A 1153433-nucleotide genomic window follows, 5' to 3' on the forward strand; every position below is an offset into this window, starting at 1 on the left:
TACAATGGAACACTTTCAACAGGAGAGAATGAGAGAGCCCTGCCTCAGAAAATCCCATAGCTCAGTGGGCAGCACACTCTCATGGCAGATTTACATTAAAATCCCTGCTACAAATTAGGTAGATGAGGGAACTGAATGCAGGTTTCCCATATCCTGGGCGAGTGCTCTAACCTCTGGGATAAAAATAATGTAGGAGTTTCCAGATTTTTCTTGAAAAATAACTGACCTGGCTTAGAGCCAAAACCCAAGAAAGGGTTCAAGGTTGTGAATTCCAAGTGGAGATAGGTATCTAAATCCCAAAGGGCTTAGACCACACCTTTTCCTCAGCATTTCCCACTGGCTACTTAAAGCAGATCCTCTCTCAGGTTGCTAGGTTTTGTGAATTCCATTCTCAGGCACCTACCTCTCTCCATGCATTTTATATGGAGTCTGGGTGCCTTACTCAGGGCTACAAAGTAGGTGAGGTAGTACCTTTTATTGGAGAGAGACAAGCTTTCAAGCTTACATGGAGCTCTTCTTCAGGGCTGTAAATTCTACCAGTGGAAGAGTGCACAAAAGTTAGATGCTGCAACACTCAGCATTGCAACACTTAAGTGTCTTTCATGAATCTTGCCCTAAGGCTTTTTAGGCCATAATTTTATTTTGGAAAACTGCAGCAAACCAAATGATTGCTACTATATACCTCTGAGTATGTTGTGTCCAGAGCTCTCCGACTGCATTCTATCAGCAATGTAATAAATGAAGAGATGTGGGAATATGCATACTATACAAAAGTAGATATAAAAGTAGTGGGGAAAGATATTCAGCAGTTGTGATGAACCCATAGGACTTGGTCAAAGTGCCTGATACCCTTAGATCCTCATAACCTTCAATGCCAACCTGTTTGTTTTTATAATAAAAGTTGAACCAATCTCTTTTTAAGGTTATGAAAAGTTCTAATAGCTCTTTGGCAGCCCTGATATACATCAGACCAGCGGACCATTTAGTCCAGCCAAGAACTGATCTCTGCTGAACTACTAGAAATACAGCCTTTCAGAGATGATTCCCTATTTACTATTACATTTTGAAACCTATCACTAGGCCATTTTTAAATCCATTTAATGTGTGCCATGTTAATTTTATGTCTTCCTAGATGCTTCAGAGAAAGGTACTAGGTTCTCGGTGATAGCACAATAACTGAATATTGTGCCTCCAGAAGAAGTTTCTTCTGAGCCTCCATCAGATAGTGTATGATTTATGCCGCAAAGCATCCCTTATTTTTTTTTAATCCAATCTAATGCATCCTATTTAACTCTTGACCTCACTGGTGTCCTGCGACAATGAGCTCAATGGGTTTATTATGCATTGTGTATAAATTATTTCCCTTTCTCAATTTTAAATTTGTGAAATAGAAAAAAATATTGTATGACTCCTCACAAACTGAGACTTAGTGAGATTTACACAGATCTGGTTGGTACCAAACTGTGCATCACTAAATTCTCTGTCCCTAACTACAAATCTCTGAATACTGCAGTGCTAGAACTCTATCTAATGAAAAATGCAATATTTGTTTCTAATAGATATAGCACAGTTAAATTGTCCAGATACTGTAAAACAAGGGTTACCAGATAGTTCAGGAGAACAAGATTAACTTTCATCACCAGACTAGGTCTACATTTAAGCTGTAAAGTGTAATTTCCAGCTAGAGAAGACATTCTGACCCTACCTCTAATCTATGCTAAAATAGAGCATAGTTGCAGGAGGGCTACCTCCCCCAAATACAATTGCCAACCTAGACCCATGGAATTTAGGGAAACTAGTCCTTTTTGCAGCTCACAGTACTGGGGCTACATGCTTATGTTTAGTGCACTACCTCGATAAGAGTTAGCATGGGCATATCTATTTGAGTGGGAAATCATACCTTCCAGCTCAAACGCGGACATACTCTCAATCTCATGAGTATTCTAAAATCAAAGACAATAGGCAGTAAGTAGTATTCAGTCCTTTTCTGGATCACTTTTTCAGAGAACCATTAGGAACTACTAGTGTCTCTTCATAGTTAAGGTTGCAACCACATTCCATTATAAGCCCTATGTTTAGCTTTGCTATAACTCTGGACTCCAAATTTGAAAATTATCACTCTTATGATTATAGCTAAGGAGATTTCTTTTTTGTGTTTCAGGGAAAAATTGGTCAAATTGTTTGAATTACAGATTATTCAAAAATACCGCTGATCTGAACTACTTGTGTGTACTGATTTTTCATTTCTCTCCAGTTTAGAAATGACTTGCTAATACCCCTTGAAACTTTCCATATAGTTTCTACTGAAAAACTCATACATGGGTTATACTTCAGCACCCACTTAAACCACTTCCACCTGCCCCAGATCCTCTAGTCCAGTCCAAAATAATAAGCAGCCTGGGCATCCTCAGATACTCTAGGAACCAAACCCAAGCTGGCTGTCATCAGAGCTGGTGCTATACCCCAGGAACAATGCTGAACCTTATTTGACGTATCCCCTCCTGTGGTTAGGTCTTGTTATAGGCAAAGCTGGTAGCATTATCTATACTTATGGTCTTATAGTGGAAATTGTTGGGTAACCTTATTTTCAGTAGTTTAGAAATTTGCAAAACTTTAACCTAGAGGTTGGCAACCTTTCAGAAGTGCTGTGCCAAGTCTTCATTTATTTACTCTGATTTAAGGTTTCTTGTGCCAGTAATACATGTTAACGTTTTTAGAAGATTTGTTTCTATGAGTCTATAATATATAACTAAACTATTGTTGTATATAAAGTAAATAAGGTTTTTAAAATGTTTAGGAAGCTTCATTTAAAAATAAATTAAAATGCAGAGCCTCCACAGAATGGTGGCCAGGACCTGGGCAGTGTGAGTGCCACTGAAAATCAGCTTGCTTGCCGCCTTTGGCACACATGCCATAGGTTGCCTTCCCCTGCTTTAACCATTCAGGCTAATTTTTTCCAAGCTGGGTAATGACCTCAGGCTGCGTTTTGTTTGTTTGTTAATTTTTTAGGTTTCAGCAAAAAATGATGCAGTCATTTCTTAGAATTAAATTAGGGGAAATTATGTGGGTTTGCCCCTTATAAAAATACATATTTTTCCACTGAGCATCTGTAGCATCCCCATGCTTGGGAACAGACATTTGAAATTTAGTGGAGGTGGCCTTTGTGTCAGGGATGAAAAGACAAGACTGGGACTAGTACCTTGACTATCACCTCTTTCACTTCAGTGTAATAAAAGAACTATTGCATATAGACATGTAAACACTTGAATTTGGCCTGTGGTATGTAAAATATATACAGTAGGCTATTAAGTATCAATGATTACTGAATACATAAGGTACTTATCTTAGATCAAAATAAAAAAAATGTGTTTTATACAACCTACTGACTGGGAGAAATGCTGAATGTTGAATAATTGATTAAAATGTCTAACACGCCCATGGCACTCAAATTCCACCCTGAGTTCAGTGAAAGCTTAATTATTCCATAGCTTCTGTCCAGTACTCACAGCCAGTATTGGTTATACTCCTACACTCATTAATTTTCTTCCTCAGTGTATTGTTTTCCTCTTCTCTCATCTATAGTATTAAATCTCTATAATGCACCACAGATATATTACAACAGAAATCATCTTTTGCAAGAGTGTGGATACTATTTGGCAAAGAATTTTTTTGAGCTGTGTGATATTGGCAGACCAGCCAACCTACGTATGACCCATAACAACTTAACAGGAGGCATTACAACTATAATCAAAACAATTTCAAATATATGTACTAGACCAGCAATCATTAACCCATTCATTTGCAGTAATAGAAACCAAGGGTAGATGCTAAGTGTATTTGTCTGTGTTTACTTATATCTTGTTAAAAGTTTAACAATGTAACCAGATTAGATTGTAGATGCTAATTCCCTTTCATGTCTTAATTCCCTTACATTATGTATGTGAATGGTTCAGTAATCCTTAACATCAAAGATGTAAGATACTGCAGGAAACTAGTAATATTATCTAAATTGTCTGCAGCTTAACTATCTATGCTATAATAGAGGATTGGCTAATTGCCTTATGTGAATGAGTGTAACTAGTTTACCTGTGTATGAATAGCAAATAGAAGATCAGCTTCAAAGCAATGGTCCACAGGTGATCTGCATTGCCTATTCTTCCTCTGGGGAAGGCCCTACTGCAGGGCTGCCTGCGGGGGAAGAGGGAGGCAAGTGGGGCAATTTGCCTCAGGCCCCGGGCTCTGCAGGGGCCCCACAAGCCCTGGCCTGGCGACAGTCTGGGTCTTCAGTTGCATTTCGGTGGCGGGGGGCCCTTCAGTGCTGCCGAAGACACGGAGCGACTGAAGGGCCCCCCGCTGCCGAAATGCTGCTGAAGACCCAGACCGTCGCCGGATGAGTGCAAGCGCCACAGCTCCACTGCTTTGCCCCAGGTCCCCTGAATCCTCTGGGCAGCCCTGCCCTACTGTGACAATTTCTGTGAGGAGGCATGTCAGCTTGCTAGGGAGCTATAAAAAGAAGTCTCGGGCCTGATCCTGTCTTCTCTAGTCAGCTGAAATTTGGAACAGGGAAAGTGTAAGCAATAGGACAGAGATCTTCCAAATAATTATATGGAATACCTGGAAAATGCATGGAAAGGCTAACAGACTTTACATCTAAGCTGCCTTTGGATTCTGACCTGTTTCCCGAGAGACCTTCAGAAGCCAGCAGTTTATTCCAGCACTGCTGTTAAATCTTTCTTTTTCCTTTTAACAATAAATCTTAGATTTATTAAGGATTGTCTGACAGCATGATATTTGGGTAAGATCTGAGATTCATATTGAGCTGGGATTAAGCATTTGGTCCTTTGGGACTGGTGAAACTCACATATGGTGAATGAGGTTTTCAGTAACCCCTGACTATATTAGCTTTGGCTGTGTAGATATGAGCCAAGGGCTGGAATGCCTAAAAGGGACTGTGTTTGGCTTCTTGTTAACCAGTGTGTGCTACAGAAGCTCTTTTGTTCCTGGCTTGGTGAATCTAAGTATAGAATAAACCACCAGTCATGAGGATTATCTGCCCTGATTCTTGCAGTCTTCCCTAAGTGTGGCATTCGCTGTGTGGTCCATCCAGATAATCCTGATCACAAGCTGGAAACTCTCAAGACAGCAGACAGACACAGAAGAGGTCCCAGAAGGTACTGCAGCACTGAGGAGAGAGGAGAAGACAGGGCCCAGAGACGAGCACGTCTCTCTTCCCCTTGTGTCCCACAAACTCAGATCTATGCAGGGATGACCTCCCTTCCCATCAACTCCCTTCTGAGGGCATGAGGACTCACTCCACCCTTCTTCTCTAAGTTATGTGCCTAGGAGTAAGAAAAATATTCCAGGGAGGAAACACCAGTATCACCCCCACCACCTGCAGGCCTTAGAAACTCTTGAACCAGCTGCAACAAATATAGAAGCAGCTCTATGTGGTTCTGCAGCAGGGACCAATGGACCCTGATGATATCATCAGAGAGTTTCCCACAGTCTTCACTCTGGACATTCTCTCCTCCATGCTGATTTGCTGGTTCATTAAACTCCTTCTGCTCACTTCCCACAGTCTTTACACCTCACTCTACTTGGCCTTCATACCATTCTGCTTCCTTCCCTGTCTTCCCCCCATGCTCTGTCCCTTCCTCTGTCTTTCCATATAGCTAATCCCCTCCGAACAAAACCTCACACAAAAAATTAAAAACCAAACAAACAAAACCAGTGGCACTAACCTGAACATTGCTGTTCACTCTGCTTGCGTGTTCTGCCCTTCCTGTCTCTGTCTTTTCTGTTTAAAATGGTAAGCTCCTCAGGGCTGAGGCTGTCTATTACTCTATGTTTGTACATTCTCTAGTATAATTTGCAGAAATTATGTTGGGTGATTTGGAGTTAATTAAAATAAGGAACTGATTTTATTGTTTAGATACAGATGTTACAGAGCAAGCCCCCTCTCCATTAAGCTTTGTCATTTCTCATCAGATTTGACATAGAACACCTGTCTGTTCCTCGGATTTCTCAGGCATGCGGTCTTGTTGGTAAGGTTTCATAATATATTCAAATCTATAACCTGAATTTGGTTTCAGAACTTTGGGCCTGATCCAAAGCCACTGAAGAGAATAGAGTGAGGTATCTGATCTTAAATCTATGGTTTTGATTTTGGTTCAAAATATTCTTCATCCTCTAAGGGTTTGTCTACACAAACACTTAGCTTGAGACAAGCTGGGGTGTAAATCTTCCCCAAACTAGCTTGCCTTGCATTAAGTGTCTGGGTGAAACCTGCTGCCACACATTAAAAATTTCCTAGTGTGCTTTAATCTATTCAAAGCAGAGTACATCAAAGTGCACTAAGCACTCAGGCAGCCAAGCCCTGAGTCTTTTCAACATGCAAGTTGCTCCCCTAACCTAAGGTAGGGTTTTCTAAGACCTGTCTGATGATCATCTTGCCTCTGTCTGTTGAATTAATAGACACATCAAATGACCCTGTCCTGTGACCTTGTCACAAGCCCTCCGGGGTCTGCAGTTCTCTAAATCTGCTTCCATTTCTACAGCCCATTTTAGAGCATAATACATCTTGCCTGGAATTCCTATAGACCATGATTCAGCAGAGTACTTCAGCCCCACATCTGAGAAAAGGGAGGAAGGACAGGGACAACTGTACTGGGGTTCTGAGTTCAGCCTCTCCACCCCTTAAAAAAATCTCTATAAATAAAGTGAAATGGAAGGGGATGAGGCCTCAGCAAACTTGATGTATCAGACCCCCACATTTCTCTACATGGAACTGCCTGTATCTAATTTTAAGCCTGTGGATAGCTCCCATTGACTCAGAATCCTTAATATTCCTTTAATATAGTTTTTGTATGCATTAATATAGAGACTGTCTTGTAGGCACCCTTCTCTCCCACTCAAACAGGCCACCTCACCTCAGAATTGGCCTTCAGCTGTGATATCATAATTGCTTTCCTAGAAGAGTAATATTAGAGACATATTAAATGCCTCTTTAGCCATCTATCTAGGCTGTTTATCAGCTGGAAGTGAGATTGCCCCACACCGTAACCAGCTTAGTCTCCACAGACCATACTTTGAGAACCTGTGCCTCAAATAATATTCTGTTACTAAATAAGATGACTTCTACATAAAGAGTGGGATTACTTACATATTTAAGATTAGGCATGTGCTTAATAGCCTTGGTGAATGGGGCAAAAAAGAGTTAATAGGATAATGGAAATCATAGATGGAAGTTACTTTTTAGACCATATAATCTTTCCCCTTGCCAATGCAAGAATGCTCCCTACAGCATATTATCTACTACATTCTCCAGACAAGTTTTATATTTTTCTAAAGAACTAGGGCTTTGGCTTTGGTCTTCGCTTAATTTTGCCAAATTATTTGAACGTTCACCATGGTATCAGTATGCAGGCTCCAGCTCAGAGATAGACACATTGCTGCTAAACACCACTATATTTGGAGGTGCAGTCTCCCTATTTCACTGAACAAATTCAGTCCAACTCTAATCCCACTTTCTGTGAAACTTAGTTGTGCATAGAGGAATAACATATGACTTTAGGCCTATCCAAAGTTATCTACTCACTGCGACTGTGACAGGGACAAGGTGTCATTTTCCACGCTTGCCTGGATGCTTCATCTCAGTGTCCATTTGTGTTAGGATTGATGGCTTTGTAAGTGACTGGAAAGATCAAACTGTTTTACAATGCTGTGTCAGTCAATTCTCAAATGTTAGTAACATTGTAATATGGGGATTTGCCCTTGGTTGAGCGTCCCTTATCAAATAAAAGCCAAATATAAGAATACAGAGTTCCACATTATGCTCTTCAACATTCTCAGGGAAAAGAAGAAATGAGTAGTCTTAAAATACATTCTGAATTCATTACTTATCAATAGAACAACTAAAGCATTTAAGGATGACATAACTCCTGAAACATTAGATTAGAAGAAAGGATTTGTTTCATTAATTCTTAGACAGTTAACATTTCATATAGGAAATGGTAATTAGTACCAAGATTGTCTTTAGTCCCCTGAGAAGATGTTGACCTTAACACAGCCGATAGCTGTGCAAAGCAAAGGTTACAATTATTTATTATACTGCCTTCCATCTTTAGTAAGGTTTTATTCAATAAAAATTACCAAGACCATTCTTCTGGTGCAGATTTTGCATCTTGGAATCAATGAAATGAAATATATGGTACCCTATCTGCTAAAGACTACAAAGAGTGTTTTACCTTGAAGCATATGTTCTCTGGTTGTAATGTGCCATGCTTTCTTGAAGCAAGAAATATATTGGTTAGTGCTACAATACTTCTGAAGTTAGAATCGCTTGAGAGAGAAGGGTAGGAGAAAGGGCTAATTATTTAGATCCCTATAAACCAAAATAATTCAGCAATTATTGGAGGTTTAATTTACTAAAATGACCTAAATAGTTCAGCTGTAACAGGTTTATATAATGGCTTTCTCAGAAAACATCTGTATTGTGTGATAGCACCAAAGTGTAAATAAATTGATGTAGTTGAAGCTAATTACCTGGCAGTCCAATCTAACCAGAATATAACCTTACTTGGTTTTGGCAAGTCATTCTCAGAATATATCTACACTGCACAGTTGCTTTAAGCCCCCAATTGTCCACACAGAAAAGTCTGTGACCTGAATTTGAAAGTGTCTTAAGTGCATATTAATGTACTCATCTGGAGAGGGGTTAGAGCCCATGTTATACTTGAATTCAGGTTGGAACCTGCCTACTTTGCAGTGAGGACACAATCTAAATCACTTAAGTGCTAAAAGGCCTCCAATGCCTTTCTATAAATCCTCACAAAGAAAAGGCAAGTTCTCCCACAATTGACTGTGGAAAAATGTTAGAGCATTTTAGCACCAAGACACATGGCATATGCCTCCAGACCAAAAAGGGTGAGTGCATAAACAGTGAGGATATTGTTACACAGGTAGGATTTTGCTATGGGAATGCTCACACTCAGGTGAGGCTAACCCAGGCGCCAATCACTCAGATTAACTGTGCAGTGAAGATGTAGCTTTAGTTAGGGGACTGTACAGACTCTGGAACTCACTTCCTGTCTTAGCCTAATGAAGGCAAAGGGCAAAGATTATCTCTTCTCCTCAGCTTCTGAGAGGAACAACAGTCTTAGTTCCTAGGACAGGGCACTTATAATCCAGATAGCATATCATTAATCCTGTTAAATTAGTTAAGTAAATAAAGATCAGAGTCTCTTTTCTAATTTGCCTTTTCAAAACTGATGAATTTTAGTGCCTTATCCCAACCAATCATGGATATAGTTGGGAATTTACCATCAGCATCTTCAATTTTGTCCCATCCACCTAAACCATAAAATTAAATAAATTGAACATAAAAACATGTGAAATGACAGATGAAGTTTGAATATTTTAAATGCATGTCAGTCACAATGTAGTTGGGAATGATTTAATTATTTATACATCCATTTCGCTGTCACTTTGACAAATCATGGAAAGATTCATTATACTGCGTTTTGTTTCTTTACTGTGAACCTTTTTTTTTAAGTCATTTATTTTTTAGGGCTGAGATTTTTCAAAGGAGCCTAATGGAGTTAGGTAGCCCCAATCCCAACTGCCTAATTGAAAGAAAAGATTTTCCTCTGAAAATCCCATTCTAGACTGGAAAATTTGTAACAAAAAAAAGGATTACAACAAAGTGATTCAAAGTTCCAGAAACGATATTTTGTAGAACCCTTCATGCTGCAAATTTGATGCCTTGCCTGTGTCTCAAATCATATGCCCAATTTTAAGCACATGAGTTAGTTTTAATGGGATTTGCTTACATGCTTAAAGTTAAACAAGTGTTAAAATTGGGCCTTGGATCTGAACTATCCTAAAATGTCGGAGTCATTCAGACCCACCTCAAAGGTCTCTGCTATCTCTCAGGATCATCACATTATAATTCAACATTGAAACTTTACAATAGCTCATTATGGTTAAATTTCAAAATTATCAGAATTATCAAAATTATTACCCGAATCACTTGGGTTTGATATCAGACAACAACAGACTTCCTAGGGAGACTGTTGTCACTTTCTATTTTGGGTCTTTTTGGAACAGATTTGGGGCAGGAGGTTGTGGTGGCTTAACACTTGCTTCTAGTAAGCCCAAAGACATGCAAAGGTGAACACAAATGACCCTCCCAACACACACACATTACTGAGCACTTTTCATCTTCTTTACAAAGCTAGCAAATTGATATAGAAATATATGCAACAACATTGAAATAAAGTTAATTCTGGAGTGAAATTCCCCAGTAGCTTAGGTATGCACAGCAATATTTCCCATCTTGAATTATATTGTAATTGGTTGTTATAAGTACAGTAATAGCTCACAATAGCCAACTAATAAGAGTCATCAATCAGCTGTTCCTTTAAGAGGCAGGGGATAAAATATGATTCATTCTTGGAAGTAACACTAAACTTTAAACTAGTTTGCTGTAATTAGAAGATAAATCATGATCTAACCCAATGTATAAAATTCGAAATATCAGTCTTCATCTGTTACTTCTTCTAATGTGCTACAGCATTTATATCTGAATTACATCCTCCTAAAAGCACTTTATTTTTCCAAAAAAGCATGACCTTTAGATTTTTAATCCACAGCTTTGTTCTCAAATAAAGCAATCTAGAAACAATCAAAAACTTTCAGAATATAGATGGTAATTCCTTACTAATCCGCACTATTTTTTAAAATAATAACATCTGCATATTAAAAATGTATTTATACAACTCATTTATATGTGAGTATACTAACATCTGAACTTCAGTTCTGAAACACCGTTCTGAACCTAGAGGACATCCTATTTCATGCCATCTCTTTAACAACTTGTCTCCATTTGCTGTCAAGCCAACAAAGCACACTATACTGCATGCACATAGGGATTACGTCACTGAAGGGGTTTTTTTTAAGTAAAAAGCCATAAAATCAGTTTCCAAATAGGACAACAAATGCTGACTTAATCCAAAGATGTGTGGGCAGCAAAATAAATATTCATTTTAAATTAGCCAGTAATTGTAAATATTACCTGCATCTCACAGATATCTGGATCACTAATCTGTAAACTAATTAAGCAATATCATCTACATATAAATTGAGATGCATCCAGTGGGGAGCAAAAAAACCAAGGTGATGGACAATTCCAGCAGTGCACAATGAAATTAATAATGAATTATAAAGGTGTTTTCTGTTTTAGTATATATTGCACAGTTACACACACACACACACACACACACGTATATACACATAGATCCATGAAAATAAATTAAAATATTTAAAAAATATATTTAATGTCTCATATCCCATGTTTTGTAAAGGGACCACTCGTTGCAACAAAAATAAGTCAACTCACAGTACAACATCCCAGGTAACATGTTGGTTAAATCTACTGCATCACAACAGAGTGGTGGGGAAGGGGAAATGCTCACTGACTGAACAGCAAGTAAAGAGGGGGGAGGAAGGGGTCATCTCATAATACTCAGGGTAATTCAGTTTAACCTGTGATGACTGCTTTACTACACTATGATTCACTAAGATGTCCAACTGGATCAGATGTTCCTCATTTTGTGGATTAGAGTTCTAAAGTAGTCAGGACCCAGAGGAGGCCAAGTTGTTGAACTCACCAAGAAGATGAAACCTTACTGTCATGCACACTGGTGATCTGACAGACATGGAGGATTACACACCTCAGGGTTGGGGAGGGGGTATTAGGATTTCCTCAGTTTTGTTTATGACTGAATTGCAAGAGAGCAAGTTGCAAAGCGGAGATTCCATGACATACCTTTGCTGCTCATACCTATGCCTGCTCCTAAAACCCTCTTCTTGGATAAACAGGGTAATGAGAAACAATGGACTGAAACTCTGACTCATGCTGACTAAGGAAAGGCCATCAATAAATCCACCATCCCTGCTTCTTTGATTTTAGATGAAAAACCTAACCTGGACCAGACAGGGTTATGCATATGGCTTTGTGTTGGCAGCTAGTAACCTAGAGAAGCAGGCTAGAGAGAAGGTGCAACTGTGCTCTCTACTCAACCAACCTGCAACATGTGAATGATCCTATTAGGAGAATTGACTCATACAAGTGCGTCCATGTCTCATGTTGAAACAAATATAGACTTTTGGTGGAATACAAGCCATCTTGCAAACCTACCACCTTCCTTTCAGAGGTAATTGCACTATTGCTTCTGTTGGTACTGGGATCCCACAGATCCATCTTCTTAAGGGATTTCAGTGTTCATGCAAATGATGTTTCTAGCCTGCTGGCTCATGATATTATGACCTTCATAAAAATATGGGATTCGTCTAGTGTGGGGGTGGTGGCGGGGGGGGGGGTCAATGGATCCTCTCCTACAGTGTGATATAAACTGGACCTGATCTTTGGCATAGGTGGGGGCATTGCAAACATAGGTATGGGAACTAGGGATGCTGCAGGACCCACAAGTTTCACAGTGAAAAGTTTGCTGCTGCTGTTAGAACAAAACTAGCATTATTTTGCAATTCTTGAGAATCCCAGAGGTGTGGTGGACCCGGATGGTGTGAGCGGGAATTGTGCTTTTTCACATTGCTTTTGAAAATGCATGGTTTACACTTTCGTTAGCTGGCTTTTACCACCCCCACTATAAAAAGTGTTGCAGTGCCCCTGAATGGAAATGAAGTAAACAGGCCCAGTCATCAACTTTTTTCAAGAAAAGGTCTGTGTAGTGATCTTGGGATTCATTAAATAACAAATGAGTTAAAGAGAAAGGAATACAACTTAAATTAAACAATGTTCCCAACCCCCGCCTCCAACATATCTTTACAGTGCTCACAACTCCTTTAAGACACTCTCCCACATCTCCCTCAGCCTTATTAAATGGCCATACAGCTGCATCTTGCATCTTCTCTTCAGCCTTGCAAAGGCCCATTTATGATTGCTTATGCTAGTCTTTACAGAGAGCTTTTATTAGCCCTACTTCTCCCATTCTCTACCTGCTGAAGATGATCTGGGCTAACCTCCCATCTGCAGCCAGTTCTCAGACAGCTGCTAACATCCTCTTCCCTCTTGTTGCTTCCATTTCCTGATCATCCGTCCCCTGTGTGTCATTTCTCAATACAAGATGCTGTAGATTACACAGCATTCTATATTTCACACTGACCTGGGGCGGGTCCTCTACTGTTCCCTGTATGATTTGTAATCTTGCTGTCATGTTCATCCTAAAAGGGCTGAGCAGTGATCCCTGAAGTTCATTTCATAATGTACATCCAGGTGTTAAAATCACAAGAACCTTAGAACTTCATATAAACAGTATCAACAGTCAATAATAGCTTTAAATTTAAAGATTGAATCAGTATGAAAATGTTTACAAGACTAGAGGTATATATCAATCCATGAAATTGTGCAGAAACTAAAGAAATGAAATGTAGCACAAATAATTTATTCATTTAAAATAAAACCATAGAGAATATAACCTAGGACACTTGAGTTCTGATGCCAGCTCTCCCCTTGAGACTTGCTGTGTGCTCTTGGGAATGTCACTGAAAAAGACATTTTCAAACTCAGGTGTCTAAAGTTAGGCACTGAAAACCATATTTAAGATAAAACATTTTTGCTGTAGCCCTTTTTTGGTACATCTTTAAGAGGGCTGATATTTACCTGATACATATGTTGTGAGGATATATGTTTGAAAAAAAATTACTTTGATACCCTTAAACCAAAAAGCTTTTTATAAATGCATATTATTTCTTTAATCTATTTTCAGTAAATGGAAAATGACAGTTTTAGTTACTTCCATTTTTATTCCAGTCTGCTCTGGGCAAAAGTATTTATTTTATATATTGCCATCTTCTCTGTCGAGATTTACAATATGCATTTACTTTTTCATCCTAAATCTATTTTTGACTTTCTGTTCACTCATGATTTTGCTTTCCAATATTTACCTTGCTTTCTTTGCTGTTTCCTCCTTTCATTTTGTTTTGTTTTCTTTCCATCTGTGACTCAAACTATGTTTGTTTTTTTTTAATTCCTTCTTTCATCTCATCCATCCATCAATCTTCAATATGGCCACCACTTGGCACCTGCATGAAGAACAAATTTAAATAAAGCAAACAATCAGTTTTTAGGACTTTACTCTCCTCCTTTTCCCTCTTGTAATACCATGAGAGTGTGCTTTGTAGATTATTTTCACTCAAATAAAAGTAGTTGTTGGGGAAAGTCTAGCTTAAAGAAACAGATACTGTTGGGTCCACCATAATAGATAAAAGTCATGACTCTGGTATAGCAAACATAAAGGAGAATCTTTATTTAAAAGATGCTGGTCACACAGACTGTATAGCTGTCGTTAAACTCTCTAGTTCACAAAAGTGATTTCAACATGGGTGGCTACATAAGGGTGAGGGTTGACCGGTGTCATAAATGTCATTTTTTCCCTCTGAAAGATTAGTAGGGTATCCCCAATGTCACTATGAATTGGTAATGTTGAATGTTGTTGATTAATGGACTGTTCCATTTTAACTTCATCGGAATGATCAGTGTTACAAAGTGCAGTACGTTTTGACTGAGGTATAACCTTTGCAGTTTCATGTAATGAGCATCCAAATAGGAGTTTGTTCTGTAGTCCATGACACTCTCCCATATAGCCCAGACAGTAGTATTAGTTTCTAGCAATGCAATGTGGCACTCTGCCTGTCTGCTCAGTAATGCAGGTCACTTTGATAATATTACCCCAGGTTCTACTCTTCATTGATTCCCACGTAACTACAGAGTCCAGTTCAGGGTCTCCAGGTTACTTTTCAAAGCCCTGTGTGGGCTTAGCCCTAGCTAAGAGAGATTGCTTCACCTGCCACACTCATGACCTCCACGGATAGTTACGTTCCAATGGAACCCCAAAATTATGGACAGATTTAAGAATACAGAAGACAGGACTTTCATGGAGCTCAGATTCAGAACATGACACTCATTAACAACAACAAGGTACTTTGAATCAGTAACCACAAAGAAATGGGTTATGCATTTAGTTGATTTAGATTTTCCACAATAAACTCTTTGCACAGGCTTATGCATAATATTGTGATTATTTTCTACCTTGCAAACTACCATTACAGAAGGAAAAGGGAGGAAGAGTTCTGCTATTGTCATTACTCTTTTTCCATTTAGGAACCATCAGTGCCTGGATGCACAGAAGGAGTTAGGCATCAAAGTCCATGTTTCAGATGTCTAAATTCCAATTTTGGCTTCACTATGATACACAGCACACCTGCCTAACCCTTGTAGGAGCCTAAACTCACTCAGTGTCTATGTTTTCAGAGAAAAGTTCTCTTAGAGTCTATCTTTCTGCCTCTAGGCACACACACTGCTGCCTCCCTCTATGGACATCTGAGCACCCGTCTCATGCCTAAGCCCCAGAGCAATTCACAAATCAGGGAAATATATGCATTTGGCTAGCTAATTCGTGTGCAAGGCCTGATTCAGTAGACATGCTCAGAGTCTGCGTACCAGACCGAGTCCCCTTTAAAATTCAGTTGGAGTACGCAAGGTTTACTTTCTAACTTTTGGCCTAGGGGTTAGAGCACTTGCCTGTGATGTGGGACACCCAGGTTCAATTCCCCCTTCTCTGCCAGAGATGGAGAAATGATTTAAACAGGGATCTCTGTCCTCTCAGAGAGTGCTTCAACCACTGAGCTATGGAATATTCTGATGTGAGGTTCCCTCAGTCTCTCTTCTTGAACCTGTTTCATTGTGGATAAATAATGAAAAAGAGCAATTGGAATAGGGGGCCTGGACCCAGGCAGGTGCCCTAACCACTAGACTACAGAGTCATTCTTACATACTCTCTCTCTCTTTGGCCCAATGATTATTTAAGAATTTATCCATAGTGGAACAGTTTGGGAGAGGGAATATACAGTGGTTAGGGAACCCACCTAGGAAGTAAGATACCATTCAGTTATGCATGCCATGTGAAAAATTTCTAGGGGAGCTCCTTGATACTAACAGTGGTTGTGAAAAAGTTCCTTCTCTCTCTCATTCAATTTGGAGATCAAGAGTGAGCAGCAGAATAAGTGATGGCTAAATTAACATTAATGAGCCAAATATTGCTAATACTGTTGCTATTTAGCTAAACTGCTATTCAGTTTTCCCATCTCTGATTAACAGGTGGTATAATGTATTGTGGTTCTTAGCAGGATATTACTTTTATCATGCAGAAGAATATGTTATTTCCATGGGGCTTCAAGTATGGGAGTACATCTTCTCACTCAGTCATAAACCAGCAAGGATAAAAAGATTATTCTGAACAGCAGAAAGTCTTTGGAATGGTAGCCAGCAGTGTTCTAATTGCTTCCAGATTGTCATAGGTGCTCCATAGGAGACCAGTGAAAACCTTACTGCTTTCAAAACTTCCGCAAGGATTTTGAGTTTGTAGGTGGAGATTGAGTAAAGAGGGTGAATTGAGGATGAGGGTAGAGGCAGGGTTTGATTCTTGTTTTGATCAGCTCTAAAGAGATTCTTATTCTCATGACAACTCCCTGCAGCTTTTCTGGTGTGAAAAGCCAGTTGAAGCTTGATGCTCCTTGGCATTTTTTTCTTCTCTATTTCTTTCTCTTTCCAGGGAGACTCATCAGAATTGGGGAAAGAATTAGCACAAGCTTACAAATACCTGCTCAATAACTTAAAATAACTGCTACTGCCTGTGTACCAACAAATACCATGATGTAAGAAATTGTCTCTTTAATACTACAGGAATAATTATTTTGCAATGATATTAATATAAATTCTACCTGGGCAAGGCTGGGGGCTCCAACCTATAAAAATGTAAACATACACTTAACTTTAAACACATGAGTATGCCTCTGAAGTCATTGGACTTCAGTGACACTACTTTTGTGCTTAGAGTTTAACACATGCATAATTACTTACTATACCCAAGTAAAGGCTTCAGGATTGGACAACAGGAAAACTTTCCCTATCAGCTTTCGGTGTATTTGCATTTATATTTTGCCCAATAGAGTGCTTTGCTTCTTGTGTAAAATTCAAACAAACAAAATTAATTAAGCCTTGGAGTTTCATTTAAATGGGAGAGATGATATTGTTCAACTATGTCTTTACTTACTTTGTTATTCAAAAATGCGGTTACCGTAAAGAGATAATTTGTCATTATGTTTTTAGAAGGAAAGAGTTAAAATAAATCAAGTCTGCCATTCCCTAATAGCAGGGATTAGCATAAAATCATTCAGCAGTGATAAATACAACTCTGACAGTTTAACCAATGATACATCCACAGTCGCTTAGCATTTAGAAACATTATAAATGTAAGTTCCAGATCTGTTCTTTCAAAAGCAAGATTAGCTCCTGATAAACGGTCTGTTTAACGCACTGACTATCTGGAGGGTAATTTGAAGTTCATCAGCTACTATACTACTGGCAATTGACGTTCCCCCACAGACTAGTTATGAAAACTGTTATTTAGAATGCTTAAGAGTTTCCAGTGGCCTTTCTTGTCGTTTTTAATTGCTGTTGAGTTTTGGAACTACAGTTGTCAGCCAACCTTATTTTCCTTAAGACAGATGATTTTCTTCCTTTGCTTTTCAAAATTAGCTTTTATTTCAGAATTCAGGTTCTGTTTTCTCTACAATATTCTAATTGCTCTTCCAGTTTTATAGAGGAATCAAATAGAATGGAATAAGAACTTTCTCTCAACTAAACATTCCTCTTTGTGAGAATGTTGTGGTTACTGTAGTCGCTTAACAAATGTATAGCCCATATTTCTGAGCAATTGGAGATGGACCTGACTTCATATTAAAGTCAATGGAAAGAATCTCATGGACTTTAGTGAACATTGGATCAGAATGTTAGGGGCAGTCTGTCAGCTGGTATAAATTGTCATACTTCTATTATCTGCCACTGAGCGAGTTAGGTTACCATTCCATAGCAAACAGTGCATATTTCCTTTGCCGTAAGGAAGAATATTTCTAAAAATCCAACTGTTCACTAACAATTATGGTGCCGATTGTCTCAGTTAAGAAAGATGTAGGAATAGAAGCACTCTGCTCCAGTCAGAGTTTCCACATACACTGAATCTCAGAAAGAACAGTTCCTCCAAGAATACATTCAAGGACACCACGGCTGCTTTGGTGAGTCTAGCAAGACCATCAGAGCCAGACTATCAGGATCTGATTTTGGCACTTGTACCAGTGTAAAGCTGGAGGAACACAACTAAAGCCAGTGGAGTTAAACTAGTGTGCAATTAGTGTAAGTGGGGACAAATGGGTCCTCCAAATGCTAGCACTCCATGAGTATAGGACTGCAATTATTTCTGAGGCCCAAGCAGAGAAAAGCCCCATGCATCATGTTCCCTTCACCTTGTCCACTTATACAGGTTTAACCACAATCTGGAGTAGTGGTTTGGCAATTCTAAATTCCTACTATTGGTTCCCTTCAATTTTGCTCTATGTTGTTAATAAAAGAAACAAAAATAAGCAGATACATACAGTGGAATAATATATCAAATCAATTTTCATGGCTCAAACTCAAACCTTAGTCTTTGTTTGCTATGAATATACTGGTACAAGAACAAAATGAATGATCATTGTGTTACTATTTCCTCCATTGCTATGTTTACAATCTTTTTACCTATTAATATGAAGCTTAGATCTAATAACTCTTTTTGAAATATGCATGTAAATTCCAAATCTTAGGTAAATACAGCCTTCCCTAATGAGATTAGTGATTACCAATAGTACTAAATATTCCTATGCATTTTGTACTTTAGCCAACACAACTTGGAAGAAATATCCTGAAATATTTTGTATATCAGTCGGATATTATAACATGACATGAAACATGCACATCACTTGGAGCAATACAGGACTCCATGTAGGTGTGATGAAAATTTCAGATATTCAATGGCAAGGAATCCACAAAAGGAATGAGACAAAACATAGAGCTCTATCTCTGTTTGATATGTGTTCGGTAGGCTAGCAGTCAGTGCTATTTCAGCTCAGAGAAAATGTGGGGACAAAACATGCAATGCAAAGAAAAGTTTGCAAGGGCAATTTAACTGAAGGACAGCATCAGGGGTTAAGGATGACCAAAGACATTTCCAGAATGACTATGAACACCTGACATCTGATTTTGGTAGACTCAGTGTCAGTGAAACACAAAATTAACTTCACAATTTGTTGTAGAATCAGTTTTGTAAAGTTACTATAACATTTACGGGCCAGGTACAAAATCAGCTTACCCATACTTATTCTAATGATGATGTAGAAAAGAAAGATACATTACATGTCCTTTCAAGTAAGTGTTAAACCTGCTGTAAGGACTGTTGTGGATAGCCAAGAAAAGAAAACAACATTTGTAGAGCATAGTAAGTTCAGTGGAAACTATACATAAGGGCTCTTCAAACAAGAACATTTAACATTGTGCTATGATACTACTGTTTTCCTTTTGTTCCCGCTTGAGACATTAAAATGGTTAACATTTCATGAAAAGTTAAATAAGATAGAAAGTCAGGACAAAAGAAAGCAACACCAATTGCTAGAATAGTTTCAAAGTGGCTGCAAAGAGCATACCAAATAAAAGATACCTTGACTGGACAGAAATGCAATTATTCTCTAGAAATTTTGCTGAAAGTTTCACTCTCTCCTACCTGTGGTCCCCAGAGACATGTGAGGGATATGTTTGTTCTTGCTCTGTTTAATCTTTTAGTTTCTGTTTAAATTGGGTTATTCACAAGTCTGATCTGTCAACAATCCTCCATTATTCCGATGATTTTCTTTCTCTGTTTACAGAGACCTAGAAAACACTTCCATAAATCAAGACTGGTTTCAAGCCTATGAGTGAAGTTAAAGAATTTAGGATCTACTTGACAGGAAGAATGTTGTTGAGGTTAGTGCACAAGGCTTGAAAATCAGGAGAGCTGGTTCCTTTTTATGGTCATGCATGTACTTTCTGTTTGATGTTGGGCAAATCATGCAATCCTTTTGGTCTTCAGTTTCCTCCTAAGTATGACAGAGATATTGGGAGGTCAAATTCATGTGTATTGAATTGTTGTTATGAGATTAGACTGGTAAATGAGTTAGAGAGATGGAGAGAAATGAAGGAAGTGAAAAAATAAACAATTGATCCACATATCTTAAAGGGGTCCAGTTCTGACATTCTTAATCAGCAGCTAATGGGAATAATGCCTCAGAAAGGACTTCAGGAATTCCAGTGTAATCTGAGTACCTAACTCCCGCATGCTTCTTTGAAATTTCCAGCTGAAATATTCTGCTTTTTCAAAAACTGCATGAGAAGTGGAGAGATGAAAAGAACCAGAGGCAAGATATATGGAGTAATAAAATGTTAAATAAATATTTGTACATAAATATTGTTATGAGCATTAATATATTGTGGCTTCTCTCCTTTGTTATTGACATTACCCTCTCCTATGCTTCCTTATTTGTTGGAAAAATACCTGCTCACCTGGTTAATTTCCTACCGTATGTTAGTTCAATGCAGTTCTATACATTGTTTATGGTGCATTGCCTTGGCTGCATGTGCCATTAAACATGCTGTTGAGATGTGACACAGGTAATCTAACAGTCACCTGTCTTGGTTCCTGAATCATCCTTCCAACTCAAATTTCCATTTTACCTCCTCTTCGAAAGTATTTATTATTTAATTTTCCCATTTTGCACTCACCATTGTCATATAGCGGATACAAGGGCCAGATCTGTCTATGAAATGGGTACAATAGATTGCCTATAGGATAAAACTGTTTGTTTTATGATTGTTGAGCTGTAAGGCACTGTAGTGTACAGTACTTGGCTAAGTCATGAATGAAAAAAGTATGATAGAGAATAACGCTGAAAATTTTATCCTGTTATTTTATGAATCAATAGTCTGTAATAGTCTCGCTTGTAATATTTTGCTCTGTTCTCCTCACCCCATCTCAAAATAAATCAATACATAAATAAACAAACGGCATCTAAAGAAAGGAAATGTAAATAGTTATAAGCATGGAGATACTTCTGCACTGAGAAAAGGTTGAAAATACCAGGAACATTTAATTTGGAGAGGAGATGAAGGGAGTAATAGTTATATGAAGCAAAGAATGATAGAAAGAAAGTTCATACTATGAGAACAAACAAGCATTCAGTCAAACTAAAAGGTAACAAATGTAGGACTGATATGATCTTAATGTTATGGACTGGGACTTTGGAGATCGGGATTAAAATTCTTGCTCTGTCACTGACATCCTGTGTCACTGTCAAGCTGTCTGGAGCGGCTCGTGAACATGCGTACCAGCCTCAGGGCAGACTATGAAGAAGCAGGGCACAAACCTCAAACTGATTGTGAGTTCTACACTTAGATTTCACTAACCAAGTATCAAATGTGAACTCCTCACACACTATAACAGTCTTACTATGGAGTCACAGACAGTCCCATGGGGCATTTTGGACGATCTTCCCTACTTGTCTCTGTGACAGATGGCATCTTAGACCAAAAATCACAACAATATTCAGGTTGCTCCCAGTCGCAAAGGAGGAGTCATTTACTTCAGGTCAATTGCCCTTTAGGTCCCACATTAAAGACAATCCTTGTAGCAATCCTCAAATAAATTAACTAAAGCTTTATTAACTAAGAAAAAGAAACAAAAATCATTTACAAGGTTAAAGCAGGCAAACATACACACACACGAGTTACAGTCTTAGTTTCTAAAAGGTAATAGAAGCTACTGTAATATGTGAGCTCTACAGGTCCTCTAGAGTTAATCTAGGCCAAATAGCTCGGGATCCCTTGCTTATGCTTATAAATCTTCAACTCTCATAGTTCAAAAAGCATACAGAGATAGTTCCTTCTTGTCAGGGATGTTTATTTCCTTTCCCCAGAGTTCAAGCTGATGGAACAAGTCTGCTTGCACATCTCCTCTTCATGGGTGTCAGGGAAGCAATCAATATAGGATTTTGTCCACCGATGTTCCACAGTGGCTTGTCAGGCGTCTATGGGACTTCTTTTGTTGGAGAGAAGACAACACTTCTTGTGGTCAACTAGTATTTCATGCTTGGTAATGCTTCTCTCCTAACTAGGGGTTTACAGTTTTAGAGCAAACACTTATAGAGCAACCACTCAAATATTACCTTATAAATATGGGATATAGATATCATTAGTGAGATTAATGCATGCAACAAGTCACAAGCATTTCACAAAGTCTAAACACTTAACACCTTTTTAGAAATCTAATATCTATTTAACAATACTAACACATAGTAAGCCAGACTAGTTTCCAGCTATGCATTTGTCAATGTTCAGTGAGGCCTAGGGGACTTGGGCATGAGCTTGCACCTGGTCTACTAGCATCTACTAGTGACCTTCACCAAGTCACTTGGGACTAGATCCACACGGGAGACTTAGACTCAGCATTGCAGTACCTAATTTTGGGGGCCCTGCCTGACAGTGGAATCCCCCACTGCAAGTTAGGCCCGCAGGCTCCTTATACAATCCCTCAGGAAAGTTAGGTGCCTAAAACAGGGATTCACAGAAGCTAACACACTGAGCAGGGAGCCACCTAAGATTGGCGGTAGAAAATGTCAATGAGAGGAGTGTGACCAAAGATCTGCCCCTCAAAGGAATTAGGCACCTAACCCTGGGCTGGAGGGAGACGTCTATCTCTTCTTGGGATTCACAACCATGAACCCTCCCTTGGTGACAGGACTGACCTGGATTATATTCACAAACAAACAAACAAAACTCCAAAACAACAACAAGACACTACCTCCCTCATACCCAATAGCTCAAGGGAGGCGGGAGACCTGAGTTCAAATCCTGACTCTGCCTGATTCAGAACAAGGACCTGAACTGCAGGTAAGTGTCTTAACCACTGGGTTATAGAGTATTCTAAGGTCACTCTCTCTCAGTCCCTCCTCTTGAAGTGGTTCCACTTATAGTCATTGCACATGGGTCTCCCATTTCCCAGGAAATACCCTAATCACCAGGCTACAAAGTCATGCTTTTTTTCTCTACACCTCAATGAATATTTAATTGTTTCATAAGAAGTGGAATAGACTTACTAGGAGAGACACCCATCCCAGCAAGCCCAGGGCGCTCACTTATGAGGTGAGACATCCAGGTTGAACTTCCTGCTCTGAATCAGACAGAGTAGGGATTTGAACCTGTGTCCTTCATGTTCCAGGGATCATTCTTACTGCTGAACTATTGTGTATAGGTGCCTTTGGGCAGGGCTTAATCCAAGACTGCCTACAGGATTGGGCTCCGCAGGTGAGCTAGACATGTAAATGCCTCGTGTGTGACTCCTGCTAGGGCTTAGGTGCTGAGCTGCTTGTTGGTGTCAGGATTTAGGCAGTAGTTTGGTGCTAGAAGTATTAAGTAGGCAGCTGAGCAGGGGTTGTGAAAAATCTAAATGTTGGACATAGCTACCTAAAATGGCAGTTAGGTGCCTAAATCCCTTTCTGGGTTTAGCTCTTTAGTTTCTCAGTTCCCTGTCTGCAAAACAGGGATGATAGCCCTTCCCTAACTCGCTCAGTGTTGTGAGGATAAATACTTTAATAATGGTTAGGCATTCAAATACCTAACATGGACATAATTTACTAATTACTACAATATATCATTCAGACCAAGAGTTCAATATGATTTTTAGAAGGTTGGTATTTTTGTGGTCAATGAAAACATCCCGAGTTACATTAGAGAGGATTTCTTAAGTAAGCGATACAAATCTTCACATCTCAGGCTGTAAGAAACCACTGATGGAGGTTAGGAACTAACTTCCCCTTAGAGCAGGTTATTCCACAGTTGTCCTTTGTGGGATCTCCTGCATTTTCCTTTGAAACATCTGGCCCTATTCATTCTCAGAGTCAGGCTATTGGTCTAGCTTTACCACTGGGCTCTCTCCCCACTGAGGTTTTAGTGAAATTCTCACATCATTGCAATGGCACAGCTTCACTGGTGCGGGTAACAATGTAGAGCAGATCAAGCTGATTTTAACCTTTGTAGGTAGACCTGCTAATCATGAAATCAAAGAAAGCAACAACAGTTGTCATCCAATTAGTTTATTTCAGTGAGGCATAGAGGGATGTGCTCCATTTCAAATTTGGGTTAACGCTTACCAATAGTGTATGGGTGAGCTTCTGTGGCCTGCAATGTGCAGGAGGTCAAACTAGGATCAGTGTTTCTCAGCAACTGTTCCATGGACCGACACTGATTCTTGAGGTCTCCTTGACACCATTTAGGAAGGCAGCAAGCCGGTTCCTGATGTCCAAAAGGTTGAGAGACACTGAACAAGAAATTTATGATGGTCCCTTCTGCCCTTAACGGTCTATAAGTAGTTCACAAATTCAGAAAGAAACAAGCTTAACAGCAGGTGAGCTATTCCACTATAAAAAGTCCCTGTGCACGGATCAATAACCAGTTTTAAACACTGCTTGGCAAGTATTCAGAAGACAATTACATAATTGCAGCAAGGTAGGAGATTACTGCAGACAACTTGACATGAATGTTTTTCAGTTGAAGAATCTGGAGATTTTCAAGTAATGTAAAATAGTCAGCAGACTCAGTGCCAGTAATTAAATTGCTAAAGAGTTCTCTTGTTCTTAAGAGTTTGTTTTTTACTGAAGCAAGGTCTACAGCAAGTCATGACCCTTCTTATTATGGCACAGATTTATTGAGGACTGTGATGGATACCACGTTAGTGCAGTTTGGTTTGCTAAAATAATAACATGTTAAAAAGATATTCTGGTTCTTGCAAGAGTCATAATGAACAACAAAAATAAACCAATGTAATAGTTTTGTATTTTCACAAAAACAGATGCCATAAACAAACTAAGTATAATTATGGACCCATACAGATTTACTCTGGGTGGAAAAACAAGTCCTAACCAAGGCTAAAGTACTGACTCCTAGAAAATATTGGGGTTTTACAAATGTCAAAATAAAATGTCTCTTCTCCAGTCCTAGGTGTGTCCAATTCATTTCAGCTGGAAATCCAGAGCAGTTGTGATATTTCATTTAAAAATAAGCAAATAAAGAAACAAACTTCTTCTGAATCCTATAAGACCTCTTAACTTTTCAGCAGCTGGACTTGTAATTAAGAGCTGAACTTTTTTGCTGAAAAATTAGCTGCACTTATCGGATAAGAGAATAATGTGAGATATTCGTCAAATCCAATCAAAATAGAACCAAGCCATATTTTTACTCAAACTTTGTCCAAAATGAAACTTTTGGAGTTCTGAAAAAGTTCCCCATTAAGCTTCATGTTACCTGTTTAGATCACCTGAAAGTGTCTGTGATACTCCTATGTTGGCAAACAAATTGGGTCAGGGCCACCCAGAGGGGGGGCGCAATTTGCCCCAGGCCCCAGGCCCCGCAGGAGCCCCCACAAGAATTTTTAGGGGCCCCTGGAGCAGGGTCCTTCACTTGCTTTGGGAGCCCTGGAAAACTCTCGCGGGGCCCAGGCCCCCGGAGCTTCTTCTGCTCCGAGTCTTCGGCAGCAATTCGGTGGTGGTGGGTCCTTCCATTCCAGGGCCCACTGCCGAAGTGCCATGTCTTTGGCGACAATTCGGCAGTGGGGGCCCCCCACTGCCGAAGACCCCAGGCCCCCTAAATCCTCTGGGTGGCTCTGAATGAGGTAGAATTATATACCTCAAAGTAAGCAACTAACAGAATTCATGGTGTTTTGATGTAATCTTGATTTAGAGACGTATGATGACCCACTTCCTCATTCGTATTAAATTCAAATGAATGATAATGGTAATAGTGTTTTGGTTGACTCTGAGCAGATTTTGGAATGGGATGGTATCCACAAGTGGCATAGTCAAATGAGTTACTTTGAACATTTTGGTCATGTAATATATTTTTTTTTAATTTGTTTTGTGTAGATTAAGCAATGTCCTTTACTTTTCATGAGTTTTATAGGTTTGAGCTAACAGCTCCATAACTTTCATATAATGGGTGCAGAATTTTAAATAAACGGTTTAGATGCTTCACTATACTTGAAGTTCAGTGTTTATTTAACAAAATTTCAACATTCAACAAAAATATCTGAACATCTGATTTTTCAGTTTTTGTTTTCTGAGGCAGCTAGCATAACACCATGAAGCCTTTCTTAATACTTACAGTTCTCTCCCATCAGTTGCCATGGGAATGATAGGAATGTAGAGGACAGTACCATGGTCCAGGCTCTGTTTTCTAAAAGTCTTTGTAAAGTAAAACTTGTGGCTAATAAATAATCTCAGGGGCTGATTTTCTAAAATGGACGTGTACAGTTGCTATGAGTGAATTCACAAGTGAGATATTGGTTTTGTATGCCCAGATTGATAGAAGTTGGGAAGCTTAGACAAATGCTCATGTAAATAAGTAATTTGCCCATGCAATGCTGTATACAAGTTAGGCATATAACTGTATGCATATTTTTGAAAATCAGGCCCTAATTTGTAAATGATGAAAATACAGCCATCTCACTTGTTGTTATATCATTTCGGTTCAGATTCTGCCACCTTATTCCCATTGAGTAGTCCATGGTTACTTCTATTGAAATGGACAATTTAAAGAAAATCCACATTCTAGCTGTAGTAATACTGGTCTTACGACTGATAACATTAGCCCAAAGTTATATAATTACTTAATCTGAAAAACGAATATAAAGGGCTTAAAAAAACCCTAAACCCTTAGACTTGTGGAACATCTTCGGTCTGCCTTCTGATGCAAACAGCATCCTCTCTGAACTTTTATGCTCCCTTCCAGGACACAAAGCTTATATTATCCAATAATTTTTGAGGGATCCCACAAGTAGTTGTATTTAAATCTGGATCTTTACTAAAACAGTATTCAACTAGGATTTGAAAACTCTGGGAATACTGTTAAATTATTTCTCACCTTGACTCTCAAGGTAAGGATTTATTCAAAGCCCACTGCTGCTCTGAGAGCAAAAACAAAACAAAACAGAGCACAAACCCAGACAGTCCATGTTAATTAATATTTATTACAGGAAGCCATACATTTTCTTAATTATAAATATTGCAAGTGATTCAGTGTGAGGACCAAAAAGGATATCTGTGATTCCCCCCTTAGAACTAAGCGTGGACTGCTCCTTCAGCACAATTTTTGATAGGTGACAAAGACTCTGGCAGCAATCACTGAACTTCAGGCATACTGACTAGCAGGAAAGGTCTCTCGCCATTGCATAATAGCTAAAAAGAGACCTTTTCCCACAAATAAATATTACTTTGACTTGACTTTGGCAGATGCAAAGGTAATTGATAATGTTGTTATCTCAGATGTAATTGTTGCCACTTACTAAGGACAAGGTTGTGGCTTTACTACAAGCTCTGAATAAGGGGCAATACATAGCTGCACTATGCCAAGAGCAGACAAAGAGGACTCTTGGACAGGGATGCTGGAACCATTTGTATAGAGAGGGTGCTGAGATCCATTGAACCAAACTGTAAACACTATATCTGATGGAAACCACTTCAAGCCAGGGGGTACTGATACATCCCCAGTTCCAGCACCTATGCTCTTGGGGGTCAGTAATCTGTGCCAGCTCTATGCCTGGTGCTGCTAGACTTTGATGGTCAGCACAGGGAGGAGGTATAACTAAGGCTTCCCCTACTCCCCACCCACATATGTGGGAGGGGGAAGTGTGGTCCTGTTGAGGCCATGCTTCAACTTGCACTATGGGTAGCCTGTGCATGGAGAAGGAGGCACCCTATGCTCCTGGGACATACTAGGGGTGACAGTTGTGTCCCAAAGCATTTAAAACAGTAGAAGAAATAGAGCACATTCTTTCATAATTCAGTGGTGGTTGCTCCATAAGAAAGGTTCAAACAGTTTCTAAAACCCAATTTTGCCTGCAGCCCCTCTAAAAACCTTCAGAAATGAAACTCCACAATGACTTTCTAAGGTTCACCGTGTGGACTTTCCTTTCCCACAGAATTCTTTTCTAAGGTCCTCTCCCCCACCACAAGACAAACCCTTAATTATTAGTTCTCAGTATTTGCAGAACATTTCTTTCCCTATTACAATAAAGGGAATGGCTTCAATAATAAAGAAATACTTTCAGGGGAGATAGACGACAATATATGTCAGAAATGGAGGGCTTGAGCAACACTTTTGTTAAATGTAAGATAATTATTGTAACTAATTAGTTCTTAGACATACAATTTACATTATTAAAACACAGCATGTAGTGTAGAAAGCTGCAGCCTGGATTCTTGACTATTAGAATCTTGATAGTTAATCGTATCATCTTTGTTCTGAACTATTTCACTGGCACCTTCTAAAACTCTGCATAGATTTTGAAGCCCTTCTAATTTACAAAGCCTTTAATGATGGTGACCCAGAACATGTTTTGCTTTTACTTTTGCTACTGAGGTCTGAGCCTGCTCAGTTTTGGTTCACTCACAACATAATTTGGGAGCAGCCTGAGCCAGAAATTTTAGTACAGTTACTGAATCAGGTTAATAAAGACTATGCATTCTTAGGTTCCACGTCATAAAGAAGCAGAGCAATAAAATCAGTTTGCTTTCTGTTGCAGTCTAACATTGACACAAGGTTAAAATATGTTTCCGTGAATAGGCACTCTTCTCTTGCACATACAGATTTCCACTCTTGTGACTATCACTTTATCCTCACATCTGGGGTCCACCCACCTGTTAGAGCTTGGCCTGAAGAAAAATAAAGCTTCCATGACCGCTAGGTGTTTGTGCATCTACCAATAAGGCCACAAGGGTCATATTCACAGGGCTGATGCTGGGGATTAGGAAGCCTAGCTAGGGTTCTGAAAGACAGGGTAACATTTTATTTGATAATCAGATTTTTATTTGCTTTATTGGAAATTCCCCTTTCCTTCCTATGAAAGGAGTAGAGTTAGGAGAAAGAGTTCAAACACAGATTAAGGTTAAAAATAATGTTGTCTGTGGAGCCTAATTTGTTACTTGGCCCGCATCCCCAAAGTTCCCCTACCACAGCTTCTGATTAATAAACCCTCAACTCTCCCTCACTAGAGATTAGCTCAGTCAGGAAGCCCCTTTAAAAGTTCACAGGCTACCTAGGCTCAGCTGCTTTATATTGTTTCAGCTCACTGAAGCATTCCCAGCTGAGACTAAGAAAAATATCTGCTGAGATTTAACCCAAAAAACCCCTGCCTGGCTCTCTGATAAAATAAAGCTATTGCTACAGTTGTCCATATAAAGAACTCTGGTTCTGAGTCTTGCTGCTTATGGGAGGCTGTTAGAAAATAAAGGCAATAACACACGATTTTGTGGGACAAGTAAGAGGTGAGCAGTGATATTGTTAGTCTGGACCACAGCATTCCCTATATTGGCTTTTTGGGATGATATGCTATGTATGAGCAGCATTACTTGATGAGAGTGACAATGTTATGCTCAGTATTTGGTGGGGGCCCACTGTAAAAATGGAAGATCATTTAAGCTATGTCTATGCACACCTGAGACAAACATTCTAACCACCTATTTAGTTCTCTGAGTAACCTCTCAAACTTACCTTTTCTGCTGAGGGAATCTGCCATAGTATAATGTAGAAATGTTGTCACAGGTAGGACTCAGCTAGCTAATTAATATAAATACATGGGTTTTCTTTTGAAAATTTAGTAGAAAGAGAGTCTGCTATTGGGACAATCCCAAGTTATGTTATTACCTGCATCTCTACTACTCTTTCAAAACTTTTTTCATAATATTTTTTCTCTTCTCTCAGAAAAGACTCTGTGGGACTGACACTTTGATTTGGGCTTGAATAATAATGTGTCAGAATAGGGGATACTATGCCAGAAGCTGGTCCCACCTGAAATGCTGAAGGCCAATAGCTGGAGCTGGTTAACATGTGTATCACTATTCTTCTGTTTCTTCCTTGATAACTTTGGTTTTGGTTTATGCTATTAGCCTGGGTAATAAAGAAGTTTTACCTCTTTCCCAGGAGGGTCACATTGTGTTGTTTTTTTTTCTTTTTTCTCCATTTAGGTTATCTTGATTTAGGTTACTCCTGACAGGAATATTTCTATCTCCTTTTTGTTTGCCCCTGCAAGGGTATCATTCTTTTATTTCTGTATTTAATCATATTATATGAGAAGAGCCTGGGCATCTAGATTCTGGCTTCATTGGGATCTGTAGTTCACCCTTAGTGGTTGTTGCCTAAGGTGCTTACTGCTGCTGGATTCCAGCACTGCTTATTTAATTGCACTTCCTTGGTGTGCTGCCAGCACTTCATGCAGCCTGTGTTTGATTTTACCCATGCACCTTCTATCTCACTACTAAAAAGAGAGACAGAGAAAAGCTTTAAAACTTTCAATTAAGAATGGGTGAAATTATTCCCCCTGCAAGGGGGTGGGGCAGCACAAAATCTATGCATCATAATAAGAGATATGCCAATTTCCTAGAACAGACCTTGAGTCCAGCCCTCTGCCTTCACTAGCAGGACTAAGTACTGATTTTTGCCCCAGATCCCTAAGTGGCCCCCTCAAGGATTGAGCTCACAACCCTGGGTTTAGCAAGCCAATGCTCAAGCCACTGAGCTATCCCTTCCCACTATGTAAGTAAGTCCCAATTAACCCCTTAAGTAAGACTTCAATGATATATAGGCCTAGTGTGACTCTCTTTATAAGGGTGAATTTTTCACCATGCAAAGTTTCAATTAGCAGTGCTCAAAAATTGCCACACTATAGTCCACACTTTCAGTAAATATCTTTTCCTTATTGCATGTTTTACAAGGCCAAAAAATGAGTATTTCATTTGCACTTATGGCTACATTCATAAAGGTATTTAGGTACCTAACTGCCATTTTATGTGACTCAACTGCTGCCTAATTCTGTAGATACCTAAATTCCCTATATGCCTAAGTTTCTGTGGTAGACATGCATAAAGCCCCCTAAATTTTAACAGTACCAAACTTAATGGGATCCTCAAACTAGGCATTTACCTAGCTACCTAGTCTGTGACCTAACAAATCAGTCCCTGCACAAACACAGCTGTGGCAGTAATCCTCCATCTCACACCCTCTAGATCAGTGATTAGAGGACTCAACCGGGATGTGGGAATTCTGGATTCTAAAACCCCACTCTGTCTGATCCAGACTAGGGACTGTAACCCAGGTTGCCTATCTCTCAGAGGAGTGCCCAGACCACTATGGTATTGTGAAGTGCGCATCTCTCAATCCCTTCCGTTGAAGCTCTTCCACTTTGTACAAAATACCTAAACATTCCTAAAGCAGAGACTGGAACCTAGATCTCCATGAGACTATAGAGTCATTCTCACTCGTTCTAGTCCAATTAATATTCAATTATTTATGCAAAGTGGAATGATTTCAACAGTAGTGATTGAGACACCCCCAGATCCTGTGTGATTGGTCTAACCACTGGCCCTCAGGGGCTAAGGGCGGAATCTCTCCCCTCTCCCCCAAGAAAAGAGTGACCTGGCTTCAGCTATGTCTACACTCGGAACTAGGGGTGTGATTCCCAGCTCACATAGACATACTTGCACTAGTTCTCATTGAGCTAGCATGCTAAAAATAGTAGCATAACTGCAACAGCCTGAACTAGACAGCCTGACTACAAACCTGTCTGAACCACGTCAGTACAAAGTCGGGGTGACTAACCTGTGCTGCTGCTGCCATTGTTATTATGGCTACTATTTTTAGCATGCTAGCTCAGAGAAGAGCTAGCACGAGTATGTGGCCTTGAGCTGGGAATACATACTTAGCTCTATGAGTAGACATACCTGAAATGCCTAACTCCAGGATAGGGTAAGCAGCCATGAATCCCAACTGGAGGGAGGCACCTCCCTCCATGTTGGAGTTAGTCACCTAATTCCTTTGAGGGGTGGAGCTTACACCACATCACTCTCCTTGGCATTTCCTAGTGGTTACCTTAGGCAACTCCCTGTTCAGCTTCCTAGCTTTTGTGAATCTTATTATTAGGTACCTGATGCCTCCCATGCATTGTATAGGCTCACAGATTTTAAGTTCAGAAGAGACCATCATGATCATTGAGTCTGACCTCCTGCACATTGCAGGCCACAAAATCTCACCCACCCACTCCTGTAAAATAGATCCCTAAACTCTGGCTGAGTTATTGAAGTCCTCAAATCATGATTTAAGGACTTCAAGTTGCAGAAAATACACCATTTACACTCGTTTAAACCTGCAGGTGACCCATGCTCCATGCTGCAGAGGAATGCAACAATTCAACAACAGGGTATCCACTAATCTGACTCGGGGAAAATTCCTTCCCGACTCCAAATATGGTCATCAATTAGACCCTGAGCATGTGAACAAGACCCACCAGCCAGACACCTAGGAAAGAATTATCTGTAGTAACTCAGAGCCCTTCTCATCTAGTGTCCCATCATGGACCATTGGAGATATTGCTGCTTGCGGTTGCAGATCAGCTACATGCCATTATAGACAGTCTCATTATACCATCCCCTCCATAAATATATCAAGCTCAGCCTTGAAGCCAGTTAGGTCAGAGCCCCAGACATGCCACTTCTATGATGAGCTGCATGCAATTCTAGGGAGGGCGGGTCCTACCACTACCCCACCCCTGTCCACGGACACCTGCAAGGGGAGAGCCTATGCAACAGGGCTGAGGATTTTCGGGATGAGGAAGATGAGGAGGTGGAGAAGGATAAGGACAGCACACATGCAGAGAAACCATTTTCCCTGACAGCCAGGAACTGTTTGTCACCCTGGAACCAATACCCTCCCAACTCTCCCAAGAAGGCACCTCTGGTGAGTGTACCTTTGTAAATATAATGCATGGTTTAAAAGCAGGCATGTTTAATGATTAATTTTCCCTGAAGACTTCGGATGCATTCGTGGCCAGTACAGCCCCTCCTTTTAAATGGCCAATCCAACGGTGCTTGGTATGGGAAAGGAGGGCGCTGTTGTTTGAAACCATTCCCACATGTTATGAAGGTTGAAGAAGTTGAAAGACTGTGTGTTACCATGGCTGCCTGGAAGCTGAATTCTGTTGCCCGGCCCTGTGTGTGTGATGAATTAATAAAGAATGCATGATTTTGAAACAATAATGACTTCATTGCCTCTGCAAGCAGTGATTGAAGAGGGGAGGATGATTGGCTTATAGGGAGGTAGAGTGAACCAAGAGGGTGGGTTTTCATCAAGATGAAACAAACAGAACTGTCACACTGTACCCTGGCCACTCAGGAAACTGGTTTTCAAAGCTTCTCTGATGTGCAACGCACCCTGCTGTGCTCTTCTAATCGCCCTGGTGTCTGGCTGCGTGTAATCAGCAGCCAAGCAATTTACCTCAATCTCCCACCCTGCCATAAACATCTCCCCATTACTCTCACTCTATCGAATCAGTAAACTGCACCAGTGCACTTTTAAATGTCAAAATACATATTCTACCACCATTCTGCATTTGCTCAGCCTATAGTTGAACAGCTCCTTACTATTGTTCAGGCTGCCTGTGTATGACTTCATGATCCATGGCATTAAGGGGTAGGCTGGGTCCCCAAGGATAACTATAGGCATTTCAATGTCCCCAACAGTTATTTTCTTGTCTGGGAAGTAAGTCCCTTCCTGCAACTGTTCAAACAGACCAGAGTTCCTGAAGATGCGAGCGTCATGTACCTTTCCCGGCCATCCCATGTTGATGTTGGTGAAATGTCCCTTGTGATCCACCAGTGCTTGTAGCATCATTGAAAAATACCCCTTGCAGTTTATGTACTGGCTGCCAAGGTGGTCCGGTCCCAAGATAGGGATATGTGTTCCGTCTATCGCCCCACCACAGTTAGGGAATCCCATTGCAGCAAAGCCATCCACTATGACCTGCACATTTCCCAGAGTCACTATCCTTTATAGCAGCAGCTCAGTGATTGTGTTGGCTACTTGGATCACAGCAGTCCCCACAGTAGATTTACCTACTCCAAATTGATTCCTGACTGACTAGTAGCTGTCTGGCGTTGCAAGCTTCCAGAGGGCTATCGCCACTCACTTGTGAACTATGAGGGCTGCTCTCATCTTGGTATTCTTGCACTTCATGGCAGAGGAAAGCAAGTCATAAAGTTCCATGAAAGTGCCCTTACACATGCAAAAGTTTTGCAATCACTGGGAATCATCCCAGACCTCCAATACTATGTGGTCCCACCAGTCTGTGCTTGTTTCCTAGGCCCAGAATCAGCATTCCATGGCATGAACCTGCCCCATTACCACCATGATGTCCAAATTGCCAGGGCCTGTGCTTTGAGAGAAGTCTATGTCCATGTCCTCATCACTATCATGATCGCACTGTTCTTGCCTCCTCACCTGCTTTTACAGGTTCTGGTTCTGCACATACTGCAGGATAATGCACGAGGTGTTTACAATGCTCACAACAGTAGCAGTGAGCTGAGCGGGCTCCATGCTTGCTGTAGTATGGCATCTGCAGGAGAGCAGGAGAGCAGAGTTGCAGCAGAAGCAATGAGACTAGATATTTATACTGAATAACGAGAGGATCCGTGACGTGGATTCATGGCACCAGGAGAGCAGGAGAGCAGAGTTGCAGTGGAAGAGGTAGAGGATGACAGTTAGCACTGTGCACATTTCCCAAGGAAGAACATATTCCCAGGAGCCCATGACAGACAACATGGAGAAATTCGCTATCGAGACACAAGCAGGAGAGCAGAGTTGCAGCGGAAGCAGTGGATGATGATGGGATGCCATGAGAATAGATATTTATAAAGAACGATGAGAGGCACTGCGAGGTCAGTTCATGGCACCAGGAAAGCGGTGGTTGGATGAGGCCGGTTAGCAGTCCTACAATACTGTCTGCTGAAAGCAGTATGGTATCTGCACAGAAAGAAGGCGCAAAATGATTGTCTGCCTTTGCATTCACGGAGGGAGGGGTGACTGACGACATGTACCCAAAACCACCCGATACAATGTTTTTGCCCCATCAGTCATTGGGATCTCAACCCAGAATTCCAATGGGCAACGGAGACTGCAGGAACTGTGGGATAGCTATCCACAGTGCAATGCTCTGAAATTTGACGATAGCCACAGTACTGCAGACACACTCCACCTACTTAATACAATTAATGGGGACAAACACACAATTGACTGTATAAAATCACTTCCTAAAAATCGACTTCTACAAATTCGACCTAATTTTATAGTGTAGACCTGGGGTAGGCAACCTGTGGCACGCGTGCCAAAGGTGGCACGTGAGCTGATTTTCAGTGGCACTCACACTGCCCAGATCCTGGCTACCAGTTTGGGGAACTCTGCATTTTAATTTAATTTTAAATGAAGCTTCTTAAACATTTAAAAAATCTTATTTACTTTACATACAACAATAGTTCAGTTACATGTTATAGAAAGAGACCTTCTAAAAACGTTAATATGTATTACTGGCATGCGAAACCTTAAATCAGAGTGAATAAATGAAGACTTGGCACACCGCTTCTGAAAGGTTGCCAACCCCTGGTGTAGACATACCCTTTCAATTACACTTGAGGGTCTAAAAACCGGATTTGTAAAGGTATTTAGGCACCTAAAGAAGCAGATGGGCACCCAGTGGGATTTTCAGAAGCAACTATGCACCTAATTCCCATGGGAGTTATGGCCCAGAGGATCAGATCTACAAAGGTATTTAGCACCCAAGTCCACCATTTAGGCACCATTGACATTCTCAAAACCACTGCACAGCTGCCACCTAACCCCATACATGCTGACATCTCCTAGGTGCCTAAGTTTCTGCCTGTGGCTATGCACAAAGCTACCTAAGTACTGACCCCAAAGCTAACGAGCTACTGGGAGCCCTTGCTGATGCAGGAGCTGGATTCTCAAACTAGGTGAGGAATGTCTATCTCACCAGTGAATCAAATCCCATAGGCATGCTCTGAGAACACCAAAGATCTGATCTCTGTCAGAAAAGACAGCTGGGCAAGCAGATCAGGATTTTTGCATGTGTGTCCCCCATAACACCTAGCAGGGAAGTTTGGGAATTACTGCTACTGCCAATATTAGCTTACCTAACTGTAAAAAAAAAGGCAATAGGAATCATTTTAAGAGTACTCATTGTATACATATATACAACACAGCTTTTCCAGGCTTCTGCATCAACCCTCTTGCACTTTTTAGTTAGTATTAAATGACCATAACTCATCCCCTAAAGGAAAATCTCTCATACAACTACCCCTAAGCCATGCTTTGATATTAAGGCAGCATAAATCAAATGTGTTAAGCATCAGTGTCAACTTAGTATCTTTTCATAAATTGTGTTACTGTATTAGGGTAAATTTCTTTCCTCTCATCCACAATGCAGGTGTGTTATTATTTTGTCCTTCATGTAAACCCCACATTGCCGTTAAAGAAAATCCTAAAGAAAGTCCTGTGCAGGGATCTAGTGAAGAATATGCAACAGAGAACTGTACTGCTGAAAAGAGACTTGCAGTGTGTGTCCAGGTGTTAGATCTTGCCTGTAATATTACTGTTTAATTTTGTACAATAGGGCTGCATTAATGTTTGTAGGGTTTTTGTTGTGTTTTTTTAAAGTTTTCTGTCGTCATTATCTTCAATATGCTTAAAACAGTAGTGGTCTAATCCTGTTCCCAGTAAAGCTGATAGAGTTTTGCCAATGATTTCATGCGAGCAGCAGCAGGCCCTGAAATTAAAACAGAGTTTGCCAAGATCTATACTGATTCATTTCCCTGTGTGACATTGAATTCAATGGAGTTGTCCAGGTTTAACTGTAGGGAAATGTTTGTGTAATGTATACTATCCTGGAGACACTCAATTAGCTACCCTAAATGAATACCAAAGTATTTGTGGTGATTTACCGTCACAGAACTGAAGGCTGTTATTTAGCTCTTTGAAGAAATCTAATTGTTTCTTTTTAATAATACTGAGCCAAATCAAGCAGGTTATTCTTTTTATCAAGTTTACAGTTCCCCTTAGAGTACCCTAGACACTGCTGTACTGCGACCGATTAAACATGTGTGGCACTAATTGGCAGAAAGCTCTTAATTAAAATAAATGTTTGCCATGCATATACAAACACAAAGGTCAGAATGTCCTGCCGGTTGTGAAGTTTTAATCAACGATAACAGCAAATGTGCCACACATAGGAATGAAAGGGCACAGAGCAGATGTGCAGACAGCTATGGCGATGTCTCAGAACATGATTTATATGTCTGAGAAGGAGGGGCTGATCATCATGACAATGCAGGAAATGCAGATGTCATGCTTAAGGAAAAGTGACAATAAAATACCAGGAAGACTGGATCAGACATGTCAGTGTCAACATCTGTTACTACTAATGAGGTCTAAGTACTTATAATGACGGGGTTTCTCAAAAGTAAGTTACACAACCTTGTAATTGGTTATTTTCAATGTTAAACCATATTTTCTTGTGTCCTTTCCATCTCTTTGTGATTTGCACAAGTTCACTATTTTGTGAGCATAAGAAATGCATTGTCTTTGAGAGCTAAGAACCTCGCTAAGGGCCTGTTCTTGTGAAGTGCTGTGTATCCCCAACTTGTACTGACAACAAACACTTTTCTTCTAAGAGGTTCAATTAATCTCCAGTGAAGAATTAGCTAAATTTCTAGCATTTGATTTATAATGAGTGATATAAAGTACATGTCAAAAAAGAGGGAAAAAGTAAGATAATCAGGGTAGTGTGGAGGGGGTAGATATGTACTCCTGCTACAGCCCAGTGGTAAATTACTTCCTCATGAAAGCAAGTGGGTAGACCCTGAAGGGAATTGTGGCTCAAGGAGTGTGTTCTGGTGAGCTCTTGCTGTGGCACAGTTTACACACTGACCCTTAATGTGAGCTATGTCCTTATGACAAAATTTATACCCAGAGATTTAGACTGGAATTTCAACAGAGAACTAAGGGAGATAAGCCACTGCTTTGAAGGTGAATGAAAGTTGGCCACCTAACTCCCTTACAGCTTATGAAATTCCAGTTTTACTTCAGGTTATTCAACAAATTTAGTTTCAACTGCAATAAAATTGTTACAACATATTTTCTAAATATTTGTTTATTATAAATGTAAAAAGTACATCAAGTTCACTAAGGGCCAGACTCTGATTCCCTTATTATCACTTTAAACCATGAGTATACCCAATGAAATCCATTGGACTGCTCAGATTGCAATGTATTACAATCTGAGCACAACCCTTAGGGTTAGATTGTGCTATTTGACATGGTTCTGATGTGTGGTTGCACCAATAAAGGCTGGTTGAAATTTTTCCATTAAATTTTTTTTGCTGGAAAATTGGATTTTCAACTAAAGGAAAATGTTCATGAAATGGGTCTGCTTTTTGACTTTTGTCAAAAAAGAGATTGCCCCCACATCAAAACAAGTAATATAGCTATGCTGCAATGCCACTGTTCACTCTCATGGGAGTTGTAAGATGGATGCTGCATGCTCCCATTCTCCTTTCTTGGGCAGGCTCCCAAGTCAAATTTCATGTTGTGTGATAAGCCACAGTCATGCAACTGTCTTGGGCATGGCTTCGCTCACCAAGAGGAGAGCCTGTGGTGCCTAACAGGAGATGTAATCCAACCAGGAAATATGGCCTACAGAAAAAAATGGGAGCATGAGAAACCTGAATTTCAACTCCCATGAGACACCATGACAGTATTTCACAATAGATTTTTTTTTTGCGGGGGGGAGGAAGAGGGTTGGCCAAACTATTTCAGATTTTGACTCTGCCAAAAACCTGAAAATTTCCAAGACAGAATAAGATGTTTTATTTGTTCAAAATTTTCCATGACAAAAATATTTTCCTACCAACTCTAGCACCAACCCACTTTCCCTCAAAGACACTACCTTTAGGCAAATCATCCTTCCTGCTTTCTATTGTTCTGTGAGGTTAGGGAGGATAGAGCTATTAATTTGCTGCAGGCCTAAGTCATAAAAATTTACAATCCCTGTTTCTACCCCCATACCAGATCAGCTTTGTTGACTGGTGTTCTCGAGGGGAAGAGCAAAGGCTCTGTCTAATCCTCATCATTTCACACCAACTGCTCCAGAAATAAGTGGGTGCTATGTTTGGACCCAGGGTCTAGGTTGCTTATGCAGGGGTATAAGAGGGTTCATATTTCCCTTTATTCCATTGCATGGGTACATACTTAACTTAGATCTTTAGGGATCAGTCTGAAAAATGCAAAGTAGTATGCAGTTGTTCAGCCATAATGAGAAGATCATCTGAGAAACAACAAAATTATCTGGAGTATTTGATCAGAGGTAAGTGCATCATGGGAATTATTTATTTAGTTACCAGTTGGACGAAGGCTGATGATGCCCATGTATCTTTGATTATATATATATAGCATCATCTGGAAGAAGCAGCATTCATTTGCCATCCTGAAGCCCATGTTGCTAATCTACCCCTATATAAATATGGTATTTAATATATTTGGCATCTCTACAATATTATATCAATTTAATTCCCCTTAAACGTTAATGGCATTTTTTTTCTTTTCTACAACTGCAATTACAGGAAATTGCCCTGGTAGAGAGATTTTTGGCAACTATACTAAGGCAGATCAATAGTACCTCAGGCTCATTGTGATGTAAACTCTAATGGAAGGCGTGAACATACTTTTTGCAAATGCTTCCCACCAGAAAGCTTGGCAATCAGACAAAATATGGACGGCTCAGATCTCAGCTAAGTGTTAATTGGGTCAGATGATTAAAAAGCCAGTGCAACACTTGCTAATTCTAGCCTTGTATTTTTCATTAGCGAAGCAGACATTTTATGACAACAAAACACATTGTGACCAAAATAAACATGTTAAAAAGGGGGAGACTTATTTCTTTAAAGACATCAAAAGGTCCAGTCTTGTAAAGTTGACAAAGTCCTCCCCGGAGTTTGGACTCCAGGGGGGGATTTCACCCCTGTGCAGAATGCCAGTTCAAAGCCTGTGCACCATTTAAGTCCTTTATAAGCCCCACTTTGAACCTTAGTGGGGCTTAACCGGTGTGTACGTGCCTTTTATTGGCCTTCTGCAAAGGAATGTATAAAGTCTAAACAATATTGTGTAATGGCCAGGGGAGAGGCGGCCAGGGGAGAGGCAGCCAGGCCAGACTTAAGGTAGGAGTCAGGACTAGTTACTAAACCAAGTCAGGAGACAGATATCAAGGTCAAGCTGGGCTAGGATCAAAGGCAGAAGTCCTAGTTATCATGCCTAGTCAGGGGACAAATACCAAGATCAAGTCAGGCTGGAGTTGAAGGCAGGAGTCAGGAGCAAGATGGGGCAAAAGACAACATCTGTAACAGTAGCACAGTGGTTTTCAAACTGCAGGTTGCAACCCAGTACTGGGTCGTGGAATGTAAGGCACTGGGTCACGGTTGCGGGGCAGTGCCTGCGGGCGAGTGCTGCATGGAGCCGCTTGCACAGCTTTGCCTAGGAGCCAGACCTGCTGCTGGCCGCTTCCGGGGTGCAGCGAGGTCCACAACGCCAAGACAAGTAGGAAGCCTGCCTTAGCACCCTCGCTGTGCTGCTGACCAGGAGCCACCCAAGGTAAGCTCACATCCCAGCCCCGCATCCCAATCCCTTGTCTCAGTCCTGAGCCCCCCCAAACCTAGAGTCCCTTCCTGCATCCCAAACCCCTCATACCTGGCTCCACCCCAGAGCCTGTACCCTCAAGCCCAGAGCCCTGACCCCCTCCTACATCTCTGCCCCAATCCAGAGCCCCCTCACACGCCCTCATTCCTGGCCCCATGCCACAGCCCTCATCCCTGCATCCCAATCTTCTGCCCCAGCCCTGAGCCCCTCCCATGCCCTTCATTCCCAGCTCCATTTGATCATGGGCATCAACAATTTTCTTCAACTAGATCGCCAGAAAAAAAAAGTTTGAAAACCACTGCAATAGCGATCCAGAATCTGCATTATTGCTCAGACAGATCCCTAGGGCAACTTCCTGATTTAAAGAGTTTTTGTGGAACAATCAGGTAGCTGCAGGATTCTCTCTCTTTGGCCTCTTTGAACAGTACTTCCTGCAGTGCTTAACCCTCTAGTAATAGTTGGGTGCTGTTTCACCTGGCTCACCAGTGATGACACGGAGGCATCAGTCACCCCACAGCCCAGGTTCTAGACCAGCAGATTCTTACATATTATCTAAAATGTCCATCATTGCAGTTGAGTGTAAAGATAAACTCACTGAATTTTTGTGTATACTACTAGAGAACAGGAACTAAATTTTCATCCAGGCCTTAAGAGGGCCTCAGTTGTGCACCTCCAAATTGTAGGCCTAAATAATTGTAGGTGAAATTTGTCCTCCATATTTTGACACCTTGAACACCTAGATACAGGAGGAGAGCAGGGCAGAAAAGTGGTTCTGTGCTACCTCTCTGCTCCTCCAAACATGGGCCAAATGTGGGCTGAAAAGAGACTCACATAATTTAGGACAGGCAAAGTGTTTCTTTAATTTCTGCAGGCTGCATCAGCTCCATTCTCTCCTCTGCCATCTCCATGTACTCCCTTGCAGCCACTTCCCAGCCCAATCTACCACCTATGTGAAAAGGAAGTGGATGTGTCTGAATTTCTGTCTTCTGCAGATTCCCCTCTGTAACGGAGAATCCTTGGCTGCCATTAGGGCTGTTTTTCTGACTGCTCTAGGCCACTAGTTTCTACTTATATTTAGGTGTCTCCTATTTCAAAAGAAGAGGTTGCTGTAGCTACTGATTAAACATTATAATTAGGGACCTACCAAATTTATGGCTATGAAAAATTTGTTACGGATCGTGAAATCTGGTCTTTTGTGTGCTTTTACCCTATATTATACTGATTTCACCAGGAAGACCAGCGTTTCCCAAATTGGGGGTCCTGACTCAAAAGGGAGTTGCAGGGGGGGTCACAAGGTTATTTTGGGGGCGGTGTGGTATTTCCACCCTTACATATGTGCTGATTTCAGAGCTGGATGGCCAGAGAGCAGCGTCTCTTGGCTGGGTGACCATCTCTGAAGGCAGAGTCCCACTAGCAGAAGCGCAAAAATAAGGGTGGCAATATCATACCATGCCACCCTTTCTTCTACGCTGCTGCTGCTGGCGGTGGATCTGCCTTCCGAGCTGGCCTCCTGGCCAGCAGCCACCACTGTCCAGCTGCCCAGCTCTGAAAGCAGTGGCGCTGCCAGCAGCAGCACAGAAGGAAAGGTAGCAATACAACAACCGTCCCTATAATAACCTTGCGGACCCCCTCCCCCCTCCACAACTCATTTTTAGGTCAGGACCCTACAATTATAACACCATGAAATTCATGAAATTTATGATTTTTAAAATCTCATGACTGTGAAATTGACCAAAATGGACTGTGAATTTGCTAGTGCCCTAATCATAATTACGAAAATAAGAAAAATATTGTATTCATCATGAGTTTTAAAAGAATGACTTGCAATAAGAATGTGACAGTTGAAAAATATTTTTAAAAGCTTTTTTGTAACAGTACTGTAGGATCCTGGAAAACCACTTTTCCTGTATATTGCATTATATAAAAAGATAGTTGATTCATTTGTCTTGATTTATTTTCCCCCTCTCTTTATATATGCATTGTGACTTCAAGTGACTTTTTGTTAAGAATATGGTGCCCTGCAGTTTTTCCTCCCCCTACTAGTGCTTCTAATGTATCTTTTAGGAAATAATAAGTACAGTAACATACGGAAAATGTTTCAATGGAATTCATCACTAAATAAGCAGAGCAATTGTTTAGATTCGTCTAAAGGTGTCAAGTGAATGAATTTAGAAAAGGAAAAATATAGGTTCCATATTTGAAAGAAAACACAAAAATATTGCCTGACAGCAAATTCTACTCAATTTTAGTTGAGTCTCTCAAGGTAAGTGTTGGAAGTGCAAACATTATGTAATTTCAAGCTAGATTTGATAAGCACTTAAAAGAATACTGTAAAGAACAAGTCTTCAATAACAGAAGGATGGAGTAGAAGACCTAATGAGGACAGAATTATGCAATCTTTATATTACTGATACCTTAGTCACCCAATGAAGTCAGGACTACTCTCCCTTTTGAAAAAGAACTAGGAATATGCACAAAAGTTGAAGGTTCAAGCACCATGTCTTTTCTCAGCTCCATTTTCCTTCAGAGGTGATATAAGGAGCAATAATAGAATTTAAATTTGCAAAGCCAATCCCTTGGAAGTTAGGAAATGCCAGAATTAAGGCTGACAATTCAGGATCCACATGCAAAAAGCAGAAGAAATTAATTAACAGGCCCTAATATTCAGTTATTGCACGAAAAATGAGCCTTTTTTTTTTAAAGCAATGGGTAGAAAACGCTTTCCTCAGTTACACATTGCAACAATACAATGAAGTTTCAGGGTGTAACTGAGGGCAAATTTTTGGCCCCTTTTCATTTGAACATGTAGTTGCATGTTTAATAGTTAGTTTCCAGGCACAATTTAGGTGCCTTTATCTGTAAATTTGAAACTTCGACGCCATACTCTGGATTGTATTGGTACCATGATAACAAGAGGGGTCAAGCACTAAAATGAGACCAAAAAAAGACTATGTTAAATTCAACTCTCTCAGAAGCATAGAAAAAACTGATCAGTGCTTACCAAAAATACTAAATCAGAGAAATGTCACTGTTCTTTCAAAGTGGGAAGGAAAAACAAATAATTGAAAATCATTCTTTGTGAGATAACCACAGACTAACATATTTCACACAATACCCGTGTTTCTTGTAATAGTCAGCAATAAGCTTAGCAACGCTCATCACTCCCTGACATTCTAACGGGAGCTATTCATAGCCATCTCCCTGGAAAACATCTTTGTGACTTAGAGGACATCAAGTACACACTGGAGATATGAAACTCTTCCTCTAGCTGTACTCTCAAACATAAGTATAGCTGCAGTTGCAAATCTGGGGTTAGAGTCTGATTACACTTCAGCAAAGTGAGGCAGTGACACTGAAGTAACCTCCTGTTATCTGGCTTATGGCTGAGAATAGCAAAATTGTGTTATTTCCTCCCAGGAAATTATTGTTCCTCATTTTAGACAGTGCTTTTTGAGTACTATTTGATACGTCTTAAACAAAATATGTTTCAAAGTGTTTTATATACAACACTTTGCTGTTGCATATTTTTTTCCCTCAAAATAGTGACATATCTGCATCCATGAAATTGCAACTTTTCTCAAAATTAAGAGTTTGTTATTTCAGAGTGATCTATTAAGTTCCACAAATGTAATAAAGACCGTGTCATTCCACTTGCATCCATGGTGTTAACTGTATTGTTAGTAATGCAGTAGAAAACAGTAAGTGCATTTACAGCTCATGCAAAATTCATGCCATGATGAGGATAAGATCCTCCAAGGGAATAATTGTCTCACTACAGGGAGCTCAAATTGCTCAGCACCTGGTTTTCTTGCTCTTGATTGACACCAGTACAGTCTGATTGCTAAACTGATCCACTAAAAAAACAATGTTTTCATATTCATCCATTGTGTCATTAAGGATGTGAATACCCACAGTAACTCGATGGCTTAAAGTACGGGCAATGGGATATGAAGCCTTTACATTTATATAACCAGTGCAAACCCAGGCTAAGTTCTTGGGTGAGATACCTGAAGTACTCACAACAAAGTCTGAGCATTTTTATGAAAATGCTTGTACTGGGAAGGTCTATTTTTGTAGAAATGCAGAAAAATGCATTATTTTGCTTTCTATGCATTTTGGCAGCCAAAATGCTTACTGTACCCCAGCCATGAAATGTAGTGAAAATGTGCAATTGGGGAAATCAAAGCACCTTAAAAAAAGGTCTCTGTTATTGACTGAAAATTGTTACTGTCTGTGATAGTGGTTTAGTGCCCATTGTGGCCAAAGTCTCACTGCCAGGCTTCAGAAACACAAATATGTACACTAGTAGCTAGCGTTGTTCTATCCTATGTTAAAATATTATGCTTCAACATGCTTCAAACTCTTTTAAGTCTTTTACGACACCTGTGTCATTTGTTGCTGAAGTTGGGAAGATGTGTAATCTCATTATATATAGGTTTTCTTCAGTTATATGTAGGTATATTGGGTATTCTTGCTGGCAAATTAAAGAAGTATGGGCTGGATGAATGGACTATAAGATGGATAGAAAGCTGGCGAAATCGTCAGGCTCAATGGGTACTGATCAATGGCTCCATGTCTAGTTGGCAGCCGGTATCAAGCAGAGTCCCCAAGGGTCGGTCCTGGGGTTGTTTTTGTTCCATATTTTCATTAATGATCTGGAGGATGGCGTGGACTGCACCCTTAGCAAGTTTGCAGATGACACTAAACTGAGAGGAGTGGTAGATACACTGGAGGATAGGGGTAGGATACAGATGGTCCTAGACAAATTAGAGGATTGGGACAAAAGAAATCTGATGAGGTTCAACAATGACAAGGGCGGAGTCTCGCACTTAGGACGGAAGAATCCCATACACTGCTACGGACTAGGAACCGAATGGCTAGGCAGCAGTTCTGAAGAAAAGGACTATGGGTTACAGTGGACAAGAAGCTGGACATGAGTCGACAGTGTGCCCTTGTTGCCAAGAAGGCTAATGGCATTTTGGGTTGTATAAGTAGGGGCATTGCCAGAAGATAGAGGGACATGATCATTCCCCTATATTCAACATTGGTGAGGCCTCATCGGGAGTGCTGTGTCCAGTTTTGGGCCCCACAGTACAAGAAGGATGTGGAAAAATTGGAAAAAGTCCAGTAGAGGGCAGCAAAAATGATTAGAGGGCTGGAGCACATGACTTCTGAAGAGAGGCTGAGGGAACTGGGATTGTTTAGTCTACAGATGAGAAGAATGAGCGGGGATTTGATAGCTGCTTTCAACTACCTGAAAGGGAGTTCCAAAGAGGATGGATTTAGATCAGTGTTTCCCAAACTTGTTCCACCGCTTGTGCAGGGAAATCCCCTGGCGGGCTGCGCCGGTTTATTTACCTGCCCGGTCTGGAGGTTCAGCCTCTTGCGGCTCCCACTGGCCACGGTTTGCTGCTCCAGGCCAATGGGAGCTGCTGGAAGCAGCGTGGACAGAGGGACGTACTGGCTGCAGCGTCCAGCAGTTCCCATTGGCCTGGAGCAGCGAACTGTGGCCAGTGGGAGCTGCAAGGGGCCAAACCTGCGGTCAGGGCAGATAAACAAACCGGCCTGGCCCACCAGGGGCTTTCCCTGCACAAGCAGTGGAACAAGTTTGGGAAACACTGATCTAGACTGTTCTTAGTGGTACCAGATGAAAGAACAAGGAGTAATGGTCTCAAGTTGCAGTGGGGGAGGTTTAGGTTGGATATTAGGAAAAACTTTTTCACTAGGAGGGTGGTGAAGCACTGGAATGGGTTACCTAGGGAGGTGGTGGAATCTCCTTCCTTAGAGGTTTTTAAGGTCAGGCTTGACAAAGCCCTGGCTGGGATGATTTAGTTGGAGATTGGTCCTGCTTTGAGCAGGGGGTTGGACTAGATGGTCCCTTCCAACCCTGATATTCTATGATTCTATGATATAGAATGACTGCAATAAAGCAAACTCTCTTCCAATAGTCAAAAACAAATCACACCAAAATGGTTCTTTCTGCTCTCCTGTATGCAATAATATTAAAACATATAAAAATACAAAATATATGTGGGAAAATCTTAGTGTATAGATAATTTATTCAACTGTAATACATGCTTGGACAAATGTATCCTGGATGTAATCATACAGACTTCAATAGAGTTACTCTAGGAATGAATTTAACAGCCAGAGTGAGTGTACTGCATAAAATATTCTCCCACTTTGAAAGATTCTGCTGAATGGATAGAAGTTTCCTTTTTTAAAATGGGGGAGATCACCACAACTGATAGAATCTTTTAAAATAGTGGAACCATGATCTATGCAGGTGAAGTGCAGTTGGTTTAGTAAGTTAAAATCCAATCCTATGAACTGAAGGGTCTAGCACTGAAATGCAGCACAGATTACTTCTGTTGACCTAGCTACCACCTCTCAGGGAAGTGGATTATCTCTGGAAGTGGGAGAATCCCTCATGTTGGCATAGGGAGTGTCTACGCTGAAGAGCTACAGTTGTGCCACTGTAGCATTTTAAATGTAGGCATACCTTTAGACACATACAATCTAACCTGAATCATTTCCTGTTGGATGTGTAAACTAATTTCAAGGTTATAAAGGCATGGATCCCAGAAGTTTATACACAAAAGAAATGGCCACAACATCCTGGCCTGACATATGTAGAAAAAGACATCTTGGTCAATGTTGCTGTATTATTGTCCAACAGCAACTGGTGAATAAACAGTACTTCTCGATGGTCAACTCAAGTAACAAGTTGTAGGCACACACCTTCTGTTAAGTAAGGGAGGAGGAGTGTGATACAATTGTTGCTAAATTTTTACTAATCTTCATATGAGGATCTTGATTTACATTTACAGATATTAATTAAGCCTCAAATTCCCATGGGAGAGCAATAAATATTATAATACCCATTTAATAAAATGTTAAACTAAAGCACATTGGAGTTGCATAACTTGCTAAAGATCAGAAAATAAGTCATTCTCAAGACAGGGAACAAAAGACCTGAATCCTAATCCCCCTCTCTAACCTCCCAACCACATAATTATCATGTCAGATATTACAGATCCAGGTTGTACTACAGAATTGTTTGGAGAATTTCGGGAATAGTTATATTTCTTTTGGTATAACAGATTGTGGAGGCAAGATAGTTAAGGTTGTCCAATAATTCCCATTATAGACCCTGCTTTCTGTTGCTCATAACTTTGTCAAACTTAAACCATTTAGGCTCAAATTCTCTTTGCTGGGGGCTGCTCATGGAAAAAATGGCATGTGATCATGTAATTAAAGGATGTCACATTGTCACAAGGGGGCCAAATTTAGGTTTCATGGGCAACCTTATTCCAGGCATTTCCTAAATTCTGATTGCTCGATTCTGCAACCTTAACATTGTTTTAATGTCATGTTTTGTAATGTGATTTTATGTAAAGGGGTAACATAAAGTAAACCTTGTACAAGTAAAAACTTGTATAAGGTCATCTCTGTCAAATAAAAATCTAAAGCAAAGAAGCCTACCAGGATTTATTTATTGTGAGTGGTTAAAATGTATAAAAGTGAAAGAATAATCCCAAATCAATGATGTATTCAATATTATAACTGATTTCTTTTTTCTTTCTTTTTTCTTTTTTAGAAAGACATGTTTCAAAATGCTTATTTTAAAGTGATACTGATTAATGAGTTTCAAAGAGTGAACCTATTTGCACACTTTTTTGGTATTTAGTAATGTACAGGATTTACAGCACATTTCCATCATAGGACTGATATAACATATCCGTTACTTCAAAAGTATTTATTTTGAGGATTCTGTAATTTATTATGGATAGCCTTACAACAATTTTTAGTAAGCCAATTAAAATTAAACTGGTGGCCCTTGCTAATGAAGACTACGTTTGCTGTAGTTCTTGATGTACTATAGTTCTCTGCTGGAAATACATTGTGAGCTCTAAATGATTTGTAAACAGTCTTTAAATTTAAAAAGTACAGTCCAAGGGTATATCAGTACATATACCCTTGTACATATACCAGTACATAGGTATAATACATAGGTATAATAGTACATCAATTTATAATTGCTTTAAGGTTGTTGTTGCTAATTAATTTATTTCACTCATAAGTTCTGAAATATGCTTATTTAACTTAAATGAGATTTTTCTCAATATTTTAAAGGTTTTTTGGTTTTTTTTTAAATAAATCTTACTAATAGTTTGTGTGCACTGGGCACATATTTTTTTTAAATGTTGCTGTAGTATTCAACAGGTGTAGCAAAACAATCTTGAGAGAAAAAAAGAAAAAATACTGGAAAAAATAAAGATCTAGGGTAAAGTACTGGCCCTACTGAAGTCAATGAGAGTTTGATTCACCTTTAAAAAAAATGATTATGTAAAAACTGCATCTATTTCCTCCAGAGAGCTTTTAATTTTCTTCATTCAAAGTTATAGCCACTGATCTTTCAGCAAACACTGCAGCTTCCCTGAGATACATAGTGGCCGGCTTGTATGTAGACCTGGAAATATAGCCCCAATGATACTCAGATAGAGACTCGCAAGCCACAAATAGCTCTTTAATGCATCTCCTTCAGCTCTTTCCAGCACATGATATTAAAAAACTGTGTGATTTAATTATTAACCAGTCTAAGTTACTAACCAATCAGCATGCTTTTACTATGTTGTTAACCAATTAAATTATCAACTTGCACCAAGTTATTAACTTATTTGCTGTGACAACTTATAATATATGACCACATATAATATATAAACTAAATATAATAATGAATTCACACTACTGTGGCTCCTTTGCATAATGCTGATCGCTAATTTGGCTCCTGAACCACTGACGTGTGAATATCACTGCTCTAGTGTATATAGTTCCTTAAAACTAGGAGTTCAATGTGTAACTGTAGAAGGGTTTTTAGACTCAACATTAACATTAAAATCCAAGTCCATTGTGACTATTTTAAACACCCAAAATCCTTTTGGCTCCAAAGATTCCAATCCTAGCTATAATAAAGCTGACTAGTAATTTTAACTAGCCTTGAAAAACGGAGGCTCCTACACATTAATCAAGCCACAATCTTCACTTAGACCTTGAGGTTTCTGAACAGTTACAAAACATGCAAGACATGAAAGAAGCTACTTTTTAATGACATAAAACACAACAGAATATTTGAGCTTACATTTCTATCTCACAGCCTCAACTTTATTATAGCCTCACAAATTAACCTAAGAGCTCTTCTAAAGCCTAAGGCATGCACCGATTCTTCATTCAAAGAAATATTTCTCAATTGAACTGCTCTTGTATCAATAATGCACAGGTTCAGCAAACTGTCAAGGCTTGTAATGCTATAAGCTCAATGCCATTTCACTTTATTGGCTGATACAGCTTCGTACATAAAGTATTTTGTCTTTCAAATATGAACTGATTAAATTCATCATGTTCTGCGGTGCTAGGCATTAATATAATAAGAAGGATAAGAGCTTTTTAATCATTTTCAAGAATTTAGAAACAAAAGTGTTAGCCTGATATTACCACTGAGGAAAAAAAGGATGAAACTTTTGGTAGGAAGGAGCAGGTTTTATGATACTAATGTAACCGTTTGAACACAACCCTGCCTCTGAACTGCTGTAAAATGACTGACACCACCATTTTGATGTTATTCCAACACTATTATTCCTATATGTATTCTTTCATTCTCAGATGAAGAGGTTCAGCTTTAACTATAATTTGGTCATAACAATATATATTATTAAACTTTTCTTAGCTACCAGCTTTTGAAGGTACCTTTGTAGGACACATCTGTTTTGATCATGCATGCATTACTGGCTAAATGAAACATATACTGTATTCCACAGAAGTTAGCTATACCAAGAATGCCCCCAAACTACCATCTATCTATTCTATTTATCACGGTGTTGCTATGTTCATTGCTGGCATGTCTAGGTGTCACCACTGGGACACCAATCAGAAGAGCAAGTTCTGAGCCATATAATCCTAATTATTAAAAAGGTATGTATCTGAAAAAGGGAATTGTTTTATAATGAAAATATCAATGGGCAAGAAGTTGTGTTGGGAGACTCATGGGATAATCAAACATTCTTGTGTTTCCAATGGTACTTTAATATGTTTGTTGAAAGCAGTTAATCGTTAAATTTTCCTGCATTTTTCTCATCACTGTTAGGTATCAATATCTCAGGAACAAATGCAGATATGACTTAAATTTTATTCTATGTAGCTGGAGTTTTCTGCAAAACAGAACAAAGATAGGAAATCACATCTATGTCCTTTCTGGGATCAAATAAATGAAGGTAAAATTTTAAAATTGTAAAAAGGACATACAATCAGAAAAAGTTCAGTAGTGAGATACCAGGTTATATAGTTAATAGAAACATATATAAATTGTCACCTTCTAAAGACATTAACAAATAAAAAATGGATTAAAATAAACATTACATGTTTCTTCAAATGTCCTTTAAAGAGGAAAACTTAATTTTACTCATTATACTTTTTTGCATTTTTCTCCGGTGGCACAAGAGAAATAGACTGCTTGGTGTCATTTTTGCTTTTATAGTCCTTTACTCTTTCCGGTGCATATGCTTAATAATGTGGCGATGTTTAGGTTTATTCTTATTGTTCTCATTATTATACATTTTTATTGTCAATAACTGTAAAAACTGTGTCAAAGTTCTTTCCCCCACCCTAACATCAGAAATGTGAGCTAGTTCTTACTTGACAGTATCTCATTATAATGCACTTGTCCAGTGGGCTACCATACACAAAAATACAGTATAACATCTATAACTTTGATACTGGAAATTGTAGGCGAATAATCAAGTTACTCCAAGACATTTGGAACGCTGATACACGCTTCACACTCTCTCACCTTGCAATCTCAAGTTTTCAGGTGCCAGTAGTTGTAGAAAGAAATTGATTTGAATTGTTCTATGCATAAGCACTTTCCATTTAGCACCAGCAGCAGTGTGAAATTGACTAGGACCCTGATCTTCATGGCAGTCAGTTTCACACTACTTACAACAACATGGGAAATAGTTGTTTTTATTCACATTGGGGGTGGGGTGGGGGAATATAATCTGACACCTAATCAAGGTGCTTCATAAGTGCAATGACTAAGACGTTTTCATTCCCGGAAGACATTTTCTGAAGTCACAAGACACACAGAATTGCTGCAAACCCAGTAAACTTTAAAATACTTGTTTAGGCATGAGAATGAAGCCTAACTTTGGAAAGAAGTTGTACTCAACGTGAGTAAGAGTTGTGGAATAGAACCCTCATTCAAAAAATAATCCTCTGAAACTAATTGTTGTTAAATATATATTATGCATTTAATTTACCCCTTCAGTTATTTTTATACAGGAGGTAAGACTAGATGAACATAATGTTCCCCTCTGGCCTTGGCATCTGTGAATGCAGTTACTATAGGCAATAGATAAAAGTACAGACACTGTTAAGATGAATATATTTTAAAATAATATAAAATACAATGTGGTCAAGTACTTTATCTCGTAGCATATTGATGCTGCAATCAAAAATCAAGATAAAAACTAAATTCAATCACAAGCTAATATAAAATAGGAATCTTTAAATCTGAATGAGAAAATTTACTATCATTAGGAGCTTTTTTGACAAACTGTAAGATAGAAGGGCCAATAGCAGGGGCTTAGAGCAAAAGAAAACTATATATACACATTTTAAGAAATATTCAGAAACCTCAAAATCACTGAAACTCTGACAAACTTAAAGGATCTCTCTCTTACACATGGATTCTGTCTTAGGTCTCCTGTACAATGATCTGCTTAAGTCCAGTTTTGCTACAGTTGTAGCATAGTTCCACTAGTGGTTGCAACACTGGTAGTGCTACTGTAAATAAGTGAATGTGAGCCAGATTTTCAGGCCCTCTATGTCCAAGTTTGAGATACTTCCAATTTTTCATATCATGTTCTGGAGTTAAAAAAACTTCTTTCAGGAACCCTGCAATATCCTAGTTTTACATTCCATTCTTCAAAATTATATATCGCACAAAAACTACATTAAAAAGACATTATTAAGGCTGCAAAAGTCAAAGAATTCAAAAGTTAGGAAATGCCAGGGAGTAGAATTGAGGTTGTATTGCAACCTTAATTCTGGTATGTCTACATTATGTTACAGTGTTTAATGTCAAGATCATATACTATTTTTCTACAGGACAAGAAGTTGATACAGTTCCAACACATTTGGTGAATATAATGTAATGTAGATGCCCTCTTTAATAATTTATTCTGGCTAAAATTAAGTGAAAACAAACTAAGAATGAATAGAAGGCAATCACTGTGTAACTGCTAAAATAAACTGAAAATTATATGAAATTAAAATTAAAATGAAATCAAATAAATCAAAACTGAATTCAATAAGAATATATAAGGAGAGAATATATTTTATAATACATTTACTATTAGCAGCCAAGTACATATTAGAGGGGTTTTTTTGGAAAAAGGACAGATCCCCCAACATTAGTGGCATAGATTATGGAAAATTCTTTCAAGGAAAATAATGACAGACAGCCTTCTATAAGTTCAAGTAAGTGGTATCATGTATAGTTACCATTTTTTGAATGTGAACAAAATAAAGGTGTTGATGATAAAATATTAAGAAAACAGAAATGAGTCTTTTAAATGTAATACAGGTTATGAATACAGTTTGTTAACACTTGTATGGAAAGTTTAAATATATATTAATAATTTTAAAATAAACATTTTTTTAAATGTATATTACATTATTATTTGAATGTTGTTAGTGTTCAGCCATTCCTAGCCAGATCTTCCATGCTCAATATAGTGTTGTAGTTTGCTCCATTGTTTATCTGCTATAACATTAGATATATGCTCAAAAGTTGTTTAACTTGTAATAACTATGAAAACTCAGCTAGATTATCACCCTGAGGCTACTGACATTATAGTGATTCCCATTCATATAGAGATTATCTTGACAGACTCTCCATTGTTCTTTTTTGTTGGGGGTAGGAGTGAGGTGTGGCTGTTTTTCCATAATGTTGTGGTCCATAATACATCATTTGGGGCATCAAGATTCTTCTCTGTGTGTTCCAGATATAAAATATATAAACCCTAAGTAGAGAATGAGAAAGTTTTTTGTCCTGTCCTTCATGGCAAGAATCATATTTTCTGTGGTCAATGTGCCAAGATTTGCAACGCTGATCAAGAACGCAATAACCTTTCCAAAAATAAAAGTATATTCCCATTTGTTATCATCTGTCATGGGATTAAGTGAATTCACTGAGTCATTTCATGCAGAGGATAAAGCACCTTTGAAAATTATCTGTGCAATCAGAAGAATATTTCTTATCAAGATGGACTTTAGTAAACATGTAATTTCTGGTTCTTTCTTTACTAATTCTGTATAAACACCATGAAAAGTTTTCCTGACATCCACACATTTATTACCAATAGGTTATTTATAATAGTTTGTACCAGTCAGCAGTTTATAAGTCAATGTTTGTGGTTTTCATTATTTTAAAATGTTGGATCATATGTCAAATTAGCAGCCCTGGATAATGAAAACCACAGTGTTTTCAATAGAGCAGATGACAATGGACAGGAACAGGGAAAGTTTCTCCACATTTTCCTCAACTCTGTTCTGAAGATGCCAGCTCTTAGGGTCAGAAGATAGTTTAAGTTCTTATGCTTAGTCAATACTCAGCATCGACACTGACACATCCATAAAGGATGATTGAAAATCACTCAGTGGAGAATTTCAGATCTACATAAAATGTTGATACTTTTGATATTTGCTTTCATACTGAATTGGGATAAGTAAGTCAACACACTAGTTTGTTTTTGTTTTTGTTCTGGCTTGTTTGTTTGTTTTTCAGAATGGAAAGTTCTCAAAAAATAAGTTCAGAAATGTTACATTTTTGACATTTGCAATGGATATTAAACATGTTGATATTCCTGAACTGAAATATTTTGCTGTGGTTTGTTGAACTGAATCAAAACATTATTTTTTAGCTCATTTGGACATTAATGTTTATTTTCCTGAGGTGCTACAGTGCTTTATAGAAATTATAGTTCAGATAATTCATGCTCCCTGCTCCCGTGCAACTCTATAGGATAGGCTTCATGTCTAGACTAGATCCCCTATAATTCATCATGGTCACATGAACTTCCATTGGTTAGCCAGCACGGAGATCTCAGTTCATTATGGGAGATGTAGTTCAACTAGGAAGCTTGGCCTTAAGTTCTAAGGGAGAACTGAAAAGTTTAGGCAAAACTGAAAGATAAGAGCTTAATCCTTCATTAGGCTCTATGGGCCTAATTTGAAAAGAGACCTTAACCCAACTTTTATGATGGTACCTTTTGGACTACTCATATATTTTTACTAATGTGCAAAATCTTGGATTTGCTTGAGCAAACTGCCTTGATATATGAATATTGGATAATGTCCACCTGAGCTGTGCATGCAAATTTGAAATAATATGTAATTATTGAATGAAAGTCAAATTTTCTTAATAGTAGTTAAATTCATTAGTATGGTGTATGGACAAGAGTTTGAGCTGTCCCTTGCTTCAGACGTAGAGGATCGGCGGAGGCTGAAAAAAGGGGCTTGAAAAGGGGTCAGAGGGTTAAAATTACTAATTAATTGCTACTCATCTTCATTATTAGTTAATCCCCTCCAGAATAATTATAATCTCAGTCCATCATAGGGCCTTATGCACTGCGTGGGAGTTCCTCTGTACTTAATATTATCAAGAAAATAACCAGAGGATCCTCTCTGTGGGTATTCATTTGTTGTAAGTGGTTTATAACTCTTTGACCAGCTCCAGTGTTGTAAAGACGTAACTATTTCTTCTTTACTCCTGCTAGGTAGAAATTGCTGCAAAATAGAATTCACAGGAATCTATGATCATAATATTTCTTTCCTTGAGGCATATTATCACCTAGCAGCCCTCCCATATCTGTGTTCTCTGTTGTCACCTAGTATATTGACGTTCAAGTAATTCTGCAAATCCTCTCTGGAATCTCTATTTATACCCTCAGGCAACAAAGTGATTGTCTAAGTGCCTGGATAATGATGGCTAACTTGAAATATCCCCTCTGATTGTTAGCAGCAGCGCATGTGAAGTTGTATTCTCACTGCTAAAGGACCCCTTAACTGCTGTCAAGAGGCAACATTCAATACTTATAAAAATCTACTTCTTAGATTTCTTGTTTTCTAAACAAAACCTAAAAATAATGATGTACCTTAGCACAGTACTCTGCATTGCTTATATATTTTGATGAATAGGTTTAAGGCACAAATTTGGCATTTTCCCATCAATTTAGTCACTTAGAAAAGGATACCTATTTAATATGCACTGTATGAGATTGTTTAATTACTTAGCTTGTACTGCACTTTGAAAATCTAAAGCACTACTGAACTAAATATTATTATTAGTTATTTTTAAAAGTATAGGAGACCTTTTCTGCATAAGGAATGAAGGAATAGTCCCTGTATAATCTTCGTGAGATATGTAGTAATTTTATGCAAGTGAAAACATCATTTTTTATAAAGAGAGGTGCAGGGCCGGCTCTAGCCATTTCGCGGCCCCAAGCATGGCGGCGTGCCGCGGGGGGCACTCTGCCGCTCGCCGGTCCTGCGGCTCAGGTGGACCTCCCACGAGAGCCACAGGACCAGCGGACCCTCCGCAGGAACGCCTGCGGGAGGTCCACTGGAGCCGCCTGCCGCCCTCCTGGCAACCAGCAGAGCGCCCCCCCACGGCATGCCACCCCAAGCACGCGCTTGACACACTAGGGCCTGGAGCCGGCCCTGGAGAGGTGTGAAACTTTGTGAGGAAACCAACAATGTTCTTGAAGTATGTGCTGCTAAAACTGCCTACACTCAACATGTATTTCAGACTTTCATAGTGAGCAGAATTCCCAAGCCTCTACACAAAAGTTTAGGTTTTGTTGCCATAACATTGTTTTAATTTGTGGTTTCCAGGAAATTTTTGTTGTTTTTTTTTTTCCCCAGGTCCTTTTTTCCCGTTTAAAGTGAGAAGATTTCACCTTTAGTTATGAAGAGGCTGCTCTGTCTCTTAATAATATTATATTAATAAAATATTGGCTGTAGTTGTTTCCAGTGGAAAACTATTGCTCCAGAACTTGAAAACGTTGATTGATAGTGGAGTTTAATTTGGGCTCAGCAAATATGTAATAATTATTTTGATGGTTTTGGATCTAATTTCCTAACTTTCATTCCATTCCATCATGTGTAACCATATCGACACCTAACAGGGGTCAACAGCAGAGTCTGGAGTGTTAGGTGCACAGCACAGCCTCTGACACTTGAGCTAATGGAGTAGCTGATATCAGTAGTAGTCTGTTAACCTCTGTGTGGATCAGGTATCAGAAAGGGGTGAAAAACACACTTTGCCAGTGGATTTCACCAGTGGATTTGCTGGCTACAAAAGAATATAGAGGTTAAGGATTCCTGGGTTCAGTTCCAGATTCTGTAGGGCAGCAGTTCTCAAACTTCATTGCACTGTGACCCTTCTGACAAAAAAAATTACTACATAACCCCAGGAGTGGGGACTGAAGACCGAGCCCACCCCAGCCCTGCTGCCCTGGGCAGAGGACGGGGAGAAGCTGAAGCCCAATGGCTCTGGGTGGGGGCCTGTAACCTTAGCCCTGGGCAGTGGGGCTTGGGCCTCAGACTTGCTGGGGCTCAGGGCCAACACCAGCCTTGGTTACTCCATTAAAATGGAGTCACAACCCATTTTGGGGTCCCAACCTAAAGTTTGAGAATCCCTGCTGTAGGGGAATGTTCTCTAGCAGTTAGACACTTGTCCCTATCCCCCCAAGCCTGCCTCTTTTCCCCACCAGTTCTATCAATATAACCCCCCCCTCACAAAAATACTTCTACTCCCTGCTTCTATCCATCCCTCCACTTTGTGCCTATATATCCCCCAGGCTTCATTTATCCATTCCCTCTACTGGCTCCTGTCCCCTTCTCCTTTCTGTATCTGCTTCCCTCAACACCCACAGCAGATTCTCTCTCCCACTGCTTTCCCTCTCCCCCTTCCAACTACTTCCACTCTCTTCATCCACTTTCTCCCATCCTTCTGTCTCCTGCAACCCCTTGCCCCAACACAACCCTCCTTTCCAAGTCAAGACCTTTCCTCGTGCTCCTCACCTGGTGCTTGGGTGCCAGTAGGCAGAGCACTTGAAAGTGAACAAGATATATGTTCACTGCTCTCGGTTCTAGGACCCAGCACCACAGTGGTCTGAACATCAGCTGCAGCAGAGAAAAGTTCAGCTCAGCTCCTGCAGTCCTCCATGCTGCAGCATGCTCATTTGCTCTGTGTGGATGGCGTACATGCAAACATGGCAACTGGAAGGGGCTACAGCATGTTTAGTGCACTCAGAATTTTCAGATAATTTAGCAGTGAAACTCTAACAAGTCTCTACTGAGTATGTGCAAAGTGAGATTTTCCAAAGGTTCACAAATTGACCAAATTTGAGCTTCCTTTTAGAAATAAGGACAGCAAAAAAGCAAACCTCTGGCACAAAAGAAGAAATTGTCAAATTTCCAGTCTCTGATCCAAAGCATGGAATTGCTAGAGCTTCTTTAAATAAATAAATCAAGTCAATCTCGTGAGCAAAACAACATATTTTCTCCTAATATCAGTATCAGGAACAGATAAACCACTTTTGCTGAAACTGTCCAAAATGTTTCACCCTGAGGCAGACATTCAGCATGTAAAATATTGGCCCAGTAGGATAAAGTTAGGCAAAGTAATAAGCAACTGAAAACAGTCTTATAATGGGATACATCAGAATCTTTCCTGTAGGCACCACTAATTATAGTACAAAATGTACAGCATATTCATATCAGTCATTCAAATATAAGTGCCTAGATAGATTTTTTATGTTCAATGTATCTATAGTTTATCCCTTACATATACACACACAAATATGTTGTTTCTCTCTATTTTGGACATTCCAATATTTACTAGGGCCAAAAACATTTTAAGGAAAATCATTCAAAATATCAAATGTCTGTCTACAACATTCTGTTAAAGGATTTGGTTAGAAAAGAATTATTTGGATGTAACTCACTGCTTGGATTTTATTTTTTTAATTGTTAGCTAAATTCATAGGCCCCACAAGTATTGTGACACATGCCAGAGGTAATGATCTAGTAAAATTGAAAAGTGTGATACTGATTAGGCAAATAAAGAAAGAAAGATATTTCTTCTCTGCATGAGTCATTACCAAAATGTTTGATAATGTACTCAAGCTTTATGCAGTGACAGACTTTTAGCAAAGGACAATTATGGGAATACAAATAGTGGAACAAACAGAGCTCATAATGGATAAAAACAGTGATAGTTTCATTTCTGAAGCACAGTAATGGAAATAAATCTGTCACTTTGTAATTTCACTACAGTGGATAAGACTTTAATTTGGAAGGATGATACGTATAGAAATTAAATTTATTCTAAAGGTACTCTGTGTTCCAAAGATTGAAATGAAAAATTGACTTAACCTCTCCTCACAATTCTCACTGATTTATTTGCTTAGTTTTGTTTTTCACAGCTCCTTCCCAAAAGCTGTCTTGTATTTTCTCACTAGCTACCAAATGAGCTGAGAGGGGAATTCAAATTGTCCCCTGAGACTCGGGTAATCAGCTGCCAATATGAAGAGCAAAGAACTGTCCATATGAAGTAATCAGCTTCTCCAGTTGTAGAGTGAGTGGGTCCTAATAACATTGATTAATTATTGAGGGGAAAACAAGAAGTATATGGAAGATAACTTTGTTAAACTGGAGTTAAAGATGGAAAATATCTATCAGTTGGGGTCGGGGGAGTGTTTTCTATTTACTGAAAAAAATGTAAATGCTAGAAACACTGGAAATTCATGTTTAAGATTCCTCTAAACAATCTATCAACAATTGTAAAATATGGAATAATTGAGTGAACAAAAGAACCAAGGGTCACCCAATGCAATTAATAGGCAGCAGGTTTAAAACAAACAAAAGGAAGTTCTTCTTCACACAATGCTCAGTTAACCTGTGAAACTTGTTGCCAGGGAATGTTGTGGAGGCCAAAAGAATAACTGGATTCAAAAAATAACTAGCCATTGATGGACTTATCTCCATGAATGTATCTATTTGCTAAACTGGTCAGGAACCCTGTGTTCTGGGTGTCCCTAAGCCTCTGACTGCCAGACGCTGGGACTAGATGACCTTGCCACACTCAAGTGCATTTAGGCCTGCAGTGACTCTTTAAGGTACATGGTTTCCTCCACATTATTGAGCCCACTAGTGTGGAATAATCTGGATTTGTGAATCCTGGGGAACCCATCCTGGGCTAATATTACTTGTGGCTTGTATGGTGTTACTAATGTACTCCCCAAAAATCAATCTTCCTCTTTCCTTTATATGCTTTCTCTATATTTTACTTTGTAAATAAAGTGTACTTTGATTGTTGGTTCATCCATTATGTGGGGGTCAGAGAAGTGTGTATATCTATCTATCTATCTATCTATCTATCTATCTATCTAGGCCCCAGAAGTAGATAGATAGATAGATAGATAGATAGATAGATAGATAGATATGACATTGCACTCTATATGATTTTATGAATACTGATAAGGTGTAACTGGAATATGCTTCATGCAAAAAGTCTCTTGTAAGGTATCATTACAAAGTTTATAATCTACTGAGTGTGGTCATCCTATATGTATAAGTGTATCACTCTTGTATCTGAAACTAGAAATATGAAATATAACTCTGAGGGCCTAGTGTAATTATGCAAAGTGTAGGCCATTAATGGTGGTTTGGAATCTTGATGGCTTCCATTAACCAGGACAATTGACTGCAGATGACTTTGTTTTACTTGTAAGTCTTCCTGTATATGTGTGTGCTGGCAAGTGGGTAATGAAGTCTTACAGTGACATGTGATCATGTCACCTGAACTGGAATCCATCTTTAGCCTGGTGCTTTTCCATTGAGAAGGAGGTAGGAACCCAGAGAGGACACAGGATTCCCACCTTATGCAAAAGATATATAAGTGGGTGGAACAGAACAAAAGAGTCTGCACTCATGAGAAATCCCGTAGCTACCACCTGAGCTGGACCAAGGACTATACCAGGGGAAAGGATTGTGCCCAGACTAGGAAGGCATCCAGTCTGTGGTAGAAGCTTACTGAAACATCTCTGAGGGTGAGATTTTATCTATTTTCAGTTTTCTTACTGTATTAGGTTTGGAGTTGCGTGTTTTATTTTATCATGTTTAGTAATTCACTTTGTTCTGTCTGCTATTACTTGGAACCAATTAAATCCTACTTTCTGTATTTAATAAAATCACTTTTTACTTATTAATTAACCCAGAGTATGTATTAATACCTGAGCTTATCTCTCTATCAGTGTTATAGAGGGTGAACAATTTATGAGTTTACCCTGTATAAGCTTCATACACGGTAAAACAGATGTATTTGGGGTTTGGACCCCATTGGGAATTGGGCATCTGAGTGTTAAAGACAGGAACACTTCTTAAGTTGCCTTCAGTTAAGTCAGCAGCTTTGAGACATGTGGTTCAGACTCTAGGCCTGTGTTGGAGCAGACTAGTGTGTCTGGCTCAAGACAGGGTGCTGGAGTCCCAAGCTGGCAGAGAAAGCAGGGGCAGAAGTAGTCTTAGGACATCAGTTGGCAGCCCCAAGGGGGGTTTTGTGATCCAACCCATCACTACATATATATACCAACTGAAAATAGTCAAAACCACATAGGAAGGTAAGGGAGGGTTCCTGACAACTGTAAACAGTCGGGTGGAGGCACCACCAGTTAGTGGCTAAGAACCCTGGCCCTTGAAACCCGCTGCATCCAAAGCAGAGGGACACCAGGCAAAGGCTCCTATTGATGATTAAAATAAAATTCTAATGTCTAATTTAAGATGGTCTACCTGGGCCACAGAATAAATCAAAAGTCTCTCACTGACTTAAATGAAAAGTGCAGTCAAAATCAGACTTTAATCAGGACTGGCTTCTTGGGCTAAGGAAGAGGGAGAATCCATCCTCTTCTCTCCTGACATTTCCAGAACTGAAATTTGATAGAAGCAGACAGTCCTTTTATCTGGCCTATTGGGCCCTGATTGGCCTCTGTCTAGTCCCAGGCCTTCTAGCAGCTGAAGGGCTATGTCTCTCTCATTACACCAACAGCTGGCCCTGGAAGGCCTTATAGGCAACCCCACAGGTCCAAACTCACTGCCCTTCTTTTCTTAATGGTCCACTTCCTAGGGCATGATGAGTTAATGCAGCATGGTCTCCATTTTGTGGGTGGGGGAGACAGTGAATGCCTGGTACACTCTGTCAAAATGAGATTCAGAATGAACCTGTGTTCCACAATCAACTTTACTACCCACTTGTAGGGTATATTTTATTACTTTGTCTCGCCCTTGAACATGCAAATTACTGTTACATCTCTGTGGAAGAGGTGTTACTTCTATTCCTAGTTTTATCTCCATGAATATCTTCTGTGGTGCGCATTCCTTGCATAGTATTATTGGAAATTTTATTGCTGAGTCAGAAATGTTTGTTTGGGGGATGCTTCCAGAAATAATGTTTCAATGTCATAGATTAAACCATCAGTTTAAAACACATGGGGGGGAGGGTCCAGAATCTAAGTTTCCCCACCCTTCATTATCTTGCAATACATGGATTACTGCAGTGAAGAAGGAGCAACTGCATTCAAGAACACCCAACAAATGTTTGTGTGAATAGTTACTGTGAGAGTCAGGAAGTTGAAAGAAAACTTTGCACAGCTTAAAGAGTTATTCAGTCATGGTGGGCAGAAATTCCATCTCTCCAGTTTAATAAACTGGTTCACTGTTAACTAAGCAATAAGATATGGCAGAACATAAACTGCATTGCATTAATTCATGCCTAATGTATTGCTGCAAGCCAGGAGGCTGAAGGATAAGTCACCATCAATATGACTATGTGTGAATTAGGACCACAGAATGCTCATACGGAGTGTCTCATTGCCATTGTACAATGTACTTTTGAAAATATTTATATTGTTATTTAAAGGTGTGCAGCACTGCATCTCACCTTTAAACTATACTCAGTGTATTTGTAATGTTTAAGTCTATATGTGGATTCAGCATGGGTGGAGTTCAACTCTTCCTGCACAAAGCCCATTTGCAAGGAATTATGTGGAAGTGGGGGAATGGAATTAATCCCCACAGCCCCTAGGCAGTCCCTCATAACCCTTCTCACTGCTACTTTTCCCATTGCCCTTCCTGTGGGGATAGGGGTGAGCAACTGTAGTCACATATGTGTAGAATCTAAGGTACTACATTTAAAAAAAAGTCATTGCTAGTAGTCTTTAAAAAAGAAGGTTCAGAGTTTTGAACAATGGCCAGATTCTTCTCCCTGTTGTGCAGCTGTAATTGTGGAGTGGAACAAAAAAACTAATTTCCCATGGAAAGGAGATTTTTCCCCCCTCCTCCCTGGTAAAACTATCATTTTGGAAAATCCAATGGAAACATTTTTAAATGAAACAGAGCAGTGGCTGTCCCAACTCCAAGGGTTCCCCAGGCTGCATCCAGATCTTGGGGGAACAGCTTAAGGAGTCCTTCAGAGTCAGGAGACTCTCCAGCAGCGGAGCTAGGAGCCTGGACTATGTGAGATTCCCAGATCCCAGGAACTCAGCATGATAGGGGTCCCCAGAGCTACAGGGTCTCCAGCAGCCCACCAGGTGATCTGGTAGGAAATCAGATGGAAATCTGCCTCTGTGATGGTGGAAGTTCATCAATAGTGGAATATTTCCACAAAAAATGCAGCTTCAACAAAGAGGCATTTTGCAACAAAAACCTGTATTGTTGGAAAATTCCCAGCTCTCTCTAGTAAAGAGTGACTGGTTTGTGGCCCCTTACAAAGTCAGTGTGTCTGTTTGCTTCACTATCCCATGTCCCTGAAGAGGTAACTGTGAATGTAGATACTCACAAGATTGGAGCTCTGGAAAAGACTGTGCTTAAATACTTGACAAATTGTGGGGGTGAGGTGGGGTTGTCAGCACTGGTCCTAGGGCCTCAGCCCTGAGGCTGCATGGTCCCATTTTCATTAAAGGGTAAGAAACAGTGTGTCTGTGCCTAGAAAGTGTGCTAGAGAGGCTGAGGAAAGAGACAGTGCTGCCACCTATTCAGATTAAAGAAACTCTAAGGGACCTGAAGGAGTACAAAGGACCTTAACACAGCACTCTGGCAGTGTCCAGTTAGAGGAGCTCTACTATGGCTCCCATAAAAGAATAAGCTAGGAATTTGTGACAGTCTTCATTCTGGAATGTTCACTCTAAGCAACAGGTACTGGTAAAAATTTACTGGCAACAGGTTCTGTGTTTAATATATTCAATAGTGAATTTCTGCAATTAAATCAGGCAAAATGTATGGAAATATACTGCACTCAGAGAACATTGTATGATTAGATTCCTTTTTACTAGTGAAAACTAATTCACAACACAATACGATATGATACAATGCAATCTCCTCACCCCATATCAAAGTAATTACTGTATCTCTTCTGTACATTAATTCAGAGGTTTTTTTTCCCCATACGGTACATGCAAGAGAGTTTTTGGCAGGGTTTAATTGCTAAGTCTGCCAAAAGTACTCTTTGGAAAGCTGTAATTCAAGTGGCAAATAAGTTTTTATGGATAATTAGCTGATTGAATGACCGCTTGAAGTAGGTATTTTTTAATATTCATGGATAATTCATATCTATGAATATCTGATTACTTGTAGGTTTGTTTAAAGTAATCATTTTCAGATGGTTAAAAAGTTTGACTCTTTATATTAATAACACCAAAGAGTACAAACTGGGATTTAAAGTGTAGCAAATGATATAGGCAGTGTAGTTGTGCAGTGTGGAATGAAAATTGCACACGATGCTGTGCAGTCACAGGGGTTAAGTAATCCATTATTTCCATGAGAGATAACAGGAACTAGAAGTATGAACTTTATTAATGTAAGAGCACTTACACCGTCTCTCTCATGGGACTGAAAGAGTGTCACTCGCCACTAGAGTTCTCCTTCATAGTGTGAGTTTGATCTGTTGACCTAGATTTAAATAGACACTGGTTTTTCAACTAAGCTACAAGTATGCTGTACTTTTAAATGATTAAATCTCCTTGCAGGGAGCCAAGGAAGGAGGACTTTGAAGACTTTCTCTTCTAAGAAAACTTCAAAAGAATCAACAAAATATTCCAATGTAGTTCAGAAAAGTTCTAAAGCTAAACTGAGGTTATGTGATTCTTAAATTCTCTAGTCATCATTTGTTTTTACATAGTCATAACTGCTTTTTAAATAATCAGTAGAAATTTTTTTTCTTCTGGCCATTTTTATTTTTGATTAAACGAATTTTGGTAATCTGTAACTACCAGGAATAGTCCATTAATTTATGGCCCCTATTTTCCAAATCATTAATGTAGAGTGGAATTCTACACTTTGAGGTGTCCCATTTGAAAGGTACTACTCTATATGAGTAAATATGGCAAAGTTACGCCCTTAGCTATTATTAAGCTGTCTGATCTATTCAATATTTGTATCTGAAATCTTAGTCAACAACTCAAGACATTATGTCATTGCTACATTAGACAATATGATTGCACTAGGAACTTTTTTTTTTATTACTAATGTGCATGTTCGTAACGCAATAGAAGGCTGACATCATAAGAGGTGGCTGGAAATTTTCCATCTGAATGATTTTACAGTGGAAAGTGCAGTTTCCACAAAAAAATAATTTTATTTAGGAAAATTTCAATTTTTCAATTTTTTAAATTTTGCATTGGGAAAAATCAAAGTGACATATTTTGTTTTAGGCCAGTTTGACTCAAATTAGAATATTCTGTCTTATTGAGTTGACCATTCAAATAAATTAAATTGCATTTCCCTAGAGCATTGCCTTTTAGGATTTTTAGTTTGGGCTACTATTGTCTCTGATAGGCCAGCATCCAAAACAGATTACCTTTTCCATAATGCCATGCAGACCCATCTGACCAAACTGTGTGGTATATTAGTAGACTCCTATAACTCTGGATGCATCATGGAGGATATCCTCCAGTAATGGCCGGCCTCCTTAGATAGAGTACACCTCCTATGATGTGCCTAGAGCCATATGACTCCCTGATGTGCCACACAGCTCAGTCAGCTGGGTGTGCATTGCACTGTGGGAGATGAAGTCTTCCAGAGAGCCCATAGAAGACAATAGGGTCCAATCTACAGCTTGCATAAGGCAAAATAAATGCAGTTTAATGTTGATCAAATTTGAAAGGAAGTGTTTCAAGTCAGTTCAACAAAATCAAAAGAAATAGAGTTTCTTCCTCTAGATGTGATTCTATACATCTTTCAGCTAACCCAGACAGTATAAAACAAATTGCCACCCGAGGGGATCATGTGGATCTGCCAACTTCTTTGCAATATTTTGGGTCCATACACCTTAAGAAGGGTGTGCGTGCGTGTGTCTGTGTGTGTGTGCGTGCATAGAGCTTACTGAAGGAAAGCCAAGGTAAGGATTGTGTGAACTTGCAGAAAGGTGGAATGAAGAACATGGAAAAGCTATTCATTTGTTTTCCCATTCAGACAAAAGTTTTCATATAAGCCAAGCCAAAAAGGGAAACAAACCACTCGTTAAATAAACCTATTAAACAATACTTCACTAATAAAATTGAAATAGTTTTTAAATGAGGCTGGAGAGAGAAATAGTGGACTTTATAAAAGAAAACAAACTACAAAGCCCATTTTTGAGGGCTTAGGTCAGTAGAACTCTTTTAGTTCAATTCTGACATCAGTTACACTCATGTAAATCAAGAATAGCTCCAGTGCCATCAATGGTTTTACTCCATATTTACGTCAGTAAATATAGTACAGATATCTATTCCCATAGCTCTATGAACCTTTAATGATTCCAGTTAGCACACATAGAATTACATTTGTATAATTATAACTGGGGGCTGACTTAGTTTCTTTGTTTGAGATAATGCTATATAGAAAACAAATGACCATTATCATCAAAAAATTAGCAATCAATGATCAAATGGACCCAAACTCTAGCCTGAGCCTCTATTATCTATATCCATTTTACATTCAACACTCAATGAAGTTGTGTATAAATGAAAATTAGATTAATAACTCATAAATAACAGGAAGAAAAAAGTAAAGGGAAGAAGATCATATATGAAGGAAAAATTAGAGCTTCAAAATTCAGAAGCAATCATCTGAATTTCAATAAAGATGAGAACAATCTAACGTAGCAAAGATTCTTCACAGACTTTTTAGCTTTCAAATTAGAGGATGCAAGCAGCATGGTGCACTTTTTCAAGGCTGTAAAATAGTCACATTAATGGCCAATATCTTTAAAATCAAAAGTCTGCAAAATTATTCACTTGCCATGCCACTGAATATTAATGACATCTAATACTGTAGTTTATTAACCTTGTACATTAGTGGTCAGAAATGAAACATGCTGGGAACAAATGCATGACAGAAGGGAAAAATGTTTCTGACGGCTATTGGGCTTCATTTGACAGTTAATAAAAACCATCAAGTACATATTAAGTTAGATTAACCAAGATCCGGATTCCACATGACAAGTCATTATTATTAAAGGCAAGTGGAGGGTATTTTCAAATACACCCTGGAGTGATGCATGCTAAAATATGTATGGCAAACTCTTGAATGTCAAGGACATTTTGTGCAGTGTGTAATGAAAAACTGCATGTAATGTGCAATTTGGGAACTATTTTATGTACCTCTGAAGACCTCAAAGCATCACAATGAATGCTTTATTGTAAGCTGTCACACTTGGCTGTAGGTCCAAGTGCAGAGCAAATATTTATGGACAATCACAGTTTGGTGACACAGAGATTGTGTTAAAGCAAAATCTGACATAAAGGAAAGGATAGGACTAAATGCAAAATTTCCTCCCATTTTTTTCTTTTTATTTATTTCATTTTCTTGTGTGATGATAACACAGGAACTTACACTGCAAGATTCATCTTATTGTTGTTTTTTGCTTCTAAATACAGTAGTGTCTCACTAGTCTTGACTTCATTATTCCACAAACCTAATATTTTTCACAAGGCCTACTGGTCTTACCCAACTTTTTGGCCAAGATTGAACAGAGTGTTGTAGTGAAGTTTTGTATTGTTTTCATTATTTTTTTTTGTTCAGTCACAGTCCCTTACATGACCACCTAACCCAGACCAGGATGTACAAAGACTCTATGCAGTGAGTCTGGCATTAGGCAGCTCTGGCTGTGTCCACATATTTTGGGAGCTTGAGTGCCAGGTAGAACTATAGACTCCTCTTTCTGTCCGGTGTCTTTAAAGAGAATAATCTTCTTTAGGCTCATTACAACCAAATCTTATCTCTTCTCTCCTATGAGAGCCACTACAACCTTGACAAAACTCTGTATTTTAACTACATTGAATGTGAGTTCCAAGGGCCGGGAACACATTGTGATGGGTTCAACACCCTTCCGGGGTGCCATCTGATGTGCTGGGGTCCCACTGAGCCTGCCTGTCCCACCAGCATGGGTACCCCCAACTCAGTGCTACTGTGTCAAGCTCTCAAGCCCCTTTCCAGCACACACACACATAGGTAGGGACACACCCAGACTTAGAATCACACAGAATCTGCAATCAGCTCTGCATGGGAGGGCTCAGCTCGGGGGATTGCCCAGCACTCTGGTGCACACACCCTCTGGAGTGTAAATGCAAAATTATATTGTCTTGTCATATATTGTATAGAGATTTATACAGTGTAAACTCATGAAATTAGCCCCCTTCCTCAATGTGTAGGAAGATATGCACAGCTTTCTCCTCCTTCCCGCCCTACCCCGCATTATGAATGGCACAAACTAGGTTTTGGAATAAACAAAAAACAACTTTATTAACTACAAAAGGTAAATTTTAAGTTATTATAAGGGATAGCAAACAGAATAAAGCAGATTACTGAGCAAATAAAACAAAACACAAAAACTAAGTTTAATACACTAAGGAATACTGGCTACAAATAATCATTTCTCACACTAAATGTTGTTTCAAGTAGGTTGCAGAGTTTCTTGAAGGTAAACTGCACTGCTTGCAGCTTAAATTCCTAGGGATTCCTTTTACAGGCTTATATGTCTCATTTGGGCTCACCCCCTTCCTTCTCCAGCTTCGTTCTTTTGTTTCTTCAGGTATTTTCAGCAGTTTTCCTTCTTGGGTGGGGAGGCAGTAGAGAAGAGCCCGAATTAACTCACTCCCAAGCCTTAAATAGGATTTGCATATGGCAGGAATATTTTGTTTACCAGTTTTGACCCCCACCTCCTTCCCATGGAAAAGTACCAGCATTTCAAGATGTATTCTGTAACAGGTGACACAATCTCGTGACCCTGCCATGTCAAATCAGCTTCCCAGGAAACTTCTCAGGAAGCAGGATGATTAGTATCTTCAAAGTCCTACTGTCCTTACTCAGGGCCAGCTCTAGGCACCAACACAGCAAGCAGGGGCTTGGGGGGGCCAACAGAAAGGGGTAGCACGTCCTGCTCTTCAGTGGCAATTCAATGGCGAGTCCCTCAGTTCCCCTCGGAGGGAAGGGCCTGCTGCCGAATTGCCACCAAAGAATGAAGCGGAGGCAGTACAGCTGCCGCTGAAGTGCTGCCGATCACAACTTTTTTTTTTTCAATGCTTGGGGCAGCAAAAATGCTGGAGCCAGCTCTGTTCTTACTAATGGCCCATCCAGGCTGATTGTATACTTTCTGGTGGGTGTTCCCCAAGTATACACACAGTTGTAATTATTACAACTAGTCAATATTTCTAACTTCAGATACAGAAATGATACAAGCATACAAAGTGGATATTCACAGTCGGTAAATCAAAACCTTTCCAATGATACCTCACATGACCCATCTTGCATAAACATCTTAAATATGCCATATTCATATCATAAGCACATTTCTATGAAGATTATGGGGCATAGGATCACACACATCTTTTATGTTCTGTCCAGCACACAATTAATCCACAAATAATAATTTTGTATCATTTCATGAAGTTAAAACAAAACTTGTGAAAATACATACACAAAGAGTGTTTTACACCACAGCATCCTTGATTGTTGTTAATGTATTTTTGCCACATTTGATTGCTTAGTATGTCCCCATTGGTGTCCTAGTCAGTGTGAATAACCAACGTTCTTCAGTAGGAGTACGTTCTTCTTCGTCTTCTTTTTTTCCTGTATAGTCCCCTGAAACGATAATCGTGTGCACTTCAGGGACAGAGTGTCATCCATATAACCCTTAACCAAGGTCTAGGGAGACTTTTTAAATGATGAACAGGACAAAGAATATAGGTGACACTGGCCATGCATCCTTGTATCCAACTGTTATGTTCACATAAGAATACTCTTGCTTTAAGGTTGCAGTGTAACACTATTTATTTATTGGCATTCATAACAATAATGCACATGAAACCAAAACAGGGAAAGAAAAAGCATGCTCATCCCAACATCAGGGAGGAACAACTCAATTCACTTTACAGTAGGCTGTCTCTCTGGAGAAATGAATGTGGTAAACCCAGATCATATGCTTCCTTACAGAGGCTCCTAGCCTGCAAGCAGGACCAGGAAAAAATCCATATCATTTAAATTGTACTTTACAAGTTTAAAACAGTTTTCCATATAGCATACCAACCTAATAACCAAATTTAACTAATGATGTTCTATTAGTCTTTAAGGTGCCCTGAGCTATCATTTAGACCTCAAGGACTCCCTTGAAACATCAGCACTATTGCTATCTGGAGATGTCAAGTCCACTTAATGTGGTTGTTATATATCCTGGGGCTCTATTGTCTTGACCTGCTGTGGTTGTTGCCTGGTTGTTTCCCCATATCTCAGTCCCTGCTTGGTGTTAGAGAAGTTATCACTTATTCCTCCTCAGTATGACTCTATCTGGTGTGACAACTTCATATGACTCTAAGGCAACATCTTGTGACACTACTGTTTATGACCAATTTTTTCACCCATCATCAGAATGCACAACCTCATTTTTTCAAAAGGTGGCGGCTTCCAGAATCTTAAAACATGTTGTTTTTATATTTGTCTTTTTACCTGTTTTATGGTTCCACAAATCCCCAGTAACTCTAACATTAGTTTCCAACAGTGAAGACATTTTTTTTTCATTTTTTTTGTTCAAATAAATGCCAGAAGATTCAACCATGCTTCATTGGTGCCATTCTGTAATTTAACAGGGTTGAATACGGATCAGAGCCAGACTCTGCAGCCTTTTTCTGAAGGTGCTTTATTATTTTGACAGTTTTCCACCAAGCTGTTGGACTGGAGATAATGCGGACTAGTGATCACATGACTGAATCCGAACTTCACTGCAAACTGCTTAAACTCACGCCCATTAAACTGTATCCCTTTGTCAGACATTACTATGGCAGGAATGCCATGTCTAGCAAAAAATAGATTTGACATGCACAATCACGTTTAGCTGTAATATGTTCAAGTAAAACTCTCAGGGAGTGAGAATAATGATCTAAGACAAGTATGTATTTTTTTTTCCAGCCAATGTAAATAAAACTACCCCTGTTTTGCTCTAGTAGGCCATTTTTTCCTGTGCCTCCAACATGGGTTCTTTCACTTGACTAGGATTGCAGTTTTGGCATATATGACAAGCCTCAACAGCTTCTTCAATGCCATTGTTCATTTAAGGCCAGTGTAAAAGGCCTCTGGTCTTTCTCAGAGAGTTTTCAATCCCTAGATGACCTTTATGTATATTTTTCTGTAATGCCTTAGGGATCATCATCCTGGTGCCTTTAAACAAAATCCCATCCAGTCCTGAAAGCACCCCTTAAATTGACAATAGAGGCTGGGAACATGCTGCCCCAGCCACCCTTCCCATGAGCCTTAATTATTTTCTGCACCATATCATCCTCAGCAATAGCTCTGGCAATCACATATTATCTGACACTGGATAGAATTTTTAAATCAGTTTGACCTGTACAAAAATCAAACACTTGATTTTGTTCCAATGCATTTTGTCAAATGCTCTATAATGCATGTCTGCAACCACTAAATCTCTCCCAGGTTTGTATTCCATTTGCAAATCACACATTTGTAGATCAAAAATGAATTCTGTATTCTCATAAGGTTGCTGCAAAGCCCCTTTTCAGCAATGGCAGTATATGGGTTATGGTCAGTTTCAGTTAACATCAGCCTCCCATAAATAAAGACATGAAACATTTTATACTAATAGACTAAAGCCACAGCCTCTCTCTCTATTTGAGCATACTGACAGTTTTTGTTAGCACCCATGACTCATACACCATGGGTCTACAATTTTGTCCCACCACAACTCTTGATAAGTTGTTCTAATGATTAATAATTAACATGCTACAGGGAGTCATTCATTTACTATGATTCTGAGTGTTGTAAACATCACCATGTTTCAGTGGGTCACAGCTGAGGATGCCAAGTTCAGGACAAACTGCTGAGAAATGGGGCAGACCCACTCCAAACTGGTGGTTATTTTTCCATTAGATATACCAAACCAGTAACAAACGTAAACTTCTGTCTCACTAAACTGGTTAACAACAAGTCAGAAATGCAGTCTCCTTAGGCATTCCAGCTCTTATTTCACTACCCAGACACTAGACTTTGTGATGAGTGGTTTTTTAAAACCAATTTAATCAAACAAAGAATCCTTCTACTCCCAAGAGATCAGCCAAACAGCTAGGTCAAGATATAACTCAGATCTTACCCAATGATTGCGCTATTGCCAATCCTTACATATCTAATATGGAAAGGTTTATTTAAAAGAGAAAAGAAAGAAGAGAGAGTTAAAATGGTCAAGAAAAACAAATACATGCACTTCTTGCAAAGTTCTTGTGTCAAGTTTGAAGCAATGATGTTACAGACTGCTGGCTTGTAAAGTCTCTGGTAAATTTCAAAAGATTGGAAGGTTCTCGGTCTATTGGTTGAAATGCTCCTTTTAGTGTAAATCCATAGTCAGGAGATCAGAGCACGAAAAAGGCAAAGTGGAGACACTTCCAGATTTTTTTTTATACCTTCTCCTATGTGGAGGGAATGCTCTGGGTCTTAGTTTGTGGGAAATTACAGGCACAAGATGGAGTCAGGGTCACATGATCAAGTCATATGTCCTTACATGCTTTGATGACCCAAGGAGGAGCCCTTACCCATGTTTTGGCTAATGTATCCACAGGAAGGCTCACCAGGTGGGACAAGCTTCTTCTATAGGCACTGTGAGAGTTAAATGTTCTTTGATGAGCTATAAGTGTGAACAGTTCATTCACAATGTGCTGGCCAATCTGAATGTAAATTATCTGGTGGGTGTTACCACAGGACAGAAACATTTGAAATATTAGTACTTACTCAATATTCATAACTTTAGACACAAAGATGATACATGCATACAAACAGGATAATCATATTCAGCAAATCACAACTTTTCTATTGATACCTTACATGACATACTTTGTATAAGATTTGTAGCAATTGTCTAGCAATGGCAATATTAATGATATAAATGATTATGTTTCAATCATAAATCATAACAGTATATGAACCTGAATAAAACAGAAAGTTCGGATTTCAGAATAACTACTTAAAAAAATCACGATACTGTAGGAACTTTATGGGAAAATAATGTAGCCTCAAAATTTCAGCAAATATCACATAACATTGTAACATATTTTAAAGGCTGATCTGACAGTAGTATCTCAAAGTCTGCCTAGGAAGCAATGTGATAGTTACTATAATTAGAAAGGCAGACAGACAAAATGACAGGCTAGCTGATAAATTTAGTTCCAGGTAATTCCAGCCCATCACTGTAAAATGGTCTAATAGAATATTTAACTATACCAAACACAGCAAACCACTTTATGTTAATTATTAGAAGCAGTATATGTTTGTATGCATTGCACTGGACTTAAAACATATTTTGTGGTGCTATACATGAAAGACACTATAGGAAAAGCTGTGTTATCCAGCACTTTACAAACTGGAAAGCTCTATAAACTGGCATTTTGGGAGGGGGTGTAGGGTGTGGGCTCTGGGTGGGAGTTTGGGTGTGGGAGGGAGGTTGGGGCGAGGGGTTGGAGTGTGGAAGGGGAAGCCAATGGGATATGCAGGGGCGGTGCTTGCAGTTCCTGGCCAATAAGAGCTGTGGAGCCAGCACTTGGGGTGGGGTGGAGGTAGCAAATGGAGCCCCCGTGGCCATTATTCCGCCTAGGGGCATTGACCTCGGCCAATGGGAGCTGAGGGGTGGGGTCGCCTGCAGGCGGAGGCAGTGCACAGAGCCATCTGGCCACAACTCTCCGGACATGTGCCCGCTTGCAGGGAGTCGCCCGAGAGGAGTGTCTCCCAGATCCGGCACCCTGAAACTCCCACACCCAAACCTAGTCCTGCACCCAAACTCCTTCCTAGAGCCCATGTCCTGGACTCTCCCATGCCCCAACCACCAGCCCTAAGCCCCGTCCTGCACCCAAACTCCCTCCCTCTTTGTTATCCAGCACGTTGAGGGATTAGGTGGTGCCAGTAAGTAAAAAATTCCACTTAACTAAGGTTTTACTGTATAAGGTATAAAACATGGGTTATCGCTTTAAAATAGGGAAAGATTTGCTGATATATTCTTGGTGCTTTGTGCCATTCCAATAATGTAAAGCAGCCATAGCATACGAGTGAACCTCTTTAGCTCATACTGAGGTCATAGCCTGATCTGGGCTTACTCCAGGGACTGAGATGGAGGTTACCCTAGTGGTCAGCAAAGTTAATATGGGTTCTTTTCTTCTTCTTTTTCTTCTTCTTCTTTTTCTTGTAAAATTATCTTAGCACTTCTACTGCTTTCTCCACCAATACTCTCCTTTGTATCTTTTGGCAACCGGCAATACTTGAACTAATGCACTATTTGAAAAGTCTGGAATTCAGAGATGAAAAATTGTGGTCTGTCATCAGTAACTATTTCTTCAAAATGAAAATATGTGCTTTTGACTCTTATATGACCTGATGACTTGTGGGCCTAATGAGAATTTCTACAAATCTAGAGGAATCGCTGGCTACCAAAAAAACTATTTCCCTTTTCTTCACACAGATCTAGGATTATTCTTCTTGAAGACCTATCAAGTAATTCTGTGGGTAAGAGATTCTTTGTATTGCGACTTTGTGGCCATTCTGCAAAGCTGTCATAATTCCACTTTTGTATGTAGTGTTGTTGTAGCCATGTCAATCCCAGGATATTAGAGACACAAAGTGGATGAGGTAAGCTTGTCTCTCTCACCAGCTAGAAGCTGGTTCAATAAAAGATATTACTTCACCCACCTTATGTCTGTAATTCCACTTTGTGTGTTAAGTCCTACCTTACACTAAGATATCACATCCACTTTTTGGCTCCCTTCCTCTCTCCATTTTGTGAAGTTTCCCTCATGCATCCTTTCCAATATATTATCCTTTAAGAACTGTGGGATTGCAATATACCTGTCGTAGCTACTCGGACATTTAACTTCTGAATGTTCTGCTCTTATTGCACAGACATTAGGGGCTGGATATGAGAACCCTGGTAAATAACTAAGCCAAATGTGTCATAAATTTGGATATAGTGTACAGCTGTGTATCAACACTAGTGGTTATTTTCATCCATTCCAAGTGTGGCAGAAGAGGCTGGCATCCTACTAAAAAAAATGCACTCCTATAGTGCTTTGAAATTATCCTAAGCTGCTGGAAAATATGAGCAATCAAAATAACTTAACAATAAAGTGTCAGCTACTACTAAGGAATTTATTGGTACATATTCTGCAATAGGCTTAAATCTCATCAAGTACTTGAGCAATTTAAAGGAATCTACTGGGCAAATGTTCTATGTCTTCATGTTTATTACTGATATGACTTCTTTGTGGTCTATCACTAGATTGAAAGTATGAAGATCTACAAGTATCTTGTAAATCACAAACATACTCACCAAGTCTCCTCTCTGTTTGCTCCCAAACTTTATCATTCCAAGATAACACATGCACTTATGTATGTGAGATAAGTGCGATGTTACATATATATAAGTCATGTTATGGAATAACCAGTTTAGACATATGGACATGTATCTCTTACTGTGATGGGAAATGGATAGCATTTCAGTTTATGGGAATTTAGAAGACTCTTTCACATCATTACAGCAAGTTGTTAAAGTCGCTGAGGCTGATGTAATAAAAATTAAATAGGAAATAAAACCCTATACCATGGTAAAGGAAAACACTATAATTCTTAGGACATGTGATTGTCAGACAAGTTGAGAGCAGATACAGGAAAAAAATCAAATCTACAGTTGTACCACCACCTAAAAATGTTCTGGAACTCATGCTTATAGTGCTCTCTCTCTCTCTCTCTCTCTCTCTTCTATTAAGTTGTGATTATTACTACAGGTATATAGATTCCAAGGCAGAAGGGAACATTCTGATCATCTAGTCTTATCTCCTATATAACACAGGGAACAGAACCTCTCCAAAATAATTCCTAGAGCATATATTTTAGAAAAAAAAAGTTCAATCTTGATATACAAATGGCTGTGATGGAGAATCCAGCACAATCTTTGGTAAGTTGTTCAATGGTTAATTACTCTTACTGTTAAATTTTACACTTTGTTTCCAGTCTGAGTTTGTTTAGCTTCAAGTTCCAGCCATTGGATCTTGTTATATCTTTGTCTGCTAGACTGAAGAGCCCATTATAAAGAATTTGCTTCCTGTGTAGACATTTACAGACTGTAATCAAGTCACCCCATAACCTTCTGTTTGTTAAGGTAAATAGATCTATCACTATAAGGCATGTGATCTATGAAGCAATGCCATCTTGTGGCTCTTCTATGAATCCTCTTCAATTTATCCATATCCTCCTTGAATTGTGGATATCAGAACTAGACACAGTATTCTAAGCCTTCTTTTTTGTATCCAAAGTATCTCATTTCTACTACCTGCATTTTCCATTCAAGTTCTGCTGTAAAGGTCCATGTCTCGCACACAAACAGAAAAATGGAAATGACCAATGCATGCAGCAGTTTCAGTCTGGATTCCAGGGAGATGTTCTTATTCCTCCAAATTGGCTTTACCTTTGCCACTGCTGCTGTTTGCACAGTTCTTGACAGAATTTCTGCTTTTGATCCTTCAATGATGATTGCTCCCAAATACTTGAACTGTTTCACTGTCTCCAACTCTTGTCCACTGACAGTGATATGTGAGCTGATCCTGTCATCTTTGTTTGTCATCAGCTTGGTTTTCTCTGCACTGATTTCCATGACATATTTTGCAGAGGTTTCTTCCAATTGTTTCACAAGATTGGCAAGTTCCTCTTCGCTGCGTGCCGGCCCGTCAAATGTCATCAGCAAACCAAATATTTAAGATTGTTCACTCCCCAATGCTGACTGTGCATATGTGATCTTCTTGGGCATCAGTCATTATGCTTTCCAAGTAGATGTTGAACAGCATGGGCAAAAGAAGACAGGCTTGCCAGACTGAAGCCGTGATGCAAAACCACTCTCCTATTGTGCCATGAGAACTGCACTGATAGCCTTGGCATATAGTTGTTTAATGGTAAGAGTAAGCTTAGGACCAACACTGAACTTTTTTCATGGTTTCCCAGAGAACTTTATGCCATACTCTGTCAAATGATTTCTTGAAGTCAAAAAAGACGTGGTAGATGTCCTGTTGGTGTTTTAAGTACTTCTCACATAGAACAAGAAGGTTGAAGATCTGTTCTGTGATACTTCTTCCAGCACGAAAGCCAGCCTGTTCTTCAGCAATTATATTCTCTGCTTGTGGCTTCAATCTCTCCAACATGACTTTCAACATCACTTTGCTTGGATGGCTAATTAAGCTTATGGTCTGGTAATTTTAACACAATTGCAGGTTGCCTTTCTTTGGCAGAGTGATGATTAGTGTCCACCTGGAGGGCTACTCACCAAACTGCCAGATCTTGTTGCAGACCTTGAAGAGTACATCTATTACTATTTCTCCTCCAAATTTCATCAGTTAGGCTGACATGTTGTCAATACCTTTAGCCTTTCTGTTCTTTAGTGATTTCAATGCTGTATTGGAAAGTCATCCTCCTCTGTTGAATCTGGGAGGTCTAGGACACTAGGATCTCCATTTGTCTGGTGGTTATATAGATCAGAGCAGTAGTTTGTCCATCTATTGATGATGCCCCTTTCTTCTGTAAGACTGTTCTCTTCTTTGTCGTGAATTGAATTAGCTTTGGTCCATCTTTCCTTTATCAGATTTTTTACAGCATGGAAGGCTCATTTGCTATTTTTATTATTGATACACTCTTCAGTTTTAGAGTATTGTTTTTCAATCCATGTCTCCTTGGCCACCTTCTTTCCTTTCTTGATCTTTATGCCAATCGCTCTGTATTTATCAGCTCCCTCAGTGCTGTTTTTGTCTCTCAAGTTCTTTTCTGATGTCACACATTTGTAGTATTTCCTTTAGGACCCATAGTTTTGTCTTCTTACAGTGTTTCCCAAGGATGTCCATTGCTGCCTCATTCATTACAGCATTTAAATTGTTGGTCAGTTAGCCATATTGAAACACATTGTTTGCTTGAGCCCAGTTTACTAAGTGATCCAGATAGCTCCAAATCAGTGATCTGTGCTCCCCAACATTTGTGCCATCTATAAAGTGTATCAGAAATTATTTCAACAGCAAATACAGAAACTATGCTTTCAATCCTTTTCATATTCTTTTTCTTACAACTTTCAAAACTTTTCATTCTTCAGCCATGATTTTGTTGTTTTAATAAGCACTTAATACTTTCTGGGGGCACTTCAATGTCTATTCATCATATATTTTAGTCAGAAACACACACAATAAATACTTCATCATGCCCTCCCTTGCCACTTCATAATCACAAGCATTGTTATAGCTATTTTGTTTGTCTTTGTGTTAGCCAGAAGATATTGCTTCATAGATCACTTGCTGATTCATTACTTACTGGAAGGCTGAAATGTAGGCATTCAAAATCCATGGTCCAGAATGAGGGCTCTGACTTATCTGTGCAAATATCCACCTTTCTGCAGCATCAAATCACTTATCTACCCATCTCCTGTGCTTACCAAATAGTTGTACCCATTTTCTTCAGTTGTATCTTTTATATGTGGCTTTATAATGATACAAAGATCTGTGCTCATACCAGTAAAGATACATTTGCACTAGTGACTGTACATATGACCATGCACTTAGTTGTGCCATAGTCCTTCTGCCCCCATATCTAAACCCCAGATCAATCACAGCCAGTCATTGCAACTAATGCAAAGCCAGATAACCAAGTTATTATTCATTTGGGTCATGTAATTAGAAAACTAGTACAATTCAGAGACACTTAACAGATGTATCTGTACTGAACTTCAAAGATAGCATGATGGTGTGATTGTATATTTTGTAAATGGTAGGAATGTAACACTTAGTGGGCAATATAATTGAATGCTAAGTTGTATTATACTGTTCAGCAACTGAGTGAATATATGTGTAAAATACCTCATTTAAAGCTAACCTTAGCCATACCCAGCAGAGCATTAAAGGATCTTATAATGAACATGTCGGTGTGTAGAAGTTCCTTAGTCAGTACATATCTGGTACAGATGTACATTACACAGAGTGAGCAAGTTAGCACACCTGAAGTGTCTGGGTAAATACATTACTCAGCCTGTGGCATGGCCCTGTACCCATGGCAGTGTGCAGTGGGGATGGGAGCAAGGGGAACATACCAGGTCTTGAGTTTCAGTAGTGTTCCACCTGCATGGTACCTTTTTCTACCTGACCCTTACCCAATCTGTAAAAGGTCCCTGTCCCTCCTCACATTTTCTCCTATAGTAGCAGGCTGTGTTGACCACATCAGAACAGTTTTTTGTTGCACTCTTGATCAGTACAAGTGAACATGGACCCTGCTCTGAGAGGGGCCACCTGACCACACTTTCCTTGATGACTTCTTCCAGAGCAACAAGTACATTTACCTGTACAGAGAAATTTCACAGAGGCTGGACCAGGCAGACATTGAGCAGACTCTGGCCTAGTGCCAGGAATGCATCAAGCTTCTGAGGCTTCTGTGCTGGAGGGCAAAAGACTCCAACGGTCACTCTGGGAGGGCTCATTGTATGTGCCCCTTCTGCAACAAACTTGACTTGGTACTGCCAGCGGTCTTCCAGTACAGAGTTTGAAAAGGCTAACTATCCCCTCCTCAGATCTGTCAGTCTTGTCACCTGATAGGATACCAATTAGGACCAGGACAAGGGGGGCAACAAGGACTGTGAAGGATACCCTAGAACACCTGGAAAATGAGGAAAATGGCATTTTGCACCTTTACCCAGAGAAGTCTGTTGAGAAGCCTCCCCGACAAGTCTGAGGTGGACCCCATGCCGCAGCAGGAATCAGAAACTGAATCGGGTCCCCCCTTCCCACCCCCCGCCCAAAGCTCGTCTTGCTCTGGTGCTACATTCCTGATTTTAAGCCCAACCTCCACTCCACCCTGAAATGGTCCCAGAGCAATACACAGTTATAAATCCATTATTTTATTGACTTCCCATTAACCACTATTATGCATTTGGCAGAAGCTCTAAAAACAAGTTATTAAAGAACTGTTAGCCTGTATCTATGCAATTCTCAGCCAGCAATCAGGCTGCCATAATCCTGGGGATCCACAGACTAGGGTAACTAAGGGGCTGGTTTAGATGGGACAGTTGTAGCTGACCCTGCCAGCAGGTAGGGGATCCTGGGGGACAACTACTGCACTGGTGGGGTGCAAAATAAACTTTATTAAGAAAATGCAAAACAGGGAAAATTCAATAGTGAGGGGTATGGGGTTTGTAAAGGTAGACAATTGGGGAGGGGTTTCTTTTAGTAAATAGTATAGGGGGTTTCAATAGTGGGATACAATACAGTAGGGTACAATACAGTTGGTAACCAATTAACACTGAAGTATAAATGTAACAGGTAGCTAACAATTTCTATGTAAAGGGTGTGTCACAGCAGCATATAACCAACTAACAGTTATGGGTAAAATGTGTTAAATAACCAACAACTCTAGGTAAAAATGTGTCACAGTGGTGTAAATGTAAAATGTGAGGTGTATCAGAGAGAAAAAGGATAACCAATGGGGTTTTATGCTAGACTTCAGTAATACAATTGAGGTTTGGCAGCAATAGGAGTGGGGTGAACAGGTGGGGGAAGGGATTAAAAGAGAGAGAGAGAGAGAAAGGCAGTGGTAGAGGAATGAGGTTGAGGGATGGGGGAAGAGGAGCACGTGGTGGAGCACAGACCAAAGGCAGAGGCGCTGCAGAGGGAGATTTAAATTCAGGGAGACACAGAGAGCAGACAGGCTGCAAGTTTAAACAGCAGAGAGATTGCAACGAGTGACTGGGGAGCTCGGGGGAGACACGGGCAAGCTTGGGGAGTGGGGTTTAGGGCAGCGAGAAGACAGACTTAACCACAATTATACACAACACAGCAAAATCTTATTCATGATCTAACTTAACCAAGACTACACAAATTAGCAAGTAACAGAACACAATGCAACAATTCTTTTTTAAATCTAACTTACAGAGCACAATACAAACAATTCTTTAAACCTAACTTAACCACAGCTATGCAAAATGAAATTACAACTTATCTAGACTAAGAACCTGATTCTAATAGGTGCACCTTACACTATGCCGATTCTTTGATCGAGAGGAGGAGCAGTTCCAGAGGGCAGAGTGGTGTGTGCCCAGGGTACAGCCCCCGGGGGGGGTGTCTCTGCAGCAGTGGGGTGGCTGCAAGCCGGCGGGCCAGGATACAGTCCAGGAAGGCACAGCTTAGCAGCGGCACAGGCTTATTTTTAGCAGCAAAGGCGCTGCGGAGCAAGAAACAGATTACAGATACAGACCAAGGAGTTAGCTTGGGTCTGTCTGCTGGGGGAACAAGGCCAGCAGCTAGGACAGGGAGAGTCTGCAAGAGGGAGTCCTTACCAATCCCCAGGACAGCAGCAAGCACAGAGGCAGGAACAGCAGTAGCATCGGAGGATGGAGAGAGGACTCGATTCGCTTACAATAATCAGGAGATCTCCAGGCACAAATTCATTGTTCGTGGGAGGGGAGTTTAAAAACGGGGGTACGCTCAAAAACAAACGAGGGCAGGGAGAGGGCCTCCCAAAGACCCCTAGCTGATCAGACCAGGTGGCAAAGCAAGGACCTTCTCCGAGGTCTGATCAGAAAATGTCCGGCTTTAAAGGCAAACTCAGGCAGTTTCCCACCAGTACTTTTGATTGGATCCTCTTGATACAGGGGAGGAGAGAAGGCAGGGAAAGGCTGCAGGTAAGCATAGGCATGCCTGGGCATGTTCTGAGCCACAGGTATGACTCATATGCTTAATTAGTTGGCCACTTCAGGTCTTGCATTTCTGGGCAGCACCCCCCACATCAAGCCCGGGTCTGAACAAAGGAGCCAAACAAAGAAGCAAGAAGCCCCCTCCCTAAGCAGAGCAATGGCTCCAGTTAGTCTGTACAAGCCATTCCTATGAATAGGGCTGTGACTTTAGTTAGCACAATGGCCGGGAGGGGCTGCCACACAGGACAAACAGAAAGGAGAGGGGAAAAAGGAATGCAGCAGGGGGACAGCTGTAACAGACAGTAGCAAACTTATAACTGGTTGTCTAACGTGAGTACCAGCTGCCTTTAGTTCCGTGAAAGTTTACAGTTTCAGTTTTTCTACCCCAGCCCCCATATCCCTCCAGCTCTGACTGTCTCCTTATCACAAGCAACTCAGCATGGTTTTGAGTGGTGGTGGGGGGTTAAGCCTGGGGATGGGAATTGCACAGAACACAGTTGTAGAACAATTTCGCTGTCTGAGGAAAAGTTAGTAAGACCTTTCTGCCTTGGAAAACTATATATTTTTTTACTGTCCCTGTCCCTTTCCCTGGTGTCTGGCCTCTCCCCATTCTGAGCCATGCTGCACAAGCTGTGCCATGACCAGGGTGTGGGCTGTCAGGTCTACTGGAGCAGAAGTCATGCCTAGGGGTTGGAACTAGAGTCAGGAGCCAGGAACTGGCATCAAGGGTCAGAACCAGAGCCAGGAGTCAAACAGAGAGTCAGAACCAGAAGCAGGTGCAAGCAGGGAAGGAGCAAACAGGAATAAGGCTGGGGCAGGTCTGGGAACAAGGCAGGTACAGAAGTAATCACAGCTATAGGCATAATACAAAATAAAAAGGCATCATATAAAAAATGGAAACTAGGTCAGATTACAAAGGATGAATATAGGCAAATAACACAGGAATGCAGAGGCAAGATTAGAAAGGCAAAGGCACAAAATGAACTCAAACTAGCTATGGGAATAAAGGGAAACAAGAAGACTTTTTATCAATACATTAGAAGCAAGAGGAAGACCAAGGACAGGGTAGGCCCACTGCTCAGTGAGGAGGGGGAAACAGTAACGGGAGACTTGGAAATGGCAGAGATGCTAAATGACTTCTTTGTTTCGGTCTTCACTGAGAAGTCTGAAGGAATGTCTAATATAGTGAATGCTTACGGGAAGAGGGTAGGTTTAGAAGATAAAATAAAAAAAGAGCAAGTAAAAAATCACTTAGAAAAGTTAGATGCCTGCAAGTCACCCGGGCCTGATGAAATGCATCCTAGAATACTCAAGGAGTTAATAGAAGAGGTATCTGAGCCTCTAGCTATTATCTTTGGGAAATCATGGGAGATGGGGGATATTCCAGAAGACTGGAAGGGGGCAAATATAGTGCCCATCTATAAAAAGGGAAATAAAAACAACCCAGGAAACTACAGACCAGTTAGTTTAACTTCTGTGCCAGGGAAGATAATGGAGCAGGTAATGAAAGAAATCATCTGCAAACACTTGGAAGGTGGTAAGGTGATAGGGAATAGCCAGCATGGATTTGTAAAGAACAAATCGTGTCAAACCAATCTGATAGCGTTCTTTGATAGGATAACGAGCCTTGTGGATAAGGGAGAAGCGGTGGATGTGATATACCTAGACTTTAGTAAGGCATTTGATACGGTCTCGCATGATATTCTTATAGATAAACTAGGAAAGTACAATTTAGATGGGGCTACTATAAGGTGGGTGCATAACTGGCTGGATAACCGTACTCAGAGAGAAGTTGTTAATGGCTCCCAATCCTGCTGGAAAGGTATAACAAGTGGGGTTCTGCAGGGGTCTGTTTTGGGACCGGTTCTGTTCAATATCTTCATCAACGATTTAGATGTTGGCATAGAAAGTACGCTTATTAAGTTTGCGGACGATACCAAACTGGGAGGGATTGCAACTGCTTTGGAGGACAGGGTCAAAATTCAAAATGATCTGGACAAATTGGAGAAATGGTCTGAAGTAAACAGGATGAAGTTCAATAAAGATAAATACAAAGTGCTCCACTTAGGAAGGAACAATCAGTTTCACACATACAGAATGGGAAGAGACTGTCTAGGAAGGAGTATGGCAGAAAGAGATCTAGGAGTCATAGTAGACCACAAGCTTAATATGAGTCAACAGTGTGATACTGTTGCAAAAAAAGCAAACGTGATTCTGGGATGCATTAACAGGTGTGTTGTCAACAAGACACGAGAAGTCATTCTTCCGCTCTACTCTGTGCTGGTTAGGCCTCAGCTGGAGTATTGTGTCCAGTTCTGGGCACCACATTTCAAGAAAGATGTGGAGAAATTGGAGAGGGTCCAGAGAAGAGCAACAAGAATGATTAAAGGTCTTGAGAACATGACCTATGAAGGAAGGCTGAAGGAATTGGGTTTGTTTAGTTTGGAAAAGAGAAGATTGAGAGGGGACATGATAGCAGTTTTCAGGTATCTAAAAGGATGTCATCAGGAGGAGGGAGAAAACTTGTTCACCCTAGCCTCCAATGATAGAACAAGAAGCAATGGGCTTAAACTGCAGCAAGGGAGATTTAGGTTGGACATTAGGAAAAAGTTCCTAACTGTCAGGGTAGTTAAACACTGGAATAGATTGCCTAGGGAAGTTGTGGAATCTCCATCTCTGGAGATATTTAAGAGTAGGTTAGATAAATGTCTATTAGGGATGGTCTAGACAATATTTGGTCCTGCCATGAGGGCGGGGACTGGACTCGATGACCTCTCGAGGTCCCTTCCAGTCCTTGAGTCTATGAGTCTATGAGTCTATAAGTCCTGAGCAGCCAGAAAGCTTCTGCTGCTACTGAGGTTAAAAGCAGGCCTGCTGGCATCCTTGGGTCCTACTGGAACCAAGCTGAACTCATTACTCTGCCTACAGGCTGTGTTGGCTAATCTCAGGCTCAGCTAAAGGAGCTCACTCCTGACAAGCTGGGGGAATCAGGAGTGGGAGAAGATCTGGTCTGGTACTAGGATAAACTCAGTGCGGTGGTGTCCCTTTGTAGTGGAGACGTGAGGGCCTTGTGGTCTGAAGTGAAACTTCAGGAAACCAAATAAAGTTGGGGTGCCTCCCTTTCTTCTCCTGTCCATTTCACTGTTGTTAGGCAGGCACAGGGTTGGACTCCACAATTCACAGCACACAAATTGTAATAGTGTCAGTCGGGTGCCTTCATACTGCAAATACTTTCCTGCCCATCCCACACCCACAATCCACCCTCCAGGAAAGAAATATCCAAAGTCCCAAGGATGCAGGGGAGGGATGGGAAAGCGTATTGTTATGTGCTTAATAAAAGTACTAGCAGTTTTAAAAGCAGCAGAACGCACAACACAAAATATGAGAGACACAAGGTGGATAAGGCAATGTCTTTTATTGGACAAGCTTCTGTTGGTGAGAGACAAACTTCCACAGAGCTCTTCTGTGTAAGTTCAAAAGCTTGTCTCACTCACCAACAGAAGCTAGTCCAATAAAATATATTACCTCCCCCATCCTGTCTCTCTCATATTCCTGGGACCAGCACAACCATGACAAAGCTGTATAACATAAAATATAGGTAGATAAACATTTTTATGGCTTGGTTCAAATACAGAACAACACAACACAATAACAATGTAGGCATCTGCTACTACCACTGATTAAACAGTCTCTCTTCCCCTGCCCTCTCCCCAAACCTGCCTTATTTCAGTCTTGGACTCAGTGCTCCATAGCAGCCAGTAAGTGCTGTTAGCACCACCACCGAGTGGTTAAAAACAAAAGAAAAGAAAAGAGAACAGATGAATTCCCTGTCCCCTCCAAACCAAATGTTGATCAGGTCGTTAAGAGAGACAGTGTTCCCAATAACAGAGGTTTGTAAAGAAGCGTGAACAGTTAAGTCAAAAGCATTGCACAATGACCACATTACACTGGCTGCCACCCTTCACAATACAAACCCAGCCCCTAAAGTGTTCAGCCCATAGAGGCGCCCTGTTATAATAGTCTGTAATGGGTAAATAGTCACAGGAACGAATGAAGGTCACATATGCATATACTTGTGGGACTATGTACTATGAGGGAACACTGACTTTTCCAGCAGGTGCACAGGATATGAAGGTGTCCATTGGCATAGTCAGGTGTCAGTTATGTGAACATATGGCATCCCTGATTTCCCTTGCCTTCTGGGAACCAGGACCACTGTGCCCATGGGCAGAATCCAGCTGCCTGTACAGTTTGTAAACCAGACCTGTCCTGCGTCCATTCTATTCTCTCCTTTACGCTTATAAATGTTATGCAGAATGCAGCAGGCAAAAGTATGCAAATGATGATGGCCACACTGGCATCCAGAAAGGTGCATAGGCAGCATCAGCCAACCTAATGCACAACCCACAACCATTCCGCAGCTACAGGCTTTGTAACTTAATTCCCTTTTTCCAGGATCATTGATATTGGTTTCATGAGCCAAATTAGGAGTGGGAATGAGGGGGTCCCTCAAAGTAAGTGTTGGAATAGCCACAATGTAGAGAACCAAATAGTTTCTGGGGAATAAAGTCCTGCCTCCCCCCATCAAGTACAACCCTGATATCCTCAGCATCCTGGCAGTATGAACCTTTCCCATATCTGTATTCATGAATCTGCCTCGGTAGTCCATTAGGCTCTGCAGAATGAGTGGACAGTACCTTTTTTGTTTACATATTCACTCACTTCTGTTGGGCAAAGTATTGGGATATGGGTGCTATCAGTGGTCCCTGCATAGTTTGGAAACCCCATCCTCTGAAATTTATCTGTTCTTACCATAATGTTGCTTATGGCAACCAGCTGCAGGTAGATCACAGTGCTGTTTGCCTGCACATGACATTGACAGTGGACTTTGCAACCTCAAAGTGATTTGCATCTTACCGATAGATATCTGCACTCGTATGGCTTCCCTCAATCGAGTTTTCTGGCACTAGAGGTTTGAAGCAAGGTTGTCACACAGCTCCATGAAGATTTGTTACTTGATTCAGAAGTTTTGGAGCCAATTCTGCTCATCCCAGGTTTCCAGAACAATGTGATACCTCCAAAGTATGTTGATTATTTTGCACCAGAAGCAACAGTCCACCTATGGGTGTATCATGGCAATACTGGCATTCACCATATCTGTTCCAAGTGACCAGAATGGATCATCATTCACGTTCAGCTATCTTCAGCATGTCAGAAAGTTCTGTCCAGATTCCCTCCTGCATTTCGTCAATTGTCTGCTCCACCTCATAAATATTTTGTACCACAATAAGGAGCAGGAACAGAACTGTATTATCATCTAGTTACTCCATGTCTTCCACTCAGCTTGGCAGAAATGAGAGGAGAGCAGGAACTGCCTTCAGCAAATGTGTGAAAGCAAGAGACTGTACCAACAACACAAAGCTGTTCCTAGAGTTTCTTTTATGATGTGCAGAACCCAGGGTTCAACCACCAAAGTGATAGCACTAAAGTCATGTAACAAAAGTGTCAGTGTGGACATGGGTATACGTGTGCACACAGGGTGATATTTGTGTGATAAACAGATAAGTAAGAGTTAATAGAACAGAAGCACTTCATATCTCTTTCGCCTGTAAAGGGTTAACAAGATCAGTGAGCCTGGCTGTCACCTGACCAGAGGACCAATCAGGGGACAGGATACTTTCAAATCTTGAGGGTGGGAAATTTTTATGTGTGCTGTTAGTTTTTGGTTGTTGTTCTCTTGGGATCTGAGAGTGACCAGATGTGCAACCAGGTTTCTCTCCAGTCTCTCTGATACAGTCTCTTATATGTCCAGAATAGTAAGTACTAGGTAGATAAAGCGAGTTAGGTTTATGTTTGTTTTCTTTATTTGCAAATGTGCATTTGACTGGAAGGAGTTCAAATTTGTATTTTGCTGAAAGGATTTTAATTTGTACTTGAATACTTAGGCTGGGAGGGTATTCCCAGTATCTATAGCTGAAAGACCCTGTACCTATTCCATTTTAAATTTACAAAGATATTTTTTACTGTTTTTCCCTCTTTAATTAAAAGCTTTTCTTGTTTAAGAATCTGATTGTTTTTTTATTCTGGTGAGACCCCAGGGAACTGGGTCTGGATCCACCAGGGAATTAGTGGTGAGAAAGGAGGGAAGGGGGAGAGAAAGGTTATTTTCTCTTTGTGTTAGGATTACTTTCTGTCTCAGGGAGAATCTGGGAGGGGGAAAGAGAAGGAGGGGGAAGGTGCATTTTCCTCTCTGTTTAAGATTCAAGGAGTTTGAATCACAGTGATCTTCCAGGGTAACCTAGGGAGGGCAAGCCTGGGAGAGGCAACGGTGGGGGGAAAGGGTTTACTTTCCTTGTGTTAAGATCCAGAAGGTCTGGGTCTTGGGGGTCCCCGGGGAAAGTTTTGGGGGGACCAGAGTGTACCAGGCACTAGAATTCCTGGTTGGTGGCAGCGCTACAAGTACTAAGCTGGTAATTGAGCTTAGAGGAGTTCATGCTGGTACCCCATCTTTTGGACGTTTAGGTTCAGAGTGGGGAATTATACCATGACAACCTGTGTCCAACACAGCATATGTGGTCACTCAGTGTGGATATAGCATGTACATGATCAAGTATCCCATGGGCACCAGGATAGATGAGGCCTTAGTCTCTGAAGTTAGGCTGATTTTTCTCCTCTTTATCTAACAATTTCTACAAGGAATGTCACATAAAAACAACATCTCTCATGTCTGTCCTTCAAATGATCCTAGCTGCCTCCTTGTTCTTAGATTTTACAGAGCTGTTGCAGTTCTGTGCACTTCTATTAAATATCTTTCTTTCACATATTATTCATTCAGTAGTGACCTTTGTAATAAACCTCTTAAGATGAGGCTTTTATCTCATATTGAAATTACAGAGCTGTTATTCGTAACACTTCATTTCTTGTATTTAGCGGCATAACATTGCTCAGATAGTCCAGCATTATTAGTTATTGAACAATACAAGGAGTGAAAGAGTATCAAAAGAGTTAAGGGTGGACTCTCCCTAGGGGAAAGTAAAACAATATTTTATCTCCATTCCACATAAGTGCAAATTTGGAAATTTCTGTGATCCTGGGACTTCACAGACATTATAAATAAGATAATCATCAAAAGTCACCCTGCAAATACAAAGAAATAACATGAGCTAGAGTGCTGAATTTCATACAACCTTTATTGTCATTACGTAAGAAAAGAAAAAGTGATGAGCTGACTCAGTAGTGTAAATAAACTGTGATTAATTTAGCACACTTAGTGTCCTCTTCTAGATGTTGAATAATGACTTAATCTAAACACCATGAAATTGTTTGAATGAAGGGAAGGTGCTCTCTTCTTTCCTTTTTAAAGCATTTCATTTAGAGTACTTTAAAAACATACCACAAATATTTTTCTTTGTCATTACAAAGAATTACTTTTGTTAGCTGCCTGTGTGTCAATATCCAAGACTTTTAGAACGAAAGATTAAACTGGCTCACTGTAGGAATGTAGGCCCATGTTAGACCAGGGTGAATTATGCTTTTCAGTTAAGTCTGGATATTAGTGTGAGCAACAAGCCTAAAACATATGACCAAAAAGATTAAGGTCATGAGAAAGAAAAGAGTTTCTGTTAAACTTGTAGTGACTCTTGAAATGTCAGCATTCTTATTTAACGTTCAGATTGAGGTAATGAAAATAACGGAAACAAGGTTAATTTGGAACCAAATGCAGTGAATAATTGGTTTAAAAGGCTTAGTTCTATAGTTGGGAAGAAACATGGGAAAATAAGATGAAGAAGACGTAGAGAAAGAGGCCCAGCCATTAATCTTGTCTTGACCAGGTGAAAAAATAGGGTTCATCTCTAATTGCCCTTCTGGCCTTAGCAAAGGTCTGATAACCAGCAATGACATCACTTGTTTGTTATAACACTACAAAGACAAGGTTTTAGAACAGTAGTGAGCAACTTGACTATTCGCAGGCACTGCCCTCGCAGCTCCCAATGGCCACAGTTCACTGTTCCCGGCCAATGGAAGCTGTGGGAAGCGGCATCCAGCACAACCCTTGGAGGACAATTCCATTTTGTGGCAACTTCTGAGGAATCAAAGTCTGTTTTTGTTCTTCATTGGAACTGACCTTGAAAGAGAAGGATACTGGAAAGTAAAAATGATCATTTTAAAAAATGTCAGATTACACATATCTTTATAACTATACATATTGATATTTTATACATTTATACACAGATTGAGCTTCATTCTCTCCTCTGTTGCCATACACTGAAGTAAATCGGATTATCCTCTCTGAAGTCAATGGAAATATATTTGTGTAAAACCAATGTAAGTGACACACAAACCAGGGACTTTTAAAACACAAGATGGGGTTGGTGAAGGGCTTTTAATTTTTATTCCTCAGTTGAAACTAGCTAAGCATTTGTAAAATTACAGCCAATGTAAGCAATTTATGCTGATCTCTGAACCATTGAAATTGCGGTTGTTTGGCTTTATTTTCCAACCACTTGTCCATATGGGATTGTTCTAGTTGAAATGTTTGCAGTGGAAGTGCATTTATGCATAATAGGCAAAAAACAAGAAAGAAAAAAATAGTAGTGATTGATGACCATTGTTGATGGCTAATTGCATAAATTCTAGTTAAGACCATTAGTCAAGAAAAATAGCTCTTTCTACAGTTATGGCAAATATCAGTCAAAGCTTTACTATTTCTCTATATAAATTAGGAAAAACCTTTCGTTTTTTTTTCTTATATGATACCGCAAGTACTTGTAAAATAGTTGGTATTGTTTGGGCTCATAATGAAAAACCTATGGGTCACATGAAAGCATGAAAGATCTAATACACATACAAAGACACTGAATACTTAGAATTCACTATCTTTTATACAAAACATGTGAAATTAATATTTTATTTGAAACATCGATGTTACCCTGGATTTGAGGGGTCTGTGTATCCCAGAATGTGGTCAAGCCAATTGCAACCATATTATGTGCATTCAGCCACTATGAATTAATGAAACTGCACACCAGATAGTATAAGGTTAATTGGAAGGCAGGTTTTTAGATCCATGGTCAAAACTTGCTGGCAGTTTCTGCTAATCAGAATGGGAGCAGGAGAAAGAGAAGTCAACAACTGAGGCCAAAAGAAGATAAGTGGATGGAGGACCTTGAGTCTAGAAGTCTCTGAAATTAAAAGTTTATTAAAGTAAGAAAAAGCGATGATTTATTAGGGGTCATTATGAGCTATGCATTTTCTAGAAATTAGTTATAAAAGATTTGCAAATACAGTGTACTTTGGAGCAGATCTCTGAAGCCATCATGAGAGACGTTTTTCCTGACACCTTTTCTCTCCAGTGAGTGAGCAACTGGCCACTGTGAACCTGCTGTTAATTACTCAATATCATTCCAGATGTTAGGTAAGTATCTGGGATGTTCTAAACCAATTGATTATGTTTCCATGTACTTAAATCTAATAAACTGCAGTGTTAGACAAGAGCACACTTACTTGCATTTAATCTTTAATCAGACAGAATTGCTGTGTTCCTATTGATTTATTCCTGACACTGCTCGGAGTGAAATAGTTAAGTTCCTCCTGCTTTGGGCTCTGAAAATCTGGGTAACAATATCTCATCAATACAACCCCTTTCTCCTCCCTTTTTATAAGAAGAAGCGCTATTTTTACAGGATCAGTGAAATAAGTCATGGCCATGAGTCAGAGTATTTCCTTTTCACTATTCTAATTTTAAGAATATTCAGGGACAATTTTAACCACAAGCAACTTCTTGAGGCTCAGGGTAGAAAGGGCTCATCTCTGAATTTTTAGCTAGATATTAAATGCTTTCAGCTCCCTGTTCATATCCTCAGTCTTTATGTTCTGCCACCAGAATTCTTTTTAGTTTTTATCCCCCTTCTGCTTACACAAAGCACACCTATAGATATGGCTGGACAGGAAGGAGGCCAGAGTGTGGCTAAGACTATTACCTCTTTAAGTCAATCTCTGTCTTCCAGGTTAATCTTCCTGGCTTGTCTCTGCTCGCAGTGTCTCATTACAATGTTTTTAAATAACTCATATGTTTTTAAATAACTCACTTTCAACTACCTGAAAGGGGGTTCCAAAGAGGATGAATCTAGACTGTTCTCAGTGGTACCTGCTGACAGAACAAGGAGTAATGGCCTCAAGTTGCAGTGGAGGAGGTTTAGGTTGGATATTAGGAAAAAACTTTTTCACTAGGAGGGTGGTGAAGCACTGGAATGGGTTACCTAGGGAGGTGGTGGAATCTCCTTCCTTAGAGGTTTTTAAGGTCAGGCTTGACAAAGACCTGGCTGGGATGATTTAGTTGGGAATCGGTCCTGCTTTGAGCAGGGGGTTGGACTAGATGACCTCCTGAGGTCCCTTCCAACCCTGATATTCTGTGATTCTATGATTCTATGATATGGCCATATTTAACAAAAGGTCCTCATACATAATAACATTACTTACAAATGATGAATATTTATGGTATTATGTAAATACTTTTAGAAGCTTTTATTTTTTTAAACAGAATTTAAAACTGTCCTTTCTTCAGAAAAAAAATTAAAGAACTATTTCCTGTGCCTCACATACTTCAGAAGGATTCTTTCTCCATCTCCACCTCAAATATTCTTTCACAATAATGATGACACCATCAACAACTGCCACTTTAGACACAACAAATCCTGCATCCTGGCAGGGGGTTAGACTAGATGTCCCTTGTTTCCCCTTAAAGCCCTACGGTTCTATGATTCTAAACAGGGCCGGCTCCAGGCGCCAGTGCAGCTAGCAGGAGTTTGGGGGGGCCAACGGAAAGGGGCAGCACGTCCGACTCTTCAGCGGCAATTCGGTGGCGGGTCCTTCAGTCTCTCCTGGAGGGAAGGACCTGCTGCTGATTTGCTGCTGAAGAATGAAGCGGCGACAGTAGAGCTGCCACCGATAGCGACTTTTTTTTCTTGAGCCAGCCCTGATTCCAAGTATGTGATCACTTCACACAAGAAGTGATCACATACTCCCACAATTAGAAGAAAAAAATCAGTAAAGCTACATGGAGATCATACAAGAAAACCAAAACAACAACAAAAACACCCACAATCACCCACAAGTAGAACCAACTACAGTAACTCCACAACCACAAAATATCACCTCTGGGAGATACCATGACATCAGGATTCACCATGTGGATACTACATGACACCCACACATCAATTTATCAAGACAATCCCTATCCAGACCTGAAATATCTGTACTAGCAAATAGATTGAACTTCTGCCCCACCTCAGAACCTGATACCATACTTACACATGGAGAATTAAAAGAATTCTTTCTCTGACTCCACCTCAAATAAATCTTTCACAACAATGATGAAACCACCCACAACTACCATGTCCCCACTGGCAGTCATAAGTAAAAAGAATCATCTGACTGAACACCTCACAGTGGATGAAACCATGGGGAATGAAACCAGATTGCTTTTGAAAAAAAATTGACTATGAAATGCTTAACAAACATCACATCCACCACAATTTCTCCAGTGCTGAGAGAACAACGATGCAGTCTCTGAAATCCAACCACCAGTTAATGATCAAACTAGCAGACAAAGGGAATGTCATCATACCTCTTAACTGTGATAATCATGTCAATGAGACCAACAAACAACTCACTGATTCCACCTGCTGTAAAAGACAACCCACACCACAGTTCACCCAGGAATTTAAGGATATCATCAAATCCTTCCCCAAACAACTCCAAGATAAACTTTACAACTGGATCCCCCACCAATCCACATGGGGAACCCTCTATATGTTTCTCAGATACACAAAAAAGGGAACCTAGGAAGACCCACAATATCTGGCCATGACATTCTTACTAAAGGAATATCAGGACTCATAGAAATCATCCTCAAACAACTCACCACGCAAAGGGCCAACTTCTTCCAAGACACAACCAACTTCCTCCAGAAACTCCGCAATATGAACAACTTCCCTTAGAACACTATCCTTGGCACTATAGATGTCACCTCCCTGTACACGAATATCCCTCGCAAAAAGGGCATTATGCCTGTCTCAGATATCTACAAGACAATGGACAACACAAATATCAACCCCAAACACATTGCCAGACTCAACCATTTCATCCTCACCCATAACAATTTTACATTCAACAACTTTGTCTGAACAGCGTGAATAGCCATGGGTACTAGGATGGCTCCCCAATATGTCATGAGCCACTTGGAGAAAGAATTTATGGACAAACATCCCACATAACTGATGATATATCTGAGATACACCAATGATAATATCATCCACTGAACAGAAAACCTACTCCCTCAGATTTCCATCACTCTTTCTAGAATACTTCTGCAATCAGCATGAACTTCCTGGACACAAGCTTCAGCAGTGGTACCTGCAACGGTTTTTCCCAGAGTGCAGCCTGAACTGTGGGACCACTGAGCCTTCTGTCCCACCAACCTGACCTCTCTCTCACTCTGTGATGCTGTTGCTGAGCCACAACCTCTGTCAGGTACTGAACTTACACAGACAGCCACAGGCAGGGATACACCTAGCTGAGTTATATGAATGCTTCTCCCAGTCACTTACGAACTTACAATAGATTCCCCCCAGCTCCCCAGCCTTACACCCCACAACCGGAGACAACATGTCGTGGGGGGGGCACGCAGGTTCAAGTACGCCCCCCCTCCCAGCAGCTGCCCAGATGCAGAGCAAAAGGGGCAGGGCCAGAGCTGGAGTGGAAGGGGCAGAGCCAGAGCCTCTTCCAGCCTCATGGCCCAGGACACTGCCCAGTGCAGTGCAACTGTTACCTACTCAGTTTAGGACACCCCACCTATACCCTTCCAAGGGCTCAAGGCATGACTCAAACAATTTAGGAACCCCTACCCTTTCCTTTCTTTGAGCTCAGGGTGCAAGGCACCTAACTTTACCCATAGATTCAGAAAGAAACCAGGTCAATTTAAGGACCCACCATTTCTCTCAGGGCTCTACGGATCTGTGGGAGCTTTTCCCAGTGAAAGAACCTTACACAGTTGTGCTCTAAACATTTATTTATTAGCAATACACAGAGAATATGTATACAAAGCAAATCTCTTATGCTCACCACTCCTAATACACAGACAAATGGCCAGTCAGGATTCATTAATCTGGGTGTTACTGGTGATGTGCCTGCATGTCATAGTCACGCAGAGGGGTCAGAATTCCAGGAGCTTGATGCAGTCTGGAAATGGTTCCCAAAGAGCATTGTTTTTCATTTACATTATATAGGTAAAACAATCTACCTCCTTCAAATTTACTAAACCTATCACATTATCCCTCTCCTAAATAATAAAAAATTAACCAGTTTGCTCACTGGCACCTATGTGTACTCCTTCCTTCCCAATCTTTTTACATCTTATCTTTCATGCCCAAATTGTAACTTAGTTGTGATCCTCTCTGCTTATGTAGATGATCAGCATTAAAACACTGGTCAGAGCTTATCTTACCATTTATTGAGTCTCTTTCTGTATCCTCCCTACTGACTCAGTGCCTAGGTGTCTCTGCTTTACAACTTTGGTGGTTATGACTCTCATGAGGGACATTCTGGAAGTGAGAGTGCTTTATCAGCAGCAGAAAATTCTTTTTTTCAATTTCAGTGGTGAACTCCCTGAGTTTCACCCAAGGCTGGTTTAATGTGGGGGAGGGGGTGCGGGGAGGGGAAATAAGTTAATCAGGTCTCAGGCCTACACAGCAGCTGCCTGGGAGAGTGTCTGGATCTGGAGCTGGCAACAGGCTGTTCCTACCCAGATGTGGCTTCCAGGGACAGTGGCTGAGTGAGCTGGAGTTGGCTCCTGTTCCCAGAAGCCGAGACTGGACAGGGAGTGGGCTGCTGCCCCTCTCCAGTCAGGCTTTCTCAAAGGCAGCTGGCTATGCTGCATGGAGAACCATCTGGAAGCAGCTCTGTCCCACTCCCCATCCAGGCCTAGCTGCTAGGGAGGGTGGCTGAATATGCTAGAGTGGGAGCCTGCACAGCTGGAGGACAGAGCCCCTCCCCCATGCAGGTAACGTGAGGGAAGGGGAGAGCATAGCCATCCCAGGCTGAGTGCAGGACAGGGAGGGTAGACATTGGGAGGCCACTTGTCTTCCTCATTTCACTGGGACCCTCCATTATGGGTAGCCATCAGTCATTTATGCCCAGAATTGTACCATCCTGCACTGGATAGAAGCCTGACCAGTGTAAGTTTATTAAGTTTGTCACTTCTATAAAGGAAAGTGGACATGCACCAGCCTTTGTAACCTGAGCTGAGATTTCCCAAGCACTTCAACCAAAACACACTGTTTTAGATAAAATATAAAATAGGCTTATTAACTACAGAAAGATGGATTTTAAGTGGTTATAAGTAGTGAGCATAGAGATCCAAATTGGTTACCTAAAAAAAAAAAAAAAGTGCTCTAAGTTCTATAAACTAATCAGGATTTGACTCAAGCAATGTCTCACCCTGATAGATATTGCAAGCAGATTACAGATCTTCAATATACAGGCTGGAACCCTCCATCAACCCGGGACCACCCTCCCCAGTTCAAAGTCTTTGTGCTGACTTGTTTCCAGGTGTTGAGTTGTGGGGAGTGGGAGGCCAAATGATGATGTCACTTTCCCTCTTTTATAGTTTATTCCAGTTTTCTGGAAAGGTCTTTTGCTATGATGTTGGTCAGCAATCTAAGCTGTCTACATGTTATCTCTGAGAAGTCTCCATTGTTCCTTGGAAGTCTTTGGGAGTGTGGATTCTCTTTAATGGGCCATCTGTCTCCTTCATTGTTGCATCTGAAAGGCTGGTTGTGGGCGTTCCCAACCTCACAACATATTTCCATAACACACATATAGCAAACATTCATATATTCCCATACAATGATAGCATATACAATCCAACAAGATATTAATGTTTAAACAGATCAAGACTTTTGAAATGATATCTTACAAGGCATACTTCGTACAAAACACATCATAATTATATGGCAGTGTTGAATATGAGGGTTCCAAGGTGCTGTTTTGAGGCACAGAGTGCCACAATACCGTACTGTATACAAAGAAACCCACAGATGATCACTGTTGTCTTAACAAATCCAGTAACCATCCCAAACACACCAAATAATTGGTTATCTACAGACAGACACTCAATACTACAGAATGAGCTCTAAAGACAAAGTCTGGGATACATACTATCCCGGACACATACCAAAAGAACCTGCTTCAGTACAAGAACAATAACAAAATGCCTTTGACTGCACACCCTTCATTGGCTCCTATCACCCCACAGTGGATCTCATACAGGGTATCATTAAGCAGTTACAAGCCATAGTTAATGGTGACCACATCCTGAAATAAATCTTTCCCTAACCCCCTCTCCTGCCCTTCAAACAATGCCCTAGCCTCGTCATGTTCACCAGAAGAAGAAAGCTCCCAACAGACCAGGAAACACCAACTGAAAGTGGCACCAGAGCCTGCCAGAGCAGCAGATGCCACATATGCAGATATATCTCCACTGCTATGATGGTCAATACTCCCCAAAACACACCTTTCAAGATTCATGGGTTCTACACATGCCTATCACAACATGTGGTGTATCACATGCAGTTCACTAAATGGCGCAACAACTATGTGGGTGAAACCAGACAATCACTATGCTCCTGAATGAACTCACATAGAAAAATGATGAAAGACAAAGACACCACATTACGTAAGGGTGAACACTTTTCACCAAACAATCACACCATATCTGATCTTCAGACCTCATCCCCCCGAAAAACCTCCATAGCATCTTCAAATAGTGATCTTAAAATCATAAAAAAAAATCCAGACACTAAAAATCATGGTCTTAATAAAGATGCTGGATTTATGGCTTATTACAACAGTCTGTAACCCACTAACCTCCCTCCCCACCTTTTTTGTCCTATGACTGCAGAGGTGTTTATGGGTCATTTCACCTCGAATGGTCCTTTAGAATGTGTGGTAACTACTTATGATAAACAGTCTCTTCCATCTTGTATTTAGCTGTGACACTCTGAGCACCATTCCCAGACCCAAAGAAAAACTCTCAAATACTTGTCCCTTTTATAAACAGACATTGGTACAATTAAAGATATTGCCTTACATATCTTGTCTCTTTGATCTTTTCAGAAAGAAGAAATAAACTGCAGCATGAGAGGATGCCAAACACTGAGTAATGATTTTGGAAAGGAAGAGCTGAGTTTCAACATTTCTCTCCTTCCCACTTGACATTCTGGAGGTAGCTTTAACAAGAGTTTCTGCAACCAGCTTCTCTTTGGCTCTTTGTCATAGAACGAAAACTGCTCATCACAAAGGCTCCTTGAAACTCAATTGGATATAATATTACTACGGTTTTGACTCAATGCTTGGTTAATCCTTAATAATGCTTATCCTTCCTGCTGTGTGATGGGAGTAACACTGGGGGAAAGAAATCCAGAACTCTGCATGCGGCTTGCCATGTGTTAGAATCCTACCTTCATCATGAACCTCTAGTTAATATGCAATATAAAAATCATATTGCTCCTACTGCTATTGTGCCTTTGGGTGTTTGCATATGATACTGAACCTTGGTAACGTACAAAGAATCATTCATCAGCTTTAAGCACAGAACAGTTTCCAAAAGTTATTATAAAAGAAATAGGGTCATTGCCATAAACTCTTGGACCTTACTTGATTTTTCAATAGCTCCATATATAATTTTACTACTAAAAATTTCTTGCTCACACTTTCCAATTATTATAAAGGATAAACGCCTGGCCCTCTTGAGATAGTATATTTTATTATCAATTGTCACAATTCTCCTTTTCCAGCATGGACATCTGAGTTCTTAAAGCAGTGAACAGAATATCACATTTTCAAGCCTGCTTTCCATGGATCTGAGGCTCTTTTCTACTGCAATGAACGAGAACTTCAAATTATCTATTGGCACTAAAAACCTCCAAAAGCCTCAGAATAGTTTTATTCTCAGTAACACTTACCTCATATTCTCATCACTAGGAAACCCACTAGGGGATCACCCAACGGGCAAGCTCAGTGAGAAAATGTCATTTTTCTATCATTTTTAAAGTGAGCTCTTCTCATTTTATTTATGAACATTTCCTTCAGAAGTCAATCGCAAAAATATATTGTCTGTAGGACATATTGGATTGTTGGTTTAGAGTTACTCTGTAAAACTGGCATGGGGGTTCCATTTTGCTATCTCTCAGCAATTTCCAAATATGCTCAGTTTGCCTGCAGAAAGATATTTAATTTGACTATCAAGCCTACAAACTCAACCTGGGCTCTGAAAGTCATGTTGGGGAGGGAAGGGTTTCTCTTTCTTGTCTGTCATCACTAGTGATAGCAATTCTGTATGACCAATTAGGTACCCATTCAATTCTATTATCCTAATCTTCTTATTTATTAAAGCAGCAAAGAATCCTGTGGCACCTTATAGACTAACAGATGTTTTGGAGTATGAGCTTTCGTGGGTGAATACCCACTTCATCAGATGCATGTGACGAAGTGGGTATTCACCACATGCATCTGACGAAGTGGGTATTCACCCACGAAAGCTCATGCTCCAAAATGTCTGTTAGTCTATAAGGTGCCACAGGATTCTTTGCTGCTTTTACAGATCCAGACTAACACGGCTACCCCTCTGATACTTCTTATTTATTGTTGTTACAGTAGTGCCCAGAGTCCCATTGTGCTGGCAGCTGTACAGACACATAGTAAGATCTGTTTTCTTACATGGACAACTTACATTCTAATTCTGAGACATGTCATGGTAAGTGGGTTTAACAAATAGGAGGAGGAAAAAGGGAGGGAGAATGAGAAGGAGAGGAGTAGGGTCACACAGGCCCCCATCCAGCAAACTCTTAGGCACTTTCTTAACTTTAGGCATGTGTGCAGTGCCATCAACTTCAAAGCTAAGTATGCAGAGGCGCCGTCTTTCTGAGTTTCCGCGGGCCAGGGGGTCCTTGAACCTTGCTCTGCCCCAAGCCCTGCCCCCACATCACACCTTCCCCCAACCCCCCACCTCCACCTCCACCTCTTCCCATGCTGTTGCACCTGTTTCCCCGCCCCAAGCATGCCCAGCCCTCGCTCCTCCCCTTCCCTTCCAGTGCCTCCTACATGCTGCTGAACAGCTGATTACCAGCGGGAAGGAAGCACTGGCAGGGAAAGGAGGGGAGCTTAATTAAAAAGGAGTTTAATTAAAAGTAGTTTTTTAAAAATGTGTGTATCTACCTATTCCAGTTTCTTTGAACCTGTCTAATTCCACTTAAAAACCCTAAAAAGAAAAAAAGACCTGGGCAAATAAAGAACTAAATTAAATCAAAATGTTTTTGTTTTTGTTTTTGTTTTTAAATTACTGTCTTTTCTAGTTTTCATGTTTACATATAGAACTTATTCTAAATATACATATATGTGGAACTTGGTAAACAATTCTGTTGACAATGCATGGGACAGATTATAATGTAGCTGTGAAGCTGAAGATAAAAAATCAACTTTCCAGGGGTCTCAGTTCTAAATAGGGAAAAATACAACCAAACAAAACAGTTTGGAGTATCAGGGTCTGTTTGTTTTTGTTTATTTGGTTGACCTGGCTCTGTTTACACCTGGGGTTAGGTTGGTTTAAATGTGTTGCTCGGAGATGTAGTGATACTGATGTAGTTTCCCAGTGCAGATGAGTCCTAAGGCTTGGTCTACATTAGGAAACGAGGTCGGTATAATTATGTCACTCAGGGGCGTGAAAAATCAGCACCCTTGAGTGACACAGTTAAACCAACCTAACCCTTGGTGTAAACCATGGGTCAGCAACCTACGGCACACCTAAACTCTGGGGTTTCCACCGCTGGCTCCTGCCAGCTGGGGTCCCACCGCCATTCCCACTCAGCGCCTGCTGCTGGCCTGGTGAAGGAACCCCAGACTGGCAGTGGACTGAGACCTCAGCTGGCAGGAGCTGGTGGCTGAAATCCCAGAGCAGGGTGGGCTGAGCCACTCAGCCCACTACTGAAACCTCAGAGTTGGGCAGACTGACCCACTCAGCCTGCCACTGCTCTGGGGTTCTGGCTGCTGGCCCCTTTTCAGCCAGGGTCCCCACCACAGCCCCACTCACCTTGCTTCCAGTTGGAGTTCCAGCGCAGGCCCCCTGCCAGACAGGGTCCAGGCCTCCGGCCCTGCTCAGCCGTACCAGCCGCTAGCTCCACTCACCTCAGCTGCCAATCTGGGGTTCCAGCCAGTTAACAACTGATCACTCAGAAGCCTGTGTGCAGCTTAAAGTATCCAAATACATGCCAGACATTGGAAAACTCAGCAAGGAAAAGCAAGGGCAAGGATCACACTAAACCAGGGGTCTCAAACACACGGCCCAGGGGCCACAGGGTCATGGTTCCAGCTACTTCCCGGAGCGGAGTGGGGCTGCGGTTGGCAGCCTGCCCTGGCCCCTGTGTGTACCGCTGCTACCCCAGATCCCAAAGCTCTCCTTCACCCCGGCCCCCAACTCCCTGCCCTGAGTCCCCTGCCTGAACCTCAACCCCCTGCCCTGAGCCCCCTTCTTCACCCTACACCCCAACCATGTTCCCTGAGCCCCCTGCTGCATCCCAAATCCCTTCTGCACCCCAACCCCCTGCCTTGAGCCCCCTGCTGCATCCCAAATCCCTTCTACACCCCAACCCCCTGCCCTGAGCCCCCTGCTGCACCCCACACTCCAACCCCCTTCCCTGAGCCCCCTGCTGAATCCCACACCCCTTCTGCACCCTGAGCTCCTGCCTGTACCCCAACCCCCTGCTGCACCTCAACTCCCTGCCCCGAGTCCCCGCCACACCCCTCATGCACCCTCTGGGGGCAGAGAGGGGGTGGAGTTGGGGTGGGGACTTCAGAAAAGGGGTTGGAATGGGGGCTGTGGGCAGGAAAGGGGTGGGAAGAGGTAGAGCCTCATGGAAGGGGTGGATTGGGGCAGGCCAGGGAGCAGCGAGAGGGTGTGTGTCAGTGATGTGGCCCTTGGGCCAGTGAACTAGCCCTCATGTGTCCCTCGTGGTCATTTCAGTTTGAGACCCCTGCACTAAACTGATAAGATCTATATTTTAATTTAATTTTAAATATAGCTTCTGAAACATTTTGAAAACCTTGTTTACTTCACATATAATAGAAGATTGGTTATATATTATAGACTTATAGAGAGACCTTCTAAAAAACGTTAAAATGTATTACCGGCACGCAAAGCCTTAAATTAGAGTGTGTACATGAAGACTTAGTACACTACTGCTGAAAGATTGCTGACCCCTGGTGTAAACAGTGCTGGGGTCGACTTAGCTACCACCTATTGGGAAGTGGTTTAGCTATGCAAACAAGAGAAGCCTTTCTATTGGAATAGGTAGCATCTTCACGCTGCTGTGCTGCTGCAGTTTTCTAAATATAGACAGGTCCTAAGTGCTCTGCAGCTAAATCTGTAAAGCACAACACCTGAAACAATCTCTAACCAAAGCAATCTCATCAGGGCAGCTCCTCTGTCCCTAGACCAGAGCACCTTGCCTAGCTTCTAGGTAGCAACAATTTTCTCTCCATTGAATTTGGAGGTTCTGAGCCTCAGGGTGGTCAACATTGGCATAGCTGCATCTCTCAGGTATGTGAAAAATGGAGCCTGGAGTATTCTGTTATGTAGTCAGAAAGAGAATACCAAACATCTAGCAGGACTTATAAAATTAAGGATGTCTATATGGACACTTAATAATAATGCCATACATATTATTTGCATATATCTTTACAATGTTTTGCATATATAAACTTATTCAAAGAATGGTGTTTAATATTATTTTATTACTAGCAATTAAACAAAACAATCCCTTCTAGACAGAATTCAATATAAAATATGATAGACTTAATTAAGCAGTTAGAGAACCACTGTGCTGTTTTATGAGACCATAATTTTGTTCCTGAGTGGATAAGCTATGAAGCTGAAGGACAAGTAGACCATCCCGATGAGAGATAAAAATGATTTCCTCATAAAACAGTGCAGAGGAAGCATTCTCACTATTATGCTGTAGAGGTTGTGCCTTTTAATACTGCAGACTATAAAGATTGAGTCCATTGTTTAGGCTCAGTCATGAGCTTAGCTACATACACCCCACAGGAGAGTAAGGGCCATAAGCAGGGCCATAGTCCCCTGTTGGACTGTCCACATTATGGGTCACAACACAGCACTGGGAGAGCAGCCATCACTGGGTGGCTACTCTTCATCCTAGACAGATAGGAAAGGGGTGGGGGAGTCAAGGCTCTGGTCCCACTAAATGTATGGGCCAATGCAACTGTGATAGTACAGGGGGCAGGAAAGGGGAGTAAGCACATCCAGGAAAATAGTTAACTTAGCTTACTTCCTCAAGGATGGTCATGTGGCTGAGGTGCTGAAGTGAGACTTGTTCTGTTCCTGCCACTGCTACAGACTTCCCTTGTGATCCCGGGCAAGTCAGTTAATCTCTCTGTCCATCAGTTCCCCATTTTATAGATAATTTAACTTCCATGTCTTGAGAAGTGTACAGATGTTGTGAGGAGAAACACATTATAGTATAGTATAGTATAGTATAGTATAGTATAGTATAGTATAGTATAGTATAAGAGCAATAGCACTAAGCTGCCAATCAGAGAAAGGAAACTGGGTCTAGATGTTAAGTATCAGTTGCACAAATTGGGGAAAAGGGTGGACCAGACTGTAAGGCTTGGTCTACACGACAGCGCTAGGTCAACATAAGGCAGCTTATGTTGAGCTAATTATGTCAGTGTATACACTACAGCCTTGCTCCCACTGATGTAAGTGCTCTACTACACCGATATAAAAACTCCACCTCCTCAAGTGTCTATGTCTGTGGGTTACTTACACTGGCTGTTGGCTAGAGCTGTGAAATTGACAATAAAGCCACTCACAGCTCAGGCTGTCACCCCGGGGATGGAAGGGGGCTACAGCTAGAACTCAGCTGCTTCTCCCCCGCTGCCCGCGGCTCCTGGCTCCCACTCCCAGCTAGGCTGAAGCCTATTAGGGTTGCCACCTTTCTAATTACTGTTAACTGGACCCCAGAGGCCCCTCCCCTTCTTTTCTTCACCTGTGACCCCACCTCCTTGTTCATTCCACTCTCTCATCTCCTCTCCCCACCATCACTGGCTGGATCATCTCCAGCTCCCTCCTCTCACCCCATCCCCCAGCTGAGCTCCCTCTGCTCCAGGAATGGAATGGGAAATGCTGCAGCTTGACTAGGAGCCTGCTTGCAGGTAGGAGGTGGCCCCAGCTCATCAGAGGCTGGCATGGGTTAATGACCCAGCACCTATCCCTGCCCCATAGTAACTGGACTTTTGGTGTCTGGTCAGGTGTACTGACTAGACACTGACAAGTATCCTTTTCAACCAGACTTTCCAGTCAGAAACCAGGCACCTGGACACAGTGGCCAAAAACTGGACTATCCAGGTAAAACCTAGATTAGTGGCAAACCTACTGCCATGGCTCTGCACTCACAGTTCCCTGCTCCCAGCCAGAGTGCTGACCAGGCTCCCCACTCACAGCCAAGCTTCCCCAAGGTCCCAGCTCCCAGTAGAGCTGTTGCCTGGGTTCCCTGTGCCTGGCTCCCCACCTTGGAATCAGGCTGCCCCTGAGGTCCCGGCTCCCAGCTGCACCCTCCCAGCTTCCAATTCTCCACCAGTATCCCAGGTGTTGCCCAGGCTCCCAGCTCCTTACTCCGCATTGGGAGCCCAGCTGCAATGAGGCTCCCCGCTATGCTCTCAGTCTCCCCACACTGCCCCTCTTAAATTGGTGGAAGCGCTCATGTTGAGGACACTCACTCCCAGTAGAAGGGCAGTGTGGACAGCAGACACTGTAAGTCACCCTAACATAGGTTGCTTTAAGTTTGTAGTATACACTGTGACTACTGTCACATTGATCTCATTGTGCAGGGCTGAACCAGCAGCCTAATCTTTATTGCCTGATTTTTTAATCTACCAATTTAATCTGTGGCAGTAGTTTCACGCAGGTTCAACTTTTTATTTTCAAACTTTTTTAATCCTTTACTCTTTCTATTTTTAAAATCAGTGATACATCAGTTCACACATACATTCTGGCAGTTATTCACCTTGCTGGTGCACTTTTGCATTCTTGAAAATGTAGCCTAATAGTCGTATGGTTTACTATATTCTTTCTTTTAACTGAGTTTTACGGACTTTCACAGAGAAAGATGGGGGGCGGGGCTGAGGTAATATCTTTTATTGGACCAGCTTCTGTTGATGTTAGAGATCAGCTTTCAAGCTACACAGAGCTCCTCTTCAGCTCTGGGGAAGGAAACAGAGAGTGTCTGAGCAGAATGGATAACATCTCAGAGGCAGTCACTTGAAATGAAGTGGGCAATTGTGGGTTATGTTGTTATGCATAAGGGGTTTGAAGTGTGCAATTAAGGGTAGCAGGCAGCATGGTGAGTTTCAACTTTGTAATGAGCCATAAAAGCACTGTCCCTGTTAAGTCCATGGTTTTTGGTGTCTATCATAGTTATGAATTTAAGTTTCCAGACTCGCCTTTTGAAGGTGCTGTGCATGGTTCCTTTGAGGACACGCACTGAAAGATCAGATCGCTGTGTGAAAAGTGTTCACCACAGGGGATACAGTGTTTTTGTTATATTTTTCAGTGCGAGTTCATTTGAAAATAGGGTTGCCAGCTTTCTAATTGCACAAAACCAAACACCCTTGTCCCACCCCTTCCCTGCCCCTCCCCTGAGGCCCTGCCCTTTCCCTGCCCTGTCTCTGTGCCCCCTTCCACTCACTCCACCTGTCCTCCCTCAGACACTTGTTCTCCCCCACTCTCATTTACTTTCACTGGGCTGGGGCAGGAGTTTGGGGTGAGGGAGGGGGTGAAGACTCCAGCTGGAGGGTGCAGGCTCCAGGATAGGGCCAAGAGCTCCAGGCTGGAGCAGAGGTTTGGGGTGCAGGCTCTGGGGTGGGGCTAGTGTTGAGGGGATGGAGGTGTGGGAGGGGGCTCTGGGCTGGGGCAAGGGTTTGGGGTCCAGGAGAGGTGTGGGCTCCAGGAGGGAGTTTGGGTGCGGGAGGGGGCTTAGGGCTGGGGTAGGGGGTTGAGGTGCGGGAGAGAGTGCAGGGTGCAGGCTCCAGGAGAGGGCTCAGGGCTGGGCAGATGGTTGGAGTGCAGGAGGAGGTGCAGGGTGTGGGGCTCTGGGAAGGAGTTTGGGTGCGCGAGGGGGGTCAGGGCTGGTGTGTGGGATGGGTTGCAGCTTGCAGGCTCTGAGAGGGAGTTAAGGTGCAGGAAAGGGTTCTGATCTGGGGCTAGTGGTTCGGGGCTTGGGCTCCAGCCAGATGGTGCTTACCTCAGGTGGCTCCCAGCATAGCTAAGGCTGCAATTCCAGGCCAATGGGAACTGCGTAGCCAGCACTCGAGGCAGGGGCATCATGTGGAGCTTCCCTGGCCACACCTGAGCCTAGGAGCTGGACATGCCAGCTGCTTCCAGGGGCCGCGTGGTGACAAGGCAGGCAGGAAGCCTACCTTAGCCCTGCTGCGCTGCCAACCAGACTTTTAATGGCCTGGCCAGGGTTCCTTTTTGACTGGGTGTTCCAGTCGAAAACTGGATTCCTGGCAACCCTATTTGAAAACATAGAGATTATCTGGTTTCACCTACATAATTTTAATCAGAGCATTATAGCATTCTGAGGTACACCACATGGCTTAGTTTTTTATTTTTCCTCTGATCTGTTATGATCAGGGGGCTGGACTAGATGACCTCCCAAGGTCCCTTCCAGTCCTATGAATCTATTATCTGGGAGTAATTGAAAGAGTCTGTTAATTAAATATATGCTCTTAAAGGTATGGTGAGGGTACCCAGATCCTGGGATGGGCACATTTTGTTTGTTACTATTGATGTGTTTTGCATCTAAAATAAACAAACTGCCTCAAACTTCTCCCAGTGTAAATTTGGAGTCACATCTACTTATAATGGCCCTCTGAACAAAGAAGGAGTAGTAGGGAGATAGTTAGTTAAAGAGTTTTAACAAATGATGTTTTTAAAAACAGTTTCCCACAATTTTTATTTTTCAAAATGTTTGTATTTCAGAGAAAACCCCAATACCGTAAAAATCTGGTTTTACATTTTTCATTAAACTGTACAAAATTACAATCAGAACTGCTTCTCAAACGTTCATCATTTCATTTATGGGACATCTGGAATAAAAATGGAGTACTGTCTTTTAAGAAGAGGAGAAGAGAGAACAATAAAGAGTACAGCCAACAGTCAGTGAATCTTGTTAGCATCAGGTTTTAAGATTCCTGATATTTCCTACTTTCACTATGTCTGAAAGTTCAAGAGGAAGAGTCATTTGCTTTTATCCTGGTGCTTCGGATCCTGACCAGAACTTAGAAATGCAGAAGTACATGGATGTACATATACAGACAAAATCAACTGGGCAAGGGGTGGGGGAGAGTGAGAAAAAAAACCCTGTAAATTAACTTACTAAACAACTATCTAAACTCTATCAAACCTCTAAAGTTTGTTTTGGGTCTAAGCCAGAAGTTCAATGACTTATAAGCAAAACAATATTTTTATGGTTTAAACAAAAAACAAAACAAGGCACACGTTAGGATGGATCTAATCCTTGATTCACCACAGACTTCAGTATGACCTTTGGTAAATCGCTTAACTTCTTTTTGTATCTTGATCAGTGGAACTAGAGTCAGAGGCCTGTGTTCCCTGCAGGACTGTGATTGAAGAGAACAACAGGAAATGTGTGGAGTTAGACTGGAGGCAATGCAGACAGGTGGCCAGACTGATCCACTTGTTCAACTTAATTTGCAAATGAAACTGTACTTTAGCCTCTCCATTTGCAAAGTGGAGATGATCACACTTAGCTACCTCCCAGGGTTGTTGTGGGTCAGTTTAACAACATTTGTAAAGCACCTTGCCCTTACTGGAAAGATTATTTTAGGAACATATTGTGGTGTTTAGATGTTGCTTCTGATTATTAGAAGTGGCAGCACTGGCTATTGGGAGTCTGAAAGGACAGGAAACGGGAAGGAAGTGGGAGGAGCTGAGGAGGCAGAGTGAGAGTTACAGAGAGTGCAGCAGCAGCTTGGTAAAGAGGTTTCCACTTTAAAAATAAAGTCCTGTTGAAGTCTGTTAGTACCTTGCCTGGTTGATACAACACTTATGAAATTCTGAGCTTGTACTACAGTCTTTTACTGCATATTTTTGTGACATTATTTCCAAGAGAAAAAGCAAAGTGCTTGACTTCTTTACACATATCTTTTAATAAGACCAACAGCTAGATATTGGTAAATCCCACCTAAAGTATGCTCTGATTTTATGATATGAGATTTGACATGTTAAATAGCTCAAGACAAAGGGTATCTTGATATTTATGAATAATGGCATTTTCAGTGAACACAATTGAAATAACTGTTACTCTATTTTCTGTGATTTTAGATGCTCTAATAATAAAAATATTAACCCAGGAGAGCTAGAAAGCCAAAACTGAGGTTTTAAAATGCTTAAACTTTCTGAAAACATTCTCCATCCCAGACTGTATACAAAGGGAGAAAAAATGGAGTTCTAAATAGAAGCAACATCTATCCAATGGACATGCTCAAATAGTTTAATTTGTGCTAATTTTCAGCATATGTTCACTAGTATTGTCTTATTCTAAATGTCATTCAGATAGAAGTCTGCGGGCCTGATCTGTAATGGTTTGCATTATTGTTCTTAACATCGATATTTTGGGCACTTGTGCAGAAATCAGGCAAATTATAAATCCAAATATGGGCGAAACATGTTCAAACTTCATTGATCACCTGAAGTGAACCAGATGTAGACTGGTTGAGGTAAGAATCCTTCACTTCTCCTGTCCCTAGTCAACAAGAGTAAGGTTTTCCCACCTGCAATAGGTCTACAATTTCAGTCTTTGTCTTGCTTGTTTATGTTTGTTTTCCCTCCCCACCAATATTTGCTCTGCCAGAAGGTCTATACATCTGACTCTTCATTATTTCATCACTCAACCTTCCCTTTCACTTTTAGAAATGCTTTGGTGAAGTCAACCATCTCTAGTGGAATTTCTGCTGGGTCTGGCTTCAATTAAAGATTGTATTCAAATCTGATGTGCTCTGCTCCATGGTGAGCAACTCCTTTGCTAAATACCTTAGAACATGTGGGATGTCCATGTCCTAGAAACCAGGCCTGGCTACAATTAACTATTTTATTCAAATCTGATGTGCTCTGCTCTATGGTGAGCAACTGCCCTGCCAACATACCTCAGAACACATGGGATGTCCATGTCCTAGAAACTGAGACTCAGAAAAGAAGCTTTCCAAGAGGTGCTGGACTCTTCAGTGGGATGTTCAAAGGTTTCCAGTTATTATTTTTTTTTTTGAAAGCCCATTGGAAGGAATATGTGTTTGTTTAGGAGGCTACCTCAAGAAGAGAATAGGCTGGGATCCTTTTGGGGTGTTGAGAAAAGAATGAGCATGCAAATCCTAAAGGTTACTATATGAGGAAGATAAAGGAAAGAAAGGAAATTTAGTTAATATTATTGAAAGATACTGCCATTTTGTTTCTTATTAATTGAGGTGTGTATATAGGACTAAATATAAAGAAATCTGGACATACACAGAGTGCCTAAAATCCCTGTAATAAATAAAGCCCCAAATCCTACAAATATGCATACGCTTAAATTGTTTTACACACATGAAGAGTCCCATTGATTTTACTGGGCCTCCTCTCATGCTTAAATTAAGCATGTAAGCAAATGTTTCCTGTATTGGGGGCTATAAATAACTATGTATTATAAATGTATTTGTATCAGGGAACTTTAAAATTAAGATACAGGAAATACATATATATCTGTATCTTAATTTTAAAATTCCCTGATACAAATATATTTATAATACATAGTTATATTATATATATAGTTATAGTTGTTAGTTATAGTTATAGTTACATTTATACATAGTTATATATATATAATATAAGAAAAGGACATTTGATGTATTTGTGAAATATTTTTTGCTGCAGATGTTATTTCTAAAATACATCTTTACATTTGAGAAAAAGTATTGTGTGTTTATATGTGCTTTCATAATGAAAATAGGAAAGGAATCCGGATTTGATCTTCATGTTTGAGCAAAATCCTTCATGAAGGATATGAAGGTCAGTAGGCAGCACAAATAGATTGTACGAATTTAGTACTGTACGATTATTTAAGAAAGGGAAAGATTCAATGAACTTCAAGGGACACTGACAACCCAACAAACTGAAATTTAGACTTTTTCTTTTAAGTGTTAAAAATAAATCAGGTATTGTACTTGCTAAAGAGCTCCTCTGACAGTTTTTTTTTCCTGGTTTTACAATCACATTTTCCAGTTTAAAAAAAAATGTTTTTCTCTTCTCTGTTCTTCTATGAAAGAATCAAATGAACAACAGGGCAATCTGACTGTCTACAGATGGAAAACTGAAGTTAACTGTAGACAGTTTTTTCACATGCACAAAGTATTGAAACAAAAGGATTCTTCTTCCCTGTCCCTCTAATCTTCCCTTCATAATAATTGTAGGTGCTATTTCTCAACTGTAAGAATAGCTAGCACAAAATGTTCCAGACAGAAGTGAGTTGGAGGAGATGGTGTTCCTTTAAGACAGTGATCTATTTGAATCTAGTTCTTTGTATTACACAACACAGATAAGCAGGCTTCAGAATTGCAAATGAGTAATATCAGCACTAAGAAGGACCTGGTCCAGGAGAAAAAAAAATCCAGCTGCTTTCCATATCATGAACACCTTTTTGCAACAGAAGACATATGGATTTGTATTTCCTTTCAGAATCATCCCCAAAGTGAACAATGCAACCAACCTGCTATTTTTTACTAAAGGAATTAGCTAGGATATATTGGTGCAAACATAGGGGTGGAGCAGAGACTAAGGCTAGGCCAATGGTTCATAAAAAACGAACTACAATGCTTTCTTTCAAGCACTAGAGTTTCTGAAGCCAGAACATAATTGTGTCAATGTTCCCAATTAGTTGTGCAGAAAAAGAGTCAGACGTATCAGTTCTTTTAATGGCAGTGATGTCAGCTTCAGTTGTTGTCATGACCCAGAATGACCAGAAAAAAAAAAGTCAACAGCTGAAAACAAGTTCGCTTTTAATACTGCGCTGAATCTTTAGGTGCTGGATCAATGTCTGAGCACAATCAGAAAAATGAGGCAATTCTCATTTGAAGAACAAAGACTCAATCATTTGGAAACTCAGGGAGCAGGAGGAACTTTGGCAGAACAATTCTATGCAAAAGGTTAATAATTCATGGAACGGTTTGCCGCAAAAGGCCACCGAAGCAACAATTATGAATGAGTTTGTGACTCCTATAGTAGAGACCCCCTGAAACAGTGTACTCAGTACTCATGGAGCATATATAACCAGGAGTAGGCCAACCCTATAAATTTACTGAGAGATGATTTCCTCAGTAGACTTCCTGTGTAAACTGCTTTTTTGAGGAGGCGGTACTTGAGGTGTGCTTGTGGTAAGGAAGCAGCAGGAAAATGGAATTCAGATAAAATAAAAGGGCATTGTGTTCAAGAAGTGTTTTGGGTTCTTTTAAAAAGAACAGCTTAAAACAGTGAGGGCAAAAGCCAGTGTTTTTCAAAGTTTGGGTCACAACCCAGTACTGGGTCGTGGCATATCAGCACTGGGACGCTCTGGTCAGCGCTGCCAAATGAGATGTTTAAAGTCCTGTCAGCAGTGCTGCCCAGCTAAGGCAGACTAGTGCCTATCTGCTCCTGTAATAACCTTAGTCCCAGATTTGGACCTTAGCGTCCAAAATATGGGGGTTAGCATGAAAACCTCCAAGCTTAGTTACCAGCTTGGACCTGGTACCTGCTGCCACCACCCAAAAAATTAGAGTGTTTTGGGGCACTCTGGTCCCTCTGAAAAACCTTCCCTGGGGACCCCAAGACCCAAATCCCTTGAGTCTCACAACAAAGGGAAATAATCCTTTTTCCCTTCCCCCCTCCAGGTGCTCCTGGAGAGATACACAGACACAAGCTCTGTGAATCCAAACAGAGTGAATCTCCCTCTCTGTTCCCAATCCTGGAAACAAAAAGTACTTTCCTATTCCCCCAGAGGGAATGCAAAGTCAGGCTAGCAATCCAACACACAAATCTCCCCTTGATTTCTTCCTCCCACCAATTCCCTGGTGAGTACAGACTCAATTTCCCTGAAGTAAAGAAAAACTCCAACAGGTCTTAAAAGAAAGCTTTATATAAAAAGAAAGAAAAATAAGTACAAATGTTCTCTCTGTATTAGATGGTACAACACAGGGTCAATTGCTTAAAAGAATATTGAATAAACAGCCTTATTCCAAAAGAATACAAATCAAAGCACTCCAGCACTTATATTCATGCAAATACCAAAGAAAAGAAACCATAGAACTTACTATCTGATCTCTTTGTCCTTACACTTGGAAACAGAAGACTAGAAAATAGAAACTACTTCTCCAAAGCTCAGAGCAAGCAGGCAGCCAGAAACAAAGACAAAAACACTCAGTTCCCTCCACCCAAAGTTGAAAATATCCAGTTTCCTGATTGGTCCTCTGGTCAGGTGCTTCAGGTGAAAGAGACATTAACCCTTAGCTATCTGTTTATGACACGCCCCCCAAATTGCAGACAGTGGGGAAGCTCACTGGCGGCGATTTCCTTCTAGAACTTGAAAATAAACAGATTAATACAACACATACACCTTTACATATACTCCTAAGTATATAACTAACAGACTTCTACATTTTAAGAACACTTTTTAACTACTGAATTATGGGAAACTCTCACGGGAGAGTGCATCAGCAACTTTATTAGAAGCTCCTGTGATGTGTTGAATTTCAAAATCAAAATCTTGGAGAGCTAAACTCCAACGAAGAAGTTTCTTGTTGTTCCCCTTGGCAGTATGAAGCCACTTTAGTGCAGCATGGTCAGTTTGTAGTTGGAACCGCCGTCCCCAAACATATGGGCGTAGCTTTTCCAGGGCGTACACAATGGCATAGCATTCCTTTTCACTGACTGACCAGTGACTTTCCCTCTCAGACAGTTTCTTACTGAGAAACACGACAGGATGGAAGTTGTGATCTGTTGCTTCCTGCATGAGCACTGCTCCTATACCACGCTCAGATGCATCTGTGGTTACTAGGAATGGCTTGTCAAAGTCCGGGGCCCTGAGCACAGGGTCAGACATGAGCGTTGCCTTAAGTTGGGTAAAGGCCTTTTGACACTCATCAGTCCACTTAACTGCATTTGGCTGGGTCTTTTTGGTCAGGTCGGTCAGTGGGGCAGCGATTTGGCTGTAGTGGGGTACAAATCTCCTGTAGTATCCGGCCAAGCCTAAGAAGGATTGGACCTGCTTCTTGGACCGTGGGACAGGCCACTTTTGGATAGCATCCACCTTGGCCTGTAGGGGGTTTATGGTTCCTCGACCCACCTGGTGCCCCAGGTAAGTCACTCTGTTTTGGCCTATTTGACACTTTTTGGCCTTAACAGTTAGTCCTGCCTGCCTGATGCGCTCAAAGACCTTTTCCAGGTGTATTAGGTGTTCGGGCCAGGAGTCTGAAAAAATGGCCACATCATCGAGGTAGGCAACTGCAAATTCTCCCAGTCCAGCTAGTAGACCATCTACCAGCCTCTGGAAGGTGGCGGGTGCATTTCGAAGGCCGAAAGGAAGGACATTGAATTCATACACCCCCGCATGGGTGACGAATGCTGACCTCTCCTTGGCAGGTTCATCTAGTGGTACTTGCCAGTACCCCTTGGTTAAGTCTATTGTAGAGATGAACTGGGCACGTCCCAACTTCTGCAATAGCTCATCGGTACGTGGCATTGGATAGTTGTCCGGACGAGTTACAGCATTTAGCTTACGGTAGTCCACGCAAAAGCGTATTTCCCCATCTGGTTTGGGTACCAGAACCACTGGAGATGCCCATGCACTGGTAGATGAGCGGATTATACCCATCTGTAGCATGTTCTGGATCTCCCGCTCTATAGCGGCTTGGGCATGAGGAGACACTCGGTAGGGTGGGGTTCTGATTGGGTGAGAACTACTTCTCCAAAGCTCAGAGCAAGCAGGCAGCCAGAAACAAAGACAAAAACACTCAGTTCCCTCCACCCAAAGTTGAAAATATCCAGTTTCCTGATTGGTCCTCTGGTCAGGTGCTTCAGGTGAAAGAGACATTAACCCTTAGCTATCTGTTTATGACAGCTCCTACACTGTGCTACGCCCTGGAAGTGGCCAGCAGTGGGTCCAGCTTCTAGGCAGGGGGGCCAAGGGGATTCTGTGCAGTGACCCTGCCCCGAGCACTGGCTCTGCACTCCACCAATGGGAACTGGGGTGGGGGGTAGTGCCTGCGGGAGAGAGATGTGCACCTTTGCCTAAGAGCTGGACCTGCTGTTGGCTGCTTCTGGGGTGCAGCATGATCTGCAGTGCCAGAACAGGAGGTAAGCTTGCCTCTGCATCCCAGCTGCGATGCTGACTGGGAACTGCCCGAGGTAAGTCCATGCACCAACCCTCTGCCCCAGCCCCACCAAACCTGGAACCCCTTCCTGCACCCTGAACCCCTCATCACTGGCCCCACACCAAAGCCTGCACCCCCACCCCAGAGCTGTGACCCGCCCCCTTGCACACCAACCCCCTGCCCCAGCTCTGAGCCCCCTCTCATATCTGGAACCCCTCATTCCTGGTCCCACCCCACAGCCCTCATCCCCATACCCCAACTCTCTGCGCCAGCCCTGAGCCCCTCCCACACACCAAACCCCTTATCCCCAGCTCTGTTGGGTTGTGGGCAGCAACAATTTCCTTCAGCTGGGTCCCCAGAAAAAAAGTTTTAAAACCACTGTTCTAAGCCACACTCCAGATCTATTATCTACTCTATTGCACATCTAGTTGTGTCCCATGCATGCAACCTCATTGATAATAATGATAGCTCTTTATGAAGAATTAATGAAGAGGGTATTGATAACCTCACTAAAAGGAGAAGAATTTTACCTCAAGAATTGTTAAACTTTTATTAACAAAGTATTAGAGACAAGTTGCGTAGGCAGCCAAGTTATCGACACTGGGATTCAAGAAACTAGATTCTATTCCTGGCTTTCTCTCAGTGCTTTGTCAACTCAGGCAAATCATTTCACCCAGCTATGATTCATCTTCCTCATCTGTAAAGTGGGGGAAATGGTATTTACCGAACTCATTTACTGGTAGATGATTTCCTGGGAGGTTTGTAAGCAATCTGTAGTAGTTCAGAGAAGTTTTAAAGCTTTTCTACCCAATACCATGTTTTTGTTCTGTGACCATCTTTTTGTTGCGTGTTTGTACAGTGTAGAGCACAATGGAGTCCTTGTCCATGACTGGGGATCCTAGGCACCACTGCAATACAAGAATACTAATCATAATTAATACTAGAGTAAGATCTGTTCGCAACAAATGATGGCCGAGAATTGATCCCAACCCCAAAGAAACATAAAAGAAAGGAGAAAATCAGTCACCAGAGGAAGACTGCAAAGATTTACACAGAAATCAATGCACTGACAATGATGATGAGAAATTAAACCCATTAGTGACTGAAAATTAACAAACTCATGGCTTTGATAAGGATCTCTAAAAAAAAAACAGGGAGACTCATAATGAGTGCACAAGAGCAGTCCTTAAGGCTTAATTGTGTTCAAAACAAAATTTTGACTAACAGAACTGCTCCCCAAACTGCAGAATGTGTTCCATAAAAGGAGAGGCATGGAGCATGTGTTGAGTGCCTGCAGGAGCCTGGCTGGGAGAGTATATATGAACAGACACAATGAGGTCACCAAGCATCTGCATTGCAGCCTCTGTGGCAAGTATGGATTTAAGCAAACCGTGCAATATTACAACCACAGAAACGAATGAAAATTTTATGAGACCTGGCAATTGTCAAGAGACTAAACCCTGCAGGCAAACAGGCTGGATGTAGTTGTGGAAAGGAAGACAAAGACCATGTTAATTGATATCACTAGCAGACAGCAACATAAAAGAGAAACAAGAAGAAAAGATGGCAAAGTATGAAGAATTCTGCCATGAAGTGAAATGATTATGGAAGACTAGAACAAAGATGATTCCAGTGATCATTCGTCCCTAAGAATGTGAATGAGTAACTCAGGAAGCTGTTAGGAGTGCAAGACATCACAACTGGTGACCTCAGCAAGACAGCTCTCTTACACACTGAGAATTGAAAGGAAATTCAAAGGAGAATGAGTGCATTTGAGCACCTAAGCTTCTGACTGCCCAAACCTAGGAAATCAGTTTGTGGGGAAATTTTAGTGGTGGCTCAGGGGAAAAACAATTTAGACAGTAGCTTTCTCCTTTTCATAGTTAAAGATCTTATAAAGAAATAGCCTTTGCAATATACAGTAACAACCAAACAATGCAATAATACTGAATGATAACAACCAACATCTGGCCCCAGGATTGGGGAAGTCACAAACAGCTCCTTTGCACATCCACACCTTCAACTGCTTTTAGTGGATATTAAGCAAACAAAAATTGAGCACAGTGGAATTTCATCAGTATAAAGCCATTGTGCGTGAAAGGCTGTCAGAATAAGGAACAAGGAAGAGAGCTGTGGAAGGCAAGTACATTTCAATGAAATTAAAGATGTTCATACTATAGGTTTATGAAACCACAGCATAAAGTTATGTACCGTGGTTATTTTCTCTAAAATCTTTCTGGTTATTGATTTTTCCATGCAAGACAATTACAAACTCAGAGCCACACTTTGTACACACACATATAGTCTGCAAAGCTTTAAAATATATCGAGTCTTTTTAATTTCTTCTGTTCCTAGCAACAATGTCCTTCAGGGTTCTTTATCACAACAGCTCAGTATGTTTTCCTCAAGAGACCACATCCCGTGTCAAATTCATGCTGCAAAAAAGAAGCCCAAACACAAAAGTAATATTTTGTTAAAGCAATAAATTTCTTAAATAAGAACAATATCAACAAAATATTGCCCAGAGTTGTCACTATTGGTTAGTGTGTCTGCTCAAAGTTTTCAGAGAATATGACAGAATCTGTATAACAAATAGTTTTCCATTATACTAAATCCTTAATATGGGGATAAAAAAAGAATGGCTTCTGTGACAACTTTGGGTGAGAATGCTTGCTTTATTACGGTCATATCTTTCCCTCTGGCTACAAATATGGAGCCTGAGTTGAGGTAACAATATATTGTTACCTTGGGAAGAGGATTTTTAAATATGTGTTCTGGTGGAATGGGAAGAAGTGTTCGAGAATTTTTATTATTGGTTTCAAGGACTAGTAGAGACAGAGTGATATGGAGTCTGACAATAGTACTGAATTAATTCCTGATGAAACAGAGGGGATACAGTATCTTCCCTTTGATTGGTGAATATGTCCCATGCAATTTATCCTGATCACATTTTACATGCTTTTAATTTGTTCCTGTCGTCTGAATATGTCAAAACATTTGACAAACATTGCTGAATGAAACCTCATCACTCTCTTGAGGAGAGCACAAATCCTCATTTTACAAATCACTCAGCCAAGGAACACAGGTAATAGAGAAACATTTTCTGATTTGGGTGACTAAAGTGTTGTAACCTTGTTGATTCCAGGAGATGAAGGATAAGAACTTTTAATAAGAACCAGCATTTGTTGGTGGAAAGGGCACACTTTTATGCTTCACAGAGCTCTTACTCATGTCTGGAGAAGGTAACGGCAGTCTCTGAGCTAAATAAAAGATGAGAACCTACTAGGCTTAACTAGCTGTCCCACCTTGTATTTAGTTCAGATGCTCCAGTTACCTTCTCCAGATCTGAGAAAGACTCTATGAAGTGAAAAAGCTTATCCCTCCCACCCACAGAAGTCAGTCCAATAAAAGAATGTTAGCCATCCAAGAGAGACAAGGTAGGTAATACTAGGCAGTTAGCCACTGAAATAAGTGGCCTTATTTTCAGATTACTAAGAACCCACAGTTTAAGTGTCTACCTATAGATAAGGAATCACATATGTTTTTTGTTGTTGTTGTTGGGTTTGGTTTTTTTTAACCAAAGTAATTTTCAAGGTTACTCAAGAAAATGGTGACATAGTTGGGAATAAAATCTCATAGTACTGACTTTTAGTCCCTGGATTTACCATTGCCTCAAAACACAACATGCCTAATTCTGCTCTTGGTGCTTCAGTGCAATATTCTTGTCTCTCATAATGTGAACAGGAAAGAAAACAAAACCTTCATAATGAGAGTTTTTTTATTTTCTATAAGAAAAAAACCAAAACCCAAGGGCTTGATCCTGCATGCAAAACTCTCGGTGATGTTAATGGGAGTGTAAGATTTGCAGATTTGGGTATTTAAGTAATTAGGTTAAAATTACAAGTTAATTTCATTCAATTAAAAAAAGAGATACCTAAAAGAGGCCAAAACCAAATAAAGAATATTTTAAACTCCGTGTATTTTTTTGAGTGAGAGATCTGGTGGAGTACTGGACTGGGAATCAGGAGGCCTAGTTTCTAATGCCAGCTTGATAAGTTGAACTCTGTCCCTGTTTCTCTTCCCACTGGCACTGTCAAACTCTTTGGAACTCGGGCTGACTCTTCTGATATGTATATACGGCATCTAGCCTGATGGGTTCCTAATCATGGTTAGTGCCTCAAAGTACTACCATAATATAAATATTTCAGATACCACTGTGCAGTAATGGTTGGCGAATGACTTGATAAATGGTGGTCACTATTTGTTTACAATCTATAAAACAAGTGCAAACTAAAAAAACCCTGAATCTCAAATATATAAGTCTGCATAACATGTCCCCTATTCTATACAATGTCCTAAAGGAATAAAATAGTCTTGAGATGAAAGGAAGATACATAAGAACTGATACATGAGCAGGTTGACAAACAATTTCCCTTGTTTCACAGCTCACCTTTTGTTATTTCTGATAATGGTCTTAGCCAAGAGCAGTAACTTTTAAAAAAGCAAGCTGCACTTTGAGTCTGTTGGTTGAACTAAAATTACCTCTCAATGTTTTTTTTCTTCCTAGCTGTTAGCATGGGCAGTGATACTAACATAGTAAGAGCAATGTAATGTGGTGTGTGTGTGTGTAGGTGTATATATAAATCACATGTGGACCATATCCGACTCCATCTCAAGTTACTAGGACATGTTTTTATATTTTTAGAAAGAAGATAGTTTCAAATTTTTTTTTAGCAGATGTTCACAATATCTGCACCCATTTTAGTCACTATAAAAAGCCCATAAACTCATGCGAGAACTGCTGGAGATAAACTATCTTTCTTCATTCAAATTAAAACCAGAAGTTCCAACTTAACATTTTTTTCCCACTTGGAGAAAGGGCTGGTGGAACAACAAATACGCCAATAAACTAATACTCCAGATACAACGGGTGTACAAAGTACAGGAAAATAAATATATTGTTCTAATCTCTGGTCAGTGGAAAAGGTCAGATATTGAAATATTTGGATGGAAACATTTAAAATCATATTGATATCTACCACAAAGAACCATCTTAGAAGACATACTAGGCCTAGAAATAATGGAATTCCTGGGTCCTCCAGTTAGGGACCATTTCTTTAACTTGTCTGTGAATCCTCATCAACACTTACGTTGCTTTATAAGTAATCACCACAGAGTGTCACCACCTGATAGCATTAAATGGTAGACTTACTGACAGTGTCAGACAAGTCAAAAGTTGAATGGAGACTTTTTGAGACGTCTGGAGACGTCTGGGTAGTTTAAGAAAGAAGGCCACCAGTGAGGTAGCATGGGAAGCTTTCTGTCCTATGGACAAATGAAGGAATTGGGTCTGTACAGCTGTTAGTCTGGCACTTTTCAGGAGTACTAACTTCACTTAAGGGCAGAGAGGCAGGGCCGCCGAGAGGATTCCGGGGGCCTGGGGTCTTCGACGGCGGGGGGCCCCCGCTTCGGCGATAATTCAGCAGTGGGGGGCCCTTCCATTCTGGGACCCACCGCCGAAGTGCTCCGGAGACCCACGGTGGGCCTCCCCCGCCGCCGAAGTGCAGCCAATTGTTTGGTGGTAATTCGGTGGTGAGTCCTGGAGCGGAAGGACCCCCCGCCAGCGAAGACTAGGAGCGGAGGAAGCTCCGAGGGCCTGGACCCCGCAAGAGTTTTCCAGGGCCCCTGGAGCGAGTGAAGGACCCTGCTCCAGGGGCCCCGAAAAATTCTAGTGGGGACCCCTGCGGGGCCCGGGGTAAATTGCCCCTCTTCCCCCCCCCCCGGGTGGCCCTGCAGAGGGGAATAAATGATCACAAAAAGCAGCTAATAAGAGGTAAGCTCCAGCAAACATGACATGCATTGACACAGAGTGTAAGCTACTATAGGAGCCAGTCATTTGCCTTCTGTCTCTTCTAACTCATACCATATCAACTACTGTAAATTGGGCTACAAACAAATATGGAACAATTGTTTGATGCCATAGATTTACACCAGCTGAGGAGCTGGCCCATGGAATTTAAATTGTGAAAGATATCTAGCAGAAATAGTTCACTGCCATTCATTGCCAGATTAATCTCTGATGGAGGCCTATTTTCATGACTATACAATAGTAGAAGTCTAGCAAGAGGAAGACTACCACAATATACTCTTATATTGGTTTCAGATTAAAAAAGTATGGTCCTCATGGACTATAAATGCCACTGAGTTTTTGGCCGCCTGGCCAGTTTTTATTCGAAACTCATTCCAGGCACAGCTGGGAATGTTGTCTCTAACTACTAAAGGCCAACTCTGAACACTGAGATTGTGGAACAATTGACATTGTTAGCAGGAAACAGGGAGATCTTTCATCCAAAGCACATTGCAGCTGCTACAGATGCTAGCATAGCTTCCATCTGTGATAGAGATGAATGGTGTACAAGTGAGTTACTGCTGAGATACTGAAACACACAGAGAAGGAATCCTCCAAACAGGGGAGAATTGACTTTACAGGGAGACCAGGTATGGAATTCATTTTTTTACTTTCTTGTCTGTTTTTGTTCCCTCTAAAACAGAGGGCAATCTAAAGTAGTAGATTCTACCCCCAGCCACTCATTTGAGGCTGTATATTTTCAATGGAGGGAGTTATGATTTTGGAAGAGGCACAGGAAGCAGTAAAATTTTACCTGCTCTATGAGTTTAGTAGGGCTAGTCACATCACTATTATACTGCTGTATACAGTATTTAGGAGAGGGGATGATTCAAATAATCTATAGATTTTTACAGAAATTGAGTTTAGAAAGCAATTGGGAGAGAACACTAGAATATATGATCACCTATTTGGGGCATTTCTGCCATGGATATTGATCAACTAAGGCATAATTCTACAAGGAACTGAGTGCTTTCTATGAGATGTTATACATATTTAACTGGTTATAGCGGGAATTGAGGCACACAGTAGCTCATTGAACCATTCTCCAAGTCTCCATCATGCTCTAGATCTAGTTTTTATGCCCTCTGCTCTTTCCCTCACCATTTACCTGAAATTCTGCCACACTGCAGCTTTAATAATGTATTAAATTCCCTCTTCTTGATGCGTCCTATCCCTTGCATCAATCATGCCTTGAATTCCACCCCAGTAGCCTCCTGGTTTCAAGACCCAGCATTGTTTCATTATATATTTCTGCCTTACTTTATTCTAGCTTTTCATTTCCATCACTTCTCCCTCTCATCATCTCTCTAGGGCCACAAGCTGGCTGGCTGTGTTTATTTTAAGAGTGTTTGGGTCTACTCTTGTACTGAGCTATATTAAAGCATATTTATAAGTAAATAAGATAAACAAATAGTATAGTGTTTCACATCTGAATACCTCAGTCAGTCACTATCTTTTAATTATGCATCTTGGCATCTTTAATTCTTCAGCATCTAATTTTCAAACTCTTCAAAAGATGGCTTAGAAGTCAGCAGCATATATAGTCCCCTAATCCTGATATTGATGTAATGTAGCAACAGTATCATATGTCTATGCTGTACATATAGATTTGGCAGAATTCAGTTTTTGTTTATAATTTACACATCTACCAGTGTTGGAGCTCTTATTTTTATCTGTATAAAATCAGTTGTGCAAACAAATAGGTTTTAAGCATTTTTTAAATTTTATCAATTTAATGTGTTTAGTTGCAGGAAATTATGGCAGTGTCATGACACTACAGGTTGAGATTCAAGAAGTTAAAGCTTTATAACCATTAAAACAAAAGTGTCTACATCACATGTCAAAAGATACAAAGTAAAAATCATTAGGTCAAATTAATAAGTTCTCAAGCAGCCTTTTTCTTATCTCTATGGATTTTGATTATTAATGGAAACATTTGTCAGTGTGCGTTTATGCAGATGTCTACATGTACTGATATTTACCAATAAAAACCCCTAATCTTTCCAAGCCTGCATGTATAGCAGGTAGAGTGTGGGTATTACCAACATCAGAAGCAGCAAAGGGTTGAGTCGTGGGCCATAGGTCTTCTTTGACTTGTGCCAGGAGCTGAACTGCCTTTTGGGAAAAAGGGGAAGGGTCATAACATTGGCTGCTGTTCCCTTGGGTCTTGTATAAAGTGGAATTGAACTCAACTTGAGAACTGAGCCTACTGAGCCTGATCCAATGCTCACTGAAGAAGCCTTTCCATTGATTTAGGTGGACATCAGATCAGACTCGTTGATTTCATTAGGATTGGAAGGTGCTCAGAACCAGTCAATATACATTAAGATAAAGAATTTTAAAGGATTCAGTTTTATGTTTCTGTGTCCATTAGTAGTGAAGTATAAGTTTGACAGGAGGTATTTTCTAGTTCAGGAGCAAGGAACTGAGTGACAATGTTTTTAAAATTCATTTTCATACTGATCTTATATTTTCCAAGTTTTTCATTCTTGCAGTTTCATGGACACAGGAAAAAATCCTGGGGCAAACTTTGTTCACTTTAGTCACCAGGATTAATTTCATTGGCATAGGTAAGGATCCAATTCCTGTTTTCATTATTATCGATCTGCTTAATTCCCACCCAAAATTATAACTCTTTGTGACAGACTAGTTTCCTCTTGACCAATTATGATGTCACAAAGAGTAGGAAATAAAAATAGGGATTAAGCACAAAGTATAGATGAAATCCTACACAGAGTTCCTGTTTTAATGCCCATCTTCTTAATCACAAAGAACATAGAGAAAAGAAAGCTAGAAATAGTTGACTTACTGTGGCATAGGAATGACATTCTTTCTATGGACCATATTGTTCAATGTTTTCCTGTGGTCAGTGGCTTTTTTTAGGACTAGAATACAGAAATACCACAAGCACTGAGTAAGAGGCAGCACATAGTTGTAAAAGTCACAGTTTGGTCCCTAGTTAATCTCTCAATCTTCGTCCTTGCTCCAGGGAGATGTAATATGTCAACCCTTTTCCTGATGCAAGTTGCTTCTCCCACCATGTCTTAGCTATGCTGACCAAAAAACTAAGCTGTGGAGTCACTCTTCCTGCCACTCTCTGCCTGTTGCCCCTACCATGCAGATGAGCAAGAAGTTGCCACCTTGAATCATAACCACCACTGATGCAGCTCTGTCATAGTTCTCAGGCTGCTGACAGGCACCTCCTACCAGACAGGTGCTTAGAAGTCCTTAGGGTGCCTCCATTTGCCTAAGTAGGAGCCCCAATGGCAGAATGATAATCTTTTTGGATTGATGGGGGATGGGCCTTTTGGCTCCCATTGTCCTAGTCCCACTCAATTCTCAGATTGTTTAACCCCAACAGAAGCAGAAGGGAATGACACCAACCATCTAATAAGCTTGTCTTGGGGTTTACCCAATTTGTCTTTACTGCCAGTATCCCGGAGTCAGTTTCCCTGTATCCAGGGTGGGCGGGGGGCAGCAGTGGCACAGGGAGAGAGGAATGACACAAAGAGCCTTCCCGAGGGCAGTTCCCTAAAGGCTTCCAGGAATCCCCTTTGGGAGCTATAGCACTGCCATCTGGTCTCTCCCACCACTGCTCAGCAACTGCTGGGAACTTCATGTTTCTAAATCTTATTCCACCCTTGACATGATTGATAGGGCTGGAAGGGCAGGGTTTATACACCACACCATAGGCTGTTTATATGCCTCTTAACTCCCTTTTGTTAGTGTACAGGAAAAGCCATGTACTCTTCTTTAGATACCTATTGAAACAGAGGATGTCTCCACTGCACTACTCTGTAGTGTATTCTGACAAGAGGTCGGAGTATCTACATTATAGCTACAGATCAGGTGCTAAAAGATGCATACATACAGTAATAATGATTTTTATCTAAGGCTCTCAAAGCACTTTAGAAACAGCTGGCCAAATCCTCTGGTGATGCAAATTAGCCAATGGAGCTGTGCCAGTTTACACCAGCACAGAATGTAGTCCAATTAATTAAGCCTTGAAACACCTCTTTGAAATAGGGGGAAATGGGGCAAAGTGGTAAAGGACACTTTCTAAACTTGTTTCTCAGATTTTAGGTTATTTTTGCATCTTCCAGGTACCCTTTCCACATAAAACATGTCAGAGGCACTAAAGAATCCCACTTCCTCATCAGCTTTCTTGCGGAAGGTTTTGACCCACTGCTGAAGTGATATATTTATACAAATTACTTATCTGGGTTGATGTGGTGGAGAGGCAGTTATTGATGAGTCAAACATTCAGCCATTGGATAGTGTTGGACTCTAATGTAAGATTTTAAATAATTTTGTTAGATACTATTTGTGTCTAAATACAGAGAGTAACCATCCAGCTAGATAAACATGGCACAGTCATTTGTATGGTTGTCAGATTTTATTATGCAGTATATCTTCCTGTTCTATTATGCAAGATAGCAAACCTTCATAATAAGTGTGAATTTAAGGAATGAACAGGCCACATGAGGAAATCCCAAATGAAGAAAAAATGAAAATTAATGCTCATGGTGGTCACTGTAAGAACTTCAAAGGGCAAAAATCCTATCAAACCAATAGCGTGCTAGAAATCAATGAGCTTATTGCAGAGTCAGTCCTCAATGCTATGCTGCAATGTAGATAATCTCCATTATAAGTGGTTTTCTGTTATATTAGACCACAGAAATTTCAATTTCTTTAAAAATGTTATTGACCCATTGAAACATTTTTATGATCTCAGCACAGGAGAAAAAAAAATAAGGCAAATTTTGAAGTGTTATATCAATTTGATCATTGTTAAATGTAGTTTTGTTTTGATTTTGCTTAACCCCTCCGCACAAAAGAACATTTTTTTTTCTGCTGGTGTAAGTTGGGGACACTCTAAAGGAATCAAAGGAGCTGTGTCAGTTTAGACCAGAAGTCAATTTGGTCCTAACATTTACCAGGTTTAGTTGTTGTTTTGTGCTGCCAGATTCAATATTTAAAAAAAAAAACAGAAAACCCCCAAACACAAACATGTACTTGTATTCAGCTATTATTGGTATATAATAGTTTCTGGATCTGCTCCCTGCTGTTTTAACTATTGGACATACAGACAGGAAGACAATAGCTGCTTTTGTTGACTCTTGAAAGAATGTTGCAGCCTAAACCCCAATATTTTTTCCCCTAAAGCAGAATCAAGCTAACCCTGTACGTGTAAAAAAAGGTGATCATTTACTTCACATAATGAAGTTTGCCCAAGTAAGAGTAAAAATCAGTGTGATCCATTGGCTAATGTACTGAACTGGGAATCAAGGGACCTTAGTTTCATTCCTGGTTCTGCTACTGATCTGCTGTGTAATCTAGGAGTCATTTCCTGTTTCCACTCACACGTTTTGTGTGTCTTGCCTATTTATACTGCAAGTTCTTCAGAGCATCGGCCATGTCCTACTGTGTATTTGTATAGTACCTAGAACAATGGGGCCAGCTGATCCCACCTGAACTTTTAATAATCCTATACACTGTTGATGTCAGGCTTAATCCTGCACTCTTATTCAGGCAAAAACATTGACTTAAATTGAGCATTTTTTCCTGATTTGTGGGTAAACAAAATAGCATTTGGTTCATGCGCATCACAACCAGGTTGATGTGACAGATCATAAGTAGCAAGAGCCCATTGCCCTTTCAGTTGACCAGGTCAATGATCCACAAATGAAGAAAGGTTTCATGCGAAGTATTGGAATATCTTAGAACTTTCTACTTTAAGAGTGCATGTGGCTAGTTCATTGGGTAAACCTGTGTTTTCAAAATTTGGACACAAACACTGTTACTTAGTATACCACAACAGCTATAAAGCGAATATCGAGGCCTGTCAAATATATAACAGATTTGAAAGTGTTAAATATATATTTAGCTAATACTATATACATATTTATATAAAAAGACAAACTATTTATTTTTTTTCAAATCAGCTCTCACAGTTGCACATATTTTTTGTTTTATTTAAATTAGGGATAGTCAACTGTGATAAAAGATCATACTTCAGCTGAACTCACTGTTCACATTATCATTGTTTAAATTATGTTAAAGATGGTTTGAACAAATTAAATTATGTTCATATCAAGTTTAAATATTGTTGCTTCTCAACTGATCAGTGGCAGATATCCAATTTCTTCTCCAATAAGAAATTGACCTGCAAGGCTCCAGTGATGTTGGGTCTGTGCATATTTTTAGTACAACTTAATTTACAAATATACACCATTTTTGGAATAGAGGAGGTGTCAGACAGCACACCGGCAATTCTCTTTTTCCAGGCATCTTAGCCCAGCCACTAATGCCCAGTTTGCTGGGTGCAACTCTACCTGGAGAATTGACTCTAGTCTGAAAGATTAAGACAGAGAGCAGAATCCTTTGCTCCTTGCCATAGCTTCCCAAGAAAAGCTACAATACCACCACTAAAAACAATACACTATTTCTTCCAAGTTTAAATCCTGGCTCACATACTAAGAAGAACTTGTAACACTATGTGTAACAGCACCACTTGGTGAACCCTGGGTATAACAATATATTTATTTTGTTGTAATATTACTTGAGGGTTGCTGCCACCCCTATTGTGACTATTGATTTGCACTATTATGTTTGTGAAAACTTTTAACATCTAGTCAGATGTCTATATACGACAACCCTATCTGAAAAATCCATTATATTTAATAATGTGCTATGTTGCCTCCACGTTGAAGAAAAGGCATTGTTATGCTACAGCTGCTAGAACTCAATTACCATAAGCTTACCGTGAAATATAATTTTATGAAGTCTGTATTTCTACATTAGAAGAGACGTCTTTAGTTGCAAGGAGAAGGTTTTAATTGCTTTCCTTCTGCTGACCAGGATCAGCTGATTAGTATTCAGACTAAACCTTAGCCATCTCATTGTTAGGCACTGGAAAAGTAAGGAAAATGCATCATCCAGATGTCACAGTAAGTGGAGGAAGAGCTAAGGGTCATTGGGCCTGATTCACATCATCTGAGAATCAAGCCTATTCACATTCCAAATTACACAAATTGCCCCCTATACTGTTACATACACATGAAAAGGAGGAGAGGTGGTAGAACAGCATCCAGGAATTCATCGGGGTACATGGACAGTCACATCAGGCAAATAAAGAAAACCCTAAATGTATTATTATTAAAAATCTCCTAAATGTGGTTAGCAATGTTATATTCTCCTCAGTACAATTGCAAAAAGAAAGGAACAGAGCCACTGAGGAGCAAGTCCTAACCTATCCTATCCCTGTCAGATCTGTCAGATGAGTTAGCAATATCTTGTCATCAGCAGTATCAATAGGCCACTGGCAGAGCTATTAAAGTCAATAGGAACATCTGACCAAATTAGTGAAGCTTTTAAAACCAAAACTAAACTTCAAACCATTAAACTGATAGATACACAGAAATTTAGAATAATTCACATGAAGATGAAGCTACCCAATGATGGACTGTCCCGTAACATTCCTCAGAAAGGGAAGGCTGAGGCAGGGTGATAATTAATAAAGTCATTAACATTAAGTATTGGCTTATTAAGTAAGGCCATAACCCCTATTTGTTTGAGAACAGCCTGTGTTCTGCCTTCCCGAGGGAAACGTAGCAGGATGCCAACCACTTGCCTCTGTTTCCCTTCACCAAGGCACCTTCCACTCAGTTTCCAGTTGCCTTCTCAGCCCAAAGTTCATATTTAAATAGTATGGCAGGGGAAATAATTAGTTTATATAAATATAATTATATACATACAATTTATGTATATATTATTCTCACAGCAAATCAGTTAATAACTTAATGAAGTTGATAACATAAATTATTAACAACATAGTAAAAAAATCCTGATTGGTTAATAACTTAGACTAGTTGATATTAAAATGTTATGTGATTTAAGTATTATATGCTGCAAAGAGCCACAGGAGATGCATTGAAGAGCCATTAGCCATTTGTGAGCCGCAGTCTGACTATCACTGGTCTAGAGTCAGTAGGCCATTCACTAGAATAATTAATTCTAGTGATCTGGACTTTAGAGAAGTGTAGGGGACACTTACTTTTTGTCTCTACCACATCAGTGATCTAGAAAACATAGAGAGTCTCTCTCTGTTTTGCAATCAGTCAGATTTGGAATGAGTGTTTTTGTTTGTTTGTTTGTTTTTTGTTTTGTTTTGTGTTTTTCGCCACCAGTGAAGTAGTCTCCTTCCTTTCCTCTTTATTTGTCAGAGGTGGCAAAAAACACAAAAAGGCTTTGTGAAGACAAAAATACATATAATCTATTTCAAAAGTGAGAATTTGGCCCTCATGTACCTCCAATGTCTCTTCAATATTATCCCTGAATATCAGATGAGGAAAACTAGTGATGGATGTTCTCAAAGCAGTCATTGAAATTTCTGTAAAAGGTGATCTTAACCAGGTGCTGAAAAACCCAGTCACCATTTCCTTTCAATCATCACAATCAAAAGGGTTTGGCCTTCCTTTGATGAAGGTTCTATTTGAAAATTTGGCTCATTTGTTTAAAAGCTTAAGCATTCAAGCAGTTGATGTAGCATAGAATAAGTTAGTCTAGGTACCCAAAGATACTACAGAAAACGAACAACAGCTAGGGAAAGGATTGATTGTCAATATAGTTTTATGTGCGTGAAATGTGGTGATCTTTATTAGCATGGCACAAGGAACATCAGGTTGCAGTAAAATAATCTTGATGACATGGCTTGGAAATTGTAGGCCATTTATTTTCTTATTCCCAAGGTTGTTGTGGTAGACTCATGGGGAACTTAAAATTAATTACTCCCATTTCAGATTTAACACGGATTAAAAAAAAAAAAGGACTAGAAATAACAAAAATACGCTAAAGGAATATAAACGCGCAGATAGTTATTATATAAGAGATGTTTCCTTAACACTGTAGAATACAATGCAAATGTTCTGAATCCTATGCATTTGATAACAGAACGAGTGATTCAAACTTTTTCTGTATTGTTTTTTGCATACAAAAGAAAAATAATAAAAAACAATATGCTTAGTTTATTTCATGCTATGGAACTAAATACCAAATGTGTGAACAGTAAAGACAACCAAGCTAAACTGGATAGCATAGATTGAACACTCTACTTAGATTAATACATATTTTTTTAACAATGAAGTAACAAAAAAGTTATAGAAATATTTTAAATATAACCTTTTTTAAGGGAAACTTTATGGGCGCGTCTCTCTCTTGCCCATGAACCCTGCTTGAACCTTTGCTTCGTGCATGCCATATCCCATATGCAAAGTCACTCAAGAAGAGAATGAACAAGTACCATTTTTATCTCTGATGTTGTATGAACACAGCCTAAGGTGGTATGCTTTTTTAACACATGTTTTTACTAGTAGCCTGTGCTCTCTAAAAAGGGTTGACTTTTTGCTTTGTTTTGGGCTTGTTTGGTTTGGTTTGGTTTGGTTTAATGTTTCTAGTCCTCTCAGATTACTTTTTTGTTATTCACATTTGCTCTCACTCTTGAAGAAAAGTACTGTAGTTGCAAATATTTTACAGTATATTACAATTAGATGTTCACAACAACATTTATCTTGTGAATGAAACTCACCAAAGTATGGACCTTCATTTAAGATAGAAACTCCTTCCTCAGCTTGTGTGTGGCAGAAGTGAGGTAGGTAAAAGAATCTCAATCTCAATCTGCTGTTTGAGGGATCCTAACAAAGAATCACTCCAGATCTTCCTTACGCTTTTGTTCACAGTAATGCAAGCTACATTAAGAAGACACAATAAAACTAACATAGACATACTGCTTACAGATTCCCTAGATAATGAAGACCTCCCAGAGCATTTGATAACATTTCTGACTCATTTATGGTGTCCACAGGACAAGTGTCTTAGTTAACTTTAATATCCATGTGGGCAACACCTCAGACACAGTAGACCAAATCTTCTTGTCCCCTCAATCCAGTGATAGATTTCCAACATGTGACTTCATGTGCAACTCACATAGCTGATCAGACTCAAGACTGGATCCTTAGCCTAGAAGCAGATATCAGAAAAGGTAGGAGCAAACCTTTCTCCTGATAGAGCACTACCTCCTCAAAGCTGAGATCACAATAAAACAAGGAAATATAAGATTCTGCCTTTTATGGCTCACCCCCATGGAGCCAGATAAAAAACATGCCCATCTGAAGAGCTAAGAAGTGGACAATCTAGTCAGATTCTACGAGGTGGCACTGGCAGCTGCTACTGACACTCTCATGCCTACCTGTATGATTCACTTCCATCATTTCCACAGAATTCTATAATTACCAGTGCCTGACAGATCTGAATAAAACACGATTGGCTGAAAATGAATCCCAGTAAGACAGGGCATAGGGATGATATGGGGAGGGGCGAGGAAAACACGTTGATAAAGAGTGATGTGATGTTGCCATTCTAGTCTTCACCAGAGTTGTAAAATTACTCTTCACCCTTGGAGTCCTTTTGGACTTCTCGCAGTTGCTGGAGTCTTAATTACCTCCAGCTGTGAAAAACATCTCATTCTCCTTGAGACTGGATAAAAGACTGAGCCCCATTCTCTCAGATAATCGTTTTGTCACTGTGATCCAAACTTTTTGACCACCAAGCTGATTACTGCACCGTATTATCCAATGGAATATGCACTTCAACTTTACAAAAGCCTCAGTCAGTCCAGAATGCAGCAGCCTCCCTCTCAAAAAAATTCTAGCAGTTCATAGAATCTCATTCTGGTAATCTGCTCATACCGTGTGTCCACAGAAAATAAAGTCAGTTTCAAAATTGTGATCCTAATTATCAGGGCTCCATAGAACTGGTTATGGGCATTTCAGACAACACATCTCTCTAGGTGACTATAAGCTCTCTCTCAACAGCCCTGTTCCTCAGGAATTAAGACATTAACAACCTCAAGAGTGAAGCTTGGGAGAGTGGGATACAGGGCTTTCTCATCCACTGGAGATTATGATGACATGAATTAGAATTAAGAGGAAGAGGAGCATAAAGCAATAGAGACAAGAAGGGAGAGAGAAGAAGGAAATATAACTAAAAAAATAAATAAGCAATAAAAATTAGAACCAAAAATTAGTCTGACTGTCTCAGCTCAAGTGAGAAGGAAAATCAGACCATGGGCTAATTGCAAATGTTTGGCTTCCAACTCTTTAGGAAGTGCTCAAATTTTACAGTGATTGGTGCCATTTCAAAAATGCATGTGGAAGACAGAGAGAGAGAAACAGAGAGATTTGAGTTTAGAACCAAATCTATATTTTATACTAAACTAATAGAATCAGGTTCAGTGTTTCAAAAGCACTTACAGTTATAATCTGCAAACAATTATTTTTATGAACTCAGGACTGACCTGATAAGAGAGAGATGTTCTTAGTCATAGAACAACGAAATGTTACTTACAAGACTTTAAACAAAAGTAAATTAAATGTGATAAATTTAACAAATAGAGAGAGACATTTTCCTCACTCAAAACTTTCCCCGACAATTGAAATAGATTTCAGTTCACATTATGGTAAAAACAAAATAAATTAACAATCTGCTGTGTTTTACATTTAGTGTCATTTTGTTCATTCATTGTCAGTTTTCCTTTACACTGTGTTGTAGAGAAAATCTTGAAATATTCCTATATAACAAGTATGTGTCTAGAGACATATAGCTATGTCATGTAAGTGAAAGAAATACAAAACAACCAACTGCCATAGATAATACTCCTATGTTTTTTGGATCATAATTTCAGTTAAGCAAAAAGGCACATTTTGTTTATAAGTTTGCTTTGACATTTGAGTTCAGTCATCACCATGGTAGAATACTAACCTATTAGGTCATTTACATCATCTAAATGGGTGTCTGAATAATACAACATTCAAAGGGTAATTGAGAACAGAATAGGGATTGTGTCCCATCAAACCAGGCTTTATAATCAAGTAAATAATACTTGGAATGTATCAATAGGCCATGCAGATAGAATGTCTGATTGGCTGATATTTAGACAAGGAATTTGGATTGAAATTTGACAAGAACACTGGAGAAAAGAAAATTAAAAATATATATATAAAGATTTCTTTCAAAAAGAATTGTATTAATAGCTAAATTTACTCAAATCGGGCTAGTTTGAGTCTGAAAAGGTATTCTCTGTGAAACTAATGGTTGAAGACTGAAGTCTAGAGATCTGACAATTCAAGTGTGGTAGAGCATCGGCATCTAGCACAGCAATTATCTGCATATCTTCCACTTACAAATACTGTATTTATTTATTCAGATTCAGTCTTATATCAAATCCACTGCTCTGGGATCCCCTGCCATGCAGATACAAAATATCAAAATAGAAAGTAAAACTTGACCGAAGCAGAAGCACTTCTTTCTCCCATACTACTGAATGTGATTTGATCCAGGCATATGACTAATATAGTTTAAAACAACACAAACTTTCCAACAAGATTCAAATTCCACTTCAGTTGCCTCAGTCCTTTGCCGATGACCATTCAAACAGCCGGTCTTAGCAATGTGCCTGAAAAGTCAACAAATTGGGTCTATTTCTGACTTTGTGAGAGGTAAGAGGCCATTACAGAGAATGTTCTGTCAGCAGCGCCCTCATCTGTGTAGTGAAGAAGAAGCTCAAGAGTCTCTGCTCCTTGAATACCCAACTCAAGTTCACAAGTTTCACATTGTCACAATATACCACAGCAGGCCATGTAATACCGTCACAAACTTAACACTGCTGTTCGTTTGGATTTCCTTACTAGAATCATGTATATACTTCAAGAGCTTTCTATGGTTTATTAGCCACCTATTCATATGAAAATGGCTCAGACAGTCCAATCTGTAAAATATGCATTCACTTAATGCGGATCCAGGCATTGGAGTTATGTGGAATCTGTTACATACAAAGCTAGGCTTTGTTATTGGAATATTGCAGAGAGCAGAATGTGTGTTGGCAAATTATTTTTATTCACAACACCAACTTTAATCTCCATCTCATGAGTTATAAAATACCAGATGATCAAATAAGAAAGAAGAATCACAGACAGGTTGGATAAGATGCTTCTGGAGTTTTAATGTCCTGACTTTCAATACAGCTGGGAAGTTTCTTAAAAATGATAAATCCATGTTTTTGTAAATGAAATAGGCCATGAAGTAAACCTCAGAGTAGAACTGTACTTAATTTTTGTAACTATACAAAACAGAAGCCTTTGGAAGAAGAAACAAAAGTATTCTGCTGTTCAGGTGATTCAAGATGGTTTAAATAAGTGTTCATACAAGACTTTACTCAGAACTCATACCAGAGCTGCACCAATTTGTGGGGTTGGACTTGTTAAGAAGAGGGTGAAAAACCTTTTAATTAAATTATGCCCATATCTCTGTACTTCTTGCATTAGGTCAATATCATAAAGAGAAAGAGAACTCAAGTACTCTGGCCCCGATCCAGCAAAGCACTCTGGCATGAGTTTAACTTTAAGCACGTAAATAGTGCCATTGACTTTAATCACATACATAATACCATTGAAGGTAAATTCATGCTAAAATACCTTGTTGGATCAGGGCCAGACCACTGAACACCTAATAAGTTCATGCATGTGCTGAGAGGGACGTTTTTCTCCCCCTGTTCTAGACAGACAGAATAAAAAACATTCCGTTTCCTTTCAGGAAGCTCTGATATCCTGATCAAATAGGTTGAGATGCTCAGATAAACGACCATTAAAATGTTGGGATGACTACTCAAAATAAGCCTGTGAGATTTTCCCATCCTTTTAGACAGTGGCCATGCTGAGCTGGTACAACTGGCACTGAAATATTTAGTAAATCTATGACAGCCTAGAGAGACAGGGTGACAGTGTTTCCTACCTTTTCCAAGTGTCCCTCTTCATTGTAGTTTTGGCCTCTGTGAACAACTCCTTTAACTTAAAGGGCCAAGAAGCCCAGAGGGTTAAGTGAGCATGAAAACTCTCTAATGAACTACAACCAAATGGCAACCAGACAATTCAGCTTATATAACTGGATCTGACTAATATATGTTTGTTCTTCTGGGTCTGCTCTGACCCTCACTGAAATCAACACTAAAACTCACAGTAGATAAATTACAGTAGGCTCAATAAGGGGACCATATTTTCAAAAGCAAACTCACAGAGTTTTATTGGCAACATGTTTAAAGTTTATAAGATACTCAAACACTGAACATTCTGGTCAGCTCCAATTGGGATGGAAAAGCTGCATGTGGATCAGTGGAAAAGAAATGAAGAAAGACTGAGCTGTGTTTCTTTCCCCCATGGCCCTCAAAGAGGGAAGACAAGGAGAGACAGAGAGAGCACAAGTGCCCACTCCCTCTATTCACACCCCTCAAGCACCTCAGGAGGACAGAGTGGAAGTCTCGCACAAGTTTTTGCATTAGCTAGACTGGTTTGCCAACAAATAAACCTCATATAAAACCTGACAAGCTTCATCCTCAAACTATGGTTAGAAAAAAACGCACACCCAGTACACAGTGACAGTGAAGTGAGGTCGTACAAAGCACTTTGTATCAGGATACTAATATGACTTGCACAGATATTTTGTCATTATAGAACTCTTTATATCTTGACTGATGAATTATAAGCCAGGACACTTTAGGCATCCTGCAAATAAATATTTTTGGAACATCAAATGAAGACCCATGAGTCTCCCAGTAAAACTGGGACATATGTTTTCTTTAAGGCTCAAACTCTGGTTTAAACATAATATACAATCCATAGGATAAGATATCATATTTTATAGGAAATAAAAACACCAATGGACTTATCAGCTAATAGGCATCACTGAAGCAATGGGCAATAGTGGCAAAAAGCTGCTACAGAGCACCCTGCAGAAAGATCAAACTAAACTGATAAATTCCAGTGGAGGTTAGTGAACATAAGACATTTTTGAAGCATAAAATGCCCATTCAGCTCATCATGCATACTTTGTTATGGTTTACCTTATTCCCGTGGTTCAACTTCTCACCTTTTCATCATATCCATCAGTCACTTCCTTGTTTAGAAATAATTCTATGCTAGTAGTCTCTTGAACTCATTTATATTCTTTTCTTTATTGACATGTACTTGTATCTTACTCTATGGATTTATTACCCTTTGTATGAACCATTCTGCTCCAGTTCTCTATTTGTTCCTAGTGTAGAAAATTAGAAAATGTTCCCTACTTGCTGCATCTTTCACCAATGCATATCAGTTTTATCAGTGCCATTCATAAATTGGAAACCTAGATTTGAATCCATCTCTTGGGACCTGAAGACATATCTTTAGCTATGCTGACAGAGCTCCTATGTTCTCTTCCAAAAATTCATAACATAGGAATATTTCAAAGCAGGAAAATGTTGTTTTTTTTCCATCTGTATCCACATTTCTAAACCCATATGCAGATTAATAATAAACCCAAATATGTTCTACTTGAGCTTGATATGAAGAGGTATTGATATGATCTCAAAACCACATAGGTCTAGATTTTCTGCTCTTACTGTCTGCAGACTTTCCATTTCAGCTGGGTGCAGCAGAGAGAGATGATAACCAGAACAACACTTATAGTTCCCAGATTCCATATCTGGTACTATGCCAACAGTGGTCTCTTTGGACTTTAAGCAGCCTGGGCACTGCCCTAAGCTTTCCAGTTGGTAGTAGTCATCAGTAGCACACTTTAGTTACACTTCCTTTATGCTACCCACACTGGGGGTGCAATTAGTGGTGGTGGTGGTGATGGTTGCATGCATTCCGACTGAGCGCTGCAGTGTACAATGGGAATCCCCATTTAGGGAGATGAAGCCAGTTTCTGTTCTCCGTGCACCACGCTGGTGGTAAAAGAGAGAGGAGAGTGTAAGAGACTATCCCCATATATTGTATATTAAAATATGATTATAGCTGTATTTCAAAGTAATTTTTTTTTGGTTTGGTTTTTTTTAATTTCAAATAAGACACTGCTCTGTAAACACTTAAATGGGTTTAACTTTTTGACCATAAGCAGTCTTATTTTAATCAGACATATGCACAAATGTTTGCAGGATTGGGACCTAACTAGCTTGTTTCTTAAACTGTCAAAGAAATGCAGGGTTGGGTTTATTTTGAAAATGGATTTTATTTTATTCAGTTGATTGCTAACAATGGGCTGAGTAGGCTTTACTTGTTGGAAAGATTTTTATGTGTAAGACTTTGGTTTGTATTTGACTCAGGTAGGCATAGTCTGAAATTTGCTTAAATCTGGTGGCTGTTTAGTAGGATATAAAAAAATTAGATGGTGGTGACAGTACATTTCCTGGGAGACAAGGTTCTCATCAACAAAGCCACCTTCAAAACAAGCACACTTTGGCCTCTTCATAAAAGAGACCAAGGATTAAATGGGCTTAGAATAAGAACTATTCTCTCTCTCTTTTTCCTAGAGATGGATAGAGGTCAGGTTTGAGGCATATTGGTGAAGTGCTCCGGTGATAGCTTGGCTGTTGTAACAGTCCTTTGAGGCCCACTGCATCTGGTAGAATTTAACACAGCCTTGAGGTTTGTCCCTGGGCCAGCCCCAAGATCAGAGAGACATCTTTGCTCCAGCTCTTCAATTGCACAAAGAAGACCTGAGGTGCAACCACTGGTTTGTCTTCACTGTAATGTGAGCTTGTATTATCTACACTCAGGGTAACTCTTTGTGAGTTAGCCTAGCTCAAGAGTGACTGTCAAACAACTAAGCTTGCCAAGCTTCCAGGATTGTCCTGGAGTCTCCAGGATTTAAAGACTACTATTTAATTGAAGATAATGTCATGTGATGAAATCTCCAGGAATTCATTCAACAAAAGTTGGCACCCCTACAAACAACACTCAAGATGCACAGAGTGATTTGATTAGCAGCACAGAATAGCTGAGTCCTCACAGTATTACTAGCTGCAGCATCAGCCGCACTCATGCTTTAATGCACACCTTCTAATAGGCTGGCTAGCTCGAGTAACTCAAGCTACAGATATGCATGTAAGGATAGGTGTTGGGATGGAGACAACACTCGAGTTATACCTAGAGCTAATAATATGAAGACAAGTGAAGACAAGCCCTAAGAATGGATCCCTGAGTGTTTTTGAGAGTCTAGAGAGATGTGGACAAAATAAAACTGTGACAGGTGTGAAAACTGTGTCCCAATTTAAAAGAAACTGAAAGGTTTTACCTCTCATTAGTTGTTTCATTACAGAAAAGGAGCTTTTTTTTTTTGCCACAGGCTCCTAACTCAGTCTCTGTCTTTCTGGGTTTGGTATTGGTGTTAGCAATGCTCTAAGCTCAATGGAACAACTAAAATAACAAGTTTTATAGAAAACTAAAGGGTGTCAATAGTTCATCTTTAATTTGGGGGTACAGTGCAGTCTGCATACATAGTGTTGGATTCAGAGATTAAATGTAAGAAAAACTTGGACCTTCCCTTTCCGGTATGTATGGATTTAAAAAACGTAGGAACCAATATTTCAGAACCCATCACTTCTCTAACTAGTCTGTTATGCAGGAGTAACCTATACAGGGAGCAGGAAAGAAAGGGAAAAAAGAGCCAGTGATGTATGTTGACAAGTTTCAGAGTGGTAGCCGTGTTAGTCTGTATCAGCAAAAAGAACGAGGAGTACTCGTGGCACCTTAGAGACTAACAAATTTATTTAAGCATAAGCTTTCGTGGGCTACAGCCCACTTCATCAGATGCATGCAGTGGAAAATACAGTAGGAAGACATATATATACCCAGAGAATGTGAAAAAAATGGGTGTTACCATACCAACCATAATGAGTGTAATTAGTTAAGGTGGACTATTGTCATCTTCAGCCCCCAACTAAAACCTCTCCAGCGCATCCTCAAGGATCTACAACCTATCCTGAAGGATGATCCCTCACTCTCACTGATCTTGGGAGACAGGCCATTCCTTGCTTACAGATTGCTTCAGGTTTGGGGGCTAATACTCACCAGCAACCACAAACCACACAACAAAAACACTAACTCAGGAACCTATCCTTGCAACAAACCCGTTGTCAACTCTGTCCGCATATCTATTCAGGGGACACCATCATAAGATCTAATCACATCAGCCACACTATCAGAGGTTCGTTCACCTGCACATCTACCAATGTGATATATGCCATCATTTGCCAGTAATGCTCCTCTGCCATGTACATTGGCCAAACTAGATAGTCTCTATGCAAAAGAATAAATGGACACAAATCAGATATCAAAAATTATAACATTAGAAAACCAGTCAGAGAACCCTTCAGTCTCCCTGGTCACTCAATTACAGACCTAAAAGTGGCAATACTACAACAAAAAAACTTCAAAAACATCCTCCAACAAGAAACTGCTGAATTGAAATTAATTTGCAGACTAGATACCATTAAATTAGGCTTGAATAAAGACTGGGAGTGGATGGGTCATTACACAAAGTAGAACTATTCCTCCTATTGTTACTCACACCTTCTTGTCAATTGTTGGAAATGGGCCATCCTGATTATCATTACAAAAGGTTTTTTCTCCTGCTGACAATAGCCCACCTTAACGGATTACACTCATTATAGATGGTATGGCAACACACATTTTTTAATGTTCTCTGTGTACATAAATATATATCTTCCTACTGTATTTTCCACTGCATGCATCCAATGAAGTGGATTTTAGCCCACAAAAGCTTATGCTTAAATAAATGTTAGTCTCTAAGGTACCACAAGTACTCCTTGTTCTTTTTAGTGATGTGACATCCGAAAAGAATTAAGCAGCTCCTAAGAATGGAGTGGAGTTTCTGAATCTACCCCTCAGAAAGGGAAACGTCAAGCTTGATGGCTGTACCACCTACGTATTTTATCACCATGTGAGGGAGCTTCCCTTCCTAAACTTTCATGCTGTGGCTGTGGATGCTGCTGTAGCTGCAGGACCTAGCTGGGCAACAGGGATCCTAAAGCTCCTCACCATACACAAGCCTGGAAGGTCAAGGGGCAGAGAATCTCCAAGTGGAGAGGTTGCTGTAGAGAATGCTCTGCCAGCAGCCAAGTCAATATGCTTCTGTTGAGAAATGAACTCTGCAAACAAAATACTGTGCACCTGGTTGTCTGGACACTATGCGAGTGCAGGGTTTTAGTGGAATTACACTGGCACAATGCAATGCAATTATGAATCAGGCCCAGTACTCACAAAATGAGAAGTGACTTATCTAATAAACTTACATTTTCTCATATTATTCTCTATCTCCTCCCAATGCAGTAGAAATGTTATGCGCTTTTTTGATCACTTCTGTGCAGTAAGCAGATGTACACACTGATGCATGGCTCTTTTTTTCTACCAGGTTAGAAACTAAAGGTATGACTCCACAGCAGCTGGGGATCGTGCTTTACAGACTAGGTAGACAGATATGCGCTAGCTCTGTTTGAGGTAGCAGGCAAAAAATGGCAGGGTGGCCACATCACCCCGGGCAGCAGCTCAGGATATCCATCTGAGTATATAGCTAAGGGTTCAGGCAGATTTGCACTTGGTGGCCAGCCCAGGCTGCTGCCTGTGCTATCACAGCCAAACTGCTATTCTTAGTGCACTAGCTTGAGCAGACCTAGTGCATGTCTGTTTACCAGTGCTGTGAAGCACACTACCAGCTGCTGTGAAGACATATCATAATTCTTAGACAATCCATTTGTGGGAGTAGCTTATTTTTTTCCCTTTCCTAGGCATAATGCTTTACATCTGATGACAATGAATATCATCTACTATAATGTTTCTTAGGTACCTGTTTTAGACAGGTACTTTAGCAGTACCATACAGTTACCCTTGTGTGGACATTCTGAACATTTTTCTGTTATCAGAAGATGTTGCATTTTACTCTTCACTCTGTGCTGTGTTCCTTCTCTCTCCTCTTACCCCTATATGTGACAACCTTCTGACATCCTAATGACCTCCTTCTGTTTGAACCTCCCCAGCTAGAATCCCAGAATATCCTGACCTTCATCCTTCCCATTGATTTTGTCCTTGACAGGTTCATAGAACTCTTCCAACTTTCATCTTCACCCTGTAGTACCAACAGACTCTTCTCCATTCTCTTTGTTCTTATTAATATACTTCCTAGGCAGAGCAACTGTAGCTGCCTCTTGGCTACATTCTTTGAATTTATGTTTCTCACATACTTGAGTTTTCCACGTTAGAAGTTTCCCATTGTGCATTGTGTGTCAGAGCACTACCTTTACATTGTGTAGCACTTTGGGCCCAGTAGCAAGTATTCATAGATATTGAATCTTTCAATTTTACCAACAAAGATAGGTGGCTCGGGAGATGCTAGCATTATGTAATCTGACTCTAAAAAGGTTTAGTTCTGATTGGGAACTTGACTGGGTTTCAGACTAGTTCTTAGTAAAAGCCAATTGTTTTGCTCATTCCTCAGTAAAGCCATAGATTTTATGCTGAGAAGACATAGTAACGCACAGTGCTTCCCTAGGGCTTGATGGAAGTCAGTGGAAAGACTCCAAGTGACATCCACGAGTTTTGGATCAAGCCTTTAGTGTGTCCCTGCCTGCAGGTATATGGGATCTTGGGGAGCAATTACCACACAGGTGGGGTGCAAAATAAACTTTATTAAGAAAATGCAAAAACAGGGAAAATTTAATAGTGAGGGGTATGGGGTTTGTTAAGGTAGGCAATTGGGGAGGGAGTTCTTTTAGTATAGTATAGGGGGTTTCAATAGTGGGGTACAATACAGTGGGGTACAATACAGCTGGTAACCAACTAACACTGAAGTATAAATGTAACAGGTAGCTAACAATTTCTAGGTAAAGGGTGTGTCACAGCAGCATATAACCAACTAACAGTTATGGGTAAAATGTGTTAAATAACCAACAACTCTAGGTAAAAATGTGTCACAGTGGTGTAAATATAAAATGTGAGGTGTGTGAGAGAGAAAAAGGGTAACCAATGGGGTTTTATGCTAGACTTCAGTAATACAATTGAGGTTTGGCAGCAGTAGGAGTGGGGTGAACACGTGGGGGAAGGGATTAAAAGAGAGAGATAGAGAGAGAAAGGCAGTGGTAGAGGAATGAGGTTAGGGGATGGGGCAAGAGGAGCACGTGGTGGAGCAGAAACCAAAGATAGAGGCACTACAGAGGGAGATTTAAACTCAGGGAGACACAGAGAGCAGACAGGCTGCAAGTTTAAACAGCAGAGAGACTGCAATGAGTGACTGGGGAGCTCGGGGGGGGGATTGGGGCAGTGGGAAGACAAATTCAAATAGTAAAAACCTTATCTATCCCCTAACTTAATCAAACTTATATAAAATGACAAGCAGCTACAGAATACAACCAGGCAATGATTTTCTAAACTTATCTAAACCAACAATTAGGCAACACAACAAATATCACAGAAACTTACAAGCTCTACAATCTTAACAAACTATGACTTATTAAATTAAAAAAAAACAAGACCTATGGTGCACCTTATGCTATGGGGAGGTTACAGAGGGCAGAGTGGTATGTATCCAGGACCCAGCTCCCAAGGAAGCCAAGGGATGGTGGCTACAGCGGTGGATACAGCTGAAAGCAGAGAGCCCCAAGGCAAAGCCCACAGGAGCAGAGCTTAGCAGTGGCAAAGAGCCCTGTAGTTTAAGAGAGGTTTTAAGACACAGACCAAGGTTTAGCTTGAGTCTGTGTGCTGGGGAAACAGAGCTAGCAGCTAAAATAATAAAATAAAAGTATAGAAAGTTTTACAGAGGGATTCTTACCAGTCCCCAAGGCAGCAGAAAAGGCAGAAGCAGCAGCAACATCAGAAGAGGCAAGGAGGGTTCGGTACAGTCTCAATAATCAGGAGATCTCTCAGGTAGCAATTCGTTCTTCGTGGGGGGGGGGCATTCAAAAAACGGGGGTACGCTCAAAAAGAAAACGAGAGCGGAGAAAGGACCCCCCAGAACCCCTGGCTGATCAGACCAGGCAGCAATGCAGGAACCTTTCTGAGGTGTGTTTCAAAAATGTCTGGTTTTAAAGGCAAACTTGGGCAGTTTCCCACCAGTAATCCTGATAGGCTCCCTCTGTCACAGGGGAGGGGGCACAGGGGAAAAACTGAAGGTAAGCCCAGAGACATGCCTGGACATAGTCCTGTGCAATAGGTGACTCAAGAGCACATGAGACTATGACTCATGCCCAGGATCTTAAAACCACAATAGGCCTTGCAGCTCTGGACATTGCCTACCCTACACCAAGCCCAGGTTCAACGAGGTGATAACAGGACTAACCCTTTGAAAAGGGCAGTGGTCCCACTTAGCATGCAGCACAAGTGGCCATCCCTTTGAGAAGGGCAATGGCTCTTGTTAAACAACTTAAGGGGCCCTCCCTTTGAGAAGGGCAGTGGCCCTGGTAAACAACTTAACAGCCAGGGAAGGGCGGCCACAGGAGAACAGAAAACAAAATGGAGTCTGGGGAAACAAAATGGAATAGGGGAATAGCTGTAACGGACATAGTGCAGTATCCTTCCACCAGTAATACCTCTTGTGTTTTCAGCAAAAAAGAGGAAAAACACTCCCTTTCTTAATTGCCGCTGTAGGATGTTTCAGTGGCATCTGTTATAATTCATGAAGAAGTATAGCTGAAAAAAGTTACAAAATTACACTTCAGCACAGGATGCAAAGGTATTTAAAAGAAGTGAGAGTGAAACCAGGGACCCTTACAATTAATTTATCAAAGTGTTTGCCATTTCCATTTCAAGGCAAATGAAATAATATTGAGCAAAAGAAAGTTAATCTGTATCTAGAACATTTTAATAAATAGTTTTAAAAAATAAGCACAGATTACTTGGCTCTAGCCAACCCTTATTTATCTTCCATCTCTGTTTGTCTTTGATGGATGTTGTTCATGCTCTTTTGTTTATGGTAATAAAGAGGTTTTTAATTTCCGTATCTTCTACCTCTCTAGCACCAATCTATGATGGATGATGTGACAAAAGATTCCTCAGTAAATTCTGAATACTAAATAAGTTAGTAATGTAAGAAGTGGTGCTGCATTCACCTTTGACAGCATTATAATTGCTGCAGCTCTCCAGCTTGTTCCCATCACTTGCTCAATCTGTGTCAATAATATTAATTCAGCACAGGACTGATTTACAAAAGATACATAGTTCTCTAGAGTAATGATACAAAATATTACATAATATTATCTAAGCTGCAGCGTTTGGGTTTATTATTGTAGAAAAATGACTAGTGAGCAACCAATACTCAGTACCACCAGCTGTTTCTAAATGCCTGCCCATCTCAGTGTATGCATCTTCCATGACTCCCTCTATATGCTTTCACTTTCCCACCGGGTGGCATGTCCTACACTTTGGCAAATGTTGCCCTAAGGTTTATGGGTGCTTAGATTCAGGGATTGATTGTTTTGGTTTAATGTTTAGTTTGGATTCTTTGTCTGTTTTAATACAGAGGAGCCAAGATTCACTTGTTACATGTTCTTTGAATGTTGCAAAAGTGCTCGTATCAGAAATGGAGGTGATAAGACTCACACTTTTCAGTGTGAAAAGTGTTTTCTTTTAGAAGTAATGCTTATTTGAGAAAGGACAATTAAACCTTTTATACTGTAAACTGAAGAGCTGATTTGCCTCTCATCATCACTAGCTTAATGTCTAGTTTCACCTGAACCAGAGCTGTGTTTGGCACAAAAGAACAGGAAGAGAGAACCACTTCTGCCTTCCCAGTTCTTAGGGATAGCTTCAGCACAGATGCTATTTAGTGCAAAAGTCACAGTCTGTTCTTAAAGAGCTGAAAAGGTTATATGCACTGAATATATCTTTCACTTCAAGTAGTTCAAGCAGGTCAAGTAATGAACATCCACGTCTTTTTCCTCTTTCCCTTGGAGCCCCAGTTTATCACTCTTGCAACACATCATGGGCCTGAACCTAAATCTCAGAGTGCTGCTTACCAAACCACAAGGCCAATCATCACAGCTGGATATTTCTGCTCTGTTTAGTCATTGCTGGTCCCACATGATGGTTTTCAGTACTAGTAAGGAAATTAGAAACGCTGTGTCCCTGAGCACTTTTACATGTTCCAGATTCAATAGAAAATAATAATAATAATAATAATAGATAATAAGAACCTTTGTTCCACTATAATTCTAGGGAGACGGTGTAGTTTATTTCTCAGAGATTCAAAATGCAGCACCATATTGCTGGCATAGCAGGTGGCATCTTTAAAACTGCTAAACTAGAATAACTATCCAGCACATGAAGGAAGATAAGTGTAAAAGTACTATGTTAGGACAATATAAACTGTGAGGTACATGGTAGGCAGTAAACCAAGTTATCATCAGTACCTCACACCCATATTTTAGCTGAGATGTCTGCATCACAAAATTAAAGTCTAACTTGAAAGTCAGTGTAAATACCAAAAAAAACTCAGAGTGAAGAAAAATGAAAACCAGGCAATAAAGTAACAGGGGAAAACTTACAAGGTAAAAATAGGTAGCTTACCATTCCTTTTCTGTACCAGAGAGAATAATGAAGGGTATTTGGGGAATGAGGGTGAAGTATTCAAAATGCATCTGCACCATTCTAGGCTTTGTAATATAGTTCTGAAAATGAAAGGAGATAAAACTTATCCACTTATTAAGATGACTCTCAGCTCTAACTGTGTTAGGAATACATTTCTGATATCTAATCGTGCTTCTAGGCTTCTTTATCTCAGCACCAAGACTGGGAGGAAACAAGTTAGATGTGACAAACCACAGTACAGTTCACTCCTTACTGTTCCTTGTTTTTATAGATTTAATCAATGAAAACAAGTTGTGAAAATCTGTAAAACATTATTATAAAAATGATGCTCTTATCTTCTAAAAACAGAATTCCTACAGGAGGCTCAAGTCTGTGAAAAATGTTCCCTTAAAGGGACAATGTTATTGATGTGAAACAACCTTTCTCAACTAAGACATGTCAGATTGCTAGCACTGGACGTCAGTGGGACTACGACTGCATGAAAAGTTTAAACTAACTGCAGGAAAACAGTTCGACTTCAGATGTCCCCAGCTTTATTTGAACAAGTAGATTTGAGAAGAGGGACGAAAAGCTTTGAAGAAAAGATTTGCCAGATTCCTTTGAACCTGAAAGGGTTTTGCTTGTTATTGTTTTAAAGTGCTTGAATTGTTCACACCACAGTTGCCTGTGCAGCATGCTTCCTCTCCAGTATGCTTCCAGCTAGCTAAAATTATGATATGCAAAACTGATATCAGTAATTGTGTTTACAGATGAACAAAGTGCAAAAGAGTTCTTCTTTTAGTCTAAGAAGCGTGGGCATACTGCTGCACCAGTGTACAGCCTCACTGAGATTCTTAAAGGGCTCATTAGTCCATCTGTGCACTGCTCCATTGTAGACTGATGCCTAACTTTGGACAGTATCAGTTTAATTGAAGCACAGGTTCATAGTAAGGAGAAACAGCTACTACATGTGAGGTATTTGGCAATTTCTAATAAATGTGTTAGTCTCAGCTCAGTTCATTTCACAAAACAAATCTTAATTTGCATGATTTTTAGTTGTGGCTGTTAAATGTAATGTAGCTTTTGCAATATTCCCTGATAGTCCCCATTATTATTAATATAATCTCAGTAGCACTTAGAAGCCCAAACAAGATCTAACTTCATTGCACTAGGCACTGTACAAATATAGTAAGTGACAGTCCCTGCCCTTAAGAGCTTGCAATCTAAATAGACAAGAAAGACAAAGGGTAGGAGATAGAAAGCATTATTATCCTCATGTTACTGATGGGGAACTGAAGGACAGAGAGACTAAGTGACATGCCACAGAGAAAGTCTGTAACAGAAATGCTAACTGAATCCAAATCTCGTGAGTCTAAATCCACTGCATTTTCTTTGTTCCAGTCCAGTGCCTTAACTATAGGACTTTGATCTCATACTGGTTTTCTCAGTATAGGGTATGCTCCAAATAAGGCATCACAATCAAATACTATGCTGTGGTACAAGCTGGTTTTATTTTATTTTTAATGGCAATCGCTTTAGTCACGGCAGAAGCTCAAATGCCACAGAAAATGAACTACCCTTGCAGTGCTAGAAGTTAGCCCTACAGGTTAGGATTAAGGCATGTTGGCAGTGCAGTATGTGATTCATCTCTGCTGCTCACTTTGTCCTTGCTTTGTGGATAAATAGAGAACTGAAGTTTACATGGTTTTCAATATGGCATCTGCCACGAGCACCAAAATCGCTTACAAACACAGAATCAAGTCATATTCACAAGTAACACATAATAGATTATAGAAGCACATTCATCTGCTTTGAAAAATCTACCTCATCTTTGTCTCATTAGACGAACTGTACACAATGGAACTTAGGGTACCTGGACACCTTACTGAGAATGTTGAAAGGGGTCTCAAATGTCCAATCCTAAGCACTCAATGGCGCTGTAGCTGTTACTTAAAAATATGTAGGAACTGTCAGTTAACGGGGGGGGGGGGCGAGCTTGAAACAAATACAGAATTCAGTCAAGACAGTTAGTGTTCTGAATTTAGATAAAAGGGAACAAGTGGGAAAGGACAAGTGGGACTGGGAGATAGAGTCATTCATCCTAAGCCTCTGGATGGACTCAGGGTGGGACCCCATGTCTATGAAATCATTTGCTATTGTTAGCCTGAATAAAACATTTGTCTGTAAGCTTGCAATAGAGCTAGGCTATTTTTGTGCCAGACTCCTGAGAGAAGGACAGTGTGTGACTGTCACTTTGCAGATGCAAAACAAAGAACTACAGATTTTATTTTCTTTGTTAAAATAGTTTGGTACAAATACATAGACAAGTGCATCTCTTACACCAAAGAGAAGAACATCCTGCAAGATGAGTTTAAAACCATTAGAGAAAAGTATCACTCCATACTTGGAATGTTGTATATGTTCACCCAATGAACAGCTCCTCTAATATTTGCAGTTATGATGATCATCTCTTTCCACAACCTTTTCCCCGAGCTGCAAAATGGCCTTGACAGAGAAATAGAAATATTTGTTGTTTTTTATTCTGTAAGCATAGACTCATAGACTCTAGGACTGGAAGGGATCTCGAGAGGTCATCGAGTCCAGTCCCCTGCCCTCATGGCAGGACCAAATACTGTCTAGATCATCCCTGATAGACATTTATCTAACCTACTCTTAAATATCTCCAGAGATGGAGATTCCACAACCTCCCTAGGCAATTTATTCCAGTGTTTAACTACCCTGACAGTTAGGAACTTTTTCCTGATGTCCAACCTAAATCTCCCTTGCTGCAGTTTAAGCCCATTGCTTCTTGTTCTATCATTAGAGGCTAAGGTGAACAAGTTTTCTCCCTCCTTCTGATGACATCCTTTTAGATACCTGAAAACTGCTATCATGTCCCCTCTCAGTCTTCTCTTTTCCAAACTAAATAAACCCAATTCTTTTAGCCTTCCTTCATAGGTCATGTTCTCAAGATCTGTGATCATTCTTGTTGCTCTTCTCTGGACCCTCTCCAATTTCTCCACATCTTTCTTGAAATGCAGTGCCCAGAACTGGACACAATACTCCAGCTGAGGCCTAAACAGCACAGAGTAGAGCGGAAGAATGACTTCTCGTGTCTTGTTTACAACACATCTAGCATGTAGCTTTGGTCTTCTCTGAGAGAACTGATGTGCTTCAAATGGGCCATGGCATGGTATAATGGTATAATGGGCCATGGCATGCAGACACTGAGGGTATTTGCCTTAGAAATACAAAAAACAACAACAACAATAGTAATAATATACTTAAATGTATGTCAAAGTTCCTTCCCCACTCTGAACTTTAGGGTACAGATGTGGGGACCTGCATGGACACTTCTAAGCTTAATTACTAGCTTAGATCTGGTATCGCTGCCACCACCCCCAAGAACCCCCTTTTTCCCTGGTAGTCCTGAGGGACTTCACCAATTCCCTGGTGAACACAGATCCAAACCCCTTGGATCTTAAAACAAGGAGAAATTAACCATCCCCCTCCTTTTCCCCACCAATCCCTGGTGAGTCCAGATCCAATCCCTTTGGATCTAAAAAACAAGGAAAAATCAATCAGGTATTAAGAAAAAAGGCTTTTAATTAAAGAAAAGAAAGGTAAAAGAAAACCCTCTGGGAGAGATGAGCATACCAGCTACTCTCACAGACAACAGATTCAAAACACAGAGGATGTTCCCCTGGGCACAAATTTAGTTACTCAAATACCCAATTTGATTCTACCTCAATTTGCATAAGACAGGCTACAAAGAAATAAACATAAACCTATTTATTCCTTTCTCAAACTTACTACTCTGATCAGAGGCTGGTTCCTTGATCTTTTTCACTCCAGCTGAAACTGAAACTCTCAACAAAGGAAAACCTTCCCTCCTTCCTTTTGAAACATCTTGTTCCCCCATTGGTTCCTCTGGTCAGGTGTTAGCTAGGCTAGGTGAACTTTTTAACCCTTTACAGGTAAAAGAGGCATTAACCCTTAACCATCTGTTTATGACAATGTGTCTGACATTCCTGTGCCTCACTAAGCCCCCTATTGCAGTCCTTCAATGAAAATGAGTAGAACACTAATGGAAAAGTTCATTCTGACTGTTGTTACTTTGGCATTAGTATCTCAGTGTCTCCCAGCTGCACCATTGCACATCTGTTTCACTAGTTGCAATATTTATCCAGGATAGAGTGGCATCATCAGTTCTGAAGACACAGATGACCATATTTTGCTGCCCTTTACACTCTGCATGCCACCTGGCAAGGAAAATCACCTTTCATAGATCACTTCCTCTTCCAATACTCCAGTCACCCCATAAACCGTTCTCAAACTATTTAATTCTACAACGACTATGAAAACCACTGGTGCTCTGTTGACCATGATGTGAACATTTCTGATCTAACATGAATCAATGCTACATAAATGTCTACTATTCAAGAAGGCTTCTCTAACACTAATTTGTTAGAGAAAAAAATTTCCATTACTTTCAGTTTCCCTTTCAGTCTGTTCTAATTTACTCCAGTAACCAGACTGGGCTCTGGCTGGCCCTCAGATTGCAGGAAAATAAAGGCACCTTAAAGTTGCCTCTGTTCTTTTTTACCTCACCCTCCCATGACCAAATATTATCACCAAACACTAATTGGCTTGACCAGAGAATCCGGCCCATCATAGCTTCCATATTGTGACAACTTGATCCTTGGGAGGTCACTAATGTGTTTTTCTTGCTGGAAGCAAGAAGAATTATAGAGGTAGAGAAAAATAAAGAGGTACAGTATTTACTTCATTTTAAAGTGAAAACGGTTATAAAGGTGGTGCTCTCTAAATTGTGAAAGAAGAAGAAGAATATTCAAACAATCCAGCAAAGAATGGAGAACATGCGTTTTGCTTCTATTCAAAGGCAACTAGACTAAAGGAAAGACAGATCCTGAGCAGTTCTCCAATCACTATGTATCATTCAGAGAATACAAACAGCTGGAAACCCAGTGGATCCAACCTCCTAAGGATTCCTCCTCAGGTTGTAAATAGCTACTGAAGCAGCTCCTTTGGTACAGCCCTCACCCACAAAATCTGGATAATCTTGCACCATGGTGCTCCTCAACTAAATTCAGGATTCCTCACCTGTAAAATACAGATAATATGTACTTACATCAAGGGATGTTGTGGGAATAAAATAATTGAAAGTCTTAAAGTGTACTGAGCTCTTCAGATGAAAAGCATTACATACAGCGAGTGTAAAGTACCAACACTTTTTCACATCAGTTTACTCAACACTGGAAAATGCACTATTATGAAATAGGTCTTCTCAGAGTCTCATGTTCTGCCCGAGTCACATCAGTTTAACATTAATAGCAGTTTAACATTAATAGCAGAGGCTTTAAAGGGGACGGTTTGAAAGAGAGACCATGGGGAGTGAAGGCTATTTAAAAATGTTTAATATAGCACAAATCTAATCAACATATTTTTTCAATATATATTATCAAACTTGGATATAATTCACATAGCTGTTAATAGGGTCAAGTGATCAAAAGAGTGTTACTAGCAAAAGTATGCACACACAAACACACACACACCACCTCACCTTGTTCTTTTTTCAAATGAAGTCAATAATATCCAAAAACAAATATATTGTAATACCCAACACACACACACACACAAGTTATAATCTGTCAAATTCATAAAACAATTTCTCATAAAAAGACCTTGGGTATATTTCTAGTCTACCCTCATCACACAAAGAGTTTAAATTATTCCCTGTTGATACTGATGAAGGATGAGGATGATAAGGATGAGGATAACAAATGTTTCCATTAAACCATTGATTGTACGTAAAAAATATGCTCTATGAAATACAACTTCCTTAAAGCCCTATACTATACCTGTGCTCAATAGATTACAAAACATCTGCTAGTGGTAATCCTAAGGTGAAGTCAAATAAATGCTTCCATTCAGGTGAAAGGTATGTGCTAACCAAGGGCTGTGATTTTATTAGAATATGGACTCCACTCTGTGAGGTTCTTTATAGAACTAGCGGAAAGAGCAGCAATTAATCTGTAAATAAAGTCACATAAGTTAGCAAAGAATCTAGCCCAGGACTTTTTCTAGTCCTTTTTACAGGCAAGACATTTACTCAAGAGCCCACCATATCTATACAGTATTGATACTTTCAGCTGAACAATCTATAAACTAAAAGAAGCCTTTCAATGGACTTTAAAAGTCCAGTTACCCAAATACTATACTCATATTTTCAATGGGCCAAATAAAATCACACCCCTGAAGAACACCAGCATAATACCAATGAATCAATAACATCTTTCAAAATAGGGCCTCTGGAAAGGGGTGAAAATGATAATAGAAATGTAGCAGTAGGGTAGGATTTTAACAGAGGGCTTTATAAGGCACACCAAAGTAAGAAAAACATTTTCTTTGTTAAAATACTAAGGATTTTGCAAATCAGAATTATTATTGAATATAATTATTCATCTTCTGTATCATGTCTATGATTTTCTTCTCTTCATCAAGACCTGATTTTGCTGGTCAAGTGAAGGGTCACCAACAGAATATGTTTTCCAAAGCAAGTAGACTGGACTGAAAAGTAAATCTCATCCATTGAGAAAAGAGTTTAACAGCAAAAAGCTTCAGTGAATACGTTTATCTCCCATAGTGAGGATCCAGACCAATTTGACACAATAAATTGCCTTGCTGCTCAATGAGTCCCTGTAACAAGTACAGATTACATGTTTAAGACCTGTTGTTGCCTCCAGCCAATGTACCCAGAAAGAGTGTTAACTGTCCGTGTCTCTGCTTCCCAGCTAGTAAAAGGAATTTGGCTCTGTAGACTGACTTCTAAGAGGAAGCGAAGTGGAATGCTGAAAAACACAATTAAAAGAGGGATAAACATGAAAATGTTTACCACCACCAATTGGCATAACATTCCAGACATATTAAGTAAAGCTACGCTTTCAACTAAGAGTATAATACTTTTGTTATTTACTGGAATGTGGAAGAAAACGCAATTTCACAAGCCACACATATTAATGTGCTAGATGGGGGGAAGGGGAACCATGTTATAGATTCTACTAATGTGACTCCTTGAAACAGTTACAGCTTCATGCTGTAACAGGCTGAAAATTAAGTGCAAATTCATCAGTTTAATTATTTCTTCTTTTCCTTTTGTGGGGGACATATTGAAGACCGGACATCTTTTACTTAATCACTGATTACATTTGTTGCAGTATATGTCTGTAAAACAAGTGTAGCAAATCTATTGCTACGCCGTATTGTTAGCAGCCCTAGTTCCCCTTCCTGAGTTTGTAGCTATGCTGTATGAAAACAGAAAACTCTCTTTCCCCTGCTGGTGGTTTGAATTGCTCTAATTTGTTCTGGTAATAGGCCCCAGATGTCAGAGTATAAAAGGAAGCCGGACCCAGAAAAAAGATTGCCATTCTGACCTTCTATTGAATTCTAGAGCTCTTGCCCTTTTTTGTCTTCTGAGCAAATCAAGCATTCACAAACATGCTGAATGGAGTGGAAAAAGTAGCTTGACTCTTGTGAAAAAAGTCACAAACAGAACTGAGATGGCTGCTTGCCACTTTCCCTGTCAGGGTGACATCTGCCACTGTTTGTTGAGCTGCCTTTTGTGGGGGGAAAAAAGAACCTTAACCTCAGCAGGGCTGTCTCTTCTTCCTCCTTCCCCTCCGCCCCTTCCACCATTGTAGCTGTTTCTTTTTCTTCAGAAAGGCTTTCATTTTTAATTCAGTCTTTGGAGTCTATCTTTTAGGAAAGATGAAGGCTGTATCTTACGGGCTTTTTTCTTCTGCAACTAGAGTCCTGACAATTCCTTTTTCTCCTTCTATGAGCATTTAGTTTATTATATTTACCACTCCATTTGTCTTGGCAAAACAGGTTTACATCTGTAAAAATGCTCAGTAGAGTAAATGCTCAGTAGAGTAAATCAAAGTGAATACAGCCAGATGCCTGCTAGCATTGATAAGAGTCCACATTCATGATAAAGTCAATCAACTTCTACACAATTTATGTGTCTTAGCCTCTAAACTACATTTTTGGTTAGCTGATCTTTGGCATGTTGTAGGAAATCTATGCAGGGCTATATTTTTCCATTTGTGGAAAAAGATAAGGTTCAGAAGTAATTTTTTTAAAACATATATACTTCAACTATTAATTTAGTTTACATGATTCTTGCTCATATAGGACTAGACTGCAGCTTGTTCACGAGAACTGAATAAGGAGCAGCATGCAGCTGCGCTGCACCAGGAGCAAACTAAGCATTATAGAGTGACTCAGGAAAAGCTCTAAATCACAGTATGGTCCTTGGTTCCCTTCTTGTTCCAGTGAGAAAGTATTCTGGATCATCACAGTATTGGCATAGATTATTTCTCCCTTCAAGTTGGTTCAAAGGCACTGGCCAACACACTGTGGGGCAGAGAGAAGAAGCCCCACTGAAGGCACTATCTGCACAATCCCATATGGTCTTATGTGTATTCTGAGTAGCCTGTGCAGAAAAGTTAGGTGCTGGCTACCTAGAAGAATATAGAGTGAGTGATCATTTTGCCCATAGCACAGAAATCAATATTGAGGGTTTTCACCTTTTTGGGGTCAGATTTTGCAGCCTTTACTGACATCGTGTAGCATTTACTCATTTAAGTAATCCCATCCAGGGTGTGTCATGGTTCCAGCACAGTGCTCTTTGGTAGTTAGGAAAGCAGAATTGTAGAAAAGACTGTTTTGTTTAATGTGCAGAGCTCAAATGAGAAGAAAGTCTATCCCTCTTTTTGATTTTATGCCTCAGGTTCAAGAGAGTGAAAAACAAGAAATGGATTTAGGAAAAAAGTAAGGCGTCTCTCATCTTGTTCATTCTTTATTATACAAATAGTACATCTTGGGAAGCTAGGAAAAGGCCCCAAAAGGTTTGTGAAACTGTTAAATTATAATTATTTGCTCATTGCATTAGAGGAAGCATTTCACTATTCAGGAGAAAGCCTGGGGCTCATTCTAAGCTAATGGCTGTAGAGCACTGTCTGCAGTCATAGCATTCTCCATTATTACTAGAGAAAGCTTTCAGTTGTTGCTTGAGATTGATTCAGCATGACAGAAAAACGAGTTAGCTACTCATATGCCTTGAAGTTTTTTAAAAGCTGTGGGTACACAGGTTCTACCTTTTGTAACAGGTATGCCATCACCTAGCCAGGCTTTGTTTAGAACTGATAACCACAATATTCATGGATTGGGCATCCATGGAGTTTGAGACAAGGCCAGCCAGCAACCCAAGCCTATCTCTGAAAATGTCCAGCAAAAGAACTGTAGCTTATCAGGCTCAACACCTAGAAAATGGAAAAGTACATCAAATAGATAGATAGAGAGTCATAGGGGTCCAGAGCCTGTTGGAATTTGGTGTCCTAGAAGTGAATTAAACTGTGTCCAGGATAACTGAAATTTTAACAAACATCACTGACTCTTTTTCTAAACAAAGGTTGGCTTGGGTGTTTTGTGACAAATGCTTTGCACGTTCCTTACTGCATTTAATATTACCTCAGAACACTAGCAATTAGCTGAAGCAAGTCTGTCTGTTGTAATATAGTGTTGCTGTGCACTGCTCAGTTGTTGCTTTGTTTCACTCCAGAGCTAGTGGAGCGTCAGTGTTGGATTCAGTGATTCTTATATTATTAATATCATCGTTACAGTTTACAAAGCATGGAAGGTTGTATATAAATGTAAGATATTATTTTCAGCAGCAAAATCAGATAACATGTAACCAAGTAAAAATCAAATATAATGCCTGCTAGACTAACACTCTTCTTCTGAGATTTCTATTTAACTCTTCCCCCTGCCCATTAATCTGCAGTCCATCTTCTCTTTTTACATTCTACATTACTAGCTGACACCCACTAGCAACAGCAAGACTAGCTCACTAAGGCAGCTGCTTATACTCTGCTAACATTGGCCACTGATAGCAGCAGGGTGCCACCTAACAGACAAAGGTCACTCAACTTCTGTCCCTTGGTTTTTCATTTCTACACAGGTGACTGCACTTCAAGATTCCTCCTCCTAGGCTGTCATGCTGCTTCACAGCAGTATGAAAAATAAGGACAACTCTAACCTCGCTAAGGTCTTATTAAATGTTGCTTTACTAACAGTTCAAAAATATATACTCCGTTGCAACTGTTAGCCAAACTCAAATGAGGAGCAGTAGAAAAAAAGATTGTATCCATTAACAATTACCACAACAGAAAAATTCCAGGAAAGAAAAAAAAAGCTTAATCGTTAAAGATAACCTATTAAATCTAAATGGAAATATGTAGTGGAGGAATTATATATCTTCAGGGCTTCCATAAAAATAACCTAATGTGATGCACAAATTCACTCAGAAACCTGTGATAGTGATTTTTGTTGATGCCGAGCACTTTAGGATATATTGCATAACTGGCACCAGACTATTTATCTTCAAGCAAAAGATCTTTCAGCAGTTATGCAAGGTCTTTTATTTAACCAGGATAAACTTGTATAGCACAAATAAGCGTAGGATTTAGGTATTCCTTTTTGTCTCAAAAGTATTTAATACAATATATATATGAGCATGTGAAACATACTTCACATTCTCAGCATTCTCTTTCCTCTCATAAATCTGCCATAGCTAACTTTGTGTAAGAGTGAACAGCACATTCGCTAATAGGTTGCTACAGCCATAATTTCTGTCTGACAACAGTATAAGCCTCAAAAACACTTCTAAAATATTCAAGTTCTGTAGTGAAATAACTTGTTCTGAAGAAAGGAATACTGTTGATTGTTCTAATTCCCTAGGAAATAAAGGTGTGAGGCTGTGAAATCCTCAGAAGTCATGAGCCCTTCACATGATCTAGAAAAAACAGTAAATATTCCTGATGTTATAAAACTGTGAGTTAGAATATAATGAGTCAGATTTTCAAATGAGATCCAGCCCCTATAGTGGCTACCATGATTAAAATGGGAGGAAGATATCACCAATTTTAGTGGTTGTCCTCTATTTAGACAGCTAAATAAACTAAACTTTCTGACTCTGACCCAGCAAATCACTTAAGCACATGCCTAATTTCATTGTCACAAAATACAATTGAGGCCAAGAGCATCACAAAATTAAAAAAAAAGATTAGGCATTTATATGGACAATAAGAACATTCACAGTTTCATTAGATAGTTTAAAAATATTGGAAGGGTTGTAAGCCTTCATCCCTTGGGTCTAAGTCAACATCTAACTGACAGCAAGTTAGGCAGAAACCTCTGTGGACAATTTGCTCCATAGTAGACCAATATGGAGTATTTTGTACCTTCTGTCAGATACTGAATATTAGAGTAGATGCGCCACTGGACTGATCTCGTATGACCATTCCCATTTTCCTAACTAGGTATAAGCTTTCAAAAAGTCCTATGAAGTCATAGAATCATAGAAATGTCAGGCTGGAAGGGAACTGAAGAGGTCATTTAGTCCTAGGGTGACCAGATGTCCTGATTTTATAGGGACAGTCCCAATTTTGGGGTCTTTTTCTTATATAGGCTCCTATTAACCCCCACCCCATCCTGATTTTTCAGATTTGCTGTCTGGTCACCATATTTAGTCTATCCCTTTGTGCTAAAACAGGATTAAGTCTAGTTAATCTATCCCCAACAGATGATCATCTATCCAGTTCTTAAAAATCTCCAGTGACCGGGACTCTACAACAGGTAACCTGTTTTCAAAGTTTAACTATCCTTATTGTTCAGGGGTTGGCAACCTCTGGCACGCAGCTCACTAGGGTAAGCACTCTGGCAGGCCAGGCCACTTTGTTTATCTGCCACATCCGCAGGTTCAACCAATCACGGCTCCCACTGGCCGTGGTTTGCCGCTCCAGGCCAATGGGGGCTGCAGGAAGCGGTGCAGGTCGAGGGATGTACTGGCTGCAGCTTCCCGTCACCCCATTGGCCTGGAGCAGTGAACCGTGGCCTGTGGCAGCCACAATCGGCCGAATCTACGGACGCAGCCAGTAAACAAAGTGTCCCGGTCCCCCAGGGTGCTTACCCTGAAGAGTCATGTGCCCGAGGTTTCCGACACCTGTTATAGTTAGACAGTTATTCCTAATACCCAGCCTATATTTCCCTAGCTTCAAAGTCAAGTATTTCAGTCTATTGCCCTGCCACTGTTGGGTTGTTCCTTATTAAATGTTGCTTTTGTTTGGGTCAGTCTATTTTTAAAGGTCCCAAGCAGTAAATCTTCCACCAATTCTTTGGGAAGACTGTCCTAGAGTCTAACATAATCCTGTTGTCTGGATGTTTTTCTGGCATTCAACTTGAATATTCTATATTTTATTTTCAATCTATTACTCATATTTATATATCTTGTATTAGCCAAAAACCTTCTTGTTTCCTTTGTATTAAAACTCTTCATATAGTTTTAGATTGTTATCTTGTCCCTTCCCTTTATCAGCACTTAAGCAGGTTGTATAGACTTAACCCTTTTAGTCCCAGGTTCTAGTTTATAAGGTTGCTTTACATCAGTCTCTCAATGTAAAGAGGTTCAGAGTGGTATAAAGCATCCTTAATTGGAATGACAATCTGTCCCATAATCTTTTCTTGCGAATTATTTCTCAAAGCTCCCTAATAATTTATTTTGTCTTTCTCTGAACTGCTTCCCCTTTGTGAATATCCCCCTATTAAAGCAGTTCCCACCATACTCCAGGTATGATTGCACTCTCTCCCAGTTCAGAACAATATGTAGGTAGCCCAAAATTGCGTTAGCATTGTTTGCTGTCATGTCATATTGTAAATATATGTCTAATTTGTTGCCCAGAATATAACAGTACCAGAAACCAGCATAGAGTAAAGGTTGTCACTGAAATACCAAGTATATAACTGTACTCGTGCATAAGCCCCACAAATGCTCAAATATCTCAAGGTTTATCCTGAGTGACTTCATTATTGGAAGTGCTGCTTCAGGTAGGTGACACTTCCAGGAATATCAGTACAACACTAATATTTCCTGTGTCTGTCCCCAAACTGTAAGCCAACTCCAGTATTACTACAGGGGTGTACTTCTAAGAGAATGACACCATCATTTTAAAGCAGTGGCAAAGTTCACTGTAGCTGGGTAACTGTAGTTAGAAAATGAATAGAGGTGATTGGAATGTTTTAGACCAAATGGAATTTCACTGAAATGTGCTGTTTTGAGAAGAGGTACCAGTTATGATGAATATTTAATCAGGAAGGTTTTTGAGATCCAGGGCATTCTGATCACTTCTGAACACAGAGAGATAGAGGTAAAGAGAGGCCTGAATCAAAAACCTGAGCTATATGACCAGAAAACAGCTCTGCTGAGATAATTCCATTTCATGAAAACATCAAAAATATTTTGGTTTTGCACTATGCAGAACAAAAACAAATTTCTATACCTCAAAAGTTGTCATGAAATGGAATTATCATCCTCTAGACAGGTATAAAAATAACCATACTGGATCCCTTTGAGCCACAAAAAACATCCCCCAAAATGGGATGGGTGCTTCCCATTTTCTAAAGGTCATAGCAATAGATCTCTTTTGACTGATATCAGTGCTGCAGCTGCTCCTTCATTCGCCTCCCTCCAAGCAGTCACAAATGAGCAGATCACCATATTATACGCTCATGTCTCAGGCTAGAATCCAGGACTGTGAGGCTGCACTATTATGTAGCAACTAAAGTCTTCCTCTGCCCCAGTAGGATTCTGCCACTACTTCTGTCAGGATGATAGAGCTTCAGACCAATACGGTTCCTCTGGAGTCCCAGGTAGGGTAGACTGAGACTTACTTAGCCTCCCCTGACCCTCTAGAACTGCAGTTTCTGGCCCCTGGGATTTCAGTAGATGGGCCGTGCAGAGAAGAGCAATGGAAGAAGAATTCAAGGAAGAAATGTGATTTAAGGAGAAGACTAGGTGAAGAGAAGGCCCTTGATAGGCAAGAAATGAGACCCTTCTTCAGCCATAGAAAGCAGCATTACAGAGAGTGACACATAGAGCAATAAGGGAAGAGGGTTGTGAGGTCCTTAGGGAGCAGGAGGAAATAAGAGCAGAAATATAGGTGGGGTGAGGTTTTAAAGATTAGGATATTGACTTTGATGCAATAAAATCTAAGAAGCCATGTCAGGATTCAAGGTTGAGGGTGATGAAGTGTTGAGTGTAGAGTTTTGGATAAATTGGAGGGGAAAAACTGAGATAGACCCAGAAGATATCACAAATATCGTGATGAGAGATTAATAAAGTGCACAAAAATATTCCAGACAAGTGGATAGAAAGGAAAGGACAGTTAAATGAAATATATTGCAATTTTATATTGTATAAATTTGTGTCAGTCCAATAAAATTAGTAGTGTGTGTTGGCTTTATGAGTCACTAAAACGGTACTTGATTATTTAAAAAAAGGGAGTTAGCTGCTATCACATCTGGAGGACTGAGCGTCTCCCACCAGCCAGTAAAATTGTTGGTTTGGGGTGATAATGCTAAATCATGATTCACAACAGTGAGATTAACAATCCACCACTATTTTTTTTCCTTCTTAAATGTCAAGTAAAATCACTGAAGCATGAAGTGGATTATTTAACAGTGCTGCACATTATCATTTTGAGTTAAAACTTACAGGCAGGAAATGAAACCTGAAGTTGTAGTAATCTTACTGTGGTTAAACAGATAATTATGTAATTTCCTACCTTGTGATTAAGAGCCCCCACACCATGGGAAAAAGGCAACAAATTGTCAAATTGCCGTTGTTTGATTTCTGACAGAGGCCAGGCCCTTCCCCGCCTCATTGTGGCCTTCATCACCCCACCTTCTCAACTGTCTGCTTTGCATTGCCTGCGAACCGCAGAACAGACTGCTCTTGCAGGAGCTGGAAATTGAGAGGCAGTCAGTCTTTATAACAAGAGAGGGCAAAAGCCAACTCTACACATTGAAGATTTCAGAGCAGCCTGATGAATGGCTACTTGCACTTCAGAGAGAGGGAGGAAAGGAGGAAAGGAGGCCTGCAATGGTGGGACTGAAAGCATTAACGTTCTCCACACACTGTTCTGATGTATGTCTGAGTTGGCAATTTAAAAGCTTTTTTTTAATTTGTCCCCAGTACACTGAACAGTCATTGTTTTCACCCTGGTGGCTTCAGCAAGTACAAAAAACAAACAAACAAAAAATCCAACCCCACAACTTGAGGTATAATCATGTTTTGTTTTGTTTTGTTTTCTGATCAATGTTGTGGTTTGGAGGACATGATAGTGAGCTACAGGGGTCACTATGTATTAATTTTAGTGGTTTATTTTAGCAAGCAATTTATGTCTTTTTCCAGAATCTTTTATATTTTCTGCTCATTAATCGAGTTCCCATTTATGCTGCTCCTTTTGCATTAAAAGATGTATTGCACTATTCAGAGCCTTAATTTAGCCCATATGTCAAAACTATATCTAAATGAGCCACTTACAGTACTTCAGTGTGAAATACATTATATAAGTCTCTTCTCCCTTCCACAGCCATATTTTTCCCTTTACAGATTTGGCTTCTTCAGCAAAAGTAAAGTATTGTCCTTCCACCAAAAGTGAAATTAAAAAAAAAACTGTATTACCAAGACTAATTAAAAATTATGGGAAGAAATACAAATATTGGCCTATCACACCAAATCATGAGCATATAATATGCCGAAGGTTTTCAGAGATATTTAATCATTGGAAAAATAGGTCAGATCCTCAGATGGTGTAAATTGGCTAAACTGCACTGAAGTAAATGGGGCTGATTTACATTGGATACATTGTGCTCCAAACAATGGACTATAGTCCTACAATAAATTTGAATATCATGCATTTTTTTAAGCCTTCTTTATAAAGTAACGACAGTAAGTTGTTTTTCTTGTCATCTTATCATTTTTACCAAAATATATTATTACCCTGCATGTTCCCTAAAACAATTTCTTCCTGTAAAATATTCTCCTTTGTTGCCAATGTTGTTATACTAGCAGAACAGGTCACTGCAGCGTATGTAAGAATAATGAATATCTGGCTGAAGAATCAAGACAAAAATTTTTGTACGTTCTTTCTCAAGGTTTGTGTGGAGTCCCGCCTGTTTTGTCAATTTTTCTACTGTAGAATTGCCAGATTGAGAGGTTGGATGAAATCCTAGCCCTATTGAAGTCACTGGAAAAAATATAATTGACTTCAATAGGATATCACTCCTTCTGTTCCGAGTTTTTACTGAGAAAATTTCTTTTTTTGGGGGGAGGGGGGGTTACTGTTAGTCCTGCACTGGGTCAGATCCTCAGCTAATGTAAACTGGCATAGCTCCTATGAAGTCTCTATTAAATTGGCCATTGAATTCAAAACAATACATTTACAGTTGAATATGAGAAATGTAGCTCTTTACCCCTGCTTGGCAAACAGAAGAGTGTTAGAATGTGTATATAACTTTCATGATGATACTGATGTTCCCAATAATGATGTTTGTCATCTACTCCATTGCAAATGGGATCTGCTCTCTCCCATTTAGCACTATGCAATAACTCTTCATTCTCACAGCTCTTAATTCTACATTCTGAGGGTTCAGTGGACTTTTGCACTGATTTATGTACATAAGGCTCCTTCTCTGTTCTAAGGGTACCAATCTCTACTTTTCCTTTTAACGAGGAAAGTCTGGGTGGGTCTTTTAATGATTTATGGGCACATATTCTTTAAAAAAAATCAGAATTAGTATTAATCTAGAACTTTTTTTTCCTCTGTCCTTAAGAATCACAACATTTTCTGCACCGATATTCTCTTACTCTGGCACTTTATTGATATATTGCTTATTACAAGATACAACATTACCATGGTTATAATAATGATATTTAACATCTGTTCATTTTATTTACTGTTTCCTAATTCATTATAAAATTAAAAAAGAAGTCTATTGTCAACACTTCAATTGAGTAACAGGTTATATTTAACATCAGAGCAATTCAACAGGTTAGGACCAACCAGTTGACTTTGTTTTTTAGTATTGTATAGTTGGTTCTTTAACCCCTTATACAGACCTTTTCAAGCCTTGCAAAATAAGAAAAATTCTATGTGGAGTTGGGTTCTAATGAAATTTGGGGTATCAGTACTGCATTTAGTCATATTATAGCCACACTGATGTCTCTGTTTCTTGTAAATAACCCTCTGGCACCCAGTGCTGAGCAAAAGTAATTAATTTCCTAGCTATGGGGTCTTGTTATGGATTTGACACAGACATGCTCTCATTTTTTGTAATTGTGTAAGTAAGTTAAATTTCAGCAGCACCTCTGCTCTCGTTTCTAGTTGCAGAGAGCTTAAAGATCAGGGTAATGGACCTTTTCAGTACTTTACGTACATTGGACTTGACAACTTTTCAGTCCCCTGGGATTAATGTGGCACCTGATCCATCAACGTGGAGTAGAATAATTTTGAACCCAAATCTTGAAGGTTATGGTTGAAGGTCAGTAGCTGCTAAGAGTACTGCATAGCACGTCCTTGTGCCCATACAGAATCCCATTGACATTAGTATGGTTCTTCATGGTTCTCCTTGCATAAATCACTAATGTATTTTTATTGATTCTCCATTTATCTAGCTATCCAGGAGTCTGAAACAAATAAAAAGCCTCCCATTAATCTTGTGCATCAGATATTTGGGGTTGGGAAGGTTATTTTGCTGCCAGAAATCCAGTCTTTAGCCAGAGTTCCAGACCTAGGGTATCCCTTGAGAACTGGAAGCACAACAAAAGGCAGGGGAAAATCACTATGTAGAGGGTAGATGGGCTGGAGACTCAGGTGCAGTAACAGGACAAGCAGTCAGAAGCCACAAGGAAAAGAGATGGTACTGGAGCAGAGCTTCCTCTCCCACTTCTGATTCCAAGTATCTTGACATGCACTATTCAGTCTGCTGAAGAGCCTTAACCACAATCACCTACTCAGTGTACCATGTTGTCAAAGTTTGAGAAACCTACTTTTGGTGGCTGGCGATGGATGCCCCAATATGGCTCAAAGAAAAAAAAAGGAAGTGAACATTCAACAAATGTAAAGTTTTTTCAGTATGTCCATCCTGTCTTAGAGGCAGTTCCCAAGTGATGAGATTCTTAATGCCCACTTCAGTCTTGGACTTTCTCTTGAGGCCACAAACAAAGATAACAACTGTGGTGTTAATCTTTATGAACTGACCATCTATTCACTAAGACATGGTTCAGATCACCAACTCATTTCAGAGGCCATCAGACTGTAACAATGACTTTAGGACACTACTGATTTACTGTAGGTGGGATTTGAACTGACATCTTAATCATTATTGGAAGGGGTCCATTATTAATCAGTTGATCTATCCCACTCCCTATGAAGAGTTTCTGTCTTTGCATTCTGTTCAGGACCAGTCCTATGAAACCTGGAAGGGCTTTGTGCTTCAGCCAAACTCTAACTATTGAGGATTAGGAAGAAACAGAGGCCAGGTTATCCCACAACTACCTACTAAAGGGTTTCTTGTACCTTCCTCTGCAGCACCTGATACTGGCCACTGTTAGAGACCAAGGACTGTATTAAATGGACCACTCACCTCATCCAATATGGCCGTTTCTGTGTTCTTGTAAATGACCGTAATGCTGTCAGTTTATCACAATATCCTATCAAGCAGAAATTCCATGAGCTTAAGCATCCTGAGTGCAAAGTTTTTTTTTCAGAATAAGCTATGACCCCCCTACGTAGGACCCAGACCTGCTGGCTGATTCTGGGATGCACACAGCACGGTGCCAAGACAGGCAGGAAGCCTGCCTTAGCTCCCCTGCTGCGTCACTGACTGGGAGCTGCCTGAGGTAAGCCCATGCACGCCCCAACCACCAACCCCTTGCCCCAGCCCTGAGCCCCCCCCAAAACCCAGAGCACACTCCTGCACCCCAAACCCCTCATCCCCAGCCCAGAGCCCGCACTGCCAGCTCAGAACCCTCACCCCCTGCAGTCTAACCCCCTGCCCCAGCCCAGAGCCCCCTCCCACACTCTGAACCCCTCATCCCTGGCCCCACCCCAGAGCCCTCACGCCAATCCCTTGCCTCAACCTGCAGCCCCCTCCCACACTCCAAATCCCTCAGCCCCACCCCCCAGCATGGAGCCCCCTCCTGAACCCCAAACCCTCATTCCCAGCCCCACCCCAGAGCCAGTACCCCCAGGCCAGAGCCCTCACCCCCACCCAGTGAAAGTGAGTAAGGGTGGCGGAGAGCAAGCCACCAAAGGAAGGGGAATGTAGTGAGCAGAGGCCAGGGCCTCTGGGAAGGGGTGGGGCTAGGGTGTTTAGTTTTGTGCAACTAGAAAGTTGGCAACTCTAGATAACGGGCTGGACATTACAGGAAATATTCTGAGTGTTTAGGAGTTAGAAGCCTGTTACTGCCTATACAGAAAGAGTGCAAGGTCAACAAAGTCTTGTAAGAGTGCTGTGCTGCAATAGGCTCATAGTTTTGGTGAGCTGATCTGCAGCAGACACAAACAAGACTACTTCACTCCAAGGGCCAGTAGTTGTGAGGTGACTCTGTGTACCCCTGGGAAACAGCACACAAACCCTTACAGGTTTTTTAGAAATGGTTTTACTGAAGTAAAATTCTTTACATAGGCACAGTAGATTTTTAAATGAGCCAAGTTATTTGTGCATTCATTTGCTACATTGCTGCAGAGATTCTTTAACATGAATATACAGAGACAAAAGTAGTCTAATTTTCATTGGAGATGTCAGTTTAACAATGAAAGCTGCCTTCATTGATTGACTGATTGATTAGGTTAAAGCAGAAATTCTTAAAGGCTGTTAATGTTCCTTTAGGGATGTGAAGAAAAGCTTCATGAATCAGGGAGGAAAAAAAACACTTTATACTTCAATTAGTTGACATGAGCAAAAATGTTTGTGTTCTATATTTCAGAGAATTTAGTTTGTAATCCAGGTATTAAAATTACCAAAGAAATTACACTTTTTCTCACTGAAGATGTGGCCTGTATGATTTAATGTAACAAGTATTTACAGCACTGTGCCTATAAATACCTCCAACTTTTCCTGTTGAATATCTTAACTGAACAGAAATTAGAGACTAATCATCTCTTTTGAAACTGGGGCAGTGGGCAGGAAGGGGAGTGTATGCATGTGTATATAATTTTAGCAACCCTGCTAGAGTACCAAACAAACAAAATTTAAGCACTTGTATAACACTTCTCATCCATATATCTCACAATGCTTCACAAAAGAGGGACATATTGTCTTCATTTTGTAGACTGGGATACTGAAGCACAGAGGCAAAGCACTTAAACTAAAACTTGCTCAAATACTTTCCTAAATAGGGATGGCCTTGAGCATATGCTTAAAGTTAAGCAATTGCTTAGCCAAATCAAGACAAGACAGATTCATTTGTCCAACTTGCCATTCAGCAAGTCAGTGGGAGAGGAACAGAATCCAGGTTGCCGGTCTTCCAGGCCAGACCCTATCCAGTAAACCACAGTACCTTTGAACAAGCAAATAGACCAGGGGTCGGCAACCTTTCAGAAGTGCTGTGCCGAGTCTTCATTTATTCACTCTAATTTAAGGTTTCACATGCCGGTAATACATTTTAATGTTTTTTAGAAGGTCTCTCTCTACAAGTCTATATATTATATAACTAAACTAGTGTTGTATTGTAAAATAAACAAGGTTTTCAAAATGTTTAAGAAGCTTCATTTAAAATGAAATTAAAATGTTGATCTTATGCCACTAGCCTGCTGCTGGTCTGGAGTTCTGTTCACCTAGGCCAGCAGTGGGCTGAGCGGGGCCTGCAGCCAGGACCCCAGCTGGCATGGCAGCCAGAACCCCAGACCAGCAGCGGGCTGTGCGGGGCTGGCAGCCAGGACCCCAGATCGGCAGTGGGCTGAGCGGCTCAGCCCACTGCTGCTCAGGGGTTCCATCCGCCAGCTCCTGCCAGCCGGGATCCACTCACCCCGCTGCCAGTCTGGGGTCCCAACCCTTCCCACATACAGGGGGTACCTACCTTCTCCCTGGTTCTGGCCCATTCTCTTCCTCTCTCTGCACTGAGCGAAGGGTGGGAGTGCACTGAGCACAGGGCTGGGGGTGAAGGGTCTGGCTGGGAACTAGAATGAGGGAGGGGGCTCAGGGTTGAGGCAGGAGGTTTGGGTGTGGGGCACTTACCTGGGTAGCTCCCATTTGATGTGAGGAGTGCAAGTGGAAATGTGTGTGGTGGGAGGGGGTGCAGGAGCTCAGATTTGGTGCTCTGGGTGGGAGTGGGGGTGTGGGGTGCATGGGATGTGGGGGGGCTGGGGGATGTAGGGGTGCAGGGCTCAGGGAAGAGGGCTGTGAGGGGAGTCAGGGCTCAGGGCAGAGGGCTGGATGACTGCCCCCCTCAGAACCTCCAACCCCCACACTTCTTGTCCCCTGACTACTCCCTCTTGGGACCCCTTCCCCTAAGTGCTCCCCCAGGACCCTATCCTCTATCTAAGCCTCCCCGCTCCTTGTCCTCTGAGTGCCCCTCTAGGACCCTACCCCCTACCTGTCCCCTGACTTCCCCAACCCTTATCCACACCCCCACACAGAACCCCCTAGACCCTCATGCCTATCTAACCACTCTCCACCCCCTGACAGGACCCCCAGAACTCTGGACCCATACAACCCACCCCCCGCCTGCCCCAACCCCTCTCCACACCCCTACCTCCTAACAGCTGCCCCCAGAACTCCTGACTTATCCAAGCCCCCCAGCTCCTTGTCCCCTGACCACCCCCTCCAGAGACCCCTGCACCTTAACTGCCCACCCCCCAGGACCCTCCTTGCTCCCTGTCCCCTATCCACTCCCCACCCCCAGCAGACCCCGGGATTCCCATGCCCCATCCACTCCCCCTGTCCCTGACTGCCCCCTCCATAGACCCCCACCTCTAACCATCCCTCCCGGGATTCCAACCCACCTTGCTCCCTGTCCCCAGACTGCCCCCACCCCTTATCCAACTCGCCCCAGCCCCCTTACCATGAGGCCACGCGCGCAGCATTCTGAGGGCCAGGGCTGCTCGAGCGGCGGGCAGGGCTCCGCATAACCAGGGAGCGTCTTTCCCTTTCTAGGGAGCCAAACCCTGCCCCGCGGGAGCGCGCAGCCCCGGCCCCCAGAGCGCTCCGCGTGCGCGCAACAGCAGCGTTCAATGGGAAGGCGGGAGAGGGGCTGGCGGCTTGCTGCGCTCGCCTGGACGCTCCGACCCCAGAGCGCAGAGCCTGTAGCTTGCCATTCCAGCAGGATTTTTAATGGCACACTGGAGTCCCGGCAGCCCCTAGCGTGCCATTAAAAATCGGCTCCGGTGCCGTCTTTGGCACACGTGCCATAGGTTGCTGACCCCTCAAATAGACTGACATTAGAGCAGTGTTTTCTCCAGGTCAGGCTTAAGGTACATTTGTAAGGCAGAGTATAGACTGGCACCTGCCACTCCATTTTGTTCTCTGTGTTAGGCAACGTAACTGAGGCTTTAAATCTGTAAACCACTACCTCCCTCATAAGAGTGTGTGTGTGTGTAAGCTATTAAATAGAAAGAGAGAACACTGTTCCTCTAGGAAGAAAATGTGAAGTTTTCTATTTTTAGAGCTATTTTTTCAGGCTTATTCTGCTCTGTTGCACTGGTGTAAAACAACAACAGCAACTCCACGGCATTATCTTGATATATAACAAGTGAGAGCAGAATCAGACCCTTTTGTCTTTAAGGAAACACTGATATAAATTCTTATACTAATCTGTGCTTTCTAGTGAAGTCCAGACTCTCTTTATTAGAATAGCAAAGAATATCTCAACAACAATAATACTTTGCATTTATACAGGGCTGACTTCCACTGAGTTCAGGCTTTGGATTGAGCCCACAAAGAATTTTATCTGAGAATCTCAAAGTACTTTACAGAATGAGTAAATATAATTGCCCTTATTTTACAGTTCAGGAGTCATAAGTCAGAGAAGTAACCTGAAAAGGGCCAAACAGTAAATCATTGGAAGAATAAGCAATAGAGCCCAGGACTCCTGATATTCAATTTCCTGCTCTAACCAACACACTCCTCATACCTCTCTAGCATCATACTGTACTTAGCTAACTGGATCTTTATGCCCTTTCAGACATCTTGGGGTAGACCTGCTTAATAACAATAATAGCCATCTTTTCATTTCAGGCTTCTCCGCTATTTGAAATCCCTTGACCTTGCTGTTTGCAAAGTAGACTGACTGACTGTGGAACTGAGTAGGCTGAGCTGCTGCATTAGTTGGTTCTCCATCTGGCTGGTGGTTAGTTGGCTGTCTCCCAAAACAGGAGTGACCTTGCTGCTGGGCTAGCTAGCTCTTAATCTGATTGGGACTTTGCTGTCTTGCTTCTAGCATGGTTTCCTTCACTCCTGGCTGCCACGCTAGCTGGTTCTCCATCTGGCTGATGGCCAAGATGACCCAGTTGCAACTTCTCCATCTGGTTTATTCTTGGAATGATTCGCCATCTGTTGCTAATTTAATATAGTCACCCCACACACTCTTCCTACAGCCTTGCTACTATATATCCTCACTCATTTTTGGCTTGATTTCTGCCTAATGCAGAGACTGAATCTATTTTTCTGTGCCTCTTCTTCTGTTTCTTTACTGTTCTGCACTAGCTGGCAGAAAGCCTTCTAACAATATCCCGTCTTCACTGTCAGTTTCCTCACTTATGCAGTGTTCCATTAACAGTCTGCTGTAGTCCTTTGCAAACCAGCTACAGAATCTGTCTTATATTGTAATTGCATCTTCATGGTCTTTTCCAAAACATCCATATCAGCCTTATACACCTGTTTTATTTGTTCATTTGTTTGTTTTCCCACTCTGTGGGCAAAATACTGCCTATTATAACAACACATTCACTTTGTAAGCATTACAAGAGAACAGACTCCAGCCATTCAAACTCCAGAAAAGAGAATACCTTTAAAACCAAAGTCTTGTCTCCTTTGGATTGACAATAAATAGTTCATGATATGTAATGTTTTGTAATATAAGTGATGTAGATGATTATTTTATTACTACAGATCCCATCTGACCTGGGTTTGCCACAGAGTGTTCCCTCCCTACTCCTATTGTACAGTATTGTATTGTTGGACATCTCTTTCTGGAACTTTTAAGGTTGTTACATCTCAAATGTACTATATACATATTTATTTCAAAGAGCTGGTGGGGATCTTTGCCCGAGTGGGGCTTCCAAAGGAGATATTAACGGACCAAGGTACCCCATTTATATCAAAGCTAATGAAGGACCTCTGTACGCTGCTCCGTATACATACCCTGAGAACTTCAGTCTATTATCCGCAGACCGATGGGCTGGTAGAAAGGTTTAACTGAACCCTCAAGGCTATGATAAGGAAGGTGGTAAGTCAGGACGGGAAGGATTGGGACACCCTATTACCTTACCTTATGTTCGCCATCCGAGAGGTACCTCAGATCTTAATTGTGTTTTTCTGCTTTGAATTAGTATATGGGCCCCACCCCCAGGGCATATTAGATATTGGCAAAGAGATCTGGGAAGAGGAACCCAATGAGAGGAGAAGTATAATTGAACATGTATTGCAGATGCGAGACCGGATTGCCTGTGTCACCCCTTGTAGTGGGGTGGTCACCTGCTCCTGCCCTGAAAGGGCTTGAAGCCAGCCCTGGGAGAGGGCTGGGGCTATGAACGAAAGGCTTGCTGACTAGAGAGGCACCTGCAGCTGGGCCACGCCCCAATCAGACTGCAGCTGGCCCTATAAAAGCCAGTGAAACCAGGAGCTGAGAGGACTCTCCCTGTAGCTCTTGAGGGAGAAAGGCCTGGCTTCCTGGGAGCTTAGAAAGAGTACCTAAAGTGAAGCAGGGCTGGGAGAAGGCTAGAGGAGCTGGGGGAGCTCCAGCCTGGAAACCCTCTGGGTTACAGGCATGGTTAAAGGCCAGAAAGAATATTGAGGTTGCAGAGGGCAGCCCAAGAGTAGGTAGAGGCAGCAGGTCTAAACTCTCCTTGCCGGTGATGAGTGGCATTTAAACTGCAGTCTGCCCCAGGGAATGGGGGCTAGACCGAGACTGGTAGTAGCCATAGACTGAGGCGAGGTGGGGGATAGAGGGTTGGGGGTACCCCCAGGAGGGGAGACCCAGAATTGTGGGGGTACTGCCAGGGGCAGAACCCCTAGGCAAAGGGGCATCGGGGTCTGGGAGGGACACGGAAGCCAGTGGCAAGCGAGGCATCAGCCTGTAGAGGGTGCTCAGGAGGCTGGAAAAGCTAATTCCCTGAAAGACCAGTGACCCTGCCAGCAGGTAGGGGATCTTGGGGGACAACTACTGCACTGGTGAGGTGCAAAATAAACTTTATTGAGAAAATGCAAAAACAGGGAAAATTCAATAGTGAGGGGTATGGGGTTTGTTAAGGTAGACAATTGGGGAGGGGTTTCTTTTAGTAAATAGTATAGGGGGTTTCAGTAGTGGGGTACAATACAGTTGGTAACCAATTAACACTGAAGTATAAATGTAACAGGTAGCTAACAATTTCTGTGTAAAGGGTGTGTCACAGCAGCATATAACCAACTAACAGTTATGGGTAAAATGTGTTAAATAACCAACAACTCTAGGTAAAAATGTGTCACACTGGTGTAAATGTAAAATGTGAAGTGTGTCAGAGAGAAAAAGGGTAACCAATGGAGTTTTATGCTAGACTTCAGTAATACAATTGAGGTTTGGCAGCAGTAGAACACGTGGGGGAAGGGATTAAAAGAGAGAGAGAGAGAGAGAAAGGCAGTGGTAGAGGACTGAGGTTGGGGAATGGGGGAAGAAGAGCATGTGGTGGAGCAGAGACCAAAGGCAGAGGCGCTACGGAGGGAGATTTAAACTCAGGGAGACACAGAGAGCAGACAGGCTGCAAGTTTAAATAGCAGAGAGACTGCAACGAGTGACTGGGGAGCTCGGGGGGAGACACGGGCAAGCTTGGTGGGGGGGGCGTTAGGGCAGCGGGAAGACAAACTTAACCACAATTATACAGAACACAGCAAAATCTTATTCATGATCTAACTTAACCAAGACTACACAAATTAGCAAGTAACAGAACACAATGCAACAATTCTTTTTTAAACCTAACTTACAGAGCACAATACAAACAATTCTTTAAACCTAACTTAACCACAGCTATGCAAAATGAAATTACAACTTATCTAGACTAAGAACCTGATTCTAATAGGTGCACCTTACACTATACCGATTCTTTGATCGGGCGGGGGAGCAGTTCCAGAGGGCAGAGTGGTGTGTGCCCAGGGTACAGCCGGCGGGGGTGGCTGCAGCAGTGGGGCGGCTGCAAGCCGGCGGCCCAGGATACAGTCCAGGAAGGCACAGCTTAGCAGCGGCACAGGCTTATTTTTAGCAGCAAAGGCGCTGCAGAGCAAGAAACAGATTACAGATACAGACCAAGGAGTTAGCTTGGGTCTGTCTGCTGGGGTAAGAAGGTCAGCAGCTAGGACAGGGGGAGTCAGCAAGAGGGAGTTTTTACCAATCCCCAGGACAGCAGCAAGCACAAAGGCAGGAACAGCATTAGCCTCGGAGGGTGGAGAGAGGACTCGATTCGCTTACAATAACCAGGAGATCTCCAGGCACAAATTCATTGTTCGTGGGAGGGGAGTGTTGCAGGGGGGGCAACAGTTGGGGTTCGTTTGCCCGGTGTGCGTATCCCCAATGACCACACCGGAGTGGAGAAGCAAGTTTATTTGAAATCAAATAAGGCACAGGGAGAAATCAATCTCAAATCCTGCATGAATCACTATCCGTTGCCATGTCTTATATACCTTACTTGTTTACAGAGATGTTCACAGGTGCTACAATTCATCATTTACAATTCATTAACTACCGGATCTTTTATTTAACTATATCCTTAACCCATACTACTGACCTCCCCCTTTGATCGATTACATCTTGTACCATAAACAAAAGAACAAAAGAAAATGATAAATGATTACATATACTCATGCTAGGTAGCAGGCCTGAGAATGTAAACTTCTGACCCCACGCCATATTGCCAGTCACTTGGAGCTTTTCTCTCCCCCTGAACAGGAGTTTAAAAACGAGGGTATGTTCAAAAACAAACGAGAGCGGGGAGAGGGCCCCCCAAAGACCCCTAGCTGATCAGACCAGGTGGCAAAGCAAGGACCTTCTCCAAGGTCTGATCAGAAAATGTCCGGCTTTAAAGGCAAACTCAGGCAGTTTCCCACCAGTACTTCTGATTGGCTCCTCTTGATACAGGGAAGGAGAGAAGGCAGGGAAAGGCTGCAGGTAAGCATAGGCATGCCTGGGCATGTTCTGAGCCACAGGTATGACTCATATGCTTAATTAGTTGGCCACTTCAGGTCTTGCATTTCTGGGCAGCGCCCCCCACACCGAGCCCGGGTCTGAACAAAGGAGCCAAACAAAGAAGCAAGAAGCCCCCTCCCTAGGCAGAGCAATGGCTCCAGTTAGTCTGTACAAGCCATTCCTATGAATAGGGCTGTGACTTTAGTTAGCACAATGGCTGGGAGGGACGGCCACACAGGACAAACAGAAAGGAGAGGGGAAAAAGGAATGCAGCAGGGGGACAGCTGTAACAGACAACCAACAGGAGGCACGTCTCTACAATCCTATTGTACGGGAACATTTGAAAAAGGCGCAGGAGGCCCAGCTAACCCATTACAATTGCCAGGCAAAAGTCTGACAATTCCAACCAGGGGATTGGGTGATGGTATTGGTACCAATGACAGAGGCCCTATAGGGTGGTTGAACGCATGGGGAAAGTAACCTACACGGTGCGGCAACCAGGACATCAGAAACAAGAATGGATTTATCACATTAACCTCTTAAAGCCTTGGCACCAGTGAGAGGCATGTGTAGTGGCCCAAGAGAACCCAATCCAGGGAAATTACCTGCAGGAGCAGATCAGGATATCCACTAATCTGACACTGAACCAGAAGAAGGCGGTAACTAAGATGATCAGCCGATACCAGGATGTGTTTTCAACCAAACCAGGTTGGACCAACGAAGCATATCACCACATTAGTACAGACCCTGGGGAAAAGGTAACTTTAAGGCCCTACTGGGTCCCAGCGCCAAAAAGGGAGGAGATCAAGAGAGAGGTAAAAAGGATGTTGGAGCTGGGAGTCATCGAAGAGTCCCACAGTCAATGGTTGAGCCCGATTGTGCCAATGGCACCACTAAGTTTTGTAATGACTTTTGCTGGCAGAACAAGATATCCAAATTCGATGCATACCCCATACACCATTTTGAGGAGTTAGTTGACCGCCTGGGCAATGCCCAATTTTGACCACCCTTGATTTAACAAAGGGATACTGGCAGATTCCCCTTGCCAAAGATGCAAAAGAAAAGATGGCATTCTCTACTCCAGAGGGTCTGTTTCAAAATACTGTTCTTCCTTTTCGACTGCATGGGGCATCTACCACCTTCCAGTGTCTTATGGACAAGCTCCTGCGACCCCATACCAGTTATGCAGCAGTGTACCTGGATGACGGGGTTATTCACACCCCCAACTGGGAGACCCACTTGGAAAACGTGGAAGCGGTACTGGACATGCTAAGACAGGCCAGCCTTACAGCCAACCCAGCCAAGTGTGCTATAGGGTTAGCTGAGGCTAAATGCCTTGGCTACATTGTAGGAAGGGACATAGTCAAGGCCCAACTAAACAAACTGGAGGCTATCCAAAATTGGCCCCAGCTGAATTGAAAAAAGCAAGTCTGGGCATTCCTGGGTGTGGTGGGATAGTACCGGCAATTTATTCCCCATTTCGCCCGGGATCCAGACATGGTGAAGTGGACAGATACCTCAGAGAAAGCATTCACGGATCTATGGACAGCCTTGTGCAGTAACCCCGTGCTTATAGCCCTGGACTTCAACAAAAGTTCATTTTACAAACAGATGCATCTGAAGTAGGATTGAGAACTGTCCTGTCACAGATGGTTGGAGACGAAGAACACCCGATCCTCTACCTCAGAAGGAAACCCCTCCCAAGAGAGCAGAAGTATGCAGTGGTTGAGAGAGAGTGCCTTGTTGTGAAATGGGCCATGGAAACACTATGTTATTACCTGCTGGGATGATGGTTTATCCTTGTGACTGACCATGCACCCTTCCAGTGGATGCTGCGAAATAAAGAGAAGAACACAAGGGTGACCAGATGGTTCCTGTCCCCACAACCTTTTCAGTTCACCATACAACACTGGGCTGGAAGTCACCATGGCAATGCAGATGGCTTGTCACAGGTACGCCGCCTGACGTCCCAAGTTGCCCAACCCTGTGGTGTTGAGAAGAGGGTGGGGGATATGTGACAGGGTCAGGCCAGATGGCTACGGGAGAGTGATAGAAGGCAGATATATTAGCCTCAGATTAAGAAAGTCCCTTTTCCCTGGGTAAGGTAACAAGGGCAGTTCCAGAACAATCAGGAACTTGCTGGAACCAATTAAGGCAGGCAGGCTAATTAGGACACCTGGAGCCAATTAAGAAGCTGCTAGAATCCATTAAGACAGGCAGACTAATCAGGGCACTTGATTGAAAAAGGACCTCACTGCAGTCAAGGGGAGCAAGAGGTGCACAAGAAGCTGAGAGTAGTAGGCGTACTGCTGGAGGACTGAGAAGTACAAGCGTTATCAGACATCAGGAGGAAGGTCCGGTGGTGAGGACAAAGAAGTTGTTGGGAGGAGGCCATGGGGAAGTAGCCCAGGGAGTTCTAGCTGTCACACAGCTGTTACAGGAGACACTAAAGACAGCTGCAATCCACAGGGCCCTGGGCTGGAACCTGAACTGGAGGGCGGACCTGGGTTCCCTCCATCCCCCCAACTTCCTATTTGTATATAAAAGGAGTTGATCTGGTCTGTGGGTCCCACCGGAGGGGAAAGTCTCTGTCCTGTCCCTTGACCCATTAAGTCGGCCAGCAGAGGCTGCGAGGATTATTCTTCTCCTTTTCCCCATGCTGACCAGTGATGAGGTTAGCCAAGTGAACAGCAGATTTGTGCCACTAACAAAAGGAGCCAAACTGAGGACTGCTGTGAACCTCTGAGTCGAGCAAATCTGCCAGAAAGCGCAGAACCCACCAAGGCAGAGGAGGAACTTTGTCACATACTATTAATTGTCATTACAAAGGTGAAACCAGGATTCTAAAGCTCAAATCCATTTGGTCATGGGAGGCTAGATCCACAAAGGGAACTTAATCTCAGAGTTGCAACCCTTAGCATCTATGTGCTGTGATCCCAATGGAATCCACAGTCATGGATTAGTGGTTCAGGTTCCCTCTACAGTGCATACAGAAAATAAGGCACCTTAAAATGTCATTCACAAAAGTCACTTCACTGAATAGGGAGTTGCATAAACTAGCCAGTAGTTGATATTGAGGAGAAGGATGTGGCCTAAGCCCCACATCTTAAAGGGAGTTAGGTGCCTAATTCTGATGTGGAGAGAGGTGCCTTAAATTACTCAGGATTCACAGCTGTGATCCCTCATCTAGAGGTAGGTGCCCAAGCCAGCTCTGCCCTTTCTTGCAAAATACCAACGAGGAAGAGGTGGTAGAGGTGCTGGCACATTACATTGCGAAAGACAGAAAATGAAATCTAAGATAATGATCTCTCTGTAAACTCTATTTTCAGTGCTTACACAACTTCTGTTGGGCACTTCTTACTCCCACCTCTGCTAATTATCTTGGCTGTAAGTGTTAGTCTACACTTAGAGCTGGGGGTGTGATTCCCAGCTGGTGTAGACATGCTCACGATAGCCCTCACTGAGCTAGAGTGATAAGATGGTACTGTAACAAGTGTAGTACAGGCAGCCGTAAGCAGCGGCATAGTATAGTCATGCTGAGTACAAGTCCACCTGAACCTCATGAGTGTGTACTTCTCACAGGTAGCCTGTGCCATCACTTACTGCTCCCATGCTACCCCAGCTATGCTACTATTTTTAGCACACTAGTTCAATGAAAGCTAATGTGAAGATGTCTACACAAGGTGGGAATCAACCTCCTAGCTCCAAGTGTAGGAGGTAGCTTAAGGCAAAAAGGGTGTGAGAGAGTTAACTCTTTCCTTTGCAATAATCCCACTTAGCCTGTTTCCCCTATTGCAAACAGGCATACTTCAACCTTTATTTTCTTTGCTTTCAACTAGTAACTTTCAGTTTGAACGAGGTATGAAGAATGCAGCAACTTAAAGATGTACCTTCTGAGTAAAAACAAAATGAAACCCCAGCTTTCAAGTGTGACTGGGATTAATCACACACAAACTACCGTAATTACTATACTATACTAATTCTTGTAAAATCAAATAAATCCAGTTTCAGTTAACTCATTGTGGTAAACTTTGTGAAGAAAATAAAACTACAATTGGTCCAACTTAGTAAACAACTCAGCTGTAGGAATCCCTGTTTAAGGAGGGACCTGGTTGCAGGTGCAGAGGCAGCCAGAGGGAGTTCATGGCAGCGTGGCTCAATTCTACCAGGAAGTAGAGCAACAATCAGGGGTCAGAACTTTTGTGGTGGAGTAGAATTACTCTAATCACTCGTGCCTCTCTTGGGATATACAAGGTCCTGAATGGGATCTGTGACATATTCCATGGAGGGGTAGGGTCAATCCCTGGCAGAAAAAATGTGGAAGGGGATCCCCTCTGAAAGGGGATTCTTCAGGAGATTCCCTCGTCCTGAGCCTATTCCCCTGGCTTTTCGCCTGTGGAATGAATTGAAAAAGTGATGGAGTTTGCGTATGGTCTCTTTCTGACACAATGCTCTCCATAACAGGAATACTGAGTGCACTATTTAGAAAAAAGAAAGAGTCATCTTTGGAAAGGCATGACTACACTATAATGTTCAGATTCTTTTTTCATTATGAAGGTTATTCACCATTTCCACAAAATTTTCACACATTTACTAAGTCTACACTTTTCCCAAAGCAATTATGTTTTGTTATGATTCATTGAACTCCTATCCTCATTCAAAAAGGATTCCACAATATGGCAATGCAGAGTCAAAGATGGAGGAGGAAAAGCATGAATAGTACATGAATGCACAAAATCCATCATTAAAGAACAATATTAAAAAAAAAACAGATAATGAAATTGATTGTCAAGATTACCAAGGGAAGGGGTCTTATCTGTCACAAGGGAAGTTACAGCATGTGGTGGCTACTTAAAACAATTATCCTATATATAAGGAAATGAGACTGTTGTGTTATTCATCCATTGATATTGCATATTGTATGCACACCTTTGGCTAAAGATAATTGACCAGCTTATGGTTTCTGGATTAATTTTAATACTTGTTGCTTATAATAATTTTAATGGGGGAGGTAGGATTTGGCTGTGTGGATGTCATTACCAACAGAAAGGCAAAATGGGAAATATTTATATTCAACACAAGAGCTGAGAGATTGCACTAGGATGGTGTATCTCAGATAAGCACAATGGCCATAATCCAAAACACAATCGCTAAACAAACTAAAAGAGGTGGTTAGAGGCAAAAAAGGCATCCTTCAAAATTGGAAGTCAAATCCTACTGAGGAAACTAGAAAGGAACATAAACTCTGGCAAGTCAAGTTTACAAGTATAATTAGGTAGGTCAAAAAAGAATTTCAAGAACAACTAGCAAAAGACACAAAAACTTAGAGCAAACATTTTAAGTATATCAGAAGTAGGAAGACTGCTAAACAGTCAGTGGGGCCACTGAATGATCAAGGTGCAAAAGGAATACTCAGGAAAGACAAAGCTGTTGAGGAGAAACTCAATGAATTCTTTGCCTCGATCTGCACTGCAAAGTATATGAGGAGATTCTCACATCTGAGCCATTCTTTTTAGGTGACAAATCTGAGGAATTGTCACAGATTGAAGTGTCACTAGAGGAGGTTTTGGAATTAATTGATAAACTTAACAGTCACAAGTCACCAGGACCAGATGGCATTCATCCAAGAGTTCTGAAAGAACTCAGATTTGAAATTGAAGAACAACTAACTATGTTATATAACTTATCGCTTAAATTAGCCTCTGTATAAGATAACTGGATGATAGTTAATGTAACAGCAATTTTTGAAAAAAGCTCTAGAGGCAATCCTGGCAATTACAGACCAATAAGCCAAACTTCAGTATTAGACAAATTTGTTGAAACTATAGTAAAGAATGAAATTATCAGACACACTGATGAAGATAAAATGTTGGTGAAGAGTCACAGCTTTTGTGAAAGGAAATCATGCTTCATCAATCTATTAGAATTCTTTTAGGTGTCAACAAACATACTGGCAAGGGTGATCCAGTGGATATAGTGTGCTTGAACTTTCAGAAAACCTTTGACAAGGTCCCTCATCAAAGGCTCTTAAGCAAAAGAAGCAGTCATGGGATAAGAGGAAAGATCCTTTCAAGGATCAGTGACTGGGTAAAAGACAGAAAACAAAGGGTAGAAATAAATGGTCTATTTTCAGAATAGAGAGAGGCAAATAGTGCCCCAAGGATCTGTATTGGGACCAGTGATATTTAACCTACTCAGACAATCTGGAAAAAGAGTAAACAGTGAGATTACCAAATTTGCAGACAACACAAAATTACTCAAGATAGTTATGTCCAAAGCTGACTGAGAAGAGTTACAAAGGGATCTCACAAAACTGGGTGACTGGACTACAAAATGGCAGATGAAATTCAATGTTGATAAATGCAAAATATGCACATTGGAAAACAAATCCCAAGTATACATACAAAATGATAGGATCTATATTAACTGTTACCACTCAAGAGATCTTGGAGTCATCATGAGTAAATCTCTAAAAACATCTGGTCAGTGTTCATTGGCAGTCAAAAAAGCTAACAAATGTTAGGAATGAATAGGAAAGGTATAAATAATAAGATAGAAAATATCATAATGCCACTATATAAGTCCATGGCATGTCCACACCTTGAACACTGTGTGCAGTTTTGATCAAACCATCTCAAAAAAATGTATTAGAACTGGAAAAAGTACAAGGAAGGAAAACAAAAATGATTAAAGGATGGAACCCTGGGTGTCCCTAAGTCTCTGACTACGGAAGCTGCGACTGGATGATTGGATGGATCACTCAGTAATTGTCCTGTTCTGTTCATTCCGTCTGAAGCTTCTGGCACGAGCCACTGTCAGAGGACAGGCTACTGGGCTAGACAGATCACTGGTCTCACCCAATATGGCCATTCTCACGTACACCAGGAAATGAGAGAGATTCTCGTTGACTTAGAGTCAGGCCCAACATCTACCAGAATCCAGGGGAAAGCAGCCACTACACAACCCTTAGAGAGGTTTTAATGCACCCTCCCACTACTTCTGCTAGGACCCATTGGCTGGTATGAATGTACGGACCTCTCCCTATGTACCCTTTGGAAGCATGGGCTGCTTCTCTAGCCTGAAGTGGGGTTTATAGACTGCCACTTTGTCCACTGCTTGCAATACATGAAACAGGAATGTGTGTGTGTATTACCTTTCATTCTGCCTCCATCTGGGACTGAAAAAAGTATTTAAAAAGTATTTAAACATCCTTCAATTTCTTATACTATTTCTATAAACTGTAGGTTAAATAAATATGTAGGTTTATATATAGATATATTGTAGGTTAGCACTGATGAGCTGAGAATTCATCAGATTAAGGACCTTTCATAAGAATGAAACTCCTGGGGATAACCTTCCCTAATACTGCTCAACAGCACTGTACAATTTTGAAAAGTTATAAACTGCACATTGATAAAAGCACCATGTAAAGAGATACACACAAGAAGCCAATTCCAGTGCATACCACCTTCCCATTCTGTAGGTCCTGTTCAAAATCCAGAAAAGATGCTAATATATTCAGTAGCACCATCTATTGGCAATGTATCTATTAGCTGACTGTTTGCATTGCTAGAGACAGATCTCATTTATACAGCACTCCCATAAAACACATCAATCTGCCAGCAATGTGGAAACTTGATAGCCATTTCACTGGTTTCCATTAACCTCTTGCCAAAATGTTCAGTTGTTTTACAAAGTGATTATTTTCTTTCCCTCTCTTTCTCTCTCTCTCTAGTCTAATGACCATGCTGCACTTGTGATTTATTTTTTCACCTTCTCTAAGATCCATAAATCTTTCTACAATAAAAAGGGGGAGCTTTGTCTCTGGTGCAATACTCATTCTTTTTCTTACTCAGCTCTAGTTTCAGGGTTCTTATGCTCAGTGTGTAAAATTCAACTCTGTGCAGAGGCCCAGCACAAAGCTTATCCATCACTGAAATCCCATTTAAGCCTCTTTCTGTATTGTCAGCCTATTCTGTACTTTAGAAGGATAATTTTAAACAAACAAGGCAAGAAGAAAAATTATAAGGCTTGAATCACATTTTTTGCCCTGAAGGGAAAAAAGGTTTATCTGACTCCCACCTTGGGATGCCAAGAACTCCCATATTTTCCCTTGGTTTGATCACTCCAAGACATCCTTCACTATGGTGAAACCTCCACATAATGGGAGTGTCGGTGTTGCCTAGTTGTCAGGCGAGGGTGCATCAAGTTGTCTCCCTCCTTCATGAACTCCCCTTTACAGTTATATCCTATCTTCTGGGGTCTCACTCTTTTTGTGGCTCAACCCCCACCCCCTAACTGGCTGGGTCATACATCCCTGTCCACTCCTTTCTGGGAATATATACCAAAAGAAAACTGATCACAGAGAAGCATTTCAGCAGCTACAAGACCTTCACGGCTTGCACACTTAGTTTGTGGACTTCGGGTCTAGGCCCTTGCACATTCAGGGTTTGTATAAACAATAATGTAAGCCTAAAGTTAGTGGGACTTGAGTCAGCTGACCCACGTCAGGGAACCCTATGCTTGAGCGTCCACACTGCATTTTAAGCCTATGTTAAGGATTGATTGTCTGACCTATGCTCTAAACTGGGGCTCTGGCATCTACACTGCAGTGCAGTCATAGATCTGAGTCAAAGTAACCCCATCTCAGAGCACCACCCCACCCAGTGTCAAGTCCTACAAAGGTGTTGCACTGTGGGAAAACTCTACTGCCCACCCTGTGTCCTAACTGTGACAGTTCCCATAAGGAGCACATGAGCACATAAACTGCATAACTAGCTCCTTTGGTGGCTGTCTCAGTAGAATGAGTGCAGTTTGAGAAGGCTTTATACTGAACTACCATCTAATCTGGGAATTGGGCTCTCCACCTCTAGGCTGAGTCCCGTGGCAGGAAGATGCTCATGTGCACCCGTTCTGAGGATAATGGGGACATCAGTCTCCAGGGCTGTCAGACTATTACAATGAAACTTTGCAGTTCTTCATTCTGAAAATAGAGTGTTGGATGAAGGTTGTTTTGTTTGCTTGTTTTTTTTTAATTTGTTTTTTCTGTTTGTTTTGAAATTTGGCAAAAATGTAGATTTCAGAGGATAAACACACACACCCCAGCCTGGCTACTGCTGGCTGAGGAGAGGTGAAGTGCATCCTTAGGGCTTGGGGTACAGCGCACCCCAAAGCCCGCTGGGGATCCCAGCTCTCGGCCTCTGCCATACCCCAGAAGGCAAGGATAAAAATCTCTGTGTGGCTGCAGGGAAGTTTTAGGGCCAACTCCTGCAGAGTATGGACTAAGTGGCAGCCCTGCAGGAAGGAGAAATGGCAGAGCTCCCAGCTCAGCACAGCCAGAGGAGGGATGAACCCCAACACCCTCTTTGCTTCTCCTCCCTACAGGGCAGCTGCTTGGTCCACACTATGCTCTCTCGCTCCCTCCACCCTCCCTGGGGGTGTGTGTTCAGGGTTACCCAGGCTGCGTGTACTGTCAGGGTGGCAAGTGGGAACAAGCCCCAAAACTGGGGCTGATTCCCATTTACTGTCCTGACAGCCCAAATGCTTCTGCGCATGCAGCCCCAAGAGGGGCAGGGGAAAGCCGGGAGCAAGGGTCAGAGAGCAGAGTGGGCGCCAAGCAGCTGCCTTGCAGGAAAGAGGAGTGGCAGGACTCCTGGCTCAGCACAACTGGGGGCTACCTCCCACCTGTCAGTATTGCTCCCTGCCCTGGGCAAGCTCTGCACAGCAGTGGGGAGGGGATGAAACTGGAACTGCTGCTACCACAAGAAGAGCAGGAATGGGGAGCATGCTCAGCTAGGTAGTAACGGCGTTTCCGGCCAACTGTGCTGGCTGCCTGCAGTGCTGCTCCTCTGCCACCGAGAACATCCAGAAGACTTTCAGAACCTTAGTCAAGCTGGGGCCCTGGGCACACAGGAAAGCAGTTGGGCTCAGAGCCCTAGGTCCCAGCTTAACACGGGCTCAGACCCTCCAGACCTGCAGAATAACTTTCTCCCATAGCAAATTAAAGAACCACAAAGAAAGTTTCTGACCTTCACAATCAGTCTCACTAGTCTCTCCTCTGCAAGCTATATCAGGTTTGTGTTGCCAGGTCTCAGGCAATGAGAGTTCCAGGCTGTACTTCTCCAGAGCTCAGAGGAGAGATCTGCTTCCTTTCACTGCCTGCCTTCTCCGAGTGGCTCTGCTTCTCTTTTTGAACCTCACCTCCAGCTTGTGCGGTCTCTGCAGGTGTGGCAGGGCAGCACTGCCTGAACCAGAACTCCTCCTTAGCCCCTTGTTCTCCAGTGTGGGGAATACAAACATCGCAACCACTAACACATCTGGATGAATCCACTGGAGTGGTAGCATTAGAAAGCAACTTTCAGTGATGCTTGCCCTCTGTTGTGCTAAATTGAGAGCTTGCCCTGCTCTAATTTGTTTTATTTTAAAATCTTTTTTTTTTTTAAGGTAGCCAGTTGTCATTTTCTTTCACTAAAAGAAAGTGTTATAGCCAACGTTTGTTTAACCGGAGGAAAAACAATTTGAGTTCTTCATACAGAGTAATTAATTATTATTTTCTGGATATTTAAACAAACTTCTGCTGCAATTCTTTTCCACTAAGCCATCACAATAAAAACATTTAAAAAGTCTTATTTCATTATATTTAAACAGTAATGTAAGACTAAATTCCTGGGGAAAGGGTGAAATGAGGTTGAATTGCAGTTCATTTAGAAGGATTGGTTAATGGGCAAATCCTCAAAATTATTTAGTGATTTTATTCAGTACCCATTTTTGGCACCTTATTTTAACTATCCAGATAAGGACCTATTGGAAGTATCCAGTGCTCTTGGCTATACAAAATTTCTTCTTTTGGCCAAGTAAACGTAATATGAAAAAAAAAATCAGCTGCAATTCTAGCATTCCTTCTCCCACCAAAAAAAATATAAAATAATAAATAATAATAATAAATAATAATAACTCCCCAGGTAATAGTCACTAGTATGAAAATTAAATTTTCATTTTTTTTAAACTCAGCTTCTTCCAACCTTCAAAAAAGTTTCTTTTAAAAGTGATGGACAAGTCTTCAGGTTGTTGCTTAACTGTAGCTGAACTGGTTTGCCTATTCCTTTTGATTGTGATACAGATTTTACTGTCTGCAAGTAGAGGTTCTCCCCTGTAGAGATAGCTGATGTTAGGCCTTTCACGTGTCTTGGAGGGAAGCTGTGATAACATAACAGTCAAGATGATAGTGGCTGCTGAAATGTACCATCTTTCTGTCAGATACCTCTCTGTTGGAAGTAATTTGGACTGTGACCTGTGAGATTCAGGGAAGAAATACCAGGGTATTTTTATTTGTCAATATATGTCAGTCCTAATTATTTACTTTGAATGTTAATAACAAAAAGTTCTGGTGATAATTAGTACATGTATTAAAAATCATTGTTTTATCTATCTACATATCAGTAAAACACATTGGGATGTGCACCACTAGCCATATAACACACACCCAGGGTGTTTTTATGTGATTCTTATCTTTTATTGCCAAGAACTTACTTAAATGTTCCATTTATTTTCTCATATAATTGATCATCTCCCAATCTGGTTGTCACCTCTGAGGTAATTCGCTATGACCACAGTCTGAGAGCTGATGTTCTGTTCTCCTCAGAAGAAATTAGTTGGGAGAATTTCCTCTCATAGTCACTGGAAGCCCTCCCCCCTCAATATGGCCATTTTAATGCAGCAAAAAAATCTTGCTTAATGTTTTCATAGCTTTGAAAGGTGTGTGTGCACAGTGCAGCCCACCCTAGCCCACCTTTCAGTGCCATTTATTGCTGTAAGCTCATCTGCTTCTAGCCAATGGTTTCCCATTTTACATGATGGGTGTGCTTAGCATAGCTGGCCAGTCCATTTAGTCAGTTCTACTGTCCTTCTTGTCAACCTCTAACGTCCAGTAGCCTCCTATTCTCTTCTGTATGAACTTAGCATGCCCTACTTAGGGCTTATCTACATAGCCCCACAGTGGACTATGGGAGTGTGAATTGCAGCATGCAGTAAAGTGTGTTGTAACTGCCCCATGTAGACCCTGCTAGAGCAAACTTAAAGATACCTAGTTCGCATTAACATAGTCCTAGCAGTTTAACAAAGCAGCACTACAGCAGCAGGGTTTACACAGGGCAGATACAACTTTGATGCAAATGTAACAGATATGACAATATTCTGCAGTGTCCTGGACAAATATTAGGGAATTAAGGTAAACCTTATTTAATTAAGCTTAATACTTTGGGGTCTATTGTATTAAAAACACAATTGTGTGTATTTTATTGTGAAAGTGTATGTAACTTCTCCTGGAGATTGAGTATTACTGTCTCTGGGAAGGATTAGGAACCTCAAAGGATTTTGTAATGGTATTTGTTAAGTGGATTTCCTAAGAAATATTTGGGTTGAAGTCAGTGCAAATGATCCACGTCCAAATTTTGAAGCTGCACATTGAGAAAAACTCATTGCCTGCTGTTTACATACTCCTGAACACTCCAGATAAAGGATCCCTGAACTGTGTAAATGATGGGCTAAATTTTTCATGAGTATTGTAGTTCTGATCTGAGGGTGTTATATACTTGTGACAATAGAAAAGATCTCTTGGAGGGGCGTGGGGTCAAAGAACCTATGTTGGAGACAATTGCAGGGAACTCTGGTAAACTTATTAGCAGGTGTGTACATTCTTTTATTATTTTTAATATATTTTCCTCTGTAATGCTTTTACCCTAAGAGTAAATATGCATGCATAGGAAGTACCTTGTGATAACTGTTGACAATTATTCTATAATTAGTCTGTTTAGACTCCCAATCTTGAGCTCAGAGTAACACAGTGAAGGCAAGGAACCATTCATCCTGAAAATACTCTGGTCAGAAGTTTCAGAGTGGTAGCCGTGTTAGTCTGTATCAGCAAAAACAATGAGTCCTTGTGGCACCTTAGAGACTTAACAAATTTATTTGGGCATAAGCTGTTGTGGACTAGAGCCCACTTCATCAGATGCATGAAGTGAAAAATATAGGAGGAGGTATAAATACATGAAAGGATGGGGTTGCTTTACCAAGTGTGAGGTCAGTCTAATCAGATAAATCAATTAACAGCAGGATACCAAGGGAGGAAAAATAACTTTTGAAGTGGTAAGATAGTGGCCTATTACAGACAGTTGACAAAAAGATGTGAGTAACAGTAGGGATAAATTTGTAATGGGGAAATTAAGTTTAGGTTTTGTAATGACCCAACCACTCCCAGGCTTTATTCAGGCTTAATCTGATGGTATCCAGTTTGCAAATTAATTCCAGTTCTTCAGTTTCATGTTGGAGTCTGTTTCTGAAGTTTTTTGTTGATGAATTGCCACTTTTAGGTCTGTTATTCAATGATCAGAAAGACTAAAGTGTTCTCCTAGTGGTTTTTGAATGTTATGATTCCTGATGTCAGATTTGTGTCCATTTATTCTTTTGCATAGAGACTGTCTGGTTTGCCCAATGCACATGGCAGAGGGGCATTATTGGCAAATGATGGCATATATCATAGTGGTAGATGTGCAGGTGAATGAGCCCCAGATGCTGTGGCTGATATGGTTAGGTCCTATGATGGTGTCCCTTGAATAGATATGTGAAGAGAGTTGGCATCAGGGTTTGTAGCAGGGTTTGGTTCCTGGGCTGGTGTTTTTGTTGTGTGGTGTGTAGTTGCTGGTGAGTATTTGTTTCAGGTTTGGGGGCTGTCTGTAGGCGAGGACTGGCCTGTCTCCCAAGGTCTGTGAGAGTGTGGGATCATCCTTCAGGATAGGTTGTAGATCCTTGATGATGCACTGGAGCGGTTTTAGTTGGGGGCTGTAGATGATGGCTAGTGGAGTTCTGTTACTTTCTTTGTTGGGCCTGTCTTGTAGTAGGTGACTTCTCAGTACCCTTCTGGCTCTGTCAATCTGTTTCTTCACTTTACCAGGTGGGTATTGCAGTTTTAAGAATGCTTGATAGAGATTCGGTAGGTGTTTGTCTCTGTCTGAGGGGTTGGAGCAAATGCGGTTGTATCTTAGAGCTTGGCAGTAGACAATGGATTGTGTGATGTGGTCTGGATGAAACCTGGAGGCATGTCGGTAAGTATAGTGGTCAGTAGGTTTTTGGTATAGGGTGGTGGCTATGTGACCATCACTTGATAGCACTGTAGTGTCTAGGAAGACACACATGGGTGTCTACCCAAGAAAGGCAATGACTGGGGAGCTGGAAGCCTGAGACTGGTGCCCTTGCTGATCCATAGAGGGGAAATACAGATATAGTTGCCCTGAACTGTGACAGTGCATGGCATCTTAGGCTTCTAGCTGCAGGTCTATGAAGATAGCTTAGGTAATTTCCCATCACCAGATTCTGCCCACAGCCTTTTCCCATCTCCTCAGTGACTGAGCATATTGCTGTATTCTCCCTACTTCCTTGTTGTTATTGCTGGTTCTGTCCTGTTGAATTAACCTTCATCTCCATTCGAAAAATAATGAAGGATGACCAAATAATAAGAGCAAAAGTATTTCTAATGCAGCAAATCTAATCATCCCACTGTAGTGCCATCCGTGTATCTCCACTCTTCGCAGATACAGAAAGAGAGCTTTCACTACATAGTCTTACATGTGTTGCCCTTCAGGTCCTCTGCTAGAGACTAGACCTCTCACTTTATTCTTTAAGGAAGTGCTGTGATGTGACAGATAGTTCTGAAGACAGAGACCTTAATTTGCCAAAAGTCTGTATTGTCAGATGGTATTTAGCACCTATTCGCATGCTCTGAATCTGACACAGATTCATATTTCTTAGGAAGTTACAACTTCTTCCGAGAACTACCACATCAGAGGTAAGAAGGAAAATCTGACTTTAAAGCTTAGGCGAGATCAGGATTTAAAGATGTGATGTTAGATCATGTTAGTTAACTTACTCTAACATGCTCTGTTTCAGAGTAGCAGCTGTATTAGTCTGTATCCGCAAAAAGAACAGGAGTACTTGTGGCACCTTAGAGACTAACAAATTTATTTGAGCATTGGGCAGCCCACGAAAGCTTATGCTCAAATAAATTTGTTAGTCTCTAAGGTGCCACAAGTACTCCTGTTTTTCTAACGTGCTTTGAATTCTAGTCAGGACAAAGCAAGTTGTATTTTAGCATGTGCTCAATGGGTCAAATCAAAGGCTAGAGGGGAACCTAAGCATATCAACAGAAAACCTTTCACCTCCTGATCATCTTCAAGTAAGACATCTGTCAAAAGTAACTTTTCTGAGCTAAATGGTGAAGAAGAAATCTTATGCCAAGTCCAGCATAGGCATCATGTAATCTCATTTTCTAATGAGGAACCTGCAAAATATGGCATTGCCAAATTCAAGAAGAAATCTATTAAATCCAGAGCAACATCTTGGTCCTCAGATGAAGAGTTAGCCATTAACTAGTTCATGTAAAAAACCCACAGACATGAATCTACCTTTTTTTTCAAGGAGGATATGTAAAGGTCAGGTCTTTTGACCAGGAAATAAAAACAGTCCCATGTGATTTAAGTGAGTAATCTCACAGTGCAAATATCAGATTATCAGTCCCTTCATGCTTCAACCACCATTCCAGAGGACATGCTGATGTCAGGTTCAGCTCGATAATGATTCAAAGCAGAGCGGACCAATGCATGTTCATTTTCATCATCGGAGTCAGATGTCACCAGCAGAAGGTTGATTTTCCTTTTTGATCATTAGGGTTCTATAGTTTCCATATCTCTGTGTTGCTCTCTTAAGTCTTCTGAAATTATGCTCCACACCTTGTCCCTCTGAGATTTTGAACCGCACTTCAGATTCTTAAACCTTGGGTGGAGTGCTATTGCTATTTTTAGAAATCTCACATTGGTACCTTCTTTATGTTTTGTCAAATCTGCTGTGAAAGTGTTCTTAAAATGAACATGTGCTGGTCATCATCTGAGACTTCTATGACATGAAATATATGGCAGAATGCAGGTAAAACAGAACAGGAGACATACCATTCTCCCCCAAGGAGTTCAGTCACAAGTGTAATTAACACATTATTTTTTTAATGATTATCATCAGCACAGAAGCATGTCCTCTGGAATGGTGGCCGAAGAATGAAGAGGTATATGAATGTTAGCATATCTGACATGTAAATACCTTACAACGCTGGCTACAAAAGCACCATTAAAAGTTTGTTCTCTCATTCAGGTGACATTGTAAACATGAAGTGGGCAGCATTATCTCCTTCAAATTTTAACCAAACTTGTTTTACTGAGTGATTGGTTGAAGTAGGATTGAGTAGACTTGTAGACTCTAAAGTTTACCACTGTTTTACTTTTGAATGCAGAGGGATTTTTGGGGGAGTTTTTTTGTACATAATTCTACATTTTTAAGTTCAACTTTCATGGTAAAGAGATTGTGCTACAGTAACGGTACTTGTATTAGGTGAATTGAAAAAATACTATTTCTTTTGTTTTTTACAGTGCAAATATTTGTAATCGAAAATAAATATAAATTGAGCACTGTATACTTTGTATTCTGTATTGTAATTGAAATCAATATATTTGAAAATGTAGAAAACATCCAAAAATATTTAATACATTTCAGTTGGTATTCTATTGTTTAACAGTATGATTAATCGGGATTAATTTTTTAATCACAATTATTTTTTTGAATTAATGGTGTGAGTTAACTGCAATTAATTGACAGTCCTAATCTCCACTGCTACGATGATCTGTACACCCTACCACACACCTTTCAAGATTTATGCATCTGACACATGCCAGTCACATTTGGTGTACCTCATCCAGTGCATCAAATGCCCAAATAACTACATGGGTCAAATTAGACAATCATAGAAACTACAGAAATGTAGGACAGCAAGGGACCTTGATAGGTCATATAGTCCAGTCTCCTGCACTGAGACAGGACTAAGTATTATCTAGACCAGTGTTTCCCAACCTTGGGACACCTCTTGTGTAGGGAAAGCCCCTGGCGGGCCGGGCCAGTTTGTTTACCTGCCCCATCCGCAGGTTCAGCTGATCACGGCTCCCTCTGGCTGCGGTTTGCTGCTTCTGGCCAATGGGGGCTGTGGGAAGTTGCACGGGCCAAGGGATGTACTGTTTGCCACGTCCAGCAGCTCCCATTGGCCTGGATCAGTAAACGGTGGCCAGTGGGAGTCACAATTGGCCGAACCTGCAGATGGGGCAGGTAAACAAACCGTCTTGGCTCGCCAAAGGCTTTCCCTACACAGGCAGCATCTCAAGTTTGGGAAACACTGATCTAGACCATCCATGAAAGCTGTTTGTCTAACCTGTCCTTAAAAAAGTAATACTAATGACATTCCACAATATCTTTCTGTATTTGGTTCCAATGATTAACAATAAGGAAGTTTTGCCTAATGTCTAAACTTTATCTCCCTTGCTGCAGTTTAGGAACATTACTTCTTGTCCTGTCATCAGTGGTTAAGAAGTACAATTTATCACGCTCCTCTTTATAACATACTTGAAGACTGTTATATTCCCCTCTTGGTCTTCTCTTATTCAGACTAAACAAATCTAATATTTTCAATCCTTCCTTTGTTGGTCATGTTTTCTAGACCTCTAATTATTTTTGTTGATCTCCTCTGGACTTTCTTCAATTTGCCCACATCCTTCCAGAAGTGTAGGGCCCAGAACGCGACACAGGACTCCAGTTGAGGCCTTGTCTGTGCTTATAGCATTCCTGTTATAACATCTTAGAATGATGTTCGCCCTTTTTTTTTTTTGGCAAGTGTGACATTGTTGACTCATGTTTAGTTTAGTTTGTTGTACATTATAACCCCAGATATGGTGACCAGATAGTACATGTGAAAAATTTGGACAGGGTGTGGGGGATAATAAGCACCTATACAAGACAAAGCTCCAAATATCGGGACTGCCCTATAAAATTGGGACATCTGGTCACCCGACCTCCATATCCTTTTCTGCAGTACTCCTTCCTAGGCATCATTTCCTATTTTATATTGGTGCAACTGATTATTCCTTCCTAAGTATAGTACTTTGTACTTATCCTTACTGAATTTCATATTATTTATTTCAGACATGCATCTGACAAAGTGGGTATTCACCCACGAAAGCTCATGCTCCAAAACGTCTGTTAGTCTATAAGGTGCCACAGGATTCTTTGCTGCTCTTACAGATCCAGACTAATACGGCTACCCCTCTGATACTATTTCAGACCATTTCTTAAGTTTAAGATCATTTTGAATTCTAATGCCGTCCTCCAAAGCACTTGCAACCCTTTCAAACTTGGCATTATCCACAGGATCTATGAGTGTACTCTGTCATTATCCAAATCATTGATACAGGTATTGAATTAAACTAGACACAATCACCTTGACTGTGAATCATTGATAACTACTCTGAGTACAGTTTTCCAACCAACTGTGCATCCACATTATTGTAGGTTCATCTAGGCTGTATTTCCCTAGTTTGTTTATGAGAAATTCAAGTGACACTATCAAAAACCTTTCTAAAGTTGAGATATCACATCTACTGTTTCCCCTCGCCCCACATCCACAAGGCTTGTTACCCTTTTCAAAGAAGGATATTAGGTTGGTTTGACATGATTTATTCTTGACAAAACCATGTTGACTGTTACTTATCACCTTATCTTCTAGTTGATTAGAAATTGATCTATTATTTGCTCCATTATGCTTATGGGTACTGTGACAGTCCACGCCCCTAGGGTCAGGGGAGCGTTGACTATCGGTCATAGTCCGTAAAGCAGCCCTTCAGTGCAAGGTAGCGTGGTTTAGCGGCCAGAGTTTATGGCACCTCCCTTCGGTGCAGGGCAGCGCGGCCTAGCGACCAGTGTCTATGGCACTACTCTTAGGTGCAGGGCAGCATGGCCTAACGGCCAGAGTCTATAGTGCCACTCTTTTGTGCAGTGCAGTGGGGCCTAACAGCCCGAATCTATAAAGCAGCCCTTTGGCACAGGGGAGTGAGGCCCAGTGGCCAGAGTCTATGGTGTTGGGGCTCCCCTTATGGGGTGTGGCAGCCCCAGTAGCCCCAACTCCACCAAGCTCTGACCCAGGGCCCTAACAGTGGGGTAGTGGCTTGCTACTGACTCAGCGGGGGAGTCCTACTGAAACAAGCTGAGTTTCCCCAGGTGGGAGGTACCATTCCGTCACCCTCTCTGGGTCACTTCCTACCAGAGTCTGTGTTGGGGTTTCCCATGAGACGTCACTGGGATACAGGAGGGCCATGGACTGCTTCAGTTTCCAGCATAGTCAGAGGCTGTGGCTGTGGCTGTGGCTGTGGCTGTGGCTGTGGCTGTGGCTGTGGCTGTGGCTGTGGCTGTGGCTGTGGCTGTGGCTGTGGCTGTGGCTGTGGCTGTGCAAGAGCTTCTTGGGCAGGTCCTTTCCTTGTGGCCTTTCTCCCAGAATGAGCTGTTCTCCCTCCCTTTATACTACTAGAGCACTTGGAGCATGCCTAGTCTTGCCAGGGGGGCGGGACTTCCGCTGTCAATACCTGGGGCTTAACTCTGTCTGGGCTAGTGCGGGGTAAGCAGACCCTGTCACAGGTACCAATAATTCCCTGGGTTGTCCTTATTCCCTTTTCTATAGATAGGGTATGAAATTTGCCCTTTTTCAGTTCTGTGGGATCTCTCCTGTCCTCCACAATTTCTCAAAGATAATCAGTAAAGGCTCAGAGATCTCTTCAGTCAGCTAATTAAGTAGTCTAGGAAATATTTAATCAGGCCCTGCCAAGTTGAACACATCTAACTTGTCTAAGTAATTCTTAAATTGCTCCTTCCCTATTTCAGCTTCAGATTCTACTCCTTTTACACTGATATTCACTGCATTATCATCTGATCACTGCAAAGGTTTTTGATGAAAACTGAAACAAAAAAAGGCATTTAACACTTTGGTCATTGCTATGTTTTCTGTTATCGTCTTTCTCTCCTCATACTAATGGCCTACTCTGCCCTTGGTCTTCTTCTTGCTTCTAATGTATTTGAAAAATGTTTTCATGTTACCTTTTATGTCCCTAGTTAATTTAATCTCATTTTGTGCCTAGACCTTTCTAATTTTGTCCCTACATGGTAGTGGTGGTGGGCTTCTTTATATTCATCCTTCATAATTTGACCTAGTTTCAATTTTTTGTATACCTCTTTTTTTTGTATTTCAGGTGGTTGAAGATCTCCTGTTGAAGCCAAGCTGGTCTTTTACCATATAACCTATCTTTCTTACACATTGGGATAATTTGTTCTTATTCCCTTACTAATATGTCTCTTTAAAATATACCAACTCTCCTGAATGTTTTTCTTTAGCCTTGTTTCACGCAGGAACTTACCAATTCTCTGAGTTTTCTAAAGTCTGCATCTATTGTCTGTATTCTGTGGTTTTCCCTCTTACCATAGCTTAGCATCAATACTATCATTTCATGATCACTTTCACCCAAGCTGCCTTCCACTCTCAAATTCTCAACTAGTTCCTCCTATTTGTCAGAATCAAATCTAGAAGAGCCTCATCCATAGTCACTTTCTCCATCATTTGTAATAAAAAAAGTTATCTCCAATGCATTCCAAGAGCTAGTTTGGATAATCTACCCTTCCATATCAGCTGTCTGTGCAGAGCTACCCAGAGGATTCAGGGGGGCTGGGGCAAAGCAATTTCAGGGGCCTCTTCCATAAAAAAAAGCTGCAATACTATACCATACTATATTCTCGTGGGAGCACCTGCGGGCCCAGGGCAAATTATCCCACTTGTCTCTCTCCTTTCCCCACTCACCCACCCCCGGTTGGCCCTGGGAGAAATAAACATTTAAAAAACCTTCCGCATCTCGGCACAAATCCAGTTTTGAGAAAACTTCTTTTCAAGTCACCTTTACAAGGTATCACTGGTTCTCAGCATCAGCTAGTGCTAAAAGACACTAAAGCTCATTAAAAGGATTGGACAAATATTTTCCATTAAAACTTTTTTTGGATCAAAAACTAGGGGCTTTTAAAAAGCAGACAAAATCATGGACAATGTCTGCTTTCCTTCAAAATTTGTTGTGGTTTTTTTAATTGAAAAGCTGAAATTAGTCTGCCAAAACCTGAACATGGTTTGGGATTTCAGAAGTGTGTGGCCAAATATTTGCTGTTTGCTGTGTTTGATTGTTTAAAGAAGCAATAAAAAAATTTTGCTTAAAAAAAAATCCAAAACTTTTGAACCACCTCAGCTTGTGACCAAATGCCTGAGCCCATCCAGTCAGAGATTTTTCCAGGTTTCTGATACCCTGCTGGCTTTCTTAACTCATATCTGTCTCCATAACTTTGGGTTCATTTAGCTTAGAATGTAAGAATGGCCATACTGGGTCAGATCAAAGGTCCATCCAGCCCATTATACTGTCTACCAACAGTGGCCAATGCCAAGTGCCCCAGAGGAAGTGAACCTAACAGGTAATGACCAAGTGATCTCTCTCCTGCCATCCATCTCCACCCTCTGACAAACAGAGGCTAGGGATACCATTCCTTACCCATCCTGGCTAATAGCCATTAATGGACTTAACCTCCGTGAATGTACCTGTTTCCTAGAGACTGGCTCCATGGGGTCCCTCACAAACTGGAGACGGTTACTGTGGGTTTGTCTTTAGTATAAACCATGTACATACTCCACGAATTGAGCATTTAAGCTTATTCCAGAATCTGGGATGAGTCTATGTTGTGAAAACTGAAATGCTCAAAATAGCACTTGCATGTGAACGGACAAAGGGTGCTAAAATTAAATTAACCCAGAAGTTCTCAAACTGGGGGTTGGGACCCCTCATGGGGTCATGAGATTATTACTGGGGGTTGTGAGCTGTCAGCCTCCACCTCAAACCCGGCTTTGTCTCCAGCATTTATAATAGTGTTAAATATATAAAAAAGTATTTTTAATTTATAAGTGGAGTTGGGGGTTGCACTCAGAGGTTTGCTATGTGAAAGGGGTCACGAGTACAAAAGTTTTAGAACCACTGAATTAACCCCTCTGGAGCCTTGGGGAAAGCAGGGAAGGGGGGGTCTCCCTGGTAGGGTTAGGAAGGAGGTAGGTGGTGTAGGATATTGCTCTTCTCATGTGATCCCTCCCCCATGGCTCCCTTGGCTCTATCACTGTTAATCTAAAGTGGCTAATTTTAATGAAGCTACCCTCCCCTGACATGAATCTCCCTATGGCACTGAAATTAAATGTAGACTATAATTTGGCATTTGAGAAATGAAAGGGATGGTAGCCCTAACAGAAAAGATAACAGCGTAGCTCTTTGTGTTAAATTGCTGTCTGCAAGCCTCAAATTGCTGAATGAGATTTAGGGTAGGGAAGGCTGTGCCTCCCCAAACAGCCTGGCCCTGCCACCTATCTGATCCCCACCCACTTCCTGCCCCCGACTGCCCCCCTCAGTATCCCCAAACCATCCTGCTCCTTGTCCCCTCACTGCCCCCTCGATACTCCCCCCAACCACCACTCCGGGACCCCACCCCCCATCAACCTCCCCTGCTCCCTGTCCCCTAACTGCCCCAACCCCTACCCACCCCACCCTCTGAGTCCTGACAGACCCCCGGCATGCCCATGATCCAACCCCCCATTCCCGATCCCCTGACTGCCCCCCCTGAACCTCTGCCCCCTCCCTGTCCCCTGACTGTCCCCGGGACTCCCTGCCCCTTATCCAGCCCCCCTGGCCTCAGCCCCCTTACCATACCACTTACCCTTGCCTCCCTCATCTCCCAGAGCCTCAGCACGCTGAGTCCAGGAAGCCATAGACAGCGCTGCAGCAGCCTGGCTCCACGGGACCTGAGCCCCTGCCGATCTTCCTGAAGCTCACAGCCACACCCCCTTGCCATGCGGCTCTGAGCGGGAGGAGCTCAGGCTCTGCCTGAGCCACACCCCTTTATCTCTGTCCAGGGCCACTCCTGGACGCAGCGCACTGAGGCACTGGAGGATGAGGGAAAGCGGAGGCAGAGCTGGGGAGTAGCCTCAGACTTTCTCGTAGGAGCCCCCATGGGGCCTGGAGCCTGGGATAAATTGCACCACTTGCCCTCACCTTTGGGCAGCCCTGTGTCTGTGTAGTTAAAATACCCCATCAACACCAAGTCCCATGCTTTGGATGATTTTGTTAGTTGATTTAAGAAAAGCCTCATGCTCTTCATCTTCCTGGTTAGGAACTTTACAGTAGACCCCTACCATGACATCAATATATTTGAAAATATAGAAAACATCCAAAAACATGCATAATAAATTGAAATTGGTATTACCGTTTAATAGCACAATTAAAACTGATTAATCACTACTATATTTTTAATCTCACAATTCAGTTCAATTATTTTTTGTAATCATTTGACATCCCAAATTATATTATCTTATATTCTCTTTTATGGTAGTCTAGGGTTTATTGGAGGGAGGTGGCAGGTTATGAAAACTAAGAGTCAAAATTAGCTTTATTAGTCAGTTATAAGGAGGATAAAATGAGACAGCTCATAAAGTGTCAGAAAACATCTGACAAGATATAAAACTATACTATGGATATGGTTTTCTCACCATACCATTTCTGTTCAGAAATAAGGAAAAGATTCAGTAAAGTCATTGCTGGAGAGCAAAACACAGACTGCTGAAACCCTCTCCTCTTTTATGTAATTTTTGTGACTGCTGTAAATTTATCATTTGCTTCCTGATTACTCTCTAAATAGACAGCATGTCCCTTCTACTTGTGAAATACTCTCATGCAAGATGAATTACCTTCTTACCACTTCGGTTACATGCCAAGAAGTATTTTATTTTTCCACTAGAAAATAGAAAATAATAAACTTGTATTTTACTTGCTGGATCCTTCTGCATTTTAATTCTGGACTCTCGGTGAACTTCTGAGGGGCCTTATGATGTTTAGCACAAAAGTGCCTGTGTTCATAGTTTTACTCCCAGCACTGAAAATAGCACGCAGTAAGCAGTGACATACTGTGAGTTTTCAAAACTAAAAGCACAAGTGTCTTTTACTGGCAGGAAGCTGTAACTTCTCAAATTTTCTGAGGAGGAGGCTGAGAAGTTAAAAAAGAACTCCTTCCTTTTCTCCATCAGATATTTAAACTGATTTTATACTACCCATTTCTTTAAGACTAGGACAGCCCGGAGGACTCACAGGTAAGTTTGTGATTTTTTTTCTTCATTATCTGTAGCAATCAAATGCAAAATTTTAAACTGGGTGCCTCTAGTATACATTTGAAAGACCTATAAAGGCAAAACCAGAAGCCACTCAAAAACCCTTCAGTAGCAGGGCTCTGCTTCTGTACTGTTTTCTCAAAACATACTCAAAATCTTGTAATTCTTGGAAACTTGGCTTTATTTACTCTGATTCACCTGATGGATTCATTTACTACACTTGTTTTGTATACCTTGAATGTTAGAATTCTCCTGCTGATTATCAATCTGTGTTCCTGCAAGGCATCCTCTCCTGACAATTTATGAAAACATCATCTATTCCATAGTCATCCAGGAGATTTTCATTTAATGTGTTCACAATTTTTGTGACCCTATAGAGATGAGAGAAACGCTTCCTGTTGTCTTGCAGAAAGACTTAGATGTGTTATTGGTTCCACAATTCAGCATCCTACTGCAGCAATAAGAAACTTTTTAGTCTTCTATGCTGTACATACACATATCTGATCCTATTTCACTTTATAATCCTCTATCTGACCATCAGAATGCCTTTCAGGCTGCAGAAAGTTACTCCTGGGCTTTTATTAGATCTCACATGTAAAATGGTGCTTGTCAGAAAAATAAGATTTTTCAAACATTAGTGCAGTATACCATAAATATATTCTAACTGAGCTTTCCTTTGCAAATCTGCTATTAGCCAGAAGAAGTAAAATTTCCAAGAATATTGATGGAGTATTTTGTTTTTCTTTCATGTACATTTCTGAGATTAGACTGGACTAAAGAAAACAATCGAAAAAAAAAAGAGGCATTTAATAGTTGAAAATACATCATTTCAATGCAAAATGTATACCAATGTGTTGAACTTTAAACATCATTGTTCTATGAAACAGCTATGGGTGATTATTTCACTACTGTAATATATGGTAACTTAAAGACAAATTCTGCTCTCATATGCAAAAATTCACTTAGTTTTAGTGAAATCGTTTAAGATGCACACTAGTATAATTAAATACAGACTTCAGTCTGTGGACTCAACCATGGTTGCAGAGATGTATTTTAAAAAGTTTGGCATATCTCTGTTGTACACGATTGAACCAGACAGATAATGTGGTGTATCTGTGCCTATACAGCTCTGTTTTTATTGCCTTTTCTGACATTAATTAATTCATCAGAATTATGACCAACCAATGGACAATATAATCCATGTGTGGAGACATTTTTAATTAAGAGAGGAGTGGAAAGAGTTTAATATCACTTGGAGTATCAAAATACACTGAGGAGAGCCATACATAATAGAATAGGATATAACAAATCAGTACATTTGGATTACTATTAGAACCGCAATTTAAACTATTTTTAGCTATGTCAGATATTCTATGAAATTCTAGTATTGATTTCACATCTACACAGAGCAGTGTTTAGAGTTTTCAGAAATAATCTCACAATAATGACTTCTTATTTCAGTGACTACCACTCAGATCTATAACTTCTCAGTAAATATTAACCGAGATCAATAAACCTTGATATTCACTTATATTCAATAAAAAGTCAGTATATGGTATGTTTAATAGTTGGAGCTGGATTGATGCCTATAGTTAAGGTTGCTGATCACTTTTCATTTTAATGCTGTGCTCTCAGTTGCTTGTAACTTTAATAAAATTTAACAATTTGGGCTGACATTTTCCGTGTGTAGTCTCTGTCTCAAGTTCAATTTTACTTTATTATATTAGGTTTAATCAAAAAATGTTTGGCCATTACCAAGAATGTGATTAGTGCAATATAAGGTGTTTTGCAAACCTCTTTAGAGCCTATGTGGTTTGAAGCAGGAATATGAAATTTACAAAGGGGCAACGCTGAGACTGGAGAGATTCATTCTGTCCCCAAGAAAGATCATGGAGATCTGGTTATATGCCACAGAAAATCTCATTTCCACATGTGCAGAAGAGCTTGTTCCAAATCTGTCCCTTCATTTAGTAAATGTTACAACTGCACTGCACCTTGTTCCCAGACCCCACGGAGCCTCCCTTAGTGAATACCTACACTACACAGAGCTAGAGCTCTAGCCAGGAAGGCGATTCAACCAAATATTACCTCCTTCTCCACTTACTTCTATTCCCTCAACACTTTTATCCCAAGAAAATACTCTTTGGCCTAGAAGAAGATGCACTGGACTTGGAGTCAAGACCCCAGGTTACTAACATTAATCACAGCCCTTATTACTGGATAGGGCCTCATGCCCCTATATTAGGAATAAGGCAAACATCATATTCCCCATTTTACAGAGAAACTAACTGAGGATTAGAGAGCTTGCAGAAGATCTTACACTGGGCAGAATTGGAAATGCAATCCAACTTTCTAATATGGCAGACTTATATGTCATTCCTTTAAACATATTGCCTTTAGGAATGAATATGACAAATATATGCAACTAGCTATGGTGTCTTTAAAATGGGGTTACTCCTACATACTTCCTTGAAAAAAAACACAAATGAATAAGGCCTCAGTAAATTAATGCTTTTTTTAAATGAAGCTTATAAGGCCCATAACTCTCACTCTAAGCTCTTACCACTGCATTACTCTTTAGGCACCAGGAATAGAATCCAGGAATCCAGATTCTCAGCATTGTGCTGGTGTCTAGAGAACTGTGTGACCAACTGGCAAAATATGTGTCATTTCCCCTTCAAATGACTGATGTACACAGAGCATAACATCCTATTCCTTTCAGTTGATTGAGTTATTACCTATTTAGGTCAAGGGGTAAATCAAACCCTGCTAATGATTCATGTGGGAAGTTGTTACCCAACTGATTTTTTTCTTTTCTTTTTAAATCGCGTAAGAAATTTTAAAAATCTGCATTTTTTTGGTTTGTCTTTAAGGATGCAAAATCAAGTTAAGAAATGCCAGAATTAAGGGTGCTCAGACAACCTCAATTCTGTCCCCTTGTGCATTATGATACAATCTTTAATTATTTGCTCACAAACTCTTTTTGCAAAGGCAACTTTAATTTTTGCATTTTCTCACTTTTGAGTGTTTGACGTAACTTAAAAATGTTTTTGTGTTTGAGTTTTTTTGTTTGGTATGGAATTATTGCATGCTATGAATCAAATCCAATTCCCATTAAAGTCAATAGAAACACAATATTTGACTTTGGTGTGAAGAAGCATTGGCCTTCTGTATTTATTATTAGGATAATTCAGTTCTAGCAAGGCTAAAATTCCTCTGCTAAATCAACTTTGTTCTATTGTTTCCTAATTCCCTTAAGGAGCAGCTCACTCCCTGCTGCTCTGGATAAATAAGATAAGAACATAAGAACAGCCCATCCTGACTAATAGCTATAGATAGACTTATCCTCCATGAATTTATTTAGCTCTTTTTTAACCCTGTTATAGTCTTGACCTTTACATCATCATCTGACAAGGAGTTCCACAGGTTGGCTGTGTGCTGTGTGAAAAATTACTTCCTTTTGTTTGTTTTAAACCAGCTGACTATTAATTTCATTTAGTGATCTCTAGTTCTTATGTTATAAGAAGGAATAAATAACACTTCCTTATTTACTTTCTCCATACCAGTCGTGATTTTATAGACCTCTATCATATCCCCTCTTAGTCATCTTTTTTCCAAGCTGAAAAGTCTCAGTCTTATTAATCTCTCCTCATATGGAAGATGCTCCATACCCCTGGTAATTTTTGTTGCCCTTTTCTGAACCTTTTCCAAGTCCAATATTTTTTTTTTGAGATGGGGTCACGATATCTGCACACAGTATTCAAGATGGGGGCATAACAGGTATTTATATAGAGGCAATATTATATTTTCTGTCTCATCTATCCTTTTCTTAATAATTCCCAACATGCTGTTCATTTTTTTGACTGCTGCTGCATATTGAATGGATGTTTTCAGAGAACTATCCATAGTGACTCCAAGATCTCTTTCTTGAGTGGTAACAACTAATTTAGACCCCTCATTTTATATGTATAGTTGGGATTATGTTTTCCAATGTGCATTACTTTGCATTTATCAACACTGAATTTCATCTGTCATTTTGTTGCCCAGTCACCCAGTTTTGAGAGATCTTTTTTTTTGAGAGATCTTTTTTGTGGCTCTTCGCAGTCTGCCTGGGACGTAACTATCTTGAGTAGTTTTGTATCATCTGCAAATTTTGCCACTTTACTGTTCACCTGTTTTTTCCAGGGAATTTATGAATATGTTGAATAGGACTGGTCCCAGTACAGAGCCGTGGGGGACAACTCTCTCCATTCTGAAAACTGACCATTTATTCCTACCCTTTGTTTCCCATCTTTTAACCAGTTACCAATCCATGAAGGGACCTTCCCTCTTATCCCATGACAGTTTACTTTGCTTAAGAGCCTTTGGTGAGGGACCTTCTCAAAGGCTTTCTGAAAATCTAAGTACACTATATCCACTGGATACCCCTTTTCCACATGCTTGTTGACCCCCTCTAGAATTCTAGTAGATTGGTGAGGCATGATTTCCCTTTACAAAAACCATGTTGACTATTCCCTAACAAATTATGTTCCTCTATGTGTGTGACAATTTTGTTCTTTACTATAGAGTCAACCAGTTTGCCTAGTACTGAAGTCAGGTTTACCAGCCTGTAATTGTCTGAGTCACCTCTGGAGCCCTTTTTAAAAACTGGCATCACATTAGCTATCCTCCAGTCATTTGGTTCAGAAGCTGATTTAAATGATGGATTACAGACTACAGTTTGTAGTCCTGCAATTTCACATTTGAGTTCCTTCAGAACGCTTGGATGAATACCATCTGGTCCTGTCAGTAGCGTAGCTAGTGGGGTGCAGGGGAAGCAACTGCTTCCCCTCAGCACGTTTTCAAAAAAGCTGTGCCTTAGGCGGGGTTACCATGACGCCGGGGTGGGGTCCACGCTCTGCTCTGAAGCTTGGCCTGCCCAGCTTCTCCCAGCTTACTGCATACCCCACCCGCTGATCAGCTGTGTCTCCCAGCAGGAGGGAGACAGCTGATCCCACGGCAGGGAGGAGAAGGGAAGAACTGAGCTCCAGCAAGCTGGGCTCTTGCAGGCAGGCTTTGCCGGCTTCCCCTAGTGTGCTGCATAAACCTTGCCCCCTTCCTGCCTTACCGATTAACTGTCTTCCAGCAGGAGGGAGGGAGATAGACAGCTAATCAGTGAGGCAGTGAGGGGAGAGGGAAAGAACTAAACTCCAGCAAGCTGGGCTTCTGGGGAGGAGGAGAGCTGGGGCCTTGGGGAAGAAGGGGATTGGTTGGAGCATGCCCTTATAGGGCTCAGGGGCACCCACCCACCAGTCAACTGTTTATGGGGCCCATGGGGGTCCAAGAGCCATCAGCTGTTCTGCAGGGGCAGGGGCAGGGGCAGGGGCAGGGGCAGGGGCAGTAGAAGTAGAGTAGCTAGCTCACTAGAGAAGTGCGAGTGCTCACTGTTTAGCTGGATTTTGGCCACCAGCCAATCAGCGAGGTGAACTGCTCCTGGAAGAAGGGGCTGAGCAACTGAGAGACCCCACCTCTTTCTCTTACCTGCTTCTTGTGGCACTGTGGCAGGTGTGCTTTCTCTGGCTCTGCTGCAGCAGCTCCTAACCTCTCACCCAACTAAAGGCAGCCAGTAGCAGCAGCTGGTAAGTGTATTTCAAAGGGGGTCTTTCTTGTGGTGACGGTGGCTTAGGGGGGGATTGGAAACCCTCCAGGTGGCTGTGAGAGCCAGCACCTGGCTGCTGGTGGGATGGCTGTCTGCATGGTGGGGGGTAGGGGGTAGGGGGCTCAGCCAGAGGCATCTCCAAAAACATCCCCTGCACCCGGGCAGCTGGACCAGGACAGGCATTGGTGGGGGGTGAGGCGCATCTCCTGGTCTCCTGTGGGATGTGGTGTCCCTGCTTGCCCTCCCTGCCCAGGCAGAGATGCCTGCCTCTCAGAGACAGTGGCCATGTAGTATGCTTGGTTCCCCCTCCCTGGCATCTGGGTGACTACCTCTTAGGGGGTGAGAGGTGAAAGGAAAGAGGCAGTGGGGAAAGGATAGGGGTCGGGGAGTAGGAGAGGAAAACTGAGACTATCAGGGGAAATCTTCATAGCAGTGCAGTCTCTGCCTTGGGGGTGTGGATGGAATTGTCTCCCAAGGGAAGGCTGGAACAAACTATCTGCTGTTATAGTATGTTTAGTTTAGTCCAGGAGCTCTGGCAAACACACGTCCAGACACCATGTTGGGGGGCAAGCAGTGGTAGCCTGATTTTTCCCTCTCCTATCAGGGGAAACCTGACCTCCTAAGGGAAGGGCTTGTGATCATGTTGGGAGGAGGGGGAGGCATTGCTGAGTCCCAGGTTTGAGTAATTTTCTGGTGATGGTGATCATTAAGTTACTAATTGTCATTCACTTGCTGCACACGATGGCTGATGATGGTTGGTTTCTTGGGAGTTGCCTTCTATAACTTCTCTAATTTAATCCCACTCTCCTGTGAGTACAAATTCTGGTTCTAAGGACCTGGTGCCTGGATCCCATATTGCCTTGCACTGGGATGGGGAATTAGTGCCCTGATGTGCAACTCCTCCTATTGTGACAGTGTAGATCCTGCTGTTAGTACAACTATTTGCAGGTGCCCTTGTGTTTAGCTGAAACTTTGGACTTAGTTTAGTGGGGATGAACTCAGTGACTGAGAGCTAAACTGACACTACTGTCCTGCTGTGTGAATCCCAGTGTGCTTATACTGTGAATTTTTGGATGCACATGTGGCTATATTTATCTCATTGTGCTGATAGTACTACTTCCTTGGTGTGATGATGACATTATGCAAAGATGAATTGTGAAAATAGTGTCCTGGTGTGATGGTGGTCACTCTGTGCTGTTCATGTGAATCTTGCATTTTTGTATGCTGGGTTGGTGTAGCCCTGTTGTTCCCAGGAAATTAGAGCCACAAGGTTGGTGAGGTAATATCTTTTATTGGAACAACTCTTGTTGATGGGAGAGAGAGGGCTGGTCCACACTAGGGGGGGGAAATCGATCTTAGATACGCAACTTCAGCTACGTGAATAACGTAGCTGAAATTGAATATCTAAGGTCGGATTACTCACCCGTCCACACCGCACGGGATCGATGTTCGCGGCTCTCCGTGTCGATTCCAGAACTCCGTTGGGATTGATGGAGTTCCGGAATCGATATAAGCGCCCTCGGGGATCGATATATCGCGTCTAGATTAGACGCGATATATCGATCCCCGAGCAATCGATTTTAACCCGCCGATACGGCGGGTAGTCTGGACGTGGCCAGAGAGAGAGAGAGAGAGAGAGAAGCTTTGGAGCTTTCATGGAATTCTTTCTTCTTCCTGAAGAAGAGTTCTGTGAAAGCTCAAAAGCTTGTCTCTCTGACTAACAGAAGCTGGTCCCATAAAATATATTACCTCACCCACCTTTATACATATTATCCCCCCCACCCACCCATATTACCTCACCCAGCTTTCCAGGAGTGAGTTTTCATGATGACATGGGAAGTGCTCTGACTGGTCCTGACTTCTCTGTATCAGCCCCTCTAGCTTGAACTGCAACCCAATACCTGGGGGCTGGGTACCTGCAGCTCTGAGACTCTGTGAGATCAGGGACTCACAGACCCAGCTGGGAGGGGAAGGGCACTCCTCCTCAGCCTCTCTCTCTTGCTGCCTCCTTTTCCCGAGTGCCTCATGATGCACACAGCCAGTGTGGCTAGGTGCTGCATTGGAGAGTCTCTCAGTGCAGCCCACCAGCCCCTTTCCCCCATGTGAAACCCCAACAGACCCTGCCCACCTTTGCCTGATTGTCTCTCTTATGCAGGGGACTGTGCCCCCTCCCCCCAGCTGCTCCTGTGTGCTGCCTGCTTCCAGGGGCTACAGATTGCAGAGCAGCCCCCTCAGGAGAGATGAGAGGGGCTGTCCCACTGGGTGTGTGCACAGCCCCCTCCAAGCACTGTTTTGACCCATTATATCTGAATTCTTGTTATGTCGGGTCACGTTATATCAAAGTTGAGGTGTAATTTGATATGTCGGGTGGTGCCTTTTTTTATGTGTTCACTCCTCCTGATGTTAGAACCTGGCGACGCCACTGGTCCTGGTGACTTACTGTTTTGTTTATTAATTCGTTCCAAAACCTCCTCTAATGACACCTCAATCTGGGACAGTTCCTCAGATTTGTCACCTAAAAAGAGTGGCTCAGGCTTGGGAATATCCCTCACATCCTCAACTGAAAAGACTGATGCAAGGAATTCATTTATTTTCTCTGCCTTATCATCCTTATCATCCTTGAGTGTTCCTTTAGCATCTCGATTGTCCAGTGATCCCACTAATTGTTTAGCAGGCTTTCTGTTTCTGATGTACTTAAAAAAAAAACTGGCTATTACTTTCTGAGTCTTTGGATAGCTGTTCTTCAAATTCTTTTTTGGCCTTCCTAATGATATTTTTACACTTCATTTGTCAGAGCCCATGCTCCTTTCTATTTTCCCCACTAGGATTTAACTTCCACTTTTTAAAGGATGTGTTTTTGCCTCTCACTGCTTCTTTCACTTTGTTGTTTAGCCATGGTGGCTCTTTTGTGGTTCTCTTACTATGTTTTTTTTAATTTGGGGTATACATTTAAGTTAAGCCTCTATTATGTGTCTTTAAAAAGTTTCCGTGCAGCTTGCAGGGATTTTACTTTTGGTGTGGATAACAATTGTAGGTCCTTTTAACTTGAAGTTAGTTTCCTCATGGTCATTTCAACTGAACATTTTATTCCTACAAATGTATTAAAAATGAGTAACAACCCTAAATGTAAAATGGCACTGTAACCATTTTCCCCTCAGTCATATAGATTGTATAGGCCATATTTCATTTATTTATTCATTGCAGGATTTACATAGCACCTACCATACAATCTGCAGTCTTTAAATCCTCTAGACTGCAAGGAACAAAACTGCACAAGTATAGAATAGAGTGCCAGTGCACCTTTCCAACACAGCCACTTTACAGAATGGAGACTGGAAAATGTGAAGGTAATTAATCATTGGAACAGCTTAGCTAAGGATGTGGTGGATTCTCCATCACTTACTGTGTTTAAGTCAAGGCTGAAGACTATATTTGAAACAAAAGTTATGGATTTGATGGGGAAATTATTGAGTGATATTCTTTGATCTTTGTTCTGCAGATTAGATCATCATACTGGTCCCTTCTGGCCTTAAAAAAAACAAAAAAAAACAAATAAAAAAACCCTGAGTCTATGGAAATCCTGCCAATAAATACACTGAATTCCAGGGATACTAGTAGAAGTTTGCATTGAAGTCAGTAGCAAAACTGAGTTCAGTAGTAACAGGATTGATCCTTAAAAAATACCACTAGAAACTTTAACATGGTTATTCACAAAACACAAAAAAGAGTTCCTTTTGAATGTTGAAAGATAAAGAGTTTTCATTTTCCTCTTCTGACACTATGAAATTGATTCAGCTACAATATGTCTTCTAGGCCTGTGGAAAATTGAACTCTTTTCCCAGAGTGTTAGAACACTAGGAATGGCCACAATCTCTTTATACAAAATGACTCTTTAGCTGGGGGAGATAGAAAACATTATCAATTAAAGTACCAACATTTTTTCAATGACTGGATTTCTGTTGGTGCTTCTGCTGCTTTTAAGTTCTTATACTTTCTTGCTGTTGAATTCTGAATAATGCTTTAAAATAAGGCTCCCAAAATTTCTTATTAAGGCCCATTTGTAGCATACATAATTTCATGTTTTCAAAAATTCCATAGTAGTGATTGAGGGCTAAACTGTGGCTTTGTCCCCAAGCTCCACGAGAAGCAGTCCAGGAACCAACTTGTGACATAGTCTAGTTCCAATCCCCACCCCAGCATGCACGAGGTGTGGGGAAGTAATCTGTACTAGTCCTAGTGCAGATTATATTCCCATAATACCATCATGTTGGAGTCAGTGCTGAAGGTTCCATCCACTTTCTTTCCAGCAGCAGAGGTTACACTAAGAATCATAGAATGTCAGGGTTGGAAGGAACCTGAGGAGGTCATGTAGTCCAATCCCCTACTCAAAGCAGGACCAATCCCCTACTCAAAGCGGGACAGATTTTTGCCTCTGATCCCTAAATGCCCCCTCAAGGATTGAGCTCACACCCTTTGGTTTAGCAGGCCAATGCTCAAATCACTGAGGTCTCCCTCCCTTCCTTCTATCTTCCTTAAACTCTTGACACTCACCAGTGAAACAATGTTAGCTAGGCCATATTTTGGCCCTAACGGTAACCCCCTAAGGTGAGCAAGCTAGCATTGCTTATCTCATTCATGGTTTTTCATGGTATAGCTCTAGAAAATAAAAAAGAGTTCCAAACCAATTAAGAAGACGATAACCAGTCTCCATAAAGAAAATATGGCGAGTATCTGTTTTTTCCCCCAACAACAAATGTAACATATAAATTGAATTGGTTTCAAAAGACCAGATCATTAGAAAGCTGATGTGCAGGGTTACTTTGATAAAGAAACTGACCCATGAAATATATAAAAAGCATTTGGAAATGTAACATAGAGATAGACTGTGATGTTGGTTCAACTTTTCATGTGTGCATTTGAGAAATATGCTAATGTTATAAAATAAGGCCTTTTTGAAGAGCATATGATAAGTAGTGCTTTGTGTATAAAATATTGTGCTTTTCAGTTCCTTAGCTCAGTCTTTAATCGTTCAGTTTTCCTTTTGTGAAAAGCTTTTCTCCTTTGAAAGCTTAAGGGAAAACGAGACATGAGCTGAAGTACAGCCATATAAAAATAGGGACTATTGTAAGAAAGATATATAAAAATATGATAATAGATAGTGGTGTTCTAAGCTGCATGTAACCATATCTTTAATGGAAACTCAGTGAACCCTGAGGTGCTTATCCAGGGGGTCAGTTTGCGAGCCCTTTTTTCACATTCATGAGCAGTTACTTACCTAAGTTGTTCTGTTACTGTCAATGGGACTATCTTTGAAAGAAACTGCTCACTGTTAAGAATAATGCTGTGGCAGTTTGATCGCAGTTAGCAAACTTTTTACACTTGGACAATACTAGAGGTCTCATAATTTATAGAAAACCACTCCACATGTTTCCCCCAAGTGTTCCAGGTACATTGCATATATTTTTGATCTGAATTATATTACTTATACCAAAATATATGACTGGAACAACTAAGCAATAATGTGAATAACACAGTTGTAACATCAGCTATGTAAACTGAGGCAAGAAGTGTTTTTACAGCAACTCTTATATCTCCATGAAAAATTTCCAGTGCTCTCTAGCAATAGTAGGAGTTCCCTGAACCAGCAATTTCCCATTCAGACACAAGAATATAATGGAATTTTAAAGAACGTCACTGCACCGAGGGATTTTAAGTGACATTTCCAATTACATTTGTGTCCTTGGTTTAATCCCACAGTTTGAAATTAAGCTGAAGGTAATATGTTTTTCCCTCAGCAAATAAAACAGTTCATTCTGTAGATAAGAGAGAATGTAAAGTGAGGTCTCACACCAAGTGATATGGAGCATTTGCAAGTATTGGGCTTGCAGGGTATATGAAGTGTCCAAGGAATCTTTAAAATAATATCTCAATACACATGATACAAACTGGACACGAAAATAATGTGAAGTGTGAATAACTGTCAAGTTGCCATAAACTATGGGTTCTTGCTTTTCTTTTCAGCTATAGTTTGAATCAGATAGTCTCTCAAAATGACAGCAAGTTTTCAACCAAAGAAACAGTGTCTCTTACCTGTTTTGGTTTGGAACAAAATGGACTTAAACAAGGCAGCACAAAGTGTTGCATCAAAAAAAAAGTCTATATCGCTATGGGGTCCAATTTAGTTAATCATAAATGTTTAAATACAAACGTCAAAGTACCAAGTATACACTTTACATAGAGATAGTTGTGACTAAATTATCTGCTGGCCCAACTCCAGTAACTTCATGAAGAGAATTTGATAACTGAATTTTGGAAAGCAAGAATTTTTATGTGAGGAACTTTGTGTTGAGGACACGTGAATTTTTTGGATATTTCCATATATACCTCTGCAAAAGGAAGGATGTACTTCCTTTCACATACTCCTGATTTTGGGGACTGCTGGGGCAGGGGGTTGAACTAACCATCAGCATAAGTCTGAGCAGCAAGTTCCCAAAGCATTACAATCTGCTGTGATTCACTGGAAATATTGCACTAAACAGGCATGAGACTCTAACATAATAAACTCTTTCACACACTCAAAAATAAGAACATGAAAAGACAGAGACTTAAGGGATTTTTAGTCTTGTCCAAAAAGACATTTTTCAATTCTTGGGATACATGAGAAAAGCGAAGCATTTGATTTTTTTTAGAGTTTCAATTCAGGAAAAACATCCAAGAGATCAGCTGTTTATCCAAATCTTATCTGAACATCTTCAGTTTTAAAACTGAGCTAGAAATCTTCTGAGAAAGGCTTCATAGAGGAATTTCCATTGGCTTCAGCCAAATGGAAATGCTGAGATTCTTCCATTTGGGTAACATTTTTTTGTACTGTTCTTATTTGTCTGAGCAGATATATATCATGAAAGAACTACACAGGCTTAAACTTTAATTTAACAGTAACATTCTTTAAAAATATGGTCTTTAATATTATTGTAAACACTGAGGTAAGTGGGACTGCTTAAAAGAGTAAAAAGATATGCAGTTTGAGGGAGGAGATCGGAATCACATGCTAAAAAAATAGTTATTTAAAGTAGGACTGGATAAAGCACTAGGTATTATAATGGAGGAAATCTTTCACTAGCATGGGGATAGACTAGATGATATAAGTATTTATCCGGAGATGAACAATCATGCGGAGCGGGTGGGGGTGGAGAGAAAATATGACTCTGCAGTCCAATGGTTAGAGTATCCTCCCCTGGGCCCAGTTCCCCTGTTCCTGTCACTTTTTCATTATTTATACACAGTGGAACACCTTCTGCAGGGGAACCCCAGCTCAGAATATCCCATAACTCAATGCTTAGAGTACCCCTTGGAGAGGTGGTTCAATTCTTTTTTCCCCTTCTGGCAGAGAGAGGGGAATTGAACCTAGATCTCATTTCCACCATCCATAAAATTATTTGATATCTGATCTTTAGGCATCAGTTATTTGATTGCCAGTATTTTGGGAGTAATTAGCCTAAATATTGGCAACAAGGGAAAGTGGAGGTGCAAAGTTGGCATAAAGCTCATATTTTTGCTTGACTGATCTTGGGCTGGGCTAGGCCCTTATGTAGAGGTTGGCAGATGACAAACATAAGATTTTTTCCTGAAGAATGAACTCAGACTAAGTAAATATAATATATAATTTTCCTTTCCAAGATTGTGCATTTCAGTCATCACATCTGTGTATCTCTATTCACATTTCCTCTTCCCTTCATATGTTAATTTATATCAGACTTTGTTTTGTTTTATGTCAGATAAACAATTAAATTCCTTACCCCTCAAATCCTTAACGAACAGGACAACGTTAACAAAACAGTATTAGCAAACTCTTATTTTCATGTACCTACTCCATATTGCATACCTATTACAGCCAGTAGCACAGTAGCCTATTACTGAGCACCTCCTCATGGCCAAGCGTACCTCTGCAGTGCCCTGCCTTCCTGGGGCTCCTTAAACAAATTCTACGCACTCCAAAGGAAAACTAAAACTTTCCCTATCTGGGTTCAATTTATTCTGTTCTCAGGTACACACTGCCCTTCAGGCTCCAGTCCCATGTCTTTCTGCATTAGGCAGGGTTGTGAATAAAGCTGTTCCAAGCTGTCTTTCCCAAAGGTGGGTCACGGCTCAATGTCTTGTTCCCTGAAGCTCCTTCTTCAAACCAGCTACAGCCTCTCAGGCTTGTTTCCTGAGCTTTCCCAGCTTCCTGCCTCCTCCAGTCTCAGCTACTCTCTCACCCACACCCTTCCCTGCAACTGCCTTTTATACAATCATGTTATACCTTTCAGGTTGGGCTCATCTTGTAATAAGGGCTGGTTTAGCCTGAGGCTCTCCAGTCCACTGGCAAGCCACATTGTTATAGAACCCACTTAACAGATTGTCCATTCCCAGCGTCTTTCTGTTCTCCTGATAAATATGTACTGTAAATGGTATCTCACTGTTCCTTTCCACTGAAACAATTTAAGAGTGTCTCAGCAATCAGTATGCCTCTGTTTTCCATATTTAGAAAGTCCATTTTAATCTGTTTTAAAGGCATGGCAAAAAAAGCATGACATGAGAGAAGAACAATGATCTCTTGGGTAGTGCACTAGCCTGGATTTGGGACACCTGGGTTCAAGTCCCTGATCCATCACAGATTCCCTGTGCATGGGCACCAGGTTTGTATAATTTTTGATGGTGCCCAAGCAGAGCCATTCTGTCCATAGGACAAACCGGGGCAACTGCCCCAGGTGTTGTGCTTTGGTGAGCGCCGCACTACAGGGAGATGTGGGGTCCAGGGCAGTCTCAGGCGTTAGCAGAGGGCCTGGCACCAGTAGCAGTGAGCAACCCGGTCCCAACCCACTCCATCCTGCCTCCACTCCACTCCTCCCCCCACCTCCCATTCCTGAGCAACGCCAGGAGCTGGTGGGGTGGAGTGGAGAGGGCTGGGGCTGGGTCACTCGCTGTTGCTGGCACCAGGCCCCTCTGCTAGCCCCCGAGGCCACCCTGGAGCCTTTATCCCCTTGAAGTGCAGGGCAGGGGTAGGCACTATCATGTTGCGCAACAGACACCTGACAAAATTACCAGACCTAGTGACAGACATTGTGTGTGTGTGTGGGGGGGTTGGGATATTATGTCATTCAGTCATTCAAACTGTAAAATAGCAGTCAATTTTCCACACTAGAAAAAACAGTAACCTATCTAATAATAATAATAATAATTAGTAATAAATTCAACTCATATAATTAATGAAAAATGTGTGTATACTGTATATAGATTATTACATGAGAAATGAAAATGAGCTTACGCTGGGATTTTACAAGGCACTTATATCATTTAAACACATTTGGTACCCTGAGTAATCATAACACTTCTTGCAAATCAGATAAATAAGAGTGGCAGGTTTGTAGAAATTTTGGTGGTGCCAGGAACCTGCCCCCCACCTGCCTAAAGCTCTGGGAGGGAGTTTGCGTGGGGGGAGGCTGTCCGGGGTGCAGGCCTTTGGCTGGGGCAGGGGATTGGAGTGCAGGGGGCAGGCTCTGGGATGGAGTTTGGGTGCTGGTGCAGGCTCTGGGGATGAAGGAGGGGGTGAGCAGGGCCGGTGCAAGGAAGTTTCACGCCCTAGGCGAAACTTCCACCTTGCACCTCCCACCCAGCTAACCCTGACCCACCTCACAGCAGCTAACTCAGCCCCCCCACCCGGGGACCCCCCCCGCAGCAGCTACCCTCCCCACCGCGACATCTAAACCCTCCCCCCGTTTCCCCACAGCAACTATCCCCACCTAGGGAGACTCTCCCTGTTCCCCCACAGCAGCTAACCCTGCCTGGGGAGACTTCCCCTCTCTTCCCCCCGCCACGGCAGCTAACCCTGCCTGGGTAGCCCGCCCTAGCTCACCTCGGCTCCACCTCCCCCACTGAGCACGCCAGCGCTGCTTTAATTCTCCTCCCCGCCCAGGCTTGCAACGCTGATTGGAGGAGACTTAGAGCTGGGCTGTGTGCTCAGCGGAGGAGGCAGAGTGGAGGTGACCTGGGGCAGGGAGCTCTTCCCCTGTGCGCCTCCCCCCTCCCTGTTACTGCGGTCAGCCCTCCCCGCATGCCCCCCCCACCCAGCTCACCTCCACTCCACCTCCTAACCTGAGGGGACTTTTAGGCACCCCCAACCACTAGGCGCCCTAGGCGGCTGCCTAGTTTGCCTAAATGGTTGCAATGGCCCTGGGGGTGAGAGGTGCTGAAGGACGTAAATCCACACCGTGTAGAGGTCAAGCATAGGAGTTTATTACACACAGTGCTGGCAGAGTGTCACCTTGCTTAGAGAGACTGTCAATCGATTACAGTAGAATATATGGATTTTCCATGGGCGGGGGAAAGTGATGAGGTAGGCAGTTCCACACACCGGGACAGGTTTTGCAGCAAGACAAGATAGCACAGTAGCCAATAGTTAACAGGTTACATAATGTCTCTTCCCATGGTCTCAAGTTAGCAAGTTAACATTTAATTAATACTTTGATAAAATGTTATTAGTATAAAATATATATGTTGAATTCTGATTGGGGTCCATAGGAGTGGAGTAGATCCTCTGATTGTCCAGTAGATACATTCCTAGGGGTTAAAGCAAAGAAACAGTGAAAGTATATGGCAATAAAGATTGTCTCCTTTGTGTCTTAAGGCAGGCATTGGTCCCTTGGAAGGGGAGGTGGGAAGTTGCCATATCATATACTGATGTGACAACTTTTCATAAACTCAGGGTTAGATCTGCGGGAAGAATGTCTTCCTACAGAAGAAACTAACACAATAGGAACAGGGATTCTTTGTTCAGTCTGCAACTCTGAATAAGACACAATTATTTAGTTATCAGAAGGGTAGCCATGTTAGTCTGGATCTGTAAAAGCAGCAAAGAGTCTTGTGGCACCTTATAGACTAACAGATGTATTGGAGCATGAGCTTTCGTGGGTGAATACCCACTTTGTCAGATGCCCCAGACGAAGTGAGTATTCACTCATGAAAGCTCATACTCCAATACGTCTGTTAGTCTATAAGGTGCCACAGGACTCTTTGCTGCTTTTACAATTATTTAGTTATTAGCTCCAACACCTGGCAATTTGCTGACTAGTCTTATTTTAGCAAAACAAGATTATCTGTTTACCCCAGCTTTCTCTCAGCTGATCACTATTTGCTAGGCCTCTGGTCTCTTGACCATACTCTGGACTTTGGGTCTGGAAAAGGGTTGGCACAATCTATATACCAGGTTGTTATATAAAATGCACATGGATTTGAACCCTTCAGGTGCAGGATCTGGGACGGAGTTTGGGTGCGGGCTCTGGGAGGGAGTTTGGGTGCTGAGTGTAGGCTCCAGGCTGAGCAGGGGGTGGGGATGTAGGACGGGGTGAGGTGTGCAGGCTCTGGGAGGGAATTACAGGGTGGGAGAGGGGTGGGAAAGGGTGAGGGGGTGCAGGCTCTGGGAGGGAGTTTGGGAGTGGAGCTTGGAAAAGAGGAGACTAAGTGGGGATATGATAGAGGTACATAAAATCATGAGTGGTGTGGAGAAAGTGAATAAGGAAAAGTTATTTACTTGTTCCCATAATATAAGAACTAGGGGCCACCAAATGAAATTAATGGGCAGCAGGTTTAAAACAAATAAAAGGAAGTTCTTCTTCATACAGCACACAGTCAACTTGTGGAACTCCTTGCCTGAGAAGGTTGTGAAGGCTAGGACTATAACAGGGTTTAAAAGAGAACTGCATACATTCATGAAGGTTAAGTCCATTAATGGCTATTAGCCAGGATGGGTAAGAAATGGTGCCCCTAGCCTCTATATATTAGAGAGCGGAGATGGATGGTAGCAGAGAGATCACTTAATCACTGCCTGTTAGGTTCACTCCCTCTGGGGCACCTGGCATTGGCCACTGTTGGTAGACAGGATACTGGGCTAGATGGACCTTTGATCTAACCCAGTATGTCCATTCCTATGTTCTTATAATGGAGGCACAGGGACCTGTGGGGGTCTTTTGGGGCAGGTTGTGGGGGGGGAGTGATGGACAGAGGAGCCAGCTGCAGCGTTGGTCTGCTCTGTGGGGGGGAGGGTGTTGCTGTAGCCTCCCCAGGAAGCCCCTTCTGTACTCTGTATTTTATGCCAGCCTCAGGGTGCCCATCAATGCTCTTTTTCCCTGCCCCCCCGGCTCTATCTGTCTGTCCCCACAAACCTCCTGCTGTGTCTGTGTGTCTCTGTCTGACAGTGAAAGACTCCTGCTGCTCTCTCTGCCCGGGGCTGAAAGCTGCTGCTTATGGCTCCCTCCCATTCCCTGCTATGGAGGCATGACCAGGCATCTCTGGCACTGCCCCCCGCAGCTTCCATTGATTGGGAGCCAGGTCAGCGCTGGGGGAGGAGAGAGGACAGACAGATGGAGCCAGATACTCACCGCTACTGAGACTCTATGCAACACGCAGGGATGCTGTGGATGGGGGGAGCTTAGGGTGACGAGACAGCAAGTGTGAAAAATCGGGACAGGGGTGGGGGGTAATAGGAGCCTATATAAGAAAAAGAGCCAAAAAAATCAGTACTGTCCCTATAAAATCGGGACATCTGGTCACCCTATCGGGAGCTGCTTGTGGGAAGGTGAGGCAGCCGTTCCCAAGGTGAGAGCACCCCATGTTGTCAATGCATGGCACGGGCCCCCCAAAGTATGGGTCCTGGGGCCCAAACATTGGTGGAGCCAGGCCCACCTTCATGAATATTGATGGATCATAGGCACCACGAGCCCATATAACTCACCGCCTATGCCTGTGTGACTTAGGCAAGACAACTTGGTCTCTGTGTCTCAGTTCCCCGTCTTTAAAGTGGTAATAATAGCACTTTCCTATCTCACGGGAGTGCTAGGAGCATAACTATATTGGTGATTGTGTGACACACAGGACAATAATGGAGCCATCTAGGTGCCCAAGATAGAACAATAGAGTATTGGTAACATCCAGAATGGAGGCTAAACCCAAAATATATTTAATTCTCTCTCGGGACCCTGTGTTTTTTGGTGGCAAAACACACTAGGACCAACAATTGACCTAAATCTCAAGTTGGCCCATGACATAACATTTATTCCAGAATAGTCATTTAAAATTTCCTCTCCTCAGTCTGCTTCAGCAAAGCATCAGTATAATGTTTGATGTACTGTGGAAGTGTGGTTAACTGCTCCTTTTGGCCTTTATGAGCATGAAGTCTACATTGTTTACTGAGAGCACTTGCACATCTCCTAACACTTTGGGTGGGATTTTCAAAAACTTTGCAACCATTCATGTCAGTAATTCATGGAATTACCATGATGTCAGTAGGAGTGGCCAGACCAATGCCGCATGGTTGGGAAAATCCCTGTCAAAATTTTCAAAAGTGCCCTCTAATTTTGAGCATCCAACTGTAGACCCCCTGGGCCAGACTCTTCCTTTGAGATCAACTCTGATGGTAAAACAGGATGAGAAATATAGAAGGACCAATAGCACATCTCTAAGAGATCTTCCCAGATAGGAATTCCTACACAACGGTGTAGCCTTGAGTGGGAACAGAGCCAGTATAAGGAGCACACCATCTCCTGCAGTTTCCAGCATAGAACTCATGCAGTGGATGAGAGGGAATGAGGAAGGAGTATAGAACAGAATCTAATCCTTAGGACCTTCCCTAGGAGGTGCTGACTTGAGTTGGATTTATGGGAGCTCACAAAATCATCTGTACATACCTAAGGTTAGGCACCCAAAATCAGAGGCACCCAAAACTGGAAGACAACAACTGGTCCATATAAACTGTGCTAGGGGTAAGGTGGCTGTACATCACCTTCGTTGCCCCTTGGTTCTCAGGGTGGCTGGTGTACATTAAATCATAGTAAGGTCCATTCCAGCAGTTGAGGATTGCCATAAGGCAATCCTCCCTTTTCTCTAATCATGCTTCCTAAATCATGGCAGCAGAGAGCTGGTGTCTTTATGCCACCCAAAAACTCTTCTTATGAAAAGAGAATTCCCAGGTAGTTACTTAAACTGGCTTGCCACCTGCTTTGCATCAAACAGCCTGACTTTGTCTTAATTCTTGAGTCTACTGACACTTTGAGGCTGTTTTAAATATTCTGATGATAAAAATCAAAGATGGGCATGCTTCTGAGAGTAACAAATTTATTCAGAGGAAAGCTGAGTGTTATCACTATTTTTTATCATTAGCATTACAGCAGTGACTAAGCTCCAATCAAAGACCAGGGCTGTATTATGCTAGGGACAGTAAAAATGTAGTGAAAGAAACAAACTTTGCTCTAGTCATCTTATAATCTAGCATTATGATACATGCAGCAGGAGGATGCAATAGACAGCCTACAGCAGTAAGGGGAAGGAACAGTGTGAAGAATGTGGGAGGTATCTGATTTCGTTTTTATGTATATTCTATCTCTCTGTGTTTGGAGGTTATTGCATTGCTGGCTAAAATGTAGTTAAGGGTTAAATCCAGCAGGAACCCAACATAATGGCTGTAGTCAGAGGCCTATTGCTGGTGCTCAAAAGGACAATATTGGGAATCCACTGTTGGAAGACTACCGCCAGTCCCTCTGGAGAAATGCATAAGCCAGGTCTAATCAAGAGCTCAAAACCTCAGGAGATTTTTTCATGGGAACTTTCATACAAAGGACCTTGAAATGGATAAAAGACATCCGATGTCCTGAAGAAGACACACTAACTCGGGGTTGGTGGGAGTTCAGACTGTTAGAGATACAGACTAAGTGGAACCTTCTTAAACTTGCAAGGAAAGGTTAAGTTTAGGTGAGACAATTTATGTTTTGGCTTGTGGTATTTTTAATCCTTTTCTCTCTGCTTATCAGATTCACAGGGGTAAATGAATTATACTTTGTTTTGAACAAGCTGTTTTCTATTATTGCATTTACTGGTTGGTCACAGCTCCCAAAGAGGATTCTGTAGCAGGGGTTAAACCCAGTCATGCCTGCTGGAGGGAATATGTTTGGAAAACAGAGGGTGCTGTCACCTTGTGATCCAGCCTTAAACTGGGGTGAATCATGGGATTCCACTCTAAGAGTATATTATAGGTGTTGGTCTGTCTACTGTAAGAAGTTCCCATGAGGAGGGGATGGAGAGAGAGGTCACAAGTACAGCTCACCTCTGAACTGTAAACACAAGATGACAGCAAGGTTAGAATATTTCAAATAACGAAAGCATTAGTCTCAGGTTCCCACCTGTGCTACCCATATCAAGCATGCCATATTAATGTAAGTGTAGTCCTCAGGAACCCCAAGAGAAAGTGATGTAGCTCCATGGGAGAACCTAGTGGTCCCATGAAATGATATATCTAGGCTATTAGATTTTATAGTATGGGTTATATAAAATGATGAAAGCAAGAGATAGGAAAAGACTTAATAGATCATCTAGTCCATCTCCCTGTCAGTGTAGGGTTTGTTCCAATCGAACATTTATTAATCTTATGTACAAGGATTATGGATAGTTAGAACAAGTTAGGGCAATTAAAACACAGGGACCTATATTTTCCACTGCTTTTGCACCTAGTGTAATCATTTACACTCATGGTTTTCAACCTGTGATTCGCAGATCCCTGGGGTCCACAGATTATGTCTAAGATTTCCAAAGGGGTTCACACCTCCCTTTGAAAGTTTTTAGGGGTTGGCAAATGAAAAAAAGGTTGAAAACCACCAATTTACACTATAGGAAATAGGTTTTACATGCTAGCCAATCAGAATGGTAGCATTTTAAGCATATCATAGTTATAAATAACAGCAGAGAAGTAAGCTCAGTTCTCACTTATGAAATTATGCACTGATTGAAGAACACATTCGTAAGTGATAAGTGATCAGAGCTAGTGTGTGATCTTCATACAATTAATAGTCAAAGATCTGGTGTTAGAGACTGTAACAGGCTGCTTGGAAGGCCAGGATGCCTAGCAATTGGCATGCCTGACCTCTGGCCCCTTGTTTTCCTCCTTGAGTTGCCTAACTTTTTTAGGTGGTGGGGTAGAGGACCTGGGCCCACCCTCTCCTCCGGGTCCCTGCCCAGGGCCCCGTATGAGTGAACCCTTGAACAGGTAGCCCTCTCAGCAAGGAGTCTAAATCCACTGCCCTGGGCTACTTCCTTCCAATGTCTCTTCATCCTGGGGCATGGCCTGTATAGTCCAATTTTCTGGGGTGCATTGCATCCTGTAGCGCTCTCTCATGGATCTTGGGTGGCACCTGCCATGGTGTTATGGATTGGGAGGGAGGTTGTCTGGTCTAATAATCAAAGCAGAAGTCCTATGTAGTGGGAAGAGCCGGCATTCAGGTTGAAGAATGAAGCCAAGAGTCAACTGCCAGTTACCAGAGCTAGGGGTCAAGCCAGAGTCAGAACCAGGAATCGATAATGAGGGTCAGAGCTGAGGTCAGATACCAAATGTCAGAGCCAAGGGTCAAGACAGAGTCAAGGTCATAACTCAGAGTCGGAGCCAAGACTGGTCACTGAAGATTGGATGTGAGTCATAAAAACAGGAGGAGAGGCAAGGATCAACTATGGAGCAGGAGCACAATGGAAACAGGAGCACAGGAGGGAGTAAGGCAGGAGCAGAGTAGGTTGAGTGCAAGAGGCAAGTACAAGCAAAGTCCAATGCAGCCACAACAGGAAACCACTTCGTTGCTCAAATTTCCTCTTCCTCCTTCTGGTATAAGTAGCATAGTTGGACTGATCAGTGGAGCAGGGTGATCCTCCAATCAAAGCTCCTGTGGGTGGTGTCTTAGCTGGGACTATAGCCTTAGTTGCTTCCCAGCCACATGGTTTCATCAGCCATTGGGTGGAGGCTAGGATGTGGCAACTGTCTGAGGACCCAGGCCTGTGTTCCAGATGCGGGATAGACTCCTTTGGACATGGCAGCTGCAAGTTTAGTGAAGCCAAACCCCACAATGTCTCTGAGCTTCAGTTACAGAGGCTCCTAGGTATTCTCCTCAGTCACCCTTGGTTAGGGGGATAGTATGTGCTCAGACAGCTAGCTCCTACCTCTTTACCAGTCAGCTGTGAACTAAGACAGGCTGTCTCCTTTTCTCCCCCTCCAGACCTGGCATTGGCTGCATGTATAACAGAGCGGGCTAGCAGAGACTCTCTTTAACTCCTGCCATGCTGGTGGGCAGTTTCTCTGCTTCATGACAGAGACAAATACATAGAGAAGCAGGCAACCTCTCTGAACTAATGGTAATGTGTCATTTTTTATTACTTAATTTTGACACATTCCATCCTGACATCACAGAACATAACAGATGACTGCATCGCATCACACATATTCCAACATAACAGAATTCAATACATCAAAATAAATGCCACATCTCATGACATACTGATGTAATGGATCAAATATTTTCCAAAAGCCTTTTCCCCTGCCCGGTTGCACTGCTTGCTCATTATTTGGGCAAACAGTGCTCTTCACAAATTATATTTGTGAAATGGAGCAGGCAGGACAGAGGACTGGCTCACCAATTTTCGTTAGCTTACGAAACCAGAAGCACTTTGCCCCCTGCTACTGCATTGTCCATGCTATTTTTACAGAGCTTAGCTGTTGCACTTTGAGATATTTTTTGCTATGCTTATCAAAATAAATGTCTAATAAATTAATGATACATATCACATTTTGTATCTTAACATGAAAAGAATTAGTGTTACTGAATTGTGTTCTCCTGTTCCTATTCATCCACCTTGACTTCCTGACTGCCTGAATATCAAACACAAAGTGCTTTTGTGCAGTATGGGTCAATCAAAGCACATCTCTTACTATTAAGGAACTGGCACCTATTTATTAAATATATATACACATTTAATTGGCAGTTTACTTTATAGATAATACATAAATAATTTAAAACCTTTACTGTCTACTGAATCTGGTTCTGGCTCAGCCAGACCACTGAATTAACTCTTTGTCTAATCAGTTACTATGGCAACATTATGGCCTACCCAATTTTTTCCGGCTCAAGATGAATTGTATTCAATGGTCAGTATCCTTGATTTCTGAAAGGAGAATTATGTGGGGAAAACCAACTTTAAAGGAGAAAGATTATATGGAGAAATTGATGTCATTTGTTGTTGTTGTAAGGATTTACTTTTTGTAGGCAATTGTAAGCAATTCTAAAAGGCAATGGAAATTAAAACTGTGTTTGTGTGTTTTATACATATATATTTACATACACCTTTGTGTGTGTCAAAGATTTTTGGATGACATTCAGCCATCAGTGTAGCAGCCAGAGAATGTCCCAGTGCAGCAGGGTAGCTGAAAGGGGACAGAAATAGCTACAAGGCAGGAGCACAGGGAGATGTTACACTTTGAGCCTGACCCAAGGCCTTTGAAGTTGATCAAAAATCCCCATTTGCTTCAACGGACTTTGGAGCTGTAAGGCCCAGAAGGTCTCAAACCCAGGCCTGTAGAGTATCAGGGCAAACACTGCCACCCAGTGGCAGATATAACCTGCTCACAGTTCCCTACCCATGCCCCACTGCAGTCGCTGACCACAGACAGTCCTGCCTCCAGGGGTTCAATAGACAGCAGCCTCATGGTGCCTAAATGGCTTTCCAAACAACGCCCAATTAACCTGATACCTGGTACAGACCCTTGGCCTGATCCTCAACCTGTCTCCAGTCCTGCTCTTCTGTCTGAACCTAGGCTTGATCATGGGCCTGACTATTGGCCCTGATACTGACTTCAAATCCCAATGGTTGTTCCTGCCACTAGTCGTGCCTACCTTTACCCGAGATCCTGACAGGAGCAGGGTCTCCTTCAATGCAACTTTGCATAGGTCAGTGTGGCAGGTATAGTGGTGGAGTTTGGAGAAGTGTGACCACTGAGTCCACAATTAAACAAATCCAGTTGTCAGAAAAATATAGAGGGCTGCCAAACTTCATGCCACCATTCTAGTCAGCTCAGGGTGCAGTTGTAGACATAGCAGGGCTGAAGAATTACCTTCTACAATCCTGCCTAACACTGGGAAACAATTTCTATTCATCTAGTTCTCCATAGCTCCTTAAACAAAGTCCACTTTGAGCTTTGTGCAGAGTGTGGAAGAAGTGAATGTACAAGAGAGAGGGAATTTAAGGACTCCTTATGTAACAGATCCCATTTTTATAATATAAATATATAAAATTATTATTATTTATTATTATTATCAGCATGCAAATAGCATTTTTCATAATCACCAGTAATATCAAACCATTTAGTGGACATAAATATTTTTCATACTTGTGAAAACATTTTCTTCCAATTATTGCTTATAACAACTCCTTTGAAAATTAAATCAGTTTCCTCCTGCAGGATTTACCTACCTCCTCAAAAGACCAGTGTGTTTTCATAGGGTTGCTCATAAACACTGTAAAAGCAACAAAGAGTCCTGTGGCTGTATAGAATAACAAACGTATTGGAGCATGAGTTTTCATGGGTGAATACCCACTTCGTCGGATGCATGGGCGAAAGGAGGCTTCCAGATCGCCGCAGAACTGTATCATGTTTTTGGGGGTGGCAGGGCAGAAAGAGAGTCCCCGAATTAGGATAGACTTTTCTGCTGGGCTAAGTGTGTAGTTGGATAGATTGACGATATTGCTGGGTGGGTTAGGGGTACCACTGTTGTGGCCCCATGAGGCAGGCAGGAGTTTAGACAGCTTACAGTCCTTTTTCCTTTGTAGAGAGGTGGAGTGAGTAATGTAGATCTCCTGTCTTATTTTAATGAAGTCCGTTTGTATGGAAGTTTGGTTGTTTATGAGAGTTTAACAGACGTATTGGAGCATGAGCTTTCATGGGTGAATACCCACTTCGTCAGATGCATGTCATTTACCCACGAAAGCTCATGCTTCAATATGTCTGTTAGTCTATAAGGTGTCGCAGGACTCTTTGCTGCTTTTTCAGATCCAGACTAACACGGCTACCCCTCTGATCATAAACACTGTATCTCTGATAGGATATTTTTTAAGAGTTCTAAATATTTTCCGGAGCAAAGCCCTGCACATGCATGATTTATGGGAGGCAGAGTCCTTTTCTAAATGATTGAACTCTCTGGTATTATATAAATATGTTATTAATAATTATAGTAATTAAATAGACTTTACAAATTGGTATGGGAGAAAGCAAGCCAGGTCATAGCTAGTCAGAGTCTCCTTAGTTATTTTCTGACAAAGTTACCAAAACCATGTATTGATTTAGGTTCTCTCAAACACATGATACAATAGCTCAGGGGTGGGCGAACTATGGCCCTGTGGGCTGGATTTGGCCCATGAGCCATTTTAATCTGGCCCTCGAGCCCCTACTGGGGAGTGGGATCTGGGGCTCTCCCCAATCTGGCACTCCAGCTAGGGAGCAGTGTCAGGGGCTGCTCTACGCAGCTCCCAGAAGCAGCAGCATCACCCCTCTCCAGCATCACCCCTCTCCATCACCCCTCCAGGGACAGCCAGGGGGCTTCGCTCTGCATGCTGCTCCTGCCTCAATCACTGCCCCTGCAGCTCCCATTGGAACCGCAGCCAATGGGAGTTGCAGGGGCGGTGCCTATGGATGGGGCAGAGTGGAGGGCCACCTGGCCACGCCTCCGCTTAGGAGCTGGAGAAAGGACATGCCACTGCTTCCAGGAGCTGCTTGAGGTAAGCCCTACCCGGAGCCTGCACCCCTGAACTCCTCATTTCTGGCATCACCCCAGAGCCCTCAGCCCTAACCAGAGCCCTCACCTCGTCCCGCACCCGAACCCCAATTTTGTGAGCATTCATGGCCTGTCATACAATTTCTATTCCCAGATGTGGCCCTCAGGCCAAAAAGTTTGCCCACCCCTGCAATAGCTTCTATTCAGTAACCTAGATAATGTGAAAAATCCAGATACACAAACTCTGCTTTAGCAATAATATATTTACAAGATTCACATAATTCTTTTAAATTTTGCCTTGTTACTTTGATTATTTATGTATCCACACATCTCCATTGCACATTTTGAGCAACTATTTAAAGAAACAACCCTCCCCCATCCCAGGACATAGTCTTAAGAATAGTTATAAATTGTCTAATTGTTTATTAGCTGCCTAAACTTCCTACATCCCAGGACAATCCTACCATCTTCCAGAGCCTCATGTTATTTTCCCAACTTGATAACCTGGTGTCCACATCTCTCCTGTCCCAGTGATATTCCTGGTCTTTGAAGGAAGGCTGTGACTCCCTTTGCATCCCATGAACTCGGCTTGTTGTTCAGCTACATGATTTATTTCAGAACTACAGAATAGTCTCCCTTTTTAACAAGGTCTGATCACACAGCGTCTATAACACTCTTATCTCCTGCTCCAATCTCTTACTCACTTAGGTCTGGAAGGTAGATCTCAACTCAGACACTGCAATGTTATACACTAACCACACAGCACCAAGGCCAGCCCTATTATATAGTGTTTTGCTTATTAATTTGAGACAATTGTGACGGCCTTCAAATTTAAAATACAATTCTGCCATCTACAAAATAAGGGACTCTTCTAGTAGAGCTTGCACGGTTTCTGCAAAGTTTAACCGAGCAACAGAAGATTACTTTAACAATAGTATTTTTGAATTACGCTACCAGAGCCAAAAACTAAATGGAAACTCCTTGCAGAGTTTGTCTAAAATCTCCAAAGAGTCATAAATAGGGAAGAAAACTGCAGCTTTTGACAACATTCCATCCTGATTTCTGGTAACCTAGTGTATGACTATGGGCACAGGACACTGCTCTATGTGGAATAAACTGTTGGAGACCCGTTATTGCTATTATTTCCCTCTAACTCCGTCTAGGTTCTAACTCAGTGCCTGGCTATTTTCCCAACCACTGCAGGAGAATTAAACAAACTTTATTTTGTTTTGCATTCTGAACGACAGCCTCTACCAGTTACCCACTTTCCTTTCTCATTTGCCTCTAATTCAGATTCCTGCTCCATTAATCCTGGCCAGTCTGAGAGAGCACAAGAGGATTTATTTTCTAATGTGGACTCATTCTGTTTCTATCTTTTCCCTCTGTGGCTTCTCAGCTTGAGTTGTATCTCTTTGGGGAAAGACAAAAGTATGTAATAAAATTTAAAAATCTATAGTTTGATCATGCATTTTAACACTACAGTAACACAGAAAGCACTGAAGATATCAAACACTATTCAGTTTGAGATATGAAAAATGAGACTACAAAGTTGTAGTAGCTCTTGAGGTTGACCAAATTACCTTCTGAATGAGTCACAGAGACTTTGGTTTAACAATATAATACAGCACAGTTTATTTTTTTACAATAGTGTTCTATGAAGTAAAATATCAAAAACACTGTACAGAGAGCTATTATTGAGAGATAACATTTAACAGAGTTAGCTACAGAGACTCATGTAGGTAAAGAGGGAATAATGACATACAAAGATTGAAGAGAGTTAGGAAACTTGGACCAAGATGCAATAAAGTATTCTGGCAGATAAGTTACAGTACTGGTGATAGAACTGACAGGTGCTTTAGTGAGCAGGTAGAGGATCAATCTTAGGCTCAAACAAACAGGCAGGTTTTAAATTAAGATTGGAAGAAATAAATTGATTTAATATCTTTATGAGAGGGGAGGGAGAACTCTGTGTAGGCTGGGGAAAGCAAGTAAAAAAGCAATTCAGCATTGCAGTGAGTCAAGGAAGATAAATTGGACAGACAGAGAAAGTGGTCAGGGAATTTATTGGATGTGAAGTCAAAGAAGAAGGGTAGAGAGCACATCATAGAGATGAGGATGGGGTTCATATAGTCCTTTTTCTTTTAGATACACAGTACTCTGCCAGCATCAAAGATACCATGACGTTTAGAGAGTAGGGATTTAGAAGGATTAAACCTGCCTCCAGAAAAACACAGTAACCCAGAAGGAAATTGATTATTTTACTAATAACAATCGTAATAACAATAGTCTTTAATTTCTGAGGCATATGTGCCATGAGGCCTTTGGCTGTACTGATTTTTTGGATCTGATTCTCCCATTTCATACAAATGCAGAGTAAGTGCAAATGGGAAATATAAAATGCTACCATACAAGTGACTGTGCAGAGCAGTGGAAAAGAGATGACTAAGGGATAGTCCCTGCAGCCCACGCCACTTTCCACAGTTCCCATTGGCCAGGAAGGGCAAACTGCAGCCACTGGGAGCTGTGGGTGGCCGTGCAAATGTAAACAAACTGGTGCCCTGCCAGTGGATTACCCTGATGGGCCATGTGCGGCCTGCAGCCAGCAGGTTGCCCACCACGGACATAGCCAGTTATTCCCCAGTTTGCAGTTGTGCATTTGAATTTTCCATCCTTTGAGACGTATTTTGCACTTCTCTTTATTGAATTTCATCTTGTTGATTTCAGACAAATTCTCCAATTTGTCAAGATCCTTCTGAATACTAATCCTGTCTTCCAAAGTGCTTGCAGCACCTCCCATCTTAATGCCATCAGCAGATTTTGTACACGCACTCTCCACTTCATTATCCAAGTCATTAGCAAAAGTATTGAATAGTACCCATCCCAGGATTGAAGACTTCATTAGCTATTCCTTCCCAGTTTGACAGTGAAAAAATGATAACTGCTATTTGGGTGTACTCTTTCAACTAGATATGCACCCAATTTAATTTCATCTAATTTTCCTAATTTACTTATGAGAATGTTATGTGGGACTGTGTCAAAAGCCTTACTAAAATCAAGATGGATCACATATACAGCTTTCCCCCTAGCCACTAGGCCAGTAACCCAGTCAAAAAATGAAATTAGGTTGGTTTGGCATGATTTCCTCTTGACAAATCAAGTCTGGATATTATTTAACCACATTATCCTCTAAGTGTTTACAAACTGTTTGTTTAATAACTTGCTGCAGTGTTTTTCCATGTATTAAAGTAAGCCTGACTGGTCTATAATTCCCCAAGTCCTCTTTGTTCCCCTTTTTAAAGATAGGAACTATGATTGCTCTTCTCTGTTATTCCAGGACCTCACCTATCCATGAATTCATGCAGATTACTAATGCTTCTGAGATTGCTTCAGCTAGTTCCTTAAGTACCTTAGTTTGAATTTCGTAAGGCCCTGTCAATTTATCTAAACAATTAACCAGTTCTTTCCCGATTAATATTAATTGTGCTGAGTATCTAGTCACCATTATCTTTTTTAGTGAAGATTGAAGCAAAACATATGTGAAACACTACAGCCTTCTTGATGTCATCAGTTATCAGTTCTCTTAAATAGAAGACCTACACTTTCTTTCCTCAAGTATCAGAGGGGTAGCTGTGTTAGTCTGGATCTGTAAAAGCAGCAAAGAATCCTGTGGCACCTTATAGACTAACAGACATTTTGGAGCATGAGCTTTCGTGGGTGAATACCCACTTCGTCAGATGCATGTAGTGGAAATTTCCAGGGGCAGGTATATATATGCAGGCAAGCTAGAGATAATGAGGTAGTTCAATAAGGGAGGAAGAGGCCCTGTTCTAGCAGTTAAGGTATGAAAACCAAGGGAGGAGAAACTGGTTTTGTAATTGGCAAACCATTCACAGTCTTTGTTTAATCCTGAGCTGATGGTGTCAAATTTGCAGATGAACTGAAGCTCAGCAGTTTCTCTTTGAAGTCTGGTCCTGAAGTTTTTTTGCTGCAGGATGGCCACCTTAAGGTCTGCTATAGTGTGGCCAGGGAGGTTGAAGTGTTCTTCTACAGGTTTTTGTATATTGCCATTCCTAATATCTGATTTGTGTCCGTTTATCCTTTTCCGTAGCGACTGTCCAGTTTGGCCGATGTACATAGCAGAGGGGCATGGCTGGCATATGATGGTGTATATTACATTGGTGGACGTGCAGGTGAATGAACCGGTGATGGTGTGGCTGACCTGGTTAGGTCCTGTGATGATGTCGCTGGTGTAGATATGTGGGCAGAGTTGGCATCGAGGTTTGTTGCATGGATTGGTACCTGAGCTAGAGTTACTATGGTGCGGTGTGCAGTTACTGGTGAGAATATGTTTCAGGTTGGCAGGTTGCCTGTGGGCGAGGACTGGCCTGCCACCCAAGGCCTGTGAAAGTGTTGGGTCATTGTCCAGGATGGGTTGTAGATCCCTGATGATGCGTTGGAGAGGTTTTAGCTGGGGACTGTATGTGATGCCCAGTGGAGTCCGGATGGTTTCTTTCTTGGGTTTGTCTTGCAGTAGGAGGCTTCTGGGTACACGTCTGGCTCTGTTGATCTGCTTCCTTATTTCCTTGTGCGGGTATTGTAGTTTTGAGAATGCTTGGTGGAGATTTTGTAGGTGTTGGTCTCTGTCTGAGGGGTTAGAGCAGATGCGGTTGTACCTCAGTGCTTGGCTGTAGATAATGGATTGTGTGATGTGCCTGGGATGGAAGCTGGAGGCATGAAGGTAGGCATAGCGGTCGGTAGCTTTTCGGTATAGGGTGGTGTTAATGTGACCATCACTTATTTGCACCGTGGTGTCTAGGAAGTGGACCTCCCGTGTAGATTGGTCCAGGCTGAGGTTGATGGTGGGGTGGAAGCTGTTGAAATTGTGGTGAAATTTTTCCAGAGACTCCTTCCCATGGGTCCATATGATGATGTCATCAGTGTAGCGTAGGTAGAGAAGGGGCGTGAGTGGATGAGAGGTGAGGAAGCGTTGTTCCAGGTCGGCCATAAAAATATTGGCATATTGTGGGGCTATGCGGGTGCCCATAGTGGTGCCACTGATCTGGAGATATATATAGTCATCAAATTTGAAATAGTTGTGTGTGAGGATAAAGGCACAGAGCTCAGCAGCCAGTTATGCTGTGGCATCATCAGGGATACTGTTCCTGACAGCTTGTATTGTATTGTATTGAATACAAGCTGTCAGGAACAGTATCCTTGATGATGCCACAGCACAACTGGCTGCTGAGCTCTGTGCCTTTATCTTCACACACAACTATTTTAAATTGCAGTTGTATCTTTAATATTGTCTCCTTTGAAGCTACTATCTCCTTTGAACTCCTTTTTCTCCTTAGATTTTCTTCCCACGAGTCTTTACCTACCAGATATATGAGTTTGTTAATCTGCTTTTTTGAATTCCATTGCCCTTATTCTCTTGTTCTTACTCCTTCTTTTCCTTATAGTCATGAAGTCTATCATGTCATGATCATTTCCATGTAAATTGTCTGATTCACTACAATTCTTCCCTGTTGGTCAGAATCAAGTCTAAAATGGCTGTTCTCCTGGTTACTTCCTCCACTTTCTGAAACAAAATGGTGTCCCAATATATTCCAAGAACTTATTGGAAATTTTGTGTTTTGCCCTATTACTTTTCCAACATATGTCTGGCTAGTTAAACTCCTCCATGATTACCAGGACTTGATTTTTTGATAGTTTTTATTTGTTCTAAAAGTGACTCATCCACCTGCTCTTCCTGATTCCGTGACATAAACCCCATATTTTTTACCCCTTTTATCTTTACAGAGACTCAACAGTTCTGCCTCTCATCTCCTCTGGACCTGAGAAAAAGTTTGTATATTCTTGATTTATAATGCACCGCCACCTCTCTTCCTGAACAAGCTATATCCATCTACACTAATGTTCCAATCATGAGAGTTATCCCAAGTTTCTGTGATGCCAATTAAGTCATAGTTTATTTTATGTACTAACACTTTCAGTTCTTCCTGTCTATTTCCCATACTCCTTGGATTTATATAATAGGCATCTAAGGTGTTCAACAGATTCTGCCACTGATTTCCCTCTTGTTGCACCTATTATCCTAACAGCATTTTCCAAAATCTCACCCTCTGTTATGGTTGCTTTTTATGTTTACCTGAGAGATTTTGTTACATGACTATGGAATGTAATATTACTCACATACAAGTGCCTAGATGTGATCTCATATTGGTTTCCCATTGGTAACTCCATCAGTTATTCCTAATTTACACCAATGTAAGTGAGAGAAAAATCATCCCATCATGACTCATCAGATAAGGCAGAAGAGATAGACCAAGCTGAGAATACTAAAGCTTTGCACATCTTTGAGCCTCTCTCATTGATTTCAATGTGAGCAAGAGTCAGGCATTTATGTTGTTGTTTTTACATGAGAAGACAAATTTGAATGAAGATAAAAAGGAACCAAACCCTAAAAAAAAAATGGTGGAACATCTCCGGAAGTGCTTTCCTGAAAATCATCTGACAAACAGATTCAAGTGTGTTAAGTCACAGAATGTGGCCCTTTACAAAGTTATGCTGACAAGTGGTGTTACAGTACTAAGTCATATCCTGAAGAGTTGACACTGTTCCTGCAGAATTTGCCCAGTGAGTCAAATATTTTGTAATTAGATTTGCCATTTCTCAACAATGAAATTAGGTACCGAAGGGAGTGATTTTTGATGTTGCCACTGTGTTTTTTTATTTTTTTTACTTTTTTAAAGCACCAAAACATTTATGTTAAGGACATGGTGTCAGTTTTTTTTTAAATACACAATGCACAAACTATCTTCAGAAATATCTAGTTAACAGAATACTTAGAAGAAGCTACAATTCAGATATAACATTTTCTTACTTTAGTTTGTAGATTGTATTTCGAGCATTGACATAATTGAATCTTTAGAGTCCAAGCATTTGTTTGCTAAATTGATTTCTTGATTTGAGATCTCTAAATAAAATTGCTGTAGTTACTGAATGACTGTAAAAGTGAATTTAATTTGTCATAATATTCAATTTGCAGGTAAAGATTTCAATTTTTCTTCAGCTTGGTAGCATCCAGCTGCAATTTGATTTAAATAGGATTTGGTTTTATACTAGTGTAATCTGTGAAGGAGAGCAGGAGATAATTATTTATTAGTCAGTGTTAGAGATAAACACTATTTTTAATCAGAAGTTTAATCAGATGCATTAAACTTCTTATCCATTTTTTAATATCTGATGGCAAATGCTAAGTAATCCAAGCGGATTTGGGATTGAGCTCTTCTACAGGTATATCATAAACTCTGTGCATAATCTCCTTTGTGTAACTGCTATGATGTATTGCTCTGATCATGGTGATGGCTTGGAACAACCTTTTAGTTTTCAAGCTTAAACTCCTTAAAACAAGTCTTTGAAATCATTGGAGGAACAGTTCTTTAATTATAGTATAAAAATACTGCTGATAATGGGCCAAAATAGTATTATTCCTTCTTTTATTAAAATCAGACAGCATATTGTCATAAACAGATAGCTAAGGGTTAATGTCTCTTACACCTGGAAAGAGGTAACCTGAAGCACCTGACCAGAGGACCAATCAGGAAACCAGACTTTTTCAGGTCTGGGTGGAGGAAAGTTTGTGTCTGAGTTCTTTGTCTTGTGCCTATCTCCCTCTCGGCTATGGGAAGGATTTCTCTATTTCCTGCTTTCTAATCTTCTGTTTCCCAGTTGTAAGTACAAAAGATCAAATAGTGATTTATATGTTTTTTTGTATTTTACATGTGTGTAGTTGCTGGAGTGCTTTGAATTGTATTCTTTTTGAATAAGGCTGTTTATTCATATTTCTTTTAAGCAATTGACCCTGTATTTGTCACCTTAATACAGAGAGACCATTTTTATGTATTTTTCTTTCTTTTTACATAAAGCTTTCTTTTTAAGACCTGTTGGAGTTTTTCTTTAGTGGGGAACTCCAGGGAATTGAGTCTGTGCTCACCAGGGAATTGGTGGGAGGAAGAAGTCAGGGGGAAATCTGTGTGTGTTAGATTTACTAGCCTGACTTTGCATTCCCTCTGGGTGAGGGGGGAAGAGAGATTAGCTCTCGGTACTTCTGTTTTCCAAGGCTGGAAACGGGGAGGGTGGAATCCCTCTGTTTAGATTCACAGAGCTTGCTTCTGTGTGTCTCTCCAGGAACACCTGGAGGGGGGAAGGGAAAAGGTTTATTTCCCTTTGTTGTGAGACTCAAGGAATTTGGGTCTTGGGGTCCCCAGGGAAGGTTTTTGGGGGGACCAGAGTGCCCCAAAACACTCTAATTTTTTGGGTGGTGGCAGCTTTACCAGGTCCAAGCTGGTAACTAAGCTTGGAGGTTTTCATGCTAACCCCCATATTTTGGACGCTAAGATCCAAATCTGGGACTAGGTTTATGACATGGTGTGCAGTGGTGAGATAGATAGAATCCAGAAGCCAGTAGGAATATTATCTTTTTCTTTTCTCTGCTAGGGGCTTTTAAGCAGAGAGAAACAGTTTGGTTTTAAAAGGGAACCAGAGAGAATTTTTTTTTCTCTGCTCTCTCTTGCAGTTTCTGGCTTGCATATTAAGCAAGGAACCATTAAGCTGTGACAAACAGGTCTTTTGTCAGACAATAGCACTCCCATTAGGAGGCAAATACCAGCACTATACACATGCAAATAAAGTGGTTTTTCTGGTTTACTTTACATTGAAAAGATTAGCTAGAGGAAGAAAGGGAAAAAGGCACTGTTGCTAGGCAGACCCCAGGAGGCAACAGAGAACCTGCAGTTCAGAAGTTAAACACCGGAGGGCACCCCAACACAAGAAAACAGGAACCATGCCTCCCAAGACAAAAATGGAGGCCGAAGAACAAATCAAAGACGCCGAGCACAGGCGAGAGATGGAAAAAAACAAACAGGAACTAGAAATAAAACAAAGAGAGAGTATAAAAATACTGCTGATAATGAGCCAAAATAGTATTATTCCTTTTTTTATTAAAATCAGACAGCATATATTAAACAATTATATATATATAAACATATTATGATACATATAGTATTGTTGTTTGATATAAGCAACCTCATTCAAATTAGATTATTCAAATTGCTTATTTCAGTCTGAGGACCCAGGCTCTTCTCTGGTGCTGCAAGCAGACAGTATGACACGGGCATTGTTTGGGCTAGGGAAATGCAGGAGTGGTGCAGCCTCCACAGCACCTCCCTAGAATCTGTGTAAGCTCCTTCCTCACACTCATTCAACTGTCCTCTATTAATGTCTTCTGATCTCTATTCATTTTTTTAAAATAATCTCTGTTCGTTTCAGTTGAAAGACCAATAGTTCTAGGAACTAACAGGGAAGGATTATAGCAATGTTGGACCCTATTTGGCCTGACCCAAATATAAGCCTGCTTTCAGCCTCACCCCCCTGCAACTCCCTCTATATCTACTCTATATGCAACCAGGATGCATAGGAACTACTGCTAAGGTAGAGGAGCCATTATTGCCTCAGAGCCCACTGTCTGCGGGGGAAGGACAGTACCCTCACAGAGCCCTTGGATTTGGGGATAGTCCTTTCAATGTCCTTTGCCCACATATAGAGCCCTCTACTCATGTGGTGGGTGTGTTATGGATGACATGTCTGCCCCATTACTGTCTGTCTGTCAGGGGGAGGCAGTCTTCATAGAGCTGTCTGAAAAGCTAGAGGCTGAAAAGAATGGCAGTGGTGGGCAAGGAAGACTGTGGCTCAAACTGTGAGTGACAGGCCAATCTGTAGAGAAGTCCTACCCTTCCACAACACCCAGGATCTTCATCCTTACTTGCCCTCCCCAGAGCCACAGCAATGGCAGTAGAGGCAGTGGCCTTGGCTCGGTGGAAGACAAACATCAGAGATAGGCTAATGCTTCCATACTTTAGGTGTGAAGCTGATACTGCTTCTGTGCCTAACAACTCTAAGCCTAGGACTTAATCCAGTCTCAGGAACATATAGCCCCAGGAACCAGAAGACCAACAGAACAGTTGCTCTATTCCAAAAAAATACATTGGCCAAAAAAAATTGGTAGGAACATGTTGGAAAATATCATTTGGAATTTGGGTTGGAGGGAATGGACACAAGGGGCCAGCTACTTTATGCAGCATATTACCATATAGACCAACACCATCGCAAATGACTGAAGCCTGAGAGTAAATGTTTCCAAAGTAGTTAAAGAATCAGAAGTTTAACTCATTGAAAGTCAATGGGACTTAGGAACCTAACTGCTTACGTCAATGTTGAAAACAGGGCATAAGTACTTCTGAAAATTTCTCTCCAACCCCCACCCCTGCCCCCCACCCCTTCCTGAGCACTGTGGAATCTCCCTCTTGCAGGAGATACCAGGGAATGAGGGAGAGGTACTGGGCAGTAGTTTGGAGTGAAGGAGACTCTGGATGCGTAGTCCTTGCCTGAGGAGGATCTTAGGGACTTGAGCATTTATTGAGTTAAATTGAAGTGTTAACACACCTGGCTATGTGATAGAAATGACAACAAGAGTAATAAAATATAAATGGTTGCACTAAAAGGCAATTGCATTTGATAGTGATTTGCTCCCTGACAATATTAGTCTCCCTGAGTCCTGATTTTTGTCCCAAGAAGTGTCCTATGCCTTTCTTTATGTTACAACACCACACCATATTGTCTTTTAGTAGTTGTCCAAATTTGCTTTTCATTCTCAGTGCTTCAACGTGTAGGATTCAGTAGGAAATGCAGCTTGACAACAAAGATGCTGATTCTTCTATATCTAACATTTAAATCAGGTCCTTTAGCTTTTGCTATTGTGACCAATTCCTTGTGTATTGTTAATGATCTGTTCAGGGAGGTGTAGGTAAGAAGTAATTATCAATAGGTTGCCCTGCAAAAATACATTTTTGGACATGGTTAGAAGGGACTAGTAACCCCTTTGCAGGGTTATGTTGTGCCTAGCCTCTTTCTCCCACTCCTCCCCCTCATCATGCACTGTGATCCTGTCCCATGGCTGCTATACATGTTCTTGCAGCAGAGTGAAAGAGATGGAAGTCCTGGGCTCCAGCACACTGTAGTTGTTTGCACTGTTCTAAGCTGTAGGGCAATGATTGAGTACTAGACCTCAGGAATGATCTAGGTTTTGTTATCACATACTCAGATGCAAATCCAGACAGCTGGAATCAAAGGAGCTACTTCAGATTTGTGCCTATTTAAATAAGGGTTGATTTGGACTCAGATACATTAGTTACAGACCAACATAAATATTATGTGTAGGCCAGGCCAGTGTATATTGTGACATTTGAAATAAAACACATGTTGCAGCTAACTAAGATCTCAGAAATGAGATTTATTGGTAGGAAACAAAACATGATAGCAGTTAATGATCGCTGTAGGTATACAGAGATTGTGACACAGTTGTCAGACAATCATTCAGATATAGAGGCGTGCATAGAAAACAAATTACATGAATACAAACATCAACATTAGTCATTCTCAGGTTGGCGAAAGCCTTATCCATACCGGTATACCTCTCCGTAGAAGTGGCAGGATTCATTCTGTTGAGGAAAAGATGCATAAAAGTTATCCATACAATAATTTATTTTTAAAAAAAAAAGAGAATGTCAAAGTAGAAAACAGGAGAAATGATGTGAATCTAGAAATATTGTGCAAACATTTCATAAGCTAAATGAGATAGGCCTCCTAAGCTTTATTACAGAAAAAAAAGGGGGAAGATACCTTACATCTTTCAAAAACAATGCTCCTCTCTGACAACTCACAAGTCATCCTGGTAGCACCCTTTGAATGATGCCCGAATCCACCCATGACAGACATTGTATCACCCTATATTATCCCAGATGATATCAAGCACTGCAAGGACACAGCACCTGAGTAGAGTAAAAGAAACTGTGTCCTCACTGAAGCAAAAGTTGCATTTTGGGAGGGTTAAGTAAACTCCATCTGGCTACACCTAGCTTTTACTCAGCCATTTCAGCTGGTCATAACACAGCAAAGGGAGGACTAAGTGCATGCAAATAAATGAGAAAATACAATGAGACCCAACAATATGCCATACAAAATGGCACATTTACCTACTCATTCCTTATGTCTGCTTATCATAGGGCAGCCCTGGTTGAAAAGTATCTCCATTAGTTCTTGCCAGCTCCAGAGAGCAGAATTAAGGTTGTGGGGCAGGCTGGTGTGTAACTTGATTCTGTATTTCCTGGTTTTCAGAGGTTTAAATATATTGATATTCTGACAGGTACAAGGCAAGGCTGGTCAACCTTAACTATGTATTAACAAAGTTTTTGGCAATGAATAATACAATTCACTTGCTCAAACCACCTTACAAATATTAACTAATTAATCCACACAACACTCTTGGAAGGTAGATATTAGAGCTGTTTGGGAAGTTTAGTCAAAAATTAAATTTCAGTAAAAAAAGTTGTAAACTTCTGCAAAATTTCTAATGCATTCCCCCACCCCTGTTTTTTGGTTTTTTTTTTTTGGAGGAGGGGAGGGTAGCTCTAATAAGCGTATTAATCACTGAAGTGACTTAACCTGAGGCCAAAAAGAAAGTTCAGTGGAGCCAAGATTAGAATTAACAAATTCCTTATTCCCAATGTCATACTCATTCCACTAGATCTACTGTATTCCTTTTTCTAATGTAGTATTCACAGTATTATTAAAAGAACTAAAGAGTAAAAAAGTTACATCGGACTGTCCTTCACATAGGTTCCAAAAATATAAAGGTATAATTAAAAAGCAGTGAATAATAATAAAGAGGTTCTATCACACGAAGCCTGCAGTAATTGGTCTTTATTTACCATCTCAGTGGAATTCAACAACAGAAGTAGAAAGAATGGGATTACTCATAGACTCCAAGTAACACGCCTGCTCTCTGATGATTCTGCATTTACAATTGCATTTAGACCTGCCCGTTAGACATTTTTTAATCCATTTAATATGTGCTGTGTTCATTTTCTCTCTTTCTAGTTCTTCATCAAAATATTATGTGGTACCAAGTCAAACACCATAAAGAAGTCTAAAAATATTACATAAACATTACTACCTTTATCAGCCAAACTTGTAATCCCATAAAAAAGGTATCGAGTTAGTTTGAAAAATCTATTTTCCAAAAACCCTTGTTAATTTGTGTAGTTAGGTTACCCTCTTAATTCTTGATTAATCAAGTCCCATATCAGCTGCTCAATTATCTTGCAGGAATCAGTGTCAGGCTGGCATGCCTTTAATTACCTAGGACATCACATTTACCCTTTTTAAAAATTGTCATAACATTAGCTTTCTTCCAGTCTTCTGGAACTTCCCTCGTGTTGCAAGATATACTGAAAATCAACATTCATGGTCCAGCAAGTTCCTAAACTAGCTCTTTTAAAACTCGTAGATGCAAGTCATCTGGACCACTGATTTAAAAGTGTCTAACTTGAGTAACTTCTGTTTAATATTCTTCAGCAATACCAGTGGAATGGAAAGAGTGTTATCATCATATAATGAGAGTATATCATCCATCGAAAATACAGTACACAACTATTGAACACTTTTGCTTTTTCTGAATTATTATTGACAACTCTACCAACTCCATTTAGTAATGAAGCTATATCTATCTATCTATCTATGCCATAGATTGCCCATTGTGTCACTTTGCTTCACTTATCAATTTTCTATTATTCCTAACTTGTGATTTACATTCATTTTCATCAACTTCTCCTTTCTCCCATCTGTGGAGAAAGAGAGAGAGAGAGAGAGAGAGAGAGAGAGAGAGAGAGAGAATGCACTGTCTTCATTTTTCCACTAAACCAGGTCAGTTTTTAACCAGTATGAGCGTTTATGGGATTGTGGCTTTTTAGCCATCTAGTAGGGTGCCCACCACTTGGCACACAGGAGGAGAATTAATAATTTCACACCTATAATTGCATAAATGTATTTTTTTTCTTCAAAAGAAAAACAACAAACCAAACACATTAATTATATAGTTTGATCTAAATATGAGTCCTCCCTTGAGAATTACAGAAATAATGAAGATAACATTTCAAATAAATTCCATCCTTACTGGTTGAATCCTAAGTGGTTGGTGGTATACAGCAGCACATTTGCAGAGATAATCTTCTTTCAAAGAAACATATAACAGCTTTCATTTTAATATAGTAAAATTATCAGTAGCTTATCATATAAAATAGTGTTTCCCAAACTTGGGACACCGCTTGTATAGGGAAAGCCTCTGGTGGGCCAGGCCGGTTTGTTTAATTGCTGCGTCCACAGGTCCAGGCAATTGCGGCTCCGACTGGCTGCGGTTCACTGCTCCAGGCCAATGGGAGCTGCTGGAAGCGGCGGCCAGCACATGTCTCAGCCCATGCCGCTTTCAGCAGCTCCCATTTGCCTGGATCAGCGAACTGCAGCCAGTGAGAGCTGCGATCGGCTGGACCTGCAGACGCGGTAGATAAACAAACTGGCCCGGCCCGCTGAGGGCTTTCCCAGAACAAGCAGCATCCAAAGTTTGGGAAACACTGCCTTAGTGAATAGATCCAGAGGTCCTTTCCCTTCTCTGTGTTTTACTGAAACAGTCTTTTGTTCCTATTTATAGACAGAGCAATACCTGTCTTGTAAAAATTCCTTTTTTTTAACTTTAAGTGGTTTTGATTGTTTGCAGTTGCCTCTGATGGTTTTCCATTTGAAAGTTTTAGTATTGTGCAAGGTGAAATAAATGAGCCTTGCAATGCATCACCAGCTACCATAGTGAGTAACAACTCTCTTCTGCCTGAATGGGTCAACACTGAGACACTTTATGCCCTGGTGACTATTTTTTTACTCCAAGTCCTTTCAATATAAATACTTAAATAATACCCATATATGTATTTGTTAGGAATCTTGACAAGTTACGAGCTTTCTGTATATACATTACATTGAGGTTCCCAAACTGTGGTATGTGTACCCTTAGGAATAAGCAAGTCATCTCTGGTGGCATGTGGGATAAAGTGTGTAATGGTGGATTCTATGTATTAATTTCTTTATTTATTGAATATTTATAATTTTCATAAGCTTTATAACACGTTGGGCATTTGTTATATAAAATACAGTAGTTTATTTACTTCAAGATATACCAGTGAGAACAGTTACACAGAGATGCTGGCATACAGAGCCCTCACCTCCAATCACTGTACAGCATGGGTTCAGTTGCCCAGCAACTGTTCAATGTAACTGAGCTCAGAACTTAGGGTTTTCTTTTTGGTTGTATATGTTGCACAATGACTATATCTGTACGTAACAGTGAAATATGGGCAGTTGGCTAAAGACAGTTAATGTTAAGAAGAACACACAAAGTATCAGTCATGAGAAGGGTAAGGGTATTCGGCAGCTGCTAGCTCTGGAAGGGTGTATGCAATAAGAATAGTTAGGGAACCTCTGCATTACTCTATATAATAAATATCCTGTAAAATGTGTTTAGTGTAGTAAGTTTGTCAGATCTGACATAAGAGTTGTTTCCAAAGAAGGCAGACCCTTTGCGAAGGAGTGTCTGTGTCACAAACCCCAGGAATATGACTACTGTGCAATATGATGTTCGTGGGACAAATTTCTTCCTAATCCATAGCAAGTTAATCATCATAGGCCCCTAAATTTTTTTAGCCTATCTAGTATCATTGCGGTTGATATTCCTATTATTGTTGTCAATGTAACAGTGCAATCCAACCCAAGTATGGAACAACATGTAGCCGCATTGTCTGAAGAGTAGAGCGGAGACCAGACTATTAAGTTGAGATGTACAATCTGGTCCCTGTTTCTCTCTTGCTGCATGTGGCTCCATGTGCCAGCCCTTTTGCTTATTCATCCAACCCCTTCCCAACTACAACCCCCACTTGACAATACATTGGCTTTTGTTTCTTTTTTTCTCATAAAAGAGGATCACTTATGAGATTAAAAACTACAACCACTCACCCTCAAAAATTCACAATAATTTTTTTTCATTTCCTTATTTTTTTTTAACTGGATTAATATTTTTTACATATTTAGTGGACAGTATGCAACACCTGAAGCCAAGAACAATTTGCAACCCCCTTAAATTGGAGGTTTTCAATGAAAGTAACTGCAGCATACATTAGATATGATACTATGCCATGAGTATTATAGCCATCATCACAAATAAGAAATACAGGAGAAATGTATTAATTATGTTCTTTCAATTGTCTGTCATTGATGGCTAGCTGTTGAGTGCATTCTTAATGGGTGAGCAATAGCAGAGCAACATATGTATGTGTATACATACAGTGTGTGTCAGGTGAGTTTACTAACAAGCTTCTGTTTCCTTCTGCTTGAAATACTAGTTTATAACATGCTTGAAGGAATCTATTAAACTGGATGGGTAAGGTGGGTAGCATCAGAATGGATGGTTGAAACACAAGCTAATGTGTAGCCAGAAGCAGGCTAAGCCAGAAGTAGCCTAAGCCCAAGCTGAACACCTGTCAGTTGATTTAAATCATGTCTGAAATAATTTTATTTATGAATTATCTGAAAAGGCCACTTGGTTTTGATTTTGTTCAGCATGTTTTCCCTTTGCTATGAAATACAATACAATGAACGTGTTACCAAAATATCGGGTTTGCCTAGCTGAGAGCCAATTAACAGCCTGACAGGGATAAGGAAAAATGCTTTATTTTGCAGAAAAAGGAGAGCCTGTAGCTTGGTACAAAGTTTACACAAATTTTACAAACCTTTTATACACATTTAGACAAAGACCCTTGCGTGTTAATACTTGATTGGTAAGTGTAAAATCTTATGTTCCCCTTATCTAAGTAGAACTAACTGGTTTGGAGCAGGATTTTTTTGCCTTGAGGCAGAGGAAAAGAGATAGTGCAAAAATGCAAGCTACTGTGTCCATTTTCCCTTTGCTATGAAATACAATACAATGAACGGTATGTGTCAGATTCCAATGGCTTCTTTGCCCAAATTGAGAGAGATTGTAAGTCACACCACTGAGGGTGAAATTCACCCTCTGTGAAGAAGAACAACCCAAGGCCTATGCACTACTTAATTCCTCTGTAGCTTAATTTTCAGAGCTAAAGTGTACCTTTTTCTGGCCTTCTCACATGCCAGGAAATTAATCCTTAGTGAGTGTTAAGGAATATAAGGGGGAGATTTTCAAAGGTACAAAGTGGGTAGGCATCCAGCTCCCACTGAAAGTTGAGGCAACGGAGCACCTAACTCCAATTCCTTCCTTTCAAAATCTCCCCTATGATACTACGGCTTTAATATGGAAGAAACAGAAGAATGTGTACAAATTTAAAAACTGAAACATATAACTCTTTAGACCTTCCTATTAGCACTTTTTCTTTTCTTCCTGTCCCTCAGCATGTAAATTTCTTCAACTTAAATTCCTTTACACCCACCTAAAAATGAGTAAATGACACTTTGCATTATAAGTAAGAGACCTTATAGTTTCTCTCCAAGTAATGCAGCTTTGTGAGATTCCATTCCTCCAGGGCAAGCATGTGTCCCCCAACCCCAGGCCAGGCCAAGTGTCTTTAGTTTGTGTTGGTATTCATTACTATTGTTATTAATATCAGCATGGTTAAGGGTAGATGAATAGATGTTGTGCCTGGGTAGGTAAGGATACATGACAGTTGTTCATGGTTAAATGGATGTATAACCAGATATGTCTTCAGTGCTGGCAACCTTCCTTATATTCTAAGAGCAGACTGACATGAAGTCAACTCATAAAACATTTTTTTTCTCATACCTAGATAATCCCATCACCCCCAGAGATTGGATTTCCGAGAAAGGCTTTAACAAGTGTGTGTGGGCAAGTATTACAGAATCCTTTATTTCGCTTCATAGAGGATGGCCATTTTCAGTCAAGCACTGCACTTTATTTCAAACTGACAGTTCTGTTAATTCTGTCAGTGCAGGAACCACTCACAACAAATGATAATACATACATCTTGTGCAAAGACTTGACTTACCTAAAGAATATTTTGTGTGATCAGTTAAACTGACTGGTAGAACCCAAGGGCTTCCAGGCTGTATTTTCCTTTTGTCTGTTTAATTGAAAACATGAAATGTCAGAGGAGGTGGAATCAGATGAGACAGTTAATTTCTATTGATCAGGAAAGAAGAGCTGTGCACATTTTAGCTGCTTCTTCTTACCTTGCTAGCTCCTTTGGCATTTTCAGCAGGGTGATTTTGTTGTGATAGGAGAGAGGGAATGAGGAGGTTAAAAACAATTGTATGCACTCCTCCATTTTAGCTGTCAGTCATTAGGATCACGGAGACTACTTATTTACCCTTCAGGCAGTTCTGTGACTGCAGCTCAAAATGAGCCCTGTCTAAGCAGAAATGTACAATTATTCCAATCAAATGATTGCTGGCCTACACAATACAATTATCCAGCTTAATTTGGAGCAGGAATTAATTGAAGGATGATTTTCTATTTTGCATAGAAGATCCCTCTGAAGGGATTTCATAAAAAGAAAATTGAATGCTTGACTTTTATACCTTTGAATCCCTAATAAAATACCTCTCTTATTTAATCAGAAGTTGACTGTTCTGGTTCTTCTCTTTTAGGAATAGGAGGAATTTTTAATAGTAAAAATGATCTGTTAAATTAACATAGAATCAATATTTGTAAGGGGTTGGAGAAGTGCTACTTTGTAAAAGCTTTTCTTTTTTTTCCCTTCTACAGATGAATATTGATTGAAAGGAGGTTTCAATATGAATTGTTATGCTTGGCTATCTCTTCTGCTAACACTTAGTCATCTATGGTCTTGCCTTCCAAGTATGCAGAACCATAACACCCACAAAATGAACCACCCTTTTGCAACACTTCAGAGAGTGAAACGTGGCTGGGTATGGAGACAATTTTTTGTGTTGGAAGAACAGATTTTAACAGAGCCTTTGTGTGTTGGTCAGGTACGTTCTGTGGGAGATACAGTAACATAGAGTGCAATGCTTTGACTTAAGTTGATTAACAACTGTTAGCATCACATAAATCTGGCCATGGACAGAGCAATCACCTCCAGAGATTTGGAAGTCTGTGCTCAGAAGCAGGAGGGAAAGTACATTGGCAGAAAGGTTTGTCAGATGTCTGCACATTTGCCCTTATTATGGTCCTAATCTTACAAACAGGAAGATAATTGGAGGGTCAGAGCCCTACATATGCCACGCTTTTACCAGTGCTACAATATAAGTCCTTCACCTTCCTCAACACCAAATTCAGTACGCAATTAAAAATAAAGTCACACACAGTAGATGTTGACATCAGACTTTAAATTTCCCTTTTATCTTCTGAATGAAAGCTAAGGACTCATTTATCAACATCTGGCAATTTGCTTATGCTATTTTTGGCACTGTATGGAAGCAGCCATACTGAGTTCAGTGCAGTTTACAAACAGTATTTAGCATGATTTTCTATTACACTAAGTAGCTGCTGATTTACCCCTCATTAATTTTTAATGAAACAGATTAATACTAAATCCTTTTACCATGGAGAAGCTATAGGAACCTGCATGGTTCATTAGATTAATGTAGCTTTAGCACAGTGAGCAATTATTTTTCAACCTCTTTTAAAATTATGCATTAAGATAATTTTCTTAATGAGATCTCCCTCTCTGCTTATTTATTTTTATTAATTATTATTATTACTATTAATTTATTTGCCTTTTTAAAAAAAAACAGAAATAATTGTAATCTCTAGATCTGGTGTCCTTTTCTGTAAAGCACTTTCTAGATGAATGAACTGAAATAAGTTTAACCACTAATTAACTAGCACTAAAATTTAATTGAGCCCAAAGGGTGTAGTGCTCAAAATTCATTAATTACTTTTTTACAGCTCTTTCAAAGTAACTACTGTGGAAGTATGATGTCTCATTTCTAAAGGAGCAAGTGTAGATACAGCATATGCTTTTGTGGCTAGGAATTTAATTTCATGCCAAAGAAATGCTATGATTTCCCTGACCCTTAACATAATTCTTATATTCTTTCTTTTTTGTTCTTCACAGTGCTACAGGTAAATTGATATAGAATTGTAATTGAGGATTCTGATTAACTTATTGCTGTTTAAATCAGCCACGTTTACTTGTGATTTTCCACTAAGAAGCATATGCTGTGTTGTCAGTAAGGAAGTGATCAATCTACGATCAGCCAGTGACTTTTTAGTAAATAAGGCCCTGCAGGGAACTGCATCAACAAGAGTCCAAAGACAGACTGTCTCTGTTATTAACTGTCACTTGTTCGAGCTCACAACTCCCCTACACACTCTGATTGTACAATCCGAGCTTATGTTTCTGTAACTTCAGTTTTGAATCAGTCCCTCCTAGATTTCCAAATGTAAACGAATCTTATGAATCTCTTTGCAGTGATCACATTTTTGAAAAGATATGTGTCCATCAACATCACATTTGGAAATATTTTGGGGATGTTCTATGGCTGTTTTATGCAGAGGTCAGACTAGATGATCACTATGGTCCCTTCTGGCCTTGGAGTCTATGTATTTATAACCCCAGATACATTCTTAAACCAAGTACATAAAACCTTTTGGGCTTAATTCTCATTTGTAATACAGGACCATTTACTCTATTGTTATGCCCCTCTGACTTAATATAATTTACATGTACTCTAAAGTCCTTTTACATCACCACGGTAGTGCAAAGAGATCTTAGTATAAATAATAATTAGGTCCTTTTATGTATCCGCAATAAATGTTCAATATAAGAAGTCTCCTATTTTTATGTAATATGGTCATGTCACCTAACACAATCTTTTGGTTACAAGAATGGTAGTACAACATTGGTCAAGGTTGAGACCAGTTGATTGTTTTACAGATGATTTTTCTAAATGGTATAAATCCACCTGCTTACATGGTTTGTCTTGAAAATCAGTGAATCCCAATGGGCATCTGGGGGTAAGGTTAGTGGTAGAGCTGGTTGGAACATTTTCACTGAAATTTAATTTCATGAAAGCTGAAGAATATCATAGCGATATTCTGGTTTTGATTAGGTATTTGTTGGAAATGAGAGAGGAGAAGAGAGAGAAAGAGTCTCTCACACTCTATAGCTTGGTGGTTACAGTACTAGCCTAGGATGTAAGAAATCTAGGTCCAAGTCTCTATAAGGCTCATTCTGATCTGGGATGAAGGATTCTGCTCAGAAACAGACAGAACAGGCACTTAAAACTGAGTCTCCCATATCTCAAAGCATTATCAACAAGATCTGGTTGTGATCCAAACCCAGACATTTTGAACCAATTACATTTCATAAAAATATTTTAAAAGTTTGAGTTTTGTTCCAAGGTGGAATGAAAACAAATTATGAAACCTTAAAAGTTGCTACAAAACAACTTTTTCATCCTCTGATCATGTCTAGTTAATGGTCTAAATGTGAGGTTATTTAAGCAAGATACAGACCCTGCTAAAATAATCATGTGACATCAAAATGTTTTGGTTCTTATAACACTTTTTTTTGCATACACCTGGAGCTCAAACTATTTTGCTGACCTACTTCACAATTATATCAACTACCTAGGACTTATCTCAGTTAATATCTGGCACCTACTCTCCTTGTGAGGAAGCAATATTTTAAAAAGTCATTCCAGGTAAAAGTTGGGTCTACATTGTGGCTAGATCCAAAGTGGTGCTCCAGAGTTATTTGTACATGTGCAGCAGTGTGTTATTCTGTTGCAAGTTAGTGTTTGTAGGTAACCTGATCTCAGAGTAAGTGTGTGGATCAAGGTGACCTGCTGTAGTCATTGAACCTGAGCAACTACCTTGAAACCTATTCCATATGCAAGGCCAGTTAAACCAGCAGAACAGCAGGGTCATAATGTGTGGATGACATGGCGGTGTTCAGAGAAGGGATTTGTGTTTATTAGGAACTGGGGAACCTTTGGGGAAAAGAGGATCCTGTACAGGAAGGATGGGCTCCACCTACACCAAAATGAAACCGGAGTCCTTGAATGTAAATTATAAAAAGGTCATAATGGAGTTTTTAAAGTAATGGCTGGAGGAAAGCCAGCAGGTACACACAAGCACACATTTTGGACAGAGACATCTGTTAGGGGTTGGCTTATTAAGGGGATACTCTATAGCCAAGTAAAGAGAAAGGACAGAAGCTGATAAAGTACAGGAAGGAACCTGAAGAGAAACAGTCAAATGAAAAAGAGTCCCACTCAGTTATATCACATGAAGGCAGACCACTAGATATTGACTTTTTTTTTTTAAGTGCTGGTATGCAAATAGTGGAAGTCTAAATACTAAACTTGAATGCCTGATATTAAATGAATATATTGATATAAAAGGCAGAATAGAAACTTAGTGGAACAATTGTAATCAATGGGTCACAGTAATTTTAGGATACAAAATATATAGGAATGACAGAGTAGGGTCATGGTGGTGGGGGAGTGACACTATGTGAAAGAAAGCATTGAGTTAAAAGTTGTAAAACCTTAAATGAATCAATTGCTATGGATGGAAATCACATGCTGATGTAATGAGAGTATAGCAGTAGGAATATATCTACCATCTGACCAGGATGGTTATGGTGATTGTGAAATTCTCAGGTTGATTAGAGAAGCTATAAAAGCAGAAACCCAGTAATAATAGAGGATTTCAACTATTCCCATATTGATTGTGTATATGTCATCAAAGGACAATAGAAGTAGTTTTGTTTCAATTTGATTCATTAACAATAATATGTCACCAGAGACAGATGGTATTCACAAAAAAGTTGTGAGAGAACTCAAATAGAAAATTGCAGAACTAGTAACTGCGGTATGTAACATATCACTCAAATTAACCTCAGTAGGTCATGGGATAATAGGGAAGGTCCTCTCATGGATCAGTAACTGGTTAACAGATAGGGAGAAAAGAGTATGAATGAAGAGTCAAGTTTCAGAGTAGCAGCTGTGTTAGTCTGTATCCACAAAAAGAACAGGAGTACTTTCGGCACCTTAGAGACTAACAAATTTATTTGAGCATAAGCTTTTATGGGCTACAGCCCACTTCATCGGATGCATGGAAAAGAACATATAGTAAGGAGAGATATATACACATACAGAGAACATGAAAAGGTGGGAGTTCCCCTACCAATTCTAAGAGGCTAAGTAATTAAAATAAGCAATTATCAGCAGGAGAAAAAAAAACTTTTGTAGTGATAATGACAAGAAGGTGTGAGGATACTTAACATAGGGAAATAGATTCAATGTGTGTAATGGCTCAGCCATTCCCAGTCTCTATTCAAGCCTAAATTGATGGTATCTAGTTTGCATATTAATTCAAGTTCAGCAGTTTCTCATTGGAGTCTGTTTTTGAAGCTTTTCTGTTGCAAGATTGCCACCTTTAAGTCTGTTACTGAGTAACCACAGAGGTTGAAGTGTTCTCCTACTGGTTTTTGAATGTTATGATTCAGTTAAGAGTCAGTTTTCACAGTGGAGAGAGGTAAATAGCAGGGTCCCCTACGGATCCGCACTGGGATCAGTGCACTTCAACATATTCATAAATGCCCTGGAAAAAGGGGTAAACAGTGAAGTAGCAAAGTTAGCAGACAATACAAAATTACTCAAGATAGTAAAGTCCAAAGCTGATTGAGAAGAGTTACAAAGAGAACTCATAAAACTGGGTAACTGGATAACAAAATGGCAAATGAAATTCAGTGTTGATAAATGCAAAGTAGTGCACACTGGAAAACATAATCCTAACTATACATATGAAATGATGTGGTCTAAATGATCTGTTACCACACAAGAAAGAAATCTTGGAATCATTGTGAATAGTTCTCTTAAAACATCTGCTCAATGTGTAGCAGCAATCAAAAAAGCTAGCAAAATGTTAGGAACCATTAAGAAAAGGATAGATACTAGGACACAAAATACCATAACACCATTATATAATTCCATGGTACCCCCACACCTTGAATACTGAATGCAGTTTTGGTCACCCTATCTCAAAAAAGATAATTAGAATTGGAAAATGTACAGAGAAAGGCAACAAAAATTATTAGGGGTTTGGAACAGCATATGAGGAGAGATTAAAAAGATGGAGACAGTTCATTTTAGCAAAGAGATGATTAAGGGGGAATATGACAGATTTATAAAGTCATGAATGGTGTGGGAGAAGTGTTATTTACCCCTTCACATAACACAAGAACCAGGGTTCAATTAAATTAATAGGAAGCAGCTTTAAAACAAACATAAGGAAGTACTTCTTCACACAATGCACAGCCATCCTGTGGAACTTGTTCTTAGGGGATTTAGTGAAGGTTAAAAGTATGACTGAGTTAAAAAAAGAATGAGAAGTTCATAGAAGTTAGGGCTTGCATCGTTGATGGACCTTGATCTTGATCTCCCTAAACCTCTGACTGCCAGAATCTGGGAGTGGATGACGGGATGGATCAATTGATAATTATCCTGTTCTGTTCAGTCCTGCTGAAGCATCTGGCATTGGTAACTGTCAGAAGACAGGATACTGGGCTAGATGGACCACTGATATGATTCGTTATAGTCATTCTTATATACTGTGAGGCTGAATCCTACGCTTGGCAGCTTTCTGAGAAGGTGTATTGTGTGCATACCTACAATCTGCAGGGTTCCTTCTGGACCTGAGAGCAAAGCCTCCAGTTTAACAACTGATATTCTAAATACTCTGAAATCCACATGCACACTCAGATTTTACTTTAGAAGTATTGTCAAGAAAAGTACCATTATGTAAATAGATAGAAAATGAAAGACACTAGTGAGAGCAGCATTAAGGTAATGTAATCATGGTGTGTGCTCCTCAGTCATTTTCTGAACAAAGGGACTGAGTGTGATCAAAGGAAAGCAAATGGCTGCAACTTTCATCAATGTCAGCATGATCAAAGAGGTTATGAGAATCAGGAAAAGTATTTATAATCATGTGAAAATGCAGAAAAAATTGGAATTTGCACTTTTAGAGAGAATGTTTAATTTTTATATTTTGTGAAAAAAAATAAAAAAATACAATAGAATCTCATTTATCTGAGCCTCCATTAACCATTTTTCCATATTAACTGAACTGGGGCTGACAGCAGGAGCCTGGTTGCCCAGGTCTGAAGCTCTCCAGATTACCTGAATTTTTGATGATCTGATCTGGCCCCAATCCCACTTAGATTATATAAACAGGGTTCCCCCATATCAGTAAAACATTGCATTAAACTGATACCAGTATATATTGTGGGTAGGAAAACTAAAGTTCAGTGTTTAATTTTAATCACGGAAAAATTATGGTTTTATGCTTGTGTTTTTTTTTATTGGAAAACTTTGGGGTTTTTTTAATAATGTAAAACTAGGATCCTTGTTCATAATAGAGATCCATAGTCTAAGGACTGGAGTAAGCTTGACAGTGACAGGTCACTGCCATCAGTTAAAACAGTAATTTGTGTTTATAATAAAAATAAACATAAAAAATAAATTTCAACCTTCTACAAGAATTCATCCAATGTACACAAACCTAAGTTTCATGTCTATTAGTTTTGCCCTTCAAAGTGATGTGTTTTTTTTAAAGAAGGAGTCCAAAGGAAATATCAAATAGAAAAAAAATCACATAACCTTTTAAAAAAAAAGTTGTAGCAAATCTCAAATTATATTCTCCCTCCCTATAGAAAAAACAAACGGTGTGAAAATGACAATCAACATTCAAAAATGCTATTCTAACCAAAAATACAGACTTTTAGTAGATCTTCTTCTTCCCTATTAAAATGGAAATCCTTGTGCAATTCTACCCATCCATAATATTTGTTGTGCCACATTAGAGCCAACGTTAAAGTTGTTAGAGTAAATTGTGGTCATTTGATCAAGGGCTTTCTCAGATATAGCCCCCTCAATAAGTTGTTGATTTTAGTCTCAAATTGAAGTAAAACCCACATCCATACCGAGATTATCTTGAAAATTGGCATTCCACAACAGGTGGACATTGGGAGAGAAAGAAGGAAAACAACTCTCAGAGTTGTTGTGTCGGTCTGTATTCATCTCCAGGGTGTGTTCTGATTCATCTAAGAACCACAGAGGGTTTTGCACTGCCCCTGAAGAGAAGTATAGAGTCTAAGCCTTTCCTCCTACAGCTGGTAGATGTCCTCCTCACAGCTAGAGCTGGGTAAAAAAAAATGAACTTTTTTTTTGCTAAAAAATGCAGATTTGGTTTGATGAAACATTTCATGAATTCATGTTGAATTTGCATAAATTGCTGTGGCTGAAAAAAAAGAAAAATCTGAAAAAGTTAAAATGATTTTTTAATTCAAAAGGGCTTTTCATTTTGAATTGTACTTGGATTTTATTTATATTTTAAAGATTAAAAAGTCCAAATGTTTAATTTTGGATCAAACAAAATGTTTAGTTTGACCCTAAACATTTTTTTAAATCTGTTTTGCTGAAAAAGAATTTAAAAAAAAGTAGGCTGACCCAAAACTTTTTTTTTTTTCAGGTCAGCCACTGAACTGACAAATTGGTTATTTGCACACATCTACTCACAGCCCTTCAGCTACCGTCTTCCTTCCTCCCCATGGTCCTTTCAGCCCTATTGGGGCCATAGAGAGGCAAAGAGAAAGGCCAGTCTGATAGCTGAGTTGCAGTGAACTGTTCTCAGAAGGTGGCCATGTGCACCCCACACGTGCACCTCAGTCAAACTTAAAGCTCTGAAAATCAGAAAATACAGAATTAAGGTTCAAATCATCCTCACCTCCACAAGCTTAACTCAGTCCTCTTTGAGTGATGCCACAATCTGCCCCAACAGACATTGTAACATTCTTTCCTTCCATATGATATGGAACATTGCAGAGCACACAGAATGTGGGTACAGTAGGATAAACTGTTAGACCTTATCCACACTAAGGCAAAAGTCACATTTAAAGCAAGCTAAGTGAAAATCAACTGGCTCTGCCTGGCCTCCACTCTACCACTTCCGCTATACTGAACAAACCACCCATTAATCACCAGATGTTACCACCCTTTGGTCATTGTACTAAGGAACATCACCTGAACTTACATCTGCCTTGTAGTGCAAATACACAGTCAGACTGTTACAAATTCCCATGGCTAGAACTCGCTATTGTGCTCCTCTGCTTGCACAGCCGACATAACTCAACACTGAAACCAGGGGATTATGATCCTTTTGGGAACATTTGCTTTTTTCCTTATACCACAACATGAACTATGTCATCCTCCTGCAAGTAATCCCTGAACCAGTCAAAAGAGCTGTCCCCAATTCAGTAAAAGGCAGATCAAGTGCGTGCACACAAATAAAGAAATACAATTGTGTGAGACACAACACATCACATAAAGTAGCATATTTACATAGTTATTTCTCATGTCTTCGCTATTATAGATAGGGCCCTACTAAATTCACAGCTGTGAAAAACATGTCACGGACCATGAAATCATACCCCTCCCCCATGAAATCTAGCTATTGGAACGAGGGAGAGGAGGGTCCCCAGGTCCAACTGCTAATCCCCTCTGGACTGGGGATGGACAGGACTTACTCTTCCCCTGAACAGATCAGACCCACTTCTGCGTACCTACCCCAGCTGCAGGAACTTGCCGGAGGTGAGTCTGATCATTCCGATGCTGCGAGAGTGCCCCAGCCAGGGGCTCCTAACTGCTCGTCCTGGCTGGGCTGGGGAGGCACAGGATTTGCTCTTCCCCTGCTCTTGAGGGGAGATCAGACACACGTCCAACTCTGGCAACCTCCTCTAGCTGCAGGGAGCTCTGAGGCTGCTGCCCAATCCCAAAACTTCCTGCAGCTGTGGGAGGTACCTGGAGGTGGGTCTGATTTCCCCTCAAGGATGGCCATTCAGGGGAGGAGCAAGTCCTGTGCCGCCTCAGCATGGTCAGGACTAGCAGCTAGGAACCTCCAGCTGAGGTGCTCCCAGCAGCATGGGGGAGATCAGACCCACTTCCACCTCTAGGAACCTCCAGGAAAACTCCAGGGGTGCTGCATTCAGAGCCCAGGTTTAAAGTCAGTGCAGAAGGAGGGTGGCAATCCTGTGATCTCCCCATTACAACAGCTTTGCATCCCCTCCCATGACATCTTTTTGTGTTGGGACCCCCATGTTACAACACAGTGAAATTTCAAATATAAACATCTGAAAACATTAAACTAACTAATTTTCATATCCTATGGCTGTGAAATTAACCAGAATGGACCGTGAATTTGGTAGGGTCCTAATCATAGGGCACCCCTGGCTGAAACATGCTTAAAGTATTACCCCAGTGGCTCTTGCTAGCTCCAGGGGGGCAGAGTTTAGCTTGTGAGAAAGGCAAAACTGGTGTGTACCTTAACTCTGTATCCTGGTTTTTAGAGGTTTAAATATGGGTGCACTTGACATTCTGGAATGCTATAAGACATTGCCAGTTAATGGTAAGTCTGCGTTAATGAAGTTTTTTTGGCAGTGAATACCCCCAATTACAAGCCACATGAGGGACTATCTCTCTGCTCATGGTACACTGCCACAGTAGTAGTCAGCAGAGGCCCTGCTTCAATATCTCACTTGATAAAAAAGAGAGGGGGATGGCTGGCAGTTCATTCTTCACAAGGCCATGATGGAACTCTGACATGACTTTTTTTCCCTGGTCCCAAATAGCATTGATTTGCCAACTTTCAGGGCGTGATATAGAGCCCATTTGTTTCACTGGCTTTTACAGAGAAGGGAACAGTGAAGCACTAGCTAATGGGTTGTGATTTGTATTTGGAGGGAGCGTCTGCTTGACAGAAGGAATGAAATGACTGAGACTGGATTTTTAATTTTATATAATTGGCAGTGTGTTCAGAGATTGTGTATGGGCACTGTTTATGATTTAAAATCAAAAGGAAATAAATGGAACATTATAAAATAAAAGGCATGTTGGAAATTGTTGTTCTCATAATACCATAATTATAGATCTTTGGCATGTCAAAACTGCATAAATGGTGACAAAAGTGCTGTTAACTGGTGTTAATACTAAGAAAATAATCATGACAGCATGAACAAATGGGGCTGGACCGAAATGATCTCTGTGGCTCAGCCTGATTAGAATGTACCTCATCATAAACCTAGTCTTAGCTACAGGAACGTAAACCACCACCTTGTAAAGAAATGGGAAACAGCAATCAATTATTTCAAAATAAATAACACAGAATTACTCCTCCCCCACTCCTCCAAATGGCTTTGTATACATTTACTAATACTGTACAGGTACAGTGCCACGCTTGCTCAGATTTAGATTTACTATTGTTAATAGTATAGTATAAGAGTATAGTATAATAGTATATAGTACACTAATATAAGAGTATATATATTTATATTTTTATTATATATATATAATATTAAATATATATATTTCTCTATATACTCTTTTATATTAGTGTACTATATACTATTATACTATACTCTTATACTATACTATTAACAATAGTAAATCTAAATCTGAGCGAGAGTGGCAGTATATATATATAATATATATTATCTATCTATATGTGAGAAAAAAAAGTTGAACAGTTTTTCATTCCTTCAGTACCCCATTACATAGGTATATAGGGCCTTATTCGGCAAAGCACTCAAACATCAAACAGTGATGTCAATTGAACTTAATTGTGCTTAAAGTTAAGCAAGTGCTTAAATGTTTGGCTCAACTGTGGACATAAATCAACAACAACTACTGCATGGTTGGATGGATATATCACAATACCCTGTAGCCTCAGCTTAGTATAAGGCCCTAAGAATTCTCACCGTTAAACAGACTCATATAGGTCTGAACAAAAAAAGCTATAATTCTTTTGATTTGTTATCCAGAAAATAAATAGTTATCTTTTTCCCTTGTAGCTGAAGTCTGATTCCGACAAACATGATGGTACTTTCAAATACATTTTGACGGGGGATGGAGCGGGAAGCATTTTTACTATCGATGAGAATACAGGTACAATTCATGTGACACAGAAGCTTGATCGAGAAGAGAAACCTTTCTACACTCTAAGAGCACAGGCAATTAACAGGAATACCCAGCTGCCCGTTGAACCTGAGTCAGAATTTATCATCAAAGTTCAGGATATCAATGATCAGGAACCAAAGTTCTTGGATGGACCTTATGAAGCCACTGTTCCAGAGATGTCTCCCGAAGGTAAAAGAAAGTCAAGAACCAAACTCTTTTTTCCCACTTTGCTGGACAGTTATATTATTTTAAAATATTTATATCTTATTTCATAGAGTGCCTTTCATTCAGAAGGGCTCCAGAGCATTATCCCAAAGGGGAGATCTAACCCTTCAAAGACTTACAATGCAGGTTTAGCTTTAATATGTGAGTGGTCCTATGTTTACCTTTAAGCATGTGGGTAGTTCCATGTGCATAAGTCTCTGTAAAATCAGGGTCAAAATGAGCAGATATATAATTATGGATACATTCTTTCATACACCAATGAAACACAGCCAACTTCTAGTCTTGAAAATAGTAGCTGCTGCATGTCAGGACACAACAACATTACATTTCAAAACAGGCGGAATATTGTATCAAGTTGAGGTTGCAAAAGAGAAGTGAGGGAAACAGAATGTAACATTCAAATTTAAAGTTGGCTAAAACACCACTCTTCTAATCTCTCAAAAAATGTCACGTATCATGTTTACTGGTCACAACCTGTCTGTTCTTCAGGCTTATATCCATGGAAAACTAACATTATACATTTAAACAGCAAGGGTCTATAACCTCTATTGACTCTTCTACGTACATAAATGCGAGATCAAACTAAATGAAAATTACTTATTAACCTCTTTCAGGCTACTCTGAGTCTGTATAATGATTAAATCATAAGCTTTTATTATACTCTATGTAACACACCATGTACTGTAAAGGGAACAGAAGAATGCCATTCACATCATGGGTAGTCAGTATTTTCCCCCTAATTTAGTTCCAGATTTTGAGTTTAATAATCTGGTTTATACTGGGGATTGTGTGGGGATGCAATAGGGTGGAGTGGAGTTGTACTGTCCAAAGGTACAATTCCTTCCCAATCTTTCTGGCATGTAGTGAGAGTGTTCACACTTCATCATCCTTTAGACTGGTGACATTTGTTCCCTAATCCTTACCCAGTCAGTTTCCCTCCATTCGGGATGTACAATGCTCTGGAGGTGCAATAAGGGAAACACCCCTGTATTTATTAAGCATGGAGATGGAAGTTTTCACTGTCCCTTGGATAGGTTGCACTAGAGGGGAAGGGTCTTGAAGGTAATTTGTTTTCCCTCTCTGTCCCTGCATCCTTATGTTAGGACCAGACAGAATTTGGACCAGGATTTGGAATATGTCTGGAAGGTTGGTAGTGAAGGTAATAAGTAAAGATGTCGTCCTGTCAAAAAAGGAAAATTAGGAAAAGAAAGCAACTGGCACAAATGAGCAGGTTATAGGTAACTGTCATGTCCAAATTGTCCTGAAAGATAGGAAAAAAATGGATCCTTTAAAATTTACTCAACAGATTCCACTAGTCTCTTTAAATACTACCTTCATCTACTTCAGTTATTTCCATTGCAAATAATACTGAAAAGAAAGTCAAACATTGTGCCAGTTAAAATTGTGTGAATTAATAAGCTCATTACCTCAATAACATCAGTGATCGTAAAAGCTAATAAAAACTATGTATCATTCAGCATTACCCATTTACTGTTAGGGCAGCTTCACTGAATCTGTGACAGCCTCATAGAGAGATGTAAACTACAACTTCCTGTGACAGTTTGTATCTCGGCTACCAAGCAGGAGAGATTTAGTCCACAGGCCAGTAGGCAGTGCTTCCCTCATGTAAATATAGTAAAGGGATTTGACCCAGTATTGGGATATATGATTTAGAATGTGTTCAGGGCAGGGGCAGCTCCAGCCCCAGCACGCCAAGCGCATGCTTGGGGCAGCATGCCCCGGGGGGCGCTCTGCCGGTGGCCTGCTTGCTGAGGGTCCGCTGGTCCCGCGACTCTGGTGGACCTCCCACTGGTGTGCCTGCAGAGGGTCCGCTGCTTCCTTGGCTTTGGTGGTTGCCTGCAGGAGGTCCACTGGAGCCGTGGGACTGGGGATCGGCAGAGCGCCCCCTGCGGCATGCCTCCGTGCTTCGGGTGGCAAAATGTCTAGAGCCACCCCTGGTTCAGGGTGAGTGTACTGTCATTGTTCCCATCCCCTCTCTCTAATAAAGTGGGAGGAAAGGAAGTGACAGTTGGAGGAGAAGAGGGGGATCGTGGAGGGACAGAGGCAGGCTGAGAGAGACAGTAACAAAGTCTGTGAGTAAATTGAGAGAAACAGGCTGAGAAGAAGAGCAGCCAGATGGACAGAGGGAAACCAGAACTGAGAGAAATCATGAGTGAGTGGAGAAGCTGAGGTTGAGCAGGACAGACAGAAGTGCAGGAGAGGGTCCCCTGAGTCAGTGTGTGTTTGATGGCATGTTCCTGAGTAACCGTTCCTGTAGGCTCCTGAGCATCAGATCTGGTCATCTCCTGTCAATGATTCATAATTCCCCAGAGATCTGGAACAGGAAAACCAAAAGTCCTTCTGATCCTGTGGGTCTAGTTTAATGTGCACTCCCTCAAGTAAGCACCACTGGAGTCAAGTCCATCTTTTCAGGAAATCAGGAAAGACACTTAGGGCTCAAAGATTAACTTGGGCATTAGATAGCACCCAGTGAGATATCTAGGGAGAGGGGAATCTAGAACTAATAATAATAATAATAATAATAACAATAACAATAACCTATAAGATAATAGCCTGTACATACTGAGATAGATATAGGTTTTTTTCTGTATTTAGAGAGTTATATTTAGTTAAGTGCACTTAGTAGTAAGTTAAAGTGTGTGTGTTTATTCAAATAGTTATTTTTATTATGTATATTCTTCATATATTTAATATTATTGTAAGTAGATGGAAACTAGTTCCATTTGTTTTGATTTAAATAAAATCCCTGGGTTTTTTTTTAACAACCATCTTATCTATCATTAAATAACTATTCATCATGGTGTAACACCCACACCCTACCCCCAGCTCTCATCTGCTGAATAAATTATACCACCACTATGATGGATCATTACTAAATCATGGCCAGTGATTTTGGGATAGGGTGACCCTTGGATGTATTTCAAAGTATAACATGATAACCTACTCTGAGAGGCCAGTTTACACTCATTTGGGCTTCTCATAGAGCAGGGGTCGGCAACCTCTGGCACCTGGCTCACCAGAGTAAGCACCCTGGTGGGCCAGCCCAGTTTGTTTACCTGCCGTGTCTGCAGGTTTGGCTGATCGTGGCTCCCCTGGCCACGGTTTGCCACTTCAGGCCAATGGGGGCTGTGGGAAGTGGTGCAGGCCGAGGGATGTTCTTTGGGGCCTGTTCTGGGCATTCCACTGCCACAGAATTCTGTCCTGGCAGACATTTTGGCCTTAAAACCCTCCATTTATGCATGGAGACAGGCATAAACCTAGAATTGGCCCTTAGTCTATGTAATTGATGTTTAGAATTGACTATACACATGATATGAACATTGAATTAACATAAAAATAGGATCATAAACAGGCATTGGTAACCCATGAAAAATGGTTTTTAAATGTTAACCTTCTTGAAAATACCGCAATGGAAGATGAATTAATAAGGAAATAATAGCCAATCAAAAATGTTTCACTTCCCTCTGTTTTCCGAATTTACATTTGCACATTAATATTTTGTATGTTACTTATATATTTGTTTCCATTAATTATGTGACAGTTAAATTCTTGTTCATGAAAAGTGAAGACTTGATAGTTCAAGAGATTGTAGGGCAGATCCTCAGCTCAGTGGAGCAGGGCCACTTTACATCATCTCGGTTTTGGATCAATATTTTTCTATGATCCTTCAAAGAGCTACAACATGAGGTGCAGTTGTGAAAGCTTTCTTGCTCTGTCCTGCCTATAAACCTCAACCCTGAGGGTTATAAGGTAGTTACATTTCCACAGGAATAAACTCGTTCCTTGACCTCTTGGCTGAGCCTGCCAACAAGAGTGCCAGTTAAGGCCAATTGTAATGGTGGGGGTGGGGTGTGTGTAGACCTGTTCCCTAGGAACTTTTTTGAAACCATCAGCTTATTTCAAATAGTCCAGCAAACTGCTTTTAGATGCTGCTAAAATAATTAGTGACCGAGGATAGAAATTGACCACTTAAAATGAAAGGCTCAAAGCCCTATAACCAGTCTCCTGAGTCATTTATTATATCTTTCCATTCTAATATATCACAGGAGTCCAGAATAATATGAATTAAATATTACATCTGGTTAAAGGTTTCTCTTAATCTAAGTTATTCTTCTAAAATCACGTAAGAGATATTTGTACTTCAGCAATTACAGATCTAGTGTATATATCCTCCCCTTAGCATAGAAAGTACAGAAGTAAACTCCCCCAACCTTACCTGAATGGGTGATATCTGAGAAGACTGCATGCTTCCCTCTTGGAGGGACACTTGGTTTACAGAAGTGATAGATTCATGGTCTTCTGATCATCCCGAGTCATGAATATAAATCTAGGTAAAAGCCTGCAGATCTTGGGACACCCACATGAAGCAGTTTCCTCTGGGTGCACCAAGGTGCGGGAATCTCTGCAGCACTGACAGCATGGTCATTTCAGGAGTTATACTGCTACAGACAACTCTCATACCCAAACTAGCTGAACATGCCCCTTTATCCTCACTCATACTGTCATACACTAGAGGGGAGGAGGGGGAAATTGATCTAAGTTACACAACTTCAGCTACGTGAACAACGTAGCTGAAGTTGACGTGATAAATCGATCCCCGCTGGATTGATTGCTGCCCACCGATCCAGCGGGTAGCATAGACATACTCTTAGAGTATGTCTACACGACCCACCAGATCGGCGGGTAGTGATCGATCTATTGGGGATTGATTTATCATGTGTAGTGTAGATGTGATAAATTGATCCCTGATTGCGCTCTTGTTGACTGCTAAACTCCAGCTTGGCAAGAGACAGAAGCAAAGTTGGCGGGGAGCTGCGGCCATCAATTCTGCGCCATGAGGATGCAAAGTAAGTGATTCTAAGTCGACCTAAGATACTTCGACTTCAGTTACGCTATTCTTGTAGCTGAAGTTGCATATCTTAGATCGATCCCCCTCCCACCCAGTTTAGACCAGGCCTTAGAGTGGTGTTAAATACTGGCTACCAGTTGCTGCATTGTGTGTAGAGACTGCACCCTGAATCTGGACAAAGCAAGTAGAGACAGGCCAAAGACCTTAGTTTCTCGGCATCCTGAAACATCAGTTCCAGTAGAGGGTCCTCTAACCTATCAGCCGATGGAGATTGGAAACAGCAAAGCTTTGTGACATCAATCCCGTTCCAGTTCAGCACACCAGTTCTTTCTTCTCTGCCAGCAGACAGAATTCCCCTTGGTTGAGTTAGCATGTCAGTTTTCTTGTATCTTCTAGCTTAGGTTCTCTTCAGATCTGGGCATCACCTAGTGAACAATCAGCACTACAAGGCTCTGTGCTCATCGTCTGCCTTTGGGAAAGAGTTCTCTGCTGGCAGACAAGCACAGACCATGGAAAATAAGGTGACAGGAAGTACTACATAGCCAAAGACAATAATTCATTGCTTTCCCAAGTGTGCACACAGAATACCTCTGACTCTCCACACACACTGGAAAATTTAGCACAAAGTTAAGTTCAAGTACCAATATTTATATTAACATAAATGCAAATTAGTATAAGAGTTAGTATGCTTTCTAAGCTCTCCCTTATCTGCTGCATTTAAATTTTATTAGGATTTTATATGCAAGTGTCATAGTAAATGAAACATGTATCTGTAAATGGACTCTTCTGGGAGTACAAGACTATGGTTTTCCCTCAGGCATTTGTATGATTTTATTTAAAGTGCTTCCCATAGTGCTATTAAACTTCTACAAATGCAGTACATCTTATGGAATGGGTAGGAGTCAGATGCAATGATATATCAGTATGTAACATTTTTTATCTATTCGGGGCCCTCGTTAGAAAAACAAAAGGATATTTCCCATATGACTGTCCTGTAGCTACTTAATATGTTATAACAGGTAAATGCCACTGATGTTTGCACCATAGGAGGCTCCAATAATAAAGAGAACAATTTTATCTTTAAAGAGAATGTACCAGAAATCAGTATACTCAAGTTAGATGTTAGAGTAGTATCATAAAGAAAGTGTAAATAGATTTATTACCTCGATCTATGTTTGAACACATAAAACACATATTTCGGTCTGAACTGTTTTATAAGTATTGTGTAATCCAAATGTACTGTATTCAAAGACACAAGTGTGTGAAAGCTGATGGGTACGTTTGAGTAACTTGCATCAAGGTCAAGTTCATTGTCCTTTCTAAATTTCCATACTTCCATAAATGGTATCATAATTCTGAACAATACCAATTAGGCCATCAATTATGTCATTTTTTCTTCTGGAACTTCAGAAAATGGCTTAAAAATGTGTGAGTCCATTAGTATAAAGTATAACATTTGTATTTGCTGATTTATATTTTTAATTCCAAGCAGGAAGCTGCAAAAATCATTTATACTATCGTTTCAGGGATGCTAAGAGCATTATAGCAGTTGCAACTTTTTATTATTGAGGCATAAGTATCCGTGTTGATGTGTTTAATGAAGCACTATTCCACTGAGATAACTTCTTGCTTTTGCTAACACAGGTAATACTCATACAGAAATATCTTCCATCTGAGGTGAGAAATTCAAAATTGGAAAGGAATCTCTCTTTGGAGAATGTGTAGTGTTGGGCTGCCTAGTACCACGTTCACATTTAACCTATGATGTGGAATCTCATTCCTTGAGAGATGTGAGAAGCCAATACCCTCAAAATAAAGCTCACTCCTTTCAAAAATATGTTCCCAAATTTTAAAATGAAAGTTCTCTTCCATCTGAGGTTCAAGCAGGAGAGGAGCATTTACCCCTACCTTGAGACTGGACTCTCTTTACCAGATTACCATTACTTGCTTACTTCTCCTTTTATACACTGCACCAGGGCATGGCAGAGCCCACCCGTAGGAGCTCCATGCTCATTAACCTTTCCTTGTCTGCTTCTATACCTCAGCAGAGCCAACACAGAACCAGCGGGATTGGACTGGAACTGCCCAAATCGGTAGCACTACCAATCACAGCTTCAAGTATTCATTTTTTAATAAAATGGGTAGAAAATAAAACATGGCTTTAACTGAATGAGACCCAATAGGCTGTAACCATCATATTGCAGTCACATAAGCAATCTCTTTTTCTGTGTATCTATATCTCTGATCTATTAAATATAATCCCATAAAACAGCACATTTATAAGCTTTACTGTTTGTATTTTGGTTCCTATTTCAGAGATGGCATCAATCATACACTGTATCCACTGGATTATCCACAGTGGTAGCTTTTGTCAATATTAATACTCAGTTCCTTCAAAAGGGCTGCGTTATTTTCATGCTTAACAGTGATTTTCATATGCCAGGAGTGGTTTAGTGAGACTGATCTCTGGTGACCTTCTGTTTCTAGATCACAGTTTGTTTTGAGTTAACGTTTCTGTACTTGAGTGTACTTACTTGTCAGTCATATTTGAGAACAGTGTTGCTTCTGAAGTTGTAAGCCTCAGATGTTTGTGGTTGTTGAAGATTAACCTGTCATTTTATCTTTGAAATTTCTCACCAGCAATAGAGAGATGTCTATATCACCAGTTTCATCAGTAGTAGAGCCAGATTTTGCAACTAGGGGGATAATGGGTTGAAAAAGTGTGGCTGATGCATCCCTTGATTTTGACTGTACTCCCCTCTGCCTTGCACCATTATAGTGCTCCCTGTCTGTTCCCTGCAATGCTTCCTGGTTTCCTCCATCCCCTGGGGCCAGGGACACACTCCACATCGAGCCATTGCTCCCCCTGGAGCTGATCAGTTCAACCACAATGGGGCCCCCTGCCTGTCCTCCCATACTCCACACCCTTAGCCCCTCTCCCTTGGCTGGCCTACTTGCAGCAGTAGCATGAGCCCAGAGTGGTGGTAGCAGCAGCTGGGGCAGCAAGATCCACAGAGACTGGGTGCGGAGCAGTAGGTGCAGGCTGGCAACAACATAGAGCGAGGTGAGTCACTGCCCTGGTAGCCAAAGCCCCAGCCTCAGACAAAAGTGCCAAACAGCTCGGGGCTGCTCCTGGTAGTACTCATGATTTTATTTGCTGGGGGTGGGGCAAGAGTGCTTCCCCATCAGGCACAGCCTATTTGGGGGATGCTTCCTGCTCACTGGAGCCCCTGGGAAAGAGGCAGGAGCATTTCCCCACTAGTGCAGTAGAGGACCATTTCTGACTGCTCAGAGCCCCAGCCACCCCCTGCACTGGGCAGCCCCACCATCTTCATACCCTGCCATCACCACTGCCACTTACACCATTTCTGCCCATCAGAGGCCCCCAAAATCTGTAGCCCTAGGCAGCTGCTTAGTCTGCCTATAGGTAGAGTGGATTCTACATAATATGCTCAAAAAAGTGCCACATATACACTAAAGGCCACGAGTGGGTGTGTGTGTTGGGGGGGCCTCCCTCTTCTCTCCACCCCATTAGTTTCACTCTGGGACTGATATTATAGGCATGTTCTGAGGGTGGAATTTTATACTTGCTCTAGACATAGAACTGCTCCTGAAGTCAACAGCAAAAGGAACAGCATTTCGCTCCAGACTAGCCAGACTACTGAGTCTTTAGTCTGAGAAGTTTCTAAAAGAGTATTTTAGTATCCAGAGAGTGGTCTCAACTCGGATCAAGATATTTTGAGAAGATACTGTATTTTACACTAGTGACTCCAAACCTTCAGGGTGTTGCAGACTTAATTATCAGAGAAAACATGCAACAGAAGAGACTGGCTTATGATAAGATGTTATAATGTGATAATATGTCAGAAAGTCATGGCTCTGGGTCTTGTTTTTCCTCAAGAAAGGTAGCTATTTGTATTCTTATATAGAAGTCAGGTAAGAAATAAGATAAAAATAATCATTTTATTATAAAATGATGATGCTGAGGAATATTTCTTTGCAAGGATATCCTCATGGATGGCCCAAGGGGATGTTGTCAATTTTGGATCTAGGACATGACTGACTCCCAACTAGAGATGAAATTGTGTTCTGCAGATTGATTTTGCTATCTCTTTTGCAGTAGGAAAGGCTCATTAAAGGCCTCAAGGGTATAAAATGCTATCATAGTCTTGTTCTGTTTCCTGGCTGCTTTGCTTGTTAACAGTTTATTTCTATCAGCTCCTCTGTAGGTTTTAAATTAGACAGTCATACAATATTTTGTCTTTTGTTTTGGTTTTTTTTATATGGAGCACTTTAATAAAACATCTTAAAACATATTCAGTGGAAAATAAATCTGAAAGCGCATTTACATATCAGAAATTAGAAAAACTGAGGACAATATACAGTATTTGCCAATATAGAGATAAAAATTCCACTGGAAAGTCACAAGTTAATCTTTTGTTTTAAGACAAATTGAAAAGGAGAATGGAACTAGTAGAGAGGCAGAAGAAAAGAAAAAATATTAAGCCTTCTATTGAGCCTATTTTTGGAACATACACTCTACCATTCTCTCTCTGCACAATAGGATGACATAGCTGGGTACATGAAATGGTTAGAAGTCAGGTACAGTGTACTATTCTATTCTAAGTTACTGTATATACTTGTTCATAAGCCAAATTTTTTTAGTAAAAAAGGGAAGCACCAGAGAAGGGGGTCAGATTATGAATGGGTAAAGAGGGAGAGGTGGGACACAGCCCTTCCCCCAAACAGAGGAAGCAAGGTGAAGCAGCACAGTCAGCAGAGACAGAAGAGAAGAGGCAGGGCCAGAGTCTCTCCACTTCTGGCCATGTTGCTCTCCCCTCAGCCTCTAAAGCAGCTACAGCTTTGGGGCTGGCAAGCTGCAACTGTGCCGCTTGGCCCAGCCCCCCAGAGCAGGCTGTGACTGCGCCACCCAGCCGCTGAAGCACTCTGTGGCCACTCTACCCAGCCCAGCCCGCTGGAACATGCTGCAGCCATGCTGCCCGGTCTGGCCTGCTGGAGCAGGCTGCGGCCGTGCTGCCCAGCCTGCCGGAGCAGCTCCAGCCAGGTCAGAGACATCCTCCCCTGGCCCTCACCAGATAAGGTGGGAAGGGATGGGATGGGGAGAGAGTGGGGGTCCCGGGCTAGGGGTGGGATCATGTGGGGGGTGGTCACAGGGGTTACTCCCCTGCCTTCCAGCTTCTCCTCACAAAAAAATTTCCCCACCAGTTGCTGTCTTGGCCAGTCAGGGTAAGCAGCTGGTGTGCCAGGACACTTTGTTTACGTAGGTTTACCTCCATGCCTGTAGACGCTCGAGGTAAACAAACCATCTCAGACCACCAGCGGCTTATCCTGATGGCCCAGGAGCCAAAGTTTGCTGACCTCTGAATTATACAGTCAGCTCATGAATGGGTTATAAAAACTTTTCCATTTTTACTTATCCATCTTGGTGGGGTTAGCTTATAAATGAACCGGCTTCTGAGGTTTTTACACCACATTCATCACCATAGTACCTGAGCACCTTCCAATAGTGCATTAATCAGCATGACTACATATCTATACAGGTTTGTTTTCAAAGTGAGAGAAATATGTGCAGTGGAGTGTCTTGTTTTGGCAGTGTGTGGCTTATATACACATACTGCTGCTATGTAGTTCTCTCTGGAGAAGGCAAGATCAAAGAAATGAGCCTTGTACTTGGAGCAAAAAAAGTGATGAGGTTTGTCATGGTGTTTACTTCCTTGGGGAGTTAATTCCATCGCCTTAGACAGTCTCTGGAGAAGATGTTGTCTTCTGCACAGACAAGATTTACTCTTAAGGTTGAGAGTTCAACTGAGCCACAGGAACATAGCTGTCAACCACAGTCTTTGTCCCGGAGCTATAGATTTTTTTTTTAAGACACCCTGGGCCCAGGCTATGGAGTGCTTTGAATATAAGGACTGAGACCTTTAACTTGTTTTTAAATTATGTGGGAAGCCTATTGAAAGTGGAAGGTGGGTTTGATGTATTTGTAGCAGCCTGTGTTGCTGAGGAGATGTGCTACAACATTCTGAACTATTTGGAGTTTCCTAAGCACTGAAGAATTCATGACCAGTTATAGTGCATTGCTATAATCCACCGGAGAGGTGACAAAGGCCAGGTCTTCATGCGCCAAGATGGAATGGAGTTTCCAAGCCAGACGGAGATGGTAGAAAATCTTATTTGTAGACGCTGATATGTAAGAGCTCAACCTCAGAAAGGAATATATAAGTTCTCCTTTACAGACTGAATTGACTACAGACTGAATTGACCAAGGGTGCACTGTGATTGCAAACTCTTTGAAATCCTGTCGTCTGCCCACCAGCAACACCTCTGTCTTGATCCGCCTCAGCTTCAGCAAGCTTTTCTTCATCAAAGAACTGATCTCTTCCAAGCACTGGGTCTTTTTGGTGGTGGTTGTGATGTGGTCATATTTGTTGAAGAATAGATACAGCTGTGTATCATCAGCACATTGCTGTCATTTAAGTTTTGATCTGACCAGTTCATTTAGTGAAAGGGTCTCAAAGTCCCAGCCCGTGGGCCATCTGTGGTCCAAAAACCTCCCCACTGTGGCCTGTGGAGGAGAGATGTATGCAGCCATGCTGCCGGCAATGTCTGCTGTAGGCACCTTCCATCCCCTCCCCAGCTCCCATTGGTTGGGGAAGAAGGAAAGAGATACCATCACTAGTTTCCGGGCACAGCCAGCCATGGAGGCAGCATCATTAGTTGCCAGGCAGCGTCAGCTATGAAGGCAGCATCACTTTTTTCCACAATGAATATAAACAAGTCAAAATATCAAACACAACTATCTGATGCACACCTTGCTGCAATCTGGAAGGTTTTAACTGCAGCAAAAATCAACAAATTGACAGAACTGAAGTGTTGCCAGGTGTCTGGTAAACACTAAAAACTCTCTGGCAGGCAAAGAATTGTATAAAGTTTTATGGCAGTTTTATTATTTCTAAGAAATTTGAAATAAAAAAAATATAATGTAAACATTTTATTTTCTGAACACCATCTTCAGTGACATTATTGGCCTGCTGGAAGGACTGGCACTGGCTTTAACGTAAATTGAGACTCTTGACCTAGTAGTTGTGTGTAAATCCTGAAAATAACCAGAGAAAGAATCAATCCTTCTGGGACTGCACAAGTAACAAGTCTAGTGGTGGAGGTGCAGTTTCCCATCATTACTCATTAGGTGCATCCCTCCAGGAAGGACTCAAACCATCTTAGTGCATTTCCCTGAACCCTTGCCACCTCTTTCAGATAAGACAGCAGAATCTTGTGGTCAATAATGTTGAATGCTGCAGAAAGGTCCAGGAGGATGAGAATGGATGTCTGTCCTCTATCCATTGACAGCAGAAGATCAACCATAGTGCCATTTAAGCAGTTTCAGTTCCAAGTCCTTGCCTGAATCCAGATTATGTAGGGTTTAGAATGTTAACTTTAGTTAGATGAGCATTTAGGTGGCCTTTTGCTAGCTTCGATATGAGCTTGCTCAAGAATGAGACGTTTGACACTGGGTGGTAGTTGGCCAGTACTGAATATATTCATACAGTATGAATTGATTTATAATAAATGAAATGGGTTAAAAAAATGATGTAGACAAAAATGAGACAAGAAGAGAGAATCTGACACTAGTTAAAAGCTATAGATATGCCAAGAGAAAGTTATGTTATTTATATGGCAAACAGTCATTTCATTTTAAACAAATATATATAAGAAATTTCTTATTTCATTTCTTTTCTTTTCAGGTACTTCGGTGATACAGGTTACAGCTACAGATAGAGATGATCCTGCTTATGGCAATAGTGCCCGACTGCTTTATAGTATTTTGCAAGGACAGCCCTACTTCTCTGTGGAGCCAAAGACAGGTATTGTTAGATCTTCCTATAACCTGAACTTCATTCATGAACTCTCCTAAAATATCTGTGTGTCAGGTAAAAATTACAATAGATTGTAATCTTATTTTCTCAAGACAGCAGAAGTATAATGTCCTCAGATCAAACAATCTACCTACCTATCTAGCACCCACAACTGTAGTATTTGAATGTCTCTTGATTTAGGGTTTGATCCTGATCCCGCTCAAGTCAATGGAAAAACTCCCATTGACTCGATTAGTGAAGGATCAAGCCCTTAGGGCCCAATTTGGAGATCATTTAAGTCAATAGAATGAGTCATATTTACTTCAGTTGTTTTTGGATGGTGCCCATAGTCACTTCATTAAATAAAATGGAATAAATTTTGCATAAATCTAAGAAAATTTCAGCCTGTGAGACATTTCAGATACCTCCCTATTTTTAAGACATATATAAAACTGGTTCAAATAATAGTCACAATACAAACATTAAATTCCAGGACATATAATAATAATACTCCCAAGTCTATAAGATTTCATGCTTAACAACTCAAACAAAATTTAATCAACATAATTTATTTATGCCTCAATACTTCTCTGAAGTAGGGAACATTATTATTCTCATTTCAGAGATGAGTAAGCTGAAGCACAGAAAGTTAAAGGACTTGCTAAAGGTGAAAGTGAGACAGTGGGATACCCAGGAACATATATAACAAGAAGTGCTAACTTCCAGCACAAGGTCACATGTGCTATGACCTAATCATTGTGTATATTATTGGTTGTGTCTATACACTTAAAACTTGATGACATTTGCCTGTTTGTCTGTCTGTCAATTTGTATGTAACAAAACAACTTTCAAAATAGCATCTGATCAATTCCAAAACTTCAAGGAATATTCTAGGAACCAATGAGAAGAACCCTATTGATTTGGGGTATTATGGGGGGGCATGTGTAGCCCCCTTTACTCCATTTAAACCAGCTTCAAGTACCTGTGCAACTGTATAATGATTAAATTACTGGTTGACAGCACCAATTAATGCCTTTGAGCATAACAATATCCCATGTCTGTCCATCCTCCCAACAAAATTTAACATGACATGAGCAGAGAATGGAGGGACATTGTGTGGGGGAAGGGCAAATGGGCGGAGCACACAGAATCCTAGCATGGGGATATGGGAATGCATATAGAGCCCTGGCATGAGGTAATAGGGGACTCTGGCATGGTGGGAATGAGTCACATGAGACAATGGCATGAGGGAAAGAATGGAGGGTGCAGGGAATCCCTGCAATAAATGACAATGGGAGGGTGTCACATGGGTGGGAGTGTGGGAGTGGAAGAATAAGCTCAGCCTACCGATGTTATGAATTGTGAAACCTCTTAGTAGTATGGAATCTGATGCTTATTTTTGTACTCTTAATGTCTGGTCAGATATAGTAAATAATGTGCTTAGCTAACCGTATCTTCCAGGAGTCATTAGAATTTCTTCCCAAATGGACAGAGAAACTAAGGAGCAATACTTTGTCATTATCCAAGCCAAAGATATGGTAGGGCAAATGGGTGGATTTTCAGGAACAACAACTGTAACCATCAACCTCTCTGACATCAATGACAACAAGCCCATATTTCAACAAAGTGAGTAAATTGGAATAAGTTTTATTATTACACATGAAACTGTGGGGAAAATTCAGTACTAGTGCAATGTCAGTGAGTTCAGTGGTATACCAATTGAGATCAGATCTACATTTTGCCTTTTGTACCAAATAAAAGATAGATAAACCAATAACTTTTACACACACACACACACACACACACACACACACACAAATCCTGGACTAGAGAGCTTAAGACAGTGCTATGTTTTGTTATGGTTTTGAGAAAACAAGATACCTACTTAAGGGAAGTTAAATACAAAAAAAAAATTTTTTTTCTCTTGGGGTTTAGAGCATATTTTTTTTTATTACTGTTAATATATTGACAATGGTAATATTATGTTTCTCTAAGGATAAAAATTCTCTCTTCAGGACTGACTAATTAAATGACAAATACAAACTGAACTAGTAGGGAAGCCATGCAATGCCACTGCTATCTAGCATGCAGCTGCATTCAGGAGAAATTACCACACTATGTTGGTTTAATGCAGAAATCTATATTTTAATGGCAGTCTTCCCAGAGTGTGCATATGTAGAAAGGAGGTTTCACACCACTGGTTTTCTGCACCCTGTGGTCACTAATCTGAAATAGAGATTAATTATAAAAGTGTGGAAAACAAAGGTGGTTTCAGAATGAAGTGGTGGGAAATAATTCAGATTTAGATACTTTTTATTCAGAAACCTACCGTAAATAATAATAATGTTGCAAGTGCACACCATACAAATGCTGTAAACCAGTTGGGTCCAACTATTCAGCAGTAGAATTAAATTTAACAGATGAATTCCTACTCCCACTGAAGTTAATGTGAGCTTTGCCATTGATTTCAACTAAGCTAAGATTTCATCCAATAGTTTAAAAAAGCCACAGAGCCACAATCAATCTTCTATTTCCCTATGCTCAGGCGTAGGCAACTGAGCTGCTATGCTGTCCTCTCTATGGATCTCACAATCTAGCAAGGAAACAAGTAGTGTAGAACCTTAATCTTCTCTCTCCTCCCTTCTCTTTGCCAGTAGACTGAGCTGTAGGCAGTTAGACCTAGTGGTTGGAGTGGGAGTCAGGCCTAATGGCCAGAGTCAGAATGCCAGGACCAGGAAGCAGAGCCAAAGATCAGAACTGGCTTACTAAGAGTAAGAGAATGCAGGAGCAGGACTGGTTCTGAAACAAGAGGAAGACAGGAGGGGAACAAGGCTTGCTGCAGGGCAGGATCTGAACTAGAGCTGTGGAGGAGCAAGGCTTGGCGAGAGACAAGCACTGGGAGGGAGAGTGGGTGTGGGTGTTGAGCAGCCAGTAAGTTACTGCTGCTGCTGAGCTGAAGAACTGGCCCGTTGGCTTCCTCAACAAATCAGGCAAGGCAGTCCATCAGGCAGCCCAACTGGCTTGTTAGGGTGTCAGGAGTGCTGAGCAGGTGCAGCTGCAGCTACAGAGACTTACTCTAACAGTACCTCTCTCATTAAGGGCATCTTCTAGGTACCCCCAGTCCTGGTTTCTGTGAAATGTCCAGAACAGATCCAGGGTATGGATGTGATTCAGTAGTGGGTAACCAGGCCTGATGAAAGAAGCAAGCCATCAATAGACTCCGCCAACTCCACGGTGTCCTTGCGTTGGGTAGGAATCTGGTGTATTCATGCAAAGTCCTGATCTATGAAGTTACCTGAGACACTCAAATCCACAAGTGACTCCAGATGGACCTCGGAGATGGAGAGGTGTCAGACTTGTAGAGGAAGTTGGAGATATGTTGGGACCTATCTGCTCATTGCCAAGATACCAGCAGACATATACTAATGTTGGGTACCAGCGAGAGGCAGAGAGAAACACCCCAACCTAGGCCCTGCTATCAGTGGCTTGGGTTTGGCATTCCCTGACCAGGGTGCCGATTGGACCTTAGCAGGGCAGCCCGACACAAAGTGTCCTGGTCTTTGACAGTATAGGCATAGGCCGTGCCCAATGCTGCTTTTTCTCTGCATTGAGTTGTGTGGGATGGGCTGTGGGGAAGGTGCTGAAAGTTGGTGAGCCAGAGATGGCAGGGCTGGCAGGAGTCGGGAAGCTGACCTTCTTTCTTGGCAGTGTTCCATCAGATGATTGACAGTCTTTATCCTTAGGTCAATCAAGGCAGCCAGAGTCTGTGGAGAGTCCACTTGTGCCAGCTCTTCTTGATGTCATAATTCAGATTGAAGTGGAAATGATAGTGCTGTGTCCATTCAGTGTCTGCTACCAAACAGGAGAACTCCGCAGCACAGGCCAAGGTCTTGGTGCAACACTCCAAGGGTGGTCGCGGCTGTACACTTATGATCAGGGTCACTGAGGTCCACATCCATGATTTGAATGAAGTTTTCAAGCTGGCCCAGGACTGGGCTTGCTTTCTTTAGGAGTGGGGACATCCATGTCAGAGCCTCCCTAGTCAGCAAACTGAGAATTAACAGCATCCTGAATTGATCAGTGGGGAATGACTGCAGGCACGGTAGAAAGAGGAGCCAGCATAGACTGAGAATCCCCTGAATCACGCCCCGATCACCATTAAACTTATCAGGCAGGAGAATCTTTGGATCACACCAAGTAGGAGGCAGAGTCAGGGGTGGCATTGCCTGCCTGTGCAGTGCTACATTCTGTGCCTGCAGGACAGTGACGTTGGCCTGCAGGTTAGCAACTTGGGCCTCCAGGGTCTGTAAGGCAACCCCTATCTCTGGCAGGGAGATTGGCTGGGGAGGGATCCATACTACCCAGTGGTCTGGACCCCTGTCAGCCCAGTTTCCCTCTGTTTTAGTTTCAGGCTGCTCACACTGTCAGGAGAATGGGTTGTAGGCAGTCTGGCTTTGTGGTCGGTGTCCAAATGCCAGAGACAGGGATCGGGACAGAGACAGAACCAAGAAGCAGGGCTGAAGTTCAGAACTGAAATCAGAGTCTGAATGCCAGAGCCCAGGGTTGAGACACAGTTGCAGTCAGGAATCACAGCCGAGGGTCGGAACCAGATTATTGGGAGACAAGCAGGGTGGCTCTATGTTTTTTGTTGCCCCAAGCACAGCAGTCAGATGGCCTTCGGCGGCATATCTGCAGGCAGTCCAGTGGAGGCACAGAGGGTGTGGGCATTGAGCAGGGACAACTCTAGGCACCAGCGCAGCAAGCGTGTACCTGGGGCTGCAAGTGGGGGGCGGCATGCTGGTCGCTGTGAGGGTGGCAGTCAGGCAGCCTTCGGTGGCGTTTCTGTGGGATATCTGCTGGTCCCTGTCCCAAAGGCACAGGACTGGCAGATCACCCACAGAAATGCGAGCTACTGCAGCTGCTGAGCTTAAGAACTGGCCTGCTGGCTTCCTCAGACGACCAGGGCAGGGCAGTTCATTAGGCAGCCTAGCTGGCTCATTAGGATGTCAGGAATATTGAGCAGGTGTGGCACCAGGGTCTTATCCTGATACCCTACCTCTACTCCTGCAAAGTAGCAGGCTACCAATAGGGTCACTGCTGAGCAGCTGTAGCAGGAATATGACAGTATCTGCTCAGAGGGCTCCTAGCACACTTGAGAGTTGTGTCTCAGGCAGCAGGGGAGCAGTTTTGATGCAGTTATGGAGGTGCTCTCCCCTAGTGCCTCCCCACAGGAATGAGGTTGGTTCAAACACTTCCCTTTGATACTCACATTACCCAGCTCAGGAAACATATTTTCAATTTATATTCAGGCAAACATTTTTTTCTTAAATAGTCACCCCCCCATTGCCTCTGGTAAGTGTTTCAAAGGCAACTACTATTCCCCAAGCCACAGGTTCCACACCACTGCTTTCAACTGTTATAGATCATTGACAAAGTTGACAATGTTTAATGTGATGGTACTTGGCTGTTTCTTTAAGAGTTCTACTACATGAATATCTCTGAGGCAGCACCAGTGGGCTCTACCATAGGCAAAATCATGGCAGAGGACAGTGACATAGGGGAGAATGCAGCCATGAATTATGTCATCGAAGGAGAGGAATCACTTGTTTTTGACATCATTACTAACAATGAGACCCAAGAAGGAATTGTTATATTAAAAGAGGTGAGACATTAAAAAAAACACTAAAATGAAACATATCATTAATGTTTTAAAATAATAAAATAATAACAACTGTTACTAAAACAACACTTCATGTTGTTTTTTCTATCTGGCTTCTTTAAGCACTAATATTCTGAGTGAAAAAAAGGATCTGGAATGGTGTTGGGGAAAAAAACAACCTCATTAGCTTAGAAAGTAAATTGATATTTTTGGTTTGTGGCTCAAGCAATCGGGGTCAGGATATCTGGGTTTTATTCCCAGCTTTGCACTTGTCACTTTGTGTGATTGTGGGAAAATGTCTTAGCCAATCTGTGCCTTGTTTCCTCACCTGTAAAATGGGAAGAATAATAGGAGCGGAGTGTTCTGAGGCATAACACACTGTTAGTAAAGAATGTTAAGATCTTGAGATGGAAGGTACTTCTTTGTATTAGTGAAAAGTGTTGTGATTTCTTTAGTGAAACACACTCAGGAAGCTTCAGTTGTATATGGGACTTTTTTTTAGCATCACATAGGGAGAAAAAGAGTTAGCTACTAGAACTGAACTGATGGCAAGGCTTCATTTTAAACCTTGCAGGGGAGGGAAAAGACAGAAAGTAAGTTCATTCAGTTGGTTACCTATGTTCTCATGGTATGGAAAGCCAAAAAATACTCTGTGATGGAGCTAGAGAGCACAGGGTATTTACTCAGACAATGACAGCACTTCAGTGAAGTATGGGAGACTAAAGAATTTGCTGTTGCTGTCTTTTGCCCGTTTGGAACAGTTACAAGGAAAGGAAGCTCTTTCCTAATATTTCCTGTTGTAGTTTGTATTACTAATCCTGACTAAACAAATGGTATGACAGACAGTGTGGTGAGTTATTTTCTTTTTTTTTTTAAAGGGGAGGCAGAGTTAGTTTTTCTGAAGACTAAATTGTAATAAACTCAGTTTGAACATCTGAAAGTTAATTAATTCCCTTTATTCTACATGAAAATGTATATGCTGTATTGTATAGTGTTAACTCTACATGTGAAATAAAGGCATTAAGTGCATAACCTACATTAAACATGTGACAAAGTAAAGTATGGTATCCATTATAATACTATTAAATCATAACATCAGAGCAAACCAAGGAAATCAATCCTTAATAGTGAAAGCAAACTAAAGTAAGACACAGATTAATAATTAATCTGTTATTACAATGTGTATATATGCAAGTAACTGCTTTTAAAACATTCCCAATAGAAGTGTACCACTATGTCTTGTCTTTAATCTTACATCAGTCACTAATGTATTATTAATTTTCAAATTCTAAAAAAAAAAAAAAAAGAAATATTCCACTTCCAACTTTGTTTGTCTACAGAGAGTGGATTTTGAGAGCAAAAGGAGATACAGTATTAGAGTAAAAGCTATTAACAGGCAAATGGATGACCATTTTATGAAAGAAGGGCCCTTTGAAGACACAACCATTATCAAGATCAGTGTGGAAGATGCTGATGAGCCTCCAGTTTTCACCTCACAAAACTATGTGATGGAAATCACTGAAGGGGCCACAAATGGCTCCTTTGTTGGTGCTATAACTGCCAGAGATCCAGACAATGCCAACAGTCCCATCAGGTACACACTGTAAAATGTAAATAGGTATGCTATGAGGAAGTGATTTAAAAACCAGGGCTGAGATTTTCAAAAGGGCCTCAAGACTATTTAAGTGAGAAAAATTTCCAGGGGACTCTTTTGCATTCCACAGGTCTGTGCATCATGAATGAACTAAAGTTCACCCACGTTGTGATAGCCTTAAAGCAAATAGTCTGGAATAGTAAAATGTCACTTCCTTCCCTCTGGGCTTAATCCTGACCCCTGCACAAAGCCTGAATAAATGGGTTTTGTAAATCAATTCTTCATACTACTCAGTGGATGGAAAAATAGATCAAATAGTGGCCCTGTAGAGGATATGGAGCAACAGCAGAACTGTGGTGCCATGTCCACAGCTAAAACCTCAGATCTGCAGTAGCACAGATGTCACTGTGTTCTGTATAATTGCTGATCCACTGGCTATGCCTCTATCCCTATTCCAGTCTGCTACCCAAAATTTCCTTTAGAGAGGGGCAGAGGGAAATATTGTAGTGCAGTGCTGTTTTAGACTTGGGTAGGAACAGCGTCTACTCCCACAGCCGGGATTGAGCCAGCTTTGTGTAACATAATTGTACCAGTTCCCTTCTCTTTTAGCTTTCAAGGATTGGTATTTTCCCCATAGTGAAATGTTGTAGTCAATGATTCTACAAAATATGTATTTCACAAAATAGTTTCACTGTATCTTGCAGCAGGACACAATTGATTCATCTTTAGCATATGATTTATAATTAAAATAGCTTGTAGAGTCACTTGACATCATTGAACACCATTTAATTTAGACAAAGTAAGGTACAGGATAAACTAGTTTAGTGCAAAATAATCCACTAGTATGGATTAAGTTTTCAAGTTCTTTGTAGCTGACATACTCTATTATCATCTATGCTTCAATAGACTATAGATTTCCAAAATTTTTGTCTTTTTAAATACTAGTTTCCTATTATATTGACTTATCCTGGGGTAAAATTAAGTTAACAAAGTACAACATGTACAGAATTTTTCAAAATGCTTGGGTTTTTTTGCTTGGAGAATTATAGCATCTGTACCAAAACATGTAAATACTGTGAATATTTATAACATTTGTATAGTATATTTTTTCAAAATAAAATATTTCTCTAGGGGTTGCTGTGATGTACATGTGTATCTATTGCTCCAATCCAGCAATGTTTAAGCAGGTTTATTGCACCATAGACTTCCCTTAAGATGGAACATTTCATTTCCCAGCATGCATTAACTATGATTTTAAAACATACACATGTATGTTCTGGGGAAAGTATATGCATATACAGCCAGTTATTCAATAACAACTCAGCTGTCAGTGCTTTCTTATCATACAAAACAAAACAAAACCAGGCCTGATTGCCATTATGGACACCAGTTTGCAAACAGCAATATATGTTATAATTAATAAAGTATATTTAAAACAAACAAAAGTCTGAAATCAGAAAAAAAACCAAACAGAAGCAACAACAAGAAAAGATTGTGTGGGGAGGGGAGATGAGAGGATACTCTCAAATGAAGTATGTTGGAAGCTGAGTTACAAATCCCTGAAATAAGAGTTTATAAAAGAGACATTGAGAAGCCTCTTGCTAAACTGAAGTGAACAGATGACAATCTATTATGGTAGTTATTGGATTTAATATTTTACTGATTTTCACACAGGCTGCATGATAACTATAAATTAAAAGTTAGAAAGTCATCCAGGCACTGGCATTTAGTAAGGGCTATCAGAGAGGAGTCCTAAGTGTCAATTTGTAATATAAAGGCTTTATCAAGCAAAATGAAAGCTGGAGAACAAGAGGGAATTGTTAAGTACGGGTATTCTGAACAGGACCAATGCAGACTTTCTGAGTTTGCGCAAATTTCACATCCAAGAAATAGCCACCTACTGTGCCTTATGAATTAAGCCATTTTAAAAAAAAAATCCAATAATTTAAAAATATCTGCCATTCTAATTTATGTATTTGACTTCACGCTCTGCTTTTTTTCATAGTCACACATATGTAGCCAATGATAAGAATTTAACTATCATTCCACTGCATTTTGTATGTGTGCATATGAACATGGCATGCAGAGCTTTTCAAATGATGGCTGTTGCGGTGGAGCTCCAAGTTGGGCTCGTTACAATCATTTCTCACTTTTGGATTTTGTACCTGAGGTTAGCAGACATTTTGTTATAGATAGTCAGATGCCTCTCTTTTTGCCTAATGCTCATTCCTTTGACATCATAACATGTCAGCAACAATAAAATAGATTTACTATTATACCTCTACTTAGTTGCCAGTGTTATTCATTTCACAAGTGGCATTTTTGCTGTTTCTTTTCAACCAAGTCATTCACCTGCTGTGACACCGACTTAGAAATAAGAATGAATAATGCATTTTAGACTCAGTTCACATTAATATAGATCTGAGGCATATTTAGGTTTATGAAAAGAAGAGCTTTGATCTTGGCAGCAGTGAATTTTAAATAAGTGTACGTTTTTCATAATTTCTAAGTTGCTGCTGCACGCATTTACATGTACGTATCCACAGCTATTTTCTCGATTGACAATAGCTTTATAAGTCCTTGTTTCAGATGGAACATTTCAGTATTAGGCAATCTCTTTACTTTTTTGGTGCAGGTATTCTATTGTCCACAGCACGTATTTAAAGAGATTGTTCAGCATCAATGCACACAGTGGAACAATCATTATAAATAAGCTTCTGGACCGAGAGACAGCTGCTTGGCACAACATAACTGTTACAGCCACAGAAATGAGTGAGTAAGAATTTAAGGAACACTATGTTCTATATCCTGCATGCACTTAGTGTAATTATTATCTGAACATCCCTTCTTTTAAATGGACAATACATGCTACTTTCTCATTATATTGCTGTTTCTTGTTACATTAAGGAGTATTATTAAAGTGATGAGTTCAGTGGAAGCAAGATGTTTTTGAGCTCCAAGGTCTTGTGCTCTTTCATAAAAGATGACCTTATAAAAAAAGAAGAAAAAGAAGAAATTGTAATTAGATGGAGACTCTAACACTTTCAAGTTATACTGAAGCATATGAATTGCTCCCCCAGTGCAAGATCTTATGTTAAATTAGACCCTGGTTAATTTCACTCCAGATTTTTGACTAGTGTAAAATTAGCCAGGGTTTAATTTAACACCAGTCAGAAACCTGTATTTCAAATTAATGGTTAATGTCGGGCCTAAATCAGCTAGACTTCCCTACAGTGACAATTAAATCTGGGAAGCATCCTTTATATAGATTTCACCTGTCAGTTTTTTGTCTGAAAGTCAAATGCAAATTGCTTCTGTTTGTGCTTTCAGTTATCCAGCTGCCCTATTTTTGAGACAACATTATGGATAATGTTGGATATTATTTGCTTGCTAATTTGGAACTGGATATGACAAAATGTGTTTCTTCCTAGTTAAAATTAATCACATCATCCACAGGAAGAGAAAAGGTCAACAAAATAGGAGGATATCAATGGACCAGCTACTTATTGCCATGCATTTTTAACAACTAGCATGTGGTTCAGACATTGTGTCATATAAATTTGTTTTTTTATGATGACTATTTAGAAATATGAGTAGGACAAGGTGGTGAGGTAATATCTTTTATTGGACCAGCTTCTTCTCTCTGGTGACAGAGACAACCTTTAGAAATATGTTAATCCAATATATTCCCCATAAGAAAGCATTCCCCATATATATATACATACATACATATATATATATATATAATATCAGAATAGTAGATGCAATAGTGAGCTTAATATAGTGAAGTTGGTAGCAATATTTACTACAATCCTCATTTTATATTTTTGAATTGATAGCCTTGTTTGACTTCTTGTTTTATCTGTGAATTTTTAAACACAAATGTATCTTCTTTTTCACTTTGTTGGACAGCTGGCGGGTGATACGGTGTAATGGAAAGCACCTCTGGGATATTTTTGTCATACCTTGAATAGGTCTATGGAAACATTGCAGGATGACTTCAGTCTAGGATTGTGACTTTTCTGTTTAGCTAAATACTAAAAAGGGAGAGAACCAGATGTTACAATTGAATAAATGTCTCCTGAACCAGAAGAAATGCCAAGGGTTTCAATGTCAAGAAATATTAAGATATGTGTTGTAAGAGGAGGGAGCCCTTCTCATTTTGCTATATTTATTCTCCAGCTCTTTAATGATAATATGGTCACCATTTAATAAGATGATATCCAGAGGTATTAAAGGTGTTTCACATTGGTTTGGATATGCTTGAAGATGATTTACTTTATCAGTTAATAACATTGAACACCTGAAATATAATCATCATGTCTATCCTGTGTACTTAGCAATCTTTTCTTGAAAAACAAAGAAATTACAGGTTAAATTTTGGCTCCATTGATGCCAATGGCAAAACTACCATTGATGACAATGGAACCCGAATTTCATCCCATATGGGCCATGCACGGTTACAGCTTCTTTGCACCAACCAGGTGGCATAAATCCAGCTTCAAACCCCATAAGTGTCCTGGCATCTGCACCATAGTCAGGCCTCCATCTCCCACCATTTCTCAGTCTAGAGGGCTGAGGGGCACAGGGACGATGTAAGTTTCATTAAGGAACGTGCATCAGTGGCACAACATATGGTTTGTCTACTTGTACCAGGTCTGACCTTGAGATTCTCAGAGCCAGAACCAGCTGCTTAATGACCCTGCCTCCATCGTGTGCTGAGTGGAGTTCCTACTCAAGAGTGAATCAAGCCCAGTATTTTCTGTCTCTTGGTAGGTGTTAATCTGCCTACATAGAGTACACAATTCAAACCAGAAATAATAGCACCTAATAATACAAACAGAACAAGAAAACTTGAGTCACCAAACTGACTTGAAGGTGATTTGTTCATTCATAAAAGGAAGGTCATTAGGGGCCAAAATGTTTTCTGCCTCCTATTTCTGTCAATTGAAGTATAAATCTCCATCAAGTACTTCTGATGGTAACAGCTGACTGAAACATGGGACAACTTTGACTCTAATTTGTTATTTCTTTGCATGTCCAGAGGTGTGGTTCACTACCAGCTCTAAGTAGTTACCAGTAAGAAATAGCAGAAAGGACTATTTGTCCTGAATAGTTCAGCACACCACACCTTTTATACAGAGCTTCAGAATTTTCTTTTGACTACAGAATTCACAACACTCTTCAGCTCTTAAGCGTGGAAGGTAAAGGATTTAACTCACCACTCCAGTTTTGTCTAATAAGTGTGATTTTTTCGATTAGCCTGTCAATTTATATACAGTTCTTTTATATTGTTACCTTTTAGCATTACCATTCAATATTTCCTTCCTGCTCATCTCCACTAGGAAATGAGGTGGGAGAACACACAGTCACAATCTGGCTTAGCCTAATCAAGTAAGTGACCTGATTTTTTTTTCATTTAAATTTTATTTACAAGTGAGCTTATTGTGGGGAGGGAAATACTCACTGCCTTGTTTCTCTCTTTTTGTCTTAGGTTTCCAAGGAATTCTTTTCCCTGATGGTGCACTTTAATGCATTTCTCCCACCAATGTTCACATTTCACTACCTGATTCAATACATAGTATAATTATTTAGGTCAATATTTTCAAAAATGAATGCTTATAGATATGGTCCTAAGTTCATAGGTAGGCCCCTAAATGCGTAGCCTGATTTTCAAAAAGGCTGAGTAACCAGCAGCTTCCACTGAAGTCAATAGGAGCTGCTGCGTGCTCAGTACTCCTAAAAGTCAAGCTACTCAGACTAAGTTTGGGCATCTTCCTATAATTCCAAATATATATTTTTTTCATTTAAATCACATTTCTATCTTTGAAACACTCTCCACTCCCTCCAGCCCAATACTCAGCGTGAAAACCTGGCCCCATAATAGTCAGTGGGAATTTTGCCATTGACTTCAGTCAGGCCAGGATTCCATCTGTAAGTTTTTCTTTGTTTCTCATTTTAATTAATGCTTTTAGCACAACACTCTTCTGTTTGCTTCCTATTACAAACACACACACACACAACCTCACTCCTTCCAGTCTGATAAAAAATGCCACTGCCAACACATAGGGTGACTCCAGTCAGTCACAGCAACGGAGAAGATTCTGGGAAGTTTTACTCATATTCCTCTTCTCTTTCACACGGTTTCTGGCTCTGGAATGACTCTGGACAATAGTGGACATCGTCTTTCAGGCATGGTGTGGTGCATGTCTATGCTACTGTGAAGCAAGTCCACTCCCTCTGCCTTAGCTAAATTGTTACAATCCATCACATACTCCTCCCAATTAATCAGCAGTATCACAACTTTGTTTCACTCTCTTTCTTACAGCTTCTGTTAATAACAATGAATTACTTTGAAATCCTTTTTGGTTTACACAGTGATGACTGAGATACCTTTACTTTGTTATGTTGAGTATAAATGACTTATTGTTTTCCTTAGAGCCCTCTGTTTCTTCCCAAGTGCATATTCCTCTTGGCATCATGATTAGTCCTAGGCTTTTTTTTTTGCCTACCTCACTTTGGATTGGCCTTTGAGAGTCCAGAACTTCTTGAGTTCTCTGCACCTATTGGATAGGATTTTATCACTGGGGCAATCACATGATGTTAGCAAACTTTGTTTTGATTTCTGCATGATTTGGCCAGTTTGGTCTCCAATAATTACTGTTACAATCTTTTTTTTTTCCCTAAAGAACCTTCCTGGACACCAGCCACTCTGTTACTGTGAATCTCTGACTGTCTTGGAATCTAGCTGTCTCTCAGCTTTCTCTTTCCCTCCTGCAGACTGTGTTCTGCTTAGTAAATGTTCTGCTTACTGTATCGTAGGAGCTGAGTAATATAGCTATGCTCAGATGCAGACATCCTCATTTTCTTGTGCAATGGATAAGTGGTGAGACAAGAGGTATGTCTTTCTGCATAGATATTGAAGTCTTTCCCTTGCCGTGCAATGGTCTAGCCAAATGCCACCTGGCCAGTGCCTGGGAGTGCAGAAGCAACTCTGTTCCCCCTGCTACCTCAGTTAACATGCCCTGGACAGCTATTACACAGCTGTGACAAATAACTCAATAGTACAATATTTCCTCTCAAGAAAAAACTCTTCTGTTCTCTGAGGAAGGTGAGAACTAGCTAGCTAGCTAGTTCTGGCTAGCTGCCAAATTGCCATGTGGGATGGTTCTGGCCAAAAGCTCAGAGAAAAGTTGGGAATCTACCAGTAGAAACAGAGAAACACCTAAAAACACCCAATGAAAGGGTAACTAACTGGGGAAAGAAAACAGGTGTGAATGGTAGTTCATGGCCAGGAGGAGCAAAAAAACTTCCCACACTCACATTTGCAGGCCAATGAGGTGCCCATGCAGCCTATAAATGGGCCAATCAGGCTCTGAGGGCAGGAACTAAAATCCCCCTGCTCCACTCAAGCTCTGCCCATGAAGCTGTCAGGAGGGATGAGTGAGAGGCGCTTCTATTCCCTCCTAAGCTAGCCAGGAACTCAGAGATGTATTTCCTCTGCCATCCCAGCCAAATCTTCTCACCACATACCTGTAGCAAATATGGTGAGGGCTGCAGTGTCAAAATTGTTTTTAAGAAACATGATTTTTTTCTATGCTTATATTATGTAAAAAAACTAGCCCAACCATTTTTATTAATGCATTCCTGATCAATTCTTATTAACAGTAAGCATGAGAAATTTCATCTCAAAAAGAAATATTTCAAGAAAGATATGAAGGGGTTAATATAAAGAGTTATCATGAACTTTGATGCCTCCTATTAAGGCTTACCATATATCACCCCAGCTCCATTGGTTTCAATGGGGCTCTGCCTCTACTCACCAGTTACAGATCTGATTTAATTTATTTACAGTTGTTATTTCTGATATCATTCCCTCTTGCAGAAGACTCAGAAGTCATCAGCTCAGATTCCAATGTTTGTTGTAAGAAACTAGTGAGCTGCACATTTAAAAATTTGTTTGTTTGTTTGTTTTGCTGTTGATCTTTATGGTCCTTTTGACTCATTTTCCTGAGTAGAGGAAGCAGCCTGTTGGGAAGGCTAGTCAGCAGGCAGCTTATGCTAGCTCCTAACAGTTTGCATTGTCAACTACTGTGAAGGGTCTTGCCAATATCAATCATGCTGTTTAGACAGACCAGGTTGTGCCATTCATCAACAAGAATGTACTACAATGGTTCTATTCACTGGAAAATATTATGCTTAAGCTCCTGATCCAATAAAGCACCTGGATTTAAGCACATTAGTATTCCTGTTGACTTCAGTGGGACTATTTATGTGCTCAAGTGCTTTGCTGTATTGGGGCCAAAGTAGGTATGTTTATTAGGGTGCCTGTGACATGTACACTCTTGAGTACGTCTCTTTCTCTCAGTAGAGGTTTGATCCAGTAATGTGAAGAGTGCTTCCAAAAGTTGTTGATCAACCTCAACTGCCCCACTCTTATTGACTATAGGAGACATTCTGTGAATCTTTTAATAAATGAGCAAGAATATTTCTAGATCTGATTTGCATACAGATTATGTACCAGTATAACTATTTTGATTAGAGTGTGATTTTTTTTTAATGGAGTAGTTATGCCAGTACCCTGTGACCCAGGAACTTCTTTGTGCCAACTGGGTGAGGGAATGGGAGCCAGGTCCATGGAGATTTACAGGGATCCCCTGGGTCAAATATGTGCACAATAATTCACAAAAGTATGGTATGTGAGATTTCTACTGAGAGCCAGTAGCTCACTGGGCATCATAATTATCTCAAAACGAATGTACAGATAATAGCTAATGAGTTGAGTATCTATACTGGAAATTATGTTCTCAGTGCCTTGGAGTTTGGGTAAACATGGTGACATGCCTCATACAAGTTCCTTCTAGGCAGAGGGTAATAGACACTATCTCACTGGCTGGGAATTGTGTCTTGCCTGCTTCACATTATAGCTCTATTTACATATTGAGCTAAAATTTGAAGCAAGAGACTGTGAACTATACGAGAGAGGATATTTACAGGAAGATATAAAGCAGCAGGAGGGAATATTATTTACAAGTAAAGACAGTGGATTGTTGGAGTGTTTCAGGGGAGCAGAAGTACCCCCTGGCATCTTTCACTGAGGAGGCAAACTGGCAGCGTGACTTATCTCATGAATGGAAAATAAATCCTGGTTGAAAATCACTGCAAGGTCGTTGGGGTGAGCATTCATCTGTAAAACATGAAAGTGGGAAATTAAATAAATCTAAGTTCCTGAATGTGAGTTATGATTTTATTTTATATGTAATCATCATTTGTTTCCAATATTTCTACTTGCTATCATTTGAATCTTTACTTTTTGTTAAATAAACTTTTGCTTCGTATCACTATGAACATATCTAAGTGTTGTGTGTTAAGGAGCACTGCGATCTAAGAGGAAAATTGTAAGCTGCTACTTTGGAAGCAGCAAATCTGTGAAGTCTGTTTCTAATGGACCAAGGCTTGAACACTTGAGGGAGATGCTCAGAGGGGTTGTAGCAAGCCTATCACTAACCTACTTGGGGAAAGTGGAGCCTGCTTTGGCTAGGAGGGGAGTGCTTGTGTTTCTTCTGGCCAATGGAGTCAGGGAGCTGACACATGGCAGGCACAGATGAAGCTTCCTCATGCTAATGGCAAGTGGTAGCAAGGTGTCTCTCAATCCTGGTTACCCCCAGGAAGCATCACAACCCACTAGTGTGGACACAGTTATACCAGTAAAAGATGTCCTATACAAGTGTAGTTAAATCCCCTTTCCATACCAGATAAAGTTATAAGTGCAGTTACACCAGTGTAACTGTATCCACACTAGGGCGCAAGTATCAATATAGTTAAAATGGTACAACGTATGCATATAGACAAGATCTAAGAGTTCATCTTTTCATATGTATGCATATTTTGAACAAAGCTGAATCAGAAGACTGTCTGTTACAGCTATCCCCCTATTCCATTTTGTTTCTTACAGCTGTCCCCATACTTCATTTGGTTTTTTTTCTCCTCCTGTGGCCGCCTGTCCCTGGCTTTAAGTTGTTTAACAAGAGCCATTGCCCTTCTCAAAGGGATGGCCACTTGTGCTGTGTGCTAAATGGGACCACTGCCCTGTTCAAAGCGTTAGTCCTGTTATCACCTCGTTGAACCTGGGCACGGTGTAGGGCAGGCAATGTCCAGAGCTGCAAGACCTATTGTGTTTTTAAGATCCTGGGCATGAGTCATAGGGCTCATGTGCTTTTGAGTCACCTATTGCACAGGACTCTGCCCAGACATGTTTCTGTGCTCACCTGCAGTCTTTTCCCTGTGCCTCCTACCCTGTGACAGAGGGAGCCTATCAGGATTACTGGCGGGAAACTGCCTGAGTTTGCCTTTAAAAACAGACATTTTTGAAACAAACATCAGAAAGGTTCCTGCATTGCTGCCTGATCTGATCAGCCAGGGGTTTTGGGGGGTCCTTTCTCCGCTCTCGTTTTATTTTTGAGAGTACTCTCGGTTTTTGAACCCCCCCCCATGAAGAACGAATTGCTACCTGATTATTGAGACTATACCGAGCCCTCCTTGCTTCTTCTGATGTTGCTGCTGCTTCTGCCTTTGCTGCTGCCTTGGGGACTGGTAAGAATCCCTCTGTAAAAACTTTCTATACTTTTATTTTATTACTTTAGCTGCTGGCTCTGTTTCCCTAGCACACAGACTCAAGCTAAACCTTGATCTGTGTCTTAAAACCTCTCTTAAACTCCGCTGCGCTTTGCTGCTAAAAATAAGCTTGTGCGCTGCTAAGCTCTGCTCCCTGTTTTCAGCTGTATCCACTGCTGCAGCCACCATCCTTTGGCTTCCTTGGGAGCTGTATCCTGGGCACATACCACTCTGCCCTCTGTAACTTCCCCATAGCATAAGGTGCACCATAGGTTTTGCTTTTTTAGTTTAATACGTCATAGTTTGTTAAGATTGTAGAGCTTGTAAGGTTCACCTGCCTTGTTATAGTTTGCTGTTTTGTTGCTCCGTATAGTTGCTTGTTATAGTTTTGCTTAGAATTGTGATATTTGTTGTTTTACCTAGTCGTTGGTTAAGATAGATAAGGTTTTTGCTGTTTAAATTCGTCTTCCCGCTGTCCCGATCTCTCCCTGAACTTTCCCGTGTCTGTTTTTCCCCCGCTTCAATCTCCCCCTCTGTGTACTTCTCCGTGTCTATAGATAAGGTTTTTGCTGCTTGAATTCCTGTCTGTTTTTCCCCCGCTCCAATCTCCCCCTGTTATAACCCTTTGCTGCTTTTTCCCCCGCATCTGCACTCTCTCCGAACTTCCCAACTCCTTGTTGCTTCCCCGCCCCCCCGCGTCTGCATCACTCTCCGAACTTCCCAAACCCCTTGCTGCTTCTCGCACTGTGAAACTTCCCAAACCCTTTGCCGCTTTTTTTCCTTTGTTTTTGGTGTCTGCTTGTTGCTTAAACCTCTCTCCAGCCCTTCTTTACACTTCTCCGCTGCCCCTTCCCTACCGAAGATCACCATCACGCTGCGCCATTGTCCTTACCTCGCAGGGCTTCAGAGTCTCTCGCTGCTTCCAGCCGCATTCTCCTCTCATCTGTTGCCACTAATCATTCACTCCCCTCCCTCCTCCTGTTCCTTAACCTAGCCTTAAGGTACACTCTTGCAGATTATCTGCTGTCCTAGCCTCACAAATTAAGTCATTAATTTTCTTTTATACTGTTACATTGCATAATTTCACTTATCACCCATATTGTATTATTGCACGGTGATTCACATTTTACTTGTAATTATAACACTCCATTGGTTGCTTCCACTTTTCTGATATACTTTTGTATTTGCATTGATACCATTGTGTTACATTGTGTATAAGGCCACTAACCACTTAATACATTCTATCTAAGATTGTTGACCATTTTATATAGAAGCTACCATTTTATTTTGCATTTCTTTTTGATACGCTTATTGACTGTACTGTATCCCATAGTGCTGAACCCCACTTAGTGAACCCCACTGTTAGAACTCCCTACACTGTTCAATAAGAAGAATCCCCCCATCATTGTCTATTGTAAACACCCTATACACCCCATCCCATCGTATTTCATTGTTAAATTCCCACCACTTCCTTTTCCCTTTAATAAAGAAATTAATTGGCACCCCGCCTGTGTGGTAATTGCTCCCCAAGGTCCCATATACCTGCTGGCAGGGACAAAGACAAAGGTGCTAGTTCGGGAAAGTTTGAAAATATTCAGGTTTCTGCACCCATCTATGTGCTTGGAGGCTTGTGAATATGTTGTTACCCATGGGCCTCATTTCTCTAGAATAGTTTCTCAACCTGTGGACATGAACCAGAGGATGGTGCATCCATCCTGATTGGTTTATGGCTAGAGCTGGTAGGATATATTTGAAACAGTGGGAATTTTGGTGAAATATGTTTATGCCCAAACTTATGAAATGTCAAATAAGACCAGCTCTAATGGCGTCCATGGCTCTAGTACTCTACAGAGTTCTACATGGGCAAAGCCCTGTTACATTCTATGGAGCTCTCTGCTGGTACAGCTGTTGACCAGCTTGTAGTATCAGGTCCCATAGTTTCCTTTTAAAAAATAAATCAATTTATAATACAAATCCAGCATTTAATATAGAAAGCATTGTGGATGACTAAAAACAGTTTTGAAGTTAATTGCCTTATTTAAAAACATGGTGGTTTGTGGGAGCGTGTTTTTTAGACAATGAATTAACAGAATATAATAAAATAAAATAATAATAATAATAATTAATAAAGAGAGATTCTGCTTTACAATTTTGGCTGCTTCTCCAAATGACTTACAATATCAGAAATTCTTCTTGGTTAGAGATACAATCTTATAATCAGAGGTGTTACCTTGCTAAAATAATTTTACAGCACAATGGATTGGAATACCCAATGTAATATTTTGAACAATATCTGTGGGCATCAGTAAGGATTTCCTTCTCAGCTGAAGACTGTCATCACTTAAAAGAAAATTTGAATAGCCTCGTTTCTTGAAAATATGCAGCGGGTTAGACTGTAAATATTGATTCTTAACATCCTTTTCTCCTTTCATTTAGGAAATCCAGAACAAGTTTCTGAAGTAACTGTGTATGTTCAAGTTCTTGATGTTAATGACCATGCTCCAGAATTTCCAAAACTCTATGAGATTTATGTGTGTGAAAATGCAAGATCTGGACAGGTAGGAGACTGAAAATTTGTTGTGTAGACATATTGTTTCCCTTTATAGTGATCTAAGACATTTGGCATAGGGTATTGCTATTTGCTTTAACCCAGTTTATTTCAATATTACAAATGCAGGGTAATAGTATAGAGTATATTATTTCTTTACAATAAGAGCAATATCCCTGGCAACCAAACAAGGAAACATAATATTAGATAGGTAGAGAAGAAAACTGTTAAAAAAAACCACAATTTTAATATAATTTAATGTCGCAGAGACAAAATCCTATAGGGACTGAGATTTGCTGCAATTGCGTATACCATTTTGAGAGAATTATTCATAAGACCATAAGAACATAACATAAGAACGGCCATACCAGGTGAGACCGAAGGTCCCTCTAGCCCAGTATCTGTCTACCGACAGTGACCAATGCCAGGTGCCCCAGAGGGAGTGAACCTAACAGGCAATGATCAAGTGATCTCTCTCCTGCCATTCATCTCCATCCTCTGACAAACAGAGGCTAGGGACACCATTCCTTACCCATCCTGGCTAATAGCCATTTATGGACTTAACAACCATGAATTTATCCAGTTCTCTTTTAAACGCTGTTATAGTCCTAGCCTTCACAATCTCCTCAGGTAAGGAGTTCCACAAGTTGACTGTGCGCTGCGTGAAGAAGAACTTCCTTTTATTTCTTTTAAACCTGCTGCCTATTAATTTCATTTGGTGACCCCTAGTTCTTATATTATGAGAATAAGTAAATAACTTTTCCTTATCCACTTTCTCCACATCACTCATGATTTTATATACCTCTATCATATCCCCCCTTAGTCTCCTTTTTTCCAAGCTGAAGAGTCTTAGCCTCTTTAATCTTTCCTCATATGAGACCCTCTCCAAACCTCTAATCATTTTAGTTGCCCTTTTCTGAACTTTTTCTAGTGCCAGTATATCTTTTTTGAGGTGAGGAGACCACATCTGTACATAGTATTTGAGATGTGGGCGTACCATGGATTTATATTAGGGCAGTAATATATTCTCCATCTTATTCTCTATCCCCTTTTTAGTGATTCCTAACATCCTGTTTGCTTTTTTGACCACCTCTGCATACTGCGTGGACATTTTCAGAGAACTGTCCACGATGACTCCGAGATCTCTTTCCTGATTAAATGTAGCTAAATTAGCCCCCATCATATTTTATGTAGAGTTGGGGTTATTTTTTCCAATAAGCATTATGTTACATTTATCTACATTAAATTTCATTTGCCATTTTGTTGCCCAATCACTTAGTTTTGTGAGATCTTTTTGAATTTCTTCACAGTCTGCTTTGGTCTTAACTATCTTGAGCAGTTTAGTATAATCTGCAAACTTTGCCACCTCACTATTTACCCCTTTCTCCAGATCATTTATGAATAAATTGAATAGGATTGGTCCTAGGACTGACCCTTGGGGAACACCCCTCTCCATTCTGAGAATTTACCATTAATTCCTACCCTTTGTTCCCTGTTTTTTAACCAGTTCTCAGTCCATGAAAGGACCTTCCCTTTTATCTCATGACAGCTTAATTTACATTAGAGCCTTTGGTGAGGGACCTTGTCAAAGGCTTTCTGGAAATCTAAGTATACTATGTCTACTGGATCCCCCTTGTCCACATGTTTGTTGACCCCTTCAAAGAACTCTAATAGATTAGTAAGACACGATTTCCCTTTACAGAAACCATGTTGACTATTGCTCAAGAGTTTGTTTTTCTATGTGTCTAACAATTTTATTCTTAACTATTGTTTCGACTAATTTGCCTGGTACTGACGTTAGACTTACCGGTCTGTAATTTCCGGGATCACCTCTAGAGCCCTTTTTAAATATTGGCGTTACATTAGCTAACTTCCAGTCAATGGGTACTGTAGCCTATTTAAAGGACAGGTTATAAATATTAGTTAATAGTTCCTCAACTTCACATTTAAGTTTTTTCAGAACTCTTGGGTGAATGCCATCTGGTCCCGCTGACTTGTTAATGTTGAGTTTATCAATTAATTCCAAAACTTCCTCTAGTGACACTTTTTAATCTGTGACAGTTCCTCAGATTTGTCACCTACAAAAGCCAGCTCAGGTTTGGTAATCTCCCTAACATCCTCAGCCGTGAAGACTGAAGCAAAGAATCCATTTAGTTTATCTGCAATGACTTTATCATCTTTAGGCGATCCTTTTGTATCTTGATCATCAAGGGGCCCCACTGGTTGTTTAGCAGGCTTCCTGCTTCAGATGTACTTAAAAAACATTATGTTATTACCTTTGGAGTTTTTGGCTATCCGTTCTTCAAACTCCTCTTTGGATTTTCTTATTATACTCTTGCACTTAATTTGGCAGTGTTTATGCTCCTTTCTATTTGCCTATTCATTGTCTTTTGGAATACAGCTAGGCCTAAATCTTTAATTATGCACCCTGATCAAAAGCCTATTGAAGTAAATTGAAGTCCTTCAGGTCCTGTTAGCATATTTTAATGCTTTAACTAAAAATGCAATGATAGCACTGTAGTAAATAATATAATGTACAAAGATTTATATGATCAATAATTTTTCATTTGTTCATAATTCAAAATATTTGTTTCCTTTTCTGAAGTTACTATTGTTGCATAACAATGTTGTGTGCTGATGAATTGCTGTTGTGTTCTGCCTCAAAGATTACTTCTTTTCAGGAGTAAGTGAAGAAATCTCTGAATTTACATATAATTTTTACAGTGCCTTGGAATCCTCTGTGAAGAAAGGCACTGCAGAAAACAATAATACACAATAATGAGTGAAATCTCACCATACCTTCTGAAATAGGAAAATAATATTTGCCATATTTTACAGATGGGAAAACTATAGAACAGATTTGTTAAGTCACTTGCTCAACACCAAACACTCTTGGAAGGAATAATAAGAAATTGTTACTGAAATGCATAATTATCACAGTCAATGATTATGATGTTTTACTTAGCTTAATGGTATAAAAAAGAGATTGTTATGGCTCATGTGTAATACACATTTTACCTTCCTTTACTTTTAACAGATTGTTTTCGTAGGCTTTCCAGATAGATAGACAGAACAGAACACTGACATCAGTGGGAAGGTTTCCATTGATTTCAGTTGACTTTGATCAGTCAGTCAAATACAACCCCTCTTTTGGGCCATCTTTCTGCAACTAACTCTATGATGGCCCAAGGTTGAACACACATTGTCAATTGTAGATCAAAGCTTCTGGGGCCATCACGATAAGCTGGAGTACTTGAGGTAGCTTCCCCGCTATTTATATCTGAAAAAGGTGTTGAGGGGTATTTTCAGTGAAAGTCTCCTACCTCTGGAAATTTCTTCCTTCCTTAGCCTGGGAGAGCTGGAGTTTGTTTACTTTCATGATGCACTGCAAAGCTTACCTATATTCTTAGGTTTTGCAGGATGGGGAGGAATTATTGAAGGGGGAAAGTTCCTTATGTTGTGGGATTTGGGGGATTTTATTGTTGACATCAGTCCAGTTTGTAAGTAAGTGAAAACAAAAAGCGAACATATACCAATACATTATTTGTGAATGATTCAAGATCATAAATGGTCACATTTTAGAAAACAAAGGAACAATAGATAACAATAAATAAAATAAAAATGCCCTTTTGCTTAGCCAAACTCAAAGACAGTGGGGTGATACTATAGCTTATATCTAAGAACAATGCTAACCTTCAATTACATTTTCTTTTCTTTTTACCAACCCCCTTTCCCGATTATTAAAAAGTTCTCAGTCTATTTTTAGCAAATTACTTTTACTCTCATTTTTCCTTTGTTATGTTATGTTTTCTCGTGAGAGTTACAGATATCTTGGAAGTGGTTCAAATAAAAGAATTGAATTTGAGTCGTTGGGACTATCATCTGAAAAGCTTGACAATAAAAATGAATGTAAAAGAAGATGGATATTTTTGGCTATGGTCCAAATCCATCCATCAGGTTTTAAGTGGATTTTTCATTATCCATTTTATGTTATAGTTCTGCACCTTCCTATAATCCACACATCAACTGCATCATAGCCAGGAAGGCTGCTTCCTTTTGCACATGGAGAAACCACTTTCACTGCACTACCAGTATTAAATCCATTACTTTCAAAATAACTTGAGCATGAAAGATGCTATATAAAATAAAATACTATCCTATTATAGCTATTTCTAGTATCAGATCTAATAGAAAATATTAGTAAACCATGTGACTGCTGGATTCTCTTTGGATTCACATTGGATCTCTTTGATTTTACAACTATATATATAAATCATAGGCTCATCCATTTTAGGAGCTTGTTGACCACACTGTGACAGTTTTTCTTTATTGCTTTTACTACAGTAGTTACAAACTCTATTGAATTCTATACCAAAATCTATAGAAATTGCCAGTAAGCAAAATGGACCAAATACATCCCTGGTATAAGACCACAGATGTCATACCAAGAGTGAATTTGGCCCAGCAAGTCTTACTTACTGGGCATTAATGAATTGACTCTAGCTCAAAACTGCAGCGTGAGAGCCTTAAATGTACTACATCAAATGACTTTCTGGGATAGGGTAAGTGAGTTGAGCATCCAGAATGTGTCCAGTTAGATGTGACTCCTAGTCTTTCTTCATATCAGGCAAGAAGCAGATTTCAGCTGAAGGCAAGCTGCACTGAGTTCACCTACATTTCGAGTTAGTGCTGTCTTCTCGCATGATATTTGTTTTGCATGAATTCCTATAATTTTATGATCACATATGAACTGACTTTGATGTTGTAGTTTACTTTGCAATTTTACTTACTTGATCCAAAAGCAGAGTCTATGTAATCTGCACTTTGAATTAGAGATCAGAAAAAAGCCATGTATTTACCCAACTACTTAGCATATAATAAAATAACCAGCAGTTACAGTGCAAATGAAGAGAATTTATGTGATATTAGCTCCCTATAAAATGAATTGTTGCACACACACACACACAAACCCTCACAAAGAATATCAAATTGTATATAGAACTGGATGTACATAATTCAGGTTGAAAGTGAGCAGTTTGCAAAAATTGACCATTCCTAACAAGCCATGTTTTAAAAGAATGTTTGAAATCAGGAGAGAGAAATTAATGGGTAAGACCACATTTATTATTTTACTTTGGTATGTCTATTGATCATGTACAAGTAGCACATAAAAAGCAGTGATAAGAAAACAGGGAGGAAGAGAAATGGGGATATCCCTAACTGCATCTGCTGATGCCTTGGAATCCAGCTTCTGGTATTTTGACAGGGTGTGTACTATGGACCAAGTTGCCGTATTGTAATTATGGTTACCTAAAGCGTGAGCTTTTCCTGACCACATAGTTGAGGCTGATCTGGTAGAGTGTGCTCATAGAAGAGTTGTGCAAAAGTGGAAATAATTTCAATGAATTTTAAGGATGCAACTTGTGAATAATTTCAAACAATGAATACAGTGGATAACTGGTTGTGAACATTTAGCAAAATTTCTGGCATGCCCATGGTTTACCCAGACTGACAGCTTCATCTACCTCCGACAAATTTGGCAAAAAGAGCTGAACTTTTGTGTAAAGAATCAGTGGGCTTGGCCACTCAAAGGAAAACCCCAAACCACATCTCTAAGGGAACAAATAATGGATACATTTCAGTTTAATAACAAATGCACATTTTCAAATTGGCTCCTAGATTATTAGAGCTTCCAGATTAATGAGCCTCGAAATAACATAATTCATGGCAATTAGATTTAAATCCAATCAGCTAATACAACCTTATAAAAGCAATACCTAACCTCCTTATCTTTTTTTTCTCACATCAAACACATAGGCTTTGTAGACCTTGATTCACAAGCAGTTAGTGCAGAACTTTTCAAACTGTGACGCTGCCTTTATTGCACTGAGGTGCCAGCCTGTCCCAGGTTAGATGCAAACAAGTCTAGGGAGACTGGAAAAATATATTTTTTCTTTCTGGATCATTTTTACTTCACAATTAGAAAAATCAGAGATGTCTGTGCACTCACAGTCCTTTATAGACTTATATGGTTGATGCTGATTCCTAGTAGGAATGATCCAATAAGAAATAAAGATTAAAACATTTCCCTGCCTATATGTTGACAGTATTTCTTCAGTTCTAGGATGAAACTCACAAGGTACATGCATATGCTTAGAATAGTCATAAAGAGGCAGGTTTCCCATTTACCCCCACCCCTTTTTTTCCTGTCCTTTTTTAAAAAATAGCACAGACATAAACAAGGACAAAGTTATCCTGTTATTATTCCAGACTGAAAATTAACTTGTCTAAGAAGTATTAATTTTGATTATTTATAACTGATACTGTGTGGAAAAAATATACACAGATGCACACATTTATTTATACATTATTTATTTATCTAGCTATCTATACATGAATTAATAGTGAAATAGCAAACCAGCTCCATTGATTTGAAACTGCAGATATTTTGAGAATTCCAAACATGATGGATTTGTAATGTTTTGGTTCCTGATTAGATGGCTATGTTACTAATCAGCACAATGCAATTGCAAATTGAGAGTATCACAACCAAATATATAATTAATAGTTTGTGTGATGTTGCCAATCTTCAATGAGCTCCACGTGACCAAAGTACATTGTCTTTGTGGAGATCACCGCTGCATCAGTATCTTGGTTAGCTATATGGTTAGCCAATCATGAAATAAGTAACCAATAAAGAACACATTGCTAATTATGAGGTACCAATTTTACAATCAAATAGTCAAACATTGAGGCTCAACTTTCATTTTTCTTGAAACGCACATTAGTAAAGTTCAAAATCGATGGAAAATGACCATGCAGCTGGCATGAACACAGCCAAATTGTAATTTGCTTTTGAATTTAAGCAAATATTTGCTGAATACACACAGCTATACAGTTTTGTCAGCTATAGGCATTACCATCAAAACTGCTGAAATAGCCGCTTTAGTGTTGAGTACATGATAGAATAGCACGGGAAGCTGGACCATGGCTTCCTGTCCTGTACTGGTAATGTGCATAAGCAAAGGGCTTCATTCTCTAGTTCTGTCAATATTGCACTGTCTGTAACAATTACATTCACTTTTCAAAAGATAATCTTGCATCTATTCTCATAGTAGTGTTGAGGAAGCAGCTTTCCCTGCTATGATTGGGGCTAGTTTTCAGTCCCACCCTTTCTGCATGTTTGAATCACCCAGGATACTCTTTAGTTCTGAGAAAAGAGGAAACATATGTAGAGGACACCCTTTTGTCTGATGTGGGAGACATCCCATGCATTAGCAATTGGTGCTCTAGCACTGCCGCAATAAGACTACATAGGACTTGTCTTTCTCCATGGGATCTTTACACAGATGGAAGATGGCTTGCTCACATGAACAAGAGGGGGTGCCAAGAATATGGGGCACCCACAACAGCAGCATATCCTGTTGCTTTCACAATTGCCTCGTACATTCCTTAAGTATCATAGCAGAAAAGACAGAAAATGTGATACTCCCATGATTATTATCTTGCCTAAAAGGAAATGATATTTATGTTTATTTAGAACTTTGAGTGGAAAATATTTGTTTGTGGGGAGATTTTCAAAGACATATGGCAGTTAGGTGCCATTGGCTAAGTGCCATTTGTGACTTTGAAAATCTCCACTGTAGCACCCAAAACAGTGAGAGTCTCTCAGCTTCACTGTGTTCAATGGGAGTTGAGTGTACTCAGAGTCCTGGAGGCTCAAATCCATATGCGACATGAAGAAATAGTGACTGATAAAATAGAGTCATGTTATTAAAAATGGACATGACAATTTCCAAAGTATCAAAGATTCAGGTCTGGATTTTTGGTTTGGGTCCTTATCCAATTAAAACATACTTTTAAGAAACCAGTCTCTGCTAATGAAAGAAACAAATTGGCTTTTGTAGAGCTCTGTGAAGTTCTTCATTGAATGTTGCACTTGATGATGCATGATTCACTGAACTGATAATAGTGATAAATATTTGCTCTTTGCAAGCAGAAATATTGCTCATTATATTAACTTCAACTTGGTTCTTTATTCATAAAGATGGAAGATATTATTTTCAGTGCTCAGATGTTAATTTTGACTTTGTTCTTTTGCAAATGACAATCTGCTTTGACACATTTGTAAATAAAGCCTATTTTGTTTTCTTGAAAACCAAAACAAAAACTTCCATAATCAGTCTATCATAATTTCCAGAATCAACAATTCAGCACATGGATTTGTCACCATCTCTCATTTACTGCTACTATAATACATCAGTTGAATGATGCTGCTGTGTTTGTGGGCTGGAGGGAAATAGCTTTTGCATTGGAGGGTTGGTTCAAATGGAGAATGATATATTTTTCACCTTGCAGGAAAGAGGAAAGGGCAAAATATTTTATATAGGATTCTTGTTTGCATATGAAAACTTTATTTACCCTTTGCATTTTGATTCTGGAAGCTATTTACATTATCCTAGGTCTTTAATGCTTATCTCCCTCAAATCAACATAAAATCAAGTGGCATAATGGCAGGACACTAAAAATACATTAGAAAACCAATAACCTCAACAAGATTGCAATTATACACATTTATTTGCAGCAGAATTTGTAGCCTCAGCAATTCATTATAATGTCTGATATGTATTGTGTTAAAAGAAAATAAATTGTGTTTATTCTTAAATAGTCATGTATGTCAATGCTTGTTTGCAGCTAATCCAGACCATCAGTGCAGTGGATAAAGATGATTCAGTAGAAGGCCATCATTTTTACTTCACTCTGGCTCGGGAGGCCACAAACAACTCAAATTTTACTGTCAGAGATAATCAAGGTAGTGTCATTCATGTAGCTTTTTAAAAATCCCTTCATGAAAGATTCATGCTTTAATAGTGCTCACATCACCATTTTTGTATACTTGTCCACCCATATAGAGAAATGTTTGGTGTTAAGTTTGAAATAGGGCAAAAGAGTTATCATGAGCAAATTTTAATAATAAATAATAATAATAATAATTAATAATTCAATAACCTCATGTAGAATAGTTCTTTTAGAATCCAAATAACTTTAATCAACAAAAGAGAGTATCACAGAAGAGAGAAAAATACTTAGCACAAAATCAAGAAAAACAGATTTCTATTACTTAATAGATAGTTAAATATACCATGTGTTATGGGACATAACTTCAGCTCCTAAATTATCACATGTTGGTGTTAAGGGAGAAAAAAAAAGAATGTTTTACAAATAAAATAGAGAAATGCTGTTAATAAGGGTCCACTCCTTTACGCAGTTCAGCAAAAATAGAATTATAAACAGAAGTACAATTCACAATTATGTAACTTGGCATCCTGTTACATTTAAAACTGTATGCATTGATTACTGATGACATGATATGTATGACTACTCTGCATATCCTAATGCTGAACTATTTTGGTATTGATCCAGATGCTTCAAAAGAATGGTCACCAATTGAAACTAATCTGAAGGGAAAACTTACGTTTAACAGCTGGTGATATTGCAGGAAAGATGACCAGTTAGTCAGTCTTCTGAGACTTAGAAGAGCTTTTTTAAACTCAACTAAAATACACATTACTTATATTGGCTTTGCTAATTATTTTAATGTTCTGGCTAGGTGAATAAATCAATGGGACTAACTTTTGGAAAGTTCACTTTATAGGAAAATAGTTTTCTTAATGTCTCCAAAAGGAAAGGCAATCTTTTAATACGTATTTAAATTCCTGGTTCTCATTTACCTCTGACCCACTGCCAGGAGGTGGAATGCTATGTAGCGTTGCCAGCTTTCTAATCGCACAGAACCAAACACCCCTGCCTCCTGCCCCACATATTTTTCCAACAAGCTACATAGTTAAAGTGTTTCTAAGCCAATGATTTTCAAACTGGGGTTGCCACTTGTGTAGGGAAAGCCCCGGGGGGCCAGGCTGGTTTGTTTACCTGCCCCGTCCACAGGTCCGGCCGATCGCAGCTCCCACTGGCCGTGGTTCACTGCTGCAGGCCATTGGGAGCTGCTGGAAGCGGCACAGGCCGAGGGACTTACTGGCCGCCACTTCCAGCAGCTGCCATTGGCCTGCAGCCGTGAACCGCAGCCAGTGGGAGCTGTGATCGGCTGGACCTGCAGACGGGACAGGTAAACAAACTGGCTTCTCCTCCCAGGGGCTTTCCCTACACAAGCGTCGACCCCAGTTTGAGAAACACTGTTCTAAGCTGAAATGTTCCCTGGCCAAAGAAGCAGAAGCACACTTGGCTCCTGTTTTGAGGTTGTGGATGCTCACAACCAAGTTTGTCTGTCTCTCCCTGCACACACACACATCTGTCAGAAAGCCGTCCTTTGAATGTTGAACCTTTTGATTAGCCAGTTATACAATATGCTCTATAAGCAGCTGGATAAGATGACAGCTGGTTGCATGGGTCCATTTCAAAGGATCAGTTAATCAGTTTGAATATGGGCTAGGTGTTTTTTTTCCCCTATTGGGTTTGAACGTTAAAACAAAGTTTGCCATCACTTCTGGAGTATTTTCATTGAAGTAAATAGTTACTCTGGATCTACTGATGTAACACAGAGCAGATTTTGCCCTCCCCCAGTTACGTAACCAACAAACACAGACATGCGGACAAACAAAACTGAATGTTTGTGTATGGGGGTGGGCAGAGTTGTTCATTTGTTTTGCATACTTCATTGAAAAGCTGGTTTTACAAAACAAAAACTGGGGGTTGTTTTGATGAACCATATCAATATTCCAAAGTACAGAAGGTTTGGATAAATGGCTTTGTATTAGGTCCATGTTTATATTAATTTACTAAAAAAATATCCTGTATAAACAGTCATGAATTGTCCCTGGAAGCTAATTTGCATGGTGCATTGTAACTGATGCTTTTTTAATCTATCAAAACTGAAATGCCTATCCCGCTCAGAACACCCTGCATTTTACCTGGTTTTGCTGATTTAACACCCATTTAAATCAGTAACTTTCTCCCCACACTTCTCTTTCCTCTCCAATGATATGCACCTTTTCAGAATGTCATTGATTGCAAATAAGGATAAGTTATTAGCCAGGTTTTTTAATTTATTTATTTTTGTTAAAGTGACAAATATCTGATACAGATACTTCATCTTCTAGATAACACGGCTGGAATTTTTACAGCAAAAAATGGCTTCAGTCGACAAGAGCAGTTTGCTTTCTTCCTGCCAGTCCTAATTGTAGACAATGGAACCCCCTCACTTACCAGCACAAACACCTTAACTGTCAGCGTCTGTGATTGTGATACTGAAGCTAGTGCCCAGTCTTGTCGATTTGGAGCTTTCATGTTTTCCATGGGTCTCAGCATAGAAGCATTAGTTGGAGTTTTGGCCTGCATACTAGTAATATTAGGTAAGAAAAAAATATTTATGTGTCCTACTGCCCTCTTCTGCTATATGCTAGACTTGATCATTTGAATAGAGGTTCCTTGGATTGGCTGAGCTATTTAAGCTGTTGTATTTATTGTGTTTCACTGATTACAAATCAAATCGGTTCGGTTTACAAGCAAAAAAAAAAATGTCTTTGTAACTGCCATCCCTGAAAATCTGGCCAAAGTGTAGGTGTGTTCCTGTATGCACATCTATCATCAGCTGTCATGAAGATGTGGAAGGCTAAAATCTTGTCTTAGCACACGTAAAACTAAAGCAGAATTTAGCCTTACAGTTGAAATTTAGCTGACAGTTCTACTGATGATGCATGAGAAGGAACAGAATCCAATTCTCTCTACCATAACTGTATGGTTCTCTAGAGCTAAGATAATTTGTTACTGTTCCTTTTTATTTATTTTTGTCGTAAAAGAGGCAGCTATGACTTTGAATACAAACAGAGTTGATCTGTTGAATAATAAAGTGACATATTTACATAGTCACTTCTTCAAATACAACCACTCGTATGCTACTTGTTCCTCTTTTCTGCCCCCACCCCACCAGGGTTGATACAAATTTGAGAAGCACAGTGCTAGGCTTATTGTCACATACAGTGTGTGCACCTAAAATGTTTCCTCCATTTAGATGGATTCTACTAGTTTGAGATACATTCCCTATAAATATAGGGATAGAGTATGAGTCAACCCCTTATGCCTGCACAGGGATGAAAGTTTAAGCAAGAAGCTTCCGTTTTGGCATTGCTGCGAAAGGACTGCTCACAGTAGCAGGCCCTGCACTCCTTGCACTCTGAGAGCGGAAACTGTTTGCTTCTGCTCACTCCTCAGCCCATCCCCATTCAGAGTAGAGCTAAAGCACAAGGGGAAGCAATCTGGTCCATCCAAACTTTCAGTGTGAGTTTGAGCAAGACTCAAATCCAGACAACCAGATTGTAATCCAAGTGCCTTAACTCACAGGTTGCCAAACTGTGATGTCATCTGCCCCCAAACATGCCTGGCCCTGCTCCACAAACACTGCATCAGGAAGTTCCCAATTTGGTCTACAAAATGGAGGCCTTCACACAGCGTAACCTTTCAAGGTCCCTTCCAGTTCTATGAGATAAGTATATCTCCATGTAATAGTAATTAATAATACAGTGTGTGCGAGGTCATGTTGTGCAGAGGTTGCCATTTTGTAGACCAGAATGGCAGCCTTGCAGCATGACCTAGCATATATGTGTATGAGGTCACATTGTGTGAAGACCCCCATTTGTAGAGCAAAACAGTGGCCTCTTGCTGCAGCATTTGTGGAGCAGGTTCAGACATGTTGGCTATGTGGAGATTGCTGTGTGGACACCAATTTGGCCATTTGCACCATGCAGCTGTACAAGTATCCATCTGAGGGACTTGAATGCAGACAATCCTCATCTGTGGGGAGCAGCCTCATCAAGAGAGACTCCTCTCTGCTTGAACTAGTAGGAACCTGTGCTAGCCTTTTCTTAGATGGGAATCTGCACTAAGGCAAAGTCCATATCTTCTTTCATGCCACCCTGAGTACCCTTGTAATTTCAGGATAAAGAATCATTTTGCTGTCCTAGTATCATCACGCAGGGCCTTCCTAAAATCCTGGCTTCATTTGCTGAAAAGTGAATTCCTCTTTCAGATTTGTTATAAGAGGCACAGAGGACTCCTTTTTTACCCAGAGTATCTGCTTCAGCCTCCAGCAGTGAATCTTATGGTGCAGTTATGAACAAAAAACAAGAGTCCAAGAAACATGCTTGAAAATATGATGAGGCTTTCTTTGATTATGACTTCACCAGTGATTTCATCAAGAAAGACGAAAGGCCAAAATGCCTGCTATAACACGGTGCCACCTAATGAAAGCATGAAGCCTAATAAGCTTAAACAACACTTCACAAGGAACACAGAGAAAAACGAAGGTTATTTTTTCAGTGTCAGAAAGAAGAACTTTCACATCAACAATTGCAATTCAAGAGAGCCATGTTCATCTCTGACCATGCTCAAAAGGCATCATTTGTGTTGAGTTACCACACTGCACAGGCCAAGCAGCTTCATACAATTGGAAACACTTTGATTTTGCCAGCTGCAATTGATGCAATGAACATAATGTTTGGGGAAACTGAAGCAGACAAGCTCAAAGCCATACCACTCTCCAACAACACAGTGAAGCAAAGGATCAAAGTGATAGCAGCAGATCAATCAAACACAGGTGGAGTATCTGAAAAACACAGATTCTTTTGCTCTTCAAGTTGATGTGAGCATTGAGGGTTGTGATGCACACTTTTTGGCTTTTGTGAAATACACGTGATGGTACATTTTTTGAAGACATTCTGGTCTTCCTCTTCCTGGACACAAGATGGTGCAAAATGGTTCAATTTGCTACACCGCTACATGCAAAACAAAAATTTACAGTGTGATTGCTTGGTGGGCTTTTGCACAGATGGAGCTCTGTCTATGGCAAGCCACAAAGCAGGTGTGCATGCTTTGGTAGAGAAATTAGCTCCATTTGCTGTGTGAACTCACTGCACGATTCAAAGAGAAAAACTAGCATCTAAAGCTCTGAGTCCAGAGCTATGTGAAGTTTTGCAGCAGGTCTCATCTATTGTGAACTACATCAAGACTCAGCCTCTTCACATGTGTCTTTTTGCAAACCTGTGTGAAGAAATGGAATTTGATCATGATGTGTTGTTCTTCAACGGTAAAGCTTGTTGGCTCTTGAGAGGAAAAGTACTGGGATGATTTTTTGAACTGAGAGACAAGCTGCATGCCTATGTAATGGATTGCAAAAAATCCTGAGTTCATTGATTTTTCTGGGTGACCAAAGGAAGATATGCCTTTTGGCCTATGTCACAGACATATTTTGGAAACTGAATGAATTGAATACATGTCTGCAAGGAAAAAACACCACATCCTTCAACTGAGTGATCACAACACAGGAGTCACAAAGAAAATTGTTTTCTGGAAGAATAATTTGCTGAAGACAAACTATGAATCCTTCCTGAAGCTTTGCAAGGTGTTGGGTGACACAGGTGATAGCTGAGTATCTCAGATGACTGAAGGACCAGTTTGTATCCTTTTTCCCCGACTTGGACATGACAAAATATGATTAGATATGAAGCCCCTTTCAGTGCAAGACTGATGCCATTGGCTTGCCAGCAGCTGAAATCAAACAGCTCAGAAATTTCCTGTGATCGATTCCTTCAAGGAACATATACTTAATGTTCTTTCCCAGAGAGCTGTGTCAATATCATGAGATAAAAGGGAAGGTCCTCTCATTGAACCTTAACTGGTTAATAGATAGAAAACAAAGGGTAGGAATAAATGGTCAAGTTTCAGAATGGAGAGAGGAAAATAGTTATGTCCCCCACGGGTCTGTACTGGATCCAGTCCCATTCAACATATTCATAAATGATCTGGGAAAAGGGGTAAATAGTAGGTGGAAAAATTTGCAGATGATACAAAACTACTCAAGATAGTTAAGTTCCAGGCAGACTGCGAAGAACTACAAAAGTATCTCTCAAAACTGGGTGACTGGGCAACAAAATGGCAGATGAAATTCAATGTTGATAAATACAAAGTAATGCACATTGGAAAACATAAACCCAACTATACAGACAAAATGATGGGGCTAAAGAGAAAGAGATCTTGGAGGCATTGTGAATAACTCTCTGAAAACATCCACTCAATGTGCAGCTGGAGTCAAAAAAGCTACCAGAAGTTTGGGAATCATTCTTGAAAGGATAGATAAAACAGAAAATATCATATTGCCTCTATATAAATCCATGGTATACCCACATCTTGAATACTACCTGCAAATGTGGTCTCCCCATCTCAAAAAAATTGGAATTGGAAAAGGTTCAGAAAAGGGCAACAAAAATTATTAACCGTATAGAACAGTTTCCATATGAGGAGAGATTAATAAGACTGGGACTTTCCAGCTCGGAAAAGAAACAACTAAGGAGGGATATGATAGAGGTCTATAAAATCATGACTGGTGTGGAGAAAGTAAATAAGGAAGTATTATTTACTCTTTCTCATAACATAGGATCTAGGGGTCACCCAATGAAACTAATAGGCAGCAGGTTTAAAACAAACAAAAGGATGTATTTCATCAGACGCCACAGTCAAACTGTGGAACTCTTTGCCAAAAGATGTTGTGAAGACCAAGATTATAAAAGGGTTCAAAAAGAACTAGATAAATCATGGAGGTTAGGTCGGTCAATGGCTACTAGCCAGGATGGGCAGAGATGCAAAACCATGTCCCTATCCTCTGTTTGCCAGAAGCTGAGAATCGGTGAGAGGGGATGTATCACTTGATGATTACCTGTTCTGTTCATTCCCTCTGTAGCACCTACCATTGGCCACTGTCAGAAGATGGGATACTGGGCTGACCCAGTATGGCCATTCTTATGTTCTTATGCATGGTCAAGAATGAATATCCTGAACTCTCAACATGCACCTCAGAACTGATAGTACCATTCACGAGTATTTCTGTGATGCTGGATTCAGCACTCTTGTGTCCAACAAGTCTCACTATCGATCTATCATTGATGACACTTCAGAGATTAAATGTGTAATTTCTACCTCACTGCCGGACATGAAGAAGCTGTATCACAGTACGCAAGCCCATGCATCACAGACAGCATTAAATAATGTACTTAATGTGAAAATTCCTTGGATTCCTTTGCTGCTGTGGTGCTTTGTTGCTATCTTGAGTCAAAGGACACAATAAGCCTCAAAATGGGCTCCCACAGGCAAATAATTTATGAAACTCTGTGTTAACCACTCAGCCACCGCACCTCCATCTAAATGCAATACACAGTAATCCCTGCTAGCACTAGAGTGTTCATTTAGCATTCCCTTAGAGGGATGCATCAACCCCAGTGAGCCTGTTAAAGAGCTTGTTTCCTATGGTAACACTGGCATAGCACATCATTTGACATGCTACACTTTCTGATAGCATGACATGGGCAAAACATCATCCATCATCTAAAGATGTGGGTCATCAAAAGCAAGGACAACTTTTTCAGTGCCTCCTTATCAGCTACTATCAGAACTATATAAATTCACCAGCACTAGAGTTATTTCACAGATGGTGTGATTTAAAACTCATAAGTTAGGCAAACATAATTGTTTCACTGGAAGTGAAATTTTAATTTAAAAAAAATCAATAAAATCCCAATTTAAAATTGATTCCACTAGTTACAAAGGGCATGATAATCAAGAGGTGTTATTGTTCTAAATCATGCAGCCATGGCATGAATTGTACTTGTTCTTCAGAATTCTTCCTAAGACAATTATCACCAAAGATTTACTATCAGAAATGAGAAAAATAATTATAAAAAAAGTTCCAATGCATTTTTTAAATTAACAACCCAAACTTGTATGGAGAAATATTTTCTCATATTAGAATCAAATTTGTCAAACAAATTTGTTTGGTTTGTTTTTTAAGCTTAAAACTCTATTCAGTTTCCAGCTATAATTAGTTACAAACTGAAATCATGCATTTTGGATCCCACTGTGTATTTGAAATGGACACTTCAGTTTGGGATGAAGTGAGCCAGGGTTTGGTGTGGGGAGGTGGCAGGAGGGAATGAATGCTTATTTAAAAAAAATAAACAAATGAAAAATCTTTTCAATCTGAGCCAGTTGTTCTACAATCCAAGCTTTATGTCATTACAAACAAGGTATTCTTACAGATAGAGCTTGCTGGTGCACAGATATGAGGTACAACATCCTAAAAAATTCTCAAATGTGCAAAACCAATTACGAGAAACTATTGGACCAGATCCTCACCTGCTTAGCTTAGCTTCGTTGAAGTCAAAGGATTTGAACCAATTGACTCCAACTGAGGAGGATCTAACCCAATAACATTCTTTTTTTATTTCCCAGCCCTTCCAGTGGTTTTGATCTGGGAAAGGGAAATGAAAGCTTGAATGCCGCATTGATATATTATGTAATAAAACAAACTAGTTTCAAACAGCACAAGTAACCTGTGATTCCCTCACTCCTCCAAACTCTCATTGGCCAAACAAATTGCTCCATTTCCTTAACCCATTTTATAAGTCCCTTTGTAGCCATTTCCCCACCAAAAATACTACATCTTACAATCATAAATCCACAAAAAAAAAAAAACAAAAACAGCTCTACAAATCCACCTAGATTGCTTGCTTTTGCACATGCTTCAACATTAGGAAGTTTTACCACTCTTAAGACTTTCCAAACACACAAAAAGTCTCTGGTTCTTTTCTTTTTTCTTGTCAGTGTTTTTTTTGGCAATGCTGGTTTTAAGGCAGCGGAGGAAGCGGTCTCTATTTCCTGACAAGCCTGAAGAGTTCAGAGAGAACATTGTCAGGTATGATGATGAAGGAGGGGGAGAGGAGGACACAGAGGCTTTTGATATTTCAACACTCAGGACTCGTACTGTCATGAGAGAGCACAAGTCTAGAAGAAACATCACAACAGAAATCCAAAGCCTTTACAGACAATCTCTGCAAGTTGGTCCTGACAGTGCTGTTTTCAGGGAATTCATTTTAGAAAAGCTTAAAGAAGCTAATGCAGATCCTACTGCTCCGCCATATGATTCCCTTCAGACATATGCATTTGAGGGGACTGGCTCATTGGCTGGATCCCTCAGCTCTTTAGGATCAAGCATATCACATGTGGATGAGAATTATGATTACCTTACTGATGGGGTCTGGACTTTACACAACTAGCATGCATGTATGACCCCAGTAAGAGTACAAGGGATTAGCAGCCAATAGGGGCCACATTTTCAAAAGTACTCAGCAGCCAAAATCAAGTATGTATTTGAAAATGAGACCAATTTAAGCAACAAAATAAGTGGCTAGGTTTCAAGAACAGCAGTTCAAACTGATCGTGGATGTTGAGAACCTTTTCAAAATCTGCCTGTGAGTGTCACTCTGAGAAGTGCTGAATGCTCAGCCCTTTTGAAAGTCAGCTCTTATTCAGGTGCCTGAATACAAGCTGCGCTCCTTTGAAAATCTAGTTCCAATGGTGGGTGCTTAAAACAGGTCCCACAAGCACAGGATAAAACAAAACAAAATAACTATGGTCCTGGAAATATTTGACCTTAGGCTTTACAACTATTTCCAAAGTTAAGGCTGACTTGGTTGGGTTTTGTTTTTGTTTTGTTTTGTTTTTTCATATTAATTAACCAAAGTTAAAGCTTGCATATTTGTATTATGTTTCATAATATAAATACTATTGTGTAAAAAATGTAGACACCAGACATATTTTTAAAGGATTGTAAAAAACACTTAAAGTCTTCTATTTATTTTTTTTTAGGATAAAACTAAAGCAAATGCAGTTTTTAGCCATGTAGAAATAAAGGCCTGTTACAGTCAACATTTATTCACTATTAAATTTGAATTTTTATTAAACTGTTGAGAAGTGTGTCAAATTCTTAATTAATTTCTCAGTTAATGCATTCAAAAATTATAAAGGACAAAAAGTATTAGGTTCAAGTCTGAATCAATATTCAACTTAAATACAGTAATATCAGACATGTTACATTTTACTGTGCATAGTGTCAAATACAATTCACATCTGGGCTTTTTCCCCTTTTATTAAGATTTTGAAAGATGACTGATTTCCCCAGCACAGATTTTTTTTATTATGGAATATAAAATTAGCTGCAGTACTCAATTTTATTGTAATAGTATTAAAGATCTTTAAAATGCTAAGCTGGTGGATATAAAACTTGATGTATAACATTAGATAGTAAAACACTTTAACGTTAATCCAGTTCTTCAGAAAATGATCCCACATCATTCAGAAAGGAATCGAGTCAGACTTCAAAATTAATTTCCTACTGTATTTTTTTACACAGTCTGCAGTGGGTATAAAATTGTCTCAGAACTATTCCCTTTCAATTATCTGTATGTATGTATGGATGGATGATCAACAGAAATTAATGTTCTAAAAACCATCAAATATATTCAAATATCTGGCTAAGAATAGAAGGGTCTGCCTTATATTTATTCACCATTTTCTATTAGCTGTTTATTTTACAGTATCTGCAACATGTAATCAATTGAAACATTTCAACAGCTGAAAGCTGGCATCAGGATTAGAAAAACAGAGCAATTAGCTTTTTTATTTAAGCTCTCAGGTAAGCTCCACTGAATTACAAAAAACTAGGCAAATCTTATACGAGAAATGAAAATGCATGAAGCATAGCAAACATCACAGAGCTTGTAAAAGTATTTGCTTATTAAAGAAAAACAAGGGATGTCAGCTAAGCAGAAAGATGCCAGTACAGAGACACTTTAAATGCCTGCAAGTTAAAAATAAAGCACAGGAGAAAGTACAGGAATTAGGACACAAAAGGGTGTGTGTCCAGAAAAAAAAAACTACAGATGCTATTTGTTCTTGAACAATATTGACAAGCATGTGACTAGCAGCTGATGAACCAGCACATGTATAATGGGGGAAAGTTTTGTTTGTTTTTTTTTTTGTGAGAACAATGCTAAGGTTCCTAAGTAGAAGAGTTGCCACAAAGTAACTTTAAAAGATGCATGTCAATGAAGCATTGCAATGATAGATCTAATGCTTGTATTCAATGGCACCAGACAGATGTGACAAAATGGTTTCTAGTTAGATAATATTGTGCATATCAATCATTAGCTCCATGGAAAAGAATAGGAATGAGACAACAAATGAGCTTGTATTTGTTTGTTTTGCGGAATGGGAGTATGATGGGCTATATACAACTGACACAGATGAGGAAAGGACCAGAGTCCCTGTGTGGGGGAGCTAGTTCCATCCCTTGGTCCTGTCAACCATGTACTGGAGCGAAGAGACCTTTAAAAAGGAAGAAACTGCAGTCAGCTGGGAGGAGAGAACACCCTCAGCAGGAAACTGCTGGAGCAGTGCCACAGAGGGGAACTTCCATCCAGAAGATCTCCACTGTGACCCTATCAAGAATCCAGCAAATTCCCAGAGCAAGCATGACAGTGTGAGCGTGATTCAGGATCCCAGCCAGAGGGATGCTTGGGTATGCTTGGGTGTTTAACTTTCCTTATGATCCTCCTTTAGAAGGCCCACAAAGAGGAGCGTCCTCTTGCAAGAAGTAAGAATCTGGGCCCTGTGCATGAGCCATCCATTGTAAACACCTGGGCGTGGTGAGTGTCTTCCACCATCTGGGAGAAAAACCTAAGGGGACTCTTTTACAGAGAGTACAGATCTACATTCAGATTCTGAAACCGTAAGAGGTACCATACTCCACAGTTGGTCCCATTGACTTTAACTGAACCTCCTGTGGAATGGAATAGCATTCATGGGAAGAAGGATGTCAGCCTTTGTATCTGAACGTGGACTGTGAGAAAATGATCACTGTTCAATTGTTCAGACAGAGGAGTAGGATACAATCCATGTTTATGCTGATATTGCCTTTGATCCTGTTTGAGGTTGTGTTCCATATATCATCCAGTTTGAGTGTATGTTCATATAATAATTACAAAATTATTTAACTGTGTCCTATTGTTTCATTGTGTTATATATCGCTTTCTAGTAGCTGCTTCACATAAAAGGTAAGAGACTACTACTGTTACCAGCTAAAGAAATTACTCTTTTAGCTCAAGTGATAGAGGACCATGCTTCTAGTAGTGAGGGTCCTGCAGTTAAATTCCACAGTAAGCAGGGGTCATTGTAAGTTGGCACTGGAGTGGATTTCAACAAGATTTCTGATAAGCAGGCCCAATGTCAACCTTATGGACTCATGTTTATATATGATAAAAAAAACAGCAAATCACTGGTCTGATAAAATGTAACAATTCCTGTGTTCCTATATGGACATGATCAAACATTATATGAGCAAACCAGGTTTAAATTGGCCAAGCAACGACTAAAGAGGAATATTATTAGATGTCTACGAATATAAAAATGTAAACACCAAGAACAGACAGGAATTATGTAAATAGATTAAAGGGATATATAACAAGGGATAATGGGGTAAAACCAATAAAGAGAAAGTGTGAATGCCAGGCAATAATTCCTGATTGTGAGATCTCTTACTCTGTGGAATATTACGTTCACAGCATAAACAAAGAGAAGTTAGATAAAAACATAAATACACTTGATGGAAAAGTTGCAACTTAATACTATTTCTTATAATTCAAAACAATAACACATGAAAACACAGAGACAGAGCAGGCTTCCGCCTACAGCAGGGATGGAGAACTCACCCCACTATTTTCTAGGCTGTCTCTTTGCATAATGAGTCTGATTTCATGCTTTCTGACAGAGCCCCATATCTTGCACGCATGAGCAGGAAATCGCCCCTATTCTTAAAGTGATACCTTGCAATTCCAACTTAGTCATCAAAACACCACATGGAATAGTCCTCCTAAGGAAAATCTCCATTACTTAGGCCATCTAAACTCAGACTGGACAGTTCAGTTGAATAGGTACTATAACAAAACAATCCTTCAATGGCAGGGGGTCATTGGTTCCTAGTCTTGGGTTCATGACCCATGGGAAGATTATAAACATGTTTCAGTGGAATCATGACCGCTCTCTCATTCTTCATGTCTATAAAGGACACATATATATTTCTTTTCTTTTGTAACATAGAGTAACAATTTGGAAATTTGCTGAATTTGAGGATCTAATTCACATGGTAGGATAAATCACATGACTGGAGCACTGTCATGGATGGATATAAACTATTCAGGAAGGACAGGCAGGGCAGAAAAGGTGGAGAAGTTGCATTGTACATAAGAGAGCAGTCTGACTGCTCAGAGCTCCAGTATGAAAATACAGAAAAACCTGAGAGTCTCTGGATTAAGTTTAGAAGTGTGAACAACAAGGGTGATGTCGTGGTGGGAGTCTGATATAGACCACCGAACCAGGGGGATGAGGTGGAGGAGGCGTTCTTCTGGCAACCAACAGAAGTTACTAGATCACAGGCCCTGGTTCTCCTGGGGGACTTCAATCACCCCGATATCTGCTAGTAGAGTAATCCAGGAAGTTTTTGGAAACTGTAGGGGACAATTTTCTGGTGCATGTGAAGGAGGAACCAACAAAAGGCAGAGCTCTTCTTGACCTGCTGTTCACAGACAGGGAAGAATTAATAGGGGAAGCAAAAGTGGATGTGAACCTGGGAGGCAGTGACCATGCGATGGTCAAGTTCAGGATCCTGACACAAGGAAGAAAGGAGAGCAGCAAAATATGGACCTTGGACTTTAGAAAAGCAGCCTTTGACTCCTCTGGGAACTAACAGGCAGGATCCCCTCGGAGAATAACATGAAGGGGAAAGGAGTCCAGGAGAGCTGGCTGTATTTTAAAGAATCCTTAATGAGGTTGCAGGAACAAACCATCCTGATGTGTAGAAAGAATAGTAAATATGGCAAGCAACCAGCTTGGCTTAAGAGTGAAATCCTTCCTGATCTTAAACACAAAAATGAAGCTTACAAGAAGTGGAAGATTGGACAAATGGCCAGGGAAGAGTATAAAAATATTGCTCAGGCATGCAGGAGTAAAATCAGGAAGGCCAAATCACACCTGGAGTTGCAGCTAGCAAGAGATGTTAAGAGTAACAAAGAAGTGTTTCTTCAGGTATGTAAGCAACAAGAAGAAAGTCAAGGAAAGTGTGGGCCTCTTACTGAATGAGGGAGGCAACTTAGTGACAGAGGATGCGGAAAAAGCTAATGTACTCAATGCTTTTTTTGCCTCTGTCTTCACGAACAAGGTCAGCTCCCAGACTACTGCACTATGCAGCACAGCATGGGGAGGAGGTGACCGGCCTTCTGTGGAGAAAGAAGTGGTTCAGGACTATTTAGAAAAGCTGGATGAGCACAAGTCCATGGGGCCAGATGCTCTGCATCTGAGGATGCTAAAGGAGTTAGTGCATGTGATTGCAGATCCATTCGCCATTATCTTTGAAAACTCAGAGTGATCGGGGGTGATCCCAGATGACTGGAAAAAGGCTAATGTAGTGCCCATCTTTAAAAAAGGGAAGGAGGAGGATCCAAGGAACTACAAGCCAGTCAGCCTCACTTCAGTCCCTGGAAAAATCATGGAGCAGGTCCTCAAGGAATCAATTCTGAAGCACTTAGAGGAGAGGAAAGTGATCAGGAACAGTCAGCATGGATTCACCAAGGGCAAGTCATGCCTGACTAACCTAATTGCCTTCTATGATGAGATAACTGGCTCTGTGGATGAGGGGAAAGCAGTGGATGTGTTATTCCTTGACTTTAGCAAACCTTTTGATATGGTCTCCCACAATATTCTTTCCAGCAAGTTAAAGTATGGGTAAAGTATGGATGAATGGATTAAAAGGTAGATAGAAAGCTGGCTAGATCATCGGGCTCAACAGGTAGTGATCAATGGCTTCATGTCTAGTTGACAGCCAGTATCAAGTGAAGTGCCCCAAGGGTTGGCCCTGGGGCAGGTTTTGTCCAATATGTTCATTAATGATCTGGAGGATGGTGTGGACTGCACCCTCAGGAACTTTGCAGATGACACTAAACTGGGAGGAGTGGTAGATACACTGGAGGGTAGGGATAGGATACAGAGGGACCTAGACAAATTAGAGGATTTGGCAAAAAGAAATCTGGTGAGGTTGAACAAGGAGAAGTGTAGAGTCCTGCACTAAGGAAGGAAGAATCCCATGCACAGCTACAGACTAGGGACCGAATGGCTAGGCATAAGTTCTGCAGAAAAGGACCTAGGGGTTACAATAGACGAGAAGCAGGATATGAGTCAACAGTGTGCCCTTGTTGCCAAGAAGGCTAATGGTATTTTGGGCTGTATAAATAGGGGCATTGCCAGCAGATCAATGGACATGAACATTCCCCTCTATTTGACATTGGTGAGGCCTCATCTGGAGTACTGTGTCCAGTTTTGGGCACCACACTGCAGGGGGGATGTGGAAAAATTGGACAGAGTCCAGCAGAGGGCATTGGGAGTGATTGGGGGGCTGGAGCACATGACTTATGAGGAGAGGCTGAGGGAACTAGAATTGTTTAGTCTGCAGAAGAGAAGAATGAGGGGGGATTTGATAGCTGCTTTCAAGTACCTGAAAGGGGGTTCCAAAGAGGATGGGTCTAAACTGTTCTCAGTGGTACCAGAAGACAGAACAAGGAATAATGGTCACAAAGTTGCAATGGTTTACCTAGAGAAGTGGTAGAATCTCCTTCCTTAGAAGTTTTTAAGGTTAGGCTTGACAAAGCCCGGTCTGGGATGATTTAGTTGGGGATTGGTCCTGTTTTGACCAGGAGGTTGGACTAGATGACTTCCTGAAGTCCCTTCCAACCCTGATATTCTATGATTCTAATGATAGTTCTTTTCCACCTCCAACTTCTGGTATTTTAGTGATTTGACACTTTGGTATATAAGAAAATAAAGGATGTCTGTAAACTTATTATAAATTTGGTATAACAAGCAAAAGTTATGTGTTAACACATTGTGACTTATGAGTCATTGTTCTGATTCAAGGGGGGAAAAGTCTTGCTCACTCACTTCCCAGTAAAATGATTCATTTGTCTTCATTTGCATTTCAAATTGTAGTTTTATGATCAGAACACTGACAGAACTCTCTCTTGGTTGCTGCTAAAAATAATCATAAGAACATTATTCTGAGTCAGACCAATGATCCATCCAGACCAGTATCCTGTCTTCTGACAGTAGCTGGTACCATGTGCTTCAGAAGGAATGTGCAGAACTGGGCAATTATCAAGTGGTTCCTCTCCTGTTGTCCAGTCCCAGCTTTTGGCAGTCAGAGTTTTAGGAACACACAGAGCATGGGGTTGCATCCCTGACATTCTTGGCTAACAGGTATTGATGGACCTATCCTCCATGAACTTCTCTAATTCTTTTTTGAACCAGTTATATTTTTGGTTTTCACAACATCCCCTCACAAAGAGTTCTACAGGCTGACTGCATTGTGTGAAGAAGTATTTCCTTATATTTATTCTCAGCCTGCTGCCTATTAATTCCATTGGATGACCCTAATTCTTGTGTATATGAAGGGATAAATAATACTTCCCTATTTACTTTCTCCATGCCACTCATGATTTTACAGACCGTTATCATATTACCATAAGTTGTCTCTTTTTTAAAGATGAACAGTCCCAGTCTTTTTAATATCTCCTCATATGCGAAACTGTTCCATACTCCTAATCATTTTTGTTGCCCTTCTCTATATTTTTTTCCAATTCAAATACATCTTTTTTTGAGATAGGGCAACCAGAACTGCATGCAGTATTCAATGTGAGGGCATACTCTGGATTTATTTACTGTCATTGTGATGTTTTCTGTCTTTTTATCTCTCTCTTTCTTAACAGTTCCTAATATTCTCTTAGCTTTTTTGACTGCCATTGTACACTGAACAGATGACTTTAGGTAACTATCCACAATAATTTCAGGATATAATTCTTGAGTGCTAACAACCAGGGCCGGCATTTCCATTTAGGCAACCTAGGCGGTCACCTAGGACACCAGGATTTGGGAGGGAAGCAATTCGGCGGCGGGGGGTCCTTCCGCGCTTTGGGTCGTCGTCGCCAGTTCTGCGGCGGATCCTTCACTCGCTCCGGGACCCGCCGCTGAAGTGCCCCGAAGACCGGGAGCACAGAAGGACCCCTCTGCTGCAGAATTGCCGCCAACGACTGGAAGCAAGGAAGGACCCCCACCTAGGGCGCCAAAAACCCTGGCGCCACTCCTGCTAACAGCTAATGCAGACCCCCATCATTTCTGTGTATAGTTGAGATTATATTTTCCAACATTTTAGAGATAATCTTAAATTCACGTAATGTATCCACATCTCCTGCCATAAATACTGTCATTCTTATACTAGCTTTGCTTGCTAAATTTGCATTCGAAATACAGTTGTTTTAGCATGCATACTTAATCATACAGGGTAACCATGTCAAATAAGAGGAATATATAACTCAACAGACAGCATACATTATTATGCCTTAAAGTGGTTTTAATGCACACTTTTTCTCTGAAAGTTCCACTCTAGAAGTGGGAGTTAAGAGAGTTTATATATTACATACTGGCAAAGAATGTGTTTTACCCTTGGCTCACAAATCAGGAGAATAGAACACAGAATTGTTTGACATGCCAGTAAAAGCGTGTATACATAAAAATATGGTCTGGTATTATTTATGTATGGTTAGACTCCTTTTCACAGTAGTAATTTACATATCATATTCACATATCACAAAAAGATTAATCCTTCACAAAGAGGTCTACATTATCCTCTCAGTTCCTACACATAGGGTGCAAGAGGGCAGCGGAAATTAAACAGTGCACTGGTTGTGTGCTGGCCCTTGGCACAGGGGTGAATTCTCTCCATAAAGACATAGGGGAATATAACAATGATCGAGACCACGTATGAGGTTCAAACGCAAATCTACAAGCATTGGCAGTAGTGAAAAGCACCTGGAAAAAAGGGAAAGTAGTAATAGTGAGAGGACATTGTACTTTAGAGAATGTTAACAGCGATCTGCAATAACAGAGGCCATAATAGAATAATCTGTGCTATCTGAATGTTGAAACTTGCTCATTGTGTTTCAGAAATGTATTGTTTTCTTTAGTAATATGGAGGTCAATATACAGGTCAATACAGGCCAATATATAAAGTTATATTGTTTACTCCTCTGTGAGTTCTAATGAAATTGGTATGTGAAAAAAAATGGAATAATTTAGATATGCCTGATACCATAGTACAGTTTTTTTAGGAGTAAATTCACCCCATCCCTACACAAAGCACAAACAGACACGTTTTGCAAAGAGAATTTTGGCTCTCAGCAACAGTTGTTCTAACCTAACATCTGTTACAGGCCCTCTGCATTCATAAACAAAGATTCCAGGTAACTGGATAGTATATAATTGCAGTAAGAGCATCTGCAATCTACTCCAAGGGGCCTTCTGCATGCTGGCTGATTTGGAGACCCACTTCAGAGACAAAAGATATGCAGAGGACCCCTAGGCAACTAGTTCACACATAGTGCTACCATGGAGGATTCACAGTGAAGAGGGCCTTCTTCTTCATCATCACATTGTGGACCAAATTCTCTTTTCACCATCAGAGAATCTCATCTTGTAATGAAAATCACCCCAAAGCCAAGTCTGTTCTTCCTCTGTTGTGTGGACTGGGAAAAGGACGTAGGGATCTCATGCTATCCCCAATCCTTCTGTACTTTCCTTGAACAACAGCAAAATTGGTTTTTTGGGGTGGGGTGTACAATCAATGAACAACTACACAAATCCACCAGCTCTTCAGAAGGGGACATGTGTGATTACGGTACAGTTCCATTGACATTTCCTGGGCTGAAAAGGAAGATTCTTTCTTCCCTAGAACCACTCATGTGCAGAGTCCATATCTTCAAACTCTGAGCATAAAAGGAGAATTTTGTCTTCATTTAAGAAGGTTTAATCATTCTTATTAGAGAGGAACTAACCAAGCATGCTTTTATTTTTACATTTGAGGCCTATTTCGAGGGCTAGTTTTCAAATATTATTTTTGGAGAAAAACCAGAAAAATTACAAAACAAATTTTAGCAATTAAAATCCATTTCATAAACATCTCTCTTTACAGTGCTTATCTGACAATCTTGATCTGATGATTGTTTTGTTATATTATTGTTGTATTGTTGCATTTAGAAGCCCCGCTAAACATCAGTTGTCCATTGTGCAATGCACTGGGAAAACATATCATATGGGGGCAGTCCCAGTCCTGAAGGCTCTACAATCCAAATACACTAGACAGACAAAGGATGGGAGGGGAAGCATTCATAAAGAGGTGAAATGACTTGCTCAGAGTCACACAGCAGGCCAGCAGCTGAGCTGGAAATACAACCCAAGTCTCCTGATTACTAGTCCAGTGCCTTTCTCACTAAAACACATATCTTGTTTTTGATGCATTATTGGAACAGTTCAGTTAATTTTTGTAGCTCTAGGCATAACTCCCCAGTGCCTCAGGGGAATACAGCCATTAAACTAAATATGCTGGGTTCATCTGAGCTGACTAGGTCTCCTCTTTGTTTCTGTAGGTCACACTGAACATTTTTTCTCATGTGATCACTGTGAAGTCAGGTCAAAATAACGCGACTGCTTGTTTTTGTTTATCATGATTTTCCCCCATAGAAACTAAACCATGAGAGCATATGAATGGCTTTTTAGAATACAAACAAGTGCAAGTGAAGGGCACAGTATAGGAGCAAGGCTGTATGTTAGAAATAAAGAGCACCACAAACATTTTAGAGGATGCTCTTTTTATTCTCCTTTAACTGTACCTTTTCTTAGAGCTTTTTGGGTTCCCTGTTGCAGAAGGGAACAAAGCAGAAAGTCCACTCAAATGTGGATTAAGTCTCAAAGTAGGTATGGTGATAAATTCTAATCATCCATGAAACTCCTCCAAGTGGCTGAGTTGTGGGGGAGAGGTGTGATGAAATGCGATAAGAGGAAGAGATCCCTCCTGCCCCTTCATGGCATTCTCTCTCAGCAACTAGGAAAAATTTCAAGAGGCAATTCAGATGGGAATTAATGGTGTTCCACTCCACTGTAACTTCCTTCTGTAGCTTCCAGTACACCTTGGTGAGTGGTGACTTGCAAATGAAGGAGTAGGTGGCAGCATGACTCCTGTATGGTCTGTGTCAGCATGAGGAAGGGGGCCCCACTAAACAACACAGATTAGCCCTCCCTACAGATGTCCCAGGATCCAAAAGAGTTAGGCCCTCAGTTCTTCCTGGAGCCAGACAACATGCAGGCTTTCAAGGTTAAATCGCTTGAGCTCTCACTAAAACTTTAGTTTGAAACGCCTCTCACCCCTGAGTTGAATATTCTCCAACTGCAAATATCTGCTATTTGTAAGTATCCACCAAACAGGTCAGATGAATAATTTTCCGACTACTGATTTCTCACAAACTGTTGATTTCAACTGTTTGTTTTTCAATATTTGAATAGCTGCTTCTCAATCAGAGGACAAACTTTATCAGGAGAATGGTAAAACTTTCAGGGTACGCAAATATGTTCAGGGACATGAGTTGCTATCTAAGAATTCACAAATAAGTTAGCCAAAGAATTCACAAATATAGAGATGAATTTGGAGTTTTTTTGTAGTGTTGTTTTTGTTGTTCATAAAAAGAACAACAAAATGTAAGTCATTACTGAGACAGTATATAGACTGCAGTGTAACAGCTCATGCAAAATGAGAACAATCTGGTGTCATATTCCATCTCTTGTAGGTTAAACGGGTCCTTCCAAACATTATTGAAATACTGTATTAGGTCAGGCACAAGAAGTGATCCAAATAAAAAGGAATAATATTTCTTGATACTGATTAGCTCTCTGATTTTCTTCTGCAGTGCGGAGGGCATGAATCTACTGCTCCTGAGATTCTCTTATTAATATTACAATTTTTAGGCTCTCTCACCAGAGACTATCCAAACAGTTTCAACTTTTCAAGTTATATCTACTTATTGATCTACTGGCCTGAACAATTTTACCTGGTGTGCACTTTTTGGTCAGAGCATTTCCACTGATGAGCCCCTCATGCTATTCAGGAAAAAAATCATTTTTTTTTCAAACAGTAAATTCCCACAAAGCATGGCCAGTAAGAAAATAAACCCAACAAGCTATGTGAGACTTCGGCTAGGTCTATATACCATTGCAGCACACACTGTCAAACACACTAAGAGCTGGATCTGCCTGGCTGCTCAACTACTTATAGTCTGATGAACAAATAACAGGGAACTTCACTTTTCCTTTGCAAGGCACAATATGCCATTCATATCTATATTGACAAATATAAGAAGAGCTATTTTTTAAATGCAGAATTCAATATAATTCTGACACGGTAACATCAGATTCTTGAAAAATTATTAGGAAAGACTAGTCAGGACAATTGGTTAAATAAGAAAAGCAAAAGTCTAATCGTAGAGTTCACTGTGTTAAAAAATGAAAAAATAAAAAAAACTACTGACATTAAATAATAAAAAAGTAAAAAGCATCTACCCACCCTACGCAATATAAGTGAAACTACATTTCCCATGAAAAGAAGGCTATTTGCTACTATAAGATGATCAAGAACTGTGGTGGTGAGGGACCAATAAAGTTACATATAAACCTACAAGATCAGTAGACTATTAAGGAATATATGGAGGGAGAACATTAGACAGGCCAAATAGTGGAGTCCATAGATACAACATGGAAAAGCTTTGTCCTGGTGCAAAATAAATGAAGTACATATAGTATGGTGCACTTTGTAAACACCTTTGTCATTCACTGAACTCCATAGCAAAGTCACTTTTTTTTCCTCAGAGCAACTTCACTAAACACACAGGTTCATTCTATTTGGAGTTGCAGTTTTCACCTTTGCAATGCACTAAAAGAATTAGGAGCTGTTACTCTACTTGAGTATCCATAGATCTTGCTATAACTGAATTCACTTTGAATTTCCTTCTTAATCCAAACCCATTGAGTGAAATGTGTTATCAACACCAGACTTCTAGCTGTATGCAATTTACTGCCTTGTATTTGTAAGTGTGGACTGCTACTGAAGTTGAGATGTGGACAATTGGTACTCTAGCCCAATGAATGAAATTTCACCTATTCCTCAATTCAAAGTCTCACTCTCCATCCTTTAAAAAGTATAGAAGCTATATGAGATAATGCTTAGCCCTTACTGTAAATAGCATTTTAAAAGTTCTATAAACTTTAACTAGTGTTTGCCACCTTACTCCCAAAAGCAGGCATTCTTAGAATTTTACAGAGGTGGACATCAAAGGATGGAGATTAAATGACTTGACTTTGGCAACAAAGCTAATCAGGACTAGAACTCAGGAGCACGCAGCAGTTTTGTCTGTTCTTTAACCATTCCCTTCTCTACAGGTAAAGATAGGAATGCCATACAAAAACAGAAAAAGAGCCTCTAGATTAACATTATTCCATTACATGCAGGCAATCAGACCAGAGGATCATAATGGTTCCTTCTGGCTGTAAAAATCTGGAAGGAATTATATGGGAGAAAAAAACAGAAGAGGGTAGCTGGCTGTAAAAATCTGGAAGGAATTATATGGGAGAAAAAAACAGAAGAGGGTAGCTATTACTACCTGAGTTAAAGGAATTGCAGCAATGAAACAGAAAGTAAAGTTTGACCCATTATGTATGGTATTTGTGTGTCAAGGCTCCTCAAACAGGAAAGCTGTTTTGGTAACTTAATGGGCAATACATTTTTAAGGGCTGGAACTGAGTGATCTTATATATTAATTATATCTAAAATGATTCTAGCTAAGGGGAAAGAAATTCACATCCTATTAACTAGCAGAAGTCATCTAGCTACCTACAAGGCTGCTGGCAGAATCTGAGCCCAAGGCAAAGGATATTTTTTAAGCCAGATTTGTGGGAGAGGCAATTAAGTTTGCTTCTTGCATTGTAGTTCATATATTCAGACAAGGAGAGCATATAAACCCTGAGTTCTTAAGTGACAATTATTTCTATAATATCCAACAATTCTGCTATGCAAAAATGATAACAGTTAGATCAAGACTTGAAACCATCCAAAATTTACCTGAATTCATGAATTATTAGAAACTTAACACTTAAAGCAGGTTCATCGAAAGTTCACAAACATGGCCAAATTTTAGAGTGAAGCTGAGCATATCTTGCATGGTTTTACTGTGAAACCATTCATTTGTAATCCACTGAAAAGCCTAATGAAAGTGCATAGTTTGACTGAGTTTTGAGTTCATTTCAAGTTGAAATTCAAAGGGAGGAATGGAAAGAGCAAGGAGACAGAAAGTGTGGGTCTATCTGGTTCAAAACCAAAGGAAAAATATTTTTTGCAAAGCCCCTGAGAAACAAATCCATTGGCCTTTGCATAGCTCTGCTAATAATTTAAAGGTACGCATACTAGAAATATTTCAATACATCTCCTTCTGAGAGGTGGCTGCAATGCACAAATGCTCTATTTCTCTCCTCTCTGAGTACCTTGCAGTAGTAGCTAGTGCCCTTCACTCACCTTCTACACTCTCAAAAATGTATTTATTTTTTAATGCCGGGTTTTGGTTTCCCTATCTAGAAACAATTTTGCAATCTCCTCTTCCCCCCTTTTAGTTCATAAACTAATCATTGAGCAGGGACACATTTCAGGCAACAGTCCAGTACCAACTGACATTTCATCTTTCAGAAACGACTTCTTTGTGCTCCCAGATGCCTCCTTTTTATCCTCCATGCTTCCTCATCAAAAAAGCTAATTATCCAATTTACAACACGTTCTAAACACCTAATGCCTGAACCTGGAACACCAAATCCCCAGAGCACAATTAACCACATCATTTACAAAATAAGAGCAATGAAAACTATCCTTTAAACTCTATTTTCGGTTCCCTAAATTGCTACATGGCATAGCCTGCAAAACTGATACTAGAGAAAGATGAGATTTTTCAATCTGCTGTAGTTTCTAGAGCTTATCAGCAGATAAGCGCCCATCAAAGCTCAAGAGAAAAAAAAAGTATACCTAGAAAATCATTGCAGTGAAGCCTCAATGACCAATACTGAATAACCACATAAAAGATCAAGAAAAAATAAAACATATATATTAGAAGTGGTGTTAAAAATCAAATAAAGTCATACTGGAGATATTTTAAAATTCTGGGATATTTTAAAGTGGTGCTTTGGCCATGAGGTTACTTATTGCTAGTGCAGGCTTGCTAAGCCTAATATTGACCAAGAAAGAAACACAAAGCAATAACATAACTGTAGCATAGAAGACTGTGAGTTCCTTGATCAGCAAATAGGCCCATTAAATTTTTTTATTTTAATTTGTTCACCTTTTGCATTTGTATAGGTATATTATTCTTAAGTTATCATAAAATATTAGGGTTGGAAGGGACCTCAGGTGGTCATATAGTCTAACCCCCTACTCAAAGCTGGACTAATCCTGAGACAGATTTTTGCCCCGGATCCCTAAATGACCCCCTCAAGAATTAACCTCATAACCCTGGGTTTTGTAAGCCAATGCTCAAACCACTGAGCTATCCCTGCCCCCAATGTGCCCCTGAAAGACTATTGAAAATATTGGTCCCGCTCCTGTGTTATGCTGGGGCTGCTTTGCATGGCGAGAGCATTCCAGGATCGTCCTGGAGTGGAGAGAAGATAGGCCATAGAGGTTCTGAATTTTAATACAGTATGTTGATATTGGAATCTCTATAATAAAACAAGTGTTCAGAAAGAATCTGCATCATTATAATGTGCCTATGAAAAGCATAGATTTTTTTATCTGCAGTTTTTTTGCAAAATTATTAACATTAATTCTGGCTATGTTTGCAACTTTTTATTTGCTGACAATGGAGAAGAGTTTTGTCATCTATTTAAGTAGTGAATGTTCATGGCTTTATGAGAGAACTCTAGAGCCAGTGCTTACTGAGAATTACTTTACAAGCAGCTTCCACTAAGTAGGTGATTATATAGATCCTTTCATGCTCCTGTGTTAGGTTAAATGCTGATTATTGTATTTCTTTTCTTTCTTGCTTGCTTTTTTTTTTAACTTAAGGTGATTTATATGGGTTCAAGTCTGAGCACGTAAAGCATAGATGTGCTATAATAGGGTCTATATTTTATAGCATGGAGCTTGTTGGTGGGAAAATCCCAATATCTAGGATTAGCTTCACATTGTGATTAACTTTTCAGTTGCAGCTAGATGAGATACTTCATTCCGGGGCTTAATAAATGTATGTCTGTTATCAGCATAACATTTCAGTTGGAAATATTCTACTTTAACATAAACCATCTCTTTAGTCTGTATTCTCTTCTTTATTCTTTCTTTTCTTTGGTTTCCTACTACACATTTCTGCAAATAATACTTAAACATTGACTTGCAAAATAGACATGGGAAAAGTTTGCAAACTTGAAGATTTCATGAGTCTCTTCAAATAGCTTTTTTCTGGTTTCAAAGCTAGTAAAAGTTTGAAACATTTTCTTCCCTCTAATTTAAACTTTTGTTATTCAACTATGTTTTTTTTTTTAAATTCCCCTTGGCAGCAGAATCATTTCTGGTGCAGAAGCACAAACATGAGATATTCTGAGTGTTACTCTTGACTTCTGTTCCAGATGTGGGGTTTGAGAAACTTCACTTCATCACTCACAAACTAGACAATTCTCACTCTTGCTTAATATAATCTAGCAGCCATAATGGGCCAGAATCTCCTCTCACTTATATTGGTTTTACAATAAGCTTTCATGAAGTTACTCTCAATATTCACAGGTATAATGGGCAATTCAATCTGATAGAGTCCAGGATCAGTGGAGACCATCAACACTTCTCTCAGAGAGCCAAGGGTGCAACTGCTAGAAATTTGCTCAGGCATATCAATAATACCATTCTAGATTAATTGTTTTAAACCAGTGCCTTCCTCTGATGGTGGCTAGACATAGATGGCTCACTGGAAGCTGTAAGAAACCTGGCACTCACCTATTATGGAGTTACACACTCAACACAGAGGAAAAATTTCTTCAAGTCTAGTTCATTTGAAGGTTGGACGCATCTACAATTGGATTTTCATAATCCTATCTAATGAAACTAAAGTTCTCCTTATCGATCTACATGTTTAATCCTATTTTGAATCCCGGCATTTAAGTCATGCAAACACTCACTATCATGAAGCAGCAAAAAATCCTGTGGCACCTTATAGACTAACACGTTTTGGAGCATGAGCTTTCGTGGGTGAATACCCACTTCGTCAGATGCATGCATTCACCCACGAAAGCTCATGCTCCAAAACGTCTGTTAGTCTATAAGGTGCCACAGGATTCTTTGCTGCTTTTACAGATCCAGACTAACACGGCTACCCCTCTGATACTCACTATCATGAATGCAGTTTACCCTTGTGAGTAGGCCCATTTTCTTCCGTGAAAGGTGAAGTTGATCAGCATCTTTGAAAATCAGACTACAAATTTAGGTATTGAAATATATACAGAGAGAAGCCTGATTTTAGGCATCCAAATGTGATTTTAGGCATCCAAATGTGCTTTATCTCTCTGTGTCTCCATTTTCCCATCTTTAAAGTGGTAACAATGAGGTTTCTCTACCTTTTCAAAGTGCTTTGGGATCTATGGCTGAAAAAGTCTTATGTCTTATATCAGCCAATGATGTGGACTTTGGATCTGCTGGCCCAGTCCTCTTCGATGTACCATGCTGTGTCACACAAATTCTTGGGCTATAGTTCTCAGAGCTCTTCCTGATGGGATGCAAAATGAAATATTCTGAGAATCAAGCATCAGAGAAACTGAGTTTAGGTTTCATGAATGAATCTAGCAAATCGCAGAATGAAGAATATTAGAGAATTATTGGCAAATTGCCATATGAATATATGTTCTATGCATAAGATCATAACTATATGTAAACATGAAGCATCAGCTCATTAGCTAGTGTAAATTCATGTAATACTCATAAGTTCAAGTCAGTTGAAGTCAATGGAGCTGTGCCAATTTACACTAGCTGCGGATCTAACCCATAATTTCCAAATGTTTATGGAAAGGTAGATTAAATTTCAATTCAATTGGGATTTTGAGATAGAAAATCCATGAATTATCAAATTTTATGGCTTTGACTGGATGTACAGAGCAGGAAGCCTCAAATATTTGGCTTAATAATATTGTGATCAAATTTACTCCAACATTTAACTGTACAGCATTTCATGAAATCATTTAGAGGATAAAATGAAATATCTTGATTTCTATGAGATTATATGTAGTTTAAAAATGAATGAAATGTATTTGATGAAGTAATACTTAGGGCCTTAGGATGTCCACTGTGAATGCTATTTAACCTTTATTGTATCACAGCATATGGTGAATTTACAGCTAGTTTGGAATGGACAGCTATGCTCCCATAACATTTCATGAGTTAATCTTCCAAGTTGCAATAACCTTTATATAACTGATTTAATTGTAAAACAGAGCACTGTATGTGACAGCAAGTGATTTACAATGGAAGATCCACTTTTGTAATCTGTAACGTTCACTAAATGCTTTTAGAATGTTTGCGCCATAAAATTCTATTGTTTGACCCTTTGGGAAATTGCTCTGTTTAATACAGTAGATCTGGTAGGCTTGGATGTGTGTTATTATTATTATTGTTATTATTTATAATAATAATTAATAATGAATAACAATATTTTTTTCAAATCATTCTTAGAATAAAATAAAAGAATGATGCATAAGGAGTTCTGAACCAGTGGAAAATATTATTGCAGTAAATGCATAATAATACTTACTGCAAGCCTTGAGAAACCATGCAAAGGGAAATACAGGGAAAGGGAGGATGGATCACGGACTTGGTCTTTTTTCCAGCGTCTCTTCCTCCCACATAGGAGCTACTGGTATTCTGGAGCCCAGGGCACTGTGAGAGAACTGTGAATAAAACAACCAGTTCACTCACATGGGTGATGGATCTCGGAGAGTGGTTACTGTATCACGATCAGTGGAACTGCAATCAATGGGCCCATGTTTCCGAGAGGGACTGTTCTCGATGGGTCACCAGTGGAACAGGGAGTTTGGGAAGTTAGGCTGGAAGCAACTCTGCTTTATTCACTTATGCAGCTTAAGCTGTTTTCATCTTCACTCTTTGTGAATGAAACAGTTATGAGTGCCTTTCTCATCCCTCCCTCCTCATATCTTGCATTTTGCATACAGTCAGAACTTACCCACACTGTCTTGTCCTCATCAGTGCTATCAGCCATTCCCTTTAGTGAGCAACAATTTCACATTGAAGCCTAGAAACAGACTTAGGTGCTGACTCTGTGGGTGCTCCAGGGCTCAATCACCCAGCAAAAAAAATGCTGAGCACCCCTAGGTCAGATTAATCTTTTGTGGGCCATGGCTCCCATGGCCCTGCCCCCTATTCCACCTGTTTTCCACCGTTAGGCCCTGCCTCCATTCAGCCACTTATCCCCAAGTCCCCACCTTCTGCTCACATGGGGGTGGAGGGAGAGAAAGAACCACCCACTGGCAAAAACAAAAGTCAATGCCTGTGGAAATAGACACACTTTAATGATGCACTAAGGGGAATAAGAGAGTTACTTGTTACCAGGTTGATTATGACAAGGGTGCAGTTTGCATAAATAATTAAGGGGATATTGTGCAATAGTAGAAAAGTCTCATTCTCTAACTCATGAGAATCACAGCACCTAACTTCTACATGCCTAGAAAATCACTGGGATTCTGCAAGCCTGAGTTAGGGCTCAGGATCCCTATACAATGAATAAGAACTGGATTCACAACCACCACCATGAAAAGTGTCTCTCTGACTAAACTGGCCAGTGGGAAATGCTGAAGAGATGGGTGTATCTTAAGCCCTATCCCTCTCGCAGAATTCAATGCCTCCCTCTCCTTGGGATTCTCAATGGATTTAGGGCATCTGAGGTATTTTTGTGAGAAAGAGGAGAAGCTTCATCATAACTCTTAGCTCAGTGGTTAGCCTATTCATCTAAGGTGTGGAAAAGCTCCCTAAACTGAGGCGGGGGAAGGCTTTGATTTGGGATTGCCACCGCTCAGGTGACTGCTCCAACCAGTAGGCTATGGGATAGTCTGAGGTCAGATTCCCTCAATTTCTCTTGTTGAAGCTGTTTCACTGTGTATAAATAATTCATTGGAGCAGGAGACTGGATCTCCCACATCCTAGATGAATGTGGTAACTACCATTGTGTTAGGCATCTGGACATCTAGAGTAAGGCTGTTGTGCATGTGTCCAGAGGCTGAAAACACTTATAGGTGCCTAAACTTATTCAGCACCTAAGGTTCGAGAGATGTTGAGTGGAGGGATTGTGAATCCCAGTGGGACCTGCTTCTGGGATTTAGGTGCCTGTGGTAGTTAGACACCTAAGTCCTTTTGTGAATCTAGCCATGAGCATCTTGGTAAGGATAATCAAAACAAAGAAGATGCTTAAGTTATTTCCTTATATATTTTGGTGATATTTCATTCTCTGTCATGTGCTCCTACAAAAAAATATGGAATAGGCAAAAGGTGAACAACCAGAGAATCATTTTGTGATGTTCCATATAAGATGGAATTAGGGAAGTTAAGACACAACTACCATCTAAGCTCTGAAATAATAATACAGTCATACTTTTGCTTGACAAGTCTATTATAAAAGGTATCAGGGGTTCAACATGAATGCACTGGAAATGCCCAAGAGAAAATAAAAGCTACAGGTTTAGTTTCAGCACCCTTCCACCTTAAGCTCTAAAGCCTGCTTCTCCTCAAACTTACAACAGTGAAAATCAGAAGTAACTCCACTTAGGTCATTGGAGTTAAATGCATGTAAAAACTGTATATGTGAGAAGAGAATCAGTTCCAATAAACTCTGTGTCATTAATGTCGTGCTTGCAATAGCAGTTTCTACATTTACACAATCCTTGAGGGCTATGCCCCAACTCTAAATGAGATTCCTTATTAAGAGTAAGTGAAGGAGAAGAAACAGTCAAAGAGATAAATATTATTTTGGAAGAATATTTCAGACAGGGAGATATAGAGCCTTTCTGTATAATTAGTTTTGGCATAGTCACACTTAGGGTACAGATTGTTGCAGGCATATTGATTTTTAGATTCATAGATTTGAAAGGCTAGAGAGACTATTATGATCAACTTGGATGATCCCCTTGGCCCATAGTCACTGACTAGGCCATGCCTATCTCATTAATATCTGGATCCCACAAGTGTCTCTGAAATGGTGGACTCCCTGCTCCCTCGAAGTGCTCTATGAAAGTCAATGGGGATCTACATAGACACGGGTCTGCCTGCATGAGTTCAATTGTAATATTTGGGTCTAATTCAGATACACTAGTTTGTGTGAAAAATAAAGTCTTTAAAATCTAAAATGGCTATATGTGGTGATCATCTTCAAATATCTGTGCTTTACAAAATGTATGTGAATATCTTTGGGCATATTTTTAAATTCTTTAATAAAAGAGAAGAGGAACAAAAAGATCTATTTCAGAGTAGCAGCCGTGTTAGTCTGTATCCACAAAAAGAACAGGAGTACTTGTGGCACCTTAGAGACTCACAAATTTATTTTAGCATAAGCTTCCGTGGGCTACAGCCCACATCATCAGATGCATAGAATGGAACATATAGTAAGAAAATATATATGCACAGAGAACATGAAAAAGCAGAAGTAGCCATACCAACTGTAAGAGGCTAATTAATTAAGATGAGCTATTATAAGCAGGAGAAAAGAAAAGCTTTTGTAGTGACAATCAAGATGGCCCATTTTAGACAGTTGCCCAGAAGGTGTGAGGATACTTAACATGGGGAAATAGATTCAATATGTGTAATGACCCAGCCACTCCCAGTCTCTATTCAAATCCAAGTTAATGGTATTTAGTTTGCATATTAATTCAACCTCAGCAGTTTCTCATCGGAGTTGTTTTTGGAGCTTTTTTGGTTGCAAAATTGCCACCTTTAAGTCTGTTACTGAGTGACCGGAGAGGGTTGAAGTGTTCTCCCACAGTTTTTTGAATGTTATGATTCCTGATGTCAGATTTGTGTCCATTTCTTCTTTTGTGTAGAGATCTATGTTTGCTTTGTTTTGTTTTCAGGAAATGATTGCACTGGCCAGTGGCCACTACCTGACTAAGATATGAGTCTTATAAGAAGTGCTGTATGTGGTAATCACTCTACAGACTATATTCATTGCAAGAAATGGTAGCAGTGGGAAAAATTATGGATGAAATGTAGAGTGATATGCTGCAAACTAAAGTTATTTCAAAGTCAAATAAGCTGCTGCTGAATCAAAAACCAACCAAAAGTAGAGGGCAGAGTACTGAATAAATAGCATCAGAACTTGCAAAGTTTACATAAAGCAGTGAAGAGTCCTGTGGCACCTTATAGACTAAGAGACGTATTGGATGCATGACATGCATCCGACGAAGTGGGTATTCACCCACAAAAGCTCATGCTCCAATACGTCTGTTAGTCTATAAGATGCCATAGGACTCTTTGTTGCTTTTACAGATCCAGACTAACATGGCTACCCCTCTGATATCTGAAAGTTTACATATTACATTTGGATTAAAATGGCTTTTTTCCTCTTAACGCTAAAATTATCACAGAGAATTTTTATTTCTTTTGAAATTTTCCTTTTTTTTTCAGTTAAAACCTGAAATCCACAAACTTTTTTATTTTTGAAAAGTGAAAGAAAACAGAATGGATCTAAAAACATTTTGGAAAAAAAAAATCTCCTCCTTCAAAAATGCCAATGAAAAATATTTACCATTTTCTAACCAGTACTATATACACATATGCTCCTTTAGTCAGCAGAGAGGAATGCATTAATGCCCCTGAAAGGAAATACTAACAAAAATGGTATGAAGGATGAAAATACAGGGATGTTAATATTATATTATTGAGCTCAGTGTCTTACTACTTGGAATGATTGAAAAAGAAATAAATATATCACTCCAGGTACTTCTGGCCAAGAACTAGTTAGTTTGCACCTATACAGCCTTGTGTTGTGATCCCATCAGATGTGACAAGCTCTGGAGCAGTGAATGGGTCATAATGAAGACAATTTTACAAAAAATAGTAATAAAACTAATATAATACAAGTACTGTAGTGCAATCTCTTTATTGTGAAAGTGAAACATAACTATAGAATTATTATATTTTTATGTAATTGCACTCAAAAACAAAAGAAAGTAAAGTTTTAGAGCCTACAAGTCAAAGTATATGAATGTTTAGCATGTCTGGCACATAAATACCTTGTAATGCCAGCTGCAACAGTGCCATATGAACTCTTGTTCCCACTTTCAGGTTACATTGTAAGTAAGAAGCGTGCAGCATTATCTCTTGTAAATGGAAAACAAACTTGTTTTTCTTAGTGATGGGCTGAATAAGAAGTAGGACTGAGTGGACTTGCATGAGGTGAATTGAAAAATACTATTTCTTTTCTCTTTTCTCAAGTGCAAATATCTGTGATCAAAATTATAATATAAAGTGAACACTGTACGCTTTGTATTCTGTACTGTAATTGAAATCAATATATTTGAAAATATAGAAAAACAAAATATTTATAATAAATTTAAATTAGTATTCTATTATTGTTTAACAGTGTGATTAAAACTGTGATTATTCACAACTATTTTTTAAATCTTGTTTTTTCTGGCCATGATTGCATACATTAACTGTGATTGACAGCCCTAACAATTACAATAAATCTTCTCACCTCATAAACTTGTAAAAAGAACCCTCCTCCTTCTCCAAATAAAAAAGTCTGGTTAAACAGAGGAGCTATTTGTGAAGCTGAATGACCAGATGCCATGGAATCTGATGCCAGGTATAGTAAACCCTGTCACAAGCTAAGGAACATAGAGTTAGTAATCCCAGTGGGCAAGATCTACCAGTTTTAGGGCACCTTTGTGCTGGTGGAACAGTAGAAAGGAGCCAGACCATGATAGCGTATTAGGCCCTATGTGTGTAATTTTGTAAGACACCATGGGGAAAAACAACAACAAAACCTTCTCATATATAGGTACTTAGAAATACATAGAACTGTTGCTTGATGCATGGCTGGTACAGGTAAAGCTCACCATGGTTAAACTTTGTTTAGTATAAAAGTAGTGTCCTTCCTTGCTAACAATTTAACACATTTTGAGCACTACATTATTTTCTATAGATCAATCATCAAGCCTAGCGTTACTGTCAGCAAGGCAATCTACCATGAAGGCAGAGAGGTTTATTTCGCAAGCAATGAAGTCCTTGGAAAGCCTGAGGCCACTAAAGTGCATAATCTTAGCTTTGTTCTCTATTTAACTTTCTTTCCAGCAAGCTAAGACACGTCCATGTAATATAACACATCCCACTTCTCTCTCTTTTTTGGGGTACTTTATGCTGTGTGTGTGTGTGTGTGTGTGTGTGTGTGTGTGTGTGTGTGTGTGTGTGTGTGTGTGTGTGTAAGAGAGAGAGTGTGTGCGTGCGCATGCAGTTGCATGTACATTCCCATTGTGAGAACTAGAGACAGTGTCCCACCAAAAAAAATTACCCAGGCCACAATTTCTTAATACTCCACTTAGAAATTTTACACAAAGAACAAATACAAATACTCATTCTCATTTTTTACCTTGTTTTCTAACTGCTCCCCCCCAGAATTATCATTATTATGTATTTATTTATTAACTATATTCATTATAGTTGTGCACAGAACAGCCAAGAAAATTGGGGACCCCATGGGTGCTGGAACAATTTGTATAGTGAGGGAGCTGAGAGCCATTGAACCAAACCATAAACCCTGTATATTATGGAAACCACTTCAAGCTGCCCCGCGCTTCTAGTTTCAGCACCTATGGGCCCCATTGTGCTATGTGCTGTCTGAAAAAAATCTGATTTGTATTTATTTTGCATTTCTTTGTTCTTTCTATTTTTTAATCTTCTGCTATTTAGAGTCAGCCAGTTGGTACCCTCCCACACTGTAATTTAGAAGCTTAATTTCTGATAATCGCAAAGCAATTTTGCTTTTTACTTATTGAAAAAAAAACAACTCAATTGAACTTGCAAAGCTGTTTCCTCCCTAATTTTAGTATTAATCTGAAGCATTTATGTGCCATCATTTCTGCAAAAGAAAACACAATTTTTAGAAATATGTTAAAAGGCAAATTTTACTTTTAATGTAAAAGTGACTAGTAAAAAGGGCACTTTCATAGTCGATAAATATACAGGCCCACTAATCTCTGTTTTCACACCCAAAAAGTAACATCTCACCAGGTATCAAAGGAAATACTGAAGCTAAAATTGCATGAGTAAAACTGTTCTGGCTGAGCCATATTTTCAAGAATATGGCTGCAAGTACAATACATAGAAATATTATACAAAAGTGTACAATTATATAATATGAATACAAATTGTGGTAAACATGGGTGCAATCAGAGAAACTTCTGCATGCTTTTTTGTTTGCATACTTGCACATCCAAGACTCGATCCTTCAATACATAAACAGGGGAATCTCCGGTAGGAGTAGAAAAGCTATTGTATCTCTGTATTTCTTCAGGTCAGCTCCCAGACTGCTACACTGGGCAGCACAGCATGGGGAGGAGGTAACCAGCTCTCTGTGGAGAAAGAAGTGGTTCAGGACTATTTAGAAAAGCTGGATGAGAACAAATCCATGGGGTCAGATGCGCTGCATCTGAGGGTGTTAAAGGAGTAGGTGGCTGTGATTGCAGAGCCATTGGCCATTATCTTTGAAAACTCATGGCGATCAGGGGAGGTCCCAGATGACTGGGAAAGGCTAATGTAGTGCCCATCTTTAAAAAAGGGAAGGAGGAGGATCCGGGGAACTACTGGTCAGTCAGCCTCACTTCAGTCCCTGGAAAAAATCATGGAGCAGGTCCTCAAGGAATCAATTCTGAAGCACTTAGAGGAAAGGAAAGTGATCAGGAACAGTCAGCATGGATTCACCAAGGGCAAGTCATGCCTGTCTAACCTAATTGCCTTCTATGATGAGATAACCGGCTCTGAGGATGAAGGAAAAGTAGTGAATGTGTTATTCCTTGACTTTAGCAAAGCTTTTGATATGGTCTCCCACAGTATTCTTGCCAGAAAGTTAAAGAATTATGGGCTGGATGAATGGACTATAAAGTGGATAGAAAGCTGGCTAGATCGTCAGGCTCAACAGGTAGTGATCAATGGCTCCCTGCCTAGTTGGCAGCCAATATCAAACGAAGTGCCTCAAGGGTTGGTCCTGGGGCCGGTTTTGTTCAATATCTTCATTAATGATCTGGAGGATGGTGTGGATTGCACTCTCAGGAAGTTTGCAGATGACACTAAACTGGGAGGAGTGGTAGATATGCTGGAGGTAGGGATAGGATACAGAGGGACCTAAAGAAATTAGAGGATTGTATAAAAAGAAACCTGATGAGGTTCAGCAAGGACAGGTGCAGAGTCCTGCACTTACAATGGAAGAATCCCATGCACAGCTACAGACTAGGGACCAAATGGCTAGGCAGCAGTTCTGCAGAAAAGGACCTAGGGGTTACAGTGGACGAGAAGCTGGATATGAGTCAACAGTGTGCCCTTGTTGCCAAGAAGGCTAATGGCATTTTGAACTGTATAAGTAGGGGCATTGCCAGCAGATCGAGGGACGTGATCATTCCCCTCTATTTGACATTGGTGAGGCCTCATCTGGAGTACTGTGTCCAGTTTTGGGCACCACACTGCAGGGGGGATGTGGAAAAATTGAACAAAGTCCAGCAGAGGGTAATCAGGGTGATTGGGGGGCTAGAACACATGACTTCTGAGGAGAGGCTGAGGGAACTGGGATTGTTTAGTTTGCAGAAGAAAAGAATGAGGAGAGATTTGATAGCTGCTTTCAACTACCTGAAGGGGGGTTCCAAAGAGGATGGATCTAGACTGTTTTCAGTGGTACCAGATGACAGAACAAGGAGTAATGGCCTCAAGTTGCAGTGGGGGAGGTTTAGGTTGGATATCAGGAAAATATTTTTCACTAGGAAGGTGGTGAAGCACTGGAATGGGATACCTAGTGAGGTGTGGCATCTCCTTCCTTAGAGGTTTTTAACGTCAGGCTTTTCAAAGCCCTGACTGGTATGATTTAGTTGGGGGTTAGTCCTGCTTTAAGCAGGGGGTTGGACTGGATGACCTCTTGAGGTCCCTTCCAACTCTGATATTCTATGATTCTATTTGGCACTGATGTTACTGCTGCTGGAATACTGTGTCCAGTTCTGATGTGTCCACTTCAAGAAGGATATTGACAAATTGGAGAGGGTACAGCAAAGAGCCATGGAAATGATTAAGGTATTAGAAAATAGATATATAGTTTAAAAGCTCAGTCAATTTAGTTTAACAAAGAAAAAGTTAAGGAACGATTTGATTACAGTCTATAAGTACCTATATGGGGAACAAATGCTTGCTAATGTGCTCTTCAATCTAGCAAAGAAAGGTATAACATAATCCAATGGGTGGAAGGTGAAGTTAGACAAATTCACACTGGAAATGTTTTACAGTGTGAATAACCAATCATTGGAACAATTTACCAAGCACTGTGGTGGATTCTTCATCATTAGCAATTTTTAAGTAGAGACTGGATTATTTTTTCTAAAAGATATGCTCTACAAACTATTTTAGGGAAGTTCTCTGTCCTGTGTTGTACCTGAGCTCAGACTAGATTATCACAATGGTCCCATCTGGTCTTGGAATCTATGAATACATTAGCTTTTGAATATTTGTCACAATAAATATTTTCTTTCTCAAATATATATCTTTCAAAGACAAAGTATTAATTCATAACATCTTTCTCCCCTTTTTAACAGACCTTTCATCTATGTTATTTGTATAAATCTGTGGGATGTAACAAATAAAATGACTTTGATATAGTATCTTTAAAAAAAACCTCAGAATACTTCACAGTACATACACAAAGGGCTCTGAGTGTGTTAGAACCAAGGTAAGACGAAAGGAAGCATTCTGAAGCTCTTGTGTTTGCTTTGCATGCTGAATTGTATTCAGGAATACAACCAAATGAAAATGGATCCAATTAGTGAACAGCATAGCTTCCGTGTTTTTAGGCAAGATTGTCTTTTGCATATATTTTTTCAGTGCTCAAATAACTAGAAACAACATTAATGAAGTAATCAGAGGGAATAAAGTGGTGCACATATGCTATGATGGCAATATAAAGCTTTTTCCGATATGAGTTTGGGACAACCATAGTACTCAGGAGAGTCAAAAGCATGTGACAGATCATCTTAAAAGAAATAATAGTAATTAGTTAAATAGAGATGAGTGTGATGGGGGGGAGGGGAGAATTCCATACTTGGAGTCAGGTTCATTTTTTTCCCAAATATCAGCTGTTTGAAATTATTTCTTAAAGTAAAATAACCTGCCAGATAACTGTTACCTTCTCTTCTTCTAATGTGAAATCTCCTGTCTCTTCCCACATTACACTGCTTTGCAATGCACCTTTCTGAACAAGTGACAAGTATTAAAATATGCTAAACCCTTCAAGATTAGAAACCTGATTTTTAAACCCTTGGAAAGAGAAGATTCCTAATTTAGGACAGGATAAATACTATTTCCTTCTTGACTCAAAAGACACTGAAATATTGCACTTTAAACTGTGACAGTTTGGGGCAGATCCTCCACTGGTGTTAATTAGTAACATTCATTAATCTTGATCTACTCTAATTTACATCACCTGAAAATCTGACCCTTTATGTATACAAACTCTAGGTCATTTTCCATGTGTTGTAATGATAATATCTGCAATTTTTCTCCCTTTGAGCCCTGAACAGTTTGATTTATGCTAGTTAAGGCACTTGGATCATGGTGACGAAGGCTTCAATCTCACAAGGATTGTCCAACTCCAAAATAGCTAAACATTGTTTCTTAATCCAGTTTTCAAAAATGATTCAACTTTGGACGGACAGAGACCTAGAAAATTTGAGCTGTAAAGATGAAGGTTTCAGATATTTATGGGGGAATGAAAACTTGAGGGGAGAATTATTAGAGCTGGTTAGAAAGCTGCAGGAAAAATCACAAACACTTCCATAAAGTATTGTTTCTGTTTCAGATGAAATTTCATTGTCATTGATATTTTTTCTATCCAGCTGTAGTAAGAATAGAAACTTTAAAATAAACTTTACAAGAGTTACTAGTATCACTTGTAACATGTATTCCAAGTTCCCAGTCCAAGAAAGTATCCAGGCAGATGCCTAACTTTAAATCAATGGGATTAGATTAGGTCACACTAAACTATCACAATGGTTCCTTCTGGCTTTATAACCTATAAATCTATGAATCTATTAATATGTTTAAAGTTAAGTATGTGCTTAAATTCTTTGCTGGATAGGAGTCTAATAAGTAAAGGCTGTATGAAAATCAGATAGATATGATTTATTGGTAGGAACACTTCAGTATAAACTAAAATTGTTTTTGAATGAAAGGCTAGAGGCATAATGTTATTAGAGGAATTCTAACTCTTCACTGGGCCCAAGAGACCAAGTCTCCAAAATATTTGAATTTGGAATTTTTAAGAAGGAAAGGAAAAAGAACAAAACAAAACAAGAAAAAAAGGAAATTGAAAGATTAGAAGGAACATTAATCTAATATTTTGCTACAGCCCAAGGAAGGCCCTGTGGCTGAAGCATTACCTATAATCTTATTGTCTCTTTCTAGAGTGTATTTTGTTAATGCATTTTTGTACTACTGAGTGAAGGAACACCAACCTTTTTTCTTTCATTTAAAATGAATAAGGAATATATTACTGTGCTCGGAAAGGATGGCAAAAGAAAAGTCCTTCCATTGCAATAGGACAGGGGTAGGCAACCTATGGCATGTGTACCGAAGGCGGCACGCAAGCTGATTTTCAGTGGCACTCGTGCTGCCCAGGTCCTGGCCACCAGTCCAGAGGGCTCTGCATTTTAATTTAATTTTAAATGAAGCTTCTTAAACATTTCAAAAACATTATTTACTTTATATACAGAAATAGTTAAGTTATATATTATAGACTTAGAGAAAGAGACCTTCTAAAAACATCAATATATATTACTGACACACAAAACCTTATATTAGAGTGAATAAATGAAGGTTCGGCACACCACTCCTGAAAGGTTGCCGACCACTGCAATAGGAAGTATAGTGGTTAAAGGTGAAGTCTGAGCCTTAGGAGACTTGAGTTCTGTTCTGGTTCTTACTGCTTGTTCCGTGAACTCTGACAAGTCATTTAGCCTCTCTCTACTGCAAGTATAATGTCATTGTCCACATCTCTAATGTCATGTCGCAGGGATGTAGTGAGGCTTTAGTAATTTCCCTGTTGCATTATTGTACACCCAAGCATATAGCTTGAGATTTTCTCAAAGCATTGACACAAGATTTGGTTATACATCTTCCATTACAGTTAAGATGTTTGGCTAAATGCCATGTAGTGCTCCGAATTTCTCAACCCTAGTTCTTAGTCCCAATCATATTAATTTTTGTATATTCAACTATTTTTTTTGGGGGGAGGGAATATTCAAAACCATCAGTAAAAACTGAAATGGTCCAGAAACAACCCTTTTTCAAATTTTCAAATGATTTGGGCAACTCATTTTCCCAACATTATTTATTTTTCTCTGTTTCCTGTTTCCATTGCTGCACTTCTCTTCTGAATAATTACAGCTCAAAGGAGGGAGAAAGAAACTTCAGATACCTGAAGGGGTGGATAGAAGCTGATTCTGTCCACAGAACAAAATATTGGCATGATATACTGATTCTGTGTCTCAACGTTTCATGATTTAATTTACAAATTACTGAACAAAGAGAGAAACACAAACCGGATAAGAGACAGACCCAGGCAATCAGTTCATGTGTTAAAAAAAAATCTGTATGTGCACCCACATATAAAAAGAAACCTAATTCCTCATCTGGGGCTTGCTCCTGCCTGTGGCACATAGAGTAGACTTACCACACAGATTGCATGTACAACAGTGCTAAGGACAGCTCAGTGACCCTGCCAGTGAAAATCCCCAGTTGCACCTGGTGCAGGGAGTTACACAAATATGGCCCCCACATAGTGGAGGTGGCTTACTGCGGTGGGCAGAGGGCAGAAGGGATGTGATGATGGACAGAGTTGGGACATGGTGCTATACCCACTGAAGATGTACTATCCAGGAAGATGGACCTCCTCCCATTACCAAATTCCCCTATGCCTACTAGCTACAAGTGTAAGGGCCATCTGCACATACAGGGACCTGTAGAAACCATGAAGCTGTATCACAAGGACCATGCACTTGAACTCAGGCAACCCTGTTACAGAAGGGGCATATCTGAAAATTGGCTAGGTCATGGTGTCCCTACTTCAGAAAGCCAAAGGGCTAACTTCAGAATTCCTGTCCCTGCTCTATGGTAGAGCCATGTACTCCTTTGAAGTGCATATATCATCTCTCCAGGACAGCCTATCTTCTGCCATATGAGCAGACTTTGGATTGCATTCTGATCTGGAGGGTGCTTGGCATACGCTGAAGGGCTCCAGGCATTCAGCAGTGCCCTGAGAATTGTGCTGTGGCAGTATCAAGCTTGCACTGGTCATTGAATTTATACCAGTATGCATCAGGCAGGGATTTGGTCCAAAGTGTGTGAAATGTGGAAGGGCTAACCTATTCTCTCGGTCCAAAGTCAATTAATGAGGCAGACGGGCAACTCTGTTTCTCCTCTATTGTGTACCTTCTTGCCATGATTACTATTCCAGATAAAGACCTATATATCTTCTGTGTTAGTTGTTTGGAGAGTTCAGTCCACTAGATCTGCCCAAAAGGAGTAGTGGAGATAATCACCCATATTTATTAAATGGAGTATTCCTAAATTTAGAGGTTTTCCTGTACTAAGCATTTATGTTAGGTTCTTCATTAAAACATTACGGCCAGTCCTGCAACCCTTATTCCCCCACCTACACCTAGCTCATGTGAGTAGCCCAAAGACTCCACTGGGCATATTATGTGATGATGGGATGCAGGACCAGGCTCATATTTTCTAAATTAAATATTATAAACATTTTCTGAGTAAAAGCTTCAACCAGCTCTACATTTCAATAAAATATTTTAAAATGTGCTTTCTCTGAGACTATAATGCATCAGACTCCCATGGATTTAAAACATGTTGAGGTCTAATGTATCTTAATTATATGTAATATCTCAGTAATATAGAATGCAAAAAAATCTGAACAAAAATGCTAACAATGCTTCATCCTTTCTGTAAGAAATTGATCTTAATGGTGCCAGTCTCCTGAGTGCAACTATGAAGGGAGCTTAAAGTGGCCAAATTGTCAAGTATTTGTCAAGTAACTAGTCTGATGGGTAGTAGGAATGTGGTGGACATAATATACTTGGATTTAGTAAGGCTTTTGACACAGACCCACATGACATTCCGATAAGTAAGCTGGAGAAAAGTTGGCTTGGCAGAACTACCATTACATGGATACAGAATTAGTTAAACAACTGCAAACAAAGAATAAGTATTAATAGAATGATGTCAGATTGGAGTGAGGTCTCAGATGGGATACCACAGGGATCTGTTCAGGGTCTGGTATTGTTTAACATTTTTGTTGATTACCTGGATGTAGGAATAGAGAGCATACGGATCAAATTTGCAGATGACATAAAACTGGAGGTGGTTGCCAACACTTTGGAGGATAGAACTAAAATTCAGAGAAACATTGATAAATTATAGAACTGGGGTATAAACAACAAAATTAAATGTAAGAAAAACAAACATAAGGTTCTACACTTAGGGAAGAAAAACCAAATGTGCCACAACAGAATAGGGGATAACTGGCTTGGCAGCAGCACTGATGAGAAGGACCTGGGAGTTGTGGTGGATAACAGCCTCAACATGAGTCAGCAATGTGATGCTGTAGCAAAAAAAACAAACAAAAAAAGCAAATGCAATTGTAGGTTGCATTAATAGAACCATAGCATGCAAGTCACAGGAGGAGATATTACCTCACTATTTGGTGCTGTTTAGGCCTCATCTGGAGTACTGTGTACAATTTTGGTCACCAATGTATAGAAAGGATGTGGAGAAGCTGGAAAGGATCCAGAGGTGAACAACAAAGATGATCAAAGGGATGGAATGCAAGTCATATGGTTAAAGGCAGAAGGAACTGGGTATGTTTAGTTTGGAAAAGGAGATTGACGAGAGACATGATAGTTGTCTTTAAATACTAGAAAGGCTACCATAAAAAGATGGAGGCAAGTTGTTCTCTCTTGCCACAGGGGACAGGACAAGAGGCAATATGTTCAAACTAGATTAATTCTCCAGGAAAACTTCCAACTATAAGAACTAGAGGACAATGGAACAGATTGCCTAGGGAGGTTGTGGAAGCTCCTTTGCTGGAGGTTTTCAAAATGAGGCTAGATAGACATCTGTCTTGGATGATTTAGACACAACAAATCCTTCATCTTGGCAGGGAATTAGACTAGATGGCCGTTGCAGTCCCTTCTAACCTTATGATTCTATTTTAGCCTCCAGTTTTCCGGATATTTGCGCTAGTGCAGGCACCCTTCATTTGATTTTCAGTATCCAATTGACTTGTGGATAGATCCATTCTAGCTATCTCTGTCTGCAAGATCAGAGCACTAGAAGCTGAAGAATAAAGGGAGGAAAAAAGAGGATTAATTTAAGTCTTTGCAACATGACCATTTTAAAAATTGTATGTTGGTACTGAAGTGAAACTGAGAAAGAGGAGGGAGGAAATAAAGGAAAGGGATACTAAAAGAAGAATGTAGACCTTTTCACTGTTCATAGGGCATAGATCCTATGAATATAAAATGCCTAGGTAGATGAAAGAGGGCTTTTCTACAGGATTGTTGAAAGACAGCTTTTCTACAGGATCTTTGAAAACTACTGGTAAAGTTCATTAAAATCAACCAAAAAAATATTCCATTGATAGTTTTTGTGACAGATATGGTAATGTCCTGCCACACTTTGGAAGACCCTATTGAATTATTTTAAAATACATTTGAGGTCCATTGTATTAAATTGATGCTTTATATATTACTATGGCCCAGAATTGTATACAACCTCTCTAGGGGGGAGACATAACAGATGAGAGGCTTGGGAGTTCAAAGGATTATATTGAAAATGTTCCAGACAAGAATAAATTTTTGGGACAATAAGTGTGAAGTGGATTCCTGAGAAATACCTAGGGAGAGGTTAACACAAATTCCCTACCTTTGGTTATACAAAAATCCAGCCTTTTGAAACTATGCCCTTAGGAGAGGGTCTCTGTCTCTTGATTACCTGTTCCTGGAGACTGAAGAACAAAGATTCAAGCTGTATAAAGAAACAGCTGAACTGCCCAACCTGGGTTATGGTTTTGAATCTGAGGCAATTATGCATTTGTAACCATATAGAAAACCCTTTTGTGGGTTTTGAAGGACTGACATTTACCAGAACCTGAGGTTGGAGATGAGATGACCTCTGGTAAGCTTTTTTAGGATGCATATAAGTTCTCTTACTGTTTTCATATTTTCTCTGTAATGCTTTTACTTTAAGAATAAATGTGCTTATTCAGGAATATATGTGCCTCTGAAGAGAAATCAAAGTGCAGGCTAGCTTTCTGGGAATATCACAATGTAGTGCAGACTGGAAATTCTCTGTTCAACACAGGAGGGAGATGTGAGTCTTCACTTTAGTGACGTCGTGGCTTAGGAGCTGTAAACCTTTACATGAGTGGCCTGGAAGAACCATGGAGGGGACATGCAGGGACAATTTCCCTGAAACTGTGACAGTTTTTATTACTATGACTTTACTATGGGGACATTGTATTTTAAGGAAAGTGTTTTGTAATATCTTTATTCAATAAACCCAAAAAATTTTAGGTCAGAATAAATTCAGAACGAGATTGTTACTTTAGGCACATACCTGAACATGATATGATGAGTAAGCTGCACCACCACACAATTAGTACCAGACAGACCAGGTTTTTAAAGATAAATATAAGTCACTTCACTCTTATGTGGAATAGCTTATTCTCTTCTGTGCATCCAGCCAGTGCTCTGCCAGTGATTAACAGAAGCAGAGACAGGGTTATTATGTACCCCACTTCCCTCCGCCCCTATTTTGCACATTTTCCCTCAGAGGGGATACTGGGCCAGTAATCCCCGCTCTCCCGACTGTGTCCAGATTCAAGTCTTATTTTGCAACAGGTTTTCCCTCCATCTTGACTGAATCATAAGGAGGTCAAGTTGTCTAAGATATCCTAAACACTTCTAATTCTGCTGGTGTGGCTTCTTCTTATCTCTTAAATGGATCCCTCCCTGGTCCTGAGAGATTCAAAGGTCCCATGATTTGTTCCCATTCTTTATCCCAGTATATTATCCAGTTGGGAAACTGAAACAATTCTTTGTAAATATACATGCCAATCACATTTGGTAATGGTGGATAACAAATACACACAGCAAAGAGAGCTCACAAGCAACCCATAGGCTAAATTATGGCAGCATAAAGTGTTTCTTACACAATTTTAAGTAGCAAACACATTATTTAATATTAAAGTCTGTCTGCAAATAATTCATGAACACACAAATAAAAATTATTTAGATGAATGGTTCTCCATCTATAGTTTGCCTACCTTCACTTAGAACTCTAAGGCCCTGATTCATCAGTCTTCCCCATTCAGCAAAACACTTAAACTTATGCTGAATTTTATCATATACTTAATCCATATTAACATCAATTTAGTGTTAAATATGTTTGCACTAACACAATTATAAAATATTTACTCGAGTCAGAAGGCTGAAGAGGACCTGAAAACACAGTCTAATTTTCAGTGTCTGATTCAATTATATCAGAAAAATCCATCTTTGATTAAAAATTAAGCCAAGAATTGACATTTCACCATTTTAAAATATTTTATAAAATTAGTCACCTTTTCATGTATTGGTTTAAAAACCCTATATATTTTAACTCTTTGCTTTGGAGTGTGCATAATAATAGCTGTTCTCCATACAGTGGTACGTTGAACATATTAATGCCTTTTTAATGACACTACACTACAGAATATAAACGTTCAACTTTTCATCCTCAATCACTATTGTTTTCTTCTGGTTTTATTTTTTCATTGTAGAACCTAGTGCCAAATGCCTACAAAATTGCTGTTTACTAGTCTTTTGGGGAAAAAAAGGTTTTATTCTGAGATATAAAAGGATGAAAGACATCTGTAAACTATTATTTTCAAAATATTGTAATAATTATAGCTCATCTTGTTCTTATTAATATAGATGTTCTTATTATTCTTTTGAGGTTGTACTTAACCGTTGAATACAGTTTATTGCTCAAATCAATTGATCTCTTTTTCACTTCATGTTTATTTTATTTATTTTTAATCTTTATTAAATGCAGAGATGTGTTGATTCTTCACTCTAGTCTGTCACATTGGGATGATTTTATGTGGCCTTGCCCACCAAGAGTAAAAAACCAACACAATTGCTGCAGAATTTACATCATAGGTTGAACTCCAAAGAGTGTGTTAATTTTTATTTCTTGATTGTATTATATTAGTTATTGACTGGTTATTTAATGGCCATATTTTTAATGGATTTTTTTTTCATTTTGGAATTTAAAACATTGTGTAGGATTATAGTCATTCTTTGAAAGTAGGAAAAAAAAACATTCTAGTGCTTGTCTTTCCTACAAAAATGTTATGTGTTAGAACATACCTCTGAAGAGTTTGATTAATTAACCTAGGCCTTGATTAGGGCCTTGGTTTCATGAAAAATTTACTCCCATTTTGTAAAATTAATAAGTGGTATCAGTGGCTATAGGGTAAAACATATAAATATATATTAGGAGAATCATTAAAGGGCTTCTGATGCAGACCTAGGCCAGAGATCTGAGCCTTACCTTGTCTTTGATAAAGAGCCACAGTAAATAACTGGCTCTCACATTTATTAGTTCAACACTCACGATATGTCCACAGTACGCAAGGACCTTTGAAATCTCTTCCCTTCTGTGCAACCACTTGCTTTCTTATTTGTCATCAGCCATACCACATAGCCACTTACTCACTCTCAGCCAAACATATGTACCTTTACAAAGAGAAATCCAGGATAGCTTTTGCTCAAAAGTATCTACTACAGCACTGAACTGGAGTTTTCCAGAAAGCTGATCTGTGCACAAGGTAAGTTGACCTCAGTATCCCAGTTTTTACAGACATACAGGCAATACTCAGAAAACTATAACTATTGCAATATCAGAGGAGATTACTTGTCCTTCTTGTCCAGCGTCTTTCCTCCAGTAGTGGCCTATGCCTAATGTTTATGAGGAAGGCAAACCGATCATTCACATGGGGAACACATGCTCCACTTCCATGAGGCTTGTAGCAAAGAGAAGATAATTTTGGACACATAAAGGCTTTGCCAAGAATAAAAGACAACATCTTGCTGACTTTAGAGGGAATTTTGCCTAAGTGAGGACATTATGATAAGGCACAGAGTATTTCGAGGACTTTATTGTAGTATTTTAATATGAAAAATCAATTGGACTGTGACTAGGACATGGGATTAGCACTTCCAAATCAAGATAAAATTTTATACCTTTGAAATATCAACTTTATATTGAAAAATTGTCACTTTATACTTCTAAAGTAATTTGCTTTTCTGCACTCCCCATAAACTTGATAAGCTCAACTATGGACATGGTTAATAGCAATATAAACCACTGAAGTGCACTTTTAGCCATTTTGAAGCACTCATGCTATATAACTCCAAGTGAAGTTCTGGTAATTAGTAACACAGTAGAGAGGCATATACCATTCTGCATTTCTAAAAATATATTAAGACAGTCACTAATATACACTGTTTATGTACTCAGGCAATGGTGGCAATGCACTCAATCTCAGTGGACAGAATGTCAACCTCAATCCATAACTCATACAGCACTCCCTTTCCCTGGTATCCTCTTTACCCTGCCTGTCTCACTACTCTTCAAGTCTGCTCCAAAGAAATCACTGTAATTCCCACCTAGCACATGCAGAACCACGCATAGCGGCCCAAAAGGGGGAAGAACTGGAATAAAAAGACTTTTATTATTTTGCATTCATTACAAAACTGTTATTTGTTCTTTTGAAGTGCATTACAGAAGGAACTAAATCCTCTCCTATGAAAAGAGTCCTAAAGAATATAATAGAGATGAAAGCATTAGGTTTCTATAGACATTGTCACAATAAAATGCTGCCCACCTCCCCCCGGGGTCCCCTGGGTAAGAATTTACTAGGTAATTATATCCATTCTATCGGATATTTGAACCATGCTAACAAATTCCTTAGCAGGGACATCATGGTCTAATAAAAATGTAGAAAGATGCTAATTTTTTATTATATTCTACAGGATGGTGGGAGGGATAGCTCAGTGGTTTGAGCATTGGCTTGCTAACCCCAGGGTTGTGAATTCAATCCTTGAGGGGGCCATTTGGGGAGTGGTCCTGCTTTGAGCAGGGAGTTGGACTAGATGATCTCTTGAGGTCCCTTCCAACTCTAATGATCTATGTTGCTTTCTTAGAATACAACACTGCTAGAGTTCTTGAGCAACATTATTAAAAGCATCTAAGTGTCTTATGAGACTAAGTCCTCTTTTCAAAAGACACTCCGGAACTTGGGGCCAGTTTTACAACAGCATTTATGCTTCAAAAGATGCAAATAAGCATCTTGTGGGATTTACAAAGATGTCTAAGTGAATTAATTGCCTATCTCCCACTGTATTTTAATGGAAATTAAATGCCTAACAGTATTTCAGTAGGAGTTAGGCACTGAACTTGCTTAAGTAACCAATCAAAGCAAGTTTCTAATTGCTCATGTATGCACATTTTAATTTTGTAGCCTCACCAGAACCCTTGCAAATCCCTAGCTAACTGTTTTCAGTTCAATTTATATCATTCCTTTGACTACGTTCTTTGCTTTCTTTCAATAATAGTTTTGCACAAAGTGTTCATAGGTGAAAATGACCTTTTTGTTGCCTTCTGCTTACCTTAGGCAGTTTTAGATTCTAATCCAGTTGTTCAATAAAACAATTACCCCCCACACACTTTGTAAGTAGGAGCCAAGGCACCTGTGCAGTCAGCACACACTCACTATTCCTGTCTACGGGGAGGAACAAAAAAGAACAACTAACTGTTCCTGCACTGCAGATATTTTCGAACCAGTGAATGTATGTTATGCAAAGAAACACGGTCTAAAGTCTTTCTGCATTCCTGCTTTGCCTATGTTCCCCTTCCACAGTGAGCAGTACCTTTTACCTCATAGTCTTTTCCTCAGAACATATGTGGATAGGAAACAGGCTTCCACAGATTCTGCTGAATGGATCTCCGTAAACAAGAAACACTGAGGCTAGCTCTCATCTCACTGACCCAAGCTTTACACCAGTGCATTTCTATTGCATGCAGTGGTGTTAATCCTGATTCACATTGGAGCAACTGAGAAGAGAATCAGGCCTACTACTTGTGTTACTGCTGCACCGTGCTCGCGCATGCAGGAAGGGGCTGATATTCCCAGTATTCTGTTGTGCAAGTTTATAAGGTAGTTTCTATTTTACAAACATTTTTCCATAGCTAATTTAATCTCTAATTATTTTCTTTGTGTAATACACATAAATACTGCACATTACTGGTACCTGCTGTAGCTGAATACAAATAAAGAAACATAATTTGCATTTTCATTAGCATAGACTTATTTTATTTTCATCACATACACACCAATTGTCCAATCTGCACTAAGTGGTTGATGGTAATTACTTCTGAGATTAGAAAAAGATGTGATTAAACTAGTGAACCTCATTAGCCTTATTTACATGAAGTATAAACTAACTCTAATCTTAGGGAAATTCAGAAAGGAATATTTTTATTCAGGGTTACATTAAAATAATTCCAGTATTGTTTGTCAATAAATTATATCCCTTTTAATTTAGTATGTAGAATGTAGGGAGGACGTTAGTGATATTTTACATTTACCATATCTTCAATCTTATTTACTATATAAGTAGGGATCAGCAACCTTTGGCACGCGGCTCGCCAGGGTAAGCACCCTGGAGAGCCAGGCCAGTTTATTTACCACTGCGCTGGCAGATTCGGCCCATCGTGGCTCCCACTGCCTGTGGTTCACTGTCCCAGGCCAAAAGCGGTGGCGGGAAGTGGCGCGGGTGAAGGATGTGCTGGCTGCAGCTTCCCGCCATCCCCATTGGCCTGGGACAGTGAACCACAGCCAGTGGGAACTGCGATCAGCCGAACCTGTCAACGCAGCAGGTAAACAAACTGGCCTGGCCCGCCAGGGTGCTTACCCTGGCAAGCCGGGTGCCAAAGGTTGTTGACCCCTGCTATATGTGTGCTGAAGCAGATGCTTCTGAATTGTCAGTTTATGACTAAGATGGTTTAATAATGCATTAATTTATTCCCACTTATTGTATAATTGCACAACATCAACAAAATAGACCGATGAAGGAAAAAGGTACACTCTCCTTACCAAATAGGATAAAAGACTCTTTTTGGCCACTTGCGGCAGCTGAGCTCCTGGTAGCAACCTAGCATCAACAGAATTCCGAAATTACAACCTGTAACTCAAATGGCTGGAATATGCCTTTTCATTAGTGATGCTGATGTCTCCTTCACTAACTCCCATTTTTAATGTGCATATGCAAGCAAATTACAAGTCAGTTTTAATAATGAAGAAAAGTCACCTATTTAAACCATTCAATGACTTAAAGATTAAAAAAATAAGCTTTTTATTTTCTGAGACAAAACAAATCTACTGGAAGAAGACATTATTTCAATACTTCAGGTCAGCTAGAATTGGTTCTCGACAAAATGTAATTCTTCAGTGGTTAAATGAAATAGTTCCAATTCAGCAAGGTATTTAAGCACACACCTAACTTTAAGTGTATGAGTATTGTCATTGAAATAAATAGGACTATTCACATGTTTAAATATAGGTTTCTGCTTAGGTACCTTGCTGACTCGGGAACTTCATGCTTGATCCAAAGTGTACTGAAATTAGTAAAAGACTTTATTTAAAAGAGCTTGGATCGGGCTTGTAGGTCCCAATTCAGCAAAGCATTTAAACACATGTTTAAGTCCATCCTTATTTAGCAAAGCACTTAAAGACAGGCTTAACTTTAAGCACATGCCTAAAGTTAAGAACATATCAAGCACTTCTGTGAATAAAGGTGGGTTGCTGAATGAGGGTTGTAGTTTGCAAACATTTAGAAATAGTGTCTCTTACAAGATGCTCATCAAATAGTTACACTACATATTGCAATTATCTAATTTTAGACAGAATTTTTATTTCTGGTATACGGCTAACTTTACATTAAAAGGAATATAATATATATAATTCAGTTGTTTGATATCTCTGTTCCTCATTGTATTACAATGAATAAATGTTACATTTAAACATTTCTGACTACATGGTACTTTTATTTGATTTTATTAAAATGATCATTACAGTATTTTTACATGAGTAAACCCAAATTAGTGGATGATATTCTACTTTAAATGATATCCCATGTGAAACCCCATTGAATTTATCTCCAAGTGTATAAAGTACTTACTGAGCCATATGGATAATAGGACAGACATTTTATGTGACAGATGTACATGCTATGCTGTTTGGGAGAAGCAGGAAAATGTTTACTTTTCACACCACCCAGAACTCCTCCTCTTACACGTTTCCAACTTAAAAAATAGTTAATAGTGAAAGAGTTAAGAGAACCTCTTCCCATTTGTCACAGTATCACAGTACACTCTTGAGATGACATAAGATCTTGTATTTACTGTACTGAGTAATATGACATAGAACAATGAAATTAGTTGATACAATAGTGAATTCTCCAGCCTCTTTTCTTAACACTGCATCACCTAACACTTACAGTCTTCTACCTGATTGTCAGGCAATTCTCTTTTCCACCCATCAGCAAATAATCAACTTAGTACAGCGATAAAAGGTGGCAAGAATTTTTATTGGAGCTTATCAGCCTCTTGATACAAGACATGACTTCAGTAGCTTTAATACATTTGCCCGGATTGTTTGAAGGACATTTTATTACCAGTACTTAAAACATTGACAATGCTTGCCTTTTCATGTCCTCCCCAGAATAAAGAAAGACACCAAAACACTAGATATTAAAAAAAAACCTCAAATCAGAGCTTATCTGGATCTTTCATTTTTAGGCTCTTCCAGTGATAGTAAGTTTTGAATTTCATCAAAGCCCAGTCACCTCAGCTTAGCAATTTTTGAAATGTTCTGATCATGTCCTCATTTGATCTCTGGATCTTCTGCCTGCTTTAGGCTCCTATACACTCTCCAGTTGCTCTAATCTACATAGCACAGGTAACTGGAACATGTTTCAGGGCTGCTTTTATGACATTTTCTACTCACTGGGACGTACCATTTCCCTATTGTTTATGACTTTGTGTTTATAGGTTCAAAGCAAGTGGGCAATAAGAAGAGTATACTATTTCCAAGATTCTGCAGCCCCTTTGCTATCTACACATATCCTATCACACCTAAGCATCTAAACACTTTTTCAGCACTAGAAATGACAATTACATTGACTGCTTTTCTAAGCCTCTTGAAAGCTTGCCACCAGTTGGCACCACATCCTCTCAGCTGTTAGATATGGACTGTGAGATTGCCAGTAATTTCAGAGGCTGACAAACCAGCAGTGTTTCAGCCCAGGAACTACACAAACATTTACCCTCTTTGGCCACTGGCTCAGCCTGTCAATTATAAGATTTAATCTAGGAAAGCATCTATGTGCCAATTTAAATTGTTGTCACTAAGCCAGCATGTGTCGATGCAGATGCATGCCATTGCTATATTGCATGGGACACAATAACAACAGTAGGGCAAGTCTAGATGAAAATGCCAGCTACCTGTGGAAAATCTATCAGGCTATGAAGCTGCTTTCAGGCAGAGAACCCTTTTCAGCTTTCATAACACTACCCCTGCGCAAACCAAGCTTATGTGATAACATTTTATTATTCATTTTGTTACATTTTTCTGTCAGACTTGGCTGCATAGAATGGGAAGTTATACATTATCTGTTATCCGTTCAGTGAAATTTTCACTGCCTGTATGTTAAACAGTGCATCTTCCAAGAATGGTGTACACAAAAAGAATACTTCCCCTTCTATTTATCTACCCTTCCTTCCATCCATCCATCTGTGCTATATCCATCATTGTGATAGCTGAGATATTAGTATTCTGCTGCCATTGGGAAAGACATTTTTAATACTGCTGGTGACAGATTTTTATATGCCTCTTATTTATAATTATGAAGCCTGGGAAACTCATAACAGCTTGTAATTTTACATAAGATAGAATCCATAAGCTTTTCCAAAAAGTTAATGAAGTAGAAATATGACAGGTAAACCTCATCTTCTCAACAGAATGTGGAAGCAGGGGGAAATTAGGCCCTCAGGTCAAGAAGCCAGATCCTCAGCTAGTGGAAATCAGTGTAGCTCCACTAAATTACCTCTGATTTACACTATCTATGGATCTGGCCCAACATGTTAAATTAACCAGTCCTTCCCACAATTTCTTGACCACAGGCTAACATCAAAACCTGCAAAATGGATCATAAGGCATCACACATAGCTATGTTTTATTATGTTATTAATGATGTATATAATAACTACAGTGTGTTAGGCACTGTATTGCCAAGTAATAAGAGAAGCCTCCCTGCCTCAAAAATCTTATTAGGGTCTGATCCCACAATCCCCTACTAATGTGAATAGTCCCTTTGACCTAATTAATTATCTACAGACAATACCTTGGTATAGACTACCTCTCTTACCACAATCACACATACACTGCTGAATACTGATCTAGCTATCACAATCCTGGGGCAGCTGTAAATCAATGTAGCTCCCTGGAGGTCAGTGGAGCTACTCTTATTTGTATCAGCTGAGGATCTGGCACCTTGACTATTAAAGAAAGAAGGTAACTTTGTGACAGTTCCATGAACTTTGCTACTCTAAATAAGAAAACTGAAAATTATTTTATTTTAGAAGTGAAGAATATATAAAACATTATATGAATGCATTCATAGACTAGCTGTATTTAAGACCAAGCAATAGAAAGCTTGTTCTCCTTGTAGTTTTCTGGAGCTGAGCAAGTGTAGTTCTCTCATTTTTTCCATTTAGTAAATGCGTAAGAGCTATGAAAGATACAAAAGTCAGTGGGAGTTTTGCTAATGACTTCAACAAGACTGAGATTTCACCTCTTATTTTTTAGTGCCAAATACAGCCGTTTTCCAGGCAACAAAGTGTGTTCAAGTGAAATGAGTGCATATTCTAAGGGGAAAGTCTTCCTACTCATTACTTGTCAAACCACGGAGTTGTGGTCCTATGCTATCCCTATCACAAATGGGGAATTTCAATATTCTTAAGAACACAATGTGCCTTCACTATTGGTAATACTGTGGTTTTCAAAGATGTCCTAGATATGTCACCCTGAAACTGAATGCCATGAACTCCCATTTGTTAATCTGAATTAATGGGCAGATGATGTCCAGCTATGCTGGAAATTAGTAACTATACATTGTTAGGGTTGATAGGTATACACATATAGCATATTTTGAGAAATATGTCTCATTTTAAATATTTGTCTGTATTCTTTCTTCCTTTCACACAACCCTAAATGGTTTGTATGGGCATAAGGACAGTGATTGAGCCAATCAGAGAAAGACATGTTTATGTTAACTTGAGTGTGCGTGTTTGGTTTTTTTTGCGGGGGGGGGGGAGAATGATATTTTAATCAGAAATTCTTGCAATGATATAATCATGAGAGAGGACAAAAAATATATTTTGTGGTTTTGTGGTTTTAGTTTTAAAGTAGCAGTAAGTTCTATTACTGAATGCTTTAGTAACATAACTGTTTAATCTAATACCACTCTATCTTTGGCAATTCTACAGCACTCATCACCTCGGAATCTATTGAACCTGGTAGATTAGAAGTATATAGCATGGTCTATGGTGGATATTATGGTGTCTTTTACTCTTCCAGACTCTTTTTGGCTAAATGAGTTCTTCGCTTGTTTGTTTGTTTCTGGGGTAATTTAGTAGGACATGATCAATATAGTATTTAGTTAATATTCTACTTCTGTTATAGTAATAAAACTTTAGCAAAGAAGTACTTGTGTGTGCTATACAATGGCCGTGCTACTATAAGCAAAGAAACACTAACAGGTACTACACAGAGATCATAACCTCATGGAAGGAAGGCTTTAAGCCATGAGACAGCCTGATTCTGGGCTGTTCCCAGGACTGGCAAAGCCTTTGACATAACAAAAACAGCCTTGGGGATTTGCTTAAGTTTCAGCAGCCTTGCTGAGTTTACCCCATAGGCTACAGTAATCTTTGCAGCATTCTGCGTTATTTTGTGCCTTTTGGATATTTAAATACTTCCTTATTCAAAATTATATAATGTGTAATCATGTCAATAATGTTTAGTAAAACCTTTTAAAATAAAAAAAATTAAAAAATGGTCAATTTTGAATTTTGAACACTCAGACAAAATCAGCTTCAATATTTCTCAAACAATATGTTTTTATTTAATGATCTGCACTACTCAGAGGGGAGGAATGGGCAGGTCTGTGTCAGGTTAGCCATCTGTTTGCTTTTTCACATGACTAGTAAAGTTCAGTAACACAAGGCTCAGCTGAATCATTGGACCTCTTGTCACCCTTTCCTGTACTGCAAGGATGATATCCTAGAGCTAAGGACATTCCAGATCTCAGTAATTGTCTTTTCTCTTCCTCACGTCCTGTGGATAAAATGTCAAGGGCTTTTATCTTGCTGTCTGCATGTGAAAACAACTTCCCTTCTTTTATTCCAGTTCATAGGTGCAGGTAACTTACTTTCTGTGGCTGCTGCAATGCTAAAACCGAGGCAGTTTGGGACAGAAAAGAGGGTAGTCTGTCCCAAAATGAGCAAATATCCAGCTCAACCCTGGACACTGACAACCTGCCCAGTCTACCACTTATCTAACTTTTCTCCAGGCACTGTTTCTGTCTCTCTTTTGGGGTATACTGTTCATCATCTAGTTCTGTGGTAGGTTTTTAAGGGTTTGTTTTTACAAGAACCCTTAAAAAGCAACCACACATCTCTAGAATGAATTATATAGGCTGTAGAATCAGTGTTTGTGCAGGTAGCTTCCTACAAGCAGTGAGTAGAATGATGTATTCTACTGAGCGAGGTCCAATATCAACACATTTGCTAAATGCCAGTCAAATAAGTATCGGTAACAGTATTTTATTTTTAGAAATTAGACATGGGCACAGTGGTGAGATTTATGATAGAACAGAATATTCAAAGTTTTCATTAAACTTTGGCATTTGAAGAACGTTGCCTCATGTCAAAAGGTTTAATTGTTTTTGATATCTAACAGAAGCCAGCTTGAGAAATACATTTTCAGAAGAAAAGTAAATCTTGTTGTAAAGGTATTTTTAGGTCTTATTGGTATAGATGAATAGCAGGAAAAGAAATAATAAATCAATGGTGACTAAAGGGCAAAAATGTAGGAATACAATTTTTTTTAACATGAGTTTCAATGAAACAGAAAATAGATGCTAAAATGATATCTACTTTATTTCATAAACATATTTCTTTAGGTCTTTTATAAATTCTCAAAGTTCAAATAGTTCTGCTCATGAAAGGAACATTAAATACATTTTAAAACTTTAGTATGGGTCTTTTTAATTCTGGGAAAGCTTTTGTTTCAACTAACTAAAACGTACACAGCCATAGTAAAATCTTTTTTCCCTTCCTAAAATACATTTTCATGCTAATGTTTAATATTAATCTGAGAAACTTTAAGAACAGTCTATTAATATATTAGCTACATATATGATCCAGATCCTCAGCTGATGTAAATCAGTGCAGTTGCTTTGGATTTGTGCCATATGAAGATCTAGTCCATAGATTTAATCGTACATACTGCTGAGCATTCCTGCAAGGTGTAGAGAACCATCAATTCCTATAGAAATCAGTGCTAATTTAAGGCAAGCAGGACAGGATAGCGACCCTCTAAGCAAACATGCTAGATACAGGGTTAGATAAAGTAAAAACATTATCTTACATAACACGAGTGCCACAGTGTAGCCCAGAGGAGGGGGCCTTGGCCTTGGCCTTGGCCTCAACCTCGTTGACAGCATAGTCTAGTCCAGTGAATAGGTTCTATTCCCAGCTCAGGCACTGTGCTATTGTATGAGCTTGGGTGAATCACTTTCTCTCTCTTTGCAGGTTTCTCCTCTCATCCTTCATCTGTCTTGTTTATTTGGATTGTAAGCTCTTTGGGGCAGGAGCAGTCTCCCACTACTAGATGTTTTCACATTGCCCAGCAGGAGAGGGCTTCGATCTCAGTTGGGATCTCTTAGGGCTATTGTAAAATGAACAACACTACTATATCACAATAGTTATAAGTAGAGCTAGTTGTATAAATATAGCAAAACATTTCTAGGCAAATATATGCACATTTAAATGAATTCACACTGACTCCTTTTGTGTTTGCTTCCTGCAAATGTTTTAACAAATAAGTTTATTGGCAGAAATGTTAACTGAAATCTTGATATTTTAAAATATCAAACACCAATAAAAAATGTTTCGTAGACTTTAAGGCCAGAAGGGCCCATCATGATCATTTAGTTTGATCTCCTGCACATTGCAGGTCACAGAATCTCACCCACGCACCCACTCCTCTGGCTTAGTTACTGGAGTCCTCAAATCATTATCTGAAGACTTCAGGTAATACAGAATCCACAATTTACACTAATTTAAAACTGAAAGTAACCCATGCACCATGCTTCAGAGGAAGGCAAAAACAAAAGCAACCAGGGTCTGGCAATGTGACCCAGGGAAAAATTTCTCACCAACCCCAAATATGGTGGCCAGTTGGACTCCCATCATTTTGTCAAGACCCACCAGCCAGACACCTGGGAAAGAACTCCGTAGTAACTCAGAGCACTTCTCATCTAGTGTCCCATCACCATACAATGCAGACATTTGCTACTAGCAATCACAGAAGCGACAAAGAAGGAAAAACCTGGGTCTTTGGTTGATCACAGGATGACTATGAGCCATGGGGGAAAAAAAAAAAAAAAAAGGCTAATGCAGTCCTAGGATGCATCAGGCAAGGTATTTCCAGTAAAGAGAGGGACGTGTTAGCACCATTATATAAGGTACTGGTGAGATCACATCTGGAATACTATGTGCAATTCTGGTCTCCCACGTTTAATAAAGATGAATTCAAACTGGAACAGGTGCAGGGAAGGGCTACTAGGATGAGGAATGGAAAACCTACCTTATGAGAGGAGACTCAAAAAACTTGGCTTGTTAAGCCTAATCAAAAGAAGGCTGAGGGGAGATGTGATTGCTCTCTATAAATACATAAGAGGGGTAAGTACTAGGGAGGGAGACAAGTTATTTAAGTTAAGCACCAGTGTAGACACAACAACAAGTGGCTATAAACTGTCCGTCAGCAAGTTTAGGCCTGAGATTAGAGGAGTGAAGTTCTGAGTGAAGTTCAGGAACAACCTTCCAAGGGGATTAGTGGAGGCAAAAAACCCAACTGGTTTCAAGACTGAACTTGATAAGTTTATGGAGGGTATGGTATGATGGGACTGCCTACAATGGAATTTGCCCCATTATCACCTACCAGTTGAAAAAGTCCCCAGCTGCTGGAAATAGGACATTAGATGATCAATCTGAGTTAGTACAGAGATTTACTTACCAGGTATCTGCCTAGTGAGTCTTGCCCATATGCTCAGGGTCTGCTTGCCATATTGGGGCTGGGAAGGAATTTCCCCCCAGGTCAGACTGTTTGAGACTCTGGGTTTGTTTTTTGCCTTCTTCTGCAACATGGCACAGGGTCATTTGAAGGTTTAAATGAGTGTAAATTGTGAATTCTCTGACACAAAGTCTTTTAAATATGATTTGAGGACTTCAGTAACTCAGCCAGATGTTAGGAATCTATTTCAGGAGTGGGTGAAGTTCTGTGTCTGCAATGTGCAGGAGGTCATACTAGAAGATCACAATGGTCCCTTCTGACCTTCAAGTCTATACATCTATATTTTGTTCCAGGGCACTGATGGAAGAACCGCTTGGTAGCCTGGGTATACTGCTGCATCTGGACCTTTCTGATATACCCACTGTCAAAAGAGCTCATGTAGCTGTTGCCAATGCTCCCCAAAAATAGTCAACATCTGGGTGAAATTCAAGTCCTGTAATAATTTGGTATTAAAGCACAAGTGGGAAGCAGAGGCAGGAAGAGGGAGAGACAGTGAGAAAGATGTAACAGTGATCAGACAAATGAATGGAGACATGCAGGGCCAAACAGACATAGTGGCCTTCATGGTATAAAAGCAATCCAGTCTACCCCTGAGACGTGATTGGGAGTAGACGTCAGCCAAGAGTACTGCTTAACAGTGGGATGAAAGAACCTTCAAACATCCACTAACCCAAAGGTCTGCAGTAGACAATCCTTGGCTGATGGAGAGTACGGCTCCCCACAGCTCCTGTCTAAAACAATCTACATTGCAATTGAAATCCCTTCCTAGGAAAATAGCATTGGTGTCACAGCCAAGCCTGGCATGGTCCAGTGTCTGCAAAAAGGAGACAGTCTTTCCCCAGTGTTGGGGCACACACAGTAGAAAGACAAAACACAATAGTAACAAAACATCTGTACCCTTGAGAAGCCAGCCCTGCACAACTTCCTTGTCAGAAAGGATCTGTGCCCTGGCACCCTGGAAAAAGAAAACAGCTACCGCAGCAATGACTTTCAAGCCATGGCTCAAGAAAACATACTTTCAACCCAGTTTCACTGATTATCAGGGTTTAAGTGCATCTCTTGAAAGAGGACAACATCAGCCTATTTTGTCTGAGAAATTTAAAGAGATTTATACCTTTTTATGACCATCCTGGCATCCATTAATATTTAGAGAGCCAAAGTTAGCAGCACCAGGGAGACTAGAAGGAGAGAGTCAAGCAGCAGAGAAAGGCAATGGAAAGTGAAAGTACTTTTAAAAAAGGACCCTGGGGAAACCTATACATCTTGAACAATCCCCGCATGCATCCTCATATTGCTCAACAAATTCTGGAGAGAAAAATGTTTTATCGGATTAGCTAAGGTATCTCTCAAGACAAGGGTAGCTCAGTGAACACCATGCTGTAAATCAGGGAAATAGGACCTGACCTCAACTCCCTGCTTCCCTTTATTTCTGTCCAAGAAGTCACTAATCTTCTTCACACTGTATCCCATCTTCCTATCTAGCTGACTGGCTGGGACCTCAGGAACCAATGAGGAGTCAAAGAGATCACTGTCATCCTCTTCATATCCCTCAGACTCCAACAGCTCAGAAAAACATTGAGCCACCACAGTAACATTCTCAACATACATAAAGCAGAGAGATTCAGTGGCATCTTTACTTCCAAGAGTGGTAGGCAATGCAGCCCCAGGCTGGGAACTAGCATCATCATGAGAGCATGCAGGATCAGAAGCCTGAAGACTCACCATGCCAAGCAGACACGGCACCACACAGAGAGCTCCAGTTATGACGCTATTACCTAACCCAACACCGTCCTTCTCAGGCACACAGCTCCATCCTCAGCCGCTGCCAGCAACTCAGGAGCGTCTAAAGTCTAAGCCTTTTAGAAATAGTCCTGCATAAATCCAGCACAAGAGTCTCTTCTTCACACCCATTTCTAGAACTTGTCTCTGATGTTTCTACCTCCAGGACTTACTTCTGTCCAGGGACAAGTGATGTGGTGACAACATGGGATTCCTATAGGGGAGCGGCTCCCTAGACAAAGGCAGACCATGTACAGCAAAGGAGGGGAAACTATCTAGCAGTGCAGATTCAAACTATGTCCCAGCTCATACACCACTATCTTGTAGTCCCAAGTGGTTACTAGAGCCTCCAGAGCTAGCAGTGAATGGGCAGAAATGCCTCAGATTATGCAGTGTTTCTTGTACAGTGACCCTGGTATTTTCAGAGGTAGCAAACACTCCTTGCCATCTATCTGATGCTTTAAAGGCAGCTTCAAGAGCTGTTCAGTGTTATTTAAAACCATGTCAACTTGGTACTGGAATGATACAACATGAATCACATTTGGGTTCTTTCAGTCTACGGAATCATCCTAAGAGCACAAACTACCTCCCCATAATGGGAGAGATCAGACACTAGTATCTTATTGTGAAGGGGTGGGGGGGAATATTAGGAAAAAAACACTTTAGTAGCAGGAATAAACAAGGGAAAAACTGGAACTAAGAATTCCTTGACCTAGAGTCCCTCCTATACCAAACAATTCACAATCTGCTTCCGGGCCAGGCAAATCATTATAGATTTATTCATTTGAGTATCAGCTTTTATACTAGCACAGACAATAATTTTACCTACACTCAGCAACACATCCTCCACAGTACAGGGAAGACAGCAGGCACACACCAAACCCCAAATTAAGGGACAAGCCATGAAACCCATCCAAAGGGAACCTCATGAAGAATTCCCCCACTCCCCTCCAGAGTAAAGGAGGAAAGAAACACCCCCAAAACAAAGAGAAACAAGTTACAAAACAAAGAGACAGACTTAAGAGAAACCAGCTAGTGCACACAAGCACAAACTCACTCTCAGAAGTTCCCACATTCGAGAGAGAGAGTGTAGATAATAGCCTGGTAGTTAGGGCATTCACTAGGGGATGTGAGCAACCCACACTCAAGTCCCTGCTCTGCAGGAATCAGAAGGCAACCCAGGGGCAACTTCCTCCTGTTCACAATTCAAAGTGGGGACTTGTACCTGGGTGTGCAACATCCCAGCTGAGTGCCCTGACTACAGTGTTATTGGTTATGCTTGGCTGGCCTGCACGCACTCTCTCACTCAGTGCTTTTGACCTGAAACTCCCATCTTGTGCTAAGAAACCTGTCCAAAACCAAGTTCAGTTAAAACTGATCCTTTCCACCAAAAGTTTGTTTCCTGCAAATTGACATTTTCCTACAAAAAACATTTAATCAAAAAATATCCTGGCTAGCTCTATTATACATTTAACATTTGTTAAGTACTATGGGTGAAATCTTGGCTCCACTGGGAATTTTGCTACTGACTTCAAAGGGGCCAGAATTCTTGCATGGAAGATGCTGAAATATAGATGCTAGGTAAGTGGCAATTTAATTTTTTATTAACATACATTCTTGTGCATTTAGTGATTCAGGCTGTGCATGGCGTGTCCTGGATCTAACTCTTTAATGCACTATCCATTGTAAACTACTGTACAGTTGTCATAAACAGATAAGTAAGAGTTAATAGAACAGAAGTACTTCATATCTCTTTTGCCTGGAAAGGGTTAATAAGATCTGTGAGCCTGGCTGTCACCTGACCAGAGGACCAATCAGGGGACAGGATACTTTCAAATCTTGAGGGAGGGAAGTTTGTGTGTGCGCTGTTAGAATTTGGTTGTTGTTCACTCTCTCAGAGGGACCAGACGTGCAACCAGGTTTCTCTCCAATCTCTCCGATACAGGCTCTTATAAGTTCAGAATAGTGAGTACTAGGTAGATAAAGTGAGTTAGGCTTATGGTTTTCTTTATTTGCAAATGTGTATTTGGTTGGAAGGAGTTCAAATTTGTATTTTGCTGAAAGGTTTTTAATTTGTACTTGTATACTTAGACACTGGGAATACCCTCCCAGCTTATAGCTGAAAGACCCTGTACCTACTCCATTTTAAATTTACCAAGATAAGTTTTACTGTTTTTCTCTCTTTAATTAAGTTTCTTATTTAAGAACTTGTTTTTGTTTTTTTTATTCTGGGGTGAGACCCCAGGGGACTGGGTCTGGATTCACCAGGAAATTGGTGGGGAGAAAGGAGGGAAGGGGGAGAGAGGCTAATTTCTCTCTGTGTTAGGATTACTTTCTCTCTCAGGGAAAGTCTGGGAGGGAGAGAGAGAAGGAGGGGGGAAGGTGCATTTTCCTCTCTGATTAAGATTCAAGGAGTTTGAATCACAGTGATCTTCCAGGGTAACCCAGGGAGGGGAAGCCTGGAGAGGCAACGGTGAGGGAAAGGGTTTACTTTCCTTGTGGTAAGGTCCAGAGGGTCTGGGTCTTGGGGATCCCCGGGCAAGGTCTTGGGGGGACCAGAGTGTACCAGGCACTGGAATTCCTGGTTGGTGGCAGCGCTACAAGTACTAAGCTGGTAATTGAGCTTAGAGGAATTCATGCTGGTACCCCATCTTTTGGACGCTAAGGTTCAGAGTGGGGAATTATACCATTACAACAGTACATCCAAATAGACATGCACAATATACAATTAGCAAATCATTTGTAATTAAATATGTAACCTCTAAAACAAAATTCATCTATTAGAGGCAGCTGTTGATTTATGAGTTTCAAAGTAAATGATACTTCACTATGAACATTAAGTAAACATTTTGCAAGCCAATTATAACAAGCTCTCAACTCTTGCTCTAAAATAAAAACATTTGTAATGGGTGCTGATGTTCTATAATGGCTGTGAGCTGTAAATACATTGTATAATTACTTAATGAAATATTTACATGATCAGAACTTATCTGTATCATATTGCTAATTTTATAATTCACTGGCAACAACTGAACTGAGCTTGATTAGTCCTCTTCTGACACCTCTAAGATGCTAATTGTGGCCTGGTTCTCCTCTGAGTTATGCTGGTGTAAGTCATGAGCAACTCTGAAGACAAATTTAGTTACACTAGTATGAAGACAGTGTAAGTGAGAGGACAATCTGGTATCACCATTAGAAAAATGGACGTCTTCTTTCAGAAATATCCAAGCTATTAAAAAAAAAAAGAGAGAGAAACTGGCAGGGAATTCCACAAACATTAGCTTGCAGATTTTCCTAATAATATCCCCATCCAGAAGAGGCTCAGACCTGTGATCAGGTAGCAATTTTCTTCTCACAGCCCTGTAGAACCTGCTTACTTACAGGGGAAAGAGCCAAAAGTGCCAACATTGCCTCTCTGCCCTGATGGTCTCACTGCCCCTCTCTATTAGCATCATAGGTGTTGCAAGGAGACTGTTGCTTTTTGCCAAACGTCACTGGGGTCCTGTTGGGTAATCAGCGAAACTGGGCTCCCAGTGGGATGCTGTTGCCAAAAGGGCTAATGTGATCCTGATATGCATAAACAAGGGAATCTCCAGGATTACAGAGATCATTTTACCTTTGCATTTGGCATAGGTGTGACCACCATGTTCAGCTTCAATTACTACAATTGAAGATGTATGTTGATAAATTGGAGGGCATTCAGAGAAGAGCCATGACAATGATTAAAGGTCTAGGGAACATGCCTTATAATGAGAGACTCAAGCTGCTCAGTCTATTTAACTTAACAAAAAGAAGATGAAGGGATGACTTGATCATAGTCTATAAGTACCTATGTGGGGAATAAATGTTTAATAATGGGCTGTTCAATCTAGCATCAAAAGATATAACACCATCTGATGGCTGGAAGGTGACATTAAAACAAATTCAGCCTAGAAATAAGGCATAATGATTTAACAGTGAGGGTGATTAATCATTGAAACAATTAACAAAAGATTGTGATGTATTCTCCATTGACAATTTATAAATCAGTGGATTTCTCTTTCTAAAATATATATTCTAAGAATTATTTTGTGGAAGTTCTATGGCCTGTGTTATACAGGAAGTTAGACTAGATGATCACAATAGTCTCTTCTGGCTTTGTGTAAGGGTGTGGACTCACCCCTGCGGCGCCTCCTGTTGGTCATCTCCAGGAATTAGCTCTCAAGCCACTGGAGCACCTTCTGCAGGCCAGTGATCTGCCTTACCTCACTCTGGTCTCCGAGTCCCTCCCAGGACCCAGTGCCCCATTATCTGGGGTGGGCCCCCTAGCAGTACCCCCACAGTTCTGGGTCTCCCCCTCCCGGGGGTACTCCCACCCACTATCCCCACTTTGCTTCAGTCTTGGCTACTGCCAGTCATTCACTGGGGCAGACTGCAGTGTATCAGCCACTCATCACAGGCAAAGGGGTTTGGACCTGCTGCCTCTGCCTACCCATGGGCTGCCTCTTTGCAACCCCAATACCCAGCTGGCCTTACCCTATGCCTGCAGCCTGGGGATTTCCAAGCCAGAGCTCCCCAACTCCTCTTGCCTTCCCCCAGCCGTGCTTCACCTTGGGCATCCAGGTACACTCCCTAGCAGCCAGACCCTTCTCCCTCTAAAGGCAGAGACAGAGTACTTACTCCTGGCTTCTCTGGCCTTTATAGGATCAGCTGGGTCTGTTTGGGGCTTGGCCACAGCAGAGGCTGTTTTCCCCCAATCAGCCCAGCTCTTCCCCTGGCACAGCTCTCTTGAAGGGCTGTTTTAAGCCCTGAAGGGCAGGAGCGGTAACCACTCTGCTACAGGGAGTGCTCCTCCACCTGCCCCTGGAGGAGGGAGGTCAGGGCCTGAAGTGCCTGTGCACTCAGGTACACGTCTTCCGCCTCCAGGCACTACAGAGGCTTCTTTATGGTGCAAGTAGTCCGGCATGGAAAGCACTGGCGCACGCCTTCCTGCGCCGCTTCCGAGGGCTCCGATACGACCGGCAGCTCCTTTATCTCGATCCAAGGGGTCTTCTGCGATACCTCTCCGGGCTGCCGGTCTTCTACCAGGACCTCCTCTGGACTGGAAGCTGTTCTCCGCCACTGGCAGCCACCGAGGGGGCAGATCTCCTTGCTGAGCCCCTGCTACACAATCCCCAGCCCCGTGTGCAGATGGCGGAGTGCCCCCCGGTGTGCCAGAGGTTGGTCCTGGCAGAAGCTACCAGGGTTGGAGACCTCCTGGACTATGACCGGGGAGGCTGGCTGGATCCCCTGATGCTCGCTTGGCATATGGGGCTCTCCAGACCTCGTACTCCCCGGTGCGTACTACAGGAAGTGAAGGCCGCTTTGCCGCCTGCTCCTCAGGCCTACCTCGACCGGGTCCTACATGAGGGCACGCCCCGCGCACCCTCCACCCCGGGTCCTCTGGATCTTTCCATCGGGCCCCTGCCCCATGGACCCGACCGGCCGCCCTGCCCCTTCTCCACAAGCCGGCTGCATGATCTGCAGCTGGTCCACTTCCAAACTGCACCAAGGGAAAATCTCTACAAGGTCATGCTCCACATCTTTCACTTCCTCACCCTCGTGTCCACTCCGACACAAAGTGGCGGGACCTCCTGACACCCCTAGAGGGTGAGGAGCCCTGATGGGCCAGCATCTACTCTACCCTGGTCCCAAGGCCCGCCGGGGATATCAGTTGGCGGCTCCTCCATGGGGCTGTGAGCATGGGTGTATATTTAGTACGGTTTACCCCTGTCCCAGACACCTTCCCCTTCTGCGGCATGAGGGAGACTCAGGTGCACATTTACTTAGAGTGCGCCAGGTTGCAGCCCTTATACCAGCTCCTCACCAATATACTGTTACGTTTGTGGCTGCACTTTTCCCCTCATCTCCTTCTCTATGCACTCCCTATCCGTGGCCCCACAAAGTCGCGGGACCTCCTGGTCAACCTCCTCCTTGCCCTGGCTAAAATGGCCATCTACACAACCAGAGAGAGGAGGTTGGCCAATGGAGACTCCGGTGACTATGGGGCATGTTTCTGATCCTCTGTCCGTTCATGCATCTGGGCAGAGTTCCTCTGGGTGGCGTCCACTGGCTCCCTTGATGCCTTCAAGGAGCAGTGGGTGCTGTCCGGGGTTCTCTGCTCGGTTTCCCCATCAGGCTCCCTTCTTATGACCCTTTGATCACACTCCTGTCCCTGTTCTTTTAATAGTTGTCCCCTGAAATCAGTTGGATTTTTGAGGTCCTGTAGACCCTCCTCTTAGGTTGGAGGGGATCCTTTAGCAGTGAGCAGGCTTCTGCCTGCTCAGTTCCCAGAAACCCAATAGGTACACTTTGGGATATAAATACTTGCAGAGAACCTCTGAGGAGTTGCAGATGGGGAGCCACATGTGGAGCTGGTTCAGCCATCACTAAGTTAGTAGCGGAAATCCAAAAGTTTATCTAGTGCACCTGAGATGTCCCAGTTCCCTTGCACATCTGCAGTGGAGATCGCTTCTGTTGAATTCCAAGACAGGAGGGAAAAATCAGGGTAGGGGTCAACCCCTCCATGCCCTAGCAGTCAGATGTCATTTCTTTCTATTCATGGAATTGGAGAGGATGATTTGGCTTCCATTTAAAAAAAGAGTAGGAAAAGTAGTGTTAAAGATTCTTATCAATGCCATAAAACAGAGAAGAGTCTAAATAAAAGACTTATTTTCATTTGTTGTTTGCTAGCATTGCCCACACTGTTCTTAGGAGCCACCTAAAAAAAAGAATACTATTACTGAGTAATCCAACTATAAAGACAAAATCAAGTCCATTTATAAATATGTTTAGCATTTTAAAGCAGACTTTCAGATGGTGTAAACTGGTTAAACATCACTGTTATCCTAGTTTACATCAGCTAAGGATCTGATTTTTTAAAAGACCACTTTTTAACATTGGGGTTAAAACAGGATCAATTTGATTTCTAACTATCATGGTATAATTCCCCACTCTGAACCTTAGCGTCCAAAAGATAGGGACCAGCATGAATTTCTCTAAGCTCAATTACCAGCTTAGTACTTGTAGCGCTGCCACCAACCAGGAATTCCAGTGCCTGGTACACTCTGGGATCCCCGGGCAAGATTTTAGGGGGGAGACCAAAGACCCAGTCCCTCTGGATCTTAACACAAGGAAAGTAAACCCTTTCCCTTACCATTGCCTCTCCCAGACTTCCCCTCCCTGGGTTACCCTGGAAGATCACTGTGATTCAAACTCCTTGAATCTTAACACAGAGGAAAATTCACCTTCCCCTCTCCTTCTCTCTCCCCCTCCCAGACTCTCCCTGAGAGAGAAAGTAATCCTAACAGAGAGAAAATTAACCTCTCTCCCCCTTCCCTCCTTTCTCCCCACCAATTCCCTGGTAGCTCCAGACCCAGTCCCCTGGGGTCTCACCAGAATAAAAAAACAATCAGGTTCTTAAACAAGAAAGCTTTTAATTAAAGAAAGAAAAACAGTAAAAATTATCTTTGTAAATTTAAGATGGAATATGTTACAGGGTCTTTCAGCTATAGACACTGGGAATACCCTCCCAGCCTAAGTATACAAGTACAAATTAAAATCCTTTCAGCAAAATACAAATTTAAACTCCTTCCAGCCAAATACACATTTGCAAATAAAGAAAACATAAGCCTAACTCGCCTTATAACCTAGTACTTACTATTTTGAATCTATAAGAACCTGTATCAGGGAGATTGGAGAGAAACCTGGTTGCACGTCTGGTCACTCTCAGAACCCAGAGAGAACAGCCACCAAATTCTAACAGCACACACAAAAACTTCCCTCCCTCAAGATTTGAAAGTATCCTGTCCCCTGATTGGTCCTCTGGTCAGGTGACAGCCAGACTCACTGATCTTGTTAACCTTTTACAGGCAAAAGAGATATGAAGTACTTCTGTTCTATTAACTCTTACTTATCTGTTTATGACACTAATACATTGTTGAAAAAGTCAAAATGGAAATCTGGTTAGATTTTGGTCTGCTTTTAGTAGGAAAGGTGAAGTGAAACATTTAAGTTATCTAAACAAAAGATCTAGAATTGATTTAAAAGTTTTGAGATAAATGAGAATTTGAATGGAAGTGCCAAGTAAACAATAGGGCTAGAATATTCAATCCTGAGTGTCTAAACTTAGTCACATACATTCATATGTAAGCATCTAAGTTAACATGGCATGATTTTCAGAGTTGAGCACCCACAGCCTTCATATTATATCAAATATTATATACCTGGACTAGGGCGAAGTATGAAACCATTAGCCTATTGTATGTTAAGTAACCTGCTCACTTTGTTCATGCTTCCAGTCAGACTGGCTTCCATGAGACTATGTATTTATTATTCTTTGAAATTAATAGTGTGCTACTAGTGTAATTTCTCATGCACCCAATCCTCCTCTCTTTGAAGTCAATGGCAAAACTTCTATTACATTCAATACAAGATTGGGCACCTCACTGGAAACATTTAATAAAAGCTTTGAACTTTTCAAGATAATTGAACTTTAGGAAAGTTGACAAAATACTCATTTCTATCTTTAGATTTTATAATTTTTTTCTGACATAATTATAATTGATTTTTATGTTCTAAGTGGGAAAAGAACACTTTCTTTTTTTAAACTTGGCCCACAGAGGCTTGTTAGTAAAACATAAAATCTAATGTCACTGGCATTCCTTCAGTCTTGTCTCTTCATAAAGTTCAAAGTACTTCAAATAACTTTAATGAAGGACATTGATAGTCATATTGAAAATGTCAGCTTGAATATTGATACCTGCTACTAAAAGTACATAATACAAGTGAAACCTTGCAAAAAGTCCTTTACTTGGGAAGGCTGTGTACCTATTTATTAGGTGTTTATTATTTATAATATAGTGCCGAGAGGCCCAACTGAGATTGAGCCACCAGTGTGCTGGGCACATATGAAAAACAATTCCTATCTCAAAGACTTTACAGTCAATCTGCACTGACAAAAAGTAGGAGGATAAACAGAGAGGCAAAGTGACTTGCCAAGGTTACATAGTAGTTCAATGGCAGAGCCAAGACTAGTACCCAACTCTTCTGACTTCTAGTCAAGTATCCAGGCCACTGGGGGCTGTGGGAAGTGGCATTGGCCAAGGGATGTGCTTTCCATCCCTTCCCCCAGCCCCCATTGGCCTGGAACAGCGAACTGCGGCCAATGGGAGCCGCGATCGGCCAAACCTGCGGACATGGCAGGTAAATAAACCAGCCCAGCCTGCCAGGGGCTTTCCCTGAACAAGCGGCAGACTGGCTTTGAGAACCACTGCACTAGGCTATCTTGCAGCCAATTTTTTAAGAGTTCCCCCCCCTACTATGTATAAACGTCTTTTCCTACATGTAGTTTGGCCTGTTAAAATGAACACCACACTTTCTATGTAGAAACATTTCACTGTTATTGACACTACAGTTTGGTTTCATACATTTTGCTTTGTATGTTATAGTATAGCTGCTGGTGTTGCTATAGAATTTGTGGGTTTTTTAAATAATCCTTTTTAAAATAATCCTGTTTTTTTATACTTTACAATTGATGCTGTATAATCTTCAGAAATTACATACTGTATTAGAGTTTATTAGAGAAACTGCTTCAACTTAACGTACAAATGAAGAGAGACTATAATCATTTAAACCAACTGGGCCATTTTCTCCCTCACCTTGGGATAAACCAAGTATCAGGTCCGTAAAAATAAGCAGGGACCAGAGGTAATCACAGTTAAGGCCATAGTTTTTGGCACACCTCCAGTTGGCACCCAGGTGGGTTTCCCTTCCATGTATTATCCAGATGTCACCTGTGAACTATTGCTGCTCAATGAAAATTCTTGTTTTTTATGCTGTAATCTCTTTTACTCAGGGACCAACATTTATTATGTGTGTACAGCAACTAGCACAATGGGGCCCACTGTGGCTGAGACCTTTAGGTGCTACCCAATATAAATTAAATAATATATTTGTCATTTGTTCTCTCAAAATATGACTTTGCTATATCTGAGATTATGATTTTATTTAACTCTGAACTGGATTAATTGACTTTTTCGCTGAATTTAGTAAAGTGGGTGGAAAACAGGCTATGAAACTGTAAGCTAGTTTTCTGGGCTTCTGGACCAAGGCAAGAAAAACTAATCTAAAGCCTTCTAATGTGTCACTCTGTCATCTGTTACAAATATCTGAAATTATATATAACACTTTAGGTTTAATTGAATTAATTGACTCACCATGACAGAGTTTGGTCAAAGATTAAATTCCATATCTGGGCTATACAACAGCTAAATGTGTGTACCTTTGGTTTTTAACATATTATAATTTCCAGAATGGCCAATTTACTTGCTTCAGATGATCTCAAACTGAGACTAGGCTCATACAGGGATAGTGACTCAGGTAAATACACACTTCTCAAACTGCAGTGCTTTATAAAGCACACAGCAATTTTAAAATCAATTTGATGTTTGACAGGGAGCAAATGTGTCTCCCTTAGGATACGAATGACATGCTGAGGCACTTAGTGTGAGCAAAATTCTAACAACAGCATTTTGCTCAAGTTGGAGCCTGTGCAGCATTTTCTCAGAAAGACTGTAAAATAAAGTATAAGGATAGTCTAACCTCAAGGTTAAAGCTCGAAACCCTGACTATTGTTTCAGCATGGATATTTGATAGCATTGGCAGATTTCTAAGTAGATGAAACCATTACAATGTTGTCACACATCTCATATGACTAGTGATGGATTGGGTGATGTTCCCATGAGCTTTGGGGAGTCTCTTAATAAACAGGAGACACTATTCAACAAAAAGACTGATTTCACTCCTATTCAGGATCGCCAGCTTTTTAGATACTACTAAATCATCTCTGCCATCTCCAAATCATTTCTGGCCTCAAAAAAATTAATTCTGAGGAGCAGTTTTTGTTTTTCTTTTGCATTTGGAATAGACCAGTTTGTATTGGATGGCAGGTATTTTTCAAATATTTCCCAGTGAAAGATACTACTGTTTCTCAATACAGGGCTCCTCTTCTCCTCACTTTAAATTGTACAAATGAGCACTGGGCCACACCATCAATGTCACAAAACTTAACATTTTTTTTCTGGAACCATGCACAAATATTTCCAGAAAAGTGCAGTCCCAGTATAGATTTGCCAATTGGTGCTGGGCCACATTTCCAGCTATTGTAAACTGACATAGTTTAATTGTAATCAGTGGAGCTATGTTGATTTACAAAAGCTGAGGATCAGATCTACCATCTCCATTATTGGACTGTAATTATGAAAAGTGCATTTGTTTAAAATGGAAGACAAATGACTAGATTCTCCCTGTCCTGCATCACACCTGACTGTAAGTAGATGTTTTCCAGTTCCATTGTGTTTATCACAGGCCAAGAAGAGAAAAAGTTTGGGAAGTCCTTTGCTAAGTTAGATCATTAGATGTAATGATCTAAAACCAGGATAAAGGTCTGTTTAACTCTCAAGTTTTTTAATGTTAATGTTCTCTGGTAAAGAAATTATTTTTCCCCCATGAAAAAAGTCTGTGAAGATGAAAAATATTTTCATTTTAAACAAAAGTGTTTTATGAATCTTTTAAAAACAGCTTTGATCAACATGGACATTAGTGTAGTCACCCAAGGCATACGCAACCCAGGATCTAGTGCCCCTGTTCCACTGTCTTTTTAATGTGGTGCCTGATCCTGGGATTTAGACACTGAAATGGCAGTTAGGTACCTACATCACTTTTTGAATCTAGCCCAACCTTTAATTACACAATCACATGCTGTTTTTTTCCATTGGACCATATGTTATTCAGTGTACAAAGCCCTACTGGGCATGTGTAAATGGTGATTTCCAGAGGCTGATAACCAAGTCAAACTTGAGTGAATTTTCACAGGGACAGTAAGATACTCCTCCCTGTATTTTTTCCTAAACTTGTTATTTGAAATCACTAACTTTACTTATACATACATACTGTGGCAGAGTTCTGACCTTGCCCCCATGGGTTCTGTGCTTCTAGGCAGTTTATGCTAGCCTCAGTGGCTCACTGTGACCCTCCATATAGCCCTTCTCTCTCTAGGGCCAGGGTTACAGTCTACTCAGCCCTTTTCATCATAGGCCTGCAAGGAAGTTGGTGAGAGAACTCCCACAATCTCTGTTGTCCCTGGGGCTTATTTCAGAACAGTTTAACCTCTTGTCCTGACAGAGGCCTGACTTCCCCTCCCAGGAGATGTTCCTGTAGTGGTGGGTTGGGGGGAACCCAGGCCTTCCCTCTACTCCAGGTTCCAGCCCAGGGACCCTAATGGTAGCAGCTCCTGGCAGCCAACCTTTCACTGCCAGAGTTCCTACATTTCCCTGGGCCACTTCCCCACAGCTCTCCTGCTTCTCCCTTACCTTAGATCTGCCTTGATGGTTTGAGGGTGTCTTCAGTAACCAGCCCTTCAGACACACTTCCTCTCCTCTGGCTCTCCCCTGCCTGACTGGAGTGAGCCCTTTTTATAGTATCAGCAGGGCCTTCGAGTTAGGTGGTCACATTAACTTAATGGCCTCACCTGACTCTTTGCAGGTTAATTAAAGTCAGGTGTTCTCATTAGCCTGGAGCAGCCCCTGCTCTGGTCAGTCAGGGAACAGAAAATTGTTAATCCAATAGGCCAGTATTCTGCTTTCTGCTATTCTGCTGTACCCAACTGGCCTGGTTCTATCACAATACACACACACACACACACACACACACCCCAGCCTGAGACAGACAGCTGGTATAGATATTCTCAAACCAAATGGCTGAAGTTTGGCAAAATTATAAGCAACTGAAAACAGCATATTTTAGTGGGAAATGTTTTGGGACCTGAACTATAGGCATCACTATCAGCTTTTCCTCTAATAAGTTATCTTCACAGAACACTTTATTTATGATCCGTTGAAAGATAGATAAGCATTATTGTGGGAAAACTGACATATAGAAAGGCTGAGTAGCTTGTCCAACGTCACACAAGAAGTCTGTGGCACAGCCAGGAGCAAAACTGCTACTGGGCTTTATCCAAAAGACCATCCATCTTTCCACTAAGCCTTCCCTCCTTCCAAAAGATGTGCTGCTTTGCTGTTTAAAAAAAATTAAATGATGCTTTGTGAGACCAAGAGACAATGACAATGACAGTAAAGGATGGAGCATCAGCCTCTACTCTGAATTTCTATTCAGTTAGACATACAGAATAATACCATTTAAACTTTTGTTGATTTATTGAGATATATTTTCTCCTATTCATTTCTTATAGTCTACCATCTCATTTTGGGTAATTTACTGCTTGAGAGACATTGCTGTTATTACACTTGGGGCCAGCTAGCTGTATTTTTCCTTATCTTTAATGCTTCTGTGCTTAACTATGCTTACAGAACTCCTAGGAAAATATAGTGGGTTTTTGTCCGAAGTTATAAATCTTGCAACAAAACCCCTTTTTGTAAACTCTGAATATATTGCTATAAAGAGGAAGGCAGCCATCTACTGTCTACTGGACACAGTTAAGCTGTGGTTATTGTGATAATTGTCACTGCAGTGGTGTTCCAAAATGTAAAAGACGCTTTCCAAATACAGAGGAAGGCCTCTATGGGCCATATTTAGCTGGCATAAATTAACATAATTTCACTGATATCAATGGAGCCCATTACCAAACCTAATGAGTTCCCTTTTCCGGCCACTCACTGTAACTGCTGTGAGGGGAATCCAAGTCTGTGCCCACGTCCAGACTACCCCGCCGTATCGGCAGGTTAAAATCGATTGCTCGGGGATCGATATATCGCGTCTAATCTAGATGCAATATATCGATCCCCAAGCGCGCTTATATCGATTCCGGAACTCCATCAACCCCAACGGAGTTCCGGAATCGACACGGAGAGCCGCGGACATCGATCCTGCGCCGTCTGGACGGGTGAGTAATTCAATCTTAGATATTCGACTTCAGCTACGTTATTCACGTAGCTGAAGTTGCGTATCTAAGATCAATTTTCCTCCCCTAGTCTGGACCAGCCCTCAGTACACTGTGTTCCTTTTTGGGTTTAAAGTTTCAAGATCAGAGGTGGGCAAACTATGGCCCGCGGGCCACATCTGGCCTGTGGGACTGTCCTGCCCGGTCCCCAGCTCCTTGCCCAGGAGGCTAGCCACCAGTCCCTCCCCCGCTGCTCCCTCCCCCACAGCCTCAGCTCGCTCAGCCATTGGTGCAATGCTCTGGGCGGAGGGACTGTGAGTTCCTGGGGCAGTGCAACTGCAGAGCCGAGCCTGACCCGGTCCTCTTGCGCTGCATGGTGGTAGCAACGGCATGGTCCAGCTCCAGCTGGGCAGCGCGGCTGCAGTGCCACCAGCCGCTGGTGCTCCAGGCAGCACAGTAAGGGGGCAGGAAGCGGGGGGGTGGATAGAGGGCAGGGTAGTCACTGGGCAGGGGTATGGATAGGGGTCGGGGCGGTTGTGGGGGGGAACAGAGGTTGAATGGGGGCAGAGGTCCTGGGGTGGCAGTCAGGAAGGAGGGGGGTGGATGTGGAAGCAGGAGACAGCCAGGGGACAGGGAGAAGGGGTGGCTGGATGGGGCAAGGGTCCCAGAGAGGCTGTCAGGAATGAGAGGAGGGGTTGGATGTGGTGGTGGGGGTCCAGGGACAGTCAGGCGACAGGGAGCAGGGGTGTGTGAATGGGGCAGAGATCCTGGGGGGGCTGTCAGGAAACAGGGGGGTTGGATTGGGCAGGAGTCCCGGTGGGGGTGCAGATAGGAATAGGGGCCGGGCCACCACCCCCTCCCCTAGCTGGCCCTCCATACAATTTAGGAAACCCGATGCGGCCCTCAGGCCAAAAAAAGTTTGCCCACCCCTCTTCTAAATCCTCAGCAGCTTATAGCACTGTTTCCTCCCTTGGCCTGTCTAGCACATTGTCTGGGCACCGAGTCCCACCTGCCCTAGGTCACAGAACCTGCACTGACCCACAAGATACCCCAAGTACGTAAACAAACTGCTCTCTCAGAACTCCACCCCAAAGGTTGAGTTTGCTATTCAACTCCTTCAGGGGCACACAGCAGCTGTGAAGCATTTAACATGCAGAAAGACACATCGTGCAGTCTAACACATCTATGCTTTTTAATACTTAATCATGTAAAGCACAAGAGAGTAGAGATAAAACAAAAACAAAATCTTAATCTGCAATATCCCTCACTTTGTGTCTTATCCTTCCCATGTGAACCTCTGGGGAGCCATGGGTGCCCATGGAAGCAGGTAAGGTGTCCTCTTCTCATGCACACTATTGCATGCTAGCTGGTTTCTCTCCCACATAGATCCCCTTCCCAGCTTATGTGACCTTGCTTTCTCCTGCACCATGCTTCCTCTTCCTGTCTGGCTCTTCATTTTAAACTCTTTCTGGTCACCTATCCACCTTTGTTCTTCTCTTGATAACTTTCCATTGCTCCTAACTTTTCCCTTCCCTTCAGAAGAATCAGTTCAACTGGTTTCCTAAGGATGCAGCTCATTCACTGTACCTGACATTTGCATTTGAATAATGTCATTAGTTTCAACAGAAAATGATTGGGATTTATTTGGTGCACACATGCTACAGGACTTGTCAGCACTGTCCGAGCCACATACATGTAGACACTCATGGCACAGCTGATTTTCATAATACAACTTCACAAAATCAACCAGAAATCAGAAATTATATAGATATAATTCCACTGATTTACACCAGTTCAGGATGTGACCCACCATCTGCCCTAATTAGCCACAGGTTAATCTCTTTTTACATTCTAAAAAGAGAAAGGAATGGGAAAGGGATGCAATATAAAGCACAGTGATCAGTGATTCTAGGTACATATCTTATTAGCCACATGGTTTTGTTTCTAACATATGATTTCCCTTCCTCCATCATTCAATCTCTTTATCTTTCCTCTCAGATGGCTACAGTCACTTAATCAGGCCAAGTTTGACCTATTAAACAAATTATAGCTTTAGTAAATATTAATGAACTGGCTGCTCTCACCTTTTGTTCTTTGTACTAATGTATTTTCAGTGATGGTGTTAATTCAGGTGAAAAGGACCTCTCAATGTGGAGTCAATTATTACACATTCTTTTGTGTGCCTTTACATAAAGGCCGGCTGGTAGCTACTGGAAACTGGTTTGATCTTGATATTAATAAATTAGCCAATTTTGTGACAGTTTGGGAACTCAAATGAGGTAAGGAGTTTCAGCAGGCTGAGGTGAAATAGCAGTGCCCAGAAGTTTAATGGGCGAGTCAACTAGAAGGTAGCACATTTTTAAGCATATCTGGTTTTACAATGAGTTGATTTGAGAAAATCCTCAGTTATTTTGTAAAGGTCAGAAATATTATAATATATACTTACAATCAGCTCTCCTGCTCTCACTCAACTAGTTACAGAAGAAACATATCACGCAGGATATATCCTATGAAGGAGTAGATCCTACACATGATGAATCTCAAACAAACTCAAATATAGGGTTAAATCCTGAGATGTTAGCATTTAAGGACTATGGAAATCTATGAAGATAAAACTGGGCAACAGGAGTCTCCATCCCCTATGTCATGTGCTGTGGAAATAATCTTCTTGGCGGATCTTTGTAGACATGTGAAAGGTAGGGGAATAGCTGTATCATTCACAAACAAGAGTGTGTTGCCTGTGGTTCCACATACAGTGAAGATAGATCTACACATTTCAAACCTGACATAGAGGATGTAGTTCATATTAGTTTTTCCACACCCCTCCCACTGTGCCAAAACCAGCAATGGTCATCCATGGATCAGCTCTGTGTGTGAGTGCATGTTTCCTGGCCTGACACACGTTGGTACTGAGGTTTCCTTCTGAAAAAAACACAACTTTCCATTTTTTTAAAAAATCCCAACCAACTCTATTCTCTCTCTCAAGCCTGTTATGCAGCAGCTTAGTTTCAAGGGGCTAAAGTTATTTAATAGCCTTGGCTCATTTTTTTAAATTTTTAGGTCCATTGATATTCTGTGTGAAATGAAGGCCAAAATATATATCGTTCATTAGGAGAAGGCAATAGTTTAGCAAGTACTGTGCAGAATACCATAGGTAAATACATCACAGTTAAGCTTGGCTTTTAAGAATCTCCAAAAGGCTGTCCTATGTCACAATAGTAGTCATGAGCATGTCAAAAGGCCCACATATGGACAATCCACTTTTCAGTAATCCACTTAAAAAATCCACATGAACCCAGAGTCCCTGTAATACATAGGTGGAGGATTAGTGATAATAAAGCAGACTGCAAGTTTGTGATGAATTCATAATTGTAAATTCCGTGGCTCTCTAGGGCAAGTCTAATTTTACAATTTATCCCTAGTGAAAAGTAGTAGTATGTTGTTGCACTACCTCAGGAGCAGACCAAGGAATGAATTCTAGGAGTCAAACTTTTCCCCTGCTCCACCCTTGCTATTTGAGTGTAGTAAATTCTTCACCTCTTAGAATGAATTAGCTTATTTCATTCTGTGTATACCAGGCCAGCTACTTTGGTTTGTGGGTAGCGATGGGCAAAGCCAGGACTCCTCCCCAACTCTTTTTACCCACTTGCTCACCTGATAAATTATGCACACAACCACCTTCACTATCATGGACAGCATTAAAATCTGTAGACGGTCAAGAAGGGGAGAAAAGAGGACCCTTACTTCCTTTAATCCCCCTATGCAGGTGTTTAAGGGTCGTGCCAGTCTAGCCACAAGTTTTAGTAAAGGTGGCCAGAAAATGATAATTCTGTTTCATGACAACTTTTGAAGTTGCCACCCCCATCCCCACACATATTGTAACATCAAAAACTTTTGAATGTTTTTGAAAAATTGACTTTATTTTAATCCAAAAATACAAGAGTCAGATCTCAGAAACCTTCCTATCAAAGACATTGCTGAAATTGACAGATCTCTGTGAAACATATTGACTTCAATGAAACAGCTGTTTTTGGTTTCAACAAAATAAAGAAAAAATGCTGAAGATGTTCCAAACGTCTAGTTTTTAGGAATTAAAAACAAACAAACAAAAAGCCCCCCAAACTAATCTTCTATTAACATTATTTTACAGGGCAATATTTCTCTACTTTGTTTAAAAAAATTCCACACTAGCTAAATTTTTGTTCAATACAGATAAGAGAGGCAAATGTTTACCAGGTTCAGACCTTAAGCCTGATCTATACTTAAGTTTTGCCTGTATAGCTACAGTTGGTTAGCAGTGTGTGTGTGGGGGGGGGAAAAACAACAGCAACAAAAAAAACCAGACCAAAATATCCATACCAGGAAAATATCTAGTGTAGATGCAGTTATACTGTCAAAAAAGTCCTTTTTCAAGTAGAGCTTAGTTTGTTTTGGGAACCAGTAATGGACTCTTTTGCTGGTGTAAGCTCTGTCTCCACTGGGACATTTGTCGGTATAGTTATACCAGCATCACTGTATTGGAAAAAAAACCTAACGTAAGCAAAGCCTTTCACTGAGTGTTACAGTTCTTTGAAAAGAAAGTGAATTGTCAGGTGAAGTGTAAGTTTCAAAAAGTTTTTTTGGCAGACTCAGCATGGGAATGGAATTTCTCACAATATTTCAGCATTTCCAGTTGAAACAATGAATGCAAACCAGAAAAGTTAATCAAATTTGTTTTGAACTTGGTTCATGTTGAACTTTGGTGAAGGGTTAGCTCATTTCTTATTTTATTTGGACTGGTTCGCCCTTGCCTAATTATTTTTAATGTAGTGACAATGAACATTTTCTGTTAGACAGCTGCTGTTGGATCCTAGATAGCTAATAAATTCAATACAATATATATATATATGCCAGGATTGCACAGGATTTCTGTGTATGTCATTCCTCATCCATCTGGTATACACACCACATGCCAGTTTCTTTAGCATGCATTGGGAAGGAAATGTTAGGGCAAGGGGAGTCCAGGGAATGAAATGATAAAATTAGGTAGCACTGTATGACAACCACAGCTATTTCACCCCTCCTGGATGGGGACACAGGAGATTTACACAGAAATTTTTCCTTGACTCCTGTTTGCTCACTACAGGATATGAGTAATTACCTTTGTAATCAATGGGAATTACTCATATCCTGCCTTCTAAGTTTCTGGAGAAGGTAGAATTAGAGCAGCCAGCTCATGCTATGTAATTCTGCTTCTGTGGACAGGTTTTCTGGCATATACACAGTAATTTGGCTTTTGAAGCTCTTATATTACAGGCAAAATAGGACACTTTCAAGCAATCATTAACTATGGGATAGATTGTGCAACCTTTACACACACTGGTGAACACTGTCTGCATCAATGGTCCCACTGAAGTAGATTATTATTATTTACACCATCCAAAAGTGTGCTAGGCACTTTAGAGAGCCATTAAAGGGCAATAGATCTGCCTAGAAGAGAATACAATCCATCAATCTTATTGAGTCACCACTCAGTTTCTGTTCAGCCCTTACACAGGCAAAACTCTCATTTTGTCCTTGTGAGCAGAAGTGCAGGGATTACATTGTCTAGCTCTACATGTTTATTTAGAGGTGATGTATTTCTCTGTCATTCTGGAATGTTCTTATATTATGAGGTGTATCCCAGACATATTCTGGGGGGGATATTACACATAAGAACATACTAACAGCCATAGAGGGTCAGACCAAAGGTCCACTTAGCCCAGTATCCTGTCACCCAGAAACTTAAAAAAAAAAAAAAAGCTTAAAAATAAATCCCACAAATGCATTGCCATCACTCTTGCATGTCTCAAGGAATAGGAATATAGGGCTCTGTCGTGGAATTTAGGCACAGCTTGCAAGGTGCAGCTTCAGTGTCTCAGCGAATGTGTATGCAGCAGTTCAGGGGCAGCATATTCCCTTCTGCATGTCAAATGAGTTCTGGTGTATGCATGTGTGAGCAGACTTGCAGCCTTGCCTTCTCTCTACCCTCCTTGCCTATTGTGGGAAGGGATATATCACTGGGGGAACCTCCAGGCAATGCTTTCTGCATTTCAGACATTCTTCAGTACACTTCTGATACTAAGGCTACGCTAATTTGTGTTTTGTATTACAGTAGAAAACAACCTTGAGACCATCTTGTAGCACAGCTAGACTCTGGGGTTTCTGTCTCTGCTTATGCAAATGTTCATACAAGAAATAGAATAAAAATGCAGATCAGTTTACTCACATGGTTTTCATTCCAGTGTTTGGGGTTTTATGTGGACCACATTCAGCCATGGATCCTGGTCACATGCCACCTGAGGCACCATTGCACATACGCTAAGAAGAAGATGGTGTCAAGAGCCTGTTGTGAGCGGAGAGTTTTGCCTTTCCCTAGGGCAGTGTTTCCCAAACTTGCTGCTCCAGGCCAATAAGGGCTGCAGAAAGTGGCGCGAGCCGAGGATGTACTGGCCGCTGCTTCCTGCAGATCCCATTGGCCTGGAGCAGCGAACCGTGGCCAGTGGGAGCCGCGATGGGCCCAACCTGCAGACACAGCAGGTAAACAAACCGGCCCAGCCCACCAGGGGCTTTCCCTGCACAAGTTTGGGAAACACTGCCCTAGGGTATATCACATCTGAAATTGAGGCCCAAACTTAACTTTCATTCAGTCCTTACACAAGCAGAATTCTGACTGATTTCAACAAGAGTTTTCCTTGTGTAGCGACTGCGTGAAAACAGAGTATGGGCCTATGGGTTAATTTTTCAGATTGTATTCTGGGAAATGCCATTGCTTCAGGGTTCACATCACACTCCTCATCAGTAACTGGCCCAAGCCAGGAACGCTAATGATCTAACCGGCAAATCAACTTCAGTGATGAATCCTGGTCATGTGCCATCTGTGGCACATTACGCATATGCTAAGAATGGCTCTGTAAAGAGCCTGGCATGCTTTTGGATGCTGTAAATAATAATAATAGTGCTAAATAGTGCCACAATATTTTTGTATTTTCAAACAGCCTCAATTATTATGCATCATCTCACAATTTTCTGCCTATCATTACAAGCAGTTTCCATTGTGTCAACATAATTTAGCTTTAGTTTCAGTGGGACAGAGTATAAACCATGTAAAGTACATACCATATATACTCAATCTTAAGCTGGTTTATTTATAAGCCAACTCTCCCCCCCCCCCAAGATGGATAAGTAAAAATGGAAAAAAATATTATAATCCGTTCATAAGCCAACCCTATAATTCAGGGGTCAGCAAACTTTGGCTCCTGGGCCATCAGGGTAAGCCGCTGGTGGTCCAAGATGGTTTGTTTACCTTGATCATCCTCAGGCACAGAGGTAAACCTAATTAAACAAAATGTCCTGGTGCACCAGCGGCTTACCCTGATGGGCCAAGACATCAACTGGTGGGGAAATATTTTTGCGGGGGGAGAAGCTTGGAGTCAGGGGAGTAACCCATGTGACCACCCTCCCCATGACCCCACTCCTAGCCCAGGACCCCCACACTCTCCCCATCCCATCCATTCCCACCTTATCTGGGGAGGATGTCTCTGGCCTGGCTGGAGCTGCTCTGGCAGGCTGGGCGGTGTGGCCACAGCCTGCTCTGGTGGGCCAGACCAGGCAGCGAGTGGTCGCAGCATGTTCCAGCGGCCATAGCCTGCTCTGGGGGGTGGGGCCAAGCAGCACTGGTGCAGCCTTCCAGTCCCGGAGCTACAGCTGCTTCGGAGGCTGGGGGGAGAGAAATGTGGCCAGAAGCAGAGAGACTCTGGCCTCACCTCTTCCCTTCTGTCTCTGCTGACTGTGCTGCCTCTCCTTGCTCCCTCTGTTGGGGGGAGGGACTGTGTCCCACTTCTCCCTCTCTATGCCCCTTCATAAGCCAACCCCTTTCTCTGGTGCTTCCCTTTTTTACTAAAAAAAAAATTAGCTTATGAACAAGTATATACCGTACTTTAAAATCCCAATATCGATCCTGCACTCTACACACACCCAAAGATTCTCTTGAAACCAGTGGAAGTTTTAGGTGAGCAAGGAATGGAGACATGTGCTCGATGACTGATAATAATGGCAGCAATTGTTTTAATAAGGAATGTGCATGATTTTCATCTCATTTTTGTCACTGGATATTGGAAGCGTTAGGAGTCAAATCCTCAGCTGGTATAAATCAGCATAGCTCTTTTGACTTTAACAGAGCAACAGTGGTTTACAGCATCTGAGCATATTTTGCTAGTTCTGCTTAAACAAATAAGGTGAGTATGTTGCCACACCATGCACTGCTAACCAGAGCAGGAAAGGTTGGGCAGAATGTGAATTTTAATTCTTATAGAAGAACACTTGAAAAACAATTACAATTTTACATTCTCATTTCTTTGTATAATAAGATAAAGATAAGTTTCATTTTAATAACTATATGTTCCATATGTGTCAGGCATTGCAACTTGGTAAAAATACAACCAGAAGCCGTCAATGTCTGTTCTCTAACTGTAGTCATAAAAGAGTTCCTTTCAGAAAAACGGGCCAGCAGCATTCTCAATTTGCAGTTAATTAAAGTGTCCTCCTATGGATATATACATTTGTTACAGTGCAAGTATTTTTTTGCTATCATAGAAGGAAATTTTCTAAATAAATTTGTCACCACTCTCTGCAGGTGACAAAAAACCAGTATAATCAGATATACATTTGATTGTCTCAGTAAATTGAGAAAAACAAAATTTTTGATTATGGGCAACCGCTGATGCTCTGACAACCATTCCTTCTGTTTCCTCATTTCCTATTTTAGATTTGTAAGAAAGGTAGTAGACGTTACTACTGTCACAACAAAGCGTATTTTTGCATTCACTATACTAACATGATCATTTGGTATTGCTGTATTCTAGATAATAAATAACTTTCATACAGAATATGAGCAACATTCAGCTTTTATCTATGGAATAACAGCAAGTTTCTCTTAGTTTGATTTCTGTAAAGCCTAATCCCAATTTTGGATTTGAAAATTACTCATCACAACTTCCTGGAATACAGATCTATGGTTTTTATAATCCCCTCCTGAGGTTCATGGAATAAGATTCTGTTCCTCCCCTTCATGATCATACATAAAAGGTGGCCTACTTTAATGATGTCAGACTGACTCCAAAGTGCATGTTAAGAAAACTCATTGGCAAGAGATTTCAGAGACAGACAACTCTGCAGCCCTCATTGGTTTCAGTAGAAAACATACAAATTTCTGGTTTAATATATGTATAGAAAAGATCTCAATGAATCCAACTGGCATTCCGAAAACTTTCACTTTGTTAGACAGCACCACTGTTATGAAATTGTTAGCTGGAAAAGCATTCAGGGTATTGACTTGCAAGTAAGCACACCAGGCATACAACTGTGTTTTCAATATTACTATGCCCAGGGATGTCACAGTAACTTACAGACAGGAGCTGTGTTTAATCAGGTATGCCAAAGCCCTTCAGTTTCAAAGTGGAAGGCCTGAAGTTCTCCACATATTCTTCTAGTTCATAGCCATTCTAAATCACTGCTGATGCATGAGCAGTAATGGAAAGATCTGTGTGCTCTCTCTCATTCAGATGGGGGAAAAGCAGATTGGGGTTTTCTTTGTTTAAAATTTACCTTCAAACTTTTATTGAATGTGTTTGTGTCCTAACTTTCATTTTAGTGGAGGCACTCTGAAGAGTTGCAGCAACCTTATTGGCACTGCACCCCTTTAATCTAAACAGGTCCTCACTGAGGTTGTTTATGCTGCTGTTTCTCCAGCCTTGCTGGCCGGGTTTAGATCTATCGTCCTAGCATCACCTCTTAACAACCTGGTGTCAGATCCCAGCTTCTCCTGTCTTCTGCTTTTTCCCCCAGCCCAGTGTCCTATTAATCTCTCCTTCTGTACCCCTAGCCTGCAATATTTGTTTTATTCCCACCCACCCCATCTGACTTTGTGTGATGGGACTATTATATTTGAGTATTTCTTCCTTCTGGTTCTCACTGTATTATGAGGTTGAGCCAACAATAAAGGCTCTGGATAGTGAAAATGAGCGCTTATAACATTTCAACAATATGAGGCCTGATTCTGCACAGAGTTATTCCTGTTTTACATTGGCATAACAGAAATGAAATCAATTGCTGACATGAAAGTGGAGTTATGCTAAAGTGTCTCAGGCCCAGGATTACAGATTAAGTAGCATTCATGAAGGCAATGTACGACCTCCTTGTTGTTATCTGGAAGTGCATACCTATTATCTGAAAACTTGATTGGACACATCCACACATTAGATCAAATTCACTTCTGAATTTGATGAACAAGTTTAAGCAGGTACAACTTAAACTTTTATTCCTGCCTCCCCAACATGTTTGCTAAACCAATTTATAAACCCTCTCAGCAAAACCTTATGAGATGCAAAACAAATAATTAAAGTGCTAGTAGAAGTAGCTGAGCTATAATTAGTAAAAAGCATTGGAATGCAATTATGGGGATATAGGTTAGTGTCCAATAATAGGACCATTAATATATGTCATACCTTTATTCTTCAGCACAATCTTTATCTTAAATTATCCCAATTCTTTCTCATAAGAAAGAAGCAAATTACCAAGAAGAATTGGGAGTGGAAAACTCAGGTTCACACTGCAGGAAGCTGCATAAAACTTAAATTTAATTAAACTCTTTGGGGTTTTACAGTACCCGACTTACAGATTTGTCCACCTCACAGCAAAACCACTTATGTGTAAGCATGACATAATGGGATGCCTCTCTGAGATATTTCAAAACCAAATAAAGACCTGTTCAGACTAGTAAAATGTTTTGTTTTTTTGTTTCAAAAATGGTTTATTTTAACAGCCAGAGATAGATGTAACTGAATTATTATATACAGCTATAAACATATTTATTTTAATGAGCATTACTTTTAACCTCTATGTTCACTTCTTGGCTTGGTAATGGCCATTCCTGCAAGAACTTTTATTGTAGGCACCATGCTAATGTATTCTATCTTTCTTCTGAAGATAATCTAAAATGGTTCTTTAGTAAACTTCAATTCCCAACCTACCCAAGCCAGTTTAAGTCCAATAATGTATTGTCAGTCACGCAAGTATAACTTTCAGGAGCAGGATCTAACTTAAAGCCCCAAACTCAGTAGGTAGCAGAAATATGCAGAAGAAGATGTTGCCTTTTGGTTAAAGAGTATGTACCATAGTTAGAGATCCTTATGGTAAATGCATTCCCACCATCCACCCATACATTTTATATGAAGTTAGACATATGCCAAAGATCATATTCCTATTTTTTAAGAATTATGAAATATTTTTACATCACACACATAGGATATTTTTAGTCTCTCTTTCTATTTATTTATTTAGCTTTTTCTTTTGGTTCTTTGCTATTTCAGAATCACTGCAACATTTGGTCTTGCTAATAAAGGTCAGCATCTGAAAACAGGCCACACAGTGATTTGAATATCAAGCACACAATGTCTAAGAAACCTGGTATACATTTATCTTCAGCTGTTTGACAGATATTATGATACCAATTGACTGTGAATTTTTACATGTAATTTAAAGGCTAAAATAGATTTGAAAATTGGGAAAGGAAACTGAGAAACAAACTCTAATGAGGACAGAAGAAATCCATTCTCGTAACAAGGCTTTAACAAGGATGTGGAATCGTCCAACCTAACCATTTCTTAAAGTAATCTTTCTTTTGAGATCACAGATACCTTGAGGAGACACTGAAGAAAGCATTGTACAAGGCTTAGTAGCTGCACTGATGTAAAAGTTCATTTACACAAAAGAGATAAGCCTTACAAAATAGTCTAGAAAATTTGAAATCTTAAGCTCTTTCCTGATGACCTTCAGAATCTCACAAAGTACTTTTGTAAATGGAGACTCAAAGTAAGGGTCTTGAAAATTATCAACAGCTACTGGAAATTGTATCCTGCCAAAGCAATATGGTAGTTTGATCTTCTAACTTCTAGATCACTGCAAGCCTGGACAAGCAAAGCAGATTGAGAAAAACCATCAATAGCTGCTGTAATTTATATCATGCTAAAGCAATTTGACAATTTGACCTTCTGAGCTGGGAACCCCCTAGGCTGTGCCTGGAGTACTTTGTCACTGATCTGGAAATGCTCATATTGTGTCAACACCTAGGAAAGAAAGACAGGAACTAGGCACACAAAATCACCACCCCTTCTATGGTTATGGTTAGATCTTAAGTCGCTGAGAACTACAGCCTTTAAACACTGTTTTTCTTCTGCTGAATTTTGTTCCTTTGCCTGGAACTATTGAACCCAATGCAGTATTCTGGATATCAAACTGAATACAACAAAACACATAATTATAGGCTCTACTAACTCCAAACTATAAGGATGGCACCAAATCATAGCCAGAATTGCCTCATTTCTTATTCGTCTGGAAGCTGCAATACTACCAACATGCAGGCAACCTCCATGAACTATCCAAGCCTATGAAAAAATGTCTTCTAGCAAACTGTTGGAAATCCTGTGAGGCTCTTTGTTTTACTAATACCAGTTTACATGGAATGAAATTGCACCTTAACCATTGTGACAAGAGCCAATATCTCACCCATTAGGCCAAGATTATAGGGGAAAACAGCAACATGCATATTTCAGGCTATGATGTCCTTTGTCAGTCTTGGGATATGTTGGTCTATTTTTATGACAAGGAACATGGCTGGAATAAAATGTTGCATAATTTAGATGGCAAGAGAATGGCTATTGTGATGCAATGCTAAACAGACAGTGTCAATTACATTGGAGGACCACCAGCAAGTTTGAGAGAGATGCCATCTAACTGGAAGTCTGAAGTCCACTTTGGACTGCAAAATTTTGTGATAAACTACTTTACTGTCTATGATATAAATTACAAAAACCTGAAGAATGTCAGTGGAGTATCAAGTGTGAAGGATAGAAAGGCAGCTATGTCCTAAAAGAATTGTATAAGAAATATAGAAGTTCACCTACATCTATGAAGGCTTAGAAAACACTTTCCATAGTTACCTAATGTTCATGTAATTGAAATTTCACATGCACATGCCAAGCCCATTCTTGAGTGATGGCAGGATGATCTGAAATTATCATGATGTTCAAACAGAGAAGTTCCCAAGATATTCCCTTGATAACCAAGAAAGGTTCTTCAGGTAAACACCAAATAGTTGGTACTTATCCATGTGAAATAACTAGGACAGGTTGAAAAATTTCTGTTGAAAATTTTTAAATGGAAAATTGGGTTTTCAGCAAAGGGTATTTCTACACAGCAGTTGAAAGGAATGACAAAAATAGCAGATGGCATGGGCAGTGACTCAGCCTAGTCACAATTATGTACCCAGAGGATCCGGCAGAATTGTACTTGGATGGCTATCCTGAGCCACTGCAGCCATGCTGTTTTCATACACTAACACAGAGTTAGCATGTGTATGTCTACCCATGCTAAGAATTATAACTCCCAGCAGATGTGCTGATGTACCCTAGATGAAAACTATCATAGGAAGTGTGACGCATTGAATCACAGAAACCCCTTTGGGGCTGCCAACTGATGTGCCAAGACTACTTCTGCCCCTGCTTTCTCTGCCAGCTTGGGACTCCAGAGCTCTGCCTGGTTGTGCTAGACACACTTGCTGGCTCCAGACACAGACCTGGGTTTGAACAATGTCTCACAAGCTGCAGCCTTAACTGAAAACAGCTTAAGAAGTGTTCCTGTGTCCAACACTCAGATGCCTAACTCCCAAGGGGGTCCAAACCCCAAATAAATCCACTTCACCCTGTATAAAATTTATACAGGGTAAACTCATAAATTGTTCGCCCTCTAGAACATTGATAGAGGGCTATGCATGGCTGTTTCTCCCTCTCCCCTAGGTATTAATACATACTCTGGGTTAATTAATAAGTAAAAAGTGATTTTATTAAATACCAAAAGTAGGATTTAAGTGGTTCCAAATAATAACAGACAGAACAAAGTGAATTACCAAGCAAAATAAAATAAAACATGCAAGCCTATGTCTACATCTAAAACTCCCTGGGCTACTTCCCCATGGCCTCCCCCCAGCACCTTTGTTATCCTCACCACAGGATCTTCCCCTTGAAGCCTGATCACACTTGTACTCCTCAGTCCTCCAGCACCACACCTTTTCACTCCCTGATCCTTGCTTGCCCTCCACTAACTGATGGGAGGTACTTTTTAACAAGGTGTCCCGATTAGTCTGCCTGCCATAATTGACTCTAGTATGTTCTTAATTGGCTCCAGGAGTCTTAATTAGCCTGCCTGCCTTAATTGGTTCTAGCAGGTTTCTGATTGCTCTAGTGCAGCCCTTGGTCTGGTCACTCAGAGAACAGAAAACTATTCATCCAGTGGCTAGTATATTTGCCTTCTACCAGACTCCTGTACTCCACTGGTCTGGGTCACGATATGCATTATGGTTAAGACTATGATTTGGTCATGGAGGACAGAGAAGTCATTGAATCAGTGACTTCCACAGACCTCCATGACTTCAGCCTCCAGAGGGTGGGAGCTGCAGGGTATCACTGCTGCCTGAAGTGGTGGGGGAATCCTCTGCAGCTCCCCAGCCTCTATAGTGGTGGTGGTGGGGAATCCCTGGAGCTCCCCAGTCCCCACAGATGGTGGGCGATCTCCGGCAGTTCCTCAGCTGCTGCTGCCAGAGGGGGTATCCCTCAGAACTCCCCAGTCCCTGTGAGCAGTCCCTGGCAGCTCCCCAGCTGCTGTAGGCAGGGGAAGGGAATCTTCCAGAGCTCCCCAGATGCTGCCGGCAGCAGGCAAATCCCCCACAGTTTCCCAGCCTCTGTGGGGGGGATTTCTCATGGCTTCCATAAATTTTTGTTAATTGCCTGTGACCTGTCTGTGGCTTTTACTAAAAATCTCCATGACAAAATTGTAGCCTTAATTATGGCACATCCTTTAATTACATGCAAAAAATGACTACCTGTGAAAAATTTGGTAACTCAGCGATGGAGGCAAAGAAAGAATGCCAGTCTCCAGAGTGGCATTCAACTGCCGTATCATGAGACCATCATTTCTCAACAGCACGCTCTCTCATTGACTACAAACCTTCTAACATCACTGTTTACAGTATAAATAGCAAATAACTGTTACTGTAACTTTCAAATGACTTTGTTTTTAATTGTGTAAGAAAAAACTGAGTATGGACTCATATAATTTCCATCTTTTTTAAAAAGATACATATTCAGAAAGCTAGAGCCCCCTATTTATAGGAAACCTATACATACACATGAAAATGAGCTGGAATTTTGTATTTTATTTTTATGTAACACTTTTTGAGGAAGTAACTAACAGTTGCCCTTTGGAAAGAACCATTAGAACGTACCACAGTATAAACTCAAAGGAGCACAGCAGGAGCTTATCTAACCCCAGCATGCTCGCATTGCAGCACCTCCTGGGACCGTTGTTTGTAATAATGTTATGGTAAGCTGAGGTAAGTCAGTTATCAGAAAAGAAGCTGTTCCCATGACAACCAGAACAACATTGACTCTCGCCAAGCATGAAAATGAACTGGAGGGAGGGAAGGAGGGAGTGATGAGTAGAGATTATCTCTGATGTTATAATGTTATTGCTCAGATAGCAACATAGGGCAATGAATATGAACTCTGTTTGTGTCAAGGGGAATCGGCTTTTTTGGTGTTCCAGCTCTCTCAAATTTCCTAAAAAAACCAACAAAATACAAATATAGACACTGAAGATCATTCCAGATACACATTAATTAGTGGCTGTAACTTGGTTCAAATTTCCAATGGTATGTTTACAAAAAAAGGTTCTGAAAAAAGCTGAAACACTATGGTATAGACCCTGTAAAATAAACAAACAAAAATACGACACAACCTTAACTATGATCTGCTACTGCAAGATACTATATGCGCATACAGGCACACATACGCACACACACACAGAGACATAATAAACATCAGTTGAAAAAAATGGCTTTTACAAAAAATACATTTTCATCAAAAATGGATGACATTTTTGTCATGGTATAATTCCCCACTCTGAACCTTAGCGTCCAAAAGATGGGGTACCAGCATGAATTCCTCTAAGCTCAATTACCAGCTTAGAACCTGTAGCGCTGCCACCAACCAGGAATTCCAGTGCCTGGTACACTCTGGTCCCCCCAAAACCTTGCCCGGGGACCCCCAAGACCCAGTCCCTCTGGATCTTAACACAAGGAAAATAAACCCTTTCCCTCACTGTTGCCTCTCCCAGGCTTCCCCTCCCTGGGTTACCCTGGAAGATCACTGTGATTCAAACTCCTTGAATCTTAAAACAGAGAGGAATGCACCTTTCCCCCTCCTTCTCTCTCCCGCTCCCACACTCTCCCTGAGAGAGAAAGTAATCCTAACACAGAGAGAAAATACCTTTCTCTCCCTCTTCTCTCCTTTCTCCACACCAATTTCCTGGTGGATCCAGACCCAGTCCCCTGGGGTCTCACCAGAATAAAAAAACAATCAGGTTCTTAAACAAGAAAAGTTTTTAATTAAAGAAAGAAAAAAACAGTAAAAATTATCTTTGTAAATTTAAGATGGACTATGTTACAGGGTCTTTCAGCTATAGACACTGGGAATACCCTCCCAGCCTAAGTATACAAGTACAAATTAAAATCCTTCCAGCCAAATACACATTTGAACTCCTTCCAGCCAAATACATATTAGCAAATAAAGAAAACAACCATAAGCCTAACTCGCTTTATCTACCTAGTACTCACTATTCTGAACTTATAAGAGCCTGTATCGGAGAGATTGGAGAGAAACCTGGTTGCGCATCCAGTCCCTCTGAGCCCCCAGAGTGAACAACAACCAAACACTAACAGCACACACAAACTTCCCTCCCTCAAGATTTGAAAGTATCCTGTCCCCTGATTGGTCCTCTGGTCGGGTGACAGCCAGGCTCACTGTTCTTGTTAACCCTTTCCAGGCAAAAGAGATATGAAGCACTTTTGTTCTATTAACTCTTACTTATCTGTTTATGACAATTGTTTATTTTGGTGTGTGTGTATGTTTGTGAGCGAGAGAGAGAGAGAGAGAAATGCTGTGCCTTTCTCTGGGAATTAAAAAAGAACATGCAAAGGAGTACAGAAAAATGTTCATTTCTCAATTTTTACAGTAAATGAAAGAATTTATAAATATTTACATAATGTTTTCATTAATGCTTTCAATAAGTTAAAAAAAATGAAAAACATTGCATTAAAAATAAAACCAAAATGAGTCTATTTCAAACATTTCTAAAGGAAAACAACTTAGAAATATTAGCATTTTTTGGAAAAAATGCTTGTTTTCATCTTTGGATCAGTTCTAAATGCCATTTGTCTTCCTTTTAGTGAACATGGAGAACAATTGATCACTGTGCTCTTTAACCTATATTTGAAGACTATCATCAGGTCCCTCCTCAGTGTCCTTTTCTCAAGACTAAACATGTTCAGTTTTTATAACCTTTCCTCATAGGTCAGGTTTTCTAATTTATTTATAATTTTCTTAGCTCCCCTCTGGATTCTTTCCAATTTATCCTCATCTTTCATAAAGTACAGCACTCAGAAATGGACACAGTACTCCAGCTAAGGCCTCATCAGTGCTATGTAAAGAGGACCAATTACCTTCCGTGTCTTACATATGTTGTGGAAAATTGACCACATGGTTGATTTTGGATCAGACAGCTCCTTTATCAATCAAACATGCATGCATGGGGGAGTCAGCCAAGGCAGCCGACCTCACCTAACAGATAAAATGCGAGAGCTTATATAGGATAAAACCAAAAAATGACTTATATTTCCTTAAAGTTTTACATCCATATAAGGAATAAAGCAAAGCAAACCTTCCTGTTTTTCTTAATTTTGCCCTTTGTGGTTTCTTGCTCTGTCACTGGGCATCTATTAATCATAGTCTGTTACAAAGGTTAATTCTACTTTTATAATTTCTACAGTTAGTTCTGCTTTTATGATTTTGTCTACTCTTCTCCTTTTATCCCTGCCCCCCACCCTTTTTTCCTTCCTCCAGGCCACACATACAGTTCACCTGAGCATACATACAGTTCACTTGACCAAAGTTAGCCAAAAATTTTTTTTCCTCCACACATATGACACTCTTGTTAATACCCCCCAGAATGCTATTATTCTTTTTTTACAGCTGCATCAAATTGCTGTTTTATACACAATTTTTAATCCACTATAACCCCCAGATCCCTTCAACTATAACCCCGGGATACCTTTCAGCAGTACCACTACATAGCCATTTATTCCCCATTTTGTAGTTGTGCATTTTATTTTTCCTTACTAAATGTTGTACTTTGAATTTGTTTTTATTGAATTTCTTCCTGTTGATTTCAGAAGAATTATCTCTTTTGTCAAGGGCATCCCATCCTAGTTGTTGTCCTCTACAAATTTTATAAGCCTATGAAAATACTGCACAGTACTGGGCTCAGGACTACCCTGCCTAGGACTCCCAGTTTGATAGCGAACAATTGATACTCTTTGAGTATGGTCTTTCAGCCAGCTGTGCAGCCACTTTACAGTAATTTTATCTAGACAGTATTTTCCTAGTTTGCTTATGAGAATGTCTTGTGGGACTTTGTCAAAAGGCTAGTTAAAATCAAGATATATCATGTCTACTGTTCCCTCCTGCTCATTAGGCTGGTAACCCTGTCAAAAAAGGAAACTAGATTGGTTTGGCATGACTTGTTCTTGACAAATTCATGTTGGATATTCCTTATACCCATATAATCCTCCAGGTGCTTGATTCTTTAATAATTTGTTCCTCCACATAATCCTCCAGGTGCTTGATTCTTTAATAATTTGTTCCATTATCTTTTCACATATGGAAGTTAGTCTGATTGGTCCATAATTCCCTGCATCGTCTTCATTTCCCTTTTTAAACATAGCTACTATGTTTTCTTTTTTCCAGTCCTGTGGGACCTCACCTATCCTCCATGAATTCTCAAACATAATTGCTAATGTTTGTGAGATTGCTTCAATTAGTTTCTTATGATGAATTCAATCAGGCCCTGCTGACCTGAATACATCTAACTCATCTAAATAGTCTTTAACCTGTTCTTTCCCTATTTTAGCTTCTCTTCCTTCCCCCATATTGTTAGTATTAATTGTGCTGGTTATCTGGTGACCATTAACCTTTTTAGTGAAGAATGAAGCAAAATAGGCATTAAAACCCTCAGCCTTCTCATGTCATCAGTTATTAGTTCTCCTTTCAAATGAGTGAAGGACTGTATCATCCTTCTTCTTATTCTTGCTTCTAATGTATTTAAAGAAGCTCTTCTTATTGCATTTTATGTTCCTAATTAGGTGTAATTCATTATGTCCCTTGCCTTTCTAATTTTATTCCTGCATGCTTGTGCTAATCTTTTGCAGTCATCCTTAGCAATTTGTCCATTTTTCTACTTTTTATAAGATTTTTTTTTTAATTTGCAGGTCATTAGAGAGTTCCTGATGGAGCCATATTAGTTTCTTACTATTCTTCCTGTCTTTCCTTCACATTGGAATAGTTTGCAGATGTATATTTATTATTGCCTCTTGAGAAACTGCCTGCTCTCCTGAACTACTTTGTCCCTTAGATTTTCCTTCCCATGGAAACTTCACCAGTTCTTTGAGTTTCCATTTTTTTAAAGTCCATTATATTATATGAAGTCTCTATATACTGTAGCAAAAAGTACACCAAATACTTGCATTTTGGCCATGGTATATGCTGTGCCATATCAAAAGCTAAACATACTGGCAGTATGGCATAGTAAATAGTTTAAACTGATTTTGTTGACCAGCTCACATAAATCCCCTTTAAGCCCTCAAACTAGTTCTTAAGCAGTGAATAAGCCTTGTGCCTCTACAAGGAAGTAAATTTCACTCCCTGAGATCACCACAAAATTTGGCAGAATTTAGCCCCAGTAAATGGCTGAGCATTCTAGAGAAGAGAAATAATTTGTGGGCCAATTTATTAAAAAAACCTTCTAAATAATGCCTTAAACATCTGCACCTGTATCAATTGTGTGCGGAAATATCCCACTCAAACTAGCATAATACACAGCAATTGCCTACTGGATTTTTTGTGTGTGCAAAATGTATCAATTAAGCAGATTCCTTTGAAAATTTGTCCTTATATATTTTGTTTAGTAATTGGGAAGTGGAGAAGAAAGAGGAAAGAGATGTGTGTCAATTAGTAATATAAAAAAATATATTATATGCCTGCAGTGGACAGTTGTCCAGTAAACAGTAATATATATCCTTCATTGCTTCCTCTGCAATGCAATAGGCATCCTCCCTGGTGCCTGGCAAGCTGGTTAGCACATTCAGCAAGTCCTCTTGAGGATGTCTGCTGTATAGCAGGTGACACGTTGAGGGACATACATAGCTATATTTGCCTTGCTTACTATCTCTTGATGTTTCCATATCATCTAAAGTATTGAAAAATGACAAATGGTCACTGAAATAAATGCATTATAGGAAACACGAACTGCATTTTCAGCAGGTTATCAAACAACAAAATAAAAACAGTATTGATCTCCTTCAAGTTTTAAACCGGAGGTGTGATTGAAGATCACATTTTTGCTAGAGAGGAGCAAAATTATAAGGGATGATCAGTGCCTCTGATTATCTGTTTGTCAAGCACACAAACATGCACACAAAAGCTTCAGATGGTTCATAAGAAGTAGTATAATTTGAAAACTATTTGTATTCAAAGGAATAATATTGTCCTGGCCAAGGAGGGAAACTTCCATTATTATGTCATTGAGCCAGACTCTCATCTGGTGTAAAATATATAGGTAGTGTTTTATCATAGCAAGTGTTTTGTGACTAGCATACAGACAGAATTATAACATTTAATTAAAATTGAAACTCCTCATCTCCTCATGGCATTTACACCATTAAAAATTTCTGATCCAGATCCTCAGCTGTAGCAAACCAGCATAGCTCCATTAAAGTCAATGGAACTATACTGGTTTAGAACAGGTGAGTACTTTGCCCTTGGAGTTTTCTTTAAAAAAGTCTCACTCTCAATACTGTTATAGCTACATTACTAACCCACCTATGTGAAAAGTGCTACTGAACACACGATTTTAAAACCCACCCCTCTAATAATCTTTCGCTGGTCATTGGTCCCAGAGTGCACTGCATCTGTCCGTTTAGATCTTGATCCTGCAGATACTTTTACTGTTGACTGGTTTGCATACACTGAGAGTAGTCCCATTGAAATCGGTGGTATGGTCCAGCCAAAATATTTCATCACAGGTTTAAAGGGACACTAATGTATTTGCCTCTAAAAGCAACCCCATTATCAATTGTAAGACAGCTAGAAATATTGCCACAATTTAGAAAAAAATATGTTGAAACTATTTTAAATAAACATTTTTCACAGTAATTGTAGCACCAAATAACCTGAAAATGTAACTGCCTTAATTATTTTCCTTTGTCAAATTTAGATAAATGCCCTAAATAAGCATAAACAGTGAAAAGCAAAATGCATTTAAAAAAAATTACTCCAATCTTTAAACTGATAGGTGTTGTTTTAGAAAAAATGTTCAATTATGGATTTTTTTTAATATATGAAGGTATGACACCTTCCCCACATCTTTCTCTCACACTGGATCACTTTCACTTTAAACCTGTTAAGTAAAGAATCATCTACAACAGAATCTGATTTCAGTGTAGCTGAATAGAAACAGTAGCAAAAATGCTCTGAATTGCTTCCAGTGCACTATGATATCCCAATTTACAATTCACTATGGATGAAATTCACCACAGTGCAGAGGGTCTATACAATGCTTGTGCAACATTCAGTTCCTAAAGTGGTGCACAGGGTTTGTGCTAGGTGTCTGTACAGGGCTAAATTTCACCACATAAGAAGGTTGCTTAATACTATATATTTTCTGTATTTAACACATCTGGTTTAACACATCTGTATTTAACACATCTGGATCTGGTTTAGCTAAGTCCTAAGCAAAGAGGAAGACTTTTCTTTTCATCTTTGTTTTTCTTTACTTGTTTCCTCCCTAGAAAAGGTCAGTGTTATAATAAAAGAAGACAGCTTCACCATTTAAGAGACATTCTTCTAGAAATGTCATCTTTCCGAGGAAGCAATACAATGTATTTTCTCCACTGATGCCATAGCTCTTTTGTCTGTCACCCATAGAACATAATTTGCAAGGAAGGATAACACTTGGAATCAAAGCATTAATCAATCATTAATGCTGAATTTACACTGGAAATCCTATAGAAGCCTTTAAGACATTCACATTATTGCTAAGTAAATCTATCATGATTAATGATATTACAATGATCAGTAAAGGAATTGATATTATCAGAATTACTTGATAATATTAACTATCAATGAGGCACCAACTGCCAGGCACCCTCTGGTAGCATCAGGGAGGTTCTGCAAGCAGCACCACCCCTCACTTTCCCCCTATAGGGAACCATTCACAGACCCTTTTGTCCATTTCCACCCTTTTGGGTTCTGCTTAATTAAATTAACAAAGATTCCAAATAAAGTTTTCAAATCTGATAGTTCTCCCAGACATTTCCTGCCTGTTGTCTCACTCCCTAAGTCCCAGGTGTCTCTGCTGGCACCTACTTGTTCCCATCAGCCCCTATATTTCTTTGGGGAATTGTCTCTCTGCAGCTTCCTGCCCCCCTTATAGGGAAATCAGGTGATTCCTGCTTTGTTGTGCCTCCTTAGTAATCAAGGTTGGCTGGCTCCAGACCTCTAGCTGTAAAAGGGCAAGTCATCCTGCTACACTTGCAAAGGTTAAATATACTTGTAAAAGAAATATGGCTGGAAAATAGATATGGAAATGTCCAAACACCGATCTTCAGCAAGTGGTATAGATTTTATTTGAGAGATCAATTGTTATGGGGTATCAGAAATTACATTGCTGAGAAATAAGAACAGATGACTAAGGAAATTCTGGGCTGACAGTTAAGTGTGTGGAAACTTTGGTCATATAGAATTTCATGCATATAAGATTAAATTCATCCATGCGCAAAGGCCCAGTACAAGGTGTATGCACCGCTTAAGTCTAACTTATGTAGTTGAAAATAAGATTGAAGGGCAATTTAGGTAAGTGATGAGTAGGTCTTTTGCTAGCTTTCTGCACAGGAGTGAAGTTTACTCATAGCACCTATATGTCTTGATTAATCTAGCATGATGTGTCCCTCTGTCCTTTCACATGATACCATCATAGCTGACATAAGAGCCTTCTCTTTTTTGTAGTGCCTGGTAACTGTGTATTTTGTCAATTCATTGTATGTACAGTTTTAATTATGTAAGCAGAGTCTGAATGAACTCTCTGCTGACATCTACTGATGAGCTACGGAAGAGGACTTCAGGAGCCGATCTTATTTGCATGGGCACACCCAACCTGCCTAGGTGCTCAACAGGATGGAATTGCTTGCCCAAATTATCACTTTTGGCTGGTGTTGGATCCCCAGTCTCCTTCTTATTGTGCAGGAGTAATAAAGTGTTGTTATCCTTGCTATATTAATTGAATTCAGCAGAACTGTATTTGGCATATCTCTATGGAGGGATTCACCATCAACTAAATGGCACTTGCTAGACAGGGGTCTTGGGTTCCAAAGCCCAGTGAATGGAGAGAGGATGGGGGTAGGTATGTTTACTTGGTGGTGTGGGCCCTGCTTAAATGTTGTAGACACCATTTGGCCCTTCCTGTCTCCAGCTTATTTAGACTCAATTGAGAGTCTTGTTACATGCTGCAGCGCTGAAATCACTGATACCTAGGTCTAAGTATTACACCTGGTTTGGGACAGTGTCTTGGTTGCAAGAGGCTGCTTAGTGTGCACCAGCAGCGACGCTTCCTCACTAACAGCTGAAATCACTGAAAGCTCAGTTTAGTGGTGGGCCCTGAAAACTTCTTGGTGACGAATCAGCAGGGCAGCTGGCGGAGAGAATTGAAGTGATCAGAGAGGCACAAGCAAGGAGGCAGCTGGTAGAGGGGCGCAGCTAGCAGCCACTAAGGTGATGGGTGGAGAGGCGCAGTGAGCAGCCAGCAGGATAGCAGGCAGAGAGGGACGGTGAGTGAGTGCCTGAGCAGCGGAGAGAGTAAGGTGCCTGTTTTCCCCCTCCCCCCACCCAGGGTGGAAGGTGAACTCCGCAGATGCACCCCTGAACTCTGGGTCTGCATTGACCAAAGGACAGCATCTGTGAGTGGGGTGCAGAGAAAGGACGAGCACATTAAAAGGACTCCTGGGTTGCTGGAACCTGAGGGGAAAAGGACACTGCCCAACTTACTTGGGGGTGAGTCTTTTGCTCATGGTTTATGTTTATGAACCCTGTTTATGGTGTTTTCCTAAATTAATGCTGAGTTATTTCCCTCCTTTTATTAAGCTTTTTGTTACACTCAGAGTCTGCTTGCGAGAGGGGAAGTATTGCCTCTTAGAGGCACCCAGGGGGTGATGTGTAATTATCCCAGGTCACAGGATGCGGGCTCAAGACAATTTTGTGTTGTATTGTTGAAAAGGAACCCCTAGATACTGAACCTGGCCCTTGTTGCTGCCAATTCTGACTGGCAGAAGGGTTCTCAGGTATACATTATTATTCTGAAGTTTGAAACCCGTATTTTTTTTAAAATATCCACAAAGAAAATAAGGTACATTTATAGAAAAGTTGAGGAGGGTTGGAGAAGAGGAGAAATATTTGTTTCCCTTATGTCATGGAAAAGTAAACAAGGCAGCCAGTGAGATGTACAGTAGAAATGTCAATATTGCCAATAGTAAGGGCATGATCTGACACTGAACTCAAGGAGTTCAGTACTGAAATAATCTGCTGTACAATATGAGATCAGAAGCATCTATGTTCAGATTTCTTGTCAATAGCTAGAAAAAGGTACAGGGTACAAAGCATAGTAGCTGATGAGGTCATAAAGATAGCACAGGATAGGCCCTACTATTGAACATGTACATGGATTCTAACACCAGTCTTCTTAGTGCCAAGACTCTGATTTTACAAAAAAAAATTTTAAGCGAGCAAGTATGTAAGTGTCGTGTACTGAAGAAAAAATTAAAAGGTCTCACATTCCCTTGCTCTTTTTAGAACAAATGTTAATGAAACTCAAAAACAAAACCCACTTTGCTGTCTATACTGATCTCTTAAACAAGCCAACATGGCTTTTGTTTGTTTCCTGTGGTTTCTCTGGTAATCTGTTTTCCAGGTTTCCATGATAAGGGTAATGATAGTGCTGCTGTCGCCATTGCCTTACAAATCCAAATCCTGATTTTTTGCAAGATGACTTTGTTGTACATGAGGCATCATTCTTTGTTTTAGTTACTGAAGAAAATAACTCTATTTCCTGAAAACTAATTCACATTTTTCATAATACTGTGAAGCCTGTAATAAACAAGCTGCCCTTCAAATTCTGAAGGGTTCTTCATTAAAACATAAAATCACTTCTCTCTCTCAGCTGAGCCCAAAGCTGAATTATGATTTTCAGTTGCTTTGGTTAATATTTCATTAATAAAATCCTGTATGGCCCATTTCCACAAAATTTCAACACACAGATTGTCTCTCTTCCTTGTTTGTATCACACCCAGCACACTGGGGCTTTTGAGCCCTAACATAGTTATTTTTATTACCAAAAATACTTAACTAGTTTCTTGTAACTGATTGTACCCTTCACTGGTAAGCCTTTAGTCAGTGATATTTCTTAAGCCTAGGACAGGAAAACTAGTTCACAAGCCATTAGGAAGATAAGACTGTTTATGAAGATGAAGAAGTGGTGATTTCTAATGAAGCACACATGCTCCTTTTGCATCAGCATGTGTATTTGCAAAAATTTGCGTGAGTCCCTTGGGCCAATGCAACTCTAGTGCATTGTCTACAGTCCATGTTTCACTGCCACATGGTATGGAACATGAATAATTTCATGCTGATTGCATATGTTTACTTGCACTATATTATTCATCCACTAGATTTCCCTGGGTTCCAGGCAGGGTACTGTCCCTAGTAAACAAAGAAGAAAAAACAACAAATCAAGATGTGTGCAAGACTGTTTAGGTCTGTATTAGTTGTTGTTTTGTTTAATAAATTCCTCTTGTTTAAGGAGGATTGTGGTTTCATATATCATGACAGAGCTCTTTGATGATTCTGCTAACTTCCCTTCACACAACAGTTCTCGACATGTTTTCCCACCCCAGAATGGGACTGCAACCCCTCAAATGGCATTAGAGTTTTCAGTGTGGAAAGGAAAGCATTGCATATTGAATTTTGGGCCATACAGCTGGAAGGACCAACTGAATTGTTTCATATGGCCCAGTACATGTGCTTTAACTGGCCCAGTTTGCATTATGTGCCAGAAGAGCTCTAGGGTGTAATTCACACTCTTGAATAGAGGAAATAAGGCAATAATCATCTTTCAGTACACTAGAAGTTGACCCAGGGTATGAAGAACACATACTTGATTTGAAATCAACGTGCAGCTTTAAAAATTGCTGAACAACTTCAGAAAGCCATATAGAGGGCTGCCATTGATTACTTATTGAAATTGCTTAATTTCAGTGATTTAAAATTATCTGCAAATGTCTATGACCTTTGCATTTGTGGAAAAAAAACTCCTACACACTCTTTGTACCTCTGCTGAAAAGCTTCACCTCACAATGGAGTTGGAAGTGCATGTTCTGTATGATGAGTTCAACTCAATTATGCTATAACTGAGTGAAGTCTGCAATGCAGACAAGACCCGTGTGGGGTATTCCACAGTTCAAGGACTGAACCATCCAATTTACTGAAGATAATGAAATATGTCATAATCATTCCCACTGCAAATGCTCGTGTGGAGAGGATTTTTCATTGATGACAAACATATGGACTGACAAAGGAAGCAGGTGTGAAATTGACTTAGTTAAAGTAGAACTTCAAATCCAGGCTAACTTTCTTTTTATATGCCAACTATTTCACAGTTCTGACCTGAAAAATGACTCTGTTCTTAGGATCACTAATGATCAAAATAATACTTAGCACTTGCATAGCTCTTTCATCTGATTTTTTGCATGTAATTGTAATTGGTGAAAGTGAAGAACTTTGAACAAGTACTGATTTTCCATGCAGTGACATCAGTCTTTTGTTTGTTTGTTTGAGGTAGTGTGTGGGGTGGGGGTCCTCAGATTCCAGCAAGGGAGCTGCTGTTTCTGGAATCATCTCATTTCTGGAATCATGCTGTATATCATCTTGGCCTCAGTAGTGACAGGAGTTTGAAAAATTAATGCTCTTCTATCTGTGAACTACTAAGAAATACTGATGTATACACATCACCTCCTCCTGTCATGCTTCAAACTGGAAAGAAAGAGAGAGAGAGAGAGAACAAAAGTAGCACATTCTGGTGGAAAATAGCCAGGCTTGAAAGGAAAATCCCTGCAAGGCTAAGGCTGGCTGTGGTGAATGTGGAGTAGATTAAATTCTAAAATGAAAAGGGGAAATGTGGTTATCCCAGGTGTCAAATCTAGAAAGTAAAATCTGGGCAAATTTTGGGAGTTAAATCTCGAGGGAGGCAAACTGTGGTAAATTTAAAAAGTGGTCTGGATTGGGATTGTTAGCTGAATATGGAGGAGTGGGCCTGTGGCAATTTTGAGGTACAGATTTGGAAGAGAGAAGGGAAAATCTGGGTGTCAGAGGCAGAAAGAAGAGAGAGAGTAGAGGTGGGAAGAGGAAAGAGTTGAAAAAGGAATGAAAGGGAGCATTCTAGGAGGGCAGAGGGGGAAAGGAAGAAGAGTGACTGGAAGGGAGAAAGAGCTAAGGGGGAAATTTACCAGTGGAGAAAATAGAAAAGAGATAAAGAACTAAACATCCTGAAAGGAACAAAGACAGAAAAGTGAAAGAGAAACAGAAATACATAATAAAAATGTTCAAGACAGATAGACTCATGAGAAAACGATCTATAGCTGAAAAGAGATGGGAAAGATGTAGATTGAAACTATATATATGTAAAATATATGTATATAAAATAATATAGGGTAAATGCTTTAGAAAAGTGTAAGGAATTAAAACTGAGGGAAAGGAACAAAAACAGGAGATATATTCAAACATTATTTTCCTCAGTTACATAAAACAGATCATAAAACAGGTTGTCATTTCACCATTATCTTAATATTAGTGTTATATATGTTAGATATGTCCCCCCACACTGTCTCACAGTGTGTCTGCTTAGGATGCAGTAAAATATTGTAGTTGCATATGAGATGTTTGTTCAAAGATTGTTCCATCCCCCCCCCCACAAAAAAAAATAAAAGAAAATAATAAAAAAACAAACAAACAAACAAAAGAAAACAACGACAAACAAACTAAAACCAAAATTAAAAATGGGTCCTGGGCAGATTGTGTCAAATATCTAACCTTCCATAACAAGAAGGTAAGTGAAATATTTGGACAGAAGTTCTATGTGTAGAAGTCAGTGATTTTGGATGCCTATTACAAATTTCCTGTCCTCCAATTCCATATTTATACCCATCATTTCTGCGTCCAAATCCTCCACTGCATTGAAACTATTCTAAATGAGTTCCCTTATGGCCTAATATCAGGGCTTCAGAAAGTGTTGTCTTTCTCGATTCTGATGCTGTTTTTTATCTTATCCACTTCTCAACATCTTGGTTTGTATTGCCCTCCTAATATTCTCCTGCTACCTCTCTGGTCACTTCTTCAGCATCTCCTTCTATACTCCCTTCCCACTTGCCATGGCCATCCCTCAGGGATCTGACCTTGTTCCCCACAGTTTGTCCCCTTTGCATGATCTCATCTATTCATAGAGTTCAGCTTTCATCTACAGCTGATCAGGATTTTTTCAACAAAAATGGTTTTTCTATGGACATTTATATAATCATAGAAATGTAAGTTCATAAGGGACCTCAGGAAGTTATCAAGTCCAGTCCCCTTTGCTGAGGCAGGATGAAAAAAAATGCTAGGCCAACCCTGTCAGGTGTTTGTCCAAAGTGTTCTTAAAAACCTTCAATGATGGCAATTCCACAATCTCCCTTGGAAGCCTATTCCAGGTTAGAAATTTTTTCCTAATATCTAAGCTCAGTGTACCCTTGCTGTAGATTAAGCCCATTATTTCTTACCTTCACTGGACATGGAGCACAATTGATCACCTTCCTCTTTTTAACAGCCTTTAGCATATTTGAAGACTTATCAGGTCCCCCCATTCTTCTTTTCTCAGGACTAAACATGTCCAGTTTTTTAACCACTTCTCATAGGTCAGGTTTTCTAAACCTTTTATCGCTGCTGATTTATTGAAACCGAAACTTTTCACAGAAGCTTATTAGTTTTGATGAAACTCATTGGCAAGTTTTTCAGGACTAGTATGTAATTTCTGGTCAAATAGCAAGTGCAAGCCACCCTAGAACACTTCAGTGGTTGAGAATATTCTCTGGTCCATTCTCTAATATGTAGGAGACTCAGGTTCAAGTTCCTGAGTGGGAGAGGTGCTGTTTTCAAAAAGTCTCAGTCTCATTCTGATGTAGAACAAAAACAAATTCTGAAATGTCTTTTTTTTTTTTTGGTGAACTGAAATTATTTTTTTCCAGCCAGCCAGCCACTCCTACCACCTCTGTGATGATGATTCACAAACTTCCTCTCCTCTCCTGACCCTGTGCTTAATCAAATATATTAACTTCATCTCTAACATATTCTGAATGTCTCACTATCAGGTTGGACTTGACCAGTGTGGATATCACTGAACTCCTGGTTCTTCCTCCATGACTATCTCATGTCTCCCATTCTCAATCACTTTTGAAATCATCACCGCACTCCCTATGACTCATACCTGTAACCTAGGGTTCATCTTGAGTAGATTCCTCTTTCTCTCTCACCCACCTATGCCACGTCCAAATCCTGCTGCCATGTCCTTCATAATATTTATGAGACGTGACATCTTTTTCTCCACACAGCTAAAACCCTCATTTACATCCTCATTATTTCCTGTCTTGATTATTGAGACTTCCTTGTCTCTGACTTCTACATTATCTCCCTTGCATACAAAACATAGCTGCTAAATTCATATTCCTTGCTTATTGATTTCACCATGTCATCCCTGTGAACTTCTTTGCTGACTCCCCTTTCTCCAATGCACAAAGATCAAGATTCTTCTCCTTGCTTTAAAGGTCCCATACAACTTCGTCCTGCATTCTTATCCAACATTTTCTCTTATCAAATCACCCTTAAATTCCCTCCATTCTGACAGAAGGATCTTTTCTGCAATCCTTCCCCCATTTGACCACTTTTCCCATAACTGGCACCATATTTTTTTTGCATGCTACTTCCAAAGTGTGAAGCAAGTCTGCAAGGCTTCAATCTTTTCTTTACTCAAATGTAAATACACTTTTTGACTCTATCATGCTGTGAACTAGCATTCATGTGTTAACCATTTGCTTGGTCTGCATTCTCCAATCCCTCCCTACCATCTTGATAATCATTTCTTGGCATCATCTTTAGTCTGTGTTCTATTCTATATCGGTTCCTATACCACCCTCATCAACAAAGTATCTGAGCATCTTCTAGTAGAGTATTATGTGATGTCACTAATGTCTGTTACATTTGATTTGTAAGCTTCTAGAAACAGGGATCTTTTTATTTTTGTTTTTTAACCTGTGCTATATGGATGAGTTCTTCAAAATACAAAATCAGAGACCACATTAAGAGAAGTAAATATTAATGCATTGACTCTTCAACACAGAATACAATTAAGTGTAACGTTAAATGTTCATAGAAGGGTCTGTGAGATAGAAAACACTATGAATGATGTCAGATATGAGTAAACAGTGCAATACTCAAAGAGGTTTTGGTAGTTTTCAACCTTTAAAATGCTTTATAAAATCTCATCCAGTAAAGTTTATCACAAATTTGTTTAGATTGAGCAATCTTTTGTCATTGACTCTGAGCATTGTGTCCACATTTAGTAAAGGAGCTTTTACAAAACATTAGAGGCAATTTAAGCAAATTACTTTCAAAAAAAGTGTCAGATTCTATGTATATACGGAAGGTGAATAAACGGTTCTGAATTACAGGGGCTATTTACACTCAGCTTATCACAAAAGTGGTTATGTTTAAGATGTTAAATTGTTAGTTACAAGCAGTACAATATCATAAAACAACTCCTTCACCTCATATACTTCAATCTTTACATAGTCTTACTCAGGCAAACTTCTATTGTAGTTAGCTCCACCAGTGTAGAATCCTGGCCAAGAGCAGTCTTGTGTACTGTCAATCTTCGACTGCTGGAAAAGCTCCTTAAAAGCCATTGTAGCCCATATGCTCTTTAAAGCAACTCAAAGTCCTAAATTGCCCCTCGTTCCTAGTCTAATGCTTGGCAACCCAAAGATCAGGAAGCTGCAAAGGTGGCTCAGCCACTTTATCAGTATAGTCTTCTCCCATCCCCTCCCCAAGTTGTTCCAGGTACCTAATGATCAGTCCTATGTGTCTGGCCCACTCCTAACAACCTAAATGTAACAAAAGCACACAAGGTTCAGCCATAGGAATCCTTTATAACTGCACCTCTTTGATTGAAATAGCTCATCTTTCTAACTGCATTTATCTGAAGGTTGGGGGGGGGTTGGAGGGGGAGACGGGAGACGAGAGGAGAAATGGACCAAATATCAGTTTGACTTGGGATATAGTGAGATACATATGAACCAATATGTATTCTCTGTTTTCACAGAAGCTTAAACTAGTGCATCTTATCATAATACTTCAAAATAAAGGCATAACTAAGAAGCAAAGGGCAATGTAGCAAAGAAGCAAGACCTTGAAATATTGAGTTAAACCAACCACTGAAAAATCAAACCAATTGAAGGCTTTGTGGTAACTTGTATCTCTAATATAGTATGTATAAATATAAGGGAACTCTATGTCATTGGAGTTTCTTTTCCCTTAGGAATGATTCTGCTATTATGATTTATTTGTTTCCTTGACATTTTTATGTGTGATGATATCAGTTACATATTTTTTTCAGATAAGTGATTCTACTTCAGCTTTAACTTCTTTCATGATCCTCATGGCTATTCCAAAAAAAGAGTCCTGAGAAAACAAAATCTTCTGTGTTCTAAAAACGATAAACATTACTTAGATAGATTCTCACATGATGTAAATCAGAGCACAGTCCCATTGAAGTCAATTTTTTGACTTCACTATTTTTCACCACATGAGGCTCTGGTATTTTCTTACTTCTTGCTACACTGTAGTGTTCTTTTCTGTATCTTGTATGACTTTATTTTCTGTGTACTGTAGATTAAATCCAGTAGGATATTCTGATTTTTATTTTGCAATATCTTTGTAATATCTATGTTTCCTCTCTACATAAGCTAAATAACTACATTGTAATTTATAAGTGCAACATCAAAAAATAATAATAAATAAATAAATAAATCTTAAAGCAAAATGAAACAACCCACAATATTTGAAACATATGTCCTTTGCTGGATCCACACTCATTGCAGCTGAGTGGGGAAGGGTGTTGAAGGTGATTGTAAACCATCTGTGCTCCTTCCTTAATCCAAGGAACAGTCCAAGGGGCTGCTTTAACTTAATTTGTCTGAAATGGTCTTCTAGCAACTATTCCATCGCATTGGAATTTCCGGGGTGCATTGTGTTTTGACTCCATCCCTGCCTCTCACTGTCAATAACCTAGTCCCAGATTTGGACCTTAGCGTCCAAAATATGGGGGTTAGCATGAAAAACCTCCAAGCTTAGTTACCAGCTTGGACTTGGTACTGCTGCCACCACCCAAAAAATTAGAGTGTTTTGGGGCACTCTGGTCCCCACAAAAACCTTCCCTGGAGACCCCAAGACCCAAATCCCTTGAGTCTCACAACAAATGGAAATAACTCTTTTCCCTTCCCCCCTCCAGGTGCTCCTGGAGAGATACACAGAAGCAACCTCCGTGAATCTAAGCAGAGGGAGTCCACCCTCTCTAATTCCAGTCCTGGAAACAAAAGCACTTCCCTCTTCACCCAGAGGGAATGCAAAGTCAGGCTAGTAAATCTAACACACCCAGATTTCCCCCCTGACTTCTTCCTCCCACCAATTCCTTGGTGAGCTGCAGACTCAATTTCCTGAAGTTCCCCACTAAAGAAAAACTCCAACAGGTCTTAAAAGAAAGCTTTAGATAAAAAGAAAGAAAAATACATAAAACTGGTCTCTTTGTATTAAGGTGACAAATACAGGGTCAATTGCTTAAAAGAATATTGAATAAACAGCCTTATTCAAAAAGAATACAATTCAAAGCACTCCAGCAACTATAGATATGTAAATACAAAAGAAAAAAAAACATATAACTCACTATTTGATCTCTTTGTACTTACAACTGGGAAACAGAAGATTAGAAAAGCAGGAAATAGAAAAATCCTTCTCTAGCTGAGAGAGATTCAGGCAGGAGACAAAGAACTCAGACACAAACTTCCCTCCACCCAGAGTTGAAAAAATCCAGTTTTCTGATTGGTCCTCTGGTCAGATGCTTCAGGTTACTTTTTTTTTCAGGTGAAAGAGACATTAACCCTTAGCTATCTGTTTATGACACTCACTGAAACCCAACACTGGCCATAGCCAGCCAAAGAATCCCTTGTGCTGGGAAACTGCTGAGTAAGTCTCCTTTGTACTAGTGGAACAGGACACATTGTTAGCAGGGGTTAGTAATGAGGATGGGTGATACAGCTTAAGATAAAACAAATAGAGATCTGAATCTTAACTCTAACCTCACACTGGACAATTTTTTCAAGTTAAAAAGAAATAATCAGATCTTTTTCTTCACTATCAAATTTCATTTCTTATGCCACTGCACTTTCTTTTCTTGTCTGGGCCAAGAAGCAGTGATCAATTTTCAGCATGGCAAGAATTTAACATTAAGATGTCCCAGTATTGCAATGTTTTCCAGAAACATCGCAATCTGCTACCAAGTCTTTATATACATGTTCGTTTTATAAGGAGCAAGCTGAAAATTAGCAGCCTTGATTTAGGTTCTTCTATAATTGTCCATTACGTAGATGCATGCACATTGTTCTGAAATATCTAGTTCTGGCCACTGTTAGAAAACACGATCCAAAGTGCACTTTGTATCACATCCGAACACCAGATGCTGGAATGGATGGAGCACAGGTCAGAACAATTATGGAGATTTCTGTGTTCATAACTTCATATCCTATTATTAAACTTTTGAGATAGCAATCCTTTAAGTGATTTTCATGTTTGAATAAGTCTCCTCCTACCCACCACATGGCTCCAAATGTTGATGATCCATGTAAGAAACATAGGCCATATTTGGTGGCCAGCTATTTAATAAAACAGCATTGCTGGAAGATATCCAAAGCAGCTTTCCGGCTTGTGGCAAAAGGTTTGCTGGGGAAGGTCACTCACTTGTCCTATAATCTGTGTCTTTCTCTTAGGTTAATTTCCCAGTGTCAGAATTTACTGTCATGAGAATGTGTGGGAATGTGCAAATGATGATGAGCTATTAATTATATTTAAACAATTAGTAAATTTATATATTGGGCCTTCTTTTGTCCTGTTTTCAAGAGACATCTGTTTGTGGTTATCAACAGATTGTTGCAAGACACATATACACTAATCTGAAATCTTCAATGTGATTGCAAGGTCAAGATGCCAAGCCAAATTACAGTTACCGGATTTCAACACCTGATTGGCCTTTGAAGATATTGAAAAAGGAGACATTGATCCCCACAAAAGATCTTAACCATGAGGAAGGAAGGAGAGGGGGCTCTTTCGCAACTACAATGACACCTGAAGCTATATCTTGCTCTCTTCCTGGACCAGCCATCCAGAGATTGAGAGGTATAAAACTCTGAACATCAGTTAAGCCAAGCCTGAAGTTTACAACTAAGAGATTGAGAGAGACTTCTCCACATGCAAAAAGCTTCCAGTTCACTCTGTCATTGATAAACATACCAGTAAATATCAGTTCACAACTAAGACCAGTCATGTGAGTTAAAGACTTTGAGAAGAAGATACAAAAATGATTTTGTAGAGCAATTTGAGAACATGTGAATTGCTCTAACACCCGTGTGTGTGTGTGTGTGTGTGTGTGTGTGTGTGTGTGTGTGTGTGTGTGTGAGACTAATTCTTACTCAAAGTAGGTTGTGTGTACAATGAATGGGGACAAATAGATGCCTAAGAATGTGATCTTGGCTAGCACGCTAGGAGCTGATCCACCTGAGATTGTCAATGAGAGATGCTGACCTGAGGCATGTATGCTATGTTCCTCCTCTCTCACAGAAATAGAACATTAGAACATGCTATGTTCCTCCTCTCTCACAGAATAAGTCTGGGCTGCTAGGAGGCACCTATCTCTGTTTAGCAACCTGCTACCTGGAATCAGGAGACTTAGGCATCTGAGCCATTTTGTGTTGGAATGAGTTCAGACAACTGACTTGCTCCACGCAAAATGTCTGGAAAAGGAGGTGGTACCCATCTTACAGTTCTTAGCCTAGTTATTAGAGCACTTGAGTGTAGTGTGGGACACCCAGGATAAATTCCCCCTCTCTGTCAGAGGGGAAGAAAGAATTCCCTACCTCAACAGAGTGTGCACTAACCACTGAGCAGTGGGCTCCCTCAGTCTCGCATGCTGAAGCTGTTCCACTGTAGCTAAATAACGAAAGAATGATTAGAACAGGGAGACTGCACCTAAGGTCTCTCAGCTGGGTTCCCAAACCACTGGAAGACAGAGTCATTCGCTCTCTGGCCGAAGGACTATTTAAATATTTATCCTCATTGGATACAAACACATCCCAATATCTTATAGCTCAGTGCTTAGATCACTTTGTTCACAGCTGGAAGAACCCTCTTCAAATCCTTTCTCCCACTTTGGCAGAGAGGGGGAAATTGCACATGAGTCTCCCACATCCCAGGGATGTGCCTTAACCACTGGGATAAAAGTTATAAGATGAGCACTACCACATGCTCTAGCTGGATTTTGAATGCAACCAAATCTGGTTGGTGGCCTTTGAGCACACACACTGAATCAGACCCCATGAGTGAGTTAGGTGGCTAAACACTTATTTTCCCCCAGTTCCTTGATTGCTCTGTGGCTTCAATGGGAGATAGGCATCTGTATGCGTTGACAGAGGCAGCAGTGCACATGGTCTTAGGCAGAAACATAGCAGTTGAGAGAACTATTACCATGAAAATTTAGTTGCTGTGTGCAGTGAGGTGGCTACAGGGTTTGTCAGCAGTTTTCTGGATTACAGTAGAGCCATATCTAGGACTTTGTTGCCTAGGTACCTTTGTGGATCTGGGTCTAAAATCCTAAGACTAGTATCTAAATAATAAGAGACATCTGGGTTAAACCAATGTCATTCTAAAGCGACTATAAAACATGAGACTCTATAAAGAATTTTTATCTGTGTCTGACTGCCAAAAAAATGTGGGCATCGTATTAAAGCAGGAAGGGAAATTAAACTGGATAAACACAAACTTGATGAGATTTTTGTGAGCAGTGAAGCTTAATGGGAGAGATTAGCCAAAAGGAGAAAGCTATCATTTTAAGAGCTGTATTTCCTTAAAACCACAGTAAAGACTAGTCTCTGCCTTTATCAGAATCTCAGCTGAATTGCTTAAATCAAAGGAAATATCTTCGCCACTTAACCTTCATGTGAAATATTTAAAACATGGTTGCCTTAACTTATTCATTTTAATTTTATTTAGTTACTTAACTGCAGTAACTGGAATGCCAAATAAATTAATCCGCTAATGTATTGATTATATTTAATCATAACCTTGATTTGACTATTGTATTTTATCATTTTAAATTAGATTAGGCAAACTGTAAGTTAAATTAGCTGGTAACGTATTTGACTTAATTCATGTTTGTTCTATAACTTGTTTAATTTTCTAATAAATTCATAAAAAGATAAACTAGTTCAGTGAATATCTCAAAAATTCAATGGAAAGCAAGCAACCTACATAAAGAAAGAAAGATAAAATAATTAAAATTCATTCTGAACTCATTCTATATTTTAATTGCTTAAAGTAACACCCTATTATCCCTTTATCCATTTATAGGCCTTAGTTATCTTCTCACCAATCCACCAGACCCTAGGTCCTCCTGCAGTACTCAGATAATGATCTTTCCTATAGAGACTTTTGGGAGAAGTATTGCTTGCAGGTTTGTAATGAAAATAACTACAGTTCCAAAAGTGATGAGGACAAGCTTATTCAAAGTTTGATTTTTAAAACAATAGCTCAATACAAATCTGAACAGGATATTCATTCATTTATTTACTGTATTTCATAGTAGACTAGTGTGGTTCAATAGTGTGTCATTCCAGCTCCTCCCATTTGTATGTAGTTCATAGTTTACATTACTTTTGAGTTTCCGTGACTCTTGTTATGGATCAGAAGTTAGGGAACAATGTGTTATACATTTTGAAGCATGGCTGTTTGGCATGTTATCTGTCTCTGTTGAGCTCCACCAGTAATCTGCAGAGTAAGCAAATTTCCCTGTCTGCTTACCTTCCCAAGCCAATTACAGTATATACACCAGAAGCTAAAGTTCTTTCTGATTTCTTCATTTGTCATTCTAGGCTTCTAAGATATTTGAGATATTTTTTTACATCACTTAGCTCATAAATGAAACATTTTAAATGTGGTAGTTACTTTGTACAGTGTTACAAATTCAAACAAATACGGTGAGGAGGAGATTTAGAGGTAGCTTCTGCCTAGCACAGGGAGAGTGCATAAGGGACAGCAAAACACATAGGAGTACACCCCTTCCCCAGGGGAGAGAGACTTCAGTGCCACTCAAGCCCCATTTTAAGGATTTAAAAGGCATTTAAATGATGCTATTCTTGGTCCTTGTGCATTGGAGGTGAAAGTAAGCCCCATGAAGAAGGCCAGGATAAGGCTTAAGCATCACTGAAGTCTTCTTTTAGTCTTCAAAATGGGGTTTAAGTGGGATATAGACCTTGTTCTGGCCCCCTGTACCCACAGTGCATAAGGACCAGGAAATTCTGATGCTGATCTCAGCACTAAAACACCTATAGAGGACAGGAAGGAATTTGAGGAGGGACCTGGACCCTCTCTGTACCAGGCAACAGTGGCTCAGACCTCTACAAACTGTCATTAGGTTGGTGTTCCTTCTAGCTGCCCATTGTCCTGCTGAAGACTGTGGGGAAGACTCTCTCTTACAACAAGATATATTTGGATGGAAAGAATGATGTGAGGGAGCCACACATGGCTTCTTGACTCTCAGCCTGCCCTGTCCACAGCTATGACAAATTATTACACTGAGGGACCATACACAGACTTAAAATTGCTACAGGGGAGGATAGATTAAACCCTTTATCTGCCTTCATCACACTCTTCCTCTTATCAGCATTCTGTGTTTGGATGGGAAGGAGACAGGCATAGCAATTGGCTCCACTGGTTTTACACCAGTTGAGAATTCTCGTCCACTGGGAGAACTCACAACTAGCCAGCTGTAGACATATTACACTCCCATTCCTGGTGAAAATTGGACTAAGAATCTGATTTAGTAGCTTTAAGCCATGAATTAAGCCTTACTGATTAGGTGAAGAAGGGAAAAGACAGCCACACCAAAACCAACAACAACAACCTAACCACATTACTGAAGCATTAATTTGTTTTATATATTTTATATGTTATGTAAATATTTGCATTGTCCATGAAATCAGATATGGCATATCTAGCATTTGCTTCTATATACCAGTATGATTTAATTACAGGGATCAACTCTCTATGTGAACAGCAAAGTTGTACAAAAAAATAATAAAAAAAAATCCTGAACTTGATGTTTTTATGAGCGTATGGATTTTGTAATAATTTTGTTGGTTGCAGAGTCCTTTATTAGAATATAATTCAGGGTAGACATTGTGTTTTGGAAACCATCTGTCATTTTGCGGGCAATACCAGAAATAAATCAGATGATTATAATAATTAATTAGCACTAATATTTTGATTAGCATTGTTGCATTTGAGGAATAAATGTACAGTAAGGTTGAAATCCTAGCCTCACTGAAATAATAGTAAAATTGCCATTGACTTAAATGGGGACAAAATATTTCCTAATGTGTATTTTTTAATTGTTTTTTCATGTGCCTACAGGTCACAAGAAGTGCATTTTTATAAATGTGAAAAAATGCTTACATATATGTGTTATGGCATTGCACCCACCTCTCACAAGCACTCATTCTGGCTAGGTGTGTCTGGAAGTCTTTAAACCATCCTTGCCCTGGTATCAGACTGAATCCCCATAGCTTCTTCCCCGGAGGCAATGGTTCTGCCCCTTTTGGTCTTGCTGGGACCCAGCTCAGCCTCTTAACAGTTCTGTTTCCCTTCCTGGGCTTTATCTTCCCCAGTGGCCTATGAGCAAGGAGAGGACCCAGGCCCACCCACTTCTCTGGGTCCTAGCCCAGGTACACCAAAAATAGCAACCACAAACCACTTTGTCCCTTTAATTAACTGTGTTCAGTTCCATGTACCACTTCCTTGCCACCCCAGTCTTCCCTAATGCTCCCCCTTACCTCAGGACTCTTTTATGTTCTGGTTCAGCGGCCAGCTTGGAGCTCTTCCTCCCTGCCTTGTTCCCTGCTAGCAATGAGCTGTCCACGGTGCTGGAGTTCTTGCCGGAGCCAGAGATGTGCAGATGGGGGCTCCTGGCTGGCCAAAGGGGAACTGCTCAGTGCTAGCATAAAACAGGGTAGGAAGGAAAAGCCCCAAGGGTTCTAGGCTCAGGGGGCGTCCTGCAACAGCAAAAGGTTTGAGGAGCTGTCATGGTATAATTCCCCACTCTGAACCGTAGTGTCCAAAAGATGGGGTACCAGCATGAATTCCTCTAAGCTCAATTACCAGCTTAGAACCTGTAGTGCTGCCACCAACCAGGAATTCCAGTGCCTGGTACACTCTGGTCTCCCCAAAACCTTGCCTGGGGACCCCCAAAACCCAGACCCTCTGGATCTTAACACAAGGAAAGTAAACCCTTTCCCTCACCGTTATCTCTTCCAGGCTTCCCCTCCCTGGGTTACCCTGGAAGATCACTGTGATTCAAACTCCTTGAATCTAAAACAGAGAGGAAAATTTACCTTCCCCCCTCCTTCTCTCTCCCCTCCCAGATTCTCCCTGAGAGAGACAGTAATCCTAACACAGAGATAAAATTAACCTTTCTCTCGCCCCTTTCCTCCTTTCTCCCCACCAATTCCCTGGTGGATCGAGACCCAGTCCCCTGGGGTTTCACCAGAATAAAAAAACAATCAGGTTCTTAAACAAGAAAAGCTTTTAATTAAAGAGAAAAAACAGTAAAAATTATCTTTGTAAATTTAAAAAATGGAATAGGTGCAGGGTCTTTCAGCTATAGACACTGGGAATACCCTCCCAGCCTAAGTATACAAGTACAAATTAAAATCTTTTCAGCAAAATACCAATTTGAACTCCTTTCAGCCAAATACACATTTGAACTCCTTCCAACCAAATACATATTTGCAAATAAAGAAAACACCATAAACCTAACTCTCTTTATCTACCTAGTACTCACTACTCTGAACTTATAAGAGCCTGTATCGGAGAGATTGGAGAGAAACCTGGTTGCACGTCTGATCCCTCTGAGCCCCCAGAGTGAACAACAACCAAATACTAACAGCACAGCACAAAAACTTCCCTCCCTCAAGATTTGAAAGTATCCTGTCCTCTGATTGTTCCTCTGGTCAGGTGACAGCCAGGCTCACTATTTTTGTTAACCCTTTCCAAGCAAAAGAGATATGAAGCACTTTTGTTCTATTAACTCTTACTTACCTGTTTATGACAGGAGCCCTGCAGTCTAAGAGAAATACTAGCAGGAAGGAGGTAGGAGACCTGTTCGTCAGGTCTTGCCAGGTATTGGTATACAGGTATTGCCAGCGTGGGCATATTAAAAGGAATTGCTCAATCATGGAATGTGATTACTTGAATTGTTCTTACAGTGGAACCTATTGGTGGGAGTCTACTCCAAAGATCAGGGTGGCCCCTCCATGGGTAGTAACAATCTGATGACAAGGACTTGGGGAGCAAGAGGTGCTCCTGTCTGGTTACGGGAGCTGCAAGGACCAAGGCAAGCAGTTACTAGTAGGGACTGAAGGAGTAAATAAGGTGCTTTTGACTGGTTACTTGACTAAACAAACAATTACTAGCAGGGACTAGGGGAGCAAGGAGGGTGCTCCTGGCTGGCTGCTGGGACTTGATAAAGATAAGGGTTATGTGGAAGTGGCTCAGGGAAATAGTAGCAGTTAGTTAAAGGGATGCAGAATGTGGCCACTACTTAGAAGGTCCCTGGGTTTGAGCCCAGAGTAGTGGCAGGCCTGAGTTCTCCCAAAAGCCACTGGGGAAGTGGCTACACCCTAAGAAAGGGAGTTTAAATAGGGCTAGACAAGGTCTATACCTGGAACTGTGTTATCCCTCTCCCCCTCCAGAAAGGGGCTGAACTGAGTGAGACTGACTCATTGGGAGAGCTGGGGTCACTAAGGAATCAAGTGAAGGCAGAGAATCTCTACGGAGGAAGCCCTGGGGACAATGCTTCATCCCAGGACAGGAGCCTTTGCTGGATAGCCAGACCCCAACTGAGCGTACCATGATGGGTTCTATTGGACTGTTCAAGAGATGAGCCCAGATATGGCTTCAGGACAATACTCAGGGCTTTGTCCGGCTGACAGTATACCCTGGAAGGGGGTTGTTTTGTTTGTTTCACACATGGACAGAGTGTGAGGCTGAGTCACCAAAGACCATCTGACAAGCACAGTGGCTGACAGGGGGCATCATGAGCAGAGGAAATTGAGGAAACTGCAAGCACACACACACTTGCCCAGGAGGTGCTCATAAGTGGTGGGTGCCAACTCCACTAGAGTATGTCATAAGTTTGTAGATTTTTATAACAGTTTTCATTATGGTAACAATGGGGCATTGGATACTGATTCCTATATGTTTTCACTATAAAAATCTTCTTTCGTTCCAGTATTTTCATACTAGTGGTGGCTTTGGGACCACGTCCACCTTTGCATGTCTTGAAATTAACTTCCTTTACTATTACATGAAGACCTAGCTGTCTTTCCTTTCTTCTGGATCAACAATAATGCGTTTTTGGTAGTGGCATGCTTCAAGTTTCCCTACAACCAGACTGTAACAAAATCAATTTCTACTTTGGTACTGCAGTGCTGTTTAGCCTTCACAATGATGGAAAAGGGGGCATTTAATTTCCGCCCTTTGGTTTTCACAGCATTGATAATGCTTTCAGAAGTTCATCCAAACCATGCTGAGCAGCTGAAGAGAAAAGAAAAATTTATTTTTTTTAGTTGAGGGAACATTTGGAATTTATTAGTGTAGAACAACAGCAATGCCCATGTAAATATATCCTTGTTGTTAACAACATTACCAGGTTCCAGAGAGAAATAGGTCTAACACTTAGTTGAGATTCTGAGTCACATTCATATCTGCTGCAGTTTCCCAGTAGAATGACAATGCCTGGCAGTTCTATTTATCACTGAATGTTAGCACTTATTAGAGTGATTCATAAAACCTGCACATATTTCAGGACAGCAAAGCTTGTAAGTCAAAACTTCATAATCTTACAACTTTACATGGTGTTTTGATTAGGAACTGAAGGATTCTGGAAAATTCTGGGCCAAATACTCAGTGAATGCAAATCACCAAAGCTTCGCTGGCCCAAATCTATGTTTAATACTGTGAACAAAACTTCTGGATATGTTGAAAAAATTTACCATGTAATGACAGTTATTTTAAAATAAGAGCCTGCCTGTAATATGCATATAGGGAAATGTTTGTCTTTATAATCAAAAACAGTGAGCTACTATCACTTCTTTAAAGGGAAATAACAGTGTATTTAATATGGATGGTAAGCTCACATAGACAGATTTGGAACCCTTTGAGACTGAAAAGTTTGAATTGAATTCTAACTGGGTACAGTGTTTGCATTCGTCTCAGATAAGACTATGAAAAAGGAGGAGGGGAGGACAGAAAAAAAGCCAGTGAAAAAAAATGGAACTGAAAGGAACACAACATGGGACAGAGGGAAAAACAAACAGCAGGGAACTGTGAAAAATGGGCAGAGAACGGAAAAGCCAAATGAAATATAAAAGAGAGGATATACACTTTTGCCGGTCAGGACCGGCTCCAGGCACCAGAATTCCAAGTTGGTGCTTGGGGCGGCAATCTGCAAGGGGCGGCAGTCCCTGTTGTTTTGCCCCCAAGAAGCGCGCTGAATTGCCGCCGTGGAGGCCCCGGGCAGTCTGTGTGCCGTTAGGGCGGCAGGCGCGTCTCCGCGGTGACTGCAATTGGGCGGCAGCTTCTATGTTTAGCTGTCTGCTGCGGCTTCTGCTAAACTTAGAAGCTGCCGCCGAACTGCTGCAGCTGCAGAAACACGCCTGCCGCCCTAAGGGCACACGGACTGCCCCCGCCACCTGCAGCAGCAATTCCGCGCGCTGCTTGGGGCGGCGAAAACTGTAGAGCCGGCCCTGCTAGCTGTATGCATACCTAGTACTTCCTGTACCTTGTAGTCTTACCTAGAGGCTAGGAGGTAATAATAAGCTCTATCTCGAGCCCTGTAACCAAGTAGTGCCCACAGTATCTATTACATCTTCTCCTTGTAGTTGTTCACACTTTAATCTCGCCTGTTTGCATCTTGGCCCCAATTAAGTTAATTGGCGTTTTACTATCAACTTCAATGGATCCAGAATTTAGTCCTCTCTGAGGATGAAATCCTGGCCCCAATGAAGTCAATAGAAAACCTCTCATTTACTTCAATGTAGCCAGGATTTCACCCAGAATTGTTAAGATGCCCTCAAGGACAGTGCTGCTGATCCAGCTCAGAGTGCAGAGATCATTTCTAGGTGGACCATATCCTCAAGGATTGTAAACCTGCATTGCCCTGTTGAGTCAGTGTAACTGTGCTGATTTATGCTAGTGAAGATCTAGCCATATAGACTTCATAATTTCCTCTCCCTTATGGATAGTACTGACAAGGTAAAACCCATTTTTGTCAATGTATCACCTCAGCAGTCCAGATCTACTTGCCAAGAATCCTCTTACTCTTGGTCCAAACTGTTGAGACGATTATATCCCAATCCCTACTCCTGAGTACACAGAGGACAACAATGTCACCTAGTATGAGAAGATCCCTTCCCCATCAGATTTTAACCTGCATTGTCATGCATGGTAAAACAACACACATTCTATGTGGGAACAATCAGAGCAATGTTGAACTCCAGCTATTCTGGAACATTGGAACATCTTCTTTGGGACATAGGCAACTAGATGTAAATTTGATAAACCCTGAGTTCCTGGAGTCCAAGGCCCTCCCCACACAGTGAGCCCCAATTGATCACCTGTCTGACCGAACCCGTCAGGCTGCAGATCTACCCACTCTCCCTTCCTGCCTCTTTTCCTTAAATTCAAGGACTCAGAGGGTCAGTTCTACATACGCACATTCATGCACAGAGTCTCCATTCAGGCATCTTGAGCCTGTTCTGAGACTCTCTAGGCTTCACCCTAGCGTTTACCCTAACTTGTCAATGTGTATAAATTACAAACTCCCCTGTCTTCACTATGCTTTTACCACATGTTAGTTAGCATATGTTAGCTAACCTGAGGTAACCTTTCTTACCTAATGAAGGCTACACTAATGCTATGTCTATACTAGACCGCTTACAGCAGTATCGAGGCAGCTGCACTGCTGTAAGAGCTCTTGTGTAGCCACTCTATGCCGATGGGAGAGAGATCTACCATCAGAATAATTAAACCACACTCAAAAAGCGGTGGTAAACTCCATTAACTGGAGAAACGCTCACCAACATAAAGCTGTGCATACTACTGCTTACGCTGGTGAAACGTATGTCATTCAGGGGTGTGTTTTTTCATATCTCTAAGTGACATAAGTTTTTCCAACATAAGTGGTAGTATAGACATGGCCAAAGTCTATACTGTCTGTCTATATGGGACTTGTAGACCATGCTATTTAGCATGTGTTAGCTAAGATACAACAGACCTTATATATTAGTCAATACCTATCCTGGGAATAAAGGGGAGAAAGAGAAATATATTTAACTTTTGTTTCATTTTGAAAAGAAATAGAAGAGGGCGTTTAATAGGTGGGGATTAGCCACAGTAACACTTCATCTTCAACCACCATGTGGCCTAGAATTCAAAAGTTTTGTCATTACGAATTATGTGAGCCATCCAGTCCCCATGCAAGGGAGAACAATATGAATAAAAGACACATGTATAAACAAGACAACACTACCATTGTAACACAGATACCTGCCTAAGAGGAGGAACATCTTTGCAAATGGAGAGCACAATGGAAAATCAAAATAACAATAGCTAGAAATGCTAAAGAAACAAGGCAGACATTTCACCTTTATTTAAAATATAAATCATATTCACTCATACAAAATCCTTCTTTGAGACTTTATTTGAATATTAGCTTTCTCACATACATTCCTACCAATTATCCTGTCAATGTTTTCCTATAATTTGAAGTTGTAGGAAATCAATTAGACATGAACATTTACACTCAGCAATAATCAATGAGCCAAATATGATCTGTCCATACAAAGACTGTTGAAAAATGCACCATTACTACATAAAAGCATGCAGCACATCAAGATAATCTGCATTTCAGTACTCCATTGTTCTACTGCAAGTCGTCCCTAATATATTCTGTGGTTTCTGAAATTGAAGGAAAGTTGTATGATGTCTATCATTAGACCATCAGCATATTGCAGGACTTTACCTCATGTGGGCACTCCACTGTAAGAAGAGAGAACTTCTCAGCAACTTCTGCAGCATATATCAAATGGTTTATTTCTTTACCAAGAAAATTCATTTCAGTACAATGGACATGATACAATATCCACATCAAGTCACGTCATTATACATTTAATCTTCCTAGATCTCTGCCATGTTACATGAGAAATACCAGCAGTTGTAGCATTGTCATAAACAGATAGCTAAGGGTTAATGTCTCTTTCACCTGAAGCACCTGACCAGAGGACCAATCAGGAAACCGGATTTTTTCAACTCTGGGTGGAGGGAAGTTTGTGTCTGAGTCTTTTGTCTGTCTGCCTGCTTTCTCTGAGCTTTGGAGAAGCAGTTTCTACTTTCTAGTCTTCTGTTTCTAAGTGTAAGGACAAAGAGATCAGATAGTAAGTTATATGGTTTCTTTTCTTTGGTATTTGCATGAATATAAGTGCTGGAGTGCTTTGATTTGTATTCTTTTTGAATAAGGCTGTTTATTCAATATTCTTTTAAGCAATCGACCCTGTATTGTATCATCTTAATACAGAGAGACCATTTGTATGTATTTTTCTTTCTTTTTATATAAAGCTTTCTTTTAAGACCTGTTGAAGTTTTTCTTTACTTCAGGGAAATTGAGTCTGTACTCACCAGGGAATTGGTGGGAGGAAGAAATCAGGGGAGATCTGTGTGTTGGATTTGCTAGCCTGATTTTGCATTCCCTCTGGGGGAATAGGAAAGTACTATTTGTTTCCAGGATTGGAAACAGAGAGGAGGAGTCCCTCTGTGTAGTTTCACAGAGCTTGTGTCTGTGTATCTCTTCAGGAGCACCTGGAGGGGGGAAGGGAAAAAGGATTATTTCCCTTTGTTGTGAGACTCAAGGGATTTGGGTCTTGGGGTCCCAGGGAAGGTTTTTCAGGGGGACCAGAGTGCCCCAAAACACTCTAATTTTTTGGGTGGTGGCAGCAGGTACCAGGTCCAAGCTGGTAACTAAGCTTGGAGGTTTTCATGCTAACCCCCATATTTTGGACGCTAAGGTCCAAATCTGGGACTAAGGTTATGATAAGCATACAACAGGATTAATGAGCTTTCATTTTGCGGGTGGTGGTGGTTTGAAATTCCTAAACATGAAACTAAATCACACTAAGGGGAATCTTTATACAACCAAATACTATGGGGAATTTTCAGATACTAAGCTTTAGGACTCACTGAACCAGAGTGTGTTAACACTGTATCTTCCTTTACTCACTCCATTCCTATTTATTATATTCATATACATTTGACATTTTTCTAGTGCCCCTTCAACAGTTTTAGGCGCTTTACCTCAGTTAAAATATACTCTTCTTTGTTACTATCTCTTATTGTGTTGAATCTAAAATTAGATTGTAAGTACGGTTGAGTAAGGCTTGTCAAGTTTTTATTTGTTCTATGGAGCATTTAACACATTTTGGGCACTGCGGAACACAATAATAAGGCCAGTTCCTGATCTCATTGAAGTTAGTGGCCGAATTGCATTTGATTTTAGTAGGATTTAGCAAGGATTTGGCTCATAGAGCATAAATGATGATCCTTTTTGTGAGTTCCATGTTTGTATTTTTTAACAATGGCTTTCTTCTTCACAATTTAACTCATTCATATATTGTAAGGCAAGAAATGACCATTATGATCATCCAGTCTGATCATTCATCAAACTTCCCAAACATAATTCCTAGAGTATCTCTTTTAGAAAAAAATATCTAATCTTCATTTTACAATTATCATTGATGGAAAATCTGTCAGGGCCCTTGGTAAATTGTTCCAATGATTAACCACTCTAATCATAAAAATTTACATCTTTTTTCAGTCTGAATTTGTCTAACTTCAACTTGCTGCCATAGGATCATGTTATACCTTTCTCTGCTATACTGAAGAGCACATTGTTAAATATTTGTTCCCCATGTAGATACTTACAGACTGTTATCAAATCACCCTTTACCCTTCTCTTTGTTAAGCTAAATATATTGAAATCATTGACTCTATTACTATGACATGTTTTCTAATCCTTTAATCATTCTCATGGCTCATCTCTGAACTCTCTCCAATTTATAAGCTTCTTGAATTGTGAGCACCAGAACAAGACTCAGTATTCCAGCAGTGATCACACCAGTGCCAAACGCAGAAGTAAAATAACCTCTCTACTCCTACTCAAGAGTCCTCTCTTTATGCATCCCAGGATTGCATTAGCTTTTTTGGCCACAGCATCACAGTGGGAGCTCATGTTTAGCTGATTATAACCATGAATTTCAAATCTTTATCAGAGTTACTGCTTCCAACTCTGTGTATGTTCTTTTTTTCTTAGATATATACAGTTATATATAGCCATACTAAATGCATATTGTTTGCTTGCAGCCGGTATACCAAGCGATCAAGATCGTTCTGAATCAGTGACCTGTCCTCTTCATTATTTGCCCTGCCCCAATTTGCGTGTCATCCTAACATTAAACTAAACTACAATAAGTGGAAATTTATCCTGGTCAACCTTGCAGAGGGAAACTGCATAATACTATATTTTTAACATCACAATAACTCACATAGCAACAGACTGATATTGAAAACATGGAATTATAACTTGACTACATGATCAAACAGAAAGATTAGTTGAGTAGCACAGGAGAAAGAACTATATTAAAAGTTATAAAACAGTAATATAGATATTGTAGAAAAATAATGACCAGTTAAATACATTGCTTGCTCTCCTCTTGACAAATATTTCCCTTTTCCCACTTTGTTTTAGCACAAAAGTCCTTCCTACACTGGCCAAGCAAACATAGACCCAATGCTACTGTGTGCACTATATTATTGATAAGCACGTTGGTGTCAAGAAACACCCTTTTTTATGAACAGAACTATGTGCAGAATGAGGTAACAAATGAGTTACTACTCTGTGCAGCTGCAGCCTGTGACGGCACTGTCCTGGGCTTCTTTGTTTCTATTCAGCAAGAAGTCCATCATCCGGGAAACAACCATATACAGTGTCCAGGAAGTATAGCATCTTCAAACTTCCTGGAGGACTTATTCTATAGTACCTGGCAGTCAAAGCCCAATGACCACACTGCACCTGAAGCGGGGTGGAAGAGGTAGGGGGAAGGGGCATTGTCCAGGCTTGCCAAAGTAAGGTAGCAATGCAATGCTTTATGGGATGGGAAGAAGGGGGAGAAGGAGGTCAGAAACTGCTGCAGAAAGATGGTTTGTGGTCAGCTTTGTGGCACTGACTCATCCCCTGGGAATGTAAGGCCAGAAGGCTTTAAAAGTTGCAAGCCCTGCCAATGGAAGCCCTTTCTCCACACACCAGGAAAAGCCACAGGTTTGGCTCCACTGGAGCAGGTTATGGAATACAAAACATAAGCAGGGGAGGGTGATAAGCTGGGGATGGTGCAGTGTATTCGGTTTGACTGGAGCTCCAGCCCATTACCTGCCAGGCTGTGGCACTGCTGCAAAGGGTCAGGAAGGTGCAGATGGGGTGTGTTTGTGTGAGGGGTTTATTGAGAATTTCAGATGGACTTTTCGGGGAGTGGGGGCCACATGATGTCAAAAATTTGAAGTCAATTGTTCGGATGGGACATATTGTTCCAAAAAAGATTACAAGGAATTAAATGAGGGTAGGGTGGTTTGGTCCCCAAGAAGACTTCAGAAGAATATCAATTAATTCATCACCTTTCATAACCATGAAATGGTTCCATTAACAATGAATAGACCCCGTGCTATGTTCTGTGCACTATCTCTCCATTGATGAAGTTGTTTGTGTGGTTAGGACTTGTGGCTTGGGGGCACTAATGGCTAAGTGTGATATCAAGTCTGCTTTTTGACTGATACCAGTGCATCCATTGGACTTTGACCTTTTGGGTTTCTCTTTTGAGAGACAATGCTATTTTGACAAGGCTATGCCTATGGACTGTGCGGTATCCTATTCAGAATTTGAAAAATTTAGTACATGTTGCACAGTGCAGTGGTGCAGGCAGCTGGACTATGCCAAGTAGTGCATTTAGATGACTTTTTGTTTATCAGACGAGCTGAGTCAGATGAGTGTGTTCACCTGTTGCACACATTTCAGGCCCTGGCTAAACAGTTGGGGGTACACCTAGAGGAAGGAAAAACAGAGGGCTCTTCTTCTACATTGACCTATCTGGTGATCAAGCTGGACACAAGGGTGGGCACATCACAATTATTTCAGGATGAGCTTCAGGAGCTCTTGGGATTGCTCAGGAGAGCAGTATGAGTCAAAAAACTCATGCTACAAGACCTTCAGTCCATTGTGGAGCACCTGAATTTTGCCTGCAGAGTTGTTGACTCGGGACAGGCATTCTTTGCCTTGAGGTGGAAACAATGGGCATAGCTTGGCCACACCATTACATATGAGTTATTAAAGAGATGAATTAAGACTTGAAGGTGTGGGGAAGGTTTTTGAGTCAATTTAATGAAGTGTCATTATGGAGGGAGGAATAGTTAATGGAGACGGTTTGAAAGTTAATTCAAATGCTTCAGGGGTACAGGTTTTGGGGTGTTTTACCAAGGCAGATAGTGTGCCTGCCATCTGGATACAAAATGGGGTGTGTGTGACACGGATTTTTTTCCCCCATTTTAGTTGCAGTGGTTATTTGGGGAACGGAGCTGTCTAGTAAAAGGGTATGTTTCTGGTGTGACAACATGGCATTGATATGTGTTATTGATGGCCAGACTTCCAGATCACACAGGGTTATGAAGTTAGTGAACACATTAGTGCTTCAATGTTTAAGCCTTAACATACATTTTTCTACCAAGCTCGTGCCCAGAGTAGATAATGGCATATCAGATGCCCTGTCTTGTTTTTAGTTCAACACGTTTTGGGACCTTGTACTAGGAGCTAGCAACGAACCCGAGCAGATGTCATTTTCACTATGGAGCCTCAGTATATGATGGTGGCAGGGGGTATGGACATTCTTGGCTCTGGGCACCTAGCTGAGCTATGAAGGAAGTTTTAATGAGTTCTTCCAGTTTCAGGATCCAGAATGCTGGTCACTGATATGGCCCATCACAGAGGGGCAGGTGCTGTGGCACATGGCTATTGGCAACCCATCTGCTTGTGTCTTCGATGATCTTGGCATAGTGCCAGGGGCAACTGAGTTCTTTTGGAAGAATGGGGGTTCACCTATCGGACTTAGGGACTGACATTTTGGCTGCCAGACAAGAGGTCATAAGCTGATGTCTGAGAACCTGAGACAGTTTAGGGGAGAGAGAAAGCAGCCAAGCTAATTGATGGCACCAGCTTGTGGCATATGTCCAGTGCAGGTACTCCAAACAGAAGTCATCCAGTGACCAGACAAACGGCCTGGTAAATGACTTAAAAAGGAGGTTCTGGTTAAAGGAATGGAGGGAGGGGATTCGGAGCTCCTATGATTGGTACAGTATGGAGTCAACCCCCCTTTCTTATAGTCCACCTTAACCCTCCTACAAGGTGGAGTATATAATAAGGTCTAACCCATGGGTTGGCTGGGGGATCTGGATGGAAAATGAAGAGGGACTCGTGGAATCTGCAGGTAGTTATTTGAATGAACATGAAGTTGCCTGCACTTTACACTTTTGTCTGCTAGGTAGATCCAGACATCTAATAATACATTTGTGGCCTGATTAAATCCATATCAAGCATCATCTGTCCTTCTTTCGATATAGTCAGACAATGGCAAAACTTCACTTTAATGAAAGCAAAATCAGACACCATGTCTGCATGTTTAGCAGTATGTGATTAAGCATTATTCTTGCTAGATTCATGCTAACAGATTGTTCCTGATTTGTATGGCTGTAAACTGGATTACCAAATAAAGCTATAGAGGAGGCTGACTGTAGTCATTTTATAAAATAATTTACAAAACTGTTGCCTACGTTTACAATCTAGTCAGATTCAGGAACCTCCACCTAGTTTATAGTATAATTAAGCCTTATATACATTTTCTAGGGAAACTGCTTTAGCATGACTAGCAAGAATCCTTTTAAGCATGGCTTGTTAGAAAGATGTTAACTGTTTCCCTGACTGATATAATCAAGACTGTAAAGTTTTGTATGTAGATATAAAAACTGTTCTTCTTTATTACAAGTTTAAATTATGAAAGGAAATATATTTATATTTATAAAATATATTTCTATTAACGTTATTTTAGAGTATTCATTTTGCATTTTAAATTATAACTGTTTAAATGCTTCCTTATTTCATTGCACATTTAAAACTTTCTACTTCAGGTCACCACACAGTTTTTCTGTGTGAAGATAATTGAAACCTTAAATCAAATAATTTTTTTAAAAGGAATTATCTGCAATGGATGGTGACACTTAATTCAAAGTTGTTTCTTCTCTGATAATGAAGATAATAGACGAATCTAAAATATTAGAAAGACAGTTTTGTTATTCAACATCTTTTAATGTAGCAATGAACTGACCAGTATTTTTAGTTGCTATTGTTATTTTTAGTAAAACAATATCTGTTAGAATTATTAATGCTTCAGAGTGCCTGAAACAGAATGAGAAATATGTATATATTACTCTAGTAAATTATTAATCAGAGCTGTGAAAACTTGTACATTCTCATTGTTCAAATAAAAATATATTAGCCAGTTCCTCAACTAATGTAAATTGATTAACTTCAATAAAGCTATGACATTGCAGTCTGTATGATTTTATAACTGACTCCCATTAACCAGGACAATTGTCTGCAGATGGCTGTGTTTTACCTGTAAGTTTTACTGTATACGTGAGTGCTGGCAAGTGGGTAATGAAGTCTTACAGTAACATGTGATCGTGTCACGTGAACTGGAATCCGTCTTTAACCTGGTGTCTTTCCATTGAGAAGGAGGGGGTGGAAACCCAGAGAGGGACAAAGGATTCCTGCCTTATGCAAAAAATATATAAAGGGGTGGAACAGAACAAAGTAAGGAGAGGAGCCATCATGAAGAATCCCCTAGCTACCACCTGAGCTGGAACACAAGCTGTACCAGGAGATAGAATTGTACCCAGGCCTGGAAGGGGTCCAGTTTGAGGAAAAAACTTACTGGAGCATCTCTAAGGGTGAGCATCTGTATTTGCAAAAAGAACAAGAGTACTTGTGGCACCTTAGAGACTAACAAATCTATTTCAGCATGAGCTTTCATGAGCGACAGCTCATGCTGAAATAGATTTGTTAGTCTCTAAGGTGCCACAAGTACTCTTGTTCTTTTTGCAGATACAGACTAACAAGGCTGCTACTCTGAAAAATGTCATCTGTATTCGGTTTGACTGGAGCTCCAGCCCATTACCTGCCAGGCTGTGGCACTGCTGCAAAGGGTCAGGAAGGTGCATAGGGCCAAAGGTGAAGTGGCCCAGGGGAACTAAGCAGCTGAGAAGGGAAGGAAGAAGGGTAGAGGGAGGTTACTGCTAAAGGGTCCCTGCACCGGGGCCTAGAGTAGCGGGCGGACCTGGGTCCCCCCTTTTCTGCCTTTGTACTGCACCTGGCCTTTGCAAAGTGAGGCCGAGACAGACCGCAACTGGCCCCTGAGATAAGGCAGGTGTGTATGGAAGGACTGATGTTACCAATACTCCCCTGAAAGGGGATGAGATGGGACTATTAAGCACTCAGAGGGCAGTGTCCTGAAGTAAACGGAGATTGTCGGGAGGAAAATGAGCAGGGAGCCACGTGGATCCCAGAGCAGCAGAAGCTAACAATGCGCCTGACACCATGTGTCGAGAGTGCTCCGGAGTGGTCAAGAGCTAATTCCCAGAGTGACTGGCAGGAGGTGCCAGAGGTGGTGAGTTGAACCCCATCACACATGTCTATAGGTATTTTGCTTATCTCACTCTGTTCTCCAACTCTCTTTGCTTAAACCCTGCTATGTAGAATGTTACATTTTCAAAGACTTGCCACTGCTTGTACCTACAAGACTTATTCATTTTAAACTGTGTTGTCACTTGACTACAACCCAGTGCATCATTTTTTTTCCCTCTGCCATAGACATTGTCTCTTACATCCACATATTATGGACCATATTCATCCCTTATGCGACTCCACTTTTGGCTCATAGTCTTTTTTTTTTCCTTCTTTATCTCTTTAAGTCCCACTGACTGTGCATGGAATCAGCAAATTTCCCTTTTTAAATGGTTTCATGCAATTAAAATAAACTAAATTAAAGATCTCCTCCCCACCCACACACCCCATTCACTACTTTTCATGTACCGGTGATCATGTTCAATAGCAGTGTTTATTCAATTTTCAAGCAAACCCTTAGTTCAAATCAGATTTCTTCCACTTCTATCACTTTATTTTGTTAGATTAAAACCCTCTGATTTACAAATATAGAGAAAATAAAATGTAACATGAATCTTTGTTTAGTTCTTCTGATGAGAGGGAATTCTGCCTTTGAAATGTTTTAGTGAGGTGTAGAAGTCAAGTAAGTTACACTGTTTTGATCTAATCCTTCTCTCGTGTATCTGATTTTACTCCCATATAACTCCATTGGTTTCACTGGAGTTACTCTTAACTCACACGAGTGCAGAGAATTATTCCATATTATACTAACTTCAGAGCGGCTCATATTCAGTTAGATTCCCTCAGACTTATGCACATCCACTGACCAATATATAAGGAAATCATCAGAAGGTCTAAGATTGTATCTTACTTTGGATTATATAATTTTATACCATCTTGTTTGTTTCCTTTTTCACTCATCTCTTCTTGTCCATGAGTTACATCAGTGAAGACACCATTCTACTCAGACTCAGAGATGATGTGAAGTTAGGAATTTAAATTACACACTGGTAAGTGATTGTCTAAGGTTGACTATAGGGAGTTTAATTAGGTGAAATATATGCACTGAGGAATGGGAGAGAGGTTTAAATTACAATCTGCTTAGACATCTTTAAGACTAAATTAGTTTTCCTCAGAGTCACTTCTGACTACGACCTACCATCTTCCTAGCCCTCCATTGTTCATTGTCTTGTATCAGGTCCCTAGGCAGAATAATCTGGATCCCCATGTCTGGAGAGAGTGGTGATATATACTTGCGTACTCCCAATTGAATTGTGACTTTGTGCCATGCATCCACATCCACTTGAATTATGGAATATTTAAGTTGACAGACTCGATATGGTGACTGGCAGACAACCCCAGGGGCACCTTCCTTCTGCAAAAGGTCACCTTCCATCTAAGTCCAGTGACAGCTGCTGTGCTAACTTCTCCAATATATGAGGTTGTTCCTTATAAAAACCCAATCATGTTTTAAGTCAGTTTACCCTCCCCCTCCATTTTTTTTAAACCAATCTGTGACCATTTAATTCCAGGTACCAATGGTGTTTTTGGTAACATGACATTTTCTTTTAATATTAGCCAACAGCAGTGACAGTTTGCTGTCCACCAGAAGGTGTTCTTTTGATGTATAGTAATAACACCAACAGAGACCCAGCAGCTGCTAAAGTCGTATCAGCTATGTCACTTTAAATCAAGTTTAGATGATGAATCAGTAGAATGCACTGAGCTTGTGAAGCTGGGACACATAAGAGTGAATGTGGCCACCTCTTTTGTGGTTTTCCCTTTTCCATTATCTTTGACTTTTTGAATCCAAACTATGTTACACATGGTTAACTTAAGGCTGTGGGATGGTTAGATGAAACTTCACTGAGATATAGAACACACACAAAAATGTGTGGAAAATTGAAATTACAAGCTTGAATGGGCAGCTTGCTGCTGAAGATCAGGTTGTAAATGAATATTCAGACACAAGAGCTGCTCAGAATTATGTCTTTACTGAGCAAAGCACTAGACCTGCCTAACACAAGACACCCTCTGGAAAGAACAGTAGGTACAGATCTTCCCATTTAAAGAAAAACACACATGTAAATGTATCCACATTTATTTCTGCTAGGTATTGATATTGGATTGTGCCATTATAGTGAGCTTGATGTAATGCAGTGGAACTAAACATTTGGTTATATTTTCTGTTTACATGGAAATAAAAAATGAATTTGTCATGAGTGTTGAACAATGAAAAGGAGTGACAGACACAGTTCAATTTAGAATGACAAATATAGTAATACTTTGACCTTCTGCAGTGCCTTCATCCAAGTAAGAACTTCTACAATGCCTTCCATCTATGTACCTTAAAGTATTTTGCAAACATTAATGAATAAAGCTTTTCACATTACTGCTCCAAGGTAAGGAAACAGATGGGGCAAATGTAAATTGATGACTTACATCGGGAATTTGATGCAGATTTAGAAGCAGAACACAGATCATACTCCTTCCTCCCCCCACATCTTAATGACTAAATGAATACATGACTATGCTATTAGCATGCAATGAAAGTTAAATTATAGTTACATAGTTATCTTCCCTATGTTCTTATGTCAAAACTAAGCTCAGAAGAGAAAGATATTATTGGTTGCATATTCAAAAAAAGTTGCTGTGTCTTCTTGATATGACTCCTTTTGTAGCCAAAACTACATAATTTAGGACAAGGCTGTGTTTTTACCACAAGCCCGTGTATGGGGCTCAGCTTCACCACCCTAAGAATTAGACAGGGAAGGAATTCTGTCAGATTTTCTTGCTGCTTCAACTCTTTCTTGGAGGATGAAGGGATTATTCACAGTAAAATTACACTGACCTGTATGAGCAGCAAATTACTGACAACTTCTCTGGTGGCACAGAGACAAAGCTCTGACTGCTCACCACCCACCTTTGGATAGGGAGGAGAAGACATGCAGTGATTTTATTCCTATTGTACCTAAACTCAAGATGTGAAGATCCTGGACCTATTTAAGTTGGTGGGAGCTTTGCCATTGACTTTAGTGGGGCCAAGATTTCACCCAAGATCCAGAAGATCCTTGACGGGACATAAATAGGGTTCTTTCCAAATCAGAATGCATGAGAGGCAATGACATATGTTTTTCTCATAATTATTTGTTAGGATGTACTCCTGAGGTGTTGTAAAGATGTCATTATGAGCAAATATGAAATTTTTAAAAAGTCCTATAGTTGTCCAGAAAGTCTCAGGATCACCACTTGATGCAGTTTAGAAACACATCTGCTTTTGGAATGCAAATTCTTACTGGAAAAGCAAAGCAATGGAAATTTGCAAACCATTGTGAGTTTTCTTTAAAAAAATATTAAACATATCATTTAAATTCCAAGGTGACATAAATAAAGAAAAGATACTGTAAACAATTCCCATGTTATTCTGTATACTAACAATTTGAGGGGAAAGTTGGTTCCTTTTAGCAATACAAGTGTCCATTTTACCTAACAGATCAAAAACCACTCTGATATGCATGTAAGAAACTTGTTTTCTTGAAGGATTTTTTGTTGGGGGTAGGGAGAGGATGTTCATATAGCTTGCTTCACATATATTGCAGGAGACCTAAAATACTATAAGCAACAAGGTTAATCATAGCTTAATAAGGAGGAAATGGAAAATGCTGTTTCTAAATTGAATAGTTTATTTCCAATATAGAAATGACTATGCTTAAGTATCTCCTCATTCAATGGTAACATGTCACATAACCAACTGGCAGATTTGCTTAGCTTTATGGCTTTCTCAGCTGAATGGTATGGGAGACAACTCTTTACAAACACAAAACTACCCAGAAAATATGCAGCTTAGGCAAGTCCAGCAATCCTTTTTTAATTAAGACTTCAGAAAATATGATAATGGCCACCTATTGCCATCCTTCTTCATTTGGTGAAGACAATGCAAGGATCCAATGAGAATCCAGATGGTGATTAGCTTTAGATTTGACCAGTTATGTATGAAGTTGCTTTTATTGTTTGAGCACATCAATGTGCGTGTGTGTGATATATATGAGAAAAGGACATTAATACTACTCAAAGTTATGAAAATGTCAACTATACTAAGTCTGCAACTATTTTTCCACATAGGTATTTCCCTTAATAGGTTGCAGCTGCACATGACTTGTTTATATGTTTGAGTTGCCTTTCCTCTGCTGAGGAATCACCATTAGAAAGCCTAATTTAGCTGATAAAAATTAAGAGCAAACTAGAAATATTTTGAAATATTTTTCTTGCCTTATTCCCCACTTTCCAGTAGGTATTAGTTTATTCTGAAAACACACACACATACTTTACACATCATCCTAAGCTTTCTTTTAGATGCTACTCTAGAATATGCCAGCGTAGTAAGAGTTAAAGATACTGCAGCATTTTTAAAAGGCCTTGGGAATACTAATTAAACATGTTTAATTGTTTCATTTTAATTTACAGCTGGGTGAGAAGCAAAGTCACTCACATTATGTGGCAAAAAAAATGTGCAGGGAAAATATCCAAGGAAATGAGGTTTCTGTAATTATTAATATTAGTCTTAGTCTCAATTCTATTCACTTTAGCAATTAGCCAATATTGCATTTTGCAAATATCTACCATTCAAATATACTGTCCACTAAAGTGTACTATAGACAGTCTTTTATAGAAGAGAGAAATAGCTCAGAAAGAATTACTTGCAGTTATGCAGCATTCAAAACCAGCTTTAAAGGTGGATAGCAGAAAAAGCTGATCTTGATAATAATGGGTCCTATCCACATTTCCTATGTAATTGCAAATCAGTCGCATATACAGGAGACAATCCTCACCAAACCCCAGATCCAGCAAAGCAGTTAAACGTGCATAATTTAATCACTGACTTATCCTACTGAAGTCAATAGGAGTATCCAGATACTTAAAATTATGCACATAATTAATTGCTATTCTGAATTGGGGCCAAGGATATTACCTTTGAAAGCAGTCCCAATGGTAAACTTTGGTACTGCATAGATTTTTTTATAATATAAAGCATTTGTCTTTATTGACATTGTCCTTTTAGCATTTTCAGAGTTTTGAATGGAGATGAAGAAAACAAAGCAATTTTAAGAATAACAAATACCTCTCACTTAGATAAGTGGTTTATCAGGACCTGGTCTGTGCACCAGAAATAATGAAGTAGCATCAGAGAGTTCTCCTTTGATGAACCACCTGATCCTTGAAAAATAGTTTTGTCAGAGTTTGAAATGGACCCATTTTCTAATTCACATATTTTGTTTTGTGCCATTTCTGAACTGAATGTTTAATAAAATGTTATTGAAATATCTTACAGAAAAATTCACAAAAACTGGAAAAATATGATAATTTTATCATGAAAAATTCCAATTTTGAGAGAATGGCCATTTTTGATTAAAACATGTTTTCATTTTAAAAAATCCAATCTGTTCTTTGGCTCATTTTAATGAAATTAATTACTGTTATCCAAAACAAAATAACTCTCTAATTTTATTTTTGTGGAATAAAATTCAGAAGCAGCATTAAGCGCTCCTTGCTATTTTTTAGTTCTTCTGTTGTAGATTCATAAATTCTAAGACCAGAAGGAACCATTGTTATCATCTACTCTGACCTTGTATGCAATACAGGCCATATAACTTCCCCAAAATAATTCCTAGATCATATAGTTTAGAAAAACATCCAAACTTGATTTAAAAATTGCCAGTGAATAGAATTCAGCACAATCTCTGGTAAATTTTTCCTGTAGTTACTTACTCTCACTGTTAAAAATTTACATTTTATTTCTAGTCTCAGTTTGTCTGGCTCCAGCCCTTGGATCATGTTATACTTTTATTTGCTAGACTGAAGAGCCCATTATCAAATATTTGTTCCCTATATAGGTACTTATAGACTATAATCAGTCACCTCTTAACATTCTCTTAATTAAACTAAATTGATTAAACTCTGAGTCGATCACTATAAGCAAGGGCGGCTCTAGGTATTTTGCCGCCCCAAGCACAGCAGGCAGGCTGCCTTCGGCGGCTGGCCTGCGGGAGGTCCCCGGTCCGGGGGATTTGGCGGCATGCCTGTGGGAGGTCTGCTGAAGCCTCAGGGCCACTGGACCCTCTGCAGGCATACTGCCAGAGGTAACCTGCCTGCCGCCCTCGCGGCAACTGGCAGAGCAGCCCCCATGGCATGGCGCCCCAGGCACGCGCTGGGCGTGCTGGTGCCTGGAGCCGTCCCTGACTATAAGGCAAGTTTTCTAATCCTTTAGTCATACTCTCTGAACTCTCTCCAAATTATCAATATCCCTCTTGAACTGTGGGCAACAGAACTGGATGCAGTATTCCATTAGTGGTTGCACCAGTGCCAAATACAGAGGTAAAATCTCTCTACTATTATGCAAGACTCTTGTTTATGCATCAAAGGTTAATATTAGGCCTTTTGGCCACAGCAGAATACTGGGAGCTCATGTTCAGTTAATTAACCACCAAGAAACCAAACTCCTTTCCAGAGGTACTGCTTCTCAGGATAGTCCCCCATTGTGTAAGCATGGCCTAGATTCTTTGTTCCTAGGCATAAACATTTCCATTTAGCTATATTAAATACATATTGTTTACTTGCACCCAGTTTACCAAATGACCCAGATTTCTCTGTATCAATGACCTGTTATCTTAATTATTTACCACTTCCTCAATTTTATGTGTTTAGTAGAAACTTCATCAGTGATGATTTTATGTTTCCTTCCAGGCCATGGATAAAAATGTTAAATAGTGTAGGGCCAAGAACTGATCTATCTGGGAACCCTCTAGAAATATACTCAAAGCTCAATGATGATTCTCAATTTACAGTTACACTTTGGGACCTACCAGTCAGCCAACCTTTAATCCATTTAATGTGTGCATACTTGATTTTATATTGGGCTAGTTTTTTAATCAAAGTGTAATGCGGTGCCAAGTCAAACACCAGACAGAAGTCTGAGCATATTACATCAACACTATTATCTCTATCAACCAAAGCAGTAATCACATTTAAAAAATAGCTATCAACTTAGTTTGACAGAATGTATTTATCATAAAAAATTGGCATTAATTATATTGTCCTCCTTTTATTCTTTCTTAATTGTGTCCTGTATCTGCCACTCTATCTTGCCCAGAATCAATATCAATTTGATAGGCCTATAATTACCCGGTCATTCTGATTACCCTTTTTAAAAATTGACAAACATTAGCTTTCTTTCAGTCTTCTGGATCTTCCCCAGTGCTCCAAGACTTATTGACAATCAACATTAACTGTCAGTGAGCTCTTCAGCCAGCTCTTTTAAACCTATTGGATGCAAATTATTAGGATCTGATTATTTAGCAGTTGACTTGTACTTGTAAATCTCCTTGAGATTTAAGCAGAATGGAAGATATGAGTATCATCTTTTTTTCTCAAATACAGAGCAGAATTATTTATTGAACACTTTTACCTTTTCCCCATTATTATTCTACCATTTCCATCTGGCAACGGATCAGTACCATTTTTAGGATGCGTTTTGTTCCTCCTGTTCTTTTTACTGTCTTCAACTCTGCTGTCTTTAGAATTCTCCTTGTCTTCCATTTTCTTCTTTTTTTTTTTTTTTACAGTTTCTAGCTTCTGATTTGTGAACATTAATATCAACTTCCCCTTTCTTCCATTTTATATATATAATTTTTATAGCATCCACCACTTCACTCTTAACGAGGCTGTTTCTTAACCAATGGGGTCATCTTCCTCAACAGTGAAATAGTCGCTTTTGGGATATCTAGAAAAATGTTCTTAAAAATTCTCAACAATGATTCATATTTTCTGATTAAATTTCTGTCTCCCAGCTAATCTGGCTCATAATTTTTTTAATTGTGAAATTGGCCTTTTTGAAGCTGTGTGTGTATGTATATATACTGGTCTAGACTTTATTCTGTTTGCACATTATAAATGTGATTGAGACATCATCACTTGCACCTAAGGTACCATTAATTTTTTAATTTTGTCATCAGTTACTTTATCTGACAGCACAAGATCTATTATGAAATTCCCCCATATTGGAAGCAACACTTTTTGAGTTAGGAAATTGTCATCTATAATATTTAGAAATTCCAAGGATATTTTAGTACTGGTAGCATGAGAACTTCAGTATATGTCACTCAGATTGAGGTCCTCCATGATAATGAAGCTTTTTCCCCCCTACACACTAGAGTATGGTGCACAAAATGTCAACCATCCTGTTACTTACTGTGATTTGGTCTATATCAGACATCAGTTAGTTACCTATCTTGTGCTTTATCTATTGGGACATTGATCCATAAAGTATTTATAGTATACAAGCATTTTGCTTTATAAAAGGGGAATAAGACAGTCTTTGACTTTGTTTTCAAGGATTCACATCAGAAAACAAAACTAACAAAAATCATCATCTTTGTAAACAGAGCAGAATTATTTATTGAACACTTTTACCTTTTCCACATTATTATTAATAATTCTGCCATTTCCACTAAAGTGACTAGAACACAATTTGATCTTCTCCACTGAGATTACAAGACTCTAGAGTTTTTTGGATTTTTGAAAATGCTTAAGTGCTACTGATAAACTGAGAGCTACAAATCAGCTGATCCTCCCGAGAAATTACTGAAGGCAAGTTTGTCAATAGGGCTGATCATAGCAGAAGTTATGGCTCACACAATGTACTTGACTTTCATAGTACATTTTAACTTTGTTACTTTTAGATCTGTTTTGCTCAGCACAGAATGAAGATCAACGATATTAGAGTCAGGTTTTGGTTTGGCTTTGGCAAGCAGCTCTATCCTCAGTATAGCTGAAGATAGCTTCTATAGTGTAAAGCATAAGTAGGTCACAGAAGCCACAAATGACAGTATACTTCAGTTATAATTGTGCAATAGACAGAACTATGCAACTATATGGAAAGTAATTAGTGGGTTACTATAGTATAAACTAGCAGTACAGTCAGACAACACAGTACGAAATAGGAAAAAAGTAAATGTGCTCCAAAGCAGAATCCAAAACTCCTTCATAAAATAAAATGATGAATTTCAAACTTAAAGATAGTTCTGCCACAAACTTCCTTGGCTCTTACAGATGTGTTCTCTCATTGCATATATGTTAATGTTTAACAAGCAGGAATTTTTTTCAATTTTTGTTCCCAAGAAAATTCTAATTTGTTGAAACTGAAACTTCTTGCTGCAACGATTCCTCAGGTCCAGGAAGTGCTTTCTGGTCAAAAATATCTCTATATATCCTTTCTAGAGTAGCCAATAGGCCAATGGTTAGGGCATTTAGCTGTTATGTGACATCCTTATACCAAATGAGTAACCTAACCAGTGAGTTATTGGTTATTCTGCAGTAAAATTTTTCTTTCGAAATGTTTTGTGAAATAATAGGAATTATTTCATGACAAATTTCACAAAGGTTCAGTTTCATTCCTATGCAGAATGAAAATAATTTCCAAAACCTTAAGAATTTCATTTAATGAAAAAATGGTTTTGCATCCAGCCTTACTAGTTAATAGATAAGGTGGCAGTAGATGATGCTCATGAATACATAGTATAGTTCCTGGGTTTTCTTGAACTAATCAAAATTGTTTCTGTGCACTGAAAATGGGTTTCTCTAGTTGTTCTTTACATCAGCACTTAATATAGGTGATCTTGGGGGAGTCACTTAGTCACAAAAATACTTATGCACCTCACTTAGGGTTGCCAAGTGTCCGTTTTTTGACTGGAACGCCAGTCAAAAAGGGACCCTGAGAGCTCTGGTCAACACAGCTGACGATGCAGGCAGGCTCTGTTCCCACTCCGTGCAGCTTCCAGGAAGCAGCTGGCATGTTCCTTCAGCTCTGCAGGTGCTTCCCCAAGCTCTGGCTCTGAGCCGCAGTTCCCGGCCAATGGGAATTGCAGAGTCCCCTGGCCACCCCTCTATCTAGTAGGCAGAGGAACATGCTGCCGCTTCCTGGGAGATGTGCTGACTTCCTCCATGCCCTGAACCCCTTTCCACACTCCAAACCCCTTGACCCCAGACCAGAGCCCACACCCCCAGTCAGAGCTCACCTCCTCCCACACTGCAACCCTCTGCCCATCCCAGTGAAAATGAGCGAGTGTGAGGGAGAGTGAGTGACGGAGGGAGAGGGATTGGAGTAAGCAGGAGTGGGGCCTCAGAGAAGGGCTGGGGCAGGGGCATGAGAAAGGTGTTCAGTTTTCTACAATTAGAAAGTTGGCAACCCTAATCTCACTGCCTCTTCAGGTGATTAAGTCCAGCAATTATATTTTTAAAACCACTGCTCAGTTGACACCTAACTCTGTGAGCCCTAAAGTCCATCTGGGGACTAGCTGGCAGGCATACATGTGTGGATAGTTTAGCGTGTGGAAGATGGGAGACAAGTTCAAATCCCTGCTCTGCTTGAGTTGGAGCAGACACTTGAACCCAGAGCTCTCACATCTCAGGTAAGTGCTCTCACCAGCACACTGGGTGCTATTCTTAGCTAGCTCCCTGCTCAGCTTGTTGGTTCTGAGAATCCCTTTCTTAGGTGCCTAAATCTCCTCAAAACTTATGCAGGGAGCCTGGGCACCCAATTCAGAGCTAAGAATTCCTCTAGGCAGCAGGGTTTCTAGGAGTTAGGCACTGCAAAATCTAAGAGCTTGATTCACAAATGGACTTAATCTCTGCATCTCAATACACTTCTTTTTCTTAATTGGGCCTTGATTTTTCTTGGAAACTCTAGTGCAAATAATAAAAATTAAGTATAGTCATCACTTGCCAACTTTGAATTAGAAAAGTAGATTAGGTAATGCTACAAATACTCTGAGGTTACCTTCCCTATATTTATTATAGGCAATGCTTAGCATATTGCAGATATTGTGATACAGCTCTTCAGTTATCCCAGGCACCACTGTACACCACTGCACTTTAGGGCTTGGCTAAACTTGCTAGTTACAGTGCATTAAAGGACCACTGGGTGCATTAGCTCACTATCTGTCCACACTGGCAAGACACATAGAGCACTCTGACTCCACAGCTAGAGCACTCCTGGTACTCCATCTCAGTGAGCAGAATAACGTTCGATATGCACCAGCGTCAGTGTGACTGAGATGTTGCATTACTGTGCTCTGATCAGTGCTCCGGAAAAGTCCCATAATCCTCTTAAGTCAAGTGGCCGCTCTTGTCATTGTTTTGGATATACCCTTTGAAAGCTCCATGTGACAACCAGCATGCGTATCTGTTCCTAGAGAAAGCAACCATTACTGTGGAATGCTGTGTGTGAGAGAGAGCCTGGGGCGGGGAGGGAGAGGTCTGTTGCTGTCTGAACTTTCAACACAGCATGCTGACATGCTCTCAGCTCCCCTAAAACCCACTCTATCTCTCCCCCCACATACACACAACGCACTCCCTGTCACACTCCACCCCACCACCCCCATTTGAAAAGCACGTTACAGCCACTTGCATGCTAGGATAGCTACCACAATGCACTGCTCTCTGTGGCTGTTGCAAGAGTTGCTAATGTGGTCATGCTAGTGCGCTGTCAGCTTTCAGTGTGGACAGACTACAGCGCTTTCCCTACTGTGCTCTCCAGGGGCTGGTTTAACTCAAAATGCTCTACATAGACTCATAGACTCATAGGTCAGAAGGGACCAATCTGATCATCTAGTCTGACCTCCTGCACAAAGCAGGCCACAGAACCCCACCCATCCAATTTTATAACAACCCCTATCCCAGGACCGAGTTATTGAAATCCTCAAAAATGGTTTGAAGACCTCAAGCTGCAGAGAAACCACCAGCAAGCGACCCGTGCCCCACGCTTCAGGGGAAGGCGAAAAACCTCCAGGGCACCTGCCCATCTGCCCTGGAAGAAAATTCCTTCCCGACCCCAAATATGGCGATCAGCTAAACCCTGAGCATGTGGGCAAGAGTCACCAGCTAGCACCCAAGAAGGAATTCTCCGCAGCAACTCAGTATCCATCGCATGCAACATCTCCCCGCAGACCATTGAGCAGACCAGTCTGGTGGTAATTCAAGATCAATTGCCCAAATTAATGATCCTATCATAACATCCCCTCCATATACTTATCAAGCTTTGTCTTAAAGCCAGGAAAGTCTTTTGCCCCTACTACTTCCCTCGGAAGGCTGTTCCAGAACTTCACTCCCCTAATGGTCAGAAACCTTCATCTAATTTCAAGTCTAAACTTCCTAATATCCAGTTTATACCCATTCGTCCTCGTGGCTACATTAGTACTAAACTTAAATAATTCCTCTCCCTCCCTAACGTTAACCCCCTTGATATATTTATATAGAGCGAGCATATCCCCCCTCAGCCTTCTTTTGGCCAGGCTAAACAAGCCCAGCTCTTTGAGTCTCCTTTCATAAGGCAGTTTTTCCATTCCTCGGATCATCCTCGTAGCCCGTCTCTGAACCTGTTCCAGTTTGAATTCATCCTTCTTGAACATGGGACACCAGAACTGCACACAGTATTCCAGATGGGGTCTCACCAACGCCTTATACAACGGTACTAACACATCCTTATCCTTGCAGGAAATACCCCGCCTGATGCATCCCAAAATCGCATTTGCTTTTTTAACAGCCGTATCACATTGGCGACTCATAGTCATCCTGCTATCAACCAGTACCCCAAGGTCCTTCTCTTCCTCCGTCACTTCCAACTGATGCGCCCCCAACGTATATCCAAAATTCTTATGATTAATTCCTAAATGCATGACCTTGCACTTTTCACTATTGTATTTCATCCTATTTCTATTACTCCAGTTTACAAGGTGGTTCAGATCTTCCTGAATAGTATCCCTGTCCTTCTCCGTGTTAGCAATACCCCCCAGCTTCGTGTCATCCGCAAACTTTATTAGCACATTCCCGCTCTTTGTGCCAAGGTCAGTAATAAAAAGGTTAAATAAGATCGGTCCCAAAACCAATCCTTGAGGGACTCCACTGGTGACCTCCTTCCAGTCCGACAGTTCACCTTTCAATACGACCCTCTGGAGTCTCCCCTTTAACCAGTTCCTTATCCACCTTACAACTTTCATATTCACTTCCAGCTTTTCCAATTTAACTAACAGCTCCCCATGTGGAACCGTGTCAAACGCCTTACTGAAATCTAGGTAAATTATATCTACCGCATTTCCTTTATCCAAGTAATCCGTCACCTTCTCAAAGAAGGAGATCAGATTGGTTTGGCACGATCTACCTTTAGTAAATCCGTGTTGCAATTCGTCACAATTACCATTGACCTCTATGTCCTTAACTACTTTCTCCCTTAAAATTTTTTCCAAGACCTTACATACTACAGACGTCAAGCTAACAGGCCTATAATTACCCGGATCACTCTTATTCCCTTTCTTAAAAATAGGAACTACATTAGCAATCCTCCAGTCATACGGCACAACCCCCGAGTTTATCGATTGCTTAAAAATTCTCGCTAACGGGCTCGCAATTTCACGCGCCAGTTCCTTTAGAGATTGTCAGCCCTCCGACTTCGTCCCATCGAGCTGTTCAAGTACGGCCTCTACCTCAGTTGTGGTAATATCCACTTCCATATCCACATTCCCGTTTATCATCCCTCCATCATCGCAAGGTTCCTCACTAGTCTTATTAAAAACTGAGGCAAAGTACTTGTTTAGATGTTGGGCCATGCCTAGGTTATCCTTAACCTCCATTCCATCCTCAGTGTATAGCGGCCTCACTTCTTCTTTCTTTGTTTTCTTCTTATTTATGTGGCTGTAGAACCTTTTACTATTGGTTTTGATTCCCTTTGCAAGTTCCAGTTCAATGTGGCTTTTAGCCTTCCTCACTTTATCCCTACATGTTCTGACCTCAGCAAGGTAGCTTTCTTTACTGATCCTGCCTTCCTTCCACTCCCTGTAAGCTTTCTGCTTTTGTCTAATCCCCTCTCTGAGTTGCTTGCTCATCCAGTTTGGCCTACAACTCCTGCCCATGGTTCTTTTCCCCTTTCTCGGGATGCAGGCTTCCGACAGTCTCCGCAGCTGTGACTTAAAGTAATTCCAGGCCTCCCCCACATTTAAATCCACTAATTCCTACGTCCAATCCACTTCCCTAACTAATTTCCTTAACTCTTTAAAATTAGCCCTCGAGAAGTCAAAAACCCTAATCGCAGATCTACATTTGTTTATCCTTCCATCTAGTTTGAACTGAATCAGCTCATGATCACTCGAACCAAGGTTGTCCCCTACCACCATTTCTTCTACGAGGTCCTCACTGCTCACCAACACCAAATCTAAAATGGCATCCCCTCTTGTAGGTGCTTCAACTACTTGATGAAGAAATCCATCCGCTATCACATCCAGAAAAATCTGACCCCTATTATTCGTGCAAGTACTCGTCCTCCAGTCTATATCCGGGAAGTTGAAGTCCCCCATAATCACACATTTCCCCTTTGTGTTTACTTCATTAAAGACATTAAAGAGGTCTCTATCCATATCCCAATCCGATCCCGGCGGTCTGTAGCACACCCCAAGCACTATCTCAGGGGAAGCTCTAGTTGCTTTTTTACCCAGCGTGATTTTTGCCCAGACAGACTCTGTCTTATCCATTCCATCGCTTCTTATTTCGCTACATTTAATTTCATCATTGATGTACAAGGCTACTCCACCACCTTTGCCTTTCTTCCTGTCTTTTCTAAACAGCACATAGCCTTCAATACCCGTGCTCCAGTCATGAGTACTATTCCACCAGGTTTCGGTAATCCCTATAATATCCGGCTTCACTTCCTGCACGAGTAACTCCAGTTCCTCCATCTTGTTACCTAGGCTCCTCACATTAGTGTACAGACCTTTTAATTTTCGGCGTTTGGCGTCAGTGACATTCTTTCCCCCGTCGTGCACAAACTTTCTACCACCAGCATCACCCGTTACTCTGGTTTCTACTCCACTATTCCTCCTTGGATCAAATCTTGGGGCCGCAAGGGTATCCCCGCTCACTTTGTTTACTTCCCTCTCCAGGTTATATTCTGGCGTGGAGATCTCCCGATCATCTCCCAACCATCTCCCCCAACTTCCTAGTTTAAAGCCCTCTTGATGAGGTCGGCGAGCCTCCATCCTAGAATTCTATTTCCCTCCTTGCTGAGATGAAGTCCATCCTGAGAGAACAGTCGTCTATCCGTAAATGCTTCCCAGTGACCGTACATCCCAAAGCCCTCCTTATAACACCACTCCCTGAGCCATCTGTTGATCGCCATAATCTTGTCACTCCTTTGTCGCCCCGCTCTAGGAACCGGCAGAATCCCACTGAAGATCACCTGAGCCTCGATGTCTTTAAGCCTCTTCCCCAGTCTGACATAGTCCTCCTTGATATAGTCCAGTGAGTAACTAGCAGTGTCGTTCGTTCCCACATGAAGGATAATCAACGGATTGTTTCCCGCTCCCGCTAAGATCGTATTCAGCCTCAAGTCCACATCCTGTATCTTAGCCCCCGGCAGACAGCACACTTTCTGTTCTCCTGATCAGGTCTAGTTACAGGCCTGTCTACTCTTCTCAGTAAAGAGTCTCCAATCACGTAGACTTGCCTTTTCCTGGCTACAGTGCGATTCTCCAGTCTATCCCCCACAGCAGCTGGCCGTGATTCCTCCCGATTTGTATTCGCTCTCACAATCCTCCTAGGGCTCGTACTTGATGTTGCCTCCACTGACTGCTCCCCTCCATCTCCAGGACTAGCTGCTTGCCTCTTCTTCCTTGCCGTTTCTCCTTCAGCAGCCTGCTGTGTTCCATCTTCATTTCCCAACTCAGCAAACCTATTCCTGAGTTCTATTTGTCCATCGCTGGCCCGTTTTTTCCTCTGCCTGGTTCTCCTAGTGACATGCTTCCACCGTCCACTTTCCTCACCCAGCAGTCCCTCCTCAGAGTCCTTAGGTCCTGCTTTTGTCTGCTCGCCTGAGCTTGTCCCCTGTGCCTCATCATGTCTGTGTTCCATCATCTGCTCAAACCCCCTTCTAAACTCAGCCAGAGTTTCCACTTGCATCTCCAGTCCCCTTACCTTTTCCTCCAGCAGCTCTATCAGGCGGCACTTCATGCAGATGAAACTCCTTTCAGGTGCTCCCTCTAGGACCATGTACATGCCGCAGCTGCCGCACCCAGTCATCCTCAGTGTGTCTGCACCTGCTGCCTCTGCCTCCATCGTAGCGCTGCAACTCTGTGCCTGGCAATCCACGCCTCACACCGCACCGCAGGCCACCGACAAGCGCAGGGCTGCTGGCAGACCCCTGCCTCTTCCCTGGTCTACCTTCCCGGTTCCTCTCTCTTGGTCTCCCCTGCAACCTCCTCCAACAGCACTCCCACTGAAACTCCCCTGTTAGCCGCTCTGTTCGCCGCCTCCTGTGCCGCTGCAGCTGACTGTGCCGCTGCCTGAGTGCCTGGCTCCTTATATAGGACCCCTAATCAGGTAAGCCCCGCCCCCAACTCAGGGCTCAGCCTCGCTCTCAGCACACAGCCCCTAGCAGCCTGCACACACACTCACTCACTCACACACAAACACCACAAACCACAAAAACCTGCTCCTCCAACAGCACTCCCACTGAAACTCCCCTGTTAGCCGCTCTGTTCGCCGCCTCCTGTGCCGCAGCATCTGCAAGTGTAGCCATGCCCTTAGACAGTACTTTAAAAATACATAATGATAGATAGTGATAATAGTGATAATAGTGAAAAATAGATAATGATCAGGTTATCATTATAACACTTAGATCTTACATAGCACTTTACATCAGTAGATCTGACAGTGCTTTACAGAGGAGGGCAGCAACATTATCCTATTTCGCAGATGGGGAAACTGAAGCACAGAGTGATGAGTGACTTGCCCAAGGTCACCGAGCAGCAGAGGCTGAAGTAGAGCTCAGGTCTCCTGTGTCCCAGTCTGATGTTCTGGCTCCTAAATCACACAGCTTTTATGCTGCTCTTTGTGCCAGATAATGCAGTACACAGTGATTTGATCATGTTAACAATGTGTAAGTTTTGTCAAAATTATTGTTACAGCTTTTTCACTACAAGCCAGGCAAAAATATAGGGAGCTGCATTGAACACATGGATACTGAGGAAATTGGTTTCCATGGGAACCCTATCCACATGACAGTTTTCAAAGTTTTCTCTGCTTTCCAGGTGACATTTTAGTAATTCCAAAAGGTATTAATATTGCAAGTGGACGTGAAGTATGTGACATAAAATGGTGTGTGTGTATCGAACCTAACCAAGCAGTATATTTATGGAACATCTCTTTCAAATCTATGGCTATGACAGTTTGTTATGAACTATTCCCAAACATGTCTTTTTGAGGCAAACTTAAATATCACTCATTTTTTGTCTATTTTTAAGCACATATAAATTTGTAGTTGAAAGAAAACTAGTTTCAGTATAATGCATAAGTTCCCTATACATTAAAGGATTGTTGTGCTTTGATACATTTAGAATCTGAAAGCAATTTTCTTTCTGTAATGAGAGGCTACATTGGAAGCTGCTGGTGACTAATTGAGATAGAATTGTGGAAATAAATCTGGAATGCTGTACTGATATACAATAACTGGAAGTAACCCTGCTTCCTTGATTAGCACATTAATTACAAAGCAGGTGTTAGTAGACTGTGTAAATAGCCTGTATAAAAGGTCAAGAAGGTTTAGCTGTCATTTCTTCTCATCAAATTATTGAATATTTCACGGCTTTTCTGATTTGAATATGTCTGAGGAGGATTAGTGTCTTCAGAGACTGGAAATGAGAAGTCACTTTTCTTTCTTTCTCATCTTCTATTTTAAAAAATACCTGTCAGATAAAAGGTGAATTTGAAACAAAAGCACATAGTAACTTGTCAAAGTGAAAATGGTTAACAGAAAAACAAGGACTAACACCAAATGATTCCCTGCTTTTATGTTAAAATCCTACCAACATGTGTTTATCTGTCATGATTGTACATCATTAATGTGGCTCTTTGCAGCAAAGGGGACAATGTGATGGAAAATCATTCAGGCTGGGATTATGAATCTGCTTATTTTTTCCCCATGCCAGGTACTTAATGGGCTTATTATTTATCTTTCCTTTTAGGAAAAGCTATAATATTCAAATTCAAATGTTGAAGATAATGTTACCTCCATATATTAAAAACAAGAAAAGAGGAGAGAGGGGTTTTTGTTTTGTATGTGTGGTGGTGTATTCCCACCCCTCCACCCGGGATGTGATAAGTCTGAACGCTGCTGGCTTGCAGACACTGGTTACTGCACAGGGGGAAAGTGTTCAGAACATTCTATATAAGAAGTCAAAGTTCCCCCAAGCCAATGGCTCATCAGGCTGATGGGGTTAAGACATGTTAGTTTCATAGCCATTAGTAGTGCAAAGGGTGGGTGATATGGCCAGCATCATGTCCAACCACCTTAGATTGCCGTAACCCAAGGTAGGTGGGTTGAAGACTTGAAGTCTTTCAGTGTGAGATCAAGGGAAACTCAAATTCACAACTTTTCTAATTGACAGTGAGCACCTTAACCACTCAACCAACCTCCCTCCCCTCATTTTTAATATAATAAGGGACAAATGAAATTGATTCTAATCTTCAGTTTCTCATTTATAATAGGTTCAGTTGTTAGAATACAGTAAAATGAATAGGGTAGAAAGGGATAGAAGATGAAGGAAGTAATGCAAAGAAAAAGGTGCAAGCAAATTTGGGATTTCATTGAAGTTTTCAAGAGAAAGGTAGTTTGACAGTTAAAGGTTAGAGATTCTTCTAAAAAGGGATAGACCTTACTTGACCTATGGAGCTTGTATTCTAAATAAATACTATGTATTGCATAAAATGTATATTTGGCATAGTTCAATTTGTGCATCTGTGAATCCTAACAGTGGGAAAGTACACACAATTAAAGGGTATTTCTGGAATGTGACATTCCAATGTCAGTTCACAGATTAAGGTAGGAAGGTCTGAGTTAATTCCTCATTAGAGTTGCTTAGATTTTTTTGACTTCCCTACCCATCAAAATACATCTGTAGGAAAATGCTAATTAATTGTAACAAACTCTCCATGAAAACATGTTGTTTTTGCTTACAGTTGTGTTGGGAAGGTTTCTCAGAGAGGGGTCAGGGAAGACAGAAAGCAAGAAAAACCAACCAATAGTTTGGTGGCTGGGGCATAGAGCTAGGCTACAGGACACTTGGGTTCAAGATCCTGTTCTGCCTTATTCAGACCAGTGTCCCCAACAGCCCAGCTTGGTGCTCTGGTCACTGAGCTAGAGAGTCTCTCTCCTGATGATGCTGTTCTATTGCATTTCTGTAAAAAGTTTTGTTTTTGACAAACTGTTACCTTAAAAGAGTTCCGAACCAACTCTAGTAATTACTTAATCAACTTGAGGACATGTTCCCCAAGATGTTTGCCCCTCCTAGCTAAGCCCTTTCCCACAGCTCTAGGTGGAAAGGGCCAGAGACTTTAAACTAAATCAGATTAAAGCCTTTAGGAAAGTCCACCTAATCTGTTATTTGATTTGACACTAAATCAGTATGTTCTGTTGTCTCCAAGAGAACCATGTCTAATTGGCTCTTTGTTTGCAGCTGCACCTTGGTGGGCCTTTAACTTGCAGGTCATGTAATTGTCTATTCTGGGAGAGGCAAGGCTGTTACAGCAGGCAGCCACTGACATGTATCCAGCCAGAAGAATTCCACAGCAGACATACAATCATCACTCAAATCCAGATTTGGTCAGTTAGTATTACAGTAACTATTTCTAGGCCAGAGATGCTGATGTTAAAGTAGTTGTTGTTGTTCTTAACTCAAAGCCCACCCACCTTCTTTGTTGTTTCTAACTGGCTGTTGCACTCACTGTTACATTTTCCTTTTAGAAAGATCCTTGGAGAGATTTAGTCTTAAGAGTTGGGTTTTGGAGGAAGAGTTTCAGATACAGTGAGCAATATTTAAACATAATTGTTAGTCTCTGAAGATATACATCTTAATGCATGCCCAGTCCATTGCCACTCTGCTCCCCACTAAACAGAGGGCTCTGTGACTTCCTGCTTTTTTTTTCATTCTGTTGAAATAGGCTATTGTTATAGAAAATATTTTTTTACCTCCTGCTACAAAGGAACTGGCTATTGGACCATGGTGGTCAGCATAGTTAGTGAGACTACTCCTACCAAGTCCAGTATCTTAAAATTGTTGAGCCAGGATAGTTCTTAGCAGGCCAACACTCAGGCATACAGACTCTGGGGTGGTAATCCTCAGATTTATAACTTCTGAGAACAACAATTACAAGCAATTGATTACCTCATATTGTACTGTATGTATTAGTCTTTCATATAACATAATTTGATGACTGGAGTATAAGGGGGGAAGGAACACAGTTATTTTAAGAGTTAGATTGGCTGAGAATATTTAAAATGCCTGTATGATCTGCTTATCAACCTCTCTGCTTCCTGACATGGGGAGCACATTTATGACCTTGGTGCTAAAGCTTTCAGGTATAAATCATCAGTAGGACAATTTAATGGTGCTATAAAAACTGTCTTTCTCGTTAGAAAGACATAATTTAAAATTGTCTAAATTCTCATTTGAATATAAATATACTTTATTTGGAACTTATTACTTTTCAATGTCAAGTTTAGAATTGTTTAGATTTCAGTTCAAACAAAAGTGCCATTGAACCGTTCCCTTGTGGATTTTGCTTTTGTCAGTTTTGACAAACCTGACATTCTGAGTTTCCCAAATAAGTCTGTATTTTATGCTGATTCCAAAATCAGCTAGCATCCCTACAGTCATAGCTGAGGGCATGCATGTTTAATTTACATAGAGTGTATGCATGGACATTACCCTATTTTCATGCATGCTTCTTGATGAATAGATTTAAAACAAATCACTTGCAAAGGAACTCTTTCCCCCAATGCAATCTGCCTTCCTAGATGATGTCTGTCTTACCACTACTGTCTGGTATTAAATGAGTTTATCAAAGTTTCTTTGGTGTACGTTGGACCCAGTTTGATTGCACAGGAACACTTGTTCCTTCCCACTACCTGAATCAGGTCAATTGCTGAATAGTAGCAGAGTGATTATGTGACAGACAAGCCTGCCTTTGGGAAAGCAGCAGACATGAAAGTACATTGGTGGAGGAGGATTCAATTAATTTGCTAGTGAAGCAGCACAAGCTTCTTTCTTTGAAAAGAACTGAGGAGCCATGCAATTTTCTGACAGGAACCTGGAGAAATAACCAGACCAACATGTGCAATCTCAGAACCAATCTTTGGAAATCAGGTCGACATAAATTATCTTTGAGAAATGCTGATTAGGGAAAGGATTTTCCTTCAAGCTCACTCCCACAGCATCTGTCCCTAGGGGTTCCTCTCTGATAGACTTTGGAAGAAACTGCTCAGCCAAGGTTGAAAAACAGCTTGGTGTTATGAAATGGCTTTTAGTTCTTCATTGCACTCGGGTGTAAGTCTGTTTACTTTGGAGGAAGGGGGAAGGGGAAACATGTTCCGTTCCCTAAAAGCAGAGATATGGTAAATGAATCCCTGGTAGTTTACATTTTAAAAACAACAAAAAAACAAAAAAAATTTACTCTTAGAAAGGTTTTATTGGTTCAACAATACTAAATGGCAAGTCACACATGATGTCTCTGTATAAACACTCAGTTAGTCTTGATGCAGCAGGTGGCTCTTTAGGTGCATTGTTCTTGTTGTTCCATGTGATTGTTTCTACAAACAGTAATTATAGTAGGTCTGCTCCAAGGCAGACACAAACACTGTTTTGTAAGGCACTATGAAGAATCAGGCACAAAAAGGAAGGCTTGATATTTGGGGCCAGATTCATCCAGACTTCTTCACATCGAGTAGTACCTTATTTGATTAAAACAATGGGACTACGTGCAAGAGTAAGGTACTATTCAACATTTTTATAAAGGGTATCAGAATCTGGCCCTTGATGGTTAATTAAATAAGGCAATCTGAGGCTGATCAGCTCTGCCCTAATTAGTAGGTATGATTATAAGGTTTTAGAGGACTGAGGGTTACTAGTTTAACCACTGAAGCAGTTCAAAAGCAAACTATTATGAAAAATGGATGTCTTGTAGTTCTAGCATTTTGTTAAAGGAATGTCATTTCAAGGCATAAGCTGTAAGTAGAACAGAGCACAATCTAGATAATTGAGTGTAAGATTTCTGGTGTTTTGGAAATTCCTTTTAGGCATTAATGATGATTATCTTTTAGAAAATTGAGTATTTTGGAAACCTAATTCCAATGTCTTCTGATTGGTATTGCTTCCTAGTTCATGGACTATAAACATATCATACTTTCCATTATTATGATTTTCCAAAGTATTTTATTTGCAAAGTGCCACACAACCTTCACAATTTGACTTCCATTAGAATCATTGTTTAAAATAATCTGTTAATGCAACTTTTGTTCTTTAGCCAATATAAATATTTGAACCTTTGCTATCATTAACTGTACATAACAGGAATGTAAGAGTCAAACCACTGCAACAGCATCAAAATGTGCAGATCCCTGACCCTACATGGGGCCCTTTAAATTCAATGGGTGTCTAACTATATGGATCGGTACCTATTTTTCACATGTTTGTAAGTAAATAGTTTTCCATTTTTACTTTACAAAAATCTAGAAAACAGTTAATCTAATTTGTACTGACATTGTTCTATCTGTACCTACTTTCACTCATGGGAACTGCTATACATTTCTTTAAAAAAGTATGATCAGATGAATAATTACAGCTATATTCTGTAACAAAGGATAACTCACTTATACTGTACATCTGGGATCACAGGATTATTTTGGAAATGTCCTATAGACAAAGGTAAATGAACAATGTGTAAGAAATTAATCCACCAAAATTTAAAGGTCCCTGGACAATCACCCCCCCTGCACTCAAATGAAGGCCCTAATTATTTAGGCTGATTAGCATGGGTGGGTACTTGTGCCCTGCAGAGACCCAATGTCAGATAAGCCTGCCTTTGTGGACATAAAAGTACATTGATGGAGGAGTCTCACAGTATGTTATACTCTGAACTGAGTTCAATGGAGCCCTGCAGAATACAGCCACTTCCAGCAAACCACTTATGTCCCTTCTGATTCTGAATAAATGTTTTCTGTAGGGCCCTCTCCCCCCCCTTTTTTTTTAAGAGCTCAGACTCCAGATATGCTCTTCCAGGTTGCTAAATTTCTAAATCTGTACAGAAAGAAAAAATACCCACAGGATTTCAGAAAATTGATCATGATGCCAAAGCTTGCAAATTTTCAGAATCAGGCTGCGGATGCATGCACATATATATAAAGTATATATTCCAGATCTCTCGAGTATACATACACCTTTTCTGATCTGAAGGATAAATTATACATCTTTTCAGATTTTACTCATTTTATAAATTATAAAATATCATAAATTGTGATGTGGAAATGATGTTGGCGCAAGAGAGTGAAGAGACAGTGTATGTTTTAAATATTAGCCCTTTCTCTCCCCCCGCCCCACCACATATGTTTTCCCAGTTTGTTTTAGTATTTAATTGGGACAATGTACTTATTAGGTCCCAATCCTGCACAGAGTTACACTTACCCTTACGCACTTATTCACTTCAGGACTGGGGCCTAAATAAGGGATATTCAAAAATACTCAGTATTGCCCTGGCTCTGTTACCCTTGAAATCAATTGTTTTGTAAGTTTTAAAAATATCATTCTACCTGTCAAAATATTCATGGTATTTATAGTATGTTACATTGTGAGCTGGTGAAAATGTAACATGGACTTTAAAGAGCTTCAGGATTCTGGACAGTGACTGCTGAGAACATGTGCTGATTCTTTTGAGCGATAGGTAAGGGGGAGAAATCTGCAGGTATATTATTGTCTTCAATGGGTTAGATACTCTGAGATTGATCTTCTTTATTCTGTTTTAGCTCAGTTGGTTTCACTGGAATCACTACTGATATTCACAGATGTAACTGAGAAGAATGAAGCCTGTATCTTAATTCTTTGACCATTTTTACCTTCTTATTTATAATTTCTTTTTAATTGAGATCTGTAATATATTGTGATGTGTGGCTGAATAATAATGTTGGTTAAATTGTTTCTTGTATATTTTGAGCAGTATCCTTTTATGGGAAAGGCCCTTTATGGAAAACTGATACTGGTTAAAACAATAATGATTTTTAGCAATTAAATAGAGTTCTTATAGCAATGTTTGACGTCCTATAGAGCTTATCTTTACTATAAATGTTTAAACACTCCTGTAGAAAAAACAGAAGAGAAGCCTGATCTGGAGCAAGCCAAAAATTATGATATAAAGGGAATTTGGTACTCATGCCCATATAGACTTGCTGCCTAAACTCAAAAAGCCAGGGGATGACGTCATTCAGGGTGCTCCTACTTTTCATGCTCTTTTAATCACAGATCAGGATGTGGTGCCCACTACCCAAGGAGGGAAGGTGGCCCACAGTACATAAACACCTCTGAACATAGCCTGTGTGTCTCTGATAAGACAAGTATATTGATTTAGAGTTAACATGCATTTATGCATTTAACATTTATGTGAATTCAGTTCCAGGTTACTATCAGAGAAAAATATTGCATGTGACTTTAGATTTGGAGGGGGTGATTATTGTTAAGGAGCAGATACATTATAGAGCCTCCAAATATGCTGCAGAAAATGTGCTGTATTAAAGATAGTTTGTGCCATTTGCCTCAGGGGCTATTCTTAAATGGGCTGACAAATCATTTTTACCTGTTATATATTTGTTAATTGGTAAAATATGTCTTTGTCAATTGAGCTCATTCTAAACTGTTTTCAGTTTATTAACTGAAAATATCAAGATCACTTTCTCTAAAACTAGCTCTCATTTAAAGTAGAGAATTTTCCACTTGCCTCTGGGAGGGAGGTCTATTGCTCATTGTCGAAATGGAAATTATCTTGACACCTTTGTTGAAAGTGTTTTCAGACTCTTTTTTGTCAGCAGCAATTATATTGTTGAGTAAGAAATTGAGATTGAAAACAATGGACTCATTAGTCAAAGTTTTAGTAAAATCTGCCATCCATTGTGACAAGACATATTAGATATTACTTTGTTACAGTCAGTGATGGCTAGTCTGTGTATTAAAAATACATTTTCCCTAAGTGTCCAAATTTTTTTTTCAGATTTTTGGTTTGCATCATCACAAATTAAACTATATATTATCAGCTTAATTATTGAAGGTAATTTTTTCCACACAATTACAGTGAAAATATATAGATTCTGTAAAGTGGGAGACAATTATTGACATGCAAACCAAACAAAATCCTTAGTTTTCTGCATATTTATGTAGCAAACATGTACAAAATGCAAAAATTTTGTGTATCTTTTACCTCAAAAAAAAAAAAAAAAGAGGAGGAAAAAAAAAGCACTAGGTACTTTTACCTCTATATCCCATTCAAAGCTAATTGTTAATAACTTTGCTTGGAGGAGACAGAAGTTGTCATTGCATGATATTTTGACAATGATCTATGCAAAATGAGTTGATGGTCTTAAGTCTGGTTTCTAATGGATAATTATCCAGACAACAAACCCAATAACACAACTGATGCAAGTTAACTGGTTCAATTAGAGAAATTAAAGAGTACACACTAGCCAGGGAATTAACTTTGCTCCCATCCCTAGAGTGAAGTTGAGGAACAGATTGATATGCTTTGGTGATGCACTACAGGAAAGTTTTCACTGCTGCTGCCCGTGCTGCCCGTGCTGCCTCTTAGGCCCAAACCCAAAAGGTGCTTGTCAGGATTCTCTACCAACTCTGAACTTTAGGGTACAGATGTGGTGACCCACATGAAGACTCCCTAAGCTTATTTCTACCAGCTTAGGTTAAACTCCCCAAGGAAGGCACACATCCCTCCTCATACCTTGGATTAGGTAATGCTGCCACCACTAAGTGATTTAACAAACATTTAGGGAGGGCCACTTGGAGCCCCGCTCTCCCCAAATATCCCCCCAAGTCCCTACACCCCTTTTCCTGGGCAGGCTTGAGAATAATCCCTCAAGCCCCTACACCCCCTTTCCTGGGGAGGCTTGAGAATAATATCCTCACAAATTGGTACAGGTGAACACAGACCCAAACCCTTGGATCTTAAAACAATGAAAAAACAATCAGGTTCTTAAAAGAAGAATTTTAATTAAAGAAAAGGTAAAAATTACCTCTGTAAAATCAGGATGGTAAGTACTTTACAGAATAACAAGAGTCAAGAACATAGAGGATCTCCCCTCTAGGCAAAACCTTAAAGTTACAAATCCAGAGATAAACCTCCCTCTAGACAACCCTCCCGCTAGATAAAGAAAATCACAAGTCAAAAATAAAAGTAAGCTAACACATTCCCTTATTATTATTTACTAATTTCTAATTGAGTTGGATTTCTTGCCTTCTTGATCTGTCTCTGGCAAGCATGCAGAACAGACAAAACAAAGCCTTTTCCCCCTCCCCAGATTTGCAAGTATCTTGTCCCTTTATTGGTCCTTTTGGTCAGGTGCCAGCTAGGTTACCTGAGCTTCTTAACCCTTTACAGGTAAAAATTTTGTGTCTCTGGCCAGGAGGGATTTTATAGTATGGTATACAGAAAGGTGGTTACCCTTCTGACAGTGCTGAGCACCTTTGGTGAAATTCTGAGTACCCACGACTCCTATTGAAGCAGCAAGACCCAGATCCTCAAAGGTATTTCAATGGGAATTATTTGGCTAAATAACTTTGAAGATCTGTGCCTAGGTGGTGTTCATCACCCTGCAAGAGGTACTGCGTCCTATGAGTTACCGCATAGAAGACATCTGGGCAAACTTTTTCACTCTGTGCCATGACTTGTGAGCCTTCAACACTTGAAAGAATCAAGCCCTATGGTTCAGGTTCTCATTTACAGTAAGTAACCTTTACAGTGCTCTGATACATTGCGTTTCAATTTAAGGCCACAGCACTGAAAAAGACACTTAGTGTAAATGAGACCTATAAATTGCAGCATACATGGTGCCCACTTTCCTACACATTTGCACCTTTGCCACAGAGCAATGAGGACAAAAGGCACTGAGCAGCTCAATTCAGTCCACTCAGCATTTTGCAGAACCTACTGAGTTCCTAATTGTTTGTTTTTATACATTGTCAAATTTAAATCCAAAATAAAGAATGTCAGCTCTCAAGGTCATTACATAGCAAGATTCATATTAACTAGCTTTCATTTGGGTAGCGAGCTTAAGGTTGAAGAAAAGAGATGACCATTGCAAGCCATATACACTGACTTGATTTTTTTCCCTTGCGCCCCCCACCCACAATCAAAGGACATTGAATCTTCTAGGCATGTAAGACATTATTCTTTAGGGAAATAATCTGACAAGAAAAAGAGAGAGAAATCAGCTGTGACTTAGAGGTAATAGCACAGAGGAAATCTTCAGGGAATGATGTAATGCAAGATGGCAGCAGAACTAGCTGACCTAATAGTCAAAATACCTGACCTACCTAGCATTCATGCACTTTTGATGCACAACTCAAAAAATAAATCACAAAGCAACACATTCAAATTCATCAGATTTAGTACAATTATATTGCAAGCCCTTTTTACAAATGTAAATTGTTACAGAACTACTAATGTTTGTGCATTCCTCTCTACCTACTCAGAGGGAAGGACAAAGAAAGCAGTAATTGCTGTACAAAAGGAGAGTCTAGAGATGGCTGGTGACTGTCTGCATTTACACCAAGAAAAAGATGTAATAAGCCATTTCTTGGAGTGCCTTGACCTTGCAACGTTTATTAAATGTCCTGAGAGGCTGCTTTTAATACAAAGCATTATGTAAGCATTGGCTGTGATTGCAATATGTGAGCGCCCGTCATTCTATCTCTGACCTGCCTGGACAAGCGCAGTCCACAGTGATCTCTCCCCAGTTTGAACAGCAGCTACGAACACTGCTATACAATTGGCTCAGGGAAATTTGTTACATTGTTACAGGGACAAACAAAGCAACAATGTATTTTCTAGGACAAATTTCCCTGCTATGGATCCCTCACTTGGGGACAGCCTGTAAACAATGGGGAGCAGTTACCCACAGGAGCAGTCCCTTTGACTTCAGTGGAACTACTCATGTGAATGACTGCTTAGCAATGTTTAGTAAAGGTTTCACAACCAGTCCACTAGTGTAGGCAGGCTTTAAAGTTGCTGCTCTTATCGGACATCTAAACCTTAATGGCTCCGGCTGACATTTCCATCTAGGATATTTGTATGCCCATGTCCGATTGGTTTTCATGGTAATTAGGCATCCTAATACTGTAGGCAGTTTCAGCTTCCATGCACAAGACAGCAGTCCTTGCTATGTACTTGCGTTGTGCTAAATCTAAGATGACAAACTTCATCCAAGAAACCCAGTAAATGGCAAATCTGAAAACAAAAACCTTTTCATGTCTGGCCTTTTTGTGGCATCATTAAGGGTATCACATTTTTATTTCTCTACAAGGACTCATGCACTAAGTGCAACATTCTAGCAGTCTGGATTTTTTTCACTGAACACACTACTGGCCAGCCTGTAACTATTTATTTGGCATAGATATGAAGAAGAACTTTATCATTGTGCAACTGCTCATAATTCTCCTTATGGAGCTAGTGTTGTTCCTCATGATGTCACTGAAAATATTTATTAAGTATACTGTAACCAGAAGGAAAGCTGGAGGTTTTATTTTATTTCATTTTATATTTCATAAGGAGTTTTATTATAATTCATCACACAGAATCAACCTGGAACCTAGATGCCTGACTGGCATGTCTTCTATATACACTGATTTATAAAATAAATATAATTCCAGGTTATGCCCAATATATTTGTAGCTTTGAAAGGAGCTCTTCCTAAAATCATTGACTTCATTGGGATTATTTATGGAGCACGGTGCTACTTATCATGATAAGGATATCAGAATATGGCCCTTAGAATAGGATGTACTTGGGGCAGCAAAAATATCATCTTTTGAATTTTGTTCATCATCCAGCCTGACTTAATTAATAGTGTGGATGATGATTTCCCTTTTGCATGCAGTGTCATCTTGGTTCATTCCTTCCTCTTGGCTGTAGGGTAGAGAACTGAAGATATGGTTTAAATATACAGAATGTCTCTTAACTCCATATAGCTTGTAAGAGCTTTTCTTTTTCATTTACACAATGTTTACCATTACTAGAAGATATTTCTTTATTCTCACTTCCTGGCAGGGCCTCTCTTGGGAATTCTTTAACATCATTCCATATATAATAGATTTCTTTCATTATCACATAACATCTGTGACAAAAGTCTATATGAATCCCACCATGTCAGTTCCTACCCATTTGCAGGAATGCTTAGAATGTGCATGTTTTTATCTCTCTCATGATTTTGTCATTTCAATGCCATTTTTCCATCTCCATTGGCCCTTTTTATTGCACTGTTGTAAAATCATTTTCTATCACTAAGATTTTCTTGGCTTTATTGTCAAAACTTCTTAGCTCTAGTTTCCCCCATCTATCTAAGTCAAATCTTTTCCTTGTCAAGCTTTCTGCTTATGTATCTGGATATCATCAATTTTATGAGGAAAGCTAGTCAGAGGAGGTTTGATAAATCATCCTTGACCTTATCTTGGGTGAATAGGGATGAGGACATGTACTATAAGACTTGCTTTCTAGGTATTTATACACATGTTTTTAGGGGTGTTGGGGGCAGGGGGAGCCTGCATTCTTGATTTTGACAGTTGCTTGTAGACATTCTCAGTTTGTATTGCAGTCTGCTGCCATGTTAGGAAAAAAAATTCCGAAGTTTGTGTTGACATCACAAACACCAGTCTAAATATAATAATAAACATCATACTATCATACTGCCTCTATATAATTCCATGGTACAACCACACATTGAATACTGCATGCAGTTCTCATCCCCTCATCTCAAAAAAAGATATGTTAGAATTGGAAAAGGTACAGAGAAGAGCAACAAAAATAATTAGAGTTATGGAACATCTTCCATGTGAGGAGAGCTTTAAAAGATTGGGACTTGTCAGCTTGGAAAAGAGACAACAAAAAGGGGATATGATAGAGGTCTATAAAATCTTGACTGGTGTGGAAGAAGAATAAGGAAGTGTTATTTACTTCTTCACATACACAAAAACCAGGGGTCACCCAGTGAAATTAATAGGCAGCAGGTTTAAAACAAGCAAAACAAAATAATTCTTCACACAGTGCACAGTCAACCTGTGGAACTCATTGTCAGGAGATGTTAGGAGGCCAAAATTATAACTCAGTTCAAAAAATAACTAGATAAGCTCATAGAGGATGGTCAGCCAAGATGGTCAGGGATGCAACCTCATGCTATGAGTGTCCCTAGCCTCTGTTTGCCAGAAGCTGAGAGTGGACAACAGGGGATGGATCATTCAATGATTGCCTGTACTGTTCATTCCTTCTTGAACCATCTTGCATTGGCCATCCTTGGAAGACAGGACCCTGGGCTAGATGGACTATTGGTCTGATACAGTATGGCTGTTCTTATGTTCTTAGTCAACTATCTCCACTTCTTGCTTTGGTGCACAGTATCGGTTAAACTCTGACATGACATTTTTATATCTGAGAGTGTAATCAGTGCATCTGATTTCCATCTATTATATATTGGATATTTGTAACAGGTGACTGAGTGACACAGCTAATTCCTATGTTTTTATTGTGTCAGAGTCTTGAAATTGAACCCCCCACACACACACGCCGCGTACTGTGGGAGGCTGACTACAGAAATTTGACCTTTCCACTTGAAGGGATCAAAAGTCTTAAGTTCCCTTTATTCACTTTTATCAGTTCAAGTGCTCTTTAGTAAGTATTTGGAGAATTTTAAAGAATATATTGATTTCTTCTGTGAAATAGTCATGCTGGGTATGAGAACTCCAGTTTGAATATCTTCTTGGGTCATGAGATCTGTTTATCAAATTGGTGCAAATAACATTTCCATAAATATGTTACTTGGATGGAGGATTACAAAATTACAATCATTTTAATGCTGATTGCTACTTTATTAATCTGATTCAGAAATTTCTATTAAAAGTTTCCAAAATCTCTTTTCCTGACCAGTTCTACAGTTGAGTAAGACCATGATCTGGCAAAGCAATTGAGCAAATGTTTAAATTTTAGTACACGGTTAGTTCCGTTGACAATGAATTCAATGGAACTACTCATATACTTGAAATTAAGCATAGTCTTTGCTGGATCAGAGATAATGGACCTGACTGTCCATTCACACCAGTTTTCCCCACTGTTAGTCTGTCATCTTCAGTGGAAATATTTCTAATTTATGTGTGAATGGAAGAATTATTTACTCATGTGCTATTGTACATTTCACAAGGACATCTTTGATCATGGCATATTAGACTATTGGTGGAGAAACATGATAAGGAAAGTAACCTCCTTCAAACTGAAAATGTTGTAATTTCCTCAGTTAAATAAGCACAACCAATAACATGTTGTTGTTATGATATTGATATAACTTATTTACCAGTTTTGTAGTATTTTACAGTATGGTGAAGTTGCTTTATTACATTTTAACCATGCATCAAAACTTGTGGCTTGTGTTGAAGTGCATGTTAAGGAATTGATGATTAAAATAAAGGAATATGAACACTAATATATGTACACCTATTCCTGATTAAATTATAAAACGCAACATAGCTGCAAAATTTGGAAGGAAGCGGTAGATTGCAGGTAATGATGTTGACTGCCACATCCTTCTAAAGAAAGGATGACCATCAACTAGAATATATTCATGTACTCTTTATTGACCATAGAAGGGTTATGAGTTAGAATAGTCATAATTGTGCTCATTGTTACATTCAGTGCAGCATGTCAAACCCAGCATTACCCGGGGGTCTCAGAACCCAGAGCAGTGGTAACTTAACTCTTTCTCTCCAGGTGGTGTCAGGAATAAATCAATAGGGGGCAAAACTCATTTGTCTGATAAATGATAGTAGTTTTAGATAAGAGCATGCTTGCTTGTGTCAATTTCTTAGACTTTGAGAAATCTCCCTCTCGCTCTCTCACACACACACACACACACAAACACACACACATACTAGGTTTAGGTCATCCCATATATACTTACTCTCAGTCTGGGATGGTTTTTAGAGTGATCACCAGCTGGGTTTCCAGTGGCCCTCTTTCCATCCAGATGATGGGAATTTTAGATGTCAGCTCCTTGCCTGAAGAAAAGCTCCCTCAGACTACTCTAAAGATTATTCTTTCTTCTAATCTTTTAGAGAGAGCTTCAAACAAAGCACATAACTTAGTGATTCCTAGTGGGTCAACAATTCTCCTAATTTCATCTACTCATTTCTTATCATATCTCATTTCTATGAGATTCAAGGTTGCTATTCACTCACTCTCTTCCATCACTTTCTGTCCCATCTTCCCATTCTGATTTGCAAACTGAAAATATGCAGCTGTCTGACCTTGCTTCACAAAGGCTTAAGATTGTTCCTCGCTATGTGGCATTTGGTTTTCAGATGGCAGTGGCTGAACATACAAAATGTCTGACTGCAATACTGTCAAATTCTGGAGTACACCCCCCCTCCTTGCAGATCATATCTTTAATATCACGATCTGCACACATGTACATAACAGGTTCAGTGAGTTACTAATGAGGCCCATCATAGGCTCCAGGCTCTCGACAGATACATAATCTTTTCACTGGGACTCTCAGTTTTCACCCCCGATTCTACGTTGTTATAGACGTCATTTAGATTCCTTCGGGGAGTACCCATGGTTTGAAACAACACAGGCTTTTCAATCCATCTATCTTCCTTCACATCCAGCATGTCAGTGCCTGGAACAAAACTATCATCACTATCTGAAATTCCAAAAGTCACCAGAACTGGATGTAAAGCCAAATTTAAAATTCCTGTTGTTGTGGAGGATTATCTCAGCAATGTCTCCCACCATTTGTATTCCAGATCTTTACTAATCCACTCAATTACTTGTTTAATCTCATTTGTGGAGTGATGAACAGCAATCATAATCTTACATGCCTCCTGTTTTGCAACATGTAAATAATTCCTCCAAGTGGGATGCTGAAGCAATATCTCTAAAACAATTAAATTCATGCCAATGTGTACAGGTATTACATTTAAATACAATGTGTATTTCAATTTTAATTGGCTGTATTTCAATTCAGGCACTTAAATGTTAAAATCACATCCTTTGATAGCTAGAATATAACAAACATCTATTTTCATGGGGATTATAAAGTACACGATGCACATAGTTATGAGCACTGGGCACCACCTTCTAAGATGTACACAATTATCACTCAGATATACAGTCACAAATTCATTCACAAATGGATTAATAATATTTTTCCCTCTTATATTTCTAAACACACATTTTGTGCCTGCAAGGTATTTGTGGTGCATTCATATCCAATCCCAGATTCTTCTAAAATGGCTCCCAATTCAGCTGTCTTCAACCTCTGGGCTTCTTATTACCCATAACCTGTGGTCCATGAGCTCCATCTTTGTCTTATTAACATTAAGGTCCAAGACTACAATGGGGGAGTCCACCTTATTTCTGCTTCTAACATTAATAACACAAATACAGTGATCTCTCCAGATATTTTATCATAGGTAAAATGTATCATTCTCCGCCAGGATGGTAAATCCCTTTCGATCTGGGTGGAATTTTTTTCCAAATGGTCCTGATTTTCAATGGAAGTATCCCACTCATATGAGCTTGAATCATGTCCTTTACTACATCACTAATCCACATCTGCATTAGCTTGCATGCCAGGGCCAAGGAAATAGTACTCTGGATGGCACCAGTGGCCTGCAAGAGGCAGAAGCGTTCCTTTTATTGAGATTGCTCCCATTCCTCTAAAACCTGTGCCATCCCATTCTGCATGGAGCTAAGCCAATCTAAGGATACCCTTGGGGGTATTGCTAAATCCTTTGTGTTCCTCACTGCTTTCATTTTATTTGCAATCAGCTCCTCACTTATACTATCAAGAAATCCTAACCCTGTGCCAAATGTTTCCAATATGTCTCTTTTTACTCAGTCCTCGTGTTGTCTGGGGACAACATGAAGATTAATCCTTTTTTTTTCCCCAGCCCTCATATAATGGCTGGAGAAACTTTTCACAATGGGGTTCTATTGCTGAGATGTTTGCTAAGGTGAGGTCCACAATAACCTTTTTTAGGGTGTGGATTTTATTAATCACCAATTGTTTCTTTACGTTGGTTTGAACCACATATGCTCAGATCAAATTAATTACAAGTGGTTCCAAAATCCACACTTGTATCTTTTACTCCATGGGGTCTCTGCAGTAGCCATTTCCCTGTCATTTAGGGATACATATTAATAACCATTTTACCAACTCACCATATAGCCACTTTATTATCCAAATATCCATTGTCCCTCTTACATATTTCCTGAGGACCCGGGGCCTCTAAAGTACCTCCCATCTCCCTCTCTAATCTTATCACCCCCAGATCTTTTTGTCCAGTGTCTGGGAATGAAAGGGAGTATTTCAGCCTAAAATGAATTGTCTTTTCCCCCACAGCTTTTTACTTCAGGATGTCAGTCCACAAGTGAATGTACTGTCTTTCACAGAGGAGAAAATAATTTGTTTATTACCCATCTGCATTCCCAAATTCTTGGGTTCATATGTCTTTTTTCTACTAACATGACATCAGTTCTTGGAAAGTCTGGAGGAGGGAGAGAGGCATTGGCATCCATTTTGTCCCAGTGGTGGGACGTGCCAAAGAGACACTGGCAGCATTGTTTCCTGCTTTCTGGGTCCTCAACATTAACATGTATTTCTTCTGCATTGTTTACTTCACACCCCACAGTCATCCATGGATAATCTCCCTACACTTCGAACACAACAGGTTCTGAATTCACACCACCAAAGAAGCAGGTCTGCAATCCAAACACCAGCAAAAGCACATACAGGAGTCTATCATCTCCGAGATTCTCCAGCATCCACATGACTGTCTAAAACACAAAGCAAAACAAACTTTCCTGCTCCCTATATAGGGGAGGTATCTCTAAATATTTAAACTAAACTTAGTAACTTTTACTCAGACCCACCAAGGACTGAGTCCCTCTATTCACCACCCTTTGAACTTTTAATTATGCTTTGTGTACCCACTTGAGGGTCAGATTAGATCTGATTTGCTTAGGGCATGCTGGGGCTGGAAACATGGCCATTATTAATCTTGCCAGTAAGCCCACATTTTACTAGGGAGTGGGCAATTTTCAGTAACATAGAGGACAATCCCACCAAATAGTCTCAATGCTGAGAAGCAAAAACTAATGCCAAAACCTCCTTTTTCACAGGGGGTGAATTCCCTCTCTACTTCACTTAAAGTTTTGGAGGCATAAGCCACAGGGCAGAGCTCTGACTCAGCACAGCTTCCATCCTCCTTTCAGGTAATTGCCAGCTGCAAAATAAATGGCTGTTCCCCCCTCTTCTCTCCTTTAACAATTCAGGCAGTGGGGCTGCTTTCTCTGAAAATCCCTCAATTAACCATTCCCCCAAAGAATCTAAGATCTGTAATGTCCTTGGGAGCTGAAAATTTAAGAATCAGCTCCACTCTCTGTTGATCAGGGGAGCACCTTTCCTGTCCTAAGGTCAGACTAATGTAACTTACTTATTGGGAGCACAACTGGGCCTTCTTTGAGCTTACAAAATATTTGGGAAACTACGTTTAAAGTAACACCCTATCCAATACTTCTAAATTCTTTTCCCTGGTCTGAATGCAAATCAGGATATCATCCACATAAAAAAAAAATCACCCTGTCCCTTTCAGGCGTCTCATCCCACATCTTGACTACATGGCTTGACAAATAATAGGGCATGGTTCCAGCCCATGGGGATCCTGGCAAAACAAAACTGCTTCCCTTGAAAGATAAAAGCAAATTTGTAATAGATATATCAATGTAAAGGAATAACAAAGAAAGCGTTGGCCAAATCCAAAACTGAAAACAACTGGGCCCCTCTTACAATGGAGGCCATCACCTCCTGATACGTGGCCACAATGGAAGCCATCAGTGGGGTCACCCAATTAAGGCAGCAAAAGTCCACCACCAGACTCCATGTCCTTCTATCACTGTCAGAGTGCAGCATTATTGGAGCTGACTGATCCACCAAAACCCCTTGGCTTTAGAGTTGGTCTGTTGTTTCTTTCTGGTTGGTTTCTGCCTCTTTTGGATACCTGTACTGCTTCTAGAGTGGGGAGTCAGTTCTTGTAACTAGAGTTTCTGCCTCAATTTTGCCACATTCTATTTTATTCTTGGCCCACACCTCCTGATGTTTCTCTGCAATTGTCAAAACTTCTGGGGGGCCATGTGTGACACTCCACTTCTTCAGATGTCTTAAGGGCTGCTATGTGGTAGCTTGCTGAACTCTTCACTAGCTCCCAGAGTGTGCCGGGAGGGATTTTCCATAGGAACATGTTAGCAAAATCAACTAACACTCTTAATTCTCTCAAAACATCAATTACCAGGATCCCTTCTCCTTCCAAATCCATTGAAACAAATTGCCCTTTATTTCTTCTTTACCCTACCTGATACAGAAGTTTCTGCAAAAGTGAACAACACTGTATGCCTCATTAAACCCCTGTGTTGTTAATTCCATCTGGAGATTCAAACAGATTCTCATTATGGGTACTCAACAAGGAATAACTGGCACTTGTATCTAACAATAAATTCTGTCCAAATGCCCCTTCTTCAAACTCCACATAACCGTGAACCTACTCCACCCATCAATGCCCAAATCGGGGGAGCTATGGGGTATCTTCCCTTTGTGTTCAGGCAGCCTTAGCAAAAGTTCCAGAGTGGACAAGCTTCCTTTGTACCTTATGAGTTGTCTTCACCCACCAGGGTTCCAGGGCTCTGCCCTGATTTTTGTAGGGCCTGTCTCCCTTCTCTTTCCTTTCTCACCTGTAGCCCTTGCCTTCCTTTAAAGTCTTCAGGCAGAGCCACCAATCCTTATGGCCATGAAAACAAACAGCTCTGGGTCCATCCTTATTTTATTAATTTACTGCTTTTCTCAAAACTGCTTCCAAGCATGATCAGCAGCAACATTCTTTATTGCTAGGCAACCATATCTTCAAGGACAGTAAAATACTTTCAGTAATGTAAAGCCAATTGTGGCTTTAACTCTTAACTTTCAAAACAAAAATGCACAAAAGAAGAAAAACACCTAAAGGAAGAGGAGAAAAGGGGAAGAGAGGAGAGAGAAGAACAACTTAGGAGACAAGGGAAACTTAAGCCAAGAAAAATTACAGAAAGCAACAACAAATCTAGAAGTGGGGCTCCATGAACCAAAGCATCTGGGAACTCATACCCTGTATCCTGGCTCTGAGATGAGAGAAGGAGTTGCTACCACCTCTGTCAAAGTGAGACGGAGGTGCCAGCTATCCTTGCTAGCCATCCCAAGGCTGTGATCTGGGTTAATGGGCCAACTGATTTCCCTGCAGCTCCAGCTTGGTCAGGAGAGAAGGGCTTGACCTCTGTCCACTCTCCCGCTCCTTGGTTACCCCTTTGGGGATGAATCTTCCTCACTGTGGGGCTATGAATATGGGCATCAGCAACTCTTCCAGAGTTTCAAGTAAGAGACCATACTGGACTGCCCAGAAGTGCCTAAGGGAAAAGGAGCCTCATGGGGATCATCTTCTCATTACAAGTATTAAAGGGGATACAAGTCAAGATCCTCCTCTGACCCATCCCCCTTTCCTAAGCTATGACTCCCTCTGATCGCAACTACTATTGCCTTTTGCTCTCCCAACATTGTTCTGAGAGCACAACTTTTTTTCTTACATTCCCTGTGACCTGCCTGGGTCTTATTCTGGGACTCCTGTGGTAACTCAGCTGCATTCATATTCCCACACTAACCCAGGTTTCCCATTGCTTACAGAGCAGAAGGAATGCTCTGGGGCTGATAAAGGCACCACAGTTTCAAAATCATTATCATGCTCCTGTACAAAATCAATCAAACTGTTTTCTAACACTATCTCTAACTTTCCAGATGTTCCCTTTCCTGCTGGCATATTTCCTCACTCGACCAGGCTTATTAGCCCGAGCCCTAAATCACTTGCGTAACATATCCATAAATCAATTTCGGACTACAACATGGAAAATTACAGGATGCAGCTATGCTTTCCTGTCCCCTTTCCTCCATTGAAAACAAATATACTATTTGCATAAATCGTCCCCTTTCTCTCCATCAGTCCTGGTAACTGGCTCTCCAGATCTGTTACCCATGGTGTCTGAGAACCCAAAGGCATGATAACTCAACTATTTCTCTCCAGGAGGTGTCAGGTGTACATTAATAGGGGGCATAACTCTTCTGTCTGATAAATCATTGATAGGAGCAAGTGTGTTCATATTTAAAACTTCAATTTATTAGATATTAAACACACACACACACACACACACACACACACACACAAAATAGGTTTAGGACATCTCATATATAGTAAGCCACAGACTGAGATGGTTTTGAGAGATCACCAGCCAGGCTTCCAGGGGCCTTCTTTCCTTCCAGTTGATGGGGAGTTTAGATATCAGCTCTTTGCCTGAAGAAAAGCTCCCTTGGACTGCTCCAAAGCATATGCTTTCACCTAATTTTTTATACCTAACTTCCAACAAAGCATATAACTTATAGTGACTCTTAGTATGTCACCAGTACTCCTAATTTCAGCAAAACTACTCATTATCTCTTATCAAAATATTTCTAGTCATAACAACAATGTACCAGGGTCACTTAAACCACTTAAACTGTGTTCCATAACTTTCTGTCACAGCCTCCCATTCTGACTAACAAACTGAAAATACGCAACTGTCTGATCTTGCCTCACAAATGCCCATAGACGCTGACTTCCCCTCTGCCTGGTGGATGTTCATCCCCTCCTCTTGCCTTGCCTCTTCCCGCCTCCGCACCTCCCTCTCCCCAGACCCCATTCCACCCACTTCCCCAAGTCCCCGCCCCTCTTCTCCACCTCCTCCCCTGAGCACGTCATGGCCCCGCTCCTCCCACTCCCTCCTGGAAAGTCCTAAGTGCTGCCAAACAGCTGTTAGGTAGCGGGGAGGAGGGGGCGAAGCACTGGGAGGGAGAGGGAGGAGCAGTAACACGTCATGCCTGGGGGGGCAGAGAAAAGGAGGTGAGGAGAGGGAGCTTCATGTTGGTGGGTCCAGAGCACCCACCATTTTTTCCCAGGGGGTGTTCCAGCCCTGGAGCAAAGTCAGTGCCTGTGCTAAGGCCTATGATTATTCCTCACTATGTGGTATTTGGTTTTCAGTTGGCACTGGTTCAACATACAAAATGTCTGACAGCAGCACTGTCAAATTCTGGGGTAACACTAGGAAACATATGCTTACCTTTAAAATGATTATAAAAAGGAGACTGAATTTCTTAACCTGGCTAACAGATGGGCTCCAGGCTTTATTTGATATTTTACACCAGGATTTAGCAAATCTGATTTATCTGAAGTCCCTTGTTTTTAAGCATGTGCTTCAGATTAAGAACATGCTTAGAAGCTGTCCTGAATAAGGATGCTTTCCTAAATCAGAGCCTATGTGCAAATACGTTATTTTTTCCTAAAATCAGATTTTTTTACAGCTAATGACGTGTACACACACACACACACAACCATGCTCCAATCCAGAAAAAAATCTTTATGCATGTGCTAAAATTTAAGCATGTGAAGTAGTTTAATGGATGTCATTGGGGATGGGGGAGACAAGCCATATTGACTTTATGATGCATAAAACTTCGTAACTAGATAAAATCTTTATTGTTTTGTGCTCCAGATATTCACAAAAAAATTCTTTAAAATTTACAAAGCAAATTTTCCTACCATGTTAACACCATGTTTGCTACAGACACTTTTGTCTAAACTGAAAACTCCTAAAAATAGGGGCTTGAAATGAAAAGTCTGACCACTCCTTAACTTCAGAAGTGCTACTAAGCGGCTATTATAATGTCACTGTAGAAATGGGATCAGACCCAAAAGACAGACTTCTCTCAGGTCATATGTCCCCAAAATTGCCAACCATTAAGCTCAATTTCATTCCTGTTTCTGTGCCCAGAGAAACGATCAAGTATGCTGATGAACAATTTGGACCGTGCCAAAAACACCATCAAAGCTCATATGCACCAGCAGAGCTGCTTTTCCAGGGACATCCTTCTGGTTTTCAACAACACAATTATGATGACAGTAATAATCCAAGTGCATCTAGCTATTAGGGGTTGGGGAAAGAGTTGTGCATCAGATAAATACAACCTCTAGGCTCCCAGTGTTGTACAGCAATCCATATGTTTTAGATATATGGATTTAAAATGTATGAAAGAGTAGAGATGACTTCTTTTTTTTTTTGCGGCGGGGTGGATGGCAGTTCTGAGATTTATGCCTGGGATAGTGAGAAGGGGACTTCTCACTTCAGTTTTGAGAAATACACTTGAAATATTTATAGACCCTTCAAAACATATCTGGGTTCCCAGGTATATGAATGCTACTAACTTGATTTATTCCTATTCTAGTTAATACATTAGCTTTTTCCTTGTTCTGGGCAGGAATGGTCTTCTCAAAAGCCTGGGAATCTGTTAATTCTTTCACTCCCCCTACTAACCATCCTGTCTGGGACTAACCATCCTGTTGACTGAAGAGGGCTGGCACTCCTAGATTGCTCACTGGGATAACTAGAACACAGTATGAGACACTCCCTCCACTGTCAAGTGAAAATGTTGCAAGTCAACTTTAGCTCAGATTGCAAAGGACTGTAGTAGAATTTAGAACTCAGATTCCTCACATGGTATTACACTGCATTATCAGCAGACTGCTGTACTGGTAGCCTTATATTTCTTATGGACAGGATATACTTCCACATATATAATAATGGGATTTATATAAGTCATTCTGATGCCATACTGAGGTGTGATGCAAAGGCACAAAATGAGTTCAAACTAGCTATGAGAATAAAGGGAAACAAGAAGACTTTTTATCAATACATTAGAAACAAGAGGAAGACCAAGGACAGCGTAGGCCCACTGCTCAGTGAGGAGGGAGAAACAGTAACAGGAAACTTGGAAATGGCAGAGATGCTTAACGACTTCTTTGTTTCGGTCTTCACTGAGGAGTCTAAAGGAATGCCTAACATAGTGAATGCTTATGGGAAGGGGGTGGATTTAGAAGATAAAATAAAAAAAAGAACAAGTTAAAAATCACTCAGAAAAGTTAGATGCCTGCAAGTTACCAGGGCCTGATGAAATGCATCTAGAATACTCAAGGAGCTAATAGAGGAGGTATCTGAGCCTCTAGCTATTATCTTTGGAAAATCATGGGAGATGGGAGAGATTCCAGAAGACTGGAAAAGGGCAAATATAGTGCCCATCTATAAAAAGGGAAATAAAAACAACCCAGGAAACTACAGACCAGTTAGTTTAACCTCTGTGCCAGGGAAGATAATGGAGCAAGTAATTAAGGAAATCATCTGCAAACATTTGGAAGGTGGTAAGGTGATAGGGAATAGCCAGCATGGATTTGTAAAGAACAAATCATGTCAAACCAATCTGATGGCTTTCTTTGATAGGATAACGAGTCTTGTGGATAAGGGAGAAGCGGTGGATGTGGTATACCTAGACTTTAGTAAGGCATTTGATATGGTCTCGCATGATATTCTTATCGATAAATTAGGCAAATACACTTTAGATGGGACCACTATAAGGTGGGTGCATAACTAGCTGGATAACCGTACTCCGAGAGTAGTTATTAATGGTTCCCAATCCTGCTGGAAAGGTATAACAAGTGGGGTTCCTCAGGGGTCTGTTTTGGGACCAGCTCTATTCAATATCTTCATCAATGACTTAGATGTTGGCAAAGAAAGTACGCTTATTAAGTTTGCAGATGATACCAAACTGGGAGGGATTGCAACTGCTTTGGAGGACAGGGTCAAAATTCAAAATGATCTGGACAAATTGGAGAAATGGTCTGAGGTAAACATGGTGAAGTTTAATAAAGACAAATGCAAAGTGCTCCACTTAGGAAGAAACAATCAGTTTCACACATACAGAATGGGAAGAGACTGTCTAGAAAGGAGTAAGTCAGAAAGGGATCTAGGGGTTATAGTGGACCACAAGCTAAATATGAGTCAACAGTGTGATGCTGTTGCAAAAAAAGCAAATGTGATTCTGGGATGCATTAACAGGTGTGTTGTGAGCAAGACACGAGAAGTCATTATTCCGCTCTACTCTGTACTGGTTAGGCCTCAACAGGAGTATTGTGTCCAGTTCTGGGCACCTCATTTCAAGAAAGATGTGGAGAAATTGGAGAGGGTCCAGAGAAGAGCAACAAGAATGATTAAAGGTCTTGAGAACATGACCTATGAAGGAAGGCTGAAAGAATTGGGTTTGTTTAGTTTGGAAAAGAGAAGACTGAGAGGGGACATGATAGCAGTTTTCAGGTATCTAAAAGGGTGTCATCAGGAGGAGGTAGAAAGCTTGTTCACCTTAGCCTCTAACGATAGAACAAGAAGCAATGGGCTTAAACTGCAGCAAGGGAGATTTAGGTTGGACATTAGGAAAAAGTTCCTAACTGTCAGGGTAGTTAAACACTGAAATAAATTGCCTAGGGAGGCTGTGGAATCTCCACCTCTGGAAATATTTAAGAGTAGGTTAAAGGTCTATCAGGGATGGTCTAGACAATATTTGGTCCTGCCATGAGGGCAGGGGACTGACTCGATGACCTCTCGAGGTCCCTTCCAGTCCTAGAGTCTATGAATCTATGAATAGTTTGTTGCTTTTGATTTTAAAATATTTTCTTAATATCAGCATGTGTTCGGCTTAATTTTAAATGTACAAACATTCTAAACAAGCTGTGCCTCATTACTCCTAATGTTGCTGGTAATTCGTGGTCCTTAGCAGAGTATATACATCCGTGCTGGCAAACCCAAGCTGTTCTTATTGCTGTTATTCACCTGTGAAAGTATATCAATTAATTTAAATTGACAGGTGGCAAAAAATGAGCATGAAGGACTGTGGGGATATGTTTTATGTTTTATGAATAAGAAATACCTTCCTGGCCAGATTTCCTGTAGACAGTTTGAATGCTTTAGAACTAGTCATTTCTTTTGAGATAAGGTTGAGGGTAAAATCTAGCAACAAGACCTGACATCTAGACATTACAGGGCTGGTGTAAAATGGTATAGTTCTATTGAGTGATTAGCTGGTCCTAGAATCTCTTAATTAACATGCTCACTTAATCACAGTTGACCATCTCCATAACCTTGATTAATATACTACTATTAATTTTGGAATTAGGTGTGCTGATACATATTATAGGGGTACTGTGCTTTGGCAGTTTTCAGAGGCAGTGGTTCAGAGAGGCATTGCTGTGACTAGAGTACCCAGAATAAATTCTTGCTGAGTCAGCATTATTTCTCCTGCAAGCTCATGGAATGCACACATCAGAATGGTAGCTCCATTGCCTTTTGAGAAGATGTGGTGTGCTCAACACTGCACCAAGACAGTAATGCTGGCTACTGAAGATGGGGCAGAACCTTGCCACTGCCATCCACTTGCCCCTACTCATTCTCCAAGATAGCTAGCAGCCTATGGTGCCCAACAAGAACCAGGGATGGCAAACCTCAGAATCTAAGTAGCTTCTGATTCTAGAGCAGGGGGACAATGTGGGATATTACCTTGCAAACCCCACCCTAGCGTAACCCAAGCTCTCACAACTGGCCTGATCTGGGGGCTGTGTACATTGCAAGTGTCAGGTAATCAATCTGTGTGTACCCCAAAGCCCCTATGACCTCTGTTGCAAGCAGCAAACATTATATAATCAAAGTGTCTGTAGCCCCATCAAATCTCTTTAACTTAACCTATGTCTGTTAAAAAGGTATTGTGTAATCAAGAAGGCTTTGTATAATCAAATGGGCATTGTGCAGTCAGAATGAAGATTTTAGCCCGACAGCCTGTGTGCATTTTAAGATATCTTAAAGATAGCTATGTGAAATCTGCATGTTCCAAGAATGAAACAAATGTATATAAGGAATGACTTTTGTGGTGTTTGGGGGAGATGGGACCTGAAACTACAGAGGAACCAGCTAGATGACCACATCTTCTCCAAACCTAGGTAAGGGTAAACCTACTTTGTCTGGCATGTAACTGCTTGCTGTGCTTGGCTAAAGACTGTTATATATTGGTTACTGTTGTTAGGAGATAATAAAGCAGGAATTCAAACTTCACTGTCCCTTCCTCTTTTCCAGAGGGCCCTGAATACCCCCATATTTTGGGGGTGATACTAGGCACCTGTGCAGCGGTCAGCAAGAATCTGTCGCTCACAAAGGGCCAGAACTGTGAGGTCCTCCATTCAATCATATTTGGTCCTTATTCATTTGCCTGAGTAACTGAGAGAAATCTGAGTCAGGACCTTGGGATTTTATCCCTTGTTTCCAAGATGGAAGGAGTTAGATTAATGTTTTTAAATCACATCATGTAGACATTTTACTTTGATAGCTGTGCAGCATTTAAACCACTCCATTCCTTTCTGTTCCTTTCTTATTTTTCACGTATGAAGCTAGTGGTTTCATATTTTTCTCACCCTCAAATTAAATGTCTGGATATCATCTCTGATAAGGGAGTGCCAATTGAGGAACAGTGTTGTCTAGCAATTAGATTCTCTTCCTGGCCTGTGCTTTGTTTTCCATTTCAGTTCTGAGAGAGCACTAGTGCTTCATGGACAGCAAAACTGCATGGGATTTAATGCTAAAGACAAATTATATCACCGTTGCTTCCAACTGTAAGATCCTGTTTTCTTTAAGTTTTTCTTTATTTCTTAAGGAAGTCCAACATATATAATGAAATTTAATGATCAGTTTCATTTTATTATGATAAATTGCATATAAGTTAGAGATATTCACATCTGCTTGCATGTTCAAATCTAACCCAAGTTAGTAACGACCAAAAATTATGTGAATTTAGCTGGTTATGATTTCCTCAGTCCATTTCATAGTGAACGAGTGTGCACACCACATTTACCGCCTCTGATTCAGTCTTAAACAGAGGCTGATGATAGTGGGCGTGGAGTCTAGCCACTCACTCACTCCTGGAAGTCAGCGTTGGAGTATTTTATTATAATTATTTGCATTAGCTAGAGGACATAGAATCATAGACTATTAGGGTTGGAAGGGACCTCAGGAGGTCATCTAGTCCAACCCCCTGCTCCAAGCAGGACCAATCCCCAGATTTTTACCCCAGTTCCCTTAATGGCCCCCTCAGGGATTGAACTCACAACCCTGGGTTTAGTAGGCCAATGCTCAAACCCCTGAGCTATCCCTCCTCCCTCTATCACATACGAGATCAGGGCTTGGTTCTGCTAGGCATTGTACAAACACAGTGGGAGAGTCCCCGTTCTAAGATGCTTGCAATTTAAACAGACAGTACAGACAACAAACAGTAGGGGAAACAGAGGTAGAGGGAGGTGAAATGACTTGCCCAAAGTCACATAGGCAGGTCAGGAGCAAAGTCCCCTGAGTCTCAGTCCAGTACTTCATTCATTATTTAGTATATCTTCTCCAATAAAAGACCAAAAAAGATCAGTCTAGTAGCTGTGAATATTATGATCTGTGGATGGAGTTCTATTATGTGAATGCCTATGTTCTGCAGCACTAGATATGACAACCTGACAACATATATGATGAGTTTGAACTAAAATAGAAATCCTGTTTTTGTCAGAGGAGTATACATTACAAGCATTTAAAAGAGAGATGGCATTTAAAACAAGAGTTAGGTCAGACAGGTTGCACATAGAATTACACAATGCTGAAGGAGAGAAGCCTATTAAAGTACAATAAAAGCAGGTAGGAGTCTAAAATTTTCGATCTGGAAAAATTATAAGAAACCAGCATGTACAAAAAAGACTCTAAAATATGATATAATGTGATAAAAGTATAGTGAGACATTATGATAAAGGAGACAGAGAAAAGAGACATGGCATAAAGTACTATAATAATGTGATAAAAAGAGATGATGACATTGTCATATGACAAGCAGGGAAGAAATATAAAGCATAAAAAAGGCATTTGAGTATGAACTAAGAAAATGAAAAAAAATGTAGCATAGAAATGACCAGGAAGATCATATATATTTTAAAATGTGTCATCTCCTAACTGATCAAGACACATTCTTCCTTTCTAAGCCACCTGACAAAAATTCAGATCATATATTCTGCCTAGCTACTCTCACAGAACATCCACATGGTGCACATAGAGAGAACAGGGAATCAGAGTTGTATCAGATCTCTGCACCTGTTGTATGCATGTGTCCTAGAAGTCATCATGAACATGGAGGGAGAGATACTAAAAACAAACCTTTTTCACAAAAAACCTTAGACGCCTTATTTACCTTTTTAAAAAAGACTTTACTGTTTTGAATTAAGGGTGCTGGAACAAAATTATGCTGTTGAACTGATATTTTACTGTTGATCTGTGAAACAAAGGGTGGATATGTGCAGGTGATTTAATTGTTATTGAAATTAATACTGAATGTTAAATCACAGTACTGGGACAGTTGTGTGAAATCTACAAGCTTAGTTCTCAGAGCCAAATTCACATGGAGTTTTGGGTTTGTACAAAGATGATGTAACCCACATGATTTATACAGCAGCACTGACTTGGTTTCGCAAGGGGAAGACAAGAAAAGCAATGGGGATGAGACTTGGATCTTGGCTGGATCCAAGTCTCTGCATATGTGTAGAGAGCAGGGAAGGCCAACTCAGCTAGAAGGACTCAGAAATATCTAGAAAGGGTGTGACAGTTTTTAGACATGGTCAGTAGCTATATCTGAGGCTGTATAGGAAGTTCACTGTTGGCAACCAACCTGGCAGGTCAGATTCCAGTCATCCTCTGATAGCTGAGCCAATCAGTGTGGGGGAGGGCGAGTAGAGATTATAGATTCAGGAGTTAAAGACAGCACTGTGGACTCAGTAACTGATAAATGTAGGACTAAGATATATGTCTGCTGTAAGGGCCGGGTCCCAATCCTTGTACCACTTAGGTGACTAGCTACAGACTTCTGTTTCACCAGCAACTGAGAAGACCAGTAAGCTATTAACCCCAGTGCTGGAATGCATCTAGCTATGGAGATGTCTGGATTGTTTGCTGACTGGGTTCTGAAGTGTTTGAAGGGACTGAGATGCTGTCATTTTGCAATCTCTGAATGGTCCAGCTGATAAACATACATCTTATGGTCATGCCACAAAGACGGAGGAATCATTTCCGAGAAGATCAGCAGGGAATGTGTTTTCATGTGTGTGCTAAAGTATAGACATTATGTTGAAATGTTATATTTGAATGTTTGTAACAGAAAAAAAAGTGGAAAACTCTGTATAAGAAATCAGTAGATTTACTGTTTAATAGCTTTTGTTTAACAGTTATTCATAGTATTTCAAATATTAATTATGTTATCTACGTGTTACAATGTATTTTTCTGTGCATTAAATGTTTGTATAACTAAGAAAGCTTATAGCCCAATCTCTTTGAAATTGGGAACTTCCAATATTTATTTACCATACAATAGCCCTGAAGTTTAATTTTGTGTGAGGTTTTTTGAAAAAATACTGAAAAGCCCAAGCTCTCGCCTGTGCATCAGTAAAAGAGTAAAGCTGAGAGTCAGGAAGACAAGGACTCATGGTATTATTCTGAGTGGAGGTTTCCTTTTCACTGTGTGGGTACACTCATGTTGAAACTCTTGGGCATGCAAAACTGGGGCAGGGAACTCTCGGGAACACCCGTGTGACATTTCTTGTCATTTCCATTAATTATTTATAATAATTTAAAGAACATCATAAATAAGTAGGGTATGATTTTCAAAAGCACTCAGCATTAAACCTAACTCTACAACCAGTGAGCTCAGTGGGCTATTTACCCGTTGATACATCAATGGAAGTAATATTAGGCCAATGCTTACATTTTGAAAATTCGTCTAAGCCCATTCAGAAATTTTTTTTCAAATTAAAAAATATTCTAAAGAAAAAAGGGTTAACTAAAACTTCCATGAATAATGTTCTCATTCTTCAATTAGCTCTAAATCCCATTCATAGTACTTAATAGAAACAGCAGTCAACCTCAGAAGTGATGTTGATATTAGATTAGCCTAAAATGCTTGAGGATAAGTACGTAAAAGACAACAAAATTCTTGGTGTTATTCTGCTGAAGTCAATGGAATGACATGAGGGACGAATATAGCTCCTAATGTCTACAATATATAATGGAAAATAACTGATTAATGGCTAGAGCAAGACTATTTGTAATTCTTTGTGTGCATAAACAACCCAACAAGGGCCTCTGGGTTAGAAAACCCCCTGTATGATCACTGCGCCTAATACGGAACTGAACCCAGCTTTCTGGATGTGATAAGGTAATAAAACAAATTGTGCTGCCTCCACATTACAATAAGGAAAATCTATACAATTTGTCAAGTGTGCAACACTGTCCCTAACTTAATGGAACGACCTCTGAGGACATAGCATGAATGTAAACATATTCCCACAGTAAGTGATATAGCGTCAGAACTCACTATCTGACATTCCTAAAAGCCTCTGTCTCTGCCAGTGGCAATCAGTTTTTTAAAGCAAGCTGCATGTTGTATCTTTGGTCTAATAAAGTTCACACAACAGCCAACATACTGTCAAAGTTTAAAGGCCAAATAAATGTGTAGCTTACCTCCCCGTACCTCTGGTCTTGCTTTAATTTTAACTGATAATAGAATCAATGGAGCAAGAGCAGTTTGAGCTGGCTCTCACACATGAATGACAGCTTAGTGTTACATACTTTATACCATAGGCTTACGAAAGCACGTGCACATATTTTAATACCAAGAGGCCTGAGCGTTAGAGAAGTAGAGGGAAAAAAAAAACAATCTATGAAAGCTGAATCTCTTCCTTGCCAGAACATTTCCACTAGAGCTGGTGCAAAATTTTCCATCTAACCTGCATTTCAATGGAGATTTGGGGTTTCAATGGAAAGCATTTTTTTTGCCAGAAGTGTCTGCTTTCCACAGAATATTTTGATTTTTTTCTTGAAAAAGCAAATGCCTGAAAACCAGAATTATTTTGGCCAAAACCAAATACCAATTCAGTCATCAAGAAGGGCTGCTGGTGGTGGTAGTTTGTTTTTAACAGCTATCATGGGCTTGTGGCTCCTTTAAAAGGGGATGTTGGAGTGAGCTGAATCCCCAAGTTAATCTTTCCAAAGTGGAGGGAGAGAAGTTTTGATGGACCAACAACTAGGGGATGCTTATAGGTATATGCTGAAAGGGGCGCTGAGATAGAGCGTCCTAAAGCAACATGTTGCTACAGCCCTGGAGCTTCTGTATCTGAGACCTGGTCTACACTACGCGTTTATACTGATTTTAGCAGCGTTAAATCGATTTAACTCTGCACCCGTCCACACAACGAGGCCCTTTATATCGATATAAAGGGTTCTTTAAACCGATTTCTGTACTCCTCCCCGACGAGAGGACTGGTGCTGAAATCGGTATTACCATATCGGATTAGGGTTAGTGTGGCCGTAAATCAACGGTATTGGCCTCTGGGCGGTATCCCACAGTGCACCACTGTGACTGCTCTGGAAAGCAATCTGAACTCAGATGCACTGGCCAGGTAGACAGGAAAAGCACTGCGAACTTTTAAATTGCATTTCCTGTTTGCCCAGCGTGGAGCTCTGATCAGCACAGGTGGCGATGCAGTCTCAAATCCAAAAAGAGCTCCAGCATGGATCGTACAGGAGAAACTGGATCTGATTGCTGTATGGGGAGACAAATCTGTTCTATCAGAGCTCTGTTACAGAAGACGAAATGCCAAACCATTTAAAAAAAATCTCCAGGCTATGATACAGAGTCCACAGCACAGTGCTGTGTGACAAGCGTAACGGAAAACCAAAGAATCAAATGGATGCTCATGGAGGGAGGGAGGGGGTACTGAGGACTCCAGCTATCCCACAGTCCCCGCAGTCTCCGAAAAGCATTTGCATTCTTGGCTGAGCTCCCAATGCCTGTAGGGTCAAACACATTGCCCAGGGTGGTTCAGGGTATATTTCGTCAATTTACTCCCTCTCCCCACCCCCCGTGAAAGAAAAGGGAAAAAAATCATTTCTTGACTTTTTTCAATGTCACCTATGTCTACTGCATGCTGCTGGTAGACACGGTGCTGGGGCAATGAACAGCAGTATCCTCTTCCCTCCCTTCCCCAGTGGCAGATGGTACAGTGCAGTAGGACTGGTAGCCATCCTAGTCATCAGCCCGTGAGTGCTGCCGGCTGGCCTCAGGTGAGGTCGGCTGGGGACGCCTGTGTAAAAATAGGAATGACTCCTGGTTATGCCCGGCAGATGGTACAGAACGGCTGGTAACCGTCCTCATCATAGCAACTGGGGGCTGAACTCCATCAGCTCCCCCTCTTCCATGTCTAAAGAAAAGATTCTGTACTGTCTGGACTATCATAGCAGTGGGATGCTGCACTCCTCTCCCTCCCCCTCCCCCATTTAATGTCCTGCCTGGACTATCATAGCAGCTGGAGGCTGCCTCTCCCTCATTTTATCTCACTAAAAAGTCAGTGTTTCTTATTCCTGCATTCTTTATTACTTCATCACACAAATGAGGGGACCCTGCAATGGTAGCCCAGAAGGGTTGGGGGAGGAGGGAAGCAACGGCTGACGTTGTTGCAGGGACACCCCCTAGAAAGGCATGCTGCTCATCATTTCTGTGGGATTTGGCACGGAGTGGCTGCGCTTTCTGGTTCTCTGATACACTGGTTCTCTAGTACACTTGCCCCATATTCTAGGCAGGACTGACTCTATTTTTAGATACAACATAAAGGAGGGAATGATCCAGGGGGTTCATTCCCATTTTTGTCTTTGCACCCCCGGCCGACCTCAGCGAAGGTCAGCCTGGAGCACCCATGACAGCAGCAGACGGTACAGAATGACTGATAACCATCATCTCATTGCCAATTTACAATGGCACAGCAGAGAGTACAGAACGACTGGTAACCGTCTCTGCTACCTTGCAAAGGCAAATGAATGCTGCTGTGTAGTGCTGCAGTACCACCTCTGTCAGCGGTAACAGTGACAAAAGGCAAAACGGGCTCCATGGTTGCCATGCTATGGCGTCTGCCAGTGCAATCCGGGGAAAAAGGACGCAAAATGATTGTCTGCCGTTGCTTTCACAGAGGAAGGAATGAGTGATGACATTTACCCAGAATCACCCGCAACACTGTTTTTGCACCATTATGCATTGGGATCTCAACCCAGAATTCCAATGGGCGGGGGCGACTACGGGAACTATGGGATAGCTATGGGATAGCTACCCACAGTGCAACGTTCCAGAAATTGACGCTAGCCTCGGTACATGGACGCATCGAATTATTGTGCTTTGTGTGGCTGCATTCACTCGACTTTATGCAATCTGTTTTACAAAACCGGTTTATGTAAAATCAGAATAATCTTGTAGTGTAGACGTACCCTTAGACAATCTAGTGAAAGAGAAAGCCTTTGGCACTTGCTGATCAGTGCAATTATATAACAATATATACCTCCTCATGCTTACCCCATTAACCTCCAACCCTGGGTCTCATAATCAAAAAGGAATTAAAATCAGCACTACAATTCAGAAGAAGAAGTAGAAGTTTGCTGTCTGTCTGACTCTGACCATACACTCCTATTATAGAAAACCTACCCAAATTTAAGATCAATACAACAACAACAACAAAAAAGAAGCAAACAAAAACCAAACCAACCAGACAAAAAAACTTGTATGTAGAGATTCCTTTGCATATTGGTTTGAAAAATAAATGGGAGGAGGGAAAAAAACAAACAAATCAACTAAAAAAGCCCCTCAAATACAGCCTACTTTCTGCCCAGCATTTAAGCTTCCAGGTTTAATTTTAAAAGCCTTCTGTGCATTTGGGAATCGTATTACCCACTGATGAGTAAGACTAAATATTGAGAATGCAGAACAACTGACAGTGTTAAAAATAAACAGATATTTTTCCTCTGGAAGTTGCTGCTTGTGTTGCTGCCCTGAATAATGATAGATCTTTTGACACTGACATTAATGAGTGGAGTGTAATTTCAGTTCAAGACAACAGACTCCAAGGTCAAAAGCAATCCTCTAAAGATGAATCTCAAGGCAGCATGTAAGTATCTTGAATTCCTTGACATGGAAAATAGAGTAATAGACTATGCATATTAATTTATCGTTACTCTCTATCTTTGTTTGCTCCTTTTCTCCATAAGTTTACATTACATTTAATTTGATGGAGACAGCGATTGCTATGGTTGGACTTGGGAAAAATGGCAATAAAATAGAGGAAGGGGCACTACTTGGCAAAGACTTGAGATATCATGGCAATTAGTGTAGTAAACTGTGCAATCTGAAAGTCAAGTACAATGCACAACATAAACTTAACTGGTCCTACAAATTTATGAAAGATGTTACATATTTTATGTGCATACAGATTGCACAGTATATCTATACATATGATAAGATGTCTATACGTAGTCATAGACGTACAACTATATCTCTATTATATAAACTTCTAATAGTTCAATTAAGCAGCAAATGATCAAGCATGGGCTCTCCAGCTGTAGATCCATTAAAAACTTCCCCAGAGGTCTGTGATACCACAGCTCACTACTTGTACAGATGAACACAATACAGAGCATCAAATCTATTAACATGGCATCCTTTGATACAGTGGGAGAGGATACCCTCAATTTGTAGTAGTACTTTCTCCTTATAAACATTGGTAGTGTAATGGGAAGTGAAGGACCTGGGAAACATCCTGATCTCTACTCCCCACAACCGTTTTGTTCTTCTCATAAAGAGAGGGAGGGAACAAAGCTTGGGGCTGGGCAAATCCTCCTTACTAGCTAACAGTGGAGGCTTTGACTGATCACTGCTAGGAGAACAGCAATTAAGATGATGGTGGTAGCTGGGATCTGCAGACACTAAGGGAGGTAGTACACAGGACTGGAGGGATGGGGGTGGAGGGTGGGAGGGACAAGTACAGAGAAAAGGGGGGAGAAAAGGAAAAAAGAAAGGACCAGAGCATGGATGGGAGGTGAATGAAGGAAAAATTTGGAAAAATAATAGTGAAAAAAGAAGGAGAACTGGAGGGTCAGTAGGGAGAAATTTAAATAATAGTGTAAAGAGAAGAAGACAAAGAAAACTCATAGGAAGATATACAACTAGGGTATGAGAAAAGGAAAGAAGGAACACCAGAGACTGAGGGCGTGTCTATATATGGTCATCTGAGAAAGTTAATCTGAATTAACTAAGGTCTGAATCTAAAGTGGATTAGTTAAAAAACATTAAATCCCTGTGTGGACGATGGCCCCCAATCTCGATTATGGCCTTTAGCTGCTATTATAACACCAATAAATAATAACAATTAGTAACTGAGGAAAAAGTAAAGAAGGAAGAGAACAGGAATATAAGATAGTATAAAGAACAGCAGATATAATTAGTTAAAACATTAAACTTAATTTAATAGAAACTTGAATGCCATGAAATCACAATACGATACACTTTTCTAATATTATGTAATAAATATTATCATATAGGGTTGTATAGAGAGAGTTTCCTAATATATTCCTAAACCCAAAATTAAAAAAAAATGTTTTTCAGACATTTACCTTTTAAGATACAAGGATAAAAATGTCAATTCTGTCAAGGATATGTCTGAAAAGCAAGTTAATTTTTTTGTCCTTGGCATGTACCCAACTGTACCCAAAATACCATGTAGTTTAAAAAAAAATCCAGTGAAAGAAAATGGATCTCCCACAAGACTTTATCCTATCCCTGAAAATAAATTTTGTACAACATAGATTAGAAAATATTGTCTAACCATAAGATTTTTGTTTGTCAGGACTGTACTCAAAAAAACAAACCAAAATGCTATAGCTTGCATCCCAGCAGGGATGATAGGGGATGGGAATAGTTTTGATTGAAATGTATATTTGATTTTATTTCTGTAAATTGGGGAGGGTATAAAATGGTAAAGGATTCCTGAGCCTCAGATACAAGATTCATTCCAGAAAACAATCTGACACCAGTTCTAGCATTTCATTTTTCTTATTAAAAATAATTCAATTATAACTAGAAATGGTTTTAGTGCTCTGAAGATGCCACAATGTACATGCTGGTGTGTGAAGCCCCCTGTTTGTTCACTGTAGCCAGCACAGTCAATAATAGCGAAAGCTTCCCTGTATTGCTCTGCCAAAGTGCATAAATTGTCACCTGGAGGAATGGTAAGGGGGTAATTCAGCCTCCGATGCCTATATGAATTCAGCCTATAATTCAGCCCAAACCATGAGAAGATTCCTACTGACTTCAGCGAGCTTTCGATCAGCTGTGTAACCTTGGCCTGTGTGCTGAGACTACCACCCAGGATGATAATTAATGCCAGTTGTGGTTTTGTCATGAAATTCTTCATCTTTTGCAAACTGTATTCCTCCCATTGCTCATGTCAATGTTGACAAGCACCATGGCTTTGTGTTTCAGTCTATCATTGACCTATTTGTATTTATTGCTGTATGCTGCTGCTCTCATAATTTCAAATTAATCTTACTTTTGTAGACTCTACAGAAGATAATAGACTGAAGTTCGCCTTAGGCTCATGAAATTAAGATTTATATATTCTTTAAAGGCAAGCTAGCTCCCCAGGTAGTTTCCACAAGTAATCAGAGTTACAGTCAAGATATTGAAATAAAACTTTTGGCATCACATGAGCAAATCAAAATGTAACCTAGGGGCACCTTTCTTTTCATTTGGTTTCTAATTATCTGTACTACACCATTAAACGGTTAAAGAACCACAGGTAAAACAGTTTATTAGCAAGCTGATCAATTAAGGGCCTTATCCTAAGCCCAGTGAAGTAAGAGGATTTTTTCCATTGTCTTCAAAGAGCATTGAAGCAGATCCTTTTAACACATTATTACAAAAAAGAAACATGGATTAGCATGAAAAATCAATATCCCAATCCAGCACTTCTGTCAGTTCTCAGTCTATTTCTCTCATTCATACCTACTGGCTTAAAAAAAAGCAAGAATGAAATATAAGATAATATCCTCATTGTTACCTCCAAGAGAAATGGCAGGTCTCTAGCACCTATATCTAGAAGACCTCTGTTTGGTCAATAGCTTTTGGTTTCCCCAAATTGGACATTATTTGCTTGTCTGTTTTATACCTTCCAAAAATGATTGAGGGCCCCAATCACATAAGGTGTTGCATGATTATTTGTTACTGTTGTTGTGTATTTGTGTTGCTGAAGTGCCTAGAGAGTGTGTCATAAACAGATAGCTAAGGGTTAATGTCTCTTTCACCTGAAGCACCTGACCAGAGGACCAATCAGGAAACTGGATTTTTTCAACTCTGGGTGGAGGGAAGTTTGTGTCTGAGTCTTTTGTCTGTCTGCCTGCTTTCTCTGAGCTTTGGAGAAGTAGTTTCTGTTGTCTAATCTTCTGTTTCTAAGTGTAAGGACAAAGAGATCAGATAGTAAGTTATATGGTTTCTTTTCTTTGGTATTTGCATGAATATAAGTGCTGGAGTGCTTTGATTTGTATTCTTTTTGAATAAGGCTGTTTATTCAATATTCTTTTAAGCAATTGACCCTGTATTTTGTCCCCTTAATACAGAGAGACCATTTGTATGTATTTTTTCTTTCTTTTTTATATAAAGCTTTCTTTTTAAAACCTGTTGGAGTTTTCTTTTCTGGGAAATTTCAGGGAAATTGAGTCTGTACTCACCAGGGAATTGGTGGGAGGAAGAAATCAGGGGGAGATCTGTGTGTGTTGGATTTGCTAGCCTGATTTTGCATTCCCTCTGGGTGAAGAGGAAAGTGCTTTTGTTTCCAGGACTGGGAAGGGAGAGGGGGAGTCACTCTGTTTGGATTCACAGAGCTTGTGTCTGTGTATCTCTCCAGGAGCACCTGGAGGGGGGAAGGGAAAAAGGATTATTTCCCTTTGTTGTGAGACTCAAGGGATTTGGGTCTTGGGGTCCCCAGGGAAGGTTTTTCAGGGGGGACCAGAGTGCCCCAAAACACTCTAAGTTTTTGGGTGGTGGCAGCAAGTACCAGGTCCAAGCTGGTAACTAAGCTTGGAGGTTTTCATGGTAACTTCCATATTTTGGACACTAAGGTCCAAATCTGGGACTAAGTTATGATAGAGTGCAACCAAGGTCAGTAGCCCATTGCACTATGTGCAATACACACACACACACAAAATAACAGACTTTGCACTGAAGGGGTTATGATCTAAAAAGACAATACAGAAAAAGGGTGGGAGAAAGTCTGTATTCTTATTTTCCTATTTTACAGATCAGGAACTAAGACAGAGAGCTTGATCTGGCTGAGGAAATTCTGTGGCAGAGACAAGAATTGAACTTTCCTTAACAATAAAATAACCAGACTGTCCTTCCTCTCCTGTGAAATGATGAGCACCGTTATTTCCCAGTGATGAAAGGCCCATGTGGAACTCTCATCTCAACAATGGATGTGACTACATCAAGCATAATCAGACTCTTTATTTTCTTCTATTTTTTTTTTTATTGCTTGATCTTCTGACTTGTTCATAGGGATATTTTCCAGGTCACTGTTTGTGTGCTACTTACTGTATGCCTCACAGATTCTGGAACATCTGACCTGAGACTATTATCTCCTTTGCAAGTATCAAACAACAGAGCTCTTCCAGTCATGCCTCCACTTCCTAAAAGACAGGTCTCCTTTGCTTTATTTAAATAAATTAAGGATGTTCAATAGTGCCATCTCCTGGCAGATTGCAGACTTACCACTCTGATAACAAATGTGAGTTGCACCTAACATAATTAATATTAATATTAAAACATGTTAAAATTTGAAAACCATTAAACTGTTCCAAGACCCTCACATTTACAATTATTTTATCCCTTTTGTTGGCCAATATCCAGAGAATAAAAGTAACAGGATATGAAAAAATGAGGGGCAGAGAAATGAACTTCCTTCTGGGTAGTGCAGTGACTACTGCCAATACTTTCAGCTCAATGGCTTTATGATGCTGTATGGAATATGGGTTACCATTTATTATATTATTAATACCAATATTATAAAATGTCACTGATTCTGACCAGATATGCCATGTAAGGAATCAGTGAAAATGTTCCGATTTGCCAAGTATGATAATATTGTTTATATATTTGTATCTACTTTGTATCATGAATTACAAATATGTGTGAGATATCTGCATTTGAAAACTTTGCTGTGCTTCTGGGTGATGCCCTGAAACAGATTGGCATCAGCACTATCCAGCCTGTATATGATGATCTATCAAAGACTATCAGCTATACAATTAACCCATTGAGAGAAGGCAAGGGCTCCACCTTATGAATCAGCAAGGCATGATTAGGGGCATGCTTGTGGACAGAAAACTCTAAGGCTTATCTATGCCCATGTGCGTAAGTTTGTGTTTAGGGCAAAGAAATACACGCCACATGGCAAAGGATATAAAAGGCAGCTGCATCATCTCCATTTTGTCTTCAATCCTGCTTCCTGCCCCTGGAGCAACTTCTTTACAAACTGAAACTCTGAAAAAAGGACAGAATGATCCATCCAAGCTTTGAATGTGTTCCAGAGGGACTTTCAAGCCAGGAAACTCACCAATACCACTAAGAACCTGATATATGTACTTCGAAGTCTTATGTATGTATCTGACTGCTTTGATAATTTAACAACTCTCTTCTTGTTCTTTTCTTTTACAACAAACCTTTAGTTTTAGGTACTAAAGGATTGGCTGGCCGCACGGTATTTTGGGTAAGATCCAAACTTATATTGACCTGGTACTGTGGCTGGCTCTTTGGGGTTGTCAAGGTTTCTTCTCCACTCTGTACTTTATGGTACAGATGTGGGGGGCCTGCATGAGAAGCTCTAAGCTCAATTACCAGCTTAGATCTGGTCTGGCTGCCACCATTCACAAGCACTCCCTTCCTTGGGTAGCCTTGAGAAACTTCACCAATTTTCTGGTGAACGCAGATCCAAACCCCTTGGATCTTAAAACAAGGAGAAATTAACCATCCCCCTTTCTTTCTCCCACCAACTCCTGGTGGATCCAGATCCAACCCACTTGGATCTAAAAACAAAGAAAAATCAATCAAGTATTAAGAAAAAACGCTTTTAATTAAAGAAAAGAAAGGTAAAAGAAAATCCTCTGGGAGAGATTAGCATACCAGCTACTCTCACAGACAACAGATTCAAAACAGAGACGATGTTCCCATGGGCAAAAACTTAGTACACCAATGAAAATACCCAAATACTCAATTTGATTCTACCTCTAATTGCACAAGACAGGTTACAAAGAAATAAACATAAACCTATTTATTCCTTTCTAAAACTTACTACTCTAATAAGAGGCTGGTTCCTTGATCTTTTTCACTCCGGCTGAAACTGAAAACTAACAAAGGAAAAAACCCTCCTTCCTTTTGAAACATCTTGTTCTTCCATTGATTCCTCTGGTCAGGTGTCAGCTAGGCTAGGTGAACTTCTTAACCCTTTACAGGTAAAAGAGGCATTAACCCTTAACTGTCTGTTTATGACAGGGGTTCAGAAGAACATTTGATATAGTGAGCAGAGATTTTAAATAACTTCTCGCTGTACTGGACCTAGGTGCTGATTGGGAGCCAGAGAACTGGAATGCAATAAAGGGGGTTGTGTGATTTCTTTTTTCAGCTTCTTGATAATCAGTGTGGGGGATCAGCAGCACAGTTTGTGACTGGTCGGTGAGTCTAACTTCAGCAGCAACCAACAGTTTTGGGAGTATCTGCTCTCCTTTTACAGCCTGCTCTGGCCTTGGCATTTTCAGTGAGGGCTGCCCCAGGCACTTCGGGTCACAGGCTTGGTGATTTATTTAGTGTTTGGGCTGTACGTCTTATGGCCTTCACTAGGCCTGACTGAACCATCACTTTACTCCTGGCCTTCTTTCTTTCTAGGCCACACATCTACACAAGCATAATTGAGGCCTTCTTATTTTTTAATTTTGCCCTTTACAATATATTTTAAATATATAATATTAATTGTCATACTCTGTCGCCTTATTTTTAATATTTTATGTATCTTAATTATAAAATTATGGGGTTTTTTGTATTTAACCTGTTCATTGATTCAGTGCTGAATCCTTGCCTATTATGAAGGACACAAGGATGATGGAAATACTCTTTCCCTACCTTAAGTCAGGACTCAGCTGACATCTGATCCCCTTAGTAGCTTGGGATTACCCGTTCCTCTATCTTCCCTGACCTAAACTAGCTTCTTTTCTGCCTCTGCCCTAATCCTTTATCCACAGGTAATTGCAAGCAAAAAAATTGGGACTGCTTGTCTGGGCTACTTCCCTGGGCTTTGTGTTTCAGACAGAGAGAAAATAACTCCTAATCCTCTTTTATCAGTGTCCTTGAAATGCAATTCATCTGATCTGTTTCTCTGAGTCATTTATTATAAGTACAATATGGCCAACCAGAGTTTCCCAGATGAAAGGGGATGGGCATCCTTCCCACTGTTTCATCTTGAAACGATGGACCTCTCTTTCAACACACGAAAAGAGAATCAGGAGGAGGCAATGAGATATGAAACTTTTGGCTCTGTTGAGGTCAAAGGTCTCTTACAGAAATAGGAGGAGGTCTTCCTTAACTCTGTCTCAACACTGCACAAACCAGCCGTCCTACTTGTAGTCCATTTGCAGACCTTCAACCTGGCATATGTATATACAGGCCAGTGAACAGCAGATTATTTTGGGTCATCATTACTGTGAGGTGACAGTAACTACATTACTTAATGCACATGGAAAAAACAGTGCAATTGTAGGTATTTGCCCTAAAGGATAATATGTTATCCTATTTCAAGATAATCTATGAGAATAACTTTATGTTCCTTCTCAAATGATGTATACTGGGGGTATCAGACTTCAGAGTTTTTTGTAATCTCTATAATAGTATATATTTTTGGTATAAAATATGTTAATATGACAGAAATATTAGCAAGTCACAAGTCATCTTATGTCTTATTATTAATGTATCATAAGGCTGTAATATTTTTCAAAAAATGCATCTGAGTTCCGCCCCCCCCCATTTCCTCTGGTAGTTCATGAAATTCAGAAGGCAAAAAAGGCTACACAGATGCAGAGAAAAATCTCAGCCCTCTACTATATTGCTGAAGATTATTTTAGTACTTTTCATTTCTCTTGTTGTCTCCCTTTTGCTAGATGGAAGTCTATTATTTAACATATTGCCTCTCAGATAATGTCAGTAAGTGCTTTAGCCTAGTACATGTAAATAGTCTTCTATGTATACTTCTTAGCGGTATTGCTAATATAGATGCCAGTACTGCAAACACTTACATACTTGCTTATTTTTATTCACGGGATTAGTCCCACTAATTTCAATTTGAGTATCCGTGTTTTTAAAGTTAAGAATGTGAACAAGTGTGTAAGTGTGTGTGGGACGGAGTCATTAAGATAAGACATAAAAGTTCTATCATATGAAAGCGAATCGTATACCTTCCCATAAACAAGTGCAAATTGTGTGGGTTTATTTATTTATTTAAACTGGACATAAACCAAGCTGGGCTCTGTTTAAATATTTAAAAAACAACCTTTCCATATGCAAACAGATTTGAATGAATGAATGAATGAATGAATTAGTCTTAATTTTTTACTTAGCATATAATGTATTCCTCCTGTATTTTTATGATAAAGACTGTTTATTTAGCATCAATGGCCAAATTATAACAGTTCTGATGTTGGCTCATAAGACTGTAGTCTAATAAAGAATGAACAAAGAATATCTTGCAAGCAGCTGACCAGTAAATTGAACATTTTTGCTGGATGATATTGAATTTGTGATGAGCTCACATATTGTTGGCATCTATTTATTAAAAAGGATTTTTAAAGACAGCATGCCAATCATCCAAAAGCATGGTTGAAAATAATTGTTGGATTGGCATATTAATGATCACAGGAGATTGATGTAAATGTCATGAACTATTGGGGAAGAATAAACTGAGCACTAATGCTACTCCTCATCTGTTCCCAGTGTGCACAGATAAAATTTTTATCACAACAAACAGCATGGTAGTTTGCATGAATTATTAAATCATATGCATACAAGAAGGTTAGTAATTAAACAGGAAGACTTACTGAGGATTATCATAACTGACAATGACTAGAGCCTGCAAAGTCCAGCTATAAGTCAAGAGACTAACGTGTATGATTGCTTTTAATTTGTATGACAATTTGTGCGTTATTAATTTATAACACTTTCAGTTGTTGCCACTAGGGAGTAGAATGTGCAATTAGTCTTTCAATGTGCATATGTCAAACATGCATAATAAATGTTGAACATATAGCATTATTTATATGCAATCATTTTTGTGTGTCATAATAGGAATAAATTTGTTGCAATCAGCTGTTTAACTCAGAAACTTAGTTTTAAAAGACTTTGTTGTCCTTAATGCATTATTATCTGCAAATCCTTATAATATGCCTTCCGTTATTCTGCTATATATTTTACCTGCAGAAATTCTCAAGGTTTTTTTTTCTGTATTGCGGTGATGAACAGTTCAGAATTCAGCCTTAGTGTACTTAATTCTGAGTATAAGGCCTGTGACATTTAGAATAATACTGGTGGTCCCTATTCAACCAATTATGTGCACAAAGTCACAGAATGTTCCAATGTGAAATAAAAAAGATAAACCGTATTTTTTCTGTCATTTCCACACTAAGAAAAACAAGAGAAAATGAATATGTGTAGAGACGTATGAGTATTAAAATACCTGCTACCTCCTTCTAGAGTCTAACAACATATATTGAAGGAAAGCACTGCTCAGCATGAACTCTGTTCTTCAGAACTTATCTGAGCCATTGATGAAGGCCGGGGCACATAACATTCCCTTCCTACATACTGACCATCTAGCTGGGGAAATGCTGAGGATGGAAGAAGCTGCCAGTTGCTAGACTTGTCACTTGATGAGTTGTAAAAACTTTGTCTCATGTATACGCCCTTATTGCTGTACTGGGAAGGGTTTTACAAATCTCTACCAGCTATACATCTGCACAATAAAGTTATGGTGTCCTTGTGGTTATGCCTCTTACCTTTGTATTTTATTTTTATGGTCTCCTTGCTTTTATCACTTTAGTTTGCTATGTTCTTTTCTACTTTTTTTCTCCCTTATCAGTTGATGTATCAAACAGACTATTCAGTACTTAGTCACCCTCACCTGTGTTTTATATTCTAGGTATCATCCAAACCACCCACAAAGCACTTTACAATTACAGAAAAACACAGAAGGATATTCTTATAAATACATATGTAGACAGATTGTCAACAAACAATAAAAGGGGTGTTGCTCTCCCACTGATGCACATTTTATACAGTAATTACACTTAATGTATGACAAGAAGACTGAATGTGTATTGCGAGATTGTTCTCAGCCACTGCCATGTAAATTAGAACTGATCATAAAAATTCCAATAAAATATTCTTTTGATTAGAATTTGCTGATCCTTCAATACCGAAACATTTTGTGGAATTGGTCTGATTTTGACAAAGTTGCAATGGAAACCAGGCAGGGTTCCACATTTGCTTGCCAGTTTTCTGTCATAAACCTGCTTGATTTCCTTCCAGCTCATAACACAGTTTATCATTCCAAATCAAAAAGAAACCAAATTTTGAAATATTGAAATCCTCTGTAAAATATAATTACCTTTCTCCACCCAACTTTAGTGAAACCATAAATGTTGTTTCTCCAAATTTATGCTGGTTTAACAGATCAGTCCGGCTCAGTGGTCAAGCTTTCAAATTAAGGACCCAAATCTTCCTCACATTGAGCACCCTTACCCATATGAGCAGTCCCACTGAAATCAAGAAAGGAAATAAATCCCATAATGTAATGGCATTATTTCTGTAAGTGCTACTTAGGGCTTAACTACACAGCTACAGCAAAGTGCAGTAGAGTGGTGTGATTTCTAAAGTGCTCTAACAGCCCATGTAAATCCTGCTGGTGCACTCTAAAATATATCTATTTCAGACTGAGATTATATTAACATAAATTAGATGTCTTTTAGAGCACACCAGCAGGATCTGCCAAGGGCAGTTACTGTATATTACTGTTCTTTACAAATCATACCAGTCTGGTATGTTTGTCGCTCCATATAGACAAGCCCTTAGAGTGAATAAGGGTTGTAGACTCAAATCCTAAATAGTGGTCTTTAGGTTCCTCTGAAGTGTCTTACATACTAACTTCAATCAAGGTTGGGTGGTTCTGTGATAAAGCAGTAGAGTAGTACTCTGAAAAACCAGGTTCCTAACCTACTGTGTGACTTTGGAAAATTAAGTTTCTCTCTTTGAGCCTTTGGTTCCCTCCTACCCTTCATCTGTGTTGTCTACATAATTAAATACTTGTTGGGGTATGGACTACCTTTTGATATGAGACTGCACAATGCCTAGCACAATGGGCCCCAATCTCCATTGACATTTCTGTCCTGAGAATCACAATGATGGCACTTAATCTATGGAAGATCTGCAGGTATGTTTTTAACAGAATAAATGATGCACTAATTAAAAGGTAATATGAAAACAACAATCCTTTTAAAAAAGGTTTCTTCTATCAAATATTTCACTTTTTATGTGCAGCTGTCAAGAAAACTGTTTATAAAATAAGTTTGATTTTTTTTAAAGTTTGTAATGCTACAAAAAATGAGTTTCTTTAATCTGTATTTTGATATGGTATGTAGTGCAACTCACTTCCTTGCCCCTGTTTACAATGCTGCCCCAACCTAAACTGCAATACTGATTTCCACCAACCGACAAATTAATGAGTCATCTCTACCACTTATCACATATTCAGATATCACTTTGCAAGATATAGGTAATTCTCAACCATGTGTTTACTGATGTTAAGGGGTTAATTGCACTAGTGCACATTAGATTTGGTGTTGTTCAGGATTAATTTGAATAACTGGATGAGAAAACTGTCTTAATTAGCTTGAGGTTATAGGATTTTATAATGGAAATGATTTATGCTCTTGAAAGAAAAAAAAACCTATCTTACTCTTGCACAAAAAAGTCTGTATAATGTGAAAGGATAAATTAGTTATGTCATAAAAAGCCTAGGATGTGTATAAATACAGATTATATAAAGAAACATTGTGTTTTTTTATGTATCTTGAAGCATCCAGTGTCTTAAAATTTCCCCAAATTTACGTTATCATGAAAATGGTACTGTTTTCATTTTATATACATCTATTTAGATGCTGATCTAAATGTGTGCTATATCAAAAGCCTCCTGATGAGTGTCCTTGAACTTCTGTAAACAGGGTCCACTGACATCCAAAATGATATCATCCACATTAAAATGCAAATGAACATGCTGTAACTGCAGGAGAAGATCATTTTATACAGGTGTTTAAATGTAACAAGACCTTAAAACCAGTCCTTGAGGGAAACCTTGCAGAAGAGCTGTTGCCTCGCTCATCAGACATAATGTTTTCTGTATACATTACTTTATAGTACTACTTATGTGGTGGTCCCTAAGCCTTACAGAAACAGTTGTGCTAAATCAAATAAACAGGCCCCTATTCCTCAGCAGTCACCTGCATTAAAATTATTAGCCTTGGATGTAGTTATGGCACCAGGTCCAATTTATTTTTCTGAAATTTATTCCAACTTTAGAGATGCGTTTGTGGAAACCTGAAATGTAACTTTAGAATACCCATTCTCTCTGTTTGTGAAATATATTAGTCTTGTATGAAATGGTATTGAGTTGGCTTATAGTCAAACCACCAGCAGCAGATAATGGCATAGCTATTAATAACATTTTCTAAAATATTCAGCAGGAGGTCAACAATTTGAGCAGAAAGTTAAAGTCTGAAGAATTTTGTACTGCCTATCATTAGCCAATATATGTGCTCAGGAGCAACTTTGGTATTACACTAAGCTAATTTTGTAATGAAAAGCTTGCAAGTAAAAAGAAACCACACCAATCACAATAAACTAATTAAGTTTACATGGCCAACAGTATTTTCTTTCAGATTAAACAATTTCAAAAGCACATTCACTTTTTAGAGATTGAGATAATGCACGATACCAAACAATAAAATTATAACCGATGGTAATTCTGATGTTAAAGGCATGTATATCAGTATAAAAAAATCAAACCCAAAGCTGAGGAAATCATAAGTTCATCAGTACAAAAATCAAATAGGTTCAAACCAAAGAGGAAAGCTCAGTAACTTAATATGGTAATATGTGATATAGTATTTTTAAAAGCTTATTTTATATATTTGTCAACTATTGATCAGGTATCAATGGAGAATGTGAAACCTGTTATATATGAACCAGCCTTAAAGATGACTAATAGCCTTTTTTGCAGGTTCCAGATATGAGGCCACATATGATGATGACAATCTCTGTCTAAGGGCTAGATTGTTCCTTTACATCCCATATGACATATTGCTTTATTCAATTTAGTGAGCTGCTGTACTATCAAACAGAAATGTGATATTTTACCAGATCTTTGCTTGAAGTATGTAAAAATGTGAGTAGTGTCAACTGAATGCCTCAGCAGTACCTGAAATAACTATTCTGCCACGTACTCCATATACTCCTGCCTTTGCAGTAGTAAGAGTTTCGAATCTACTGTGTATTTCTCTGAATGAGTAGAGTAAGGTAGCCTTAGGAAGATCATTAAAAGTTGGAAGACAGGGTTGCTGTTGTTTTTCTGTAACTGGGAAGGAGATAGCAAGTTGGCCTGTGATATCCAAATGGTGGTTAATCAGCGTAAAATAACTAGAAATAAAAAAGTAGAAATGTATCCTAAGGATTCTTTGTCCACAAGTCAGGCCTCTAGCAATCTGGATGGGTTTTCTTTAGACTGGTTGAGTGTCCTTCAGGAGTCTGTATGAAGTCTGACACCATTATTTGAAAATGTTCATCTGTTTCACAATGCTTTATATCCAAAACTGAAGTTCTAAAAGTGAAATGTCATACATTGTATACTCATTGCAATGCTAGTTGTCTGAATGCTCTCGCAGCTCCCAGCTCCATGCTGGGCAAAATGAGAATGAACAGCATTGTGAGTATAAAGGTACTGATGACAACACAGGGACTAAGCTGAAAGGTTTTTCTCTTGTGTATGTATGAATTGTTTCTTTCTACAGAGTGCTTTAAAGCTTTAGTAATTGTTTTGCTTTAGTGTTTTGGGTTTTTTTGCTTTAGTTTTCCTCGCTTTAGGCATTCCCTGAGCAGTCCATGAATCATTTAAAAGAGAAAGTTCCCCTTCCACTCCCAAATAAGAGATCTAGACAGGTGTTTGCCTGATGGCAACCTATTGTGGAGAAACCACTGCTTTCTACTGTTCACCTGGTGACCCCATTCTACAATTTTGTCCTTAATAAGCCCAATGGGTTCCCAATGAACCTGAAGATTGAAGACACACTTTAAAAAACCCCAAACAACAAAACAAATCACATAGACCTAAAAAGCTGATGTCAAACAGAAATGCTTACATGTCAGGGGCAAATGCAGCTGATGAAATGGAATTAATGGAATAAAATTTAGGACAACACTCTGCACATATTGACAACATGTCTCTGATTTCAGGATCTCTTCTAGTGTGTCTGCCACCTAAAGGACTGTGGAGGCTTTCAAAAACCAGTAAAATCAATAGCAGCCTGGCTGAGTAAATGTTTTACTTTAAGGAACACCTCCAACCTGACTGACCAGGCCTGTCAGATATTGACATTTTGGCCTACCTATAAAGTCTCCTAATGCGTCCTCATGCCCCAACACAAGCCTCACACTCCAGCTTCTGAGCCATCCTTTGAGTACATCTCCTCATCAACCTACCAAAACTCTGCTTTCCACAATAGAGCTGTTCTTGTTTTTCACTTCTAAAGGCTATTCCCATCTTAAGGAGGTTGCAAGGAATCTTACTCCCTTAATCCAGATACAGGACCCACTCAGAACCGTAGTTCTTGTGCTCATCAGACTAAGTGTGATTGAAATTCCCCTTTCCCTGCAGCAGCCAGCATTACTGCCCAGCTATGGAGGGAATGCATGCTATATCCTCTTAAATGATTTCATGTTGAGGATCTCCAAGGGCCAGTACCTTAAAGTCACAATAAAGCCCTTACATCACAACATATCCTTATACTTGCCTTTTATTTCACTAGACAAAACCAGGCTACATTCCACAATCACAGGATACACCTTTGCACCTCTGACAACTATCTTTTGAGCTCTTATCTAATGACTACAGAAGGGGACTGATTGCCAGAAGGACTCCTGGCTATTCCACTGAATCATTGTGTGACCTGGGTAGTCACTTACTTAGTCGAATAAATATCTTATGTACATGCCTCAAACATTTTATACACCTCATCTCAGACAAGATTTTTTTTGTGCACTTTGCAAATACATTTCTAAAAAGCCTCAGGCCATAACTACTCTGAATAACTTTAATTCTGTACTTAAATGAGTGTAATTTTAATTATGTGCCACTTGGAGGTTTTATGAGGTTTAATTCATATTTGTGAAGTGCTTTGAAATCTTCAGATTCTGCAACTAGTACAGCATATGTGCACATTCATTGTAGAAGACATATCAAAGAACACCTATTTCTTGTCATATCATTTCTTGTTCTTAGGTTGCTTTTAGAGTTATAGACTATAAGGTCAGAAGGGACCATCATGAACATCTAGATTGGCCTCCTGTACAATGCAGGCTGCAGAATCTCACCCACCCACTCCTGCAACAAACCCCTAATCTATGTCTGAGCCACTGAATTCCTCATATCATGGCTTAAAGATTTCAAGGTGCAGAGAGTCCTCCAGCAAGGGACCCGTGCCCCATGCTGCAAAGGAAGACCAAAAAAAAAAAAAAAAAAAACCCAGGGCCTCTGTCAATCTGCCCTGGAGGAAAATTCCTTCCCAGACCTAAATATGGTAATCAGCTAAACCCTGAGCATGTGGGCAAGACTCACCAGACAGACATCCAGGAAAGAATTCTCTGTAGTAACTCAGATCCCACCCCATCTAACATCCCATCACAGGCCATAGGTCATATTTACCGCTAATAGTCAAAGCTTAATTAATTGCCAAAATTAGGCTATCCCATCATACCATCCCCTCCATAAACTTATCAAGCTTAGTCTTGAAGCCAGATACATCGTTTGCCCCCACTGCTCCCCTTGAAAGTCTGTTCCAGAACTTCACTCCTCTGATACTTAGAAACCTTCATCTAATTTCAAGTCTAACCTTCCTGATGGCCAGTTTATATCCATTTGGTCTTATGTCCACATTGGTACTGAGCTTAAATAATTCCTCTCCCTGCCTGGTTTTTATCCCTCTGATATATCTATAGAGAGCAATCATATCTCCCTTCCGCCTTGTTTTGGTTAGGCTAAACATGCCAAGCTCTTTGAGTCTCCTTTTATAAGACAGGTTTTCCATTCCTTAGATCATCCTAGTAGCCCTTCTCCGTACCTGTTCCAGTTTGAATTCATCCTTCTTAAACATGAGAGACCAGAACTGCACACAGTATTCCAGATGAGATCTCACCAGTGCCTCGTATAATGGTACTAACACCTGATTTTTACTGGAAATACCTCGCCTAATGCATCCTAAGACAGCATTAGCTTTTTTCGTGGCCATATCACATTGGTGGCTCATAGTCATCCTGTGATCAACCAATACTTAGAGATTCTTCTCCTCCTCTGTTACTTCCAACTGATGCCTCCCCAGATTATAACAATAGTTCTTGTTATTAATCTCTAAATGCATGGCCTTGCACTTTTCACTATTAAATTTCATCCTATTACTATTACTCCTGTTTACAAGGACATCCAGCTCTTCCTGTATGATATCCCAGTCCTTCTTTGTATTGGCAATACCTCCCAGCTTTGTGTCATCTGCAAACTTTATTAGCACACTCCCACTTTTTGTGCCAAGGTCAGTAACAAAAAGATTAAATAAGACTGATCCCCAAACCAATCCCTGAGGAACTCCACTAGTAACCTCCCTCCAACCTGTCAGTTCATCTTTCAGTATGTCCTGTTGCAGTCTCCCCTTTAACCAGTTCCTTATCCATCTTTCAATTTTCATATTGATCCCCATCTTTTCCAATTTAACTTTTCTTTAAGGGGATAATTATTAACACAGAGTAAGCAAAATAATGTGTCTATTTACCAAAATTGAGCAAAACAGGAAGGATTCTTTAAATATATCTGTCACTAATAAAATTCAATTGGGAATTTTCATCAAATGCAGTGTTTCAACTGGGGTCACACATGAATTTGTGCTTGGTCCAATGCTATTCAATACCTTTCTCAATGACCTGGAAGAAAATGCAAAACCATTGCTGGTAAAGTTTACAGATGACATAAAACCTGATGGAGTGATCAATAATTATAGGGACAGGTCAGTTATACAAATGCAAGGTACAAATCTAGGAACAAATAATGTAGGTCACAATTTTAAAAGGGGGGATGTATCCTGGAAAAGTATGACTTTGAAAAGGAATTAGCGGTCATGATGGAAAACCAATTGAACATAAACTTCCATGAGCGGGAGGGCAAAATATAATCAATAGATGTAGAACAAAGGAAATATCAATCAGGAGGAGTAGAGAGATGGTAATACTACTACATATGGCATTAGTGAGACCAGTACTGGAACACTGTATCAACTCTGGTCTCTGCATTTCAAAAAAGAATGTTGAAAAAAGGGCTGAGGAAAGAGCCACAAAAATGATACAAGGTCTGAAAATTGCCCTTTAAATTAAGACTATGATTTGATCTTGGAAGTCATGGAATAAATGACTTCCACAGACCTCCATGACTTCAGCCTGCAGCGGCTGGGAGCTGCCGGGTACCCCTACAGCTCCCCAGGCTCCACAGGGGGTATCCCTTGGAGCTCCCCAGTTCCTGGGCAGTGGGGGATCCCCCACAGCTCCCCAGGCATAGCTACCAGCCACAGCAGGGCAGGGTGCTTGACCCTCTCCTCCCTCCATTTTGTCATGGACATTTTTAATAAAAGTCAGGGACAGGTCACAGCTTCCATGAATGTTTGTTAATTGCCTGTGACATGTTTATGACAAAATTGTAGCCTTACTTATCATAAGAAACATAAGAAGCTCTATTCAGGTATTTAAGATAAGATTAAAAGGTAATGAAATCACAGTCAGTAAATACCTATGTGGGAAGAAGTTTCTGATAGAAAATGCTATAATGTTGCAGAAGGCAGCATAACAATATTTGATGGACTGTATTATGTAGGAAGTCTAGATCATCACAATTGTCCCTTCTTGCCTTATAATTATGCATCACTGGTTGAGAGCTGAAGTGAGACACATTCAGACTAGAAATAAGGTGAAACATTTCAACAATGAGAGTAATTAACAACTGAAACAACATATGTAGGAACACAGTGATTCTTCATTGCTTGATTCTTTAAATCAAGACTTTCTGAAAGATATGTCATAGCTCAGACAGAAGTTATGGGCTAGATGCAGCAATTACAGGGTGAGGTTCTTTGTCCTGTGTTATGTAGGAGGTCAGAGAAGATTGTCATAATGATCCCTTCTGGCCTTAAAGACTGTGACTCTATGAATCTATCAAAGAAGAATGTCAGAACTCTGTCCCAGACAGATGACATAATGCAACAAATGTAATTGCAGTAGTCTGTGATTGAGCTATCATGGAGCATAAATTCCTGGTAATGAGAAAGGCACTTAATGTCCATTAGAGATTACAATTACACAGATACTAGAATTATCTTCAGTTTATTCATTTCCAAGGAAGTTTTTATTACACTATGAACAGCTACTTTTTAAAAAAAATCCTCCACTTTGTATATATTTCTAAGCTTAGTCTTGTATTTGGAGATTGAAGTCTTCTAGGCAGTATATTCAGAGCATGTATGGAAGGGTCAGAACTAATGCAGGTTTTTACATATCATTCAGCTGAGTGTGGAGTGAAAATATAGTTTTTAGCATCCATGTCAATTTGGATGTTGGATGTTTTGCTGAGAATACCGACAAGGGCACTGACTGGGATTATTATTAATTATTATTATTATTCTATTTATTTTATTTTGTGATCTGTGCATCTTGTCACTAGAAATTGGATTGAGATCCAACAATTCATTCCACACAGACAAAACTACAGTAAGATCACTATTCGGCTTGATTAAATTTCAAATGATAGATCTATAAGTGAAAAATTCTATTCCCATTATCAGTCTAAGCCATTCAATTTTCTTATTTTTAAAGTTGATTGGGAAGTAAATAATTAGGCAAGATGACATTTAGATCCTGATTTTGTAAATTTTAATTGCTCAACTTTTACTATTATCTTAGCTTTTGAACCAAAATGTTTCAACTTCTCTCATCACTGTAGTGTCCTTTTCAGCATTCACACGGTATTATCTCCAGTCCTTTACAACAGAGATATGTGGTCCTGTAGTGCAATATAGAAACTGAAAGAGAACATAGTGAATTCATTTTCTTGAGATGTAGTCAAACGTATTATCACATTGATTAATTGATTGCAGTGAAAATCCACAAAGCACTTAACCCATGAAACCCAGATCTAAGATGCAATCAGGCAGTGGAAGGCCAATACTATGACCCCAAGTCAGTGAATCAATTTTATTCATGGAGTGAGCCCATTGGCATCAAAAGAGTTACTCTAAGGAAAAATTTGGTAGAGTGAGTCAAGGAGACAATGTTGCATCACAGGATCCAGAGTTGATCCCTTCCATTTAAAATTCAATGTACTTATTTCTCATGACTCTGAGAGTAAATAATAATAATGTATTTCATAGCACAGCTTAATCAGTAGGAAAATCACATTTTAATTATCTTATTTGTCATTTTTAACACATACCATTTCCTTTCACTCTTTGAAACAAAGTCATATTGTTGTCATATTGTTTGGTCCAGACCATAAAAACTTAGATCGGTCAGTGAAAGGCAGTGGCTGAGTGGTGTCCAAACTGCTTGCACAAGACTGGAGAGTGCAGGGGAAAGGTAACTTTCAGACACCTAGTCCTAGAGATGGCTATGCTCTGAGTCAGTGCTCAGTAGAAGCCAGAGAAGCCTACAGATTCCTGTAAATTATGGTCACTGACCTCTAACCCCAATAGTCTGTTCCAGCAGCAGGGGCTTGCCAGGGTACTGGGACACATTGACAAGAGAACCTAGAGCAGGATCCTAGAAGGAGGATTCCATATGAGCCTTCTACCAGCTGGGTTTCCCATAAGTATGGAAAATCCTTAGTTGGCTGGTTAAACTGGCTTTACTGCTGGGTGTTGCAAAGCAGAGGAGTGAACCAAGATAGCTGTTTAGATATCTATAGCTTATGAAGAAACTACACATTGGTATTGTTAATTTTATCCTTTTAATGTTTTTTCTCTATTTTTAAATAAAGAAAATAAGATAAGGAAGGATGACATAAAATGGATCTGAGTTACTAAAGATTATAGTCCAGTCATATAGTCCAGAGGTGTCCACTAAATCCATTGAATACTGTTCTACTCTTTTAGCCTGTGCCATATGCAGATTCAAGATTACAGTTTAACTCCCTTATGTGTGAACAAGACTAACTCCAAAAGGGACTGAAACTATGCAAGGTACACCTGTGTTTGAAAAAAAAACTGTTTGAGGTTTAAAATTATTGTTCATGATATATTTTAATTTTTACATTTGATTTTTCTTCATTTTAAAATATTTTTCAATAAAAGGACACTTCAGATTAGCCAAGATGTTCACATGTTGTTTATCTTTGTCTTTTGGAATGGAATAAACAGTGTTAAAATTAAAGAATACATACTTAAACAATATATACCTGAAATTTTCACAAATTTCTATTGTCTCTACAAAAATGGCAACCAACCTTAACATTATATATGTGTAATTCTTTCTGATCTATCCTGAAACAATTGTCTTTAATAAATATTAAACTGCTGTTGTTGAAGGTGTTATTCTCTATTTGTTGCTAGGATTAAGCTCTGAGAGAAATCCAATACTTTTCCCTCTATGATTTATATTAGATTTTAGTGTGAGTTTGAAAACCTTTCCCAACATTTCACAGGACATTTTATAAGAATTACAATATGTGAATTTGATTATAGTGTACTGTGCACAACAATGCACCTTGTGAATGTATTACTTGTATTACATTTTAAATGTGTATGTTAGCATTTTCTACTTATTGTTGATTAAAATCAGAGGTAGGAAGGAAAAATCCTAGTGCAAGTGATAGATAATTACAGCTGTTTGCAAAAGAGTATTTCATAGCACATACTTGCAATGGTTTTAAGCTTTAGAGTGAGTTGTTGGTTAATGTACTGGCTCTTCACATGGCAGTGTTGTTGGAGTTGAACTCATTGTTTTATGGTACAATGAGCACCAGGAAAATAAGTGTGTTTGTCATAAATCATCATGCACAAACAATTAATTTCAACCCCTAAATAGAGCTGTATTACAATTCCAGATAATCCAGGTAATCTGGAGGGGAAATATATTTTCCTCTCCAAACCAGGAAATGTTCTGTTTTTAAGCAAAATTAGAACTGGGGAGTGGGGACACTAAATCTCTGAACATTATTCTTATATGCATCCGACGAAGTGGGTATTCATCCACGAAAGCTCATACTCCAAAATGTCTGTTAGTCTATAGGGTGCCACTGGACTCTTTGCTGCTTTTATAGATCCAGACTAACACTATACTATCCTTATATGGGTTATCTGCACTGAGATGTGCACACAATGTTACTTTCAGGTCAATGGATTTGCATCCTCTTAAATACTAGGGATAAATGTGCACTTATGTGACCAACCATGGCATTATGCATTAGGCAACATACTGCATCACCAATTTGTGGAAATACTTAAGCATTCAGAAAAGAAACTATGGGTCAAGTTGTTTCTTCCCATAGAGGAACCCGGAAATTTCATTAGATTGACTTGGCAGAACTTCCCAATGATTATTCATTCAGATGGAGGAATTTGGTGAGTTCCACTGGAGGGCATTGAAACTCTGTGAACAAATAGGAGCAAGAATAGGGAGTAACAATCTAAGGTACTATATCTAGTCAGACCAGTTTTTTTTTCCCCTAAAGAAAGGCTACAGAACCATCTAATTAAAACAGTCTATTATTTTTAGATCCAAAGTCTGACTTAGGATTTTGAATAATATTAATTTCTCCTTAGTAAAATGTTACTTCATTATTATTAGCACTCATTATGTGAAACAAGTTGTCTTCACAGCTACAGCTGATGAGACAAGAAGAAAAGAAACAACTAAGCCTTCTCAATAATAAAAGAATAATAGTAAGCCTTTTCCCTTTTGTAATGACATAAACCAAACCACAGCTGAGGTGGCAGGGATTTCTCGAAATACTTATGAATACTTGCAAATGGAATAAAGTAATATGATAATAAATCCTTCCCCAAAAGAGTATTTTATCTCTCTCTCATCACCATTCTCTTGATCTGTACAGTTTCATTTCTTATTACCAGACAAATAGTGCTGCCTATTACATGCCACAGAGGTTGTTCGTCAAGCACACATCTTCAAGGATGCTTTGCAGAGATTCTTTTTCAGTCGAGAACTAGAAATACAGTTTATATTCTTTCACTACTTCAATGCCCATGGCAAAGTTTTTCCATAAGTGCCATTGTTTTGGAGAATATGGGTGGATATATAGCACATACATAGATACCATGAGTAAAGCTGTGACAATAACTAATTTTTCAGTTTGATGACCAAACCATACATTTAAAAAAAATGCTTCAAGTTAATGCAAAGCCAATTTTTTTGAAAAATTGAAAAAAATTGCTTAAGGTCAAACAAAATACTTTGTAGACACAAAGTAAAATGTTTTGGTTTGATTTTGAGGAGTTTTTCTTAGCTTTTATTAAAAAACATACAAGGTAAAATTTAAAATGTTTCAAATTGAAAATTCAAAACATTTCGACGTTTTCAGGGTGGTTTTTGCAAAATGTCTTAGTTGACCAAAATCTGAGTTTTATGGTGAAAAAAAAGTGTTATCCAGTTTTTTTTCCTTCAGCTCTAACCATAATGATCTTATAAAAAACATAACAAATACTAACCCAATGGCAATACTAATAGTTAGAATGGTAAGCATACATCCCTTTAAAAAAATATCTAGCCCATACTCCATATTCAAGTACATTGAAAAAGTGAAATATGTTTCATAGACATTGAATGACTACATGGCCTGAGAACTGTGAAAAGCTGGGGATCATGGAATCTGTGGCAACAAAAATTGCAGTAAGAATAAACGTTCTCATTGCTATAGAAGTGAAATAGAATCCTCTTCTGCTGCCGAAATCCAAATCACTTCCTCTTTTGGATGCCTGTCATATAAAGAGTATATAGACTAGGAAGTATCAGAGGGGTAGCCATGTTAGTTTGGATTTGTAAAAAGTGACAAAGAGTCCTGTGGCACTTTATAGACTAACAGACGTATTGGAGCATTAGCTTTCGTGGGTGAATATCCACTTCGTCAGATGCATGACCAAAAATATAAAAAGCAGACTCTGGCCAAAGATTTTCACTTATTTATCACCACAATTTATTTTTTTCATTATAATCTAGTACTTTAAAAATCTTAGCTATATGCATTAAATGGTACTAATTTTAAAAGGCCAGTATGGTCATAAAAAATCATTTGAAAGGATGAGTAAATTAAATTGGGAATAAAGTTAGTTTTCTTAAGAAGAAATACATTTTTGAGAAGGCTTCTTCCACTTCTGTTCAAGGTCTCTTTTGGGTGTTGGGTGAATGTGGTATTTACGTCATTGCAAATTCTATTGACTGATTTTCTGACATTAGAAAGAGCTTTAATTTGTATGCATACTGCCCAACCTAATAATTATGGTGTATTATGAAATCAGCTGTACAAATCTATCACTGACATATAGTTAGCCAGTAAAACTCCTAAACTCAATATGCTTGCTTACACAATGCTTCATTTGGCCTAGGAGTTTTGTATGTTTGTAACAGAGGCCAAAATTAAACTCTCATTCTTAATTTTCTTTCCCAACTTTCTAGCGGTGAATCTTCCATTCCATTCTTTGATAGATGGGATATCTAACTCCTTCACTGATACTTCCGGTTATCTTACTTTCCTTAGAAATGTTCATGTCCCACTTTATTTTCAGTGATCTCCTATAACTTTTATGAACCTTCCTGCTTAACAATCTGTCCCAGCTTGTATTTGGAAATTCTAGTTTCCCTCTTCAGATCTGAGGAAGAGCTCTGTGAAACTTTGCCCCTTCCATCAAGAGAAGTTGGTCCAGTAAAAAAATACTACTTCACCCACCCTGTCTCTCTTGTATTTCATAGGTAGTTAATATTTTACTACACTCTTGAGAGTTTACAAAAGATGGGAAAAAATTGAGACAAGTTCAGATTCTTCTCTGATGGTGTAAATCAGCATTTTTCCATTGACTTGGAGTGATATTGATTTATGCAAAATCGGGATCTTACCCACTGCACATTATCCAAAGAAAACTTCATATAAGTTAGACAATCATACTGCAACGGAAACTTCTCAAAATAGATTGCATTTTTTTAAAAAATTATCAGACATACAAAGGATCCTAAATGTTAATAGTATTAGGAGTCAGGATAAAATTCCATGTTGTGCCTTAGATAAATAGATTCAAAGGCCTGAAGGGACCATTATGATCATCCAGACTGGCCTTCTATGCAATATAACACAAGCAATAGAACTTCCCTCAAAATAATTTCTGGAACATGCATATCCTTTAGAATGTAACCTTCAGAAAAAACATCCAATCTTGATTTAAAAATTGCCAGTGATGAAGACTCCATCGTGACATTTGGTAAGATGTTCCAATGGTTAATTACCCTCACTTGTTAAATGTTTATGTCTTATTTCCAGTCTGAATTTGCCTAGCTTCATCTTTCAGCCATTGGATCATGTTATACCTTTGTCTACGAAACTGAGGAGCCAATTATCAAATATTTGTTCCCCATGTAAGTACTTTTATACTGTAATCAAGTCACCCCTTAACCTTCTGTTTGTTAAGAAAAAGAGATTGAGCTTCTTGGGTCTATCACTATAAGGTATGTTTTCTAATCTTTTAATCATTCTTGTGGCTTTTCTCTGAACCATCTCCAATTTATCAAATGCTTCTTAGAATTGTGGACACCAGAACTGGACACAGTATTCCAGCAGTGGTCAAAGCAATGCCAAATGCAGAGATAACATAACCTATATATTCTTAGTCAAGAGTCCCCTGTCCAAGCCCCTTGAAGTGAAGCAGCACAACATTCACAGCCCAAAGGAAGAAGCAACTAAGGTGGCTTTAAGCCACTTTTCTACTCTTTCAATCCTTAACTGCACCAGAGGATGCAAATACCCCTGACAAAAAGTATCATTTTTGCCATGAAAACCCAGCATTCCTAGCATGCACCAAGTGTGGATCCTTGGGTGTTTCATGGAGAAGGATTTGATCTGTTATAGAGAGTACTCTAGCTAGGAAGGAATCAGGGCACATATATTTTGCAAAAAAAGTACAGATGGAAAAGTAGTCTTCAATATCTATAATTAATTTTATGCACTGCAATCAATATCAAAACATTAGAGCACATGGCTGTGCTTCTAAAAGTATTTTCTTTACCATATGTCCTGGTTTAATTAAAGCTATTGAATAAAATATGATGAACATCTGAGTTTCTTAATATTTGGCAGAGAATTTGCCTGATAAGCATAGCTGTACAGTTAAAGTTCAGATGGTATTTTATTTCTAAACACTTATACTTTCTTGTATTTTGATGCAGAGCAAAAGTTAATTTGTTTTGAAAATACATATTGGACTTGGGCTTATGGGGCTCGGGCTTGCAGGGCTTTTTCATTGATGTCTGGGCTCAGGATGGAGCCCAGGCCTTAGGACCCTGATAGGTGGGAGGGTCCAAGAGCTCAGGCTGCAGCCCAAGCCTGAATGTCTACACCACAATTAAAGGGATCTTTGGTCCAGACCCTGTGATCCCGAGTCAGCTGGCATGGGCTAGTTCAATGTGTCTCATTGCAGTGTAGACATGTCTTCTGAGTCAAGAATGGATGACCTGATGGATTACACCATCTGATGTTCATGACAATCAATAGTGTGTCCAAGTGCCCTGACATCACCTGTGTATGTCATGATGGTACACTATTGACTCATGAGAGCTGAAGTGAGAAGATTAACACAATAATGGAAGTGTGTTAAACAATGAATATCATAGAATCATAGGACTGGAAGGGACCTCGAGAGGTCATGTAGTCCAGTCCCCTGCACTCATGGCAGGACTAAGTATTATCTAGACCACCTCTAGACAGGAGTTTCTCCAACCTCCTCTTAAAAGTCTCCAATGATGGAGATTCCACAACCTCCCTAGGCAATTTATTCCAGTGCTTAACCACCCAGACAGTTAAGAATTTTTTCCTAATGTCCAACCTAAACCTCCCTGGCTGCAATTTAAGTCCATTGCTTCTTGTCCTATCCTCAGAAGTTAAGAAGAATTTTTTTCTCCCTCCTTGTAACAACCTTTTATGTACTTGAAAACTGTTATGTCCCCTCTCAGTCTTCTCTTTTCCAGACTAAACAAACCCAGTTTTTTCAATCTCACTTTATTGGTCATGTTTTCTAGACCTTTAATTATTTTTGTTGCTTTTCTCTGGACTTTCTCCAATTTGTCCACATCTTTCCTGAAATGTGGTGCCAAAATCTGGACACAATACTCGAGTTGAGGCCTAATCAGTGTGAAGTAGAGCAGAAGAATTACTTCTCGTGTCTTGCTTACAACACGCTTGCTAATACATCCCAGAATGACATTTGATTTTTTTGAAACAATGTTACACTGTTGACTCATATTTAGCCTATGTCACGTATCAGAGGGGTAGCCGTGTTAGTCTGGATCTGTAAAAGCAGCAAAGAGTCCTGTCGCACCTTGTAGACTAACAGACGTATTGGAGCATGAGCTTTTGTGGGTGAATACCCATTTCGTTAGTCTATAAGGTGCCACAGGACTCTTTGCTGCATTTAGCTTATGGTACACTATAACCCCTAGATTCCTTTCTGCAGTACTTTTTCCTAGGCAGTCATTTCCCATTTTGTATGTGTGCAACTAATTGTTCCTTCCTTAGTGGAGTACTTTGCATTTGTCCTTATTGAATTTCATCCTATTTACTTCAGACCATTAGGATCAACTGATCAATTTTGATCAACTGATCAATTTTGGCAGTTTTACATTCCTATGCCACAGTTGTGGTGAAGACTAAGAGGTTCTATTTTTCTTCTATAACATCTGAAATCCCATACATCAGAACTAATAAGGGGGCAGGCCATTTGAATAACCCAGATCGCCTCCATTCAGTTTCAGAGTGAACTGTTTCTCATTTTCGGAAAGCTCTCGATCTATTTGTGGATACTTTAATTTGGACATAGAGTGGCCTCTTTGTCCATTCATCCTGGAAGAAAGACAAGTAGCAACGGATGTGGCTTAATTAAGCCACAACTTTATTCACTTAAAAAATTGGAGTGCCCAGCAACAAATTGAGGAGTGCAAAAAAGAAGGGGCAACAATCCTTTTCTTCCAATTAGTGGGAAATAGACCTCCACACATGAAGGTTGTGGTGAGCATATTGGCATTGCTGCAGTGGTTATCAAGCAAAAGGGAATAGGTACATCATGCTGCCTGAGTAAGTTTTCCCCAGTAGGTCCCCTTTCACCTAGTCATACAAATCGGGACTCCCATGTTGTGGATTCTTTTACTGAGCCTTTTTCATTTAGTTCTTTGGTTAAATCTTGTCTAGGCCAATCCAATTTAATTCTTTATTGTAAGAAACAGCTCTTTGAGAAGCTTGTTTGTTTGTTTTTCCTCCTGCGTGGTGGTCAGTAATGTTGAACTTTATAATAAAATTAAAGTTTGCAATATGTTGTTGTAGGATTCTACCTTCATTTTCTTCTACTGCCTTTGCTTAGTGTTTGCAGAAAGTATTTTGGTAATCCTTTTGGAGCTCAGTAATATGTATCTGATTTAGTGTGTTTTACTGTTTTGTTTTTTTTTCATGATGAAAATTGGAAATTCTGCAGGAACAAACTGAGGGCTCTTTCCAAAATTATCTCTTCAGACAAAACATATGTGGTAAACAAATTACAATATGCCTTTACAGTCTTTACAACAGAAGTGTTTGTCATATGTACCATTTCTGGCCCACAACAAACACAAACTATAACTAAGTACATTTATTTATTTTTCTTAGCAAAACCAGATGTAGTTTCTGCCAAGGCTTATTGCCCTCTTTCATAGAGTACATAGAACAGTCTAAGAGTACTTCTATACTATGAAATTAGGTCCATTTTATATGTTGATCTTTAGAAAGCGATTTTATACAGTCAATTGTGTATGTCTCCGCTAAGCGCATTATGTAGGCAGAGTGCATCCTCAATATCGTAGCTAGCATCGACTCACAAAGTGGTGCACTGTGGGTAACTATTCCACAGTCCCTGCAGTCTCCGCTGCCCGTTGGAATTCTGGGTTAATCTCCCAATGCCTGATGGGACAAAAACATTGTCATGGGTGGTTTTGGGTACGTCGTCAGTCTCCCCTCCCTCTGTCCCTCCCTCTGTGAAAGCAATGGCAGACAATCGTTTAGCACCTTTTTTCCAGGGTTAACCATGCAGATGCCATAGCACAGCAAACATGGAGCCTGATCAGCTCAGCACTGCTGTTGTGAGCATTATAAACACCTCACGCATTATCCTGCAGTATGTGCAGAGCCTAGCTAGGAGCCACCAGCATGAACATGATTGTGAGGAGGACATGGACACAGATGTTCCTGAAAGCATGGGATGTGGCAATTGAGACATCATGGCAGCAGTGTGGCAGGTTGATACAGTGGAACGCCGATTCTGGTCCCAGCAAACATGCACAAACTGGTGGGACCGCATAGTGTTGCAAGTGTGGGATGATTCCCAGTGGCTGTGAAACTTTCACATGCATAAGGCCACTTTCCTGGAACTTTGTGAATTGCTTTCCCCCTCCTTGAAGCGAGGGAATACCAAGATGAGAGCTGCCCTGACAATTGAGATGTGAGTGGAGATAACCCTATGGAAGTTTGCAATGCCTGACTGCTACCAGTCAGTTGGGAGTCAGTCAGTGTGCAAATCTACTGTGGGGGCTGCTGTGATCCAAGTAGCCAATGCAATCACTGACCTTCTACTTACAAGGGTAGTGACTCTGGGAAATATGCAGGTCATAGTGGATGGCTTTGCTGCAATGGGGTTCCCTAACTGTGATGGGGCGATAGACAGAACGCATATCCTTATCTTGGCATCAGACCACCTTGCCAACCAGTATGTAAACCAGAAGAAGTACTTCTCAATGGTGCTGCAAGTGCTGGTGGAGCACAAGGGATGTTTCACCAACATCAATGTAGGATGGCCAGGAAAGGTGCATGACGCTCTCATCTTCAGGAAGTCGGGGCTGTTTGAGCAGCTGCAAGAAGGTACTTACTTCCCAGACCAGAAAATTACTGTTGGGGATGTTGAAATGCCAATAGTTATCCTTGGGGACCCAGCCTTCCCCTTGCTCCCATGGCTAATGAAGCTGTACACAAACAGCCTGGACAATAGTAAGGAGCAGTTCAACTATAGGCTGAGCAAGTTCAGAATGGTGGTGTTTGGACGTTTAAAAGCTCGCTGGCACTGTTTGCTGACTAGGTTAGACCTCAGTGCAACCAATATTCCCATTGTTATTGCTGTTTGCTGTGTGCTCCATAATATCTGTGAGAGTGAGGGGAATATGTTTATAGCGTGGTGGGAGGTTGAGGCAAATCGCCTGGCAGCTGATTTTGAGCAACCAGACACCAGGGTGTTTAGAAGAGCACAGCTAGGCGTGCTATGCGTCAGAGAGGCTTTGAAAATCAGTTTCATGACTGGCCAGGCTACGGTGTGACAGTTGTGTGTGTTTGTCCTTGATGCAAACCTGCTCCCTTTGTTGATTTTAATTCCTTGTAAGCCAGACCCCTCCTCCCTTTGACCACAGCTGGCAAAGGAAGTAAAGTCACTATTGTTTCAAAATCATGCATTCTTTAATTTATTAATTTAAAATAGTGAGATAACTGACAAGGTAGCCCAGGTGGGGTGAGGGAGGAGGGAAGGACAAGGCCACATTGTTTATTGTAGCCACACTACAAATCAAAACTGTTTGAATGACAACCTTCTGTTGCTTTAGCCATCCTCTGAAGTGGAGTGGCTTGGTGCCTCGAGCCTCCCACCCTCACGTTCTTGGGCATCTGGGCAAGGAGAATATGGAATTTGGGGAGGAGGGCAGGAGGTTATACACTGGATTCAGCGGCAGTGTGTGCTTTTGTTGTCTTTCCTGCAGCTCCACCAGATGCCTGATCATGTCCCTTTGCTTCCCTATTAGCCTCAGCATCACCTCCTGCATCTTCTGATTGCACTCACTTACTGCTTTCCTGGACTCTGCCACTGAATGCCTCCATGCATTCAGCTGTGCCCTATCAGTGTGGGACGACTACATGAGCTGGGAAAACATGTAATCACAAGAGTGGTTTTTTTTTCACCTTCTAATTTGAGATAACCTCAGGGACAGAGATGATATGGGAAGCATAGAAACTTTTGAACGTGCGGGGGGATAAAAAGAGAGAGTAAAATTTAAGATGATACATTTCTGAGAACAAAAGGGAGACACTTTCACAGTGAATCAAACAATTGACAGCAGACAGCACATGTGCTTTAGGTACAAGGTTGCATTTTGCCTTTTACATTGAGCGCCTGCTGGTACGGTGACATATCACACTTGGCTGGGCAAGAGAATTTGGTTTCCAGGCAGCCATGGTAAGCGAAAAGGTATGCAGGCTTGGCTTCTTCCACCTTCATAACATGTGGGAATGGTTTCAAACTGCAGTGCCCTCCTTTCCCATAGCAAGCAATGCTGGTTGAGTTTGCCATTTAAAAGGAGGGGCTGCAGTTTTGGGGTGGATGTGCAGCACACCCCTCTTCCCACCCCACCATATGGCTATTCTCTGGGATTATCCCTTCACCCCTCCCCCTGACGTGTGGCTATTCTCAGGGATGATACCTTTTAGCCAATTGCAAAGAGCCCAGCATGAATGGGGTCCTTTTACTGTTCCCTTCCAAAATTCCTGTATTTCAACCAGGTGATCATGAATGATATCACTCTCCTGAGGCTAACATAGAAAGATAAAGACCGAATGTTGCTTGAATGTGACCGAAACCCAGGACCATTCTCTGCCATGCTTTGTGCTGCAGTGATTCCAGACTACTTGCTATTGGCTTGGCGTGGTAAAGTGTCCTACAGTGGAGGACAAAATAAGGCTGCCCTCCCCAGAAACCTTCTGCAAAAGGCTTTCAGAGTACCTCCAGGAGAGCTTCATGGAGATGTCCCTGGAGGATTCCCGCTCCATCCCCAGACATGTTAACAGACTTTTCCATTAGCTGTACTGGCCCCAAATGCATCCCAATTATTCATGGCAAATCAATCATTAAATACAATTGCTTTTAAATTCTCTGGCTTCAGGATCTGGGAACTAGCCTTGGGAGGATATTGGCTCCAGGGTGATGAAAAGTCCCTGGCTGCCGGGGAGAACGGATTTTCTGCTTGCCTGCTGCACATTCTTCTCCTCCTCCTCTTCCTCATCCACAAAATCCTCCTCTCTGTTGCATGATACTCCCCCCTTGCAGGTGTCCACGGACAGTGGTGGGGTAGTGGTAGGTTCCCCCCGTAGAATGCCATACAGCTGATTATAGAAGTGACATATATGGGGCTCTGACCCGTAGCGACCATTTGCCTCCTTTGTCTTTTGGTAGGCTTGCCTGAGCTCCTTCACTTTCATGCGACACTGCTGTGTGTCCCTGTCGTAGCCTCTCTCCACCATGTCCTGTGCGATTTTAGCATATATATTAGCATTTCTTCTTTTCGATCGGAGTTTGACCTGCACAGATTCTTCTCCTCATACAGCAATTAGATCCAGTGTCTCCCATTCGGTCCATGCTAGAGCTCGTTTGAGATTCTGGGACTGCATGGTCACCTGTGCTACTGAGCTCGCCATGCTGACCAAACAGGAAATGAAATTTAAAATTTTCCCAGGGTTTTCCTGTGCACCTTGCTAGAGCATCAGAGTTGAAAGTGATGTCCAGAGCAGCCACATTGGAGCACTCTAGGATAGCTTCCAGAGGCCAATTCTGTTGAATTGTCTGCACTACCCCAAATTTGACCCAGCAAGGTCAATTTTAGTGCTACTCCTGTTGCCGGGGAGGAGTACAGCAGTCATTTTCAAGAGCCCTTTAGGTCAATGGAACGGTGTTGGTTGTGTAGATGCACTGGTAATAAAATTGACCTAACATGGCTAAATTCAACCTAACCTCGTAGTGTAGAGGAGGGCTGAGGTATAATTCAGGGAAAGTTAGAGTGTTCATATACAGTTTTTCTTTCACTAATCTGGTCTAAAGCCTAACTATTAAGAGTAACTTGCATCCAAAATTTTATTTTCTCTGTGTCTTTTCTGCAATTTGCCAGGTTAGCCAATAAAAATGTGGTTTTGGAACTGTACGCTGATCCACCTCCAATTATATATACATGATGACTCCAGATGTAAATTCTCATACTTGCATAAATTTTAAGAACACATAAAATCATTCTTGCCTATTCATCATACAGATAAAATGATTCCCTATTTCTGCAATTCTTCTAATTATTTTCCTACAAGTTTTCACAAATCATAAGGAGCAAGTGTGTCTTTTTAAACTACATATAGTTTTGTTATATGATTTCTACTAAAGCTATATGTGAATAAAAATAGATTCATATTTTTTTTAACACTGGATTCACCATGGGATGCACTGTACTCTAATCCGGTAGTATCTTGTTAATCCAATTTCTGTTAAATAATGAAGGACCATTTCCATCTGTAAAAGTTATTCGTAAAAGGAATCATGTACACTTATACTTTACATTGACCTAAAGGCATCTTGAAATGTTTATCTTGCCTTGTCTATATTTTTTTCAGCACTACAACAATTTTGTTAACTCTTAACTTTAGCATATTTTGTCATAGACCTTTCTTCAGAAATTACAGAGAATGCAGTGTTTCTATCAGTTTTCATTCTGATATTTACATAGTTTATATTTATGTTAAACCAACGTGGAGTATCCAGAGTATTCTGTACTACAAAGAGTCCAGAAAAGTATCATATATCATAAACCATCCTGTTATGTACAGCTTCAAATTTTGTAATGGGCTCTTTCATACTTTCACAGCCCACATGGCATTTCATAAGTGCAGCCAAAATGTATTTCTCTTTGTTGAATTCCTTCCTCTTCTGTGGTACACAAGAAACACAAGTCACATGTCCTCACTTGATACAGCTTCTATACTTAATTTACTGAAAAATCCCACCACAGGCATGCCTGATGTAACATTCTAAATCTAAGCAATGGAAAGCTGAATCCATCCTTCATGCTTATTTTTCCTGGGTATGACTTCTGTCAACTTTTTTGCTTCTTGATTGAGCATGCCTTCTTGCATGTGTCACGCAAGCAGGGGTGCTCTCTCAGAATGCTGTTTTGTGTTTCTTATAGCAGATTCATAGATTATAAGGCCAAAAGGTCCTATTGTGGTCATCAGAGGACAGGTCATAAAACTTCCCTGAATCAATTGCTGTTTGAACTAGAGTGAATCTTTTATAAAAATACAACCAATCATGATTTAAAATTTTCTAGTGATGAAGAATCCCTCGCACTTGGTAAGATGTTTCAATAGTTAATTATCCTCACTGTTAAAAAATTGTGCCTAATTTCTAATCTGTCTAGTTTCATTTTCTATCCATTTGATCTTATTATACCTTTGCCTGATAGAAAAAGCCCTCTTATCAAAATTCTGTTCCTCATGTAGGTAGATTGTGATCAAGTCACACTGAACCTTCTCTCTGATAAGCTAAATAGACTGCATTCCTGGAGTCTTTCACTATAAAGGCATGTTTTCCAATCCTTTGATCAGTCTCATAGCTCTTCTCTGAACCCTCAACAAATTCAATAGATTGGTGATTTCAATTTACAAAAGCCACATTGACTCTTCCCCAACATATTGTGTTCATCTACGTGGCTGATGATTCTGTTCTTTACTATTATTTCAACCAGTTTGTCTGATACTGAAGTCTGACTTGCCATTCAGTAATTGCCAGGATCACCTCTGGAGCCCTTTTTTTTTTTTAAATTGCCATTACAGTAGCTATCCACCAGTCATCTGGTACATGGACTGATTTAAGCAATGTATCAGAGTTAGTAGAGCTGTACTTTCATATCTGAGTTCCTTCAGAACTCTTGATTGAATACCATCTGGTCCTGGTGACTTACTATTTTATCAATTTGTTTCATAACCTCCACTATTGACACCTAAGTCTGGGACTGTTCCTCAAATATGTCATTTAAAATGAATGGCTCAGGTGTAGGAATCTCCCTCACACCATCTGCAGTGAAGATTATGGATGCAAAGAATTCATGTAGCTTCTCCGTAATGGCCTCGTTTTCCTTGAGTATTCCTTTAGCACCTCAATCATCCAGTGGCCTCACTGATTGTTTGGCAGGCTTTCTGCTTTTGATGTTAATAAAATTGCTGTTGGTTTTTGTCTCTTTTGCTAGATGTTCCTCAAATTCTTTTTTGACCTATTTTTTTTTTACAGTTGACTTGCCAGAGTTTATGCTCTTTTCTATTTTCCTCAGTAGGATTTAACGTCCTACTTTTAAAGGATGTTATTTTGCTTCTAACTATTTTTTTTACCCTGTTTAGCCATCGTGGCATTTTTTTTGGACCTCTTAGTTTTTGAGGGGGAGGATAGGGGTTCAAATTTAATTTGAGCCACTATTGTAATGCGTTTAATCATTTCCATTCAGCTTGCAGCTTACTTAATTGCCTTCCTCCAATTTTCACTGTCCACATCTCTTTGCAATGTTTATCTGTTCTTGCCAGTTTGGATTTATGTATTAGCTATTTTTATTTATTACTAGTTTAATCTTTACATATTAATGAAGTGTTTTTAGGAGGTAAGGTAAACAGTTAAAAGAGAGTTCTTGCTTCACGATAAGGATAGTGAGATGGAAACAATGATGACTGAAAATATTCAGCTCAGTGGATATTCTGTTGTGATAACAGTGATTCTTGAACTCTTTTTTTCTGTATGTAGAGTACCAATATGCATTTATCTCTCATTCACACTTCAGATCCTCCCTACTTCCTTTTTTATCCCTTGCTTCATTTTGAACATTTGCAATCTTAATAGCTATTTGTCACTACTTTAAACATATTTAATTTTGAAAATTTTCATGTAAATTTAGTACTTGCTGATTGATAGCCTGCAAAATTATTTGCTTATACATTTGCAGAACAAGTAATGCATAGGCAGCAGCAGTCCAATATTTCCTACACTCATCCACCAAAGTGCCTCTATTTTCAGCATGTGTATAGTAAGAGAATAGTTAGTCTCCATGCCCATTCTTTTCTTGGCCTCTCCAAAGAGACTGCTAACAAGGATGTCAACTACTACGTTTTTATAGTAATTTCTGAGATGTAGACACCTGTCCAGTAGTAACTGGATGAAGACCACTAAAATCATTGCATGTGACTTTGAATAGCAATCAGATGCCATTTGCAACCTATGAGGGACACCTACTTGTGATTCAAGAGTCATTTTATATAAAAACAAAAATTTATGCAAAAACTGCTGATATTGCAAAACTGCCAGTGAGAACACAAAACAACTTAATTGCACAAAAGTCATAAAAATTAATGTTAAGGTTCCTATAAAGACCATAACTCCATGCCTTTGTGTGCACACCTTTTATAACTAATTTTGAAACCAGAAAACACTTGGCAAATGCTACAATTTGGTTATGATCTCAAAATTTGCCTTAGGTTAACTAAAAATGGACTAATTCACAACAAATCATGTATATTATGAATATAGCCTCTGTATACACAATATGTTCAATATTATCATAATTTTCTCTAATGTATTTGTGATTCAAAATTATGTAACAATTTATTTTGATGTGAAAATTTCTCTCTGAATTGGTTGTGAACAATTCTCTGTGACTACTCACTATTTAATCTGTGTTGGTTAATTCTAAATGCTCTTTATTTTTTCTGTTCTTTAGTTAGTCATTTGAACTACCACCAGTGAAAATGCTTGCATATGTGAATTTAAATTCTGTTTCCAAGAATGCTCACATGTGCAACATTATTAATTTATTTGCTGTACAACTCATTTACACAAATTGCTGTGAAAGGTGAATACAAAAGAGACATTATCATGGAGAAAGCTGTTTAAAGTAATATACAAATCTGAGTATAAGATTAAACAAAAAATAGCTAGGTGATAGTATAGGGCCCATGTTTGTCTTTATAAAGACAAGCTCATGCACATCTATTCTTCTCGTAACCTTCCTTCTTCCTTCATATTTATGCATATTTTAATATTACTGATTCCTGTTTTTTTAATTAATTTTGCAATATTTATACTGCAGTCCTACATCCAGAACTCCTATTGTATTCAGTGGGAATTTTGGAGGAGAAATGCAGAAAAGTCCAGGATATTGTTTTTGTACTGAATTTAGTTATTTTCCTGCTCTAAACAAATACCTGTACATATTAAGAACCAGATGTGTATTTTCTGCAGAATTTCTTAAAAAAAGATATGCCTTTCACAGAAGCTAATGACATGTTCACGTCAGTCTCCAACTATTTTCTTGATTGTGGATATTTATCACCTATTAATAATGATCAGGCTTCTATTGTATTAATATTTGTACAATTTTTCTGAGTTCATTAACCTATTGAGAAAAAATGTACAATTTTGTATTAATTAGAACTGATTCATAGTATATCCATGAGCTTTTTAATTAATGTTAGTGGACATTTATGAATATGGTTTTATGAATATTTATTACGAAATGCAATTCCGAATTATTTATGGATGGTTGGTCTGGCCCAGGAGAAGTCTGTTAAATAAGTAGAATATTTTTTATTTCTCAGATGACCTATTGACATGTAAGGTGAAGAATTACTTTAATGAATAAAGTAACAATATTTTTTGCTACATGTCTCATTTAATCTTCAGAGTTTGTTAAATAAACACACTTCCCTTCAAAGCCAGAGAGAACATTAATAGTACTATAATCCCCACTGGACATACCTTCCTATCTAGAACAGGGTAATCACAGATCACATTGTATCATAGACTGTATTTTACTTGAATTTTAACTACATAAACTTTAAACCTTGATTGTTAAATCATCACGTTTGATATTAATCAATGGTAAAGTTTAATATTCTTTTTTCCACATGATTGCTCATGAAGGGTTTTCAAATGCTACCTTTAATAACTTGTAATCACTGACCTGACCACTCATTAAATGTCATTGTGCAACATAATGCTGGCTCCAAAAATTTACAATTATGACAGCATGGTCTTTGGAGACTGTGAATATGGTCATAGTAGACAGTCATAAACCAAATTCAACTTTGCTTAGACAGTTGACTGAATAAGGAGGAAATGCTATAGGAACAGAAGGTCAAAGTCTCTTCACTTTGATAATTGCTTCCATGAATGATTCTTTTGGGGGGCAAAATGACTGAATGTATTTGTACTGTTCCAAAGTAAAACGCATTGAACCCTACTAAAAAACTTTTTTCTTCAAACAGCAAAGGCTCTTTGTGAATCTGCAGTGTGAGATTAAAGCTAGCACAAGGACAATAGTGCTTTCAGCAGTAGAGCTGTTCCCCCATTATAGCCTGGCAGTGCAATGGTTCATTTATCAGGAATGTATTATGGGAGACAGTTTAAAAATATCCAGATGATAGATAGTCCTTTTCCTGTTGTGTTTAGAACAAATGGCTTACTGTAACTGTGGAAATTACACTCTTTTCTTCAAAACTTCTGGGAAAATGAGCCATCATAAACCCTCAAAATCATTTGTCTCTCTCTTATGGCCTGTACTTTTACAGTTTTTATTAAATGTTTAAGCAGTTTTCAAATATCAGCAGCAATATTTTTCAAAAACATTTTTAGTCATAAAAGTGAAAAATTCCCATTTTTCTGAGCACTCACTCTTACACTCTCCCTGTATTCTGCTCAACAGTGAACTAAGCACCACACTGTTTCTGGAATTGCAGATCCATAGCTTTATTTGCAAAACACAAGATTTTACAGACTAACGGTCATGATTCTTGAGCACTTATCAAGATGTTGACTACAAATTACCTGTGGTTAATTGGTAGGCAAATACCGCACTCTGTCAAGTAATTTTGCTCTCTGAAAATGAAGGGTACACAAATACTTTGACACATGAAGGGGAGATTAATGTTTCAAAGCTCACCACTCATTGCACCCTTCCGATTCTGTGGGAGTTCTCTGCTGTTATCTTATGCCATGAGCATGCAGTTGTAGTCCTTAGGTTACAGAAAGCTAAAATGAGCTAAGGATAGGTGTAGTGCAAGAGCATCCCCCTTTCCTCTGGCCATGCTCCCTTGTTTCTTGCTATATCAGCAACAGAGTGATGATGAGAGACATAATTGCCTTATCACAGCTCTTTTCCACCAGGCGATTGCCCTAACACTTGGATAATCCTCTTGGGTTAGTCAAGCACTCTTCGGGGCCAGATTTCACCAGCAGTGCGAAGCAAAGAAGTCATACTGTCTCAAAGAAATTGTCTTTTGTGTGCAATTGATTTCTCACCAAGGTTGTGTGCACACAAATAAAAGCCACAATTTCTAAATTTGTGCCTAAAAACAACTTATTAAAAATGAAAGCACAGCTCTGTGAAACAGAAAAAAAAACCTATGCCCCAATTTCTGCATGAAAAAACTGGGTAATATATGCAAATATGTATCTGCACATGCATTTCTCACTTTGCATGTGCATCAGTCTCTTCTGAATATGAGTGGATGTATGTAAACATAATTCCTTCATGTAGGTAGGTCTTACTTTTTTTAAATTATGGCCCTGCGAAAGCTTGAACAACAGAACAGCAAAATACAGAATGGAATAACTGACCAACTCAGGATGACCAGAGAGATATCATCACTATGACTGTTTATAACTAGATTAAACAAGATAATTAATTATTGTGCCCTAGTGCAAAGATTGCATTAGATATCTTGAAAGCATTTCTTGGGTTATCATTCATGGTATAAGGCTGTTGTGTTGACGTCTCCACTGTGTGCTATAAAAGATCCAAAAGAGAAGGACAAAGAGTTCTATTCAGTTTTTTACATCTCTTCCCAATGACTTTCAATGACTAACATATATGATTATCACTATACCAGGGATGGCTCCAGGACCCAGCGCCCCAAGTGCATGCTTGGGGTGGCATGCTGCGGGGGTGGCTCTGCCGGTTGCCAGAAGAGTGGCAGGCAGCTCCGGTGTACCTCCCGCTGACATGCCTGCGGAGAGTCCGCTTGTCCTGCGGATCTGGTGGAGCATCCGCAGGCATGCCTGCGGCAGGTCCCCAGGAGCCGTGGGACTGGCGAGCGGCAGAGCACCTCCCCGCGGCATGCCGCCGTGCTTGGGTCGGAGAAATGGCTAGCGCCGGCCCTGCACTATACATGCAGAGATAATCACAAAGTGAGATTTTCAAAGGTGTCACCCAAAGTTAGGCACCCAACTCTCATGACTTTCAATGAAAATAGGAAATGTAATTCACTGTAGCCAAATACATTCATTTAGAAGTATGGGTAATAAGCAGGAAGAACTGGAAGTGCTAATAAATAAATACAACTATGACATTATTGGCATTACTGAAACTTGGTGGGATAATACACACGACTGGAATGTTGGTGTGGATGGGTATAGTTTGCTCAGGAAGGATAGACAGGGGAAAAAGGGAGGAGGAGTTGCCTTATATATTAAAAATGTACACACTTGGACTGAGGTGGAGATGGACATAGGAGACGGAAGGGTGGAGAGTCTCTGGGTTAGGCTAAAAGGGGTAAAAAACACAGGTGATGTCGTGCTGGGAGTCTACTACAGGCCACCTAATCAGGCGGAAGAGGTGGATGAGGCTTTTTTCAAACAACTAACAAAATCATCCAAAGCCCAAGATTTGGTGGTGATGGGGGACTTCAACTATTCAGATATATGTTGGGAAAATAACACCACGGGGCACAGACTATCCAATAAGTTCCTGGACTGCATTGTAGACAACTTTTTATTTCAGAAAGTTGAAAAAGCTACTAGGGGGGAAGCTGTTCTAGACTTGATTTTAACAAATAGGGAGGAACTTGTTGAGAATTTGAAAGTAGAAGGAAGCTTGGGTGAAAGTGATCATGAAATCATAGAATTTGCAATTCTAAGGAAGGGTAGAAGGGAATACAGCAGAATAGAGACAATGGATTTCATGAAGGCGGATTTTGGTAAGCTCAGAGAGCTGATAGGTAAGGTCCCATGGGAATTAAGACTGAGGGGAAAAACAACTGAGGAAAGTTGGCAGTTTTTCAAAGGGACGCTATTAAGGGCCCAAAAGCAAGTTATTCCGATGGTTAGGAAAGATAGAAAATGTGGCAAAAGACCACCTTGGCTTACCCTTGAGATCTTGCGTGACCTACAAAATAAAAAGGCGTCATATAAAAAATGGAAACTAGGTCAGATCACGAAGGCTGAATATAGGCAAATAACACAGGAATGCAGAGGCAAGATTAGAAAAGCAAAGGCATAAAATGAACTCAAACTAGCTATGGGAATAAAGGGAAACAAGAAGACTTTTTATCAATACATTAGAAGCAAGAGGAAGACCAAGGACATGGTAGGCCCACTGCTCAGTAAGGAGGGGGAAACAGTAACGGGAGACTTGGAAATGGCAGAGATGCTTAATGACTTCTTTGTTTTGGTCTTCACTGAGAAGTCTGAAGGAATGTCTAGTATAGTGAATGCTTACGGGAAGAGGGTAGGTTTAGAAGAGAAAATAAGGAAAGAGCAAGTAAAAAATCACTTAGAAAAGTTAGATGCCTGCAAGTCACCAGGGCCTGATGAAATGCATCCTAGAATACTCAAGGAGTTAATGGAAGAGGTATCTGAGCCTCTAGCTATTATCTCTGGGAAATCATGGGAGACGGGGGAGATTCCAGAAGACTGGAAGGGGGCAAATATAGTGCCCATCTATAAAAAGGGAAATAAAAACAACCCAGGAAACTACAGACCAGTTAGTTTAACTTCTGTGCCAGGGAAGATAATGGAGCAGGTAATCAAAGAAATCATCTGCAAACACTTGGAAGGTGGTAAGGTGATAGGGAATAGCCAGCACGGATTTGTAAAGAACAAATCGTGTCAAACTAATCTGATAGCGTTCTTTGATAGGATAACGAGCCTTGTGGATAAGGGAGAAGCGGTGGATGTGATATACCTAGACTTTAGTAAGGCATTTGATACAGTCTCGCATGATATTCTTATAGATAAGCTAGGAAAGTACAATTTAGATGGGGCTACTATAAGGTGGGTGCATAACTGGCTGGATAACCGTACTCAGAGGGTAGTTGTTAATGGCTCCCAATCCTGCTGGAAAGGTATAACAAGTGGGGTTCCGCAGGGTTCTGTTTTGGGACCGGTTCTGTTCAATATCTTCATCAACGATTTAGATGTTGGCATAGAAAGTACACTTATTAAGTTTGCGGACGATACCAAACTGGGAGGGATTGCAACTGCTTTGGAGGACAGGGTCAAAATTCAAAATGATCTGGACAAGTTGGAGAAATGGTCTGAGGTAAACAGGATGAAGTTCAATAAAGATAAATGCAAAGTGCTCCACTTAGGAAGGAACAATCAGTTTCACACATACAGAATGGGAAGAGACTGTCTAGGAAGGAGTATGGCAGAAAGAGATCTAGGGGTCATAGTGGACCACAAGCTTAATATGAGTCAACAGTGTGATACTGTTGCAAAAAAAGCAAACATGATTCTGGGATGCATTAACAGGTGTGTTGTAAACAAGACACGAGAAGTCATTCTTCCGCTTTACTCTGCGCTGGTTAGGCCTCAACTGGAGTATTGTGTCCAGTTCTGGGCACCGCATTTCAAGAAAGATGTGGAGAAATTGGAGAGGGTCCAGAGAAGAGCAACAAGAATGATTAAAGGTCTTGAGAACATGACCTATGAAGGAAGGCTGAAGGAATTGGGTTTGTTTAGTTTGGAAAAGAGAAGACTGAGAGGGGACATGATAGCAGTTTTCAGGTATCTAAAAGGGTGTCATCAGGAGGAGGGAGAAAACTTGTTCACCTTAGCCTCCAATGATAGAACAAGAAGCAATGGGCTTAAACTGCAGCAAGGGAGATTTAGGTTGGACATTAGGAAAAAGTTCCTAACTGTCAGGGTAGTTAAACACTGGAATAGATTGCCTAGGGAAGTTGTGGAATCTCCATCTCTGGAGATATTTAAGAGTAGGTTAGATAAATGTCTATCAGGGATAGTCTAGACAGTATTTGGTCCTGCCATGAGGGCAGGGGACTGGACTCGATGACCTCTCGAGGTCCCTTCCAGTCCTAGAGTCTATGAGTCTATGAGGTATGTAAGGATATTGATTAAGGCTGTAATACAAGTAGAGAAATCAGCAGTGCTCTGGCCTGTAAGATAGTTGGTTAGCCAAACTAATTGAAGCCTAAAGTCTTAGGCTGACACGAACAACTAACCGATAAGTGAACTTTAGTCACAAGATAAAGCCCTTTAGTGAGCAAATATATTAAGTACTGATGAAGGTGAAGAAAGAAACAGCAGAACACAAGATGTGACATTTTGAGAGATTCCTGGGAAATATGTATAGGTGAAACTTTCATATGTTCAACCACAATAATACCATAGTACCCAATTAATGTGAATGCTAGTAAGTGTGATGTAGATGATGAATTAGCATATAGTTATTAGTAGAGTGCAGAACCCATAGATAAGGAGAGGGGGCTGAACTCAGGGGCTGAGTAAGCATAAGAGACAAGGGGTGTTAATGTAACAACTATATAGGTTATGACCTGGCCTATGTACCTTGGTGCTTACTGAAATATGCCAGACTGATGATCACTTGCTAATCATCTCTCCTCTACTTCAGGGTTGTCTACAAAGAATGAATAAGTGATGCATGTGCTGGACATTTTGTATTATGTTTCTCTCCTACAGTGCTTGTTGGGTTTGTTTGCTTTGTGCTTAAGATTCTTAATAAAGTAAACATGACCAGAGAAACTGTTTCTCATGTGCTTATTAGGTCTCATTCTAATACAGTTCTGTTAATATGGCTAATTTGGGAGTCAAACTCTCGCAGACCACTAACAAGCTAATAATTAAACCAAAAAGATAATCACTTAAGTGCTTTTGAAAATCTCACTCCCAATCTCTTCTCCCTATGAAGACAAGGGCTGAGATGATCAAAACAGATGACAGCATACCATTTCCTTAACTCTTCCTTTGTGGAGGTAATGCTGTTCTGAATATGAACTGATATTGTACTGACACAAATCCCAAATTTTAATCTCAGATTTGCCACAGGTTTATTGTGTGGCTGTTGACAAGTCATTAATTTTAATTCATGGCTACACTAAATGAGGCCCAAAAGGGCTTCAATGGAAATCCCCCGGAGGAATTTTGGCATAGATGGAGCTGTCCCTTGGGTACAGCAAATTGGGGCAACTGTTCTGTGCCCCATGCTTTGGGGGGGCCCATGGGCCAGTGCGATTGGCCAGCACAATTGGTCCTGCATTCATCACTTCCACCCTGGGCATGAATATACCAATTGGGAAAGTGGGAGGGTGGGAAGGAGCAGGCTCCCTGCCAATTTAGAATCCCATTTAAAAGTGGGCAATTGCTCATCTCTTCAAGGATTTTCCATGCCAATCAGTTGTGGACCATTGTATTTATCAGGAATAGAAAGAAGCACAGCCAAGGCTTTGAGAGTTGCTCACTAGTTGGTTCTAAGAAATAGTCTTCTTAAATTAGGCATTTAAAAATTCATGGTCATCATTTTCCAGAAATCCAGAGTGAAATTCATCTCTGTAAAGGGCCTTAAGTGCTTGATAGGGTCTTGTGAGACCCTCTGCACAGGAATGGATTTTACTCCCATTCATGGAGAAATATAATACAATTGGATCCCTGAGAATAGAGCTGGCCAACAAAGAGATTAATAATTTTATACAATTTACATTTATCTCAATTGCTAATTTTATATCCACACACCCAAAGGGAAGAGACTTACTAATTTTATAGAATATTGTAGAGATGGAACATAAAGTCAACTAGATGATATTCTCAAAACATGAAAAAAGCTAATTATCTCTTAGACCGAAATCCCAACCAGAATCCATTATTCTCATTGTCAGAAGGGAGAGAAAATTAGGTCAGGGTAGTAATAGAGCCAGTAGGACACATAACCCAGACAGACAGTTATATTGCATTTATGTTTCAAAACCATTCCTATTTAAAGCACGTACATACATACACAGAGATTTTGACTGTTTTAAGATTTATCCCATAATTAATATTCTTTAAATTCTTACCAACATGTAGCACATATATACTGACACTTTATACCTTCAAAGCACTGTGCAGACACCAAATTCACACAAAAACAGACACACTTTTGATTGTATTGTATTTTACTGCTCCAGTAGCATCCTTGGGAACACATTATCTGTAATATTTCTCCTACTTTTGAGAATGGTGTTCACTTACAGTAATATATACATAATTATAAATACTGTAATAATTTGTGAAGTATTAGATTTAAAGTTTGGTCAGTCCAAACAAGGGGATGATCAAGAGAAGTAAGAACTTGTACACAGACATGCTCAAGCCTAACCCTTTTTGTGCCTGAAGGTACATGTGGGAGTGTGCCTGGGGTGAGGAGGAAGGACTTCCCATTGGCCAGCAGAGGGGGAAATTAAGGGTACCCCCCTCCTCAGTGTAAAGTCTTATCAGGCATCTGGAGCCATCTTGCTGTAATTATTTCCTCCTCCCCCACCTGGTAGTTGAAGTATATTGAACTGCATTTCCAGGATGCTGTAGGTCTAACTGATTGCCTTTTTGGGGACTCAGGAGGGAATTATTTTCCATTTGTCCAAAGTGAGAGGGATCCAAAGGGTTTTCCACCTTCCTCATAGCTTTGAGGAGCCACAGTTTAGGTTAAAGGGTGTAAAAAATAGGAATTTCATGCTAGAAGGAATATAGGAATGTTAGTTCATCACAACTTGTAGCTTGTGTCCAGCGCAGATAAAGGCTAAAAGGGCCATCTCCCAGGCTGGTGGACCTTTCCCTGAAAGGAGAAGGGGAGATCTGAAGTCTTTTCAGACTGAAGTCTTCCTTGGTACAATCCACCACAGAAGGGCGAGATGATTCAGAAGTGTTCTGAATCCTAGGAGTTAGGGTGAAGAGGGTCTATCCTAAGTGTTTAATTATAGACTGTGAGCCCTTTAACACTATACTCTCCCCAATTAAGTGCTTAATATCTGAAAGGGAGCACAGAGATAGAGCCTACTCCTACTGTTAATTTAACAACATTGTACCCTTCTGCTTAAGTCTATCCGCATGTCCGGCTTTCATTTACCTGCACACACTGATGAAAATGATATCACTATGTATTAAGCATTGTTTGTACTACAGATAGGATCAGTGTACAGTGGTCTACTCATGACCACCCCAATTTGCCATTCACACACTACACTCCCATTCCTGTCTATTTTCCACCATTATGCAGACATAAGCCTTGTTGCTGTGCTGTTGTGGAAATCCACGGAGTTCAGTAGGACTTCCGACAGGTATTGGAGTCCATGCAGAGCATTGTAGAATTGAGTTGGTGACATAAGCTGTCTGGCATTGGCTGACCATGTATGTACCATGTGCAAAAATTACCAAGGTGTGATATCTTTGTTGCACACTTGTAGGTTGGTGTTTGCTCACCAACCTGGATGCAAAGGGCCATTTTGCCACAGAGTACACAGGCCACTGGACTGATGCATAATGGCCCTTGTGTTCAAACTATCATAAAAAGCAATTCTTTCTACAGGATTGCTTTCAAATTAAAGGAAACAGCCTACATCCTAAAGAATGTTACAGTTTTGACCACATTCTTTTATCTAATAATTGCTATATCAGCAAACAGGAAATCAATGATAAAGAACATAAAGCTTAAAACTTTAGCAAAGGAGATTCTGACACTGAGCAATAAGGTAGAATTAAAACAGATTGTCCGCTGCATATATATTATATTGTGTGCTCCAAGTATTAATAGAATTGTGCACTTATTGAAGTCAAAGATGTTTTCATAAGTGAAAGGAGCCCCACAGCACTAAAAAGGAGACTGGAAAAAGACAATAGCACTAAGCGATGCACCACACTGCTTCTATATAATATCAAAAATATTTCTACTGATGTTTTACTGCCACAGGGAGATTCTTTATCCTGGCTTTTGGTCAAAGGTGCCAGTGTGGTCTTTGGTATTAGAAGAATTCTTAGGTAAAGAACATATTTTCTTTAAAAAAAAAATCACTGATTATTTGGGAGGATCCTTTGAATTAAAACTCCTGTCACAGACTGGTGCTTCTTTAAGTTATAATTGGATGTCATAATCCTACTGTGGTATCAACTGGATATATTTGAATTTTATGCTGTCATTTCATTTAGACATAAATACTGCTGCTGTGGCTATATATCTGTTTCTTTTGTGAACTGTCTGTTCTTTCCTGAATCTAAGATAATTACTTGCCTCCATACATGTAGTTCTACCACCACCACCGGAGGAAGAAACAGCTGCCCAAATCACTCATCCTGGAAGACTATCTTTAGACAGTTCTAGGAGTGGGTGTGCTAAAACATGGAGGACCCAGTGAGTCCCATTCTCCTGCTAGCACACATAATAGGCAGCTATGCTTTGGTTGCTAGTACTCCAGGGGCATGATTTTCAGAAGCACTGAACACCCTTTACTCTGATTTCAGCTGGGTGAGAGAGTGCTTTCCTCCTCTAAATATCAGGCCTCAGAGCAATAAAAGGAAGCCAGCCTCCACTAACATCAGCACTTCAGGCTCCAGAGATCACATGTCTGTAATGTGGGGTGGGGCATAAACTTGGATCCCTTCCCTATTGAACAGCTTGTGACCACAGAGCAACATTTAGGGAAACAGAGTGCTCTGTACAAGAGGAGTAAAACACTGCTACTGAGTGTAATGTCCTTGTATCTCCAAGACATTCCTCACTGCAGTAGAAGGTCCCTCCTCTGTCTACCTCCAGCTCACAAAGCCATAACAGAAAACATTTTAATTTTTGGGACTTAACTCATTACTCTTGTTCAGCATAAACTTTGCCTTTTGGATAACAATTGTAAGCTCTTTGGTGTAGGGACCATCTTTCTGTTTGGTGTCCCTAGTACACTAAGATCCTAGTCCATGAGTAGGTGTCTTAGGTGCTATGGTAATACAAATAATAAACCATCATCACCACCACATAAGTGTAGCTTTTATTTCAGCCTCACGGTAAGTAGCGGAGATTTAGAAAATCTTTGTCCAGGAGACAAAATTTAAGGAAATAAAGCAAAAGATATATACTTTAAATCTTGCTTTAAAAGGGACCCACCCAACAAGCAAGTTTAGAAGACATATAGTTTCATCAGCAATACTGTAATTGTGGTAAAAAAAATTACTACTGATGTTTTGATGAGTTAAAGGAACTACTCTCATGAGCGTAAGACTTCTAGAACTAAATACCAAAACCTTAATTTCAAGATCTTGTAAGGCCCTCTTCCCCCATTGCTGCCTTATACATACAGTATTCTTTCTTTGGGCTGAAGTTTTTCTATGTTAATTCTCACTTTGAGGTAAACTTGGAGAAAAAGTCTACTAAGATTGAAGTCAGCTTTTTAAAAAGATAATAGAGCCTACAAACATTGTTTCTCTAGGTAAAACATCACAAAGGAAAATGTTTCCAAAGGACATCCCTCTAGGAAAAAAAAACTTAGAAGAAGAAAAAAGATTCTAGAAAATGTCTCTTTACACAGTAATCCTACAACAGATGGACTAACTGTCTCACTCACCCATCTCCCTTTGAATTCTCCCTATGGTCCTAAAATGAGGCTTTTATAACTGCAAGGAAAGCCTTAACTAGCCCACAGGTGAACTAAGACCATCTATTATTCCACCCCCAATTAGGTTCAACAAGATATAAAACTCAACTGCTTTCACAATTCCTCATGCTAGTTACTTTATCCTCTTAGCTGCTTGAATGCTAGATCAGAATGCTAGTGCTTGTAGGTTTCTATTCAAAGCAATCTTTAAATTCCTTTTATATGTTACGATAAATATATTATTTTAATGTGTCTACATACTTTATTCTTAGTACTAATTTTAATATTTAAGAAACTCAGAGTAGCTGTTTTAAAAACACTATGGAATGTATTAGTTCTTTAATATTTATTTTCTCTATCCATGGATATAATAGTACAGAAAGTTTAGAAACTTCAAAGTCTAAATTAGACAAAGTTCAAGAAGGGATAATATGTGGAGGCAAAAGATATAATAGTTAGAACACTGCAATAGTGAATCATCATTGGAGGTGCCTGTGCTATAAGTAGACTTGTATCCCACTTTTTTTATGTTTGTCTATTTACAATGAATTAAAATAGAGGGGTTGCTAGAAAGTGTCAGGGGTATAGGTCAGAGAACAAAGAAAGAAATGTTTCTTGAGGATGGCGAGTGGGTTTGTATATGTCGCAAGGTCATAGAGTGAAAGCAACCTATTAATGGTAAATGGGACTGTTCTTTATTTATGTTGTATTTTTTTAAACAGCTTTGTGGTGGGTAGAGGAGTTTCAGGTGGAAAAGGTATGCCCTTCTCACGTGAAGATCCTGGTAGAGTTCAATGTGGCAGGCCCATCTTTTGAAAGCTCTACATCAAAACTTTCTCCTGATCAGTTCTGGATTCAGGAAACCTAGGGCCATAGATCCACTATGACACAGGAATCCACTATGGCTCTGCCCTTACAGCACATACTGTGGCCTTGCCCACTTTACATGGCAGTGATAGAGGATGTCCCTTTCCCTCACAGAAAGGTAGAAGCAACAGCATGGAACCACTCTTTCCTTCCAGGAGGGTCTGCTCCCTTTAGGAGCAGCAGGGATGGTAACAAAGGTCCCTTCTAACCCATGAAGTGGCAGGGGTGGTAGAAGATGGAGCCCGCCCCCCCCACACACAGTCTTCCTACCCTGGATGCAAGGGTGTATTTGTTTGTGAGGTGGGGGATCAGGCCCAAGGAACTCTTCTGCTGAACACAGAATTCTCTGTGGGGGTGATGTAGGTAGCTCCCCCTATTACTTTAAAGTGTGGATAACACTGCTCTACAGCCAAAATGCTTCTGAAATAAATGTAGTCCAACTTTACTAATTCTGGGTCACTGAGAATGAAAATGATGCTTAAAATTGTTGATTGGCTCTAGTTTTCAAGATATGCTATTGGGTCAGTATATACGACCCTTGACTTGGGAATGGCGGAGGATAAGTGAGTTATAAAGGGAAGGGATCTCAATTTAAACCAGAAATGACTAAAATACATCTTTGTCTGGATTTATGAATAAATCTATGACTGGGTTTGGATAGTACTTGCTTTTGAGGCAAAACAATGAATGATGCAATCTGAAGCTGGTATTGAATCATACATGATATGAATTGCATCATATTATTCCTAGAAGTCATGGATGATGCAATCATAACGAAGCTTACATCACTCTGCTGAACAAATTGCCCTATATCAGCTCTAGAAATCATACAGTGTTGTGCTCTCTTCTTTGTCAGTGTTTGATTTTGCAAAGGGACACATTTCTGTTTAGCCAAAGTGAGCAGAGATGCCTCGTACTTGTGTGAACAGTGCAGATAACTTCTGCTATGTTTGTGGTGAAGTGACTTTTGCATCACAAAAGCGCAGTATAACCACTATGGTTAAGAAAGCCTATCACCTTTCTTTTGGCTGCAAAACTGGAGATCAGGACAAGAGGTGGGCCCCACACATATGCTGCAAGACTTGTGCAACAAATCTTCGCCAGTGGTTGAACAGGAAAAGGAAATCTATGCCTTTTGCAGTGCCAATGATTTGGAGAGAGCCAACAGATCATACCAGCAATTGTTACTTCTGCATGGTGCCTCCAGTTGGGAAAGGTGTGTCAAAGAAGAAAAAGTGGACTCTGCATTATCCAAACATTCCATCAGCTATACGCCCAGTACTCCATGGAGAAGGACTGCCGGTTCCTGATGCACCAGAATCATTCTCACTTAAGTCAAACGAGGAAGAGGAAGAGGATGAAACTTCTGGTCCTGAACCATCAATGTCACAGGACCCACATTTTCTCCCCTCCTCCTCCTCTGAACCACACCTCATAACACAAGGTGAACTGAATGACCTTGTCAGGGATTTGGAACTACCCAAGAGTAAAGCAGAGCTGTTGGGCTCCAGACTACAGCAGTGGAATCTCCTGGCAGGCTATCAGGGCAAATGGAGCCCATCAAAGCTTGCAGACTATTGCTGGACAGTGACACGAGATGCTCCATTTAATGAATACAAGAGACAAGCCAAGAAGCGCCGAGTAGACACTGAATAGGACTAAACTATGTACATAATCATTTTTTGCCTTTTGTTTCATAATAAATTTTACTTATATAACCCTTTTGCTGATTTTTAAAGTGTTACATAAACAGGACAGGTGAAATATTATCATGTAAAGCATCCATAAACACATGAAAAGACCTAGGTTTACAATTTATGATTAAAACTCTACTATCTACACAATATACATAGACATAAAATGTAAAAAATTAAATATCTTAGAAACAGTAGCCAATCAGTTGTTTTAATTGTCATATTTGAATTCAGCACATCAAAATACATAATAAATATCACATTTTATCTCTGAAGCAGACGACTTCTCAAAAATTGTAGACCAGTGTAATACGATCTTATGATCATTGGTCAGTTCACACTTCTTAGAGCTACTGTTTCAGGCTGCCTACGTGGGTTATGTTTTCAAGCTGTTCATCTGAACCAGGAAGGCAAAAAATTTACTTAAAAAAAAATAGAAAAATTGCCTGATAGCACATGACTTGATTAATCACTATATATGAATCTCCAGCTGAAGTTAGCACCAGCTTCCATTTGTATCATCTATGGCGATTGGAAGAGGAGAACAGTTTGATCATAGGCTTGATCTCAGGAACACAGGATGAGGTTGGATGACTCACAGCTAGGAGCTGTGTGAGTTCTGCTGGTAGGGGAAAAGGGATATTTCATTTCTTTCTGTGACTGTAGAGACCAATGGACTGTAGAGGTTCTGAAGGCTTCATACCATGAGGGATACAAGACCTAAGGTTTTTGGCCTTAGTCCATTTATGTGACTGAGATTGCATAAGCAGACAATGCTTGTTTTAATGTGAATTCAGTTATAATTCTTTCCCTTTTAGTTTTTTAAACAAAAACTGAAGGGAAAATGTTTGTGTGTGCAAAAATCAGACAATTCATATTTGATTTCCCCAGCTTTCCTATATCAGTCACAGAACAATTGATATAAAGGTAATAAAGTTAATGCCATACACAGAAATACAAATACTGCATATGAATATTGAGTTGAATTACAGTTAATGGGAAATTTCTTACTTTTGTGCTCTTAAAATCTCACATACTTTAATGTAATATTATGGTTTAACTTTTTATTTTTATAATATTTAATATGACTGAAAGCCAATTTTATAGCTGTTTGACTAATTGTATATTTATAACAGGCATTTTACCTTAAAAATGGCATTACAGTGAAATCCTCAGTCACACACAATATTTTTTTATTTAATTTTCGCACATTTATGTCATTCTAAGCAATTAATTTCAATCTTGACGCTTGTATATTTCCAACACTTTTGTAAAACTGGAGAGTAATATCATTATTGGGTTGAAAAAGAATTTAAATTCCAAGTAATAAAGTCCTGGACAAGTGAGTTATAATGGAAGTGTTGGCACAGTCATAACTGCAGCAATGCTAATATGTTGTTGTAATACAGTAATTCATATGAAATTAATATATATTGGAATGGGGCAGAAGATTTTTATTAATAAAGCTGAGCTAGCTAAATTTTTAGTTTTGCCGGGAGGCGGGGGGTGAAGGAGTCTCTATTTCTTGATGCAGTTTTTCAAGTGAATGTGAAAAGCTGCTTTTTGGCAGTGAACTGCTAATTTATCCAGTGGTATTTATCTGAATGGTTGCCAAGGGAAAAGAAAATATGACCTGATTTTCCAGAAGGAAAGTAGAAAGGATTAAATCAAGAAAAGATTGATAATTCCATCACTTTCCTTTAATTTTCGTTTTGAGAGCTATGAAGATTGAAGAGAGTTTCACTAAGCAACATTGACCATTTATTGAGACCATTTTCCACACACAGGTCCCTGTAGCTCTCTGAGTCTCTAGCACCCAAACTAACTAAAAATAGCCTGTACCACCCTATGTCACCACACAGGATCTTTCCTTACATAAGCAGTGAAAGAAGGGATTGCTGACTACCCAATAGGGCCTTGAGAAGATTACTTTACTACACACACATCTTTTGCACAGGACTGAATAATCAGAGGCAGGTTGGCCTGATTTAATATGCTTTTAAAATGATTCCTATGCACAGACTCAGGGCACGCTTGATTGTTCCAGCTTCTAGTGCCCACCCATCTACCTCTCCCAAGCTAAGAGCCAACGTTTTCATGTGTCCTTTTTCACTTTCATGGCAAATTACAGAAGAACATGTTAATATGAGATACAACAAAACATTCTCCACATTATGGTTAGAAAATCTCAGCTGCAAATGGGTAAACAAGAATGGCCTGACACAGAACAGTAGTGCAGAATATACAATTCAAAGAATGTCATCCTTCTACAGGGTTCAACAACCACGTTGTTCTGAGGAGGATGCACAAATATTTGGCTGAACAAAGTGAGAAACAATGGAATTCTGGGTATGATGAGTAAGGTTTGAATTTAGATTTTATTTTTATTTTTGTCCTACCTTAACACCTGATTGATATCATCCTCATCCTCCTCCACTCTTACTTAAGTACCAAAAAAAGGATACCTTTTTAGCTGACTATTTTTTGGAAATAATTGATGGTATAATTTCATAAGAACTTTACTAAATGATAGCAAAATGAGTTAAATTACTGTAATTTTTTTACAACGATGACATTCTTTTAATGACTGTAATCAGCCACAATGTCTGCAGATTTGCCAAATTCCACTCCCCAAATTACTGTAACTGAAATTTGAAGATGTTTTTTATATTAATAATTTTGTCATGTTTATTGCAAAATATTTTCATATTTATTTTATTAAATTCAAATAAGGCATATGATGCATCATTTAAAACTAAGGTTTTAAACTTTTGGTGTGACTTTCTGTTCACTCACATTGGTGTAAATCAGGAAAATTTCCATTGAAATTAATAGTTACACCCATGAAAAATGAGTGTGAGACCACAACTGGGACTTGTTTTACTGCTGTCTCGATATATGTTGGGAGCCTGATTCTTCACTCAGTTAAACCAGTTTTACACCAGTAAGTTGTGGTCTGAGCTGTCTTTCACTTTTCCCTTCAGTCTTTAGAGCCTTTCTTCCATTCAGTGGGATTATAGTAGTCCTGATTTACACCAGTGTAAGTAGAAGGAGCATATTCAATATACACATACACCGTAGAAGTCTACACACAAATACAGGAACTAGCATACAATGGTCTTGAAGTTAGGTATTAGCATTTTTTTTCTAGAATGACTAATTCTGGTTTGAAGGAAGGAAAGATCACTACTTTAGCACCTGGGGTTGTCTGCCACATTCTTTTCCACATACAAAAGAGCTAATTTTCAGTTTGCCATTCTGCTAGTTGCTGATGTTGATTTTTCTATCGTGCATCAAACACAGTGTATGCGGTACTGACATGGAGAGAAAATGAAAACAGTATATTTTTCTCAACCTTGGTTGCGTAATACAGAAGAGGAAAAATAATTATAGTTCAGTAAAATATTGCTCTGAGTTGCTCATTTCTTAAATAGTAACAAAATATTAAAAGATAGTGGTGAACCTCTACATGAAATATATTCATGGTAAAAAAAATGATTTATTAAAGTGAATCATGTGTCTTATTTCTGCTCAGATATGTCAGGCTGATCAATGGAACACTATAAGCAAGAAATAAAGCCTGGTGAATACAGCCCAAAAGTAAAAATAAAAAAAGAAACAAGAAGATCAAAAAAGTAATCACAATCTCCCAAATGAAGCTCATATAACTTGGCTTTGAAAAAAGTTCTTACCTATGTTCCATTCATTCTCCTTTAATGTTCAGCTATGTATTTGTGACAGTGTACGAGAATATGCTTATGAATGTATATATGATATAACTGGAATATGGTTTATGCTACATACACCATGTAACATATCTATGTAAAGGTTATGATCTACCGAATACATTCCTTCTATTTGTGCATGTATCATTTTTGTACTTGAAGTTAGGAATATTGGCTGTATACTTGCTTGATAACCTTAGTGAAGCATTTGGTCAGCTTCACGAGATAAGCTGGAGGGTAGGGATAGGATACAGAGGGACCTAGACAAATTAGAGGATTGGGCCAAAAGAAACCTGATCAGGTTCAACAAGGACAAGTGAAAAATTCATACACTGCTACAGACTAGGAACCGAATGGCTAGGCCACAGTTTTACAGAAAAGGACCTAGGGCTTACAGTGGACAAGAAGTTGGATATGAGTCAACAGTGTGCCCTTGTTGCCAAGAAGACTAATGGCATTTTGGTCTGTATAAGTAGGAGCATTGCCAGCAGATTGAGGGATGTGATCATTCTCCTCTATTCGACATTGATGAGGCTTCATCTGGAGTACTGTGTCCAGTTTTGGGCCCCGCACTACAAGAGGATGTGGAAAAATTGGAAAGAGTCCAGCGGAGCACAGCAAAAATGATTAAGGGTCTGGAGCACATGACTTATTCAGCCTCTCCTCATGAATTGGGATTGTTTAGTCTGCAGAAGAGAAGAATGAGGGAGGATTTGATAGCTGCTTTCAACTACCTGAAAAAGGGTTCCAAAGAGGATGGATCTAGACTGCTCTCAGTGGTACCAGATGACAGATCAACGAGTAATGGTCTCAAGTTGCAGTGTGGGAGGTTTAGGTTGGATATTAGGGAAAAAAAATTTCACTAGGAGGGTGATGAAGCACTGGAATGGGTTACCCCATCGGAGCTTTCCCAGGAATGTGGCTTGGCTGGTAAGAAACTCAATCATGCATGGACATGTGACTTGCTCATGTGACTCCAAAACTCCATCTTGGAGCTGGTCTTTGCATAGGAGAGAGGAAGGGGTCTCCACCCACAAGAGTCTATTTAAGCCTGTAGGAGACCCCTCCATTTTCTCTTCAACTGGTGAAAGAGACTGGAACAAAGGACAGTAACTACAGAGGGTTTGAGTGATTGCTGGACCCAGAGTAGGAGGAGACTAATCTGTAAAAGGACTGTACTGGGACAGGTGAGGTTTTATTTGTATTCAATTTTCTTAGACATAGACTTGTGTGTTTTATTTTATTTTACTTGGTAATTCACTTTGTTCTGTCTGTTACTACTTGGAATCACATAAATCCTACTTTCTGTATTTAATAAAATCACTTTTTACTTATTAATTAATCCAGAGTATGTATTAATACCAAGGCGGGAAGGCAAACAGATGTGCATATCTCTCCATCAGTGTTATAGAGAGTGAACAATTTATGGGTTTACCCTGTATTAGCTTCATACAGGGTAAAACAGATTTCTTTGGGGTTTAGGCCCCATTGGGAATTGGCCATCTGAGTGTTAAAGACAGGAACACTTCTGTAAGTTGCTTTCAGTTAAGTCTGCAGCTTTGAGGCACGTGGCTCAGACCCTGGGTCTGTGTGGAGCAGACAGGTGTGTCAGGCTCAGGAAGACAGGGTGCTGGATTCCCAGGCCGGTAGGGAAAGTCGGGGCAGAAGTAGTCTTGGCACATCAGTTATCAGTTCCCAAGGGGGTTTCTGTCTTCCAACTCATCACAGTATTCATGTTTTTTGTTTTTGTTTTTTAAATTTTTCCTCACAAAGGTGTTAATGGAAAACAAACCCCTCCTAAATACTTGTGCTAATGTATGTTCATGTGAAGACTCACACTGGAGGCATTCACAGAAGCATCTTCACATTTCTTTGTTTTTCCTCCACTTATTTGTAAAACTTTCAGTCAGCCCAAACCAGGGTAATAACAATATCATTGTTACTTTGATGACAAATAATACACTATAAATAGTCACTAACTCATAAAACTGAGTGTTTTCTAAAATAGGTTGAAATATGTTTGCATAGGCATTCATCAGTTTTGAAGAGCAATATTGTAAAAAATCAAAGCTTATTCATGAGTAATTTATAACATGAAAACCAGATTGAGTTAATTATTCCCTACAAATATTTTGCTGAACTCTAAACTGCAGAACATTTAGTATTCCAGATGCTAAACTGTACGTAGAAAATGCTGAGATATACTATGAAAAATTGCCATAAAACAAGTATGTGTATGCATGTAATGTGTCTAAGGATTAAGAGCATTTAGCAAGTGATAAGCTTGTTTTAATAAACTCAGTTAAATGTTCCTGAAAAAATCATAGTATAATATAACTTATGAAAGTTCAATTCTGTCGACTTCGAAAGGAAGAAATGAATACAGTAATTTATTCTGACATAAAATCAAGTTATTGCATTATATTACCTTACACCTGCAAAGCATTCTATAAATTATAGGCAAAACTCATAATGAACAAAATAGTAACAAAAATAAAACATCTGGTCAGCTTACATCGTTAATATTTAAACAACTTGAACTCCTGTCTCTCTAAATGTATTGACTGCTCTATGCTGTATTATCCACAGCTACTCTCATATTACTCCAGGAATAAAGAATACTATATGGTGTAAAATAAAGAAATAACACAGGTGTGACATTGCACTCCATAATGCTTTATAGAAATATGCTTATGAGTGTAAATATAACATAACTGGAATATGTTTTATGCAAGATATGCCATGTAACATATCTTTGAAAAAGTTATGATCTACTGAATATATTCATCCTATTTGTATTCATGTATCATTTTTACAGCTAAAGTTATGAGCGTTGGCTCTATGCTTGTATTTAAAGTGTTTGCTGTAGGAAGCACATGAAACAGATTTGGTCAACATAGTGTGAAGGGGTTATTCAAGTAAATGGGAGCACTTAATTAACAATGGATTTTGGGAGACACCAATTCACATCTGAGCTTTCCTGGGAACATTCAAACTAACATGTAAACAATGGTGTCAGTCTGCAAAAAGCGGAATAATTCATAGACATGTGACTTGCCCAAGTGGCTAGAGACCCAATCTTGTGGCTTTGATGTGGTACAAGAGAGAGAATATAAGAGGCCCTCCATTTTGTCTTCAGCTGTCTCAAAGGATAGCCTCTCCACCCTAAAGAGGTGACTGAAAGAAACTGGAACAAAGGACAGTAACTACGGAGGTGTGAGTGATTGCTGGACCCAGACTAGGAAAGAGTTTCGTCTGTCAAAGAAGCATATAAGAACATCTTTGAGGGTGAGATTTCCCTGCATTTAATTTCCTAATGTATTAGGCTTAGACCTGTGTGTTTTTGTCTTAATTTGCTTGGTAATTCACTTTGTTCTATCTGTTATTACTTGGAACCACTTAAATCCTACTTTTTATATTAAATAAAATCACTTTTTGCTTATTAATTGAGCCAGAAAATGTAATTAATACTTGGGGGACCAAACAGCTGTGCATATCTCTCTATCAGTGTTACAAAAGGTGAACAATTTATGAGTTTATAAGCTTTATACAGAGTAAAATGGATTTATTTGGGGTGTGGATCCCACTGGGAGCTGGGTATCTGGGTGCTAGACACGCAGTTACGTCTGCAGCTTTTGGGGGATGTGGTCCAAATCTGGGTCTGTTTGTGGCAGGCTAGCATGTCTGACACAACAAGACTGGGTACTGAAGTCCCAAGCTGCCAGGGAAAACAGACTCAGAGGTAGCTTCAGCACATCAGGTGACATTCCCAAGTGGGTTTCTGTGACCCACCCCATCACAACAGGTTGAAAAGGTACATGGCATTCTCTCATTCACACTATGGACTAACTCTTAAATAGAGGGCTGTCTTGTCGGCCATCTTTCCCATTAATAGTTGCATGAACCACATTTTATTCTACTGGTATCTGGATATCATCCATGTGACAGCTACAGCAATAACTTACAAAGTGCTGCAAGAGAAAAATGTCTGATGTACTTTTAGTTTAAAAAAAATCCTTTTCAGAAGCTAGAAACAAGAAGAACCAACATTAAGTAACCAGTCAGTTCTCCACAAGCCACAGCTCTACAAACCACCCCATGGTCCATGGATCACAATTTGGAAACTTCTGCTCTAGTTTATAATGAAGGGGGGAAAGCCCTTTTAAAACTGAAGAGAGTGAGTGGGCTTCACTATATGCATATTAAGGAACTCTTGCTTTCCTTTTGAAGTAGTACTTCTTTGGGGAAAGTTCAAAAATGTCTTCCTCTGGTTGGATGTTTTTACTGTGCTGCCTTCCTTTAAGGCTCTTGTTTTACAGAAATGCTGTGAATGGGAGCTGAAGGATATGGATTTAAAAATAATAGAATTCCTGTTCCAAATTGCATTCAGCTCATCAACACTTTCTGATATTATTCTATTAATAAAACCAAAAACAAAAGAAAACAAACCAAAACAAAAAAAAAACAAAAAAGCAAGTGACAGAAAATAACATATGGACAATTCAGTAGTATGTAGATATTGCTTATAAAAACTTTGTTGGACTATTTTCCCCGGTTGTTGGCAAGGTGTGGAAGCATTTGTTTGTCTGTTTACAATAAAACAGGCATTTCTGTTATTCATTGGTTCTCTTTTTCCATTTAAAATGAGCTGCCTGTTATATCTTTTGGGCAAATTAAAATAAAAGAAAGTGATGACACGAAGGAAAATAAAGACTTTTCTAGCTTGTGTATTCCCAAGAGAGAAGGAAATATAGTTAAAGACAGACCTGGTTTTGGATAGTCATAAAAATCTCACAATTGCTGAATAACACTTTTTCTTCTTATCATGCTCTTACTATAGCAACTGATCTCTTTAGATATACATACAGGCTCTGAAATATTTGATCAGAGTTCAAAAGTGTATCTATCTAATGGTCATTTGTGAGTGACTTTAAACATACAAACATTTTACACGTTCAGCTCTTTTGAACTGTCAATTAGATGATCGAGCTGATGCACAACACGTACTCCCCTACCCCGGAAAGAAAAAGGGAATTTTGGTATGCTATGTAAATTGTACATGCAGGTGATTGTACCTGCACAGTTACTCATGACCATAGAGTCCATCTTTTGAAAATGTGTTCCAATATATATGAGCTATTTTTGTGCCTAAATTGTATCCACAGAATACAATATAGGCAAGTTCCCCTACAGCAACCCACTATTAGAGTGCCACAAACTTAAGTGGAGAGATCCCCTCCAGTGGCAAAAGGGTAGTATATTCTGTTTACACATACAGCAGCTAGCTCTGTGCTCCTGAATGTTAGTTGTGATAGTGGTTTCTGTGATGTGGACACGAATCCTCTAGCAAGTGAAGACCATTCAAATTGTTACCATCTATTGTACAGGAAAATATTTTGGCTACTATTGGTTTGTGCTAGATTTGGGCCTTTGTCCTGGAAGTGAAAGGTCCCATTGACTTTAATCACAGATCTGGTGGTCCTGCCTTTGGCTTACCCACATGCCCCACTAACATACTGCTCTTCTGAAGGCCAAGAAGCAGGAGGTATGGAGAACAATGTGAGGTGCTGCTCTGCTCTCCTGTTCAGCAATTTTTCAGTGCTGAATAGTCAGTCTGATGGCCTTCTGATGGTCCTGCACACCAGGACTGAATTTGCACCCTTTCCGAATCTTGTGGATGACAAGTGCTACTTCTCTGTAAATTACTCTTCTACATAGCAATCTTCAGATATCCATGACATCTGTACTTGAAAAAATGTCACGGGGGGGGAGAAACAGTGTGTATTTCCTTCCTATTAACATCATCATGTGTAGTGTGGGTATTGGGAAAAGGAAAAAAAAAACCCTGCAATGTGGAATCCTATATTACTTTTCTGTGTTGCCTTTTAGCTGTGGAAGGCTCTTCCTCTTCAAAAAGGATACGGCAGCAGTGAAAATTGGTTACAAGAAGCAAATACTACATATGAGCTGTAGCCTAATTTCTTCATTTATTCAACAGATTGTTCACAAGTGATAAGGAAACTCTGAGATTCTCATAGCTTCATCCAGACGCAGTTCAGGTGCTTTTTAAACAAAATCTTATTGATAACCAAAATATGGTTAAAATCCCTTGTGTTTATCTTAATCTTGTTAAACCAACCCATTTATAGGAGCTCCAAGATGTTCGTAAAAGGTACCTGGCAATGTCAACTCCCAAATCAATACAATGCTCTTTTTATTATTTTACTATGTAACACAACTTTGTGATATGGGGCCAGATTCAGCTCTGACTTACATCAATTTTACACCATTGTAATTTCATTGACTTCACCTGTCTGATTTCTGATTTACTCTGGTGTAAATGAAAGGACAGTCAGTGCCTATGATATTCAGTTCAGTTTCAGCTCAGGGGAATTAAAGAAACAAAGGAACAATCTTAAAATTAAGAATTGATAACTCCATTAATTTTAAAATCATTTTGAACATCTGAGGAAATTTGATTCCTTTCTCTGTATTAATCCAATAAAACCTTAATGTGCAAGATATGGTGACAATTTATGAATGAATGCTACAGAACATCTTGATGGAGTATGATGGTTATGAATGATGATGCATAAGCAGACTTCAATAAATCGACTTGATCTGAGTATTTTTGACAGTTTGCAAAGCTTCATAGTATAATATTGTAAAATTATGTAGCATAGACCCTGTGTAGGAAGAAAGAAAAAAAATGACAGTGCAATCATCAAATTGCACCTATATTTAGTATTTCCTGAACTGATAATCTGTGGCATTAAGTACCTCTTATCTATTTTTCTTTTTTCCAATTTTCTTCTAGATCTGATATTGTGCATAGTTAGTCTTGCAAAACTACCATGGGCGTTTGCCATCCAAGGCACAAAATCTACTTGCTAGTGCTTACCATGAAGATGATCATGAAAAAAAGTTCAGTATCTTATTTGCTGGTCATTATTATTATTCACTCTCACAAGAGGACAAGTAGAATTTTGCTAGGCTGATATACAAGTACTAATGCTCAGGTATTTACACTGTACATGGGAGAAGCTTGGAGAACAAAGTTTAAAAACAAAATTGACCATATAACCTCTTTGATTAAATATCTTCTCAGCATAATTCCACTGGCTGGAAAGCTGTTTATGAGAATGGCATCATTTTCACTGTAAAGGAAGCAGTCGTCTGTCGTTCTCTGTGTTGAAGTTTCATAGTTTAAGCACTGAATAATCAAACAGGCCATTAAAATCAGTGTTTAATAATAACTATTTGAAAAGCTCCTCTGAAAACAGATGTGTCTATGTTCCTGTCCGTCTACTTTGTACATGGTCTAGTATCAATATAATGTGAGAACAGCATATGGTTTCTTTGATGGAAAGTAATGGAAAATGACAGGCTGTTTTGAAAATGTTGCAGTGCCAATTTCATGAATAATGCATTAGGGTAACAGGTATAATCAGTGCAGTTTAATAGTCTGTAGCCTCCAGAGATACAACAACAGAATACAGAGGGATTATCCCTGTACTAGGACCACCTGACACCATTTTTCCTTCTAGCTTTTGTCTTGTTCTGTTTGTTTTAATATAATCCCAGTAAAATTAAGTAACAATGCAAATAGCCAGACCAACAAAATATGTTTAGACTTAGATTTTTTTTTTATTTTATGTGACTAGCAAAAGATAACTTCTACCCATCACAGTGAACACAGATTTTGAATCCCGTAGCAGTGAATTGTTCTGCTAAATCAGATGTAGATTTTGTGACTCAAAACTTTACAGCAGAAAAAATATTCTTACACTGAATAATTTGCTCTTGTATACGGAAAATATTTGCCATCTTGTAGGAATTATTCTGTCATTTCATATTAGGCAAATTAATCTCTCATGCACCCAAATCAATGTATTCAAACTTAATTCTTTACGTATACGAATTTTGCATGAGCTTAATTTCCAAAAATGTCATGCAGGAAACTGATAAAAGATTAATGGGATTGAAACACCTACTGATTTGTATTGAATTATTATAGAAAAATTCCATGACACTCTAAGCAGTAATTTTCTAGGCACACAACTCTTAACTCAGAATGTCAACGATAATGAATAAGAGCCAGGAGAGTGGCTTGGAACACATTGCTTCAGTCTTCATACCTATGTTTTTTGCTCTCCCTCCTGGAAAAAGACACACAATCTGTCTGTGTATATATTTAAAATAAAAAGGACTGTTTTCTATATTACAAATGGATTGGAATGCCAGCACTAACATTTTGCTCTGATATATGGCCTGGTCGAAACTTTCATAACCTATGCTATTTACTATATATTAGTGTTTCAAAAGCCTTTATTTGTATATGTAGTGCTCATTTAAATAAAAGACCATTATGGTTTTTGAAATAACACCCTAAAAATAGGTGAAATGAGTACATTAATTAGGCTGTGCATCTAGGACTGGCGGTAACCGCAAAAGCACATGTTCTGCAAATGAAAAAGTAAATGAAAAAAAATACTTTTTTTAATGCAGGAGACATCCTGGAGAAGTAAAATGAGACAGTCCATCATGGTTTTAAAATCAGTTTTGATAAGCGATTTTCTATAGAACTTTATTGCACATCAGGTGTCACGGATGGCATAATAATTGTTTATGGACTGTTCTGTTACGATTATTGATTCTGGACTTCCATGTTTTAAAACCTAATTATAATCACATGCATAATTACTGTATGTACTGTAGTTTGTAACAGAGATGTAATGTATGTGACAATATATTATGTCACATTAGGAGCAAAATATTACCAGAGTTATATTTTTGTTTTATAGCAGTTTTGGCATAATTAGTGTCTTACTATATAAATGATTACCAATAAAAGTACAAATTATTGCTTTCACTATGGGCAACATTATAGCTCTTGTTATTTGGAAGAAGGAAAAATGGCACTCTAAATAAAAATAGTCATTGTAGAGGCGTGAACTTGAACCTAGAAAATCAACTCATAGGACCACGGAGTCTTAGCAGGTGCTAAGAGGTCGAAATTACATCTCTGTCACGCTATGGGATTTAGTTCAAGAGAAAGTTGAAAGTGTTGTAACTGCCTGTCTTCTAGTGAAGTTTCTACATTAGGAGGTCAGCATTAAGGTGTTATCAGGTATCCACAAGAGGAACCTGCATGCTGGTGAAGGCTGCTGATGAGATACATTGAATCCATTTATCTGCTGCAGGTATCTGTAGCAATGGAAATCTGCTACAAACTCCCCTCTTCACCTCAGACAGTTTAATAAGACCAAAAGTCTCTGCCATCCTCAATGAAAATCAGTATAGACATAGGAGCGATTTTAAGCCTAAGGAACTGGGCTTTGTAATGAGATCTCATCATCGTGTAGTTGGCTTAGGGTAAATAGTGTTCTTCATAAACTAAACTTCCCTTATAGATAAAGGAAATGAAACTAAGCAGCAAATGACAGTAAGGACAGAGAGAATAACTGAACCACTTCCTTGTCTGTATTTTGTTAAGAAATGTCTATGTTTAAATAGATTGAATCCTTTGCCTCAGTAACCTGAAAGGTGATGAAACAAAAGTCCAGCTTGGAGGGTGTCAATGTAAATTTCAGTGGAATTACACTGGCATAAAACAGGTGTAACAGAGAAGAATCAGAGTTTAATTACCATTGTATATATGTGATATCTGATTCTCCAAATGTGTGAGAGTATGGATGTTAAAAGAGAAAAATCTGAATGCAAGGATTTGTTTTAAGAGCTTCCATGGAAGAAGAGTGTCAAAGTCAATGGAGTTCTGCCTGAAACGAATTTAGCCTATAGAAATTAGCAATAACATGCATATCAGTGAAGTTAATGATGGTATGACTTGTGGTTGTCCTATCAACTAAATTGTCTTTACCAAGCCACAGCTAATTTGTAGAAGTGGAACCTAGCTGATCCATCATACACACAAACCATTTGTCATATTCTTTTCAGTTCAATGACACGAGTACATGGCACAAATTGCAGTCCCTACTACTTTCTTTTTAGCTTAAATTTTTGTTGACAATAAGCCTAACTTGACAAAGAATCCAATAGAGGCATTACCTGTAATATCTTCTTGAAAATATTGTCTAGGTTTAGTTCAACAATCTTTCAGATAAATTATGGCCCTGGTCTTTCACCACAAACATAAATTTGCTTTAGTTCGATGATGTTAGTTCCAGTTTGGTTATTACTCTGTCTAAATTCAAGGAAAGACGACAAAGAAGCCTGGTCTGGGTTTGCCAGCCAGAAGAAGGCACCAGGAACCAAGAAAGTACACATAACTGATGACAAAAATATGGAGTTTGGTATTATCTGAAATAGTGACCACAGGCACATCTCCTAATATATGAACTCACCTCCCAAAGCAAGATCCTTAACTGCCAGATCTGAGTAGCTGGCAGAGGAAAATTCAAAAAAGAGATCATCTGTCCTACTTATGCTCTGTAATTTTAGAGGCATGCTCATAGATTAGAGATAAATGAAATTCCAAATAATTGGAGATTAGATTAAGCTCAGACGTACATCTGAAAAAAAGGAGGATATTTATTTGATGCTCACTCAAACTATCTGCAGATCTCTTGAATCTGCAAAATTTGATTGAAAGCCTTGTGAAAACAGGCTATGTCTTGATATTTTGTCATATCTGCTTTTAAATATGGGGGAAGACATGCATGTAAAAGCATACGCAAATAAAAATGAATGGGGACAGAAAGTTAAATGATTTTTTTCAGACCTCCAAAAAAAGTTTGGTTGGATTTTTGGGTGTAGTTTTAGATGAGATTCTTATTTAATTTAAAATTATGTATTCTGTCATGCCCTAGATTTCCTAGTAAAAAAGAAATTGAAGTCTAGCTATACTAAATTAATATAAAATAATAATAATATTTAGTACTCAATGCATTTTACCAATTTTAAGGATGACATTTTCCAAAGAGTCAAAGGCACTTAAGAGCTTAAGGCCCATTAACTTTCCTTCCTCCCCAATCAATCTACACAATTGTCCTATGAAATATGTAAGTATTAACCCCATTTTATATATGGGAAGACTGAGACATCAAGACTAGAACTGATCCAAAACACTCAAATATACATATTTTGATGAATTTTCGTAGTTTCAAAGACTTTAAGTCCAGAAGGGATCACTATGATTATCTAGTATGACATTCTGCACATCACTGGCCTCAGAACCTCATCTAGTAATTCCTGCATCAAGACCATAACATCAGGAAAGCATATCTTTTAGAAATACCTCCAATCTTGATGTAAAGATGTCACATGATGGATGATCCACCACACTGAGATAAGTTGCTTCAGTGATCAATTACCCTCAGTGTTAAGAATTTGAGCATACAATATTATGCTCTTTTCCAGTAGATTAAAGTGCCATCTACTATTCAGAAATATATTCCTCATGTAGGCACTTATAAGCTATAATCAAGTGATCATGATTTTGAATACTGAAAAAAAATGTGGAACATGATTTCTATAATTCTGCCTTTCCCCCTTTTTCAATTAACTGTAGACACGAGCCAATTTTTTTTGCCACCTTTACTCACAGTGAGTAGGACACTTAAAGAAGTGTTTTTTCAGGGGGAAATTAAAGCTGGAGGAGGCATTTAATTTTGGGTCATAGAGGGAATGATAAGCATGTTGGGCAGCATGGAAGAAGATGCAGAGACGGGGGTAGGAGGATGTGAAGAGTTAGTAGAGATGTTTGAATGATTTATTTTCAATTCACTAGCAGTTCTGAAAAATCAGGAAAAAAATTGTTTTGGGTCAGCTCAAAACAGAATTTCTTTGCATTTTTTTGTTGAACAAACAAGTAAAAAAGAAATCTTAGAATAAAATATTTTGTTAGATCTTAAACCAAACATTTCATTTTGATTTAGAAATTTTATTAATATTGCATTTTTAAAATTGAATGAAATTACAAAACAAAAGAGCTATTTTGTATCCAAAAATCAAAATGTTTAATTTTGAAAACGGCAAAGTGAAATGTTTCAATTTGTTCAGAATTTGTAGTTTATTTTGACCAAAACAATTTGGTGAATTCTATCTGAGTTTGCAAAATATTTGAGTCAATCCAAATCTGCATTTTCATCCAAAAAAAAAAGGGTTGGATGAAAAATTTCAACCAGATCTAGTTAGTCAATGTGAATGTTTTTAAATGCTCTATGTCCTCCAGTTCTCTGTGGCAAAGGGCGATGAATATCTAAGAACTTGAATAAAGAAGCATCACACACCAGATCACATTTGGTCCAAATCACCCTACATTCATCAGCATTTGGAATGGATTGAAGTATGGTGTCTTTGAGATAATTAAAGGGTTTTGGAGGAGGTTATGGAGAGGAAAGGGCAAAAAGGGCCTATGTTTAGAATCTCTCAGTATGAGGAAGTCAGGCAAGCACTCCCGTAGCATAAGTCTCAGCAGGCTGCTTCTGGAAGAGGATGGCACGATCAGTCATATTTTCAAGGAAAGCTTGGAGTGCTGCTTCGACCACCAGGTATGCACTAATCATTATATTATTTACAGGAACCTATTTATAATTTTTCTCCACTTGCCTTGCTCTCCAGAAAGCAGGGCAGTCCAGAGGACAAAAGTGCACTATGGCACATAATTAAAATTATCACACTACATGTTTTTCATCAAAGGTTCAGAAAGAAAATGAATTAGTATAAAAATAAGTCAGCAGCTAATGGTTAGTCTACTGGCCTCTCCATCTCAGGAATCATGGTTGCAAATCTTGGCATAGCTTACCAGTGAAATTGAATTGATTAGTAGCAATAGCTGGAAATACATTCACTGTATTTTTAACTTTATTCATATAACTAAGTTCACATTATGTCAAGACTTTAAATGCATCACTTGTTCAGGAAAACATAGTGGTCCACAGAGCATGGATCTCTGTCTTTAAAAAAAAAAAGGAAGAGATTTCATGGAAAATGGTGTAAAAGTCTCTAAGTTCATTTTAGTTTATAAATCATTGACCAGATCCTCACCTCTTATAAACTGGTGCAGCTCTGCTGAAGTTCGGACCCAAACTCCTCCCCTTCTACAATCCCAATGGCACATTTGCAAGGGATACTGGATTAATAAGAGTGTGGCACATGTGCTGTAAGAAACTGCTCTTCATTTCCTGGCCCCCGTCACCTGACATTGTTCTGTGATAATAAAGTTTATGCATCTGTCACATAACAGGGATCAGTGACGACTCCCACAATGGGTCCTGATCCATATCAGCAAGAATTTTGCTACAAAGAAAACAGTTTGGTTGGCATGGGGACAATAGGAGTTCATCTTATTCTTCTGTACATGAAATCAAAGAGACAAGCCATGCATCCTGTGCAAAAACCTAGGATGAGGCATACTCAGAGCACAAAGTTTTCCAGATGTACGCAGTCAGGAAGTGGAAATTTGTCTCTTGCAATTATGGATTTGACGTGTAGCCCTCCAACCCCCTGGATGCTCTAAAATTAGTAGGATTACCCCAGGATTTCAGGGCATTTGCAGAAGGCCTGAATTGACATTGAGAGGAAAGTCCTTTCTGTATTGTTTCCTATCCTCTACTTGTCCCTGTCAGATTATGCTGATATGGACTATAAATTCACACCTGGATCAAGCTCTTTCACTGAAGTGGTGATTTCATGAAAGAGAGAGGGGAGAAGTGGAAATGTATACTAACAGGGTCAGCTTTAAATGTTGTATGTACTTCTCCAATGGGTTTTATGGAAAGATAATGAGTAGCTAACTCTCACCTAGTAATGAGTATCTCCTGTGTTGTGTTGCTGTATTCAAATCTTCCTTCCTTGCAGTTGGAAATGGGGTAATGATAGGACTTCAGCTCCCCATAGTATGATAGATTAAGGGCAATTATTCATGGCCTAGCATGATTGAAAGCCCAGAGAGTGAGTGGGGCCACATGTACTTACTTTTATTACATAGGAATAGGATTGACAGCACGCACACACACACACAAATATTAAGAAGCAGCTGAGCTATTTAGCAGAAAATATCCCATTTTGATCCAAACATCCTTGGTTAAAAGCAAAACAAAAACAAGAAGAAAATATGAGATTATCAGCATGACTTTTTCCCACATAGCTACATGTTCATGTTTCAAAGTTTCCCCATGAGGTATCATCAATCTCTACCATTTTGGAGACTCTGTTAACAAGCAGCATAAAAAGTAATCACAGCAAACTAACCTTCCAAGATGGGAATAAGATTTCTAATCCTTCTTCACGCAGTGGCGAGTACTGTGAATACACAATATTAAAGAAATATTTCTGCATAAAAAGATATATGTTAATAAAATATTAATGTAATCTTTGTATCTAGTTTTATGAGTAGCATTATGTATTTTTTGCATTCTTGTTGAATCAGCAAAAACAAACACTTCTTAAAACAATACCACTGATACATTTATATTCACAGTGCTATTTACAATGTAAGAGTAGGAGCTTAAGCATTCACATCCACAGTCAGCACTGTCTGTAACTATGAGGCACTAATCTGCATGATTATCATACAGAAGTTTGTATGCAGATCCAGCGGCAACATAATAAGTATGTACAAAAGAGCTATACTGTGTGTACAAGCTATAACTATTCATATTTTAATTTCTTAGCACAAGGAAATACCTGTGTTGAACAACATAATAGAAACATTTGACAAACAAGTTTTGATTTACATATGAATTTAAATAGTGACTTTTTGAAATTAAGCACTGTTCTTAAACGCTTTTAATAGGTTCAATATGTGGTATTGTTACTTTTATAAAGCATCTAGGATGACTCTTGAAGCAAGCAAAGTGGAATGGAGGTCATGTAATTCCCTCTTTTCCTATTACTTTTTTGAGATCTCAAAAATCCATAATGTGTTATGTTACAATATTAATCTATGAATATTCATAAATTATTATGTGCAACCATGAATGCAACCATTCATTCAAAAATGTTACATATATCAGTTCGACTACAAATATTTATGGCTAATAATATATTTGGAATTAACCATGTACTTACCTAATGCTTTATGTATGCATTTGATGTGATAGTATTCCTGTTGCTATTATTTCAACACTATTTTATGATTTGTTTTAATATAATCAGAATTTATATTGGATTTGGGTGGTAAATGGATGGATTAAATGATGAGTTTCCAGGTCTTGATTCAATTTTGTTGTGAACATACAGAAAATAAAAATGCTAACTTTACATGAAACTATGAATACTCTGAAACCACTATAGTATAAGAGCTAGTTATCTGACAAATGGATCTTAAAATTGTCTTAACATTTTAAAAGGATTTTTATGTGCCTATGTGTTTCTGTTTTCTTTTTAATTGAATGAGTGACTATACAAGACAATCTTGAAGACTGTTGGTAGGCAGAATTCATTCACTGGTAGCATCTGTTTCCTTCTAATACCAGGTGTCATATGTGATGGGGTACACACATCACTCTTGCGCCTCCTGCTGGTTGTCTTGGGAATTAGTTCTGCATGCCAGAGTACTCTTTTCGGGTGGAGCCTCCCCACCATCACTCCTGCTCTAGGACCCACATCTCTTCAAGGACAGGGCAACCTCTTCAGTGAAACAGCCCTCTAGCTATGCCACACACTGTGCTCCCCCCTTTTGGGGGACCTGCTGTTCAGTGTTCAGCTACTTCCTTTAGTGGCTACTGCAGTAAATTGTCTGGCTACTTCCTCATGGCCCCAGCATCCTCTTTGTCTCAGGGCCTCAGCCTGCAAGCCCCAGTAGCCAGCCAGGAGCTGTGTCTCACTCCCCTGGTTCCTGCTCACAGCACTGCTCTGTCCAGGGTGTTGACAGTTCTCTCAGCCCTCCAAAGACATTCTCCTTCCTCCCTGGGCTCCCAGCAAAGAACTGTCTCCTCTGCCCTGCAGCTCCCTGTTTATATGGGGCTTTATGGCTCTGATTGGCTGTGCCCTTCAGCCCTTCTCTGATTGGCTGCTTCTGCGCAGCCACCCTAGGACTGCTTTCAATGCTTTTGCTGCCAATGAGAGGCAGCTGTCCCATCACATCATATACCAACTAGGCAATATGTAATTGTAATATAGGTGGAATGTAAAGTAAAGTTTGTGATTTTTCATTAAAAATTGACAGGATTTAAGCAGATGCTTAATTGACAGATGTAAGCTAGCATCCAGAACTCTATTTAATAAAGTATCATAGCAGTCTTACACCTGTACCAAAATGGCCCCATTCAATGGTCCTGTCACACAAAATTATTAAACATTTTTAACTACTTTATCCCCTCCAGCTTTCTATTACAAAGCACAGTGAATATCTAAGAACCTGATCTAAGAACTGCCACAGATCAAATCACCATGCATTCCAAGTGCAATGCTCACTTTTTTAACTTAATTTTCATTATTAAAAATGCATAGTGCAGTGCACAGAAATCAATTAAAAGTAAAAAAGAACCTATCTAATATCCCCCACTCCTCTCCTGGGGAAAAGGAAGTGACAAATAGCCACATGTGATATATGATAGTGGCATCATTTCATGCACTATTGGTAGCATGTATTTCTGGAGGTGAACACAGATAATAGTGATGGATGTGATATAAGAACCTGAGTAGAACACTAGAGGGATAAAATAATTTTCTTTACTTTTCCAAATATAAAATTTCTAAAAAGTGAATTAAATATTCATAAAAGGTACCAGATTCAGAGACCTTCATGTTATTTTTGGCAAAACAATGTGAAGTCTGACTCACACACACACACACACACACACACTCTGAAGCACTCTGAGTCCCCATTCCAACACTTTATGGGAGTAGGACCAGAATGCGCTCTGTGGCTGGCCTCTCATATGAATTGTTCCATTCACTGTCAGACCATACATTGGAGGAGTGAGGATATTAGAATTTGGCCATGATGGTTTAAATGAGTTTATTGATCTATTTCAACTTTCTTAAAAATGTTAGATTTTTATCTCATTGAGTTGTGTTTTTAAATGGTGATGGCTGAGCACTGGTGAACATTACACAATAATGGCTTTGATATGCTAGAATAAGGATGGAAGAAAACTGTACTCCAGATATGCGGAGATAATCTGAAGCAGTCATTTAACAGGTAGTTGCTTAATTACGAAAGACTCTTATAGATTTTTTACCTTTTTTATATCTTTCAAGTGTTGGTGTATTTTATGACAGTGTACCCCATAAGGCTTTATGGGGGGTGCTTACAAAGGTATATATGATGTAACTGGAATAGAGTTTTGCTACATATGCCATGTAACATATCTATGTAAAGATTATGATCTATTGGTTATGTTCATTCTAGTTGTATGCAGGCACCATTTATGTGTTCAGAGTTATGAACATTGGCTGTATAATTGCTTGGTCACTTCTTGGGAAAGGAATGTGCTCAGACATGAAGCATTTAATAGACAAAAGAGCTTGGAAGACTCCAATCCACATAAGAAGTCTACCAGAGGACATTCAAGGTAGCATGTGGGTAATGGCTGCTCCCTGCAAGTCCTAAGTCATGCAGTCATTTTGTGACTGGATTCTACACAGGGGGGAGGAGGGGATCTCCACCTACAAGACAGAGTCTATTTAAATCCCTGGGAGACCCCTCCATGAGGTCTTCAGATGGCTAAAGAAGGAGCCTCTCCACCCCCCCAGTATACTGAAAGGAAGCTGAAACAAAGGACAGTGTGCAAGGGGTGTGAGCGATTGCTGGACCCAGGCTAAAAGGAGATTAGCCTGAAAAAAGGAGCATTCTGGAACTGGTGAGGAACTTATCTGTATTTAATCTGATTAGACATAGATTTGCGCATTTTATTTTCTTTTGCTTGGTGACTTACTTTGTTCTGTCTGTTACTACTTGGAACCACTTAAATCCTACTTTCTGTGTTTAATAAAATCACTTTTTACTTTTTAATTAACTCAAGAGTATGTACTAATACCTGGGGGAGCAAACAGCTGTGCATATCTCTCTATCAGTGTTATAGAGAGTGAATAATTTATGAGTTTATCCTGCATAAGCTTTATGCAGGGTAAAACAGATTTATTTGGGTTTAGACCCCATTGGGAGTTGGGCATCTGCGTGCTAAAGACAAGCACACTTCTGTTAGCTGTTTTCAGGTCAACCTGCAGCTTTGGGGCAGGTAATTCAGACCCTGGGTCTTTGTTGGAGCAGGCAGGAGTGTCTGGCTCGGCAAAACGGGGTGCTGGAGTCCTGAGCTGGCAGGGAAAACAGGAATAGAAGTAGTCTTGGCACATTGAGTGGCAGCTCCAAAAGGGGTTTCTGTGATCCAACCCGTCACATATTTCATAACCTTTTGTGTAGTGAGAACAATGGCAGAAATCCCTGATGACAACTTCTCATATGGAACATGCTGGGTCAGGGTACATCTTAAACCCTACAAAGCACTTGGGAATAAAGATATGGACTAATAATTCTTTATTGTTTGATCTAATAATGAGGTGACTTTTCTAAAGAAATATGGGCCAGATTTATCGATTGGATTTATAAGCATTACAGATGGATGGGACAAGGAAATGTGTAATGGGACGGATACCCTGAAAAATATATATTTTATTATCTTTACGGGGGGAGAAAAGTGAAACTTATATAGACTGAGACTCTGAGCCATCTCACATTTCTCCCCACTCCTCCCCTTTCTCATTACAACTAATTATCCCTTTCTATAGCCTAAAGCTTCTTCTTGCCCAGGCAGATCTTGAAAGTAGCAAACCCAAATTTTCTATGACAATCTGCAGCAAGTTATGTTTGCACTTTTCAATCCTTGACAGTTGTGCTCAGGCAGCACAGAATCGGGACAACTAAAATTAGGTAGCATTTAGAAATCTAGTAAAATAATTGAGATTTTTTTCTTCTTTGTATCAGGGAAGAGTTGCATAGAGATTAATTGGTATATTGCAAAAATGGATTTAAAAAGTAGCTCACTTTTGACATTTAAACAATCAGTTGTTCACAAAGTACCATGTTCAAATAAATGTTATTAGCAAAACACTTTTAAAAAATGTAAATTGATTAGTCAATGGTCTAATCAGTGATGCCATTAATTCATGTAACAATGCCACATTATGATGAATGTCACTCAGTATGGGACACAGTTCAGGAAAACATAGAAATTCATAACTTGTAATCTGAAAGGGTATATTGGCAGAAACAGAAATGAATTTAAAATGTTAGTTTTAGAAAATAAATCCTCTGACTGTGAATAACAATAAGCCATTATGACCACCCTTCAATAAAAAGCTTGTACAATCAGGCTATTAAGATTGAAGCAAAGTATTTGTTTGAATAACGTATGAGATGACCCAAATCCTTTTTCAGTTTCAAAGTGAACTTCTTGACAGTTTAATAAAAGTTTGGTTAATTTCTAAAAATCATTTTTTTTCATTTTTAAGTCTTAACTGGGACCCGAATGTAAATATCAAAATATTTTGAAGGAACCTGTTCTAATGAAATTTCCATCCCAGTTTTAGAGGTTCAGGAAAGTTTTCTAATCTGTAGCTTCAATTTTAACCTCCATCTTTTTTGAGGTTTGCTCATAAGGGTTTTTTGCAAATATTTATAGCCAGGATATCTGGTTTTTTATTTTATTTTTTTATACCAAATGGGAAACATACGTACTACAAAGCAACCCATAAAATAAACCAAAATTGAAATGAAATTAAATGAAGGAGAACTTAAATTAAAATGTCTTCATTAATTTCTGAGACAAGTGGATGAGGTAATATCTTTTACTGGACCAACTTCTGCTGGTGAGAGAGACAAGCTTTCATGCCAAACAGAGTAGCTCTTCAGGTCTGGGAAAGGAACTCTCAGCATCACAGCAAAACAAAAGGTGCAACAGATTGTTTAACATATTTTAAGGAACCCATTCAAGCTTGAGTGACCTATTAATTCTTCTGCAGTCCTAGGACAAAAAAGGGGGTTAGTGGGTTACGGATTGTTGTAATAAGCCATAAATCGAGTGTCTCTGTTCAGTCCATGATCTTTAGTGTTTAGCAGAGTAATGAATTTAAGCTCCCAAGCTCATCTTCTGAAAGTATTATGCAGATTTCCTTTGAGGATGAGGATTGATAGGTCAGATATAAATTGATAGCTTTGTGAAAAGTGTTCACCCATGGGTAATAGGGTGTTTTTATCATTTATCATTTTCCTGTGTGAATTCATTATAGAGGTGTTTAGTGCCATGGACGAGGTACACCACATGTTGTGACAGACATGTAGGATCCATGGATCTTGAAAGGTGTCTTGTGGGGGGTGTTCATCATTGTAGCAGTGGAGATATGTCTTCAGGTTTTGCATCTCTTGTTATGTCAGGGTCTGGCACCACTTTGAGTTGGTCTGTGGGGAGCTAGCTTCTGATGATGAACTTGGAGAGGTTAGGGGGGTTGTTTGAAGCTCAGAAGTGGGGGTTCAGGAAAGATTTATTTCAGGATGGGGTCCCCACAGGTATGGGTTGTAGCTATTTGATGATGACCTATATGGGTTCCAGTGTGGGGTGGTAGGTGATCATTAGGTGTGTGCAGTTGGATGGGGTTTTATTTCTGTATTGAAACAGGCTCTCTTGGGGTATTTGGGTGGCCCATTCCATGGTGTGATCCACTTATGTGGGAGAGTGTCCTTGTTTGGTGAAGATGGTTTAAAGTGTGCTAAACTGTATGTCCTGGACTTTCTTCTCAGAGAATATCCTGTGATCTCTGAGTACCTGGCTGTAGATAACAGATTTATTGATGTGTTTGAGGCGGTTACTGGATCTATGAAGGTAGATGTGGTGATCTGTGGGTGTCTTGAATTTCTATAAGATTATATTGTTGAAGCCGATTGTGGTGTCCAGGCGGCTAATGTTAATGCGAGAGAATCCCAGAGAGAGTTTAATTGATGTGTGGTGGTTGTTGAAGTTGTGTTGAAAATCTCTGATGGACTTTAAGCCATCTGTCCAGAGGATGAAAATGTAATTGATGTATTGCAAGTATATCATTAGTTTAGTGGTGCATTTGTCCCGAAATTCTTCTTTAAGGTGGCCCATGAAGAGGTTGGCATATTGAGGAACCATCTTAGTACCAATGGCTGTTCCCATGGTTTGGACAAAGTGTTTGTTGTTGAATGTAAAATTGTTATGAGTTTGGACATGTGTTTGAGGTGGATATTTGAGGGCTGTCCATTGTTTTGAAAATATTTGAGGCAGGCAGCTATGCTAATCATTGTGAGTCATGCTGGTGTATAGGGAAGTGACAATGATGGTGTCTCAAGGGAGGTAGTTAATATTGCATAATTTGTAGAGGAAGTCAGTTTTATCCTGGAAGAAGATGGCTCTTTGCATGGTAAGTGGTTTGAGGATGTTTTTCAGCATTCCGATACTCCTTCAGTAAGAGTGGCACAGCCAGATATGATGGGTTGGCCTCGGTTTCCTTGTTTGTGTATCTTGAGAAGCATGTAGAAGGTACCTGGGGTTGGCTTGTAGGGGATGAGTTTGTAGAGTTTCCCTTGGAGTTGGTGGAGAAGAATTTGATGATATCCTTAAGTTCTTGGGTAAATAGAGGTGAGGGATCTTCTTTGAGTTTTTTTTTAGTAGTGATGTCAGAGATTTGTTGGTTGGCCTCATTAATGTAGTCATCATGATTGAGGACTGCAATGGAGCCCCTTTTATCTGCTGGCTTCATTACAATATAGTGGTTCTGAAGCTCACAACATTCAGGTGCTGCTGGCCTTGAGGAAGTCCAAAGAGGTCCTCATATAAGAAAGCTTTTCTGTCTTTTTTTGCTGAACTTTCCACAACTGACAAGCACACCCAACCCATCCTAAAAACTGGCTGTCTGGTTATTTTGTTAATGTAGAATGAGGATGATGGCCTATTTTTTACCTTTCTTTGAATCTATTGGACTCAAAGGGCCACATTTTAATCCCTTTTATTTATATTGGTGAGTAGTTACTAATATATTTCCAATGCAGTCAATGCAGTTTTCTTTATCTGCACTCATGTGAGTAAATGATCACCAATATGTATAAGGGAAAAATAATTTGGCCCAAAGAACTTTCTTTATCTAGTAATGATCCTCCCAGTGCCACAGCTTTTAACATACTGTACACTAATTGTTTATGCAAAGACTGCTATGGACATGCGTTGTGTAGTATCTGAAGGTGCTACAGGGATTTGGCTCCCTAAGAAGGGTTTCCAAAAACAGATTTACAGGAATTAAGGTTATTGGCCATGGAAGCAAAGAGAGGCCTGCACTAGGCTCACTCTGGGTTCAGTATGCATATAGGAAAATATGTTAAACTGGCCTCATTTCTCATAAATTAAAGGATTTGCTCTCTTAAAACCATCTTATCCCACACTCCTCAGAGATCTTCTGCTCATGGCATATTAACCTTTTCTCCCACTGAGCATTTAGAACAGTTAAAGACCTAAAGATTTGTTTTGCCATTTCAGTCCGTTAGTGACCTGGAGTGCTACTAACTTAAACATCCAGATTTCATGGCAATGCTTTTCACTGACTAAAGCTTGTGCTCTATAGCTCTTCTGGATATTAACAAGCACAGATTGACTTTGTCACTCAGTGCTAAATAAAGGGGAAGATGTGTTCAGTTTAGAAAATTAGCTGTCAGTCATAGCAGAATATACCTAAGCAGGAACCATAGAAGCTCTCATTAAACTGTATTTATAGCAAAAGAAAAACTTCGCTAAATGGTTATACTCCATTTTAACAAACATTTTGCAATGTAAACTTAGGTTTTGATAATGTTGCCCCTGATTTACACATGTTTAAAAAAAAATCTCATCTATGCACAATCTTTTTAAACTAGTTCAGTTAGGACCTGATTCTGCCACCTTTGCTCATAATGAGTATCACGTTAGTAGAACTATTGTGGGGGTGGGAGGAATAGAGACTATTTGCTGTGAGTACTACTTCTCATTGTGAGTAAGAGTGGCAGAATCTGGTTATTAGTTCACCAAATTCTGTGACTATATAACGTAATGTATTATCACTAACAAACATTGACTATAGCCAGAAAATATTATAATTTTCATAAAAAATCACTGGGGAGCACTCAATTATTAATATTCAATATTAGCATACAATGTTTAATAGAATTTGAATTGTGTGAGATGGAAGGAATTGAAGTAAACCCTCAACATTTGCCTCCCTCTCTTCTACAGGTCAAATATCCTAAGAAGATTATTAAGACCTAGAGGTATCTAAAAGTATTGATTCTACCAGCTTCTTTAGGAACATATGTTTCATTGCTTAGTTGATCATATATCTAAAGTGTCTCCTGAGCTCTTCTGATTTCAGTGTAAAGCCACTATTTCTTGACTCTTTTTTATACTGTGTTTTATTGCAGAGATGAGGATGCTGCATGTGTACAAACAACACCTGGGCACATGCTAGCTTGGGTTTCCAGTGACATCAAATGTATACACTTTACATATTCTGTTTTTAAGTGTTTTTCATTACTATCAAAAGAACAACAATGAAGAAATGCCTTTAACCTGTTCAGATGGCCCGTTTCCTGGTCTTCAACAACAACAACAAATAAACAGATTTTCTCATTGTTGGGTCAGGTGTCATTGACTCTTATTCATATGTAGGATCCATAATTCTCCCAAATTTCCTTTTGTCTTTTTTTCTTCACCTTCGTTGGTCTAACATCCCCCTCCTTTCTAAAAAAAAAAATATTAGGAATGTTTTAAATAAGTCCCATAAGTATAAATTAAGCAGCCTCAGCTACTTGTTTGGTTTGCTAGAGGGTAATTATCCTATGAATGGACCAGGATTTGATTCCTGGCCTTTTTCTGATCATATCTTTGTTAACTACTTGTTTCCTTTCTGTTCCCAGACATTTCTGGAATACTCACCCAAGGATCTAAGGATCCAAAGTGTATTATAAACCAACGAATATTAACTATTATTTTGTATAGCTAGACATATGATAGTTACATGAAGTAGAATATCTCCTAAATGCTTACGAGGGATAACAGGCACTATGGAATAATCCTTAAAGCTTTTCACCTGCCCATTGCTAAGCCAATCATGCATACATGCAACACCCTATGGTTACATTTGTGCCATACTCAGTGAGTTATATAGCTCCAAAGGAAATTCAAAAAAGATTAATACGAACCTGTTAGTATGAACAAGTACCTGAAAAAAAGGGACACTTTGTACTTTATTCTGTATGTTTAGTGTTTGTAGCATAACTGGACACTTTGTAATCAGGTTTGGTAGTAGATTCGTTGGGTTTTATAAGAAGGCAAGCGAGCTGTAGCGGCCAGCAATATTTTATTTTTCACTTGTGACGCACTACTGAAACTGCTCTTTCCTCCACATTTCTAAATGATTATGTCCATCTATATACATAGTCTCCAACTGGATAGTGCTTCATATTTTTCTTTTAGTAATATACATTGACTCTCGATGCTTTACCAGCTGGCTGCATTCCCTTCATATAGCAATTCACTATGAGCCAAATCCCTCCCACTGATGTCAATGAGAGTTTTGCTATTGACATAAATATAATGAGGATTTGTACCTATATGAATTAATATTAAGATTAGAACCTGTGCTGCCAATAAGAATTTTGCATGCTACCATTCTGAGCAAGTTCAACATGTTGAATGGTTCAAATCACTCACCTTCTTCTAGTTGTTATACTACAAGTAGTAAATTATATTCAGCGGGGGATCCCAGGCTGGGAGTTAGCCTAATTTATTCGTTTTAGGCCTTCATAGACTACAGTACTGAAAGTGAGTTGGAAACTAAGGTCTTTTCTTCAAGTAATTAGCAGTATTAAAAACTCAAAGAGTTTTATACATTCCTGCATTACAACATCCAGGCTTTGGAGGATAGATGATAGGCTTTTCATATGTAGTGGTAAGTTAAAAGCAAACAAGCTGACACTTTATTTTTCAAGGCTAATTTTCACTTTTTCCATACCAGTCACTTCATATGGGAAGCGACAAGGGTTCTCCTGAATGACCAAAAGGGTACAGTGTCAGGACAAGTGTTTGTACAACAATTGTTTTTTTCAAACAGTAGCTGCTACAACTGTTCCACCTGCTAAATAATTTCTATAGGGGAGTCTGGATTGGAATTTTTATTATTCCTTCAGCAGTGGCAACTCTTAAAAACTATTCTTTCTTCACTCCTAAAATGTCTAAAAATGAGAGATGCATAGAGGTGTGGATATTTGTGTGAAGTGTGTGTGCAATTGTGTGTGTGGGTGAATGAGGTGTTAAGGTTACTTGAAGAAACAGGTGTCTGCTTTGACCTCATAAGTAACTAAAATATATGCTTATTTTACTTCTGATGTACCTTCACCCTTTTGATTTATTCTACTAAAAACATCCATTCTTCTTACCAATGAAACAAAATAAAATGCATTGTATTGTAATTCCCTGTAATATGTAAAATGAATTCTAACTGAAGTACTTTAGACTACGGCTCTGAAATATGTTTTGAAAACTTAAGCAATTTAGCTCATAAACTGTCAGCTGTAACACCTGCTTGGATGTAAATTTAACCATCTTGGATGTTGATGACGTTATGTTTGATGTTAAGTTGTTAGTTGTTTTTTTCATCTTACTGCTGTATCTTGGACTGTTTTTAAATTGTTCTGCCTAAGTCAGTTTGGAAATGGCTTATTTCAAAAAGATTCCTTTTGCTTTTTTGTCTCATCGCCTATTACATAAGTTACTTAAACTGCTTGTACTAGTCTCTGCATTTGCTTAATTTCAACATTCTTCAGCCTTGCCAGACAGAAGCCTTGTTTTCATTTTTTTCAGTGACAAGTTGTCAAGTTACATTCCATAGAAATGCTTTTTTGTTGTTCTGTATAGCTTCCTTCTTCAAATTCAAGAATGACACCAGCTAACATGGCATTAACACTGAGGAACTTCTCTGAGACATTATTCCAACCATGATGGAGTTCCACTAGCAGCCAGTGACTTAACATGTTTCATTTAAAAATAAACTTCAGGCAAACCACTGATGTATATTTAGCAAAAATGTTAAACAATTGACATCCTCCTGTTGCTGAGCCATAATCCTGAAAGATTAAAAATATATTTTTTTCTCATTTGTAACATTATGCTTCTCTGAGGATTGCCATTACCAGGGATGATTTGTGACTGTGGTTAGCTAAAGAGAACAACCCAAAATGCTGCTCTTTTTTCTTGTTTTTTTTCTTCCCATCCAGAGCATTTTCAGTAATTCCAGAGGGGTTGATTTTGATACCCTTACTTATATGCAGTTGTAACAAATTCTTTGAATAGCCCCATTGTTTACGAGAAGGCCATGATAAATACAAGTAGCAAACAGTGCTGACAGGGAAGAAGAGACAAGTCAACATTCAGATCCATCTTTCTATTACACATGAAGTCATGAAGAAATGCACTTACTGTAACTATGGAGATAATATATACAGGGGAAGGAGGAATGCAGGCATTAGAAAAATAAAATAATTCTAAACATACAACAACATTAGGCGACATGCCTGCTTTTCCATGGTGTTGCAAGAGAGAATGGTGAAAGAGTGAGGCTGTGTGGCTGTTATTTGGACCACGTTTGGGGGTAAAGAAATGTAAAGAATAATGATTGTATCAGAACTTGCTGAGACCACTAACTATATGCACAAGATTGGTGTGGAACTTTCCTTGCCATAAGTTTTCAAACATAGTTTCTCTTCTCATTGGGCTGGAGATTACAGGAGTTTCTGAGAATTGGGCCCACAAATGTCAATGGCTTGATCATATTTTATCAATTAACACAATATAATCTCTTAGGCTGGTAAAGTGACACTCATTAAAGTCAAACCATTCACAAAGCAATCTATTTTTTTTTCTCAAATATATATGCCATTTGAAAATAATCAGTAGCATGCATGAGCAAACTGTAGACAATTTGTGGATTGTCTCATGCTATTATTTGGATTTCAACATTAGTGACCGAAATAACATGGCCATGTGTTCTAGAACATGATTGGATGACCTTAGCTTTCTACAACAGGAAGCAAGTTTAATATAACCTGTTGATTGTGCCATTTAAACACAGACCTTTGTGGGGCAGTGTGAAGTCACATTTTTAGTCTACATATATGAAGGTTAGAATAGAAAATATCTGGGTGTATTTTTTTTCTTAAATGAGGGAGAGAGTAAGAAGCACTAATAAATTCCTGGTCTAGTTGTGTTGAGGTTACTCTCTTCACATATTAATAATACAATGGTAATAAAACAGATACTCTCATTCTAACTGTGAAGGAGACTTTCTCTAATTCTTGTCTTTCAGGGAACCTGTTGCACCACAATATTGAAGTTCTTACATTATCTATCTAGCCAGCACATACCATGAAATCAGCAGTCACATCATTTCCCAATTAAGTTACCTGTCACGTCTCTCAGCTCCCAACCATGTATTAGATATGGGCTGGTTGCAAGTATTGCACATAAGAAACCGAAAAACCTCATGTAGTTCTGAATATAGCCCAGTTGCTCTGCATTGTCTCTGGGGTTCCTCAGCTGCTCCCTTTCAACTTATCTGCAGTATGACTCCAATACAATCACATGTTATATAATACTGCGTTGGTTGTTGTCTCTGTGACCTTTGTGAACAGGGTTCTGCAGGGAGGAAAGGCTCCATGTAAAAGGTTAATTCTTAAGATTCTCTGGGGAAGACAAACAACTCATGGCAAAATGAAGCATAGTACTTGAAATATATCAATATCTTGGAGTACAGAATAAATAGAATGTCTTTTAAACCTTTAACCTTAATAAAGTAAAAATAAACCTATAAGAACTTACAAGTTGGAAAGCTTTGTTTCAGTAAGTTGTAATACAAAATGGATAAGAAATCCAAACTTTTCATTTTAGCTGTCTATAAATTCTAGTCTCATTTCTACAGGAATTCATCATGTTCTTTTTTTTTTTTAATTACTTTATTCTTATACTTTTTTTTCCTCTTCTTCCTGGACAATATTTTTATACTCCCTTTCCCAACAAAAGAAATTGTGGTACTTTTTCAAGAGCTTAAGCATTTTACTTGGAAATCCAGCCTTGTTGTTGTTCATGTCACAAGTATTATAGGTTGAACAGAAGCATAGTCAACACATGTTGCTATGTTGCTTTTCCTTCAAGAATAGCTTCTTATACATTTGTATTCAGTTGATATTTTCAGTGAAATCTCTTTAAAAAAATCTTTGAAATCATCACAATACGTTACAAATTCAACACAGTCTCTGTTACAATTAAAAAGAACCTAACACAAAAGCACATAAATGTAATATTTTCAAGATGGTATGATGATTGATAGTTAATTTAGTAACGAATAGTTACTGTGTAACAAGACCTGAATATACAGAATTGCATGTATGTCAATTAAATAAATTCAGATATGCTTTTACTTGCACAATTTCAAAATATTCAAATTTTGATGGGGTCATTTCAGCTTGGAGACATTTCAATTTATTCCCCAGCGGCAGCAGCATTTTTAATTACATTCTTGCTCATTAACCAGAGGCTACTGCGTATGAAAACTTTCTGTCCTCACCACACTTTCATTTGTAAGTATATCACTACTTATGTAGTACATTATCACATCAGAAGAAAAGTCCACATTTTTAGACCTTGACCCACAGACATTTTGTAGGATGTACACTTAATTCTCAAATAGGGATTTTAAAACAAATCCTTACATTGCTCAAAGCTCCCTGGGAGTAAAAAAATTATAGAGAAATAAAATAAAGAATCTGAGCAAGAGAATCACATCAAAGTATTAAAACTGATGGGAAAAAATATATTCATATTAGGACTGTTGATTAATCGCAGTTAACTCATGTGATTAGTCGCACTATTAAGCAATAGAATACCAAATGAAAAGTATTAAATATTTTTGGATGTTTTTTCCACATTTTCAATTGTATTGATTTCAATTACAACACAGAATACAAAGTGTATAGTGCTCACTTTATATTATTATTTTTATTACAAATATTTGCACTGTCAGAATGCTAAACAAAAGAAAGTTTTTTTTAATTCATCTCATACAATACCATAATGCAATCTCTTAGTTGTGAAAGTGTAACTTACAAATGTTGTTGCACGACTGCAGTCAAAAACAAAACAAGATAAAACTTTAGAGCATATAAGTCCACTCAGTCCTACTTCTTGTTCAGCCAATTGCAAAGACAAAGAATTTTGTTTACATTGATGGGAAATAATGCTACCAGCTTTTAATTTACATCACCTGAAAATGAGAACAGGAGTTTGCATGGCACTTTTGTATTTTTTGTTTTTTTAAAGCACAAATATTTGTAATAAAAAAGAAATATAAAGTGAACACTGTATACTTTGTGTTCTGTATTGTAACTGAAATCAATATATTTGAATCTGTATATATATATATATATATACACAGAGAAGCATGTAATCAAATTACAACAATGTCCCATCACCATTATGTATTGCTGTGAGGGAGATAGGAAGTAAAAATATGATTAAAGTAAATGTTATACCTGCATTTACTTTTCAAAGATTGTTTTAGCTAAGATCTCCTTGAAGCTATTGAAATTTGGATGGCCTCTGAAAGCCTGTCCATTCATTTTTATGATCTCTATTTTCCAAGCTCTCCAAAACAGTGAATTCTTGTCTATCTGTAATTTTTTTAATGGCTAACCCCATTTTGCCCCTTATTCAAGAAGGCACTTAAGCATGTGCTTAACATTAAGTATGTGAAAATTGCCCCATTACTCTGCCTGTCCAGAAGGAAGTCTCCACGACATTCAGGGGCACTATTGAGCAGACAGAAATAAATTTCTATCTATCCTTTTTCATTCTTCCATACCTCCACCATATCCTTACATTCACAGAAGCAGTAGGGACCATGAAACTCATAAAGAGGGAGACCCAAAGACTTTATCCACATGCATAGATTGTAATCTTTTGGGGGCAAGGACAATCTTTTTGTTATGTGTTTTTGAAGTGCCTAGGACAATGGGGTCCTGATTCCTGCCTGGGCCCTCTATGTGCTATTGCAATAAAAAATAAATAATTCCAATAATATGAACATATAGCTATAACTCTGACTGAGCGAGAGTTTGGAGGAACACTTCTCAAAGACAGACTTTTTTTCTTATTAGAGTAAGAGATATAAATATGAAGACTTTGTGGGGAAAAAAATAGTAGGAGGTCAGAATTTTGACCATTAGATTAAAAAAATAATAAAATGGTCCAATAATGTTTAACACTGAAAATAATAGTCAAGAATATTAATCTCTAATGTGACTAGTATTAGATGAGAAGTGGCAAAATTAGATGTGCAAGATTTTCATTCATGTTTCTGATGCTATTATCTACTGCAAAACAGAATTTAATTAAATCTACTGAAATGCTAATACAAAGATATAGGGAATTTTAAAAGGAGCACACAGAAAACCAAAAGACATAATAAGTGTTCAGCCCTCTCTTATTGTACCACTGAGTGGTGTGCTAATTTCTGCTGTAAGAGAGAGCTCTACAGAGCACAAATAAGAAAGCTTGATCAGCAGAATAAGAGACCAACATTTTCAGACTTGGGTGCCTAAAGTTAGTTATCTGCATTCATACATAGGTATCTACAGACATGAGTTGATAGAGCTTCTGAAAACACACTAGCTCTCAATGCTCAGTATCTCTGGAAATCAGACCACGCATTATGGATTTAGGTGCCTAACTGTGGGGAAGATGCAGTGAGCAGAGATCTACAAATTGTATATGACAATAAAGAGTGGGAATGTGAAGACAAATGTTCAACACCTGTGACTGGATTTTAGACATGAGTTGGAAACTGATTAAGGTGATTGAGCTATTTTCTTTTTTACATTCTAGTTTTTGCTCAGTTGTGCTACCTTCACTCACATAAGTGAGGGCATACTTGCATGCCTAGTGCTATTCACTTCAGTGACACTGTTTGTGTCAATAAGTGCACTCCAATGTAATGTTGGCTATTAAGGCTGTATATGAACTAGAGAGTCACTGGATGTATTACATGATGATATAAAGGCCAATGAAAGCTAGACACTTTAAAAAACAAAACATACGCATACATTTAAGTTAGCAAAGAGCTACTGAACTTTTCCTTTCTGGATAGATTTTGTCTGCAATCCAATTTAACTTCCTAAATAACATTAAGGCCAGGTAGCAGACAGTGTGTCTGGGAAACAACTATTACTAGTGATAATTCTTGCAGCAAGACTTTTATGGACTCCTCCCTCCTTCTTTCTCCCCCCAAATAAAAATCTCTGCTGTTCACTGAGAAGCTTGTAAAGCCCACTTTGATAAATGTTACATAGCTGTAACATTAGTGAATTTGGCTGTCACTGGACATCAGTGATGATCAATTAAATGTGGAGTTAAAAATGTGAGTATTATTTTTAAGCATTTCTGTGGATTTGAGTCTCTTTTTGTAGATATTTATGTGCTTGGAAGTTGTCATGTATTGGCTAATTATGAGTATGGTTATTCATCCTTTTTAGACTGGCTTGAAACAATCTTAATTACATCTTGTTCAGTTTTTCATTTGAGTAAATTAAAGATATATTTCTCCATTGGATTCCAACTATTGACTATAATATACTGCACTAAAGCTGCATCGCTTTATTATTTAGGACTTAAAGCAATGTAGCTTCTGTCTTGTTTCTGGTATTCTGTGTTCACTTTTATGGGATCCTTCTTATCCACTCATATTAGATGATTCCACATTTTATATTTTTGATCTTTGTAAGCTATGACTGGGGCTGTGATGCTTGATGTTAACATGGTTCTCTAGAAATCTGTTTGTCCAACTTTTTCAGAAAGCCCAACTTTATGTAAATGTATAAATATGTGAACAGTAAATTGCAAAGCAAACATCCTAAAGAGATCAAAAGTATGAGTTTACATCAGCAAATTCATATGAGTTGCTAAGATAACTTGTTCTTGATGTCTTTAGGCTTCTGTGTCCTATGCAGTACAAAAGGCTCTGCTCTTCTAGGGTAGTCTGCATTACAAGCTTAAGGTAAGTATACACCCCCGCCAAAAATTTTTAAAAAAAATCTCGCAACAGTGAGTCTCAGAGCCTGGCTCTGCAGACTCAGGCTCAAAGGGCTCCTGCTACAGTGCTAAAAATAGCCATGTCAATGATCTGACTTGAGCTGGAGCACAGGCTCTGAAGCCTACCCCTCTCCTTGGGCTTCAGAGCCCAAGCCAGAACATATACACTGGGATGGCCAAACCATAGCTTATGAGCCACATGCAGCACTTTTACAGTTAAAGTGTGGCTCGCAAAGCCCCTCTCCCTCCCATTCTCTGCCTATCAGACTGCATGGGAGGAGGAGGGACTGGGTCTTCGAGCTTGGGGCTTCTTCCCTGCGGTGGGGTGGTGAAGCTAGGGGCTTCTCCCAGTGACAACTGGTACCTGCTAAGGGGTGGGGGAGCACAATTTAACAGTTTCATCCCAACAGCTTGTCATGCCCCTGCAGGCACGCCTCCTCTTACTCTCAGTGGCCCCTTCCTGCAGCTTATAGGGAAAGGCAGCAGCAAAAGCAGCAGGTCTCCCTTCAGTGAACAGCTGTTTGCCGCTGCTTTCCCCTATGGCTGCAGCTCCAAGCTTGCCAGCTCTAGCAGCTGCAGTGCAGGGAGTGGGCCCTGCAGCACAATGTGACCAAGTGGGGCCAGCAAACTCTGACAAAAATCTGGGTGGCACATGACCCCCACTTGCTCTCACACATCTCCTCTGGCTTCTGCCCACCAGGGAGGGGGCCTTGGGGTTTCAGCCATGCGAGGCACTCCCTGCTGGGCTGAAGCCCCAAGCTCCTGTAAGCAAACCCCAGTCCTCAAACTTCTGAGGATTGTCATCTGTGGCTTGGAAGGTCAGTAAGTTTGGCCACCCCTGTAATACAGTTATTTTTAATGGAGTAGAACGAGTCCTAGGAGGAATCTGTAGAGTCAGGCTCTGAGACTCACTGCCATGGGTTTTTATTTTGTTTTCTTGATATAGACGTACCCTAAATCTGGATGTGTGGGATCTGGGCTTGTGGACTCGATGTTTCCAAGCCCATGCTTGAGCATTCACACTGCACTGCAACAGTGTGTGTTGGGTCCTGGCTAAAGATGGGACAGCCACACTGGAAGAATGACTCGAGTGAGAAAACTTTAAACAAAAGAGTCTATTTTGTTAAGTTGTGTAATAATCTTAGAGATTTATTTTTACTATTTGTTTGTTTGTTTGTTTGTAACCATTTTTATCCCAATTCCCTCTATTTTGTATCACTTAAATATCTGTTCTTTGTTAATAAACTCAATTTTGTTTTTATTATACAACCATCTGCTGGTGTCAGGGCTCTGATCCCAAGCTGCACATCACAGAAGCACCAAGGGTTACAAGGGAAGTGGTGAAAAACCCTAACTGGCTTGGATTGCACCCGCAAAGTGTCACATCTCTTTCCAAATGTATGTTAGAATATTGGCCAGGACTTCTAAAAGTGATGAGTGATGTGTTGTGTGCTTCAATTTTCAACTTGAATATCTTAGAAGGGCTTGATTTCTATTAACACTCATGTGACGATTCAATGTTCCACTTGTTTTATATGAAAATAATAAAACCAGGTTATTAAGCACTACAATCTGTTCTAGCAGGAAGCCTGGTACAAAAAAAATTGAAAATGGATAAGGGTGCAACACATTCTATAATCATCAGAGAAACCTGTAAGAAGAACATATACCTTTGACGCAAATACGGAGTTCTTTGAAGGGTTTTCAAAATGAGGCAAGATATTGGCTTAGTAAGGCTATAGACTGTCAGGCTTGGTTTTCACACAAACATGTACAAAGTTATACTGTTCTTACACATAGTAAACATAGTAATACATTTTGCTTCTTGAACCTTTGGAGGCAATAGTATCGGGCTACACAAGGAAAACTATAGAGGAAGCCCATGCACAATTGTGTTCTCTTTAGTCAAAGAATGATGGCTGCATATTCCTCCCCACCCCACAACAGCAACCACCCCAGGTAATTAAATAGTGGTTTCATTTTGAAGGGCATTGTCTATAAATATACCCTCACTATATTCACAACTCTAGCCCCACCCATATAAGAAGCACACACGACAAATCTAGGTCTACAAACACAAGTGCATACAGATGATGAGCACATAGACAATATCCCGAGAAAACACATTTATTAAGTTGCAATCACATAGAAATGCACACCTGGCAGTAATTCATTATCTTATCCTTCTTAACCTCTTACAAAACTTTAAGAAGTACTCTGCAGCCATTAAACAAGTCAAAGGAAGGACAAATGATAATCAGGACTCCTTGTATAATCTCGGAATTTACGAAGAGCTTTTGAGATGCTGTATTCTTCTTCTTAATCATCTGCAGTACCATTAAAGAAAATCATATTAACTGCCCTTATAAAACTCTACAAGAACATATAGTATAGATGCAGTTTAACCAGAAATTGACCCCAACAGTATATTTGCTGCAGTGTGTAAGTAACGCAGTTCTGACAACTATAAGTTTATTAACATATCCCTTTAGATACTTTTACCTTGTTCTTGCAAAACCTACATACATACAGGCTATCCTAGAAAGTCTGCAGGTTATTGTTCTGCAGTCAAGCACTTTAGATAGAGTCACAAATTCAAAATGGAAGGCAGAAGCATTATTTCCAAGAACAGCAGCAATCAAAAGTTCAGGCACTATAGATTATTGAATCACTGTCCTTTTTCTCACTTGACTGATCCCACCTGCTTTTTTGTTGGTAAGTCTTCTATGTCAGATTTCCCGATAAAGGGAGTGACAATTCCAAAAGCCCTAATGGAACAGATCTCTTATTCTGATGTCAGACACCAACATGGAAAAGGAAGAATCACTGGTCTATTACTTTTGAGTAAGAACATGTAGTTGATAAAGGTGGAGACATGATCCCAACTTTATTATTATAAAAAATGAACTCATCAGTAACCATGTTCATTTTCCATCTCCATGAATAGCTCTCTTGTTGTGTAGCTCCATGCATGTTACCTGCAAATCTTTCATATCTAGAGTATTACTTCTTAACCTGATAGGGAATAAAGACAATATATATCTAGAAAAGCCCTTTTGAAAAGAGAGGTTAACCAACAGAGATTAATTAGCATACACACAAAACAACTACAACTTATAGATGTTTGTCCTCTAACCAGTGAAGAGACTTGTGATATAAACTTTTAACTTTATTTTATCCAGGACTTACAATGGGTGAATAATCATCTGAGAAGTATCTCAGCAGGGGAGTAATCATTTTCCTAAGATTAGCAGTCTGAGTGAAGGTTACTGAGCAACAAACATTGTCAGCTTTGTAGCCATTTCTCAAGTACCAAACAAGACAGAAAGAGTCAGATCCCACCAGTTTATTCTATATCATCTGATGTTCCATCCCACAGAGAAAGTATCAGTGTCTTGCATCCCTGGAATTCTTCATAGGGAGCTAAAAATGAGAGAGTTTATCAGCCATTATGTTTAACAACATACAAGATCTGTAAGCATAAAAAGTGGGAAAGCTGCTGTCTAAAATGTATCCCAATGCATCACCATTAAATTCTGGTCTCAGATTGACTCTATAGATTTGGGTCTGCAGTGGTTTTGTTAAACCCTCTGCAGAATTTCTGTGTTTTACATGCTTAAATGCATTCATTCTTCTTTGACTTTCCATAAAATTCTCGCAGTGCCTGAGACTGCTGTCTTCTGGTGGTCACTATTTGTGCTAGCTTGCACTCCTAATGTGTTCTTGAACTGTTCATTCATGCCATTAGGGATTGCTTCAAATGCTCCAGTAATCAGTGGACTTCTCTTTGTTTTAATTTTCTATAATCATTCCACTTTCTGGCAGAGTTTTTCATACTTTATTCTCTTCTTGTTTCTTGCTTTTTTTTTTTTAATGTTTCTGTCTTCTGGAATGGCATTATCAATTAAGATGATCTCATTTGTCTTCTTTTCTATATCCACCGTGTTTGGCTGCACCATTCAGTCTGTGACACTTGTCAGATCACATAACATTTTTAGCCTCTTCATGCTCTGATCACTTTCAATTAGGTGGTTGCAATATCGCACAGTTCTTTTAAAACTGTACTTGCCACAGAGGCTTCAGTGCAGACTACTGAAGATGTCATTGTGTTGGTTCATATATTGTCTCCCAGCCAGGCTCCTGCAGGCACTCAGAACATGTTCCACTGTCTCTTCATTTTCAGAACACCATTCTGCAGTTTGGGAAGCAGTTCTGTTGCTCAATTTTGTTGTGGACATAATTAAGCCTTAAGGACTGCTCTTGTGCATTCGTAATGAGACTCCCTGTCTCTCTTTTGAGGCATCTTTCTACAAGCCATGAGTTTGTTAATCTTCAATCACTAATGGGTTGGAGCTCTTTTCATCACTCTCCAAACATTGATTTCTGTGTAAATCTTCAGAGTTTTTCTTTGGTGATTTGCTTTCTCCTTTCTTGGGCTGGGATATGTGCTCAGCTATTGTTTGTTATCACAACTAGTTGATCTTTTACTCCAGCTGACTGCTCATTTATCTTGATGTTACATTCTTCTTTGTCAATTGCTTCCTCCACATAGAACAGACCTTTTTCTCCATCTCATTGTTGGATGTATATCCTGTCCAGGTTTTGACTGATATTCATTACTCTATACATCACCAGGAGCTTTCTTGTTTGGATGTCAATTTTTTTCTTCTCCTCTGTTTACCTTGATCACTTCATACAATTGGTATTGCCCACATATCAATGGCTTGGATCAAATTACTAAAGCTGAGTTTTGTGCTTAGAGTAGTTTTTTATTAATCTAGAATATTGTTTCCTTACTTCTTCTTTGACTTCCTTACGTTGTGACTCTGATAGGTCCCTGATTTATTATTAATTAATTATCATTATTATTGTCACCGAACAGTGCTTGTGAAAAGTGCCATATCCTATGAAAATTACAAATTATTCAAGAATTACAAGAAACATTTCCTGAATAAGTGGAGTAAGCTTGGAAAAGTGATTTGGTTGTGTTATGGAGGGAGGCAAGTGGGGATTCTGTCTCTTCTGCTTATTCAAGTGAAGTAGGCAGCGGTGCATTTACCAAGCAGATTTTCCTATTATATGTTCTGGGAAATGGCCTGTGTGAATTTGTGCTCCTAGAAGCTGCAAAGTCCTGAGATACTACAGTGACAGGGACCATGTAAATACCTAAAGACAGATCGAAAGTCCATTGAAGTCAATGTTAAGCTCCAGTAAAAGGGGATTTCAAGGCTTAGCAGAAGATTTTGAATTAAGGGTTCCTGGATATGCCTGGGTTGGCTTCTATTTTCCCATGAATCCATAAGGTTCAGTATTCACCTGCTCCCCATGCACCATGAAGTCTTCATACTTCTCACCTAGGGGAAAAATTCCAAAGAAAACTCCATCAGGAGAACCTTGCAGAGTTTCTAGTGGAGTTTTTCCTCTCTTGAGGGTTTTCTATAGGAGTGAAACATCTCAAAGCCTATTTAAGTCAATGGGGGCCTTAGATCAGATCCTTATTCCTTTGTTTGTATATGTTTGTTCTGAAAAGTGTCTTTTATTTCTGTATTTTTTCTAAAACGTTTTATTTTTACAAACTTCACACCCATGTATACAATAATCTATCATAATAAATGTAAGTTCCTAATCTTTTGCAGAGTTCTTTTATATTTTACAATAGCATGCTATAACCATTAATAACATACAAATAAATAAATACATGCAATTTAAAAAAAAAATCCCATCCATGTCATAGGTAGATATATCTCTGAGACATTAGATTTCAATGTGCAAATGAGATAAATTCATACTTATAAGTAATAGTTTCACTTTTTAGACAACTCACCAAAGAATAAGAGGACAATCTTAAACACAATTGCACTCAGTAATCAATAAAAGGATTAATTATCATGAAATACTTTGACAAAAATAAGTAATTGTGGCAGAGTACATTTTGGCACATTCTAATCTTTATGATCAGTAAGAGTTTCATCCTAATTAACAGTACTTTGGTTTTAGCAGACACTCAATAATTGTCAGTATTAACATTTTACACTCTAAATACATATAAAATGTATCCTGAAGTGGTTTGCAAATGCTTTAGATGTTAAAAGACTGTTCAGAATGGGCACAGATAAGGATTGTTTTCACAGCTCGTTTTACAAAATTCTTCTTAATTTTTGTTATTATCCATTAATATTAATAGTGATCCTTATAATAATATGAACATTATGTTTATATATATAATGTTTCGCCTTTCTATTGTATTATTCCTGGAATAAATTAGTTTTAAACATAAGTTGCAATCATATATTATAGTCCAATCTATTTACTTCACAGAGAGTCAATTTTAACCATTCATGGGGAAAAAAATATTTCCCAATGAATGCTTCACTTATTTTTCTTAGGCTTTCTCATTATAAGTATTTAATGAATCTTTTCCCATTTTTGAAGATCTACTTGTTTATTGAGCCTGAATACAATGTATAATTAAGTATAAAACATGATAAAATAAATAATATTAGGCTCTTGACTTCAAGAAATTCAGATTCAGGAATCAAATACAAGTTAGTTAGCTTTTTATCCATATAAAGGATTGGAGGAATTAAGAGTCTGGAAAGTTATTTAGTCATTAGCACACATTTTACAACATGCCCTGATAAAATAATAGAAGAAAATAATTCAAGAGATTTCCCCATTATTGTATTTAAATAATAAACATAGTTTAGTAATTGAGATGTTCACATATTCCTATTACAGGTTTTGAAGAACTAATCTTTCTGCTACCCTGATTAGACACAAGACTGCCAATTGTATTTACTATGATAAGAGACGTCAATGGTATTACCTTAATTTACAAAATACAGAATCTGGCCCAATATGATTTCTAGTTTAATTGTGCCTAGATATCCCAACTAGGATTGTGGGTACCACTGTGCCCCCTTAACTCCCCAGCCTGGGCTATGTCTCTCATTGCTTTGCTAGTGATAAGCAGCAAACTCCTCCAGGTGCTGTTATCACTCAGTACGCCAGCATGTGGCACCCCACACCCAGCCAAATTGTATGAATGCTCCCTGAGACATTCACAAATCACACAGAGAAAGGCATCAGCAAATTTCACAGCTCGCAGCCTTGCAACTTTGGAATATACTGTCTTGCCCTGGTCAGAAGCCTGACCAGTGTAAATTCATTACCCAGTCTGCCTTTGCCTCAATGTGGAGAGGACACATGCTAGCCATTGTAAACTGAGCTGAGATTTCCCAAACACTTCAACCAAAACACACTGTTTTAGGTAAAATATAAAACAGCTTTATTAACTACAGAAAGATAGATTTTAAGTGATTACAAGTTGTAAGCCTAGAGATCAAAGTTGGTTACCTAAGAAATAAAAGGAAATTTGTAGTTTGAGTTAAATAAACTAAACTGAATTTGAATTAAGCAGTGTCTCAACTTAATAGATTGTACAAACAGATCACAGATCTTCAATACAGGGGCTGAAACTGCCTTCCAGCCTGGGACCACCATCCGTCACCGAAATTCTTTGTCCTGCAGATGTGTTTCCAGGTTTTGAGTGGCGGGGGGAGTAAGACCACGTCATGATGTCACTTTCCCTTCTTTTATAGTTTCTTCCAGCTTGCCGGAAAGATCTTTTCTTATGACATGGGTCAAACAACCTCCATTATATATGTACTTTCTCTGAGAAGTCTTCTGAGATGGTTGCTGGGAGAGTAGATTCCCTTTAATAGGCCATCAGCACATCTGGCTACTCTATTGTTGAACCTGAAAGGCTGGTTGTGGGTATTCCAAACCTCACAACATATAGTGATAGCACATACAATCCAATAGGATATATATATATATATGTTCAACAGATCAAGACTTTGAAAATGATACCTCACAAGGCATACTTTGTACAAAATATATCAAAATTATATGACAGTGGTGAATATGGGGGTTCTAGGGTGCTCTTTTGAGGAACAGAGTGTCACATTGGCCCATTATCATTTCTAGAGGCCTCAGACAAGACTGAAGTTCCATTGTGATAGGCACTGTATACACACCCACATAATCAGAGCCAGTCCCCATTTCAAGAGTTTACAATCTTAATTGATAAACAAAGGGTAAGGAAAAGATGGGGAACTGAGACACAGAGAGACTAAGGCCCAGTTCCATAGCAATATTTAGGCTCCTAACTGATTTCCATGGAAGTAAGGAGCCTAAATATGTTTGTGGATCTAGGCCTAAGTGAATTGTCAAAGATAACACAGGAAGTCTGTGGCAGAGCAAGGAACTGAAGTAAGGAGCCTAAATAATAGAATTGTAGAATATCAGGGTTGGAAGGGACCTCAGGAGGTCATCTAATCCAACGCCCTGGTCAAAGCAGGGCCGATTCCCAACAAAATCATCCCAGCCAGGGCTTTGTCAAGCCTGACCTTAAAAAGTCTAAGGAAGGAGATTCCACCACCTCCCTAGGTAACCCATTCTAGCGCTTCACCACCTTCCTAGTGAAAAAGTTTTTCCTAATATCCAACCTAAACCTCCCCCACTGCAACTTGAGACCATTACTCCTTGTTCTGTCATCAGGTACCACTGAGAACAGTCTAGATCCATCCTCTTTGGAACCTCCTTTCAGGTAGTTGAATATTTGTGGATCTAGGCCTAAGTGAATTGTCAAAGGTAACACAGGAAGTCTGTGGCAGAGCAAGAAATTGAATCCAAAGCTCCTAAATCTTAATTCTGTGTCTTAACCACAGATCCCTCTGCCACGTTGGACTAAGGGCAGACATACAGAGGACATGCCAAAGAGTGGCTGAGACCCTAATGGACCACCTTCAAGAAAACTACTTTAGCCCAACTGTAAAGTTGCAAAAGGGCCGCTGTGAAGATGTCTGCAGGGATGCAAGGAGGTGTGCAGTGTTGGGAGAATTTATTATATGTTAAAAATATTTTCATTTTTTACTAAGATATAAACATTGCAATATTTTCTTATGAACCATTTTTTTTTGTTCTAAACAGGTAAAAAAAAGGAAAATAATCCATATTGGATCTGAATTATTCCATAGATGAGTTGTCTAATATTTTAAATTCACTCATCTTAGTAAAGACCAGTAAAGAAGCGAATAACTTCCGTGGTTCAACAGAATGGAGGTGGGATGTGGTGAGCTGGAAGGCTGCGGAGCAGGTGTGCAAGGGGACTCTGTGCCCTTCATGCAGCTGAGCTCAGATTCAGCCTAGATCTGTTTAAATTAATGCAGAGAGTTTTTGGCCAGATAGAGGAAAAGCACAGGGAAGTTGCCAGTGGGTCTATGAGTATTCAGATTTAGTGGTTCTAAACTCCTATATGTAGGTTCATTATTCCAGCCCACAGAGTGAAGAACAGTCACTGAGAGGCTGCAGTGCTTGTCTTCGCTCTGCCCATGAACTTACAATGAATTCTGTGTCTATCAAGCCTGTATAGATCACCAGAACAAAGGCAATTTGTTCAAGATTTTTGTGAGTGCATTTTAGTGTATGTGAACAAGTAAAATAAGTTTCAATTAATACAGGGTACAAACTATTTTTTGCTTTTCAGAATATTTTATACATAACTAAAATGATCACATATGATATGTGTTTCAAATCCATAAATTGGTTTGTACAAAACATACTGGAAATTTTCTTCATTTGTATGGAGTGGAAGGAAAATAGTACATTTTGGTTTTCAGATTATTATTAGTTTATTATTCAGGTTGGATGTGCACATTTCTACTAGAATGTGCAATAGGTCTTTTTTGCTGCTAAATTCTCTTATAGCAACTAGTTACTATAGTGATGACTGAGAATCATCTAAAGAAACTGGTGAACTTAACTGTATTTGTAGAAAAACAAGGCATAAAGCAGAGGTATTAGACAAAAGATTTTATGCCATGTTTTGGAAAGGTCAATAGGACTAAATTCTTGAATTGCATTAGAATATATATTGAAGTGCCTGTTACATATCCCACTGAAGTCGATAGAAGCCTCTCCATTGATTTCAGTGGGCTTTGGATTAGGCCCTCAGTCCTTATTAAGGGAAAATTCCCACTAAATTTCACAGTAATTTTGTTTATATTATGACCATAGGACCAGAGAGGACATGTGCAAATGTTTTAAAACATTTGGGATTCAACCAGCCAGAGAAGTAAGAGAGAGTAGAAATCCCAGTCCATTTTCCTGGTAATGAAGACCTATTCTACAGTGTGACAGATCTCTTTGTCCTGTATGGATCAACCTTAAACATCTCCCTCCTGGGGAAAAGTGGTTTAATTCTCTGGCCAAACTGAACTCTGTCCTATCCAGGGTATCAAGAATAAACAAAGAGCCTTCATGGGCATAAGAGTTCAGCGACAACAACAACAACAAAAAACTTTGGCCAGTTTTTTCCCCCCACATTGTCATAGAGCTTGGTTAACAAACTATTAACATGCTTTGTGCTCATAAAATAAACATGCTTGGCCAGACTCCTGGCTCTCTGGTTGCAGGCCCTCAGCTTATGATAAATGCCAGGACTACAGAGGGGAATGTGTAAAGAGAGACCTCTTCCCTTCCTGTGATGGAAGCCTGAATCCGGGACCCCAGAAAGTTTGTCCATTGCTTTATGTAAGAGATGATTCAATGCTCATAGTCACTGCCTTCACCCAGAAAGAAAACCTCTAAACAAAGCCCAAAACAGAGACCGCAAGGCCATCATGATGTTCTGCAGATGGAACAACATGTCCCAGCTGTGTGTAATCCAGGCGTGCAGCCACATACTACTAACAAGGCCACAGCATTGTATCCATTAGTGTCTGAAAGGTGATTGGTATAGATTTTAGGTGCAGATGCCAGCCCAAGGGGAGTTGCAAAAATGGTTCTCTCGTGCTTTGGGCATAAAGGGGAATTTCCTGTACCCCTTTAGTCAAATCCAGGGTCCTACTGAATTCGGCTTGACCCCGTTGTTCAAGAAAATTATCTACTCAGGGCAGTGGATATGCATCACACTAGGATATGAAATTTAGTCATGAAATTAATACAAAATGTATGCTTCCACCTGGTTTTGGCTCTAGAATTATCAGTCTACTCCAATTGCTTGGGGACACTAAAATTACTTTCAAATGTAACTTCCTCAGCTATCACCTATACCTCCTGAACTATCACTTTTTGCATTTTTTCTGGGATTCTAAGGGATTCCCCTGATTTGTTTTCAAGTTAATCTGGGTTCCAAGAGCTACCACTGAAATTTTCACTAGAAAAAAAAGAAGACATTTCTGAGGTCCTCTGTCAGATTACAAATCTGCCATTTAAACAGCTCAGGAGCACTTCTGCCAGGAGAACATTGTGTGGGCTTGCGATTTCTAAGACTTGAAGTTGGAGGACCTTTAAAAATAGCTAGACATCAAGACCCTAAAAATTAGACATCCTTCAAAATGCATTCACAGGAAAATGTCTAAGACAGTTTTTTTCGTAATGATTCACAAACAAAACTGCTCTTAGAATGAAAAAAGGCTATGTTTAAATAAGATAAGAAATGTTGACAGAAAAGGGTCATCATGTTCTTCATGACCCCCTCCTCCAAGAAAAATACATTAAGGGGATAACATATATTGACTTATAACTCTGAATTATAAAATGAAAGACTGCTAATGGTAAGATAAAAGAACCTTTGAAGCTATATTTTAATGATTTGTAAATATGGCTAGACTCGTAGACTTTAAGGTCAGAAGGGACCATTATGATCATCAAGTCTGACCTCCTGCACAATCCAGGCCACAGAATCTCACTCACCCACTCCTGTAACAAACCCTTAACCTATGTCTGAGTTACTGAAGTCCTCAAATTGCAGTTTGAAGACCTCAAGCTGCAGAGAATCCTCCAGATAGTGAATAAGTTTAGATGAAGAAATACTTAGGCCAAGGCCTTCACTGGTATAAGTGTGATTTTGCTAATTCTTTTTGCATATAATTGCTGATCTGCTTAAAATAATGTTATTGCTGACAAAACAAATTATGTTGTGCTGGTAATTTCTTGGTAAAAACTCACAAACCTGTAACAACAAGAAGCCTTTACTGGTAAGACTCAGGAACGGGATGACACAGGTATCTAAAGGGTGTCATCAGGAGGAGGGATAAAACTTGTTCACCTTAGCCTCCAATGATAGAACAAGAAGCAATGGGCTTAAACTGCAGCAAGGGAGATTTAGGTTGGACATTAGGAAAAAGTTCCTAAGTGTCAGGGTAGTTAAACACTGGAATAGATTGCCTAGGGAAGATGTGGAATCTCCATCTCTGGAGATATTTAAGAGTAGGTTAGATAAATGTCTATTAGGGATGGTCTAGACAGTATTTGGTCCTGCCATGAGGGCAGGGGACTGGACTCGATGACCTCTCGAGGTCCCTTCCAGTCCTAGAGTCTATGAGTCTATGAGAACAACATGAAATTGAAACTGCAAAACCAGCAGGAAAAATGGAGAAGTTGGATAACTGAAGCTTGCACATGTGTAATCATAAAATCATAGTACTGGAAGGGACCTTGAGAGGTCATCTAGTCCAATCCCCTGCACTCATGGCAGGACTAAGTATTGTCTAGACCATTCCTGACAGGTGTTTGTCTAATCTGCTCTTAAAAATCTGCAACAATGGAAATTTCACAACCTCCCTAGGCAATTTATTCCAGTGCTTAACCACTCTGACAGTTACGAAGTTTTTCCTAGTGTCCAACCTAAACCTCCCTTGCTGCAGTTTAAGCCCATTGCTTCTAGTCCTAATCTCAGAGGTTAAGAAAAACAATTTTCTCTCTCCTTCTTGTAAAAACCTTCTATGTACTTGAAAACTGCTATCATGTCCGCCTTCAGTCTTCTCCTTTCCAGACTAAACAGACCCAGTTTTTTCAATCTTCCCTCATAGGTCATATTTTCTAGACCTTTAATCAGTTTTGTTGCTCTTCTCTGGATTCTTTCCAATTTATCCACATCCTTCCTGAAATGTGGTGCCCAGAACTGGACACAATACTCCAGTTGAGGCCTAATCAGCCCAGAGTAGAGCGAAAGAATTACTTCTCATGTCTTGCTTACAGCACTCCTGGTAATACATCCCAGAATGATGTTCACTTTTTTTGCAACAGCATTATGCTGTTGACTCATATTTAGCTTGTGGTTGACTATGACTCCCAGATTTATTTTCCACAGTACTCCTTCCTAGGCTGTCATTTCCCATTTTGTATGTGTGCAATTGATTGTTCCTTCTGAAATGGAGTACTTTGTATTTGTCCTTATTGAATTTCATCCTATTTACTTCAGGCCATTTCTCCAGTTTGTCCAGATCATTTTGAATTTTAATCCTATCCTCCAAAGCACTTTAACCGCTCCCAGCTTGGTATTGTCTGTAAACTTTATAAGTGTACTCTCTACACCATTATCTAAATCATCGATTAAGATATTGAACAGAACCAGACACAGAACTGATCCCTGAGGGACTCCACTCATTATGTCCTTCCAGCATGCTCTGAACAACTGATAACTACTCTCTGGGAATGGTTTTCCAACCAGTTTTTCACCTACCTTATAGTAGCTTCATCTAGGCTGCATTTCCCTAGTTTCTTTATGAGAACATCATACAAGACAGTATCAAAAGTCAAGATATACCACATCTACCACTTCCCAACTATCCACAAGGCTTGTTACCCTGTCAGAGAAAGCTATCAGGTTGGTTTGAGACAATTTGACAAATCCATGCTGACTGTCACTTATCACCGTATTATCTTCTAGATGTTTGCAAATTGATTGCTTAATTTGCTCCATTATCTTTAGAAGTACAGAAGTTAAGCTGACTGTAATTCCCCATTATGTTCCTTCTTATAGATTGGCACTATATTTGCCCTCTTCCAGTCTTCTGGAATCTCTCCAGTCTTCCATGACTTTTTAAAGATACACCTCTACTCCGATATAACGCCACACAATATGACACAAATTCGGATATAATACGGTAAAGCAGTGCTCTGGGGGGTGGTGGGGCAGGGCTGAATGCTCCGACAGATTAAATCAAGTTCAGTATAATGCAGTTTCACCTTTAACGCAGTAAGATTTTTTTGGTTCCCAAGGACAGCATTATACTGAGGTAGAGGTGTAATTGGTAATGGCTCAGATATCTCCTCACGCAGCTCCTTGAGTATTCTAGGACACATTTCATCAGGACCTGGTGACTTGAAGACACCTAATTTGTTTAAGTAATTTTTAACTTGTTCTTTCCCTATTTTAGCCTCTCCGATCCTACCTCATTTTCACTGGTAGTCACCATAGTAGACATCTAATCACCACCAACCTTTTTGGTGAAAACTGAAATAGAGAAGTCATTAGCATCTCTGCTATTTCCACATTATCTGTTATTATTGCCCACCCACCCTTGAGTAACGGGCTTACCCTGTCCTTTGTCTTCCTCTTGCTTCTAATGTTTTGTTGTTACCCTTTATGTCTCTAGCTAGTTTGATCTCATTTTGTGCCTAGGCCTGTCAAATTCTGTCCCTACGTACTTGTGTTATTTGTTTATATTCATCCTTTATCATTTGAACTTGTTTCCATTTTTTGTAGGACTCTTTTTTATTTTTAGATCATTGAAGATCTCCTGGTTAAGCCAGGGTGGTCTCTTGTCATGCTTCCTATCTTTCCTATGCAGTGGGATAGTTTGCTCTTCTGCCCTTAATAATGTCTCTTTGAAAAACTGCCAACTGTCTTCAATCGTTTTTCCCCTTAGACTTGCTTCTACTTAGAGGTGCGGGTTTGATACAAAATAAAGGGTTTATGTGCTAAAAGCTGATTGGAAAAAAGTTAATCTATAATGAAGAAATGTATAGAAGACCTAAGCAAACGAGGCCCAAACTGGAGAAACACTGCACCAGAAACTGAAGGAACACGACTGAGGGACCAGACGAAGAGATCAGAGTTGGTGACAAACATTGCAGAAGATTGAAAGACTTTCCGGTGCCTTGGAATGTGGTAATTTGGTCCTTTACCAATTCTGTCTTTTATCTGCATTTATTTTTCTGGTACTAACGTATGTTCATATACTATAAATAGCAATAGTTCTGTCTGTAATTGTAAAAATAAATGCAATAATGGACTAAGCATAAATTGGGTGGACTTGTGACTACGTTTCCCACTTTAACCCGTAACACATCCCTGAGGTCCTCATCAGATTATAAACCTGCCAACTGAAAACCTCAGGAGCATTTCTTCCAGAGAAACGTTGTCTGGGCTTGCTATTTCTAGGGCTTGAAGTCTGAAATACTTTGGTCCCTGTTCTGGATCAGGAAAGAGGCCTTCTGATGCCATTCATGGGTTATGTAGGTTTATATGGTAAATGTTCTTTCTTTGTTTTGTTTATCATGATGCAGAATTTCATAGTCCTCTGGACTTATCCACCCCACCACCTCCATTTTTTTGGGAATGCTTCATCATAGAGACACATTACATCCTGGTGACTAATTTCCAAGTCCATAAAGCATGCTTTCAATATAAATATATCATTCCTTAAATATTATCCACACATACATGTGGGAAATGATTGACTCTTGAAAAGTTGTGAGCTTTCTGTAGATATCTTATATGTTACTCTTTATGGATACATATTCTGTAATACATGTGTTTGGTATAGTGAGTTTGTCAGGTCTGAGGTGAGAGCTGTTTGCAAAGAATAAGGGACCTTTTTCCAGGGGGTTTCTGTGTCATTCTTTCATATCATTATTTAAAGGCTTGCTTAAACCATTCAACCAGCCTATCATTCTGAGAGTGGTGGAGAGCAGTCTGAAGTGGCTACATTTTCAAAAAGTCTCTGATCCATTGTAAAAGTGAGACATAAACATAATGCCCTGGTCAGTAAAAATAACAGAGGGCAAAAACCCACTCTTGATAAAACTGGAATTAACTGTTTGACAATCATTAGTGTCCTGGCTTTGCAGCATCAAATGTTTTCAAGATATCTGGTACCATTGTTAGTTGTTAACAAAAGAATTTGAAACATGAGTACTCTTAACCATTGGCTCTATTAAATCAATTCTAATTTTCTTGAAATATATAGTGATCAGAGACATAGGCACTATGGGACCCTGAATATTCCCTTTCAGGGCAACCCTCTGACATTCAGGACAAGATGCACAGATATTTACATTTTTCTGGCATACAAAGGGCCAGTAGAAGGATAACAGCACCTTCTCAATGATCTTCTCCTTTTCCAGATGTCCGTGGAGGGTATCAAGTAGATCAGTCTTAGCAGCATGAGTACAGGAATCTTTTGTCTGGGTCAGGAGAGGAACTGATCTATCTAAACTCAAGTTTTGTAGTTCAAAATGGGTGGCCAGCTCTTTCTGAGTGATGATCCCATTAACTATCGCTAGTGCCTATACGCTTCCCATCACATCAATGAAGTCAATGGAACTACACCAATGTACACCAGCATAGGATCTGGCCCTAAGTGTTAAATACACACTCTACAGCTAGACAATCATTTAAAATTAAAGTACAAATGCTTATGCAGATCCAAAATTATCAAATTTGTCCAAATCTGAAAGTATAATATATTTCACCTCTATGTGTGCATCCTCAGTGGACTGAGTAGCTTCTCATGTGCACAGAAATTATGAAGTAGTTTTTTTCACCACTCCTCCAAAAAATTTGCTTCCTTTGTATTCCTAATTGTCTTTAGATCTTTCAGAACACACAGTTAAACCTGGGGGCAGTTTCACCATATGGACATTTTCAGGTAAAAGGAGGAGTAATGAAGTAGGTTCCTGACAACTTTAATTCAGAAATAATGACCTTTACATAAATCTATATTCCTTTGAATATTCATAAGACATTTTCAGTAGAAAAAAAATGAATGGTATCCACACTGAAGGGAAACAAGTACAATGGGTTACCAATAATGTTGCTTTGAATTTTGAAGTGGACATTGAAGTGGAGTCTTTATTTTGAATGAATATTTGTGAATGAGTTTTCCAGGATTTGTCCAGCTCTAATGTGTATATCTCTTTGCCTGAATCTTTACTTAATTTGCACACATTAATACATATTTGCACTGTGTGCAGACCTTTGCTTCCACTTTGCCAAATTTGACTCTTTGGTCTAACTGAAATAATCAGATATCTTTCCAATCACTTCAGTGGGGCTTGGATCAGGTCGTTAGGAACAAACACTGCTGTTAATCTGTGTAAGCAATACGCACTGATATCATTGGGAGTTCCACAGCAGATTGAGACCTGCATATGGCCCTTACAGCTATTTTCATATGGTCTTTTCTCGTTAACTTCCTTCCTCTTTTTTTATGTCAGTGTGAAAATTCTGATAGATATCAAAAGATAAAACAGATTTTGATCTTTATTCTCTGTGCTATATAAAATGTATTTGACATTATGTTGGATCTAATTCTTTGTTTGTAGGCAGCTAATCTGTACTTTTCACTGTCAAGTGCTGACTGCTTAAATTACCCATCATATTAATCTCCCTTAGCAATTACAGAAACTAAGCTTCAAACGAGACTCTCTGTCCCTATCTTCAAAATAAGGGTAAGTATATTACAGTATACTCAAGTGTCATAAGCACAATACAGAACGAAACATCTTGTTCACCACTTCATGCTTATTGACCTTAAATTTCTAGAGACCTAAGGTTTGAAGAATAACTAATCACCTTAGATCTTGAAAGCCTGTTTTTTACTTACATTTTCAAAAACTGCCTTAGATGATGGGTTTTGTACTAAGTCTGAAAAAATCAATATAAAATGTCTTCTTTGATTTTTTTTTTTTAGATTTTTTTTCATATGGCATTCCTACTTTTTAGATAAGAAAAGTCTGACAATCAGATTCAACTAAAAAAATTACTGCTCAACTCTCAGTAATTTCATTCCCCTCCATAAAAGGAGCCAAGATAGTCCATTGCGTAAATAAGAACCAAAAATGTTCAAAGAATGAGGTGACTTAAAGTCCTACTTGTTGAAAAATAGTCTTCTTTCTGGCTGAGTTTTCGCCTCTATTTAGCAGTTCATCTGGATTTTTTTTTTTTTATGATGCATGTGCTGTGAAGTGATGAAATTGCTGACTTGGGTGATGACAGTCTGAACAATGATTGCTGTCAGAGAAAGAATACCTTTTATCTACAAACTTCTGAAATATTAAAGCACAGCCAACCACAAGCAATTTCACTTCTTTTTTAAAAGGCCTTCCAATTATCTTTCCTTTGAGCTCCATCTTCTTTGCACAAAAGGAAGCCAAAAATGTGTGTTTGTCACAATCCCATTTTCTGATTAAAGATTTCTTCTCTGTTGCATGTAAAAAATCATCTTTGAATTAGAACTTCACAATGATAGACAATATGCTTAGCATAATGGGCTACTAATGCTGTAACTGTAAATCTGGATGTGGAACAGATTGAAAAGAAGTTCATCTTTGATATAAAGTTGCTGTATGTATCAGTATTCCTGTATGACAAAATGATCAAAGCAAATGATGCAATTTAAACAATAAGGATTGACAATAATAAACAGACTATGAGCAACAAGAAGTCAGAGGCAGAGAATAGCTTCTGTATATAACTGATTATTTGTCTTTTAAATGGTTGCAGGTAGATACACATTTAATTTTCAGTAAGTCACACTGGTGAAAATACTATATGAAATGTTATTTGACGTTATTCTAGGGACATAGTTATCAAATAAAAAGTAATAGGTCATCCCAATAGTCTGTTTCTGTTGGTAGCTATTTAAAGAGGGCTGAGGGTTGGATGGTGATATGGATCTCTATTCAGGGTACAAGAATTTACAGGAACCGAGCTGAAGAAAGTTTGTTTTTTTAGAGCTGGCTTCTTTTGTTCAGAGAAAGGTTACTGATTTGATACTTTTTTTTCCAAGTTGGATTGTTTTAAATTATGTTTTCAGGGTACCTAGAACCTGGCATAGGAGTTCTTTTTATATTTATATGTTGAAATCAAAATACCTAAAAAATGAATTGTTAAATCAAGTCTGCTCCTGACAAAAATGTCAGTTTTTATGTAAATGCCAGGTAATCAGGAATGTAGTCAGTACAGTGATGTTTAGTGTGAAAATATGTTTAGAAGCAGGTGGCACTTGTAAGATGGGTAGGTACAACAGTAATTGGCTTAAAACTTGTAGGTGCTTGCTGTAGAAAGTTTATTACTTGTACAATACAGTTGTGATACCCAGATGTATAAAGAGGTAATTTGTGGCATGTGTAAGTCACCAGTATGTAAATCAGAAAATAGATGTAGTTCAAGTAGTGGTTCTCAACCTATTTACTATTGTGGGCTGCATGTGTGTCCCACAATTTGTTATGTCGGTCGCATCCAATACTACCTGTATGGCCCTGAGGATGCCAGCAGCTGAGTGCTGACTGGGCCACAAGTTGAGAACTACTGAGTTAAAGGATGTTTCAGTTCAGGACCTCAATTTTCTTTATATATTTAGGGCCTACCAAAACTTTATTCATGAATACAACTTATAATTAGCTTCAGTGGGACAAAAAAGATGAGTAATTATTACTCAACCATATTAAGGAGCATAGGAGTTATTTTTAAAATTTAAGTGTTGTGATTAGTATATCTTTTTATGGCTATTTCTTCTTTTACCCTTTCTCTGATCAGAGCAGTAATTTGTTTACATCTGCTAACTTTTGTTCAGATATATGATATTATTATTACAGTTAGATAAAGGGTTTGTGTGTGTGTGTGTGTATGTGCAGGTATGTTTGAGCCCTAGTATAGTGTGGCATTTCCTGGCAGATATTGTTAACATTTTGAATAGACCTTAATTTCTATTGTTTTGGTGGTGTCACCCAAATTATAATAAATTATGTTTTCTACAAAGCGCATGAAGAAGTATATGTTATGTGCATTTTGAAACAGAGAGTTTCGTAAGTTGTCTGAATGGGGATCAATTTGTCTGCACTCTCTCTAACAAAGATTCAGAGTGTTACAGTTAATTTTGTTAATGACAACTGGTGTGTGGAAAATACATGTGGTCATTTTTCATTGACATTTGGGCCAGGAGGTATAATGCTTCCAGAGGATGTCTGCTCAAATGTCTTCCTTTATTGGGCTTTGAAACTCTATTTTTTTTCTCTTTTATATGCCATGAATCAATGACTTATCTGCTCTGCATGATTTAGGGCTGCATAGAACTTGGCTTAGTACTTTACTTCTGCCTGTTTAATTCATCTCAATTAATCTTCATGTTTGGAAATTAGTTGACATATTTGCGCAGTCTTTACAGGATGGAGGTGATATTACAGCTGAAGATTTTATGGAAATTTGATCTCTCCCTTCTGTGTTGTTAGATTAGTTATTCAATAGTGAAAGCTACAGCATTGAAAATATTCTGTTGGATTGGCAATTAAGATCTCAGGATATATTCCCCTATTTAAATCAAAGACAGAAATATCCTTCAAAATTTCCAGGGAAAAGCTGCTTCCAACTTGAGCTGAAGAAAAGTTACACAAAGTATGCTGTGTGAAGGAACACAGCAGTTGGCTTAGCTTCAAACATGCAGATCATCTTCCAACATGCAGAAATGAGTAACATCCACTCCTCCTATTCATTATTGGACTCGGTCACTAAGCTGTAGATGCTTGTTGGAATTCCATATCCTGTATCAAGACAGAATTCTGGGATAAAAAGAAGCCAGGTATGCTGAAGCATGTGATCAGGAATGCAGATACCGTAATAGTCACTAACACAAATTGGAAACTTATAGTATGTTAGAAATGATCATTCAGGAAGTCTGTTGTAAGTGTAAAATAACACCAAATATTTACCTAATATAGGCAGGCAGGCAGGTAGGAGCAAAGTGAACTGAGAGAGAGTGACATAGAGGGTAAAAATGGTTTTAAAACATGCACAATCATTCTCCCTAGTGGTGAAAAGCCTCATTGCATGATTGTTTCACAGTCAAAGGCCTACGGGCAATGAGAGAGTGACTAGCTGAAGATAAGATGGAGCAGCCACTACACAACATATTTCATGTGATATAAATCCCGGAGTAAATATCTAAAGTTGTTAATAATGGGTGATTTTTTTATACCCACCAATGGAAGGGGTAGAAATTTATGCTAAATATTCAGGAGTAACATAGATTTACAAGACTGTTAATGGGGAGGGGAAGCCTGGTAGGTGTACAGAGGGCTTTGAGTTGTGGATCTTGGCTTTGAATTTCCTGCAGATCAACAGACTATATAGCCCTAGCCCTCCACCTGCAAAATCACTATCAGTCTTTACCTAAGGAAAGTTTTACTGCTTGAGATAACTTTGATTTTCTTTGTAAGTCCCCCTCTGCCCCCCAATCTATTTTCCATAGACATATGATATGGTCTAGTTTTAGGAATGTACTGCCCCTTATCTAGGAGCAGGTTCTGATACACTTACTACACTGGGTAATGCCTTACTCCACTCGTAGTCCCACTGAAGTAAATAGGAATATTTATGGAGTAAGATACTGACTGTCCTGCACCGAAAGCAGGGCCATTGTCCAGGCTTGCTGGAGGAAGGCAGTAATGCTTTATGGCGGGGGAGGAGGGGAACAAGGTCAGAAACTGCGGCAAGGTGGGTGGGTGTTGGTCAGCTTTGCAGCACTGACTCACCCCCTTAGAATGTAAGGACGGAAGGCTTTAAAGGTGCAAGCCCTGGCATTGGAAAAGCTAATTGCTGGCATCTCCTTGTGGCAGATATCCAGTGCAGGTGCTCCATAGGGAAGGCATCTAGTGACCAGATAAATGGCCTGGTAAAGGACTTAAAAAGGGGGTGCTGGTTAAAGGAATGGAATGATGTGGGGTTTGGGACTCCTCTGGTTGGAACAGCAGGGAGTCAACCCCCATTTCTGATAACCCACCTTACCCCTCCTATGAGGAGGGGTAGATGGTAAGGTCCTGGCAATGGATTTGCTGGAGGGACCTGATGGAAAAAGAGGGGGAACTGGTTTATTCTGCAACCCCCAGGTAATTGCATAATAAACAGGGGTTACCTGCACTTTATGCTTTTTTCTGCTGGGTAGTCCCAGACATCTAATAATAAAGTTGCAGCTTGATTAAATCCATATCCAAGGATGTCTCCCATCCTTCTTTCGGTATAGCTGGACAATATGCAGTATGAGCAAACATATCAGAATCTAGCTTCCAGAATTGATAACTCTTATTGAAAGAAGTGAAATAGAAACCACAGGAATACTGCTACAGTTAAGGCATATATAAGGCTCACAAATCTGTGAATTGTTTGAAAGGGGAAGAAGGTGTCTGAGCAACATTAATTGTTCTCTGTGTCAAGAACAGAATTGTCACCCTACTTCCACCTCACATAAAGTACAGATCACTTGAAAGGTGATCTCCTAAGAGACTGAAGACCAAGCCTTCATCCTGACCTAATTTCTTCTTCAGATCTCATTTGTAGACTCATACAGTGGTTAAGTAATATTTCTTTTTCTCTTTTTTTTATAGCCTCCCATCTTCAAACGCTTCCAGTTGATGCCAATCTTTTTATTGTAAAAGTTAGAGCTGTATTAGGAAATCAGATATCAGGCTATCATTTTTTTTTATTAATTTCTTCAGGTATCCTGATAAGATTAAGTATTCTGCATGTACAGTAAATGAAAGTTTAATATGTATGCAGCTAAGTCTGTGAAGAAGGAGGTTTTCACTGAGTATTGATTAATGTACATGAAACATTTGTATGACAATAATTCATTGCAGTAATTGAAGTTTTTAAGCTAATGAGGATTGGAAAACACTAGTAGCTGGAATTTTAATTATGTTAGAACTTTTTCAAAATCATATCATAGGCAACATTTTCTTCTCAAGTATGAAGGGGGCATCTTGTCTTTGCATTCATGGAAACTCCCATTTCAACAGAAATTCTGGGCATTTAAGATAGATTATCTAAATCAAGATCCAGCCTGGGGATCCAAGAGGAAAGTGCTTACTTAAAATGTGTTATAAAATACTTGCCCAGTTTCCCATCGGATTATTTATTTATGTATTTATTTTGGATTCATCTTTGTCACAGCAGACACTCAGCAATGAATCCATTGAAGCTGCACAAATGAGTCATGATACTGAACTAGTAATGAGTTCTATTATCAGGGTGCTTTGTTTATGCTGCCACTCTGCCTCTCATGCAAACAAGCGTTCATGCTATGATCCTAGTATCATTGTATCTTCTTCACTCCCCATTGGGTTAGGCACCTGTATCTCAGGAACGATAAGCAAAATTATGTAAGCGAGTATGCCCTTGGGCAGAGGGATCACTTCCCAAGCCCCAGGTCCAAAGTATGGTCCATGAGAGGAAAGGCTTAGTAGCACTGGTCCATGGGAAAGATAAGTGGGTAGGAAGAGTGATAAAGTTGAGGAGCCTTAAGCCCAAAACCATTTGGGGACAAGGGGTGGGCAAGATATCCCATGGCCAAAGCAGTTTGTTGAAAAGAGAGATACAGGAACAGAGTAAGAGACGGTGCCTCTTGTTGCCAACATTTTCCTTGCAAGGTTTTATGGACTTGAAACATAAACAATTTACCACTTAAAAAAGGAAAGTTAGATAAACCTAAAATATCAAAGAATAAACATTTACACTGGTGAGGATCTAATTTATCTCAATAAATAAATAAATAAATAAATAAATAAATAAATAAATAAATAAATAAATATAAAATGAAGCAAATAAAGCAGCACTGTTCATCTCAAAAATAGTAACTCCTCATCAGAGCATCTGTCAGTTCAATTATTTCACTTTTGACCCGTTTTTAATCAGCATTCACATTGTTTTGCAATCAATACTCCCAGGATTTATGGGGCTAACTCCTATTAATGCTAATAAGAGTTATACAGGGCTATTCCCTATCCACTGATAGGTCACCAGAGCAAATAACATCTGGATAAAAAGCTACAATGTTCTATGTAATGACATATTCAGCATTTTTATCTTCATGTTTTTCCCTTTTGCTACTTCGTTCACCAAGAGCTAAAAACATGATTACTAAAGCAGCATCTCCATGAAAGGAGGATATTCATCATATAAAAAACACCCACTTTCTGAGTAATTTGTGCTATCAAAAGAGGAATTTTTCCTTGATAGCTTAGGACAAGTTGGGGGGCAGTAGCACTATTGTTGAGAACAGTGAACAGGTTTATTAAAGCGATCAAATGGAAATTTCACAATCTGCTCAATCCTTAATTACCTAACAATATAAATCCCTGCCTTATTGAAAGTATCAGGTGCTGTAGTCAAAATCTGCATTAAAATGCAAATGGGTCATTACATAATTGAAGTTATTTAAATAGTGTGTATTCTCTATACCTAGTCCATCCTGTCATGAGATTGTAAAGACTTGGATTATTTAGCCTGAAAAGGAGATGAATTAGAGGTGATTTGACTGAGTCTTATAAAATTAAGAAAAGCATGTGAAAGACTGATCAATTCTTTTTTTTTCTTTACACCACAGGAGAAAAAGGGAATTCTCTGTAAAATTAAAGGATAACATATTTTATGCCAATAGAAGGAAATAGAATTTTATGTGATGGACAGTCCATCACTAGATTTCCCAGCCTCAGGAGGTTCTTGAGACAATGCTGTGGCTGATTTTTTTTAAATGGACTGGTTTTGTAAGCATGCAAGTTAGTGGCCCAATTCTGAAAGGTGCAGCATCCGCAGTGTGATGTGCTGAGCATTCACATCTCTCACATACTTCAATGGGAGCAGGATCATGCCCCAAAAGCCAAATTGTGAGAGCTATTGAGCTTCTGAGTCCCATCATTGAAGAAACTCAGGGCCTTCAACAGTGTTTTAGATATTTGTATTGCCAATGCAAAGCAGCATTGTAGAACACATTATTGGGAAAATGGCCATTTTAGTGCCCAGGTCAGAAAGCTGGGATTATTGGAAAATCACAGAAGAGATGGGTTTGAATTGTGAGAAAGAACCTGAAGAGTACGGCTAAGTGCTAACTTGCCTAAGGCTGTGACAATTAAGATCAATGGGAACTGAAGTCCCCTGGCTGTCCCACCTTGAGCATCTCATGATTTGATCCTAAATGATAAATAGTGAGATGGTTAAAGCTGACATTTAAGGTTGGGATTTTTGAAGCACTCTAAGGGAAACAGATGGTGAAATCCCAATGGCTCCTTTGAAAATACCAGCTTAAACTGTTATATTTAAGAGCTGGAGGCCAAGACCTCTGGGAAACCCTTGCTCAGAAGTTTAGCCATTACTTGGAAATCAAGACGATACCATCTAGCTGGAAGGAGTCCAACACCATTCTGCTGTACAAGAAGGGTGATTGTGAAGATCTAAAAAGCTATCATCCAATACGCCTGCTCTCACATGTCTACAAGCTGTTCACCAAAATAATAACAAACCAACTCACAGAGTCTGGACAAGCAGCAGCCAAGAGAGCAGGTAGGCTTTTGAAGGAATTTCACCACAATGGAACATATTTTCACTATAAACCAGCTTGCCTTCGTCAAGTATGAAAAACCATTTGACAGTATATAGTTCAATGCAGTGTTGAAAACTCTTGCAGAGCAGGGCATTGACACAAACTATATCAAACTGTAAAGGAAGCAAATTGTGACTGCACTACAGATATAACTTTATTTGATTCTCCCCTTCGCATCTCAGTAAAGAAAGGTGTGAAACAAGCAGACATGGTTTCACCAAAACACTTCACAGCCTGCCTCGAAATGATAATGATGTGGATGAATTGGAAGGGTGGAATCAACATTAACAAATTAATTAAACCATTCGGATTCGTGGATGATGTTGTATTGATTGCTGAAAACACTATCACGCTACAGAAAATGCTGCAAGAACTCAGCACAAAAAGCTGCGAAGTCGGACTGAAAATTAACCACTCCAAAACAAAGTTTATGCAGTCTGATACCTTGCCAAAAGCCCAAATAACAATCAAGGGAGAACAAATAGAAGTTGAGCAATATGTCTGTTTGGGCCAAGAAATGAAATTATGTCACGATCAGAAAGGTGAACTCTCATGAAGAAAGAAGCAGGTTGGTGCGCATTCAGTTTTATCAAGGATGTCCTCCACGTTAAAATCAACAAGGCAACACGCTCCAGCTTCTTCAACTCAACAGTACTGCCAGCAATGTTTTATGGCAGTGAAACATGGGTGCTGACAAAGACAGAAGAGCAGCAACTGTCTGTGATGGAGAGGGCAATGGAAAGAAGAATTCTGGACATTTCAATCCATGACCAAGTCCCCAATGAAGTGATCAGACAGCAGAGTGGAATAAAGGACGTCACTGTTGAGAGCAGGAACAGGAAAATGTAATGAGCCAGGCATATAGTGAGGCTCACTGACAATTGAGGGACAGCAGCTGTCGCCTAGTGGTACCCACGGGAATTGAAATGACGACTCAACCGACCTCCAAAGAGATGGGAAGATTTTATTGTGAAAAGACATGACCGTACATGAAGAAGGAAGGCCAGGATACAAGAAGAATGGAAAATGTGTTGTGATCGGCGCAATCAATACAAGGGCTGAAGGACCAATTGATCAAGGTGATTTAAGTTCCATTCATCCAAGTGGGATGAATGGGACCAATTCACACCTTTTTTAAGTGTATTTATACATGTTCTCTGCTTTGGATACACTTGGATCACTTTGGGGTGAGCTTCTTTACCACCAAAAGGCTTTTATTTTATTTTATTATTGAAGAAAGCTTAGATTTTTCAACACAATACTACAGAAAGGGATAGATACCTTTTCAAATTCCCTGGCTAAGTTACCATAGAGTATACAAGAATTTGGGCATAAAGCAAAAGAAGAGAAGAAAGGCAGGAACACAATTAGGGCCTTGTCTACATTATAGAGATAAGTCTACTTAAGTTACATTGACGATCGTCTGCCATTGTAATTACATCAGTTGTGCACATTCACACAATGCTCCTTGTGTTGGTGTAGTGCAACTACAGCTGGTGATTTTACATCGACACAGAGAGCATTGCATCGTGGATAACTATCCTATGATGCAACAGGCTACCCGCTGCCACTGGAAGTTCTGGGGACAGATTGCAGTGCATCAGGGGAGCATGCTCACTATACCATGATACAGTTCTTTCCATCCCATCATTCAATGAGCTTCTGACTTCATTTTGTACTTTTTTTAACAGTCCCTGTAAACTGTACACCCTCCATCTAGGCCTGAAAGCATGGATACTGAACTGCTGACCCATCTGTTATTGAGCGTTATGAACCCAATGCAGCTGGTCATGCAATATTTCATGAGCTGGGAAACAGAAAGTGAATCTGTGGTGCCTGCCCTGCTGTGGGCAATGAAACGAAACAATTCAATATTGCTGCTGGCATTCACGAAGCAGCTGCACATAGTGCACAGTGGGTTCTAGGCTCTGGAAACAAACACTGATTGGTGGGATTGCAGCATGATGCATGTATGATGTGATGAGCAGTGGCTGCAGAACTTTCAGATGCGCAAAGCCAACTTCCTGGAACTGTGTGTGGAACTAACCCCTGCCTTGCAGCACAAGGACACTAAAATATGAGCTGCCCTCACAGTGAAAAAGCGAGTGGTGATCGCTATGTTGAAGCTCACAAATTCAGACTACTACTGCTCAGTCACAAATCAATTTGGAGTTGGAAACTCCATCATGACACAAGTATGCAGGGCCATTAATCACCTCCTACTTTGAAGGACTGTGACTCTGGGTAATGTACAGGAAATAATTGATAGCTTTGTGGCAATGGGATTCCCTAACTGTGGTGGGGACATATATGGCATGCTAATCCCAGTTTTGGCCTCAGATCATCCCGCGACAGAGTATATCATGGTTGATCACTGGGGCCATTTCACTGATATCGATGTAAACTGGTCACAGAAAGTTCATGATGCATGCATCTTTAGGAACACTGGACAGAATAGAAAACTGTATCCTGAGACCTTCTTTCTTGACCAGAAGATTCAAATGGGGGATGCGCAAATGCTAATAAATCCTCTGACTTATCCTGCTCTCACTTTTTCCTGTTCTTTAGCTATCACTTTTTCCTTGTTCATTACTCTCAACTGGGGTGCCTTGTGAGTCCCCAGATCTTGATCTCAACTCTGATAGTTTCTGAAGTTGGTCAAGCCCAAAAATCCCTGAGTCCTTTTGCCCCAGGGAATGCTTTTGTAATGCTTCTTTCCCTTCTCTCCCTCATCCGCAAGAGTGCCTAATACAGAAAACCTGTTATCCATTTGAACTGTGAAAATGCTGTATGGTTCAGACAGTTGTAGGTCACTCTCAGTTACTATAACCCCAGAAAATTCCTAGTATCCTTTTTCCCTTTCTGATTTCAAGAAACTCTTCCATTTCTGAAGTTGAGCATATCAAAACTCACTCCCCAACTAAAGGGCCTGCTATACCCATAGTCTGCCAATCCCTTACTGGTGACTTGGATTCCTACAAAATCAATTGTGGCTACAGATGTTCCTTCCCCAGTTTCTTTTTTTCCTTGTCCACATCTCAGATATTCGCCCCCATATTACCAGTGCTTGTGTCCTCATCCTGGCTCTCAGTGGTCCCCACTCCCTCATCCTGACCTCTTCCCTATCCTGTATTAGTAAAGTTCTGTCCTTCCCCTCAAAAACAGAGAAGCCTGCCTTGTCATTCAAAATAGGGCTTTCATTAGTTCTTGACAGGCTGCTTTGAATCTTCTGATCCCCTGGAACAGGCAAGCAGAAAGGGTCCTTGTGAGGTTGGGAATGATGTTTTCCCCTATTGTGTTATGCCTCTGGGCACTGCCTGTAAACATGTCCAATTTTCCGCACACGTTACATCTAATGAAGCCCCTACAGACCTCAGTCTTGTGTGCATCAGAACCACAGTACATTCACTTCTTCACACCGCTGCTCATACTAAAATGTTCTATAGAGCAGCAGGTAAAACGTGTGTGGCTGCCTGGGATACCAACATTAGCTCTGCTTAGAACCTACATCAAATATATTGAGGAGATGTTACACTGTATTATTTGCCTGAAAATGGTCCCTTTAAATTCACCATTCCAAACTTTAAATTGATCATAAACTTCAACTGAAAGCTGCAACATTTAGCATAATGTGGAACCCAATGCAGAACATCCTCTTCATGTATATTTTCATTGCAAAAAAAGATAGTCATAGACTTAATAGCAGGTTGGAATAGAGGAACAGCTACTACATCATCCCACTCCCTAGACCCTGTTCTACTTGCAAAATGCTGATTACAAATTCTCTGCTGCCTGGCTGGTGTATCACAGCTTTCAGTGAGAATCCTAAAGATTTTATCAAAAGAGTCCCAGCAACAAAATCCTTAGTGGGACATTTGTCTGTGCCCCATGGGTAGGGCAGTCAAATCACATATTTCTTCTGAATCATCCTAAGATAGTGCTTCTATTGTGAAGAGTACTGCCCAGAGTACTGTGACAGCTACCTAGGATTTTTTCTTAGCTGGCCCTTGAGAAGACCATGGCTAGAAACAGGCACATGGAGTCCTTCCTTATTGTTATTGTTATTCGGTTGCTCACTCATAACAGGACTTTGTGTTCTCACATCACCACTAGAGTTTCCCATTGTGTTGCTGGGAAAATCAAGATAAAGCAAAACAAGAGCCCCCCTCCCACACACACACACACACTGCTTCAGATTCTAAAAAATGCCTCTTTTGATCCACTTTTCCCTCTGGTTAGCTTTTACACTCAATAATACACAAATGGAATCGCTTAAAGTGAAAGGAGCTCCTGTAACAGAAGAAAACCCAGTACTACTCCCCTCTCCACTTTCAGGAGAAGGGGAGGCCACACATGTGGCTGCTAAACTGTCCTTTACATTTCTGATACAGCTGACTGTTCCAAAGCTGTACTGTATTCCTGCCCTTGCTTAAATACCCCATGCAGAGTTTGAAAAGGAAGACACATGCTGAAAAATAATTTCCTTGAGTAAGGGGACCTATCCCCAGCCCCTGCATTCCTGGAGCTCCTTCTAGCAATCGCTTCCCAACATCAGGGACCTACAAAGAAAACTTTTTTTTCCTTTTGAACACATACTCATATTGCCTATCCATTCATCCCAAATACTTCCCCACCTGGGAGTATCCTTCCCAAGTCAGCTTCCCCGCAGCTATCTTCAGCTTAGAGTGGTAGGGGCACAACCCTCCAGGCACCTCAGGAACAAGGCTCATAACATCGGCTGATAGCACCACAGGATCCACCAGTCTGTGGACAGAAACTTCTCCAAATAAACAGAATCTTCCATTATCAAGTCCAGAGACCTTACTGGAGGAACAAAGCCTCTTTCCGCCCCGCCATCTGAGGCTGTAGTCATCTTGGCAGGAAGATAACATGAGAACAAACTCTCTTCTGCCAGAGCTGTTCCACTTTATAGAAGCAATTACATTTTAATTAGGCAACAGAGAAAGAGACTGATCATAAAGCCCAGTAGTTATGGCACCCAGATGGGACATGGGAGTCATGTGGTCACTTGAATGTGGGTGTCCAATATCTCAAAGGCCTCTCTCTCTTGTTGAAAAAAAAAATGAAGTCTTATGATTTGATTCCAATGTGGAACAGAATCAAATGTCAAAACGTCTATTTCTTCACAAAAGAGAATTCTTGTTTTCCAGCTAGCCCTAATTATTATCTCCAATTTTACAGGGGGAGAAAGGAGACAAGGTGGTTAAATGACTTGTTCAAGTCTAGCAGATCAAGTCATTGTCAGACCTAAGATAAGAAATATGCAGTTATGTATCCCAATATGCAGTTATGTATCAAGACTACTGGGATCCTTTCAGAAAATCATTGGTCCTCAACCTTTTCCTTACTAGAACCTCTTCTTTCAAGCTGGAGCCCACTCATGTAACCAAGATCTTCCTCTTAGTCATACAGGAAGGGCAAGTCAAGACCTCGAAGTTGAAAATTTATATACTAGACCAGGGATCAGCAACCTTTGGCACATGGTTCGCCAGGTTAAGCACCCTGGTGGGCTGGGCTGTTTACCTGCCATGTCCTCAGGTTCGGCTGATCACGGCTCTCACTGGTCGCTGTTCGCCGATCCAGGCCAATGAGGGTGGCAGGAAGTGAACTGCGGCCAGTGGGAGCCACGATCGGCTGAACCTGCGGACGCAGCAGGTAGACAAACCAGCCCGGCCCACCAGGGTGCTTACCCTGGCGGATCACATGCCAAAGGTTGCCAATGTCTATACTAGACTATGAAAAGACATATAGGGCATGGTTCTTATTTCTTTCACATTGATGTAAATCAGGAATAACTCAATTGAAATGGAAACCCTTCCTGGAACAAAATTGGGACCTTTTGAAACTTTTTGAAATTAATGGAGTTATTTCAATTTCACATCAGTTTAAGAGAAATCAGAATCAGGACAATAGGCTTCCTCCTCTATAATGAACTGGATGAATTGCTATCCATTGGGACTGTGGGGAAAGTTTTGGCTGCTCCCACTATTTCATGTATTCATCATAGTTCCCTTCGAAAATCACAATAATAGGTTATGCAGTGAGACAGTATTATCCTTTAGAAAATGTTTGGAGAAAGCTCTTTTTCCCAATTGCTGGTTCTGTGTTTAGTATTTCATGCATGCCAGGTATTTGCCAGACATTTATTTAATAGAGAACATTACAAGGGCTCTGCTGGCACAGCAGCAGTCATTCATTATACAACTTAGACAGAAACACAGGGACTCAGAATAATACTGCATCAGAACATGTGGCTAACCTCTGCTCTGAGGCTGCTCCTGAAGGGACTGAATGGTAATACAGAATATCATACTGCAGAAGTAAATATCACCAATAACTGTAATAAGAACTAGGTTTTTTTTTCATGTGGAATTGGGTCTGAGAAATGTCCTTATTTAAGGACAAAATAATAAAAAAGCACTATCCTATAGCAAAGGTGCAAAGCATTATAGCATATAATCATGTTACTACAGTGTATTAATCATTCCAGTGGAATATAGAAAAGTAAAAGGACCTTTGGACCATGAAAAAGAGCTTATGGCAATGGGGGAAGGGAAGTAGGAAGTTGCTGTTCTTGAGAATGAATAACATTATGATCCTGCAGTGATCGATTTTTTTCTATTTAATTTTTTTATTTTTTTATTTATTCTCACTCTTTCATTGTCTCTCTTAGCCAGCAGGAAAAAACAAACTGTATTCTGACTATGAGTCATGCTTCTTGCAGTCTCTCTCTCTCTTTCTCTCTCTCTCTCTCTCTCTCTCTCACACACACACACACACACACACACACACACACACACACACACACACACACACACACACACACACACACACTTGGTGTTCATCATTCAGTCTGCATTAGAATACTGGATGATAGTTTTCTATCCTCTATTCAGCCACTGTTACTAAGTAATTTCTCTGTTTTAGAATTCAGTGTGAAAAAAGACTGGCCCTGAGTTCATAGGGCCTGATTCATGAATAATTAGATTTTCATGCATTTCCCTGATAAAGAAACTACATAAGTGTACTGTAATACCTTTTTCAGGAAGGATGAAATTACTGTTCTTTAAGGATTTATCAGATGCCTGAATTCCCCTCAGAGTGGGTTAAAGCATTTCAGTTGGGGCTCTGGGGCTGAGGAATGCAAAAGCCTAAGAAAGGCATAATACCACTCGGGATGTAAAAATGAGAAGTGATTTTTATCTTTCTTAATAAACAATTGAACATGAGAAATTCTTGGACTTCTTTTTTCTCTCCCTCCCCTATTGGTTCTCCTGGGCCCTTAACCCCTTTTACCTAGTTTTTTATTCTGCAAATATGCAACAAAGCCATCAATTATCAGGTTGATTTTTGCTTCTGAAATGACTCCGCTGATGGTGAATTTGCAAAGGAGAGAGTCACAGGACTAGCAATCTGTGGTTTTTATCATTTTATCCAACTATGGGTATTGGAAATGTTCAAATGTTTTATTTTGACTTTTTTATAAATAATCTGGATATTTGAAATTTGAAAACAAAAAATATTTTGATGGTCACAAAATTGAAATGTTTGTTTCATTTTGTTGAACTGACCTGAAATGCTTCATTTCAGGTCAGTTCAATATTGAACTGCATTTTCCCATTGCTCCATGAGGGTTCTAGTTCTGGAGTCTTGTGCCACCATTCACTTCTATGGCACAGGCTCTGGCCAGATTACATCTCCCATTTTGCATCCAGAATCATATTGTCCCTCAGATGCACAATACAGCTTGATCAGCATTGCACTGTGGGAAATGCAGTCCTCAAAATGGTGCTTGATCTGTAACTCTCTTAAAGCAATGCATTGTTAGGGAAATGCTGTTTAATGTGTTGAACTGATTTGAAACAAAACACTGAGTGTTTTGAGTCTAAACTGATCCAAACCAAAATATGTCATTTCAATTTTCCTGACAGAAAATCCTTTCTTTTTTTTCTTTGGTAAAACTGAAACGTCAGGTTTGCAGAAACTGCATTTTCCATTGGGGAAATTGTTCTCACAGAAAATGCCCAATTCGCTCTAGTTTGTACATTGCCTAACACAAAGGAGCCTCTAGACACTATCATCATAAAAATAATAAATAACTGCTTTAAGGGTCACAGAAATTGGAAGGGGAGTAACTGAGCATTGTGGGCCTTAGCGCTGGTTCTGAAATTTACTCCTGGTTTTCTTCCTTTCTAGCAGCATTGGATCCCAACGTTTATCAAGTTAGCTGTGCTTGTGTGAATCATTCTTTGACATTTTAGCTTTTAAGCATAAGGATATTGTTTTATGAAATAAAAGGCAGAATTCGTTAATGAACAGATAAGAATATAGGATTGTTTTAAAAAATAAATAAACAAAAGATATCAAAGTAAAAACATCTGAACAAAGTTTGACATAGTAGAAAAGGACTTCAGAGCAATTTGCTATAATACCCTAGAGCAAATGTAGTTTTCTATTTCTAATTACTATTATATTTACTTCATAGCAGCAGCTTTGATGGGAATTAAGTGGTTATGAATGGCAGGACGAACAGGAAGATGTTGGTTACTTGTAATATAGGGCCAGATCCTGCAAAGCTTTACTCACTCAAGTAGTCCAAATTGTGAGTGGGACTATCCACTTGACTGAGGATTCCTTGAATGAATGAAGCTTTGCAGACCAGGCCCAGATATTTTTAAATGAGTTCCTAATGTCTGAATATTTTAAAAAAATATCAACATTTGGATAGCAAAGGCCCCAATCACTTGGATATAGTGGACAGTTTTAGTCCCAGAGAACAGGTTGCGATTCCAGGATCTTTGGACACCCAACCTACTCTAATCTCCTTCATTGGAATAAACTCCACCATGCACCATCCTGCTACCAACATGCCAACAATACACAAAGAGACTCCCAATTACATTACAGTTGTGGAGACAGCTGGCATAGGAGATGGTTGTGACATCTCAACCAGCTTTATACTACTGGTGAAGAGTGTCCTGGCACAGCAGGAATTTACGTATGTGAAACTGATGAAGTAGCAATCTGGCCCAAAAAGTTATAGAATAAAATAAGTATTTGGCACATGGATAAGGTAGACAGGGCATCCAGTGTGAAATGCCAGGAAGTCAGCACTGCCAATGGTATCCGATGGCAACACTATCGGACATCATACAAGAGTGAGTAATACCAGGCAGCCAGCTAGAGAGAAAAGCAGCAGGATTGTAACACCAGGACTTAGACAGTCATAAATCATTCAATCTGCAGATGGGAATGGAAGCAAGAGGGTATTGCCAAACAATCCATAGGGGGGGGGAGGACAGGCAGAAGGAAGTCAACATTACTTGACACAGTGTGCTATATTAATTACTCTGGAGGAGCAATCTGGTTTAGTGAGAATTTGAGGCAGGTGAGGAATGCTGGAAAGACATATGTTGAGATTGTTTATTTTAATTGCGTATTTATTTCAGTTCCAAATGAAAAAAAAAATCATTATTTGTAGACCAAGTGCTATCTTAATAAAGTCAATGAAATCCATCATGATGATCAGAATGACTCCTCCATGTAAAATGCTAAGGTCTGAGTGTTTAAAATTGTTGACATCAATGAGCTTTGGAGCAGGTCAAAAAGGCTGGAATTTTGATACTTAAAGGAACACAAGTAAAACCTTCATGGAAAGCAAAGAAACTGTGAGAAATCCTAGTATTTACCATGGGTGTCCATCATGTGATGATATTATAGAATACGTGAAAATTAAAAAAGAGAAAATTAGACAAATGCACTTTTTTGTATGATAATGGAGTAGAATCCATTAGACTTGTCTTTGACCCTGCCAGCAGGTAGGGGATCTTGGGGGACAACTACTGCACTGGTGGGGTGCAAAATAAACTTTATTAAGAAAATGCAAAAACAGGGAAAATTCAATAGTGAGGGGTATGGAGTTTGTTAAGGTAGACAATTGGGGAGGGGTTTCTTTTAGTGAATAGTATAGGGGGTTTCAATAGTGGGGTACAATACAGTGGGGTACAATACAGTTGGTAACCAATTAACACTAAAGTATAAATATAACAGGTAGCTAACAATTTCTATGTAAAGGGTGTGTCACAGCAGCATATAACCAACTAACAGTTATGGGTAAAATGTGTTAAATAACCAACAACTCTAGGTAAAAATGTGTCACAGTGGTGTAAATGTAAAATGTGAGGTGTGTCAGGGAGAAAAAAGGTAACCAATGGGGTTTTATGCTAGACTTCAGTAATACAATTGAGGTTTGGCAGCAGTAGGAGCGGGGTGAACACGTGGGGGAAGGGATTAAAAGAGAGAGAGAGAGAAAGGCAGTGGTAGAGGAATGAGGTTGGGGGATGGGGGAAGAGGAGCACTTGGTGGAGCAGAGACCAAAGGCAGAGGTGCTGCGGAGGGAGATTTAAACTCAGGGAGACACAGAGAGCAAGACAGGCTGCAATTTTAAACAGCAGAGAGACTGCAACGAGTGACTGGGGAGCTCGGGGGGAGACAAGGGCAAGCTTGGGGCGGGGGGCTAGGGCAGCGGGAAGACAGACTTAACCACAATTATACAGAACACAGCAAAATCTTATTTATGATCTAACTTAACCAAGACTACACAAATTAGCAAGTAACAGAACACAATGCAACAATTCTTTTTAAACCTAACTTACAGAGCACAATACAAACAATTCTTTAAAGCTACATTAACCACAGCTATGCAAAATGAAATTACAACTTATCTAGACTAAGAACCTGATTCTAATAGGTGCACCTTACACTATGCGATTCTTTGATCGGGAGGGCGAGCAGTTCTAGAGGGCAGAGTGGTGTATGCCCAGGGTACAGCCCCGGTGGGGGGGAGTGGCTGCAGCAGTAGGGCGGCTGCAAGCCGGCGGCCCAGGATACAGTCCAGGAAGGCACAGCTTAGCAGCAGCACAGGCTTATTTTTATCGGCAAAGCACCATGGAGTTTAAGAGAGGTTTTAAGACACAGACCAAGGTTTAGCTTGAGTCTGTGTGCTGGGGAAACAGAGCCAGCAGCTAAAATGATAAAATAAAAGTATAGAAAGTTTCACAGAGGGATTCTTACCAGTCCCCAAGGTAGCAGCAAAGGCAGAAGCAGCAACAACATCAGAAGAAGCAAGGAGGGCTCGGTACGATCTCCATAATCAGGAGATCTCTCAGGCAGCAATTCGTTCTTCATGGGGGGGGTGTTAAAAAACGGGGGTACGCTCAAAAATAAAACAAGAGCGGAGAAAGGACCCCCCAGAACCCCTGGCTGATCAGACCAGGCAGCAATGCAGGAACCTTTCCGATGTTTGTTTTAAAAATGCCTGTTTTTAAAGGCAGACTCAGGCAGTTTCCCGCCAGTAATCCTGATAGGCTCCCTCTGTCACAGGGTAGGAGACACAGGGAAAAACTGCAGGTGAGCACAGAGTCCTGAACAATAGGTGTGAGTCCTGGGCAGAGTCCTGAACAATAGGTGTGAGTTCACACCTCAGGACTCAAAAGCACATGAGGCCTATGACTCATGCCCAGGATCTTAAAAACACAATAGGTCTTGCAGCTCTGGACATTGCCTACCCTACACAAAGACCAGGTTTAACAAGGTTATAACAGGACCAACCCTTTGAACAGGGCAGTGGTCCCACTTAGCACGCAGCACAAGTGGCCATCCCTTTGAGAAGGGCAGTGGCTCTTGGTAAACAACTTAAGGGGCCCTCCCTTTGAGAAGGGCAGTGGCCCTGGTAAACAACTTAACAGCCAGGGAGGGGCGGCCACAGGAGGAGAACAAAAACAAAATGGAGTATGGGGACAGCTGTAAGAAACAAAATGGAGTAGGGGGATAGCTGTAACAGACAGTCTTAATTTAAGATTATTATTGGATGTTTTTCTATAATTGATTAATAATAAAAAAGAATTGAATAATAGTCCAAATAGGTTGAAACAATCATTAAAAATTGCTATAAAATTGGTTTCATTTTTTAAAAGATCGTATTAAAGAATTCTCTGATTTATGATTTTAGGAACTCACTGATTTTGCATTTCTGGAAAATTTATGCACCATAGTTAGATTTTGTGTGTTTGCTGACCACTTTAATGATTCATTGGAAGTGTTTTTTAAAAAAACAATCTGTAAATGTCTTCTTGTCCAGAGGCTGATGATGATGAGGGACATGTTTATTTCACTTGTTTATAGGCTTTTTTCTGAGTACCTGGGCATCCCTAAAACATTTAACTAATCATCCTTGCAACACCCTTGTAATGTGGGAAAGTATTTTTATCTCTAGTTTACAGATAAAGAACTGAAGTGCAGAATGATTACGGCTCCAGCCGTGCAACTGCATGTTCATAGAAATATCTCAGTGCTGAACAGAGTCCTACTGAAGTTAATGGGGCGTCGTGCAGGCACATGTCTCCACCCACACGTGTGCAGTTGCAGGACTGAAAACAAAGGATTTGCCCGAAGTTATACAGAAAGTTAATTGAGCCCAGCAAAAAATGAACCCAGTTATTCCAGATCTCAGGCCTGTGCTTTACACACAAGACTGCTTTGCACCCACATTAGTACCATTTGGTGGACATGTCTTTTAAAGAGAGCATGTTTCCTTTTAAACGTATGCAAAACCAATCTATGCATAAGCTTCTATTCAGCCACTTGGGGCTTTGTGGGCTTCACTTCACTTCACTTTGTCAAGTCCAGCCTGTTGGCCCCCTCAACCTCTCTTAGTCACAATTCTTTCTCATCTTACACTCTCACTTTTCTCTTCCCAGCAAAGTTATGATGCAGAGAAAAATGCATGTGCTGGGCATGAGCAAAATCATGTTCACCTTACTCAATTTTTTGTATTGATTTTAGGGGGAAAACCTGTGTGAATAAGATGAAAGATTTGACCTCCCTCTCATGATTGAATTTCCACTTGATGGAAGAATAGAAGAGTTCCTCCTCCTTTCATATGTGACTTCCACAACTAGTTCCACCTGTCACAAAAATGACTTTGAGTGGAGCAAGACAATCCTGTCCTATCAGCTTGTTTTGTGTTTGACCTCGGCCGAGATGCTTCTCAGAAAATGGATGTGCAATGAACAATCTTACTGTAGTCCTGAAAACCAAAATCACTTCCTCTCCTCTGGACATTTGTCTTCTCATCCTGCCTTCCTACCAATTCTTCCTGTAGGAAAATAGTAGGAAATACTTTCTCTTAAGTACAGAGAGCACCACAATACCCCACGTGCCCTGAACTTCTTTCTTCCTTGTTGAGAAAATGTTAGCACTTGACATAGAGCCCCCCACTTGTGTCAGAAATTGTAATATTTTGAATTAAAATCATACTGATCACATCACGGATGCCTTTCTGGAATGTACTTTATTCAAATACAAAGTTATTGGGCTCACTTTAGAGAGGAACTGTGATATGCACAAGGTCAGACTAGATGGTCAAGTTATCCCCTTGGGTATTAAAATATATGAATATGTGTAAAAGCTATGAATAACATGTAGAACTTGGTATGAAAATAGTGAATATTTTCCATGAAAAATTATGAAAGAAATGGAAAAAAAATATTTGTGTGTGCAAATGTTCCTTTTTTTTCAAAGAAAAACCTAGAATATTTATTTTTGTTGAAAAACTTGAAACAAAGCAGTGTTTTCAAAGTATTCTCTTTTAGAAAAGAGATAATTTGTCATAACCACATAACATTATTTTCTTGTTTTCATCTTATTCATTTTTTCTAAGGCATATGCAATATTCAGCTATTTTATGAATAATCAGACCTAACTGATTTGGACTTATTCTTTGTGGCTTCAGTGAAAGTCAGTGAGGTGAGTTGCTGATAGTGAAGAGAAATAAGCTTTCAAATTCTTAGCAGCAACCTTTCACCTTTTCCCTTTGCTCCCATGACAAAGTGAGAGATTGAAACAAACTAGCTCTTTTCAGTGCAAAATAACCCCAAACTACAGATCTGCTCTTAGAATCCAATGCAGCGTCAGTCAGAAGGCAGACTCCTTAACACCAAGCGGGGAAAAGGACTTGTATTTAGAGCATCACAAGAGCCTTATTGTTGCTGATTGCTAGCAAAGAAAAAAATAAAAAGAAAAGAAAAACCTTCAGAGGCTTTTAAGGAGCTTTGGACTTTGAAAAATGAATTAAACATTGCATTTGAAATCCCTTTGTGCACTACAAGAAAGAGATAAAAGTTTATCATGAAATAGAGGTTTGGCAACTTCAGCAAATATGTCCAAGGAAATGGAACTTACAAAGTTTTGTAAATAAATAAAATTTAAAAAACCCCACAAACAAACCTGCTAAAGGGAAGTTTGCCAACTGAGTTTGAAGGTTATTAGAATGTTCTTTGTTGAAAGATGAGCTTTTTCAATTAATGACTATGTAGATTTAGATCAGTAATTCCTTTAGTAATTATACTTTGTGTAAAGAAGGAATTATATGCCTTGTAAGCATGTTCACTTCTGTCAACACAGATTTGTGCAAAAACTGAATTAAAAAGATAGTTTATCGGTAGTAGTTCACATAATAGATATGTCAGTCGTATCTTGGGAATCACAGGCAGAATGCAGACTTGATTTTTACCTAATTATTAGAAGAATTCACTGCTATAAGCATATTTTCCATACTTGTCAAAATGTTGTTTATCATTTTATTTATTTGGGTGGAGAGGCAAGTGTGACTTGGTGACTATGTTTACCACTGAAATTGCTACAACTTTATGATTTGTATTTTTATTGCAAGCATTTTCAGACTGGAATGCATTCCTATCCTCAGCATACTTCCCCACTTAGCACTTTAGTCTCAAATATTGTTTTGGAAAAGACTCAGCTGGATATTATAATTTAATTTTTTGTTGTTTTGGGGTGAATGAACATGTTTCAAATAACTGTTTTCTGAAAAACTGAAGCAACTCGTATTTATTCATCTTACAAAGTTGGCATTTGCTTCACTCAGATGACTTTACTGTGACTAAAAATGAAATACCAGGCCATTAATTCAGCAAAGAAAGAAATTAGTCTAAAATATTTACAGTAGAAGATAACAGGGACTACAAAATGAAATTTCTTCATACCTCATCTACTGGGGCTTATTTCTTAGTCGCTTCCACAAAAAGGATTTATGTGAAAGCTTTTTGTAAATCTGTTCCCATTGATTTCAGCCATTGTTAATGGTGCCAAAAAATAAGCTAACATGAATTGTTTCTGAAAATAAATGATTACAATAAAAGTCTGGCTGAACTGAAATGGAGCAATGGAAACTACAAGTGTAATAGGAAACAAGGTGCCTTTAAATTTAATATTGGATTTCATTGATTTTTTCTTAATAATGCTTCCTTTCTTCTTGAAATTTATTTTTTTTCATTTGGAGAATTTACTGCTTGTAAAATCTTCTGGATTAACAGGCATGGAGACCAAACTCTTTTTCTATTCATTGATCAGGTACAGGTAGACATGGTCAAGCAGATAGGGCACTGAGCAGTTGGTCAAGAGGCAAGAATTCTATTTCTAACGGTGCCTCTGACCTTCTGAAAGGCCTTGGGCAAGTAACTGAACCTCTCTGGCTTTCCCCTCACCTTCTTTGCCCCTCTTGTTTATTTAGATTGTAAACTCTTCCAGGTTAGGATCTGCCTGTCACTATGTGATTGTACGACATCTAGCATAATGGATCACAAATCTTGGTTGGGGCACTTAGGTGCCATTATAATACAAATAAATAATACCAGTGCCAATTAGACATACAGCAGCATATTGTATTATCTTGCATTAATATATTGCCTTTTCTTGCAAGCAATCGTTTATTGGTTTTCTCCATATCACTTACATTTCAGTACATTGTTCTATATACAAATGGTGGGAAACCACAATATTATAACAGCTTCAGGATAGACACTACCTATGCTGATGGGAGGGATTCTCCCATTGACATAGGTAATTCATCTCCTCAAGAGGTGGGAGCAAGGTTAACTGAAGAATTCTTCCATTGACCTAGTGCAGTCTACCTGGGGTTAGGGTGATACAGGTATGTTTCTCAGGGATGTGGATTTTTCACACCCTTAAGAGACAGCTATTCCAATGTGAAAGCCTAGTGTAGAACCCCGGCCTGTTTTTTAATCTGTTACAATATTGTGATCTTCCACCATTTGTGTATCAGACAATGTACTGAAATATGTAGTGATATGAATACAATTATTAAAGGATTGCTTTTCAGAAAAGACCTCTTAACGAGGTCACTACATTAAAACTGACACTTCCCTGTTTTGTCTCTGTACCTTTTGATTCTCTCTCATACTCTTTGATATCCACTCTGTCTCTTCAACTCATCCATGTTATTTCTTTTAATGGCCAAGCCTGCCAATGTATTCCATATGTTAACTATCCCAGGAATTAAACAATTCTTCCTAAATGCCTCATTTACTTGGAAAAAACAATGAGGAGTCCTTGTGGCACCTTAGAGACTAACAGATTTATTTGGGCATAAGCTTTCATGGGCTAGAACCCACTTCATCAGAAGTCCAAGAAAGCAGATTTCACAAACAAATAACTGGAATTGTACAAGGAAAGAAATGTGTGTATCAGTTAGGGTACGCCTAGCATTTGTTTAATCTAACATTTTATCTTTGCTCTCATAACATCCTTCCCTGGGAATGAAATTAAATATAATGATAACAAAACAGCAGGGGGCGTATATTTTTTGTGTCTAGCTAAATGTCTTTACTCACATACATTATACATACATGCATGTGTGTGTGTAAATATAGATAAGTATAAACAGTGAGAAGAGATTCTGGTGGTTGTGAGATACTTCAGGCTATGTCTAGCCTATGTCAACACAACGTATGTGGCTTAGGGGTGTGAATATTCCACCTCCCTGAATGACATAAATTACTCTGACATAGGCACTTGTGCGCACATGGAGAAGCATCAGATGCACTGCAGCGGTGCAGCTGTATCAGTACAGTTTCAGTGGAAGAAATTCAACTTGACAGCTAGATATGTCTATATATCTCTCTGTGTGTGTGAATGCCAGAATATTTTTTACAATTTCATTTTCTACTAAACTAGTTCATACATAAGGGACCACTCCTGCAAACAAATAGCAGTGTAAGTAATGTTATTCAAGTAAGTAGTCCACTAACTAGTGCTCCAGGACTATGTAGTAATACAAATAAATAATAATAAACATAATATAAAATGTCAATGGGATTATACACATGAATTAAAGTACTCATGCTTGTTTTTTTCCAGGTTCAGGTCTTGAATGATTATTACAATACACATAATTTGTTTAGAGAATGAGTCGATAGTAAATTTTTCAATTCATGTATTCACTGGCCCCTTTGGTGGACAAAATATTGGGATGTGCTTTCTATCAATGGCAACAGCATAATTCAGAAATCCATCCTCTGAAATCCTGCTATAATTTCAGGGACTTTGGTTATGGCAGCCAGCGATGGGTAGATTACAGTATTGATAGCCTGGCAAACCTGTGGAACCATCATTCCAACAGCTTCCAGTATGACTTCCCAACCCCAAACTGGTTTGCAATTGACCAGTAGCTGTCAGGTGTTGGCAGCTTGCAAGGAGCAATAGGCACTTGTGTATGTTTACAAAAATCATGATTGGTTGCAGCAAGCTATTCACAGCATGAAAAGGGATTAATTCCTAATAGTTTGACCAACCCTAGAAACAGCATGCTGAATGTTGAATTTTGCATACAACATAATTAAGTCCTTTTTGTCCATGTGATGATTGATATAATAAAATACATGACTAAAACTTCCTTGCCTCTGTTTCAGTAAATATCAGTTCAAGATTTTTTATTTTTATTTTTTACTTTCTTTGGAAATTAAACAAAATAGAAATTGTGAGTATTTTAAAAATTATCCTCAACTTGGGTGAAGTCTGCTCAGACTAGTATTTGCATTTTCTCCTTAAAAAGATGATTTACCTCAATTCTTCCTATCCATTATTAATTTCATTTGTATTTACTTACTAACCAATAGTAAATGAACTAGGCTCTTTTAACACTAAATAAAAACTGTCTGATATGCTATGGGTACAACTGATCTCTTTAATACTGCAGGATATTCGGGTCCTGAACATTCAGGAAATCCCACTTTATAGTCCCATGCCACTATTACGAATGCAGCTGGTGTGGCCAAATGCATCATGTATATCTACAGATGTACTATAAGCAAAACTCACCGAGGGAACCAACACAAAATTCACTTAAGGACCACATTTCTTAACTGTCACTGCAGCTAAGAAGGAAAAGGTGGGGCATCACAAAGACATTTTTCTCTTTCCTTCAGCCATGCTTGGGGAATTTGCATAGGCCCCTAAAGGGCTAGATTAAGATCCCTTTGTGATACTGTCATAAACACATAGTTAAGAGTTAATGGAACAGAAGTACTTCATATCTCTTTTGCCTGTAAAGGGTTAACAAGATCAGTGAGCCAGGCTGTCACCTGACCAGAGGACCAATCAGGGGACAGGATACTTTCAAATCTTGAGGGAGGGAAGTTTGTGTATGCTGTTAGTTTTTGGTTGTTTTTCACTCTGGGGCTCAGAGGGACCAGAGGTGCAACCAGGTTTCTCTCCAATCTCTCCAATACAGGCTCTTATAAGTTCAGAATGGTGAGTACTAGGTAGATAAAGCGAGTTAGGCTTATGTTTGTTTTCTTTATTTGCAAATGTGTATTTGGCTGGAAGGAGTTCAAATTTGTATTTTGCTGAAAGGATTTTAATTTTTACTAGTATACTTAGGCTGGGAGGGTATTGCCAGTGTCTATAGCTGAAAGACCCTGTAACATATTCCATGTTAAATTTACAAAGATAATTTTTACTGTTTTTCTCTCTTTAATTAAAAGTTTCTTGTTTAAGAATCTGATTTTTTTTTTATTCTGGTGAGACCCCAGGGGACTGGGTCTGGATCCACCAGGAAATTGGTGGGGAGAAAGGAGGGAAGGGGGAGAGAAGGGTTGATTTTTCTCTCTGTGTTAGGATTACTTTCTCTCTCAGGGAGAGTCTGGCAGGGGAAGAGAAAAGGAGGGGGGAAGGTGCATTTTCCTCTCTGTTTAGGATTCAAGGACTTTGAATCACAGTGATCTTCCAGGATAACCTAGGGAGGGGAAGCCTGGGAGAGGCAATGGTGAGGGAAAGTGTTTACTTTCCTTGTGTTGAGATCCAGAGGGACTGGGTCTTGGGGTCCCCGGGTGAGGTTTTGGGGGGACCAAAGCGTACCAGGCACTGGAATTCCTGGTTGGTGGCAGCACTACATGTTCTAAGCTGGTAATTGAGCTTAGAGGAATTCATGCTGGTACCCCATCTTTTGGACGCTAAGGTTCAGAGTGGGGAATTATACCATGATAGATACAAAAAGACTTCAGCAATGGCTGGAAATTTGTCCCTAAACTTTTAACACAGAATTTAAGTGATGATTTGGCCCTTGTGTGGACCAGTGCACCAATGCTGAAAACCACCCTATATAAATGCAATATATCATTATAATTAATTATTAACATTTTAATATTAACTTAAACAATCTTATGTCTGAAGTATTCCCAAGATACAAGTATGCCTGGAAACAGTGGAATGGGAATAGGAGAGTTTAAATGAGGTTACATTTATTTCAAAATATTCTGGTTTACAACTTAGATTATTATATAGGTACAATCTGCTGTCAGAAAAAAATTAGTTTATCTGAAAGGGGGCATATGGAGCAAAATGTTAGATGAAAGTGCTCAGTGCCCTAAAGTTTAATAGAATTTCCCATAACCACCCTAGATTTATGTTAATCTAGTGCTAAAGTTATTGGTATGTTATACAGTACCTTATCTATTGTCAACAACACAGTTTAGACATTTATACACCAAATATAAAAATTATAGCTCACTTAATCTATGCAGGGAAAGCAGATTGGATTGCTGTATGTGCATAATCAGATCATGGAAAGATACATCAGGAGCAACCTATTTATACATGTCTGGGGTTTTTTTGTTTTCTTTCTTTTTGGATCAGTATTTTTCTGTAATACATGAACTGTGCAGTAAAGAGTGTTTAAAATTTCTGCAAATTAAAACAGTGCTGGCCTTGCTGTCTAAGGGCCTGTTTCTGTACCATGGAATTGTACAATGACTTGGATAAGCTCAGAGTTGAGCATTAAGAGTTTGTCTTGTAATGTATGGTGACCCCCTTGAGTTGTGCTGGGCAATTAAAATTCTACTGAGGTCAGTGAGCCAAACCCTGAGGCCTGTACCAGTTCTTTGTGATGTGAATTTCCCGTTGTTTTCAATGGGACTGTCACCTGTGTGATGACTGAGTATTAAAAGCAAAAATACAATGTAAAGGGCTCAGGGTTTGGTCCATTACAAGTTAAGGACACTCAGCACCTATCAGGAAGTGTCTAGTATGGCTGCTCAGTAATAATTCATGAATAGTGTATGTTGACCTGATTATTGAGATGTTTACTATCTGATATTGTATTGAGTTAAATCAACTGGGCTGCTGGGAAACAAACAGGAAGACAAAATAATAACTCAGAATAAGAGTCCTCGCAACAAATATTTGGGAGTTGTTACAAGACAATGGAAAAAGCCATTGGCCATGAGGAGAATTTCTCCATCTCTTACTGAGTCTACCAAACAGAACAGCAGGCCAAACACCTGCAAACTGAGAGAACAAAGAACCTGGCTGCATAAAAAGTGACTCTCTCTCTAAGTTGTCAGAGAAGCTGTTATAAGAAGACTGACTCCTGAACCCCAAGAGGGTGAGGGTGACTGGACTCTACCCAAGGGCACAAGGACTCTGGGTAAGATAAACATGCATGTACACCATTTTTTAAATTTAAAATCCTTTTTCAAGGTTCTATTTTATTCCTACTGTTATGTTTAAACAAGACTTTGGTTTGGGAAGGGTTTTTTGGTCACTGTATGCCCCTGGTAACAGATTCCATAAGGAAAGAACTACAGGTGCAAACCCCAATTAGACTCAAGGTCTCTACCCAAGGGCACAAGGACTCTGGGTAAGATAAACATGCATGTACACCATTTTTTAAATTTAAAATCCTTTTTCAAGATTCTGTTTTATTCCTACTGTTATGTTTAAACAAGACTTTGGTTTGGGAAGGGTTTTTTGGTCATTATATGCCCCTCGTAACAGATTCCATAAGGAAAGAACTACAGATGCAAACTCCAGTTAGATCTGCTGGGTAAGCATGGTCAATACATAGAGTACTGTAGCCCAGAACCTGGCCTAAATTTGGAAGAACAGTGAAATTCCATTTCAGTTGAGGTAAAGGCACGAGGTCTGACATATGAGAGGGTGACCAGAGAGATCAGAAAAGGTACAATCAGCCTTATAATCATGACCCTGAGTATCTTGCAAGATCAGGCCTTGAAAAGCTGCTATTTCCATCCAAGAACTGTGAGCTTTTTAAAGCCATCTATTGTACAATGTTGGAAATTAGTACATTTGTTTTCTATCAGAAGCAGCGTAACAGCTCTCAATCATGAAGAAGTGCTATATTCTGCATTTTACAAAATAACTCCGGTATTAAAAGCAGAACACAACATAATTATTATTTTTCTTTTGCCATTTACATCAATTTCAACTTTTTGTACTACAATGATTTAGACACTGCTGATAACTTAGTACTGTTCTGTTATTACTATAATTAAAAAACAGTGTTCTACAGCAGATAGCATTGCAATATTCTTTGCCTGGAGCACTTTACTTGTGATGTCAGACATTAGAAATGGCAATATACAAAAACCTGTAGGAGAGCACTTCAACCTCCCTGGCCACACTATAGCAGACCTTAAGGTGGCCATCCTGCAGCAAAAAAACTTCAGGACCAGACTTCAAAAAGAAACTGCTGAGCTTCAGTTCATCTGCAAATTTGACACCATCAGCTCAGGATTGAACAAAGACTGTGGATGGCTTGCCAACTACAGAACCAGTTTCTCCTCTCTTGGTTTTCACACCTCAACTGCTAGAACAGGGCCTCATCCTCCCTGATTTTACTGACCTCGTTATCTCGAGCTTGCTTGCTAGCATATATATACCTGCCCCTGGAAATTTCCACTACATGCATCTGAAGAAGTGGCTACTCACCCACGAAAGCTCATGCTCCAAAACGTCTGTTAGTCTATAAGGTGCCACAGGATTCTTTGCTACTTTTACAGATCCAGACTAACACAGCTACCTCTCTGATACTTGACACCATGCAAGGCACTGCATTTAGCCGTATGGAGTGGAAATCCATCAACCTAATGAAGAAACTTGCACAAATACAGACAGATATCATCTTCCTTTCCAAATGCAAATGGATGGACATCATACCAAATGGACTAAAGGTAAAAAATCCACTGCTATCTACATACTACACAGACCACAGTGAGAGATTATGCCATACTCTATCAAAAAAACTGAGGAACCACCTGATCAGCATCCTATACAGCAAACAGGAAAACATCAAAAAAGAGCTCTCCAACCTGGAGACTCTCATTAATAACCAAACTTCTATACAAACGGACTTCACTAAAATAAGACAGGAGATCTACATTACTCACTTCACCTCTCTACAAAGGAAAAAGGACTGTAAGCTGTCTAAACTCCTACCTGCCACATGGGGCCACAACCGTGGTACCCCTAACCCACCCAGCAATATCATCCATCTATCCAACTACACACTCAGCCCCGAAGAAAAGTCTGTCCTATCTCGGGGACTCTCTTTCTGCCCTGCTACCCCCACCAACATGATACAGTTCTGTGGCGATCTGGAAGTCTACTTTCGCCATCTCCGACTCAAAGAATACTTCCAGGACAACACTGAACAGTGCACTGATACACAGGTGCCCTCCCACCAACAGCACAAGAAGAAGAACTCCACATGGACTCCTCCTGAGGGTCAAAATGACAGTCTGGACCTATACATTGAATGCTTCCACCGGCGTGCACAGGCAGAAATCGTGGAACAACAACATCGCTTGCCTCATAACCTAAGTCGTGCAGAACGCAAAGCCATCCACAGCCTCAGAAACCACCCAGACATTATCATCAAAGAGGCTGATAAAGGAGGTGCCGTTGCCATCATGAACAGGTCTGACTACCAAAAGGAGGCCGCCAGACAACTCTCCAATACCAAATTCTACAGGCCACTTCCCTCAGATCCCACTGAGGAATACACTAAGAAACTACAGCATCTACTCAGGACACTCCCTACACTAACACCAGAAGAAATCAACATACCCCTAGAGCCCTGACCAGGGTTATTCTATCTACTACCCAAGATCCACAAACCTGGAAATCCTGGATGCCCCATCATCTCGGGCATTGGCACTCTCACTGAAGGACTGTCTGGATTTATGGACTCTCTACTCAGACCCTATGCCACCAGCACTCCCAGCTATCTCTGTGACACCACTGATTTCCTGAGGAAACTACAATGCATTGGTCACCTCCCAGAAAACACCATCCTAGCCACCATGGATGTAGAGGCTCTCTACACAAACATCCCCACACAGATGGAATACAAGCTGTCAGGAACACTATCCCTGATGATGTCACAGCACAACTGGCTGCTGAGCTCTGTGCCTTTATACTTACACACGACTATTTCAAATTTGATGACAATATATCTCTCCAGATCAGTAGCACTGCTATGGGCACCCGCATGGCCCCACAATATACCAATATCTTTATGGCCGACCTGGAACAACGCTTCCTCAGCTCTCGTCCACTCACGCCCCTTCTCTACCTATGCTACATTGATGACATCTTCATCATCTGGACCCATGGGAAGGAGACTCTGGAAAAATTCCACCACGATTTCAACAGCTTCCACCCCACCATCAACCTCAGCCTGGACCAATCTACACGGGAGGTCCACTTTCTAGACATCACGGTGCAAATAAGTGATGGTCACATTAACACCACCCTATATTGAAAACCTACCGACCGCTATGCCTACCTTCATGCCTCCAGCTTCCATCCCGGACACATCACACAATCCATTGTCTACAGCCAAGCACTGAGGTACAACCGCATCTGCTCTAACCCCTCAGACAGAGACCAACACCTACAAAATCTCCACCAAGCATTTTCAAAACTACAATACCTGCATCAGGAAATAAGGAAACAGATCAACAGAGCCAGACGTGTACCCAGAAGCCTCCTACTGCAAGACAAACGCAAGAAAGAAATCAACAGAACTCCACTGGCCATCACATACAGCCCCCAGCTAAAACCCCTCCAACACATCATCAAGGATCTACAACCCATCCTGGACAATGATCCCACACTTTCACAGGCCTTGGGTGGCAGGCCAGTCCTTGCCCACAGACAACCTGCCAACCTGAAACATATTCTCACCAGTAACTGCACACCGCACCATAATAACTCTAGCTCAGGAACCAATCCATGCAACAAACCTCGATGCCAACTCTGCCCACATATCTACACCAGCGACACCATCACAGGACCTAACCAGATCAGCCACACCATCACCGGATCATTCACCTGCACATCCACCAATGTAATATACGCCATCATATGCCAGCAATGCCCCTCTGCTATGTACATCGGCCAAACTGGACAGTCTCTACGGAAAAGGATAAATGGACACAAATCACACATTAGGAATGGCAATATACAAAAACCTGTAGGAGAGCACTTCAACCTCCCTGGCCGCACTATAGCAGACCTGAAGGTGGCCACCCTGCAGCAAAAAAAAACTTCAGGACCAGACTTCAAAGAGAAACTGCTGAGCTTCAGTTCATCTGCAAATTTGACACCATCAGCTCAGGATTCAACAAAGACTGTGAATGGCTTGCCAACTACAGAACCAGTTTCTCCTCTCTTGGTTTTCACACCTCAACTGCTAGAACAGGGCCTCATCCTCCCTGATTGAACTGACCTCGTTATCTCTAGCTTGCTTGCTAGCATATATATACCTGCCCCTGGAAATTTCCACTACATGCATCTGAGGAAGTGGCTACTCACCCACGAAAGCTCATGCTCCAAAACGTCTGTTAGTCTATAAGGTGCCACAGGATTCTTTGCTGCTTTTACTTGTGATGTTAGTAAGTGATAATCCTGCATCTGAAAGAGAGAGAGCATTAGATGGAGCACTCTGATTATGGCATGTTAGTACTTTTTACATGAAACCATTTGTGATTTTTCCCCCTTCTAAATCTTCTTTATAAAAGGCTGTGAAATAGATGGAGATGTGTGGCCATTGTACCTCTGCTAGTTTATGGACACTGTGGAAATCCCCAGTTTCTTTCAGTTAACATGAACCCAACTACTTTCACTTAAGCACCTAAATTAAGTAAATACAACAGAAGGGGCTAAGTGCTCAGCACTTTTGAACCTCTGGCCACTCATTTAGGTGTCTGAATGATACCAATAAAATGTCTTCTATTTCAGTATGCAAGACTGAAAATAAGAGAAAAGCATCAGATAAAATAAAGAAAGACATGTTATTTGGAATATTATCAAAACAATAGTAGAAGTGTTTAACAAGTGTTCATTATAGTGATTGAATTATAATCTGATGTCTAGGCTCCTCAAGGGACCGTCTAAGGGCAAAAATCGGCCCGTGTCCTGTGATGCATTCATATCACGGTACATTTGTGTATCAATTCTGCATCAAGAATTTGTTAATTGGTGTTCAATATATTTAAACAGGCAGTTTAATAATGTCACTAGATCCCATGCATGAGAGTCTGAGGGCAGACTTTGGCCCTTCAGAAACATTATATGCCATTTAAAACAAGATATAATATTGAACATTTTTAGGTATAAATGCTTTTGGGACCCTAAGGGCACTATTTTAAAAAATACATATGCACTTGTGGCTAACTTGTGTGTGCAGTTACCATGCTTATGTGCACAAATGGCTGTCTAGGCAACTAAATGATTATTTATCTGTGCAAACACCCTGTTTCAATGTACAATTATCCAGTCTGCATGAGACCCAAGAGGAGATAGAAACATTATCTGTCTTCCACCCAGGATTAAGCCCCACTGTAGCACAACATGCCAGGCTGGCATACAAAAGTGCAATTTTCAATTGCCTTCCCATCCACAATTAATCTGACTTAATTTCTTTTAGATAAAACATAAAACTGAATTTCTAGCAATATCTTTTAATTCAAACTTTCATGACATTTTTCATAAAGTATGGGGCACTAATTCTAATGTTCTATGCAAATTGCAACTAAGTTACATTCTGCCTATTTAAATTCCTGCAGCTTTAATTGAATACGGTATTATTTTTTTCACATCCTGTCTCAATTGTTTTTATAGTGCTGCTGTGAATTTTTAAAGAGTCATCACAGAGACAGATCAACTTCAGTGGGAGTGAGGAATTGAGTGATTCCTGTTTCTCCCTTATGTACATCATAAGGATGTTGTGAAGCTTACTTCATTCATGTTTGTAAAGCATTTTGAGATCATCAGATGAAAGGTGATATAAAAATGAAAAGTGCCATTTTATTAGTTTATAAATCCAAAGTCCCTCAAGGAGAGTCACAAATCAACATGCTAGACTTGCACTGGAACCTCTGGATCAGCTGTAAATTTCTAATAATGGACCTCTGATTTAGCTGTATACATTGATAAGTAGGCAGACAGCTCCTTTTCTGAGCATTTGAGTCTTGTTTATTCCCATATGTGTTTGGAATAATTTCTATCAAGAATTGGGTTCCTCGTACACATGCTTGATCCCTAAGGATATGAATAACTAAGGCCTTGTCTACACTACTGGGATAAATTGGCCTAAATTATGCTACTCCAGCTATGTGAATAACATAGCTGGAGTTGACGTAACTTAGGTCGACTTACTGCAGTGTCTACACCATGCTGCATCAATGGGAGACATTCTCCCATTGACTTACCTTACTCTTCTCATTCTGATGCCAACCAGAGAGCTCTGCAGTCGATTTAGGAGGTCTTCACTAGACCCGCTAAATTAACCCCCACTGCATCGATTGCAGGAGCATCGATCCCCAGTAAGTGTAGACATGGGCTAAGGCACAATATAATAGAACATAATTCCTGTGTAGCACCTTGCATCTGAGAATCTCAAAGGGCTTTAGCAACATCAATATTTAATTTTACATATATAGAAATTGAGACACAAAGAGGTTAAGTTACTTAAAGAAGGTCACTCAGGGAGTCTGTGGAATTGAAAACCAAATATCATCAAGAGCAATTAAGCATTACAACATAATTCCTTCTAGCACAGAGTTAAGATATCACTTTTGGTCAGACCATTTCATATTTATTCTAGTACTAGTGTAGATGATATACATAGTTGTCCTAGCACACAGTTTAGAATACAGTTGAACTAAAAATTATCATTATTCCTGGGAGAATTCTGTGCCACTGCGTGCACACAGAATTCATGGCCTCAACAGATTTCTATGCTTCCCTGCAGAAAAATGACTTCTGATGGGGAAGCAAAGAAAAGCCCAAAGAGTGGTTTGCACCCCCTCCAGCAGCATGGGTGCATTGTTTTGGGAACCCAGAGCAGCCAGTGGAGAGGTAAATCACTGCGAGATGTGGTGGGAGCCAATGACTCCTACCCTGTCCTGGGCTGAGCTGCTAGTCCCAGCTAGGCTGGGGGAGATGGAGAATGGGACTTCCTCTTCTCCTCAGACACACCCCCAGAAACCTCACAACTTCACACGGCCCTGCAGTTCCTGCCCCTATCAATCCTCAGCTACGGGGGGTGGGGGTCACTATCCAGAAAATTTCTCCACCGTCTATCCAACCCTCAGGCATCCAGATGCCCGCCATACTCAGACACTCTGCCTAGCCTCACTCACTGCTCCCTGAACTCCCACTCCCAAATCCCCACCCCACCGAACCTCACACCCTGCATCCGGAGCTCCCTGCTGAGCCCCTCCCCTCCTGCATCTGGACCTCACCCCTGCACCCAGACCATCCCTCGCTGAGCTCCTGCACTTGAACCCCCACCCTGACAAGTCCCACATTACCTGAACCTGGAACACCCCAACAAGCCCCCCGCACTTAGACCCCCCACCCCACTGAGCTCCACATCCACACAAACCTGCCAAGTCTCATCTCCCCACACACAGATACCACCCCTGCTGAGCCCTAACCACCTTTACCTAGACCACCCCATTCCCCCTCTGCACCCAGACCCTACTGAGCTGCCCACACCCATATTTCACACACAGAACCCTTTCACCCCATACCTGGATCCCCCCACACTAGGCCCCTCCACACTTGGATCCTATAGGGCTGAGCCTGCCTACCCCACCCCTGGATCAGGGGTCAGATGTAGGTGTGCATGCAAGACTCTTTCCCTCTCATTTGCTATCTTGGTGCACCTGGTGCGAAGGCATAGGGCCCTGGGGTGTTTCTGGAGTGGCCTGGCCCTTGCATTGTGTCAAGGTCAGTTGCAGCCTCACCGCCAAGTCCATGTCCCAGGGAGATCTGCAGTGTCCCACCCCTGTGCAGCCAGCGGCCTGTGCTTCTCACTGCCATGCTGGAGGCGCCACATTTATTTATTGACAAATAAAATATGTAGTATTTTACAGTATTTTAAAATCTTGTACATGGATTTTTTTTTGGCACAGAATTCCCTCAAGAGTATATCAGGTAGGATGCCATATGCCCCTTTACATCCACAGATTAATTCCTCTTTTGGTGATGCATATGGCTTTATCATAGCTGATAAACTCCACTACCAAACTCCACAAAGCGTAATTTCTGCTTTTTGTCCAGTGATACGTTGATAAGCAAGAGAAATAAAGCTTAGTGAAATAGATCCAGGATCTGGATATTCTGGACACAAAACACTGCTTGCACCCCCTATTACAGGAAATTGTCAAGTCAGATCTCCTTTGTGAAATGTACTTTGCTTGTTTCTGTTTGGAAAACAGCAAATCCTCTGAATTAGCTAATATCCTAAAACAATCAGATATAAGATGTGATTGCCATTTCACTTGGATATTTTTTCTATTACTAATTTAAGTGTAATTTCTCAGAAATAAATAGACAGCATAACAGAGACGTTATTTATTGTATTATTGGATGGTACATAAAAGCATGCAAATAAACAAAGCCCATTTCAATTATGCCAGGGACATAATTTTGACTGTTGCAATGCCTTCTATAATTATCCTTGGAAGCAAATGCTGTTATATTCAGCCATGAAATGAAGTGGAAGAATCAAGCTTATTGGAGATTAATAAAGTCTCAGTGAATGTTTCTAAAAAGCTGTTGAACCCTTAAATAGAGATTATAGGTCAGAACGCTCTGCCAGAACTTCCTCTGAGAGTAACAAATCAAGTAAAATATGTCTATTAACTACAGAAAGAAAGGAGGGATGTCTAATGAGGGAAAACTTTAACATATTATAACAGAGCAAAGGATTGAAAAGGTAATTTTAACCCTATTATAATTAAGAAGTTTGGACACACAGTAGTGCAACAGGTGCCATGTATGCAACAAAAAAAGGGCATGTGAAAAAAAATATATAGGCCTGGCCTGGAGAAAAGATTTGAACCATATATTCCTTGCTGTATGAATTAGAAAACTGATCATTTCAGGTAAAAATTAGAACCCTTACACCTCATCTTGCCAGCTGGTCCTTCCAACTTGTCTTGTCCCAGAATATTCTTCCATCCAGTGGTGATGCACTATCCCCATGCTTGAATGCAGGCCATCCTTCCTCATACCTCATCCTCCTTCCCACTACCAGTTCCCACCCCTTTCCAATGCCTTGTCCTCTTCCTTCCTTCCAAATGACTTCATCCAGGCATCTCTCATCTGCCTTCATGTTGGCTCATCTTTCACAGTCCTTTTTCCTGCTTCACTCCAGCAGCCTGTCTCTTTTCTATCGCACCCCTGGTGTCTTTCCATCTTCACTCTGGGCCCACTCTTCACACCATTCACTGCTACTTCCCTTTGTTCCATTGGTGTTTTTCCCTCTCATATGTTCATCCCACCCTCCCTCTTTTCCATGCAGTCTCTCTACCAGTGGCTGAAATTCACCTTGCGAGAATGGCGTATGAAGGGTGTGTGTGTGAGAACTCTTGACTTAGGCACCAATCAGCAGTGTTAAAAATAGGAATGAGTAAACTAACCTAAATTAAACTTCATATTCCCTGAATGAGTTTACTTGAGTTTACCCTTGAATACACTATTGCCAATCGGCCTTGTGTAGCTTTGTGATCTCTTTTCTAGATTTCTTTTAGAAAGCAGAAGTTGAGCCAACTGAAATGGGTCATGTTTTCTTAGAGTTGATCAATAAATAATATTGAATTTCTAAAGCACTCTTCATGGACTCAAGCACTGTAGGGGTGTTCAAAAGATCAGGAAAGAAAATAAACAAAGAAACAAAAAACATTGGCGCAATGGAAAAGTTAATATATTAACAAAATATCTGGTAAGATTTTTAAATGCTGCAATTTTCTACAGGCATAATAGGGGTCATCAATAAATGATGTTAAAAGAGTGACAAACCCTAGTCTCCGTCTTACAGAGTAACCCAGTATAGGAATAAAGCTCTTAGAGTAAAGTGCCATAGTCTTTCCTAAGGTAGCATTTGTCTGTTACTTACTCGTAGTCTATGTAGCTTGTGCTGATACACTGAAGTCAGTATGGATGAATGACTGCACGTACCAAAGTAAATAGATCTCATTTTGAAAGATTCAGACTTCTACTATTTGTAAATTGTTTTTGTTCTGCTTGGATACAGGTGAACTTTAAAATGAGAAATCAATTCTAGAATAAGAAAACCTCACCAAAGTGAAAAAGAAATATTATTCTCCATCCCTACATTCCCCAAGAGACAGCTTTAAAAAGACAAGTTGATAACAGGAAAATTGAATAAGTGGTAAGGATTAAACTGTAATGGGGAGAAATCATTGTCCTTGGTGCTTATACCACTGGGACTTTAATTTACCACTGTATTATCAACACTTAACCTTTATCACCTGGAGTCGCTGGACAAGAACCTCCCTTACTTCCAAGAATACTTATTAAAAATGAGACTATGGAATGAATTCTCAGGTCGTGTAAATCAGTGTAGCTCCATTGACTTTAGTGGAGATATCTTATTTATGACACTTAAGTATCTGGCCCATATATTACACAGAAAATCTGTAGGATATATTATTTAGTATGGAAACTGATAAAATATGACTTATCTTATAGATTATTCTGTCGATATTGCTACTTTTTGCTTAATTCTTAATTCATAAAATATATTTTTTGAATAGTCAACCAAATGTATGTAATATTCCATGCAAAATTCTAGCCTCATTACAAAGGCTGAGAAATCTAGCCCCCAAAATACAGAATAATGTTGCAAGCTGAATTTTAAAACTCTGCTCCTTTGTACTTTATAACTATATAGAACAGCTTGTATTTATACAACCAATTTTAGTTGTATAATTCGGCATATGTTTTAAAATTTGGTCTCCCTTTATAACATTTTATATAATGTTTCTGATAATACAATATATACTATAAGATGGTACCTTGTACTGCAGTTGACAGAAGATAAGTTATTTTCCATTGGTATAAATATGTCATAACTCCATTCACTTCCATTGATCAACATTGGATTTACATTTGTATAACTGAGCGAATATGGCCCACAGTCTTCAGAGTAGACTTGATCCTTAAATCTCTAGAGATTTACCAAAATGAGCCACAATTTGAATAAAACTGGTTCAGTAGCTTTAAAATTCGAGGTATTGTCCCATGAAATACTTTTTCTTGTTTTGTTTGTGCTATTCTTTTTTTCTTATTGTTTTTATTTTGCACTTTCCCCACATATACAAACATCCCACAATCAAAGTCTCATTGATAATTAAAAATACAGGGAAGATGTCAGATGCTGATCTCAGTTACATAATCCTGGAATAATTCCCTTGAACTCTGACTCAGAGTCCTTGTTACACAGTACTGCAACATGGTACACACAGTGGGCAAATTCAGCAAAAGGTAAATTACATGCTGGCTATAACCTGGCTAGGAAATGGGCATCGCTGGATGAAAGTGTTATTACAGAGTCGCTTACATTCATCTGGCCTTCAATGGGTGCATTTAACATGTGGCGGGGTGTTTTAGAGTGGCATAGAGCAATCCCATTGGATAAATCCAGGTGCAGTACTTTGAACAAATGTCCCTGCTGTCAGAGCAATTCTTTGCGAAATCAATGTTGCTATGCTGTTGGACAAATTCACGTGAATTATTGCATATAGGGACTTTTGTGTTTGCTATGAGACTGATTCAAACATTTAGTTCTACTTCCAAATTCTGAACACACAAACATCAGTCGCAGATACACACTTAAAGTCTCCTTAGCTTATATGGGGGTGGAGTGCATATTGCTAACAACAGGGTTTAAACAGCAGGTTGTGCCAGGAAATTATATTAGCTGAGTCTGTTTCAGCAGTGCAGAAGTGTAATATGTGGTTGACTTAGATTTTCTTACAGGATGTTTTATTTTTAGAGTAGGTATTGAACCAGTGAACATTCATTAAGATATGCATTTCAGTATTAGGATTACACTCTTATCATCCCCTTCTGATTGAATTACAAATAATAGACATAGAGTGATTTAGTGATGTATGAAAGTCCATATTTTCTACAATGGCACATTGCTGCCATTGGTCCATATATACATCCAAAATTCATTTCAAGTGGAAATATTTGTAGACTGTGAATTACCTACTCTCACCCATAAATCAGGTGGTATTTACACTTCTATCTTCTAGTATTTGTGCTCATAGCTCAATGCAGGTGCAAGGTTGTGAGTACAGTTATTTGTGGGTGGAAAAAATGTGCCTTCAAAGACCGACTGTGATGAGAGATGAAAATTAGGCCTTGAAAATGCATAAACGGGTACATATATTTTTGACTCAAACCCAAAACACTAGGGCCTTTAACTCTGGCACAACCCTTACAGGCAATGCTAACAAAACACAGAAGCTGATAAAACAGTAAAGACCACAGTTATTAGCACTCTTTTGCCACTTAGCCTATCACAGTATTTACTAAAATACCACCATTTGATTTGTCTCTGAGCGCTTGTCTATGCTGGCATTTTAGAGCGCTGCAACTTTCTCGCTCAGGGGTGTGAAAAAACACCCACCAGAGCACTGCAAGTTTCAGCGCTGTAAAGCACCAGTGTAGACAGTGTAGCTACGCCCCTGTGGAATTGAGATTTTTAGAGCACTGAGAGAGCTCTCTCCCAGCACTCTGCTGCGACTACATAAGCCACGTTAAAGCACTGTTACAGCAGCACTTTAATGTTGCCAGTGTAGACTACCCTGAGAGATTAAATAGGCAGCATAGGATGTGGAACACAGAAGAAGTTAGATACCTTTCTGGCAGGCTAAATTTAATCCCTACAATCAAATATTTTAAGTTTGTAAGTATATATTTATTATCATGTAATTCTGCATGACCAACACTATGCATCTGGATGAGTTTCGTAATCAACAAAACAGTAAAGAGAATCAACAAAAGAACACACAAACTATGGGCCAGATCTCTGGTACGTGACAAGTCCCATCTAAGTCACTAGGATGGTTCATGAAGAGCTAGATTGCTATTGTATTATCTGCCCTAAGTAAGGGGAAATATGTAGAGCTGACCAGAGAATGACCAGAGAATGGAGCTGACCAGAGAATGAACTGGGCCTCTGACACTTGGAACTGAGGGTGTGAGTCACACCTCAAATCAACATATTTGCACACATTCTCTTTGAGCTAGCACACTAAAATGAGTCATGTAGCCACGGTAGAATGATCAGTGGTTTCTGGTGGCATAGGCTAGCCATGCTGAGTATGTACCCATGTGATCCAGGCAGGTTCGCACTCGGCGTGGCTAGCCCATGCTGCTGTTCGTTGCTCATGCTACTGTGGCTACACTGCTATTTTTAGACTACTAGCTTGATGAAAGCTAGTAAAAGTTTACCTGAGTGCTGGGAATCACATCTCCAGCACCAAGAGTAGATGTAGCCTAAGTGCCCCAATTATTCTCCTACTCTCCCTTTTTTTCTAAGTAGACTGTAAGTTTTGTAGGCCAGCTTTGGGTCTCCCACATGGCAGAAGCATGCCCTAGCTCTTTCCTGATGAAGCTGTTCCAGTGTGAATAAATAAAGAGTCATGGGAGCAGGGGTATGAACTTGGGTCTCCTTTCACCCATCTGAGTGCCCTGAGCACCGGGCTATAGAGTCATTTTTACACACTCTTTCTGGAACAGTGGACATTCAAGTATTTTATACAACGGGGGACACTTCAGCAACAGAAATAGAGTGTGAATGGCACAAGAATGTATGAAAGCCCAGTGGCTAAAGCCCACTTCTGTAAGTGAGAGAAACAAGTTCGACTCCTTTCTCAACATTATGGCAGGGTCTGGGAGAAATGAATCCATGTCTCCCACAGCCCAGATAATTCTGCCAGCTGGTGGGCTGCAGGTTACAAAAGAAACACCTGCTCCCGCCAGTTTGTGAATGGCACCTAAGTCCTAGGCTGAAACTATTCTATCAGTTCATGAATAGTTTGAGGTCAATCAAAACTGCACTTTTTAGCAAATAAACTATTTGGCCAAATTTTTTTGCACAGTTCTAGTAATGGTCGGGAAGCCCCTGGAGTCGCTATTAACCAGATTCTGATCCCTTTACTCACACGGAATAGTAATTTATTCTATAATTAGTTCCACTAAAGTCAATGGGACCAACCATGGAGTAAATATGACACTCAACAAGAGGAAAGGATATTAGAATCTATCTTGATATGACATAATAAGAACCAACTCTAAATCTCCAATCATATGTAAGATTGAGTAAGATTACAACTGCATGGCAGAAAACATCACCCTTTGTTAGAGTATAGGATTGGATTCCAACAAAAATCATAGGAATGCAGAACACAATCCTGTTCTCTACCTACCCCCAGGAATGATGCAAAAAATAGTTGGAGATTGATCATACGTGGAACGTGAAATTATTAATTGTAATACAATATATATTTGAGCAAAATGAAAATTAGGTTGGATATGAAATTAATAATGCCTCCTCCTAAGTGAATGCCTATTTGTGCTTCACAAGAGTGGCCAAATTGTTCAAGAACAGTTCATCTTTGTCAAAAGATCAGGCCCATTATGCCTCTGAGGTCAGTGTCTGCATGATCTTTGTAAGTGCTGTTGAATAAGTTAAAGAGAACCAAGGGTAACACTAAATTGTGCACCTGACTTTTCAGAAAATAGGCTATTTTTTTCCATTCATAGATTGCCATCCTTTGCTCATTCATGCTTACGCCACAACTTTTCACTTAGTTTGTGGCCCATTTTAGCCACATACTGACATAGATAACAATTAAGTCACCTGTGTGCTAAACTAGTATTAATGAGATTTGATTTTAGATGTCATCTAATACTGGCTGTCTTGCAAACACATGAAGTTTGAAAGTTAATGCATTTAAAATTCTTACTTTTTCTTGCCATTAGCACTCTGCTACTCTGCCTTTGTTTGTTTTGCAAAACATGTTCCTGAAAGTCTTTTATCATTCTTAAAGGGTAATTAAAATGCTATGCTGGTGGGCCATTATAATAATCATTTTGTGCAATGTTCTGTTTGAGTTTATATCAGCATTCTCTAAACTTTGAATATGCTATATTTATTGCACTGAAATCTATTGTTGGTCCATGTACTCATCACACAAGTGATGTGACAATTGAGGCCCTCTGAGTGCAGCTTACTTAACTGCTGCATGTGGCAACGGTTAATTTCATTTTTTAATGGTGACAACTGTACCTTTGTAACAAGGTGTCTGTTTTCAGTTTCTGCAGCTATTTGTAAGCTTTCCTGCTTTCTGGGTATACCCCCAAGCAACCTTATTCAAAAGCCATAATGAATTTGCCAGAATGGACCAACAATAGACATCTCTCCATTAGGACAATCAATTTCTCAACAGCTAGATTGTGATTTGGACTACATACCTGTTCAGGGAAGTAAGTCCTCCATTTGGGTTTGCACCCTTGGAACACCAACTTACTGCATCCCTCACCCTACGAGTTGGTGGGTGAGAAGTAGGAAATGAACAGAAACAAAGATGGTCAAAGATGGGTGGGGACATAGTGGAGAAGGGGCAAAGCCTTGGTTCCACTTATCTAGGCCAACACAATAAGTAAAGACCAGCAACAATACTTATTTGGGTGCTAAACATGGATGTAGGAGCCAAATATAGGCACCCACTTTTGAGAATCTTGAGCAAAGTGACTTGTTCTAGGTCACAGAGGAAGTTTCAGCAGAGCTAATAACTGAACCCAGACATCTTGAGTTCCATGTGAGTGCCTAAGCCACAAGACTAACTACTTATCAGTCTGTGTGTAATTTAAGGGGTTCTCTATTTAGCAACCTTGGACATTTCTTTACAAGTTTTCTAATCAATTCTTGAAGAGCTTTTCAAAATTCATGTAGTGTATGCGAATTGATCAGAGACTACTAAAAGTGAATAGTATGAGATCAAGTTCACATTTATAACTGTTCTAATTACCATATCAGCTGTTTAAAATATGAGTTCTGCATAATGTGTACAAACAGTCCTTGAAGCTGTGTCCTACCATCTGTCCTCAGGAAATATCTATTTTAATTTTGTTGTTATGTCATATTAATGTTGGTGAAAAAATATTGCCTAAATTCTGTGGAAAAGATGTTTGATGGTCATTAATGAAACAGAAAGCTCTTTGGAAATAAGTAATCAGATTTATTTAAAATGTCAGAAGTCCTCTGAGGGATCTTTCTTGTTATGGAAAATCAAACTGACTATTTGATTTACTTTTTAGTGAATTGGATGATTCCAAAACCAATCTAAAAAAAAAGATGTGTCAACTTGATTTGAGCTGATACAGCCTTGATAAACATGGGTATTTGTGATACAGGTCTACTTGTTTCATATCATCCAAAGATTGCCAATATTTGTTTCCAAGTCTGGACATTTAATAATCGAAGGCTTGAGACAGTTAATTATAACACTTCACATTTTCAAAGAGCTATTCATCTTGGAATTCTTTATGTTCAATGAATGGACTCCAACAATTTGAAGTATAATCAATTTAAAAAGAAAATAGCTCCAGACAATTTTTTTTTTGTCACAATGACATGGTTTTTTTATTTTTGCAATCACATAGTTCCATTTTCTTTTTTTTTCCCCTCCATTTTGCTCACACACATGAACGTCAAGGACAACTGACTGCGGCCTGGGTCGAAAGACCAGTGAATTTAATGGAAGTATTGCCATGACTTCAATGAGTATTGGATCTACCTTGACAGAAAATAACAAATTAATATAATTTATTATTAATATTTCAGGAGTGCCTACAATTTGCTAAGTGCTTACCAAACATAAAGGAATACACAGTCCCGGCCCCAAATAATGTACATTCTAATGGCACACATGACTCAGCAAGAGAGAGCTACAGAAATTCCCTGGATGGCAGTTATAGGAATGAAAGGAATGTAAGTATTTAATTGTTATGCACAAATTTTATTACAAAATATATTCCCCAACATCAAAAAATAACTCCATACTCCCTATTAATATCCCCTTCGAGAGCAAAGTGACCTATCTTTTAAGCCATCCTATCCATTTCTCTTTCTTTTTCCACCCCATCCACACTGATATTCAACCATCCTTTCCTTTCCTGATATCCAACTCTCTCTCCACCTCCCAAACCTTTCCCCCTCTATTCTCATAACAACCTGTGAGCCTGACAATTTACCCTGGGCAAATCACCCCCTGACAACTAGTCCTTTTCATGCATAAGTTGTCCCCATATCTCCTTAGCATCACTCATGCTATCAGAGGCTCCAGGGGCTGTCAAGGTTATTCCCATTCTCCCACTTAGAATCAAATAAATATGATTTAATCTTTCAGATTTTCAAGTAAAAATCTTAGCTATCTCACGAAAAGACCATTTCCCTTAAGAGATCACTTTTTATTGGTCTCTTGTATGATAATTAATACAGATTTCCTTGTACTTAGCTTCTCGTGTTTATTTTTGCTCTCGTATCTCTGTAGTAGACTTCCATTATTTGATCCTTACCTGATTACAAATTGTACTGGTGACATCCTAGATGCAGCTAAACTGGCAGAGAATGAGTGGCTGCCATTGGACATTCTATTGTATGTCACTGGCAGTTGTGATTCTTCCTTTAGAATACTTGGGGTACACCTATAGCCAGAAAATAAGAAAATAAAACTTTCCCACACACTCTCATAAAAACCTTTAGCCACATTCTATGTACCATTATAGCAGTTAGATAAGCAGCATAACGTTTCCATCTTTGAGATGAAGGATTGATGCCAGGTCAGCTGCTCAAATGCTTTAAACTGTATTGAAGGCTCCAATGAAGCAGCAGGAGTTCAGGAAAGGTACCTGTACTTCATGCAACCATCTGGGAATGACAGCAGAAGGCTGAGAGATCATGTCCCTGCCTCTGTTACCATGCAGTCCTAGTTGGTAGTGGTATTGATGCAATTCCACTGTGCCACAAAGAAGAATTTAGATGTGCAGACAAGGGGTCAGATATAGAGTTGGTTGAACATTTTTGAAGTGGATTTTCTAAATTTACATTATGATTTGGGGACAAGTACTGAAAATATTTAATTTTTTTCCCTATCTTTTAAAAACTAATTTATTATAAATTAGAAATTTCAGTAAAAAAAAGATTTTGTAAGAGTGTTTCTGCATTTGTCAAAAAGCTCTGTTATGGTGAGGGCAGTATTTTCCCAATAATTGAAATTATAAGGGGTGTTGAAATTTATGGGCGGGGGTGTTGGCAAAGGACTAAATTGGTAACACTGCTTAACTAGGTTACCACTGTGAGGGGGATAGGAGAGTTCAGGGGAGTGTACACTCTAAGATGACATGGAAAGGTGGGCAGCAGGCTAGAGTTGTGGCTGGATGATAACTGGCTCCTGCATCCAACGAAGTGGATATTCACCCATGAAAGCTCATGCTCCAGTACGTCTGTTAGTCTATAAGGTGCCACAGGACTCTTTGCTGCTTTTACAGATCCAGACAAACATGGCTACCCCTCTGATACTTGGCTCCTATGATAATTCACTTTCCCCACCCTCCTCTGCATGAACTTATTAGGAGCTATGAAAGATACTTGAGGCTAAGGCCTGTTTGAGAATCCTCTCCTTCTCCCTCCACAACCTCTCATTTCAGTACAGTACGTGGAAGTGGACTAAGCCCCACCTAAAAACTGAGCTCAAGCTATCATTGGTCATTCACCCTCTTTATCTTATATTTATTGCTTGAATTCTGTATTATAGTTATTGCATATTTAATTAAGGAAGCAGCACAGAGGCGCCACAAAACAATTTTTGGGCCTGTCACTCATATCCCCACCAATATAGGTTAACTGGGACATAATTGGCAGATCAATTAATTGAGTAGAACTATAGCTGATGGGCTAATTTGAAGGGGAAGCAACCGCAGCAGCAAGGAGCATATACATTGAGAGGAAGGAAGTGCTGAGAGCCTGAAGGAAGATAGAGGTAGGAAAGACTGGCTTCTGTTAGTTCAGTTTCCTTACCCATAAATAAGTGGAGGAACTGTAAATATATGTAAATAGCACTACAGGTGCTGGAACAAAACAGTAAAACATAGTGGAGGGTGAAGGAAACCTGACATGGGATGGTCTGTGATTAAGGCCTGAAAGGTCTCTCAAGGGGACCATCCTGAGACTCTCCTCAAGTAGAAAGAGAATTTCCTTGCCCATTCATTGTTACTTCAGATAGTTTTTTGGTCATAATCCTGCTAAGTTCTGAGCAATCCCTTCATATACTAATCATTTTCAGCTCCTGTGGAAGTTAGCACTTTGAGCTTCAACCCCTGTCTACATAGATCCTGATTCAAATCACAATGAAGTTAATGGGAGTCTTTCCAATGGGCTTTGAACCAGGCCCATAGAGAGATGTAAGTACAATTCTACTATGTTTGCTGGTCCATGGTTAATTATTAGTAAAATATTTTCCTTAATGTATATACAAATACTAAATCCACAAAACAGTTACCTGTTATGAGTTGTATTTTTTTATGGCAAGGGGAATGGCAAATTGGAACATAAGCCTAATATTGTGTTCACAGAAATAACAAGGACAATGGAAATAATGAGGTGACATTCTTGTCTTGGGCCTTTATATTTTTAATTCTTGTTTAACAAGGAGGTTTAAGATGAAAAGCCTGCCTGGAACAGTGGGACATGGTAGCTTACTCATGACTTCATCAGAAGGTCATGTCCAAAGATGCCGAGAGGAAGGGGGAGTGCTACTGTTTGAATGAAATTTTCCTAGAGGTTTTTCTGCATGGAAGAAATCTTTTGCTTTAGTACAGTACCAGTCATCATTTCCAGCCATAATGAGCTATTTTACCTAGTATCCTGTTGTTCAAGCCTTTTTATGACAGTCTCTGCTCTTCCATATGGGTAAGTATTTTATGATTTCCATTCTTTATCGACTTAAAGGTCATTATCAATTCTGGTTATTTCCCCCATAGCTCTTCTTGTTTTCATGCAACTTTCCAGCCCTTCACTGACCTTTCAAAAACTTATGAAAGTTACGGTAATTTTTATCTGAATTCATAGTCTTTGAAGCATAGCAGTTTTCCATCACACATATACGTAACTTAGCCTTTAGGAACTGTGAATCAAACATTTTCCTGTTTAAAACAAGTTTAATGCAGAAATGCAATTATTAAAGAAATATGAACTAATTTAAACCTAGTTTGAGGCATTAACCTTCCCATTCGTTCAGCCACTTTGACTGGATAAGTGCTGACTTAATTTTTTTGTTGCCTGTCAGTAAAGTATCCCATCAATATGCAATATCTTGAAGAAAAGAATTGATGTACTGTGCTGTTGGGCAGAAACAATAGAGATTGCTCTCTCTGAATTCAAATTATTGAGCAGTTTCTGTATTGTGCTGCCCATTAGCTTAAATGAGGACATTTTGTAATGCCAAGTACATAATACCAGCCTTCATATTCATTGTGTGCGAACCTGGTTTACATTCTTGTTTTGAAAACTGTCAGAGTTTGGGATTTCCATTCACTAATATTTTTGTTACATATATAAGCATGGAATCATTTGAATTTTCAGTTCAATGGCAGCTCTGTGTTTAGTTTTTGTGATTTAGGATCAATGTTGCAATCCAGAATGATTTACAACAGTGTTTTTTGTTTGTATACCAGAGAGAAAGTGATAACCATCATCTAATGAGTTATTGAATTATGAATACCCTAGACATCATAAAACATTTACTTCCCTTTTTTTCCTTAACTTCTTAACTCTGAGTTCCCAAGTCTATAATGCCTCATGAAACAAATTCTGCCCTTAGTTACATCCCTGAAAACCAACTGGGTGTAACTGATTAAAGAATTAGACTGCATAGGTCTGTTTAGATATGAGCCAGGCAGTTGTGCCCTGATGAAAGGAGACTATTGTTCCTAACATTTTATGTTCATTCTCTCTCTTTAATGTTGAATGCAAAACACTTATGGGTGTTAGTGCCTGTGTTAGTGCTGCAGCTTTAAGCAGCTTTTGCCCTGGTCTCCATGTTCAGGAAACGAGTCTGCATGTACTTTCAAGCGAGAAACATTTCCGAGAGTTACCGTTGGGGCTAGGCAAATTTTGTGGTCAGCCATTTCCAGGAACCCCCCCCCCCCTCCCTGATGGTGGTAACGAGGCACCTGTAAATCTCCTAATTAGGAGAAACCTGGCCAAAAAATTGAACACGTCATTACCCTTATAAATTGCCCACCGTGTAAGCAGTGGACAGGGAGAAAACGAAAAAAGCTGGACCTTGTAACTGAGCCTGATCAACTCGAGGTCTCCCTCGGCCACGTGTTTTAAGGAGCCTACCCGATTGCCGGTGATGATGAAACTTTCGTGGTTTGTGTGTGTGAGTATGCCTAGGTGCTGATTTTGCTATTTTTGTTAGCTAACTGAGTCTGTATCGTGTTGTAAGCCGGAGTCTCACAGCAAGCTTCAGTTGTCTTATTGCATTTTGCTTTTATTTAGACGAGTAATTGCATTTATGCTTAATAATAGCACCAACAGCACCCTTACTAACCCTTGGAAGGACCTGAATAACTACTGGGACCTAGAGAGGTACCAGGGTCAGCTTCTGTTTGTAATTGCAGTATTTTTATTATTTGTTCTGGTATTATATTGTAAGCCCAAGTTGTAACTAGTATTGAGTTGTTCCTTATCCTCACCTGTGACCCATTCAATAAACCCTCAATTTTTAACCCCACGACTGATTGTTTGCGTTATCCCCTTTGCTACCTTCGGGGCATTTGTCACCCCTCCCGAGGGCATCCAGTGATCGAACCTCCGCCCTATTCCAACGCTCATTACCCGGTAGATAACGGGCACCTTGTGACCATATCGGTGGAGCGAGGGGCGGGAGTAATCAGTAATCAACAATGGGATATCCAGTTAAGCAACAAAGATGACACATTACCTTCAGCTGTTTGATGCGGAGGGTAACAAATTGTGGCCAGGAATGAAGGAAACTTGCAAATTAAGGGACAATTTTTGCTACATAATACCCCAAGTTTTGTGCAGCTTTGGGCAGATGGGCCTAAGGAGAGGGAAGAATGGGAAAGTAACTATTCTGTGCGGAATATCTTCCTTTGTTCCAGGAGGATTTCTAATGAGATTTCTGGTTGGACTGGAAATAACTGCCACTCCCAACAGTGTAATCTCAGGCTGTTTCCACCTCTTGAAGTGGAACTCTTAAGCAGCTACCTTTAAGGAGCTTGGGAAATTGACAGATATAGAGTGAATTAACTCTCAGTCACACTTTTATAATGGTGCTGAGAATAATTTTGTCCTGCATACATTAGCACTTAGCCCATTTTCATAATGAGTTATGGGAACTTGATGTTGTTAACAGTTGTAGTAGTGTGTCTGTTTCCAAGTGTAGACAGGGCTATGAAGAGGCATTTCTGGTATACCAGTGGACAAGGAAAGGATTGTCAGAATTGTATGACCTCCAACTCATTGTGATGAGATATCCTTGCTAGAAGTAAAGATTCCACATACTATGAGGATTTACATAACAAGGGTGTTGAAACATCTTAAACTTTCAAAATATACATATTGGGACTAGAACTGGCAGAAAATTTGACAAAAATGCCTTTTCAATTGAATAAAAATGTCATGAGAGAATTTCTATTTTTCTTAAAAAAAATTTGTGTGGAAGTTATAGAAAAACTGAAAACCAAAAATGATTCAGTTTTCAAAAGTTGAATTTGTTGGCTACTGGATTATATCGTGAAAACCTGAAAATTCCTCAATCCTGTCTATGAAGACAAGAGTTTTTGTTTTCTTTTAAAGTTTTCGCAGGAAATAAAATATATTTCCAAACCTGATCTAGTTTTAACTAGATACAAACAAAGAACAATGGATCCAATCCTGACCTCAGTGAACTTGATGGAGACAGGATGGTGCCACTAATATGTAGAGTTACTGTTACTGCCATAGAAGTAGTACCAAAAGGTTATGTGCTCACAGTCCTTACTTGATAACACAAGATGTCATAAACAGATAGCTAAGGGTTAATGTTCTTTTACCTGTAAAGGGTTAACACAGGGAACCAAACACCTGACCAGAGGACCAATCAGGAAACAAGACTTTTTCAAATCTGGGTGGAGGGAAGTTTTGGGTGTGAGTTCTTTCTTCTTTGTCTTGTGTCTGTGCTCTCTCGGCTCTGAGAGTGATTTTTCTATCTCCAGGCTTCCTAATCTTCTGTTTCCAAGTTGTAAGTACAAGGATAGTAAGACAATAGGTTTATATTGGTTTTTTTTTGTATTTACATGTGTGTCGTTGCTGGAATGTTTTAAATTGTATTCTTTTTGGATAAGGCTGTTTATTCATTTTTTTCCTTTAAGCAATTGACCCTGTATATTGTCACCTTAATACAGAGCCTATTTTTAATGTTTTTTTTCTTTCTTTTTATATAAAGCTTTCTTTTTAAGACCTGTTGGAGTTTTTCTTTAGTGGGGACTCCAGGGAACTGAGTCTGCAGCTCACCAGAGAATTGGTGGGAGGAAGACGTCAGGGGGAAAATCTCTTTGTGTTAGATTTACTAAGCCTGACTTTGCATACCCTCTGGGTGAGGGGAAAGAGAGATTAGCTCTCTCGGTACTTGTGTTTCCAGGACTTGAAACAGGGAGGGTAGAATCCCTTTGTTTAGATTCACGGAGCTTGCTTCTGTATATCTCTCCAGGAACCCAGGGAGGGAACACTTGGAGGGGAGGAGGGGGAAGGGAAATGGTTTATTCCCCTTTGTTGTGAGACTCAAGGAATCTGAGTCTTGGGGTCCCCCAGGGAAGGTTTTGGGGAGACCACAGTGAGCTAGGCACTGTATAATTCCTGGCTGGTGGCAGCAATTACCAGGCCCAAGCTGGTAACTAAGCTTGGAGGTTTTCATGCTAACACCCATATTTTGGACGCTAAGGTCCAGATCTGGGAAAAAATGTTATGACACAAGAAGTTAGAGGAGTAAGGCTCCTGTTTCACTATGCTCAGATCTGAAGCTGACCAAAGGGAAGAGAACAGAGGTTACCTTCTCATACTCCCCTCTGTGAGTAAGGAGGGGCGTGGCTGTGAAAAGGATAAGAGACCGGGGAAGCCCTGGCTCCAGTCCCCAGAGTAGATGACCAGAGAGAAAGCCAGAGGAACAAGGGAGGTGTAGAAAAGGAGTTATAGCTCTACATCACGATCTGAGCTGGACAAAATTTTTACCCCGAAGTTTTTTGTTCTTTGTCTGAAAAATGAGATTTAGGTCAACCAAAACACTTTGTGAATTTGGGTTGAATTTGCTGAATTGTTTTGGTTGATGGCGGGGGTGGGGGGGAGAAAAGAAATAAAAACAAATCCAAAAACATCTAAACTTTTGTTTTGAAATGTTTGGAATGAAAGATTTTTATTTCTTCAGTTGAAAATGCCATTTCCTTTCGAATTATATTGTAATTTTACTTTATAAAATAAAGTTTAAAAAAATCTGAAAATGAGATGGAACCTTTTTGATTTGGGTTGAATTAAATGTTTCAGTTGAACTAAAACTATTTTTTCTCAATTTTTTTAATTCAGCCACCAAATTAAAACATCCGTTGTACACACAGCTTTAATAATCATTCATTCCCTGGTTTGGTCCCCAGGTACAACAGCTGTATACCACCTTATTATATTAAAGGACAGATTGTAAAGCTACTAGGTAGGACAAAATATTCTAAGTCATAACTTTTCATGGTTCCTCCTCAGACAATTACAAAGGCATGTCCGTTTGAGAAAAATGGAATACTTTTTTCCATCGGCCTGAATAACAGAACTTTCATTTTTAATATGAAGGATGTGGTCACCAAAAATCAATGTATACTCACAGTTACCACAGAAGGGGACAGATTCTAAGTTGATGTAGATCAACATAACTTAATTTAAGTCAATGGAGCTACATAAGAAGTGTACCAGCTTGGATCCAGACTTAAAGTTTCTAAATCACAGCAGCTATTCCTATTCCAAGATAATCGTATATTGTATATGGTAACTCTAGATAAATACGGACTGTTAAATGGCATCCACTGTGAGTTCTAGCTAGGTTTATCAAAGGAGCCTGAAGCTGTTTAGGCACTCAAATCCCAGTTCAAGTAATTAGGAACTGGAAATCTGGGTAGCCAATGCAAGGGTGCAAGGTGCAATGCAAGGTGCATTATTTATTAAATAAAACATTACTGCTCTTGTGTACTGACTACCCTGATCACACGTAGCAACACAGGGAGGAGAACAGTCTCCACAAGGCTGCTACTACCCTCTTCCCCATGCAGGTGGAAGAGATGGGATGAGAAGTGGTTGGAGGATTTTCTCTGTCCCTAGTGTGCATTGGCTAGTGTTGCTAAAACAGTGTGCTGGCTAAAGTATACTGGTGGAGGGTACTTGCCTCTCAGAACAAAGGGAAACCCAACAAACAGAGTGTGACAATCAGCTTCACACTCTGCCTTCCTATCTGATGCAATGCAACAGTGCTCTTAACCTTTGGTCAAGGCTTATGGCAGAGCTACAACTGAGCCCACGACTGTTACAAAATATAAATATATAAATACTCCCACAATCTCAAATTCAGTCTCTTTCTTATGTTTTACTTTCTTTATCGCTTTGCATTACTAGTTGCACTATCATTTTATTATGTATGAATGAGCAATAAGATACTTGACAACCTTTTGGCAGGTTCTATTTTTTAAGAAAAATTAGGCATATAAATATTTAATTTAAACCTTATTTACTAAATTAAGTACATTGAATTATAGTCATATACATAGCCACAGGACCGGGGAAAATGTTTTTGCATTGTAATTTACATAAATACAGAGCTGCTGCCTCAAGAAACTTTAAAAGAACACATAAAGTATTAATATTTGTACTTAAAATAACATTAAAAATGTATGTGTCTTTATTACATTGGTTCATTAATATTTTCAATTTATTCAAACTTTACTCCCTATTTCAGTTTTTTTAGCTTTCATTTTATTTTACTACTCCATATTGAAACTAAAGTTTATTCTTTGCAGATATAAAATTTAATGCAATAGAAGTATTGTTCAGTGGTCTGATTTTATTTTTCTTCTTAAAATGCACCTATTGTTCTCCAAGATCATGTACACAGTCAAACTATAAATTTGTAATACAATGAAGTTAAATGTGTAAATTAGATTAATTATGAGTATCATAGTTCAGCAGAGTATAGAAATCTTTACTATTAGTCAGTAAGAAAAGCACAAACATAAAGAGCCAGATTCTCACCTGGTGTAAATCACTGAAGAATTAATCCATTCAATGGCTCTATGCCAATCCACCTGCTGAAGGGAGATAATGAAGATGTACAGAGCCTTTATGCAGACAACAATGGCCCTTCTTTCTGATCTCCTGGGATCCACAGAGTTCACAGGAGATCTGTGGGATTTGGGATGGATCCCATGACTCTCTTTAGGATGGGAAAACATACCCTGCCTCCTCAATAGAACAGTATAGGTCAAATCTTTACTCAGAAAAACATTTCAGATATTTTCCCTTTAGACCTCTTCCTCAGGTTTTATTTGCAGAAGTGAGTGCGCATACTGTGCAGAGTCGCAGCGATTGCAAATGAAGAGTGACATGTATTGGCAGAATTATATAGGGCTCATTTGCAGAATAACAGGACATAGTCTTTTGGGCCGTAAAGTATTCACCATCTTTCAGTTTCTTTAGCATTAAAATGTAAAATGTTTAAGGGAAAATAATAAAATAGTAAGAGAACATCTGGCAAAATTACACCTGAAAAATTCTGCCCTAATCCTATGGTGCACTTGCATGAACTGCTGGCATTTCATACCAGCCCTGTGTGGAATAATTGTCTCTAAATAAGAACCCTGATTTCCTGAGTGACTGGCTGTCTCCAGAATGCTGCTGAAACCTTTCACCTCCAATTGAACTTGGGCCCAATGTGTTCTAAAAAGGAAAATGAATCTGCACGGTTTTATATACTTGTTCTCACAGGGCCTGATTTCAGGTTACTCTAGGCTCCTATTCAGGCCTAGACTTTCAGCACTTCACAGAATCAAAGTCATTCTGAGCAAATATGTTTATATTTGTACATTATGGAAGCAAGGTTGAGATGAATTGTGCATTCAAAGCAGGTTTCAACCACTTTGTTAAGTACATCTTTTTAATATATGAAAAACACATTACAACATTTACTCTTTGACTAGAGAGAAAATTTTTAGAGAACTTGCAAGTAAACATGTTAATTCACTGTAGTGAAAATGAAACATCTTCAACAATCATGTTTATCTCAAATAGTCAAAAATACAATAATGCCTTTGTCATAATCATATGGATATCTCATAGTGTCACCACAGGGCAGAGAAAAGGTTTCTTTGTGTACCTTATTCTGAATTGCCTGAGTTTTTAATGCTTGATTTTAGGAAAATTACAACATCCCTGTAATGTATTTTACTATAGATTACTGATACACGCTCAACTTTACAATTGTCTGAAAATTATATTACCTTTCATTCACAAGGCATACAGGAACACGTTCTTGTAACATCATGAATCAATATCTTCAGTGTTTGTTTATATTTAAAGTGTATTTGGACATCAAAGCAGTTACATTATTCATCTCTCTTTGCAGCCTATTGTTACTTCTGTTTTGGTCTCCAGGGATACTACACAGTGGCCATCCTTTTCCTAACTGCTTCCTAGCTCTTATTAGTTATTATGTCATGCTAACATTTCTTGCCTTCCAAGACTCCCTGTTTTGCCTGCAGCACTGATTTTCATGGCCGTGTTCTTCCAGATTTTCTGGTTTTGTATAAATTCACCTTCACATTTTAATCTCCAGCTGCTTTCCATATTTCATCAGTGATTATGACAGTAGTTTCTTAGGTTGCAATTTTTTATTTCTTGTTTTACTTGTGACTTTCTGCTTGCTGACGGTGTACCTTTTTGCTATTCGCTTTATAACCAATTAGAACAATCTATGTTTATGTAATCACAGGTAGGGAAATAATTAAAGAAAAATGTTGCTTTTAAATTAATCTTTAGAAATGAGGTAAAAACATTCAAAATCCCTGAATTTGTATCTATATCATCCAGTTTATTTTTTTCACATGTATGCCTGATACATTCCATTTTGTATGTAATAAATATAATAAATCCCACACTTCAGTCTATAGCTGGAAAATTAAGCATTTAATAGTTATTAAATAGTCTAAATATCTTTTGTTATTTTCACATAGCTTTTAATCAAATGCTTTTTTTTGCTCCATACATTGCTTTTAAACTAATACCTAAACAGAGTACACTGTGATTGAGATGATAGTGAAATAGTTTGAAATGTGCTTTCTGAAACATGATGCACTGAAAAGTAAAATGAAACATTTTAGTCACATTTGCACAGGGGCTAGATCCTCAGCTAGGTAATTTGACATAACACCACTAGGGTCAAAGGAGCTTATTTGATTTACTCTGATGATCTGGCCCTGGATTTTCATCTTTGTCATCTCTCATCTGTGCTAGGGTATTAGACATTTTCCTATCACTGTTAACACCAGAACAAGCTGACTACGATTTTGGGAGTGCTGAGTCAGCTCACAGGGGCTCTGAAACTTGGTGCTGCAGTTTTTTTATTGCACTGTAGACGTAGGTAACCCAGTGTTTAAAATGCCACTAGCTGTCTAGAGACCTTAAACTTCCCATTACCATGGTGATTACTGTTACCATACATTATCTTAGCTTTTGTTTCCCTCTGCACTGCACACCAAAGGGGAGCATTTGAGCTTCTGATTGGGTTCATACACTCCTGACAAACAGTGAACCATCATTAAGGACTTTCACGAAGATAATGAATCAGCAAGTGAGAGAGCTTAGCATGAAAGTGTCTATGCACTTAACTACCACTGTCAATTATAAATTCAATTACATGGTTCTGAAAATTGAGGAAAAGAAGATATTGTTAAACTGTGAATCAAACTGGAGAAAACAAATTTGATTTTGGCCCATGATATAGGCCTGGTCTACACTACGCGTTTAAACCGATTTTAGCAGCGTTAAACCGATTTAACAGTGCATCCGTCCACACTACGAGGCCCTTTATATCGATATAAAGGGTTCTTTAAATCGGTTTCTGTACTCCTCCCCAACGAGAGGAGTAGCACTAAAATCGGTATTACCATATCGGATTAGGGTTAGTGTGGCCGCAAATCGATGGTATTGGTCTCCAGGCAGTATCCCACAGTGCACCACTGTGACTGCTCTGGACAGCAATCTGAACTCGGATGTAGTGGCCAGGTAAACAGGAAACGCCCCGTTAACTTTTGAATTACATTTCCTGTTTGCCCAGCGTGGAGCTCTGATCAGCATGGGTGGCGATGCAGTCCCAAATCCAAAAAGAGCTCCAGCATGGACCGTACGGGAGATACTGGAACTGATCGCTGTATGGGGAGACAAATCTGTTATATCAGAGCTCCGTTACAGAAGACAAAATGCCAAAGCGTTCGAAAAAAATCTCCAGGCTACACAGTGCTGTGTGACAAGCGTAACGGAAAGCCAAAGAATCAAATGGACGCTCATAGAGGGAGGGAGGGGGTATTGAGGCCTCCAGCTATCCCACAGTCCACAGCAGTCTCTGAAAAGTATTTGCATTCTTGGCTGAGCTCCCAGTGCCTGTAGGTTCAAACACATTGTCCGGCATGGTTCAGGGTATAGCTCATCAATTTACTCCCTCCCTCCACCATGTGAAAGAAAAGGGAAAGAAAATATTTCTTGACTTTTTTCAGAGTCACCTTATGTCTACTGAATGCAGGTGGTAGACGCGATACTGCAGCAGTAAGAGCAGTATCGGCTCTTCTCCCCTCCCCGGTGGCAGACGGTACAATATAACTGCTATCCGTCATCACCATCAGCCTGTGAGTGCTCCTGGCTGGCCTCAGGAATGATTCCTGGTCATTCCCAGTAGATGGTACAGAATGGCTGGTAACCATCCTCATCATAGCAACTGGGGGCTGAGCTCCAGCAGCCCCCTCCCTTTCATGTGTAAAGAAAAGATTCTGTACTGCCTGGACTATCATAGCAGTGGGATGCTGAGCTCCACTCCCCCGCACCGCTTAATGTCCTGCCTGGACTGTCATAGCAGCGGAAGGCGGCCTCCCCCTCATTTTATCTCACTAACAAGTCACTGTTTCTTATTCCTGCATTCTTTATAACTTCATGACACAAATGGGGGGGACACTGCCACGGTAGCCCAGGAAGGTTGCGGGAGAAGGGAAGCAATGGGTGGGGTTGTTGCAGGGGCACCCCCTGTGAATGGCATGCAGCTCATCATTTCTGCGGGATCTGACACGGACCAGCTGTGCTCTCTGATACACTGCTTCTCTAGTACACTTGCCCCATATTCTAGGAAGGACTGACTATTTTTAGAAACCATAAAGGAGGGATTGACTCAGGGAGTCATTCCCATTTTTGCCTTTGCACCCCCAGCCGACCTCAGCCAGGGGCACCCATGATAGCAGCAGACAGTACAAAACAACAGATAACCGTCATCTTATTGCCAATTTACAATGGCAGCAGACGGTACAGAACGACTGATAACCGTCTCTGCTATCATGCAAAAGCAAACGAATGCTGCTGTGTAGCGCTGCAGTAATGCCTCTGTCAGCGGCATCCAGTACACATATGGTGACAGTAAAAAAAAGCTGAACGGGCTCCATGGTTGCCATGCTATGGCGTCTGCCAGGGCAATCCAGGGAAAAAGGGCGCGAAATGATTGTCTGCCGTTGTTTTCCCGAGGAAGGAATGAGTGACGACATTTACCCAGAACCACTCGCACAATGATTTTTGCCCCTTCAGGCACTGGGATCTCAACCCAGAATTCCAAGGGGCGGGGGAGACTATGGGAACTATGGGATAGCTACAGAATAGCTACACACAGTGCAACGCTCCAGAAATCGATGCTAGCCTCGGACCATGGACGCACACCGCCGAATTAATGTGCTTAGTGTGGCCACGTGCACTCAACTTTATACAATCTGTTTTACAAAACCGGTTTATGTAAAATCGGACTAATCCCGTAGTGTAGATGTACCCATAGTCTTGAAAACACTAAAGACCGAAAATTAACTCTTTAAAGTTACCTGACAAGAAAAAAAGGGATGGTTTGGGCAGATAGAAAAGTAAATCTTATTTTAGACTCTTATTAAGGCCTAGAAGAGTCATTGTCATCATATTTCTTTCTTTACCTTGGAAACATCAAGAATGTCAAATCTCTTCTTTCTGTCTAGGTATTGTTACAGGACTCTTTGGACATCTGTCTTATAGATGAAAGGCAGTATAGTCCAGGAGTCGTTGAGCAAGCCACTTCACTTCCCAGTGCTTCTCTTTCATCTTCCAGCCTCTGTCTTGTCTATTTCAACTGTAAGCTCTTCAAGGCAGAGACTGCCTCTTATCATATTTATATGTAGATTCCCTTACACAATGTGGTGACTGGGGCCTCTAGACACTACCTTAATATAAAAAAAAATATTTTTTTAAAATGTTGAACTTTTTTTATTCCTTAATTAAAGGGTTGTTGTGCATTTGAATTAAATATGTATTAACAAATAACAAAAAAAGTGAATAAAAATCACATCCTTTTTCACTTAAGGTTTTAATTTGTCCTAAAAAGCTGTGAAATGGGGATAGATTTACATCCTATTATCTCCTTACCCCCATGTAGACGAGCGGACTCACCCCTGCGGCGCCTCCTGCTGGTTACTTCCAGGAATTAGCGCATCACCAGCCCGGAGCACCCTCTGCAGGCGGTGATCCACCTGTCCTCTGGCCCCCGTTTCCCTCCCAGGACCCTGGTGCCCCTTTAACTGGGTCTCCTCCTCCCAGGGGAACCCCCCACCCCACTATCCCCACTTTGCCTCAGTATTGGCTACTACCCAGTCTCCATCTAGCCCCCGTTCCCTGGGGCAGACTGCAGTATTAGCCACTCATCATCAGCAAAGAGGTTTGGACCTGCTGGCTTTGCCTACCCCTGGGCTGCCCCCTGCAACCCCCAGTAACTCTTGACCAAATGCTAGGCTGCAGCCTGGGGCTTTCCAGGCTAGAGATCCCCAGCTCCTCTGCCTTTCCCCAGCCTTGCTTCACTCAGGTACCTTATGTCCAGCTCCCTGCAGCCAGATCCATCTCCCTCTATAGCTAGAGAGAGACTCTTGAGCTCCTGGCTCCCAGCCTCTTTATACAGGCCAGCTGTGGCCTGATCGGGGCATGGCCCAGCTGCAACCACTTTCCAGTCAGCCCAGCTTAGTAGCTCCCAACCACAATCTTCCCCCAGAGCTGTTTTAAGCCCTTCAGGGCAGGAGCAGGCTAAGCACCCTGCTACACCCCACTACCCTGCACATCAGATATCTGTGAGGCTCCGCCCAAGTACAAAGGTCAACCCCCGTAGATCTGAATGCAGGTCTAGGTCTAATTCTCTTCTCCTTGTCCTGACATGGGTTAGATCATTAGCTAGTATAGTTCAACGTAGCTGCACTTCATAGCTTCTTAAATCAGCATAACTCTAGGCTACCGAAATTACAGCAGTCAAAACTGAGCTGGCAGCCGTGCCCAGCAGAATCTCCATAGCTGCATCCAAGAAGAAGAATGCTGCACAAATGATAAAAGGTTTAGAAAGCCTGACTTAGGAGGAAACGTTACAAAAAACAAAAAAAAAACTGGGCATGTTTTGTCTTGAGAAAGGAAGACAGAGGTGGAACTGATAAAAATTCAAATAAGTTAAGGGCTGTTATAAAAAGGACTGTGATCAATAGTTCTCCATATACATTGAAGGCAGGACAAAGAAGTATTTGGCTTAATCATCAGCTGGGTCATTAAGCTGTGGAACAGGCTTCTGAGGGAGGTTTTGGAATACACATCACAAAAGGTTTTTAAGAACAGGTTGGACAGGGACAGTCTAGGTTTACATGGCCCTGCCTCACTGTGGGAGGCTAGACTAGATGGCCTCTCAAGCCCTATATTTTTATGATTCTGAGATCTGCTGTGGCTCTGTTCCTTTTTGTATCTGCCTGCAGATGAGCGGATTCATCCCTGCGACGCCTCCTGCTGGTGACTCCTGGGAATTAGCTCGTTCCAGCTCTGAAGCGCACTCTGCAGGCCGGTGATCCACCTGTCCTCTGGCCCCCGTGTCCCACCCTGGACCCGGTGCCCTTTTACATGGGGTGCTGCCCTCTGGCAGTAATCCTTTTCTCTCGGGGTCTCCCCTCCCTGGGAAACCCCCAACCTCTATCCCCACCTTGCCTCAGTATATAGCTACTGCCAGTCATTGTCTAGCCCCACGCCCTGGGGCAGACTGCAGTATCAGCCTACTCATCACTGGCAAGGAGGGTTTGGACCTGCTGTGTTGGCCTACCCCTGGGCTGCCCTCTGCAACCCCCAGTACCTCTTGGCCTAATGCTAGGCCGCAGCCTGGGGCTTTCCAGGCAGGAGCTCCCCAGTTCCTTTGCCTTTCCGCAGCCCTGCTCCACTCTAGGTACCTTGTCTAGCTCCCTGTAGCTAGGCCCTTCTCATTCTACAGCTAGAGAGAGGCTCCTGGCTCCCAGCCTCTTTATACAGGCCAGCTGTGGCCTGATTGGAGCATGGCCACAGCTGAGCCTACTTTCCCAAATCAACCCAGGCTTCTTGCCCCAGCCCTCTTCTGGGCTCTTTTAAGCCCTTCAGGGCAGGAGCAGGGGACCACCCTGCTACACTGCCCCTTCCCAGCACCACCCTTAGCACTTCCCCCTTTAGGCTTTGAGCCCATACCTAGTATTCCACTGCACCAGAGCTTGCGGAGGAAGCCTCTACAGGCAGTAGGTTGCCGACTTACTCAGTTCTCACACTAACAGATATTAAACCTGTCACTTAATGCTCTGCTGGACAGCACTCAGATACCACAATGATCATTGCTGAGGGCAGTATGAACCAGAAGAGAAGAGGAATTTTCTTCTGGTCAGAATCCAAGTTTTTAATGGTCCCTATGCTATAACAATATAATGGTACTATAGCAGGAGGGAGACTGCCTCCCCAGATGTGCAGTGATGGAAAGTTAATGACAGTTTAAATAGTCTCACATTCATTTGTTTATGAACTGAGGATGAGTAAATCAGACTGGATGAGTTTAGAATCAATCTGCATCTTTGTGCAAAATCTGAATGAACAAAACTCTTCAAATATTTGAAACTAGACTTGACTGAGTAATAATAATCAAGTAGTTCATTCAATAAATGTTATATTTTAATAACTTGTGTATCCAATATTTTCTTCATCATTCACTGTTTGACTGAAAACAAATTGTTCGTATTTTTTATTTGAAAAATGCATATATATTTAAAATTTCATGAATTGCTGTATTTACAATAAATAGGGATAAAAATATGGTAGAAGAGAGTACTTCCAGTTTGATTTCTCTCCCAAATATTTGTTCTTGATGCTTTTCTTTTTTTCTGAATCTACTGCAAAGCCTCACTCAGCTAAATGTTTGTGAGCAAGAGAATAAAGAAGGGTAAAGCTATCAGTGAGGCAGACTGGCAGATTTTAGATTCAAGAATATTCACTAAGACTTTGATTGAGCAAAGCACTTAAGCATGGACTGAACTTTAAGCATCCACAGAACTGCCCACATGACCTCTCTCAGCGTATTCACAATGTGCCCAGCCACTTGATGCCAGATGGAAAGCCAGCAGCCCACCATCAAAATATGTCAGTGGGCATTGTTGTGGATATGCAACATAGCCTGAAGTTGACCACAGCTGTATCACAGGTAATTAGAAAAAACCCATTTAAAGAGACCGGCTGCACAGTTGCCTTGTCCTGTTCAAAACCAGTTCAGAGATTACCACAGGTACCTTGGCTGATCAAAACCTGGTGGACAGATGGTTGGGTCCCTGATGAGAGAATGATTAACAACTGTTGTCGCTGACCACTCATTGCACCAAACAGATTCCACTCTCATGTTATGTGGTGGCATAAATACCATCAAAGGTGTCTAGAAGACAAGTGAGCTGGCAGGTGGTTGAAGAGCTCTGCATAAAAAGGCAGGTCAGTGTTCTCATGGATCTTGGCCAGCAGCATGACAGAGGCCTTCTCACAGTAAATACAGGGTGGTGCTATGTTACTAAGGGTATGTCTACGCTACCCACTGGATCGGCTGCTTTACTGCTCCCTGTTTCATACACATGTACAGTAGTGCTGGCAGGCTGTACAATCTTTATATATAATTCACTTGTATACATGGGGATTTGTCAAAAGTGGAGAAATACTTCTCTTACCTTTACCTCACTATAGATTATTTCTTTATATTGTAATGGGAGCTTCTATTCTTCATGTAAGAAGAGTTAATGATGCCTTTGACACCTTGACATCTTTGTCTCAAAATCCTCGCATTCTCAAGTACAATTGGTTTCTATTTGCATAACAATATTATCTGTCTGTTCACTGGCAATTAAGTGACCACTCATTTGGTTTTATTACTTTCCTGTGTTTAACTGGCATCAACTTTGAGGTCATCTAAAGAAAAACTGATTTGAGCGAATGTCATCTTTTTTTGTTAAGCCATCTAAAATTCCATAACCCATTTAGATAATGTCATCTGATTTATTTTACTGAAACATAGACATTAAAGATAGCAAAGATCTATTAGGTTACTTATGCCATGTCCTGTCCGGTGAACCATTAATCCCAACTAATCCTTATGTCCAGTACAGTTTTAAATATGCTCTCAATGATGGGGATAACATTACCATCCCTTAGGAAGTGATTTTTTAAAATGTCAGCGATTAAAGGCTCAGTCTTTGGTAATGAGATACAAAGCCTTTCACTTTTATGTCCCTATTAAAGTTATGGCATAGGTCCAAATCCTGGTAGCTAAAGCTCCAGAACAGCAAAATTTTAAGCATGCGCCTATCTTTAAACATGCTAGACTGCTGCTTTAGTTAATAGGAACTGGACTAGGAACATAACTTTAAAATATCTACCTGTGGTAATTCTATGGTATCCGTTACTATTATATCTAAGGATCTCACTAACTTTTTAATGTACTGATGCTCCCATCTCCCCCATGAGGTAGGAAAATGTTATCCCCATTTTACAGATGGGGAACTGAGCACAGACACACAGTGACTTTCCAATGGTCACACAGGAAGTCTGTGACAGAGCAGGGAATTGAATTCAGGTATCCTTAGTCCCAGGCTAGCACTGTAAACACTAGACCATGCTCCATCTGCTTAACTTTTGCACGTCTCAGTGATTCATAGTAGAAATCTGAGAACAGAATTTAGCCTTTAGGCTCAATATTCATTGTATTCGCAAACCTCAACGCAAACCTCAGCTTTGTTTGCCAAAACTGTCAGAGAGCACACAACATATGAGTCAAGTATCAGAGGGTAGCCGTGTTAGTCTGGATCTGTAAAAGCAGCAAAGAATCCTGTGGCACCTTATAGACTAACAGACGTTTTGGAGCATGAGCTTTCGTGGGTGAATACCCACTTCCTCAGATGCATGTAATGGAAATATCCAGGGGCAGGTATATATATGTGTGCTAGCAAGCAAGCTAGAGATAACGAGGTCAGTTCAATCAGGGAGGATGAGGCCCTGTTCTAGCAGATGAGGTGTGAAAACCAAGAGAGGAGAAACTGGTTCTGTAATTGGCAAGCCATTCACAGTCTTTGTTCAATCCTGAGCTGATGGTGTCAAATTTGCACATGAACTGAAGCTCAGCAGTTTCTCTTTGAAGTCTGGTCCTGAAGTTTTTTTGCTGCAGGATGGCCACCTTAAGGTCTGCTATAGTGTGGCCAGGGAGGTTGAAGTGCTCTCCTACAGGTTTTTGTATATTGCCATTCCTAATGTCTGATTTGTGTCCATTTATCCTTTTCCGTAGAGACTGTCCAGTTTGGCCGATGTACATCCTGGCACCTGCACATCCACCAATGTAATATACGCCATCATATGCCTGCAATGCCCCTCTGCTATGTACATCGGCCAAACTGGACAGTCTCTACAGAAAAGGATAAATGGACACAAATCAGACATTAGGAATGGCAATATACAAAAACCTGTAGGAGAGCACTTCAACCTCCCTGGCCACACTATAGCAGACCTTAAGGTGGCCATCCTGCAGCAAAAAAACTTCAGGACCAGACTTCAAAGAGAAACTGCTGAGCTTCAGTTCATGTGCAAATTTGACACCATCAGCTCAGGATTGAACAAAGACTGTGAATGGCTTGCCAATTACAGAACCAGTTTCTCCTCTCTTGGTTTTCACACCTCATCTGCTAGAACAGGGCCTCATCCTCCCTGATTGAACTGACCTCGTTATCTCTAGCTTGCTTGCTAGCACACATATATATACCTGCCCCTGGATATTTCCATTACATGCATCTGAGGAAGTGGGTATTCACCCACGAAAGCTCATACTCCAAAACGTCTTAGTCTATAAGGTGCCACAGGATTCTTTGCTGCTTTAACATATGAGTAGAGATTGTTCTTGCAGCTGTGGAATTGTCAAACGTCTATACAACCAGTTTCCTTTGATTCCACCAATATCTTCCATCTCCTCTGTAATACAGCCTGCGAACCTTAGATTTTTGTTTTTCCTTTTGGTATATTCAGAGGGGCTCCTGTGGAAGGGAGTCTGGCTTTGTAGGGGAAATTCACTTCTTAAGAAGTTGGTTCCCTTCTAAATCCCATGGACCATACTGCAAGGTTTGCAAAGCTTTAATTGCAATGTGACTTAAAATGTCACCTTGATTCTGGTGTGGCAACACTTCATTCTGTCTTGTGTATTTACACACATTGTAAAAACTCAGTTCAATAAAGCTCTTTTGTTTTCTCCCAGAACTATGAAGGGGTCAGGCTTGCAATTTTTCCTTCTGTGCTTTAAATTCAAAGGTTAAAATATGATGATCAAAATGGTGATAGAGAGGTCTAAATGAAGAAATTGGGGTCTTTGACCTCAATCTCTACTTGGGGGTGGAGGGAATCACTGTATTTTCTAGTTCAACCAGAGAAACCTGCATCTGAAAATTTAACCTATTAGTTTTTGAGCATTTTCAAATCAGATCAAAATCACCATCTGTGTAAGATAGTAAGGTTTTATTTTTAGTAAATTCTCACATAAAAACCCTTCAAAATTGTATTATTGAAAGCTCATGTTTTGCTTTATTTAATTTTTTTATTTGGTCAATCAGAATTAAAATATCCTGCGTGAATCTCATTGCATTTCCATATTAGTTTTGATTTCACTTGCCTGTGGCTAAATGGATATGAGAAACAGCAGCACTTGATATCATTAAAGTGACCAAGTCTGAAAATGGGAAAAAAGAAATAACATAAGATTGAGGTCTCAAGAAGAAAAGAAGATTTATAAAATATGCTGTAGTCGGAAGAGGGCCTGAAACATAAGCCCATGTATCAGAGGCCTGGTGTGAGGCTTGAGTTGCTAGGCACAAAGCACTTACATAAGCACAGTCCATAAGGATGGTACCAGAACACCCTGATACCAAACACATTCCCCAAAGACAACAGGAACATGCTGACCCATCTTAAGGATAAGGTCAGGATGACAGCATGATGAACAGAGGTGTTTTGATCGAACCTACAGGTACAAGGCATTGGGTGGAGCCCTAATTCATCAGAGGGTAGCATCCTGATATGTAAAGGGTGACATGTAACATGATTGTATTGATGTATAAAGACGTATCTCAGAGGGAGTGTCTTTGTCCAGCCAAGGGGGGCAATGGAAATTCCTGCCACTAACTGATCTGCATCCATAGTCATGGGCATACATGTGTTAGTGTAACTATAGACATTGATCCAGGGAGCTAGTACCGTGCTTTGCTGACAATAAACCTGACCAAGCACCTTCACACCTTAATGGATTTTGAGGTCATTGGGTGGTTTGCTCGAGATCTGCTGTGCTGGCTATCTGCACAGAGCTGGGAGAACACACACACACATGCAGCCAAACATCTGATGACATACACTGCTGAACAGAAAGCTATTTAAAAATCCAAATAAATTAGGTAAATGAAAATATTGAAACTACTGTAATAAAACAAATTATCTGATCACTAGAAATGAATCTGTGTATTTTCAGAAATCTTCAATAGCTTATGTTTTCATTATATGTACCATCAAATTACAACATACATACTTTTAGAAGGGAATTAATGGACTAATTTTCAGAAAGAAAAACCAAAGCTTTGCGCATAACTGTGCAACTAGATTTGATAGATCTGTAAATGCAAAAGAGAACATTTTAATAGTTAACTAGGCAAATATACATATGGATGTTTAAAACCACTGTTTTCTATTTAGTAATTATGAGTGTCCTCATGTTCAAATGAAAGCCAATTACTGTACATTTTTAAAAGGTGGAAGAATCTGGTCTGCTGTTTTACTTAGACCTTACTCAGGTAAAATCAAAAATGATGATGATTGATGATTGACAATATAGTGAAATGCCAGATTTGACCACTACTAAACTTGGTTCTAAATGTACATCCAGATCCAGTTCTGAATTTTGCACCTCTAGAATATTTCTCCTTCTAACAAAATTAATAGAGTCATTCATTTTAGTCTTACTTCACTATATTAAAGGAGATATTGAAAAAGCTTTAATTAGGAAATAAATTACACATAGACTCTATAAATATTATGGATCAAATTTACAAAAGAGGGACGTAGAGTTACACTCAGAAAATTGCAAACACATTTACTGATTGTGGGGAAAATTGTTTATGCAGAACAGGTGTCTTATCTCAGGTGTAATATCTGCATGCACATTTTTTGTGCACATAATGCATTGAAAATTTAGCCCCATTTGAATTAATCTTTTAATGAAATCTCATAGTTCATGCTAATTTTTGAAGTTTTCTAACATCAAGTATTATTAGTAAGTACTCTACAAAAACATACATTATTTTGTCTAACATATTTTAGCAATGTAGTTATGTATTGTGCAAGATTATAAGTGGATCTTGTAAAATAAGATGATGTGGGGTTTCTTTAAGATATGAAAGCAGAGGCTCACAGGTGAAATACAGATATGCAAATATTAATTTGATCAGTATTGGGTTTAATTTTGCTCACTACAGAAGCAGAAAGGTCAGAGTATAGAGGGACAGGATAAAGAGGTGAATCCACAATGGAGCAGCATTAAAAGGAGAGACTGAGGGAGCTAAGTATATCCTATAGCTCAGTGTTTGTTTGTTTACCTGCCTTGTCCCAGGTTCGGCTGATTGTGCCTCCCACTGGCAGTGGTTCACTCATCCAGGCCAATGGGGGCAGCGAGAAGCGGCGCAGGCTGAGGGACATACTGGCTGCCGCTTCCAGCAGCTCCCATTAGCCTGGAGCAGCAAACCGCAACCAGTGGCAGCTGTGATCAGCCGAACCTGTAGATGGGACAGGTAAACAAACCGGCCCAGCCTGCCAGGGGCTTTCCCTACACAAGTGGCGTCCCAAGTTTGGGAAACACTGCTATAGCTTACTGGTTCGGGCACTCAGTGGAGAGGTGGTAGATTGCTGCTCAAATCAATTCTTCCATTCAGGCAGAGCGGGGACTTGAACTAGAGTTTTCCCACATCACAGATCAGTACCCTAACTACTGGGCTAAAAGGTGAGGGAGAGCCTCCTCTCGCACCCCCCTCCCTCCAGCTTCTTGCAAAAAACTATTACCTAATGCCAAGACAGAGTTTATAGCTGAGAATCTAGGTGCCTACCTCTAGCCAGGGCCGGCGCTTCCATTTAGGCGACCTAGGCAGTCGCCTAGGGTGCCAGGATTTGGGGGGGCAACATTTTGCCGGGAGGGCAGCAGGCTGCTCCGGTGGACCTCCTGCAGGCGTGCCTGTGGAGGGTCCGCTGGTCCTGCGGCTCTGGTGGAGCATCCGCAGGCACGCCTGTGGCAGGTCCACCGGAGCCGCGGGACCAGCAGACCCTCCACAGGGACGGCTGTGGCAGGTCCACTGGAGCCGCAGGACCGGCGAGCAGCAGAGCGCCCCCCGCGGCGTGCCGCCGTGCTTGGGGTGGCGAAATGGCTAGAGCCGGCCCTGCACCTAGGCTGCCAAAAACCCTGGCGCCGCTCCTGCCTCTAGCCCTAGCTTAATGAGTGTCTGCATCAGAGGGGTGGGGCTTAAACACAGCCCTTTCCTCAGCATTTACTATTGCCTAGCTTAGGTGGGAACTTGCAAAGCATGCTGGCTTTTGTGAATCCGATTCTAAGGGCTTGTCTACACTGGCATATTACAGCACTGCAACTTTCTTGCTCAGGGTGTGAAAAAACACCCCCCTAAGCACTGCAAGTTTCAACACTATAACATGCCAGTATAGACAGTGCACAAGCACTGGTAGCTACGCCCCCTTATGGAGGCTGGTTTTTCAGAGCGCTGGGAGAGCTCTCTCTCAGCCCTATGCCACAACTACACTTTAACAATGCCAGTGAAGATGTGCCCTAAAATGCATATCTCTCTCCACTCACCCTATAGGGGACCTGGATGTCTAAGTCAGGTTTTGTAAACTTCAGTGCTTTTCTAGGTGCAAAACTTCAGGTGTGAGAATGCTCAGCATCATCATGCCTATGTTTCGTTGTGAATCTATCCTTAAGGGGAAGTATATAAAAATAAGAAAACAACTTATAAAAAGAGAAGAAATATGAAAATGGACAGAGGACATATAAGACAATGAAAGGGATAAACAAAAGAACAGAAGGGCTGAGAAAAGGACAAAAGCTGCTTGTTGAGGAGAAGATCAGAATTTGCTGGGAAAGAGGCAATTTCCCCTGAAGCTTTATCATGTATGAATTCATAGCAAAATACAACATATGTTTTCAATCAAAATTCACTGTAGTCACAAAAGTACTGAGTGCTCAAAAGGATTTAGATGCCTAAATAGAAACATAACCTCCATTAGAATCAATGGAAATTAGGATCCTAAATAAAAGTTAGAAGCCTAACTTATTTTAGGCATTCAGGCTGAAATTCCTGCTTCTCTATTCTTACTAAAAAAATCTCACTATTCCCTGGGAATTGCTAACTACAACTGCACTTTTCATCTAATAAAGTGTGCATGTTAGTCACTGCATGGGGTAGTTGTTTTAGAAGGAGCTATATATTCCATTCATATTCCTGTTACCAAGAGCCAAATAGAAAATAAAATGTGAGGTCACTGAAATTTCTAGAGCCTATGTGATGAAATGGAAGACCCAGTTTTGTGCTGCTTCAGTTCTGTCATGCCATATTCCACCCAGGAGTCAGATCAAGAAGCAAAATTATTCTCTAGAGTTCAGGGGTGACTGGACACAGAGGTCTGATTTAGCTCATTGTACAGCCTAGGGCCAGCACTGACATTTAGAACCTCAGAATTTCAGGGTATTCAGATCTGAGCTATTGAGTTGGATCCTTTTCTACTTCCAACCAATTCTGCCTCTGGCAGAACAGCAAAAGGGACAGAACAGAGGGGGGGAATCTGAAAGATAAAGGTGGAAGTGTTATCCATGACAATGAACAAACTCCAAGCAGCCTATTTTACATATGGAACCATATATAATTCTAAAAACATAAAACACATTAATTCCCAACATCCTTGGCACGGTTTCCCTAATTAGCTAAACAGCTATTTACCATTTTTGAAAATGTTTCTGCAAAACATTGAACAAAATTATTTCAGTTTAGGCAAGATATTCTAGTGGCATTGGTTATCATGTGTTGTAGAGTAGGGGCTTATTTAAACTCCTTAGCAGAGGAGGAAGAAGAATACAATAACGAGGAAAAGGTATTTAGACCATGAATCACACACATTGACAAAAGAATTGATTAATACAGTCAATAGTTCTACATAGACATCGCTTCTTTGACCAGGTACAATATACTATCTGAGCAACCGGTGAGTGGTGACAGCTCTGAAGACAGTAACCAATGCACTGCTTGCATTATGTATTGAGTTATTTCAAAGAGAGGCAGACAGCATTACTGGAATCAGTCAAATGACCTTAACAGAATGCTATCCACATATTCCAGATGCCATTGCTATCACACTGATACATAATTTGCTTTTTCAGAAATTCCCCTTTGACAACGTAAAGGAAAAAAAAAGGACATTTTTGGTGCTGCCTAATTTACCCAATGTGTAAAGATCCATTAACTGCACTTCTGTATTAATTGCAGCTATTTAATTAACAAGAAAGCATGTAGATATAGGAAATTCTGTCAGTGCACAAATATACAAGCAGCCTTTTGAGCCACTGTGATCAATATTGTTATATAGTGTCAAGAGCCTTGCAACAATGTGTTTTCCAGTTGTGCCAATTAGAAATGAATTTGATTGAGCCATTTCAACCAGTTGAAAGCATATCTAATAAGCAGATGGTGACTTCAGATAAGTGAAATATCAAGATGTATTGACCTCAGAGGTAAATATTTGCTAAGGTGAATGCAGGATCATGATCTTCAGTATTGCAAAAGATAATAAACCTTGAGAGTTTTGTAGGAGCCGTTCTTGTGCACTGTGGAAAAACGTGAGCTAGGATTTTGTAAATGCATTTTTGAATAAGCTACCACTTAAATATAGGGCAGATTCTGCTTTCAGTGGGACTACTCATTAGAATAAAGATGGCAGAACCAGGTGTACATTTAATTAAGAGACTCATCTCAATGCTTTATTCTGGGGGTTGTCTTTTTGTTTTTAAAATTTGTTTTTAGTTAATGAAGAATATTATAGAGTAGTACAATATGGCACAAATATCATGAATATATATCACTTCATAAGAAATTCCAGGTTACGCTAAACAATATTCAATAACATAAACAGAGATACTATTTTAAAGTAAAAGCATAAGGAGCAGAATTAAGGGTGATTATTCCACCTTAAATTTCCTTGCCAACATTTATGTGCTTGCTTTTTCAACTTTAATGTTACATTAATATTACAAACAGCTTTCATATAATATGAAGGGTCGACGCTTCTGTAGGGAAAGCCCCTGGTGGGCCAGGCCAGTGTGTTTACCTGCCCCGTCCGCAGGTCCAGCTGATTGCGGCTCCCACTGGCTGCGGATCTCTGATTCCAGCCAATGGGGGCTGCTGGAAGTAGCGTGGGCCAAGGGACTTATTGTCCGCTGTTTCCAGCAACTCCCATTGGCCCGGAGCAGCAAACCACAGCCAGTGGGAGCTGTGATCAGCTGGACCTGCAGACGGGGCAGGTAAACACATCACCCTGGCCCGCCAGGGGCTTTCCTTACAGAATTGCTGACCCTTGTTTGATATACAATTAATATACATTACAGAAAAAAATGTCTGAACATAAGTATTTGGGTCAGATCTTCAACTGGTTTAAAATGGAATAGCTTCCATGGAGCCACATAAGCATGGGCCCAGTTCTTCAATCCTTGTACACCCAAAACTCCCATTAAAGCTAATGAGAGTTTTTTAACGCAAGGGGACTTGCAGAATTGGGGACAAATCATGGGTTAGAGTAACATCTTCTAATATAATTCCATCTCTTCTATCTCCATGCTCACCTCAGGCCTACTGCTCGGATTTTTCTCCATTGTCAATATGTTTTGTATCATCTTTAATTCTGAAATCGCCATTTCTTGCCTCAGGACCTATGTCTACAGTCTGATTAGCAAAAAGTCTATGTGATTGTTGGTGTAATACACCATCACAATTCCACCTCCCAATTGTCTATGCTTTCATCTCTTCTTCTTTGCAAATGAAAACTTCCTCCTGTATATATAAGGTCTACTCAAGACTGAGCCATCTAGAATACAGCATATTCAGAATGTTGTTGTTTGTCTTCAACAATGTATAAAGAGGTACAAACTTCTCCACAATCCTGAAAACAAGAAAAAAAATCTAATTCAAACTATTTAGTGAATTTCCCCCCATGCCACCTCCTCCTTCATAGAATGTAGAGTGTACATAAAATCTCACTAAGGAAATCATCAGTTGTCTAGTTCATGACATGCTTAAAATTATACGTTAATTCATTTTCTAGAAACCTTACCATGCTTGTATGCTATTAAATGGCCTAATGAAAATATTAGCATTGTAGGCATTTTATCCATTAAGCATCCATATGGGGATTATTTAATGTAGTGAAACACATCCTGTATACATCTCTTCAGACAACTAGCAGTGTGTTTATAAAATAAATTAGAAAGAATTCCATTGTCATAGCCTTTACACGAATACACTAACACTTATTTGACAAATTATTCATGAAATCTGGTGGCTTTGAGTAAATTTAAGATTACATATTAAGTACAATCAGTCAAAAAACAATAGTTGGAATAGATCATCTCTGACATAGATCAATTGGTGTTGCTCATTACTGCCATTTGTGAAATGTAGTGCATCTAATATTGAGCAATTCAACAAACAGTATGAAAGCTGAGGATCTAATTAGAATAAACAAATCATATTATTCTATTTTTAATCTCTTATTCTTAAAGCCCATGTGTGAGTTGTCATCCTTCTGACTGATCAAATTAAATTTCATCCTTACCTTGTATATACTATCCTTCTTCTCGTTTCCCCTTTTTTACATTTATATTAAACAGTGATGTGTGTGTGTGTGTGTGTGTGTGTGTGTGTGTGCGCGCGCGCCTGAACATAGTAGATGACAACTTTCAACCATGACCTTCTGCATCACAAATTGCCCCCTTTTCCTCTTTCATCATATAATGGTATGTAAGAGGTTAATGACATAGAAGTGCTCATGCACCTTGGGGTGAGGGTGAAGGTAGCTTCTATTTCTCTCCCAAGAGTTCCAACTCCCAATCATTGTCTCCTACTAGGCTAATCACTTAGAGCCTGGTTCTGACACAATTTACAAGTGTTGACCTTTGACCCTTGGCCTGATCTTGGAAGGTTTGTGCTTATATTTAAGTTACAAACAAGGTGCTTAAAGATGTTAATATTAAAGTTGGAATAAATGTATAAATAATGGAATAGACTTGGCAATAAGTTTAAGGCCTAAAAGACCCTGGCAATTACCATAAGGCTAGCATTAGTATTTAACCTAGGGTTACAAGATTTTGTAATATCTATCTTGTGATAACCAAATACATTACAAAAGAACAAAATTCTAACAAAATTGTAGGAGATTTTTGGTAAGCATAACCATGAGGTTAATCACATTAATGTATTGAAATATTGGAAAATAAATTAATGGAACACACATGCAAATAGCTTATGTCCACAATTGGAACTCCAATTATGGCTCACCGTAATACCACACATGCACAGTGGGCTAGAACTCAGTCTAAATTTGGCCTGAGTCATCTGTAGGTGTACAGAAAAGATGTATAAAACAAGGTGTATGTACAGCCTCTGATCGGACATTGAGATGGCAGAAGCCTGGTGCTTATAGTGCTTCCTCTGCTAACTATTCTTTTCATCTTCACTTCTGATGGTCTCTATAAAGTTGTTCATATGCACACTACAGAGGGTCATTTTGCTGTACTTATCTTATTCCTTTTACATTTTACAACTCCAATTCTATTTTTTGTATTTAAGTAATAAATACAGATTTCATATTTCTATGTGTGGCTCACTGATCTCACCCTTAATAATAATCTCATGTAGCTGTCTGCATAAAGAACTTGTGTTTAGTAACCTGTACATTTTGCACCCAAATCAATGAAAAGGCTACACAAGTAATCTCAGAGCAGTCATTGAGTCAGACATTCTTCTCCTATGACAGACAGTGTCATAAAGTCACATTTGTTCATGCTCACTAGACAGAAAGCAAAAAGAGAGATCGCAAAGAGGTAGGACGAATAAAGTGTGTAAGCAGAGGTGTGTGTGTGTATGTGTGTAAAAAGAGACACATTAGGGAGGGGCTAATAATAGGAATTCTAGGTTCACAATTCAGAAGTTGCTTAGACGAAGCCATCAAAATGGTGATAATATCTGATTCCCTCTCCTCATCTGTTCCAGTCATACCTTTCAGAATTAAGAAAATGGCCCACGAGAGGGATACTAAATCTCTAGGTCGCTGCATTTTGTGGTGGTGGTGGTGTCAACCACATTTGTTAATGTTGATGATGTGGATCGTCATGGTGGTGGTGGTGATGATGCTGCCTGAGGAAAGAAAAGAGGTCCAGAAGAGGTGGCAACTAAAGGCCTAGTCAGAAAACAGATTTTCCATCCTGTGATATATTATGATTTAAACAACAACAAAGTCCAGAATCCAGATGAAAAGCTAGAATGTTGAAAATTTTCACAAAAACAAATTTCTGAAAAAAATCTTGCCAGGTTAATCAAAATGTTTCATTTTGATGAATTCAAAACATTTCACTTCAACTTTGATCCTTTCATTTTTAAAAATACGTTAAAAATGAAACTAATTTTTTAACTAAAAGTTGTTTCAAAAACAAAAGATCAAAATTTTCCATTTAGGATTTTTTGACATTTTCAATTTTTTTCCCCCAATTTTTTCTAAATGCAATTTTGTTTAAATTGAAACTTTTTCACAAAAAATTTTAGTTTCATTGAAAATATTTTCAACCAACTCTAGTGGTAACTTTGTCTCTTTAGAAGTGTCCAATCAAAACAAGATTTCATTAATTTATATATTCATACTTTGTTTCATCTTAAGAAAAGTGTGGCCCATTGCTACAACAATCTTCAGCTTCTGCAGAAGCCTTGACAGCCCATAATCAATAAACACATTGGTCCACAAAAATCAGATCAAGCTTCCTTTAAAAAAATTCAAAACCAATTAAAAAACATTAAAATGGCAACTTGGCACCTTTCACTTTAATCATATTAAGATTTTAACCAAGGATTGGTTTAATCACGACCCCAGCTAAAACACTGAACTGCCAATGCCACTTTCAGGTTCACCAACATTTTTGTTGGGCCTACCTCCCATCCAACTGCTGAGCAGACCCAGCCAGGCAGGTCATAGCTGAAAGCAACATGGCTACATTTCTTACTCATAATGAGATGCTCTGATCAAACTTGTTGCTTCACCCTATAGCTTTTTATATTCTGCTGTTGAGAAAATGGAGTTAAAATAGTCTTACTTATTATTATTAAATATCACTAATCAAAAACATCCAAATATAATATGAATGCACATGTTCATTATATTATGAATATAGTGTAGAATCTTTTAAACTGTGAGGTGTACCTCCCTGGAGAAGCTCTGATCTCTTCCAAGACAGGCTGAAATAACCTATAAATACATAAACAAAACAATATTTTTTCTTCCCTACTTAATCATTTTTACTTAGGAATCAGCAAAAACAGACCTGTTCATTATACATTGAATATTTGATAGGCAGTTTAGCTTTTGCTGGTTACATTGAAATGAACCAATGAGAAAATGCACATTCCACCTATTTAAATTATGCTGTTGGAGTGCACCTTTCTCTTCATTTTATTCTACGAAGGAAGAAAGCTAAGGGGCAGGGGTATTGCCTTAAACATACACTGAAGGTTAACATTAAAGCTTATTTCCAGAATTTCACAATTGTTTCCTACGTTTTTTCAAAAACAATTTTATTGGAATTTACTTTAAAACATGGAATACAAGTTAACAATAAAACTTAGAACATGGAGGCTGCCATCTTGCTGCTGACTTAAATTAGAACAAGAGTAAATCAACTTATTGTTTTCTAGAATCAATGAAAAATAAGGAAATCTGAATTCAGATTGTAAGTAAATTAGGGTCCTTACATGCCACAAACCTCTTTTTTGCTACAGATAAAAATTAGATTTTCCCTGTTGTTGTCCTAACCTTTCCCCTGCTCATTTAATCTGTTGCAAGTCATCTGTATGCCACAATGACTTTGTATGATGGCAAAATGAAATTCTAAGAGACATTATACAAATGATCAGGGACAAACAAGATGATAGTCATATCAGGTCACTGATAGTTCAAACCAGCAGCTTAAGGGTATTCTGGGCCAATCAGTTACTGTGAGAAGATCAATAGTGTATGTCCTCCACATTTCTAATATTCTTTCTATTCATATATTTCATATAGCCACAAAACTTATGAATTTTCACATTATTATACAATAAATTAAAATCCACCCAAAGACAAATTTAATTGAACTACAAATCAAGAAATATTTTAAATATTCCCCAAAGGATATATTTTCATGTCAAAAATAGAGTATGAATGCATGTGACCATCCTTTACACCTTCAAATGAAGTAATAGTTTTCATCACATATGCTCTGTCACTCAAAAATCACTTTACTGAGATTCAATGTAGAACTGCCCCATAAGCCTGTGCAAAGACATTGCTGCTTTGATATATGTGTCAGTACGATGCATGTTGAATGGAGAGGGGTAATCTAAATGGAGAGAAAGGACTTAATTTAGTCCTCTTTCAGTATGTGGAAAAGACAAATGAGAATGCTAAATTTAGTATTAATGGGAGTTATGCATGTAAATCAATAGCATACTGAAATGAGTATGGATTCCCACATAATGAGAGGAGAGTAGATACTTTGGCCATGTGAGAACATGGATAAGGTACTGAGGCCTAGCAATGGTAGTGCTGAGGGACCAAGACTAAATATGATGGCTTCCTGGTCTGTCAACGTAACTAGTTAACAGGGCATCAACAAATTTTAAGCCGGTTGAAAATTTTCAGATGGAACATCTTTTTCATTGGAAAATGCCATTTTATCAAAATTTCTTCAGTTTTTTCCATGGGAATGTGAATTTCATGAAATGTCATTTTGGAAAACAAATTCTTCTGACACTTTTGGAACTGAATATTTCATTGCTTCATTCCCAAATGGCTTTTTTTGCTTGTTTGGATGTGTATATTAAAATCAAAACAAAACATTGAGATTTCATCAAAATGGAATATTTGATTGAACTATTTATTTAAAAACATGTTTCATGGGAAATTTCAAAAATCAATGTGGTGTTCTGATTTGGAACCAAAAGAAATTTCAAATTAGTGGAATTCCCCACAAAAATGGATATTCCAGTTCACACATAGCACTACAAAGAATCATCAAACGGACAAATAGATTAAAAGGAAAGTAGAAAGGACCCCCAAAGGAGAGGCAATTACTATTCTCAGAAATTGTCATTCAAAATCCGCCTGTAACCATGCTGCACAGTCCATAATGCTATAAAACAATTTAGCATCCTTTCACCAGAAATCAACATTTTCATTCATGAAACTATAATGAAACTACCATGTCAATAACAAGAAAATTGTTTTTGTTTTTTATTTGTATCAAATCTGTGAAAAGCTTACTGATTTTGCTTAAGTGAAATTTTTCTTTTCATTCTTCATGCATGTAAATGGCTGCACAAGTGGAATTCATTGAAAAATCAGATCCACCATCTTCAGTTCCACTCACGAGAGTGCAGTAAGGTGATGTTTTCCCAACCATAGCTTTCATCCTTCCTGAATTTTGAGTGCTTAACTTACCATTGAGTGATTACAGTTTGTTTCATTGAATTTGCAATTAACTTATGTAAAACATTAAGTAATGAACTGGGCAAGAGGAGAAGACTTATTTCAGAGTCCATCAAAATATGTGGTTTATAGCTATATTTTTCAGAAGAACAATGTAATGTCCTTTCTAAATGGCATCTTAGTATTATTAATTTAGAATACAGCACATTAGAAAATCTGCTCTTTCCTTCTTTGGGAAATGTCTTTTAATGTGCATCCCAGATAGTCAAGTCCGTTGGACTTGCAATTTAGTAATATGCAGGTAACACTGTCAATGTATTTAAATGTATAAAAGGTATCTTATAGCTTCCTACAGGCTATATTTATATTACATGAATGTTGATGGCCTCATTACTCATGAGTGCCATGGGCATGAAACATCAGCCAGGGCCAAAAATGTATTTTAAACTTTTTAAATAATCCTTTGAACACCATTTTAGCATTTTAACAAAATATTTTTTGTACTGTTACCCATCGGTATGAGTTTCAAAAAAACATTCAGGGAATGGATGAATACAGGTGGAATTTTGAAATTAGAGTTAGATAGAAAAGACCTTCTTTAAAATCAGATTTCAATCCTGCCGTTGGAACAAATCTTGCAAACCCTACTCCAGTAAACCTCCATGACTTTGTAGGCATTTACCGAATGAAACATAAATTTAGATAGTGTTTTCTACAGTTATATATATATATATATATATTAAGGCTGAGCTCAAACTTACTCTTTCAGTTTTGACTGATTGCACCCCTGTATTCACTCTACCCACTACCTCAATAATCTTGGTACAAACTATGCCTTGTGAAGTATGATTTGAAAACTAATAACTCACTGGTCAATAATATCATGATGAAATCTTTGTAGCAATTTTAGATGTAAAGCTATAAACATAAGCTGAAATGTGTTTAAAAATCAAGTCTGGGTAAACCAGTTTCTCAAGGACAAGCCTAGTGTCATCAAAACTGATGGGCAACCACCTGTCAATTGGCCATTCTTTGGCAATGAAAGGAGACAAGAACAAACTGATCTTCATTTCTTCATTTTAACAAACAACAGCATGAAACCTCTTTCACCACAAGATTCCCTGTCTCTGTCCTCAAAGCAGGAAAGAAGTTTATCTAAGAGTAACCCTCAGAAAAATGTATTTCAAAGGGCGACTGGACTATAAAAGTGAGGGGCAAAAAGATCTTAAGGTATATCTCCCTAACCATATCTCTCTCTCTCTCTCTCACCTAAGAAGAAAAGAGAAATAGCCTTTGGGAGCAGATCCCGGCTTGAGAATTTGATCAGCAATGTTACTGGGAACATGTGGTAAAGGATTTCACCTTGAACCATGTCTAGTTAAAGTTTTAGTACTAGGAAGCATTTTATCTTTATTTCTCTTCTAAGCATTTCTGACTTTAATACCTCATATTTGTATTTACTTAAACCCTAGTTCATTCTTTGAAGTTAAATAAACATGTTTTATACTTTAACTAAAACTAATCCAGTGTTGTGTTTAAACTGAATTGTATGGCTAACTCCATTTAAAGTAGCAAACTGTAGGATATTCATATGCTTAGAGTGGCAACTGACCAAAACTATCTGGACTGTCCAGGAGAGGGCTGGACAGTGCAGAAGAAAAACACATTTTTGAGAGGAAATTCAGGACTAAGAGTGTGTTTGGATCACCCTGAAAATACAGTAAAAGCTGTGTTATCTGGCACTTTATCAACTGGAAAGCTCTATTAACCAGCATTTCTGATATCTCCCAATACAAACCTTCAATCTAGTAACCGGGACTAGTATATGCCCAGGAGGTTATGCAATTGCATAGTCTGCACTCTACTTTTATGCAAAAGACAAGTAAGCAAGCTGATATCAGGGATTTATTCAAAAAAGCAGCTTCCAGGGTGAGTCATAGGGTCATTACAGATTCAGCCCAATCTCCTACACCTTCTACATCTACAATGTTAACTGATGTTGCTAATGATGATCCTGAAGCACTGCAAAATCCAGAAGTGTCTTATGAATCATCAAAGAGAGATTAAACTATGTTCAGTATAGTTTTAGTGCTCAGTGTAGTTTTAGTGATCTGGGTATACGACATGCGCTGCCCATAGTAATATGTAGTGTCATAAGATAACCTACTGTATAGAAAACTTTACCTGTGTACACCTAAGTGCTTCAAAAAACCAACCACTCTGCTGTACAGTACTACTACTGGACTGGTGAATACTTATATACTGTACTACTGTATTTTACTCTTTATAAATTTTATTGTATTCTAATTCATTTTATAACTCTCAGTTAACCGGAATATTTGATTAACCACACCTCCGATTCCTCCAGCATGCTGGATAACCAAGCTTTTACTGTAGTAACCAAGGCTGCTGGAAGCAAAAGTGTACTTGTTGTGTTGCTGACAGGTGGCTGGGGTCATAGTAGCTGGACCAGGGTTGTGGCTGTACACAGACACTCAGGGTGTGACCTGCATGCTGATTGTGAGTCAACCAAGTTGGAAGATAGAACAGCAAAGCATTGTGAGGCATCCCAGGTTGCAGGGCCTGGGTGACACAGCCCTTCACTTGTCTGGATTGCACCCCAGAATGTCACAATTCTATACTATGTGGGACCTAATCCTGCAATGTGAGCCACTGCAAAGGATCCCTGCACCTAAGCCCAACAGAATTCAATGGGATGTCACACAAGGGCATGAGTCCTTGACAGAAGCTCATGCTTCGGGGGTAGTGCCAGGAACACTATTTATATATGACACATAACATCAAACTATCTGTCTCTTTTATGTGGTAATGTTATTTCGGTTTTGTAATATTTAGGTTACCTAAGACTAATCCGATTTTATAAAATTTGGAAAATTGTCAGTCATTCTTTATTTAAAAGTGTAACTTAGAAAATGTAATTATTGATTTTTGTCAACATACCACTCTAGGAAAGCCTTGTAGTAATTAGTAAATTTACATAACAGTCTGTTTTCATTCTGTAATCCCATTACAGAAAACATTCCCCCTTTATATTTTCTTATCTTTCATACTCCTTCATGCATAGCATAGTGGCATACTGTGCATTGAAAGATTATTGGTAAAATTATAATTGCGTTTCAGAATTTAATTTTTGCCAACAAATGCTTCTTAGAGCTACATTTTTTCATGCTGTTTAAATATATCTGAATAAAATCCCTGGACAACATTCATTATGAACCAAGCTCATTAAGAACTTAACTTTCCAGTAACTGGAATTAAAAATAAAAAGTGATAGAAGGTGCCTTGCTTTTTAAGTGGTATTAATAAGTATAAAGCTAGCATGTCACATGCTGTCATATTCTCACCAGATTTCTGAACAGGATATACTGTAAACACCAACTATTAAAGATAGACAGTGTTAGCATTAGCATCTGAATTGTACAGAACAATATGCATATACAATCTAAGATGCTGCACGACTACATAACTGATACTTTTTGTTTCTACCTCTTTGTGACTTAGGGACTTCTTGGTGCCACCTGGTGGTGGGGCACAGAGGGTGCATAGTGTTTTACAGGGATTCTTGGGTCAGACATATGCATAATAATGGACTCGTGGTATGTGAGGCTCTACTGAGAGCCAGTAGCCCACTGGACATCGTAATCACTGTGAAATGTATGCATATATACTACTTATGGAGTTAGGTATCTATATTGAAAATTATGTTCTTAAGGCAGGTAAGCAGGAGGTGACATGTCTTGGACAGGTTCCTTTCTGCCAGGGGGTAACATATGCTTATTTCCTGTCAGGTCAGTGTGTATTGTGCAGAATATATGCCTATTTGCACAATAAACCAGATGCTGCCTGAGGGATTACAAAATATACAGGAAAGGTGTATACAGGAAAAAACAACCAGCAAGAAGGTGTCCTGTTCATGAATAAGGGCAGTATAAAAAACAGACACCAAGATTCTTTCATCGAGGAGTCAAACTGGTAGAGTGACTTGTCTCATGATTGGAAGACCACACCCAAGACTGACTGCAAAATGTTGGAAGGACTTTGCGTGAGCATTGTTCTGTGAGACATGAAAGTATCTAGTTAAATAAGTCTAGGTTCTAGAATGTGAATTATTATTTTATTTTATATGTTACCTTTTGTTTCTAATACAGCTACTTGCTATCACTTGAATCTCTATACGTGTTAAATAAACTTCTACTTGTTTTCACTCTAAACTTTTCTTAGTGTTATGTGTCAAGTGGAGTAGTGATCTGAAGTGAAACTGGTAAGGTGCATGTACACAGCAGTGATCTGAACACTGTCAGTGTCCAGTGGAACAGAGGCTGGATACTCCAGGGAGATAATCACAGGGCTGGGGGGTCGGAGTATGCCTATAACTCAACTGGAGAGAGAGAGCAGCCTAGAAGGCAGTGCTTGTGTTGCCCGGGGCTAGTGAAGTTGGGGAACTGATCCACGATAGGTACAGACAAAACTTCCTCACACTAAAGGCTGGTGATAGAGAGAAGCCTCCCGGTTCTACGTACCCCCAGGAAACATCACACTATTACATTAAAAGTAAAGTAATCTGATCATAGACTCATAGACTCCAGGACTGGAAGGGACCTTGAGAGGTCATCGAGTCCAGTCCCCTGCCCTCATGGCAGGACCAAATATTGTCTAGACCATCCCTAATAGACATTTATCTAACCTACTCTTAAATATCTCCAGAGATGGAGATTCCACAAATTCCCTAGGCAATCTATTCCAGTGTTTAACTACCCTGACAGTTAGGAACTTTTTCCTAATGTCCAACCTAAATCTCCCTTGCTGCAGTTTAAGCCCATTGCTTCTTGTTCTATCATTGGAGGCTAAGGTGAACAAGTTTTCTCCCTCCTCCTGATGACACCCTTTTAGATACCTGAAAACTGCTATCATGTCCCCTCTCAGTCTTCTCTTTTCCAAACTAAACAAACCCAATTCCTTCAGCCTTCCTTCATAGGTCATGTTCTCAAGATCTTTAATCATTCTCGTTGCTCTTCTCTGGACCCTCTCCAATTTCTCCACATCTTTCTTGAAATGCGGTGCCCAGAACTGGACACAATACTCCAGCTGAGGCCTGACCAGCGCAGAGTAAAGCGGAAGAATGACTTCTCGTGTCTTGTTTACAACATACCTGTTAATGCATCCCAGAATCACGTTTGCTTTTTTTGCAACAGTATCACACTGTTGACTCATATTAAGCTTGTGGTCTACTATGACCCCTAGATCTCTTTCTGCCATACTCCTTCCTAGACAGTCTCTTCCCATTCTGTATGTGTGAAACTGATTGTTCCTTCCTAAGTGGAGCACTTTGCATTTATCTTTATTGAACTTCATCCTGTTTACCTCAGACCATTTCTCCAATTTGTCCAGATCATTTTGAATTTTGACCCTGTCCTCCAAAGCAGTTGCAATCCCTCCCAGTTTGGTATCGTCCGCAAACTTAATAAGCGTACTTTCTATGCCAACATCTAAGTCGTTGATGAAGATATTGAACAGAACCGGTCCCAAAACAGACCCCTGCGGAACGCCACTTGTTATACCTTTCCAGCAGGATTGGGAGCCATTAACAACTACTCTCTGAGTACGATTATCCAGCCAATTATGCACCCACCTTATAGTAGCCCCATCTAAATTGTACTTTCCTAGTTTATCTATAAGAATATCATGTGAGACCGTATCAAATGCCTTACTAAAGTCTAGGTATATCACATCCACCGCTTCTCCCTTATCCACAAGGGTCGTTATCCTATCAAAGAATGCTATCAGATTAGTTTGACACGATTTGTTCTTTACAAATCCATGCTGGCTATTCCCTATCACCTTACCACCTTCCAAGTGTTTGCAGATGATTTCTTTAATTACCTGCTCCATTATCTTCCCTGGCACAGAAGTTAAACTAACTGGTCTGTAGTTTCCTGGGTTGTTTTTATTTCCCTTTTTATAGATGGGCACTATATTTGCCCCCTTCCAGTCTTCTGGAATCTCCCCCATCTCCCATGATTTCCCAAAGATAATAGCTAGAGGCTCAGATACCTCTTCTATTAACTCCTTGAGTATTCTAGGATGCATTTCATCAGGCCCTGGTGACTTGCAGGCATCTAACTTTTCTAAGTGATTTTTTACTTGTTCTTTTTTTATTTTCTCTTCTAAACCTACCCTCTTCCCGTAAGCATTCACTATATTAGACATTCCTTCAGACTTCTCAGTGAAGACCGAAACAAAGAAGTCATTAAGCATCTCTGCCATTTCCAAGTCTCCCGTTACTGTTTCCCCCTCCTTACTGAGCAGTGGGCCTACCATGTCCTTGGTCTTCCTCTTGCTTCTAATGTATTGATAAAAAGTCTTCTTGTTTCCTTTTATTCCCATAGCTAGTTTGAGTTCATTTTGTGCCTTTGCCTTTCTAATCTTGCCTCTGCATTCCTGTGTTATTTGCCTATTTTCATCCTTTGTAATCTGACCTAGTTTCCATTTTTTATATGACGCCTTTTTATTTTGTAGGTCACGCAAGATCTCATGGTTAAGCCAAGGTGGTCTTTTGCCACATTTTCTATCTTTCCTAACCATCGGAATAGCTTGCTTTTGGGCCCTTAATAGCGTCCCTTTGAAAAACTGCCAACTCTCCTCAGTTGTTTTTCCCCTCAGTCTTGATTCCCATGGGACCTTACCTATCAGCTCTCTGAGATTACCAAAATCCGCCTTCCTGAAATCCATTGTCTCTATTCTGCTGTACTCCCTTCTACCCTTCCTTAGAATTGCAAACTCTGTGATTTCATGATCACTTTCACCCAAGCTTCCTTCTACTTTCAAATTCTCAACGAGTTCCTCCCTATTTGTTAAAATCAAGTCTAGAACAGCTTCCCCCCAGTAGCTTTTTCAACTTTTTGAAATAAAAAGTTGTCTGCAATGCAGTCCAGGAACTTATTGGATAGTCTGTGCCCCTCGGTGTTATTTTCCCAACATATATCTGGGACATATATCTGTTTAAAAAAAAAAACAGCTACTGAATTTTGTCCCTTTACTTAATCTAGGAAACAGCTGTGATAACTATGAAAATTGCATGCATTTGTTAGCAAATGTTGACTTATTAATGATTACTGTTTAATGCATGTATAATCATTTACACCACTGCTAAGTGAATCCAAAGTAGGTGTGAAAAGCGATTAAAACAGAATGTTTTACACTTATTTTCTATTAATTGGCAATGGAGAATCAGGCCCACATTAATTAAATTTTAAAAATCTGATTCTTATTTACACTAACGTCTCCCTCTTTACATCATTCTGGCAGTGTAATGAGGCCAAATTATATTTACACCACTTTACATAGCCTGAATGTAGCCTTAGTGTAAAGGAGAACCAGGCTCTAAATTGCTTGTGTCTGTGAAGTATCTTTTATTTCCCTATGGCACTAATTTGGGGACTCATTTGCCCTCAATGTGCATGTCAGTGATTTTAGTGGATGTTACTTGGCATAACAAGAAGAGAATGAAGTGCTCAGATCTCAGACTGATATGCATAGCAATGGTTTCAAACCTGAAGCTTAGACACATAACTCCCCCTACCACAGTACAGTACAAAATACAATACAAACTTCTTTAAACAAGAATAAACTGGCATTGTGAGGAGACTGAAAATAAGAGACATACAACAAGCCTGAATGGAACAATTTGTGTATTTAATTAAATGCACTGTGACGGGGTGTATCAGCCCCGCATTGGGCCACCAGTGGCAGACCAATCATTGTGGGCCCAAGAGGCCACCCCTCTTTTCCCTGCTGCACATGCTCCAAGTGGAGAACTCAGATAAAAGGAGGCAGCCCAGACCAGTCTGTGGGGTGGGAGAGGGGGTGGGGAAGGGGAGTGAGTGAGTACACTGCAGGCTTCTGAAGAGGTACCTGCAGCACCACTGAGGGTAAAGTCCGGGGACCGGACTACCTGCCAGGCGACTCCGCCAGCTCCAGAGACATCCGTGGAAGCCGGGCTCCTCTCCATTGAGGAAGCTGTGTAAACTATGCCCCAGCCCCAAGAGATACGAGGCCTATAGACTCATTGCCTGCTTGCTGATTTACCCTGCCCAAGAGGCTAATTCCCCAGGCTGTTTGATTGTTTGCTGCCCCAGCCACAAGACTGCTGGGCTATGGACTAATTGTTTACTCTGTCCCACCCAGAGGTTGCAGCCTGCTTGCTGCTTCACCCTGACCAGAGGCTAATTCCTCAGACAGATTTGTTTTGCTGTTCAGAATCCACAGATTATCTGGTTAGGTGAACCCATCCAGGGGCTGGGCAACAGTTGGCAGAAATACTCACTTAACGGGGAAGCCCATGACTGAGTGGAGGAGCGGACCACCCCCATACTGGACTGACAGAGGTGCCCCAGCTTGACCAGCAAGGCACCACCTGCCACATACCTGCATTGAATTGGTCATGCAACACAATGTAATTTTTAAATGCCTTGACTTTGGTTTTGAAAAGTATAACCTTTTCAGCATTCTAGATGTTAGTGGAATTGCACTGGCTATTTCAGCTTCAATTTTGGCACAATCAACAGACTAGCATCTTGAGATCTTAGCACTCAACCAGAATATGAAGAGAGAACAGCTTATTAAGGTGAGAGACTCCAAGGACATACAAAGTCTTCTAAAGGAGAAGGCATATTTTAAAATCAATATAAAATCTGACTGGGTGTCAATGGAGGGGATTGAGCTCTCAGGAAATATGCTGAGTTTATCTAAATCATATCAATAATATTCTCACCATATTTGGGTCATAGATTGTTCATAATGGCATCAAGAGGACCAAAACCCAGAAGTCACAATAGCAAACTATGGACCTGATCCACTGGAGTCAATGGATGTACTTGTGTATTTAAACTTAAATATGTACTTTAATGTACTCTGCTAGACCAGTGCCTATAGTCTTAGAAATAATAAGACACAACAAATATCTAGGAAGCAATCTAGGTGAATATAATAATTACTAATTGTCTGTTACAGCTATCCCCCTATTCCATTTTGTTTTTGTTCTCCTCCTGTGGCCGCCCTTCCCTGGCTGTTAAGTTGTTTACCAGGGCCACTCCCCTTCTCAAAGGGAGGGCCCCTTAAGTTGTTTACCAGGAGCCACTGCCCTTCTCAAAGGGATGGCCACTTGTGCTGTGTGCTAAGTGGGACCACTGCCCTGTTCAAAGGGTTAGTCCTGTTATCACCTTGTTGAACCTGGGCTTGGTGTAGGGCAGGCAATGTCCAGAGCTGCAAGACCTATTGTGTTTTTAAGATCCTGGGCATGAGTCATAGGCCTCATGTGCTTTTGAGTCACCTATTGCACAGGACTCTGCCCAGGCATGTCTCTGTGCTCACCTGCAGTTTTTTCCCTGTGCCTCCTACCCTGTTACAGAGGGAGACTATCAGGATTACTGGTGGGAAACTGCCTAAGTTTGCCTTTAAAAACAGACATTTTTGAAACAAACATCAGAGGTTCCTGCATTGCTGCCTGGTCTGATCAGCCAGGGGTTTTGGGGTTTCTCCACTCTCGTTTTATTTTTTGAGCGTACCCCAGTTTTTAACCCCCCTCCAACGAAGAACGAATTGCTGCCTGAGAGATCTCCTGATTATCAAGACCCTACCGAGCCCTCCTTGCTTTTTCTGATGTTGCTGCTGCTTCTGCCTTTGCTGCTGCCTTGGGGACTGGTAAGAATCCCTCTGTGAAACTTTCCATACTTTTATTTTATTACTTTAGCTGCTGGCTCTGTTTCCCCAGCACACAGACTCAAGCTAAACCTTGGTCTGTGTCTTAAAACCTCTCTTAAACTCCGCCGCGCTTTGCTGCTAAAAATAAGCTTGTGCCGCTGCTAAGCTCTGCTTCCTGCTTTCAGCTGTATCCACTGCAGCAGCCACCATCCCTTGGTTTCCTTGGGGGCTGCCTTGGGAGCTGTATCCTGGGCACATACCACTCTGCCCTCTGTGACTTCCCCGTAGCATAAGGTGCACCGTAGGTTTTGCTTTTTAGTTTAATAAGTCATAGTTTGCTAAGATTGTAGAGCTTGTAAGTTTCACCTGCCTTGTTATAGTTTGCTGTTTTGTTGCTCTGTATAGTTGCTTGTTATAGTTTGCTTAGAATTGTGATATTTTTTGTTTTGCCTAGTCATTGATTAAGATAGATTTAAAAAAGCCATTGCCTGGTTGTATTCTGTACCTGTTTTATTACTTTGTATAAGCTGCTTGTAATTTATATAAGTTTAATTAAGTTAGAGGATAGATAAGGTTTTTACTGCTTGAATTCGTCTTCCCGCTGTCCCAATCTCTCCCTGAACTTTCCCGTGTCTGTTTTCCCCCACTCCAATCTCCCCCTCTGTGTGCTCCTCCGTGTCTCCCTGTTGTAACCCCTTGCTGCTTCCCCCCCCCACCCCGTGTAACTTCCCAAACCCTTTGCCGCTTCTTTCCTTTTTTTTTTGGGTGTCCCTCTAGCCCTTCTTTTCACCTCTCTGCTGCCTCTCCCTGTATCCCCTGTGTTCGTGCCCCCGCTCCTCCGCTGCCCCTCCCCTGCCGAAGATCACCATCACACCGCTTCGTTTGTCTTCACCCCGCTGCTCCGCAACTTCCCTGAAGTGCTCTCCGCTGCTGCAGCCTGTTTCTTCCCTGAAGTGCTCTCCGCTGCTGCAGCCTGTTTCTTCCCTCAGCTGTCTCCCCATTCTCCACGTGCCTTCCCATCGCTTACACGTTCAGCGCCCTCCCCTCTTGCTGCTCCCAGACTCCCCTTAAGTGCGCTCCAGTTACTCTTGTCTCCCATACCTCCAGCCCACAGGCTCCTGAAGACTGCTGCTCTGGGCTTCAGAGTCTCTCGCTGCTTGCAGCTGCACTCTCCTCTTGCCAGATACCACTAATCACTCACTCCCCTCCCCCCCTCCTGTTTCTTGACCCAGCTTTTAGGTACACTCTTGCTATCACAGCCTCTCAAATTAAGTCAGTAATTTTCTACATTGCATAATTTCACTTATCACCCATATTGTATTATTGCACTGTGACTCACATTTTACTTGTGGTTATAACACCCCATTAGTTGCCTCCATTTTTCTAATATACTTTGTATACCATTTTTATAGAAGCTACCATTTTATTTTGCATTTTCTTTTGGGTACATTTTGCATTCCACACTGTATCTAGAGTTGTTCCTATATAAAGTTAAGTTGCTTATTGACTGTACTGTATCCCATTGTGCTGAACCCCACTTACTGTACCCCACTGTTAAAACTCCCAACACTGTTCAATAAGAAGAACTCCCCCCCATCATTGTCTATTATAAACACCTTATACACCCGATCCCAATTGCATTTCATCGTTAAATTCCCACCACTTCCTTTTCCCTTTAATAAAGAAATTAATTGGCACCCCACCTGTGTGGTAATTGCTCCCCAAGATCCCATATACCTGCAGGTAGGGACGCTAATTAGATTGCAATATGCATCCTGTTTATGATCTTGTGACTATCATCACTTGTGTGTCAATTTTGTGTCCTTGGCATCACTAGATTCCTAATCCTAGATACTGTTAAAACATTACTAATTAAAGACCCTTTCATATAAGTGCCAACCAAATGATGCTAAGAACACAACTGGCATCATTTCATTCCTTTCAGTGTTGTTTTCCCTTCAGCTAATCCAACTAGTACTACTGGACATATAAAAGACATTAGGACTATAACAGGGCTATAAGATATTGGAAGATTCATGTAAATTGGTGTTTCTTCTGGATAGCAATGAAAGCCTGGATTACATAGACAAATTAGTGTAGCTAAATGCAGCACACAGATAACAAAGAACAGGAGATTTGTGACAGTACCCGTGGGACACCCCAATGCATATTAGACATGGCACAGAAGGCCAAATGCAGTCTGCATAAGACAAGATTTAAACCTCTCTAAATCACTGCCTAGGAACAATTCACCTCCTCTGATGACCTCTAAAATTGGTCAGGGAATCCTATTGCTGAATGGATGGTAAATAAGTGAGTTAAAAAATATCATCTGACAGTGGATGGAGGTTTGGGAATTTGAATCCTTTTGAAGAATGATCATGTGTAGGAGGTTTGCCTGAGAATAATGCAATGTAAACAGGATGCCCCCAACCAATCCAGGAGAGGAAAACTAAATGTATTTTCAAAAGTTAAGACTGAACTTAAAGAAACAAAAAAAAAAAAAGACATTTGCCTATGTTCTTGTAAGAGCCATTTACAGTAATGTGCATATATTTAACACTAATGTGGATATATTTTAACTAAATGTAATTCTGTTAACAGTTTCGTATGCTTCAGAGATATTATATGTTCCAAACAACATTAATAGTACATTTTTTATAGGGTGAGATTTTTCTCAACCATTTTTTCTTTCATAGTTTATTTTTTTAAAAGACATGAAAATGAGTAGCTGGGAATGCTTTTGAAGTTTGTGTGTAGCCTGTGTGCTCTGACTGGCTGCTAATCCCTCTTCCTAGCAAATCTTTGTAAAGGACAATACACAGAGCCAAAGACTATAGGAGGCCTTTCGTAGCCTAGCTACCACCCCATTACAGCAGGCCACTTACCAGGGGTCGTGTTGGAAATGCTGTGGCAGCAGCAGACAATGCAGAGGGTCCCCATAATGAGACAGACTGATCCTGGCCAGGAAATGTGAAAGTTACCTACTCGCCTTTACTAGAAGACTAGCCTGGAGAGATCACCTTAGGTATTAGGCCTGAGGAACCCTCACCTTTGATTGGATGCTCTCAGTGCTCAGGATAGGAATTTTCATGTTTTATCTTGAAATGTAGCTGCTTAAACTGATGCAGCAAATGTATTTACAGTCTTTTCCTTTTCTGTCAACCTAGTAAAGTATCTCTTTACTTTAGCTATGGGTCTAAGTGCTTGTTGAACACAACAGGGTGAGAACCACTTGGGCTAGCAGTTGAAGTGCCTTAAGTGCTTACCTCTGAGTCATGCTGTTTGTGCAGCTTAAGAGGTTTGGTGTACCACAGCACTAAGCAATCATATAATTACAATGTCCTTCAAGGATCGGTTTTGGGACCGATCTTATTTAACCTTTTTATTACTGACCTTGGCACAAAGAGCGGGAATGTGCTAATAAAGTTTGCGGATGACACGAAGCTGGGGGGTATTGCTAACACGGAGAAGGACAGGGATACTATTCAGGAAGATCTGAACCACCTTGTAAACTGGAGTAATAGAAATAGGATGAAATACAATAGTGAAAAGTGCAAGGTCATGCATTTAGGAATTAATAATAAGAATTTTGGATATACGTTGGGGGCGCATCAGTTGGAAGCGACGGAGGAAGAGAAGGACCTTGGGGTACTGGTTGATAGCAGGATGACTATGAGTCGCCAATGTGATACGGCTGTTAAAAAAGCAAATGCGATTTTGGGATGCATCAGGCGGGGTATTTCCTGCAAGGATAAGGATGTGTTAGTACCGTTGTATACGGCGTTGGTGAGACCCCATCTGGAATACTGTGTGCAGTTCTGGTGTCCCATGTTCAAGAAGGATGAATTCAAACTGGAACAGGTTCAGAGACGGGCTACGAGGATGATCCGAGGAATGGAAAAAACTGCCTTATGAAAGGAGACTCAAAGAGCTTGGCTTGTTTAGCCTGGCCAAAAGAAGGCTGAGGGGGGATATGCTCGCCCTATATAAATATATCAAGGGGGTTAACGTTAGGAAGGGAGAGGAATTATTTAAGTTTAGTACTAATGTAGCCACGAGGACGAATGGGTATAAACTGGATATTAGGAAGTTTAGACTTGAAATTAGACGAAGGTTTCTGACCATTAGGGGAGTGAAGTTCTGGAATAGCCTTCCGAGGGAAGTAGTAGGGGCAAAAGACTTTCCTGGCTTTAAGACAAAGCTTGATAAGTATATGGAGGGGATGTTATGATAGGATCGTTAATTTGGGCAATTGATCTTGAATTACCACCAGACAGGTCTGCTCAATGGTCTGCGGGGAGATGTTGCATGCGATGGGTACTGAGTTGCTGTGGAGAATTCCTTCTTGGGTGCTAGCTGGTGACTCTTGCCCACATGCTCAGGGTTTAGCTGATCGCCATATTTGGGGTCGGGAAGGAATTTTCCTCCAGGGCGGATTGGCAGGTGCCCTGGAGGTTTTTCGCCTTCCCCTGCAGCGTGGGGCACGGGTCGCTTGCTGGTGGTGTCTCTGCAGCTCGAGGTCTTCAAACCATTTTTGAGGATTTCAATAACTCGGTCCTGGGATAGGGGTTGTTATAAAATTGGATGGGTGGGGTTCTGTGGCCTGCCTTGTGCAGGAGGTCAGACTAGATGATCAGATTGGTCCCTTCTGACCTATGAGTCTATGAGTCTATGAGTAATGTATACGCATATACATCAACTATCTCTCCTCTTCCTAGAAAGTGTTTGACCAACAGCACCAGGACGAGGTGGAATCAAAGGCCACACATTCTGAAAGGAGTGTAAAACTCCTGGCCTCAGAGAGAGGAGCCCTAATCCAAAGGCAGAGAACTAAGGCTGAATGTAAATGATTGACCACAGAGACGCTCAACTAGAAGGATTCCCTAGATGCAGATGAAGCCATGAGAACTGAGAGGGCCAATTACCTCAAATATGATACCCTAACAGATCTGAAGACTTCACTGTCATTCTATGGGAGCTACCTTCACACAATTCAAGGGTAAATGGAACTACAGTGGTGCTGCCCTACATAAAAAGTAAGCTAGAACTAGGGCAGTTTTTCAATAGGGGAATGATTTGGACCCAAAGACCATTGCAAATCCACAGATAATTCCTGCTCCAGAATCTGTAGTGGTCTTGAAACAGACTCTTTTGAAAAAGGAAGCTCTGAAGTCTTTCAGCACTCACTGAGGATGTGGTGCCTCATACTTCAAGATGATCTACTCTCTGCAGCCTCAATAGGATCCAAAGAAGCACTGGTGCTAGAGTACAAATAAATTGAACTCTGCAGAACAAGGGGAAAAATATGCAGTGGCTATCTCCTTTTACACCCTGAGTTCTAAAGAATTTGTATTATCTATGGTTGATGACTAAGTGGCCTCAAGCAGTTCTACTCCTATGAGTGACTCCGTGGCTCTTAAGGAAAGAAAAATGACCCCTAGAAGAAGGATCTGCAGAGAAGATTTCATGAAAGAGAAAAAGGTTCTGCATGACTCAGAAAGGTCACTTGGATTAAAGTGCTTTCATTAAATGGATTAGCATAAATGGATTAGTTTGCCAAGAGTTGTACACTACTTTGAAAATATATAAGCATCATATTTGCCATTAATGGCCTATATAAGTCATGCAGAAAATGTTCTTCTCTCAGACAGTTAACTAAAGAACCATCCTTTTATTGCCAGTCTCCAAGTAATTTCAACTTAAAAGTTCTTGTATGAAAAAAAAATTAACAATTTAATTAATGTATTTATTATTATTATTTTATGCTTTTTAAGAAGTCTTGCATTTTCCCCTTCTGAAGCCTAAAATCCTGATTCTGCCTCCAGTTCCACCAGTATAAATCAGGAACAGTTTCCCTTAACATCAGTAGGGTTATATGGTGTGAGAATAGAGTCTGGCCGTATTTGTCTCTCACGTAGAACACTGAATATGAAAAAAGTAATACAAGTTGAAAAGCACTCCTTCAATGAGAGGAACCACCCAATATCCCATTATTTTCAAATGACCCGACCACAGGAATTAGTTGGATGGGGAAAACCTGCAGGTAATGTAATACCCCTTACACATACTGAAGTCATTTACTGCTGTAGTAAAAAATGGTGAGATGTTTAAATGATGTAGTTGGGGTGGAAGGGCAAATATGCAGCCAATATTCCTCAGAGTACTCAGAAGAGAAGGCAAGTGGGCTCCTAAAGAGACCAAAGGAGCTGAGACCAAAGGAGAAATATTTTACTGATTTCTCTTGGTAGATATTCGATTTGGTAAGCATGCATGGCAACCCCCAAAACTAATGTCAGGCCATAATTTCTAAGAAGGTGTTCTCATAAACTTTCTTCATCTTATTTTATCCTTTCCTGTAGAAAAGCCTCCCAATAGCAAGAACATATCTACTAGATCATTTTTAAGTATGCATTCTCTGTATATCCAATTTTCATTTCATGTTTCCTATGCTGTATGACTTTGACCTTGTAACCAGTGATAATAAATGCTATAATCCCATTTGACTGCATCATATTTCAGGATGCATCCTCTGAGAGCATCTCTCCGAAGCACATTACTAGTCCATTATGGACAGATCTGTTATGACTCCATTAGCCTGGGCAGAGATGGGAATAAAACCAGACCCTAGAGCACAGTAAAACCATTGTCTTATTCGAAGACAAACCAAAAAGATAGTACCACTGAGCTGCAGCCTTGGATGTTCCCTAGAGCTTCAGGGTAAGAGCTAAATGGACAAGGTGTCTAGGAGAGAGGTATGTGACTCTCTTCAAGAATGCAAATACTGTTGTTATATCAGTGACAATAGTTTGGAAGTTTTCTCGCATACTTTCAATCGGTGCCTAAATTGCATTCACTCCTGCATAATACCCCTGTAGGTTTTTTTAATAATATAGTATTAGACTGCTTCATTCTGATGATGTGTTACAGTGATAAATCATCAGAGTGTGCTGCGGCTCTGATGAGCTGTTGCTTCAGTACACCATTGAAGCTGTCATGGCAGTGATGTATTAGTAAGGCATACTGATGGTGTGTTACGCAAAAGATGGCGCTGCCCAGGGAACAAAAGGTTTAGGAGCAGCTTCAAGAAACAATTACAAGATAAAAGTCAGCAAGCACACAATATGCTATAAGGATGTCTACACTAAATCACCTTCTCTTTCTGTGCTATTTCTGGTATGATTGCCTTTCTTTTGCAACCATGAATTTGTGATAAAGAGGGGGAAATATAGTTTTGGAAAGAATTATTTCAGCTGACGCAAAAGCACTAAAGTAACAAAACAGCTGCTTTCTTCACAGTCTTAACCAAACTACAGATGTTAAGTTTAGATTTAATCTATAGGGCAAAGTCACAATACAGAAGGTAGCATTTACAATTGTATTGCTTTTGTCCTGAGATGTAGCTAGATGAAGGAGCAGAAACATAATTTTATAGATTTGGGCCCTAGTGCGTAAGACTTAAGCACATGCTTAACTTTATGCAGGATAGGAGATTTAATTACTATATTCTAAAGCCCTAAGAAGGCCTTAAAACTGGGGCTCTGACGTAGGTAAAAACATAAGTTGTGAAAGGTTACCAGAAACAAATATATATATATATACATACATATTTCAATGGTCTTTAATAGAGGTGGAATATTACCTTAAAAAGAATAGATAACTAATCACAGAACTGACTCTGCAGTCAAAATGCAGTCCTTGCTAGGACTGAACAGAGAAGTAGATTCTCATGACATGAAAAGTCACAACATTTTACAATTTTAATTTCTCCTCTTTTTCTGTTGGCAAGATTTCATCTTTGTATTGCAGGGATATGTGGATTTGAAATATTTTGAACTATATGTTCTTTAATGGACATACTAATATATTCATACAGATAAAATAGCAAAATACAAGTTCTAAAAATTGCAAATATTGATCCAAAATTGGCACATTTCATCTCAAATTTGGCAAATTTCTCCTCCATATTCAAGAAAATAATGGAAGTACTGAAGTAAATGAAAGTTTACCTGAAGTCAATGGGAGGTTTGCCTGAATAAATTGTATGTTAAGAGGACTACAGGATTTCTGTCAGATCCCTTTTCCAGTAAAAAGGTAAGATATAGAGATGTTTCCCCTCATCCACCTTAAAAATAATGTTTCAAAAATTATCATGAAAAAAAATTTGAACAAAATTAGTATTTTTATTATTTTTTGTTGAAAAAGCATCTTATGGTTAAAAAAAGCATTAAATGGAGAATTTTCAGGAATATCATTTGAATACTTGTATTAAGTAACAGGCCAGATCAAGCTATCATTGATGCAGGTGCCTCATTTGGAGTTACATGCACACATGCAAACACACACACATCAGGATAAGTAGTATTTCTTTCAGTATAATTCCTGCATTTGAAGGATAAAAATTCAGAGAAAGACAATACAAGCTACATCTAATAAAACTGACATCCAACTACCATGGTCTCTTTTTCTTAACTTCATACTTATTGTCTTTTTTTATATATGATTGCTTGTTGTCTTTATTTTATTTTTATTTGGCTGCCTTGTCCACATTCTCTGTTTTCCTCCCATTTGTAACTACCTAGCGTTGTTCAAATAATATGATAGTCTACTTTCATGTGGGTTGTAATATTTTGTTGAAATTTGCATAGTTGGGCTGAGTGGGTGGCTTGCAGGAGACTGGGTTAGATGACCTCTCAAGGTCCCTTCCGGTCCTATGATTCTATGTTTCTGGACTACAAATAGTAACTATTTTAAGGTAATAATTAAGATTACTCTGTACCAGGTTAGGATATGGTTTGACTAGATAACAATAATCCTCTTTGTAAACCTGAATTGTTTTTTCCTATAAATATTGAATGGCACCTTTACTAATGTTGATCATTCTGGGTGTGATTCCTTTTCTACCTGAACCTATTTTTGATTTCTGAAAAGGAAATCAATGCCAGTTTGAGAAAAAAGACATCAGATCCGCAAAAAACATATTAGATGAATAATGTAGGGGTTACACAAGTAATTTGTTGTAGAAATTTTCAAATTACAGCCTTCCTGGATTTACTCTTCTCTAGAAATCTGAAGCCATAAACCCCAAAGAACAGAACTATCAGAAACACCTACGGTCTATAATGGCATTCTAACTGAAAGGGAGGGAGATTAGATTTCCCTCTCTTTCTGGTGGAGCTCATCGCTCCATGCTCTTGTCCTTCCCCAGTAGTATTTACCCATCCTTGCTACAGACAATTGTCATCCTTGGTTCATAAAGATATTACTGAAGAGGGTTTGTTTGTTTCTTTGTTTTGCCTCCAGCATGAGCCGGATCACACCAAAATGTGTTTTCAAATGCCCTTCCTAAGGAAGAAACCCTTAGACACCCACACAAGTTTGCCATCCCCTCTCTGAAAATTATCTAGGGACAAATTCTATCTGTTCTTTACATAGATGCATAGTGATTCAGGGCAGGGGATAGCTAGTAGTAGGCACACTATCTCTTCATGCATGAGGTAGTATGCTTTGTGCTGCTTCCCCAAAAGCAGTGCATCTTCACATCAATCTCCAGCAATGTGCCCTGTGTGGCACAATCAAGCCCATTATTTGTATTCTTATATGCCCATGGCACTGCTTAAGGAGGGCAAAGGAGTCTTTATGCTACTTGTACTTCCCCCGGACCCTATGGTCAGCTAGGGGCCAGTTGAGCCCCAGGCATAACTTATAGCAATGTTAGGGATGTTCTAAATTGTGCCTAGTGGCAAAAGCTCCCTAATGGGCCATTCTAGCAGCTGGGTATTGCTAGGGTACAGCAGTGCTGCAATCAACCTGGCTGAGATTCTGACATTCCCCTCACACCCATCTCCATGCCAGGAAAACAAAAGGGGCTGGCAAACAGTAGCTATGCTACTTCTTCACTCAAGGATATCCCACTTTCTCCAAGAGAATAACCAGATAACTGCAGGATTAGCACAACGCAACTGGAGAAGGAACTAGTTTTCAGTATAAATTTTAGGAGAACAGTAAAGATATAAAAGAGCCATACCACCGGGAGAACAATGCAGAGATAGGAATTTTGTTGGATGCTCAAACTTATTCATTACAAGGGACCTCTAAAATCCGAAAATCACATCTGACTGTATTAACTAGAACTGGTCAAAACTCCGAATATCTCTTCTATGAAAAATTTAGAAATTTTGAAATAAAAAAAAACCTGTTCCATTTCAGAATGAAGAATAGAAACTGAGATTTCACACACATAAGGGAAATTCTGGAATACATGTTTAGAAATAATTGATTTTTTTAAAAAAAAGTTTGAAATAAAATTGCACCTGGAAGCCAAAGCTCTTAGCTTCTGGTTCAGCCATGGTTTTCAGGGCTTCTAGGTTCTTGGCTTGCTGATGGAGACCTGGGAGCTGACAAGTCCTGGGAGCCAGGGTGAGCCATGAGGATGGGAGCCAGCGCTGCCATACGGCTGGCTCACTGTTAGGGAGGCTGGAAGCCACGGAGCACCTGATCCTGGAGCAGTCTGCATAGAGGATTGCCTTTGAGCCAGGGAATCTGGAAGGTCCTGATTCTGAGGCAGTTGGTCAGTTGGGCTGCCAAGGAGCTCAGCAGGTGAGGTGGCAGGAAACCAGGCAGATTTCTGATGGAAACTGTCCAGCAGGAAAGTTTCTAAATCTGCCTATGTTCCATTGAAGGATTAGTCAGAAAATTTCCAGCCAGTTCTAGTACTGAGGTTCAGTTTGGCCCTAATGTTCCCTTGAGACTGTTACCTTCATAATCCATGAAAAGTGTTATGATAGAAAGCAGCATATACAGAGCTTCATGCACTGATTCAATAACAAACACAAATTGTGCATGAAATTCCTACACAACACTTTAAAATTGTGTCACAGATATTTCTTTGCAAAATTCTAGCCAGCATAAACAGATGTGAATTTTCCAGGGTAATACGCAGAGCAAAAATTTCAGTATCAGCATGATGTTCATTTTATTGTGCTAATCCTCCCCCAAAATAGAGATGGAACAATTTTCAAGTATCTATTCAAATACAGGGAGTCCTCGGGCTTAAGATGCCTAAATTACGTGGAATGCCATTTAGGATGTTTTTCAATTGACTGCCTGTTTCCCCCTTGTTACGCTCTTATGATGCTTGATTTGCATAAAGTATGCTTGACATCACTTCCTGGTTCCGTTATATTGGTATGGAGCTGGAAAGGGTTGCTTCTGATTGGCTACAAGGCAGCAGGGTAGCTTGTTGCTGGGTAGAGTTGCCACTTGTTTTTGATTGGCTCCTGGCCCCGACCAATCAAACAGCTGAGGCTCAGGATGTGTGCCATTTTACCTGGCTTTCTGAGCCTGTGTTGCTAGCATTCTGAGCAGTATGTCTCAGTTTATATGTTTATTTAAATACTATTTACAAAATACGGTGTACAGTAAATACATTGATGTTGCCACACAAGTCATCTATAATTATTCATTTAGTACAAAAATCTGGGTTATTGTGGTGAAAACAGTGCATCAAGCCTTGGTTCAGGAACCAATCCCCCCCCTTCATACCATTGATTCCTATGGGAAAAACGGTTTCGAATTACAAACTTTTGACTTACAACCCAGTTCTGAAGAACACATTGTGTTGTAAGTCCAAGGACTCCCTTTAGAATGAAGAGACTCTTTAAATATTTTCTGTAAGAGGAGGAAAAAATACAAGATTTTCAAGAAAGAAACTACATATCTGTACCTCACTTGGAGAATTTAACCTACCCAACCTTCATTTATACAGCATCACATTCAATATGATTCTGACTGTATATTTACAAGTAGTTCTCAGTTATTAATCATGTCTCTTTATGGATCCTGAAACATTCAGATCCATATATTGTACTTCCATAACATAACCTAACCTCATGCCTATGTATGAAAGAGAACTCCAATTGTCTTATAGAAAATAAGCAAATGCTTTGCACACATGCTGCAGGCATAATGCTAAGTCACCAATCTGCTTCCAGCAATTTTATTGCATGGATCTTTGTCTGCAGCTTGGCAAATCTCCCTTGTTTTATGGCATGTGGTGTTCTGGCATATAGTATTCACTCTTTTGCGGACACACTGTGAAATCTTTCAATAGTTTCTCAGTAAAGATTTCTTTTACTATAGATCTAATAAAAGTGACTCATTTACATAAATGCTATTTTGTTGCCAATGGTAAAATTCCCACTCTGTTTCCCTTACTGTGTGTGTGATGGGCTATCTTATATGATGTTGCATATGCAGAAATATACCCAAGTTTTGGAATGGACATCAAGACCCCAATGATATTATTGTTGAAAAAAGACTTTGGGATGAATATTACTCAGGACTCAGAGGCTTAGCATGTGGTCACTAAGAAATCCATTGTTGATCCACTGCTCAGGACTGAGGCAATCATATGCAATGCAATCCACAAAGTGTTCAGAACTCAGTTTCATCATATGAGTATAATGCAACAGATAATATGCTGTAAGTGTGGGGGAAATACATAACCTTAGATTACCCTATAGTATGACTTTTGGGGTGTTACTATTGTGAGACTAAACCTTATGACACGTAGGTTCACTATGGAATTGATTTATTAGCACTCCTCTTTATTCAGACTTTCTTTAAATTCTCTGTGTGGAGACACACCTTTGGCAAACACTGTTTGTTCTCTAAGCCAAAGTGAAAAGAGATACTTCCTAAGCAATGGCTGTCAAAAGAATAAACTGAAAAAAAATGGAAACCCAAGTCAATGCTCTAAAGAGCCAGATCCTCAAGTAGACCTAGACCATTTTATCCCAACTAGAGATATGGCTTATGTTTTAGTAAGGTTACATACTGCATTAGATATTGTTATATGTGAGAAGTCAGAACAAAAAAGATTTCTATAGTCTGGTCACTTCAGAACAGAGACCTTGTCTATATGTTTTTCTGTAAAATACCTAGCACACTTCTGGCACAAGAGATGAAATTAACACTCCTGTGAAGTGAGCAAAGACAAGGTCTGTGCACCATTTAAGTCTGAGTCCTTGCTTATCTGGGTGGTGCACTGGTCTCTTTCTGGATCTCTACACCACTGTTAAATTTTACTCTATATAAGTAAACATAATAAATATATAAATAAATAAAAATTAAATTGGTGCCCTATTAATTAATTAACTTGATGAAATTGCATCCTACTTATCCTCCACTTGTGGGTGAGTTATGTCAAAGTCTATAGATGAAGATTTATACACACACACGCGCGCGCGCGCGCGCACACACACACATTTTAACTCTCTCTTTATCTTTTGAAAGGCAAAGTCTGGTGATATAGTATTAGCTCACAGACATTAAACAACTGTGAAATGTCTACATTAGATGATCTGTTATTTGCATTTTATAGCTGCGCTGCGTAAGAATATTCCTATAAAATAAATGCATTTTATTTAGCATATGATAAAATATTAATTATATAAATAAATACAATGTCCTCTTTAGTGGGCTGATGCTCCTCAATGGAAAATACACACCCTTTGATTGATTGCTACTGCAAGGCTTGATTCCAAGTCTTCATCCTCTGCCTCCACTCTGAACTCCCTTCTTTTAAATTCTGGTGATGTTAAAGTTATTAGCATGATGCTGACAGTGATGCTGATATGTGGTGTTTAAAACAAAAGTTTTTGAATTATTAACGAAATTACAAGGGCAGAATCAGATATTCGGTGGAAGCTGGGAATCTTAAAAAGACCAGTAGCTGATACGAAATTTTAATGAGGTCCAGAATATCACTGAAATGCATCATTTCATTTGCCATTAACCTTTTTGATGTGCTGCTCTGAGGTCTTTAACGTCTTCAGACAGGTGCCCTTTAACGACAAAAACAGGTGACTGTTCCATTTAAGTGAATATGCTTAACAGAAACATGGCAGTGGAGTGAAAAGCTTTGGGGGAGGGGTAAATATGAAGGAATATAGAAGGTTTGCAGATCACTGAGGACAGAAGGTTGGACTCCTTGGCAGAACTGCTTGTGGAGTAGAATAAATTGCTTGAAATTAAAGATAACAAAGGGACTAATGATCCATTTCTGGGAGAGACTGAGCATTCTCAGCTCCTACAGTTCCCTATAAAAATCATGTCTGACAATAATGTAGGCGAGAACATGATGTGGTCAAGTGACCTCAAAGTTGGATGCTGACAGGTCCTGAATTCTAACTCTTGTTTTGTTCTTGCCTGTCTGTGATTCTTGGGCGAGTCATTAAGTCCCAGTTAATCAAGGTATTTTCAGCATGTGACTCCTTTAAAGCATGTAAGTCCTATTTGTCACATTTCACTTCACTGGCTTTAGTGAGACTAAGAGAGAGATGGTGGATGTTCCCTCCATTGTAAGGGAGTCTCAGCTACTCCTTCACATAAAGGCCAGATGCTCACAACCATGTGTATGTGCAGCCAACAGTCCCAGAGGCAGCTGTTCTCACTGCTTAATACTTGACATCAACAAGGCTGCCCTAATCTGATATTGGTCTATCTCCAAACTTCCATATAATCTCATTTTGTATTCATTCTGTTTCTGTTTAGGACACTGGCTCCCAAGTCTTTTTGGTGGAGCCCCTTAGGAGGAATTGCTGCATGGGCATGCCTTCCCTTATCCCTTCCCACCATCTCCTGACACATTTGCCACCATCTGTCTTATTCTGTCCTTTTTCTCTCTTGATTCTTTTTTATTGTGTTTTCTTTTTTCTTCTTTCTTCCTCCTCACCCCATTGTCCTTTACTGCACATTATTATTTAATGACACAGTCTTCCCCCAATGCTCTTGGAAGATTATTTCACAGTCAACTACTGAGAAACTTGTTCAACCTACACTTTTATTTTCTCAGTTTCATTCCATAACTCCATGTTACATCACCTTGAGCCACCATAAACACTAGCTCGCTTTCCTTAACTTTTACACCTTTCATCTTCTTTTAGATGGGATCGGGGACCTTAATTACTCAAAAAAAGGACAGAATCATTAAATAGATATTTTTTTAGAGCAGAGGCTATTCAGAGGGAATCTCAGTTGTTACACATAGATTAGTTGTTAGATGGAATCAATGATCAAAAAGCAGCAATAGGAACAATTAGTAAAAGAACACAAGTGTGCAGTAGAGTTAGGTGCAGTATTTGGAAGAGAACAAATTATTGTGGAGAATAACTACTAACTCCTGGGAAGCAATCAAAAAAAGATGTGCTTTCTGCCTTTCTTATCTCTTAAAACCTTCTATGCCCCTATGTGATAATAATTGCTGACTTAATTGCTTGGAGTTTCAGTGTCTAACTGAGGTCAGAACTTGTGTGCTTTGTATTAGTTTATTTATGGAATGATTTGAAAGGTCTTTGTGAAGGTGATTTTTCCAGACTCGTTAAATATTTAAAAATGAAGGGATTTAGAAAGTTGGCTACATTTCTATGAGCACAGAATCAAACAATTTACTATTTAAGGACCAGAAATCAATTAAAGTAATAGAAGAAAGGAAACTACTAAACAAATCAAGGTTAAGAGGCACTATATATTAGTGAAGGACTAGATAGGTGACAATTATTAATGGGCATTGGCTCTGTTTGGTCAGTGATTATAAACCAAACCATACAAAATAATCTCAATAAAAATAAATGACCAGCTGTCAAACATGAATGGGTTGATGGAGAATCTGGTAAACCCTCAGACCATGAGGACACCCATCACAATGCTTACTGTATGTGCTTTAATTCAGTAGACACTTACATTAATATTACTTGCCAGAAATTTCTGACTCCATTCAGGAATCTTTCCATAATACATTGAAAGCTGTTAGCTGCTTTACAAGAACAAGCATATATTTTATGTTATTGTTACAGACTATGAATATTAAATAGGTAGCCTGGAACATTTTGGAGGAGACTCAACAGTTTCAAAAATGGTGAACATTTATGATATATGTATATATGAATGAAATGTCTATGGTTGGATTAACAATAGGAGGAACAATAGTCCTGTGCTTTTGTCTCCAGCTCCTGGAGTCGTGATTATATCAGACTAAGCTTTCATTTAGGAAAATAACATTTCTAGCCCACATGGCTGCAAAGAAAAGCTTCAAAAAGTGAAACCATGCTGCCTGTGACATCTGTTTGAGTCTGTAAACCATCTTCAACTGAGGAAGGCACAATGGCTTTTAGAACCAGGGAAGAATCCACACCCATGATCAAGAGCAAACAGGGCCAGCTGCAGCTCTAGGGATACCACTGTGCTGTTGCTTGTGGGGCCATGCTGTCTCTCCTGCCACTGGCCAATGCTATGCTGAGGTAATGATGGTGGGAACCCACACAATCTTCTGTTTGAGTGAATGAGGGCTCTGTCTTCACTCCTGAACTGAACCCAGCTAGCTTGAAAGGCAGGGAGCATGGTGTGATAGGGAGAGAATCTCCAGCCTGCCCAAAAAAGGAGCAGTTGCAAGCCACTTACAAATTTAGCATATGGATCTTGTGTGGATATATGCCAAAATCTTCCAAAGCAGAGATGGGGGTAGAGCTGGGCAGAAGACTGTGAAGGGTGGGAGTCTTGGGGTTCAGATTTCTTTAATCCATTTCTGAGGACTTGCTTTTTATGAAGAGAACCTTTTGATAATGTTAGCTATGTAAGTGGCAACAAAACAAATGCTTTTAATGCCTGTTTAAAATTGAATATGTTTAGGTATGTCATTTTTTAATAATAATTGAATGTGCTTAATATACTGTATAGCTATCCAGACAAGGCAACTTATTAAAAGATGCACTCATAATTAATGCTTCTCAGTAGGTAAATTCAGGCCCATTCCTGATTAAAAAGATGGGCAATACAAGCCTTCTCTTCCCATAGCTCCTTTCATCTCATTTTCTACATGGGCTCCAAATGACAATAAATTTACTGGTGCTCACATAATGAAAGTGAAAATGCATCTATATGCATGTGTCAAAGATTCTAATATTTGCATGCAGGCTTAACACATTTATATCTTGGTTTGCACACATGCTAAAATTTGCACCGACCAATGTCAATAAAGAGGCATGTTTTCCTGTAGACTTTAAATTATTTACGGTGTTTGTACAGGTCTTTGCACCTGCTCTCTGCAGTCACAAGTTTGTGCATGGACAAGTACAGTATATCCGCATGGTAAAGGAAGCTGGGCCTTTGAAAATGTACACCTGAGACAGAGAAACTGGAACTTGAGGAGAAAGAGCAAAAGCCAAGACGTTAAACATTAGGTTCCTAAATGCATATTTAGTTGACTAAATAATGGCCTGATTTTCACAAGTGCTAAAAAAAATCATTTTCCACTGACTTTAGAGGGGGAGAAAGAGGAAACATCATTATCCAGTCATTCCCAATCCCTCTAAATCCCAGTATAGGTGTCAGCTCTCTTAGCTTTATACCTGCAGAGGCTCAGACCTGGTCTACACTACGCGTTTAAACCAATTACAGCAGCGTTAAACCGATTTAACGCTGTACCCGTCCACACAACAAGGCCCTTTATATCGATATAAAGGGCTCTTTAAATCGGTTTCTGTACTCCTCCCCGAGAGGAGTAGCGCTAAAATCGGTATTACCATATCGGATTAGGGTTAGTGTGGCCGCATCAACGGTATTGGCCTCCGGGAGGTATCCCACAGTGCTCCACTGTGACTGCTCTGGACAGCAATCTGAACTCAGATGCAATGGCCAGGTAGACAGGAAAAGCCCCGCCAACTTTTGAATTTCATTTCCTGTTTGCCCAGCATGGAGCTCTGATCAGCACGGGTGGCGATGCAGTCCCAAATCCAAAAGAGCTCCAGCATGGACTGTACGGGAGATACTGGATCTGACCACTGTATGGGGAGACAAATCTGTTATATCAGAGCTCCGTTACAGAAGACGAAATGCCAAACCATTTGAAAAAAATCTCCAGGCTATGATACAGAGTCCACAGCACAGTGCTGCGTGACATGCATAACGGAAAGCCAAAGAATCAAATGGACGCTCATGGAGGGAGGGAGAGGGTACTGAGGACTCCAGCTATCCCACAGTCCCCACAGTCTCAGAAAATCATTTGCATTCTTGGCTGAGCTCCTAATGCCTGTAGGGTCAAAGACATTGTCCGGGGTGGTTCAGAGTCTATCTCCTCAATTTAACCCCCCTCCCCCTCTGGGGAGGGAAAAAATCGTGGAAAAACGGGGAAAAAGGGGGAAAAAATCGTTTCTTGACTTTTTTATATGTCACCCTATGTATACTGCATGCTGCTGGTAGACACGGTGCTGCAGCAGTAAACAGTAGCATCCTCTCTCCACCCTTCCCCGGTGGCAGACGGTACAGTGCAGAAGGACTGATAGCTGTCCTCGTCATGAGCCCGTGAGTGCTCCTGGCTGGCCTCAGGTGGGGGTGCCTGGGTAAAAATAGGAATGATTCCTGGTCATTCCCAGTAGATGGTACAGAACGGCTGGTAACCATCCTCATCATAGCAACTGGGGGCTGAGCTCCATCAGCCCCCTCCCTTTCATGTGTAAAGAAAAGATTCTGTACTGCCTGGACTATCATAGCAGCAGGGTGCTGAGCTCCTGTCCCCCACACCGCTTAATTTCCTGCCTGGACTGTCATAGCAGCTGGAGGCTGCCTCCCCTCATTTTATCTCACTAACAAGTCACTGTTTCTTATTCCTGCATTCTTTATTACTTCATCACACAAATGGGGGGGACACTGCCACGGTAGCCCAGGAAGGTTGGGGGAGGAGGGAAGCAACGGGTGGAGTTGTTGCAGGGGCACCTCCCGTGAATGGCATGCAGCTCATCATTTATTTGGGATCTGACGCAGAGCGGCTGTGCTCTCTGGTTCTCTGGTACACTGGTTCTCTAGTACACTTGTCCCATATTCTAGGCAGGATTGACTCTATTTTTAGATACTATAAAGGAGGGATTGACTCGGGGAGTCATTCCCATTTTTGTCTTTGCGCCCCCGGCCGACCTCAGTCACGGGCACCCATGACAGCAGCAGACGGTACAGAATGACAGATAACCGTCATCTCATTGCCAATTTACAATGGCACAGCAGACGGTACAGAACAACTGATAACCGTCTCTGTTATCATGCAAAGGCAAATGAATGCTGCTGTGTAGCACTGCAGTAATGCGTCTGTTAGCAACATCCAGTAGATATACGGTGACAGTAAAAAAAAGCTGAAAGGGCTCCATGGTTGCCATGCTATGGCATCTCCCAGGGCAATCCAGGGAAAAAGGGCGCGAAATGGTTGCCTGCCGTTGCTATCCCGGAGGAAAGAATGACTGATGACATTTACCCAGAACCACCCGCGACAATGATTTTTGCCCCTTCAGGCACTGGGATCTCAACCCAGAATTCCAAGGAGCGGGGGAGACTGCGGGAACTATGGGATAGCTATGGAATAGCTACCCACAGTGCAACGCTCCAGAAATCGACGCTAGCCTCGGACCATGGATGCACACTGCCGAATTAATGTGCTTAGTGTGGCCGCGTGCACTCGACTTTATACAATCTGTTATACAAAACCAGTTTATGTAAAAATCGGAATAATCCCATAGTGTAGACGTACCCTCACAGACTTTAAGGTAGAAGGGACCATTATGATCATCTAGTCTGACCTCCTGCACAACGCAGGCCACAGAATCTCACCCACCCACTCCTGTAACAAACCCTTAACCTATGTCTGAGTTACTGAAGTCCTCAAATTGTGGTTAAAAGATCTCAAAGTGCAGAGAATCCTCCAGCAAGTGACCCATGCCCCATGCTGCAGAGGAAGGTGAAAAACCTCCAGGAACTCTGTCAATCTGCCCTGGAGGAAAATTCCTTCCCAACCCCAAATATGGCAATCAGCTAAACCCTGAGTACGTGGACAAGACTCACCAGCCAGCACCCAGGAAAGAATTCTTTGTAGTAACTCAGATCCCACCCCATGTAACATCCCATCACAGACCACTGGGCATATTTACTGCTAATAATCAAAGATCAATTAATTGCCAGAATTCAGCTATCCTATCATACCATCTCCTCCATAAACTTATCAAGCTTAGTCTTGAGGCCAGATATGTCTTTTGCCCCCACTACACCCTTGGAAGGCTATTCCAGGACTTCACTCCTCTAATGGTTAGAAACCTTCGTCTAATTTCAAGTCTAAACTTCCTGATGGCCAGTTTATATCCATTTGGTCTTGTGTCCTCATTGGTACTGAGCTTAAATAATTCCTCTTCCTCCCTGATATTTATCCCTGTGATATATTTATAAAGAGCAATCATATCTCTCCTCAGCCTTCTTTTGGTTAGGCTAATCAAGCCAAGCTATTTGAGTCTCCTTTCATAAGACAGTTTTCCATTCCTCGGATCATCCTTGTAGTCCTTCTCTGGACCTGTTCCAGTTAGAATTAATCCTTCTTAAACATGGGAGACCAGAACTGCACACAGTATTCCAGGGCAGTATTCCAGATGAGGTCTCACCAGTGCTGGTCCTTGCTGGGGGGTATCCCAAGCAGGTTAGAGGAGGTTTCCATTTCCCTTGTACCTCATGAATGAAGTGGATAAGGACACAGAGTCAGCCCCATAAATTTATTTTGTTTATATACATTTACCTTGAAAAAACAAATATTTTGGGGTGAGGTTTCAGGGTTTGTTTGTTTGCTCACTTGCTTGTTTCTTCCCATTTTAGAATATTTTTGCTCCACTTTTCAGAAGTTTCAGAGAAGACAAAGGACTCTCTGAAAAGTTGTAGTGCTTTAGAACTTAAAACTTGTGGTGGTATATCAAGTCCTTGGCAGGAGCGGCGCGAGGGTTTTTGGCACCCTAGGTGCAGGGCTGGCTTGCCGGTCCCATGGCTCTGGTGGACCTGCCACAGGAGTGCCTGCGGATGCTCCACTGGAGCCGCGGGACCAGTGGACCGTCCGCAGGCACGCCTGCTGCAGGTTCACCGAAGCAGTCTGCCGCTCTTCCAAATCTTGGCGCCCTAGGGGACCGCCTAGGTCACCTAAATGGAAGCGCCGGCCCTGGTCTTTGGAGATATGTCTGCATGGTAGAGAGAGCATTAAAAAGTTAAGAAAACAGTAAGAGGAAGAGAAAGATGAACAAGAGTTAATAGGAGCTCAAAATATGGTACACAATATACTGTTTGAATTGCTTCCCTATTTATAGCATCTTTAAAGCATGAAGTTCCCATGTCTGACAGAAAGAGAAAGCACAAGAAAATCAATAGCTCATTACGAAAATGGTTGGGATGTCAGTTAGCTTCCCAAAGGAAGATTCTTTACAAAAGATCTTGTAAAGGAAAGCTTCCCCTGTCACCATTAACTGATGAAACCGAGGTAACTGCTAGCAAAGCAGTAATGAAACCATGAGGGTCAAAGGATGAAAGTGTGTGAAAATAGATACTATCATTACTGGAGATGAGCAGTGAAAAAACCCACTAATTTTCTCTGCCTCCACTTTTCACAGTGAACTATATTTCTTCGTTGTTTTAAGAGAGGAGGAACTTCAACAATGCAGGGAAATATAGCAGGTGTGAAAGTGTGCAAAACTGTGGGTGCGCTTGGCAAAATTTAATGTAAAAATGAATTACCAATAAAAATATAAACAGTTAAAGAACATTTTCTTGCCATGTTTCTTTCAGAGAGCTAGAGCCAAATTCACCTCTGGCGCAAGCAAATCTTTGTTGACTTCATTACAATTGTGCTTGTTTATGTCAGTGATGAATTTAACCCATAAAGTTTGGTCAATACCCTATGAAGTAAAGGAGAGCTCAAGAGTGGTGCTCAGTGGGCTTTAAATCAGACCCATAATGAGGAAGGCTATTCCTCATTCCAAAGCCCAGCATTGTGTGACCCAAAAACCCTAATAGGGAAACCCGCCCCCTTGACCCTACCTTACCCAAGGCCCCAGGCTTTTTGCTGAGAATAGAGTAAGAGTAGGCCCAAAAGCCTTTAGCTAAGAGCAAGAGTTTTAACTTTTGCTAAACTTGTTTTTCTGTACAAAGTGCATGCTGAGGCAGAAAGATGTGGTCAGGGCCCCAAAAAGGGGAACTAGAATTGGATAAAGGGGAAAAGACGGTTACTCACCTTTGTAACTGTTGTTCTTCGAGATGTGTTGCTCACATCCATTCCAGTTAGGTGTGCGCGCCGCGCGTGCACGTTCGTCGGAAACTTTTTTACCCTAGCAACTCCAGTGGGCCGGCAGGTCGCCCCCTGGAGTGGCGCCGCCATGGCACCCAATATATATCCCTGCCGGCCCACCCGCTCCTCAGTTCCTTCTTGCCGGCTACTCCGACAGTGGGGAAGGAGGGCGGGTGTGGAATGGATGTGAGCAACACATCTCGAAGAACAACAGTTACAAAGGTGAGTAACCGTCTTTTCTTCTTCGAGTGATTGCTCACATCCATTCCAGTTAGGTGAATCCCAAGCCATACCTAGGCGGTGGGGTCAGAGTGAGAAGTAGCGGCATGGAGCACTGCAGATCCGAAGGCCGCATCCTCTCTTGACTGCTGGACCAGGGCGTAGTGGGAAGCAAAGGTGTGGACCGATGACCAGGTCGCTGCCTGACAGATTTCCTGGATGGGCACACGGGCGAGGAAAGCCAGCGACGACGCCTGCGCCCTGGTAGAATGCGCAGTCACACGGCCCGTAGGGACATGGGCCAAGTCATAGCAGGTCCTGATGCAGGACGTTACCCAAGAGGATAACCTCTGGGAGGAGATAGGAAGCCCTTTCATGCGGTCCGCTACCGCCACGAAAAGCTGGGGGGATTTGCGGAAGGGCTTAGTCCTCTCCACGTAGAACGCGAGCGCCCTACGGACATCAAGCGAGTGGAGCTGCTGCTCCCTGCCTGAGGAGTGAGGTTTCGGGAAAAAAACCGGGAGGAATATCTCTTCGTTGACGTGGAAGGCTGAGACCACCTTGGGGAGAAAGGCAGGGTGTGGTCTCAGCTGCACCTTATCTTTGTGGAAGACCGTATATGGGAGGTCCACCACAAGAGCCCGGAGTTCCGACACCCGTCTAGCTGAGGTGATAGCTACTAGAAAGGCAGTCTTCCAAGAGAGGTAAAGCAGGGAGCAAGTGGCTAACGGTTCAAAGGGGGGTCCCATGAGTCGGGACAACACCAGGTTAAGATCCCAGGTTGGAGCAGGGGGACGGACGTTAGGGTATAAACGTTCCAGCCCCTTAAGGAATCTAGACACCGTTGGGTGAGAAAAAACAGAGCGACCATCCGCACCCGGGTGAAAGGTGGAGATAGCTGCTAGGTGAACTCGCAACGACGATATGGCCAGACCTTGCAGTTTGAGGGACCAAACGTAGTCTAAGATGTCGGCTACCGAAACTTCCATAGGGCGGAGATTTCTCTCCACGCACCAACAGGAGAAATGCTTCCACTTGGCCGAATATGTCGCTCTCGTGGAAGGCTTCCTGCTGCCCAAAAGCACCTCCCTCACCGGCGTGGAGCAGCGCAGCTCGGAACCAGTCAGCCACGCAGGAGCCACGCCGCTAGGTGCAGCGACTGCAGGTCCGGGTGACAGAGGGTCCCGTGCTCCTGGGTAATCAGGTCCGGGTGAAGGGGCAGGGGAACTGGGTCGGCTATGGTCAGGTCCAGCAGCATGGGGTACCAGTGCTGTCTGGGCCATGCCGGGGCTACCATGATCACGTGAGCCCTGTCCCTGCGCACCTTCAGAAGGACCCTGTGGACCAGAGGGAACGGGGGAAACACATAGTACAGGTGGGTCGACCACTGAATAAGGAAGGCATCCGCTATCGACCCGGGCTCCCTGCCCTGAAAGGAGCAGAACGCTTGGCACTTCCTGTTCCCCCTGGACGCGAAGAGGTCCACCCGGGGATAACCCCACCTCCGGAAGATGGAGAGGGCGACGTCCGGGCGAAGGGACCACTCGTGCGACAGGAAGGATCTGCTCAATCGATCCGCCAGCGTGTTTCGTACTCCGGGGAGGAAGGAAGCCGTGAGGTGAATGGAGTGGGCTATACAAAAGTCCCAGAGTCGCATCGCCTCGTGGCACAGGGGGGAGGATCTGGTGCCGCCTTGCTTGTTGATATAATACATGGTCGTCGTGTTGTCGGTGAACACCGCGACACAGCGACCCTGAAGCTGATGACAGAACGTTTGACAAGCAAGGCGGACCGCTCTCAACTCCCGCATGTTGATGTGTAACCCGACCTCCTCCTGGGACCACAGGCCCTGCGTTCTCAGGGTCCCTAGGTGGGCTCCCCAGCCTAGATCTGAGGCATCCGTTGTCAGGGACACCGAGGGCTGAGGTGGGTGGAAAGGGAGACCCGCACATAGCACGGACTGGTCTAGCCACCAGCCGAGAGAATCTAACACCCTCTGGGGGATTGTGACTAGCATGTCTAGCGGCTGTCTTGTCGGCCTGTAATGATCGATGAGCCACAACTGGAGGGGCCTCATGCGGAGCCGAGCGTAACCGGTCACAAAGGTGCAAGCCGCCATGTGGCCTAACAGGGTTAGACATGTCCGCACTGATGTCAAGGGGGCTGTCCGCAGTCGTTGAACAATCGCCGACAAGGCCTGGAACCTCTGCAATGGCAGTAAGGCCCTGGCCACAGTGGCGTCCAGGACGGCCCCGATGAATTCCACCCTCTGTGTGGGAATCAGGGTGGACTTGTCCGTGTTTATCAGGAGGCCCAAAGTGGCGAACATGCCGGTGATCACGCGGACATGGCTGCAGACTTGTTGTTCCGACGTGCCCCGAATCAACCAATCGTCCAGATAAGGAAACACGTGGATACGATTGCGCCGAAGATGCGCCACAACAACTGCCATGCATTTTGTAAACACCCTCGGGGCCGTGGACAGGCCAAATGGGAGGACTGCAAATTGGTAATGAAGGGGGCCCACCACGAAGCGAAGGAAACGTCTGTGGTGTGGCCAAATGGCAATGTGAAAATACACGTCCTGCATGTCGAGGGCGGCGTACCAGTCTCCCGGATCCAGGGATGGGATAATGGTCCCCAGGGATACCATGCGGAACTTCAACTTCACCAGGTATTTGTTGAGCTCTCGCAGGTCGAGGATAGGCCTGAGGCCTCCCTTGGCCTTGGGGATCAGAAAGTAGCGGGAATAAAACCCCTTGCCTTTCTCGTTTTCCGGAACCGCCTCTATAGCTCCTTTGCTGAGGAGCGTCCGCACCTCCTGTCGAAGGAATTGCTCGTGAGAGGGGTCCCTGAAGAGGGACGAGGAAGGGGGGCGGGAAGGAGGAAATGATACAAACTGCAGGCGGTATCCCGTCTGCACCGTGCGTAAGACCCAGCGGTCCGATGTTATTTGGGACCACGCCGGGAGGAAAAACGAAAGGCGGTTGGAAAACGGGGGGGAAGGATCCATGGGGGAAACTGTTACTGCGCCCTCGGGCGCACCTTCAAAATGAAGGCTTAGGTCCAGGTGGGGGCTTAGAGGGGCCTTGGTTCTGCCCCCCTTGGTTCCCCGAATGCCTGCGCCTTCCGTTCCTGCCGCGGCGCCTGTTAAGGTCCTGCCGCTGGCGGAACTGGGAATACGGCCTGCGCTGTTGTTGTTGCTGTGGCCGGAAGGGTCTGCGTTGCTTTCCCGGTGTGTGCATCCCTAGGGACCGCATAATGACCCGATTATCTTTCAGACTCTTGAGTCTGGGGTCTGTCTTTTCAGAGAACAGGCCCTGGCCTTCGAAAGGGAGGTCCTGTATGGTATGCTGGAGCTCCGGCGGAAGGCCAGAAACCTGCAGCCAGGAGATGCGACGCATCGTTACTCCCGATGCGAGGGTACGGGCAGCCGAGTCTGCAGCGTCCAAAGAGGCTTGCAAGGACGTGCGAGCAACCTTCTTGCCTCCATCCAAGATGGCTGTAAATTCTTGGCGAGCGTCTTGTGGCAGCAGCTCCTTGAATTTGTCTGCTGCCACCCAGGAGTTGAAGGCGTATCTGCTCAGCAGGGTTTGCTGGTTGGAAACCCTGAGCTGCAGCGCCCCAGCCGAGTATACCTTACGGCCGAGGAGGTCCATTCGCCTGGCCTCTCTGGATTTGGGGGCTGGAGCCTCCTGCCCATGACGCTCTTTGTCGTTCACCGATTGAACCACCAGGGAACACGGTGTTGGGTGCACATGGAGGTACTCATAGCCTTTAGAAGGGGCCATGTACTTCCTCTCGACGCCCTTCGCAGTAGGGGGGATGGAGGCCGGAGACTGCCAGATGGTGTTGGCGTTTGCCTGGATGGTTCTTATGAAGGGCAGGGCGACCCTGGTGGGAGCATCTGCTGAGAGGATGGTGACAATCGGATCCTCTATTTCGGAGACCTCCTCGGCTTGCAGACTCAGATTTTGAGCTACTCGCCTGAGGAGGTCTTGGTGCGCCCTGAGATCCAGCGGGGGGGGCTGTTGGAGGAGGTACCAGCCACCGCTTCATCAGGGGAGGAGGATGAGGAGACCCCCGGCAAGAGAGTGTCTAATGGAGGGTCTCCCTCGGCCCTCGCCTCTGCCTCAGGAGCCAGAGCGGAATCTTGTTGCTTGGACCCTTCCTCCCCATCCGGGGAGGGAGGGGGGCGAGACAATGAGGCTTCCGGCGCCCTGCGCTCCGCCGTCGCAGGCCTAGCAGGGAGCTGTTGGGGCCCCTGGGCTTGATGGTATGCCCAGGGTGTCCAGAACCCCCATTGCTGCGGGCCTTGGTCTTGTTGAGGCGGATCGCCAAATAGCGCCGCTTGCCGGTCGGTGCCCAGCGCATACCCGCTGTCCGTTTGGGAAGAGACCGACGGCTGTCTAGAAGGCCACGGCGGGGCTGACCCTGGTTGGTAAGGGTCCGCGCGGGTCGGCACGGGCGAACGTCTCGGTGCCGGGGACCGGTGCCGGGAGTAACGGTGCCGGGACCGGGACCGGGACCGGGTTCTGTCACGGTGCCGGGATCTGGACCGGTACCGGCCGTCGCTTCGGTGCCGGGATCGAGACCGGGACCTGCCACCGACGCGGTGCCGGGAGGTCGACCGGGACCGGGACCTGCCACCAGCTCGGTGCCGGGAGGTCGACCGGTGCGGCGAGTAACGTCGGGACTGGCTCCTGGAGTCGCGGCGCCGGTATCGGCGGCTGGAGTCCGACCGCGACCGTCTTGAGGCCGACCGGTGCCGCGAGTGCGACCGGTACCGCTGAGGGGAGCGGTGCCGGGACTGCGAGCGGCGGCGGGATCTGGAGCGACCGTGGCGTCGGGACCTCGATCGTGAGCGTGAGTCCCGAGATGGTGCCGACATCATGGGCTTGCCTCTGGACACGACCCGCACCGGAGGTACCGGGGGTGGCAGCTGAGTGGGCTCAGTCAGGGCTATGAGGTCCCGAGCCGAGGCGAAGGTCTCCGGCGTGGACGGGACCAATATCTCAACCCCAGATCTCATGGGGGAGCTTGGCGGCACCGGACTCGACGGACCCGCCGGGCCCGGAGTCAACGGTGCCGGTGGTGCCGCGGCCGATGTTGAGGCCGGGCGCTCCAGTCGGGTCTGCCTGGCCGGAGGAGTAGTCTTCGACGGCCTCGGTTCTGTCCCTGGTGCCGGAGAAGGTCGGTGCCGGGGAGTCTTTTCGGTGCCGGTGCGCTCCGGTGCCGGCGCCGAGATCACGGCCTGCGAAGCCGCCGGGTCAAGTGCCGCCTCCATAAGGAGAGTTCGGAGTCTTTGATCCCTCTCCTTCTTTGTTCTTGGCTTAAAAGCCTTGCAGATGCGGCACTTGTCCGATCTGTGCGCTTCCCCCAGGCACTTCAGGCATGCGTCGTGGGGGTCGCTGGTGGGCATAGGCTTCTTGCAGGCCGCACACTGCTTGAAGCCCGGCGAACCAGGCATGAGCCCGGTGCCGGGTGCCGGGAAGGGCTAAGCCCCCGGCGAAGAACTATTTACAACTTATTTAACTTAACTACTATCTAACTACACTTAACAATCTAATTAACACTATAACAGTACGAGAGGTAATTGAGAGATAACAAGGAGAGCTAGGGACGTGGAGGACAGCTATGCCGCGCTCCACAGTTCCAACGACCGACACGGCGGTAAGAAGGAACTGAGGAGCGGGTGGGCCGGCAGGGATATATATTGGGCGCCATGGCGGCGCCACTCCAGGGGGCGACCTGCCGGCCCACTGGAGTTGCTAGGGTAAAAAAGTTTCCGACGAACGTGCACGCGCGGCGCGCACACCTAACTGAAATGGATGTGAGCAATCACTCGAAGAAGAACCAGAATATCTGTTAAGTTACAACAGCTGAGCCTGCTGTCAGGACTACAGAAAAGGTGCTAGAACGGTCAAACCGCAGACTTGACTGGCAAGGACAATAACAGGAAAAGCCATAGATGGAGAATTAATTGGTCAGCTTGCTTATCATCAACGTTATATTTCAAATAAGGCAAATAACATGTATAACCAGCGTGCTACATTTTGCGGTTTTAACCTTTATAAGCTTGGTAAAATTTGTAAAGGCCAGAGCAGTCGACCCTCTGCCTAGGCAACCGCTGTTTCTCCCTGTGTGCACACTTGTAATCAATAAAAGAGCCGTGGGCTGTCTGATCTAAAATCAACGGTGTGGTCGATTTTCCACAACAAACCCCTTAGTGCCAACTGGCATGAGAGTTACAGGAATGTCCTGATTTTGGTGTGTACATTCTGTTCCACCAAAGAATGTCATGTGAAGTATCAAATGAAAGCTGGGATCACGCTGGTTATTAATATTATTGTGAAATGTTTGTTCAAATATTATATAAAATCTACTGTAAATGAAGGTTTTATCAGACTTTTCTATCAAAACGTGACAGCTAGTAACTTTCACCCAACTTCTGATTTTATTATGAACATGCACCTCACTCAGTGGTTCACCAAGTTTCAGTGAAACTCACTGAAATTTGGGGAATTTAGGTGTAGAATTCCAACTAGGACATTTTTGCCTTTTTGAGCATATCATTTTGCCCCCCCACCAGTAGCCAAATACCACTTTAAAGGATTATTCATCAGAAGACATTGGATAGCAGATCACTGAGCTACCTGGATAAAATGGGGAAAGTCAGAATGGGTAAGATAATTGCTTTTGAAAAATAGACTGTAGATGTAAGATGGGATCTTGCATGATGAGAGCTCCATCCTGTCAAACTCCAAATTCAAAACAGAATTTAACGGGTGTAAACCTGTGGGAACTGAAACAAAGATCCACTGAACCTACACCAGTCAGAAGCTCTGGTATGATCTCTCATTGTATGGATGCAAATTACAGTAATACAAGAAATGCAAAATTTTTACACTGGAATTATAGTTGAATGTTCAAGAGCTCAACTGCTACAGTGATGAGCATGGTATAAGAATCAATGTAGAACAGAATAGAAACTGTACCACAAAAAAGCCATTTTATTTCTTCCTATGAGCCCCAACATTATTTGGTGTTGGGTCTTTGTTCAAACTGGTTCTCAGGTGATGCCAGAAGTGTGGGAGCTCATGACCAGTAGTCAACACAATAGAAGCTGGGGTTGGAGGGAAAGGAAATGGAGTAAATTAGCTAAGATCAAACATGCAAAGGAGGATGAAACAGAAGGATGTGGGCAGGCTAAAATGTTGAGGGGAGCTGAAGCTCACCTGCGGGAAGTCAGGTCACTGGTTTTGACATGGCAAGAAAACCAAGAGGTAGAAAGATGAAAATTGATGTGGAGATGGTTGGATAATCAGAGGAAGACTGAACCTGGGACAGTTACAGTATGTGGGTGGGTGGTGGGTCCAAGAAACTGGTGCCCAATTCCCTATATGATTCTTCTGTGAGGGTTGCCATCCTGACCAATGCCAGGGATTCAACAGTGGATCTCCACAACTAACAGTGTTAATTTCTTCAGCTTCAGCTAAAGACACAGCTCTCTTTAGCCACTGCTGTAACATACTCATATTATCTGTAGATCAGGCACAGCGGGTGACTGTAACCCACACCATCCAGTGGGTTATAGTTGTACTTTGTCTAAAAATGTATACGACTAGCTCTGACCTTTATTATACATTGAGGCCTGGTCTACACTACAGGTTTAGGTTGAATTTAGCAGCTTTAAATTGAATTAACCCTGCACCCATCCACACAACGAAGCCATTTTTGTTGACATAAAGGGCTCTTAAAATCGATTTCTGTACTCCTCCCCAACGAGGGGATTAGAGCTGAAATCGACATTGCCAGTTCGAATTAGGGTTAGTGTGGATGCAATTTGATGGTATTGGCCTCTGGGAGCTATACCACAGTGCACAATTATGACCACTCTGGACAGCAATCTGAACTCGGATGCACTGGCCAGGTAGACAGGAAAAGCCCTGCGAATATTTGAATTTGATTTCCTGTTTGCCCAGCATGGAGAGCTGATCAGCACAGGTAACCATGCAGAGCTCATCATCACAGGTGACCATGCAGTCCCAGAATCGAAAAAGAGAATCAGCATGGACCATATGGGAGGATCTGATCGCTGTATGGGGAGACGAATCCGTGCTATCAGAACTCAGTTTCAAAAGACGGAATGCCAAAACATTTGAAAAAATCTCCAAGGCCATAATGGACAGAGACCACAACAGGGACTCAACTCAGTGCCGGGTGAAACTTAAGGAACTGAGACAAGCATACCAGAAAGCCAAAGAATCAAATGGATGCTCCGGCACAGATCCACAGACATGGCGCTTCTACGCTGAGCTGAAGGCAATTCAGGAGGGGGGACACCACCACTATCCCACTCCTGTCCGTGGACTCCGATGATGCGATACTCTGAGTAGCCATGCCTGAGGATTTTGCAGACAGGGAAGATGATGATGAGGAGGAGGACGTTGAGGTTGAGGAGACCACACAGCACACCATTCTCCGCAACAGTCAGGATCTTTTTCTCACCCTGACTGAAATACCCTCCGAACCCTCCCAAGGCAGTACCCCGGACCTTGAAGCCATAGAAGGGACCTCTGGTGAGTGTACCTTTGTAAATGTAAAACATGTTTTAAAAGCAAGCATTTTTTAATAATTAATTTGACCTGAGGACTTGAGATGTATTCATGGCCAGTACAGGTACTGGAACAGTCTATTAATGTGCCTGGGGATGGAATGGAAAACCTCCAGGGACATCTCCATGAAGTTCTCCTGGAGGTACTCTTTGCAGAAGGTTTCTGGGGAGAGCAGCCATATTCCATCCTCCATGGTAGGACACTTTACCACGCCATGCTAGTAGCAAGTAATCTGGTATCATCACATGACAAAGCCTGGCAGCATATGGTCCCGGTATTTGTTGGCATTCAAGCAACATCCCTTCTTTATATTTCTGTGTTATCCTCAGGCTGTTTGCCTGTGGCTGAAAAGAAATCCTCCCCACAGTTATCCAAGGGGGGTGGGCATTGGAGCTGAGCTGTTCTCGATTGGTTAGCAGGGATCTTCCCTGATACCAGCCACGTGGTGTGGGGAGGGTTAAAGCAGTCATCCCACAGAAAAGCAATGCGGGGGGGGGGGCATTAGTTTGGTTTCTGCTTCTGCACATTAGCACAAAAATCGCAGCCCTAAATGGACAACTCAACAGGCTTTGCTTGGTATGGGAAAGAAGGGCGCTGCTGTTATGAAGTTTGCAGAAGCCGAAAGACTATAGCTTACCATGGCCGCCTACAAGCCAAATTCTGTTCCCCGATGTGTTTGATGTCTAAACACCAAAGCGCAGGCGCTTGATATAAGATGCAAAAAATGACCTTGTACCAAAATCACATGTGCTATGTAATGTGAATAGTGTTGTTCACTGTGAAAGAGTATACCCATTGTTCTGTAAAATGTATCTTTTAAAATACTTCTCTCCCTTTTTTTCCTCCTGCAGCTGCAAATGTTTCAAGCCTCCCTCCTCTGTCCCGAACACTATCTCAGATAAGGTGGCGAAAAAAACGCATGTGCAATGAAATGTTCTCTGAGCTCATGCAGAAAGGGTGGAGGGACACAATAGCAGAGAACAGGTCAGCGGCCAGTGAACGTGAGGAGAGGTAGTGGCAGGAAGATCAGAGGATGCATGAAGCAACTCTGCGGCTACTGCAGGAACAAATGGACATGATACGGTGTCTGGTGGAGGTTCAGGAATGTCAGCTGGAGAGACTGCCACTGCCTGTTTAACCGCTTTCCCTCCTCCCCATGTTCCATAGCCGCCTCTTCACCCAGACGCCCAAGAACGCAGGGGAGGGGGGTTGGCTCCAGGCACCCAACCACTCCTCCCCAATGGACAGAAGGCTGTCATTCAACAAGTATTGAAGTGGCCTCTTCCTTCCCTCGTATTCTCCCCCCCTCAACCCACCTGGGCTACCATGTGAGTTATCTCCCTATTTTTTATAATCAATTAACAAAGAATACATGGTTTTTAAACAATAGTGACTTTATTTCCTATCTGTGATTGAAGGGGGGAGGGCGGTTTGCTGACAGGGAATTTTCGAGCCAGCCAAGAGGGTGGGTTTTCATCAAGGAGAAACAAATAGAACTGTCACATGGTACCTTGGCCAGTTATGAAACTGATTTTCAAAGCTTCTCTGATCCGCAGCACTTCCTGATGTGCTCTTCTAATCACCCTGGTGTCTGGCTGCATGTAATCGGCCACCCGGCGATTTGCCTCAACCTCCCACCCCACTATAAACATCTCCCCCTTACTCTCACAGAGATTGTGGAGCACACAGCAAGCAGCAATAACAATGGGGATATTGGTTACACTGAGGTCTGAGTGAGTCACTAAACTGTGCCAGCGACCCTTCAAACGTCCAGAGACACACTCTATCACCATCTGCACTTGCTCAGCCTATAGTTGAACAGCTCCTTACTACTGTCCAGGTGTGCCTGCGTATAGCTTCATGAGCCAGGGCATTAATGGGTAGGCTGGGTCCCCAAGGATAACTACAGGCATTTCAACATCCCCAACAGTTATTTGCTGGCCTGGGAAGTAAATCCCTTCCTGCAGCCATTTAAACAGACCAGAGTTCCTGAAAATGCGAGCGTCATGAATCTTTCCCAGCCATCCCATGTTGATGTTGGTGAAACGTCCATTGCAATCCACTGGTGCTTGCAGCACCATTGAAAAGTACCCCTTGCGGTTTATGTACTGGCTGCCTTGGTGGTCTGGTCCCAATATAGGGATATGCAGTCCATCTTTCACCCCACCACAGTTAGGGAACCCCATTGCAGCAAAGCCATCTACTATGTCTTGCACATTTCCCAGAGTCACTACCTTTGATGGCAGCAGCTCAATGATTGCGTTGGCTACTTGCATGACAGCAACCCCCACGGTAGATTTGCCCACTCCAAATTGATTCCCAACTGACCAGTAGCTGTCTGGCATTGCACTCGCTTGTGAACTATAAGGGCTGCTCTCATCTTGGTATTCTTGCACTTCAGGGCAGGGGAAAGCAAGTCACAAAGTTCCATGAAAGTTCCCTTATGCATGCAAAAGTTTCGGAGCCACTGGGAATCATCCCAGACCCGAAACACTATGTGGTCCCACCAGCCTGTGCTTGTTTCCTGGGCTCAAACTCGGTGTTCCACGGCATGAACCTGCCCCATTAACACCACAATGTCCACATTGCTGGTGCCAGCACTTTGAGAGAAGTCTGTGTCCATGTCCTCATCACTCTCGTCACTGCACTGCCGTTGCCTCCTGTCATAACCTTAGTCCCAGATTTGGACCTTAGCGTCCAAAATATGGGGGTTAGCATGAAAACCTCCAAGCTTAGTTACCAGCTTGGACCTGGTACTTGCTGCCACCACCCAAAAAATTAGAGTGTTTTGGGGCACTCTGGTCCCCCTGAAAAACCTTCCCTGGGGACCCCAAGACCCAAATCCCTTGAGTCTTACAACAAAGGGAAATAATCCTTTTTCCCTTCCCCCCTCCAGGTGCTCCTGGAGAGATACACAGACACAAGCTCTGTGAAACTACACAGAGTGACTCCCCCTCTCTGTTCCCAGTCCTGGAAACAAAAAGTACTTTCCTCTTCACCCAGAGGGAATGCAAAATCAGGCTAACAAATCCAACACACACAGATCTCCCCCCCTGATTTCTTCCTCCCACCAATTCCCTGGTGAGTACAGACTCAATTTCCCTGAAGTAAAGAAAAACTTCAACAGGTCTTAAAAGAAAGCTTTATATAAAAAGAAAGAAAAATACATACAAATGGTCTCTCTGTATTAAGGTGACAAAATACAGGGTTAATTGCTTAAAAGAATATTGAATAAACAGCCTTATTCAAAAAGAATACAAATCAAAGCACTCCAGCACTTATATTCATGCAAATACCAAAGAAAAGAAACCATATAACTTACTATCTGATCTCTTTGTCCTTACACTTAGAAACAGAAGATTAGAAAACAGAAACTACTTCTCCAAAGCTCAGAGAAAGCAGGCAGCCAGAAAACAAAGACTCAGACACAAACTTCCCTCCACCCAAAGTTGAAAAAATCCGGTTTCCTGATTGGTCCTCTGGTCAGGTGCTTCAGGTGAAAGAGACATTAACCCTTAGCTATCTGTTTATGACACCTCCTCGCCTGGTTTTTCAGCTTCTGGTTCTGCATAAACTGCACAATAATACATGAGGTGTTTACAACATTCATAACTGCTGCGATGAGCTGAACAGGCTCCGTGCTTGCCGTGCTATGGCATCTGTTTGGAAAAAAGGTGCGAAACAATTGTCTGCAGTTGTTCCCATGGAGGGAGGGGCAACTGACAACTGTAGCCATCCCACATTTCCCACAGTCTCCACCAACCATTTGAATTCTGGGTTGAGCTCCCAATGCCTGGTGCATCAAAAACATTGTCTCGGGTGGTTCTGGGTACATGTCGTCAGCACCCCCCTATCCCACCCCTTGAAAACAACAGGAAAAAATTGTTTCTGGCCTTTTTTCACTGTCACCGTATGTCTACTGGATGCTGCTGGCAGACATGGTACTGCAGTGCTACACAGCAGCATCCTCTTGCCTTCTCTTGCGGATGGCAGATGGTGCAGTATGATTGGTATCCGTTATTGTTATCCCTTGGATGCTCCTGGCTGGCCTCGATGAGGTCGGTCAGGGGCGCCTGGAAAATAAAGAGAATGACTTCAGGTCATTCTCTCTTTAAGTTCTGTGTAATGGACATTCAGTCCTGCCTGGAATATCATGGAGGCTTCTGCCTCAGGCTGCTCTCGTAGTCGGCAGCACTGTGAAGTCACACCTACCCCTGCCTACCCCTTGCTCCCAGGGCTCATGAAACCTGGACGGTAGTAAGGAGCAGTCCAACTATAGGCTGAGTGAGTGCAGAATGGTGGTTCACTCTACTTCCCTGTAAGCCAACCACCTTCCCCTCCCCTTTTTGATCTCCGTTTGCAGAGGCAATAAAGTTGTTTCAAATTCATGCATTCTTTATTACTTCATCACACAAATGGGGGGATAACTGCCAAGGTAACCTAAGAGGGGTGGGGGAGGAAGGAAGCAATGGGTGTAGTTGTTGTACGGGCACCCCCTAGAATGGCATGCAGCTCATCATTTCTGCAGGATGTCTAGGGGTCTGACCCGGAGTGGCCGCTTGTATCTGTCGTCCTTTAGTAGGCTTGCCTGATATTCTAGGCAGCATTGAATCTCCATTAGACAAAACTTAAAGAAGAGAATGACCTGGGGGGTTATTCCTATTTTTGTCCAGGCGCCCCAACTGACCTCACAGAGGCCAGCCAGGAGCACCCATGACAGCAGCAGATAGTATAGTATGACTGGAAACCATCTTTGCTAACTTGCAAAGGCAAGGAGATACTGCTGTGTAGCGCTGCAGTACTGCATCTGTCTGCAATATCCAGTAGACATACGGTGACAGTGAAAAGAGGTTGAACGGGCTCCATGGTTGTCATACTATGGCGTCTGCTCGGGCAATCCAGGGAAAAGGGCGCAAAATGATTGTCTGCCATTGCTTTCACAGAGGGAGGGTTGACTGATGACATTTACCCACAACGACCCGTGACAAATTTTTGGCCTCATCAGGCATTGGAAGCTCAACCCAGAATTCCAATGGGCAGCAGAGACTGCAGGAACTGTAAGATAGCTACCACAGTGCACCGCTCTGAAAGTTGACGCATGCCATGGTACTATGGACACACTCCACTGAATTAATGTGCTTAGTTGGACGCGTGCAGTCGACTTTATACAATCTGTTCCCAAAAATTGACTTCTATAAAATTGGAGTAATTTTGTAGTGTAGACATACCCTAAGAAAGATTGTGCCATACATTTAGGTCTTATAGCATTGAAATCTGTGCTGACTAAAGCACCTGTTAAGGTGACTGTATATTCCTAGTACACCAAGAGGAGGAGAGAAAAGTCACTGATTCAAAATGAAGTTCAGGAAATAAATTAAAGGAAATAAAGGGATTGGGGCAAAGTAGTTTACTTGAGGGAAGACCTGATGAGACAGCAAATTTCCTAAAGAGAAAATTCTCTTACTGAGCTGTGAAAAATGAAGACATAAAGGCTAAGATATTGCTAAAGAGCGTTACACATTTTTTTGCTAGTGCAAACATAACGTTAACCATAGAGTGTAAGAGAAGATACTGACTATAGAAGAATCTGGAAAAACTGATATCACCCACGTCTAGTAAGATGTTGGCCCAGACCCAGATTTGCTGGACACATGAAGAGAGGTTAAAAATAATACTCGGTCAAAATTTTTCAATTAAAAGTTTATTCACTGGAAAACATTTTTGTATAAAACGATTTTCATCTAAATTTTTCATATCTCCACTTTAAAACCCCAAAAGTCAAAACAAAACAAAACAAAAATAGTTTTCAGTTGCTGAGTGCCCAAAAGATTTCAGTTTTTGGCAACTGGTAAATTTTGGTTTTTGGTTACTAAAAAGAGGAAATGGTGCTGGGACCAGATTAATTAGGTGAGTAGCTGACAGCAACATTCCACCAGGTGGAGCAGATTACAATAGCACTAAGAATAGAGTTTCTGTGGGAGACTGGCCTGACAGAAGACAGGTCGTTTTGTTCTTTGCAGGTGTAGACTTGATTTTTGAGTGATTTTGTTCCAGGGATGGACCTTATTTAGTGTTTGCAGGGAATACTGGGATTGGTAATGTGATGCTGGCATACCAGATCCAGCTAATGCCAAGACCCTGGGCCTCATGGAACAATGCATAGCTGGAAGCCAGTCTGGCTCACTTGTGGGTTAGTATAATTAAAATAGATATTCATGTTATAAAAAAGTATTTAGTGTTTAGACTTTATGAAATGTGTATAGTATGCTGCATGTAATAAGCCTACATATAATAGCTGTATCCAGTGCTACAAGGTAATATTTAAATGTTTGCTCTATAACTGTAAAATGTTTGTTCTAAAAGTCTGTAACTCACCAAAGAGTGCGAGGGATAGTAGGGGTGGGAACTGCAACTAATGCAAAATGCTGGATTCCTAGAAAAGGTGTTATCTCCAGGCAATCAGGAAGGACTATTGAACACAAATAGGCTATTGTGGAACAAAGATTTTGTTGATTGTGCCACCCACTCACCCATGAAGAAGTTATGTGCAGAAGCATTCATCCCACCAACTCTGGACTCTAATGGGCAAAGATTCCTAAATGTAAGCAACCAATCTCCAAGCTGCTTGGCTTGGGCTAGCCCCAAAGGGCATTAAAGCTTGCCTATTATAGATGCTTCTATTACCTTTTGAACTTAAAATTGTATCTTATTTGTGTGTGTGTGCTTACCAGCTTTAACCTTGTAAATAATTATCTTATTTCTTTTTCCTAGTTGATAAACCTTTAGTTAGTTTGTTAGAGGACTGTCTACAAGCATTGTTGTTGGTGGGAGATTTAAGGTGCAAATTGACCTGGTGTAAGTGACTGATCCTTTTGGTCTGGGAGAAGCCTAAATATTTTGTGAATTTTGATGTAAAGTGACCATCTATCAGAGAATTAAGCTTGTCTGGTTGGCAAAATAGATCAGAATATCCAAGGGGACTGTTTGTGACTCTATGATAAGTCTGTATAATGCCTGAGGTGTTTATATTTGTTGGTTGAATCTAGGTATAGCACTCACAACCAGTTTAGGGTTTGTGCACTGTTTCTTAACAGTCTGCCCTGTGACTGCTTTTCTCTTTCATGAGCCACTCCAGACAGCCTGACATTTGGCATAGTCTTGGCAGGACTCACATGCCACAGGTCGATTAGATTTATAGATCATAATCCAGAGTTGTTAAAATCTTAAACTTGATATTGAGAGTTTTTAAATGTCAAAGAATAGACCCAAAGAGTGAACCACAGTCATACGATGGTCTTGAGACAAAAGACCTTGAGAAGTTATGTAAGGAGAGGAGAATATCTTATAAAAAGAAACCTCCTGAACGTAGATCATCACAGGAACATTGAAAACTAAAGATACTTTACCAGGACAGTGAATGACTGGGATATGTTACTCCCTGATTTGTTATTCACATATAGATATGATCCCCAAGAATCTATTGGCTTTGCTCCCTTTGAGCTCCTCTATTGAAGACATGTGATTTGAATCAAGGCTCTTGTGAGGATAGTACAGAAGAGATAGGTCAACCTGTAGGGGAGTATGTCACTTGTTTTAATAAGTCAGGTGGTTCAAAAAGTTTGATATGAGAGACATACGGAAGAAAGATTTTTTGGCATAGACGATTTGGTGTTAGTTTTGATTCCAGCAAGGAAGAACAAAATGCAAGATTGTTGGGAAGGACCTTTTGAGGTGATAGAGTGAATGAGATCACTTATGCTATATGAAATCCCCATGGCAGGGGAGCTGGGCAGACAGTACATGTCCGTAACTGAAAGCTTACCATGAACGGGAGATGGCAGTGAATATGATTTGTTGTACTGATGAGGGAATGTTTACTGCCCCCTTAATTGCTTCACTCAGGGAACATAAGTAAGGGGTTTACACTTTTTACTTGGCTGGTGAACTCTTAAGTATAGAACTCACAACTGGTTTGGAGTTAGTGCCCTGCCCTGAGGTTGGTATTCTTCCTTATGACCCTCTCTGAACAATGGTATATCTGGTTCCCTCCTGTTCTCTGCCTGCAGTACACAATAGTTTAGTCTCCTGAGGGCTAATTCTGGTTGTTTGGCCTGGAGTGTATTGGATGGCTTATAGCGGCCTATGGTATGCAGAAGGTCAGACTGGATGATCTGGAGATCCCTTCTGACCTTAAATCTCTGACAATAGACAGAATGAGCTGCACTGGATGAGATTTTGCCAGATAGTCTCCAGATATGTTACTTAATAAAGTTGTCGTCTAGTTGAATCACATTCCCGGTGCCTGTCTTTCTTTCTGCGGTTCCCAAGACAATGTCACCTCACAACCTCAGGAACTTTGTCTGGGCCAGCAAAGAAAAGAAAACGCTTAGTTCCTTTTCAGGAGTAGACCCCAGGCACACCCCTCAGCCTCCTTGAGGAGGGGAGCTCTGGGATGATTGGCAGGTCACAGGGCTCTTGGCTCCCACATAAGTAACGGAAGGGTTTATAAGCTCTTCTTCCAGTCATGCGGGCTATTTTTTTGGAACAAAAAGCTATCCCTCTCCCCTCCCTTGAGATTAGAGTAGCAGTGAGAAACTGGCCTGAAAAGTTTATAATCTAAATACATTGAGGGTGGGAGAGGAAACAGGAAGGAGAAGTGAAGGGACTAATGAAAGGTCATGCCGCGGGTAAGTGTTTGAGCCAGAAATAGAACACAGTTTTCCTAACTCATAGTTCAGTGCCCTATCCACTGGGTATGCTTCCTCCTGAGTTTATTAAAATTTTTACAGTGGTGCACATGAGAGGAGAATCTTGCCTAATAATGTCACTTGCTCCAGGAACAACAAAGATAAGAAGAATGAAAATAAGTAGACCACTGACACTGTTAGACCTGGATCCATAACTTGTTTTCAGTCTGTTCATGAGTTGACTGCAACTATAATGTCAAAATTAAACAAACATCAATAGGGAACAAGAAGATGGGAGTGAGTTATTTAATGATTTTTAATTAATTTTAATTGCTGACATTTTCAACAGTAGTTTAGCATCCTGAATTCTTCTCCTTACCCTTTCCTGATGACATTGGGATTTCTGCCAATTTTTTATTGCTTTGGGTTCCCCCGGTGCTTTTTAAAAATGAAGCGATTGAACAAGTGAAAAGTTTAAAAACTCGAGGGAACCCAAGTGACTACAGAGAAACAGACTAATAGTTTAAACCTTAACCCTTTATTTAGTCCAGGGGGTGGAAATGGGTTGATACATCAGCTGGAAGCTGCAATCTATTTTGCAGGATTTGTGTAGACGTATTATATATCGTAGCTCCAACTGCATGGAGAACTGTATGCAAATGCTATCTAGAAAGACTTAAGAACCATTAGGATTAACTAAAAGAAACAGTTTTTCTAACATAAACAGTTTTTTGCTGGTTGCTGGGTTGTTGGGGTATTTTTTATTTATTTATTTATTTATTTATTGGTCAAAAGGGGCACACATTTTAAGGTAAATCTTATTAGCCAAGATGGAAAAAAGATTCCATCCTGCAACAAGCAGCTGGCACTGATGATATAACGGCATGTGTTTTTTTTACATATTATAATCCATTTATAGGTAGAGTCATTTTTAGATGAATATTTCTTAAGAAGCTGCTTGCAAACATTTTCACAGCTCCCTGAAGTTCTCAGCTGGATTCCTCCCAGACACTCTTATTGCCTTCAATGTGTTGATGCTGACCCAGGGCTGCTTTTGCCCTGAATCCACAATGCATTAATTACTGACAATAATCTTACTACAGGTGCTTAATTTGACCAACACACTTTCAAAGTTAAGCACAGTATTTTATTTCAAGGGTGCTGTTGTTTTAAAAAAATAATTGAAATGCTCCATCTATCCTGCATTAGTATGTGTGTTCTGTGCTAGATGTGTAGCTTCTTCACATTACTGATGGGCTGCTTGATGCCAGCATTTTCATGATTGGTCACAATATGCTCGTCAATTATGCTAGTAGGTATATTAGCCAGACTAGCCAGAAACTCTACAGATCTGCTAATTTCCTATCAAGATAGCCCATACTGCAACTGACCTCCAGGTCAAAAGCCCAGAATGCTTTCATTGTTGGTCAATGAAAATGCCAATGTCTTATATTGGTGTTCCTGATAAGCTATGTTCATAGGAATTTAAATAAATAAATAAATAAATAATCATTGGCATTCCTATAACAGATCTACTTTTGTATTTTAACAAACAGTTAAATATTTCTACAGAAGTTCTATATTTATAGAAAAGGGTCACATACTGTATGTAGATAAAAGCACAGCTGGATATTTATGAAGGCATGAGATTTTTATAAATATAGAAATTCGGTAATTATCACTGTTGTGCCATAGTAATAAGCACAGCTGGGGAATGCTGCTGCTGCTTCTGTTTTTTTGGCTGTGAACCTAAATTCAGACTTAGAAGTCCCTACTGTCTCATCTTCATCTTTGTACTGTGCAGTGGAAACAACCTAGGGACACCACAGCTAAATATACGGCTCCTTCTGCCAGCTAATGATCAGTGGCATGATCAAATGCCCTTTGAAGACAATGTAATAACTTCCACTGACTCTGGACCAGGCCCAACGCCTTCTGCTGAGTCATGTAATCAAGCCACCGCAGGGGTTAAACAAAAAATAGGAACTGAAAACAGCAAGATTTTGGGAGCTGTCCAATGAACTAAAAATGATGTTTCACAGGTGAGTTATCAGAGAACTCGGCTTAGTGGTTGTTAGCTCATAGCTGTTAAGTATTACTTTTATTTATTTCTTGTTTAAAAAAGAAAGAAAAAAGGAGGAAAAACAACCATTAGAGTGTTTAAACTAATGTTCGGGGTGGAAATGAACAGTGATATTAACAATACAGTGACCAGCCTCCCAATAGTCAGATGATCAACATTATTTTGAAAATTAGACTGTAAATTTAGGCAGCTTGTTGTTAACATTCCAAACAGCTGCCTACTCATTAATCTGTGCAATTTTCACTCACACTCCACGTGAAGTTTATAGAGTTCACAATGGGGAAAATTGATGATAAATTGTCAACTGAAGCTACTGGACACAATAGGGAATGTATTATATAATTTTTTGTTTGTTTGTTTTTTTAAACACACCTAAATGAAATTTTCTTTGTATTCCACTTGTGAACTTCCTGCATTAACATCAGGACAATAATTCTTTGATTTGTTTGTTCAGCACGTGTTGTACTACTTTGTTAGGGGCTGATTTGCATTTGCCTGTTCTGCAGATGTACAAAATGAGGCTGGGGTAAAGAATATCTCCTAGATATACCTTTTGTAATCTGACAAACCTGCATTCTGAAGCTCAGAAGCTGCTTTCTCTTTGCAACTTGACCATTGGAACACAAGATACCTCAAAAGTTGCCAGGAAGACTCTCCCACACTGCCTCTCTTCACTGGCCAGTGGTGGAGCTATCTGACTGTGCAAGTGCAGCAGGGGGTGTATTCTGCCCTGGGAGGCATTCTGCCCCTTTGCAATCTATCAAAGCATAACTGAATCCTAGATTAATATTGTTTAATTATTAAGCAATTTATAGCGATGCACCAGACTTCTGTCCCATATGCACTAGGAGGGAATAAAGACTCCTGTGGCAGCTTATAGACTAACAGACGTTTTGGAGCATCAGCTTTTGTGGGTGAATACCCACTTCGTCAGATGCATGTAGTGGAAATTTCCAGGGGCAGTTACATATATGCAGGCAAGCTAGAGATAATAAGGTAGTTCTGAGTCCTGTGCCTTTATCCTCACACACAACTATTTCAAACTTGATGACAATATATATCTCCAGATCAGTGGCACAGCTATGGGCACCCGCATTGCCCCACAATATGCCAATATTTTTATGTCCGACCTGGAACAACGCTTCCTCAGCTCTCATCCACTCACGCCCCTTCTCTACCTATGCTACATTGATGACATCTTCATCATCTGGACCCATGGGAAGGAGTCTCTGGAAAAATTCCACCATGATTTCAACAGCTTCCACCCAACCATCAACCTCAGCCTGGACCAATCTACACGGGAGGTCCACTTCCTAGACACCATGGTGCAAATAAGTGATGGTCACATTACCATCACCCTATACCAAAAACCTACCCACCGCTATGCCTACCTTCATGCCTCCAGCTTCCATCCCGGGCACATCACACGATCCATTGTCTACAGCCAAGCACTGAGGTACAACCGCATCTGCTCTAACCCCTCAGACAGAGACCAACACCTACAAAATCTCCACCAAGCATTCTCAAAACTACAATACCTGCATCAGGAAATAAGGAAACAGATCAACAGAGCCAGACGTGTACCCAGAAGCCTCCTACTGCAAGACAAACCCAAGAAAGAAACCAACAGGACTCCACTGGCCATCACATACAGTCCCCAGCTAAAACCTCTCCAAAGCATCATCAAGGTCCTACAACCCATTCTGGACAATGATCCTACACTTTCACAGGCCTTGGGTGGCAGGCCAGTCCTCGCCCACAGGCAACCTGCCAACCTGAAACATATTCTCACCAGTAACTGCACACCGCACCATAGTAACTCTAGCTCAGGAACCAGTCCATGCAACAAACCTCGATGCCAACTCTGCCCACATATCTGCACCAGTGACACCATCACAGGACCTAACCAGATCAGCCACACTATCACTGGTTCATTCACCTGCACGTCCACCAATGTAATATATGCCATCATATGCCAGCAATGCCCCTCTGCTAGGTACATTGGCCAAACTGGACAGTCGCTACGGAAAAGGATAAACGGACACAAATCAGATATTAGGAATGGCAATATACAAAAACTTGTAGGAGAACACTTCAACCTCCCTGGCCACACTATAGCAGACCTTAAGGTGGCCATCCTGCAGCAAAAAAACTTCAGGACCAGACTTCAAAGAGAAACTGCTGAGCTTCAGTTCATCTGCAAATTTGACACCATCAGCTCAGGATTAAACAAAGACTGTGAATGGCTTGCCAATTACAGAACCAGTTTCTCCTCCTTCGGTTTTCACACCTCAACTGCTAGAACAGGGCCTCATCCTCCCTGATTGAACTACCTCATTATCTCTAGCTTGCCTGCATATATATACACCTGCCCCTGGAAATTTCCACTGCATGCATCTGATGAAATGGGTATTTACCCACGAAAGCTCATGCTCCAAAATGTCTGTTAGTCTATAAGGTGCCACAGGACTCTTTGCTGCTTTTACAGATCCAGACTAACACAGCTACCCCTCTGATACTAGGAGGAAATAGACACTTTCTCCTACACTCCACACAATTCCCAAAATTGGAGCTCTGTAGGGAGTTGGGTCTGCAAGGTGTCAGAGACAGAACTTTAGTGAGTGGTGGTGTATTGTCCTACTTAAGCCCCTCCTTAAGTCCCTTACAATACAGCATTCCTCCTGTGACCATCCAAAATGTCTTCAGGGCCATGATCTGCCAGGGTGAAATATACATTATGGATGATGGCTCTGAGCCATAGTGTTCAAATACAGCTAATTAAACAGCCTTTGGCTGAAGGCCTCTCTTTTGAATTTATGAAGGAAGATTATGAGTAAGAATGAGAAACAAATAGTCAATCATGTCTGTAAAAGCCTTGTTTGGGACTATTTCACCATGTACAAGAATAATCCCACAAAGGCTGTTTAAATTGCAAAACCACAATCTCTTGTGGTAAAGCAGCCTCAGGGTATATGACAAATTAACTGACTTATGTGCAGCAAGATAAACAAAGGGACTATATAAAGGATTAACAAGGAAATATTGTATGTTGACTGCATACGTTGTTGGATTTTTTAGTCCACCAGCGCTTTGAATGACATAGTAATAGGCACACTATGGAATCCTGAAAGTAATAGCATTATTGTTTTCTCAATTAGTGCATATTTAAAATAGATTTCTGCAGCAACAATTATATGACCTTTGATAATGATACGTTATGAAATATATTTGCAAATAGCTTTTAATACATTGGTATCCTACTAGAAAATTTTACGCAATTTGAATATTTCTTACAATTATTCACCTTCATACGTAATTATTATTTTATGAATATTATTGCAAGCACAGAATAGAAAGTAAAGATCTATGGAAATGTGTTTGTTCATCCTTATCGTAGTTTTTGTCCCTGTAACATGAATGGGGTTGATTCTCCATTTCCTTATGTAATCATTTTTATCTGTGCAAAAAGGAGTCACTTAGAAATCAGAATGGTAGAACTTTACACCCACTTTGTACAAGTATAAATGACTGCACAAGCTAAAAGGCTGTGATGAGGTCTACACTACAGGCACTCCAGCACCATAGCTACAACGCGACAGCTATGCCACTGTAATCCTGGAGTTTGGGTTTAGATACAGTGATGGAAGGGATTTTTCATTGCTGTAGGAACCCCACCTCCCCAAGTGGTGGCAGATAGGTCAACAGAAGCATTTTTCCATTGTCCTAGCTGTGTTTTTACACCACTGACACTGTTGCTCCGTCAGCCTAAGTTTCAAGTATAGATCAGGCTTTAGACGCACTGCCTCCTGCAGCTTGTTCAGACCTGGAATCCTGTTCCTAGGTGATTGTCCAGTTTTGCAAAATCAGAGGATTTACAAAATGGTTGACAGACAAGCACTTCAAAATTGTTAGACAGCAGAGCTCCAGGCGAATGATCACCTGGTTCTTTGACTTTCCTTTCTTCTCAGACTCTTTTTGTTTTTTTTCCGGTACTGGCAGCTAATGACTTACTTTAGCTTAGATTGTGCAGAAAGAAACAGAGATGAAGACAGCCAGAAGTTTAATAGTTTACCGTTGTATCTCTGTGCCCATACTGAGAGGGAATTGTGCACAGTATGTATATAAAGGTCTATGACTGAAAAAAAAATCAACTAAAATAACTAATTGGTGTTAGAAATGTTGTGGGTACGAGTGTCTTTCTGCATCCCTTGAAAGTTACAGCTCCTTTTGTGAATGACAGTTCAGAGTGGTACATTGTGTTACCTCGGAAACAGCAGTGGCAGCATATGTATATTAAGATCGAAAGTATTTATTTTTCTGCACATTTCTATCTAATACAGCCTTGACTATTGTTTAAATTCTTAATGCAGTCAGTCCTTTGCTATGACAGCCGCTCCTATCTACTCTTTGGTCAACCACTATTGCCATGTGAGCAAAGGGGTTTTTTTTTGCTTTTTTTTTTTTACTGATTCACACGCACTGCTGCATCTTTCTTAAATCAGAATGGTTTACAGGAGAAAAAATCAAAGAAAATGATTTACACCTTTAGGCCCAGAAAGGTAAAATCCGTGCAGCATTGTCATGACATGTCAACCAAGAACTGGCCTATACATTGGGGTAATCTGACCTGTGGGTGGGTGTGATTTCTAAAGCAGACTAACATCCTGAGCATTAATTGGTTCATGTAGATGCCGCTGGCATGCACTAAAGGTTCCCTACTGGGCTTTAACATACTACTCTTTGAAAAAGTACTATGTTAAAGCATACTGTGGAACTTTTAATGCACACCAGCAAGGTCTGTACCACCCAGTGAATAGGCAGCATATTAGTGCACTTTAGAAATCAGACCCTATTGAGTGCATTATGCCCGCATGTAGACAAGCCCTAATAAAACCATAGAAGGCAGACTCCATTTCCTCTTATTTCACATCAACACTAAGCAGTAGGATATTTGTCTACAAGAAAGGTGCTTGGCAGGAAAGAGGGGACAAGGAGCAAGGAATCTTGGGTTCTAATTTATGGTTCTGCAAATGAATTGCTGTGTGGCCTTTGGCAAGTCATTTAAACATTTAACATTGCCCAGTATCTAGTGGGGTAATAAGACACTAAGACTGGGTTAGGGGAAGCTTGCAAAGTGCTTTGAAATCCTCAGAAAAAAAACTCAATATAAATGTACAGTATTATGATCTTAATTCTCATTAATTCTTATATTAGCATTTCCCTGATGAAGGGAAACTATTACGTTATGGTTTTAAAATATAGCATGATTCATCTGTCAGAGAAATAATTTTTATATTCCAAGGTATTAGCTTTTCTCCTTTCCTTAGATGAATGGCTTTACTCACAATAAATTATTTTTGGTAAAAAACTATTATGTACAAATTAATGAACACTTGCTCAAAGTCAAAAATATTATTTAAAAAAAGCAATTAAAGGTAGAACAAATTCCCTGACTACCATGCATATCAGAATATATCAGGAAAAGATACTGGAAAAATAAAAACAACCCCCCCCAAAATCAAACAAGGGCATCTGTATAGGTGGTCCAGACCTGCCTATACTGGCACACCAAAAAGCCTTGGGGAAAAAACAATACAAAAATTGCAATAAAATTCTAATGGATCCCAACTATACAAATCTCCTCTCCAACTCTACGCCCAGATCCAACTCTATGCCCAGATCCAACTCAACGCCCAGATCCAAATCAACAGCCAGAGTCACGTTTCCTCTTTCCTTACTCTCAGTCTATCAATTTTTCCTACCCCCATAGATCCTCTGCCCTTGCTTTCATTGCTGTTTGCCTGCCCTTCTGCAGCACCAGAGGAAGAGGAGGCGTTGGAGTTGTGCCCATCACTGCTGCATGATATCATATACAAAAGGAGCTCATTTCTCTTCAACATCTCCAATTCCACAATGAGCTTTGGAGCAGGAGCAAGTATAGCTGAGAAGTAGAGACCCCCATGCAGAGCTGTGAAAAGGAAGATACTGCCAGGATGACCTATTTCTTGCCTATCAGCTGCAGGGAGTGTGGCCTTCTATGGCAGGCAGAAAGTGAACAATAACAAAAAAAAGTTTCTGACAGCCAGCCAGGAAAGCTGGAGGTAGTGAGAAATGAGCCAAAATGTGTGTAAAGACAGAGGAAAAGGCCAGCATCTCTGGCCAAAAGCCAGGGACTTGGCAGATATGGTTATATGCAGCCTTCAACTAACTATAATAGCCAGAATATTATTCTTTCATGTCCTAACTTTTGCAATTTCACACGTTTCATGGCTGTGCAAATGAATTTCCCTGGGCAACAAAATAGAATACAAGAGCCTGATTCTGATTTTGATCCTACACAATATTTATATCAGTTTAACTCCATTAACTTCAGCGGAGTTACTCACTATAAACTTCAGAATGACAAAGGTAAGTAAGACTGGAATCAGGCCCCCAAAGATTTAAAGGGTCTCCACACTCTACAGATCCACAGATATTATCAGTATTGTCTAGTGGCTAAAGCACAAAAATGGGAGTCAGAGAATCCAAGATACATTTCCTGTTCTAACATTGATTTGGTGTCTTTGCACAGATCAACTTATTTGTATGTTTCAACATCTGCAAAATAAACTCAGCAGCCTTGGCAGTGCTTGACATGGCTGCTGTTTGGTTGGTAAGTTGATCAACAAAGTTTATATGTAATGTACACTCACAGCTGAATACACCCTGAACATCTGCAGTTTTTGTAAGTTGAGGTACAAAGCTATAAAAACCAGAGAATGCTGGAATTTTAGCCAACTGTAATAATGTTGTATTGTTTTTTAAAAGTGAAATGGGTCCTTGGCATGAATGCTAGTGATAACTTGAGGCCTGCCTTAGAACATAATTGCTGGAGGTTTTGAAAGTTAAGCATGATGGCTGATTAAATATCAGAAGAGCTTTTATAAGTGACCATAACTTAGTGTTGAATTGTCTTAGCCTACTCAGCTGTTTTACTTCCCTTGTTTTTGCGTTGCTCATGAAAGATGTTGAATTTACCATCCTTTATCATCAGAAGTCTTATGTTGCTCTCCACCAGCATGGCTCAAAAATGAGCTGGAGGGAACAGTTCTAGGGGTGAGAAGATAGTTTAATCTCCGTATCAATTCCGTACTCTCCTTCTATGCTGAAACTGCCAAAAAGGGTGCAAGTTTCATGGTCAAGTTGTAATGTGGACATTTGTCCTCTATGAACTGGACTCCTACAACAAACATTTCACACAGAGCACACAATAACCCCCAGAAGATAATGCAGTTCAGAGACTATTGACCAGTGCCCCATTCAAATTAACATGTTATTGTACAAGGGAAGTGTTCTTAGGTAATTATTAATCTGCTGAGTCGTAACCTCCTGTTAGACTGTTAATCATTTCTTCTACAAAGCAGATCTATTTTTGAAAGCCTTTAGTGTACAAAGATAGGAAGAAAGGCAAGAGTAGATTGGGATGTATTTCTTAAAAATCTTGTCTCAATCTTCCTGGGCCAAATTCTCTCCTGAGTTATACCAAATACAACCCACATGTGCAAATCTGTGAAGAATTTGGTTCTAAACAACCCTAAGAGAATACAGTACTTCCAGAGGCACTGATTAAAGGGCCCAGGACTGCAATCTAATTCTGCAGCCCAAGGATTTTGTTTCTGTGTTAACAAGTACGCCTGGTAAATCTTAACCTTTATAAAACTGAGCGTATGTACAATAAAATCAATTTATTAGGGGAAAAGCAAAGTGGAATGAAGAGAGGGTGAAGGTGTGCAAGAGCAAAGGAAGTCTAAGAGATCATGTGCTAGCTATTTATTTTCAAGCCACCAAGGTGGCAACCCTATAAAATACTGATGGACTACCACAATGATTGACCTCTAAATTGTCTGCTCACATTACACTGGGTATTTATACCTATTTGAGAGCTAGGAGAAGGTTAGATTTATTTGCCTGCAGAATACAATTTATACTCTCGGTCTCCTGTGCTCCGTTTTACATTTTCTAAAGTGCACTAAATTTAATACTTTCCAGTTAACAGCTCTCTGATGAATACAGACAGATGTAAACAAGACATCCTGTTTCTGGGCTGGTGAAGGTTGTAGCCTCATATTCTAACATCATGTCACTCTGTTCATGACTCACAGTTCTGCCTGTTGGATGTAAATGACGTGTCACTCTGACTCGTAAGATATGTATAAAAGTACTTAATTCACTTTGTGTCTTGAAATGTAAAAGTCAGCAAAAATAAAAGCACTCATTTATAAACAACAGCAAAAAACACCCCCAACAAAACAAAAATAACCCACAACATTACATGGGATGGTTGATGAGAAACAATCATATACTGTACACTTCTAAACCTAGTCAGCTCATTATTCTTCTAAACCAGAAAGATGTTTGATGTTAAAATTTGGCTCACGTTGTATGTCAAAGTGACTAGATTTATAAAAACTGCAAATAAGAAAGAGAGAAGATGTAGTATTTGACCTACCATATGTCTCCTCATGCAGCTGCTGGAGAAGGGAAGCAGGACAACTGAAAAATAATTAGAAATCATAAAAGTTTTCTATGTAAGCTACCAAAGATCCCCAAGTAAAATCAAGGGAGAGTCTTCAAAAGAATTTTAGGTTATGTGGCTTCAGAGGGAATTGTGCAGCTGAAAACTCATGCAATGCCTTGGACATATCAGGATAAAAGGCTGATACGATTTGTTTCACTATAATAACATAACATGAAAAGGTGAAGATCGCACATGACCTCCCTTTCTTCTACAGTCAGAGCTCCTCAGACTGAGAATCTTGCCACATTTAATAGAGTTGGCAATGTTAGACTTAGTCAATATTTCTTTGGAAGCACTCTAGGGAGTGTCGGTGATACTCCCCAGAGCTATTGGCTATTTAGTGGTTGGTGGCACTCTGCCTTCTGAGTCAGTATTGAACAATTGCCCCAGCACACTATTAAATAATGGTATTGAACTACTAAGGGTGTGTTCTGCTGGATGAGATATAAAACCAAGACCTTGTCCCCTTGTGGTTACTAAAAATCCTGCTGGACTTTGTGAAAGAGCAGGGCTGTTAACCACCTGTGTCCTAACCTCAATTCCTCTTGCATTTTGTTTGGATATAATTTTCTATAGAGCAGAGCTTATAACAGAAAGCATGTCTTTATGGACAGTCATTTTGATTTGAAAATAATTTTATTTCCAATACTTTTGAGTTCTATTTCAACCAATATTTGAGCACTTGAGCTTCACCAGCATGAATCCTCATGAAAAGCCATTTTTTACCTAGAAAATTTTCCTCAAATTGTATATCTGACTGTAAAATTCACAATTTGAAACATCTGATGTATTGGCCAGTTACATATGTTGTCAAATCAGAAAACAGAAATAAGAAAGCAGAACTGTTTTTATAACTTATCATTATGTTAACTCACCCAAGATGTTTTAGCTGACTGAACTGTTTTCCTTAGATTTATAACAGTTATATCGGTGTTTCCCAAAGCATGGATCATGTTTTCTTTAGGAGTGAGGCATGAAGAAGTACCCAGTGTGGGGGCAAACAACAGCATTCATGTAAGTTTCCCTCATGCTGCTTGCTAACATGACTTGTGGGCCCCAGGTACAATAGAGTTTCTTTTTCTGGAGGGATTCAGCTTCCAAATTTTGGGGAATTGCTGATTTATATGACTGAACTGCAGGAAGGATTAAATTATTTTCCTCTGATGCAGTTGCCCCCTCCCTGAATCTTTAATATATTCCCCTCTGAGATTAATTCAACCGGGGATTCACAAAAAATACCTCTGAAGAGCAAATATTTTGATTTTGGAATGACTTAGAAGAAGTGTCAGATATTACCACCACCACCACCGCCTCCAAAAAAAAAAAATGGCAGAGGAGGATACACTCAAACCCTTCCCTGATCATACAGGAAGATATGTCTGCATTCACTGGTTTAGATCACCAATTTAATATTGGGCTTTGTTTATTCATATACTCAGCTTATAGACTCATAGACTCATAGACTCTAGAACTGCAAGGGACCTCGAGAGCTCATCGAGTCCAGTCCCCTGCCCTCATGGCAGGACCAAATACTGTCTAGACCATCCTTAATAGACATTTATCTAACCTACTCTTAAATATCTCCAGAGATGGAGATTCCACAACTTCCCTAGGCAATCTATTCCAGTGTTTAACTACCCTGACAGTTAGGAACTTTTTCCTAATGTCCAACCTAAATCTCCCTTGCTGCAGTTTAAGCCCATTGCTTCTTGTTCTATCATTGGAGGCTAAGGTGAACAAGTTTTCTCTCTCCTCCTGATGACACCCTTTTAGATATCTGAAAACTGCTATCATGTCCCCTTTCAGTCTTCTCTTTTCCAAACTAAACAAACCCAATTCCTTCAGCCTTCCTTCATAGGTCATGTTCTCAAGACCTTTAATCATTCTTGCTGCTCTTCTCTGGACCCTCTCCAATTTCTCCACATCTTTCTTGAAATGCGGTGCCCAGAACTGGATACAATACTCCAGTTGAGGCCTAACCAATGCAGAGTAAAGTGGAAGAATGACTTCTCGTGTCTTGTTTACAACACACCTGTTAATGCATCCCAGTATCACACTGTTGACTCATATTAAGCTTGTGGTCCACTATGACCCCTAGATCTCTTTCTGCCATACTCCTTCCTAGACAGTCTCTTCCCATTCTGTATGTGTGAAACTGATTGTTCCTTCCTAAGTGGAGCACTTTGCATTTATCTTTATTGAACTTCATCCTGTTTACCTCAGACCATTTCTCCAATTTGTTCTGATCATTTTGAATTTTGACCCTGTCCTCCAAAGCAGTTGCAATCCCTCCCAGTTTGGTATCGTCCTCAAACTTAATAAGCGTACTTTCTATGCCAACATCTAAATCGTTGATGAAGATATTGGACAGTGCCGGTCCCAAAACAGATCCCTGCGGAACCCCATTGTTATACCTTTCCAGCAGAATTGGGAGCCATTAATAACTACCCTCTGAGTACGGTTATCCAGCCAGTTATGCACCCACCTTATAGTAGCCCCATCTAAATTGTACTTTCCTAGTTTATCTATAAGAATATCATGCGAGACCGTATCAAATGCCTTACTAAAGTCTAGGTATATCACATCCACCGCTTCTCCCTTATCCACAAGGGTCGTTATCCTATCAAAGAATGCTATCAGATTAGTTTGACACAATTTGTTCTTTACAAACCCATGCTGGCTATTCTCTATCACCTTACCACCTTCCAAGTGTTTGCAGATGATTTCTTTAATTACTTGCTTCATTATCTTCCCTGGCACAGAAGTTAAACTAACTGGTCTGTAGTTTCCTGGGTTGTTTTTATTTCCCTTTTTATAGATGGGCACTATATTTGCCCTTTTCCAGTCTTCTGGAATCTCCCCCGTCTCTTGAAAAAGCTTGTTTCTTTTTTTCAGGAACAAAGTATAAACTCTTATTTAAAACTGCCTGTATCAAGATGACTTAGGGCCAGCCAGCTCTGTTCAATTATCAGGCCCAGCTGGGAAAGGATTAGACTGATCCCTATAAAGGTCTGAGAGAGCTCAGCTGAAGGGAGATCTGGGGGAGGGGGCTAGGCTAAGCTAGACTAGGAAAGTAAAGTAAAGTAAAGTAAAATAAAGTAAGACTTGAAGCAGGGGTGTAGGCTGGCTTCACCTTCTTTCAAGGTTGAGAGGCAAAGGATAAAGCCTCTGGGAGTCGTAGCTAGTGTGGATATAAGACCTGCTTTTTAATTGTTAAAACATAAAATGTAGGCAAAAGATCAAAACACTGTATCCTGGGGCAGGGACCTGAAAGACTTGGGGCATAGCATTGTATCCAACTCCGTTGAGCAGACAGGCTAGCAGCAGACATTGGCCTGTATACTTCTGGGGGCCCAGTGGTGTTGATTTCTTGATTAGGGACTTGAAAAAGCACTTGAAAGAGAAATCAAATGAGTAGCTATCTCAGCCTCCCACCTTTCCCCTCTGAAAGTGTATGAGACATGGGTATATCAAAGCAGAGGGGGAATTGTTTTGCAGGAACTTCTGAAATAGCTAAAGCACCTCCTTGCTCCTGTTACTTGTTTTTCCCACTATGTCCCTTGGCATGTAAGTTGCATTCATTTTGAACACAGCCTAAATACCAGATCACTTCAAGCTATGCACCTTTGCCACTTACACACATTTGCTGCCCTATACCCAACTTCTAAATGAGACTGTTGCCGAATTTGACCCTGAAACTGCATACTCCAGCCTTATACTAGGGCTGAATTTTACCCATTATTATGTCCAGTGGCTTCAGTTAAAAACTTGACAAACATTGTTTATTTGGGGGTACAAAGCCATAGTATTTGAGGTGTTGTAACTAGAATTAGAACACTAACTCATACACAGAACTCTATCTGTAGATTTGAATATGGAAGACACAGAGGAGGGGACGTGCCCAAGGTCCTGCAGCAGGTGAATGGTAGGGCTGGGAATAGAGTTCAGGTTTTTTTACTCCAAGCCTGAGGCCTTGCCACTTGACCATTTTATTAATTGCTGTTTACCTGGGAGCCCTAGACAGGGACCGGGACTCCATTGTACTAGGCACTGTACAAACACAAAAATAAAAAGATGTTCCGTGCTCCAATGAGCATATAAAATAGAGACAACAGGTGGATACAGACAGATGGGAATAGGTTGTGAAGGACCTTCAAAGTGAAGCCAAACAGCTTATGTTTGATGCAATAGAGAAGGGGGAACCAAGGGAGGGTTGCAAAATGAAAGGTGACATAGTCAAAGCAGTGAGCTAGGGAAATGACCTTTTCAGCAGCATTCTGAATGAGTAAGAGCAGAGCAAGAATGCATATGTCAAGGCCAGAGAAGGGGGATGATGAGATGATAAAAGTGAGACATGAGATGATAAAAGTGTGGACAAGAGTTTTAGCTGTGTGGATGGAGGAAAGGCCTTACCTTACAGAAGAATTGACAAGATTTAGACACAGCCACACATTGTCTCAACAAAGAATAACTACAGATATGCATTTATGTGCATACAGAAATAGTAGACCCACTACAGTTGTTACCTTTACCTGTAAAATGTTGCAGCAGGTCTTCAGTTGCTGTAAACCTGTGAACCTGTAAACCTGAACTCAATGCTTGCTGATATACACCAGCAGAGGACACAATCATGTTGACATGTTGTGAACCTTGGTGGGCCTAATGACCTTTATTCATGTACTATATTAAACATTTCTTACCTGTTACATTTTATTACTGTTTTCTAAAATGTCCATGACAATTTATTTTTCTCTGTCCTTCTAACATATCATCACAGCGCAGTGAATCATCCCCCTTTCATTGTGAGGCTGATGACTTTTTCCACTGTAGCATCATTCTCTACTACAATACAATTCCTCTTCCAGCCTACAGAGGTTCTTTACAATGCTGTTCAACTAATCATACAGTTGTAGCAATGCACGCAGGGTCAGATTTTGCCCTTAAATATAGATGTGCACAGCTGCCATTGAATTCAATCCCTTACCTCCAACTCCATATGAAACTATTTTCCACCCTCAAGGAAAATGGAAATCCTAAGGCTGCTGCCTATCTCAGGATCTTTCCATGACCTTGTAGCACTTTGAGTTTTGATTCATCACCAGGTCTGCTGCTCGCTATTTGCAGGGCTGGCTCCAGGCACCAGCTTACCAAGCAGGTGCTTGGGGCGGCCACTCCGGAGATGGGTGTCACTTCCAGCTATTTGGCGGCAATTCGGCGGAGGGTTCTTCACTCCTGCTCGGAGCGAAGGACCTCCCGCTGAATTGCTGCAGATCGTGATCGCTTATTTTTTTTTTTTAGCTGCTTGGGGCGGCAAAACCCCTGGAGCTGGCCTTGGCTATTTGAATATAAGTCACTTCATATAAGTGATGCAGCATCTAGACCAGAATGTCTAGGTTAAACTTTGGCTTCCAGTTATTGGTGTTGATATTTGGTTCCTATCATTGGTATTGAGTTTTGCCATGTTATAAGAATTGGATTATGGTTTATTCATCTATTTTTATGATTAATTATTCACCATTATTAATTTTTATTATTATATTTTTGTATTGTTGTAGGATAATTGTCCCTACTGGAACTATGAACATTTCATTTCCTTGCAACCAGTTTGCCAGCTTCACTCAATAGTGAAGAGGAAGAAAATGTTAAATCCCCTTTCTTATTTGCAAGCTTCAACTGTGTTGCCTGCTTATTCTACATTCACCCTCTACGCATTCACTGCAAGGGAGAATAAATGAATAAGTACCCAAAGACGAAAAATGATATCTAACAAAAACCTCAATCATATTGTGTCTTTGGGGCCAACAGGAATTGTACAAAAAGAACACAGAAACACACATCTTTCCACTAGCCTATTTAGTTCACATGAGAGGAAGCATTTTTAACCTCATACATTGCATGAATCCTTGCAGTGTCCTTGGATGTACCATATACCATCAGAGGAGGGACACCTTTTCATCCCTGTAGGTGCTTGCTGTATGCTACAGTCAAACATTGCTAGGAATTGAAGGGGGAAAAAAAACAAAACCATCAAAAGACATGTAGCTATTCCCTACTAAACATACGAACAGCATGAACAAAATGCATTTCTTCTGAGCACTTCATTCATAGATAAGGATCAGTGTGGGTAAATATCCATTGGCAAGAACTTGTTGCTTTTGGGAATTTTGTATTTCCCATTAAGCTTGCTATCTTGTATCATTCCTATTATTATCCACTATTAAGACTGGAAGTTTTTACTCCATAGGGCAATTTCATTTTCCATTGGGGAATTTTACTCCTGCAACACTACTCCCTTTTACCACTGGATCATTTTTGAAGCAATGAAAGCACCAAGGCAAAACTTTTTGGTTTCATGTCTCTGTCCTCCTCTCTTCACCCTCTTTTGTTTATTTCATTTCATTTAATTTATTAGAACAAAAATGACAAAGTTACCCCACACACACACGCACAGAAAGGGGCAGCTTATGATACACTTGAATAGTACCTTACCCCACTGGTAGTCCCACTGAAGTAAATGGAATTGCCTGTGGTTTACTCAGTGCAAGTAAGGACATCAGAATCTGGTCCTACATGAAGATCTCTTACAGCATCACAAGACACATTTTCTGGATTTTAGAAAACACTGAACTGCTATTTTCCCAGTCAGTATTGTACATCATGCAAAAATATAAACCTCTTGCAACACTATTCATATTTAGTGTGTGCGGAGATATCAATCTTCACAAATGACCTGTGAGAGCAAGTGTATTGTCTGTAACAGCAAGGTTAAGTGTACTCTGTTGAAAGCAACTAGATTATGCCATTAAAAACATTCTAGCAAGATAGGTGTAGTATCATAAAATATGTGGATGATGCTTGGTTGATGGCAGGACAAAGAAAAGTGACTCCTAACAGAGGAAGGGGAGTAAAGAGATGACAGAAAGGAGAGAGCATCAAACCTGACCAACTATCCTTTCTCCTGCCACTTTCAATGGTCATTTTATCACTCTCCCTTTACTATCCTTCAGTGAGGGTGATTTTATCCTTCAACTTTTGTGTCTTAATGGACACTTCTTTCTTCCTACCACCACCTCATCAATGTGATATTATTTTTCATGTAGTAGTTTTTTTCTAATCACTAAGGAAATAAAAAGACTTAAAAATTCATACTGCCCAATCTTGTCAGACTCAAACAGTCTAATGTGGCTTGAATGTCTAGTTTGATATCACACTTATGCCTAACTGATGAGTAGTTAGTCTCAATAAGAGGAAAAGGAGAGTACTGAGGCAAAGCAGTAATTAGAGGAAGGCAATAAATGTCAGCGTACATATGGCATTTTGCACATGTGCTGGTTCGGTTTAATTTTATACCTTTTTTTTCTCTTTCTGCACATAGCTAAAGTGAATGTTATAAATGCTAGTGAAGAACCTAAGTTAAAGGTAAGGAACCTCAAAAAATCCTAAGGTTTAGTTTTGCTAAACACCTAAACATTATTAATAAAACTAGTAGAAATGACACTGTTCTGAAAGTGAACTATTAGCCCTAGAGTACCATAAGAATGGTGATGTTAATGACAGTTTAACCTTAACAATGGTCACTATAACATCTTCTCATCTGATGCTCCTTTGTATATAGGTCTTTCTCCCCAGCCCCTTAGATGAGAGAAGGAGGTGCCTTTCCTCTGACTTCCACAAGAGGAAGGATGGTTCTTGTGGTTATGGAACAAGACTAGTATTGGGAATTTAAATTTAGGATCTGCCACAGAATCAGCGTGCCGCTTTAGTTACTCAGTGCCTCCCGTCCCCATCCATAAACTAGTGTTAACACTTACCTCGCTCCTAGAGATATTGTAAGAATAAGTTCACTAATGTTTATGAGGCAGAAAAGTAGCTGGAGGAGTTATGCTGACTCATGATCTTTCCCTGGGAACCAGTAGAGAAGTGGGGGTTGGGTTGGTTCTTCTCTTTCCCTCATCCCTTATAGTTGGGAGGAGTGAGGGGCCCAGCAACTTACAAGCTGTTCAGTCTTGTAACTAAGGAGGGCTAGGCTCTGTTAGGCAATTAGCATTGTGGTTTCTGGAAGAGTGACAGGGTTCAAACCAAATCCCAGTTGCTTCTTCCTGCTTATAATTCTCTTGTAACTTAAACTGTGGCATGTTGCTGGGTGTAAAGTAAAATAGCTAAATCATTCCATCTCAGAGGAACTTCACAATCATGGTGGGTAAAGTGAACTACTCTGTGTTCTTAGTTTGAGACTACAGCAAGTATGCAACAACACAAATGGACTATAAATCTCCTGGGAATAGGAGTTCTGCAAATATTTTCAACACTTCCCAAATTTCATTTGTGTCAAAAATATTATAAACATAGCTGATTTTCCTGTCAAAGCCAATCTTAGCATTTCTGAGATAGGCCTGAGATGTAATCATTTACATGTGTTGGCGATTGTTCTTCACTGCTATCACAACATTATGCATAGGGATGGCCTAAGGTTTTAGGGAAGATTTTTTGAACTGATTTTTTGCTGTACATAATGATGCTGGGTCCTTTTACATAAAAGAAAAGTGTATGGGATGGTTAAATGCACATTTCATTGCACATTCCATTGGCTTCTGGTTCTTTAGAACAATCTGTATACATAGATTAAGAAATATTTTCAATATATTTTATTTGACAGCAAATATTCCACTGATTTGAGAGTTTATAGAGAGCAATATCTATGTTTACAATCTTTGTTCTTTCTTGTGATTTCCACATATCCCTTTCTTTTGTTGCAGAATCTTCATAATAATTAGGTACGTTGATTTCTTCAGGCAATAAATGTCCAGTTGTTTTCTGACAGTAACAATATGATCTAAGAGTTCGCAGATTTTATGTAACATCTCTCAGGTATTTTCAAGTATCCCACTCATCTTGTAGATAATGATCCCCTAGCAAGCCAAAACATAATTTAAACTATGACATTTTTGCCTAGCCAGCATGCTTTACTACACACACTGGTTGGTAAGCTTGTCTCAAACAGTGAATTGATCCATTAGAGGACATTCTGGATAAGGCAGACTCCTGCTTTGGTCTCTGACTCTTGTATCTCAGAGAACAAAAGGACAATTAGTTATCCTTAAAACCATTTTTGTGAACAGTGCTGAATGTTACCTGCTGCACTTGTGATGAATCTGAATTAGACAGTTGTTTATATGCAAGACTGATCTATGCACTGAGATGGACAGTGTGGGAGGGGATGTGATGTCATGGGCAGGGCTCTGAACTGGGACTCAGCAGACCTGCATTCTATTCCTGGCTTTGTCATTGACTTTCCTCATCTGTAAAATTGGGGTAATGACGTTTCATTCCTTTGCAAAGCATTTTGAGCTTGATGGATGCTATATTACAATTAGCTGAAATAACGATCACACATAAAAGATACCTATCTGTGCTGATGTGAATGTGAAGCTGCTTAGCATTCCTCAGATCAGTATAACTATGAACAGATTTTTAAAATGGGCATAGCCCTTCAAGGAGAAGTGCTCTATACAAAAAATCAGCCATGTGATCAGCTACAATCATGAATTTGATAACATTTGCTGGAAACCACAGTCAACAGCAATGTGTGTTCCCATTTCAGCTCTGCAATATTCTTACAAGTGCATACAACTATGTGGTTTAGAGTGTATTTGCTTTTCATGATGACCAGGTCAGAAAATACCACTTGACTTTGTGTCATCCAGTGTTGGATACTTTGGAAACATAAGTGATTGGTATTTTATGTTGAACAATATGGCTTCACCCAGAATCTGTACAAGAAAAGAGGATGAGAAACATTTTGATATGGACAAGTGTGCATACACAGAAAATCAATAAAGAAAAGTAATTTAGAAGGGAAACATTGATTCAAGAAAAAAATCTGTAAAGAAAAAAGTCTCAGACAGTGAAAAAGAACAAACACAACAGAAGCAATAATATCTTTGATCCTGAATAATCTGTTTTTGTCACAGCTGATGTCATGACACCTGGTAAGAGTACTGGAGTGATCACATCAATCCATCAAACAGGATCATTTATTTCAAGAAGGACTGAGATCTATCTTGAACATTAGTGCTGTGTAGACTGACCTTATTCCTTTGGTAATAAGAAATATAGGGTCAGATTACTCACTCCATTACATCAGTTTTACACCAGAGTAAACCCACTGATTACAGTGGATGTACATGTTCATAGCAGAGTGAAGATCCTGGCCCATAATCTCACCTGAGTGTGACAGCTTGACCCAGACTTTGTCAGTAGTCCTGCTAGACCAGGGATCGGCAAACTTTGGCATGTGGCCTGCGAGGGTAAGCACCCTGGCAGGCCAGGCCAGCTTGTTTACCTGCCGCGTCCACAGGTTTGGCCGAATGCGGTACCCACTGGCTGCGGTTCGCTTCCCACTGCCCCCATTGGCCTGGAGTGGCCACGTGCCAAACGTTGCCGATCCCTGTAGTAGAATATTGTAGAAGCCTCATGGAATTTCAGTTAGGCATACCCACCATACAACTCAGTTGTGATTTGGTGGGAACAGGAAGGAGTTAAATTTTAATTATGAGTGGCTGGTTGGTTGATATTCTGCCAAATGAGGACTTCAGTGAATTCTCGTTAACTACAAGAGCTAGTTAGAAATTTTCAAAATTTTCATGAAAAGTTTGTAAAAAATTGTGAAGGAAAGTCCGTTCGAAGGAGCTGTTTAGGAATGTTCCATTGTCCTTGTGGGACACACAAAAAGAAGTAATACCCTTTACTTTCACCATTTAGAACTGGAAAAATATAGAGGGGAAACAAACATGAATAGGATTATCGAACAGCTTCTGTATGAGGAGAGAATAAAAAGATTGGGACTGTTAAGCTTAGAAAGGAGATGATTAAGCAGGAGATACAATAGAGGTTTATAAAATCATGAATGGTGAGGAGAAAATGAATAAGGAAATATTATTTAGCCCTTCACATAACACAAGAACCAGGGGTCAACCAATGAAATTAATAGGCAACAGGTTTAAAACAAACAAAAAGAAGTACTTCTTCACACAAGTCAATCTGGGTTGTCATGAAGGCCAGAAGTATAACTGGGTTAGAAAAAAATAGATAAGTTTATGGAGGATAGATTCATCAATGGCTATTGGCTAAGATGGTTAGGGATGAAATTCCATGTTCTGGATGCCCTAAACTTCCAACTGCCAGAAGCTGAGACTGGATATCAGGGGATGGGTCACTCGAAATTGCCCTCTTCTATTCATTCCCACTTCAGCATTTGGCTCCGGTCACTGTCAACAGACAATGAGCTAGATGTACCATAGGTCTGATCCATTTTAGCCATTTTTATGATCTTTATGATTTGATACTCTGAAGAATCCTTTGAAAAACTGCATTATATGTACTATAGTAACTTTTAAAATGTAATAATTTTTATACCCAGGAGACAAATGTGTGTAGTATAACAACAGAGTTTCACGACCATCTTCAAATTGTGTAATGAAAAATGAATACATGCAAGAATTTTCAATGCATTAAATAAAGTGGAACAGATTTCTTCCAATAGCAAAAGCAAGGCAAAGCTGACACATTTTTATGAGAAAGGGGATATACTTTGTTTTTATAAATATAAAACAGGAAAAAAGCAAGACAGTTGTGCTGTTTACTTAAATAACACTGAAATCTCCTTTGAGTGATATGTGCTAAAATCAGCACTTTTGACTTCATAATCCAAGTGCATGAATTATTTTATCTTCTCACCAACAAGGAGATTATTATAAAATTGTTCTCCCATCACCTTGTTCATTTAACACCAACATAACACCTTACTTTTATTGAACTGCACACGCTTGATACTTTTTTCACTTTCTTTTATTGAAAATCTTACATATGTGACTAAAAGTCATGGGTAATTATCTTTCAGTTCCATTACAAAATCGGTCATCTATCTATCTATATATATATCTATATATATAGATTTAATACAACTATAAGCAAATCTACTGAATCATGAAGCAATGATTGTCTACACAAATGTTTGTCTACACAAATGTTATCCAAATTAAATTAAACTGTTTGCAGATGATCAAAATTACGTTTTTAATGAGGCTGAAGGCCACTTTCACATAGTTAATTGATAATGCTGGATTGCAAGAATTACAAAACCTTGAGGATATTTTCCCCCATCCCCATGTGCAATCCATACATTAGAATTCCACTTTAAGGGTCCTCTTTTCAGAAAGAAGCACTTTCAGGGTGAACCTCATCCACTATGGAGTGACTACTCGCTGCATACTTAGGCCCTAACCCTTCAACACTTATGCATGCCTCTGAAGTCCTAGCGGAGTCAAGTCATTGGAATTTAACACATGAATAATGTTTGTAAGATCAGGGCCTTATTTAGGAACTCATCTACATATGCTTCAAAAAGAAAAAAAATGGAAAGAATATTAAAAGAAAACATTATTGTTACTTGAATATATGCCTTATTTTCTAATAATAAATCATGAAAGATGAAGTATAAATATTGTCAGAATTATAAAAAAAAGTTTTATTCTAAGAAACCCTACTTCAAAATTGTACAATATTTTAAGCTACTGCAATTGTCCTTCTATTTTGGCACTCCTGAATCAGTGTAGAAAGTATGTGTTGTGAAGTTAATTCCTCTGGGGAAAATACTTATGTGAGTCAGGATCAAAAGATGGATTCTGGAGTTTATAGCATTACATTGCTTAACATATGAAAGAAAATTTTAACTGTCTTTTACTGTGATTCATTAACAGCAAAAGAGAAGGGGAGAAAAAAGCATGGTCTTTAAAGTCTTCCAAGCTCATAGGACATGTGACCTTGAAAACTAAATCTCGCACTAAGGACACTCCCAACTACCTCTGAGGCTTCTTTCGAGAATGCAATGTACAAATATTTTATTCAAATGCCTCAGACATGGTAATAGCTCAGAAGAATGACTGTGTGTCCTTGTAGCTGTGCTCCTTTCTGAGAGATGAATGGCAGGCTTGATTGCTTTACTGTAATTTCTCCATTTCCATGCTTCATTTCCTTCATGTATCTGAGACTGGAGAAAAATCAGCATGTTCTGACAAGTCTAATACCACAAGGCAATAAAATGGACCTGAATTTAGCAGAGACTGGAGCTCCAAAATAAATATAACTCTATATGACAAATTAAAAAAAAAAGATAAATTCTCCTGTACAAATCAGAAGAGATAATAAAAAATAACAAATAGACAGCAACTTTTTGCATACCTACACAGGCATCACAAGACCGTTTTCAACTTTAAGAATCCCTTTCCATGTTTTTTATTTTATCTGGATTGTAAATTATTTCAATAAGTTGATGACAAACATTGCAGGTTTTCTTAGCATGGTTTGCAATTATTTTTGTTTGTTTTGATAGCCTAGGTATTTGCATTTCTGATTAAATAGCTCTTTTAACCATCATCACCACCAATAAAAATATTCTGCTGGGTTTGGATTTTTGTTTGTTTGGTTTTGGTTTTTTGAGCAAACAAGCTGCATGCAACACTGTAAATAAAATTTGCCAAAAGATTTTGTATCAGAAAAGTACAATATATATTGTAAGACTGTTCTGAGTGGAAGATTGTGTTTGTTTGTTTCCTCTTCTACTTATCCCTTATTAGAGACTTTACAATCTAGACATGGCAGTACTGTGAAGGCATCTATAGGGTATCATTGGCTCACTGAAGTCACAGTGCACTACATATTCTTAGAAGTTAGTTGCCTCTGCAGGTATATGAGGGTTGCTATCTATTTGGATATGGCTGAGCATCTCATTTTATCAAAAATGCCATCAAATGCTCAGGTTCTGTGTGGTCAGTGCAGTCCCTAGGACAAGTCTAATGAAAATATGCTTCACCAAGGCAAAAAAAAACCTAAAAGGTTAAAAATGGAAAAATATTTACAACTTGCCTTAGTCCAGATGTTGAGTTTTTGTTTTTGTTTTTCTTCAGTTCATTTACATAGAAAGGCTCCAAGGCTATGAGTAGAAGCTGTCAGGTCCAGTTCCGTACATATCCGCAAGTCGTTTAAAACGAGGCCCCCAGTCACTGAGGTAATCATAATTCTGATCAGAGTTTGAACTGATGGAATCTAAAGAGCTGAGTGACTCAGCCACTGAGCCATTTCCCTCAAAGGCATATGTCTGCAAGGAATCATATGGTGGAGCACAGGGATCCACATCAGCCTCTTTTAGTCTCTCCCAGATAAATTCCCTAAAAATGACATTATCTGGGATACTTTTAAAAGTTGGTCGGCTCAAGAACTGAATCTCGGGAGTCACATCCCTTCTGGTCTTGGTGTCTCGGATGATGTTGAGGTTTCTCAAGGCAGCCATATCAAAAGCCTCCGTGTCTTCTTCTCCACCGCCTTCATCATCATATCTGACTATGTTTTCCCTGATATCTCTCTCCTCATCAAAAATTAGTGGCTCTTTTTTCCGCCGTCTCATGGTGACAATCAGCAAGATCAGCACTGGAACACAAAAGACCAAAGTTTTAGTGAAGCTGAAGTTTGAATTTATCCTCCACTCAGATCTTTCCCAGTAGTGGAACTATTCCTTAGTTTACACCATACAGATCCTTTCCTTATCCATGGAACACAATGTCCACATCATGCAGTTAGATTTCGAATCACTAGTAGGTTCTAAAATGGCTTTTAAACAAAGACCTTTTAGATATTAAAGAATCTATTTCTATTTCCACAGTAATTCTTCATCTTTAATGCTATATCCCACACTATCTGCTAAACATAAATTTAAGAGCCAGTTGAGGCTGATTATTACCATCTTACAGTCACAAAATGAAAAAAGAGACCTTTTTCTGAACTCCTAATTGCCCAAGCGGTAAAAGCACATTCATAAAGATAGTGCAGGGAGTTTAACAACCGTAGTTTGAGAATGGACTGAAATAAAGTATGCCACCATAGTTTCATTGATAAAATACCTGTTCCTTGATTGGGAAACTCTGAGTAGTTAAGTAATGTCTAATACAAGCCTGTTTTGAGTTCATGGATTAAAAGCATCTCTATATTAGACTGCATTTTGCTTTAATGTGCAAAATACTATAGTTGGTGCCTGTGAATTATGTTTAATGAGAATTGCGAAGGCAGCTTGGAAACACAACCCCTAAAGGTAATGGTTTAAAAAATTCTGATACTTCAGGTTTCTTTTTTTAAGCTTAAAAGCCAAGATTAATTTATAGAGACTGAGCCAAAGTACAAGGAGGAGATTCACTCCAGGCATATAATATACTTCCAACCATTTACAGTTTAAATATGTTTTTGGTAAACAAACAGGTACTATTCATAAACATAATTTGAAGGGACTAATGTGAATACTACATTCAAGTTTGAGAGATGACAGACTGTTACTCATCCTCCTAAAAATGATCATTTTATTTTAACATTGAAGCATCTGAATAACTTTGATGGGATTAGTGGGAGCTATAATGTATACTTAAGGTTGTAAAAATCAAAAGACATTCAGTAGTAAAGCTGCTCTTCCACACTATCTCATAGCATTGTGCCTTGGTGCTATTTTAAAACTCTCCTACGAATATATTTTTATAAAAAAAATACATGATCCAAGGTTATATTCTTTGCCCCACAGCACTCACGTACTTCTGTTGGAGGTTACACAGACTTCCTGAAGGGAAAAATTCCTGAAAGCTAATTTAGATCAGTTTTGATTTAAAGGAACTCAGTTCTTCTTTAGGCTGATTCTTTGCATGCCATGCTTCTTCATGGACTGAACTTTTGTTTCAGAATTCAAAACACTGAATGTAAAGTTTTATAATATAAGCAGAAGCACAACCAGATATATAGCGATATTAGGGCATACCACAATAAGAGTAGTTGAACTGAGATATTACATAATGAAATATAAATTAGACGCCATTAACCCAAAGACATATTATGGCCATTAAATACATAAATAACTACCTTGGGACACTCCCCAACTACGTGAACTGTCCCCAGATATTCTCAAGTGTGACATCAATTCAGTACATAACGCAATATGGTAATCCTCATGAGAACATCTTTTCAGGGAGGTATTTTCTACAAAGATGTCAATCTACACACAGGGCATAATTTAAGATGCGGGTCAAGTGGTAAAAATGCCTAAGCAACTCAAAGCAATTCAGACTTCTATTCTGTTTAGAAGTACCACACCATCCTTCTTATGTAGCTTTTCCAGTCCAGTATCAAACTGGCCTACAGCATAATCAGACTTCAAAGACAAGTTTTTGCAGTTCTTTCCTGGACACATTGTGTGCCTTCTAAAAGTAAGACTGAAACAAGTTTTCTTCCTGAAGTTTTCTCTTTTTGACAAATATAGTAAGCAATACATTATTTTTCATGTAGTAGCTACAGGGCATGCATCTAATGATCCATCTATTAGCAGATGCCTTGTGATTGTGAATTATTGCTGCACCAGCCTATATTTTTTGCATGACATCTACTGGCACAAGAAAGACATACATTACTTTAAGGCTGCACTGGTTTGATGAACACTATTCTGAGTCACATTTACATCAGTTTGAAATATTAGGAGTTTGACCTTTAAAAGGGATTTGAGTCATTTCCAAACATTTTTGTGTTAGCAAAATATATGTTTTGTTGTAAATTACGGTCTGGTGAACATAATATGTACACTCCCTCTCTCCCTATACACGTATATATATATATATATATATATATATATATATATATATATATATATATATATATATCCTAGACACAATGGTTAAATTTCACTCATAACAGGTTTTCTTACTAAAAGTGATATTTTTAAATGAAAGACAAATTATGTCACTATCAGTGATAAATTTGTGATTTAATTTAAGATCACTATAGACAGAACTAAGGGTTTTCTCCATCTTTTAGTTCTTCTTTTATATTTTTTACCATGTCAGTGTGACAATTTTTATTGCCATGTAACAAGCACCTAATCACTTCTTTTACTCAAGTGTAAATGTGTTTTCACCCTCCTGTCATGCTGAGCAGACTTCATTTTAAGATTTAAATACCTGTTAATAAGTGAAAAATATGAAACTTAGTAGATATGCCTGCCTAGAGGTACAATAAAAATCAAGATAAAATGAATGTTTTATGTAGTATGCCTTGTACATCCCACTCTTGCTTGAAGCCAAGAAAAATATGAAGTCTTTCAAAAGGTTAAACATTTTAGCATTTAGATGGCTTTAAAAGATTATTAATTTCTAACTACTTCAGCAGCCATGAACAATAATGTTTAACCTCTAAATGAACAAAGCCTTAGCTGCATTGCAGGGACTGTGGAGATTATTACAGGCCAAAACCAAACATCTGTGGTACCTAAAGCAAGCACGTCTGATTTAAAACGTAGTCTATTTCCCATTATGGCCTCTTTCCTTTCCCATGTTCATCACAGAACCAGTGATCAAGTGGTAAAGTGTGCCTGACTGACTAGAAAAGCTAATTTTATAGATTGTACAGTGGAAATAAAAGTACAGTACAAGCATTAGGTATGGATATTAACACTAAACAACCACACAGACAATAACATCACTGGTTGTTATATTTAATAAGCAAAGCAGCTAATACCAATTGTTACAAACAACTAAACCATGAATAACCAGAACAAATAATGGCTGGGACTACACTTGTATTTTGTATCAATTCAACTAGCTTGGTAGAAAAAAGCCATTGAGTTAAATCATTACAATGCCCTTATGTGGATGCAATTATACAGATATAAATATATTTATATCAGCACAGCTTGTTTGGGTACATTTTGTCAAAATCAGCTATGCTGATAATTGACACCTTTCTGTCACTGCAACCATAGTAAGGGTTATAACCATTTACCTTAATCTGTTTCTGAACAAATATATTTCAGTCAGTGGAAAAACTGTGCGTAGACCAGTCCCAAGTATATTCCTTTGTAAGTCAGTGCCTCTCAAAGCCATTGTGAAATGTGTGTAAATTTGAAGTTCTCACTTACCTTAGTAGGCTGTCACCTAGCATGTCTCCCTGTCTCTGTTTTTGTTCTAGACTTTCATTTTGTACTGAAGACAATTGCTGTATCATTGTAAAGATGTAGTAATAGCCAACAGACAACCCGGAAGAGAGGACCACAAACAGGGCTATAAAGAATGGCATGCAGCTAATACCCATTGTCATACAATAGTCCCTTAAGCATGTTCTCTAATATAGCAATAAACCACACCAGGCTTTGAATTAGTTGAATTGGTTCATGCCTTGAATGTGTTATGAATCGTGAAGGTAAAGGCTGGATATCTCAGCCATCTAAGAAATGCCTCAGTAGCATTCTAATTCATATACTCCTATGGCTAGTGCAATCAGATAGCTCTTGTGGTTAAAGTAGATTGGGACTAGGAGATCTGTTCCCAGATCTGCACAGGTTTTCTGAGTGACCTTGAGTAAATCAACCTGGCTTAAATTTTCAAAAGTGACTGGTAATGTTGTATGCCCAATTTGAGAGATCTTAGCAGGGGATGATTTTCAGAGAGCAGGTTCTTAGCACTAATCAGTCCCCCTTCAAGGTATCTCAGGTCGGGTATCCCAATATTGACTCACCCCAAAACACCATTTACTTAAAAAAATATAGGCCATAATCTCTTCATGAGTCAGTTTCACATCCTGTGTCCATCTTATCTATTTAGAATATAAGCTCTTTAGGACAGGGACTGTTTCTTACTATGTATTTGTACCAAAATTGCACAAAGAGTCACATATCTCATTAGGACCCATGCATGGTACAATAATATTAACAATCAATAAACAATTTGTATCTAATTTTATTTTATTTTTAAATCTACTTTTGGAAGTTTAATCATATTATTATATAATATAGCACATAGCAGTGTATATAATGAGGTACAAATACCTTTTTTTTTGTATATGGGTTAGGAAAATGGGTGCTGATGGTGGATTACCATTTCAAGTATGGAAGCTAAAAGTAGGAAAAGCACATTACTAACCAGACTCTGATTCTACTGCACTGCTGTTTCAACGTAATGGAAATTCCTGAGCTCTGGAAATAAGTTATGTGTAACTTTATGTACAAATAGTTCTTTTTGTGAGCTTTTACATATACATATTAAGTGCTTATTATAAAAACAATTATTATTGCATCTGTGAGATGTTAACTGAAAAATAAATTACACTGAATGAAATTACCATATAATTTTCAAAGGAGTTAAAGATTTCCTCTCTTATTTCTTAAAAGAATTATGTACAGTATAAAGTGAATGACACCCAGCATGGCACTTTTCATATGCTCTTCGAAGCATAAATTACAGCCATGTTTTTGTTGAAAACAACAGCTCTGCTGCAGAGTTGATACTGTGCAGCTTTTCTAAGTAATTGATTGACTATTGGAACTTTCTTGTGGAACACAGTTTAGAAATCAATCTTCATTAGTCAAACTAGAGGGAGAAAAGCTCGTCCCTTTGGCCCCTCCACTTTGAGGCTCCAACTCTGACATTCACACAGGACTACATCTTCAAAGCCAGCTGTTTAACATGTACCTGCAGCTTGCCATGTAAGTATCAAAATGTGACTTTGTAGGCAGAAAGTGGTAATGGGCTCAGCTATGCAAATATCCATTTGGACAAGCAAAAGTGAGCTTTGTGGGGATAGTCAGATGGCCAGTTTTGAAACCCCACAAAATGCAGTTACTGCCAATTCTTTTGACACCTAACATCAACAGCCAGGCAGCCAGCAGCCATGTCCTTCATATGCTGCAGAACAAATTATTTAGATAATATGTTCTGAGATTCTCTCCTCTTCTCTTTGCCAGTGCTTATGAACAGTCTCCAAGGGATGAGAAGGAGCACTGTGGTGCCACAAGTTATCTGCTGCATTCCAACCCCGTTGCACTGAAGAGAATAAACAAGTTACTACCTGGCAACTTGACAACTAACAAGTTGGGTCTCTGTTGAATGATTTCCCTAAGAAACACTGTCTCCTGTTTAAGAAACACACACACACAACAATCCTGTACACCATGAAATATTTTTTACAGGTCTTTGAAAATAACTGTCTCATTTATTTATATGCCAGAAATGATGGTATGTCAGTGTTGGGTGAAATGGCTTTCTATGAGTACAGAAATTGTATTTCTGTAAAGTACTTTGAGACAGATCCCAAATTGTGCAAACTTGTATTACTCTGTCAACTTCAACCAAGCAATGCCAATTTATACCAGATAAGGATCTGGCCCTTAGTCACTGATCCAAGTGTGCAAATATGGGAGGGCATGTGTTCAGGAACTTTCTTTAGTCATGCTGATGATCAGGGCAGTAATAATTTTTTCCATATGGCTCAATTCCATTTTTAACCTTATTAACCTTACATACTGTTCTTAAGTATTGACCAAGCAATTTAAGTACAGCAAAATAAGTAAAGAACAAACTTGAAAGGCTCCCTGCTTTGTCTGTCACAGGCTTAAAACACCAGAAACAAGAAACACTGCAACCTGTGTACAACCACTGTGTAAATTGATTTGGTTCTCCATACTGTTGTTGTTTTATTGTTCCGTTAACAGTGATCCAGGCAGTCTCTGCCTGTTAGTTTTGAGCCTGTCTGGGCAGTCCAGAGTACCAGAAGATATGATGTCTCAGGGAGGCACAAGGCATTCTTTGGGGAGGTGTGGCCTGCTCTCCACCAATGCATCAAATTAACTATGCAGGCTCCTGCAGGGAAGGAGAGGCAATAGACTTCACTTAGAGACTTCAAAGTAGCCAACACCAGGAAGGGCACTGGATCCAATTGTTGTACACACAGTGGAGGAAACTACAGTAAAAGCCTATTGATTGGAAACAGCTAAACTGATTCTGTATTTTAGCTACCTCTGCGGCTACGATACTAAACTGTGGACATTACAATCTCCCTACGCCTTTTGGGATAAAACGCTCACCAAGAATATTCATACAAACCTTGATCCAGCAAAGCACTTAAATATGTGCTCAGCTGGGGCCTCAAGAACACTGGGACTGCACCAGAATCTTGCACTGGGTGTGAAAAGATTAGGGAAGTTCCTTAGTTTCCCTTTCTATTCCACAACCTTGAGTTTTTAACACTGTCACTGCCTAGTCAATTTCACTTCAGTCTCCACAGGGAAGTGAGAAATCCTGATACAACTAAGCTTCTAGTGTGATTTCACAATTTCAAAATCAGTTTTTCTCCCTCTTATCAAGTTTCAGTTTTGCCACGGAATGTAAAGTGCAACTGTGCTAACAGCTGCAGGTATAACAAAAGGACAGTGTGCAAATGCTATTCAATTAAATATACTAATTCTCATCAAGAAATTAATTTGTGACATTTGCTATATGTCTTTTGCTCTTTGCAAATCAATAAATATTACAAATGAGTATCTTTACAATAAACAAATTATTGCTTATAAATATGCATATTATATATTCAGTAAGTAATGTGAATGCTACCAGCTATATTATGTTCAACGAGAGAGAGATTTCCATAAATCCATTTTTTCACCTGCAATGTCTATCTATAACTATTGTATTAGATGCAACTGATAATATTCCTTCTACCAGTACTTTCTGGCAGATTACCTTTGACATTATTTACCCAAATGTGAATAGCCAAACTAAATGGCTTTGTGTGGCTCATTTTATCAAATGCCTCTGTTGCTGGATTACTAGCTTTTTTTACCTAAAGAAAACTGAAGATATAAAGAATAAACAAAGTGTGTGTGTGTGTGGGGGGGTTGTTTGTTGTTACTACTGTACTTTGTGTGTAAATGAACAAAACACCAAGGACATACCTAATAATGTCAGTACACAAGCAAGTATTGCTATAAGTGCGCCAGTGCTAAGTCCTGCAGGCAAGATGTATGCTTCTGCATTGCATGTTTGGGCTATGCCGTCGGCATCACAGTCACACACTCTGATAGTGAGGGTATTGGTGCTACTAAGTGAAGGTGAGCCACTGTCCACAATGAATATTGGCAAATAGAAAACAGACTGTTCCTGCCTCCGGAATCCATTTCTCCTGGTTAGCACAGATGCGGTGTTGTCTACAGGAAGAAAAAGACAAGTGTAAGAAACTCTGAATTTTTAGAGGAATAGTCCACAGGTAAAAATGCATTTTTTTTCTGATGGACTTTAAGTTTTATATTATTTTATTAACTTCTATTTCCTGGTCATCCACCATAAGGAGCTGCAATGATATGATCTGCTTGAGGTTCTAGTTCTAGCTCATGCAAACACCATTAAGGCCTATATTTACCAGTAAAACTTATGCTGGAATTGTGGAGACCTATAAACTTTAGTCACACTTGCAGTGCCACATTCACAAAGCAAAATCCCAGAACGGGTGGGACACTGTAAATGAGATGAAAAAGTTTGCGCTTCACTTGTTACTTTAGGTAGCTATACGGTGTATCAACACACATTTCACTTCTAATTTTACAGGCTCTGTTTCCCCACCCTAAATGTGCATTGATATTAATGGAAGTTAGATTTTAGATAGGAAGAGGAGACAAGGAGAATAAGCCTCTGAAATCCACATTGTCACAGCTTGGGTCACTGTGCATGACTACCATAGGCACACCCCCCCACAAAAAACAAACAAAAAAAGATGGCAACCACATACACAAACACATATTTGTGTGTGCAAATGCACAATTAGGTAATAGCACATCTAATTATTTGTCTGCATGCACAAAGACCCATTACTGTACACAAATAATGCAAGAATCTGCATGTATAATGGGAGTCTGCACTTTTTTCAGGCTTACTCGGTGTACAGGAGTTTAAAACTGATCTAGAAATGACAATTAGTTTATATATTCAAGGTTACAAGTGAACTCCTCAAAATGGTGTACCGAGTAGCTTAAAGACATATGCAATGGAATCAATCACTTCAAAATCCATAATCACATCTCAGGTATCTTTCATAAGAAAATAAAAAGCTATATAGCCTCTAGTGACAATAAAATAGTAGAATAGCTGAGATTTAATTAACAGCTCACAAGCACTCAAAGATAGGTTTTTAAAACTTAATTAAGCTGCTCAAATAGATATGGCGGTCACAACTGATCTGTAATGTTTAGTACTACGTTTTAAAAGATATAAATAATAATTTTTCCTCCTGAATAAAGACAGTGAGAAATGACTATTTGCTGACGGTTCCTGACTGCACTCAACAAATAAATGGGTAATAAAGAATCAAACCTGTATATTTGGCAGGTATTTAAATTTTAAAAAATTTTTTATTAAACGTGTTCTAAAATATATTAAAACAACTGAATAGCATATTAGTGACTTGTTTTGTGACTTTTTCTTTTTCTTCCCCATTTTAAAGTTTCAGTAGTTCAGAATAACACATAATTAATTTACTTTTCCTAATAAACAACAAAATGAACACTTTGTGATCAGTAAATACTTGTACCCATGCTTAACTGTTCCACTGAATTCAACAAGGCCACCAACATACTTAAACTTAAGCATATGCTTAAGTGCTTTGCTGAATTGGAGCTTAAAGGCCCAGATGTTCCAAGAGTGATGCACAAAAGTGTGTGTGTTTGTGCAAATCCTGACATGCAGGTATTATTGTCCCTCTGTGGTACATATGAAAAAGTACATATACACTTTTGCCCACACCCATTAGAAAATATGAGCAATTATTTCTGAGCACCCAAGTCTGGTAAGTACAAAGTTAGATAATCAAAAAGGGACAACTTCTGCCCTTACACCTCTATTGACTTTATTGCTGTGGCATGGGGTGTATTGATCTAGATTGTATGTTCTCTGGGGAAGAGAGTGTATTTTTACAATATTATGGCACTTAGCACAATGTGTCCCAGAATTCTGCCTAGAATCTCAGAGGGCTAATGTATTCTAAGTAATAATATTAATAATAATAATAAATGCATTCAAGTCTTTAGGTCATGATCTAGAAAATCACTTCAGCATATGCTTACTTGACTTCACTATTATTGTTAATATAAGTAAAGTTTAGCACATTGGAGAAACAAACTGTGGACAGCTGAATAAAGTTCTTTATCAACAGACTGATTTTTTGTATTGTGGTCCAGGAAAGACACTTCATTTCATTTTATATTTAGTTTGTATTCTTATTTTTATTCAGGACAAAAGGTGAATCAAAGTGTGGATACAGTTTGAAAAATAGTCCATACCAATAGTGCTTTTTCACTCAACATGTGTTTAATCATTTATTTTATTAACAAGAGCAAGTTTTTTACTCCATTTCACATTGCAGAGCAAATAGAGCAATGCAGCAGTGAGATGGCTATTTTATTCTATTTGCTTCAACTATTAGCTAAGCAGACTGACAATGTCCAGCTGCCATACATATACAGCAACTAATGAGAACGCCAATTAGGAGTGTGTTCTCATCTATTTTCAGTGGAAATGTGATGTCAATGATGGTCCTTTGTGTAGATCTTCAGGGAAATACAGTCCTAGACAGTATGTGTAAATATTGTAGGCAGCCTAAAAATTGAGCACTCAGCCTTCTCCTCTAAAAACATCATTCAGTTGCTGAAAAGGTGGAGGGTTTTTTTTCCAAGGAATTTTCATTTTGCCATGTCTTTGGGGCTCATTTCTTTATGCCCTGAGTTATATTAATAAAACATGAGGCCCAGGACATTTTTCAGTCACTGCTCCCAAAGTAATATCTAATTTGGATAAAGACCTAGAATACAGAAAAAAAGTGAAAAAAGGCACTTGGAAAAAAAAAAGATTTGAAGCCCCGCGGTTTAGCTCAAGGCTCAAAATGATTTAAGTAACAGTTTTTTCCTCTTGACAGATAATCTCTAGATAAAAGCTATTTTGCAGGGCTGATTGCTCTTAATTAATGTCCTCACTGGCAGGTAAGTTTACCCAAATGATAATCACCATGTGTCTGAAAATAGGGTGGTGGTCACCAAAGGCACCTAAGTCAGTGCTCACCAAAGGCACCTACTAAGTCAGTGCTCACCTACGGCACCCAACCACATTTATATTTTTACCTTTGTTGTCTTGCAGAGTAAAGTTGTGGTTATTTGCTGCTTCTGCTGTCAAACTGAAGTAGAACTGGTGACCGCTGGGTGGATCATCTTTATCAACAGCACTGATTTTCTGGATCACCTGAAACGAGAGAGTTAGTTTGAAGTTACATTGGGTTTTATATTTTATATAATACAAAGAAGTAATACACACATGCCTTATACATACAGTGCTCATGGTCAAGTGATAAATTGCATTTGTCATGCACCTTCAGCCACCTGACTTGCATTCTGCCCCCTAACACCTTGTTCTAACATTTCAACCTCGTAAGCAATTTTAGACACCATTAACTTTCGTCTCCCATCTCCCCACTGAAAATGGTGCAAGATAAATACTTTTCCTTTCCTTCCTCTACCCCAAACTGCACTGGCCTGAGGCATTATGTGGCCAATATTCATCCAGTGACAGGTTAAGATCTACTACATCACCACTCATTAAGGCTAGGAATAAGAGTTTTATAGTGTTGGAAAGGGGACACCTTATGTGTGAAAATAACAGTGGATATAATCTAGCACTAGAGAAAGAGAGACAAGCCTCTCACAGTTATTTGTGGGTGCAATTAATGCCACATTGTGTCTGCAAACCACAGGTGTAAAAGTAAAAGCCAGATTTTAGAGTTAATTTAGGATGAGTAAAACAGAATTGAGTATTAACTTAATCAAAATATTCTGAAACATGACAAACCATACAAAATATAACAGACTAGACCAGGGATCGGCAAACTTTGGCACGCGGCCCGCCAGAGTAAGCACTCTGGTGGGTCGGGCTGGTTTGTTTACCTGCCGCGTCCGTAGGTTCAGCCGATCACAGCTCGCACTGGCTGCGATTCACCACTCCAGGCCAATGGGGACAGCGGGAAATGGCAGTCAGCACATCCCTTGCCTCACACTGCTTCCTGCATCCCCCATTGGCCTGGAGCGGTGAACCCCAGCCAGTGGGAGCCGTGATGGGCTGATCCTGCGGATGCGGCAGGTAAACAAACAGGCCTAGCCCACCAGGGTACTTACCCTGGCAAGCCGCGTGCCAAAGATTGCCAATCCCTGGACTAGATTTGGGCTGCGAAACATTTTGCTGACATTGACTGACGTCTGCAGGCCCGGCCCCCGGCAGCTCCCAGTGGCCGTGGTTCACTGTTCCCAGCCAATGGGAGCCAAAGGAAGTGGCAGGCCACAGGGATATGCTGGCCACTACTTCCTCCAGTGCCTATAGGATGGGAACAGTGAACCATGGACATTAGGAGCTGCAGGGGGGCGTGCCTGTGGATGGTCAATGTCAGCAAAATGTCTCATGACCCGCGATCAGATTATCTTGATAGGCTGCATGCGGCCCATGGTTGCCCACCACTGGACTAGATTCATGGCGTTGATGTTTATAATTTGTGAGTATGTGGTCATGAGTATCTGGACTAATTATTTAGAGCCAGGAACTGTGTGAGCAGATACTCATATGTAATTTGGTCAGTGCATCTTAATTCTCATGGCTTACAAGACCCACGCTGGGTTCAGTTCTAGGCTTCTTTTGAGCAAATGCGGCTAATTATGCTAATTTCTGTTGTAATTTTAAATTTTGTTGTAATTTTGAAAAATGGACAGAACAGTGATGTCTTTCATGAAAGAGGTGGAAGGCTGAGACTCTGGGAGATAGCACAGAGGTGGAAGTACTTCATGTAGAATAAAACTACTTCCAGTTTTCTAGGGGGTAAGAGGTTGGAGCAATGTGAATGGATCTCTTTGGGTCTGATTTTCAGAGGTACTTAGAACAAACAAATCCAGTTGAAGTCAATGTGTGCAAGGGGTGCTCAGAACCTCTGAAAGTCAGGCCTTGTGAGGGCAACCTTGTGCAAGTTCTAATACAAGAGAACTGTCATAGGGGATATTGTGGCCCTGAGACCCCTTTTTTCTAACTCAGCCAAACTTGTGCCACTCACATTTAAGTTTTAAGAGTGCTAGAGGATATAGGACTCAGTCATGTGAACTGCTGAGCACTCTTACTTCGTAGTGGGAATTAAGGGTGCTCATCCTTGCACAGAATCAAGCTCGCATAGCATCATTTTGCTATGCAAGGACATCTGGAGTTTTACACGGCTTGTGCACATCTAATTTTTATTTCTGCAGCTCTTTCACCGTAGCCAGTGTGGTGGAGTTTTTAGACTTTGTTTAATATTTGTTTATGCTGCGCAGCCATTCCAAAGTGTCGTTTGTATTGCAATAAGCTAACTGTCTTTTATCTTAAAGCTGGCATCATTTCAAAAGAAATTACTGTCTAACCAATGTGAATAAACATCTGGAAGTACTGATCTGCACCTGGCCAGGCTGAGCATTTTCACAGACAGTGGTCTCGTACTCCATGGCAAACTCGGGGGCATTATCATTGATGTCAAGGATAGTGATGGCCACATATCCTCTCCCAATCTGTGCTGGGTTCTCTGTGGAAAACAAACAAAGGCATAAACAAACACATAAAGAAAGACCCTTTACAAGTTCTTTTTTTTTTTTGATCAATATGCCTTTCATTTGCATTTTTTCTTGTGCACAAACCTGTCAAAATGAATTAAAATACTCCCTAGAAATATAATGAAAAATAAACTCTAGGGTAGAAATCTGGCCTTTTTTCTGACAATGGGAGTTTTGCCATTTACTTCAGTGGGATAGTATTTCACCGTAGGGGTCAAATTCAAATTCCAATGTATAAACCTCAGGAGCAAAAAGTCCCTGGGGTGATGGGAATAAGGTGACATAAAAACCCTGCCATCTCCTGTGGGCTCACAGCCAGTCAGCATAGTACCATTCACCTAGGATGGGGCATGATTTGAATGGATATGAGATGCATTTATTCAGTTAATTCCCCTCAGTAATTGAGGGGAGCCCATGACAGAATGTATGGCTTCCCTGTAACTGTGGGAAGCATAAAAAAGTACCATCTACCCACCCAAGTCAATCTCCTTGCAATTCCATTACTATTAAGAGTGAATCTAGCTCTAGGATTTAGCACTTTTACTTGCAGACATGGTGTAATTCATCTCAAATCTGAATTACATCCCCAAATTGAAGCAATCATGGATTTTAGCAATACGGACCTATACTTTCTACTGGTATACAGGACAATTGCTAATCTATGGCGAAAGGGGTATTGCACAGTAAACTGATAATCAGAGTTGAGAGGACATGTGTCTTAATAAATAAAACACCTGTCTGCAGTGAGACAGGCCTAAATGACTGCACAAAGTGTGAAGCAGAGCAGGTGTTAGGTATCTATCTATCTATCTATCTATCTATCTATCTATCTATCCCTTATTCATAACACAGTCCTCATCACAGTATGTATAATAAGATCTAAGATCTCAATTTTCATATTTTTATTCAATGCCATCAAGCAATTATTATAATTGAACCTGAAGCTTTTGTTTCTTCTATGTATAAAACCTTTAAATTGTAACTTACGACTCTCCATAGCCAAGACAGTGATGTTATGAACAGCATTAGTTTCTCTATCCAAAGACTTGGCAGTTGTAATGACTCCAGTGTTGGCATCAATATTGAAATATCTCTCCAGGTCTGTGTTTCGGTCGATTGAGTACCTAGGTGAAAGATTAAAGAAAACTTTTGATTTATGTTCAACTATAGTTTGTTAAAATGTTTCACTAATTTCTCACTAGATAAAAAGAGCACTCATTGTTTCCCTCTTTTTAGATGCTTTTTGTCCAATATCACTCAGGTTTCCTGGAAGAAACAAAGCTGTATATGCAGCCTCTCAATGCTACAAAGTGAACTCTGCTGAGAGATGCTGGCTGTGTTCCCATACACATTGCTTTCTTAAGTTAGGTTACAGATATTGCCTTCTTTTTTCTTACTTTCTTCCTTAAGGTAGCCATTCATTTATTCATGGAATAGCATATTCCTGAAGCCAACCTAATGTGAATGACAATCGGAAGCTTGCCACAGGGCTGTATCAAATTCATGCAGCTCCCAGCAGAGCTGGCACTGAGAGGAACAGAACTTCTGTCAGTAGTGGAAGAGCTCCTGTCTTCTCTGTGCGACAAGGCTGGGGAAAAAATGCATGGAGGAGTTCAGGGGATTACATGTTCAACTGCCAGCTCCTGGTGCTTTATTGTCATTAGACAAACACATTGAGTTTCTTGGCTTAACATATTGTTTGCTAGGAAGGGAGAGACAGCTCAGCAACAAACAGAAAACAATACAGAGGAAAGGGAGAACCTGTCCACTGTTTACTTTTTCTGTGTAAAAATGGGAGATGGGATTATGCAGGTTTAGGTTTGCTAACAATGACGCCTTGACATACCATTTTTATTTACTACTCAGTGTGAGTTAAAGAATCATCATCTTGTCAAATGTTAAAATTACTGTCATGACAATGCAACTACTTAACTTTTGGTATACAACTGATCAAACCTTTTAAAAATGTGGAAGGTCAAATTACAGTAGCTATCTCAAAGAGATCACTTGCCAGATATAATGAAAATATACCATTATGCATTTGTATTATATTGTACTATGCCAGTTAGTTCTGTGCTGTAGTACATTGCTTTCATTTGTCCCTTTAGATTGCAAGTTGTCTGGAGCAGAGACTTGTTATGCACTTGATGTTGCTTTACTATATAATATTATTGACTGAGGGTGCTACGTCAACAGAAGCACTAATGAAAACTTTTTGACTTCCATCATTTAGAACTTTCCCTCTCTCATCAGTAAACACTCCTTTTTATTTGATTGTTATTTCCTGTCTTTTCTATTTCAATTTTTCCTTTTCTCCATGCCAGAACTGCTGTTTATTTGGTTAGCAGTGCTCATCAACTGTTTCATGGCTGACATGTTATCCCTAGAGAGTATGCTGTACCTGTCACTTTTGCAATGCAGTCAGTCTTCCCCAGTAGCAGGGAGTCAGTCCCCTGCTAAACTCCAGGTTTTCCAGTTATTAAAACTATCACTAAGCAATCTGATGAGCCAAAGATTTACTGTTTTAAAAACAACGGATTACATAAATTGCAACACATATGTGTAGAACAAGAAGAAAAATGAATGTTCTATAAACATTCTGAAAAAGAGAGTAACATTTACTTACAAGTACTGCATCCATACTCAAATTCTAAAAATCTATTTCAATGTGATTTAATCTTTTAATTCCTGACTATCAGCTGTATTTGAAAATTAGTCAGGCAGGTCCTTTGTCAAAAATATTTCAAACCTCAATAATTCCTATTACCTTTTGAGATAACCCCTGCTTTTCTTACCGCATCCTCTATTTTTCTTAGACGTCAAGGTTTAGAAGTGTCTACTCTTATAAGCACACTATCCCACCCAAAATTTCAAGACATTTCCAGCCAATTCAGTTCTTTAGTCAAGATCAATTTTCCTTCTTGGAATATATATTGTTGAAATAATCATCTAAACTTACTAAATGGCTGTTTTATGCTCTTCCAATCCTGGTGAGTCTGATCCTTGATGTAAATTATAGCAGACTCAGGACAGATCTAATTTATATCAGAAGATTCTCATGGCGTGATTTTGTCACCCAGGGATTATGATGTCATTGGCACACCCTGGCTATTTCCATATTGTTTTCTTCAATCACACCCCCTCTGTGGAGCTGAGCTAATACCTGATTTTTTGGTTCACATGTAATTCTGAAAAGCTGAAAAAAAAATTGTTTCGGGACAAATGTTCAGAAAATTGAAATATCAAATAATAAAATTTAATTTTCATTGTGATCAGTATTTAAACATTTTTATTTAATTAATAAAATTAAAGGAAATTTCAAGAGGAAAACTCATTTTGAATCGAAAAATCAAAAAAAAGTTTTGTAAATGTTGAAACAAAATGTTTCAAAGAAAGGGTGGTGTTTGTTTTTACATAAGCAATCTGGTGAAACAAATGAACAAAGAAAAGGAGTACTTGTGGCACCTTAGAGACTAACAAATTAATTTGAGTATAAGCTGTCGTGGGCTACAGCCCACTTCATCGGATGCATGCAGTGGATAATACTGTATTTTCCACTGCATGCATCCAATGAAGTGGGCTGTAGCCCACGACAGCTTATGCTCAAATAAATTTGTTAGTCTCTAAGGTGTCACAAGTACTCTTGTTCTTTCTGAGGACACAGACTAACATGGCTGCTACTCTGAAAACTGAAATGAATAAGTGAACCATTTTGATATCACTGAATCTGCTTCTTTTTGCAGAAAAAAGTTTTATCTGAAAAATTTTGGTCTGATCTACCCTTGAGTCCTACACAACCTTGAGATGCCTGGAGAGATCATCAAGATGCCAGTTAAGCTAGTTTTATGGCTGCTTTGTGCTGCTGGAGTGGTGCAAATTGACAAAAGTGAGATCAAGAATTTGACTGTCACCTTTTTACAGGAAAAAAAGATTGCAGTGAGGATGGATTGTATATAGATGGAAGTTGGAACTAACACTAACCCTTGCAGTTCTGCTAAAACCAAATTTTATAAACCAGATGCTAACAACACTGCCAGAAAACACTGCCAAGGCAGAGAGAGCTTAGTGAAGATAAATTTCAGCCATAAATCCATGCCAACTCATCCATCTAGTACTTGTTTGTACATGTATTTTGAATTTGTTGCTAATCTATATTGAGGAAGAGAGAACACATATGTCACCTCTTTAAGTGAGATACATGCTTTATTTGTACATATTAGGGTTGCTGCATTGTAAATTACAGAGCCACAAGACAGTGACAAAATCACCTTTAATAAGTGTAAATAAAATTAGATAATAGAAAAGGTGAAATAATTAATTAGCACCATATAAGGTTTTCAGTGTGTATGCCAAATGAATAATATTAACAATAATAACATTTAGCAGCAACTTTCTCTTAAATAAATTGCCCTATTTTCCACGGACCTTGAATAGGTTAGAATTTCTGTGGGACAGAAATATTACATAAAACTGTTATTTATACTGTCTGTATCCTGTGGATATCATTCTGACATCTAGTATTAACACCTATACAGTACTTAGAAAATGAATTACAGTGATCTGGCTGTGTTTTAACTTATGTGATCATTTTCTGTCACTGTCCCTCTCTCCCCACACAACCACAAACATAAAATTCACTCTTTTTATATGAGGTTCCTTGTCATATGTTCATAATACTTGGATCCCAAGCATGATATTATGGAAGAATGGCAGATTCTCCACCTAACCATGCAAGGGAAATACCTGAAATAGATGTTTCATTCCCTCCTTCGTAGAAGGGGAATGTGATCACATCTTTCCCTGTGGTGATGGCAGATATTTGACCTCAATGAGACCAGTAAAAGGCACCCAGCCAATGTATCTGAGCCATCCTCTCTATCCTGTTTAGGACATCATTATACTTATTGTAACCCCCTGCTGAGTCTTCATCGCCTACATGCAACCAAATATGTTTCTTGACTCTGTCCATTTCTATGATACATGGACAATTCACACTGTGGTGATGATATGGAGAAATAGTTAAAATTGTTTGTGGAACCTCAGTTCCAAATTTCTAAACTACAATATTAAAATGTTTTTGTTTTTACTGTTACTCATATATATTACTGTAGGGCTTAGTTATAAGGTTCTTTTCACTTATAGGCTGCGAGTAGGAATTTCAGAAGCACCTCAGGCTGAAAATCAATAGGACTCATGCTCCTAAATTCTTTTAAAAATCCAACTCCTTATATATTTACAACCTTTATCTTAAAAATGATTTTTGCCTGGTAATTATACAGAGTGTGGGAAGTATACACATAATATATAATTAATTAATAATAATATTATAATAGAAAGAGTGAGCCTGAAGCAGTTGAATAATAAAGCTGAAATAATGCAAACACATATCTTTCAAACAAATAGATATAAAAATATAATTTGCTAAACAAATGAACCTCCAGTTTGTTCTTTGTGTGCATACAAATTCTACAACATACACATTATCAATGCATACAGAAAATGCATCACGTCTTTTTTGTACATAGTTTTCTCTGTAATAGGTTTGGCATAATTGATTTAATAGGGACATAAGCTATGGTTTGTAGATTCTTCCCAACCGCTGCTGGACTTGGATAATCAAGTGATTTTTTTGTTTCAGAATCCTGAATATACATATATTTTAAAGAGATTTAAATAAATTGTTTGATCAAAGCTACTGCAACAATGGAGACAAAATAAGCAAACTTTTCAAACAGCACAGACATATGCCGCAAGGGAAAAAACTAAATAATCCCTTCTGGTACAAATGAATAATCCTGCAATATAGTGGACAAAATGACATGAAAGGACAACATACATACATATGTACGTATGTACTTACATACATAAACAAAGCCTTATAATTACCTAACAGGGCTGTTCGAGACATCGGGGTCATGGGCTGCAACTGTTCCAATGATGGTGCCAACCTTTGCTGCTTCAGACACTACCATGGAATACAAACGGGAGGTAAATACAGGGGGCTCATCCACATCCTCCACAATTATCTTCACTGTTGTCATATCGCTAAAGGGTCCCAGGCTTTGAAAGTGAGAGTCAACATGCTTATTTGCTGCTTCTATCCTCAGTGTATAGCTTGTTTTAGCTTCGAAATCCAGCTCCTAGAAAGAGAAAGTTATTTTGAAATTTAATTACTAATTAAAGAGATGGTGCAGCAAAGCTCTTTCATTTACAAATGTCAGTATGTACATAAAGAACTTTGCCCCTGGTATTCAGGCAGCATTTTTGACTGGCAGATCATAGAAAACTACTGATTTTTACCATTTAGCTTGCCACTATTTGCAGTAACTCCTTTCATCTAATCCAAGATATTTTGATTGACTCCAAGGCTGCCAATTAAATGCTAAAGTTATTTTCCATCAGTGCATTAATTTAGTATTTATAAAACAATATGCAACTGCCAAGGGAAAGAGCAAAAATTCAACAGGAGAAGCCAGTGCTGCTTAACCAAAATGGAGTGAGAGTACAAGCCGAAAAGCAAAACTTTACCATGTGGTTTTAATGAATCCTTGTTGTAGCATATAAAGGCAAATGAGATGTATTGTCTGAAGGGGATTTTCAAAAATGCCCGGTATTGGCCTAACTCTGCTCCTACTGAAGCTGATGGCTAGTGATGATTATTTTTGAAAATCCCTCTCTACAGATGAAATCCCCTTGGTTTCCCAGGGCCAGAATTTCACCCAATGTTTTTAATGTGTGTGAATCCTTCATTTTGTATTATGAATATTTACCATTAATATAATATCACCTTATAATTTCCTTTTTACTGCACTATGTAGGGCTACATGTTTGGCAGAGGGGTTACTCATTAGAAATTCACATTTAAAAGACTACAACAGTTGGACGGAATTTTGAGACAGTGTTAGAAAGATACTGACCAATGGGATTGTCCAAATGCAGAAGCAGTTTGGATACAATGCACTGCAGCAAATCAGCATCACACTGCATTGTCTGCATCATAGCATATTGCATCTGGATGTAGTACAGAGAACATTTGATCTAGACTATTTATCAAACAGTCTATGCAAAAGTTGCTTCGCTTGGTTTTGCCTCATTAATATCCACTATATAAATATATTTTTGCAGACAATTAATACTATATTAGAAGTCAATAAGAAACACACAGTACTCAATATTCCAGACCCAATAATCTTTTCTAGAACAGAAGGGTATGATTTGGAAAGTAGCCCCCTTGAAACTAGAGGACAAATTTTACTGATGTTGATATGACATCCTGCTGCAATAGAAGTCCCTGAAAGAAAGAAGTGAATTAATATCAGGGATATGCCCATACTCTACAATGTAATGTCTCTGGCTACCATGAAGGTCTAAACCTGATGAAGTCAGGATGCACTGAGTGCCTAGCTACCTAGCTACCTTCTACATTGCAGAAGTATTCATTTATAGAAAACAATGAAGGGACTGAAGCCTTGCTAAGTCTGCAGTTAGGTTAATCAGCTACACTTTCAAACTATGTTAATGAGACTATAAAATACTTACAGAAAATTGGTTTGATTGTACAGATACTGAAAAAAATTGTTAGCATCTGAAATGCCCTGCCACAATAATCTGCTGTTTTCTGCAAAACATTTTTATACACACTTGGAGGAACAGTGTTTATGGGAATTATTAGCCAAATCAGAACCAAAACACAAATTGCTAACCTGCATACACTATGGGCCAAGCTCTCCTCTCAGTTACACTGATACAGATAGATATATATATATCTCCAAAGTAAGTCCATCAAAATCAATGATGTTTACATTAATTTTGCTGTACAACCTGTAACAGTGTATTACCTGCATAAATAAGAGAAGAATTTGGCTCATTGTGTTCAAAAGAAGCTGAACTTTTCTAAACCCCACTTGGAAGTTCACTGCTTTGCTGAAGAGGGATGGTCTTAACGTGTGCTTTAAGTTATGCACTTAAAGAACTGGTAGGAGAAGTAGAATTGGGTGGCAACCTGGGCAGCAGTGACAATGGGATGGTCGAGTTCAGGATCCTCACAAAAGGAAAAAAGGAGAGCAGCAGAATAAGGACCCTGGACTTCAGAAAAGCAGACTTTGACTCCCTCAGGAAACTGATGGGCAGGATCCCTTGGGAGGCTAATATGAGGGGGAAAGGAGTCAAGGACAGATGGCTCTATTTTAAAGAAGCCTTATTGAGGGTCCAGGAACAAATCACCCTGATGTGGAGAAAGAATAGCAAATATGGCTTAAACATAAAAAAGAAGCTTACAAGAAGTGGAAATTTGGTCAGATGACTAGGGAGGAGTATAAAAATATTGCTCGAGCATGCAGGGATGTAATCAGGAAGGCCAAAGCCCAAATGGAGTTGCAGCTAGCAAGAGATGTTACAAGAAGAAGGTCAGGAAAAGTGTGGGACCCTTACTGAATGGGGGAAGCAATCTAGTGACAGATGATGTGGAAAAGCTGAAGTAGACAATGCTTTTCTTGCCTCGGTCTTCACAGACAAGGTCAGCTCCCAAACTGTTGCACTGGGCAGCACAGTATGGGGAGGAGGTGAGCAGTCCTCAGCCAGGGCCGGCTTCAAGTTTTTTGCCACCCCAAGCAAAAAAATTTTCTCGCGTCCCCCTGGCCCTGCCCCAACTCCGCCCCTCCCCCAGGCGTGCTGCATTTACCCTTCTATCCCTCCCTCCCAGGCTTGTCTGGGAGGGAGAGGGAAGAAGTGGAGCGGCGGTGCGCTCGGGGGAGGAGGTGGAGGTGAGCTGGGAGGGGAGCGGTTGGCTAAGCTGCAGTTCTGCAGAAAAGGGCCTGGGGATTACAGTGGATGAGAAGCTGGATATGAGTCAACGGTGTGCCCTTGTTGCCAAGAAGACTAACAGCATTGGGCTGCATTACTAGGAGCATTACCAGCAGATCGAGGGAAGTCATTAATCCCCTTTATTCGGCACTGGTGAAGCCACATCTGGAATATTGCGCCCAGTTTTCGGCCCCGCACTACAGAAAGGATGTGGACATATTGGAGAAAGTCCAGCGGAGAGCAATGGAAATTATTAGGGGGCTAGGGCACATGACTTATGAGGAGAGGCTGAGCGAACTGGGCTTATTTAATCTGCAGAAGAGAAGAGTGAGGCAGGATTTGATAGCAGCCTTCAACTAGCTGAAAGGGGGGTTCCAAAAAGGATGGAGCTGGCTGTACTCAATGGAGGCAGATGACAGAACAAGGAGCAATTGTCTCAAGTTGCAGTGGGAGAGGTCTAGGTTGGATATTAGGGAAACTATTCCACTAGGAGGGTTACCTAGGGAGGTGGTGGAACCTCCTTAGAGTTTTTTAAGGCCCAGCTTGACAAAGGCCTGGTTGGGATGATTTAATTGGGATTGGTCCTGCTTTGAGCAGGGGATTGGAGTAGATGACCTCCTGAGGTCTCTTCCAACCCTAATCATCTATGATTCCATGATTCTATGTTTAATGATTTGGGCCTAAAGCATTCAAAAATCATGTCCAAGACAGTCATTCTGAGCAGTTCAAGTATTAAAATAAAGCAGATTCTCTTGATCTACTGTAATTTTGATATATGAGTGGACTATTTTTTAAATTTTTATTACAGAAACAAATACAGTTAGTTTGAATTTCAACCTCTATTTGGTTTTACATCTGAAATACAACAATCTGAGAAACCCACTTCAATCAGCCATTAAGTATCAGTATGCATGGTGCTAGCAGGGCCGGCTCCAGGCACCGGTGAAGAAGCAGGTGCTTGGGGTGGCCAATGGGAAGTGGAGGCACCTCCGGGTCTTCAGCGGCAGTTTGGCAGCAGCTCCCTCAGCCGCTCTTGGACCAAAGGACCCTCCCCCGAATTGCAGCTGAGGAATTAAGCAGCATGGTTGAGCTACCACCAAAGGGCCGCCGATCGCTGCTTTTTTTCTTTTCCTTCACCTCTTGGGGTGACAAAGAAGCCTGAGCCGGCCCTGGGTGCTAGCATGGTGTAGCCTGGCAGGAATTGTGGTATGTATAGTATCTAAGAGATGTTACAGAAATGGCAATGAAGCAATTGATATGATATGCTGTGCATCAGGCTTACAGAGAGAACAAGAAACCTGCAATGTGTTAAGGCTATTCTTATTTTCTAGCGCAACTACCCATACAAGTGAAATAAATTAGGTTCCAAACAATGTCATAGAGAGGAGGGAAAAATATTAAAGATGAAAAGATGATATGTTTTGAACAAAGCCTGGGAACTCATAGGCAAAGTGCACACAAATTCTGTAGCCAAGTGTCTGAATTCTGTGGCACTGTGCTCTGGCAGTGGCAGCTTCATTTAAAATTAGAAAATTGAGGTTTTAATGAGCTAGCTGTGCAAATAAATAATACAGTCAGTGCACTAGCCACATTCTGTTTATTTTTATATTAATTTCAGTTTAATATGTACTGTCCCAACATTTTCAATCTACAGCTGGTGATTGTACTGACAAGGTTTAACTGAATCATAAAAATTATCATGGAAGTAGCTGAAGCTTGGGGCAGCTTGGCAAAGGTTGCATATTTCTGCTAAAATGCTCAGAAATAAAAGAGTTAACATTGCTGCTATTTAACATATTAAGATTTCAGAGTTTAAAAACCATAAAGATGAATAGGTCAGCTCACATCCCTTCGAGCTACTGTTCTAGGCTGTCTGAAGATTTAGGAAAATGTTGATCTGTTGGTTTGCACTTGGTTCACATTTTCAAGCCTATGTTCCCTCACAATTATGAGGCCAGAAACACAACTTCAAAAAGGAAAGAAAAGATTTTATTCTGGAACATACATCTGTGGGTTTTAAGGCTAGAAGAGACCACTGTGATTATCCATTCTGACCTTCTTATAACACAGCCATACAATTTCCCTGTATTTATTCCTGCTTCAAGTCTAATAGTGGTGCATGAACAAAAGCATAGCTTCTAGGGAAAAAAATCCAATCTTGACTTAAAATATCCAGTTATGGAAATCCCTCACAACCCTTGGTTTTTAAAAAAGTGCTTTCTTTCTAGTCTGAATTTATTTAATTTCAACTTCCAGTCACTGATTCTTGTTACTCCTTTGTCTGATAGATTGAGAAGCCCTCTGTCACAGTTCCAGGGTTAACTGGACTTCTGCTGCTTCTGGGATCGGCTCAAGGGCTCTCCTATAGGTCTCATACTTCCAGCCATCACCTCTCTGAGTGGGGACCTTCTTCCCTCTTCCTCCAGACTAGGGATTTAGCCTTACTGCCCTCTTGCAATTCACTATGATTATCCCAGGGGTCTGACCTTAGTCCAGCACCTGCTGTTCTGCTCTTCCAGTGACCAGAGAGCTTTCAGAGCACAGTACATTTACTTAGGAAAAAAATCATTACAGAGAAAATATATCAGAAACAGAAAACAGTCTATACACATTTTAGCTTACCAGGTGTTACCCATCTTCCACTTGGAAATCCTGGTACGTTGGCAGTACTTTAAAACCTTCCAGCAGGGTTTTGCCCTCTGGGTTACAAATTCATATCAATTTGAGGATTAAATGAGAGGCCCTCAGACAGTTCAGAGTGACCCTTTATACACAAAGCTCTTTCTTTGACTCCTGGACCTCTTGAACGTGGTCAGAACCAGTATATGCAATTACCCCTAGGGGGTGGTAGTTCTTTGGAGTTGTTTACCTGTCCTGAGATTTGCAGTAATTACACCTCACTGACTGTAATTCCTGGAGGAGCTTGGTAAATCTCACCTATAGAGCTAGAATACAATTCCTAGCTCACAAATGTTTATAAATATTCCCTGTGACAGAGTTTGGCACATCTCAATATAAGTCTTTTGAAGTTTCCATGCTTCCCAGGTCTCACATTTGGTACACACATACCCTTATCAGATTTCTTTTCTTTCTCACAGATGCTGAAAAAGTCATCCTTTTACCTTCTCTTTGTTATGCTAAATACAGTGAGAGTTCCTTGAGTCTTTTATTATAAGGCATATTTTCCAATGAATTCATTCTGTTGGTTCTTCTCTATACCCTCTCCAATTTTTCAACATCCTTCTTGAAAGTAAGAACTCCAGAACTGGGCATGGTGTTCCATTAGCAGTCACAATGTGCCAGTTTCAAACACAAAGGTAATTTAACATCTGACTCTATAATTCTGCAACAACCAATACATTCTGTGGGTGAAATTCTGGCTTTATTGGAGACAATGTCAAAACATCCACTGACTCAAGCAGGGCCAGGTTTTCACCCTATGTCAAATTCTGATGCTGCAGAATCAAGTAATACACAGGGCCATAATATGAGCTAGAAACACTGGACACAAAATTTATATTAGAGGTTTCTTAGTATACTATATGCAAACTATTGCTAACTCTCTGCTGGATGATACTGGTAGCAGTTATTTAAAAAATACATTGGTTTTATGTTTCAAATGTCCCTTTGATTTTAGAATTTTAGGCTGGTTTTAGGTGGTTACAGTACTTAAACAATGGTCTATGCTGAAGTAAGATGTTTTAGATTACAGGAGGATTTCATCACACATGTGGAAATATATTACCAGGATGCAGAGTAAAATATCTTTTTATTAGACATTAGTGACCAGCTAACATCACTGCCAAAGTTGGCACTCCAAAAAAAAAAAGTTCATAAGGAATTCCATTTTAAAAGAAAATGTGTAAACAGTACAATATACTGCATCAGATAAACTCTGCAAAGCCTAATTCAAATAGAGAAGGGCACAACAAGTTAAGAAAAAGGTATGATTCAATGGTCAATTTTTATAGTTATTCCTGTTATTATGTGCAGTTCATAAAATGATTTAAATTAAAATTTCTGGTAAGTTTAAAAATTAAAACACATCTGAGCCTTTGGTTTGCTTACCACATATTAATATTCATTTGACACACTGACATGCACCTTTAATTTTTTACCATTTATTGGCCTCTTTTTCTAAGGGCAGAAATTGACTTCTCTTTTCGTTTGTAATTCAAGTGATAGAGGATGCAATGTGAAATAATAAAGGGCAAATAAAGTACATATTCATAAGAGGGAGGTATTTCATTACTGAGACGGATGGATGAATAAGATCATGTAGTTTACATATGTTTTACAAGCTGGCTTACTAGGGTATCTGAAGGGCAGTGAGACTGCAGTATGGGGACATTCAGTGCTACTAATAGTTTCCTAAACCTACAGGGACCCTTGCTAAAGAAATATGGTCCAAAAACTTGTAAAATACATTTTTGATGGGGAAATATATTTAGTAATATAGTGTAGACTTTGTTCACAAAAATAATTATACATTTTTAAGAAAAAAATTGGGCTCATCATTAATTCTTGTGAATTGCCAGTCTTGGAGGGTGTTGGTAACCTCAGATAAGATGATGGAAGCCTTCAACTCTCAAATAAATCAGTGGTAACTAAGCACCCTGCAGAGGGTGTTCAGCACTAGACCTGGACAGAAAAGGGCATTTCTCTCCGGTTAAAATTTAGATTTTTTTTTTTAAAAGAAATCATCCCAAATCCAGAGAAAAGCTCAAACGTTCAAAATTTTTCACAGGAGCAAAAAAAGTGAAAACTTCTGTTTCAGAAGAACTGAATTAAAATATTTCAGCTTACTGGACAGCCTGCCTCCCTGCCTAGTTTTGCATCAAAATTTTCAACAGAATCAACATCTTTCCGCGGAATGATTCAGTTCCCTCGAATCAGTATTTTTTGACTGAATAGTGTTCTGTCAGAAAATTTTCAACCACTATACTCACTACCTTTTAGGAACAGAATCTTATTTTTCAAAACTAATCACTGATATCAAGAGGTGGAAAGAGAAAACATTACATTGTGGAAGAGAAGTGGTGACTGCAGGAGACATCTTAAGTCTGTCTAGAACAGGAGTAGCCAACCTATGGCACGCGTGCCAAAGGTGGCACACAAGCTGATTTTCAGTGGCATTCACACTGCCCGGGTCCTGGCCACCGGTCCTGGGGGCTCTGCATTTTAATTTAATTTTAAATGAAGTTTCTTAAACATTTAAAGAACCTTATTTACTTTACATACAACAATAGTTTAGTTATATATTATAGACTTATAGAAAGAGACCTTCTAAAAATTTTAAAATGTATCACTGGCACACAAAACCTTAAATCAGAGTGAATAAATGAAGACTTGGCACACTAATTCTGAAAGGTTGCCGACTTCTGGTCTAGAATTACAGTTCTTCATTACACCATTCTTTCAGGAGCCCCAGCTGAGTAAAACATTTAAATGCACACATTCCAAGTCAATGGGACTAGTTGACCCAAAGTTCACAGAAGTCAAAGGAAGGAACCCCATTGAATACAATGGACTTCGGATCAGGCCATTGCTGAACAGAGATGGGATAACTAATCTGATTAAAATTAAATGTGTGTATAAGTGTTTTGCTGAACTGGGACCCAGATCTCTGCAAAAAGTAACAAATGAATCATTGGCCTCATAAGATAAAGAAAAAATCATACAGTATATAATCCCCCTGACACCTCTGCAGGTACAATCTCAGGACATATGGGGTGTACTTTACCTCCTGAGATCCTGGGTCTTTCTGCCAATTTGTGTCTCTCTGATGAACTCATGACTCCCCTCCCCCGGTGATATGGATTAGTCAAACTGCAACCCTAATGGCGGTACCTCCTGGGAAATAATGGATGATCCATCCTAACTGTGAGTACTGAATTCCCTTCATAAATAAGTATAAAATTTTCAATTTACCAAGCAACTCCAATAAGCTTTGTATAAACAACAGAAATTATGAACAAAAAAAATGCCAGGGACAAGTTATATTAAATAAATATATATTAATATGACTGGATTTTTAAAATATATAAACAGGTATCCATAGAGGACACCATAAATCTCTTCTTTTTTTTTCTTCTTTAGTCACTTAACACAACCACTCAAAGTTTCCCTGATTCTTAGTTGTTAAGTCATCCTGTGATGTTGCACTCCATATGTTTATGGAAATATGCTTAAGAGTGTGAATATATTGTAACTGAAATACGCTTTATGCAAAAGGTCTCTTTTAAGGTATCATTGCAAAGCTTATAATCTACTGAGGGTGTTCATCCTATTTGTGTGAATGTATCATTCCTGTATTTGAAGCTAGAAATATGAAATATTACTTTGAAATCCTATTGTAACTGCAAAGTGTGGGCCATTAATGATGGCTTGGAATCCTGATGGCTCCCATTAACTAGGACAATTATTTGTAAATGGCTCTGTTTACTTTGTAAGCCTTCATGTATACATGTGTGCCAGCCAGTGAGTAATGAAGTCTCAAAGGACATGTGAACATGTCACCTGATACTGGAATCCATCTTAAACCTGATGCTTTTCCATTTAGAAGGAAGGGTGGGAACACAGAGAGAGACAAAGGATTCCCACCTTGTGCCAAAGATATAAAGGACGTGCAACAGGACAAAGGGGGCTGAAGTCATGAGAAATCCCCTAGTCACCACCTGAGCTGGAACTAACAAGAACTGTACCAGGGAATGGATTGGGCCCAGAGTAGGAAGGAGTCTAGTCTGTGAAAGAAGCTTATTGGAACATCTCTGAGTGTGAGATTTACCTGTATTCAGTTTCTTAATGTATTAGGCTTAGACTTGCATGTTTCATTTTATTTTGCTTGGTAACTTACTTTGCTCTGTCTGTTATTACTTGAAACCACTTAAATCCTACTTTCATACATAATAAAATCATTTTTGTTTATTAATTAACCCAGAGTAAGTGATTAATACTTGGGGGAGCAAATAGCTGTGCATATCTCTCTATCAGTGTTATAGAGAATGGACAATTTATGAGTTTACCCTTTATAAGCTTTATACAGAGTAACATGGATTTATTTGGGGTTTGGATCCCATTGGGAGCTGGGTGTTTCGATGCTAGAGACAGGAATGCCTGCTGAGTGGTTTTCAGTCAAATCTTGCAGCTTTGGGAACATGGACCAGACTTGGGTCCGTGTTGCAGCACGCCGGCATGTCTAGCTCAACAAGCAGGGTTCTGGAGTCCCAAGCCATCAGAGAAAACAGGCTCAGAGGTAGTTTCAGTACATCAAGTGACAGTCCCAAGTGGGTCTCTGTGACTGAACCCATCACACATCTCTCTAACATGCCAGTCCCACATGCAGGTACTTATTCGTGGTGCAACTCGAGATGCTACAGGCACTATGGTCTAATGTGTATTTTGACTGAGAGATTGGATGATCTGCAGAGTCTTAGAAATAGCTTTTCAGCTCTAAACCCTCCTCACTCTGGGTGACAAGCTTACCTATAAGCTTTCTGCTTTCTGCTTTTTCTTCTGCTAGGCTGTGGCAGCTGTGGAGCAACTGAAAAAAAATTCGTCAATCTTCTGAGGGGAGCTGGACGCTCCCTTCCTCTCTGGCTCTCTCCGTCTCTCTCTCTTTCTTTTCCTTTTCAAGTGACCCCAGAAGGAGGGGCTACTTCCTCTCTCCTAGGCATCTGGTCTCTGGGTAAAGAATTAATCAGACCTCCCCTCTTACAGGACATCTGGGATTGCTGCTTTATTTCCTTCCCTCCAGCCTCCTCTCTAAGGGAGTGTTCCCTGGCAACAGGATAGTAAACCTTCTGGGATGCAATCTTCACCCCTGGCTGGTCCCAGGTAAATTTCATGGACTCCCTTATGGTATGGGAGTTGAAGATTTTTTTTTCCAGGTTTTTTTTTTACTTCAGTAGTATATCCCAGTATACTATAGTATATGAAGCTACTGGCATTTCCTGTCTGTATTAGATCACAACTCAAAGAAAGCACTATTGAATGCATGCTCCACGTGCTCATATAATACATAAATAAAAAGGTCTACCATTTAGCACTTGATCATTATTTATATCTTTTAAATTGCTCATGCACATAATAGTAATAGTGGGATCTGCCTGCATAAATTATTTTATGAAGAATATTTATTTTTGAGAAGAATATATTTCCTTGATTAAAGAAAATAATCCTTAACAAAATTACTGATATTTTTCTAAAATACAATCCAGTGGCCTTGTGAAAACAATGTGAACTCAGTCCAGATATTTATACATTGCAAAATAATCAGCAATTGTTCAACAATGGAGGAAATGTGATTGTTGATTGAATTACTAATTAGCTATCAGGAAATGATGAGAACAGATTTTCAAACCCATTTTCAAGCCAGTTACTAGGACAGCTAATTCAGCAAGGTTGTAGTTTGCTGCTAAAGGAGGATCCAATCTTACAAATACTTTTTAACAAAAGTAATGATCAATACTAAGTAAAATTCAGTCCTGAACAGGTGCCAGCAGAGGAATGTGTTCTACTCTACTGTGAGCAGTGCCACACAGACTTCAATGGAACTACTTAGAGTAGAGGTTAAGATGTCTTGTTTTTCAGGCAATGTCTGGGGTTTAATTCCTGACTATCACTTCATGTCTAACTATGGCAAGTCACTTAATATCTCTGTTCCTCATTTTCCCATCTGTAATATGGAGGTCATAATAACTCTAGTATGGGTATTATATAGGGATAATAATATTGTCTGCTTTGTCTTTTTAGATTATAAATTCTTTGGAGCAGAGACTGTCTCTTAGCATATACGTGTACAATATCCAGCAAAATGATACCCTAATAATAAGATGAAGCAGCAGTAGGATCTAGCCGTAAGAGTTTGATTCTGACATAGGATATAGTTCCCAAACTCTCATAAATAGGACACTTGTGCCTTCTATGGCAGGCTTTAAATCAGAAAATCAAGCTACACACTTTAGGTAATCTGGGAGGATGGAAAACCCTTTCTCAATTATGATATAAGCAATAGATATTACTGAGCTGGAAGAAATGTGTGTTAAAAAAAAGGTTAACTTTCAATATAGAAAATTACAAAGATACTGCACATTACAGACACTAATAAAAGGAAGAAAAGTACACTGGAAAGATCTGCAGATTTTGTTTTTTTTTCCCTCTCTATCAATCTAATTAGCACTGATGCTTACATTATACAGAGTGTCATTTAACTGGCCTTCAGATTATCCTCTCATTACTGAATACTATAACAGAAGCACAGTTTCCAGTAAAAGAATACCAAGCCAAAAGCTTACAAATCACTACATCAGTGTTGAAGGTTAAAAGGACAATGTATACTTTAGTTCTTTCTTCAGTACAGTGAATAGAGCTTGACAGCTTCATTAATATCTGTGCATTAGTGTTATCTGATTAGATCCTGTACAGGCTCCATTCATCTTGTCTTTTTTTTTCCTTTCTTTCTTTTTTGGGGATAGGGATTTTGTCCTATCTGAAGGAAATTACAAAACAAGTCATCCATAGCATAGAAGCTGGATATTCAGTTATCCTTCACAGTAAGCCCATTTTTGTAATGTTCATTTTTTACTGTATGGTAACTTTGTAATAATGTACTTTACAGAGGTGAAAATTCCATTTTTAAGCCCAGTTGAGGTCTCATATTGAAAACCACAGTACATCAAACAAATGCACATTATATCTCAAAGGAACCAAGAACAGCTCAAGTTCTTACATTGTAAACTCTGATACAGAATTGAAAGCAAGTTTTCTAGCTGGAAAAAATGGAATGTTAACACTCAAAGGCTCACTCATAAAAGCCCTCTTTTTATAATTGCCAATATTACTCTTAGAAGCCAGCTCAGGTTTTAAAATAATCACTCAACAGCAACACACACACACACAACTTTGCATCACTTGTTTTCAATTTTTTTCATATAACATTCAAATTGGGTGGTGATATTGGTGATGGAGGTGTATATGAGAGGAAAATGAAGACAAACTCAACAGCAGCTCTACAGGATCTTGCTTCTTGATACTTGTTACTAGACAAAAATTAAGTATGACCATCTTCCAACTGCTTTTCAGGATTTCTCACTGCAGTAAAGGTCTGTTCTGAAGTCCACTGAAGTCATTCCATTGACTTCAAAGGGCTTTGGATCTAGCTCTATCACTTCTAAGGACTTTATTATATATCCAATTTAAATAAAATAAGATATGCACAACCTACCTACTACTACCATTACCACTTTAAAAGCTGTGTATTTCACAAGACTTCTGGGGACTTCATTTTAGATGGAGTGGGATGGGATGGATATAAGAGACTTTGTTATCTATCAAATGCCTTGTACAATCATTTTCTTAATGTATTGTGTTATGGGGTGATGTTTTTGTGACTGTAAGATTAACTGTCGCCTACAACCTGGGTACAGACACTCATTTAAATAAAACTGAAATCAGTATACATGATTCTCTTCTCCTATTACCCTTGGGTGTAAATGCTTAAGAACGCATATACAATATGGCCTGTGCAAAATTGTGGGTATGCTTTTTCATACAGAAAGAGAAGCGTGTTCAAAACATCGGATGTGTGTACACCAGTCAGGATTGTGCAAATGGCCAGTGCAAATTTGTTTTGCAATTGTCCAAGCACATTTCTGCTGGGTACAGACACTTTGAAAAAGTAAGTTTCCTCTATTGTGATTGGGGGTAATAATTGATCAAACCATGATTACACTTCCACATATCCTATTTCAACTCCAAAACTACTTCAGGGGAGAAGAATGTGATATAATTTCTACAATTACTTTATCAGTAGGGAAATTACTCGTCCCTTCAAAATGCTGCTAACTAGAGTGTGTAAGTAATTTATATGGGTCCTTACTAAATAAAATATTAATAGCTAAATGTTGATAAGGCTCATTCAAGAACACCAAAATCAAAAAATAGAAAGAACAGTCACAGGGCAGGTCTACACTATGGGGCAAAGTCGATCTAAGTTACATAACTCCAGCTATGTTAATAATGCAACTGGAGTCAACGCACCTTAGGTCAACTGACTTTGGTGTCTACACCACTCTGGGTCAATGGGAGAAACTCTCCTGTTACCTTATGTTTCTCATTCCGGTGAAGTACCGGAGTTGACAGGAGAGCGATTAGTGGTCGATTTAGCGGTCTTCACTACACCTGCTAAATCGACCCCCAGTGGATCAATCATCACGGGTCGATCCTCTGATAAGAGGAGACAAGCCCATAGTCATGCTCCCTCTGTCCATTGTGAAATTGCTACAGTCATGTTCCCTCCATTGTCTCTTCAGCTCACTCTTTCAGCAAATAAAACCCACAATGTCAACAAAGTCATATCCCTTTTTTAAAAAATATAGTGAATTTGAAGCATTCATACTTTAAAAATAAAGTAAATTTTAAACATTCATATTTCAAAAAAAAACAACTAAAAGGTTAGGGAGAGTAACACAGAGAATGACAGGCAAAGTTTTAAAACTCCATGTACGACTGGTAAGTACAGTTGGCACTTTTTCTTGTGAGTGGTGAGTGGTATACACATCTGTAGATTTTAAGCTTTAAAAAAAGTTTTCTATCAATCATAGTTATTGATAATGCCCCTCTCATGCCTCACCACTTAAAATATGTACACACACAACACCCCTGTGAGGTAAGAAAAAGCTATCATCCCCACTTTAGAGATGGAGAACTGAGGCACAGAGAGACCAAGGGTAAAAATTTCAAAAGCACCTAAGGGACTTAAATCCCATTTTCAAAAATTACGTAGGGCCAGATGTTTAAAGGAATTTAGGACCCTAAAGATACATACAAGTGCCTAGCAGGGTTTACAAAAGCACCTAAGTAGGTGAGTTGCCTAACTCCTATTGATTTTACTTAGCTATTCATTAAGGGTAGGAAATATAGAACCTGAGGCTAGAGGACACACAGAGAAGCAAAAAAACTCTCCTTCCATTTGAAGCAGCCAGGGGAGTAGTGAAGAGATAGTTGTGAAGATATGCCCTTACAAAGGTCAGGAAGGCAGTTTTGTGCTAGGAGAAAAAATAAAGCTAGCATACTCTTTCCCCCTTCCAGCAGCAAGAAGAATTGTTTTGTTTTGTTGTTTTTTGGTGAGGGAGGGGGGGAATCATGGTGGAGAGAGGAAGGGGCTCCAAACTGATCAGATAACTACAAGCCAGGAGTTGCTATGAATGATGGACACCCTAAGCAGGTTGCTAGGACAGCACCCTGCAACTAGTCCCAGGACTTTCCATCCTTCCAGTAGCTGGGAATAGGTATGGGCTGGGTTTTTCATGAGGCCACTGTCTCTGGGATGTTGATAGTGAGTCCTCATTCATTCATTATTTGTACTTGCTTCTGACCAGTAGGTTTTGTCTTCTGACTCATACAAATCTGGTAAATTTCTCAAGTCCTGATTTCAGGCAGTAAATGAAAACTGACATGCTAGGAACAATGTATCAATATATTGGTATGTGTGTTTCTATATATAAGCAGATAAAATGTTTGCTCATACGAACAGTGCATGCATTATTAGGTAAGGAACAGATTAGTAACTCAAATGCATAATGTGTGCCATGTGATATAGAAGGGATTTAATTTACTGGTTGGTTGGGTTTTTTAAAATCCCAATAGCAACGTAAATGGCTCATTTCTATAATTATTATTATTTACTAGATAGATTAAACTTGGTCAATAGAAAAACTCCCATTGATTTCAATTTTCCAAGATTTCACTCATTACTATTATTTAATCTCCAACAGAGTGTTCTGCTTTGTAGAAGACATGACTCTTAACCCAAGCAATGATCTCCAAAATCAAAAGAAAATAAAAACAATTAATTTATGTGACATGAATTTGAAGCAAATTTAAATATCGACTGTTTCTCCTTTTCATCCAGTCCAATCCTAGTTTGCCTGGCATGGAGTTGGGTAAAGCATCACAAGCACATGCACACAATCAAAAGATGGATCTTGTTCCCACCTCTTCCATTAAATGAGGGAAGGATTATTCCAAAATGTTCAGGGAAAAGAGAGTTCTGGAATCTCTACTGATCTATATGCAAGACTTCTACATGGCCCTGCATAGCAATGCTGCTTAAGATATTACTGGCCAAATCCTGCTCTTTATTGTGTTGCCAGGGAACAGTGGGAAGATGTAGGGATCCTATCTTCCCTTTGCCCAGTCCCTCCTAATGCTCAGGGGAATGCAAGTAGAGGGCAAAGCTACTGTCACATCAGGCAAATATTGCCTCAAATGGGGCCTCAACTAACAGTTATGAAATGTGACTAGGAGTCCAGTCAGTTATTGTGCATTGTCATTAGGTACTAGGCAGCAGCAGTACAGCATTCTCAACACCACGTCCTCCCAGGTCCTGTCATGGCAACATGAACCATGAGAACAGCAGATCCACTTTTCTTCCCTGTGGATCTCTCACCATTAAAAGATTTCATCCAAAATCAGCCTTCATGGAGCCCCCAGTTATACCTGTGCAACTCCACTGAATTAAGCAGGAATGAAAAGGTGTAAATGAGGGCAGAATATACCTCATTACATTTATTTTTATTAATAATGTATTGGACACTTTAGAGTACAGCTACAAAGACTACAACTCCTTGTTTTGGAACATGTGCCCCTAAGATACAGATGTGTCTCTTTCTAAAACCCTCCCAAAGCTCATACTTCAATCTCAACCTCAGCAAAGACACTAGCCATATTAAACGGGCAAGATATATTAGATACAAATAATCTCACTGAATACACAATTATAAATTAGCTTCTGAGTCTTAATATCAGCATCCCTGTGTCTGGCCCTTTCCAAACATCCGCTCAGCTCTTTCCTGAATAGATTATTTTACAATACATTATTTACATTTTGCTGACTTGGATAGTTTCTTTCATTTTCCCATTCAGTCTTAATATACACAAGTTCTGCTTTATTTGCTAATATCCCTAAATCTCAATCTATATCATTGATATCTTCATTTTAGGAAATCTTATCTTCATTTGTTTTAACTAATGATTCTATAAGCTCTGAGTATGATTTGTAATTAAGCAAAATTAAGTCCCTTTAGCAATGGGACCAAAATTTCAATTATCTCTAAATGTGTGCCCTACTAAAGCCAGAATGTAAAATCATAATTTCTAAGAGAAAACCAAGTAGCAAGAAGCCAAAAATTAAACAGAGAGGCAAGTGTAACTGTGTTCCTATATTTATTCTAACAGCAAGTGGTCCTTTGCATGCCTGTTTGCTTGAGTAGTAACTATGTGCAAAAGCCAAGAGGCACAGTTACACATGCATTTTTGTACACTGAACACAAGCCTCCTTGTTCAGAAGTGTTTCCCATGACATCTAATTGCTTGATGTATGCACACAAATGACATCTGCACACACAAACAGATTACATATTAAATTATGGGCAAAAAATTTGGAGGCTGGGTTGAGGCTTCTTTGAAATTTTGTTCCTTAATACATACTCTGATTTTTGGGAAGAAGGCAATGAATTACTGACACTTGTGTAGAATACTTCCTGCAGTTGGTAGTACAGAATTGCTATTAGGTAAGTTCCAAGTTACGCTCATTCTCTTACACTTCTATGCAGAGCTCAGTCACGTTACCATGCAGTGACACCCTCTGGCTGATTCAGTTGTGAGCTAGCATGTTCGTCATTATAGTTGAAATCCACTCCACCTGCATACAGAACCCGTAATTGAATTCTGTATAAGTGGACTGCAGAGAAAGGGAATTGGGAAATGAAATCCTAGCCGCAAGCCTGGGATCAGTCCTGGAATCTTCCACTGTCAATCCCTCTCCCCCTCACTCAATGTTGTCTGCAATGGGATATACAAGCGTAGCAAGGAGGCTATTTCAACTGTTCACAGGCACCCCTACATACCCACCCCACTGTGTTCCCTTGTGCAACTCCAGTGTGGAGCTTATGTACTGTGGAGGGTCTTAAGCTTGCCATGTGCTTCAAGGGTAGATTTTAGTGTGTGAGGGTATTGCAAATAAGGCCAGGCTGCTAAAAGCAGGAAAATGGATGGGATCCTGGAAGCACCCCTATATGAGAAAAAAAGTCTGACTTTCCATTTTAAAAGATTACCATATTTCTGAGGCACTATTTTTTGTCCCAAAAAAGGTTTCAAATGTTTAACAGAATGGAGTAGTAGAGTGAGTCAAAATTTGATAACCTTCTTTTTAATGTGGTTCACCAGACATTTCATGAAACACTTTTCAGACCAAATTTTCACCACTGAAAAAGACAGGTCAAAACCCAACAACAAATAGAACAATGACAACAGAGATAATAATAATAATGAATGGCAGTTATTTACCCCACTCTGCACAACACTGAAATTGAGATTCTCTGAGTCTAAGTTCCATGCCTACAGGCTGATAGCAAAATTAAAACATATGCATCAGCTCCTGACTTGGATCATAAGAGACCCCAGACTGATTCAATATTGTTCAGTGTGACACTGACAAATGTTCTCCCTCTAGGACACGCATAATTCTTCCAGAGCTGTACTTGGAGACATTAAATGAGCAAGCTGAAGAAGCCACACTGAATTTGGCTGCTGAACAAAGAAAAGGCTAACTTTTCACTAGCTATATTTCAAATATGTGTTAAGTAGAAATCAGCACAGTATTCAGGAAGTATGCTTGATCACTTCTGCCTTGAAAGAGGATATTTGCAAATCATGTTGCAGTGTTAGGAAGTGATTCTGGGGGAAGCTGAACATTCTCACATTGCTCTGACTTCAGGGGAGTTCAGCAGCTCTCAGGAGGTACTCAGTACCTTCACAGGATCAGGCAGTACATTGCAATATCATGCAGAAATCACCTCTTCAGCATGTCAAGAATTTGTGGAATTTCCCACAGAACGGAAATTCTGGATCCTACACAGCTCTAATTGTGAATTCAGGGCCTTAAAAATTATGAGAATGGCTTAAAAATCATGAGATTTAAAAAAAATAAACTTGGAATCCTTTTTATTTGCCTTGTGGCTTTTCTCTGCAATCTTGAGGGCTAGAAATCTACATGTTTATAAATGAAAGCTGAGATTCTCAGGTAATTCTATATGTGCTGGGACTTAAAAAAATTACACCAAAGATCATTGGCTCATGATAAAATCATAAGAGTTTTCAGTACAAATGATGTTCAGGCATTTTTTTAAAAAACTGAAATCAAAATGACATCTGCTAACATGACCCAGTAACAGCAGGTGAGGATCCTTCTCATCTTAACCATACAGTCTCATCCTTATACCTACTACGTTGGTCTTATTCCACCACAAATATAAAAAAAAAGAGTCAGTGTTACCTTCTGAATTGTAATGATTCCCTCCTGTGTATCTTTGTCAACAGAAATTTTGAAAACTCCAAGGCCATCACCATCCACAATCTTATATTCCATTTCAGCATTAGGTCCCACATCAGCATCTGCAGCTTTTATTCTGGCTACTACTGAAGCCACAGGCAAGGACTCTGGGACATTATACTGATATGACCCTGTGAAATTTAAAACAATCATTGAACCTGAGGTCATGACTTATATTAACTTGACAACTCTGTTGAAGATACCACATAAAAATTTTAGTTGAAAAACAGAACAACTGCCCTTTCAGGTGAAAGACAGTGGATATCATTTCTCCATCCTCTACTCTCTCCCACCAGGTTTGTAGGACTATTTAGACAGCATCTCTCTAAATTAAGGTGTGAAGTAATGAGATGAACTGTTATTAAAAAGGTTCAAAAGAACAGGATATTTTTGGTATATTTCCTATAATATCAGGGGAATAAAGTAAAAGCCAATAGAATGAGTATTAGCCCTAACTTTTATAACTGTAAATCTCAAGGAAGCCCTGCCCGTACTTGACATGGTTGGATCTTGAGATGTACTCAGTTTCTGACCCTTTAATAAGTGCATCTCCCTCTCCCTTGAAAATTTCAACCTTGTAATTCAAGAAGAAGGTGATATACAATGCAGCTAGAAGAGATATCTGAGTGTAGTGTGCAGCCAATACCATTCTCACCTCCAGAAATAGATTCACTGTTGTTCTATTAATACCACAAGCAATTGGTGGCAGGAAATCTAATTCTCCTTCTCTTTGGACATATTTGTTTTTCATATACACTTGAGAAGAGGCCAGAGTGGGCACGAATACATTCTGCTTGCTATTCTAATTTCCCATAGCAATGAAAGACCATTGGAAGAAAGAAAAGGGATGAGATAAAATGTAATTTATAAACAGGGTGCCTCGAATTTGGTAATATACTTGTTTCTTTCCTCTTCTTGTTTAAGTCAAGAACCATTTTGGTCAACACAAGTAAATTGAGGGCAGATGGTTTTCTGGTTCTTCCAAGATTGATTTCTTATGAAACACTGAGTGTCTGCACAAGAAAGATCTTGCTGAATTTCCAAAGGAATGTGAACTGTATGCAAGAAAGAAAAAAATATGCATCTTGAAACCCAAGAAGTAAATGCTGCACTATAAATCTTTTATCTTTCCTTTGTCAGGGAAAGAGCAAAAGATATTAATACATGTATATAGTTTGCATCACTTTGCTTAAACTGATCTGAAAAATATTTTTGTGTGGACTCATAAACAAGATAGATTTTTACAATGTAATAATACTAATACTACTAATAATATAACCTAGCTGTGATATAACAATTTTTATCCAGAGATCCCAAAGCACTTAAAAGAAGAGATAAGTATTATAAGCTCCATTTTAAAGATGGCATGTACAGCATGCAAGAACATTTAGAAATGGTAGCAGTTGTTATAAAGTACCGGTAACTTACTCCGTGGAAAACGTGGTGGGTTATCATTGACATCGGTCAGGGTGACAGTTACAGATGTGGTCCCGGACAGTCCACCATTTTGTCCAACCATATCCTTTGCTTGAATAACAAGTAAATACTGGTCTTTGGCCTCCCTATCCATGTTCGGAAGTGCAGTCTTGATAATACCTGGAGAACAAAACACACAATGTCACTGGTTGCATTTATTATTGGTAAATATATTGATATAAACATTATGTTTGCCTTATAAGAATACTGTTGTAATGAGAGACAATGATGACTTGACCCAGTATCTCCATGTCTATAATATATTGTCAGGTACAGTGATGAAAATCCTTGTTAGGTCTATCTGGGACAGCATCAACATTTATAGATTTATCTTTCCTATTGTGAAATTAGTGATCAAGAAAAGTAGTTTATTCATAGAAAGCTTTTACATAGGCATCAGCCATGTAGTGTAAGCTCCTGCTAATTGTTTGAAGCTTGGTCTGAAATAACTACCTCTGGGTCAGTTTCCATGTCCATTCAATCCTTTGCATCTCTGCTGAGAGTGCCAAGAAAGGGGGTAATTAGTATCTATTTTGTCATGGCACCTTTTCACTGGGAACTGAACTGAACCCACACACTCATTTCAAATTGTCCACCATTCACTGCTGTCAGAAGTTAACAATTTTCAACCAATGGTACCATGGGCTTACGGCTCTCTCTGCCTTATGGTTTTATACTGCCACCCACTACTGTATTATGAGAGCCTTCTATGAAAAATCAATAGCAATACCAAAGTCCCTAGTGTACTTCATGTAGTTGCTGGCACTTATACATTTTTTGGGTCCTCAGCCATCCAGTCTCTCATATACCTTCATTTCCCCACTATTTTGGTGATACGGAGAAAAACATATTTGTTATTGTTTTTCAAGATTCCAAGCTGAGCGAACAATTTAACAAATGTCTTGAAATTGTCATTGACCAAATGGATTCTTAGTATTATTAATCTCATATCCTACTAATGCATTCAAATGAAGCTATTTTGTATTGGCTACTATTTATTTAAACAGTAGCCACTTCTAAAGCACTCCATGCAATGAGGTGGCTTTGATGTATTAACTGAAATACTCTAATATATGAAATAATATTATTGTTATATCCACTCAGTCATTTACATATAATTTGTAATTATGGTTTGAAATTATTATTATTTTTTAAAAAGCAGCAAAAAATCCACTGCTTTACCCATTCTGCTCTGTCGATACATATCAGATAAATAAATATTCCTTCTCAAACCATGATGACTTTATGAATATTTCATGTTTGGTACATTATACAGTTGCTAACTGATTTCCAGAGAGGCAGGCATTTACTCTACCAATGCTTAGTGTCACCAACAAAGGAAACAAATAACCGAAATAAAGGAGAGGCACACTGGGGCCCGTATCTCTTCATCGGAGATTTGTCAAATGTTTAGTTACAGTTCTATTTATCTTCTCTTCTTTTGAAGGCAGGGCTCTGCATTAAACTTTTCAGTGCAAAAATATTTGCTTTACAAATAGATTTCATGGTACAACAAATGTGTGGAAAAAATGAATACTTAATTTCACAACATATTTGTTTTTAATTGTTTCTAAATGTTCTGATTTGCTTGCTTTTTGTCATTTATAGCTATTGTCATAACTCTTCCAATGCTAGTCATCCTTTCTGGAAGATGATTGTCATGTACATAGAGGACTGTGGCATCACAACAAATAAAAACATAACAAAACATTTCAGTCTCATTCTTCAAAGATTTTGATTGAGCAGAAGTTACCATGCCACTATTCAAGAGGCTAGTCTACACAAATTTTAGATATCAGTATATCGACTTAGAAACGGGTACAAAACCCCTGATGTGAATGCAGTTATACCAAAATATAGCTCATTTCCGTAAATTCAGGCATTATTAAAGTGCTGGAGAAAGAATGGCCACATGGTTTAAGCTCTGCACTGGACTCAGCAGAGTTACATTTCCACCACTGCCACAGACTTCTTAAGTTGCCTTGGGTAAATCATTTTATTTTTTTGTGCCTCAGTTTGTGTTAACAGGGATAGTATTATTTCACAGGAACATTGTGAGGGTAAATTCACTAATGACTGTTAAGTACTCAGATACTACATTGGTAGGGGCCAGATACATACTTAAAGAAAAAAGGGCAAAAGTTACTAATTTTGTCTTCATAAGAACTGATGCAATAAAATGGATAATGTTCACAAACTTCACGAAGACTGTAAGGACATGTGCATGATGTTTGGCTGTAAAAGTTCGTAAATTCCTGTGAAACATACAAAAAATTGTTTTTAAAAATATTTCTTTTTGGTAGTGGCTGGAAGAAAAGTGACAAGTGATTATTGGCATTCAAAAGCACAATGCCTTGTTTTTAGCCCTGGTCAAAGGGAAAAAAAGAAAAACATTTTCTATTAATTTTTTTCAATAAAATTTAAAAAGAATTGTCTGACATTTCTCACAGAATTTTCATTTTCACTCTCTGAAGAGGAAATCTGGAGTCAGAAGACATCCCAAAGGAGACAACGTTTACAAAATGGGAGAAGAGAATAAAAACACAGAACCGAGAGGAGTACAAAATAAAATCAGGCAGGAGGCAAGTCTTAATCTGTATGTCTTGTACAGAATATCATGAATGCTTAAATGTAAATAATAATGATAACAATAACTGCAGCAGCTATGCAGCAGCTGGTGGCAAATGTTTACCAATATCACACTGATGAGTACAATATGCGGATCAAAGCAGAATGGAATAGAATAATGGATTCTTCTGCACAAAATGCTTGCAGGCCCACATTGTAAACCATAGTGTTTGTTACAGTCTACTTTTAAGTAAAATAAATGACACCGATTTGTCATGTGTGAAGAACACCTTGGAAATTTGTGCCAAAAATTACTTTCTCTGATGCTCAATCTCATTGTGTTGCTACAGATGTGTACTGAGATGGTGGAAAGTGGGAACAGGCTTCAGGTGGAGATGTTGAAATTTTGATAATTTCATCAAGAAATGTCTGAATTTTTTAACCATTTTTCATCCAAATCCACAACCCTACACCAACCTAAATGCCCAGATTTAAACCTGGACCCTAGCTGGTTTATGGCTTTGTATTGGTTCTGAGCTGGCTACTTGCATGTTGATGGGACTTCTTAAACAGCACACCCGGAGAATTATGCTAATGCCTAGAGACAATCCAGAAATGTTCAAAGTTTCAAAGGAACAATCTAGGCCAGGCCCCATACAGATATGGAGACTGGTTGAGACCCACAGTGAAGTTTTTGGCAACAAAGATAAGCTTAGAAAGGTGGTCATATAGAAGAGGAATCTCAGGTAGCCTGAAGAAGGTTGGTGTGTGTAGGGACAATGGACAAGGAAGCTGGTGAGATCACAGTGAGGGACAACACAGATAAAATATTTTCAAGTAGTTATATATTTCAAATGTATGCTGTTAATTTACAAACTAAACATGTTCTTGACATATGGAAATAAGATCGCTAAAACCACAATTAATTTTCTAACAACACACTGTACTAGCAGGTATCCCGTCTGAGTTTCAAACAAATGTGGTATAAACTATATCTCAGCATTATTGCGGACTTATCTGTGGGGGAACCTGAAAAAGTTACCTGTCTTTGGCTCCACAGAAAAGTAAGGTTGTCCTTGCAGAATACTGTACACCACTCTGGCACTGTTGCCGTAAGTAGGGTCATCTGCATCAGTAGCTGTTACCTGAACCACAGAAGTTCCTATAAAAGGTTTAAGACACTACTTTAGTTAAAGGTCCCACAGTTCTGAATTATATTAATGCAATAAACTAGACTTACAAACAACATTATATTTTTTCCATCCCTCTGCTTCCACATAGCATAGCAGGTGACTAGCCCACCCTACATTTCCACACTGATCCCACTCAGAATGTTAGCTCACCTTTCTAAATGACTACTACAGGCTACTAAGATACAAGTTTGCAACATCAGTACAGATTAACAGCTGCCCTTTAAAACCTCCTCACCAAATGTATAAACAGTACATAATCTTATTGAATATTGTAGTATTTTGCGTTTACAGTTATTTTTCGTTCTGACGAAAGAGCTGGCTTGGTTGTTTTTGTGACGTACGTACTTTAGTAGTCCACAAGATAGGTACACCACAGTAAATGGCAGTGAGAACCACCCCACATTGCCCCATCAATGTAGCTCAGTCCTGACCTGGAGGGACCAGACTTAAGTATGAGGGACATTCATTCCCTATGACCACTTAATGTTTGACCTCAGTGATCAGACTACCAATAAGGGAATGCATTAGGGCCCCTGTGATGGTAATTTGCTATGTAAACACTTGTCCACCCAAAAAATGGGTTGACACCCCAACTCATTATTAGCTATGGCAACAACTCTGTACATGCCTCATCCCCACCACCCTTCCCTGTCTGGGGCCAACTGGGGAAAGAAAACTTTTAGCCCCTTTAAGGACTGCCTCTCCTCATTTTCCTCTCCTCTTTCTGGGCCCTCAGCCTCCTCATTGGCTTGGGGAGTGGAGGCTGGCTGGCTGGAAGGGTTCAACAAAAGCCCATTGGCTCCCATGCAATTGATGAGAGGATTAATAAGATGCTTCCTTTGCCTGAGGTATCATTCTGCATCTGGGATGAACAACTCCCACTCTGCCCCTTTTTGGGATTAGATAACAACTGGGTTTCTGGGCCTTGGGTCTTGCATCAGGCTAGTCAGCTTTTGGGAGCTGGGAAAGAATTTTTCTCTGTCAGATTAGACAGGGAATGGTGGGTTTTTGTCACCTTCCTCTCAGCAACCTACAGACCTGGTAGGTACTTAAGACCTTTGATTCAGTATTTTAAACTGGTTTTACAGCGTGATCTACAATGAAAGCTAATACGGAGGCCTAGTTTAACCCTGCCAGAATCCTAAACTTTGGCATGTATGAATATTATAACTATTATTCAATATTCTGTGCTCCTTGTGAATGCCAGGCTTACTATGTTGGAATTTACAAGGTCTCTAAGCATTGCCAGTGGAGCTTACAAGGTCTGCAAATATTGCAAGTGATGCTTACAACATCTTCAGACGGTAAGGTCTTTGTTCACTGCTCATGGGTTTTTCAAGGTCTACAAACAAGTGTCTGCAAGGAAATGATAAGCTCTGCAGCCACAACACAGGGAGCTTGTAAATTCTTCAAATCTAACTGTGCTTGTATACTTTCAAACTCCAATGATGAAGCCAAATGAGCTTCTAAACTTCATGAGAGGAAAAGATCACGGACTTATTAAATTATTAAACCATTCTTTAGTGCACTTGGATCTCCTCTGGAGTGAAGATAAGTCCCTTCATACACATATCTCCTGCAGAAAACTTTCTAGGTAGGAAACCTTTCATATAGAAATCTTTCTACCATGTGTGTTTCTGAACAGATATTCTATAAGGACTTTTTTACAAAAGAAATGTTGTGCGCAACCTACTTATTTATGTATATGATATTTAGCATGTAGAAGCCTTTGTGTAGCAAATTTTCAGCATAAAATCACCTCAGATAGAAAGTTTTCTATGTGACGGTTGTGTATAGAAAATTACCCCTGGGAGGAAGATGTGTTCTAAGGGAAGTACAAGACAAGGTTTGGAGAGTAAGTACTGGTAGCTCTCAGAAAATGCAGCTAGTGACAAAAAGACCTGATAGTCTTGCTTTTGGGTCTCTCAAGGAACAGAACATGCATGCCTCCACCCCCCACCCCTACTCCGCTGTTGTAACCTTATATAAGTTAACAAGATTTTTATTTCATTCTCTTCCAAAAGTTTATTAAAATAATTTAAAATAGCAGTGGAAAGAAATGGAAGTGCTTGGAAGTTTTACTTAACAAAAGAAAAGACAATAAAAATCTCATTGCCAAAAGTTTGTTAAAACAGATTTAAAGACAACTATCTATATTACTTAAAAACACTAATAGATTTTTCTATTGTAGTTACAATTCAAGACCAACACTTTTAAGTAAGGAAATTGGAAGTTAAGATTCCTACATCAACTTTAAAGCTACCTGTTACTTCTGACCAATTTTCCTCATATAATATTCAAATATATGCTATATAACCTCACTAGCCCATGGACAGTTCTACATATTAGCTTGTAAACTATGAGCCCACCTACTACTTATAGACCACAGACCCAAACCCTTTCTGGCCTCCAGGTATGAGATAGGTATGCTACATCTTGCAATTGATACTCCACATACAAACCACACCCCACTTTATTCCCCTTCTGTCACCAGTAATAAACTGGGAGCCCCAATGAATCTCATTCACCATCCCAAACTCCAGATACAAGCAAAAGATTAATCTGCACCATATCCACCTACATATGTGGGCTGTGGAACACACAGCAAAATACACATCCTCACAATGTCTTGTGGTTCGCTTATACTTGTATAGGCCAAAAGTAAGAGTATAAATTATTTTATCCTCTGTATTTGCCAAGGAGGTTTCTTTTTTTTTTTTTTGGATGTGGATGTAGCCACAATTATCCATGCCTTAGTCACTTCCAGGTAGGACCTCTGTAATTAGGCTACACCTTAAACTCTTCCAGAAAATACAGGTAGTGCAGAATGGGGCAGTGTGCTTATTAAATGGTGTTTCATGCAGGGAGCAAATATTACTATATATATATAGAGAGAGTTATAATAATCTGAAACCCGTGACCTAACTACTCTCTTATTTAAACATTTGGGGGACAACAGCAGGACATTTGGAGTCAGGAACCCTTGGCTTTAGAACTCATTCCCACTTTGATTCACCAGAGTCCAGATTTGGTGCCATTCAGGAAATGCTGCTAAAGGTCACCTATTCTCCCAGGGTATTCATGTTGGTAAAAGGTTGCTTGAGGATAACTGGTTGTTACAGAGGAGCTTATCTGGGGGTTTGTAGGTGTTTGTAGGTTTTTAAAGATTATAAGTACCTCGAGAAAAAGTGGTATGGGAGGCAGGGGTTTTAAATGAGGTTGTGCAAGGAATATTGGGGAGAAGATTGCTTTTAAGGCTGACATGGTCCTGTTTTTAGTGACTGGCTATGCTTGATAAAGGTCTGGTTTAAAAAATTTAAATAAATAAAAATTGTAAGCCCCTGCAGAGTTGACCAGTGGCACAATAACAGATTAAAAATAAATAAATGTAATAAATCACCATACAATGAAAGCCCATACCATTATACATCATATATGTAACAGGACAGACATGTTTCTTTTATGTGGTAATGGGGAGGATTTCTTGTAAGTGAAAAATTGGCAGAGCAAAGAGACAGAATTAAGGTAGGCGTAAAAATCTTAATTTTCAGTCTCCTTACTTTTGAAGCACATAGGGCCAGATTTTCAAGTGTTCTGCAAATCCATTTTTTTAGATGCTTATGTGGGAGCTTTTGCATACTAAGCTCTTTTGAAATTCCAGCCTATATCATTAGATCCATTCGCAAAGGGGGTTATTTTTTTTGTTTGAAATATAACATTCTGTTACATTTTTAAAATAAGCAAAATACATTGTCACTCATAACTCTATCCATAATTTAACGTTTTATTGTCTCTGACATTCCTATAGGCCATACTTTTTGAGCTTTTTTATTTCCATGGAAAAATTTGAAACCATCAAGATTTAGTGATTTAGGTTGGACATTAGGAAAAACTTCCTGTCAGAGTGGTTAAGCAGTGGAATAAATTGCCTACAGAGGTTGTGGAATCTCCATCATTGGGGATTTTTAGAAGCAAGTTGGACAAACACCTGTCAGGGATGGTCTAGATGATACTTAGTCGTCCCCTGCAAGGGACTGGACTAGATGAGGTCCCTTCAAATTCTATGATTCTGTGAAGATATCTCCCTGCCCAATATTTTCATAAAAAGTCCAATCCAAAGCCCACTGAAGGAAAGACTCTGATTGGCTTCAATAGTCCTCAGATAATGTTCTAAATATTTGCCAAATGTAATGTAGAATCATCATGCTTACATAATAATACTATTTGGAAGCGTGGGGTTATAGTTCTCATGCTTTTATAGTTCATTTTGGTTTATAAACCTGTGATCTTTTTTCATTCTGTTTCATATTCAGTTAAGGAATCTTTTGTCATGGATATAATTTTAGACAAAATAGGAGAGAGATACTTTGTTCCCCCTTAATATTTCACGAATGCTGTAGATGTTTAATTAGAAATTATGTGATATGAATAAACTATGAATCAATGTGAATATGTAAGATAAATGCCACACAAGGACTTCATGCTACTAAACCCTTAATCCAATATTAATGTAGTATTCAGTATTACTATAATGCAAACTCCAAAGATGTTTAAAATGCATTATTCTAGAAATCTCAAAGGAGGTGCAATTCAGTCCCATGCAGAGGTCAGCATAAAGCCTCCGCACCACTCAAGTCCCACTTAAGCTCCATTTTGAGTAGGTAAGTAGGAGTTAAATGGTATATATACTTTGTGCTGATCCCCTGCTTAGGGGAGAATTTCACTCAGTCATTTATGTTGGTGAAGCAGCAAAGGAATATGTGAAAGTAGCTCACATTAAACAATTGTGTGGGTGTTCTCTACCATATAGAATGACACTACTGTGAGTTGCTATTTAATGGCAAAAGAATCAGGTGCACAATCCAGTTTCAAATGCACAACCGAAAAATTGTTTCCTATTATATTTTGAGGGGGAAAGCCCTCAGCTTTAGTGTGGCACTTACAATATAAATCAATGTGGGAAAAGGCAGAAGTTACACCGGGAGGAAAGATGGAGATATTGTTCTTCAGTGTGCAAGATACAGAAGTTAGATGCTTTAAAACCTTACTTCCTGTTGCACTCTGGATGAATTCATTTGAGCAAACACTTTAAGAATGATATATATTTAGTACAAAGATGACTGAAAACAGTGATGCTGCAGTAAAAGTAGCTTAACCCTGGGAGAGGTCACTTAGTCTGAAAAATTGGTATTTTGGTTTTTTCTTGGTAATGAATATATTGCTCTTAAACTTTTGGATTATTTGTTCTTAAAAGTCTCTTGAATTATCTGAATTATCTTCTCTTTCCAGAGTACAGCAGGAAACAGTTTTTAGACGTATCTGTCCTCTTCACCTTCCCCCTAATGTTTTACAAGAATATTGATCTCTCTCTTTCCTTCAAATGTTACTCCTGCCTCTTCTGACACTGATCTAGAATGAAATGATCATGAACAAATGCAAAATATCAACTGAGGGATCATATCTATGACTTCTGCTAAGTAAAATCAAATGGCAGTAGCAACATTCTACTTATGTTCTCTCTGCTAATATTTTGGGGGATTTCAAGTGAGCATCCTTTATTTGTAATGGTGACTAATGATTTCAGTAGAGTCCTAAATAAAGATATTTTTTTTTGTTCTCTCTCCTCCTTTCATTTTGGAACCGTAACACAGGGCTTGCTAACATACAAAAGTGAAACTGAAAAAAACTAAAATGATTGTAATTCACACCGTTAGTGCAAGTCTGTGTGTGGACTTTGTTCATTCAGACTGAATGCCCCATTTTGATATTACTTAAATCATTAAAAAATCAATTTAAATTACATTGGCATAGGGCAGTCTTAATCTGAAAGAAGAGTGTCCACACATACAGTTGCAAAGTAACTGAAGTAACAAAAGGTTTGAATTACAACATATTTAGGTTTTTTTTCTATTCCAGTTTATGCATAGACAAGCCCTTAGCTCGGAACAAAACTATTTGTAAGTGAGCCAGTTTCTGGACTGGATTCTCAGCTGGTGTAAATCAGCATAGCTCCATTGAAGCCAATAGAACATTGCCAATTTACACCTGTTAAGGAGAAGGTCCTTTAAAATGACTAAATAATGGCTCTGAATGTAGATAGGGTTTAGATGTGCCTCATTCATTTTGCTATATTCCAGTAGAATACTTGAACTACTTACAAGGCTTCACTCTCTAATTCCAATAAACTTCAAAACTCTTTTAAGTTGGGCCAAGTTCTGCTCTTGGGTCCATGCACGTGTTTCCACAGAGCATAATTGGGCTATTACAAATGAGGTACAGTTCTAACACACCAATATAAGCAATACATACTAAACACTTTATGTACTAAATGGCTTTTAAAGGAATTTGTTCATAACGGAGTTGATGTATACAAAAGGCGATATTATCACTTCTCTGTGCCAGAGCATAGGTGTGAAACTTTCTGTTCTTAATGAGAATTATAAAACAAAGGTTCTGGGCACTGAAATGAGAAGTACACCATAAAACACCTATCTAAATCCCTGTATAGCTAATTTAAGTTTTTCTACATTTTTGAAAGAATAAATATTTTGTAAAGCCTTATTTTCCCATCAAGCCTGCAAACATCCAACTGTTGCAGGTGGCTCATAGATAATTAAATAGTTTGGTGTAATACTGTAAAAAATAATGACATTTTAAAAAAGATAATACGAACAGATTTCCCAAGACATGAACAATGTATTCTCTACTTACCCACGGGCGACATCTCAGGAACCCCAGCAGTGTAAGGGCCATCCAGAAATTTTGGTTCATTGTCATTGATGTCTTGAATCTTAATGACGAACTCCGACTCTGGTTCCACAGGTTTATTAGTCAGCCTATCTAGTGCTTGTGCTCGGAGCGTGTAGTAGGCCTGCTCTTCCCGATCCAGCCTCTTTGTAGCATGAATATCCCCAGTGTTCTCATCAATAATGAAAATGGAACTTGCCCCTTCGCCTGACAAGATGTATTTGATGGAGCCATCTCCTTTATCAACATCAGAGTGAAGCTGGTGAAAAATTGATGAGAGATGAGATTAACTTACAAAAGAGTCAGTGATATGGAGGTATGTAAAACTAATTCTTATGTCATGCAGCAGTACATGAAATTCTATTGTTCTTGGAAAGATAAGCTGAATGTTTATTGTGTGCAGCATGTGAAAGACTATTAAAATCTGTCAGCTTGCTCTTGTGAGCAAGAAAATGTCTTTCCTTTCTGTATGCAATCTCACTTTCAAAAGCATTTTATGTCATTTCAAAACAACAGTAGCCTCCTGCTGTATTTCAGTTCTAGAATGCTGTCTGTTCTTAAATAGGTGTAACCATGTAGTAGCTATCAATGGCTGTCCTACAGGATGTTTGTGATTTTGGAGCAAAGTTACTATCAACTAAATCTCAATAATTGTTTCTTCGCTTTTGGGTACCCTAGATCAGCTGCAAGATAGTTTTCCCAGTGCTCATTGTACAAAATAGTCTGGAAGAATCAGACTAGATTAGAGAATCAAGGAGCCTTGCTCTGCTACTAACATATTGTATATCCTTGAACCAGTCACTTCATTACGTGCCTCAGTTTCCTCATATGTAAAATGTGGATAACCCTTACCAGCCTGCAAAGAGTTGCACTAGTGCTAAAAATTATTATTTCACTGAGATCAAGATGAAGTTCACAAAATTTCATCCAAAACATGATCAAAATGCAATTTTGTAATACAAATGGCAGAAGAATAGATCAGAAAAACCTGGAAAATAGTCACACCTTTCTATGCTCCAGGAATGATATCAGTTTATTCATTATACATCATCTAAAGCGTGTCCTAAAATACAACCAATCTGCACCTACATAGGTAGTAATAGCACCGTATGCCACAGCTGCATTTCATGGCTGGAACCAGCCCTGCTTCACACAGGTATGTGGCTAGAACTTGAAAAGAACCAAGAGATGGCCTAACACCTTTATATAATGTCTACCACTTCACAGCATGAATGTCAGAGTGCAGTTATTATGGGACAAAATAAAGGTAACAGAACCCACACATGCACACCCCCAATTCCCCCCTCCTTCCCCCACACAATAAAGCCCCAAACAAACAAAAAAAACTTTTTTTTGGGAACAAGTGAAAACACTAGTCATGTGCACTTTAGTACCTGCTGTTTTGTTAAAAGATTATGTTACTTGAGGACAATGACAAAGATGTTCAAACTGTTTGCTTCTCTTATCCTCTTTGGAACATCTTTTACCCCATATCAAAAGATGTTTGTACTTTACCTGTTTGTACTTTACCGTCATGGTTGAGCCTGTTTGTACTTTACCGTCATGGTTATCATTCTTTCCATCACTAATATATATTTTTTTCTCAGCTGGGAGTATCACTAGGATTGTAATCGCTGCCAGAATTCATTGGCAGAAAATTGCTGTCTGTGTCAGAACTTAATACAATTGCAAAAGGCCTGTGTCATTTCAGCAGTGAAATATCAGAGACCAATTTTGAATTTTTCAAATGGATAAAGAGCTACATATTACTTATACATTACCTAGCTTATATCCTCTGGATAGCTATTATTTATGCAGTTGCAGTATGCTCCTTCTACCAATCTTAATAGATGGACTGCAGTCTGAGCTTTTAGTGGATAACTGATACTCTGTGGACTGAAAGAATGACCAGCAATATTCTTTGATACCACAAAATTCAGGCTGGGGGTGAGCTACACTCACTGCACATTTTATTTTATTAAAATTACAGAATATTTGTTCTACTAAATCTTTTAAAAAGAGTGCCCCAGGCTCAACTAGCTGCAGAAGCACTCCCTACTTACTTAATCCTAGGGAAAACCCTATATCACCACAGAAAGCACTGTGGTGCTCTCATTCTTTAAGAACACCCTAAAAAGTTTGTTTAAACACTTTTTTGAATATTTTAGTACCAGCATGAGAATAATGAAAGTTCTGTGCAAGGAACAATGTAAAAAATTCAACTGCACTGAAAGGATCCAGATAGCTGGAGAATGTACACATCAACCTTGCTTTAGGTCTCTTTAGTGTAAGTCTACTGTGAAGATGGAGGAAGTAACTCACCTTGTAGACTGAGCACAGGACTTAGACCCAGGAGTTCTGGGCTCTACTTCCATCTCTGCCACTGACTATTAATGTGTCTGTGTACAAGTCACATTCTCAGTTATTCAGTTTCCCCAACTGAAAGTGGAATATTTACCCAGGTCAGAGTCTAAAGCTTTGTAAAGATTAATAAATGTCTGCAAAGTACTTTGAGACCCTGGGAAGGGCTAAATATTGATATTTGGCCTTGTAACTGACCTGGGTTGATCCTGGGGGATTAATATTCAGAATGATATGGTGCCACTTCTGCAGCACTCTTTGCCAGCTGTTTTGCAGGAAAACCCTACTCTGGAACTCTGTGTGGAAGAGTTCCAGAGAGTTTCTGCAAATCAGATTGTGTGTAAGGTAGAGTAATATTGCTCTGTGGCACCGCCCTCAACATGCTCTCCGCTGCACTTGTGATTTCTCACATAGAAATCCAAGAGGGACTTAGCATAGAAGTCTAAAAGGGGGCCCAGCCTGTAGTAGGGCAAATACGTTATGATTTCAGGGGAGAGGTTATCCAGTAAAGTAACATAAATGACTCATGTCTCTGCAGAGGGGGTGGTCCCAAGGATCCAAAGAGTTTGGAAGTTTTGCCCACTCTGGAGTTCCCCTAACTCATTGCCTTTCAGGCACAATTTGTAGGAAATCAGAGAGATCTCCTACCCCTACCAGCCACAGATTTCTTTACAAGAGGCCATAATTAGGGGGGAATGGTCTTCATTACTTTCTCTGAACCCAAACTTTTTTTTCAAGGATCTCAGATCACTTCATTTCATGAAAGGACTGTATGTTCCCCCCAATTCCTAGTGCCTCCATGCAAGTCCACCTTTAGTCAATTCCCCATATAAGCTACCCCACACATACACACATGTGGGGATCTAGGTCACCTTATCTCTATCTTCCAAGATCTGTTGAATGGGCTCAGATGCCTCTCAGCTGAGCCCCAAGCACATCTACTACTAGGCTTTGTAGGTTCTGTGGTTTAATCTTCCCTGGCATGCATTGTGCACAAGAGCTCACGAGAAATAAAAGTGAAGGCACCAGCTCTAAAAGAGAAAACACCGAATGCATCCTTAATAGTGGGAGGATGTTGCCATAATCAGGAAGATTTAGGGAGAACTAACAACTCTAGAAAGGCAGGGCCATGTTAGCCTGTTGGGAGTGAGGAGATCTCCAGAGGTTTGGTAGTTATCTGAACTACATATACACATTTTTTGAGGTGTATGTATCACCAATGACAATTATTTTCACTGTGTGCTTGACACTGCAAGTTGCTGAGAGCCCTTAACTCCCAATGAAATCAACAGGAATAAATGTCAGTTAGCGTTTCACAGGATCGATCCCTAAAAAACCATCACTTTAAAATATTCTTGTGCATATGTGTGTGAGATATACAGTGATCTCTTTAGATTTTGACCAGAAAAGACACTACTTCTCTAATAAAAAAATAAACCAAATTCTGCCCTCAGTACACCCATGGGACCTGCTGAAGCTGAAGGGCTAAACCTTAGGATACAGTCTGACCTGCTATGTTTGTATTTATTTAATTAGGACAACAATTACTCTGCCATTGAGGGTCTAACAAATGACTAGTCCATTTCTTTCAGATTCACTGACACTAAATGCTCTATGCTTTCAGACATCTTGTGGGTTGTGATTCACAGGGCCAATGATAACATCATTTTCCATTACTTAGCATTATTGTGTGCTATTGTAGTATCTCCTATAGAGCTAAAAATCTATTTCCATCAATAACTATAGATACCTGTGCACTAGAGTCAATTTATCTGACCAGCAAGACTCCTCTCCCTGACTTCTGGAGGCATGGACTGCTATTTCCCTGGTTTCAGACTCCCTCAAAATAGGTGGAATGCTAATATTCCTGTCTTCCTCTTCCTAACATTAAATACATTTTAAATCTATATCTGAAGCTGTTCCTCATGGTGACAGGATTGTTAATGGCTCCTGTTTCATTGCAAGGTCCAGAGATGCAAAGCCTGGGGCAGGGTAGAAAAGACAAAGACAGAAAGAATATGAGGAGCTGCAGGCTTTCCACCACCAACAGGATCACAAAGGCTGTGGTGAGAAAGAGGGAGAGAAAAAGAGTATGAGACACTGCAGTATTCACAGATTCAAAAATATTGGGCTTTTGAATCAAATATAGATACTTATTCTCAGCATAACTGAGAAAGTCTCTTGAAGAGGAGTCACCACACTTCACCCCTTTTCTATCCCACTATGAAACGTATGAGAAAGGAATGCGGGACAGAGGAGAACTGATTCCTCATTCATAGTTCTCTGTACTGTGGCGATGACACAAATGTACCTGCTCTCTTGTCTTAACACTAAAACCGAGCAGGGATGATGGGGAGATAGGAGGATGAGGGTTGGGGGAAGTAATAAAGAAAGACAAAATGGCAGAACTCTCTGTTTTGGCTCTACAATTGTAGACTCTTCAGGTCTTGTGTCCAGGCAACAGTTTGGATGAGCTACGTCCTTGGCAGCACCTGTCATAAACAGATGGTTAAGGGTTAATGTCTCTTTTACCTGTAAAGGGTTAACTAGCTCGGTAAACCTGGAACACCTGACCAGAGGACCAATCAGGAGACAAGATACTTTCAAATCTTGGTGGAGGGAAGCCTTTGTCTGTGCTTTTGGGTTTTTTTTTTGTTCTTTCTGGGTTCTGAGAGGGACCAGACGTATACAGACTCTCCAATTTTCTGAAACAGCCTCTTCTGTTCAATTTAGTAAGTACCAGTTAGAAAGGCGGTTTAGTCTTTTGATTGTTTTCTTTATTTGCAAATGTGTATTTTGCTGGAAGGATTGTATCTCTGTTTGCTGCAACTTGTATTTGTGCTGGGGGGAGGATTCTCTCTAGTGTCTATAAACTGAAAGACCCTGTAACATTTTCCATCTTGATTTTACAGAGACAATTTTTACTTTTTTTCTTTCTTTTATTAAAAGCTTTTCTTTTTAAGAACCTGATTGATTTCTTTTTTATTTCTAAGACACAAGGGGAAGGGGTCTGCACTCACCAGGGAATTGGTGGGAGAAAGGAGAGAAGGGGGGAGGAAAAGCCTGATTTCTCTCTGTGTTAGGATCACTGTCTCTCTCTCAGGGAGAGTCTAGGAGGGGGAGAGAAGGGGGGGAAGGTGAATTTCCTCTCTGTTTTAAGATTCAAGGAGGTGAATCACAGAGATCTCCCAGTGTTACCCAGGGAGGGGAGAATCGGGGAGGAAGAAAGGAGGGGGGAATGGTTTATTTCCCTTTGTTGTGAGACCCAAGGAGTTTTGGGTCTTGGGGTCCCCCGGGAAGGGTTTGGGGGCCAGAAAGTGTCCCAAAACACTATATTTTGGGGTGGTGGCAGCTCTATCATTTCTAAGCTAGTAATTAAGCTTAGAGGGGTTCATGCAGCTACCCCATCTTTTGGATGCTAAGTTTCAGAGTGGGGAATCGTACCTTGACAGCACCCTTCTCCCCATTCTCTCCCCTCCCCACTCCCCGGCCCCCATCTCAGCAAAAAGACTGGAGATGGATTGTGAAGTGAAGGGGACACACTCACAACTACGTGATGCCATCCCATTGGCAAGACTGACAAGTGGGCTGGGAGGGAATGCGCAGCCACATGCCCAGATGAAACTAAAGGCACTTTTCAAATATTAAATTGTACGAAGATGGAATGAAAGTAGGGGGAATGTCAAACAAAATTATCTTATCAAAGACTATATTTGCCTCCTTTCTTTCCCATCTTATTCATTTCAATGGTCACGAACAACAATGCTGTTATTAAATACTTAATATTATTAGATTTACTATTTTCTTTGATTGTAACTATGCAATTTTGCCATATATTTTTATATTGTTGTTTGTATTGGCATTTTCAATTGTGATTGTTAATTTAAAATTAGTTACATATTTCCATAAAATATATACCTGTACAATATTTGTTATATGGGAGGGCATTTGGGGATCAAGACTCAGTGAACTGGAATCATTTCAACCTGAGTTAAAGTTTCAATCTGGAATGAAATTAGTCTATGTAGGGGTGTTGTCAAAGTTAAATTTAATTTGGAGACTTGTCATATTCCTGTTAAAATCAGGGTGCACTCTCTCCCTGGCTTACACCCACTTACTGACCTTACTGTTCTCAAAATGGGTTCTTGACTACTGAGCACTTCTGAAAATCTAACCGTATAGCATGAATTGCCATTTTGCCTCATCACAAAATCATGTGAAATAGAAATAGAAAATTGTAATACACATAACTGACATCAGCAAAGGCTTGTAATTCGCATCATTCACCTCACACCCAGGAGCTAGCCATAGTACTTCTGAGCTGATAATGATTTTCTTTTAGAAACTTGCTTCCAAAGAACACTGAGGAACAACTCCTGGAGGGCAAATGTTTCCTTTTGTTTTGTTTTGTTTTGTTACTTTATGTTACATTGCTGTACAATGCTAGGATCAAAGGGGAAAAACACTATTCTATGTTCTGCTTTTTAGTATAAGAATCAATATAGGAAGGGATAAAGTAAAGAGAAAAGCACCAAATATAAATGTATGTCCAAAAATAACTATAATCTTAATCAGGGAATGTTAATGGGAGGGGGGACTATTTCTAATAATATGCTTTCTAAAGGCTTGACTTTTGTCATGGTGTCCAAGCCTTCAGTATCAGCAATGCCATCAAATGCTTGAATGGAACCAATGTAAATAGTTACGCCACAATGGCACTATTCACCCTTCTGACATACTAGCCACATGTGTTTGGCTCTCTTGCTTTGGGATCTTGAGCAGAAATTACCACAGTGCAGTAGAGGAAGTAGCACCACAGTAACACAGGAAGAAACATCAAGGACTGCTCAGAATCTGGTCCAAACCAGAGCACAGCATTTGCTGGGCACTGGCCTGAAGATACAATGAGGAGCAGATGCCGACGGGAGTGTAGATTGCAGAAGAGACTAGTATTGGCTTTGCAATGCAGAGACATGGTCAGAGGTCCAGAGATAATGGAGAGTACAGATCCATATGGGTCAGGAAGAGGAGCAGTGAGATGTGAAGAAAAAAGACATCAGGGAGAACAGAACAGAGTAGACATGACACCATAGACCAGGGGTTCCCAACCTTGCTTTGCAGTTTGTGCAGGATAAGCCCCTAGCAGACCACGAGATGCTTTGTTTACCTGAGCGTCCGCAGGTACGGCCGCTCGCAGCGCCCAGTGGCCATGGTTCGCCATTGTCCCACATATATTCTCCCCAGATATGGCCATAGACCATATATGGGGAGAATGAAAGAAAAGCAGATGTCAGACATGGAAAGGGTGGGCACACCAGACATGGAGGTCAGAGTGATAACAGAGGAGGAGGGAAGGCACTGGGGTAGAAGAATATGGAGGGAAAAGATAACAGGAGAGATAGAAAGTGAAAGGAATGGAAGGCAAAAACAAGGAGCTATAGAGATGGTAAAAAAGAAAGAAAGCACAAAATAAAATAGTGAATGGGGCTGATTTTGCAGTCTAGGGGTGGAGAAAGAATCTCTGGGATAGAATGATAGCAGCTCACCAGCATTTTTAATATTCCAATTTGGGCACTGGATATCCTATGAATGTTTACAGCATTTTTTGCTGCTGGACAAGCATCATGTAACTGTAAATGTTTGCTGTAACTACCCTGTGTTTACAGAGAAACTATGTTCTCCAGGGAAAATTTGTATTAACAGTTAAATTATATATTAGGAGGCACAGTGAAGGCTGTAGTCAATTTAAAAAGATTCAGAATCAGCAAAATCAGGTGCTAGGAGCAGAAAAAAAGAGAAAAATGCAAGTGACCACACATGCACAGAGCAATGAAAAAAATTAGAGTATTTTTCAAAATTTAGAGTCACAGTCTCAGATCCTCCGCTGTTCCAGAGCTCTGAACAGCGTAATTGAGTGATAAAATGGAAGGAAATACAGCTTTAAGCAACTTTTGTACTTCACTAAGCTCTCTGGTTGCCATGGGTCATTGCAGTCTCTAGAGTAATTTAGAGCAGCCCAGAGCTGCTCTAAATTATGCGTGTTTTGAGAGCCCTTTTTAAGGGCCTCTGTGCTGGCTGATGATTGCCTCACCATCTCCTGCCCCTGTCGCCCTTCTGATACAAGTGGCAGTTCGAGAGATCGCATAGGGCTGGCTATGTCAACTCTAGCCAATCATCTTCTCTACTGTGATGCTGTATGATTGAAATATGACCATTTGAATCATTAATATTGCCTGTTAGACAACTGCGACAAATCTTGTACAACGTATGTCATGGAATGTGCCAATGGAAAAGCTGATTTGCTAAGTATGATTATCCTGTTTACATGCATGTATCATTTTTGTGTCTGAAGTTATGAATATTGGCTATATATATCTATATATCAAATGTATTTGCTCCTGAGATAATACCTCCAAGGTAATTTATATCCAATCTGGCCAGCACATTGTGAATGAACTATTCAAGTTGATGACCCGTTAAATAACACTTAAATCTCACAATGGGCCACAGAAAAAGCTTCTTCCCACCTGGTGGTCCTTCCTGTGGATGCTTTAGTCAAAATATGGGTAATGGCTGCTTCTATGAGTCATCAGAACATGCAAAGTTATGTGACTTGCTCATGTGATCCTGAACTCCAACTTGTGCCTGTAATTTTCCATAAATTAAGCACTCCCTCCACATGGGAGAAAGCATAAAAGAAGGACCCGTAAAGCATCTCCACTTTGCCTCTTTCCAGGGCTGGCTCTAGCTTTTTTGCTACCCCAAGTGGCGAAGCGAGGGGAAAAGAAAGAAATAAAGTCGATCAGCAGCACTTCAGCGGGAGCTCAATCATGCCGTTACCTCTCTTCCTCTTCGGCGGCTCTTTGGCAGCAGCTCTAAGAGGAAGAGAGGGACTGAGGGACTCACTGGCTAACTGCCGCCGAAGACCCAGATGTGCTGCACCTTTTCATTGGCCGCCCCAAGTACCTGCTTCCTTTGCTGGTTCCTGGAGCCAGCCCTACCTCTTTCTGGCTCTGATCTCTGGACTATGGATTTACACTAAAAGGACCATATTTACTATGGTCAGAGGATCTTCCAATCTTCTGTAAGTTATCACAGACTTTATAAGTGAGCAGTCTGTAACATCACTGCTACAAACCTGATCCAATAACTTTGCAATGATTGTATGTATAAGACTTCCTTAACCATTTTAAATCTCTCCTCTTTCTTTTTTATAAATAAACCTTTAGATATTAGATAATAAAGGATTGGCAACAGTGTAGATTATTGGATAAAATCTGAGTTAAATATTGACCTGGCTATGGCTGATCTCTTGGAATTAGAGGACCCTATATGTGACTAAATTGGTTTTCAGTAACCATTCATCATAAGAGTCCAGTGTCTGGGTGGTAAAGCAAGGGCTGGAATGCCTAAGGAGACTGCATTTTAGACTTATTGTTAACCAGTATGGTGAGACAGAAGTTTACTTTTGTTACTGTCTTGGTATATCTTATGATAGAATAACCACCAGTTCGGGAGTGATACTGCCCTATTTCTCAGCAGTGTATCCTGAATCTGCTATTCTCAGCTGTGACCCACTGTGACACATATGCCAGATTACTCTTCACTGATCCTGTTACGGAAGCTTTCTGGCCCTTTTTGGTGCTAGAGCAACACAAAGGGACCAGAGCTGAGAGTAGGCACTGGGTCACTGAGATCAAAAATTAAGAACTGTATTTATTTCCTCACAGGAAATATAGTTGTTATCTCTTGAGGCCAAGTTTTGAATTGACAAGAGTACTCAACTGTCCTCTCACTCCTACAGGTCAAGGATTGAGACATTTGATGGGACAGTTTGGTGATGCATGCACTGCAAAAGCCACATGCAGTATCAGTTCTGTGAATAAGGAGGACATCACACTGCCAACCCTCCAACTTCCACAAGCATTATAAATTTCCTTTAAAAAGACTCATTTTTTATTTTAACCTTTATATCTGTAAAGTAGCAAAAGAGCTTTTATGACGTACAGAGACTGTCTACTCTTCCAGACTGGTACTATATGGTGCTAATATCACACAGTCTAGCCCATATCAGATTTTTAAACACCCTGGGAGCCAACTGAACATTCATTGAACCAACACTCAAATAAAAAAATGTTGAAGCAAACACATCTGTATTGCTTGATAAATTATTATTCAATCATAATCCACGCCAATATTCTTAAACCTACTCCTCAAAAAATTTCAGTTATAATCTATGTAAGCCCTCAAGGTTCCTGAATGAAACACCAAGTTCAGATGACAGGGTCCACCTAGGAATATGAGGTACTGTCATCTAAGGACTGGAGGTTGAATAATTAATAAGAAAATACAGAAAACTGGATGTGATAAGAGCAGCTAAGTCACACACATGTTCTATAACATGTACATAACTTTTTTTCCTCTCAAGCAATGTCACTCAACTAAATATATACATAACATATAATGTCATACGGAGATATAAATCTCCTTCTTGAGTTCTTCTCAATTCTCTACATGTGCAGATGCTGCAATCCTAAACCTCTGCCTTCCTCTGCCCCAGTTTTAATAAAGGCACTGGATGCCCTGTGGCTGCAAGGAAATGTGCAGCAAGCCCGTTAAGATTAGCACAGTTAGAGAAAGAGCACAGAGGCAGCTGCTGTTGAGGATGGCTGAGTGGCATATGCAGTTCATGAGTATTCTTGAGGAGTTTTAATGGGCCATCATCATGGTATGTCACTCCTCAAAATGGTCATTTGTTATTCATGCTCTTGAATGACAGTTTGGCAGCTCTGAGTGGTAAAAACAATTTGTATAATGTACATCTTTACATACTAATTGCAAAATATTTAATTTGAAAAAGCAACAATTCTGTACTGTAGCACCACCATCAGCCCACAGGCAACATCACACTTATATAAAGGGAAATGGGCAAGTAAGGAGGGATAACTGTGTGGTTACATAGATAGAACCCAATTTTGCCCTCACTTATACACATGAAACTCCACTGAATTCAATCAGGCTCTAACAGAACAGTGAAAATAATGTACATTGAACAATGCACTGGATGAAACATGCATTGAGTGGACTGCGTTAACTGTGAATATTCCTTCAAGTACTCAGTATTACTATTTCAATATTCAAACTGTGTAATTCGCCAGATAAGTTATATGGTATTGTTTCTTCTTTGTGACCTAAACAATATAAATTACTTCTGTTCTACCCAAAACAGATTTCATTTTGTGATCAAACAAATCTCAGTGGTCCAACTTTGCCCATACAAGTGCTTACGAAAACAAATAGTGTGAGAATATGCTTGAAGCACAATTCGACTTAAAAGTTGCTGAATAATTATTTGCCTTAGCTGGAGAAGGCAAATTTGGACCTTTTAATTTACTTTCGATGTCAAGACAGAGTCACACCTCTCTTCCAAAATGCTACAGGTTTTATCACATGTTCCATGTCTATTCACAATGCACCAGGCTTCCTGATATTATTTACTATGCCAGTGTATTTACTAGTCCAGTGACTTGATTTATCTTGTTGCCAGGAAGCACTGAAGCTGTGAAACAAAAGCCAACTACTCTCTGCTTCAGTTTTCTAAACAAATTGTGTAAGGATCTACGCTCCTCATATTTTACATGTATAACTCCTATAAAAGTGAATAGGCATTAAGAATGTAGTGTAATAAATGAATTCCATAGACCCCAACCCTGCAAGGTGTTCCATGTAGAAGGACCGCTATGTTTGCACAGAGCTCCACTGACTTCAATGGGTCAGCTCACATGTAGCAGTTAGAGGTATCAAATGCATTTGATAGGGTTAAACTATCTGTCCCAATTATCTCCCCCAAACATGTAAAACAAATCCCATTTCCCACCTCTACTCCCACAGTTGGAAACCATCCAGAAGCACTAGCTACCATAATGTAAATAGAGACTAAATTTGCAAGAGCAAATTCTTTTCCAGAAACTGCATGGTTTTATTGCATTATGTAAGTCATCTATTTTTTATGGAGTCTGCAGAATATTAGAGAAAAAGTGTCTTTTTTTCTTTCTTCTATTAATTATTTAATGTTTAGTACTCAGATTCGTTTTTGACATTACAAGATTCTGTTCTGTGCTCTGGAGTGTGTGTGTGTGTGGGGGTGGGAATCTACATAGTACATGCAAGTGCAATTCTGCAAAATTAATACTTTCCCCTCCCCCTCACCCCCCACCCACTGCTTTTGGGAATACATACAAGGAAATTTTTTTTAAAAAAGCAGACCTACTTATAGGAAAACTAGTTCTGCCACAATATTTATTCTGCTAGTTAGGCGTTATATTGAAACTTGAATAAAATATCCAGGAGTCTGGGGTACATAAAAAAGTATATTTTTTCCATCAACATTTTTGGAGCATTTAGACTAAAAAAAAAAGAAAAGAAACAAAGAAACAAAGACCTCAGAAGTAGATACAGTAGTAGCATCACTCACAATATACAGCATTTTTATGTAAGTAATTAAAGAGTGGGTAGATAAGCATACACTGTACCTGTTTGTCCATGTCCATAATATCTAATTTAGAAATGAAAAATCATTTGGCATAAAACATAAAGTCTTATATATGGACAAATATGTACATATATCAAATCTCCATGTGTTTACAGAGTATAAACCGTATTATATAAACTCTGTGTGGTCTTTTTTGTCAAATTACTGATCTACAGTTTAGAGAGATTATTCTTTTTCCGTTTGAACTATCTAAAATAGCTTGCAGCACTATTTGGTTGATAATGATTTTCTCATAGGAACCTGCTTTCGAAGAACATTAATCCATTAATACAGAGAAATAAATTCCTGGAGGGTACATGGGGTTTTTTTGTTTTGTTTTGTTTTGTTTCAATGTTTCATCCACTTACTGACACTTCCTTTGCCTTTGAAATTTTAATGTTACTGAAAATTCTCTTGTAATATTACAGTGCACGTCAGTGGGTCTGAGAAGTGCTGAAACCCTAATAGGATGGGTGAAAATGGTAAAGTGTGTAAATGTAAAGCAGTCAAAGTAATTACTGTGACTAATTGTCTCTGTAGAAGTCTATAAAGTGCTGGATTGCAGCACTATGCGTGATCTGATCATTTTAATGATGAAAGATTTATAATGCAGAACAGATACAATAAGCTGGGTCCAAGCTGGGTCTAACCTTTAATTCCCTGAAAACAGTTAACGACTAGTTAAATAAAATCTATGAAACTATTAAAATAAAATAACATTATCATCACTTGTCTCCCTCCTCTTACTTTCAACCCTACTCATAACATACATGTATCAAGACATCTTGCTCAGCTCTAGCTGTTTTGCTTAAAAATCAAGTTACTATAATTAAATATAGCACCGTATAACTGTATGAGTGATCTGAGCTGAACAATGAACAAGTCTCTGCCCTGACAAGCCTACAGTTCGTTACAATCAGTGCAGTGCTAGATAGTATAAGAAAGTTATATGGTTATACTTAGAATGTTCCACAGACTAGGTTTAGGAGAGTTGTTCATTCCTTCTTTCATTTAAAGAATGATCTTTAACCAGGAATTACTAAAGACATTTGCTCAGTTTTATTCCTATGAGTATTCCCACTAAATTAAATGGGACTATTCACAGATTTAAAATTAAGCATGAGATTAAATGCTTTCCTGGATCAGGGCCTTAATGTGCATACAATAGGTGGCTATTCCATGCTTATGGCACATCACTGAAAAACAGCAAGGAGTTTAGAGTGGGCAGAGAAATTTAAAAAAAAAAGAGAGTAGCAGCGAAGCATAGGTAAAGGGTTTTAGCATGGGTAAATTATTTAACAAAAAAAGGGAACCAATGGAAATCTATACCATGCCATAGACACCCCATTCCTAATATATCAGAGGGTATCATATGAAACCAGTACATAGCTCAGTTTCTTATGTTAGTGAACCTCACAATTTAATTATGCTCCCTTAGATGCTGGTTTGTGTTTTAGTGCCAGTGCTGCGTAAAGTCCATTAAAAAAAAAACAACGACAAAATCCACTGTCGTTGTTTAGCCCATCATTTCAAATCATTGATCACTGTTGCTGTCATAAACAGATAGTTAAGGGTTAATGTCTCTTTTACCTGTAAAGGGTTAACAAGCTCAGTGAACCTGGCTGACACCTGACCAAAGGACCAATCGGGGGACAAGATACTTTCAAATCTTGTTGGATGGAAGTCTTTGTTTGTGCTTTTTGGGTTGTTCATTGTTCTCTCTTGGAGTTAAGAGGAGCCAGACATGCAACCAAATTTCTCCAATCTTTCTGAAACAGTCTCTCATGTTCAAAAATAGTAAGTATTAGATAGAAGACGGATTAGTCTTTATGTTTATTTTCTTTATTTGCAAATGTGGATTTTGCTGGAAGGATATTTTACCTCTGTTTGCTGTAACTTGTATCTTAAGCTAGGGGGGAGGGATTCCCTCTAGTCTATATAAGCTGAAGACCCTGTAAACATTTTCCATCTTGATTTTACAGAGATAATTTTTACTTTTTTCTTTCTTTAATTAAAAGCTTTCTTTTTTAAGAATCTGATTGATTTTTTCCTTGTGTAAGACAAGGGGATTGAGTCTGAACTCACAAGGGAGTGGTGGGGGGAGAGAAGGGGGGGAGGAAAGGTTAATTCCTCTCTGTTTTAGGATCCAAGGAGTTTGGATCAGTGATCTCTCAGGGAAAGTCTGGGAGGGGAAAGGAGGGGGAATGGTTTATTTCTCTCTGTTTTAAGACCAAAGGGATTTCGGTCTTGGGTTCCCCAGGAAAGGTTTTGGGGGGACAGAAAGTGTACCAAAACAGTATATTTTTGGTTGGTGGCAGCGTTATCAGATCTAAGCTAGGAATTAAGCTTAGAAGGGTACATGCAGGTCCCCACTTTTTGGATGCTAAAGTTCAAAGTGGGAATAATACCTTGACAGTTGCTCATTTAATTTAATATCATTGCTTTCAGTTAATCTATATATAATTAGGGTGGGCATTGGTTCTTCACTGCTGCTGGCTTGGTTGATATTCAATCGTAACACTTTTTTAGTGTTCTCCACCAGCCACCACTAGTGTTTGTTTAAAGTTGCAGTTTCTGTAGGGCAGACCACCAGATGGAAGGATAGATGAGATATCCCTTCATGCATTCAGAAGTTATGGGCAAGATAGTACCATTTCACTTCATCTTTTCTCATCTTACTCAATTTTTATTTATACTGATTTCCCATGTTCTCTTCTTTCCCAAGATTTTTTTTGTCAACTAGTACATTGCTGAAACTTTAACCTCACTAACAAGAATGAAGTAATTTAATCCAATATTACACCTTACTAAATCTGTGTCAATAATGCTCTGATTCAGGAAATCAGACATATTTGTGAAGGTTCAACACATGCTTAAAACTCCCATTGAAGTCAATGGATCTTAAAGGGATGTTTAAAGCTAAGCACATGTGTAAGTGATTTCCTTATCTGGGGCCTTAATGTGCATGCAGAGCAAGGATATGTTAATAAACAGAAATGTGGTTACCAGAGGGAAGCACTGCACAGACTAATTGCAAGAAGCAACATTAAAAATTGACGGGATTCTATTATATAAATTCATAGTGTAACTGTTCAATATTCAGAACAAGCTGAAGTATGGTATGCACCGTAAATGTGGATGTTTCAGAGTCTGTCTTAAATTGTTCAGATCATTTAAAGTGATCCCCAGTGAACAAGTGCTTTAAACGGTTTGGTGTCTTCTCAATTTTTTTCTTAACATTAACATTTGCAGGTCTACTGGGACTTCCAGATATAACTAGATTGGTCTCTGGATAGTGATTTGCATTTTGATAGGCACTTCTACTATAGGTGACAGAGATGAGTGGAAGAGGGCAATACAAAGATAAACCACCTACATGTGGTATGGATGGCCAATATCAGACTAACTGCTTATAGTACCTACTGACTTCAGTGGGAGCTGGATTGGGTTTATAGTGAATGGTGTAATGCTGGTCTGGTAGTTGAAGGGGACAGCATTTATTTTTTCCCCTTCCTATCTATTCCTTTGAGTATGCAGAGTGTTAAATAAGTATCATCTCATCTCACTCCTGTGCTGTCAGTACATCTAGTTAGCATTGAATATGATCAGCTGAGGACATTAAATGACTAAAATCAAAGCTCGCTCTCTGTATAGATAAGCTTTTCTGACCTTGATCATTAATACCAGAAAAATGACATTATTTTTATCTATTTTTCATATCTGTGCCATTGTCTCCATGTTTCTTGTAAATTAGCCTCCACTGTTAATTGCTGGTGATATAATGGATTTATGTTCAATTTACAACCAAATAGTAAGAAATTAGTGAAATGGCATGTGCTGTTTTACCATGGATATGTGGGGTTGCTGAATCTACATTAAAATTCAAATTGTGCTGTCTCTGTGTTACTCCTGAAAGCTGTCTGGTTTCTGCCAGAAATGTTCAAAGTTTCAGTTCAGAAGCTCATTTCTGATGGTTCCACTATTCCACGTCACTGGGATCTTCTGATTTACATAAATATTTATCTGATTATATAACACAAATATTTCATTTTACCATAACGAAAGATTTTCCATAGTATAAGCAAGTTGAATGTACAAAGACTCCCAAACTAAAATTGAGGAAATTAGAGCACTTTTATCTAATCATCAGTTTCATGCTGTTTTTCCCTCTGAATGAACTCTGGTAGGATAAGAATAGAAATGATAGTGCACTCCCACTATACCAAGAGGATGCTCCATGTATTTTAAGGATTGTGATCATCATAAAGGTAGAGGAATTATTTGCATTATTGTTATTTCACTAACTGCAAACTAAATCAGTTTAAGTTTCCTCTCATCTACATCAACTCTATCAAAAATTTACTGTTACTTGCATGCCTGTGATACTTCTTGATTGTGTATATCACCAACCATTTCCTAAAGGAAACTTTTATTACAGTGTCTGAACACTTCATTTTTAATCCTGAATCCCCAATGTGTTGTTTTTGAAGATTAGAGTTTAAATCAGGGTAATACTTGCCCCCAGCGTTCAAGACTGATCTTTGCTAAGTTTCACTTGACACAGCATGTAAACTTCTCCACCAGATTGTTTGAGCACTCTCAAAGCTTAATTGATCCAATTTGCATGTCTCATCTTGGCAGAATTGTGTATCATTTCTATCCTCTTGGACTAAGTGATCGCAATCTAATTACTTTATATACAAAGCATATGGAATGTTTCCAACTCCTTTGCTATCCCCTTCCGTGCACCCATGTTAAAGCTTTCTAATTCTCCAAGCAATCTGATCTTCCAGTATTTTTACAGGATTATTGTCTCATTGATTGGCCTTCTGTCACCAATTATAACACCCTAAAGCCAATGTACTTTTTTTTTTTTTACACAAAGCATTTTCACTTTGTATAACACCTTCTTGTGGGCTTTTTTATAACAGGTATTTTATTTAGCACTCTGTGCATGTTAATTAACACTATTTAAGGGGGCAGTACCTTCAAGGCTAGATCTTCTAGTGTAAATCAGCATTGCTCCATTGACTTCATTGGAAATACGTACATTTATACCAACTGAAAATCTGTCCCTATATTTTTAGGGAGGAAAATAATCTATCATTTCTCCATTGCTCCGTATATTTGAAGGTAGTTTGAAGGGCTGCACCAATTTTTAACCCAATTTATAACTTTCAAAGGAAAAAAAGTTACTTTCAAACATTGATATATATCTTTCAAATGTTAATTATGCTTTTGTACATTCATTATTTTTTTTCACTTACCTAAGAGTAGTTGGTGTCAATATTTTTCCCTATCTAAATTAAGCATGTTACAGTAACCATCCTTAAATAACAAGGTGGTCTCTTCAGAAATTGCATTACCTATGAATTAATGAGATCTAGCTGTCTAAAATAAAACAAATACATAAATTTAAAATAAAAACATTAAAATTTCTGAAGTACACTGGTCAAATTAATGAAGACCAAGGATGAATAAACTTCAGACATAATTAAAACCAAGCACTAGAGTGAAACAGAAAATTCTATTTGGTCAATTCAACTATCAGCTCAAGGCTTGATCTTAATTCCCCCAATGCCCCCAACTACCATTACCAAAGTTGTATTTTAAAACACGAGTATCATGCCCCTTTTACTTGGTGTCCTCTGTGCTCAGTTTTCCTACCTCGTGTCCCTTCCCCTAGGATCCATAGGCAGCTAATGCCCAGTATTCCTGCACTAGTAGAATGCTGGGTGGTGGTGGTTGTTGTTCTTTCCTATGTTCTGCCTTGCTGTTTTATCTTGTTTTTCATGCACCTCTCTAATCATATTTGTTAAGAGGAGAAGACAGAGAGCTTTTTTTCTTCCATTAAAAAATATGTTAATAGACTTAAAGTATGTAGTTTACAGCTCATGAATAGTCTTCAGGTTTAGAGTTGATGGCCACCTACGGTGTCATCTAAGAGGGGGCTGGGAATCACTGGGTCTGTTGTGCTGCTGCAGATGACTCAGCAAACACAGGGAGGACAAAATAACTCCCGTGGAGAACATGTAGATGAATTATAAAGTGTATAGATCCAGGTGAGCATCCCTCCCTATCCACACACTAAGACTGCTGTGAGAGGAATCCAAGCCTCTGGTGTTCTTGATCCCTGAATTGCTTCATGCTCCTGGAACTTAAAGGGAATCCAGCCACTGCCCCAACCAGAGGGTTCCTAGGTGCACACTCAGGGTGCAGGCCTTCTATCTGGCATCTGCCTCTGAGTGTTGGAACCTGCTGTCCCGCCACCTAGCCCCTCTGGGTGCAGTGCTAAACTGTCAGAAAATACTTCTTAAACACAGCCCTCGGTCAAAACTCCACCCCAAAGGTGTGAATCTTTTGGTTTTCGGTTTAAAGGTATGCCTACACTGCAGTATCCCTCACTTTCTAGCTCACCTTTCCCTTTTGAGGCCTGGGGGGAACCACTGGCACCCAGGCAGGCAAGATGTCCCCTCCTCATGAAGCTATATCTAGTCTTCCTCCCTCCTGGAGCCCCTTCCCCACTTCTGTGACCTTGTTCTATACTGCACCACACTTAAGGTGGTCCACTTATGCATTTCCAGAATTCAGGACATTCTGGGAATGGTGTGACCTTGATCTCATGGTGCATATGAAATCATGCCACATGAAGGATGCCATTTTGAAGAGTGTGCCGCTCTGCCCTGCTGGCGTGATTTTGCATGCATGGAGCATGTGAGGTCAGGCTGACAGGGGCAGAGCGGTGCGCTCTTCAAAGTGGCATCCTCCACCCGATGCTGGACAAACCCCTATTTGGTTTTGTGTCAGTACCGAACCGAAGGACAAACCATTCAAAAAGAGGATTGTCTGCTTTAAAACCGGACAAATGGCCTGCCTACCCACATTTTCTCTTTCTGTCTTCTCCTCCTGTTCTTGTGTGATGAGCTGCTTAAACCTAACTGGCTTCCTTTGTTCTGTCTTTGAGGTAACTTTCCACTGCTCCTGCCTCCCCCTTCTCTTCAAAGGAGTTAAACTAAGACTAGTTTTTTAAGGATGCAGCTCATCCGTTGTTCAACTGTTTGTGTCTAAATAGGATTGTTGAATTCGAAGCACTATCCCATTGTATCTCTGGTGCTACAGAACTTGTCAGCAGTGATGGACATATAGGCATTCATGACATGGCAGTTTTTCATTATGCAACTTGATATTATGAATCTGAATTAAAAAATCATACAGATATAGCCCCAGTTCATCACACTAAGCTGGATGGATAAGTGGATAAGGATGCAAGAAGAGGCTATCCATATGCCATTTTTTTTTGTCTTGGGCAACAAAGCTTTGAGTCTATGCAAATGGAAAAATATTGGTTTGAACAGAGGGCAAATATGAATGTATGAAATGTCCAAAACAAAAACACCATGAATTAAATACTGTACTGGTCAAAGAACTGATTTAATCAGCCCTACCAATTAAAACAAAAGGAATAATAAAAATATTCAGAGGAAAACAGATTTGCTCTTAACATGCATTGTACTCTGAAAATAGAATATTAGGGTTGGGAATAAAGGGACCTCAGGAAGGCATCTAGCCCAATCCGCTGTTCAAAGCAGGACCAATCCCCAACTAAATTCCCAAATGGCCCCCTCAACGACTGAACTCACAACCCGGGGTTTAGCAGGCCAATGCTCAAACCACTGAGCTATCCAAAATGACATTGTGAAAATCTGTATTTATTGCTTCCCAATTTATTGCATATCTAATGGGCTCAGTGGACAAGTGAAAAGCAAACTGTCTATCTTGCAACCTTAATCAAGTCTTTTAAAGCTGTGGTCTACTAGTCTGCTGCATCATCACTAGAAATAAAAATCCTGAGTTATACCAGGAAAAACTGTCTGATTTTCAAATTCTGCTCTCATCAAATGTATAGTCACATTGCCTGCAACTGGATTACACAGGATTAACTCATTGGAACTTCATAAAGAATTCTGTAGATGATACACACACACACACACACGTACAAATAGAAAACAGCTCACTCTCTCTCTCTCAGCACTATTGGCTCAGCAGGGCTAACAGAAATAAAAAGCAGAACAATTATTTTTGTCACCAAAGAAAGCAGATATGATTCTTACAGGGAGCTGATCTGTTGTGTAAGCAAGCACCTCATTTTACACAGTCACTTTTCAGAGTAAAATCACACTTTAAACAAAAGTAATATATGGAAATATACAAGAAGCTTTTGAAACATTCTAAAAGGACATCCAGCTAAAGGTATGAACTTTCTCTCCTTAACTATCAATATCAAAGAGCTCTCTGAGCTGAATTATATGTGCTAGTTCATTATTATTAGAAATAGTAGTAATATATCTTATTTGTATTATGGTAGTGCCTAGGAGCCCCAGACATGGACCAGGACCCCACTGTGCTAGGTGCTGTACAAAAATGGAACAAAAAGATGATCTCTGCCCCCAAGGAGTTTACAATTTTAGAATTGTACCATTTCTTTGTTCACCAGTTCAATAAACTTTACAACAGATTTTAAGGACACAAAATATGGACAAACAAATTTCTCTTTCCAAGATTCTGTAAAACTTTGTAAGTCAAAATAATATATCCTGGCATTTATGAATGTTAGCCTCTTAAAATCTCTGCTAAAATATCATTTTATCCTCTGTCACATATAAAGAATCTCTTACTCTTTTGGACTGGAAAAACCTATCCAATCTTATGTGATATAAACAACTACAATACCTCCATTGTCACCAACTAAGCTAGCAGCATATCTTGGTTTTGTCAGTGGATTAGGAGAGTGTTGAACACATTATCCATCATTAATTGTACTCACACTTTCAACAGAACAATCTAATCATTGGAAAAACAGTCTGGTTTCAACCCATTACTCTGTACAGCCACTCTCCTTGAATTCACTGAACACATCTTTTCTGTTATGGATAAAGGGCTGTTCACAGGTGCTATAATGTTGGACTCAATGAAAACTTTTAATACTGTTAATCACTCCATTCTTTATTACAACTTTATTCTTCTGATCTTAATGTTCAAGCCATAATTTGTTTCACATGATATCTTGCTAATCATTCTGTAAAGTAATTTTCCAGGGAAGTGAATCTGAACTACAACTGTTAATTCTTAATACTGTGGTGCAAGGCAGTGTTCCTGTTTCCTCTTTATGGCTTAGGAATTTCTTCAATATTTGCATGAAAAGTATGAGAATGTAACCCACTGGTGAGTGTGTATGAAAGGTCCCCCTCTGTGTGTATGAAAGGTCCACAGAGAATATAAATTTGTCACAGTCCCAACCCAACAGCATTGGCTCTTCAGCTCAAACTATCAAGACTCTTGCTTTTTAACTCTGGAGGTTCCTGGTTCAAACCATGATGCATCAGCCAAGAAGGCAGCTTTCCTACGAGGTCAATGGGATCTGATTTAATTAGTTTATTTCCCTCTTTCCTTTTATTTTGTAGTTAGTAAAATTAGAAAAGGTTCTGAATTAACAGACTTGGAGACTGAAGTTTTGACTCGGACAGTTACAGCAGAGGCTGTGATAGCGTATGCTTTCTTACACTGGTATATAATAATACTGCCAATTATTATTAATTTATTTTTGTTTAATAATAATTAGAAACTAATGAAGATTGTGTGCAAATAACTATTTTAATAAAAATGGGAATGAACTTTTTGGAAAATTTGAGCATGCAATAAATAAATCATCTGATCTAGACTATACGCATTACGTGAGCATTGAGAAGAATAATAAATAGAATTAGCTGAAATTTGTCAAGTTTTGGGAATATAAAAAAGATTTATATTATTTTTAATTACCTATATTGATCCACAGACAGCAGAGAACTCATTGATATTAGAACAGGGGTAGGCAACCTATGGCACGCGTGCCAAAGGCGGCACGTGAGTTGATTTTCAGTGGCACTTACACTGCCTGCGTCCTGGTCACCAGTCCGGGACACAGGCACTGCATTTTAATTTAATTTTAAATGAAGCTTCTTAAATATTTGGAAACCTTATTTACTTTACATACAACAATAGTTTAGTTATATATTATAGTCTTATAGAAAGAGACCTTCCAAAAACGTTTAAATGTATTACTGGCATGCGAAATCTTAAATTAGAATGAATAAATAAAGACTCGGCACACCGCTTCTGAAAGGTTGCTGACCCGTGTATTAGAAGAAATTTAAATGTATCTATTTTCAAAGAAAAGCATAGAAAAGAATAGAGATCCTGATAGTGACCAGTAAGTCAAAATTTTATACTTTGTACAATAAAGGAACAAATTTTAAAATGGAAAACCCCTAAACTTCTAGATGATGGAATCAAAACTCCAACAACATGGCTTTCTATTGCTTTTTTTGCCTTTAGACAAAATTATTAAATTAGTTGATTGTGGGTAAGTAGTAGATGTAATTTTTGATTTCACATAGTATCTCAGAAAAAAAACTAACCAAGAAGTACCATTATCAGTGGACCTGGAGTTAGAGGGCCCAAGTGCTCTGGAGGGGACACCACTGGAACATGGAACACAGAGAGATAGGCTGAAAGCAACTCATTGGCATGGACAGAGAAGTCCACAGGGTTTAATAAAGTTCCAGTGTTCAACTTAACCTGCATTTAGCGTCAGTCTTTGTGAAAGAAACATGATGGCAGCATCTGAGCTGTGAGTTCTCTGAAGTACAGCAGCTGGTAACATGAGCCATGGTACTTGGTTTGAAGCCCTCTGGATTTTGCAGACAAAAATCTAGCCTAGCAATGGACCCCAGTGGAAGGAGGAATGTTAGATGTACATAGACCTGGCCATGCAGGAGGATAAACACTTGCTGCAATCAGCTTGCATACAAATTTACTCACATAGACTAAAAGCCAATCGCATGATATTCTTATCGATAAACTAGGCAAATACAATTTAGATGGGGCTACTATAAGGTGGGTGCATAACTGGCTGGATAACCGTACTCAGAGAGTAGTTGTTAATGGTTCCCAATCCTGCTGGAACAAGTGGGGGTCTGCAGGGGTCTGTTTTGGGACCGGCTCTGTTCAATATCTTCATCAATGACTTAGATGTTGGCATAGAAAGTATGCTTATTAAGTTTGCAGATGATACCAAACTGGAAGGGATTGCAACTGCTTTGGAGGACAGGGTCATAATTCAAAATGATCTGGACAAATTGGAGGAATGGTCTGAGGTAAACCGGATGAACTTTAATAAAGACAAATTCAAAGTGCTCCACTTAGGAAGGAACAATCAGTTTCACACATACAGAATGGGAAGAGACTGTCTAGGAAGGAGTACGGGAGAAAGGGATCTAGGGGTTATAGTGGACCACAAGCTAAATATGAGTCAACAGTGTGATGCTGTTGCAAAAAAAGCAAACGTGATTCTGGGATGCATTAACAGGTGTATTGTGAGAAAGACACGAGAAGTCATTCTTCCGCTCTACTCTGCGCTGGTTAGGCCTCAACTGGAGTATTGTGTCCAGTTCTGGGCACCACATTTCAAGAAAGATGTGGAGAAATTGGAGAGGGTCCAGAGAAGAGCAACAAGAATGATTAAAGATCTTCAGAACATGGCCTACGAAGGAAGGCTGAAAGAATTGGGTTTGTTTAGTTTGGAAAAGAGAAGACTGAGAGGGGACATTATAGCAGTTTTCAGGTGTCTATAAGGGTGTCATCAGGAGGAGGGAGAAAACTTGTTCACCTTAGCCTCTAATGATAGAACAAGAAGCAATGGGCTTAAACTGCAGCAAGGGAGGTTTAGGCTGGACATTAGGAAAAAGTTCCTAAGTATCCGGGTGGTTAAACACTGGAATAAATTGCCTAGGGAGGTTGTGGAATCTCCATCTCTGGAGATATTTAAGAGTAGGTTAGATAAATGTCTGTCAGGGATGGTCTAGAGAGTATTTGGTCTTGCCTTGAGAGCAGGGGACTGAACTCGATGACCTCTTGAGGTCCCTTCCAGTCCTAGAGTCTATGAATCTATGAAGGACCTTAAGCAAAATGTAATGCTTAATGCCAAAGTATCAATTTGGGGAAACGTATCTGTTGAGGTACTGAAAGGAATCAGTGTAAGATCTCAGTTAACATTTTCAAGAGCACCTAAGTGAATTAAAAGCCTAAGTCCCATATTCAAGATATTTAGCAACAAATATTTAGGAGCCTAAGTCCCATTGAAACTCAATGAGATTTAAACTCCTAAGGGTAGTCTATACTACCCACCGTATCGGCGAGTAGTGTTGATGTGTCAGGGACTGATTTATCACATCTCATCTAGACACGATAAATCGATCCACAAATCGACGCCCGTACTCCACCTCAGCAGGTAAGCGGAGTCGACGGGGGAGCTGCAGTGGTCAACTCGCCACCGTCAGGACAGCCAGGTAAGTCGAACTAAGATACTTCGACTTCAGCTACGTGAATAGCATAGCTGAAGTTGCGTATCTTAGTTCGAATCCCTCCACTAGTGTAGCCCAGCCCTCAGTAACTTAAAGACTTCTGAAAATGTTACCTGTGGTTTTATTAAACATCTACATAATCTAGAACAGGATGAAAGCAGCATATTTGTAAAAGTTACCAATAATAAATTAATGGGAGTTGAAAAACTAGTAAGACCAAAGAAATAATAAAAAGGGAACTAGAGAATTTCTAAAACATTAAAATGAAATTCATCTTAGAAAAATATAAAGTAATACTGAATGAAAACCCCATTCCACTAAACAGCACTATCTGGCTGGTCATAAGGGCTTTGGATTTCTAGGCTGGGATGTCATTGGTTTGCTGTGTCATTGATGTAGCAACAACTGGAATTGGGCTAATAATCAAGTGGACTCAGAGTGTTACCTCCAGCTCCCTGAGGATGTGTATACAGTTGGTGTCAACCTGCCTCTGACAACTTTCTGAGAAAGTTCTGCCTCTGAAAAATTTCAGTGCATAATATACACAGTGCTCTAAGCAGAAACAAACAAAAACAACCTCCCTCCTCCTCCCCCGCCCAACTATGATCATAAATACCTCCAGGTACAGGAAAATAAGGGAGATAAGTATACGGGGGAAAGGACTTGAAAGGAATAGATAATAGTCTATAAAACAATCAGTTTATCCATTAACAGACCCCAAAACCCAGCTGTCTGCTCCATTCGGTCCTTTAGGCTTCTGCATGTGATCCTAAAGGTGCAGCTAGTAGATTAATGCTAAAATAAGATTTTTAAGAGCTCCCTTTTCTTTTGGCCATTGCTGGCTACAGATGGTCTGCAAAGTGCAGCCAATGGATCAAGAGCAACTTTAAACCATTTTCAGGAATACAAGCCAAATGAAAATGACATGTTGAAGTGGTTCTTGAAGACACATAAGCCCACAGTGATCCTGTGCTTAAAATCCAGGGGTTTTAAATCCAATACAAATAAAAATCCAACACCACACCTATCCTCTCTCCAAGGGTTCACTGACTAAACCATGATCGACGGAGCATCCCCTGGAGTATTCACACCAGTCAGAGGGTGATGTACATGGGCTCTAAGGGATCCCAGCTAGCTAGTCAGTCCACAGCAGGCAGTGTGAACTGTGGAGCCCCTTGTAGTCTTTGTTATTATTTTCCCCTCCAAGAAAGTAACTCTGTTGTCCTCCTTTCCTTATTTGCTCTGCCATACTCAGCATGGCATTGGCTGCAGAAGAGAGAACAGAACAACCAGTTGCAAGAGCTACTGTTTCCATTGCCAGGGAAAATTTTATAGTGGTGCAATGGACTTCACTCTCTCAAGAGCACTGACCATATAATGACTCTGACATAAGTATGTTGCACTCTCAGGGGGTGACTCAGAAAGAGGATGTTGCATTCAGTAGGGCGGGAAATCCTGAAAGGCAGCTATGCTTAATAACCTCCACCCAGGGGTGGTAGTGGACATGAGTTTGCAATATAGTATGGTATAAAAAGGGGCATGCAACTTTTGAGTTGTAAAATCTGCATAGTATAATGGAGCAGGAGGTAACAGTTTCCTTCTGAGGCTCTTAATTAGCTGAAGCTATAATATACTGTTCACTTCTGGGCTTTTCATTACCAGGAAGAGACTGAAAAATTGGATGAGTGAAAAAAAGAGCAATAAAAATGATCAGAAGGCTAGAGCAGTGGCTCTCAACCTTTCCAGATTACAGTATCCCTTTCAGGAGTCTGGTTTGTCTTGCGTACTCCCAAGTTCCACGTTACTTAAAAACTACTTGCTTACAAATCAGACATAAAGATACAAAAGTGTAACCGTACACTATTACTGAAAAATTGCTTAATTTCTCATTTTTACAATATTATAAAATAAATCAATTGGAACATAAATATTGTACTTACATTTCAGTGTATAGTATATAGAGCAGTCTCTATGAAATTTTAGTTTGTACTGACTTGGCAAATGCTTTTTATGTAGCCTGTTGTAAAATGAGGCAAATATTTAGATGAGTTGATATATACCCTGGAAGACCTCTGCATACACCCAGGGATACTGGTACCCTTGGTTGAGAACCAGTGGGCCAGAGGGCAGATTAATGAGGAAAAATTACAAGAGTGAAATATACATATTGCTTGACTAAACAATAGCTAAGTGGTTGCGGGAAGGGGCATAATAACAGTCTACAAATATTTGAAGAATATAAACACCTAGGCGTGAGAGGAGTTAATAATGGTCTTCAAATAAACCCCATACAGTATCACAGTTCTGTAACTTAAAAGGGAAACATAAAAATGCATAACACAATTTCAGGGAAGTTCACACCATGTAACTTAAGCACCTTTAATGGAAAGCTAGTTAAAACTATTTACTCATTTATGGTATCCTATGCATGCTGTTGTGACATATCTAGGCAAAAAAAATATGGGTATATGCTTCCCAGATTGTGACTGAAAATCTTTCATTGTTGTAGACGCACAAGCTAAAATTATATTAGCAGAACACTCGTGTAACCTTATAGAAAAAACTGAACGGGCTTTGATTTACTAGCAGACAGGAACTTCAAGTTAATACTTCAGTGAGAAATATTTTAACAGCTTATCCTCTTTGTACTGTATCTAAGGCTACATATACTGTATCTAAATCTACTGCACCCAAAGTGTAATTTGCAGCTCATGTAGAAATCAGCATGCTAACTTTAACCAAGCTAGATTGCTAAAAATAGCAGGGAGGGCATGGTGGAGCAGGATTCAGAGTGGGCTTGCAACATGAGCACAGACCCAAGCAGACTTGCGTAACCCATGCCATGTACATGTCGCTGTGTTCTCACTGATAATTTTAGCAACCTAGCTAGAACGATGCTATCACACAAAATACAACCTGACTGCAGTGCAGACATAGTTTAAGAATCAGACTTGTTCTTAATTTTCCAATGCATTACACAGAGACACAAACCTTTGGGCTCAAGACTCCTTCTGCTCACACCAGTTTTTTACATCAATGTAACTCACTAGCTCCATCAATACAGTTGCTCCTGATTTCCACAGATGTGAAAGGATAATAACGCCATGTGACTCCAGTTCATTTCAGGGGAAGTCAGAAACCAAGACATCACTTGGCAAATGTGGGGCTTTATTCATTTCTCTCAGTCCACAAAAAAGTGGTAGAATTTTTGATCCAGATACTCTTTTCCTGTTCCTAAAATGTATCCTGTTCATCCATGGGAAACTCTATCAAACACTAAGATAAACTGCAGTCTACCAAGAACACAGAACTTTAGGAAGTTTAGGCATGCTTTTTCCACTGCTAAACTGTGGAATATATTGCCACCTGTTGTCCATCAATTCTCAGCACTCTTTGTTTAATAACTTGTAGAGTTAAATCTTGTGACTGGATTTTAAAAAATGGACTGAATAATTTTATTGCCAAAAATAACATAGGTAATTATGCATGTGCTGTAACAGAGTCAGTAGCACTTATGCTTTAGAGTGTAAACTGATCATCTCAGTTTGTGCCTCTTTGAAAAGTGTCAGGATACATCCATTTAACCAGGGCTGCAATACCCACCCTAGGTGACTGGGCATCTGGCCACATCCCCTAGCAGAATGGCCACTCCCCCTTATATCTGCAATATAATACAGGCATTAGGACTGACTCTTCAGCTCTACCCCACCATACAATCAGCAAAGCACATTACAGAGTATTCACCTTCTTCTGAAGCAGTCAGTATTGTCCCCCCTGGAGGCAGTATACTGAGCGACACAGACTGAGACTCTGAGACATCATGGCAAATTCTGTGACCTTTATGTACCTTCGAAAGGTACATGCACATATTACAAATTACTGTACTGTACTTGCATCTCAGTGATTTCCTGTTCCATTCGCACTGTTTGTCTTCCTGTGTATTTTAGGATTACATATCTTCATAAATATACAAGGATAAGGTCTCTACCGCAAGGATCCAGTCTTTCAAAACACTATTGAGCACTGGGGCTATTCAAGGCAGCACATGCAAAACTTGTCTCTAAACATCTGGAAGTCTGAGTCTTGAACATACACTATTATTTAGCACACATGTATTTTCCAGCTTTGGTTGCCCCTGCCATTTTACCACATGTTCCGTCAATATTTCTAGTTGGTCTTCCTCTTCAGCTTTTCCTAAACTAAAATGAGTGATCCTAAATAATGATTGTACAAAATAAATGTTAAACAAGTGAGGTATTTTTTTGTTTGTTTGTTTTAAACTGGAAGAAAATAAACTTTGGTAAGCAAGATAGATGTTTTCTATATAACCAAGAAATAGAAAGGGAAATGTTTTTAATCTGACTAACAAAAGTTCAATTGTTATGCAAATATGTACTGCAAGTCATTAATATTATATTTAGGATATGAGACTGATGGTTATTCTGCATCTTTTTGCATTTGAAAAAAATATATTTACCCTAAGATAAAAATCCATACATAATCCTTCTCCTATCAATGTTTTGGGGGCAAAATAAAATATGTATTTTATGCTATTATAACCTGCCAGTCCCTTTGTAGTATATAGCTTAGCAGCAGCATATTTATGCAATATATTTTTTGTCCAAAGCAAAAGGTACAGCAAAAATACGGGTGCTAATTTAAATTAACTGTATGATTCCTTTCTTCCTTATATGAAAGTACTGAAAAATATCTCCAATATAATACAGAGCATATAAAAAAATAACGGTTGCTCTTTGAAGTTGAAAGAATTAGAAATAGAAAATTTCCAGCTACGGTAGTTAATTGAACTATAAAATTATAAAAGTTAATACTACTCACTAACCAGAACATGAACATAAAGAATATATAAGCAATTAGGGCTATGTCTTGCTTCTACTAAAATCAATGGGAGTTAGGCCATTGACTTCAGTGAAAGCAAAAGATAGGCTTTTTTTCCTTTATTAAGAAGTTGTTTAGGTGTTGTGGGTTTTGTTTTTGTTTTTCCTCTTCAGACAGCACAGATGAATGAGACAAAAGTAAATGTATCTTCTGATGTTCCATTTTATTTAATACAAAGCAAAAAGCAAAATAGATAATCTGGGTTAGGACACAAATATTGAAATGTAAAGGAATGTGGACTTTCACCAGTACTGACAAATATAAATCAGCTGTAGTGTTCCTGAAATACAGTACATGTGGAATTGTGGAACTGATACAATAGAACTACTTTAAAGAACTTAGTTATTACTGTGTGCCCAGCTAGGAATGGGTTATATGCACACATGGGTTGGGACAAAGTGAGATATAGTGAGGAATCTAGCTTTACATTCCATTTTTGATATTCTATGCATACAAAAGGTTATATAATATTTTTAATTGGAACACAGAACCTCCTATGCCCCAATAACCCATTCAGATGTAGCTGACGTTTACAAAATACAGTGAACTGATTGTTGCTCATTGATCCTCATCCATCTAGCCCCATTGGAAGCTAGGGCAGCAGGAGACCTTCTTTAACTTCCATTAGTGGAAGCTGGAACTCATGCGATGGCTACCATTTTGGCTGACACATTCAGGACTGAATCAGAGCTAGGAGCATTAGCTTGTATAGCTTGCACTAAAAGGTCAATCCTCTCTAAGTGGGGCTTTATAGTCACATATTCTCTGCAGATCAGACACAAAGGAGGATCTGTAATACACACTCATTAATGGAGAGGGGAAGAAATCAGGCATAACAGAGCTCAGCTCCACCATACGTCTACCTGCCCCTGACATGCACCCCTCCTGCACTCTGTGCACCCTCTCCTCTCAAGTATGTTGTCAGCATAAAGGAGATGTACACTTACATAGAGGAAATTATGCAACATAAATCTCCATTATGTTTAAGTTCATTTGGCTGTGCACTCAAAGAAAACTTTGAGCCTTTAATCTTTAGAAACTAGGACATACAGGATCTCCAAGTGTCTTAATAAACAATTCATAAATGATCTAACAAAGAGGGAAAGTTCATACAGAAAAAAGACCCACATGCACTCACACATACACATACACACAGGAATATGGTTTGCATGTACTAGATCTTTCCATTAGAAACATTTTGTCAAGTCTCTAGAATTATGGAAGAAACAACGAGTTATAACAAGAAGGCAAGGCTGTCATTTAACAGCTGGAGAAACAGAGTCTAGAAGAGATGGCACAAGCACTACAATGCAAGTAATAGCCCATAGCACAGCAATAGGTCCCGCATTACTTTATGATTGTGAGAGGTGAAAAACACTTAATACCTGGAATGAAAGCCTGATGGGTCTGTAGATAGACATTTGTGTCAAATGCTTCAGGAAGGTTTGGGGAAAAATGTCAAAGAAAAGAGAAAGATTGCCCGGAAGAGATGCACTATGCTAGCAGATTGTAAAAGAATCAGACTTGCTAGGCATGTTTCTGATATCACCTCACAAGGGGCTTGAGCCAAAGCCCCTTAAAGTCAATAGAAGGACTCCCATTGCATTCCTCGGACTTTGGAGAAGACCTATGAACAGCTAGCTAGGCACTGGCATGGAGGACAAGGGGTCCAAACATACATCCTGATCTGTTGTGGGCCACAAATGAGAGACCATCTTAAAGGTGGGACAAACACTTATCAGTGCATGAAGTTTAAAATTATGTAGGATTCTTTTTTTTTTTTTTTTTTAGGATAAACAGCATTACCAATAACTTCCATTTAATGATCCTGCATTTCAGATTTCAGTAATTTGCAACAATAAAAGTATATGACAGAGGTAAAACTGCACAATTAGTCATGGTCAAAAGCTATGGGTACAGAACTAAAGAACAAGTTCAGAAGTTGAAAAGGAGGTGAAATGCTAGTGCAAGACAAAAGGAAAGGAAAGCAAATAAACTAAAAAAAAATAAGCTGAAGCAGCATTAGCTTGACTGTCATCAAAATTTTAAATCTGCTCATGTCCTCATACAGAAAAGGCATTTTCTGATAACTAGTCAAGCATGCATGAGACCTGCATCTACAGTAGGTCACTGCAAAATTAGCTTTACTTTTCTATATTGTTAGATAAGCCCTTAAAACAGGGGTCCCCAACGTGGTGCCCACGGGTGTCATGGCACCCGCCAGGGCGTCTAAGTGCGCCTGCGTACTGGTCGGTGGACGAACATCCGCCAAAATGCCGCCAAGCTGCATCATCCAGAGGCTTTGCCACCAAAATGCCACCAATTTTTGGCAGTATTTTGGCAGCAACACCTCTGGATGACGTTGCTTGTTGGCAGCATTTCGGCGTTGCCGCTTGTCGGTGGAATTTCAGTGGATGCTTGTCCGCCGCCACGGTCCTCTGTAGCTCGTCATCTGGCGCCCGCCAGACGAAAAAGGTTGGGGACCACTGCCTTAAAAATTGTTTAAAATAACTTCCTGAAGAAATATCAAGCATCATGCTATTGGTAAAGGCCACTGGCCAATCAAAATGCAGAACTGCTATTAAAAGATGATCTAAATAGCATGACTGTGTCATTGAAGAAAAGTTCAGGTGAGGGCAACAGTGGTGATGTCACCACTTCCATAAAACTTTCCCTTCCACAATACCTCACATTAAATATCAGTGTTCTATCTTATGCTAAAGGATAAAAAAAGTGACACTGTCCACTTCCTAGTTCAGTAGGTATCCCATTAGCTCTTTCAATCACACTACCTTTTCTAATAAATAAATTATGTCTAAATTGTCCTTGGCCCTTGTGTGGGTGCATGAGTGAGGTTGTAAGGAATCTTCTTCCCATTAAATCTCCTCACATTTGCTGTGCTTACGGGACTGCAAAGACTACTTCCTCCTGTTGTACCTCGGGAACACAACCCAGCTCTAAGGTGGTGGGGAGGAAATAGGGCCATGCCCCATGCCATTTATCACCACACAAGCCCATAAACCTGACCAGAAACACAGAGGGGAGCTTGCAGCCGCTTGTATGCCCTAGAGCACAATGGATAGTGTGGCTGTGCACAGCCCCTAAGATAGACATGCTGAGATATCTAAGTAGAGTTTAGATTCGTTTTATTTCTCATTTGTTTCAAACAGCGGCAGCACTTGCATTGCAATATCATTGACAAGAATGGTGGTGTCCCTTTTTACTTAAGGGATCAACTGTTATCACTTTGTATTATATGAAGCAATAAAGAGCGGCTGAGACTGATAAACTTCAGAAGCACAATAGAATTGTTTTATCAATCTCCAGAACAGTTTATTGTGAAATACAAAGCAATAGAGCTTATACATATTATGCAACAGAAAAAGGCATAGACAAGAAAAACTTGCAAATATACATATTTCCTCCATGTGAGTCTGAAATGACTGTGTGGCTACTTTTTCATGGCTAGGAAAGACATGGCTAGGAAATACAGTGCAAGACCACTTAAAATATTTGGGAGCCCAGATGTAAGTGACCATAACCTGGCATTTGCTTGCAGTTTCAGAGCTCAACTGAGAATTGGCCCACAATGTCAATGACAAATTCTTTGGCAGTAATTTCTAATAATTGGTTAATAGCCAATATTTGTATTAAGAGGTCTTCAGCTTTCCTACATTACTTTCTTCACTGAAGAAATCTCCTCAGCTCTTCAGGAACTGGTGTACCATCCTATTGGCAGGAGTTAGACTGAAAGGCCAACATTTTCAAAGTGTACTAGGTTGGGCACTCCAAAATTAAATACAACAAATAAATGGCTACTTCTGAAAATGGTGGGCTATGCTCTTTGGGGTAGTTCTTTGTTGCTCTTGTCTACATGTTCTGTACAGTGTGCTGTATGTTTTTGGAACAGCATTAATAATGTATGTGAATATCGTCCCTCCTTCATCAGGCCCCCATCTCCTACCTTTATAGTGAGGTGAACGAAATGTCCTGTACCCTAATAAATCTCCTCTCCTGGCCTCAAGGAGAAAAGGAAGGAGAGCATACTCACCATCCCAGTAACCCTCTTTCACAGGCCTGACAGGGCTGGAAAAAACCCACTACCATCTCCCATTTGGTCATACAGAAAAGAGAGGAGACATTTGGACCATTCCATTCCCCTACCCATAGATTCCCTTTCCCAAATATCACACTGCATATATATACACTCTCTTAAATATACTGGCTCTTCAGGCAGTGGGCTAATGGTCTTCTACCTACTCATTAGTCCACAGGATTCTGGCATGTTTCAGCCAGAGAAGTAAGAGGCCTTTATCAGTAAGTGTTTATGAGACAGTGTAGATTGCAGGGGAAGAGATGTGGATTGATTATCTGGCTCCAATTAAGAACATTTAATAACTATACAGTATGAGCCTATTTGCCCAATTTCCCCTCTCAAAAACTGTAGATAGAGTAAGAGGGCCACCTGACCACCCTATTATAAAAAATAGGAGGAAGGAGAGGAGCAGGTGATGGTCCTCTGCACATGTCAGTACAGGAGATGGGACAAGTGGGATAGAATGATACAGGACTACACTTCAAAAGAAAGTGTAAGTTGCATAAGAGTTCAGGCCTAATGGATGACAACTACTTACCACCATCTCATCCATGGTGGTTTCCACAGACCAGTTGTAAGATTAGGGCCCTAGTTTTTGAGTTCTTTGGGGAAGGGACAATGTCTACCATGTTGTACAGCATCTAGTTAAACAGGGCTCTGATCTTGACTGGGACTTTAGGACACAGCTGCAATATAAATTAATAATAATAATTACATTTATACATCTTGGCCCATATTTGAAAATTGTGTCCAATTGTCTTTTTAACTTCAAGTAGTAAAGAGCAAGCACCAAGAAGCACCTAACGAATAAGCAAAATGGGGCTGGGAGCCAGCAAATCCTGAGTTCTTAAATCCTGCCACTTAAAAGTCCACAGGAATTTTTCTTCTTTTTCCTTTCTGTTCATTCATACCTATTTTCCTTTGTGTTTTGTTTGCAGAATCTTTCAGATCCTATTGAGACTGTATTAAAAAAGAATGGATCTCATTAAACATATTGCACATAACTGGAGATGGACAGCACTGCTCCCATTGCTCCCAAATTTGGAAGATTTTAGAATCCAGATCTGGGTTTGGATTTGATTTTTACAGCTAGTGCCTCTCTCTAGACAAATGCTGATTAAATTAGTGAAGCCGGAAATCAGACTATAAACTAGTACACTCTCGTTCACAGTCTTCTTCTCTTTTCCTGATTTGTTTATGTGTTCATTTGTTTGCTTGTTTGTCTGTTTACTTGTTTAGACAGGCAAAAAATGGAAGAGGTTGCGGCTGAATGAGATCTGGTGTCATGCAATTTCTCACAATGCTCTTGAGGAGACTGAAATTCTTACCAGCATTTTATCCAAAAAGAAAAACAAAATTAAGAGAACATTAAGGTTACAGGGTTAAGCAATCAAGAAAATAGAAAATTCCCAAGTTATCGTTGCACTCACAGTTTTAACTCTGACCCCGGTACATATATGTTTCCACACAGACTTTAATTACATGATCACATATTCGTTCTCAAATAGTACAATATAATAGCATATAATTTTTCTACAGCTTTAGACACACATGCACAGAATTGTTTAGTACTGCGCACAATTATTTGTATGCCAAACAGGCTTCATTAAAGTAATTTATATGGAAAATACAGAGTAAGGCATTCTTACACAAAATACTGCAGAGTAATAGTAAACATTTGCCAACAAATATAAGCCACCTAAGTTTCCGGATAAATTGGCTTCAGAGTTGACTGGCTTATCCCCTACATTTAACCTCTGGTATGCATGAATGCTCAGCTCGATTTGCTAAATAATTTCATATTCAGTTAGATTTGCTAAATAATTAACTGCTGCATCCCCTGAATTGTACCTGAGGTATGCCGTGCTGATCGATGGAAAGAAATTGTGCCATATATGGCTAAGCACCTTATCCTATTGCATATTAAGCACATCCTAGAAGCACTGAACATAATGCAGGATTGAGCCATTGTGATGGGGTGTCCACCACACACAAGGCCTGAAGTACTAAACAATTCTCTGCATGCCTGTATAAAGCAGTAGAAAAAATGCATGCTATTATATTGTATTACAGGAATCATCAACCTTTGACATGAGGCCCATCAGGGAAATCTGCTGGCGGGCCAGGACGGTTTGTTTACCTGCAGTGAACACAGGTTCGGCCAATTGCAGCTCCCACAGGCCACGGTTCACCGTTCCAGGCCAATGGGGGCTCCAGGAAGCGGCATGGGCTAAGGGATGTGCTGGTCACCACTTCCCGCAGCCCTCATTACCTGCGGAATCTGCGGGTAAACATACCGCCCCAGCCTTCCGGCAGATTTCCCTGACAGGCCATGTGCCAAAGGTTGCCGATCCCTGTTATATTATTTGAGAACCAGTATGTGACCATGTAATCAAAATATCTGTGGAAACACATATGCACCAGGGGGGCAGAATTAAAATTAACTCATAGGCTGCCACTGGAGCAAAGCCAGGTAGTGCTAAGACCTAATTTGCTGATGGGGAGAAGGTAGGCCAGATTTATAAAGACACGAAGCTGGCAACATAAAGGGGCTGCAGGGAGGTAGTCTGTCATCACTCCCTGAGAAAAGGGAGATGTTGAGGCTACAGTGCCAGGTAGCCTGCAGTTAATCCCTGAAAAGAAAGAAAACCCAGAGAGGTGAGGGAGCCAGAAAATAGAGCTGAAAAGTAGGAAGGAGTCCAGGGGAAGAGCAACATGATCTGAGAGTGAGCAGGCCACCATTGCTAGAGATAGGATCCCTGGACTGGAACCTGAAGTACCGAGTTGGCTCAGGTTCCCTACCAGGCACTGGGGAGGTGGCACAATCAGGGTAGTGCATGAGAAGACAGCCTAAGGCCTTTGATATGGAAAGTCTTTGATACCCTAGAAGGGGAAGACTATAATGACCTGGCCAGAGGGCCAAGCCATGAAGACAAAGTCACAGGGAATGTTAGATAAATGTCAGGGTGTGTAGTGACTAGCACAGTGGGTGTCAGACCTGAGTGGAGCTAATCCCCAGATGCAGCCACAAGGAGGTGCCCAGTGGTGAGCAGAGTGCCCCTGTTACAGACCTGAACCATTAAAATTCAAATCTTGGAGAGAAAAGAATGTATATAAACCGGTTAAGGGTCTCATTCTCCTCTGACTTGTAACAGTTTTAAACTGATGTACCTCCCCCAACAATAGTGAAGTTACACCTGATTTACATCAATGTGACAGAAGAAGCAGACCCTGTTTAATATAAAAGTATATTGATCTATTATGGCAGTGGAAATTGTTTAAGGATACAATAATGCAATATTACAAAACACTCCACATATTCATCTAAAATCTAGAAAAACTACGATATTATATGATTTGAAAAAAATATTATGGGTGAAATTCTGGCTTTATTGAAGTCAATGGGAATTTGACCATTGACTTCATTGGGGCTATGACTTTACCCTCTGTCATCATGTACCTGATGTGTCAAAATGCATACAAAGAAGAAGATAAAATTAATGTTAAGCATGCATTTAACGTTGGCACTTTGTGACTTTGCATGATTTCCCATGCAACTCTAACGTCCTCTAACACTGCTTTTTAAACTGAAATGCCTAAGGCTTCTTAAAGAAAATGATAGGAAAACACATACCGTTAACGTGGATCTATCTGTCTAAATGTTATTGAAACACTTTATCCCACACAGTTTCTGAGGGCTCCAGGAAGGTGTCTTGTCCTGTGCAGTTAGACCTAGACTGCACCTTGCAATGCATTTTGAACAAGGAGCTATGCACAGCTGAACTGTCCCAAGAGCAGAGCAGGTTGAAATGTGACTTGAGTTTGGTCCTGTTTCCCCCTTGCTATCCCAACTATCCCAACACAGCTTGCTTCCCACTCTCCTGGAACACTGGGGTTCAAGGCTCACCCAACCACCGCTCCCACCTGTCCACTCACCAATCATTTGCATGGAGGTGGAAGCAGCAGCTCATCTGTGCCTGTTCACTCCACAATGTTACAGTTGCCCATACAGAAAAGTAACTCTGCATTCCTTCACTCCCCTGCGTGGAAGCATGGCTAAAGTCACAATCTGACCCATAGGACGTCCACACTACAGATCCCCTTTCCTGTTAACATTATGATCAGTGTATCTTATCTTACAATATGCACAGCACGGGGTATTTTTCAGTAAAGCACTGTCTCTTTTCCACATGCAAATTTATGTCTGTATTTTCTGCATCTGCAAAATGATTTTCTGGTGCAAATATGAGTTCTGGTACCAGCAAAACATTTTGTGGATGAAAAAGAAAAATAGGCAGCATACAAATTGTACCTAGAAACAGAGAGCTCATACTGTAATCCAACTTCTGAAAATGTACCCCTACATGAGAGAAGAGTGCCTTTGGAGGCCTGCCTCATTCACTATGCACATTCAATAAATACCTCACTGTACCACTAAATTAGCCATTCATTTGTGGTGTGGATTTCTTTACTTGTGTATGGTACTGCTATAAAAAGAACTCGATGCAAAATGTACTAAACATGTGACAAATGTGAATTGCAATGGATCAAATCAAAACCAACTTTCTCTAAAACATCTGTAGATATTTCTCAGCTAGGACTATTTCCAAGCCAAACTTCAACTTTCTACTACTAGTCAAAAGTGGCTGAATATTTAAACAGACCTATCCCTTCAGATAGAGATCAAGCTGGAACAATTTCAACCTCAAAGGTTGAAACCCATAAATGACTGAAAATAGGGTATCAGAATGGAAACTCTTACATAACCTTAAATATAGCAGGCCTTTTCATGACTCCTATAATAAGAAATAACTGGAATCTGATCATCTCATCATCTCTGATCCTAGTAGGTCTTTAATGGGCTCAGCTGAGCAAGGTGCTTAGAACTCTGACCCCTCCCGAGTACAGCACTTCAACATGTGCATAACTTTAAGCATAATAACTGTCCCTCTTTTGATCTTTTTGGGGCTACTCATGTGGTTAAAGCACCTGGCAGGATAAAGGATAAACTTTGCAAACACTTACACCATAAGTAATTTTGACATCACTAGGACGGATCACATATATACCAAAATTTCACATACCCAAATGTTTGCATTAGTAGGCTTCGAATTATTTTATTTGGACCTTGGCTCTTATCGACTTCTTATAAACTTTTATAATTTTGCCAGAAATAATTATTATATCGTATTTTATGTTAGCTTTAATTTAGCCAAGAAACTAACTACTTCTATTAACGTGTATATATTTCTTAATAAGAAACTAGATTGTAAAATAGGAGAAAAATGTTTCTTTCAATAAACAATTACCAGAGATATTAAATAAAACCTAACCATTTCTCATTTGGAAAGGTACTGATCAAGCTATATTACATGCCACCACAAAACAGTGACTAAGCTTAGGCCCTGCTTCACAGCTGCGCTCAGTATGCAGCTAAAGGGGCTACAAAAGAGCCATTTGGGACTCCCCTGATGCTGGAGGTTGTTTTATACTGGCCCAGTGCCCCCTTTATTGTAGCCCAGCATTTGGATTGTGCTAAAGATTACTGGCCAGCTATGCCCCCAAAGTACCAGTATGCCAGCCAAAGAAGACCAGAGCGTAGCAACATTCCAGACACTCCCTCATTCTCCTAGCCACCACATACAACCTGCCATTCTGCCTTTTCACCACTGTCTTCAGTGATGCAGACCCCGATCTTAAGACTGTAAGCAATATAGGGCAGAAACTCTGTTTTCTGTTTGCCTTTTTTCTTATTTCTTGTAAAGGACTACGTACAGTTATGTTGCTATATAGCTATGTAACAAATAAATGTCATATTGAGTGTAATGAGCATCTATTAACTTTATATGAATAATTAAAAATCATATTTGTGACAACAATGGTGAAATGCTTAGGTTATCCTAATTCTTTTTTTTAATCGCTACAATATATGGCCCTGGAAAAAAACTGAGTGAGGAATCAAAGATACAGTGTATTGTTACTGTTTTTGTATTTCCAACAATCTTTTTATTTAAAAAAAAAAGTATTTTATCCTGGCCTACTCCTACCAAGTCAATAGAATTACAATTCAGAGTCATACTGTAAAAATGCATCAAGAAAACAAGCATCTTCACTTTCCAAATGCTGATCAAATCCCCTACCTTTCCTACATAGAGAGGGTCTGTACCCATGTATTCCTCCAGCACAAAGAACTGATTCCACACCCAGCTGCGCTTGGTTCTCGGCCTCCCTGATTGAAAGTAGGGCTTTGATCTGGACTTTGGGAGTTCTGCTTGATTCATCCCAGAAAGACACAGGAAAAGAGCTATTATCTGCAAAAAATGGCAGAACTCCACTTTGCCCAACTTCATCTTTTTTTCCCTGTGTAAGAAAAAACCTTGATAAGAGTGTGGGCGCAATTCCAGTTGGCTCAGTAGCTCTAGCCTCCGGCAGGGTGTCAGCTGGGAGTCCAGAGATAATAATTCGTGGAGTGTTCGATTGGAAGAGGTCACCACTGCTGAATAGCCTTCACCAGAGAAATGGTATAATAGGTACCTATCAGAGGAAAAGACAAGAACTATTGTCAGGAAGTTAAAAAACATACATTCGCTTTCAGCTTTCACTTGCTGCATCTTATACTTTACTAAAACTTTTCTCATCATCGTTAGTAGGATTAACAGACTTTAGCTTATACAATAACACTTTGACATTTTATATTGTCTTACTTTGATTATATTAATCTTGCTGGTTGAGCTGTATCTCGAACATAAAATCATACAAAGTTTTATATTTTTCTGATGAACGTTCTCTTGATTTATGCAATTTTCCTAATACAAACACCACAGTCTTTTCTCTTTCCCCCTCCTTCTAATTATTTTACATTTACTAGCTTTGATTTTTATCTCCTCTCTGTTACAGCTAATTTTACTTGTTATTATTAGGATATAAGAACAAAGCATTTAACAGCAGTGATTCATACCAATGCATAGGACATATGTTAGCTTAAATATCTTGCATTTAGCAGGAAAGTGATAGAAAGTAGTATAAGGTGACTCAGAACAACTTGACTGATTCTGAGTCACAGCACACCAGATGTTTTGATGTGTTCTGATTTGAATCTGATCAGCTAAAAAGCCAGGAGTTTCCCCATTCATTTTTTTCCCATTTCAAAACCAAGTGTCAGATATGATGTAAAGCATGTTACACAACTATTTATAGCTTCAAAAAGGTCAGAAAATAATTTGATTTTACATGTTCAATGCAATGTTGGTGTGAGGCTGAATGATTCTTATGTAGTAACACAAACAAACATTTTCTTATATTGTATGTTCTCTTTCACTTTAAAAATTCTGGTTATTCAGGAGCTGGCAGAATTTACTAGGAAAGATGACAAATTCCAACAAAATGCCTCAAAATAGCATGGAAAATTTACAAAACATGGATTTAAATCATTCTGTTATACTCTCTGTCCACTTGCATTTATTAAATCTGTTTTAATCTATCAAATAAATATATCATTATAATGCAGAGTGATTATTTTCCCAAAATCTTTAACCTAAATAATTAAATAAAAATAGAGTTATTTGAGAGGGCCAAAAGTAGGTCTTACATTGCAGATATATCATCTGACTGCTTTAACTCTATGTAAGCAATGTTTCCTCCTGCAATAAGTATTTCTGCTTCTTATCAGGCCAACATGTCAGGCAGTCAAGATGCATTAGATATGTGTCAAATATAAAAGGGCAAATGAGGATGAAGTTAAAATGGTTACCAAGTAATTCATACAGAGTGAAATACTGTGATCTAGGAATACTGTGATGTTTGGAAGAAAAAAAGAGTTAATCTTCTGCATGTTTTACTTAACTGAGTGGACTAGTGATTACACATTAAATGTTTTAGGTACATTATTTTATTACTAACCCTCTTTATTAGAACTGAGTGAAATACAGTTTCTGATAGTTGTGCACAGTATCCACAGTATTCAGAGGTTTGGTTTTTTCAGCTGTGCAATTTCTATATATCTCCCAAAGGTAGCTAGAGGGCAAAAAACCAAAACAAATAAAAAGCCCTTCTGATTACAGTCTGTATTTAATGCCTTTTTATAGTAATCCCTTATGGGTACTGCCTTGCAACAGGAAGGCTCTACTTAGAGACTGGTGGGATAAACCACAAACCCACTAAGCATGTTCACTAAGCAGCAGTAATTTGAAAGCTCCATATGTAAAGAACTAGTGCCTTGCTACAGGCAGTGAAGAAAATAAGCAACTTATTATCTCATGACCCTGATTTCTAAATGCTATAATTCTGAGGCATCTCTGGAACATGGAAGATTCCCTTTGCAGTGGGACTAACATAAAGGTGCCAGTTTCAGCTAACTGGTGTATGAATTATTTATTATATGTTTGAATGATTACTTCTGAACAGCCATAGCTCAACTTTGATGTGAGCCTTAAATTAAGACAATAATCTGATTAAAAAAAACACAACCAGCAAAAATAATAGCATGAGAAAACAGGAGAGGATTTCTTTGTGGAATGACATATTTCTCACTCCACCACTCAGTTCAGTTAAGAGATGGTTCTCCAGAAAAGTGCTGTTCATACCAGCAATTGTAAATGCACCCTTAAAGTACCAACTCAACATCTCTGTTACACCAGGTTAGTTGCAGACATCTGATACTGTAAACTCTCTGTTTATTTCAAAGAGGCAGCACACTAATATCTATCAGAGATAAAAATATGAAATGGGTTTTCATTAAAAATGTCAGTAAAACATTTATAGTATGTTAGAGTCTCTCTACAGAGCACTCTGAAATGTCTTGCTCTGAACAGAAATTTAAAACCTAGTATTTTTGTAACCTTTATCCTGAACATTTTCTGATCCCTGTCCTTTTACACCTGAAGGAAAGTATGAAAACCACCATATGGAGTTCTATCCTTGTTGTCCCTAGCATGGAACTGAAAGCTCACCCAAAATACCAGTCTAAATACAGTCCATATCCTACAGAGCACTATCTGATAAAAAGCAGAATATACAATACCCATGTACTTCGGAAGAAATCATTCCTTACCTATTCTCAAATAGTTTTATCACACTGTCTCATTGTTCCAATTACTTTTATTATTACACCTCTACCTTGATATAACACTGTCCTTGGGAGCCAAAAAATCTTACTGCGTTATAGGTGAAACCATGTTATATTGAACCTGCTTTGATTCATCGGAGTGCGCAGCCCCCCCGAGCACTGCTTTACTGTGTTATATCCAAATTCATGTTATATCAGGTGGTGTTATATCGAAGTAGCAGTGTACTTTATTCAGATAAATGGCAACACACTTTTTCCAATGGATATTTCATTCTTCTTACTATTAATATATGTTATTTTATCTGAACTAATTCTTTGAGGGGTAGGGAGTTTCAGTCCTTCCAGCATGTTTAATAGTTCAACATGATAATTCCTTTAAAAAAATCAATATCCAGTGCATAATATTCTTTGCTTCCTGGAAGAACAGACAATTATTTATTAAAATGATTTTCATTTTCACTCTCATTAATATGTCTATGTATGCACAGATATACAATACAGTATATTCATATCTATCATATCTTATATTCTCTCTGTCACTGTATGTATAGAGATTAATATGCATATGGAGAATAACTATCTCTTCTGGATGATCTGCTGCATCTATACAGAATATCATTCTGATAGCACCAAAAGGTAAACTGCAAGGCTTTTTTCCTGCCAAGGCATAAACGTAGGGTTCTGTGCTTCACTTGAAGCAACTAACATTGAAAGCACTGTATGGAATGCAGCTCTGGCCTCTGATTTAAGTGTCATTTGTGTCATCTGCTGTTGAAGGACTGGGTACCAAGTGAAGGAGAAACTGATTGTCAATTATTGTCTATCTTGTTTTTAAATGTTCTTGTTTTGAATAAGGTTGTCCACACAGTATGCTGGGTGGGTGCTAAAGGAGACATTATATGCAGATTCAACTAATGTTAAGTTAAACATTTAAGCACCTAATTACACCTTCTGAAAAGGTACAGTAGTCAGACATCCAAATGATGTAGGTTATGTCCACACAAGGTTTGGGATGTAAACCTGTGTCCTCAAATTGTGAGTGCAGAAAAGCAGGTCAGTTTTTAAATGTCAGGGTGTGAAATAACTTGGGATTGTATATGTTTCTAAATCAGTGAGAGCTCAGCTTTGTAATTTACTTTGTGCAAAGCTCTCTGGTCTGCCAAAAGTGCCAAACACCAGTAAAAACAATCAAACTGTACTTCAAGGGATAAATCCTATAATCTAAGGGAGTATATTCTGTGACCGGGTCTTTAATGTTTTGTTTGCTACTGGCATATCTCACAACAGCTGAAATGTGTGCTTTATGGAATGAGCCTGAAGAATCAGAAAAATCCAGAAAGAGTGACCATTGAACATTTACTGTATATTGTTTGTGTTCTCGCACAGACATTTAGCTGGTTGATCTGTAAAACACTGTGGCACAAAAAATCACAGGTCTAAAGGAATCTTGCTACTGAGATTTTAACTGCATTTAAGCTAAACACTACAAGCAAAGGAGTTTCAGTGAACACTTTTAAACTGAGAAACGATATGCTTTTATTCTGTAAACACAATCTGATGGTGTCAGAGTGAATATTGTACATTGTTTCAGAAGGGCAATAATGACGGGAAGAAAAGAGCCAGCTCATGGGTCCTTAGCTGTTCTGAACTGGCAAAGCCCATTAACTTCAAAGCAACAAGGCCAATTTAAACCAATTTAGATCTGGCTCAATATTTTGTTTCAGTTGCTAATGTCTGTACCAGTAATGAAACTTTTTCTTGTTGTTTGTGGCTAGGGTTGAGCCTACTTCTTCCTCTCACCTTTTCGAGATATCCAGGTGCAAGTTCTTCCTTTCCCAGGCATTCAATAGAAGATCCTCGGTTCCTCCCACCACCACCTCTGTTTTACAGAGAAAATCTATCTCATTATTTTCATAGGCCTACACTTACACATTGCTACTGCTGTCTCGTTGCCAGTTAAGTCCATGAACCATGTTGCTCCTCCTATCCCACCTACTAAGCCCCACCCTAACTTCCTTGCCTTTCACACCCCAGTACATGTTTCCTAATACTTCTAGGCTGGGAAATGACTAAAAGCTTTTCTAATCCTACATTTCTACACATGACAGTGTAATAGTCTCCCAGCCAGCTCATGACAATTTTTTATGTGTGTAACTGAAGAGTTTTACCAGTTCTAACTACTTTTCCTTCCCCACATCTATTATCCTTTCTTTAAATGGCTTTCACTTCTCAATACCATGGCAATACACAGGAGTTAACCCTGATCTTCACTGTCTCTGGAATCATCCCTGAAGAGGGAGTCAGACAATACTATCCAGTAAATGATGCCCCAGATGGGTCAATAGTGCAAAGTTATCCCTTAATTTTCTCATTACAGGTCAGTCACTCAATAAAGCAACACCGTCTGTGCTGAGATAATTGTAGAATTGACTATTGCCACTGGAACTCAAACCATGATCCCTTGAATACAGTGGAATCAGCAGGTTAGCCCCTTGATAGCTGAGCTACTACAACTGAAATATTTATGTTTTGACATTCTATTTTACAATGCCATTTGGAAATGGTACCATTTTCTGTGCAAAATAAAACTCCTTTTTAGTGACTGCGGGCTCTAAAGCGTGTCACACATGGCTTTCCTATCACAGGAGTCTCTTTTACATTAAATCCATGCCTGTTTAGACAACTACGGGTAAAGATACGAGAACAAATCTAGATAATTATAGTATGCATTGCAACTGCCGGCTTTACCTTTCTCTAAAAAAAAGATCTCCTTTGAGCAAGTGAGGTTCTACAACTCAAGCTAGCATGATCAAACCCATTAACTCCCTGTGCCAGATGACATTACAACTACAGACCACAACCTCCTGCTGCTAACTGGCCTAAATATTCACATGGGAGCACTGTAAATGGAGTGCGCATCCTGTAGTCTGCATCTGGTTATCAAGTAAGAAACTAACACTGCTCTAACCATATGGCACTGTTACACAAAACTAGCTCCAGTACTCTCTGACTCTGGTGAAAGGATTTGGCAAGACAACAGAAAAACAATGGGCAGTCTTTAATAAATAACACAGTCTCGCATAATGTACACAGAAAGCAAAGTGATTGTTATTCAGTCTTCCATGGTATTCTGGAGTTGATTATGTGACATTGTATGGCTGAAATGCTATATTTTTAAAGCATACTTTAAAAAAGTCTGTCATTTTCTCCATATGCAAGTTCTTTGTAGCCTCCCAATCTGCTTATATTAAACTGTTGTTGAAAAGGATCATGCTAACTTGATCAGTTATGTAGATATCTGAAAATAAATGTTTAACAGTATTTTTACAGTTGTTACTATACAGCACAAATAGTCAATTTCAGCAATAGCCTTAGTTTGATTTTTGCATTCTGTTAGTTTGTAGAATTTCATACAATACCTAGGGGAAGAAATTACTTTGTGGTATTTCCCTGTAGAACCACTAAATCCCCAGAGAAGGCACTCCTATATTACTGCTTATGGTTAAGCGTGCTGTGACAGACAGGGATTGAGGGAATCATCACATATCTTATGCACCATCCCTCAGTTAGAATTAACTGATCCTTTATTGCCATGAGAAAGTAATACCCAGTAGTGACATGAAAGCAGACATCAACAAATTGTATGTGATCAACTAAGGCAAATTAGATGGCTAAGGAGTTGGATCCATTGAAAATGGTATCAGAATATTAAGTTTAGAAATAGTCAGTGAAATGAAAAATGAAAACTTATTAGCCAACACCGCACTCATAAACTAGCTCCTAAGTAGCAAATTTAGCCCAAAATCACTTCAAGTTGAAAATACTCAACTCACAATTTTCTATACACAGAGGATGCAATTTGTGTGTTGAGAACCCTCAGCAATGCTTATTTAATAAATAAGGACTTTGGCTCAGGGTAAAGTAACATGGAGTTTTTTGAATATACATTAATGAAGATTTCCCCAAATCTTTTCTGCCTGCCTGCTAACAAGATTAAACAGAGAGAGATGCACACAACATATACATAAAAAGTTGCAATGTATTGAGTATATATGTGAAGGATAAACTGAAGCCTACACTGAAGCAGCACCACTTTCTGTTCATAGGACATTACAGTCAATTCAAGGATAAATTGTAGATATGCAGATGCTTTACAGTTACCCTTTTATACAGAAGGGTAAAAGCACTTTGCTATTAAATCAATAAAAGTAAACTTAAAAGAGTTGTGAGGCTATCAGCTGATTGTTAACACAGTCCTAATGACCTATAGCAACCCTTAATTACAATAATATCTCACATTATAAGGGCACAATGCCCTCTGATTAAAACTGCAAAGCTTAATGACTTTTTTTTTCTTCAGGAAAATGGTCTGCATTACTGATTATTGTTTTGTTTTTTTCTTCACATTAACTGAGATGTTTCCAAGGTATGCAGTATTGTTTAGCCGCATTAGTCCCAGGATATTAGAGACAAGGTGGGTAAAGGAATATCTTTTATTGGTAAGAGTGAGGAGCTTTCCAGCTTACAGACTTCTTGACCTGAAGAAGAGCTCTGCATAATATCAAAACCTTGTCTTTCTCACCAGCAGGAACTGGTCCAATCAAAGAACTGGTCCAATCTAGTACAGTAGTAGATCAGACTATTGACTCTGATATTACCTAACACTATTAGAAGTTTGTATCTGTTAAGTTCTCAAAACAAAGACAACATATTTTTTTTAATATAAGAAGTTGTCACAGTCATCTCTTAGCTCTTTTTCTGTTCTCTCCCTTGCCACAGGCTTTGTTTGTTTGTTTGCTTGTTTAAAAATTTTTTTTCATCTTTTTCACTATTCCAAAAAACACAAAAGGTTGTCTCGATTAGATGCCCTGGTAGTTGCAAGCTGGAAGGGCTAAAAAGTCTAGACAAGGACTTTCAACAAGAAGTCACATTTGGGCCCGAGCTGAATATTTCAAAGGTAATAACAGCACAGTCAAACCATGATAGTTTTAATGAGGCATGGCCAGATTATTTCTAAACAGCCTAAGTACACTGCTGTCATTTATTAAACTGTTTTAATGTTGCTGACAGCATGCCAGCATGATCACTCCTAGCTAATTTTTACCTGCTGTGTCCTCAAAAGACTTATTCTAGGCAGCAGTTAAAGCAAGTTATAGCTACACAACTTTTCTGGAATTAATGTAATCTGTCAATCTTGGTACTTAAATGACTCTCATCACCTTACCTGGTTCTCATTAATGACCATGCAATAAAATACCTTGTCATGCTAACTTCAAAGCATTTGGCACAGAGAAAAAAAGTATTAATATAATAAAGTCTGAGAAAAGTAAATTGTCTACTCCTCATTACCAAGCTGAGGTGCTTCTAGAGACTGGCATTCAAGACAGTTTAGCTATAGGATTGGGGGAGTTGGTTGTTTGCTTATTTTTTCCCCTTCCCTGAGAACGAATTTATTTTCTACATGTTTTATGATTACCCATTTTGATTTGAAAAATGGCAGGGCAGTATGTCTTGTGAGAGGCACTATAAAGTATACACTGCCCTTGCAAGTCTCTGCTCTGACTTGAGAAGTTATCAATCAAACAGAAGATTTTTTCTTCTCAGTGGAAATGGATTAAAGTACCAACATTTCAATTAGCAGAATCAGAAAGCCTCAGTGGCATTAGACCCCCTCCCCCCCAAAAAAGCAACCCTCCCTGTATCACCAGGGAAGTCAACCATAACAAAACTCTGACTCACCTGAACTACATCACCTATTGAAAGCACAGGGGTGAGAACTCATCTTTAGGGACGGGGGCAGAAAAAGCCATTTTCTCCGTTTATCAACTTGAAACCTGAGGATCCAGACCATGAAACACTTACCAGCAATGCATATATACTCAGCTCCAAGAAAGCAGGACGTGCTTGTATGTGTATCGATGGGGGGGGGGTCAGTATTAAACACTCAAGCACCGCAGAGCTAACCTTACCAGCTGAATACTAATTAAAGAAATAAGCCTTTCTCATGTCCACATTTGCAAACCTGATGCTGGATTTTGGGTGCAACAAAGAGAGCCACTTGAGTTTTGCATCAATTAATGAGAAAAGACTTGCTCCTTCCTAAATGTTGCAGAAGTATTTATTTTTCTCCCTTTTGTCTGCGTGACTTACGTGCAGAGACAGGGCGACTGTCTTGCTATTTTCTTTTTGAAATCGTTATTACAGTTCTCGACGATTTCTGCTGTCACATCGAGTGTCTGTATTTCTGATGGCTTTTCCAAACCGCACTGATCTCTCCCGCTCGCTCTCAGCTCAGGCTATTTGCATATAGTCTCTTTCCAAATACAGAGACCGGAGAACACAGCGAAAAGGAAACTTCTGAAGGTGAACAGCGCCAAGCCACCTCCTGACTCTGCAGATCAGCACCATCTGACTTTGGACTGGGAACAGTTTGGCGAGGGAGAACGAGCGGATAAAATTAGAGACAAATACGGTCCCTGCAACTCCTCAGGCTCCCCGCCCCCCGAAAACACCCGCACCCCGTCTGAGCCGGCACTTACCTGCCTCCTCTTCCCCTGGATCGGCTGCTGCAGTGAGGCTTTTAATCCAAACGGCTGGGGGTGGCCCGCCAGCGAAGCCCTCGCTGGATGCTCTCGCACATGTGCCCGGCCCGGGCGGCTGCTAGCTCCACTGGAGAGAACTTGCGCGGCCAGCTGAGTCTGTCCGCGCGTCGGGCAGCTCCAGCGCGGGGGGCTCCCCTGCCTCCAATCACACCAGGCAGCGCCGCGGGGGACTCCTCCCGGAGCGCGATCCCCCACCTAGCCCCCGCGTTTGACGTAGCGGAGCCCCCTTGTCCGCGGCGGCGAGGAGCGCGCTCCTTCCCCGTGCCAAGCGCGGCTCAGACTGGGCGCGGAGCTGGCGGGGGGAAGAGGAGCATGGGGCGGGGGCAGAGGGGGGCGATGGATGCTCTTGTGGCTGGGGGATGTCCCCGCTCAGCGGCCGGAGCCTGCTGTTGCTCCCAGCTGAGGCTGTCCAGAGGAGGCACTGAGACTTCGCCTCCCTCCCGGAGACCCACTGGTGGCTACTGGAAAGGAATCCAAAGAAGCAGCCGTCCTCCCCATCCCCACAACTCCCCCCACTCCCCGCTCCTCCTCCTTGACAGGCTATACAGATGGAGTCCTTTGGAGAAAAATCAGGAGCAGGGCTTAAAGGGGGTGGGGCTGGAGCCAGTCGATCTCAGGGTGAGCTATTTGCATTTGAAAGCTTGGAGCTGGAGGAGCGAGTTTAAATTTTTTTTTTTTAAGCTTGTCATAGGAGCCGTGATCAATCGAGCTCCTGAGGCATGAAGGCAAAGTCATCAAACTAAGCAGAACTTCTGGCTTTTGAGTGGTGCCCTTTCAATCTCCTCTCAGCCTGTCCCACTTCCACTTCTCCGTGCTTGGAGAAAGCCTCCCGCGCTCGGCTCTCGGGGGGGAAACTTCGCTTCGGTGTGAGCGGCTCCCCGTGTGAAACAGGCACCTGAGCAAATGGGGGGGGGGGGAGGCGCCTCGCAGCCAGCTGCTGCTGCTCGAGCGAGGAGCGGCTTAGGAGACAGTAGGGGGACGCTTAGTGATGTGAAGAGATTCTCTCCTTCAAGGGTCTCTCCTTGGATGAGGAGGGCGCCAGGCTTGTAACAGGGTGGCGGGGTGTTGCGGCTTTGACAGCCTAATTACACCGCGCTACCAGCGCCTTCGGTTCAAAGAACTTAAATACAGAGAGAAGGTTTGGAGCGGGCTTAGGCTTCATTGCGATCCCATTAGGATCCTAGAACTGTGGCTGCCTTAGCCTATAAAGTGCAACTGCCCCTCCTACCCACCGCAGGTTTCAAAAACCAGAAGAGCTTATCATAAACCACGTGGTGGAAATAGAAGATTGAGTAAATGGCAGTGTTTCAGTGCTGAAGCTGTATGTACTGGAAGGAGAAGGAAACACATTGTCACACACACACATCTAAAATGTACACACACGTTCTAAATCTCACAGCTCACAAGAGAGTTGACAAACAAGATATGAATCGCTGACTTACTGTATTTGGATAATCTTTGAAAACAGAAGTACAACTTTGTTTCATTTCAACATTCTTTACACATTTTCCTCCTGCAATAAAACAGGGAAAACCATTTAAGTGATATTACCAGAAAATCAGAATGCTTCCTTATATAAATGGCACAGGGTACAAATGATGTAGTAGGTTGACATTTTCCTTAGATTCAGAATATTTTTAACACCAATTGCTTTTAGAACAGTGAATCATATCAAGGGCAACTGTTTGAAATGGGCCTGAGCCTATGTTGTCTTTTGATTTATAGCCTTTTTCTTGAAAGCCTTCTTAAGCTTTCAAAGAGCAAAAAGAAGCATAGTTTTTAAATTTCATGTTGCTCTCTGATAGATCATACTGTGAAGTATGGCACTATTTATAACAAAATACCTTTAGAGTCATTTGCTTATTTTTACAAATAGAGGGCTATTTTAAAGTACTATATTAAATAGTGTAAATCTTTGGATTTGTTTGCAGTTTGCAATAATTAAATTACAAACACAAACGTTTTAATAAATGCAAAATGGAACAGTTGCTGTGGCAGTATGCGTGTCTTGTTGTTTAGCTTCATTTTTAGGCATGTGTTTTCTGAAGTCATCCTTCTAGAAGAAATAGGCAATACAGCATCATAGCATTTGTGAATTGTGGGAGAAGTGATTTAAAGATGTAACTAGTAACAATCTGCATTCTGTAACCTATATAGCTCCCGAGCACACGGTCATATTCTAATAGGATGAATTGAAGCAAGAAAATCCTGGTACATAACTGTACAGAACTATTCAAAATTTGTCCAAGATTGCAATAAAGGATATTTTAATGCATCTTCATGATTAAGGGGAATCAGGGAGGTTGGCACTAGTCTGAAAAAACAAGGTTCAAGAACAGAATATTGTTTAAATTACCAAAAACAATAAATTCCTGGTCTTGCTTCCTGTCACATTTTATGAGATTTAATCAGAAATTGAATTCTTATATTTTCATACTTAATTTGATAGCCACAACTACAATGATGAAAATATGTTTTAAAAAGAATCTTTCATTTTTGAACATGGGACAAGGATGGGAGGTGAAACAGTAGGAGGGAACTAGTATTATACATTTTAACTGAAAGCAACAAGCTTTGTCCTGTTGAGACTCATAGTGTGGGCTAATTAATTATCTGATAATTTTAAACTATACATGAAACAAGGGCTCTTTCATCTTTATTTTGATTCTGACATACTACTGAGGCAGAATACTAATACTCAGTATTAGCCAAGTTAAAAGCTTTCAATGTCTTAAAAAGTTTAAAGGCACACTGTCAAGTATATTGTGCCAAAGATCTACACTCTGTAAATCAAAACATGAATTAATAAATGCAAATGGAATAAATGGAAATAGCTGTATATTTTAAAAACAAATTATAATGAAAATAGGCATTTTTTTCTTTTGTGTTAATTTTTACATTCCCAAATTGAAATTAAACTTATTTAATCAATTGATTTACATGGGAGCAAAACTGAGCCCAGTGACTCCAAAAACAAAAATGAAATTGACTGCACAGGCCAGTTTAGTTTCACTGCACAAACTGAATAAAATATAAAATAGTAAATTATTCTTATTCAGTTTTAGAAATCTAGTCTTATTAGTAACACAAGCAAATATTTTAAAATATATATATAAATATTCTTCACTGACCTATTGATGAGTTTTTGATAGCGAGGCAGGCTATATCCAACCCATTGGCTAGTTGAGTTTGGCTGTTGCCTACACTTCTAGTGATTTTGTCTTTCTTTTTACATGTTTTCTATGAAGTGTATTGATTGTGAGAGGTATGGGCCTGAGAGTTCTCAGTTTGTCAGAAAAACAGGTGTGGCAGGGGGTGCAGCAACATAGGCTGGATCACCCTATGAATATACCTTGGCTACAGCCTGAAGGTGTGAGAAAATACCTTTTACTTCTTGATCTGTCTACTAAGACTTCAAATGGGGATGCCTTTTTTTCTTTCATACCAGTTGTAATGGATGATTTTTGTGCTGCAGACATTTGGTCTGAACTGAGATCACAAACTCATTTCACATAGACTCTCAAACAGCCATCAGATGGTAACAACTTTTGGCCATTGCTGCTCAGGGCTGGTTCTGAACTGATGATATAGACATAAAAAGTTTTAAACCGCATTACCAGTCCCCTAAGCTGTCCAGTCTCCCAACACTGTTATTTATATTCATACTCAAAAGTATGTGCTTTAAAAAGCAATGACTAGATGCTGGTAGTGTTAGCTCAGTAACTGTAGGCAAAAATAACAGTCATTATGTGTTCAGCAACAGCTTGCACAGTGCCTTGGATATTAGAATATATTACACTCAGAGACATAATGTTAACTTTCCTTTATTATTCCCGAAAGTAGAAGAGTCTACTGTTTAACATTTCATCTGAAGGATAGCACCTCTAATAACTATATCATATGGTTTGAAAAAAGCACCAGTACAACTATAAGTACCTTTAGGAAAGCTCTCTTCCTATTGCCCAGAAGTACTCTGAATAAGTCCAGGTGTATGACTTTAATTTATGACCTTCTATCTCAGAAGTGAGATTGTTGTCGATTTCCATATCCACACTGATATAGTTATAAATCAAATACAGAACCTTGCTCTGACTGTCTTCAGTCTACAATTATTTCCTTCATTCCCATTTCTCAAAACAGCAAAAAATACCTGTCAAGACACGGCAAAAAGTTTTCTGGTAGCAGAGAACCTAACCTCTATCACTAGTATATTCAACATAAGGATATTCTTGGCCTTTCTGCATTCCTCAAGCTTCCATTAATTCATTATCTATCAACACTATGTTTTTTGAGGTAGGGACTTCATATTTCTACATGTCTGTAAAGGGCCAGACACTGCTTGGAACTATTGCAAGCATGCATAAATATCTACAGTACATTACACTGATTTGAGATATAAGATATTTTGATATACATTTTCATAGGCTATTTAGCTCAACTTTTTTGGTTTATATTGTAGCACACATCATGACAGTTTTCCAACAGACTGCAAGAATGCATGCATAGCCTTGGAAAGAGAGAAGTACAGTCAGCCCCATGAACTTGAGTGGGACTCCACTCCACATAAGAGGTCTGCTGCATGCTTCTTTTTGAGGATCTGGGATGAACTAACTCTTTGTGAGTACTGACTGCATTTACATGTGATACAAACTGTTAAATACCCATCAGTTTAGATATGGTGTAGTTATATGTCAACAAGACACAAGGGGCTAGATGCACAAAGGAACCTAAGTATGGTGATGCTGAACATTGCCATAACTAACTTTTAGGCACAAAGACTGAGTTCAGTGCCAGGTTTCCTATCCAATGAATGGGATGAGATATGAATGAGATATGTGCCTCACAATGGGACTGGCAAAAACTGCCATAGTGGCTCCTAAATTAGGCAATGGCAGGCACCAAGCCAAGGGATGTGTGCTCAGTCCTGCCCCTCTCTCAGAGATAGGCACCTAAATCCAGGCTTCAGGGAAGCATCCCCAGATTGCCAGCTGCAAACCTTCTCTTGGCAATAGGCACTTATACTATTTTAGCAAGAAGCCAGGGTGGGGAGGAAGGACCTCCCTTGTAACTTTTAGTGGTTAAGGTGTTGACCTGGTATGTGTGAGACCCATGAGGCAATTCCCCTCTCCACCTGAGGGGGAGAAGGGATTTGAAGTAGGCTTTGCCACCTCTGGGCCATGGGATAGTCTGAAAGGTATGTCCCTGAGTTTCTCCTGCTGAAGCTGTTCCATGTGGTAAATAATTTAAAAATCCCATTGGATGCTGCATCTCCCACCTCCTAGATGAGTCCTCTAACCACCAGGCTACTGAGTCTCTTGCTCTCACTTCCCTGCCCCCAATGATTCTTTTATTATTTATTCAAGGCTCCACCTGTTCTCTTCCCCCATGTCCCCTTCAGTCCTGCCTGAATATGTGTATAAGGAGGGATAGAAAGTAGCACCCCTGTGGAGGAAGTGGTGGTACAGTGCACTGGTGGTAGAAAGTAAAGGGCACCTTAACCCTTTTACTCCTTTGCACTGGTACACAGGATGGGCCATCATCTGGCTTTCAGAAGCACCAGATGTTGTCTACTGCCAGAGCCAGGATGCTGTACTTGCTGGCCCACAGGACGGCTCTAGTGTTGTCAATCCTAGGCTCCATTGATTTTAAATAGAATTACTATCATTTTGTCTGATTCATTAGATTTTTTTATTACATATATGATATACTACATTCACTGTGTGGTCTTTGTAGCAAGAACTATCTTTTTGTCATGTGTTTGGGGATAACCACACTATCACAATGCCAATAAATAAGAATAAGCACACACACATTGATATATGTAAGTCATTTTAAGGTATTTTGTATCACCTGATACTTTGAAATATTTATAGTCAAAATATACATAACCTATGACATTTATATGTGTATGTTATTTATTTAATGATTATGGCATGATTAAAAAAGTAAAGTTATAAACCCTGAATAGCAATATACTTTCTTGTAAAGGATTGTTGAGCTCTCCTCTTTGTTTAAACCTTTATCTTTATATCTACACATCCTTATTGTTAATCTACATTGACTGAATCTATTGGAATTCTTTTGAGTAGTTTTTTATTTAATGTACTTTATCTTAAAAATAGTGGAACGGCTGTAAGAATGGCTTCATATATGAGTTACATATACATTTTCAGTCCTAAAACCAACTAAAAAATAGGTGCTCTTTGAGCAGCAGATGCCTGCAGGAGGATAATATCCCCACTAGTTACTCAGCTGCTTCATCTGACATTTTTATGAAGGTGTGTCATGGTTGGACTGAGCAAAATTGCTTGTGAAAAGCAATGTGGAAGAAAAAAGCTGGTAACTGTTTCTTAGCGTTGGCTAAAATTAATGCATATTGCAATTATTTTGAGGGGGAGAGGGGAAATATAGGTGAAAATGGATATGAAAACATCCAAATACTTTAAAAATTAATCTTCATATAATATCAGTCATGGCAAGTGTTAAAAGATTGCAGTGTAATCATTAGTCAGTTTAAAAGTTACATTAATGAGAAAATTAGAAAGTAGCAAATATGAAATAATGTTAAACATAAATTCCTTCATACGTCTTCTCAAGTATTTTTAAATTTGCGCTGTCAACACCCTTTAGTTAGGAGAATATAAGCAAAAAAGGGAAAATTTAACTGTTCTTCAATGCTATAAACACAGTGAGTTCGGTAATTGGCTGAAGATTTGTCTTTTGACAAATTTTCCAGAAATGGGAGGAAGAGGGATAGAAAAAGTATTTTTCCCAACACGTTCCGACAGACACCCATAAAAAAGACCCAACTGTGTGTGTTGGGAAACATGTCCAAATGCTTCTCTATTTAAGGCTTTTTTTCTTTCAGTAAAATGTCAGTACCTCTTTGAAAAGATATTGTCCTCAGCCAAGACCTGAGTGAAAGGCAACAGATGTTGCTAAGATTGTACCCAGTCTGTCCTCGATCCTGTTTCATTTCTAAAAGGGAGAAAGAGAGAAAGAAAGAAGAAAACTTGCTTTAAATCACTTGACCATTTTGTACTTCAGCAAATCTGTTTGCACATGCTTGACTGGCCTAGTAGAAAAAGCCGAGCCTTTTTCATTCAGCCTGAGGTCAGTCCTAATGCTCTGTTCAGTGGTCTACACTCCTTTCACATGGAGCAGCTGCCTCTGATTGCTAGGACAAATTGAGGTGATTCAGGCCACCAGCAGGGCAACAGTATAACTTCTATTCACCAGAAAAGGAGGAAAAGTCTTAGAACAGGACCGACTGGGGCTGCCCACAATAAACCGTAGGATTAGATTTGATACACTCAATATTAAGACATGCTCCTGTTGAAAAGTAGGCTATAATGACATAAACTACAAGACAGTTACATGAAGGAGAACAGGGGGGGAAATAGAATTTAAACATTTATTAAGTTACACCTAATTATTTAATGTGTGAACATTTCAGATTGACACACTAATGATTCAGGTTAAGGAAACAAACGGCTTGTTGGTTAACACTTGGAAGACTGTCCTAGGATATAAGTGTTGAATGTGTGATCAAAGATCAATTTCTCCCCATAGCATCATTAGAACCTTGCCTCTAAATGACACCAGAAAACTTTTTTGTTTTAAAGTGGTAAACCACCAGTTCACACCACCTTATCAGTCTGTTTCAGTGCTTGAAAACAGCATGCTACATAATTGCTACACAAAGGAAATGTAACATAAGACAAATGCTGAGGATTTGGTATTTTCCACTTATGAAACTCTTTCTAATCTACCAAATGAGACAGAACACAAAGCAAGCATTAGCAGGGAAAGATGAAGGCATGACCTCTTGCTTAGTGCAGCCAAGCTCCTGCAATTACTCACTTCAGTCCCAGATTTCTCAGATCTCAGTGTTTTCTGCTGTGCTAAGGATCAGACAAGCAATTCTCTGAGACTGAGGCCACACAAAAATATCCACTAATGCATTAAGACAAAATGCCAACTACTTACCACTTCTAAAGGAAATGCTCTTTAATAGCTCCAGAATGAAAGTGAAATCTGTGCTGACACATAGGTACTTTCACCAGATTGGTTCAAAAGAAGGAGGCTGAGGTTGTGGCTCACCTTAATTCATAAAGCTGTACATTTAAGACCAAGTTAAATTGGGTATTACTGCATTTATTTAGTCTCTGCACTCAAACAGAATGGCTGGGCATAAAAACTGGTCTTTGAAATATAGTTATACATGAGGTAGGGTAGTAATTGAGGAAGAAAAAAGATGGGATCTCACTATTTCATCACTTAGATGGTACAGAAGCCAGAATTAGGAGGGAAAACGTTGATTCAGAAAGCCTGAGGTGTGGGTATAGAATGGTATGTTGGAGTCCTGTGCTGTGTAACCTCTGAGGTTTGACCTCTGAAATAGCCGATGGAGATGGCCAAGTTAAGCTCTGGTTTGATTTCAGAGTAGCAGCCATGTTAGTCTATATCCGCAAAAAGAACAGGAGTACTTGTGGCACCTAGAGACTCACAAATTTATTTGAGCATAAGCTTTCGTGGGAGACAGCCCACTTTATTAGATGCATAGAATGGAACATATAGTATGGTTTGACTTCATTAGAATTTCAATCATTTAGGCTACAGAGTAATTTGGCCCTGCAACTTCTAAAATGAATGCTGCATATTCAAACGGGCCTTTAAAACAAAATCCAGAAAAAGAGTTTCCAAAGAGGAAGCACTTTAGTTTTAAGACAAACCTTTTTCATCACATTTGTCTTCTCTGTAAGGTGTTGGGACACAGTAAGTTCTTAGAGTTTTCATTGTTACAAAAACAGTTTTGAGGTGTTCCTTCTGAAAACACAGATAGTTACATTACATAGCCATAGAAAGAATGGATACTAGAACTGATAAAATATGTGTGAATTGTTTGAAGGAGCCTTAGTGTAAATGAGAATCAGGTCCAAATACTTCAACATTGGCCACCATTTTAAGATCCCTTTATGTGCCCAGAGCCTTAATGTAAAGGATAATCAGGCCAAGAGTGTGTGTACTAAAGACATTTAATACTATCTGTCTCACTTCCTGATTGCTTGATATCCTCTTGTGCAGGACTTTTTAAAAACTCTTGAAAGTCACAATCTGCCAAAGAGATTTTACATGTAGATATTGAATAGGAATGGGAAAGGTATAGAACCTCATCAAATTCTATACGTGAGAGCTCTTGAGGTGGAGATAGGGCCTTCTGGCAGGAAGGGTGAGTCAGTTCTTTGTACGTCTGCCTTTGCATGCCAGAACTCTATAGCAAGTAACTTACACCGCACGACTGAGTGTCAAACACTACTGAGAAGACCATTTTGTTTTGATAACATTTCGATTTCAACATTTTTAAACCTTGTTTTACTGTAAATTAACTTAGAATTTGAAAGAAAAATCAATTTTTCATAGAAAAAATGGAACTTTTTAATTTATAAACTGTAATTTTGAAATGAACCCAAATAGTCAAATCTGAAAAGGAAAAAAACAAAACAAACAAACAAACAAAAAAACCACCCACAACTTGCTTTTTCTTCTAGTTGTGACCAGGAGTGTTTGTTCCATGCTGCCAATCTTGGACTTGGTCATCATACATTTTCATACAATGTAATTAAATATAGAACTCACTGCCTCAGGAAGTCATTGAGGTCAAGAACGTAGGAATTGGATAGTTATATGAATATCAAGAACGTACAGAGTTATAATCAGTGACAACAGCAGTTCTGGGAAGGATATTAAACCTTGTGCTTCAGTGCTTAAGCATATCTCTAACTTTTAGAGACCAAGATGAGATCTATATGAAGGGAAGATATGCCTACTATGGCATTCTTACACTGTCCTCTGAAACATCCTGTGTTGGTCACTGTTAGAGATGTGATATTGGATAAGATAGACCTTGGATCTGATCCAGTATGGCAATTCCTATCTTTCTCTCTAACATAGGAAGATACAGTGACCACAGAGGTAACTGGAACTCATGGACTGCAGTGTTTTTGTGGTCTGTTTGTTTGTTTTGGATGCACTTCTATGTAGCCACAGACTATCTTCTGAGTTAAGAATATGGTTCCCCCATGACCCTTCTAGAACCACTACATCCACTCAGCTCTTTCACTCAGGCTCTGCTTAAGAAGGAGGGCTTATCAGTTACTGAACAATGTGAATGAATATATTGTGAAACTTTATACTGACTGGAAGAGCTGAATGATATAACATATAATAATAATCATAATAATTAATGATCTGCCACTTTTATGTAACACTGTACTTCTTCAAAGCACTTTACTAACATGAATTAATTAACACAGTTAAATTATTCCATGGGGACAGAAAACTAAATGTCTACTATACTGTATCTTTCCTATGTGAATTACCCGTAACTTCTTTTGCTTTAGTAGATAAAACAAATCAGCATTAACAATTTTCTGACAAAGCAACTGCATGTCTTTCACATCTTCCCTGATGGAATAATATCACAAACATCCAGGAATAAAAATATTTTATTGCTGTTGAATTTAAATCTCTCTTCTCCTAGCAGCTGACAGGGTATATTCACAATTTCTTCAATCTGACACTCCTATCACCCTCTGTTTTTCTCTACCGTTGCTCTATCTCATTTCTCTGATTGTGCAATTTGATCAAGTTCATGTAATATATATTGAATCCACTATTATGGCCACAGTCCTGCACTCCTAATTCAGGCACAATTCACACTGGAGACTGGGAGACTTTGGCCTAAAGATGGAGTGTAGGTTTGGGCTGAAGATCTCTAGCTAAGAAAACCTGGATCTATTCCCTAAAGAATTTCAAAGAGTAATTTCCCCTAACAATCTGCTGGAGCTTTATACTCTGGGCCAACAAAGGTTGACATGCTGCTGTGGGACCACTCAGCTCTGCAGACTTTTGCACCCTATGAGTCTGCCCTGTAGTTTCTTTTGGACCTTGGTCACTGGGATGTGTGTTACAGGCAACCAACTGAAGATTTCCATTATAAATGCCTTCTGTAGTAATTGTTCAATATTTTGTTTAACTAAATACAAAGTTGCTAATGTCTCCTTGTCATGGTATAATTCCCCACTGTGAACCTTAGCGTCCAAAAGATGGGGTACCAGCATGAATTCGTCTAAGCTCAGTTACCAGCTTAGTACTTGTAGCGCTGCCACCAACCAGGAATTCCAGTGCCTGGTACACTCTGGTCCCCCCAAAACCTTGCCTGAGGACCCCCAAGACCCAGACCCTCTGGATCTTAACACAAGGAAAGTAAACCCTTTCCCTCACCGTTGCCTCTCCAAGTCTTCCCCTCCCTGGGTTACCCTGGAAGATTACTGTGATTCAAACTCCTTGAATCTTAATACAGAGAGGAAAATTCAACTTCCCCCCGCCTTCTCTCTCCCCCTCCCAGACTGTCCCTGAGAGAGAAAGTAATCTTAACACAGAGAGAAAATTAATCTTTCTCTCCCCCTTCCCTCCTTTCTCCCCACCAGTTCCCTGGTGGATCCAGACCCAGTCTCCTGGGGTCTCACCAGAATAAAAAAACAATCAGGTTCTTAAACAAGAAAAGCTTTTAATTAAAGAAAGAAAAAACAGTAAAAATTATCTTTGTCAATTTAAGATGGAATATGTTACAGGGTCTTTCAGCTATAGACACTGGGAATACCCTCCAGCCTAAGTATACAAGTACAAATTAAAATCCTTTTAGCAAAATACAAATTTGAACTCCTTCCAGCCAAATACACATTTGCAAATAAAGAAAACAAACATAAGCCTAACTTGCTTTATTTACCTAGTACTTACTATTCTGGACATATAAGAGACTGTTTCAGAGAGATTGGAGAGAAACCTGGTTGCACGTCTGGTCACTCTCAGAAGCCAGAGAGAACAACAACCAAACACTAACAGCACACACAAAAACTTCCCTCCCTCAAGATTTGAAAGTATCCTGTCCCCTGATTGGTCCTCTGGTCAGATGACAGCCAGGCTCACTGAACTTGTTAATTCTTTACAGGCAGAAGAGATATGAAGTACTTCTGTTCTATTAAACCCTACTATTTGTTTATGACACTCCTGTCTCTGTTGTTTCCTTGTATTTGAACAGGGGGGTTCTCTGCTTTCCCTCCGGGGGGAATTTAACATACAGAATGTCTCCCAAATCTCAGATGAGTGCTCTAAACACTGGTCCAGAAGTTATAAGGTGTGCTCCTTCTCCTCTTCCTGTTTTCTGCTGAGCAAGGCAGGCATCTAACTCACTCTCACAAGAAACAACTAAGCCTAAGCCATCTGACTCTCATAGAGGGATTCCCAGTTGTGGATCCTTAGCAAAGATAGGCACCTCCCTGCAGCCAAGATTCTGTGCCTATTTCCATGTAGGAGTCAGGTTTAGGAAACACCCCTCTTGCTAACATCTCTCACTGGCTAGCTCCCCATGCTGGCTTTTGTGGATCACATTCTTAGTTGCCTCCTCTCCCCATTAATTGTATAGAAATGCTAGGATTGCAGTATTGATCTTGTGATTTTTCTAGGTGCCTAAAAGTTAGTCTTTGTGATGCATAGCATCACAAAATCTCAGTTTCTTTGTATATCCAGGTCAAAGAAACTGTTATAAATGTACCTTAGGTTTCTGTGTCACTTAGGTACTTTTGAAAATGTTACCCTGTGAAAAAAAGTGCAGGAGTAGTCCAATGAAAAATGGAACATTAACAGGCAGAGAAAGGAACAGGACTGAGGCCATAGTTTACAAACATTGCAGACCCTAAAAATAGTTGCAAAGATCTGCAAAACCTCAGTGTCCATGAGGTTGCCTATTCAGCCATAATTAATTTATAAAATTAGTATTAACTTAAATTTTGAATTCAGTTTTGGTCAACACTGTGATTGGGTGTCTGTCCCACACTGGCATGAAAGAGGTTAATAAAGCCCTAGGGAGGCTGTGCAGGAAGCAGCCAATAGGAGAGGGGCTGCAAAGAGCAGCCAATCAGGGCCCAGCAAGCCCATATTGTTTACATATTCATCACTCTTTACATATTGATTACATATTCCTAAGCATGAATACAATTGCTAGTATAGCTTTAAGCAAGCATGCAACATCATTGGGGACTTCCGCTGTAATTTGTGGTTCAGACAGGAAACTGTGCAACTGCACTTTTAGACGTGATACGAAGTCTACACAGACACAGGCCAACCTCACTTGAAAAAGCAAAAAGGAAGAGAGTAGATGGGAGAATGGGCTTCCCCTCCTCCCCAGGAGCAGAAGATGTTGCTGTCTGGGGAAGGCTGAGCCATGGATGAGGGTCAAGCCAGGAGGGGCTGTGGCCACCTACAGGAGCCCCATCACAAGTACATCTAAAAAATGAGAGGAAAAACTGGAAAAGATCCAAAAAAGGGCTTCCAAAAATAGCAGTTATGAAGTCTTTGATATAGGTTTACATTAAAAATAATACTGATTATTTTGTGTGGACAGGGAAAGAGTAAGAAGCCAAACGGTAGCTGACTTTCTGGGTTCTGGAGGCACATTTCTCATTGAAAGAGAAATCTCTGACATGGATTCTGGATATTTCCTTAGTGTAATTTACATACAGTATATACACGAGTCCTTGCTCAGAAGTAGTAACAGCATGTAGGTAAATCCCTCTTTCAGAAATCTCATTCACAACACCAATTCCTAGTTCTGCCAAATCTTCCCCAAGTATGTTCTCCAGTTAGAAAGATTAAGGCAGAGTGCAATTTCTGGTACTTGCAACAGCTTCCCCCCAAAATAAAATACATTACAAAAATAACAACCACAGCATTTTTTGGAAAGACTAACCATGCTCACATGCTGGGAAAAATAAATCATAGAACTCTTTCTAACAATGACATCTGGCGAGGATGGAATTTTTCTCCTTCTCAGGGAACAGAGTTGGGCATCTAATGCCCTCTGGCCATTTGAAATTCCCAGTCTTATATTATATAATGAATTCTATAGAGAAAACCAATTTGCCACACTTTTCCAATGATACAAAATCAAGAAGGTCCTCAATGAAAATAAAAGGCAATACACTGAAAAGATAAAAGGAAATATTTTAATGCAGTATGTGATTAACCCATGGAATTCTATGTTTATTGAGGCAAAAGGGAAGGAAGACTCAAAAAAGGATCAAACGCATGAAAGAGAAGAGAATATGACATTACAACACCTATCTAGGCTAAAATTACAAGAGCTACCATGAATCCTAATGCTTCAGGATATTGACAATCAATTAAGATAAGGATTTTTTTTTTTCCCTCAGTACAGTTAGGTGTACCTTTGGGTTTTATGGAATCCTGTGAAACTTCAGTCACTGACCATCACCAAAGACACAAAGCTGAACTAAGTGTACTGTTTGTCTGTTCTGCTATGGCCATTCTTAAACCACATTCTATGCAAAATTGTTCAAAATAACAATTTGAAAATAATTCTGATGAGAAGAACGACAAAGTTCTGAGGCTATCAGAGGCATTTGGATAGAGTGCTATTTATTTTACTTTTAAAAAAAATTAAATAATTTTGGGTATAATTCTCAATGAACAACTACTGTATATTGTATGGGTACAATTAAATCTTATAGAGTAAGAAATAAAAAATAAGTAAAATAATTGTGATGTAATGAATCCTCTTTCTATTTGGTGCATCAATATTTGCCAATACACCTGAAATATAATTAGAACTGCAAATGTGAATTCACTTTTTAAGAGACTTCATTCAAATTTTGAAACACTATCAGAATGGGTCCAGTAGAACTTTCAAAGTTAAATCAATGAAGCCATACCACTTTGCAGTGCAAGGGATGTTAAAGTAATCAAAATAGGAGTATGTTAAAGGGTTAAAATTACAATACACAACATGAATATAAAAATAAATTCAGTATAATCAATATACATCGCATCTAAAATAGATTATAGCAGAGTGATATTATGAGTATTATCTATTACAGTGCTTTTCAACCTGTTGTCTGTGGACACCTACGTTTCTGCAGGCTATGTCTAAGATTTCCAAAGGGTTCCGCACCTCCGTTTGAAATATTTTAGTAGCCCACCAATGAAGAAAGATTGAGAACCACAGATCTATTACATATATTGGACCATCTTTGTTTGGTTGAGAATCGTAAAAGACCTGTATCTCAACTTTTAAGAGTACATTTTTGGCACATTAACAACTCTGGGAGTCATTTTCTGTATTCCAAGTAGTTATCCTCACCACTGATGAACAGCTGCCCAGAAGGTACAGTGCATTGCTGGACAGAACTCCCAGGGAAAACATCATAACAGCAGGAGGGTTTGATGTGTGATAGATTTTGTTTCCACCAATCTATGCAGTCAGCTGTCTGTGGCATAATGGGCTGAGAGTGATACGAACAATATTTGTTCTTCACTGTATTTCCATTTGTTGGAGACTAAGAATGAGCCAGTATCTTCTCCCAACAGCTCCACATATTTGTTTTATTCACTATTTGCAGAGGGCAGCATAGGTTGCTTTTGTACAGGTAACAATTTGCTTTATAGGTTGATTTTTTTTTGACTCTACAGTTTTGTTGTTTCTGTGCATCCTTCTATTTTGACAAATTCACAGTGACATTTCCTGCAGCAGCACATGCTGTATCTGAATGAGATGGATAGACCTTAAGTTGTGGATCCAACAGGAAACAGGATAGCATCCACTTGCTGTGTTTCAGTATGGATGGACTGGTCTGAAATGGATTTTAAAACTCTTGATTTAATTGTTTGGATGCCTGGATGTAGAACTTCCTGGTTTATGGGAGTGACCGGTGTTCAAGCAGCAGAAACTTCCAGAGAAATACAGTCTTGGGTAGAGCTTTCTTCTTGAGGTAGTTCCTCAAATACCTTTAGCTTTTGGAGACACCATTGGAACAAAGTCAGTGGGGCCACATTAAGATCCTGGGAGTAAAAGATAGTGAGAGCCCATTTTTTCCCCAACAAATATGTATGTTGTAAATGGAATTCTACTCACTCATGACTTCTTTAAGTCGGTATGGTTGCAACCAAGCCTCATTCTCATTGTAAATTTTGCAGCTGATAAATTGCAGGAAAAGAGAATCTAAGATGCCCTGCTGACTTTCAGCTGATTGAGATCAAGCTTGTTATACTGGACTGGTCTAATAATGCAGAGCTACTGACTGTGTGTGAAGCACCCCAAACTGTAAAAATTAATCACTAAAAGCTTTTATGTTAGATTCATTGTCTTAGCCCAGTCATGACTAGAGGTGATTCTCTTGTGGTTGCTGTCAAAGTCACTGCAATACATCACAGCTGTCCTTTAGAACCCCTCGTTCCTTTGGTGTGCTGTTAATGCCAGAAAGGACCATGCAGTGTCTCTTTCAGTCATATGCCTGAAGTAAGAGTAACAGCTGATGGTTTTTATCAGAACTGATACCTGCTGCTGAACATGTTCATTCTTACTGGCTATAGCACTGCAAGCAAAACCCCTGAGGGAAGGGGATCTTCTGTAATAATGAGGCTCCAGTCCTTTAATGAGACATTCAAAACCAACACTGGACAAATAATAAGCCATGTTTAAAATTCATTATGAATGTGGGCATTTTTTATTCATTATCCACAAATATTTCTATGATTCACCAGGCTGTACCCAAGGCACGCAGCCGCTAAAATAGACATGTCTATAGTTGGCTGTCTTTAGCCATCAGCTCAGTTAAAGCCATGCAAACTACTTTTGTTGCTGGGAACCAATCTTCTCTTTTAAGCTGACATTTGTCTGTAGCCCTCAGAAAGTGAGACGCTTTCCATCTGAGGAGCTCAAAGCATTTTACTACTTGTTATTTTTTTACAACACCCCTCTATTGTAGGGTAGAATTACCATCATTTTACAGGTGAAGAAACAGAGGCACAGCAAGCTCAAATGACTTGCCTAATGTCATACAGGAATTATGTGGCAGAATTAGGAATAGAACACAGCTCTTGATTCAGCCATATGACTTAGCCACAAAACCAATGATCAGGACAGTATCTCAGCTGGCATAAATTGGTATAGCTCCAATGATGTCACCGAAACTATGGCAGTGTATGACTGAGGATTTGGTCCCATACTCTTAGGCCCAAGAAGCATCTGACTGAGTTCAGATGACAGCTTAAACACATGGTTCTCCTTGAACCTTTGAACAGTATTTTGTCACACCTCCATTTTTCTGATTACCATTTCTTTCTGTATGGGTAGTGTGGAGCAACCAAACAGTGTGTTACCCTGAAGGAACCTAGCTTTGCACACTTTGCTGTCAGTTTTTCTGGAATTTGATTCACAAGCAGAAAAAAAGCCATCCCAGGCTGCTTTTTTTCACTCGTATCTGAAAAAAGTGAAAATAGATTCACTCAAACCAAGTGCCAAATGAGTATTTGTTTGTGAGAACTTGGAGACCAGTCATATGACTTAGGAGAGTGAATGATGTGACATCATTGTGATATTTGGTTGGTTGTTCCTTTTAAACTTGTACAAATAATCTGAGTGATCTGAATATGTCAGTACCTTTGGATTCATGTGCAACTGGATTCTGAACTGGGTATTATTCCATCTCTAGTAAAGTTGAAAAACAAAATAGTGATGGCAAGATAATCTTGTTGAAGAGATTATGGGCTAGATTCAGATCTCACATAGGCTGGTGTATATGTGGAATAACTCCACTAAAATCAATGAAGTTTCCCTAGATTTACACTCATTTAAATGGAATCAGGATCTTACCCCTTCAATATAGTCTGCCTGCTGGTGGGAAAAAACAAGAAGTTTAGTGAAACAATAATACAATCCTCTTCTTGAATGTCAATGATGTCACTTCAACAAAAAGGAAGTTGATGTTTGTGCTCTGTAAGAGGAAAAATGCTAATGTTTTATTTTTTCTAGTGAAGCTAAGATTAATTCTTAGTGTTTTATATTCATATGCAGAAATATATATGTACACACATTCACACACAAGCACACAGTGTATATACAGTTACAACTTGTGTCTCGGTGAGGTAATTTACAAAACTATGATCTGGAAACTGAACTGAACATGAAATCTGAAGGAGTCATAAAGCAACATGGCTTTGCTGATTAAAACTTGAAATTGATTTGATTTTGTATTCATTTTTGCATTTGACTGTTTTTATGGTGATTAATTTGTGCAATTTTTATTATATTAACTTTAGGCCTTGAATGAATATTTCACTTGCAGTTTACATTGATCTACTGAATATCACAAGTTGTATGTATTCCTGTATTTAATTCATCATTCTGTTTTGTTTTCAGGGTTGCAAGGCAGCACTGCTTAGCAGTATAAACAAAGAACTGGGAGTCAGGAAGCATAAGGCTATACTTACCTCTACAATTTAGTGACTGTGTGGTCTTGGGCAAGTCACAGTCTTTCTTCATCTCAAATTCCTCATCTGCATGGGATTATATTTACATATCTTTGTTAGGTGCTTTGAAATCAGTGGAGGAATAGTGCTTTATGAGCCTAATTTAGCCCTAATATAAAAACTCACAGCTTCTGTTTACTTCAGTGGGAGGTATGCTACTTACTTCCCAGCAGTATTTAGTCTCATGAATATTAAGTATTAATAACAATATTCATGAGCATGTATGAGTTTGAAGGATTGGCAGCTCAGGACTGTGATTTTACACTTTAGAGAAGTATAAAGATGGCCTTGTAGTTAAGGTAGTGGATTGGGCCTCAGGCGATCCGGACTCAATGTGCATTTTTATCACAGACCTCCTTTGTGATCCTATGCTAGTCCCTCAATCTCTCTGTGTGGGACTGTAGCCTTTATATTTAAATATTCTCAATTAATATTAAGTTGTTAAAGATAAAGGTGCAATAAATCCAATTTAGTTTTCAGGTTTGAGCCTCAAGGTCAGTTGCAGAAAATTTATTTAGTAGAGGACCAATAGGGGACACTTGGAATGAAGCCACCAAATGTTACTAAAAAGGAAAACAAATGATTAGTTAAGCAAATAGGAATGAAATTGCTGCTTACACAAACATTACTATTATTCTCACACTCAAAGATGAAATGGTGTATCAGTGGGTGATAGTCCACTGGCAACAGAGTGAAGTACAGCCTTATAATCCTGGAACCTAACAGTACTCTTTGAATATTAGTTGGCGATCTCTTGCAATTTAGCAAGGCTTACTCCTTTTATATTCCATTATAATACTAATTGACACTGAACTGTCCTTTACTATAATTATAATTCCACCACCTTCTTATTGGCTCTTTACATTACACATTATTTAAATTAACATCTGCATCCATTTCCTTCCCACACTATCAATGCAGGTGACATTTTAATAAAACATTCACGGTTCTCAAAAATGCTTATTAAAAACTTTGCTCAAGCCAGTTATAGCATAAACATAATGGTAATATATGCTTGGGTCATGTCCTTGTCTTCCTATAACACTTTGGGTTTACCTACACTTACAGCGCTGCAGCTGTGCCTCTGTAGCACTTCAGTGAAGATGTACTACACCGATGAGAGAGCTTCTCCCATTGTCATAATTAACCCACCTCCGCGAGAGGCACTAGCTATGTCAATGGGAGAAGCCCTCCTATCAACATAGTGCTATCTATCCTGGAGGTTAGGTCGTTATAACTGCATTGCTCATGAGTGTGGATTTTTACATCCCCAAGTGAAGCAGTTATGCCCATGTTAGTTTGTGGCCTTAGTGAAGACTTTAGTGAAGAGACTACCTATAGTGATGGGATAGCTTCTCCTGTTGACATAGGTACTTCACCTACCTGAGGGATGGGGATTATTCCTTTTAGACTTTGCTTGTCTTGTCTATTGTTGACTCATGATCATGTCATACCTTTGTAACAACCCTATCGGGCTATAATATTGATAGATTTTAATTTCTATTAACTTTAAACATTCTAAGGGCATGTAAGAGGACACAAATAACTGAGTTGTTAGGCTTTGCTATGATATAAAGCCTGTTTTATTACTGTGATAAGCTTATGCTAAGATTTGACTTTAGATGAACCAAACAAGGCCCAAGGTCTTAAACATAAGTCATGAATTATGCCTTCTCATTCCATGTGACAAATAAGTGACCAAAGAAAGACTGGTATATGGCAAGCTTGCAAAAGTTATTTGAAACAAGGGGACAGTTTGGGGACTTTTACAATATTTTATAATTTATTTGATAGGGCAGTGGTTTTCAACTTTTTTCATTTGCAGATGATGACAGGCAAAAATTTTGAATTGAGGTGCAGATCCCTTTGGAAATCTTAGATGTAGTATGTGGACCCCCAGAGATCTGAAGACCACAGGTTGAAAACCCCTGTGCTAGGAAATTATACTTCATTGATAGATATAATCTATTAAGAAACTGACTCTCATGCTTAGGTTAATGATCAGAAACATTAATATGGACACTTGCAATGCCATGTATGGACAAGGGCAGGTAAAAATCTTGTTATGGTCACTGAGTATTAGCAAATATGTTTGTGCATCTCAGGAAATAAATAAAGGAGAGGGTATAAAGGAGGGTATATAAGGAGGGGTATAAAGGAGGCGTATATAAGGGGGTATAAAGGAGGGGGTCTAAATTTTGGGATCCTGAGGGTCCTGAAATGGCATCAACTAGTTTGTGACTTGCTTTCTGATGCTCCCCACTCACTGATTTCTTCTATCTGTGTTTTCCATAAGCCTTAGGAATATACCTACATGTCTGAAATCCTAAGAGCTATCTCTGTGTATGTAGTTTTAGGTTGTTTGACTATATTAATTAGTGGACTCATTTGGATGTTAAGTAAAGCTTGTACTTCTTTTTATCATTTCTATTGTATGGCTCATCAATCCCAATCAGTCAATCAATTGATTCCAATTAACAAGAATTACAAAAATCTTCTGCATAGCCATCTAAGGGGAAGGGACCAGGGTTAAAACATAATAACTCTGTTATACATAATTGCAATAATTGGTTAGGCTACACTATTGATGTAGACTCTATTGAGTATACATTGGGTATGTACAGCAACTAGCACAATAGAGCATCTAGGAACTACTGCAAATAATAATAATAATAATAATAATACCTCACTCTTACATAGAACTTTTCATCAGTACATCTCAACTTATTTAAAGAAGGTAAGTCATTATCCTCATTTTACAGATGGGGAAACTAAGGCACAGAAAGATGATGTGACTTGCCAAACGTCACCCGACAGGTCTCCTGTGTCCCATCCAGTGCTCCATCCAGTAGGTCACATTACCTTTCCAACTCATAAAAATCTTGTAATTTTGTTTTGTTTTGGGGGAAGAGGGGTTATTGGTTCACTGGCTTGTGCAGTTAATAATTACTAATGTATAATTAATTGTGTTATCATGCTATATGTTGGTGTTTTTCCTCTTTATTTTTTTCTCTAATGCTTATGAAATGGAGAAGATTGACAACACTTGAAACTGAACAAGGATAACATGGAGAGCAAAAGATCATTGTTTCTCAGGTCTGTTCAGGTGTGATAATTTCTGAAGGGTAATTTGGTCTCCAAACCCTTGACTTCTCTGCTAAACCTGCTGTTAGGGGTGCTAATTAGCAATATTTGTGTTGATGATTGGTTTGATGTAGATGCCTGGCCCAATAACAGAAAATAGAGTAGCTGGGTGTTCTGCCTCTTTAACAAAGCTCTGCTTAAGACAAAGGTGCAGCAAATTGGCAAATGGATATCTGCCTTACGAGTTCTTGGGTGGCAACGCTTTAACGTGGTTTGTGTGGTTGTGGCAAAGCGCTGGGAGAGAGCTCTCCCAGTTCTCTAAAAAACCCACCTCCATGAGGGGCGTACCTACCAGCACTGGTGCACTGGCTACACTGGTGCTTTACAGCACTGAAACTTGTTGCACTCGTGGTTATTTTTTCACACCCCTGAGCGAGAAAGTTGCAGAACTGTAAATTGCCGGTGTAAACAAGCCCTTACTTTGGGGTGGGGGCAGGAATGGAGATAGGAGATGGGTAGTGGACAAACGACTGGTGGGCGATAAGGACTTTTAGCACAAGAGCCTTTTTTTTTTTACTGGGGCATCTGGTTGTGGTTCCTCATAGAGAAATAAATACATTTTATTTCTGTTTCTTCATTGTGATTTTTTTGAAGCACATTGTTTGTATAAGGTCACCCAGCGGAGGATAAGCAAATGACCATTGGTTAGATCTCAATTAATGGCCTTAAATTTGGACTCTGTAACCCATTTCCCATCTTCTAAACTCTACAATTCCCTTCCTTTTTTTTTATTTTTATTTTTATTTTTTTTATGCTTAGAGCTAATGCACTTTTCATTCCTCACAACGTGGGGGATATTTTGGTGGTCTAGATTTTGACAACTTTTTTCCTTGACATTATATCTATAACCTAACTCTTTCTGCATGCAATATACACTTCAACTACCAGACTACATTCCACTGAGACTGTCTTATAGAAAGCTGTGTATCCTGTCTATTGAACTTATGACATAAATAAAAATACAAACATGTTTATGTCATAAAGAGCAGAAGGATTCCCATCTGAGTGATTTCAGCCTAATATAGATTATGGTAGCCATAAGGGAATGAGGAGTAAGAGGAAGAGAAGAAGAAGAAAAATAAATCACTAAAAATAAGATTTTTTTTTTTACAAAAAGCTATGTATGTCTTGTAAGATGATCTTGTTTCTCCTCAGATAGAAGAGGAATAGCAATACTCTAGCTCTGATTTCAAGCTGGATAATCACAAACCTATCATTTTGGGGGGCAAGTTCAGTACTAACTTGTGCAGAAAGTGATACTGTCACAAAGAAAGATGATCAGGGAGAAAAATATCTGATAGCCCGTCAGTAATCTACAAAAAGTTGAGTGTTTAGGAAAAAAAATACTCTTTTGTTCATTGGGCAATGACTAGTTTTACTAATGAAAGAAGCCCCTCTTTTCCTCTTTCATATGCCCACCTTTTAACTACTCACTGAATTCTGGCCAAGAACATCCCCTTCCATAATAAAAACCTAAAATAAATATAGTTATAAGCGTGTGTGAAGGAGACATCTTTTCAAGAATCCTCCTGCAGAGCATCTACCCTGTTCTTCTTGCAGGCAGAGGCAGGGTTTGCCTCAAGTGGAATAGGCTGTGGCAGACCCCAGGGATCCAGAGGAAACTAACAACATTTGTTTTCTAGAAGCCACTCGCTCTGTTCTTCCATTTCTGACAGTAGAAATCATCTGAAGCTCCACATTTTGAGTTGCCACTATGACATGATTATAGGATACTGTACTACATGTACTGCTTTACATACGCATTATATTATGTGAAATCTTTATGGAATACCAAGCATTGAGACCGAGGACCAGAAGGAATGCATTTGTTAAAATATTACATCGCAGGTAAAAACTACAATGACAAATTCTTACTTTTTAGTAACTACCCAGACTTCGCTATTAGAATATATTCCACAAGAGAAACAGTCAGCCCATGTTAGCATGTGTTTTGCACAGCTTTTAGAAGAAAGCTCTTTTGCCATTTTACAATGTGAAAATGCATATTTCAATCAAATGGGTAAATGTAAATGACCCTTGGAAAGAGCAATGTAAATTATGGCAGATTACCTGGTGTAAATTTGTACATATCCTATGGTCTTAGTGACACAAGATCCTTCAAAACAGAGTTTTATGATGTGTGACCTGGTGAAAATTATTGTGGAAGCAATATCTGTAACAATGTTTTTAAAATATAATGCTTAGGAGTTATCCAGAGTTTCTGATATTGCTATAATTTAAGAATATTTTTAAAAAATCATTTGGACATTTAAAAATATATACAGTACTTTAAAATTCCTCTGTATTGCTGTTTTCTAGAAGCCAGCAGCATCCTCCTTTGAAAAAAGGGGGGCACTTTTGCCCCACCCAGCGGCCACCACCTAAATTGTCAGCTTTGCTTGTCTTTAAAGTAGTCCCCATGACATGCTGAATGGATATGTGACTGAAAACTGAACAAAGGCAGCAGCTGTCCCCCTGTTGCTAACATTAGTATATTAGGCTATCATCATCAATGACACTGCCATCTGTAATGTGCTCTGGGGCAAACACAGAGAGTGCCAGCAGCTTCAGCACCACCGGCAGATGCTTCATCATGCAAGGAGATATATGAAACCAGACTATGCTACACATGAATGCAAACAATTGAGAAAAGGAGGAAGGAAAGGAGGGAGGGAGAGGGCGGGCAGGAAATACCAGTCCATACTCTTCACTATTAATATAGCACTGTAGAAGAAAGAAGCACTGATTATTAAAAATAACCTAGCCACTCTTAAGAAATAGCAGAGTTAAACGGGACCCTTAATTTCAATTCATTTTACTAATAAATCTGAATGACCAGACTTTTCCCACCTCTTTTCTTTCCTTTTTTTTTCTCTTTGATCTCTTCCCTACTCTCCCATATAATTCACAGAAATTGTTTACAAGTAAAACTAATAAGTAGTGGTTCTTTTCCCGAAATCCTAGTGCTCTCTTAATTCTCTTCTTGCTAAAATGCTAACTCTTCATGTGCAATCTCACCATACTCTCTCTGACACAAGGTTAGTGTTCTTCTCTAACATTAGGATCCAGAGAAGATAGTATTCCCTTTTTGGTTGCTGGCTTCACCTCTGTGGGGACAAGTTCAGAACAGCTCTAAGTTCCTTTAACAAACAAATAGGGAGGGAATAGTGGTCAAATTGTATTTGTTTAATGAACATTATTATATACACATTTTATAGACAGACACAACATTGATTTGGTTCTATTAGAATGTAGTTACATAGATTATATATATGAAGGCACAGCACTGTTTCTCACATGTGGTAACATGTAATCCATTCTGTTTTGCTTATATTGTATAGAATTTATTTGCTTATATTGTATAGTGTCCTACATGGAAGACATCCATATAGGGCTGGGGCAGTGCAAAGTCTACCAAATACATCCTTAGTAGAGAAGTCCATCTATGTGGACAGCAACTCAGCTGATCTCCACAAGGTCCTTGTTGGTGTAAGTGATAGAAGATCTACCTGCTAGTGATGGCTCTTTTGTATTTTATTTTTTCCCTGTTTTGGCACTTAAAAAGCCATCTTGCACCATAGAGTACAGAGAAGCAGTTTAGATTATTCAGGATTTGCATTGAATCTAATGCCTAAAATTTATATTAGATTATAAATAATTATTTTCACCATTTCTCTCAATATAGTTTCAATTATTCTTCAAATATGGTTAGTTACCATTGTATATTTCTCAGGTAAAAATGATCCAATTCATGCAAAACCATTCCTCTACTATACAATTTCTACTAAGTGTATTTGTAGAACTCCTGCATCCACAGGAATTACAACATAAAACATCAAATTATAAAATAAACAATGCATAATACTCATAGGTTACATGTTTAGTTTATCTTTTATTAATTAAAATCCAGTTCTTCAGCTTAAATAAAATAATATAGACTCATCAGAAATTGTACAGTTTAATACAGTTAAGAGTATAAACGGAAGAGCCAAGACCTTCGAACCCAAAGAAATCTAAAGATCATGGGAAATTATTTTCCTTTTTCCTTAAAGAGTTAGTCTATGGAACAAAAGAAAGTAAAATGGTTGGTCTGTGATCAGAATTTCCCACCTCTCTCTCAAATTCAGAAAGCTGATTTGGGAATCATCTTTAAAGAGTGAAACTCTTTCAAGAATTACGTATTGCCAAATGTGAGAAATAGTGCTGTGCCTTTATATACATAATCTAGGTACCTACACTCTACATGGAACTAAAATAATTTTGTGTCTTTATATAAAATGAATGTATATATGAGAAATTTAGCACAATTTTGTCTGTTTCTCAAACTGGTTCTTCTCTACGTTTGCAGCGTTATGATTTCAAATTATTGGAGGGTTGATGTTAAAAATGCATTTATTCATCATGAGGGATAAGGTGTCACTTGAACTGTCATCTTCCACAAAAATAGAGGTAGAGGTTTTAAAATGAATTACTTGAGTTGCACAACTAGCTTTCATTTACTAGGACCACATTTGCAATGGTGAGCTGTTCTAATAATGTATTTTTAATGCATAGCTGTAGACTAAAGCATCTCAAGTTGTATATATTACAGTCACCATTAGTCCTGTTGTTTTAAGCATTTGCATAGCTAAACTTTAGGGGAAGGATTAACAAACCTTACATTTAAGTTGTCTAATGCTGTCCATTATAAAAATGCTTCTGGTCACTTTCTTAGAAGCTCTAGCGCCTCCAGGTTTTGCATCAGGAACTTTGAAATTTGGCAAAGAAATAGACATGGGATAAAATAGGTGATTTTTGTTATAACCCTAAAAAACAGAAAAAGACAAGTTATAAACTGTAAAAAATTTCCATTTATTTTTTCTGTGTTCTTCAGTAGATCTTGCTAGAGATATTGGATAAAATCTTCAAACATTTCACAAGAACAGAGCATGCACCATCTTGGCATCTTGCTTCATGTGTCATACTCAGCTGAACCTCTAGCATAGAAAGAAACAAAATGGATCCTCCTTGTCCTGTCAGTGCCTATTGAAATATCTTTTGGTACAGAGAAGAGTTGCCCTAGAGACCATTATCTAGACCATCAGTTCTAGACTTACTTGCAATGATGAGTTAATAATCCTGTGTCTTTCACATGTGATTTTGTTCAGCAAGACCTCAAGCCTGATAGAGCTTACATAACATGGAAATAGAACATACATTGCTACGATGCATAAATCTTAGCACCATAATGATAGCTTCTTTCAGAGAGAATCGGCCAGATATAAATACCTAGCCGTGTAGTATACTGTTTCATTGTATTATACAGATAGCAACACATTACAGACCTACATAAATATTACAATTGCTCAGGAATTTTGTGACAAAACATTTTTTAAAAAGTTGATTAATCAAAAATGAACCTTTTTTCAGGAAAAGGTCAGTGTGGCAGAATTTCTCAATTAAAAAAAAAAGTTTTAAAATTTTCTAAATGAAAAAATTCAGGTTTTTTGGTTTAAAATAATTTTTTGTTTGGAAGCAGTGTAGATTATTATAATAATAATAAAAGCTAATTATAATACTAAAAATAAAAATTGTCAAAATCAAAACAAAATATTTTGAAGTTAACCATTTTGATTGATTTGAACTGAATTTTTTCCTAATTTTGATTCATTTCCAAAATCTCATTTTTTTTACACCAGACATGAAAACTATTTCCTGCCCAGCTCTAACAACTATATATACATACATGCCCATTGTTTTTTTCCACCCCAATGGATCCTGGCAAACAGCTGGTAGGACAATTTACCACATATAAAAAGCTCCTTTCCTTCACTGTATCTCCATCCACAATATATACAAAATACCTTTAATATGTACTCAGTGAGGATGTGGTTATCACAATGTTTTCACTTACACTGAAGGTTTTGTAAATCATTGTTTGTATTTCATTATGTAGCAAAGTGTTCTGTGCTAAATTTTTATAAGCATCTGACATTTCTGTTTCCTTCTTTAAAAAATATTCCCAAACAGTTAAACTAGTTCAAGTTATTCTAAACCACATTTGTCCAGGGCAAGTTTCAGGGGGTTTGTCAATTTTAATTAGAAATGGCACAATGACTGTGCACAATGTAGCAGATTATCAGGGCTACTTGTTCAATTATTAAAGGCTGGCTAAGCTTCAGAATGAAGTTAGTGTCCAAATTAGCAAATCTGATAGTTTATACGCACAAAAATAATTGCTTTTCTCTCCCTCCTTTTGTAGACTGTGTTTTTTATCTGAGAAAAATACCAAGCCTGTACATCTCCGGCTAATTTCTTTGAATGAGGTTAGATTTCATAACAATACAACTGAGTGAAATGACATGCCCTTTTATAGGACTCTTTATCTGGTTTTGATATTTCTGTCTTTTACATTATATTCATAATATTCCCTTTGCTGCACTATAGCATGTTTTTACCTCAGAAGGTCATATATTGTGGAATTCTAAAAGCCAATGTTGAACTAAAGAAAAACAGCTCTTGCCTGTGTATCCAAGAGACAGCACAAAAATCTCATGGAAGCCATATGTGTAGAAACGAAGACAAATACATTCTAATACACAGTTTCTTAAAGTGTGATGCATTAGCCACCAGTCGTCTACATGTACATAACACTTGCTGATGGTTAGCAGAGAGATGACTACAGATATGGCATTGGTCTTTCTTTTTATTTATAGATGCTAACTTACTTCAAAAAAGAACTAAACATACTTTAGAGAGGAAGAATGGTTCAGTAGTTAGGACACTAGCTTGGGACTTCGGATACTCGGGTTGAATTCCTGCTTTGCCACAAACTTCCTGGATGAACTTGGGCAAGTCGCTTAATCTCTCTGTGCCTCAATTTGCTATCAGTGAAATGTGGATAATAGTACTTCCCTGCCTCATAGCTGTGTGAGTATAAATGCACTAAAATCAGTGAGGCACTCAGATGTTACAGTAATAACAGTCATGTAACTATCTGAGAGCAAAGCATTTAATATATCTTAAAGAACAAATCGTGTCAAACCAATCTGATAACTTTCTTTGATAGGATAACGAGCCTTGTGGATAAGGGAGAAGCGGTGGATGTGGTATACCTAGACTTTAGTAAGGCATTTGATACAGTCTCGCATGATATCCTTATCGATAAACTAGGCAAATACAATTAGATGGGGCTACTATAAGGTGGGTGAATAAATGGCTGGATAACCGTACTCAGAGAGTAGTTGTTAATGGCTCCCAATCCTGCTGGAAAGGTATAACAAGTAGGGTTCCGCAGGGGTCTGTTTTGGGACCGGCTCTGTTCAATATCTTCATCAACGACTTAGATGTTGGCATAGAAAGTACGCTTATTAAGTTTGAGGATGACACCAAACTGGGAGGGATTGCAACTGCTTTGGAGGACAGGTCAACATTCAAAATGATCTGGACAAATTGGAGAAATGGTCTGAGGTAAACTGGATGAAGTTCAATAAAGACAAATGCAAAGTGCTCCACGTAGGAAGGAGCAATCAGTTTCACAAATACAGAATGGGAAGAGACTGTCTAGGAAGGAGTATGGCAGAAAGAGATCTAGGGGTCATAGTGGACCACAAGCTAAATATGAGTCAATAGTGTGATACTGTTGCAAAAAAAGCAAACATGATTCTGGGATGCATTAACAGATGTGTTGTAAACAAGACACAAGAAGTCATTCTTCCAATCTACTCTGCGCTGGTTAGGCCTCAACTGGAGTATTGTGTCCAGTTCTGGGCACCGCATTTCAAGAAAGATGTGGAGAAATTGGAGAGGGTCCAGAGAAGAGCAACAAGAATGATTAAAGGTCTTGAGAACATGACCTATGAAGGAAGGCTGAAAGAATTGGGTTTGTTTAGTTTGGAAAAGAGAAGACTGAGGGGGACATGATAGCAGTTTTCAGGTATCTAAAAGGGTGTCATCAGGAGGAGGGAGAAAACTTGTTCACCTTAGCCTCTAAGGATAGAACAAGAAGCAATGGGCTTAAACTGCAGCAAGGGAGATTTAGGTTGGACATTAGGAAAAAGTTCCTAACTGTCAGGGTAGTTAAACACTGGAATAAATTGCCTAGGGAGGTTGTGGAATCTCCATCTTTGGAGATATTTAATAGTAGGTTAGATAAATGTCTATCAGGGATGGTCTAGACAGTACTTGGTCCTGCCATGAGGGCAGGGGACTGGACTCGATGACCTCTCGAGGTCCCTTCCAGTCCTAGAGTCTATGAATGTATGAATCTATCATTATTTCCCCATATAAGCAAGGGAAGTAGTTGCCACAAGGATGTTCTGTATTTGTGAATGGGAGGGGATGTGGTATAGACAATTAGTAATGTGTGAGAGATAGCCCATGAGACAATGTCCTCTTTAAAAAGTGGTCCAGACTGATAAAACTTTGAGAGCTGCTGCTCTAGGTATAGGCTTTACTTATCCTCTTATTTATTCAATACATGTACACACACACTCTCACTTTTAAAAAGAAAGTCCATCTCCAGTAAATGATTGGAAGCTAGTTTGGTTAGAAGTAGCTTTCAAGGTGTTGTGGATGGTTAGATTTCATCTTGTACTCATTCATTTAATCTTCTTTACCTCTAAACCAAGGGTCTTCCTGAACACATAATTATATGCCTCATAGGCCCAGTAGACCTTGCATTATATTTTTTATTTCCAACACATTTTCTAAAGTCTACCCACACTGAACCAGTCCCATATTCTGAAGTAGAAACAGTTGAGACAATGAAAATCTATCACTCTCTGGCAGGCCAGAGGAAAACACCTACACGAACACCCATCCTCCTATATGAAAGTTTTACGGATGTGACAAGAACAGAAGTCAAGATTCAATTCCAATGTCATTATGTGTCCAGCCCACCCACTTTGTTAATTAGCTGATCAATACTGGGGGGCACAATAAACACAACCTGAAAATTTGTCAAGACTGATACACTATGGGATACATCTCCACTCTTTGCAATAATGTAATCACTTCACATCTATCACCTGGTCAGCGACCAGGTGGTTTGCTGACATCAGGTGGTTTCAAATATTTTAGAGGTGATTTACTGGAAACTATATTCACCTAAGTTTATTTTTTAAGATCTGAAGCACTGTGATGATCATGATGATAGCGGCAAAACAGCACCATCTTCACCTATGTATTCTAGAATTAAAGCCTTCTAAAGAGTCCCACCCAATTAAACAATGAATCTTTACAATAATTTGTTCCATTAGTATGACATCTATTCCTAAAGACTCCCATTTGTAATCAAACCTTTGCCCAATACTCCACCTTAGGAAGCACTATGTCTATTAGGAGTATTACAAAATAATTGTTACAAAATTAATAATTACAAAACAATTAATTATGTTTTTTAAATCTGTTAGGTGAATGGATACAATAAAGGAACAGGAACCAGATTCACTGGCATAACTGCTCCTGTGGTACAGAACAGTATCTTGTTTTAAGTGGCTGGTAAAGCCACGTTTCTGATTGCTCTGGTCACTGCATGGTGCAAAGGAGCCAGAGGGAAGTGGTGAATCTGGCCCTACTTCTTTAAGAGGTTGCAATGTACAGTGTAATCCAGAAATAGCGAAGTTCAGTGATCACTTTCATTTAAAACATGGACCTCGTCTGTGTTTGTCAGGTTTTGTTTTTTCATGAAAGGCTGCATGCTTTATTTGAAAACAATATATTTTATTGAACACAAAAATGTAGAGACCATGCCCAGCATAAAGAGAGGATTTTTCCTTTACAAAGGAGGTCTTTCTGTTGGCTCATTTGGAGAATTGAATAAAACCCTTGAGTACACTTAATATGAATTCCAGGAGCTTGTTTATTCATATTTTTATTGAACGAAATATACTGAGGTCAATACTCAAGAAAGATTTATTTCAAATCATCATTTCAGAGTAAGTTCATGTACATGCACTGGACAATGTGTTTTTTATTTCTTCAGTGCAGTCTCCAAAATTGTATTGACAATAAGCCACTTTTGTGAATGTTTTGCTCTAAAAATAATCAAAGAATTCCTATGTTGTGCACACATTCTTCCACTGAATATTTACATTTGCCTTGAAGAGTGCAGTCTGCAATAAAGAGGGCTTCATTATGCAATGGATTTGACCTTACAAAGGCTTGACTGCTATGCAAAACACTGAGCATCCTCTCTTGTTCACCTTCCCCCTCAAGGTGGTCTCTAGCGATGCATCAAGAAACCATATCTTATAACCTTCCTAGATAAGAATGCATCATCTCCCAACTGATTCTGTGTCCTGATCACTGACATATTGTCAGTACAGTCTAATTTGTACAGATGTGGATGTGTTGTAACATAGATAATATTCTGTTCCAAATTAAAGTTAATCCCAATCTCAATTTTCTGAAGAGTTCATTAGTTTATACTACAGAATGGGCATTATTAAAGGAAGCATCTGATTTCTCAGCAATGTTGTAGACTGTGTGGGTGCCTTGCATAGATCATGACATGGCAGTCAATTTATCCTACCTAAAATCATTATGGCTATCTATACATGGGGTTGTCAGAAAAAGTGAAGGTAAGGAAAAAGGGAAGCATGAACACCATAATACAGTTTTCCGATTATGTTGATTTTTTTCAAAGTTAAAATGTTAATGAATTTAGAAACTTAATGGATCATTTTGGTCTGTATGTGATGCTGAGAAAACCGTATTTGCTTCTATCAGCCTAACACCAACTCACTTTTTACATGTAGAAAGCGCGTACTGGGTTTACATAAATATACTGTGTAACACACAACATCTCATTTATTCAGTAAATAAAATGGAGCTATTTCCACATAAAAAGTCCATATTTATACACTGTTACTACACAATGGCATCAGAGATACCAAAGATTATCCTCCAATTAACATAGGAAGTAAGAGTCTGATCCAAAACCCATGCAAAACAATGGAAGAATTTCATTTTGTTAATGGCTTTAGATGAAGCCTATATGCAAGATGTCAGACACTACTCTGTGGCTGAATATTTATTAGATTTCTAAATGGAAATATCACATTCCAAGTTTGTAATGCAGAAGTCCAATCATGCAATCAGGGTCACAATTAAACAACTCCTCTATTCCATTTGAGAGCCCCCCTCTCCATAAGCTACACACTCACTGTTCCAAAATACCCAAGAAAATATATGTTTTTTTGCAATGTTCCAAGAGAAATAATTTAGGCTCGTTCAGACCAAGCAATAGAGTGAATTTCAGTGTCAAAGTTGCTGCCAGCAGCCCCACCTGATTAAACTGAAGGTGTTCTAACTCATCTAATCACAATTATGGCACTATCTCATGAGGGAAGGTGGTCTTTCAAGCAGGTAACTTATAGAGCATTAAGGGCATAAGAGATCAAAACTGACACCATGTATTCCACTGGAAATAATCAATGCAGAACAATCAAACATACAGCACTGATATAACGTGCTCTAGGTGAGATGCACCATTTAGTAGATAAGTAACTGTATTGTGCACCCATTTAAGATTGTAAGTGAATTTAAGGTGCATCTGTATGTAAAGCACATTGCAATAACCTAATTTTGAAGTGGCAAGGGCAAGAATGGTGCTCCACATAGACTCACACACTTTATGATCAGGAGGACCCATTGTGATCATCCTGTCCATTGCAGGCCACAGAACCTCACCAACCCACTCCTGTTTTAGACCCTAACCTCTGAGTGAGTTACTGAAATCCTCAAATCATGGTTTAAAGATTTCAAGTTACAGAAAATTCACCATTTACACTAGCTTAAACTTACAAGTGACCCGGCCCCATCTGACAGCAAAGCCGTGTCATTCTGGCTGGGCATGGACAAAAAATGCAGTTCTAACCACCAGCCATTACTTGATCACATAAGAGTGGATGTTTATTTAACTTTATCCCCGAAGTGTGAACTCTAACAAGAAATAACAGAAGGGCACCCTCTACTGAGTGGTGCACTACTACAAATATCACAGTAATGGGCATAGTATGAGACTATAAATAAAATAACATGTCTCCCCTAGTGATATTTGAGTGCAGTAGTAATGCCAGTAGTAGTGCCAGGGAGAGTGAAGTGTTCTCCTACTGATTTTTGAATGTTATGATTCCTGATGTCAGATTTGTGTCCATTTATTCTTTGCGTAGAGACTGTCCGGTTTGGCCAATGTACATGGCAGAGAGGCATTGCTGGCACATGATGGCATATATCTCTGCCATGTACATTGGCCAAATTGGACACTCTCTACACAAAAGAATAAATGGACACAAATCTGACGTCAGGAATCATAACATTCAAAAACCAGAAGGAGAACACTTCAGTCTCCCTGGTCACTTAATAACAGACCTGAAAGTGGCAATTCTTCAACAAAAAAACTCCAGAAAAAGACTCCAACATGAAACTGCAGAACTGGAATTAATTTGCAAACTGGACCCCATTAGATTAGGCCTGAATAAAGACTGGATGTGATTGGGTCATTACAAAACCTAAACCTAATTTCCCCAATACTAATTTCCCCCTACTGTTACTCACACCTTCTTGTCAACTGTCTGAAATGGGCCACTCTCATTACCACTTCAAAAGTTATTTTTCCTTCCTTGGTATCCTGCTGTCAACTGAATTGTCTCGTTAGATTGACCTCACATTTGGTAAGAAAAATCACGTCTTTTCATATATTTATACCTGCTCCTATTTTTTCCGCTCCATGCATCAAATGAAGTGGGTTCTAGCCCACGAAAGCTTATGCTCAAATAAATTTGTTAGTCTCTAAGGTGCCACAAGGACTCCTTGTTGTTTTTGCTGATACAGACTAACACAGCTACTACTCTGAATGCTGTCTGATGGTTGTCATAAAAAGTCAGCATTTGCCAAGAGATATACTATACAGAAACCACAGAGGGTATGCTTTGAGAAAGACTGCATTGCTTCTACCCAGGCCATGTCCACTCTGTGGCTAAATAGAGAAATGTTCAAAGTGGCCATTTTTTCATGATTTGGGAATACTGCCAATTCTTATTAATATGAAGAATTTCTCTGTGCATGCATCGTAAACAAGAAATACATAAGAAATTGCAATCTGATAATTTTTTTGTCTTTGAGGGGCACTATGAACAGACATTTAGAGAAATATAGAATTAAAAAAAGAACTCATCCAAAACTGAAGATAGGTTTCCCCATATTTCTAAAGAGTGATATAGTAGAGAGAACAAAAAGAAGAAACATCTGCTTCCTTAAAACAAGGATTTTCAGGAATTTGGGTGTTTTTCTTTCAATTTTCTATCCTGTAAAAGTGCATTTAAAAATATGAATCAAATTCATTTTAATTTTAGCCTTACTGTACCAGCTAAAGTAGTGTGGCTTTGGGGGAGACCTGGCTTTCTCCTTATCCTCTTCTCATGATCATATCCTGAGCCCCAGAGAGCACTGTCCCCTACATACTTTGTTATTGCCTATCTTCCCCACAGGAATCCACTCTCTTTTCAGGTCCTCCATGTGTGAGAGAGCTTTATGTATGGAATTGCCATCTGACCCTTACATTGTTATTTTTATTATTTATACTTTGTGTTACGGTAGGGCCTAGAAGTCCACGTTATAGCATTCCAGAGTTTAGAGTTCAAACTTTAGAAAACATATTTTGTGGACATTCAAAGCCAAAAACAGTAAAATTCATAAGTGACAAAAACCATAAAGAACAGAAATATCCATACACAGAAGAGAAAAATAGAATAATTCTATTTCAATAACGGATACAAAGATTGAGTATGAATATATAAAACCGTTAACTACAATCAAATCTATCTTCTGAAATTAATGATATTATACAATCTAATACAATATAAATTCTAGTGTATTTTGGAATAATCCACATTTGTAGTATATGTCCTCTGTTGTCCTTTTCATATTCACATTTGTGCACTACACAGTTTTGGACATAGGAGCAGCTGCTCTTATATAGATCCTTCATCTGGAAGAAAGAAATATTAAGCTTGTAACTTAGCAGCTGTGAATGGCCCATAAAAATGGGATGAAGTTGCAGTTATTATAGGCAGATTTTATTGTCTCATTTCTTCTAGCTGGGCAGTATCCCAAAGGCAGGACACCCTCTGCTTCTTCTAAGAAGAAAGTAAATGAAAAGGACAAAAGGAGAATGTATTCCAAATGTGGAGTTCTGACTGAGCAGCCTTACAGCCAAATTGAGAAAAAAAAGTTTTAAACACAGAAATCTGGCAGAAGTAATTCTGAAAGATTGCTTCATATTAACAATTGTTATACTATCTTTTATACATGCATATGAGCCCACTCCTTGCTTACTCTTAGCTCCCAAGATTGGTATAGTCCACTTGCTACGCTGCCCCAAATGGCTATGAGGCCCATCGAAAGATCTGAGGCCATTTTTAAAATGCCAGCCTTTATCTTACTATTCTTCTTGGATGATTACCGGATTCATGATAGATGGTGCTTCCACCATCCACCAAGTGATCAGATGATAACAGGAGTTCACAGTCCCTATGACATGTGAGGGAATTCTTATACTCTCAAGAAGTCAAAAGAAGAAAGTAAATGTAGGGATGAGGGGTAAAAGAAAAGGCATGGATGTATGGAAGGTTATATATATGGACAGTCAATCCCAAAACAAAATCAAACACTCCCTCTGTCAAATAGCTGCTTTTCAGCTAATCAGACATAATCCAAGAGAAAGAAATGAGTGCAAACCCAAAACAGTGTGAGTCCCAAAGTATGAGGTAGGTGTTCTCTTTATCTAATACTCCTTGCACTGGAGGATTAGGAGTAAAAATAAAGGACTGTAGCTTGGGTACGTGTTGACAGTGCCACAAACTTTCATCTCTGTGTGACCTTCCCAGTCTTAGATTATGCTTTAATTGAATTCTTCAAACCAGACACCCTAGACCCTTTCCCACTGTGACAGATTATACCCGTGTGTCCACTATTGTAATAATATTTGTATGCCTTTGAAAACTCAGAATTTGCTAGTCATTATTGTCCTGGTAAAATATATGTGGTAACATTGTATGTAAAATTGTAAGATTCTGCTACATGGTGTTACTAACACACGTTTCAAGTCTGGGGAGCAGCTAAACCAGTTCCTCAGAGACAAAGGGCAAGTTGATGCCTCAGTGAGATGTAAATAATGTCAATGGCTCATTACCCGCTAAGTGGCCATTCTTTGGCAGGAAAGGGGTCAGAGGAGAAAAATCTAACATCATGGCGTTCCTGTCCACACTGATTGCTTATTGTCATGCTCCCAGCTGGAAATGCTATTGAAAGGAAAGCAGGACTATAAAAAGAAGGGGCAAGACACCCCAATGTATCCCTCCTCCACCCTCTTTCTGTGTCCATCGATTCACTGCACCAGAAGGAACAAAGGAAGCAGTCAGTAAACAGAATAAGGGGTCCTGGCCAAAGAAGTCTGGCCAGTAAGACTGTTGATATGTGGTGAGAAAATCTTTGCATTGAATTTAACCTTGTTTGTTAAGTTAGTCATTAGTTGTGTATTATCTTTATTTTTCTTGTAACCATTTCTGACTTTTATTCTTTAGTACTTGTATTCATTTAAAATCTCTCTCTGTGTAGTTAATAAACTTGTTTTATTGTTTTATCTAATTCAGTGTGTTTGAATTGAAGTGTTTGGGAAATTTCATTTATGATAACAGGATGTGTGCATATCATTTCTATTAATGAAATGACAGACTTTATATGAATTTGTATGATCCAGGAGATAACTGGGTAGTGCAGGAAATATATTTCTGGGGGAAAATCTGGGATCACCCTGCAAAATAACTAGGCTGATAAGAGTCAAGGTGTGGCTGGCTGCAGCATGCACACAGACATAGCTGGGAGTGACCTGCTTACTGGAGGCTGTTTGTGAGCAGTCCTCACTGGAGGCTACAGCAGCAAAGCAGAGTAAAGGGCAACCCAGGTTAGAAGGCAGGAGTGACACAGCAACTCACTAGTTTGGATTGTACCCTAGGTATGTCACAACCACCTAATTAAATATAACAAAAACAGCAAGGAGTCTGGTGACACCTTAAAGACTAACGGATTATTTGGGCATAAGCTTTCATGGGTAAAAAAATCCATGCATCTGAAGACATGGGTTTTTTTTACCCATGAAATCTTATGCCCAAATAATCTGTTAGTTTTTAAGGTGCCACCGGACTCCTCATTATTTTTGTGGATACCGACTAACATGGCTAATACTCTGATACTTGCTAACTAAATGTAGTACCACTGTATTCACAGTGGCTCTTGAAGTAAATTAAAAAAAAAGTCTTCATGGGGCTGAAGCCATGGCTTTCCCTTCAGTTCCAGAGCAAGGGGGTGGACCTAGCACAAGGATCGGCAACCTTCAGCACACAGTCCCATGCTGCTTCCCGCAGCTCCCATTGGCTGGGAACAGCAAACTGCAGCCACTGGGAGCTGCCATGCTTGCAGACAGTTGAGGTAAACAAAATGCCTCGCTGCCAGCCAGCGGATTGCCCTGATGGTTCGAACGTTGCTGGCCCTTGGCCTAGCAGATGAGACTGGAAGGCTGTGTTATTTCCTCAGATGAATCTCCAACAGTTTTAGTGTACCATTTATCCTCTCCTTTAGATTCATAACCGGGCAGGCTGGCTGTCCTCAGCTTTCTAGTTTCGTGTTTGATGTTTGTGAGGATGTGCTATGAAGGTATCTTGATTCTCTCCCTACCAGATGCCTGCTCCTAAGTTATTCCCTTCTCTAGCAGAGCTGCTCTGAGGAGCAGCTAGCTTGGAAATTAATACTTTTATCAAGCTGTGTGCTTTGAATCAGCTGAAATCTCACTGTGAAACAAATAGACTTGACTTTTTCAAATTCACCTGTCTTGCGCAGACGAGGAAAGGCTCCCTTGCTTTCCTCTGAAAATGTACTTTTCAGGGCTCTTTATTCATGTCTGGCAGTCCCAGCCAGGTGCAGGTTCTGGATGCAGGATGTGGTTGTCCTGGTTGTCCTTCACTTCCTTACCAACTAACTCTTCCTTCTTGTCTCTGACCAGGCTCCCAATGGCTGTGCAGGTATTATGTACCTGAGGGTTTTTTGTTTTCCTAGAACATCATGCTAGGGTTCCTGATACAGGTTTTCAAGCAAGCAAGTTACTGTCAATTTCCCAATTTTTGCTTGTGGACTCCTGTGAGAGCTGTCTCTCTTAAACCCCCAGATCTATTGATCTCTCTAAGCTATCCTTTCCCTTGGTTTCTTGTAGTTTTTTTCTTGATTCTGGTTTCTTATTCTGTTTACAGATTTACACCGGTTAGATTCATGAACAGAGTATGGATCTGAGCCTGCAACACTTACTCACATCTGTACTGACTTTTCTTGCTAACTCTTTTGAGTTAGGGTTTCCTGAGTCTACTTACTGAGGAATGCCAGGATATGGTCTGTTAGATTTATTACAGTATATTCTTGCAGTTGCAGACACTATAATAATAATCAAAGCTTACTTGCATATCACATCAGTATTCTCATTGTGGCTATTTTTTGAATAAAGAAAGCAAGTTTTGGTCCAACATTGAGATAGCTATTGCATTACAAATCACTGCTTTCTGTAGTTTACAAAGTGCCAAAATGTAATGCTGGACTTTTTGTAACTTGAAGGACACAAGTACAACTGGCTGGAAAACTATTTGTTTTCTTTGGAAAATATAGACAAAAATGTTGAAATTCTCTGTTCTATATTTCAATTTGAAAAAATGCAAATATTTGTGCAACATGAGAGATGCAGCTGCATGGGAAACCCAGTCAATAGAGAATACAGGGTCATGCATTGCCTGATCTACAACTGCTGAAAACGTTGTCCAGGTGTTCTTTTTTTGACAAAAAGTCAACATTTTCTGTAGAGAACAGACACCTCTGGCTAAAAATTGTGTTTAGTCCAAAACCCATTGTTCAGTCAAAATGAAGTTTTGACAGAACACTTTGACCAGGTATTTGTGTACACAAGTTGTTTTCTTCTTTTCCCCTTATATTGAGAGCTTCACATCAGAGCCATGAATTAATTCATTATTATGTTTATTTCTGCCTATTATTTATGTATATAGCATGTCCTTTCAAATATGTGGTTTAATATTGACAGAAAAGTAATAAAACAGAATAAAAGTGTGTAATTATTTCTGCTGCATGAATAATTAGCTGCACAATGCAATTAGGCAGGAGGGAAAAGGACATTTTTTTAAGACTAATTCAGAAGAGATCATACTTGGTAATCCTGAGAGGACTTCATTTTCTGTCAGAATTAATCGAGACACATTAAAAATCTCTCTGTTCACACCAAAGAGAAAAGAAAACAATCCAAACACGTGAGACAAATAAACTACCCTTCATCAATCAATGTCAGACCTCAAGTAATTATTTTACCTAAAGCCTTTCCTGCCCTGCAGTGAAACTTATTTATTTTTTGCTTGCAAAATCATCATTAAAACATGCCACACTATTTTTTGTGGGAGTGTTGCTTCAACTGATCCTGGCTTTGACTCTTGCTACAAGACAAAAGGTATGGTACAAGCGTAAAGGAAAAAAACTAATTTACTGAAATCACTCAACTCATGCTAATATACTGCAATCCAACTGGCATCAGTTTTAGTCACCATTGGAGGCACTGTTGTCTAGGTGCAACCTCACTGTGATTTTTGCTCACTTTCCAAATGATGCCTAATCCAGCTTTAGAGGCAGATACAACTATTTCTATCCTTCTGAATGAACTACAATTTATTTCAGACACCTGGAATGCTCAAATAAAAATACTGCTGAATCTCGGTTTCAAAAAAAGGGTGTTCATTTATTCTGCACATTTAAATGAAAGTGACGTTAGTTGATGATATTATTTTATTGGAACTAGTCATGATAACCTCTCAGATTTTAATTTTCCTTGTCTTTTCAGACACTCGGGTGAACTGGTTCAGTAGCACACAATTAAGGTTTGCTTTCTTTCTAGATTAGGGTGTTTTCATCATCTGTATTAGTTTTGTTTTACTGACTAAAGAGTAAACAAACGGTAGAACAGAGCACAGAATGTATCTGAGTAATGTAATGGATCATACAATAACCTTAGCTCAAACGTCCATTTAATTGATTAGCAATACTTGGCAAGTACATGATGCTTTCCTTCAAAATATTTTGCAGCACTTTTCAAAGATTAATTAAGTTTCACAAACACGTCTGTGAGAATGTAAAATGATACTATTCCTGCGGCACAGGAGAGGACACTGAATCAGTGGCATGACCAGGAATAGAATACAGGAGTCTTGACTTCTAGGCCCCTGCCCCAATGAGACCATAGTCCCTCTTGCCAATATGATGGGACATTTTCAATAAATATACCACATGGAAATAAGATGAGAAATTATGGCATTTTTTTTTTCTGAATGGTTCAAATTAGATCAATCAGGCCATTTCAGGTGACAATAAACCTGTTTTGAGAATAATGACAATTTTTTTTCTCATATTCTATCTTTTCACCTATAAGGCATAAAAGACACAAACAATATGAGTATCTTTTAAAGACATTTTATACTGTAGTCAAAGCAGACATTGGGTTTATTTGTTCCTCTGGATAAGGCTACACTACAAAATTAAGTCAGAGGGTTTGCAATATGTCCTGGGGGCAAATGAGTCATGCAGGTGTGACTGGGAACATAGTTTCAACATCCCATGATCCAGTTTTATCCATCCCATAATTTTATCTGCATCCCATAATGGTTCACTCCTTTCAAAACTGCAAACCTATGCGTCCGCCATTTGTGTGAGAGCATAGATCATGCACAGCTCTGCACTATCGTGATGAGCACTGTGAGCACAATATACCTGATTCTACATCATTTGCAGAGCTGCCAGAGGAGCCATGGGAACAAGACAATTCCTTGTAAGCTGGCTTCTTGTGGAACATAGAAAGAAACAATTCAAGGTTGTTGGCATTCATGGAGCAGCTGCAGATAGTGGAGTGCTGGTTCTGCCCAAGAAACAAGCCCTGGCTGGTGGGATAACATCATTATTCAGATATAGGATGTTGAGCAGTGACTGCAGAACTTTCAGATGCACAAGGCCACATTCCTGGATGTGTGTGTGGAGCTCTCCCCAGCCCCCCAGTATAATGACACCAAAATGAGAGCTGCATTGGCAGTGGAGAAGTGAGGGATGATCACACAGCACTGCTGTGGGTCCCTCTTGTAGCCCTTCTCCCTCATGCCCAAAGCCAACTGCTCATAGATATCAACATTTCTATAGCTGGATCGGAACTGTGCGGGCACAGCCTCTTCTCTCCGCAGACTCAGGAGATCCTATACTTCCTGTGTACTCCAAGGAGGAGTGTCTGCAGCATGGACCTGGCATGGTCAGCTGGGCAGTTGCTAGGTGAGTTCTCCACAGTGAGCAAACAGGAAATGGATTTTCAAAAATTTGCAGGGCTTTAGAGAGGAAAGGCACCTACCTGTGTACCTGACTGCTGGGGAGCAGAGTTCAAAATGGTGGCCAAAGTAGTTGCAGTGGGGCACTGTGGGACACTTCTTGGTGGCCACTAAAGTCAATGTAAGTCGCTGTGTCACTCCTGCCTTCTAACCTGGGGTGTCTATACTTAGGTCAACTTAACTACATTGACTTAAGTTCTAAGCCTGTTGTGGAGGTGGAGTTAAGTCAGCTTAGGGGGCAAGTTACATCAGCGGGAGTACCATTTTAGTGTAGATGCGTACAGAGTGAGGCTGATGTAAGGTGATGTGTGTTGACCTAACTCTGTAGTATAGATCAGGGCATATCATGCAAACACTTAGCAAGTGCTTCATTTTACCCCTCTGAATAGCCCCATTGATTCCAGTGAGATTGCTCTCAGTATTAAGAAAAAGCACATGCATAAGTGTTTGCAGGATTGGGCCTAATGACAAGCATTTTGGTCAAAGACAAGTTTCTGAAACAAAATAAGGTAGTGTTTTTGTTTGTTTTGTTTCGTGTTTTAACTAACTATACATTATTTACAAAGGACAAACAGCAGATGCTTGAGAAATTGATAAAAGCAGCTTGACTCCTTGCCTGCTTCACCTGTTCTTTCCTCTGGAAGAAAAAGAGGAGATATGAACTTGGTCTGTCATGACAAAGACATTTGAGAAGCTACCTAACCAATTCATGCGAGATAAGGAGGACATCTGTCTACTTCCAGCCTCTTTTTCTGGTTAAACTGGTTAATGTCAGAGTATCTTCATCTTGGGATACCTCAAGTCTTGTCATGATAATAAAATCACTCAGAAGCTCAGACTACTCACATTTTATAAGAATAATGAAAAGGATCTCAGCTTTTGTAAGAAATAAGTTAAGTAACTAGAGAAATATAAAACTGAGGTTTTTACATGGCCCAACTGAAAAAATCACTGAAGTTGATAGTGTGATTTTAATGTTGTAATGTTTGTTTAATGTTTTGAATCCAGTCCATATTTAGGCAGCTAAATAACTAGTTTAATGCTTAATAACAGGAAATTCCCAGTGCAGTCACATGGGAGCAGATGGGAGCTGCTGACTACCTCAACAGTTTCAAAAATCAGGCCACTTCACTTACGTGCATAAACAAAGAACTAAGAACCTAACTTTAGGCAAGTTATGTCAATGTGCAGCCACTGCAGTAATTAAATCACTTTTGAATGTCCACACTATGCTCCATGTGTCAGTGGTGCACATCCTCACTACTCAGTGCTTGCAGCAATGCAGAGAACAGTGCACCACAGGCATCCATCCCACTGTTCAACTTGTCGCCATCTAGCACAGGGTGTGTGTGTTTTGAGGATGCTCTAAATCATGAAGTGCAGTTCCAGGTTCAGACTTTCCTAAAGTTCAGGGATGTTTGGCTCCAGGGTTTTGGTAGGGCCTATCTCTAACAAGCATGTAACAAGATTTTGCTTTTCACATGTTTCTGTGGTAATCAGGCATCCTTGCGATTCAGTGGAATTTTTAATAGTGTCTCCTGATATTCATTTTTTGGAAAGCTTAATGACAATTTTTGCCCCCTCCTCCAGCAAATCCAAAGCAACAAATAACCCATTGCAAAAATCATTAAATTTCTTTACTTTCTGAAAATGAGCATTAAATCATTTGCATAACATCTGCATTGCTTGGATGGTTGGAACCCCTAAGGCAATTAGATCTGTATTCTATAATACACAGTCACAATTCAGACAATCACTGCAGTTGAGCTAACTTAAAATTTAGTTAAAAGAAGATGCACTTCTATTTGCCCTTTATTATGAATGCTGTATTAAGTACAATCTCAGAGAAAATGAGCTAGGTATTTTATTTTCAGTTACATCCCAATGAACATCTTTTCCATATATTATTTTAAACTGAAAAACCTTTGAAGGACACTCATTCAATATCTTTAATGTGTGACTGTTTACATCTGTGGTATGTATTCTAATTTAACTGATTTTACACAGCTGTCATTATATAGCTTATCATCTGCATGCATGTGATATAGTAATAGGCATTAATGAATAATAATTATATGCAAAAGTTGCTAATATATTGCTAGCATCGCAGCACCTGCCAACACCTCTACAATTAGAGGCCTGTGCCAGCATTTCAGTTATATTGCACCTCCTAGTTTGGGGGATTATAATTTGACAATAAAAAGTCATTCTAAATTGCAGCTTGACATATAAGGTCTCAGTTCAAAGCATTTTTACTAATATTGGTTTAAATTGGTTTAGATGATGTAAAATTATAAAAGACTACAGTGAGAAAGATAGACATTCAGTGGATGCTTTTTCATCACTTCTGTGACTCAAAGAAGGCTTTGAGTAGAAAATCCCAAATGTTATAGTCATTAGAATGTAATTAGGATCAAAGATCTGGGATTTTTTTCTATTACTACTGCAGCAATATTGAAGCTTTAAAAAATTGCTAGCTTGGTGGCTGTTGCCTTTTCATCAGAGCTCTAGTATGCATATTTGCTATGTATGTACTATATAGATCAATTATATATAATGCTCATTTTTAGATACACCAGTTTACATTGATAAAATAGGTCACTGGGTGTGTTTAATACAGTCTGTGGTTTAAAGGTCCTTCCCTAATAATATTGATAGCATATCCATGAATTAAGAACTTCCTGAGTATGTATTGACATGATAAACAACAATTGTTGGAACTGAGAAATTACTGTTTATTATGTCAATAAGGTTGCCTACTGCTGTTCATTGACATGATAGATGCTAATGACTCCCTGAGATTTATTACCATCTGTTGTGAAGAGTAAACCATTTGCAGGTTGTGGAAGGGTTAGAGTATCATACATTTCCACAGGGATTGTAAAGGCTCTTAGGAAACATCAGGATCTGAAATACTACAATGAGATCAATAACAGGGGGATAATCCTATTTTTAAAGGTGGTTTTAAGAGAGAAAGCTAAATAAAATAATACGTAGTGCTTCTATACAGTTTTTCATCGATAGGTTTCAAAACAATTTGTGAAGAAAGACATTAACACTATCCCCATTTTACAAGATAGCGAAACTGAAGTACAGTTACTACAATCACTACATTAAAATAACGTTAAAGGCCTTACAAACACATTAAAGTCATTGCACCTATAAACAACTGGTTATGTCATCATATGACCAGGGGGAACTTTTCATCATAGAATCCACTCATTGATGGAGATAACAAGTTAGATTTTGGCCACTTCTGCAGTGTAAAGAAACTATAAAGGCAACCTGAGGACTTCTCCATTAAAAGAGCAGCATGGGATTGATAGACACAGCCCTATGCTGCCTCACTTTACTTCCCCAGTGTAGACGCATGATGGGGTGTGGCTAGGGGCAAGAAAGGGGGGAAACCATGCTCAGCATGGCCAGAGTGCTCTGGCAGAGCAGACCATAGGCAGCCATGAAAGGCTGCCATAAAATTAGAGCAGCACAGCGGGCTTCTCTAAATTAATCTATGGCCACTGCTAGTCCCAGGTGCAGCTCTGAATCCTAGGGTATGTCCAGACTACCCGCCGGATTGTCAGGTAGCGATTGATCTATCAAGGATTGATATATTGCGTCTCGTCAACTCCGGAACTCCACCAGGGCGAGCAGCGGAAGCAGAGTCGATGGGGGAGCTGTGACCGTCGATCCTGCACCGTGAGGATGGAAGCTAAGTCGAAATAAGAAATGTTGACTTCAGCTACTCTATTCCTGTAGTTGAAGTTGCGTATCTTACATCGACCCCCACCCCCAGTGTGCAAACATTTTATAGTCACTTTAGCCTTCCCTCTTCCTAGGCTGTACCTTCTGGGCACCTTCGAAGGGGCACAACAGCGAATCTGACCTCAGAATTCCATTATACCATGTGAACTATCCTTTTTATATTATGTATATTACATGCAAAGATGCACTACTTTAGATCCAACACCCTACATGGAATCTTAAAGACTTAAATGAGATTTCAAACAAATACAGAAGTTTGCACAACTGCATTTACTTTTAGGATCAAGGCCTATAATTTTAACCGACTAAGGAACAAATTAAGAAATATCATAAATGATTCTGTAAATTAAGACAATAATAAGTCATTAGTAGGGAGTAATCTACTCTCTGAGGAAGCAGAGCAGAAGGGAATGCGCAGAAAGAATTGCAACTAATAGGAAGGTGTCAGATATAGTCATGGGGCTATTTTATGCTATCTCATACTCACACATTTATGTTTAATTTTCATTACCATTAATATTACTTCTGAATTTGGCCCGGAAATATATGGTTAGCATTTATAGGTGCATTATGTATTCAGGGGATTTTTTTTAACATTCAATATTTCATAACCTTTTTTTTTAATTGGCAGTTGTTTTCTGTATTATTTAAAGCAGATATAAAATATAAGTATATTGGAAGAGATTTTAAGTGTTTATTGCTATAGTTTAGTTGACAATTAGGTGTTACTATATTGTCCCAGTGTCTTTAAGGGGTCAAGAGACAGGCAATCAGAAGAAAATGCAATCAGAAGATACAGTAGCCTGCATAAATTTTACCCATGAAAGTCAGCAATATATACTATTTCTTGTAACCTCCTGTCTGCCTTTCTTTGTTACCAGTCTCTGCATCAGATAAAGGCCTTCATGACAGACTGAGGATACCATAATCGTGTTCAGTATTTCTATGAGAGCACAGAAATTACTTTTCATTAGATTCTCACTGGGCCCACTAATGATTGCAACAGAACAGAGAGAAATCTGCGTTGTTAAAGAGCCATTTGCAAAGGTGTCTGCATCTGGCCATCTTTTTTGCATATACAAAGATGTGAATTTATTATTATTTACTAAGTGCCTAAAAGCCATTTGCATACATATATATATATTTGCACATTATTTTAATTATCACTTTTGTATATTGTTATATTGGTGCCACTCACCAGAGAAAGTCCTGTTTTCATGAACAAGTGATAGAGGTTAAGGTTTGATATGCTAGAATGCTAGGCTTAGATTTCCTGGTGCCAGGGGGAGATAAGTTTGTTTACTTTATTGATAGTAGGCTTTAAAACACAATTTTCAGCACCCTCTACTGGTAAAATATTTATTAGAACGTTCTGGAAATTGAAGAGAGAGGAAAGAGAGAAAGCCCTGGGTTGAGGAGAGCCATCTTTTGATACCAGTGTGCTGACAAGTGTCCCAGTTTTTGTTATTATTTATGAAGTAAATGAGGAGGACTTACCTTCTTGCTGATTTTCCTCAGACAATAGTAAACAAAGAACCTCTCCTCTATCATAAGGATTGGAGAACAATGGAGAACAGTTATTTATGAATTTAAATCACACTAGTAAACAAATCTACAGGCTTAAAAATTGTTCATATACTTGAAATATGTATTTCATGTTATGCAAATATTTGAGCCTCAAAGTGAGAATATTGGACTTAAGTATATTCTTGGGATAAGGCGCTAGAATGCCCTCACAACTCATTGAACTCAAATCACCTCCCAAAATTGTGAATAATTCCTGTTTCAAACAAATACCCCCGCTCCAGTCACACACATACACATGCATAACCACACACACACATTTGTGGGCCTACAAACACACATTATTTCAAAGAAAAGTGAAGATGGCACTGGATAGAATTTATGTCCAAACCCATACCAATTTATTTTTTAAAATGGTAACATTATTTATAGGGAGCAAAAGTCTTATAGCAATGTATTAGTAGTTGTATTATCACATTAATGTTTATATTGTTATAAAAAGAAGTGCTATGCACAATGGACTTTTCTGTTTAAAATGTCTTTATTTACAGCAGAATCAGTTAAGCTCTGGATTTACCAGCTGGTTTAAATCAAAGTTAGTTTTCTTTTCTTTTTTTCCCCACTAAAACAGCACTATTGCTTTAATGAATTAATAAGGAACATAACTGTTTTGTGATTCTTGACCTCTGAAATGAAACTGCTCATAAATACTGCTATATAGCCGCTCTCTTTTTAGAGCTATTTTGCCCCATGAGAAATTGCACTGCCCCTACTTTCCCAGATCTGCATACATATTAAACGCAAAGAGTTATAATTTAAACCTATTGCTCTGGCTGAGATCTTAATGAGATGTGGTATTTTGAATTGTTTTAATGCTTTTAGGAGCCTGCCAGCCTTCATTTGTTGGGGAATATGGTCGCACAGTCTCCTCAGAAATAAGAGCAGCCATATGGGGTCACACCAAGGGTCCATCTAGCCCAGCATCCTGTCTCTGACAGTGGCCAATACCAAGTGCCCCAGAGGGAATGAACAGAACATGTAATCATCAAATGATCCATTCCCTGTCACTCATCTCTAGCTTCTGGCAAGCAGAGGCTAAGAACACCATCCCTTAATATAGGGAGATATACCTATCTCATAGAACTGGAAGGGACCCTGAAAGGTCATTGAGTCCAGCCTGCTGCCTTCACACTAGCAGGACCAAGTACTGATTTTGCCCCAGATCCCTAAGTGGCCCCCTCAAGGATTGAGCTTACAATCCTGGGTTTAGCAGGCTAATGCTTAAACCACTGAGCTATCCCTTCCCATCCTGGCTAATAGCCATTGATGGACCTATTCTCCATGATTTTATCTAGTTCTTTTTTGAATTTATCAGGTCCTTTTGAATAGAATACAATTAGAATTGAAAAACAATTATCTTATCGTCTGTCCCCCCACCCGCTAAAATAAAGTTAGCCATCTTGTTCTTTATATCAGAAATGGGAAAATGACAAATTCTTAAAAAATGGATTCTAAATAAATATATTTGGTCCAGAGACCCATTGTGAAAGCTGATGTCCTGCGGTCTTTTTTCATCCACTCATAAATGTTGAATGCACTGCTTATTTTCTCTCTTTCCAATGCTACTGCAAAAAGACCTCCAAAAAGGTTTCTTTTGTTAAGCTTGCTGGCTTGCAGAATTGCCACACACTATAAATGCCATTTACTTAAATAATCAGCAACTGTGGGTGAGAACAGTGCACTATAGTTACGCTCAGGCTACACTACACCTGTGTTTTTCAGGCATCAATGTTTGCTCACTTTTCCCCTTTATTTGATCATCATTTAAGCATTTCTTATTACCCCCTATTCTTCCATGTTTATCAGTTTGAGGAATGTAATTAACATGAACAATAACTAAAGTAGCACTGGGTCTTCCTGTTTTGGAAATTACTGTGAACTTTTTTGTATACATGGACCAGTTACTGGTCATTTGAAGGCAGAGTGTTTTCACCTTCCTTTGTTGCAAACCAAAGCTGATTATATAAATGGAGTGAAATGGTACATTTTGGAGAAATCAAGTGAAAAGCCTTATTATTTGGTTACAAAATGTCATAAAAGTTATTAATAACTGTGTAAAATGCTATAAGATCCTTGGGTAAAAGGTGCTGCTTAAATGAAAAGCATTATTTTTGCTAATTTTATTATCATCAAGAGAGCAGAAAATAATGATATAATTCCTGACTCTCAAATATACATATGTAAAATAATAGAAATAGAGCTGTTTCTGCAGGAATAATATTTATTCCCATAGAAATGTCTGCTCCCCCAAAACATAGAACTGTGGAAAGTATATAAACAAAGCGCAAGACCAGTTAAATTTCACCTGGCATCAGGTTTTATTGCAAATGTTGAACATTAGCTTATGGTAGATTTGCTTACCGAGTTGCAATACCTGGTCTGAATTTTATATTTTGGCTTACTTTACTCCTCCCTCCATTCCCTATATAGCTGTTCACTCTCCTCATCAAGCTGTGGGACACTCTCTTTTATAGGGTTGTTTGAGGGAAGGGGATTGGCTTAGTACTCTGCCATCCTTTCAAACTCCGTTTTGATGTTTTCTGGGGACTCATTCTCAGGATATGTAGGAGGTATTGTTAAATGGTTGCAGTCCCACCTTCAAAATAAAGCAGTAGTGCATGTACCAGATTACTGTGCTTTATTCCTGGTACAGGGCTACTGGAGCAGTTTGGAGCTGTCCACTGTGTCAGGAAAGTTTTCGGCTCTCACTGCTACCTCTAACTACTCTAGCTAGTCTTTTAAAAAGACCAAGCTTTTCCTGTTTGGTAACTCGTTAGCTTCCTCAGATTGGAAGACACCTTAAAATTGGTATAAGGAAAGGATTTGTGGAGCTGGTTGGAGATAGGTGAATTGTTGCTGGGAAGGAAGAAGTGAGTCAGGATAATTGTTTGAATGTGCTGCCTTGTAGTATTGAGACTCAAAAGAACCTGAAAGGGTGAGAGTAGCAGCTGTGTTAGTCTATATCCACAAAAAGACATGAGTCCTTGTAGAAACTTAGAGACTAACAGATTTATTTGAGCATAAGCTTTCATGGGTTAAAACCCACTTCAGTGGATGCATGCAGTGGAAAATACAGTAGGAAGTTATATATATATATATATACACACACACAGAGAACATGAAACAGTGAGTGTTACCTTGCACACTATAAGGAAAGTGATCAGTTAAGGTGAGCTATTACCAGCAGGAGAGAAAAAAACTTTTTGTGGTGGTAATCAAAATGGCCCATTTCCAGCAGTTGACAAGAAGGTGTGAGGCCCTCTTCTGGCAGTTGAGGTGTGAACACCAAGGGCGGAAGTAGCCAACAACAAAAGCAGTTTCTCCTCCCTTGCTGTTCACACCTCAATTGCTAGAAGAGGACCTCATCCTCTCTGATTGAACTAACCTCATTATATTTAGACTGATTCTTGCCTGCATATTTATACCTGCCTCTGGAAATTTCCACTACATGCATCTGATGAAGTGGGTATTCAATCATGAAAGCTTATGCTCAATACGTCTGTTAGTCTATAAGGTGCCACAGGACTCTTTTGTCGCTTTATAGATGAACATGATATGTTGGGGAAGAGGCAACATGGCTTTTTTAAAGGGAAATCATGCTTCACCAATCTATTAGAATTCTTTGAGAGTGTCATCAAGCATATGGACAAGTATGTACTTGGACTTTCAGAAAGCTTTCAACAAGGTCCCACACCAAAGTCTCTTAAGTAAAGTAAAAGCAGCAAAGAGTCCTGTCTGTTAGTCTATAAGGTGCCACAGGACTCTTTGCTGCTTTTACAGATCCAGACTAACATGGCTACCCCTCTGATACTTAAGCTAAGTAAGCAGTCATGGGATAAGGGGGAAAATCCTCTCATGGATCTTTAATTGGTTAAAAGATAGGAAACAAGGGGTAGAAATAAATGGCCAGTTTTCACAAATAGTGGGGTCCCTCAGTGATCTGTACTATTCAACATATTTGCAAAGATCTGGAAAAGAAGGTGAACAATGAGGTGGAAAGTTCTCTGATGATACTAAGTTACTCAAGATTATTAAGTGCAAAGCTGACAATGAAGAGTTACAAAAGGATCTCACAAAACTGGTTGACTGGGCAAAAAAAAAAGGCAGATGAAATTCAGTGTTGAAAAGTGCAAACTAATTCATGTTGTAAAACATAATCCCAACTATACTTACAGAATGATGGGCTCTAAATTAGCTGTTATCGCTGTAGTGGCTTCAGGTGGTTCCTCCCAGTCAGAGTCAGAGGGATGCCACTCAGTCTCACTACGCAGTCCAGCTATCGATAATCAGTTGGCACAAGGTATAGAAGCAGTTAATGGACTAGGACTAGGGACCTGACATGTTGGGGTAGGCAGGGGAACCAGCAATCTGTCACCCAAGCTTCCTCGCTTGGGCAGACAGCAACCACTGTCAGACTCTAGTCCTTTGGGCAGGGCAGAGCAGCTAGCAGTCTTTAGCCCAATTGCCTGTCTAGGGCAAACAGCAAAGAAACACAGGCCTTCTAGCCTCAGGTGGATAGGCTGCTTCCCCCAGCGGTGGGGTCATCAGCAGGTGGTAGGGGGACTCGGGATCACCGTACTCCACCAGGTCCCAGCCCCAGGCCCTTGCAGTAGTGAGTGATCCTGCCACTGGATCTGCACTACAGCACTCTGACTCAAATCCCAGTACTATACCCAGATTAATGTCTGTTTTTTCTGAGCTACTTCCTACCCCACTCTCTTCGTAGGGCTCTGTCATTCACAGGTCCTCCTTCTCATTGGGGTGCTCAGTGGATGGCAGTCCCAGCAGTTCCTCTGGGTATTCGGCAGCAAGGTAAGGGTACCTGGCTCTGGCCCACCTAAGATGGAGGCCTCACCTCTTACACTTACTGTCCTGACCTTCTGCTTCCAGAATGGGGGGTGGAGTGGACCAATCTTGGGTGGAGCCACCAGGAGGTAGGGAGTGGTTCCTCCTGGTCAGCCTCAGAGGGAGGTCATGCTTCCTCACTACACCAGTCAATAAAGAAATGTTGGAGTCAATGTGGATAGCTCTCTGAAAACACCTATTCCACGTGCACTCTCAGTCAAAAAGCTGATGTTAGGAACTGTTAGGAAGGGAATAAGATAGAAAATATCATAAAGCCACTCTATGAATCTATGGTACACCCACACCTTGAATACTGCATGCCATTCTGGTTGCCCATCTTAATATGTATACATCTTAGAATTGGAAAAGTTATAGAGAAAGGCAACAGAAATGATTAGGCTTATGCCACAGCTTCTATATGAGGAGAGATTAAAAAGACTGGAACTGTTCAAGTCAGAAAAGAGATGCCTAATGAGGTATATGATAAAAGTCTATAAAATCATAAGTTATGTGGAGAATGTGAATAGGGAAGTGTTATTTACCCATTCATATAACACAAGAAACAGAGTTGACCCAATGAAATCTATAAAACCTAGGCTGCAGGTTTAAAACAAACTTAAGGAAATATTTCTTCACACAATAGACAGCCAACCTGGGGATTCCAGCGGATTTGTGAAGGTCAAAAGTATAACTGGGCTCAAAAAAAAAGAAGATACATTCTTGGAGGATATGTCCATCAATGGCTATTAGCTGGGGATGTAACCCTATGCTTTGAGTATCCATAAACTTCTGACTGCGGAAGCTGTGACTGGATGATAGGGGATGGATCACTTGATAATTGCCATGTTGTGTGCATTTGCTCAGGAGCATCTGACACCGGTCACTGCTGGAAGACAGAATGCTGGGATAGATGGATAATTGATTGGACAAAATATGACCATTCTTATGTTACTATTTTCTTCCACGTGATTCTTTTGATTTATGTACTGAGAATATTTTGTGCTTTTCTTGATTAACTTTGCAATTCAGCTAGTCATTAGTCCCATGACTGTAGAGACAGTCCAGTTCTACGGTGTGTACATGGGAACCTGATGCTTAGTTGACCAAGGAAGCCACAGCAAGGGACTTGGATATAAAATCTTTATCAATAAATTGATAAAATGAGTCAATTAGACTCAAACAAGTTACATTTGATAATTCATAATACAAAGATTCCACATAGATGCTCAGTATTTGATAGCAGTAGCATTTCCTTAGAAAATAGTAAAATCCCTGGATCTATAGCCAGCCAAAATGAAAGTACTTTCAAAGTGAATAGGTATGTCTCTTAAATTGTTCACTTGCAATATTTTTAAAAAAATCCTGTAAGATCCCATATTCTTAAGAGAATGTAGATAGGGACATTACATTTAAATTAGGGCTGTCACATTATTAAAAAAATAATCACAATCCACAATTTTAATCGCACTGTTAAACAATAATAGAATACCAATTGAAATCTATTATAAATTTTTTGGATGTTTTTCCATGTTTTCAAATATATTGGTTTCAGTTACAACACAGAACACAGAATGCACAGTGCTCACTTTACATTTTTTTATTACAAATATTTACACTGCAAAAAGATAAACAAAAGAAATAGTATTTTTCAATTCACCTCATACAAGTACTAGACCGTGATCTCTTTATCATGAAATGCAACTTACAAATGTAATTATTTTGTTACATAATTGCACTCAAAAATAAAACAATGTAAAACTTTAAAGACTATAATTCCACTTAGTCCTACTTCTTGTTCAGCTAATCGCTAAGACAAAAAAGTTTGTTTACATTTATGGGAGATAGTGCTGCTTGCTTCTTATTTAAAATGTCACTTGAAAGTGAGAACAGGCATTCACATGGCACTGCTGTAGTTGGTATTAGAAGATATTTAGGTGTCAGATGTGCTAAAGATTCATACATCCTGTCATGCTTCCACCACAATTCCAGAGAATGTTTGGTTTTGAGTGCAGTTATGCAACAAAAGAAAAAATCTACATTTGTAAATTGCACTTTCAGGATAGAGATCACACTATAGTACTTGTATAAGGTGAACTGAAAAATACTATTTCTTTTGTTAATCATTTTTACAGTGCATATATTTGTAATTCTGTTTCAGCTGATGATAAAGACCTTATATTAATTATTAATATTATTTCTATTGCTTTAGTGTCTAGGACCCTTGTGCTAGTACTGTACAAAGAACAATAAGATGTTCCATGCTGCAAAAACCTTATGATCTAAGGCCTAAGTACCTGAAAATGGATTATTTTGCACTCAAAACTTGCTTTGAGGCCAATGCCTAAAGAATACAAGGCCAAGTTTTAGGTGTTTTTAAAATGATAATCTGCTACAGAATAAAATTTGAATTCAAGTCTTGGAAGGTAGCACATTAAAGCTTTTCAGTTCATGTTTCTTAGATCCAAGTGGATTCAATATATCCTTATAACTCATATACTGGGAAAATAAATATTTGAGTAATATGCATCCACAGCTTCTTAATCTTACACTGAATGGTTACTGATGCATCCCCAAAGACCCCTTAGTGTGGTCTGATTTAAAATGTGCTTTGAAGCAGCTACAAGCTTGTTTTGAACTAATTATCAAGAAACAACACACTACCCAGCCTGACAAATCACACTATTTCTTAGTAAAGTGGTAAGTATCACCTTTTTTATGGAGAAACTAATTCTGACCTTACAGCATGTGAATAAATCTCATGTCCGACAGCCTGCTGAAACAGCTTTATGGAAAGGAACCTGGCCATTTATAATCTTCATAGTGGGTAATATCTCCAGTGAAATGATCTCAATTAAAAACAGGTAAATAAAGAAAAGTGTTGTGATAAAGCATTTTGGAAAATAAAGACAACAAAAAAATGGGGAGAAGGAGCAAAATGCTCAGGAAGAGGCCTGAAGAAATCATTTCTGCTAATGTACAGGTGACTTACAAAGCTTGGCAGCCTTAAAAGAAAACTTATTTTATATCCAAAATCATTAAGAGACAGTTTATGATACTCTTACTCCCAATGGGTAGTACCTTACTTTGAGAGCAGTCCCATTGCTTTCAATGGGACTAGTGCATGCAATAAAGGGCTACTCCAAAAAAATGAATGTTTCAGAGTCATATACTAAGGCAGGCCTAGATTAAGGCAACCTGGGGATACAGGCAAACCATGACATGTCTCCTCCCGATTCCCCACACAGCAGGTCTGGCTCTATTCTATGGCCTTATTCCCACTTGGAGTAACAATGGTGAGGAGACTCTCCCCTTTTTCCTCTGTACCCTGGAAGCAGCACCAGGGGCTCCCCTCCCTTTGGGAACAGCAGAAGAGGTGAACTTTCCCCTCTTCCTCCTGGCCAGGAAGGTCGAACAGAAACAGGGGTTGGTCCCATTCAGTGCTTACCACAGCTGGGATGCATCTATTAGACCAGGCTCACAGTATTCTCCTCCTCTTACAACAAACAGAAATCTGCTGGGATGGTGTTAATGGGCCTCCCACAAGCAGTGGGTCTCTCAATTAACACCCCTTTCAGATGTATGGAGTACTTCCTGAGTTATTGTTTCAGGCTCCGTTACACTCAGGTCATGTTTTCACACTTTTCTTGAGAACCATGTGGGTCAGATTTTTTTTTCTTTTTTAATTAAAGCATATATTCAGATGTGACTCCTGGAGCTAGGTCACTAGGCATGGGCCTCTTCCCAAGTGGTGAAATTCACCAAAGTTTAGAAGGACTGCACTAGGCCCTTACATGCTTAGCCTCCACAGAAGGGCTATGTGGAAGAAGGGGACAGAAAGTGCGGGCAGAGCACATTGTAGAGAGAGGGAGCCACACCAGGCCTGAAAAAGGGCAAACTGATCCACATCTATGTACATCTCCTGGGCCAAAACCCACACCTAGCGTAGTGCTAGAGTGCCAGAGGAGCTGAGGCTCAAAGAGCAGCTGCACTGGGACTAAGCTGCAGCCTGATGACTGCTTCTATGGCAGGGAAAGTATATCCTCTCACCAGAGCTCACTGTGCAGAGCCTGGTTGCTTTCGCTCCAAGACATATGAACTGCAAACAATTACAAATGGTGAAGTTTGAAAACAATGTAGCCCTTCCCATGAGGACTGATCCTGTGAGGAGCTGTGTGCTCTCACTTTCCATTCACTGCACCATCTTGCAGGACGCACTCAGCTCCTCAAAGGACTGGCCTCTTACGTACATGCTAAGGCCTGAGGATTCCATGTTTACAATGTTCATAGCGTCACAGCCACCCAAAATTGCACAGGCGGCACTGATTCAATGGGTGAATCTGAACTTAGGCAGGTAAAAGAGCAATTGATTTTCAGATATTTGCTTTAATCAAATGTATTTGTAATGTTAAGTCTACACATATTCTCTTAGCTAGCATGAAAAAAAAAAGCATCTTGAATATTTATTACATAAAGCCTTTGAAGTTCACCTTTAGGAAGCTAAATTAGCTCTGCCTAGTGATGCAACACACCCTACCTCATGGGAGACCAGAGATCAAATCCAACCTCATAAATCTCTCATTTCATGACTACCGAAGTTGTCAGAAACCAGATGTTGCTTTCATTCTCCAGGGGAAGGTGCGAAGCAGACTGCATTGCTCTCAAGCACTCTCTAGCAGCTCACCACTGAACTGCATTATAGCTTTAGAAGAGACTTCACGTTTGGCTGCTGGGGAAATATTGTGTCCTTGATAGGCTCACTGGTATTAAGTGCACACCCCTGTGAGTAAGGGCTTCACAATCTGGCCCATAGGGAATAAGAAATACCTGAAGCAAATAGTTTGTGAACATCATAAATGATTACACTTACAACTAGCCACTATATCTGGAACTAAATCACAGAGTATAATAATTGCTAAAACACACTTTGCTAACCGATAAAAGGGCTAAATTCATAACAAATATTGGGTAAGATTCTGATCCCTTATACACGTTGATCAGTACAATATTCCCTGACCTGTCCCGATCGGCTGGAATTTACCTCACTTGCCTCCCAGCTTGCCCCTATACAGTAGTCAACAGGACTACTCAGAGAAGAATGAAGTACTCAGTGTTAGAATGTATGGCAGATCCTTGCCCGCGACTTGTAGAAAATTGTTTGACCAGCACAAGTAAAACCTGTCAATCACCATTTCCCCCTAAAAATCTGTAACTCTGTGACAGTGAGAATGTTACCCCTCTTAAAGAATGTGAGTAATTCCCTGCTGTACTGTATGGGCAGGTGTTTATCATCTGTGCCACTGGGTCCATCGTAAGTTTAATTTCTCCACATTGCTGGAGAAGTTAAATGGTTTACATACTGTGAAGAAACAATTAAATTGCCTAGAAACTGGATGATGCAGAGCAATATAACAAGTAAGAGGAGGACAGAAGCTTTTGAGTGAGCTAGATTTGTTGTACAGACAAGCAATTTGAAATGACTGAGGTGAAGGTGAAGTGCATGTTGGTTTAAAAATTGTCTGTTGCAAACCTTCCCCAGCTAAAAGATTGTCATTCTGCTTTTTCAGCACCATGTGATTTCTACTTCTTAATTATAAGTGTAGTTTAAGAAGTGCTAGTAGTATGCTGGCTACCTCTGGCTCTGCTCTTTACTCGTGCATTATCTGTGGCAAGGACTGCTACTTGTGAATTGGACTTTATAGCCACTCATGATGCTGCAGCACAATATATAGTAACTGAACTGCTTTAGGGCTTACACACTCATTTTGAAAGATGGAAGGCTGACGTTTAGTTTAAGAAGATTTACATTTTATAGAACTTTAAATATTACCTCATGTGGATATACCTCTTTTTCATCCCACAGCCCTTCGTATACTATGCCTCATTTCCTTACATAGATTTGCAGCTTCAGTGAGCCTGTTTGGGATGTGGGACTTGTGGAGAAGAGAGCTTGGGAGGCTAATTATCTATAAGAACAAAAGAAACACATCCTGGAAATCTTGAATGGAGCAGTAGCAACTTTTTTTTCCCCTGGTGCTACTTCAATAGGCTGGCCTCCACCCTGTCTGCTTCCCAGCATCCTCCCATGCAGTGAGTAATGACCATGAAAAGGAGTTACTGGTGCTTTGATCAGTGTAGCAAGTGATCAAATTGCACTATTACAGGTAGCCTTACAAGTTTTATCTAAATAGATATATTGAAAATTAGATCTTAGAGATATGCTCTTTGTTAGCTGTGGTGCAATTTTTTTTTTAAGGAGCTGAATAAATCACATATTACACAAACAAAAACTCAGCTTATAAACTGTATGGTACTTCACCTAACATTTTTTAATGAAAAGACATATTTATTGTCCATATTTGGATACTATGATTTTCACACCTAGAAAACCTGTTCTGGAAGTGCCAGGGAAAGAAAAGCGCAAACAGTTTCCACAAGTATTCTCCATTGTAACAATAGGGAATAACTCTCAAACCAGAAGGAATTTTTTAATCACTATTTACAAAAACACATACTCGCACACAGTAAAAAGGCATTAAACTAGAGTGGACTGAGCTGAAATAGGGTGTTATTTTCACATGTTTATAGATGACATCAAAGCTCATATGTCGTTTCAGGTGAGTAAATTCTACCAATTATCCATAAATGAGTGATGATAGATATTTCTATTCAGTTCACTGTGTGTTTATTTTTAAGTAATCTTTTTAAAGACGTTTGTCTTTTGTTTATTTGTTCTTTAAACTACAGCTTGAGTGAAAATCATAAGCAAAGGAAGAGTCAAGTGTTTGGAAACAGACTGTAAGTGGCTGAAATGTAAATCATACCATTTTAGGTATTTATAATATGTGAGTGCCTTCTAGGTTAATTAGCATAGCAATGCTCCTAGTGGATCTCTAGTTGTGAAAACCTCTAACTGGAATAAGTTTTGTTTGTTTGCTTATGGGGAAAGAAGAGGGTTGATGTTGTGAATGTCATACTAATTATGGGGGAAAGATTTATCAGAGAGGAAAGTTTTGCAGTGTGAGCGAGATGCAGTCAGACTTCGTTCATTCCCCAACCAATCACCCAATGACTGAAAACTGTCTTATTTACTTGTCTCAAATGTTTCACTCTTGACTTTGTGATCTTCATTGTCCCAGAGTGTAGCCGTCTCAACAATTTATAACCTGAGATTCACTCCCTAATGTAAATGAGAAGCTGTACCTATTTAAGGACTTTGAAGATCAGGACAAAGGCATTGAAATGGTAGTGGAAGCTAACTCGAAGCTAGTAGGGAGAGTGGAGCTCACATCTGATGTGCTCAAGCAGCCTAATCCATGGAGGAGGTGAGTAGCTGCACTTGGCACAAAATGAAGCCTTTGCATTGTTCTTACTTTCCACTTCAGATACAGTGAATTACATTTATCTATATTGGATATGACTAAGGCATGGATATGACTAAGGCATAGATCACTGTGGCTAGGTTCTCATTTGAGAGGAAGCATGAAGTTTTCTTGCAGTCTGGAGGCGGAAGGTTTTTTTTGTAATCACTGATGCTACCTGATCATCTAAGCTCAGAGATGAGTCAACACAGGGCTGCCCGGGGGGGTGGGAGGGACAAGTGGGGCAATTTGCCCCAGGCCTCCACGAGAATATAGTATTCTATAGTATTGCAACTTTTTTTTATGGAAGGGGCCCCTGAAATTGCTTTGCCCCAGCCCCCTGAATCCTCTGGGTGGCCCTGAGTCAACAAACACTCTGATGCACTGCATCACTTTGACAAATGGGTTGAATGACTTCAATGAAAAGGTGGAACAATGTCCTGGAGAGTTCTTCAAAGCATTGCTCCCTCCCAGCTAGCATTGCTTCAGTCTTGCTCAGACTGAGCATGAGCCACTTACTCTTTATCTAGGAGCTACTCTTGTAGGCATTGTGACAGCTTAGTAGTAGCACTGGTTACTAAAATTACTGATATATAGTGATTAGGCACAATCTGGTCCTAAAAATAGGCTTTGGATGATGTGCTATTTAATAATATTCCAAAGATGGACAATAAACATGCCATTTAATTACACATATTAGCTGTGGCTCATTAAAATTTACGAGTTGTGTTGCCAGGAGTGTCAGCAACCAGCACATAAAACGAAAAGGCTTATCCACTGTTCACATGCAGAATATTTGCTATCAGTTTCTGATCCATAACACAGGGAATTTTGTGTTTGTTGTGAGTCAAGGCTTCTCTAACCTGCAAGAGGTGCTTAACACTGTGCAGGAACAGACCCATAACACATTAATACCAAATTATTGTCCTGAATGCATGTGTGTAATCCCATCACACCTTCAATGGGATACAGATACAAAGCCTGGGGCAGAACTGGTAGCATTTACACCTTGCACAGGTGTGATGTAATATACAAGGTGCACGACAGTAGAGAAGCAGGCCTTTTGAAGGGATATGTGGGGTTATTTTGGAACCTCACCACTTTAATGCATCAGGGAGCTGCCGGCAATGACACAAACACAAATACAGCATAAGGAGGGAGGTAGAAAATTCAACTCTGATGCACTGACCTTAGACTCATAGACTCATAGACTCCAGGACTGGAAGGGACCTCGAGAGGTCATCGAGTCCAGTCCCCTGCCCTCATGGCAGGACCAAATATTGTCTAGACCATCCCTAATAGACATTTATCTAACCTACTCTTAAATATCTCCAGAGATGGAGATTCCACAACCTCCCTAGGCAATCTATTCCAGTGTTTAACTACCCTGACAGTTAGGAACTTTTTCCTAATGTCCAACCTAAATCTCCCTTGCTGCAGTTTAAGCCCATTGCTTCTTGTTCTATCATTGGAGGCTAAGGTGAACAAGTTTTCTCCCTCCTCCTGATGACACCCTTTTAGATACCTGAAAACTGCTATCATGTCCCCTCTCAGTCTTCTCTTTTCCAAACTAAACAAACCCAATTCCTTCAGCCTTCCTTCATAGGTCATATTCTCAAGACCTTTAATCATTCTTGTTGCTCTTCTCTGGACCCTCTCAAATTTCTCCACATCTTTCTTGAAATGCGGTGCCCAGAACTGGACACAATACTCCAGCTGAGGCCTGACCAGCGCAGAGTAAAGCAGAAGAATGACTTCTCATGTCTTCTTCCGCTTATCAGAGATTAATCTGATCCTCCTCAGTCTCTGAAATAGTATCTATCTCCTCTATCCAGAGGATGAGAGAAGCTCAAATCTGATGAACCAATAGGGAGTGCAACTCCTTTGAAATTGCTGGCCCTTAAATGCAGTCCCAGAGCTCAGAGACATGAAAAATTAAGAGCGAAAAGAACTTCAAGGTGAAGCATCACAGCAGCAGCAGCAGCAGAACATCACAACAGCTTGGATTTTGATCATATTTTTTTTTACCAAAAGTAATACAGAAAAATTAAGAATATATATATATATATATAGCAAAAAAAAAAAAGCACTTAGCAAAACAGACCGTACCTCTGAGATCAAAAAGACTACAGATAAATATGCAAGCGATTACAGAAAGGAACAAAGGAAAAGAGAAATGAGTGCAGCATGCAGAGAGCAGATTTTGTTAAACAACAACTAAAATTAATTATAGCTTTTTGACATCTAATACATTCAGCCCAAATGAGTTCAGCGTTGCCACTTGCCAGTTCATATTATCCAAGAGTATTTCAGTCCCTGAAGGAGGCTATTTTATTTCATCTTTTTTACAATGTTTTTTTAAAAAAGAATTCAGCTCTAGTGTACTAGATTGGTATCTTTGTGCTGTATAGTCTACATCATATCTGTAGGTGTCACGTGCCTGAATCAAAGCCCATTGAAGTCAATGGGAGTCTTTTTATTAACCACAGATCAGATCCCATATGCCTGATAATCTGGAATCATCTCTAAAAATTTTGATGGACTCAGCTTACTAAGGGGGAGGAATAGCTTAGTGGTTTGAGCATTGGCCTACTAAACCCTGCGTTGTGAGTTTAATCCTTGAGGGGCCATTTATGGAACTGTAGTAAAAAACAGTCCAGGGGGTTGATCCTGCTTTGAGCATGGGGTCAGACTAGTTGACCTCCTGAGATCCTTTCCAACCCTGATATTCTACTTTTTACACGCCCCCAGTAATCTGTGTTTTCAAAATAATTTGGACAAAATTTTAATAAAATAAGTGATTATTAGAAAATCTTTCAGGTAATGACTATCAACAGACAATCAACAGACTTGAAGCAACAATAACTCATTTGATGCTTCTGCCTTTCTAATCCAGGATCAGACCAACCAGGGAAAAATCAGACAATTACACAGTGGTAACATATACCAACAGGCAGGGGGAATATCAGAAGCAGCGAGATGGCCAAAGATACCAACCTCTTTTTCATACAGACAGAGAAAATTCTGCTAGGTGTGTCAGCCATCTATGCAGCCATAAACAAAAACATCACAGCAACTACTGTGAGGCAAATGCAAGTTAGCCTAAAAGAATGGAGGATTTTCATGAGGCTTTACAACCATAACTTCATCAGGAGAGGCAAGGGCCCAAAAGGGGTTTGCAGAGTTGTAAAATAAGTTTTTCACTGCAAGGTGAGTTTTGTGGTGTTGTTTGGATATTATTGGGTAACTTGTAAGTAAACGTGGAAGTAAGTCCATTAAGGACCATAGTACATGTCAGATTTTCTTTATATGAACTTTCTTTCACTGTGGCTACAGGGAGTTGAGATCTTTATGTCCCATTCTGTGGCTGGATAATCATCGCAAATGGAGTGGGTCTGAAGCCAATGGTTCAAAGGTGATTTCAATAGATCTAACTTTGTTCTCTTAAGACTAATGCTTTCCCTCTCTCCCAAATAACCTGCTTAGAAATGATCTGTGAACACAAATATCTGGCACCATAGTAAAAACACAACATCAGCCACACAGTTCTATAAGGAATATAAATCATTGTCTTACACATATATGGGGCCAAATATTGCCCTTACTCACACCCAGGGCAAGCGAATTGAATTTAATAGTTCTCCCAAAGATGTAGGATTTCCCTAGCACCCTCTAAACAGCATCCCTCCTCAGATATTTATTTCCTTTACCTTATTTTCTTCTGCCAAGACTGAAATGTGTAGAGGAAAAAATGTGTTTTGGGAATTTCAGATGGGTGTACGGGCTATAGGGAAATGATATATGTAATGAATTAAATCTCCAGATTACATAGTGAATGCTAATGAGTTAAAACAATATCAGACTAAGGCACTTCGATTCAGCAGAATCACTCAAGTTTGCTTTAGCTTTTTTTTTTTTTTTCCCCTGTACAGCCTGAATGGATTAATTACTGGTTCAGTGCAAGGTTAATAATCACTATCAACTGTCAGATTCACTTAAGAGTTTACTGAAGAGATATTAACAACACTCTGACATTGCGAAGCTTAGATCTTCTGTGAAGTCAGTTCTTCCAGGAAAAGAATACGAGAGACTCAGTGAATACTTTATCCAGACAAACACAGGTCTGCCATGGCAGCTTAGCCGGTATAAATAATAACAATAAAAAAGACTCATATAAAAGATGTTAGATGGTCCAACACATTCTTTTTCCTAATGAGACTTCTCCAGGGCAAAAAGGACGAGAGATGAAGGAGTATCAGTCATGCATAGCAATATGTTGATGTAAAGATTTCATTCTTTAATTTGAAACATTTAAAAAAAACCCAACACAGTAATTAAATTAGGTTAATTTTTTATTGATTTGTTTTTTGAGGGTGTGTGTGGGAATTCCAAATGACCTATTCTGGGTGTGGAGGGAATAAGTGAAGTACTGAACTGAGAAAGAATCAGTGCAGATGCAAAATGGAAAGATAGTGTATAATAAGCTGTTGGACTTCTTTGGGGGAAAATATCTGTAAGAATAGTACAACAATACATCAGGACTATGCTGTATTTTTTAATAGCAGGGGGACTTTTTTTTCCTTCAGTGTAGTTAATACTGTAGCAGATCTTTTAAAATAAATAATCCCAGAGCTGACAGTTCCAAGGATAATGTCCTGCTGTGATTGACTGAGAGGCCTGGGCTTCCTCCTGTCACACTCAAGGGAATTTGAACTGACTGATTTAAGGCGGGGGGGGGGAGGGGACTACAACCAAAACCCTTTAATATCCTGGCACTGCTGTATTTCTGTTTACTGTAACAACAGCTGTGGTGATGCATTTTGATGTACTTTTGAATAGAAGCACCTTGTCTGGTTGGCTAGCATGTGGGTTGAAAAGGAGACAAAAGTTCAGGTATGATAGGAAAATCTTTAGACTTCAAGTCCTCCAAAGCATTAGAGATATAAGAGATATCATTAAATGTGCATCATTCTCTGCTATCCCTATAATGCAACACAGAAGCTTCTGAACTGGAACCAGGCATCATCTGAGATGTAAAACTTTATCATACAATCAATATGTTCTTTTCTCATTTCATAATGCAACTTCAGCTCGCCAAGGGGGTTTGCTAATAGGGTTGGGGTGGTTTGGTATGTTTTTAAATGGACAACCTTTAACCCTTGATTTTTGTTTTGTAGAAAGTTTTGTTTTGTGACAATCTGAGGACTGGATCATGTTCCAGTTTAACTTGGTTGTGCAGAAGAATAAAGAGAAATAACACCCCGCCCTACTGCCTCTGTGCAGCTGGGTAAGACCTGTCTAATGCATAGTTTTAGGTATTACAGATGGGGCTGCATGCGGGGTCCTCCCAAGTGGAAGCAATTAGTCAGGAAACAGTAAGGGAATGGTTGTGCCCACCCTCTACCGGAATCAGCAATCCTCTCTGGGAGCACTCTGCTTACTCCCCTTTCATTGCTCAAGTCTTTGCTTAAAGGCACAATCTAGCCAAGAATCAGGCTTCAGTCTGAGGTACTAGTGTTTGTGGGCTTTGTATGAAATGTAAGTGTAGGCCTGGAACCTAATCAGCACCCCCTCCCCCATATTAAATCAGCCTAGGGTGAAACTCAGGCAGTTCTGCACTAAAATGGAATAAAAAAGAATGTTCTGCAGCTGATAAAGCACCCCCACCTCAGGAATGTCCCTAACAAGAGTTATAACCATCAACGTTGTAAAATAGAGACACCCAGGCACTGGGAAATTTTAGGGAGCAAACAGAGACTCAACAAATGGTAAGATAAGCTCTAACCAATGAATTTATGCTGGCCATCTGCAGAAATGGAGAAGGTCACAAGTAGCTCACAATTTAGGCATGAAAGATTAAATGTAAAAAACTTTGGCAGGAAGGAGGACACACTGGTGCCAGTGTGTATCTGGGTAAAGTTTTTGTTACTTAGGGCAGTGGTTCTCAAAGTCGGTCTTCCGCTTGTTCAGGGAAAGCCCCTGGTGGGCCAGGCCACTTTGTTTACCTGCTGTGTCTGCAGGTTCAGCAGATCGTGGTTCCCACTGGCTGCCGTTTGCAGCTCCAGGCCAATGGGAGCTGCGGGAAGGGCAGCCAGCACATCTCTCAGCCTGCGCCACTTCCCGTAGCCCCTATTGGCCTGGAGCGATGAACCGCAGCCAGTAGGAGCCACGATCAGCCAAACATGCAGAAGCGGCAGGTAAAAGAACTGGCCTGGGCCGCTAGGGGGCTTACACTGAACAAGCGGTGGACCAACTTTGAGAACCACAGACTTAGGGGATAATGTGATAGTGAATTGGAAGGAGGTAGCTAGTTTTACCTATATAATGTAAATGAAAAACAATGCTCTTTGGAAACCATTTCCGGACTGCACTTCAACATCAAGCTGATGGAACTCTGACCCCTCTGCTCAACAGTGATGCACAGAGGCATGGCTGGGAACCCCCAGATGAGTGGATCCTGACTGCCCATCTTGTGAAATGTGTATATTGGGAGTGGTGAGCATAAGAGATTTTCTTGGTATATTTATTCTGTATGTGTTGCTAATAAATAGATATGTAGAGCACAGCTGTGTAAGGCTCTTTCATTGGGAAAAGGTTCTGCAGACCCCTGGAGCCTTGAGCCCCGTGAGAAAGGGCAGATACTTAAATAGATCAGGTTTCTCCCTGAGCCCCATGGGTATGAGTAGGTGCCTTACTTCCCGAGCCATCAGAAGGGAAATGATGGGGGTGTCTAAATTGACTTGGTCATGTCTTGAGCCCTCAGTAGGATATAACCGGGGTGCCCTAGGTTGCGCGGGTAACATAAGTGCATGGAAAATCTTCAACCAAATCCTTCTTGGAACAAAAATCTTTCTTCCCTGCTCTTCAGCTTGTAACACAAGCTTTCACTTTGTGAACAAATTCTGTGCAACTTTGTAGGCAATAAGGTGGAAAACAGTTACAAAAGAATAAAAACCATCACAAAGAAAGCTGTAAATTAAGCAAGGCAGAATTTTCTTAAGTAATTTTTCAAGTTCAGTTCTAATCAGAAAAGTAACTCTGTGCATATGGCCTTTAGTACTGACTTCCTCAGCCTTTTTCAGTGGGGGCTACTTTACTACTTTTTGCCCAGCAAAGTTAATATACAATAGCAGCAGCCAAGCAAGCTGTGTCAAATTCAGTCTCAGACATCAACAGATAAACTCCGATTTCAGAGAGAAGAGTGTGAACCTGTGGTGGTTACTAATGTATGAAGCAGAAAAAAAAAACAGGTAGGTTGTGAACTTGGTTAGGGGACTCTTGATCAAAATTCCCAAACTTAATACATTTGATATGGTGGATCATAAATATAAAATAAATATGGAACGAAGGTGTTATTATTTACGGTGTCGCTTTTCTGGCCATAATAACCCTCCATTGACAAGGATCCTACACATTTTTAAAGTAATTCCTAAAATGCTCAGCATGTCACCCTGATGCCAAGGTTGCACTGTTGCTCCTCAATTTTCTAGCAGAACTTGCTCATCTGTTTAAATTAGCTTTGAAATGCTAGGTAAGAAATAACTGACCATAGATGTACACATTATTGTAAGTGAAATAAGCACAGTACTTTATGAACAAAGAGCCATCATGTTTTTCCTTTATCCACTCTGCCCACCCCATTTTACTGCGGTGTATATCCAAGGCTTGAAAAATCCCTCTGTAGTAGATATATTGATCTGGAGGCAAAGCGAGAGCAGGCTGATTCTATACAACATGTTGGAAAGTATCCCAGGAATGTCTTAAGAGATGCTTCTGCCTTCCTCAGGCTGCTGAGCATTGCTAGCATTGCTAGTACCCTATAAGTAAACGACAGGTATCCCTGACTGCTAGTGGTGTCTCTCTTTGACTGTAAGCTCTTAAGGGCAGAGACTGGCTGCCTGTGTATATGGACATTGCCAAGCACATTGTGGGAGTCACTAAAACACAAATAATAAATAGTTAACCATTAACAGTCCATTTTTTCTTTTGTTTTTAACCTGACAATATTTTACTTTATTGTTGAAGCACAATAAAAAAGCAGTATCTGTATCACAATCAGTGGAACTAGGTTCAGTGGTTCCTATGTTCTTTGAAGGGACTATTATTGATGGGACACCAGTGAAGCAGGGAATGAACGGAGCTGAGCTGAAGGCAATGCTGTCATACGGACAGAGCTGTACACAGGGTTTAAGAAAGTTCTAGTTGTTCAACTTAGCCTGCATTCAACTTCACTCTTTATTAACAGCACATGGGGGATAGACAGTTTCCATACTACAGGGGTGATTTTCAAAGACAAAGGGGAGTTAGGCACAAAAATCTTATTGACTTTCAATGGGAGTTGGGCACCTGACAGCCTTTATGCCCTTGAAAATCTGCCCTGTGAAATCTGACAAAATTCCAAGGCAACAGAAACTATATTTCTAGTTTTCTTTATTTTACGTTGCATCAATTTAAAAATATACAATTATATGGGCCAGATTGTGAACTTCTTGCTCATCGGTGCAGTCCCACTGAAGTTAATAGAACTACCTGTATGTGTAACTGCTGACGAATGTGAATAAGGGAGTCACCATCTTGCCTGTAAGGCTATGTGCTATGGAGGTGATATACTTTTTTGTGAGCCAGATCCCACTCTCTGTATTTCATATTTCTTTTGCTTCATTTCATCTTGGTAAAATACATATATTAATTTAGTTGAATCTCCCCAGCAAAGGCGTAAATTATATCTGCAAAGAAACATTGCAGCCCACCATATGAAGAATTCAGATACCAAGGAACAATGTTTGTTGAACTATCTTATATACACTTACCTTTAACTTTGCCTCATTATGTGATACATCGCAGCTTATTACTGACCCAAGTTTATTCTCATCAGAAACAAGCCTAGTGAAAACTTACTGTTTATTACTATAAATTGATGGTGTTAGAAATGGAAAATCCTCAAACTGAGGTTATAACCCCTGACCCCAACTTTTATATATTCTAAGGGAATTCATCACTAATAATACCGTGTTTCTTCGTCTCCACTCATTCTGGGTCTCTTTCACCCATATTAATGGATAGTGTCACATATTTGTTCCTTGGTGAGTAGTAAAGCTATGATTTAATGTGTTAAAAGACTTGTTATAATCAGCACAGCTGGAGTTTTAGTGAGAAAAGGGCAGCAAGTCCTAAAATCTTAGGGCAAAATTATAATATTAAAATAAATGTTGTTGACATTTCAGTGATTTTTTAAGATATTTTTCCAGCCTTTAACTCCATTTTATGGGCTACATTCTGCTTTCATTATCTCCTCAAGAGGCCTCAAAGGGATTGCACAGGTGTGCATGAAACGGAAATTTACTCTTTATATCTAAAGTGCTATATCTAGGCATCCCACTACTTGACAAAATTGGGCCCTCTTGTCTGCCGTCTCCCCCTCACTGCTGTTCATGGTGATGTATTTAGGCTCTGCTCCTGCAAATATTTGCAGACAAGTAGGGTGACCCGACAGCAAGTGTGAAAAATCGTGATGGGGGTGGTGGGTAATAGGAGCCTATATAAGAAAATGACCCAAAAATCAGGACTGTCCCTATAAAATTGGGACATCTGGTCACCCTAGCAGACATGCTTAATTTCAATCTTATGAGTAGTTTTTTGATTACTCACAGTGAAATCAGTGGAACTACATCATGCCTAAAGTTAAGCATGGACATAATTTAAAGTTTGCAGGATTGTAGCCCTATTTTAAAATATTTTCCTAATTTCTCACAATTTTTTCTTACCACTACTTCTGGCACAAATACCTCTGATTGTACATAAATATCTGTATTTACACAAATAAAAAAGCTCTTCACTAAACACTTGTACAGACAAAAACTCATGGCCCAAATTCTCACCAAAAATCAAATAAAAAAGGAACAAATATTTTCAGATCAGGTTATGAGTTGGATTTAGCAAACATGATCACAATTACATTTTTTCCACCAACTGCTCAGTTCTGGTCAGTAAAACTCGGGAGCTGGAAGTACTCTATTAAGCTCTGATTTAGGAAGACATCCTTAATCATACAGGCCACTTAAGTTCCATTACAGTTGTTGAGATTTAAATACATGCTTAAGTGCTTTCCTGAATAAGATCATCAACATAGAATCGTTGTATATGCTGCTCCTCCTCAGATCCCCCGTATAAAAACAGCTGTACTTACATGATTTATTAAAATTAAAAAAAAACAATGGGGAAGATTTGTTAGGATATGAGTAAATTGTTAAAACATAAGGGCTGAATTCTGCTACCCTTACTCACATTCAGTACCATCTCATTCCGCTAGAAGTGCCATTGATTGCCTGGCTAAATGTGGGTAAGGATGGCAGAATCAGGCCCTAAATTAATACATTTAGCAAATCCTCAAACATTTACTTGACCTCCTAATTCTCTGCAAACCTGGTGTTAAAAATATGCAGTAATCTATTGTTAAATTGCTGAGTCATGTCTTTCTTCAGAAGAGAAGCTGGTCAGATGCCCCCAGTGTGGAACTTCTTTTTTCTCCTTATCTTGAACTAGGCTTGTAAGGAAGGAATAGTGTATGTTACACGCTACAACAAGATTGGGTCTTAATCCAAACGGGAAATAAGAAGGTCCAATCATTTCTTTCTGGATTTGAAGGTTACCTTTATGAGTTTTCCCCTGTCTTTGCCACTTCTACTGAATACATCATTCCTAGTCACCGAGTCAGCATTTGTCAAAGAGAAAGTCCAGGCTGGCATCCTTTGAGGGGACTTTTCCTGTGGACCTCATATCAAGAGAATTACCAACACACTCCCTCAGAAACAAATCAGAGTGGCAGACTGAGGGGGGCACATCAATCTGGAGGACATGCTGTTACCGTATGTACACGAAGGGTAAGAGTGCTTGACATGTAATTATAGTTGATGCTGACTTGACCTGGGTAAACATGATCTTTAAGTACACAGCTCCAACAAATGTGCTTTAGAAACACAGCCCCTGCTAGGCAGTGCAAGGCTTCTTAAACAAAGATAAATCAATTTTTCAAGTAACTTTCTACTGTAAATTGTAGTTTCTTGTTAACCTTTTCAGTTCCACTATGACAGAAAAAGAACTAATTTAGCAATGAAATGTCATTCAATCGAAAGCAAATCTGTTGCTGAAACCTAATTTAAGTACTTTGGATCTCACCCCATCAAAACATCTTCATTTAAATGCTTACTTTGCCTTTCATTGCAGCATCAGACTAATTTGAAAAGCAAACTTCCAACATCCCTGTGAAGGGCTGGTGGATCTTTTCTATTAAAGTCTGGGTTTGTGTGGTTTTGTTATTACTTTATCCTAACTTTGGTTTAATTATTCATTAAATGAAGCAACACAATTTTTACAATTTTTCATGTCAAAATCTAGATTTCCAAATCAAGTTGAACCTAATTTTCCAAATTGCTGTAAGCCCATTCATCCGTAACACTTGAAAATGTTGATTTATTTAGAAGTTTCTGCAAAGAATGTATGTAGCGATAAGAACATCTAATAATAACCTGAGGGTTGGTAAATGAACACTGCCATCCCAGCCACAAAGCCAATGGATTTTGCTTGGTAAAATAAAATGTAAAAAAAGTAATTGAGTTCAGCAATTCCACTGTAGCTGCTGTCCACTCTACAAAGTGTGTTACTAGTGAGTTTGCTATTGTCCTCTGACACAAGCTGTCAGATGCTGCAATACTCTGCCTCTTATTGTGGACAATGTGCAGGACTACATCAGGTAGCAGAGCCTCGATTCACACAGGTATTTAAGTATGTGCCTAGCGTAAAGCACATGAGCTCAGCAAGACTACCCATGTGCTTAAAATGAGGCACATACTTAAGTGCCGTACTGAATCAGGGCCTTGAAAGGGATTAGAATTCAGAGCTGCAACACCACACTGGAGGACAGTTTCAAATATGATCCTGGCTGTGGTACACCATTTTCTATGTAACTTCTCTTAAGGACATGGGACTAGAAGTCCAGTCCCCTGTGATCACAGGCAATCCCATCATATGATCCCATTCATAAATTTATCATGGGCTCTATTCTGTGTACAAACGTACACCTTCATCTGATTACATGCATCTCCGTGTATGTACTGTAACCAGATTTAGGAAACAGATTCTAAAAATGGACTCTCGCTGACTGGTTGATTACTGAATTCTAGACTATGGGCATTAGAGTAGGCAACAAATAATTCAATAAGAGGACACAGTTATAGTATATAAAAAAAATGGATGCTTTACCATGACATTCTTGCTCTGTCCAGAAGCCCCAGTAAGGATCAGGACCTTATTGTGTTGGGATTTGTACAAAGATATAGCAAATAACAGTCGTGGCCTCCCAAAATCTAAACCATAATAAATTCCTCCCATTCCTCCCACTCCATTGCAAACTGAACCAGAGTGTCATAATGGCTAGACCATTTGTGGCTAGACCAAAGGGGAAAATATTGTCTTAAAAGCTATAGAGCTGATCTTGCAATGGCAGTTTCCATATAAGGATTGGAGTGATACTAAAAGACTGTAAAAACAGCTCTCAAACGCAGATGTACTAAGAAAAATGTAAATTACTTCCTTGCTTTAACTGTAAGTATGATTGAATAAGGTGTTTGTGTAATTAACATAAGAAAGTAGCTAGTAGTAAATAAGTAGAGTATATTATATTTAGATTGCTTTTATATTCATGCTAAACTGTATAACTTTGAACTGCACGGAAATTAGATGGTTGCAATCTCTGTATGTGCAGAAAGCCGAGGGGAATCTGTCAGAAATTAAGATATATGTTGAGGCTCGCAAAAGATGAATATCCAGATGGTATCTGTGCAAGGCATTTTTATGCTTTGCAGAACATCGCGAAAAACTAGCTAAGAAAGATGTGTTAGGTTTGAGGTAGTAGCACTGCAGCACAGGAGCCTTTGTGCTCTACAATACTAATAGTCAAATATTGTCAATAAATCAAGTGTGCTTTTGAATAACTGTCAATTATACTCATATTAAGTTCTGTCCAGGACATTTTTTACTTTGTTAGGTTGTTTAACCAAGGGCTGGTATGAAGTGGTGTAATATCAGTGCTAGGCACAGAGATATACCAGAAAGACAAGATAAAGATGAATAGTCTTGTTGATGCTTACCCAACATGCAGACTATACCAAGTTGCAGTTGTCTCTAATTTTGCTGACTTCTAGAAAACTGTTCAAAACAAGACAGTGGTCAGATCTGGTGCATGAATCCTAGGTAATAGTGTGGGATAAGTGAATCTTCCATTTCATTGTAAACAAGGGTAGTATATAATGAGCAGAAGTGAGCTCATAATTTCAGAACAGATTGAATTCTGTGATTAGGGGCGGCTCTAGGGATTTTGCCTCCCCAAGCACAGCAGGCAGGCTGCCTCCGGCACTTTCCCTGCGGAGGGTCCGCTGGTCCCACGGCTTCGGTGGACCTCCCGCAGGCAGCTGCGGGAGGTCATCCGGTGGGACCAGCAGACCCTCCTCAGGCACACCTGCGGGAGGTCCACCGAAGCCACGGGACCAGCGGACTCTCCACAGGCAAGCAGCCGAAGGCAGCCTGCCTGCCGCCCTCGCGGCACTGGCAGAGTGCCCCCTGTGGCTTGCCGCCCCAAGCACGCACTTGGCATGCTGGGGCCTGGAGCTGCCCCTGGCTGTGAGACTTTGTTTTCTAGTTGGATTGGTAAAGTACACCTCTATCCTGATATAACGCAACCTGATATAACACAAATTTGGATATAACGGAGTAAAGCAGCACTCCTGGGGGGGACATATGGCTGCGCTGTCCTGCAGATCAAAGCAAGTTCAATATAACGCAGTTTCACTTATAACATAATAAGATATTTTGGCTCCTGAGGACAGCTACTTATCTTTGACTAATAAATCTGACTGAGCCTGGGTTATCTAAATAAAATCCTGCTCTTGTGCCTATACAACTACTGTTAAATCCCTTTCTAGAGCTGATCAAAAATGAAATTCCCTTCCTGGGAGAAATTCTGACATTCTGACTTTTCTCTTCATTCTGAATTAGGATGGAAAGTTAAAGTATCAAAATTTTTCACGTAATGAAATTTCAGAAAAAATTAATTCAGAAATATTTTGTTACAAAATTTTAAATAAAAAATAATGTTCTGATATTCCTGAATTGAAACAATTAAATTTATTTTATCAGCCTGAAACAAAGTCTGATGATACATGTAGGACAGCAACATCAACCAATGAGTCATGATAGATGGAGTCTGGCTTGGGAGCCAGGCCTATGTGGGACAGTGGAAGGACATGGAAGTATAACCTCAAGAGGCATCATGGTGAATGCAGACTGACCAGAAACATACAAAAAAAATCTATCTCAAGACTGGTCCCAACACTCATATTTCCAAGGAATTCGGTGGAAGTTATTCATGAGTAAGTCTTCAAGTTTCTGCCCTCTATCCAGAGTGCCCTCTCACTGCACATTCACCTATTTTAATGCTGCTTTTTGAGGAAGAAACTTTTTTTAATTCAATGTGTTTCTGCATCGCTCTTCCTTCTGAATTCTCTTCTTATGTCCAAACATTTCATCCCAGTTTTTCATACATTTAAAGAAATCCTCTATACTTACATCTCCAGCTGTGTGACTGTAACATCTATGTCTCTTTATTCATAACCATTTCAACTGTCCCTTTAAATGTACCATATGACTGAGTCCCCAGTAGCTCATATTCATGCACAGTCATTATCGTGGCCTGCCAAGGAATCTTGGGATAAAAGCATGCAAGATGTAGTGCAAGTATTTTCTTTTCTTTCAAACCCTGTATATGTTGACTCACACTCACTGACGTTATCCTGATGTTCCTCTTTGGCCTAATAAATCTTACTGACAATCTCCTTTATCCCTTACAAACTGTTTCAGTACAATCTGCTCTTCTCAATAAGATTTTCCTAATGAAATGCTTCAAATAGATGATCCAGTATCAAAAGGAAAGCATAGTTAGACAGAGCTAGGCTGGATGGATTAGGGATTGGGAAATAGCATATAGAGCATTTATCTATTGGACACTAGCTCAAATTTAGCATAGGTTGGAGAAACTACTTTATGTTCTAGTGGACATGTGTCAAATTTCACTAATAGGCATGCATGTAGGCAACAGCAACACAGAGGCCAAAGGTTTGAATAGAGATGAAAAAAATGAGCTACTGTAAACTTAGAAGAAATTCCTTCAGATGAGGGATGAGGTGTTTGTTTGAATACAGTTGTGGGAAGCTTGCTATACTTGATAAGGGGAATGAGGATTCCCTGGTCTGGTACTTTTTTACCAGTATGAAATTCACTAAATTAACAGCAACAACAAAAATGTTAATTAGCAAAACTGAGAAAGTTAGAAAAAATGTGACATATACACACACACACAACGCACACAACACACAACACTTTTTCTTATAGAATCCAACTTCATACATTTATAGGTGAATTTTGAGCAAGAGAAAGGGAAGGGTTTTCTTTGTCTTCATGCATTGTTTTATAATCATAGCACATTATAATCTTTTAAACCTATTTTATCCTATCATAACCTAGTCCCAGATTTGGACCTTAGCGTCCAAAATACGGGGGTTAGCATGCAAACCTCCAAGCTTAGTTACCAGCTTGGACCTGGTAAAGTTGCCACCACCCAAAAAATTAGAGTGTTTTGGGGCACTCTGGTCCCCCCAAAAAACCTTCCCTGGGGACCCCAAGACCCAAATTCCTTGAGTCTCACAACAAAGGGGAATAAACCATTTCCCTTTCCTTCTCCCTTCCAGGTATTCCCTCCCTGGGTTCCTGGAGAGATACACAGAAGCAAACTCCGTGAATCTAAGCAGAGGGATTCCACCCTCTCTATTTCCAGTCCTGGAAAACACAAGCACTTCCCTCTTCACCCAGAGGGTATGCAAAGTCAGGCTAGTAAATCTAACACACAGAGATTTCCCCCTGATTTCTTCCTCCCACCAATTCCCTGGTGAGCACAGACTCAATTCCCTGGAGTTCCCCACTAAAGAAAAACTCCAACAGGTCTTAAAAAGAAAGCTTTATATAAAAAGAAAGAAAATACATAAAAATGGTCTCTCTGTATTAAGGTGACAAATACAGGGTCCATTGCTTAAAAGAAATATGAATAAACAGCCTTATTCAAAAGAATACAATTTAACACATTCCAGCAACACATACATGTAAATACAAAAAAACAAACCTATCTTTGTACTCACAACTTGGAAACAGAAGATTAGAAAGCAGGAAATAGAAAAATCCTTCCCATAGCCGAGAGGGACAGATTCAAGACAAAGAACTCAGACACAAACTTCCCTCCACCCAGACCTGAAAAAATCTGGTTTCCTGATTGGTCCTCTGGTCAGGTGCTTCAGGTTACTTTTTTTCAGGTGAAAGAGACATTAACCCTTAGCTATCTGTTTATGACAATCCCTGTCTTAATTTTGCTTAAAAATAAATTGTGAAACAAAAAACAGTGAAACAAGGTACATTAAATAAGTAGAGATGATATGTATAAAAGAAAATTCTTACAAGCTGATATCAGCTTGAGTTCATACTCTTTACACTGAAGAAACTTTTCTCTTCACACCTAAACTACAGTAGAAAAGTGGGAGCTGAAAGGCTATTGAAATATGTGTATTTCACAGGTTAAATGCATATGCTAAATAATGTACTAAATATACACGGATAATCTAATTTAAAAGAAATATAAACCTCCCTCCCTACCCACCTACCCCCTGGAACTTTTGCTGAACTTTTGAGCATTTTTGAATATCAAATATGAATTTAACTTTTTTCTCCATTATATTTCATTTTTAACACCTCTGTGATCTGAGTTCCAGATAGGACAGCAAACAGAATTTCTGAAATACTTATATATTGTTTGAATTGTAGTAGAGGCTAGATGCCCCAGTAATGGATCAGAACTTCATTATGCTAGATGCTGTACAAACACATACTGAAAAAGATGATCCCTGCCTTTGAAACCTTACAATCTAAATATAAAACTGTGATAGGATACACTGACCCCACATTGACGAGGAAGGGGTTAACTGAGAGCAAACGGGCCTAATCAGCCCAACCCTGTCACACCTGTCACACCTGTACAAGGTGTCCAACCTGGAGGGAGGAGATAAAAGAGGAAAAGCCCAGCTCACTAGTGACTGACTCAGAGAGGTAATAGACCTCTTAAGGCTGTGGGGATGGGCAGACCAGCAGGTTCCTGGTCCTGCCTGCTCTGTTTCCCATTGGAGGTGTGCAGTGCTTATGGGAGCCGGAAGGACTGCAAAAGTGCAGGGGGAAGCAGGAGCATGGGATTGCAATGCCACTCAAATTAGGACTGGCTACCTCTCTGTCCTGACTGAGGGATAGATGGGCAAACTCCCAGCTGTCAGGGGCCAAGAGGATGTGGGGGTTTGCTGTGCCCCATGGCCCTGTTTTGCCTCTGCAGGTAAGCCTGGTGCAGGACTGTTGTTCCTTTTGTTTCTCATAACAAGTTTGGTTCTCCTTTGTTTTGAGAGCTGTGGAAGAGTCAGCTAGTGAAGGGACTGTGAGGAAGATCTGCTACAAACCATGGTAGGAAGCATCTCAGGGATATTGCGGAGGACCTGGATAAACAACTGTGACAGTTATGGCAATTTCCTGCATTGTATTTGGAAGACCTTATTGAATGAAGTTTAAGTCCATTGTATTTAGGGTGATCAGATGTCCTGATTTTATAGGGACAGTCCCAATATAGGGACAGTCCCCTCACCTCCTGTCCTGACTTTTCACACTTGCTCTCTGGTCACCTTAATTGTATAAAATGCAAAGGTTATGAATTATTGTGGGCCTGGATTATAAAAGGACTAAACTGAGCAAAGTGGCAGACAAAAATGAACTTGGGGGCAATACTTGTGAGGTGGATTTCCTGGGAAATATCTAGGGGCACATTATTCCTTCCACTGTTCCCCCTGACTTCTGCTTATGAGACCCCCTAACCCTCTGAGGCCATGTCCTGAGGACAGGGTGATCCTGGTCTGCTGATTATCTGTTCCCAGATTTTGAAGATCAAAGGCCCAAACTGTATACGGGAGTCACTCTGACGTTCATGGGGGTGCTTGTTCTATGTGGAGTCTGAAGGCCTGATCACCTGCCAGAGCCCCTTGTTGGAATCGGGGGTGATCTCTGGTAAGTTTATTAGCATTTCTCTGGGTTCTTTCATTACTTTTCTCTATAATGCTTTTACCTTCAGAATAAATGTTTGTTTAGAAAGGGCTGTGTGGTAATTTAACTGTGGGCAACCATGCTGTTTATGGTTTCTGGAGAGAAAGCAAAATATGGACTCGAGCCAGATAAGGCTGTCTGACTTGTTGGAGAATTCAAGCATAGGCAGTTAGCTGTGTGGCCTGAAAAGAGCTTAGTCAGGAGGGAGAGAAAGATGGGTCTCCGTCCAAGAGGTGATAGCTCAGCAGCCTAGAGTAGATGACCTGGCTGGAACACGAGAGGGAAAATAAAGTTACACAGATCCACAGAGTCTGTACCATGCCCCAGCTTTTAAACAGTCCTGTAGTGGGGCAGCTGAGTCAGAGACTTTTACATTCCTGAGTAAGTATTTGCAGTGACACCAGGCCACCTTTTCAAAAACAGAGTAGGGTTTATTAGTCAATTGGAACACAACCTCCGAAAGTCCTTAGGTTAGCATAGAGAAACAAAGGTTAAGACAGTTCATATTGGCCCAGCCAGAGCAATCAGCCAGTCAGGCTGTGCCATGGAATCCATTTCTGGCTCTGTGTCTCTGCCTCTCTGTCAGCCCCAGTTGAGAGCCATGTGTCTCCAAAGACCAGCTCTCATTCTAGCCATCTGTCATCTCTCAGTTCCTTGTCTTCCTCCTGCAGGCCCCTGTGGAGTTCACATGCTCTGCCCGTCCAAGTGTTATGTGTCAATTTGTTCAGTCCCTGGAGTTCTCATTGTCTTTTCAGATCTTCCCCTGACATGGGTCTGTTTCAGCCAGTCCTTACTTATCCATTCATACCATCCTGGACAGTTATGAGACACAAACAACTCATGTCTCCTGCTCCACCCCAAGAACAGCTCTTTAACCATTTTGCACCCACTGGTAGCAATCCCTTGTCAAGTACGTCAGTGACATGCACATTATTCATAAAAATATTACCAAAATAATCACTTATTGGTCCACCGAGGGCAGGGCACGAAGATCCCAGAGACAAGGGATGGCAGGCCCCAAAAGCTTGAAGTTGGACTGAGTCTCTGGTACAACACTACTAGACCACTGGGATATTGGACCTGGATTTCTCTGGAAGGGGATGGACAAAAAGTGAGCCATGCGGGAGCATACCTGTGATGAATAGACTTTTCTGCAAAGAGCAATGATACACACCCTGCATATCTCCGTCTACCAAAGAGACAGATATCTCAAGAGGGGCTATTTTCACAATATAGCCTGACAGAAAGGAGGAAATACAGTACTGACAAGCCCAAAGATTAAAAATGAGTAAGGCTGCAAAAAGTCATGAGACTGGCTAAACAGCTGATAATTTTTAGCCAAAGTAATACACTTTGGGTTCTTTGCCTTTCATTTTTCAGCCTTTTGGGCCACACTTGGCCACACTCTCATAGCTAAAAAATTCCTTTCTCTTTGAAAATGAAACCTGAGATTCCTATGAAATCAATTGTACTAAGGAACTAAAAAGCTAAGCTACGTGAGGCTTGCAATGAAATTCTGAGAGCTAGCAACCTTGGAAATGCACAGGATCTCAGGAGAAATCCTGTCTGGTATGCTGGCAAGAATCCCAGTCACATTTGTCAGACTCAGGACTTCTGGATTGTTTGGATAATCCTTAAATAAAATAGTCAGGATTTGGGGGAATTAGACAAATTGAACTCAAACTCCAAAGGATGAATTTAAACCTGCTAAGCTCAACTACACTGAAATCCTGGATTCCCAGTCCTGTGCTTCAGCAGCAAAGCTTTCTTATATTCATTGAATTTAGGAAATGAGATTTTAGCCATGGCAGAATCAGCTTATCTCAAAAAGGGACATGGTCCTTATCCAAGACCTGGTCATCAAATGGCTAGAAGGAGAGGGGAAAAAAGGGATCACACCTGAAGTGACAGAGGACTTGAGGAGACTTGTGTACCTGGCATGCCAGATACCAGTGACCACATCCAGGATAAATTAGCTATAGCCCAGTTCATAGTATATGTTCACATGAACCCCCACAGAGGGTTTAACAGAGCTCTAGTTGCAATACACAGAAGTTGTGTGGTGTTCCACAATGCTGTTCCCATTCATTTTTTTTCCTGCTGAAATGAATTCCCTCAATTGCAATTCTTTCCCTGATGACAGGTGCTCTCTATGCATCAGTTTCCATAGTATCTCTTGGGAAGAATTCTGGCACTAGACACTTCCTTGGGAGCACCATTAAGACGTGATGTACAGGATTTCAGGGTGATGCCTCTGAGGAAGGCTAGGTTTGCTTGGCTGAGTTTTGGATCAAACTGTGAAAAGGCTCTGCTGTACCAAATTGATTCTAAAGTGTTTACTAAATTAACTGGCAATCAAGGTAGTTGAGATTGCATAAACAAGGCAAGGCGAACCTTTCACAAATGAAAACTGGGAAGTGTGGGGTGACTAGAACACATAGCAAATCTTTTACTTTCAAATATTTTTATTGTGGCCCATTTCTAGATGTAACTTAATAAAACAGTGACAAGAAACATTGGTGGCAAGTTTAGTGTCTCAATGTGTCATGGAGCATTTGTACAATGCATTTATTATGCCTTTTATTGAGGTTGCCTCTTACCTTTTATTTATAGGTTTAACTTGTAATTACTCACATTGCAATGTTCACTAAATGAAATACAAGAAGTTAATATAAGAATACAGATGGAAAGATGAACTCTGCTACTGTCTTAATTGACGTCTTTGCTATTAAACGTATAGCTTGCAAGAAGTACAATCTTTACTATGGGTTGTACTTTCAATCATGAAGTTTACATTTTCATTAAAAAACAAACGAACTTGAAACTTTAAGGACATAACCTTCTGCCTTTGATATTTTAACTCTTGATGAACAATTGGGCCTCATTGGGGTTCATGTGTGTCCAAATTACAAATGGTTAAAATAGACAATTAAAATAATGATCTCAAATGTAGGTGTTGGGAGAGTTAGAATCTTGTACATTTTAAGGAATCAAGGGCCAAGTTCAACCTAGTCCATAAGCTTCAGTGGAGTTGCATCCACTTATACTTGGGCTGAATTTTGCTTGCGCGCTGTGCTCAAAACACATACGTAACTTGAACTACAGCTAGTGTGTATTAAGTATATATATCAAGGTGAAATTAAACCTCTAAAATGAAGCTGTAGCCCATAGATGCACAGTAAATAGCCAATAGATCTTTTTAACATATAACATGTTAAGTGACTTTGTGTTGAATTCATACAGTGCACTGTGCTTTAAAGCTAACATTATTATTTGCTTGTTTGCACACAGAAGACATTAATCCTCTTATGCTCTTATATAAACTAAACAACACTCTTATATAAACAAAACATTATAATAAGCATGAAAACAAGCTAATAAACAATTGCAAACTACAGAGGCCAAGCATAGCAAAACTCCTTTTGCAGACAAAACTCATTTTTTATCATTAGATCCAGTAATCACTGGCACAGTGTTTTGCCAATAGATTCAAGTGTTTTTAGGACTATGAACATGTGGTATTTGCATGAGAACTTGGCGGTGCGGTCAGATGCCAGTATAAATCACAGTGCTGATAGTTCCAAATCTTGAATATTTTTGGAAAATTGTTATTGAAATTTACAGCTCACCAACACGTTATTTCCTCAAATAGACCCCTCTGACTCAATTAGGAATACTGATGATTAACGAAGGGAATCTCATGCAGTCAGTAGGAAGGTACCCAAAACATTAGATGTGAGTTATTGGGAAAAGTAACCCTGATGTTTGTCCTCAGGTGGCAGCATTTAGTGTAAACAAGGCATAAAGAGATGAAATGGACTCTTCTCTAAAAACAAAGGAAATCCAAAATGTTATCTTTATTGAATACTTTATTGAATCAATCGACAGCCCTGGACATGTACGACTGAACATTGCTCTTTCTTGTGCTTCCTTGGAGGGAAAAAAAAGATAACAAGCATAAAGTATGATACAGTTGGGTTGCAGAAGGAAGCTGACAGACCATACATAAGTAAAAAGGTAGTAATCGTCTTGTAATACACGAGGGTGAGTACCATCCAGCTGATCAGAGCATAACTAGTAGCCAAGACAGCATATATGCTGCCATCAGCTGCATTCTCTAGCTAACAAAATATCATTTAACAAACTGCTCCTGCCTAGAAAAAGAGAAATATGTCCAGTAAATAATTATAGTGGCCACCTGACCCAAGCAAGCCTGCTTCCTCTGCAGCATGCACAACTAGCAAAACGTTGATACCATCCTCTGAATCACTTGCATCCAATAAGGATAGGATTTGCCCCTTAAAAGCCAAAGATGTGTCAACAGTAAGCATTTACTTAACAGTGTAAAATGTTATGAATGTTGGCCTTGTTGTCCATCAGAAATGTAGGCAAAATGAGAAAAAAATCAATGAGCTTGCATTTAAAGCAAAACAACCCAATTATTAAAAAAGAGAGGGTCTTTGTACATGTGAATTTAACCTTTGACGCTGCCCTGTAATTGAAGCAATAAGAAGAGAAGAAATACAACAGACATTGCAATTGTTTATAGGGATTATGTTACTAGTATAACTATTGTGGAAGACAATGAAAGAATGTAATCCCTAACACCCATAATACTTGGGAGGAAAACAGAAAAGCAAAATGTCTTTCTAATAGTAAAGCAGTATTTATAGGTTTGTAGATACAAAGAAAGGCATGCTGTCTAATGACTACTGTATGTGACTGGTAGAATGGAGATTTTGGAAGTATTGAAAAGAGGCAATTAAACAATTGGGTTCAGAAGTGGTAAAAAGTAAAGCTATTTTGGTTGATATGCTGGGTAACAGGAAAGAAAATAATTAAGAACTTAACTTGATTGATGTTTGTTTCCTCAACCAAATAAAGGCTTGTTCAAGCTCAAATAATGCTTTACATTTTCTATGTCACCTTTCATTTGTGGATATCAATATTGTTTACAAACTTTAAGGAGCTGATATTACAAAACCTTGTGATGTAGGTAAAGGATATATAAGGATCATGTTACCTACCATTAACATGTACCTACTTTGATCATAATTGCATACAACAACATTGAATGACAGTTCCAGAAAGGAAATGGAACTCTATCCAATTGAAAATGCAGGAAGCTTTAATTTGGTAGCCATTATGTGCAATAATCACTGAAGCCAGTAGGAAGACTCTCTCATTGACTTCAGCATGATTTGGAACAGACACTAAGGTTTGGTCTACATGGGGGGGGGGAATGGATCTAAGTTACGCAAACTCAGCTATGTCAATAACGTAGCTGAAGTCGACGTATTTAGATCTACTTACCGTGGTGTCTTCACTGCGGTGAGTCGACTGCTGCTACTCCATTGACTCCACCTGCGCCTCTCACTCCAGTGGAGTACCAGAGTCAACAAGAGAGTGCTCAGCGGTCGATTTATCACATCTAGACTAGATGCGATAAATCGACCCACGCTGGATCAATCACTGTCCGCTGATCCAGTGGATAGTATGGACAAGCCCTAAGTGATTTTTCAATTGGGAATTTTCTCTGGAAACTGTAGGCAATACATTTACTTTTCTGAAAGTAATGGAGGAGCTTTAATGACCAGGACCATGGCTTCAAATTTCATTCAAAATACCAAAAAAATGCACTTCAAGAATTTGCATTAAATGTTTTCACCAGCACCATGCTAAACTTTGTTGTATTCTTCCTGTCTTTCTAGAATTTTCTTTGAAAAATCAATTAGTATGGTAATAACATTATAATTACAGAATCTATATGACAGACAATAATCAAGCATTCACAGTAGATTAGGTGTCAAAATAGGGCAAGCTGAATTCCTGAAATAGAGAGGAGAAACTTCAGTGGTAGTATGTATATGTGCCTCAAAGATCTTTTCAAGGTAAAGACAGACATCAATATTTCTAACTGGACTAATGATTAGGCAGTTATAAACAAGAAGTTGAATAGAGTCAGTACAATTTGATTAAGGTTAACTGGAGCTTTGTCTACACTGGCACTTTTGTCACTAGAACTTTTGTCACTCAGGGGTGGGGAAAAAACACACCACTGAACAACAAAAGTTTTAGCCACAAAAAGCACCTGTGTGGACAGTGCTTTGTCAGCTGGAACTGTGTTCCTGGCGATGATACTATCACCCCTCATTGGAGGTGGTTTTATTTTGTTACTGGGAGAGCTCTCTCCTGGCAATAAAGCGAGGCCACACAGCGCACCATACAACAACACGGCTGCAGAGGCACAGCCACGTTGTTGTAAGGTGCAAAGTGTAGACATAGCTTTAAGCTTATCCAGAACAAATATACAATGCATGAGAAGACACACAGGTCAGAAGTCCTGTCACAGAATGCTTATGCTATTTTTTTCCCCTTCAGCTCACAGCTGTAACAAAATCTATTATCCACGTCTTTCACCTTTCTCATCTCCTGCACCTCTTTTCCAGGTAGTCATTATTAGACTCTGAAAGACAAATCTGTAACACTATCCAGTGTCACTTTTTCTCCGTTAGTTAAACTTACAACCAACCTTGAGAGTCTAGTCTTGAACCACTGTCTATTGCTTATGCGTGTGTGCCTGTTCCTGTCTATCTATTTTTACTGTTTTCTTTAGGCTATTATCTTGAATGAATATAAGATCCAAAAGGACTCTTTCAGCGCACCATTTCCAACACTAACACTGTCCTTGAAGAAATGTGTAATTGGATTCCACCAGTATTAGTAATACTAGCTCAGTTATGCTCCATACACAGGACAGGAGATACCCAGAGTTTGATCAATGCATGCATTACAATTATTAGTCTCTTAATGTAAGGAATTATTTATTAGCTTTCTTACTTTCTTCATTAATTGTCTTCAGGTTGCCTAAAACAGTGGTTCTCAAAGTCGGTCCGCCGCTTGTTCAGGGAAAGCCCCTGGAGGGCCAGGCTGGTTTGTTTATCAGCTGTGTTCGCAGGTTCGGCCAACTGCGGCTCCCACTGGCTACGGTTTACCACTCCAGGATGATGGGGACTGCGGGAAGGGCGGCCAGCACATACCTCGGCCTGCACCACGTCCCGCAGCCCCCATTGACCTGGAGCGGTGAACCGCGGCCAGTGGGAGCCGCGATCGGCCAAACCTGTGGACGCAGCAGGTAAACAAACTGGCCCGGCTTGCCAGGGGGCTTACCTTGAACAAGCGGCGAACTGGCTTTGAGAACCACTGGCCTAAAACACAATTGCAAGACTCACTTATTTTAATATTTAGTAAAAATGTGCCCAGCAATAAGTCTTAGGGCTCTTATATAATAATATAAAGATAAACATTTTGATGAATGTCAATTTCAATGGCTCCTCCACAAATGTCACTTTATTTCCATCCATCATCCTTCTCAAGCAAAAGCCTTAAGAGGTGATTAGCTTTACATTGGGCCCTAAAATTTAATACAACTCAGGCTTTGCACACTAATAAATAATAAAGTGAATTTCCAAATGACAGCTCTCAACCAAGAATACTTGACCACTAGATCATCAGTCTTCAAAATGATAGCACAAGTGACCCATCTGATCTTAATTGCTTAAAGCAATAGCAACATCTTGTATTACACATGTAAATATATCTCTTGATACAGATTTCACTGAAACACAGTATATATTTACTGCAAAGGATGATTCCTCTCTTCAATTAATTTTTTTTTATTACATCTCCATGGCTCTGGGCATATTTAGCTAATCACTTTTCTACAATATTCCCCTTACCTCTTCTTGGTTTATCAGACATATCCCTATTTTGTACCACTTCCTGAAGGGACTTTGGCTGTCATCCTTCTTCTATGACTCTTTTGAAAGAAGTCAAAGAGAGAGTCCCAAATATCCTATTACATTTTCTAATTGTGGCCTGAAATCTTAACTTATTGAGTTTTCCTGTAGTCTGTTGTATGTTTCTGCTGAGATAAAAAGTATATTACAATATCAGAAATAATGGGAAGAAATTAAGAAAAGGAGAATGTAACTGAATATCATGGATCACTTCTCAAGAGTAAGATTTGTTAGGTATCTCAAGAGAGGTAGGCAAAATCCATTGCTAGGACCTTCAGAATGTAAATGACAAAAAACTAAGACATGGACAAGTTACAATCCTGCATTGATCAGGAAATAGACCTAAGCGTAAATTAAAAAAAAAAATTAAGTGACTTAGGCTTCTACATACCCACATCGCATATGAAAATGGGATTTGTTCTCCTATGTGCCAAAGTCAAGTTGAAAATAAGCCTTAGACTTCCAAACCATCAGAGTATTTTGGCAGATGTTATCATAAATTATATAATAGGCCTATTCCATCTTTGACTTCTATAATTCTATTAACCATTTAATTTTGGTCTCCTCTCCATCCTTTCTTTGATGTTCAGGGTATGGGGACATGCAAGTGTACCAAGAGATTTGAAGACAAGAAGGATATTTTTTTATTTATATTTAGAGATGAAGAGATAGCCCACACAGCTGAACAATGAGATGGATGGTATGGCCCTGCTTCTTAGGCAAGGGAGCAGTTTGGCAATACTATTCTAGACTTCCTGAAGATGAGAATGGTTCAGCATCACAAAAAGAGGGAATTGCAATAAATACTCACATTGATCAAGGCATAAAGAAGAGCTACAAGAACATTATATGATCTGTTACAGCAATGTAAGTCTATGTCACAATATGGAAGTCAAATTTCATATGCATAACCCATTACATATTCTACGAGAAAAGTTTGCTAAGGTGTCTCGATTATGGAACATGGTCTGTGTACATAGTTTTGTAAAGCCAAATAGGAAGTTTAGAACACATTTATTTTCCTAGGTCAAAGAATGCAAACGGAGTTGTTGAGTGTAAGTGAACTGTTTAATATCTATGGCACAAAGGGGAATCCCTAGTCAGCTTCATCATTCTATTTCACTTTTCCAAGCTGATTAGAGAAAGGAAATGCACCGTCACAATGTTATGAAAGTTCCTCATCCTCTGTCCCTGTGGGAAATACCAGGAATGGTTTATACCAAAAGCTGCATCAGGAGGGGGAAAGAATTGAAGGAGGGGAGGATCAAGTTTTTAAAACTTTTATGAATAAATAGCATCACATGTGGCATTTCAGGAATAAAATTATGATGCTAGGTTCTGAGTTTTCAAGTCTCTGCATAGCCAAGCCCATAATCATGATTATTAGAGTATATATTTTGGGGTTACAGTATAATGTACAATGTGATCCAACATAATTTGGTACATCTTAAAATAATATATGATTTATCAGCCTTAATGAATGCACTACTTCAAGTCTTCTTCCATTTGGACTTTTGTTGTTCTGCAGTATGTTTTAGAAAAAATTGGGATTTTATTCTGCTACCACATGGTATTTCACATAATTTCTAAAGAGATTTTTCATTCTGAGAAACCTTGATGAATCTCTTTTTGTTTGCTCAAATCCTTCTGCTGCTCTTAATTGTTTCCTATATTAATATTTTTAATGAATTTAGAGCCAATCTCTATTAAAAACTAAATCCATAATTCCATGGTAAAAGTTATCAGATTTACAGCTTGTTTAATCCTTTTAGTTGCTCAATTCCCAGGATTACTGGTTGACAGCAATTTTTGGTCCAATTTCCTGTGAGAAATTCAAATTTCCCCTCAATGGACCCAATAAAAAACTTGTGTAAAATGATCATAAAAATTTAGTGTGCATATAACATTCTACATTTTCAAAGCACTGCTCAAATAATAACTAATTAAAATAAGTTATACTTTCTCGTTATTACTGCTGTTCCAAGTACGATTGCTGCTGTCATGAAGGATTGATCTCCCAGCATTAATACCAAAAAAAAGGACATTTACTGCTTTTTCACAAACAGAACATTTATCATTGTTGAGATGAGTAAGAAAATCCTGAATAGCCCTGAACTGACAGAAGACTAAGAAAGCAAATGCAAATCTGAGTCTTGGCTAATGTGGCTGCAGGATTCTATCCACAATCTCTGTTGTGGAGGTAGCAATAAATGTCTAACACCGCAAGAGTATAGTTAAAACTATTAATATGTTTGACCAAATATCCACATTGTAAGAGTCTTATCTAAAGCAATGCTAACCACATTTTAAAGGTTCATCACTAATTTAAAACATCTGTTAGAAGGGATGCAGTGATACACTCTCTGTGCATTTTTGTGGCAGTGGTTCTCCTTATACAGTAGCTAGCATTCCGGTAGTATCTGAAAGAGAAGGAATACATTCTTCCTATATCTATAACAATTTACTGTGGAAAATTGAAGGCAATTTCTGATTCAAAGAACTGAGTTAGACTTGGGGTAGCTTTAGGCATAAGCGATATTGACAGTGGCCAAGGTAGTGCATGCAAAGGCTAGGTTTAGCTGTATTGTGGAACTGTCCTGTGCACAGATACTGCTCCTAGCAACTATAGGGAGCAGGGAGCTGTATAGAGGAGTGTTTTTCGTGGGATTTCCTCCAATACCTTTTCAACTTGGCTTATATAGAAGACACGGCCCAGTTCTGGGACAACATTTCATCCAGTTCTCTGGAATCCAAAACACTCAGTTTGACTCCAGATTTCATCACTCAAATTCCTTTATTTGGCATGCAGCAAAACTACGCTGAATTGATCAGATTCAAGCATAGGGGACATACTACACATCCAAAATTACACAGACTACCTCTTCCATTTTATAAATTTACACATTACATTTCATTTGCTGTATATTAAATTAGTGGTTCTCAAAGCCGGTCCGCCGCTTGTTCAGGGAAAGCCCCTGTTCAGCCAGGCTGGTTTGTTTACCTGCCGCGTTCGCAGGTTTGGCCAATCGTGGCTCCCACTGTCCGCGGTTTGCCGCTCCAAGCTAATGGAGGCTGTACTCTTTTGGCTCTGTCAATCTGTTTCTTCAGAGTACCCAGAAGTCATCTACTACAGGACAGACCCAACACAGAAAGTAACAGAACACCACTAGCCGTCATCTTCAGCCCTGAACTAAAACCTCTCCAGAGCATCATCAAGGATCTACAACCTATCTTGAAGGATGATCCTTCACTCTCACAAATCTTGGGAGACAGGCCAGTCCCTGCTTACAGACAGCCCCCCAATCTGAAGGAAATACTCACCAACAACCACAGACCACACAATAAAAACACTAACCCAGGAATCTATCCTTGCAACAAAGCCTGTTGCCAACTCTGTCCACATATCTATTGAGGGGACACCATCGTAGGACCTAATGACATCAGCCACACTATCAGAGGCTCGTTCACCTGCACATCTACCAATGTGATATATGCCATCATGTGCCAGCAATGTCCCTCTGCCATGTACATTGGCCAAACTGGACAGTTTCTATGTAAAAGAATAAATGGACACAAATCAGACATCAAGGGGCCTGATTTTCATAGTGAGATTGCTCAGCTCTTCCTAAAACCCATGTCCCTTTAAGTTGTCTCAAGTTGGACACCAAGCAACCAAAATTATACCTTGAACTACAATAGAGATGAGACATTTGGGGCAAACTTCCTTTGTGTGTATGTGACTTTAGTTATTGGTGATAGGGAACCCCCACTCCCCTTGACCCTACCTTACCCAAGGCCCCAGGCTTTTTGCTGAGAATAGAGTAAGAGTAGGCCCAAAAGCCTTTAGCTAGGAGCAAGAGTTTTAACTTCTGCTAAACTTGTTTTTCTGTACAAAGGGCATGCTGAGGCAGAAAGATGTGCACAGGGCCCCAAAAAGAGGAACTAGAATTGGATAAAGGGGAACCAGGAGATCTGTTAAGTTACAACAGCTGAGCCTGCTGTCGGGACTACAGAAAAGGTGCTAGAACGGTCAAACCGCAGACTTGACTGGTAAAGACAATAACAGGAAAAGCCATAGATGGAAAATTGGAGTTTTGCCATAGATGGAGAATTAATTGATCAGCTTGCTTGTTATCAACATTATGTTCCAAATAAGGCAAATAACATGTGTAACCACTGTGCTACATTTTGCGGTTTTAACCTTTATAAACTTGGTAAAATTTGTAACATGTAGAGCAGCTTATCCTCTTGCATGGGGTCACGCTGTCTCTCCCTGCATATATGCTTGTATGAAATAAAGATGCCTCAGGCTGTCTGATCCAAAATTAATTGTGTGGTCGATTTTCCACGACATTGGCTCACATACTGGTAGTCTACCAATTGAACTAAACTAGCTCTGTAAGCTAGTGGTAGTATTTGCAGAAGTTTGCATTGAAGGTCCAGGATTCTATCCCTGCTGACAAGCCATAATGTGGGGATGCTCACTGCATAGATAGGCTATAAATTAACACTATTGTAAATCTTACATACTCAACTGAAAAAAAAAGAAAAGAAAAGAAATATTGGAGTTTGTGAATAAAGCTTTTATCAAACTAAAAGGTGGAGGCAAATGCATTTCGTAGTCTCAGTATATATCCTGTACAAATAAAACTACATTAAAAGAGCATTAAGGTTGCAAAGTCAAGCATTCAACACTTAGGTAATGTCTTTGCAACCTTAATTCAGATGCATTGTGACTATGCATTATGATTCTCTTTAACTGCATGATCACATATCATCATTTCCCATGGACAACTAGCATGGAAAATTTCAGCCTGAATAGTTTGTTTGGCAAAATTATAAGGAACTGAAAAGAGGATATCATAATGGATAGTGTTGGGCAACCTTATTTATAGGTATTACTCTCTGCACTATCTATAAAGTGTGTAGGCATAGATGGATCTATCACATGGACATGCATTCAGAGTTAATCCTTCATGCCAAAATTCTACCAGCCCTATTAATACAGAATAACATCTTGTTATTTAACTAGTCTCATTAATTTCAAGGGGACAAATCACCAGGTAAGATATGTGAAAAAGATTGGCCAAACTGAGCCTGAAATGAGCATTGTAAAGCAGAATACAAATATCACTTTCAAGACATTTAAAAAAAATAACTTGTCCATTTAATTAGAGGACTTTTGTTTGTTTAAAATAATGTGATCTCTGGAGCTTCAAAGTACAATCCACTTAGTAGCTCACCCATTTTTTTTTTTAAAAACAACCCTTCTGTTCTTAATTGGGATTGAAAAAGAGATTTTTATCTTGACAAGTGGCAAAAGTTCCTTGTTAGTCTGAGAAAGATGAAACCTCCAGCGAAAACAGATAATTACATTAATGTGTGAAGACCCCTATAATCCTTTGGACAAAATAGGAGGTTTATGGTGTCCTTGGGTGTATTCACAAAGTGGTTTTTTAAATTCTTTTAAAAAAAATGCACTGCACAATCTGTATAAACAGTATTTACATTTTTCTATTATTCCTTTGATTTATCTGATCCCAGAGCTCAAGCAGTACACTAATTTAGAAAAAAATGGATTTTCCTTATGGATAGACACCATCAATCATCTGTTAAAGACCCTCTGTATTTTTAAAAAAGGAAATATTCTTGGGAGTACAGCTTAGTACCAACAGAGCCATGGTTTATTTAAATCTAAGGATTTGATTCTAAGGAGGTCTTTGAGATCTCATTGTAAGAGAGGCAATTGCACAGATCACTTTGTCATTACTCAGACAAGATAAACAGACTTTTAAAGGTGAATTCCAACTGTTCTCTTAATTTATAATGTAAGAATTCAGCAGCCACCTGTCTAATGGAAGCAGCCATCCAATGTTTATTGGTCCCTCTGCACACTTGCCACAAGTTTTGTTAGACCTTCCATACCAATCAGCAGTTAGTTGTAAATCCTTGCTGTAATATTTCACCTCTTTTCGATCTCCATGTATCATGCTATCTAACCTAAATTCATTGCATAACACCCAGATGGAAAATCCAGACACATTGAGTTCAGTTCAGCTACAGATCAAGTGGAAACTATATTATAAAGTGACTAAATTTCTACTATAAGGCTGTGTCATCTCACATTTGGTTTCTATGGGTGTCAATCTCAAAGGCTGTATTACCCCTCAGCTATTTTGCAACCACAGAGTTGAATTTTGACTGGTATCTAAAAATATCTGTAGTTAGGTGTTCTGAAATATCCCTACTAAAGGCCTCAGCAACACAAACCCTGACTACTGTGAAGTCTTCCATAATTTATCCTTTTCCCCAAGCTCAGGGGAGGAATATAGTCCACTGTAAGCACAGAAAGTTCTTAACCTTATGAAAGCTATTCTTAGTTATTCTTCAGTAAATGCCAATGTTGTGTTCTCAGCCTGACTTTACAGTCACTCTGATCTACTCCTCCTCTAGCCCTATCCACAAACAGGTCTCTCACCCAGTGGCAAGAGAGCATTTAACATTTGTAAGTAGTTCGTTTTGCTAGATCATATCAGCCAAATGTCAATACTGATTTTCTGCACCAGTCACCTCAGCTCTGTGCTATAGTAATTTTTGTCTTCAGAAGCCGTCTCTGAGGGGAGAGCTAACGGTCAGCCTCCATCCTTGTTAGTGGACTAAAAGAAAGGTGGAGACTTTAGCTATTAATTATACTGGTCAAAAAATCACTCCTTTGTTATTAGTGATGTAATAGAAGGAAACCTTGGGGGATTACCAATCCATTTGTTTATGTAACTGTTCCACCTACAGGTCTCACTCAATTGGGTGCCATTGTGCTAAGTATACTGTACGCTGCATAGTAAGAGACAATGCACGCCCAGAGCTCTTATGGCTTAAATAGCTGAGCTGGTTGGGGATGTTAACAGAAAATACAATCTTTAAAACATCATTTTCTCATGGGAAAACTTTATATAACTTCTTGCTGTCCAGCTCCTTGGCAATCTACCTGGTGGGCTACCATGGAACCAGGGCTTCAGTGACCACTGGCTCCCTGGAAAACTGGCTTCCCCCAGAGCTAGGTGGTGGTTTCTTTACCTAGCCAGCTCCCTTGTGCTGCCCACCTGGGAAGCAGATGGGGAGACTACCCAGCTTCTCAGTCACCATGCCATTTTGAGATGTCTCTCTCCCCCTGCCTTCTGCTACAGAAAAAAAAAATTCAAAATCTCCATTTTTTGTGTGGAATGGAAAATCCCATTGCCACTTGGCACCAATAAATAGACAAGAGGCAAATGCTGGGAGAAAGGAAGTATTAACCCCATTTCACAGTTGGCACACTCAAACCCAGAGAGATTAAGTAATTTGTACAAGATCACACAGAAATTCTATGATAGAGCTAGGAATTGACCCCATGTCTCCTGAATCCTATTTGCATGCCTCAACCACCTTGTCTTTATCAAAGGCTCCTATTGAAATTCTGCAATCAATGTTAAGGGATGTGTTGCGGTGCAAGTGCTCCAAGCCCCCTTTAGGGATGAGGAAAGGACATCATAGCCCCATGGCTAAGTCCATCTGACCCACCCTTAGCCTCAAGTTTGTGTGGCCTAAGGGCCACAGTCAGTACGGCTGCTGTCTTTTGCAGGGCTTTGTGGCCTGATGGCCAAAGTCATTATGGTTGTCCTCTCTTGCAGGGCCATGCGGCCTAATGGTCAGAGGAGGATGTGCCACCACCAAAGAGGGGGCAGGGTAGGCAATCCAAGGTTCTAGCCCAGGGCTTTGTCAGCAGGAGGGTACTTACCACTGGATCAGAGGGATCCAACTGCAACACGCTGACTTAGTGGTCAATTCTACAACTGGATCAATGTCTAGTTCCAATGGGCTATTTCCTACCATGTCTTCTAGTGGCACAGTCTCTGGGTCTCCTGTGTTTCTGGGGTCTATGGCCTGTGAAGCTCCCAGTGGTTTCTGACATCTCCTGGATGTCTGCAGGTAGCCAAATATCTGTCTGGATCCTGGCAGGCTTGGCCTCCAGGGTCTCGGGCTCTAGTAGCCTCAGGTGTCCTCCCTCCGCAGCCATCAGCCCTGATTGAGCTGGGCTGCTTCCTATTATACTGGTACTCCTGTTGGAGCAGGGGCAAGGGGGAGTGGCTTCCTCTGCCCACACTGTAGGGTTAATCCCTCCTTGACCAGTGTGGGGCAAGTGCACCCTGTCACAGAAGGTTTGTGTTGATTTCTCTTTCTCTGAGAGAGTTCACACCCTCCCGGGAAAGTTTCCTACCAGGAATGAAAAGGCCATTATCCAAAATAATATCATACCGTAAGTTAAAAGGCTGCTAGCTAATTAAGAGGTTCTCTAATGTTCCTAATGAGGTGAATTAAGATGACAATATACATTTGCTGTAGTAAAGTGCATTAATGGCACCCAGGTACAGTTAGAAGCATGAAATATACACTTTTTACGTATTGATTCTAAAACTAGAATATTTAAGAATTTAAGACCTGAATCCAATCTTTGAGGCAAAAGTGAGTTAAAAATATTTACTCATCAAGGACTGTACAGCTCACAGCTAGCAAATAAAGAAGCAGTGTTATATTATAATTTTCATTATTTGGATTTCAGAACCAAGAGCAGTATGTTAGGTAATTCCCAAATATAGATAAAGGGCCAACAGTATCTATTTGCTGACCTCTGTTCATATCTCAAACTTGCACAAATATTTCTAGGTACAATACATACGTTTTATATATTGTAGTTGCAAAATACATATTGTAATCTCTGCTACGAAGATGTACCAGCTGTGTCAAAGCCATTTTTCTTCAGATAATGGGAAGGGGAGAAAAAAAGCATTCTAGCCTCCTGGGCTACATTTGCATTTGATGTATTTACATTCTGCTATGCTATTTAAGCAGAACAATTGAATCAGATATTGAGATTTTCACAAAAGCAAATAGTACCTTGGCTTCTTTAAAAGAAGTTTGTAGATAGGAAAACTGCCAGGGAGAAAATACTCTCAAGAGAAGAGCTGTATTGGTCATGAGAGATTCCCAAGTTGAAAACGATTGCAACTTCAAAGACCTTGATAGTAAAGAACTGTTCCATCAATGACAATCATCACAAAATCTGAAAGCAGTCAAACAGCTTCTCACTCATACGATAGGTTCACATACAGAATTGTAGAAACGTTTGTAATGGTAGCAGCTGATTTAATAGACAATGATATTAAAGTTCAACCAGAATGGCATTGTGTTCTGGACCAAGGACCCATGTCAGGAGCAGCATACTCATTGCAAAAGAAGAATAGATGTTTAGAGAATTATAGAATCATAGAAGATTAAGGTTGGTAGAGATCTCAGGAGGTCATCTAGTCCAACCCCTGGCTCAAAATAGGACCAACACCAACTAAATCATCCCAGCCAGGGCTTTGTCAAGCTGGGCTTTAAAAACCTCTAAGGATGGAGATTCCACCACCTCCCTAGGTAACCCATTTCAGTGCTTCACTACCCTCCTAGTGAAACAGTGTTTCCTAATATCCAGCCTACACCTCCACCACTCCAATGTGAGACCATTGCTCCTTGTTCTGTCTTCTGCCACCACAGAGAACAGTAGCTGAAGTTGTATATCTTAGGTCGACCCCTCCCCGCCCCCGCTAGTGTAAACCTGGGCAGATACTAGTGCAGGACAACCCCGTAAGTCTGAAATATTAACAGCAAATACTAGTTATAAACTGTAGACAATTAAGAATGAAAGGACTCTTGAAAGTGCACATCCTCATTTGGTAGTGAATACTAGAGACAGGAGAGATGTAGAAAGAAGTGAACCCAAGTCTTTGAGATAATTATATATATTAAATGTCAGCTTTAATCTCAGAATCTCATAGTACTTTAAAATAGTGATTAGTAAACTTTATATAACCCCTTTGAGGTATGGAATTGTCATACCACCTATGGAAAATGGGTAAACTAAGGCCTTGGGTTCTTCAGTGTTTTGAAGACCCAAACTATGACACTTTGGCCTGATATTTCAGTGGTGTTAAGACCCTGCTTGTCCCATAAACTTCATTTAGAGCTGTGGATACTTAGCACTTCTTAAAATCAGGTCCCATGTGTCTCAGGCCAAGCAACCAAAAACTGAGCCATCCAAAGCGGTGACCATTTCTGAAGGTGTCAGTTTGAGACCTGAGCACTGTGACTCAACAAATTAGTGCTTAGAGCCATGTGTAGAATCCAAGTGTTCCCTGGGGCCTGCCCTAATCACTGCCCATATTTCCTCTAGGTTAATTATAAATATAAAATGAATATCAACATAACTGTCTGTTTCCTGATAACTGCAATTTTATAAGGCAAAGCACAATCAGAGGAAGAGAAATGTAGTCTTGGGGGAGTGGGAGGAAGGTGGGTTCCAAGCCTGACAGCAGAAACTTACTTACTTCTTTCCGATATATACAAGGTAACAATGAGTAAAGTACTAAAAGCCAGAGAAAAATTAGCAGACCAGATGGCTGGTGAGACAGTGACAAAATAACAAAATGAAAAACATATTAAAAATGAGCAAGTGACTAAAGAATATTAGAAACTAAATCATGAAGAAAATAAAAAATGCCATTGGGGAATACAGGAGCCAGAAGAAGATCAGAAGACACTGGATAGTCGGGGGTGACAGGTAGCAATAGATGTTTGCCTATGGCACACTGAAGGAAAAGTCTTAGCAGCAGCTATAGAATTCTGCAGAAAGCCACTGGAGATGCATCTTGTCCAAGTCATTGCTAATCCTCTTCTGTCTGACAGACTTCTTGGAAGGGCAAGGGAAGGGAGGAAGAGTAAATTTAAGACTCCTCTGACAGGCCTTTTGAAGAGAAGAGATAATAAAAGCAATAATAGTTTCACTTATGTCAATACCTTTTATCATAGACTGTAAAAGTATTGTGCAAACATTAATTAATGAAGCCTCACAACTCCCCGAGGTAGGCAAGTATTATGAAACCCTATTTACAGAGAGGCAAACTGATGCATCAATATTTTCACTGACTTATTCAGACAATAACAGAGCTAGGCATAAAATCCCAGGACTTCTGACTCCCAGATCTCTACTCTAACCAATACAACACAGACATCTAATGTTAGAGAGCTTAATAAAGTACTACATAAATACCTTTTCATCTGGACCTGATCCAGTTTCCACTGATGTTAGTGACAGTTTTCTCATTTACTTAAGTGGGCAGTGGATAAAGCTCAGGATGGCTTTGAGAGAGAATCTCAGGCAATAAAGATAATGCTCTTTCAATATGAAATAATAGAAGAATACAGTGCCTGTAGAATGTATTGTGAATTTAGCATTTTGGGATTAAAATAATTATTCAAGAATATATGTTTTCTTTATGTTGTAACTCTTGTACAGATGTAAATGAAAGGAAACACAATATAGTTCTATAACACTGAATTCACATTATTGCATATAGCTGAGACATGACTGCTTACCAAGAAAAAATGGGTGGGGAAACCCTACTCAGAAGAATACAGGACAGTAAGGATTCTAGGGTGAAATTCTTCTATCCAATCTATAATGCTTATTTTTGAAAAGTGATTTAAGTGTCGATGGCTTGAATTTTTATTCCTTTTTTATTATTTTTTTCACATGTCAAAGTGTGCTTCATATCAACATGTATTTTTATTAATCTTCCACATGCCAGAAAGAAGTTGTATAGTAAACAAAGCATTCATGCAAATTGTGCCATCCAAGACTTATTTAACAGATACATTATTTCAAGTGCTCCTCAGGTAGAATAACTCACTCATTTTTCACGGGGAGCTAATAGGGAGCTAATTGCTGATATGAGTTTGCACAAGTAGGAAAATATACCAATACAGCCTCCTGCATCTAATAACCTCATGTGGTTTTTGAGGGGACAGGAGTTGATTCCTTAAAAGCAAAAGAAATGTAAAATCCCTCAAACATAAACCTGCTCCCTTATATTTTATGCTGTTTCAAAGGAACATATTGACTCAAAAGAGTTCTGACATCTCCATAAACCAGAAGCACCACTCACCAAGGGTATGCATGCACAACATATAAAACACAATGTGCCATGTCATTGGAATTTAAAGTTTTTAGAGCTGAGTGAATTGTCATCTGTTTTCTTTATATAGTTTATGAACATGTGTGACATAAAATAGAATAAATTGTTATCCAAAATGAGAAGGAGGGGAATGAAACATTTTATGGCAAGCATGAAGTTGAGCTGAAAATTATGCCACATGTCTGCTTCAGGCAGTAGCTTATCAAAAGCTTGGTGTCGTGCCATAGCTAAGAAGCAAACACATGCCATGCCATGCCATGCCATATCAAAGACGTGGATATCACACAATGTTGCATTTTGGAATGTAATCTGTTGCTTACAGTAAGCTTTCACTGAGAGAATCTCCTGCAGAGGAGTCTCATAGTTGATCAGTCTGTGATATGTGAAAGTTTGGAAGAGATTGTCCAAGAGCATTGGTTAACGTCAGTGGTTTCATCTTGCCAGGGTTTTGTATGGACCTTTTCATTTCAGTTCATGTCACTGTCATCACCTCCTGCGTGTATTAGAATCTGTCATAAAACTTTGGCTTTCAGCGGAAATGCATTTATCAGTGAAGAAGCAAACATATTTTATCAGTTAAAACAAGGAAAATTGTTAATTGGGGGAGGGAACCCTCACAGTTCAAAGTTGCAGCAGTGAGAAGACTTAGCTCTGAGCATGTCTTTTTGCAGAAAGAGAGACCTAGTAGATAGGGTACTGGACAAGGACTCAATAGCTTAGTTAAACTCTCTGGTTTTGCCAGAGATTTCCTGGGTGATTCTGGGCAAGTCACTCAATCTTCCCTTTACCTCAGCTCCCCATCTATAAAATGAGGATAATGATTAAAGATCTAGAAAATATGACCTATGAGGGAAGATTGAAAAAATTGGGTTTGTTTAGTCTGGAGAAGAGAAGACTGAGAGAGGACATGATAACAGTTTTCAAGTACATACAAGGTTGTTACAAGGAGAAGGGAGAAAAATTGTTCTTAATCTCTCAGGACCTGTGCAATGTGCAAGGGAGGTTTAGGTTGGACATGAGGAAAAACTTCTCGTCATAGTGGTTAAGCACTGGAATAAATTGCCTAGGGAAGTTGTGGAATCTCCATCATTGGGGATTTTTAAGAATGGGATGGACAAACTGTCATAAACAGATAGCTAAGGGTTAATGTCTCTTACACCTGAAAAAAAGTACCTGAAACACCTGACCAGAGGACCAATCAGGAAACCAGACTTTTTCAGATCTGGGTGGAGGGAAGTTTGTGTGTGAGTCCTTTGTTCTTGGGTCTTCTATCTGTCCCTCTCGGCTATGGGAAGGATTTCTCTATTTCCTGCTTTCTAATCTTCTGTTTCCAAGTTGTAAGTACAAATATAGTAAGGCAGTAAGGTTTCTATTGTTTTTCTTTTGTATTTACATGGGTATAGTTGCTGGAGTGCTTTGAATTATATTCTTTTTAAATAAGGCTATTTATTCATATTTCTTTTAAGCAATTGACCCTGTATTTGTCACCTTAATACAGAGAGACCATTTTTATGTATTTTTCTTCCTTTTTACATAAAGCTTTCTTTTTAAGACCTGTTGGAGTTTTTCTTTAGTGGGGAACTCCAGGGAACTGAGTCTGTGCTCATCAGGGAATTGGTGGGAGGAAGAAGTCAGGGGGAAATCTGTGTGTGTTAGATTTACTAGCCTGACTTTGCATTCCCTCTGGGTGAGGGGGGAAAAGAGATTAGCTCTCGGTACTTTTGTTTTCCAAGGCTGGAAACGGGGAGGGTGGAATCCCTCTGTTTAGATTCACGGAGCTTGCTTCTGTGTGTCTCTCCAGGAACACCTGGAGGGGGGAAGGGAAAAGGTTTATTTCCCTTTGTTGTGAGACTCAAGGGATTTGGGTCTTGGGGTCCCCAGGGAAGGTTTGGGGGGACCAGAGTGCCCCAACACACTCTAATTTTTTGGGTGGTGGCAGCTTTACCAGGTCCAAGCTGGTAACTAAGCTTGGAGGGTTTCATGCTAACCCCCATATTTTGGACGCTAAGGTCCAAATCTGGGACTAGGTTATGATACAAACACCTGGCAGGGATTGTCTAGATAATACTTAGTTCTGTCTTGAGTGTAGGGACTGAACTAGATGACCTCTCGAGGTCCCTTCCAGTTCTATGATCCTATAATACTTCTCTGTCAAAACAGAAGATGGTGAGGGGGTAAAAATCTATTAAAGATTGTGAAGCGCTCAGGTATTGTGGAGATGGGTCCCGATTAATATACACCTCTACCCGGTGTCCTCAGGAGCCAAAAAATCTTACTGCATCATAGGTGAAACCGTGTTATATTGAACTTGCTTTGATCCTCCAAAGTGCGCAGCCCAGCCCCCCCAGAGCACTGCTTTATCGTGTTATATCCAAATTCGAGTTATATCAGGTTGTGTTATATTGGGGTAGAGGTGTATATATTAATATATATAGAGAGATAGATATCCCCCAATTGATGAAAACATGTATGCACTAGTTTGAGGGTATATATACACTACCAGCCGGATTGGCGGGTAGTGATCGATTTATTGGGGATCGATATATCGCGTCTCATCTAGACTCGATATATCGATCCCTGAATGCACTCCCATCGACTCCAGAACTCCACCAGGGTGAGCGGCGGTAGCGGAGTCGACGGGGGGGCCGCGGCCGTCGATCCCACGCCATGAGGACGGGAGGTAAGTCGAAATAAGAGACTTGGACTTCAACTACGCTATTCCCGTAGCTGAAGTTGTGTACCTTACATCGATCCCGCCCCCTAGTGTAGGCCAGGTCTAAGTCTCCACTGACTTCATTTTGATGTAAGCATGTGCTTAAGTGTTGGCATGAATAGGGATACTTTCATGAATCAGGGCCATAATGAGATAATAAAGTTTGGCAAACTGTGATATTAGCATAGCTCCACTTGGGCTGTATGAGGCAGTATTTCTAATATAAGTATGATTTATAATGTGTAAACTCTGTAAATGGAGTTCTGAAAAGCTTTCATAGCAAAAGTCCCATGTAGGGCAAATTCATGTTAAGTTGGGTACTCTGGTAAGATTCATTGACTATTTGTTCCAGGTTTGCAAATTTTGTAAATTCAAAATGAACTTTGTTTTAATTTGGGCCAGTTTACTATTGATTTCTGCATTCCACTATTAATGTTTCAGTTTATATAATTCCAAGATTTAAAAAGCAACTCAAGGATTTGAGAAGGGATACAACTCAAGCAAGTAATAGCTTGAAATATATTTATGACTGTACTGTCTAAAACTCGAGACATATCAGATATGGTAATATTTGATGTTTCACAAGGCAAAAGATAAGTAAGAAACAATTTCTCTTCTTCTAAACAAAGAAGAAAATTAGGAATTATCAAATCTCTTGTTAATAACAATAAAATAAAAATGAAGTGCAGTATATCCAAATTTGCACCACTTACATTTATTACATAAGATATATTTATCTTTGCTGCTCATTAAAATAATCAAAAGGTTAACAAGATATTTCATTTTCCATACAATTAACAAATTTCTTAGAAGTTCAAAGGAACTAAAATTATTTATTTTGATTTGTGAAGCCATTATAAACTAGGAAAAGTAGTATGAAAAATGGAAGAAATCAGCTAAAATATTAATGTTACGATGCATCTAGCTGGTCAACATCAGACTTCCTCGTAACTTCAAACTATAATGGTTATTATTTATGAAGGAAAAGAAATGGACACCATGTAGAGTCAAGCATAGGAATTTATTACGCACAGCGCTGTTGGAGTGTCACTTTGCTTATTAGGTTCAGAGACACTGCAAAACAATTGATTACAATAGATTATACAGGGTGCTCATTGGGCAGAGAGAAGCACCGGGGATGGGATTTCCCAAGACCCTGGATAAGTTCTAGCTGCAAGACAAGATAAGCACAATACGCAAATGGTCTAAAAGATTACATAATGGCTCCACCTATGGCTTAGATTAACATATTGCTAAACTCAGATAATTACCTTCAAACTATTCCTATTAAAGTATATAGGTTAAATCCTAATTTTGAGGTCCAGGTGAATAAGGTAGCAGCTCTCCTTGTTGACTAACAGATACTTTCCTGGAGATTTAAAGCAAAGAAGCAATAATTAGTATTCAACAATAATAATTGTTTATAGTTACTCTTGTATTTCTGTGGACTAGGATTGGCATACATCTGTGAGGGGAGGGTGTCATTACTCACGTCAGTCATGTTAGGACTCTCCCTGAACTCCGTTCTGGCATCTGTACCAGGGAGTTAACTTTGAGGCCCTTTTCAGCACTTCCTGTGTCTATAACTCGCTATAAGGACACCCAATTACAGCTCACCATCTGGAGTCATGCTGACTCCACTCATCAACTTGAAACACACAACGTTGTCTGTCTACCCCATCTTTCCCTTAGCCATATATTGTTCTTTGTTAGCTAGCCCTCATGCCCCAGGCCAAACTGTGGACTCTGGGCCTATATGCAAAATTCTAAACAGAAACTATGGTTAAGATTTTACATCCACAGCAAATGGATTTTGGCCCTTAGATTTATTTTTTTAATCACTGTTCATGTCCTAATAATCTCTCTTCATAACTACTGCATTCTCCTCCTTTTGGCACTCCTTGGTACCCACATCATGCCCCTCCTTTTTATTTAGTATGTGGCTATGAAAACTGTACTCCTCGTATGTCGATCTGGCCAAGTCATACCCCTTTTTTGAATCCCTTCACTGGCTTCATTTTCTCAGCCAGATCATATTTAAAATTTTTGACCTCATCTTGCAGACCTACATAATTCCATCCTGGCTTCTAATCTGCCCTAATCTCTTACTCTGGGTCCCCATGCCACTAGCTTTATAGAAATCCTTCCTCTAGACTCATTTCTTCAGCAATGGCCATAAGAAGTGAGTCAACAGACATTTATATATAAAAGCGGGTGGGAAATTGCCATTGGAAAGATTGTTTTTAATGGAAGATTAATTTTCTATAAAATTGAAATTTTCTTTAGGAAAATTTTGATTTTACTAAAATAATTCAACTTTTTCATTAGGAGAATTGAAATTAAATATGTAGTTTTGGATAATCTGGACTATTTCACTGCATTAAACTGACCCAAAATATTTTGTTTTCAATTAGTTCAACAAAACATTTAAACAGTGTTTCCCTTGTGGGTGTTGCAGTTTGGGCCCACATTCTCTCCTGTGGGCCAGGCTCCCTGGAAGACTACATATGAGAGAATGAGTGCATCAGGCTCCAAACTACATCTCCCATGAATCAATGCATCACAAAGAGAGAATGCAGTTTAAAGTTGAACTGACTTGAAGATAGAGAGATTATCTGAACCACCTAAATTTGTAATTGAGCTGGAAATGTGGGAGTTGGCTTGCTGGTAAGATTTCACATACTTCCTGCTTCCAGTCACAACTAGAATTAGGAAGTGCAGAAGTGCATGAAACTGAAGAAAAAAAAATTATTCAAATATTTTCAAAACTCAAAAGTCTTGGTTCAAATATTAGGTAAAAGATTGAGTCCATTTTAATTTTGTCTCATATGGTTGACCCCTTACTAGTTTATGCTTCCTTCTTCTTTTCCTTTTCTTTTTCCTCTTACTTTCCTTTCCTTTCTCTAATTGTTAAATATACACTGACTAGTCACTTTATTTACATATTATAGCCCATTAAGCCTCCAATTTCTCCCTACTGACATGCCCTTATTTATCTTCTCTCCATTTTGTCCAGTGTTTGGAGTCTCCTATAATGGCTCTGGTTGTACCAGCTCATTATCTATTAGCTATCTGTCCTTGCTCAATGTATTGTTAGTGTTTCCCCATGAATGTCCTTGGAATGTTAGCCATTTTTTCCCGGCAGAACACTTTTACGTGGGCAGCTGGTGAACTTCCTTCAGTAGATCTCAAGCTTCCTCTTGATTTCTGCTCTATTCCAACAGTTTATTCCCTATTTTGGCATGAAACAAGTACACATATAAAGACACTCTGCTGGCCTACCTGCTGCCTCACTACTGGAGATGTAAAAACTCAGCAAGAATGGCCCATCAGCTTCAGATTTCATTGAGTTGTCCCCCACTGTGCAGGAATTTACCATGCTGTTAAATGCAGCAGACTTTCTAGAAGATGAAAATTTGTCTAGATCTGAGGGGAGGGTTAAGATCCTCCAAGTTCTTGATGTTTACTACCTATGTTCCACTGGACATTACACCTATTGTTACTGTTTCCCTCTTTTCTTTCTGGTGAGAATCCAGCCTTTCTCATTTATTCCTCTTGATTTTTACTAGAGCTAACTGAAATGTCTGCTAACATTCAACCAAATTTTAAATCAATTTGATCCAGATATGTTTACATGGTTGCTAGGGGGTAGGAATGTAAGATACAAAATCACTTCCTTCCACAGGGACAACTTACTTGGTCACTGTTCTAGCTCTTCCCCAACTCTAATGTTGACCACTTATAAGAACTTTTCTAAGCATACCTTTCTGGGGACTGGCTCTTTACATTTGGCAGGGAATGGCAACTGCAGCCCTTAAGTGACGATTTCATAATAGCTGCTACTTTTTAACTCTCTCTCTTAGCCAGCTAGCATGTATTTTTAACTCCTTTTATTTTTGTCCCTGGTTTTCATTCTTCTGTTCCTAAGGAGGTAGCACATTTTCATAGTATCCCTTTTCCGTTTGCTTTTCATGAACTAGCAAGATATCCAGTCAGCAGCTGATTTCAAACTTTACACCACAAGTGCTTGTAGACTCATCCAATCAGGGAACAAGACCAATATGTGACTTCTCTGATCAGTCACAACTCTGTAGCACAGCTGAAATTCAGAGTATTTGCTGTCAGTCGATAGAGTTAGCCATCAAATAAATTCCAGTAATGAACACATTTGAGGAGAAATGTATATGTGCTTCTGAATACCCCACAAGCAGAGAAGGTAACTACCTTCATTAAATGAACAATTTGTTCAGCTGTAACTATTATTTGATTAGCAATGTAAATGTGCACTGAGCTTGATCTTAGTCTGATTTTGATTTAATTTTTTCCATTTTAAAGATCTGCTGCAAAAGGGAAACTAACACAACAATCTCCAAGACCCTGCTCTGACCATTGATAATGCTGGGACACAATGAAGTCGAGGGGCTCGGTGCAAGTGCAGAAGTTGATCTGTGTGGTATTAATTGCAGGATTTGGGCCTTTTTATGTAATAAGGGTGCCCAGCTTCTACCAAATTCATCCCTGTTATAGTCTCAGGGTGTGGAGGTTACTGTATGAATGAATGAGTCATTAGCACTACAGAATTCTATCTAGGCACTTGTACGGCATTGGCAACCAACACATTAATCATTAAAGTCCTTTTTTTTCCCCTTGAATGCAGCAGACAGCAATGTGCACATACTTTTGTAAAGAGAGACAGAACACAACAAAATGATGTTAAAAGAAAAGTATCAGCAGGCATGCCACCTATCAGCAGGCATTTGGATACACAAAGCAACCATGTTTATTTTATATACTTCCCAAAATTACCACCTCAGTACTTGCTGTAATGATGTCACAGTATGTGGTTATTTGCATTTTGTAGTGCTGTGATGCTGATTACTAAAAGTACTGTTTGGGATGACATCTAAGGTGACATCCACCAGTTGGCAGTTGATTGGATAGACAGTACTCCTGCCCCACTTGCCAACATCTCATAAACCACTGAAGTCAGAAACACTCACCCAAATTCAAATTCAAATTTAATTTATACCCTAGGAGCCTTACATTAAAATATTATACAAAACTAGCATCAGTCAAGCTTAACAAAATTCTGCCACTGATGATTCTAAATATATATTTCTCCCCCCACCCCCAAAACTTATCTTTAAAGCAAATTTGGTTCTTTGTTAAATGTGCTGAAATAAAAGTCCTAGGACTTGAAGTCCTTTGTTTATTTTCACAAAGCTGTTATACAAAACATAGACCAAAGGCTCAGGATTTAGGCCTGAGTGATTTTAGTTAGCTATATATTAATAAAAGCTTCCATGACTAGGAAATGTTTGAAGCAGATTTCTGGTTTGTAGGCAAAAGGTTATTAGGAGAAGGTTATTCACTGCTCCCAGATGCTGCTCTCATCTCTTAGGCTACATCTACTTTGGTGATCGGACGTGGATCCTTGAGCATGGTTCTGCTAACTCATCCTGCACCTTCCATTTGTAAACCCCAGCACAGATTTAAAGGTGTGTACAGGGCAAGCTAGCCCACTTGAGGAGTGTTAGTGTGAACATGATTCAGGCAGTGGCATGGCCCCATTCCCGTACCAGTGTGTGATGTGAATGGGGGCAAGGTGGCTGAACCCAGTCCCAAGTTCAGTAGTCCTCTAGTCCATGTTCCTACAATGCAGTGAACTCTTTCCTGCCTGACCCCCACCCAAATCTGTAAAGGTCCTGTACACCTGTTGTCACCAAGAGTAGTGAGCTGCATTGATCAATTCAGAACAGCTTTCCTCTGTACTTTTTGGACCAGCAGAGGTGACCATAGAATATCCTCTGAGAACAGCTGCCAGGTCAGCTGAGCACACGCAGGTCCTTATAAATGTGTGGTGGGAGTTCACCATCCTTCACAACTGTTCATGAAGCACCAGGAACTTACACCTGTACCAGGAAGTATCACCAAGTCTGGAGCAGGGAGACATTCACTGGCCTCCAGCCCAGTGTGGGAACAGATAAAGCACCTGACGATCTGGTATTAGTGGGCAAAAAACTCCTGCAGTCACTCCAGAAGGGGTCCTCCAATATGCCCATTCTTCAAGGAGCTCAGCTGGACACTTTCCAGGGTTCCCAGTACAGAGCCTGAGGTGACTCATGATCACCACCTCAACCCCAGTGGCCTCCTTGTCTAATGGGCTGCAAATGAACGTTGGGGCAGACAGGCAGTTGGGATTGCAAAGAAGGATGAGGCACAGAAGACCCAGAGGAAGAGGAGCATTTTATCTTATAGCTCTACCCAGAGAAGCAGGCTCTGCAAGCCACAGCAGGAACCAGAACCTGTGGCTGGTAAGCTAAATCCCCACCTTCCCTGCCACCATCCCCTCCCTTTCTCTCCAGGGGTACTTGCAGGACTTGAAATCCACTATCTTTCCTTCTCCCCAGTAGTCCCCAACCAAGACAAAGCAGTAAATACAACATTGTATTGAATTACCATGAACCACTATAAAGCTTTTGACAGAAGCAATAGAACAAATTATCAGTAAACTATTGCCTCTGCGTCTGTGGGCTTGTTGGCCAACAGGATGACAGTGAGAAAGAGCTTGGAAAGGTTCAGTCTGGGGACAGGGCATTTGTACAAGACTAATGGTTCTCCAAAGTTCAGCTGCTTTCTCCTCCTTTCAAGATGACCACCAACATAGAGTAAGGTGGATCCTAGAGTGTCATCTGTGATGCACAGAACCCTGGGATACTGCCCATGAAATGCTAGTGCTAACCATGCATACCCCAAAAAACACCTGGATGCATGTATACCCAGGTACAGAGCATATACCTGTGTCCAGAACAGCATGTGAACCATGTGTGAGCATATAAATGGCCCAGTATTCAAGTAGGTGTGCAACTGTAGATGTAGCCTGGGAGTACTTTCCCAGTGTTATAATTAACTCACTATCTTGAGAATGTGTGGGAATGAGCTCATGTGTAATTAATTATTATATATAATTACATATATTATATAATTATTATTATATATAATTATTACATATAATTATATATATTATATAATTATGAGCTCATGTGTAATTAATTATATTTAAACAATTAAGACACTTATGTCTGTGGCCTCGGCAGAAGTCTGCCTACAAATTTCTTATCATGTGGCACTTTCTGTTTGCAGTTAGCAATGAACTGGTTTATGATATGGGGGGAGGGATAGTTCAGTGGTTTGAGCATTGGCCTGCTAAACCCAGGATTGTGAGTTCAATCCCTGAAGGGTCTATTTAGGGGTCTGTCTGAGGATTGGTCCTACTTTGAGCAGGGAGTTAGACTAGATGACCTCCTGAGGTCCCTTCTAATCCTGATATTCCATGTATACACCAGACTGAAGCCTTTGATATGACTCCAAGATCAAGGTGCCTGGCCACTGGGCTATAGGCAGCAAGCTAAAATTCCTAACTGAAGAAGAGTTCAACTGAGGTGGAGCAAAGGAGTCTGATCTCTACAGAGCAAGAGAGGGGATATTCTCAGCCCAGCAAAACACCTGAAAGGATTCTGCTTTCTTCCCTGAACAGGCCAGCCAGAGAAGGAGAAATAGGAGGGCAGGGAAAACCCTCTGACCATTAGCTAAGCTGCAACTAGAGAAAGAGAAAAGAGTGACTACCTCCTGCTTGCAAAAGAGCTCAAATTACACATTCTTCATAAAGTTACCAGTAAATATCAAAATTTAGTTCCAAGATCAGACCAGTCATATGAGCTAAGGACTTTGAGAAGAAGAGAGTGTAAAAATTCTTCTGTAAAGCAATTCAAGGACACTTAAATCACTCCATTGCCTGGATGAGTGGGTTAATAATTGTTCCCCAAAGGAGACACTAAACGCTTAGAGGCTTGTCTATATGACCTTTTAGTTCACAGGAAGCAGGGGATGCAAATCTACCCTATGCTAGCCTGCCATGAGCTAACAGTACATATGGACCTTGCTGACACACACTAACTGTTCATTAGTTTACTTTGATTTACCCGGCTTTGAAACAGGATAGATTGCCAGCAAGGAGGTTGATTCACACCTCAGCTTGCTGCAAATGAAAGGGTCATATAGATAAGCCCTAAATCTGTTATTTAAACAGTAAGAGATCTCTGGATTAAACCAACATGGTTCTAAAGCTGCTTATAAGTGTGAGATTATAGAAATCATTGTGTCTGTGCCAGGTTCCCAGAAAGATGCAGGCATTGTGTTAAGGAGGGAAGGAAAATAAATATCAGGTAAATAAAAGTTTGATTGAACAAAAGTTTAATGTGAGCAAAAGCAGCCAAAAAAGAAGTTTCAAGGAAATTATTTTAAGAGCTGTGTTTCCTTAAAACCAAGGCAAGTCATAGCTTCTACCTTCAGCAAGCTCTTAGCTAAATAGATCAAATTAAAGGGAACAGAGTCTCTCCTTAACCTTCCTTTAAAACATTAAAAGAATTGTTTTCTGTAACTTGCTCATTATCAGTTGATTTAATTACTAATTGTAGTAATGGATGAGCTAGATTAATCGAACCTTTGATTTACTGATTATATTTCAACTATAACCTGAATTTGACCACTGCATTGTATTGCATGTGACCATTGTAAAGTAGGTTTGGAAACCAATAAATTAGCTTAGCTAGTGACATATTTGCTTAAACTTGTATTTGTCTTATCTTGCTTAATCTTTTAATAAGCTTATGAAGATACACTGAACTGGTTTATTTCTCAAAAATTTCAACACACAAAGTAACCTATATAGTGGAAAAAGTTAAATCATGTAACCATTCCTGATCTTATCCTATAATTTAGTTTCTTAAAATAACAGCTTATTACCCCTACAGTAGTGTACAGAATAGGGTGTGATGCTGCAAGCTCCCACTTCTTTGTCAGTGTTTTCAAACTCCTCAGTCTCTTCCTAAAGGAATTCAAGAGAATATTTGGTGGGGTCAAAATGACTTCACATAGTGCTTTCCCATCTCAGAACAACCATTAGAGGTTCATGCATCATTCATTTTTAGTCTGAGCTACCTCTATTTAAAGAAACAGTACTAATTTCTAAAAAAATCCCCTGATAAATCACACATTAAATAGTAAGAACCTTTTGCAGATCAAGGGGTGTCAGAGTCCCTGGAAAGGTTTGAGAATAATGCAACAAAATGGTGAACAATTAAACACAAAGTGTTAATTGCTATCTAATGCATACATGAACTGAGAAAATAGAAAAAAAATCTCTGATCTCTTACTGTTCTAGTCATCTTAGGGGTTACTTGTAACAATGGAAGGTACAAAATACTTACATGGAGACGTAGATTTTACTTTATGATTTTTTTATGCTTTGTTTAAAATAATAGTAAGCTAACCGTAATATTGTGAACATTTCTCTTTGGTTTCAATAATCACCCATTAATTTGAACACATATTCAGATTTCATTCATACCATCTGCATGTCTCAGTGTCTGTGTAACTGGGCAAGAAATCTCTCAAGGACATGCTCTGTCATGATATTTCTAACAGTTCTTACTTGATCAAAAATTCTATAAAAACACATCTGCTTTCAAATATTTGGGCGTTTCCACTTCTGTCTCCAGCCAGTTAAAATCAGAGAAAAAACAAACCAGAAATGGTGAAAGAGCAGAAAGAGAAGTGTATCTAGTAACTTGTAGATAAACCACATGGGACTAATCATGTATCTAATCATGGATGCTGCTGAGCATCTTCTAAGACGTACTTACTGGCATGCTCTCTACTTCCACTGACTTCTGGTAACTGAAAACACTCAAGAGAGAAAGCTATCTAAACACACTATGCTCTACTAATAGTATCAATATGTGGACACGGAATGCAATCCAACTTCCATGTCTTTCCTATACTACAGTGTTTTCTTTCTTAAACGAAGAACTTAACCAGTTAAGGTCTCAGTTTATTCAATGGTAAAAAGTGTCTGATTTACCTACCTGTCAGGGTTTTAAAAGGCTTAACTATTTAATATTTATGGACTCTGAGTTCGTCACATGAAATGCTTTGCACAGGTGCAGTGTCCCAGCTCAGCGAGTAGGATCAGGTCCTAAATGTTGATGTTTCGAGAAATAGGAAGAGAACTACAGTATAAAAATAGCTTATTCATAGACTCATAGACTCTAGAACTGGAAGAGACCTCGAGAGGTCATCGAATCCAGTCCCCTGCCCTCATGGCAGGACCAAATACTGTCTAGACCACGCCTGATAGACATTTATCTAACCTACTCTTAAATATCTCCAGAGATGGAGATTCCACAACCTCCCTAGACAATTTATTTCAGTGTTTAACTACCATGACAGTTAGGAACTTTTTCCTAATGTCCAACCTAAATCTCCCTTGCTGCAGTTTAAGCCCATTGCTTCTTGTTCTATCATTGGAGGCTAAGGTGAACAAGTTTTCTCCCTCCTCCTGATGACACTCTTTTAGATACCTGAAAACTGCTATCATGTCCCCCTCAGTCTTCTCTTTTCCAAACTAAATAAACCCAATTCCTTCAGCCTTCCTTCATAGGTCATGTTCTCAAGACCTTTAATCATTCTTGTTGCTCTTCTCTGGACCCTCTCCAATTTCTCCACATCTTTCTTGAAATGCGGTACCCAGAACTGGATATAATACTCCAGTTGAGGATTAACCAGCGCAGAGTACAGCGGAAGAATGACTTCTTGTGTCTTGTTTACAACACATCTGTTAATGCATCCCAGAATCACGTTTGCTTTTTTTGCAACAGTATCACACTGTTGACTCATATTTAGCTTGTGGTCCACTATGACCTCTAGATCTCTTTCTGCCATACTCCTTCCTAGACAGTCTCTTCCCATTCTGTATGTGTGAAACTGATTGTTCCTTCCTACGTGGAGCACTTTGCATTTGTCTTTATTGAACTTCATCCAGTTTACCTCAGACCATTTCTCCAATTTGTCCAGATCATTTTGAATTTTGACCCTGTCCTCCAAAGCAGTTGCAATCCCTCCCAGTTTGGTATCGTCAGCAAACTTAATAAGCGTACTTTCTATGCCAACATCTAAGTCGTTGATGAAGATATTGAACAGAGCCGGTCCCAAAACAGATCCCTGCAGAACCCCACTTGTTATACCTTTCCAGCAGGATTGGGAGCCATTAATAACTACTCTCTGAGTACGGTTATCCAGCCATTTATGCACCCACCTTATAGTAGCCCTGTAACGAGGCGGTGTGGCTCCCCTCCTCATCTGGGAGGGTCGAGCCCCGTCAATCATCCAGAGGGGCGGGGCCTCTAAGCGGAAGTCCCGCCCCCTAGAGGGTCAAGCGGCGGCCCGGAAGAATAAAAGCCGGTCCTCAGCCCTCAGTTGGAGCCCAGCTACCGTCAGGAGCAAACCTGTCTGCGGGAGCTCCTGACTGGGAAGCCGCTGAGGCCACAGGCTGGTGTCTGGACTGGCCAGAACCTCCCTGCGCCTGCTACGACGAGGAGTGGCCGGAGCCGCCTCGGCCCTGTTGTGGCCCTGAGGACCCCCCGGAACAGGCCTGGCCGAACTTCCCAGAAGAGCTGCCGGACCTGCTGCCCAGGCCTGGCCGTGAGGAGCCGATGTGGTGGGACGTCCCTGAAGGTGATCCCACAAGCCAGGTAGGCTCGGAGGGGGATACAGGAAGTAGCCCGGGGAAGCCTGACGCCGGTCAGGCTGTAGAGCAAACCTTGCCCATGTCAGTGTGTTTCAGTTAGGACCTCCCCACTGACCGCCACTAGCGGCGTCAGCCACTACTAGGGCCCCGGGCTGGAACGCAGAGGAGTGGGTGGGCCTGCGTTCCCCCTGCCACCTGTAACCGGGTGGCAGACTCCCCCTCTTCCCGCCTAGTGCCACTGCTCTGCCCTGCTCCAAAGGGCCAGAGCTAACTAATAACTGTGTTTGGTGCCCCGTCCGAACCAAGGGCTGGGCCCCCTTTGACTTTGCCTCTGCTCTGCCCTGTTCCAAAGGGCCAGAGCTATTAGAACTGTGTTTGGTGCCCTGCCCGAACCAAGGGCTGGGCCCCTTTGACTTTGCCACTGCTCTGCCCTGCTCCAAAGGGCCAGAGCTGTTAGAACTGTGTTTGGTGCCCCGCCCGAACCAAGGGCTGGGCCCCGTTGACCTTGCCACTGCTCTGCCCTATTCCAAAGGCCAGAGCTGTTAGAACTATGTTTGGTGCCCTGCCTGAACCAAGGGCTGGGCCCCTTTGACTTTGCCACTGCTCTGCCCTGCTCCAAAGGGCCAGAGCTGTTAGAACTGTGTTTGGTGCCCCGCCTGAACCAAGGGCTGGGCCCCGTTGACTTTGCCACTGCTCTGCCCTGGTCCAAAGGCCAGAGCTGTTAGAACTGTGTTTGGTGCCCCGCCCGAACCAAGGGCTGGGCCCCGTTGACTTTGCCACTGCTCTGCCCTGTTCCAAAGGCCAGAGCTGTTAGAACTGTGTTTGGTGCCCCGCCCGAACCAAGGGCTGGGCCCCGTTGACCTTGCCACTGTTCTGCCCTGTTCCAAAGGCCAGAGCTGTTAGAACTGCATTTGGTGCCCTGCCTGAACCAAGGGCTGGGCCCCCTTTGACTTTGCCACTGCCCGGTCCTATCCACAGGAACCGACTACCCGTGCGGTGGGCGACAGTCCCGAGACCCGCAGAGGACAAGGCGAGGCCGATGTGGCTCCCCTCCTCATCCGGGAGGGTCGAGCCCCGGTGAGACTCGCTTACAAGCCCCATCTAAATTGTATTTGCCTAGTTTATCGATAAGGATATCATTTGAGACCGTACCAAATGCTTTACTAAAGTCTAGGTATATCACATCCACCGCTTCTCCCTTATCCACAAGACTCATTATCCTATCAAAGAAAGCGATCAGATTGGTTTAACACGATTTGTTATTTAAAAATCCATGCTGGCTATTCCCTATCACCTTACCACCTTCCAAGTGTTTGCAGATGATTTCTTTAATTACTTGCTCCATTATCTTCTCTGGCACAGAAGTTAAATTAACTGGTCTGTAGTTTCCTGGGTTGCTTTTATTTCCCTTTTTATAGATGGGCACTATATTTGCCCTTTTCCAGTCTTCTGGAATCTCTCCCGTAACCCATGACTTTTCAAAGATAATAGCTAGAAGATCAGATACCTCCTCTATTAACTCCTTGAGTATTCTAGGGTGGATTTCATCAGGACCTGGTGACTTGCAGGCATCTAACTTTTCTAAGTGATTTTTACCTTGCTCTTTTTTTATTTTATCTTCTAAACCTACCCCCTTCCCATAAGTATTCACTATGTTAGACATTCCTTCAGACTTCTCAGTGAAGACGGAAACAAAGAAGTCATTAAGCATCTCTGCCATTTCCAAGTTTCCTGTTACTGTTTCTCCCTCCTCACTGAGCAGTGGGCCTACCCTGTCCTTGGTCTTCCTCTTGCTTCTAATGTATTGATAAAAAGTCTTCTTGTTTCCCTTTATTCCCATAGCTAGTTTGAGTTCATTTTGTGCCTTTGCCTTTCTAATCTTGCCCCTGCATTCCTGTGTTGTTTGCCTATATTCATCCTTTGTAATCTGATCTAGTTTCCATTTTTCATATGACTCCTTTTTATTGTGTAGGTCATGCAAGATCTCGTGGTTAAGCCAAGGTGGTCTTTTGCCACATTTTCTATCTTTGCTACCCATCGGAATAGCTTGCTTTTGGGCCCTTAATAGTGTTCCTTTAAAAAACTGCCAACTCTCCTCAGTTGTTTTTCCCCTCAATCTTGATTCCCATGGGACCTTACCTATCAGCTCTCTGAGCTTACCAAAATCCGCCTTCCTGAAATCCATTGTCTCTATTTTGCTGTACTCCCTTCTACCCTTCCTTAGAATTGCAAACTCTATGATTTCATGATCATTTTCACCCAAGCTTCCTTCTACTTTCAAATTCTCAACGAGTTCCTCCCTATTTGTTAAAATCAAGTGTAAAACAGCTTCCCCCCAGTAGCTTTCTCAACCTTCTGAAATAAAAAGTTGTCTGCAATGCAGTCCAGGAACTTATTGGATAGTCTGTGCCCCGCAGTGTTATTTTCCCAGCATATATCTGGATAGTTGAAGTCCCCCATCACCACCAAATCTTGGGCTTTGGATGATTTTGTTAGTTGTTTAAAAAAAGGCTCATCCACCTCTTCCACCTGGTTAGGTGGCCTATAGTAGACTCCTAGCATGACATCACCCTTGTTTTTTACCCCTTTTATCCTAACCCAGAGACTCTCAACACTTCCGTCTCCTATGTCCATCTCCATTATTACTTAACACAATAAAAATTGTATTTTAGAGATCTCTGCTAACCATAATGAAGAACAATCCTTTTGACCTTTTCCTTGTTTTACAAACATAGGCCATTCTTAAGCATATTAAAAATAATCCAAGCTCTTGCTTTAATTTCTGGTTTCCTTTGTGCACATATAGATAATTTGCTGTACAATTTTATTTGAATGCCAAATATCTCAACTCTTTTATTGAATACTTTGTGGCAAATTCTCTGCATGCATTGACGGGGGAAAATTGGCCCTTATACTTGATTAGACTGTACTATATAATCAGGAATTAATAAAGTGAGCATTTATGATAAACGTCTACCTCAACAGCAGTCCTCGGGAGCCAAAAAATCTTACCGCATTATAGGTGAAATTGCATTATATCGAATTTGCTTTGATCCACCAGAGTGCTCATCCCTCTCCCAATCCCACCCCAGAGTGCTGCTTTACCGGGTTATATCTAAATTCATTATTTTGAGGTAGCGGTGTAGATTTATACATTTTGAAACATTACCAAATGTTTCACAAAATTTTTATAATTTACTAACTAATGGGAGTTTCATGTATAGTATAAATGCAATGTGCTTCAAGGGCAGTGTGACGGGGCCCTTGCACGTCGAGCTGGGGCACCCCTGTCGGCCTAGTGCTGGGTTGGTAGACTCCGTCACCCAGTCATTGGGATTCCCTGTTAAGTGGGTGATTTTGGCCAAGTGGGTCCCGGCCCTGTGACAGAGTCATTAAACAAATAGTTCGTGGTCTTTGGGCAGGCAAAACAAAAAAACAATCTAGAGCCCTGCAGCCTCCTGGCCGGGGCAGTAGTGGCGCTTGAAGAATTAGTCGCATGGACAGGGCAAAGCAGCAAGCAGGCTGCAACCTCTGGGAGGGAAAAGCAAGCAAACAGTCTATAAGCAGCAGCCTTCTCAGCGGGTGGCAGGTTGGCTTCCCTGGCAGTGTCCACAGTCGGCGAGTCACCTGGAGAGTCACTGAGTCTTTGAGCTCTACCGCCAGGAGCATCGCAGGCACCTCTGTAGGAACCAGCAGTGTACGTCCTTCCTCCTCTGTCGTCCACCCTGACAGAGCTGGGCTGCCTCCTTTTATCTGGCTTCTCCACCTGGAGCATTCACAGCAAGGGAAAGGGGACGTGACCGCCTGGGCCCACAATTATTTGTCCGCCCCTGGCGGCCCAGTGTGGGGTTGGTACACCATGTTACAGGCACTATGGACTTCATACTCTGATATAATTACCAGCTACAGCAGATGAGGGAGAAGTATTCCTGAGACCCTACTTCACATGTTACTACTTACTTCTGTTTTGGGACAGACATGAAGTACGTAGAACATGCAGATGCTATTAAGCACTAAGAGAACAGCTCTATGTGGCATTTAAAAAAAATAATTTTCTGCAAGTTTGGATGTCTCATAAACATGTGAGTCCTTGGTATTGGTGTTATTGAGACAAATGATTCCTGGACAAGTCCCTCCAGGTCAAGACTGAAGTATATTAGTGAGTGGTTGTAAAGCTTGCACAGCTACTGCTGAGCACAAAATACCAATAAATACAAGTTGGTAACTTGTACATATTGATAGTACAACATGGGCAATAGGAATAGTAGCAGAGGCTATCTCAGAGAATAAATAGATCTCTATATTCAGGAACTAATGAGAATTAAATTTAGTTCACAACTTTTTAAATAATATTCATATGTATTTCCTACATCTCTGCCCTGGTTCACTTTTGTTCTTAAGCTCTGTATTTCTGTGAAATTGAAATCATGATAATATCTTATCATAATGTCTTATGTTCTAGGACTAATCATTTTTATTTATTTATTTTTTTGGATGAGAGGAAGAAACTGTAGTATGGTATTTACCGTTAGAGAGACTGTCCACTGAATAGCCGTAGAATTAGCTAGGAAATCTAATTATTAATAATGCAATCCATTAATGCTCCTTGGTGAGTGTGAGGATAATGAAAGACAGTTTTTTTTCTGGCTTTGCAAATGCACCAATGTTTTGTCAAATTCAAAATTGAAAAATTACTATTGTACAGTGTGTGAATTCAATGTTTACTGGGGAGAATACCAAACTATACTCAGGCAAACTTCTAAAAGAGTAGCACATTCATCCTTTCTTCTCTTGTTTTCAAACTCAAATCTAGTTTGGTTTTCCTACAAAGAGAAAGAGTGATGGGAGAGCACTACTGATCCACCGCCTATCCCACCCCACAACATGAATAATACCTACCAGCAAAATGACTTCAAAGAGATACACTGATCTGAAGATAATTTAAACGCTGTGGGGAAAGAACTGATATACAATAAGGGAGCTAAGTGCTGATTATCAAATCCAATACATTAAAAAGAGATTATGGAAATTACTATTGGATAATGTTTGGAGTCTACCAACAGCAGAACAATACTTTTATGCCCACTTTGCTTTGGAGAACTATTTCTTGGCTCAAGGTTGTCCAGGGGTGTCTAGGAAAAATAAGCAAAAGACTACTAGAGCTTGAGCTACGATCATGAAACATACTAAGATTCCCAGTATCTTCCTTCAGTACTATTTTTTCTTAGTTTATGAGACACTCTGGGAATCTGAGGTTGGGGGAGACTGTTTTCCAGATAGATTAACACAATAATAAACAAACTCAGGCACTTACCGTTTTAATTAAATCATATAATTTCCTCTCTAACACCTCCCTCAAGTGTGCTGTTTCAGAATGAGCAATAAAGTAGTCTGCAATAGGAGAATGATGGCCCTTTAGTAACAAGAATCAGTTTTACATTGGACCAGATTCTGCCATCCTTACTTGAACTAAGTAGCACCTTACTCTGAGATTACTACTTACTACACATAGAGTAAGCCACTTCCAGGGTAAGCAAGGGTAGCAGAATCTGGACCCAAACAATTAAAGTAAATTTGCATATCTGAAAAATAAGAAGTGTTTTGCCAGCTCTGAACCCTGGGAATGGGAATGACAGTAACAGAGTAAGATCTTGTCTACACTACAGAAGCTCTGTAGATACAGCTGCACTGCAATAGCTATACAGGCAGAGCCCCATAGCCTGACACAGTGAATGCCAATATAAGGCATTTTGCTGGCATAGTAAAACCACATACCAGAAGATCAGCCATGCTGACAGAAGCCCTCTTTTGTCAGCATAGCTGCATCTATCCTAGGCATAGCTATGTTGACTAGGGTGTGCCAGCATAGCTATGTTGACTAGGGTGTGTGTGTGTGTGGGGTTTCACACCCCTGACACAACATAGCTATGCTGACAAAAATCTGTAGTGTAGACCACTTAAATTTTCTTTCTGTCTCTCTGAACCTGCAATGATGGCAAGAGAATGAGTGGGTCTTGCCCAGGCCTATAAATAAAATCAGGTTATATAAATTGATTCTGATCCACTGAAACTAATTATGGATTTGTGATTGTGAAAGCTCTACTTAAACTATGTCAATGCTTTATTATAAACCCATTTTTACACATTGATTACTTGCTAGGGAAACAATTTTTTCCTCAGACATTTAAGCTCTGCTTAGTATCAGCTGAAATTTTGGGCCAAATTCTGCCCTCACACCGTGTAACCATATTGAGTTCAATCAGGTTGCTTATGTGTGAATGACAGCAGAAGTCCAACATCAAATGAGAGATGCACAACAGAACACAAGATATTAGCAGGGAGGCTAATCTGTCTGATCTGAAATTAATGTAAAGTCCAGCCTTTTACTCAAATCAAGAATGCTCATATTTCTGTTTTAAGGTTATACAATTTTTCTTAATTGCATTTTAATGCACGGATTTACTTGGGGGATCTCTTTCAAAAGCTATTTTAGCTGAAATTCCCCAATTGTTCTTCAAATTCAACACAAAGTCTCTGATTCTCCACTGCCTCACAAGTTTTATGGTCATTTACATCTGCAACTGGCTGCTCAATGTTTCCAACAAAGCAAGTGGAGGATTCAGACTTGGTGGTATTTTAGCCCACTTTGTGCTCACTTTAAACAGTTTTAAATACATATATACCATACAAGCCATGTAGAATCAGAGCAATAATCTTCTCTATAAACTGTGCTGGAAAACTCAGTGTAATTAAACCCTCCTGAAGGCCACTTGCAAGAACAGTGTAAAGAGGTCTTAATATAAATGAGAATCAGATCCAGTTTCCCTAGGTGGAACTTTTTGACTGTATTACAGGTATTACAGAAAAACGTGAATGATTAGCTGCAGAAGTCTAAGAGGCATATTTATTTATGGATTTTTATCTCAAACCTCCAAAATGCTTTTCACTAAAGGCTTTTTATGGTACTTTGCTTATAGCTGTTGTTCTGCTCAGCTATTCTTTGAACTTTTTGTGATTTTGATTAGCTTTCCTTCTTTCTGATGCTTGTCCTCAGGAAAATGGTGCCCTTGTCAGCACCCTTAGAAGAAATCAATACAACAAAGAGGAGAAGAATGTATTCACTGTACTCGCTGTAGTGAATAAAGAAGTATTAGCTTGTTCGGTTTCAGAAATGACTCACTAACTAACCTGTCACTCATACATGTAGAAATAACACAAACACACTCCAAAATCATACACCGACACACACGGCTCAACAAAAGGTTTGAGAAAGGAAATTGTGATTTATGGTTGGAATGTTATCATTAACTAACTCCCATGTTACTAGCTATTCTAACTAACTCCCATGTGTCTACAATCTACTCTGAAAGGAACATCAGAATTATCTGCGATGTTGCGAGCAGTACCTTAAGGACTGCTGTACTTCAGGACAGTTCAGTAAGTTTAGCCTTCACTTTGAGTTGGGTTGCCTTTGTAAACTTAAATCAGGCACACAACATTATTTTAATGTCACTTTTGGGAAATTTAATTTCTCCTCCATCCTCTATTTTATTGGCCATATTTTAAAAGAGAAGGAAAAACAAATAATCCTCCTTGGAGGCCAGAGGAGGAAACTCAGCGGTACCCTAACAAATCCTAGCTACAGATTATATTGTCAATGTGAAAATCATACAACCATGAACTGGCTACAATGTCAGGATCCAAAAGCCTTCAAGCTAGGCCCATTACAGCAGCTCTGTTGAAATGTATAGGCACTCTGGGCTCTTCAGCACATGTACCCAGTGGAACATTTCCAAAAACCCTAAAGACATAAATGGCTTTGTAATTTCAGATGCACATGGGATGGGTGGACACTAGCCTCTAGCCAAAGGCTTGATTTGCTCAGCTCCTAATAGAATCCTACGATCATCTAGCTAAAAATCATCAACAATCAATTAAAAAAAACAGTTAAAAAACTGTGACTGGCAACCAAGAAGAGATATCCCAGTCAATCCATCTCTGATTTAGGGGTCTTAAAGATTTTTGAGTTAATATGTAGAAAAAAATCTGCTTCTAAGTACATTTCTAGCTTTTTTTTCCCTTGGGAAGGTAGCCTTGAAAATGCAAATGAATGTAAAACTGATTACTAGGGTTGAAAGTCTGACACTGATTTTTCCCAAAGCTCGTAGCATCCTCACAATAACTCTATAAGAAGATGGTCATGCTTGGTGAGAGGGATTAAAAACAGTTTCATGGCTCTGCTCAAAAACTCTAAAGTCAGTTGGACTGCAAAACTTCAGGGACTGTAAATCTGTTTTCAAAGCAGCAATGGAAACTCAAACCTTACGCTTTAAAGGTGAAAAGCTTTCCTTCCTTCTTAACTTGCAGAGACAGCAAGCAACTTCTAACCTCTCACTAGGAATAGAATTATTCATGAAGAGATGCTGATTTTTTTTAGATTGCTTGTGATTCAGTTAATGAACAAATGTGTGATGATCATAGAATATCAGGGTTAGAAGGGACCTCAGGAGGTCATCTAGTCCAACTCGCTGCTCAGAGCAAAACCAGTCCCAGACAGATTTTTGCCCCAGGTCCCTAAATGCCCTATTTGAAGATTGAACTCACAACCCTGCGTTTAGCAGGCCAATGCTCAAACTACCGAGCTATTCTTCCCCCCTAAAAAAATAGCAGGGGAGGCTGAAAAATGAATAGGTCATAGATAAAGAGGTCACACAGGTGATTGATACTCTCTACAATGGCCAGGCTCTAAGGTGATTTGGACCAGGAATCAATTTCTGTAAGTGTTTAGAACGTAAGCTCTCACTATGCTCCTTATAATAGTCGTTCATTCTTTTAACTTGGAGATCCCTCCTGAGCCAATCAGGGATGGGATAGTCAGCATGCTCTTTTTAAAAAAAGAAAAACTTCCAGAGGACTGTATGTCATACTGCCTGATATAAATTTAAAAACCAAGAACATAGCCAAAGTTTATGAATGTTCAGTCAGGCACCCAAGTGTATGCAATGATATTAAATATGTGGCCAACAAAGCATGTGCTGCTCACTGTCTTTGAAAATGCACCAGTTGTAAAATCTTTTGCACCTCAATTAAAAAATGTTATGAATAAGAAAATGGACCACAAGACTAACCTTAACTCAATACTTTCAGGCAGAGGCTAGATATAAGCAGTATATTAGCCATCTCATTAGTGAAAATATGTTACATACTAACTCTGTTGGAGAATAAAAAAGAACCCGTTCCTGAATCCATCCCTTGCCCACCTTCTAAAAGGGTAAAGCTTGACTTAACTAAAAGAGGTACACTCTTATGGAACAACACAAGATTTCTGATGTATGGCCTACAGGTGTTTATCTTCAAACTCTAAGCCTAACCAGACTTTACACAGACAGACCATCCAAAGAAACTAGACAAATTAACAGTTCAGATGGGATTATCAGGAATCAGAATATATTTTTCTTATCTTGCTCAGTGTTAATGGCTCTTTAAAGGACGGGGAGGTAGGAAGGGGATAAAATAAGAACAGTTTTCTTTCATAGATCCTCGTATTTAATTATTTTAGTCCATTTGATTTATGTTCTGTGTTACCTGTTATTCATCATATAATAATCCTTGTACTATCCTTGACATGGAGAAATATTTATTTTAAAGAAGCAGGTGACATATATCTCAGGAAAGATTTAGAGTGCTAAATTTCAATAGATCAATAGAGCCATTTGCAGAGGCCACTGTGAAATGCATACTAATAGGTCTGATTCTTAAAATGGAAAAATTAACATATGAAATAATAGATGAAAAAGTTAATAGATAAAAAAGTTACCTGTGGGAATAAACTACTAGTTTCTCCTTTAAAGATTTCATTTGAGGTATTAAAAAAATGAATTACATTGAATATTAATGGATTAAGTTTAGGCTAAGCTACTACTGGAAGGAGAACATTGGACTGGTTGGTAACAGAGGTGTTTTCCAAGTTTAACATATTCTGCATTACCCATAGGTCTTCATTCTGTTCTCACACCGGTTTTACACCAGTGGCTACTCCTAGTTTATGCAGGTTGAAATGAGAAGAAAATTAATGCTTTGGGACAGAATCATCCTTCAACATGTTATCTAGATCTGTTTACTTGAAGTTCCTGTAACTATTCAGCTATAAATAAAAAAGAGTGATATTCTGTTACATCACCTTACATTCGTCAAACTAGACAGTCTTTATGAAATCCCTGAGCAATGGGTGACAACACCACCCCAGAAGTAACTCCTGTAGGAACTATGCCTCAGGGTCACTCCTCAGAAATTCAGTTTCCTACCTGATTCCTCCTTTGTGTCTGTCTGTGTGTGGGGATGGAGGAGATAGTAATTTGACATTTGCCTATACCAACAGCAGATTATGTCACCCTCTCCACTGGCATAACTGAACTGGCTAGGACTTTGGGAGTGGGAGGTGTCATAAACAGATAGTTAAGGGTTAATGTCTCTTTTACCTGTAAAGGGTTAACAAACAGTGAACCGGACACCTGACCAGAGGACCAATCAGGAAACAAGATACTTTCAAATCTCAGTGGAGGGAAGCCTTTGTCTGGGTTTTTGGGGTTTTGCTTTGTTCTCTCTGGGTCCTGGAAGGGACTAGACGTGCAACCAGGTTTCTTGCCAATCTCCCTGCTACAGTCTCTTATATATTCAGAATAGTGAGTATTTAGTAGAGAAGGCGGTTATAGTCTTTTGATTGTTTTCTGTATATGCAAATGTGTAGTTTGCTGGAAGTATTTTAAATTGTATTTCTGTTGGAGGAGGCTTTTTCTCCAGTTTCTATAAGCTGACAAACCCTGTAACTTTTACCATCTAAATTAAAGAGATAACTTTTACCTTTTTCTTTTTTTTTTATTAAAAGTTTTGTTTTTAAGACCTGTTTGATTTTTTTCCCCTTGTTGAGGCTCAAGGGAATTGAGTCTGTACTTAACAGGGAAGGGGAAGGGAGGGGAGAAGGCGGAATCCCTTTGTTTAGATTCACGGAGCTTGAATCTATCTCTCTCTCCAAGAGTCCAGGGAGGGAACACCTGGAGGGGAAGAGCAGGGGAGGGAAATGGTTTATTCCCCTGTGTTGTAAGACTCAAGGAATTTGGGTCTTGGGGTCCCCAGGGAAAGTTTTTGGGGGGACCAGAGTGCCCCAAAACACTATATATTTTTGGGTGGTGGCAGTGTATCAGATCTAAGATAGTAATTAAGCTTAGGGAAATTCATGCTGGTACCCCAACTTTTGGACTCTAAGGTTCAGATTGGGGAAATATACTATGACAGGAGGGGATTCCCAATTCCACCCTTTCCCTAACCATCTTAATCCACCAGGTCCATGCCTCCTTATGTGTATCCAAGCCCAGGGTCCAGTACAGCCTGCACAAAGATTTAAGGGGGAAGGAGAGGTTCTTACTTCCCCTTATGCCCTGTGTGGGTGCACAGTTAAAGTCCCCATCTAACCCACTTAATCAGAGAAAAGATAGTAACCTATGGAATAGGTAACAATAAATAATGTAACAAACTTTTAAACAGTGCGGGTGTGGGGGGTGTATACATATATATGATAAACATACTTAACATTGCAGACTGTCCTAAAAAGAGCACCTCTTGTTTATACACATTCATGAAGTACCTTAAAAGGCATCTTTAATTGAAAATAGGAAGATATTTCCCCCCTAGGAAAAACTTCTAAGGAACAATAAATACTTATTCACTGTAACAACATCTTTTATTGAACATATGCTTTTCACTGATACTCAGCAGGGAGTTTTCCTCCAAGAAGCAGACCAAAGAGTCTGTGTATAAATTATTATGATCACAAAAGTAGACTTATCAAATTGCTTTCCATTTTACTATGGAGATAACATCCAGATGGGAGGCTCATAGACCCCTTTTCTAGACCAATTGACCTTTGATAATTGTTATATTGCTTCTTACAACAATATCAGTGTAGAGATTAGAACATGGATCCTTAGGAGGTGTCAAGAAAGTAAAATAAACATTAATATCTCTTTCTCCTTGTCGATTAGGTGTATTTATATGTCACAAAAGAAAACACGCGACAGGCAAAGATGGTGGTGATGATGATTATTGACTGGGATTTTCAAAGGACATTAAGAGTTTTCAGCATCCAAATCCCTTTGATTTTTGATGAAATTTGAGTGCCTTTCTCTTGTGGTCCCTTCTGAAAATCCCAGTTCACCATAATAATAACAACCTCCTTTCAAATCAAATCCAAACAATGAAAAAAGAAATGTATCAGCCACAAAGCTAGCACCTACCCCTCAGGACATCCCCATAGACTGATAGTTTACAAGAGAATTCTGGCAACATTAACTATGGCATACTTTTAGACCATAAATATCTAGGCCAGAATTTTCAAACCTGGGCACCTAGTGGCTGCCAAGCGCATACTTAGTTTGATTTTTGAGAGATGATAAGAATCTGCCATTTCTGTTGACTTCAGCGGGAGCAGCGGATAGTCAGCACCTCTGAAAATCAAGCCACTGACATTTGGGTGCCAAAATATGGAATGAGGAGGCCAACCTTTGACACCTAGGTATAAAAATTCTGGTCCTGGATGTAGAGGACCAAAATACCTACCATTACACAAGAAACACCACCAATCTGGAATCTTTAAAACATATGGATTAGATATTAGGAACCGTCAAGATGCTACTAGATGCATCTTCTTTTGTTAGAGTCCATAACATAAAGGAGTCAACAACAAAAAACATGAAGGGATGTAAAGAAAAGTGACGCAGAAAGTAATGAAAAGGGAAAACAATGATGTTTCTTAAATAAACTAGGAAAAAGGTGAAGAATGGGAAGAATGGGAAATAGAGTAATACCACTACCCTCATGTGAATATAATTCCGGCTATTAGGACTTTTGATTTCACACACAGTACCTGCCCGATGTTTCTCAGCCATTGTCAGCAGTACAACAGTAATTCTGATATTTTACCAGTTCATTCAATGGCAACTATTTTTCTCACATTACAGCACTGGCATTGTGCTGTGTTCATTTTGCTGAATACTGGCCATAGCATCAATGAATTGAAGTGCTGGTAAATTGGCCCTTTCTAATTGTGCTTCAGATGAGGAATCTACAAAGACTGTGAGAATAGGCTCTATATGAGTGGCTGTCTCCCTAGTTCTTCTTTTGCAATTTTCCTTTTCATTATCTTTAATGTTTCTAAGACAGGTCTGACATGCAGACCAATGGTTTGTATCAAGGGACTGGAGAAAGAAGCCTAGACAAGTTGCAGGACAAAGACAATTAAAACGTGTGAAAAATGGAACTGACAAAGTAGTTGAAGTCTCTAGTGATAAAGTGAAATGAAATATGTCCCCACACTTACTATTCCAAGGTAGAACGTGGAATTTAAAACATCTGGCAAAACATTTCTTCCTTTCTTCAAGGGCATTGCTTGCAGATTTTCTCCTTTTGTCCTTTTCCTGCTACTTCAGTGCCTACATTGAACCTTTGCCTGGATGGCTCTTAACTCCACCCAGTGCTCACAAATGCTGTTCTAAACACTAGCTCAAAACAGAGGTCAGTGAAAAGAAGTGTTCTCACCCAGAGATAAATCACACTGCCTTAATGCTCCAGGCCCCTGCTGGCATAGGTAAGAAGAAATTGAACTTGATTTTCTTTGGTGTCCCACACATAGTAAAAGAATATGTTGTCACCAACATCCAGAGCAGATATTTATTCCTTCATTAGATTTTGATTCTCCTAGTCTTTCTGCCATTCCCTTGTAAGTTATTCAACTTTAAAGTCAATGGGAGTACTCAAGGAATGAGAGTAAGTATAAGAGAACCAGGACCTTATTTTAACAATACACTGTTATCCATTGACTTTGATGGAGAGACAAGGTGAGTGAGATAATATTTTTTATTGGATCAGCTTCTGTTGGTGAAAGAGACAAGCTTTTGAACTCACACAGAGCCCTTCTTCAGGTTTAATGGGCACTGGGACAGGCCAAATGGGACGTGGGGAAACTCATAGTACACACAGCCACCATTCTGAAGTCATTTCTCTGGGCAGCATATTGCTATAACTGCTTTTTGAAACTTTAAAAAATGCATTTTGAACACAGGGGCCAAAATAATACCTGCCGTGATACCTTTAGCAATCCATTTTTTTAATCACAAGCTCGTCACCTAAGTATACAGTATAATGAAGTCCATTGAAGTCAAGAGTTACACCAGCAATGAAATTGATCAGAGATATCTGAAGCAAATTGTCTGTATGTTCACTTACAGAACATTGCTTTAAAATATTAATTATATGTTCAATATAGAATGGTCTTTTAACTGCACTGGATTATTCATCTTTTATATATGCAATCTTCCTTCAGAATGTTTTGTTCTCATCTGTGTATCTAATACTTCAGTTCCAAAACTTTCCTCTGTCTTTCAGTTGTATGTCTTTTTGTGTTTTCAGCTGTCAACACACTATAAAAATGTTGATGATGTTGTTGTTGTTTTACTTTTATAGCTTCTGATCCTTTTAGTAATTGATAGGATCACATTTTGGTAGATATATGCATATTTCTTCATTCTGACATGTCTGCTGGGCTTATGATTAATCTTCTATTTTGTTTTTATGTCTGTGTGCCCTTGTGTTACTGATTCTGTATCTGTAAAGCAACAATACATTATAGTTTGTGAACCATCTTAGCCATCTCAGAGCTGTCAAGAGAACTTATTTTCAGGTTGTTTTGTTTCTTTCTAGGGAAATAAAGTTCTAGGGACTGAGCGTGTGAGGTTGAGAGCTGTCTTAGCATGCTGCTCAGTAATTCACAAGGCTGAAGTTTAGTTATTTTCATTATTACAACATTATCTAAATTTAAATATGGCTTTAAAATGAAAAATAAAGTTTTGAAAATGGATGCAAGGAATCATTCCTTAAGATGAACAAATCCAGAATATGATGTGTGATTTTTCAAGTCCTTACAAGACCTGCTATAATTTTCAAATATTGGCACTGCATGAGATTATGCAGCCAGTACCTTGCACAATATATTGCATTGACATTCAGATAGAACCCTTGAACAATATATTTGATATAGAGAGGTAATTATGAAGTACAAGTTATGGAACTGATTTTTGAACCCCCAAAGTTCAAAGATGTTAGGATCCACGTTTTGGTTCACCACATTCATAGAACTAGAGCAAGCTAAAAGAAATCAGATCTGTGCTAGGTTTGAATTCTGAACTTTGTTGAAGTTTGGGAGTATTTGGGTTCAGAGTTTTACTTGGGATCTATTTCTAATATTTAGCAAATGTAGGTCATGCAAAGGAGTTAGGCAACTTTTTTCACATCAAGAGAGATTTAACCTTAGAAGTCCACAAGCTTCTGCCCTGAAGGCTGAGATTTTCAAAGGAGCTTAGTGACGTTATATACCTAAATCCCATGTAATTGCATTTGGGCACCTAATTTACTTACAATTCTTTGAGAAGGAGCCTAAAAAGATATGTTTATCATGCCAATTCAGATTATTAAGAGTTATCAGGTCTTGCACCCTGCCTTTTACAGTGACCAAGTGCTTGATATTTCAGGTCAAGGAAAAACGAACAATTTATTAGGCACCTAAACTAACAAATTGTTCAACATGTGAAGAGGGGAAAAAATTTCTTGATGACCACTACAGGTGAACAATTTATGCTTTGAAACATGAAATTTAATTATCCTTATCTTAGTTTGCATAACTACAATTGTTACTAATGTTCATAAATGGTCATAACATTTTCCACCTTTAAAAAAAATCCAGATAAGTATTTGAGTCAATGACATCTTGTGACAAGGAATTCCTTTGGTTGATCATACACTTGTCATGTTACCTGCTACACTTGCTAAATAACAAATCCATCACATTTCTGTCTCCTTGGCCATGTCTATATTAGAAAGTGTACACTGGCATAAGTAAAACAAAGCTAGTTACATTGATGCAATAGAAATGCATTTAAACTTTAAACTAGTAAATTACTGCATGAAGGTAGATCAGTGTAAGTACAATTTTAATGTGCTTAACTGTGTCTCTATAAAGGATTTGCACTGGTGCAACTAGATTGACATTAGTTACGCTAGTGCAAGTTTTCTAATGTAATCAAAGTATTTCTCTCGTGCAAGTACATAGTATAAATGTTGTTAACTGAAATCCAGTTACCCTGAATTATGATGTAATTGAAGTTTGGTTTGTTCTCTTTTAGGATTATATTGAAAAAAGTCAGAGAGTTTGACCAGTGTTCTCTTGACTTAACTCCAAGGAGACCCAGGGCTGATCCACCTCTGCCTTGCACTTGGTGTATTCATTTCCATCTGTGCAAAGTTGAGAAATGCCACCAACTATTCTGATTCTCATTCCATTTCTCATTGAGTGTCAGCTTTATTTGCATTATGTTCAGGAAGAAAGAAGTGACCTTATAGTTGGAGGAATTTATAATCTTATAATGAAGTGAAATAAGCTCAATGTACTATAAAAATAACATTTGTACATAATGATACTTCGTGTCTAATTTTTCAAACATACCTTTTTCTTTTTCCTCCCATTTTGAAATACCTTCTGACTTTGTGGAACCACTGCAACAAGTTATGACTGATACACAAAATGAAATATACTCTACCTCAAAGGAGGAATTTACAGTTGAATGGTCGGTTATTTACTGTGCACCACGGGCATATACCATTTAGGTCAGATACACTCAGAAAGCTCATTAAGCCAAAAAATATGAAGGTGGAAATAACTAGGGGTGACATTTTTCAGAGGTACTGAAAACCCACAACTTCAACTAAAATCAGTGGGACATGCAAGTGCGAGACACTTCTGAAAATTAGACTCCTTGGTCTTTAGTATTTTTAATTTTGTGTATGTGTTTTCTCCTTAGTATCCATCCTTCCCTAAATATGCAGTGACATTAGCTTAGTCTCTGTCAAAGAAAGATTCTCTTTCCTACTTGGGATCCTAATCCACTAAGCCATTTCAAAGTACTGTATATCGGGCCAGATTCTCTTCTGAGAACTATCCCTTTTGCACCATTCATGTGGCAAAAAAAAGGGAATTCTACCTGCAAACTGCAAGCAGAGAATTCCCATGTCAGAGGTGAATTCCTGTCTGGCACATTTGTGTCAGATCAAGAGCCTATGCCTGTGCCTTCTGGGATAGCCGCCATGAGGAGATGTGTCAAGAACAGGGATATGCCATTGCAGGATTACATTCTGTTACACCTTTTAGGGGAATAAGAAATCTCTTCCAGTAGCAAAATTTACAATTGCCCTACAGCAGATCTAAGTATTGTCAGTGTTGGTTCTTTGATGCCTTCCACCTCAATCCTACCCCAAGCAGAGCAAAAGTGCAGGATAGAATCTGCCTCTTCTTTATTTTTAAAATATGTGTTGTTATTAATATTCAGATAAGACATAGATATAAAATAATTCTCATCTCAAAGGTTCCTTTACATACTAAGTGTAGTGATTACTATAGCTACCATAGTAATGCATCCACCACTGATGTGAAACACAGCCATCTTTACACAGCTTATTCAATGATTCAGTCCTGATGCAGATGGAAGAGTATCACCTAAGCCTGTGATACTGAACTGCATTCTCCCAACCAAGCATGAAAAAGACCTGACACCGGTTAGCTTGTATGAGCTGAAAGGAACATAACACAAGGTGATATGACTGTAGGTAACAAAGGCATGAGAGATTTGCTAGCTTGTTTTTACTGCTGTACTGTCCTCTATAGACAGAATTTGAATCACTCTTTTATTTGGTTTGGTAGGATAAGAGAAAGGCTCTGTATACTTTCAGTCTCCAAGCTATGGGAAGGAAGGATTGAAACTGCAGCATGCTGTGTTCTGGCTATTCTTGGCTGTGAAGCAGCCTCTTGACAACCATGAGACTGCTTTAAATTAGATGTAGTCAGGTAGGATCCCAGATTGCCCCAGAATAAGAGAAGGTGCATAGGAAGGTTAAAGTTATTTTTGCCATCCTTACCATTCCTACACTTACCAGAACTCAGGATGACTGAAGAATCTGGTGCAATGTTCTTGAGTCAAGTGTGCACAGTGTGTGGTTTGTCGTCTTCATTTTAATTGGATAGTTATTGTGAGGGAAACCCTTACCCAGAGCCTGTGATGACTCATCCTGCAGGTGTGCTGCTGCAGCCAATCCACAAAAAGGACTGAGTCAGATGACTTCCAGGGAGAGCTATTTAATCCCACAAGAAGAGCCACAAACTAGTCTATGCAGTGTCACTAGACTGGGAATAATTCCTTTGCCTTATGGTGTTAAAGATTGCCTGAGTTTTTTGCCTGCTCCTGTTCTCCCTGCAGGCCCCCAACCTACTCCAGTTCCTGCCACAGGCATTTGGCCTGCTCTGTCTAGCTGACCTTTCACCTCCATCCATCAGCCTGGGCCAGCTCTGCCTCTGCCCCACTGACCGTTATGCTGGGCCAAGTGAGATTAATGGTTCCCAAATGCTGTTTTGATCTCACAGTATTGGAAACACTTTTGAGAGGAGTTGCCATTAAAACATAGTTGGGAGCTGAAGTCAAAGAAGCGCACAGTCAGGGAGCTGCTGCTTTATTAAAAAATAAAAAGCATAGAACTAGTAGGCAGGATTTGTGACTTCACAAAAACAAATCATTTAGGGCTCTGAAACCTCAATAGCTTCCTTTCCTGCTGTTCTCCAGCACTGTGTACAAAGGGAATCTGCAATACCATGAGTCTAATGTCAAAGCACTATGACTAGAGGGCATATTTTCTTCAAGAAGCAAAACTTGATAGTTGAGGGAGAGACAGGGAGGGAGAGGTATAAAAGGCAGTATATTAGATCCCTCTTTGCTGCTTAACATTATCAATGAATCAATGAAAAACAATCAGGAAACTCAATCTCTGTAGGATGAATTTGACTTGTTTTGTTCCATAACTTTCTAGCTTACAAAGGAAAACACTCCTCCCTCATTATCTTCTTGCAATATGCCACAGGGTTCTTCAGAAACCACTGCTATCAAGATCTCCAACTATAGTATAAGGGAAGCCATCCCTGGGGGGAAACTTTAATTTTGAGAAGGCAAATGACTGACTGTCAGACTCTTTGTAGATAAACCTCTGACAGCAGCTGTGATGATCTGAAACTGAACAAAAACACATCCAAATTCCTTTCTTCCATAACTATCTCTTAACTCTTTCACTCACAGAAATGTATTACAACTATCAGGTGACTCCAGTAACACTGTTATAAACCCAAACTTTCATTATATTAAACTCTTAAAAAGTCATAAAAATGTTCCACTTCCTAGAAACCTGGGTGGAGGCCTTGCTCTTAGTGTTTGTCAGTAATGATTACCTTGTGACTGTATGCGTTGTCTCAGGACAGGACCTTTGTTGCCCCATCTGTAGGGAAATGTAATCATTTATCTAGTGGATGAAACAAAAGATATTTGAAAATTGTGTAGGAAGTTTCACATCTGCCAAAGCAACTCTCACAGCCAGGGCCAGCCCACAACATTTTGGCACCTGAGGCAGGGAGCTCAAATGACACCCCCATGCTTCCTCACTTGGGCCAAAACTTTGAAAGGTCTCAGTTCTGCCTTCTTCCTGTTCTACTCCTCTCATGGTACTGCTCTGCTACCTACCCCAAGAACTAACAACTTAAAATGCAGCAAAGAGTCCTGTGGCACCTGATAGACTAACAGACATATCGGAGCATGAGCTTTGGTGGGTATTCATGCATCCAACAAAGAGGGTATTCACCCATGAAAGCTCATGCTCCAATACGTCTGTTAGTCTATAAGGTGCCACAGGACTCTTTGCTGCTTTTACAGATCCAGATTAACACGGCTACCCCTCTGAAACTTAAAATGCCTTGTTCAAAAATTTTAAGTAACAATTAACTTTCAAGTGCCTGAACAGCAAATGTACCTTTTCTTATCTGCATAGTAAACACTGGCATTTTTATCTGTTTGAATAATCAAAGTGGTGCTTTCTGTGCCTTCTTGGTTGCAAGGATTTGAACTGATTCCTGATGGAGGTACACAGTCTGGGCCAGCTCATGCTCTATTGAGATGGTTGCAAAGCCGACCAGCCTCTCCTGTGTCATTGTGCTGTGTAGATGCGTTTTTATTAACTTCAGCTTGGAGAAGCTTCATTCTCCACTGGCAACTGTTACAGGAAGTGTTAGATGTATGTGCAGAGCAACAAAAGCATTTGGAGAGAGGATGGTCATCTTATTTGTGCACATATATTGCAGAACAGCCTTTGGAGATGATCCTGCTGAAATGTATTTTGAAAGGGCTTTCAGTTTATCACCTAAATCACTCGCATCAATATTGCATATGTCATCATGTGCCAACACTATCTCTAGTGCCCTGCATTGCTGGTTCAGGTCTTCTTCAGGTATAGTGAGGGGTTTTGGAATATCGTACAACATCCCAAATATGTGTTCCTCGAGCCACATGAAACTTCTTCAACTGACTGTATTGCACAGTCTAGCACCTGGTTAAAGAATTCAACTTTGAATTGTTGTTTGAGGTCTCTTATGGGATTATCTCATGCTTCGTAATCAAAATGTCTTCTTCTTCAGTGATTCGTGTATTCTTGAATGGCTGGGAAAAAAAATTCAGTGTGAAGTTCCTTTGCCAACTTCTGTGCACACTTCAGAATGTTTTGAAATCCCTCATTTGACCAGTAAGAGTGTAGGTATGACTTGCTTTATCCAGTTGTTCCATTGCTCCAGATATATCAAGGTCAACACCTTGGAGTCTCTCACTTATAACATTTATTTCAAACAGTATGTCATGTCACAACACTAAGCCACACAGAAATTTGAAGTTATGTATGTTTCTGGTGATTCCATTTCCCTCTGCCTCTGTTCTCCCATGAATAGTTTCTGTCATAGCATTATCCTCCATAATGGCAGCTATGCCATCATCTATTTTCGCAATTTGGTGTTTGATAGGCTTCAACGCCTCCACTTAACTTTTCCATTGTGTGACACTCAGTGGTTTCAGTGTCAGAAAGGATGTTTCCAGAAGTTGCTTCAAAATTTGCCATCGATGAGTTGATGCAGAGAAAAATACCTAGATGCTTTGAATAACATTAAAAATATTCAGCAGCCTCACTAGAAGCTGATGCTGCATCACTGAAGTTCAATGAAAAAGAACTGCATGGGACAAAAAAAAGCTTGAGAGTTTAACTCTCAGATCCATGTCTGCATTCCTCTATTCTTTCCTCTCATGTTGGCACCATTTTTGTAGCCCTGACCTCTCGTGTCAGCTATCGCAATTCCCGTATCTTCCAGCTTTTTAAGAAGCACATTTGTCATACCAGCTCCTGTAGTATCATTAGTGTCAATACATTCTAGAAAATGCTCTCTGACAGTCACCATTGCAGGGACATTTTCACTAGATTCTGTTGTTTTTACAAAACGCACCATTAAAGTAATTTGTTCCATATGGCTGATGTCAGGTGTGCAGTCCAGAATAACAGAGTAATATCTTGCTGACTTCATATCTGCCACAATTTTCTATTTGTCTTTTGTTTCCAGTAACTGTATGATCTCATTTTGAATTGTTTTTTCCATGGCAGTGGTGTGTGTATATTTCTTGGGTGGTGACTTTTCTTAGATGCTCCTGGGGTACAGTATCAAACTCAGCCATCAGCTCCACAATTTTAAGGATGTTTCCATTGTTTGGCACATACAGCTGATCTGAAGTGCCATGCAGTGCTAAGTTATGGGTAGCAAGCATTCTCACAATGGCAATGAGCCTTTTCAGAACATTTTGCCAGTAAATAGACTCTGATGCAATCTTCTCTTGATGCCTTTAACCTTAGTCTCATCTCAAGTGCTTTTCACCTATGAAATGCTCTCTGGTGACTTGCTGCCTTCTCATGGCATGCCAGATTTCTAGACAGATTTTTCCAGTCCTTTGTTCCTGTAGAACCCAATGTGACTGGAAAATTAGACTGGAAGAGTTTGCAACAAAAACAGCATACAGCGTTCTGGATTTTTGATACATAAGCCATGGCCTCTCCACTTTGTCACCATTGGGGATTTCATGCCAGTAATGTGTTGGATGGAAACTTCTATTGTCATTGTCTTTGGGGAACATGAAGTTTTTCATTTGCTGTGGTCCATGCCATACAAGGAAGTCCCTCGGGCTATTGCTCAAGTGGGTCCACAATCCTGGATCATCTAGACTTAAGAAACTATACTCAGCAGCAGCTGTTTCTTCTTCCTCCACCACACTCTTCTCTGATCTACACTTTTCTTCAGGAATGTGCATGGTTATATCCATTTGAGATGGAGATATGGATGCTGCAGGAGCTGCCAGGTCACCTGCACTCTGACTAACTGGAAGATCAGGCATCTCCTTCCTACTCACATCCTCACTGGGGTGGGAAGGCTCACCGTGAACATTTGTGTCTATGTATCTCAGGAGAGCTCCTTCCTGCTTAGATATAAAAGCTTCCTTTGCTTTCTTTCTTTTTCTGAATGCTGCCCTGGAGGAGTGTTTTCTTCTTTCACTCATGACAGCTGTTCTGTGCCAGCTGTGGTGACTCTCAACACTCAATTGAAGGGGACAAATAAGCAGGCTGGTAGCAGGGCCTGAGTGAGGCAAGATATCAGGGTCTTTAGGGCCTAACTGGCTCCTGCTACTTCAGTTGACTGCCTCTTCTCCTCAAGTGGGTTCAGAAAAGCAGCAGGAAACAGGAAGCTCCCTGAGAAGCTGGTGTTAATCAGTCCAGGCTCCTGGGGGTGCTAGAGAGGTACATAAGAGGCTCCTCCTCCTCTCTGTCCCTGCAGCTCCTGCTGTTTTCTGTTATTCTCTCTCACCTTTTCTCCTGCCTGCCTGTTATGTCTCCTGCGTCCTCCTTCCAGCAGCACCCTCCACCATCTCTGTGCATCTAGAGCAGAGACAAGACATATGCACCAGCAGCAGACACAATTTTCTACACTCTGGGCCCTAGTGATGCCCCCCCCCCCCCCCGCGCAGTCTGGCACCTGAGGCAGCAGCCTCAGTTTGCCTCACGGTAAGGCCAGCCCTGCTCACGGCCATTACAGTGCAGAGAATATTTTAGCACTGAAACACATGTAATGAAGGGAAAAAATCACTCCTATGGATTTGTGCATGAAAAATGGTGAGCAATCACAATGAACTTAAATAGAGATTTTTTTAAAAGTGTCTCTCAGCTCAGTTGTACACTACAATTTAGATGTTGATATGATAGTCAGTAATCTAACTGAATTCCATAGACTGCACAGCCTAAAATTTGCTTTTATTTGTAATCATCTTTGAATCACTTAAGTTCTCATCTCAGTCATTTTCACTGTGATCTGAAAATCTTATTGTTTTTTGTAGGCAGCTTCAACCCATATCAAAGGTCAAAGTCTTGAATAAATGTTTCTATTCTTTCATCAAATTTTATGACACTTTTATTACCTTTGTCTTTATATCAATATAAAAATGTCTCACACAACCGCTTTCAGATACACGGCTGCCTCGTATGTCTGGGACATACTTAACATTAGCACTTTCCCAGGATGTACTGAAGTGAGTTGACACATCTGTTTTGTCCTAAGACTGAAAAATAATGTTTTCTGAGACTGTCCACAAACCTGCCTACACAAAGCATTAATACTTCTGTTTCTGTTCTCCCTAAAACATCCACTCTGGTCCCACAAAATCATGGGTGTTCACATACTTGCTGCATGCCATTGAATAAAGTCATGATGAACTGGTTTACAGGATTTTTTTTTCTTTTCACTCATAACACTGGAGCTGTAAACTGTTTCTGCCAATGGAAAATACCATTTCAATTAGAGTGTTTCTCTACCTTAGAATTCACCCTCCCAGCTTATATACGTACATTTCAAATATCTCAGCAGAGACCAATTCAGCTCTTAACAGGAAAATATAACTTAAATCACATGCAAGTTCATATATTGATTGTTTTTTATTTCAAGGTGATTTCTATGCCAAATCACAGAAAAAAATTCCCTCCCTTTCCCTCTCTGTTGGTGTTGTTTCTCCTTTTCTATGTCTCTCTTGTAGCTGGTTGGTAATTTTCTTTTGACATGATTTTTTTAAATGAAAATGCAGTTTCCACACAATCATTTTTTTCCATTCCATTCATTTCATTGGGAATATGAAAATGAAATATTTTGTTCTGTATAAATTCAACATAAATTGAAATATTTCCTTTTATTGACCTCAACAAAAATATTTAGCTCCAAGTCAGTTAAACATCAAACTGCATCTGACTATAATGCTGCAGTGCCTCACAGAAATTGTAGTTGGAGTTCTTTATATCTCCACTCTCTCCTGTGGACCAGGCCTCTTAGCTAAAATCCTGTTCTCATGATGCTCTGCAGCACCTCAGCAAGGAGGGAGACTGTGTGCATCATGGGAGACTCAATCTGGCCACAAGCACTGCACTTACAGGAGAATGGGGGCATGAAGCACCCAAACTACATCTCCCAGGAGACATTGTGACACTTATGGAACCATTTTTAAACTGAAATGTTTGGATTTTGGCTGAAAGTTTTGGCCCAAAAAAAGATAGTTTTTTGTTTTTTATACCAGAAAGTTTAAATTTCTAAGGAATAAATACCACCATATGATGACACCATGGGGTGATAAGTTTGTACAACACATTTCATTGATTCTGTGAATAAAGATGGGAACTTACAATGACTGGACTGTCAATCCAACAACTGGATTCGCTTAAACAAATTCACCGGGGGAAAAACAATTCACTTTAGCTTGAAATTCCTCATCTCTGTTCTAGCAAAGTCACGAGAGTTTAACTTTTCAAAAGTAGAAAGTGTTCAGTGTGAAAATGTCAATTTATGTCATTAATAATTTTTTTAACAGGCTTGTTTTCAAAAAGCTGTCAAAAGATGACTTAGAATTAATAGGAACCCTGTCCATCATCTGTTTTAATATTATTGTTACTCCTCTCCCACTAAGATATTGCAATTATTCCTCTAATAGCAATTTTACACTGCTTTAATGTCACCTGCTTGAATACAAAATGTCTCTGTATATAATTTACTGTATGAACAGTTAATTCTAACTAACTAAATAAATAAATAAAACTGTAGCAAAACATTATGGTCCTGACTTTGTCAGCATCTCAGTTATTTCAATGGGACTACTCACAGCGTAAGGTTATAATCAATATAAGTAATGGTGGCAGAATCAAACCATATTTAATTCATGTTTATGTTCCATTTATGTGTTCTACTTTTTTCCTTAACTCAATTTTCGCATTTTCTACTTATTTCATATATGTTTAAGGATTATTGTCTTTACTGCCATAAAACAAGTTTTCAGCCATAGTGAATAGTATCTCTGATGCCACATGGAAAGTCATTAGGAATTGTCCATGGCTGGATGATGGCTGATTGGCTTTTGCTGTGGGAGTTTAGATGAGGAGACATCATGGGCCTGGTGGTAACTCTATTAAGTCATGCTAGGGATAAATTCAGTCCGATATTTCTTTGAGATAAGATTCTGCTTCTCAGAACCAAAAATCAGGCCAAATGTTTTGATTGCATGACTCAGAGCAAAACAAATTTATGCTATTCATGTAATTATCATGGAAGAGAGGAGCTGGTTCCCCATAAGAAATTGTAAACACTAAAAACAAACTCTACTGTATTAGAGCTTGTCTACATGGGAGGTTTTTTTCCAGTTATGTTGGTAGGACAATAGCAGAGTTAAATAGCTATAGTTATACCAGTATAACTTCATTGTTTAGATGCTCTTATTGCAAAAGCACCATAAACTCAACTGGAATACACCAGAAGAAGAGTGTCCACAAGAGGGAGTTATATCAGTATAACTATAGCAGTTTAAACTCACACTTTATTCGTACAGTCTAACTATCGAGGATAGACAAGTCTTTATTTATTCTGTATAAAGAAATGGCGCTTGCATTCTTTCAGTACGCAGAATACAGCTTAACTTATCATTCTTTTGTTCTTAGTGCCCAAACAATCTGGCATTATTTTTCTTTTCTTTCCTCTCCAATATTTTGTTTACTTCAGTGAGCTTCCCATTGACTCTGCCTCTCACCCAAATATGCAGAACTAGTTTCATTTCCATTGTGAATAACAGATATTTATGGAAAGTCTATTCTTTGTCATTTTAGTTGTCCTCTTTTGTATCATATCTTATACAATTCTATTTTATCCCTTTGTGGGGGAAATGTGCAGCATGTCATTTTGTTTCATTAAAGGATTTTTTTTTGTCAATACAAGAAATATTTTAAAATTACATTCTTGATCAAAAGATCTGTTCCTTGCATATAGTAAGAATCAAATATTAGCTACTTACTCTTAGAGACATTAAAAAAATTGTTTTAATCCTTCTAGTATTGCTGACAATACAGGTATGAGTTATATTTTCTTCTGGCTTGCATGTTATCAATGGAATTTTTAACTATGTTCTATTTGCAGACTCTTTTGGCTGGTGATATACAAGCCAGAATTAACACACCTTGACTTTCAGATCGCAGACTGTCAGTTTTAAAAATTAAACACACACATACACATATATATAGTGCTCAATTTGCACTATATATATAGTGCAAATCGAGCATGTTTGCTATGGAGCCAAAGAGATACAATGAACAAAAACTTCACTGTTTTTTCAAGCTATTTTTTACATATTTTTAGTCTGTGCCTGCACTCTCAAGTAATTTCTAAATTGTAAATCTAGAGGGACGTCTCCTTTAAGTAAAACTCACATTAGACATAATCATTTTCTCATATTTACTTTAGCTTGGAACTGAACAAGAAGGAAGAAAAATAAAAGCAAGCATTATAAGAGCATCTGCACATGGAAGAAACAGGCCTTCTCCCCACTCTACCGTGAGGTACCTTCTGCTACTGTAGCAGACACAAAATGGTCATCACTTACCAAATGTGCCACACACCCTCATCTGTTTTCCAACTAAATCTCAGCATAAAACCAGGGACCACTTGTTTCAGATGTGTTTCGAAGTTCTAGCCATGCAGGACAAAATGGGGGTGAAGGCGAGGAAGGTCAGGAAGAAAATAAGCCTGTTGAGTCCACTGCCCTGCTTTGGACAGCCTGACCAATAATTGTAGCTACTTGGAATATTGCACGTGTACATATTTGACCTGAGAAGTGGAGTGAGACCTCTGGATGTCAAGAAGACTGGATAGGGGGAGTTGCCGAGCCACTGGATGTATTGCACTGTTTTTCTGAGTCACCTCTGGCTAATAGAAAGGGAATACCAGACAGGATTCCTGATATCCTCTCCATCTGTGGAGTCAACAAAGTATCATGAGATTCAGCTAGGGGGAAAGTGGAATTTGTTCCCATTTCTCTGCACTTTTTCTCCAGTACATTTTTTTTTGTAGTACTATATATAACTGAGACTATCACCCCCTGCTGATGCTACATTGTAGCCTGTGTCTACATACATAGCTGAAAGAGTTAAAATGAAGCATCTCTCTTATCTTATTGCTAGACACCTAACTGTTAATGAAAATTACAAGACACTTCAGTGTAATAAATAATAAGTGACAAAGTGTGTGCTACTGTGAGATAACACATATCTCAGAGGCTTTGTGACACATGCCTTAGAGTGTCTTAGTGCAATTATAAAATGGCTCAAAGATAGAATTTTAAAAAGAGGTTCACGTGTTTATAGCCGTCTACAAAAGAGACATGAGTAATTTGTTACTGTGATGATTAATAGGAAACTTGAGGGTGGAGGGGTATATTATTGCTTTCTCATTTTGATAATTTTATAGCTTTCTAGCACTGGGAATACAATATTGTTTGATAGAACTGGACTCCTGCCAAGGTCTGCGATGAGACAGGATTCAACTATGTTAAAGTTAATATTAAGAATCTACACTGAAATGTTTCATATGGGCCAAAATATTGAATAAGCTTGTTCAGATTTCTCCGGATGTGACAGACAGTGTTTGATTATCTTGTTTTCATCAATTTTGATTTAGGACTAGATTGGGACTGTGCACTATCTTGCAGGGGAATAACAGGCTGTATATAACCCCCATATACCTATCTTGCATTGTAGATTTTAACACAGTTTGGAGGACAAAGTAGGCGCCATAGGGTTGCTAATCTCCCTCCTGCACATGTTGACAGGTAGTACCTTGATTCTTCCCTACCAAGCACACTGGCCAGCAGAGGTGAACCAGTGTTTGAGATAAAGTAATCCACACCCGGTGAAGGACCGGCAGAGATTACTTCCACCCTGGAGCACATAGGAAACTAGGAGCCAGATTTCCCCAAAATCAGTGCAACTATATTACCACTTCCTTAAAGCCACAAATAAGCCCATAATATTGAGGGACCATTATTTATATATTTGAGTACTAGGTACCAAATATTAGACCCACATCTACTAAGGGAATTTTTGTGTATCATAATGTATGAAACACTTTTTGGTCCAATATATGGTAGTACTTTATCTGACTTGTCTGCATTGTCTTCAGGACCAATACGTCAGGGTAAAAACTTAAAAAAAAAGCACTAGAAATCAATTTCTTGGGTAAAATCTTGCACTAATAGGCTAAATTAAATGATCTAGTAGATTCTTTTCACCATCTCTTGTTTTTGCTAATAGACTCATAGACTCAGAGACTCTAGGACTGGAAGGGACCTCAAGAGGTCATCGAGTCCAGTCCCCTTCCCTCATGGCAGGACCAAATACTGTCTAGACCATCCCTAATAGATATTTATCTAACCTACTCTTAAATATCTCCAGAGATGGAGATTCCACAACTTCCCTAGGCAATCTATTCCAGTGTTTAACTACCCTGACAGTTAGGAACTTTTTCCTAATATCCAACCTGAATCTCCCTTGCTGCAGTTTAAGTCCATTGTTTCTTGTTCTATCATTGGAGGCTAAGGTGAACAAGTTTTCTCCCTCTTCCTGATGACACCCTTTTAGATACCTGAAAACTGCTATCATGTCCCCTCTCAGTCTTCTCTTTTCCAAACTAAACAAACCCAATTCCTTCAGCCTTCCTTCATAGGTCATGTTCTCAAGACCTTTAATCATTCTCTTTGCTCTTCTCTGGACCCTCTCCAATTTCTCCACATCTTTCTTGAAATGCGGTGCATTTAATGATAAAGTCTGCAATGAATCTTACAAAGCTGATGTTTAGCATTCAGTTTTTCTGTGACTAGAGAGGAGAATGGGAAGAACTGAATTTATCTATGTAATATTTAGGTGCCATAACCATTTCTGATGCAAACATTTTTAAATAGGGTATGTTGACTACAGTACTCATTTTTCCCATTATTGGTGACTTTAAGTAAATACATAAACTCCTATTGGCAGTAAGAATTGCATGGAGGCTTCTATAAAACCTCAAAAAGGCAATGCACATAGTAATCAGTTGGGATTGTGAGGGAACAAATGGAATTTTACAATGCAACTAAAACACAGAACAGTTTCAGTGAAGACTATGTATAAAATGTATTATTCTGGGTTTATTGTAATGTACTGACATCAAATTTTATATCAAACACACAACTTTTAACTAGCATGGCCAAATTAACCCCTGGTTAATAATGGGTTTTATTTTTTGTTGTTGTTTTTGATTTGCTGGCAATTCTGAAAAATTATGTTTTTTTCCCAATATTTTGATTAACTGAAAAATTTGAACAAAATTGTTTTGAATCAAAAGAAACATTTTGTTAGACCAGAAATGAAACATTTTGTTTAAATTCTGACTATTTAAAGGATCTGATTGTTTTTTAATAAAATTAAAGGCCATTTTGAAATGAGAAGATGTTGAAATGAGATGTTTCTTTTTTGTTTGTTTGTTTGCTTTTTGTTTGTTTTGTTTGACTCAAAAAACCTCAGCAAAACCAATACCGATTAAGGAAAGGTTTTAGTGTTGCTGAACCTGCATTTTTCACTGAACAAAATCTTGGATGAAAAATTTTACCTAGCTCTATTTAATCTGAAGTTAAGATGGTGATGAAAGTGACCCATCATTTCCTTCTCTTTTTAGTGTCCTCCAAATTTCCTTTTACTGTCACATTCAAAAACATATTCCATCTGTTTTTTCCCCTCAGATCTTTTGTTTTGTTTTGTTTCTTCCCACTTCACTGGGACAGAGCATGGACTATGTCAGTCAGCTTTACACCTTTTTGATCCTGGCCCTTCATTGTGCTAAGGCAGTTTCCTGGAACAACCAACAGAGCAGCCCTGAGACATCTAACATATGCCCAACTATCATGGCACCAAGAAGCAATTTCAGTGTGTCGGGTTTGTGGGACCAAGGAGTGCTCCAGACATTTTCCTTTTTCCCCCAGCCATGCATACTACGCTGAGGACTGGAAGGGAGGCTGAACTAGAGCTACAACATCACCTAGGTATGCATTTTACACCAGGAGAATCCTAAGGAGGTATCATCTAAGTTGGTATTCTAGCAGTTTTTCACACTCGGAAGCCTTACAATCACAATTAATCATAAATTTTCTCGATAAACAGGATGATCATATTGACAAACTTCAGACTATCTTCCACTGATTCTTAAGAAACACTTCACTTTCCAAATATTGTATCTGAAAAATTAATTTAAAACCATTCAAATTTCAAGGTGGTTTTGATGTTTCTGAAAATAGTAGCACAAGCTAGAGCCAGAAATTTCACACACAGCTCACATCATGCTAAGTAGAAGTGGGCCAGTCTAGAATTGGCCATGAAAATAACCCCTACCCTTTAAAAAAAACAAGTCCAGTTTCAATTTAGACTTCTTTATGGATGCCGGCAAACCTAGGATTAGGGCTTAGGACCTAGAGACCTGAGTTCAGTTGTCTCCTTTGCTGTAACCTACCTCTATGACTTTGGTCAACTCTGTTCCTCAGTTCCCCATCTGTAAAGTGGGAGCTTCCCTAACTTACTGAGGTGTTGTGAGAATAAATGCATTAAAGACTGTAAGGTGCTCAGTTACTATGGTGATTGGAGGGGGGGGAGGGCATATAAGTACATAAAATAGTCAGATGCCAAAATTAAGACTTTTTTAGCAATAAGTGATGTAAAAGATAGTCGGAATTGTAGGAAACAGATCTTTATTGAGTGGGTATGGAGGCCAGTGTTGGTTTGCCCAGTATCATCCTGGCCACTGACTTGTAGTCCTCAGCTCCAAGTGTCTCCCAAACAAGGTCCCTCCGGAAACCTGACCCTCTTTTTCCAGTCCCACTCATCATACTACAAAGGCTACAATTCTGCAGTCTGAACTGTGCAGTCAAGCTCCTGAACCACAAAGAATCCCACTGAAATCTGTAGGACTCCGAAGTGTCTGTCCATATGGATTTGGTGTTACATGACCATGGCCTGAGTGTTCATATTTAAAACCGAGCTGCATTAAGCAAAAATAATTGGTAAAAAGTGTTTCAAGCACTGATGACTGTCTAAACAACTGCATAAAACTTTGTGTTACATTCTAATTGTGTATATTAAAGGATAACATGGAAACACCATTAGAGGGTCCCTTGTGGCTATAAACTATATCTTTTGTTTTCCTGTGAATATTCAATTATCTTACAACAAGAGCTCTGAAATTTTAAAGCACATGCAGCTGTTATTCATAGCAAAAACATTAAAATTAAAACACTTCTTTTGACAGTTTAATGTCAGAGGTAGCTGCAAATTGTTACAGAACAGAATTCATGTGAAGCAGCAGCCTTAAATCTAGCTGTCTAGAGAGTTAATTTTACTAAACATTTGTCTTTATCCGCCATGTATGCATGTGCTCTTAAAAACTACTACATAAGATGTTTTTTGACCAACCTCATTTTCCAAAGGCAAATGAATTATCCCTAGAGGATTATAAGGATTACAGACCTATTTGAAATTTAATTTTCCTGATGTTCTTTGTACTGTCAACTTGTCATAACGCTACCTCCTCACTAAGATAAGTGAAGCATTTAGGGAAAAATAAACTTAAGTCAACTAATAATCATAATCTACCTATCTCTGAACAATCTTACTTGTCAGAAATCATGGTTATCACTACTACTTCAGTGGATCAAATCAAGGATTAAGTTTAGTCAGGGCTTTATTCCACAAAATCTTTTCACTAAGGTCTATCTTTTTAGGTTAACCAATCTCATTGTAAAACCCTTCCATCTGGGCTAATATAAAAGAAAAGAAGGGAGGAGGCATTTACAATGTGCTTGTTCTCAGATGTAGCAGAGTCTAGTGTTGAATAGATTATGGAGGAGGCATTGGGCCTGAATTTAAGAAAATTGTGTTTTAAAATCCATGCTAATTCAGGTATTCATGAAGACATGAGATTTCTGCTGCATTAATCTGTTTGCAGAAAAAATGAAAAGGAAGGAATATCCTTCATTCCTCGAATTTAATGGGAGTTTTGTGTGTGCAAGAATTTCAAAATCTAGTCACGGATTAAACATACTAAAGATCTCTGTGATTTTTCACAGCTTCACACATACAATTTTTCCTCTGTATGGGCAAAGCTCCTAGCAGACTGTCCTACTTTATACTAGCTGGAACAATTCTGTCTTTTACTATTGATTCACTAATATAAAGAGGAGGAGAATCGGACTCACTTCAACCATCTTACACTTTTTAATTTGGCCCTGGATCAGGTAAACCTTCAAAAGGTCAGTCAATGGGAGTTGGGCACTAAACTTCTCTTTTGTGCATTTGAAGATCTCCTCTATTACCTTTTTCTACCACCTGAGTTAGGCTCCTGTTTATACTAATATATTATAGAAACAACCAAAAGTGCAAGTTGAATAGCAATGGGTGTGCTGCTCTCTTGAATATAAATTCTTGCTCCCAAAACTTTCTTCCCTGTTTCATGCTAGGAAAATTGTGACCCCATACTAGTGACACTTGTGGGTCATAAAATTGTGACACTTGTGGGGCATAAAAACATAACTGACTTTAAATCTGGATTAAATTAGTCTTTTCCCAACAAACATGCATGTGCTCAGAAAGAGTTTCTCTGATGCCCTTCCCTCCCTGACTACTTATGCATGTAAAAGACAGGCAGAATCCAGAACACAAGGAAAATAATTCACTGTAGCTGACCTCCGATTTCCCCTACCATTTTAATTTTCACAGTAAGCAAATGCTCGTTTGCAATGAGTATTCTGTGCTTGATCCTCAGCTGGTGAAAATGAAACTCCGATGCAACTGTGTTTATTAAAACCAGCTGAGGATCTGACTCTTCAATTTTTAAGATGAAAAGGGTATCGAAAGTGTTCATACTATATTAGCAAACAAACAGCAACGAGCTAGGGATATCACTCCCAGCTTGCATGCGCACACTCACACTAGCTCGATGAGAGTTAGCGCAAGTTTGAATAATAGTGCAGCTGCTGTAGTATGGACAAGTGGTAGCACAGTTTAGCTGTGTCAAGTACAAACCCGACTGAACCCATTGGGTACATACTTGTAATGGCAATGGTGAGGCACTGCTGACCATGCTACTGTGGTTACATTAATATTTAGACTCGCACAAGCTTTCATCAAACTAACATGAATGAGTCCTGAGGATCAGACCCCCCCTCTAGCTCCTACTGTAGCCATAGCTTTAAATACATTTTTGGTGGAGAGGAAACAGGAAGGGAGATCAAATATTGGCTGATCATAACAATTCATTGTAAACTTTGTGAGAAGTTGCTATAAATACAATTCATGCCTACATACGTGAATATTGCAAAAATAAATAACTAGTGATTTTCAGTGCATCCACTTTTGGGTGATCAACTATGCCTAAAAGAGGCCCAGTTTTCAGAAAGAGAGTAACTACCCTGTGAAAATCAAGCACCTTTAAGGTAGGTACCCAAACACTGAGGTGCTCAAAATAAATAGCCACATTTCAAAATCTTGGCCTATAGATTTATAGCTTCAAAGACATGTTCTGTGTGGGTGGGCTGGTATTTATGCAAAAACAGTGAGCGTAAAAGTGGGGAAGTGTGAAATAAACTGTCCTCATTCATTTCCAGATTTTAAAGTATGTCTTTTTTATATAATAGTTACATAGGACTACATGTGTACATAGCTGAAGAAAATATAGATCCTGTTCCCAAATTACTTCCATCTACCAATGTCTTTAGTGGATTAAATATTTACCATTATTTGACACATCCAGTGGTAACTGAGGAAAAAATTACAGAACCCTGTCTGAACAGACAAGAAGGCATTTAGCTGAAATATATTCCTATCCAGTTTTTATTAATAAATTTACAGTCACATGCAGATAGATTCAATGAATCAGGTTCAATTCCTGCAACCCAGAAAGTGACTTGAAAGCATAACAGTGGGAATTAAATCAAAAAATAAAGTTTCACTAATATATGTGCACTGTACTGAATGCTCAGTATAGTGTAGATATCAGTGTGATTTAAACTTCAAATTGCTTCTCAATACTGCAGCTCAGACAGCACTCTGTATTTTTTTCCAAGACAATGGAAGTGGTATAGTACTTTTGACAAGTCAAGAGGCTATTTACTGACACTTTGAATATAGAAATTAATTAGCATTCATGCTGCAGTGTAAATAGTAATCCCTGGAGACATGCAGTAGAGCTAATGAACATCAAGATGAACAATACACATTATAGACACCAGCTTATTATTACACTTTAATGACATGCAAACAAACAGTCCTCAAGCAGTCAAAAGGTGCAGCATAATAAGTGCCTTCTCCATGCTGTAAACTGGATTACGAAAATGCAGTGCGTAGAGCCCTGTAGATGCACAGGATACTTTTGCGAAGCCCATTATTTTGTAAATCAAATTTCCAAAAGGCAGGATTGTAAATGATATAATCCATAGGTGCTGGAACTAGGAATGCTGGGGGTGTGGCAGCATCCCCTGGCTTAAAGTGGTTTCTATCATACACTAGGTTTAGAGTTTGGTTCAATGGCGCTCAGCACCTCTACTATACAAATTGTTCCAGCACCCCTGCAATTGGAATAAATTGTCCTCAGTCCTATCCAGATCTTTTCAAATCTTTGGTGTCCAGGTGTTAGTTTCAAACAGTGCAGTCAGACTACTGATTTATGCAAAATGAAGTATTGGGACCTCAAAATGGATGACAAATTTCTGATAATATGTCTGTCTTGCCTTAATCCTATAATCTCACCAGGTGCTGGGTATCTTTCAAATCCAGTCAAAACACTTGATCCAAGTAGGATTTTTTAAATTAACCTACTTTAGTTTATTCACAGCCTGATTATACAGATAATTAAAAGTTACAGATGCATAGCACCACTAAATGATTGTAGCTTGAATGCATCTGTGAGAAAGATTATTAGTCTTTCAGATGATGGCAAGGACCTGCAAAGCTACTGTGAGGGAGCTCTACCACAGTTCAATATTTTGCTGTGTTCAACACTTTTCTCTAGAAATTGTTCTTTTAATTAATTTGAGCAACAGCAGGAATCTGGAATATTTGTCAAACCACTATGAGGCTTCCAGACTTTAAGTTTCAGAATCATTCTTCCCCAGCATGCCCCTGAAAAAAAAATATCCATGGTATATTCTCTACAGTTGATTTATTCTATTTATCTCTACAGGAAATTGACTTGTCTTTAAAAATTTCCTATACTCTGCAGACACCTGTTAAGAAATAATGACAGAACAAGGACTTTGGTACTGTAGCTCAATGATGAGCTTCAAGGCAGAGATAATGTGAGTGACTCCCAGTCTGTGGTGCTTGCAATGCTAACCTAGAGGAAGGGTCTGCACTATGATTCTCGAGGCTCTGCTTATCCTAAAGTGCAAAGAATGGCCCCTTAATGCACTGACTGCTATTTCTGAAAGGACTAGACATGTTGAATATTTATTTATTTAAATTCTTTAAAGCACTCATCCTAAGGTCTGGATGCTTTATCGAACTACTGAGGGGTTGCTTCCCTCTATGAAATAAAGCTGCAGCTGCAGTCAGCAGAGGTACTTGACCTAGAATAGTTCATACAAAAAATGTAAAGCCTCAGTCCGTTCAACAACCTGCCCAAACAAAGTTAATTTATCTAAACAACAAAGCCTACCCAAAGCCCCATTGCATCCTGTCTCATCAACCCTCCTTCTGCCCAGACGCCCAGTGTAAAGTAAGCTTGCAACATGATTTTAAGGCATCACAGGGATGTTCCAATGGGCAATGCCTTCAGGCAGTGTTTATTATGGAAACCAATGTGAACTCATTAGAGGTTGCAATTTCTGGGGAGGTGAGAGGATGGTCGGGGAGAAAGGAGTAGAGTAGTGGACTGAAAAAGGAATGAAGCTGTCAGACATGAATTTCCCTTGATCGCACCTGACAGTGTGCCACGGAACAGTTCCTAACCATTCTGCTTTTAGATTGCTCCTGCTTCTTGGCTTTTCCTGGGATAAAAGAGCAGATATGCCAATATAATCTATTCTCTGGGGACTAATGTGAAGTATGGTTCATAAAACAAGAACACACTTATGGAACCCTGCAGTTTTTATTCATGGAATAGGTTTCTACTATATCTTTTTATTGACAACATAGATGATGCTTGTAACTTGGTACACACATAGTAGCACTCATGAAAATAAATGTGGCCATTGAAACATCATGGCAGCAACACTGGGTTCCAGCAACTTCAAGGAAATCATAGCAAGGTACAATACAGCTGCACGTGTTAAACCAGGGGTGGTGTTCAAGTAGAGGGGTTAACACTCAATAAATATAGTTGGGTATTGAGGGACACAGTACAAAAAGTCCTGTGAGCCCAAAACAGATGAACCACAGAGGTCCTGGTTCTCATTTGCAGTAGGGCCATTTAAAACCATGCTGGCAGAGTGACATACAGTGGTTTAGTGTGAATGAGAATCATAGAAGATTAGGGCTGGAAGGGACCTCGGGAGGCCATCTAGTCCAACCCCCTGCTCAAAGCAGGACCAATTCCCAACTAAATTATCCCAGCCAGGGCTTTGTCAAGTCTGACCTTAACAACCTCGAAGGATGGAGATTCCACCACCTACCTAGGTCACCCATTCCTGTGCTTCACCAATAAGACTTACTGTCTCTCAACCTTCATGCAATCAATGCGGTCGTAGGATTGACAGGCCAAGGTCCCCTCAGCTATGGATTAGACATCATCGTGTATTTTCCACTGAAACCAACAGCCACATCCATACCCCAAACACTGCCTTTTAGAGACCTGCTTCTTAATGGGTTAGCTGTTAGCCCTTCCCAGCACTGAGAGCTTGTATATCTGCCCTTGAGGAAAGACCAAAATTTTTTTCTCCTCTACAAGAAGGCCCAGTCACCCCTTGCTCCCCTTGGTGGGAATGGTGATTTTTATACATTTTACAGAATATAAAATGGAGTAAATTCACCTATTTGGTAAACTATAAGACTCTTTATTTTTGTTTAAGTATGGCCAAGCCTATGATAAAGAAAATAATTGCACACACACACACACACAAATTATTAAACAAGGCAAAAGAAAATCCCTGCAGATCTCTCTCTCTTTCACATACAGTGCTGAAGTGTTGATGAGTGCTGAACAGTACTGCTGTTTCAAAGGTTGCTTGCAGTATGCCCTGAGGTTTCAAATGCAGCAATTTAATATATGAGAGAGCCTGATTACTGCAGAAACATTGCAAAATTTGATAGAAATAATATGAAATGCCAAGGTATCATCAGTTATTTTTTGTTAAACCCCGGAGGAGATCTGGCCTCCGTTAGCACTGTGCTTTTAACTGTTCTTTCTGGTTTTTTTGAAGTATTTTGCAATTCTACAAAACATAATCCCTTAATGCAGAATGAAGAGGTCATCTTAACTTCACTAGTTGCACCTCAAAGAGGACAGAGCACTCTGCCTGTGGTATTTTCATTCACTCGCATGAAGGATGCTATCTTACAAATAGTGCACTTAAACTGCATTTTACCTGCAAGGAAGACCTGTGTACTTTTCTAGTGAAATATGTTTTCATTTGGAAGTTGTCAGATCCTCAAAGGTGAAATTACTAGTCATTGTTCCAAAAGAAATTAATATATAATATTTGTGTTAGGAGGCGGTAAGGAGGAAAATAAGTGGAGTTGACAAATATCTGTTTATGAAGGAAGTCAGAAGTAGGGCACATCTACCTGTTGGAGAGGATTCCAATTTATTTTACTTCTGCTATAGTTTTAACCCAGAAACATGTTAACTAACGTTATGAATGCAGACATTCAACATAATAGATTTAAGCAGAGCATTAATCTATGCTAATATCTTAATACGCTAACGCTAGCAAGTCTGATGCATTTACTATTAATGTCATCTTCAAAAATGGCCACCCATCACCCATTTTAAAAATCCATATTTGAGTGTTATAATCAGACCAGTGTAGTTTTGATTGTTAGGTATATTTAAATGGTGACCAGCAATGCCTGTTCACTTTGAGTAGAAAGAAAGGAAATGAAGGAGCCTATGTTTGAGTTGTTGCAAACATATTTTATTCAACCTGGTCTTTGCTAGTTCCTCTGCATAATGCAGAATAAGTGGGCCATATTGGCCAAAGTACTACATTTTAATGTTAGATAAATCAAACTGTAAGGTTTTCTTCCCTCTAGAGGGAACCAATCCTTTCAGTGCAAGGTTTCCTAACTTCAGTAGGTACATGCCATGGGCATAAAAGTGAATTTTTGAAGCCCAGTTCCAACCAAAAAGGATACAAGAAAATGTAATACATGTCATAGTAAATAGAAACAGACATGTTTTAGTTTAATATCCTGTCTCACAGGGACTGGGCAGTTATTCATGCTTTGCACTTGTGGTTTATCCCACCCTCTGCTATTCAAATGTTTCCCATTAACCATGGCCACTAGTGGCTTAACCTCACTGCATCTTTCAAATGTTTCATTGACAGAATTAAAAAAAAACATAACTGGGATGAAAGTGTAAAACCAATTTCCAGGCCTGTATTTTGTAGCTAATAGATCTATTATCAATTAAGTGAGGGCATATGTTAGATGAGTTCTATAGCAAAATACATTTCTCTGATCCAACTCCATCCATCTACATTGCTAAAAGGCCATGAAATAGTTTCCTTGATATTTTATTATTACTGAGCTATAAAATTTAATGGCAGAACCAACACTAGCTGAAATCTGCCTCTTCAGGGAAAAGGACAATACGCAAGATTAAAGCCCAACTGACAAGACATTCAACAGTAAAAAATGGATGCTCAGAATGAAACTTTGTCAGTTAAAACCATTAGTGAAATATGCCAGAATCAAAAGATTTCCTCTTCAATAAAATATTCTTTTGACAGATGTCAAATTCCAAGTGCTCATGTCATCTTCTGCAAACGAATATGCTTAATGTAAATGTGTTCCATGCTCCTTATTTTAACTAAGTGAAACAGTCAAGAAGCACATTACAAGTCATATTCACTCACTACCTCACCCATCACCATTTAGAGAAAGTGCTGAGGATGTCAGGATTGTCACAAGCAAGTGTTGTTCTTGTTCAGGAACAAGGACAAGTATTCTGAAAAGCAATAAAACAAACCAAGGAACAGGAAAGGAATATATATGTAATAACTTGTGGTACCTGAGTCTTTTTGCTATTCCCACTGAGAAGAAAAACAGGAGCGAAACTACCTTATATCTTGTGCCCCTGGGTATTGAAGTTCAAGTTGTGGGTTCACCTGAAAGTGAAAAGTGTTAGTTTAAAAAAAAATGCCCTCATTTTATTTAAGTAACAACCATTTAACCTAAGGGTGTTACCATCAAATGTGGATACATTTTGAGGCCATGGTGTCGATGTTCACTGAGTCAGAAATTCACTCACAAACTAAACTAGCATTTGTGCCTCCAGCGGGAAATCTCTGCACCCAGAGATGCAAGTGTGTTCATCTTAAGGAAACAAGAAAGAGCTAATATTAATAAGGCAATTTACTAATTTGCATAATAGCTATTTCAGAACAAGTAAAACTTAACAGATATTAGCTGAACAATTTTCTATAAATATTTGTTTCACTAAAAAAAAAAAAGACTGAACTTTGTGTTCAAAGTCCTTTTGTGATCATTATCATGCATTTTGTAGTGAAAGAGTTTATGTTCAGGCACAGTAATTAGAGTATTTTCAGTGACACAAATATTAGAGAATATTCATAAAAGTGAATTTCAGTTTAATAAATACAAGCTTTTACCCTACAAATATGATTATAAGAGTTACATTTAGACAATTAAAGAATGGAAACATCATCATGTAACCTACATATCCAAATTACAAACAAGTTCAGTGACACAATTAACTGGAGAAAATCACTATGTACTCTGAGACAATTTGTGAACAGGAAAAGAAATTAAATTCATCATATAAACTATCCACTAGGCATTATTTACATAGTTCTAGTAGACGGTTTGATTTGGATTCCAATATCTAACAAGCGATATCCCACAAGGTGACACATTTATTGCACAAAGGCGGTGAAAGAGTAGAGCCATCATAATGAGGTAAAACCAAGTTGTGTATGAGTAACAAATGAATTTGTAATAATGATACTTTAAGAACAGCTATACTGTACTGTGTTCTTTTATCCCATCTACAAACTTTATTCACAGGGTTTTCTGCATAGTTAACCTGTGCTTCAGTGAAATAGTTATTGAAGATATTTAGGACACTGATACTTAGCAAGAACTTGGCTTCAGCAAAGACCTGGCGAAACTATCCCTTTGTTCCACATTGTCCTCCATTCCAAGGGCTTTCTGTGCTGCAGCATGGCTGACAGTTTCATAGTTCAATCAGTAATATCATCCAGTTGTTGGTCAGCTGCAGTGATGTGGTTTAACAGAGCTGATAGAGTATTGGAAGTAAGAGAGACATGGCTGATCTGCACATATCTCTTAACCTGCTCGGGCATGAAGGTGGGATACAATGTGTGACACAGACCCAAAATAAGGGACACAAAATATTGTTCATATAGATAATTTAAAATGCTGTGAGATTAATTGCTTCCGTTTCAAATATCTCTTGCTATAACCTCAGTTTCATGATTCTTTGTTTAGGATTCAGAATAGCAGCCATGTTAGTCTGTATCCGCAAAACGAACAGGAGTACTTGTGGCACCTCAGAGACTAACAAATTTATTTGAGCATAAGCTTTTGTGGGCTACAGCCCACTTCTTTGGATGCATAGAATGGAACATATATCGAGTGATAATCAAAAGTGTTTTTTTTCTCTTACTTAATTGGCCTTTCAGAGTTGGTAAGACAACTCCGACCTTTTCATGCTCTCTGTATGTGTATATATATCTCCTCAATATATGTTCCATTCTGTGCATCTGAAGAAGTGGGCTGTAGCCCACTAAAGTTTATGCTCAAATAAATTTGTTAGTCTCTACGGTGCCACAAGTACTCCTATTCTTTTTGTTTAGGATGTAAACAACTTTTAAGAATAAAAAAAAGCAAGGAGACTCTACATTTGTTGAGAACTTAGATACCTTTGGGACTAAAACAAGTGACATTCCTCGAAATGAGGTACATTCTAGAAATATGCATCAGCAGAAATTGCAGAATGATTCTTCCTTCAGTGTCCCATAAACAGACTCAGCTCTAGCTATTCTTTTACAATACAGGAAACTTTCAAGATGAAAGACAAGAGATGATATCATCATCATCATCACTAAAACTATTGGTTTGCTCCAAAGGAAAAAACTAGAGAAGTTCTATAAAGCTGTTCATTTTTCATCTAGCAGAGAGCGATGTAATTTACCCTTAAATCAAGTTCTGTACCATTTATATTTTCTCAGAAGGTTTTGAAATACCATGCATATCAATTGAACTTCTCAATATGACAGTTTCTCTTCTGTCAGACAGCTAAGCCTTTTCAAGGTAATTTAAATAAGGCATACACAGATTGCTGGTTTGCAAAATCTCATTTGAAGATTTCTTGGACACAGTTTATTTATCATATCCTTTGGTTTAGGCACAGTATGCACACCGAGATAGTAACTACAGTAGGTCTAACTCCATTCTAAAGGGGGAATCTCCCCCAGGCTCATCATGGAGCCTGTGGGGACGAGACTGGCTTGAGGTTCTAAATTAACAGTTCACATGGATTACTGAGCCTCTGTGCCAACTCCTGTCCCACAGTTCTTCCTGCTTCCTTCCTGACGTGGTCAGAGTTACTATATGGAGAAAGCACAGAGCTGTTTCTTAAGTAAAAAATCTAAGCATACACCTTCCTCTAACTCCAGTCCTCTCCGTGGGCACACAGAGGAACAGAAACTGTGTGTAGCAATAAAGGAAAGTAGCAGGACCAAAAATAATTCAACAGGAACAGCATCTTCATATTATCGGGAAGCTATTTGTGCAAATCTAGATTAATCCTTTTGTATTTGTCAAGGTATTTTTCCCCCAGTTTGAACTTAAGCGTCCAAAAGTGGGGACCTGCATGTACCCTTCTAAGCTTAATTCTTAGCTTAGACCTGATAGCGCTGCCACCAGCCAAAATATAGTGTTTGGCACACTTTCTGTTCCCCCAAAACCTTCCCTGGGGAACCCAAGACCCAAACCCCCTGAGTCTTAAAACAAGGAGAAAAAAAACATCCCCCCTCCTTTCCCCCTCCCTGGGCTACCCTGAGAGACTACACTGATCCAAACTCCTTGGATCTTAAAACAGAGAGGAATTAACTTCCCCCCCCGCCTCCTTTCCCCCCACCAATCCCTAGTGAGTTCAGACCCAATCCCTTTGGGTCTTAAACAAGGGGGAAAAAAATCAATCAGGTTCTTAAAAAAGAAAGCTTTTAATCAAAGAAAGAAAAAAGTAAAAATTATCTCTGTAAAATCAGGATGGAAAAATGTTTACAGGGTATTCAAATTCATATAGCCTAGAGGGACTCCCTCCCCCTTAGCCTGAAATTCAAAGTTACAGCAAACAGAGGTAAAATCCTTCCAGTAAAATACGCATTCACAAGTTAAGAAAACAAACATAAGACTAATCCACCTTTCCTAGCTAGTACTTACTATTTTGAACATAAGAGACTGTTTCAGAAAGATTGGGGAAACCTGAAGTGCAGTCTGGTCCCTCTTAGCCCCAAGAGCGGACAACAAACAAAACAAACAGCACAAACAAAAACTTCCCTCCACCAAGATTTGAAAGTATCTTATCCCCCCATTGGTCCTCTGGTCAGATGTCGGCCAGGTTTACTGAGCTTCTTAACCCTTTACAGGTAAAGGAGACATTTACCCTTAACCATCTGTTTATGACAGTATTAATTATACCAATGAGTCGTGTAAACAAGAACAAGAATGGGACTTATTTTTAAAAAAAAATTTAACAAATATGACGCATAAAGTTGGCAAAATATTTCTAAAGTATTAATTAATATTGCCAGTGGGGAAAAAACCTATCTATGCTCAATTAAGCAAAGCATTTAAACATGTGCTTAATCCCACTGGAGACAATTCAGATACATAAAGTTATGTGCTTGCTGAATCAGGATCATATTTCCCCCAGCCCTATATAAAGAAAACAGATTTATAATGTTTTAATAACTAATACTGTATCCTAGCACAAACTTTCCATAATATTATTTTTGCTGAAGGAATTTTTTACAAAAAGGCAATGACAAAAAGGCTAAACCTTATCAATTGGGCTTGATTTTTTACAACACATATCTTTTTCTATTAGACAATTTGTTTAGATCAAATGAACAGTGGTTTACATACACAAATATTGTATTTAATAAATAATAGTTCTGTCTTCTGAGTTTGGCTAGTGATCTTGTCAGATTTCAGAAGCTAAATTGGTTTGGACCTGATCAATTCTTATGGTAGATTAAATATCACTAAGGAAAACATGAGAAGCTGCAGAAAGTGATGCCTGTGATTTCACAGGTGACACTTTTCCTCTTGTCAATACTGATCATATTCCACACTGCTGTGGGGGAAGTGCCTTTCCTTTTCCCACAAGGAGGTATAAAATTCAGATCCTGAACCTATGTGGCCACTGATTCCATAGCCATTTTTGAAAGAATAAGGATATTGTATTAGCTATGGTATATTAGCCATATTCATTCTCTTTACTGACATTCTCCTGGACTTCCAGCTGGATATAATATTCTTTTTATTTTATAATTTTTAGTAGTGTTTTTATGTACTGCTAAACTATGATTGTGTTCCATCCAAAAGGTCAGTGAACATTTCCTCTGTACAATGAATCTGAGCCTGCAAAGGGATCCGTGCACGTAGACTCTTACATCCAAGCAGAGTGTAGTATATAAGAATTGGATAATATCCCGTTGAATATTATGGGAGCCTTCTAATTGGTTTCCTTGTCTTCTGTTTCAGAAACCATTAAGCCTTGCCAGAGCTGCAGGTAGGTCTTGTAGATAGCAAATGAAAATGGTTATTTTGAATCCAGCTATGCCACTGTGGTTTCCCCTTATTCTTAATATTATGTAGATAGCAAAGATACAACAGAGAGTCCCTCTAAAGTCTATGGGTGAGATTCCATTCAGTGTGTACCTTGCAGCTCAGGGGATGGAGGGCTACAGTGATTTTAAGCCGTATATGTGCCCACCTGATTCTTGGCTGCTTCCTGGCATGACTTAGATATCCCTGGGGGACTTTCTATGTTACTACAGTGCCCTGAAGCTGCTCTGTTGTCCAGAGTGCTGCCCAAAATTTCATAGTACTGCATGCTATAGCTACTCCACTCCCACTAGCCCCCTCTTTCACCAGTATGACTCTATGCGAGAATTTCTGAAGGGTTCCTCAGGAGGCAACCTGACAAATGTGATCTCCTGTGCCTGTGCCAAGAGAATCCTCTTGCATCCAGAACTGGGGCTTTAAGGGACATTTCATGTTACCTGGCCTTTTAAGTGGCATGAAAGTGCCTATTTCACCCCATGGGACTCTGTGCTGTTTAAGGGTCTCCCCACACATTTAATCTGCAAGATCAGTACCATTGTTTGTAAAGTCCATGGGTATCTTTCTGGATGAAAGCCACTGCAGAAATTATTATGGTTATCATTGCAGTAATATGGGCAATGCCCTGGTTCAGTCCTTGCAGTACCCTCCAAATGAATTCACCTATCTGACAAGAAGTCACTCATGAGCACTGAAGAGAGTAAAGGGTCCACAAATGTCATACTCACAGAATACAAGAAAGGACTTGGGTGTGCAGGTCTTAACATTTGGTTCAGATTTTATTGGGTAGCTTAGCTTTTTACACATCCTTATGGTTTGTAGACAAATGTGTATATTCTTATTCTAACTCTGCTAATACATCACTTTTGCTTTGTCACGTGGAGGTGTCAATACATTTGACTGCAGCTATTTCCTTCAAAAGACTCAATTCAGAGGACACTTCTTTTGGATGTTGAAAAACTATGGTGATTTTTCCATGTGAGAGGTGGGTTTCCAGCCATCAGAGATCAATGTATTTTTCTTTGAACATATCTGTGTTATGATTAATATTGTTTTGTTTGTATCAGAAAAAGAGCTATTTCTGAAAAAAAAATCAATGAATAAGGTCAAATGCATCATTAGGGTAACACAGTTGAATCCATCAACTCAGCAGGGATTAATTTAGATTATTGTTTTCAAAATGCATCAGTTTTCAAGTTCAGCTAGTTAAATAAAATTTTAAATAAATTCCAGTTTCCCCTCAATATAAATGCTACAGGATTGTACAATAATGATTCCAAACATTAGAAGCTTATAATAGGAAAACTCCTATTGTATTGCCGTAGAATACTGTAGTATGCTTTCTAAGGATGTACAAATACAGATCACTGTACAAAAAGTTTTTGTAGAATCACTATCTGTGATAATTTTCCTATCCCATCAGTAAGTCAAGCACATTACCAAAGGGCCTATCTTCTGGAAAACATAAACAGGGCTTTTCAGGTGTTGCAGAACTTCTCAGTTCTCTCGGTTTACCTGTGAGATTTGAGGCTTTTCAGGCTTCTGATTTTTGTTTTCTCAGTCATGAAACATAAAACCATTCATTTTAATTCCAATTGACGTATGAGTTGTCTCAATGGTTTGCTTTCTTTTTATTTTTTATAGGGGAACTCTCAGGATATTTCACTGTTTGAGGTTAAGAATCATGCTTCCGAGCTATTGCAAAGATACACGTCACTATACATTTAACTTTGTTCTAAAAAATGATATATTTTATCTGTCAAACTCTATAGAAAAATATCTCAGCAACCGTACAGAGTAAGAAATACCAATGCTACAGCTCTTGTCTTTCATAGACTCATAGACTCATAGACTTTAAGGTCAGAAGGGACCAATGTGATCATCTAGTCTGACCTCCTGCACAAAGCAGGGGCACAGACAATGCACGTCAGAACAAAAGATGAGTCAGAACCACAACTTCACACCTGAGCCCCTACATTTCAAACGTCTCAAGGTAATTCAGAATGTAATTCTCAGATCTAAATCTGCTCCTAAGGCTTAAATTCCAGATTAAACCCATTCCCAAAAGAGGTCTATATTTCTCTTTTGGTTTGGATGACATGAGATTATTCTCATGAGGTTATGCCTCAAGACAATGAAAACATTGTGAGAAGAGTTGATCTCACATGGCCTATTTTGAGTCAAACCCTCTCACAAGGATGTGTCACAAGATTTCAGAGCCCTCAAATCTGAATCAAGACCTTGATTCAACATTAATATTAATATAAAATTTGAAATTTGAAACACTGTTAGATAGTTCTCTAGTTCAAATTCCAATCTTTTTTAAAGATTAAAAATAGTACAGGTTGAAGTTGACTTTTGTATTAGCAAAGTTCATTTGCTAGAATGTTAATAGTAAATGAACATGAATGGGGTGCAAACACAGTCCAAGAAAATTAATTTTCATATTTGATTACCTATCTATGAAACATTTTTGGTAATATATTTAAAAGATACAATACAAGATCACATAGGGCACAATTATTCAGTCTCTATATGAAGAAAACTCCTATAGAAACAATGAGAGTTTGCATACATAAAGACTTCACAATCAGGCCCACAAATAATTAAAGATCAACCATATGTGTTAGGTATAATCAGTTTGTGTTTCTGGAACAACACTGAAAAGAGCCCCTGTCATAAACATACATCTAAGGGTAGCATAAAATCCCTCCTTACCTGTGAAGGGCTAAGAAGCTCATGTAACCTGATTGGCACCTGACCAAAAGGACCAATAAGGGTGAAAGTTTTTTGTTTTTGTGTTTCTTTGTTCTCTCGGAGTCAGCAAGGAACCAGGGCAGAGAAAATACATCTCCCTAAGCCATATTTGCACTAAGTATCTAATAGTGCAAAAAATAGAAAGTAATAGTAAGGAATTGTGTTAGATTATCTTTTGTTGTAGCTTGTGAATGTTCCGTGTGCTAAGAGGGAGATTTATCTCTGTTTTTGTAACTTTAAACTTTTGCCTGGAGGGGAAATCCTCTGTGTTTTGAATCTTTTTGTTATCCTGTAAAGTTATCTTCCATTCTGATTTTACGGAGTTGATTCTTTTATCTTTTTTTAAATAAATTCTTCTTTTAAGAACCGGATTGATTTTTCATTGTTCTTAAGATCCAAGGGTTTGGGTCTGTGTTCACCTGTACCAATTGATGAGGATATTATTCTCAAGCCTTCCCCAAGAAAGGGAGGAAAGGGCTTGGGGGAATATTTTGGGGGAATAGGAATCCAAGTCATCCTTTCCCTGATTCTTTGTCTAATCACTTGGCGGTGGTACTGTTCAAGGACAAGGTGGAATTTGTGCCTTGGGAAAGTTTTTAACCTAAGCTGGTAAAAATAAGCTTAAGGGGTCTTTCATGCCGGTCCCCACATCTGTACCCCAGAATTCAGAGTGGGGAAGGAACCCTGACAGCTCCAGTAATGCTGAATCTGACCTCCACCATCCCTTCTATTCCGTCTCCCTTTCTCAGGTGCTTCAGAAAGTCTCCCTCTGCTCTTTACAATGTATTTAGTTTCAATTATTTTACTGTAACTCATGCTCTTGAATTCAGATGAGAGGTCTACTAGCATAATACACTTTTGCACAGATCTCCCTAAAATATCTTTGAGCTCCACTCTGAACAGAGTAACAGTACACTATTCTTTCTGTTTCTCTCACTACGCTATTTGGACTAGATTTTTAACATTTCATAGAAATGCAAACATGAAGTGCATCCATCACAACTGAAAACGTTTTCATTAATTTTTTTTTTAAAAGTGCAAAATATATACAATGAACCCAAAGAAAAGGGATGCATTCCTATCACCAGAGAAAAATTGAGAACTATTATTTTCAGGTGAAATTAAATATACCTTAGTATGCATGGCATTCCTATGTTTAGAAGATGGAATAAAGTTCATCTCCACATTCTGTCACAAATAGCACAATAATCAAGTTTATAATTGTATGCATACATATAAGAGTAAACTAATTCATTGTTTGAGACCGCCAGTCAATGTCTCTGTATCTCAGTTTCTCTATTTCAGAAATGTGAGTATACATGGTTGCTTTTTTGTGTTTATTCACTTAGTAACATGTTGACTACTAGAACTGAAAATCCCAGGACTTTCTTATTCATGTGAGTTCTCCATCTAGTATCTGAAGCTCTATATGTGGAGGATTGCAGGCCAGGTTATACCATACAGTTAGACTTTGTGAAGTGTTTATATCAGGAGAGAGTTATTGCTTATGAAACAAAGCTTTTGTGAAATGTCTGATAGTCTTATTTTCTGGAGGTTATGCTTGGCATTATTTCTATGAATGGGCGCTGTTGAGCTTGGATAATACGTCCTTTTCTAATTTGTCTATGAGAGAGATGAGGTGGGTGAGGATTAATCTTCTATTGGACCAACTTGTGCTTGTGAAAGAGATAAGCTTTTGAGCAACACAGAGATCTTTCTCAGGTAGCTTGTGGCATTTATGCAACTTAAATTGCATTTACTTTGGATTAAGAACGTAAGAATGGCCATACTGGGTCACACCAATGGTCCATCTAGCCCAGCGTCCTGTCTTTGACAGTGGTCAATGTTAGATGCTTCAAAGGGAATGAACAGAACACACCGATCATCAAGTGACCCATCCTCTGTCATCCAGTCTCAGCATCTGGCACTCAGAGGTTTAGGGACACTAGATAGCCATCAGTCTTGGATGGTTTAAACACAACAAATCCTGCATCTTGGCAGGGGTTGGACTAGAAGAATCTTGTGGTCCATTCTAACTCTATGTTTCTATGATACTCAGAGCATGGGGTTGCATCCCTGACCATCTTGGCTAATAACCATTGATGGATCTATTCTCCATGAACTTATTTAATTCTTTTTTGAACTCAGTTATACTTTTGGCCTTCTCAACATCCCCTGGCAATGAGTTCCACAGATTGACTGTGCGTTGTGTGAAGAAGTATTTCCTGTTGTTTGTTTGAAACCTGCTGCCTATTAATTGGTGCTCTACACCACTCATGATTTTATAGACTGCTATCATATCCCCCTTTAGCTGTCTCTATTTTAAATTGACAGTCCCAATCTTTTTAATCTCACCTCATAGGGAAGCTGTTCCATACTCCGTATCTTTTTTGTTGCCTTTCTTTGTACATTTTCATTTCTAATTTCAATCAGAAATGACAACACATTGAAAACTCTGTGCAAACCATGGATTTACATAGTGACATTATGATATGTACTGTCGTATTATCTATCCCTTTCCTAATGGTTCCTGAGTTTTTTAGCTTTTTGACTGCTATTGCACATTGAGTGGATGTTTTCAGAGAACTATCCACAATGACTCCAAGCTCTCTTTCTTGAGTGATAATAGCTAATTTACACCCCATCATTGTGTCTATATTGTTGGGATTAATTTTTCCACGTTGCATTTCTTTTCATTTATCAACATTGAATTTCACCTGCCACTTTGTTGGCCAGTCACCCAGTTTTGTGAGATTGCTTTGTAACTTTTTGCTTTGGATTTAACTATCTTAAGTAGTTTTGTATCTTCTGCAGACTTTGCCAACACACTGTTTACCCCTTTTTCCAGATCATTTATGAATATGTTGTACAGCACATACATTGAACAGTCCCAATACAGACTCCTGTGGGACACTGCTATTTACCACTTCCCAATATGAAAACTCACCATTTATTGCTACCCTTTGTTTCCTGTCTTTTAAACAGTTACTGATCCATGAGAGGACTTTCCCTCTTATTCCACGACTGCTTACTTTGCTTTAGAACCTTTGGTGATTGATCTTGTCAAAGGCTTTCTGAAAATTCAAGTGTCCTCTGTGTACTGGATCACCCTTGTCCGCTTGTTTGTTGAGTCTCTCAAATAATTCTGGCAGATTGGTGGGGCATGATTTCCCTTTACAAAATCAGTGTTGACTCTTTCCCAACAAATCATGTTCATCTGTGTGTCTGATAATTCTCTTCTTTACTATGGTTTCAACCAATTTCCCTGCTGCTGAAGTTAGGCTTAGCAACTTGTAATTGCCAGGATCACCTCTGGAGCCTGGTTTAAAAATTGGCATCACATTAGCCATCCTCCAGTCATCTTTTACAGAGGCCAGTTTAAGTGATAGTCTACATACCATAGCTATTAGTTCTACAATTTCCTATTTGAGTTCCTTCAGAATGCTTGGCTGAATATCATCTGGACCTGATGACTTAGCACTGTTATCTTTATCCATTCGTTCCAAAACCTCGTCTACTGACACCTCAGTCTGGGACAATTCCTTAGGTTTGTCACCTAAAAAGAATGTTTCAGGTGTGAGAATCTCCCTCATATCCTCTGCAATGAAGACTGATGCAAAGAATTCATTTTGCTTCTCTGCAATGCTCTTGTCTTCACAGAAGGCTCCTTTAGCACTTCAAATGTCCTATCACCCCACTGATTGTTTGGTAGGCTTCCTGATTCTGAGCTACTTAAAAAATTGCCATTAGCTTTTGAGTCTTTTGCTAGTCGCGCTTCAAATTCTGTTTTGGCCTTCCTGATTATACTTTTACACTTGATTTGCCAGAGTTTATTCTCCTTTCTATTTTCCTGAGTAGGATTTGATTTTCCAATTTTTAAAAGGTGCCTTTTTTGCCTCTGACTAACGCCTTTACTCTGTTGTTTAGCCATGGTGGTATTTTTTGGTCCTCTTACTATTCTTTTTAATTTCTGGAATACATTTAATTTGAATCTCTATTATGGTGGTTTTAAAAAATGTTTCCATGCAAATTGCAGGCATTTCAATCTTGTGACTGTTTCTTTTAATTTCTGTTTCACTAGCTTCCTTAATTTTGTATAGTTTCCCTTTTTGAAGTGAAATGCTACTGTGGTGGATTTCTTTGATGTTTCCCCTTCCCTTTCCACATCCAACAGTTTTTAAATGTAATATTATGGCACTATTACCAAGCAGTTCTGCTATATTCACCACATGTTCAAGATCCTGTGCTCCATTTAGGACTAAATCACGAATTCCCTCTTGCCTTTGTAGGTTCAGGATTAGATGCTCCAAGAAGCAGTCATTAACAGTGTCTAGAAACTTTATCTCTTATTTTTGAGTGTTCTGTTTTTACAGTTTCTCTAATCTCCCTGAGAATGTCACAGTCAGTATCACCATCTCAGTCAGGTGATCAGTAGTATATTCCTACGGCTATATTCTTATTATTCAAGCATGGAATTTCTATCCATGGAGATTCTATGGTACAGTTTGATTCATTTAAGTTTTTATTCTGTGTGACGGTATGCTTCCTTTCACATATAGTGCCGCTTTCCACCATCACGCCCTACTCTGTCATTCCTATTATTTTGTACTGTGGTATTACTGTGTCTGACTGATGGTCATCATTCCACCATGTTTCTGTGATGCCCATTATATCAATATCCTCATTTACTAATAGGCACTCAAGTTCACTCATCTTAGTATTTAGACTTCTAGCATTTGTATTTATGCACTTATCAAATTTGTTATTTCCTAGTTGTCCGCTTTCATGTAATGTAGTTGAATGGGATTCTTTTTTATTTGACTGTTTGTCTTCAGTTCCTACCTGTACTTTATCAACTTCTATCCTCTCCTCTTCTTTAGGATATAGAGAATCCTTGTAAATAGATCATTCCCTAGAGGATGCCTCTGTCTGAACTGTGTGCTCCTCTATATCTGTCAACTTTCTCCTAGTCCTAAAACTCCTATACAATACCAGCAATCTGGTTCCTTCTTGGTTTAGGTTGAGCCCATAGTTCCTGTGTAGGCTCCTCCTTTCTCAAAGCCTAAACCTAAAACCTTCCTACCATCATCTCATCTATGCACTGAGACCCTGTAGTTCTGATTGGCCCTACACGTGGAATTGAAAGCATTTCAGGCGATGCTACCATGGACGTAGCATTAAAAGCATAAAAAGGGGAATTCTCAGTGAAACTGATCAAAATTATTATGATTTTTGTTTGCATTGTTGTTGTCGCTGTGTTGATCCCAGAATATTAGAGATACAAGGTGGGTGAGGTAATACATTATATTGGCCCAACTTCTGTTGGTGAAAATGTCATAACTCTTCTACTCAGATCTGAACCTTAGAGTTCAGAACATGAGAAGCTAGCATGAGACCTCCAAAGCTTAACTACCAGCTTAGATCTCATAACTCTCCTACTCAGATCTGAACCTTAGAGTTCAGAACATGGGAAGCTAGCATGAGACCTCCAAAGCTTAATTACCAGCTTAGATCTGATATCGCTGCTACCAGCCAGAAGATTCCAGTGTCTGGCTCACTCTGGTCTCCCCAAAACCTTTCCTGGGGGACCCCAAGACTCAGATTCCTTGAATCTCACAACAAAGGGGAATAAACCATTTCCCTTCCCCCCTCTTCCCTCCAGGTGTTCCCTCCCTGGGTTCCTGGAGAGATATACAGATTCAAGCTCCGTGAATCTAAACAAAGGGATTCCACCCTCTTTACTTCCTCCCAGACTTCCCCGCCGTGGTGACCCTAGGATACTCCCTGCTTCAAGTCCTTGAAACACAAGTACCGAGAGATCTAATCTCTCTCCCCCCTCACCCAGAGGGTATGCAAAGTCAGGCTTAGTAAATCTAACACAAAGAGATTTTCCCCCTCCCTTCGTTTCTTAGCCTTAACCAGTGATAAACACTCAAACAGGTCTTAAAAAGAAAGCTTTATATAAAAAGAATGAAAAAGGACATAAAAGGGTCTCTGTATCAAGGTGACAGTATACAGGGTCAATTGCTTAAAAGAAAAATGAATAAACAGCTTTATCCAAAAAGAATACACTCCAGCAACTACACACATGTAAATACAAAAAAAAAACAATATAAACCTATTGTCTTACTATCCTTGTACTTACAACTTGGAAACAGAAGATTAGAAAGCCTGGAGATTCCTGTGGTCACTCTCAGAGCTGAGAAAGAGAACAGACCAAGAACAAAGGACTCACACCCAAAATTTCCCTCCACCCAGATTTGAAAAAGTCTTGTTTCCTGATTGGTCCTTTGGTCAGGTGTTGTTTGTTACCCCTTTCCAGGTGAAAGAGACGTTAACCCTTAGCTATCTGTTTATGACACGCCCCCCAAATCGCAGACAGTGGGGAATCTCACTGGCGGCAATTTCTTCCTAGAACTCTAAAATAAACAGAGTAATATAACACATGCACCTTTACATATACCACTAACTATATAACTAACAGACTTTTACATTTTAAGAACACTTTTTAACTACTGTATTCTGGGAAACTTTCACGGGAGAGTGCATCAGCTACTTTGTTAGAAGCTCCTGAAATGTGCTGAATTTCAAAATCAAAATCTTGGAGAGCTAAACTCCAACGAAGAAGTTTCTTGTTGTTCCCCTTGGCAGTATGAAGCCACTTTAGCGCAGCATGGTCAGTTTGTAGCTGGAACTGCCGTCCCCAAACATATGGGCGTAGCTTTTCCAGGGCGTACACAATGGCATAGCATTCTTTTTCAGTGACTGACCAGTGACTTTCCCTCTCAGAAAGTTTCTTGCTGAGAAACACGACAGGATGGAAGTTGTGATCAGTTGCTTCCTGCATGAGAACTGCTCCTATACCACGCTCAGATGCATCCGTGGTTACTAGGAATGGCTTGTCAAAGTCCGGGGCCCTGAGCACAGGGTCAGACATGAGCATAGCCTTAAGTTGGGTAAAGGCCTTTTGACACTCATCATTCCACTTAACTGCATTTGGCTGGGTCTTTTTGGTTAGGTCGGTCAGTGGGGCAGCGATTTGGCTGTAGTGTGGTACAAATTGCCTGTAGTACCCGGCCAAGCCTAAGAAGGATTGGACCTGTTTCTTTGACTTTGGGACAGGCCACTTTTGGATAGCATCCACCTTGGCCTGTAGGGGATTTATGGTTCCTCGATCCACCTGGTGTTCCAGGTAGGTTACTCTGTTTTGGCCTATTTGACACTTTTTGGCCTTAACAGTTAGTCCGGCCTGTCGGATGCGCTTAAAGGCCTTTTCCAGGTGTTCTAGGTGTTCGGGCCAGGAGTCCGAAATAATGGCCACATCATCGAGGTAGGCAACTGCAAATTCTCCCAGTCCTGCTAGTAGACCATCTACCAGCCCGTGGAAGGTGGCGGGTGCATTTCGCAGCCCGAAAGGAAGAACATTAAATTCATATACCCCCGCATGGGTGATGAATGCTGACCTTTCCTTGGCAGGTTCATCTAGCGGTACTTGCCAGTACCCCTTGGTTAAGTCTATTGTAGAGATGAACTGGGCACATCCCAACTTCTCCAATAGCTCATCGGTGCATGGCATTGGATAGTTGTCCGGATGAGTTACCGCATTTAGCTTAGGATAGTCCACGCAAGAGCTTATTACCCCATCTGGTTTGGGTACCAGAACCACTGGAGATGCCCATGCACTGGTAGATGAGCGTATTATACCCATCTGTAGCATGTTCTGGATCTCTCGTTCTATAGCAGCTTGGGCATGAGGAGACACCCGGTAGGGTGGGGTTCTAATTGGGTGAGCATTACCTGTGTCAATGGAGTGGTATGCCCTTTCAGTCTGTCCTGGGGTGGCTGAGAACAATGGGGCGAAGCTAGTGCACAGCTCCTTGATTTGTTGCCGCTGCAGATGTTCCAGGGTGGTTGAGAGGTTCACCTCTTCCACGCCACCGTCTTTTTTCCCTTCGTAGTAGACACCTTCAGGCCACTCAGCATCATCTCCCTCGACTGTAAACTGACAAACTTGTAAGTCTCTGGAATAGAAAGGCTTGAGAGAATTAATATGGTACACTCTGGGTTTTAGCGAGGAATTGGGAAATGCTATGAGGTAGTTAACAGCTCCCAGGTGCTCTTGGACCGTGAATGGCCCTTCCCATGATGCTTCCATCTTATGGGCCTGTTGCACCTTCAAGACCATAACCTGGTCTCCTACCTTGAAGGAACGTTCTCTGGTATGTTTGTCATACCAGGCCTTTTGCTCTTCCTGAGCATCCTTTAGGTTCTCTTTAGCAAGGGCTAAAGAGTGTCAGAGGGTGTTTTGTAGGCTGCTTACAAAGTCCAGAATGTTAGTTCATGGAGAAGGTGTAAACCCCTCCCATTGCTGCTTCACCAACTGTAATGGCCCCTTAATCTCGTGACCATACACAAGTTCAAACGGTGAAAACCCTAAACTGGGATGTGGTACAGCCCTGTAGGCAAAAAGCAACTGCTGCAACACTAGGTCCCAATTATTGGAGTGTTCGTTCACGAATTTACGTATCATGGCCCCCAAAGTTCCATTAAACCTTTCCACCAGGCCATTGGTTTGATGGTGGTACGGGGTGGCAACCAAGTGGTTCACCCCATGAGTTTCCCATAGTTCTTTCATGGTCCCTGCCAGGAAATTAGATCCTGAATCTGTAAGGATGTCAGAGGGCCAACGTACCCTGGCAAAAATGTCTTATGGCCTGGCACACAGCTTTAGCCCTGGTGTTGCCTAGAGCTACTGCTTCCGGCCATCGGGTAGCAAAGTCCACGAAAGTCAGTACGTACTGCTTTCCTCTGAGTGTCTTTTTTGGGAAAGGACCCAGAATATCCATGGCTACTCTCTGAAATGGGACCTAAATTATAGGGAGTGGCTGGAGAGGGGCCTTGACCTGGTCTTGGGGCTTTCCCACCCTTTGGCATACTTCACAAGACCGGACATACTTGGCAACGTCCTTGCCCATCCCCTCCCAGTGGAAGGACTTCCCCAACCGGTCCTTGGTTCTGTTCACCCCAGCATGGCCACTGGGATGATCAGCTTAAGAGCTTTTCCCTGTACTTAGTTGGAACCACCAACTGTTTTTGCGGATGCCAGTCTTCCTGGTGTCCACCAGAAAGAGTCTCCTTGTATAAAAATCCTTGTTCTACAACAAATCGGGATCAATTAGAAGAGCTGAGAGGCGGTGGGGTGCTCCGTGCCGCCGCCCAAGCTTTCTGAAGGCTGTCATCTGCTTCCTGCTCAGTCTGGAACTGTTCCCTCGAGGCTGGGGACACCAGTTCTTCCTTAGACTGGGGACTTGGGCTTGGTCCCTCTGGAAGCGATGTAGGTGATGGAGTTGTTTCTGTTGCTGGTGAGCCGCTTTACGCTGGTGCACCAGGGATTGTTTCAGGCTCTGGCTGAGCCTCTTGGGTATGGTTGTCTGCTGCTTCTGTCAGTTCAGGCTCACTGGCGCCTTCTGGCATTGGGATTGAAGATGGATTTGCAAGCACTGTCGTTAGTGCTGGCAACGGTTCTGGTGCTGGCTGATTTTCCAGTTCCTGGTCTGGGACTGGAAGCACTGTGGCTGTTTCCATTGTTGGCATGGGATCCGGGTCCACTACCTCTGTCTGGGTCTCTGGTAACACAGACGGGGCCCCTGTGGACGGCTCAGGAATAGGAATGGGTCTGGAAGCTTGCCTGGTTTGGCTGCGTGTAACCATTCCCACTCTCTTGGCCTGCTTCACCTGGTTGGTCAAGTCTTCCCCCAGTAGCATGGGGATGGAATAATTGTCATAGACTGCAAAAGTCCACATTCCTGACCAGCCTTTGTACTGGACAGGCAGTTCAGCTGTAGGCAAATCTACAGCTTGTGACATGAAGGGGTAAATTGTCACTTGGACCTTTGGGTTGATGAATTTGGGGTCTACGAAGGATTGGTGGATAGCTGACACTTGTGCCCCTGTGTCTCTCCAAGCAGTAACCTTCTTTCCGCCCACTCTCAAAGTTTCCCTTCGCTCCAAGGGTATTTGAGAGGCATCTGGGCCTGGGGATCTTTGGTGTGATGGTGGCGTAATGACTTGCACTCGGTTGGGGTTCTTTAAGCAGTTGGCCTTTATATGTCCCAGTTCATTACACTTGAAGCATCTTCCAGCTGACTGGTCACTGGGTCGAGGTGGGTTACTGGAGACTGGTGAGGTGGAAGAATAGGGTGTCTGTGGCTTTCCTTGGGTTGTAGGAGAGGTCTTGGGTTGCCCTCGGTTGTAGGGTTTATTGTCGGTGTGCCCCCTGGGGTATTCATTCCGCTTGACAGTAGCTTTCTTGCTTTCTGCCACTTCCATCCATTTGGCTCCAATCTCCCCCGCCTCGGTGAGATTTTTGGGTTTTCCATCTAGTATGTACTGTGTTATGTCCTCAGGAACACCATCCAAGAACTGCTCCATTTGTATGAGGAGGTGCAGTTCGTCCAAGGATTTAACATTGTTTCCTGATATCCAGGCCTCATAATTTTTCCCAACGTAGTAGGCGTGTCTGGGAAATGACACATCTGGTTTCCACTTTTGGGTTCTGAAACGCCGACGGGCATGATCAGTGGTTATTCCCATTCTGAATCTGGCCTTGGTTTGAAATAGTTTATAATCGTTCATTCTGTCCTTTGGCCTTTCAGCCGCCACCTCTGCTAAGGGTCCACTGAGCAGTGGCCTCAATTCTACCATGTACTGGTCTTCAGAGATGCTGTACCCAAGGCAGGCTCTTTCAAAATTTTCTAAGAAGGCCTCAGTGTCATCACCTGCCTTGTAGTTGGGAAATTTCTTGTGCTGTGGAACCATTATTGGCAAAGGGTTGTTAGGATTGGCTGGGTTCTGTTGCTTAGCCTTTTCTAATTCCAGGGCCTGCCGGTGGGTTTCCCTCAGGAGTTCCAACTCTCTCCTGTGGGTAGCCTCTTTTTCTCTTTCCCTTAACTCCATCTCTTTTTGTTTTATTTCTAGTTCTTGTATTTTTTTTCCATATCTCGCTTGTGCTCTGCATCTTTGATTTGTTTCTCTGCTCCCATTTTTGCCTTAGAAGTCATGGTTCCTGTTTTCTTGTGTTGCGGTGCCCTCTGGTGTTTATTGTTGGAACTGCTGGCTCCCTGTTGCCTCCTGGGGTCTGCCTAGCAACAGTGCCTTTTTTTTTTCTTCCTCTAGCTAATCTTTTAAATGTAAAGTCAACCTGAAAAACCACTTTATTTGCATGTGTATTGTGCTGGGTACTTGACTCTCAATGGGAGTGCTATAGTTTAACAAAAGACCCTTAATAGTTCCTTGCTTAATATGCAAGCCAAACTGCAACCAGAGAACAGAAAAAAAAATTCTCTCTGGCTCTGTTTAAAACCACCCATTCTTTCACCCATTCCCATAAAAGCCCTAGCAGAGAAAAAGAAAATAATATTCCTATTGGCTTCTGGATTCTTGTCTTTCTACACCACTGCCACTCATGTCATAACTCTCCTACTCAGATCTGAACCTTAGAATTCAGAACATGAGAAGCTAGCATGAGACCTCCAAAGCTTAATTACCAGCTTAGATCTGATATCGCTGCCACCAGCCAGAAGATTCCAGTGTCTGGCTCACTCTGGTCTCCCCAAAACCTTCCCTGGGGGACCCCAAGACTCAGATTCCTTGAGCCTCACAACAAAGGGGAATAAACCATTTCCCTTCCCCATCCTCCACTCCAGGTGTTCCCTTCCTGGGTTCCTGGAGAGATATACAGATTCAAGCTCCGTGAATCTAAACAAAGGGATTCCACCCTCTTTTCCTCCTCCCAGATTTCCCCGCCCTGGGGACCCTAGGGATACTCCCTGCTTCAAGTCCTGGAAACACAAGTACTGAGAGATCTAATCTCTTTCCCCCCTCACCCAGAGGGTATGCAAAGTCAGGCTTAGTAAGTCTAACACAAAGAGATTTTCCCCCTCCCTTCGTTTCTTAGCCTTAACCAGTGAAAAACACTCAAACAGGTCTTAAAAAGAAAGCTTTATATAAAAAGAATGAAAAAGGACATAAAAGGGTCTCTGTATCAAGGTGACAATATACAGGGTCAATTGCTTAAAAGAAAAATGAATAAACAGCTTCATCCAAAAAGAATACACTCCAGCAACTACACACATGTAAATACAAAAAAAAAATATAAACCTATTGTCTTACTATCCTTGTACTTACAACTTGGAAACAGAAGATTAGAAAGCCTGGAGATTCCTATGGTCACTCTCAGAGCCGAGAAAGAGAACAGACCAAGAACAAAGGACTCACACCCAAAACTTCTCTCCACCCAGATTTGAAAAAGTCTTGTTTCCTGATTGGTCCTCTGGTCAGGTGTTGTTTGTTACCCCTTTCCAGGTGAAAGAGACTTTAACCCTTAGCTATCTGTTTATGACAGAAAGAGACAAGCTTTTGAGCTGCCTAGAGCAGATGTTATCTTACCCCCCTTCTCTCTGGTGATTTTTGTGTGTTTGTTGCATCAGAATTTTATTAGTATGATTTCCTGCTGTACTGATGAGTATATAAAACACTTACTCACACAAGGAAATAAAATATATCTACCTATATCTATATATCAATATCAATAGATAGATAAATAGATTAGTTGCGGTTTTGAGCTTTTAAATGAACAATAATCAGGAAATGTTTTCCACTGCAACCATAATGACCACAGATAAGAATAATATCACAAATGCACATCACTTGCCCTACATACCAGCTTCCAACTTTCATCTGCTTTAGTACACCAGTCTTTTCTTTTACAGATTCCTGAGATTCCTGCTGCTCAGATGAAGATTAGTATGGCACAAGGGCACTGACATGTTAATCTAGTGAACTACTTCATAAGCTTAATGCTTTTCAGATGAAAATTGAAATAAAAAATATGTACTCCTCTTAACAGCATCAGGACAATCTTAACATAGTTCAGCCATATCATTATATAAATGCAATTCTCCATTTCTTATACACCTCTCATATAAATTGCAGAAATCAACTATTTTCTCTGAAAAAGCAAAGATATTGAGAAATGTTGTGTTATTTAAAAGATACTGCTACTTATCATTTGAACAGAGATATATATTTTTATACCATTCCTTAAAAGCATTATTTATTTTATTTACATACTCCAGTGATAATAGTCTGACAGTGCCAGATTTTTCAGGGATTTCTAGGCAATAATTTGAAACTGTGCTCTTAGATCTAACAGATTTCAGAGTTGGGGGGCTGGGGATCAGCAACTGTTGTCCAGGCGCCCAACTCTGAAGACAGCGCTCCACCAGCTGCAGGGCAGAAGTAAGGGTAGCAATGCAATGCCATTCTTATTTCTGCGCTGCTGTCTTGAGAACTGAGGGCCCAGATCTGTAGGCAGCAGCGCAGAAGTAAAAATGGCAATACCATACCATGTCCTTATTTCTGTGTGCTACTGGTGGTGGCTCTACCTTCAGAGCTGGGCTCCCAGCCAGCAGATGCCATGCTCCAACTGCCCTGCCCTGAAGGCAGCGCCGCCACTAGCACCAGTGCAGAGGTAAGGGTAGCAGTATCACAGCCCCCCCTACAATAGCCTTGCAATTGCCCCCCAACTCCTTTTTGGGTCAGGACCTCACAATTACAACGCCATGAATTTTCAGATTTAAATAGCTGAAATCATGAAATTTATGATTTTTTAAATCCTATGACTGTGAAATTGACCAAAGTGGACTGTGAAATTTAGACCCTACACATGAGAAATTATTAGTTAAATTCTAGAAGATGATGATTAGTACAAGAACTGTTAAGAGAGTAAAGAAATGGCTAAAGTGGAGATGCCAATGAGTTGTGATAAAAGGAGAACTCTTGGGCTGGAGGGATTTTACTAGTTCAGTTCCTCAAGGATCAGTTTTTGGATTGATCTTATTTAATATTTTAATTAATAATCTTTGCACAAATAGTAGGAATGTCTTACTGAAATTTTCTGATGACAAGAAGTTTAATCAGAAAAATGTGAATGATAACAGAGAATTGTTCAGGAGTATTTTACTAGGATGCTCAAACAAATAGAAGAAAGGGGACATTGATAGCAGTGAATATAAATCATAAGCTAAGAACTGGAGTAAATTGATTAGGGAGGCAAAGGGACACAAGAAGAAATATACACATCTAGTAACAGATAGTAGGCCATACTTACATATGGATAATCAATTGAACTTGAGCTCCCAGTGTGACATTGTGGCCAAAAAGGCTAATGGAATCTTTGTATGTGTAAACAGGGGAATCTTGAATAGGAGTAGAGAGGTATTTTATCTCTCGTTTGGCACTGGCATGACCACTGCTGGAATAATGTTTCCAGTTCTGATGTTTACAATTCAGGAAGGATGTTGATAAATTGAAGAGGGTTCAGAGAGGTGCCATGAGAATGAGTAAAGTATTAGAAAACATGCCTTTTGGTGAAAGACTCAAAGAGTTCAATATATTTAGCCTAACAAAGAGATTAATTATAGACTATAAGTACCTGTAGGGTGAACAAATATTTTAACAGTGCTCTCTGCAAACTAGCAGAGAAAGATATAATATGATCCATTGGCTGGAAGTTGAATCTAAACAAATTCAGACTGGAAATAAGATGTAAATATTTGACAGTGAAAGTAATTAACCGTTGGAACAACTTACCAAGGGTCATGGTGGATTCTCTATCACTGATAATTGTTAAATCAAGATTGGATGTTTTTCTAAAAGATGTACTCTAGGAATTATTTTGTGGAATTTCTATGCCTGTGTCAGATTAGAAGATCAAAATGGTCTCTTCTGGCCTTGGAATCTATGAAAGTTGGGAGTCATTGTCAAAACCAAGGAGGGTTGGAATATTACATAGGAAGAACTGGATGATCTTGATGACTGGAGTAATAGAAATGAGGTGAAATTAAATAGTACAAAGTTCAAGAGCTTGATGGGATTAATGACTAGAATCTCTGCTGTAAACTGGGGTCTCATCAATTGGAAATGGCAGAGGAGGAGAAAGACCTGGTGTATTAGTCAGTCATGGGATGACTATGAGGCACCAAGAGGATGAAGCCATGAAAAAGGCGAATGTGAGCCTAGGATATATCAGGCTAGGTATTGCCACTGGAGACAGAGAAGTATTAATTCCATTGTATAAGTCACTGGTAAAACCTCATCTGGACTATTATATAGATTTCTGGTCACTCGTGTTCAAGATGTTGAATTCAAATTGAAACAGGTGCAGAGAAAGGCTACGAGTAAAGCATATTCAGAGGAGACTAAAAGAGTTTGGCTTGTTTAGCCTCCCAAAAAGAATGCTGAAATGTGATGTGATTGCTCTCTATAAATACATGGGAGGTGTGGGAGAGACACCAGGGAAAGAGAAAAACTATTTAAGGAAAAGAGATTATGTATCGAGGTCACTTGTTATTACAGAGATGAGACTCGGTGACCCCATATGTCCCTTCCCATCTTGTGTTCCAAATATCTTATAATTTTTATGGACCAGGTAGACAAAGCATGGGAGGGGAAAGAAGAGACGTGAAGCATTTTCCGCAATATATAACAGGTTAGTGGCAGAACCAGAACCCAGTCTCCTAACACCTAATTATGGTTCCCTCTTCATTAGGCTGTATAGCCTCCTTTTAAGCACGATGCCATACCCTTAATCATGCAAGTATTTTGGCAGATTTTGTCTTTCTTTATGGCCACAAACAGCCTATGGAATGTGCACTAAGTCATCCATTGTGGTGAAAAGAAAGAAAAACCTCACCTCTTTTTTTTTTAATCACCCTCCTTCTTCCACCGCGCTGTGCACACCAAATCTCACCCCTGACACCACTTGTGACAAAGTTCCTCCTCTACCTTGGTGGGTCCTGCACTTATTGGCAGAGTTTGCTCACCTCTGTGATCTTCCCCACAGTCTGGGTCAACTTCTCCTGTGTCTGATCAGGAGTTGGGAGGTTTAGGGGCAACCCGGGCCCGTCCTCTACTCCGGGTTCCAGCCCAGGGCCCTGTGGATTGCAGCTGCCTATAGTGCCTCTTTTAATACCTGCATGACAGCTACAGCTCCCTGGGCTACTTCCCCATGGCCTCCTCCAAACACTTTCTTTATCCTCACCACAGGACCTTCCTCCTGGTGTCTGATAAGCTTGTATTCCTTAATCCTCCAGCAGCACATCCTCTCACTCTCAGCTCCTTGCACTTCTTGCTTCCAGCTCCCACACGCACTTCCTCTCCTCTGGCTCTCCCCTCCCTGACTGGAGTGAGCTCCTTTTTAAACCCAGGTGCCCTGATTAGCCTGCCTTGATTGGCTGCAGGTGTTCCAATTAAGGCAGACAGGCTGATTAGTTCTAGCAGGTTCCTGATTACACTAGTGCAGCCCCTGCTCTGGTCACTCAGGGAACAGAAAACTACTCATCCAGTGACCAGTATATTTTCCCTCTACCAGACTCCTGTACCCCACTGGCCTTGGTCTGTCACATATCCCTCCTCCCTGCTCAACAGCAAGGGGTTTGGCAGCTTGGGATGCCAGACAATGCACACGTGACAATCCATCGGCATTACTGTGACGGCTCCCTCCTCTGTGTTGCACACGGAACTGGAAAGGTTGGAGGGATAAGAACCACCTGGTCACCCTTGTGTTCTTCTCCTTGTTCTGCTGCATCCATTGAAGAGGGGCATGGTCGGTCACAAGGACAAATCTGAGCCTGAGCAAGTAATAGCACAATGCTTCCATGGCCCATTTTACGGCGAGGCACTTTCTCTCCACCACTGCATATTTTTGTTCCCTCGGAAAGAGTTTCCTACTGAGGTAGAGAATTGGGTATTCCTCCTCCCTGACGATCTGTGATAGAATGGCCCCCAACCCTACTTCTGATGCATCAGTCTGCAGATAAATTCCTTGGTGAAATCAGGGGCTATCAGTACAGGGTTACTGCAGAGGGCAGTCTGTAGGTCTGCGAATGCTTCTTCTGCTACTTCAGACCATCTCACCAGATCAGGTCCACAGGCTTTCACTAGGTCTGTCAGGGGGCTTGCGCTTGTGGCAAAGTGGGGGATAAATCATCAGTAATACCCCACTAAACCTAGGAATGCCCGGACTTGTTTCTTGCGATGTGGTCGGGGCCAATTTTGGATGGCCTCCAACTTGTTCACTTGGGGTTTTACCAGACCTTTTTCCACAATGTAGCCAATATATTGGGCCTCCATAAACCCTACAGCGCACTTGGCAGGGTTTGCTGTAAGACTAGCTCGCCTGAAGGTATCAAAGACTGACTCCACCTTCTCTAGGTGGGTTTCCCAGTCTGGAGTATGAATGACCACATGGTCCAAGTAGGCAGCAGCATAACTGTTATGTGGGCATAATAGCTTGTCCATAAGGCGCTGGAAAGTAGCTGAGGCCCCATGTAGTCCAAAAGGGAGGACTATATATTGAAAAAGACCCTCTGGTGTAGAGAACACAGTCTTTTCCTTTGCGTCTTCCACAAGGGGAATCTGCCAGTACTCCTTTGTCAAGTCTAGGGTAGTCAGGTACTGGGCATTACCCTGACGGTCCACTAGCTCATCTATGCAAGGATGGGGTACGCGTCGAACTGGGATACTTCGTTTAGTCGCCGGAAGTCATTGCAAAACCTTGTGGTGCCATCAGGTTTGGGCACCAGCACAATTGGGCTGGACCACTGACTGTGGGATTCTTCAATGATCCCCAACTCCAGCATTTTTTTTACTTCTGCTTTTATTTCCTCCTTTTTGGCTGCTGGCACCCAATAGGGCCTCATTGTTATTCTGGCCCCAGGGTTCGTGACGATGTGGTGATATGTCTTGGTTGTTTGACCTGGGTTTGTCGAGAACACATCTTGGTTCCGGAAGATCATCTCAGACATCTCATTCTTCTGGTTTAGTGTTAAATCGGGAGACACTCTCACCTGTTTGGAAGGCTTGTTTTCCTGAGTGAGGTCTTTTTGGACAGTTATGCATGCCTCTTGTGCATGCCAGGGTTTCAGAAGGTTGATGTGATAAATCTGTTCTTGTTTTCGGCATCCTGGCTGCCGCACCTTGTAGGTTACTTCCCCCACGGGTTCAACCACTTCAAAGGGCCCCTGCCATTGGGCCAGAAGCTTGCTTTCTGCCGTGGGTACCAACACCATCACCCGATCCCCTGGTTGAAACTGTCAGACTTTTGCCTGGCGATTGTAATGGGTTCTCTGGGCCTCCTGTGCCTTTTCCAAATGTTCCTGAACAATAGGGGTGACCTGGGATATCTGGTCTCACATCTGTATTACATGTTCTATTATATTTCTCTCCTCATTGGGTTCCTCTTTCCAGATCTCTCTGGCAATATCTAGTATGCCACAAGGGTGACGCCCATATAATAACTTGAAGGGGGAAAACCCAGTTGAGGCCTGAGGTACCTCCTGGATAGCAAACATAAGGTGAGGTAGTAAGGTGTCCCAATCCTTCCCGTCCTGACTTATCACCTTCCTTATCATAGCCTTGAGGGTTCGGTTAAACCTTCCTACCAATCCATCAGTGTGCGGATGGTAGACTGAAGTTCTCAGGGTATGTATATGGAACAGCATACAGAGGTCCTTCATTAGTTTTGACATAAATGGGGTTCCTTGGTCTGTTAAAATCTCCTTTGGTAGCCACATTAGGGCAAAGATCCCCACCAGCTCTTTGGCTATCAATTTTAGAGGCTGTGTTCCACAGGGGGACAGCTTCTGGGTAGCGAGTAGCTTAGTCCAAAACAACCAGTATATATTGGTGGCCCGTCTTCTTCAGGGGTCCCACTAGGTCCATGGCTATTCATTCAAAGGGGACCTCTATGATGGGAAGGGATACTAAAGGTGCCCTCAGGTAGGGACGGGGACTGTGCAGCTGACACTCAGGGCAGGACGCACAGTACCTCCACACTTCTTCATGAACTCCAGGCCAGAAGAACCGTGGTAGGACTCGTGCCAGGGTCTTCTCTACCCTCAAGTGCCCCCCAAAAAGATGACTATGAGCAAGACTTAATACAATGTTCTGGTGTTTTTAAGGTACTAGGATCTGCTGTACCTCCTGCGCCTGTACTGGTGCTACCCAGTATAAGAGATTCTTCTTCATTATGAAGTAGGGTCCTGGTCCCTGGGTTTTCCCTTCCAAGGGGACTCCATCTATTTCAGTCACCTCCTTTCTAATGTTGTCGTACCTTGGGTTTTCAGCTTGGTCCCGTCCAAAATTTCCTCTTCTGGGGCTAATCTGCCCAAAATCTAGGGGCCCAGTCTCTATTGCCTCTACTGGTTCAGAAGTGTTAGGGTGGGGGGATCAGCTTCGGGTGCTTCTCCCTCCTGTGGGGGCTTCCTTTTCAGCTGCTCGGGTCCGTCTACCTATGAGAGTGACTCTCTGGCTTTGAGTCAGTATTCGGGTTCCCAAGGCCTTAGCTGCCCTCCTTTCCCTTTTTGACTTTCTACCCTGTCTGGGAATGGAAAATAAATCGGGGGATATTTCAGAGAAGACTGGGGGTTCACAGTCTACCGTGGATGCCTCACTTACTTCAGGGTTCCTTTCTTTCTCCAATCCTCCTATTGGGAGTAAGTCTCCAAACCCTGGGAAGTCCCTCCCTATGAGCACCGGGTATGGGAGTTTAGGGACTACACCTGCTGCTACCTCAGTAGTGTTCCCCTGAATCTCGATTTTTACTGGGATAGTGGGGTAATAACCAACTGTCCCATAGGTGCATGTTATCCCTGTACGCTTAGCCTGCAGCAGCTGACTACACTTCATGAGCTTCCTCGAGACAAGCGTGATAGCACTCCTCAAATCAACCAGTGCTGTGGTCTCTACCCCATTTAGCTTTACTGGTCTGGTGTACAAATGTGGGGTTAGTGAGACCCCCACAAGGTGGATTAGGGAGCATGGGTCTGCCCAGTTCCCCAGGTTACACTGCATAGGCTCCTCTGCATTGGGACACTGTGCAGCTATATGTCCCCACTCCCCGCAGGCATAACATCTGTATGGGGCCTTAGGCATTCCTCGGTCTCTTGGTTTGGGCAGTCTAACATCACGATCCTCTTCTCCCTCCGTGCGCCGACTCTTTGTGGCTTCTGGTGGGCCTTCAGCCTCTCTCTTTTTCCACCTGTGATCTTCTGGTTGCCCAGTCTCCAGAGCTCTGGGGCTTGGTGCTGCTAGTTTAACCTGGGGTGTCTCTTCCTTAACTGGTTGGATCAGCTCCCTCGCTGTCCTTCGCCTCTCTACCAGTGCGACAACCTCATCAAAGGTGGAGGGTTCGTTCTGGCTTACCCAAGCACGAAGGTCTGGCAGTAGCCCCCTCATGTATTGGTTGATGACCAGAATCTCTAGTATCTCTTCCAGACTCTGAGATTCTGTTTGCAACCACTTTTGTGCGAGATGGATGAGGTCATACAATTGTGACCGCGGGGTTTTGTTTTCCTGGTACCTCCAATTGTGATATTGCTGGGCACGCACTGCAGTTGTTACCCTAGATCTGGCCAGGATCTCTGCTTTCAGCTGGGAGTAGTCTGTTGCAGCCTCTTCAGGCAGATCATAGTAGGCCTTCTGGGCCTCCCCACACAGGAATGGGGCAAGGATGCCAGACCACTGATCTGGAGGCCAGGTGTCCCGTAGGGCTGTCCTCTCAAAGGACAGAAGGTATGCCTCTACATCATCCTCCCGCGTCATTTTCTGCAGTCAATGGCTGGCCCGTATGATCTGAGTCCCATCATGGCTGCGGTGCAGCTCTGTAAGGGTCTTTTCCTGGTTTACCAGTTCCCTCAACATAGCTCAGTCTTGAGAAGCCTGGTCCATCAGCAGGCGATTAGTATCTTGCTGCAGCCTCACTGCCTCCTGTTGGGCAGCGGCCTGGACACAGGGTAGCCTCTTGTTGGGCTGCTGTAGCTTGTATCAATGCCCGCACTAAGTCATCCATTGTGGTGAAATAAAAGAAAAACCTCTCCTTTTTTTTTTGTAATCACCCTCCTTCTTCCACCACGCTGTGCACACCAAATCTCACCCCTGACACCACTTGTGACAAAGTTCCTCCTCTACCTTGCTGGGTCCTGCACTTATTGGCAGAGTTTGCTCACCTCTGTGATCTTCCCCACAGTCTGGGTCAACTTCTCCTGTGTCTGATCAGGAGTTGGGAGTTTTGGGGGGAACCCGGGCCTGCCCTCTACTCCGGGTTCCAGCCCAGGGCCCTGTGGATTGCAGCTGTCTATAGTGCCTCCTGTAACACCTGCATGACAGCTACAGCTCCCTGGGCTACTTCCCCATGGCCTCCTCCAAACACTTTCTTTATCCTCACCACAGGACCTTCCTCCTGGTGTCTGATAACGCTTGTACTCCTTAATCCTCCAGCAGCACACCCTCTCACTCTCAGCTCCTTGCACCTCTTGCTCCTAGCTCCTCATACGCACTTCCTCTCCTCTGGCTCTTCCCTCCCTGACTGGAGTGAGCTCCTTTTTAAACCCAGGTGCCCTGATTAGCCTGCCTTGATTGGCTGCAGGTGTTCCAATTAAGGCAGACAGGCTGATTAGTTCTAGCAGGTTCCTGATTACACTAGTGCAGCCCCTGCTCTAGTCACTCAGGGAACAGAAAACTGCTCATCCAATGACCAGTATATTTGCCCTCTACCAGACTCCTGTACCCTACTGGCCTGAGTCTGTCACAATAATTAAAAAATATATATATATAGTACCTTTACTTTTAATTTCCATACTTTCTAAAGTTTTTTATTGCTGTTGTTTTGACAGAAGTATACTTTTAAGGTGTTTTACAAAAAATTGGCTCATATCTACTTGGTTTTAAAGCCAGCTTATTTAATAATTTTCCCTGGGGTAAATAATAAAAAAATGAGTCTGTAGGCATGGTGATTGCTTAAAGGCAGGCATAAGAAACAGATGTAAAATATTACAGAAATTAGATATAGAAAACCTTCTTATTCTTCACTGAAAAAACAAACTAACAACCTTGTAAATGTTCTAGATAATACTCTCTTGTTTACAATACCTCTCTACTCCAAGCATGTTTTTTTTAATGTCCTGGAATTTTCCAGTGGTGTAAATTTAATGCTGGGTGAAACATGGGGAAATGGCTGAGTTGCTAGTGAGACAATTTATGTTTCATGCTGTATGGACTTTGATGATGGATAGACCTGAAGCATAAGTGTTAATCCTGTTGGTCAATCTTTTATGTTACACTGTCCTGAGACAGAACTACAAAGTAGGAAAACAAACAATATTTTATTAGGTGGGCAGCAGAACTATTATCATCCTCAACCTGAAGTGAAGTGGGAAGTCAGTGGTGATGATATATGTTGAAACCAGATGCTGATGCTTATCAGGCATCTGTACCTCTTGCTTGAACAAATGGAAAATAAAATTGAAAGCAAATGGAGATACTGCTCTATTAGCATTGGCAAACATTTTTAAGCTACATCTAGGAAATATTTGACAGGAAAGAATGTGTTGAAAAAATTAATTGCTCAACATTTCCAGGGCAGAATTAAAACCATATTTTTCCCCAAAGCAAACGCAGGTCACTGAAAGATGCTCTCATAAACAAGTAATTCAGTCCATGTCATTGCCTTGCTCCACCACTTCCTCACATTTGCTTCTATATACAAGCCAATGTATCTCCTAGAACTGTTTGTATATGTTCTAGTGGGTAGAAGAAATAACAAGCAGCACAGGAACAGCTGCAAGTTCAACAGAAGTGGAGTGTCATTTGCATAGAATGGCCACTCAAACCTGGGAAGCCATCTTTTTGTTTGTCTTAGTCAAAAAAAGGATAAATTTGGACTGTACATGATCACAGTGTCGGGATAGCCATTGTAATAGTGATTCAAGCTTTCACTTAGAGTATCCACTTCTTTATTCAAACGTAAGGAAAACTGGTTTTACAATGTATAAGTTGTGTGTAGCGCCAAAGGCAGTAGAGAAAATTAAAAACTGAGGGTGAAACCAGGCCTTACTGAAGTCAATGGGGGTTTTGCTGTTGACTTCAATGGTGGCAAGATTTCCACCTGCTTTTTAACATTCTTTGATAGTGGACAGACAACTGGTAAGTATTTAACTGAAAATAATGAAATTGTTGAGTTTAGAGTATTTCCTGTATAGCTTCCAAATACAGTAACTCCTCACTTAACGTCCTCTTGCTTAACATTGTTTTGTTCTTACATCTCTGTTCAATTACAGAACATGCTCCATGTAAAGTTGTTCAGTGCTTCGCTATAATGTCATTTGGCTGCCTGCTTTGTCCACAGCTGGAAGGCCCCCATCAGCTCCCATACACCTCCCCCCACAGTCTTTCCCGCCTGCCAGCAGACCCCGCAAATCAGCACCTTCCCGCTGCTCCCCCCGTCTCCTGCCCTGGCAATCAGCCGGCTTGCACCATTCAGGAGGGAGGGGGGTGGAGCGAGGGCTCAGTGCGCAGGGTTCCCCTCCTTCCTCTGCCTCCCAAACACTGCAAACCATCTGATTGCTGCAGGCAGGAGGTGGGAGGGAGAGGGAGGCTACACGCCGAGTCCTCGCTCCTCCCCCTCCCTCCTACCCACTGAACACTGCAAGCCAGCTGATTGCTGTGGGCAGGAGGCAGGGGAGGGAAAGGAGGAGCAAGCAGGGCCGGCTCCAGGCACCAGCATCCCAAGCAGGTGCTTGGGGCGGCAATCTGCAAGGAGTGGCAGTCTGTGTGGATTTGCCCGCAAGCAGCCTGCTGAATTGCTGCCACGAACTGCGGGAGCCGTCCATGTGCCGTTAGGGTGGCTCACACGTTTCTGCAGTGGCAGCAATTTAGCAGCAGCTTCTATGTTCAACTGTCTGCGGTGGCGCAGCTTCTGTCTTCCAGCCACGGCAGCACACGGCACATAGCCATCCACAGCATCAATTTGGCGCACTGCTTGGGGTAGCAAAAACAGTAAAGCTGGCCCTGGGAGCAAGGATGCAGTTTTCAGAGTAAAGGGAGAGGAGGGGGGAAGAAGAGGTGGGTTAAGGGTGGGGGAAGGGATGGACTGGATGGGCCGAGGGTTGAGCCCCCTGCCCCTAGTGCTTGCAGAGTAGGGAAACTGCCAGTGATGTGCAACGTGCTTCTCCTAGTCTACAGCACCTTCAGCCTCCTTGCTAATGGAGAAACAAAGTCAGAAGAAAAAAAATCCACTGGAGCCATATGGACATGAGAGATTATCCTGTTATTAACTTACCTGATTACTTATATCATAAACCTACTGAAACAACCATACCTCAGACCATTTGCATTGTATTCATATTAATCACCTCATTGCTGGTCCTTGACACGTCACAGAGTTTGATGGAAGATCTGATGTTCCATTTAAATCACAGGAAACATGGTGACGTTCCTGGAATGCTGGGCAATTCGTGAGTGCATGTTGCTTGACAGACTTGGCACACGGACCCGCAGCAGAGCCCGCCAGTTTATCTTTTTAGGGCATACTTTATAATTTAATATATTATCACACTCACTTTATCAACTCTTCACATACATTTCTTTTTAAAATAAACCTGTTTTTCTCTGCTAATCATGCCCCCTCTCATTAAAATGCGATGCCCTGCAAAAGCAGAGCCAGTGGTACTTTTTAGCCTTGATCCTTTGTACATTGCTGTACGCACTTACCTTTAAGCACATGAATACTCACTTTAAGTCATATGAGTAAATTAAAAGCATTCCTAAATTTTGCCAGATTGGGGCCTAGATTAAAACAGAGTTTCAATGAAGCGACATGTTAGGGTAACGTGGAATTGTTTTCCTTAATTCAGACCATATGCAAATCAGTCTTCTATCATGTAGGCATCAAGAAAGTGCATAAAGTACATTGAAGTAGGAGCAGATCACAGAGAGAAAGTCTCTGATAATAAGGCAGTCTTTAGAGAATTTTGTTGAGTATGTTTTAATGTGAAATTATACCCCACCCAACTTGCTCAGGCAGCAGCCTTAGAAAGAAGTCCTGAGATGGTCAGCCTTATCTGGGTAAACACTGCGTTTCTGTCAGCGTATTCCACTTTAACTAGCAATGTTATGTAGGGCTTCATTAGGCTGCTAAAACTTCAGTGGATATCTCTGTTGTTTAAATTACAGATAAGTGTTTTAAATTTAATAAATAAACTTTTCCTTATGGAGGTTTTAGCTGAGGTGCAGTTATTGGTGGCAATATGAGTCCTGAGACAGATAACTGTTAAAGCTAAGTCTAAGTAGAAAGATGCACTTTTCTGCTCTAAGTCCCTGATTCTGCCACCTTTTGTCATGCTGAGTAATATTTTATCTGAAAATAGTACCATTGTTTTCAAAGGAATCCCTTTGCAGATTTAGGTACTCAGGAGCAGTGCCAGGGTTTTTGGAGCCCTAGGCACAGGGCCGGCTCGCCAGTCCTGCGGCTCTGGTGGACCTGCCTCAGGCGTGCTTGTGGATGCTCCACCGGAGCCGCGGGACCAGCAGACCATCCGCAGGCATGCCTGCGGGAGGTCCACCGGAGCAGTCTGCTGCCCTCCCAAATCCTGGTGCCCTAGGCGACCGCCTAGGTCGCCTAAACGGAAGGGCCGGCCCTGTAGGTACTATTCAATATTATGATTAAGGGTGGCAAAATCATCTAGCCCTCAGTAAATTATATATATAAAGAAAGAAAGAAAACATAATGGCACTTCTAAAATGTACCAAATACTCAACTAATATAAAGAATGATACAGAACAAAATGACAAAGATGTATAGTTCAATCATTCAATAAAATATGCAATTTTCCACCAAAGCAACATATCTCTAAATTCATGTAATTCTTCTTTTTTCTCTTTATGTTCTTGTACTGAAAAATAGCTAGTGAATTTCCCTGATGTGCACAGAACAAACAAATTAAACTTCCACTATTCAGCTACTTCCTGTTTTATTGATCCCCTCTCATTTTTTTTAGTGCAAAAGCCTGTTTACCATGCCATAATAATGGAATAATACAATCTTGCATATCGGCTTTTCCCTCATTTAAAAAAAAGATCTGGGTCATGCAGTCTACAAAAAACAAACAAAAAACAAATGTGGTCACATTAAATTTTACAGCTTGGTAGCTATTGAACACTCAGCAGTGGTTCCTATTTTTCAGATAAAAGTTACTGTTTGAAAAATACAAAGGTCAAATTCATCCCTGATGTAATCACAATTAACTAGCAGGATGAATTTGGCCTATTGATATAAGCAAAAATCTGGCTGCTGCATTGGTCTGTGATATAGAATTCACTGCCTGTAGAATGTACTGATTCACATCACACAACCAGTCATAAAATAAAATTACATGTACAGTAAAAAAAAAAAATGACCTCCTCTTCAACTCGGTTTCTTAATGTGTATGACATGAATCATGAGTCATCCTTGGAAATACTTTAGAGAAGCCTACAGCCTTAAGAAAATAATACAAAACAAAACAAAATCACCTGCACCTCTAGGAAGCAGCCATTGTAAATTACAAACACAAAATCCCAACTGCTTGTTCAGCTCACATTCATCATGAGAGTTTTGCTCCTGGGTTAACTGAGGTGTCATTTCCATCCAAATTAAAGAATTAAAAGTTTACCTTTTCTAGCTCCAGGCTACCCTATATGCGCTCTAACATCCCCTCTGTCTAATTCTCCTATCAGTCTTTGTCACCAAAGGATATAAAACAACGGGAGAAGGTAGTGTGGAACTTGGCAGCTCCCAGAAGATAAAAATGTTATTTCTGAATTGGGAGCTGCAACTAAAGGAAGGTTTCACATGTCCCTCACTTCCATCCTCATCTTGTTTGTTTTTCTTTTCTTTTGCCAGCCTTTTTCAGCTTTTAGTGTTAAGACTCTGTTTGAATATTTCAGATATAACACCCATGGTACAAAAGCCCTGCGGAATGGAGCAGAAAATTGTAACATTTGTAAGGAATGCATAAATCTACAGATAGTGAAGATACTAGAGAAGGGATGCAAGTCTATTAAATTCTATTGGGCTTTAAAGAAATATAGAGATCCAGTTTGTATAGAACCCTTTTGGTCCAATCAAATTCATGAGAACTTTTTCATTAGGGATCAGATACCTCAAGCAAACAAGATGCGTTTTGAGTTTGCCTTTCTCATCTCTTCAGAAAGGCTATTCCTTTCCGGCTCTGAGAATACAAAAATCTAAGAGGGATACTGTAACAACTTGGCATAAGGTTATAGTACATTATTTAATACCAGGATAAATGGAATAGAGAAACCTGGGAAGTTGTTACTACAGGGATCTTAAAAATCAATTTTCTATTCTGTTTCAGTTATCAAGAATGTGTCCCAGAATCAACAATAGGTGGTCATAGGAATCCATTTGAACTTATTTGTTACTTAAAGACCTACTCTTATTTTGTCAAAACATGAGCACATTTGGAATGATGAAGCATGGAGAGTGGATTGTATATAAGGTTACTCCAATAGCTCAAGGCTCAGAAAGAGCATAGTGCAATATCTGATACTCTTGTGCATAAGACAGTAAGGGCTGTGCTACATTTATAAATATAGTATATTTACCTGGACTGTCTACTCTGGGACTGCACCAGAATGTACTGCAATCATTAAGAATCTTTCCACTGACTTCAATAGTCTTTGGGTCAGCTCCTCTGAAAATCTGGTCTTAAATGATTTTTCCAATCCATTATGGAAAGGTCCTATAGCAAATCATATATTTGTAATCATCCTCTAAAGGTTATAGAGAGCTATGTCCCTGCCATAGAATGTTGTAGGATATTTCAAAATTCTATAGAATGGCTATCATTTCTTATTAAATTGTATAGATTTTAGTGTAAATATATAGAACCTTATTGGTTTCATCTCTGGTAAAGGCTGTTGGATTTTTCCATAGGGGAGGCCACACAACAGATCAATGGCAAATTTAGGATTAGAACTACAGAGTTTGTGATTTCTAAATTCATGCATAATCCACTATAATCTGCTAGACCATGTTGTTTCTGTAGCTACCCCTCCTGTGATTTTGCTTTTACGATGACTGAGTGAGGAAAGTTGGAAGATAAATAGTTAGGAGCCAGATTAAGGGTTTAGGCTGCATATTTAAGTAAAATAAGCAATGCGAGTGGGATGCCTTGAAATTATACAAATTCCCCAGCCCTTCATTTGGAGCTGATCACTGGAACTCTTTGACAGCTCCAAAGCTGTTCCTTTTTCTTTTACTTTCAGAGTGGTTCAAATTCCAAAGCGATCTTTAAAGTAGAGGCAGTGCAGATTACAGATCAATAAATGGGCAAAAGGGTTCTAAATTGTAGATTTACATCTTTCAGTCTCATGTAAATTACACTAATTTAGACTCACTCTGAATTCATCTTAGTATGTCTGCCTCATTTGGAATATATTCCTTTTCCAGTTGCCACTGGACTTTAGCAGATGACTTCAGTAGGGGTAAAACGTCTTCTCTTCTCTTTTGGTTCATATAGCACAATCATTATCATGGGGTTTGATCCTTTATTTGAGGGATCCTGCCTAGGGCCTTCACACTCTTTTTGCCACTATCACACCTTTATGGACTTGATCACATCCAGTTGAATTCACTGGCAAAATTCACATTTGCATTAATGGAGCAAGATCAAGTTCAATGATTGACCTTACTTTTCCCTCTCTTTTAATATCTGTCTCTCTATATATTAGGTATTTATAGAGCATCAATCATTAAAACTGCCAGAAAATGGCAAATAACCCAGGCACATACAAATATCTTTTACATTTGAGCTTGGCAGATCAAATTTGGCTAGAATTTAGCTTTTAAAAAATAAGCCTACAAGTTTTAGCTAACATTTCCAACAAATAACTTCAATAGAAACATTCTTAAATGTGTGTGTGTGTGTATGTAGCTACACATACTCACACACTCATACCCCCTGAAGTGTTTGTAACCAAGGATGTAATTACAGCTCTGTGCTAGTACATGACAAAGTGGAAGATGAATTTGACTAGAAAATGACTAATGGATTTTCAGGGTCCAGGGGGTGGCAATGCACAAAAATAAATAGCATAGAAAGGTAAATTAGTGTATTAAGACCGAAGTGTAAAAATCCAAGCTATTTGTAAATTAAGAAAATTGTTTTGTTTTGAAATCTGCATTATTTTAACCCAATGGTGTCCCAAAAACTTTCCAAGTTAAATGGAAGTTACAGTTCCATGCATATAGTGGGGGTGCAAATTTGGCACGATTAAAGATAATGGCAAGTGAGATGGTATAAAATTTTAGTTTTCCTTTCCTCTCTCTTTCTTTATTATCTTTGCTGTTAACCCTTCAACATCCGCCAATGATTATTTCCCTTCTTAACGATGGTATAGTATTTCTTGCCATATAGTATGTCTATACATGACACTCACATTGTTTTTCGTCACTATTGGCCATACTGTGGCCTGTTCTGGTGCCAGAGCAAGAGAGTAAGGGAGTGGAAGGCACTTGTTATTTTCTTGCAGCAGGGTGCTGTACCACTTCATCCTATGCACAGAAGTAGCAGATTCCTTTGACTCACTATGTACCACGCCTCAGAAGTAGGCAGGAAGATGCCGGAAGGGTAAGAAGTGGGTCATGGTGTTTCAAGCTATGTTAGCTCACTGCAGAGTGGATGTTTCACATGTATAGACCTGGAACAGTTTACTTCCTCCTAAGCTGCACCTGGGGCAACACAGAAATGCCTTGCCCCTTACTATAGGCTAAATTGCAAAGTAACAATCTTGCCCCAAATTATCTATGAGATGTATTCCTGTGTATCCATTCTAATCAATTGCTCTATCAAATTCATATTCAGTGTATGTGTGTACATATGTATGTACATACACACATACCTACATACCTACAAGCTGAGTGTAGGAAAACTGTCAAAAACTCTTTTCAGGCACCCCCTCCAGGATCATGTACATGCTGCAGCGGCACAGGAGCCAGCAAACAGAGCTGTAAACAGGGGAGTTTCAGAGGGAGTTCTGTTGGAGGAGCAGGTTTTTGTAGTTTGTAGTTTGTGGATTGTATTGTGTAGTGTCTGTGTGCGTGTGGAGGCTGCTAGGGGCAGTGTGCTGGGAGAGCAGCAGAGCTCTGATTAGGGGGCGGGGCTTACCTGATTAGGGGTCCTATCATAACCTAGTCCCAGATTTGGACCTTAGCGTCCAAAATATGGGGGTTAGCATGAAAACCTCCAAGCTTAGTTACCAGCTTGGACCTGGTAAAGCTGCCACCACCCAAAAAATTAGAGTGTTTTGGGGCACTCTGGTCCCCCCAAAAACCTTCCCTGGGGGACCCCAAGACCCAAATCCCTTGAGTCTCACAACAAAGGGAAATAAACCTCTTCCCTTCCCCACTCCAGGTGTTCCTGGAGAGAGACACAGAAGCAAGCTCCGTGAATCTAAACAGAGGGATTCCACCCTCCCCGTTACCAGCCTTTGAAAACAGAAGTACCAAGAGTTAATCTCTCTTTCCCCCTCACCCAGAGGGAATGCAAAGTCAGGCTAGTAAATCTAACACACACAGATTTCCCCCTGACTTCTTCCTCCCACCAATTCCCTGGTGAGCACAGACTCAATTCCCTGGAGTTCCCCACTAAAGAAAAACTCCAACAGGTCTTAAAAAGAAAGCTTTATATAAAAAGAAAGAAAAATACATAAAAATGGTCTCTCTGTATTAAGGTGACAAATACAGGGTCAATTGCTTAAAAGAAATATGAATAAACAGCCTTATTCAAAAAGAATACAATTCAAAGCACTCCAGCAACTATATCCATGTAAATACAAAAGAAAACAATAGAAACCTTACTGCCTTACTATATGGTACTTACAACTTGGAAATAGAAGATTAGAAAGCAGGAAACAGAAATCACTTCTCATAGCCGAGAGAGTGCAGGCAGAAGACCCCAGAACAAAGGACTCAGACACAAACTTCCCTCCCCCCAGATTTGAAAAAGTCCTGTTTCCTGATTGGTCCTCTGGTCAGGTGTTTCAGATTACTTCTTTCCAGGTGAAAGAGACGTTAACCCTTAGCTATCTGTTTATGACAGGTCCTATATAAGTAGCCAGCCAGTCAGGCAGCGGCACAGGAGTCAGCAAACAGAGCTGTAAACAGGGGAGTTTCAGAGGGAGTTTCCAGGGGGAGGTTGCAGGGGAGACTAAGATAGAGGAACTGACAAGCTAGTTAAGGGATAGGGTGGTGGTCTGGTGCCTGCTGGGGGTTTGTGTTTTGTTGACTACCAGGCTTTAGGTGGGAAGGTCATGACTGATACAGAGGTAGCAGTGAAAGACACAATGAGGATGACTGGATGTGGAAGCTGCGGCATGTACATGATCCTGGAGGGGGCGCCTGAAAAGAGTTTTGTCTGCATGAAGTGCCGCCTGATAGAGCTGATGGAAGAAAAGTTCCGAGGACTGGAGATGTAGGTGGAAACTCTGGTTGAGTTTAGAAGGGGGTTTGAGCAGATGATGGAGCACAGACATGAGGGGGCTGAAGGGATAAGCTCAGCTGTGCAGATGGAAGCAGGACCAAAGAATTCAGAGGAGAGACTGCTGGGTGAGGAAAGTGGACGGTGGAAGCATGTGACTAAGAGAACTAGGCAGAGGAAAAGACAGGCCAGTGAAAGAGAAATAGAACTCAGGAACAGGTTTGCAGAGTCGGAAAATGAAGAAGGGGCACAGCAGGTGGCCGCTGAAGGAGAGAGGGCAAGGAAAAAGAGAAGAGCTGATAGTCCTACAAGAGGAGGGGAGGAGTCAATGGAGGCAACACCAAATATGAGCCCCAGGAGGATTACAAGGGGGAATAGGAATCAAGAGGACTTGCAGCCAGTGGGTGCGGGGGATAGACCGGAGAATCACACCGCCACCAGGAAAAGGCAGGTCTATGTGATTGGAGACTCCTTACTGAGAAGAATAGACAGGCCTGTAACTAGAGCTGATCTGGAGAATAGAAGGGTGTGCTGTCTGCCGGGTGCTAAGATACAGGATGTGGACCTGAGGCTGAAAAGGATCCTAGCACGACCGGGGAAGAATCTGTTGATTGTCCTTCATGTAGGAATGAATGATATGGCTAGATACTCTCTGGAATGTATCAAGGGAGACTATGCCAGACTGGGGAAGACACTTAAGGAAATCGAGGCTCAGGTGATCTTCAGTGGGATTCTGCCTGTTCCTAGAGAAGGGCAACAAATGTGTAACAAGATTATGGCGATCAACAGATGGCTCAGGCAGTGGTGCTATAAGGAGGGCTTTGGGATGTACGTCCATTGGGAAGCATTTACGGACAGAAGACTGTTCTCTCGGGATGGACTTCACCTGAGTAAGGAGGGAAATAGACTTCTAGGATGGAGGCTCGCCGACCTGATCAAGAGAGCTTTAAACTAGAAATTTGGGAGAGATGGTTGGGAGATGTCCAGGAGATCTCCACGCCGGAATTTAACCTTGAGAGGGAAGTAAACAAAGTAAGAGGGGATACAGCCGTGGACAGAAGAATTGGCATAAGGAGGAAAGGTAGTGTAGATAACAGACTAACAGGTGATGCTGGTGGTAGAATGTCTGTGCCTAACAGGGCAAAGAATGTGAGTGAAGCCAAACGGCAAAAATTAAGATGTCTGTACACTAATGCGAGAAGCCTAGGGAACAAAATGGAGGAACTAGAGCTACTGGTGCAGGAAGTGAAACCAGATATTATAGGGATAACAGAAACATGGTGGAATAGTAGTCATGACTGGAGTACGGGTATTGAAGGCTATGTGCTGTTTAGGAAAGACAGAAATAAAGGCAAAGGTGGTGGAGTAGCATTGTACATCAATGAGGAGGTTAGCTGTAAAGAAATAAGAAGTGATGGAATGGACAAGACAGAGTCGGTCTGGGCAAAAATCACACTGGGAAAGAAAGCTACTAGAGTCTCCCCTGGGATAGTGCTTGGGGTATGCTACAGACCGCCAGGATCTGATTTGGATATGGATAGAGACCTCTTTAATGTTTTTAATGAAGTAAACACTAATGGGAAATGTGTGATCATGGGAGACTTCAACTTCCCAGATATAAACTGGAGGACAAGTGCTAGAAAGAATAATTGGGCTCAGATTTTTCTGGATGTGATAGCTGATGGGTTCCTTCACCAAGTAATTGAAGAACCAACAAGAGGGGATGCCATTTTAGATATGGTTTTGGTGAGTAGTGAGGACCTCATAGAAGAAATGGTTGTAGGGGACAACCTTGGTTCAAGTGATCATGAGCTAATTCAGTTCAAACTAGATGGAAGGATAAACAAAAATAGATCTGGGACTAGGGTTTTTGACTTCTCAAGGGCTAAATTTAAAGAATTAAGGAAATTAGTTAGGGAAGTGGATTGGACTGAAGAACTTGTGGATCTAAATGTGAAGGAGGCCTGGAATTACTTCAAGTCGCAGCTGCAGAAACTATCAGAAGCCTGCATCCCAAGAAAGGGGAAAAAAACCATAGGCAGGAGTTGTAGACCAAGCTGGATGAGCAAGCATCTCAGAGAGGAGATTAAGAAAAAGCAGAAAGCCAACAAGGAGTGGAAGAAGGGTGGGATTAGCAAGGAAAGCTACCTTAGTGAGGTCAGAACACCTACGGATAAAGTGAGAAAGGCTAAAAGCCAAGTAGAGTAGAACCTTGCAAAGGGAATTAAAACCAATACTAAAAGATTCTATAGCCATATAAATAAGAAGAAAACAAAGAAAGAAGAAGTGGGACAGCAAAATACTGAGGATGGAAAGGAGGTTAAGGATAACCTAGGCATGGCCCAATATCTGAATAAGTACTTTGCATCAGTCTTTAATAAGGCTAATGAGGAGCTTAGCGGTGATGGAAGGATGACAAACGGCAATGAGGATATGGAGGTGGATATTACCACATCTGAGGCAGAAGCCAAACTTAAACGCCTTAATGGGACAAAATCGGAGGGCCCAGACAATCTTCATCCAAGAATATTAAAGGAACTGGCGCATGAAATTGCAAGCCAGTTAGCGAGACTTTTTAATGAATCGGTAAACTCAGGGGTTGTACCGTACCACTGAAGAATTGCTAACATAGTTCCTATCTTTAAGAAAGGGAGAAAGAGTGATCCCAGTAACTATTGGCCTGTTAGTTTGACATCTGTAGTATGTAAGGTCTTGGAAAAAAATTTGAAGGAGAAAGTCGTTAAGGACATTGAGGTCAATGGGAATTGGGACAAATTACAACATGGTTTTACTAAAGGTGGATCGTGCCAAACCAACTTGATCTACTTCTTTGAGAAGGTGACAGATTATTTAGACAAAAGAAATGCGGTAGACCTAATTTACCTCGATTTCAGTAAGGCATTTGACACGGTTCCACATGGGGAATTATTAGTTAAATTGGAAAAGATGGGGATCAATATGAAAACTGAAAGGTGGATAAGGAACTGGTTAAAGGGGAGACTCCAACGGGTCGTACTGAAGGGCGAACTGTCAGGCTGGAAGGAGGTTACTAGTGGAGTTCCTCAAGGATCAGTTTTGGGACCAATCTTATTTAACCTTTTTATTACTGACCTTGGCACAAAAAGCGGGAAGGTGCTAATAAAGTTTGCGGATGACACAAAGCTGGGGGGTATTACTAACACGGAGAAGGACCGGGGTATCATACAGGAAGATCTGAATGACCTTGTAAACTAGAGTAATAGTAATAGGATGAAATTTAATAGTGAAAAGTGCAAGGTCATGCACTTAGGGATTAATAATAAGAATTTTAGATATACATTGGGGACACATCAGTTGGAAGCAACAGAGGAGGAGGAGAAGGACCTTGGAGTATTGATTGATCACAGGATGACTATGAGCCACCAATGTGATATGGCAGTTAAAAAAGCTAATGCGGTTTTAGGATGCATCAGGCGAGGTATTTCCAGCAAAGATAAGGAGGTGTTAGTACTGTTATATAAGGGACTGGTGAGACCCCACCTGGAATACTGTGTGCAGTTCTGGTCTACCATGTTTAAGAAGGATGAATTCAAACTGGAACAGGTTCAGAGATGGGCTACTAGGATGATCCGAGGAATGGATAACCTGTCATATGAAAGGAGACTCAAAGAGCTTGGCTTGTTTAGTCTAGCCAAAAGAAGGCTGAGGGGGGATATGCTTGCTCTTTATAAATATATCAGAGGGATTAATATTAGGGAGGGAGAGGAATTATTTAAGCTTAGTACCAATGTAGATACAAGAACAAATGGCTATAAACTGGACACTAGGAAGTTTAGACTTGAAATTAGACGAAGGTTTCTAACCATTAGAGGAGTGAAGTTCTGGAACAGCCTTCCAAGGGGAGTAGTGGGGGCAAAAGACATATTTGGCTTTAAGACTAAGCTTGATAAGTTTATGGAAGGGATGGTATGATGGGATAGCTTAATTTTGGCAATTGATCTTTGATTATCAGCAGATAAGTATACCCAGTGGTCGGTGAAGGGATGTTAGAAGGGATGGGATCTGAGTTACTGCAGAGAATTCTTTTCTGAGTGCTGGCTGGTGAGTCTTGCCCACATGCTCAGGGTTTAGCTGATCGCCATATTTGGGGTCAGGAAGGAATTTTCCTCCTGGGCAGATTGGCAGAGGCCCTGGAGGTTTTTCACCTTCCTCTGCAGCGTGGGGCATGGGTCACTTGCTGGTGGATTCTCTGCAACTTAAGGTCTTCAAACCACAATTTGAAGACTTCGATAACTCAGGCATAGGTTAGGGTTTGTTATAGAAGTGGATGGGTAAGGTTCTGTGGCCTGCTTTGTGCAGGGGGTCAGACTAGATGATCACGTTGGTCCATTCTGACCCTAGAATCTATGACTCTAAAAAGAGATTTCAGGTAAAAAAAAAAAGGCACGTGGCAGCTCCTGGAAAAGTCTTGCATACCATCCATTTCAATTCAGCTCATTTAGCCTCTGGATATAATAGTTCCTTTGAAATATACTGTAGTTATTAGGGCTGCTCAGTGCTGGAGTATACTAAACCCCTGAGGTACCAATAGCATGGCAGCTGTTCTACTATTTGGAGGGAAGCACTGTAGATACTTCAACAGCTGGACCTTGTAGGTGATAACTTTAGTGGGTCCCAATAACCACTTAGACACATAGCTAAGGGATAGAATGTTTTACTAGGTCTAGTAGACAAGGAATAGGTTGCAAATACTCTTGGTTCATAGACTTAAACAGTTACAGTTCAAAGTGAGAAATAGCGATAAATATTTGGGTCCCTAGTGGTGTCCAATCAAGAATTAGGTCTCTTCAGCTTAGTGCCTGAAGTTCCCTCTCCACAGCACTGCCTATTTAAAGAACTGGGAGCTTACAGGTTTCCAGGCCAGACTCAGTTACTTTCTCTCATTGGTCTTGTACTGGCTCCCAGCCCTGGCAATGCTGCTGCCCCGTAAGGTCTGCACAGTCTCGCACCCCACTGCATTGCCTGTTAACCTGTGTGGCTTTGTGTGAAGTTCCTGGGGACTCCTCGCTGCATTCCATTTCTCTGCAGCTTCCCAAGAGAGCCAGATTACCACTTGTTCAGAATCCTTCTCCTTACCTGGCATGGGGATATGGAATTGCTGTAGGGAAGGGACTGATTGGGAGTTTTAGTCCTTGTTTAGTAGAAGCATCACAATACATGTATATACTCACACACACAATGCTTAACTATACATCAAACAAGTTTTTTTATTTCAGGGCTGTCAAGCAATTTAAAAAAATCATGATTAATTGCACAATTAAAAAATTAATGGCAATTAATTGCACTTTTAACAATAGAATACCACTTATTTTAAATATCTTGGATACCTACTACATTTTCAAATATATTAATTTCAATTACAATACAGAATATAAAGTTTTCAGTGCTCACTTTATATTTATTTTTATTAGAAATATTTGCAATGTAAAAAACAAAAAAAAATGTATTTTTCAATTCACTTAATACAAGTACTGTAGTGTAATCTCTTTATCATGAAAATTGAACTTACAAATGTAGAATTATGTACAAAAACACCTGCATTTAAAAATTAAAAAAATGTAAAACTTTAGAGCCTACAAGTCCATTCAGTCCTACTTCCTGGTCAGCCAATCACTCAGACAAACAAGGTTGGTTACAATTTACAGGCAATAATGCTGCCCATGTCTTGTTTACAATGTCACCTGAAAGTGAGAAAAGACGTTCGCATGGCACTCTGGTGGCTATAGTTGCGAGATATTTATGTGCCTAATGTGCTAAAGATTCATGTCCCTTCATGCTTCAACCACCATTCCAGAGGACATGCTTCCATGCTGATGATGGGTTCTGCCTGATAACGATCCAAAGCAGTGAAGACTGATGCATGTTCATTTTCATCATCTGAGTCAGGTGCCACCAGCAGAAAGTTAATTTTCTTTTTTGGTGGTTTGGGTTCTGTAGTTTCTGCATCAGAGTGTTGCTCTTTTAAGATTTCTAAAGTCATGTTCCACAACGCGTCCCTCTCAGATTTTGGACAGTACTTGAGATTCTTAAACCTTGGGTCAAGTGCTGTAGCTATTTTTAGAAATCTCACATTGGTACCTTTGCATTTTGTCAAATCTGCTGTGAAAGTGTTCTTAAAATGAATGTGAGCTGGGCCATCATCTGAGACTGCTATAACTAGAAATATATGCAGAATGCCGGTAAAACAGAGATGATACATACAATTCTTCCCCCAAGGAGTACAGTCACAAATTTATTTGATGCATTATTTTTTTAACGAGCATCATCAGCATGGAAGCTTGTCCTCTGGAATGGTGGCCAAAGCATGGAAGAGGCATACGAATGTTTAGCATATCTGGCATGTAAATACCTTGCAACACCGGCTAAAATAGTGTCATGTGAATGCCTGTTCTCAGGTGACATTATAAATAAGAAGCAGGCAGCAGTATCTCCTGTCAATGTAAATAAATCTGTTTGTCTTAGCGACTGGCAGAACAAGAAGTAGGACTGAGTGGACTTGCAGGCTCTAAAGTTTTACACTGGTTTGTTTTTGAGTGCAGTTATGTAACCAAAACAAATCTGCATTTGTAAATTACACTTTCATGATAAAGAGATTGCACTTCAGTAGTTGTATGAGGTGAATGGAAAAATACTATTTCTTCTATCACTTTTACAGTGCATATATTTGTAATCAAAAATAATAATATAAAGTGAGCACTGTGCACTTTGTATTCTCTGTTGTAATTGAAATCAATATTGAAAATGTAGAAAAATATCCAAAATATTTAATAAATTTCAGTTGGTATTCTACTGTTATAAGTATGATTAATCAGGATTAATTTTTTTGACTTACTCGCATAAGTTAACTGTGATTAATTGACAACCCTAATTTATATTATCCTGATTGTTTTAATTTAATTCCATATAGAGATTTTCTTTCTTTTTGGAAGGTCTCTGTCTGGAACTTCACTAAAGACTCTTCTTTCCCCACAACCTCCTCCCCCTTCTTCCCCTCCCCCCCCAAGAATCTGCTAGTTTGCATCATTCTAGATAAAATAGTAATTTAAAGGAAAGTAAAAGATCAAAACTGTCCATCCAATTTTCACTGTCTGCAAACTTTATTAGGGCCAGAAAGAGTCTTTTTAGAGCTCATCTGATACTTACTTATGCTGACAATTTAGGCTCTGGTCCAGCAAAAGCATTAACTAGTGGGAACCCAGACACCTGTGTGGTGACCTATGGGTTTCAGTGGAACTGCAGCAGCCATCAATGTCCATGCTGGTAGATTCTTTGTAAGATTGGAGCCTGGGAAAAGACTGCAGAATTTGGACCTTAGCTCTTTGTAATAACAAATTAAAAGATGCTAGATGGTCATTACTGGAGAGGCCAAGAAAGCGGGTGCTGAGCAAATTATGTGGCATTAGCTGAAGTATAGGGCCTGTCAACTTCTGGTTGAGTTACCTTAATTTATTTTTAAATAGTAAAATTGGAGGTATTTGACAGCTTCTGGGCTACCTTACAGAAGACAAATAGTAAAAGGAATCCAGCCTCATAAGTGAGACCATGAGGAAAAAAAACCTGACACCTTTGAAAAGACTCTGATGGCCTTCCCTCAGCTGCTTGAAAGCAATAACTTGTTCAGACATATACAGGTAACTCAGGGATACTCTTGCAGAAAACAGGGGAAGTATGTAGAATTCAAGGCACATTTGGGCGTAAATCCACAAAAGGTTTCTGGCATAACTGCATAACTACAATGAAAGTTAGTGAGGATTTTCATACATTAAACTAGAGAAGCAGACACATCTAAACAATAGTCCTTTATAAAAAGCTGTGACATATCCATTCTATAGAATTCTATAGAATCACTGAATTGTGTAGAATTACTGAAAAATGCTTAGATTTATCAGTAATTTAGGAGAAAGAGTATTGATGAGAAGTGTGTTGAAATTCATCTGTCAGACCTTGTTGTCGTTACTCCTCTCACATCCCTACTCATCTGCAGAGGCAGAAGGCACTGAATGCAGCAGAACCAGCCTGGTTCTTCACTGAGATCTGGTGTAGGATGCAGAGAGTCCACTGAGGAGTCCAGTAAGTGAGGACTTCCTGCACCGAGTTCAAAGGAGAGTTTGGACAGACAAGTTTGGGAGCTGGTGCATCCATAATTACACAGAGTCACCAGCCAAACACCTCCATGTGCAGGAGGACACCACAGATACGAGAAGTGCTGCAGTCCTGAGGCTTCACTGCCACTCTGTGAGTTGGGGAAGACAAAGAAGTTTCCATCGCCAAGGATCTTCCAAGTATTCAGTATACTGAGCCCTATCAGGGATAATTCCCATTGGGAATAAGAACTGCAGAATTTGGCCATAGGAATGAGATTACTTCTATTTTGCTTGACCTCCCATCACGAGAAATCCTAGAACTCCTTTTCAAACTACTCTACCACTGCTCAGCTCTGGCATAATTCTAATGTTAGTTGTATACTAACATAAGCATTCCAGCTTCTAAAGGGAATGTGCCAGCTGGCTAAAGGAGCCAGTTTGATATGAATGGTATGAGGGTCCTTTCCAGGAGCTGCCGCCTGCTTTTTTCCGAACTGACATCCTATTTTCCTATCTGATATTCTGCCATGTTCTTCTCTCCTTGTCATGGAGATTGCTGTTGACCAAATTGCTTTGAAATACTGTAATAACAGAAAAAGCAGAAACAATGTACCATCCTTGTAAAATTGTAAATAATTTACCAGCACGGTCAGAAAATCAACTTGCTCACCCTTTACTATGTTGACTAGCAGTCCCTTATAAATGAATGATATTTTTTCTCTTCTCTCTAGAAAAAATACTTATGTGAGGGCAACAATGGCATAATGATTTAACCCTCAATAACAGAAAGATAATGACAGCAGATATACATCAATAATATAATACTAATAATGTATTTTACTTCTAAAGTACCTTTCATCTAAAGTTCTGAAAGTGCTTTATAGACATTCAGTAAGCCTCATGTAAAACCACTATGACGAGACACTGTTACCCTCATTTTGCAATGAGCACAGAGGACTTGCTCAGGTTCATAGAGAGAGTCATTGGCAAGACTGGAATAGACATTAAATCTCCTTCTCCAATCACAGGACCATACTGCTTCTCCCATGAAAAATACTTCATTCAGTACCTCATAAAATTAAATATAAAAAAAATGTTCTCTATTTTAGCTACTAATTAACTTAATTGTGTCTTTACTTTCATTGCAGATATTAATCTCGGTATAATACAGTGGATGCCCTCAAACAATTATAACCCATATTTGATGGGGACCAAATCCTGAAAGAAATCTTTCCCAACCCCCATCTTCTGGCCTTCAGGCCAATTCCTAACCTCGCCAGGTCAAGATCAGAAGTAAGCTCCCCACAGACCATGACACACCAATTCAGAGTGGTACCAGACACCACCAGAACAAGAGATGCAAAACCTGCAGACATATATCCACTGTTACATTGATCAATACCCACCACAATATACCTTTCAAGACTAATGGGTCCCACAATTGCTTATAACATGTGTTGTACCTCATCCAGTGCACCAAATGCCTCAACAACAGCTATGTGGGTGAAACCAGACAATCACTGTGCTCTTGAATGAACTCACACAGAAGAATGATAAAAGACAAAAATACTATATCATTTATCGGCAAACACTTTTCACAAAGCCAACTTTCTGTATCTCATCTTTCAATACTCATCCTCAAAGGAAACCTGCACAATTTCTTCAAAAGGTGACCCTAGGAACTTAAATTCATAACTCTGCTAGACACCAAAAATCATGGATTTAACAGGGACACTGTTTTTATGGCTCATACAATTTGTAATACACCACACTGCCTGCTACCCTTAATTGCCCACATCATACTCTTTATGCATAACAATCTAATCCCCATTGCCCACTTCATTTCGAATAATGGCTTCCTTCTGCTTAACAGTCTGTCTCAACTTGTAGTTAGCTCAGATACACTGCTTCCTTCTCCAGACCTGGAGAAGAGCTCTGTGTGCTTGAAAGCTTGTATCTTCCACCAACAGAGGTTAGTCCAATAAAAGATATTACCTCACTTACCTTACCTCTTTCATATCCTTGGACCAATATGGCTACAACAACACTGCAAGCAACAATAATAATTTTAAGGGACTCGATTTTTGGATGCACAATCTGAGACACCTTACAGTGGCTTGATTTTCAGAGGATGAGTGCTCTGTACTTTCTAAAAATCAGACCCCTTTTAAGAGTCTCAAGTTGGGCACCCAAAAATCAATGTACCCAGAACCACTAGTCACTTTTGAAAATCTTGGCCTTTATGACTTTGGTGAGATTTGGGCTAAGTGCCAAAGTCACTTTTCAAAATTGGTTGATGCATAGGTGAATTTTCAAAAGCACTCAGGTGCTTAACTGCTGGTCATGTGTATGCTTTTGAAAATTCCACTAGGTGCCTGTCTGTGTCTTTAGGCATTTAAAAATTTGGCCCTTAGGCACTTTTGAAAATTGACCAAGTCACTGATAAAAGAATTTGTTCCAAAATAGACAGATGCATAACTGAAAATGTGAGTGCAACTCTGCTGAGCTTCGGTATTGTGCAGTCAGAAGAGAAGGGAAAAAATAGAGTAAAGCATGGCTTAAGTGAGGCCTCAGAAAAGAGGGATACTGTGTCATATGAAAAGATGGATGTGGTAAACAGAAAGAAAACAGAAATCTGTGGCCCCATGTTAGGACTTTCCTCCATAAAAATAAGACCCTCTTCTATACAAGTCTCCCCCTGATCCCCACCAATAAATAAATAAATAAATAAAATCTAAACAGCAAATGCAAAAATCCTACCCCAAGAAGAGTATTTTCTCCAAAAAAGAAGTGCCAGAGTTTCCATGAAGTTGGCTGGGACATTGCTATTGTGGCTGATTTCAGTTGCAATACATTCAGATACTACAGTGATGGGCAGCAGATAATTAGATAGATAGTTACATGAAACTTATTAAAAGATGAAACTCACAGAACTTGTGGATGGATTTTCACTTTGTTTTGGTTTTCTTTCTGCTTCCAGAGTCTAGCCTGGTATGTATTGTCACTACCCTTTAAATACCTCTCTGGACCTTACTCTTTCTTCTGCCTTATCCCCATCCTCCCTTTGCTAGGATAATCTTGTCTTTATAACTGTGTGTTCAGTGTCTAGGCTCCTTCCTTGAGTTTTTCTTCTAGTGCTCCATTTCTTTCCATTCCCCAGTCTCTCCCTTCTTGCTTCATCTAAAATTTCCACTATCAGGTCATCCTTTTTTCCGCTGGTGGCTTTCTTTCTCTTTTTGATCTGACCACTATCTGCTTGTAATGCTGGAATGATTTATTAAGGCTAATAATAGTACTAGCAGCAGGTTGGCACAGGGATTTACAGTGCATTTGGATTATGTGCATAGTGCATGGTAAGTAAAATGTATCAAAACATTTGCTAAGATTTGCATGCTAGTGCTTTGCATGAGGATAGTAGGATTTAGCTGGGCATGCACAGTAGGTGATGGGTGAATCTCACAAGGTTTACAGTTTTGGTTCTGTTTCTCCAAAATTTTATCTCAGTTTATCCTTATGTCTGTGTAACTAAAATGAGATGCCATTCTGTTTTCGGTGTGCTATATTTTTAAACAGAGAGAAATGCTCCAGCCTGGTGTATTGCCATCAATGAGAGCTACCACTTTTGTGTTTCAATTCAGATAGAATGCTTGAATCAGTATAAAATGTTACTATTGTAAACTGAGTTGTAAGGGGAGTGTTCACACTAGCTTTAACTCCCTACATATCCCAACTTTGATATCACTGGTGTGCCTTCATTAGTGCTAGCAATAGTGGGGATGCTAGTGCATAGATTAGGCTCCAGCACTGTAACCTAGCAATACTACATAATGTATAAATACTGCTTGCCACATGTTTACACTGGGGTTCCCATCAATGCTACCATTGAAAAAGTGGAAAATTAGTGGCAACGGAGGGAAAATTAGTATGGACAAAGCATAAATCTAATCTCTCTCTCTCTCTCTCTCTCTGCCACTTTGTATTTGGAGTTTGGTTTTTTTGTCAAAACAGCTAATAGAATGTTATGAACCATTAGGAGAGAGATAGATAACAAGACAGAATATATCTTAATGCCTTTATATAAATCCATGCTATGCGCACATCTTGAATACTGCATGCGGATCTGGTAGCCTCACCTCTAAAAAGATATATTTGAAAAGGCACAGAAAAGGGCCACAAAAAAATGATTGGGAGTACAGAACAGCTTCCATATGCGGAGAGATTAAAAAGACTCTGGCTGTTCAGCTTGGAAAAGAGACAACTAAGGGGGTATACGATAGAGGTCTATAAAATCTTGACTGGTGTGGAGAAAGTGAATAAGAAAGAGTTATTTACCCCTTCACATTATATAAGGGGTATATATACCCAATGAAATTATACAGACAGTAAACAAAAGGAAGTAATTTATCACATAAGGCACAGTCAACCTGTGGAACTCTTTACCAGAGGATGCTGTGAAGGCCAAAACTATAACAGAACTCCAAAAAGAACTAAATAATTTCATGGATGATAGGTCCATCAATGGCTATTAGCCAGGGTGGGCAAGGATGCAACTCCATGGTCTGAGTGTCCCTAGCCTCTGTTTGCCAGAAGCTAGGGATGGGCAACAGGGGATGAATCACTTGATCATAGCCTTTTCTGTTCATTCCCTCTTAAGCATCAGGCATCGGCCACTGTCAGAAGACAGGATACTGGGCTAGATAGACCATTGATCTGACCCTGTTTGGCCATTTTTATGTTTGAATCTGAAGTACTTGTCATTACATTATTTGCTCTTTGTATAAGTTACAGATATAAGTGTAGAGATAACAGTAAAAAGAAGCATAGCATAAAACTTGTGAGTAAAGCAGCCTAGTGATGTTTCACTCCAAATTATTTATGAAAATATGCTTATGATATGAATATGATATAACTGAAATGTACTTTATGCAAGATGGCTCATTGGAAAGGTTATGATTTACTGAATATGATTATCCAAATTGTATGGATCTATCATTTCTGTATCTGAAGTTAGGAATATTGACTATGTATCCAAGGGTATGGCTACACTTACAGCTGTACAGCGCTGGGAGTTACAGCTGTCTTTGTACAGCTGTGTAGGGAAAGCGCTGCAGTGTGGCCACACTGACAGCTACCAGCACTGCAATGTGACCACATTTGCAGCATTTGCAGAGCTGTTGGGAGTGGTGCATTGTGGGCAGCTATCCCAGCGTTCAAGGGCTGCAATGTGCTTTTCAAAAGAGTGGGGTGGGGTGGAGTGTGACAGGGAGTGTGGGGGAGACAGAGAGAGTGGATTTTTGGAGCTGACACTGTTCTCAGCTCCCTGCCTTGCAAGTTCTAAGGACTGGAAGACACACAGCACCAACCTTCAATCATTTTAAAAGCTTTGACCCTTCCCCCACCCCTCTCTTATTCACTAAATGCAAATTATGCACTCCTAAATAGCATTCAGACCATATAAGCAGCTGCTCAACACGGACTCCCTCCTCCCCTCTCTCCTCAAGCAAACAGCTGTGAACGTTCCAAAGCAATTTCCCTGCCTCCGCTCACTGGCTGGAACAAAGAGCAGCTGTGTTTGATTTTTAGATAAGTAGCTCTGGGGAGCCCGTGAGTTCAGCCATTCTTCCGGTTTGTTGTGGACAGGAATTCTGGGATACCTCTTAATACCCTGGAGGCCAATAAAAGCGCTTTTGGTGGCCACACTTGATGAGCAGTGCTGCATCACCAGCACTGCAATCGTTACACCCCAAGCAGACCAGGTGTACAGCCAGCGCTGCAGCCAGGGAGTTGCAGCTCTGGCTGTGCCTTGCAAGTGTGGACACAGAGTAAGTTGCAGTGCTGTAACCCCATCACCAGTGCTGCAACTCTCCAGTGTAGCCAAGCCCTGTATTTCAGCTATGCTACTTTGAGTGATGACCACTGCTAACACTTCAGGTACAACAATGGAAAAGCCAGACAGGGCTGATGGCCCATCAGCGAGGACAATGGACTGTGGAAAGGCTTGGCATTCCTGCAGACACTCCATACTGCCACTGACTCATGGACGCTGTAATACTACAGGTGCTCTTGTTACCTGATACTATACATTACCTGGGACTTCTTATAACTTTCCAGTGGAAGGGAAGGGGGTCAGGTTTGGAAAACAAAGGATTCCTGCCTTATGTAAATCCTATTTAAGGGTGGGGAGGAAGACAAACAGTATTCCTCCTCTCCATGGCCTGTCTGCCCAAAAAGAAAGACTGCTAAAGCAACCTGAAAGGAAGGCAGGCAGGAAGTTCAGACTGACAGGGGTCCAGTCTGAAAAGAAATAATACTGAAACTCTGAACCACAAAAACTTTGAAACCTGCCTAAAATAACATTTAGGGCAAGAAAGTACATTTTGTAAACTTTTTCTTAAATATATTGAATTTAGCTTGGGTACTTTGGTTTATTTACTCAGTAATCTGCTTTTTTTGTCTGTTGTCTCTTATATTCATTTAAAATTCACCTTTTGTAGTTAATAAATTTATTTCTTGTTTATAATATAACCTAGTTTATGTAATTTCTAACTGGGGGGAAGTGGGAGGCAAGAAGTTGAGTATATCTCCCTCTACATAGAGGGAGGGGGCAAATTTCAAGAAGCCTTTGGGTTGCACCCCTTAAAGGGAGTGAGCACCAGAGTGTTGGGGCAAGCCCTTAGTGCTGAATCTTTCCAGAGCGGCTCTCTGTCTCCTGGTGCAGCTGGGTGTGGTCCTGCATATGTGCTTGACTGGAAGAAATTTGTGAGCCTAGCCCAGCAAGGCCAGGTAGAGGGGACCCAGGCTGGCAGAATAGGCTGACTCAGAGTCACATCAGGTGACATCTCAAAGGGCCCAAACCCATCACACAGCCATCCCAAACTCAGGATTTTGAACACTGTATGGACACATACAGGAACATAAGGTGGTGTAAGGTTCCATCTTGCTCTCCTTTATGGGATATGGGTATCTCAGATCACTGTATGAGAGGGAGAACAGTCTCTGAGGGAAGGCTATTTACTCTCCTGCACAGATAAGTGTTACGTGCACAGGGTAAGGTGGGTCATGAGCACAGCTTTGACTTCACCCCCTCCCTGTAATATGCCAGCCACTGTAGAAGACCCAGTGCAGAAGAAGGCACCAGTTATAAGGCTGACAAAGTTTACTTCCCTATTGGAGCAAGGTAGGGGACCCAGGGAGCAGGTTGTGACACTCTCCATCACAATCTGGTCTCTGATATGCTTAGAGGCAGTGCAACTACATGCTACTCCTTACGAAGGACTTGTAATGAAGCCGCAATTTAATAACTAAAGCTTTATATCACATCACCCCATACGTGTGTGTGTGTGTGTGTGTGTGTGTGTGTGTGTGTGTGTGTGTGTGTGTGCATGCGCACGTAAGTGAGAGCAAGAACAAAGAGAGAACAAACATAGATAAATTATAGGTAATAGGTTATTACAAATTAGTATGATTTTTTTTATTTTGATGTTTACCAAAAATGAATGGGGATCTTATCCAAGCCCTAGACATCCTTAAGACAAGTGACAAGTATACAATGTAGTACAGAGTAATATCTCAAAACAGCCAACTGAATTCAATCCCCTACAACAATACAAAACCTATTTGCAGAGAGATGAATTCATCTAGCCTGCTGGCGATATGTTTCCACTCAAGCATGTAGCGGGTCCTGGGGATATTGGAGGAGAAGGTACAGAAATAATCCCATCCAGAAGACAATGCTAACCTGAAATATCCTCTTGTTTTATAAACAACATTTTTCATATTTTTAAGATGTCAATCATACATTTTCCTGCAGCAAAATGTCTATCTAGTTTCCAGAACTGGAAGAACAAAGAAAGGATTTCAACATGTTTAGTGGAAGAATAATTGCAGGTCAAATAGACTGTAAATGGGATGCTGTGACCACTTGAAGCATCCCTATTTAATAATAATGGACTGCCAAGGATTTGCGGGGGAAGGCGGGGTTATAGCAAGAATCCATTTAGTAATTTTTGCTAATTTGGACAGAAAAATAATATATTGGGAGAGTCACACTCAAAAAAAATAGTATTTTAACTTGATTATGAGTTGATTTTGCAGTCATGAATTCAGTCCAATGTGTGTGTAACAAGGAGTGGACCATCTGTTTTATTCTTTACACATATGTCTGCATGGATATTAGCTGTTCAAAACTACTTAATGTGGTATAATCTGTTAAATAATGATGTTGCATATGTGCTCACAATACCATGTCAATTAGTTTACTTATTGACTCACTTTTGTATTTCTGTATTTTAAAGAAGTTTGGCTGTACATCAGTTGAGTATTTTCTCCCAATTCAGGCAGCCAAAAAGCTGACTCCAGATATGTTGCCTTCCTCTGACTCCCCCATGAGTTCTCACAGACTCACCACCCTATCTGGCTTCTCATCTCTGCTCTGTCTGCACCCCTCACATTTTCTCTGTAGTTCCATCATGTCCCTTGGAGTTTTTTCTTTTACTTTTCTGCCCAGCTCTCTGCCCTACCTCCACCCTCGACAATATTTCTCCCCTTCAACATTTGGAAGGACTTGGTTCTCTCTATTTTCTTCTTCCTCGTGCTGGGAGGCATGAGGCAAACCATCTCTCTTCCTGAGCCTGTTAGAAGGAAGCAGCCTTTTTTTCTGCTGCTGTCCCTTGCTGGCCAGCTGCCTGCAAAGTCAGCTCTGTCTGTACTCAGTGCTGCTGTATTGCTGTTGAGCCTCCTTTTTGCAGGGAAGAGAGGGCAGGAGGAGGCAGAACACTGCAGGACTCTGCGCTGGGAACTGTAGCCCTCCAACAGATGTTTTTTCTCCTCTTCCCTTTCTACTGGGCTGAAAGTTCAGGGGTATAAAAAGCACTGTTATCCCACTTGCCTGAAAGTGGGAGGCCAATGTCCCTGGTCCAATGCCTGTGTATAGTTAAGCGCATATTCTAGTCTCTCTCTAATAGATTTTGTAGGACTTTTTATGAGGCCCCTACTTCATCATATATGTAAGCCACAGTGATCTTCAGATTTGCCTCCCACTCTTGTATTGATATGAATAATATTCCCATTAATATACTATTAAGTAAGGTACTCAGGCACCAGGGTGCATGGCTAGAAGGCACAGCATCTAATTCGCTGCAGAAGCAGACAGCTCACTTTGGTTTAACTACATTGATTTGAAATAATACTTTTAACCAGGTGTGATTTTGCATGCAGACAATGCCTCAATAAATCTTAATATGACCCACATTGCCTTTGTATCTGAGCACTGCTTCAATATTAACTGAAGAGAGATAAGGAATTGTTATAATTCCCACTGGATGTGGATCTGAAGCACAACAAGATTAAATGACTGGTCCATGGTTCCACAAGAAGTAGGAAATTAAACCTAGTTTTTCTCAGTCTCTACCCAGTGATTTCCCCACAAGGTCATCTTTCCTCTCCAGAATTATAACAACATGATACCTAATGTATCATAGTTCTCTCAAATAGAGCTAAGGACAGGTATGAGTCTTGTTAATTCTGACTGACTTGATAGTAAGTACATGAGTTTAGTAAAACAATTTAGTAGTGATAAAGGAAAAGACAATAACAGGTCAAATATATGGTGTTTCACAATAACAATATGAAATGATACATTCCACTGGAGTGGTTTTCCTCAAAGATATTTTATGGATGCCTTAAAATAATTCTGGATTTTGGTGTGTATATGGAAGGTAGCTTAGTACAGAATAGTAGTATTCCTTATGCTCAAAAATTCCTGGTGGGTATGTTGAATATAACCTCACTATGAACATCAATTGTATAGACAAGACTTAGGAGTAGAAGAAATGCTGCTAAGGTTGAAAGAGCTCTATTCAGTTATAATGCAAGTATATACAACCTACGATGATTATTTGCTTTCAAGTTCTTTCTATAGAAGTATAATTCTAGGTTTTCTACATACAGTGCACCCCCCCACACCCCACACAAATGTAGAGATGCACAGGCTGGTCTTCCAAGGTGCACTGTTGTGTCTCCTTCCCACTTTTCACCACTCTCAGCCTTGACTGTCAATGGTTTGAAGGGAAGAAATGCATTAAATTGCTCATTCCCTCCAGGCAGTGACAAATACAGTCCCAACAGCCACCTGTGGATTGTGTCAAAATATTGAGGAAAGAATTACAGTTGTACACAAACAGCAAAGTTTGGGAATCATTTCCCCCATGGAATGTTTAAATGAGACCTCACAAACTCTGCAAATACAGGGTGTACATTGAGTCTCCTGTTTCCTGCTTTAGTCACAGAACAGCAGATGCCATGGAGAATGAAATACATGAAGGAAAAACAACAATATTCATTGATTATTGGGGGGGAGAGGAGGTAATTAAAATAATGTGGTCAAGACAGGATAAGGGGTTAGTGAAGCAGGTACTGCTGAGTGCAAGCTCTGTAAGATTCCAATGCCAATTTGTGGGAGTTAGTTTTCAGTAGTAGCATCTGGTTCATTGGCAGACTCCTCTGTCTATTTTGTTGGAACTTGTCCATTGCCTCTAAGGGTACATCTACACTTCATGCTTTTTTCAGCAGTGAGTAGAGAATATACCCGCATACCCCACTAGCATGGGTATAAATAGCAGTGTAGCCAGTGAGGCATGGTTTAGGCAAGCAGAGTATATGCCTGAAGGCCGTGTACATATCCCACATGCTCTCTACTCACCCACATAGTGCCTCCCTGTTTACACTGCTACTTTTAGCCGTGTGGTGTCCATTTGCCTCCCTACCACTGGAGCGTTACCTCTTCGCAAGAAGACACCCTCAGTGGGGAAAGCTCTGAGAGTGGAGAAAGGTTTAGGCAGTTCTCTGCTGATGGAGTTTTTTCCCACAGCAGGACTAGACTCTGGCAACAAGGAAAGGCTCTGGTGGAGGAGGGGGACTGCTAAAACCTTTCCCTGTTGCCTGCCCTCAGCCAGAGTCTTTCCCTGTGCAGGTAGCTACACACCTCAGTGTGGATGAAGCCTGCTTGTCACTGTGGTATGTAGCTACACTACATGTACACTACACACTGCTGCCACTGTGGTGTAGCGCAAATGTAGCCTAAACTAGTCTCTTTGCTATGCTGTTTGTTGGGTGACCTATCTGCCTTCCCTGCCTGAACTGCATTTGCTTTCACATCCCTTCTTATCTGTGATTTCCAAGGGACAGATTCTGATGCTTTTCTCTTGCTTAATAGCATGAGCAGTCCCATTGACTTCAGTGGGATTATTCATAGAGCCTGTCTACACTGAAAGGGTTTGCCCATATAGCTATAATGGTACAGCTATGCTGACAACCCTTCATAATTGTGACTCAGCTTATGTAGGCAAGACTTCTTTTATCATATATCCTATACTAGTACCCAGAACATGAAAAAAACACTGTAACAGCCAATGAGCTCTTTGAATCTACACTAGGCTTTTTGCCAGCAGAGTTATGTTGATTAGGAGTGTGATTTTTTTTCCAAACTCTTAACCCACATAGGCAGACTGATAAAACTTTTAAGTGTAGACCAGGTACTACTCAATGAGCAAATGAGAAACTGTCTTTAAGGGAGTGACTAATTTATATAAGAATGGGGAGAAGATATTGTATACAGCCTCCACTGAATGTCTGTGTGCATAGCCACAGTATATATATTTGCACAAATTTGAATGCCCATATTCATTAGCATTCCCTGCATACACAGCTTCAGATGTAAAAATAAATAAATAAATAAATGTCTCATATTCATTCCAACATAAGACAAATATAACAACATAGTTTTCTGTTTATTACATTTTAGTTGTGCTTTATAAAATATTAGTAAAACCTATTTTGTAAATATATATATATATATATATATGGATTTTTCAATGCTACAGTGCTCACCTTTGTTTAACAAATCTATAGAGTAATGCAAGCTAAATTGTTTTGGACAGTATGATATTAAATTGTTTGCAAAAATAATTTCCTGAAAAGACTTTTTCATAGCATTGTACTTTATAAATGTGTGCTGTCATATTTAGCTCTTGGCATTACGTGAGAAAGAATAAAGATAGAGGCAAACACAACAATTGGGATTTGCAAAATAAGTATTTATTTTCTACCTTATAATCTTAACCAACCATACCAAAGTCTTCAATACCTATTCCCTATGTCTTTTTTCCAACAAATTATTCGGCACGTCTAGAAATTACTGATCCTGGCACTGTGATTAGCTGAGAGCTAAAAGCTGGTTTATTGTCATTTCAAATACTGGCAGGCACACAAACTCTGCTATATTACCATAAAGAGGACTTAAGGTGATCTGAAATCCTTTTCTTTGCAATTGGTGCAAAAGTCCTCACAATCTTCCGTAGCAAATAGAGGTTCAGTTTTGTTTTGTTTTGTTTTGTTTTTTTCATAGTCAACTCTTCTTTGGTACATTTTACATAGAGATTCTGCCTCTTTTGTTAGAACTAAAATGAATAGAATGTGTAGAAAGACAAGAAGCCTCTCACCATATCAAATTATAATAGTGTTTACCACTCCACATTTTGTTGTGCCTCGGGACTCTTTCTTCAAGCAAGTAATTTATGCAACTGCAGATTGAAAATGTTCAATTCCTTTTTCTAGTGACTGACAAGCTGTGGATTTTAACATATTATGTAACAGTGTAACATTCTAAATTGTGTAACATAATATGGATACACTGGTAATAGTATAACGTTTAATATTTAGAGACATTAATATTACATTTAAAGGGGCATGTACAAGATAAATATGGCTCTGATTCTTTTCTCACTTATTTTGGTTTGACCTTGGTGTAATTCCATTGGTTTCAGTCCTTACTTAGGCAAATATCACATGAAATGTGATGGGAAATTTGCCTAGGTAAGGACAAAAGGATGTGGCTTTAAGTTAGGGCCAAAGTTGAGATCTATCTCACAGTGTATCTTTAACTGGCATTTAGGGGTAGATTAAAAAATAAAATACAATCATGAGCAATCGTTTTGAACTTGTGATACACAAAATACATAAGCATGTTTGTGCATCAGAAAAGAAAAATCTACTTTTCAAAGGGCAAAGTTGGTTTTCAGATTGACAGCTTCTACCGCACAGGATGCAGCAGGGCCTAATTGAGGGTATGGGTCTCACTACCACACCATTAAGATTTCACTGGGGATTGCAGTAGTGGGCCATAACTTTTCTTTCTTCACCCCTGTGGAAAAGGTGAGAGGATTAGCATGACACTCTCTGAAGCTTTCAGGAAAGGAAAGGAGTTAAAGGCCACTGAGCCATTCCTACTTCTCACCCAAGACAATGGAAAGTTAAGTTACTTGGGGAAGAGGGAGGACTAGATGTTGGACTCAGACATAGTGGTGGAGGGAACAAGAGTCAGAGGAACAGGGGGATTGGGTTTGGTAATTGAAGACTCCAAGGGTGTAATGAGAAAGAAATTCTTTCCCCCTCCACATCTTAGCTCCTACTAAACCAGGAGATGACTTGGGGTCTGTTTCTTACCCCATCTAAGAATGGAGTTGCTAAGTAGCAATTCCCTCTTCCGTACTGCAAACATCCATTTGCCCTCATCACTTTCCCATCCCAACATAGTTCTGAACCACATTCAGTGTGGGAACTCTGGCACTGTTCTGCTTAACGCTCTCCTAATGTGTGTATGCAACAAAGAGTGCTAAGTGCAAATATGTTTAATGGCTCTTTGTAAAAATAATTATCAATAGCATGATGTGGTGCTGTAGTGCCTTTTCAGTTGGGCGGTTCTCAGATCTGTTGGGTCATTACAGCATTCATAGATAAAACTTATTGTATATATATAATAACCCATTTGAAATCAAAATCACTCTAATTAACAATGTAACAAAAATCTCTAAAAATCCACTGTAGAGATTAATAATCTTATAAAGTTTAATTTAAAAGTAAATGTAGGTCCCTATTTTAAATAAAAGGACAGAATTTTGAGCTCCAAAATAAAACTGTATTAGAAAACTCCTTCATTACAATAGGCTGATTTTAATTTTAATTGATTTTTTCTAGTAGAAAAAATATGAACATATTTCAACAAGTACAGAATTGAGTATGGAGATTTCATTATATTAAGAGAGAAATGTTTTATTAGGTTCCTGACACTTTAAAGCCAAATCTACATTAGAAGCATTTTGTTGGTACAGTTATACTAGTAAACCATACTAGCTAAAGTGTTCCTGGCATAGATGCAGTGTATACTGGCAAAATTGAATTTTTGCTGATATCTCTTATTCCAGCCTTTAGTCACCCCCCACCCCTTGCTTCCGAACCAAATAAGTTATACCAACAGAAACCTCAGTTTGCTGGTGTAACAGTGTCTACACTAGGGGCTTTTGCAAGCACAGCTCTGTTAGTCTGGGATCATCCCTCACCACAGTCGGGCTAACATAGCTATGCTGGCAAAAATCTGTCATTTAGACCTGGCCTAAAATTTGCCATGCGGTTTTCCCAGGATCCCTTTTTACTACATGGTGTCTTGAGGCAGATGTCAGCCCAGCTCTTGTCTACATGCAACAACTGTACTGTCTTAACTGTTTGGTATAGTTAAAATGGTACAAGCCCCTCCCCTCCAGCATGGACAGATTTATAGGAGTATAATGTTGCCATATACTGGTATTGCTCATACTTGAATAAGTGGTACCAGTGTGACTATATGGCCCCTAAGGGCTGTAACAGAATAACTATTTCAGTAAAAACACACTTATAACCAGAATTATGTTGTTATGTTACAAACACTGTGTGTAGATCAGGCCACAGAATATTGTCTGTGCTTTCCACACCCCATAGATATTTTAAGGTGTGATGTGAGAAGGTAGAAGTGGGCCATCCAGTCCTAAAGTCATCCTTGAAGGCCACCTTGAAGATGAGGGGAGGGATCACTCAGTGGTTTCAGCATTGACCTGTTAAACCCAGTGTTGTGAGGTCAATCCCAGAAGGGGCCATTTAGGGATCTAGGGCAAAAATTTGTTTGGGGATTGGTCCTGCTTTGAGCAGAGGGTTGGACTAAATGACCACCTGAGGTCCCCTCCAACCCCAAGATTCTATGTCAGGAGCCAGCACCTGTGCAGGTATCTCATTTTCATTCTGAAAATGACAAGTGTCATCATAGTTGTCTTCTTTTGCTTAATAATTTATTTTCCATTTTCACTTATACACCAATCCAAAGCAACATGTCACAGTGCTGAAATGGTATAACTCTGCACCCTTGTTTTGAGTATTAGAAATTCATGTAAGGAAAAACTAGTGGGTTTCTCACACTTCTTTGACTTATTGACTCAAGTTGCAGCTCAGAAGGAATGTTTATGTTCAAATTATAAACTCTTAAAAATGAAGCCCTACCTAGAAATGCCAACAAAGTCTTTACAATAGTGGTGCAATCTACACTGTATAAAGTAATTTGCTGCTGTGGGCAGTTCAGCCTATTCTAATGAAGGAGTTTTCTAATACAGTTTTATTTTGGAGCTCAAAATCTAGTCTGTTTAACGTACCCCAAGCAAACTATTTTTTCCTGTAAATATTATTATTCCCATGTAAATGCTAATGCCACTAAAGTTGTGTGCTCTCTGATCTCCTGACTGGACAATCCTTCCCATGATATGCTTACTAGAGTTATTTGTCCAATAGTCAGTGATACAGTATTAATTAGTTTATATCTGATAAGGAGTAAAAGTGCATTCTTGAAATCTTCACACAGGAGGAAATGCAGAGCTCAGTGTCATCCTGGTAGCCATTCTAAGTGTCAGAAACATGAATAGGCAGGTGGGATTCATAGGATGAAGCTCTAAAGCTGCTCTGGAGAGATTATTCCATCCCAACAGCTGGAGCAACCTCTGCATTTTCTTCACTGCACCCTCAAAGAGTGGAGGGGATGGGGAGGAAGGGACATGATCATCCAGATCCAGTCTCCTATCACTGGAGAGACCATGTGGCCATAAACTGCACTCTTCCAAATTCATTAAGGTCAGTTGGCCCACTGCCTCCTCTTCTTCAGCTCTTAATGTGAGATCACAGGGTTTTTATTTGTTTGTTTGTTTTGTTTTTTTTTAATGGTCCATTATATTTTCGAGTGTCCTAAATCAAGAGCTCTTTAGTATTTGAAGGCCCAATACTGCAGTATGGGGGGTAGGCAGGTTGCTTCTCCAACCCCAGGCAAATTATGTACACAGTCTTTAAGGAGAATAGATTGAACAGTTAGCCTACAAAGATTCTGAAAGAGGGGAGCAGGCAAGCTTCCCCATGACAAATCAGACACAGCAGGACACAACAGGACAGATGGCCCACTTCAGTGACCCCAAGGAGTATTGAGCCCTGATGGATGCCTGAAGATAACCTTCCAGCTGTCCACTGAAAGCGCAAAGGAAAGTGGCATCTGGCCTACCAGCTGACCCTGTACACCAGGATGAAGGTCCCCTGAAAACTTTGGAGGAGGGACAGGGGTATATAGTAACATAAAAGAGGAGCTAGCAGATTTCTAATGTTGAAAAGACCCTCTGGCCAACTTATGAAAAAGAGACTTAGTGTTAGACAAAGATAGCAAGCCTAACCGCTGGCTTTCCATAGACCATGCACTGGCTAGGAAATGTGTGTATTGGGAGACATATAGGGCAGTGAAACGGTATGAGAGATGGAGGAGACTTAATTCAGAACCTCAAAAAGTTGAATAGAGTGAACATATTTGAGGTGGAAGGTGTTTAATGAATCAGCTTTCCCATTGCCAGGTTACATAGATTCTGTTAATCAATGCTGATGTGACAAAGTTGACAAGTTTTAGAACACATTTAAAGGGCTGGGTTTAGTTATTGACTGTTAAAGGCATTCTTTACTAATTCCCAATTATGCACAGTTTAAATTTGTTCTAGGTTTTCTAAATAGCAGATAATTACTGCACTTTTTACTCTGTATATAATTATGTAACATGTAGTTTTGGTTTTAAAAACCTGTAAAGTAAATGTAACTGTTTAATTTGTGGGAAAATAGCATTTATATTTGTTTTCCAGCAAACAGAGTCTTGATACAGGGCTATTCAAAGGAAGAATTGCAGCCTAGTCATTAGAGAAGGAAAGTAGGGAGACTGGACTCCTAGATTCTATCTTATACTGTGTCTCAGTTTCCCATCTGTAAAATGGGATAATAATACACTCATTCACAGAGGTGTTCTTGTGTAGAAAATCCATTAAAGACTGTGAAGCACTTTGAGATGTACTGATGAAAAACACTATATAAGAGATAGGTGTTAATTGTTTATTGGGTGATTTAAGGTATGGCCAGGGCTCAATAGGAACGCCGTTGTCAGAAGCATCTTGAGAAATGTACTGATGCAGTGCATTTTTGGGGTGCTCTGATCCCATTTCTTTTTTGCCTTGACCCACCCATTTTCAGGGCTGTGCTGTGTAGAGCAGGAATTGCAGATACAGCTATTGCTGCGGCATCTCCCCTTTCCTGTTTATACTTTCCAGTTAGTCTTTCTGCCAATAGCAACCTCCAAGTCTGCCTTGCAGCAGGAGGTCATGGACAGTGTTTCAAGCCCTGCGTATGGAAGCGTCCATCACCATTTCTCTGCGGTCCTCAGGAGAGACCTTCTTTCAAATGTAGTTGCCCAAAGATATACCAACACCAGCATCAGATATTGTGTTAAATGTCACAAGAAATGGCTATAAATGGTTTTGCTTTAGTTCATAGATTCATAGACTCTAAGATTGGAAGGAACCTAGAGAGGCCATCGAGTCCAGTCCCCTGCCTTCATGGCGGGACCAAATACTGTCTAGACCTTCCCTGATAGACATTTATCTAACCTACTCTTAAATATCTCCAGAGATGGAGATTCCACAACTTCCTTAGGCAGTTTATTCCAATGTTTAACCACCCTGACAGTTAGGAACTTTTTCCTAATGTCCAACCTAAACCTCCCTAGCTGCAGTTTAAGCCTATTGTTTCTTGTTCTATCCTTAGAGGCTAAGATGAACAAGTTTTTTCCCACCTCCTTATGACACCCTTTTAGATAATTGAAAACTGCTGTCATGTCCCCTCTCAGTCTTCTCTTTTCCAAACTAAACAAACCCAATTCTTTTAGCCTTCCTTCATAGGTCATGTTCTCTAGACCTTTAATCATTCTTGTTGCTCTTCTCTGGACCCTCTCCAATTTCTCCATATCTTTCTTGAAATGTGGTGCCCAGAACTGGACACAATACTCCAGCTGAGGCCTGACCAGCGCAGAGTACAGTTGTCATAAACAGATAGCTAAGGGTTAATGTTCTTTTACCTGTAAAGGGTTAACACAGGGAACCAAACACCTGACCAGAGGACCAATCAGGAAACAAGACTTTTTCAAATCTGGGTGGAGGGAAGTTTTGGGTGTGAGTTCTTTGTTCTTTGTCTTAGGTCTGTGCCCTCTCGGCTCTGAGAGTGATTTTTCTATCTCCAGGTTTTCTAATCTTCTGTTTCCAAGTTGTAAGTACAAGGATAGTAGGACAACAGGTTTATATTGTTTTTTTGTATTTACATGTGTGTAGGTGCTGGAATGTGTTAAATTGTATTCTTTTTGGATAAGGCTGTTTATTCATTTTTTTCCTTTAAGCAATTGACTCTGTATATAGTCACCTTAATACAGAGACAATTTTATGTCCTTTTTCATTCTTTGTATATAAAGCTTTCTTTTTAAGACCTGTTGGAGTTTTTCTTTAGTGGGGACTCCAGGGAATTGAGTCTGCAGCTCACCAGGGGATTGGTGGGAGGAAGAAGTCAGGGGGGAAAATCTCTTTGTGTTAGATTTACTAAGCCTGACTTTGCATACCCTCTGGGTGAGGGGGGAGAGAGATTAGATCTCTCGGTGCTTGTGTTTCAAGGACTTGAAGCAGGGAGGGTGGAATCCCTTTGTTTAGATTCACGGAGCTTGCTTCTGTATATCTCTCCAGGAACCCAGGGAGGGAACACTTGGAGGGGAGGAGGGGGAAGGAAAATGGTTTATCCCCCTTTGTTGTGAGACTCAAGGAATCTGAGTCTTGGGGTCCCACAGGGAAGGTTTTGGGGAGACCACAGTGAGCTAGGCACTGTATAATTCCTGGCTGGTGGCAGCAATTACCAGGTCCAAGCTGGTAACTAAGCTTGGAGGTTTTCATGCTAACATCCAAATTTTGGACGCTAAGGTCCAGATCTGGGAAGAAATGTTATGACAAGAGTGGAAGAATGAGTTCTTGTGTCTTGCTCACAACACACCTGTTAATGCATCCCAGAATAACGTTTGCTTTTTTTGCAACAGCATCACACTGTTCACTCATATTTAACTTGTGGTCCACAATAACCCTTAGATCCCTTTCTGCCGTACTCCTTCCTAGACAGTCTCTTCTCATTCTGAAGGTGTAAAACTGATTGTTCCTTCCGAAGTGGAGCACTTTGCATTTGTCTTTATAGACTTTAGGGTCAGAAGGCACCAATATGATCATCTAGTCTGACCTCCTGCACAAAGCAGGCCACAGAACCCTACCCATCCACTTCTATAACAAACCCCTAACCTATGTCCGAGTTACTGAAGTCTTCAAATTGTGGTTTGAAGACCTCAAGCTGCAGAGAATCCACCAGCAAGTGACCCATGCCCCACGATGCAGAGGAAGGCGAAAAACCTCCAGGGCCTCTGCCAATCTGCCCCGGAGGAAAATTCCTTCCCGACCCCAGATATGGCGATCAGCTAAACCCTGAGCATGTGGGCAAGACTCAACAGCCAGCACTCAGGAAAGAATTCTCTACAGTAACTCAGATCCCATCCCATCCAACATCCCTTCACCGACCACTGGGCATACTTATCTGCTGATAATCAAAGATCAATTGCCAAAATTAAGCTATCCCATCATACCATCTCTTCCATAAACTTATCAAGCTTAGTCTTAAAGCCAAATATGTCTTTTGCCCCCACTACTCCCCTTGGAAGGCTGTTCCAGAACTTCACTCCTCTAATGGTTAGAAACCTTCGTCTAATTTCAAGTCTAAACTTCCTAGTGTCCAGTTTATAGCCATTTGTTCTTGTATCTACATTGGTACTAAGCTTAAATAATTCCTCTCCCTCCCTAATATTAATCCCTCTGATATATTTATAAAGAGCAATCATATCCCCCCATAGCCTTCTTTTGGCTAGGCTAAACAAGCCAAGCTCTTTGAGTCTCCCTTCATAAGGCAGGTTTTCCATTCCTCGGATCATCCTAGTAGCCCGTCTCTGAACCTGTTTCAGTTTGAATTCATCCTTCTTAAACATGGGAGACCAGAACTGCACACAGTATTCCAGATGAGGTCTCACCAGTGCCTTATATAACGGTACTAACACCTCCTTATCTTTGCTGGAAATACCTCACCTGATGCATCCTAAAACCGCATTAGCTTTTTTAACGGCCATATCACATTGGTGGCTCATAGTCATCCTGTGATCAATCAATACTCCAAGGTCCTTCTCCTCCTCTGTTGCTTCCAACTGACGTGTCCCCAATGTATATCTAAAATTCTTATTATTAATCCCTAAGTGCTTGACCTTGCACTTTTCACTATTAAATATCATCCTATTACTATTACTCCAGTCTACAAGGTCATCCAGATCTTCCTATATGATATCCCGGTCCTTCTCTGTGTTAGCAATACCCCTCAGCTTTGTGTCATCTGCAAACTTTATTAGCACCTTCCCGCTTTTTGTGCCAAGGTCAGTAATAAAAAGGTTAAATAAGATTGGTCCCAAAACTGATCCTTGAGGAACTCCACTAGTAACCTCCTTCCAGCCTGACAGTTCACCCTTCAGTACGACCCATTGGAGTCTCCCCTTTAACCAGTTCCTTATCCACCTTTCAGTTTTCATATTGATCCCCATCTTTTCCAATTTAACTAATAATTCCGCATGTGGAGCCGTGTCAAATGCCTTACTGAAATCGAGGTAAATTAGATCTACTGCATTTCCTTTGTCTAAATAATCTGTCACCTTCTCAAAGAAGGAGATCAGGTTGGTTTGGCACGATCCACCTTTAGTAAAACCATGTTGTAATTTGTCCCAATTCCCAATGACCTCAATGTCCTTAACTACTTTCTCCTTCAAATTTTGTTCCAAGACCTTACATACTACAGATGTCAAACTAACAGGCCAATAGTTACTGGGATCACTCTTTCTCCCTTTCTTAAAGATAGGAACTATGTTAGCAATTCTCCAGTCGTACGGTACAACCCCTGAGTTTACCGATTCATTAAAAATTCTTGCTAATGGGCTTGCAATTTCATGTGCCAGTTCCTTTAATATTCTTGGATGAAGATTATCTGGGCCCTCCGATTTTGTCCCATTAAGCTGTTCTACCTCAGATGTGGTAATATCCACCTCCATATCCTCATTCCCGTTTGTCATCGTTCCATTATCCCTAAGCTCCTCATTAGCCTTTTTAAAGACTGAGGCAAAGTACTTATTTAGATATTGGGCCATGTCTAGGTTATCCTTAACCTCCTTTCCATCCTCAGTTTTTCGCGGTCCCACTTCTTCTTTCTTTGTTTTCTTCTTATTTATATGGCTATAAAACCTTTTACTATTGGTTTTAATTCCCTTTGCAAGGTCCAACTCTACATGGCTTTTAGCCTTTCTCACTTTATCTGTACGTGTTCTGACCTCACTAAGGTAGCTTTCCTTGCTAATCTCACTCTTCTTCCACTCCTTGTAGGCTTTCTGTTTTTTCTTAATCACCTCTCTGAGATGCTTGCTCATCCAGCTTGGTCTACAACTCCTGCCTATGGTTTTTTTCCCCTTTCTTGGGATGCAGGCTTCTGATAGTTTCTGCAGCTGCGACTTGAAGTAATTCCAGGCCTCCTCCGCATTTAGATCCATAAGTTCTTCAGTCCAATCCACTTCCCTAACTAATATCCTTAATTCTTTAAATTTAGCCCTTGAGAAGTCAAAAACCCTAGTCCCAGATCTATTTTTGTTTATCCTTCCATCTAGTTTGAACTGAATTAGCTCATGATCACTCGAACCAAGGTTGTCCCCTACAACCATTTTTTCTATGAGGTCCTCACTGCTCACCAAAACCAAACCTAAAATGGCATCCCCTCTTGTTGGTTCTTCAACTACTTGGTGAAGAAATCCATCTGCTATCACATCCAGAAAAATCTGAGCCCTATTATTCTTTCTAGCACTTGTCCTCCAGTCTATATATGGGAAGTTAAAGTCTCCCATGAGCACACATTTCCCATTAGTGTTTATTTCATTAAAAACATTAAAGAGGTTTCTATCCATATCTTTGTTAAACTTCATCCTGTTTACCTCAGACCATTTCTCCAATTTGTCGAGATCATTTTGAATTTTGACCCCAGAGTTCCCTTGCTCTGAATGATTATGTCCCACGTCCCTACCATCAAAATGGAGAAAGGCTTAATGAGAAATAAAGACAGAATATTGCGCTAGATAAACCATTGGTCTGAGCCAGTATGGCTATTCTTATGTTCTTATTATGCTAAAATGTCATGTTGTAATGGTTTTCCCCTATTCTCTGCAGAATACAAATTCTATGGCTGCGATCTCCTAAATATTTCCTGTATACATAGAAATCCTGCAGCTGTTAAACGTACTCTATGTGTAGAGGAGAGTGTTAGCTCTGAAATTGGAGTGGGTCACAGACGAAGAAAACTGGATAGGAAAAAGCTCATCCATGTTTATGTTTGCATTCACTTTCAAATTACAGTACATTGTGCTGGATTTCAGACAAACAAATTTCCAATGGACAATTCCGTTAGGGAGCAGACATCTGCAGACATTTGCTGAGTGGAAGAAAGAAGAGTATTTCAACAAGTAGCCAGAATATTTCAAAACCGAACTGCAACTGCAACCAAAATATTTGCAGGTTATTGGATAATCCAGTCTGTCAGATATTCCAAGTATCACAAGGTGGTTTGTCCCTTTACAGAAATGCCTGGTTCTAGCTCATCCCTGCCCTTTTGCAATAGGCATTCTTGGACTTATTTCCTTATAGAAGCATATGACTATGCCTCAGAATAAGTCCTGCTGGGGAGATGTGCCAGTCTACAAAAGAGCTTCTTATTACTTAGCACAACAGAAGGCATAGGGAAGACATGGGGTCTCAGGGCAGCATTGAAAGACATGGTGGCCAGAAAGTAGGAAAAGAGCTACCATGAAATCCTGTCCTTACTGAAGTCAATGCTTCAATTTCCATTGCATTCAATGGACCCAGAATTTCATTCCTGGAGGAACCTAAAATGCACTATTTGATGGTGAAAGGGCTGGGGACAAATGAAGCAGGAGTTTGAGTGGGATGGGCAGCCCCTGTGTGGTAAGGATCTCTGAGCTCAAGCCTAGAGGAGAGGGAAGGCCTGGTTGGGTTCCCTTATGCCACCCAGAAGTAGTGGTGAAAACTCCTGACATTTACAGGTAAAGGGACTGAAACAAAGTCTGTGACTAAAGGGGAAGAGCTTCAGGCTGGTGAGGACAGAAGGACCTGTATTTTTCTTTGCTGTCTGTTTGGATTTTTATTTACCTTGAAAAAGGGAGGATTTTGGTTTTAGCCAGATAGCCAGAGCTGCAAATCATCCACTAGCAGAGTGTGAGGTGAAACTGAGGCATAACTGTCCCCTGATGGAAGGATGAGGAAAGCTGGCCCTGTCACACCAGGGTGTGCCAGGATAGCTGTTACCTTAAAACACCAGTGATGGGATAAAATATTGGTGCATATACACAAGCCCTTTCCTTCATTTGCTAAATTGAAAAAAAAAATGAAATTCCATAAACAAAAGCTTTGTTGAAAGGGGATAAAAGTTGACTAAATGTGACATCTCCTAGAACACAAATCCTAAAAAATCAAGGAAATGCAAAGTTTTGGGACACCTTTTAGCCATGCCCTAATGACCACACAGCATGTTTTCATTTACAGTGACAGACTTTGCACTGTCATGAGGAACTTGGATACACACTACACCCAACACATTAATCTCTGTGTAACACAAAGCCTTAGGTATGACTTTGCACTCTCCTCACAAACGCAGTCACTGTTGATCTGTGGATGTATGTCAACACTGAATATTAGCTGAAGCTGAAATTGTAATTGAGGTTCTGTGTTATATTGTGAGGAAGATGAATGTGATGTGTAGTATAAAGACTTCAGTGAAAGTTGTTTGGGTCGCCCTTCATAACTCATGCCTGGCTTGCCACTTTACATTCATTCTCATGAAATCTTTAAGTCACACTATCATGTATTTTCAATAATAATAATTATGGTTTAAAATTTGTGGTAGTGTCTAGGTTTGCCAGTCATGCTAGGATGCAGTTGTGCTAGGTGCTGTACAAACATAGAACAAAAAGATGGTTCTGCCCCAAAGACAGGAATCTGACAAATCTCAGGAGGGTGCTCTAAGCACTGAGCTATGGGATAGCCTGAGGTGGGGGCTCCCTCAGACTCTTCTGTTGAAGATGTTCTGTTGTGGATCAATAATAAAAATTGGAGCATGGGGAACAAGACCCTGGGTCTCCCACCTCCCAACTGTCATTCTATACCTCACCCAATATTTAAGTATTTATCCAAAGTGGAACAGTCACTGAGCCAGACAGGGAGGGATCAGGCATTGCATGTGACATAGGTGGCTGAACGCCTATCATCCCATGGTTCATGAATTGCTCTTGGGCTTAAATGGGAGACAGGCATCTGGACACATAGAATGGGGCAGCAGTGTTCATGTCCCAGGGTCTAAAACTTAGTCATCGAGGGAACTTTTGCAAGGGAAACTTCGAAGCTAAGTGAGTTTAGCACATATAGGGTCAGTCAGTGTCAAGGTTCCTTCCCCACTCTGAACTTTAGGGTACAGATGTGGAGACCTGCATGGACACTTCTAAGCTTAATTACCAGCTTCGATCTGGTATCGCTGCCACCATCCCCCAAGCATTACTTTTTTCCCTGGGTAGTTTTGAGAGACTTCACCAATTCCCTGGTGAACACAAATCCAAACCCCTTGGATCTTAAAACAAGGAGAAATTAACCATCCCTCTTCCTTTCCCCCACCAATCCCTGGTGAGTCCAGATCCAATCCCCTTGGATCTAAAAACAAGGAAAAAATCAATCAGGTATTAAGAAAAAGGCTTTTAATTAAAGAAAAGAAAGGTAAAAGAAAACCCTCTGGGAGAGATTAGCATACCAGCTACTCTCACAGACAACAGATTCAAAACACAGAGGATGTTCCCCAGGGCACAAATTTAGTTACACAAAAAAATACCCAAATACCTAATTTGATTCTACTTCTAATTGCATAAGCCAGGTTACAAAGAAACAAACATAAACCTGTTTATTCCTTTCTAAAACTTACTACTCTAATAAGAGGCTGGTTCCTTGATCTTTTTCACTCCAGCTGAAACTGAAACTCTAAACAAAGGAAAAATTTCCCTCCTTCCTTTTGAAACATCTTGTTCCCCCATTGGTTCCTCTGGTCAGGTGTTAGCTAGGCTAGATGAACTTTTTAACCTTTTACAGGTAAAAGAGGAATTAACCCTTAACCATCTGTTTATGACAGTCAGCAACCAGACAAGAGTTTTGTGAATCATGGTAGTGCCACGCATGGGGACTTAGGTACCTAACTCTGAAGTACAGGCATCTAAGTTACTTCATAGATCGTACCCCTCTAAACTTTAGAAACATACAAGCTTAGGCAGCAGCTGAATGGTGATTTTTTTTGGATGCCAGTGATGCCTAAAGTTGTTCCCAAGTGCCAAAAATGGCAATTAGGCACTTAAATCCATTTTGTGAACCTCAGATGTTCATGGCACCTCACAGAATGAAGTGATTCCCAGGAGTTTACAATCTAAGATCCTGAACCTGCAATAAGCCCTATGCTACTGGATCCATGCACCTTGTGTGGAACCCCACTGGCATATTTGTTGCTCCATGTAGGCCCAGGTGTATGTCCCTCTAGGCTAGTAGCCTGTTTCAGACACAGCCTACCATGGGATGACAGAAAATGATGGAAAGGGAGAATAAAGGTTACAAGAGGAGCTCTGGATTATGCTTAAAAGGGTAGGTTAGCCTCCCTGCCCACTAAGGCCCCAGTCCACCAATCAGATCTGTATATTCAGAGGGTCTTTGTTAGCAGATCCAATTACAGGATTAGTGCTTAAATCCTTTGTAGCCCAAGAAGTGTGACAATCAGTCCCATTAATACTTAAGGGCGTATTTTATGTTCCTAACGGTTAAAAGCAAGTTGCCATAATGGATCAGTCGATTGATAATATTGCCACAGACAGAATGTGACCTTAACTGCTTGCCTAGAATTACAAGTACTGTATCGCCTGATTCTACCCTTATTTACAGCTAAGGTAACTCCACTGATTACATTGGAATTACTCCTTACATACACTTACATAAGTGAGTATTGAATACAGCCCCAGGCTTGTCAAACTTGTTCAATTTGTGTGAAACTATTCATGAGGCAAAAAGCCCACACAAATCTCTCTACAGCACTTCAGCCCCTGTGCCACGCAACTCCAAAAATCCAGTGGTCATATTCCAAGTAGTCTTGGGTGCTTATGCAGCCTCTGTACTAGACCAGTGACAGCTGTATTCTTTGAGCTAAGATCAAGTTTAATAAAAGTTGTATCTGTTCTTATCAGTTTAATTCTGTTTGATGGACATCTGTAACACTTACTCTGAAGCTGGATTCTCCTGCTGCCATTTTTGAAAAAATTGATGCTGCTTTGAAGATGTATTCTGCTGCTGCTACTTTGGAAGAAAATTCTCTCTCTGCTTCTGAGACGCCCCCAGGTGCACTCTTGGTGGCTGCTGCTGCCCCTGCATCTTCTACCTCTCAGCTCAACAGAAATCAATCTCGAAGATCACCCTTCATGCCTCACGGAAGATATGGAACACCCAAAAGGATGAAAAAATCAGCACCTGGCTGAAGAAAACCTCTGCAGGGAAACCTACCACTACAAGAATGGGTCTTTGGGACCTCACATCCAGGAGCAACAACATCTCGCCAGCTCCTCAGGAGGAGGACCCCCAGAGAACCTTTCCCACTGCCCACGACCAGGATGCTGAGTGCTGCCCTGCTGCTCCTGAAAAGACTTTTTCCAGAGGAGCCCCTGCCGATGGTCCAGGACCAGGATACTGATCGATGCCCTGCTGCTCCAGAGAGGGATGTTCCCGAAGGAACCACCTCCTCAACCCTGGACCCCGAAGCTGCTTACCATCCTGCTACACAGAGGAAGGCCGCTCCAAGGGGAACGCACTCCACAGCCCATGATCTTGATACTGCATGCTGTCCTTCCGGGCAAAGAGATATCATGGTCAGTGAGTCTAGCACCTCCCCAGGAGCGGCTTCAATTCCTCAAGCTTCTCTACCAGACTGAGAGGAATCATTGGCGAGTCTGCAGGCACAACAGAGGTCCGCCCCACAGAGGGTGAGGCAGGGGAAGACGACTGCATCTACCTCCAGTACCTGATCCCTACAGGCCTCCTCCTCTACCCTTTCTGCTTCCCCATCCATGGAGTCCAGACCCTCGGGGCTCTCAGCAAACACATTCGTAAGACCCACAACAAATGGATTGCCTTCTGGTATAGCCGCTGTGATCTACCGTTCGAGACTCAAAAGAAATGTAAGTACCAACAAACAACATACAAAGGACCCCTCATAACCATGAAGGTCATTCCCACTGACATCCTGCAGGTTCCAACCCTGTCTCCCACCGATGGACTGGCTACAGCACCCCAGCCAGCATCTGCAGAGCCACAGCACGTAAGGGAGGACCAATCACCAACTGAGGGAAACGTGACCCCTGGCTAGAGGACTGACTGACAAGATGATGCCACCAAAAGAACCAGCCCCATCTCCAGAATCCCTATGATGAACACTGCCGTGAGGAGTATCACTGCCATCTCGCAAGTCAGCAACCTCACCAGACACCACAGTGAGCTCATAGAAACCATCTGGCACAACAAGGATACAAAACGGGGCAGCAGTCTCCCACAGGTAACCTCATGCTGCCTTGCTGTAGGAGCAACTAGCACCTCCCCCCAGGCCTCCTGGCAAGATCTAGACAACGGAGCCTCCTGCAGCTCCCAGATCCCACGGCCGGATCTCGCCCCAGGGAGACCCAACACCTCCTCCAAGGTTGCCCAGTGAGACTCTCACTGTCCAAAATCCCATGCCCCACTGAGGAACCCCCAGACGGATACCGTCCACAGAAGAACCAGAACCATCCCCAGCGCTTCCACATGACTGCGCCCCCTCAAAGCCCAGCACTGGTGCTTCCAGAACCCCACTCCCTCACGAAAGATCCAGCACTGCCTCGGAGACACCGACAGCTGCCCCCCTCACCGCACCAGGACCCCTTCCTCAAGATCCACCTGAACACCACTCCCCAGTCTGAGGGACAACAAGGCTGCAGGTCGTTCCTGGAGCTCCTGAACCTGTGGAGACAACGCAGCAGGAAGAGCAATGGCCACGAGTGAGGGTCGCCATGCCGTGGCAATCCTCCTGGACAGAGGAGCTGGCAAAGGCTGACACTTCAAGAACTTCAACACCGTGATAGACAGACTGACCATAGAATTATCTGTGGAAATCACAGCTGGATGGAGGGAACCCCAGGAGGGCACATGGACCACTCACAGATTCCCCATGCCGAGCCGTAACAACACCACCAGAGAAGGCAGGAGAGGAGATGCCGGCCGCCACTATGATCCGACGGCTTCATCCCATATCCAGAAACTACACAGGACGAACCGCCAGAAAGCCATGAGGGAGATCCTCAATGGGACCCCCTCCTACTGCGTCATCCAGCCCGAGAGGCTCTACTCATACTTCAAGGATGTGTTTGATCATGAGGCTCAGACTGACATGCAACGCCCAAAGTGCCTTCTCCCATTACTCTAGATCAACCCCACAGAGGACCTGGAGCAAGATTTTTTCCTGCAGGAGGTGCTGGCAAGGCTGACGAGGACCAAAAACACCACCCCTGGAAAAGATGGCATCTGCTACCATCTGCTGAAGAAACGATCCCCAGGCTGCTTGGTGCTGGCTGCCATCTTCAACAAATGCAATCAGTTCCGCCACGCTCCCTGCACCTGGAAAAAGTCTATGACTGCACTCATCCACAAAAAAGGGCTAATGAGATGACTCCAGCAACTGGAGGCCCATCTCCCTCTGCTCCACCATCTACAAGCTGTATGCCAGCTGCCTGGCAGCAAGGATCTGGTCAGTGTGCAGGGGTGCTGTCATCTCAGTGCAGAAGGGCTTCATGTCCTGTGAGGGATAATATGAGCACAACTTCCTTCTTCAGATGGCCATCCAGGAGGCCAGGAGGTCCAGGCGGCATTGCGCCACAGCATGGCTTGACCTGACCAACGCCTTTGGTTCCATACCCCACCATCACATCCTGGGGGCAGCTTTACCAGGTTTGCTGACTGGCGGTTCGTCCACAGGGCCTGACTCAACTGCGTTCCCCTCAATGGAGCTATCCGTCACAGCAACCGGGACAAGCGCTGCAGGAAGTGCGGCTACGCCAGCGAGAATCTGCCCCATGTTCTGTGTGGATGCACTCCGGAGCCTGGCAGCACCACCACAATTCCATCCAGAACTGGCTGGTGAAAGCCATCCCGCTGTCCCTGGGGAAGATCACCGTTGACTCCGCCATCCCTAGGATGGACAGAAGACTGCAACCTGACATTGTCATGACAGATACAGAAAATAAGAAGGTCCTCATGGCAGGGCTGCCCAGAGGGGAGGAGGGGGGCAAGTGGGCCAATTTGCCCCAGGTCCTGCAGGGGATACCCACGAGAATATAGTATGCTATAGTATTGCAACTTTTTTTTATGGAAGGGGCCCCCGAAATTGCTTTGCCCCAGGTCTCCTGAATTCTCTGGGCAGCCCTGCCTCATGGTAGACATCACAGTGCCATTTGAAAACAGGTCACCGGCTTTCCATGAGGCCCGAGCTCAGAAGACGTTGAAGTACACCCCGCTGACCGAGACCCTGAGAGCCCAGGGCTACGAGGTCCAGATACATGCCCTGATCGTGGGAGCCCTGGGCTCGTGGGACATCCACAATGAGCCGATACTGAGAGTGTGCGGAGTCAGTCAAAGCTATGCCCGGCTTAAGAGACAGCTCATGGTGTCCTACAGCATCAGGTGGTCCAGAGACATTTATACAGAACACATCACAGGATACTGTTAATACCACATTGAGTAATCTAGATCACCGACCAGGGAAATAACCCACTTCCTTCCCTGACGAACCAAGGGACGCACCCCACCCACTTACTTATTTGCTACACTGATACTGACTTGGACTCTTAATACATTCCATGGGTGGCATACCCGAGCCCGCTTATCCACTGATGCTATAAAAACTCCCGTACCCCAATCTGGGTCTATACTGGTTATGTGATATGTATGTATCTCTTCATCCTTGTAACCAATACCTGTAATCCCTCATAACTCAAGCCTGAACCCAGATGTACAGTACTTTCCCTCTTAACTTGTGTATATTTAATTTTAAACATTAACTTTAATAAATTTTTTAATTCTCAGATAGCAGTGGCGCAGCTCTGCTTCAACTTCAGGCATGAGGACTAGATTTCACCTCTCTATGCTTCTGCATTTGGCTAGCCAAAAGCCAGAGAACTAGATTATCAACTGATGTGAATCAACAGAGCTCCATTTATTTCAATGCCTCCATGTCAATTTATACCATGTGAGAATCTGGCCTAGATTAATTAATAAGACAGGTGAAGTTAATTTCACACTCACCTGCAGCCTTGAATTATAGGAGGCTTAGCTCTTTTGCATTGAAGGTTAGTCTTTTTTTCTCCCTTGTAGTACCTTCAAGGATTGTCCGTTATGAGAAATGGAAATTAAAAGAAACTATATTAGTGATGATATTGTTATAGAGTTCTGACAAAATAAATCAATCCGTAATGTAGCATTTAAAATGACAGGCTTCAAAATGACATTAACATTGGGAGAATGGGAATGAAAGAGTTATGCTTCTGTGTTCAAGTATCTTCAGGAAATGTGAGTGTCAAGGCTATAGAAGAGAGCACCAGAATTATTTATATTTAAAAATGTTCAAAATAAGCAACACTCTAGAGATGTAAAATGTTCTAGGAGAATTCACAAAATACTGTTCAAAGCAGGACTGATCTAAAGACTGGGTGAGTTTTTGTTCCTTTTACTACTAAATATATCAATTGGTGGTAGCTGAGAGAGAACTTCTACAACTACGATTAACAGATACAGTAATCTGCTTTGTTACAAAAGGAGAGAGACTAAGAAAGACAGTTTTATTTTTCAAATGGGAAGATCATCCAAATATCTGATAGTGGATGTTCATTAAAGCTCTTTATGTAGGTTAATGTAATCTTGAGAATTATACCATATGATAGGTAAAATATGAGCTAACAGTGAAGATGTAAGGTTATAGCTTGGGCTGGATGATCACATAATTGATTGGGGTCCATAGAGCCAAATTCAGAGGTGATGTGTAAAATGCTCTATCATAGCAGTAAGTAGCTGTAAGGCAGACCGAAGAACTGTTAAGTAGTGTAATGTAATAAAAAGACTATGTAAGAAGGTGTAAATCATAAAAAGAAGAAGAAAGGGCCTACTAGTACTGAACCTCCTATTGTTTGTTGCTTTTCCTACTATATTCTTCTCTTTTGGGAAATTGTTACTTGAGTTATACCAGTTAAGCCCTGATACTACAATTGGGTCCATATTAGCTAGACTTTTATATTAACCTCACAGGGAATCCCCACGGACACAGACATCTGCCTGCATTGTTCCTGTTGCAGGATAGGTGCCTCTGATTTCCTTAAAGATGGCCTTTCAAATTTGGCCCAGTGAATCTAAGGGAGTGTAAAATTAACTGCAAGTAAATTTAATCTCATGAACCCTACAATGTGCAATGGTATGGACATACAATGATGTAAATTAAACCAAAATAGATCAACCAAAATGTTCAGAATGAATTGCACACTTAAAAAAAAAAGTCTTGAATGAGCTGATAGAGCCACTTGGGGATTATAGAAGTGGGTTTTTTTTGTGTGATGGAAAGCTTGAGGCTTTACTGCCATATAAAAAGTACAGTAATACTGCTGGTGATATTTCCTGAAGGATTTTCATTGTGGTTGTGTCTTTGTGTTCGTCAGGTAGCAGCAACCTATTTCAACCTGTATGCTTTGATGTTATTGTTTTTGTCTTCTGTGCCAGTGTGTAAAATGGTATATTTTGACTGTGGGCAAGAATATAGTTTCGTTGCTGATGGTTTCATTGGCATGCTCTTTCGAACATGTTGCAATGCTAAGCAGCAATTAGCAATATGCATTTTGTGTGCCTGATAAACACAGTGATGGGTTGTTTTTTTTTTTGTTTTTTTTTTTTTAATTACTATCTTGTTTGTCAATTTGATTAAATTGACTTAGCACCAACACTTTGATTTCCACTGTTCTTAACTTGAAATCCTGCCCTGCAGTGGAATGCCAATTGATATAAAATAATTGTGGTGTACTAAGTATAAAATAATATGCTCTTTAGTGGTCTAACAGAACCCAGGAAAATGAATTGTGCTGGGATAACTGTGTTGGAGCTTTTTTGTCTCTTGGGTGACCTAATCAATATGGTGCTACTTCTGTTCCTTATTAAGCTGAGTAAAGTGATGAAATGTTGTGATGATACAAAGCTGGTGAAGAGGCAGAAGTCAATTCAAATGCAGATGGCATTAAGATTACAAAAACCTTGAAAAGATTAGGAAAATTGGCATCTTAATTGCATATGCAAGTCAGTGTTTGGAGTTCTAATGTAATGAAGGCAAAACCAAGAAAGGTAATATAATTTTAAATATACTGCATTAGACCAAACATTCTGTGTGGAAGAACGATTAAGAGTTTGGTGGACCAACTGTTACTTCAACTACTCATTTACCATTTATTGCAGTGGGGAGGGAAAAACAAACACAGAAAAGTTCTGTAATGCATAAGCAGAGAGAGCTAGTTGAGGCCGGAGAAGATTTTTCCAACTGCTAATGTGGCTGTAGAATATTGTATGAGGTATGCTGCCCTTGTAACATTATAAATAACTTTACAATTGTTTAGTCACTTTACACTTTATCAGAAATGGTATCATTTGAAGAGAAAAACAGGTGTTTGTTGTTTGTTTTTAAACCAAACTGTACTATAACCGTATATTATGAACCGAAATGAAACAGTTTCACTTTATACTCATACACTAACATGATTCTGACTCGAGCAATCTAGCGAAACAAGGTGAGTGAGGAAATAGGTTTTATTGGGCCAGTTTCTGATGGTGAAGGAGACAAACTTTTGAGCTATGCAGAGCTCATCTTCAGGTCAGAGCAATCTAGTTTAATTATAATATCTTTCATCGGTTTGAATAAAAAGTCTTTTTTTTTTAAATCTCTGTATTAGTCATCAAATAACAAAATGTGGTTTCTGTTAAGGCCCTGACTCTCCACTTCATTTAGTATGAAGGGACTGTTCCACTCACACACATCCCCATGAAGTCAATGGGACTTCACCCACAGAGACACAGTAGCCTGCTGATGTGCAATGAATTGTAGGATGGCTGCCTAGCAGGTTAACAATATAAACACCCTAAGACTTTGGAACAAGTGCACAGGGGTTAATGCTAGCAGCTTCAGCTACAGGATTAGGGCTTAAGTCCAAGGTCCTGTGAACCAGTCTGCACAGGCATAGGAAGGAATTCAGTTGTGTGGGGCCTTGCGCAGGATCAGGGCTCCAAAATGGATAGTCTTGGCCAACATTTTAATAGTAATAACCACTGGTTTCAAAATATTCCTCTATTTCCAGGTTTGATTGTTTCCATGAGCAGGCTTGCCCATCCTAAATGCACAAGTTGTAAGATTCCCTACTAAGGCTCTCATTCTTCAATTTGCTGTTGGCATCCACTCTCATATTCAGCAGCATCTGAACCACTTCATATTATTACCAGAGACTTCCTGTACTGGTAACCATAGAGGGTTTTTTAGATACAGAGGGCTTGATCCTCAAAGGAACTGATCACCTTTCACTAGGGGCCATGATCATTGTGTCTCAACATCAGGCCTTAAATTCAGGAGACGCCGGGAGACTTTCTTGAGCAGGGAGGGCAGGATCAAAACTCTAGGACTTGGAATACTCCTACATATACCAGAGCTATACTGCATCCAAACCCTTCTTATACATCACAGAAGATGTAAAGTCATCTCAAGTCTTAGAATTTTTTCTGAGCACAGACTTTAATTACAAATGTCACTTTCAGCAGTTTTTCAAGTGCATTTGGTACAGAATTTTGGAAATTGGTCTACATTAAAACATAATGAGCACAGAAATTTCAAATGCTATTTTGTGCTTATGTGCAACTATACAAATTGTCATGTGTCAGACTTGCTCCTTTTTTCCCTCTTCCTCTTAACTAAAGGTTTATCGGGCAGATCTACTGTCTCACTTGTCCTCTCTGGCAACCCCTCTGGTTTATTTGTTATGACTGAAATATCTTTCCTGCCAGTCTACTTATTGAATTTTCTATGTCTTATTACTACAATTCCTATTTGTGTCAGTGTTTTCAAATAAGGGATTTCTATATATTGTGTTTTACAGAATTGTTACTGGGAACCACAAAGAGTTGCTTGGGAATCTTTGTCCACGGAAATGTGTAGCTTAAAAATGATTTCTGCATGATTCCAATGTTTTAAATGAACTGGACAACATGTACAATTAATTCAGGGCTGGGAGTTCTATATTTAGGTAATTTTGCTTTTGAATCTAGTCCAGGGGTAGGCAACCTATGGCACGTCTGCCAAAGGCGAGCTGATTTTCAGTGGCATTAACACTGCCCGGGTCCTGGCCACTGGTCCGGAGGGCTCTGCATTTTAATTTAATTTTAAATGAAGCTTCTTGAACATTTGAAAAACGTTATTTACTTTAGATACAACAATAAGTTAGTTATATATTTTAGACTTATAGAAAGAGACCTTCTAAAAATGTTAACATGTATTACTGGCACGTGACATCTTAAATTAGAGTAAATAAATAAAGACTCAATACATCACTTCTGAAAGGTTGCCAACCCCTGATCTAGTCCTTCCCATGAATTAAAAAAAATAGACAAAACTTAGCTGTCACCTTTATAACAATTTCAGAAAACAAGGAACTATCATCAAGCTGTAAAACAGCAGTTAATGACAGTTACTGTAAAAGTGGTGTAGACTTCCAGAAAATTGCAGCTATCTGGAAGGATGGACAAATATAAACAGCATTCATTCCTTGCTTGTGGAAGGACTGAAAGAAAATATTGAGAGATTGAGGTCTATTATCTCTCAGCTGTCTTTGATGTATAACTATGTTGTTGGAGACTAGGGCTGCATTAGATGGCAGGCAGGCTATATGACTAACACAGCTCACCATGGAGCTGGAAGCTGACGACTTCAGGTGCTTGTGTGGCTCTAGGGACTGGATATTTGGGGTGAGATTAAGCTCTGATCCTGCAGTATGCTGGTGAGTCAACTCAATAGAAGTTGTGTGATCATCAGGCTCCCAAGTAAAAAGTGAGGCTGTGTAAGTATGCTCGACTACATGAGTACTGTGAATCAGTGACTCAGACGTTTGACTTGTAATGTTTCTAATAATTTAACCATGAATATTTAATAGTTTTAACATTTCATGGGCGTTTTTTTAAATTAGACTTTAACTTTCTGTATTTTCTTATCTCTGATTACACGTTTTAAACAAATCAAATATTAATGCTTTCAATATGCTGTGGAAATTTAAAATCATGTTAACAAGGAAGTTACATTTCATAAAATGAAATGTATCTTTTAACAAGCTCTGGGTGTAGATTCTTTATTACCTTAAGAGATTTAAAAATCAGAATTTTCCCCAGGAAAAAATGGAGACAGAGAATTGGATTCAGTCAGAATTAAATCAGCCTTGTATGTTGCATATAAAGTAGACCCTTAGGTCCCCATCCTGCATGATATTCAATACCAGTGGATGGATTACACAGAACAAGTTCAAGTTACTGGCCTAAATGACAAAGCTAAGTATGTGCAGTTGGGTACATACACAAATACCTGATTCGCACATCTACATGAAATATTTGCATATATATATTTAGATGCATCTAAATATATCTAAAGTAGGCACAAGCAAATGTCTGCACACAATTATGCCCACCTAACCAATGAGAATGTGTTTGCAACAATGAAACAACTGGTAAAAATTCATTTAATGTGTATATCTTATATAGCATTGGCCATGTCAGTTTTAATCATATGATCTATATGGCAACCACTTGTATTTTTAAGTAAATATTAGTAACCTAACTTGCAAAACAAACCATAGAACTTACGTTTCCTTTTCACTACCATTTTCTGGCATCTGATAGTCCCATTCCAATTCAACCAAAATCTTCACAGAAGTCCATGAGTTTTGCCAAAGTAAGGGTTCTGGTTCTTAATCAGAATTTAACAATTAGCTACTTGTAGCTTTATTCTTACCAAACAACTTTATGAAGATTAAAATAGCACTCAGATACCATGTACAAACAAAGCATATTCAAATATGTCAATATAATTTTCCCATGTTAGGTAAGAGGCTTTCTGCCTACATTAACTGTATGCCATGAAACAGTTAGTATGACTATCTGTAGCTTTTTGAAAATGAAACAGCAAGAATGTCACATGCAGTATATTTCTTGTCTTCTCTCACAGATACCAGCTGGTGATATTAAAAATCAACAATAACTATTACAGCTGTGGTAAATGGTCTGGAATTAACTCCAGTACTTTATAAAATTGAGGAAAGTTTAAAGAATCAGGCATTTTCTCCCTAAGGTACTCTCTGTAATATGTAGTTGTAGCCATGTACTGGGACATTATTTGTCTTTGCTTCTTTCGAATTGTGAGTAGCAGTAAATTATACTTTAAAAAAGAAGTCTGTCTCTACTAGTAAATATAATTTTCAAGACAAACTTCCTTAAAAAACTACTCAGCTGTCTCTCAGTTGCAATGTGGGGAGGACCAAGAGACTCCCTCAGAGTCTTCTGCAGATTGATTGATTGAGTTTTTGTTTTTTGTTTTTCTCCTCTATAAAGGAGAAGGTAAGATCCTAGGATCCAAGAAAGAGAGGATCCCAGTGACAGCATCTCCACTAATCTCTTAGTATATTGGATTGTACTTATATATCCATCAGGAGATGTGACCATAGTTTGCCACAATCTACTGGTCTTCTAGTGTGATAACCAAATTGGGAAGAATTACTTCTAGCTAATTCTGGTGTATCAGCCATTGATCAGAAATTGAAGTGTTTAACTTCCAAATGACTATTCTTTCCCTTCTATTAATAATGGCGCCTCCTCCTTCAGACTATGCAAAATGCAGCTGTTAAAATAATCTTTCTTGCCCATTATTCTGATTGCATTAATCTTTCCATTAGCTCTGTCTGTTCTATTGCATTGCTCCCTTTTGAAGCTAGTAACTAGCCAGAGTTTGAGACTCTGGGGACATTCCAGTTGGGAGTGACAACTGGTGATGGGTAAATCTTTGATACAGTTTTATTTATTTACAAAGTGCTGTGTCCTTGAGCACAGAAAAAATCAAATACCAGGAAACAACTTATTTTGCTCACAGAACCAAAACCACTCACCCAACCCAAAAACTTCTCCCCAGGTTTCTTCTTGGGTTAGACACCAGGCTTTCAGCTGCTCCTTCCAGCTTTCTCTGTCTTTTCCTGGTCCTGTGTCTTCTGCCTGTATATGCACAATACTCAAAGCTCCTCCACCTACACAGTCCAAATAACTCCTGGGTGGTTTCACAAGCCCTTTCTCCTTAAGTTGGGGGAGGGGAAGCTTATCTTGACTTGTTAATTGAAGGGGTGTGTCACCAATACCTCTCAGTATTACAGAATTAAGCTGAAGACCTTGACAAGTCTGCCATTCTTATCTGTTCTCATCACTTACCATGTTAGCACCCATCAACTCCACTTTGCCAACTTCCCTTGTCAGTCTCTCACGCAAACATCCCAATGACATCTTCCATTCTATCCCCTAGGTATAAAATCCTCTGAGCAGTGATATTAGGATCCATAAAGCCACTGAGGTGGTCTTCAATAAATCTCTTCCCCCAAGACCTACTTCTTCCATGATGTTTATAATAAATCAACCAACTAATAAGGGCTTAATGGGAGCATATAGTGATAGTCAAAAATAGACTTTTTTGGCAAACATTTCCACTGATATTTCAAAAGGCAAATAAATAAATGACCAGATCTATTAGTTTATAATTATTTGAAAAAAATTGCAAATGGTTTGATTTTAGAGAGGAAGGATGATTTTGTACTTACAGCACTGGATTTGGGATTCAGAAAATCTGGGTTTCATTTCTGGCTCTTCCATAGACTTTTCTGCAAATCTCTTAATCTTTGTGCCTTGGTTTCCCATCACGAAAAGGAAGATAAAGCATAGGTGAAAGGATTGCAAGCTTATCTATTCACACTGCAAGCTCTTCTGGGTGTTTGCACAATGATGTCACAATAAAACAACAATGCAAATAATATTTCCATGCATCCTTTACCCCTGCCTTTGTATGGCTTTTGAACTTTTACTCTCCAGCTCCCCTCTAACCAGCCACTTCTCCTCAATTCTCTGAAGCTCTCAACTATGTGGTGTTGACAGCTCAAGAGAACTGAGAGTATTGCTGGTCTTCTCCTGCTAACTTTGGTGATATTTATACAACAAGGGTAAAATGATCAAATCACTCAAATCTAGAATGATTTGCTTTCATGTGACTGTCCTGAAGATGGTGTGGAGAATGAAAACCATCCCATCAATCCATGGACAGTCTTTTCAGTTGGAGCATAGACATAATACCCTTTTGCAGTTGCTCGTGATTACTACACAAAGGCTCTAGGTCATTGTATCCACATGAACATCAATCTAGTGGACTGTTCACCTCTCCTGCCTCAATGCTCTCTTCTGCACCAGCATATTTAAAGCCTGCACATAGTGCAGTTTTCTATGGAGGCATTGCAGGAGTTCCATGCTATGCAGAACCTTGAGCAGGCCTGTCACCAAAGGGGCATTTCACTCTGTGCTCTTTTGCTCCCCTCTGTAGCCCATAATGGTGGGGAAAATCTAGTCTCTAGTTTGGTACCAGTTGTCATGATTTTTAGTCCTTTGCAAAAATGTGATCTAGGATTTTGAAAGATGTTTCCCATAACTTTGAAGACTATGAAAATAATTCCCCTCTAGTTTATAAAATGTTTTTTTAAGTACATCGGAAACAGGAAGCCTGATAAACAACCAGTTGGGCCCCTGGATGATCGAGATATAGAAGGAGCACTTAAAGGTGATAAAGTCATTGCGGAGAAACTAAATGGATTCTTTGCTTCAGTCTGCACGGCTGAGAATATTAGGGAGATTCCCAAACCTGAGCTGGTTTTTGGAGGTGACAAATCTGAGGAATTGTCACAGATTGAAGTGTCACTAGAGGAGATTTTGGAATTAATTGATAAGCATAACAATAACAAGTCACCGGGACCAGATGGCATTCGCCCAAGAGTTCTGGAAGAACTCAAATGTGAAATTGTGGAACTATTAACTATGGTTTGTAACCCGTCATTTAAATTGGCTTCTGTACCCAATGACTGGAAGATAGCTAATGTAATACTAGTATTTAAAAAGGGCTGTAGAGGTGTTCCTGGCAATTACAGACCAGTCAGTCTAATGTCTGTACCAGGCAAATTAATTGAAACAATAATAAAGAAAAAAATTGTCAGACACATAGAAGAACATAAATTATTGGGCAAAAGTCAACATGTTTTCTGTAAAAGGAAATTGAGTCTTACTAATCTATTAGAGTTCTTTGAAGGGGTCAACAAACATATGGACAAGGGGGATCCAGTGGACATACTATATTTAGAGTTCCAGAAAGCCTTTGACAAGGTCTCTCACCAAAGGCTCTTATGTAAATTAAGTTGTCATGGGATAAAAGGAAAGGTCCTTTCATGGATCTGAGAACTGGTTAAAAGACAGGGAACAAAGAGTAGGAATAAATAGTAAATTCTAAGAATGGAGAGAGGTGTTCCCCAAGGGTCACTCCTAGGACCAATCCTATTCAACTTATTCATAAATGATCTGGAGAAAGGGGTAAAAAGTGAGGTGGCAAAGTTTGAAGGTGATACTAAACTGCTCAAGATAGTTAAGACCAAAGCAGACTGCGAAGAACTTCAAAAAGATCTCACAAAACTAAGTAATTGGGCAACACAATGGCAAATGAAATTTAACGTGGATAAATGTAAAGCAATGCATGTTGGAAAAAAATAACCCCAACTATACATACAATATGATGGCGACTAATTTAGCTACAACAAATCAGGAAAAAGATCTTGGAGTCATCGTGGATAGTTCTCTGAAGATGTCCACACAGTGTGCAGCGGCGATCAAAAAAGCAAACAGGATATTAGGAATCATTAAAAAAGGGATAGAGAATAAGACAGAGAATATCTCATTGCCCTTATATAAATTGATAATATGCCCACATCTTGAATACTGCGTACAGATGTGGTCTCCTCATCTCAAAGATATCCTGGCATTAGAAAAGGTTCAGAGAAGGGCAATAAAATAATTAGGGGTTTGGAATAGGTCCCATATGAGGAGAGATTAAAGAGGCTAGGACTTTTCAGCTTGGAAAAGAGGAGACTAAGGGGGGATATGTTAGAGGTATATAAAATCATGATGTGGAGAAAGTAAATAAGAAAAAGTTATTTACTTGCTCCCATAATATAATAACTAGGAGCCACCAAATGAAATTAATGGGCAGTAGGTTTAAAACAAATAAAAGGTAGTTCTTCCCACAGCGCCCAGTCAACTTGTGGAACTCCTTGCTTGAGGAGGTGGTGAAGGCTAGGACTATAACAGGATTTAAAAGAGAACTGGATAAATTCATGGAGGTTAAGTCCACTAATGGCTATTAGCCAGGATGGGCAAGGAATGGTGTCCCTAGCCTCTATTTGTCAGAAAGTGGAGATGGATAATAGGAGAGAGATCAGTTGATCATTACCTGTTAGGTTCACTCCCTCTGGGGTACCTGGCATTGTCCACTGTTGGTAGACAGGATAGTGGGCTATATGGACCTTTGGTCTGACCCAGTACGGCCATTCTTATGTTCTCATGTAGGTAGTTTTGGACACTATCGAATTACAGATGAAGCACTAACTAAGTAAGGTAAAATACACAATCATGCAAGGTGCTGATGACCCTTATGACACTGATTTATTTAGTTGCACTTTTGGATATTTCAAATCCACTAAAGACTTGCAAGTGTGTAATGTCCCAGAAAATTTGTCCAAATGTTTTTGGTGGTGTTTGGTCATTTTTTTGTCTGTCTTTATAAAGCAATGTTTCCCTATTTTTTAAATTATTTATATTTTATTTTAAACACTTATATGACCTGAAAGACTTATTAAAGCTGAAGATTTGTGAAGCTCAATTCTCCAGAAAGCTTTTTGAGTTAGCTAGGTTGATGTCTTACAGCTGATGATAGTGACAGAAATACGTGTGTCTGTACTTACATGTCTGAAGAGCAGTGATGCACCAAACTCAAATTGAAGTCTAAAGGATTTTTTTAAAATCATTTTTCTCTATTTTAAAGCAGCATAGTATGCATCTTTTCAATTAATATTTAATAAATATATATATTGTGAATGAAGAGAAAAGTAGTTATGCAGAAGGATAACTGTTTCGGGGGGGAATGTGAAATTTACTAGCTGCTAAATAATCAAATATATAAACATATTGACTATACTTTTAGTATCTTGCTGCCTCACCAGTATGTTCCTGCAAGTGACACATACACGACTTTTTATTTTTTTAAAGCCTTTTGGATAGTAAGAAGTAGAGAAAGTAAGATGATCTGCATACCCGACCAAATGGTCTTCAAACAACTGCCACTGAACACTCTAGATTGATCCAAAAAACAAACAAAGTTCTAGTTCCACATTGAATGTGAAGAGTTTAAACATTCTGGCACAGTGTAATGTACTTGTTTGCTTATATGGGTATAACATAAGGCAGGGATTGCCAACCTTCAGAATGCGGCTCGCCAGGATAAGCCCCCTGGTGGACTGGGCTGGTTTGTATACCTGCTGCGTCCGCAGGTTCAGCCAATTTCAGCTCCCATTGGCCGCAGTTCGCCGCTCCAGGCCAATGGGAGTGGCAGGAAGCAGTGGTCAGCACAATCCTTGGCCCGCACCACTTCCCGCAGCCCCCATTGGCCTGGGACGGTGAACCGTGGACAGTGGGAATCACGGTCGGCCAAACATACGGACGTGGCAGGTAAACAAATGGGACCGGCCTACCAGGGGGCTTACCCTGATGATCTGCATGCCAAAGGTTGCCAATCCCTGACCTAAGGAAACATTTAATCCAGGAGAGACTGTTTAGTTCAAGAGGGACTATTACAACCAGTAATACACATTTCTCCAAACTGTAACCACCTATATATTCAAGTAGGTAAAACTTGTAAGACTATCCATAATAGTGCCTTTTCATGGACTCCCAGTATTAACAAAATGTTGATTTGAGCTTTTCCTGAAAAATATCCCCACTGAATTTTTCAGCAGTCCTTACTGAAGCAAAAACCTCTCTGAGGTAAATGACAATTTTTACCTTTAGATTCTAATCCAGTAGTTGCCACATTTTCACAAATGGCCCAGTCCTTCAATCTGGCAGCTATAGGAAAAACTTCCAGGGTCCAGCTGGGACCCCATTTTCAGTGAAGCAGCTTGCAGGAGCAGGCCTTTGAGGTAAATCCTGATGGCATAATCTGCAGTCAGGACTTTTAGTGACTCCAAGAGGAGCTAGTGATGTTTTGCTGTGCAGGTAAGACTAAGATAGGTAGTATTTGGGCACTCTTGTGGCTCAAAATAAATGCACAGGTCAACAGCTTTTCCAAAATACTGATTATAGTCAATATGTTAAGTAGTCTGTGTATCCAAAGAATGAATACACATGGCTTCAATAAGGAAAAAGTGTTCTTGAACAGAAAAGAAAATGATTTCAACATTATTAAATTTTCAGTTTCTCCATTAGATGCATTCTAAATTAATAGCCTTCATGCCTCAAACCTTTTAGTGGCAACTGCATTTTTGTCTGCTTTTTAAGTTTACAATCCACATTTTTAGTTTGAATCGTGAGTCATATATTTTCATGTCTCATTTAATACTTTGTACCCAGGCAAAATTAACAAACTACAATGTTCTCTGTAATATGAATTCTTAGTGGGCTCCTGGAATAAGTGTTTAATGTTACTGAATGCAAGATGGAATCTCCTCTGGGACTCTGGATTAAATGGAAAAAGCAGTGTTTTCCATGGAAGACTTTTTTTTTAATTCAAACTTGAGCGTGTTTTATTATTAAAGCAATGAATGTAATTAACACTTCTCATTTAATGCTTTTTATAGCTAATCTTAAAGTGCTTTGAGAACATGAATTGGCCAAAGCCCCATCATTAACCTTAATTTACCTGTATGTAAAAGAGCACGAGTAAAGGTAAAGGAATCAGGAGCCCAGCTGCATAGCTGGGAAAGGGAGTGAGGGTACATAAAGCCCTCTCTTTACTTCCCTGCACAGACTATGTGTATAACTAGCCTTGTGCATGTCAGACAGAGCAACATGCTGCTGCTTCTCCTCCCATGCCGGTGGGTGGGAAGCAGAGGAATCCTTGGCTCTATTCTCTTTTCTCTTCCCCTCCCCCAGCCCCTGTAGTTGATATGACAGAGAGAGGAGTGGAGGGAACTAGGAAAAGGGCTGGCACATCTTATTCCCTCCTCCTCTGCTCCACTCCCCAGAAGCAAAGGGAAGTAGAAGTCAAACTGTGGCTCTCAGAGAAGCACAGCTACACGTTATCCTTTCCTCTGGCCTCATTGTAGGATTAAAACCTAGCCCTAAGAGATTTGCCTAATGCCATACAGGAAATTGTAGATTTGGAAATATAGGGATCCTGGTTCCCAAGCACAGACTCTAACTAATAGACACTCTTTGCAGGTTTATTAATGCAATGGACCCAGTAACCCTTCTTGAAAAAAATATTCTTCCTGATCTCTAGATCATTTTTTGATCCTATAGGACAACTCTGCAGCTTTTATCTGTGCGACTGCCAGGAGGGGCTCACTCATCATTCTTTGGCAAGCAGGACTTCTGTCTGTGACTTTGATGCACTCCTACACGCTTTTCCATTCCATCATTTTCCTGCCCTTTGTGGCAGACTTCCAAAGCACAGGCAAAGATTTTGCCCATGAATTCACTGGTATGGCACTGGTGACAGCTGAGCCCTTAGGACAGGATGAATCATTACTTTGAGTGCTTTCATATTTTTCATATAGTCAAAGTAACATTCCATGTCTAGCTTGTGTGAGTTGAATCAACCTTATTCAGTTTATATACAAGATGAGGGTGATGTGGGGACGAGGGGTGGAGAATCAAGCTTTCAGTGACTTTGAAGAGGATCAATAAAATTACTACTTTAGACAAATTCTAAGTATGTCCAGGAGAAAGGGGATTTGTCTGTGTCATCTTGCATATCACGTGACTAGACTAGTTATGCATATGGGACAGAGCAACAGGCTGCCGCTTTGGATGCTCACTAGCAAAAAGGGGAGAGCTGACTCATGCAAATGTGGATGAAGAAAGCCAGCCACCTGGAAGGACCGCCTATAATGAGCCGTGTAGGTCTTGCTTACTATAAAGATTGCCTGGAGATGCAAAGCTGATTTAGTAGCAGAAATGTATAATGGATCCATTACAAAGACGAAATGTTGTCATTGGCTTTAGGGTTTTAAAATGGGGTGGATGGAGATGGGATGTGAAATGGTAGCGATAGTGGGGGCAAGGGAGGAAAAAGTGATTAGCTTCTCAATGGGAATGGAACATCATACGTGTATACTAAAAGGCTTTTTGGCAGCTCCATTACAGCTGAAAGAATAGGGAGCAAAGTGGTCTGGGAATGTGCTTATGAACTGGAAAGCAAAATGGGATTTGATCAAATTTGCAACTAGTTGAGTGAAAAATGACTGTGTTCATATGGAAATTCTCTTGATTTCCCTTTTCCAGTGAAACTTAACTATGGAAAGCATGATGCCAATCCAGCCCTAAATCATTTGAGGATATTATGGTCTGATTGGCAGAAACTTTGCAAATAAAAGGAGTGGAGGAGTAGAAGCAAAACCCAACTAAAACTTCAGATTGAAACTTCTCCCAATTTTGGGAGAAGTTTGTATCTGAACTCAGAAGTTCAGGCCCATCTCTATTAGGAATAGAGCCCACTTTAAAATTTCCCATTTAAGGTGGAGCCGTAGGCCACGTCTATGCTACAAACTTATGTCAACTCAAGCTACCAGCTCATCAGGTACAGAATGACACTTGAGTTTGCCTTTGGTCATTTGAAGAGTCGCTGGTGTTTGTTTACTCACAAGACTGGACCCCAGTGAGAAAAATATCCCAATGGTTATAGCTGCCTGCTATGTCCTGAATACTACATTTGAAGAAAAGGGGAGAAAGCTTCCATTGTGGTGGAGGGAGAAGGTGGAGTGGCTGTCTGCTGAATTTGAAAGACCATTTTAACAGTGAGTCAGAGTAGTATAGTGTGTGTTTGTAATGTGCCCTACCTGGCCCTGCTCTTTTGTGGCCTGGTAGGAATCATGCAGTGATTGCGGTATATGTAGGAATATAACCTTGTAATGCACCTATTCATTTTTGTTTGTGAATGATCCTATGAGTTGTGTGACACTGTGCAGTAACAGGCAATTGTCTGCTTTCAGAATGGTTGATCTCTTGGCAACATATGTTGTGAAGTAATAAAGATTAATTAGATTCCAAATAAAGGAATTGTATTCTGTAACAAACTCAGGGGGGTGGAGGAAAACAAGAAATTTTAAATCAAATACATTTAAAAATTTCATGAGTTCTATTTAGTTTATTAAGGAGAGAGAACGTTCATGCCCATCTCAGCTGCGTGTACACCAACCATGGATTTCACAGTTCAGAATATGTGAAGCTGTGATGGTTTTAATGTCCCACAGGGTAGAGTGGTAGGGGTAATGCAGCAACCCCTGATACCATGTGGAATGTTGAGGGAGGGCTATGGAGAGGTCCTGATATTGAGTTGTCAGTGAGCTGTAGATGGAAGTGAGCCTGGAATTGTTGAACCTGCAAGTCCACCAGACTGCTGCCTCATGTCTGTTTGTTGCTCGTTATTTCCTGAGGCATGTCCCTCCCCTTTTCCTGCTGGGACTCCTGTGTTTCTCTCCTCTTGATTCTCTTCTTTTCCAAGCTGTCTGCAATGTTCATCCTCCTGGCCCTGTGCTCATGGCCCAGTACAGCACTGGCTTGTAAGATCTCATTGAACATGTCTTCCTGAGTCGTCATTTTTCTCCTCCTTATCTGGCTCTGGAATTCTGTCGGGGAGAGGGATACAAGAGGAGATCCAGAAGGCCGCAATGGCAGCAGCTGGAGATAAAACACACAGATGTACCATTGTCAGTGTATTCATGACAGAAAGCAAAACTTAAGATGCAGAACTCACTCCCCGAAAGTTTTAGGCACTGCATTCTCACTTCTGCTTGGGATTGCTCATGTGCTGCACCAGTCACAACACTAGCCACGGTGAGTATGGCTTGCTGGGGGCTAGGAAAATGAGAAGGGAATTGTTGAGTTGTATAGGACAATGACAATGAACACTGGCACCATTTTCTATAGGCAGTGGTGATTTTAGATTATATCTCACTCCTCAGGGTAACAAAGGCAGAAAGCACAGCTGCTGCTAGTGTCCTGACATTTGCTGGGCCCGCATGCTACAATCATGTGTGCTGCAATGCTGCCTGCTGAAGTTATTGCTGTGTGGTGTGGACAGTGAGCTACCAGAGAGGAAGAAATAAAGCTGCCATCCCTAGAAAACTTCAGCAGAGGATTTCAGAGTAACTCCATGAACGTTTCATTGAGATCTCTCAGAAGGATTCAAGGGACATCCCTGTGCACATAAACTGCTCTGCATGGTCTTCCCTGCAGCTCTACGTGGGACTGAAAAGCAGCTAGCTGTTCTATTTCTCTTGGTTGCACTGATACCTCTTCCAGAATGAGTAAATTAATGAAATGTCAAAAGATGTGACCTGCTACTTTGGGAGTGCCATCCCTATAATTGAACCTATATCTACACAAACGTTCCTTCCCCAGCACTGGGCTCACTCACACTTGACTGGGTGGACTGCAGTGAAGTCAGAAATTGGTCCTGGCTCACTACCCAGCTGCATCCTCTGGTGCCCTGTTGTCATCCTCACTGGTTATGGCAGGGGCCTATGACTTAGACTCCTCAGAGGTATCCACAGGGCTGTGGATGTGTTGAGGGGGGGAGGCAGGTCTCTGCTGAGTATAGCATGCAGCTCTTTGTAAAAGCATCAGGGCTTGGCACATGATCAATTGTGGTGTGTCTGGCCTTCTGGAGCCTGCTGCAGCTCCTTGGCTTTAATGCAGCACTGTTGCTAGTCACTGTTGTACCCATTTTCCTGCATTCCCTGAGCAATCTGCTCATATATATGTCAATGTTTCTATGGCTGGTTCAGAGCTGTGCCTGCACAGCCTCATCTCCCCACAGGCCAAGGAGATCCACTGTCTCTGGTCTGCTCCAGGCAGGAGCACTTCTGGAGCATTTAATCAGCATGGTCAGCTTAACAATGGAGAGCAGCTATGCAAGCTTGCCAAGCTGTGTAATCAGGAAAAGGAATTTCAAAAATTTTCAGGGCTTTAAAGGGGAGGAGGGTTTCTGTGAGCCCTGAGCAGTGGTGTTCACAATGGTGACCAGTGTGGGGTATTGTGGGACAGCTGCTGGAGGACACTTAGGGTCAACATAAGTAACAGTGTCTACACATTTACTGCATCAACCTAAGTACATCAACCATGGCTCTATGCTGCTCGGGAAGGTGGTGTTACTGTCTCAGCATAATGGGGCACTTACAGCAGTGAGAGACCAATTTCAGCATAGACATGCACAACTTTGTCATGTAGACCAGGTCTTATTAACTTGGAGCCTGTCTGTTTTATTGGTACCTTACCTATAACATTCTGCTTTCCCTTTGATAAAGTTTCTGCCTGTTTCAGAAGGTTGCAAATGAAACAACTTTTAGTTCTTGAAAGTGAAGGAATTTTCTGATGACACTGAAACCTCCCAGGAAATTTATTTGAGTATGTTTATAATAAACTACCCTTACCTATAGACTTCCTCAGCCTAGATGAATGTGGTTCAGTTGTGAATGGGCTTGTTTAATATTCATTAAATTCTAAATAGCTCATTTTAATGTATCTATTTAGCTAGTGAATAATTCATTTATTTATCAGAAGCCCAGTGCTGTCACTTACAGCATAGGCCTCTAGTAATATTAAAAGGCATTTGAACCGAGGGAGACTCTTAGGCACAGGAGGCAACTGAAACACTGTGTAGTAGTCAGTCAGCTTTCCATCCCCAAGAGCATAGGTTTATGTTGAGGTGATTTTTTTTTTTTTTTTTACAAAAAATCTTGTAAAAGTAAATCTTCAACTCTGCTTTAGTACAATCAAACGTTTCCATATTTTTTATTAAAGCTGATGTCAGTATAGTTACTTTAATTTGTTTTGCTTATAAAACAAAAGTCTCTGGCACTTCTGAGGCACTTGATCCTCTCTAGGCAGTCATGAGTAGCAAGCAAGGATAAAATTTTTGGTTAGAATGATAAAAGCATGGTCCAGTGGGATAAGGTACTGACCTGATTGGTTTTAGTCTTGGCCCTGCTATTGAACTGCTGTGTGACCTTGGACAAATAACTTAATTTTCTGTGTCTTGGATTCCTGTCCCTACCATTTATCTGTTTCCTGTATTTACACTCTAATAATTTTCAGGTAAGGACCATCTCTTACTACGTGTCAGTTATAGCTAGTGCTGATAGCATCACCTATTAAGATTGCCTAACACTTCCTATTATAAGACCCTATTTTCAATTGTTTGGAGTCTTACCCAGCTGCAACCATTTTGCTTGAAATCTTGACATTTTCCATGGGACAGGAATCTGTCTTAGGCTGAACAATTTTTTTTTTAATTGATGATGTTTCTTTGAGATGATCTCATGTTTGAAGGGACTATAAATTTGGCCTGGGATGGCCTTTGTCAGAGGTGTACTTTTTGCCACATCTGTAAAAATTTCCCTAAACGTGGCCAAGTTATCAGCCTTTGAAAAATCAGAATTGTTGATAGCCCTATGGCACATTATTTTTCCATTATCTCTATGTAAGCAGAGTCAGGATGAGCGCTACCCTGACATCTGGTGGTGAATTGTAGAGCATGTGGAAAGAATGTTAAGAATTTGCATTGGCATGCACCCCCCCCACACATAGCATAACCCCACAGCAGCTTGGGATGGGACTGCTTTGTGACAGAAATGACTCAGCCTCAGTTGGGTGGTACTTTCTAAACATGGGACATGGGTTCCAAAACTCCATGAATGGAGAGAGGTTGGGGACTGGTGTGCGTACCTGATGGTATGGGCCCCTTTTGAGGGCCTGGAACACCAATTGCACATCCTCCTCTCTCCAATGTTAAAGAGTAGAGCTAATTTTTAATTCTATTAGGAGTCTATCTAGAGACTGCTGAGCTGAATTCATGTTGGGCCAATGGTGCACCAGCACCAGGGCTCCCCTACTAAGAGCTGAAATCACTGAAAGAGCTGAATTGAGATCATGGAGTGCTGTGCTAACTAGTGGGGGAGCCTGAAGACCTATTGTTAAGCGGCTGGCAGAGCAGAGCAGTTTGCAGCGTGTTGGAGCAGCCCATGGAACAGTGAGAGGAGTGAAGCGGTTTGCAGGGACAACTGGAGGAGCGGCACAGCTGGTGTGGTGGAGCTGGTTGTGGTGAAGGCTGCAGCAGAACTCCACGGAGAGGCAGAGCAGTTGGCCCTGGTCCACGTAAGTTGCCTCTTAACACCCTGTGTGGACTTCACCCCCCTTTCCACCCAGGCTGGGGGGGGCAAAACTCTGCAGATAAACTCTCGAATTCTGGGGTGGCACTGACCAGAGACTTTGGGGTTGTTGGACTTTGGGGTGATTGGACTTAAGACCCTAAGGGGAAAAGGGACATTGCCACATACCCGGGGGTGGGGTTTTTTTTGGTTTGTTTATGGTTTGTGTTATAATCCTGTTTGTGGTGTTTCTCTAGTGGGATGCCGCATTGCTTCCTTCCTTTATTAAAAAGATTTTGCTACACTCAGACTCCGTGCTTGCGAGAGGGGAAGTATTGCCTCCTAGAGGTGCCCAGGGGGGTGTGATATGTAAGTGTCCCAGGTCACTGGGTGGGGGCTCGAGCCGGTTATGCATGGTGTTATTGAAACGGAACTCCTGGATACTGAACCTGGCCCTTGTTGCTGCCAGTTTAGAGGGGCAGAAGGGTTACATCTATATAGCCTAAGTGTTTTGCCTTGCAGAGCTACTAAGATAGAATTTGTCACTGAATATAGTCAGAGAACAGCAGAATAATAACCTGGTGTCCAGTTACTAAAAAGTTTGAATAGATCAACTGTTTCCTTATGACACAATGTCATGCAATGCTATGACATACGCATTTGCTACTGTGACATTGTACCATGATTATTTCATAGCTCTCTACAGTTCCATTCAGAACAATATTTCTTCTCTCTCCCCTTAGCTATCCTGACTTCTGAGTGTCACCCCCTCCTCAGCTGACTAGCTGCGCAGAAAGACATGGAAGAATTCACCGCACCTCCAATCTGTTTGCTCAGTGCTTTTTATAGCATGGTGTCTTGTATTCACTAAGCAATATAGGATAGGTAACAATATGATCTTCCTCAAAATGTCCCAGCAGTGTGCTTGAACACTGACCCAGGGGAATCATTGCTAATGGTAAGAGTTCATTCACCATGCACAAATGTTAACCTTTTTCTCAGACTGTCAACAAGAATTAAAACTGGTGCATTGCCACATGTTACAGTAAGGGTTGCGGCATGTTTCTCATTTAATATTTAAAGTCATGCTATGCTTTAGCTTATGACCTGAAGATGAAAAGGTGACATGTCCTATGCCTTTCACTTCTCTGCGAGAGCTGCACAAACTGTTGCAACCTTCTCTTTCTTACATTTTCTATAAGCAATTTGCATTCTGTCATGTTCTCTCACACATGGTGTTCCAAACAATTAAAAGAAAATTGCACCCATTTTGCTCAGTCTAGCAGTCTGAAATTTTCAAGGATGAGAAGCACTTCGCAGCATGAATAAACTGTGAAGGGCTTTTGAAAATAAGGTTTTTAATGATAATTGGCATTAAAACCTCTATTTTCTAATACATTTCACAGTTTATGCTTTCTGAGAAGTGCATGTTTTCTCTGAAACTTTCAGATTGCTAGACTGAGCAAAATTGATAAGCTTTCCTTTAAATAAAACGGAAATTAGTGAAGCAAGATTATCTTAAAACAAATAAATAAAATAAATTGTAGGGAAGAAAAGAAAACAAATATCAACAGCAGAGCTTCGAGGAAACTTTCGTGGATCTCCTCCTGCAGTTTGCATTATCCATCTGTTCAGATTGTAAGCCCTGTGGAGCAGGGACCATGTGTCTTCTCCCCTTCCCCATTCCCCCCCTTCCCCTGTCTCTTTTGCTCATATTGTGGCAAACAGTGTACATGAAATGTTACCATGAAAACTTCATCCAGAGGGGTGGGGGGCAAGGGAAAAGGCCACACTGACACTCACCCTGTAGCCCAGTGCTTAAGGTATTGGCCGAAGATATGAGAGACCTAGGTTAGAGTTCCTGCTCTTCCTGACTCAGGCAGAGTAAATAATTTAACCTAGGTCACCTATACTCCAGCCAATGTCCTAACACAGGTAGGGGTGTGTGTGTGTGTGTGTCCGTCCCGGTTTGGCCACACAGTCAAGGCACAGCAAGGTGTAAATTTGCAGTGCACCGGTCTGCTACGCACTAACTGTCTGCGCGGACCCAGCAGGCACATACTAGAAGTTCCCTAATGTGTTTTGATCTACTCAGCTTTAAAACTCATCAGTAGATGAAAGAGTACTGGAGAACTTTTGGTGTACAGCAGCATGGTCCACACAACCATTAATGGGTTTGGATTTACACCTCAACCTGTTCCACACAGGCTGACTGCGTAGAGAAGCCCTTGGTGTTTGTGTGTCTCTTTTCTTCCCCCACACCTCCAGATTGAATTTTTCACGGCTCTGGTAAACTCTAGTTAAGTGTATGCAGCTAGTCATTTGTCTGGATGATGGCCCTAATTCTGGTCTCATTTAAGTAGATGGCAAAACTCCCATTGACTTCAGTGGTCACACAGTCAGGTCCACAATGGGTACCTAATAAATGTCTATGTGCAACTAGAGGTGTTCAGAAATGTGTGGGCTCAATGGGGAGGCTTTTGAAAACTTTGTCTCACTGTTTAATCTATTCACTGGCTTGTGATCTCCAAACTTTCCAGAAGTGATCCCAAACGCACATGACATCCCCAACTATGAGACTACAGAGTAAGCTTTTGATGTAAGATCTGTGGAACTGCATGTCCTGTTACAGAGAGCTCCCTATCAATCATAAACACCTCTGTGAAACCTCCGTCCTGAGTGTAAATTAGTCCAGCAAAATTATAAAGGGCTAGATACTCCTTGGCCATTGTATAGATGTACAGTGGAGCGGGAGGGCACAAAGACGTCCTTTCCCTTTTTGTGGTCCATATAGAGGCCAGGTAGAATTTCAGTCTTTGCACCCACCAGAGCACAAGTGCTTACTCTTAGGGGGCATATGGCTGCATCTCCTAATAGACCTGGTCAGCTCCATAAGCACAGTAAAAGCTGCACAACCTGAGCATGTCCAGGAGCTTTGGGAGGCAGAACACTTCCTTGTACTCCTCCTGCAGTGTTGTGGCTCCACTCCCTCCACTTCCCCATTCCTGGTGCCTCAATGGCCTTTCCAAGGATGCAAAGAACAATAAGATGGGAAACTTATCACACTGTGTACAGCAGTCCTCATCGCAACATGACCAATGCCAGCTCTTATGATTCCTCATGTGCCCCTCCTATCAAGATGTGCTACTTTGAAATTTACTGGAACCTATATATGCCAAGCCAAGCAAACTTTAGGCATCCTTGTCCTCCTCTGGAGGATTAATTTGAAGTAATCTTAGCAAAAATACAGTCTCCTCTATAAGTGAGTGAAGTGAAATGAAAAAGTCAGAGAAAACTGGAACTGGGAGATTGCCAGGAGGAGTTAACTCAGAACAAAAATAGTTTCATAACTATGCAGTTAAGAATATATGGATTGGAGAGCTCCATTTGGAAATAGCAGAGAACCAAGAAAAGGCACTCTACCAGCTCTAGATCTTAGCTTTTCTGGTTCTGTGGAAGAAATTGGAAGCATTGACTTTTAACACTAAAATAGTGGACAGCCTTTTCTATATCTAACTGGGCTTGAAGCACAGGTCAAAGGAAATACCACAGTGCGAAAGTCAGGAGGAGCACTTTGGAATCTCTTTTAGCTGACTGGGGAGACCATAATAAATTGTCTTTTCCTAGAAGAATCCTACACCCTCATAAGAAAAATTAGATAACCTGGTAGGTCCTAACAATCTGAAATGTTGATATCTCTATAACATGAGAGATCTTATAGGAAGAGACAGAATTATTTGCCCCCATGATTTAAGCCTGATCAAAACACATGAAAAGAATGTAATGAAACTAGAAAATCCTTTAGAACAGTGGTTCTCAAAGCCAGTCTGCCGCTTGTTCAGGGAAAGCCCCAGGTGGGCCGGGCTGGCTTGTTTACCTGCTGCGTCTGCAGGTTCGCCCGATCGTGGCTTCCACTGGCCGCAGTTTGCCGCTCCAGGCCAATGGGGGCTGCGGGAAGCAGCGCGGGATGAGGGATGTGCTGGCCACCCTTCCTGCAGCCCCCATTGGCCTGGAGCGGCGAACCGCAGCCAGTGGGAGCTGTGATTGGCCGAACCTGCAGACACAGTAGGTAAACAAACCAGCCTGGCCAGCCAGGGGGTTTCCCTGAGCAAACGGCAGACTGGCTTTGAGAACCACTGCTTTAGAAGCCAGAAGATAGAAGCAGTTGTTCCTGTAGTGACAGAATATATCTCTGTATTCACATCCTACACCCCATAGTAGTAATTTTTGTACATGTCTAGTGAGGTATTATTTAAAAACTCATAATTTGGTGATCAATATTATCATTGCAAAATGCATGTAACAGCATTGTATGTTAAGTTTATAAACATAAGCTGAAATCATGACTAAAAATATAAATAAATAAATCTGTGGAGTGGCCAAACCACTTCCTCAGAATCATAGGGCAAGCTGATGCCTCAGGTAGGTGTAAACAAGTTTGATGGGACTTGCTAAGTGGCCATTCTTTGGAAGACATTTTAGCAAAAAAAATCGACTTGTCATCTTGCTCCCAGCGAAATGCTACTCAAAGGGGGGGGGGCAGGACCACTTAAATATATCTCTTTGTAGTTAATGATACTGTTTTGTTTTATCTAATCCAATGTGTTCAAGTTGAAGTGTCTGGGTAACTTTATTTGGGGTAACAAGTTGTGTGCATATTATTCCCTTAAAGAAATAACAGACTTGATATATTTTCACTGTCCAGGAAAGCTGGGCAGTACAGGACATACATTTCTGGGGCAGAAATCTGGTACTGGGAGTGTGTTGGGCCTGTGGTTTAAGCCTGGTAAGAGCTAAGGACTGGCTGGCCGATGGCAGCACAAACAGACATAGTTGGGAGTGACACATATGCTGGAAGCTATTTCTGGGCAAACCAGGTTGGAGATTACAGCAGCAACGCATTGTAAAGGGGACCCTAGATTACATGGCAGGGGTGACAGAGCTACTCATTGGTCTGTATTGTACCCTGGTATGTCACCCCTACTTCAAGCTAATCATAAGGATTGTTTCCATGAAAAGACAATCCTTTTCTGGGAGAGAGGACCTGAAAAAGATTTATGTTTTTTTAATCTAAAATAAACACTTGCACACACACAGATTGTCTAATCAGTGAGAAATAAGATTGTTATGCTACTGAGAGTTATAGCAACTTTTGAAACTACCTTTTCACAGTTGTGGAATTCAATATTTTTAATGCTCCATAGCAGTAAAAATTTCATTAAAAATATGCTAAATTACCCAGAACCAGTGTGTGTCTCATTTAATTTTCCTGCTGCCTCTTTCTGCTATTCCAATTCCTGACATATAAATGGAGGGATTAAAAGTAAGAACATGTTTATCCGATCTCCTATAACAGATACTCTGGGACATATTTTCATATACATGCATTAAATGTAAAAGGGCTGCTTTTTCAGGGCCAAATCCTATTTCCACCGAGTTCATTGAAGGTTTTTTGCCACTGACTTTACTGGGAGCAGGGTTTGGTCTTAATTGCACAGTTTCTTACTTGAGGACCTGTTTCTGAAGGTGTCTGGAAATGCTACAGTCTGTAGCAACTATAATAGTTTTCAGAGTGTTCTCTTGCGATATGTTCCATGTTTTTTATCAGAAATGTTTAAATCCCTTATTGAAATTGTGACTGGGATTTTGTTACCTTGTATCTTTTCTTAATCAAAAATATTTAAATAAAAGAAAATGTGGTAGGCATGAAGATCTATCACTGTGGAGATATGATGTGTATGGAAGATCTTGTCATCTCGTTATAAGCATAACTTACTTCATACTTAAAAGACAATGAGAGTTTTGCCATTGACTTCAGTGTAGCCAAGATTTCACCCACAAAGTCTATAGTCTGAGAAGAGAATTTTTGCTTTAATGAGAGATAGCAGAAAGAGTGTGTGTGTGGTGTTGCCAACTTCCATAATTTTACTCTGAATCTCATGATATTTGGTATGTTTCTTAAAGCCCCAGCTCCTCAGTTTTCTTTTTTGCTTAAGTAAGTTTCGAGTTCTTATACTTGGAGAGAGAAACTTGGAAATGTGAATCATAAAGCCTAAAATTAGCTAATAAAAAATATTTTAAGCCACTCAAGATTTTGGGGATCTAATTAATTATTTTTGAATGCTTGGGGTTAGTATGCCAATTAACATTTTCTTAATACACTTTTCATGTTAAATTCCTGTGCAATTATTTTGTTTTTTTATTGTATATTCAAGTAGGTATTTTCATGTTCGAAATGCAAAAGTGAAAGAACAAATCTGGCTTTATAATAGAGCAATAAAAGTGTAGGTAGTCATGGTAATAAAATAAAGAATATAAGAACGATTGCAATGTTTTTTCCTCTGGTTGGTTGTTTCAAGAATATGGCAGAGGATACAATACTCTGTCTTACAATAGGAATTTTTAAGTGCATTTGTTCCACTTTACTCTTTAGATGTAGTTACGTTGTCAAGAGATTATCTTCAATATTGCTGCTTTTGTGATCAGAGGAGGAAGTCAAGTTGAAGCCCCGTCAGTTCGAAACAAAGTCATCTGCTTGTAAGAGTGTACTGAATAGAAGTGCCTTTGATTTGGATTTAAAGAAAGAAAGAACTCTAAAAGAGTGATGTCCAATCTTTTCAGTCTGTGAGCCAAATATATTGACTATGATACCTATTCTTTGAAAAAGGTCAAGGGACCACGATTAATTCTTTGGAGCAGACTTTTTCTCCTGGTCAATCCCTGTTGCATTGTTTGGGCAGTGTGCAGGGCTTGGAAACCACTTTCAAGTTCCCATGAAGTCCCCAGTGATTGTAGAGCCACTTGTGAGCAGCTCCTGAAGTGGAGGGGCATATTGGGAGTGGGGAGGAGAAGAGGCTGACAAGTGCTGGTCTCTGGCGATCACTAGCTGGCACACTCCGCAGGGAACCATTTGCCAGCTGGTGAGTTAGAGGAGTCTCCTAGTTACTCTAACCTGCACCAGGATGGGACCAGGGAATTGGGAAGCTATAAGTGGCTGCCAGTTCTCAGTTTCTCCACTCTGACTCTCTCTTGGGTGACTGTCTGGGGAAAGTTTTCCTGTGTGAGACAATGCCTTAGGCTCTCACTGTTGTACTGTTCTCCCTGGTACTTGCATAGCCCAGCAGGGAAGCAGGCAATGGACTATCCAGACCTACTTTCTCCCCTCCCCCCTGTCCTATAGCAAACAATCAGCAGGAAGCTATTGGACAGTTGCAGTAGAGGAAGGACAGCAATTGCTCAGAGCACTCCTGGGCTCTCATCCGAGATGTCTGAGGCTCCAAAGAAAACAGTGTGAGGCAGTTGAGGAGGGAAGCCATTCTCCCAGCAGACAGGGGCTGATTTGATTGTTTGAATTAAAAGTCCCATGGTATAGATCAGGGAAAATAGTTTCATTTAAAAATAAAAAACAAATGTTAGTTATCCTGAGGCCAATGGTGTAAATGCTCAAGTATCTGCTGGGCTACAGGCTGAACATCTCTGATCCAAAATACGAAGAAAGGAATGAAAAAGCACTTCCCTTGGCTCAAATTTCCTACTCTCAATAGAAAATAGTTTTGGTCTTCTGTTCTATACAATTGTCCTGTGTGCGATCCTGAACTTTGCATGTTTCAGTGAAGTGGGGGCATTAAGTAAATAACACAATAAATGCTAAACTGATAATGAGGCAATAAACCTGCTCTTCCATTCTTTGGAAAACACTATCTAACTTTGTGTTTTTAGCATGGGGCTGCTAAATACACTTCCCCTTTCGATGGCTATGAGACAAGTTTATTCAATCTTTGGTTGGGGGGGAACTCTTGGACCAGAAAATTTTGCTTGTGCAGCGGAGAAGAGATATTGAAAACTCCTGATTAAATCTGTAGTCATGGAAGAAAACTTAATGCTCTATACAACTTAGAGATGGATGATCTCTTCTGCCCCCACCCCATGAACAGTGGATTTTCCTGAAAAGGTTATTTTTGGGGTACACATTCAGCAAATACTTTTTTTCCCCAGCCAAAACTAAAAGATTCTCTTTGGCCATTACGGAAGGAAATGTTTCAACTTTTCATTTTGAAATGTTTGTTTTTGATATTATTTTAAAACAAACAAAAACAAAGGGGGAAACACCTGTAAATGCCCAAAACGAAAACAATTTAATTTTGGGGTCAGTTTTCCCTCAGCGGAGGTGAGGGGAGAGATCATAAAGAAGGGATTATGGTGAATGGGGGACCTGGGAACCAAAATATTCATTATTGAAGGGGTTTCAGAAGCAGAGTCTGGAATAATACTTTGACCATGCATGGAATTTAAATCTATGGGCATGAAATAATATGACAGACTATTGGCAATATAGTAAAAGCCATGAAGAAAACAGGGAGCAACCTATGATGCTTAGTTTATGTAGTATCTCTCTTAGCAGAATCAGTCTCTCTTTTTTAATGGCAACTGCTATAAATTATACATGGGTGGGTAAGGGCTTTCACATCTGAACAAAAATTGAGACAATTTTTTCCCCTAAACTAAATCAGAATAAAATGTCAATCTCAAACTTTTACAAACTGAAAATCTGGAAAACAAAAAACCAATTTAGCTCAATCAGTGTTTTATTTGGATAAGTTTTAAATGTTTGTTTTTTGTCCCTTTTTCTTAAGGCTAAAGTTACTAAAATTTCAAAACAAAAATCTGTTTGATTGTTTGGTTTGGTTTGTTTTGAAAATGTCAAAGCAGAACATTTTTGGCAGACATCTAAATTTTTTTACAAAATGTTTTGAGCAGATAGACACACTGAAACTGACCCTGTATTGTGAACAGCTTTGATTTCAATGGATCATCACCTTTCAGCAAATAAATTATTGGTCAAAAAATTCCTAGGGTGACCAGACAGCAAATGTGAAAAATTGGGATGGGGGTTAGGGGTAATAGGAGCCTATATAAGAAAAAGACCCAAAAATTGGGACTGTCCCTATAAAATTGGGACATCTGGTCACCCTACAAAATTCCTGACCAACTCTCATAAATATTTGTGCTATGATTAAATGTAAAAATGGGTGATGAAGTAGAATAGACCTGGGCATTATAGAATAGAACCCCCCCCCCCCATTGAAATCTCATGTTGTTCCATTAGAGGGAGTGAGCAATTCACTGTGTAGAATTCTTCCCTTTTTAAGTCAGTAATGAACCTCCATGTCATCAGGATGTTACGATGCACTGTGCTTTCAAAAGAGATATGAAAGTGTGAGGCCCCCACCACTTGTGGTTACTAAAGATTGCATTTCACTGCTTTAGCCCTTTTATCCTGGTCAATTTGTGTGCAGTTATGTATGGCTTAGCATACCTGGATCTAGGGTGTAGGTCTGGTGCAACAGACAACCCCTACTGTCCGCACATTGTGAGCAAGGTGAGGTGGAACGTAAGTGGGCAAAGACAATTAGCTGATCAATCCAAGTATGCCCTGTCAAGGTCTGCAATGCTATTCCTTCTTCCCCTATTAGAAAAAGAGGGAGCAAGGGAGGAACCTGTGATTCTGGCTCAATATAGTCCATTGTATCTGCCTCAAATTCCCTCCGCAGTTTCAATGATCTGATACCCTTCGGGATGAAAAATCCTGATAAATCATTGCCATTAATGACTTGGATAATGGAGCAGAGGATTATCAAATTTGCAGATGACACCAAGCTGGAAGGAGTTACAAACATTTTGTAGGACAAGATTAGAATTAAAAGCTGTTTTGACAAATAAAAGAATTGGCCTGAAATCAACAAGATTAAATTCAATAAAGACAAGTGCGGAGTACTACAGTTAGGAAGGAAAATATCAAATGCAGAATTATAAAATGTGGGATAATTGGCTAGATGGTAATAGTGCTGGGAAGGATCTGAGGTTTACAGTAGATTCCAAGTTAAATGTGAGTCAGTAGTGTGATGCAATAGTGAAAAGAGATAATATAATTCTGGAGTGTATCAACAGGATTGTTTGTATGTCAGACACAGGAAGTAGCTGTTTTGCTTTGCTCAGCACTGGTGAGGACTCAGCTGGAGTATTATGTGCAATTCTGGGCACCATATTTGAGGAAAGAAGTGGACAAATTGGAGGGAGTCCAGAGGAGAGCAATAAAAATGATAAAAGGTTAAGAAAACCAAACCTAAGAGGAAAAGCTTTAAAAAAACAACAAAAACTAGGCATGTTTAGTCTTGAGAAAAGAAGAATGATAGGGGACCTTGGAAGTCTTCAAATATGTTGATTAGCATGGTAATCAGTTGTTCTCTATCTCCACCGTGGGAGATCTAGATTAGATATTAGGAAAATCTTTCAAACTATAAGGATAGTTAAGTTCTAAAATAGATTATCATGAGAGACTGTGGAATCTCCATCACTAAAGGTTTTTAAGAATAGGTTGGACAAACACCTGCTTTGAGTGGTCTAGATGTATTTGGTCCTGCCTCAGTGTGGGGAGTAAGGACTAGATGCCCTGTTGAGGCCCCTTCCCACTCTACATTCCTGAGATTCTATGAATTTTTTTAAATACGAGATACTGTTGTAGGGGAAGCTGAAAGGGTTATGTTGCCTAATGCTTTCCCATTATATAAGACTCTTGTGATGACTACTTTTCTGAGAAGCTCTAACTCCTCCATTGTCTACAGCAGGCCTTTGAAATTCAGCTGGGAGGACAACCCTGGAAGTAGAGAAGTGCATTTCAAATGTCCCATGAAATTCCATTCAGGTCTGAGTTATAAACTGTGTTGAAGATCAATATTTTCCTTACTTCACTTATGATGCTCAGGAAAATGTTGGCAGCATGCCAAAATAATAACTGAACGTGAACATTTTAAAGAGGCAGGTCTCCTCTATCACCACTTCAGCAGCTGGGAACAGCTGGGACAGTTATAATTGTGGTAGGGCTAAGAGCAGGCTGGGATTCTTTCCCCATTCCAGCACAGCATGGTCATGGCTCTGACACTCCATCATCACTGTGTGAGGGCACGGGAACTTTTCCTACTCCCAAGCTGGGGAGAGAGCCAAGCAAGGCCACCCCATCCCATCTACCTCACAGAGCCAGCATGTGGTACCAGTGGCCCATCTCCCCCTCTTTTGTGACACCACCTGCAATAGGATCCCATCCAACTCACAGGAGGAGAGAAAGAGGAAGGCCTTGTTCCCCCCTACCTTCCCAGATCCAGCAATCCTTCTCTTCTCTAGGTCTGTGGTCAATCTTCCCTATGACAGTTTTCTCCTGCTGCTAACTAATCTATTTAGTCCTGTAACTTCAGTAGTAGCAGTGAGTGCTGAGGTTCAGCGTTCAAAGCCTCTTGATGATTCGTGATAAGGGCATTGTTACAGTTGTACATAATAAAACTTGGTTTAACCTTTAAATTGTCATTTAATAATAATAACCAAAGAATGAAGCAATCCCTGCAGTAAAGTTTGAAGTTCATGGAAATACTGAGGGATGAAATATGCTCTGACTTGTTTATTAGTATTATACAAAAAATATTTTTTAATATATATAATATATTTAGGTTGCTAAGTCAAGCATTCAAAAGTTAAGGAAATGCCAGATTCATGGTTGCCCCCACAACCTTAATTTATCTTCCTTGTGTGCATGTATTATGATACAATCTTTAATTACATGATCAGAATCCATGTTTTTTCAGTGAGATCCCTTCCTCATTCAGTGTGCAGAATGGTAATTAAAGGGGGCAGATTTAAAGTTGCTAAGACAATCCTAAAGCTAGACTTAACTATTATATGTTTGTTTATGTAATCTAAATACATTGTTTTAACAGATTTTTGTGTGTAATTATCTAATTGCTCTTCACATATTGCAAAGAATCCACTGGGTTTATTGTCTTTCAGACTGGAAGTAAATAAATCCATTTTGCCATTTGATATTTAGTTTATTTTTTATTTATACTATCAATTGCCCTGCCTGAAGGTGGGACAGGGAAAGATGGGAGTTAAATTTAGCTAATGACTTTCAAGCAATATAAATTGTCTTATTTGGGAGTCAGGACCAACATTGCTATATAATACTAATTAAAAAAAAGTCACATCATTTTTCATCTCATGGTATTCACAACTTTACTGCAGGGATTGCTTCATACCAAAGTGCAATCATCTGTAGGGTGACATATTCAAGAGTACATAGAATATTACAAAATTTGCTAGTGAAAATTCTCTGTTCAGTCAAAATTTCCATGGAGATTTAGGGGAAAATGACATTGCACCATTGAAGATTCCATCTTTTGGATGAAACAAAATCAATGCTTTTGAGTATTATGGCACTTTTTGTTTAAAAGAGACTTCAAGAGAAGAGTACCACTGTAGTGAGGGGACATGGTCTGCTTACAAGAGAGGTGGGGAAAACCACTCTCCCACCTCTAGTGGGTTGAGCCAGGCAAGCCACATTCTCCCACCAGAAGCAGAGGGGTAGGGCAGGAAGTTTAAAAGGCAGGACCAGCAGTTTGGCTGTGTGGCCTGGTCTACGCTACGCGTTTAAACCGATTTTAGCAGCGTTAAACAGATTTAACGCTGCAACCTCCACACAACGAGGCCCTTTATATCAATATAAAGGGCTCTTTAAACCAGTTTCTGTACTCCTCCCCAGTTTATGTAAAATTGGAATAAACCCATAGTGTAGACATGCTCTGTGATAGCCAGAGAAGGAAGCAGACATCTCTTTCCCGCTTCTGAGCCCTGCACTCAAGCCAGAGCCCTACAGCACTGAGGACTCAGACAAGATACTGGGACTGTTGACTGACCAGTACTGGAGAAGCGACAGAAAGTACCATTGGCTGTATACCCCGGGGAAACGGATGAACCCCAGGACATCGAGGTACACCCAGGAGGGCTACTAGGAAGTAACCCAGGGATACCAGACATTAGTCCAGTTGTGTTGCCTGAGGGTAGGTCAGCATGTTTCGGTGGGATCTCCGCTGACCCAGTGGCAGAGCCCTCCACCACTGGCCTGGACTGGGACCCAGTGGAGTAGGGTTGCCCCAGGTTCCTCTGCTACCAGACCCGTCCCAGGGGTGGCAGCCTCCCCATGTTAGGCTGGATGGCCTGTGTTTGTTATTGCTCTGCCCTGCTCTGAGGGTCAGAGCCTTTATACTGCTTAGTGCTCTGCCCTGCACAGAGGTACAGACCCCCCTCGAACTGTTAATCCCCCTATTGAGCCTTGTATTCATAGAATCACTGTAGTGAAAGGCCTGGTCTCCATCTGAGACAAGCACCAATCATCAGAATGGTATGATGTAACAATAGAGGAAGAGTGAATGGAAATATCTGTAAATAAAAAATCAGACAACTGTTGAATTCAACTTCAGAGGAGATTTCAATAACTCGGTCCTGGGTTAGGGGTTGTTATAAAATTGGATGGGTGGGGTTCTGTGGCCTGCCTTGTGCAGGAGGTCAGACTAGATGATCATATTGGTCCCTTCTGACCTATGAGTCTATGAGTCTATTAGATATGAAGGCCTAACTGTCCCTGCCTGCAGGTATATGGGATCTTGGGGAGCAATTACCACACAGGTGGGGTGCCAATTAATTTCTTTATTATAGGAAAAAGGAAGTGGTGGGAATTTAACAATGAAATACGATGGGATGGGGTGTATAGGGTGTTTACAATAGACAATGATGGGGGGGTTCTTATTGAGCAGTGTAGGGAGTTCTAACAGTGGGGTACAGTAAGTGGGGTTCAGCACGTTGGGATACAGTTCAGTCAATAAGCGTATCAAAAAGAAATGCAAAATAAAATGGTAGCTTCCATATAAAATGGTCAACAATCTTAGATAGAATGTATTAAGTGGTTAGTGGCCTTATACACAATGTAACACAATGGTATCAATGCAAATACAAAGTATATCAGAAAAGTGGAAGCAACCAATGGGGTGTTATAATTACAAGTAAAATGTGAATATAAGTGAACTTATGCAATGTAACGGTATAAAAGAAAAGTAATGACTTAATTTGTGAGGCTAGGATAGCAGATAATCTGCAAGAGTGTAAAAAGGAAGTGGGTCAAGGAACAGGAGGGGGGAGGGGAGTGAATGATTAGTGGCAACTGATGAGAGGAGAGTGCGGCTGGAAGCAGCAAGAGACTCTGAAGCCCTGCAGGGTACGGACAACGGAGCAGCATGATGGTGATCTTCGGTAGGGGAGGGGCAGCGGAGAAGTGTAAAGAAGGGCTAGAGAGAGGTTTAAGCAACAAGCGGACATCAAAAACAAAGGAAAAAAAGCGGCCAAGGGTTTGGGAAGTTTCACAGGGGGAGAAGCAGCAAGGGGTTTGGGAAGTTCGGAGGGTGATGCTTCCCTCCCCCCCCCCCCGCATCTGCAGCAAGGAGTTGGGAAGTTTGGAAAGAGTGCAGATGCGGGGGAAAAGTGCAAAAGCAGCAAAGGGTTATAACAGGGAGACACGGAGAAGCACACAGAGGGGGAGATTGGAGCGGGGGAAAAACAGACACGGGAAAGTTCAGGGAGAGATCGGGACAGCGGGAAGACGAATTTAAGCAGCAAAAACCTTATCTGTCTTAACCAACGACTAGGCAAAACAACAAATATCACAATTCTAAGCAAAACTATAACAAGCAACTATACGGAGCAACAAAACAGTAAACTATAACAAGGCAGGTGAACTTACAAGCTCTACAATCTTAACAAACTATGACTTATTAAACTAAAAAAACAAAACCTATGGTGCACCTTATGCTATGGGGAAGTCACAGAGGGCAGAGTGGTATGTGCCCTGGATACAGCTCCCAAGGAAGCCAAGGGATGGTGGCTGAAGCCAAGGGATACAGTTGACAGCAGGGAGCCCCGAGGCAAAGCCCACAGGAGCAGAGCTTAGCAGCAGCACAAACTTATTTTTAGCGGCAAAGCGCTGCGGAGTTTAAGAGAGGTTTTAAGACACAGACCAAGGTTTAGCTTGAGTTTGTGTGCTGGGGAAACAGAGCCAGCAGCTAAAATAATAAAATAAAAGTAGGGAAAGTTTCGCAGAGGGATTCTTACCAGTCCCCAAGGCAGCAGCAAAGGCAGAAGCAGCAGCAACATCAGAAGAAGCAAGGAGGGCTCAGTACAGTCTCAATAATCAGGAGATCTCTCAGGTAGCAATTCGTTCTTCCGGGGGGAGTTCAAAAATAAAACAAGAGCGGAGAAAGGACCCCCCAAAACCCCTGGCTGATCAGACCAGGCAGCAATGCACGAACCTTTCTGACGTTTGTTTCAAAAATGTCTGTTTTTAAAGGCAAACTCAGGCATTTTCCCGCCAGTAATCCTGATAGGCTCCCTCTGTCGCAGGGGAGGAGGCACAGGGAAAAGACTGAAGGTGAGCACAGAAACATGTCTGGGCAGAGTCCTGTGCAATAGGTGACTCAAAAGCACGTGAGGCCTATGACTCATACCCAGGATCTTAAAAACACAATAGGTCTTGCAGCTCTGGACATTGCCTGCCCTACATTGAGCCCAGGTTCAACGAGGTGATAACAGGACTAACCCTTTGAAAAGGGCAGTGGTCCCATTTAGCAAGCAGCACAAGTGGCCATCCCTTTGAGAAGGGCAATGGCTCTTGTTAAACAACTCAAGGGGCCCTCCCTTTGAGAAGGGCAGTGGCCCTGGTAGACAACTTAACAGCCAGGGAAGGGTGGCCACAGGAGGAGAACAAAAACAAAATGGAGTATGGGGAAAGCTGTAAGAAACAAAATGGAATAGGGGGATAGCTGTAACAGACACTAACAACTCAGTTTCCATGGCACTCTTAATAATAAGGCTGACACTTCCAGAGGTCTGTGTTTAGTCACTTGAGGTAAATCAGAGTGATATTAGAATATTCTTATAAAAATATATGGATTAAAATAAACAACATTGAACTGATTTTGCTTATAATATAGGATGCTAGTAAAGATAAAAAAAATTCTGTTTATTGGATGAACGTCTAAGAAATTCTTTCAAGTGTGAATTCTGCTAATCAAGGAAATAAACCAAAGATAATATATTGTCTAGATGAGATGAAAAAAGAGACTAAAACAGCCATCTGTGTTCTATTCAAGTAATTTCTTCAATAAGAGTAACTCAGATGCAATTCAAACCCAGACAACAGCCACAGTGACTGAGGGGCTGAGCTAGTATTTTCATTATGATGGTGCAATCATGGTACTGATGAACTCTGAATGCCTACATCTTCCTAACACTTTTATTTGAAATTTATACTTATCCTTCCCCTAAGTTTGATTTCTTCATTGACTTTGTTTATTTCTGTTTAATTCACATTGCTTTTAATATTTTCTCTAACAATGTTAAAATAAAATTATACACTAAAATCTAGAAGATATCTAGTGATTTGGTTTGACTATAAACATTGTACAGGAAAAGCCTTAATAGAAATAACATTACTAAGTTGTGGTTTGTTGAATCAACTATGAGAAGTGAAAGAGGGAGAGAACTTTGCATGTCGAATCCATATTTCTAATGTTCTGGCAGGCTAGTTTGTTGGGGGAATTGAAGAGCAGCATAAATGAGTGGCTATGATGTGCAACTGGAATTCAGAAAACCTGGATTTTTGGTCCCTGCTCTGTCACTGTATTGTTCTCAACATGGAAAATCACTTTACCCTCATTTTTCCAATGGGGAAACAGATGCTATGAAACCTTTGCTTTTACATCTGGCAGTTTCAAAGTGATACAGGTTGTGTGACAAAGTCTAAACACAACAGAAAAAATGTACAGTCTTGGGCACTTGGCAAGGTGATAAGGTAAAAGGGGTTCCATAACAACAGGGCACTTCTTTGCTTTCAGTGAAAGAATTGACATTCTGTTCTGAATTAGTATGTCAAGTGTGAAGACAGCTCAAAATAGCACATGTGCATAGCCTCTATGGAGTTCATCACTTTTATCCCCCTGCTCTCCCTTTTCTATATTCAAACATAAAAAGGGGAGGTGAAACACTCCGTGAAAGCCAGTTCATGTTGCTAAAGAACAATAATGCAAAACTTATGCAGTCAAAATCTATATATTTATTTATATCACCCTCAAACACTCTCAAATATGTATTATTCATTCTCTTGGCAAACAAACCCTACTCAACCATAGTCACCAAGTACACACCCGAGCAACCTTGCCTCTGTGCTTCCTTGATATTTGATATGTTTCCAATGGCAGTGAATCAAACCTGTGCTTAAGGAAGATGGTAAGCCACCTATGCTGTCAGGGGAAAGAAATGAGAAACCTAAAAAGCAAGTCATTGGAGGCAGTAGCTATCTTTTCTAAGATCAATCTTTGGTCTCAGTCTCATTTTAAAAACAAACAAACAAAAAGCAGTGGGAGATGATAGCTGTTTTGAAAGAGTGCAAATCTTCCTGATTTTTCTGAAGGTAAAGATTGTATACCATAGATTATGTTGAACATTCGCTTAGGATGAATGATGGCAGAAAAATTACCATTAATCCCAAAATAAATAAACTTCAAATGTAGCCTGTGCACAAGATTTTAAGAAGCTTAAACTATATAGAAACTTTGAAGTGGTGTCCCTCTCTCTTTCCATTAAGACTTTTTCAACCGAAAAAGAGCTGATACAGAGTGCCAAATTTCTTGGAAGAAAAATTTTTGATTCCAGTAAACTACCTAATGGGTTCACTTGTAAATTCTCAGAAAACATATTCTTTTGCTCAAAGAGCAAGTGTTCAAGTGAAACTTTTAGAATGATGTCCTGCAATCTTTGTGAAAAATTCACTAACTGTGGGGCCATCACTAGTGCTTTTAATAATGACTTTAAGCCTGTTCAGAATTCACACTGGTTTTGAACTGGTGCATTCCATTGGCTCCAATGGCATTACTCTTGATTCATTCTCAAACGAGTAAGAGCAGAATCATTCTACGTTTTTACATAGTGGATATGCAATTGAGTTAAACAAGTACATAAAGTTTAGCTAAAGGATACCTGCAGGGAGTCACGAAGCAGGCCTTTTCATTTTTTTCTGATTATTTTTAAAAAGTAGTAAATTTATATCAGGTACATGATACTTTTCAAGCTATTCTGTTCAGAATTTTGAGTGGTGATTATAAGAATTTTTAAAGTTCTATTTTCACTTCTATACACTTTGAAACCCAGTTTATATTTAGCAACTCTTAGGAGTCATGCTGTGTAAATTGGAAAATAGGAAGCCAAGTGGAGAGATGAATATATGAAAATACTTTTAAAGGCCACAGAAGAATTCAAATAGCATTCTAGTCAGATTTATTTCTGTCTTTATCATACTCCATAAATCTAAAACCTAAGAGGTGCACTTTTCACTAGAAACTGTTTAAGTATCTATACTTTTGTGACAGAAAGGTGATTCATTTTTGAACTACATGTAAGAACATCAAACATTAGAAGAATTATCAAAAGAAATTGGCTAGAGCACAATACAGGCTTTTACTGACCTATTTCTGATCATGGTTACAGGATGCGTACAGATGTGAATCAAAGCACTTCGCAAATAAAATGTTTTTCTCTGTACCTATACACACTGTACTGCCTTTAAGTCCCTTTATTCTTCCTCAGTGTAAAATGATTGATTGATTGCTCACAGCTTGCATGACTCCCTGCTGCCCTAGATCCATCTCCGCTCTTCACACTCCTTACAGTTCTTGCATCATTGACTTTCTGCCAGCCATTTTGCTGCCAGTGCATGAGCTGACATTTAATGATCTTTAGACGCAGTAATGTCACATTTATCACTCTTTATCACTTGTGACAGACCTAGATTCAAATGCAAAAATGAAATGCAGATGAATCCAATCCAAACAGTGATAGGCTTTTGAGTGGCATCCATCAAGACATGTCAGAGAGAGAAGTGAAAAATTACCCTGTCACTTATTGTTGTAGGGTAATATAGAAGAGTTTTGAGGTCTGTTCCTTGCAGTATTCTGGGAAGCCTCATCCAGCCCCCAAATGTTTGTAAACATCATAAATATTAGGACATGTGAACTTTCTGTCTTACCAACTGTTGTATCAACCAGGCAAGGTACTAACAGACTTCAACAGACTTTATTTTTAAAGTGGAAACCTCTTTACCAAGCTGCTGCTGCACCCTCTGTAACTCTCACTCTGCCCCTTCAACTCATCCTCCCTCCTTCCTGTTTCCTGTCCTTTCAGACTCCCAACAGCCAGTGATCCCAGTTCTAATAATTACAAGCAACATCTAAACACCACATTCCTTCGTCTCTTAAGAAACTCTCCCAATTAAAATAAACGTTGTTCTAACCACAGGAACAAATAGGAAACAAGACACTATGCTATTGGCAGAAATATTACACTGAAAACACTGTAGATACTACATAACATAGTCCCTAGTCCAGACAGGTGGTTGTCTGGGTCTGACAGGCCATCTCTCAAGCCCTGGTTCCAATACAACGTCTTGTTGTGTTGATACTATGGTGAAGTCATCCAATGAAGACTGGGTGTTGGCATAATCTCCTCTTGGTGCATAGGCAGGTGCAAGATAAGAAGCCTTCCATACTTGCCCATCAGAAAGTCGATAGGTGTAAGGTCCCTTCTTCTCTATGATTTTAAGAGGAGCTGTGAATTTATGGGCCCCTTTGCGTAAAATTCCAGATTTTCGTATTCTAACGAAGGAACCACACTCAAACTTTGGTTCCTTAGTACCCCACCACTTGTCTGTGAAAGCCTTATACTTTGCTTGGTTCTGTTCAACTGTTTTTCTCACATCATCCTTGGTTGGAGCCTCAGGTTGTACCTTTAATAATCCAGCAATGTTCAGTTTAGTATTCATCTATTTCCCATGCAGTAACTCTGCAGGTGATCTTTGCATTGTAGCATGTTGTGTAGCCCAGTATGCTTGCAAGAAATCAGTAGTGAAGGGTATCCACAATCGCCCTTTCCAGTTTAGCCATTTGCAAACTCTTTCAAACTTCTGTTAAACCATTCAATTTCCCCATTGGCTTGAAGGTAATATAGGGATGACCTTCTGTGAAAATGTTCCTCTCTGCCAGAAAGGTTTCAAACTCCAGAGAAGTAAATTAACTACCATTATTTGAAACCAGTTCTTTGGGGTTACCTTCCCTGCTAAAAACTGAAGAGAGGAACTTAATTACTGTAGCAGAAGAGATTTGTGATGTAAACACTACCTCAGGTCATTTACTGAAATAGTCTATTAAAGTGATGGCATAACGACAGTCAACTGGAGCAGTAACAACGGGTCCTACAATGTCAATCGCCACTTTTCCCCATGCAGATTCAGGAAGAGGAACAGGCTGTAATGGAGGAGTACATGTCACTGCTGTCTTATCATGCATTTGGAAAGTGACACCGGATTTTATGAGTGCTTCAGTTTGAGAGTCCATCCCTGGCCACCAATACAGATCCCATACTCAGGGCCAGTGCAAGGATATTTTGCGCCCTAGGCGAAACTTCCATCTTGCGCCCCCCCCCCCTCAAAAAAAATCACATACATTATACACAATACACGGTCACGAAATTGTGCCCCAGACCTTTTTTTTTTATCTGCCATGAGGCTGCATCAACTGTAAATGAAAAAAAATGAAATTTTATTCCTATCAGTCCTTTTTCTTGTTCACTATTAAAAGTAAAGGATAGAGAATGCATGTCACTTACTATAATTAACTATTTGAATTTCATCAATGGTTTGACGTAAATATTGATTAAGAGATCAAAATGACTTTCTCTTAAAATTAAGCAATGTTGATTATAATCAGAAATACACCTTTTTTAGTCACGTATACGTCCTTTCTTCATATCAAAATCTGACTGGGAGTGCTGCGGAAACCATTCTGCCTAACTAGCCATGCACCTCCAAATGATTAAAAACATCAAATGGTACAAACGCAATTTGAATGAAAAATTCCATTTTCTAACTAAATAGGTCACACACACTCAAATGGTTGCCAAGTGCTCTCTGTTGTGGTATGTTCATATGCTCTAAATGCCTACTAACTTCCCTGTGAAAATAATCTTTGACTTTGATCCAATGAAAGCAGGATGGAAAAGCTCCCCCCACAGAAGACCTAAGACATGATGGCTGGATGACATAAACAGACACCTGTCCCTCACAGGCACTACCTCATAACATGCCAATTGTGCTCAGGATAGAACATCACAGAGGAATATTATGCATTCAGTGGTCTCTACACTGGCCAAGCAACAGCATGACAACTAACCTAACCAGTCCATCCAACTTTTTTGATTGCTTCTTGGGCACTGGTGAGGGGTAACGGTGCCAGACTGAGCCCGATGATGGATGCAGTACAAGTCCACAAACTGAGGCAAGGTGCTGGGCCCAGAGTCCTGCTGAGACTGCTGTCTTGCACCAAGTGGAGCACAGCCTCCATGAGGAGAGAACTCAAATAAATATCACGCTCCTTCTGCATGATTCCCCCAAGCACTTCTTCAGGCAGCTGCTAGGGGGGTCACTCACAGGCTTAGGCCTGCCTGTTGCAGGCAAAACACAGCAGCAGGGCTTAAAACTCAGACAGGGCTGCCCAGAGGATTCAGGGGGCCTTGGGCAAAGCAAAACTGGGGTCCCCTTCCATAAAACATTTGCAATACTATAGTAACATGTATTAGGAAATGTAAAAAATAACTAGTGAAATACATTCAAAAATTAACTTGTAATAATTTGAAAATACACTAAATACATTATTTAAAAACATTAAAAGCTGTAATGGTCTGTATACCTTTGCAATTACATAATGGGCAGATGATGGGTGATTGTGATGGTTGGTACCAATGGGCTGTCGCTGCCTGGGGGTGGTGCTGTTGTTGCCCAGGGCTGGGTGGGGAGCTGGGCTCTGGGTTCAGGGGTGCCCAGCTCACAGGGGCTGGGCTCAGGGATGTGGGTAGATGGGGTCAGGGTGGTGTCCAGCTCAGAGGGGCTGGGCTCGGAGCTGGGGGTCAGGGCTGTGGGGGGAATGGGGTCAAGGGGGGTGCCTGGGGGCACTGGGGCAGCTCAGCTCTGCAGGCTGCTGTTCTCTTGAGCCGCCCACATACAAGGGGAGCAGGAGCAGGGACCAGCCAAGGACCAAGGGGGCAGGAGCACAGGTGCCTGAGGCCGAGCTGTGGGGAAGTACTTGCTTACCTTGCCCAGCACATGAGCATCAGGGTCTTCTTTCTTCCTCCACTCCACCAGACCACCACTGAGGCTCTTTTCTTCTCCTGCCCCTTGCTGGGGCTGATGTGGAGGCTGAGCCAGGAGGCAGCCGCTGCTTTCCTCCAAAAGCCCTTGTGTCGCGCTGTCGCAGGGCTCCTACCACGTGTGCTAAGCAGAGCTACGCAGCTCTGCCCAGCCACCGCCGCTGCCCCCCCCCCCCGTGAGAAAAATTGCATAGGCTGGAGCCCCTGCTCTGGGAGGCAGAGGGATTCTGATTTCTGAGCCTCTGCTAGCAGCCCAGGGATTCCCCTGGGTCAGCACCCCACCGGCAGCCTGAACCTCTGGGCAGTTGCAGCGGTGCCCTGACCCAGGGGACTCCCTGGGCTGCCGGCTGCCGTGGCGGCACCCTGGGCCAGGGGGCCCCTGGCCTGCCGGCTGCCGCGTCGGTGTGCGCTGACCCAGGGTCAGTGCGCCTCCGCAGCAGCCGGCAGCCAGGGGTTTCCCTGGGCCAGGGGATCCCCTAGGCTGCTGGCTGCCGCGGCGGCGCCCTGACCCTGGGGACCCCCTTGGCTGCCGGCTGCCGCGGTGGTGCGCCCTGACCCAGGGTCAGTGCGCCTCCGCAGCAGCCGGCAGCCAGGGGTTTCCCTGGGCCAGGGGATCCCCTGGGCTGCTGGCGGCCACGGCGGCGCCCTGACCCGGGGGACTCCCTGGGCTGCCGGCTGCCGCGGTGGCGCACTGACCCGGGGGACACCCTGGTCTGCCAGCTGCCGTGGCGGCGCCCTGACCCAGGGGGCTCCTGGGCTGCCGGCTGCCGCGGTGGCACCCTGACCCAGGGGACACCCGGCAGCAGCGGCCGGTCAACCATTTAAAAAAAAATTGGGGGGCGCTTTTTGGCACCCCCAAATCTCGGTGCCCTAGGCAACCGCCTAGTTCACCTAAATGGTTGCACCGGCCCTGCCTATACTCATTGTTTGGTTCTGACAATTCCTTGATGAGTATCGTGTGCCAGGAGAATGAGTTTTGACTGTGGGTATGTGTACACTACGGGATTATTCCAATTTTACATAAACTGGTTTTGTAAAACAGATTGTATAAAGTCGAGTTCACGCGGCCACACTAAGCACATTAATTCGGCGGTGTGCATCCATGTACCGAGGCTAGCGTCGATTTCTGGAGCATTGCACTGTGGGTAGCTATCCCGTAGCTATCCCATAGTTCCCGTAGTCTCCACCGCCCATTGGAATTCTGGATTGAGATCCCAATGCATGATGGTGCAAAAACAGTGTCACGGGTGATTCTGGGTAAATGTCGTCACTCATTCCTTCCACCGTGAAAGCAACGGCAGACAATCATTTCACATCCTTTTTCCCTGGATTGCCCTGGCAGATGCCATAGCATGGCAACCATGGAGCCCATTTTGCCTTTTGTCACTGTCACCGTATGTGTACTGGATGCTGCTGACTGAGGCGATACTGCAGTGCTACACAGCAGCATTCATTTGCCATTGCAAGGTAGCAGAGATGGTTACCAGTCGTTTTGTACTGTCTGCTGTGCCATTGTAAATTGGCAATGAGATGACGGTTATCCGTCGTTCTGTATCGTCTGCTGCTGTCATGGGTGCTCCTGGCTGGCCTCAGCTGAGGTCGGCCAGGGGTGCAAAGACAAAAATGGGATTGACTTCCCGAGTCAATCCCTCCTTTATGGTTTATCGAAAAATAGAGTCAGTCCTGCCTAGAATATGGGGCAAGTGTACTAGAGAACCAGTGTATCAGAGAACCAGAGAGCACAGCCGCTCAGTGTCAGATCACGCAGAAATGAGGCGCTGCATGCCATTCACAGAGTTGCCTCTGCAACAACCCCACCTGTTGAATCCCTTCTCCCCCAACCTTTCTGGGCTACCGTGGCAGTGTCCCCCATTTGTGTGATGAAGTAATAAAGAATGCAGGAATAAGAAACACTGACTTTTTAGTGAGATAAAATGAGGGAGAGGCGCCTCCAGCTGCTATGATAGTCCAGGCAGGACATTAAACAGTGGGGGGGAGAGGAGCCCAGCATCCCTCTGCTATGATAGTTCAGGCAGTACAGAATCTTTTCTTTAGACATGAAAGGGGGGGGGGCTGATGGAGCTCAGCCCCCGGTTGCTATGATGAGGACGGTTACCAGCCGTTCTGTACCATCTACCGGGAATGACCAGGAGTCATTCCTATTTTTACTCAGGCGCCCCCGGCCGACCTCACCTGAGGCCAGCCTGAAGCACTCACTGGCTGATGATGATGATGGATAGCAGTCATATTGTACCGTCTGCCACTGGGGAGGGGAGGGGAGGGGAGAGGATGCTGCTATTCCTTGCTGCAGCACAGCGTCTACCAGCAGCATGCAGTAGGCATAGGGTGACATATAAAGAAGTCAAGAAACAATTTTTTTCCCTTTTCTTTCACGGGGGAGGAAGGGGTGGTAAATTGACGAGATATACCCTGAAACACCCCAGACAATGTGTTTGACCCTACAAGCATTGGGAGCTCAGCCAACAATGCAAATGCTTTTCAGAGACTGTGGGGTCTGTAGGATAGCTGGTGTCCTCAGTACCCTCTCCCTCCCTCCATGAGCATCCACTTGATTCTTTGGCTTTCCGTTACGCTTGTCACACACCACTGTGCTGTGGCCTCTGTCTATCATAGCCTGGAGATTTTTTCAAATGCTTTCTCATTTCGTCTTCTGTAATGGAGCTGTGATAGAACAGATTTGTCTCCCCATACAGTGATCAGATCCAGTATCTCCCATATGGCCCATGGGGACCACATCGCCATCTGTGCTGATCAGAGCTTCACTCTGGGCAAACAGGAAATGAAATTCAAAAGTTCTAGGGGCTTTTCCTGTTTACCTAACCAGTGCATCCGAGTTCAGATTGCTGTCCAGAGCAGTCACAATGGTGCACTGTGGGATACCGCCCAGAGGCCAATACTGTTAATTTGCTGCCACACTAACCCTAATCCGATATGGTAATACCGATTTCAGCGCTACTCCTCTCGTAGGGGAGGAGTACAGAAACCGGTTTAAAGAGCCCTTTAAATTGATATAAAGGGCCTCGTTGTGTGGACAGTTGCAGCATTAAATCGGTTTAATGCTGCTAAAATCGGTTTAAACGCGTAATGTAGACCAGGCCCGTAATTCTTCTGGTACAAGTAGCCAGTGTGTATCTCGTAGCACACAACCATCGAGCAAAGAAAATTCATCCCAAACTCTAAAATAAGGGAGCAAAACTGGGTCAAGGTTTTTAGGGTTACTGAGCCATCTCTGTGTCAGAAATTCCCATAGTTTTTGTTGAATTGGACATGCTGAACAAGCAGCTTGAAATTGTTCTCTTGTGACTGCAGTAATAGTGCTTGTAATAAGCCCAACTACTACATCCTCCTCCTCCGGTGGACTATCTGGTGAAGGCAAAAGCAGGTGAGAAAGGCAATCAGCTACCACATTTTTGTTCCAGGCTTATATTCCAGTTCATAATTGAAAGAGAGTAGTCTTGCAGACCATCTAGCAATACGATATCCTGCTCTTCCCAGTCCTTTCGTGGTGAGCAACGTCGGGCTGTGGTCTGTGCACAACTTGAACATGCAGCCCTACAGGTAAGTTCTCCATTTTTCAGTAGCCCAGACACAAGCAAGTGCTTCTTTTTCGACTGTAGAATATTTTCTCTCAGCATTACTCAGTGTCCTTGAAGCAAATGCAACAGTCCTCTCTGTGTTATCCTCATGAAGTTGTGTGAGGACAGCCCCAAGTCCATAATCAGAAGCATCAGTAATTACAATTGTGGGCAATGCAGGACTGAATAGTGCAAGTGCTAGACTATGTACAATCAGGTCTTTCACTGTTTCAAAACTAGCTTGTGCATCCATTGTCCACACTAAGGTTGAACTTCTCCATGGTAATTCTCGTAATGGTTCAATGTCAGAAGCATAATTGGGAATGAATTTTGCATACCAGGAGGTAAGACCTAAGAAGGAACATAAAGTTTGTAAATCTGTTGGAGGAGGAGCATTTGAAATTGCCAGGATATGATCTGGATCAGGTTTTAGTCCAGCCTGTGAAATTGTATGCCCTGGAAAGGAGAGCTCAGTTTGTCTAAATTTGCATTTGGACCTATTGAGCTTGAGGCCCGCTTTGCTGATGCAGTTTAGTACAGACTGCAGGTTATTGTCATGCTCCTCAGTAGTATTTCCAAACCCGATAATATCATCCAAATAGCACTGAACTCCATGTTGATTCTTCAGAATCAATGACACCATATTTTGGAAGGCACTTGGGGCTGATGTGAGACCTTATGGAACACGTTTAAAATGAAAGAGTTCCCCATGTGTAATAAATGCTGTGAGGTCTCTGCTATCTTCATGCAATATAACCTGGTGGTATGCGCTCTGCAACTCAAGAGTAGAAAACATCTTTGCTCCACAGAATTCTGCAAATACTTCTGTGTGAGGAAGAGGATGGCTGTCAATCACATTAGCTTTATTTGGCTCCCTTAAGCCCACACAAAGATGAATGCCTCCACCCTTCTTCTGCATCACCACTATAGGAGAAACCCATTCCGAGGAATTAATATCTTCAATAATGTCCTTTTGAACAAGTTTTCTAAGTTCATCTGAAACAGCTTCCCTGACTGAAAATGGTAAGTGCTGCAATTTCTGTCATACAGACATCACATTATTCCGCATTTTAACTTTTATGCAGAAACCGATAAGCACAGCCGAGTTTCTCCTCAACCTGGTGTTGGGTCCCAGCTGAAACTGGTGTCTGTACTGCAAGAGGGCTTTGCTGAGGAAGATCAATTCATCCATTAAGTACCCTAAGATTTGAAGCAGCCAATAAACCTCTGCCAAGGATAGGAGTGCCTTTGTGGACAATGTAGAACTCTGCAGTTATACAGCAATCACCAAAAGTAACTATTGCTGGCAGGCAGCCATGTACTGGAAAATGTTTTTTCAAATAGTACATCAACAGAAGTTTGGGTTCAGTAAGAAGTACATCATTAAAGTAATGCAAATAGAAGGAATCAGGTAGTACAGATACTGCTGAGCCAGTGTCCAACATTAGCTGAATAGAGTGTGATTTGCCAGATAGTATGGCAGAAATGTTTACAGAGCCCTTTATCTGTTCTGGAATATGTGCAGTAACGGTTTTGTCCACGCTCAGCACAGTAACATCTGGTATTGTAACTGCATGCACCTGTTGATTGAACTGGCTATTGCGACATACTTTAGCAAAATGCCCAATCTTTTTGCAATGATTGCACTGAGATACTTTTGGTGGACATCCTGTGCAGTTTGCAAGGTGTGGGGATCCACAGCGAAAGCATGCTTTTACTGTATTTTGAATTTTCTGATTCAGTGACTTTTCACTAGTTTTCCTCCTGCAATTGTTTGTCTGCAGTGATAGCGAACTTTTCTGCAAAGGAGTCACAGCCTGGACTGTGCCTCCTGTATCCCTGCTCATTATTTTGGCTTTAGCTGTAGCTGACTCAATCTGAGTAGCAATGGTTGTTGCTTTTTCTAGTGTAAGTTGTGGTTCTAAAAGTAAGCATTCTCTTACACAAAGCATGGTTGTTTTCTCAAGGAGCTGGTCTCTAATCATCTCATCTGCCACATTTCCAAAGTCACAAGTTACAGTCAGACTCCTCAGGGAAGCAATATCCTGCATTATAGTCTCCCCCGGTTTCTGCTCATGCTGGAGAAATCTGTAGCGATTAGCTACTACATTCACTTTGGGCACAAAAAGGTTCTTTAATGCAGTGAGTGCAGTCTCATATTTATCATCTGCAAGGGGAAAAGTGTAAAATATACACTGCCCTTCTGCTCCAAGGCAGTGGATTAGCAGAGCACGCTTTCTTACTTCAGAGATCTCTGTAGCACTGATTGCAAGCACATAAGTCTCAAACATATGGATCCAGGCAGTAAAAGCAACTGGAGGCTCACCTGGGCTTTGCAGAAAGGGTGAAGGTGGGTACAGAGGCAGAAGATCCATCCTTATTGCCAAAATGTTGTATCAACCAGGCAAGGTACTTCAGCTTCTTCCCCCTCCTTCCTGTTTCCTGTCCTTTCAAATTCCCAACAGCCAGTGCTCCCAGTTCTAATAATCACAAGCAACACCTAAACACCACACCAACTTAATTTATATGTTTTGTTTATTTTTAATCTATGGTTAGGACTGACAGAAAATATTCTAGAGGAGCAGCTGAAGGTTTCCAGTAACAGACACTCTTCTCCCTTCTCCACAGGTCTTGTGGTTGAGGGATTTTAGCAATGGATCAGTTCCCCATTCTACGAGGTCTAATCAGTGCCACCCCTTCTCTCCCCAGATGCTTTCTTCAGTTTCTTGCTAGCTGTATTCCAATTCTAGTTTCTAGTTCCTGCTTTGTTCCACTCCAAGGGGAAGCAGCATGTAGGGGCAGCAATAAGAAGGAAGACCTAAGACAAGGTAGCTTCTGGCTGTTACTCAGCAGCTGCAGGAGTAGCCCCAGGCAGACAGAATTAAACTGTCGAGGAAAAAGGGTTTGCTTGTTTTTGTTGTCCCCCCCACACCGCCACTCCCTCCTGTCTTGGATAGGGCCACACATTTTCAAAACGGATAAAGAAAGAGTGAAGATTCAAAAATCCATTATTTGTAACTGATGGGGAGATTTGCAGCCAGCCTCACTTCCTCTCCCACTGTTATCCATTGTTACTCTTTGTGACTGTTTGTGCTATATTGAGGCCTGATCCAACGTCCACCACAATCAATTAATACCTAGTCTCCCCGTGACTGTAGGGGGACACAGATCAGGTTGCTGACCAGCAGTGAAATATCTAACAGTGTTGAAATGTAAAGGGTAATTATTAGGCTTCTGAAATTCATCCCCCAGTGAGAAGGGGGGAAATTCACAACTTCCCAGAATTATTTTATAGATGAGTTGCACCCAGAACCAAACAGGAATCTACTTCATTCTCTGGAATGCTGACGTAATATGCTGTTTGAGGAACAGCACTAAAGCCCTGTTTATGCCATCTTTTCTCAAATTCAGTATGTCTTTCTCTGTAGTGCCTATTTGTGGAGTAATGCACTTCCCAGCATATCCAAGGGGAGCAAGGAGTGTGTCCTAAATAAGTAAGAAGCTACATTCTGCAGCAGCTGAAGGTTCCACTTGATCTAGATCTCCAGGTTTAGTCAAACTGTGTAAAGCCCTTCGCATCTTTTTCTGACCATCCTCTGTAGGGAGGAAATGAGTTTGCACTGAGTCGTCATTTTACAGATTGTATACAATTAACCTCAGTCCAACGAGAGAGTTAAAGAGTCCCTGGCACAATTTAGAGCTGCCTGGAAAGCATCTAGCAATAATTTGAAATCTGCTCTCTATGACAACAGGAGTTGTACTTAAGTATCTTTATAGGGATATCAGAGGAGATGAACCTTGTATTTCTGAGAAATTAATGTTTGTGCTTGAGATCACTAGTTCTATTTATACTACTTTAGCTGGAAAATTATTAGAGGACCACAGGCATTGATGTTGACAGCTATATCCACCTCCAGCTAGTAAGAAACTATATTTTGGTACAAGTTAAGGATACTGTTTTTATTAAACAGCTTTTTGTAAGAAGCGTGACAATTCTTCATTTCTCTGTTTGGTTTAAAAACAGAACTTGTATTAAAATGCTCAAAAATTTCCCACAACTATACTACAAAGTTTTTTGCTGACCCACAATAGTGAAACAGATACAATGTTGATTAGCCACCATGGCAAATATAATCTATGTCCCTTGAGTCCAAAGGCTATATGCAGCTTGTGGTAACTATTATAACACTTGCAGAAAAATAGAATGTTGGATTGTACTGTTTTATTACTGTATACTGTTAACAGCCCATTATGATGGGGCTGTCATTTGAATACAGTATGCAAAATTATGACCCAGTGAAGACATTTCCTTCTACAGAGAATGGGAAGAAAAAGATGTGAAAAAACTTCTTAAAAAAAAATGGAAGTCAATGGAAAGACGCCAATAGACTTCTGTGAGTTCTGGATGAAGCCCAAAGATTTCAATGTAATAAATGTACACATGTCTCTGTTTTTTAATATGATTACATAATATCTGTCTTCTGTCAAAAAAAACCCTCCCTTAAATTTGCAAAGCTCTAGAATTAGGGGGGAAACAATTTAAATAGTTATTTTGGAACTATATTTTATAACATAAATTTGCAACAATGAAGGAGTAAGTAAGTGATTAGTTAATTGCAATTTGTTCAAAGATCTGAGTCTGTATGCATTTCAGGGTTTGAGTGAGAAAATAAGTTAATTTGGACTTTGAACTGAAACCTGACTTATTTTTGTTTCTCATGTAACATGAGGTTTAAACTATATATTTAATTATTTTAGTCAATGTTCCTACCAGCAATTTTCTAGGCTCATCAACAGACCAAAAACTATATAAATACGTCTTGTAAGTAGACAATTTTATACAATTTGAAACCACACTGGGCCAGATTACCTCCTGCTATAGGGAAAAAAAACAAAAACTTGCAGTGTTCATCAGATTGTTTTAATGGCTGGGGAGAGGGAAAACCAGATTTACCTTTTGTGAAGCTGTATCATTGAAGTATAACTATTTATTTAACAGTGGTAACATCATTGATATAAACAATTGCAACAAATGTTGTACAAAGTATATCATGTAAGGTGTCAACGGATCTGCAAATTTGACACCATCAGCTCAGGATTGAACAAAGACTGTGAATGGCTTGCCAATTACAGAACCAGTTTCTCCTCTCTTGGTTTTCACACCTCAACTGCTAGAACAGGGCCTCATCCTCCCTGATTGAACTGACCTCGTTATCTCTAGCTTGCTTGCTAGCACACATATATATACCTGCCCCTGGATATTTCCATTACATGCATCTGAGGAAGTGGGTATTCACTCACGAAAGCTCATGCTCCAAAACCTCTGTTAGTCTATAAGGTGCCACAGGATTCTTTGCTGCTTTTACAGATCCAGACTAACACGGTTACCCTCTGATAATGGAGATGTTATGATTTGTTAAATATGATTATCATGTTTATATGCAATTATCATTTTTGTATCTGAAGTTATCAACATTGGCTATGCGCTGGTATCTAATGTATGTGCAGTATTTTTGGGCAACACCCACCAGTGTTACATCTAGGCTAGACAGCTTTGTATTGATGGCTCATCAAAGACACTTAGCTCTCACAATGGGCCATAGAAGAAACTCATTCCTCCAAGACACCTCTTCCTGCAGATGCCTCAGCCTCCAAGGTGCCAATGGCTATCCTTTGTGAGCCATCAAGTCACGTAGGGATCTGTGATGTGCTCATGTGACCTGGACTCCATCTTGTGCCAGTAACTTTCACCGGACTGAGCTTTGTTTAAAACAGAAAATTTCCAGGCACATGGCAAAAAGTATATATATATAAAAAATCCTGGAATAACCTCTTTCTTGCTCTGATTCTCTGGACTCTGGCTTTACAACTAAGAGGAGCATATTGACTATGGACTGAGGACCTTTCAATCTTTTGGAAGTTACCAGAGATTTTACAAGCTACATGACTTCTATAAACCTGATATATAAGAACATTGGCATTTTTATATGTATATGATCTGTTAATTTTAATTTATCTTCTTTTCTTTATTAATAAACCTTTATATTTCAGTTACTAAAGTATTGGAGTAGTGTGATTATTGGGTAAAATCTGAGTTATATCTCGACCCAGCTATGTGGCTGATCTCTTGAGATCACAAGAATCCTTTGTTTGACTAAACTGGTTTTCAGTTACCACTCAACATAAATTCTAGTGTCTTGGTGGTGAGACAAGGGCTGGAATACCTAAGCAGACAGCATTTTTGATTTCTTGTTAACCAGTGTGGTTAGACACAAGTTTACTTTTGTTATTGTTGTGGTATAATCTAATGATAGAATAACCACCAGTGTGGGATTTGTTTGTCCTGAATCTTAGATTCTCAGTTGTGACTTACTGAAGGATGGCGACACCTTTCCACATAAGAATTGAGAGATTTCATAAGTCCAGTAATGTCTATTAGCCAGGATGGGTAAGGAATGGTGTCCCTAGCCTCTGTTTGTCAGAGGGTGGAGATGGATGGCAGGAGAGAGATCACTTGATCATTACCTGTTAGGTTCATTACCTCTGGGGCACCTGGCATTGGCTGCTGTCAGCAGACAGCATATTGGGCTGGATGGACCTTTGGTCTGACCTAGTATGGCCGTTCTTATGTTCATAATCAAATCCCACAGCTACCCTCCTCCAGCACCTCTCCCCCTCTTTTCTTTCCCTCTAGATTGATGCAGTTCTCCAGAGGACAAACATGCAAAGGACCTGTGCTTCTGTATTGATTCTGAGTTTCCAAGTCTTCCTCCTCTGGCTTCTTGATAGTTCCAATGTGACTGCACTATCATTGCCTCTTCCACCTGCAACTACCTGTGAACCCTGCCCTTAAGCAACCCCAGGTTCTCCAGAGGTCTTGAGCTGGGAAAACAGTGCCAGAGAAGCAGCTGATCTTAGTTTCATGGAGAAAGGTTGAGGTCCACATGTGGAAGGAAGCTATGGGGATAATCTAGTCCACTGAAAGGATATGTCTCAATGTTTTTGAGAAAAGATGAATTATTAACTGAACTGACATTGCCCCCTATTAAGGTTGCCCAAAGCACTTTCCATTACAAGACCCTGTTTTCAGTTGCTTATAACTTTTTTGCCAAACTTTAGCTGTTTGGGCTGAGATTTTCCATGCTGGGTGTCTGCCTCAGGCTGAGTTTTTCTTTGTTATTTTTATTTAGTTAGTTAATTTTAAGCCAAAAGGTTTATGCTGTTTCTCAAAGAGGCTGGGGGAAATACTCTCTTTTTTCCATGTTTAAAAAAATTCAAGTTACCTCTTAGCTGAAAAGTCTAACACCCCTATACTTTGGAGCAGGGACTCGAATTTAGGCAGGAGATGGCCTTTGTGTCTGGGGTGTACATCTTGCAGTGCCCAAGAAAATCCATCCAAATTAGGCCAAATTTCAAAAATATCAGCATGCATGAAATGTGTAGATACTTGCTAGAGTTTTGCAACCGGAAGATTGTTACTAGGAGCAGAGGAGGGGAGACTAGGACTGTCTGGGTAAGAAGACCAGACTTGGAGCTGGGGATGTTAAATGAGGGGAGGGGCTGGGTGCCACTAAGGAGGCTGAAACTACACAGGGAGCTTGGGGGAGACAGGGAATGAGAACAAGTGCAGGAGGAAGATGAGAGGGAAGTGACACAGATCTAATGGGGAGCCAAGTTGCAAGAGGAGGACTGAGAGTGGAGTGGCAGGGAGAAATGTGAGTGTGGGGAAACAGATTGGAGGAATGGGGAGGCAGGGTTCAAGCTTGGGAGGGAAATGGACAAAAGAGTCTGAGTGTATGAAGAACACATTACCTTGAATGGAATCCATGACTTCTGAGTCTTGCAATTATTTTGCTGCCAGATAATATCTATGAAACCCAAAGGCAAACTATTTCATCGCCCTCTCTGTGGTGGTCCATGCAGTGGATGACAACCTACTATTGCTATCAGTTATTGCCTTAGATGAAGTGGTAGATGTTTGTGGGATTTATATTAAGATTCCAATCCTGCCAATGAACCAACAGGGACACTGGGCTCTCATTTGCAGAAGTGCTGAGCACCCACAACTGCAACTGAAGTTAATTGGCACTGTAGTTGAATATATAAAGTACCATATAATGCTAAGTATTCTAAACAACCATGTTTTAGATGTCTCAGATTGGGAACCCATAAAGAGTGGATACTTTTGACTTTAATCTCTTTGTGCTTCAGATCTCCAATTTCAGGATAATACTATCCCATTCCCCTCCCCAGGGTGGTGTGAAAATAAATTGTTTGTAAAGTATTCAGAGTCTATAGTGATGACCACTACAAAAGGCCTATTGGGAAATTAATAATTTTGTCTTCAAAGCAGGGTTTGAATAATGTGCAGTAATTAAGACATGGGAGGCACATGGAACAATATGGATAAAACAGGCTATTAAATAGCTGCTAAAGTGAGCAATGTCCAATCCATGCACTGAATAAGGCAGGGTTCCTGTGGAAAACCAGTTCTTATGACGTGAGGGGGACTACGTGATTTAGAAAACTGGTAATAAGCTACAAGGTTTGGATTGTGTTCATTGCTTCAGTGTTCAAGCATTGCCGTTTGATTTTGTTGTCTGTTTAAAATGGACTGTTGCTCTAAGTGTAGTTCCTAGTGGGAAAGTATATTGCAAAGGGCACTAACTGGAAAACTCATTTCAGATCAGAGGCTGTACTGAATGATCTACTTTTCCAGTTCGAGAGGTGCTTCCTTGAGGTCAGGAGTAAGGTACAGCAATGGGGGTGTGGCGGCCTTTCACCATATAGTGAAGTTTGCATTGCTGCTGTCCATGCTGTTCTGTAGCAGAGGACTTTTCATGGTAGTCATATTTCACTAGCACTTAAAAAAAAAAAAAAGCTTGTGCTATAAGTAATGTTAGTCAATTTTAATCATCAGAACATCCAACATCCTTTGTCCTGACTACCTGCAAAGGACTCATGTCAGCTAGGTATTGACCGAAACAATCTCAAAAATGGGCTTCCACCATTCCCATATATTTTTCTATCAATAGTTGCACTAGTGTATTGTGGGAAGGACCATTAAGAGGTGAATTGCACAAGCAATTTTCTTGCAGACCTCAGTTTAGGCCATGGAATCTCTAAACTACATATTTTCAGAAATAACATGAGCCATCTCTCACCAGCTGAACTCTAAAGTACATGTGTGTAATGTAGTCTCCACTTTTTTTTAAAGAGAGACAGATATCAAAAGCCAACAGAATCCATTTCTGAAATGTATTTCAGTAATCATTGCCCTGACAGCCTTAATGGCTTTTTAACACACTCATTCTCTTCTGTTTCATATAATACAGTGAGAACTAGACATGAGTCTAGCAAGTAAAGCTGAATCACAGTCTCCCACTTAATTTCAATGACTAGATCTTTCTTTAACTAAATATTGTCATTAAAATCTTCTGCTTAAAATGTGTTTTTTACTTGGCACAACTTTGAACACAGTACAAGCTGATAATATGCTCTTTTGAGGTGGAAAAGAGGTTAGTTCAAAATGCATGAATTGCAAGAGGTTTCACTCTGTTCAAAGGGTTTCCTATATCTCTCGCGGGGGAGGGGGGGACCACAATATCACCACCAACAAAAAAGTCAGTGCATAGTTACGGTTGAAAACCTAATATCTGTAAAAAGCTAAATGTTTTATAACAGTGGAGTTGGAATTGTAAATGCCAAAGTTCCTGGGATTTATTGGTTCCAATTCTACCAATGTTAATTGCAGCTCTTCCTTCCATGCCCCATAGTAAAGCTGGTTGGGAATTTTTCAGTGAAAATACTTTTCTTAGAAAATGCCAGTTCACTTAAACCAAAACTTTTCATTGGGAACATACCAGTTTTTAATGAAAGTTTCACTGGGAAAGGTTTCTCGGGTGTAGAATAGAATTTCTGGTCATAAACAGAGCCCGGGCTCTCACCCGGGATGCAGGAGATCTGGCTTCCAAACCCTGATCTGAATCAGGTAGAGCAGAGACTATAACGTATGTCTTCCATGTTCCCCCATCTGGTGACTGGCCATTCTGGGGTTCAGTTCTGTGTATGTATATATATATAAATATATATATATATAGCTTTTTGGTTTTTCCTGTTTGGCTCTACCCAATGCACACACTACATGCAGGCACAGATTACACTCTATGCTAAATGCTATGTGTTTCAGGTGTCTGCATATTTTATATATGCTGTTTTACACTTGCATCCCCACTGAGACATCACGACAGACATGAGAGTATAATGCTGCCCTTTCCAAACAAAACTAAGTTAGTGGAGCATGTTTGCCTGTAGGTTTCAGAAGATCCCCAGCAGCACAACCTATCTCACCTAGGCCTGTTTTCATCTTGGGAAGGTCAAACACCTGTGTAAGCACTTCGCTGAATTGAGTGGGATACAAAGCCACTTTCAAACATGCATGATTAAAAAAGAGTTGAGTAAAAGTTCTGGAAGAATTAAGTGCCATTAATAGAAAGATATTTGTATATATATTAAAAAGATACCTTAGCATGCTGTTCATGCTGAAGTTCTTTCTAACTATGGTGGGGGAGGGGGCATTAAAAACACATTTGTGCTTGTTATACATAGTCACTTCCCTGATAGTAATGTCCCTTTAACAAGAGCCTGATTCACCAGTTTTGTGCTGGTTTAAGTCCAGTAGACTTAAATAGGTGGAAATAGAGTGGAGAATTCAGAGTTTGAATGGAATAAACATCTTGCAATTTTCACTGTGAAGTCTTTACTGTGGTTCTATAATGGTTAGATGTTTCTAAGTTGTAGTATGGGCTCAGAGTTAGCATACTGACTCTTGCTGCAGCTTCTAATGAGGGAAGGTCAAACACTTTTTAAAAGATGATGTACAGCATCTGCTCCTCGCTGGTTTGTTTGTACATCATAGGTTGTTTCTCCTTTTTATTCCTTTAGGTGATGAACCTTCACCACACATACATATGCCAGATGTCTGAATCTTCCCTGTTGGACATGAGCTTTTTCAGAAGACAAAAATCAACAGCTCATTACCATACAGTGAGCTTTAGTTAATAATACACACTCAAAGTCAATGCAAATATAACTATAGTGTGTCATTTCTTCTAGGAAATGTGTGCTCACTCGCACTTCCTCTTTCTGCTTGTTCATTTGACATTTCACACTTCAATACCTATACACTGGGGACATTTCACATTCTATCTACACTGAAGTAGACATTACATTCTAAAGCATATTGGTTTGAAAGGGTTGTAGTGCGGGGGAATGGATATCCAAGAGAATTATAAATGAGACACATGGATTTTCACCCTTAGATCAACTGTTTTAATAGTTCAAATCTATTCCAACTCAGTAGTGATAACCTGGACCATCTAGCTTTACTGCTTAGGCTGGGATACACTGAAAAGTTACATTGGTTTAACTATGTCTTTCAGGGATGTGAAAAATCCACACTCATGAGAGATGTAGTTCAACTTACCTAACTCCCAATGTAGACAGTACTAAGTTAACAGAAGAATTTTTGTCAGTGTAGGTACCACCTCTCAGGGAGATGGGTACCAACACCGATGGGGGAACACCTCCTGTCACTGTAGTAAGTATCTGTGCTGAAGCGCTACAGAGGCAAAGCTGCAGCTATGCTGCTATAGTATTTTAAGTGTAGACATGGCCTCCATTGCATTAGGAACTGGATGTCCTAAAAAAATAATGCTAATAAGAATACATACATAGCACTACGGTTGGTTGAGAATTTTTCAACAAACTGCTTTTTGGATCAGGTAAGGCCTATTTGTCAAAATTGAATCTTTTCACAGAAGCGTATTTGTGAAAGTTCTAGGGTTCCAGGAAAGAACTTCTACCAAGAGAGAGACTAAATGAGCTAGGGACTTGAATGTGGGCCTTCCACATTGCAGGTAAAAAGTGCCCTAATCATTGGGTTACTAGTTATGCTGAGGTATCTCTCTCAATGCTTTTTCATGAACAGGTTGTAAAGGTCTCTATTTTCTTCAAATGAAGAACTAAAACAAATTCTGAAATCTCAAAATATTTTTGCAAAACAGAATTCCTGTTTTCCAGCCAACACCACACAACACAATTGACATTCCTTGACACCCCTGTTCATAATCCCATCACAGAGGCCAAAGTCTCTCTCTCATCTCTATGCCTCATCGTTACAGTTTCCCATGGTGCTAGGATAGTGTGGGAAAGCTTTCACTGCCACTGTGGACCAATTTTAATTATTTATGCCTATATATCCAAAACCATGATTTACTCCTTGTGATGGGTGACTTTAATGCTAAAGTAACAGGGAAGCATAGCTTAGGAATCATTAACCGTGATGGTGAGAGACTCTTATTGAATTGTGTTTAGTGTCTGACCTAGCTATTGCAAGTGCCCTGTTCCCTTGTAAAGACATACGTAAGCATGGAATTCACTAGAGGGGGGAAAAAAAATAAAAAGAAGAAGAAAGAGAAACCAATAAGGATCAATCATATCTGCATCAGCTCAAAATACAGATCATCTGTCTGAGACATAAGGGCATATCAAGCACCAGATGTCATCAGTGACCACAGTCTTTGCATTGCCAAATTGTAATTAAAACCGAGAAGATCACCTTTAAACAGAGTGGAAGCAAATCAATGCACCAAACTGAAAACAAAACAGTATTGTAGAAATTCCAACTTGAACTAAGGAACACTTTGGAGGCACTGCCCAAGGTAGCGGGAAGTGAGACATTGGACCTGAAGAAAAATGGGATGTTCTCTGAGATCATGTGATTTAAGCTGTAGCAGTTGCAATTGGATATCAGTGTAGACAGAGCAAGAATTAGATAAGCCAAGAGAGGAAATGAAAGTACTGAAAGGAAAACTTGTGAATGTTAAGATCAATGAAATATGGAGGTGGGGGAGGAGTACAAGAAAGCAGCCAGCAGTGAAAAGCAACACAAGGAAAGATAAATGAAGACATGCTGAATGCCTAGAAGCTGACACTGCTGCTATGATGGGTAAACCAGAGTCATTTACCAACTGGCATAAACCCTGTGTGAAAATTTCAAAACAGGAAATGGAACAGTAAAAAGTAAAGATGGAAAAATGCTTACAAGTGAGGTAAAACAGAATAATAGATAGGCAGAGCATTTCAAATAAGTACTCAACAGACCTGGGTGACAGGGCATGGATCACTTGATGATAACCTGCCTTTTCATTCCCTTTGGGGTACCTTCCATTGGCCACTGTCAGAGGACATGATACCGCGCTTGATGGACCTTTAGCATGGCTGTTCTTATGACCTGGCTATGCTTCAGCACCAGAATTCAATGAACTATGCTCACCTGATCCACTTGCTATCATCAGTCCAATAGAGATGTCAGAAGTACAGGTTCCCTTCAAGAAGTTGAAAAATAACAAAGGAATGGGAGATGATGAAATAAGAGCAGAAATGCTAAGTACTTGATGCTACCACCCTAATGAAAATGACATAGCTATTAAATAAAGTCTGGGAAAGTTAGACCCCCTCCTGATCAATAGAACCATAGAATAATTGATTAAAATACCCTCAAAGAGTGATCTTACTGACTGTAACAACTGGAGAGGAGTCACAGTGCTCTTTGTTGTAGGGAAAAATCTTCTGCAGTGCGATAACACACAGGATGAAAGAGGCAATGGATGCTTAGGGAAGGCCAGGCTGGATTCAAGCCCAAGAGATCCTGTGTAGAACAGATATTCACACTAGGGTGACCAGCTAGCAAACGTGAAAAATTGGGACAGGACGTGGGGGGTAATAGGTGCCTATATAAGCAAAAGCACCAAATATCGAGATTGTCCCTATAAAATCGGGACATCTGGTCACCCTAATTCACACTAAGGACCATCATTAGAAGAACAAGAGGTATGAGAAGAGATCTTCATTAGAATTAGAATCGATGAGAATTAGAAGAGATCTGAGATATTACCGATCAGCAGCACTAAAATTACATGGAAGTGTTGAGCATATTTGGGGCATGTATTCTGTATGTCAGTATACAGACTCTCATCTGAAGTTGTCAAGTGGAAATCAACTGGTGTGAGGAAACCTTTAGAAGAACCCATAGCAGGGAGGGCAGAACAGTCAATCCCAACACCACAGAGAGAGATGGAAGCAGTAGCTAATGATAGAGAGGAATGGACAAGACTAGTTTACGCCCTGTGTGCTGACATTGGTGCAAGAAGAATGCTTCATTATAATAGAGACAAAAGTGCCCATTAAGTTTCACTACTAATCCTGACACCTAGGGCCTGATTTTGAGAAGTGCTGAGTGCACACAATGACTTCAGTTATAGCTATAGAGGTTCACCATTTCTTAAAATTAGATCTTGCACATCTCAAGTTGGCCCCCCCAAACAGAGGTACCCAAAATTAGAAGACATATTAGCAAATGTGGGTCTTGTCAAATTGCCATTCATTTGTTGTTTGTTTTACACACAAGTCTACACATTCAAGTCTTTCAAACCAGCACTTTACTGACGTGCAATAATGGTGTAATACCTCTACAACAAATTATACATTCAAAAGATGACCACGGGGTCCACTACAGACTTTGCTTTTGCTATTGATTTTATGCAGAAGGCCCTCAGTTCCCATCATGGGCAACATTTTAAATCCCTAACTTAAGGTTTTAATAATCTACTTAGCAAGGTTTAATAAATACCATGACTATATTTGAATATTTTACAAATTAAATTATTCCCCAGTAAAATGCCTGTAAATAGTAGATCTGCAATTACCTCTGATATTGTGGACATTGACATGACCAGCACTGTTTCTTTGCTTTGATGTTTTTTGGTGCCATAGCAACAGAAGGTAGTGAATGACATTATCTAGCCAAGTATTGTAAAAAAGTCATACCTTTGGAGTTCATGTATCAGGTGGCCTCGCATGTGACATAATGTAAGGTGGCATATGAATGCGTGAGGTTTTTAACTGATTTAGGGGGGCTGGTTATACTGGGGAATTTAGATAGTGAGGCGTTCAGTTTTGGAGAATGCTTTGTACTCTATTTTCTGGGGATTGCCTGGGGTATTTGAATGGGGATGGTTGAGAGATGCTTGCAGCATCTTAGTGGCAAGATTTGGGTTGGAGAGGGTGACTAGTAGTGAGTTCTGTTTCATCTCCACCTCATTTTCTAGCTCCTCTTGCTGCTGCTTCTCTCTCCCAGCAACTCAGCTGGATGGGATCCAGTGGCTGGGCTGTTGGAAATGAGGTGAGTTTTTCACAATTGACTTTTGAAAATAATCTGAACATTAGTTGTTGTTTTGGAGGGGGGTCAGGGGGATGAATTTTTTGACCATGTCTATCAAACAGAGGAGAAGGGAGCATGGAGATAAGCCCATCTGAATAAGAGGCCTCAGTCACCTGTGGTGGTGGTTATGGTGCTTGCTGGGTGACTAAAAATGCCAGAAGAACTGCACAGCAATGCAAGATGTGTGAAGCAGGGCAGAACTGTGTGACAGACCCAGACCCAGCCCATATAAATGTCCCAAGTGAGTAAGAAGTTGTGCTTCGACCTATGAGAGCCAATCATTCTCTACCTATTTAAAGGAAAAGAAAATGCAGTCTGTAACGATAAGATTCAACTCCTAGATTCACCACAGGTCATTCCAGTTGTAACTCCTACTTGCTCCTTTTACATAAGTTGAAACAGAATGCAATATAGTGGAGAGTTCTTTTGGATAGAGAGATGGAGATAAAACACTCTACGACAGTTCATGAGATTATCCCTTCTGTGGGGAAAAAATGTCATTTGCATATTTAAACCTTTAAAATGTCATCTTGCCCTTACAGCACATCTGATAATCGTCACCTGCAGTACATGCCCCTGTAAGGGCCAAACTTCACTTGCCAGCTGGACAAGCAGTGCAGTGCCCTTGATGACAGTATTCACAAGGTTCAGAACACAATAGCTTTGGTAATTATAGGAGAGCTTTAGCAAGGAAGCATAGGCAGGTCACAGATTGCAAAGTGACAATGACAATTCAACTGGAACAAACAGTAATCTCAGAGGTGTTGCAGTTCCTGCCAGTCTCAACCAAGTCCTTTACTCAAAGCAAAATAAGCCATAACAGAGTACTAGGGCATTGCATTTGCTCTGCTTTTGAAATCCATAAGGTCACTTTTTTTGTTGTAGTTTCATGGAGACTGCATTCAGTTTGAAAGAGGCCTGTTTGATTGGATTATTTTGTTCGGGTTTGGTTGTCATTTGTTACATTTCTCTTCTTCACGATAAAAGGTTTTGTTTGTTTTGTTTTGAAACATCTTATCGTGTGGAAACAGTGCCAGGGCAAATGAAATTAATATTCATGATCAGTTCAGCTGATTGTGGGACTAAGTCTTATCTCGCATACCCTGCTGAAAATCTGAAGTAACTCCACTGAAGTCATTAACTTTCACAAGTGTGGAACTGGTATAAATGAGAGGAGCAGCAGGCCCTGCATGTGTATATCTATTCTGTGCTACTTGTACTGTATTGGAGGCCAATGCTGATAAAAAGAGTAAACTTTTAGCAACTTGATGACTATCTTACCTCTTGAAAAAATTCCATTTTCAATATCCTCTATCTCACATGTGCCCTTTAGTGTCCTCTTCTGAAATTACTGAGGGCAGATGAATATGGGAGGATAGGGGGATATTGAAGGAAACTGTGGGGAGCTTGTGAAGATGGGGGACTCGGATCCTGAGAGGCAGGTGACTGTGGGGCAGGGAAGAGTGCTATTTGAATTGGATCAATATGGGATGCCTGGGAAGTGGATGAAATTGGGGAAGGGCACTGTATGAATAGGTCATATGGGGACAGGGAAGGAGGTACTGTTGGAATAAAATGAACGTGGGGGATAGGAGAATCTAAAAAATGTAAAGGCGATGGCTGAGGGAGTAGGATAGGAAACTGGGTGGGGGCAGGGAATGGGAGGTGACAGACTGCTGAGGCAAAATGGAAGAAGAATATGAGGGTGAGGGGGCTGAGTCAGAATGGAAGACTGAGAGGAGAGGTTTGGGAGTGAAAGGAGAAATGGACTGTGGAGGGAAAGACCGACTCTCCCAAGGCAGGCATTAGGGGAGAGCAATGGAGTCCCTCCCTCTCGCCCCCCCCACCCCCCACCTAAGCAGATAGGAGAAGGGCCCACAGATGTGTGTGTTCATTTAAATTTTAATCTTCAAACTCAAGTGATCCCACACCAACATTATTTAAGTGTTAGGGGAAACCAAACAATCAGACCAAAACCATTGCAATATTATTTATAAATCTGATTTCCAACTCAGTCTGATTATTTTTGTGGGGTAAGGGGTGGATTAATGATTTTTGAACCAAATCCATAACTGGTATAAATCTGTAAATCTCTGTCTATTGAAGCCAGTGGAGCAATACTATAGTTCCTTCCCAGAGCTTTCCACTCACTCCTTCATGCTAGTGAGGATTTCATCCTAATCCCTTTGCATTGCCGCTTTCTGTACGATGTCCCTTACACTGTTCGCAGCCATATTTCTAAACTTTTAAGGCATTTTGGAGGTACAGAGATGAAAGGTGGCCCAGTCATTAGAACACCAGTCTGGGATTAGGGAAAAAATAATTCAATTTCCTGCTCCACCACAGACTACCTCTATGACTTTTGGCAAGTCACTTAGGACCACATTTTCAAAGGTACTTCGGTGCCTGATGATGGAGACAGGCACTTCTGAAAATCCCACTAGCTGCCTAACTACTTTTAAACATTTGGCTCTTAGGCTCTTTGTGTCTCCATTCCTCATCTGTAAAAAGGGGATAATAGTATTTCCCTCCTCAAGGGGCTGTTGTAAGGTTAGATTCCAATCTGGCTGCTTTTGAAGTCAATGGCAAAACTTCCATTTTGGCTTCAGTGGAAGGAGGAATGGGAACACAAGTTGCATTATATTATATTGAGCTATCTGTCAATTTCTTGCTGCAGCCAAACAAATATTTGTAGCCAGCATAGGTTTGGAGATTCCCTCACCTCACCTCCTTCCCTTTTCTGATTTTCATTACTGGTACCATCTATCTTTGCCACTCTCCTCTCTGATTTCTTGGCTGGCAGTCTGAGCCTCCTTAATATATTCACTCTATCACTGTCCCTCATTGACATCTTGTTGATAATCTTGTCAGTGGATATTGAGGGGCTCAACCAGTTTATGTTGTTGGATAGCCATAGTAAGTTAAGCATGTTTATTTAAATAACAATAAAACAAACGTAAAAGTCAGTCTTGTTTTCACACAAATGGAGACTGGAAACTGCATTACTTACAATGGTCCATGTCATGCCATCAATTGTTGTTTATGCTATGGCCTTCTATGGTACTGTGTCATTTATAACATGAAGCTATCACAGTTTTAGCATTCTACAGGACATTGGTATGTTCCATTCTGTGAAAACACCAGAAGAGCATCTTCCACCTATCCTGCTAAAAACTTTTGAGTAACTAGATTCTGTATGATTTGTTTAATTAAAAAAAGAATGTATTTTGGAGTATGGGCCAAATTCTGGCTCTCTTGCTCATGATTACTCATCAACTATGGTATTCAGTGTTGTTGTAGTGGAAATACCCTAACAGAGTAGGGCAATATCCCCATACCAACTAAACAGAGTGAGGTCTTCACATCATAGAAATAAGATACTTGGAGGGAAAACCAAGTGTACTGCAGAATGTAGTGTTCGTGATCTAGACAGTGGCACCATGTTACCTGAATCAGTAGTAGGGTTGCCAGTTTTGGTTGGATGTATTCCTGGGGATTTCATTATATCACACAATATTTAATTAAAGATTAATCTTTAATTTCTGGAGACTCCAGGCCAATCCTGGAGGGTTGGCACCTCTTATCTATAAGAAACAAAGATGGATATATAAAAATAGTAATTTTAAAATAGCATAACTACCAAAATGAGTATATGCCTTATGACTTGAATTTTACTATTATCCACTGTCCACTATTATCCACTTTCCTCTGTTATTTTATATCTATTTATAATCCTCTCTACTTGGGTCATATCAGTATTAGCCTATACTCTTTATCTGGGAAAGGACCATGTCTGTAAATTGTTTGAGGCATTTAAGAAATTTTTGGGTGCCTGACCGATAATGAGCAGTGAATGAATGCCTCATGCTGGTGGTATGGGGCACTGTGCTGCTATACTTGCCTCTGTTTGGCAAAGCTCTAGGCCTGAAGGGTTGACCAGCTCTGTGTGCAATTAAGATCCTGTGACACTCTGCAAAGGAGAGTGTTAACCTTGTTGTCCTAATAAAATTCCAGCTCTGAAATTACCTTCTACTTATCTACAATTTTATTTATACAAGTTATTCTTCCCTTCCTCCATTATGCAAGCAAAATGATTTTTTTTTTTTACAAGAAACACTTTGGAATCCGTTTGGATGAAAGGTATTATCTGTAAATGTAAGTCATTCATCATTATTACATGCAGGGATAACAAATATGAATATGGTACTCAGAGAGGAATTCTTACAGTATATTCGTTTATATTTTCCCTCTGAAGATCTTTAAATACTTGTCAGAGTACATGAAAGCATCAAATTTTTTTTATATTATTTGTGGTGGGTGAAGCCAAACAATGTAAAACTGGAAGATTATTTAAAAGTGAAAATAAAAACCCAAAGAATAATAACTCTCTGGTTTCAAGAGATGCACACGTGATGCAGAAGAATTTGTAGAGGAGTTAAATGGTACATTGGGGATGTATTTAGCACAAAGCACAAATATTTTCCTGGCATGGATAGTGGTTGAGTAGACTTAATGCAAAAGAGAAACAACACCAGAATTTAAATTGCAATGGTTTTTAAAAAGGGAAATAACTGTAATAAAAAAAGCTTGGCAATCTCATTATTATGACACTCAAGCTGTCACTTTGCTGCATCTCATATCTTCACCAAGAGAACTAATCTCAGAATCTCAACATGTTACCTACCCTCTGGAGATAGTTGTTGCTGGTGATGATGAATGAAGCAGATTGAAGAAACACAGAATGATTGAGGTTATGAACCTGTAGCATTAATAGTGGCAAAAATAAACTTCAGATTAGTGTTCAGGTGCAGATGAGGCCAAGGGTTTACAGGTAGGAGTCCTCAGAGCTGTCATGTAACTGCCCCCTTTCCTCCTCTGCCCCCCCCCCCTTTTTTTGTTAACTAAGATGACATCATGGAGCATTCCTTGCTGTTTGAACACTTAGATTTTAAACCAGTTGTTGTCTTTCATTGTTTATTGCTCCCACTGAAAGCTGTTCCATGCTTCACTTTCTTCCATAAAGGTATTAGTGTCAAAGATGGTCAAGATCCAATTTCTTATTTATAGCCATTTCAGTCAGAAAGCAGCAGAGGACTTGTCAGTACCTGTAATTGGGGTGCTCTGAGTTCAACAACTACGTAGTGTTCAATATTTGAAAACATCATTGAGGCTCTTAAAGAGAAAAGAGGAACAGTATTCTAAACGCTGGGTATGTCTACACTACAAAATTAGGTTGATTTAATGGAAGTGGATTTTTTAGAAATTGATTAGATACAGTCGATTGCGTATGTCCCCACTAAGTGCATCAAATTGGAGGTGTGTGTCCATAGTACCAAGGTTAGTGTCGACTTTTGGAGCGTTGCACTGTAGTAGCTATCCCATAGTTCCCGCATTCTCCTCCGCCTATTGGAATTCTGGGTTGAGCTCTCAATGCCTGATGGGGCAAAAACATTGTTGCGGGTGGTTCTGGGTACATGTCGTCAGGCCTCCCTCCCTCCGTGAAAGAAACAGTAAAAAATCGTTTCTCACCTTTTTTCCTGGGTTACCCGTGCAGACGACATACCGCACGCGGCAAGCGTGGAGCCCACTCAGCTCACTGTCACTGTATGTCTCCTGGGTGCTTCTGGCAGACACAGTACTGCAATGCTACACAGCAGCATCCCTTGCCTTGCCTTGCGGACGGCAGATGGTGCAATATGACTACTAGCCATCGTCATCATCCTGTGGGTGCTTCTGTCCGTTCTCAATGAGGTCCGTCGGGGGCGCCTGGACAAAAATGGGAATGACTCCAGGTAATTCTCTTTAAGTTTCATCTAATGGAGATTCAGTCCTACCTGGGGAATATCATGCCAGCTGGAGGCTTCTGCCTCAGGCTGCTCTCCAAGTCAGCAGCACCGTGCGGTCACACCTACCCCAGCCTACCCCTTGTTCCCATGGCTCATGAAGCCTGAACAGTAGTAAGGAGCAGTTCAACTATAGACTGAGCAAGTGCATAATGGTGGTAGAATGTGCCTTTGGACATTTAAAAGCTCGCTAGCGCAGTTTACTGACTCGGTTAGACCTCAGCGAAACCAATATTCCCATCATTATTACTGCTTGCTGTGTGCTCCACAATATCTGTGAGAGTAAGGGGGAGAGGTTTATGGCAGCGTGGGAGGTTGAGGCAAATCACCTGGTTGCTGATTACACCCAGCCAGACACCATGGTGGTTAGAAGAGCACAGCAGGACGTGCTGTGCATCACAGAAGGTTTGAAAACCAGTTTCATGACTGGCCAGGCTACGGTGTGAAAGTTCTGTTTGTTTCTCCTTGATGAAAACCCACCCCCTTGGTTCACTCTACTTCCCTGTAAGCCAACCACCCGATCCTTCCCCCTTTGATTTCCACTTGCAGAGGCAATAAAGTCCATTGTTTTTCAAATTCATGCATTCATTATTAATTCGTCACACAAATGGGGGGATAAATGCCAAGGTAGCCTGGGAGGGGTGGAGGAGGAGGGAAGCACAGGAGTAGGGTAGTTGTAGGGGAACCCCCTAGAATGGCATGCAGCTCATCATAGAAGTGGTATGTCTGGGGCTCTGACCCAGAGCGTCTGTTTGCCTCTCTGGTTCTTTGGTAGGCTTCATGTGGCACTGCTACGGGTCCCTGTTATAACCTCTGTCCTTCATGACCTTGGAGATTTTGTCAAATATTCCGGCATTGCATCTTTTGGAACGGAGCTCGGATAGCACGGATTCGTCTCCCCATACAGCGATCAGATGCAATACCTCCCGTTTGGTCCATGATGAAGCGCTTTTGCAATTCTGGGACTCCATGGTCACCTGTGCTGATGAGCTCTGCATGGTCACCTGTGCTGATCAGCTTGCTACTGTCAAGGTTTTTCCCCCGCTTTGAACTTTAGGGTACAAAAAGTGGGGACCTGCATGAACACTTTTAAGCTTAATTACTAGCTTAAATCTGGTATGCTGCCACCAGCCAGAATTTAGTGTCTGGCACACTTTCTGTTCCTCCAAAAAGACCCAAATCCCTTGGGTCTTAAAACAAGGAGAAATTAACCATCTCCCTCCTTTTCCCCCCAGACTTTCCCCTCCCTGGGTTGTCTTGAGAGGCTTCACACCGATCCAAACTCCTTGGATCTTAAAACAAGGAAAAGTCAATCAGGTTCTTAAAAAGAAAGCTTTTAATTAAAGAAAGAAAAAGTAAAAATCATCTCTGTAAACTCAGGATGGAAAATGCTTTACAAGGTACTCAGATTCATATAGACTAGAGGGACCCCCACCCCAGCCTTAGATTCAAAGTTACAGCAAACAGAGGTAAAAATCCTTCCAGCAAAAAAACACATTTACAAGTTAAGAAAACAAACATAAGACTAATCCGCCTTGCCTGGCTATTACTTACAATTTTGAAACATGAAAGACTGATTCAGAAAGATTGGGAAAGCCTGGGTGTACATCTGGTCCCTCTTAGCCCCAAGAGCGAACAACGAACAACACAAAAAGGATAAACAAAGACTTCCCTCCACCAAGATTTGAAAGTATCTTGTCCCCCTATTAGTCCTCTGGTCAGGTGTCAGCCAGGTTACTGAGCTTCTTAACCCTTTACAGATAAAAGAGACATTAACCCTTAACCATCTGTTTATGACAGCTACACTGGCCAAACAGGAAATGAAATTCAAAATTCATGGGGCTTTTCCTGTCTACCTGGCTAGTGCGCCTGAGTTGAGACTGCTGTCCAGAGCGGTCACAATGGAGCACTCTGAGATAGCTCCCGGAGGCCAATACTGTCAAATTGCATCCACACTATGCCAAATTCGACCCAGTAGGGTCGATTTCAGTGTTAATCCCCTCACTGGGGGGGAGTGCAGAAATCGATTTTAAGAGCCCTTTAAATCGACAAAAATGGCTTCGTCATGTGGAAGGGTGCAGGGTTAAATCGATCTAACGCTGCTAAATTTGACTTAAACTCATAGTGTGGACCAGGGCCCTTTAACTTTAAGCATGCAAATTGCTCCATTAACCTCAATGGGACTACTCACATGCTTAAATTTCTTGCTGAATTCAGGCCTTAGTCTTGGTTTCCTTAATTAAGTTATTCAAGAGATACATCGGGCAGAAAACAACATTTCTGATACAGTTTTAAAATTGTTGAATAGTTTCATCACTTAGAAGAAAATAAAATGAGCATAGTTATACAGAAACTCATTGGTTTATTGGCTGTTATAATATAAGGAGGAATAAAGAACTCTACATGTGCTGCTGCTTCCTTCTTCTAGAGAACAATGCCTCCATCTCTGACATACATATGACTGTATGTTTACACCTTTTATTATTTTCCGAACTTCTCCCCAGCAGAGTTCCATATAAAAAGGAATATACACATATTCATGAATGTTAACATCCTATATTACATAAAGGATATGATGCAAAACTGCAGTCACAGCCAAAGTTTCAAAGCATTAGCCTAGTCTCTTGTAATCTTTAGCTCAGGTGTATGAACTGTGTGCAATTTAAATTTACAAGCCCAGTACTTTACATTGTTCTTTGTTTTTTCCTGGGAAAAAAATATTTTCAGCTTCTTTGAGTTTTTCAGTCAATACATATGGCTGTTTTCCTAAGCATCATCCACTTGAAAAAATATCAAACCATGAGAGAATTAAGGAAAACAGTTTTGTATTAGTTGTTTGCCATGGCATTGTAGAGAGGGATTGTAGAGACTGAGGTAAATTCAAATTGAAAATTCAAGCTCAACTCTTGGTTTAAATTAGATGAAAATGAAAAAGAGAACATCTTACAGAAAATGCACATTGCATGTGATTGAAAGCATTTCCAACAACAGGAATAGTGTGAACTCAATTGATGGTCAGGAAAGGTAGGACTATCAATAAGAAACAGACTCTGGCATATAAGGAACACATGGAAAAGTACAAGATATGGACAATAAAACAAAGAAGTATCACGAACATGATGCTCTGATAGACTAGGAAGCAATCTAAAAGATGTTTGCTTCTTAAGCTTCCTCACCAATCATGGGAGACAAGTGAGTGATCACTGAAAATGAAGTTTGTTTGTTTACTTATTGGCAAAGAAGCCTGACTGCAGTGAAATGATCCTTTAGGTACACAGTCTGGAGCCACTGATGCCTTTGCTTCCTTGTGTGTTCTTTTACAATGATCAGCTTTCAGTCAAAGCAAGGAGGTCTAAAAAATCTCATGATGGGGTTGGCCTAGTGTGCTTTTTTTAATCTCTAGTACACTTATTAGATACACACACTAGACATTGATGTTTCATATTTCCACATAAAGTCAAAAATGCAATTTAAAGAACAGCAATGATACTAGCCTAGATGCTGTGCTTTCTTCAATGGGGCTGCATAGGGTGCAAGTCAAGACAAGTGTTACCTGAATCCTGAGCATACAAATCACAATACTGAACTAAGGAAGTTACCTGCCCCTTTCCATATCCTTCACCATCAAAACTACCCAAACAAAAATTACCCTAGTAAAAGCAATACAGAGCCAAGTAAATACACAGGTATTGATTGCTTATAGCCAGGATGTATCCCACAGAAAACATGGAGAAGAGGGAGGGAGGAAAATCATTCTTGGATGTACTGCCTTTGAGGTGGGATGGACAGGGAGGATAGGAGATTTCTATTCTTAGAGTCTGTAGAAGAACCCATACCTCACACCAGGAGGAAGGTGACAAGTCAAGAGTTCTAATTAGAATAATATCCTGAGAAGACTGTGTCAAGTCTCTCTGTCAAGGCACAAAGGGAAAGTTTCACTATCCAGCCATAACAGGAAGTATGCCAGGAGCAGAAGACTAATTACACAAGCTTTCACAGTTGCCCACTCTGTCAGTCCACTGGCATTGCCACAACACTCAAGAGAAGCACCTATTCAGCACTTTTCTCAGGCAACCTCCTTTAGTAAAGCTCCTATGGAACCAAAAGTAACTAATGATTTTGAGGTGTGTCAATTTTTGGTTGCCCAGCTTGAGACAGCTTGGTAGCGCCAGATTTTCAGAGTATGAGTGCACAGCCCTTTTTGAAAACTGAGCCACTTCAAAATGTACCAAGTTAGGCACCCAAAAATGGAAGTTCCCTAAATCAGTAATTAGTTTTGAACATCTGTGTAGTGCAATCCTAAATAAATCCATTAATGCAATAGGGGATGGGGGATGTTTTTAAAAAAATAATCAAGAAAATGCATAGGAAATTATTAAAAGATGGGTTGCCCTGCCATGCTGAAGAACTTCTGTCAGCTGTGTATTTTGACTGTCTTTTTTTCTGTCCTTAACTAAAATATCCTTTTTTCTTCACTTTTAAAAAAAATAATATTAGGGTTGATTTAAAAAATCTGTTATCCTTAGAGATCAAATTCATAGAAGTAATACAGAACAAGCCGCTGCCAGGCAACCTTCCTTAAATTTGCCTCACCCCTGACCTGTAAGGACCACCTGTAGGGGTAAAAGGCTCATTTAGTCTTTGGCCTCTGTTCTGAGACAACCAATAAAGGGTACCAATTAATGTCAGGTTTGATGATTGTGTCTCTAAATAAAAGAGCTTTCAATATAATTTTTTTCTATTTTCAGAGATGAAAAAGGAAGAAAATGACACAATTTCTTGACTAAGAGGAAGTTTTAATAGTTTAGGAAATAATGTTTCTTTAAAATGACAGCATAGTGATATGATTCCTGAAATGATGAAGTTTCAGGGCCAGATCCCAGCAGGTGCTAACCATCCTATTGACATTCTCCCCTATCCATTATAATTTACATGAGCTACGGATCTGGCCATGAGTATTCAATAGCATCTATTTAAAAACTCAAGAGAACTAAACACTTTTAAAATGTTCTCAGTCATGGTCATGTCCAGTCCTTTAGAGCTACTTCTAGCAACAGCCTTTGCAGTTTTACTTCTCACTGATGTCAAGGGGAATTTTTTGCCAGTATTTTCAGTGGTAGAAGGATCAGGCTTATATTATAAGTCAGTGTTCTCAATCTTTTCAGGTGGGCTATCACTTATTTGAAGGGGGTTCTTTTAATGAAAATTTTATTAAGGCAAAGTTGCAATAAAATGTTAACATACTTGTGTGATGCAATAACAAACATTTATATTGTATATACCCCTATAACTAAATAACTTATCAAATGAGAAAGAAGCCTTGTGTAATGCAAATGAAGAACTTTAACAGGAAAGTGCTAATTCTTGCACATTTGAAGGCAAGTTGTCATTCTGCGTGATGGTCAGAGATCAAAGACTCCAAATGTGCTCCTCTCTCTCCACCAATCAAACAAAAAGCTCATGTGAGTAGCTTGTTTTGTCAGCTGCTTTTCTGTGAGAAGCTATAAATATGGACACAAGAGGGAAAAAAATATTCATCTGTGGACTGTTTGGATTCTAACAGGAGAGAATAACTGAATGAGAAGATGGAGATCCCCAGTGTTACTTTGGGTAGCCCTGAGAGACTTTTGGGAAACTGGCCAGATTACTACATCTCTGATACCATTTGGAATTATAGACTGTGACTCACTTGCACATGATTTTATCTGCTTTTACGTCGCAATAACTCATATTTCTTTTCTTAGCTAATAAACTTTTAAGTTATTTTACAAAAGAATTGGTTACTAGATCTGTCTTTGGTGTGAAATCTAGGATGTCACTTGCCCTGGGTGAGAGACTGGTCTTTTGGGACTATTTGTGATTATTTTTTATATAAATGACCATTCGTCACATAGTCCAGCTTGTCTGGGTGGCAAGCTAGTCCTCTTAGACACTCCAGTCTATCTGTGACTTATAAGACTATTGTAGTATTTTGGGAGTTCACGTACAGTACTGAGGAGTTCACATATGGGAAAATATGACCATTTTGCAGTGTCTTCTCTGTGTTTGACAGTCTACTCTTAGGTAGGTGTTCATGGTTGTGAGCCACTCCAGACATCATGCCAATGATTTCGTGGGCACAGCAATGCACTGGTTGAGAAGCCCTACTGTAAGTGAAACACCATCTCACCAACTAAGGGAAAAGGCAAAAATAAAGGCACAACATGAAGATCTCTATGCAGACAGTTAAACCATGACAATTCCATATAATGTACTGACTGCCTGATCCACAGACCATGGAAGTGAATGAAAATTTCAGCGAGATTTGGATTAAATCCTTGGATAACTGGAAAAAATATCAGAGTGAAAAGATTGATCCTGGGGTGCATATACAGGGGAATCTTGAGGTGGAGTACAGGTTATTTTACCTCTGCATAGCTGCTGCTGGAAAACTATATCCAGTTCTTGTGTCCACAATTCAAGAAGGTTGTTGATTAAATTGGAGAGGGTTCAGTGAAGAGCCAAAAGAATAATTAAAACATGCACCTTACAGTGAAAGACTGAAGGAGCTCAAACTATTTAGCGTAACAAAAAGAAGGGTAAGACGTGATTTGATTACAAGTCTAAAATAACCCAGACAGACTGAAAAGCCAATTATTGTTCCCTAATAGAGAAATATATAACATGCTCCTATAGCTGGAAGTTGAAGCTAGACAGACAGACAGACTGGAAATAAAGCGTAAATGTTTAGCAGTGAGAGTAATTAATCATTGGAATAATTTACCAAGGGCTGTGATGGATTCTTCGTCACTGACAATTTTAAAATAAAGATTGGATGTCTTTTTAAAGATATGATCTAGGAATTATTTATTTGGGGGAATGTCTATGGGTTGTGCTATAGAAGAGATCAGTCTAATTCAGTGACTATCTTTCCAGACTACTGTACTCCTTTGACAAGTCTGATTTGTCTTGCGAAACCCCAAGTTACACCTCACCCCTTAAAAACTACTTGTTTACAAACACAGACTTAAAAACACAAAAGTGTCACTATTACTGAAAAATGGCTTACTCTCTCACTTTTTACCGTTTAATTATTCCATTGATTTATTTTATGTGACTATTGTACTTACATTTCAGTGTATAGTATATAGAGTGGTATAAACAAGTCATTTTATGAAATCTTTGTTTGTACTGACTTTGCTGATGTTTTTTATGTAGCCTTTTGTAAAATTAGGCAAATATCTAGATGAGTTGATGTACCCCATGAAAGACCTCTGCGTAGCCCCATGGGTACACGTACACTTAGTTGACAACCACTGGACTAGATGATCACAATGATCCCTTTTGGCCTTAGAATCTATGACTAATTCTGAGCAATACATTCAGAACTCTCTCAGTAATTAAAAAAGGACTTCCATATCCCTCCAAATTACCAAAGAATCTGTTTCCTGCAGGCTCTCTCTGAGGCACAAGTTTACCCTCCCCTCTACAGGGAAGATAAAGGTGATATGCTTAACTGTGAAGCAGGAACAGAGAGTTCTCCCCAATCTTTATCCTAATCTTTTCAAGTCAGGTTGTGATGCCCTTATTCATGTTGAATGGCATCTTTAGTACCAAAGGTAGTCCCGCTTAGGTTAGTGCAGCTCCTTGTGTACTCATTGTAAGGGTATCACAAAGAACACCTAACTGATTTTAATGAGACCTTCAGGAAACAGTTTAGTTCTTAAGTATAGTTCTTAAATACAAGTGAATTATTTCTCTAAGACAGCTTTGGAATATATATTTTTTTTACTTTAAAAAAAGTTTGGAATGAACCAAGACAACCAACTCCTTACAAACACACCACCAAACTGCCCTCAATATTTATTCTTTGGTCAGATATACCATGAATTTTTAACTATATTTAAAATGTAAAAATAACTTGTGTAATCATTATTATAAATATCACATTTGCCAACCTATCCAAAATTTGATGGAAAGCATTTATGTCTATGTTTGCCTGCAAAATAACACGTATGCACATATGGTCAGACTTATGCATGCACACTATGTAATCTGCATAGTGTAATAGCGCTCTGTATTAAAAGTTTAGGTAAATGTATCTACTGACTATGGTCCAGATACTCAAAAGTTATTTAGGCACCTAACTCCCATTCATGTCATTAAATCTGAGGAACTGAGCCCATGTTTTACAACTATCAGGAACTCTTCTCTTTCTAGTATTGATGCTGGCATTGTGAGGGCCTTCTCTGCTGAGAAAAATAAAATCAGAGTAAAGTGTTTTTAGCTTTATTCTCTGATGTTCACAGGTTTTAATTTAAAACAACCTTCAGATAAGGTCTGAATGCCTGGCCATTTCCTCCAGTGCTTGAAACTATGTAATATTTCACTAAAGGGATTCCATAGCAACAGGATTCAAGGAGCATGCCTTCGTGTCATTGAGCAACCCAGCAGACACAGCCCAAAATTAAGTGGCATTTTCAGAAGCACCCTCAATTAACAATTGTACTTACACCTTAGGAGGCTGGTAGCATATCACTCCAAATTTATGATACCATTGGTCCTGTTTTCTTCCATTGACTTCATGAAGAATTGCAGATCCATCAAATCTCTGGTTTAGATAGCTAGATATGGATTTGAGTACCGAACTTGTGGGACCCAATTTTGAATATTCCTGTATATTGAGAAAACATGTTGATGTGTGATGGATTCACTTTTTAGTTTCATGAATTTAGTATGATCATATTATTCTCAGATGGTAGATGCAGGTCTAGCCAAATAACTGTGGCAACAAAAATGTATAGTGCATATTTGAAACTAAAGATATTTAGGAGAAACCTGGAGTTTTACAATCTATTTGTGGTGTTTTGTTAGATTTTTATACTATTTTATTCATGGTCTTCTACTGGTAACGTCAGGTTGTCATGGTTACTGTGATGTTGAGGCCATGTGTGAGATTCCGTTTTGAAGTTCATTAGTTACTATGGAAACAATGGTGTCATGGCTAGTGGGGAGATATTTGGGGATGATTTTACATCTTCTGCGGTAAAAAAGTTAAGTTGCTTAAGCATGTTTTATTTTTATTTCACTCTGATTGTGGAGCTGAATATTCGTTATGTACTTAGGTACAATTTGAAGTAATGAGGTTTGTCTCTGAATTAGGCTCTAACTGAGAAGTTGAAGATTGGCTGTGGATTTCTTTGTCCACTTGTGAAGATTTGATATTTGATATTTTTCTCTGGACTGTGGAGCTGAAGATTTCCACACTTTTCTTTTGTGGATCTAGATTTTTTTTTTAAATTTGAAAAATTACTTAAAATGGAATCAGAGATGGATCTGAACCACAATCCCAGATCTGAACATTCTCATACTCTGGGAGAATTTATATATGGATTTGGATGTGAATTTCAATGGTTGGCCATTGTCTTTATGAGCCAACTCCTAACAGTAAATTTAACTGTAGGAAAAACTAGATCTAATCATTATGGCTTAGGCCCACCTCTAATTTTAATGTACTGCCTTTGTAATACAGGTGGTGTATATGTGTGTAACATTATTTAAGTAGGATCAGACTATGGCACATCTAATGTCCTCTGGAGGGTAGTAGCAAGGCAGCACAAGCTACTCCATGTTTCTTCTCTGCTGCTATCCACATCATGGATAATGGCCCACGGAGTACAGCAGCCTCCCAGGGGCTGCTACTCCCTGTACATATACAAGTGTAACCCTTCTGCCCCTCTGAGTTGGCAGCAACAAGGGCCAGGTTCAGTATCCAGGGGTTCCGTTCAATAACACCATGCATAACCGGCTCGAGCCCCCACCCAGTGACTGGGATACTTACATACCACACCCCCCTGGGCGCCTGTAGGAGGCAATACTTCTCTTCTCACAAGCACGGAGTCTGAGTGTAGCAAAATCCTTTTAATAAAGGAAGGAAACAATGCGGCATCCCATTGGAGAAACACCACAAATAGGATTATACACAAACCATAAACAAAAACCCACCTCCAAGTACGTTTGGCAATGTCCTTTCCCCCTTAGGGTCTTAAGTCCAATCACCCCAAAGTCCAACAACCCAAAAGTCTCTGGTCAGTACCACCCATAATTCAAGAGTTTATCTGCTGAGTTTTACCCCCCCAGCCTGGGTGGAACTGGGGGGGGGAAGCCCACACAGGGTTGTAAGAGGCACCTTACGTGGGCCAGGGCCAACTGCTCCGCCTCTTCGTGGAGTTCTGCTGCAGCCTTCACCACGACCAGCTGTGCCGCTCTTCCAGCTGTCCCTGCAAACCACTTCACTCTGCTCACTGTTCCATGGGCTGCTCCAACACGCTGCAAGCTGCTCCACTCTGCCAGCCGCTTAACGGTAGGTCTTCAGGCTCCCCCACTGGTTAACACAGCACTCAGTGATTCTCAGCTCAGCTCTTTCAGTGATTTCAGCTCTTAGTAGGGGAGCCCTGGTGCTAGTGCATCATTGGCTCAACATGAATTCAGCTCAGCAGTCTCTAGATGGACTTCTAATGGAATCAAAATTAGCTCTACTCTTTAACACTGGAGAGAGAAGGATATGCAATTGGTGTTCCAGGCCCTCAAAAGGGGCCCATACCATCAGGTACACACACCAGTCCCTAACCTCTCTCAATTCACTGGGGTTTTGGAACCCATGTTCTTTGTCTGGAATCAAAATTAACTCTACTCTTTAACACTGGAGAAAGAAGGATATGCAATTGGTGTTCCAGGCCCTCAAAAGGGGCCCATATCATCAGGTACACACACCAGTCCCTAACCTCTCTCTATTCACTGGGTTTTTGGAACCCATGTCCCTTGTCTAGCAAGTACTACTTAATTTAGGTTGAGTCATTTCTGTCATAAAGCAGTCTAATAGTTCCTCATTCATATAATTAGGGTGACAGCACTTTTCTTTTCCTCCTGCCCCAATAACAAAGAAATTGGGGATCTCAGCTGTCAAAATAACCATCCCAGGCTGCCTTGCTGGGTGTGCCCATGCAAATATTTGAGATTTCACATTCCTGACATTCTTTCCGCACTTCCCATAATTCACCACCAGATGTCAGGATAGAGCTCATCCTCACTCTGCTTACACAAGGGGGACAGAGAGGTGGGGAGTGGGTGGATCCCTGGCTTCACCCACCAACACAGTAGCCAGAGCAGCTGAATCTGCATGCCAGGAGAAGTAATTTGTGCCAGGTTTAGGGATGGTGAAGATTATCCTCCCTTTCTGGTGGAAGGGGAGAACCAGGTAGCAATTTGTGACTGTCTAGAGCCTCATCTACTCTTTCTGTCGCACAATAACTAGCTGCCCCTTGCTCGAAGGCTTGTGGCAAAGGCACAATTTGGCCTTTAGTCATCCCTGAGAGAAATTCAAAGGGAAGGCGTAAAATTAGAATAAAGTGAATCTACAGTGGCTATGTGTTAAATCTAGATATTTATCAGATAAATGTTCTGGGCCAGATGTTCAGCTTGTGTTCATCAGAATTACACCATTGACTGGAATGGAGCTGTGCCCACTTACTCCTGCTGAAGTTCTGGCCATTTGTCCATTTATGTGGTGTAAATCATGTTGACCCAAACCCAAAACCCTTTGAATTTGATGAAAACACTTCCATTGACTTCATTGCACTTTTGATCATGCCCTCTATCCTATATAAACATCAGAGCAGTAAGGGAAAAACATCTTTATAAAAGTAATTTTGTCCAGTGGCTGATGAGGCACATGAGGCTCAGTTAAGACTTGTAGCTCAGCCAAAAGACATATTTTCAAATATGACATCTAAATTTTCTCCCACAACCATTTACACTGCTGAAAACCAGATTGGCTACACATTGTATTAAAAATACAATTAAAAGTTTATAAAGTTTTAATTTGTGAAGAGGCTAGAAGCATGTTACAGATATTATGAGCTGTATGGGTTATCTTCAGTCATGCGCATGTCTGTGAAAGTTGTTATACAAATCATGCTCATAAGAAAACTATTGACCTGTTGGATTCCGTAACATCTGGTTAGCTATTTATTATAACATCGGTCAATAATTGTAAAGCTATTTGTAAAGTTACCTTTAATGCAAGGTGTGACCAACAGACCTCTAGCATGAAAGAATATTTATTAAAAAAAACAGTGATTTGTGCATGTCAGTGCTGTTTGTGTCCAAAAAAAGTCCGTCTTTTGCAGGCACAAGAGATAGCACAAGCAAAACTTTAGATACAAATGTTGAGGCTTCATTAAGGCCAATGTAAACATTTTGCCCTGAAATGTTGACACAATAGGTATGGAAGAGCTCATTTTCTTTACTGTTGGAGCCAGTTGCTGTCTTGCTGGTGTAATGTAACAAAGTCATTAATTCCTTCTTGAGGCCAAAGGGCCTCTCATTTAGTCAATATAATTTTGTCTGAAGCTGTTGGTGCTGTTTCTGCTTTCTGTCTTTCTAGTGTATACACTGTTACTTTCAGCTCAGATAATCAGGGATAGGCCTAAAGTAGACATGTTCCTCAGATCTCTTCCCCTCATCCTTTCCTCACTCCATCCACCAACTTTCAAATCTTTGGTGGCTCAGATTTTAACAGGCTGTATAGGCCCGTTGCAGTTTATGTGGAAGCCTATTTCTAGACCAATATATTCCCAAGCTAAGTCCCTGATCTTTGCAAAGCCTATTGAAGTCAGTTATAAGCCCTAGACTTGCCTATAACAACCCCTTTTTGTTAGGGCAGGGGGAGGAACTGTTTTGGGAAGCAGTTTGTAGTTTAAAGCCTGTTCATCTAGCCTCTGACTACAGGGTCTGACGCCAGAATTGTAGCAGTAGGCTAGGATGGAACTCTCTCTTCACTGGTGGAAGAGAGAATTACCAAAGCCATTCTCTAAGATCAATGAATGCAGGGAATTGTAGTCCAGCATGGCAATTGTACTTATTCCTAGGTTCTGTCAAGGCCTGATGGGGGAAAAATAAGGGATGTGTATAAATAGCACCCTTCTCGCAGACCTGCAAGAGATCTGGGAGGAGTCAGGATGTTTGGGCAATTTCTAACAGAAGGAGTGCCCAATTTCCTTATATTTTATCTTCTTATAATTACTTTTGTGGCAATGACTTTGGTATGAATACCTCTGCAGAACGTTTGGAATAACCAGTGATGTTTTGTGCAGTTTTTCTCCCTTGTAGGTCAGGATAAAATAAAGTTATTCAGAAAGGAATAATTTTTCACATGTTGCAAACATTTACTCTTACATTGTCCTGCTGTGACACAAATAAAAAGAAATCCAAATCCTGCTTTTTAGTTTCACAAAACATGAACCTAATTTTTCAAAATCAAGACCAATGCATTTCTTTCTCATCCCATCATCATAATTTGATTAATATTCCCTATATGTCACTTCCAGCAGTGCGTAGATTAGCCAGTTTGCTCCATTTTAAAATAAGAGGTCTCTATGCCTTATGTTTGCAAAGAAAACTGCTCATATGTGGACTGAATGCAAATCAATGCCATGATGTGCAAACAGCTTTGGGGGGGGCAGGATGGAGAACGCTTTCAGAGGACTGAACTGTCCTATTCATGTCAGTGGACTGTTCACTGTGAAGTGAAATGATGACAGCTTAAATGTCAACATTGTTAATTCCTTTTTTTTTTCTGTTGATAAAAGCATATAAGAAAAAATTATCATATTTTTAAGATCTTCTATGAGTGACATTTTATTTTCATGTCTGCAGTGTGTGGCCCTTGCATTTTGAACACAGCTTGAGAGAATATAATTTGTTGTTATATTTTTTTCCAGTCTGGTCCTGTCTTATAGTCTGGCTAATACATATTAAGCAATTTACTTCATCTTCTTCATCTTCAATATACCATCTCACAATCTCTTACTTGCATTTTTGAAATGTCAATATTTTGACTATATTTCACATGCCTGCATGGTCTTATTATCTGGAAAGAAACCATGGCAGGGTAGAACTAGACACTCATATATATTACATAAAGGCCTTGCAATGACACTTGTTAAACTCATTTTGATTCATGCTCTAAAAATGTACATGATTTCTACTACTGATTAATATTGCATGTTCAATCTTAGATGGAATAATGATTGATAGCCAGGGCCTGTCACAGCTGGATATAGGCCTTTCTACATGTCCCCAATTATGACTGTGGTGTGAAACTGTAATTATCTAAAAGGCAAGAAATTGTGTTTTCCTTTGTTAAAATTTCCACATAATCAATGCAGTGCACCAAAGGCTGGCTTGATGCTGGTAATAGCTTAAAATACATTATCCATGTTGTTTTATTCTAAGCATAGTGTAAGTTTTAAGTTGCTTAGTGAATAGACAAATATGGCAAGAATACCACTTTGCATAGAGATGGAGAGTATCCAAAGATACGCTAACACTATGGATACTATGATATTATAAAATTGCAGTATATGGCTGCCTGTAAAAACTTGCAATTGATTTTGATCTGATAGTAGAGCTGAAGATTGTTTGCTTGTCTTCTGTTAAAATTTGAAAATTAACTTTCATTTTAATGCATTGAGGGCTTGTGTGAGAGTATTGGTGTGTGAGAGTTCTGGTGAACCATTGAGCAATTTAGATAATTTAAAGTGCTTCCAGGTCAGAAAGATGGAAAATGGACCAAAGCAAAATGTGCTGACATTCACAAATGCAGTATGTTTGATCAATTTGAGAATAAGCTTGATTATTTATTTTGATTTTACTAAAGTGGGCACACATAAAGCTCATTCTGAGATATTTCATTTTAGGAATGTCCCAAGAATTTATAATATTTCTTATACTAAAGGAACCAGAACTAACTTTTTCAATGGTGCACATGTTGTTTCTACTACAAAAGAGTGACCATCCTAGGCTATAGGTGTTCTTGATGATTTCTTATACATGAACTAGTCTGAATTTTGTTTTAATTGAAATGCAATGTCTGCAAAATCAAAATCATTTTGATATTTCCAAATCAAAATCTTTTGAAACTTTCCATTTCACACACTGTCATAGGTCTCACCCCCACTCTGAACTTTAGGGTACAGATGTGGGGACCTGCATGGACACTTCTAAGCTTAATTACCAGCTTAGATCTGGTCTTTCTGCCACCATCCAGAATTTCTGCGTACCTGGATCACTCCCTTTCCCCCCAAAACCTTCCCCTCCTTGGGTAGCCTTGAGAGACTCCTCCACCAATTCCTTGATGAGTCCAGATCTAATTCCCTTGGATCTAAAAAACAGGGAAAAAATCAATCAGGTTCTTAAAAAGAAGGCTTTTAATTAAAGAAAAGAAAGGTAAAAGAAAGAAAAAAAACAAACCCTCTGGGAGATAGCATACCAGCGTATCTCATAGACAATAGATTGAAAACACAGGATGTTCCCCTGGGCAGAAATCTTAATACACACAAGAATATCCAATTTGATAATTCCCTCCTAATTGCACCAAGACAAGTCACAAAAGAAAATAAACATAAACCTACTTATTCCTTTCTAAAACTTACTACTCCGATAAGAGGCTGGTTCCTTGATATTTTCCACTCCAGCTGAAACTGAAACCAACTAAACAAAGGAAACTTCCCTCCTTCCTTTTGAAACATCTTGTTCCCCCATTGGTTCCTCTGGTCAGGTGTCAGCTAGGCTAGGTGAACTTCTTAACCCTTTACAAGTAAAAAAGGCATTAACCCTTAACTATCTGTTGATGACACACACACACACACACACACACACACACACACACACAAAAATTACATTTTTTCATCCCAATTTATGATGAAAACAAATGTTGAAATAAGGGTGTGGGGGGAGGCTGGCAATTGATTTCAATCCAGCTCCAAAAAGTATGCTTAAATAGGCTTTAATTGTATTATAGACTTAGTCTACAGCAGTTGATTGAGGATATGAGACTTGAAACTTGCCAACAAACCTGAAACTTTATTGGAAGACGATAATTGTGCCCTGGATTGGAAACTAGTTTCACAGACTTTTCCAGTGCTGTAACTAACCATGCCCATTGTTTGAGATTCTATCTGATGGATGCACTCATAGCCAACTCTCAGTGATGGAATAAATGCAGAATTGTGTGTTGGATAAGTCTCACAGAAGCCAAGGTAAAGGCTTTTTTCAGTGTTCACATTTTAAGAGGAATTAAACAACAGCGTGTCAAGAATAATACCAAAACAAATGGAAATAGTTATTTAGTGCCATGCAGAAATGTGAGAAGCTGTTATCGGACTTCAGAAATCCTGACTGTAAATTAGTATACAATATCAAAAATCCCAAACCCCACAAACAAAACTGCCTAGATTTTACAGTGGCTAAATGTTACCCTATCTCCCTAACCACTCTCATTGTTTCTATGGAAATTAGGGAACTGGCCAGGGGCAGACTACAGTTTTCTTCCAAGGAGAGAACAGTTCCCAAACAGTCTGCTCATTACAAGCATAATCAAAATAACATAACAGATGCTACCGTTAGGTAAAGTGTGGTTATTCTCTAAAAATTACTGAATAGAAATAGTATTGTGAGCAATGTTTGATGTTACACAATGTATTTTTTTTTTACTTTTAAAATTAGCTTGGCATAGTATTAAAATCCAACTGTCAGAGCTACAAAATCAACTTGGGATTTGAATGTAAATCTGAATTCATTTCAGTCTTACCACCATAGAATTAAAAATTCTGCAACTGGATCTTAGTTATTAATTCTTTTTAATTCATGAACCACAAAAAGAATTTGTCTCAAATTCTCTCCCTCTCTCAACTGTAGTGGCTCTGGAAGTACACTTGTCAATAGAGGAAACATGGAGAGGGGAGTGAGCAAGGGCAAATATTCAGCTGTTATAAATTAATTGACTTTGGTGGAGCCAAACCAATTTACACCAGCTGAGGATCTGGCCCATCATTCTCAGTAGACAGTAAGAAGGTGCCTGTATCTATTCGGTTTCTGGGTAGTGGGCAGGCAGAAGCCCTCCCAATGCTAAAGGATCCCCCCCACCAGCCTAAAGGGAAGATTCACAGGATCTCAGAACCCCACTGATTCCAGAGGACAACTAATAAAAGAACAGGGACAGGAGTGCGGTCAAAGGGTCATAAGAAGGGAACCTGATGGGGACACCGAACAGAGAACCCCGGACAGCGCCCACTGCTCCTCGAAGGCATTAAGGGAGCCAGTGGACGCCACCCAAAGGAACTCCGCCTGGATTCCATGGATTGGAAACAAGCCCCACAGTCGCCGGAGTCTCCATCGGCCAACCTCCTCTCCCTGGTCGTGTAGATGGCCATTTTAGCCAGGGCAAGGAGGTGGTTGACCAGGAGGTCCTGTGACTTTGTGAGGCCACGGATAGGGAGTGTGTAGAGAAGGAGGTGAGGGGAAAAGTGCAGCCAGAAACGCAACAGGAGATTGATGAGTAGCCGGTATAGGGGCTCCAACCTGGCACACACCAAGTAAATGTGTGCCAGGGTCTCCCTCATGGCGCAGAAGGGGCAGGTGTCTGGGACAGGGGTAAACCACGCCAAGTACAGGCCTGTGCTTACAGCGCCATGGAGGAGCCGCCAACTGATATCCCTGGCGGGCCTCAGGACCAAGGTGGAGTAGAGGCTGGCCCACCGGGGCTCCTTATCTTCCAGAGGTGGCAGGAGGTCCCGCCACTTTGTATCGGGGCGGGACACGAGGGTGAGGAAGTGGAGGGTGTGGAGCACGAGCGTGTAGAGTTGTTTCCTTGGCACGGTTTGAAAACGGACCGGCTGCAGATTGTCCAGCCGGCTTGCGGAGAAGGGGCAGGGGTGCTGGTCGGGTCTACGGGGCAGGGGCCGGATGAAAAGGTCCGGAGGGCTTGAGGTCGGGGGTGGGCGGGGCATGCCCTCCCGCAGGACCTGGTCGAGATAGGCTCGAGCAGCAGGCAGCAAAGCGGCCTCCATGTCCTGGAGTACGCGCCGGGGAGTACAAGGTCTGCAGAGCCCCATGCGTTGAGTGAGGGTCAGGGGATCCAGCCAGTCTCCCCACTCATAGTCCAGGAGATCTCTGACCCTGGTAGCTTCCGCCAGGACCAACCTCTGGTGCACCACGGGGGACTCCGCCACTTGCACACGGAGCTGGGGATTGTGTAGCAGGAGCTCTGCGAGGAGATCTGCCCCCTCGGTGGCCGCCACGGACCTGGTCGCAGAGAACAGCTTCCAGGTCTGGAGATGGTCCTGGTAGAAGACTGGCAGACCGGAGAGGTCTCGCGGAAGACCCCTTGGTTCGAGATAAAGGAGCTACCGGTCGTATCGGAGCCCTCGGAAGCGGCGCAGGAAGGCATGCACCAGGACTGTCCAAGCTGGACTACCTGCACCATAGAGAAGCCTCTGCAGTGCCTGGAGGCGGAAGGCGTGGACCTGAGTGTGCAGGCACGTCAGGCCCTGCCCTCCCTCGTCCAGGGGCAGGTGGAGTACCCCTGCAGGGACCCAGTGCAGTCTTGGCAAAAAGAACTCCAGAACCACCTTCTGGAGTTCAGCCAGGAAGCTTGGGGCCAGGACCAGGGTGTTGATCCGGTACCAGAACATAGACAGGACCAGTTGATTGAGCACCAGTGCCCTCCCTCGAAGGGAAAGGCACTGGAGGAGTCCTGTCCATTTCTGGAGTTGATCCGCCACCCTGCCCTGCAAACCTTGCCAGTTCTCCGGCGGAGACGGATGCATGGCGGAAAGGTAAACGCCGAGAAAGAGCAGCGGACCCACACTCCACTGGATGGCCTGAAGCGCGGGGGGAGAGAGCTCACCTGCCACTCATCCCCGACCACCAGGCCAGAGCTCTTGATCCAGTTGACCCGGGCGGAGGAGGCCGCCGAGTACACCACCTGGCAGGCCTCCACCCGTGCCAAGTCGCCCGGGTCCTGGACCAAGAGGAGCACGTCGTCGGCATACGCCAACAGGACCAGCCGCAGCTCCGGCTCCCGAAGCACCAACCCTGTCAGCCTCCTGCGGAGGAGACAGAGGAAGGGTTTGTTGGCCAGAGCGTAGATCTGGCCCGAGAGGGGGCACCCCTGCCGCACTCCCCGCCCATAGCTGATCGGCTCGGTTAGGGTCCAGTTGAGCCTGACCAAACACTCTGTGGAAGCGTACAGCACCTGGAGAAAACCCACAAACTGGGACCCGAAGCCGAATGCTTGCAGAGTGCCCAGGAGATACCTGTGGTCCACCCTGTCGAATGCCTTCTCCTGATCCACGGACAGGAGGGTGAACGACAGACCATCCCTGCACCCAAGCTCCAAGAGATCCTGGACCAGATAGAGGTTATCAAAGATGCTGCGGCCCAGGACAGTGTAGGTCTGGTCTGGGTGGATCACGTCCTCCAGCACGGCCCCCAGCCGCAGCGAGATAGCACGGACTACAAAATCGTCGCCAAGGCTGAGGAGCGAGACAGGATGCCAATTCCGTAAATCGCGGAGGTCCTCCTTCTTCGGCAATAAGGCGAGCACGGCTTGCCTGCACGAGAAAGGGAGGACCCCGCCCTGCAAGGACTTGGCCCAGACGGTGACCAGGTCCAGGCCGAGGACGTCCCAGAACACGCGGTAGAACTCCACGGTCACCCCGTCCATGCCCGGAGACTTGTTGGTGGGCATGCGATGGAGGGTTCCGAGAACTCGGCCAGAGAGAGAGGTAGCTCTAGCTGGTCCCTGTCGCCCACGCTGACTGTCGGGAGCCCATTGCAGAGCACTCTGCGAGCGGCAGGATCAGTCGGATCCAGGGAGAAAAGGTGCGCGTAGAAGGTCCGGGCTCTCTCGCACAGTTCCACCGGATCAGTAAGGGGGGTGCCATCCTCTGCTTCTTGGCCCCCCGTCCATTTCTCCAGGGCGTAGAAGAAGCAGGAGCCGTGATCCATCTCCCGAAGGAGGCTGATGCGTGAGCGAACAAAGGCGCCCCGAGCCCGATGGTCCTTGAGGACCCGGAGCTCCTCTCGCCTCTCCCGGCATGCTCCACAAAGGTATAGATCCTTGGGGCTGGCGGCCAGACGCCTCTCCAGCTCTAAGACCTCCTGTTCCAACTACCCTATCGCCGCATTCCTCCGACGGCTGGCACCCCGAATGTAGTCACAGCAGAAAAGCTGGGCACGCACCTTCCCCACATCCCACCAGCGCCGTGCTGAGGGAAAGGCACGCTGCTGCCCTCGCCAGGCCAGCCAGAACTCCTGGAAGGACGCCACGAAGCCCGCATCCTCCAGCAAGCTGTTGTTGAAGTGCCAATAGGCCGGCCCCGGCCTCTCCACACTGAGAAAGGCCGTCACGGTGACGAGGTGGTGATCAGAAAAAGGGGCCGGCCGGACGCTGGAGGACTGGGCCCGTGAAAGGTGGAAGCGTGACATGTAGATGCGGTCCAACCGGGAGTGGCACGACAGATGGGCCCCCACCCGGACATAGGTGAACGTGGAGACATCGTCCGGGTGGTGGTCACGCCAGACGTCCACCAGGAAGTGATGGTTGACGATCTCCCGGAGGACGTCCGCAGCGGCCGGGCTTCGCTCGATCCCCGAGCGGTCCCGCTCCTCCAGGATGATGTTAAAGTCCCTGCCCAGGACCAGGCACTCACGAGGATCCAAGGAGCCGAGGAAGGCGGACGCCTGCTGATAGAACGGCAGCCGCTCCGGGGCCGATGTCGGGGCATAGACGTTCACGAGATTCACCACGAGCCTCTCCAAGCGGACCCGGAGGTGCAGCAGGCGGCCCGGCACAGCCTCGGCAACCCCCAGCACCTCCGGTCATAGGTTGGGGGACAACAAGGTAGCCACTCCAGCACTACGGGTGGTGAGATGGCTGAAGTAGACCCCGTCCCCCCACTTCAGCCGCCAGTTGGCTTCGGCGGCCGGATCTGTGTGGGTCTCCTGCAGGAAAACCACAGAGTACCCCCCCTCCCGAAGGAAGGAGAGCACCTGGCTCCTGCGGAAACCCACCCTACAGCTCCGGGTGTTCAACGTGGCAAAGATGATGGGTGCCATGAGGAGGGCTGGGGGGATCCTTGCCGGCAGGGACGCCCATGGCTCCCAGTGGGCCGCCCAGCAAACCGTGACCCACCCCAAAGGTGAGCAAGGAGTCACGGAAGCTGCGGACCCGGTAGTAAGTCGCGGCACCCTGCTTCCCGGTCCTCTTGCCCTCCCCCATGAGGGCCCTCATGGCTCGGAGGATCTGGCGGAAATCCCCCCAGCGCTGGAGAGCAAGCGCTACCTTGTTGCGGGAGCCCCCGACGTCTTCCAGGAACTCCCGCAGCTCCTCTCGTAGCGTATGGGGGGGTGGGGTCACTGGCCTCCAGCGATCCACCGGCGGGGCCTCTGGGACAGCCCCATGGCCTACTGAGACGGGCAGGCAAGGGGCGGACCCGCAACGTGGCGCCCGATGGGCCGGCGCCACGGGCTCCACCTCAGACCCCGGCTCGATGGGGAGCGGCGGAGGGAAGAATGCAGCCCCGAGGGGGTCGGGACTGTGAAACATAAAGGCCGCTCCCTGGGGGTCTCCCTGCGGGAAAGGGAAGGAGACAGCCCCAGGGGCGGCAATAACAGCGTGGGAGGTGGAGGGGATAGGGACGGGGTCAGGAGTAAGGGCAGGGCTGGGGTCAGGAGCAGGGTCGGGAGGAGGGACAGAGATGGGACTCTGGGCCGCAGGAGCTGAAACGTCAGGAGGCGGCTCCTCGCAGCCAGGCGCAGGGGTTTGAGGGGTTGGGAGGGAGTCCCCGGGGACACTGGGTTCAGGCTCAACTGCTGGCAGGGCAGCCTCAGCGGTGAGGGATGCAGAACCCTCAGTGGGGCCCCCGCCCATGAAGGAAACCGGTTGCCCCGCGCCACCGAGGGATACCCCTAGTGGCTCGCCTCCCGGCCGTGAGGCACCGGCCCTCACCTCAACAGGCTCGGCAGCCATCAGCGGGGTGCCCTCCGCGGCCGGGCAGGCAGAAGAGTCCAGGGGGCCCCCGGAGGCGGGAGTGGATGCAGCAGTCGGGACGATGGGACAAAGGGAGGGGGAATCCGGGGTGAGGTTGGCTAGGTCGGGGTCCGCTGACAGAGGGTCAATCTCCGCCAGGGTAACTGGGGTCAGACCCAGGGCCTCGATCTCCTCAAAGAGGGAGGGGAGCTCACCGCCCACCACCCCGGGGTCGTCCCCACTCGCACCCGAGGTGACGCTCACCATGGGTGTTGTAGGGGGCACAGGCGGCACGGTGATAGAAGGGGACTCATCAGGGGCCTCCGCCAGGAGGGACTGCGGAGGAGGGACAGTGGTACTCTCCAGTGCTGCCACGTCTTCCCCAGCTGGGACTGGCATATGGTCCGATCCCGTGGGCATGGCGGAAGGCTCGGTGTCTGCGGCCCCCTTCCTAGTCTTACGGGGGGCTTCCGCATCAGATGGGGCGAGCGGAGCCCGAGCCTTCCACTTGCCTCGCCTACCCTGTACTAGGGTCCAGCCTTCCATGGTGTCACCTGCGGGCTGGTTGACAGGGGTTGGGTCGGAGGGCAGGGATGTTGGTTCGTGGACTTGGAGGGGCACTGGTGGGACAGCCAGAGGAAGGGAAGATACCCCCTGGGGAGGGCCCTCTCCCACGGCCAGCGGTACCCCTACCACAGCCTCCTCCACAGGCCCCGCCAGGGCGCAGGCAGCGGAGGCGGGGCTCTCCCACTCATCTGGGCATGCCGAGGGAGGTACCCCTGCAGCCCGAGCGGGAGCAGCGATGGATTGAGGAGGAGGAGGGGCGGCCCTGGGCACTGGGTGGCCAGGCGCGCCGGCGATGACTGGGCCGGCACTCTGCCGGGGCTCGGGGGTCCCGGGTGCTTCTTCGAGCTGGGCCAAGGGGCAGTCCCTCCGGACGTGCCCCGTCGCCCGGCAGAGGTAACACCGGGTCTCCCCCGTAGAATAGTGCACCCGGTAATGGGCCCCCTAATAGGGGACCAGGAAGGACCCCTCGAGCGCCTCTCCGCCACGCGCCGCCGGCGGCAGTTGAAGCTGCACCTGCCGGCGGAACGAGAGGACGTGACGGAGGGCAGGGTCCTTGCAGCCCAAGGGGAGAGGGCTCACTATAGAAATGGGCTTCCCCAGAGTCGAGAGGGCGGGTAGCAGGGTGGCATTGGGAAGGAAGGGAGGGACGGATGTCAGAACAACACGAACACCCAGGTCCTCCAGCGGCTCTAGGGGGACGAACACGCCCCCCATCGCCAGGCCCTTCTCCACCGCCTCCTGGGCAGCAGTCTCCGAGGCAAGGAAGAATACCACCTTGCCATACATCTTGGAGGCCACCACGATGGCCGTTGGCCCCACCACCATTGCCAACGCCCGCACGTAGGTCTCCACGTGGGGCGAGGCGGGCACCAGGAGGCAACGGACGCCGTGCTTCCTGGTCAAGGTGGGGAACGAGCCCCGGCCGCCGTAGGTGGTACTGGAGGCGGCGGTCGTGGGAGATGACGTAGCGGCGGGCTGGGGGGCCGCCGCCACCTGGGTGTATGCCCTGGGGGCCGGGGGAGGGGCACCCGCAGAGCTGGTGGAGGGAACAGCGGGGAGGGGCGCCGCGGCCGATGGCGGAGCCGCTGCAGCGGTGGCAGCCACTGCCATGGAGGGCTTAGTCTTCTGAGTGGGGCCCTTCCCCTTGTTCTTGCCCTGGCCCTTTTTGCCAGCTGGGGGGGATCCCCCCGAATCGGAGGGGGCGAGGGACATGGCAGCAGTGGAGGTCACCCCGGTGCCTGGCGCTGCCGGCGCTTTAGTGGGAGAGGTGGCAAGCGGTCCGGCAGCGGCGGTTGAGCCTGAGACTGGGGGGGTTTTGGGGGAGAGCAGGCGGGGGAGGGGCGACAGGGGTTGTCCCAGGGGTCCCACCCGCTGCGTCTCCCGCCATGGTGAGTAGGGAGGGAAGGGAAATACCCGAGAAGGGGAGGGGAGGGAAAGCAGGTCAACCACTCTTCCCTGCTATGCTGTAGGCAGGGGAGGAGGGTGCCAAAATGGGGGAGGGGGCAGAGAAGGGGACTATCAAGGACTCGGGGGGTGGGGTCAGGCACCGACACAAGATCGAAATCCGGCTCCTCTAGCTGCACTAGGGGAGGGGAGGGATACAACAGCAATTGGGGGGTGCAGTGCAAGAGGGGCAAACTCAAACAGGGGGGAAGCACAAGCGCACTAAAGGGGCATGGGTGCACGAGGGGAGGGGCAGATCAGGACGAAGGGGCCATAGGGAAGGGGAGCAACCAGGCTGGGAGTGGGGCAGAGGGACCAAGGGGCTAGCTTCAGGGCTGGGGCAGGACAAACAAAGCTGCAAAGCGAGACGGGCGGGGCAGGCAAACAAACTGAAGCTGGGGGGGGTAAAATGCTACAAGGAGCAATGGGGCAGTCAACAAGGGGCAAAGCTAGGGGGCCTGTTGCAGAGGGGAAGGGGTCAGTCCAGGGGAGGGGAGGGTGCGTGCACCCACGAGCACTTGTGCAAAGTCAATATGGGTGGCTGGCTACTGCTGGAGGCCCAAACGCTGGGAAAAGGGTGTGGCAAGCCAGGCAAGCAGCTGAGTCCCAGAGGCGAGGACCAAGGCAGATGGCAAGCAGTCTGTGGGGGTGGTGGAGGGGGCAGCAGTGGTGGTGGGGGGGGACACAGATGGACCAAGGGGCAGGCTCCACGCCACACCCCTTGTGCCCCCACAAACACAGTCTACACCCCCACCACTAGAGCACAGTCAAAGAGTTACTCAGTTCCTGAGGGCCCCCTCCACAGTGGTCTCCAGAGTCTTCCTGTGTACTCCCCAAGCAGCCGGTGGTCTTCTCAGTCCTCACCTTCCTCCAGGCTCCAGCAGCTCCCAGGCAAACACAGCTCCAGCAGCAGCTCCTTCTCCAGCAACCCTGGTGGCCAGGCAGGAAGGACCTCACATAGGTGGTAGCAGCAGTGGTGGTGGTGGTGATGGGGTCCTGGCTTCTCCCCCTGGAGGTGGAGAAGTGGGGGCTGGCCAGCAAGGCCCCCCCACCCCGCCTCGCCCAGCAGCAGTCCAGCAAAGGAGCACTCAAGCCAGCAGCAGCAGCCCAGGAAGGGAGAAGGGGCTTTAGCCAGCAAGGCAGCCAGAGAAGGGGGAGCACTCCAGCCATCTATTGGGTGTCTGGGAAGTGGGCGGGCGAAGCCCGCCCACTGCTAAAGGATCCCCCTCAGCCTAAAGGGAGGACCCACAGGACCACAGAACCCACTGATTACGGGGGACAACTAATAAAAGAACAGGGACAGGAGTGAGGTCAAAGGGTCATAAGAAGGGAGCCTGAGGGGGACACCGAGCAGAGAACCCCGGACAGCGCCCACTGCTCCTCGAAGGCGTCAAGGGAGCCAGTGGACGCCGCCCATAGGAACTCCGCCCGGATGCGTGAACGGACCATGGATCGGAAACAAGCCCCACAGTCGCCGGGGTCTCCGTCGGCCAACCGCCTCTCCCTGGTCGCGTGGATGGCCTTTTTTGCCAGGGCAAGGAGGAAGTTGACCAGGCGGTCCCGGGACTTCGTGGGGCCACGGATAGGGAGTGCGTAGAGAAGAAGGTGAGGGGAAAAGTGCAGCCAGAAACGTAAAAGGATGTGAATGAGGAGCCGGTGTAGGGGCTGCAACCGGGCGCACTCTAAGTAAACGTGCGCCAGGGTCTCCCTCACGCCGCAGAAGGGGCAGGTGTCCGGGACAGGGGTAAACCGCGCCAAGTACACGCCCGTGCTCACGGCCCCATGAAGGAGCCGCCAACTGATATCCCCAGTGGGTCTTGGGACCAAGGTGGAGTAGAGGCTGACCCACCGGGGCTCCTCACCCTCCAGAGGTGGCAGGAGGTCCCTCCACTTCGAATCGGGGCGGGACACGAGGGTGAGGAAGTGAAGGGTGTGGAGCACGAGCGCGTAGAGCTGCTTCCTAGGCGCGGTTTGGAAACGGACCGGCTGCAGGTCGTGCAGCCGGCTCGCGGAGAAGGGGTGGGCGGGCCGGTTGGGCCTACGGGGCAGGGGCCCGATGAAAAGGTCCGGAGGGCCTGGGGTAGGGGGTGGGCGGGGCGTGCCCTCCCGCAGGACCCGGTCGAGGTAGGCCCGAGCAGCGGGCGGCAAAGCGGCCTCCACCTCCTGGAGTACGCGCCGGGGAGTACAAGGTCTGGAGAGCCCCATGCGGTGAGCGAGCGTCAGGGGATCCAGCCAGCCTCCCCGGTCATAGTCCAGGAGATCTCCGACCCTGGTAGCTTCCGCCAGGACCAACCTCCGGCGCACCGCGGGGGACTCCGCCACCTGCACACGAAGCTGGGGATTGTGTAGCAGGGGCTCCGCGAGGAGGTCGGCCCCCGCGGTGGCCGCCACGGACCTGGTCGCAGAGAACAACTTCCAGGTCCGGAGGAGGTCCTGGTAGAAGACCGGCAGCCCGGAGAGGTCTCGCGGAACACCCCTCGGTTCGAGATAAAGGAGCTGCCGGTCGTATCGGAGCCCTCGGAAGCGGCGGAGGAAGGCGTGCGCCAATACGCTCCATGCCGGACTACCCGCACCAAACAGGAGCCTCTGCAGGGCCTGGAGGCGGAAGACATGGACCTGAGTGCGTAAGCACGTCAGGCCCTGCCCCCCCTCCTCCAGGGGCAGGTGGAGGACCCCTGCAGAGACCCAGTGCGTCCCAGGCCAAAAGAACTCCAGAATCGCCGTCCGGAGGTTGGCCAGGAAACCCGGGGCCGGGACCAGGGTGTTGAGTCGGTACCAGAGCA

The 1153433-nt window shown here is 40.2% G+C and overlaps 2 protein-coding genes and 2 long non-coding RNA genes across 4 annotated transcripts; 1 reads left to right on the forward strand and 3 right to left on the reverse strand.

Annotated features, from left to right (window-relative positions):
* Window positions 1-120736: 120736 nt before the first annotated feature.
* On the forward strand, window positions 120737-304491 carry CDH19 (cadherin 19). Its single transcript, XM_050938808.1, is given in 16 exon segments — window positions 120737-120914; window positions 156433-156501; window positions 228244-228286; window positions 240196-240244; window positions 241134-241360; window positions 252250-252544; window positions 265217-265336; window positions 266789-266953; window positions 270805-270989; window positions 272327-272580; window positions 275216-275352; window positions 285631-285752; window positions 294437-294554; window positions 296857-297108; window positions 303404-303829; window positions 303832-304491. Coding segments are annotated over 12 exon segments (2334 nt in total). The 5' UTR covers window positions 120737-120914; window positions 156433-156501; window positions 228244-228286; window positions 240196-240244; window positions 241134-241162; the 3' UTR covers window positions 303894-304491.
* On the reverse strand, window positions 147329-942268 carry LOC127044264 (uncharacterized). The gene is made up of 3 exons (XR_007772442.1): window positions 942096-942268; window positions 892200-892409; window positions 147329-147434 (listed from the first exon to the last, which is right to left on the reverse strand). It is a non-coding gene; the product is annotated as an uncharacterized LOC127044264 (long non-coding RNA).
* Window positions 650446-677543, reverse strand: LOC127044265 (uncharacterized). Its single transcript, XR_007772443.1, has 3 exons — window positions 677500-677543; window positions 653256-653393; window positions 650446-651141 (listed from the first exon to the last, which is right to left on the reverse strand). It is a non-coding gene; the product is annotated as an uncharacterized LOC127044265 (long non-coding RNA).
* On the reverse strand, window positions 728740-822223 carry CDH7 (cadherin 7). The gene is made up of 11 exons (XM_050938815.1): window positions 821835-822223; window positions 781371-781665; window positions 774509-774628; window positions 770851-771018; window positions 769366-769553; window positions 750114-750367; window positions 745215-745351; window positions 744078-744199; window positions 741738-741855; window positions 738528-738779; window positions 728740-731209 (listed from the first exon to the last, which is right to left on the reverse strand). Exons 1-11 carry the CDS (start codon window positions 822042-822044, stop codon window positions 730716-730718), a joined length of 2358 nt encoding a protein of 785 aa, XP_050794772.1. The 5' UTR covers window positions 822045-822223; the 3' UTR covers window positions 728740-730715.
* Window positions 942269-1153433: the final 211165 nt, after the last annotated feature.

This window comes from Gopherus flavomarginatus, chromosome 2, assembly GCF_025201925.1.
Source record: "Gopherus flavomarginatus isolate rGopFla2 chromosome 2, rGopFla2.mat.asm, whole genome shotgun sequence".
In the NCBI taxonomy this organism is placed as follows: domain Eukaryota; kingdom Metazoa; phylum Chordata; order Testudines; family Testudinidae; genus Gopherus; species Gopherus flavomarginatus.

Bases quoted from the DNA above. Each gene is read 5' to 3' on its own strand.
- CDH7 (XM_050938815.1), bottom strand. From the start codon at position 822,044: ATGAAGTTGGGCAAAGTGGAGTTCTGCCATTTTTTGCAGATAATAGCT. The intron at 750,368-769,365 runs GTAACACTGACT...TTCTCTTTCTAG, and splicing joins GAATCATTACAATTCAGAAG to GAGCTGGATTTCGAAGCTAA. The intron at 731,210-738,527 runs GTATGTCCTTGG...TTTGTGTTCCAG, and splicing joins TTGTGTACTGACATTATTAG to TGCTGATCTTGCTGATTGTC.